The sequence below is a fragment of the Gorilla gorilla genome, chromosome 4 (assembly GCF_029281585.2).
Source record: "Gorilla gorilla gorilla isolate KB3781 chromosome 4, NHGRI_mGorGor1-v2.1_pri, whole genome shotgun sequence".
NCBI classification, from domain to species: Eukaryota; Metazoa; Chordata; class Mammalia; order Primates; family Hominidae; genus Gorilla; species Gorilla gorilla.
In genome coordinates, this window is record NC_073228.2 from 94,447,906 (window position 1) to 95,588,411 (window position 1,140,506).

The following is a 1,140,506-nucleotide window of genomic DNA, read 5'->3' on the forward strand; positions in this document are numbered from 1 at the left end:
CCAGTCACAAGTTCTGGTTTGCCACCTGTACATATGACCAAATAACTATAAATTCAGGGTATCCATGACCCCTCCCTCAGGTTCAATAACTTGCTAGAATGGCTCACAGAACTCAGAAAAACACTTTACAAGTTTATTATAAAGGATAAGGCTCAGAAACAGCCAATTGGAAAGGATGCATAGGACAAGGTATGCATGGGTTGGGGAGTCCATAGACTTTCCTTGCCCTCTCTGGATTATCCATTATCCCAGCACTTCAGTGTGTTCGCTAACCCAGAAGCTCTCCAAACCCTGTCACTGGGGAAGGGGGGTGGTTATGGTGATTTCATTATGTAGCCATATTGATCAAATCATTGGCCATTGATACTTAGCTCAACTTCCATCTTCTCTCTCCTCCCCAGAGGTCAGGAGTTGAGGCTGAAAGTTCTGACCCTCTAATCATGCCTTGGTCTTTGTGGTTACTACCCTCCATAATGATATCTAGGGGTCCCCAGCTACCAATCATCTCATTAGCAAACAAAGACACTCTTATCACTTTTGGGATTACAGAGGTTTTAGGAGCTAGGTGCTAGGAACTAGGACAAAGACAAAATATATATCTCCTACTGTATTGCTCTGTAACCAGTATTTTCTTTAATATCATCTCTCACTACCACCCTATTCTCTATACTGTCTCCAATTGTTCACATTGCTTCTCTGAGCACTAATGCTCTCCCCTCCTTGTTCTTGGTTCTACCCACAGCAGTTCTTACAGAGGGCCCCTTCCTTTGGTGGGGTGAAAATTTGCTGGCATTGTTTGTGCTCTGCCTCTGCTAGAAAATCTCACTCCCAGTTCTTTCCTACAACACCTGCCATCATCCAACACTGTTTGTCAACCCCTTGCTGTTCTTCTTGTTTCAAATGTTCTTCCCCTAACTTATATTTTATTCAGTTTGTGGATTTTTCTTGGTCTTCTAGTTTTTTTGAAGGCTGTGGAGAGTTGTATCGTTGTTCTTGTTGTCTCTATTATAATTCAGAATTCCTCTAGTTCTAATTTCAAGTCATTATTTCTGTTTTCTTATCTTGTATTATCCAGGAGACTTCAGAATAGTTTCATAAAACTAAGGGCTGGATCTCTGGTACATTGTAGAAAACTAAGGGAAGCATCTATGCCCATGCATGGGATCAAATAGAAAGTATGGAAGAACCCTTAGCAGGCTGAGGGAGGTCAGCCACCTGAGACCAGAGAAAGCATTATGAGTGGAAGGAGACTAGACTCAGAAAGTTTATCTGCAGTGTGGAAACAGACAGCTGAAAACAATAATAGATGTGCTATTTATAAAACTAGTAGGCACACTCAGGCAGTCACATGAATTCTGGTGGAAAAGAATAATAACAGCAATGACAGCTAACACAAAGCACCTTTATGTGCCACGCACTGGCGTAAGTGCTTTACATACATCAATTCATTTGTCTCTCACAACAACACTATATGATAGTTACAGTTCTTATCCCTATTTTACAGATAAGGAAACTGAGGCATACAGCATATGAGTAATTTGCTAAAGGTGAATAGCAAGCGAACAATAGAGCTGGAATTCAAATCCAAACAATCTGCTCCAGATTCCATGCTCTTAACTAGTAAGTTATTTGTATTCATCAAACTTTTTGAAAGAGATAAGTCATCTTCAGAAAAGCTGACTTTTAAGGTGTTCTCAGTATAAGACTCTATGTTCTTTAGTCTCTTTGAATGCATGCTCAAAGCCACCATAATTTGAGCAACAGTGTTAATCTGACCTCATGTGTGCCATAAGCCAATAGGTCAGGGAAATTCTGCTTTGCACATAGATGTTAAGAATAAGTACTGCTTTGGTACTTTAGAAATCAATGGGTGAAAAATTCTAATCTGGAATATAGTTATTTAAGTAAGAAAATACATGGTTTACTTCAAGATGGCAAAGATTTCATGTGATCCACATTTTAAATAGAAAACCTAATATTTTAATTTTAAAATCAAATTAATATAAAAAATAAAGTGTCTACAAACTAAAAGTCATACCTGTCCTGCTTATAAAAATGGCAACTTTTATTTGTGTTCTACATATGGTATAAAATCTTGCTTACTTGAAAATGGCCCCATATTGAAAAATGAGATTTTTTTCTTTTTTTTTTTGAGACGGAGTCTCACTCTGTTGCCCAGGCTGGAGTGCAGTGGCACGATCTCGGCTCACTGCAACCTCCACCTCCCAGGATCAAGTGATTCTTCTGCCTCAGCCTCCCAAGTAGCTGGGACTACAGGCATGCACCACCACGCCTGGCTAATTTTTGTAATTTTAGTAGAGACGGGGTTTCACCGTATTGGCCAGGGTGGTCTCGAACTCCTGACCTCGTGTTCCGCCCACCTCGGCCTCCCAAAGAGTTGGGATTAGAGGTGTGAGCCACCACGCCCAGCCAAAAAAATGAGAATTTTTTAAACAACCACCAGTATGTAACAACTACCACTGAATAATTAGTGTCACAATCACTGGAGATACAGACTTTGCACAGAGAACTTATGTTCCTTTTTCTTAATTTTTTAAAAACTTTTAGGTTCAGGGATACAAGCGTAGGTTTGTTATATAGGTAAATTGCATGTCATGGGGGTTTGGTGTATAGATTATTTCATTACCCAGGTAATAAGCATAGTACCCGACAGGTAGTTTTTTGATCCTTTTCCTCCTTCCCCCCTCTGCCCTCAAAGGAGCCCAGTGTTTGTTGTTCCCTTCTTTGTGTCCACGTGTACTCAATGTTTAGCTCCTACCTATATGTGAGAATATGCAGTATTTGGTTTTCTGTACCTGCATTAGTTTACTTAGGAAAATGGCCTCCAGCTTCCTCCATGTTGCTGTAAAGGACATGAACTTATTTTTTAAGGCTGCATAGTATTCCATGGTGTGTTTGTACCACATTTTCCTTATTCAATCCACCATTGACAGGTATTTAGGTTGATTCTATGTCTTTGCTATTGTGAATAGCACTGTGATGAACATACACATGCATGAGTCCTTATGGTAGAAATATACATATTTGTTATATACCCAATAATGAGATTGCTGGGTTGAATGGTACTTCCATTTTAAATTCTTTGAAGAATCACAACACTGCTTTCCACAATGGCTGAACTAATTTACACCCCCACCAGCAGTGTGTAAATATTTCCTTTTCTACCCAACCTCACTAGCATCTATTATTTTTTGACCTTTTAGTAATACCCATTCTGACTGGTGTGAGATGGTGTCTCATTATGGTTTTGATTTCATTTCTCTGATGATCAGTGGTGTTGAGCTTTTTTCCATATGTCTTCTTTTGAGAAGTGTCTGTTCACATTCTTTGCCCAGTTTTTAACGGGGTTGTTTGTATTTTGCTTGTTAAGTTCCTTATAGATTCTAGATATTAGACCTTTTGTCAGTTGCATTGTTTGCAATAATTTTCTCCAATTCTGTAGGTTGTCTGTTTATTTTATTGATAGTTTCTATTGCTGTGCAGAAGCTCTTTAGTTTAATTAGGTCTTACTTGCCAATTTTTGTTTTTGTTCCTATTACTTTTGGCATCTTAATCATGAAATATTTGCCAGGGCCTCTGTCCAGAATGGCATTCCCTAAGTTATCTTCCAGGGCTTTTACAGTTTTAGATTTTACATTTAAGTCTTTAATCCATCTTGAATTTATTTTTGTATGTGATATGAGGAAGGGGTCCTGCTTCAATCTTCTAAATATAGCTAGCCAGTTATCTCATCTATATTTATTGAATGGTAAGTCTTTTACCTTTGGCTTGTTTCTGTTGGCTTTAAGATCAGATGGTTGTAGATGTGCAGCTATTTTCACTCTGTTCTATTCCATTGGTCTATATGTCTGTTTTTGCAGTACCATGCTGTTTTGGTTACTGTAGCCTTGTAGTATAGTTTGAAGTCAGGTAATGTGATATTTCCAGCTTTGTTTCTTGCTTTGTTTTGTTTTTGTTGTTGTTGTTGTTGTTGTTTTTGCTTAGGTTTGCCTTGGCTGTTAGAGCTCTTGTTTTTCATTCCATAAGAATTTTAAAATAATTTTTTTAATTCTGCAAAAAATACCATTGGTAGTTTCATACGAATAGCATTCAATCTGTAAATTTCTTTGGGCACTATGGCCATTTTAACACTACTGATTCTTCCTATCCCTGCTCATGGAATGTTGTTCCATTTGTCTGTGTTATCTCTGATTTCTCTGAGCAGTGTTTTGTAATTCTTATTGTAGAGATCTTTCACTTCCCTGGTTAGCTGTGTGCCTAGGTTTTTATTCTTTTTCTGGCTATTGTGAATGGGATTGCATTCTTGATTTGGATCTCAGCTTGGGCATTGTTGGTATACAGACATGCTAGTGATTTTCATACATTGATTTTGTATTGGTTAACTTTGTTGAAGTTGTTTATCAGATCTAGGAGCTTTTGGGCAGAGACTACAGGATTTTCTAGGTATGGAACCATATTGTCTGCAAATGGAAATAATTTGACATCTTCGCTTCCTATTTGAATGACTTTTATTTCTTTCACTTGCCTGATTGCTCTGGCTAGGACTTCTAATACTATGTTTAATCAAACTGGTGAGAGTGGGCATCATTGTCTTATTCTGGTTTTCAAGGGGAATGCTTCCAGCTTTTGCCCATTCAGTATGATGTTGGCTATGGGTTTCTCATAGACAACTCATTATTTTGAGGTATGTTCGTTCAGTGCTTATTTTGTTAAGGGTTTTTAACATGAAGGGGTGTTGAATTTTATCAAAGTATTTTTTGCATTTATTGAGATGATCATGTGGTTTCTGATTTCAGTTCTGTTTATGTGGAGAATCACATTTTTTGATTTGCATATGTTGAACCAACCTTGCATCCCAGGGACGAAGCCTACTGGATTGTAGTGAATTAACTTTCTGATGTGCTGCTGGATTTGGTTTGCTAGTATTTTGCTGATAATTTTTGCATCTGTGTTCATCAAGGATATTTTTACATCTATGTTCATTAAGGATATTGGTTTGAAGTGTTCTTTCTTTGTTGTGTCTCTGCCAGATTTTGGTATCGGAATGATCCTGGCCTCATAGAGTGAGTTAGGGAGCAGTCTCTCCTTCTCAATTTTTTGGAATAGTTTAAGCAGGAATTGTACCAGCTCTTCTTTGTACATCTGGCAGAATTCAGCTGTGAATCCATCTGGTCCTTGGCTTTTTTTGATTGGTAGGCTATTTATTACCGATTCAATTTCAGAGCTCATTATTAGTCTGTTCAAGGATTTGATTTTTTTTCTACTCAATATTGAGAGGTCATATGTTTCCAGAAATTAATTCATTTTTTTCTAGATTTTCTAGCTTGTGCACATAGAGGTATTCATAGTAGTCTCTGAGGTTTTTTTGTATTTCTGTGGGATCTCTGGTAATGTCCTTTTTGTCATTTGTGATTGTGTTTATTTGGATCTTCTTTTTTCAAAATTAGTCTAGCTGGTGGTCTATTTTATTTATTCTTTCAAAGAATCTACTCCTGGATTTGATGATCTTTTGCATGGCTTTTGATTTCTCAATTCCCTTCAGTTCAGCTTTGATTGTGATTATTTCTTGTCTTCTGCTAGCCTTGAGGTTGTTTTGCCCTTGTTTCTTTAGTTCTTCTACGTGTAATGTTAGGTTGTTAATTTGAGATCTATCTGACTTTTTGATGTGGGCATTTGGCACTATAAACTTCCCTCTAAACACTGCTTTAGCTGTATCCCAGAGTTCTTGTATGTTGTATCTTTGTTCTCATTAGTTTTGAAGAATTTCTTGATTTCTGCCTAATTTCATTGATAACAAAGTAAACTCATTGTTTACTCATGTAAGAGCAGGTTGTTTAATTTTCGTGTAATTGTATAGCTTTGAGTGATTTAATTAATATTGATTTCTATTTGTATTGCCCTGTGGTCAGGGAGTTTGGTTGATATGATTTCAGTTTTTTTGTTTTTTTAATTTGCTGAGGATTGTTTTGTGTCCAATTTTGTGGTTGATTTTAGAATATGTGCCATATGGTGATGAGAAGAGTGTATATTCTGTTGTTTGGGGGATGGAAAGTAATGTAGATATCTATTAGTACAAGTGTTGAGTTCAGGTCTTGAATATCTTCTGCCTCAATTTTCTGCCTCGATGATCTGTCTAATACTGTCAGTGGCATGTTTAAGTCTCCCACTATTATGTGGAAATTTAAGTCTCTTCATAGGTCCTAAGAATTTGCTTTATAAATCTGGGTGTTCCTAAGTAGGGTGCATATATATTTCGGATAGTTCGTTTTTTTGTTGAATTACACCTTTTACCATTATGGAATGCCTTTCTTGTCTTTTTTTAATCTTTGCTGATTTAAAGTCTGTTTTATTTGAAATTAGAATAGCAACCCCTGCTTTTTTCTGTTTCCCCTTTGCTTTCTAGTTTTTTTCTCCATCCCTTTACTTTGAGCATATAAAGGTCATTGTATGTGAGATGGGTCTTGTAGAGACAGCATACCATTGGATCTTGCTTTTTATCCAGCTTGCCACTCTGTGCCTTTTAATGGGAGCATTTAGCCCGATTGCATTCAAAGTAAATATTGATATGTGTGGATTTGATCCTGTCATTGTGTTGTTAGCTGGTCATCATGCAGACTTGTTTATGTGGTTGCTTTACAGTGTCAATGGTCTGTTTACTTAAGGTGTTTTGTTTTTTGTTTTTTGTTTTTTGTTTTTGTTTTTGTTTTTGTTTTTTTAGGGGCTGGTAACAGTCTTTCCTTTCCATATTTACCACTCCTTTCAGGACTTCTTGTAAGCGAGATATGATGATGTAATGAATTCCCTCAGCATTTGTTTGTCTGAAAAGGACCTTATATTTCCTTCACTTATGAATCTTAGTTTGGCTGCACATGAAATTCTTGGTTGAATATTCCTTTTGTTAGGAATGCTGAATATAGGCCCCCATTATCTTCTGGCTTGTTGGGTTTCTGCTGAAAGATCTGCTGTTAGCCTGATGGGGTTCCCTTTGTAGGTGACCTGTTCCTTCTATCTAGCTGCCTTTAACAATTTTTTCTTTCATTTGACTTTGGGGAATCTGATAATTATGTGTCTTGGGGATGGCATTTTGTGTAGTATCTTGCAGGGGTTCTCAGCATTTCCTGAATTTGAATGTTGGCCTCTCTAGTGAGTCTGGGAAAGTTTTCATGATGATATCCTGAAATATGTTTTCCAAGTGGCTTTCTCTCTACCCATCTCTTCCAGGGATACCAATGATTTGTTGATTTGGTCTCCTTTCAAAATTGCATAATTCTCAGAAATTTTGTTCATTCTTTTTTATTCTTTTTCCTTTATTTTTCTCTGGCTGAGTTAGTTCAGAGAACCAGTCTCCAAGCTCCAAAATTCTTTCCTTACCTTGGTCTATTCTGCTGTTAATAGTTGCAACTGCATTATAAAATTCTTGTAGTATCCTTGTCAACTCTGTCAGATCAATTTGGTCCTTTCTTATAATGGCCAATTCATCTATCAGCTCCTGATTTATTTTATTGTAGTCCTTGGATTCCTAGAATTGGGTTTCAACTTTCTCATGAATCTCAATAATCTTCATTCCTATCCATATTCTGAATTCTATTTCTGTCATTTCTGCCATTTCAGCCTGGTTAAGAACCCTTGCTGAGGAACTAGTACAGTCGTTTGGAGGAAAGAAAACACTCTGTCTTTTTGAGTTGCCAGAGTTCTTGTGCTGGTTCTTTCTCATCTGTGTAAGCTGATGTTCCTTCACTGTAGTATAATTTGAGTACAGTCAGCTGACTTATTTTCTGGATGTTTTCAGAGGGCTGAGGCTTTGTGCAAGATCTTTATTTGTAGCTGAGTTCTTGTCCTTGGTGTCACAGGGGATGTATATTAGCAAAGTATTTTTGGTGTTGATGTTTGGGCCGTGATCCAGCAGATGGTGCTTAAGCATAATGGCCAGTAGGTAGACTCTTGCTCAGCCACGTGGCTCCTCTGTATTTCTTCTCAATTGCAACCATGCTCCCTCTTAGTGCTCTGAAATTGTGGGCTCCTCTCCCACTGGAGTGCTGGCTGTGGATCTCAGGTTGGCACTCCCGGGCTGCACACCACAGCCATGGTGCAAACTCAGGCTTTATGTTCCCTCCCCATCTTGGAGCAGCAAGGGATGTGACCTTGACAGTCACTGTGGCTGAGGGCCTTTCACTTGTCTTTTGAGATTCACCCCAGAGAACTGCAGAGCTCCAGCCAGTCAGTGCATTTGGCCCAGGGTGGGGCAGCTGTGTTGTGGGCCCCAGTCAGGTGGCCCTGCCTGGTAATGAGCAAGGATGGCAAGGGGCTTATCAGGGAGACAAACTGACCTCTTATCCTTGGGGTGGTCATGGCTTGCCGAAAGTGTGGCTAAAGTACTAGGGTCTTTGCTCCTTTCCCAGTCCAAGGGTAGTACCACTGCAGTGGCAATGGCAGAGGGGCTTTCAGTTGCTTCTGGGAGCTCCACCTCAGAGAAACACAGAGCTGCTGCTACTGAGGATGTTAAGCCAGAGAATGGGTTTGCTGCCCTGCTGGCTCAAGCTGTGGGTCCCTCTTGGTGAAGAGTGGGTAGGTAAGGACTCACAGAGAGGAGAGACAGGGCTCCTCTATGTATGGCAACTGTGCTGTGCTGGCAATGAGAGTAAAGCCCTCAGGCTCTTTGTTTCTTCTCCAATCCTCAGGCAACAGGGGCAGAACCACTGCCATGGCAGTGGAAGAGGAGTTTTTAGTTGCCTCGAAGAGCCCCTCCCCAGGGAAACACAGAACCACTAACAGTGGGAATGCTCAGCCAGGGTTGGTGTGGCTACTCTGCAGTCCTAAGCTGGGGGTCCTGCTTGGTGAAGAGTCAGGGATGGAGGCTTACAGGGAAGAGACACTGGGCTCCTCTCCATGTAATGGATGTGGTGTGCTGGAGGTTCCAGCATAGTGACAAGGCTCTCTGTTCCTTCCCCAGCCCCAGAGCAGTAATAAAAGTACTACAGCTACAATTGCAAAGGGGTTGTGGGATGCCTCTGTGATTTCCTCCTCAGAGGAAATGATCATAGAGTTTTTGTACTTAATTCTGTTTATGTAATAGTAACATATCACGTTTATTGACTTGCATATATTGAACCACCCTTACATCCCTGGGATAAATCCCAACTGATCATGGTTTATTATCTTTTGGCTGTGTTGTTGGATTTGATTTGCTAGTATTTTGTTGAGGATTTTTGCATCTGTGTTCATCAGGTTATTGGTCTGTAGTGCTCTTTTGTTGTTGTGTCTTTGTCTGGTTTTGGTATCATAATGATATGGGCCTCATGGAATGAGTTAAGAATTCTCACCTCTTCGATATTTGGAATAGTTTCAGGAAGATTGGTATTAGTTCTTTATATGTTTCTTCTTTGTATCCACAATTCAGCTATGAATCCATCTGGTCATGGGCTTTTTTTTCTTGGAAGCTTTTTTTATTACTGATTTAAAATTATTACTCATTATTGGCCCATTCTGGAGTTCTATTTCTTCCTAGTTCAATCTCAGGAAATTGTGTGTTCCCAGAAATTTAGTCACATCCTCTAAGTTTTCTAGTTTGTGAAAGTATAGTTGTTCAAAACAGTCTCTGATGATCTTTTGTATTTCTGTGTTATCAGTTATAATGTCTCCGTTTTCATCTCTGATTATGTTTATTTAGATCTTCTCTCTTCTTGGTTAGTCTAGCTAGTGGCATATCAATTTTGCTTAGGTTTTTGAAGAACCAACTTTTCATTTTATTGATGCTTTGTGATTTGTGGGGGGAGTCTATATTTCATTTAGTTCTACTCTGATCCTTATTTCTTTTCTTCTGATAAATTTGGGTTTAGTTTGTTCTCTTTTCCCTGTTCCTTAAGGTGCAATGTTAGTTAATTCATGATCATTTTACTTTTTTGATGTAGGCATTTAATGCTATAAATTTACAGCTTACAGCTTTTGCTCTTACAGCTCTTGCTGTATTCCACAGCTTTTGCGGAGTATTATGTTTTCATTTTTATTCACTTCAAAAAATTTTTCAATTTCCGTCTTAATGTCTTCACTGACCTAGCGATTATTCTGCGGCATGTTATCCTTATATTTGTATAGTTTCGGAAGTTCCTCTTAGTATTTATTTCTAGCTTTATTCCACTGTGGTATGAGAAGTTACTTGATATAATTTAGATTTTTTTATGTCTGTTGAGACTTGTGTTGTGGCCTAATATATGCTCTATCTTGGAGAATGTTCCATGTGCTGCTGAAAATAATGTATATTCTATAGTTGGGCAGAATATTCTGTAAATGTCTGTCAAGTTTATTTGTTCTATCTCATGAGGCAAATTGAATTTTTTTAAAAATTTTATTCTAAAGTCCAATTTAAAACCAACGTTCCTTTGTTAATTTTCTGTCTCGGTGATCTGTCTAGTGTTGTGAGCGAGGTGCGTTAAAGTCCCCTACTGTTGTTGTATTGCTATCTATCTCTTTCTTTAGATCTAGTAATATTTGTTTGGTAAATTTGGGTCCTCTGATGTTGAGTACATATATATTTATTATTATATAATGAACTTCTTTGTCTTTTTATACTTTTTTATTTTAAATCTGTTTTATTTGATATAGATATAGCTATTCTTGCTTGCTTTTGGTTTCTATTTGTGTGGAATCTCTTTTTCCACCTCTTTACTTTCAGTATGTATGTATTTATGGGTAAGGTGAATTTCTTGTAGGCATCATATAGTTAAATGATGTTTCTTGATCCATTCTGCCAATCTGTCTCTTAAGTGGAGTATTTAATCCACTTATATTCAAGGGTAATATTAATATGTGAAACTTTTTTCCTGTCTTACTGTTGACTGTTTTCAAGTTGTTTTATAAATTCTTTCTTTCTTTTTCTCTTTTTGCCTTTGTGTTTTGATGAAATTTTGTCATGTTGCTGTTTGATTCCTTTCTCTTTCTACTTTGTGTGATGGGTTTATACAAACTGTGAGTTTTATATGTCCATGTGTTTTCATGGTGGTGAATACTAAACTTTTGTTTTCATGTTTAAGATCATTTAGAGTATTTCTTATAGTCCCAGTCTAGCAGTGACAATTTCCCTCAGCATTTGCTCATCTCAGAAAGGCTTTGTTTCTCCTTAATTTATGAAGTTTCTTCTGGCAGGATACAAAATTCTTGTTTGATACATTGTTTTTCTCAGCACTTCAAAAATGCCATTTTCTTCTGGCCTCTAAGATTTCTGCTGAAAAGTCCACAGTTAGTCTGGTGGGGTTTCCCTTATAGGTAATTAGGCACTTTTCTCTTACTGATTTTAGAATTCTTTTTTTCACTTTGACTTTAGACATTCTGAATATATGTTGTGGTGGGGTCTCTTTTCAATGTCTTTCCTTGGGGATCACTGGGCCTCCTGAATCTGAATGTCTCTCTTAATAGACTTGGGGAGTTTTCATTGATTGTTTCTTTAAATATGTTTTCTAATCACTTTTTCCCTTGAGAACACCAATAATTCATAAGTTTGGTTGCTTTATATAGTCTCAGATGTCTCAAAGACTTTGTTCATTCTTCTAATCCTTTTTATATTATTTTTGTCTGACTGGATTATTTCAAAAGTCCTGTCTTCAAGGTCTGAGATTCTTTCCTCTGCTTGGTCTAGTCCATTATTGTAGCTTTAGAATGTATTTTTTTATTTCCTTGAGTGAATTTTTTAGTTTCAGAATTTCCACTTGTTTGGGTTTTTTCTTTTTTTTTAAGATCTTCATCTCCTTGGTAAATTTCTCATTCATGTCCTAGATTGATTTTCTGATTTCTTTGCATTGGTTTTCAGATTTCTCTTGCATCTCATTGAACTTATTTAAAATCAATATTTTGTATTATTTATCCGGCATTTCAAGGAATTTTTTTTATTGGTATCTATTGATGACAATTGTTCTGTTCTTTTGATGGTATATTTGCCTGCCTTTTTATGTTTCCTGTGTCCTTCTGATGATTTCAACCTCTGTCTCCTGGGTTCAAGCAATTCTCCTGCCTCAGCTTCCCAAGAAGCTGGGATTACTGGCACATGACACCATACCTAGCTAGTTTTTGTATTTTTAGTAAAGACAGGGTTTCACCATGTAGGCAAGGCTGGTATCAAACTCCTGATCTCAAGTGATCCACCGGCCTCGGCCTCCCAAAGTGTTAGGATTACAGGTATGAGCCACCATGCCCAATCTTTGTTCCAGTCTTTGGGTGGGGCACAGCCTAGCATTAAACTCTCAAAATCTTTGTTTTCTTAAAATAGCTTTTGTAGGAGAGAAGTTTTTCCTCAGGATGTATGTATGTTGTTGATTAAGATACGCTGGCTTTGATTTTGGGTGCCTGAAGTACTGTGATCTTTGTACGACTTCTTCAGTAGTGCACAGAGTCAAAGGTCTGTGTGATTTCCTTGGTGACTTAGGGTACTGTTATTAGTTGAAGTTGTGATGAAGTTTAGCTGAAGACTTGGATGCCAACTGAACCAGCCTTCAGGCCCTGGTGGTGGCAGCAGTGGGTTGACTGTGCCTGTTTTTAGGCCTCAGGTCAGCCTCCACTGGCTCTGGCGTCAGTGGGTCCTGGAGGGCTGAATTTTAGGCTTCCAGGTGGCTTTCTTAGAACCCAGTACTGGGAGTGGTGGGCCCAGTATGTGGTGTGAGTTCTCAGGCTCCTGGGCAACTGGTATTTCATGTGGGTGATGGCAGTGGAGAAACCCACTGGGACCCAAAATGTCCATGTTGGTGTTACTGGAAGCTACAATGTGTTGGGCAAGTTAGTCCCCAGTCCCACAGACACCTGTAGCATGGCAGTGTGTACTGTCCTAAGAGTGCTTAAGACAGCTTCGTCTTCTCTGTCCCTCCCTGAGCTGGGTGGTAGCTACAGCTTAATTGCCTCAAATTCAGTCCAAGTGTGGGGCACAGCCCAGCATTAAACTCTCAAAATGGTGCCAGCTGCCAGCTTGTGACCTGAGAGGGTAGGGCCCATCTCAGGCAAATAGCATGAGCAAGAAGCTGTGAAGAGTGTGATCCTCTTGAGTCTCAATCTTACAGAAGCCCATAGGGACAGCCTGGCTTCCTTGTTTCACCTCAACCAGGTGGTGGCTGCAGCCAAGTCAAACTTGGCCAGAGGGTGGGATGTAGCCCAGCATTAAACTCTTAAAATGGCATCTTGGGCCTGTGACCAGGGAGGGCAAAGTTCCTCCCAAGCAGACAGTGTGGGCAAGAAGCTGTGGGGAGTGCGGTCTACTCATGTCCCAGTCTCAACAGCAGCCTTCAGCAGGGCAGCAGGGACCCTTCCAGGGGTGAATGGGAATGTTTGTTCTCCCTTCTCCCTCTTTGGAGCAGCTCAGCAGCGGCAGTAGCCGCGTCTGTAGATTCCCCGGTCTCTAGGATCAAAATGACTCCCAGCTGAGATGCTCCAGGCTCAGATACCTACAAGATTCTGTGTGGATTCTTTTTCTGGAGCAACATCTCTGTGCAATCTTTAGGCAGCTCTGTATGTCAGGCCCATTCCCTAGTAGGTCGAGGATTTCTCCCTTGGCCAAGATGACAAAACCCCATTTTGGAGCCCTAGGGTTTTCTCTCTTACTGTTTCCTCATGTGCTGGAGCCTCTCCCAGCTCTCAGTCAGTTCCCAGCTGAGCAAGCTGCCTCAAACCCTCTACTTACTTACTTTGGGTGCTTCCGATCTCTTCTCTTCTCTGGCTTATCCTAGCATTCTTTTCTATGAAATCTGTTCAAAATGTGTTGAGATTAGCATTTGAGTCAATAGCCTGAATAAGGCATCTTGCCCTTCCCAATGTGGGTGCACATTGTGTAATATGTTGAGGACCTCAATAGAACATAAGGAAGAGGAAGTAGGCATTTATTCATTTTATCTGTCTCACTGTTTCAGCTGGTACATCTCATCTCTTCTTCTGCCTTGCAGCTGGGCTTTACATCATGGGCTCCCCTGATTCTCAGGCCTTCAGACTCAGACTCTGAGTTATACCAGCAGCTTCCCTGGGTCTTCAGCTTACAGATGGCAGATAACGATATGATGGGATTTTTCAACCTCCATAACCATGTGAGCCAATTCCTATATGTATTAACATATGTGTGTTTATATGTGTGTGTGTATTTGTATACATATATGTTTATATCTGTATACATATATGTGTGTGTGTATATATATGTATATCCGTATACATATATATGTATATGTATATCCATATACATATATATGTATATGTATATCCGTATACATATATATGTATATGTATATCCGTATACATATATATGTATATGTATATCCGTATACATATATATGTATATGTATATCCTATTGGTCTGTTTATCCAGAGGAACCCAATATATAACCTAATGCTGTTCAAAGCATCTGCACTCCTATTTGGAGTTTACAGCAATGTAGTAATATGAGTGAACCTTTAACATTCTCATTTCACAGGTTAAGAAATGCAGGTTCTAAGAAGTTAAGTGATCTTCCAAGGCCACATGGAGACTTAAATTGTGAGAAGAGATGAGGACCCAGGTCTTCTGCCCCGAAATCTAGTGTTCTACCCACAGCACCCCACCAACTTGGACATGTGAGAGACAACTAAAATGCTTGCAAATAGTAGACAACTCTGTTTACTATTACAGTACACAACTCTGTCAGGCTCCCCAGGTTAGGTCCAAGATTAATAAAAGTCAGACACCCAAGAATGTCACCCTAAGTATCTGGAAGCCCCTGACTTCTGATTTCTTGTCCAGCAAAGATATTATAATTGATTTGGTTTTCTGTATATTTGCCTTCTGAAGTCATCCAGCTATTCATTCAGTCAATAATAACTGAATATTAATAGAAGATGTGTTATGTTTGTTGATTAAACATATGCCTACATTTTCTTGGGGCAAATAAGAGATTTACATGGATTAAAACTATTAAATTTACATTTACAAGTATATGCCAATAGATTAAAATCAGTTGACCCAAACCCACACAAGTTATCCACCAACTTGATATCAAAGTATAATACTACATTCTATTCTAGTAGTTTATTTTTACAAACATTTATTTTTAAAATAAATAACTCTTAGATTTTAAAATGCCAACAAAAACATTGTTTAAATTTCCTGAGAAACTCATCATCATTAGGAAATAATGCATTTATATTTAGAGTCAAATTACATTTGACTAAGACTTTATGGATTCAATAACCTACTTCAGGAAATACTATCCCACAACATGGTTTCTTCATATATAATTAATGTTTTCTAAAGTTCTTATTTATTTATTTATTTATGTTTTAAAAATCTATTATTGATTTCCTGCCCTAAGCCATGCTGGACACTGGGGACACAACAGCGAATAAAACAAATTTAAACAATTTTTAGAATCCCCCACCCTCATGGAGATAACATTGCAGGAGGTGGCACAGGGACAGATACCGAAAAAGATAGGTAGGTAAAATGTAAAGTATATTAGATCGTGATCAATGCTGAGAGGAAAAGTAAAGGGGGGCAAGCCAGGTAGAAGGAGCTGTTGTTTAGACAGGGTGACCAGGGCTCCTCATTTGCCCAGAAAATTCTCATGTCCTAGAAATCCTCAGTCCCAGGCAAAATAGGATCTTTGGTCACTCTAAATCTATACTGAGAGGCAAGGGAAGACATACTATGAAAATATTCTTTCAGTAAAAAGAACACTTCCAGTAGAGGAAACAGCAAGTGGAAAGACCCTGAGGCAGGAATATGCCTGGCTTATTACTTGTGCAAGGTCAAGGATTAGCGGGGGTGGGGCAGTTGTGAGCAAGATACGAGATGAAGAGAAGTATGAGGCTGCAAGGTGTTTCAGAGAAATGCTCAATGTCCTCCACAGGAAGAAGGAATACCATCAGTACTGCTAGCTTTGGCTGGGAAGAAACTTACTCTGGATTCTGGCTGTTCCCAGTACTCACTTCTGGTACTTCTGGAGAAGCCAAGGGGCAAAAGGGGGCAAGAATAATAGTTGAGGAAGAAAAGGGAAAGAAATGAGCCCAGCCACAAGGAAAGGCTCTTCCCACAAATTCATCTCTCTTTGGAAAGTCTTAGGTTAAATCCTTGAAAGTGCCTGCATATTTATCCCATCTCTCCATTTTTTCTTCTCTGATCTTGCTCAACTGGGCTCCTTCTGTTTGTTGACAACTCAGGATTTTAAAGTTAGTACTACCACCAGGCATTCCTGCTAATGGAAGAAGTCCAAATTCTATTTGGCCACGAATACAATTACACCCACAGAAGTGTATTTTTGCTCCCAGCTTCAGTCTTCTTTTTGCCAGGTAGATAATTTATACAGAGCTGGAAAAAGATTGTTTGGGGGCAAATGACACAATACATTTGCCACAGATAGACACAGCCTCCTATGTGAAACCAAGACAATGAGCAGTTCACTTAACTTTTCAACTCCCATTTCAGCATTCTTTTTAATTTAAATGGAGTTGATATTTCTTTACCACCTACTAGCACCAGAAGGGTGTCATAAGGACACTTTTAAAATGCTTTCAACTACTCAGATGAAAGACTATGAATATTATGTGATGCTGTCACTGAATCTTCATTCTCACTAGCCTATTTATGTGTCTTTCTTTTTTATTTTCCACAAACATAATCATGCAGTATACCCATTGTCTGAATATTTGGCAAATTTGCTAACTAGGCATTCGTGTGCTCCTTCAGGTGTTTCATCCATATTTATTGATATTCATCAAATAAGCAGGGATAGTAGTGTAGCCTGTTTGCTTTTTTTATTTTCTGCTACTTTAGTTGAAGACAAATTAAATTGTCTCTCAGATGTTATCAGCAGCTGTCAAAAAGCATCCCTTACTCAGAGATCTATTTTGTATTCAGAAAGCACAAAATCATATAACACAGTCACTCCAGCAGCACCCTCAGTAGCTATCTAGAGCTGTTTATTGAGGGCCAACTATGTGTCAATCATCAAATTTTTTATTGTATCTAGGGAACTTCCAGAAATAGGTAACCACCATGTGACATATATGATTTCAAAGACTCCCAGCGATAGCCCCTTCCCTTTAATATACTTTCCAAAACAGATTCCCTCTAAATAATGTGAGAGGGCACATCACTGGTGCCTGAGGCTTTGAGTAGAGTCTTTGCAAGTAACATGAGCCCTAAACACTGCCATGTGAGGAATGACTTAGGTAAGAGTATGAAATAATAAGCATAAGAAATGCATTTGATGGAGATTACACAGACTGTCACTGGGTATGTAAGACTTCTGCCTGATAGGAAATAAAGTGCAAAAAAGCAAATACCATATTTTAAAAAATATTTCAAATCATTCAATTTACTTTATTTTATTTTATTTTATTTTTTTGAGACGGAGTCTCGCTCTGTCGCCCAGGCTGGTATGCAGTGGCACAATCTCGACTCACCGCAAGCTCTGCCTCCCAGGTTCAAGCAATTCTCCTGCCTCAGCCTCCTGAGTAACCGGGATTATAGGCATGCGCCACCATGCCCGGGTTATTTTTATATTTTTAGTAGAGATAGGGTTTCACCGTGTTGGCCAGGCTGGTCTCGAACTCCTGACCTCAAGTGATCCACCCACCTCAGCCTCCCTAAGTGCTGAGATTACAGGTGTGAGTCACTGTGCCCAGCCAAGTCATTCAATTTCTACAAATTTACAATTACTACCTTGGGAGAGCACCTAATCCGGCAAACATCTGTTCTTTAGAAATTGATCACTGTGTGTGTTTAACATGTCAGGGTTTTCGTTGTTATTGTTCAACTCTCTTTTTCTTTTTTTTTTTTTGTTTTTCGTATTTATTGTTCTCTTTTTTAAAAAAGATGAAGTGAAATATTTTACTAGAAAACAAACACACACACACACACACACACACAGGGAAACAAACCAAAAGTTTGAGTTCCTAAGCCTGGTTGTTCTACTTGAGATTCATATAACCGCTATACATTTTAATTTCCTAATCTGTGAAATGCTTATAATATTACCAGCCCTTCCTCATCACAGGGTTACTCCATTATATGAAATAATGTATACAAAAACACTTAGAAAAATATGTCACTATGCAAATATTTGGTAGAAGTTATTATTTTCTAGTATTTAAGCTACTAATTTTATTTCCTGTTCTGGCCATCAAAGGTTGCCCTGAAGAAACTTAGAAAAAAAACCTTTTGCATTTGCTTATGCAGTTGCACTCTGCCACTTCCTTAGGGGAATATGTTTATCTTTGTCCAGCCTCTGGCAAGCACATCACTCCATCCTGTGTAGCCAGAAGGAAAGAATAGTGCTGAATAAAAAATAAGGGTCAATCATCCAATTGACATTCACTTCTTCTGGTTCAATCATCTATTTGTCATGATGAGAAGCCACAAAACTGTACTTGCATATGAAGTACAAGAAGAAAGTACAGAGAAATAAATTAAAAAGAAAAACCTGAGCAATCATCACCTATTTTTCCTTTGAGGGAATATTTCTCAGTCCGTGTTTCAAGAATAAGGTATTTTTATTAAGAATGTTTTTTGTCATTGCCCCAATATGTAACCTTTTAATGATGTAACCTGAATCTCTATAAATTATATAGCACGTGTCAGAATCAAATGCTCTTAAAATATTATCAAAAGTTGCTAAATATATTTTGCACATTCCTTCCTAAATCTATGTTACATGATAATTGATACACAGCCCACAAAACATCTAAAAATACTTTTACAGTGAAATAAATGCCTGTAATTTCTTTCTACTCTATGGTAAATGTGGACCACAGAAACCAATGTAGAAATTCACAATATAATTCAGGAAGTAAAGGGAAGGAAAAATAAGACAGCGTTCTCCACAACTCAACATTTACTTCATCTCTCTTTGTTTACTAATTCACACATAGTTCAAAGAATTAGAACCCATTAGAATTATGCCCTTTTTTCCCCAATGATATGGAAGGGTTTTCTGGGTTTTTTTTATTTTCTGAGTCAGGAGATTGCCTTCCATTTGAATTTAACAAATATGAAGAAACGGCAAACAACTTGGCTTCAGACTGTTACTTACCCCTCCCAAAACCATTTTTCCTTTCTCCTTCCCAACAGAGTGATGATATCCTTAGGTATCTATGCCTTTTCCCCACAATTCAGGGGAGGATATTCCGACCTCTTGCCCTCTCTAAGTGTTATCTCTCCATTGAGCAAACAAAACGTTGTGTAAATCTTCAAACTGCTTTTGGGCCAGGGTAGGAAATGACCTAAGTCATGCCAATCTGACTGAAAGGAACAATCTAATTTCATACTTGAGGTGTGGGATCTCACTCTCTCCTGTTGGATGTGAATATGATCTCACTTAGACATGGAAAATAAAAAAATCAAACTCGTAGAAGTTGAGAGTAGAATGAATGATAGGCATCAGTGGCTGGGTGATGTGGGTGGTTAGGGAAAGGGAAGATATTAATCAAAGGGTACAAAGTTTTAGCTATACAGGAGGAATAAGCCTTAGTAATCTATTGCATGGAATGGTGACATACTTAATAATAATGAACTATATACTTCAACATTGCCTAAGCATTAGATTTTAAATGTCCTCACCAGAAAAGTTTGATAAATATGTGAGGTGATGGATATGTTATTAGCTTAATTTAATCATTCTAGAATGTAAGCATATATCAAAACATCACCTTATACATCATAAATGTATGTAATTATTATTTGTCAATTAAAAAGAAAATACAATTTTTCCAAAAAGAAAGAAAAATATGAGAAATAAAAAGAAATCATATAGTCCCAATGGCCCTAATGATAACTGCAAGGGGAAGCAGGCATAGGATGAAGCTGATGCTGAATACAGCAGAGCATAGAGGCAGAAAGAACCTGGGGCTTTAAAGACTTAGCCCCAGCTGTTGTATGACAAGAATACTGCCTTACTCCTGGCAATTATGTGAAGTGACTTTCATAATTGTTTCATCAATTTAGATTGTGTTGTCATTGTTACTTGCAGCCAACACTGTCCTAACTTATCAATCACGTTGCTTACAATTTTTCTTTTATTTTCTACAGTTTAATAATGAGTAGGCCTGTTCGGTAGATATAAGTAAGCTCACAGACATAGGTTTGCTTTATTGTATTGTATACAAATGATTAGTCCATCAATGTGTCCAAGTTGCTGTTACTAAGTGGACGTCAGCAATGAGAAAGCTTCATGCATCTCAGGGTATCAGTTTTAGTACTTCCTTCATGAAGAAGAGAAAACCTGGACAGTTTAAGAGTGTACATGCTGTTTCATCTTCCTGGAAGAAACTTTGCACTCTTCGTCTCTACCTGATCTGGCTGACTCTTATTCACCCTTCATGGTTAAATTTCACTGTCCCTTCTCCTGAGAAGCCATTTTTGATCTATGAAGACGACTAGACTAGATGCCCTTCCTGTGTGTTCCCACAGCACTTTCATTTTATCTCAATCCGAGCTCGTTAGCATATGGTAATTACTTTTCTGTTTGATTCCCCACTAGCCTGTAAGTTCTCTTGGGGCTGGGATGGTTTCTATTTCGCTGTTATATCTATAGTCTTTAGCATAATACCTGTTCCTCATAGGTTCTCAATAAATATTTACAGAATGAACACAGGCCCAAAATGCTTTGAATAGAGTAAGACAGAATTGCAGCAAAAAATAGCCATTACTTTTAGAACATTTAATAGAAAATATTTTGGAAAAAGCAAAATTTCCAAAAAAAGACTTTATTTGGCATAAACTTACACACTTCAAATATTTTAATAAAGGTCCTATGCAAGAAAAAGATATGCTAGAAAAGATGCTGCAAGATTTTTTAAATCCAGTAAACTATGAAAGAAAAAATAATTCAGGCTTATAGCAGAGAAATTACCCTTTGTCATACTCTGAGTATTATCACCAGTTTATAATGAGAAATAACTGAAGATCGAGATCAGAACTCATTCTATGTCCTTTATAGTTGTTCTAAAATACGCTTCAGTCATTCTGAACACTTTCGTGGTGTTCATGAATCCCCAGATTTTAGAATCCTTTCGAGTCATTTCATATGGGACAATCATGCTTGACGACTTTACAGTCAAGATTCTGTTGCCAGGAAATAACCATTTCTATTATGTATGTGACTTTAATAGTTATCTTTTTACATTTCCATCACAAGTAGCGTTATTCTGGATGCATACCAATATAGAAGCCAATTACTACTTAAACTGAAAGCAGGGACTACCAAAATTATTTTATTACACCATAATTTTTGGTATCAGGTAATAAGTACAAAAACTCAGGCATCACTAGAACTTGTAAATCTCCTCAAAACATGTTTCTAATATAAGACTTTGTTAAAAATAGAACTTGCTTTACACCATTAGAAAATGTCAAAATTTTAATAATATAAATTGTAACAGAAGGCTCTCACTTTGCCTAATTACAGCAAAGAAAGTTTTGTTTTGTTTTTAAAGTAATATTTTTATTCATGAACACCAACACCCCAAAGAGGCCATAAAGGGTGTGAAGAGCAGATTTTAAGAGAATAAAGCAGAGTCATACTACATCTCCAGAGTATTTGCATTTTGTTTTTATTTGGTGCCTATTTTCATGTATTTCTAGTTTTCTGGTGATAAAAGATTTTTCCAACTTTATTTCTGTTGAAAGATAATGATTTCAGTTGTATACCTCAAGATGACACCCACAGAAGTTTTTAAAGCCCAGTAAAGGTACTCTTAGAAAGGAGTCCCCATGTATAATTTATTTAAAGCAAACAAGCAACCCAACCAAGTTAATTGAATTTCTTTTGCAACTTTACATTCCTATATATAAAGTTTTATTGGAAATCTCTTGTGATTATGGCTCTGCTCCTTGGGTAGAGGGTTGAGGGAGTGACAGTTAAAGATTTTCATCTTGCATCCTAGCATCTAGGGCCTTAGCTTATGCCAATAGAAAGAAAGAGCAAGAGAGATCTAAAAAGGAGAGATGACAGAGTTAATGATCAGGGGTAGCCTAGTAAAGTCCTAGACCTCTGATCCTCTCATAACTATCATGAAAAGTCTTGGTTCACCTTTATTGGCCATGTACCCACTGAAATCTGAGCTCACTTAATTGTCACAGTCTATTCTGTTATTGTGTGGTTGGTTGATTGACTAACTGGTTGATTTTGATGGATGGTAACAGAGTAGTTCCCTTATTCTTTATGCCATTATATGGGCTACCATGCTGCCAGTTTGTTGCTTTACCAGTATTTAACTCTGAAATAGTATTTTTCTATGCCACCTTAATGCTTCCTCCCATATAGATTATACTTGCCCTGCAGTCTCCTGCTCTAGATTTCTGTCTCTCCTTTATTCTCCATAAGTAAGTCACATTAGAAGAAAAGAACAAAATTGCTAAGCATATTAAATATGAAATGATATATCCTACAGTTATATGTAACCTATTTTAGAAGGCAGGTATGGATAGGAAAGAAATCCAAAGGCAGCCACTAGATTGTACCTACATAACAGAATAAAAAGAAGAGACTTGGGAGGCTGAGGCAGGAGAATGGCATGAATTCGGGAGGCGGAGCTTGCAGTGAGCCAAGATTGTGCCACTGCACTCCAGCCTGGGTGACAGAGTGAGAATCCGTCTCAGAAAAAAAAAACAAAAAACTTAAGATTCTCAAGTCTTATCTAGTCTTGAGACTGGATTATCAACTCTTATCTAGTCTTGAGAAAAAGACTAGATAAAGTTCCACGAAAGATGGCATTTGGGGCCTAAATGTCCATGAAACTATATTTCATGGTGCACCACATAGATCAAAAAGTTCATGTAAGGGGAAAAAATGGAAAGATTAGAAATCTGACCTCTGAAACGGAGAAAGGTAAAAGCTGCTTACAATCCAGATATTAAATGGGAGGAAAGTAACATTAAGAAGCATGAAATGGAAGTAGATGGTAATTGGGACCAAAAGAGAAGAATTTATCTTAGAAAAGAAAAATGTCATCATCAAATGTGGAAAGAACAATAAAGGAAAAAATTAAGTAGATTGGAAGTGCGAATTATAAGAATAATTGAATGGCATTTTGAATATTTAGATACACATACATATATGAAGTGTCTGTTTAACAAACTGAACACAGAACAATGGAGAAGAGGTTCACTTCAGAGCCCCTTTACCGAGTGGAAGTGAGTCTTAGGTTCACACCTCCATGTGCTTGCTAAGACATTAATGTCAAAACCTAATATTGATATTAAATAAGTCACTAAATCTTTGCTAAATTCTGTAATATGTAACTACAAATAATGCTCTAAAGATGTGTGGGTAATGTGAATACTCATAATAGTATGCTGTGAGTACTACCATAAGCACTTTTTCCTTCTTCGATATTTCAATATCCAGCAGTGTATAATTATATAATGTCAACCTGTTATGTTTGAAAATAATACCCCCACAGGGGTTGGCTTATATCACAAGATCTTTGAATATGAATATGGTTATAAGAATTCCCCTTTTGATTATACCTATGTTGAAATAGTTTGTTGCTATAGGTTGTGGTAGTAATACTTCAAATTTTATAGCCCTTTCATCCAAGGATATGGGGAGATGTTGCTAAAAATAGGAGAGCTAAAATTCAGTAACTAGAAAGTCTAATGTTGTTCTTTCTCTACTTATTGTGAAACATTTTAAAGGTAAGGATTTGAGGGGTTTTTTATTATTTCTCAAATTCTTCTTCGCTATCATGGAGAAAAATTATGCTAATATAAATGTAGAGGCAATTACAAGATGCATACAATTCCATAATGAACCAGTTTATATATAATTGAAGAAAAATTTATATCTAGAGCAAAGAAAAGAAAGCAAAGATTGCTTCGAACTCTAATGAAAACATGTTATATTTTAAAACATGACACAAATGAGCTTTTCGAATTGCCTTCTCAGAATATAACTGGACTCATGTTTGCAAAACAGCAGGCTATGTATGGAGTACTAGGGTAACTCACGTCTTAGAAGTGAATCTACAACTAATTCACAAACATAACCCACTAAGCTCATCTATGACACACAAAGGCAGCCTATCTGCAATACAAAGGGCAGACCAAGGAGGAAGAAGCCTTTAAAACCAGCAGAGGAAGAATATGATCTAATCCATGAAGTACGAAAACTGTTGTACAAATGTTGGTCAATATATTGATTTGTAATGAAAATTATAACTCTAGAGTAGTACAGCTCTTATTTTAAGAAAGAAAATATTTATCATATTTCATGTCAACTTCTGTGCATCTCAGTTTGAAATTGGTAATATGCTTTTGTCTCTCCTCAGTTGTCAACCAAAAACGTCACATGTAATTCCATATATTGATGGCTTTCTTTTAGTTGTATTTTGTTTTGGTTTAATAATACATTTGAGTGGTAGAAAACTCAGAGTACCTCAGAATTCAAAACCTCAATTTTGAATTTATGTTTCCAATTCCATTACTTAGCTCTCTAAGTAGCTCTCAAAATAGCTCTCTAAATACTCCATAAGTATTTAGAGAGACCCAAATGTGGCCCAAGCATTGGAGTAAGGGTTGGGGCAAGAGCCGTGAGTTGGACAGGTGCAGTCCTGGCCTTCATGGACCTGACAGTGGGGAGATGAAGACAGACTCCAAGAAAACAAGTGCTGTGAGTTTCATGAAAAGAGGTGCTGGAGCCATGAAAGCATTGCATGGGGTAGCTGGGGAAAGGGCAAGGTAAAATAAACCCTGAGGGATGAGGAGGAGGTAAGGATCAGCTAGGCAAAGAGGGGAGACTGAGAGAGAGATTAGCATACTTAAGGGTCCTGAACCAAGAAATAACATGTAATTCAAGCTAGGCCAGGAGAGCTTCTACTAAGGGAGGAGACCACCCCTCATATTGTCTTATGCCCAGTTTCTGCCTCCAAAGAAAGAAGAAGTAAAAACTAAAAGCAGAAATGAAATCCACCAGCAGACAGCCTGGCGCCACGCCCTGGGCCTGGTATTTAAAGATCTAAAGATCGACCCCTGACCTAATCGGTTATGTTATCTATAGATCACAGACATTGTATAGAAAAGCACTGTGAAAATCCCTGCCCTGTTCCGTTCTGTTCTAATTGCTGGTGCATGCAGTCCCCAGTCACTTACCCCCTGCTTGCTCAATCGATCACAACCCTTTCACGCAGACCCCCTTAGAGTTGTGAGCCCTTAAAAGGGACAAGAATTGCTCACTCAGGTAGCTCGGTTGTTGGAGACATGAGTCTTGCTGAAGCTCCCGGCCAAATAAAGACCTTCCTTCTTTAACTTGGTGTCTGAGGGGTTTTGTCTGCAGCTTGTCCTGCTACACTACTACCCGGTCAGCACTGAGGGCAGTAGCTATGTCCATTGCTTGGGTTCATTGACACATCATCATAGTGCCTAGCACACAGTAGTCACCCAATAAATATTTGTTGGATGAATGTGGCTGAAGGATAGATAACTAGAAGAGTAGAACAAAATGATTCTACAGAGGTAAGCAAGGAACCAAACATGCAAAGCCTAGTTGGCATGTTAAGATGTTGAAGTTTATCTTAAAAACAATGGGAAATTCTGGAAGGTTCTTTGTAGGGCATTAGCATACACAGAAAGACTGTTTTTTCTATTATTGTATTTCATCAAATCTAAGATGCCATTGATTACAAAATGTACCATTATTTTATGTGTGATTAATTTAAAGCAAACACTGTTAATTAAACCAGGATGCAAAATAAATTGTAAGACATATTCCAGTTTTAGAAAAGTTAAAGTGGAAAACAAAAAATGCATGTTAAAGTTGACAAAATGTAATATATGTGGAAAGAAAATGAATTAAAAGTGAGAAAACATGGGTACAAAGTGACTAGTTAGGAGGGTATTGTTATGGCTGCCTCAGTTGCTCAATCTGTTGCAGAAGTTCAATACTGGACCAAAGTAGAGACACCTGGGATGGAGAAAAATGGACAGAAATGGGAGATATTCAGAATGTAGAACTGCCAGAATTTGCAACTGGTGTGTATTATAGTGAAAAAGTCAGAGGTATTGGGTGGATGCTGGTATTGTTTATGGAGTTGGAAACATTAGTGTGGAAGTTCTGAAGAGAGATCTGACTAGAGATATAAATTTGTGATTTCTCAGCATACAGATGGTGAATGAGGTCATGAAAGCAAAAGGATTTATTTCTCCCCTAGGGCAGCAGTTTTTTAACTGGGGCAATGACTCCAGCTGCATTGCAGAAGTCGCATTGGAGATGGCAATGATGGGAGACAATTAAACAAATCAAAAGGTTCTTGAAGTAGTACAAGAGAGGAAAATGAGTGCCTGACAAAGGCATCAGAAGCAGGAATAGAAAGAGGGTTCAGACTCCAGAGATATTGTAGAGGTGAAAGCTCAGGACTTAGTGACTAAGTTGGCTGTGGAGTCTGTGGGACCAAAATAATTTATAGGTTCCTGGGTAGATCATGCTGCCATTAACTATAATAGAGGTGAAAAAAAGAAGCAGCAGCAAAAATAAAAGATTTGCAGGCAGGATAGTGAGCTCTGTTTTAGGCTCTTTAATCGCTATTACCTATGGTGCATGCAGATGAAGATGTCTACTGTGCAGGTAGAGCACTGACAGAGAAAAACAAACAAACTCTATACCATGCTACAGCAGAAGCTTGTTCATTCTATAGGCAGCAGGAGAGAAGTTCTGCCCTCACTTGTCTTGTTCAAGGAGAAGAGGTAGCATCTTATTGCCTGACAGCTCAGGCTCTACAGTTAGAAGGACTCGAATTTTAGTCTTGATTCTACTGGTTACTGGCTGGAAGATTGTGGGGTAGACACTTAACATCTTTGAGCTTTGGTTTCTTTATCAGTAAATAGAGAAAAAAATATTTAGCTACTGAAGTTAATTTACAAATTAAAGAAAATCTAAAAATTCCCAGAACAGTGCTGGGCATGTGAAAAGGACTTGATAAATGATAGCTATTTTTATTATCTGTTTTGGTGTGCCCATCAACTCTGGGACAATTCCTTCCAACATTTATAATTGTATTCATTTGTTTAATTCTTTCATCAACTATTTATTGAATCCTGCTGTATGGGAGGGACTGGTGACCATTTGCTTGCACCATACCTCTCCATGTCTTATTCAATCATCTGAGTGACTAGCTGCTATTTTAGTGTTTGATGTCTCACCCAGCAGGCTAGGCTAAAATATCAAGTCCTCGCACATGCCAGCAGAGGGTCAGATGAGTTTTTTTCCTCACAGACCAAATGAAAGGCCATGAGGAAGACATACAAGCAAGGGAAAGCAAACCCAAGCTTGAACCAAGAACTTGTATTTCTGCAGAACTTATGTATTTAAAAGAGAAAAGCAATTTCTACATCAGAAAGTGAGAATTCCTCCCAATGATTTAAATCTCTTTTTCTGCAACACTTAGGGAAAAATTATATCATTAATTTGTGATTCTCTTTTTCTAACATTTGTAATTTTAATCATATTTGTACCTTTCTTCCTTCAGGGATTTATTCCTGTTTGCTCCTCTTTTGTTATCCTTAAAAGGCTTTGAAACAGAGTGATTTTAAAGCTATTCTTGCTTACGTGCTTATTTTTCTCCACTTGGCTTTAACACCAATTTTTAAATTCTTACCCAGAGTTACCTGTTGGAAACTGTCCTTATTGTAGAAGAGGTCACCATGATTTATAATACATCTATATATGTATTCTTTTGTGGTTTCTAGATTTCCCTCTGCTAACTTTCTTAGAAAATTCCTCAATATGCCTCTTTCTGCTAATTGATCACTTAATTACCTAGGATTTCACTACTCTACTTTGAAATGGCTTCTTTTTATTTAGTTAGTTTTTATCTTCTTCTGGTCTGTGTATACCAATAAGATATCAGAGAGAATATCCTAAATGTCACTCTTCTATTTTACAAGACTCCTGACAGACAGCCACCTGTTATCTCTCCACTCATGGCTGACCATGAGCAGACATGGGGATCTTTCATCAGTTCCTTCACTAAAGAACACACACTATAAAATTAAAACAAAAACATATATTTTCTATATTTAAGGGAACAAATTTTTTTATATTTAAGTTCTGAGATACATGTGCAGAACACGCAGGTTTGTTACATAGGTATTCATGTACCATGGTGGTTCAGTGCACCCATCAACCTGTCATCTAGGTTTTAAGTCCTGCATGCATTAGGTATTTATCCTAATGCTCTCCTTCCCCTAGCCCTCCACCCCCCAACAGGCCCCGGTGTGTGAATGTCCACTCCCTGTGTACACGTGTTCTCGTTGTTCAACTCTCAATTATGAGTGAGAACATGCAGTGTTTGGTTTTCTGGAGAACAATATTTTTTAAGAATATTTTTATATGATGTCAGCTTGGCATTTTTTTATTAACTGTAAGAACTTGTAATCTAGCTGGGGATACAGAACTTCATGGAACATTCAGGGATCACCACAAAAAAAAATGAAGTGCAAGTTTATAGGAAAACTAGATAGAGCAAACTGAATACACAAATCACTCAGTAGGGATTCAGAGCAAGGGAGTGTTTCTGATCTGATAGGGTGAAAGAGTTTCTAGGGAGTAGAAATTTGAAAAATAGTGAAAAACTCTGCTGGACACTTAACAAAAGAAAATCATTTTTATTCCTTTGAAACAGACAATAATGCACAGGTTTCAGAGTACCAAGAAACCTAAAAGACCAATGAAATAATTTGACTGAGGCCTAAGTTATTCTCAATCCGAACAATATTACACATCTGATGCTTCTACATTGGTTTCAGCTCTCTGATTATCTGGATACTTGTCCTATAAATGTTTAGCAGATATAAACCACCATACCTCTTGAAAGTAGGCAAGAGGTGGGGGAGGTCAAAGAAAGGTTTTGCCTGACGTTGATGACACTTTCAAAGGGGGAACACATGTTTCTTTAAAACTCTCATGGGGCAAAGATGTTTGAAAGTGAAGATAGCCTATCATAGCTCCATTTCCTCACGTGAAACTTTCCCATAAGCAAAGACTTCTGCATTCTTTAATAGAAATATGAAACCATATAGCCAGGCACAGTGGTGTGTGCCTGTAATCCCAGCTACTAAGGAGGCTGAAGCAAGAAGACTGTTTGAGCCCAGGAGTTCAAGATCAGCCTGGGCAACATAGTGAGACTCTCATCTCAAAAAAAAAAAGAAGAAATATGAAAGTACAAGCCAATACAATTTTTAGTTGGATATTTCTTACAGAAATTTTCCAAACATTATATGTTCCATTTGTTGAAAAATGTATAAATTATCTTTTGAAAAAGCTCTTACTATTGTCACACAAGTCTAAATTGTTTCTCATAAGAGTAAATTATTAATTTATGGTGAGTATGTGGGGAAAATTTTATCATGGATCTCCAGAAATAGGGTCAAAGATATGCAGAGAGGAAGCAAAAGGGAATTCTGGAACAGCCCAAAGGAAACAGAATAAGAAACTTTCTGTAAATGTTCTAACTTTTGCAAAGAATATGTCAAACCTCAAGCAAGGAACTTTATTCTCTGTAAAGTAAAAGAGAGATAATCTATTGGGAAACATAATTATGACATAGAGAAAGGCCTCAACTAGGGAATAATTTCTCCAGAGTTTGGTTTTAGCAATTTCAAGTACAAGACAAAAAGCTACAATGAAAAACATATGAGTAAAATTACAATAGGTTTTCAAAAATGTATAATTTATTATACTGTGATAAGTATATAAGAATTCATACCACTCAATCAAGAAAGTAATGGCATGTTGTAAAAATGCCTAAATTCATAAATCACTTGGTTTTGAAAACATTGAATTTTTTCATACTGTGAGTAAAACTTGGAAATTGCAGTTTAAAAAAAGTCATTCCAAAATGAGGGTTTTAATGCCAGATAGTCTGATTTTTAATTCTAACTCTGTCATTTACTATGTTACTTCAGCATTTCCCTTATCTGTAATACCTGCTGTGGAAATTTCTTGTGATGTACATAAAGCACCTAAAACTTCCTGTTAAGTATGGTGAATTGAACACACCTGTTCTCTGCTTCTTCCCCTAAAATTCTAGATTTTTTAAAAAAGAAAAGGAAAAGAAAAAAATTAAATGTAAATCCACAAGGACAACAAAAATGGGAGAGAATATAGAATACAAAAGATGACAATGATTTTAAAATCTGAAAAACAAATGGATAAAGGGTAATTGTCATAATATATCAGAGAAAGCTGAAACCTAAGTCTGCAATCTAGTTGTGCCACAGAACCTGGAAAGTCTCAAAAACTGACAACAGAAGTATTCCTGAAGAATGGGGATAGAGTGGGACTGAAAACAAAATTTTAGAGAGATCTCCCTCCTTCATCTGTGCTGAAGACTGAGGTTTACTATCTGCAGAGAATGAACCAGGAGACTTCTGCATTCAGGAACAGAAGATACAACTGAATGTATGGGCAAGGTACCCAGTTGAACACAGGGGCACAAAGTGGAAGTCTACATTCTGAATAGCCTTTCTCCCAACTCCATCCACTACTTACCTCTCAAAACACTGGTAGCCAAACTTAAGCCCCTAAGGCATAAGATTGGAAGATTCTTCTCTTAATAGACTGAATAAACTGGCTAAAGGGAAAAGACATAGAAATTGAAATGAGGGAAAAAACTGTTAGCAAATTAAGGGATCCATCCAGGAGGTGCTGTGTCAAAATGTCAGGAATTGCAGAAAAAGAAAACAAAAAAATAAAAATAAACAATTGAGAGACACAAATCATTAAAAAACTAATATAAGAAAAATTTTCAAATCCCAAAAGTCACAGGTTTCCAAACTGAAAAGATCTGTTGAATTTCTCATCTAATAAGTGAGAAAGGGCCTACACCAAAATACACTACCATGAAAAGTTAATATGCTGTCTATAAATATAAAGAAAAAATATTAAAACTTTCCAGAGAAAGGAGAAACAAAAACATCATATATGAAGTAACAATTAAGGTCCACTTCCATTATGTATCTTTCCACCTAAGCCTGCCACCTAAAGCAATTATAAAAGCTGGGTGAAAACAGCTATTTTAAGGCATTGGAAATATCTAAGGCAGCCAGGACTTGGAGAGCCAGGATCGCAGAGAAAAGGAAAATACATTGAAAATACATTGAGGAGAGCCTCATATTCACCAGTGGTTTTTCTCCTCAGGGCATTTGCTGATTTTCACATCTTCTAACTGCCTACCAGAGGAAAAAAAATTCTTTCTGAAAAAGATAAAATTATCCAGAGTTTCTATAATTTTTAACTTACAATGTCCAGCATTAAGAAAAAAATTATCAGACATGCCAGGATGACAAAAAAATGACTAAAAACAAAAAAATAAAAAATATAATTCTACCCCCCATGGATAGATAGTCCAGATCTTAGAGGTATCAATTCACATTTTAAATAGCTATAATAATATATTCAAGGGAAAAAAATGACAAGATGAAGAATTTTATCAGAACTGAAATCTATATTTAAAAGGCATCAAATGAAAATTCCAGAACTGAAAAATAAAATAACTGAGATTAAGAAATCAATAGATGGGTGTAACAATAGATTAGACTAGCAAGAGAGAAAGGATAATAAATTGGAAAACAGCTCTTTAGAAACAAATAATTCAAACTGAAACGTAAGCAGAATAAAAGAACTTAAAAGCCAGAAAAAGCATGAGCATGAAATGGAGCATAGTAGAAAGGTCCAACAGGAATTAAGTGGAAATCTCAGCATGACAGCTGTGTGGCGAGCATAAAGAGCAACCAGTCTGGATTACAGCAGGAGACAGAGGGCTCTAGAAGGAATTTCTACAGTCAGGATTCCAGTTCTATTCAAGAATTGGGATGGATTAATGATACCTATGTAGAAAAGTAAAAAGCAAAAAAAGAGGAACTTTTTAATTTTAGAGAAAGCATACTATAACCAGAAATGAAATACAGTGTACGGTTCATTATTTATATGTAATCGTTATATAGTCATAACAATGTAAATAAATATTGATTTAAATAAAAATGATTATATAATTTTTGGAAGCATGAGTAAGGGGATAAATATCTATATGTTAAAGAGATGCAGATATAAGAGAACTAAACCATATCTTCTATAGCAGGACGTACAAGAAACAATATTTAAAACTGTCAAATGAAGAAATAGCAATATAAGCTTCTTTCTATTTAGGTGTATGAAAGCAAACATTAAAATAAGCAGCTACAAATAATTTTAAATAGTAGCCATTGGAGAAAATAAGAGAAGAGAGAAATAAAACAAGGGCTAGCTTTTTATGAGTCTTGGAGCATTATTTGATTTGTTAAGCATGTGTAAGTATAAATTTTGTAAGAAAAATTTACCTTAAGAATAAAAGGTAAAGAAAGTCTCTAAGAAAATGACTGATACACAGTAGGTTTTCTATAAACGCATCTTATATAAATTATATGATTTCAAGGAATGTGGTGAAAGGTAGGTGATTGATATTTGTTGGCCCAGGATCTTTCTGAAGGAAGAAAGCATTGCCTTGTATATTCCCTGAGTGTGTCTTCCGCCTCCATTTGCTGGAGTCTCTCTGACAATTATTCAGCAGAGCAGTGCCTTCATAGTACAGAGTGGGCAGCTGCATGCATAAGGCTTGTGATGACTAATATTGAGTGTCAACTTGATTGGATTGAAGGATACAAAGTATTGTTCCTTGGTGTGTCTGTAAGGGTGTTGCCAAAGGAGATTAACATTTGAGTCAGTGGACTCCGAGAGACAGACCCACCCTCAACCTAGGGGGGCACCATCTAATCAGCTGCCAGGGCAGTTAGAATAAAGCAGGCAGAAGAAAATGGAAGAGAAGACTTGCTGAGTCTTCCAGGCTTCATCTTTCTCCTGTGCTGGATGCTTCTTGCCTTCAAACATTAGACTCCAAGTTCTTCAGCTTTTGGACTCTTGGACTTACACCAGTGGTTTGCCAGGGGCTGTTGGGCCATTGGCCACAGACCAAAGGCTGCACTGTAGGCTTCCCTATTTTTGAAGTTTGGGACTTGGACTGATCCACCACTGGCTTCCTTGCTCCTCAACTTGCAGACAGCCTATCGTAGGACTTCACCTTATGATCATGTGAATCAATTCTCCTTAATAAACACCCTTTCATATATACATATATCCTATTAGTTCTGTCCCTCTAGAAAATCCTGATACAAGACTGTTTGACAACTCTGAAATATTACTTGCCTATAAGTAATATCCCCCCAATGACCTGCCATAGGCCTTATGAGCTTCTTAGAAGCTCATACTCTGGCTACTCGTCAAATAATGAGGTCTATTGGCTTTATTTAGCTGATAACTAAATCCTAGAGAAATCTCAATCCTTTGCTGATTATGCTGAGTGATCCAGGATTATGGGGGCAGGCAAGAAACCCTCCGTAGCAAAAAGCTGAAATCATTTATCAAAAAAAAAAAAATCCTAGCTGAGCACAGTGTCTCACACCTATAATCCCAACGTTTTGGGAGATCAAGGCAGAAGGATTACTTAAGCCCAGGGGTTTGAGACCAGCCTGGGCAACATGGTGAAATCCCATCTCTACAAAAAACAAACAAATTAGCCAGGCATGGTGGCATGCACCTGTAGTCCCAGCTACTCAGGGGACTGTGGTGGGAGAATCACCTGAGCTCAAGAGGTCAAGGCTGCAGTGAGCCATGTTCCTACCACTGCACTCCAGCTTGGGCAACAGAGTAAGACCCTGTCTCAAGAAAAAAATCCCATAACACTCATATTTCACCTCCAAGTAACAATGAAGTTTCCCTAGGTGATCATATATCTTAGTAATGACATTCGTAGTGTGATTATATATAGTTTTAAATAGCATGGCAAATCGAATATGTACCTGAAGAAACAAAGCTAGTATATAATAGTGGTTGGGTGTTTGTTCTTAGGATGGATGGATAGATGGGTGAATTTATATTAGAATGAATAATGACTCAGATGACAAAATATAATATAATATAGCAGATAACAACTTAATCATAAACATATAGGGTCTGAAAATATGATAGTGAGGTAATATTTCATGTACTTCTTCCTCCACAATTTTGGGTCTTGTCAGGTCCAAATAGATATTACAGTTGGAAGGGATATTAGGAAATCATTCAGTTCTCTTTATTTTAACAGATGAGGAAACAAAACTGTTGCTGAACCAAACTTGGATCCACTCACCTGGCACAATAAAGCCAAATACCAACACCAAGGTTTGCAGGAAGAGAAAGAAGGACATTTGTTGCAGGGCACCAAGTAAGAAGAACAGGTAGCTAACACTTAAGACCCAACCTCCCCAGTGGCTTACAAGCGTTTTAAAGACAGGGGTACATTTCAGGAAAACAGAAGTAATAGGCAAACTCATAAATCAATACGTGGAGGTTATACATTGACTTGTTCTGCAAAGGGAGGATATCTTGAAGCAGGGGCTAACAGGTCCGAGGTGGATTTAGAGATTCTCCGATTTGCAACTGGCTAAGGGAACAAGCCTTTGTCTAAAACCTTGGGGTCAGCAGAAAGGTATGTTAAGTCTTGGTGTTAACATATATTTGTTAAGATAAGGAAAACTATTAATCATCAAGTGGTGCTATGCCAGAGTCAAGTCATGAGAGCAAGTCACAACAGACTGGGTCAGTGTGACGAGTCTAGCAAGATTGGTCGCCTGCAGGTGTGACTGTCTCCAGGCTCCTTGGGAAGAAATTTAAAACAGCCTGAGTTCAGTCTTCAGTTTCTTTTTGCCTGAGGTCTACCTGACAGTGGTCAGCATTCTCCATCGATGGGGATCCTGGTTTCTGAAAAACAAATCAAGAAAGTGTGTTAATATGTTATCTTTTAGTTTCTATGGGGAACCAAACACCTTATGGCCCTGACTTGGTTGGATGACTATTGTTTAAGTTATTATTATCTTCTTACTTATCGGGTTATTCATTTACTCCTCAGGGCTAGCTAGATGCCTGGAATTTCCCTTGAAGGGACTCAGAATTTTTCCTTTATTTCTATGCTTGGGTAGTTGCAGCAGGCCCCTAAGATTGGTCCCTTTTCCATCTCGAAAGCTTTAAGAAGTCAAGGTAGGGGCAAATTCTGGGAAGACAATGGTGGCAGTTGGGTAGTATTGAATTTTCCCAAAGTTCAACATACAAACAAAAGACAATTATGATAGTAAAGCAAAAACACCCACAGATCAATGTCTAAAACAAGATAGGCAAAAGAGGCATCCCATTGAGCCCCCAGATCCAGATGCAGAGAAAATGTCAACAGTTACAAGGCATGTGTGGGGTCAGCATTTGTGTGAAAAGAGGTGGAAGAGTGCCTGACAGACATGAGGACAGCAAAACCTTCAAAGCATCAGAAAGTGTCACCAGCCAAAACAAGGCTTCTTCCTAATAAAAATAAAAATGCTGTTTTAGAGGTATATGTTGACTTACTTGACATCAAAAAAGATTGATGAGATACTCTTGTGCCTAATCTGAAGATTAGGCCACAGAAAATTTAAATATCATTAAGTAACCAGGTAATAACTGTCTATTAGTTGTCAGTATTTTAAAATTTGATGAGAAAATAAATAGCAACCCAAAAGACATTGCTTGTGTGTATGTAACATTATCTGTATCAATATTTTAATATAATCTTTTTTTAAACAATTAGTTTCATACTCTTTCTTGGCAGTAAAGCAAATGATTCTAGAAAATCACTATATTTTAACTTTGAAATTGTTTGGAACTATAAAACTGACCTTTCAAAATACTAATCTTTTGGCTAGATGCTAAAGTATCCTTTTAGCATCAGGAACACTTTCTGTCATCTTGGGGATATTGAAACTGCTGTTTTCCCCTCAAAATGTATGAGAAGACCCTCTAGTATACATTGATATGGTGCCCCAAGGATAACTCTATTTATAATGTGAAGTATCTCAGGAACAAAATCTGTTTTCAGGCCGTAATGCTCCAAGGCAGAACAGTGTGGTCTGTCCCAGGTGAGTTTCTTAGGTGGCCCCCTACAATGCAAATTGAGCTGCCCTCAAGGCACTCTATAAATTTATTATAAAAATCTAAAATAAAAAAACACAAAATGACAAAAAAAAAGTTTGCCTTACTAAAATTAAAACTATTCACCTCACTCAATGTAACTTTAAAATACGGTAGAGCAACAGTTACCGTAAGAAACAATGGAAAGCACTCTAGCACTCCACAAAACACCTTGTTATATATAACTGACTAAATTCAACATTCTGATTCAAGGAGCTGACATGGTTACAGTGCCCTATGTGCTTTACAATTATTACATTGCTTTGTGCTTGGACAATATGCATTAAAAATTTTTGTAGTTAATTGTGTCCTAACTTGTTTTAATAACCTTCTTATCAATTACTTTCCTGTCTCCAGACACATTGCTTGGCAATAATGCTGAGTAAATAGTTAAATAAAAACCTTAAACTACCTTTTAAATTCTAGTTATTTAACACATCAGTTCTGACCATGATAGAGTAACAGGGAGACATCCTCCTTAAACAATGAGAAACTTTATAAAAATATTGGAAAGAATCATTTGCCCTAGCTTACTACCTGAAGATAGTTTCCAGTCCTCAGAAAAAGGAAGCCCTGTGGTCTCATGAGTAGAAGAGACAGAGGTTGAAATTTAGGGAGGCTGAGACAGCTAGAATTTGTGATCAAAATACCAGAGAGGAGAGAGCTACAAAGAAATTTCCAAAGATCTGTGGAGGGTTCTCCTCAAATCTTTGGCTGACTGCTGATCTGTACATGCAAGAGAAGAAAGTAACTCTGGCCACATAAGGAAGCCGCAGAAACCATTAGGCCAATCAATTCCCACAGTTCCTACAGGGCTGGAAATAGTCCGTGTTGCTACCAGCCGGAGTGGAAAGACCACATAATTCACAAAGCATTAGGAAGGGTCTTCAAGGGCGTACTGCTTAGTAGTGAGGCCAAATTAGCCCTAGACTAAACCCTGCTCTGGATCAACCTAACAACGTTTTAAAGCAAGCTTCAAAAGAATCTAACTGATTCCTAGGAACTTAACTGCATTCCAGGACAATATTCAACAGTATTTAAAGGAATACCAAAACTTCCAGCACCCAAAACCAAAAACACAATGTCCAGTATCCAATCAATAATTAGCAGACACAAGAAGCTGCATGCACAACAGAGATGCTGGAATTAGTGACCATGAATGTAAAGAGGGGACAAATGGAAGAAATTTTTTTAAATGAAACTTTTTTGACATGAAAAATTTAGTAGCTGAGATTTAAAATATGCCAGATATGTCTTAGCAGCAGACTGGGAACTGCAGAGGAAAAAAAGAAAAATCAATGAATTTGAAGAAACAATAAAAACTATCCAAAGGAAGCACAGATGCAAAAATAAAGACAGAAAAAAGTATCAGTGACCTCTGGGACACTGTCAAGTTGTCTAATACACGAAGGAAAACTGAGAGAAGGGAGGAGAGAAAAAATATTTGAAGAATTGATGGCTAAAAATCTTCCATCTTGTTACTTTTTAAATTTATAATATCTTGGAGAACAGTCCACTTTCCAATGATTGATGAGCCTAAGACTTGGCTTGGGCAGGGAAAAAGCCAAAATTTCAAAGCTGTTACTGAGAAATTCCATGTGACATCTTAACTATTTTACTAAAAAAAGAAAAGAAATAACAGCCCTAAGAAGTGAATTAAGGCTGAAATGTCATGTGGTATTTTAACCTTAATTCTGAATTTCCTTGTTCTAATCAATCTAAATCAGGCCCTAATGATATTTAAATGTAGCTACTTACAATTCCCATAATAGGCAAACAAAAGGGAGGTTAAAATAATTCTATTATTTCACAATGATGAAACAGACTGAATATTTCAATTATTCTACTTATTATAGTACATATAGAACAATGTTCTGTAATCTGCTTCGATATATATAGGCTCTTTAACCACACCACAGTGGGACTAATACAGTCACTTTGGTTGAGCTGCACTCGCTGATTCAATGTTGAAATAAAGTGCTTCACAGATTAGCTTAGTCTGCAGCACTTAAAGGTCAGGATTTATTGTAATGTAAATCACAAAGCAATTTTATCTTGACAGAGATTACATACTGTTACAATATTTCTCGCTGAATCTAGTGATGCGTTTGCTTTTTCTTTGCAACTGCTGTGCAAATTGGACTGTAGCCCAGAAAAGAAAAAGAGATGGCAGGCTGCTTTGGCTTTTTAGAAACAACTTAATTCTCTTCATTTTTCAAAGTTCCATAAGAAAAAATAACTCTGAAAATACACATAAAATCATGCATAAATACTTGTAAACCTTTATAAACTCTGAGCTCCAGTGCGCACAGATATCTGTAAATGACCATCCCTCAAATATTTTGATGTGTTTTAGGAAAGGATATAATTGCTAATGACTCACTTCTGATCATTCATACCAAGTAGCTTGATACATTATTTAAATTACCTCCCCTTTTAAGCAAACAAAAACAATAGGAAGTGCTCATGTTTTTATTGACAGATACCACAAACAAAAATAAAATTGAGTGTAAACAAAGCAAGGTGATGATTAGAATGTCCACTGCTGTCATTGTCTCTATAACTACATATGGAGAGGTGGAATAGCAAAACCTTCCCAATTTTTCTGTTTCTTCAGAGATTGCACTTAAAGTAGAAGGGATTGGGGCCAGAAATCGAGAAGAACTTTTTGATTACCACAGAATTAAATGAACTACTCAAAGAGTTTGAGGAGTCTTTATTTCTGAAATTCTCAAGACAAGGCCAGCTCATTCTCTGTCCTGCGTCACGTCTCTCAAAGAATCATGCATGCATAAAATGTCCCCACAAAGAATTAACTGGCATATGTACAGAATTCTGCCCATTTTTGTCAATTCTTCGTATATAGTTTACATCAATAATATACAAAAATTATGGTGAGTCCGAGGACCTACCAGGAAATGTATCCGAGGCTAATCTCAAACTGCAATTATTTCTTTTCTATTTCTCTAATTTGGGCCACAATTAGGTTTGTATTTCCAACCCTGGCAAAGCACTTTTCCTTGAATGAAAGTCACAGGTTATTGTGTGGTTTATTCAAATATTAAGTAGCGTGTTCTTTCATTCTGGCTGTGTCTTATAAAGCAGGGCTTCCCACATATCAGTCCTTCCAGGTCAAACTTTATACATCTGTAATCCAATTATAGCTTGATTTGCTCAATTTTTTTTTTGTTTTTTGTTTTGTTTTGTTTTTGTTTTTAAAGAGACAAGGTCACCCAGACAGGAGTGCAGTGGCACAATTATAGCTGACTGCAGCCTCTGATTCCTGGGTTCAGGTAGTCCTCCTGCCTTAGCCTCCCAAGTAAGTGGGACTACAGGTGTGCACCACCACACCTGGGTTTTGTTGTTGTTTTGTTTGTTTGTTTTTATTTTTTTGTGTGTGAAGACAGGGTCTTGCTGTGTTGCCTAGGCTAGTCTCAAACTCCTGGGCTAAAGCGATCATCCCGCCTCGGCCTCCAGGATTACAAGGGTGAGTCACTGTGCCTGGCCTGCTTAATTGTTTTCTTTAAATCAATTCAAAATTTTACCTAGGTGAATTTATTTTAAAACAAAAATTTTCACTTTCAAAATTATAGACTTAACATGATAGATTAAAAAAATTAATGTTTGCTGTCTACCACTTTAAGTGGTTTCATGTACCACCAGTTGTCCACATTATCACATTTTGGGAAATGCAAGCTATACATCGTTTTGAAAATAAGAAGTATCTATTACAGATTCCAGTGGTATGTGGACAATAAATGATATTCATAGAATGCAAGCTTTTTAATAAATTGCATTTATTCTTACAATGCAAACATCGCTATCCACAATACCATGTACAATTAGGCACATGCACTTCCCATCCAAAGGTTTCCTGTATATGTCAGATGAGTGTACATCCTCGTTTACCTGGGAATTTGTATTTATGGGAGGTTTAATGACAGTGTTCCTACAGCTATTACAGAACACAACCAGGACTCACATTCAGGTCTCTGCTCCATATCAAGTAATCTTTTCTAGGGAATTGGGAGAAGTAAGGTCTTGGAAGGAAAAAGATGGGGTTTGGGAGGGAGAATTATTCTGAGGATAAGCCCATTCCCTTTCACTGTGTAGATCTGGAGAGATTAGGGCAGGCAACGGCATGTTTGCAATGTTCCACATTCCCATTTTATAAGAACCCCTTTTCCATTAAAACTATGTTATAAATACTGATTAGATTGCTGAGATTACAATCAACGGCCCTTGTGTTTTAAATGGAGTCTTTCGTTCTGTCCTAAAAATCTAACCAGACTCTTAATTACAAATTAAGTTTTATAACTCAGTTTTCACTTTTGATGCTGAAAAGAAAAGAATGAGGTGGAGGAATAGGAGGCACCCCTGTTTGGCCTTGGAGACATGAAGAGAAGGGGAGGACACATAACAAAATAGTCAGCCTGCCTTTTCTGCACTACCCTCCTTTCCTTTTGCGCCACTGTGAGTGTTATGCCAAGCACGTCTATCCTCCCAGCTCGCAGGGGGAGGGCCAAAAGCTTTACATTACACCACTGGTTTACACCCTGAGAAACGTCTCGTGAGCTGCAAAATACACTTTGAAGCAACTTTCTAAAAGGCACATCTATATTTACCAATGTGTTCCACATAATTAAACTGTGAAATTTGTCTCCAGTTTGGCAATACCTTAGAGAGATGTTGTGAGGTTTAGAAAGAAAATGCCTGTGAAGTGCTGTAAGTTCCATAGGAGGAAAGCACTCTACATCAAAGGTGCTGTTACACTCCTTGATGCTATATTGGTGCAACAGCAAGTAAAATAGCGTAAGCCATGATGTCACAATGTTGTCATGCAACATCATCCACAGTGAGAGCAAGAAAAATCTGTTTTTAAAATGCCTCTTTCCCCCCTCCTCTTCAGCTTGTTAAAGCATATGGTATCCAAAACTAGTTCACAGTGAACTTCATTTCTGCCACTGCTGTAAATGAAGTTTCTTCTCAGGCAGATGTCAGTGCTAAAAGTTTGGTGCTCATAAATACCAAATTTACATAAAATCTATATAGCTTTTTTCAAAAGTCTTTCTTGGTTGATGTAGGCTGATTGGCCGGGATACACAGTTCACTTACTTATTCCTGTAACCATAATACATTTCTAGATTCACTAATTGGAAAAACAATGATTTTGACTGAACCACACAAATGACATTCCTCAAGGCCTCTCTGGTTGTAAATGCCATGTGTCAGATTGAAAGTAAGAGACAAATTTAGAAAGTTAACTACGATATTCTTGGACTGTTAATTTAGGCCTATGGTTTCAAACTATAGGTTATCATTTACGCAAAATGCATCATTTGTTGGTGGAATAAGAAATGAATCTTATAGGTATTTTACTCCCTGCAAACACCATCAAACTAACCTATTGATAAAGCAGATCTGAGTTACTGTGCTTGCCACAGTAACAGAGGCCACCACCTTGACAAGAACCTTTATGGTATCTCAGAAGAGGAAAGGGCAAAGATAGCGTATTTATGGGATTTGGGGGATCTGGTTTAAGGTGGGTCTCTTGCTGTGGGATGTGGGGGCTTGATTATGATGGGTCAAGGTTGAGATGTTTTAGTATTAGTAGACAGAGAGAGAGGAGGGTTTTGAAAAAAGGGTTTTAACGCAGTCCTTGATTAGTAAACAGCTATTTAATGCTGCTTTAATTTTAGTAGTTTAATATATGTATAAATGGACTTCCAGGAACTTTTTGAAATGAACGATAAAGTTATCAGCAACTTTATCTCCCTGGGCAAAACTTTTCTGAAATAATAAAATCAAGCTTATAAAGATAGTGAAATAATAATACCACATTAATGAAGCAACATAACAGTAAAATCGAATTAATGTAAATTTTAAGCTGTGTAAGTATAGACAGCTTTGGATCTCAACACATATACTACCAGTGTTCTTCAAATTCAACTGAAAAATCTCAGCTACTGAAAGCAGCTCCTTTTCTCTGAAAAAGATTCATTTTCAGCCACTGAAACAGACAGTCTACCTCTAAGATATTCCCCCTTCTTTTTTTATTGTGATTGCTGACTACCTTTCTTAAGATCACTGTCAATTATTGGCCTAAGCATCATTACACTTTTCTACTTGATTTAGCATATTTCTATATATACAGTGTAGTTTAATGCTTTGAGGACAAACCTTGAGTTCCTTGGAAACACTGAATTGTCAGTCACAATAACAATTCTAATCATAACACTACTCAGCTTAAAACTTTTTAGTAAGCCTTTTTGACTTCTGGATGAAGTTTAAGTTTCTATACATGTTTCTTGGGTCATATTTCCTTCTGCTTCTCTCTTACTTCACCACATCTATGAGTGTATACATGAATGTTATACACCAGTTACACTAAACTCTTGACGGTTCCAGAATGTATTTGTCTCTCTCTTCCTTCACTTGAGGGTCTTGTACATGCAGAGTTGTGTGTATCTGGAAAGCTCACCAATTACTCCTTTCTTCTTTTTTCCACTGGTTAATTCCATTAAAAATACTCTCAGAAAAAAAAAATGCTTCCCCCCAGGACACCCCTTGCAAATAGGAGGAAACACTTCCCTTTTGTGCTTCCTTAATACTTTATACTTATTTCCATCAGCCCACTCCCTCTCAAATACTAAGGCACTTTTTACATTGTGTTATAATTCTCCAATTATTTGCTTACCTTATCCTATCTGTTAGTAAGCTTCTTGAAGGCAAGCATATTGTATGGGAAATAGAGAGCCCTCAAATATATATTTTGAATAGTCAGTGAGTAAATGAATAGATAAAACCTTAAGATTGTGACAAAAAAAATAATAAAACTTGACAGAATCTCAAAGAAATTATCTGACAGATCCTAAAAAGTAAAGAATTCTCAAAGTATTTGTCTAACAACAATAAAATTTAGAAGAATTAAACTTAAAATCTGCAAAAATAATATTAGTAACATTTTAAAAGTGTGAGAATGCATTCTGCTGGTGAAGCTGTGGGGAGGTAGGCACTTTCAGACATTACTGGTACAACCCTTTTGGAGAAATATTTGACAATACCTAACAAAACTAGATATGCACTTACCTATATGCACTTACCTTTTAACCCAACAATTCAACTTTTAAGAAGTTACCCTGAAGATACACTTGCCACAAAAGAGAAACATATATGCAAAAGATTATTCATTGCAAAATTATTTATAATTTCAAAATATTGAAAGCACAGTAACCAAATCAGCGTGGCACTGGTAAAGAAACAGACACATAGACTGATGGAACAGATTAGAGAACCTAGAATTAAAGCCACACACCTACAACCATCTGATCTTCAACAAAGTCAACAATAACAAGCAATGGGGAAAGGATTCCCTATTCAATAAAATAGTGATGGGATAACTGGCTAGCCATATGCAAAAGATTGAAACTGGAACCCTTCTTTTCACCATATACAAAAATCAACTCAAGATGGATTCAAGACTTAAATGTAAGACCTAAAACTATAAAAACTCTAGAAGAAAACCTAGAAAATACCATTCTGGTCATTGGCTGTGGCAAATAATTTATGACTAAGCCCCAAAACTAATTGCAACAAAACCAAAAATTGACAAAAGGGTCCTAATTAAACTAAAGAGTTTCTGCACAGCAAAAGAAGCTAGCAACAGAATAAACAGACAACCTACAGAATGAGAAAAAATATTTGCAAACCATACATCCAACAAAGGTCCAATATCCAAAATCTATAAGGAATTTAAACAATTCAACAAGCAAAGAACAAACAACCCCATTAAAAAATGGGCAAAGGACCAGAACAGACACATCTCAAAGAAGATATACTGAGACCCCAAAAGCAAATGCAACAAAAACAAAAATAAATAAATGGAACCTAATTAAATGAAAAAGCTTCTGCACAGCAAAAAATCCGCAGAGTGAACAGCCAGCCCACAGAATGGAAGGAAATATTTGCAAACTATGTATTCAACAATGGACTAATATCCAGGAACTGCAAGGAACTCAAACACATCAGCAAGAAAAAAAAAATCCCATTAAAAAGTGGGAAAATGACATGAATATACATTTCTCAAAAGAAGATATAGAAATGGCCAAGAAGCATGAAAAGATGCTCAACATCACTAATCATAAGGGAAATGCAAATTAAAGCCACAATGAGGTACCACCTTATTCCTGCAAGAGTAGCCATAATTAAAAAGTTAAAAAACAATAGATGTTGGCATGGATGTGGGGAAAAGGAAACACTTTTACACTGCTGGTGGGAATGTAAACTAGTACAACCTCTATGGAAAACAGTATGGAGAGTTCTTAAAGAGCTAAAAGTAGATTTATCATTTGATCCAACAATCTCACTACTGGGTATCTACTCAAAGAAAAAGAAGTGATTATATGAAAAAGACACATGCACATGCATGTTTATAGCGGCACAATTCACAATTGCAAACATATGGAACCAGCCTAAGCGCCCATCGACCAATGATAGATAAAGAAAATGTGGTGGGCATATATATATGGAGTATGACTCAGCCACAAAAAGGAGCAAAATAATGTCTTTTGCAGAAACTTGGATGGAGCAGGAGGCCATTCTAAGTGAACTAACTCAAGAATTGAAAACCAAAAACCATATGTTCTCACTTATAAGTGGGAGCTAAGCTATGAGAATGCAAAGACATACAGAGTGATATAATGGACTTTGAAGACTCAGGGAGGAGTGGGTGGGAAGGGTGAGGGATAAAGACTACATATGGGGGGTACAGTGTATACTGCTCAAGTGATGAGTGCACTGGAATCTCAGAATTCACCACTATAGAATTTATCCACGTAACCAAAAACCATCTGTACTCCAAAAACTAATTACTAAAATTCTTTTAAAAGACATAAATGTGGCCAACAAATATATGAAAAAATGCTCAACATCACAATTCACTAGAGAAATGCAAATCAAAACCACAGTGAGATACCATCTCACGCCAGTCAGAATGGTTATTACTAAAAGGTCAGCCAGGTGCAGTGGCTCATGTCTGTAATTCCAGCACTTTGGGAGACAGAGGCAGGTGGGTCGCTTGAGCAAAGGAGCTAGAGAACAACCTGTGCAACATGGGAAGACCCTGACTCTACAGAAAAATACAAAAATTAGCTCGGCATGGTGGGTCAGGCCTGTAGTTCCAGCTACTCAGGAGACTGAGATGAGAGGATCATTTGAGCCTATGAGGTGAAGGCTGCAGTGAGTCATGATCACACCACTGCTCTCCAGCCTGGGCAAAAGAGTGAGATCCTGTCTAAAAAATACAAGAAAAAAAGTAAAAAAACAAAAACAAAGCAAAACAAAACAAAAGTATTGGCGAGGTTCTGGAGAAAAGGGAACACATACACTGCTGATGGGAATGTAAATTAATTCAGCTACTGTGAAAAGCAGTTTGGAGATTTCTCAAAGAACTTAAAACAGAACTACCATTCAACCAAGCATTCCCACCACTGGGTATATACCCAAAGAAAAATAAATCATTCTCCCATAAAGACACATACACTTTCGTGTTCATCACAGCTGTATTCATAATAGCAAAGACATGGAATCAACCTAGATGCCCATCAGCAGTGTACTGGATAAAGAAAACATGGTACATATATACCATGAAATACTATGCAGCCTTAAAAAAGAACAAAATCATGTTGTTTACAGCAACATGGATGCAGCTGATGGCCATTATTCTAAGTGAACACGTCCTTCTTCTCATGGTGGCAGGAGGGAGAAGAATGAGAGTTGAACAAAGAGTCCTTATAAAACCGTCAGATCTCATGAGAACTTACTCACTATCACAAGAATAGCATGGGGTAAACTGCCCCCATGATTCGATTACAACCCACTGGGTCCCTCCCATGACATGTTGGGACTATGGAAACTACAATTCAAGATGAGATTTGGGTGGGGACACAGCCAAACCATATCAGTAGGATTCAGAATTAGATCCTGGACTAGAAAAAGAACATTAATGGGATAATCTGAGAGATTTTAATAAGGCCTGTAAATTAATTACTAGTATTTGGTTAATGTTAATTTTCTGATTTTGATTATTATACTATGATTATATAAGATTTCAGGAGTTTAGGAAGTGAGTATGAGTGAAAGTGATTTGTGTGTTCTCTTCAAACTTTTTATTAAAATTTAAAATTTAAATATGTGCAAACCAGTTTGATATCCTAGTAAAAAATATATATATTTTACTGAGACTACTCAATATATCTGGAATATTCTATAAACCTTAGCCTTTCATGATTTGTTTTTCAATTGCTAAGGCAAAATTTCTAAATCCCAAGGAAAATAGTTTTCCTTTCTGTGATTTTCTAATATAATACCAACAATAATTACACTCTACATTTTGTAGTGCTTTAAAATTTCTAAATAATAATTACTTGTATATGAGATTATTGTGTTGCTTCCATAGATAATATTTGGACTACCTAAGATATTGTATATGATATTTTATGTTAACCAAAGTATCTTCTACACATTAAGTGCTTAATAAATTACTGTTATTATTATTATTAATATTATCCTCTTCACCTTTTGTTCTAAATCACAACTTTATAAGGTTTGTAGTACACCTATTATTTTATCCATTTTGGAGATTAGAAAAAAGAGTCAGGTAGGTAATAACAGGGGATCCAGGTTTGAAGCCAGATATTCTGATTTAGACTGGATGTCTGATCTCCCCATGACATCTGCAAGGCAGTGACCAAGCCTTATATTTCACTTCTGTAAATCTTCCTCAGAGTCTAACACATAGCCAAGGCTCAACCAAGACTGCCTTTTGAAGAGACACAATTTAAATGTGGATTAACTTCTTAGAAAGAAAAAAATATTAAACTAAGAATAGAAGAGAGGTTCCCTGATTTCAATGGTTACACACCCCTTATATGTGTGACCAGCATCAAAGTAATTTAAAAGAAAAATGTTGTTATAAAATATTATTACTAGGTTATAAAGGAGTAGGATATATTAATCAATTAACCAAGAAGGTTTATTTTCTGTAAGTAGTAGCTTGTGACATAGGGTGGGAATAGCAAGGTTGAGTGGGAAAGCATAGCAAGGGTGTGTGAATCAAAATGTCTTGGAGATAATTTTCAGATCATTTTCTTTTTTTTTTTTTTTTTGAGACGGAGTCTCGCTCTGTCACCCAGGCTGGAGTGCAGTGGCACAATCTCGGCTCACTGCAAGCTCCACCTCCCAGGTTCACAGCATTATCCCACCTCAGCCTCCCGAGTAGCTGGGACCACAGGCGCCCGCCACCACGCCCGGCTAATTTATGTTTGTTTGTTTTTTGTATTTTTAGTAGAGACGGGGTTTCACCATTCACAGGATGGTCTCGATCTCCTGACCTTGTGATCCGCCCGCTTCGGCCTCCCAAAGTGCTGGGATTACAGGCTGAGCCACCGTGCCCGGCCAATTTTCAGATCATTTTCAAATGCATTCTCCTAGGACCTGCCACAATCTGTAAGGGGCTGGACTCTACCTTGTAAGGATGTCTACTTTAAAAAATCTACAGTTTATTCTATGAGATTATTTTCTTTCGTTTGTTTTTGTATTCCCTTTTCTTTCACTGTTTCTTTTATTTAATTTAAAATAATTATACAAAATCTGCATCTATTTTAACATGTCAAACAAGAAAGTACCTTTTTTTAAGTTAATAATCCCCTTTCTCTCTCATCCTTCTACAAATCCCAACCCCTTGTATTAATTAATGTTAATATTTTAGACTTCCCTCATATTTCTTTGATTTTATATAGGTAATGTTGATATATAGTTCATACAAGCACACATATACAAATCTCACAAAACCTAAGTGAAAAAAACAAGATGAGAAATATGTAAAATAAAATAAATTACTAGTGGCAAGGTAGAACACAAAAAATTAACAGGCATATTCAAATTAGGTGACTAAAAAATTAATTAATTTAACTTTTACTTGACTTTTGATTTTACTTTACCTGGGTAAGCATATTCAGCTTCCTCACCCTTTTCTGGAGGGAGTTTAGTATCAAAGCATACACATTATTTTATATTATGTGCTCTAATACCATAAGTGGGAAAAAAGGAATTATTTCATCTGCTTCATTATTTAAGTCCTTTTTCTCTTTACCTACTATGACCATTACAAATAAAGATTAAATACTGCATACTTCAATGTTATTCTCAGGAATAATTTCCAACATTAAGAAGGAAGGTACAGTTTTCTGTTTTATGACCTTGTAGTAGAGATTGGTAAATAACTAGAGACAGTATTCCTTTGCCCTCCATGGGTTGCCCTGGAAACAGGAGTGGGGAAAATGTAATTCTGGGCTCCAGTATCAGCCTCAGATGAATTCCTTTATTTCACACAAAGGTTCACCATTCTTTAGAGAGTTGCATTAGCAGATATTCATGCTAATGGTGGTGTGACAATTACTCAGGTGCTACCTGGAGCAGCTCTTCTAAAGTTGCTTTGCATATTATTTAAATCCCGTGTTTTTATTTAACTTTCCACTTGTTTATCATCTCCCCAGCCAGTGAATCAAAGTTACCTGAGGAAAAAGTTCATATCTTATAACTCTCTTCTTTGCACCTCTGGAAGCAAGCGCCACAGCTCTTGCTTACAGAAGGAGATATGGTTTGAGTAAGAAGTGCTCCTTACCTTGCAAGTTTAATACGTGTTTCCTTACAAAGGAAGATAAATCAATATTACATGCTACAAATAGAAAGGACAACCAATTAATCAGAAAAACACCTCTTTGATTCAAACTGCCTATTAGAAAAATTCAAATGCAAATGGGAATTTGAAAATTTTAAATACCTTTAGTCAAATTAAATTAATCTACACAAACTGAAATTAGTTGAAAATGTTATAAGAAAAAAAGTAAACAGGACTGTAAGCATTTATTTGTTTCATCCTTACAATTACCTTATAATATAGGCATTATTATCCCCTTTTAACAGATGAGAAAATGGTGAGGTTCAGAGAACTTACTAAATTTGCTGAGACATTTAGCTAATAAGTGGCAGAAATGGAATTCACATTCAGGTTGATCTCAAAGCTAGTGATCTTTCTACTATACCACAAAAAGAAACACCCCTAATAAAATCTGAAAATAATAAAATCAAAATATTTGAATGAAGCTTTAATTATATTAGAACTAAAAACCTCATGAAAGTCACACACACATTAAAAAAACCATAGATAGGCAAAACCAACACGAATTGCACTGTACTAAAAGTAAGGATGCCTGAGTTCTAGACTGCATTGTTCACTCTATACTGTTTCACTCTTAGCATAATGCCTGGCTCATAAAAAAAACAGTCATTAAATATTCATTCTCACTCACTGTGTGACTAAAATGTACAAACAGAATCTTTAAAATAGAATCAATCAACCAAACATATTACAATAAAGCTTTAATTAATCAAAACAATTAGAAGATTATTTGTTTTAATATAATGTTTGGTTAACTAGTCATGAATGAGTAAATCCTTTTTGTAGATTCAAGGTTCCACTGGAAATCTTTCAAACTCTGTTTTACTATACAGAGCAAACTTTATTGTACAGAGGAATCAGTTAATGCACTTGCTACAAGACAAACTCTTAGACTCCACTTCAAGAAATTTCACTCAAATTTAGTATGTATGCCTAGGGTAGAACACTGGAGTTATTCCAATTCAGGAGAGCCGAAGATGAAGACAAAGCTTTGAGAAGCATTAAGTAAAGAACTTACTATACTGTATTCCAACTGCTATCTGAAGCATATACATTGTACTGTGTCAGCCTCCTTCTCTTAGAATGAATATTCCATCTCATTCAGAGATGGGTCATATCAGCCATATGTTGTTCAGTGACACGGTCACATGGGCCACTATTAATTGGACCAGGTAATTGTGGCCAAAGCTTCTCTTTGGCCACTCTAAAAAAGTGGCCACTCAAAAACACTCTAAAAAAGTGTTTTTAGAATTAAGTAATTCTAGTTTCTCTCTTACAGTGGTAAAAACTGAGGACATGAATGCAAATGCTTATAGATGTGACTATGGGATTCTATGGATGTTCTCTTCAACTTTTTCAGTAAAGTAGGAAGAAAAGTCTTTAGCTGAGAAAGAAATGGAAAGTATTAGAAGTATGATATGAGAAGAAGTGTGAAATAATCATCCATTTGTTCTCCCACTTCCTGGACTAAAGATGTATAGCATGGTTACTAGGCAACATTAGGGTTGCACTTGAGGTTTGTGATCATGAGTTAAAATGAAACCCGTTAGTAGGACTGTGTGTTTTTTACTAACCGCATTCAGCTTCATGCGTGCAGGCATGGAACAAGGGGAAGGTTGGATTTAACTAGGAATGTGGCTTTGGCTCAGCAAGGACAATGAATCAAGAAAGCCAAAATGGTATCAAGGGTATGTGCAAGGGAGAATTATAATTGATTTAAGCTAAGTAAGGAAGGGAGAGAGGATATGAAGATGTTGAGAAGTGAAATGGTGAAAGATCAATGGATTAAAGTTCCTAATGGGGTTAAAGAATTATAATTATTGGAGTCCAGGTACTAGAGGGAAAAAGATGGAAATATAGCACGTGATTGTCAGAGAGTGGGATGCATGAAATTGAAATTATGAAGAAGTTATAGTAATTAGTCAAGATCTAAGTTATGACTATAAGAATTAATGATTAAGGTAAGTGGGAAGGCAAAATCACTGAAGGAGACAAATTCAAAGAACTGAAAGATCAAAATGTTGAAAAAGTATGTGATTGACATTACCAAGAATTAAGATCTGAAATAGTATTGATGAACGGGGAAAGGTGATGTGAATTATATGTAATAAAGAATTTGGCTGGATTTTGTCCCCTGTTTCTAGAAGGTAGTCCTTAAAATTTCCCAAGTAATAAGAGTGTCTTTGTTATTCACAATGGGCTCTGATACTTTATGCTAATTAGGTGACTTATCGTGGGCTTCCAGATAGTTTGTGCCAATGAAATGACTCAGGATACAGCTGGCTACTCCAGAAAGATGAACCATGTGTTTAGAGGGTTGGAGATTTGAGCCATGTGATATCACCTTGATGAGGGAGAGGATGAGCCCTGGAGACTGAGTTCAATGTTGGCCAGTGATTCAATCAGTCATGCCTACATAATATAACCTCAATAAACACTCTGAACAATGAAGCTTTGGCAAGCTTCCCTGGATGGTAACAGTCTGTGTATTGCTACACAGGAGGCAGGAGGGTGCCAGGAGGGTGATGTATTTCTGACTCCATGAGGAGAAGACACCAGAAGATTTATGTCTGGGAGCCTCTTAGACCTATACATTGCTTCTTTTGGCTAATTCTGATTTGTATCCTTTTGCTACAATAAAACTATAAACATAAGGAAAAAAACAAAACTGAGGCCATATAAATTCTGGAACTTTGGAATAACTATTAATGTATTGTATTAATCCATTTTCATACTGCTAATAAAGACATACCCAAGACTGGGCAATTTACAAAACAAAGAAGTTTACTGGATTTACAGTTCCATGTGGCTGGAGAGGCCTCACAATCTTGGAAGAAGGTAAAAGGCATATCTTACATGGCATCAGGGAAGAGAGAGGGCTTGTGCAGGGAAACTCCCATTTTTAAAACCATCAGAGCTTGTGAGACTCATTCATTCTCATAAGAGCACAGGAAAGACCAACCTCCATAATTTAATTACCTCCTATTGGGTTCCTCTCATGACACATGGGAATTGTGGAAGTTACAATTCAGGATGAGATTTGGGTGAGGACACAGCCAAACCATATTATTTTGCCCCTGGCCCCTCCTAAATCTCATGTTCTCACATTTCAAAACCAACCATGCCTTCCCAACAGTCTCCCAGAGTCTTAACTCATTTTAGCATTAACTCAAAAGACCACAGTTCAATGTCTCATCTGAGACAAGGCAATTCCCTTCTGTCTATCAGCCTGTAAAATCAAAAGCAAGTTAGTTACTTCCTAGATACAATGCGGGTACAGGCATTAGGTAAATGCAACCATTTTTAATGGGAGAAATTAGCCAAAACAAAGGGGCTACAGGCTTCATGCAAGTCCAAAATTCAATGGGGCAGTTAAATATTAAAGCTCCAAAATGATCTCCTTTGACTCCATGTTTCACATTCAGGTCACACTGATGCAAGAGGTCAGTTCCCATGGCCTTAGGCACCTCCATCCCTGTGGCTTTGTACATTGTAGCCCCTCTCCTGGCTGCTTTCATGGGCTGACATTGAGTGTCTGCAGCTTTTCCAGGTGCACAGTGCAAGCTGTCAGTGGATCTACCATTCTGGGGTCTGGAGGACGTGGCCTTCTTCTCACAGCTCCACTAGTTGGTGCTCCAGTAGGGACTCTGTGGGACCTACAACCCCACATATCCCTTCTGCACTGCCCTAGCAGAGGTTATCCATGAGTGCCCTGCCCCTGCAGCAAACTTCTGCCTGTACATCCAAGTGTTTCCATAAATCCTCTGAAATCTAGGCAAGGTTCCCAAACCTCAATTCTTGTCTTCTGCGCACCCACAGGACCAACACCACATGTAAGCCACCAAGGCTTGGGGCTTGCAACCTCTGAAGCAATGGCCTGAGCTGTACCTTTGCCCCTTTTAGTCATGGCTGGAGCAACTGGGATGCAGGCACCAAGTCTCTAGACTGTACACAGCAGAGGGGCCCTGGGCCTAGCCCATGAAACCATTTTTTCCTCCTAAACCTCCAGTCCTTTGATGAAAGGGGCTGCTGCAAAGGTCTCTAATATGCCCTGGAGACATTTTCCCATTGTCTTGGGGATTAACATTTGGCTCCTCATTACTTATGCAAATTTCTGCAGCCAGTTTGAATTTCTCTGCAGAAAATGGGATTTTCTTTTGTATCACATTGTTGGGCTGCAAATTTTCCAAACTTTTATGCTCTCCTTCCCTTATAAAACGGAATGCCTTTAACAGCACCCAGGTTACCTCTTGAGTGCTTTGCTGCTTAGAAATTTCTTCTGCCAGATACCCTAAAACATCTCTCTCAACTTCAAAGTTCCACATATGTCTATGGCAGGGGCAAAATGCCACCAGTCTCTTTGCTGAAACATAACAAGAGTCACCTTTGCTCCAGTTCCCAATAAGTTCCTCATTTTCATCTGAGACCACCTCAGCCTGGATTTTATTGTTCATATTGCTATGAGCATTTTGGGCAAAGCCATTCAACAAGTCTATAGAAAGTTCCAAACTTTCCCACATTTTCCTGTCTTCTTCTCAACCCCCCAAACTCTTCCAACCTCTGCCTGTTACCAAGTTCCAAAGTCACTTCCACATTTTCAGGTATTTTTTCAGCAACACACAATTCGTGTTACCAGTTTAATGTATTAGTCCATTTTCATGCTGCTGATAAAGACATACCTGAGACTGGGCAATTTACAAAAGAAAGAGGTTGATAGATTTGCAGTTCCATGTGGCTGGAGAGACCTCACAATCATGGGAGAAGGTGAAAGGCACATCTTACATGGCAGCAGAGAAGAGAGAGAGCTTGTGCAGGGAAACCCCCGTTTTTAAAACCATCAGAGCTTATGAGACTCACTCACTCTCCTGAAGAGCACAGGAAAGACCCACCCTCGTAATTCAATCACCTTCCAGTAGGTTTCTCCCAAGACACATGGGAATTGTGGGAGTTACAATTCAAGATGAGATTTGGGTGGGAGATACAGCCAAATCATATTATACATGGGAAAAAAATCAATCTGCAGAGAAAAAAAGTAAATCAGACGTACCAAGGAAAGTGTGTCCGATCTTAGAAAGTTGCTTCATAATTATCCTTTTTATAAGAGCATGACATTCCTTAGTAATAGATGCTTTACAAATTAATGAAGAACAGTCTTTGCAGTTTGTGACAATTTACCTGAAATACAATAGGATAGCAGGTAAACCATGAGTCACAGAATCATACTTGGAACCTTCTAGTTTAACATAAATGAATTAATTAGTTTACTAAAAATAAGTAAAGAAGTAATAAATAAAAACACTAAGCATTCTCCATTCTCCAAGGTCAATGTTTCAAAGATCCTCAGTGGCCCTATTTGTAGATGGCTTTTGTGACTGTAGCACCAAAGCATTCAGGCTGTTCTCCACACCTCTGTTGGTAGCTCTGAGTATAGAAGCTGCTGGAACAACTTCTATTGTCTTGTGAATTGCATGTGACAATAAGGCCCACAGAGAATGCTAATGTTAAAACTTAGACACTTGCTGCTCTAGAAGGGGTGGATATTGAAAGTATAAACTATTTGATGTCTGAGATTTTAAAGATTAGCATCTCTTCCTAACTCACCACCGTATGATAACCATTTGCATTAAAAAATAAATCAAACTATTCACCTGAAAGACCAATTATTCAGTGACTGATTTGTGAATGAAAGTCTGCAGTTATGATATCTAAAAATCATAATTTTTGCTTTTTTAACTTTTTGCTTTTTTAATTTTTTGCTTTTTTTGATCCAACAAAATTAGACTATAATGTGATGATAAACAACCTCTAAAACATAGCACTTTAACACAACCAATTTAATTATCTCCATGCTAAATATTAAAGGTGAATCACAGGAGATTTCAATCCTAAGTCACTAAGAAATCAAGGCTATGAAAGCTCCATTTTAACACATAGATTCATGATGATCACAGCAAGGGAACTTAATAGACTACACACAGACTCTTCACACTCACTCCCACCTCTGGTTGACACATAGCACTTCTGCTCACATTTTATTAGCCAAAACATGTGACATAGTCCACCTAACTTCAGAGGGGGTGGGAGTTAAACCCTTCCACATTCCTGGAAGAAGAATGGCATACTTGTGAATACATAATGACATGTTTTGCATTTGAGCACCTGACAATTCACATTTCTCAGTGAGAAGTAGGAAAATGCTCCTACTCTCTCTCTCTCTAGTCTTTCTCACCTAAGACTCAATTCTAGCCCAAACATATCCTGCACCTAAAACATTCTGAGCTAGATTCTTATGATACGGAAGAATCCGGTAAGGTATTCTGGCATAGGAACTGGCAACCTGTCAGAAATCAGGGGAAGACAATTTGTGTAGGCAAGGGAAATAGTGAGCCCTTGCTTTTCACAAATATCTTCTACTGCCAAAGTCTACCCATTTTACATTTTTAGATTAAAAGCACCATAAAAACATTTTTGATTTTAAAAAAGCATTGTGTTCTCAGAAATTTCAGAAAGGGCAGAAAAGCAACAAGACAAAAATATTTCAAATTTCACTACCTAGAGATATCCATTTCTTATTACAGAGAGTTTCCAAATACAGTTGACCCTTGAATGGTGCAGGGGGTTTGGAGTACCTATCTCCCATGCAGTTGGAAAATTCATGTATAACTTTTGAATCCCTGTATTAGTCCCTTCTTGCATTGCTATAAAGAAATAGCTGAGACTAGGTAATTTATAAAGAAAATAAGTTTAATTGGCTCACAGATCTGTAGGCTTTGCAGGAAGCATGATGCTGGCATCTGATCTGCTTCTGGTGAAGTCTCAGGGAGCCTTCGATCATGGCAGAAGGTGAAGCAGGAGCAGGTATTTCACATGATGAAAGCAGGAGCAAGGGGCGGGGAGAGGTCACTTTTAAATGACTAGATCTCGCAAGAACTCACTATCACGAAGACAGCACCAAGCCATGAGGGATCGATCCTCCCCCATGATCTAAACACCTCCCACTAGGTGCCACCTCCAGCAGTGGGGAATTAAAATTCAACATGAGATTTTTGCAGGGAAAAATATCCAAACTCTATCACTCCCCAAAATCTTAACTACTGATAGCCTAATGTTGACTGGAAGCCTTCCCAATAACTTACACTCAACTGACACATGTTTTATATGTTGTATGTATCATATACCGTATTCTTATGATAAAGTAAGCTAGATAAAAGAAAATGTTATAGGAAATCATAAGGAAGAGAAAAATATTTACTATTCATTAAATGGAAGTGGATTGTCATCTTCACATAGAGTTCACTGAGGAGGAGGAGTAAGAGAAAGTTTGGTCTTACAGTCTCAGGGGTGGTAGAGGCAGAAGAAGTGGAGAAGATGGAAGAAGAAGCAGGAGAGGCAGGCACACTTTGTGTAAATGTATAGAAACACATCATAATTTCTGTCTGATGTTTTTGCTTTTTCATTTCTCTAAAAATGTTTTTATATAGTACCAATCCTTCTTCCACCATTTGCTTTAGTTTCAATGTCTATATCATTGAAGAATTCATGTCACTAAAGAAGTTAAAAGCAGTCTTGAATCATTAGTGCCCTTCTGCCAAAACAAATATTAATTTGTTTTCTGGCACTGCTTCTTCCACGTCTTCTGGCTCATTATCTGGCACTGGTTTGGAAGCACTTATCTTCATCAAATCATCTCCTGTTAATTCCTCTGATGTGGTGTCTATTAGCTCTTGAATTTCTCCAAGATTCCTATCTAAAAACCCTTCATTCTTCACCTATTTTGCCATATCCACGATCTCTTTCATGATTTCCTTGATGGACTCTGTCATAAGTCTTGTGAAGTCAGGCACAACATCTGGACACGGTTTTCTCCAGCAGGAACTTATTGTTTCAGGCTTGATGGTTTTCACAGCTTTTTCTATAGCAACAATGGCATCTTCAGTGGTGCAATCCTTCCAGACTTTCATAATGTCCTCTTTATCAGTGTTCTTTCTCAAAGCCTTGAAAATGGTTTCCACAGAATATTGCATATAATGAGCCTTACAGGTCCTTATGGCCCCCGATTTAGAGCCTGAATTAGAGACATTGTGTTTGGAGGAAAGTAGACCACTTTAGCACAGTTGATGTTGAACTCATGGGGTTCTGGGTGGCCAGGGGCATTGTCCAATATCAAAAGAACTTTAAAAGCCAGTCCGTTACTGTCAAGGTACTTCCTGACTTTAGGAGCAAAGCATTGATAGAATCAGTCCTACAAATGGAGTTCTTGTTGTTCAGGACTTCTTGTTCTACAACCAAAAGATTTGCAGCTGTTTCTTAACTTTCTCTTCAAGGCTTGGAAGTTAGCAGTTTTATAACTAAAGGCAGTCCTCATCTTAAACCCAACTACATTTACACAACGGTAGAGTTAGTCTATCTCTTCCTGCCTTACATTTTGGTACTTATTTCTCTTCCTTACTAATAGATGTCCTTTATGTCATTTTTCCCCTAAAATAAGACACTTTTATCTGTATTAAAAACTTATTCAGGCAGATAAACTTTCTCCTCAATGATTGTCTTCATGCACCTGAGAATTTTTGTGCTGCCTCTTGGTCAGCAGAAGCTACTTCTCCTCTCATCTTGACATTTTTTAAGCCAAACCTCTTTCTAAATTATCAAACCATCCTTTGCTGGCTTTAAATTCTGCAGTTATAGATTCTTCACTTGCCTTTTGCTTTCTGTTGTCATATAATGACCTTGCTTTCTCTCAAATCATATCAGAGTCTATAGATGTGCCTTTCTTATAGCAATCCTGTAACCACATAAAAGTTGCATTTTCAATACTATGTAAAAAGGTATTTCACAATAAGTGAAAGGTTTTCGAACTTGCTTGCCTAGCTGTAATAAAAGCTTCATGAATTTCCTTTTCTTTTATTATAGGGGTGCTTATGCTGGACTCATTTATCTTGAAATGGTATACAACTGCATCTGCAGACCTCTATCTATGGCACATTTTAAGCAATTCAACTTTCTCTTGTAATATCATGACTTTTCTTGGCTTCTTGGGAGCACTTGCAGCATCACTAGTGGTACTTCTTATGGGTCCTGTGATGTTAGCCAAGGTTTGCAGTATTGCAGAAAACATGATGAAAAATACACAAGGATCACAAGAGATCACTTTTTACTTCAATAAGCAACTTACTGGAGAGAAGTACTGCTCACGTGGAGATGATTGGTAGTCACATAGCATTTTAAGCAGACGTTTGCAACACTTCAGCTCACCACAATACCAAAGGATGGGGGTTAAAATATTATTACAGTTCATTGTATACAGTTGTGATTTAATACTGCATCTTTATGTTTGTTTACATTTCTTTCAACTGTGAATGGCACCACATACACTCTGTGTGCATAAGTTCTGATACATTTTAACTTTCTATAATAGATTTGTGTGTATTTTTTGGTCTTAAATAATAAAATAGACTAGTGTTTACATGTATTTTATGCATTCATGGCATACCTTACTTTTTTTAATTTTTTTATATTTCTAGGCCATGTGGTTGGTCTAGGAGTTTTTTTAAACTGTCACAAATCTCCAAAACATTTTCCAGTATATTTACTTAAAAATTCCTCATATAAGTGGACCTACAAAGTTCAAATCTACATTTTTCAAAAGTAAACTGTGCATGGAAAAATTTCTAGGCATTTGATAGATGCCATTCCATTGTGCATTTAAGATTATAGTTTTTCTGGCCGAGCATGGTGGCTCACGCCTGTAATACCTGCACTTTGGGAGGCCAAAGCGAGTGGATCACCAGAGGTCTGGAGTTCGAGACCAACCTGGCCAATATGATAAAATCCCGTCTCTACTAAAAATACAAAAAATTAGCCGGGTGTGGTGGTGGGCAACTGTAATCGCAGCTACTCAGGAGGCCTGAGGCAGGAGAATCCCTTCAATCTGGGAGGTGGAGGTTGCAGTGAACTGAGATCACACAACTGCACTCCAGCCTGGGCAACAGGAGCAAAACTCCATCTCAAAAAAAAAAAAGAGAGATTATCGTTTTTCTTCATTATGCAAAAAAAAATAATGATGCAATGGGAATTTAAGTATATCAATCTTTACATATATTTCTAAGATTAAATTAATTAAAAAATAACTAAGTCAAAAAGTATGGATTTTTTTCTTTTTTTGAGACAGTCTTCCTCTGTTGTCCAGGCTGGAGTGCAGTGGCATGATGTTGGCTCACTGCAGCCTCTGCCTCCCAGTTTCAAGTGATTCTCATGTCTCAGCTTCCCAAATAGCTGGGATTACAAGCGTACACCACCACTCCCAACTAATTTTTTTTTTTTTTTTTTTTTTTTTTTTTTGGAGCAATGAGCTTTTGCTATGTTGGCCAGACTGGTCTCAAACTCCTGGCCTCAAGTGATCAGCCCACCTCAGACTCCCAAAGTGCTGGAATTACAGGTGTAAACTACCATGCCTGGCCAAGTATGGACATTTTTAAAGTTCTTAATGGATATTGCTCACTTGCAAAATCCATGAGTTTAGGAACTTTATCGTATTTGCCTCTGGGTCAGTAGAACCAGAAAAGTGATGAACATATCATAGACACTCACTGAGAATGTACTAAATTAATGAATTAATACATTGCCCAAGGGCTTTCCAAAATAAATAGCACTTTCAAATACAATCATTCCCACAGGAAGTTAAGTCTATTGCTTGTCGCCATCTTGGTCTGATTCATTATTTAGCTGATTTATTTCTTCCTAATACTCACTAAAGGAATTGCTATATTTAATAGGAAACATTTGCTGGGAGGTAGCTGATGGGAGGACACAAACTTACTTTTCCCTGCAATTCCCCAAGAGCTTTTCTTGGGACTTTAAGATTCAACAATTTATTTGATAATCTTGCAGTAAGAAAAAGAAATACATTGAATAGGCTAGAAATAATTGTAGTTTCCTAAAGCCTGGGTAGGGAATGGATGCTTATAGATAAGCATCTATAAGCATCTATTATCTTTTATTTTAAGTAGTATAAGTAACTGTGTGTGTGCCCATGCATAGGGGTGTGTGCATGCCTGCTAGTGGCTACAATAAGATCATCTACATTTTGTTGCAGATTAAATACTGCTCATATACCTCAAATTAATCCACATCCGAAATGCATATGTAGCTACCCATTTCTACACAGGACCATAATCCCAGTACAACCTTTGACAAATCCTTCAGCTTTCCTGGCTCACTCTTCTCTAATAATACAACAAAGTATACATGTAATAGTTTGATATAGAGCTTCTATATCTCAGTTCCTAAATTAAGGCCTTTCACAGAGCTTTTAATAATACAGCCCCACGCTCCTGGAATTATAGGCAAAGTTAAAAATCATTCCTCCTTTGCCTTTCAACAAATTTCAGTTCTCTCCTGTAACTATGTGCATGCAAATTCTATTAATGCTAATGAAGGCAATGTACATGCATACAGAGTGGAATATATCTCTAAATCACACTTTAATCTTTAGCTACATAACTCTGGCACCTGTTCAAATGATACATGTGCCTCAAATACACACTGTATGTCTGTTGTTTCCTGTCTGGGTATTAAAATTTATTCATGTATTTTTAGTAGCTATTACAACATTTTGACCGACAAATTTTGTTATTATTGTTATACATGTGTTGAGTTTTAACTGGGTGCTAGATGTGGCCATAAACATTCCTGATTTATTGTAATGCAATTAGAATGCAAATTTGATTCCTGACCAGGTTATATTTATTTTTTAAAATGGAAATTTTCTGTTGTTTTCCACCTGGTTAAACATATGTAGTAAAAAGAAAACATAATGCTAACAAAATAAATATAAGTAACCTGGTAGCTTGTTTCTGTACTGAATCGTGGTTATCTTTACATAATTAAAAAAACATTTTAATGCATGCATTTTTAAAAACCCAGTTGAATGAGGTCATATTTGGTTTATTTATACTAAAAAATATTTTATTAACTATTAATTTTTAGAGAAAAAGTGGTTAGCTAAACAATTTTACATTATTTTTATATATTTGATGTTCCCTGGACACATGTAAATCTAGCATTAGCCACTTCTCAAGAGGGCCTCCTGCACCTCCACCTTCACATTCTTTCTTTCCTTTTCCACCTTCCCACAATGTTCCCCCAAAAGTTGAAAAAGGTAGATAATACTGAAATCTGTACACTATAGCAAGGCCAGAAGTTTTATACTTTGGGGTGAAAAAAATGGTAATATTCTTTCTAACTGATCTCTTGTTCTGGAGCCCCTTACCAATAGATACAGAAACTTGCCAATTAAATGCATTCAGTCTCTTTGCATTTAAAACTGTAAATATTCAGTCAGTGCAAAGTTCAAAGTCCCTCCCAGGACTATTTTCACTTTCCTTTCCCCTTTCCCATTCCTGAGAGAGTGGGGCAGGGTGTAAGCCTTGACTCCTCAGGCAGTGGCAGTAGAGATGCTCCCATGTGGCGCAGCAGATTTTGTGAATTCGTTTGAATGTAACCCAGAGAGCCCCTGGCCTCTGCCACAGCCTCCAGGCATAAAATCCACCTTCTGCAGAAACTTTGAATTATATAGAACCTGAACCCCAGGCCAGACCCATTCACCTATCCCCATCCTTCAGCCATCTTATCCCTTACACAGTGGCATGATTGGATGTGGTTTCATTCCAATTTCTGGACTTCTCTGAAAGACTTGCAACTTCCCAGCTATGTCTCAAGAAGCTAGGACTAAGGATCCCATCACTAGAAACTCAGATGTTTCTATCCCCCTCAATCCCACCCTACAATGCTCCTCCCCAGGCTTAAACCTTAAGTAGGGAGCCAGGCAGGACACTCATCTCTGACCCTTCCGCTTCTCTCTCTTCTCCCAGTAAAATAATTTTCTACTTTCCCACCCTATCTCACCAGAACTGTCTCTAAAAACTTCTATTTATTCTTCCCTATTCCATGGCATTTGCCCTTCTCCTCCACATTCTCTACTGACATAATCCTGACTTTGTTCAAGTATGGATCAGAGGTGTGTTTAGGGAAGCCTGAGCCCCTCCTCAATTTCAGAGAGAAAAATATAATTTGGATTAAGCCAAGCATGGCAATTTAATTTCTCTGGCTAGTTGGTTTAGGAATGGCATGTGGTATAATTATGGCCACTGAGATATGAGGAGAAACATGCTGGGGGCTTCTGGCAAAGTGTTCCTTTTGTTCTGGGAAGGGGTCCTGATTCAGACACCAAGAGAGGGTTCTTGGATCTCGAGCAAGAAGGAAATTTGAGGCAAGTCCATTGAGTAAAGTTAAAGCAAATTTATTAAGAAAGTAAAGGAATAAAAGAATGGCTACTCCATAGGCAGAGCAGTCCCGAGGGCTGCTGGTCGCCCCAATTTTTTTTTTTTTTTTTTTTTTGAGACAGAGTCTCGCTCTATAGCCCAGGCTGGAGTGCAGTGGAGTGATCTTGGCTCGCTGCAACCCTCACCTCCCGGGTTCAAGCAATCCCTGTGCCTCAGCCTCCTGAGTAGCTGGGATTACAGGCACACACCACCATGCCTAGCTAATTTTTCTGTTTTTGGTAGAGACAGTGTTTCACCATGTTGGCCAGGCTGGTCTTGAACTCCTGACCTCAGGTGATTCTCCCGCCTTGGTCTCCCAAACTTCTGTGATTACAAGATTGCCCATTTTTATGGTTATTTCTTGATTATATGCTAAACAAGTCGTGGATTATTCATGCCTCCCCTTTTTAGACCATATAGGGTAACTTCCTGATATGGCCATGGCATTTGTAAACTCTCAAGGGGCTGGTGGGAGTGTAGCAGTGAGGACAACCAGAGGTCACTTTCATTGCCATCTTGGTTTTGGTGGGTTGTGGCTGCCTTCTTTACTGCAACCTGTTTTATCAGCAAGATCTTTATGACCTGAATCTTGTGCCAACTTCCTATCTCCTCCTGTGACTTAGAATGTCTAACCTACTGGGAATGCAGCCCAGCAGTCCCTATTGAAGATGGATTTGCTCTGGTTCAAATGCATCTGACACTTTCTTAAAGAGAAACATGAAGACAAATGACTGCTTCTCCCACGCGGCCTTTGGATATTATTTATGAGGACCATGGCCTGCAACTGCTGCAGTCATCTTGCAGCTATGAGGAGAGTAGCCAGCACACTAAGGATGGCAGCCGAGACTTCAGAAAAACACCTGGTCCTTAATAATGTCATTAAGTCACTGAGCTAGACACCCTACCTAGAACCACTCACCTCAAGGTTTCTTTTCACGTGAGATAATATTTACTTATGGGTAACCACTTCTAGTTGGCTTTCTGTGGCTTGCAGCCAAAAGTACACTAACTTCCCTGAGGTAAAAATGTTGAGAGGGCCACAGGGAGATAAAACAGAGGTCAGATAAAGGAAAATATATTGAAATATAATATAGAAATACTACTTCCATAGCAAATGTAAAATATTTCTTGTCAAATGATGTGAGAGAGGTGTGGAATTACATCACAGTTTTTTTCAGAGGTGGCTTGGCTACAAGAGTTACTGGTGAATCCAGGTTCCTGTCCATGAACAAAGAGTCCCAAGGAGCTACCAGGATATTAATAAGCTAGACTAAATGTAGCCTGCATTTATAGAAAGTGCCTAATGTGCCATTAGTCCCTATTGATGGCATCCTCTATAGAGCCCCCAAATGTCCACGGTGCTTGAGAGTCTCACCTGAAACCTCACTATCCAGATGAAAGAGACAAGAAACAATTCTCATTTATCAGACACTACCTTTTTGGTTTGTTTGTGTTTTTATCAACATTATAAATATACGTAGTTTAGGCCAGGCACAGTGGCTCATGCCTGTAATCCCAGCACTTGGGGAGGCAGATGCATGCAGATCACTTGAGCCCAAGAGTTTAAAACCAGCCCGGGCAACAAAGTAAGACCCTGTTTCTACAAATAATTGAAAAATTAGCCAGTGGGGCGCACCTGTGGTCCCAGCTACTCAGGAGGCTGAGGCGGGAGAATCATTTGAGCCCAGGAAGTCAAGGCTGCAGCGAGCTGTCTTTGTGCTACTGCATTTTGGCCTGAGTGATAGAATGAGACCCTGTCTCAAAATAAATAAATAAACAAACAAACATAGTTTAAGGAGTCAACAAGTTTGATAAACTTTTATTTAAACAACAACAACAACAATCTCTTTCCCTGCCCTTATATTCTGTTTCCCAGAAGCAACCTGTGTTTCAGTTTTTAAAATTTAATCTTTTGGTATTTATTTCCAAATCTTTCCACAATTTAATAGTGTATTAGATTTCAAGAGCTGCCATAACAAGATAACATAGACTGGGTGGCTTAAACAATAGAAGTTTATTTTCTCACAGTTCTGGAAGCTGGAAGTCCAAGATCAATGTGTTCGCAGGTTTGGTTTCTCCCGCAGCCTCTCCCTTTGGCTTGGAGATGGTTCTGTCACTGTGTCCTCATATGGTCTTTTCTTTGGGCTCAGGCATCTGTGGTGCCTCCCTCTGTACTCATTGCAATTCAGGACTAATCTTCTTTTCTTACAAGGATAACAGTCAGATTGGATTAAGGCCCATCCTAACAGACCAGCCTTTGAATATGGGCTGCTTCTGGGGAAAGGATGTAACCTCGGGCAAGGTAGCACCTTTTAGTCACTCAGCTGTGACCCCTCCACTACGGTCTTTAACTTTTATTTTAAAAGTTTTCTTCATGGCCAGGCATGGTTGTTCATGCCTGTAATCCTAGTACTTTGGAAGGCCAAGGCAGGGGGATCATTTCAGGCCAGGAGTTTGAGACCAGCCTGGCCAACATGGTGAAACCACGTCTCTACTAAAAATACAAATATTAGCCAGCCATGGTGGTGCATGCCTGTAATCCCAGCTACTGGGGAGGCTGAGGCACAAGAATTGCTTGAACCCAGGAGGTGGAGGTTGCAGTGAGCTAAGATCACTCCACTGCACTCCAGCCTGGGCAGCAGAGCAAGACTCCATCTCAAAAAGAAAAATTTAAAATAAAGCTTTCCTCACTTACTTGGTGAGTTTTAACTTTTTGTGCAGTACTAAAAAGTTATCTGAAAGCTCTGAGTGCAACCTGGAGCCTGTCAACTATGATCTATACTATAGGGGGTTCTGGCTGGTCATTTCATTGGTTCTTCAGTTGTCTTTCCTCTTGACTGCTCAGATTTCCCAAAGAAGCATCTTTTGCCTAGACTTATTGTGGACACTCTGAGAGCTAAGTGGAGAAAGAAAGATTAGAGAGAGGAGTCTGAATATTCAATATGCAAATGTTCAATTAATCCCTTTTTTCAGCAAGTATTGTTCCCCCCGACCTCCCCAATACCCCACCCTACCACCACTACTCTTCTTGATACATGTCAATCCAGAGAGGTTTTGTTCTATCTGCTTTGGAGACTAACCCCGTCAAGTTGGGTAAAGGCAGTTGCCCACCTGTACGATCGGGGATTTATTCAATGGCCTCTTAAGGAAACTTTCAACCAATCTTCCTATTTTTAGCCCCATTTTCAATCTCATTTTCAGAGGTACCTGGAAATGCCAATTCCTGAACCTTCTGGATACACTGCAGTGTAAAAGTTTCTCAGCTTTTCCCAAGTCAGCAACAAAGAATTTGGCTTTCTAAGTTTGCTGAGTCAATATTATTCATTCATCTGCCTGCTAGCTTCCAAAATTTTTGCTATTTCTTTCTCCTCCATTCTTTTCGTCCTTGTGGGTATGTACCTTTTTAAAAATATCCCTTTACTGTCATCTTAGGGAGTAAAAGTATACGTGTCTACTTAAACTCGACTTACACATTTTCTCTTTCCCTCTCTCTCATTCTCTCTCACACACACTTTTTAAAATATAGGTAGAATATTCTATCAAAAGAAAATAAGTGTCTTTCCTACACCTGTCTGTCAGCCACCAGTTGCCTCTTTGACTCCAATCCCAAGCAGGTAATCACTTTTATTAGTTCTCTATGTGTTCTTCACGAGTTTCTTTATGTATATAAAATGAAATATAAATATATATTCTTATTCCTCCTTTTTTACACAAATAGATTACTATAAGACTGTTCTGCATTTTGCCATTTTCATCTAATATTGCTTGAAGCTCTTTGCATATCAGTATAGACCTCTTGCTCATTCTTTTTAACAGCTGTGTAGTATTCCAATTATTCAGCCTCCCATCAAGGGACATTTGATTTGTTTCCAATTTTCGCTATAAAAAACCTGTAATGAATAGTCTTAAACATAAACAATTTTGCATGTGTACAAGTATATCCATAGGCTAAATTCCAAGAGATCTGTTAGATCATGTGGTGTAGTTATTTGTAATGTTACCAGTTGCCCTCTGTGGGAGTTGTAACAATTTGTAATGCCAGCAGTGGAAGGATTCTGGTTTATTTCCCCTCCTCCTTGCATTTAACAGAGTATATTACAAAAATAATTGAATAAGTAAAAGTGGTACCTCGGTGTACTTTAATTTTGCATTTCATTAATATGAGTGATTTCATATGTCTAATATAAATTTTTATTTCATTATGATTGAACTTTATTCAGTTCTTCATAAGGTAGAGTTAATAATTTTATTTGGAGAAAAAAGTAGTGTGTGTGTTTATGTTTGTGTGTATGTGTGTGTACATGTAACCAAAAGTTCAAAGGCATCATTACAACCTTGCTTGGCCAAATGTATAATTGCAGTATATATATTTAAAAATCTCTTGCTACATCTAAAGTATTGTATTATGTAGGTTGGTGTCTATTCAGGACAAGGAAAATTATCCAAATAAGTTATTTAGAACAAGGAATTTATCATGCAGAAGAATATGTCTGGGATAGAAGGCCCATTAACACTCAAATTATGAGTTCACTAGTCTGGTCTAAGTTGAGGAAGTATGTCAAGAACAATAGCTTGCTCGTATCTGAGATGTGTTAAAATTAACTGTGTGTTTAATAATATTGGGCTTAGAATCATATGGTAGAAAACATTACATTAACCGAGTAACGTAATCATTCTCAGCGTCAATTTCCTGATCTGAGAAATGGACATGGTAATATCTGTCCCACAGTGTTGGTAAACTTTCTTCACCACTGACACCCATTAATATAAATCACTTCTAATCAATGAACTCAGAAAGGAGGTAGTCATATAAGTCAGATAAAAACATCTAGAATTTAGAAAATTATACAGCTCTCAGAAAGAGAATATTTGAACCGGTAAAAATAAGGAATATTAAAATATATGACTATAAATAAATAAAATAGCACTTGATGCTAAGAAAGCATGCATAATCTCAAAGCACAAAACAGAATGTCTCACAACTAGAAGTGAGGCAAAAGGATAGATTTACTAACTTTGTGATTATAGAACTTACCTATTTTGTAATTATAAATAGTATAGTATGAAAATGTTTCATAAAAACTATAAGCCTTTAAATCCCAGACAAAAGCCAGTGGAGTAGGGGATAAGACATACTGAATTAGCAAAATTTAGGAAGATATGTTTTCATGAAAAAGAGTTTTCTCTGCTTTCTGTAGGTAATCTTGTAGATATATTAAACAGAAATTCGTCTCAAATAAAGACTGAATTTATATTTTCACTTAATAGTTTATTCTACTTTTAAAAAGCTTAACTAACAAATCAAGAAAACCTCATATTTTGTTTATTTTTATATTTTAATTACTAGATATAATGTAAAAATAAAATTATACCACGAGAAATACCATTATGTGGAATATAAAAACCACTTTTTTTCAAATAGGTGTATACACTTAAAAAAAAACTATAATATCGTGTAACTGTTGTGTAAAACAAATGTTCTGCCTCAGATTCATTTTTTTGTTGCAGCAATAGGTCCCCCTGGTGGAGATTGAAAATATATTTTGTTCTATTTTTCTCTTTCCAAGTCACTGTCTTAATTTGAGTAATTAAGTGCCATTCTTCCTTGAATAAATGAATAAAAAAGGAGTTTAGAAGGCCTGTGGATTGACTGTCATCCCTTCTGCAGGTGAATTTGTACCTAGTAACATTCATAATTGCAGGAATCAAACCCTTCTGCCTAAAAAGAACATTCCCCAAAACATAAAGTCTTAGTTGATAGAGACTAACAAAATTAAATATGCAAAATAATGAAGCTTTTAAAAATCACATTCATAGATCATAGGAGTCTAGTTAATGATTCCTCTTATTGGTCTATATATATATATTCATGTATACAAGGCAAATGTCTCCTTAGCTGGGAAAGGACAATTGTTGTTCATTGAAGACTCACAAGACAATTACCATATGGAAATACCATGAGATACACCCTTCATTGTTGGGTTACATGAGGTGATACCTTAAAAAGTGATATATAATGGAAGGAAAAAGTGTGTCAACTTCTATGCATGAATAAAACAGGAGTTCTTGAAGTGAAACCAGAACCACGTGTTCCCGTTCAGTTCTACCAGTGGATGCCCACCCAGAAGCATAATCAACTTGGAACAATATGGAACCCAGATTTCATTCCATACTCTCTTGAAAATGAAAGTTCCAGCAGTGTCAGCCTGGGGCAAAAACTGAAATTTAGATGATACTATCTTTTTGTAACTGTTTCCCACACTGTAGAGGTCCTGGAGATCCCAGAACATCCAAGATCCGATTATAGAGCTGCAAATCTCTTGAACCTATAGGTCAATAACCACTCCATGAGTCCTTTCCCTGGCATCAGTGTCCCACTGCTGCTCACCATTTCCCGGTGACTCCTGTACATTTCCCCTACATAAGCCCTAAATCTCTGGTTTCCCTGAGGCTTAAGAACAACTAAGCAGCTATTGATATGGATGGTGTATTCCTCAACCCTGAATTCATCAGAATCCTGAGCAATGTTTTTAGATAGTCAAACACTACAGCAATCTTAATCTCTTTATTTCATGTTTCTTCATTTTTTTCAGTAAGTAAGTAGTATATGGAGTATGTCATTGAACCAATAGAGTATGTGAATTAATTTACACTTCAGAAAACCTCTACATCCATACTGTAAGCTGTATTCTAAATCAAGCTCTCCTTGACCTCTAGGCCCTCATGCACCTTTTATTTCATCCTGGGTTCCTAGAACAAATTTCTTGATTATATAGGAGCAATTTGACTGGTCTGTAGACTAACAATATTAAAGTATAGCAGATGTCTAGCGTTTTCCTTCCCCTATAGTGCTGGGAAGATCTCCTTTGGGTTCTCATCCCTACTTTAACCAGACATGCCTCTCGTTAACTCAGCACTTCTCTAATCTCGTGGGAGACAAGGGGGAGAAGGTGAGAGCAAAAGTGGTAAACGGCAGCAAATACTTGATTGGGAGATGAGCCTTGTCCAGGTCTCTGCTATGTTTAATATGGTTGATCTGAACACTCCTCCATCTGACCCCAAATAACTGAAGTTGACTGCATTTATCTCTTCTTATTTCTATATAGTTTATCTATTATTTCTAATTTAATAATTTTACTGAATTTGTGTTGGAGAAGTGTGCTACAATCCTTTTTTGGAAAAAAAAGATGTTATATAAATAAAATAGAAACTAAGAACTCTTTTAAAAAGATTTGCCTTTTCTATCTCTTTTTCACATGAATTAACTCTTTAGACCCTAATAGCTGCCAGCAATCAAGTTTAGCTTTTTGAAAATAATTTTTAAAAACCTTTGACTTTAATATAACTTAGGTAGAAATATAAACCATGATTTTTAAGCTGATTTCAACCAAATGTTAATAGCATATATTTTATCCATGCTCCCTAAGAATACATTTCCTCCAAATGGACTGAACACTGCCTTGCTCACCTGTTTATGAATACTCCAAAGAAACTAATCTGAGTTTAGAATTTACCCCCAAGCAGTATCCTAGCTACCTAGGTTTGGGTACAACCAACAGCTCCTTAGAGGCCCTCAAGACCCCAGAACTTCCAGGATCAGATTGTAGAACTATAGGCACTTGGGCCCATAGGCCAATAATTCAAACTACAGAAGAAGCGTAACTATAACAATTAATTTTAATATAACTTTGCAATTCACAAAACATTTTCACAAACATAATGTCATTTAATTTTTCCCCAAACGACATGAAATAGACTGTTAATTTTCTAGTTTTTAAAAATCTTTCCCAGTTTTTTTTCTTGTATCTTTGCTACAGTAGTGAAATCAACCAATTAGATATAAACAAAGTTTTCTTTCACAAGGAAAATTCTTAGAATCCAAATCTTGCTTCTCCCTCTTTGAAAGAGTTATTTTGTTTTTATTGCCAGTGTTGAAAAACATCCCACTATCCCTTGGACTTAGATTAGCAACAATTATCTCCCAGCAATACTGGTATAGAAAGTCTCCTGGAAAGCTCAGTTTTGGCTAGCTACTCAGATTTAATGGAACATTTTAAATCTTAATAGAAAAAGGAAAATGTAATCTTGCTTAAAGTATGGTTACATCTACCTGTTTGGTAGAAACCTTAAATGTATAAACTTTCAAAACAATCAAAATGTATATTTTCTTAAAAAATAAGCCAACCCCAAACCTTTAACCCGCTGTTAAATTTAAGGAGGTCCTAAATGGTAGGAAACATAATTTGAAAATATTTTTGTCACTTAACATTTAGTTTATGTATATTGAGTGGTCTTTAAAAAGCTACGTATCAGAAATAGGCTTTCATCAATAGGTCTCTAGAATTTATGCTCTACAACAGTACACGTTTCCATGCTGTCAAACGTACATGGACTTTTGGAAGACCCTGGGGATAGGCAGTCTAGGTAACACCATACAGTGAAAATGATCGCCCTTTTCAGAGAGCACAGTGGTGTGTTAGGCAAATGTTACAAGCATATTAAAATCAGAAATGTTGGACTGCAGGGATTCTATTAAGTATCTCTTATTTATTTTATTATAGAATAAAGAAAACCTATTTTAAAATATCCTTAATTAAGTATAAAATGGAGGTAACCCTGCTGATGTTTGATTCTATAAAATGTCAGTAATATTCCTAAAATCATCAAATAATGAAAATATATTTTACATAGTCTCAGAATAGCACAAGACATATGGGTTTCCAAAGTTCTCATGAAAGAGATAATTTGGATTTCTGTAGACAGTTAGATAAAATTACTAATAAAAACACCTGGTATTTAGAGTTTACCTCACAAAGGTAACTTTTAACATACAATCATAAAGCTCAGATAAACCGGAACCTGGTTTTATTTTATATTTTATTTGGCAATTTTTCATAGCATCTAGGATGAAGTTTTCAATGAATGGTTTAACTACAGTATATTCTGAATTCAGAATCAGGAAAGGTAAACAAATTACCTATTCCAACTGAAAATCTATTCCAAGATCTCCAAGATGCAACTAAGCTCTCATCCAGTTGGCTGCCATATTTCATTCTGAGATTTCCTGCTTACAACCCAAATTCTGCACAATTCTAATATTAAAGTGACCTTTACTGACCACCCCTCCCCTCCAACCAATGCACCTCAACTGAGACCTACAAGAACTTTGCTTTAAGACTACCAGCTTGAGGTCCATAAACCTTGCTCCCTCCTCCTCTTTGGCTTAATGCCTAAGACCACCCACACAACCTTCTATCAACCACACTTCTAAATCTAAAGTTCCTTTCATTTTAAACAGTCCCTAAAATAAAATCTTCTCCACAAAAATTAAGTGGAAAAATGTTTCCCTAAATTTTACCCTCAAAATGAAAACCTTTTACAAGTCTTCATTACTCAATAATGTGTACTTTCTCAGTAAGTATTTGCTTAACACTATTTTTAATGTATTTATTTTCCAAACTGATCTACTCTTTCAATGTGTTGTCTCCATGACTATATAGTTATCTAAGATTATAAGCTTCCAGAGGTCTGACACAAAACACTAACTTACATGGAATAGCACATAATATAATGCCATGCTAACTTAAACAAACATGTTTCATGAATCTTTTTCAGCTGAGCTTCTGAAGCTCAAATTCTCTTTCATGTTTTGTGGTTTTAAAGGTCTGATGTATTACATCTTGAGGGAGTACGTAAAAGTCATTGTTAAGAAGATAGCATCAGTTATGAGTGGGCTCTAGAGTAACACAGCTTGGGATCATATTCCAATTCAGTTACAACCTGTTACCTTCAACATGCTATTTAAACCCTCCAAATGTTTGTAAAAGACAATCCTACAGTATCTACCCCAAAAGGTTATTAAGATTAAAATATGTAACTTCTCTAAAATAACAGTGGTTACTATTCCCAGAGATCAATCTTATGATTTGCCTAGGACAATTCTGATTTACATCTGTTATCCCAGCTTAAATAATAGCTCCCCCCTACCCTCTAGCTCCTTCATTCTCAAAAGTAACCTGGTTCAGATAATAAAATACATAATCAGCTGTGCTAGTTATTGAACTACTTTTTTCCCCACAACTCCAAACCACTATTCTACACTTAAACTGTGTAATACTAGGGCTGGGACTGTGAAAACTACATTTCTCCTTTGCCACCTGAATTTTTGTTAGCTCCACTAATAGCAGGACTAGAAGATAAAGACATAAAGGCAGGAGAGGGAAAGAATCTTGCTGTTTCCTGTTTGTTTGTAATTCCTGCCAGCATTCCCAGAGCAACAGCTCTTCATTCCAGCAGCGACACTTGGTTTGTCTCCAGCTTTTTCTCAGTATTCCCTGTACCAGCCTCATCATTCCCTATCTATACTACCACCACTTACCAGTGGCCCCTCCCCAAATGTCTGAGTCCCTGCTCTGCTGAAGCTCTCCCCAAAGTGTCTAGTAACCACAACCTCTAGCTTGGTCCCCTAGGCCTAGGGGTGGTAGCTGCCACCTGAAGTTATGTGTCCTTTCTGCTTTTGTTTTGGTTCTCCATTGTAACCTATTCCTTATATTACACTGTTAAAATTGTAATATGTTACATATTGTGGTTTTTTAAATTATTTTTTCTTTTTCACATTGGTCATCAGAACGTTGTAAACAATCTTTAAAAAACACATTGCTATTAAATCCCTAAGAGATTTTACTTCCAGTGACTAGCATCAAAGCTCACCAGGAAACCAGAGTTAACAATGCACTAAGCAAGTTTAGTAGGTAACATAACTTTCTCACATCATGAAATGCCACTGCATAGTGTAGGATTATAAGGATAAATATGACGAATATCTTACCTCCCTCTTTTTACAAAAAAAATCACTCTTTTCTTCATACAGCCACCTCCACTAGCCAGTATTTTTTCCTTTCCACTCTACAGTTACTGATTATGAATACTGGAAGAAACAACAATAATTCATATCCTACTGTAAGGCAAGTCTTCCACAAACATGAAGAGCCCAGATGAGCACTCTTCTCTAACCCACAGTAAGAGAAGAAACAAATGTGTTAGTATCCCAAGAAGAAACTATGTTTATTAAGAAAAAAGACGGCCAGGCGGGGTGACTCATGCCTGTAATCCCAGCACTTTGGGAGGCCGAGGTGGGCGGATCACCTGAGGTCAAGAGTTCAAGATCAGCCTGGCCAACATGGTGAAACCCCACCTCTACTAAAAATACAAAAATTAGCTGGGCATGGTGGCAGGCGCCTGTAATCCCAGCTACCTGGGAGGCTGAGGCAGGAGAATCGCTTGAACCCAGGAGGCAGAGGTTGCAGTGAGCCGAGATCATGCCACGGCACTCCAACCTGGGTGACAGAATGAGATTCTGACCCAAACAAAAAAAAAAAGAAAGAAAGAAAAAAGACAATATATCCGTAAAGTGGCAAAAAAATAGCTTCACTGTTCCAGTAAAGTCACAGAAGACTCACAAAACTAGATTTACTTTTACTGTTTTATTTTTCACTTTCCTGGAAATCAATATATTTCATGATCAAGACAGGGAACTCATCAGTTTGCGATAAAAATTTTTTAATTTCAAGGTCTGTTGCCCTGAATATTATGACTGTGACCATTGAATTTGTATTCAAAATTAAGTTTTATTCTAGTTAACTTGCTGATATAGTTTGTTTATCTGTCCCCACTCAAATATCACGTTGAATTGTAATCCCCAGTACTGGAGGTGAGGTCTGGTGGGAGGTGATTAGATGTCCTCACAATAGTGAGTTCTCATGAGATCTGGTGGTTTAAAAGTACTTGGCATTTCTCTCACTTTCTCACTCTGGTTTTCACCATGTGATGTGCCTGCTCCCCCTTTGCCTTCTACCATGACTGTAAGCTTCCTGAGGCCTCCCCAAAAGCAGAAGCACCATGCTTCCTGTAAAGCCTGCAGAACCGTAAGCCAATTAAGCTTCTTTTCTTTATAAAATATGCAGTCTTGGGTATTTCTTCATAGCAATACAAGAATGACTTAATATATACTTGCTTCCTAGATAACTGTTTGAAATGTCACTACTGCTATAGTATTCCCTACTGATTTTGTGTTAAATTTCTAGTGGACAACCCTTAATGTAATACTCTTAAAAGGCTCACAACATTTAAAGTGCCTCAAATGATACTATACTTTATACTTAAAAATTTAAAACAAGAATTCTAAAGAAAGATTGCTGAAATAGACAACTCAGTTCCGTTCCTGGGAGAGCCCATAACACCGAGTACTAGATTATGAGTGAAGGATCCATATAGGTACTATTTTTTTCTATGATCGATCTCCATAACCACTTGTTTCCCCCTAACATACACTTCTACAAGGCAGAAGAGCCCACCAATACTTGGAAACTCTGTCTCTACTATTTCCTGGTGAATCACAGACTGTTCCTTCATATAGGTAAAACATAGACTTAAATTATTTCTGTGGCTTACAGTTTTCTATTTTCATCACTGTGACATGTAATTGAGTGATAATTACCTTAACAAATCAAAATTCCCCAAAATTTAAATCTCTCAGTCAAGAAGTTAGAAAATTGAAATTGTATTCATTCAATTTGTTTAAGAAGGAAATATTCAGAAGAAAATTAACTTTCATACTTACATTCATACCAAGTTAAGAAACATAATACACAAGGATAAATGGGTCTATCTGCACAATACTTACTCCCTCTAAACTCAAAGACAGGACTCTTAAAAAAGGAATTAGTCTTATATTGAGTCAGCTTGTATTAAAATATAGAATGTCAAAATTGATGAAATGTTAGGTAATGGAAAAATATGCCACTCTATTGCTATTTGTATTTCAATTTTTGTTTCAGAAACTAGTAAAATTATAAAGGGAAGATTTAAGAAATCCACTCTTGAGGGTTAACAGATACTAGGAATAAAAACAAATTTACCAAACTTTAAAATTCTAATAAAATAAATATTTTATTAACGAAAGTCTGGAAAATGTGTGCACTAAAAAGTGACTATAAATGTTAAATTAAAAAACCTTCAAAGAACACATATCACATATTCAATTTTTAAAACTTTATATAAAAGCTCTATTATAAATACAAAGCTAAACTATCTGAGTACTAACAACACAGTTCATACAAAGAAACTTAACAGTAGTAAAATACAGATATATAAGATGCTTATTTTTGGTCCTTTAGGATAAAAGAACTAAGTTGGTTTTTTTCACATGGCTCCAGGCACAAAAATAGAATATAAGATGGTAACTGCAACATTCTTAGTGTTTATCCTTGTAATTCTTTAAATGTCACCAGTCATAATAGCAATGAACTCCTCTTGGTTTACTGTGGTAAGAAAGAAAATGAAATAGTCAGAAATATAAACGTTTTATTTTTTCAGAGTCCACGACTACCATTTTACACTAATTATTTAAAAAATTTTACATTATGCAAAATTATTACATTAAGACATGGCTTTTTGCTTTTACTTCTTTGTTAGGAAGTGGAACATGTTTATTAAATGTAACTTCTTGAATGCAAAAATACATATAATGTAATAAACACTATAAATTAGTATTCTATAATATTAACTGGGGAAAAGATAATGTTACCAAAAAAGTCAATCACAGTCATATTTGTATATACTTGCTAAAACATTTTAAATGCTTGACATTTCAAGGTTCTTTAAACAACCCTCTTTATAATCTTTATTCTACTAGTTCATTTAGCAAATCCTTCCTTTACAAGTAAGCTTGAACATATCATGCATGTAAATTAGATTTCTAAAGAATGAAAATATAATAAAATTATAAAAAGAAGTTAAATTATTATTTTTTGAACTTTTATATACTTAAAAGCCTATGTTAAAGAATAATTAAAACCAGGTCACCATACCTCAAAGGTATCAATAAAAATGGCAATTTGAAAAGACTACAAATGTAATCTTAATCACCAAGGTAATCAAGTAACTATATAGATGTAAATGCAGAAAATAATCATGGATAAGGACTAATTTTTAGTTTGCCAAAATTATAAATATAGTAAGAATCTCCAATTTATAAAACATAATGTTTAAGACACCAACCTAGAAATAAGAAATCAGATAATCTTATAGAATATAATTTTGAAAACCCAACATATGCGCACGTATCAATTAAGAAAAATGTTCAGAAGATACTTCCAGTAAGTATTTAGCATTTAGCCCTAAGACTTAATACATACCTAAACAATGCATAAGTTATGAATGATAATTTTGATAATGCCAAAAGAAAACTACACTGAGACTTAAGACCTGGTCTCTAGTCACAGCTCTGCACAGAACAGCTCTGCATCTCATTTCCTTCATCTGAAAACACTGAACTATGAGATGATGTTTTAGATTGTTTAACTCTTATTTACCATAGAAGGTATTATATAAAAATACTCCATTGAATCAAACATTTTTAAGTGGCTAGTGAATGCCAACACCACAATAAGTGTTGTGTAATATATCAAAACAGACACCAGGCTTCCTATTCTGGAATACATTAAAACTGAAATGAGAAAGATATTATATGATATTATAAAATTATTGTTAACTTTCTTAAGTGTAACATTGGTATCATAGCTTTATGCAAGATATATCCTTGTTCTTAGTAGACGGATATGCTAAAATATTAAAGGATCAAGTTTTTGTTTTATTATTAAAATTTAATTAATTAATTTAGAGACCGGGTTATGAGACTGGCTAATCATTGTATTTTTGGTAGAGATTAGGTTTCACCATGTTGCCAAGGCTGGTCTTGAACTCCTGAGCTCAAGCAATCCACCTGCCTCAGCCTCCCAAAGTGCTGGGATTACAGGCATGGGCCATGGTGCCTGGCCTAAAGACTGAGTTCTTGATATATGAAATTTATTTTCAAATGATTGAGAAAAAAATATACACATGACAGATAAAGCAAATGCGGTAAAATACTAATTACTGAATCTAGGCAGAAGGTACAATGGTGTTCATTGTACTAGTCTGACAATTTTTCTCTATGTTTGAGAATATTCATAATGAACAGTTAGAAAAAATTAACCAATTAAAAAATGTTGAGGAGATAAAACATGGTCATAGGGAATGAAAAGAATATATACTGCACTGGTTCTAGAAACCACATAGAAAACCGGTTTTGATAACTATGTTAGTCAGTTTTTATACCTGAAACAGAACAAATGTTTTATAACACAAAATACTATTTATTATTAAAATAAAGACCAAATCAGTGTTGAAAAAAAATCCTTCACAATGGTAAAAATTATTACTAACAAGAAAAATTTAGGTAAAGGTAAATCATTACTTGGGCTCTAAAATAAAAATACAGAATTTGGAAAGGAAATAGAAAGACAGCTGGGGTGGGAGAATACCATCAGAAATACAGTCAAAGAAAGAATAGTGTATGCCTCACAGAAATAAGCTATGAGTTAGGAAAAATGCACCCTCCAGAAGCTGACAGGGAACTATGAATCCATGCAATCAGTATTTAACATCTACAAAACACTATGACAGACATGGTAAGAATGTAATACAAAATCTGTAATACTCCAAACTACTTTCAAGAATCTTACAAATTGATGTAGTGATCTTTAACCTTTGCAGTTAAATAGCCATGTCTGAATATCTTAGGAAAGCTATGATCGACTCTCTCTTTCCAATAAATACAGTTCAAATATATAAAATTATTAATCAGTTTAGCCAGTGTGCACCTTCACTGAAGAACTCCCGATTTAGACTGAGGCATCTAGACCAAATAGGAAGCAAGAGTATGTTCTTAAGAACTGTATTAAGAGAAAAAACATAAAACAGCCTTAGAATGATTTGATTACAAATCATTTTAACAGTGTAATACATCCATGATTAAAAATTCAAAATCCAAAAAGTACTTGTTACTTAAAGATCTAGAACTTTTTCTTGATCTGTAAAATTTCAATACTCAAACTGCAAATTTTAAGTTTCATATAGAAGTTTGAAAACCACAAAACACTTCATTTTTATATTGTTTATATACAAAAAGTTTAAACTATAATAGCATTTCAAAAGTATTTAAAATACAGTTAGCCTTCTGTAACCACAGGTTCCTCACATCTGCAGATTCAACCAACTGCAGATGAAAAATATTTGGGAAAATAACACAATAAAAAATAATACAAATAAAATAAAGTATAACAATTTACATAGCATTTACATTGTATTAGGTATTATATGTAATCCAGAGATGATTTAACATATACAAGAGGATATGTGAAAGTTATATGAAAATACTATGCCATTTTATACAAGGGACTTGAGCACCATAGATTCTGGCATCCTTAAGCGACTTGGAACCAATCCCCTGTGCTTATCAAGGGACAACTGAATTCCATGATTCATACCTAAAAACACACTACTTAAACCCAAGAAAGTAAAAATTAGAAAGTGGCTCAAGAAATTAAACTAGCTACTTTACTTTAATTGTCTTGTAGACAATTAAAAGACAATCTTCTATACCTCTGTACATTTGATTTTATAACCTTCTCTATTAACAATATCTTATATCAAGTTCCTATATCTAATAAATCTACCACAATGCCTAGCTTAAAATAAGCTTTGGTAAAAACATTTATTGAATCAAGAAAATATGACACTTTGTTTCCTCTTATATTGCCTTCTTTAACAAAATTTTTCATACATCAACCATTTCATAGAGCAAATCTTATTACAAGTTGCTAACAATAAGGATTTTACAGAACTAAGTAGATTAAGTACCTTAGAGACCATCTGGCTTTGAAGGGGAAAAGCAAATCTTAGAATTGGAAGTTCCAACTGAGTATGTTGCTAATACACTGCTTCCCATAATAGCATGTAATTTTTAAAACTCCATAAACATAGAAGTCTAGTTAATATTTTACTTCATAGCCTGAGAGGCAATACAATATTACGTTTAAAAGCACATTCTTTGCCATTTTGGAGATTTGATTTTGAGTTCTGGCTCTACCATGTACAGTATTAGCTTTGTGATAACCTGGGGCAGATTAATAATCTCTCAAAGCTTTAGCTTCCTCATCTCTATATATGCATCTGTTATACACATGTATAGGTATAATATTATATCTACTTTACAAGTTATTATGGAAATTAAGTGACATAATTAATGCTAATATCCAATATAGTAACTGCTAAATAAATGTTAACAAACATCATCATTATTTAAATGATTATCCATTCTGGCTTTTCAAAACGTTCCTTTCATTTTTTCCAAAAGATGTACTGTGTTTTATTTTATATATGCTGTTGAGGGGGCGGGGGGAAGTGACTCTTTCTGTATCATTACCACAGCTTTATGTCTATCTTGTAGTACATCTTATTTACCTTTAACTTCACATTCACCATGTTTATTATTCTATATACCCAATATTTTTAAAATTTCATGGTTCTTAGATACTGAAAAGCATGAAAAAGTCACAGAGAGAAGAACACTAAAGTCCACAAAAAAGACAGTAAGGTCTAATCTTTAGCAGTTTAACATACAAATAAAGTGGTTTTTATCTCAACAAAACTTAGTTTCCAGCCAAAAGATTCCATATTAAGTGTATGAAAGTATCAAAACAATTTGTTTCTCTAAATGCTATAGGCCTTCAATGGAAGTCTCATGATTCATAGAGCAATATGGGAAGCTTTTGGGAAAACGATGGTGTTTAATATTTACCTGAGAGAATGAGTCACATTTTAGCAGGCAGAAATTAACAATTAGAGCATTCTAAGATTAAGAAACAGCATGATGAAACGAATAGCATAAAAATGTGTTTTCAGGATAGCATATGTTGACAAAATGTGTACATACAGGAGAGTTAAAGAAGAAAAGTGAAAGAATACACTGGAAAGTAAAATCAGTTACTCAAGGTGGGATAGATCATAGAAGGCTTTGAACTTTACTCTGTAGGCACTGAAGAATCGTTTCAAGTGTCTAAACACGGAAATGGCATTATCAAATGTATATTTTAGGAAAAGAATGATACCAAGAGACTGAAGAAGAGATTAGAGACTTTTATATGCCTAAAGGGCAATTAGGACACTACAAGAGACTGCAAAGTGAAAGCAAGAACCACATCTGCCTTTTTCATTGTGTAGCACCAGTCAACACGCAGGACACTGCACCCAGTAGGCAGCCAAGGCAAGAATAAATGAGGCCATTATAACATTCCTAACTAGAAATTAGGGCCTGAACTAGGACAGCCACAATGGACAAAGATAAAAACAGATTCAAAACATTTGACGGGGAAAATCAATAGAACTTAGAACTTAGCATGTAGGTTGAGGGAGAAGCCATTAAAGACTGAAATTATATTGAAAGGCTGAAATTTTGGTGGTTTCACCTTCAGAGAAAAGTGAAGGACCTTCTTGAAGTATAATTGGTTTTAGAGATCTGCTTCATTCTAAATTGAACATGTGAATTATTTAGACAGAAGGTCCATTACAAGAAGCGGTTAAGTTTACAAAAAAGTCTTGCAAGTCATTTGGTTTTAGAAAAATGTATTACATGTGTAGCATCAGGAAAACTTGGAAAATACGTTTCACTTAAAACTTACTTTCTCCATCACCATCTTTGTCAAATTCTTCTATCATAGCTCGAAGTTCTTCATCACTCATGTTTTCACCCAATTCTCTAGCAACACGTCGCAAATTCCTCAAGCTTATTTTACCTGAATCATCATCATCAAATAGTTTAAATGCCTTGAGTATTTCTTCATGGGGATCTCTTTCCAATATCCAGTCTGTCACTACAGTTTAAAAACATATATATTTTAATAAACCTGCATAATCACAAAGGCATTCATTTGTGAAATCAACTAAATATTAGATGAGAATTAAAGCTGTGACTGTCAACTTTTAGTCTGACAATAAAATGTCAAATGAGATCCCCAAACCCCGAGATAAACCTGAAATTAGAAAAATCAAATCCATATTTTAAATGTTAACCTTTTTTATTATGAGCAACTTGTCTTCTTATAAAAGTAAGCAAAACTATATCACACAGAGGCAAAATAAAAAGGACTACATTTATACCATATTTATTTAAGATCTACTATTATCAAGAATTGTACTAGGCTCCACTGACATCAAGCACACAAGGAGTGTGTCATCTACTTGTGGAGAGACATACCAACAAAATAATTGGAGCTAACTAAATAAAAGCTGCTTGCTGACTAAACGTCATACTAACACTGATTCTTCCTCAAATTTAATCCAACTTCAAAACAAGAAAAACTGCAAGAGACAAAAAGTACTGCCATCGCAGACACAGGCACAATCTCAGACAGCATTTGAAAATTCCACTAATACCTTCGTGATTAGAAGAACCTCTCGGTTTTCCAAAATTTACAAAGTAGTAAATAGGATCAAATCTGACTATAGCAGGAAAGCCCACCCAAAAAAAACCTCTGCAAAGAAGGTCTCCTTAAAGCTTACCCATTTTGTTTGGATAAATCACTCTCAGACAACTAACTAAAAATAAATGTAGTTTCAAACCTCAATGGTAATTGTGTATTTTAATACACTAAATATAATCATATGTAATAACATAGTAATAAGCTTAAGTATTTTCAATTTTAGCAGTCTTTAATCAATAGCCACAATAAAAATTAAAATAAAAATCTATGGCATAAAAATTGTTAAGTTACTAAATAAAATTCTAACAATATCTAAATAAGTATCTCTGAAGTAATTATATACACTATCTGCCACTACAAGAAAAGGTATTTATGGCCTTTACTATGCTATTAAAAATAACTCGGTCCTGTTGAAGGTTACAGGATCATTAAAAAAAAAAAAAAAAAAAAAAGCAACTGCTTATAGATGGAAAATACTGGAATGTTTAAGGAACCCAGAATGAAAAAAATACAATCGAAGTCTCCAACAAGCTGTTGTTTTGCTGCTGTTTCACCCGTATTTGGTTCAATAATCACCTATTCAAATGACTGTTATATCATCTACACATATTTTCAAGTTTCCTTTTATCCATTAATTTTATCCAAAAAGGCTTCCAAGTAACTAATTGAAGTATATTACTGTAAGTATGCAAATCATCAAAGCTCATAAATATTCAGTCAAAAAGGAGCTGGCATATCTACAGCCATAACACCAAAATAAAATACCACACTTAACTCTATGGCACATACTCAACTTATTTTGAATTTAGTCCCAACAAAAAAGCAGGACAAGGAAAAAAAGTGTTAAGAAATTTTCTTCACCAATTAAATAATTTACATGACAGGTGAACCAAAAAAGCAGCTTGCTGAAAGTATTAATGTACTTAAAGAAGCAACAGGGTGATTGGGGAACAGATGGGGCTCCAAGATGTATAAATTCTTATCCCACTGGTACTTTAATTGTGTTAGTTATTTCAGAGCTATGTGTCTATATATTCTTTTATCAATATTCTTCCTTAAAATGCAGCTTTTCTTGGGAATTATAAATGCTCATCATTTTGGACAGCAAAAACATTACCTAATATATAACTTTATAATGACTCTCCTCCATGCCTTCAGGTTCTATTCTTGTTCCACAAAGTAGAATTTAATTATAAGGAATATATTTATTTTCAATGAAAATATTAGTAAACTGATATAGAGGCAGTTAAGGTGGGTTTCATTTATTTCACAAAACTCCAAATTTCTGTCCATGTAACTGTATTTTCAAATGATGTAATTACACATACTATCAGAAATGTACTTCATCAAAATACTTTCTTAGACCTTTAATGTGTAAAAATCACTTAAGAATACGGCAAATCCAAAAACATCACATCAAAAGTAAATTAAAAATTATTATAGGTAATGCTAGAAATACAGCTTTAACTGTATTTCTCAATGTCTTTCGGAAATTTCTATCCAAACATACCAGTTAGACATGTTGGACTCCAAACTCATTCCACTACCACCATGGTAACTGCAGCTGCCTCCCCTACCCCCACCAAAAGATAACAGCGACATTTACAGCTAGATTCCATATTTGAAAAGCATAAATCATTTTCAGTCCCACAAACTTAATCAGGTCCTATAGTACTGAGAATACTGTTTTTTTTCTAATTTATTTATTGTTTTAAAACAAGGTCTTGCTCTGTTGCCCAGGCTGGAGTGCAATGGCGTGATCCCAGCTTACTGCAGCCTCAACTCCTGAGCTCAAGCAATCTTCCCACCTCAATCTCCAAAGTAGCTGGGACTACAGGTATGTGCCATCACGTCTGGCTAATTTTTTTTAAATTTTTTGTAGAGACAGGATCTTACTTTGTTGCCCCAGCTGGTCTCAAACTCCTGTGAGCGAGCAATCCTCCCGCCTTGACCTCCCAAAGTGCTGGGATTACAGGCATGAGCCACCAAGCCCAGCCTCTTTTTTATTCTTAAATGTATTTTATTTTCACCCTCGCCATCCTCAGCGAAAAAAATAGTATTTTCTGTCTGCAGTCTCTCTTCCTTCCAACTCATCATCAATAATACTCTCATCAGTTTTCTTTCTCAAACATATCATATCCCCTTCCCTTAAAAATCGTGAATGATCTCTGCTGACTAGAATTCAAAATCTTCATGTTTTGCAAGACTTTACCAATCTGGCCCAATCCCACGTTTCCAGTCATTTCCCTATGTCTAGCCCAGAACACTACCTAGTTTCCCAAACATGCTATCCGTCTAGTACCATTCTTTGTTGTTGCTGCTTTCTAAGCCTAGAATGCTTTTTCTCTACTCTTCCTGGCAATCTTGGAATGAAATCCTACTCACATTTCCAAAGGCCTAAATTTAAAATCTCCTCTGCAAAGTCTTCAATTCCTCTAGATCAGGGATTAACAAATCTCTCCTGTAAAAGGCCAATAGTAAATATTTTAGGCTTTGTAGAGGGCCATAAAGTCTCTAACTACTCACTCTGCCATAGTAGCACAAAAGCTGCATAAAAGAAGGGGTGTGGTGGTGTACAAGCAGCAGCTGAATTTGGTCCAAGGCTATAGTTGCTGACTTCTGTCCTAGACAAAATTACAATTTACCACATAGTACTATAGCCTGTTGTCATCTATATTTACATTGTAAACTCCCTGAAAGAAGAACCTTTTAGTAACTTTTAATTAAGTCTTCTTCCCAACCCCAGTACAGTACCTAATACCAAAAAATTCAGTGTTAAATAAGCAAAATGAAGACAATAATACAGTATTATAATCTCAATCAGCAATAATAAGTAGTACATGTCAAAAATAGTGTACAAACGTTTGACTTATGTTAGTCTTAAAGACACTAATTCCTAAAATATCTATGTTACTCACTAGCCTCAGGCTGTCTTGACTCTAAACTTACATTAAATATATTTTAAAGCTTTTTTTCCAGAAGAAGAGTCTATAATAGTTAACTGCCAAACTTCATCCAGATATATCTGTGGAACAGTGTCCTTGGGTAGTTCATAAAACTAGGACTCAAATGTTATGATTTAGAATCATTTGTCCCAAAGTATAAAACATATTAATCTGTGGTCAGTGATTAGTTAAAAGTAATCAACAAAAGGGGGAATACATAGTTCTTGAATGATTCCCAAACAGTAATACATTTTTATTTGACACCTGGTACTCTCCATAGGTAGCCTTAAGATAGCTAAGATACATGTTGACCCTGTCAAAAGGTTAATCTTTGAGTGTCAAAGCTGAAGTTTAGCCACATCTATTTATTCTAGAAGGAACCCAGTATTTCTGCTCTGTTAATAACATAGAACAGATGGGGTGTCAGGAAAAAGTGGAGGTGGCATGGGATTCTGGTCCCAACTGCCAATAAAAATCACAATTTTTAAATTGTGTTCATTTAAGGTGAAATAACATATTTTATAAAATTATTAGTGATGATACAGTGCTTACAGTAGCCTTTATGAAAAAAAGTCAATAAAAAATATACACAAAGTCTATTTTATGTCCCAGTGATGCATATATGATTATTTCGAACCCCTGAAACAAAGACAATTTTTTAAAGTAATAATAATAGCAAATGCTTAGTAGCACTTACAACATGCTAGGCCCTTTTCTAGGTACTTCACATATCATTAACTTAATCCTTAGAAGAATCTCATGAGAGAATACAATGATCCCCACTTTATAGTTGAAAATGAGGCACGGAGTATTAAAAAGACCAAGTTCCAGAGCTGTAAAGTGGCAAAACCAAGGTATGAACCAAGGGAATCTGGTTCCAAGTGCTAAACCACTATACTGTACTAAACATACCTGGATTATAGCTCCTTCCTAATAGTACCATTTCCACTATATACCAACACCTTGTTTCTACAAATAAACAATCTAAGGTAAAACTAGGAATACTATGATCATAAACTTCAGGAGTGTCCATTCTGGGAGAACAAAAGGTGGCTCTCTCCCCTTCCTCAAATAATTAATTCTACAAATTAGAGGAAAAAAGGAAAATGTCCCCAATGGACAAGTTGCCTCTCTAAACAGTCATATATTAGTTCATAAGTTGAGGATCTTCTGTGCTGTTTTTTTTCTCTTAGGTTCATCATTTATTTTCCATCTCAACTGCTTATGACTTGAGCTTTTGGATTTAAAAAACTGACTAATGACATGAATCTAAATTTTCTCTGCGTCTACTAATTGCCATTTCTTTTTGTTTCCCCTATTGCTTCTTGATGAATATTTAAAATAAGCGGTTTGTGTATATAGCAGAATTTGTTTCCAAATTTTTAAAATATCTTAAAATACTTATATGATGTGCTTATATCGTGACCCATTGGTTTAGAGAAAAAAAAAACAGAAATAAACCTGAATATTTACATATTTTGTAGATAATATTCTAGACAATACATTTAAGTTATAATAGCAATGTCCTTGCCTTCCGGACTCTTCTATTTTGAAAAAGCCTGGTCTATATATGCTATAAATAATTCACTAAAATCAACTATAAAAAAATTTAGCCATATTAAGCCTATGACACATTATCTTCAGTTGGTGGTACTAGGATGTTTTCTCCTGCTTCCAGTATGCCCACTGCCTCGTTTACTACTACCCTCTAAACAGATGACTTTATCCACTGAGATCAAGGTCATCCAGAGGATGTAGCCTCTCATAAACTTTGTCAACCTGAAGTCGTGCATTTCATCTACAGCCAAAGATACCAACTACTACCAGTTCCCTCTTCTCCCACTTAGCCAACAAAAATCACATACCAGAAAGGTCTTGGGAAACATTTTCCAAACAGCAGGATATCAAATTTTCTGTTTTATTAAGCAAAAATAATTTTTTGATCACCCTTCAAGTTTTATCACATAATATAAATACAAACAACTTGGAAAAGCATCTTTCTATAAAAAGCTACACAATAGTTCCTTGGTTAGAATCTTCACAACAAAACAAAAGACAAAACTATAAATCTCAGAGCAAAGCCATATTTTTTCTTTGAAAAAAAAGCCAACAAAACAAAACTGAGATAGAGTCACATTATACACCAGTGTTCTATAAGAAAATTCCATAACCTAGAGAATTTAAAACTTAAAAAGTGATATTAATCAGACAATTTCCTAACAGCTGCTGATTACAAAGACTATTAAAATACACACCAACTTCATTAAAATCTTCAAAGGTGATTTTCCCTGTGGCTTCTCTGTCATAATCTTTAAGAATCTTCAGTACATCAGCTTTTTTTACATCAAACCCCAAGGCTCTCATTGCCACCTTTTGGATTAAAAAGGAAAAGCAAATTATAAAGCACTCTTTACAAAAGAATTTCTAATTATTAAGTTTTTACATCTTAAGAGATGACAACACATTAATAAAATATAACTTTTTTGCATGTTTTACCTCTTTAAAATAGCAGTGATAGTGTAATTGTTCTTCACTACTGAAATTAAGTATGCGTTAAGTTTTTTCATTTATAAATTGCATTTTTTTATATGACAAAGTAACCAACAAGTGTGTACAGATTTTACTATATAAAATGCACTAACTTATTGCACAGATAATTTGATTGTTATTTGTTCTGAAGGGATTAACAATCAAAATGAGAAAAAGGCGTGGCATAAATATTAAACAGTCATGTGATAGAAGAGATAAAACATTAAAATAAGAATTATCATCAGTCTCTCCATGATTAACTAATCATGTAAATGATAGTTTACATGATTAACTAATCAGGTAAATGATAGGGCTAAGGACCCTGAGTTTAGAGAAAAAAGAGATTTTGTTACTAGTAATAAGGAACGAGACATATTACTGACTAGAGAAGTCTTATTTGGAAAGATTCAAACTGTTCCTTGAAGGATAGATGAAGAGGAGCAGTAGGGTATTTGGGAAGGATGACTGGTATTAAAAGAAACACTGAAACGAATAGGTTCGAAGGACAATGAACAGAGCAGTTTACCTCACCTGAATTAGAAAAGTTCAGGTGAGGTAAACTGCTCACCTGAATTAGGAGGTGAATTCCACCTTAATTAGAAGAGTTCAGGAGGAAGAAAGCAGTTATTAGCAAATGAAAAAAGTAGTTGGTGGCAAGTGTAGAGAACATTCAGTAGAAAGCAAAGGAATCTGAACTTTAAGTAGTATATAATGAGGAGTTATGGTTTATGAGCAATGAACAATTTATGAGCAATGGTGAAAGAATTTTTAAACTATCCAAATTCAGTGGTAGTGTACAAGGTGAACTAGTAAGAAATCATTTAGGAAGCTCCAGGTATGAAATAAGGTCCCAAACCAAGACAGTCAATGGTTACAAATGGAACAGACATTATAAAGATCAAATCTGGGTAACCAAAAAAAAAAAAAAAAAAAAAAACCAGTGGGAAAAGACAGCCAAAGAGGACTGCAAGATTGAGAAAGCTAGACTTAGCAGGCCTATTAGCTGCTTTTATACATTCTATCCTGTCACTGCATAGTTCCTATCCCTACTTGGAATTCTAATGCTTAAAAATCCCTTACGAAATTACAAAAATTAAAACTACCAAATAAACACTTACATTCACCTATCCATTAAGGCCATTAAAAATCTCAAAGTACTATCTTTCCCACTGTGCTGAAAGTAAGTCCCATTCTACCCTAAACCCAAATCTCTCCTTATACCCTGACAAATAATAATTTACAAATCTCTCCCTACACTTTGACATTCTAGGTCTTAAAGTTGACATTTTTACCTATTAGCATGTGTCAACATCAAACAGCACTGAAGTTGTTGGCACCAGAGAAAGTGGATTGAGACTATGTTACTAACAAATCCAAATTATAAGATTAAAAGACAACACTCCCACAGTCTGAAAACAGTATGAGTCACCAAGAAACAAAAACAAAAACAAAAAACAAAAAACAGTGAAAAGAATATGGTAAGAATAAATTCCAGTTTGAAATCCTTTAATTATGTCAGTGAAAAATAAGCACCTTCCCTGGGAATGTATTTTTACATTTAAAATACTATTCGTTTTCTCATGTGAAAAAGATTTTCTAAAAACTATGTTAGGAGTTCTCTTCAGTTTTATTACAGCATCTAACTATGAATGCTTAAAATGCCTTCATAGTTCCAAAACCAATTTAGTTAAAATAATTATTTAGAAATGTAATGTAAAGCAACTGTAAAAATGCAAATCATTTTAACACAGAAACAAATATTTTAAAGCATACCATTACCTTTAATTCATGATAATCTATTGCTTCATCTTTGTCTGTATCAAATAGTTCAAAAGCATCTTTAATTTCTTGTTTCTGTTCCTCAGACAGTTCTCTTCTTTTTTTCCTCTTTGTTTTGTCCACTACAAGCTCACTTCTATGAAATGGAAAGAAAAAGCCCTTAGTCCACTTTAATTCTCTTTACTAACAGAAATTAGCCAATAATTATCTTCTAAATTTCAAAAAAGAAAGTACTTTGGAGAAAGACAGGGAAACTTTCCCTTTATGAGTCAATGACCTGTTTATTCCATAGTCTAAATTGCTATAAATCTGAACTTCGCAAAACTAAAGAGTTACAGATTATTAAAAGAAATGAGGACCAAACTTTTCTTTTTCCCAGCTTTTTATTTATTCCCACTAATGTTACTGTGAAAGAAACAAGAACTGTGAATAAGCAACACTACTTTTATGTCTGAAACTCCAACCAACTCCAACCAAAAAAACAAAAACACGTTATCCTACAAGAATGTTAAAGAATAAAAAAAAAAATCTCCAAATGAAACCAAAATTCATAACTGACAATCACTATACATCGGTTTACTGTTGATACTTCTGGTAATTATGTTCATAAAATTACAAAAAAAAACAAGTGAATTAACTTATACAGTATTTTAGCACTGTTGGTTCAAAATGTTTTTAGATTACACGTTTTTAACAGTTTGGCAATTTATGTGTCATTTCCTCCATTGATATTAACAAATCATCGAAAATATTAATGAGTCTAAACATATGACAAATATTAGATGCCAATATACAATGTTTGTGCTTCATTCTATATAAAAATGTGATGAGTCTTGTCTCATTTAACATGTAAACCGGAGGTTAAACTTCTCATAAACTCTGGAAACGCTTAAAGAAAAAAAGCAAAAATTATTTTAAAGCCAGAAATGTTTTCCTTAAGAGCTGCCCATCTAAATGTGCTCCAAATTTTCAAATGGAGCCGCAACACTGGAATAACAAGTTTTGAAACACAATCCGGTAACACATTAACATGTCAAAACCAGTTGACTGTACTTAAAACACCTATCTAGTTGCATTTGAAAGTCGTTTTGGTCTCTGAAAGCTCCAAAAAAAAAAAAAAAAAGCTAGGAAGTGACTAGTAGGTGCAGTATAACAAAGCTGAGGAAGATCTTCCTTTCATGAGACCTGACTTGACACAAACTTGGGTATTCCTGGGGTCAGTCTTTTCCTTCCTGAGACTTTTGGAGGCCAAGTCCAGAACCGACCCACCCCTGACCCCATCCAAGGGTACCATGATTATCCCTTAGCAGAACATGGAATATTTTCGGAGTGTCGTAAGTGTATGGATAGTTTTACGGTACAACGTCTACATAGTGGGAGAGGGCAACAGAGGGTTAGAGGTTAGAACTGAAAGGTAAAAAAATGCAAGAAATTTAGGAAATCCAAGAGACAGACTGCCAATTAAAGTCACTAAAATGGGTCTCCAATTACACCGTAAAGGAGGGCCCTGGGAGAAGAGGAAAGAGTTTTTGTTATTTCCAAAATTTATAGGTGGGTGATTGCATTAGCAGCGGAGCAGCCGAGGTGGGGCCCTGGCCAGGCACACGGATTGAATGAAGGGATGTCCGCGACCTGATCTCTCAGAGAAACAAGAGTAGAAGCCTCGCGATATTTCATTCCCACCTCGCTCGCAACTAAGCCCATCCTTCTGGCAGTCCAAAGCCCTACGCGCTGACAGAAATAACCTGCTTAGCAGAAATGCACTGGTCTCGTTCCCTGCAGGGCATCAGAGCCCAGAGGGTGAGTGATCCGGGCAGGCTGCCCTAGGCTCCTTTCCCGCGTCCCAAACTACATCCCCTGCCTCGCCTCGGCCCCAAACGTCCTCCCTTCCACACACACCCTCCCTGGGCCCCGCTCCGGGGTGTGGAGAGCACTGCCGCCTCCTTATTACCGACCTCAGAGCTAAACTCATTATCTCTTCGCACAGAGACGTTCCTCTCAAGAACGATTTTAACCCCCTACCCAAGGCAGCAAGACTCCCACAGCCGTTCAACAGACACGAACGACCTCAGCGGCCTCAGGGACCTCCCACAACATAGACACTTTTGAGCTGGATTGGTTGAAATGTAGCTATGGTTCTGCCTATTAGGGCGGAAGCTTTACCAGTTCTATTTTCATTGGGTAGCTTTTACGTCAATCAAGGAAAAAAATTTTTTTCTGTGCTCCGCCCACCTCCTAGCGCCCCCCGCCCCCCCCCAGTCTAGGGCCGCTCTCGCCCTTCGGATTGGCTCGATGCGTTTTTCCCCGAATCCTTTGCGGGTCCGGCCTCCGAGCCCTGTGTTGGCTGTTTGGCGGGTGGGTGCGGTGTTCCTCTCTCGTAAAGCCGTGCGGTCTGTGGGCCGCCATTCAGAAACTGGATGGACAGCTTCGGCGGTGGGAAGGGAAGGGACACGCTGCAGGCCACCCTCTGGCTAGAAGGAGGGAGTACTTGAGGAACAAGGTCTGCGAAACTTGGCTGTGCTCTGTTCTAAAACTTTGAATGGCCTCAGTACCTGGGGAATGTGTTTAAAATGCAGACTTAAATGTCCGTTTCTCCATTCTAATTTCAGTAGGTATGAATCTGCGTTTTTACTCCTCACAAGCCTTCCAAGTGATTCTGAGGCAGGTGCTGTGGCTATACTTGGATTATCACAGGGTTAGATTATCAGGCTATTTATGGTTTAGCTGTATCTAAACCGCCTTTCCCTCTCTTTTTCCTCCTTTGAACTGTTTGAAACGGATTTGTTCGCTTCTGTCTCTTATTTTACAGTGCTGTAAGCTGTTAACACACATGAGACTGTCTTCACTACCAAACCAAGTCTCCTAAAGCTCACTTGAATGTCTACTTATTCGTGTCTCTTACTAGGTTCAATTTCTTGGAGGCCGTGATTATATCTATTTAACGCTTTTCCTTGTACCTAATAAAATGGTGCGTAGGTGCTCGGTAAATTGAGTGGAATCTTTTGAAAATCCACAAAATACTGAGCTAAACAGCAAATCTCATAAACGTGAATAAAATAGCCTGAGGATGGGAGTTGAAGGCGGAGAATATATAAACATTATATGTTTAAGGGATGTATATAAAATTTTAGAGAAGGGAGAGAACACAAGATATGCTTCTTAAAGGAGGTGACATAAACGTTAGACCTAGAAGGATGGGCTAAATTTGCACAAGGAAAGATAGTATGATAGAACAAGCTAAAAATTAGCTAAGGGATAGCACCCCTAAAAAACAAAAGTGGAACTTTTATTTTGTTCGTATTTTAAATTTTAAAGTACCTTTATAAGTCACCTTTGAGTCTAAAAGGAAAGAGAAATTGTAGTTACTAGAACATAATGATATTGAAAAAAACTATATGTTAAAATTTTAAGATACAGACCAAGTTATAGGAGAACATTATTTTAAATAAGAAAGAATAAAAATAGGCCAAGCATTTATTTGAAGATGTTAGAAACGAAGAACAAATTGTATAATTGAAATTAGGAAGAGGAAATTAGTAAAGATAAAGTTTGAGAACAATGTTTTAAAAGGAAATTGGTCAAATTGATAAAGTACTCATAATCTAGTATAAAGCTGGTTTTTGGCAATACCAGTGAAATTCAAAGACTTACAGGAAGTATAACAAGAAAAGGAATAGTGCCACTAGTAAGGTTGGTAATTTAATAAAAGGGAGGGTTAAAAATTATTAAAATATTTTATACAATTTTATACCGCCAGTAAATATTAATAGAAAATGAAATAGTCACTTTTCAAGGAAAACATAACTCCAAAAAGGTGGAAAACTGAATTAAGTCAATAACTACAGACAGGACTGGAAAAAAGATGCCAAAGTTCTGTACTCACAAATAAAAAGCCTCCAGCCCACTCAGATTTATTATTAAAAATCATAAAAGCTAAATCTTGTGCTTTAAACTCAAGTCATAGAAAATGATGGAGAGCTTCTTAGCTTAATTTTTGAAGCTGCCATAATCTTTCACATCCTAAAAGAACATTTAAAGTCACTCAGTGTAAGCTCAGTGATGATGAAGGCTATGCATGTTTCTCACCATTGTATCCCCAGTGCCTGACTCATGTTTGATGTTCATTTGTGAACTTAAGTGCAAAATTCCTAGATGTTAGCAAAATCAGTTTGATACTGTCTTAAAGGAACATTTCTCTATAACTAAATTGAGTTTTTTTAAGTGCAAAGATAATTCAAAATATAAATCTGTGTTAAATAATTATAGTGTTAGGTTAAGGAAATCTCAGTGTCAAAAAGGCACTGAATAATAGATAACACCTTTTCTACTAGGATATAAAGTGGGTTTAGAAAATACTTTTTTAAATATGATCGGCAGAATACTTAAACACCAGTGTTTCTCAAACCTCATTCCTGAAACACTAGGATTTTGTGAGATGCTTTTGGTCTCAGAGTGCGTTTTATAAGCAAATAATTTGGGCAAACAGATTTTAAAAGGTTTTCAATAGGGTATCCTTTTAAGAGAGTGACAGGGAATTTACACGCATCACTTTTATTATATTTAATTAGTGAGAACTAGTGACAACCACTTCTTGCTTCACGGGAGGTTGAGACAAGAAATCTCTAGATGGAAAACTGCTCTGCTGAAACTTGGGGTCTAATCATCTATTACTAAAGATAAGACAGGTGGTTACACTAATTATATTTTAACCTAAATTTGATGCAATCAAAATTCTCATATTTTTCTTGAATTGAACAAAAGTATTCCAAAGACCATCTCAACAACAATTCCATAAAAATAACTTACTAAACTGTGAAAAAGAATAATAATACAAAAATTGCTGTATGGGACACTAAAATGTATTTGGTACAATGGTAATCAGACCAGAAATTCCAGAGACAGCCAAATGTAAATAAAAATGTCTGCTTTGAAAAGGTAGTGACATAAATATTTGTTTAGTCTGCCTCCTAAAGCCTTAATAAATCAAGAGTTCCTCTATCACCCACGCTGGAGTGCAGTGGCATAGCTCACTGTAACCTCAAACTCCTGGGCTCAAAGGATCCTCCCGCCTCAGCTCCTGAAAAGTTAGGACTACAGAAGCATGCCACCATGCTCAGCTAATTTTTTTTTAATTTTACACTATGTTGCTGTGTTGCCCAGGCTGGTCTAGAACTCCTGGTCTCAAGTGACCCTCCAGCCTCAGGCTCCCAGAGTGTTGAGATTACAGGAATTAGCTCCCATGCCTAGCCAATAAATTAATTTCTAAAGCTGAAGTGACCTGGAGAGGGACCATCAGCAGACTAGGTATTTCAAAAATTATTGGAAAGATCAAAAGAAATATGGAAACTTGTTGACAAATGAAACAGATCACTGAAGTGGCATCCTATAATTTTCCAGAGATGACTTATGTTTCACAGAGAGTTGATCTGTCTAGCAAAGTCCCAGAGAGACTCCAGGAATAGAGTTCCCTTGTACAGTAGAAGGTGGAAATGAGAAGGGGGCTAAAAACAAAATGTCAATTTAAAACCTCTTTAGGAAACCACTGTACTTCAGTTCCTCCAGATTCCTCTCCCCAGTGTTTTGTGTCTTTACATCTATCTAGAACTCCACTCTTTTTTTTTTCCTTTTTTTAGAGACGGGGGTTCTCTCTGTTGCCCAGGCTGGAGTGCAATGACATGGCCATAGATCATAGCTCACTGCAACCTCACTCAACCTCCTGGGCTCAAGCAACCTCCCACCTTGTGCCTTGGCCTCCTGAAGTGCTGGGATTACAAACGTGAGCTACGGCACGTGGCCTGAGTCTTTAAAATGAATGAAGAATGAAAAACCATCAGAGATATGAAAATCAACAGCATGAAAGATAAAACTAAAAACTATTTCAGGAAGACTCTGAGTCAGCTAAGGAACCAAAATAAAATAAGAAATTAATAATAATAAGCTGCCTAAGAAGTACTCAAGAAAGTATTAGAGAACAGAATACTCTGAAAAAGGAGCATTGGAGAATAAGAAAAGACTGTTGAAAATATATGAATGTAAAAATTAAAATGGCAAGATGATTTAATTGAAAAAATATCACAAAACTTGCAGTATTCAAACAAAAACATGGAGAATTTTGAAAAAAAAATGGAGGACTAATTCATTATTTGACTAATAAGAATTTCTGAAAGAGAGAACAAGAGGAGGAGGAGAAAAATATCAGACATTGAAAAGATACTTCAAGGAACTGAAGATAAATACAGGTCTCCAAATTGATAGAACACATTTAGTACTGAGCAAAATAATAGTAAAAGAACCACACCTAGACACATAAAGAAGACATTTCAGAGCATCAAAAATAAAGAAAAAGGCCTAAAAGCTTCCAGACACAAGAATCTGACCTTTTATAAAAGAATAAGAATTGAGCTAGTATCAGATTTCTCATCAGAAACTTTAGATACCAAAAGATAATACCTTCAAAATTGTAAGTGAAAATTATTTTGAACTTAGAATTCTATTTCCTGTCAGAACAAAAATCAATTGTGAGTACATAATAAAGATTTCAGAAAGTTCAATTATCATATACTCTTTCTGAAATATGTACTCCAGAAAAGAATGAAATCCAAAAATAAGATAGATGTAAAATACAAGAATGTGGCAGATAGAATGACCCATCGAAGATGTCCATGTCCTAATGCTTGAAATTTGTTAATGTTACACTGCATGGAAAAAGGAACTTTGTAAGTGTAATTAAGGTTATTAACCTTAAAATAGGGAGTTTATCCTGGATTATCCAGTGGGCTCAGTCTAATCATGTGAGTCCTAAAAATCGGAGAACTTCTTCCACTTAGGGGCAGAAAAAATGAAGCAGGAGAGGTTAGAGAGATTTAAAGTATAAGAACTCTGGCCGGGCATGGTAACTCGTGCCTGTAATCCCATCACCTTGAGAGGCCGAGGCAGGTGGATCACCTGAGGTCAGGAGTTTGAAACCAGCCTGGCCAACACGAAACCCTGTCTCTACTAAAAATCTAAAAATTAGCCAGGCATGGTGGCACATGCCTGTAGTCCCACCTACTCAGGAGGCTGAGGCGGGAGAATTGCTTGAACCCGGGAGATGGAGGTTGCAGTGAGCCAAGATTGCGCCATTGCACTCCAGCATGGGCAACAGAGTGAGACTCTGGCTCAAATAAATAAGTAGGTAAATAAATAAACCAAGTATAAGAACTCAATCCACAATTATAGGCTTTGAAATGAAATGAGATCATGAGTCAGAAGAATGAAGGCTGCTTCTAAAAGTTGAGATGACCCCAGCCAACAGCCAGCAAGAAATTGAGGACCTCAATTCTACAAAAGTATGGAACTGAATTCTGTCAACAACCTGAATAAGCTGGAAGTAGATTCACCCCGCAAAGCCTCGTGAAAGAAGCTCAGCCCTGTTGACACCTTGGTAGGCCTTGTAAGACCCTAAGCGGAAGACTCAGTTGAGCCACACTGTACCCAGACTTCTGATTTACAGAACTGCAACATAATGAGTGGGTGTTGATTTTAGCCACTAAATGTGTAGTAATTTGTTATGATAGCAATAAAAAACGAATACACCTCTTAAGAGGTGAAAGAGAAAAGAGGGAGATACAAGAGGCTTAGAAAGCAACTGGTCTAAAATAAATTGATAGACAACTAGGGGAATGTTTTCAAGAAAAAATTGAATGAGTTCCAAGCAGTAGATAGAAATGGATAAAGAGAACATGAACATACTCAGTGACATGGTGAAGAAAGTATTTATTTATTATTTACTCTAAAGGAAAAAAAGGTAATTAGAAAGTCTTTGAAAAAAACTAAAATTTAATTGGAAAATTATGGCTTAAAAATGATGTAAACTAAAATAATCCATTATCAAGCTGCAGTGAACATTATGAAGTACCACCTACCATTCTCTTTTCAGAACCAAGGAACTTATATCCCCAGTTTCCATGAGTTTTGACTGCTAAAAACTCACAATTTAGTTCCCCCCAGGAAATTGCCCTCCACCAAAGGTATGTGCCTTGCAAAAGATTACACAACTTCCCTGGGGACAGAACACATCCAAAGACTGATTAGAGTGGAAGAAAAAAGGCTGGGCTCCTTGCCTCGATTCAAGGGAACTCTGAAGATCTTCTCCAACTTCATAGTTCCCCATCTAGTTGGCTGAGGCGTCTGTTTTGACTGCACCATGGTTTAACTTCTCTCTGTGCCCAATTCAGCTTCAGTCAGTTCCTTGTTTCTGAGAGGCTGGAAATCTCTATCTCCTAATCTGTTTCCTAGAGAACTCACCCTAAGACACACCGTAAGAACAAGAACAAGACAAATATATTAGATCGCCACAAATACAGTTAGGCAGCTTAGCCTTAGAAACACAAATTTTAAAAGTGAAGTAAAAAACATATGTTTAAAGAAAATGAGTGAACTTATTAGAAAAGAAGATGAAATATTTAAAAGACCACGGATGTTTAAAGCAGCTTTATTTATAATGGCCCAAACTGGGAAGCAACAAAGATGTCTTCAGTGGATTTCAGGATAAACTGTGGTACATCCACACAATAGACTATTACTCACCTCTAGAAAGAAAAAAAAACAGGCCAGGCATGATGGCTCGCACCTGTAATCTCAGCGTTTTGGAAAGCCTAGGCAAGAGGATCACTTGAGGCCCGGAGTTCTAGACCAGCCTGAGCAAAATAGCGAAACCCACCCCACTGCCCCCCTCCATGTCTACCAAAAAAATAAAATTGTTTTTACGGTTTTTTTGGTTTGTTTTGTTTTGGCTTTTTTTCAGATGGAGTCTCACTCTGTCACACATGCTGGAGTGCAATGGTGAGATCTTGGCTCACTGCAGCCTCTGCCTCCCAGGCTCAAATGACTCTGGTGCCTCAGCCTCTCATGTAGCTGAGAGTACAGACATATGCCACCATACCCGGCTAATTTTTTTATTTTTAGGAGAGACGGGGTTTCACCATGTTGTGCAGGCTGTCTGGAACTCCTGACCTCAAGTGATCCACCCGCCTCTGCCTGTCAAAGTCCTGGGATTACAGGTGTGAGCCACCATACCCAGCCCCCAAAAATGTTTTAAATAGTTAGGCACGATGGCACACACCTGTGGTCCTAGCTGCTTGAGAAGCTAAGGCAGGAGGATTGCTTGAGCCCAGGAGGTCAAGGTTACAGGGAACTACTGTGCCACTGCACTCTAGCCTGGGTGACAGAGTGAGACTGTCTCAAAAAAATAAAAAGAACTCAGTAAAAAGAAAAAAAGCTATCAAGCCATGAAATAACATGAAGGAAACTTACATGCATATTACTAAGTAAAAGAAGGCAAATCTGAAAGGCTACATACTGTATGATTCCAACAATGTGACATTTTGGAAAAGACAAAAACTACGGAGGCAGCAAAAAGATCAGTGGCCATCAGGGATCAGGCAGAGGAGGCATGAATAGGCAGAGCACAGAGGATGTTTAGGGCAGTGAACACTATTCTATATGATCCTATAATAATGGACAGATTTAATGATATATTTGTTAATACCCATGGAATGTACAACACCAAAAGTGAATCTTAATGTGAGCTCTTTACTTCAGATGATAATAATGTGATAACACATCAATGTGTTACCGGCAGGTCTTTTTTCTTAAGAGTTCCCAAGATGGTGGCGGGCCACTCCCAAGATGGTGGCAAGCCTTTTGCTCTCTGACCTGGAGTTCTTGGCCTCACAGATTCCAAGGAATGGAACCTTGGGCCATGCAGTGAGTGTAATAGCTCTATTAGAAGCTGTGGGTCATGGAAGAGAACTGTGGAACCCAGCGACTAGTGTTCAGCTTGATTAGGACGAACCTGGGCACTTAGCTGCACAGGAACAATGGTGAGCCTTTAGCCCCATCAGGAGTGGCAATGGGTGCCTCACTGGATCAGAAGTGCAGTGGACACCCTGCTGGATCTGGAGGGTGGAAGTCAGCAGCAGTGTCTGCAATGACAGCGATCAGCAGTGGTGGACAGTGAGCAAAAGCTCAGCTCGAGCCAGAACAAACAGGGACCAGAGGAGTGTGCAGTTGCAAGATTTAATAGAGTGAAAACAGAGCTCCCATACAACAGGAGGGCACCCAAAGGGAGTTGCCACTGCTGGCTGGAACTCCTGGGTTTTTATCCTGATCATTGTCCCTCCCCCTGTGCTCTCAGGTGATAGATGATTGACTATTTCTTTACCTCCTGCTTTTAGCCTAATTGGTATTTTAGTGAGCTGAGTTACAAGCCCTGTGTTTAAAGGTAGGTGCAGTCACTTCCCCAGCTAGGCTTAGGAATTCTTAGCCTAGGAAATCCAGCTAGTCCTGTCTCTCAAATGTAGGTTCATCAGTTGTCATAAATATACCTCTCTCATGCAAGATGTTGATAGTAGTGGAGAGGTTGCACAAGTATAGGGGCAGAGGATACATGTGAGCTCTGAAATTTCTGCTCAATTTTGCTGTGAACCTAAAACTGCTCTAAAAAATGGTCTATTTTCTTAAAAAGATGAGACTGTTGGAATACTTAAAATGGATTACCTCTGGGAAATGGGAAATGAGACACTGATTACCTATTCCAACTGAGACCAATTGCCCAATTGCATTTTAGATCTGTAAAATAACAGTTGGATTCCTTGGTTAAACTCACTGTTTCTCATATTTCACATCTTCATCCTGTTATGTTTCACTCTTACGTTGCTGGAGTATATCTTCAGGAACTCAGAAATGGTATATGACAGGCAAATTTTCTAAATGATTTATTTTGTCCCCACAACTGCTTTCACAGTTGAAATAGAAAATGGAAAAGAATGGGACAGGTGACTTTTACCCTTATGAACTATATTTAGTAAACCACATCTATGAAGTACTTTGATAAAAATGCACAATAGAAGGAAAAATTCATCTGGACAAAATGTATTCTACAGTCCATTGGGAAAATAAAGTTAGATCCACATTTCAGATTTTGTATCAAAATACAATCAAAACAAGTTGAAAGTTTAACTATAAAAAAAGTTAAAAGAACATATACTTAGTTTAATAATTTTAGAATTCAGAAAGACTTCCTCAGCATAATTACCAACATTAGAACCCATAAAATAATGATAGATCGGAGTACACAAATGTACTTTTTTTTTTTGAGACAGAATCTTGCTTTGTCACTCAGGCTGGAGTCCAGTGGTGCAATCTCAGTTCACTGCAACCTCTGCCTCCCAGGTTCAAGCGATTCTCCTGCCTCAGCTTTCCAAGTAGCTGAGAGTACAAGCCCGTGCCACCAATCCTGGCTGATTTTTGTATTTTTAGTAGAGACGAGGTTCCACCACGTTGGTCAGGCTGGTCTCGAACTCCAACCTCGGGTGATCCACCTGCATTGGCCTCCCAAAGTGCTGGGACTATAGGCGTGAGCCACCGTACCTGACCCAAGTGCACATTTTTATATAAATAAAATATCTTTATATAAATAAAATACACACCAAGCTATTTAACCAGTGGTTAACTCTAGAGAGAACAATGGCAACTGGAGAAAGGGATCAGGAACGATCTTCAGTGGAAAGTACCGAAACAGCAAAACAGAAAATAATAAATTGGGCTTCACCAACAAAACAGAAAATAAATAAATTGGACTACACCAACAAACCAGAAAATAAATAAATTGGGCCTCACCAAAGCTAAAAACTTTTGGGCATCAAAAGATACTATGAAGAGAGTGAAAAAGAAACCCACGTGGGAGAATGGGAGAAAATATTTGCAAATCATATATCTGAAAAAGGACTGATATTCTGAATGTATAAGGAACTCCTATAACTGAACAACAGAAAAACAAACAATTCAAAAATAGGCAAAGGACTCGAATAGACGTTTTTCCAAGAAGACATAGGAATGAACAATATGAACATAAGATATTCAACATCACTAACCACTAGGGAAATGTAAATAAAAATCATGATGAGATACCACTTCATATCCAACATCTGAAAATAGCAGATATTGGCAAGGATGTGAAGAAATTGGAACTCTATACATTGCAGGTGGGAATGTAAAATGGTAGAGGTGCTGTGGAAAACAGTATGGCAGCTCCTCAAAAAATACACGTGATTCATGTGATTCAACAGTTCCACTTCTGGGTATGTACCCAAGAGAAATGAAAATAGAGGCTAGAACAGATAGCTGTTTACCCATATTTGTAGCAGCATTATTCGTAATAGCCAAAAGATAGAAACAACCCAAATGTCCATTGGATAAATCAAATATAGTCTGTAAATACAGTGGAATATTATTCAGCCTTAAAAAGTAATGAAATCCTGATATATACTACAACATGTGTGAGCTTTGAAAACATCGTTAAATGAAATAAGCCAGATACAAAAGGACAAATATGATTCTGCTTAATTGAGGTACCTAGAATAGGGAAATTCATAGAGATAGAAAGTGGAATGGTGATTATCAGGGATTGGAAGAAGGGGAGAATGGAGAGTTATTGTTTAATGGGCATAGAGTCTCAGTTTGAGATTATGAAAATACAGGAGACAGAGGAACCATTTAAAAAAAAATTTTTAAGGTACATTGTGAGGAAACAATCAGATGAATCCAGAAAGTAAAACATTCCTTAGGAATTGGCCATTCTCTTCAGTAAGCCAGTGCAAGAAAAAAGGCAGTAAATTAGATTGAAGAAGATTGAAAGGATATTACAACCAGATAAAATGTCTTGTCCCAGATTAGATACTACTCTGGACAAAGCTGCTGTAAAAGGCATCATGGAGACAACTGAGGAAATTTGAATATGAATTAGGAATTCGGGGATATAAAGAAAATATTATTAATTTTTTTCAGGCATTATAAGAATACTTTGCCCATGTATGAAAATGTTCTCTTTTTTTAGAAATGCAAACTGTGTTTAGAGGTGAAATGTTCAAAATCTCTGTAATTTACTTTAAAATAATATACAAAAATACTTTAAAATTGGGATACAATGATAAATAATGTTATGTCATCTAATTCCTAATTCATATTCAAATTTCCTCAATTGTCTCCATCATACCTTTTACAGTAGTTTTGTCCAAACCAATATCTAATCTGGGACAAGACATTTTATCTAGTTGTAATATCCTTTAAGTCTCTTTTTGAGTTGGTGCAAAAGTAATTGTGGTTTTTGCCATTATAAAGAAACTAAGGGGAATTAGATAGGAGGTGACTAGGGATTGAGTACTATAGATTTGCAATCTCTGAGAAAGTGACATTTGAGCTGAGATATTAAGTGATTGCCAGCTATGTCAGTTCAGGTCCTCCAAGGTCTAGATGACAAGACAGGATTAGTTTTAAAATAGATCAGAAAACACTTGTGAAGGATACAAGCAAGAGAAGGCAGGAGAGTCTTCAAACCACAATGCAGTTCTGGCACCTGGGAAAGGAGAGCAGGAAAGAAAGAGGATTGGATAGGAAGATTTTCAAGAGTGCAGCACAGTTGTGAGAAAGTCTCAGGCCAATGGGAGCCCCAAAGTAGAAACTGCCTATCAGAGGAGTCCTGCCTTGGGCAAGAATGGCCCAGCTGTGGTGTCCCTACTGACCATCCCATTGATACTGCTCAGTCGTTGGCTGGATGCAGTTAGCCTCAGTATGAATGCTGATGTGGGTCACAAGTCACGGCCACTAGAGGGTGCTAAGTCTGCTCCTCACAGCAGGTTCTCTTGAAGGGAAATCTGAGCGGCACACCTTCATAGCTATCCTTCCAGCCTTGCAAAGATCTGGAGGGAGAGTCTATCAAGAGGAGGAAATGGCAAAGGCAAAGTCCCTAAAATATAGGAAAATTGTTGGTATATTTGAGGAAAAGAGAAAACTGAGTAAGTTTGCAGCATAATGAGAGTGGCAAACTGGCACAAGAAGTCAGATTGATAAGCAGAGACCTCGTCATATGGAGCTGAAAAGACTATGATGAGGGGGTAAATTTTATTCCAAGTATAATGGAAATCCATCAACCAGTTGTTTTAAGCAGTGACTTATTATGATTTGATTTAGGTTTTAGATTCAAACTTCCTAAAACATTAATCTGTATTTATAGCATCCGTTTCTTCATATTTCATTTTCTCCCAACCCACAGCAAGTTTGATTTTCATCCTCACCTCTCTATTGAAAATGCTTTTACTAGGTTACCAAAAGCTTGTTAATTGCTAAGTTCAATTGCTTCTTTCTAATTCCCATCCTAGTTGTCTCGTGGGTCACATCTACAGATTAGCCACTCACTCCTTAAAATTTCTCTCTCATGGCTGCTTTTCACTACTCCTTTCTAATTTCCTTCTATGGCTTTTTAAAATCCATTCCCTAAATTTTTTTATTCTCAATTATATCTTTAATACTTTCCTGTTATCCCAAGGCACCCTCACCTGCTAAATTTCACCTACATGCTGATGACTCCAAAATTTCTTCTTTTTTTACCTCTAGCCCTCTATTCGCACTCTTCAAACCTAGATTTTCATATGTGAGTCATTCATTTCCACCTCAGAGCATAATATACCAAAACAAAAATCATTACCGCCCTTAAGAATGCTTCTTATGGCCTGGTGCGGTGGCGCACATCTATAATCCCAGAATTTTGGGAGGCTGAAGTGGGTGGATTGCTTGAGCTCAGGAGTTTGAGACCAGCCTGGGCAACCGGGCAAACAAAACCTTGTCTCTACAAAAAAATACAAAAATTAGCTGGGCATGGTGGCACAGGCCTGTAGTCCCAGCTACTCGGGAGGCTGAGGTGGGAGAATCACTTGAGCCCGGGAGGTGGAAGTTGCAGTGAGCTATGATCATGCCACTGCCCTCCAGCCTAGATGACAGAGTGAGAATTTGTATCAAAAAGAAAAAAAGAAAATTCTTCTTATATATTCTCTTTCTTGGATAATGACATCACCAGTCACGCAGTTCACATAACTTCTTGAAATAACATTTACCTCCTCACTTATGGTCAAAGTATAATTTTCAAAATTTAAAGATATGACTGTCATATAATTATAGAATGAATAGGTCTCAAATGTCTGTCTCTTTAATGAGATAACAAGCATGATGGTAAAGCTGGCTTATAGAAAAATTAGGGAAACAGTATACATAGCGAGTCACAAAAGTTACGTTTAAAGTTATAAGCTGAAATAAGTTTGCTAAATTACAATGTCATACAAGTTAATGTTCTATAGGTCAAAATAAACTATAGCCTTTGGAGTTATGTTCTCTGCTAGATAAAAATGATTTGCATCTCTATAGGGCAAAAATCTACAAGTTAACGTTTTACACAGTATTAGTTCTAATAAATGGCATATAAATCAAACAAAGGTATATCTCCTGGAGAATAAAATAATCATTGGGTAGATCTATTAAGCAATGCTCCAGGATGACACACAGTCATTCTTTGGCCTTATTTCCAAGTTCTGGATATTTTTTTCTCATACTTGCTGTTGATCTTAAATAGCCATTATGTGGTGATGGAGCTATATTTTAAAGACAAATCTGCCTGACTTCAATGCCTGTTTTTCCTCACAAAGAATGTGAGTTGCTGGCTAATTCAAATCCATGCATAAAATGAGATGTAAGGACTGAGAAGAGGCCTCTGCTTTTCAAAATCAGTAGGACACAGTGATTAAAAGAGTATGGCATTAGACAAAGAAAGAAAAATATATCAATAGGTAGACCTGCTTATACAGTCCATATGATCTACTACAAAGGCACCAATACAATTCAATGGGAAAAAGAAGACCTTTATAATAAATGGTGCTGCAGCAACCAGATATAACACACACAAAAAGACATGAACCTTGATTCCTGCCTTGTACCATACACAGAAATTTACTTGAGATTAATCATATACCTATATGTAAAAGAAAAAGCTATAAAGATTCTGAAAGAAAGTATAGGGGAATATCTTTATGACTTTGGGGCAGGCAAAATTTCTTAAACAGAACTTAAATAGCCCCAATCATGAAATTAAAACTTGAAAAATTAGACATTACCAAAACTAAACATTTCTGCTCATCAAAGACACCAGTAGAAAAATGAAAAGGCAAGTCACAGACTGGGAGGAAAAATTTACAATACACATACCTGACACAGCATTACAAATCAATTATAAAAAGACTAAACATCCAATAAGAATAATACATAAAAGATTTCAACGGCACTTCACAAATGTGGCTATCTCAATAAACACATGAAAAAGTATTTAACATAATTAGTTAAATACAAGTTAAAACCACAATAAATAATGTCATGCAGGCACCAAAATGGCTAAAATTAAATTTAAAAAATTTTAGATCAGGAGCAGGTTGATCATGCCTGTAATTCCAGCACTTCAGGAGGCCAAGGCGGGCGGATCATTTGAGGTCAGGAGTTCAAAACCAGCCTGGCCAACATGGTGAAACCCCAACTCTACTAAAAATAAAATTTGCCAGGCGTGGTGGTGGGTGCCTGTAATCCCATCTACTCGGGAGACTGAGGCAGGAGAATCGCTTGAGCCCAGGAGGCAAAGGTTGCAGTGAGATGAGATAGCGCCACTGCACTCCAGCCTGAGTGACAGAGCGAGACTCCATCTCAAAAAGAAAAAAAAAAAAAAAATTTAAAGACTAATGATATCAAATGGTGGCAAGAATGTGGATCAGCTCTCAAAATTGCTGGTATGAGGACAAAATGATACAACCACTTTGTAAAATTGTCTGTCTTTCTCTACTAGTGTTAAACATTCACTTACCTTATGACACAGCAGTTTCAGTTGTAGGTATTTACTCAAGAGAAGTGCATGTCCCCACAAAAAACTTTCACAAGACTGATCATTGCAGCTTTATTCACAATAACCCCAAACTGAAACGATTCAAATGTCCACTAACAGGCAAAAGAACAAACAAGTTGTGATATATTCCTACAATGGAATAGTATCAGTGATAAAGGAAAAAAAAAAAATAGAATACTTCTAGTGTAGTCTACAACCAGGTTGCCCCTCCTGCATATTGTTTTGAGTGAAATAAGTCAGATATAAAAGATATATAAAAGACTACACACAATGAATATGTAGTATAGGATTCCATTTATAGAAAGTTCAACAACAAGCAAAAGTAAACAATGTTTATAGAAATCAGAGTAGGGTTTACCTCTGGACAGGCAGGGATGGAGGTAGTAGTGATAATATGTTCTGAAAAGAAACAGTTGAGTTTTACAGGGTTTTGGAAATGTTTTGTGTCTTGATCTGCATGGTGGTTACCTGGGTGTATACATGTAAAAATAATCTAACTGTTCATTTAATATTAGTGCACTTCAGCAAAGGAAAATGTCAGCAGAGTGAACAGACAACCTACAGAATGGGATAAAAATTTTTCAACTATGCATTTGACAAAAGTCTAATATCCAGCATCCATAAGGAACTTAAATTTACAAAAAAAAAAACCATTGAAAGTGGGGCAAGGACATAAGCAGACACTTTTCAAAAGATGACATATATGCGGCCAACAAGCATATGGAGAAAAAGCTCAACATCACTAATCATTAGAGAAATGCAAATCAAAACAACAAAGAGCTACCATATCTCACCAGTCAGAATGGCTACTATTAAAAAGTCAGAAACCAGCAGATGCTGGTGAGGTTGCAAAGAAAAAGGAACGCTTATACACTGTTAGTAGGAGTATAAATTAGTTCAACCATTGTGGCAGTGGCAATTCCTCAAAGACCTAAAAACAAATATTATATGACCCAGCAATCCCAAGGAATATAAATCGTACTATTATGAAGACACATGCACACATATGTCCATTGCAGCACTATTCACAATAGCAAAGACATAGAATCAACCCAAATGCCCATCAATGGTAGACTAGATAAAGAAAATGTGGCACACACACCCCATGAAATACTATACTATATACCCCATGAAATACTATATACCTCATGAAATACTATGCAGCTAAGAAAGAATGAGATCATGTCCTTTGCAGGGACATGAATGGAGCTGGAGGCCATTATCCTTAGTGAACTGACAGAGGAACTGAAAACCAAATACCACATGTACTCACTTATAAGTCGGAGCTACATGATGAAACACATGGACACATACAGGGGCACAACACTGAGGCCTGTCAGAGGGTGGAGGTTAGAGGAGGGAGATGATTGGAAAAAATGGCTAATGGGTACTAGGTTTAATACCTGGGTGATGAAATAATCTATACAACAAACCTCCATTACACAAATTTACCTATATAATAAACCTGTACATATACCCCTTAACTTAAAATAAAAGTTAGATAAAAATAAATAAATAAGGTTTAGCACACTTTATGCATTTTACTAGATATTATCCATCAAAAAGTCTTAGTTTTTCATGGGGCCTTGGGTTGCAAGTTTTGTAGAACCAGAGAAAATAGTCTAGATTATAAAGGATCGATGAATAATGATGTAATGAAAATTAACATCGGTTTCAAGAAATTTCACTTGAAGAGAAGGAGAAAATTAAGGAAGTAATAAAAGACATCAACAAGTCAAAGAAAAATGTTTTCAAAATTCCTTTAGAATTGGGAATGACTATGAGGGAGAAGAAGCCAGTGGAGAAGTGTAAGTTGAAGATGGGAACGGAGAGAAGAGAAAGTTGGTATCTTTGAGTTAGAAATGGAAGAGTTACCTAAAAAATGAGAAGGAAGCTATCTACCTTATCAACTAGAGCAAAGGAAGAGAGTAGGTGAAGAAACATAGAGACTATGCATCTGACAAAGGTCTAATATCCAGCATCTATAAGGAACTTAAATTTGCAAGAAAAAGACAACCCCATTAAAAAGTAGGCAAAGGACATGAACAGATGCTTTTCAAAAGAAGATATACTTCTCAAAAGAAGACATAATTTAGGGACTTTTACTGTACCTGGCCTCAACCTTCTTACTAAAATGGGAAGTAAGAACATCTACTAAAATTCAGGAGGTGTAGGGAAAAGAGGACTGGAGGTAGAGAGCTTGATGAAGTCAAGTAGCTATGTCATTATCTGTGAAATCCTAGGCAAGTTACTTTGCTTTTTGAGTTTCCTGACTCATATGACGGAAATAACATTCACCTCACAGAGTTGCTATGACGATGTAATGAGCTAATGTCTACAAAGTGTCCGTATAAGGCAAACAGTGAATATTAGTTCCCCTTTTAAAGGAGCAGAGATGCTGAAAATTACCCTTCCTGAATAGTTTGGTGAAAACAACGAATAACCTGGAGTCAGCCTAAAAAAGACCCAACAGAGAAGGATACAGAATCTAGTGCAAAGCACTTCCCTAACATTTGTGAAGGACAGTGCAAATGAAGGCCAAAATACCTTATGTCTAAATATTTAAAACTTATAAATCAAGCTAGCAAAGTATTCAGTAAAAGATGTTCTGTCCTCCTCCTTTCATAAATATAGCTTAGAAATGACTTGAAGTCCAGTTTCGAAGTTAGAATCTCCAGATTCCTTGGGGTTTCACACTGAGTCTTGGTGATGTGAGAAGAGCCAGAACAACTCTGCCTTCTTCTGCCTCTGTCCCACACTGAAAGGGGTCTCCAGTGTATGTGTGAGGATACTCCAGCCTGAGAATCCAAGCTCTGTTCTCACCGTTGGCATCCTTGGGTCATTCTTCGGCTTAGGTTTATACACTCCTATGGCATGGTCTTTGCCTTACAAAAGCCCTAGCAGCAAGCTCAGAGCCATTTGGGCAGAAAATTCTGAGGGTCCGAGTACTTGGAGCTTTCTCTGGAAAGGAGCACTGTGGGCTTTGGGTTGGTATATCTCATTAGGCCCTGGAGGCTCCTCACCTCATAGTGGAGTGGTGTGGCTGAAAAAGGGCCAGTGTGGCTCCAAAGCGTGGACCCCTGAGCAGGGGCCTCTCATGCCCAGAGCCAAGGGCTATGTAGCTAGTCACGTTTAAGTCTAAGATTACTCACACTTCACGTCCCAACAGTAAATGCAGGGAAACTCCAGTACTACTGACTAGAAAGAGCAAAAGACTCAAGACCAGAATATGCTAAAAAATAGAATGAAAATGAAGTACAACCTATAAATCTTTATTAAGAAGCTCTTTTCTACTTAAAAAGTAAGCAATGTAGCCTTCTGAGTTATTTGGATGAATTGAAAACTTCCCTATAAAGTATTGTGTAAAACTGAAAATGATATCTTAATCTCAGATATACTCTGCAAATCAGGATACTTTATAGCTAGCAGTGACCTGAAAATGCTTCGTGAGCCTTGGCTGGAGAAAAAGAAATTTTCTACCCTCTATTCTTTGTCTGGCTTTATATTTCTTAAAATCAAGCAAGTTGTATTTATATATGCATATTTGTAGATTCATAGGATGTCTGTGAACTCAAATGGTGTTCTTATTACAACAATCAGAAACAAAGAATTTTGCATTTTTTGACAAATTCTCGTTAGTAAAGAGGCGCTAAACATGCTAGTGAATACAACATAGAGGAGAATATTCATCAGATTATTTTTAGCTACCACCTACATACACCATCAAGGCAACATCAAGAGCAGGAGGGAAATAATAATTCTTTTAGTTTAATAAACCATGATGTTTCTGAAAATTTCCTCTTTCCTTTCCAAATCAGGGCATCTAATTATATAAATTATTACTGTGGCAACAGATTAGATACCAGGAGAAAGAGAAAGAGTTGGGGGAAGAATGAAGGAAGGAAGGGAGGGTGAAGGAGAGAAAGAGAAGGTGGGAGGGAGGGAAAACTAGGCTATGAAACAAACAAGAAATAATCATTAAAAGAAGAAAAAAAGTATTTTTACTAAGAGTAGAATGTGGGAACTGGTAACTAGAAGAAAAAGGAAACACTGAAAAAATGTATTTAGGATTCAGACCAGTCAGTATCAGAATAAAGTAAAGGTAAACTTTGTGAATGTTGTTAAAAGATGCCACAAATCACAGTGGTAGGTTGCAAAAGATAGGATGAGGAAATATATACATATATTTTGAAACTATGTAATAAACCCTGCAAGTAAGATTCAATAGAATATAAGATACTGTGTAAATAAGAAGATACAAAGATTACATATTTTTTATAACATATACATTATATATTGTTACACATAATATGTGTTTATATTACAACTATTTGAGAAGAAAGCTCACATAAAAAGATATACAAATCCTTTTTAAACATAGAGCTCAAACAACATCTCTAAAAATAAGATGAAAACAAACTACTTTGAGATAAAAATTTTTACCCAATGAATTTGCAAAGACCTAGGTTTGGTAATACAAATTTACTATGGAAAGTGTAGCAGGACAAAACTTTCTTAAATATTGTAGGTGGTTAAATCATTTGGGGCAACTTTTTTGTAAAGCCTTGGAAACAGTATGTATCAAAATTTAAAATGCACATACCCTTTGAACTAGCATTTATACTTCTCAGAAATTATCCTTTAGATATACCTGTACTTGTACAGACAGTATGTACAAAGCTATTCATGTAGATTATAAAAGGAAAAGATTGGAAAAAGACTTGAATGTTCATTAATATAAGGCAGGTTAAATATATTCATTTACATTCATATTGTGCAATTATTATGCACCTGGTAAAAGGAATAAGGTAAATCTATAGGCACTAATATGCAGTATGTTTGAAATATATCATTAAGTGAAATAAAAAAAAAGTGCAGTGTATATAACATACTATCATTTGAGTTAGAAAACAGTAATAAAAAGGGGTTGGGGCAACTTCATATTGTCAATGCTTTTCAGCCAAAGATCCCCAGAAGTACTTACAGTTAAACAAGTTGGGTTTAATATTTTGTGCCACAAGGGAGAAAGCAGGGAATTTGTGTGATATCTCAGCGAAAATATGTAAAAAGAACATAATAAGGATTTGGCTTTGGTTTGGGTTTATGGAAGTAAGGGCAATTTCATGATTGAATATCTTAAATTTTATCTACAGGGAGGAAAGACTATAGGAGGACAAAGCTATAATTGGGTAAAGTTCAAATCTCCCCACTTGGCCTTCACTGGTATGAGTGAGGATGGGGCCATAGTTTTGGTGTTTGGCAGCAGTAAGTTTGTTATTTTTCTATGAAGTTTTCTGTCTTGCTAGACTGCCTTTATCCTGGTCCTTTGACTTGAGGGAGCCGACTTTTGCTGGGACATTTTTTTGTCTATGCCCATTGGCATTTCCAGGTTGCCAGCTTTGCAATTACCATCTGTGACATGTAAAGGGAAAACAAAGAGTAAGGAACTCACTGTCATGTCATTCTTCAGATCCTGAAGTTCTCTCACCTCTTTTGCCTTCTCTTTACTAATCAGAATCTTCATATGTTTGTTTTATATATTATGCCCAGGGTTTTTTTGTAGTACCGGGAAAATATATCTATTGCGTCTTCCTGGAAATGGAAGTCCTCCTGGATATACTTTTGTTTGGTTTGAATTTTTTGTCATAGGCATGAATGCCATAGATTATTACATGCTTTTCTAGGACTGATAATTGTTCAATCTTAATGAAGAGAATAATGGAATAAAGTTGGGGTAAGTAAAGCTGCTTAGTTCAGTTGATCAGGAAAGGCCCCTCTACAATACTTGAGCTGAGATCAGAATCTAGGCTTGTGAAGAACTGAAGAGCAGAGGAAGGGTAAAAGCAAAAGTCCTGAAGTAAGAACAAGCGAAGCACAATCTAGGACAGAGTGCTAGTGTCAGTGAAATGCTGGAGCTAACTTGTGTCAGCTCAGAAGAGCCAATTGTTAAAACTTCAGGAATTTTGTGAGCTGGTACACAATTATTATTAAAAATTAAATTATATAAACTTATAATTAAATATATGAAACTCAAAAGCAATAAATAATCAAAAATTTACCATTTTTGAATTATTTTACATTTTCCTATTATCTATGTTTTTGAAATTATTTATACCTAATACACACACACATTGTGGAAATACTATATAATACCACACTGCTCTGTATCTTCGGTGACCTTATATTGACGTATTTAAGTTAGTGAGAGTATTTACACCTCAGATACTGGCAAATGCTACAAATCAGGGCTTAATTTGTTGTTTTTCCAAGTGTCTAGATTTAAGAACATGATGAAGAAAATGTTAATAATACAGATTAAACTTAAAAGTATGTGAAGTTAGTAACCATTACATTATGCATAGCATGAATAAATAAGGAAATAGCCTTCCAGTATTTAAAAACTATCATTTGATTCAGCCAAGAAGTCACTCAGATCATTGATAAAGGCATTAAATTTCAACGTATGTCTTCATTGTTTTACTTTTATCTTACTTATGGAGGAAGGAGAAAGAGGGGAGCAGGAAAGAATAGCACTTGTAAAAATAAAGCAAAAATTTATAGACATTATCACTGCTTGCCTTATTTATTGTATCTCTGTCAGATGGCCATCTGTAACTGTAAGGGAGTCTGTGAAACATGCATTTTAAACATTGCTGCCTCTAACTAAATAATGATTCTGCTAATAAGGAAGGAGAAGAAAGTAGTTGGCTAGAAAAGTAGACAAGGCAGATGGGGCAAGAATGGAAGCACAGAAACCAGTAGAGGCTATTCTAGTGGCCCAGAATACAGAAAATGTAGGCTTATACTAAGGCGGGGGTCATGGGAAGGGAGAAGACTGGACAGATTCGAAGTAGTATTTGGAGACTGAATGAATAAAACAAGATTGGAGGAGGCTGGGGAAGGAAGAATTAATAACTTTCTTAGGTTTGGGGTTAGAGCAACTAGGTGGATGGTGGTGCCATTTACAGAGATGAGAAAGACTGGAAGGAAAGTATGGGTGCAGAAATGGGGAATTAGTTTGAACTTAGAGACAGCAACTTTCAGATGCCTTTTAAAAATCTATGTGGGGCCGGACACCATGGCTCATGCCTGTAATCCTAGCACTTTGGGAGGCCAAGGCGGGTGAATCATCCGAGGTCAGGAGTTTGAGAGCACCTGAGGTCAGGAGTTTGAGAGCACCTGGCCAATATGGCAAAACCCCGTCTCTACTAAAAATACAAAAATTAGCAGGCATGGTGGCGGGTGCCTATAATCCCAGCTACTCAGGAGGCTGAGGCAGGAGAATCACTTGAACCCCGGGGGTGGAGGCTGCACTGAGCCGAGATAGCGCCACTTCGCTCCAGCCTGGGCGAAAGTGTGAAACTCCCTTTCAAAAATAAATAAATAAATATATACATAAATAAATAAATACGTGGAACTGTTAAGTAGGAAGTTATTTATAAGAGTCTAGAGCTTCAGAGAAAAGTGAAATCTAGGAATAAATTTGAATCATCAATATTTAAATAATATTTAAAGTAACGTAGCTAGACAAAATCAACTAGAAAAAGTGTCTGTTACATATATATGTGTATATATATGTCTATATATGTGTGTGTGTGTGTATATATATATATATATATATAGATATATAGTTCAAAACCAAAGCTAGCATATTGTAAGAGGTATGACCAATGTAGTAGAAAGAAAACCAGGAGAAAAAAAGAAAATATATATATGATGTATACACACACACGCATATATATATGTATATATATGTGTATATGTATGTGTATATATGTGTATATATGTGTGTATATATGTATATATGTGTATATATGTATATATGTGTATATATGTATATATATATGTGTATATATATGTGTATATATATGTGTACATATGTATATATGTGTATATATGTATATATTTGTATATATGTGTATATATGTATATATGTGTATATATGTGTATATATGTATATATGTGTATATATGTATATATATGTATATATATATGTGTGTGTATATATATATATATATATAGAGAGAGAGAGAGAGAGAGAGAGAGAGAGTTCAAGACCAAAGCTAGCAGTTTGTTTAGTGGTATGATCAATGTAGAAGAAAAAAAAAAAAAAAAAACAGGAGAAAACCGGTCATGCTGAAAACCATATAGGAGAAACTGGTCAACTCAGCTGGGCTTGACAAAATTGGTAACCTCAGCGAAAGCACATTTTGTGAAATGTTGGTATTGGCAGCCAGAATGAATTAATTAAAAATAGTCACAGCATTTCTATTATCAACCAAGACTTATGCAAAACGTATTCTAAAATTTTTTTCTAATTGGGAGAACTCTAAGGTGGAAACCATTTTAAAACACACAAGTTTACCTGGCAATTGGAGACTGAATTCCTTCCTTTAAACTGACTCTATTATGAGTCTATCCCTTGCTGATTGCCCCTTTCCCCATTTATTATTTATAGCAAAGCTTGCATACTTACGGCCTGATGGCCAGAATGTGCCCACATATTTTGTTCAAGCTGTGTAGTACTGGCTTATGCAGAATTTTTTAATTTTTAAATCTTGGAAAGAAAAGAACCCTCATCTTTGTAGGATACATATTACTAGTCAGTCTCTCCTGCTTGCCCTCTACCTCCCCATCATCATTAATAATATTTCCACAGCATCATTTTCTTTCTCACACATTCCTTAAAAAGCTGTTTAACTATTGAAGTATTTACAAGTGAGATGATGTGATGTCTTTAGCAGGCTTCAAAATAATCCAGTGTCAGGGGGAATTGGTTAGTGAGGGTGTAGATGAAACCAAATCGGCCATGCATTGAAAATTGTTGAGGGGCCAGGCATGGTGGCTCATGCATGTAATCCCAGCACTTTGGGAGGCCGAGGCGGGTAGATCACCTGAGGTCAGGAGTTCAAGAACAGCCTGACTGACATGGTGAAACCCCATCTCTACTAAGAATACAAAAATTAACTGGGCGCGGTGCTAGACACCTGTAGTCCCACCTACTGGGGAGGCCGAAGCAGGAGAATTGCTTGAACCCTGGAGGCGAAGGTTGCAGTGAGCTGAGATCAAGCCATTACAGTCCAGCCTGGGCAACAAGAGTGAAACTCTGTCTCAAAAAGAAAAAAAAAAGAAAAGAAAGAAAATTGTTGAGGATGGGTCAGTATGCGAGGGTTGCTTATACTGTTCTCTCTACATTGTACGTGATTGAAAATTTCCAGCATAAAACCGTTTTTTAAATGGGGGAGGGGAAGAACTCGAGTAGTCTTTACTATCAAGAAATTTATACTCAACTTGAGACGGCACATTACTCAAGAAGTTAAAACTCGGAGGCTGAGGGGAGAAGAGTGTGCACTGGCAGAAGGAGAGATGGCACAAAGGTATTTAAAGGTATGCCATGTTGATACAGAAAGCCAGATTGCAGTATGGTTGCAGCAGAGCAGGAACAGACATTCGTGGAGTACTTTGTGTTAACTTCTATGTACTGTGTTTTACAGGATTTTTCTCATTTACTGTTCACATACATCCTATGAGGTTGATATCATAGGCAAGAAAGCTGTGATACTCAAACAAGTTAAATTATCTGCCTTGGGTCACAAAGCTGGTGTAGGATACCTTTTGGAAAAGCAATCTCACTGGAAAAGCCAGACTGCAATTTGCTGAGGAAAACTTGTGGACCAGAGACCAGGGGTCACCTACAAGCTAAATAAAATGTATGGAAAGTATGCTTAAAATGTTTTATTTCGTTGCTAACATTTAAAAATCAGGAACAAAGACTTTAGATTTCTGACTTTTCTTTAAGAACTGAGAATCTATCCACATGGGTGCTGTACCCCCTCACAGCCAAGGCACTGCTGCCCCCTTTAGGTGGGACTTACGCTCTCCTTTCTGTGGGAGTTCCTCCACTCATTATTGCAAATGTACTGCTTCACTTTACGCATTATGGCCTACATAGGTATTTGAATTCATTTATATACTAATTATATTCATCCTGGAGTGTTATGACATGCTGGCATGGGTGTGATCAGTGAGAGAGAAAGGAGTACAGTCTTAGAAACTCAATGTGATTTGACCACCACATGTTGAGAACTACGCTCCAAACCACTTCTCTGGCAATTAATCCTGTACTCCGTGCCTACTATAATGTCTCTTGCAGAGTTTTCTTGTGCTATAAATGCTAAGTGCCATATGATAAGTGGTGTGATAATAAACGCTTAGGGTTTCAGAGGAGGGCACAATTATTTCTGCAATCATTAAGACAAAAAATTATAAAAGTTGAATTGAAATTGTATAAGAGAAGACAAACCATTACATATGGAAGGAAAATCAAAGGAAAAAGCATAAACTTAGGAAGGTGCAAATATGTGCAGAGAGTGGAAAGTGGACCAGTGTACTCGAAGCTGAGGTTCCTTCATCCAGGCAACTGTAACTCAGGGCTTGATAGAACCACAGAAATGTTTAAACTAGAAAAGAACTTACTTGAAATTATTCTTTCAGACCATCCATACTTGAAATTATTCTTTCAGATGACAACCAAGATCTTTTTTTACAATTTTTTGTAGAGGTGGGGTCTTTCTATGTTGCCCAGGCTAGTCTTGAACCGCTGGCCTTAAGTGATCCTCCTGCCTCGGCCTCTCTAAGTGTTCATATTATAGGCATAAACTACTCTGCCCAGGCACGATCTTTAGAAGTTAGGTGATTTGCTTAATGTCACATCGCTAGTTCATGAAGGAATTGACATTAGATCTTCCGCTTTCCATGGTTCTCCTCTGTACTTCCCTTCAACATGAATCATTTACATTGTAGACAAGGAGAGAAAAGTCTGAGCTGCTGCTGGGTTCTGGACACATTATTTTTCTTGACCTCAAGTAGCAGTTGCCCTTTTCCTTTAGTCATTCAATTTCACTTCAAATTCTTAACCAGGAACTGAACCAAGAAAGTACTGCAGGCAAATCTGACAAGTAGAAAAAAGAATTAAGAATGGTTGATGCATCATACCACTTTTTGCCATTATGTGACTACATCTGACCTTCTTCAAAAATGACCTGGCCAGCTTCTAAATTCTATATTACTACCAGGCTCAGAAAAGGGGAAGAAAGTACACAGTGAATTTTTAACCAACTGAAGTGGGCATGAGGAAAGGGAAGATGTGCTGGCAGGCAAGTCTCAGGCTCAGCATTTGTAATAATAAGAATTGAAATCTGAAAAGAGTAGTCAGTTTCAGTGCTGCCTAAAAGGCACTGAAGCAGGCTTCCTCTGGCTTTCACTCCACAGCTAGTGATACCTAGTTTGCATCTTGGAATTCAGGACTGGCAATATAGCCTAGTGTTAAGATCACAGCCTTTGGATTTGAATCCAGGTTTTAGCATTTACCAGCTAAGTGATAGGGATAATTGATTTAACCTCTCCAAGCATAAGTTTACACACATATAAAATGGTGACAGGAATAGTTCTTACCATCCTCATTGGGTTGTAATGAGCATCGAGTACCTTAATTTAGGTTTCCCCAAAAGCACAATCTGAGATGAAAATTTGAGTGCAAGTAGTTTATTTGGGAGGTGAGAGTGTGATGATGTGAGACAAGGAGAAAAGCCAATAGTGGCTCAGTTAACAAGCACATACCCCCTGGGTGAAGAAGAGGCCAAATCCTACCAGGGATTCTTCATCACAGGGCTAGGAAGCTGGGAAGGGTAGTTATCCTTAACTTCCCATTCCTCGCTGGTTGAGAATTTCTCCTGGGCAAGCATCCCTGACACTTCTGGCCTCCCCTGAGCACAGGTCAGGTATAGACCAGGACACAGAGAAAGCCCTCTCACAGAAAATCCATGACTTGAAGTAGAAAGCTTTGTTTTTATAGGAACCATCCACTAAGGCTGCAGGTGACTCCTAGATGGGGCCAAGGGGATATGGATAGGGCATTGACAGCATCTTCTATAGTGAGATAATGTATTTATCATAGTAATGCCTGGAACATAGTAAGCACTCAACAAATGATACAGCTACTTAAAGTACAAAGTGCTTGGCACAAAGATGGCAAAGGGAAGGTCTTCCCAATTAAAAAGAGGAAACACTATCACTAAAGAGATGAGATGAGTAGAATCAACCCAGAAACCTGGAAGTCATCCTTCACTCTACCTTCTTCTCTTCACCCCGCTACCCAACCGACCCCACCTTTTTCTCCATGTATCATCAGTTTAATCACTTTAGCATCTCTCCTTTCTCTCTTCTCCACTCAAGCAACACTACCTTAAGGTAGGCTTTCACATTCCTTGCTTTAAGTATCATATCAACTTTCTACCTGCCTGACCTTCCTGTTATTCTCCCTTTCTTGAATCACCCAACCCATTCATTCAGTAGTATCAGAATGCTTTTTTCTAAAACCCAATTCTGACAAGGTCAAACTCTACCTCAAATACTTCAATGATTCACCATTTATTTCTGGGTAAAGTTAAAACTCTTTAGGACACAAGACTCCTCATAACCTGGTCCTGCTTATTTACCCATCCTATCTGCACTGTACTTTACCTTCAACTTCCACACCCAGACATAAGATTTAGTGCCTAATGTATGGTACATTTTCTCATCATTCACTGCCATTGCCTGACTCCCACCTTTTTTCATCTAGAAAGCTCCTAGTTTTCATTAAGGAATTCAAATTATTATCATCTTCTACAAAAAACGATCCCTGATATTTCCCCATCCCTCTTGATCTGGATAGGTGATCAAATGACCATCTTTGTATATCTTTTTTTTTTTTTTTTGAGACAGTGTCTCACTCTGTCACTCGGGCTAGAGTTTAGTGACACCATCATGGCTCACTGCAACCTCTGCCTCCCAGGCTCAAGTGATCCCTCTGCCTCAGCTACCAGAATAGCTGGGACTACAGGCATGCAACACCACACTCAGCTAATTTTTGTATTTTTTTGTAAAGATGGAGTTTCGTCATGTTGCCCATGCTGATCTCGAACTCCTGGGTTCAAGTGATCCTCCTACCTCTGCCTTGCAAAGTGCTGGGATTACAGGTGTGAGCCACCATGCCCAGCTTGTGTATCTCAAAACCTACCACTTGTATTATCAGTATTGGCTTACTTTGTGTCTTACTAATTAAACTATCATTCTTCATAATTAGATACCAAGAGTCTGCATTCATAAAAAGTATGCAAAGTGATTTTTATCCACACTGAAATCTAAAAACAGTTTTTTACAATAAGTGCTTCCTAAAGGGAAGGACCTTTTCTCCTTGTAATTCCAGTGCCTAACATAGCTCCTAGCATGTACCTGATACTCAATAAATAACACTTGAATTAATAAATGAAATTGCTTGTCTGGAATATTTCCACTCTTTCACAGAGATTTTATCAGGTTGCCACATGTGGTAATACGACTTATTAAAGAATGCTTCCCTGCACAGATGGTATTGTAATTTGGGTATCTCATTGTTGATCTGCCAGTCCTCCAGCTAAGTGGTTATTAAATAAGACCTGTTGTTCTACTTTTTCACCCTTGATTGCCTTAAAATCTTTTTTAAGTATTTAGTCTTATTGGTTTTGGTAATGAAGTCTAGAAGAGTGGTTCTTAGACACATCCTGGAGAGCTTGCTAGAAATAGAGATGTTTGAACCCCAATCCCAAAGATTCAAATTCATTATTTGAGTGGGAAGGAGCCATGCTCTGTATTTTTTATGAGATTTTGAAGAAGAAAGTATCCCCTGTAATAAACACAACTATAGATTGTATAATTTAGAGAAAAGGATGGCATTTTTACAAACAGATACACCCTTATGACTTATTTCCTCTAGACAAATACCATGACCTGTTTCAAAAGAGGTTATCAGCACACTTTACAAATAGCTCTTGAAGTTTGGCAGTGTTACAATATTTTGCCTTGATTGGCTTGCCTAGTAACTTAACATACCTAAAGAAAAATCCACTGTCTTTTTTTTTTCTTTCCTCTTGTGAATATAAAGGTAGACTGCATATTTAACCAAGAAATTGGGAGTATGGTCATCCAACTTTGACTTGTGTGAGCTCACATGTTGCATGTTGCCTTCTTACTAGATGACAAAATCAAATCTTACTCCAGACCTCGAGTCTGTTCTTACTTTCCACAGCAGGCTCTGTAGTTACCTGAACCCTGACAACAATGGAGGGGGCTGCAGGGTGAGGACAAGTATACACCTTCCTCCCTCTACCATAAACTATCCAGGGTGTCATGGCAGTTTTTGGCCCAGACGGTTTTCAGAATAAAGGGTTTTATTATTTTACACGGGAATCATAAAGTGAGCCTCTTTGTTCCTCTGTTTAGTTCCTCTCCCCTTTAAACTTGTATATCTACTCTAGAAGACTACTAGAAAGTCTAGATTACTCTAGAAAAGACTTGGCATCTTGTTTGTCTCATGCTGGATATATTCCACTATGGTACTCTGTAGACCAAGGATGAGAATTAAGCTCTATTCTGTTTAATTCCGTTTAAGCTATTATAGTCTCCAAAGTGAAAAAAATTGCTTTAAAAGTGGTATCAGAATACTCAGGAATTGAAAAAAAAATAGTTTCCTCTTGACAATACTTGAGCTAATGGTGATCTGAAATGTCCAAGGAGAACCTGGGAAAATATTTTTCATGGTCAGATGGAGTCCAGACATCTATGGGAGCTCTTGTCTCTCATGCCGTTATTAGAAATAAAATCGTTCTATAGAATAGTGATTCCATTTTACTTAGGACTGCAAAAACTTATACCCATGCAGAAAGTAAATGATACCTGTGAATTTTCTGAGTTTACCTATAAATAAAATGTTTCTGGACTTCCAGATGTAATTTTTATAAGTATAAATGTCAAAGGTTTTTAGATTGGGTAGTGTTATAGAAATACATTTTAAATTTTATAATAAAAGTCAATGATAAATTAATATTTAATAAAATATACTTTTGTAGCCAATTTTGCTATAATAGTGTATTTAACAAAAGCAAGGGACTGTATGTAGTTTTAGACTATATTTTAGAAAACATTGCTATATAACTGTATATAACATATACCTATTTATTTTATAAAGTTCCTTTTAAAATTTTGTTAGAACTATTAATTTCACCATTAATTTAATTTTATTATTTGGTTTTGGCTGTCTAATATCTGGCAATTTCTTCAGTGTAACATCATCTTTCATTAATTTTTTTTCAATTATGAGGTTTTTGTGTGTTTTAATTCAAATCCTACTTAATAGAGAATATAACTTGAAAAGAAAGAGATAAGTGGCCAAGTCTGAATCCTTAATTTGAAAAAGTGTATTAAGAATTGCTTTCTACAAACAAATGTTTTTATATTCAGGGCCACACAAAAATATTAATGTGAAACTTCATGGAAAAACTTGCTTTACTGAATTTCTTGAATTAAACCACTAGATGGCAATAGCTTTGTTTCTTTGTGAATGAACTAGACAAATGGCTCTTAAAGAAAATATTTGTTTTCTTGAAAGCTCTTATCTCAGCTACCAAATTGCAATTCCTCAATTCTTAAAAAAGAAAAGGAGAATGGCGTGAACCCGGGACGCGGAGGTTGCAGTGAGCCAAGATCGCAGCCACTGCACTCCAGCCTGGGCGACAGAGTGAGACTCTCTCTCAAAAAAAAAAAAAAAAAAAGAAAGTCACTGGGTCACTGAGGTGGAAAAAGAATGGCTTCACTTTGGAGCCCGCAAACTTCCAAGATTTTAGGCCTGTAAAGATACTTCATACAGGAAGACACAGGTGAACCAGGGCTCATGAATCTGTCTTCATTTCTTTCCACTAATTTTTTTCCTTTCTCATCTAATTTCACTTTCTCTAAAACTTATTTTTGCTGTTTGTGGATAAAAAAACACAGCCAAGGGTAGAAGGAAGGAAGGTTTGCAGAGCAGATAACACTTCTGATGGATTTTCTCTACCACAGAAGATTTTACACACTGCATGGAAAAACTATAGTCATTGTACCCAAAATGCATTTTCTACCTCAGAATTACTACCAAGTTTTTATGGTTCCCATACCATGTGATATATTATATCCAGCTAGCTTTACTCATTTTACTTATCTGCTTTCATCTTCAAAGCATCTGAGTTTGCAAACTGACTTTTTCACAGTTCGCAAGATGTACTGTGTTCTCTTATTTCCAAATCTAGTCTCTGGAGAAAGTGGAACACATTTCCAGATTTGAGAATATTGAGTGGCACCACATCCCATTTAGAATAGTGATCCAAGTCAGAGATAATTTATTCAACCTCCCAAACAGGCAACTATGTGTCTTCCTTGCCCTCACAAAAATCTGCCTAAGGACGTTTTCTAGAAGCCCTCTTCCATTTAAAGTCAGTTGAAGGGGAAAGTTCTGAGAAGTAAGAGTGTAATTGGAGAAGTGGCAAGAATTGAGCAGCAGTAATGGGCAGGCAAACAGTAAGAATATATAGGCTATAGATAGAATATAGCTATGAGCCAATTGGGAACCACCACAAACGGAGGGTCCTTTGGGAGTTGGAATTCTCATGACTTAGGAAAAACTTGAGTATTAAAGAGTATCAATTATCAATTTTATCATTTGTTTACTGACACTCAAAAAAATTGAGTATCAGTTTCATCATTTGTTATTCTCATCCTCCACTCCAATGCTGTCAGTGCTGAGCTCACTTAAGGGAACCAATAAATATTTGCTAATTGGGTTCTCATTCTTATAGTAGGTCAACGATTAATATAACAACTTTAATTTTCTGTCAACTGTTTTATAACTCAGACATTGTACATGTGTGTGTATGTGTGTGTGTGTCTTAATTTCGTAAAATCAGTGGAGAAGTAAAGGTGTGATTGAATTATTAATGGTAAAATTCCAGAATGGAACTGGGAATATATTATCACCACAGCCTACTTTACTCCTTTACTCCCTAAGGATTTCACAAAACTTTGGATAATAGAAAGTATATTTTCACTGGTCACAGTTTCTGTAAAGATGTATACTAAAGTCTCTCCCACTATCACTGTCTATTAGGCCACTTGGAGAACCCTGACCTAAACTGAACCAATCAGATTCTTTTTCTTGAGATGCTGAACGTGGACATTGAGCCGACGAGTCAGACAATGCTAAGTACTTGAACTGAAAGCTCAGGGCAAGACCTGACAAAGGACAGCAAATCAAAGCCAAGTACAAGATAATTTGTGGGGGCAAAGAGATGCCCGAAGTACAGAGAGAATCAGGGCCGTGCCACTCGGAGAGAGATGAAAGGAAGTATTGAGGTTTTAACACTTTTTTTTTCATTTTCCAGGTGGACCAACTATATTTTATTTCTTCGGATGCTTTTGAAGTGACCAGTTTTGTCCTCTTGATAAACTTGTCCTTTATTAGTGCTGATTTGTGTATATTTGCTACTTACAATCACACAATGGATAATCCCTGTCTACTACCTGCAGCACTGCCAGATGCAGGAAACTTCTTTGGCAGAATGGAGAGACCTCATTTTTGTGACCTGAGAACATGCTGTGGTCTCTATCGTGATTTTTACAGCTGATTCTCAGTGCTTTGTACCATCATGATGCTGAAGGTTAAATTAAAATGTTGCTAAAAAAACAGATGAAGTGGAATCTTAGGGTCAAGTTGAGTCTTCCTTGGCATTTCTGATGTAATTCTCTCCACATCATATATTTTCATTAAAAATATCAAAGTTGTGGTGGCTCCTAGGCCTACATTTAAAGGTTACAGGCTGGGCACAGTGGCTCATGCCTGTAATCCTGGCACTTTGGGAGGCCGTGGCAGGCGGATCACCTGAGGTCAGAAGTTTGAGACCAGCCTGGCCAACATGTTGAAACCCTATCTCTACTAAAAATACAAAAATTAGCTGGGCATGGTGGCAGGTGCCTGTAATCCCAGCTACTCGGGAGGCTGAGGCAGGAGAATTGCTTGAACCCGGGAGGTGGAGGTTGCAGTGAGCTGAGATCATGTCATTGCACTCTAGCCTAGGCAGCAAAACCAAAACTTTGTCTCAAAAAAAAAAAAGTTGCAATTTTTGCATTTTTAGCTATAAGAAACAGTATCATTTTAATATTTAAAAACTATCTCATTGTATTATCTATTTAATGGTCAGATTTTTTTAAAGCTTCAAATAAGATAACTAGCTCAATGGAAACAATTTACCTCAATATAAATGTGTTTTTCTTTGATTCTTTCATCAATGATTCAGTTACCTTTTTTTCTTTTCACCATTTTGTATTTATTATAAATGAATAAGAATTTAAATTAATTATAGAAGATGCATATATAAGTATAAAATATAGTTTTTATTTTTAAAAAATCATCTTTTTTCCCACAATCTTCTACTAGCAAGTAGCTTTATAATCATATCTAATTATATCAACTACATGAACAATTATGTTACAGATCATTAAATTTCATTATATTTTGCTATGAACTTATAGTACAACAATAAGAACAAATAGACTCCTCAACTTCTCTACCTCTAATAACAAGTTTCCTTTCACATTAGTTTTTATCATCAGTAAATAAATACATAAATGTTAAAGTATACTGAGCTGAGGAATATCTGTTAAAACTGGTATTTGAGGGAAATTATTCAAATTGTAGTGTTCAGGATTAGAGAGATGGAGAGAGAGGAGTCAGAGAGAGAGAGAGAGAAAGGATATGAAGCATAGTAGGAGGTTTCTATAGTAATCCATGTGTGAGATGATAGAATCCTGAAATAGACTGAAGGTAGAGTGATGCAAAGTAACAGACAAGCTTGACAGACATCGGAAAGATGATGACATTTTTAATAGGAAAGAGACAGGATAACTGAGCATTCGGCTCTGGATACCTATCAGAAAAGTGGGGAAATCAAGAAAGCTATACTATAGACTGAATGTCTGAGTCCCCTCCAAAATTCTTATGTTGAAATCTAACCTCCAGTGTGATGGTATTTGAAGATGAGGCCTTTGCATAGTGATTAGGTAATGAGAGTGGAGCCCTCATGAGTGGGATTGGTAATTTTCTACAAGGGACACCAGAGAGCTCTTTTTCTCCCTTCATCATGTGAGGTTACAGTGAGAAGATGGCAGTCTATAAACTAGGAAATAAGCTTTCACCAGACACCAAATCTGTTGGCACCTTGATTGGATTTTCCTACCACACGATTTCATTGTTGGTTCGCCCTCCTCTCCCCTCCCCTCCCCTCCACTCCCCTCCCCTCCCCTCCACTCCCCTCCCCTCCCCTCCACTCCCCTCCCCTCCCCTTCCTTCCCCTCCCCTCCACTCCCCTCCCCTCCCCTTCCTTCCCCTCCCCTCCCCTTCCTTCCCCTCCCCTCCCCTTCCTTCTTCTTTCTTCAAATGCTCTTGAAATGACCAGGTTTTTGTTTTTTTTTTTCTCACTCTGTTGCCCAGGCTGGAGTGCAATGGTGCCATCTTGGCTCATTGCAACCTCCGCCTCCTGGCTCAAGGGATGCTCCCATGTCAGCCTCCCAGGTAGTTGGGAGTACAGGCATGCGCCACCACACCTGGCTAATTTTTTTTTTTTTTTTTGTAGAGACAGGTTTTCACCATGTTGCCCAGGCTAGTCTCAAACTCCTGAGCTCAGGTGATCTGCCGGTTTCAGCCTCCCAAAATGCTGGGATTCTAGGTGTGACCCACCATGCCCAGCCTCATTGCTGATTTCTACCAAACATTTAAGGAAGAATTAATACCAGTCCTTCTCAAATTCTTCCAAAAAGTTGAAAAGGAAGAAACTGGAAGAGGAGGGACCAAAATTTTTAGCCAGAGCAATTAGGCAAGAAAAAGAAGGCATCCAAATAGGAAAGGAAAAAGTAAAATTGTCTCTCTTTGCAGATGACACAATCTTATATATAGAAAACTCAAAAGACTCCACTGAAAAACCAAACTAATAAACAAATTCAGTAAAGTTGCAGGATACAAAATCAACATACAAAAATCAGTTGCATTGCTATTCACTAACAATGAACTATCAAAAAAGAAATTAAGAAAAGAATCCCATGTGCAATAGCATTAAAAGTAAAATACTTAGGATTAAATTTAACCAAGGAGGTGAAAAATCTGTAAATTGAAAACTATGAAATATTAAATAAATTGAAGACGACATCAATAAATAAAAAGATATTCAGCCTCGATAGATTGGAAAAATCAACATTGTAAAAATGTCCATACTACCCAAAGTAATATACAGATTCAGTGCAATCTCTATCAAAATTCCAATGGTACTTTTCACAGAAACAGAAAAAATAATCCCAAAATTCATATGGAACCACAAAAAAACCCTGAGTTGCTAAAGCAATCCTGAGCAAGAACACAACTTCCTGATTTCAGATTATATTAGAAAGCTCTAGCAAATGAAACAGTATTGCACTGGCATTAAAACAAATTCACAGACCACTGGCACAAAATAAACCCATGCATATATGGTAACTAATCTTTGCACAGGCTTCAAAAATACATTATGGGAAAAAAATAATCTCTTCAGCAAATGGTCTTGAGAAAACTGGGTATCTACATGCAGAAAATTAAATTAGATTCTAACTTTTTTTTTCTTTTTTGAGATGCAGTCTCGCTCTGTCACCCAGGCTGGAGCGCAGTGGCGTGATCTTGGCTCACTGCAACCTCCACCTCACAGGTTCAAGCAATTCTACTGTCTCTGGCTCCCCAGAAGCTGGGATTACAGGCGCCCGCCACCATATACGGCTAATTTTTTGTATTTGTGGTAGAGATCGGGTTTCACCATATTGGTCAGGCTGGTAGAGATGGGGGTTTCACTGTGTTAGCCAGGATGGTCTTCGATCTCCTGACCTCGTGATCTGCCCACCTCGGCCTCCCAAAGTTGTGGGATTACAGGCATGAGCCACGGCACCCGGCCACTATCTTTTTTATATGCTCAATTTTCTATGCATTTATCACTACTTCATCATCCAAATATTCTCCAGGTATGTAAATCTCTTCTTAATATGGTTAAATAAATATATTAAGTAGTATTCTAATAGTTTCATCATCTTGAAGAAGTTTCTCCTAGAGCCATTTGATCTGCTCCAGTACAACTGGGTTGGTTTCTAGATTCCTGTGGTTTGAGAAGCTCTTTCAACATTATATTGGCAATGCCTTTGTCTTGCTTTTCTGTTGAAACCATGTGCCTTAAATCATATTTCTTCACATTTTAAAGTTTACTCTGTTGTTTCAGTAGAAGGCATTCCAGTATATAAAAGTTTTTGTTCTACCCTAACACTTGACTAATAGTTTGGCTGGGTATATAATTCAAAGTTGAAAAGCATTTGCCTCAAAACTTTTTTTTTTTTTTTGAGAGGGAGTCTCACTCTGTTGCCCAGTCTGGAGTGCAGTGGTGCAATCTCGGCTCACTGCAAGCTCCACCTCCCAGGTTCACACCATTCTCCTGCCTCAGCCTCCCTAGTAGCTGGGACTACAGGCACCTGCCACCACGCCTGGCTAATTTTTTGTATTTTTTTTTAGTAGAGACCGGGTTTCACCGTGTTAGCCAGGATGATCTAGATCTCCTGACCTCGTGATCCGCCCACCTTGGCCTCCCAGAGTGCTGGGATTACAGGCGTGAGCCACCACACCTGGCCTCAAATTTTTAATAAATAATTCCTCCATTGTCTTCTAGCATCCAGGGTAACTTTTGAGGACTCTAAAGTCATTCTAATTCTTTATCTTTTAAATAAAGTCTAATTCTACCCCCATTCCTGGCGCGCCCCCCCCCCCCCAAAAACTGGAAGCTTGTTGAGTCTTTTGTCTGTATCTAGTATTCTTAAATTTCATGGCTTGTATCTTGGTGTGTATCCATCTTCATTTTGTAGGCAGTCCTTTCAGTCTAGAAATTCATATTTTGTACTCTCATAAATGCTTCTGAATAATTTCACTGATAATATTTTCCCTTTTGTTTTCTCTTTTCTTGCTTTTTAGGATACTTACTATTTGAATCTTGGGCCTCCTGGACTGATACTCTGATTTATTTATCATCTCCGTCCTATTTTCCATTCCTTGGTTTACTTTCTAGAAAGTTTTTTTCAACCATATTGTCCAAAATATCTATAAAGTTTCTACTATCATCTTTTTTAAGAGTTATTTTTTCTTTTTGTTGCTTATTTATACACCATTCTGTTCTTTAATGGATGCCAAGTTTTCTCTTACCTTTGAGGAGATTAATAATATATTTATTAAAGTATTCCTTTCTTTAAAAATTTAAATCTATACAAAAGTAGAATAGTATAATGAGCCCACATGGATCTATCATTCAGCTTCAACAATTATCAACTTACAATTTTGTTTTTACTGTACTCCCAATGCTTTCCCAACTCCCCTCCCACTTTGAATAGTTCTGAAGTAAATCCCAGACCACACATTACATTATTGTTTTTGGTATGGTTGTCTAAAAAATGCATGCTGTATATTTTTATATAACCACAATATCTTTATCTTGCCTTAAAAATTAACAAGAATTCCTTTTAATCTTCATCAAAATAATACTCTATTAAAACATCAAATACTAATAACAATGGCAAAAATAAAAAACCAGCAACTCTTTGCCTTATTCCTGCCCACCTATAAATCTTACTTTCCAGAGGAAACTAGTTTAGAGTCCTTAAGACATTTTAAGATATTTACTTATCTTGCAATTTATGGTTTATGTTTTTAAAGGTTACGTGTTGATATACTATTGTAATAGATGTAAATTTAGCACTCATCTGACAACGCTTCCTACTATCTTCCCCAGAGTTACATAAAAATTTCTGGTTATATCAGTGTTTGATATATGCTTTTTTGCTATTTACATTTTTCAAAACTTGTTATTATTGAAAATTTCAAATATATGTAAGAGAATGTAATGTAATAAATCCCATGTACCTATCATCCAGTTTAATATTTACAACTGCATAGCTAGTTTGTTTCATCTTTGTTACATCTTTTTTTTTTTTTTTTTCCTGAAACAGGGGACTCACTCTGGAGTGAGTGCTGGATTGCAGTGGCACAATCACAGCTCACTGCAGCCTCAACCTCTAGCCTACTAAGTAGCTAGGACCACGGGTATGTGTCATTATGCCCAGCTAATTTTTTTTTTTTTTTTTTTTTTGTAGAGATGAGGTCTTGCTATGTTGCCCAGCTGGTGTTGAACTCCTGGGCTCAAACTATCCTCCAGCCTTGGCCTCCCAAAGTGCTGGGATTACAGGCATGAGCCACGGAGCCAGCCTGTTATACCCACATTTTGTAGCAAATCTGAGAGAGATATCCTTTCATTTGTAAACAATTTAATATGTATCTCCAAAATAATTTTTTTTCAAAACTGTAATGGTTTAACCATGACTAAAAAAAACACACAAAAAATACATTTGTGATAGTCTCAAATGATCAAGTCAGCATTTGCATTTCTCCACGTTTTATTTTTTCTTTTTCCTCTGCCTCCTCCTCTTCTTCTTTTGTTGTTATACTGGTTTGTTTGAATCAGGATCTAAATACTATCCAAACCTGCAAATTTTGCATTCCATTTAAATGTTTTTTAAGCCTTTAAAACTACATGGGTTCCTTTTTCCTCTGTCCTTTTTGTCCTCTAGTTTATTTGTTGAAGAAACCATTATGTTTATCTTACAGTTTTCCACATTATGAACTTTGCTGATTACATTTTGATGATGCCATTTAACATGTTACTCTATGCTTTATGTTTTCTATAAACTGGCATTTAAGTGTCTAGACAATCTAGGTATTAACCTTTTGTGGCATAAGCTGAAAATAATCTTTTCCAGTTTGTTACTTATATTTTTGCTTTGTTTATGGTCTTTTTGTCATGCAAAATTAAAAAATATTTTTAATGTATGCAAGTGTATCAATTTCTTATTTTATTGCTAGTATTTGGAATAAGATCAGAAAAATTTTTTATATCCACAAGTTATACAGGAGTTTGCTTCTGTTTTTTTTTTTTTGAAACATATATGGTTTTATTATTTTACATTTAAATCTCTTGAGAAGAATGAATCTGATTTTATCTTTTTCCATTTCACTGCTATCCCAAGAGCACGTACTGAAAAATTTATGTTTTCCTTTGCTAATTTAAAGTACTACCTTTATTGTACACTAATCAATCTAATAATTGTATCTATTTATAAATTTTTACATTTTGTTTGATCAATTCTGTTCATGCGACAATACCATAATGTTTTAATTTTACAGAATTTGTAATATAAGACAGGACCCCTTATATTTATTCTTCCTTAGCATGGTCTTTCTAGCTATGGTGTTTTTTTTTTTTTTTTTTTTTTTTTTTTTGAGACGGAGTCTCGCTCTGTCGCCCAGGCTGGAGTGCAGTGGCGCGATCTCGGCTCACTGCAAGCTCCGCCTCCCGGGTTCACGCCATTCTCCTGCCTCAGCCTCCCGCGTAGCTGGGACTACAGGCGCCCGCCACCACGCCCGGCTAATTTTTTGTATTTTTTAGTAGAGACGGGGTTTCACTGTGTTAGCCAGGATGGTCTCGATCTCCTGACCTCGTGATCCGCCCGCCTCGGCCTCCCAAAGTGCTGGGATTACAGGCGTGAGCCACCGCGCCCGGCCTGTTTGTTTTTTTGAGACGGAGTTTCGCTCTTGTTGCCCAGGCTGGAGTGCAATGGCGCGATCTTGGCTCACCACAACCTCCGCCTCACGGGTTCAAGTGATTCTCCTGTCGCAGCCTCCCGAGTAGCTGAGACTACAGGCACACGCTGCCACGCCCAGCTAATTTTTGTATTTTTAGTAGAGACAGGGTTTCGCCATGTTGCTCAGGCTGGTCTTGAACTCCCGACCTCAGGTGCTCCACCACCTTGGCCTCCCAAAGTGCTGGGATTACAAGTGTGAGCCACCGTGCCCGGCCTGTTTTGGTTTTGTTTTTTTTTTTTTTTTTTTTGAGACGGAGTCTCACTCTGTCGTCCAGGCTGGAGTGCACTGGGGCCATCTTGGCTCACTGCAAACCTCCGCCTCCCGGGGTCAAGCGATTCTTTTGTCTCAGCCTCTCAAGTAGTTGGGATTACAGGCGCGTGCCCCGACGCCCAGCTAATTTTTGTATTTTTGGTAGAGACGGGGTTTCATCATGTTGGCCAGGCTGGCCTCGAACTCCTGACCTCAAATGATCCACTGGCCTTGGCCTCCCAAAGTGCTGGGATTACAGGCGTGAGCCACTGCAGGCCCGGCCATTTTTCTGGCTATTTTTGCTTGTTTGTTTTTCCTAATGATCTTTATCATTAACTTGTTAAGGTCTAGAAAAAAAAAAAGGTAGCAATTTTATGGTATCATATTAAATTTATAAAGTGACTTGAAAGATTGATATCTTTATAATACAGAATTATCCTTGTCTAAAACTATGAAGAGTACAAAATTTTGCACTACTTACAAGCTAACTAGTAAGCCTACCACAGTTTATGGATGCTGGTTGAAAACAAGAAACGTCTGGGTCGGAGACAAAGGATTTCATTACAGCAGTTAGTAGCTAGGGTATTAGAATGTTCTTGCACTGGTTTCCCGAATTCCGCACTGGTTTCCCGAATTCCAATTGCCACAAGGTGATGTGAAGAGGGCAAGGTGACACTGGCACATGTAGGGAGTTGCTAAAAAGGAAAAATATATATATATATATATGCTTAGGAAACCCAGTGTTTTTATATTGGACATTAAGAAAATACACCCTTTGCTCTGGAGGGAGACACCATCTCTATTTTTGAAAACTATTCACTATACAGCCATCTTTGAAAATATGAATTTTTTTTCCATTCTTATTTTAGAGACAGAGTCTCACTATGTTGCCCAGACTGACCTTGAATTCCTGGGCTAAAGGGATCCTCCTCCCCTCAACCTCCTAAGTAGCTGGGACTTCAAGTGCTTACCACCATGCCTAGCTAAAAAAGTGATTAAAAAAATTTTTTTAGGCTGGGCGCAGTGGCTTATGCCTATAATCCCAGCACTTTGGGAGGCCAAGGCAGGCAGGGGTTTCGGAGGCCAAGCCTGAGCTCAGGGGTTTGAGACCACCCTGGGCAACATGGTGAAATCCTGTCTCTACTAAAATACAAAAAATTAGCTGTGTGTGGTAGCAGGTACCTGTAATCCCAGCTACTCGGGAGGCTGAGGCATGAGAATTGCTTGAGCCCCGGAGGTGGAGGTTGCAGTGAGCCAAGATCACACCACTGCACTCCAGCTTGGGCGAAAGAGTGAGACTCCATCTCAAAAAAAAAATTTTTTTTTTGAGATAGGGTCTCATTCTGTCACCCAAGCTGGAGTGCAGTGGTGTAATCACAGCTCACTGAAGCCTCAACCTCCCCCACCCTAGATGATTCTCCCACCTCAGCCTCCCAAGTAGCTGGCACTGCAGGCATGTGCCACCACACCCAGCTAATTTTTTTGTAGAGATGGGGTTTCACCATGTGCCCAGGTTGGTCTCAAACTTCGGAGCTCAAGCAATCCACCTACCTTGACCTCCCAAAGTGCTAGGATTACAGGCATGAGCCACAATGCCCAGCCATAAAAAAACTGATTTTTGACTAGGGTATAAAGACAATAATGAGAAAGAACACTTTCAAACAAATGGAGATTGGACAACTGGATATCCTCTTGCAAAAGAAGGAAGTCAAACCCCCTACCTCACATCATATACAAAAAAAAACCCAAAATGGATCAAAAAACTAAATGTAATGGCTGGAACCATAAACCTTGCAAAAGAAAACATAGGCATGAATCTTCATGATTTTGGATTAGACAACACTTTCTTAGCTATGTTATGAAAAGCACAAGTAGCCCCCCAAAATCTAGATAAATTTGACTTCATCCAAATTAAAAACTTCTGTGTTTCAAAGGACACTACCAAGAAAGTAAAAAGATAATCTGTACAATGAGAGAAAATACTTTAAATCCATATATTTGTAAAGGGCTAGTATGCAGGATATGCAAGAATCTCTTAAATGCAACCAAAGATAATCCTATTAAAATTAAAATGGGCAAAAGATTTGACTAGTTGTTCCTTCAAAGGGAATATACAAATGGCCAATGAGCATATAAAAATGCTCGACATTTTTAGCCAATAGGAAAAGGCAAATCAAAACTACAATCAAAATCTCATGCTCAATAAGATGGTGTCTTAATATATTTTTGCTGTTGTAACATAGTACCTAAGACTAGGTAATTTATAATGCACAGAAAGTTATTCACTAACAGTTCTGGAGGCTAAGAGTCCAGGGTCAAGGGGCTAGCATTTGACAAGGGTCTTCTTGCTGCATCACCTCATGGTGGAAGGTGGAAGGCCAAGACAGAGTCAGAGAGGGGTGAACCCTCCGTTTTATATAGGCACCAATCCTCCCCGTAAGAGTTAAGCTCTCATTGCCTAATCACTTCCTAAAGATCCCACCTCCTTTTTTTTTTTTTTTTTTTTTTTGAGACTTCTTATTCTCTTGTTGCCCAAGTTGGAGTGCAATGGCACCATCCGGCCCAATCTCGGCTCACTGCAACCTCCACCTCCGGGGCTCAAGCAATTCTCCTGCCTCAGCCTCCCGAGTAGCTGGGACTACAGGGGCACGCCACAACGCCCAGCTAATTTTTGTATTTTTAGTAGAGACGGGGTTTCACCATGTTGCCCAGGCTGGTCTCAAACTCCTGATCCCAGGTGATCTGCCTACCTCGGCCTCTCAAAGTGCTGGGATTACAGGTGCGAGACACCTCGCCTGGACAAGTCCCACCTCTTAATACTGTTACCATGGCAATTAAATTTCAACATGAGTTTTAGAGTGGACAAATATTCACATCATAGCAGATAGTATAATAAAAAAGATGCAAAATGAGTGCTGGTGAGGCTGTGGAGAAATTGTAACCATCATACATTGCTGGTGGGGAATATAAAATGGGACAGCCACTTTGCAAAAGAGTTCGGCAATTCTTCAAAGAATGAAAAGTTAGAGCTACTATGACTCAACAGCTCCACGTCCTGGTATAGAACTAAGAGAATTGAAAATATATGAATACACAAAAATTATTCTTGAATGTTTGTAACAGCATTATTCATAATAGTCAAAAAGTAGAAACAACTGAAATGTCCATTAATTGATGAATGGATATTCAAAATGTGGTATATTACACAAGGAAATATTCATCAACAAAAAGAACTACTGATACATGCTACGACATGGATGAATCTTGAAAACATTATGCTAAGTAAAAGAATCTAAACTCAAAGGACCATATAATTCCATTTATCTGGAATTCCCAGCATAGGCAAATCCCTAGAGACAAAAAGTAGGCGTGGTTTCCAGGAACTGAGGGTAAAGGAGAATTGGTAGTGATTACTAATAGGTACAGGGTTTCTTTGAGGGCAATAAAAATGTTCTGGAATTAGGTAATGGCGTTGGTTGCACACATCTGTGAATATACTTAAAACCACTAAATTGTACACTTTAACGGATGAATTTAATGGTGTGAGAATTATGCTTTTATAATTTTAAAAAATTTAACATATGGAACAAAAGTAGTCAGTGCTTATGTTTGCAAGATGCACAGAAATGTGAGAGACGTCATGGAGAATTGTTTCTCAATATTCCTATCCAAATTTTAATACATAGTATTTGTTGTTTTTCTTAACATAGTTTTCTGTAAATAATGTTGAACATTTTCTATTTGTGCCTAGGTTTTTGAAAAATTATTATAAGTATATACTGTATTATATATTATAAATAATATTTTTGGGCCAGGCACGATGGCTCACACCTATAATCCCAGCATTTTGGGAGGCCGAGGCAGGCAGATCACGAGGTCAAGAGATCGAGACCATCCAGGCCATCATGGTGAAACCCTGTCTCTACTAAAAATACAAAAATTAGCCAGGCCTGGTGACACATGCCTGTAGTCCCAGCTACTCAGGAGGCTGAGGCAGGAGAATCACTTAAACCTGGGAGGCGGAGGTTGCAGTGAGCCGAGATCGCACCACTGCACTCCAGCCTGGTGACAGAGTGAGACTCCGTCTCAAAAACAAAAAATACACACATAAATAAATAAAATTTCTGAACTCATTGTATGTATAAATGAACTCTCGATTTTTAATGTTAATTTGATATCTCGTTACTTTATTCTCATAATGCCATTAGTGTTTGTTTTCCACTTATTTACATTTTTTTTTCCATAGGATGTTTGCTTTTGGCATAGATACTTAAACTTATCAGTAGAAGACTTTAGAGTTTCTGTGGTAGGAGTGGGCAACAAAGGGAGTCTCAACTGTGAGCTGCCTTATAGGGTAATCTCACTGGGCCCTTTCCTTGGGGACTCCAGATTCAATATCATGAAGTTCTTGAGTCAAATTTCTGCAAAATGACTCTTTCAACCTTCTGCTGGGAGGGTGTGATCCTACCTACATGCATTCTTTGAACTATGTCAGAAGAGTCTGGGAATGGTGGGTCTTTGCTTTTGTATACAGACTTTTTTTTGTTTTTTTTAGATAGAATTTTGCTCTGTCGCCTAGGCTGGAATACAGTGGCATGATCTCAGCTCACTGCAATCTCCACCTCCCAGGTTCAAGGGATTCTCATGCCTCAGCCACCCGAGTAGCTGGGATTACAGGCACCCGCCACCACACCTGGCTAATTTTTGTATTTTTGGTAGAGACAGGGTTTCACCATGTTGGCCAAGCTGGTCTCGAACTCCTGACCTCTGGTCATCCACCCACCTCAGCCTCCCAAAGTGCTGGGACTACAGGTGTGAATCACCATGCCCGGCTTTTTGTTGTATATTAGCCTTTGCCAAATTTCTCTTTTTTCAATATAGGGCCCGAGTCTTAATATTGTTTAGTCTCCTCAAAATAGGAATCCACTGTTTTACCCTTCTAACTAAAAATCCTCTAGCCTGGAGCAGATCTCAGTTTTGTGGGCCCTGAAGCATATGGAATTTGAGGGTTTTGAGAGAATGAATAGAAAAATAACTTACTTTTGCAAATTAAAAAAAAAAAAAAAAAAAAAAAGACTTACCAGGCATAGTGGCTCCTGACTATAATCCCAGCAATTTGGGAGGCCAAGGCAGGCCGACTGCTTGAGCTCAGGATTTCCAGACCAGCCTGGGCAACATAGTGAAACCCCATCTCTACTAAAAATACAAAAACTAGCTGGGTGTGGTGGTGCATGCCTGTAGTCCCAGCTACTTGGGAGGCTGCAGCGGGAGTATCACCTGAGTCCTGGAGGTTGAGGCTGCAGTGAGCTGTGATCAATCCATGCACTACAGCCTGGGTGACAGAGTGAGACCCTGTTTAAAAAAAAAAAAAAAAAAAAAGACCATTTTAGCACATATCTCAGGCTCCCCCTGGGTTCTTGGAAGGGGCTCATCCAAGTGCAGTGGCCCGAAACTATAGCACACTTTACTTCATGGCAAATCTATATTCAGGGACTTCAATAGTCCTGAACTTCAATAGTCCCTGAAGTTGGGGAAAATTGCTTAATGGTGTAAAGGAGGGATTTGGTGGTCTAAATCACAAACAAAATTTGAATCAAGAAGACCTTTAACCTCCCTCTCAGAGTCACCTAGTAATATCAATTTCTAAGCTTTTTATGGGGTTTTGTGCTATAATAAGATCAATTCTTGGCTTTCCTCATCCCTGGCCTAGTTTTCAGCTTTCTTGGGTTTGTCAAGTCAGTTTTCATTCATCCATCTGCTTTTTGGTGTCCAGAAATGTTGTTGCTGTTGTCTCCTTTGCCATTCTTGTTGTTCCTGGGAGTCTATGCCATTTAAAAAATCTCTTTCCTGTCATTTTATTAAGAGTTTTAGAAAAGAGCAGAGGGCAGTGTGTATATTCAAACTGCCCTTCTTAAGGCAAAGTCTGATGGTGCCAAATTGTACTTCAGAATTGCCCCCCAAATGGTGCAGCACTTTATACTTCTGGCAGCACAGCATGAAACAGCCACTTACTCTTACCAGTACTCCATATTCTTAAAATTTACCAATCTGGTTAAACTATCTCATTATTTTAATTTGCATTTCCCTGGTTACTAGTGAGGTTCAGTGTTATTTTATACGTTTATTGGCCCTTTGTTTTTCCTCTTCTATGAGTAACCTATTCATACAATTTACCCCCCACCCTTTTTTTTCTTTTTGAGATGGAATCTCACTCTTTTGCTCAGGCTGGAAGTACAGTGGCGTGATCTCAGTCCACTGCAACCTCTGCCTCCCAGGTTCAAGCGATTCTCCTGCCTCAGCCTCCCAAGAAGCTGGGACTACTGGCATGCACCACCAGGCCTGGCTAACTTCTGTATTTTTAGTAGAAACGGGGTTTCACCATGTTGGTCAGGCTGCTCTTGAACTCCTGACCTCATGATCCGCCTGCCTTGGCCTCCCAAAGTGCTGGGATTACAGGCATGAGCCACCGTGCCTGGCCCAATTTACCCATTTTTTATAGTATGTAGTGAAGGGGATCAGAACATGCTACCCCAAAATATGCCATTTTGGTATACTGAATTTTTGAACTGAAGGTAACTGAGAAAATGCAGATGCCCTCTTACCACACAAAAGCAGGGCATAACATTTCCCATGAGAGAGGTACCCTTCTCCACCATACCATAAAGAGAACATTCTTCTCACTGGAGATGAAGAGTTATGCCAAAATAAATCTGCATAAACAAACCTCCTAAAGTACTCCTTATCTTCCATTGGTTTCTCCCATATATTTTCTGTTCACTTTCCCACAATTTACCACCCTTAGCCAAAACTCCACTTTCCTTTGTCTTGTCACACCTCCACAATTTGTCATTTTTTGTTAAAATGGTATATAAGTGCTCAGGCCTATCTGCTTCTATGGGTCGTCATGAAGGCCTGTGTGTATACATAAAAATATTAACATTAAATAAAATTTGTATGCATATGCTTTTCTCCTGTTAATCTGTCTTTTGTCAGTTTAATTCACAGCCCCAACTATAGAACTTAAGAGGGTAGAAGAAACGTCTTTCATCCCTTACAGTAGTTATCTTTTTCTTACTGATTTGTAGGCATTCTTTATATTTGCTAAATTGTTTTATGTTATACAAATTGTGATTTTTTAATCTCTTTTTAACTTTATTTCATCTAAATTCTAAGACATTTAAAATTTTGATGTAATTTTGCTTTTTGTGTCTATATAAGGCAGATCTTCCCCATTCCAAGGTGTTAAATATGATTTCTTTTAATACGTGTGTGGTTCTGATTTTCACATTTAGGTCTTTAACCCATTTGGAATTTACTTTTATAATGGCAGGGGCCATTTTTCCCACATCAACAATTGTAACATTTATTGAATAGTCTATCTTTTACCCATTGATTTGAATTGTCATATTTCTTAATTACAAAAGGCTTATATGAGTATTTTTCTGTTTCTGGGTTCTCTATTCTTTCTCACAAATTTAGTGTCTTATGGACCATAAGTGTCTCAAAATTGCACTTTATACAGGAAATATCCCTGCAAGAAATTAAATAGAAACTTGCTAATGTTATAAAAATATCAATTATAGATTGAAATAAAATGACTAATATTTATTACACAAGTGCTTAGTTACACTTATCTGAAAATTATAATAGGACAATTGGTGCATGTCACATTCATATTACTATCCATATAAGAACAAATACAGTTAGTCAACTATATCAGGATAACACACAAGGTTTTTGTTTTAGGCTTCTCAGTTGAAAGAAAACATCAGGTAAGGAAAATGAATTTCCAGTGATTAAGTATTAACAATATAAATAATAAAAATTACTTCTAAATGTCTTACATTTTGACAACTTTGCATTATACTTACATACTAATATTTCCAAAAATCATAAGTTACAAGGGTCACTGTCAGGGTGAAAATATATTTTGAAAAGCTTTTTAAAGATATGTTATTATTATGCTTTAACATCATTTCATTTATTCTTGGCACACATGGCATCTTGGAAAGTAAAAATACACCTTGCCAATTTTCTGCTATTGTGCAGATGCAAGAGAAAGAGAAGTGTGGGGCAGACAGACCTGTGTTCAGTTACCAGCTTTGTCCAAAATTGTGTTGAGGCTGGTCAATTACCTTTTGGTGCTGGGAGTAAGATTAAATTAAATAATGCATATTTTAAATGTACAGCATGGGCACTCAATGATATACTTTACCCTACTTATTCACATTGAAGTAATAGCAAAATATCACAGTTCTATGTTGTGGTACAATTTGAAAAACTGAAAAAATTGGGAAATTAAAAAATAATAATGTGTTTTGAAAAATTGCACTTTTTCTAAATAAATCCTTCAGCAGGTTTAAATATTTCCTAATAAAACTTAGTGCCTACTATACCCTGATTTTTTTAAAAAAAGGCCTAAAATATGATAAAAATGGTCAGTGGTTAAGGACTTTTGGTTTTCCTTTGTGCTATTGATATAAAAATAATGGCTTTATTTAAGGCTTAGTAAGTGATTATTTGTAGTTTCCCTGAACCAAATCATTATTCTCAATGTTGCACTCAGTTGAAAGAGACCTACTGCCTTGAATGACCATCATAGAGAAATGCCCATGATATTCTGTTAATATAATTGAACCAATCATACCCTCCTTTTTGATTGAAGTAAAGGTTCATTTGGTGGCATGTGGCAGTTCAGCTTGTCTCCCATTAAGAATGACCCATATACACAATCACAAATCAATTTTTCTCATGCTAAATATGTGGTGTTTGGAATATACTGGATTCCTGAAAATTAAATTTATATTTTCACAAGGAATAGACTATTCTAGACTAGCAATGCTTATATCCCTATTCTTGGATTGTTTTGTTTCCAACTCTGACTATCTAACAAGTTCATCCTTCCAAATTTGACTCAAAAACCCCTCCTCCAGTAAACTTTGCCTAACCAAAGTTCACACCCCTCCATTTATGTCCCTTACACGCACGTATAATGCACATTAACTTGCATACACTATTATTTATATTTTGTGTGCTTTCAACTTTGAGTTATAATGTTGTCTTTGACTTTTTTTAGCCTCCACAGTGTTTAGCGCTGTGCTACACATGTATATATGTGACTGTGTGTGTTTGCATGTGGGGTTGTGTTTGTGTATGTATATGTTTATGTGTGTGTGAGTTGAATGAATAAAAAACTAAAGAACCTGGGCATCTGTAGGGTAGAAAAGTTTCATAATTTTTCAGAAACCAAAATTGCTGGATCTTCCTAACATTAAAAAATCTGATTTCCAAAGCGATTTCAGTTTGGTTTTAGATATGTCAATAATAAAAAGGCAGTGGGAAAAAACTGTTTAAAACCCTTTACGAAATATTCTAAAAGGCCTTTTAACAAATTATTATTAACAGCACCAAACTAAAACTTTTTACTAAATAGTGGTATAACCTTTTATATGACTTTACGAACATAGACTTCTCTATTCAAGACAAAGAATACTGAACAGGAATAGGTGTTGTGAATCAGGATACAAAAGGCAATTCACTCTAAGTCAATAGCTAATGCACATTTCGCAATTAATTTAAAAATCCCTCTGTAGTACATATGCATGTTAAGTAAAAGAATAGCTGCAGATCTTCATAGTTGTTTTAACGCTGTAAAACATAACACAATACTGAAGTCGCTATTTAACAGGAAAAATTTTGTTCATAATAGCTGTTAATATTAAAATAGGATATAATAATAAAAAATTATTCTCAATGTGTATATTTTCAAATTTGCCTGACAGTGTCCTTTTAAGAAATCTGACAATTTGTAGTTAGATAACAGACATTTGCATTTCACTTTCATAATTGAAAATATTACTTACACAATAACAAACAACAATATATAGTAGCTTTTTACTGAAGCACTCTGAAATTTATATTTCAAGCTTTGCAATAAAGCAAAATTCACTGTACTTTTCATAAGTTATATTACATAACATGTCATGTATGCTATAATTATACAAAGAATAAATACATGAAATGAAGCATAAAAAATTCAGGACCATAACAATGGAATGTTTTAGTTGTCATTCTCAATGTTACTTTATATGTCTGCATTAAGTTCTAATGTATTTTAAACCCAAGAACCTTTATCTTCAAATAATACACTAAAAATATCAAGTTTAAAGTATAAACATAATACTCTACATGCCTTTTTTTCCTAGGTCATCAAGGAAATAAAACAAGACAAACAGAGGCAAGGGCAGTTCTTTCTCTTGCCACAAAATCTCTCTTTGCTTCCCCATAAACCTTTATGTCATTTCTAGAGCATATATTACAAGATGACAGCTTTGGCAAAGTATAAGCTTATTTAAGTGGCTTCTTTCTTGGAAGAAAGAAAACAATTTAACAATTTTCTTTTTGGCTTATTCATTCTCAATCTTTCTCTGATATATAATAGTGGTATAAAAGCACTTCATGAAATGCTCACTATTAATCAGTTAAATAGCACAGAATGAATTAATGTATATAATTAATCAAAATATATTATCAGTATAGATACTAGGGTGAGGTCCTAGAATTTGTTACACGTAGAGCTAAACTTGCAAGAGATCGCATGGCAAAAGTAGAAACTTTGTGACATATCCCAGCTTTTGAAATATAGTTAGAAGCCAATCGAAAAAGCCTTTCAGCACCAAAGGTATTGAAGTGCCCAGGAAGCACCTTCTCTACCAGACCTCTGTCCACTAATTCTATTAGACGTTCACAAGTTCCAACATAGTCACTTATCCTGCTGTATGGGAGCCAGTCAATCAGTGATCCATCATACACGACGTCTCCACTGAAGAGAATCTTTCGGTCTTTGTCATGTAAGCAAATACTGCCCCTGGAGTGACCTGGCATGTGCATAACAGTGAGCTGTCTGTCACCAAGGTTGATCACATCCCCTACAAATGGAAACAGAGTTGACAGATAAACATGTTGTCTACTTGACTTAGCATTTAAAGCATACTAGAGCATTATATGCTTCCAAAGAAATTGGGAAGGATGACACTTTATTTCATAAATACTGTATTTCTTAATGATGATTTAAAAATAAGCTGCCTGTAGTTCATTCCTATTGTTTGCTAGACCAGTGTTTGTCAAAGCAAGTAATGTGGAACACTACTTCTACAGGCTATCATGATACATAAATGAAAACGAGGTAGTTCTGTGGTCAAATAATTTGAGGAACTCTCACTTTAAAGAAAATTAAGCAGCTTTCTTTTCAGAAAGACTTCTTTGAGCTTTTATTATATGAATGTATACTGTGGATATATACAAAGTAGATACAGCTGTACAATTTCTCAAACTTATTTGATCGTGAAACTTTTACTTTTCAGCACATCTATGGTACCAGTATCCTGTTGACACAATTAATGAATGTTGCTCTAGGGAATTTTATTGTATTTTGCCTCTTGTATCACCCTGTCAGAATTAGGACTTGAGGAATTGATATAAATGATGATGCTCTAATATGTGAGTAATAATCTCCTTAATCTCTGACCCAGGAACCTCAAGTCTTCTGTCAGAATACATTAAACTCTGGCAGGCTAACTTGCAAATAGGGTAAAATCTCAGACTTCAGTTACCGACAGCAGAGAGGAAATGGAGCAACATGGGTGGAAAATTGCTCTGTTTCACTGGAATTAAATTAGTATGAATTTGAAGTAAATCATGGTAAATTAAAAGATTCATAATGTAATCTCTAGTGCAAGCATATACACAGGAAAAAATTTAAAAATATATAGCTAAAAAATAATAAAGGAATCAAAATGGTGTAATAATCAGGATTTGGTAAACATAAAAAGGCAGAGATTGTCAGACTGGATTAAAAATCAAGATATATGCAGCCTACAAGAAAGAAACTATAAGACCAAAGACACAAATAGGTTGAAAAGCTTAACCATATTAAATATTACTGTTAAGAGAACTAGGGCAGCTAATATTAATATTATTAATATAAGACAAAATTGATTTTTACATGAAGAATATTACTAAAAAGAAGTAATTTTATGAGAATGTACATTAAATCAATACATTGATAAATAACAATTATAAATGTACATGCACATAAAACATCACCAAAAATACATGAAGCAAAAACAAACAAACAATAAACAATTCAACAATGATACTTGGAGAGTTCAATATTCTTCTCTGTGTAATTCATAAAATAAGTAAATAGAAAATCAATAAGGATATGGAAGACCTGAACAACTCTATCAACCAACTTGACCTGACAAAAATAAAACACTTTACTCCAAAATAGCAAAGTACACATTCTTTTCAACTGTAGTTGAAATATTCAACAGGCTATAAAGCTAGGCCATAAAGCAAGAATCAATAAATGTAAAAGGAATAAAATCATACAAAGTATGTTCTCTGCCTACAACATAATTAAATTAGAAATAACAAAATGAACAGAAAATCGATAACATGTAGTCTTTTTGTTTGTTTTTTCTGAGACAGAGTTTTGCTCTCTTGCCCCGGCTGGAGTGCAGTGGCGCAATCTTGGCTCGCTGCAACCTCTGCCTTCCAGGTTCAAACAATTCTTGTGCCTCAGCCGGCTGAGTAGCTGGAATTACAGGCGTGTGCCATCACACCTGGCTCATTTTTATATTTTTAGTAGAGACAGGGTTTCGCCATGTTGGCAAGGCTGGTTGCCATGTTGCCAAGGCTGGCCTCAAGCGATCCTCCCTCCCTGGCCTCCCAAAGTGCTGGGATTACAGGCATGAGCTACTGTGCCCAACCTTATTAAGTGTTTTTAATAGACAAAAAATAACAAATTAGGAAGAACAAAAATAAATATGGGCAATATTCAAATATATGTAAAGCAAACAGCAAACTTCTACATTGTTTATGGATGAAAGAAGAAATCAAAGGGAAATATAAAAATATTTTGAATGAATGAAAACAAAATCAAAACATATCAAAATGTATAGAATACAGCTGAAGCAGTACTTAGAAGAAAACGTATTGCTTTAAATGCTTATTTTATAAAGGATTAAATGTTTAAAATCAACAATCAAATTACTATCCTAAGAAGTTAGGAAAAGAAGAACAAATCAAACACAAAGTAAGTGTTAATAGAAATAATAAAGGGCAGAGCAAAAATAAATGAATACAAATACCAACAGAAAAAAACAGATGAAACCAACAGTTGTTTATTTGAAAACTACAACAAAATTGATACACCTTTAGCTAGACAAATCAAGAAAAAATTAGAGAAGATACAACTTGCTAAAATAGGAATTAAAGAAGGAACATCACTACAGACCCTGAAGAAATTAAAAGGAGAATAAGGGAATATTATCAACAATTTTAAGCCAACAAATTTGACAACTTATTTGAAATGAACATATTCTTAAAAAGAGAAAAATTATCAAAAGTGATCCAAGAAGAAATGAAGTCTAAATAAATGCATATCAAGCAAAGCAATTGATTAACAATTTAAAGTCTCCCCACAAAGAAAAGTCTGGGCTCAAAGAAGGCTTCATTGATCAATTCTGTCAATCATTTTAAAACGGGACAATTTCAACCCTATATAATTTCAACCCATATAAAGACTTTCAGAATACAGATGAGAAATCTAACTCAGTTATTACCCTCATAAAAGCCAGACAAAGACAATATATTAAAATAACAACAACATCAGGCCTGGTGCAGTAGCTCACTCCTTTAATCCCAGCACTTTGGCAACATGTGGGAGGACTGCTTGAGGCCAGGAGTTTGAGACCAGCCTCGGCAAAATAGTGAGACCCCCGTTTCTATAAAAATTAAAAATAAATAATAATTTAAAAAGCCAAGTAGGGTGTTTTGTGCCTGTAGTCCCAGTTACTCAGGAAGCTGAGGTGGAAGGATTGCTTGAGCCCAGAAATTTGAGGCTGCAGAGATCTATGATGGCGCCATTGCACTCCGGCCTGAACAACAAAGGGAGACTCTTTCAAACAAAACAAAAAAAGGCCTATACACAAATATACCTAATGAATGCAATCTTAAAATTATCGACAAAATATTGGCAAATCAAATCCAGCAACTTATAAATAGGAAAATGACCAAGTGAAGTTTATCCCAGAAATATTAAGTTTGGTTTAACTAGTGAAAATAAATTAATGTAATATACCGTATTAATAAAGGAGAAAGCCATATGATTATCTCAATAGATACATAAAAAGCATATGACAAAATCCAATTCTCATTCATGATAAAAACTTCCAGCAAACTAGGAATAGTTGGGGAAGGTCCTGAACTTGATAAAAGTCACTTATGAACATCTATAGGTAACACCTCTTTGAATAGAAAGTCTCCTAAGATAACAAGGCAAGGATGTCTGCTCTTACCATTTCTATTCAACATTATACTGAAGATCCTAGACAGTGTAATAAGCCAAGAAAAAGAGAGTAAGGTCTCACAGATTAGAAAAGAAAATCTGTCTTTATTTAGACATAATCTTACATACAGAAAATCCTAAGTAGGAAAAAGCTAGAGAACTAAAAAACAAGTTTACCAATGTCACAGGATACAAGATCAACATACAAAGATAAACTATATTTCTATATGCTTCAAGTAACTATCAAAAATGAATTTTAAGACATTTGACTCAAAATAGCATCAAAAAGAATAAAATACTTGGGAAAAAATTTGACAAAAGATGTTTTGTAATATATGAACACTGTATAATGAAAACTACAAAAACACTGTCAAAAGAAATTAAAGAAGACCTAAATAAAAGGAGAGATAGGCTATGCTTACTGACTGTCTCAATATCACTAAGGCTCAATATTGCTATGATGGTAATGTAACCCAATTTTTCCAATAGCTACACTGCCTAATAAAACTTTCTGCAATGATTGAAATGTTGGTTCTCAATACTGTTCATTATGGTGTGGCTAATGGTGCTTGAAATAAAGCTAGTACAATTAAGGAATTAAAATTTTAATTCTAACCAATCTTAATTATTTTTTTAAAGAGATGGAATCTCTGTCACTCAGGCTGAAGTGCAGTGGCCCACTTATAGCTCACTGTAACCCCTGAACTCCTGGGCTCAAGGGATCCTTCCAAGTAGCTGGGACTACAGGTATATGACACCAGCCCAGCTAACTTAAAAACTTTTTCTAGAGACAGGATCTCGCTTTGTTGCCTAGGCTAGTCTTATACTCCTGGCCTTAAATGATCCTCCAGCCTCAGCCTCCTAAGTAGCTGGGATTACAGGTGAGTCACCATATCCGGTAATCTTAATTTAAATTTGATAGCCATACATGGCTAGTGGCTACTGTAATGGCCAGTAAAAATTCAACATAATCTCAATCAAAATCTTGAACTTTTTTCGAAGAAACTGAAAATCTGACTCTAAATTTCACGTGGAAATGCAAATGACCTAGAATAGCCAATACAATTATGAAAAAGAGGAACACAGTAAGAAGACGTATACTAACTAATTTCAAGAGTTACAATAAAACATCACTTCTCAGTCTTTTGGCTAAGATCAAGTGTACAATAAAGCTACAGTAATCAAAATATTGTGTTACTGACTAAATAGACATAATCGATATGAGAGAACAGAGAGTCTGAAAGTAGACACAATATTGTCAATAGATATTTGACAAAGGTCAAACAAGATAATTCAATGGATAAAATGACAGTCTTTTTGACAGACCAGACTAGGATACTTTGTATATCCATTTGCAGACAAACAAATAAGAATTGAGAACCTCTCAACCCTTACTTCACAAATATTCACAGAAATTAACTGAAAATAAGTCATAAACCTAAATATGGGAGCTTCTAGAGAAAAATTAGGGGAACATTTTTGTGACCTTGGGCTAGACATAGAGCTCTTAAATATGACACAACAATCATAAAACATGAGATAAAAATTGCTAACTGGACTTCAAGTTATAAACTTTCTTGCTTAAAAAGACACCATTAAGAAAATGAAAAGCCAGGCCACACATTGGGAGAAGGTATTTGCAAAATGTGTATCTGATAAAATCTTGTATTCAGAATATATAGAGCTTGCATAACTCAATAATAAAAAAGCTGAATTTTTAAAAAAGATTTTAATATACCATTTAATAAAGTGGATATCTGATTAGCAAATAAATACCAAAAAGATGCTCAACATCATTAGTTTTTAGTGAATGCAAATTAAATCACAATCAAGTACCACTACACACTCACTAGAATGGCTAAATTGAAAAGGATTGACAAAACCAAGTGTTGAAAAATATGTGAGCTGGGCGCACTGGCTCATGCCTGTAATCCCAGCACTTTGGAAGGCTGAAGCGGGCGGATCACTTGAGGTCAGGAGTTCGAGATCACCCTGGCCAACATGGTGAGACCCCATCTCTACCAAAAACACAAAATTCACCGGGGGTGGTGGTGCATGCCTGTAATTCCAGCTACTCAGGAGGCTGAGGCAGGAGAATCGCTTGAACTTGGGAGGCAGAGGTTGCAGTGAGATTGCACCATTGCACTTCAGCCTGGGCAAGAGTGAGACTCCATCTCAAAAAAATAAAAAATAAAAAAATGTAGTTGTTGGGTAGAATGTTCTGTAAATATCTATTAAGTCCATTTGTTCTAGGGTATAGTTTAAGTCCATTGTTTCTTTGTTGACTTTCCATCTTGATGAGCTGTCTAGTACTGTCGACAAGTGGAGTATTAAAGTCCCCCAGTATTATTGTGTTACCATCTATCTCATTTCTTATGTCTAGTAGAAATTGTTTTATACATTTGGGAGCTCCAGTGTTAGGTGCATATATATTTAGAATTGTGATATTTTCCTGTTGGACTAGTCCTTTTATCACTATATAATGTTCCTCTTTTTGTCTTCTTTAACTGCTGTTGCTTTACATTTTGTTTTGTGTGATATAAGCCTGCTTACCTTTGGTGTCCATATGCATGGAAAATCTTTCTCTACCCTTTTACCTTAAGTTCATGTGAGTCTTTATGTGTTAGGTGAATTTCCTGAAGACAGCAGAAACTTGGTTGGTGAATTCTTATCCATTCTGTCATTCTATATCTTTTAAATGGAGCATTTAGGCCATTTACATTCAATGTTAGTATTGAGATGTGACGTACTATTCTATTCATCACGCTATTTGTTGCCTGAATACCTTGTTTTTGGGGGGGGGGGGGTTTGTTTGTTTGTTTTTTACATTGTTATTGTTACATGTTATATAGGTACTGTGAGGTTTATGCTTTAAGGAAGATTCTATTTTGTTGTATTTCAAAGTTTTCTTTCACGATTTAGCGCTCCTTTTATCAGTTCTTGTAGTGATGGCTTGCTAGCAGTGAATTCTCTCAGCATTTGTTTGTCTAGAAAAGACTATATCTTTCTTTCACTTATGAAGTGTAGTTTCACTGGATACAAAATTATTGGCTGATAATTGTTTTGTTTAAGAAGGCTAAAAATAGGACCCCAATCCCTTCTAGCTTGTAGAGTTTCTGCTGTTAGGTTTTCCTTTATAGGTTACATGATGTTTTTTTCTCACAGCTCTTAAGATTCTTTCCTTTCATCTTGACTTTAGATAACGTAATGACTATGTGCCTAGGTGATGATCTTTTTGTGACTAATTTCTCAGGTGTTCTTTGAGCTTCTTGTATTTGGATGTCTAGCAAGGCTGGGTAAGTTTTCCTCGATTATTCCTTCAAATAAGTTTTCCAAACTTTTAGATTTCTCTTCTTCCTTGGGAACACCAATTGTTCTTAGACTTGGACATTTAACGTAGCCCCGGACTTCTTGGAGGCCTTGTTCATTTTTTTTAATTCCTTTTTCTTTGTCTTTGACGGATTGGGTTAATTCAAAAGCCATGTCTTTGAGGTCTGAGGTTCTTTCTTCTGCTTGTTTGATTCTATTGCTGAGACTTTCCAGTGCATTTTGAATTTCTCTAAATGTGTCCTTGATTTCCAGAAGTTGTAACTGTTTCTTATTTATGCTATTTCACTGAAGAATTTAGCTTTCATATCTTGTATCATGTTTTTGATTTCTTACATTCTATTCATCAGCACATGGAACAGTCTCCAAGATAGACCATATGATAGGCCACAAAACAAGACTCAGTAAATTTAAGAAAATTGAAATTGTATCAAGTATTCTCTCAGATCACAGTGGAATAAAATTGGAAATCAACTCCAAAAGAAACCCTCAAAACCATGCAAATACATAGAAATTAAATATCCTGCTCTTGAATGATCATTGGGTCAACAATGAAATCAAAATGGAAATTTAAAAATTCTTTGAACTGAACACTAATAGTGACACACAACCTATCAAAACCTCTGGGATACGGCAAAAGCAGTGCTAAGAGGAAAGTTCATAGCATTAAATGCCTACATCAAAAAGTCTGAAAGAGCATAAATAGGCAATCTAAGGTCACACCTCATGGAACTAGAAAATATAAGAACAATCCAAACCCAAACCCAGGAGAAAAAAAGAAATAACCAAGATCAGCCTCCCGAGTAGCTGGGATTACAGGCATGCAACACCACACCCAGCTAATTTTTGTATTTTTAGTAGAGACGGGGTTTCACTATGTTGGCCAGGCTGGTCTTGAACTCTTGACCTCAGGTGATCCGCCCTCCTCGGCCTTTCAAATTATTGGGATTACAGACATGAGCCACTGTGCCCAGCCACCCTATTTCTTTTCTTTCACCTTCTCTGTCCTATCTCTGCATCCATTATTCTAAGGCTGGATTTTCCAAACTGGTCCTCCTACTTATTTTAGTCTTTTTCTCTCCTAGTTTCCATTTTCCCGTACTGATCTTTAGTAAGTTTTTCAACTTCATCTTCCAGACCTGCTGCTACGTAATTTCTGATGTTTTAAATTCTAAGAGTTTTTTTTTTTTTTTTGGTGAATATTGTTCTGCTATTTATTTTTAAAGCATCCTTATTGACTCTTGGATATCTTGAATGCAATAGCTTGTCTTATCCCCCTGATGATATTGATGATAGTTCCCCACTCTCAAATTGCTTTATGCTGTTTGTTTTAATAGCTGATCTCATGTTAGAGAATTTTCTTTTTTTTTTTTTTTAATGCTTGGTTGCCTATTTAAGAGTTGGGGGGCATGAGTAAAAATGGCTATTGTCAAAAAGACAGAAAATAACAGATGCTGACAAGGATGTGGAGAAAGGGGAATGCTTGTACCCTGTTAGTGGGGATGTAAATTAGTACAGCAACTATGGAAAATGGTATGGAGGTTCCTCAACAAACTGAAAATAGAACTACCATACGACCCAGCAATCCCACTGCTGGGTATGTACATCCAAAAGAAAGGAAATCAGAATACTAAAGAGATAACTGCATTTCCATGTTTATTGCAGCAATATTCACAATAGCCAAGATGTGGAATCAACCTAAGTGTCCATCAACAGATGAATGGATAAAGACAATGTGGGACAATATACACAGTGGAATTATTCACTCATAAAAAGTAATGAAATCCTGTCATTTGCAGCAACATTGATGGAACTGGAGGGCATTATGTTAAGTGAAATAAGCCAGGCACAAAATGACAAATACCTCACGTTTATATTCATATGTGGGAGGTAGTGCTAGTATGGTGGTTACCAGAGGCTGGAAAGGGTAGGGGGGAAGGGAATGAAGAGATTGGTTAATAGGCACAAAAATACAGTTAGATAAAAGAAGTAAGTTCCAGTGTTTGATAGACTAGAGTTAACAAGGATTTACTGCATGTTTCAAAATAGCTAGAAGATTTGGAATGTTTCTGACACAAAGAAATGATAAATGTTTGAGGTGATGGATATTCTAAATAACCTGATCTGATCATTACATTGTATGCATTTATCAAAATATCACACGTACCCCATAAGTAATTACAACTATTAGGTATCAATTAAAAAAAAAAGAAGGGGGGACAAGAAGGCTGCTTGCAGCACATGCATGGGGCCTGGTGACCAAGGCTTCACAGTAGAGAAAGACGCCAGGATTTCTTAGGTATTCCTCTACATTGGTATCTTAGTCTTTCTTCTAGGAGGCAGATTCCCTAGATAACATTTTTCTAATTTCCTACCTGGGTGGGGAAAGGCCTGGCTCTCATCCTTCTAGGAAACTAGAAGAACACACACACACACTCTTTCTCCTCTCATCCTTCTAGAAAACTAGCACACATACACACACACACACAAACACACGCTTTCTTTCTCCTGTTTTCCACACTGAGCCCTTAAGCTCAACAGTAATTTGGCATCCTTCAATCAAGAAACTCCTTTGTTTTACTATCCCCAGAGAATAAACTAATTGGATGGGAGAGGGAGGGGCATTCACTAGAGTTTTAAGAGCTTCTTAAAAGGTTTTCAAGAAATTCTTACTCTTCCCTTTGCCGCCACTGAGGTACTACTGCCTATTGCTAAATTCCTGTGTTTTTTAAGGCTTCAGCGGTGCAAACTGAATTGGCTCTTAATTTCCCTTTGCTGGCATAGTATAAAACTGTTAACTTAGTCACCACATCTACTTTCTAGCATCCAAAACAGTTCCCCCCGCCAATGGGGATTTAAATTGAAATCACGGCTTTTTCACAGTTCATTAACAGTGCTTCAGAAGAGAGCCAAATTAGATGTGTCTGTTCAATCCACCACCTTCCTACAACCTGTTTTAGCCTCTGCAAATGACTTAAGTCCGCCTGAAACCACTCCTCTGAGATAATATCTTGGTGACACTGGGCATATGGTTTAAACATGTATGTAATAGGGATCACAATGCCAGAACTTTTTATCACTTGACTATAGTGAAAAATGGGCAAAATGATGTATGCCCACTTGAGAGGTATGTACTATGTCAATTTAAGGTCTGCTGCTATCTTAGAGAAAGATAACCATTTCACTATTAGTAGGGCGAGTTGCTTTTTTATCCAGAATAATGCACTGGAAGATATGGCTATTCTCTCCTTGTCCCTCATTTACAAGTCGGCTTTTGGGTTAGAGATACAGTGCACAGATGTATGCTTCTCCATGACAAGTGATCATCAATTCATTAAAGGAAATGTAATAAACGATTTCAGCTCCTTGCATTCTACCAAAGCAATGAAGCCTTTATGCTGTTCATGTGTGTAACTGTATACAAATTTTTAATACAAATATTTTATGTATCCTCCCAGGCATTTGGATTATGTTAACAGCAAGTTAGCAGGCCACATCATTCAGAAGATACGGGAAATTAATATTCTTGAGAAGAAAGGAAATTAGACACTACCTGAGAGGGTGGGGCATCCAGCCCTAATGAAAAACAACTTTTGATAACACGGATAACACAGTACTATCACCTTCAAAGTGTTTGGTAAACATTAAGCTTTCTTTTCACCCTTTTAAAGGCTTAAAGCACCACACAAGTAGTTTGCAGGCCCCTTTCAGCTCCAAAAATGTTGGGATTCTACCATCAACTGGAAACCTGGGTTCTAGTCCCAGCTCTTTCCGAGATGGGCTATGTGACCTCACACATGATACTCAGGCCTGCAAGGGTTCTTTCTTCATCTATAAAACAACCCCTATCATTCTTTCACCTTTGATTTCCCATTGCTGACACAGAATCAAAAGTAAATTTCAAAAGTAATTTATTCTTTTCAACAATTTAAGTATATTTTAATACTAACGTAAACATTTTTGATCCGGGTGTCAGAATTTAGTCTGAATACCGATCAACTGCATGGAAATGTTACCTCTAAAAGTACCCATTTTTATCAAGAAATACAGTAATTAGGTGTGACTTTAATGGGAATTAAAATTTAATGTACATGTACTTTCATCTCATATTGTCAGATAATGTAAGACTCTTATCTAAATCAGTTTTTTTTTAAATTTAGATTTAAAACTTTAATGAAGACTTTTGTTGGGTGGGTGTGAGGTACAGAATCTTGCAATTTTTTTTTAGCACCGATAAGCAGTACAATATTGCAATTTTTAAAATATCTCAAATGAGGAAGATGTCATCTGTGAGATAAACTGATTTTTGTAAAATATTTCATTATTTGCCATATTGTTTGGTCATAAAGTGAGCTTCATTATACTGCAGCAACTGAATTTTTCTACCATATAGAGGCACGTTTTAATATACCACATTGGTAATTAAAATGGTCTCACGCTAAAGGAAAGAAGGGGCCTTTCACATTCTACTCAAAATCATCATATATTTATGAGGCAGAATTTATGTATGTTCTGCATGCCTTGATCTATTGTGCCTAGATTCATATCCTAGCTTTTATCATGATCTGGCTCAGGCAAGCCATTTAACTGGGGGGTCAGTGGCCTCACTTTAAATGTGTTGTGAAGATAAAATGAAATCAAAAGTATTTTAAAAAGAAAATAGAAAACTAATATACCAAATATTGCTGATGTGGCGAATTAGCTCAATTATTTAAGTCCCTGCGTAGGGAGAATGGGCTGAGGCCCTAATCTACTTATTTTCATTCCATGAATTTCTCTCTGAATTCCATACTTGTCTTTCACAGAGCCAAAGAGGACCATAGCTACCTATGCATTAGTCCACATAATTTACCTCTACCGAAAATTACTTCCTTATTGATCTTTCTCAGGCTTTGCTTTCAACCGGACCAAATATCTGTCATAAAGTAAGACTCAGACATATTCTACGTTTATGATTACTATTAAGCTTTTGCAATCGTGAGGCAACATCAAGAACAGAAACCTATCTGAAAGGTTTCCAATCGCATTAGCGGATTGGAATCACTGGTCTGATGGCTCTCTAAGGCTACAGGTGGCAACTGCCCATACCCGGTGGTGACCAAGCTGATGAAGTCTGCAATTCTCAAAAGCACAGATCATGACATGCACTCTCCGTGAGGCGTCATTCCTTAAAGGTCTGCTCACTACGAAAGCTCCTGGAAATGTCGGGCAGGTGCTTAGGGAAAGAATGAGAAATCCCTAGTCAGTCACAAGTCTTTGTAGTGTTACTGCTACAGCCGATGCAGGAAACTGGCTAGGGAGGTGGTGGTGCCGGCTTTCAAAAGAGTACTCAGAATCTCTACACGGTGCCAGAGCTGGTCTCTGGCAGGGAAGGCTGCGATGGCCTTGGCTCTGGTCAAGTGGGTTTTTACTCAGGGAAGGGTGAAACAGAAGTGGTTCTGCGAGGTGCCAAAATAATCCCCTTTATGGCCACGCAAGTCTGCAACATGCGGCATTCGGACAGTCTCTTCCCAATACCCTCCCTTAACGAGAGCGCGCGCCCGCGGGGGCCCATTACCATCCTGCAGGATGAGGGTGGGCTGCACCGCCTGTACCCGGAACTGTCTGGCCCTCCAGCCGGGGCTGGGCGCCCGCACCACCTCGCTATCGGAGAGCCAGGTCACGGTCTCAAAGTTGTCCCCGCGAGCCAGCGCCTCGGCCTCGGCGTGGTGCACTGCCACCCGGTCGAACTGGTAGAGGCCGCCGGAGTGGTCGAAGTGCACGTGGGTGGCCACGGCAAGCAGTGGCCGGCGCGCCGCGTCCTCTTTGGCCCCTCGGTCCTGCAAGAGGCCGGAGGAGTACAGGTACTCCGGGAGGCTGCGCAGCCCCAGGCCTGTATCGATCACCACGTCCTGCTCGGAGCCGCGCACCAGCCAGATGTTGGCACGGTTGCCCGACTCGTAGAAACGTTCTTGAATCCAGAAGATACCATCGCCTAGAGACTTGTGGGCGTACCACTCGAGCGCCGACATGCTGGGCAGGGGTGCAGCCAGGCGGGGTGAGTGTGGGCGTGCGAGTCTCCCACAAGCTGTCCACACACAGGGCACTGCGGCTGTGTGAAGCGGTCTGCCTGCAGCCAGGGAGGCGCAGAGCGAGGCGGGGGCGGGGGATGCGGGGGTCGGAATAGGAGGAGGAAGGACGCAAACCGACGCTGCCCGTAGCGTGCGCTCCCGCACCCTTCCGCCAGGTCGGCAGCAAGCAGAGGCTCCGCCACCAGCACGGGGGCGCAGGAGCTACCGCAGCCTCGGCAGCCGCACCACGAGAGAGCTTTAACGCAGGGGCCACTGCAGCAGAATGGAGACTCAGGTGGCGACCGTTTCGCCACCCCGGGCGTGTGACAGCAGAGGCCCGGAGTGAGGGTGGGAAGCGCTAGGACCGCCCACCCACTGGCTCTCCAGGGCGCGCACTCCCAGCTGGCGCGGAAAGTGTGGGTCCTCGCGGGTTGTACGGCGACTACGGCGCCTGCCAAGGGCAAAAAACCTCTTTGCCGAGGGGGTGGGGCCTTCCTAGGGAGTGGGCGGGGCTAGTTGGTAGGGCTCACGCCGCGGTCCTGGGGCCGCGTGGAGGGCGGTGCGCGCTTCTCCCGAGGTGGAACGGGCGGCAGTCAAGCGCCGGCGTTCTCTGCCATCACCCTTTCCTTGCCGGCCGGCACTTCGGCTGCAGAGTTTTGCCCACGCTTCGAGACTTAGGGAGCAGGTAACCGAGGAAGCAATCGAAGACTTGGGAGGGGTGGTGAGGGTAGAGGGGAATTAAAGGGGCACGTGGAAAAGGTGAGGGGAAGTCAGGGGTAGAGATTCATTAAAGCGCCTCTGGGTTGAGGGGCGTTTGGAGATAGCTTGGTACCTCCCCTCCTTGTCCTGCTCCCTTCAGAATTTTTTAAGTCCAATTTCCAGATCTTACCTAGTCTCCACTCCTAGGACTGTTTGCAGTGAGTTAGAAGGGTATTTATGCTCTTACTGATAGTAGCTTATTTTCCAAATCCATGGCTTTATGATTTTTTAGGCACTAGTCACTGCCGCAGATTGCAGCTGAGGACCGACTATTCAGTATCTGTTTTCGTAACTGTTGGCACTTTATATCGTAGGGAAGGGAGTTGTTAATATGGTTTGTCTTTTCTTATAAAAAATAAAATTCTATATCCACCCTCTTTTTTATTTTTTTATTATTTATTTATTTATTTATTTATTTTTGGTTTGTCTGCCCTTGGAAGAGAGTAAAGCGAGTTGGTAGAAAGGCTCAAATAAAGAAAAGGAGCACCTGGTGAGGACGGGAAAAGTGAATAATGACTGGGTGTGGCCCCGCCAGCCACATAAATCATCCGCTCTGTTAACATGAGGTCACTGTCTCCACTCCCCGCTTCCCAGCTATTGAAACATCTATTTAGGTTTTTTGTTTGTTTGTTTGTTTTTTGAGACAGAGTCTCTGTTGCCCAGTCTGGAGTGCGGTGGCGCGATCTCGTCTCACTGCATCCTCCGCCTCCTGGGTTCAAGCGATTCTCCTGCTTCAGCCTCCCCGAGGAGCTGAGATTACAGGCGTCTGCCACTGCACCTGGCTAATTTTGTATTTTTAATAGAAACGGGATTTCACCATGTTGGCCAGGCTGGTCTTGAACTCCTGACCTCAAATGATCCGCCTGCCTCGGCCTCCCAAAGTGCTGGGATTACAGGCGTGAGCCACTACACCCGGCCAGAAGCATCTATTTAGGCTTCAGAAATTCCCTTGAGAACTTAACTAACCTCCTAAGTTAGCCAGGAAAAATGATAAAGAGACTCATGAGACAGCATTACAAAAGAATTATGAAAACCTTTACTGTGACAACTACTAATAAGCCTTCATGGAAGGAGAGGTATACGCTCCGTTCCTACCCTCCTAAAGTCTTTGGTGGGCATGCAGCTTTTCTAAATACTTTGCTAATCTTCATAGAGATTATTCGGTTACTCAGCTGGGGGCTCTCCTTATGCACAAGTCGCTGAGCTGGGTAATTCATGAACAGAGTTGTGTAAAAAGGTCATAATCTGGATTCTCAGGAGTTTGAGGGAAGATAATGTCTGTACACAATTACTTGCAAGATAAAGCATTACGGGGTAGGTACCACAGAGGAAGTGAAAGCTAGATTCAGTAAGAATACAGGTGGAAGGGATTCGTGAGGAGTGGCTTTTGAGCTGGCCTTAAAAGACTACTTTTAGGGCATTCTCAGCAGAGTAATATAGGGCCCTCTGTAGTCTGGGTACTTTTTCTCTAGGCAGAAGCAAGCCACTATTGGTGAAATGGAGTGATATCTCTACCAGGCCATGAGCTCAGCAATAATTTATCCAATAATCATTGGCCTTTTGCCAGGCTTTCGTTAGTAATGGGGACATAAAAAGGAGAATAAGTTTCCAAGGAGACCTTCACACTTCCAGGTACCTCTGCCTGCATCCCACATCTCACTGGATATCCTTTTTTAATTCTCTACATGGTTCTTTGCCTTACTTTTGTCAGGCTTATGCTCAGATATCACCGAATAAGAGAGGACTTCTTCAGCCACCCTTTCCACAGTAGCATCCATGTTTCCTGTCTTTATTTTTCTTATCATTTCCTGACATTTCCTATAAAATATATTTTGTCAGTTTCTTACCCTAGACTATGAGCTTCATGAGAGGAGAAATTTTGTTTTGTTCACTACTGTATTCCCAATTCATAGAAGACGGCCTGACGATGAGGGTGCTTAATAAATACTTGATTGGATTGAAGAGGCTCCCTGGGAGACAGATAAGAGCTGACAGTTACAACATGATTGTAAAAAGGGCTTAAAAGCAGAGTAGTACTTGGGAAACACAGAGAAGGGAGAGGCCTACCTCCATGTGGGGTGGAAGAAATTGTCATGGAGAAAGTGTCATTTGCATGGCATCTGAAAAGAACCTGGGGCTTAAGTGGATGTGGCAGGAAGGGCACTCCAGGCATGCAATGGTTGACTTGGCCACAGCGTGGGGTGCCTGTGGTGAGAGGCAGAAAGACTCCAAAGCTCTGTTAAGGAGAGTCACATGTCAAGATTTGTATTCCAGAAAGATACCGTAGACTGCAGAGTGGATTGAAAGGGAGAGTCCGGCCACAGGAAGTTTATTTGTTCTGTTTTAGAGGTCCAGGTGAGAGATGAGAGGGTCTGAACTGAAGCAGAGGTGGAAGAAACAGAACATGGGAGAGAGAACAGAGCTGGTAAACCTCTACTATTAGATGAGGGGTTGGAAGTAGACAGGTCAGGATACCTATCCTGATTGTAGCAATTTAGGAGTCATTCATCGGGAATAATACCGTGACTTGACTTTCACTGCCTCCTCTAGCTTCTATGTCTGCTTCTATCTGTTTGTGCATTTATTCATGGAGCTGACGTTGTTACTGGTGGAGGGTGTCCAGGTTCTTGGCATCTTGAACAAAGAATTGGACGAAACACGCAAAACAAAGAAAGAATGAAGCAACAAAAGCAGATACTTACTGAAAATGAAAGTACACTCCAGTGAGGCAGTGGGTGGAGCATATGGGCTCAAGGGTCCCCTTACAGAATTTGTGGGGGTTTAAATACCCTCTAGGGGTTTCCATTTAGTTACTTGGTGTACACCCTATGTAAATGAAGAGGATGAAGTAAAGTTACAAAGTCATTTACTTGGCATATGCCCTATGGAGAGGATATTTCCTGTCATAGCCATAATGTGAATTGGCCTTTTGTTCCCTGCCTCCAGACCCTATTTTCCTGCCTCAGTGTGGACAAGGAACTGTGTAAGACGTGGAGGACAAGACATTTCAGTTACCTCATAACTCATAAAATGTTAGAACTAGGAGGAATTTCAGAGATTAGCTCAGCATCTGCTAGGACGTTGTTTTTGTAGTTGATTAAAATTGACTTTTTTATTTCAGCTCTTGGATGCTTAAACTACACCCATTTTCAAACCTCTCAGAACAATTCTGAATAGGAATTTTCAGGAGACATCCTGAAATGGAAGGGGCAATGCTACTGATTTTACATTTTTAATTGAGTCTGTTTTGCAGTTATTAATTCACTTCATTGAATAAAGACCTCCCTGGGATTAAAAAAGTCTTCTAACCAGCCTAGACCTATGCTTCCTGAAGTGTAATGCAAATGGAAGAACAGTGGAAAGGTTTTCTGAGGCCTTAAAGCAGTCCTGCTTTTGTTAGGAATTAGTTTTGCGTCTTTAGGTAATCAAGTAACCCCTTAGGGTGTTGCTTTCCTCTTCTGTAAAATGGGAGGTTTAATCTGCAGTGGTTCTTTTTTTTTTTTTTTTTTTTGAGAGGGAGCCTCACTCTGTCGCCCAGGCTGGAGTGCAGCGGCACAAGCAACCTCCGCCTCCCGAGTTCAAGTGATTCTCCTGCCTCAGCCTCCCGAGTAGCTGGGACTACAGGCGCGTGCCACCATGTCCAGCTAAGCCTGTAGTCCCAGCACTTTGGGAGGCCGAGGAGGGCAGATCATGAGGTCAAGAGATCAAGACCATCCTGGTCAACGTGGTGAAACCCTGTCTCTACTGAAAATGCAGTGGTTCTTAATTTGGGTTGCACACTGTAATCTCCTGGGATGCTTTAAAAAGTCCTGATGCTTAAATGGTACCTCCAGAGCTTCTGATTTTATTGTTCTGGGGTGAATCCTGGGTTTTCTTTTCTTTAAAACCTCTCTCAGTGATTCCAATGTGCAGCCAGGTCCCACTCAAAGAAAGGGGGAAAAAAGCCTTAATAATGGGCTGACTGAATTGTCCTTCTGTGGGTAGATTTGCTCATCAAATCACAGTGCACAAATAGGGTAAGCTTGACATTAATTGTGGAGCTGTTGCTATGTAGGAAGCACTATGCTAGACAGTAGGGAGGATAAAATCTCTGCTTAACACAGAACCAACAAACAGCCAGGCGCGGTGGCTCATGCCTGTAATCCCAGCACTTTGGGAGGCTGAGGCAGGCACATCACTAAGGTCAGGAGTTCAAGACCAGCCTTGCCAACATGGTGAAACCCCCATCTTTACTAAAAATACAAAAATTAGCCGGGCTTGGTGGCAGGCACCAGTAATCCCAGCTACTCTGGAGGCTGAGGCAGGAGAATTGCTTGAACCCAGGAGGCGGAGGTTGCAGTGAGCCGAGATCGCACCAATGCACTCCAGCCTGGGCGACAGAGCAAGACTCCATCTCGGGAAAAAACAAACAAACAACAAACGAAAAACATAGGTGAAACTCCTCCCCTTTGGAAAAGATCAGTTTCCCAAAAGTGGTATTCTATTTCTTTGAAAATTGACAAGTGTGGCAACATGTATCACCTGAAATTTTTTTTTTTAAATCTGTGTTTTAACAGGAGGATCTTTCCAAGAGCAATGTGAGATGAAGTGATTGTTGTGGTTGCTGAGGGACTTAAACTGGCTTTTTTGGTGAAAAGGGATGTAGCAAGTCAGGGAGGCAGAGGGAGTAAGTTGCAGTGGAAAGACTGGTATTCGAGACATGACTATAGTGAGTCAGGAGAATAGGGTGCAACCATCTTAAAAGGGCTCTGAGTAAATAGGGAGTTTGGATTTAATTCAGTTAGCCAAGAGGGAAGCTGAGGAGAGTAGCAGAATCAAAACTGTGCTTTAGGATGAGTAATGTGGATCCATAAATTAAACAGGAAGAACAAGGGATACCACAAAGTTTGCAGTTAATCAGAAGTGAGGTGAAAAAGGACTGAGCTGGATTATGGTAGAGAAATTGCAAAGAAAGTGACATTTAGAAAGAAGATGATTGATCAGTGCTCTCTGGCTCCTAGCACAGTGCCTGGAATGCTCAATATTGGTTGAATGAATGACTCAATGAAATTGGGCCATATGAAGTAGAGAAAGATTTGGAGCATGAGGAAATATAGAAAGCACTAAAACTCCTTTATTCTAGAGTTTGGTGTATTGAAAAAGGAATGAGGCAGTGGTTAACTCAACCACAGTCTCACTTGTAGGCTGTTTCTTTCATGATATATTTACCAGGATCCAGGGACTCTCTCTGAGCTCTGCAGGAGAAGAAAATGAATTTATCAGCTCCTCTGTGTACAGGGGAATGGATTCATGAAAACTAACTTAAAGAGATGGGTTTGTAGGCTGGAATGCCACATAATTATTAAATGTGTCAAAAGCTAGGAAGTTTTTCTGGCAAGGGTGGTACCTTCGCTAATGATAGCAATTCATACACCCAAAGATTGCTTGATAAAAATGGAAATTTAGAGTCAATAGAGTTTGTTATTTTTCAAGAGCTATTCCATGAAGCAGTGCTAGCTGGTGTCCTCTTTTTTTAGGGTGAGTTTTCCAAACTTTTCCAGGGCCCACCTCCAAAGATTCTGGTATGGTAGGTTTGAGGGCTTGAAGAAAGCCTAGGACTCTATGTTTAGCAGGTCCTCCAGTTAATTTTCATGATGAGGAAAGTCTGGTAAACTTTACCTGGAATTGTTTTTAATCTTTAAGTAGTGGCAAATCCTGGACTGGAGTGCAGCCCAGTGGTTTTGAGTAGGCCTAGTGGGCTCTTGCAGTTGTTTCTTAGAGTGAAAGGTGTGACCCCTTCTGCTCAGCAGTTTTGATACTTGGGAGATATGCTTTCTCTAGGCTCAGCATATGTCTTAGTGACTCAGCAATTCAAACAAGTCAATTTGGATATTTTCCTGCTTTTTTAATGTAGAGAGATGTAATAAGCTGGGCTATTAAAATAAATATAGTTCCTGTATGAACTTTATTTCAAGGTAACTAAATAATAGATAAGAGAAATTGATCCCTGGTGGAATTCCAATTAATGAAACAGAAAGAATGATAAAATTTGTATACCACCATTTTGCAATCCATAATGGAAAAATTGATCTAGATTGTGATCATCAGTGACTGCTAAAATCATTAGGTGAAAACTGATGGCCACTTTATACTTAATGAAATAGACCAACACCTGAACCCATGACCAGCCTGATCAATACCAAGAGGGAGACTTTATGTTTATCTTGATGTAATACAGAAGGAAAGAGAGAGCATCCCTTTTCAGTATTCTTGAAAAAAAAAAAAAATCAAACCCAAATCTAAACCTCTAGTTTACATGTTTATTGGAAATACACCCAGAGAATACAGGAATATGTTAAATCACATCTCAGGTATAAATCAGTCAAATCCAGAATATGGGAAATTATATAGCTTTGCTACTTTCAAAGTATGGTTTACAAACCAGTTGATGTCTCCTGAGACCTTGATAAAAATTCAGATTCTCAGTTTCTGTCTGCAGCCAACTGATTCAAAATCTGCCTTTTAACAAGATTCCTAGGTAATTCTCTTGTACCTAAAGTTTAAGAAGCATTGTATAGGGCACTGACCTAGTTTCTTAGACAAATAGAAAGAAAAAAAAAATGGGAAAACCATTACAGTTTAAAAGAAAGTTAAATGTCATGTATTTTTAATATCTTGATTTGAACAAATTAACTGTAAAAACATTTATGTGATAACTAAGAAATGTGAATGTTAGTTCTATATAAGATGATGGTATAGAGTTATTGTTAAAATTGTAGATGCAATGTTATTGTGATTTTTTTTAAAAGCCCTTAACTCTGAGAGAAGATACATACTGAAGAGTTTAAAATAATCTGAAGCATGGGAGTAGAAAAGTATAAAGTACAATAGTCATATACGGATAATTTTGAAGCGGAGTAGTGGGTATATGGGGATTTAATATACTGACTTTTGTGCATGTAAGTATAGTAAATGTAAGTATTAGTAAACAAAAAAAGGCATAGACTTGTAGTTTAAAATGACAACATTAAAGATGACAAATCAACTTTTAGTGTTCAAGCAGTTATGAAGGAAAACTCAAATATGGAGGCCTGCAAGGATAAATTTACGAAATGAATAATGTAAAACTATGAAACCCAAAGGGAGGGATTGAAACCAACTTTGCAAAAGTCATAACTGAGAAAATTATGACAGTGAAAGATATCAGACCTAATTGATCCCATCTTGCTTCTAACCTCTGAACTGTCCTTGTTCATTCTTGGGCTTGAAACCACCTTTGCAAAATTATGACTGAGACAGTGAAAGAGATCTAACCTAACTGTGACTCCATCTTGCTTCTAACCTTTAAGCTGTCCTTGTTCATTCCTGGGCATAGGCTGAACTAACTTTGGGAGGAAATTAGTTTATGGTTTAAAACAAAGACGATAACAGACTTTCCCAAAACAAACCTCCTCCTTGCCTGGGGACTAGACTGCCATTGTCGGACTAAGAAATTATTCACAAGATTAGAAATTATAGTTTAGGAGTCATGCAGCTGGAGGCTACAAGATTCTGACCCTCCCTAAACCACTCCAAAGATCAGTGCTTGAGATATTTTGCAGACCCTGCACTTGATGGATCAGGGGGCACTACCCAGATCAATTAACTGACTCTTCTGATCTTGTGGCCCCCACCCAGGAACTGACTCAGCAGAAGAGAACAGCTTTGACTTCCTATGATTTCATCCCCGAGCCAACCAATCTGCACTTCCAATTCACTGGCCCCCTACCCACCAAATTAACCTTAAAATCTCTGATCTCTGGCTGGGCGCAGTGGCTCACAACTATAATCCCAGCAATTTGGGAGGCCAAGGCGGGTGGATCACCTGAAGTTGAGAGTTCAAGACCAGCCTGACCAACATGGAGAAACCCTGTCTCTACTAAAAATACAAAATTAGGCATGGTGGCGCACGCCTGTAATCTCAACTACTCGGGAGGCTGAGGCAGGAGAATTGCTTGAACCCGGGAGGCGGAGGTTGCAGTCAGCGGAGACCATGCCATTGCACTCCGGCCTGGGCAACAAGAGCGAAACTCCGTCTCAAAAAAAAAAAAAAAAATCTCTGATCTCCGAGTTTTCGGGGAAACTGATTTAAGGAATAATAAAACTCCGGTCTCCCGCACAGCCAGCTCTGTGTGAATTACTCTTTCTGTATTGCAATTCCCCTGTCTTGATAAATCAGCTCTGTCCAGACAGCAGGCAGGGTGAAAGCCTTGGGCAGTTAGTTACAAAATCATATCTGAAAATGTTCTCAGTATCACAGCTATTATGTCAAATCAAATGCCATGCATTCTACTTGAGTAATTCACAGAAAACAGGAAACGATGTTTCATTACAGAAAGATGTTGAATATATGATTTGCTTCTGGGGCCTTAAATGTAGAAGGACATTAAAATTGGCCATCATTGGCAGGGTGCCATTGGCCGGGCACGGTGGCTCATGCCTATAATCCTAGCACTTTGGAAGGCCGAGGCAGGCAGATCACTTGAGGTCAGGAGTTTGAGACCAACCTGGCCAACATGGTGAAACCCCGTCTCTACTAAAAAAATAAGCCGGGCATGGTGGTGCGCGCCTATAATCCCAGCTACTTAGGAGGCTGAGACAGGAGAATTGCTTAAGTGAGGGAGGGAGGTTGCAGTGAAAAAAATAAATAAATAAAATATTTAAAAAATTAAATTGGCTGTCTAAAAGTGCAATGCCTTGTTACTGCTATTCCTTGCAAATGAATTAAAACTTGGACTGCCACATCCTGAGTGTTACATAGATTTACAGCAGTTACAGTTATCTCACCTTTAAGGCAAATATTTTTAAGTTGCTAAGGCTAATTTGTATAATTTTAAACTTCAAAGATGAGATCTATGAAGTCCTTGATTCTACATGTGTATTTTAACTCAACTACTCCTTAGTAGCTAAGACTTCCACCAAAACAATTCTACCAATACTCTTAACATTTGCTGTGTATTAGAATCACCTGGGAAGCTTCTAAAACTGACTCTTGCCCAATCCTCACCCCAAGAGATCTGGATTGATTGGTTCAGTTCAGTGATTCACAGAACTTAGCATACATAGAATTATCTGGAAGACTTCTTAAAACACCAATGCTAGGCCCACCCACAGTTTCTTTTTTCTTTAGGTCTGTGGTGGAACTCACAGTTTGCATTTCTACCAAGTTCTGAGTGATGCTGCTGCAGACAGCACTCTTTGAGAACCATTGCTCTAGTTTCTTAAGCTACCCAAGTCATTCTAATGGCAGCCAGGGTTGAGAACTGAGAGCCGCTTGCTTTGTAGTGTTGGCCCTGTGATAAAGTCAGCTGGGAGTTTTCAGCCTTTTGGTCCAAAATAGTGCATATATTCAAATTGTAGACAGTAAAATTGATATAAAGACGTAGCACCTTGTTGGTTTTACGTAGTGTTCCTTCACCATTAATGTGGCAGACTAAGAAGGGTAACATTAATGACCAGGCAAGAAACCCTGGTGAAGAGTAGAGCAGCTGTGTGAAGTACTGTGGCTTGCATAATTTTGCAAGGAGGGCAAGTGAGTAGATTCAGAAATGAGACTGAGCTGATGGGGCCAAAACCAATGCCACTCCTCTGACTTCCTCCAAGTGGTCTAGGGGACATACCATTTCTCTCTTGGGTTCACCGGGTTAAATGAGGCTCAGTATTATCAGCAGGAAAAGAAATGTAAAGAATGTGCATTACAATCATCACTACATTTGAATGCAGACTTCTATTGAAAGAACTCTAGCGTAGGGACCCCTGTTTATACATTGGCAGCTCAGTTCTCATAGTATAATCAGAGGATTCAAAAGTTCAATACAACTTGCATATGTGATATCACTCCTGTCTCCAAAATTGAAGAGTACAGGTTTATCATAACTTTAATGATTTTAGCTGTTTTCCTCTGAATTTTTTTTTTTCTTGGACAGGCATCTTTTGAGTCTCATTGATCCCATTCCCATTTCTAGAAGGAAGACATTGGACTAGATCTCAGGGATTCTTCCAAACACTCACATGCTAAGATAAATCATTTAAAGTCTTAAAGTATATATGACTAATGATAGTTTTTATGTTGACATGAAAGATTTCTTCTCCTCATCAGCCTGGTCTTGTCTTGTGTCCACTTTTTATGTACATTACATCTGAGATCCTACTGCCAAACCACGGAAGGGTGGGTGAATTGCGTGGACTGGATGTGGGGTAGTAGTGGGTGAGGGGGTTGAAGCCATCATTATCTTACCTGCCAAAGGTGTGTGAGTGTGAGAAGTTCAACAGTCAGTTGTCACATGTTTATTTGTGTACATGTTTTGCTTTCCAAAAGTATTTTAAGTCAACTGTGCTACTTAAGGGGTGCAGTTTTATATTTTGCTTTAAAGTATTGATTTCTTTTTTATATGTGATCCAGTAAATCGTAATCATTAATAGTGCCTTTCAGAATTTGCCCACTCATCTGGTATAACTGGTTCTGATGGCTGGGAATAAAGGAAGAGGACGTGCTGCTTATACCTTTAATATTGAGGCTGTTGGATTTAGCAAAGGTGAAAAGTTACCTGATGTAGTGTTGAAACCACCCCCACTATTTCCTGTAAGTATATGAACAGTTGAATTCTCATAGTATGTTTTTTCATTTTTTAGAGAATATTAAAATTCTATATGGGACTTGATGTATGATTATAGTATCCTCAAGTATAAGAAAGTAAAGAAGAGTGTGTTTCACTTACCTTTAAATATTTTCATGATCTGCTTTCTTAAAATATAGAAAACAAAACTGTATACATCTTTCCATGAATATATTTAGTACTATGTGAACCAGTAAAGAATTAGTTTTCAATTCTTACAACTTGTATTGGTGTTATTGATAAATTCCAATATGAAAATAATAGTTTTAAAAGTCATTAGGTTTTATAATGGTTCTCAGTTCGCACCCTATCACACCTTCACGTAATGATTTTCTTATCTTGTATCTATAGAATTTAAGTTTGCTCCTTAGTATACCACTTGACTTTTTCCCCCACTGAACTTTTTTTGCTTATTTTAGTGTTGTTTTAAAATTTAGTGAGTATGCTACAAGCTTAATTTCCATAATATATGATGTTTTTGCTTTATGTTTAGTTTAGAATGTATCCAGGGATCTAGATGTCTCACACAGGGAGTCTCTGCGTTTTGCTCTTGGTATTTTACCTTTTTGATATTCAGCGCAGCATAAAAACAAAGACAAATATCTCAGGTATTGGCATAATGTCACTTTACAGTGCTTTTTAAAACAAGCTCTTTTCCATGTGTGAGGAGATTACTTCTAAACACTGGGGATGTTAGTACATAGTATTTCTTTATACTTGGAATAGAATTAAAATTCCTTACTACTGGGTAAAAGGCTCTGCCCAATCTCTCCGTTCTGATGTCTCTCTGACCCTTTTTCTACCACTGTCCTTCTCATTCCCCAGCTACGCAGGCCTCCTTGGGTCCTCAGGCCTTTGGCCCTGCTGGTTCTCTGCTGGAACCATCTCTTCTCTTTGCATGGATGGCTCCCTGATTTTATCCCAATCTCTACTCAAATGTGACCTCCACAAGAGGCCACGCATGCTCACCCTGCATAGATTCCACCTCCATCGTCCATGCACTGTCAGTCATTTTTCCTTTACCCACCTTCATTTATTTTTATGTCATTTGTCACTATGTGAAATTGTATGTCACCTCATTTGTTTACTAATTTGTTGTATGTTGCTCTCCTAGAATGTAAGTTCCCTGTGGGCAGGGACTTTGACTTGTTTATCATGGTATCCTCCATAGTCTAAACATGTTGAGTACTCAATAAGTAGTTGCAGCATGAATGTATACATTCCTAATCAAATTTTGAAAATGTACCTTATCTTTATCCTCTGAAATCAGAAATGTCTTTACTAGGTACCCTAGAGATCCACTTGTTAATGAATATATTTGTGTAAATATATACACACATACAAACGCGTATTTGTGTATATGTATGTGTGTGTGTATAATTTTTAAAACTTGAAATGCAGCTTCAAACTCCATCTTGCCATTTATTCACTTCTCAATTTCTTCACTGTAAAAGGATAAATATTGGTAGCCCTTTCAATGAGATAATGGATGTTGGATATTGAGTATATCGTAGTCATAGTAACCACTTACTAAATGATAGCTGCTGCTTTTTTATTTATTTATTTTTTTCCAATAACACCACCACTAGCTGAGGTTAATAAGAACCTAAAGCAGCTGCTCTCATTTGTGTACCTTAGTTTTTCTTTTTGTTTTTCTTTTTTTTTTTTTTTTGGTACATTAATTTTTTTTTTTTTTTTTTCTTTTTTTTTTGTGAGACGGACTCTAGCTCTGTCACCCAGGCTGGAGTACAGTGGCGCGATCTTGGCTCACTGCAAGCTCCGCCTCCCGGGTTCACACCATTCTCCTGCCTCAGCCTCCCGAGTAGCTGGGAATACAGGTGCCCGCCACCATGCCCGGGTAATTTTTTGTATTTTTAGTGGAGACAGGGTTTCACCGTGTTAGCCAGGATGGTCTCGATCTCCTGACCTCGTGATCCACCTGCCTCGGCCTTCCAAAGTGCTGGGATTACAGGCGTGAGCCACCATGCATGGCCTGGTACTTTAATTTTTAAAGTAGATAATCACATAGGTCAACAGACTGTATGGCAAAATGATTATTGGTGTAGTTTTCAGGGCCAATAGGAAAATTACGCATCTTTCTTACCTCTAATATAAGAGCAAAGTAGGAAATGGGTTAACAGGTTAAATAGACTACCGAAGTTCATCTTTTAAGTTGGTTGTAAAACTTAGTGCCTGTAAAACATAGTATTTCAATAAAACTGCTGTTTTCTATAATACAGATAAAAGGGATATTAAAATACATAATTGATTTGAAAAAAATCTTTGTCTGTTAATTTAAACAGGATACAGATTATAAACCAGTGCCACTGAAAACAGGAGAAGGTGAAGAATATATGCTGGCTTTGAAACAGGAGTTGAGAGAAACAATGAAAAGAATGCCTTATTTTATTGAAACACCTGAAGAAAGACAAGGTACTGTATTGGAGTCTTTGATTATGTGGCTTAATGTATACAGATGAAACAGTGTTTAAGCACAAGATATATAATCATTTAATGTTGATTGATTCGATTCAATAAAAAATTATCAACTACTTTGAAAAAGCTATTTATGTTGCTTTAACAGAAAAAATACTTTAAACTTTTTGATATTTTATTTTTAGAAATATCTTTCATAATAATTTTATATGTTCAGTGAAAATTATGAAAAACAGGAAAATTTTAAAAAGTAAAAATTACCCATTCTTATGTCTAGAGAACCACTATTAATATTTTAGTATATATTCAAGATTTTTTCTTATGCATGTATATTCTCTTTACAAAATTAGATTCACATTACTTTGTATCTTCCTTTTTTCACTCAGTAGCATATTAACATTTTCACATATCCTTATTATTCTTGGAAAACATGACTTTTAATGACTGGTAGTCTACTCTGTGGATATATTATTATTAACTGTAACTAATTTCCTGCTTTTTAAATATTATTTCCAGTTTTTTGCTTGTATATATAATGCCGTGATTATTATCATTATACATAAACCTTTATGCATGTCTCTGATTATTTAACATTTAGGTTAAAAAAATTTTTGAGACTTAATTTTGTTTGGTTTATCATTTAGGTATTTGATATGATGAAAATATGTATTCATTGGTGCTGCTTAGGGAAGAAAGGAAACATTATAGTTGGAGAGGGCTCAACAGTCTCAGGCTAGAAGTGGGAAGTGGTTTTATAGGAAAGGAAACCATTCCTGAGTAGCTGTTTAGCACAGCAGTACTATATTGATTTTTCACTTTCTGCCCTTGATTGTTGAGATTAGAGAGACTGATATCATCTTTGAGTTCTCAAAACAACATCATTAAAACATGAGAAATTCATAGTGTCATCTCATTCCATTCGTATTAAAAATGCATTCCATTTTTCCTCTCTCTCTAGAATAGTTTGAATTGGCTGAGTCAAAAAAGGAAGCCTTACGTAATGATCTTAGCATGTGCTTATAATTATAGGAAGCATTTTAGACAAATTCATTTAATTCTCAAAACATAGCTGCTTTAAGTTATATAGTGGTTTGATAAGAAATATTTTATCTCAAAAATACTTAATTTTTTTTTTTTTTTTTGGAAATGGGATGGAGTCTCACTCTTGTCACCCAGGCTGGAGTGTAGTGGTGCAATCTCGGCTCACTGCAACCTCCGCTTCCTGGGTTCAAGTGATTCTCACATCTCAGCCTCCTGAGTAGCTGGAATTGCAGACGCGCAGCACCATGCCCGGCTAATTTTTGTATTTTTAGTAGAGATGTTTCACCATGTTGGCCAGGCTGGTCTTGAACTCCTGACCTCAAGTGGTCTGCCCATCTCAGCCACCCAAAGTGCTGGGATTACAGACAGACGTGAGCCACCATGCCCGGCCTAATACTGAAATTTTTAACTTTCATGATTATGTTGCATGCTTTCGTCTGTTTGAGTTCTAAAATAAAACTTTTCATTTTAAAGATTTTAAAAAGTAAGACCAAATGAACTAATCAGTATTCATTCTTATTAGAAAAAATAGTAATGCAGGGTATACTTTAGTGCTTTTAAAATTGATCTTTTCTCTATGGCACAGATGCACTTAGGTGAATGTGGGTGTTATTAAAGCACGTCTAATTTAAAATATGTCAAATCAGACCGGACACGGTGGCTTACTCTTGTAATCCTAGCACATTGGGAGGCTGAGGCAAGCAGATCACCTGAGGTCAGGAGTTCGAGATCAGCCTGGCCAACATGGGAAAACCCTGTCTCTATTAAAAATACAAAAGTTAGCCAGGCATGGTGGTGCATTCCTGTAATCCCAGCTACTCAGGAAGCTGAAGCAGGAGAATTGCTTGAACCCGAGAGGTGGAGGTTGCAGTGAGCTGAGATTATGTCACTGCACTGCAGCCTGGGTGACAGAGTGAGACTCTGTCTCAAAAAAAAAAGTATATCATATAATTAAAGCATTTATGTGAGTGTTTTAGACAGGGATATTAAAAACATAATTTTGTTGTTGGTCTATGGGAGTGGTTGGCTAGTACTTGGATTAAGGGGCACTTTATCTTTGATAACTATGCTATAAAGTATTTCAAAATATAAGGGTTTTTTTTTTTTGCTTTTATTTCTTTCAGAGGAAAACTCTTGTATAGAAATTTCCAAATTGATACAAGTACATTCTCCCTGAGATCTTCATGTTTACTTCTGTCTTTTTTTTTTTATTGTTTTATATTTTATTTTGGAGATGAGGTCTCGCTCTGTTATCCAGGCTGGAGTGCAGTGGCACAATCATAGCTTACTGCAGCTTCCAAACTCCTGGGCTCAAGTGATCCTCCCACCTCAGCCTCTTGAGTAGCTGGGACTACAGGTGCACACACCATGCCCGGCTAATTTTTTATTTTTATTTTTTTTTGTAGAGACGGGAGTCTTGCTTTTTTGCTCACACTGGTCTCACATTCCTGGCTTCAAGTGATCCTCCCATCTCGGCCTTCCAAAGTGCTGAAATTACAGGCATGAGCCACCGCACCCAGCTTACCTCTGTTTCCTGATATAGTGTTTAAAAAACACACTCATGTTAAAAATAAAGGTTTTTCTATAAAATATATACATTTATATGTGCCTATATAGGTTTATATGTATATATATATGTGCATACATAAATTTATATAATATCCATGCTATGAGTGAAAAAGAATTGGCCAGACTGAAGAGAACGACCCTACTGTCAGAGAGAATCATATTCCAGATAGAGATGTTGCATGACTGTACCTTCGCCAGGTGCATCACTTACCACCTGTGTGCTTTAGGAAACAGAGACTTAAGGGCTACTGTAAAGAACTAAATCACTAGACACTAGGACAGACAAATAAGGTGGGAGATCTCAAGACTTCCTGATAGTCAAGTGGCTGGTGGCTCAGGGCATTGAGATCAGTCCTCAAGAACTGATGGCATGGAATGAACATATTTCATGTTGCGATGTCTTCAAAGTTTGTTTTTAATGTTTTCAGGTAGGATTATAGAAATGATTAGTATTTTCTTTGCATTGAAATTTGTTATTTATATAATAAAGGAAAAACACCAATGAATATTATTTTAGTGAATTTTAGCTATAAGAGATCATCTAGTCTAGTGGTTCCCAGCTCAGGTTCCTGAACCACAGGGTCCTCTGAAGTAGAAACATGATTCTGACAGTGGTGATAGTGTCATAAGTCATTTTCAGAACCTCAAAGCTTAATGGAAATTATACATTTACTTAAATACTTCCACAGGTCTGTTACTGAATAAATGGAATTTGGCTTACTAATTCTTGATATACCATCAGTGTCCATGAGACCCAATATAAATTTTTGACGTTTTTTTTTGGAGCAGTTCTTATTGTTTGTATGATTGATATTGATAACTTTTATTCTTGCATAGAGGTTTTCTAAAGAAGAAACAGACATTTACTTAAAAAGGAAAACTCGTTTTATCTTAGAATACCATATCAGCCCATTGGACCCTTTTATATATCTAAAATAATTATGGAATCTGAGTGATCTTATTTTTTCTCTATCTTGAAATACCTTGCTACTTTATCATCATAGATATTATCTCATCACTATTCATCAGACATTCCCCACTATGCTGAAAAAAAGAATAAATATAAAAAATGGGAGAATGATGAAATTGACTGTGCAATTCAAATAAATTATCACTATTATGTCATCATATAGTTTTCCTGTGGTGTTGTCCAAAGCATTACATCTGTTTTTTAAGAAGATATAAAGTCTTCAGAGACTCTTATGTTTGTAGTTGCTCTGTTTTAATTTTCATTTAATACAATTGAAAATTTCAAAAATTTTTAATTTTTTGCTCATAATGTCTAAAATTGACAGAAAAACATGTTCCACAATTCTTAGACGAATCAGAAGACAAATGCAAAGAGACAGATAGCTCTCTGGATGCTCATGATGATGATGCAATTGATTGTATAAGCAAAATCTCAGACTGTGAGTCTTCAGATGACAGTGTCTTCAATGAATTTTCTCAAATTCAAGAATCAATGAGTAAACACTGTATCTCCAAGAATTAAAAAGGAATTATGGTGGCCTTCTACAGTCAATCTTTGAAAAAGAACTCATCATGTAATACTTTGTAACAAAAACCTGGAACATCCTGTTTGCTAAAATGAGACGATCATTTTTGTTCTATGATATTTGTGCACCAAAATTAATTTGATGTGTTTTGTAACTGACAAATGCTGAACATAAAGGCAAAGACAACAATGATTGAAAGGAAATTGATTATATAGACATGAAATTGTTTTCTGGATTGATTGTGTTAACTGGTGATTATAAATTTAATAATGAAAATATTTTGCAAGTATAGAGCAAAGAAGATGGCTGGGCCATCCTCTCTTCAATAGAAATATGAGACATCAGCCGGGCACGGTGGCTCACCCCTGTAATCCCAGCACTTTGGGAGTCTGAGGCGGGTGGATCACGAGGTCAGGAGATCAAGACCATCCTGGCTAACATGGTGAACCCCGTCTCTACTAAAAATACAAAAAATTAGCTGGGCGTGGTGGAGGGCGCCTGTACTCCCAGCTACTCAGGAGACTGAGGCAGGAGAGTGGAGTCAACCTGGGAGTGAGCTGAGATTGTGCCACTGCACTCCAGCCTGGGCAACAGAGCGAGACTCCGCCTCAAAAAAAAAAAAAAAAGGTATGAGACATCAAAGGTTTTTAAAGTATTGCATTTTGGATATGTAAGTACAAGAAGAAGAATTGGAAGTAGTGATAAGCTAGATTCTACTAGAAATGCATTTATAATCTGAAATTATTTAGATGATACACATATGAGAGAAAGAACCAGAGGAAATTATAAGTTAGAACCTATTAAAGATGTCTTTGGAATCTGGGATCAGGGCGTACAGAAGGCATATATTCTAGGTTTGTGTGTGGCAGCCGATGCACAGAAAACTGCATTCAAATGACTTTGCCCATTTTGGTTAAATTTACCTTCAAAATCAGTAAAACATGTAATATACATTTGGATTTGCTGTACTTAATTGCTTAGTAAAATCTCCAATAACTTTATTTATTTATTTTTATTTGAGACAGGATCTCGTTCTGTCACCCAGGCTGGAATGCAGTGGCATAATCTTAGCTCACTGCAGCCTCCACCTCCCAGGCTCAAGTGATCCTCCCACTGTAGCCTCCCAAGTAGCTGGAACCACTGGCATGAGCTACCATGCCCAGCTAATTTTTGTATTTTTTGTAGAGATGGGGTTTCACCATGTTGCTCAGGCTGGTCTCGAACTCCTGGACTCAAGGGATCCAGCTGCCTTGGCCTCCCAAAGTGCTGGGATTACATCCTGAGCCACTGTGTTGGGCCTAGTTTTATTGATTTTTAAGTAACAGCTTTACTGAGACATAATCCACTATGTAAAATTTACTTTTTAAAGTGTACAATTCAGTGACTTTTAATATAGCCACAGAGTTGTGCAACCAACACCACTATTTAATTTTTTTTTTTTTTTTTTTGAGACAGAGTCTTGCTCTGTTACCCAGGCTGGAATGCAGTGGCATTATCTCAGTTCACTGCAACCTCCACCTCCTGGATTCAAGTGATTCTCTTGCCTCAGTCTCCCAAGTAGCTGGGATTACGGGCACGCGCCACCACACATGGCTAATTTTTTTGTGTTTTTAGTATAGATGGGGTTTCACCATGTTGGCCCGGCTGGTCTTGAACTCCTGACCTATTAACAATCTGCCCGCCCCAGCCTCTCAAAGTGCTGGGATTACAGGTGTGAGCCACTGTGCCCAGCCACTATCTAATTTTTTAGATGCTTTTCATCGTCTAAAAAAGAAATTCTGTACCCTTTAGTAGTCATTCCCTACTTTCCCTCCTTCCAACCCATGGCACCAGAAATCTGCTTTCTGTTTCTAGAGATTCCATGTCATATAAATGGAATGATGTAACATGTGTCTTTGGCTTCTTTCACTTGCCATAATGTTTTCAAGGTTCATTCATGGCTTAGTACATATGAGTGCTTCATTCCTTTTTATGGCTGAATAATATTCCACTGTATGGATATATGCCACATTTTGTTTATCCACTCATCACTTGATGGGCATTTGGGTCAGTTCACTTTTGGGATTACATGAGTTATCTTGTCATAAACATTCATGTACATGTTTTGTGTGAAGATATGTTTTCATTTATATTGGGTATATACATAGGATCATATGGTAACTCTATATTTCACATTTTGAGGAACTGCCAAACAGTTTTCTAAAGTGGCCACACCATTTTACATTCCCATCAATAATGTATGAGAGTTCCAATTTTTCCATATCCTTGCCAACATTTCTTATTTGTTTTGATTCTAGCCATCCCAGTTGGTTGTAACACAGTATCTCCTTGTGGTTTTGATTTGAATTTCCGTAATGATTGGTGATGTTGGACATCTTTTCATGCTTTTTGTCCATTTTTGTATCTTCTTTAGAGAAATGTCTATTCAAATCCTTTACCTCTTTTTATTTGGGTTCCAATAATTGGTTTTCAGTATCTGTTCTTTTATGTTATCTTTTTTATTTATTCTCTGTATTTCATTATTTGAAATTAACTTAAAAATATTTTAAAATATAAAAAGTGGTCTACTGTACCCAGAGAAAAAGGGTAAAAACTGTTTTTTTCCGGTATACTGAGGGTTAAAATTATTTAAAATATGGAAACTGTTTTGGAGAAAATTCTTAAAAAGAAGTCATTGTGTTACAAATTCTAGGAATCTCATTTGTGCTGACTTCGTTTTATAGATTAAAAACTTGGCAAGATTAGTTAAAACATTTTACCTGAAGTCAAACAGTTAAAATACCTAGAAAAACCTGATCTCTTGATCTCTGATCTACTACTTATTTTGGTTATCTTTCTCTAATACGTGGTTGTATTATTTGGAAGCATATCCTTGACATAGAAGAAAAATCAGTATATATTTCGTCCTTGATTTTTATCCATTCATCTTTAGTATTACCTTCCCTTTTTCATGCCTAACTCCTGAACTACTTTTTATGATGAACATGGCTTCAAGCTTTTGTGTGATAGTGTTGCTTTCCAACTTGTGCTGCTGGAAAAGAGTTTGTGCCCTCCTTAAGGGTGTTTCTTGTGATAAGGTGGACTAGTCTGAATCAAGAGCCGCAGTTGCAGCTTTACTGGTTTTGGCAAGCTCAGAGGGTTCCTGCAGAGTTTTCAGCAGTTGGCATGTAGGGCTTGCAGCTTGCTCATTTATGCCTCAGATCAGTAACCCCTCACCAAGTCCATCCTTGCCTACCCCTACCCTTTTTCCCATTCTCTTATGTACAAAGGTGGGAAACTCCCTGTATGTAAAATTAAAAATGTTGTCTGTTGTTTTCAATAATCTTAAAGGAATGGCTTAAATTCAGGGTTACTGTTGATTTTCCTAATGAGTTCTTTATTCTTTTTTCCCCTAGATATTGAAAGGTATAGTAAAAGATACATGAAGGTATACAAGGAAGAATGGATACCAGGTAACTACAAAACACACAATATGAAAACAGTTTTTAAAGGCTGTCTCTCTCACCTCATGTTTTTTTTTTAGGATAAGTTTTCTATTTTTACCATAGGAAAACTGAGTCTGGTTCTTTTATTGTGATTAATTAGTAATATAAATCTGTTAGAAACTAAGGTGAAAAGATTTTTATGCTAAAACAAGGAAGAGTTGAAGTGCTTTTGTGGAAGTTCTTAAAATATATATATATATGTATATTTTATTTTATTTATTTTTTTGAGATGGAGTCTTGCTCTGTCGCCCAGGCTGGAGTGCAGTGGCGCGATATCGGCTCATTGCAAGCTCCACCTCCAGGGATCATGCCATTCTCCTGCCTCAGCCTCCCGAGTAGCTGGGACTACAGGCCCCCGCCACCATGCCCAGCTAATTTTTTGTATTTTTAGTAGAGACGGAGTTTCACCGTGTTCGCCAGGATGGTCTTGATCTGACCTCATGATCCGCCCGCCTCAGCTTCCCAAAGTGCTGGGATTACAGGCATGAGCCAACACCCCCCGCCCTTAAAATACATTTTTTACAAAAATAGGACAGGCCAAACAAACCCTTTGAATTTTCCAATTTAATTAGCCACAATCACAATTTTAATTTGTAATACCAGAAAGCACAAATACTATGCTCCTGAGCAATTTTAGAGCATTTGAAGAGAAAGCAAAAATCTCGTTTTAAAGATATTTTAAGCCAAGCTCATGGATCTTCCTTTCTTTTAAGCAGACATAGACTAGTTTTAGTTGTTAGGTTTCTTCAAAAGAACCATATCTAAAAAGAAGCTTTACCTTGGGTATGGACAAGTTAGAAGGGGCTGTAAAGGAGATCTCATCCCACTCATTCATTTTGCAAATAAAAACAGTTGTCATAGAAATAAAGTGACCTGTCAGGCCATGTGGCCAATACTGTTAGAACCCAGGTCTTCTCATTTTAATTCACATTCTTTTTATGTCTCTGTCCTTGGTCTTTTATGGAAACTCCCCTTATGTAAAAACATAGATGGCATTAACAGCCTTATCATTTTCACAGATTGTAGTACTATCTTTTCAGTGTTGGTAAGGTTGGGGCACCCTGGAAACAACTTAGGTCTCTCATTTCTTCTGTTTCATTAGTATTCATCTCTCAAATGATTCTCTACATATTCCGTCATGATCTAAAATGAATAGCTTATAAAAACTAAAATATATTCAAAGCAAAATTTATTTTTCAGGTAAAATGACTTGAGATTTAAATGCTTTGTAAAAATGCTCCAAATTTTCTTTAAAAGCAGGCAATATTTTTAAATCAACTTTTATGTTGCTTCCATTTCCTGTTTAACTCTATGCTTAAAAATTAAAAGAAAGTGACACATTAGAGGAATTATTTAGCTAATACAAGCAAAATTATTTATTGGAGGAAATTTGTTTTTGACAGCTATTTATATTTTTAATTTTAAAGTTTTCAGATATTACAATTGTTTATTTCATTTTGCATGTTTTGGGATTGTGGTAACATCCTTTTGAAAAAAAAATTTTGTTGCATAAGAAATATATCAACTACAGAATATATCAACTACAGAAAACTTATGAAATATAAAGTGGTCAAATAAATATAAATAATACTTAAGAAAAACTGTCATAATTCCAACACCCACAAATAATTACCATAAGATTTCCTTCACCAAAAATTTTATAGCACTATTTCAGAGCTATTGCAATAAATTTTCTTTATAGGAGAAAATATATCATTGTCTGTAATATTTGGATTCGGTTTTTACATGTTTCAAGCTAAATTTATAAAGTCAGATACTAAGGCACTTTATTGTCATTTTCTGGACAACTGTTGTGTCCTTCAAATGGTTATGTTCAATGCCACTAATTCCTAGAGGAAACTGCAATTTTTTATTTTTTATTTTATGTACAGATTGGAGAAGACTTCCAAGAGAGATGATGCCAAGAAATAAATGTAAAAAAGGTACATTGACTAATATAATAGTAATTCAGGTAGGAAAAGGTTATTTCTTACATTCTGTTAACATGGATTTGTCAACCCAAAGTTATACTCACTGTTCTTAATGCTTTTCTTATTTTGAGGCAGACAAGGGATCTCATGCCTGTAATCTCAGCATTTTGGGAGGCTGAGGTGGGAGGATCACTTGAGCCCAGGAGTTTGAGACCAGCCTGGGCAACATAGTGAGAACTTGTCTCGACAAAAAGTTAAAACAAGTATTAGCCAGGTGTGGTGGCATGCACCTGTAGTCCCAGCTACTTGGGAGTCTAAGGTGGGAGGATCACTTGAGCCGAAGAGGCAGAGGCTGCAATTAGCCTAAACTGCACCACTGCACTTAAGCCTGGAAGACAGAGCAAGACCCTGACACTCTGTCTAGGACCCTGACTCTCTCCCTCTCTCTGTCCCCCTATGTATGTGTGTGTGTGTATATATATATATGCATTATAACTATTTTGCTAAAGCTTGTTTTTTGTTGTTTGTCTTTTGGGTGTTTTTTTTCTTAGTTGTTGCCTTTTCTTTGTGTATGTCTTATTTTTTAATTTTTAAATGTTTTATCTTTTTTTAAATTTCTGTGTTTATTTTAGATACAGGGGTACATGTGCAGGTTTGTTACGTTGGTATATTGCACTCAGGTAGTGAGTGTACTACGTAATAGGTAGTTTGTTAACCCACTCCACCCCGTCCTCCCCTCCCAACTTTAGTAGTTCACTGTGTCTGTTGTTCCCATGTTTATGTCCATGTGTGCTCAGTGTTTAGCGCCCACTTATAAGTGAGAACATGCAATATTTGGTTTTCTGTTCCTGCATTTATTCACTTAGGATTTTCCTTTAGTTATGGAATTGTGGAGCTGCTAAGAAAGACTTTTCAATTATTGTAGACCTTTTCATTTGCATAACTGCAGATTTTTTACTATACTGGCTACATTATAAATTATTAACTAAAACATTTTAAAATTGGGAAACCAATAAAATAGAGCTTTATGTTGTATGGAAGAATGCCAAAGTGAATGTTTACAGTTTGTTTTTCTTTAGTAATTTCATTCAGTAAATAGTTATCTATTATTGCCAGACATTGTGCTGACAGGAATAAAACTGAGCAAAGTGGGAATAATCCTTGTCCTCATGGAGCTTGTAGTCAAATGGGGTAAAATCACTAAAGAAAAACACACTGTCCTCATTGGGAAGGGTTCTTTGAGGACATGGAATTGGAGTTGAGATTGAAAGATGAATAGGAGTTTACTGAGACATAGTTGTGGGAGAGGAAGTAGGGAAATACCAGGTTTGTGAGAGAAAATCAGAAGTTCAGTTCAAAGGTGTTACTTATGGTTCCTTTGAAATATACAAATATAAATGTTAAATATATTCTTGGATACAGGGGAATGGACCTCAAAATGGAGATAGCAGTCATTATCAGAGATATGATCATTGAGACCAAGAGAAAGGATGAGATGGTCTAGGGCAGAATTAGATAATTAGAAGAAAGGAGAGCCTAACCCTGAGCTTACAGGAATGCCAACATTTAATGGGCTGGTAGAGGAGATTGAATGGCAAAGAAGGGAACTGGAAAGAGAGAGGGAGGAGGAGAACCAGGAGAGCAGAGTTACACAAGGTAGTCTGGTATTTCGGAAGGTGGTCAACAATGTTAAAAGATGTTAGACATTGCTGCTAAGAGGTCAAATAGGACGAAGACGGGAAAATGTTCACTCGTTTTTGACATGTTGGTTATTGTGACCTCAGTGAGAGCTTTTTGAAAGATTCACAGAGGTAGAATCCAGATTGGAATGGCTTAACCGGTAAATGGAGCTTAGGAAATGGAGACAGCTAGCATAGATGAGTCTTCTTAGAATTTTGCTATGAAGAATGAAGAGTGAAAAAGGAAGGTAGCCAGAGAGGTTAAGAACAGTGGGGTTATCAACTAAGAGAAGAGAAGAGAAGGAATTCCCATTCCCCTTTTTAACACCTTTATTGAGATATAATTGACATACAATACAATGCACATATTTGAAGTACAAACACAATTTACATTTTTTGCACGTGTATTTAAGGCAGAGTATTTTTATTTTGTTTTAAAGATACAGTATATAATCATATTTAGCTTGCATAAAGAATATTTTGAAATATGACAATTTATCTTCTGTCTTTTATACCGTTGGTTTTTATTGGGCAAATATATTATTTTCATAATAAAATACATGTGCATGAATGATACTGGTCATGTCCTAGAGGATCACATATCTGTAGTTGACTTTAAAGCTGAGAAAAATGTGTTCATTTTGGAAGAGTTAATGTTTTCAAATATGTCATCCCTGGGATTTTATACCCACATTAATCAGTAAAAGCTCCCAATGTGTCAGGATTTCCATTTGTTAATAAACAAAGCAACAATGAAACTTTCTCATTTTGCTCTAGTATTTTTTATTACATATTGTGTAATTTTTATGTCTTGTTTCTGATAAGCTTGTACTGTCCTTTTTGTTAAGATGTCCTCCATTGATTTACATGGAAGTAAACAGTAACAATAGAGTCAAAGGCTGAAAACAGTTGTTTCTTGAAGAACCAGCTACTGCCATGTGTTAAAAGAAACTATTCAAATATATGCAGATACTTGGCCAAAGATGGAAAAAAAAAATAAGTTTACTTACCTGGCCATATTCTCTAGTGTCCCTTTAACAAAGGTTTATGTTATGAAATTAAATAATTTGATAAAAAGTTCTTAGAAAAAGACTTCATGATGTAAGTAGAATACATTCTTAGCTAATGTTTTTTGGCATTAATATTATAATAATTTATTGATATCTTGTTCATATGTGATGCTATATTTTATGTGTTACAGTTCATATTAAACAGTCTTTGCCCTCGAGGGGGTCAGAGAAAGTTACCCATCATTAAATCTAACTATTACTTTTGTTTGAGAAACCTCACTAATACATATGTTTGGGAGCTCTGAGCTCAGTAATTCCGCGAGGGGCAATTCAGTATAACACAGTAAATTGTAATTCCATCAGTTATGGGTCATCTACCACAATCTAAAAATTTTCTTTTGTAGGTTAAATGTTAATCTTTAACAAAATTACATCTTTCTGAGCCACATTTTCCTCTTACAAAGTAATTTCTAAGTGTTTAGCTTTATTTTGGAAAAGAGCTGTAATACTCTTTGACCACAGTGGGACAATTTTGTAGCCTCTCATATTGCTTTGGTAACTGACTGGCAGAATTTATATGTGAAATACTTCTCTAGACCCTGCACTTTCAGAATAGCCTCAAAATGCAATATTTTTGATAGGAGTAAAAAAAAAATTATGTAGCCCAAAGCCATTACAACATTTTATTTCACTTACATGCTTTTGAGTTTTCAGATTCATATGATAAGTATATTGTTTCATTATTTTAATCTTTATTCCAAAGATACTTTTGTGTTGCACTGTCATCTCTTTCACCATTGGTAAATGAACATATTTGAAGTACAGACACTTTACATTTTTTGCACATATATATTTAAGGCAGAATATTTTTATTTTATTTTAAAGATACAGTATATAATCATATTTAGCTTGAATGCAGAATTTTGAGATATGGCAGTTTATCTTCTGTCTTTTATACCGTTGGTTTTTATTGGGCAAATATTTTCATAATAAAATACATGTGCATGAATGATACTGGTCATGTCCTAGAGGATCACAAATCTGTAGTTGACTTTAAAGCTGAAAGGAATATTTATCCTGCACTTCCTTTTTATTTTACACACCTGCTAAGATTCTTCTGGTTAAAATGAAGTACACTTACCAGTGAAGGAGAAGCCAGTGCAGGTGGATTTGTGGGAGCCTTTCACTATACTCTTGGTACTTCTCTGTCTGAGGCAACATTTTAGCAGTTTTGGCCCTAATGATATTAATTGCCAGTACCAATGTTCAGAACTAGTAAAAAATATAGTTAACTTCAGTCTTAAAAAAAAAAAAAATCCTACTACGTGATTATCATTTATTCATCATCATTGGAAAATTGGTGAGGTATGATTTGTTTATTCTTTGAGAAAATTAATTTACTCTGAAAACTATGTGACTGCCTAGGATGCAGTAGCATGATGCTGGACAGCATACGCAAAGACAAGGAAATATAATACACAGTTGCAGTTGCAGAAAAATGTGTTAACTGGTAGTTTTACTTCAGCAGGCCCAAAACCCAAAAAGGCAAAAGACGCAGGCAAAGGCACATCACTCACTAATACTGCAGATGTGTTGAAAAAAATGGAGGTAAGGTTTTCTTCTTACTATACAAGTGAACTGAAAAAATGTAAAAGATCCTACCTCGTTTTGCTCTGTTTCAACCTTTCAGCATTCTCTTACTTTTTAATAATGTAAATTTGGCAGAAGCGAGCCCAACATATAAGGTAGCTGGGAAGGTTTGAACTTTGCACGCTGGGAGGTATGGAGGGTCTGTCCTGTCCTTCGTTACCACTCACCTGGCCACTTACCTCACCTTCTGTCACCTCTTTCTTTTTCACTGTATCCCCCTTTCCGCTTATATTTGAATCATGCATGCAGAGAGAAACATGAACAAGTTTTAAAAAGAGTTACATATGTAATTCTTTTAAAAACCTCTCATTTTTCCTCCTGTTGGTTAATATGTACAGTTTTAATGCTTTTTTTTGGTCTTAAGTATTGAAGACTCTTGAGGGAAAAATGTATTTTATAGAACTTATTTTTATAGCTTTCTTTATCTAAATATTTCAAAAATAAAATGTAGATTCAGAAGGTTAAAGCACTGAAAATTTTAAAAATTTAATTTTTCAAAAATAAAAAATGTAAGATTCAGAAGTTTAAAACACTGAAAATTTTCCCTCCTATTCCTGTCCCTAGTCATCCAGTTCCCTTCCTATAGACAACCAATGTTACTAGTTTCTTATGTCTTTTTTCAGAAGTATTTCATACAGAGCAAATGCAAGGTTTTTTTTTTCTTTTTAAAGACAGAGATAGCATATTACATTCTGCATTTTCATTTTATCACTTAACTGAATACCTTGGATGTGGTTCCATATAAGTCTGTGTAGAGTTACCTCATCCTTTTTTTTTTTTTTGGCTGCACTATAAAAATGAACTGTAATTTATTTAATTAATATCCTACATAATTGGATATATGGACATTATGTTTCATCTAGTGTTTTGCTGTTATTAACAATGCTGCAATGAATTCATGTTAAGTATGTCATTTCACATGTGTAGGGTAGATTTCTAGAAGTATTTGGTCAGTACTTAAATGTGCACTGTATGAAATGGATAGCTATTGTTACATTGCTCTTTATGGAGGTTATACCAATTTACTACCGTTATCAATGCATGCATTGTCTTGCCTTGGTGATGATGATGATGACAGTAACAGCTAACACTTTATTGAAACTTATTCTGTGCCAGCCTCCTTGATGAGCTCTTTACATATGTTATGTCCATAAGAGTTCATAACAACAAGGAGAGGTGGGTATTATTCCTTCTTTACAGATGAGGAAGTCAAGGCTTTAAAATTTTTACTTGCCTGGCCAAGTTGGCACAGCTATTTGGTAGTGGAAACTCATATTTTTATTTTATTATTTGACCAGTACTGGAGTTAGAGACAACATGTCTGAAAAATAAAGCCAGAGTACTGATGAAGGAGCAGTGATAACTGTCAGGTTTAACTATGGCGAAATGATGGGAATGCAGTTCTAGCCAGTTTGTATTGACTGAACTCAGGTTCTGGCTATTCTAAAAGCTTCCTGGAGAAAACTTGCTAAGATGACATGTGCCGTAAGGAAGATTGATCTGGACCTCTGGGTTTCTCCATGTAACAAACTGTGTTTCCATATTGTCTACATTTAAACACAATTTTCAGGACACACACTGGAAAAACTGGAAATTTAAATCTAGAAATACCAATGAGTTTAGAAGAGCAAAAGTTGTTCCCAGATGACTTTCTTATTGCTGATTTTTTCAGCAAAAGCAGTTCCAAGTTTTTTTATAATAGAGCATTCGTGGATGGAGAGGGAGTGACATACATTCAAATCTCATGATTAATGTGTGAGTAATTAGTGGTAAACTAATATCTGAGGTTTCTTATTTCTGCATAACAGGAGGCTCTGTATGGTGGCTGTAAGGCTGTGTAATATTTAAACCAGAAGAACTGCTCTCTGTCCATAATTGAACACTGTTTTCAGTATCTTTATATTATTCATTTTATTCTTAAATCTGTAAAGTAGTAAAGTTAGATGGTTAAATCTCAACAGGAGAGAAAATGGAGACTAGTAAGTAGAAGAGCTGAAACTAGTAGCTTAATGCAAAAGGAATGAAGCAATGAGACAATATATGTGGCTTTGAGATCAATTTTTATTAAAAAGTTGCAGAAATCTACTTTTAACCTATTTTATGAGTCTGATTTAGATCTGTGTGGTGGAAATAAAGATGAGGATTTTTTTTAAAGATATTTGAGGTAGCAATAATAGAAATAGAGACTTCCTGGTTCCTATGTGGCACTGAATGAATACTGTATTTAAAAAGTACTTTTGGCCAGGCGCCGTGGTTCACGCCTGTAATCTCAGCACTTTGGGAGACCGAGGCGGGTGGATCATGAGGTCAGGAGATCGAGACCATCCTGGCTAACACAGTGAAACCCCATCTCTATTAAAAATTCAAAAAAAATTAGCCGGGCGTGGTAGCAGGCGCCTGTAGTCCCAGTTACTCGGGAGGCTGAGGCAGGAGAATGATGTGAACCTGGGAGGTGGAGCTTGCAGTGAGCCGAGATTGTACCACTGCCCTCCAGCCTGGGTGACAGAGCAAGACTCCATCTTAAAAAAAAAAAAAGTACTTTTACATAACTGGTTTAAATAACTGTGTTCTTAATTATAAAAATAAAATAATAGCATGTTTTTTAGATATAGTGTGTACCCTGCACAGAGCTAAATAAATATGGCACTACAATTTCCTATTAACTATACAACTTATTGGTTGCAGGTCTTTTTACTGTGATCTGATTAAAATAGTAAAAAAATATAATATTAACATACCATCATATATGTGTGTGTATCTCTTATTATAGATGCTGCAAAAGATCCATAAGCACAATTTTCTTTACTTGCACTTTTCCAAAGGGATTGCCAGTTGGAAAAATTGCACACATCATATTGTAGTAATAACTCATATAAGACAACATATGAGTCAGTATCAAGATAAATCATCTTATGTCTGTTACCTTGGTCTTATTTGTTCTGCCTGAGTGGGTTAAGCAGACAGGAAAGGTGGAGTTTGAATTTTGATTAGAAATTGAGCCTACCTAATGTAGTCTCTCTGTTGTCTTTGATTTCCTTAAATTCAAATTTGAATTTAATTACAAGGATTTTTAAAGATAAGCGTTTAAGAACCAGTAAAGGAATAGCTAAGTTGTAGTTACTCCAGATATAAAATCTGCTTTCTCTCTATATGTAATCTACAAAGCAAATACCTTATAATAGAGATGGAGTGTTTGCAGATTCACGCATTAGTATTCCAATTTCTGTTTAGGAATAATCACATTTTAGCTGAGGTGACTTATGCCTTAATTATGTGTATTAATATGTGAAATTATTGACTCCTGGAAAACTTGTGAAATTCTATCATATGTGCAAATGAAGCATAGTACAATTTAGTGAACAGATAGTGACAGTAATGAAAATAAGTCACTTTTTATTAAATGAAAAAAATTGTTGGTAGTCATAATAGAAATACAAAGATGTAATTTTAAAGTTAATTTTGTGTACTATTCCCTGATGGTTCCACTTGTGGATAAGTGGGACTCTCATGGAATCAAAGCTTTCCTAACTCTGCATCTCTCTTTTGTCTTCTCTTTTAGAATTTCTAATAATTGCTAGTATTGACTGTGATTTGAGTTTTAATTTCTCTCTTTCTTCTCAATCTGCCAGATATATTAAGAAACAAGAATTCCTGGCAACAGGAAGTAAATAATGAGAGAGAAAAAAGATAAAGACACAGATAAAATGCAACTAGGATAATCTAACCCAGGATGACTTGCTATTATCATAATAGTATTAAATGGCCTCATGTATAAAGTGAAACATAGACATTTTGAGATAATACTATTACCTTATTTTTTCCCCTTTTATGTTAGAAGGAAAACAAAATAACATTCTAAAAGTTCTCCATAAACTAAGTCACCTCAAATATTTTAGAAGGAGGTAAGATAGACCGCAAGGTACTGTGGCTCATGCCTGTAATCCCAGCACTTTGGGAGGCTAAGGTGGGCAGATCTCTTGAGACCAGGAGTTCGAGACCAGCATAGCCAACATGGAGAAACCCTGTCTCTACTAAAAAAATTAGCCAGGCGTGGTGGTATGCACCTGTAGTCCCAGCTACTCAGGAAGCTCAAGCAGGAGAATCACTTGAACCCAGGAGAAGGAGGTTGCTGTGAGCCGAGATCGTGCCACTGCACTTCAGCCTGAGTGACAGAGCGAGACTTTCTCTCAAAAAAAAGAGAAGGTAGGAGATAAATTATAAAAAATAAAGCATTGTGCATTAGAGCTGATAAGCCCAATATTAATCTGAAACCCAATTATTACATAACAAAATCAAAGAAAATGCTGGTTTAATGGTGACACAGTAAATTCCTTCTTTCTTGAGTTGACTCGTAGTTTCCTAGGTGGTAGCCAGGAGGTGGTGGTAAGATGGGAGTAGAATAAGGTGATAGATAACTGTTCCCTTAAGGCTAAGCAGGGAAGTCAGCAGTTTAGTGGTTTCCATACAAATTAATGAAACTCACTTATACCAGGAATTGGAAAAAAGAGGTGATGGTGAAAAATCAGATGAGGAAAATGAAGAGAAAGAAGGAAGCAAAGAGAAAAGTAAAGAAGGTGATGATGACGATGACGATGATGCTGCAGAACAGGAGGAATATGATGAAGAAGAGCAAGAAGAGGTAATGGTTCATTTGGGGATGGTAGCAAAATTAATAAGGTTTATCTAATAAGGAATCAGATAAAGAGTATGTATTGAAATCAATAAACAGAAACCAAAATGATGGGAACCAGAAGTATATTATTATCAATGGCATCGATTCCTTGCTATCGAGAGAACTTCCTTGCTATCGAGAGAACTATTATAGCATTGAAATTATAATGATGTCAAATTGAATATAGGAAATAAAAATAACTTGATTGGCAACTTTGTAAGTATAAATCTGCAAGTTAAGGAGATTGATCAGATTAGTGCAGTTAAGATTTAACAACATAAAAATTTAAGTCAGCAATTCAGGTAACGGAGGGCTTAACCACCTAGGTCTAGAGGAGAATCCCTGCAGTGTGTTTCAAATTCCAAAGTGCATGTGGATACTATCAGAGAAGATTGATAATTTAACCTCAGGTATCTGGCTGAGTCAGGACTCTGTGTTTTCCATTTGGGATGTCTAACTTTTAGAATGAAATGCACATAGTACATTTCAGAATTAGCTGGAGTCAATCAGGTATTTTTAGTAGGGTAACTTTGCAGACCACAGCCTCTTCGGGACTTTGTAGACACCTCAGACCGTAACCCTAGGTGGAGAGTTTCTTCTCCATTCTGGTGACCTTTGTCTTCGTTCCATTTCAGCCTCTTATACCACATTCTCAAATTTTGCTTCTCCGGAAACTTCCAACTGTGAAATCTTTAATTATTTTGCATTAAATTTGGTATTCTTTTGAAATTTGTATTAATATAAACAGAGAAGTGTGGATACATTTTTTAATCTGTTTCCAAGTGGCTAGCCAGCTGCTAACCTCATTTCTTAATTTGCTTTCCTCATTGATTTTGAAATTCTTCCGGTATCAGCTATTAGATTCTCATTTCTACTTCTGTTCTCTGTTCCATTGATCTATTTTGAACCAACACTAAGCTGTTCCAAGTAGTAGAAGCTTCTGATTATTTGTTAATGTTCGTAGGGTATGTCTTCCTTCCTATTCTTTTTTCACAATTTTCCTGAATATTCTGTCTATTCTTTCAGATACATTTTAAGTCTAAACATTTAAAAATTAAATATGTCACATTTGTGGTAGATCACATTTGTCTCCAGCCTTCTCTTCAGATCATTCATGTTTTTATTTCCATTGCTCTCTGACATGATTGAAACTGTCAGTACTTCTGATCATCTCTTTCCCCTTTATTGGTTCTCTGTTTTAATTTTCTTTTCTAAGAAACTTAGACCCTTGCTCGCCCTTCATCTTCTTTTTTGGCATTATTGTCTCTTGTCCTCCCAGCGCACACACTAGACCAAAGCCAACTTTGATCATTTCCATTCTCTGCCTATTTTCCCTTTCAAATCTGACCTATTGAGCATTTCTTGGGAATCACAGAAATTGATGCCCCTCAAAAAACACTAGCCCCATTTTGCTGGATAACATGTTTTCTGTTTTTCTTTTTAAGTCAGCTCTCTATAGCAATTATTTTTGATCAACATCTTTCTTCTTATTTCCCTTTGTTTACTACCTTTTCTTTCACTCTTAGCAGGTTATAGTACCTTCATACAGGAAATGAAGTCATCAAGAGGAAACTCTATTAAATTTCATGTCCTCTGCCTTCAAACTCAGTGTCTTCCTTCCTCCTCCTCTTTTTTTTTTAATCAAGGGAGGAAATCCCCTTTATCCTATTTGGGGCTAACAGCCCTATCCTTTTTTGGAACCATAGTTCTCCAGTCATTTCCCTTTCCATATTTTTAACCTCTTTCTCTGCCTGTCTCTTCCATTCATGAATGTTCATTTCCCATTGTAAAACATGTTCATTTCCCATTGTAAAATATGTTGTCCACATTCTCCCTTATGCCATCTCTTGAAAAGCTTCTTTAGCTGTCATCACCCCTCCCCCACCATTAGCTCTTTTCAATCTTAGTTTCACCTCCATCCTATTCAAATAATTGCTTTTGACAAATAGAAGTAGCTTAAAGAAAGAAATTATTGCTACCACGCTCACCATAGACAAATTTTAGCCTTCATGTCACTTAACTTTTTTGTAGCATTTAACACTTCTGACAGCTCTATTATTAAAATATTATTTCCTGGCCAAGCGCAGTGGCTCACTCTGTAATCCCAGCACTTTGGGAGGCCAAGGCGGGTGGATCACGAGGTCAGGAGTTCAAGACAAGCCTTGACAACATGGTGAAACCCTGTCTCTACTAGAAATACAAAAATTAGCCAGGCATGGTGGCGGGTGCCTGTAATCCCAACTACTTGGGAGGCTGAGGCAGGAGAATCACTTGAACCCGGAAGGCAGAGGTCGCAGTGAGCTGAGATCGTGCCACTGCACTCCAGCCTGGGCAACATATATATATTTTTATATATAAATATATATATTTATAATTTCCTTTATTTAAATTCAACAATTTACAGCAATTATATGCATCTTCTATATGCCAGGCATTGTGCTAATTGCCAAGTCTTAGACAAACATGGTTGCTTCCCTTAATTTTTGTTACATAATGCTTTTCGTTTTTCTCCTATTTCTGGTACATTTTTATGGTCTCTTGAGTTCTTTCTAGTCTTTAAATGTCAGTATTCTTCAGGGCTCTTCCCTCGGGCTTCTTTTTCTTGCCATAATCTCTCCGATTGCATCCCTCCCCATAGTTACCCTGTATAAACATGTAACTCCTCAGTTCTTTTTCATTCAACCTATAGTAAGTGTACACTAAGTATATGCTTGGAATTGTACTAGGCAATGGGAATATGAAGATAAGATACAGTTCTTCTCTCAGGGAAATTACTAGAGAGACAAAAAAGGTAACAGTTAATGTACAGTGAATAATGCTGTGATATGGTAGTACCGGATGCTATAGCGGCACATAAGAGATGCTATGGGCACACCAAAGTCTATTTTAGGCATATCAAAGATGATATTTCAAAGAAGACAATTTAGGTGATCTGAAGAGCTAATCAGATCAAGATAGGAACATAGAATGGAGTGGACACTTGCAGGGAGAAAAAAGAACATGGAGAGAGGCTTGCAGGTGATGAGAGTGTAGCTTCTTAATTTAACTGACCAGATAAATCGGTATGGCTGGACTAGAGGGTGTTAAGTGGGCTTGTGTTGAGAGATGAAGCTGGAGAGATGAGCAGGTCATTAAGGACTTTGAATGTCAAGCTGAGAAATTTGACTTTATCCTGAGTACTGTGGGGAGCATTGAGGGGTTTTAAACAGTGGAATGGTATAATCATGTTTATATTTTAGAAAGCTCAGTTGCTTTGAATGGAAGAGCCAAGTTTGGGTCATATTTGAAAGCTTATTGCTGTAAACCAGTGGTTTTCAATACTCTTGAAAGGATATTTGGTAGTGTCTGGAGATATATTTTGTTGTCACACTGCCATGGGGGTAGTAGGGTGGTGGTGCTATAGGTTCTAGTTTGTGTGGTCAATACTGTAGACAAGACTCGCATTTGCAATGCTCTGTTGACAATGTCTGCTTGCACTGAGTTCATTCGGAACTATATCTGTGTTGAAATTAAGATCTCCTCTAACAAAAACAACAAATATTGGGATTCTAGTAGTTTTAGAATTCTTCATTGAGCCTTAGCAGAATATTAAACAATGCCAGTGGGTTTATTATAACATTTCATTTAAAACAAAAACAAAAAAACAACACAAAAAACTCCCCACTTTAATAGATAAATGTGTGTTCTGCATGTATGGCTGAGTGAGGGATGGAAAGGAGATCTTCGTTAACACCTTTCTACATTTAAAATTATTATTCTCTGCTCTTTTTAGCAATTATTAATTAAAATTTGTGGTAGTTAATTTATCCAATGTATTGAGGATTTGATGCGCATTTTCTTTTGAAGAATAAAATGGGGCAAATTATCTATGTAACACCTATTAGTAAAGACTTTTCTTCTTCTATCTTTTGAATGTTGTAATTGAAGAAAAACACAAGGGCTCAAATGAGAGCCTAGAACCATTTAAGCCATCAGTAGTTTCACTACTGAAACTACTTTATGGGTTTCACTACTTCATACCTGTATCAAGATCACTAACATCGGGGCTGGGCGTGGTGGCTCACGCCTGTAATCCCAGCACTTTGGGAGGCTGAGGCGGGCGGATCACGAGGTCAGGAGATCAAGACCATCCTGGCTAACATGGTGAAACCCCATCTCTACTAAAAATACAAAAAATTAGCTGGGCGTGGTGGCGGGCGCCTGTAGTCCCGGCTACTCGGGAGGCTGAGGCAGGAGAATGGCGTGAACTGGGGAGGCAGAGCTTTCAGTGAGCCGAAATCGCGCCGCTGCACTCCAGCCTGGGTGACAGAGTGAGACTGCGTCTCAAAGAAAAAAAAAAGATTACTAACGTCACACAATTACCAAATTTGAATCACTTAAACAGAACTTGGAGGAGGTACTCATGTCTAAAACACAAGTGACGTATGCTTGATTTGGAATACTAGAGTATCCCTTCCTTATTCATCTCCACTTTATGTACAAATCGGCTTACTTTTATTTCTACACAAGTGTTCTTGCCAAAGGTCTCCTTTACAATGAGACCTCATTTGAACTCTCAACCATGCCACCCTCCCCTGGTACACAGGCCCCAAGCTTCACCCAGGTGTCTAAATATTGCCAAAATTTTTTGGCACCAGAAAAGCCAGGCCAACTTTCCAGAGATGGGAATGGTCTTAGCTGAATGCAGAAACTTAAAGTATCTAGGGAAGAAAAAGTAATGAGATAACTATCTAAAGAATGCATATACAGTGAATAATACATGTTACCTTTCTTGCATTATGTAAATATATTAAAAATCCCACTATCCAGATTAAAAAAAAAAAAACTTTGGAAAAAATTTAGTAAAATTGATCGGAGACTTTCTTTTGAGAATAGTCTGTATTTCTTACTATAGATAGTAGAGATGTGGACGTTAATTTCTTATTATAGCAGAGCTCAATCATGTGCAAAAATGTAGTGACTAGTAAAAGAAACACCCATGGTCTTATCACTCAGCTTTAACAATGATCAATTCATAGCTAATCTTTCAATCACTCATTCATCTACCCAATCCCTCCCTGTCCACCCATCCCATTCCCCGTGCCCCATGTGCCTTGGATTCCAAAGAAAATCCTAGGCATCGTATCATTTCATCCACAAATATTTCAGTATGGATTCAAAAATAAGGGCTCTTTAACAACATCACTGTATCATTATAACACCCCATACAATGAAATATAATTCCTTAATTTCATCAAATATCTGGCCAGTATTGAATTTTCTTGGTTGTCTCAAAAAGTTTTTTTGTTTGTTCCAAACAGAATCCAAATACAATCCATACATTGCAACTGATTAATAACTCTTAGGTTTAATTTATATCCAAAGTGGATTTTTGATTGTAAGATACTGGAGGCCTGGAAAAATAAATAAGAAAGTAAGATTTTGAATTTTTGATAGAAAGCACAGATATTTTCTGAGTTATTTGCATGGATGATAGTCTTATTCAGCCACAAGAAAAAGAAACTAAGAGGTCCTAGATAGAATATAATATAGGCATCTTTTGGATTTGGTTTGGTATCATGAGGCCTTTTTTTTTTTTTAATAGGAAGTAAAAGTCTCTCTGGCTTATGCTCAGTTATGTTTTATGACTAAAAATCTGAGTACTGGTGTAGTCTAATGGATGTTAATGTAAACTGGCTTTTTTTCTTGAGTGTCTGTGCATTTTTTGGGTAAGTGTTTAGTGGTTTAGCTAACTAAACTATGTATCATCCCAGTAAGCTGTAATGTGTTAGTAGCTATATTATCCTATTGAGATGGTATGGGCAACCCTTCATGTTCTCTTAGCTAGTTGGTTCCTGACAAGAGTGGAAGGTGGTGGTCTTAAGGAAGAAAGCGGCACGGGTAAACACAAGTGAAAACTGTTGTGTTTTTGAAGCAGATAAAAAAGCAGGGACTTTTAGGCCTGGAATATTTTCTTACTACTCATTCATTTTAACGTTTACAAAGGAATATATCATTTCACTTAGGAAAATGACTACATTAATTCATACTTTGAAGATGGAGATGATTTTGGCGCAGACAGTGATGACAACATGGATGAAGCAACCTATTAGGCATGAAATTTTTCAAAAAATATTTTTATGATGCAGCTTCTGAACATTTGGACAGACTTGATTTGTATTTTATTTCTGATAAGGAATAAGTACTTGTTTCTGTTTTTTGTTTTGGACAAATATTTGTTACCAAAATATTCAAAACCACTTTGAGTTTACATACTAGTTACCTTAAAAATTATTCCCTGACACTCTGACGTTCCTTCTAAACACCTCTGCCATCTCTCTTACGTACTCTCATGGGTTTTTTTGTATGATTTGAATATGAATGTGCCTAAAGAATTTTTGCTCTCTTAATCTATGTATACATACGTGAACAAATCATTCTTGCTTAACTGCTGATATTTTGTAAAACTATTGCTAGTCATAATGGATTTCTATAACCTGAAAGTTGATATAATACAGCACGTGGAGCACTTTAAAAACAAAGAAACTTGAAAATAATTTTATTTTTTACCTTTACATGGTGTGTTCTAGACTACTGGATTATGACTACATAAACCTACCTGAGCTCTTATAAGTACAGAATTGTGAGACAGAGGTTTTGTGATGCAAAACATACACATAGGAAAAAATACCAAACTGAGCAATATAAATTTCACAGCTCACATCTTAGCCAGTACAAAGAAACTTTCACATGGGGTGAATATTATAATACTTGAATTTGAGACTTAATACTGTATGATATATGAATTAATCATCCCACTGTAATAACTGACATCTTCAAATAGTTGGGCTTATGAAAAATTTGACTGACATTTTATTTTATACTTTATGTAAATGTGAAATAAGTTCTGGTCATATAAATATGTAGAATGCATGTGTGTGAACTCTATGAAGTGAAGTGTGGTGGCCTTTTATGTTTCAGAGTACTCAAGCTGTACAATTGATTTATATAAAAATGCAAAATGAACTCAGGTCATTTTGAAATTAAGATTAATATTTTTGTTGTTTAACTTTAAAGCTAGCTCCCCTAACTTTATATATTTTTTGGGAAAAAATACCTAAAAACCTCAGCCTACAAAGACTCTCAGAAATGCCAAAGATTTTCAAGGAAATTCATATTATATATTTCAAAAATGATTTATCAATGTTATCTACCAAAAGAAATAATTTTATTTTTCCCCTTTGGGGAGATATTATTATCCTCTAATATGAGAATCAGATCCCTAGATTCTATTTCTACCCGTACTATTAAACTCAACCTTGAACCTGGGCTTGGTTGTTTCTGTGCCTTAGTTTCTCCACTCATAAACAATTTCCTATAAAAATTGTTTAAACACCAACCAAAATTTACCATATGTATTCATTCTCTTGCCTTAAAGATCACTTCTTAACTTACATTTGGCTCTCACCCTCTAAAAATTTGTAGTTTGGAGAGTAACTGAAAGCACAATTTTAAGAAACATGTTTGTTTTCCTCACAAAATATATTGTAATCTGATTTTCCTATCTTGTATTCATGCAGAAAATTGGAGAAAATGTGTATTGTCTTGTGCCATTTTGCAATATGAATTTCTCAGGAAAAAGATCTTTCAATGGCAATACTTTTCTTAAATAATTCAAGATGGGTGTGAGGACCTATCTTATTAGTTTAGTGCTGTGTTAACCATTTGTGAATTACTTCTTGTTTAAAGGAAGTTGTCAAAAAATTTTAAGATTCTAAATGGAATACATGAATAAAGTAAGCCTTAGAATAGAAACCTCACAAAAAGTTGTCATTTGCGGTTGATAATTAACGTAGGTGTTTTATTCTCTCAACTCCTTAGGTACCAGAGCCAAATACAATTTAGTTTTCAGAAATCTTATCAATATTGTTCTGTTTACCTACTTATAAATCTGCAGATAACCACTTGAACCAGGCAAATACACTGAAGATAAAGGTTATTTCTTTTTTTAGCTTTGAATTTGTCATGACCATTTTAGTCTTGCTATAGATAGCAGGGCAGCCCCTTGGGGCAAGGATTTACTCTGGGAGGTACCGTTAAGAGCCTTCTTTCCCCCTTTGAAAGATCCTTTTACAATGTTAAAGTATACTAGTTACAAGAACAAGCAGGATTTGCAGGTTGCTTTACCAGCATGAGTCTCATTTTTCTGGCTTAAAATCTGGGACTGTGAAATTATTCCATAGGAAAGTGAATGTTATTTTGCAGAATTAGCCTCTTACATAAAAGTATTTGTTGAAGTGTCTTTAAAGTTGCTATCATGAGCAAAACTGGTTGCTGTAATGCTTATTTTTCTGTATTTATTTACACATTAAATTCTTATAAAACAAAATGTGTTCGTTTTATAGTAAGATGTTTTATTTTGAACATTTAAATATTTGTTTGTTAGAGAAAACTAATTTGTTAATATAGATCTTAACTAGTAACTATTAAGCAGGGATGTTTGTTCCAAATATTCTTGAATAAACAAACAATCACCACAAACAACAAAACTCTGGTTAATGATTATTCAAAAAAGTTGTTGTGAGATGGGCATGCTGCTCTGTGCCTATAGTCCCAGCTACTCGGGAGGCTGAGGTTGGAGAATTGTTTGAGCTCAGGAGGTCAAGGCTTCAGTGGGCCAAGAGGAGGCTGAGGTGGGAGGACTGCTTGAGCCCAGGAGGTCGAGGCTTCAGTGAGCCAAGATGGCAACACACACACACACACACACACACACACACACACACACACACACACACACACACACACACACACACACACACACACACACACACACACACACACACACACACAGTTATGATAACAAACTTAAGAGATTTGGCAGACAATATAATTTAGTGTGATCATTCGTGCTTAGGCTGACTTATAGTGGATACCAGAGAATGTTAAGACATTCAGAAGATTCTTGTTAAACTTTTCACTTCACTACCTTCAAATGTACAGTGTCGATGGCTTTGCCTTTACATGGTTAAAATCTCAAGCCCGTGTGGTGGCATGTGCCTGTAGTTCCGGCTACTTGGGAGGCTCACATGGGAGGATCAGTTGGCACCAGGAGTTCGAGGCTGCAGTGAACCATCATGCTATTGCACTCCAGCCTGGGCAACAGAGCAAGAGCCTGTCTCCAAAAAAAAAATTTTAAAAAACCTCTGTAGTAAAAATTTCTATTTATTAAAAAAATTAACACAATATTAAGATCAAGATGCATTTGAAAATGGAAGAAAAAAACAGGGTTTATACACATTCCTCCATTAAATAAATAAAAGCTCCAAAGAACTTTCTCAATTTTTCTGCTAATAATCTTTTAAACAGTATTCTTGAGGTTGTTTTATAATAAATTAAAATCACATATAAAGAGAGCAGGTTATAATCTATAGATAATGACTCATCTACAACTTCATAGCAATTCCTGGACCATGCCTTACCAGATCTTACCCTGAGGAAAATCTCCCAAAGAACATTCACCTAAAATATTTTATCTATGTCTTACAAATAATCCAAGGTATTCTGCTTCACTGTAGCAAATAAGAAATCTGAATTGGTAAACCTTTGGCAATCTGCTCTATCTTACATAATATCTCTATATTAGATAGTTTGAAAGTAGAGGAGAAAAGCTTTGCTTTATTCAATTAAATTCACTGGCTTCCATTTTAGATTGAATAAGAGAAACTTTATTACATGTTGGAGATCTTTCAAAATATGAAAAATAAGGGGCAAAAAATTTTAAAAACTGGTTTTACAGATACACATGCTAACAATGTTCTACAGTTACATTTGTATAAAATACATTATACAAAAGATTTATAGATTTTGCATACATAAAAATTAAAGCATTCAGATATTTCTATGATCTAACAGTGCAATATGCACATACGTGGAAGAAAATACTGATTACCTGAGCAACATTTTTGTAATGCAAATTAAAAATGAATCCCGCCAGTGCACCATTTAAATACAGACTTTAAAAAACTCCACCTTTACCCTGTAACACTGACTAGATCCTTGCTTCATGATATTTCTAAAACTAAGCATATCCTTCATATCTCCAACTAGGTAATTTTAGAAGTAGATACTTTAAAAAAGAACTAATTACTAAGTAGTGGTTCATTTAAATAACTCTTCAGGACACTGAACCAAGCAGGTAGAGTCCAGAAAAAGAAAAGCTGTAAATAAAAAGTCCTTTGGAGGAGATAATTTAACATGAGTCTTCTAATTTTTAATGTGGCCAGCAGAGTGTGTAACCATTTTTAACATATCTTTTGAAAATAGGAACCCCATAACTTCCTAGGAGTGAGATAGCAAAGAAATTTTATTTTAACCGAGACTTCATAAAACTATCAGCTTTTTCTTTACTTGCTAACTCCAAAATTTTAAGTGAACCAAATGCAATGATTCTGCTGTTACTTTTACATTGCATACAAGTGCATGCGTGCACACATGCAGACACACACACAGACACACATGTAAAGCAGCAAATTCAAAGAAGGGTGTCAACACAATTAAAATCCATAATGTTAAACAATAACTGTGCTTGTTAGTTATACAAGGTAATTTGCATTTGATATAAACTTAACTTACATTAGTACTTTTTAGAAACTAAAATTATTCCAAACGTATTAAATGCTTAGAAAATTCATTTCTTTCCTAAACAGATTAGAACCATAATTCAATATGTAACCTTTATATAGAATTATATGTAACTCAAATTATATTCAATTAATTCAAATATATAATTTAAATACAGAAAAAAGAAAACTACCTGATGTGTTATAAGGATGTATATTTCCTTCAAAAAAGGATACTCTGCAAGACAAATGATTTTTAATCAACAAATACACAGCACATCTTATTCCTTTAAAAAATAAGTTACATATTTTGGAAATCAAACCCATAACAATTTCAAAGTACAACTAGCAAAAAAAGTAAGGAATCACTGACTGTAATTTCATCAATTTGATGTAAACAAAGTTCTTCAAAGGACACCTGGCCTGTTTACCCTAAAATAATCTGCATATTCTTCCTTAAAACCTCATTTTTCAGCAGACTTAATAAATACAATGTAAAATGACCAGTTAACACTAAGCATAAATTATATCACACTCTTCTTTTCAAGATGCCCAAGGCACATTAAAACTACTTTTTAAATGTTTGATTTACTAAGAGAATCATTTGCAACTTCCCTATTAAACACTTTTTGGTAATTGTCTAAGGTCCTCTAATATTTGCAAGGGCTTTAATGTTTGACTTCTTTGTCCTGTCTTTTCCTGATGGTCTTCTCCTGAAAGTACATAAAACTGCATTTGCCATAAATATTTACTTATTCTGAGTTAAATTTGAAATATATAAAATGACTTATCAAAAGCCTGAAACATCAACAATTAGGAAATAATGCCCAGAAAATGAGGTGGTATTATATATCTTAAGTATATATTATATACAAAACAGGCAATCCAGACTCCACCAAATCTCATTTCTATTGAAGAATCATTCTGGTTACATTTTTAAAACACATACTTTTAAAGATTAAATGATGGAATCAGTATGCAAATGCTTCTTACTTAGCCAGACTGTAGCTGACTCAACAGATCTTAAAAAGAGGCACTACCACCCCCTTTCAAGCAATCTATACACCTTTGGCCTTTGTTTCCCAATCTGATGCTATATATAGAGATCAGGAAAAAAGTCTAAATTGGGTATTTTCTCTTTGAAAAACAGAGGTTAAGGGATTACTAAATAATTTGTCTGTTACTGCTAATATAAAATACCTCTACTCCTTTTTGCTTAATGAACCATTTTCTTCAACAGACCTCAAAGGCAGTTTTGACCCAATTATTTGTGCTTGATGGTGAAAATGGAGACAAATTTATATAGCCTATGTAACGAATCTGATTGGACCATCTGAAATAATGCTTATTTTTAATTCTGAAACTTGGATTTACTTACATAAAGCAGTAAGGCATTAAATATAATTAAGGCATGTTACTGTATGTAACAGCAATGATTTATCACAGTATATAAGGAATTATTTCCTAAATAATGGTAATATGCACATATTTAATATATTTTTCATCATCAAAACTACAAAAGTGCTTTCAAATATCAGGCAAATATAATCATTTTAAAAACAGATGCACAGAGGTGAGGTTAAAGGGTCTGTCCTAAAGAAAGCATTCTTAAGACAAAAATTACTGTCAGGTCTTCACCTATTCCAGTGTTCTACTGACTTCCCAAGCATAATACATTATTTTGGGGTCTTGAAAATATTTTAATCTATTTCTTGGCCTCTGCTGTAGGAATTATAAATCACTTTCCCCTTTCTCTTTGTACGTATGCTTTCATAGCACATGTGCTAAATGTATTTTTTAAAAGTTTCGAAGGGGTGTGTTACATATCCTACCATGAATAATTTTAGAATCAAATTTTCTTGCAACTGAATATTTTGGGGGTTCATAGTAGTAAATTTTTTTCAGCTGCAGACATCTGATGCTATCATTCTGCATCATAAATTTAACATTAATAAACTTTTTAAAAATTACTTAAAAAAATAAAATTTAAACATACATCTTAAGAAAAATGATACATCTTCCAAGTTAAGTACTTCCTAAACACACATTTAAATTAATTTCTGCTTGAAACATTCACACACCAGATTTATGGATCTGCTCTCAACATCAACAACTAGTTGCTCAAAAAATTTTCAAAGTGTGAAACCCTTTTGTTAAAAACAAAAGCATCCTCAATCTCTCTAAATTCTGCCTTTGAAGCTATTATTGGATATAACTGATTCACCACATTCCAGATGCACATGTGACCACTAACATTTGATTATGAGCTAATTGCTATGTTTCCTGTTGAGCAGCAGGTGCCTGAGAATCTTGACTATACAGTTTATGATCATCTTGTTGGCTGAAATGTATTCCTTTAGTTGGCACAATTCCATTTTCCATTTCTCTCTGCTGTGATGGGGGTGTGATTTTTGAATGTAAATGTGAAGAGTCCACTGTTGAATGATGACTAACATCCACCTTAGCTAAAATTTCATAATACAACAAATAAAACACTGGTGTTATTATACCTACTATCAACATTATCACTACAGCTGTCCACCACCCTATTCCCCAGTCTGCTCCATAATAGGGGTCTTTACGTTGAGTGTTTTTGTTATCAGGTTCAAAACGTATTTGTTGTGCTGTTAAGGCCGATACTACCTCATTGAGGTTCTCTCTCTTATTGTCTGTACACTTTACTATTTGTTCTATGTCTCGGTCTACTTCTTTTAAAAAGCTACCAGCTGAGTCACTGTAAGCAAGAGAATCATTAGCTGGCAAAATTTCCTGTTGTTCGGAAGAGTATTGAACAGATGAATGACGTGAAGTCTGTCTTCCTTTTGGAGGACAAAGTGTTTCGGCCAAGGAACTGAACTTTTTTACTGGAATTTTGATAGACCTAAGGGCAAAAAAGTCTTGATCACTGATGAGATTGTTAACTCTCTTGATATCTGCTACCTGTGGGGGGGGGGGGAAAAAAAGCAACATACAACTGAATTCCAATCAAAATAAAGGTAGCAATAGTCATTCATTCTAGTTACTTTTGGAGGAAAAAAAAAGTTGAATTATTAGTAGTATTAAGTTGCACCCAGAGAAATTTTAATTTTATTTGTAGATGAGAATTCTATACCACTTTAGATGTACCAATCTTAGGAAATCACCAACTACTTTTTACTATCACCCATATATGTTAGTAACACTAATTAATGCTATTTAAGTAGATTCTAGAATCCTTTGCTGCTTCCCTTTGTGCATCATGCATAAATACCACAGTCCTTCTGCTTGTAAACAATTTGTGAAGGAAGGATTATGGGTAGTTATGTTCTTTATTCCAATTTGGAAACTGGAATATAGACAAATGCTATCCAACTAAAACTACCATATTTTATCAAAACTAAGATGCCATAACACTAAGATGCAGCATTATTTTATGTATATCTAGGGAAAAAAAAAACTTCACCAAAAATTGAAGATGCCACCATTCCAAAAAAAGATGCTAAAATGTGTGGAAAAGCATATATACCTTAGAATTTAAAAAATTGGTAATTTATCCCCCTTACTTCTGAAGCCATTTCCCTCCCAAACTTCTCAGTGTAAATGCATTATTCAACTACTTTCAAGATTAATCACTTTTATAAGCTTTTTCTCTATATATTATACATTCCTCAACCTGTTTGTATTATCCCATCCACTGTGAGATAACCTGTCTGTATATCCTATTCCACTGTGTTGGGGGAAGAGGGGAGTGTCTGGCAGATTACCAATTGGTATGCCAGGCTCTCCCACCATCTATTAGTCCCATTCATTTCCATCAATACTTTAAAACCTAATCATGTATCACCTGGTTGATGTCAGAGAGATAAAGTGGGTCTAGTATGAAGCTTAGATTTCTGGTTTGGTCAACTTGATGGACGATGTCATTCATTGAGAAATGGAACACTGTGGAGGGTAAAAAGAGGATGAATGCAGATTTTAGATATGCTGACGTGAAGCTGCTTGAGATACAGAAGTGGAAGATGTTCAGGACAGAGTTGTAGATATATGTCTGAAACTCAAGAATGATCTCGGCTAGAGACACAGATTTGTGGACTATCAGCAAAAATGTAATTGAAGTCAGCCAGGCGTGGTGGCTCATGCCTGTAATCCCAGCACTTTGGGAGGCCGAGGCAGGTAGATCACCTGAGGTCAGGAGTTCAAGACCAGTGTGGCCAACAGGTGAAACCCCATCTCTACTAAAAATACAAAAATTAGCCAGGCATGGTGGTGCATGCCTGTAGTCCCAGCTACTCCAGAGGCTGAGGCAGGAGAATTACTGGAAGCCAGGAGGTGATGGTTGCAGTGAGCAGAGATTGTGCCACTGCACTCCAGCCTGGGCAACAGAGCGAGACTCCATCTCAAAAAAAAAAAGTAATTGAAGTCAAAGAGGTCAAAGAGTAGAGAGATTCACTAGAAAAAGCCTGAGAGGAAAAAGCAACAAGAAGATCCCTGAAGAACTCCAACATTTGATGGGTATGCTGAGTAACAAAAATCCACAAAGGAGATTACGAATGGCCAGGAAGGGAATATACAATAGTGGTTAAAAGCATGGATAACTGGGTTTGAAGCATGGCTTTGACACTTTCTAGCTGTATGACCTGGGGCAAGTTGTTTAACCTCTTTGCCATTAAGGTTCCACACCTGCAATATGGCAGTAATAATACTACCTACATTATAGGGTTGAGGTGAACATTAATGATTTAAATGTTGTAGGACACTCAGAACAGTGATTTATGGTATGTCATATAAAAGTTAGCTATTATTAAATGTTAATAGTAGGAAAACCAGAAATCTGAAAAGTCAAGGTGGTCAAGTAGAGAGGGTCTTTAGGAGGGAGTAGTGAACAGAATCCACTGTAGATTCGTGATCAAGTACAATGAAGACTAAAAGAGGTCAAGCTGGAAAAACTATCTTGCAGTGTATGTGTGGGGGGATTAGAAGGAAAGGGTTGAACAATAACTAAAAGATGAAACAGTAAAGATAAAGTGTGTTTTATCATCTTACTACCTTCGCACTGTTTTGTCTTATAGCAAATGAAGATTCACTGAAAAATCCCAAAGTCTGACCCCATTCTCTTTAAATGCTCTTTTGCTTGGTATTGAGCTTAATACTTACTAATAACTACTTAATACTCTTTTTGAATTAGGGTTCCAAGGTTTAGTATCTACCTAAGTTATCTCCCTGAATATCCCTATAATGATTTCTATGCTATGCCAACTTCCTTGGTTGCATTCAAGATTCCAACCTTGGACTTTTTATTCTTCTCATCACAGTTGTATAACTGACAGATTTTTAATAATTCTTAAGATTATTTCTAAGTGGAATATACCACTAGCTACATCCTGTATTTTTTAAATGATAGATCCTTTTATAATGATAAATATTTTTATAATTTTTTTGTTGCTTATGCTCCCATCAAAAAGGAGCACTGCTTATCTTAACTAATTCTGTTCATCACCTTTCCCACTATAGTGGCTGATATGTCCCCACCCAAATCTCATGTCATCTTGTAATCTCCAATGTTAGGGGTGGGGCCTGGGGGAGGTGATTGGATCATGGAGGTAGATTTCCCCCTTGATACTGTCCTGAGTTCTTGTGAGATCTGATTGTTTAAAAGTGTGTGGAACCTCCTCCCTCACTCACTCTTCTTCCTGCTCCAGCCATGTGAAAATGCCTGCTCTGGCTTTGCCTTCTGCCGTGAGTAAAAGCTCTCTGAGGCCTCCCCAGAAGTAGATGCTGCCTGCTTACGTACAACCTGCAGAACCATGAGCCAATTAAACCTCTTTTCTTATAAACTACCCAGTCTCAGGTATTTCTTTATAGCAATGTGAACACAGACTAATACAGTGGACAATGCCATCTCTCCATTTAAGTACTTTTCATCATTCTCATTTCACATAAGCATTCAACTGATATATCCTGTGATTTCCCCCAATACATTAACACTTCTTCTCTATCCTTATCACAAATATTTTAGTCTAAGTCCTGATCATCTTTATTATTCCAGTAATCTCTTTATTGGATCCCCTTCAATTCATCAGCAGGCCCCTCTGCTATTCTGTATCACTCCTGTTAAAACCCTACAATAATTGTATTCTCTTACTATATGGATCAAACTTTTCCATTCTGTATCACTCCTGTTAAAACCTTACAATATTTGTTCTCTTACTGTATGGATCAAATTTTTCCACAGTGTCTCAAAGCATTTCATCCCAAATAGTCTGTGCCACTCATTTCGGAAATAACTATGAAAATTCCCTTTGTTGTTTACCATATTTCCTCCTTGAAATCTTCTTCACATCACTGTTGAATGCCTGAAACATCTTTGCACCTCATTGGAAATATGACCTATTTTTAATTATTCAGATGGTATGTTAAATTTCCCTAAGAGAATTTTCTAGGTTCATTAAAAGAAAGCTAATGTCTTATAAAACTACTGAATCACAAACTCTCCTCTCGGATCTGTACCTTGATGTTTTTAGCCTTGTCTCTCATTTTGAAGTGTATTCCACCATCTACCTTCTATGACATATTCTGTAATTTATTTATCATTGTTCTTATTTCTCTACAAAACATTTACTCACGTTTATTTGCATTTAGAAATAAACTTAGATATTTTCTGATTTAATAATGGCAAGAACTGATGTTGTCATACATGAGCAAGGTAGGAGGAAAAAACTACCCAGCTCTTATACCACATCAAAAAATTCATTTTAATAAAATATTTTAAATTTTAATATCAAAATTTGAAATGTTTTGATGAATTGTGAATTGTAATAAGAAATGTGAATTATTGCAATAGTTGCAAATGTAGAAGAAAACAACCTCATGACCATAATTTTTTCAGAATATAAATACATTTATATAATATAAACTTATAGACGTGTGTTCCTATTGCAGAGAAGTATTACAGGTAGTCAATAAAAGGTTTTTCAAGTATAAAAATACATCATGAAAAATTTGGGGGGAAGATGAAAATATTAATGAGAAAAAGGAATGATATAAAATCTCATGCTATTGAAAAAAGAGCTCTCATACACACACTTTCCACTTTTTTAAAAAATACAAATTTCAGGTAGCAAATCCTGGTGGTACTTACAATTCTGTGGATGCATTTAAAGAGCACTCTAATAGTCTTATTTTTAAATGTTAATACAACATTCTGAAAATTATACCCTTTGTAACTATGTTAAGTCATGAGGAAGAATTTAGGAAGTTCACTTAAAAATGTGCGATGAGGTACATAGTACGTATATTTCAAAATTCTATTGGGAGTATGAGAACAAAAAGTTTGAAAACAAATGTGCTAACCAGTTTCCATATCAATGTGGATATAAAAATATCCTGCTAAGGCCTCAAGATGGACATAATGACACAGAGAGAAAATGGGTCCAAATAGAGTATAGTATCTATTAAAATTAAAAATACACCTTTCCTCTTATCTGGCAATCCCACTTTTGGGATCTATCCCACAGAAGTAAAGGCAGCGCCATTTAAAGATATAGTTGTGATGATATTCGCCACACAAGGTAAAACACCAAGAAAATCCTGAGTATCAATTAATAGGGCAATGTCTTAAAAATACTGGAACGTTAATACTACAGACATTATACAACCATTTAAAATAATGAGTTAATAAGGCTTTGAGGGATGGTCATGAGGGTGTCCATGATACACTAAAGAATGAAAAATGCAAGTTGCAGAGTAAAATGCATAATATAATCCACTTTTAAAAATACAAAGATTACTAACTCCCCAAATATGTATATATAAATAAATACTTATGAGCACAGAAAAAGGTAGAGCATTCCTACATGCCAAAGTGTTAACGCTGGTTATCTCAAGAAATTGGGGCAGGGAAAAGCTTTTCCTTCCACATTTCCACATTTTCTTACCATTTGAATAAGAAGATAACATAGTTGAGTGTTTTTCAATACTGAAATTCGTGGATTTGGAAATACACAGAAATTCAAGTATTTGTTAAATATTTAAAAAGTAAACATCTACAAATGTGACACAGATTTCTTTTTTCTTTCCTTTTTTGGAGACGGAGTCTCGCTCCGTCGCCCAGGCTGGAGTGCAGTGGCGCGATCTCGGCTCCTGCAAGCTCCGCCTCCCGGGTTCATGCCATTCTCCTGCCTCAGCCTCCAGAGTAGCTGGGACTACAGGCGCCCGCCAACACGCCCGGCTAATTTTTTTGTATTTTTAGTAGAGACGGGGTTTCACTGTGTTAGCCAGGATGGTCTCAAGCTCCTGACCTCGTGATCCACCCGCCTCGGCCTCCCAAAGTGCTGGGATTACAGGCGTGAGCCACCGCGCCCAGCCCATGTGACACAGATTTCTATGCAAAAAATAAGAGCAAAAAATGGAGAAAGGAATAAACAAGGTAAAAAAGGACACAGAATTTATTTCGGTGTGCGTAAACAAATAGTTTCTTCTGAATTGCATTATGTAATATTAAAACTTACCGTACAACAGTACTGAAGGGCTATTGCATTTAATGTATCTCCTTCTTGTATATCTTTTGTTAATACTATAATGTCGTCAAGTCTATCTCTTGATGTACTTCTTCGGACTTTCTCTTTTCCTCTGGATCGAAGCTCATACACTTCAGCATCCTCCTCCAAAATATCACTGTCTGAACAATTTGCAAATGCATGTACTTGACCACTTGACTGAACTCCCGGAAGAGGAAAACTACGATTCTGATGCCTCCCTGCCATAATGTTAAAATCTGGAGGAAAAAAAAAGCAGAGAAAATTTTGGAATGTAGCTGATCCAACTGACTGATTTGCATGCATCGTACATTCAGGACACAATCTTTTGTTTTTGTTTTAATGCTTTTAGTTATTTAAACATTTAGGTTTAAGTTCGTTTTTTTGTTTTGTTTTTTTTTTTTTGAGATGGAGTCTCACTCTGTCACCCAGGCTGGAGTGCAGTAGTGCGATCTCAGCTCACTGCAACCTTTGCCTCCCAGGTTTAAGTGATTGTCCTGTTTCAGTCTCCCGAGTAGCTGGGATTACAGGCGCCCACCACTACGCCCAGCTAATTTTTGTATTTTTAGTAGAGACAGGGTTTCACCATGTTGGCCACGCTGGTCTCGAACTCTTGACCTCAGGTGATCCGCCCACTTCAGCCTCCCAAAGTGCTAGGATTACAGGTGTGAGCCACTGCGCCTGGCCTAGGTTCAGGTTTTACAGCTGTTAAAGTAGAACAAACGTATTTGGCAGTGGAGACAAAGGTAAGGGAAGAAGAGGTAATCTCCTCTATTAGATCATATATCACTAAACACGTGGAGTAATTACATATTAACAAAGGCAAATTGCTATAATTCTTTTGGTAAAAATATAACTTATAAAATTAAATACTATAAAATATTACATTAAATATAAAATCGTAAATTCCCCTTATTCTGAGTATGTGAAAAAAATCAGAGAAATAATTGTGTTACGTCTTAAAAACTTGTGACTATATAACTTATAGCTCTGATGGAATCAAAGCATGTTTTATATACACATAATACTTTCATGAATTCAAAATTTTCCAGCTTGTTCTGCATTTCAACTTCATTCAGGATTGGAGTATCTTTCGTATTACTTCCTCCTGGACTTTGGTATTTACATTTAGTGCAGATATGCCTGCAATATAGGTTATGATTTTGCTTCCCTGGAAGCAGGAATTTTTCTTCCCTGGAAGCTTTTTAGCCAACTTAGAGTCCTCATCAAATTCAATTTATGGTCCATAAAGACTGTGAACAGATTTTAGGTCACTGTGTTCATTTATACTTTAGAAAAACCATTGTAAGACTGACTGGGAGCTGACCTAAGTTAAAAACATGCATCAATGAATACTTTTTGTTTACTTGCATACTAACTCTCAACTCACCATCATCAAGTTGATCTATCTACTCTCATTAATTAGGAACACAAGAACCTAAAAAACTAATTCCACATTCACAGTTTTGGCTTCGTGTTAATTATTCACATAAGAAGGGGCAGACTGCTTTCAGTTCTTGTTGGGAAAGATGGAGGGAAGTAGTAAGAAGCACTCACTCTGGAGATAAAATTCTTTGCACTCAAGGTGGTTCAGACATGAAGAGAGGGAGTAAATTAAGCATCATACCAAGATTTCTGATTTGCATAACACATTGTGGTGCTATTCTCTGAGATATGGAAGAGGAGCTGGGGGAGGAGGTGCATGGCTATGATTATGAATTCCTCTAAGATAGTAAAAAGGAATGGCAAATAGACAAATGGGCTATATAGTCAAACTCAGAGAAAAGGTCTAGGTTAGAAATAAAATTTCATGACTAATCTGCACATAGATGAAAATGAATCTGTGAGTACATGTATTACCTAGAGAGTATAGAAAAAGAAAAGAGGGTCCAAGACTGAGCCTTGAAGAAGTCCAAAATTCAGTATCTTGGTGAAAGGAAATCAGCCTGAAAATATGGATAAGGAGTGTCCAGAAGAGGGAGAAACCATGGAAGTGTTATGTCATGGAAGCCAAAGCAAAATAACATCTCAAAGACTCACTATTTTTTGAATACTATGGATGAGTACCAAGCGAAACAAAAACAAACAAAGAAAAAAAAACAGAAAAGACCAACTCCAAAAATCTGAGTATATAAAATGGATGACAATAAATTACAAACGTTGAGAATCCCTAACCCAAAAATCCAATCTTAAATACTCTGAAATTTGAAATACTTTGAGTGCTGACATGAAGCCACAAATGGAAAATTCCACAACTGACGTTTCAGATTTCAGATTAGGAATGCTAAACCTGTACAGGTATTCTGGTGATGTGCTTACGTACCCTGAACACATTATTTTTTCACTGTATTAATGGTATTTTTTTTTTTTTTTTTTACTGTTAAGCACTTATGTGTGAAAAAGTGTAAGAAAATGACTGCTTATTAGTAGCATACAAATTCAGAGTTAGGAATGACGGTGATGCCAAACAACCACAAATTTTCCACAAGGGTGGCTGAGATAGTGACACTTTTACCTGCTGATGGTTCCAGGTACAAGAACTTTTGTGCACAAATTATATAAAATTACCTTTCGGCTATGTGTATAAGTTGAATATGAAACACAAATTTCATGTTCAGACGGGTCCCATCCCCAATGTATCTTATTATGTATATGCAAACATTCCAAAATCCAAAGAAATCTGAAACACTTCCGGTCTCAAGCATTTCAGGTAAGGACTACCCAACCTGTACTTTCTAGGTGTATACTTATCATAAAATGCTTTAAAACTATTTAATATAGTTGAATCCAACCCTTGAAAACCACTTTCTGACCTTGCTCTAATGGCAATATTATAATGCTTTAAAAGCTCAAGAGTTCCTATTCAGATAACACAGATAACTAATAGCTATATGTTAAGTAGATTACTTCAACTGTTCCCTGAAGTGCTACATTATTACCAAGAACTAGGATTCCTAACTTGACAGCTATGAAACTAAAGAAAACTATCACATTTTATATCTCAAAAGCAGTTTTGAAGTCATGACCACATCTTTTCCTCCAAGGATAATAGTTTTATTTCCACTCATTTAACCAGGTCTTTTTTTAATCTTGTGTCTTTAACCTAGGGAATGTCTTTGAATCCTGTAGATTCCAGGCAAATTTTATACATATGTATATTTTTCTGGGGAGAATTTTTATTGCTTCATATTCTCAAAAGGCATCCATGATCAAAAAAGTTAAGACTTAATATACAGCAATTTACACCTGGCTATACCGACCTACTTATGTGTCCCGTTAGACAGTTTCACCCTAATAATTTGTTCTTAGAACTTCAAAATTGGCTTAGTAGTGCAGCTAACTGAAAATCACTAAGCAATGCCCCAAAGCCATTTTAGATACTTGTTTCTATCAACCTCTCTCCACGATATATTTCTAAATATAATTTAAAGGTCAGAACTTCACCTGTCTCACTATCTCTCCACTCCCCTTTATAATGAAATGCAGGCAGCTCACTATCGTGTTACAAAACTGGGTATTCTGAATGATCAAGAACTGGCTGTGTCTCCAACCGAAGTGAACAGACTGACCCAGGCGATCACTCCAGTCTACTACTCAGAGATTAGAAAATACATAATATTTAAGTCATCTGGCGCAATTCTATTCACCTCTCTTAATTCTCTTAGTGCAGGAAAAAGGCACGAATTCCCTTTCAGAAACTTGGAACAAGCCTGCGTGCTACCTAGAACGAGGGGCCACAAAACAGTGTTAAAGCATTCTTCAGCTCAGTCTGTAACTGAAAACGGTTTCCCAAACACCTTCGTACTGTAGAATGGCTGCTGGGTGTTTCGCCTTGACCTTCTTTAACTAAGCAAGGTGCAATAAGAGGGTCACAGGGCACAAGTTAAAGCTGCAAAGGGACAGAATCAAAGGCACCCTATCCGCTGCCACGGACAATTTTGTTTTTTAAAACTTAACTACCTCCCCCCTCTGTATTCCACACGTCAAGTTTTTCTTTCCCTGCTATCGTCAGCGAAGATTACGTCTCAGAGTCTTCTGTCACAGCACGACACTTGAACGATGTGACAAGATGCCGTCAGCGAATACTTCACGCCAACATAAAGTTGTGGGAGAAATGCCGTGTTTGGGTGGGAAATTAGCTGCCCAGGTAATCCAGCAGGTAGGCGTCCTTCCTCTGAGCCTCAGTTTCCCCGACAGTGTGACAAGAGGGCCTGGCAGGGCTGGTCTGGAAGTTCTTCCCTGTCTCGGGGGTGTCCGCCACACGGGCCGAGCCCGGCCCTGCAACCCCCACCACACCTGTGGCCGAGGCTCAGCGCCTCCCGTGAGGACGCAGCTGGGGCTCAACCCGCCCTCCTGGACCGGGCTACCCTCACCTCCTGCCACCATCTTTACCTGTCCCCGTTAGCAGGGAGCACTCTGCGAGAAGATGGCCAAAAGGTCCGCCGCCGCCGCTGTCCCGGGTAAGTTCATGGCCGAGCCTCTGCTTTGCGCTGACCCAGTCCGCCTCCGCCTCTGCCGCCAACGTCTCCGCCTTCCGGGCCGTACGCCGCCGCCACGTCCGCAAACCTGAGATGCGTCATCGCGTCAAGTGGGCGGAGGTGGGAGGGGCGGGGGAGGACGGGGAGGGCAGCCCAGAACGGGGGAGTCCAACCACAGGTCCACGCCCGGCACGCAGGCGCAGGGACTCCTCCGGGGCCCGGGGGCGGGTCCAATCCCCGGGCCCGGGGGCGGGTCCAATCCCCAGCCCCGCCCTTGACTCCGCTCCTTCCGTGCCGCTTCACTCCCCGAGGAAAAGATTTGGTGGCCAAGTCAGCGGATCGAACCCGCGACCCCCAGCGACCTACTGGCTGCGTCTTTGTCCAGCGTCCACACTGCGCTGGCAGAGACTGTCGGGTGCACCCTGAGGACGAGGCGTGGCTCAGGATGTGTCGGGGAGCTGTCTTGCATTTTTTTCTTGCTGTGCATCTCGAATTTTCTTTAGGGTGGGAAAGGACACCTCAAAAGCACTGTTGACATCACGGTTTCAGAAAATTGCGCCACGTTTGTTACCCTTTTCATGCTGAAGACTCCAGACTGCTGCAGAAGAGGCAGAATTCTGGAGAGAAACCCTTGGGGGACCGAGGACGAGGGTTGGAGGGGGTTGTCTCACCCTTCGTGTTTTTAGGTGAGGAAAGTGAGCCACCTAGAGTCAGGCCCCAGGAAATGTTTTCCCTGGCTCGAGGAGTCAAGGGAGTCAACAAATTGGAATCTAACTTATTTTGGTTTGAAAATTAACTGAGTCATTGGTAGTCACCATTGGACTCTATGGAATATTAGCTTGTTAAATAAACTAATGACTTCATACATTATTTTTATCACAAATGTGTTAAATGAGTATCATAATGTGTTTGAATTTACGTATGACTTTGGCAAAAGCCGCAACTACTTTTGCACCAACCTAATTAATGAATGTAAAGCATTTTAATGAGTCTGCTGTCTCTCAGTGTTGATATTAGAGACGTTGCACTTTGACGACCATGCTAACTGTTACGACAATATCCATTTTAGGCACAAATAGCTGGGGTGCAAGGTGCAGAGCAGTGCTTTTCAGAATGTCTGAATATTTATACATTAGAAAGCCTTTGAAGCTTGGTTTTAAATTGTTTTTCAAAGAGTATGTTTTTGGTTTTCTGGTAAGTGCCTCTGCAAAGGTTAGGAGTTTTGCATTGCAATAGTTTTCTTTTATTAGCAGGGATAGGCACTGTGCTTCCCAGCGACACAAAAAAACTGCAGGAGAAGACTTTTTTAAAAAGTTTGTCTGAATTGTTCTGTGTGTTGTTGCCCTCATGACACCCCTGTCTGTAACCATTTATCACTGAGACATTCTCTCATCAGCAGACAAAGGATATATTCCCTGCTTGATATGTAGGACTTCGGCTGCTTAGCCCTCATGAATGTTAATGGGAATACAACCTTCTTTCTGTCTATAGGTTACTTTTCTTATTTTAATGTCAATAGACAGCGGAATTAATGTGAGAGCCAAAGTGATAGATTTCAAGCACTTCTATAGGACCGATACCTGTATCCTTCATATAAATAACTTTCTCAAAGATATCTGCATGCTCTTGAATAGTTATTTGTATTTAACAAGGATGCAAATACTAAACTTTTTATAAAAATGGAAGAATAGGATTATATTTTATTATTAGAATATACAAAAGAAGCGGTTAGCGTGAATTTTGGCCAAGTTCCAAAAAGCCGGCCAGTAGGAACAAGCATTTTGTCTTTGAGAAAAAGGATGTCCCCAGTGCTCAGCAGAGCCAAAAGGATTTTTAGTGTTTCAAGATTTCACATGACACAGTTTCTGTTAAAACGTTATAGATGAAAGAATATGTCATTTCTAGGAATATGTGTTTTAGTCACTAACGTTTAGTTTTTGTGAGTTGCCCTAGAGTAGAAGTTGTACTGAAGTGAGAGTGTAAATTGATGCAACCTGTTAGGCAATATCTATCAAAATTTTAAATGCAACTGACTGAACTATTACATTGCTAAGTAATTACCTCAGATTTACTTACAGATACATACGTGCAAGATTTAACAGATATGTTCAGGAATGTTTGCACAGTAATAGCCAAAATCTGAAAATATTTTAAATGTTTATCAGTAGTTAACTGATACTTCTGGTACATTAAAACAATATAATGTTATACTTGGGTTCAGAAGAGTGAAGTTAATCTGGCATTTGCTGATTTATTCATTCATTTACCTAATAAGTTTCTGTTGAAGAAAAACAGTGCTTAAAAAGACAAATTCCCCTTACTTATGGAGCTTGAATGACTGAAGCATATAGAAAGATCTTTAAAATGTATTTTAGTCTATTTTAGGAAGAAAAAATAGGAGGTATGATGTTATTTCTATGGAATAAAATTTCAAATAAGCACCCCTCATCCTACCCCCCATACCCCACCGACACACATATACACATACACATTCACACACACATATATGCAGAGAGATGCACTTAATTTTTCTATCTGGAAAGTCACTCAAGGAATTTTGACAGTGGCTGAAAAGGACTAGACATGGCAGGTGAGTAGGCAGGAAATTTTGCCTTTTCCTCTTAGAACTTTCTATATAGACTGAATTTTTATTACTACATGCTTTTATTATATTAAGAATTAACACATTTTATTTCTAAGTAACTGGACTTGTTTATTCTGGAGCTAACCTATAGTTAACCATCCATCTCTTAGTCATTCCTGAGTCTGTTTGTACTTTGTATTCAGGCGGCAAATGTCTGGAGAAAAGAACCAGATCAATTCTCTTATAAATCAAAAAATGAAAGGGTAACAAAACATTGAATTCTTTTTACACGTCTTCTTGATTTTCCTCTTTCTGATTTCTTTCAACCCTGCTCTTTTACTCTCTCCTCCTTCCTATTATTCCTATTTCTATCCTTATAGCAGCCTTTTCTATCCAGCTTCTACTTTTCAGAAGCAGAACTAGAAAGAACTGTTGGACAATAAGGAAATACTTTAAGTAATCTCAAATGAAGTTAAAATTGGATTATGGAGTGAAACTCAAAAAAAAAAAAAACTCCCACATCTCTGATCTTCAAATAACCTATGTAGAGAGAAAATTATTGTGTCTCTTCTCTCGAAGTGTTGGAAAAAACCAGACTGGATGATTTGGATATGTTCTGCTAGCAGATGTACCACATGACCTCTCTAGCTGCCTTTAATCCTGTGATTTTTAAACATAGTGATTATTGTAATCATGGCTTTGCCATAATGTGGACAAAAGAAGAGTCAGATGTACTTCAGGAATCCAAAGCTGTTTATAAATGCTAGTAATTAATTCACGGATCCTAAACATGACTTGAAAACAACCATCTTCAAGTCTTCATCCATGCAGACACGATGAAAACTAGCCTCACAAATACTATCCTTACACTCTTTAGCTAGGTGGTTGGTACATGTAGAAAGGAACAGTTACATCTTTATATTTAAGTAGACTATAATTTGAAATGCTTTGTTTCCCATATCTCTTATAATCACTACTGTCACATAGGCAAATCAGTGCAGGTGAATTCCCCCAGAACCTGCATCCTGCTTGTTTTCGTGCCTACTTCTCCAGAGATTTAAGATGATAAGACAGTATGTAATTAAGTTCATTAAACCAAAGGAAAACCTGAGGCATGACCCAGTCTATGGAATTGGGTGATGATAGATAGTGATCACCCAGAAGTGGAGAGCAAGTCAAAATGGAGTACAGAGAGTGGACATCCAGTTTGATTTCTTAGGTCTTCAGCAGTGCATTCACAGAGACAGGAAAGATAGGGAGTGGGGAAGAATAAAAGGAGAATGGAAGAGGCAACAGCATCTTCTCTTTCTAGTCTAGGTCTTTCCAGATAGAGACCACTTCTGTGACAATCCTCAGCTTAGTCAACACTATCTGACAAAACCAAGCAAGAATTTCAAAAGCAAAACTTCCGTGCTCATTTAAAGAATAATAGTGAGGTGTACATGCATACCTAAAATGAAGGTAGTTGCTTATCTGACAAAATATAGACAGAAATTACATCTGTTCATTCAACAAATGTTAATTAAGCAGCAACTGTGTTTCAAATCCTGCTTTAATAAAGCACCAGGGACATGCAATGAACAAACAAACCCAAATCTTTGCCCTCTTGGAGCTTATGTTCTTGTGATGAAAGATAAAAACAAAATAAATAAATGAAATTGTGTTAGATGGTGATAAGTGAATGGAGGAACACTAAATAGGGTAGGAGCTGCAGTGTTTTGGGTTGGGGGAGAGTCTCCACCCTATGAAAATTCTCTCTCCCTGAGAGAGGAACTGTGCCTAGAGTACTGGAGGAACAACAAAGATACCAGCATGGCTGGAGCAGATTGCCGAAGCAGCGAGCAGTAGGAGAAGAGGTCAGATAGAGCCAAATGGGAAAGGACTCTGTCAGCCACTGCGAGGACTTGGGCTTTCACCCTGAGCAAGATGGGAAACGATTGGAGGGTTCTGAGCAGAGGAGGTCATCATCTACCCTTTAAAAGGATCCCATAGGAAAGTGAAGGCAGCAGCAAGGAGATCAGTTAAGAGGAAATTGTAGTAATTCAGGCAAGAGGGAAGATGTCTCAAATCAGGGAAAAACATCAAGTATCACACTGATGTGGGTTAAAAATACTTGATTTAAGAATTTTTTCAAAGCCCCCGACTCTATGAGGATGCTCAATTTTAGTTTTAAAGATATTTTTCACTAGTTCCTTCTTGCATACTTTGATTAGTGACTCTGTACTAGGGCCTCTTTTCCACATTAATTCTAAATAAGCCAGATTTACCACTGTAGCAATTGTTGGATCTAAGTAAAGTTTCCATTCTGCCCTCTCACCATGTTTTATTTACAGTTAAGATTGAGCTGAATTTTTCCCCCTTCTTCCAAGCCTTAATCCTATCTGGCTTCTAAATCCCTTCAGAATTATTTGAAGCAAAGAATGCCTGCTGATTTCAAAAAACATTTTACACTTGGACTTACTTGATGGGGTATATAGCAAGGGTCGTGGAGGCTTCCTTCCTTTCCGTGCAGAATAATGTGTTTGGCAATGTATATACTGATCAATGAGCAATCTGTTAGTAAGAAACATACAGAAGCTCATTTCTTTGATTTGTTGTTTTGAAAAGTACTTATTTTTCTTTGGAGTATTTTTCAGTTTAAAATCTAATCTGTTATTTTGTAGAATAATCAATTTATATTAGTTGAAACTTGATTAACTTTCCTTTTATTACCCTGTCCTTAAGATCATACTACAGATTTGGTTATATATCGCATAACAATATAAATGAACACTTGTTTTATAAAGATTTCTATTTCTATTGTTTCAATCATTTCATTGAACGATAAATATTACTACACCAATCTTCTAAGGAAAATTTCTTGTGTGTTATTCCTGGCTTTGTATAAGATAATGTTTATAGGCATTGTATTTAATGCTGATGCAATAGAAGGCATTATATTTAAAAAGAATGGCTTTACTGTATACAAATATTAGGATTGCTTGTAAGGCAAAGCCATAAAAGCATTGCGTAATCTATTCTAGTAAAATAGATACACTAGCCCTTTGACTTTATTTGGTTTTAGCAACTGAACAGGATAGAGTTTCGAAATGAATATGGTGAAAATAGACAAAAGGATTTATAGTAATTTTTTTCCTCCTGCTCTGTGTTACCTCCCATGAGCCTTGTTCACCTTTTTCTCAATATCTGCCATTACTCATTAAAATTCTGGTTTCATAAAAACTACAAGTAGAGACTGCTGTTGCTTGTTGTATGTGTGTAATGAGAGCACTCAAATGCATTGCTAAAGGACTGGAAAACACCAGCAAGGATTATGATAAGAATGGTAACAACAAAGGCCGGGCGCGGTGGCTCACGCCTGTAATCCCAGCACTTTGGGAGGCCGAGGTGGGCGGACCACAAGGTCAGGAGATCGAGACCACGGTGAAACCCCATCTCTACTAAAAATACAAAAAATTAGCCGGGCGCAGTGGCGGGCGCCTGTAGTCCCAGCTACTCGGGAGGCTGAGGCAGGAGAATGGCGTGAACCCGAGAGGCGGAGCTTGCAGTGAGCCGAGATTGCACCACTGCACTCCAGCCTGGGCGACAGAGCGAGACTCCGTCTCAAAAAAAAAAAAAAAAAGAATGGTAACAACAACCACTTTCAACATGTATAAAGTTAAGGCAGTCTGCGCAAAACTGACATTTTGATAACTATACAAGGCGTTGTCAAAGTATGATCTCAGAACCCCTGCCAATCCCCAAGACTCCTTAGTAGGTTCCTCAAGTACTTTCACAATAATTCTAAGAAGTTATTTGCCTTGTTCACCGGGTTATCACTTGCACTCAGTTTATTCTTGTACAGCCATGGGAGATGAGCCCACAGGGAGCCAAATGGGATAGGACTTTGTTAGCCACTGCAGGGACTTGGGCTTTCACTCTGAGCAAGACGGCGAACAACTGGAGGGTTCTGAGCAGAGGAGGTCATCATTTGCCTTTTAAAAGGATTTAATAGGAAGGTTAGGGCAGCAGCAGAGAGATCAGTTAAGAGGCAATTGCAGGCAGGGCGCGGTGGCTCATGCCTGTAATCCCAGCACTTTGGGAGGCCGAGGCGGGCGGATCACGAGGTCAGGAGATCTAGACCATCCTGGCTAACACGGTGAAACCCCGTCTCTACTGAAAAAAAAGCAGAAAGAAAAATTAGCCAGGCATGGTGGCAGGCGCCTGTAGTCCCAGCTACTCGGGAGGCTGAGGCAGGAGAATGGCATGAACCCGAGAGGCCGAGCTTGCAGTGAGCCAAGATCGTGCTACTGCACTCCAGCCTGGGTGACAGAGCAAGACTCTGCCTCAAAAAAAAAAAAAAAAAAAAAAAGGCAATTGCAGTAACTCAGGCAAAAGGGAGGTTGACTCAAATTGGAGAGGAACACCACATACCACTTTAAAAGTGTTCCTTGATTAAGCAGTAAATATATATTTATTGTATTAAATCTCAGTCCTGGAGGCAGGATGCAGTGGCTCACACCTGTAATCTCAGCACTTTGGGAGGCTGAGGTGGGTGGATCACCTGAGGTCAGGAGTTCGAGACCAGCCTGGCTAACCTGGCAAAACCCCGTCTTTTCTAAAAATACAAAAATTAGCTGGGCGTGGTGACATATGTCTGTAGTCCCAGCTACTTGGGTGGCTGAGGCAGAAGAATCGCTTGAACCCCGGAGGCGGAATTTGCAGTGAGCAGAGATCGTGTCACTCCACTTCAGCCGGGGCGACAGAGTGAGAGTCTGTCTCAAAATAAATAAATAAATAAATCTCAGTCCTTGAATATATGGCTTTTATTATTCTTTCTGATGAAATGGGAAATGCACATGAAGTTCTTCTGCTGCATGTCAAAGTAATATGGTTGTCTAAGAAAAAAAATCTGGTGGCCTTGTTTGAGTTGGGAACTGAGCAAACCGTTTTTATCAAAGGACACTATTTTTAATAGAAAGAATGACTGACAGAAAAACTATGGTTGGCTGGGCACAGTGGCTCATGCCTGTAATTTCAGCATTTTAGGAGGCTGAGGTGAGAGGATCAATTGAGCCCAGGAATTTGAAACCAGCCTGAGCAACACAGGGAGACTCCGATCTCTACAAAAATTAAAAATTAAAAAAATTAGCTGGTCATGGTGGCGCATGCCTGTGGTCCCAGCTACTCAGTAGGCTAAGGCAGGAGGATTGCTTGAAGCTGGGAAGTTGTTGCTGCAGTGGGCTGTGATCATGCCACTGGATCCCGGCCTGGGTGCCAGACCCTGTCTCAAAAACAATGACAAACCAAATATGATCAATAAGACTTGGATATTTGATGGACAGTTTCTTGAAAATGAGCACAGTAAGCCAGTTACTTCCAGAAAAAAAAAAAAAGACAGTAGTTGCTACCATTGATAAAACTCAAGTTCTCAAGCAGAAATTAGAATTTTAGAAAACGTTTATTGCCTCTATGAGGGTTGGCAGCTTCCCAAAACTGAAAGGATTTTGTGATGAGATTAGCGGTGATATCAATAATGTAATTTTTCAAATATCGTATATATTGAAATTTGTCAAGACTTGGAACATCTCCGTAACTCAGGGAACAATATTTTCCAAATAAGTAATGTAAGATGCTAAAAAATCATGCACAGATAAAAGATCCATTTAAAGTGTAAGGCCAAGGATTTTAATGTGACTGATTTGAAGAAAAAAAAACTTATTGCTATAGTTTTATCAACCAAAAATTGACAGAGGCAAATCTAATTGGATAGAGGTTTATTTTGCCAAAATTGAGGATGTGCCTAGGAAAAAGAAACACAAGTTACAGTAAGATCTGTTACTTGTGCTTTTTCCAAAGAAGGTTTTGGAAACATCAATATTTAAAGTGAAAATAACAAGCAGAAGGGAAAGCAAAAAAAGGAGGATGGATAGGCAATGAGGGAAGTGGTTACATTGTTGTAACCACTCTGATTAGCACTCAGTGAATCCATGTTTTACATGCAAAAAGAAGGAGGTAGACGAAAAGTCAATTTGTATGCCTCTTGTGTTCCATAAGTTTACATTTTACACGAGATAAAGTAAGCATGTGAAATGGCAGCTCTCTGGACAAAAAAGGAAGGCAAGTTTTGTGTCACTCAGTTCTCAAGCTTAACTTTGCCTTGGGCATAGTGAGTTTGGGGTCCTGAAATTCATTTTTTCCTTCAGAGCTTCAAATGCTACATTGCAACTTACCTTTAAGAAGCTATCACTGAGTCTTGGTATAGTATCAAAGAAGAATATTCACAATTGTCTGAAAAACTATTAAAGTACTTTTCCCTATTCCAACTATGTATCTGCATGAGGCCAGATTTTTTTCATCTACTTCAGCCAAAACCACATATAACAACAGACTGAATTCGGAGCAAATACAAGAATTTACTGGTCATTACAGCTAATAAATGACTTCAGTAAAGTTGCAATATGCAAGATACACACACACAAAATCACTAGTATTTCTGTACACTAACAATGAACAATCTGAAAAAGAAACTAAGATTGTAATAGCATCAAAAAATAAGAATATACTCTTATCAAGAGATGTAAGATTTGTACACTGAAAACTACAAAATAATGCTGTGGGAAAATAAAGAATATCTAAAGAAATGGAAGGACATGATGTGTTGATGGATTGGAAGAATTAATATCATTAAGATGACAATACTTCCTACAAATATCTACAAATTCAATGTAATTCCTATCAAAATCCTACTGGCTATTTTTTTAGAATTGAAAAACTGATCCTAAAACTCATATAAAATGGCAAAGATCCTGAATAGTCAAAATACTCTTGAAAAAGAAGTACAAATTTGGAGGATACACACTTTTGAATTTCAAAACCTATTACAAAACTACAATAATCAACAGTGTGGTTCTGGCATAAGGATGTTCCATGGTGGCAGGTCTATGCAAGACTACCCTTAAAAGTCTGAGGAAGCTGAAAGGCCAAAGAAAGAAAATAAGGTATCCAATTTTTCAGAAATAAATATTATTAAGGATTTATGAAGACAATCATGTCTGTGTCTCGGTGGTGGTGAGACAAGATGGTGGATACCAGCACCTTCACTCCTCAGGGATAATATACCATAGGGAAGGAATGTATAGGACAACTATAGAGAAAGGCAAGAATGCCATAGTAATCTCCTGAAGCACAGGATTTATGTTCAAGGTTGTTTTGACCTAAGGACAGGATTTATGGTAAGTACATGCTCTTACACAGGAGCAGTAGATAAGATGAAAATATTAGAGGCATTCCTGGAACTGGGGTCAATCAGAAGTCAACATGGCAGATTAGCATCCAAGATGAAGTTGCTTTAGTCTTTACAGATATACATATAGATTAATATTGTAGAATTGCAAGTTCAGAAATAAAACCATGCATCTATGGTCAATTGATATTTGACAAAGATGCCAAGACCATTCTATAGAGAAAGAATAATCTCTTCAACAAATGATGATAGGACGCCTGGATATCCACACACGAAAGAACCATGTTGGACCCCTACCTCATAACATATACAAAAATTAACTCAACCTGGAAAAAGACCTAAAAATTAGAGCTAAAACTATAAAACTTTTAGAGGAAGACATAGACATAAACAGTCATAATCTTGGATTTGGCAATAGCTTTTTAAGTATGACACAAAAGAATAAAAAACAAAAAGAAAAATAGATGAATTGGACTCCATCAATACTAAAAACTTTTGGGCATCAACAACACTACCAAGAGAATGAAAAGACACCCTATGAAATGGGAGAAAATATTTGTAAATATGTATCTTGTCTCGTATTCAGAAATATAAAGAACTCTTGCAACTCAACAACAAAAAGACAAATGACTCAATTAAAAAAATGGGCCAGGCTAGGTGCGGTGGCTTACACCTGTAATCCCAGCATTTGGGAGGCCAAGGAGGGCCGATCATGAGGTCAGGAGATCAAGATCATCCTGGCTAACACGGTGGAACCCCGTCTCTACTGAAAACACAAAAAAATTAGCCAGGCCTGGTGGCGCATGCCTGTAGTCCCAGCTACTCAGGAGGCTGAGGCTGGAGAATTGCTTGAACCCAGGAGGTGGAGGTTGCAGTGAGCCAAGACCGCACTACTGCAATCCAGCCTGGGCGACAGAGCAAGAATTGGTCTCAAAAAAAAAAAAAAAAGAAAGAAAGAAAAAAGAAAAATGGGCCTAGAATTGAACAGGTATTTTTACAAAGAAGATATACAAATGACCAAAAAGCATTTGAAAAGATGCTTATCGTTTAGTCATTAGGAAAATGCAAATCAAAACCACAGTGAGAAGCCACTTTGTATTCACTAGGCTGGCCACAATTTTTTTAAATGGAAAATGAATATTTGTAAGGATGTAGAGATTGGAACTCTCATATATTATCGGTGGGAATATAAAATGGTGCAGTTGCTGTTGAAAACAGTTTGGCAATTCTTCAAAAAGTGAAAAATAAAATTACTACATGACTCAGCAATTCTACTCCTAGGTATATGCTCAAGAGAATTGAAAACAGGTGTTCAAACAAAAACTTGTACATAAAGTTCATTACAGCACTGTTCGTAATAGCCAAAAGGTAGAAACAAATCAAATGTTCATCAACAGATGAATGGGTAACAAAATGTGGTAAACACATACAATTTGAATATTATTCAGCCATAAAAGGGAATGAAGTACTGCTATATGATACAACATGGATGAACCTTGAAAATATTATGCTAAGTGAAAGAAGTGAGACATAAAAGGTCACACACATTTCATGATTCCATTTGTACTGTAAAATCTAGAACAGGCAGATCCATAGAGATAGAAAGCAGATTAGTTGTTGCCAGGGTGTAAGGAGGGAGGAATAGGAAGTGACTGCTTAATGGTTACAGGTTTTCCCACTGAGATGCTACAAATGTTCTGGACCTAGATAGTGATCCTAGTTGCACAATATTGTGAATGTACTAAATGCCACCAAATTGTACACGTTAAAATGATAAATTTTATGTTATGTGTATTTTACCAAAATTTTTAAAAAAAGAATCCAGCTATCTTCTATTAAGTCAGACATTAAAGAGATTTTTAAATGATAAATAATGCCACTGATCTCACTAAATATTTTTGTTTTCAAAAATATATTTTTCATAAAATATGTTATTTCAATTAACATGAAATCAGTTTATTTTTAATTGAATTAATGAATAGATACATAGAAGTTGTGACTAAAAAGTTTGAGACCCACTAAGTTGTTGTGTAAGGTGTAGCCTCAAAGGTATCTAAGCCAAGTTACTGCATGGGTTTTAAGGTTCAAAAGATTTTCTAATATAAGTCAATTGTGAATCAAAATGTTACAGATTAAAGCACAACTAGAAAAGATATTCTTCTGATCATATTAGCTACCAAAGTGTAAACTAGAAGGTTAGAAACTATATTTGTTGGAGGCATGGTCTGAAGAAAAGAGTGGGGAAGTTGAGGAAGGGCAAAGTTGGAGATGGAAAGCAGCAGAGTGGGTTCCATCTCTACAGCTGGAATGAAGGTGGCCAGGATGATATGGTTGGCTTTGTGTCCCCACCCAAATCTCATCTTGAATTGTAATCTCCAGGTAATGAGGAAGGGACCTGGTGTGAGGTGATTGGATCATGGGGGCAGTTTCCCCCATCTTTTCTCATGATAGTGAGTGAGTTCTCACAAGATCTGATGGTTTTATAAGGGGCTCTTCCCCCTTTGCTCTGTCTTCTCTCATCTGCTGCCATGTAAAATGTGCCTGCTTCCCCTTCCGCCATGATTGTAAGTTTTCTGAGGCCTCTCCAGCCATGTGGAACTGTGAGTCAAGTAAGCTTTTTTTCTTTATAAATTACTCAGTCTCCAATATATCTTTATAGCCGTGTGAAAGTATACTAATAGACAGGGACAGAATAGTTACAGGGACCCGTCAGGATGAAGGAAAAAAAGTTATAGGAGCGCAGGCTGTGTCAGCCACTGAAGTCATGGAATTGGGGTGGATGCTGGGAATGGCGAGTGGTGGGTAAAGAGGGTGTTGGCCTAGAAAATTCATGATTCATTGCATTAATTCAATTTGACATTCATGTAATAGGTTTAAATGTATTTTTTCTCTGTTTTCTAGCTGTCTGTGCTAATAACACAGAGCTTATGCTTACTGATTATTGTGTCACGTATTGTTCTAAGATTTGTTATGTGGATGGCACTATTCTTTTTATTTTTAATACAATTTTTGAGGAAATATTTGAGAATAAGCTGCAGATATCATGACACTTCACCCTTAAATACTACAGCATATGTCTCCTAAGAACAAGGACATCCTTCTACATAATCGCAACACAATTGTAACTGAAAAAACATAAAATTGATACGGTATTATTCTCTAATATTCAGTTCATATTTAAATATCCAAGATTACCCTGATTGTGTCCTTTATCTGGGTTTCCTTTTTTCTTTTTGAGACAGAGTCTCACTGTGTCACCCAGGCTGGAGTGCAGTGGCACCATCTCTGCTCACTGCAAGCTCCGCATCCAGGGTTCACGCCATTCTCCTGCCTCAGCCTCCTGAGTAGCTGGGACCACAGGCGCCCGCCACCATGCCTGGCTAATTTTTTGTATTTTTAGTAGAGACAGGGTTTCACCATGTTAGCCAGGATGGTCTCAATCTCCTGACCTCGTGATCTGCCTGTCTCGGCCTCCCAAAGTGCTAGGATTACAGGTGTGAGCCACCGCGCCAGGCCCTTTATCTGGTTTTCTTTTCGTGTTTATTTGTTTTGTAAACCAGAGGTATCTGATACAAGCCTCAATCAATTTAGAAGTTTATTTTGCCAAGGTTAAGGACATGCCCATGACACAGCCTCAGGAGGTCCTGAGAACACGTGCCCAGAATTATTGGGTTACAGTTTGATTTCATACATTTTAGAGGGACAGAAGTTACAAGCAGACATCAATCAACACATGTAAGGTGTACATTGGTTTGGTCTGGAAAGGTGGGACAACTTGAAGTGGGGCAGGGGCTTCCAGGTCATAGGTGGATTCAAAGATTTTCTGATTGGCAATTCGTTGAGTTATTGTCTAAAGACCTAGAATCAATAAAAAGAAATATCTGGGATAAAATAAGGGGATATGGAGATCAAGGTTTTTGTTATTCAGATGAAGCCTCCAGGTAGCAGGCTTAAGAGGGAATAGACGGTAAATGTTTTTTACCAGAACTTCAAAGATGCCAGACTCAGTAAATCTCTCTTACATCAGAAAAGTACTGGAAAGGGAATGGGATTCTCTACAAAATGTAAATTTACCCCACAAGAGACAGCTTTTCAAGGCCATTTAAAAGTATGTCAAAGAAATATATTTGGCGGTAAAATACTTTTGATTTCTTTCAGGGCCTGGGATCTGTCATTTTGCAATGTATTTTATTGCTGCAAAGAGTCAGTTTGGTCAGTCTGAAGATCTCTGTTTTAATGTTAATGCTGGTCAGAAGTGTCTGAATTCCCAAGCGAGGAGGGTATAATGAGGCATGTCCAACCCTCCCTTCCCATAATGACCTGAACTAGTTTTTTAGGTTTACTTTGGAATGCCCTTCACCAAGGGAAGGGGTGGTCCATTCCATCGGTTGAGGGGGCTTAGATTTTTATTTTTGGCCTATAGTTAATTTTAAAATGCAGTCCATGATTTAATCAAGGATTATGCATTGCATTTAGTTGTCAAGCTCCTTTAGTTTCTTTTAATCCAGAAGTGTTTTCCAGCTTCTGTTTCCCCATCTCAATTTTTTGGTCTGACATGATGATGGTATTTTTAAAAAATCTAGGCTGTAGTTGTTTTGTAGACTACACTTCAATTTAGATTTGATTCATTGTTTCCTCATGATTAGATTGAGATTAAATGGTTTTTGGCAAGAACCCTACATTGGTGATGTTGGATACTTCTCAGTGCATCATATCAGAAGGCACATAATGTCAGTTTGCCTCATGATTGGACATCGAGCACTGTTCTTTGTACTTTATGCATTTAATTTTTAAATCAAATTTATACTGTAGCTATTGCTTTTATTTATTATAGATTTCAGTACTTTATACATAAGGACACTGAGAAATTAAGTATCTTGTCTGAGGTCCCAGAACAGTGTCCTGAACTCAGATAGTTGTTCCAGATTCTGCAAGATTAGCTAATAATTACATTGTGAAGAAAGAGACAACTGACTCTGTGATTCTTAGCTCACCACCTACCTCCAGGGTATATAAGTGGAGGCCAGAATATTGATCTTTAAGCCTTTAGTAAGAATCCTCTTAGAGTTGTCGTTGTGCTGTGCAATCCACCTCTGCCACCCCTAGGTAAAAATGGCAGACAATCAGAGGATCACTTGGAGAACCTGATGTGGAGTTTGAGGGACAGAGTGACTGTTACTTCATTCATCTTGAGAAAGTCCAGCAGTGAGTTTGACCCTGCCCTGAAGGCAGAATAATTGTAGGAGATAGGTGTGGTGTTCTGAGGGCCAGCTGTGGATAGGACAAATGTGTCTAAATTTCTTAAGGCACCTCATTCACAAGACCCATCAGAAGGGATGAATGAACCCCTGTGGAAAGCATCTGTGATGGACTGCCAGAAGTTAGAGACTAGGGGGTTAATTGCAAATGGCTTGCCCGGGAAGACCTAGCCCATGTTGGGGCCCCCACAGATGAGAGCACCAAAGAACTCATTAAGAAATAACATTTTTTTACATCCCTTATGCCTTTCCCTGCTTTCCAATCCTGGAAAAGCCATAAAAGAACATAGCAAAAGGGGATAAGTAGTACAGTTGGGAGGAATTGAAGAAAAGGATAAGCATGCCCTCTTTTTCCACTGTAGGCTTTATAACCTAGGTCAGGCAACGGTCTAACTCTCAAAGCTTAATGAGAGGTTAAGCTTTGCTTTGTGCTATCTGAGAAATAAGGCTACTTGTTAATTGAAAATGAATGTGACAAATGGGATCTACTCAAGGTTTCATCTTGGAACAGAAAGGAACTAATAACAATGCAAGGTGAGAAAGTGGTCAGAAGGAACAGAATTTAGTTAATACAATAAATTGGCTACTGAAATATTGAACCGCTTTCTAGTATTTCTACACTGGGTTAGTTTTATACTGAACTCTGGGAAAGAACTGTTTTCTTGGTAACTGCCAGACTGTCTCTGATCTGAACTTTTATTAAAGTTCTTCTCTTGAGAAATTGTCCAGAGTTTTGTGCTGTGTTGCTTTTATGTGAACTGCAAATAGAACACTTCCAATTGTTGGGTGTAGTAGATTATCACTAGGAACGGGAATTTTTTTCAGTAATGCCACTGAAATTCTGCCCCTATAGTGGGAGCCAACTGCAGTTGTCCCGAGCATAGCTAAACATTTGTTTGGATATTGATTCTCCTCTAGCTGCTAAGCTCTGGAGTACGGATGATGCCTGTCTGCTCTCCATCTCCCATCCCTAGTGCTATATTTTTAAACTCACTTGTACAGGCAGCACTCAGTGGCCAAGTTCTTTTTCTCTTTCAACTCAGTCCCATTCTGCTTCTCTTCTTCACCCTTTCTTCTTCTTTCCTTTCAACACTGTTCCTCAAATAAGCCAACTTCTAATCTTTGAACTTTACCTTCATTTCTAGCACTAAATTTTCTCTCTAAACACCTAGAGGTGTTTCTGATCAGAGCTGGGATGATCATCCACAGATAGGCTTTGCTCTTGCCCTCTAGTTCCATTAGTGTAAAGCTTCAATCAACAGATAGGCTTTGCTCTTGCCCTCTAGTTCCATTAGTGTAAAGCTTCAATCAACCCCACTCCCACAGCTCCTAGTCCTCCCTCTAAGATCTTCCAATCCCCTCAATAAGCCAAAAATGCCTACTTCTGGGCCCCTCAAGGTACCAAAGGGAGAAAGGCTGTCACTTTGCTTACGTTAGCATTTTGTAGAAGGGTATAAAAGCAGAGCTGATCCACTTCTTCAAATGGGGAAGAGCAACCTCCTTTTACCATCATCACAAATAGAGAAACGTTTCTCTTAAAGTGCCCCATGACAGCTGAGAATAGACTCAGACAGAGTAATGAGATATTTTTGTATATGCAACTTTAAAAAAATTCTTAAAGGTTGAAAAAAGAAACATTAATTGATTCATGTGTTTATGGAATTCCATATGAGGTGGCTAAAAAAGCTAAATAACTTAAATAAATAAAATAAAATTAAGTCAATCTATTTTGTTCCATTGAGTGATGATGACAAAGAACAAAATAGGCTGCCATTTTAAAATAGGAAGAAAATTATATATTAGGTTGAACCATATGAAATTGCTCTTATTCAACAATTCTGGTAATATTGAACATTTTAACATAAGAAAATATCAATTTCATATGGTTCAGCCTAACACTGATGTTTTAAAGACATTTCTGATAGTATTTCTTTGCTGTAAATACTTTTCTACTTAAATGATAATATATGTTAGTCAATTTTTCTTTTGTATTATTTTTAATTACTTCATACTGCCAGTAGAGTGCGTTGGCTGTGTGGTGATATCAATTAAAATTTAAGAATAAAAAAAAAGGCATATACACATCTGGTTATGATTTGCCTTTCTTGCTCTCCAGTTGCATAATTCAACTTGATGCTGCATAGTTCTCTTTCCTTTTATTCGATTCCATGTGGTGGCAGAACTACTACCAAAAGATGAATACTTTCAGTACCTTTCATATGAAAGCTGCAGCTTTCACATTCTGTCCTATTGATACTGCATTTTGGCAGTGGATAAAGGGACACAGTTAAAGTCTCTGCTCATAATTGGTTTTATCTGGGAAAGATTTTCTTTGAACTAGTGGCCACCCATGCTTTTATAATTATCAGAAATTAACTAGCTCAGCATTTCTTGTAAGAAATATTCACAGTTCACTTCCTTGCTTTTGGAAGTAAAGAAAAGAAAGACAGAAAACGAAAGAACTAAGGAGTATTAGAGAACTCCGTTTTGTTTGGGAATACTCCATGTGAGATTGCTCTAATGCAATGCTAAAACTGTGTGTTTCTTCATGGTACTCTTTGAAACACAATCTCAACCTTTTTTCAGAACCCTACAAAAAAAAAAAAAAAGAAAACTTAAAAAGAATTTTTGTTTTCTGAAAAGTGAGACAATTTCAGTGTAAGTTTTCTGATATGACCTGACATTTACAAGCCACAAAGTATTAAATCTTTGTAGAATATGTATATGCATTTCAATATGATTTGAAAGGTAGAGCACTTCTAACTTCAAGTCTAAAACTGTTGGCAGAGATGTTTGTGTCAAGTGGACCAGGCACCCACACATAAGATGTAAACTTTGCAAGACCTTGCACAATCCCCAGACACACCATAAGTCAACCCTCTTTTCTCACTGGGCTTGGTTTTCCCACCCATGAGGGAATAGACAGTTGGAGCTTTGTTTGTAGTGTCTTTGTTTGCTTGCAGCCACTGGTAAAGTAAACATTACTTCAGACTGAAGAAGTCCTTGGTTGAGCTTGGGGGCTCTGGGAGAACTTTTCCTATATCCCAACACAGATGGCTTCATCAGGTTATCTGGTGTAGACTTGCCCCACTTAGGATAATTGGATTGCAGCATCCTGTGCATATCCATGTAGGACTGGATGTTTAGTGAGAGACTCCCCACCCACGGGAAGGGATCTGAAAGAGGAATATTGAAGAGAAACTTGCCCTCTTTCACTTTAGCCTGACTCTATCTGTCAATGAAGCTCCAAAGGCACTTCAAGGTCTTGTCAGGCAGCATTATAGTCTTAAAAATTTCTCATAATTTCATCTTTGGACAGTACTGATGAGCTCTGCACTGGACATAAGCCACTGATAGCTGAATATGTACACAGTGAATCCTTGAATTGAGAAAACAGTCTCATTTTGTGACCCAATCTACTAGAAACTTACATGATTATAAAAAAGTATTTGAAGAATTCTCAGTATTTTGCAATAGAAAGGGTCAGTTTTATAATTTTAAATTTGTTGAATGGTGAAGGCATTAATGCATGGAAGTGATTATTAATAAATAGAAAGGTTTGGTAGATAACATGCTTCTTGTTACTTCTGTTTCAAGATACGTTATATATAGAAGTGGAATTTAATATGTTTTATATCATAGATTTAAAGATTTTGTACCAAAAGATTTATACCGTCCCCTCATCTCCATCCCCTCTCTCACATACCTCCCAGGAACTTAACTGTTTGAACTCATCGTTGGATAAGTTTACCACAGCCCACAGAATATTTCTGGAACATTTAAATTCTTTTTTACTGTAGTCTCTGGAATGTAAATGCAAGCTTATTATAAGATAATTATGCAAGGAGTGAAAACCTTATATTCTATCCTCATAAATAAAGTGTAGACAGAAATAATAATCTTGGCTCAACTGGAACTCGAAGTTAGGAATGAAGGATTTGTTTGCCTTGTCTCCTCCCAAACCTCAAGTAATAAATCTCAAAAGCTTCAATATTGATTCAACAAAATGAATGGCTGAGTCATTTCAGAAGGACTCTGACAAGTGGACAAACGCTGCCATGGCGACATTTTGATATGCAGTGTGCTTACTGAGCCTGGCTGGCTTCCTCCTCCTGCCATTAAAGCAAAATGACAAACCATGGGAAGTGCCACACACAGCGTGCCTAAACCAGAGGCAACTGGGGATGAAAAACAGATTTAATTAGCTGTTCTCAAAAAGTTAAAAGCTGGATATACATTTATGTTTGATTTATGGAGGAATTCCTTTTAAAATGCGAGAAAAACTGCTCTGAGACATGCTTCTTGCTAAGAAATAGAAACTATTATTGATTTTAAAGTCTCAGACAGCATTCTCTGTAAATGTTTTGTAAGCATACTTTGGAAGATAAAATATTTTTAGCTTGGAAATACAGATTTAAAATATTTCCCATAGGACATAAATTCTATTGAATTCGTCTTTTACTGAATAATGTAATAAAGTATTACATGTGGCTAGTAAAAAAAAAATACAATATGTGTAATCACATACTATTACTGCTGCATATATTTAGATTTGTAAGGAAATAAATGTCAGAAAGTAATATGTATACTTGGATATTACTTGATCTTAATATTGATTTGATGGAGCTACTTAGGAATTACATATGTGTTCTTTTCTTTATTAGTATAAAGTATATCAAGATATATTAAAAGCAGGAGCAATTCACATCAATGAAAAGATGTTATTTTAAAACTTTTAGTGGGAAATTGCTATTATATATGCGATTATGTATTTGTTAACTTTATTTATGTATAATTAACACTGTAGTTTTTTCAATATTGAATTGGTTAACTGAGAAGAAAAACTGTCTCAATTGCATCTAAAATACAACTAGAATAGGCAATAACTGTTTTGTTTTATTTTGCTGTTTTTCTGTTTGTCAGTTATTAAAATCTCACTATGTAGCAGACTTCACTATCTCATTCAATCCACACACAAGACTGAGCAATGAGTCCTAGGAGACTCTCTATTTTGCAGATAAGGAAACTAAAATGTGAAAGGTTAATAAATTAATCTAAGTTCACTCCACCTATCTACACTATATGATCTCTTGACATCATCTGGACCTAACCATATTAAATGTTTTTATTTTTGCTATTCTATGGCTTTAGAAATAGAAACCATACTAGTGACTGATATCACAAAGTCTCAGACATCATGTTCTATAAATAGACTTCTTAAAAAAACATTTTTAACTTAGGAAGGTAAAGATTTAAAATATTTGCAGTAGAACATGAAGATAATACTTAATTTATCATTTGTATTTTACTTATTAATTTTAGAACATTTCATGAGAGTATAAAAATTTAGATAGCATTAGGAGATATACCTAATGTTAAATGACGAGTTAATGGGTGCAGCACACCAACATGGCACATGTATACATATCTAACAAACCTGCACGTTGTGCACATGTACCCTAAAACTTAAAGTATAATAATAAAAAAAATTTAGAAAAGAGAGAGATAAACAAGTACAAAAAAAGTGAAGTATTAATTTCACATGAAGAAGCAAAGAGAAAAGGCTTTTTTGTTGGGTTTGTTTGTTATCACGTTTGTGGTTTCAGCTTCTAAAATGGCACCTCAACTTCTGTTGCCTGTGAGGATCTGGGTTGACTGCTGGCTTATCAAACATCTCAGTCTTAAAGAGGAACTATTTTTTGTATACTTCATCTATATAGGGAAGAAATCATTTACAGAGAAGGTTTTGTCACATCACATTAAAGATTTCAAAATAGTCATAATAAATTATGATAAATTTGTCACCACTGGATAACCCACACATAGTCTAGATAAGATCCAAAGGCCTTGGCAAGACAGGAAAATGTGGAGACCAGACTCCTAGACGCACTTCAGATTCTTCCCTCTGGGTCACTCCATGAAGCTTTTTGAGAAGCAGCTTTCAGTGGGCCTACCTTGTCCAAATAGAAGCAACCAAGGCTTGAGATGCTGCTCACACCTTAACTCCTTTCTGGGAAAGTGTGGCGTCATGTCTCCCTGGAGCTATTTTTGAGCTCTTGAAATCTTTCTGCTCTTCTGCTTTATACCTTCCAGAAGGACTTACTCCTCTCGATTTTCCAAAATCTTCCCCAGTTTTCTTTTCTTTCTTTCTTTTTTTTTAGTGGTGGTCAGGGGGTGGGGAGGAGATGGGATCTCGCTCTGTTGCCCAGGCTGGAGGGCAGTGGTGCTGTCACGACTCACTTCAACCTTTGCCTCCTGAGCTCAAGTGATCCTCCTATCTCAGCCACCCAAGCAGTTGGCACTATAGGCCAGCACCACCACACTCTGCTAATTTTTTTTTTTTTTGAGATGGAGTCTCGCTCTGTCGCCCAGGCTGGAGTGCAGTGGCACCATCTCTGCTCACTGCAAGCTCCGCCTCCCAGGTTCACACCATTCTCCTGCCTGAGCCTCCCGAGTAGCTGGGACTACAGGCACTCGCCACCAGGCCCAGCTAATTTTTTGTGTTTTTAGTAGAGACGGGGTTTCACTTGTTAGCCAGGATGGTCTCAATCTCCTGACCTCGTGATCCGCCCGCCTCGGCCTCCCAAAGTGCTGGGATTACAGGTGTGAGCCACCGCGCTGGGCCGCTAATTTAATTTTTTTTTAGAGATAAGGTCTCACTGTATTGCCCAGGCTGGTCTCAAACTACGGGGCTCAAGTGATCCACCTGCCTCAGCTTTGCAGAGTGTTGGGATTACAGGCATTTGAGCCACCATGCCTGGACTTCCACCAGCTTTTCAATCTCCTCATACAGTACATGTTTTCTTATGTAGTCCTCATTGGAGAGACAACTCCAGGAGCACCAGTCACATAGATTTCATGTAAATGGTAATTACGTGAACAAGAGTTGCACAACTCCTGCACCCATGAAGGGACTGACATGGACAGGCATGGTGCTAAGCCATAAGGATGTCAAACCCCAAGGAAACTCAGTCCCCTTCCATTAGCTGCCACACTGGAATTCATATGACTTTGATGTTAGACCCACAGTAAGGCTTTAATACTTCTTTAAAATAGCACTTCCAAATTGTATTTTGAATGTTAATTGGAATAAGACTGAAAAAAAGGTTTCTATCTTGCTATTTTATAAGTAAATTTATGAAATAGCAAGTTAAACAAATTTAAACTGATTTTACGACAGTACTCATCTTTTAATATTTTATTAAATTATTATTTTAATGATTTTCTAAGAATGTTTCCCACATTTGTGGTTTGAGGCTTTTGCCCTTTGCAAAATTGGGGAACTGAAATTTATAGTAACTTTTTTTTTTTTTTTTGAAGTGGAGTGTCGCTCTGTTGCCCAGGATGGAGTGCAGTGGCAAAATCTCAACTCACTGCAACTTCTGCCTCCAAGGTTCCAGCAATCCTCCTGCCTCAGCCTCCCGAATAGCTGGGACTACAGCGGCGTGCTACCACGCCCGCCTAATTTTTGTCTTTTTAATAGAGACAACATTTTGCCATGTTGGCCAAACTGTTCTTGAACTCTTGACTTCAGGTGATCTGCCTGCCTCGGCCTCCCAAAGAGCTGGGATTACAGGTGTGAGCCACGGCGTCCCTCTCCATAGCAACATTTTTAGAAATAGTGAGACAACTGGTTTACTGAGGAATTTTAATTCAGTGGGGTTCAACATGAATCAGCATTGTGATCTCCCATATCTTCTGTAGGTGTCCTACATTCTTTCTCACTGGGTAGCAGATCCCTTGGGCAGATTTCACAACTGCAATATAATTTAAAGCACCAATCTCAAAACATATTTAAAGCTTTCTCCTCCAAGAGACCAATTTGAAGAGAGAGAGAGAGAGAGAGTGAGAGAGACAGAGAGAGAGAGAGAGAGAGAGAGAGAGAGAGAGAGAGAGAGAGAGAGACTGTGTATGGTGATTCTGGTTTTAGGAAGCCCCTTTTCTACCTGTTCCTTTTCAAAGCCTAACTCTTCTGGATACTGAGGGAAAATAGGAAAAGGACAAACATCCTTTTATTTAACATGCTTATAGGAACAGTGCCTTTCTTTAGGTTGTGGTTGCTTCTCTTGATAACAGACTAGCTCCTGCCTGTGTGACCAGCATACTAACTTTCCCAAAAGCACACAGGTAAGTTCAGTTGGCTTCTGCGAGCCTAACCCATAGTATGGTTGCTTGAAGTGTGTTCTTCCTTAACTACCTCCTTCAGCTATTGCCCAGAAGTACACAGTCTCTTATTCCTGGGATCTTCCCGCTGCATAGACTGTTCTCTTGTCAGGTATTGGCAAGATTTTGCTTATGAGCAGCTTACATAGTATCACAATTCATGGGAGATCTATACATCTTTGCACAAAGGTATGAGTGAGGCTTCTCCCTTGCAGTCCTTCTCTGGGTCCTACCATCTTTCTTTCTTAAATTCTCTTTCCTCTCAGTGGTAGGCTCAGGGCAGATCAATAAGTTATTGACATCCAATGAGAGAATGAGTTGCTGTTTCTCACTCTCTAATACAGTCTCCAATCTCTACCACAAATTTTCTGGACAAGAGAGAAAAGCCAGAACCTCCCCACTAGGCTAACTACTTATGACTGCCTCTTTCCTTTTTCCCTTCTCCTTGGGGTGACTATGGAGGCAGGTAATTGTCCTATATCCTTTCACCTCTAAGAAAGCTCTGGAAGTAGATTCTGTTCCGAATGGTTGGCAGATTTCTTTAGAAGTCATGTACTTGTTTCTTTGGTCCCAACTTGTACCTAATCACCAGTTCGAGGGGAGCAGAAGATGGCTCATTTAATGCATTGGTTTATAATATCATACAATGTTCATAGCAGTTGGACACGAAGTACCAGTGGGTGCAGATGCTGATTATACTTGTTTGAATTTTTTTAGAGGTTGAGAATGGGGAATTTGGCATAAGTCTGGTAAGAGTCAGAATTTTAGATCAGATCAAGCAAGAAGTTAACCAGAATCTGGATGTATAGCAGGTTTGAGAGTCTGAGAGTCAGGTGAAAATATTGATCAGAAACTAGTCAGAGAAAGAAGAAACAGAAGATTACAAAAATGAGGACCTAGAACAGAACAGTGCAGATTTTTTTTTGCAAAGAATCAGAGATAGAATATATTTAACGTGTAACACGCAGAGGAACCTTGTGGGACAAGCCAGCAAATTCTTCTACAGAAAGCTTCAGCCAGCAAATTCTGCTACAGAAAGCTTCTTGTGGGCAGGGACCATGTCCTTATTCACCTTTCCATCTCTGAGGCATTATGCAATATTGGCACTTAGTAAATGTTTGTTGAATGAGTTAGTCAATTTAGGACAGACACCAGTATCAAAAAAGGATTTGATAATTAAGTAAGTTTTGCTTCTGCATAGAGTAGGCATTGGTACACTATGACCCTTGGGTCCTTTCTGACTGCCACTTTTTGTAGATATTTTATTAGCACACAGCCAGGCTCATATGTTTACCTATTGTTTTTGGATCCATTCACACTACAATGAATGACAAGGCTGAATAGTTGCCACACAGACTATGTGGCCTAAGAAACTGAACTGAAATACTTATTATCTGGCTCTTTATATTAAAGGTTTCCTGATGTCTAGGCATAGAGGTTTAAAACTGTTTTTACATGTTTCCTGCTGACTCAGTTATAGCATGGCTAACCCAGGTCCTACAGGTAGAGGTGATTGGGAGCACCTGGCTGTTCTGTCAGAAGGATAACAGTAAGTCCCAGAGCTGAAACAGGATGGGTGTGAGAGTTCTCTCTGAGCCAAGAGGGAAGTCATCTTGATTCAAACAAGTAATCTCTTCCCTCGTTTCTTTGAACCATCTTTCCTTGTATATCTCTGATAGAACTGTTCACACTGTACTTAGAATTTATGTCATCTTTCTCCTACTTGAAGTGGACTAGATGAAGGCAGAGATCATATTTTGCTCATGTTCATATTCTGAGTGTCTAATGATGCTTCTGAATAAATAGGTACTCATTTAAAATATGCATTGCAGCTAGCTGGATTATGATACTATTGGAAGAAGAGGAAACGCAAGGTCTGGCAGCTTAGAGGCAGCAGGTTATTAAGTATTATTAAGCAAGAGATCAATTAAATTAAAATCAGTTTGGAGCAGAGTGTCTGAGTAAGTGGCAGTACCAACACATAGCTCTGTGTGAAAGACTGTTTAGGAACTTCCTCAGACTTTTGGAGGCTTTTTATTTCCAAAAGGCCCAAGAATATTCATCTTTTTCCGACACTGGAGCAGATTCTCAGGCTGAAAGTAGTCTTAGTTGTTAAACGGATTCTCTGATCCCTTTGGGACAGGAAATTCTTTCCTTTGACTTACAAATTCTGAATCAGGTTCTGACAATGGGGGCTCCTTCTCACTTATTTTCCCAATCATATCACTCATTTAAAGAATGCTAAGAGCCTATTTATGTGCCTGACTCTTTGAGATAACTTGGATTTAAGTTCTGTTTGTTTTTTCATTATTGCTATAGTTTGGACATTTGACCCCTCCAAACCTCATGTTGAAGTCCAATCCCCAGTGTTGGAGTTGGGGCCTAATGGGAGGTATTTGGATCCACCAGGAGGTGGATCCTTCATGAATAGCTTGGTGCTGTCCATGAGTGAATTCTTGCTCTATTAGTTGCCGAGACAACTGGTTGTTAAAAAGAACCTGGTACTTCCCAGCTCTCTCTCTGGCTTCCTCTCTTGTCATATGAGTTCTGCACTTGCCAGCTCTGCTTTACCTTCCACCATGAGTGGAAGCACCTGAAGCCCTCACCAGAAGCAGATTCTGGTACCATGCTTCTCGTACAACCTGCAGAACTGTGAGCCAAATAAACCTCTTTTCTTTATTAATTATCCAGCCTCAGGTATTCCTTTAAAGCAATGCAAAAATGGATGAAGACAATTATAGAGTTCTAAAATGATAAACTAAAATCTATGGAGAATGTTGCTACATATTAGTGTGCAAATGCAGTGGGGTTGGGGGACTGTTGAGGTGACTGGGTGCCTTACTTTATCTTTAGATTCTAGGTGGGTCTGAACTTAAGAGTGGGGAGAGAAAGAGGAGTTCAAGTCCGTGGCTCCTGACAATCACTACTTTTTCTTTTCCTATCTGGGACCTAGGGCCCAAACAGAAAAAGCCTTTAAAGGCAGATTCGGGTACTCTCGAAGTATTATCCTACTTTTACTTTTCGGGGGTAAGAGAGAGTAGATATTGCCTAAGCTTGATTTTGCTGCTTTGGTGAAATTCCTTTACGCATGCCTAAACATAGATATGCGAAACCTAGGATATAAAAAATACCATTTTCAAGGGAATAAAAAGATCTTTTCACAAGATTTATAAGGTTTACTTAGCATGCAAGACTAATTAAATTGGAATAGGAAGGAAAATTGTATGACATCAGTACTTTTCTTATCGGGTTTAAGAAAACTAATTTATCTTTACTGTGTGAAATTTGGAGCTACTGGGTTGATTTTGATGAAGATTACTGTAGGAGAAAAGACTTACATTCTACCAATGTTGCTTTTAGGCAGAATTGGGAATTGGGCTTTGTCTTTAGAACCTTCAGCTTTCCTTTCAACACCCTTATCTCTCGGTGGCACCTGACACCTCCCACCTCCAGGTGCCTAGTAATGCTTTTCCTTTCTTTTTTTCTTTCTTTCTTTTTAAATCAAAGCCTTTGAAGAACAAAGGATCTCTAAGTTGTAATGATGGATGAGGTTTAAAGTATCTCTGATTCAGGCATATTTGTATTTTACATGGGATCAAGTCTTATGTTTTGTAAGGTTGGATTGTGAAATATAAAGAAATGAAAAATGGGCTCTGGGAAACTTTTTAATATGACAGGTTTTCAGGCCCTTCCTTCCTTCCTTCCTTTTCCTTCCTTCCTTCCTTCCATCCCTCCCTTCTTACCTCTTCCCTCCCTCCCTTCCTCCTTTCCTTCCTTCCTTCATGTACTGAGTTTCTACTATATCCCAGAGACTATTCTAGCTACTGAGTATAGAGCAGCAAATGACAGAGACATGCAAGCTACCCCCATGCAGCTTTCATTTTTATGGGGAGACAAAAACACCTAAATATCTTAATAAGTAAATGGGATATTTATTAGGGATAAGTTATAGAAATTACATAGAAGAGGGTAGTGGCTGAGAGTGGCGGTGAAAGTTATCAGGGCAGGTGCTTCCAAGGAAGAGATAGTTGAGCTACCCCTCAAATGAGGTCTATGATAGAAAGAGCCAGCCATATGAAGCTCTGCAGAAGCAGTGTGCCTGGCAGAGGAAAAAGCTTGTGCAAAGTCTTGGAGGCAGGAATGATTTTGCTGTGTTTGAGACAAAGAAAGAAGCGTCAGTGTGATAGGAATACAGTGAAATGGAGGGAAAGTGGTACTAGATGAGGCTGGAGAAGAAAAGAGAAATAGAATTATGTGAGGTCTCTTGGTCCATGTTAAGAAGTTTGGATTTAAGTTCAATGAGCATTTAGTAATTTCAGCATTTGAGAGTATCTACACTACTTTGTCAAGTATTTGTACCACAATTACCAACTATGTTGTTTCTTGTGGTTTTATTCTTCAAAGCAAAGCTTTTTGGAGAAGCCTTCAGCAATCCATACACTCTCTTCTTCCTAGAGATTTCTAGCACTTGAGTGGCTTGTTTTTTTGCATGGCATATTCTGCTTTTCGGTTGATTAACTTTCACCCCAGAAAGAGTGCAAATTAATAAACTTACGGTGGTTTTAGAGATCACTGTTTTTCCCACAGTGCCTTACAGAGTCTTCTGCTTCCTAAACACTTAGTAATAATTGTTAATTACCTAGTTCCCTGAGGTAGATTGGGTGAGGCTGTAAATTTTCATTTACTCATCACAGTGCCTAGGGTAATGTCATACACAAAGTAAATATGCAAGCTGAGGAAGTCCAGTTGCGGGGAATGTGTTTAATCATGGGACTTGGTGAAACAAAAATTAAGATGGAATATTTGGTTGGTAGACGTTGACTTTGCCAGGGTATTTAGCCACAAATAAAGCCTTTACAAATGCTAATAAAACAACACTGTGGGTTGAATATATATTTTAGTAAGACGTTTTAAATAATCAGGAAGAAAACATTTTTCTGTTATTGTTTTCTGTTTTACATGTGACTACATGGATAATTGATTCACAGTTTTCACTTTAAGTTGCTTTGAAGTTACCGTTCATATATGGCAGGATTTAGTAAGCATGTCTGTCTGTGTCTACTCCGTTGATATGCTCGTGGATTTAAAGCCTCCAGACCCAGGTCCGACCTTTGTTGTTGAGCCTCACAGGAAAGCTGTTCAATCTCCTGGATCACCTAGGTTGCTATTCTCCCCACCTTTTGCAGCGCCTTGATGTGTCATTTGCATTCCCACACGGTTTCTGTATAAGAATCATTTCGTCTCAACAAACTTGCCGTTTGATACCCAGCTGTTTGTTGAGTATTGCAGCTTTCAAAGGGGGTGCTCAGCAACAGCTCATAATAACGCTAAATGAGTGCCCCTGGACGGCAGTATGTAACACAAAGTATCTAGTTATTCCTATTCCAATTAAGAAGAGTACTTGTGTGAGCTGCATTTAAAATGAGGAGGCTGAGAACCCATTTTTTTTTTTTTTCTGTAAAAAGCGGTGACTTGCTGTGGGAGTGCTAATCTTTCTCTTTGCTCCCGGTTTGAAACTTCCGTGATTCTAATAATGCTGCATTTGCTTTAAAAATCTCTGGTGCAGGCGGGGATGTGCACATTGCTGATGGTATGATCTGACATTGAGCCTTTACCTTTGTGTACTGGGAAAGATAAGCAACATTTGCTGAGGGTTTACCACGTGCCAGGTGTACTGTAAAGAGTTGCACTTCACACAGTCTCATTCATCTACTAACAGCCTTATGAGTTAGTAATTAATAATCCTATTTTATAAATGAGGAGACAGACAATTTATCCCAGATGTTGACCTCAATCCCTGCTTTGTAAGTTCAGTTGAGGGTAGATCCTTCCTTTCTAATATTTCATCAATTTATGCTCAAATTCTTATGGGGTAAACTTAGGGAGAGCTTCGGTAAACGTGAAACGAAACATTCTCTTAGGAACGGAAAAAGACTCAGTAAATGGGTTTTTTTCCCTGAAAGAAAACTAGGAATTGCTTACAGTGGAGTACCCAGGGCAGTGTGCACCACTGTCCATGGTGAGTTCCTTGTGCCGAAGGGGGCAACTGGAAAGTTTAGCCAAAGAAGACGATTAGAAAGCGCTGACCGCGCACTTAAATTGGGCCGCGCAGGCAGAGGCAAGCCTCGCGCGCTACTAAGCCCAGGCAGGTCAGCTTAGGCGCCTGGCTACTGGAAGAGTCCATTAGGGATGGCCAAGGCAGGGTGTTCCCGACGCCAGAGCGCGGACCTGGCTGCCCGCTGCGCAGAGCAGAGTGCGCTGCCCGGGGCGGCCACCCCCGCTCCGCTGGTCAGGTGAGCGCTGCCCCGCGAGCCATGGGTCCTATTGGAGCAGAGGGAGGATGCAGAGGGAGGAGGCAAGGGAGGGGGAGAAAGGGGAGGAGGTTGGAGCCCTCCTCCTGATCCGGTAGCGGTAGTAAGAATCAGCAGCGCGGACAAGGAGTACGGACGGGAGTCAGAGGCAGAGCGAAGGTGTGTGGAGGGCCGGCGAGGACCGCCGGGAGCGCGCGGATGTCGGTGTTCCTGGGGCCAGGTAGGCTATGGCTGAGGGGTGGTGCTGCGAGCATCGCTGAGCCCCAGGGGAGCGCCTCAGCATCAGCACCTGTTGCTGCAGGTGGGCGGCGAGGGCGGCGCGGAGGGCGGGCCACAGCCGGGCGCAGGAAGGCTGGGCGCGCACCCGGCGCCGCGGCCTGCGGGTAATGGGGCATAGCTGCCCGCGTCGGTTCTGCCCAAGGCTGCGGCTTTGCAGGGAGCTTTAGGTTCCTGCACCCCCTACCCGCCCCTTCCAAAGATGTCTGATCTCAAAGAAGGTGAGAAGTGAATGAGCAGAGTGAAGAGTTTATTTTCTTCTTTTTCTGCCTGTTTGAAACCGGAACCCTACCTAGCTTTGATTTTAAAGTCTAGCTGAAAAATAACCGACCAAGAACGGCGCGCCATAGGTAATAATTGATAATGGGAAGGGTGAGATAAACTTAAGGAGACTTGTTTGTGTTCCAAAATAACCACTGGGTCGAAGAATTTCAGTGAAATATATAGATTTTAGGGAGCTTAGGATTAACATGGAGCTATAGAATAATATGTATATGTATATATATTTAAAAACTTACAAATTTTTGATTTTAAAAACTATCTCAAAATTGATTTTTTTCTTAAAATCAAGAAATTATAGCAGTGTTCGTCAGGGGAAAATTGATTTTAAGGTGTGTTAACTTATCCTATGTAACTTGTTTTAAACCAACTTTTCCCACTTCATGAAATCCACAGCCTTTAAAATGTGTGTAATGTATTTACTAGTACGCTGCACACTCTTTTAGAAACTGATATCAAATTTTAAAGATGCATAATTACTGAGAATTAGGATGAAAGTCAAAAATATACCTTAACTAATACAGCATGATTAGAAATTCTTACTGAAGTTATGATTACTTTAAATTACTAAAGTGTTTTTTCTCCCTTTGTGTGTCATTTATCAAAATAATTAGATCAAACAACAATAACAACAAAAACCCCCAAAAGATCATAAGGAAGAGAAAAAATGATATCTTAGGCAGGATACAAATGAGCACCAATAATTTATTCTGGGTTAATTTCATAGAGTAAGTGGCAAACTATTCCGCCTATGTAATTTGAGAAAAATGTAGGTTACAGGGAGATGTCAAATATACTCTGAACTGTGTTATAATAAAATATATTAAATATATGTGATTAGGTATAATTTTCTGGCTCTGCCATTAACACACAATGACTTTGGACATTCACCCATCCTTCCAGGCATTAGTTTCTTCATTTATAAAATAAAGTAATTGGACTAGGTGATTGCAAAGGTTTATTTCAGCTAAAAATATTATATCTCTCAAATTATTACTTTTAGAAGAAGTAACCAAGATACACAGACTTTAAAAATGTACAACTGAAGTACGACTGAATCCTATCTCCATTTTCTCATTTCCATAATGAATAAATATAGCAGTCACTCCTTAATGAATGCCTGCTATGTAGTGAATTCTTAAAAACCCTTTACATAGGTTATTTTATTTAACACAATACCACCATAAATTGAACAGTAGTATATCCCAATTTATAGATAATGATACTGAAGAATGAAAAGTTTAAGCTCCTTGCCCAGAGTTCCAGTTTATAAGAGCTGGGTCAAATATTTTTTCCAAATGCTCTTAGGACCTATACTATACTGAATGGGATGATTAAAAGCTAAAATTGCCTATAAACTGAAGTAATCTTGGACTACTATAAGAGTCCATAATGGGGCAAAGGTAAATTATGTAACACTGAGTCTTCATACCATTAAATATATAAGTGCTGTATCAGTCTCCATTTATTATATCTTAATAAGTTACATATTTATGCTGTATATTTATTAATTGAATGCCAGTTGTATTCTCAGAAAGTGATCATATGAGATATATTTGTAACACAAATGGTTTTATGGTAATAAATATAACTGCTAGAAAAAATGTGAGAGGGCAGAAGCTAGTATTAAGCAAATGTTGGTATTAAGTATGTCAGATGTCTTTCTGCTTGAAGGTACTCATGCTTGAGACAAAAATGCTTACACCCAAGGGAAAAGGGTGTTCAGAGTAGAATTAGCTGTGACTAAACTCTTTTGTTCATATCCTATGATGAATCATAATAGTATGTCACATTTATTGAATATACATTGTATGCCAGGAATTCTCTTAAGCCCTTTATTAGTATAATTTTATATTGGATCATGAATTAAATTGTATTATCCTGATTTGCAAATGAAGAAACTGAGGCAGAGAGATCTATGCCCTGGGAGGACCCACAAAAAAATACTTTTTATCTTAGATTAAATGTGTGATCGTTCATTGTTCTGAAATTCTTAGGCTGTGAACATAACATGAAATCTTGAAGCACTGGAGGGAGACTTGGAGCCAAACTAAACCAACCTCTTTATTTTATATTTGAGGTAACTGAGACCTAGAACAGTTAAGAGACGCACTTAAGGCCGCATATTTTAGTCACCTATACATTCTCGTAAACTATTAGGTAAGAAGTATCCTAATGGGTAAACTTGGTTATTAATTGTTTGATTTACTGTCACTCAAACAAATGCCACCTCATGCCGTTTCTTATATTGCTGCCCTACTTTTATTTAAAATTTCAAGGTTGCCCCAATTAGGATGCAAAATCCTTGAAGACAGTGATTGTATTATATATTTCTCTTATATAGTATCTATAGGGTTCAGCATAGTGGTTAACCTATTGAATAAGTTGCTTTGTTGCCTATTTGCCTTTGATAAGTCATTATTTTATGCACCAGGTCTGAAATCTACACAGTGGAAGCACAATGCCATCCCCATTTTTCACTTCATGTAGAGGGCAACTAGACAATTTACAATGCTTACAAAGTGTAGTGAGCTTCTTAGATAATTATTTAATTTGGTTATAAAATGCAGTGTGTTACCATGGAGAGATTTGGATGTGTATTTCCCTGATTTTGGGGGGACAAATCGCATAGCTAAGTATCACACACAGTTCATTTTACCTCCCCACCACTCTGTTCTTTTGATTTGGAAATAACTTTTTTTCTGAGTGCAAACATAATGCAAAGTCATTCAGGAAATTCAGACAGTAAAGAAATAATGAAAAAATCACCAGAACCTCCCCAGTCTAAAGGTTTTGGTGAACAGCCAGCCAGAGAGGTCTTTCTTCTCTTAACTCCTGTCGAATCAGGGTGAGAGCTGAATTATTTATTGAAACCATTTACAGTAAAGTTCTATTTAGTTTTAGTATTCCATTACTCCTGAGCAGTTCAGACTTTATGTAAATAAAGATATTTGTTGAGCAATGAAGATAAACATACTACTAATAAACTGGAGTCTACTCCATGTAGAATGGAGTAGTACAGAAAGTTGATTTCCTCACATCGTATGCCTAATTTTTTCCTTTCACAAGGTAGGTTTGGGAGCACAGGGAGCATCTTTTGCATGCATGGAGGGTTCTCCAATATGCCAGGATCTTAGGCCACACATGAAGCCACAGCACCCCAGCTCTGTTGCCCTGAGTGAGGTGTGGCAGAGGAGGAGAAGGGTGGAGCTGAGGCACAAGCGGCTGTGGTAATACAAAGGCTGTGTTTTCCGATTCTACTGTGACACACTATACACTTAAAAATGTACCAGACCAAGTCCCTCCCACAGCTGCTGGGCAGGTGGTCATGGGGCCCTTTTCTGGTGCAGTCAGGCGTAAGTCTGGCTTTACCTCAAAGCCAGGGCAAGATGCTGATAGGGCATTTCTCATTCATTTATTCAGGATTCTGAAAACCTAGAATGGACCCTCTTTTATATTAAAGGGAAACACTGGCTGCTGGAATCATTGTCCATAAATGAGTCTTGAAGTAATACTCACAAAATTATTAAGTATAAAGAAAAGTTGCGGCATCTCTGAGAGACGATAGCTCTTTCTGTATGCATTCGGATGTAATTACATTGAAAATACTTGTTTTGAAGATTATGGTTTCTGGTTATTTTAATTTCATAATTCTATTTGTTATTCAAAACTTGTTTCCCTAGGCATATTTTCTTGGTTTATACTATACATTTGAGCATAGAGATTTTTCATGCTTCACTTTATTAGGGGCTTAACATGGCTTTAATCCAACCATCTGTTCGCATCTTGGCACATCAGCACGTCTGAGGTGCTGGTAGGGGCCAAATAAATTTCCCACATTTTAAAGGTTAGGGAAAGAGCTACCTTTATGAATAGATTTCAAATGATTCTCAGCAAGACAATGGTATAGAAGTGGAGTAAAAATGCATTTCATTCTCTGAAGCACAAGGTCCCCTGTCTGTCTTCAGTTTTGCTGAAAGGCAATTAGCATTTCAACTAGCCAATTTGGTTACATGCAACGAAGTACTTGGGTTTATAATTTGCTGCTCTGTCTGAGGCTGTTGAGTGCTAGGTCTTATGTAATCCTTTCCAAGTAGCCTTCTCTCCAGCATAGTTATTGTTGCTGGTCTTAAATAACTAATCAACAGAGAGTTTTCCTTGCCTTCAACCATAGGGCAAGGAAAATGAAATACCAAGCAAATAAGGGGATGACTGTAATTATAAATAGTCATTATTGAAATGTGGCACAGGTTGAAAGACATACAATAGCTTCAAATAAAATGCAACTCCAAAAAGTCATTGTGTGCACTGTTAATGGTTTCTCATGCAGTATGCACAATAAGCATAGGGCATACATACTGGGATTAATTCAGTTAACATGACTCAAAATTAACAAAGAAGGTGCAATTCCTTTATGCCAGAAAGAATTTTGTTGGGAATAGGTTTAAAAGAGAAAAGATTCTTAAGTGTTACGACAAATGAGTAAGTGCTCTGAGGCATATTGTGGAAATAAAGGTTTTGTACTGTGTGCTAATTGAAAATAAGATTTTTGTCAGCTTCTTTAGTCGTGAATTTTGACAATTAGGTAGTATTAATATATTTCATGTATACACTCATATTTCTCTGAAGGAGCCACTGTATGGTATGGTAATCCTTTTGTTAGGATAATTAGGATGATATTTTCCTGTAATCCATGTCATGGACCAGCAATTCAGTGTAGCTCATCTTTTGGTGTAACACTGTTTTTGCATAGATGTACGTGTGTAATTATTTGGAAGTAAAATAATACATTTTTCATTCTTCAAGTAATGTTTAACTGAAAGAAGGCATAATAGAAAGAAGTGTTTTAGATATAAGTCTTACAAGTGATCAGTATAATTTCGAGAACATATGTGAAAGAATTGATTTTCATCTATATTTCCAATCTGCGATTATAAAGCTTTTGTTACAGTTATAGTTAGAATCATTAGTTTTATTTAACTAATTTCAACAGTGTTGATGAGCAGGAATGAAACGAAGAGAGCTTGTTCCTTCTCTGGCAGACCAGTAAGCTAAGGTTGGAGAGTGTTCTGGAAAAAGTGGGACTTGATTGGGACTTTGAAAAATGGTGGAAGAGAGGGAGTGGAAAAAGGTAGAGAGGACTGGGACTAGCTTAGATTAAAGGTGCAGAAGCATGAATAATACAAGTGTCTTGTCCCAGACACATATTAGATTAACCTGACTGGAAATGTTGAAAGAAGAGAAAGAGATAGCTGGAAGTGCAGAGAAGGTTTGATTGTTTTTTAAATTGATAGATAATTCACATATGAAAAACAATCACCTTTCAAAGTACACATTTCCATGGCGTTTAATATATTTAAAAAGTTGTGGCCTGGGCGTGGTGGCTCACTCCTGTAATCCCAACACTTTGAAAGGCCGAGGTGGGCGGGTCACCTGAGGTCAGGAGTTTGAGACCAGCCTGACCAACATGGTGAAACCCTGTCTATACTAAAAATCCAAAAAAATTAGCTGGGCGTGTTGGCGGGCGCCTGTAGTGCCAACTACTTGGTAGGCTGAGTCAAGAGAATCGTTTGAACGTGGGAGACAGAGGTTGCAGTTTGAACGTGGGAGACAGAGGTTGCAGTAAGCTGAGATCCCGCCACTGCACTCCAGCCTGGGCAACAAGAGCAAAACTCCATCTCAAAAAAAAAGTTGTGCAACCATCACCACTGTCTATTCCAGAACATTTTCATCACCTCCAAAAGAAGCTCTCTACCCATTAGCTTTTGCTCTCTATCCCGCCTTTCTCCACTGCCTTCCAATTCCTGGAAACCAGTAATCTATTTTCTATCTCTATAGATGTGCCTATTCTGGGCATTTTGTATAAATGGAATCATGCAATATGTGACCTTTTGTGTGTACTTTCACTTAGCATGATGTTTTAAAGATTCATCCATGTTGTACCATGTAGCAATACTTCAATCCTTTTGTAAATGCCAAATAATATTCCAGAGTATGGATATGCCACCTTTCATTTATGCATTTATAAATAGATGGGTGTTTGCATTGGTTTTACTTTTTGACTATTATAAATAATGCTGCTTTAAGCATTTGTATACAAGTTTTTTTGTGCTGACATAAGTTTTTTGTTCTTGTGGTGGCACATCTAGGAGTGGAATTGTTAGGTCATATTGTCACCCTGTGCTTCATTTTTTTGAAGAATTTCCAGCTGTTTTCTAAAGTATGTTTACCATTTTATATGCCCACTAGCAATGTATGAGAGTTTCGATTTCTCTCTGTCTTTTTATGTTAACCATCCTATTTGGTGTGAAGTGGTATCTCATTCGGGTTTTGATTTGTATTTCCTTAATGACTAATGATGTTGAGAACCTTTTCATATGCTTGTTGGTCATTTGTGTATCTCCTTTGGAGAAATTTCTATTCAGGTTTTTTGCCCATTTTAAAAATAGGATTTGTTTTTGTTTTTGTTTTTTATTGAGTCATAAGAGTTCTTCGCATACTCTAGATACTAATCCCTTATCAGATATATCATTTGCAATTTTTTTTCATTGTGTGGGTTGTCTTTTTACTTTCTTGATGGTGTCCTGTAAAGCAAAATGTCTTTAATTTTGTTGAATTAATTTATTTAACTTTCCTTTGGTTGCTTATACTTTTGGTGTCACAGCTAAACAACTGTTGCCTGATACAAGGTCACAAAAATTTATACCCATGTTTTCATCTAAGAGTTTTATAGTTTAAGCTTTTACATTTAGGTTTTTATTCCATTTTGTGTTAATTTTTAATATGATATAAGCTTCCTTCATTTGCACATAGATATCCAATTATCCAGGCTCCATTTGCTGAATAAATCATTATTTTTTCATTGAATTGGCTTGGCTTCACTGTCAAAAATTAATTGACTATAAATGTATGGTTTTATTTCTGGACTCAACTGTATTTCATTGATCTAGTTTTCTGCCAGTACCTCACAGTCTTGATTATTTTACATATTTTGTTAAATTTCTTCCTAAGCATTTTATTGTTTTATTAATTATGTTGTAAATGCAATTATTTTCTTAATTGTATTTTTGAATTTTTCATTACTAATGTATAGAAATAACAATTGATTCTTGTATATTGATTTTGTATTCTGTAATCTTGCTGAACTCTTTTATTTTTTTATGTGTGGCGTTTTTAGGATTTTCTATATCCAATATCATGTCATCTGTAGATAGAGATAGTTTAATTTATCTTTTCCAAGGATACGTTTTATTTTTTTTCTTGCCTAATTGTCCTGCCTAGAACTTCCAGTAAAGTGCTGAATAGAAATAATGAGAGCTGAGATCCTTGTCTTGTCCTGTGATCTTAGAGAGAAAACTTTTGGTCTTTCAGCATTAAGTATGATGTGGATACCCATTATAGATACCCTTTGTCAGATTGGAGAATTATCCCTTTATTCCTAATTTGTATAATAAAAAGATGTTGATTTTTTTCAAGTGCTTTTTTTGTGTCTTTTGAGATGATCATGTGATTCCCTCTGCTTTTTTTCTATTAATTTGGTACATTGTATTAATTGGTTCTTGATGGTGAACCAATGTAGCATTCTTGGATAGATCTAATTTGGTTATATAGTGTATAATTTGTTTTATATGTTACTGGATTTGGTTTGCTAGTATTTTGTTAAGAGTTTTTGTGTCAATATTCATAAGGGATACTTGTCTTAGTTTTTTTCTTGGTTCTTTCTTTCCATAATGTCTTTGTCTGGTTTTAGTATCAGGGTAATACTGGCCTTATAAAATGGTTTAGGAAGTCTTGTGCTTTATATATATATTTTTAAGTTTGTGAAGGGTTGATGTTAATTATTCCTTAAACATTTGGTAGAATTCACCAATGAAACCATCTGGTCCTGGACTTTCTTCATGGTAAGTTTTGCAATTACTAATTCAATCTATTTAATTGTTGTGGGCATATTCAGATTTTTAATTTCTTTTTGAGTCAATTTTGGATGTTCATATCTTCCTAGGGATTTGTTTACTTCTAGGTTATCTAGTTTGTTGGCATGTAATTGTTCATGGTCATGCTTTATATACTCAGTTTTATTTCTGTAAAGTTGGTAGCAATGACCCCTTTTGAATTTCTCATTTTAGTAATTCAAATCTTCTTCCCTTTTTTCTTAATCTAGGCAAAGTTTTGTCAGTTTTGTTATCTTCTTTTTTTTTTTTTTTTTGACAGAATCTTGCTCTGTTACCCCGGCGGGAGTGGGAGTGCAGTGGTGCGATCTTGTCTCACTGCAACCTCCGCCTCCTGGGTTCAAGCGATTCTCCTGCCTCAGCCTCTTGAGTAGCTGGGATTACAGGCACCTGTCACCGCGCCCAGCTAATTTTTGTATTTTTAGTAGCGACAGAGTTTCACCATGTTGGCCAGCTGGTCTCAAACTGCTGACCTCAAGTGATCCACCCGCCTCGGCCTCCCAAAGTATTGGGATTACAGGCGTGAGCCACCATGTCCAGTCCCTTTTATTATCTTTTCAAAGAACCAGCTTTTACTTTTGTTGATTTTCTCTGTTGTATTTCTATTCTATATTTTATTTGTTCCCACTCAAATATTTTTTCTTTGTTTCCTTCTGCTTGATTTGGGTTTAGTTTGCCTGTTTTTTTCTACTTTCTTAAGGTGGCAGTTTAGGTTCTTTATTTGAGATCTTTCCTTTTTTTAATATATGCATTTGTGCCTGTAAATTCTCTTCCAAGCATTGCTTTAGGTGCATCCCATAAGTTTTGGTATGCTCTGATTTTATTTTCATTAATCTCAAATTATTTTCTAATTTACATTGTGCTTTCTTTTTTGATCCTTTGGTCATTTAGGAGTGTGCTGTTTAATTTCAACATGTTTGTACATTTTGCACTTTTTTCTGTTATTAATTTCTAATCTCATTCTCTTATGGTTGGAGAATATACTTTGTATGATTAAAGTTCTTTAAATTTATTGAGACTTGGTTTAGGACCTTACATATTATCTGTTCTGGAGACTGCTTCATGTGTACTTGGTAAGATATGTATTCTGCTGTTGTGGGGTGAAGTGTTCTATAGATGTGTATTAGGTCTAGTTAGTTTACAGTATTTTTTAACTCTTCCCTTTTCTTGTTAATCTTTTATTTAGTTGTTATATTCAGTATTGAACATGGGGTACTAAAGTCACTAACTATAATTGTTAAATTATCTGTTTTTCCCCTCAATTTGGTCAGTTTTTAATTCATGTGTTTTGGGATTGGCTTTTTATGTGCCTGTAGGTTTACAATTGTTACATTTTTTTGATAAATTGAGCCCTTTATCTTTATAAAATATCCTTCTTTGTCTGTAGCAACATTTTCTGTCCTAATGTCTATTTTGTCCAATATTAGTGTCTTAGTCCATTTTCTGAATACCAGAGATTGGGTAGTTTATAAGCAATAGAAGTTTATTTGACTTACAGTTTTGGAGGCTGGAAAGTCCAAGAACTTGGCTCTGGTATCTGGCAAGGGCTTTTGTGCTGTGTTATTCCAGGATGGAAAGTTAGAGGGCAAACAAGCATGTGAGACAGAGAGGGGAAATTAGACCAAACTTATCCTTTTATCAGGAGGCCACTCCTGTGTTGACTAACCCACCCCCCTAATAGCAGTATTGTTCCATTCATGAGGGCAAAGCCTTCATAATGTAATCACCTCTTAAAGGTCCTACCTCTCAACACCGTTAATTACAATGGCAATTAAATTTCAATATGAGTTTTGGAGAGGTCATTCAGACCATAGTAATGAATATAGTCACTTCAGCTTTCTTTTGGTTTCTGTTTGCATGATATATATATATATATATATATATATTTTTTTTTTTTTTTTTTTTTTTTTCATTCTTAGTTTCAACCTGTTTGTGGCTTTGAGTTTAAAGTGCATCACTTATAAAGAGCATATAGTTAGGTCATTTTTTCCAATTCATTCTAATGACTTCTGCCTTTTAATTGGAGTATTTAATCCAGTAATATTTAGTGTAATTACTGATAAGGTAAGATTGATGTCTACCATTTTGCTATTTGTTTTTTGCATCTATGTCCCTTTTCATCCCCTGTTCCTCTTTTACTGCCTTCTTTTATTTTACATAGATATTTTCTAGTGTATCATTTTAATTTTGTGGTTGTTTCTTTTATTATATTCTTTTCATTAATTTTATTATTGGTTACCCTGGGGATTACATTTAATATCCTAACCTATAATAATCTAGCTCAGATTAATAACAACTTAATTTCAATAGCGTGCAATAATTTTGCTCCTATATAGTTTCATTTCTGCCCCTGCTTTGTGCTGTTATTGTGGTACAAATTCCTTTTTTATACAGTATATACTCTTTAGCACAGATCTATTATTATTGCTTTATGTAGTTGTCTTTTCAATCACAGAAGCTAAAAGTAGTTATAATAAAAGTACATTTATGCCATCTTTTATATTTATCTGTCATGTGACCTTTTCTGGCACTTTACATTTTTTTCTGTGGATTCAAGTTACTCTCTAATGTTCTTTCATTTCACCCTGAAAGACTCCTTTTAGTATTTCTGGAAAGGAAAGTTGCTAACCACATAGTCTCTCACTTTTTGTTTATCCAGAAAAGTCTTAATTTCTTCTTAATTTTGGAATGACAGTTTTGTTGCATATAGTATTCTTGGTTTATTGTCTTTCAGCACTTTGAATACATCACTGCCTTCTAGCCTCCTAAGCTAGAGGAGAAATCAGATATTAATCAGGATATCACTTTTATGTGATAATTTTCTTCTTCCTTCCTGTTTCGTGATTCTCTCTTTGTCTTTTGCTTTGGCAGTTTCTTATATGTTTACATGTGGATCTCTTTGTGTTTATTTAGAGTTTACTGAGCTTCTTAGATATGTAGATTAATGTTTTTAAATCAGATTTGGGAAGCCTTCAGCCATTATTTCTTCAGTCATATTTCTTTAACTACTTTCTGTTGTTAGTCTTCTTCTTCTGGGACTTCCACTAGGCCTATGTTGGTATATTTTGTGGAGTCCTATAGGACTCTGAGGCTCTGTTCATCTTTCTTCCTTATTTTGTCTTTTTGTTCCTCAGCCTGGGTAATTTCAGTTATTTTCATGTTCACTGATTCACTCTTCTGGCTGCTTAAATCAGCTGTTGAGCCCCTATGTGAATTTCTCAGTGTAGTTATTTTACTTCTTAACTCCAGATTTCTGTTTTTTTTTTAAACTATCTTTTTGATATCATTCATTTGATGAGAAATCATTTTTATATTTTTTATTGTTTATATAGACATGATTTCCCTCAGTTCTTTGAATATATTTAAAACAGTTTATACAAAGTCTTTGTCTAGTAAGTCTAACATCTGGTATGTTCTCCAGGGACAGTATGTATCGATTACTTTTTTCCTGTGTATTGCTCATATTTTCTTGTTTCTTTCCATGCTTGGTATTTTTCTTTTTTAAGAAACTGTATGGCTTTGAAGTTCAGATTCTCTCTCTTCCTAGGGTTTGTTGTTGTCCCTGCTTTTATTGTTGTTTGTTTAATGAATTTTCTGAAGTCTTTTTAAAGTATGTACTCTTTGTTATGTGTGGCCATTGCAGTCTCTGCTTGGTTAGCTTAGTGGTCAGCTAATGAGTGGACAGAGATTTTCTTAAATCCTGGGAAACAGTAAGTCTCCCAGTTTTTGCTTGGGAGCTCCATGTGCGTGTTGAAGAATACCTTTAGCATTCAGCCAGAAAATTTTCAACTCTGCCTAACCTTCACTTCCTCTTTGCACACAGCCTCAAAACCAGCCAGAGGTGAGAATGTAGGGCTTTTACAGGTTTTTCATGAACATGTGCACAGCCTTATACTTGTGTGTCATCTTCTAGGTTCTAGGAATATGTCAGAAATTTTTAAATTTGCAGTAAATGTCTCATTGCCCAGTCTTTCCTTTTAAGCTTTTAGTTAGCTTATTGTTTTTCCCAGCTGTTATCTATTACCTCTGGCAGCTATTATGTTACATAATTGTCTATAAACATTTTTGACAAGTGCCTCTAAGGAAAAGGCTTTCAAATACTGGGCAAACTTTGAGTCAGGTCAAATAAAGATACTGTGGTGAGCGAAGTCTTCAAGAAACCACTAGATAGATCAAACAATGACAACTCTGTGAATTGGACTTTGATGGCTTTCCTACCCCATTCTGTTGCCTTCAGTGGCAGCCAGGATGCTGGTTTTAACTGTGATTGCAGGCTGTTAGTTTTTAAGGTGACTTTGGAGGCTGGGAGAGTTGTGTGGGAATAGGTCAAGTTTAAATGTAATAAAGTTCACTGATTTCCTGGAGATTCAGCTGTATTTCTTTAATAAATGCTCCTTGGAATCCTGCAAGCCCTTGGTTAATTTCTAAAGTTCTGCAAGCATTGATTCTGACAATTTTTGCTAGTTTTCTTATTATTTTTATGGAGCAGAGGATTTTAGGAGGTCCTTACCCTGACATTTGCACTGGTTTGGATTTTCAGAGCAAGCATTAGGGCTTCCCCCTACCTCTTGTTAGACATTGTGGAATCACTGTCAGTTTTTGAACTACAGACTGGTATAAAAATAGTCTTTTGAAGACTATTCTGTTGGTAATGTAGAGAAGGCTGATTGGAATGGGCAGAAGAGAGCAAATTAATAAAGGCAATAACAGTGGATGTATGTTGATAAGCTCTTGTTTTGGGTAACAGCAAAACAATGTTAAATGAAGGATAAAGGAGGCATTTAAAGAGGGTATCAGAAGTACTTGGTGACCTTTTGCATGACTTCTGTATTTAAGCAGGTTTGATGTCAATAATATAAAATAAAATAAAATAAAATGAAAAAGTTCTTCTGAAGAATATGTCATCCATCCAGTCATCCATTCATTCACCAAATACATGTGAATGAACTGGTACAAAAGCAGAAACAAAGACCAAATGGAACAAAATAGAAAACAGAATAGAAATAAAACTGCATACCTACAACCATCTGATCTTTGACAAGGCCAACAAAAACAAGCAACGGGGAAAAGACTGTCTGTTCAATAAATGGTGTTGGTATAAATGTGCACACATGCTCACACACGCACGTGCACACACACATGAATTAACAATATCTAACAAATTATGCTTTGATGGATGTAGAGAAAAAAGAGTGAATAATTTTCAAAGGAAAAAAGTTGAGACCGTAGGATACGTGTTTTGGGACTAGCCTTGGAAAAGGGAAGGATCTCCTGTACTGTGAGAGAGGAGAAAATAAAGTAATTGGGGGAAATTGGAATTAGAATGGACTGGATAGGAGGAAGGATACGTCAGAGAATGTATTCATGCCCTTCCTCACCTACCAGGAAGGGTGGATAAAACAGACAGGTGGCATTTAAAAGGAATTTGTCCCCATTCTTCTATATATTTTGTTAAACTCAGGATCAAGTTATGGGGCAAATGCATCACAGATGGCTTGAAGGTTTCCCTTAGATCTCTCCATGTATAGATCTACTAATTAAGTAAGAAATTTAAGGCCACCAGATTGTGAGGAAACACAATAAAGTAATGCTTTCCAATTCACAGTTTTTCCCCTCAGCACTGGGATGTAGGTTTTCCTAAGGAAGTATGGTATTGGTTGGCATAATGATTGAGCTCTCCAGGATATTGCTAAAATCAGAAATGTGGTTGAATATTATCTGATTCCCACTGAATCCATTCCCTGATGGCTTCTTTTTGGTGGAGACTTATCTAAATTACAGTCATGCATTGCTTAATGATGAGGATATCTTCTGAGAAATGTGTTTTTAGGTGATTTTGTCATCATGCAAACATCATAGAGTGTACTTACACAAACCTAGATGGTATAGTGAACCACACAGCTAGGCTATATGTATATCCTATGGCTCCTAGGCTAAAAACCTGTACAGCATGCTACTGTATTGAATACTGTAGGTAATTATAACACCAAGGTAAGAATTTGTGTATCTACACATACCTAAACCTAGAAAAGGTGTAGTAAAAATACAATATTATAACCTTATGGACCACCATCATATACCTGGTCCATCACTGACTGAAACATCATTATGCAGTCTATGACTGTATGTTGGATGAACTGCCAAAATGAGAAATAAATTATTGTTTTCTTCTGAGACAAATTATTGAGGTTTTAAAATGTTGTTTTTTTAAATGAGAGAAATTTAATAAATCACTTGATTGAGAACTGGGCATTAAGTAAAAATTAAGTCCCATTTACCAAAGCATAATTTGTCAGATATTGTTAATTCATGTGTGTGTGTGCGCATGTGCATGTGAGCATGTGTGCATGTTTATACCAACACCATTTATTGAATAGAGAGTCTTTTCCCCATTGCTTGTTTTTGTTGGCCTTGTCAAAGATCAGATGGTTGTAGTTATGCAGCTTTATTTCTATTCTGTTTTCTATTTTGTTCCATTGGTCTTTGTTTCTGCTTTTGTACCAGTAACAAGCTGTTTTGGTTACTGTGGCTTTATAGTATAGTTTGACATCTGGTAGTGTGACGCCTCCAGCATTGCTCTTTATGCTTGGGATTGCTTTGTCTATTCAGGCTCTTTTTCGGTTCCATGTTAATTTCAGAATAGTTTTTTTTTTTTAATTCTGTGAAGAATGATGTTGGTAGTTTGATAGGAATAGCATTGAATCTGTAAATTGCTTTGGTCAGTATGGATGTTTTTATGATATTGTTTCTTTCAATCCATGAGCATGGAATATTTTTTCATTTGTGTCATCTGATTTCTTTCAGTAATGTTTTGTAGTTCCCCTTATAGAGATCTTTCACCTCCTTGGTTAGCTGTATTCTTAGGTATTTCATTTTCTTTGTGGCTATTATAGGTGGGATTCTGTTCCTGATTTATCTTTCAGCCTGAACTTTGTGTATAGAAATGCTACTGATTTTTGTACATTGATTTTGTATCCTGAAAGTTTACTAAAATTGTTTATCAATTCTAGGAGCCTTTTCATGGAGTCTTTAGGATTTTCTAGATATAGAATCATATCGGGTTGATGCCAGCTTCATAGAGTGAGTCAGGGAGAAGCCCATTCTCCTAGATTTTTGGAAATAGTTTCAGTGGGATTGATATCAGTTCCTTGTACGTCTGGTAGAGTTCAGCTGTGAATCCATCTGGTCCAGGATATGTTTTGGTTGTTAGGTTCCTTATCACCAATTTAATTTCAGAAGTTGATATTGGTCTGTTCAGGGTTTCAAGCTCTTCCTGATTCAATCTTGGGAGATTTTGTGCTTGCAGGTGTGTATCCTTTTCCTCTAGATTTTCTAATTGGAGTGTATAGAGTTGTTCATAATAGGCTCTGAGGATTTTTTATATTTCTCTGGAATCAGTTGTAATATAACTTTTGTCATTTCAGATTGTGCTTATTTGGATCTTCTCTTTCTGTTTCTTTGTTAATCTATCCAGGGGTTTATCAATTTTATTTATTTTTTTTCAAAGATCCAATTTTTGGTTTCATTAATCTTTTGTATGAATTTTGCATCTCGATTTTGTTAAGTTCTTTAATTTTAGTTATCTCTTTTCTATGGGTAGCTTTGGGATTGGTTTGTTCTTTTTTTCCTAGTTTTTTTTAGGTGCAAAGTTATATTGTTGATTTGAGACCTTTCTAACTTTTTTTTTTACTTTAAAAAAAGACATTTTATTTTATTTTATTTTGTGTTATGTTATTGTATTCTTTGAGACAGATTCTCACTCTGTCACCCAGGCTGGAGTGCAGTGGCATGATCACAGCTCACTGCAACCTTTGCCTCCCGGATTCAAGCAATTCTCATGACTCAGCCTCCTGAGTAGCTGGGATTACAGGTGTGTGCACCACGCCCAGCTAATTTTTGTGTTTTTAGTAGAGATGGGGTTTCACCGTATTGGCCAGGCTGGTAAAAGGGGATATTTTAATACAAAGGAAGTAGTCAAAGAATTCTGATCTCAGATCGCAGGACGGCCCTTTTCAAACAGAGGCAGCTGGCGGCTTACCTTGCCTTCATTTTCCAGGGGTTTCTCCTCCCATGAATGGACAGTGAAAGCTTCATCCTAGACCAATCCTGTCTCCACGATGGCTTTGGGGACCTGCCTTGCCCCAGGGTTTTGTCTACAGGCCTGGCAACTTTGACCATGAGAGGCAGACTCCCTCTAACTGGAGGCTGACAAGTGGAAACTGTTCGGATTATTCCCAGAGGGCTTACATGGGGGCGGGTCATCCTGGTGAATTCTCAGGCATGATCCAAATCTGCCTCCTAGGCACAGAACACCATTCTCCAGGGTCGCAGTGCTGCCTGGACTCCAGGAAGCCAGTCTCTGCTGCTCCTGGTGTGCCCCTAGGGGTGGCTGAGGTTAGTAAGGCCTCCCCTCATGAGAGCAGAAGACAAAGTGATTTATCTTGATCCCTGTGAAATGGTTGCACAACCCCAAGAGCCTGAGACTCATCAAAGAATGTCCCTCTTTATTTCCTGTTCATTACATTGCCATGCACAATTCAGACAAGACATCCCAGCACTGCTTCCAGTCCTCTGCTTAAGGGTGGGATTCTGTTATTATTATTATTATACTTTAAGTTCTAGGGTACATGTGCACAATGTGCAGGTTTGTTACATAGGTATACATGTGTCATGTTGGTTTGCTGCACCCATCAACCCGTCATTTACATTAGGTGTTTCTCCTAATGCTATCCCTCCCCCAGCCCCCCACCCCACGACAAGCCCCAGTGTGTGATGTTCCCCGCCGTGTGTCCAGGTGTTCTCATTGTTCAGTTCCCACCTATGAGTGAGAACATGTGGTGTTTGGTTTTCTGTTGTTGTGATAGTTTGCTGAGAATGATGGTTTCCAGCTTCATCCATATTCCTGCAAAGGACATGAACTCATCCTTTTTATGGCTGCATACTATTCCATGTGTATATGTGCCACATTTTCTTAATCCAGTCTATCACTGATGGACATTTGGGTTGATTCCAAGTTTTTGCTATTGTGAATAGTGCCTCAATAAAAATACGTGTGCATGTGTCTTTATAGTAGCATGATTTATAATCCTTTGGGTATATACCCAGTAAGGGGATCACTGGGTCAAATGGTATTTCTTGTTCGAGATGCTTGAGGAATCGCCACATTGTCTTCCACAATGGTTGAATTAATTTACAGTCCCACCGACCAATAGTCTGAAAGCATTCCTATTTCTTCACATCCTCTCCAGCATCTGTTGTTTCCTGACTTTTTAATGATTGCCATTCTGACTGGCATGAGATTGTATCTCATTGTGGTTTTGATTTGCATTTCTCTGATGACCAGTGATGATGAGCATTTTTTCATGTGTCTGTTGGCTGCATCAGTGACTTCTTTTGAAAAGTGTCTGTTCATATCCTTTGCCCACTTTTTGATGGGGTTGTTTGTTTTTTTTCTTGTGAATTTGTTGAAGTTCTTTGTAGATTCTGGATATAAGCCATTTGTCAGATGGGTAGATTGCAAAAATTTTCTCTCATTCTGTAGGTTGCCTATTCATGCTGATGGTAGTTTCTTTTGCTGTGCAGAAGCTCTTTAGTTTAATTAGATCCCATTTGTCAATTTTGGCTTCTGTTGCCATTGCTGTTGGTGTTTTAGTCATGAAGCCCTTGCCCATGCCTGTGTCCTGAATGGTATTGCTTAAGTTTTCTTCTAGGGTTTTTATGGTTTTAGGTCTAACATTTAAGTCTTTAATCCATCTTGAATAATTTTTGTATAAGGTACAAGGAAGGGATCCATTTTTCAGCTTTCTACATATGGCTAGCCAGTTTTCCCAGCCCCATTTATTAGATAAAGAATCCTTTCCCCATTTCTTGTTTTTGTCAGGTTTGTCAAAGATTAGATGGTTGCAGATGTGTGGTGTTATTTCTGAGGCCTCTTTTCTGTGTCATTGATCTATATATCTGTTTTGGTACCAGTACCGTGCTGTTTTGGTTACTGTAGCCTTGTAGTATAGTTTGAAGTCAGGTAGTGTGTTGCCTCCAGCTTTGTTGTTTTTGCTTAGGATTGTCTTGACAATGCGGGCTCTTTTTTGGTTCCATATGAAGTTTAAAGTAGTTTTTTCCAATTCTGTGAAGAAAGTCAGTGGTAGCTTGATGGGGATAGCATTGAATCTATAAATTACTTCGGGCAGTATGGCCATTTTCATGTTATTGATTCTTCCTATCCATGAGCATGGAATGTTCTTCCATTAGTTTGTGTCCTCTTTTATTTCGTTGAGCAGTCCTTTGTAGTTCTCCTTGAAGAGATCCTTCATATCCTTTGTTAGTTGGATTCCTAGGTATTTTATTCTCTTTGTAGTAATTGTGAATGGGAATTCACTCATGATTTGGCTCTCTATTATTGGTGTATAGGAATGCTTGTGATTTTTGCACACTGATTTTGTATCCTGAGACTTTGCTGAAGTTGCTTATCAGCTTAAGGAAATTTTGGGCTGAGATGATGGGGTTTTCTAAGTATACAATCATGTCATCTGCAAACAGAGACAATTTGACTTCCTCTTTTCCTAATTGAATACCTTTTATTTCTTTATCTTGCGTGATTGCCCTGGCCAGAACTTCCAACACTATGTTGAATAGAAGTGGTGAGAGGGGCATCCTTGTCTTGTGCTGGTTTTCAAAGGGAATGCTTCCAGTTTTTGCCCATTCAGTATGATATTGGCTGTGGGTTTGTCATAAATAGCTCTTATTATTTTGAGATACATTCCATCAATACCTAGTTTATTGAGAGTTTTTAGCATGAAGTGCTGTTGAATTTTGTTGAAGGCCTTTTCTGCATCTATTGAGATAATCATGTAGTTTTTGTTGTTGGTTCTGTTTATGTGATGGATTACGTTTATTGATTTGTGTATATTGAACCAGCCTTGCATCCCAGGGATGAAGCCGACTTGATTGTGGTAGATAAGATTTTTGATATACTGCTGGATTCCGTTTGCCAGTATTTTATTGAGGATTTTTGCATCAATGTTCATCAGGGATATTGGTCTAAAATTCTGTTTTTTTTGTTGTGTCTCTGCCAGGCTTTGGTATCAGGATGATGCTGGCCTCATAAAATGAGTTAGGGAGAATTCCCTCTTTTTCTGTTGATTGGAATAGTTCCAGAAGGAATGGTACCAGTTCCTCTTTGTACTTCTGGTAGGATTCGGCTGTGAATCCGTCTGGTCCTGGACTTTTTTGGTTGGTAGGCTATTAATTATTGCCTCAATTTCAGATCCTGTTATTGGTCTATTCAGAGATTCAACTTCTTCCTGGTGTAGTCTTGGGAGGGTGTATGTGTCCAGGAATTTATCCATTTCTTCTAGATTTTCTAGTTTATTTGCGTAGAGGTGTTTATAGTATTCTCTGATGGTAGTTTGTATTTCTGTGGGATCGGTGGTGATATATCATTTTTTATTGCGTCTATTTGATTCTTCTCTCTTTTCTTCTTTATTAGTCTTGCTAGCGGTCTACCTATTCTGTTGATCTTTTCAAAAAACCAGCTCCTGGATTCATTGATTTTTTTGAAGGGAGTTTTGTGTCTCTGTCTCCTTCATTTCTGCTCTGATCTTAGTTATTTCTTGCCTTCTGCTAGCTTTTGAATGTGTTTGCTCTTGCTTCTCTAGTTCTTTTAATTGTGATGTTACGGTGTCGATTTTAGATCTTTCCTGCTTTCTCTTGTGGGCATTTAGTGCTATAAATTTCCCTCTACACACTGCTTTACATATGTCCCAGAGATTCTGGTACGTTGTGTCTTTGTTCTCATTGGTTTCAAAGAACATCTTTATTTCTGCCTTCATTTTGTTATTTACCCAGTAGTCATTCAGGAGCAGGTTGTTCAGTTTCCATGTAGTTGTGTGGTTTTGAGTGAGTTTCTTAATCCCGAGTTCTAATTTGATTGCACTGTGGTCTGAGAGACAGTTTGTTGTGATTTCTGTTCTTTTACATTTGCTGAGGAGTGCTTTGGTTCCAATTATGTGGTCAATTTTAGAATAAGTGTGATGTGGTGCTGAGAAGAATGTATATTCTGTTGATTTGGGGTGGAGAGTTCTGTAGATGTCTATTAGGTCCACTTGGTGCAGAGCTGAGTTCATGTCCTGGATATCCTTGTTAACCTTCTGTCTCGTTGATCTAATGTTGACAGTGGGGTGTTAAAGTCTCCCATTATTATTGTGTGGGAGTCTAAGTCTCTTTGTAGGTCTCTAAGGACTTGCTTTATGAATCTGGGTGCTCCTGTATTGGGTGCAGATATATTTAGTATAGTTAGCTCTTCTTGTTGGATTGATCCCTTTACCATTATGTAATGGCCTTCTTTGTCTCTTTTGATCTTTCTTTATTGGTTTAAAGTCTGTTTTATCAGAGACTAGGATTGCAACCCCTGCTTTTTTTTTGCTTTCCATTTGCTTGGTAGATCTTCCTCCATCCCTTTATTTTGAGCCTATGTGCATCTTTGCACATGAGATGGGTCTCCTGAAAAGAGCACACCGATGAGTCTTGACTCTTTATTCAATTTGCTAGTCTGTGTCTTTTAATTGGGGCATTTAACCCATTTACTTTTAAGGTTAATATTGTTATGTGTGAATTTGATCCTGTCATTATGATGTTAGCTAGTTATTTTGCCCATTAATTGATGCAGTTTCTTCACAGCATTGATGGCCTTTACAATTTGGCATGTTTTTGTAGTGGCTGGTACTGATTGTTCCTTTCCATGTTTAGTGGTTACTTCAGGAGCTCTTGTAAGGCAGGCCTGGTGGTGACAAAATCTCTCAGCATTTGCTTGTCTGTAAAGGATTTTATTTCTCCTTCACATATGAAGCTTAGTTTGGCTGTATATGAGATTCTGGGTTGAAAATTCATTTCTTTAAGAATGTTGAATATTGGCTCCCACTCTCTTCTGGCTTGTAGGGTTTCTGCCGAGAGATCCACTGTTAGTCTGATGGACTTCCCTTTGTGGGTAACCCAACCTTTCTCTCTGGCTGCCCTTAACATTTTTTCCTTCATTTCATCCTTGGTGAATCTGACAGTTATGTGTGTTGGGGTTGCTCTTCTGGAGGAGTATCTTTGTGGTGTTCTCTGTGTTTCCTGTTGGGGAAGTTCTCCTGGATAATATCCTGAAGAGTGTTTTCCAGCTTGGTTCCATTCTCCCTGTCACTTTCAGGCACACCAATCAAACGTAGATTTGGTCTTTTCACATAGTCCCATATTTTTTGAAGGCTTTGTTCGTTTTATTTTACTCTTTTTTCTCTAACCTTGTCTTCTCGCTTTATTTCATTAATTTGATCTTCAATCACTGTTATCCTTTCTTCCCTTTGATCGAATTGGCTATTGAAGCTTGTGCATGCGTCACGAAGTTCTCGTGCCATGTTTTTCAGCTCCATCAGGTCATTTAAAGTCTCCTCTACAGTGTTTATTCTAGTTAGCCATTCGTCTAACCTTTTTTCAAGTTTTTTTTAGCTTCCTTGCGATAGGTTAGAACATGCTCATTTAGCTCAGAGAAGTTTGTTATTACAGACCTTCTGAAGCCTACTTCTGTCACCTCGTCAAAGTTATTCTCCGTCCGGCTTTGTTCCGTTGCTGGTGAGGAGCTGTGATCCTTTGGAGGAGAAGAGGTGCTCTGGTTTTTAGAATTTTCAGCTTTTCTGCTCTGGTTTCTCCCCATCTTTGTGGTTTTATCTACCTTTGGTCTTTGATGTTGGTGACCTACAGATAGGGTTTTGGTGTGGATGTCATTTTTGTTGATGTAGATGCTATTCCTTTCTGTTTGTGAGTTTTCCTTCTAACAGTCAAGTCCCTCATCTGCAGGTCAGTTGGAGTTTGCTGGAGGTCCACTCCAGACCCTGTTTGCCTGGGCATCACCAGTGAAATATTGTTGCCTGATCCTTCCTCTGGAAGCTTTGTCCCAGAGGGGCACCTGCCTGTATGAGGTGTCTGTCGGCCGCTGCTGGGAGGTGTCTCCCAGTTAGGCCACACGGGGCTCTGGCACCCACTTAAGGAGGCAGTTTGTCCATTCTCAGAGCTCAAATGCCATGCTGGGTGAACCACTGCTCTCTTCAGAGCTGTCAGACAGGGCTCTAACTTCTTGATAAAGGTGTTTTAAGGCTATTAAGTTTCTTCTTAACACTGCTTTGGCTGTATCCCAGAGATTTTGGTAAGTTGTGTCTCTACTCTCATTAGTTTCAAATAATTTTTACATTTCTATTTTAATTTCAGTGTTCACCCAGGAGTTATTTAGGAGTCAGTTGTTTAATTTCCATGTATTGTGTAATTTGGAGCGGTTTTGTTGGTATTGCTTTTCATTTTTATTGCACTGTGGTCCAAGAGTGTACTTGGTATATGATTTCAGTTGTTTTTTATTTATTGAGGTTTGCTTTATGACCAAGCATGTGTTTTTTTTTTTTTTTTTTTGGAATGTGTTCTGTATGCAGATGAGAAGAATGTATATTCTGTGGTCGTTAGGTGGGGTGTTCTGTAGATGTATATTAGGTCTAATTGCTCAGGTGTTAAGCTTAATTCCAGAGTTTCTTTGTTAATTTTTTGCCTCAATGATCTGTCTAACACTGTCAGTGGAATGTTGAAATCTCCCACTATTTTTATATGGTTGTGTAAAGTCTTTTCTTAGGCCAAGAAGATATTGTTTTATAAATCTGGGTGCTCCAGAGTTGGGTGTGTATATATTTAGGATAGCCAGAGCTTCTTGTCAGATTGTACCCTTTATCATTCTGTAATGCCTTTCATTGTCCTTCTTAACTTTTATTGGTTTAAAATCTGTTTTATTTGATACAAGAATAGTGACTCCTGGTCTTTTTAATTTTCTGTTATTGATAAATCTTACTCCACTCTTTTACTTTGATAATTTTTTTTTAGAGATGGGATCTCACTCTGTCACCCAGGCTGGAGTATAGTGGTATCATCATTGCTCACTGCAGCCTTGAGCTCCTGGATTCAAGAGATTCTCCTGCCTCATTCTCCCAAGTAGCTGGGACTATCAGTGTGCACCACCATGCCCAGCTAATTAAAAGACAAAACATTATTGTAAGATATGGGGTCTTTCTGTGTTGCCCAGGCTTGTCTCAAACTTGTCTTCAAGTGATCCTACTGCTTCAGCTTCCCAAGTGGCTGAGATCACAGGCGCAACCCTCCATGCCTGGCTTAGTTTAAAATGAATTCACTTCGTGTCTTAAATTTTCTAATATAAATAAATGTACAATCATAAATACATCTGTATTAGGTATTTTCATTGGGTAGTGTTACATTGAAAACATCATTATAATAAATATATTTCTAAAACTTATCTAGGATTTATTTTTCTACCAAAAGTATAAATAATTGGAAACAATCTTTGAGTATTATTGTAAAGCAATTTGATCATTGTGTGGCAGTTTTATATAGTATTTAAGTAGTAAAGTCAGGAAACTTTGGAAATTGTTCATGCTTTCAGGTGACTAGAATGCCCTAGCTTTTATAAGTCAGTAGCATACCTAGTAGTTGAGACCTTAGTATAATATATGATTAATAGACTTTCCTGAAGCTTTTTAGCTTCCGAGAGACTTTACTTCATCTCATTTTTCATTTCTCAGTAATATTCATGAGTGATATATATTAGGAATTGGTCATTAATTCATTCTTTTTTTACTGAAGCACTCTAACATGAGTTTGAAAAAAACATTGAGCTGGCAATTTCTGCTTTCACATTTTATTACAGCCTCAAAACTTGTTTTATAACGATTTTTAGTGATATTTTAACATCCTTATGATTTCATGGCGCCATACATTTGGAAATTCCATTCCTACTCTTCTAGCTACCAAAAACTTTTCCCTCCCTCCCCTGGCACACTTCTTTCAGCATAGGAGATGAATGTAACCATAGAATTAGGGCCCCATACTTGCATTTTTTCATTACTTTTGTTCTATTGAGGTATCATGATAGCCACAAAAAACATCTAGGCCTACAACTAATTACCTTGCAAATGGTAAATCACTGTGGGTTTGAAATTGTATATAATATGACCATTCTTATTACATAGTTAATCACTAGGTGTAAGGGCTTTTCTATTCATTAATGTTGGAAATAACAGACTGTGCTGCCCATAAGAGACTGAGTTTGATTATAGAGAGAAGAGAGTAAAATGTGCACTTTTCATTTGATGGTATTTTTAATACGATAGGTGCTATAGATATAGTGATTTTGAAAATGATCTTTCCTATGTGACTATTAGTAAGATTTCTTTGTTAATAGAAAATGTATATTTAGAATTTTGTTAAGAGTATAAGAGCTGGACTCTGATGGCTTGGGTTTATATCCTGGCCATTTCCAAAGTGTAATTTGGCAAATATATTTAATCCCTCTGTAACTCCGGTTCCTCATTTCACAATGGGCATACTAATAGTACCTATGTTATACAATATTTTAGATGGTTATCGGGAGGATTAACTGAGTTTCATGTAAAGCAGTTAAAACAGCATGTAGTGCTTGGTAAAGTTAGCTGCTATTAGCTAATACTGTGACACATAAAATTCAAATTATTAATGATTTGGGTGCCTAAATGAAACTTTTTTTCCTTAGCTCCTTTTTCTTCTTCTAGAATCCCGAAGAATGTTTAAATTTACCTTGAAGCTGCTAGAGCTCAAGCTTCAGCCCCTAAGCATTTTGTTTTTAATTTTTACTTTTCTTCTTGAAGCGGAGTCCCAAATTATATGTATGTGCTTTAGGCGTAACCAACTTCTCTAAAAATTAGTGACTTAAAATAACCACTTATTTTGCTCATGAATCTGTTAATTTGGGTAGAGCTTGGTGGGGACCGCTTGTCTCTGCTATATACAGGGTTCTTGGGGCAGCCTACCTGGGGCTGGAGTATCCTTTTCCAAGATGTGTCACTCAAGATGGCTGGCAAATTGATGCTGGCTGTTAGTTCTCCATGTGAGCCACTCTGTGGGGTGACTTTAGCTTCCTCACAGCATCATGACTAGGTGTCCTGAGCAGTCATTGAGCAAGCGGTGCAAGAGACCAGAAGTGGATGCTGCCAGTTTTTAAAGACTTGGGACTGAAAGCCAGCCTGTCTTTGCTAGAAGTAAATACAGTATTAAGTTCTACTATATTTTATTGTTCAAGTGGCCATAGAACCCACGTTTAAGAAGAGGGGATAAACAACCCACCTTTTAATGGAGAAGTGTCAAAAAATTTTGGTTCCATATTACAAAACCACCACACTGCATTTGCTATTAATTAAAATAATAACAAGCAAGGTAGCTATTATGGACTGCTTTGTTGAAGTGTACCCATTTGACAGAGGATGTGGTTTCTGGGTTACTTTAAAAAAGGAAAAAGCCACTTTGACCTCCTGATGATGATATATTCATACTTTTGTTTTACACTGGAATTTCAACTGAAGCACCAACAAATATATCAGATGTCAAAATGAGTTGTGAGAAATTATCCAAACACAAAATTTCAAAGAATATAACAAAACGAGTTATATAACTTTTGAATTCTGTCACTTACATTGAGTGTATAAAAAATTCAAGGGTAAAATCTGAGAGAGCATTTTCTGAGGAGAATTTATATTGGGAGAACTGTGGGGGTGCATCCCCTGTCCCTCTGCCCCTCATGTGTATCTGTGCATCATCTTAAGTGTGGTGAGAAGGGCTTCAACAAAACCCCTTGGAGAGTATGATTTTTTGCTTCAAGACGACGACAAAAGTCCTGATCTATTTCTGAGGGAGTTAAGGAGGCCTAGGGTTGTAGGATGGAGGGCGGAGTCTGAATAAACTGTATCACCTCCCACAGCAGGGCAAATGGAAGTGAGCCCCAGGGCTGGCTGTGAAACCTGTGGTAAAGACGTTAGCCTGAGGTCATTTTAAAGGGATCCTGCCCAGAGGGCAGCCTGTCAGGGGAAGGGGAGCCCAGGAGTACGTTGCTATGGGCATATTGTCAGAAGCCATATTGTCAGAAGCTGAAATTGAAGGAGATCTAGATTAGTCAGTTGAAAGAGAAGCAGTCCCTGCATGTTAGGATTGAAGTTGATGGGCCCTGCAGTGAGACCTCTGTAGAGACTTAAAATTCCACTAGAATGATTCAGCCAAGGACATAGAGAACAAAGCCATCTTATGGCAGTCCAGTCAAGTAAGAACCTTTCTAACCTCTTCTCAGTTCTGACCTTATTCAGCCCTCACCTTGCTCTGTCCTTAGTGGGGATGGGAAACCAATTGGCCAGTCGAGGGAGGAAGAAAACTATCTACAGGCAAAAAGAAAAGATGGACAATAACTCTTTCTCCAGCTGTAAGCCACCAGCTTGCAGCAGTCCCTAGTTGGGGCAGAAGAAGAGTTAATGTTAAATTTAAGTTAGAGCTTTGATTATTATGTGGAGTGTGCCATTAAATATTTTTATTATAAAAGCTTTCCAACATGCACAAAAGTAGAATAGTAAAATGAGCCCCTTTTTACCTCCGACTTAGAATTAGCAATTATCAAGATTTTGCCATACTTGTTTCATGTATGTCTACATAATATAGAGTGCAGCTATAAAATGTATGGATATTTTCCTACATAACTACAGTGCTTTTATTCTACCTAACAAAACTAACAATAATTCCATAGTATTGTTCAGTAATAAGTCCACCTTCAAATTTCCTTGATTATCTTGAAAATGTCTTTTTATAGTTAATTTCTTCTAATTAAAATATAATTAAGTTGTAGATAGTTTATCTGACAGTAGTCTTCTTGGCATCTCCTACCCACCAACCAACAGTGATTTGTTGAAGAAATGTGGCAATTTGTCCCATAGAATGTCCATGTTCTGAATTTGTTTGTTCTCTTTTTTGGATTACTTCACATGTTTCTTTAGCCCCCATTTTTCCTGTAAACTGGAAGTTAGCTCTAAAGCCCCAATTAGATTTAGGTTCTGCTTTTTGGGCAAGAATGCTACATCGGTATGGTGCTGTGAATTTCATATTGCATCACATCAGGAGGCACACCGTGTCTGGCTCTATCACTTTAGTGACATTGGGATTCAGCAGTGGGTTCAGGTGGTGACAGCTCAATCCTTTCATTGTTAAGTTTCCCATTATCTTTTTATCTAATTGTTTCATCCACGCATGCTGGCTTCCTTGATTATTTTACTAGGAATTACAAATAGGTGCTTTTCTAACTCGGTCATTCTTACCTCATTAGCTGGAATTTTTCTGTAAGGAAAAACTTTTTCCTTAACAACTTGGCTATTTGGTTACCTGGAAAAGGAGTTTACCTAGGATAGACAGGATAAATGTTTAATTCTTTCCCTTTAAATATTAATTTCAGAGTAAGTAGTTTGTGCCCTAGTTACCTTCAGTGGTGGCCTTTGAACTGACTTTCTTTCCATCTTTCGTTTAATCCCTATGAACATATGGATTTATATATTCTACGTGTTTCAAACAATCACATTCATTATCCCTTTAGATACTCAAAAATTTTAATCTTTAGCCAATGGGAACGCTTTCATGTTTCTCTTGTGACGTGACCCCATTACTCTTACCTAGTTTCCTTGCTCAAGATGTTCAGGTTTATTTTGCATATTTCTTTCCCCAGATACCAGTCATTCCTCTAAAAAGTGCTGCTTCCTTGTAGTGGGGAATGATGGTTAGAGGCAAAAGTCTGGGCCCTTATGATCCTTATTGTTATTGAGTTGTCATTACTTGGAAGTCTTTTTAGTGGACAGAGCCAGGAAATATGTATTTTTTACAAAGAAAAAAGTCATGACGTGATACTGATAATTCCAGTTTAAGTTTAACCTTACAGAAACTTTACATGATTTCTTTGATGATTTTATTGTCATTTCTCTTTTCTCTATCTTTTTTTTTTTTTTAAATGGAGTCTTGCCCTGTCATCCAGGCTGGAGTGCAGTGGTGCAATCTTCGCTCACTGCAACCTCTGCCTCCCAGGTTCAAGCTATTCCTCCTGCTTCAGCTTCCTGAGAAGCTGGTACTACAGGTGCGCACCACCATGCCCAGCTAATTTTTTGTATTTTTAGTAGAGATGAGGTTTCACCATGTTGGCCAGGCTGGACTTAAAACTCCTGACCTCAAGTGATCCTCCCGCCTCAGCCTTCCAAAGTGCTGGGATTACTGGCATGAGCCACTGTGCCCAGTGTGTTTTCTCTTAAGTAATTATTATTTGCTCTATCCTACAAAATGTATAGTTTCAAAATATATATCTACAGTATATAAAACGTGGTTTCAAAATGTATATTCTACAGCATAAACATTTAATTTCACATAATTATACTGATATTACCACTGAGAATATTTAATGAAATATAAGCTTTCTTTACAGCTGTATTTGTCCTTAGAATTTATTCTACTAGGTATAGACAGTGAAAATACTGTATTCTATAGCCACTAGAAAAATTTATGTCTGTGCTATTATCACTACTTTATATTTAGTTGCTTTATTTCAGTTATTTGCCAGTATATATGCATTTACTTATAAAAGAAACGTTGGTGACTTAAAACCTAGTAGAAATGATTATCTGTAGAGGGAGGAAAAGAATGGGTAAATGGAAGTGAGCATTCTCTGAATATGTTTTCTTATATAGGTTTAACTTTGGATTCATATAAATGTGTTATATATTTAGAAAATAAAAATGAGATTAAAAAATCTTCACCTGGAGATGCCAAATAGTCTCATGGAGATAATGAGTTTGGAATTTAGGGGAAGTTAGGAAATTTTTGGAAGTTAGGCTGGAGATGTAAATTTGGGAGACGGTGTTTTAAATTACAGGTGAGTGAATGAGACCAGAGTGAGTCTGAATGTGGATGAAGCAGTCTGAGCCTGAGAAGTGGTACGTCCCATCACGTAGAGGTCAGAAAGAAGGCAAGGGTTCAGCAAAGGAGGCAGAGGGGCTTCTAGTGAGGTGGGAAGGAAAACCAGAGGAGTGTGGTGTCAGGAAGCCACATGAAAACGTGACTCAAGAAGTAAGAACTGACCATGTGCCCTCCCAGTCACTTTTTGTATTGCTATCCTTTCATATGTTCTAAACCACAAATGAATATCTAAAGAGTCATAAGAAGTAGCTGAAATTAGGGAAGCGGGGGATATTTAGAGTGGGAGGGGACAACTCTGATAATGGGAAAGTGAGTCCAAGTGAGAAGTTGAAGTAAACCAATTCATTGAAAACTTTAACTCGGAGCCTAACTGCCTCCTTATAACCTCAGAATTCTCAGCTGATTTTGCAACTTAGATGGAAATCAGGAATTAAAAGAGCATCAAACTAAAATTTTCAGTCAGAATAATAAGAAGCTAAAAAGTATTGTCTTTCAAGAAACACAAAGGGAAAAATAAAGATATCTTCTATTTTTTTAAAGGAAATTGATTAGCCTAAATTTTTTGATTGAAGGAAAAGACAATTATCATGATAGAAAGTGAGGGTGGAGTGGGTGGTATAACTTCAAAGTGTTCTGCACGCTGGACACATTGATCAAAGGCAAAATAATAAAAGAGGGAAGTCTGAGGAGTCATTACATTATTACAGAAAGACTCCCCGTATTTCAATTTATGACACCAGAGTTCCTAAGTTGAAGTCAAGAGATGAAAGATACCATAGTTGATGCACTCAATGAATTCTGTTAATGGCTTCCTTTTCACTTGTGAATTTTCTTCAAAGGTAAGTTTTAGGTACAAAGTATTTCACAGAAGGATGTGAAATACATGCATGTGGAGGGAAACTGGCTTCTCTCCTCAAGCAATGTATTATGGCTGAGAAAGAAAGTGGGGAATGGAAGAAAAGTGGGGAATGGTAAAAATACAACAGATGATCTGTTTTTTGTTTCAATGTCTATATGCTTGTGTTGATTAAGTGATATTTTTGCCTTTTTTATTATATAAAAACATTTGACATGTATGAAACATGTTAAGGAGTTCCCTGTTTGCTTATGGGTGGAGAACACATTCATCTAATTCTAACTATAAGGTTGTAATTAAGCCCTGGGTGTTTATACCCACAATTCAAGTGCTAGATTGTGGGTGTTAAATGATCTTAGTTTTAAGGTTTTGGTTCAGAGTTCTAATTTCTGGAATTTTGCTTTTCAAAAACAGCATCAGAAATGACCAAAAGTAAAATATATTCAATGTAGAAACTATGGAAAACATAGAAAAGCACAAAGAAACACCAAAATTACTGAAAAACTCTGTACCTAAAGGTTGACCACTGTTCTTCCAGTGCTTTTCTATGGATATACTCACTTATATACATAAATATATTTGTACATTTTTTCTATTTTAATGTAAAATATTCCATTTTAGATTAACATGCTGCATCATGAAACTCATTTAAAATATACCTTGATATTTTATGATATGACTTCCCTTATTATTTTAAATAATTATAAGAATTAAAATGACACGTTTTGTTGTATTTCATTTGAGGAATTCATATGTATTCAAACAGCAGGATCAGAAACAGACATATTTTGTTATCTATCGCTATGTAAGAAGCCATGTCCAAACTTAGTGGCTTAAATTAATTTACGATGATTTCTCACAGGTGTAGGGTTTGAAGGACTTAGCTGGGCTCTTCTTCCTTGGCGTGCATCATAGAGTTGCAGCTTGATAACGGCTGAGGCTGATGTCATCTAACTGCTTAATCATTCATGTATCTGATGTCTGAGTTGTGATGTCATATCTGGACATGACATGTATGGATGGCTGGAGGCTAACTAGATATGTCTCTTTCCATATAGCCATTCCATGTGGCTAGCTTAGGCTTCCTGAAAGCATGGCAGTCTTAGGTAGTCAGATCCCTTATACTGTGGTGCTTTCCTCTGGGGCAGGCATTCCAAGAGGACTGGGCAGAAACTTCAAAACAACTTAATGACATAGCTTCAGAAGACCAAGAATGTCACATTTCTACTGCATTCTTTTGGTTTAGCAAGTCACCAAAGCCCAGATTCAAGGGGAGAGGACTTAGACTCCATTCTCAAAGTGAGGAGTACTAAAGAATTTGCAGCTACCTGTAATCTATTAAAAGTGGCCCCATCCAATTTGAAAGTATAATAATACACTGTTATTTTAATGTTCTGTAACAACAGACATATCAGTCATGTTATATATTCATTTAAATACTATTACTGGAAAAATGGCACTTGTGTGTTTTTTTAAATAAAAATGCTGTAATAGTATTTTTGTATTGTATTTATCCTACTTGTTACCCTTGAACACTTCCCAGTGTCTGTAGTTTTCATAATTTTTTTAATTTTTAATTTTTGTGGTTACATAGTAGGTGTATAATTTATGGGTTCCATGAGATTTTTTGATTCAGGCTTGTAATGCATAATAATCACATCAGGGTAAATGGGGTATCATCACCTCAAGCATTTATCCTTTGTCATAAAATATTTTTAATGAGGCCGAGCATGATGGCTCATGCCTGTAATCCCAGCACTTTGGGAGGCCAAGGTGGGTGGATCACTTGAGGCCAGGAGTTCGAGACTAGCCTGAGCAACATGACGAAATCCCGTCCTTACTAAAAATACAAAAATTAGCCAGGCCTGGTTACAAGCCATACTTGTAATCCCAGCTACTTGGGAGGCTGAGGCATGAGAATTGCTTGAACCTGGGAGGCAGAGGTTGCAGTGAGCTGAGATCACACCACTGCACTCCAGCCTGGGTGACACAGCAAGACTCTGTCTCAAAAAAAATATATATATATATTCATATTTTTCTGATATATCACTTCTGAAATTATGTAAATATTATCTACTGGTTAGATAAAATAGTTACTATAATAATGACAAAATAATTATTCACTTTAAATTGTAGGGGGGTTAAGCAAACCAGTATACATTATAAACAGCTAAAATAACTAGAGATTTGCTAAAGGAAAGGCATAATTGCTAATGGCTCAATGCTTAACTGACCACTAGGGAATTGTAAATGATTGAAAAAGTCAACTAATCCGGGATACTTAAAGTGAATTATTGTGTTAGTAGCTAAAAATACTTTGAACCTAAAGTCCCACTTGTTGAAACATTCTTTTAGTAGCTATGGTTTTGTTCATGTAAATTGGGTGAATTAATAAGAATTAATAAGAATAACACAAGTTATTGAATGGTTAACATAACTTAGGCATTGCACTAAGTATATTACATACATTATTTCAGCAAATCCTCACAACTACTCTTTGAGGTGGATGATTTAATTTCACATTTTTAGATGAGAAAACAGGTTTAGAGACACAACTGAGATTTAGAGATGCTAAGCCACTTGCCAAACTAACACAGATAATAAGGAGTGATTCAGGATGTAACTTAGGTGATGTGAACTCAAAACAAATGTTTGGACTATGGAAAACAGTGTGGAGATTCCTTAAAAGTAGATCTGCTATTTGATCCAGCAGTCCCACTCCTGGGTATCAACCCAAAGGAAAAGAAGTGATTATACGAAAAAGATACTTGCACATGCGTGTTTATAGCAGCACAATTCGCAATTGCAAAAATATGGAACTAGCCCAAATGCCCATCAATCAACGAGTGGATAAAGAAAATGTGGTATATATGTTCCATGGAGGACTCAGCCATAAAAAGGAATGAAATAATGGCATTTGCAGCAACCTGGATGGAATTGGAGACCATTATTCTAAGAGAAGTAACTCAGGAATGGAAAACCAAACATTGTATGTGTTCATTCATAAGTGGGAGCTAAGCTATGAGGACGAAAAGGCATAAGAATGATACAATGGATTTTGGGGACTGAGAGGAAAGGGTGGTAGGAGGGTGAGGGATAAAAGACTACAGGTTGGGTTTAATTAGATCCCATTTGTCTATTTTGGCTTTTGTTGCCGTTTATTGCTTTTGGTGTTTTAGACATGAAGTCTTTGCCCATGCCTGTGTCCTGAATGGTATTGTCTAAGTTTTCTTCTAGGAAAGAGCTTCTGCACAGCAAAAGAAACTACCAGAGTGAACAGGCAACCTATGGAATGGGAGAAAATTTTTGCAATCTACCCATCTGACAAAGGGCTAATATCCAGAATCTACAAAGACCTTAAACAAATTCACACGGAAAAAACAAACAACCCCATCAAAAAGTGGGTGAAGGATATGAACAGACACTCCTCAAAAGAAGACATTTATGCAGCCAACAGACACATGAAAAAATGCTCATCATCACTGATCATCAGAGAAATGCAAATCAAAACCAGAATGAGATACCATCTCATGCCAGTTAGAATGGCGATCATTAAAAAGTCAGGAAACAACAGGTACTGGAGAGGATGTGGAGAAATAGGAACGGTTTTACAAGTTTGGTGGGAGTGTAAATTAGTTCAACCATTGTGGAAGACAGTGTGGTGATTCCTCAAGGATCTAGAACTAGAAATACCATTTGACCCAGCAATCCTATTACTTGGTATATACCCAAAGGATTATAAAAAATCATGCTACTATAAAGACACATGCACACATATGTTTATTGCGGCACTATTCACAATAGCAAAGACTTGGAACCAACCCAAATGTCCATGAATGATAGACTGGATTAAGAAAATGTGGCACATATACGCCATGGAATATTATGCAGCCATAAAAAAGGATGAGTTCATGTGCTTTGCAGGGACATGGGTGAAACTGGAAACCATCATTCTGAGCAAACTATCACAAGGACGGAAAACCAAACACCACATGTTCTCACTCATAGGTGGGAATTGAACAATGAGAACACATGGACACAGGGCGGGGAACATCACCCATCAGGGCCTGCCGTGGGGTGGGGGCTGGGGGAGGGATAGCACTGGGAGAAATACCTAATGTAAACGACGAGTTGATGGGTGCAGCAGACCAACATGGCACATGTATACCTATGTAACAAACCTGCGCATTGTGCACATGTACCCTAGAACTTAAAGTATAATAATAATTTTTTAAAAAGAGTACACATTGGGTACAGTGTACACTGCTTGGGTGAGGGGTGTATCAAAATCTTAGAAGTCCCACCAAAGAACTTACTCATGTAACCAAATACCACCTGTTCTCCCGAAACCCATTGAAATAAAAAAAAAATGTAATATTCAAAGAAAAAAAAATCTTTTATCATTAACTATGATCTTGGTAGGAGTTTTTTTTGGTATAAGCTTTTTATCAAATTAGCAAATTCTCTTGTATTCCAAGCATGCTAAGAATTTTGTGTTTTTTACATAACTTTATTGATATGCAATTAAAATAAACTTCTTATGTTTAAATTGTACAATTTGATCCACTACTACAGATGTATACATCTGCAAAAACATTACTACAATAAAAATAATGAACATTTTTATAATCCACCCCTCAAGCAAACACAAGTGTTTGTAAGTCTGTGTAATACGATTTCTTCTTGCAATAAAAAAGTATAGATTGGTAATTTGGAATATGATTAGGTTTAGGGTAGAAGAGGATGCAAAGGTAAATAAAATATGACACACTTTGTTATGGTGTGGCTGTGTCCCCACCCAAATCTCATCTTGAACTGTAGATCTCATAATCCCCACATGTCATGGGAGGGACCAGGTGGGAGGTAATTGAATCATGGGGGCAGTTACCTCCATGCTGTTCTCATGATAGTGAGTGAGTTCTTGTGAGTTCTGATAGTTTTATAAGGGGCTCTTCCCCCTTCGCTCAGCACTTCTCTCTCCTGGGACATGTTTGCTTCTTCTTCTGCCATAATTGTAAGTTTCCTGAGGCCTCCCCAGCCATTCAGAACCGTGTGTCAATTAAACATCTTTCCTTTATAAATTACTCAGTCTCTGGCAGTTCTTTATAGCAGTGTGAGAACAGACTAAACATACTTCTTAAAACAAAAACAAAAACAAAGAGTAGTGGGTGGTCTTTGTAGTTATAAGACAAAGAATAATATTACAGGTGATTTATAAGAGAGATATGATCAACTCATCTTCACTATGCGGACACAGGACAGAGGCAGAGGGTAGTTGGGAGGTTACACTTAGTTTTGGTTTGATACATGTTTGAGGGACTGGTAGGACATTTGTTTGGAGATATGTAGAAGTCAGTTGAAAGTGTGAGCAGGATTGGGGATTTATTTCTTTAACAAGAATTATTGCCACTATAATCAAAAGTTTGCCAGAAACTTCGAGGTAGCTCAGTGGAAGTGTCTTGATAGCTGACAATATGAGTGTTGTTCTGCAGGATGTAAATATCAATGGGGAAAGTTGTTCTGTGGCCATTATAGATTTTGGAAATATTGAATAAAAGTTGTATTCTTTTAGGCCTACTTAGGGTTTGTTATAGACTTTAGTAAGTATTTTGAATATTTAAGAAGGTTGTTTAGTATCTGCACAAATGTATTTCCTAAATGTATTTCTAACAGAATTCTTTCATTTGATCAAAATGTGGGCATAACATTGCATAGACCACACTGGGGAATATTGGTTGGAACTTAAATGAAAGGATAAGAGTTGCACTGGGAGACTTTTACAGGGACCAGGCAAAGCGGAGATTGCTCAGAGGACAGGGTTAAATCTGATATTGAAGGGAAGGAGGGAGTTGAAGTGGAAGCATGAAGAGGAAACCAGGCTGAGAATGGGAAGTTGTTTGTAGGTAAGAAGAGTGCATTCGTGGGATGAGGAGCAAAGGAGAGAGAGAAAGAGGGAGAGAGAAGAGAAGAGAGGAAGAAGAGAAGAGGAAGATAAATTAAGAGGTAAAATCTTAAACATGAAAGAATGAGGTCAGAAGCATAGATGGTGGGTTATTCTTAGAGAAGAGTATGCGTGTTCCATTTTTGGAGACAGTCTATGGAGATAGAGATGGATAATTTTGAGGGAAGGGAAATAAAATCTTTTAAATGTTTGAACTATTACAAAAGTTTAAGGGTGGACAGTTAATATTGATGGGGAATCTGATGCAATAATGAAAGCAAATAAGAATAAACATTCTTATTTTAAATGTATGAAGATATACTATTCATTTTTCAGTAACTATTCACGCAGTAGTGTGGAGGGCGTAGTTGGGAGGCAAGAATAGATTTAAAAAGGATTTACTTTTTCTTAGGAAAAAACTCACTGGAGATGGAATCCTATTTAAATGCCTTGATTTTCGTCATGTTTACTGCGGTATACCCACGCCTTCAATTATGCCTGGCAGATAGTAGAGACTCAGTGAGTACTTTTTGAATCCCATTGAATGATGAATGAATGTTAGACACAGCCACAGCACATCAATAGTGCCCACATGCCACACATGGCTTTCCTTTAAGCTCTTTCAAACTTGTGTCCATGAACGAAAAGACTAAGCTCTTGAAAAGACTTGGCGCTAAGCCCTGTAGCCAGAGAGAGCTGCTTAGGGACCTTGTGGGCTAAAGATAGCACTAAAGAAGTGGCATAGGCAGTGGAGCGTTTCTCCTCTGAAGAAAGCACATACAAAGTATGTGCTGACCCGTGCCAGGAGTTGGGGCTAGCGAGGCACATGGGACACAGCCTGAAGTAGCAGGCCTGGACAGATGGAGGAAGACTGGCTTAAGACAGGGCATCAGGTACCGGAGCTCAGTGGCAGCTGAAGTACTGTAGTCTGGGAGACACCAGAACTCCTTTAGGAATGCATTAGCCGCTGGAATTCTTAGAGCATACAAGTAGGGGAGCTCCAAGAGGTAAAAATGGATTTCCTGCCAGCGTGATGCATGGCATCTTGAGTAGGATTTAATTTAATTTGGAAAATAACGGAGTGCTGACACATTTGCACCATGGGTGTTGTGGACTAGTTCATACTTGTTACATGCTAGGGATACCAAGGAATTAATAATCTTTGTTACATCGCAGCTATAAGACAATTTTAATCAAATCTATCAATCTAACCCTATTATCCCTCCAATCCCAGCAGAGTACTGAAACACAGTTTGGGCTGCATTTAAAACAAAAACCCCCACCAAATCCTTTAAGAGTGAGAAAAGAAGAGAAACATTTAATTTTGGAATATGTGTAGGTAGTAGCTCATGGCCATAAAAAACCGCCAAAGAGTAGAGGCTTAAGGTAAGAAAAGAAATTAGATGGTTAGAGTAAATGCATTGAGAAAAACACAGGTGTACTTACAAAGTATGTTCATGAAAGCCAGAAAAAGTAAAGCCAATATAGTATTAGGCATTCACTTCTCTACAAAGATGAATTTAAATCAAACCTAATGAATATTTAAAATTTTAAATAAAAAATTTTACAAAATGTTTTATACAGCTCTGACCCATCTAAATGATCAGTTATTGATAAACTCTTAGGCATTCCCTAAACTAGAAAATTTTCATCCCTTGACATGGAATTTTTAAATGTTCTGATAGCTGTTATTAACATTTTTATCACTAAATACATCAATCTGAAATGAGTTTACCCTGGAGTTAGTGTCACTTCTAGAGGGTACTTAACAATCTTCAATGGATTTAGCAAGGAGTATTTTCACATTTGGTTTTTGCCTGATTGATAAATGCTTTTGTAATCTTATCAAGCATTATAGAAAGTCATTAAAAATTGATCTTAGGCTTTATCATCTTTTTTTTATTTATAAACTTCTGTGTAACTGAGAAGCCAGAGAAGCCCAATCTCAGAGATTTTTCCTTAGAGATATAAGCATATCGACAAAACATCGTAGCATACCGAGATGACATGAAATCTCACAAGTTCAATGTGTATGAGACGGATGGAGAAATAATACTGTAAAGTCATTGGCTTCAAACTTCCTGGGATGGAAATGTTTGTAATCCAGCCTTAGGTTTTACAAGTTTCAAATCGATGGAGGATTGTAGAAGTTGGGGGAATAATAGAGCATGTTCAGGTATTTTGGTTGCAAATTAAGGCTCTTATTTTAATATAATTTTGTACAGTCCTTGAGGCCCTGTGGAAAATTGTTAATTGAAGGGATTGAATGTCTAAAAAATATTAAATATCTTGTTATGGTTTGGTAAATGGCTCCTGGTAGTGACAATAGATAATATGACACGCAAATACCTTGCAAATGGGAAAGAGGTAGTACTTAGCTGGACCATAAGTGATCTTCCAGAGCTCTGCCTAATTCATTTGAGCATCACATATATATTTTTTATTATTATACTTTAAGTTCTAGGGTACATGTGCACAATGTGTAGGTTTGTTACATAGGTATACGTATGCCATGTTGGTTTGCTGCACTCATTAACTCGTCATTTACATTAGGTATTTCTCCTAATGCTATCCCTCCCCCTTCCCCCACCTCACAACAGGCCTTGGGGTGTGATATTCCCCACCCTGTGTCCAGTTGTTCTCATTGTTCAGTTCCTACCTATGAGTGAGAACATGCAGTGCTTGGTTTTCTGTCCTTGTGATAGTTTGCTGGGAATGATGGTTTCCAGCTTCATCCATGTCCCTGCAAAGGACATGAACTCATCATTTTTTATGGCTGCATACTATTCCGTGGTGTATATGTGCCACATTTTCTTAATCCAGTCTATTATTGATGGACATTTGGGTTGGTTCCAAGTTTTTGCTATTGTGAATAGTGCAGCAATAAACGTACATGCGCATGTGTCTTTATAGTGGCACGATTTATAATCCTTTGGGTATATGCCCAGTAATGGGATGGCTGGGTCAAATGGTATTTCTAGTTCTAGATCCTTGAGGAACTGCCACATATTTAGCCAGAATAATAAAATGCTTATTTTTCTTCATATCATTGGTAAATTCACACAATTCCCATTTTGTGTCAAAAGTAATACATGAAAGTGAGAACCAGAAAACAGCACATTGTGAACAAAATTAAATAAAGACTTACTTCTTTTTAAAAACAAAAATTAAAAAAAAAGATGCATTTAAAAAACAAACATTCAAAATATCCTTTCACTTAGAAGCAAGGGAAAACCCGGCTGAGCGCGGTGGCTCGCGCCTGTAATTCCAGCACTTTGGGAGGCCGAGGCAGGTGGATCACCCAAGGTCGGGAGTTCAAGACCAGCCTGACCAACATGGAGTAATTTCGTCTCTACTAAAAAATACAATAATTAGCCGGGCGTGGTGGCGCATGCCTGTAATCCCAGCTACTCAGGAATCTGAGGCAGGAGAATCACTTGAACCTGGCGGTGGAGGTTGCAGTGAGCCAAGATCACACCGTTGCACTCCAGCCTGGACAACAAGAGTGAAACTCCATCTCAAAAAAAAAAAAAAGCAGCAAGGGAAAACGAATTCTTCTAAATAAGCCTTGTGTTAAACAGGAACTCCTATCTGTGGCAATAGGCTTTTTAGAATTTCATAATATAACAGACTTTTTAGAATATCATAACACTAGGAACTCCACTTACCAATCCTGAGATGCAGCCAAAACTATACATGAAGCAAAACCATATCTTTTAAATAATAAAAAGTAACTTGGTTTTCAATTTATGAATCTTAAAAAAATATCGTACTAAACCAATCAGGACAGAGAATTGATAAAGATTAAAAATGATGAATTAGAAAACAGAAAAACATTGGACTTAATCCCAGATCAAAATAACCAAATAAAGTCAGTAGTCTTATAACTTCATTTTACAGAAGAGGAAGTAGACTCAGACGTTGACAATAGACTCAAACATTAACAGCCTGCTCATAGTTGCCCTGCTGGTAAGCATCAGAGTACTCTAAGGGCATAGATGCTAGGCCCTGCTGCATTTTTTTCAGTGTGAAGATTGGAATTATCCAACTGGCCAATTAGTCTAAATTCTGGATAACAGTTTATAGCTTTAATGGCTAGAAAGTGGTTTGCAAGTGATACTGCTGGGGGCTATAATTGCTTGAGGAAGCCAAGGAAATATAGTAAAAACCAGCAGTCATTTGGGGATTGCTGGAGGCTTGGACAATAAGGGTATATAGGCATCACTACAGCCTGGAACATTATGATCAAGAGCCTTATTAACAGAAGAAATAATGAACGTAGACACGTGATTTCAGAGAATATTTGAAGAGGAAAATCTGAAATTGTTAATTAGCCTTTTGGCAACACATCTCCATAAATGTATGCTGTAATGATCCCGTATTCCATTAATTCTTTTAGACTCCCGTATGTGTATCCTATTCATCATCCTATTAGATTCCATTCCCAAGTTCTGCAGATTTACAATACAACATCCTGACAATGTTTCGATGCCTGGTACAGTTTTTAATAAGTGGGTAGATAGATGGAAGGAAGTAAGTTTGTTTGATTTAACGGAAAACGGTAAGAAATTTTCAAAAGGGGAGAGGGGTGCTATACATAATGACTTCCTTCCAAAGTAGTTGGTATGGAAAAGAGGGAAAGAGTAACTTTGCAGTGGAGCACCCTGACAAATACTACCTCGGCCAGGTAACCAAGCTCGACACCAATAGTGATAAGTCATGTTGATAGTATGTACCTTTTGTATAAGTGATGAGAAAGTCTTTTTGCCTTTTTGGTCTTCCCCAAAACCCATAACCCCAGTCTAATCATGAGAAAGTTATCAGACAAATCCCAGCTGAGGGACATGCTACAGAATACCTGACTACATTCCTCAAAAGCACCAACATCATCAAAAATAAGAAAACTCTGAGGAAATGTCACAGCCAAAAGGAGCCCAAGGAAACATGACAACCCAATGTAATGTGGTGTCCTGGATGTGATCCTGGAACAGAAAAAGAAAATTAGCTAAAAATGAAGAAAACTGGAATAAAGTGTTGACTTTAATTAGTCAAATTGTATTATGCTTTGTATTTCTGTTGTGTGATAGAAATGATTAATAGACATTAAAAAGTCAAGATAAAAAGTCATGGTGGTGGCTCAGCAGAAGCTGGGTGGTTAAAAGATTTGTGGTGTTTAAGCCTGAAAAAAGACTGGGCACGTGCAAAGTGGTATGGCAGTGGTTTCCATTTCAAAACACTTTCAGGGCCTCTTGATCTAACTTTTGGTTTCTATCATTTCTTTTTCCTTTTTATTTTCTAATCCTGGAGGAACCACAAATTATTACAGATGAAATACAAACTTTTTTTTTCTAACCATGAAAAGTACTGTTCTCCTTCTCTGAGATCATACATGTAGCTGGGAGGGTAGGCATCTGCAAAATTCCCAGACCTCTACCTGTGCTTCCCATGCCAGTTGCAGTGTGTAGAGGTAGCGGATACTGTGGTTCAAATTTTGGGGGTCATCCAGAACATCAGAAGCCCCAACATTTTGTTCTTTCACGTACAGTGTTGTAATTCATTTCTCTTCTGACCTTGAAGTCCATGATGAGTTTTCATTGTTCTTTTAAACTTTCCTAAGTTCTCAATGTTTCCATCTACTTCAAACATTCCTTCACTCTAATGTTGCTACTGTGGAGGGTAGGCAGGAGCTTGTGGATGTATGGGTGGTGCTCATATAAGACAGTCCAGGATGCCCAATGCTGTTTCCTTTGGTCTCTTGACCATGTGGAGATTGAAGGTCTACAGCCTAGAAACTGGCACTTCATGGTGCACAGAGATGGATTCCCTCCCCTGGGCCTCATGACTACCTCAGTGCTGTAGCTGTTCATTTTGCTTCCCTTTAACAATTGAGGAAACTCAAGGCCATGTGAAGGGAAGTGACTTGTCTAAACTTCTACAGCTGGGAAGATGGCAGAGACTAGATTGGAGCCCAAAGCTGAGTGGAATCAATGCTTGCCTCCTGCTTTGGAGGTGACTCGGGGCCCAACACCCCAGGAGGCACTTGCAGTGTCCAGCTAAAGGCTTCATGGCATCTGTGGTAGGATGCCCATGGAGGTACTGCCAGGAATTCTTCCCATTGTCCTATAAAATCAAAGTCCTGGGACACTGCATGGAGGCATTCCACAAGGTGGTGAGCGTGCATGTGTGTGTATGTGCCTGCACACACGTGTGGGCAGGCACGTACACACACATGCACGCTCACCACCTTGTGAACTGGTTTTCCGCCTCTGAATGACATGGAGATAAGAAATTTCTTACTTTCCTCTTTGACCCTAGTCTGAGGAGACATTAGGAGGGTATAGGAGAGCAAATTCTCTGTCTAACTGGCAGCTACTGCTTAGCTCCAGGCAAGGGATGCCATGGAGAAATGTGGACCCAGATTTGCCAATTCTGGTAATTTTTCAAAATAATCTAGAAATCCATTTTTTAAATGGGAAATCTACAAATTTTAAATCTTGGCAAAAATGATCTTTTAGTATTGTTTTGTAATCACAGTTTAGACTTAAAAACACATATCTCTAGGCATCTGGGTTTGTAACATTAAATTCCCTCTTTTGCTTTCTTTCTTACTGGCAGTGAGTGCAAATAATTCATTTAGAAAGCATAAGCACCTAGATTCTTCAATAAAAACAGACTGTCTTCAATGAAGAGAAAGAAACTCACAGAAAGTATCCAAAGAAACAATTTTAAAAAATTAGATAATACTACTGAATTTCAGGAGAAAAAAAAATTTTGTTTGACTAGAGCTAATTAAAGTTGTTTTCAGTGAGATCTTAATTTCAAGAAAACTGCTTTTCATGACTTTTTAAGATCTGTGTAGGATTACAAAACTACGTTTGTTTGAGAAGAGTTACAGGGGTCAAAAATCTATCCTTAGATCCTTAAGACCGCTTCATAATTTGAGAAATTGTTGCTGTTGATTTTTTTTTTTAGACAGAGGGGTGCCATCTAATGGTGGTTTAAGAAATCTTAGTTAAACATGTGATCCTTATTTTTTAAAGGACCTAAAAGACAAGAGTTATCTTACTACTTGACAGAGATACTGTCACATACTCAGATTTATAACCTATATGAGCAAACTTTGACTTATTTTATTGCTTCTAAATTGGCCTCAAAGGATTTAGATTAGTGAGATTTTCATTTTGTGCTTTGCAAATGTGGGAGAGAGAAAGCACAATTGAAACCCATAATCTTCTAGAGCTCCACAGAGCTCTGGAATTAAAGCTTCTCTACATTGTTCTTCCTGTTTCCATGGTGGGCATATGTAGTCCAAATATAAACAGCTCGAATGGCTTTTGTGATCTGTTTTTTGATGACTTATGCAAACGGGAGTACATGAGCTCATGGAAAATGTCAAGCTTAAATATTCTAGAAAGAAGATAGAAGTCAGAAGTTCAGTTACATGAGTTAAAAGACTTTATGTAACCCCAGCACTCTGGGAGGCCGAGGCAGGCGGATCATGAGGTCAAGAGATCGAGACCATCCTGGCCAACATGGTGAAACCTCGTCTCTACTAAAAATAGAAAAATTAGCTGGGCGTGGTGGCACGTGCCTGTAGTCCCAGCTACTCAGGAGGCTGAGGCAGGAGAATCGCTTGAACCCGGGAGGTGGAGGTTGCAGTGAGCCAAGATCGCGCCACTGCACTCCAGCCTGGTGATAGAGCGAGACTACGTCTTAAAAAAAAAAAAAAAAGATAAAAAAATAAAAAAAACTTTGTGTATTAGATCAGATTTACTTGCCCTGTTTCTGTTATGTAAAATGTTACTTTTCCTGGAAGTATTTATCTATACTGCATTATTGTTCATGGAAATGGCCATTGTAGAATCAGTCTTACGTATGTACCATGGCGATTTGTGATATCATGGTTACTTTTCTGGAAAAAATTATTGTGTGTAGGTACATTTTTTGAAAGTTTACAAGCATAACTCTCACACAAATATAAAATGAACATGTCAAGATTTTATTCAACCCATTAGTTAGTGAGGAAACTAATAAGAGTGTTAATACTGGTGCAAAAAGCATTTTTGGAACAAAGTATTTACAAGAAAATTAATAAAGAAATGTTAAGGTAAGGTTTCTGGGTGAGATGTAAAACTGGTTAACATCCGACCGGGAAATAAAGCTGTAACCTATGGATTATATGTTTCACTGTACAAAAATTACTTGCACTTTTCAGCCAAGTAAAAGGATGATGAAAAAAAAAGAAAAAAAAAGTACTTGCACTTTTATAGGACAAATTTTTCCAAATTCACATGTGACTTCACTAAGTCTGAGATCTTTTATCAATGGTAAACAATTGTTGATTTAACTAAGTGTGTTTTATTGAGTGGGTCTGTGCCTTGTATGATCATTAAAAGCATAGTCCACACACTACTTTTTGGCTTGTATTCAAGCTTGGGATACCTTTTTCTTAAAAAATAATCAGACGTGAGCCTCATGTCTGTGCCTATGCCATTGTCAGAGTAAAATAACTGTGTTTGTCTGAATCTGACAAAACTAAATAAGGCAAGGGAGGATGAAGAGAGTCTCTTGCTTTCTTTTTCTATACCATGCTTTTCCTACCTTCTCATTACTCTAAGAAGGTGGGTTAATCTATTTCTTTACTTGTTTTTTCATTAAATAAGCATGTCTTGAGGGTCATTGTATACCAGGGACTGTACTAGGTGGTAGACAGGTAAAGCTATTCAAGATGGGCAAGCTCAATGTCCTGCAGGTGTTTTTGTTCTAAGGAGAGAAACACAATAAATGCAAATAGTGACAAGTACGAAGAAGGAAACAAAAGGGCATTGTTTAAAAGAGGAATATTAGGCTTCCAGGTAGAGATTCGTGTTGGGAATTTATTTATTGTCTCAGCTACACACCATAATTATTGTAGAACTCATCAATAAAATGGCAGTTTCCATTGACTTTCACTACACCTATCCATTCATTCTCCAGGGAAGGGTAGACACAATTATGGTAACTTGCACTTTCCTAGACCACATGTTGTCAAACGTACATCAATCAAAAGTGGTTGCCCTCTACACCTAGGGGGCAGTAGACATCCTGGTATTCCCCTTTATATCATCCTGGGATTTCCTTTGATGCTTTGCTGTGTTTGACTCTTGATTGCTGATCCTATATTTTCTTCTTTCTTAGTTTACTTGGTTTATTCCCTTGTTTAGATGGAGAACGCCCTCCAGTAACATCTTGAGAAAGGGTGTGTAGAGACAAAAGTTTTAGGTCTTTTATATTAGGAATTATCATGATATTATCCTTCCACTTAACTAATAGTTTCATTGGGTATAGAATTTTAACTATTACCTTCGGATAGTTACCTTTAACATAGCACTTTACAGAAAAGGGTTTTCAAACAATTAGAGAAACCTGCAAGGACAAAAGGAAGGCAAGAGGAAACAATTGCAACTCAGTTTTGGAGCCAGAAGGCAAATGGATGAGTAGTGATTCTCTTAGCAGATCCAAGAAAGCTTAGCAGTAAGCTGGGAGGCTGAGAAATAGCCAAATTTATACAGAATAGCCACTAAAGGCACAGGAAATAATAGTATCAGGTACCTTTACAACTTTGGTGGTGAGTGAGCAACTAGATGGGGAGAAAACTGCTGCAGGAGATCCTTAAAATCATCATCCCTTCCATCCTGTGCTGCTGCTGACCCCCTGCTTACCCCTCCAAATCTGGTGTTCATTCTCCAGGAAAGGTAAAACAGGATCTCTTGAATGATGATGTGAGCTGTGTTTGTGGGTTAGGATCCCTAAATAAAACAGGGGATTAAGTGACCATATGATGATCGAATTCAGAGACTCCAGTTTTTTACCCCCTTCTACTAGGTCCCAGATGTCTTGGTAATTATATCTGTACCCTTTAGATGGGAGAATGGAAGATTCTTCTTTGGGGAAACTGATCAATGTAAGAGTAAAGTTTTTTCTGTAGATACTAAAATTGGGACTTTCTAATAAGTGGTTCACTCGTTCACTGAAAGTTGACAAGCCACATCCTTCTGCACATGCTCAGAACTTTCAAGTATTATTTTGGTCTCATCCTTGATCATCTGAAGATATGAAGATCCATATATTCAGAGCATCCAGTCATCAGTTTAGTCTCATAATTTTAAGTATATATAGATGATGAAGAATTACCAGATATAGAAGACAGATTCCAGAATAAATAACAAATTATTTTTGTTAATTTAGAGGTAACAAAGAATACAAAGAGGGAAGTTTTTTTTTAAATCAGTATTTTCTAAGATATTTTACAAAATCATTGGATTAATGGAAAAATAACAGGATACTGTTAAATTCTTAGAAATTGAAAACGATAGCATAAATTTAAAAATAGTGGGATAATTGAAATTTAATGATGAATTAAATTCTTGGGAAGCAGAGCAAAAATCAAAGAATTGGTAATTAAGATATAAGGAATAAGATATAAGGAAATGAGAAAACTATCCTCAGAATATCAGTGTGAAATAATAGGAGTTCTAGGAGAGAGATCAGTGAAAATGGAATGGGGGCAGAAATCACTGTGAAATAATAAAGGAAACTTTGTCCGTTTGAAGGATATGAGTGGCACATTGAAGGGAATTAACAGAGTGTTCAGCCAAATGGACAAGAATAAACTAATTCCAAGATACATCATTCTGAAGTTTCAGAACACTTTACAATGAGAAGAACCTTCCAAAGGGAGGACAACACAAACAATCAGAACGGGTCACAAACACTTCAGAATCGAAACAATTTTAGATTTTTTAGTAGCAACACTAGGAGTTTGAAAACAATGGACTGAGGCTCTCAAAATTCTGAAAGAAAATTATTTTTACCTACAATTCTATACTCAGTTAAACCTTTAGTTAAGTGGAAGGATAATATTGTGATAATGCCTAACATACAAGACCTAAAACATTTATCTTTACATAAGCTTTCTCAGGCTGTGACTGGAGGGTGTTCTCCATCAAAACAAGGGAATAAACCAAATAAACTACTAAGGAAGAAGAAAACATGGGATTAACAAACAGAGGATGAAACACAGGAAAGGATTCAAAGACATTCCAGGATGATAGAAACAAGGATACCAGGATGGCTGTTGCCCATCATGTGTAGAGGGCAACCACTTTTGATTGATGTAGGTTTGATAATATGTGGTCTAGGAAAGTGCAAGTTACCATAATTGTGTCAACTATTCCCCAAGAGTGAATTGATGGGTGTAGTGAAAGTCAATGGAAACTGGCATTTTATTGATGAGAGATACAATGATGATGGTATGTATCTGAGACAATAAACATATTCCAAACAGGAAAGTCTACATGGAAGTCTGGTATTCCTTTGTTAACTAACATCTTGGAAAGGTGTGCTGATTTCTATAGTCTGTCTTCTGTAGGAATACATATATTTCTGTATATATATACACACATAAACAATCTCTTGAGAGATATAAATGAAGTTGATAACTGGGATTGACTGTGGGTAGGAGCAGCATATAGCTGGTGGAGGGTACTGTGAGGGAGGCTTATTTTTTACTGTTTATCTTTTTATTCCTTTTAAATATTATGCCACATGCATATATAAGTTATTTAAAGATGAATAAAATAAAATGTATTTCTTATAAATTAAAAATAAATAAAAATAAATAAAGACAAATAACATTAACTACAGTCTATGTAAGAGACTATTCGTTTTATTTATTATTTTAAAAATGTTTAGCACTTACTCTATTTGTAACATTAGAGTACTTTGCTTTTGAAAGTTGTAAATTTAAATTCTGTTTTGGTTTGGGAGAGGGCAAAGATCATTTTTTTTTTTGGTGGTGCTTGCCAAATACAAATACAGATTAAGAATTCTTAGAAGCTGAATAATTGATGATAGGAATGATGAAGCTTCTCTTGTTCCACAGGAGTAATTCTATAGTTTTAGAATGCCCCTTAGTAGATGTAATAGAATTCAAGTAATTCTAAACTTGAAAACCTTGTTCCTTTAGGATCATATTTTCAGTATTAATTACCTGGTGGTCACACCGTGGGAAGATGCTTGCTATGGCATTGACAAGGTAAAAGATGAAGCTAATAAGGTCAATGCGTTCATTCAATTCTGCACTAGTAATGTTTGTCTTTTCAGGCCCTTGTCCCATCACTCATAGATACTGTACAGTTGTTTATTCTGAAATGTAAAGAGATAGAGTCAACTTTCAAATTGAGGGAAGGTTTTATTTTTAATCGAAGTTGATTAATGCAAAATTAATTGAATTATTATTTTCTTTCATTGTCTTCCATTGGGTCCTAATTCTCATTTATTTATTTTACTCTCTTCCTTATTCTACTCCGTTTCTACATAGTTATTGAGACATAGAAAAAAAGACTCTTTGACTCTTTCCTTTTAATCAGAATATGCTATACCTATTTCCTAAGGTGGCCATCATTTATTTGAGTCAAGATGGTAGGAAGGTACTGTCCTAGATAAACAGGATTTAGAATTTATTGCTTATAATGACACATTGTTGATGAATTTTATAATATTTGATGCTCTTATGGGCTACGTAATCCAGGTAAAAAATAAAGTAGGGAAAATAGGAGTAGGTTTTTAAACAGGAACAATAGAGCATCGTGGGAAACAGCAATAGGAATAAATTAATGTCAGACTAATGTAAAGAAGCAAGATATTGGGGTTCCTTGGTGACAATCAGAAGGGGCTTAGCTTTTTTCAGGACACTGAGTCAATATGGTACACTCTTGTCCTGCTGTGTTCTATTCTGAAGACATCCTTAGTTTGTCTAAGTGTCTTATTAGTCATTACCAGTTTTGAGGTGGAGGGGAAAATATTAGACTGTGAGTACAGATGGTGGTAATAATTGCATGGGAACAGAAGATAGCTAGCGTGGTGTCCTTTCATGAATCCTTAGAGAAGAATAATACTGTTGAATGTTAGAGTGGGACAGAGGGGACTTTCCACTTTGTTTATCCTAATATGAGTTTGCAGTATCACAAACTGGAGATTGGCAGATAAATATTGATGTTGAAAGTGACGGAAAACCCAACCCAAGCCAGCTAGAGCACAAAACGTAATTTATTGTCTCAGAAACTGAAAACTCTAGGATAAAGCTGGATTCAAGAGCTTAAGCTTGATTATCAAAATGTGGCTCCTTTCATCCCCTTGGCTCTGTGGCTGTGTTTGTTTCATTTCCAGACTGTGGGAGAACTTGCCCCAATTATCACAATCCCAAATACAGTGGTAGAGGGAATTTCCATTCTTATGCTTAAAGGAAAGTCTCCTAATTGTGTCTTCTGTCTTCTTGGCTTTGATTGACTTGATCTGAATGGCCAACCCTATGACTGTTTAAGCCAAGGAACATATTTTAAGTATCTTTGTGTCCTCGGTGATTGATGAGCACAGCGTGTTGCGTGATGTACAGGTACACAATATACAAATGTTATGTTAAACTGTAAGCTGCTTTTCTGAAAACAACCATTTTACATTGTAAGAGCTGGTCTAATATAGTCCAGATTTTAATTCTGAAATTTTTTTGGAGCAAAATTAGGTGACTTGTTGGAGAGACTGAATATGATTACTAGAATTCAAGAATTTGAGACTTTCTGCCTGTGTGCTATCAGGACTCTGTCAGAACCTCACAGTAGAATTCAGGAAATAAGCAAGAAATTAAATTACGTATCATCTTAGCATGCTAAGAGATCTATTAAGAGATAAGGGATATAGTGGAAGAAAGAGTTTTAATTTCTTTTGAATCATACAAAACAAAAGTGAGAGGTGGGAGAAGAACATGGATGATAGCTGGAAATGAGAGGATTTGAATATTGGAATATCATCCCATTAGAGAAGAGGAATGATGTCAGTGATGCTAAAATTATTCTTTCACAGTTGCAACAGAATACAAATTACGCACATCATGATCTTAAAACATATGTTTGAAATTCATTTTATAGAGGAGTTTAAAAATAAGTGGTCTGATGGGGCATGAAAAAATTTTGTTAAATCTAGTAAGAGAAAAAAATGACCTAAAATAGATTTAAGACTTATGTGCTGTGTCAATTACTAATGCCTTGTCTTCTGAGTTTAATTTAAAAAAAGGGAATTCCAAAGACTAGATTGTTAGTGTGATAGAGAAAAGTGTACCTAGCTACTCTAAAAAATAAACTATTCAGCATTTGTGTAATTATGCCTGTCTTCTAATGGGAACTTCATTTTCAAAGCTTTTTTTAATCTTTAAATTCTATTGAATGCCAACTTTGCCCGAACAACTTTTCATACAGTGTGAAAAGATGAAAGCAAAGGAGATGCAATTATCAATGATGTCACAGAATTTGAGGCATTTCCAATCATGCCTGTGTGCTCATTTTGCATAATCTCAAAACTCACTGATGTGGACCAATTTAAAATGAATTTACTGACTTAAACACAGGATCTTGGAGCTCTAATTGCCTGGGAAACTGTAAGAATGCAGCATTTGAGCTCATTGGTCCTGACATAAAAAGATGCTGTTAAATATTTAAAGTAGTCAAGAGAGCTGTAGTGTCATTTAAATAAATGTAATGTTTATTAGAGTAATAAAGTGAAACTTTTAGGAGATTCATAATTATGCAATCTTATGAGAGTTTTGGTTATTGTGCATGAGCTTAAAATATCTGAATGCTTGGAAACGTAGCATAAATGATCTATCATATTATTCAAGGTGGTGATGTGTGATTTGTTGAAATAAAATGTAAATGGCAGTACAGTGTGGTTATTGGGTAGAGAGTTTGGAGTTAGCCTCCAAAGCCTACAGCCACTTAACTGAATAATATTGCATATGTTGACTAACCCATCTCTGCTTTAGTTTTCTCAGCTATAAAATGGTACTAATGCTATGCTCACCTTCTTCATAGAGATATTGTAAGGATTAAATGTGTTAATGTATATAAAGTACCTTAAAACAGTGCTATATAAACATTTGCTGTTATGATCACTCTGTAAAAGTCATTACAGTTTTTCTTCCGAATGCACAAAATCTTAAAATGCAGTATCAGAATATGAAAAAACATATGAGGAAGTTCGCACATATAGCATTGAAAAGTTCAGTGGTTAACTCATAACTACAAATGTGGCCTTTTGTATGTTCACTCCAAGACACACTTCTAACACGATTCCTCACACTCTAGGACAGTAATTCTCAAAGTGAATTATACCAAGGATGAGTTGCATCAGAATTAATGGGGCTACTTGTTAAATGCATATTCCTGGGCCTCACTCTAGACTTACTGAATCAGAATTTTTGAGAGTGAGAATTAGCATTTTAACAAATGCCTGAGGTGATCCTTATGCAGGACAGATTTTGAGAACTGTTCTTACTTGTTCATGATTCCCTCTACTCATGCTGTAATTTCACTTTCACTCTGTCTCACAGTGCACTTCAGATGTCTTATTTCTCTCAGTTCATGGTTCTGTCACGTCTCCTGTTCAAGGACTTTAGATTTTTCTTTCAAAATCACAGTAGACTGTAGTTGATCTTTTTCTTTCACATCCAAAGCCTAGGTTACTACCTTCTCCCTCTTCCATTTTGTGCTCTCTTCATTGTACCTTGTTCATTTCCTTCCCACTATTTGTCCTAAGTGGGATGTGAAATCATTCTGGCTTTAGAATTCCATAAAAGACCTTCAGTTGGCTTTGGTTTAGCTCAGAACTGCTCTCCCTTTCCTGTCTCACACATGCTTTGCTTTTTCCCTTCCATTTCTCTCATCTTTTTCGTTTCCTTTCTTTCCATGAACATTCCTGGGTTGGAAGACAGGGAAGAGTTTGCAGCTGGTCAAGGAAAACTCTTCTTCAGATTTCATTGGTCTTCTGGCAGGTTTGCCTGGAGAGAAGGGACAGGTACAAAGGAAGTCCCAATCCTTCAGCATCTCTGTCCCTGTTAGCTTATATCCCTTTCCTGGACTCCATTTGAACTCGTCATCCCTGTCTGGATTTTAGAGTCAGAAGTGTGTGAGACATCATTGAGCAGTCTCAGACTGCATTGTCTGTATATACTTAACGGAGAACATTGCACTTAAATCCTAAAATATATCAGGAACTCATGTATTTGGCGTGTCTAAGTATAAAGCCATGTGTAGCCAAGTGGAAACACCACATACAAGAAAATTGTATTACTTCTTGGCCAAGGTAAAGATTAATAGGAAGCATTTTGGCTCATAGAGTATGTAATGCAGCTCTCCTTTAAAACACATGAACTTTTTATGTTCGTGTGACTGATCACATAGATCCACGGGAATCTTAATGATCCGTGAGGGAAATTGTTCACATTTTTAGAGGTATATCTACATTACAAAACAGCAGCACTTTCAGGAGACCACTGCACTGTTGTGCTTTGGAAAGCACTTGAATCCCAGAGTGCTGAAAGTAGGAACAATATTGATGACTCATAAACACACATATCATAGTAAAAAAAAAAAAAAAAAGAAAGTAGATGTCATGGAAAAAAAGGAAATATATACTTTGGCAAATTTGCTTATTTTAAAGCAACGTGGACATTTTCTTAGACGTGGTCTTAGTATTTTAGCTAGTAAAATGAAAGAAATTTAAGTCCTGGAAATTTATCCCTTCTTTGAAAGGATTAGAATTTCTTTGCAATAACTAAGAATTTAAAAAATTCTCAAAGAAGACAAGTTTAAGGAAAAGGTAGACACCAACCAAGAAATCAATTTATTGCTAAAAATTTGGCTTCAACTGTTTCAGTTTTGGCTGGTATTTCGTAGTTTTATTTGTGTAAATATGGGCTTTAATTAAATTTCCATGTTGCTGCTTAGGTTTTTCTTAAAATGTGGATGTCAATAAATTTTTTACATGAACTAAATTTAATAAGTAAGTTTAACTTACAACTATTATCTTGGTATAGAAGCTAAAAAGCAAAAAGTACTTCTGAATAGTAGAAAGAGAACCATAAGAATAGAATCGTGTTTTTTTAACTTCTGTCATCACATATTTGAGTTTGATGGCTTAATAGTTGATGTATTTATGTCTTAGTTGTTTGCTAACTCTTCATACTGTGTTTATATCTATAGACAATACAATCTAATGAGAATAGATTAGATATAGTTTGTGAATAATATTTTTTCTTTTTGTTTTAGGGATGCCCTCTGCATCTTTATTAGTAAATCTTCTTTCAGCTTTACTCATCCTATTTGTGTTTGGAGAAACAGAAATAAGATTTACTGGACAAACTGAATTTGTTGTTAATGAAACAAGTACAACAGTTATTCGTCTTATCATTGAAAGGATAGGAGAGCCAGCAAATGTTACTGCAATTGTATCGGTAAGAAATTATTATAGCTCTATTTTTACTGAAATAGATATGACATTTCTTAGTTTTAATGGCAAGGATTTTTTTTTTCTGTTTGAGATTTTGGGCAGTTTCATTATGATAAATGATGGATGATTTGCAGATAATGCTATTCCATTTTTATCTCTTACAGGTTTATAGAGTGCTCCAACATAATCATGTACATTTAACAGTATTATTTTTAAAGATATAGACTGATCATTTTGTAGTGTTCATATATTTATTTTAGAACAAGAACTTTTCATTTTGGGTAATTTGGATTGTAGCTATCTCTGCTCAGATATACTATCTATTGTAAGGTGGTGTAGAGAAAACATATGGAATATTTAAAAGTAGAAAAACGACAATAGTAAAAAAAAACTTTAGTTATGTCCAAGAGCTCTTTTAGTGGGAAAAATTAAGTATATTAACTTAAGTAAATGTTGGGTAGAATTTGTTAAACTATTGATCTATCTTGCACACAATTTAGTTACTGGGTGGATTGTGTGTGCATGAGTATGTGTCTGTTTTTAAGCAGAAAGTTATGTCATGTGACCACTAAGAGTATTGCTATATTTGAGTCTCAAAGTACTTATACTTTTTGTTTGCAAAAATAAAATCTTAAGAAATAGGCTTAATTATCACATTATGAAATATTATAAAAAGAGAAGATGAAGAAAAATGACCTATGAACGAATCCAATGCTATAATTTTAGTTATTTGTGACATATATCTATATATAGAAATTATTTTTAGAGTACACATTATATTAGATAATCTTTTTCATAAAATTTTGATTGAATCCTAACAATTTTTTCAGGTTCCTTTATCATTTTCACAACTTTTCTTAATGGTGTTGTAATTACTTCCTGATCATTCTTCCTTTTCATTGTGGTTGCTTCTAATTTTTACTGTTACGAATGTGATTCTGGTGAAACTGTTTACGTATATTTTGATTTTTACCTATTTCAAATTGTTAAATGATTTTCATAGGCTGAATTATTGTGCTTTTCTGTTTGTTTCAGTGGCTCTTGATAATTCTTTCTTAAAGCTTGTGTCATTTTCTATAGTAAGGTATATTTTCCAACACCCTTCACAACTTACTTGGATTTCTCAAGTATTTAAAACTTAATTTATTGTTATGTATGAGAACTGGAAATTGGCTAAAATTTCCCTATACATGATTTTTATTGGTACTAAATCAAATATTTTTTCTAGTAGCTTAATTACTCATTTTGAGCTCTTTCGTGAAAGAGATCTCATTTTGATCTGCACAAGCTCATGCAGAATCTTACTAATAATACTGAGAATCTTACCAGTAATGCTGATTCCACAGAATAAGATCCTAAAAAGTTAAGGAAAAGTTTATGATGACTAAAACATTTGAAATGCTAAAATAATTAGATCTTTATTGGAGATGTGGGAGAATATAAGTACAACTTTAGGTTGAGTTTGGGAAAGAGCAGTTTCTTTGAAACTGATAGGGAAATAATTGATTTTCCTGACACAGTTTTTGGCAGGCCACATACATCTCTTTCTTTTCCTTTTCTCTTTTTTGTTGATATATAATAGTTGTACATATTTTGGGGGTATATGTGATATTTTAATATTTGTATACAATGTGTAATGATCAAATTAGGGGAATTGGGGAATATCCCCAATGATCCCCAATGATCAAATTAGGGGACTATCCCTCACTTCAAACATTAATCTTTTCTTTGTGTTGGAAGCATTATAATTCCTCTCTTCTAGCTATTTTGATATATACAATAAATTAATGTTAACTATAATTTCCCTACTGTACTATCGAATACTGGAACCCATTCCTTCTGTTTTTGTACTCCTTAACCAACTTCTCTTCATTAACCTCTTCCCTTCTCAGCCTCTGGTAACCACCATTCTACTCTCTACCTCCATCAGGTCCACATTCTCTAGCTGGATGAGAACATGTGGATGAGAACATGAGATATCTATCTTTCAGCACCTGGCTTATTTCACTTAACATAATGACTTCCTGTTACATCCATGTTTCTACAAATAAAAGGATTTCATTCTTTTTGATGGCTGAATAATATTCTGTTGTGTAGCTGTGCATATATACAACATTTTTTTGAGAATTTTAGCTATAATTTGTCTTATTGTTAGGTTTGCTGTTGTCTACTCCAGATAAATCAAGAGCAGAGAAAAAAATTCACATAATTGCTTTCCTATATAATTCTTTTTCTGTGTAATATTTGTTTTCGTTTCACAGCATGAACAAATGATTTTGTTTAGAATCATTTCTTTTTTCCTTTTTTTTTTTTTTTGAGGCAGAGTCTTGCACTGTCGTCCAGGCTGGAGTGTAGTGGTGCGATCTTGGCTCACTGCAACCTCCGCCTCCTGGGTTCAAGCAATTCTCCTGCCTCAGCCTCCCGAGTAGCTGGGACTACAGACACACACCACCACGCCCAGCTAATTTTTGTATTTTTATTAGAGATGAGGTTTCACCATATTGGCCAGGCTGGTCTCGAACTCCTGACCTCGTGATCCATCCGTGTCGGCCTCCCAAAGTGCTGGGATTACAGTAGTTAGCCACTGCGCCTGGCCTGGAATCATTTGTTTATTTCTGAAGATAAGTTTTTTCAGTTGTTAAATATTTATGATTTTTGTTTTTGTACACCCTATCTATAAACATAAATGTCACTTGATTTATGCTTTTTCTCTTGATTGCTGTAATTAACATCAGTTTTACTTGTCCTAATACTGTGTTAAATAAGAATGATCTATATTTTGCATTTGATAGCTGTATGGAGAGGACACTGGTGACTTTTTTGACACATATGCTGCGGCTTTTATACCTGCTGGAGAAACAAACAGAACAGTGTACATAGCAGTATGTGATGATGACTTACCAGAGCCTGACGAAACTTTTATTTTTCACTTAACATTACAGGTAAGTCCGTGTTTCCTCCTTATAAAAATTATAAGGAGGACTTATAAAACTTATAAAAATCTTTTAGTGCTTAACAATCTATCTATCTAGAGATGAGCCAATTCAGATAACTGGTGGTGGTATTCATAGAATCCAGAACTGACAACCTCTTCAGCGCTTCCACAATCTGGTTATTCCTTGATCTTGTTCAGAAACTCTGCAGGTAGTTTTTGGATCCATTCAGCTTACTCGGGAATTGCCATGACAGTTGCTCCAGAAAACTTTGCCTTCCCTTTGGCCTTTTTTTCTTTTATTCCTCCCCTGCTACCAAATGTACAAAGAATGACTGTGACTTCTGAGTTCAAAGGACAAGAATACAAAAAGCGGGCATGGAAATGGGAGGTCCCTGTGACTTAAATTCAGAGTACTGCTGGGAAAAAAACCTGAATAGCCTTAGGTTTAATTGAACTTTATGGCTTGGTTTATTAGGTTGAGGCAATGACTCGCTAACACCATTCTGGTTGTTTTTTCTAAAGAGCATTAAGAATTTTTTTTTTGAATAACTGTGTCACTACCATTAAAATGTTTGTGAAAATTACACTTGAAACAGTTATGTTTTGCTCTTTTAAATCATTCTTTAAAAAATATACTTTTGTGCTGCTGTTGAATATCAGTACAAATGTTACAGAAAACTCTCCATTTTATAAACAGTTTTAATGTTTTATCTTCAGTTTGGTTCTGTGATTCATAGAATAACTAATTCTAAAGTTCCAGTACCTTCAATAGCATAGGAAAAATTACATTGAATAGAATTTTGTACTGTGTACTTAATTCTGTTATATTAGTGATAACATAGTAATTATAACTAATTTATAATATAGTATTATTAGCCAGTGATTATTTATAATTATACTATCATATATTATTAAGAGTCAGTGACTAATGGTTTTCAAAACTTTTTTGAAAATTTTTCATTTGGAACTTCTTAACCATATTGATGTAATTGGAATGTTTACTTAATCTGTGCATTAAGATTACATATGTATTTTTATTATATTCTGAGTAACTACTTGACATTCTACAAAAATAAATTTTTAACTTATTATTTTATTTTTAATTCATTATTTTATTTTTGGGATTTTATTTTAGAAACCTTCAGCAAATGTGAAGCTTGGATGGCCAAGGACTGTTACTGTGACAATATTATCAAATGACAATGCATTTGGAATTATTTCATTTAATATGGTATGGACACAATTTGATGATACTTGTGGTTGCTAGATAATAGTTTATTAAATTTTAAAAATTAGTTTTCATGATGTTAGCTAGTATCATGCTGTGTTTTGATATTTAAATAAAATTTGCCTTAACTTTGTCCCTGTTTCACATTCTGTAGACCATTCATTTGTTCTACCTAAGATGTTTGTGAATTGAGGACGCTTGTATGATCGTGGTCATCTTTTGTCCTAATCTCTTTCTGCTGATTGTTCCACCTGACTCCTTTGTTACCTCTTCTGTCTTTAACTCAGATATACCACCCATTGCCTTTTCCTGATTTCCCCAAATGTCACCTAAAGAAAGTGTTGTTTGTTTGTCAGACTCTTCTGAAAGTTTGGAGTTAATGGGAGATGAGAAAGCATATTGAAAGAATACTTTTCTTTTTTTTTAAATTATTATACTTTAAGTTTTAGGGTACATGTGCACAACGTGCAGGTTTGTTACATATGTATACATATGCCATGTTGGTGTGCTGCACCCATTAACTCGTCATTTAGCATTAGGTATATCTCCTAATGCTATCCCTCCCCCCTCCCCCTACCCCACAACAGACGCCGGTGTGTGATGTTCCCCTTCCTGTGTCCATGTGTTCTCATTGTTCAATTCCCACCTATGAGTGAGAACATCCGGTGTTTGGTTTTTTGTCCTTGTGATAGTTTGCTGAGAATGATGGTTTCCAGCTTCATCCATGTCCCTGCAAAGGACATGAACTCATCATTTTTTATGGCTGCATAGTATTCCATGGTGTATATGTGCCACATTTTCTTAATCCAGTCTATCATTGTTGGACATTTGGGTTGGTTCCAAGTCTTTGCTATTGTGAATAGTGCCGCAATAAAAATACGTGTGCATGTGTCTTTATAGCAGCATGATTTATAATCCTTTGGGTATATACCCAGTAATGGGATGGCTGGGTCAAATGATATTTCTAGTTCTAGATCTCTGAGGAATCGCCACACTGACTTCCACAATGGTTGAACTAGTTTACAGTCCCACCAACAGTGTAAAAGTGTTCCTGTTTCTCCACATCCTCTCCAGCACCTGTTGTTTCTTGACTTTTTAATGATCGCCATTCTAACTGGTGTGAGATGGTGTCTCATTGTGGTTTTGATTTGCATTTCTCTGATGGCCAGTGATGATGAGCATTTCTTCATGTGTTTTTTGGCTGCATAAATGTCTTCTTCTGAGAAGTGTCTGTTCATATCCTTTGCCCACTTTTTGATGGGGGTTTTTTTTCTTGTAAATTTGTTTGAGTTCATTGTAGATTCTGGATATTAGCCCTTTGTCAGATGAGTAGATTTCAAAACTTTTCTCCCATTCTGTAGGTTGCCTGTTCACTCTGATGGTAGTTTCTTTTGCTGTGCAGAAGCTCTTTAGTTTAATTAGATCCCATTTGTCAATTTTGGCTTTTGTTGCCATTGCTTTTGGTGTTTTAGGCATGAAGTCCTTGCCAATGCCTATGTCCTGAATGGTATTGCCTAGGTTTTCTTCTAGGGTTTTTATGGTTTTAGGTCTAACAGGTAAGTCTTTAATCTATCTTGAACTAATTTTTGTATAAGGTGTAAGGAAGGGATTCAGTTTCAGCTTTCTACGTATGGCTAGCCAGTTACTTTCAAAAAACTTACTATGAACTTAAATTGAATAGCAGGTATTACATCTCTTCAAAATTCTGTAGTCATCCCAACTCTTAGGTTTTCCCATTAATTAATATTTTCTGAAGATTGAAACTTCCTTTCATTTCACTCACCTTTGCTCAATAGTGTATTTTCTGTTCCTTAACTGAATTCCTGTGGCTCTGGCCAATCCTGTGATCAGAGAGTTTTATCTTTAGAAACAAATACACAAAATAGGGCCCTTCTTGAGATAAATTGTTTCCAGCTCCTAAAACCAAGTTTATCTCCAATACAACTGAATCTGGTCACTAAATTTTAGACTCCAGTAACATTCCTGACTCGGAGTCTCCTTGAATCACATTACTAATTATAATTAATAAAACACGTTGCAATACTTCCCAGCTTTTCATTTATTTTTAGATTGCTACTACAATTGGTTGTATTGTATGTCATTTTCTTGGTACCTTAACTTATCTTTGAAAGAAGTGGGCTATAAGTAAATATGATCTTTATAGTGCAGTATCTTTGTTAAAAAGGGTATTTGGCCAACCTCAGTTTAGTAGAAATTCGGTAACCTCCATTATACTGTCATTTACAGACATTAAGTTAATTAATCAACCATCTCTTTTATTTGAATGATAAGGAATTGAATGATAAGGAATTGTTAATGATGAAGCAGGCTCCCTTAATTGCTTAATTTCTCTCCATGTGGCTTTCCTGCTACACTTACTCCCTGTGTATCACCTCCGACCTCATACTGATTTGTTTAAAGGTTTCTTTTGTTGTTGTTGACATTATACATCTTAGCCTCTGGGAATGAATCCTAGTTTCTGTCATGGGTCCTAGGTCCCTGACTAGTGGGGGTCTCAGTGCTGCCAGGCAGCCTCTGACATCCTTAAAATTAAACTAAATAACCATTGAGCTCACAGTGGTGCTCAATAGGCTGGCTTTGCTTTCCAGCCCTGAGGATGATTATGTTGATAGTGAAGATGACATTGATGATGATGATAATAATAGCAACATTTACTGAGCCCTCAGTATATGTCAGGTACTAGGATAAGCACTTGATGTGAACTATCGCATTGAAACCTCATCACAACCCTTCAAGACAGACATTGCTAACCCCAGGTATGGATGGGGCTACTGAGTTTTGCTGTCACCCTGAGAGCTGGCAGCTGCTTCTGTAGCCTGTGTGTACTTGGCTGTGTCCGTGTTCCTCCTCTTCTACCCTGAGTTTCCACCAGCTGAACCAGCATATTTCTTTTGAAGTCTTTGCTTTCACCTCCTGCAGAGATCCTGTCCTGAAAGTTATTAGCAGTGTCTGCTTTTCACTGACAAGCTGGCTGATGTGGAGAAAGAGTGGTTGTGGACAAGGCCAAGTGGTGGTCCCAGTGACCTGCTGCCTTGGTCTGGAGGCTTAATTAATGTTTGTGACCTCCTGGGCCCCTGTGAGCATTTGAGTTTGTCACCGTTCAACTAAAAAACCTTTAAATTCCTCAGCAGAACAGCTGGTTGATGGTAGAACCAGGACAAGAAACCACATCTTTTGCCTGACTAGTTTTTATGTTCCCTTTACACTATTCTTTTTAACTTTTTCAGCATTTTAAAGCTATAGTTCACTGATGCTAGGAAATATCACATTCTTATCGTACAGTGTGGATTGATGTGTCTGTGGAAATTGAGCGTTTCTGAGGTAATAGTTTTTACCGCCTCATACCTCTGATTGCTCAGCTCCTGATCATCTGTGCTTGCTCTCCTCAATAGCTTCCCTCAATCACAGTGAGTGAGCCCAAGGGCAGAAATGAGTCTATACCTCTTACTCTCATCAGGGAAAAGGGAACCTATGGAATGGTCATGGTGACTTTTGAGGTAAGTTTACTCTGAAGTCATTTTATTTTATTTATTTATTTATTTATTTATTTATTTATTTATTTATTTATTTTTTTGAGACAGTCTTGCTCTGTTGCCCAAGCTGGAGTGCAGTGGTGCGATCTCAGCTCAATGCAACCTCTGCCTCCCAGGTTCAAGTGATTCTCCTGCCTCAGAGTCCCCAGTAGCTAGGATTGCAGGCATGTGCCACCATGCCTGGCTAATTTTTGTATTTTTAGTAGAGACAGGGTGTCACCATGTTGGCCAGGCTGGTCTTGAACTCCTGGCCTCAGGTGATCCGCCCGCCTTGGCCTCCCAAAGTGCTGGGGTTACAGGTGTGAGCCACTGCACCTGGCCCTGAAATCACTTTAAATGCGAACACTGGGGTTCATACCAGATGGCTGCAATTTTGAAAATCAAAGTTCCTTGTATAATAAACATGACACAATACAATTAAAATAAAGATGAATACTTTTCTGATCTGATACATTTCATGATTAACATGAAAATGTTTTCCTTGCTGCTTGTGTATACAATGCTTACATGAAATACAAGTAACATTTTAGATATGTGGGAAAAATAAATCATAGGATAGAATAATAATGTTAATTCTATAAAATTCATGGAACTTTTATGATAAATGTTTTCAAAGATAGGAAATTTTAAAATACCCATGGATTACTTAGGTTTACATAAAATTATTTAATATGTTGTCTTTCTCTGTTTTATTTTATTTTATTTTTTTTGAGACAGGATCTTACTCTAATGCCCAGGCTGGAGTACAGTGGCACTATCATGGCTCACTGCAGCCTCAACCTCCTGGGCTCATGCAGTCCTCCTGTATAAGCCTTCTGAATAGCTGGGAGTACAGGTGTGCATCACCATGCCCAGCTAAGTTTTAATGTTTTTTGTAGAGATGAAGTCGCATTATGTTGCCCAGGCTGGTTTTGAACTCCTGAGCACAAATGATCCTCCCTCTTCAGCCTCCCAAAGATCTGGGATTACAGTCATGACCCACCATGCCTTCCCCCTGCCCCCCATTTTTTTTCAGTACACCGAATAGATGGTGTTTATAGCCATTGTACTCCACCATGGGAATCCATAAATGTTACAGGATGTGGCATGAATATGATAAGCTGTAGGTGAGGTGTATTTTTCAGGGGCTAGCTCTAATCATTTTATTTGATTGCTTACTGACCATGTGCCAATCATTGTGTCACCACATTGCTGTTGTATGAGATACACATTTAAATCTTCAACTAATTTTTGTGTTTTTAGGATCCACAACATGATTATATACTATTTTCAAACATTAGAGTGTTAGCAATTTCAGATACCAGTTTCTTTCCTAATTATTAATTGTAATATCAATAAAATGGAAGCATATTTATTTAACACAATTCTATGGTAGCATAGAAGAGTTCTGTTCATGCTTGTGGGTGTCCACATCATATGGTAGTTATGTTAACTACACAGAACATAGAATAGCAGAAGACAATAATGCATGAAAAACACAGTAAACACTGACTAAATATGCAATAGTCTTGCAAGTTCTACACTGGAAGCATTACACAGTTTTTCAGGTACTTAGGAATATGCATTTAGACATAAATTTTTGAAAATTTTTCTGATAAATATTGGAAAAATTAGAAAATAATTGGCTGTAGAAAGGATAAATCATCCAGAGTAGAGTGTTTTCAACTTATCTATGGATGTCTAAAGTTATTTTATCAGGTTTGTAGCCTGTTTTTTGTTTAAATAATTATAAGTAACATTTTTGGAGTGCTTAATATTGCCATATACTGTTGTAAGTGCTTTATATTGATTATTACTGCATACGTATAGCACCCCTCCCTGGCACTCGATCTCTCTCATGCTATTCTTAATTTTTTCTCTATGATACTTATTATCATCTAACACATACCCATTCATTTATTTATCATTTATTCCCTTCCTTTAAATGTCAGGACTATATGGAGGGGAATTTGCTGTGTTCACTGCTAAATCTTTAGTACCTAAAAGAGATGCAGCATAGAGTACTCAACAAATGCTTTTTTAAATGAATGATTTTATTTATTCTTCACATCTTCACATCCAGCTTGTGAAGTGGAAAATACTGGTATTACTTGAGGGAATTTACTAATCTTGAATACCCTTTCTTCCAAGAAGAAATATTTATAGAGTTTTTTTTTCCCCCTCAGGTTTAACATAATGGTTGAGAAAAAGCAGCTCGTAGAAACCACGTAGTTTAATGCAGTTATAGTCAATATCTATAATTACGTTATAGGACCTATTAATTTGAAGGGCAGAATGATGTATGGGTTAGTGTAATTCTTGCAGAACATCTTTAAACTTCAGATTTTTGTCAGCTGACATCACAATGATGCTTTCTCAATCTTGTGAAGTATTTTGCATTTATTGATGGCATTTTGTGTTTCTTTGCAGGTAGAGGGTGGCCCAAATCCCCCTGATGAAGATTTGAGTCCAGTTAAAGGAAATATCACCTTTCCCCCTGGCAGAGCAACAGTAATTTATAACTTGACAGTACTCGATGACGAGGTTGGCTAATGTTACATACCCAAATGGGACAAGGATTCTGTGTTGCAGGACACAGTCCTGTATAAACTTAGTGTATTGTGGCCAGTCACACCTCAGCTATAAATAGCTGACTGTTCTGGAATACATCTTATTACTATTTATCTTACTGAATTCACATGAAATTGCACATCTAAAAGCTGATGAATCTGAATATAACTGGCAACCATACATCATACAAATATTTAAGCATTTTGTATACCCTGGTAATCAATTTTTGTTAGTGCTTTCAATTTTGAGCAAGAACAGTACTAACCTAGAATAAATATTTTACCATAAAAGCAAAGAAAAATTCTACTGCAGTTGGTATTCTTTTGTTTGGATTTTTTTTTTTTTTTTTAGAAGGAGTCTCGCTCTGTTGCCCAGGCTAGAGTGCAGTGGCGCGATCTCGGCTCACTGCAAGCTCCGCCTCCTGGGTTCATGCCATTCTCCTGCCTCAACCTCCCGAGTAGCTGGGACTACAGGTGCCTGCCACCATGCCCGGCTAATTTTTTGTATTTTTAATAGAGACGGGGTTTCACCGTGTTAGCCAGGATGGTCTCGATCTCCTGACCTCGTGATCCACCTGCTTCGGCCTCCCAAAGTGCTGGGATTACAGGCGTGAGCCACCGCACCCAGCTTGTTTGGATATTTTTAATGTTCACATTTATGGGAAGATTTTTATTATTTTTATATTTCACATTGGAACTAGCAAGGATAGAGATACATGATACAGCTAGCTTAATTGCTAAGAAAAGAATGAATCTGAACAATAATGTGCAAGGATGTCCCCCACATGAGCTAAACGAGAGAAAACATGACTTTTTATAAAAGAAACTAAGTTTTGCCAGAAAAGAAAACAAAAAGAAAATAGCTGGGAATTTGTAACCCTCCCTCTACCCTCCTACAAAAATTCTGAAACTAAATCACAAGAAAACTCAAGAGAAGGGAAAAAATGTATTAGAGTATTAGAAGACATTATTAGAAAAGAATTTTTCTCTTGAAAAAAATGAAATATTTGGAAGCATTGATATCTCCAGTTCCTCTGGTTCTGGAAGCAAGCAAAAAAACCTTTTTGTTTTAAGATCTCAGAGCATTGAACGGGCTATAATTTGGGGAGATGATTAATTATACATTTTGATTGTAAATTTGAAAGATCAATCGAATCATAACATTTTATTTTTAAGATAAATAGCTTTGCTTTTTATATTGCTGCTGATGGAGGTAAAAGCATGCATTTTTTTCACTTTTATTTCTAAAATAGAGTTTATGGTGAATGAAAAGCTCACAGAGCACAGTGGAGATTAACCCCAAGATTTCTCTGCAGCAGCATAAATAAAAGGAAAAAAAAAAGAAAAAAATGAAAAGCAAAAATTGCACTTTAACAGTGCCAGCATTTTTCCTAGTAGTGACTCTTACAGCTTTTTCTCCAGAGAGGCATGATGTGTATCTTGAAAAGCATATATTGGTGTCACGTGTTTAACTCCTGAATTAACAACCATTTGGAGAAAAGCAAGAATAATTCACAAGGAAAACTAACAATTTTTATGTAATGTTTAACCTACTTTCCAGATTCTTAGGTATTATTAGACTTTCAGTACTACTTCTAAGCATATCAAACTGATAAAACTGATAGAAATGTATGACACTTTTTTACTGTTTAATCTTTGGAGTTATCTAAGGACCAATTAAGGTTGAAAGACATTAAAGCTGGACTTCGTTACTTGTACTATTGCTTCCTTACGTTTTCTTTTCCTGTCTAAAATACATTATTTACCTGTGGAAAATATTTTGTTAATTGGAGACTAAACAAGCCTTTCTATTTGCTCCCTCAGTTAAAGAATTTTTATTTGTATGTAATTGTATTGAAACATAATGACTTGTTACACTTTAGTTTATTTGCAGGTGTTTTGGCTGTTGATGTTTTGCCTCTGTTTATATTCCTTTAACAGGTACCAGAAAATGATGAAATATTTTTAATTCAACTGAAAAGTGTAGAAGGAGGAGCTGAGATTAACACCTCTAGGAATTCCATTGAGATCATCATTAAGAAAAATGATAGTCCCGTGAGATTCCTTCAGAGTATTTATTTGGTTCCTGAGGAAGACCACATACTCATAATTCCAGTAGTTCGTGGAAAGGACAACAATGGAAATCTGATTGGATCTGATGAATATGAGGTTTCAATCAGTTATGCTGTCACAACTGGGAATTCCACAGCACATGCCCAGCAAAATCTGGACTTCATTGATCTTCAGCCAAACACAACTGTTGTTTTTCCACCTTTTATTCATGAATCTCACTTGAAATTTCAAATAGTTGATGACACCATACCAGAGATTGCTGAATCATTTCACATTATGTTACTAAAAGATACCTTACAGGGAGATGCTGTGCTAATAAGCCCTTCTGTTGTACAAGTCACCATTAAGCCAAATGATAAACCTTATGGAGTCCTTTCATTCAACAGTGTTTTGTTTGAAAGAACAGTTATAATTGATGAAGATAGAATATCAAGGTATGATTTATTTTAAATATATTGCTACCATAATTTTATTATATTATTCCAGATTTAAGTTTTGTGGTGTTGGACACAACAATGAACTGTTAGAATATGTGTCTTTTTTTCCCACAAAGTTTCATGACAAACTCAGAAAAGACACACACACACACACACACACACACACACACACACACACACAAAAGAATATGTGTCATTTTTTCTACCATGGCTTCACTGTTTTCTTTCTTATTTGGAGTGTGATTTAATTATGCAAATGATTCATAGTATAGTAGTTCCCTAGGACGCATTCACATATCTACACCTTCATATTAAAAATACTTTTTTCCGCCAGGCATGGTGACTCACACCTGTAATCCCAGCACTTTGGCAGGCTTGGGGGAGGATTTTCTGAGTCTAGGTGTTCAAGACCAGCCTGGGCAACAAAGTGAGACCTCGCCCACAAAATAAAATAAAATAAAAAGATTAGCTGAGTGTGGTGGTGTCCACCTGAAGTCCCAGATACTTGGGAGGCTAATGCAGGAGGATTGCCTGAGTCCATGAAGTTGAAGTTGTAGTGAGCTCTGATCACACCACTGCACTTCGGCTTGGGCAACAGAGTGTGACTCAGTCTCAAACAAACAAAAATAACAAATCAGTTTTTTTTTGTTATATAGATTCTGTTTTTATCAGTGTCTAATGGACAACTTGACATTGGGAAAGCTTATCTAAGGGAAATAAAGTGTACTATGTGACAATATGTATCTCTTTTAAAACATTTAAGATATGAAGAAATCACAGTGGTTAGAAATGGAGGAACCCATGGGAATGTCTCTGCGAACTGGGTGTTGACACGGAACAGCACTGATCCCTCACCAGTAACAGCAGATATCAGACCGAGCTCTGGAGTTCTCCATTTTGCACAAGGGCAGATGTTGGCAACAATTCCTCTTACTGTGGTTGATGATGATCTTCCAGAAGAGGCAGAAGCTTATCTACTTCAAATTCTGCCTCATACAATACGAGGAGGTGCAGAAGTGAGCGAGCCAGCGGAGGTATAACCCTTGTTATGCTTTATGCTTGTTAATATTTCTGTGCTGTACAAGAACCAAAGAATTTGATCATACACATCAACTTTATGTTTAGTTTGAAGGGACAGGAAAAACACTGGCTTTACAAATGATAGTTTTCTTACTCAGTATTCCTTCTGAAAAATAAATATTTTACCCTCTAAAAAATTCCACAAACTGTGATTTAGGAATATTTCCAAATCTGTTTTTGGTTCATCTTTTGCTCTATTATGTATAAGAAGTCATCATTTTTAGACATAAAATATTAATAAATATTAAAATTAGAATAACATGGAAAATACAGAGTTTGATAATCTCAGATGCGAGAATTCTGTACTTTAATATTTTATTCCTTCAGCTTTTGTTCTACATTCAGGATAGTGATGATGTCTATGGCCTAATAACATTTTTTCCTATGGAAAACCAGAAGATTGAAAGCAGCCCAGGTGAACGATACTTATCCTTGAGTTTTACAAGACTAGGAGGGACTAAAGGAGATGTGAGGTTGCTTTATTCTGTACTTTACATTCCTGCTGGAGCTGTGGACCCCTTGCAAGCAAAAGAAGGCATCTTAAATATATCAAGGAGAAATGACCTCATTTTTCCAGAGCAAAAAACTCAAGTCACTACAAAATTACCAATAAGAAATGATGCATTCCTTCAAAATGGAGCTCACTTTCTAGTACAGGTACTTGTATGATTAAAATAATCGTAATTTTGGTTAACCTTCAAGTGTACTAATCTGTGTGAAAGAATTAACTAAACATTATTTTGACCTTGTTATTTTGCTGTCATTTATATGTTGTTACTAAAAGTTGTTTAGGTAGTCGGAAGAGAGATTATGCCTACTCCTAAGGTATATAAGTATAAATAAGACAAGAATTTTTACCAAAGTTAATATTTTAATTAGGTGACATTAAAAGTACACCAGACGTGAAATGCCAATCATGCAAGTCAGACTGTCATGGATGACATAGTGGAGTAACTTACAAACTATTACAGGGGAGGGCGAGAGAAAGAGAGGCTAACCATGCTTTGAATTGATTTGGGAAAATATGACATAGGAATAGGATTCGTAGGATAAGTATGTTTTCATAATGAATATTGCAAGGAAAATATTTCAGAAACAAAGCAATATGAGATATATATTTTTTCTTTTTTTTTTGAGACAGGGTCTCACTCTGTCACCCAGGCTGGAGTGCAGTGGCGGCATCTCAGTTCACTGCAACCTCCACATCCCAGGTTCAAGTGATTCTCCTGCCTCAGCCTCCCGAGTAGCTGGGATTATAGGTGCCTGCCACCACACCTGGCTAATTTTTGTGTTTTTAGTAGAGACGGGGTTTTCCCATTTTTGGCCAGGCTGGTCTTAAACTCCTGACCTCAGATGATCCATGCGCCTGAGCCTCCTAAAGTGCTGTGATTACAGGTGTAAGCCACCACGCCTGGCCCAAGAAAAATTTTATAAATACTTTTAAATAATATACTCAAAAATCAATTTCTTTGTCTAGGTAGACTCTCTGGACCTTCAACTGTTTAGTAAAGTCCCCATGACGTATCCTTCCATTTTATACATTTCATTTCTTCTGTTAACCAAAATATTATTTTTATGGCCAAAGTGTAAAATAGCTGCACTCATTTATGATACTGTTGTTGTTTTCCATGTGTTGATTGCTTGATACTTAAAATTCTAAATCAATAAAGGGTGCTTATTAAATTATGTAAATCAATTAAATACAGAATCAGGTAGTGTGAATGGACTGACCAGGAAAGAGCTAAAATCTTATGTTGCCATACATTGTGCCAACTGAAGTATATAGCAAATGAAATATTCTATTTCACTAATTTCTTTGAATCATGCCACATTTAAATATGTTTCATATTTTGCCTTGATTTTGTTTTATGATGGATTTATTATTCCTTTCTCTGGAGTTTCTGATTGTCCCTTTTCTGTATGTTATCTTCACTATGTTACTGAGATCTTGCTGCTGTCTTCCTGTGTGTGTTGAATGTTGAGTTTAGCTAAACTAACTGCTTTCTATGCTTGTCTCACATCTGTTGTCTGGGGTTTTTTTACTGAACTCCTGAATTTTCTTGATCTGTTGCGTTTCTCTTTTGGGATTATGCTGTAGTTTTGTTGTAGTATATCTACCCTCAAACAAATGTGCTGAAAGTATATATGTAAGGTAAACTTTTTGAGTCTTTGAGTACCTGAAATGTGAAATTTTATACTCATATTGATAGTTTGGCTTGGTAGAAATTTCTGGATTAAAATAATTTATTCTTCAGAACTTGAAAGGTATTGTTGTTAAGCTTCTAGAGTTGCAGATGAGAAATTTGAAGGGAAAGAAATGATTTATCTTTTAGATAACTCGATCTTTGTCTCTGAAAGCTGTTTACAGCTGTTCCTTGGTGTTCTGAATTTTGTAAGACTGTGTCAGCACTTGGTAGGGTGACCGTTTTCATTTTGAAGACTCCCGCCTTTTTTTAAGCTGAGCCTCCAGGCATACTTGTGCTGTTAGGGCATTTTTCGAGGACTCTTGTCCAAGGGGCTTAGTGGGTGACCTGTTACGGGGATGTAGGATTTGTCAGTATGTAGGTGACACCTTTTTGTAATATACCTACACAGAGGGAGGCATTTGCCGTCTTCGCCAGAGCCCTACACTAATGGCAGTAGATCCTGATCTTCATCTTTATTATTATTAATTTTTGTTTTCTTGCGTCTCCTCCAAGCGGGAAAATTTTCATGTGATGCGAGCTTCTGCCTGTGAGGATAACTTACTCTCTGGAGGACCCTTGGATTTTTCTTGGAGTGGAAAGATAGGGAACATGGCTCTATTCACAATTGTGTCTGGTTTGTCCTGTGGCTTGTGGATGCCAGGGAGTCTGGATCTGTGAAGTGAAATACTGCAAATGGCCACACACATGACTTGGGCCCTTGTGAGCATTAAGTTAAAACAACTAGAATGCTGCTACCAGAACACATTTAGAGCTATATTTAGAAACTAAAAACAAAAACAAAAAAAACTGACTTTATACAAAAACATGACATAATTTGTTTGCTTTTAAAAATTGATTTTATTAATATGGAAGTGCATATTGATTTTACCAGTTCACACTTAGAGTAGCATTTCTGAAGTTTGAAGACTGTGTGGGATTCAATTTTTTGAGTTTCAGAATTTAATGGAATTTTTTTGACATTAGCACTTGTTTGTCTTCTCTGCTGCCAGTGTCCTCAGGTTTCAGGGTTTAAGGAATTTTTTTGGGATTTTTTTGGTCTTACTGTTCTCCCTTCTGTTTGTCTCCAGTCTTGCATAATCTACAACTCATGCAAGAACCAGATTATTAAAACAAGTGGAATGAGACAGAGATTTTACACAGTTGCTTTTGCTTTCATGGAAGCCTGGGCATTCTGGCATATGTGGAGTAGATGCAGTGATGTGATAGAAGTTTGAGAATTGATGATGCAGAAATGGTGTTTTGGAGTTACAGAGAACGTTTTTGTTATCATTTTAGCTTTCTAATTTCTTTTCTCATAATGCCTCAAAACTAGTTTTTACTGTGGATAAAGACAATAAAAACTGTGCTAATATATACAAAAATCTGTACCAATATCAGTATCCTCTATGTTAAACTTTTAATCTTTTGAAAAAGTCCAATATTTCTATCCAAGTAACCGCAGAGAATTCTTGTATAAATACATCCTTATTAGGAACCTTGTACAAGTCAGATATTATTTTAGCTACTCTGCTTCAGCATTCTATATAAACATGACAATTAATTTTTGATTACACTTGAAAACTAAGAAAAAAGTTGAAGAAGGATGTAATTAATAATTGATTTTTGGTGATCCTGGGTTAGAAAGTTGCACCACTAATTTCAGACTCAATTATTTATGTAAAACTATATAGTTAAAACCAAAGGTCTTACAGTGCAGTTAATTTATCACTTGCTTAGGGTGAACAAGGCATTATTAGTCATTGACACAAGTCATTGAGGTTCAAAACAGCTGTAGGTTCTGGAAGGCTAGTTGGAATAAGAGGGTTGTGTAGTTTGCATAGTACATAATGGATGAGCAACTCAAGAATAGGAAGCCTCAGCCTCTGCATGCAAAGTTGAATGAAACTAAAGAAAGCAGAATTCTTTAGTTGCTCCTCATTCTTTAGTAACCCTCTCAGCTAAATACGTTAGTCTGAGATGCAGCTTTTGGCAAGCATGGGGTTACTAATGTGCTGTCCCAGTGGCAAACTGTCTGAAATAAAGAATGATTCTTTATGAATGAATAGAGCAGTTTGATTTAGCAGATGGAACCCAGACAAAAAAAGGCTTATAGGCTAGGAAATAAGCCCTGTACAATTAACATTTTCTTTTCCATCAGTTCACTTCATAACCATTTACATTATCTTTCTATTTGTCAAAAATCCTATATCTAGGATTAATTCTATAACTTTTTTGATAAGTGTAGGGAAATATGACTTATATATTTCTTTCTTTTTAGAAAGTTTTGTGTAAAAATATATTGTTTTTTTCTTGATGCTTAACACAGTATTATCAGTTTAGCTCTTTTTGAATATACAGCAATGACAATGTTCATTCACGAACGTGTGCTTGGTCATACATGACCAGTGTATTTTAGAAATATCTTTGCCTTATAACAATGCACACCCTTATATTTATATACCATTCAAATATACATATTTTATTTAACTTTGTGCTATTTTGTAAGATAAATAAATATATATGTGTATATATATATATTCCTTTTCTCTAGAAAGAATGACAGTTATGTGACTTTAATTATTTATCTTTACATTTTATCTACATTGTAAGGTAAATGCAGTATACTAAAGATCACGTTTTATTTTATGTGGCTTCATCTATATGCCAATACTGGACAAAATTGATCAATCTTTTCCTTTTTTCAAATGAATATTTACCAAAACCAAAATTATTCATGTCTTTCTCCTGTATATGATTTTTTAAAGCAAAATGGGTGACATTTAAAAAAGACATTTACTTTTACTATTAAAATGTACTATCCATCGCAAAATAGGAGAAAAATCAGTACCAATCCTGTCCACGTGTGGAAAATCAATTTAAATCACAGGTCTACTGGTGATTACTTAGTGTCATCATTTCAATATTATAAAGCCTAACAGAGGGCTTTAAAGAGTGGCAGAGACATGTTTTATTAAGTTAAAAGTTGCATTTTATTTTAATATTTAAAATTCCTATGGTTTTTGCAGTCCTGTGACGATTACCTATTCCTGCATTCCTGAAGTGAACACTGTGTGCATTGATTGAGAAGTTAGGTTTTGAAAAGTTAGAATATTTAAGACATTGAATGTTTGTGATTTATCAGAATTCTTATAGAGCTCAGATTGTGTAGAAGGGAGGAATTAACAAATATTTATTGTGAAGCTGCTGCAGTTTCAAGTCTATGTCAAGCCTACGTCATGTATTGGGAAAATGCTGAAAAGGGCACAGACCCACAAGAGCTCTGCAGACCTGTTGGGAAGTAAAAATCTGGAATGCATCAAATGATGAGAAACCAGCAATATGTAAAATGTATAACTGCAGGGACACTATATGTTATACATTGCAGTTCTTTAAATGTAAAGATGCATGAAGTTATAAATGGAGTTCTGAGTGGTCTTCTGATACTGGATTTTGTCTGGAGGAGAAGGGAAATGGGGGATGATTGGAAGTGTGGGTCAGTGGAAGACAGGAAGGAGATGTGGATGACTCTCTGATATTTGGCTTTAAGGTCAAGGTAGTTGGATGTAGGTGGCAAGGAGGAAAAGCAGGTGGTGGCACTGGTGATGATACTAGTGAAGGGGCATGGAACAGGGACAGTGATTTCTGTTTTGGATATTGTATATGTAAGGTGTTTGTGTGACATTTATATGATGTCTGGTGGCAGTTGGTTATAATGATTTGGAATTAGAGGGAGAGATACAGAGATTATTAAGGAGCGGGCATAAAATTATAAGATAAAGGGTTTAGGCAGACCCTTGGGGAATAATAACAATTGAGGGGCAGAAAGAGCTCCAGAGGCCAGGGAAGGAGATTGAAAAGGGATGGTGAATGAGGGAGGAGGAGAATAACATTGTGAAGTTATTGGTGACCTCTACCTATGCTTACTTTGTTGCCCCATGCTGTTAAGCTTTTTTTAAAAATTTATATTCTATCAATTCTTACTACTTTTTGTGTATTTGTTTATTATAGTTGGAAACTGTGGAGTTGTTGAACATAATTCCTCCAATCCCACCCATAAGCCCTAGATTTGGGGAAATCTGCAATATTTCTTTACTGGTTACTCCAGCCATTGCAAATGGAGAAATTGGCTTTCTTAGCAATCTTCCAATTATTTTGCATGAACCAGAAGATTTTGCTGCTGAAGTGGTAAGTAGGCTCTTTCTTACTGATGGGGGCTAATGAGTATGAAGTAATGTACAGACACTATTTTTAAAATAAGATAAGCATATAGGGTTAACATCTTAAAAAGCTTCACCATGTACAAGAAGCCTTCAGTATGTCATTTGAAATAGGTAACTGATGAGTATGTGATTTTTCCATCATCATTTACAGTATTAGATAGAATGAAATTGGAATTAATTGCTCACAGTGAGTGTAGGATATTTTGATGTGACAGCTTTCAGATAGTTCTATGACATTCGATACTACAGTGGTAGCCAAACATAAACTTTTTTTTTTTTTCTTTTTTGAGAGATGATTTTACTCTTTCGCCCAGGCTGGAATGCAGTGGCGTGATCTCAGCACAGTGCAACCTCTGCCCCGGGCTCAGTAGATCCTCCCACCTCAGCCTCATGAGTAGCTGGGACTACAGGTGTGTGCCACCACTCCTGGCTATTTTTTCTTTGTATTTTTAGTAAAGATGGGGTTTTGTCATGTTGCCCAGTTTGGTCCCCAACTCCTGAGCTCAAGTAGTCCACCTCCCTCGGCCTCCCAAAGTGATGGGATTACAGGCATGAGGCATTATGCCTGGCCTATAAACCTTTTTTTTTTTTTTTTTTCTTAATGGCCAAGACATGGTACCACAGGTGTGCTTGACCTACTTCATTTCTGAGCATTCCATATGCTTGGGTTGGAGTGAGGTGGCCAGCTTGGGCCTTATGCTTGATGATGGAGATGATAGTGGTAAAGTTGTGGAATGCTAAATCTTAAGAATTTTTTACTTTATATATACAATATATGTAAATTTTTGCATATAGACACACAAAAAATTCACATGCACAGCACCCCATCCCTCCCCTTGCCCCCACCCCGACATGCCCTGGTTGAATTTTTCTCTTAGGGATGGCTCTTCCTTCAGCCTTACCATTTCCTGAGTCATAGTTGGTCCCTGAGACTTCTCCAAGTCCCCCACACTTAAATTTGATTTAAACCTAGTTGAGGTTTAGATCAGAAAGAAGGAGAGTTGTTTTTGTTATCAAAGCCTTATGTTAAAATATGGCGACCTCAATTTCCATTGTATATTAACTTCTATAAATGGACAGAGAAGTTTCGTTTTTCAAGATAGTTTTGATTTTTCATATTTTTCTGAATACACTCTTTTCTTCTTAAAACGGAAAAGCATTTAGTTTGCTCTTAAAGAGTGGATTGCTTTTATATTAGATAGCTGTAAATTTACCATTTCATATTTTTCCCTTAAGAAAAATGAGCTTTTAGGAAGTTTTGGGCTCCTTGGGCCTGCATTCTTCCCTCTTGGGAAACAGCAGAAAAACTAGGAGTTTTCCTTTGTTTGTTCCAGATACAGCCTGGATGATGCCCACTCCCTCAAGGTGATTCAGGGCCCCAGCCCTCTGTTATAAGAATCTTTGCTCACTAGTCTCAGGTTATGACGATTGTTAGCTGAAGTAGCAGAATGATTAATGGAGAAAATGTCTTGTTTTTTTTTTTCCAAGATGAGCTTAAAGGGCAAGGAAAAAATAAAACAGGATACTCCTCTTTTAGGAGCATAAAAAGAATAGTGTAATCTAGCATTAAATATTCCTTTATGTTCTTCCTTTGAAAAAAACTTCATCATGATATGCAGTGATCCTTTTATTATACATTTTTTAAAGTGTACTGCCCTTGAATGAAGCCTCCAAATACAATTTGTTTCAGAATTATTATAATAGCTTCCATTTATTTAGCTTATACTGTGGAGAGGCACTGTCCTAGATGCTTTACTTAACCAATTCCTAATCCTCACCACAAACTTGCCAAATAGGGAATCATTAGCTTTATTTCACATGAGAAAATTAGGATCAGAGAGGTTAAGTAACTTGCTCAAGGTAACCCAGAGTCATGATAAAAATATCTGATTTTATTTCTATGGTATTTATCCTATTGGTTAGAATTTTGTTTTAATTTTACCCCCATCACTTAGGATGTATTTTATATGACATAATTTTCCAGTTTTAATCACTGGAGTTTATTTTTCAGTTTATATTGTGATAGTAAGTTCATTTTATTTTCAGAGAACCTCTAATGGAAATATATTCTTTAGCAAGATTGCTGTATGTTTTTCACAATTCTTTGGGTTTTAAAATATTTGCCTTTTATTAAGACAAACCCAGATTAGACACATTTTTGGGTGAGGGTAGTTTTGTATATAAATTTGATTAGCAAAAATTAATAAAAATATATCTAAAGTGATTTCCATGCTTAAAGGATTGTTTGTGTTTTAATGCATTTAATAGTTCACTTCTCTATATATAATACATATGTTCACACAGTAATATATGTACAAACTAATATCAATACCAAAGCTTATATAATTTCTGAACATATATTTTAGAAGAAATTGTTCTGTTCTTTTCTTTTTATAAGGTATACATTCCCTTACATCGGGATGGAACTGATGGCCAGGCTACTGTCTACTGGAGTTTGAAGCCCTCTGGCTTTAATTCAAAAGCAGTGACCCCAGATGATATAGGCCCCTTTAATGGCTCTGTTTTGTTTTTATCTGGGCAAAGTAACACGACAATCAACATTACTATCAAAGGTGATGACATACCAGAAATGAATGAAACTGTAACACTTTCTCTAGACAGGTAATAACCCATTTAGGTAATGTTTAGTATCATTTATGTTTGAGTTCTCTTCAATAACTTTGATTTGTTTTTACTCTTTTTTTTCTATATAAAGTAAAAAAAAAAGTCAAGTAAATAGTGTTATACTGGCCTTCAGACTTTTCTGTTATTTGTTGATGGCTTCTGATTAGACTATGAGTATAATTATATCTTTCAGTGAATTTTTACCCTGCTTTTCATTGTGAAGAAGCACCACAGAGAGAATTTATGGAAGGTATCGGATAAATATGAAACATAGCTAATATGTTGTTATATTAAAAAAAAATAGGCACCAGCAAATCTAAAATGTTAGGTTAAGCAAACAGTTCTGCTGGCTTTATGTTCAACAGAAGAGAGGACTAGAGCTTGTGAGTAAAAAGAAAACATTAATCTTCATGTAATAAAATTCTCTTTTTTACGTGGAACTTAAACATTAATTTTAGGATTATTTTCTAAAGAATCAAAAATTGCACAAAATTAAGAGATACCTTTTCAGTAATAAATAATAAGAATCAACAGCATTTCTCAGTGGGTAATTTATATTAAGAAAACTTCACAATCTCTCAAAGACTTTTTTTTTCAGTTTTTCAGAAAATCCTTTCTAAATATATAAAATACTGTGTTTAATGATTTAATAATTCTAAAAAATCAGAATCAGTCTTATCCCTAACACAAGTCTCTTTATATGAAAGTTGATTCATATTAGAGAAGGTTACTGTGACTTGAGGGCTTTGTGTAATTCATATTTAGAAACAATAAAATTCAAGATAAATTCAAGGGACATTTTGTGTTACATTATTCAGGACTAAAGTAGTAAAAATTATTTTATATAGTCCATGGATCTCTCTATAACAGTGTCTTATAGATTTTTCTTTGTAGATGCTTTGTCTAAACACATTTTTAAAAATCTGATGAGTAACTGATTTTTATTTTTATGTGAAAAAAAGTATAGAATGTAAGCAACAAATTATTGAATGTCCACTGTTCCTTTTGCTTTCTTTCAAAACCACGTTGTGTTTACTTCCTTTCTTACATAAAGAGTAAAACAAAACAACCAAAATACCAAGCAAACAAAAAAACCAAAAAGCAAAAATCAATTTACAACACACACACACACGCTCACGCTCGCGTGCACACACACACAGAGTCTAGATGACTTATGGTTTTAATATATGTTTCAGACTCGATCTTAAGAGAAGGTATTTCATACGATAAAAAAAAATCAGTAAAATGTAATGAAATGTAAATTGGAAATTATTTTTTTCATTTTTGTTTTTTTCCTTAAGTAAGGTGTAAGCATTCAGTGGACAATCTTGAAAACAACTGAAGAAACAGAAACAGTGATGATAAACCAATGCTGTGGGAATCCGTAGAAACTTTGTTAGCTTAGCTGACAGTTTCTACTCTCAACTAAATGTTTAAAGAATGATTTAGACTATCCGTCTGCAAATTGATAGTGACTATTCTTTATATTCTAACTATTCATTTTTAAATCTTATGTAAACATTTGAAATTAAGTATAATTTTTAAGGGTTTATTTTGTTCTTCTTTTTCTATCTCCTATGGGTAAAAATAGTACATAGTAAAAAAAGTACATAAGGAAGTACAAATCATGAGGTAGAAAATTTCAGAAATTATTGGTTCTTTTCAAATAGAGGAAATTAGTTCAAATATATATTAAAATGTTTTAATTTGATTAGTAATTGGTGCATACTTGTATTATTTCATTTGTGTGTGAACAAGAATGAGCAAATTACATATGAGTGTTCAGAAACATTTAGTTAAATAAAATCTAGATACCGTATTTTATCAAAAACTCCCTCTTAATTTTGCAAATTTTTAACAAAACTTGAGTGAAAGAATAAATGAATGATAGCAAGCATGATTACAATAAATCACATCACAATATTGCAATGAAAATAGTTGACAGTTTATTGTGATAACAGTTTATAATTTCCTCTCAATGTCAAATCCATGTTCAAGTTCTCTATATTTCAACTCAATATAGACAAAAGTTGCCCTGATACTAAAAAACTTGTGGTGCTTTCAAATAACATGCTGGTTAAAAATATTCTATTTAGTTTTCCTCAAATCACAAACAATGTCATTATGCCATTTTATTTCAGAAAAATTTTGGTGTATGTGGTATATAACCCTATATTTATAAATGGTGCATTTGACTTTAAAAATGAAGCTCTAGGGCTCTACATTTGACATGTGCTTTCAAGGCTGTTTGAAAATGAAATACACTGTGGATTTGGAAAAGTGTTTTGGTTTCGTGATGCCAAGTTGTATTTAAGTAATTTTTGGCAGAATTAAAAGGTACAATGATATGGCTTCTTCAGTATATTCCTGTGCAAATGATATAGGTATAGATTTCTCTAGTTACACAGTTTTGTTTTTTCTAACTCAAAGAACAACTGGCTTTAGATCTGAGACTAGAGGTTTTTATTTTTTTTAAAATCTAATTAAAGCTACTAAGTAATTATAAGCAGGGCTGAATGAAATTTGTTCAGCTGCTGCGGTTTGTGAGCCTGTACAGTGCTTGGCAGGCACAGGCGCCTTGGAGGAGGCCTGGAAAGGAATGTCTTGAATGGGTCTTGACAAGCTTGCTGGCCATGGGGTCATCTTCCATAAGCGGGAACTGCCGAACCTCTTGCTAGCATTTGTCAATAGCAAAGAATCCACGGTGCAGAGTTCCCATAAAACGCACATTACTAGCTCTTGGGAAAAAAGGAAGCCTTTCTTTAGCTTTGTTTTTCCCTTGCCATTCTAAGTTTCTCGCAGTATTAGTGAGATTTTAGCAAATGGTGCCCTGCGTCCTTTTTCCCCTTCCCACACTTCTTTCTGTGTTGACAGGGTAGAAACTGAAAGGTTTGTCGTGTATTTTGGGTAAGTGTACAAAATAATACCTTGTTTTTGGTGATTCAGTATTTTGTTTTGCAAGTGATTGTTTTTGGACAAGGCTGCTGTTCTGCATGATTACAGGTCTTGGGAAATTTTGCTTGTCCACCTGGCCTTGCATGCTTTGTGTGCAGTTTCATTTTCTAATGATAAGGGGAGCTTACACAAAGTTGTTTATTTATTTTTGATCCTAAGAGTTTTGCACTGTGAATGCATTTAAAGTATTTTGAAATTTGAGAATTAGTGTAATGATATTTAGACGAACTTAAAATTTTTAACTTTCCTTGTAGGTCCACATAACCTCAAGAACAATTACTGTGCTGTACTTCTGAAATTTTTACCCAACATCTTTTATGAATCTTGTAGCTTGTTTAACAGAGAATTAGCAATCAATTATCTGAACGGTTCCATTGGTTTTCTGAGTGCATCTAAGCAATTTCTTGCTTATATCTCAGAGCCGTATACAGAACTTTTCAGAATTTGCATTTCACTTAAGGGCAGCATATTTTAAGAAAGTTTAAAAATAAATTTGTTTAATGTTCAGAATGGATTTTTATATTTTGCATTCTGATCCAGTTTTTTCTTTCCTAGCTTATGTGGATATAAGAAATTTTAATTAATGAGGATATTGATATAAATGATGGACAAATTTGGTATGAAAATTATGACTGTTTTAACAATATAAAATAACTCTCCTATTATTTAGACTATTCTGTGGCCACTAGCATGCTAGGTATTATCAGATTTCTGAAAACTAGGGAAGGATGTCAATTCAGATTCTCTGTTAAATAGGAAGTGAGCTTTTTTTCTACATATTTCTACATATGAATTGTGGTTTCATTGTGATTTGAAGTCTGAGCATGAATATATTTTTGGTTCAATAGGACGTGACATTTCGCAAGGTTTAGAGCAGCTTGCAGGATTGATAATTCTTAAGAGCCTGCTGGCTTTTAAACTCTCAGAACATTGCAGTCCAAGTCCCTTTGATCATTCTAATTATGCTTTGAACGTTAAAACCAGAAATTTAAAAAACATGTTGTTTTAATATGTTCTTTTGGAGATACGTAGGAATTGATATAACATGTCATGCATCTCAGCTCTATTCTATTCTTTTTTTTCTTATATTCCCTACATTTTCTTTTATACTAAAATAAAAAAAAGCACAGGTTTAAAATTAAGGAGAATAGAAGGCATTTGAAACCACAACATATTCCTCAAATGTAATCACAATTGTGTTTATTTGTTATCAGCGTGGCTTGCTTTAGTTCATTTAGTTATCCAGCTATTATGTACTCTATTCAGTTAGTATAATCTTATGTAATGAGTTTTAAAAATAAATTCAAATGTATGTAAAATTGAAGCACAATTTTGTTTTAAGCTATCTTCTAACTACATGTTACAAATTAAATTTTTCTAAAACTGGAATCAAATCTGCAAATTTTGATGCTTTATATAAATAAAATATATTGATGACATTTGGTTACAGTATTCTTGGTGTACATATGTAGTGTTTGGTTTTTGTCAAATAAAAAAAGATGTAATGAATTCAGAAATAGAAGTTCTTTCATAACTGTTATGAGTAAAACTGTTTTGATCTTAAATGATTTCAACACACGTGAATTCACTTAAGGTCTAATTCCTCATAGCCTTCCTTTTCATTATCTGGAAGAGTTGTAAATATTGCCTTAAAAGCCTGCAAAATTCAGAAGTAAAACTGGAAGTAGCGGGTGCCGTTTTTCCCTCTGACTTCTCTAGGGTTAACGTGGAAAACCAAGTGCTGAAATCTGGATATACTAGCCGTGACCTAATTATTTTGGAAAATGATGACCCTGGGGGAGTTTTTGAATTTTCTCCTGCTTCCAGAGGACCCTATGTCATAAAAGTAAGTATGAAAAAAACTTCCATTTATTCTGTGCTCACAACTTTAGAAGAATGATCTCAAAGGGTTTCAACTTCTGTGGATTTGTTTTTAAAGGAAGGAGAATCTGTAGAGCTCCACATCATCCGATCGAGGGGGTCCCTTGTTAAGCAGTTTCTACACTACCGAGTAGAGCCAAGAGATAGCAATGAATTCTATGGAAACACGGGAGTACTAGAATTTAAACCTGGAGAAAGGGAGATAGTGATCACCTTGCTAGCAAGATTGGATGGGATACCAGAGGTATGGGATTTTATATTTTCTTTGTGTTTCTCTGTAAGATTGATAGTATTTGGTATATTATGAATATAAATATTTTGAATATTGGCAAAGAGACAGGAAAGAGGTGGGCAAGAAAAGACTGAGAAGTGCATAGATTTGGAAAATTTTTAACAAAAGGTTAAAAAATGAAGACTCATTCACATTAGAATGGTGTATTTTTGCCCCACATAAAGAAATAACAAACAATCTTAGACTTTCAGTGTGTGATCAGTTTTCATCTCCTTTTAGCTTTATTCATGTTAAGGCTTCCTTTAGGTAATATGTATTGACTGAACTTTTAATGATGTGGTTTTAAACTGAAGAAATTTTGCTATAGAATTTACTTTGTTCAAAAAAAGAAATTTGAGTTTTATATTAATGGAACCAGGTATAGTTCTATTATGCTTACTCACCAATACATGTGTAACTCTAATTTTATTTTATTCACTTTTGTAAGTTTAAGTGACTAGATCATCAGAGATAACATCCACTTTTCTTACCATTTTAGAGTAGTATCATTGTTTCTCTTTTTCTCTTTTTGGACAATGTATACGTATTTCTGGTGTCTCTCTTAATTGATAGGAGAATGTTAATTTTTAAAGAAATAATACCACCTCTTTTGTCCTTTCAGTGAGTTATATGCTTCTGAAACTTTGAGTATATTAATATTCTTGAATATTTATGTTTTTAAATTTGTTGTGAAAAGTCAACTTTATAATTTCCATACTTTGACACATTCATTTTAGTTGGATGAACACTACTGGGTGGTCCTCAGCAGCCACGGAGAACGGGAAAGCAAGTTGGGAAGTGCCACCATTGTCAATGTAACGATTCTGAAAAATGATGATCCTCATGGCATTATAGAATTTGTTTCTGATGGTCTAATTGTGATGATAAATGAAAGCAAAGGAGATGCTATCTATAGTGGTAATTTATTCTGTGTCTTATATTGTATTTCTGTTTACTGAAGAAGAAATATAATTTTTTTAGTTATTTCTTTAGTAACTAGTTATTTCTAGTTGCTCACCCTGCCTTAGAAATTACACATAGTGCAGAAGTTTTTTTTAGAATCATATTTAGGACCACGATTTTTATTTCTTACATAGTATCGTGATGATACTGATGACTTCAGTTATATTTTGATACCATTTAAGCATATGCAGTGCAACTCAAACACTCAAGAATGAGTCCATCCAAATAGCGAGAACCTTAAAACTAAGAACTACTGCTACGGGACTATTGAGGTGACAGGAAATGATAAATAGTTTATTTTTAGAGCAGTGTCTGTCTGGATAAGGAAATCACACTTGAGCATGCAGCTTCCTGTAACTGCTTTTAGCAGATATCCTTACAGGACTTTATGATAGGTGTGCCTAATTCATCATCATTGTTTCCCATGCCGACTGACTTCTAAAATCCCAAACTAGAAAAAAATGAGTCCATTTACTTTATTTATTATATACCTACAGAGGGAGGAACAGGCTAATATTTTTTTATACGTACCTTAAAAGCTGTGCTAAGCAAATAGTTGGCAGTTATTAAAAAGAGGTGTTGTTTTTATTTTTATTTAACCAATTTCTTTACTCATCATTTTAAAAGTTTCGTATGTGTTCATATATATTATGTATGTTTCCATTTCACAGCTGTTTATGATGTAGTAAGAAATCGAGGCAACTTTGGTGATGTTAGTGTATCATGGGTGGTTAGTCCAGACTTTACACAAGATGTATTTCCTGTACAAGGGACTGTTGTCTTTGGAGATCAGGAATTTTCAAAAAATATCACCATTTACTCCCTTCCAGATGAGGTAAATATTGCATATAACTTTCTGCCTTACTTGTTGTAGTTGATCAATAATTCTTTTTTATTAAATAATTAAACATCTGGTAATATATTTTGTGATAAAAGTTTGTGATAAAGAACTCAGGTGTGACAGTATCTGACCACAAACCAAAAGAGCAGTATTATGTTTTGGTTTCCCTGAAGACATGTTGAACTCTAGAACTGAGAGTGGTCAGTGACACTGCTCATGTATCCAGTATCAGAGATTCTTAGTTGGAGAGGCGAAGCCCTTGGCTTGTATTTAGTCTCTTTGAAGGCAAGGTCATCTATCAAGTGTCCTGTGGTGCAGTCTCAGCACCAGGACATGGGGTCGCAGGAGTCATGGACCAAACATGGCATTTCTTCTTACAGATAGTAAAGAGAAAGATCTTAGTAACAACAGGAAGTGAACCTTTCCTAGGAGAGTGACACTTAGAACAGCTGTGGAGGCCAGTCCCCTTTCCCTCAGACCCATTCCTCAAGAGACAAAATTCGAACACCTTTCTGTTTTAGGGGGAGGGGAGCACCAGTTCACAGGGATGATGTGAAAAAGAAACAGTGTCCACCTGGGGATCCATTTAGGCTCAGAAATGTGGGGAATCAAATCTTGTTAGGACATGGAGTGAGGCCTTTATGACCCATGCAGTTAAAACTTCAGTAAGGTTTGTAAGAGGCCTTTGTGAGCTGGCTGAGCTTTAGTTACTCTAAACTCTGCTCTAAATGTTCAAAAAGTTATTTTTATGTTTCATCTTAAAAATCAACATGTTTCCCATTTTCCTGCAGAAATAATATGACCTCTGTGGTATATCTGTTTTTAGCTTATATAAGGCAAAATATCTATATTTCCATTACATTTCATAGTTAGTCTAAATGAAGTGGCCGTTTGTATGAATGCACATGAAACTAATTTTTTGGGGGGATCTGAGTCTTACCTGAATATGTTAGGGGAAGTTCTGCCTCCGAAAAGGAAATGAATAATAGTAGTGTCAATGGTGCTTTTTTAAAAAAACCGAATAATTTAAGAATATATAATGTAATTTATATGTATAAGTCACCTGACTTAAAACGTGTAACATTTTCCAAAGATTCCAGAAGAAATGGAAGAATTTACCGTTATCCTACTGAATGCCACTGGAGGAGCTAAAGTGGGAAATAGAACAACTGCAACTCTGAGGATTAGAAGAAATGATGACCCCATTTATTTTGCAGGTGGTATTGCTGTCTTATTTGAATGAGTTTACATATTTCTTAAACAGTATATATAAATGTATATATGCATATGCATATATACATTTATATGCACGTGCATATATACATTTATATACATATATATTTAGCAATTTTTTTCGTTGAACATTTTCAGTAAAGCACAATTGATGCTTGTTTAAAGATTTTGTAATTCATTCGAGGATTGTTATTTAATTGTTCGAAGTTTTAACTAATACTTCAAAAATTTTTTGAAGCAAAAAGAAAATAAGTACTGTTTTATTATCTTTTTCCTCCTTTCAAATTTCTAGGTATTTTTTTTTCTTTTGTGCAGAAAACACTTCTCCATGTGATTTCTTCAAATAAACAGTCTAGTTGGTTCAGGGCTAGATTATGTATTAGAAGGACCTGAGTATTATGCCTAATGATGGCCATACACTATAATAACTAATTTTTAAGGGAAATATTAATTAAAATTTCTTCGTTTTGCCACTTTAATGCTTTCTTCAGAACTGTCTTTGGCCACCTGAGGCATCTTTCGGTTTTGTTTATGAAACGGTTGATGTGTAACTCTTTCTTGAATCCTTGTTGTCAGCTATTTATGGGTTAATTTACCTAATGCAGGAATTGCAGGAATCTTGTAAGCCTTTGTATTTTATTGATTTGTATTCTTTCTTTCTCTTTCTTTCTTTCTTCTTCTTCTTCTTTTTTTTTTTTTTTTTTGAGATGGAGTATTGCCCTGTCACCAGGCTGGAGTGCAGCGGCGTGATCTCGGCTCACTGCACCCTCCGCCTTCTGGGTTCAAGTGATTCTCCTGCCTCAGCCTCCTGAGTAGCTGGGACTACAGGCGCACACCACCACACCCAGCTAATTTTTGTATTTTTAGTAGAGACGGGTTTTCACTATGTTGGCCAGGATGGTCTTGATCTCTTGACCTCGTGATCTGCCCGCCTTGGCCTCCCAAAGTGCTGGGATTACAGGCGTGAGCCACTGCGCCCAGCCTGATTTGTATTCTTAACCTTCAGTTAATGTGTACTTAATGAATTAGCCTTATGTTCAATCTTCTGGTAACTGCTGTGACAAATATAAAACATAAGATCTCTGGGCCTGTTCTCAAGGAAGTTACATCCTCAACTTAGAAATGAGGTTTATGAAATAGTAAGCAGAGGATTTGAAATAGCATGCAATTTGCTGACAAATTCGATGTTGAAGATAATGGATTTTTGTAGGATTAAGGCAAGAGGACAGCTATTGACTGTTGAAATAATCAGAGGGTAGTCATGTCAGAGTTGGGAACAGAGCTAATTATTTTGGCAAAGACACAGTACAAGGCTTCTCTCTTGGAGGGCAGGGAGAAGCACAATGTGATCTGAAAATATGTGATGGAATCAGAAAAGCTCATGTGTTCTTTCTTTGTGGATATTTCAGAACCTCGTGTAGTGAGGGTTCAGGAAGGTGAGACTGCCAACTTTACAGTTCTCAGAAATGGATCTGTTGATGTGACTTGCATGGTCCAGTATGCTACCAAGGATGGGAAGGCTACTGCAAGAGAGAGAGATTTCATTCCTGTTGAAAAAGGAGAAACGCTCATTTTTGAGGTTGGAAGTAGACAGCAGAACATATCCATATTTGTTAATGAAGATGGTATCCCAGAAACAGATGAGCCCTTTTATATAATCCTCTTTAATTCAACAGGTAAGTAAATTATGCTTTTTTATGGCAGATCTGCCTCAGTGCTTTAATAAGATGAAATTAAGCACTGCAGTCCAATAATGAGGACACGTAGGGCCTAACTACATTTGTACTATTCAAGAGTAAAATTATTTCATTGCTTTCTTGAGAAATGGGGTGAAGAATATATGTGTTGAACCTTTATGTACTTGGTATACTTTATGACATCCTTTTTAACCTTTTCTTTACAATATGGCACAAATAGAAAATTCTGATATATAAGTAAGTGAATTCTTACAGCTGAAAGTAACAGGACTTGGGAATACGGCTTCCCTAGGTATTGCTTAGTCACCCAGCGACTTAAGGGATAGGTATCCTGTAGCATTTTCCTTGGAGCAGGGTGCTGGCACACTTGATTGGGAAGCTTAATTCTGTAGGCAGCTAACCTCAACTGTTTGATAATTATCTGGAGCCATGGCCAAAATGAATGACAATCTGCAAGGGAAAAAGATGTGTTCGTCCTTCTTCTCCATACTGTAAATGAAACAGGATGTTTTAACCCCGTTCTTTGGGATTTGAGAATGTTTTGGCTCTACCTTCTGTAAATTGGAAAGTCCTATGGCTTCTCTTGATAGTTCTTTTATTCTTTTAATAGTGCAAGGAGTTTTTTTTTCCCTTGAACCTTTTGAGAGTAAGCTAAAGACATGATGTCCTATCACCCTAAATACGTTAGTGTATTTTCTCCTATAGAGATGCCCCCATGAGCTCTAACATTTGCATCGGGTCACCATGATGCCCTGTCTGCCACCCCCAGTGGAATGCCAACGTTGTGTTCCACCTTGTGCCTTTTGGACTGAAAGACTGAGGAAGAGAAAGAGATCTCTTAATTATTGTTTTAGCTGTGTCTTTCATTCTCCCTATCTCCTTGACTTTCTTCATTGCTGTCTCTCTTTCTATTCCCCTTCCTCTTTTTCTCCTTTTGTCTTTCTCTGCCTCTCATTTTTCACATAGCTTAACAAAGAAGTTAAAACTAAAAACTATTATCCTGTGAGGAAAATTTGAATTTGTAGAATAAACCCACAAGGGCAATTTCACAATTGCAAAAAACATCGTCAGATCTTACGTAGACTAAAAACATTTGGTGAATCCATTCGTTGTTCTAAAATTTAAATGAAAGGAGTTGCTACAGGTAATAATTTTAGTGAAGTAAAAGTGGAAAACAAAGTTTTACTGTGAAATACAGAAAAGCGATGAAGGAATGATATTAGTATTATTATTATTTTTTACAGAGTCTCACTCTGTCACCAGGCTGAAGTGCAGTGGTGCAATCTCGGCTCACTGCAACCTCTGCCTCCGAGGTTCAAGTGATTCTCCTGCCTCAGCCTCCCGAGTAGCTGGGACTACAGGTGCACACCACCATGCCCAGCTAATTTTTTTATTTTTAGTAGAGATGGGTTTTCACCATGTTAGCCAGGATGGTCTTGATCTCTTGACCTTGTGATCCACCCGCCTCAGCCTCCCAAAGTGCTGGGATTACAGGCATGAAAAATGATATTATCTTAATAGAATTTATTTACTCTAGAAATAAGTTCTTGATGACATTTATTAACTTAGTGTGATTCTGGTAAACATTTTTGTCTCAAAAATATCACTGTGGTTAAACTATCATTAGGGAAAAAATGCCAATATGGTTAAATAGTGAATGAATCAAAACATCCTGAACCTTTTGTAAAGAGTAGGGGAACTGACATTTTTTTTTCTTTTTTGAGATGAAGTCTCACTCTGTTGCCCAGGCTGGAGTGCAGTGGTGTGATCTCAGCTCACCGCAACCTCTGCCTCCTAGGTTCAAGCAATTCTCCTGCCTCAGCCTCCTGAGTAGTTGGGACTACAGGCTGGCACCACCACACCCAGCTAATGTTTGTATTTTTAGTAGAGACGGGGTTTCATCATGTTGGCCAGGCTGGTCTAGAACTCCTGACCTCAAGCAATTCACCCGCCTGGGCCCCCCAGGGTGCTGGGATTACAGGCGTGAGCCACCGTGCCTGGCCAGAAATTGACGCTTGAAAAAGAGGTTTAGTTTGTGAAATATGTCATTGGGAAAATATATTTATTAATATTTGATTTTGAGAGAGAGAGAGAGAGGGAGAACACAAGATGTGATTGGGTTACTGGCCTGAGGTATGTGTGCTACCTTGTAGTGCTGCTGCATTTGTCTTTAATATTTTTCCAGAAATGGTGACATTTGAGAATCCAATTACTTTCGTTAAGAAGGCTCAGATGACAAAAATCTCTAGAGCTTGTGATTTTTTAATACATCCTTTCTTAGCTCTTTCCTCCTTTTCGATGTCAAAACATCAAGGACTTGTGGGACCCATGATGGGACACTGTAGAGGCAGCATCTCTGACATGACCTAGTGCTGGCAGTGGCTGTTTATCGTGATGCTAATCATTTAGAGCATATGCTCTGATATTGGATCAAAGGATATGGCCATCCTTCAAGCCCTTGTTAAATATTGCTAGTTCATCTTGCAGAGAAACAGAATGAATTTTCAGCACCACTGGGACATGTTTCATTACAAATGCATATGATAATAGAACCCTGCCAAAATTAGGTTTTATTATTATTTATTTTTGTTAGATTTTATTATATGCTCTTTATTTATTGTCAGCATTTTCTACACAATGATTTGCTATTTTTGTGTCTTTTTTCCATTGAATTATCAAGTGAAGTTGAGTACAGTTGTATATTTGTATAATTTTTATTGATGAGCTGGTTTGCTATATATAAAATTTGTTTCTATAATTTTAGCTGTAGGTGTTGTATACATCTGTTTTTGAAAGTGTTAGTTGCATCAGTTCAGCAATAAATAAATTCTGCGCACCGGTTACTGAGCATCTATTTTTCTAGGGCATGGAATTGAATAAGAATCATTAGTCCAATGAGCTTATAGTAAAATTATGTGTATGTCTGTATGTGTATGTGTGCGTGTGTGTCCCAATATAATATGATCATTGTTATGATAGATTGACAAAGAGCAAAGTGCCGTGGGAGCACACTGGAGAGGCATTTAGCTTAACCTGGGGATTCAAGGAAGAATTCCTGGAAGAGTTGTTGCTTGAGCTGGGTTCTCAGGAATGATAAGTTAGGTGAGTGAAGATGGGAAGGACTTTTGCTCCCCTGTGCAACAGCTGGAGTAAAGATGAAGAGATAGGCACTTCAGGGAAGTGATGAGAAGAGACCTAATTTGTAGGCAATAACAGTGCCAATATACTGTGCAAAGAACTGGAGTAGAAAGGAATCAAGCCCAAACCATGGAGATTGCTTTGTTCTATGTACAGCCAGATCAAACTTTGCTGCCTGAAGGCAGAGATGTAAAGGGAAACACCCAAGCCAGTGATTCCAATGAACACAGACAGTAGTATTTTTATGTTATTGGGTAGTCCTTTATTATTTTTATGAAATAAAAGAATCCACCTAAGAAATTTGAAAATAGAAGAAATTATGTTTTTAATTTCTAATTAAGCTATTGAAGGTATATTCCTTTTATGAAGAAAAGTGTGTTTTTCAATAAAGTAGTTCATTTGTAACTAAAAAAAATGGGAACTATTTCATCTTGAAATTATGTAGGCATCTCTCTTTCTCTCTCTCTTTGTATGTATGTTTGTACGTATGTGTGTATACATAAACATCTTTGGAAATATGGAGCAGTATTTTGCATTTATTGTATGACCTTCAGTGAGGAAATTCTTGCTGAAATTTTCAACTTAATTGTAAACTTTCTTAATTTAAAAATATAAATTTTACAGCAAGTTAGCTACTTCTTTGTTATTTTGTCTTTTCCACTTTTAATTTAGGTGATACAGTAGTATATCAATATGGAGTAGCTACAGTAATAATTGAAGCTAATGATGACCCAAACGGCATTTTTTCTCTGGAGCCCATAGACAAAGCAGTGGAAGAAGGAAAGACTAATGCATTTTGGTAAGCATATGTAGATAAGGCAAGTTTAAAATTGGGTGAAATAAAACCATTAAGTATGTGAAATTCTGAAATATTCCTTCAAAATTTAAAAATTGGTTAAAAACTGAGTAATTTCAAAGTTGGCAGTCTGAATGAGTGGTAAACTTTGTTTATGCTGTTGCCACTTATCTTCAAAAAAAAAAAACTTTTAGCTAGTAAGCAGAAATTATTCTCCCCACCCCCCTCCTTCAAACTTCAGTCCGTTGTGAGACTGAGAAACTTGAATTATTCAAGATCTTCAGGAACTCTTCTCTCAGATGATATGTGACTACCCCCACCCTGTACTTTGCTTTTGGAAAACTTTTTCCAACTGTCATTTAGTATTTTTTGATGGAGCTTAGAATTTATCTTTCAGTTTGGATTTTGAAGACAAGACTTTTATGACTGTTTCTCTTTTATTAAAGTTCTACCTCATTCTTCTCTTCCCATGAAATTCTTCATAGTTTGCCTCATAGAACCAGCTGGTTTGTTTCTTTTAAGACGATAGATAGTAAAAATATGTTTCCTTAATAACACAGGAAGCTCTCATTAGAGTAAGATTCACTACTTATAAATTTTCTTTAATTTATTTTGTAGGATTTTGAGGCACCGAGGATACTTTGGTAGTGTTTCTGTATCTTGGCAGCTCTTTCAGAATGATTCTGCTTTGCAGCCTGGACAGGAGTTCTATGAAACTTCAGGAACTGTTAACTTCATGGATGGAGAAGAAGCAAAACCAATCATCCTCCATGCTTTTTCAGATAAAATTCCTGAATTCAATGAATTTTATTTCCTAAAACTTGTAAACATTTCAGGTACTGTGTTTTTCCATGTCTTATTTTATTTCCATGTCTTATTTATACTAAATTTTACATTTTATACTTAGATAATTAGAGCCATATACAAAATGCAATTGGTGAAGTATTTGTGTCATGACTATCTGATTTTAAATGTTAAAATACCCTTCTTGATTCAAGTGTTATTCTTAACATTCACTTTTTTGATATCTTAGTTTGGTTCAGTTTTAGGGATGGAGGCCTACATCCATCCTCAAACTTGCAAATAGACTTTCTCCACACCAACTATAGTGTCTCCAACAAGACATTAGTGGAAGGTAGGAGGTAAGGATTCATGGTAGCTTAAAGCTTGATCTTTGTGTCATAATTTAAGCAATCAATTTTTGCATCACTTTTGGTTTTAAAAAGCACAGAATTAAACCTTTCTAATTCATATACTCTTTTCAGGCTTGACTGATTATCAATAAAATTATGCTGAACAAATATTATTTCATATCCTGCCCCTAAAATGTGGTGAAAGCCACATGGTGACACTACTGTTCATTGATAATGAGTAAATTATTTAACCAGTAGCTTGTCTGCTAAACAAATTCTTTTTTCTTCACATTATACTAGAAAGTACTTGAAATTCTAGTTTCTCACTCATAAATTTTCTTGTTACAGGTGGATCCCCAGGTCCTGGGGGCCAGCTAGCAGAAACCAACCTCCAGGTGACAGTAATGATTCCATTCAATGATGATCCCTTTGGAGTTTTCATCTTGGATCCAGAGTGTTTAGAGAGAGAAGTGGCAGAAGATGTCCTGTCTGAAGATGATATGTCTTATATTACCAACTTCACCATTTTGAGGCAGCAGGGTGTGCTTGGTGATGTACGACTGGGCTGGGAAATACTGTCCAGTGAGTTCCCTGCTGGTTTGCCACCAATGATAGATTTTTTACTGGTTGGAATTTTCCCCACCACCGTGCATTTACAACAGCACATGCGGCGTCACCACAGTGGAACAGATGCTTTGTACTTTACCGGACTAGAGGGTGCATTTGGGACTGTTAATCCAAAATACCATCCCTCCAGGAATAATACAATTGCCAACTTTACATTCTCAGCTTGGGTAATGCCCAATGCCAATACGAATGGATTCATTATAGCGAAGGATGACGGTAATGGAAGCATCTACTACGGGGTAAAAATACAAACAAACGAATCCCATGTGACACTTTCCCTTCATTATAAAACCTTGGGTTCCAATGCTACATACATTGCCAAGACAACAGTCATGAAATATTTAGAAGAAAGTGTTTGGCTTCATCTACTAATTATCCTGGAGGATGGTATAATCGAATTCTACCTGGATGGAAATGCAATGCCCAGGGGAATCAAGAGTCTGAAAGGAGAAGCCATTACTGACGGTGAGGGTCATCATCACAACTAGGACACTGAAATTTGCAGTTTCTAAAATTTTTCATTAAAATTTAGATTTTTCAAAAAGTGCTAACGTGTTTGAAAACTCTACTTATGCATTGGTTTAATTTCTTTAATCAAAACTATGTGCCTACCAAGATAATGGGAAATTCTGTCCTGAGTGTTACAGAAATGAATCAGAGAGTTTTGCCCTTAAAGAACCTGGAATAGACACTAGCAGAGAGATGTGTGATATATCACGATGACACCTTGTAGGAAGACAGAAAAAAATATGAAAGAGGAATGTTTGTCCTTCTGTGGGTAGTAGGAGAGATGGGGAGTGATATTCCTGCAGAAGAATGAACAAAGGAATAGTAATGTGAAACAGCGTGTTGTACCTGGGGAACTGCTGCTAGTTCAGTATTGCTGAAGGTAGAGGGTGGTGGGCGTGAGGTTGAAAAGAAAGCAGGAGAGAAGAATCACAGTGAAAAGTGATTATAGGGTTCATACTACAAGCAGGTAACTTGGTGAATTCTACGGAGTGCTTTGAAGAGATATTCTTTGTTGTCTTTAAACTAGATCATATGCTGATTCCTCAAGAAGCACATTTGTGTGTGTGTGCACACAAATACTGGTTATATGCATTATAGTCACCATTCCCTCTCAGCCCCTCCATCTTATGATTTTATTCTTTTTTATATTTCGTGAAAGATAGAGTAGAGCTTATATGGCTATAGCTTAATAGAGTATTTTCCTCTGAACCTCTTACATTAGTTATTTGGTTGTATTTTTTTTCCCAGAGGGGGAAAAAAAGATAGGCAAAGGAAAATGCACGTATCTACCAATTTCAATCCCATGGATTTTGGTTACAAGCACTTTGTGGTATTATCCACTTTTTGGCTGTGTGAATACCTACAAGTATCTGTTAGCCTTGATTCTTTTGGTGATGGTAGTGGTGGTGGAATGAGAATTCAAACGATTGGGGGAAGTGGGAGCTGGTGTTTTTTCCTCTGGCTTACTGCAAAGGAACTTGTTATTTTTGTAATTTGTAATTTGGAAAGATAATTTTTAAACTATATATGAAGTTATTGAACTGTAGTGCCCTTTATATTATAAAAATATAAAAGTATGCATATCGTAAGTGTACGGATAAGTGAAATTTTTAAAACTTAAATTCATCAGTTTCAGCACTCATGTGATCAGCCCCCAGACCAAGAAACAGCATTCCAGAAGCCCCCTTTGACTCCTCCAGTTGCTAACTCACCACCCTGCCTACTGACTATTGGCATTTTTAAGAGCTTAAGATTCACTTTTCCTATTTTTAAATTTATATAAATAGAACTGAACAATATGTACATTTGAGTGTCCAGCTTCTTTTGCTCAGTATTGTTTGTGAAGTTCATCCATATTTTTACCTGTTGTAGATATTTCATGCTCATTACCATATAGAATTATCTTATGTAACTGTAACACAATTTATTTATTAGTGCTACTTTCAATTTCTGTTTTGGTTGTTTTCCGTTCTGCCTACTACATATAGTACTTCTATGGATACTCTTATACATGTTTTTTGATGAACATATGCCTTCCGTATGCATTTCTGTTGAGCACATTCCTGGGGATGGAATTGCTAAATGACAGTGTGTGCAAATATTCGGTTTTAGTAGATAATGCCTATCCGTTTTCCAAAACAGTTGAACCTAATTATACTCTCACCTCTAGTGTATGAGAGTTCCACTTAATTAGTGCTTAGCTTCTTCCATCTTTACTTTTGGTTTGTAGTGGCATCTCACAGTATCATAAAAGGTGTATTTAAAAAAAATTATGCTGTGTTCAATATAGAAAAATTGTAAAGTACACATATACAACAAAAATAGAAATCATTTACAATAAAAATCATTTACAATCATTATAAGAATCAGTTACAGTCATTCAGAGATAGCCACTATAAACGTTAAGCATACTGTTAACATATTCGTATACACACACTGTATACATATTTCACAATTTTTCTTCTTTATTGTCAAAATGATACATGTATATTGCATGAAATTTGAAAAGTATAGAATAGTATTAAGATGCAGAGTGAAAGTTGCCATATTCCCTCCATGAACCACTGTAACATATTGGCATTTTTATAACTTTTATTTTGAATGATTTAGCATTGTAACTTAAGTAGTTGACACTACAAGTAGAGAAATAATGATCACGTTTGTTCCAGAGAATTAGTCATAGAAGCAAAGTGCTTAGAATCCTCAAATTTGTATAATGTTTTACATTTATAAGGCATTTTCCATACATTACCTAATTTGTACTTCATAATAATTCAATATATTAAATAGAGGTCAGAGTCAGTAAATAAATTCGCTAGCATCACACAGGCAAGTAACAGAGGAACCAAGACATGAAAATAAACCATTAACTCCTAGGTCAGTATTCCTTTTAACATATCATAGAGACAAAACTAAAGGAGATGTGATCATTTCTATATCCTTGACTCCAGATAGCATCCTAACAGTGAGAACCATGATGTGGTTTTGTGAGAATCAGGGGAACTTATATCATTACAGTTGCCAGATAATTCAATAGGAGAGACAACATCATAGGATTTCCCATTGAATCTGGAGCTCCAGTGAAAAGGTGTTTCTGGTTTGCTGGGCAGGAAGGTGGTCTCTGTAGTCGGTATGGGAGCAGTCATGACAGTAACATGCCAGATACTTGTGACTACCCTGAAAGACATCTGGGTGGAGATTTGTGAAACAGCCTCCATTGAGGTTATTGACAAGAAATATTGCTTGTACTTTTTTTTCCAGAATCTCTGCCAATATCTCATCTTGCCTAAAGATCTTACATAAATATCTTAGTTGAGTTATTAGAGTATGAACAAGTAAAGAAAGGAGAACTAGTGAAAGCATGAAAAGGGTTGTTATTGAGATATAGTGACACAGTTGGGCTACATGTTATTATTATTTTAAAAAGTCCCCAAGACTTACATATAATGTTTCTGAGAAGAAATATTTCTATTTTTACATCTATTCTATTAGTTGTTTGGATAGAGAGATATATTTGGCCTGTAGAAATACTTCTTATGAATTCTCACAACTTTAACTCAATGAGTGTCTAACATACCAAGCCTTGAAGTTCTTAAATAATAATATAGTACTGAAGTTTAAAAATTGTGATGAGGCTAGGTGCAGTGGCCCATGCCTGTAATTGCGCCTCAAGCGATCCTCCCATCTAAGCACTTTGGGAGGATCGCTTGAGGCCAGGAGTTTGAGACCAGCCTGGGCAACATAGCAAGACCCTGTCTCTACAAAAAAAAAACAAAAACAACAACAACAAAAAAAGCCAGGCCTGGCAGTGGACTCCTGTAGTGATGCCCTTGCTATTTGTTGGTCTGAGGTGGTTGGATTGCTTGAACCCAGGAGTTTGAGGTCACAGTGAGCTATTAACATGCCATTGCACTCTAGCCTGGGTAGAAGAGCAAGATCTTGTCTCTAAAGTACATAAATAAATAAATAAATAATTAAAAATTGTGATAAGTCCATTTTTAGATGTGCAAGAGTAAATTTTAAAATATCATAGAATAAATTTCTATCCAAATACGTGCACATACATACATGCAACCGTGTGTATGTATGTGTGTGTAGGTGTATGTTCAGATACTTTTTTTCTAGAAATGTTGACAGACTGATAGAAGTTACTTTTAAGGATATCATCTAATTTGAAGATAGTTACCAATTCTTTTAGTACAAAATATAAATCCTAATGATTATGGATTCCTTTTTTAAAATCATAATAGAAGATAATATCCAATTCATTGTATACTAGTTATGCAAAAGTTTTATTTATCCAAAAATATCTTTCAGTAAAATTGTCTTACTTTCTGAATCACACGTAAAATTTAGGACAGGACACTTGAAGGTATTGTAGCATTTAAACTTGTCTCTAATTTCAGGTCCTGGGATACTGAGAATTGGAGCAGGGATAAATGGCAATGACAGATTTACAGGTCTGATGCAGGATGTGAGGTCCTATGAGCGGAAACTGACGCTTGAAGAAATTTATGAACTTCATGCCATGCCCGCAAAAAGTGATTTACACCCAATTTCTGGATATCTGGAGTTCAGACAGGGAGAAACTAACAAATCATTCATTATTTCTGCAAGAGATGACAATGACGAGGAAGGAGAAGAATTATTCATTCTTAAACTAGTTTCTGTATATGGAGGAGCTCGTATTTTGGAAGAAAATACTACTGCAAGATTAACAATACAAAAAAGTGACAATGCAAATGGCTTGTTTGGTTTCACAGGAGCTTGTATACCAGAGGTAAGTAGTGAGCTTGGAGAATTTTGGATTTAAAAATTCATTGTAGGTGGATTTGTTTGGGACTCGGCTTTCTTTCATTTGGTAAGATTGGTTGAGCATCTACTCCAAGTCCAGAAGTATGCTAGGGCCAGTGATTGCAAATATAAATTACAAAATTCTTACTCTTATGAGTTCACCCTTTGGATCAACTTAATGAGCTGATAGAAGTAATAACAAGTTAGCAAATGAAACTTTAGCAATTCGCCTGAAAGTTAATGCTCTTCAAAGAACGTATGTGTATACTCTACCTATTTATTTTTGGCTACTGTTTTGGATGTCATTAAATTGAATGAAATAATATATATTGAAGGCTTGTATGAATAATTGTATTTGCAACTTTATTAAAATATGATTTTTTGAGTTTTTTTTTTTTTTTTTTTTTTACATGTGAAACGTACTTGAGTAGTTAGTTATCACTTTCTTCCATGTTGGATGTAAATACCTTCCTTATCAACCTTCTTGGCCAGCTTAATTCATTAGGCTGTCTTACTGTCCTTATCAGTTCTTTCCATGTTTTCAAAGATTCGTAATCATCTTGGTTTCCTGTTCAGTAATGTGAGAACTCATGAAACTACTTCCCAGGTGTTCTGTGTGACAGCAACAGCTTGGTGACCATGAAAGGATGCCAAGGAACAAGAGTCTTTCTTTTTGCAAGTTGATTCTAATTGGTTTAGAAGGATGTATAAGTAAATTGAAATGATCTTTTAAAAATGGATGAGTAGAGTTTGAAAAAAAATCCAGGTCATAGGCTCATTCTAGCTTAAACTGGGATGTCTGCCTCTCTGGAGTGTCTTTCTTGCCACTTTAGCCCTTTGGTTTGGTGGCAGTCTTAAGAGATCTTCAAATAGTATGGTCCTTTTTTTACATCAGAAATAGCATATCCTAGACTAGCAATAACAAATGTCATACAAATCTACAACTTGAAAAGAAAGATGTTTACATATAGTGGATAATACCTTTAAATAGGTATTCAGCTATCAAAGAACTTTTACATATTACATTTTATGCACCTTTCTGATAATCCATAATATAGGTGCATTATTAACCAGTGTGATAGTGATATTAACCGGTGTGATAGTGACATTAACCAGTGTGATTATTTTGTATAATATGTGTCAACATTTTGAAGATCTGTATAACTCAGTAACTAGTATTTTTCAAGTAATCAATGCATATTGTTGCAAATCATGCCTGGGTAAAAGACTGTTCCGAAGTACAAGGTAGACCAGTGGATTTTAAAGTACTAGAGTATGTTTCCAGGTTGCAACTAAATGCTAAGAAACTGCCACTTGTCAAATTTTGGATTTTGGTGTAATGTCAAGGAAAAATACCCATAATTATCTGAAAAGACTAGTAAAATCCTCTTCCTTTTTCTGTTACACACATGTATATATAAGGCTGGATTTTCTTTATACACTTTAACCAAAGTAAAAGATAGAAACAGGCCGGGCGCAGTGGCTCATGCCTGTAATCCCAGCACTTTGAGATGCTGAGGCGGGCGGATCATGAGGTCAGAAGATCGAGACCATCCTGGCTAACATGGTGAAACCCTGTCTCTACTAAAAATACAAAAAATTAGCTGGGTGTGGTGGTGGGCACCTGTAGTCCCAGCTACTCGTGAAGCTGAGGCAGGAGAATGGTGTGAACCCGGGAGGCAGAGCTTGCAGTGAGCCGAGATGGTGCCACTGCACTCCAGCTTGGGCGACACAAGACTCTGTCTCAGAGAAAAAAAAAAAAGAAAAAGAAAAAGAAACAGACAGATTGATTGCAATAGGAGCTAGGAGAATCCAGCTGTCTTCTATTAAGCCAGACATTAAGGAGACTTTTAAAAATATAAAACAATGCCCCCTTATCACTAATTTTTTTTTGAGAACTGTAGTTATTTCTCATAAAATATGTTGTTTATGTTAGCATGTAATGGGTTGATTATTGCTGTCTTAAAATGAGTTATCAATATTTAAATTTTTAATTTTTCATTTGTAATATGGAAAATATCAGCAGATTTTAATGATATCAACAAAAAACTCTCTGGGGTTCTCAGTAGTTTTGATGTGTACAGGGGTCCTGAAACTAAAACATTTGAGAACTGCTGGTTTAGTCTGTGCTTGTAATTATCTTCTGAGTTCAAATTTTATGATCACTTGCTTCATTTTTAGAAATAAAGACTACAGCCACTTCCATAGATTCTTCTCCATTATGTTGTTGCAATGACATTGACAATTTAACTTTAAAAAAAATTCCCTCAAAATTTCTGAATGCAATAGAGACCCTATAAAGACTCTGGGCTGGGCACGGTGGCTCACGCCTATAATTCCAGCACTTTGGGAAGCTGAGGTGGGAGGATCTCTTGAGCCTAGGAGATTGAGAACAGCCTAGGCAACATAGGGAGACCCCCTTGTCTATTTTAAATTGAAATAAAAATTAAAAAAATTTAAAATAGGCCTTCTGAGTTATGTTATGCTTTTACCTTTTTCATAGATTAATATGACATAAAGTAATATTAAGGTTAAAATGATAGCGTAATGACATCTTAAACAGATAATGAAAATATGTAGACTCTGACATAGCCTGCTATTTGGCACATTGAAAGAGAAGGTAATTATCCTGTGATTTGTTTTCTACCAACCAGGTACACTATGTCCCGGCAAAGAGCAGGTGCTTAATAAACTATAATTGAAAGAATGAATAAAACCTGTGAAGCAGTTTAGGGTCCTGGTGAGGCATGCCAGATAGTGCTTTGGATTCCAAGTGGTATCTGTATTGAACAGAAGATGGATTTTGTTAGATCTATAGCCTAGTAACCACATTCTCATGTTTCTTCCCCATATTTTGTTGTTCTGTGTACTTCCTATGTTATTTTCTCTGTACCATATTTTAGCACTGTTTTTACGTATCCTGCCAAATTGTATACCATGTAATTATAAATTAATGAAGTTGCTTTCATAGTGATTCATAGAACTTGCTAATCTTATTGTTTTATTTTTTATAACTAATATTTGCATTATATTTTATATTTATAAACTATGGCTTAAGAATCAAAGACAATTTGGGAAGATCTTCATGAAAATAAGAATATCATTTCAACTTGGACTATATTTGTTTTTAAGTGCCTACCATGTGCTATGTGAATAGATTCCTTTGGATATAAGTGATATTGGTATAATCCGATATCACCAATCATCACCCATGCATGAAACAAAATTAAAAATTAATTGGATTTGTAGCTTTAATTTTCTATTGCAATAGAGAAGGCCAATTCATGGTTCAGAATACTGCATTATTTTTTCTAAGAAAATAGGTTTCAAAAACTCGTCTTACTATTTCTGTTTATTATTACTGTTCTGATGATCTGAATATTTGGCAAATTCCTGACTTAAAAGAGGAGACGGTAGTGAGTATTATTGTGTCTAGTGAGAAACTGGGGATGGTTTGATGATTATTATGGATGTTAGGCCCCTTCATATACTGGCCTAAATGTTTGTTTGTATCATAATTCTAAACTCAATTAGATAAATATTTTAATATTAGAAAAAAGGTTTAGATATTTATTTTCTATGTCTTATGCATTTCTGTATTAATAATTACATACCGGAGTCTAGTATTTCTGAAAGTGTTGCCCTCGGATGACCTTGTCAGAAATATCTAATGCTTATTACTGGACATTATTCCTGACTCAGGACCCCATTCCTGGATCACAATCTCTGGCTACGGGAGAGGGGAAGTTTAAGCTGAATTAGAAAACCTTTTTAAATGAAAGTTTTCATATATAGAGTATACACAAAAATAGAGAAGATTAAGGAATGAGTCACAGTGTACTAGCTTCAATAATTATCAGCCTTTTGGCAATATTGTTTAATCATTTTTGGTTAAAGAACTTTTTTTTTTTTTTTTTGAGACGGAGTCACGCTCTGTCGCCCACCCAGGCTGGAGTGCAGTGATGCGATCATGGCTCACTGCAAGCTCCACCTCCCGGGTTCACGCCATTCTCCTGCCTCAGCCTCCCGAGTAGCTGGGACTACAGGTGCCCATCACCATGCCCAGCTAATTTTTTGTATTTTTAGTAGAGACGGAGTTTCACTGTGTTAGCCAGGATGGTCTCGATCTCCTGACCTCGTGATCCACCTGCCTCAGCCTCCCAAAGTGCTGGGATTACAGGTGTAAGCCACCATGCCCAGCCAGTTAAAGTACTTTTTAAAGCAAACCTCAGGCGTTATGTTATTTCTCTGTAGATTCAGAAGTATTAAAGGTGGATTTGCACTGAGAATCCTGGTAGTTTTTTTTTCTTTTTTTTCTTTTATTGTTATACTTTAAGTTTTAGGGTACATGTGCACATTGTGCAGGTTAGTTACATATGTATACATGTGCCATGCTGGTGCGCTGCACCCACTAACTTGTCATCTAGCATTAGGTGTATCTTCCAATGCTATCCCTCCCCCCTCCCCCCACCACACAACAGTCCCCAGAGTGTGATATTCCCCGTCCTGTGTCCATGTGATCTCATTGTTCAATTCCCACCTATGAGTGAGAATATGCGGTGTTTGGTTTTTTGTTCTTGCGATAGTTTACTGAGAATGATGATTTCCAATTTCATCCATGTCCCTACAAAGGACATGATCTCATCATTTTTTTATGGCTGCATAGTATTCCATGGTGTATATGTGCCACATTTTCTTAATCCAGTCTATCATTGTTGGACATTTGGGTTGGTTCCAAGTCTTTGCTATTGTGAATAATGCCTCAATAAACATACGTGTGCATGTGCCTTTATAGCTGCATGATTTATAGTCCTTTGGGTATATACCCAGTAATGGGATGGCTGGGTCAAATGGTATTTCTAGTTCTAGATCCCTGAGGAATCACCACACTGACTTCCACAATGGTTGAACTAGTTTACAGTCCCACCAACAGTGTAAAAGTGTTCCTATTTCTCCACATCCTCTCCAGCACCTGTTGTTTCCTGACTTTTTAATGATTGCCATTCTAACTGGTGTGAGATGGTATCTTATTGTGGTTTTGATTTGCATTTCTCTGATGGCCAGTGATGATGAGCATTTTTTCATATGTTTTTTGGCTGCATAAATGTCTTCTTTTGAGAAGTGTCTGTTCATGTCCTTCTCCCACTTTTTGATAGGGTTGTTTGTTTTTTTCTTGTAGATTTGTTTGAGTTCATTGTAGATTCTGGATATTAGCCCTTTGTCAGATGAGTAGGTTGCGAAAATTTTCTCCCATTTTGTAAGTTGCCTGTTCACTCTGATGGTAGTTTCTTTTGCTGTGCAGAAGCTCTTTAGTTTAATTAGGTCCCATGTGTCAATTTTGTCTTTTGTTGCCATTGCTTTTGGTGTTTTAGACATGAAGTCCTTGCCCATGCCTATGTCCTGAATGGTAATGCCTAGGTTTTCTTCTAGGGTTTTTATGGTTTTAGGTCTAACGTTTAAGTCTTTAATCCATCTTGAATTGATTTTTGTATAAGGTGTATGGAAGGGATCCAGTTTCAGCTTTCTACATATGGCTAGCCAATTTTCCCAGCACCATTTATTAAATACGGAATCCTTTCCCCATTGCTTGTTTTTCTCAGGTTTGTCAAAGATCAGATAGTTGTAGATATGCGGCGTTATTTCTGAGGGCTCTGTTCTGTTCCATTGATCTTTATCTCTGTTTTGGTACCAGTACCATGCCGTTTTGGTTACTGTAGCCTTGTAGTATAGTTTGAAGTCAGGTAGTGTGATGCCTCCAGCTTTGTTCTTTTGGTTTAGGATTGACTTGGCGATGCGGGCTCTTTTTTGGTTCCATATGAACTTTAAAGTAGTTTTTTCCAATTCTGTGAAGAAAGTCATTGGTAGCTTGATGGGAATGGCATTGAATCTGTAAATGACCTTGGGCAGTATGGCCATTTTCACGATATTGATTCTTCCTACCCATGAGCATGGAATGTTCTTCCATTTGTTTGTATCCTCTTTTATTTCCTTGAGCAGTGGTTTGTAGTTCTCCTTGAAGAGGTCCTTCACGTCCCTTGTAAGTTGGATTCCTAGGTATTTTATTCTCTTTGAAGCAATTGTGAATGGGAGTTCACTCATGATTTGGCTCTCTGTTTGTTTGTTGTTGGTGTATAAGAATGCTTGTGATTTTTGCACATTGATTTTGTATCCTGAGACTTTGCTGAAGTTGCTTATCAGCTTAAGGAGATTTTGGGCTGAGACAATGGGGTTTTCTAGATATACAATCATGTCGTCTGCAAACAGGGACAATTTGACTTCCTCTTTTCCTAATTGAATACCCTTTATTTCCTTCTCCTGCCTAATTGCCCTGGCCAGAACTTCCAACACTATGTTGAATAGGAGTGGTGAGAGAGGGCATCCCTGTCTTGTGCCAGTTTTCAAAGGGAATGCTTGCAGTTTTTGCCCATTTAGTATGATATTGGCTCTGGGTTTGTCATAGATAGCTCTTATTATTTTGAAATACGTCCCATCAATACCTAATTTATTGAGAGTTTTTAGCATGAAGGGTTGTTGAATTTTGTCAAAGGCCTTTTCTGCATCTATTGAGATAATCATGTGGTTTTTGTCTTTGGCTCTGTTTATATGCTGGATTACATTTATTGATTTGCGTATATTGAACCAGACTTGCATCCCAGGGATGAAGCCCACTTGATCATGGTGGATAAGCTTTTTGATGTGCTGCTGGATTCGTTTTGCCAGTATTTTATTGAGGATTTTTGCATCAATGTTCATCAAGGATATTGGTCTAAAATTCTCTTTTTTGGTTGTGTCTCTGCCCGGCTTTGGTATCAGAATGATGCTGGCCTCATAAAATGAGTTAGGGAGGATTCCCTCTTTTTCTATTGATTGGAATAGTTTCAGAAGGAATGGTACCAGTTCCTCCTTGTACCTCTGGTAGAATTTGGCTGTGAATCCGTCTGGTCCTGGACTCTTTTTGGTTGGTAAGCTATTGATTATTGCCACAATTTCAGATCCTGTTATTGGTCTGTTCAGAGATTCAACTTCTTCCTGGTTTAGTCTTGGGAGAGTGTATGTGTCAAGGAATTTATCCATTTCTTCTAGATTTTCTAGTTGATTTGCATACAGGTGTTTGTAGTATTCTCTGATGGTAGTTTGTATTTCTGTGGGATCAGTGGTGATATTCCCTTTATCATTTTTTATTGCGTCTATTTGATTCTTCTCTCTTTTTTTCTTTATTAGTCTTGCTAGCGGTCTATCTATTTTGTGGATCCTTTCAAAAAACCAGCTCCTGGATTCATTAATTTTTTGAAGGGTTTTTTGTGTCTCTATTTCCTTCAGTTCTGCTCTGATTTTAGTTATTTCTTGCCTTCTGCTAGCTTTTGAATGTGTTTGCTCTTGCTTTTCTAGTTCTTTTAATTGTGATGTTAGGGTGTCAATTTTGGATCTTTCCTGCTTTCTCTTGTGTGCATTTAGTGCTATAAATTTCCCTCTACACACTGCTTTGAATGCGTCCCAGAGATTATGGTATGTTGTGTCTTCGTTCTCGTTGGTTTCAAAGAACATCTTTATTTCTGCCTTCATTTCGTTATGTATCCAGTAGTCATTCAGGAGCAGGTTGTTCAGTTTCCATGTAGTTGAGCGGTTTTGAGTGAGATTCTTAACCCTGAGTTCTAGTTTGATTGCACTGTGGTCTGAGAGATAGTTTGTTATAATTTCTGTTCTTTTGCATTTGCTGAGGAGAGCTTTACTTCCAAGTATGTGGTCAATTTTGGAATAGGTGTGGTGTGGTGCTGAAAAAAATGTATATTCTGTTGATTTGGGGTGGAGAGTTCTGTAGATGTCTATTAGGTCTGCTTGGTGCAGAGCTGAGTTCATTTCCTGGGTATTCTTGTTGACTTTCTGTCTTGTTGATCTGTCTAATGTTGACAGTGGGGTGTTAAAGTCTCCCATTATTAATGTGTGGGAGTCTAAGTCTCTTTGTAGGTCAGTCAGGACTTGCTTTATGAATGTGGGTGCTCCTGTGTTGGGTGCATATATATTTAGGATAGTTAGCTCTTCTTGTTGAATTGATCCCTTTACCATTATGTAATGGCCTTCTTTGTCTCTTTGGATCTTTGTTGATTTAAAGTCTGTTTTATCAGAGACTAGGATTGCAACCCTTGCCTTTTTTTGTTTTCCATTTGCTTGGTAGATTTTCCTCAATCCTTTTATTTTGAGCCTATGTGTGTCTCTGCACGTGAGATGGGTTTCCTGAATACAGCACACTGATGGGTCTTGACTCTTTATCCAATTTGCCAGTCTGTGTCTTTTAATTGGAGCATTTAGTCCATTTACATTTAAAGTTAATATTGTTATGTGTGAATTTGATCCTGTCATTATGATGTTAGCTGGTGATTTTGCTCGTTAGTTGATGCAGTTTCTTCCTAGTCTCGATGGTCTTTACATTTTGGCATGATTTTGCAGCAGCTGGTACCGGTTGTTCCTTTCCATGTTTAGCGCTTCCTTCAGGAGCTCTTTTAGGGCAGGCCTGGTGGTGACAATCTCTCAGCATTTGCTTATCTGTAAAGTATTTTATTTCTCCTTCACTTATGTAGCTTAGTTTGGCTGGATATGAAATTCTGGGTTGAAAATTCTTTTCTTTAAGAATGTTGAATATTGGCCCCCACTCTCTTCTGGCTTATAGGGTTTCTGCCGAGAGATCCGCTGTTAGTCTGATGGGCTTCCCTTTGAGGGTAACCCGACCTTTCTTTCTAGCTGCCCTTAACATTTTTTCCTTCATTTCAACTTTGGTGAATCTGACAATTATGTGTATTGGAGTTGCTCTTCTCGAGGAGTTTCTTTGTGGCGTTCTCTGTATTTCCTGAATCTGAATGTTGGCCTGCCTTGCTAGATTGGGGAAGTTCTCCTGGATAATATCCCGCAGAGTGTTTTCCAACTTGGTTCCATTCTCCCCATCACTTTCAGGTACACCAGTCAGACGTAGATTTGGTCTTTTCACATAGTCCCATATTTCTTGGAGGCTTTGCTCATTTCTTTTTATTCTTTTTTCTCTAAACTTCCCTTCTCGCTTCATTTCATTCATTTCATCTTCCATTGCTGATACCTTTTCTTCCAGTTGATCGCATCGGCTCCTGAGGCTTCTGCATTCTTCATGTAGTTCTCAAGCCTTGGTTTTCAGCTCCATCAGCTCCTTTAAGCCCTTCTCTGTATTGGTTATTCTAGTTATACATTCTTCTAAATTTTTTTCAAAGTTTTCAACTTCTTTGCCTTTGGTTTGAATGTCCTCCCTTAGCTCAGAGTAATTTGATTGTCTGAAGCCTTCTTCTCTCAGCTCGTCAAAGTCATTCTCTGTCCAGCTTTGTTCCGTTGCTGGTGAGGAACTGCGTTCCTTTGGAGGAGGAGAGGCGCTCTGCTTTTTAGAGTTTCCAGTTTTTCTATTCTGTTTTTTCCCCATCTTTATGGTTTTATCTACTTTTGGTCTTTGATGATGGTGATGTACAGATGGGTTTTTGGTGTGCATGTCCTTTCTGTGTGTTAGTTTTCCTTCTAACAGACAGGAACCTCAGCTGCAGGGCTGTTGGAGTACCCTGCCATGTGAGGTGTCAGTGTGCCCCTGCTGGAGGGTGCCTCCCAGTTAGGCTGCTCGGGGGTCAGCGGTCAGGCACCCACTTGAGGAGGCAGTCTGCCCGTTCTCAGATCTCCAGCTGCGTACTGGGAGAAGCACTGCTCTCTTCAAAGCTGTCAGACAGGGACATTTAAGTCTGCAGAGGTTACTGCTGTGTTTTTGTTTGTCTGTGCCCTGCCCCCAGAGGTGGAGCCTACAGAGGCAGGCAGGCCTCCTTGAGCTGTGGTGGGCTCCACCCAGTTCGAGCTTCCCGGCTGCTTTGTTTACCTCAGCAAGACTGGGCAATGGTGGGCGCCCCTCCCCCAGCCTCGCTGCCACCTTGCAGTTTGATCTCAGACTGCTGTGCTAGCAATCAGCGAGACTCCGTGGGCGTAGGACCCTCCGAGCCAGGTGTGGGATATAATCTCGTGGTCCGCCGTTTTTTAAGCCCGTCGGAAAAGCGCAGTATTTGGGTGGGAGTGACCCGATTTTCCAGGTGCCGTCCGTCACCCCTTTCTTTGACCCGGAAAGGGAACTCCCTGACCCCTTGCGCTTCCCGAGTGAGGCAATGCCTCGCCCTGCTTCGGCTCGCGCACGGTGCGCGCACCCACTGACCTGCGCCCACTGTCTGGCACTCCCTAGTGAGATGAACCCGGTACCTCAGATGGAAATGCAGAAATCACCCGTCTTCTGCGTTGCTCACGCTGGGAGCTGTAGACCGGAGCTGTTCCTATTCGGCCATCTTGGCTCCTCCCCTTGGTAGTTTTTTTTAATGGACGCTTGACATTCGAAAGCTCTTTTAGAACTTAAAAAGTTTACTTTATTGAACAAAATATTCATTAAATTTTCTATAAAATGTTGATATATAGCATGTAACTGTACATTCTTTTATTAGATATGAATAGTGATTTTTTTAAACTGAAAATATTCAGGAAGCTATAGGTTTTGATGAAGGTTTTAGTAAATAAAAATATAGTTAGGTAACTTTTCCCTGTGACTTTTGCAAACAAAATCCTCATCTTAGTCCTAAATGCTATGTGGTAATGCTTACTGACTTGATAAAAATTTAAGTTTGTAAAAGAAACCATCATACATTTCTTAGTGTCTCTTTGGATCTATTTAACTAATGCCTCTTGCTGAAAAGGGAAAAGATTTCATATTTACTTATTAAGATTAATGGTTTATTAATTTAACTCATGAGATGTTACGATCCCCATTTTCAGAAGAGACTGTGAATGCTTGATAAGTGGTAGAATGAAGAAGCTCAGGACTGCTTGGCCTTAAAGCCATACTCTTTCCACCACACATTTGCTCATGTACCATTCTGCTAGCATGAAAATCCTGATGTAGATCCCTAAGTGGAAATTAAATCTGATGTTGTATTGACACCTGGGTCTCAAGCTGCATCCTCCTCTTCTGTCCAACATCTTAAGGTTGGAGTGCCCTACCTTCAGGACAGTCAGTTCTGCCATGACATGATGGATGGATTCTTAAAAATCATCACACTATGCCAGATGCATAATGAGAAACACAGAACTTATGGAAAAGATGGGGTTAGGAAAACACTGCTCAAGGACTTGGTCGTTGACACTTAAAAAAAATAGAGACCTGATAAAAATGTTGTACACATTAAATATTTAATACTTATAAACCGCAATAGATATGGCATATTATCTTTAAAAAACTTTAAGTTTACTTGTAGAAGTGGGCATCAGAAGGATTGCAGCTTGTGTGTTATTGTGAAATGATAGAATGAGCATTATCTAAAATTGGAGGAAAATTATAACACTAGATGTGGTTAAGTGTGGCTAGTAACACAGGTGTTGAACTGAGTAGCTGGTAGTTGTTTGAGGTATGTGTTTGAGGTATGTGGCTTGTTTCACGTGGGTACAATTTTCTGTGTTCACCAAGTTTCTTGTGGATGAAATAGCACTTACAAGCAAATGCAAGTTGAGGCTGTATTCAAATCGTTCCCCAATATATTATCAATTGCATTGGAACAATTTCATGATTTCAAAATAAGGGTTATAGCAGAATTAAATGTACTTGGTCCTCTTCTCCTCTCCATCTACACTCCCCCTGCTGTCGCAACTGGTTTTCAAATACCATTTGTATAATTATATATTTATCCACCAATTTTACATGGCTTTAAATATCATTTATATATTGATAACTTCCAAATTTATGATGTCAATCTCATCTTTTCTCTAAAATTCCAGACTCATTTCTTTGGTTACAACTTGATGCATTTCTAGGATATTTATTTCGTAGACACTTCAAACTGGGCATATTTTAAGCCCTTTGATTCTTACCCAAAACCTGTGACTGATACAGGAGGAAAGTCAAGCCTGCTTCAGAGATGCCTGGGCTTCATATGTTGCTACTTGCTGTAAGTGGGCTGATGCTTCTCTAGTGCCCTAATCAGAGGTGTTTCCGAAGGTCAGAGGGCAGAGCTGTAACTGTCCACTTAGCCATTTATCTTTTGTGGATGGAGAAATGGCCTGAAGTATGAAGCTACTGCTTCAACCCTGAGCAGTGCTTATGGTGTAGTTGATCGGTGAGGGGCTTGGAAGAATCAAGACTAGAGACAAAGATGTTTGGGGAGAAGTCATGTGAATAGATTGCCAGGAGTTAACACTGAGTATGAGGTGGTGTTTCCCAAAAGGTTCTCAACAACCGTGAAATCAGAGTGAGGCTCTGTTGCATGTCGGCCAGACTCTCCTTTGTCACCACAGTGCCATTAACAGCATGATGGTAGGGATGGAGGTTATGCATAGGTTTGACAGCATGAGCTCCCTCTTACCAAGACTGATGTAGCAACTGGTGGTTGCTGAATGTCCAAACAGCAAGCAGCAGAGACCAAAGCTAAGTACTTCTCAATAAACCATTTACTGGTACACTGATCCCAACCAGACTTTATCACTCCAAAGGAAATAGCAGTTCATTCTTATTGGAATTAATACTTTGGCTAATGTATTTACTTTAGCCTCCTAATACATCCTAATACAAGCACCATCATCTGAAGGCATAAAGAATGCCAGCTTTAACCACATGGAGACCTGCATCACACGGCCTCAAAGGGACTAATATGAAGGAGGTGTAGCAATGGGTACATAGTGATAGGACTGATTCACTGGCCTCACCATATACCATGTCACCTGAAGTAGCTGGCCTCATACAATTTAATGGCCTGTTGAAGACCCAGGCACAGTGCTCGCTTAAGGACAGCTTCTTGGAAGGTTGAAGTATTGTCCTCCAGGATGCAGTGTGTGCATTCAATGGCTGGTATCTGTTTCTGTGTCCCCAATAACTAGAATGCAGAGGCTCAGGAAGCAGGAGGTAAAAGTGAGACTGACCCCTGTCTCTGCTACTTTTAGTGACCTACTGCCTGAATTTGTTTCCTACTTTAGACTCCACTGGATTAAAAGTTCTGGTTCTGGCAGTGGGGCTGGGGGAAGAATGTGCCTGCTAGGAGACAACTGAGGGCCCCACTGACCTATCACCTGGTTGTTTTGGGCCTCTCATGCCCATGGACCAGCAGGCAAATAAAAGAGTTAGAATGTTGCCCCTGGTGTACTCGATCCTCTTTACCATGAGAACACCCAGGTTGCTGCTGCTCAGTGAAACTCAGAGGATTTGCTGGAACATCTGGTGACTCCACACTCATTGATAACTTTCGACTATTGTCGGTTTGTAGACAAATCCCAAATCTGTCCTCTCCAAAATGTCAGTACCAAAATGGCTCTATCTTATCCTGATCAGAGATGCTTATGGTTCATATGAAAAATACAGAATGGCATTTTATATATTAAAACTTGTATTTTTATCTGTATTCATTTTTGGTTCTTTTTTCTCCAAACTATATATTTGCTAACATAAAAATAAAATTGAATTGAGAGACTGAGGATTTGACAGTAGGAAGGCCTTACTCTAAATTATATTCCAACTGCTTCCACCATAGAGTTTTAAAGCATTATCTTAAAGTGTTTAGATAAAAAATTTTCCACTTGAAAAACATACCTCTAGGTTTATATGATAAAAACACCAACAAATATATTAAGCATGGTATAAGATGCCCTCTTTGATCTGACTGTTGTTCCCACACTAGGCATCTCTGAAGGCTCTCCCCATTTGGCACTTCATGCCACCCCACCAAAATGATACCACCAAATATACTATATTGCTTCTTATGTCTGTGCCTAGAAAGTTCTGTCTGATGTCATGTTCCACCCTCTACCCCTAACCCCCACCCCTATTTGGTCTGTCTGTGCTGAGCCCATTATAAAATTGCAAGTTTGTCTTTCTCTTTAGAATTATACTTATCCAGAGAAAGGACTATGCATTAAAAACTATTTTGCAACCATAGCATATGGCACAGTGGTTGGAACACAGGAGGTATCAATGAATGAATTACTTGTGCAGTTAAGACATTATAATTCTTTTTTGCTTTATTTATCTCTATAAAGGAATGGGAGAAAATGAATGATTGTAAATATTTCTTAGCAGTCAAAGTTTATCTGGGGGAATGCAGAGGCCTCGTTAGTCCCTTTTAGAGAGGTAGAAAGTTGTAGAATTAAGTTTATGGTAAAAGGATTTCATGAAAGCATTGTAATTTTGTCACTGATTTGAATTGCTTGCACCTATTAATAATTTATATTCAATTTCAGATTGCAGAGGAGGGATCAACCATTTCTTGTGTGGTTGAGAGAACCAGAGGAGTTCTGGATTATGTGCATGTTTTTTACACCATTTCACAGATTGAAACTGATGGCATTAATTACCTTATTGATGACTTTGCTAATGCCAGTGGAACTATTACATTCCTTCCTTGGCAGAGATCAGAGGTAAACCCTACCTTTTTTGTTCCTTTGAAAGCCTCCTGGAAAGCTTTTCCTGAAGTGTTTGTTCTGTAATTTCTTTGCAGCTTTTGTTTGAAGTGTTGCTTCCCATTATTATTTACAACTGTAACTGATACATTAGAATTTGCTTCAAACATGTCTGCTGTAAAACCTTTACCAGGTAGAGTTAGTTTCTTCATCACTTTATTTTGTACAGAACTTTATCATGACATTTTTGCATTGGATTTTAAGTGATTTCCTATGGATCTGTCTCCTATGATAGATTGGGACTGGGGCCATGTCTAACCCCAGCATACTGCATATGTCAAAACGTGTTTGTTTAATTAATAAGAAAGGAGAAATTGTTTTTTCACTTTAAATTTTGAATTAAATTTTGTAGAGCATGGCTCAGTTATTCCTATTCCTTTTATAACTTTTTTTGGATTAATTGCTTGTGCTGGACTCCTAAGGCCCATTATGAATCTACTTTCTAAAATACTGTTCCTGAGCACGTCAGGCTCTCCTTAGGCAGACACTAGCCACAGATACATTGCCCTTGCTTCTTATCCTATCACATCTCATCATAGAACATGCAGTTTCTTAATTGGGAAGTCTCTACCTGATGTTGGTAATACCACGGTCTTTGGTACAAAAAATATATGATATTATATTGATAAATCAACATATCATATATGATGTAATACTGATGCATGTATAGGCTACTGTCAGAAAATGCTACTGCTCAGCACCTGCCTTAGTCTGTTGGGACTGCTATAACAACATACCTTACACTGGGTAACTTATAAACAACAGAAAGTTATTGCTCACAGTTTTGGAGGCTGGGACGTCTGAGAGCAGGGTGCCTGTAGATTCTGTGTCTGGTGAGGGCTTACTCTGCTTCAAAGATATGGTGCCTTCTCAATATGCCCTCCTCACGGTGGAAGGGGCAAACAAACTCCCTCAACACTAATTCCATTCATGAGGGCTCTATCCTCAAGCCCTCATCACCTCCTGAAAACCCCATCTTTTAATACCACCACTTTGGGGATTAGACTTTAACATAGGAATTTGGGGGACAGGAGGACAAGACATTCAGACTATAGCAGCATCCATTATTTTTAAGGAATTAATCTATTCAGACTTCTCTTTCTCTTTATATGTCTATATACACACATATGCACACACACACACAACGTTTTAATGTTTTAATTTGTGCAGAAATAAGTCTTAAGTGGTAACTTCATTTAGATATAATTTAGTTGCCTTTTGAATTTTCTTCTGGTAAGTAATTTCTAAATGCCTCATTGCTTAGTGCCTCTGGATATTTATATTTTTAGGTTCTGAATATATATGTTCTTGATGATGATATTCCTGAACTTAATGAGTATTTCCGTGTGACATTGGTTTCTGCAATTCCTGGAGATGGGAAGCTAGGCTCAACTCCTACCAGTGGTGCAAGCATAGATCCTGAAAAGGAAACGACTGATATCACCATCAAAGCTAGTGATCATCCATATGGTAACCTGCTCCTTTTGCAAGAAAAATCCTCTCTTCTCTGGGTGTACTTAGTTTTGTTAAGAACTTCTTAAGGCACTTTTTGCAAATGACGGAAGTAGAATGCCTTCAGACCTCCTAATTTCTAAGCTCTTTAACTTGTATGCTACTGTTTTGAGAGACATTGTTTATGAGATAAATATAAAGATCAGTTTCCAAACTTCAATAATATGTTTTGAAAAGTTTTTGCAGGATTATTTAAAATGGAACAAAGTATTTCTGTTCATAGCTATCAAATTTCTTTAATTTAATAATTATCCTATGGTGATTTGTTAACACCTAAGTAATTGAAATACTTTGTAATTTATATTTTATTAAGCTTCAAGAAGTGAAGCTATCACTCTATATTAATTTCTTTTTGTCTTATGCTTAATAGTGACAATTTTCTCAATTGGGGAACTATCACAGATGTCTGTCCTAGTAAATTGAGAATGTTTTCTGTATTGAAAAATAATATTTCTTCTATGGGAATGAATCAAGAACATCTGTTAAAAGGTTTGGGTAGAAATCTTGAGAGGCTTTTCACCTTTAGTTTTCATAGTTAGGTTTTGTTTGTTTGTTGATTTGTTTATTTTTAAGTGTTGCAACTCCTTTAAGGTGCCATTTAACCTGTTCTACCATATGTTCTAGAATGATTTCTGGAGAGTCTAAAAAAATATGAGTAAAAGTTAGAAAATATGTATTTTAAAACTGTATCAGTATTCCTGCTATTGATGCTGCTGTGGGAAGAAAAGCTTTCTTTGAGTAAAGACATGGAAAATTAACAATTTAACTTTCATTATTCTGAAAGCTTATGAACATATTCTGTATCAAAAGCATGTTAGTTAAATCTTTGCTAAAATATTTTCTAAATAAAGGCCCTCAGAATTTTGGCCTGGTGATCAAAATAATTGTGTAAGATCGCTTTAATTGAATAAGAAATTCTTGCACAGTTCGTTGGGACAATGCCCTGGCCCCTTTGTCTCCACTAGGCTTGCTGCAGTTCTCCACAGGGCTGCCTCCTCAGCCTGAGGACGCAATGACCCTGCCTGCAAGCAGCGTTCCACATATCACTGTGGAGGAGGAAGATGGAGAAATCAGGTTATTGGTCATCCGTGCACAGGGACTTCTGGGAAGGGTGACTGCAGAATTTAGAACAGTGTCCTTGACAGCATTCAGTCCTGAGGATTACCAGGTAGTTCACTCAGTCCTTTTGAAGTTGTATTTGCACTTGTAAAACAGACATAATCCTTCTCTGGAAGGGATATACACTGTACCTGGAACATAGTGACTCATGCCTGTAATCCTAGCACTTTGGGAGGCCAAGGCGAGAGGATTGCTTGAGGCCAAGAGTTGTTGACCAGCATGGGCAACGTCACAAGTCACTTTCTCTACAAAAAAAGAGAAAACAAATTAGCTGGGTGTGGTGGTGCAGCTACTCTGGATGCTGAGGCAGGAGGATTGCTTGAGCCTACGAGTTCAAGGCTATAGTGAGCTATGATCCCCCCACTGCACTCCAGCCTTGGTGACATTGTGAGACTCTGTCTCTAAAATAAAAAAAGAAAAAAGAAAAATAAAAAAAAGAAAAGAAAAGAAAGAAAGAAAAAAGAAATAATCTACTTTATCTAATTAATTGGAGAATATTTATTTAGAATTTACATTGAACATTATTCATACACACTGAAGTGTTTTCAATTTTGTATTTTACTTGTCTTCTTAGCATTTATAATAATTTGGGATATAACAAACATTCTGATTTTACAAATTTGTATACAGAATGATTGTAATCTATTCATATACAGAATGATTGTAATCTAATGGATCAGTCTTTTATATTTCAGAATGTTGCTGGCACATTAGAATTTCAACCAGGAGAAAGATATAAATACATTTCCATAAACATCACTGATAATTCTATTCCTGAACTGGAAAAATCTTTTAAAGTTGAGTTGTTAAACTTGGAAGGAGGAGGTAAGGCTGGTGATTCAAAAATGTTAAATATTTGCTTGTCTACCCATGCTGATGAAAGTAGATTCCTTTAGGGAAGTAAGTTCCTTTGAATTAATCTTACTTAAATAAATGAGTAAATTATTAGTTTTTGAAGAGAGCAGCCTGAAAGTTAATAATTGCTTAAGATACGTGATAATATATACCGTAATATATATGGTAATATAATCTATATCAATCATTTTTGATTGATAATCCCTTTCTTGGTAAAAAGAAAATTTTCCTCTTTACCTAAACTTTTAGAATTAGTTTTAGAAATTAATATTCAACTCATAGTTTCACATTGATATGCTTTCGCTATGAGGTTTGGTTAATTCTGAGTAATATCTCTGTTTATTATATGGACAGCATGTTTGTGCTATTTTTCCCCCTTATTATTAGCCACTGATATTTTTCTAGAAGAGGTGTGCTTTTAGAGTGAAAAGTATAAGTGTACTAAGTCACCAAATTACAGTTTTCATTCATGGTAGGTTCCCCTAAGGTCACCTCTCTCTTTTCTGTTTTTTGCTGTAGCTCTGCTAGATCTATCAACAGATATAACGCTGTAAAATCTGGTCCTTTTGGATGATCTATAATGAGTTGATTATTAATAAAAGAAGTCAACAATACCTTAACTTCAGTTCTGCTATTCAGAAAGCTCTGATTATCAAGGGTTATCGGAGTCAAACTTATTTCATGACAAAACTCATCTGCGCTAAGTGAGGCTATTGATAATATGTATCCCAATTAGATGGAATACTTTGCAAAAGTGTTAATGTGTTTATCAGGTGCTACTGGGAGTGTTATGGAATACATACAATATGCATTGTTAATTACCTTTATAAGTACGAGAAATTGAGAGATGATATGGTGTTTATCAGGACAGTCCCTTTCATTACAAAACCTGCTATCATTACCTCATTATTATTATTTATTATTTTGATGAAGAAAGCCATAGTACGTAAGCCATCCAAAGGAAAAATTGGTAGGACTGAGATATGAAAATTGTCTTTATGTATAAAGTAGATATTTTGGGTAAATATGCAAAAATTTTTCTTTCCTGTGTTCCCAAATCTCGGGTAAGAGCAAGGAGACCAAGCCAGTGTTTGGGAGCAGGGAAATGGTTAAACAGTGCTGAGCTTGGTTGAATGCATAAAACAGTAGAAATGTGCTGTCTAGTAGGTGGCATATAAAAATACCAGCTTTTCTTGTCTTCCAGAGACAAGTCCTTGCATCTCCAAATCACTATTTGCATTACTAAAAAGGTTACTATAAAATATTTGAAAAGTTGCCCTTTGTATCACTTAAAGCCAAAAATCCTTATGTAATAGAAAGAGAAAATGTTAGTGACCATGAGCTAATACTGATTAATAATTGTACATGAAATGTTATTGAGATGATAATAATACTTGTGATCATATGACCACTTATAGTGACACTTGTTATATTATTGAGAAACTTCTCCCCATATCTCTAGAATATGCATTGTTATATATTAATTGGACTTGAATACTCACTAGAAAACCAACCTTGCAGTTTCGTAGGAAGCAATAGTGGCCGAGAATCTGATTTATCCCTCAGTGAGTTGGGATTGGAGGAAAAGGAATTTATACAATGACCTCTACTCCTGGACTCATATGTAGGGACTGTCTAACATGTCAAGTAGCTTATAGAGCTTAATTCTTTGGAGAGTCAAGGACTTATTTCATGCTTTTTGACTATAAAACTGATGAAACTGATGATTCTACATAAGGTAGCCACAACCTGAATAGATGTTTTACGCTAGCCAAAGTATATATGGTGTTGAACTTCTTTTTTATGACTTCTGGATAATGTGGGAGCAAAGCCATGTACCAGATATTTGCTGCAAATCCATTTTGCCTTTTGGATCTGTATGATGATTTCAGGTTCTGGGTGCCATACATTCTCATGTCTGGTATATTCCCATCCTATTGACAGGCAAAAACACAGGGCAAAAGGAAAAGAGAGGGCAGATCTTACACTAGCATGTCAATCAAGGATATGGGTAGAAGCGTATATGTATGGATGTGGCTTTGCTATTTTTACTCCCCTTTTTTTCTATTGCTATCATCACTGCCCTTCCTATCTTCTTTGTTTGCAAACATTTGGTAAAATAATGGTTGGGGTACAAGATGTATTAGAGGGAAAGGTGTAACCACTTTCTCTTTATTATTGCCAAAGTACTTCATATTTTATATTTTGATGATATTATTTATTTTCCATTATTTTATTTGATCTTTACAACTCTTAGTCCATTTCATGCTGCTGTAACAGAATACCACAGACTGGGCAATTTATAAGCAATAGAAGTTTACGTGGCTCATGGTTCTCGAGGCTGGAAAGTCCAAGACTGGGGGGCTGCATCTTTTAGGGCATTCTAGATACATAATCACGTAGTGGAAGGCTCCACATGGTCAGAGAATGCATATGAGAGGGCAAGAGAGGGCTGAACTTGCTTTTACAAGAAACCCATTCTTGCAATAATGAACCCACTCCCAGGATAACAACATTAATTTATTCATGAGGGCAGAGGTGTCATGACCTGATCACCCCTTACAGGTCCCAATTCTCAACACGGTTGCATTTGCGATTAAATTTCCCACATGTGAACTTTGGGGAACACATTCAACCCATAGCAACAACATTTCTATAATAAAAGACAGCATCTTTCATAGGTGAGGAAACTGAGATACCAAGAAGTTTAGTGATTTGCTGAAATTTTTACAGCTGGCATCTTTCACAACCAGGAAAGCAGAATTGTTAGGTGGCTTGTCTAGGACTCTTTCCACAATGCCAGTGGCCAGAGGGTGATCAAGTTTGAGAATGGTAAATAAATGTGGTGGGGATTTGAATGTGTGGATGGAAGGAAAGGTTAGATACATTTCTCAATATTGAACTGGTCGTTGTGAATGGTAAGGTGATTATCACAGGCATATTAGGCCTAAGCATATGATTATATAATCAGATAAATATATTTTAAATATCTAAGATATTAGAAAATAATTTACGTTGGTGTAAAAAAGTGGAAATTTAAAAATAATACTAGATTGACAGAAATGGGAAGTAACAGTTATAGTCTACATGGAGTATTTCATGAAACTGTGAATGAAATTTTGATAATTTGGTAGCTTGACTGGTGCTATAGTTCTACTATTTAAAATGATCCATTTCTTATGGAAGAATGCATGTTATTGGGTGAATATTACTGCATTTTCCTCTTTGCTTGATATGTTTTAAGACCTCTCAATTTTCTCATTGTGTCAATGTGTGTTGTGTGGGTTGTGTCTCTGTGTCTCCTTGTGAAGTAGCTGAATTCTTTAGGGTTGATGGAAGTGGTAGTGGTGATGGGGACATGGAATTCTTCCTTCCAACTATTCACAAACATGGTAAGCAGTTTTTCTAAGGTCCTTTACTATTATAGGTTTTTATTTTAACTTCTCATTTTAGAGACAATACTAACCACTTATTGACACCTACTATGTTTAGGTCCTTTACATATTTTATCTTATTAACTGTCACAGAAACTTTATGAAGTATGATTTCCTGCATGTTGTAGTCACCCAGCTAGAAAGGGATCAAGTCAGAATCACATCCCTTTCTGCTTCCAAAACCCAGACTCTCCTTCTTGTATGAACCTAATGTAGTTTCCTGATTCTAATTGTGATAGAAATTTCACTTGAATGTCATTTATAAAAATGGTTGTTTGGAAACATTTTACATAGCTTCGAATACGTAAAAAGAGGTCAATAGAAAATTTGTATTTTCATTTTAAATACATCACACTTATTCTCTGTACAAAAAGAACTATGAATCCTTATATGTAAAATGTAATCAAAACAAATGGGGAGTAATCCCAGCACTTTGGGAGACCGAGGTGGGCTGATCACCTGAGCTCAGGAGTTCCAGACCACCCTGACCAACATAGTAAAACCCCGTTTCTACTAAAAATACAAAAATTAGCCAAGCGTGGTGACATGTGCCTGTAATACTAGCTATTCAGGAGGCTGAGGCAAGAGCCCAGGAGGCTCTTGAACCCAGGAGGCGGAGGTTGAGTGAACCAAGATTGCGTCACTGCACTCCAGACTGGGTGACAGAGCAAGACTCTGTCTCAAAGAAAAAAAAAAAAGAAAGAAACAAATGGGAAAAATAAATAAGGAAGAAAATAAATGGAAGGATAGTTGGCAATTATTGAAGGTGATATTGAAAAGAGGATGCCTTTTGAAGTAGATTTATATACAAACATGATTCAGCTTTTTACCTCAAATATTTTTTTCATATATGAAAAGCGTACTTAGAATATTTGTTTCTTGAAGAAGAGCATTTTCTAATCCTCAAATCCTTCTTTTTTCACAATGTCAGATTTTATATTTTAGTGTCAGAACTCATGATTTCACTGCCTTCATTCCTAACTTCCATCAGTGCCTAATGCAACCTCTGTAGTTAATTACGCTATTACTTTTAGAATTGTTCATTTTCTAGTCTGTAGACATTAATGCAACATAAAATTTGAACATACTTTTTAGGAAAATCTTAAATGCTGCTTTAGATAATGGCATCTTTTTAGCTACAGAATGGGACTATTTAGGATCAGGAGAGATAGATTTATAGTATCATCACATGATGAAAAAATAGGCCTAGAATTCATGCACATTGGAAACCAAGAATCTGTTCGGCCAGAATGGGAAACTACTTATTATTTCATGAAGGTAAGAGTCATTTTGGCTCAAGTTCTTTTGAGGTCAGAAAGGTCGTGGGAGACCTTCCTCATATACTCTGTGTGGAAGAATGTTCTCTTTCATAGAGAAGAAAAAGAAAAACAAGTTTTCCTTATTCATCTCCAAGTGCTTATGCAGCACTTGTACATCACGTTGGTGCCAAAGTAGAGAAAGGTCATAAAAGCATGAATATGTGTGGCACCCATTTGTGTCTGCCTTTCTTTCTAAAACAAATTAGAATGTACTCAATGAATGGAAGGACTCTTTTCAGAAAGTTGTTCCTTGGCTTTTCCTTTGATTTGTAAATTACTGATCAACATTTTTTTTTTTCTATTTGTTGGAACTTGTTCATGCAGCCAGTCTAGGAGTGGCTTCCCAAATTCTAGTGACAATTGCAGCCTCTGACCACGCTCATGGCGTATTTGAATTTAGCCCTGAGTCACTCTTTGTCAGTGGAACTGAACCAGAAGATGGGTATAGCACTGTTACATTAAATGTGAGTACATTTTCTTCCTTCATTCCTAGACACTTTCTGTTGTTTTAAAAACTGTACTGTGCTATGAAAGTGTGTTTTATGCTTTCCTTTTTTTGTGTAGGCCGAGGGGAATGAGCCTATTGGCACAGGCAATACAAATTGGTGATCGAACAGTTGTTTGGCATTTATTTTTGTCTTTAGTATTGCACATGGAGTCATTGTTTAATTCTGAAGATCCTTGACCCTTTAAGGAAGATAATGGAGCTGTACTACAAGTATTTATCTTACATAGATTTTTCTGTTTGTTCAGATAGGCTGTGGTAACAAACATCTCTAAAATATCAATGGCTGGTACAACAAAGAATTGCCTTCCTCCCTCCCTCCCTCCCTCCCTTCTTCCCTCCCTTCTTCCCTCCCTCCCTTCCTTCCTTCCTTCCTTCCTTCCTTCCTTCCTTCCTTCCTTCCTTCCTTCCTTCCTTCCTTCCTTCCTTCCTTCCTTTCTTTTTTCGAGACGGAGTTTCGCTCTTGTTGCCCAGTGGAGTGCAATGGCGTGATCTCAGCTCACCACAACCTCCGCCTCCTGGGTTCAAGCGATTCTCCTGCTTCAGCCTTCCAAGTAGCTGGGATTACAGGCATGCACCACCACGCCCAGCTAATTTTGTATTTTTAGTAGAGACGGGGTTTCTCCATGTTGGTCAGGCTGGTCTCAAACTCCCAACCTCAGGTGATCCACCCGCCTTGGCCTCTCAAAGTGCTGGAAAAGATTTGTTTTTCATTCATAGTATGTATATGTCCAACTTAAGTTAGCAAGGGGCTCTGATTATTAGTCACTTTAGGCACCAAGGCTATATCTCAGCAGGTGCTTTTATCTTCTTGGCGGAGGGAAATGTGGATGTGAAGAACGGCATACCAGCTCTTATAGCTTCTTTCTGGAAGTGATTTACATCATTTCTACTTAACTTCCTTGATCAAAGCAGGTCTCCTGGCTGTGCCTAATGTCAGTGGGTGAAGTGCAATCCTATCCTGTCTCTCTCCCATAAGGAAAGAAAATCTAAAATATGGGTGAACTGGCAATAACAATAACTCTATATGATGTGTGTGTTTGTGTGCCTACTCTGCTTTGTTCCAGTAGAAATTAAGAAGGATTCATTGTTCAGTGACTCACAGGAGCTAGCTGCTTGCTCAGCTTCCATATGAATAATGAAGAAATATCACTCAAACATGTCCTTCTGTACTATTATGGCAGATTTTCAATAAACTGTTGTGTGATAAATTCAACACCTTAGAAAGGATAACTAATGACTCAGGAAAGATAAAAAAAAGCATTAAGGGAAAGGATCAACTTTTATAAAATTACTGTCTCTAAATTTTATTTTGATGTAACCATCATATTTCAAGAATAAATAAAAATTACTCTTAGTTGGGATTTACTTGGAGAAATTTTTAAGCTTTTCATTCTTAACATATTATTGACAAAAGCATATCTTCCTTCTTAAATGTATTTTCTTATACTTTGGGTCAAATATGTTTTTTGATGAGTTTGTTTACATAATATATTGAAGATAAAAGTAAATGTGATTTGTTTTAAAATGAGTTTTACAGATCACTTTTCAGAAAAACACCATTTATACATTCCTTGCAATGAAATATATACCATTTTTGCAGTGATTTTGAAAATTTTATGAGTGTGCCTGAATGTAATACGTTGTTAATCACATTTAATTTATTGGGCATAAAATAAAAGATACACAAAAGATAGTTATAATTTAAATAGAAGCTATGTTTTTTTCATCAATTTATAGTTTCATGCAACAATCACCTTTGAAATTTCAATTGTGTTTTATTTATTTTTTTTTAAGAGATAGAGTCTTGCTGTGTTGCCCAGGCTGGAGTGCAGTGACACCATCATAGCTGACTGCAGCCTCGAAGTCCTGGGCTCCAGGGACCCTTCTGTCTCAGTCTCCTGAATAACTGGGACTACAGGCATGTGCCACTGCACTCAGCATAGTCACTTTTTAAATATTCTCTATTTGTAAGACTCTCTGTGGGCCTTCAAAGATGGATAGTATATGACCCCTGCCTGCAGCAGTCTTGTAGTCTGGAGAAGAACTTATATAAAATAAAATTGTGCTGCTATCATTAATGTATAAGCCTCTAAGTAACTGGCTTTAATCTCTCTTTTAATAGATTTTAATATTAAGTATTTTGTAGGTTATAAGACATCATGGAACTCTGTCTCCAGTGACTTTGCATTGGAACATAGACTCTGATCCTGATGGTGATCTCGCCTTCACCTCTGGCAACATCACATTTGAGATTGGGCAGATGAGCGCCAATATCACTGTGGAGATATTGCCTGACGAAGACCCAGAACTGGATAAGGCATTCTCTTTGTCAATCCTCAGTGTTTCCAGTGGTTCTTTGGGAGCTCATATTAATGCCACGTTAACAGTTTTGGCTAGTGATGATCCATATGGGGTATTCATTTTTTCTGAGAAAAACAGACCTGTTAAAGTTGAGGAAGCAACCCAGAACATCACACTATCAATAATAAGGTTGAAAGGCCTCATGGGAAAAGTCCTTGTCTCATATGCAACACTAGATGATATGGAAAAACCACCTTATTTTCCACCTAATTTAGCGAGAGCAACTCAAGGAAGAGACTATATACCAGCTTCTGGATTTGCTCTTTTTGGAGCTAATCAGAGTGAGGCAACAATAGCGATTTCAATTTTGGATGATGATGAGCCAGAAAGGTCCGAATCTGTCTTTATCGAACTACTCAACTCTACTTTAATAGCGAAAGTACAGAGTCGTTCAAGTAAGTATCCCTTAGTGTGTTATTATTATTATTATTAGCTATCAGAATCCTGAAACAATCAGTTTTAAATTTTATTTGATAAAAAATTCTATAAAAAATAGTAAACTCTAACTTTGAAAATGTCCTCTTACAACAGTTTACCTGTAAGGTAACTGGAAGCCAGACACATTTTTTTCTTAGAAATTATGTTTTAAAAGTCAGTAGAAAGTAAGACGGGAACTTTAAAATTATCTAGCACACTCTATTATAATGAGGTTGATGTAGTCTTGAGGCTGCCTCTGATTTCTGGATGAGTGGATTCATCCACTGGGGTTGCTGTAACAAACTGCCATAAACTGGGTGGCTTAGAAACAACAGACATTTTTCCTCATAGTTCTGGAGGCTGGGAAGTGCCACGATTAAGGTGCCAGCAGATTCAGTGCCTGGTGAGAGTCTGCTTCCTGGGCCTTGTGGAGGGTTGAGGGGTCGCTGTCTGTCTCAGGCCTCTTTTACATGGGCACTAACCCCATTTACAAGGGCCTCAACTCCTTAACCTAATCACCTTCAAGGGCTCCACCTCTTAATACTGTCACCACTGGGATTAGGATTTAAATATATGAATTTTGAGGCAGGAGGACACAAACCTTCAGACCATAGTAACAAAGTAGTTCAGTGACAGTATTAATTAAGAATGGGCCGTGCAGAACAGGTTTGTCAGGGAAGAAGGCGAAGCAGTTAAAGAGGCAGTAATTTAGAGTATGATGATTTGCAGCTAGTTTTTGAGGTCAAGGAACTAAATTAGTTTCCTACTCAATCTTGTAACTGAAATGCAGTTTTGTTTTAATGGCACAGTGAACTAATTAGAAGAGCATCATTCTGTTGTAATATTATGTAAGGTGATGATTAATTATACTCTAATGATTTTTTCCTTTTCGATAACTTTTCAACACATATTAAAATATTTCTGTAGGTAGCTGTTCTTTTGTTATAAATTCTATAATAAAAATTTCTCTAGAATGTAAGCTACACTAGAGCAGGGACATTCTGTTTAGTTTATTTTTGAATCCTGAATGTCTAGATTAATGCTGGTGCATATTAAACAATACATATTCTTAAATATTCTTAAATATAAATAGTAGGGCTGGGCGCGGTAGCTCACGCCTGTAATCCTAGCACTTTGGGAGGCCAAAGCAGGCAGATTGCCTGAGCTCAGGAGTTCAAGACCAGCCTGGGCAACATGGTGAAACCCCATCTCTACTAAAATATAAAAGAAATTAGCCAGGCATGGTCCCAGCTACTCGGGAGGCTGAGGCAGGAGAATTGCTTGAAGTCAGGAAGCGGAGGTTGTGGTGAGCCAACATGGTGCCACTACACTGCAGCACTCCAGCCTGCGTGATAGAGACTCCATCTCTATAAATAAATAAATAAATAAAATAAATAGTAGAGGGAAAACCTCAAATGAGAATCCTATTTGGCTGATGGAATCTTGCTGAGGTTTCTTGATGACTTTTGGACAGTTCTTAGAATTTTGATAGCTTTCTGTGTTCTATTTGGATCTTCTGTCTTTCAGTTCCAAATTCTCCACGTCTTGGGCCTAAGGTAGAAACTGTTGCGCAACTAATTATCATTGCCAATGATGATGCATTTGGAACTCTTCAGCTCTCAGCACCAATTGTCCGAGTGGCAGAAAATCATGTTGGACCCATTATCAATGTGACTAGAACAGGAGGAGCATTTGCAGATGTCTCTGTGAAGTTTAAAGCTGTGCCAATAAATGCAATAGCTGGTAAGAAAAGACATCTAAAAAGCAGTACATACAGAGGGACGTACACACAGAGGGACACGTGTCCTTGATTAACACAGCCTCTCAAAGTTGCAATTAGGATAATCAACTAGAAAACTAGAAATACTCTTGTATCTTTTTCAAGGGACAAATCTAGAGTCTTTTTTTTTTTTTTGGGATGGAGTCTCGCTTGATTTTACAATTTTTTTATGTTTATTTTTATTTTATTATTATACTTTACGTTTTAGGGTACATGTGCACAATGTGCAGGTTAGTTACATATGTATACATGTGCCATGCTGGTGCGCTGCACCCATTAACTCGTCATTTAGCATTAGGTATATCTCCTAAAGCTATCCCTCCCCCCTCCCCCTCCCCCACAACAGTCCCCAGAGTGTGATGTTCCCCTTCCTGTGTCCATGTGTTCTCATTGTTCAATTCCCACCTATGAGTGAGAATATGCGGTGTTTGGTTTTTTGTTCTTGCAATAGTTTACTGAGAATGATGATTTCCAATTTCATCCATGTCCCTACAAAGGACATGAACCCATCATTTTTTATGGCTGCATAGTATTCCATGGTGTATATGTGCCACATTTTCTTAATCCAGTCTATCATTGTTGGACATTTGGGTTGGTTCCAAGTCTTTGCTATTGTGAATAGTGCCACAATAAACATACGTGTGCATGTGTCTTTATAGCAGCATGATTTATAGTCCTTTGGGTATATACCCAGTAATGGGATGGCTGGGTCAGATGGTATTTTTAGTTCTAGATCCCTGAGGAATCGCCACACTGACTTCCACAATGGTTGAACTAGTTTACAGTCCCACCAACAGTGTAAAAGTGTTCCTATTTCTCCACATCCTCTCCAGCACCTGTTGTTTCCTGACTTATTAATGGTTGCCATTCTAACTGGTGTGAGATGGTATCTTATTGTGGTTTTGATTTGCATTTCTCTGATGGCCAGTGATGATGAGCATTTTTTCATGTGTTTTTTGGCTGCATAAATGTCTTCTTTTGAGAAGTGTCTGTTCATATCCTTTGCCCACTTTTTGGTGGGGTTGTTTGTTTTTTTTCATGTAAATTTGTTTGAGTTCATTGTAGATTCTGGATATTAGCCCTTTGTCAGATGAGTAGGTTGCGAAAATTTTCTCCCATTTTGTAAGTTGCCTGTTCACTCTGATGGTAGTTTCTTTTGCTGTGCAGAAGCTCTTTAGTTTAATTAGGTCCCATGTGTCAATTTTGTCTTTTGTTGCCATTGCTTTTGGTGTTTTAGACATGAAGTCCTTGCCCATGCCTATGTCCTGAATGGTAATGCCTAGGTTTTCTTCTAGGGTTTTTATGGTTTTAGGTCTAACAGGTAAGTCTTTAATCCATCTTGAATTAATTTTTGTATAAGGTGTAAGGAAGGGATCCAGTTTCAGCTTTCTACATATGGCTAGCCAGTTTTTCTGAATGGGCAAAAACTGGAAGCATTCCCTTTGAAAACTGGCATAAGACAGGGATGCCCTCTCTCACCACTCCTGTTCAACATAGTGTTGGAAGCTCTGGCCAGGGCAATTAGGCAGGAGAAGGAAATAAAGAGTATTCAATTAGGAAAAGAGGAAGTCAAATTGTCCCTGTTTGCAGATGATATGATTGTATATCTAGAAAATCCCATTGTCTCAGCCCAAAATCTCCTTAAGCTGATAAGCAACTTCAGCAAAGTCTCAGGATACAAAATCAATGTACAGAAATCACAAGCACTCTTATACACCAATAACAGACAAACAGAGAGCCAAATCATGAGTGAACTCCCATTCACAATTGCTTCAAAGAGAATAAAATACCTAGGAATCCAACTTACAAGGGACGTGAAGGACCTCTTCAAGGAGAACTACAAACCACTGCTCAAGGAAATAAAAGAGGATACAAACAAATGGAAGAACATTCCATGCTCATGGGTAGGAAGAATCAATATCGTGAAAATGGCCATACTGCCCAAGGTAATATATAGATTCAGTGCCATCCCCATCAAGCTACCAATGACTTTCTTCACAGAATTGGAAAAAACTACTTTAAAGTTCATATGGAACCAAAAAAGAGCCCACATCGCCGAATCAATCCTAAGCCAAAAGAACAAAGCTGGAGGCATCACACTACCTGACTTCAAACTACACTACAAGGCTACACTAACCAAAACAGCATGGTACTGGTACCAAAACAGAGATATAGATCAATGGAACAGAACAGAGCCCTCAGAAATAATGCCGCATATCTACAACTATCTGATCTTTGACAAACCTGAGAAAAACAAGCAATGGGGAAAGGATTCCCTATTTAATAAATGGTGCTGGGAAAACTGGCTAGCCATATGTTGATTTTACAATTTTGTTTTGTTTTGAGATGGAGTCTTGCTCTGTCACCCAGGGTGGAGTGCAGTGGTGTGATCTTGGCTCACTGCAATGTCCGCCTCCCGGGTTCAAGATTCTCCTGCCTCAGCCTTCCGGGTAGCTGGGACTACAGGCGTGTGCCACCATGCCCAGCTAATTTTTGTATTTTTAGTAGAGATGGGATTTTACTATGTTGGCCAGGATGGTCTCGATCTCTTGACCTCATGATCCACCCACCTTGGCCTCCCAAAGTGCTGGTGGAGTTTTTATGTATGACACTGAACTTGTAGACTTTGCAAAAAGTTTTGGCCTAATTATCTATGAATTTGAAAGCTATGATGACCAAAATATGCACAAATCAATGAAAAGTAAACTGAGGAAATCACTGGTTTTCTCTGAGTGTACTCCTCATTTTTGAAAGGGATTCACTTGTAAATGACTGCTGAGGAATGCAGGGAAAATGGGCAGCTACATGCTTTCAGTGCTTGGCAACAGCCTTGTCTCTGGATCCCTTTATCTTCTTGCTTATTTATTTGTGAAGAGCAAGGAAGGGGCAACAGTTAGTATTAATTATTTTATATATAAGAAAATGACTTTATTGCCAGATGTATATATAAGACTGCCTACTTTGATAGTGCTGTCCCAGCATCCAGAGGGAGATTTGCCTGAGAACTATTCAATTAGAATCTTTCTAGTGTGCTTTCAGAGGAACAGGAATGTGTATGGATGGGATACTGTGCTTGATTTTAAAAAAATAAATCAACTGGACATAATACTTGCTTGAAAAGACAATAAACCAGGCCCATCTAATACCTAACTGGTGTAGGCTGGGGCAGCTCCTAGGAATACCTGGCTGCCTGTAGAGGGCCTCACACACTGACAGATGGTGGGGATTCGTCAGTGTTCTAAGAAATTAGTCCTCAGTCTTCACATGAAGCGCCCCTCCTTTCCCCACCCACCTTTTTTTTTTTTTTTCTCCCCTGCCATCCTGAGCAGTACTCAGTAGCGACTTTCAATCTATGCAAGAAAGTCTTTTCATGTCCAGCTGTATCATTGATGATGCTAGTGTTCCCATATCTGTGCAGTGGTATAATTTATCTTTCCAGTGGCATTACAATTCTAGTTCTGTTCTTTTTTCTAAAAGTACACATTTTTTTTCTTGTAGTTAAGGGGGCCTATCTTGTAATGAATGATTCTCTCTCTATTTATATAAATAGACCAAATAGGTATACATCTTTCTGAAAGTGAAGGAATGAACTTGAGCACCCCTAGGAAGTCTTTTTCGTTATTTTATGACATTGTCAAACCCATTTTTCTACTGAGAGGCATAAAAGTCTTCTTGCTTAGAATAAATGTAGTCAATATCCTCAAAAAAGTATTTCCAAGTAGATCCATAAAGTTTGTTACCTAATAGTTTTTCCCTAGTATATGGAATGTTTTGATCATATTTTAGAAGTCTTAGCATTTTACTTTTGGTCTTTTCAGGTGAAGATTATAGTATAGCTTCATCAGATGTGGTCTTGCTAGAAGGGGAAACCAGTAAAGCCGTGCCAATATATATCATTAATGATATCTATCCTGAACTGGAAGAATCTTTTCTTGTGCAACTGATGGATGAAACAACAGGAGGAGCCAGACTAGGGGCTTTAACAGAGGCAGTCATTATTATTGAGGCCTCTGATGACCCCTATGGATTATTTGGTATGAAGACTAATTTGTGTCTCTCTTTGACTTGTCTGTATGTATAGATCATAGATAATGATCTTTTCTTTACTTTTGGAGACTCAGAATTGATCTGATCATGTTTTCTTTCTTAACCTGCTGTTACTGACGTATAGGACATCTGTACACAGTCATTGGCAGTCGTTAGTGATTGTTTAAAAAAGAAATTAAATCAATCTCTTAGCATATGTGGAGAAGTCTCGAACTATTGGCTTTAGGGTGTGACCTGGCTCCTATATGTGTTTTGTGAGTCTTAGGCAATTCTTTAGAAAAATAATTTAATTTATAGAAATTTACACAAAAATTTGGATTTCTGGGCTTTCTTGATAAATAGGAAATGTGGCAATATCAAGTTCCCTTTCCTGCATAACATCAGTCATGGGAACCAAATAGCAACTGCCCCTCTGGAGCAGGCTTGCACTGTGCAATCAGCTTCTGTGCTCACTGGACCTGTTACTCATGTCTGGTATAGACTTGAGCCCCAAGGGCTTTGTGGTTTCTACTTCTATCACAGTGAAAAATAATTTGGAAATTTTGGCAGAGCAGACCAATTTGTATCACAGCATGTTACTCTGGTTTTTGTGGGTTATAGCTACTTAGATTGCTTAAGGGGGAAGAGAATCCACTATAGGATGGTGCTTGGTTAACTGTTATCTCTGTTTCACTTTGTATTTGAAATGAACTCTTCTCTGTCTACCCTTCAGGTTTTCAGATTACTAAACTTATTGTAGAGGAACCTGAGTTTAACTCAGTGAAGGTAAACCTGCCAATAATTCGAAATTCTGGGACACTCGGCAATGTTACTGTTCAGTGGGTTGCCACCATTAATGGACAGCTTGCTACTGGCGACCTGCGAGTTGTCTCAGGTAATGTGACCTTTGCCCCTGGGGAAACCATTCAAACCTTGTTGTTAGAGGTCCTGGCTGACGACGTTCCGGAGATTGAAGAGGTGAGAGGACTGGCTAGTATAGAATGACACTGTAAATCATACCGTATCTATAGTGACTAGAACAGATGGCTGTTGTGACATTTTGGAGAGGATGTCAAATAAATTATTCCTGCAAGAATGTTCAAACTATGCTAGTGTGAAAGTGATCCTTACAGTTGACAAAAGCAGGAATATTCTAGAAATAGATTGTATACATATGCCAGTTTACTACTATAAGACTTTTTTGTACAATTACCTTGCATTGTTCAACATTTTGGTTAAAAGGTTAAATACATATATATATATGTATATACACATATATATATGTATATACACATATATATGTCTTAATTTATAATACATTTGTTCTGTATAAACTCTTTTTTCTTTTTTCTTTTTTTTTTTTTTGAGATGGAGTTTTGCACTTGTCGCCCAGGCTGGAGGGCAGTGGCATGATCTCGGCTCACTGCAAGCTATGCTTCCCGGGTTTAAGGGATTCTCCTGCCTCAGCCTTCCGAGTAGCTGGGATTACAGGCGCACGCCACCATGCCTGGCTAATTTTTGTATTTTTAATAGAAACGGAGTTTCACTGCGTTGGCGAGGCTGGTCTCGAACTCCTGACCTCAGGTGATCCACCTGCCTCAGCCTCGCAAAGTGCTGGGATTACAAGCATGAGCCAACGTGCCCAGCCTGTTCTGTATAAACTCTTAACTTATATTTATACTCCCTTTTGGCTTGGGTGTGAGCCAGTCAATCTTAAGTATTATTGTGGTTTTTCATTCATTCATTCATTCATTCACTTATTCTTCAACCATTGTTGAGAACTTACTATATGAAAAATGCCATGCGAGATGCATCTTCCTGATATTTCCTTTTCCTGATGAAGCAGCAAGGTAGCAAATATAAGTACAGTATCAGTGGAAAAGTTAATCACTAACATACATTGGCTGAAGATAATTTTATTGTATGAAATTCAAGTATTAACATTTAGATCTCATAAAATTACTTTTGATAGCATTTATTCTTTAATAGTATAACATTTTATAGAAGTTCATAAAATTTATTTTGAATGCTAATTGTGCCATTTTTCACTTCTAAAATATTAGATATTCATTAGCACATAAAAAAATTTCTGTTTTTTTCTCTCTAAATTTAGGTGGCATTACAGTATGTTTTTGTTTTAAATTTTGTCGAATAATTTTGTTTAAGATAATGTGGGAAATAAAGCATAGTATATTAACGCTGCATTAAAATGTATATTTCAGATTTTTTTTTAAAAAGGTATAGGACGTAAAAGTCCTATTATTGAAATGGTAAACATAAACAGGGATATTAAAATCGAGTCACATGATTATATAACAATATTAAGGAGTTTAAACAGCCTGTATGTCTTATATATAACTAGGTTCTATTATTAAATGTTGATGATGGGTTATTCTGTTACATGCTGGGTTTGTAAGTGTAATTGGGGGAGTTTCTTTTAGTCCATTTATATTTCATTCCATTTTGTTCTTGTACTTGTATGTATATGTTTGATTTTTTTCCCTTGAATTATTTTTGTTCTAATTTCAGAACTGTGATGCTGTTAAGGAAGTTTTCATTGTATTTTTAGGTTATCCAAGTGCAACTAACTGATGCCTCTGGTGGAGGTACTATTGGGTTAGATCGAATTGCAAATATTATTATTCCTGCCAATGATAATCCTTATGGTACAGTAGCCTTTGCTCAGACGGTTTATCGTGTTCAAGAGCCTCTGGAAAGAAGTTCCTGTGCTAATATAACTGTCAGGCGAAGGTATATGAGATAGCTACTTGCATCTGTGGGAGTGATGAGAATTGTGGGGTGGTGGGGAAGGATCCCTTGCACAGTTAAATCATTTAGGTTTTGTGGTTTTTTCTATGCCATAAATTATTTTATAGGTTATTTTAATGTGTTAATTGAATTATGCTTATTAGTATAAAGGGCCTTTCATTTATCATACCTATTGTTAGTGAAATGGGTAATAAATTTTACATCACTGAGCTCTCTAACCCCAGAAATGCATTGCTCTAATCTGTAATTTGTTACAATTAGTACTTAAATATAACTGGCTTTTAAATTAAAGAGCATTTGTATGATGTGTGAAGGAGCTGATTTCCAGGTCTGTTTTTTCTTGCTTTTTTTTTTTCTTTTTTTGTGAGGCAGCATTGGGCTCACTGAGCTCCTTCAGAAATAGAAAACAGGATCTTGGGAACTTGTGACAAGTACAGTCATCCCTCTGGTATCCACAGGGAATTGATTGCAGGGTCCTTGGATATAACAAAATCCTTGGATGCTTCCCTTTAATATAAAGTGGTGTAAAATATAATATTTGCATATAACCTATGCACAGCCATCCATATACTTTAAATCATCTCTAGATTACTTATAATACCTAATACAATATAAATGCTATATAAATAGTTGCTATACTGGACTGGTTTTTAAAGTTTGTATTTTTTAAATTTTTTTTTCTGAATATTTTTGATCTACGGTCTTGAATCCACAGATGTAGAACCTGTGGATAAGGAGGGCTGGCTGTTACTGCATTTCCTCAAAATGTAGTCATGTTTGTTATCATTGTTACTTTGTTTCAGTTAAGTAAAGCAATAAAAATTAACTTTGTAATTTTGTTTTGAAACCCTGAATTTGCATACCTTGGAAAATATTTTCATAGCTTGGTTAAAAATAAGTGTTGTTTGATTGAAAATTAGCAAGGTTTCCTCACAGGAGAAAACAAAATGTTGGGAGACAAGTGTAATTAAGAAACAGGATTGTGTTTGTACTATGACTTTAAACATTTTTTTAAAAAACTGAAGACCACAGTCAGCATTCCTCTTCTCTATTTGTAATTACTTTGAGTGCTTAACCTGTCTTTTAATTGTCACTCCACATTTTAGCGGAGGGCACTTTGGTCGGCTGTTGTTGTTCTACAGTACTTCCAACATTGATGTAGTGGCTCTGGCAATGGAGGAAGGTCAAGATTTACTGTCCTACTATGAATCACCAATTCAAGGGGTGCCTGACCCACTTTGGAGAACTTGGATGAATGTCTCTGCCGTGGGGGAGCCCCTGTATACCTGTGCCACTTTGTGCCTTAAGGAACAAGCTTGCTCAGCGTTTTCATTTTTCAGTGCTTCTGAGGGTCCCCAGTGTTTCTGGATGACATCATGGATCAGCCCAGCTGTCAACAATTCAGACTTCTGGACCTACAGGAAAAACATGACCAGGGTAGCATCTCTTTTTAGTGGTCAGGCTGTGGCTGGGAGTGACTATGAGCCTGTGACAAGGCAATGGGCCGTAATGCAGGAAGGTGATGAATTCGCAAATCTCACAGTGTCTATTCTTCCTGATGATTTCCCAGAGATGGATGAGAGTTTTCTAATTTCTCTCCTTGAAGTTCACCTCATGAACATTTCAGCCAGTTTGAAAAATCAGCCAACCATAGGACAGCCAAATATTTCTACAGTTGTCATAGCACTAAATGGTGATGCGTTTGGAGTGTTTGTGATCTACAGTATTAGTCCCAATACTTCCGAAGATGGCTTATTTGTTGAAGTTCAGGAGCAGCCCCAAACCTTGGTGGAGCTGACGATACACAGGACAGGGGGCAGCTTAGGTCAAGTGGCAGTCGAATGGCGTGTTGTTGGTGGAACAGCTACTGAAGGTTTAGATTTTATAGGTGCTGGAGAGATTCTGACCTTTGCTGAAGGTGAGCAATGGTTCTAAGTGAATTTCAGTTGCCCCAGTAAAGTCATCATAGTCCATTTTTATGATAAAATTTATAAGAATTCTTACTGTGTACATTCTTGTTAATATACAGAAATGTAGTTTGGCTTTAGAAAAAAATAGAAGTTAATTGGCTTGTTAATGGTTGACATGACATACATAGACTGACATGACTGTACATATATATCTTTTTAGTTTAAAAAATAGATTTTCCGGGAATATGTGAATTTTATCCCTTTATGTTTGATAGTAGTGTCTTTGACAAAGCACAGAGGAAACTATAAGGCAAGTTCTGATTTTTTAAGGGAAATTTTAATAATGACCCATGTACTTACAACCATACATGTTGGTAAGAAGCAGCGGTAGCTAGGAAAATGAGTATTAATTGATAAACATTTTCATATGCACGAGACAAATCAGGAAATATCATCAGAGAAAATTATTTGTAAGTAAAAGTAGCATAAACTTTGGTGACTGCATTTATATTACATTAATCCTAATGATAAATTTATAATACTGTTCCTACACTTGAGATCACTATTGTAAATTTTCATAAACAATATACTGATATTTTACATGATCAGCTAATTAGAATTAGGATCAGATTGAGTGGTTCGTTTTCAGGACTGGTTGACTTGTGTGCTATTTAAAATTGGGAAAGTTAGTATGTTTAAAATAGTTTTCTCTGGGTGTGGGAAAGGTATCTTTATTGAGATTATTGATTACATCCTCATTTGGGCAGTTATATATTCCACAAAATTTTAAAAAACATAGTGCTTTTCTGGTTGAAAAAGTAATGTATACTCTAAAAACCTCAAAATATACAACAAAATGCAGGAAAGAAACTTTGTTCATAATTCTATATTTTAGAACAATCCATTGTATTGGTTGTTTACCTTTTTAAGGCATATACTTTTTTTTGGAAACTAATTAGAGGTCATGGTACATATGTAATACGCTTTTTGAAACATATAATAATCATTATGTTTTAGAGTAAATTTTAAAAATTGTATAAAATATTTTTATTATGGTTATTTTCTAGTCAGTGATTTGAGGATTTAGTGGGATATGATATGCTTGACGGAAGATGGGAACAGGTTAGTAATTGGTAACTTTTCTATTTCAAAAGGAATAATGAAAATGTGACGAGGAGGGAGTGGAAATGAAAATATAAAGTTGGATTTTTCCAGTGGTTATGTTAACTACAAAGAAAGTTATATATAAAGAAATAGCATTATATAAATTACCATTACCATGAATTATAACCTTAGCATCACACAAAATGGACTCTATTTTATAGCTATTGCTAACTTAGATTCTTAGATAATGCAGACTCTCTTAAAGCAATCTTGACACTGCTGTATTGATGAAAATGCAGCAGGGCCACAAAAGAGAGAACATGCATTTAATCTCCTTTCTCCTTTTCCCTGCCTTTTCTTTTCCCACTCCTTCATTGTCTCTCCAGAAAGTGGGGAGAAAATAAATAGGGGACACCTTAGGCTGAACGGCAGAAAGTATTGGATTTAGGGACATTCTGTGGTGCCCTATCTACTAGATCAAATTGCAAAGTAGATTGCTTGGACTTTTGTTGCTGTCACTTGTCCCTTTGAGTTCCTCTTTTGTTTTCTTCCTTCATTGCACTACTTCCTGGAGACTGGTACTTGATGCTCTCATCTCATCGAGTTACTCAAAGATGCATCTCATTTAGGCTGGTTCTTTTGCTCAGAATTGGACATCCCTTTTTAGTTCCTCATTTTGACCACAATTCCCTAAGTGTTCCTGGTTTTTCAGGAAGGTATTGTGTTGATATCTGATTAAAATAATCACAGTAATGCCAGAATGAGAATGAGACTCCACTTTCCTAAAGGGAGTTGTTTCTAAACAGGATACCTTTGAAGCTCTTTTCCTAGCTAGGTCACTGTTCTTGGCTAACAACCAGGAAGTAAAGCCATGATTCTTTGAAACAATTCTACCTTTTAACTTTCCCATAATTCAAAATGTCCTTCTCCACAATCTGTCTTCATTAATGAAATTTTACAGTGTTTGATATGTGAAAAGATATATATATATATATAATTAAAATTTGCTTATGTTGCCCATGGTATGGAACTGTTATAATTCACTCATATTTTTATTTAACTTTTAAACATAGAAATTATTTTGGGCCTTTCTGAGTTCTCTGTGTTGGTGATTTTGTTACTTTGGTTTTTATTCCATTGATGTTTTTATAGGTGAAACCAAAAAGACAGTCATTTTAACCATCTTGGATGACTCTGAACCAGAGGATGATGAAAGTATCATAGTTAGTTTGGTGTACACTGAAGGTGGAAGTAGAATTTTGCCAAGCTCCGACACTGTTAGAGTGAACATTTTGGCCAATGACAATGTGGCAGGAATTGTTAGCTTTCAGACAGCTTCCAGATCTGTCATAGGTCATGAAGGTGGGTTCCTTTTTTTGTTAAGCATATTCATTTTCTTTTCTATGGATGTTATCTTTTGTCTAGTTCTTTAAAACTTGATATTTTTTCCCTTTCATTATTTTGTTGAACTGTGTGTGTGTTAATCTGCATAGAACTTCTTTGGGAGAAGGCTTTATAATGAACTGTTTAGCCAGATTTAGGAGCCTTGCAAACCAATACCATGTTCTAGCTTGCCATTCTCTACTGGTATGATTTTAAGGAAGTTAAACCTGAAATGCTTAGTTTTCCCATTTGTTACATGATTCAAAATATTACTTCATAGGTTTCTTTGTGAGGATTAAATGAGCTAATAAAGGTAAAGTGCTTAGCATAGTTTCTGGCAAGTATAGTGTATGCCCAAGGGTAGCTGTTGGTATCAAACAGTGAAACATTGGCAACCGGTTAAAAACAAGTAATAGTTTGTAATCAGTGAATATTTTAGCCTGGGTTTTATATTATGTTTGTATATTTTATGAACAAAGCGCCAAACCTTATAAAATGTCTTTTTTTTCCTTAAAAAACAGTAATTTTCTTGAATTCTTACTTAATATTTTACATCATATGTAGGGTTTTGCATAGATGGGCTGATTTTTGTGTGTTTAAAACATAACAGTGTTTTTGTCTTCGAGTAAGCCTGTTTTGGGGTAAATAGGTATTGGTAGCCTGTGTTTCATTACATAGTTTATCTGGAATTAAAAAAATAATTTTACCTTGAATAGTTAATAAATGAAAAGGATATAGATTATGTACTTGGACATCTATTTAATAGATGAGAAAACAAATTGAGACATAGAGAGATTAAAAGACTTGACAGTGTCAGATGGTTAGTGGCTGTGCCAGAAACAGAATGTATTTTACTGTATTACCTTTTCCCTTACTGTACTTCCAACTTGCAAGTTTATTTATCCATGCAAATATTTGAGCCATTTTCAGTACTCTACTTTTATTAATGGTTTGGAATTGCATGTTGTCATAGCAGTAATGAGTAAAAGTGAATAATTCCATAAATCTAACCTAAAGACAGATCATCAACTATCAAAAAGTTATTTGTAACATAATACAGAGTTACTGCAGGAATAGTTAATAATAATGACAACAGTAACACTTATGGAGTGTTTTCTGTGTGGCAGACACTCCACCTTCATTATTTCACTTAAGTTTAACAGCAGTCCTATGATATAGGTATAATCGTATACACCAGATTTTCATACAAGGAAACTGAATTTGAGAGAGACTAAATAGCAGCAATTATTCAGTGGTAGTGCTTATGCCCAGCTGTGTCAAATCCAAAGCCCATGCTATATAGGGCACCTAGTGAGGAGAGACTTTTTTTGCTTGAACTTGCGTCTGCTGCAGAACCTGGCAATGCAGGGACTTTTGGTAAATATTTGAAGTTATTTGAGTTGGAAGCATAATGAATTTGAGTAGCAGTGCCTGTGTGAGGGAAGGAAATTAGTGAGAGAACCTGACTCTGTTTCAGGTTAAAGATGGACATTGGTTAAGATGGACATTGGTTAAAGATGATAGCTGAAATCTGGAAAATGAATATGATGACTTTTGTGGACAGAGGAAAAAAAGCAAATTATCGGAATGGAACCATGCAGAACATCAGACTAAGGTGCTGGGAAAGAAAAATTACCTGAGAGGAGAGAGAAGCCTTTGCTGGAGAGGCAGGGAGAAACCAGGGAGAGAGTGTGTTTTCAATCAGTTACACTGATTACTCAGTAATCAGTGTGTCTCATACTAACATGGCCAAAAAGGGGAGTTAGATCTCAAATGGGCCAAATAAAACAGTGGCAATGGTAGATGAATTTTAAAGGAGGATTGGGGATAGGAAGCAAATATCTAAGGATGACAAACGTAGAGGTCTTCAGGGGTTCCTCCTCAATGTGGCTTTCAGGAGGCTGCCTGTTCAGTGTTTGCTTCTGGTCTGTGACAAGAGGATTGGAAACTCTTATAACAATTTCACTTTGCTGTGATATCCAAAAGCAGTATCTATGGGCTGGTATTTTGTATGTCTTTTTCGTTTGTGTTAGTTTTTTGCTATTTAACTTATCTAGTCATTTATTTTATTCTGTTTTGTAAGAGGGTCAGCCTCTAATGGATTAAGGCAAACAAAACAAAACACAAAGCCCTGTCCTTCACAGCATGAAGTTTTGAGAAGCACTGCTTATTGGCTATGACAGCAAGGAGAGGAGAAGCATTGGATAGAACAGATGACGGGAGCATTTTGGATTTGTTTTGTTTTGTTGAAGAAATATGGGGAAGGAAAAGAGAATCAAAGTATTAGTGGTATGGAAGGTACAAACAAGAGCTGAGATCAGGAAAGGATAGACGAGATTTAAGGAGGGACTTAGAGCTATACTAGGCATGCACTTTTCAGCAGTGTGATGAAATTTCTTTTCTAAGGAATACAAAACAATTTGGATGTCTAGGATCAATTTAATGAATTTTAACTGTAGGGCCACTAATGTTGTGAAAGTGCATCCTATGAGCCTGGATGGTGGTGCTAGTGGTGAGTTGGAGGGCTCTGAAGACACGGAGGCCCTCCTGCTGGGTACCACAACATCTTGGAGAAACTGCAGATATGAACACCTACAGTCTCTTTGGCCCAGATGAACTTCACCTGAAAACAATATTGTGGCCTCGTCAGTTTCCAACAGCTAATTATCTGCAGGAGAGGCAAAGAGGAAAGATTATTGATTAAAATAAATGGTCCAAAGGTGTTATTGGTTAAAAATCTGCTTTAGCATATCAATCTAAAACACCAAATTGCTTTTCTTGCTGGCATGAGTGCTCCCTAGATTTTTTACATTTTCTACATAAAAGTTGGATTCAATTTCTATTTTTTACTTACTTTTTTCTCTTCATTCCTAAGCCTTTTCCTAGATTATAAATTATTTTTTCAAAAACATATTAAGCCACAATAGTTCAGTATTTTGTGTATGCTTTATATTACCATGAAAATTGCACAGAGAAATGTATCATGATGATTTTATGAAAGTGAATTAATGAAAACATCATGGTGATTCTTCAGAGATAACCGCTAAACAAATGGGGTAAAAATAATTGTGCCATGTGAGCTTTTAACAGTGTTAACATTGCTTTTAGCCTAGTGTTGGAGTTTCATTTATGTGATTAGATTTAAAATGTGGACTATGCTGAACTTCTGGCTCTAGAATGCATTTTTGATTCATGGGAGGAATTGCCTTAGTCTCTAACAATGTATTGAATTCTGTAGAATCCTATTTCTACATTTTGTCCTAATGCAGTTGGAGAGCTGCCCAGTGGTAAATATTACTTTCTTTCAAATGTAATGGACAGAATTTAGAAATACGGGACAATGGATTTTACTGTGGTTGCACACTGGGTATAAATGTGCTCTTTATAAATCTGTGTTAGGTGTTTCAGTCACCCAGCTGAGCAGCAGCATAATCATCATGTCATGTTCGATGGATTTTAAATTTTTTCTTCTCTTAGGGACAGCGTGAATCTTTTTTACACAAAGATTTGAGCAAGAAATGTGATTCTTTAAAGAAATATATAGAACCGCTCTACTGGAAACACTCAACTTTTTCTTAACTGTTCTTATTGACAGTCTGCTTCACATTATTCATATTCCTATAATTGTTTTATCCCGTTTTCTTTTTTATTATAGAGGGCAATTTGGATAGTATATGTATGTCATGTATACACGAATCTATTAAAATATATTTTCTGTATTTTGGTTTTCCATTAGTTTTATGTACATTGTAGTTGGTGTTTATCTTTGTAGAAAGAATTCTGGTCTTGAAAATAAGTGTCTAAAACACTTAGGTTTATTAAAATGCATTCTTCATTCATGTTCTTTATCTGCATTAGGTTAGTCCTAGACACCATGTAACAGATCTGCTTTAGAGTTGAAATATGTCACTAACTTTTGGTAAACTCTGGATTTCGTATCAAGATGATCATCTGGTTATGTAGCCAGACACTTTGTTAGGTAAGGGTTCTTCTGCCTTTCATCTTGGGCAAAAACTAGAAGGCTGTTTAGTGCCTAGTAAAGTCTTTGTCATCTAAAAATAACATACTCTCTCTTAAGACTTTTCTTCTGTCTTTTCCCTTAAATTTGGAAGGCTAAGCACTTATTTTTAAGTTTTTCATTTTCCTGTGACTGTTTGACTTTTCATCCTGGCAGAAGGTATCTTTCTGATATGTCCAGTCATTTTTTCCAGGAGGCATTTTAAATGGACCTGGCTCCTGGGAGTCTGCAATAAAGAGACAGAATAAATACCTCCCTTTTGATTATTGCTTAGAAAAAATTTCACACTATTCTTGCTGTTGACATGATACATTTTCACTAGGCTTACAAGATTATGTGTTTAAGAAATACTTCATTTATCTTTTATTTATATGTGCTTCTCTATGTGCGTGTGTGTGCGCATGTGTTTGTGTATATGTGTGTGTGTATCATACTTCAAATTATATTTTTGCAGTATTTTCTTGCAAGTTACTTTCGTAGTAACTTTTTAAATTTTCAGAGGGGATATTGATGAAGTAGTATTAGACTTTGAGTGTTTTTACATGTAGTAAGTTTGTCTGAATATTTTACTTTCTTTTCTCCTAAGCATTTTATTTTTACTTTCACCTAAAAATGATGTATTTATTTCCAAATCTCTGTGTCTAAACTTGCAACTGCAATTTTATTATTGTGATTATAGATTACCCTTCAACATGGAAATTTTTTGACCTGCATTTTGTTTTCTTGCCATTTGTGTTCTCTTTGCACTTCAGTACTTCATTAAACTTCCATAATTTTCTTTTTGAACCATTAACAAATTTTGTGATTTGAAAAGTTTGAAAACCATGACTCTTATGAAAGAGTCACCAGACAACACTGTAGGTGAAATAGCTTAATAACTTCAAAGATTTTTCTATGCTTTTTAGTAATAAATTTTTGTTTTTCAGTATTCCAAACTTGCTCTATAAGAAATTCTATGTATTGTACAATAGAGAGACACCAGAGTTTCATAGTAGTGTCTATATTTTGTTCACAAGTTTTACAAATACAAAATTTTTAAATGGTATGCTAGCAATGGCTGACTATACATAGTCTTTCATTTTCATCCCAATCTTTGGACAATCTGATCTAGAAATTCCTGTGCTTTTAAAAGATAAATCTAAGACATAGTCTACTAATGTAATGGTAACTAATTTTTTTTGTATTGACACACTTAAAATGTGTTTTAAGAAGCCTTTCTAATGCTTTTGTTTATATTATCCACTCTCCTTAAAATATTCATTTTGTTAAAATTGTGTTTAAATTTAGTATGAAAAATTATTTTGTGTTTTTAAATTGAAATTAAGATGGTCTCTAAATTAATTAATTCATGATATTTTAAGAAATCTTCCTATAAGAAATATTTGTTTAGTTGTCTTCAGAAATAAAAAATGTGGCGGTTTAAAAAATACTTGAAAATGGTGTTTAAATTTTATTGCTTTATTTCTAATTTTTAAAAAATGTTTGAAGATATTACTTATATACACAAAAGTTACTTGGATAGCTAACTGAACTAAAACTAACTGAAAGTGACATTTTTAGTGAATGTTTGTGGTTTTTAACTATATGTCTATGCTATACAGTTTGATTAAGGATGTTGTCTTCTAAATCTTTTTAAACATCATTCTATCCTTGCATAATAATAATTTTTTAGTGATACAGTTCATTGGTATTTCTTAGTTGTGTTCATCATCATATAAAGCTAGTGAATTGAGCATATTTTCAACAAGTCATATGGCCATTAGCACGCTCCCTAACAGCTTACTTTATGCTTTTAGCAATTTGAAAGACATGTTATGATTTTCTTCACTTTTGTAAAGTATTATATGGGGACAAAAGCCAGGAATAGAAGAGATCTAAAATATCTCCATTATCCAGGAAGGATAACTGTAACTTTGGCAAAGTTACAGATGTTGATGTACAGATTTGACACCTTTCCTTTGTATTTCTTTTTATAATACAAAATCATTGATGGTATATGTAAGTTACAACTAAAGAAATGTGATTTTCAGGTATTTGCAAGCATTTTTATGCATGCATTGTGTAAAATCACATTGCATATCAGTGTAAGGATTTGTGCCCTTTTGAAAAGTGAAGGAAGAATTTACTTGTGTTACTATCATGAGGACTTTATTATTTTCTTTAATTTACAGAACACTTATGTTCTGGTGCATGTTTTGGAGTGTATAAAAGTTTGTGTTTCCCATTTTAGCATGTGCTTTTGTAACTTTTACATATTGAATTTCCTCAAGTTCTACTAAATTGAAGTATTTAGAAGTGGGGATAATAAACAATAAGCATGTATAAAGCTTCCAGAAAATTCAAAACAAAACAGCTTTGTAATGTTCTTGGGAAAGGTGCTGTAATAGTTGCATGCTTGGGATTTGGGTTTTGTTGAGTTCAAATGTGAAGTTTATTTTCCATTAAGCATTTATCAATTTACACATTTTACTTGCAGGAGAAATTTTACAATTCCATGTGATAAGAACTTTCCCTGGTCGAGGAAATGTTACTGTTAACTGGAAAATTATTGGGCAAAATCTAGAACTCAATTTTGCTAACTTTAGTGGACAACTCTTCTTTCCTGAGGTAATACTGCAAAGAAAAGTCCATCGCAAATATCTAGAAAGAATGGTGTATTTTGAGGAAAATGGGATAGAAAAGCAGCACTATTGTAGTTGTTATCTTTCTTTCTTCTCCAGACCTACTTCGTATGAATTCTTTGATGATGTATTTAATTGTTTTTATCTTCCTTCTCATTGCCTCAATATTAAGCCAAGCCAATATTACCCTCTGCCTTGAGTAGTACATTGGACTTTTAATGACTAGTGTCCCTGCAGCACTTGTCTTCTTTTCTCTGCTCCAGTTTTTTCTACTCACCATTGTTGTAGAAACCTCTCCAACTTTGTGCTTTGAGATTTCCAATAGTGCTACATTGCTCAATGAATAAGATTTATGTTCATTAGCTCAGCATTCAAGATCTTCCACAATTAGCCCCTGTCTGCTTGGAGCTTAGGTTCCCATGAGTCAGTGGTTTTTATTTATTTATTTTTAAGCCACAGAACTTTTGTTTAAATGAAAATATGTTTGCCTGCACAATTTATAAGGTGAATAAAAATAAAGCAGGAGATAGTTCATATTCAATAACGACAGTGGGATTGATTTCTTTCTGTATGACATAGGGGTCGTTGAATACAACATTGTTTGTGCATTTGTTGGATGACAACATTCCTGAGGAGAAAGAAGTATACCAAGTCATTCTGTATGATGTCAGGACACAAGGTAATTCAGAATTTAATTTTAATTTTTTTTTGGTATATTCTTTTCATAAAAGAAGGAAAACTGTTATCTCTGTATTTAACAATTAGATGCATACCGATTTTTAAAATGTTACTTTATTATGTGTCCCCTAGAAATGTTAGATCTACAAAACATTAGCACCATATGGGAATACTTATCTTTATAGACTAGGAAAGAAGCCCTGAAACGTTTTGCTAAATGGTTACTTACAGAATAAAATTCATTTCCGAAGGTAGAATTTTTTTGAAATTAATTTGAGACTTACAAGCCAATTTGAATTTTGGACCAATTATATGGATAAATCAAATTTAGTCTTTTTTTTTTTTTTTTTGCGACAGGGTCTCACTCTGTCACCAGGCTGGAGTGCAGTGGCACGATCTCAGTTCACTGCAGCCGCCGCCTCCTGGGTTCAAGCGATTCTCCTGCCTCAGTCTTCCGAGTAGCTGGGACTACAGGCGTGCACTACCATGCCCAGCTAATTTTTGTATTTTAGTAGAGACGGGGTTTCACCATGTTGGCCAGGATGATCTCAATCTCTTGATCTTGTGATCCGCCTGTCTCGCCCTCCCAAAGTGCTGGGATTACAGGCGTGAGCCACCACACCCGGCCCAAATTGAGTCTTTTTTAAGCAAATTATCTGGGTACTTTTCTCAGTTTCTATTCAATTTCTATAATTCTGATAACCAATATAACCAATAATGACAGTAATATGTGAAGTGAAGAAATTCATGATCTTCCACCTGAAAGAAAAATGGAATGTGGCTTTTGTTAACCTGAAGATTCGTTAGAGAAGTAAATAGAACACTTTTGATTACCTTAATGTTTCAGAGAGTGAGGTTATGTTTCCAGCGATTAAAAGCTAATGCCAAATCACTGTTAGATTCCTCCCTGACATTTTTAGGAGTTCCACCAGCTGGAATCGCCCTGCTTGATGCTCAAGGATATGCAGCTGTCCTCACAGTAGAAGCCAGTGATGAACCACATGGAGTTTTAAATTTTGCTCTTTCATCAAGATTTGTGTTACTACAAGAGGCTAACATAACAATTCAGCTTTTCATTAACAGAGAATTTGGATCTCTAGGTTTGTATTACTCTAGAATGAATGGGGTTTCCAGGCAAGTGCTTATTAATATTCTACTTGTGTGGATGAAAGCCATTGCTAAAATAAATCGGGGACAGGAGAAAATTAATATTTCTTCATTCAGGACAGAACTTTATAACTTCTTTATCTTTGAAAAGATTAAAGGAATTATCTGTTTTCACAGAAATGCTGTGTAATTAACAAACATAACATTTCAGCAGCATACAGTAATTTAGGCTGTCTGTGGGTCTACTAATCTACACTGGGCTTGGCCATGGGTGGCTCTATTCCATATGTCTGTCATTCTTCTCCAGGAACCAATGGTAGCACAAAGACCAAGTGAAAATGTGTAAGGCCCCCTGAGGTCTAGGGTTAGAACCAGCACATCATCATTTTTACCTTGTTCTATTGGCCAAAACAAGTCACATATCCAAATTCAAAGTCTAGAGGCAGGGAAATATGCTTTTCCCACAGTGAGACACCCATGAGCCATCACATGGTAAAGATTATGGATATAGGAAGGGGTGAGGAATTGGGACCAATAATACTAGCTACTAAAGGTGCTTTTAGGAAAGGCAAAAAATTCACAATGGGATATTATTGTAAACATTTAGATAATTATAAAACATTTTTGCATCCTATTCAATTAGGAGCTATCAATGTCACATATACCACGGTTCCTGGAATGCTGAGTCTGAAGAACCAAACAGTAGGAAACCTAGCAGAGCCAGAAGTTGATTTTGTCCCTGTCATTGGCTTTCTGATTTTAGAAGAAGGGGAAACAGCAGCAGCTATCAACATTACCATTCTTGAGGTAAAACTCTTTTTTTTTTTTTATCTTAGGGGGAGATAGTTTAATAAGATTTTTTTTTATTATACTTTAAGTTTTAGTGTACAAGTGCACAATGTGCAGATTTGTTACATATATATACATGTGCCATGTTGGTGTGCTGCACCCATTAACTCGATAACTCATATATTTTTCCTTATTATTGTATTAAACTTGAAGTAACTACATAGAAGGTAGAAATTGATGGAAGAGTCTATCTATAACATAAGTGGTAACGTTTAGTAAGACACTTCTAGTAACTTTGCATTTTAAGACATCAAGTTTCATGAAAACTAAGTTTACCTGAGTTTTTTTCTATTAGTAAAAAAAAAAAAAATTACTCTGACTTTAATATCAGGTTTGGACACTCTACAATTATAATACCAGAAGCCTGGTGAATTCTTTTCTGCTTGTTCCCCCTGCTGGTACCTTTAAATCATCTTATTTCTTTTCTTGATTTTGTTGTTGTTGTTGTTGTTTTTTTAATCATACAGGGGTTTCTGTTCTTGTTTAGATAGACAGGCCTGCTGTTATGTATTTTATTACAGACATGTCCGTGATAAAGAATTTTCTTAGGGCAGTCCCCTTTGAGATGCCATAGACCTAAGAGGTTTCAAGGAGTATTTTGATTACTTCAAAGGATTCTTTGGACCAGAAAATCCATGTATGTCAGAATCTTTGTTGGTAGTAGGACCACTTAAATTAGAGATAGGGAGAAACTCACCAGAGGCAGATGGCACAAAATGCGATTATGGTTACATTAAGCTTAGCATAATCATTAGTGATTGAAATTGCATTTTAAATAATTTTTCATATTGTGGAATCTCATGTTGTTTTGGGGACTTAGTGTATCAGTTACCTAAATACAGTTCCAAGAGGTTTATAAAAATGGTACTCATGGAGGGAGTAGGAGATAGTGTGTAGGATAGGGGAAGGGAAAGAGGAAGAAAGCATGAATATTGCAGTTGAAAAAATATTTTTCAATTACTATGTATTTTGGGAGTTCTATTTTAAAATGTATTTTATTATCTTGGAGGCTTGTGCTTTTACAAAATTATAAGTGGTGTAAACCATCTACCAACTGAAGTCAGTAACTTACTTTGTTGATTACTGTGGCACTGTGACCTAATATAACAGTATAAAAATTCCAAAGCTGTAAAATTAAAGGTAATATTATGTCAGTATATGGGATATAACACAAGATTTGATAAAGCTTTCAAGTAAGTTATCTTTCAAATGTATACTCTATTAATAACAATATAAATAAATGGATTGATTATTCCTTAGATATGTTAGTTTTCAAAGCAGAGAATACACAGTCACCCTTCTTTTCTCTGAGGAATCTAGATTTTTTTGAACATTGGGTTTTTGGTTCCACCTTTATTTGATCCTAGATCTTTGCAACCTTTTCTGCTCCCTGAGTAGCACTAAGATTAAGAGACTGCAGGCCTATGCATATAGGAGCAAGCTGCCCTGGGGAGTGGTAGGGAGGAAGTATTGCGTGGGGGGTGGGGGACATTAAGAGTAGACACAGCAGTCCTTCTATGTCACTGACCTTGTAACTCATGTTGGTCCATGTATTACATAAGACAATCTAGAGACCATGATTTTCACTTATATTTTCACATGGAAACATGACTCCATTAAATAAAGTGAGGAGAAAAGCATATGTTGGTGAGTGTGTACTGACATTATATATGCATAAATATACACACACATTGTGTTTCTTTGTAAATATTGATGGCTGACTGATCACTCTTGACATGGATTTTGCTAATCCTTATGTTTTTTGGTATCTGCCTTGTTTTCATTGCTATTATGTGGACTGGTGATTAATAATAATAGCTATTAATTTTAAAGCATTTTCTCTAGGCCACTCTACACATATGATTTGTGATCATTATTAGAATCTCCCACCCAAAAGGAGCTATTATTGCCCCGTTATAGAGATAGTAGAATTGGGAGTCCTAAAATTTAAGTAACTTACTTAAAATTATGGAATTTGGTACTAGGCCTCCTTGAACTGCAGAGCCTTTTTTTTTTTCCATGGTGTTCTATTCCTCCTTCTACACATTGGATATTAAGGTAATTTAAAATGTTTTGTTCATATTATGCTTAAAATAATTAGGCTTATATATTTGTATAACTGGTTTACATATTATATAAATCTAGATTAAAAATGTTAAAATATTTAAGTGGTTTCGTGTGGGTCAACCTAATTACTTCCTATACAACCAAGTATAAGTTTAATACTTTTATGTTTATTTTTTCTAATTTACATCTGTCTACTCTATGGTTGCATTTTTGTATCTTCCGTATACTAATTATACAGTTTAATTTAAAAACAGTTTCTGAGGGTTAATTACTTTGAGAGTATAACTAAAGGAATTTAATGAGTGTAATTTTTTCAGGATGATATACCAGAGCTAGAAGAATATTTCCTGGTGAATTTAACTTACGTTGAACTTACCATGGCTGCTTCAACTTCATTTCCTCCCAGACTAGGTATGAGGGGTTTCTTGTTTGTTTCTTTTTGCTCACTTCAAATGAAATGAAGAAACTTCGTTTTTGAATCATAAGTGATCATTGTGCTGTTTTGTTAATCTTGGCTATGTGTTAAAATATGATGGGCTTTTATATTTATTTTTGATACTCTCATATATTGCAATTTTTACAATGAACAATGTAAAGACATTAAAAATTATTGTGTGATGTTCTTTAAATTTTACAACTATTTTATAAACAAATTTGTAATCCTCAAAATAGCTCTTTGGAAGGTATTTTCCTTTCATTTTCTTTTAAAATTAGCTGTTTTCAGTAGATCTCCAAACTCTCAGATGTTTTTATTTTCTTTTAGGTTAAGCAGTGCTGATGTTTGCTTCTTTGTTGCTTTGTTGTGTTCTCTGCTTCTTTCATGACCTTTTATCTTTTTCTTTTCATGCTTTTAGAAAAGACTCAGTTAATTCATTACAGACTGAAAGGTAAAACCTGAACCTTGGTACAAACTTATCTAGATTCCTTTGAAAAGATGTATTCCTATGTTTAAACACAAACTCCTCTTTCAGTGTGGACATTTACTACTGGGAAATTTTGTCTGAAGCCTGTAGGTGTGATGGCCCAATAGAGGGTGGTGCTTAGTTGGTTAGAAGGAGTGCTGGACAGGGGAAAGTTAATTTGGATTAAAGGAAGAGAAGCATGGCCAGGAGCAGTGGCCTGGGAAACAGGCATTCCTCATTCATTTCTGAAGCTCACTGTGATAACTTTGAAAATATTGAAAGGAAATAATCAGTTTCTAACCTATTGTTTGAATAGTTTCAGTTCTTTTGCTAAAGAAATAGATGATTCCAATGAGTAGGCTGTTTACATCAAGCATTATTACAAGATAATTATTATTCACACTAAGACAACTAACAAAACAATTCATATTTCTTTCATCCTCTTACTGAGATAATTTGAATAGTTAACTTCTGTTGAGTGGTTTCTAATGCTCCTATTTCAAGTGCTTTGTACATTAGTAATGTCATTACTTACATCTTCTCATTTTACGGATGAGGTAGCTTAGGCTAAGAGAAGCTGCGTAATATGCCCCAAATCACACAGCTAGAGAGTGGTAGAGCTGACTTCAATGGTGTGGTCTGATTTTAGAATCTCTGCTTTTTAACCTCTTGTCTGATGGACGCAAACCCTGATTTTATATGCTTTCCTGGACAGTGTTGTTCTTTTCACTCTACAGAGAATTACACTCTCCCTACCTTTCCCCATCCAGGCAGCTACCATAAGTGTCCTAGACTAAGGTAGCACCTCTGAAATTTAAAAGGTAAAGAACAAAGTATTAAAAACAAAAATCAAAACCAAACCAAAAAACCAATCAGGAGCAGGGTTAGTAATATTTTAAGACTGAAACCAAAAAGCCAACCAGGAGCAGAGTTAGTTAATATTTTAAGGTATTGGTAACATACTAAGTTTGGTGGATAGAATAAAAATAAAAAGGGAAGATAAGTTTACTTTGATATTAATCTCTCTTGACTTCCCCAGACTTTTTCCCCATCTTTCCCAAGTGTCTCTACTTCTGTTTGTGTCCATGTCTCTCTATGTCTCTTTTGCACACCTCTGTTTTCTCTGTACCTTTCCTTGCACTTCTCTTTTCATTTATTTTCATTTTTTTTGCTCTTTCTACTCCTTCCAACTGTCCCCATTTTCCTTTCCTCCTGAAATAGTGATATTATAGAATAGAGATGCCAAATATGTTTTAACTAATTAAAATAATAGAAACAAAATAGTAATCTCAGTTGTTTATTATTTTATACTGTTCTCAGTTGATTAAATTTCTATAAATCAGTGCCTCTTGTTAGCCAAAAGTGTCCTTATTCAGACGTGATAAGCATTGTCTCTTTATTTTCTTAAACATCTTTTGAGTAATGTTGATAATACCTGTACATTATGAATTATATAATTTCAAAGGGACTGTCTTTAAATCCTATATCAAAAATATTTTTAATCATTTATATGTATTTTAAGATATGCTTCTATGTTTTTTTAGATTCAGAAGGTTTGACTGCACAAATTATTATCGATGCCAATGATGGGGCCCGAGGTGTAATTGAATGGCAACAAAGCAGGTAAGGCCAAGGCTGCGTGAGAGCCCTCTTCTGGGTTTCATATTATTTATTATCTACCAAATAAAAGTTTATAAGGGAAAAATTAATGTTTTTTTGTTTGTTTTTGTTTTTTTACTATATTATAGGTTTGAAGTAAATGAAACCCATGGAAGTTTAACACTGGTAGCCCAGAGGAGCAGAGAACCTCTTGGCCATGTTTCCTTATTTGTGTATACTCAGAATTTGGAAGCACAAGTGGGGCTGGATTATATCTTCACCCCAATGGTGGGTCTCAAAATCTATCACAGATGACTTTTACAAATTATTTTATAATCATTATTCCTTGAGAATTACAGTGATTTAGGTCCCATATAAATAAATTATTCTTTAAAACCATTGTATATTTCACAGTAAATTAGGACAGAAGATTTCCACATGGTAAAATAGTTCCCTTAACTATTTTAGTAAATATAAATTGAATTTTCATTACTATTCTAAATGTTATTCTATATGCATTAACTATTTTATTACAGTATTTGATACTAGAGAATACAAGCTGTAATATTAAAGAATTTATGTCATTAGATAATCTTCCCAGAATGTTTCTTACACTTCTCGAAAATTTTAACTCTTTCATTTCTTTGTTTTTGCTCACTGAAACACGTTTAGTGTTTTAAAATACTTTTACTTGGTCTCTTCATGCCTTTTATTTCTTAGCCAAATGTTTACTTTCTTCTCTTCCCCTGTAATTTTTTTGGAGACAGAGTCTCGCTCTATCACTCAGGTTGGAGTGCAGTGGTGCGATCTCGGCTCACTGCAACCTCCACCTTCCAGGTTCAAGCAATTCTCCTGCCTCAGCCTCCTGAGTAGCTGGGATTACAGGTGGCCACCACCATGCCTGGCTAATTTTTTTTGTATTTTTACTGTATTTTATATTTTTAGTGTATTTTACCATGTTGGCCAGGCTGGTCTCAATCTCCTGGCCTCAAGTGATCAGCCCGCCTCGGCCTCACATAGTGCTGGGATTACAGGCGAGAGCCACTGCGCCCAGCCCCCTCTTAATTTTTACATTTTAAACTTAATGTTGCCAATTTAAATAAAAAGATATAAACCAAAATATAAGGAGACAAAATTCAATGTAAAATAGCTTATTCTTTACATTCACAACTATATTGTATTTCTTTCCAAACATTCTATAGAAACTCACAGTGTATATAAATATAATACATTCTGCTTTTACCTTTTTGACCAGATTCTTCATTTTGCTGATGGAGAAAGGTATAAAAATGTCAATATCATGATTCTTGATGATGACATTCCAGAAGGAGATGAAAAATTTCAGCTGATTTTAACAAATCCTTCTCCTGGACTAGAGCTAGGGAAAAATACAATAGGTAATTAATAATTTCTTATAAACAGCTTCCTCTCCTTCATGCTGGGTTCCTTCATGTGGGGGAAGATGTAAAGGAATGAGAAAGTCTTGGTGGTTTTCTGTGCTTACAGTGAGAATGATTTTAAGTTAGAGCATTTCAGGATTCCTGGGTCTGTGTAACAGTGCCTCTCACTTGTGTATGTTGGTGTATATATGCATGTATGTAAAAGACAAAGTAGGTTGATACTACAGATAATATTATTTCCTCAGTTATTGTAGGATTATTTAATTTGTAGATGTCTTTCCTTTGGAATTTGAATTTTGTTCTGGTTTCCTACTTAGCAATAGAAGGAATTACAAAGGTAGTAATTCTACCTTTGTAGAATTACTTTGCACCTTTGTACAAAGGAGTAAAGGAACTCCTTTAGTGTCATCTACTGTGTAGTATTTCCGCATAGTGTTGAGGTATACTGATACTTCAGACAGATTATGGAAGACATAATTCTTGGTTGGAACAGTTTGATATTGTTGCTAAGAGTCATCCTACTCCATTGCTTGATAGGTATTGTGCTGACTGTTTAGAGAAGGTAGGAAAGAGACAAAGGAGAGAACTCGGGAACATACAGAACTTGAGGGTTGGAAGGGCTCTTAAAAAGTCACTTCCGTTCCTTCTGATGATAGACAAGCCAAATGAATTTCAAGGATTGAATGCTGACTGACCCTTCAAACTCCTGTTTTAGTCAGTGGCTGAGCTGGTTTTTTTTTAAAAAAATTTTAGTTTGATGAATATTTGCATTCCTGAATTATTGGCCTTTATGGAGAAATTTGATTTGTAGTAGAAAATATAAAAGAATTCTGAGTAACCCAAGGATTGGTTTTTACTTTTCTTGCTATTTTGATAAAATACATTGATAAGTCCGCAGAAGCCTTTTTTTTTTTTTTTGAAGCTGTGGCTGTTGTTTCAAGTTCAAAGAGTATATGTTTGAGATCAAATCATTTTCTTGTAGAACATAGTGGGTTGGTAAAGTGTTGTATGAATGGATACCATGTGTTGGTTGAGAATAGTCTATGTACAAATAACAGAAAACCCAATGCAAATGGATTTAAACACATATAATTTATTGGTTTATTTAACCTGAGGATACAGCGACATATGGCTTTAGATGAGGCAGGAGCAGGACTTAATGCTGCCAGAGATCCTGAGGTTTTCTGTCTCTTTTCTTTGCCTTTTGGAATATTGGCTTCATTGCAAGGCTAATGTTATTCATTGTCATAAGATGGTGATCAGGACCATTCTTCTGCATTTCATATAACAGGAAAGAGAGAGTATTCAAATTCATGCGTTCCTATAAGGTCCTTATAAAAATCTGATTGAAATTACATAGGTTACATGCCCACCTCCATGAGTAGGAGAAAGGAATATATTATTGGGCTTTCTCAAGGTTACTTTATATTTGTAATTTTCTATTTTTAAAGATTAAGAAATTCCTCAGAGCAATAAGTGCTTTGACAGTGAGTCGTTTCTTAAACCATGCCCCATTGATTGACCTTGAGACTATTTCCAAACCCTTATAAAGTTTCAATAGATATCCTTTTACATAAATCTCTATATATGTGGATAATTAAGATTATCTGTTGAGTGCAATGCATGTTGAGTGAAAGGACTCATCCGTTGCCTTCTGTGTTAGTTACATTTCAATGTGTACATATACGATAGTTTCTCCATATCCTTACCAGCAATTTCTTCAGTCTTTAAATTTTTATATGCCATTTCTAATGACTAAAAAATATGTGGTTGTATTATACATTATTGTGCATTTTTTCTTTCATTTTCCTGATTGTTAGTGAGCTTGACACTGGTTTTTTTGTTTTTACTTTGTGATCCTGTTTTTCGTATCCCTTATGTACTTTCCTGTGGTTTTTGCTTTACTGGTTTGTAGGAATAGTTATATATTTTGAATTCAACACGTTGCCTCTTAAATATATTGCAGATATTTCTCCCAGACTGTCATTTATCTTTTATTATAATGTCTCTTACTATAAAAATGTTTTTAAATTTAAAATATCAAATATTTTCTGATATGCTTTTAAATCCTACTTACTTAGGTCTTTTCACCCAAATGCTATAAAATATTTTACTATATTTTCTACTATTTTCATTGTTTTGATTTATATTTACATTATTGCACATATAAGGAATTTATTCATTGGTAGTGTGTGAGGCAAGGATACAACTTCATTTTTCTTCTAAAATGTAGAAAATAATACCCTCATATCGTACAGAGAATGAAACATCCATTAGCCATTAATTTTCAACATGAAATATCTACCCTTCTTTTTTTCCTTTTTTCTATCCATCTACCTATCATTTTCCTGGACTCTGTTTTGTTCTATTTGCCTATTTATGTGCTAATAGCATACTGTTTTATTTATCATAGCCTTGAAGTACATTTTGCTAGTTTTTCAGGCCAAATATTTTTCTTTTTCTTTCTCTAAATTATCTCACCTATTCCTTAAAAAAGTCTCTTTCATATGAACATTAGATTCAAGCTGAGATCTATAAAACAAACTATTTTGATTGGGGTTGAATTAAAATTATGGATTAATTTGGATGGATTTGACATCACTGTAATATTCAGTTTTCCAATTTAGAAATATAAAATGCCTCTCCAGTAATTTAGATCTTTTATACCATTGCCTTCCCTTTTGTTCTCTCAAAACCAAACTGTAAGACAAGGATTTGGACAAGGATTTAGTTTATTTGAGAGGTGATCTCTGGAGGCCTGATGAGAAATGAGGAGGTGAGAGAGAGGAAAGCTGATAGATGATGTCCTAATGAGCAGTACTGCTGTGGGCAACTGACACTCAGTCCTGCTGGTGTTCCTCTTAGACACTGGGTTGAATGAAGCTTAGGTCTGTCCCATGACAAGGGAAGAAATCTGGGCTGTTCCATTCACCAGCTCCTATTTCTGATCATTTGAGAGTTGCTCTTGGGTGTTAAATTTGCAACAGTTCTGTCCTTACTCCTGCATAGGCTGATGCTGTCTTCAGGTAGAGAGAGACCACTGGGCAAATAGGAACTGCTGCAGGTGACTTTAGAGTGGGTGAAAGGGAGGTGCTGACAGTGTCTGCCACAGTTATAAATTAAAATTTTGTGATTTTCTTCATATAGGTTTTATAGTTTTTACATTAGGCTAATTTCTAAGTATTGTTGCTATTGTGAATAAGGTCTACTTTTCTTTTTTTTTTTAAAATAGCTGATCTTTAGAGATATTATAATAGTCTTTAAGAATGTATGATCTGAAGCAGACTTTGTGACTTTGTGCACCAGGTCTGCCACTTCCCAGCTTGTAAACTTCTTCAAATTACCTGAATGTCCTTCAATCATAGGTTCTGTAAAATGAGAATAATAATATAATCAATATCATAGGGTTATTGTGAGAATTAAAAGAGTTAATATAGGTTAAGCAATTAGTAAGTTCTTAATAGTATTAGTTGTAATTATTATTAATATAAGTGACAGTAAAAAATAGAACACTCTTGATTTGTGAAGGTTACTCAGCTTGCTTTGTGTTCTTACTGTAGTTCTAATATTTTCTCTTACATTTTCTTAGTAGACAATCAGGTCGTCTAGAAAATAGTGACAGTTCTGACTCTTTCCACTACTTTTACAGGTGTTATCTGGCTGATAGCCCTGGGACACTGTTAAATAGTAGCAATTATGACAGACATTATTATTTTGTTTCTGTTTTTAGTGGGAATGCTGCTAATGTTTCAATATTTGATATTTGTTGTTGACTTCTGAGAGATACTGCTTCATCAGGTTAAGGAAGCTGCCTTTTATCCCAAGATTACTGAGTATTTTTCTATCATGATTGAATATGTTATTTTATTAAATGCTTTAAAAAATTCTGTCATTTTTAAGATCATCTTAAGACAATCACCTTAGGTAAAGAGTTGGCCTAGGTTTCAATTAGACATCCACACTTTTTTCAGCATTTATAACCTCTTCTATTTTCATTTGTTGCTTTAATATTTTTATTTTGGCAGCCTTAATTATTGTCCTTGCTAATGATGATGGCCCTGGAGTTCTATCATTTAACAACAGTGAGCACTTTTTCCTAAGAGAGCCAACAGCTCTCTACGTCCAGGAGAGTGTTGCAGTATTGTACATTGTTCGGGAACCTGCACAAGGATTGTTTGGAACAGTGACAGTTCAGTTCATTGTGACAGAAGTGAATTCCTCAAATGAATCTAAAGATCTGACTCCTTCCAAAGGCTATATTGTTTTAGAAGAAGGTGTTCGATTCAAGGTACAGTAAGAAGCTTTAATGAGAATGGAAGTTTATCTTTAATATTTACAAAATAAATTTCTCTTAGATGAGCACTCAAGTCCTAGAATGAAAAAAACAATACTTCCAGCTTAGGTGTTAGACAAAGACATGATTCATTTACTATGTGACAAGTGCTATAGTTCTATTTACTCTGTATAAAGTGCAACTGGAAAAATTTACTATTAATAGGGTAAAAGAATATGCAAATAATAAAGAAAATATATGTATGGCTATTTTAAATTTTCAGCACATTTAAATTGCATATGTCACTTTATATTGTGTATAAACCACATAAAAGAAAACCCAAGCCAATTTTTGTAAACATTAAGTCCCAGCCAATCATTTCCCTTTCACCACATTTTTGTTGAACAAAATGTAACTGCTTACTTCAGACTGCTTGTTTGACAATAAGAATAGTTTATTGGAGAAAAAAATGCTGGATTTGGGATAAATATGATCTATACTCACAGTTTACCTTCCCAAACCTCTTTTTCTGTATATTAACAATTTTCTGTTCCTGCTACTAAACTTTATTTTTTAAAACAGTTTAAGTTTAAAATGCAGCACACCAACGTGGCACATGTACACATATGTAACAAACCTGCATGTTGTACACATGTACCCTAGAACTTAAAGTATAATAATAATAAAAAAAAGCAATTTGCAGGATTATGTTGCAAATGTGATTTTTTTTTTTTTTTTTTTTTTTTTTGAGGCAGAGTCTCACTCTGTCATCCAGGCTGGAGTTCAGTGGCGCAATCTAGGTTTACTGCAAACTCCACCTCCCAGGTTCAAGTGATTCTGGAGTGCAGTGATGCGATCTCAGCTCACTGCAAGCTCTGCCTTCCAGGTTCACGCCATTCTCCTGCCTCGGCCTCCAGAGTGGGTACAGGTGCCCACCACTACAGGCGCCCACCATCGTGTCCGGCTAATTTTTTGTATTTTTAGTAGAGATGGGGTTTCACCGTGTTAGCCAGGATGGTCTTGATCTCCTGACCTCGTGATCTGCCCGCCTCAGCCTCCCACAGTGCTGGGATTACAGGCGTGAGCCACCATGCCCAGCTATTCCCAGCTAATTTTTTGTATTTTTAGTAAAAATGGGGTTTCACCATATTGGCCAGTCGGGTCCCAAACTCCTGGTGCCAAGTGATCTGCCCGCCTCAACCTCCCAAAGTGTTGGGATTAAAGGCATGAACCACTGTGCCGGGCCTGTGATTATTTTGACTCATTTTTTATTGTGGAAAAATACGTGTAATATAAGATTTACCATTTTCACCATTTTTAGTGAACATTTCAGGGGCATTAATTATATTCACAGCAATGTACAACCATCACCACCATCTATTTCCAAAATTTTTCATCATTCCAAGGACAAACTCTGTGCCCATTAAGTAGTAACTCCCTATTCCTCCTCTCCCTAGTAATCTCCAGTCTACTTTCTGTCTCTGTGAATTTGCCTATTCTAGATATTTCGCATATGTGAAATTATACAGTATTTACCCTTTTGTGTCTGACTTGCTTCACTTAGCAAAATGTTTTCAAGGTGCATCTGTGTTGTTACAGATATCAGAACTTCATTCCCTTTTCACAGCTAGATTATATTTTATTGTATGTATATACCGTAATTTTTAAATCCAGCTATCTGTTGTTTCCACCTTTTGACTCTTGTCAATAAAGCTACTATTATTGTGAAAATAAAATAAAATAAAATAGCTGATTATGTTAGCTTTAGGCATTTTTCAAGCCTGCTGTATAAAATATAATAAATCTAAAATAATAGATTTAAAGCTATTTTGTCTAAAACAGTCCATCTAATAATTATTTTTTTAAGTGATCATTTTATGTAACTTCAGCACATTTGCAAATGCATATTCATTTTCATGGTTTTTTTTTCACATTTTGGAAATTTAAAACCTTAATTGGTTTGTGCAAGATCACTTACATTTAAATCTTGAAATATATATATAAAAATTCAAATTTGAAATATTTTATTAATTTTCTATTGCTTTATTCATGTTTTTTCATCTTTTAAAATTTTTCTTAAATTTGTTGTTTTTTTTTACTGTGACTTTTTTCATAAAAGACTCCTTTTTCACAGTATAGCTATATACTTTTCTTTTTATTAGGCAAATTAAATGTTAGAGCAAATTGGATTAAATAAATTTTTTAACCGACATAACTGCTTTTATTCCAAAAAGTTTTTATTTTGAGGTATAAATAGTAAAATACACAAATCTTAAGTATATGGCTTAGTGACTGTAAAGATATATACATACACACATGTAACTACCACTCAGATTAAAATATTTAACATTAAAGCTGGGCATAGTGGCACACGCCTGTAATCTTCGGGGGGCTAGGCGGGCGGATCACTTGAGGTCAGGAGCTCGAGACCAGCCTGGCCAACATAGTGAAACCCTGTCTCTACTAAAAATACAAAAACTAGCTGGGTGTAGTGGTGTGTACCTGAATGGTACTCAGGAGGCTGAGGCAGGAGAATAACTTGAACTTGGGAGGTGGAGGTTGCAGTGAACAGAGTGCCACTGCATTTCAGCCTGGGTGACAGCACAAGACTCTGTCTCATAAATAAATAAATAAATAAATAAATAAATAAATAAATAAATAAATGTATTTAACATTATCATCACCCGGAAGATTCCCCCTGTCTCTTCCCCTTTCCAGAGGAAACTACTTTCTGATTTCTACCATTGAAGACTCATTTTTCTGGTTCTTGAGCTTCATATAAATAGAATCATACAGTGTGTACTCTTTTGTGTCTGGCTTCTTTCACTCAATATAATGTTTAGGTCTGTGTGGTTGCATGCATCAGTAGTTGGACATTTTTTTTAATCACTGAGTAGCATTTTATAAAATAGACCACTATTGGTTTGTCTGTTCTCCCACTGATGAACGTTCGGATGTTTCTAATTTGTGCCTGCTATGACTACAAATGTTTTTTTAACAGTGAACCCTAGATTAGAATGAGATTAATCAAGTTATGTAGCCAGAACAGGACAAAAAGTTCACAAAAATGAAGACATAGATGTAATTTTTAATCAATGTTATTTTAAAATGCACTAAATATTTTTTGGACGCTTTAGTGCAATATATCACAAAGTTGAAAATCCTAAAAGTAGTAACCTGAAACAGGTGTAACCATCACATTATAGGAATCAGTATTAAATCAAAGTGAGATGATATTTTTCAAAACATGCTATTTTGTTGTCAGAAATGTTTAGTAGATTTCACTATATATGTGTTACAAAAATACTGTATTCTAGTAACCTTATCTTTTGATTTTGTTTTCAGGCCCTACAAATATCTGCCATATTAGACACGGAACCAGAAATGGATGAGTATTTTGTTTGCACCTTGTTTAATCCAACTGGAGGTGCTAGACTAGGGGCGCATGTTCAAACCCTGATAACAGTTTTGCAAAACCAGGCCCCTTTGGGGCTATTCAGTATCTCTGCAGTTGAAAATAGGTATAGTTTATTCATAAGGAAATTATCACTTCTGAAGCTGTAAGTAGGGAATATTTTTTGACATAAGAAAATGCAGAAGGAAATTGATGTCTGATTATTTTAAAAGGGATTTTTAAAATGAACTCTAGAAAAGATAGGTCTAGAGAGACCAGTTACTCTCCTAACTGGGAGTATCAAAAACCTAAACTCACCCTGTTATTAGAATGGTGTTATTAGAATTCTTATTTTCTCAGAGTTCACACTTTCAGGTAAAGGTCTGTACTATTTTGTGTTTTAAAAATAATAAAAAGCAAGAAATAATATAAAGCAGACTTAACTGCTCAAACCAAGTGAATGACTGACTCTTCAAATATATATTAACATGATTGTGGTTTTAAAATTTCTTCTAGAGGCTGACAAATATTTATTTTTTATATCATAAAAATATTTTAATAGATCTAGTTTCATTAATATATTAATTTCCTGACTCATTTTTTTCCTATAAAGTGTTTTTGATACATGTGTGAAGAAACATAAGAATGACAATTTTATTTCTTTTTCAGAATATATAGTGCGAAGTTACTGAAGTAACTGATTTTCAGTATTTTCTTATCATCTCATCTTGGATTGTGTAAATTTAAAAATGTATTAAGTATATGCTAGCAATATGATATATCTTTCAAATATGTAGAATGTATACTTTTTCTGCTTCCCACAATCCATGTATTTCTTTCAGAGCCACCTCCATAGACATCGAAGAAGCCAATAGGACCGTGTATTTAAATGTATCTCGAACTAATGGCATTGATTTGGCTGTGAGTGTGCAGTGGGAGACAGTATCTGAAACAGCCTTTGGCATGAGTATGTTTCATTTCTTATGAGAACAAAATTCTGTGACGAAAAAATATTGCACGTATAAGATTTATATTTTTTCCTTTGAATTGTGTGTTATTGACCATTTGAAAATGGAAAACAGATAATCTAATTCTTTTATTGCATCTATAAATATGTGTTGAGGCTGGGCGCGGTGGTTCATGCCTGTAATCCCAGCACTTTGGAAGGCCGAGGCGGGCGGATCACAAGGTCAGGACATCGAGACCATCCTGGCTAACACGGTGAAACCCCATCTTTACTAAAAATACAAAAAATTAGCCAGGCGTAGTGGCAGGTGCCTGTGGTCCCAGCTACTCGGGAGGCTAAGACAGGAGAATGGCGTGAACCTGGGAGGCGGAGCTTGCAGTGAGCCAAGATCAGGCCACTGCACTCCAGCCTGGTCAACAGAGCAAGACTCGGTCTAAAAAATAAAATAAAATAAAATAAAATATGTATTGAGTGCCTATGCCAGGCATGGCACTGAACTCATGGATCTTAGAATTTAGGGGGTGGGGGTGACAGAAATGAATCAAGTAAGTAAAAATCAATGTATACTTTCAACTTTAGTAAGTGCTTCAAAGGAGAAGTTCTAAGTGTTGAAAGAATATAGGGGAATGCTTTCAAGGGGTATGGATCTTTGAGCTAAGACTGAATGATGACTAGAGATTGATTATGCAAAGGACTGGGTTGGAAGAACATGGAGGTGAGAGTGAGAAGCTGTGAAGGCAGAAAACTGAGGCATAAAAAGCACACATAAGTGAAGAACTTGAGTGGATAGTAGGTACAGAAATAAGGAGGAATGTTGAGCTTGGATAGCTGGACAAGACCATATCATTCAAGAACTTAGGGAATATTTTATAGTTGCCAGTCTTTATAATAGTGTTAATGGAAAGCCTTCGAGTGGTTTAGGAATGGAAGAGAGTTACCATATGTAATGTGGTATGGTATAATCATATATGGATTTTGAAGATATTATTCACAGTGTCCTGTAAATAATGGGTTGATATGGAAGAGAAGTGAAGATACAGGGAGGCAAGATGATGGTAGCTTAGACTAGGTGTCGAGTATGAGGGTGAGGGAGAGGGAAGTACCAAAGATGGCTCAGGCTTCTAGCTTGTGCAGTTGGATGGGAGAAGGGGTTCATGCTATTCACTAAGATGGAATTCCAAAAAAGAATAGATGTATTTTAGTAAGGGGAGTAAAATAAATGTGGTTTAACACATTTTGAATTTGAGTTACTTTTGAGAATAAATTTCTCTAGACTCAAAAGAAGGTCTCTGCTGGGCCGGGCGCGGTGGTTCATGCCTGTAATCCCAGCACTTTGGGAGGCCGAGGTGGGCGGATCACCTGGGGTCGGGAGTTTGAGACCAGCCTGACCCACACGGAGAAACCCCCATCTCTACTAAAAATAGGCTTGGTGGCGCACGCCTATAATCCCAGCTACTTGGGAAGGCTGAGGCAGGAGAATCGCTTGAACCTGGGAGGTGGAGGATGCCGTGAGCCGAGATTGCGCCATTGCACTCCAGCCTGGGCAACAAGAGCAAAAACTCCGTCTCAAAAAAGAAAAAAAAAAAAAAGAAGGTCTCTGCTGGAGAGATAAACCTTGTAACTTGAGCTATATATATTGTATTTGAAGTCATGGAAATTGATGTAATAATCTGAAAAGAAAGGCTGAAGATGGAGAAGGGAAGAGGACACTATAGACTGAACTATAAGAAGGTTCAACTTGAATGGCTGAGGATATGGGATGATGGCCTAACAAAGGAGACTTAGGGGACCTGGTAGGAAACTCAGGAGAAAACAGGATGGCAGATACCAGCAGAAGAGTGCTTTAAAATGGAGGAAAAAGTAAACGGTGTCAGCCCCTGGTGAGAAGTCCAGTAAAATGAGAACCTGAAAAATAATTATTATAATTAGCAACATAGAAGGCATTAATGACCATAGAAAGGGCTATTTGTATAGAAAGATGGGGATTGAATACCATTTTGAATAGAGGTGAAAGAAGAGAGACCTCAAATATATGCAACCATTTCAAGAAGTTTGGCAGGGAAGATAGGACCTGCAGAAGGTAGTAGTGGTGTGGTGTAGGAGGTTTTTTGCATGTTTAGTTCGGAGAGACCCAAGCATCTGTAGGTTGGATGGAAAAGGTAGAGAAATGTTAAATATTTAGAAGAAAAAGGAGATAATTAATAGTGGTATGGTTGTCTAGAAGACAAGTTGAGATGGGATCCAAAAAAGAAAGTCTGGTTTCTAATTTAGATTTCTCCATTACTGCTTGGACTTTGCATGTGTTTTTTGGAAGTACTCATGAGAGCACATGTCAGAGATTCTTAATCGTTAGCAGTCATTGCTTATTCTTCATTTGTGGTCGTCTTGAATTATTGTAGAGAAGGATTTGTCCATATGTCAGGACCATTTGGGACTCTGAATGAAAAATCTGCAGTATACCTTTAAAAGGGAGCAACATAAAAATTTTAAATGCTGGATTTTTAGGAAAGGAAATTGCTATTGGATATTACATGTAAGGCATTGACAAATTCTCTTGAATTAGTAATCTAAAAATGATCAATCATTTATAGAGAGCCCAGGTTTCAACCTTGATAGTTGTTCTTACTGCATCGTGTTCACACCATTAACCAAAATTTAAAAAGAACTTAATGTTTTGGAGGGAAGCAGCCATGTTAAGAGATTATACATTTTTAAAAAAATGTTTACTCTTCATTAATTAGGGGATTTTTATTTTTGCCCTTTTTTTTTCTTTTTTTTTTGTAGTACAGAATTTTAAAACATGTATCAGTAGTAGCAGTTTGATAAAACCTTGACAGCCATTTGAAATATGTGAGTCTGCTTGGCATTCTTAAAATGTATAAAATGTAAGTGAAAAATTAGATAGGCATAATTTCAAATTTAATAGCGTAATTTTTTTAAACCAAATATTTATCGTATTTCTATAAAGGTATTTATTATTATAAAATTTCTCAGTTATATTTTCATCAGCTTTACGGAAGTTGATAAAAATCATGTTCTGCATATTTCCGTTTAAAATATACATTTAGTATTTATTTAGTTAGTTTTTGAGCCAGGGTCTGGCCATGTCCCCCAAGCTGGAGTGCAGTGGCACTATCTCGGCTCACTACAACCTCCGCCCCCCGGGTTCAAGCAATTCTCGTGCCTCAGCCATCCGAGTAGCTGGTATTACAGGCGCACACCACTACGCCCAGCTGATTTTTGTATTTTTAGTAGAGAACGGTTTCACCATGTTGGCCAGGCTGGTCTCAAACTCCTGACCTCAAGTGATCCACCTACCTCGGCCTCCCAAAATTCTGGGATTACAGGCGTGACCCACCATGCCCAGCCACATTTAGTATTTATTTCTAAATACACCTTGGAAAAGTATGTGTAGGTATAAAGCAGAGCTTTAACAAATTTTCTTGGTTTTTAAATAATAATTTAAAAAAATTCTTATTTGTAGTACAAATTCATTATTTGTAGTTATTTTAAAGTTTTCTCACTTGTGTCTTTTCGCACTCATACACACGTCATGAAAGAATTTTCCTTTGTAGTCACAAATGCACTTGTCTCATTGTTTAAACAATAAGTTAGAATAGATAAGTTTTTGAAGGAGTAATAAACTAGTAAACCATGATTTGTGTTTTTCAGGGGGAATGGATGTTGTGTTTTCCGTATTTCAAAGTTTTTTGGATGAATCAGCTTCTGGCTGGTGTTTCTTTGCTTTGGAAAATTTAATATATGGTATAATGTTAAGAAAATCATCTGTTACTGTTTACCGATGGCAGGGGATTTTTATTCCAGTTCAGGTAAACATCAGTATTTTTTTATAGTACAAAAATAAAACGTGCAGATAAATTTTAGATGTATCATGAATAACTGTATTCTTATTCCTCATTTTCTAGGATTTAAATATAGAAAATCCTAAAACTTGTGAGGCCTTTAATATTGGTTTTTCTCCCTACTTTGTGATTACTCATGAAGAAAGAAATGAAGAAAAGCCTTCTCTTAACAGTGTGTTTACATTCACATCTGGATTTAAATTATTCCTGGTAAAAACATTTTCATTTTTAAATAGATTACTTTCTTTAAAAGAAATTAAGATTTGTAAGATTGTTCAAATTGGAAGATAATGTATGTTTTATGTTAATGTGAAAAAGGACTTTTTGTGAGTTGATATACATTTTAGCAAAGTATCTTAATCCGGGGATATTTTTGTCTTTTTAAAATGACACTTAGTTATGTGTAGCTTGGTATTAAAATTTTTTAAGTCTTGCACTTCAGATAGTAACTCATGCTATTAGTGTGTTCAGTGGCTTTCTTAGTTCAACTCTCCTTTAAGTTTTCCTTCCCACTCTGTCCTTGCAGGTACAAACAATCATTATTCTGGAAAGTTCTCAAGTAAGATATTTTACTTCAGACAGCCAAGATTATTTAATCATTGCAAGTCAAAGAGATGATTCCGAATTAACTCAGGTTTGATTCTTTTAAAATGAAGTCGGGTTTTTTTTGCTTTTCTTTTTAACATTATAATTGAAATTTACCAAAAGTGTGGTCTGCTGGTTTAGTATAAAAGAAAACCAAAATTTGATTGTGGTAAAGTAGAATGTAAAGACTGGTTAGTTAAAAGTTAATTTTTAAACACCAGAGTCATAAAATGTTATATTGTCTTCAAGAGCCAAGGATAATGTAATAATAAAAATGAACATTTAATTGGAATTTAACTGAATTGCAAAACATCGTGGAGAAACATCACACAGCCAGACAGAGTATCACTAAAAATTCATGATTAGCATTGCCACACAGGCATTCAGTATCACCTTAGAAATCCCACATTTCTTTAGTAAACTAGATCTTGTAATTCTAGTAATGCTTATTTGATAACTTTTGTCACTCCTTAAACTTCCATACATGCTTCACATGTCCATTTTCAGCTAATTCCCTTGTTGATGTGAAAGCTACCAAAAGGGGTATTATTCATTTTCCCAACACCAAATTCAAAAACCCACTTGAAACCCAATCTTATTCCTCATTCCTGTTACGACAGAGAAAGTGTCCCTTCTAAAAAGCCAGGCCTCTCACATAAGTGCCCACCTCGTCCTTATAAGGTTTAGCTATTCCTTCCATCTCTGACGTCTCTCTCTCTCTATTTGGTTACTACAATCAGCCTAAATGTTCTAGCTTCCCCCAGCTTAAAAAGAAATTCCTCCCTTGATCTCATTCCCTTCTAGTTTTCATTTCATTTCCTTTCTCCCTTCTATAGTAAGACATCTTGAAAGAATTATCTACTTGTTTTGTCTTTACTTCCCCGTGCTCACCGATGACAACTGCATTACCAGATCCAGTGGGTGTTTTTCTGTGTAATCATTATACATTCCACCAGCATGTGACAGTCACCTCATCCTCAAATATAAATCTTACCTTGCTTTCTAACACACTACAAAATTTTCCTTTTCCCTTTCTCTCTCCCTCTCTCTCTCTCTCTCTCTCTGTGTGTGTGTGTGTGTGTGTATAATCCTTCTCAGTCCCTATTGCCAGTTCCTCTTCCCTTTCGTAAACTTAGATGTCTTGGAGTTTTCCAGAAAGATTCACTTATAGTTCAAATTTCTTTTTTCTTTCTCTTCACTCACTTGGATACTTTTATCAATCCTGTGGTTTTAAATATCAGCAATAGGCTAGTGTATTTTAAATGATATCTGTAGCCTTTCCTCTGTATTCCAGGCCTACATACCTAACTGCCTATTGACATGTTCACTTAAATATATTTTTGGTACATAATATTTAACATATCCCAAACTGAACCTTTGATTTTCACTATGAAACTTGTTACTTCAGTGCTAGCTTTCATCCCAGGAAATAGCAACCCCACGAACTCAGTTGCTTAGGACAGAATCCTGGGATATTTCTTCCTTGATTACTCCTTTCTTTAGATGGGGGGATGGGGTCTGGCTCTGTGGCCCAGGCTCGAGTGCAGTGCCATGATCACAGGTCACTATAGCCTTGACCTCCTGAGCTCTGGTGATCCTCCTACCTTAGCCTCCCGGGTGGCTGGGTCAACAGGCGTGTGTCACCACACCTGGCTGATTTTTTGTATTTTGTAGAGATGGGGTTTCACCATGTTTCTCAGGCTGGTCTTGAACTTACTCCGTTTTATTCTTTCACATTGAGTTTATCATTAAGTATTTTTGATTATATATGTCAATAAGTGAAGACATTTTGTCTCTACTCCTCCCTACTCCAGGTCCCCATTATTTCTCTTCCACACCATTATAGTGTCCTCCTAGCTGTTCTCTGAATTTCCTTGACCTCCTCAGATCCATTCTCCATTGAGTAACTGGGGGCATTTTTAAAAAATATTAATTGACTAATGTTATTTCTGATTTTAAAAGCACTCAATGGTTTGCAATTGTACTTAGAATAAATTTGAAATTATTTAATATGGGCTTAACATAGGATAGCTATATTTCCTGATTTGCCTTGGAAAGTACTGGATTATGCCTGTTCTGGTATTGTTATTAATATTGCCCCTTTCACTCTTTAAAGGATCCCTGTTTAGGTGATTAATTATATGGTCATCCTAATGGAAGGTACTCCATGATGATCTTACCTCTCCAGCCTTAACTCTCATCATTCTCCCAGCACTATCAGATTCCTTCCAGTCTTTATTCAGATAATGACAAATTTTTTCTGTCTTAAGAACTTTGTCATGTTGTTCCTTCTAACTTGATTTCCCAAATACCTTTATAATTCTCTATCAGACCATCCTAATTGTCATCTTCAGTACTTGACTCATTTTATACTCATACATTGACTTAATTATTGATATGTTTCTTGTTTACCTTTTCCTAATAGTTAATAAGATCCATAAAGGGAAAGGTCGCTGTATCCATAGTTCCTAGCATAATGTCTGTGGCTCAAAAGTTCCTAATTGTTGACTGAATAAGTATAATTTTCTGTGACATTGACCAGCTTGCCTTCAGGTAGGGTCTGAATTTTAATTTTGCATTTATGAACACTTACCCTGAAAACTTGCGTACATTGACTGCCACCATGGGGACAGAAAGGATTTAGGTGTTTCTCTGTATTCTATTGCTCGAGCAATTGATAGTAATATTGCAGCATTAGAATGTTTCTTATTCCGTTCTAAATTTTTCATATGTAGTTTATTTCCTGGTTTTAGCTTTCCCTTTGCCTGCTGTCAACAACCCTTACCCAGATGTACATTTGATACTGATTTCTTTTCAAATATCTTCTCTTTCATTCACTCTGTGTGTGTGTGTGTATGTGTACTTATGTGCATAGACATATATGTGCACACTCACACAGATTAGATAAGGGAGAGAGCAGCGAGGGAGCATCAGTTTTAGTATTTTCTTATTTATGAAAGTATCTTTTTAACTAAATAAAAGGATCCAAGAGAGTAAACATATGGTATTGATTACATTCTCGCAAGTGCTAAATTCCTAGTCATAAAGGGTTTTGTATTTCAACATTTCCTTCAGGTCTTCAGGTGGAATGGAGGAAGCTTCGTGTTGCATCAAAAACTCCCTGTCCGAGGTGTGCTGACCGTGGCCTTGTTCAACAAGGGAGGCTCTGTGTTCTTAGCCATTTCCCAGGCTAATGCCAGGCTAAACTCCCTTTTATTCAGATGGTCTGGCAGTGGGTTTATTAACTTTCAAGAGGTGCCTGTCAGTGGGACAACAGAAGTTGAGGCTTTGTCTTCAGCCAATGATATTTACTTAATATTTGCCAAAAATGTCTTTCTAGGTGAGAAGATAAAGTATTTGTAGTGTATATATAGTTATTGAAATCATCTAGCATTCATATGGTATATTTTATATGAAAATGCTCTTGCAGTAATTTTTTACTAATCCATAGAATATTTCTTGATAGATAAGTATTAATTGTCAGCTGTAAATGGACTTTTGAGAAACATTTAAGCATTATACCCCTAATCTTGTGTTCTGACTACTACCTGAAAGTTATATGAAAACAAAATTGGAAGTAGGTAGGTAAAGTTGAAAGATACATGAATATTTTATACGCAGGATGCAAACAAGTAACTTTTTAGATGTATTTACTTGATGTGCCATGAATAATTTATAGTATTAATAAATAATGTTCAGAACTTTTTATAAGACTCTTTCAGAATATTCTTGGAAGGAAAATTTGCTTTCTGCTGCTGAGTAGAACTTTCATGGGTAAAATTGCAACATTCCTAAAAAAATTAAAAAAAATTGTCCTTGTTCTTTCTTTAACATTATATCATGGTTAATGACTAATAATGTATTCCCGTCATGATGTAAATGCAAAAAGACTTTTGAAGTACTTCCTATTAACTTTTATTTTTATTGGACTAAATGGATTCTGAGGAAATTTGTTTCTTGATATTTTTATTATAGTTTTATTATGTAATTTTGTCATTTTTTCCTGTAACTTTTGCATTAAGATTTGACTTCTATTTCATTATTGCAGGAGATCAGAATTCAATTGATATTTTCATCTGGGAGATGGGACAGTCTTCCTTCAGGTATTTTCAGTCCCTAGATTTTGCTGCTGTTAACAGAATCCACTCCTTCACACCAGCCTCAGGAATAGGTAAGGACTTTTCAACTGCTCACCAGTTCTAAAGGTGGTATGGAAAGCCAGAATGATTTTAATCTCATTGATTTAGATTTAGTGTCACATTGCCAGACACTGGGTATTTTTTTTTTTTGGAGATGGGGTCTCGCTGTGTCGCCCAGGCTGGAGTGCAGTGGGGCAATCTCTGCTCACTGCAAGCTCCGCCTCCCAGGTTCCACCATTCTCCTGCCTTAGCCTCCCCAGTAGCTGGGACTACAGGCGTCCGCCACCATGTCTGGCTAATTTTTTTGTATTTTTAGTAGAGACGGGGTTTCACCGTGTTAGCCAGGATGGTCTTGATCTCCTGACCTTGTGATCCGCCCACCTTGGCCTCCCAAAGTGCTGGGATTATAGGCGTGAGCCACCGCGCCCAGCCGACTCTGGGTATTTTAATAGGAATGTAACATCAAGATCTTTACAATACTCTTTCCAGAAATCCTATAATTTTTTGAAATTCTTTTGAATTTCAATTTTCCTTTTGCAGATTAATACTTTCAGAATGGACATTAGCTTGAGAATAATCAGAATAACTAAAATATGGAGGAAAATATTAGTGAAGAATGAAAATAATATATTTCTTTTGTCTAGAGAAACATGAAGAGTGACATTAAATATATATTTTTAAAATATGAAAGTATGTTTATGGCAATAGCAAGTATTTGCATTTACGAATTTTTTTTAAGTTGGAGAATGACTATGAGAATTCTTCCATCTTCATGAACTCTCCCAACCTCCTCCACAGTCTGAAATCCTTTCTTGGTCTTCTGTACTTTAATCCACATGTCAGAAACATAAGCAATATTTTTAATCACTGCGGTTTCAGAAACAAAGTCGATTGGAGAGAACCCAAGGTATTATTGCTGTCTGCAGGTTGTAGGATTATTTTAGGGTTGGCAAGGAATCCCTTGGGTGGGCCAGTGATGATAAGGAGATGAAGCTGAGGCCAGCTGGCATGGTGAGCTTATCAAGCTGGCTCATGGGGTGGGTGTTCATAGCGTAGGGAGGAGACAGACAGTGGGTCATCATGTCTCCTGTCGAGGTGTCTAGAGAATTTGTGAGCCAAGCCTGATGGCTCCGCAGGTGACTCTGGATGAATCACAGTTCTGCTTTTAAATTGAGATATGGCAATTCTGTATGAATTAAATGGCACACAGTTATTAATTTGATATTATATGTAAGTCAATGTCACAATGCTATGAAGAATTCCTCTACTTAAAAGCCTTAATGTATGGTTGGAGAAGCAAGAAAAAATATTAAGATACTAATTCAAGGTACAGGACTATATTAGTCCATTCTCACACTGCTTTAGAAAACTATCTGAAACTGGGTATTTTATGAAGAAAAAAGGTTTAATTGACTCACAGTTCCACAGACTGTATAGAAAGCATGCTTTGGGAGGCCTCAGGAAGCTTACAGTCATGGCAGAAGGGTGAAGGGGAAGCAAGCACCTTCTTTACATGGTGGAGGGAGAAAGAGAGAGCGAAGGGGGAAGTGCTGCACACTTTTAAACAACTGGATCTTGGGAGAACTCCCCTGCTATCACAAGAGCAGCAAGCGGGAAATCCACCTCTATGATCCAATCACCTCCCACCAGGTCCCTCCCCCAACACTGAAAATTATAATTTGACATGAGATTTGGGTTGGGACACAGAGCCAAACCATTTCAATGACCAATACCATTTGCTCTGTGAGGGGTAGAATTGGAGTGATTAAGAGAGACAAGAGAGCTTGAGCTATGTCTGTGTGGATTGGCAGGACACACTTTGGGCAGAGGGAAAGGTATGAGCAAAGAAGAAAGGCAGAAGTGTTTATAGCATTGAGGGCACCATTGGTAGATGAAAGTGCCAGGGACAGAGGATTTGACCAGAATGTTGTGGTGCTGAGATTGGAGATACAACACTGGAATCTAGAGAAGATGGCCTGGAATGGTGTGCCTGTGCCTCAAATCATCCAGCAGTTTTCACACATTTTGCTCTTAGAATCTATTCGTATTTATTGTGTAAGAGATTAAAACTGAGAAATTTTAAAGTCATTTATTTTAAAATGACAGCAATATACTCATTATGTGTAAATATAACGTTATTTTTAAAAAACACTTTCTAAAACGAACACTTTTATGAGAAGAGTGGCATTGGTTTTATTTTAATTTTTGAAAATCTCTTTAATGTCTGGTTTAATACATGGTATATAGATTCTACTTTTTATTTATGTATTTAATTAATTTTTTTAAGAGACAGCATTTTGCTCATTTGTCAAGCTATAATGTAGTGATGCAGTCATAGCTTACTGCAGCCTTGAACACATGAGTTCAAGCCGTACTCCCACCTCAGCCTCCTGAATAGCTAGGACTACAGGCATGCTCCATCATGCCCACATAATTAAAAAAAAAATTTTTTTTTAAAGTGGAATTTCTTTGTGTTGCCCAGGCTGGTCTTGAGCTCCAGGCTTCAGGAGATCCTCCCGCCTCAAAGTGCTGGGATTACGGTCATGAGACACTGTGCCCAACTGATTCTCCTAATTAATTAACTTTTTTCCATCTTTATTAAGGCTTGATTGACAAATAAACATTGTATATATTTAAGATATACAATGTGATATTTTGATATACATATAATGATATGTATTTCCTCAATTGAGCTAATTAACTCATCCATTACCTCACATATTTACCTTTTTTTGATGAAAACACTTAAAATCTAGTCTCTTAGCAATTTCAAGTATACAATACATTATTGTTAACTATAGTTATTATGCTGTAGATTAGGTCCACAGAAATTACCTATCTTATAACTGAAAGTTGGTACTCTTTAATCAAAATCCCCCATTTCTCTCACACCCTGGCCCCTGGCAAGCACAATTCTACAGTTTGCTTTTTTGAGTTTGACTTTTTCATATTCCACATATAAGTGAGATCAGGCAGTACTTGTCTGAGTCTGGGTTCTCATGTCTGCATCTGAATTCAGTCTACTGCAGTATTATCAGTCATTTAGCCTCTGCTAAGTTCTATACACTCATGAAAGAATGAGAATGAAGTAGAAAAACAGCATTATTATGAAAACAGCATTATTTTCATTTTATTATGCAAACAGTTTTGACCTCTGAAATCCTCTAAAAGGGTTTCAGTGTCTCTTAGATCCCTGGATCACACTCAGCAGTAGTGAGATAGAGAAATCCTTGAAGGCTTTTCAATGGCAAATGATGATCAAAGGCATGTTTTACAACTCCTCATAGCTTTGGTGTATAGAATACACTGGATGAAGTAACTTGCAACTGCCTGGGCAAGAGTTGAAGAGGGCCTTTAGCTGGGTTGAGAAATTAGGAATGAAGATTCTTGTGAGAAAGAGAAATTAGAAATGAAAATCCTTGTGGGAAAGAGAAGTTAGAAATGAAGATTCAACAGCACTTGATGTCTGTTCAAATGTGGGGAGCAAAAGTTATTATACCTTGGCAATTGGGAGGAGAATGGTTTTAAATTAGGAAAAGACACAGAAAATGTCTGTAGTGGGAAATGTGATGAACTTGTTTACAGGTGTCTTTAGTTTGAGATAATATAGAAGCAATGTGTAGGTGGTTAGTAGAGATGTGGAACTAGAATCAGAAAGAAATTGGAGTTAAAGGTTTGGATTTTGGAGACATCCATGCGTGGGGATAGTCGAACTCACAAATGTTAAAATGTACAAAGTAAATTATATTGATTGCGAAGACTAGAAGATGTAGCACAAATACAGGAGTCAGTATTTGGAATTTTTCCCTTAGGTGCCCAACTACTGCTTTATCAAGCATTTAACATTTAGGCAGTGTTACCTTCAGTCACCTCAACTACTGACCAGGAATCATGGTTATTTATGTCTAACTTTTAAATTAGTATTATTTTTAATTTACAAGTTATAATTATATTACACATACTGAGTGTAATATGATGTTTTGATAAATGTATACAACATGGAATATTAAATCAAGCTATTAACATATCCATCACTTAACATTTTTGTGATGATACAGTTGAAATGTACTCTTAGTTATTTTGAAATATACTATACATTATTATTGATTATAGTCACCCTGGGGTGCAGATCTAAAAAATTCCTCCTGTCTAGCCAAAATTTTGTACCTTTTGACCACCAACTTCCCATTCTCTTGCTCTTCCCCGCCCTGGTGACTATTGTTGTACCCTTTGCTATGAATTCAACTTTTAAAAGATTCTGCAACTAGTGAGATCATGCAGTATTTGTCTTTCTGTGCCTAGCTTATTTACTTGGCATAATGTCTTCCAGATCCATCCATGTTGTCCCAAATGACAGAATTTTGTTCTTTTTTTTGAAGCGGAATAGTATTCCATCACGTATATATACCACATTTTCTTTATCCATTCATCTGTTGATAGATATATAGTTTGAGTTCACATTTTGGCTATTGTGAATAGTGCTGTAATGAACATGGGAGTGCAGATATCCCTTTGACATACCGATTTCAATTTCTTTTGACATATTCCTAGACAGAAGTGGGTATTGCTGGATCATTCTGTTTATTGTTGGGGGAACCTCCATTCCATTTTCCACGACATCTTACTAGTTTACATTTCTACCAACAGTGCATCTGCAAGCATTTCCTTTTCTCCTCTTCTTCAACACTTATTTTTTTATAAGATTTATTCTAATAGGTGTGAGGTGATAGCTTATTTTGGTTTTAATTTTTATTTTCCTAATGATTAGTGATCAGCATTTTTTTCATGAACCTGTTGGCCACATATAAGGCATCTTTTAAGAAGTGTCTTTTCAGGTCTTTAGCCTATTTTTTTTTTTTTTTTTGAGACAGAGTCTTGCTCTGTCGCCCAGGCTAGAGTGCAGTGGTGCAATCTCAGCTCACTGCAACCTCTGCCTCCCGGGTTCAAGTGATTCTTCTGCCTCAGCCTCCCGAGTAGCTGGGATTACAGACACCTGCCACCATGCCCAGCTAATTTCACCATCTTGGCCAGGCTGGTCTCAAACTCCTGACCTCATGATCCACCTGCCTCAGCCTCCCAAAGTGCTGGGATTATAGGCGTGAGCCCCTGGGCCCGGCCTAGCCTATTTTTTAATTGGGTTGTTTCCTTGCTATTGAGTTATTTGAGTTTCTTATATAGTTTGGATATTAACCGTTTATCAGACAGCTGTATGGGTTTAAAATGTTTTTTTCCCATTCTTTGGGTTGTCCCTTCATTTTGTGATTGTTTCCTTTGCTGTGCAGAAACTTTTTAATTTGATGCAATCTCATTTGTCTATTTTTGCTTTTGTCGCCTCAACTTCTGGAGTCAATCAAAAAATCCTTGCCCAGAATAATGTCATGGGGATATTCCCCGTTTTCACTGAGTAGTTTATAACTTAAGGTCCTTAATTTATTTTGAGTTGATTTATGTATTTGGTATGAAATAATGGATCTAATTTCATTCTTCCACATGTGGATATCCAGTTTTCTCAACACCATTTATTGAATAGACTCTCTTTCTTCATTGTGTGTTCTTGGCACCTTTGTCAAAAATCAATTGGTTGTGAAAGTGTGAGTTAATATCTGGGCTTTCTATCCTATCCCATTTGATCAGTCAGTCTGTTTTTATGCCAGTACCAAGATGTTTTGATCATAATTGCTTTATATTTTGAAGTCAGGTAGTGTGATGCATCCAGACTTGTTCTTTTTGCTTGAGATTGTTTTGTCTATTCAGAGTGTTTTGTGGTTTCATATGAATTTAAATATTTTTTTATTTCTGTGAAAATAGAAAAATGATACCAGAATTTTGATAAGGACTGCATTGAATCTGTAGATCACTTTGGGTAGCATGGACATTTTAACAATATTCATTCCTTCAGTTCATGAATGTGGGATATCTTTTTATTTATTTGTGTTTTTTTCTATTTCTTTCATCAGTGTTGTACAGTTTTCAGTATACCAGTCGTTCGTCTTCTTAGTTAAATTTACTCCAAAATATTTTATCTTATTTTTTATTGCTGTTGTAAATAGGCTTGTTTTCTTAACTTTTTTGGATAGCTAGTTATTAGTGTATAGAAATGCTACAGATTTTTGTATGTTAATTTTGTATCCTGCGACTTTACTGACTTCAGTTATCAGTTCTAAGAGTTTGTTTTAATGCAAACTTTAGGGTTTTCAATATATAAAACATGTTGTCAGCAAACAGAGACAATTTAATTTCTTCCATTCCTATTTAGGTATGTCTTATTTCTTTCTCTCGCTTAATTGCTTTGGCTGGAACTTTCAGAACTATGTTGAAAGGAAGTGACAATAGTGGGCATCTTTGTCTTGGCCAGGATCTTGGAGAAAACCTTTTTCAACTTTTCACCATTGAGTATAATGTTGGTTACTTGTTTGTTATATGTGACTTTTATTGTGCTGAAGTACATTTCCTCTATACCTATTATTTTGAGAGCTTTTATCATGAAAGGATGTTGATTTTTTTCAAATACTTACTTTGCATCGATTTAGATGATTATTTGGTTTTTATTCTTTATTTTCTTAGTGTAGTGAATCACATTTCTTGATCTGCATATATTGAACCATCCATAAATTCCAAGAATAAATCCCACTTGATCATGGTGAATGATTCCTTTATTGCATTGTTGAATTCAATTTGCTATTGTCTTACTAGGGATTTTTGCATCTTTGTTCATCAGAGATATTGGCGTGTAATTTCTTTTTTTCTTATAGGGTCTTTGGCCTTTATATCAGGATAATGCTGGCCATGTAAAATGAATTTGGTATTATCCTCTGTTCTTCCATTTTTTGGAGTATTTTAAGAAGGATTGGTATTTGCTCTTTAAATGTTTGGTAGCATTCAGCCATGAAGGCATCAGGTTCTGGGACTTTCTTTGATATGAGTCGTTTTATGACTGATTTAATTTCCTTACTCATTATTGATCTGCTTAGGTTTTCTATCTCTTCATGGTTCAGTCTTAGTAGGTGCTATGTGTCTAGACGTTTATTCATTTTTTCAAGGTTATCCAATTTTTGGCACATAACTGTGGTAGTTTCTCTTGATCCTTTGTATTTCTGTATTTCTGTGGTATCTGTTGTAATGTCTCTACTTTTATTTCTGATTTTGTTTGAATCTGCACTTTTTTCTTAGTTGATGTAGCTAAGGGTTTGTCAACTTTTTCTTTAAAAAAAAACCAATTCTTAGTTTTATTTATTTTTTTCTATTGTTTTTCTAGTCTTTTATTTATTTTTGCTCTTTGTTATTTGCTTCCTTCTGTTAACTTTGGGCTTAGTTTGTTCTTTTTCTATTTCCTTTAGTTGTAATATTAGACCATTTATTTGAGATTTTATTTCTTTTTCAATACAGGCGTTTATTGCTGTAAATTTTCCTTTTTGGACTGTTTTTGCTGCATACCATACATTTTAGTATATTATTTTTATTTTTGTCATAAGGTATCTTTTTATTTCTTCTGCAAGTCATTTATTGTTTAGAGTATATTTAATTTCTACATATTTGTGAATTTCACAAGATTTCTTCTGTTATTGATTTCTAGCTTAATGCCATTATGATCAGAAAACATACTTGCTATGCTTTCAGTGCTCTTAAATTTGTTAAGACTTGTTTTGTGGCCTAACATATAGTCTATCCTGAAGAATGTTCTGTTTGCTTGAGAAGAAAGTATATTCTATTGCTGTTGGATAGAAGATTTTGTGTGTGTCTGTTAGGTCTATTTGGTCTACAGTGTAATTAAGTCCAGTGTTTTCTTATTGATGTGCTGTCTAGATAGTCAGTTTATTGTTAAAAGTGGGATACTGGGGTCCCCTACTATTATTGTATTGCAGTCTATATCACCCTTCAGATCATTTAATAATTGCTTTATTATTTAGGTGCTCCAGTGTTGGGTGTATATATATTTATAATTGCTATGTCTTCTTGATGAATTTACCCTTTTGTTGTTATAGAATGGTCTTCTTTGTCCCTTTTTATAGTTTTTTACTTAAAGTCTATTTTACCTGATATAAGTATATCTACCCTTCTGTTTTGACTTACATTTGCAAGGAGTGCCTTTTTCCATTCCTTCATTTTCACTTTATATGTGTCGTTATTGGTAAATAGTCTCTTGTAGGCAGCATATGATTGGATCTTATTTTTTTAAATACATTCAGCCATTCTGTGTCTTTTGATGAATTTAATCAATTTCATTCAGGATAATTATTAATAGGAACAGACTTGCTACTGCCCTTTCATTATTTGTTTTCTGTTTGTTTTGTAGATCTTTTGTTTCTTTCTTCTTGTCTTGCTGTTTTCCTTTGTGGCTTGATGGTTTCCTATGGTGGTGTGCTTTGAATCCTTTCTTTTTATAGTTTTTGCTTCCACAGTAGTTTTCTGCTTTGTGGTTACCATGAGGCTTACATAAATCATCTTGTACTCAGAAACAGCTATTTTAAATTGATAAAAAATTAACTTCATAGCAAACAAAAACTATATTTTATGTTCTCTCCCCTAAAACTTTTATGATTTTGATCTCAGAATTTTTTTTGTAATTTGTATTTCTTAACAGTTTATTATAGCTACAGTTATTTTTAATAGTTTTGTCTTTTAAACCTCAGAGATAAATTTGCTTTATATAATCACCTTACATTATTAGAATATCCTGAACATGACTATATTACTTATACCATTCAGTTTCTTTAAATTTTCTCATGTTTTATGTTATTAGTTATCAGACTTTCATTTAAGCCTAAATTCTATTTAAGCCTTTAGCAATTCTATAGAGCAGGCCGAGTGGTAACAAACTCTCTTAGCCTTTGTCTGGGAAAAATTTAATTCTCTCTTGTTTCTGAAGGACAGCTTTCCTGAGTAAAGTATTCTTGGTGGAAGTTTTTTTCCCCTTCTTCATTACTTTGAGTTTATTATTCTACTCTCTCATGGTCTGCAAGGTTTCTGCTGAGAAATCTGCTAATTAGCCATATTGAGACTCCTTTGAATGTGACTATATTCTCTATCTCTTGCTGCTTTCAGTATTCTTTCTTTGTATTTGATTTTTGTCTGGGTAAACTCTTCATTGAGTTGAATTTGGCTGGAGAACTTTGAGCTTCCAATTTCTAGATGGTGTTGTCTTTCCCCAGATTTAGGTATTTTTCAGCCATTATTTTTAAAAATAATGATTCTTGGTATTTTTTCTTTCTCTTCTTTGGGAACTCCTGTTATGTACAGCTTAGTTCTCTTGATTGTGTCACATAATTCCTATAGGCCTTCTCTATTCTTTTTCATTCTTTTTTATTTTTGCTTCTTTGACTGGATAACTTTAAGTATCCTATCTTTTAATTCACTAATTTTCTTTCTTCTGCTTGATCAAGTCTGCTGTTGAAATTTTCTACTGAATTTTTAGAATAGTCATTGTATTCCTTATCTCTAGCATTTCTGTTTGTTTTTTTGTTTGTTTTTATTTCTTTGTCAAATTTCTTATTTTGTTAATGAATTGTTTTCCAAATTGCATTTACTGTTTCATCTGTATTTTCTTATAGTTCCCTGAACTTCAAGAGAATTATTCTGAATTTTTGTCATTCATTTTATAGATCTCCATTTCTTCAAGATCCATTATTGGAACTTTATTAATTTCTTTTGGTCATATTTCCCTGATTTTTAAAAAATCCTTATGTTGGCATCTGCACATGTGAGGAAACAGCCACCCTTTTCAGGCTTTTCTAGTGTTCTGTGGTGGTGATAGAACTTCACTATTTAGTCTAGCTTGGGATTCTGGTTGGGTTAGTTGGTAGTGACCCCAGACAAGTAGACTTTGTTATCATGTTTTGTATTTGGGCTGGGCTGTTACCTGTGACCTGGGATCAAATGGAAGTGCTGGCTGTGCTCTGAGATCCAGTGACATCTCTGGTTGGGGTCTTCAGTAAGTCAGAGCTGTTGCCTGGGCTTAGTAATTGCCTCTGATCAGTGTTGTAGATTGTCTTCTCTGGCTGGATAGTACTGTGGTTTGGGATCTATATCTGCGCAGGGCCACCTACTTGGCTGGGAGGCTGGGTGAGGTGTCTAGATTGCTACTTAACTACTCAGGGTAGGCAGGACTGCAGGCTATGCTGCATAGATATGCATGGACATGGGCTTGCCTCCCATACTAGGGTAACCTTAAGCAGAGCACTGAGGTTTGGTTTAGTAGCTGTTTAGCTGCTGGAGTTGAGCAGAGTCAGATGCTCCCCTCAGAAGACATTCACACACATGCACATGACTCCTTGCCTGGCAAGGGCTTAAGGAGAGCCCCAGGATTTGGTTGGATTGATGCTCACTAGCTGAGTCTGGGCAGGACTAGATTCAGATAATTGCTGACCTGCTTTTAACTTCTAGCTTGGAGCGAAGTTAAGGAAAGTACTGGGGCTTGGCTAAGTCACAGCTCTGCAGCTGGGTCTGAGTAGGGTCAGATGCTCTCTTTGGATAATCCGTGGGTCTGGGAAGGGTCAGAGGGTCCCTTTGTGGATAATGCTGACCTGCCTTTGCTTCTTGGCCTGGAAGTGGCTGTGAAGGAGATCACCAGGGCTTGGCTAGGTCACAGCTCTGTAGCTGCATCTAGGTGGGGTCAGATGCTCCCTCTGTGAATGATGACAAATGTACCCCTGCCTTCTGGCCTGAGAAAGGACTAAAGAGTACTCTAGAGCTTGGTTAGGTTGCAGCTCAATCACTAAGCTTGGGTGGAGCTAGATGTTTACTCAGCAGATAATTATCAACATGGCGCTATCTCCTGGCCTGGGGAAGTTTTAAGGAGAGCACGAAGGCTGGCTGTGGAAGCTGGCCAGGGATTTGGGCTTGGGAGTCCTGTCAACTGGGCCTCATTTAGAGCAACGCTGTTGGGTATCCTTTCTGGTGGTGTGCCTCCACTGGCCACAAGGCAGAGCCACCACCAAGATCTGCTTGTCTGTCACTGTGAGCCCTACCCCTGTTCGTTGTTTCTAAGTGACCTCAGGTGGTCTAGCCCTGTTGATAGCTAGTGTTTCCAGTGGGGCAAGACAAGGGAGTGTTACCTGTGAATGGGCCCAGAATGTTGGGGAAGCTGAATGTCTGCCTCCAACTCAACTCTCTCTTCCCTCTGTAAAAACCCATAGTTCCCAGGGAATCTCTTGTGTGCCGGACTGTGCTGGCTTGGGGGAGGGGCAACATAGTCAAAGAGAAACTGTTCCTCTTACACTTCAAGTGTAGCTGTTCTTTGTCTGTGGTCCAAGGGGTTGTTTCAGCCTCACTCCCATGTTCTGGGATATTCATCAAGGTATTCTTGTCTCTGAATAGTTGCAAATTGGATTTCTGTAGAAAACGATAGAGCCAGAGAATTCCTACTCCACCATCTTGCTGATGTCATTCTATTTACCTCTCACTTTTTATAGATTGTTTCTCACATTGTACTTTGTTTCCATGTTTTCTACTCCTTCCTCCTCATCCCTGTGGAATGCCCATACCACATTCTCCCAGTCCCCAGCCACCTCCTACCTGGACTATTACATCACTTCCTGGCCTCCACACTATCTTTACTTTGCCATCAGAGTCCTCTGCCTGTCTCCGTTCTGCTCATTCTTTCCTTAAATAACTTCTCTTTACATTGTCAACACTTTGACTCGTCATAAATCTGTTATTATCCTAAGATATACAACTTGAGTGACTTATCATTCATTCAACAAGTGATTTGTTGAGTAAATTATGTATCTTTCATCATACATTTGTTTAGTTTTTGTCTACCTGTCCTTTAATTTTTTGCCTTTATTATATTTGCTTTTCTTATTCCTCAAGTATTCAAGTGGACTAACTATGTCTCCTTGAGTCACTTATTATTATTCAAAATAGTTGCCTAATGAATGTTTTTAAGGATGATGAGTGCTGCCTGAAGGGCCATTAATTAAAGTTATAGAATTCTCTTTAAAGATGTAAAAAATATATAATAGGCATACTTTCTAAAAGAATTTGCAAAAAATTCTGCCAGAGGCTTGTTAAAGGACCCATTGTGAGGTCTCTTTATTTCTTTTGTTTCTGTGACTTGAGGCTGTAGAAGTATGAAAAGATTGTAGGTAATTATTTAGAATGGCTTATTATAGATCTCCTGAAAGCTGAAATTATGCATTAAATAATGTTCAAGGGCTTTCTTATTTTGAATGTGTCAAATATTTTATTAAAAGTATTAGATTGGAGCTATAACCATGAGGATCACATATTTATTCTGGTTAATGACTTGACAGATTATTGGGTGGTGACTGAATTCTTTAAATGGAAGAAGAAGAATGAATATGACAAAGACTACAAGGACATATAAACTTATCTTCCCTTTCACCCTTTTCTCCTTTAGTAGTTAATAGATATTTTTAAGTGCAATTATGTGCCAAGCACATTGATAGACCCTGGGGAAACAAGGGTAAGCAAAACTACATATAAACCCTGCGCTCAAGAAGTTTTACAAGTAGCAGGGAAGAGAGATATTATGTATAATCATACATATAAGTTTCTAGTTATAAATGGATAACTGCTATGAAAGGATAGAATACTTTCATACTACAAAATGAGAGGACTTGCCCTGGTCTAAGAGATGCCCAGAAAACTTACTTAAGGAAGAATCATTTAATTGAGAATTATATGTTGAGTAGGAGTTCAAGAAGCAGAGCTGATGATGGATCAGGCTCTAGGCAAAGAGAGGTCAGGTGGTGGTGGTGAGCATGTGCTTTTAGGGAACTAGAAGGGGACCAATGTGGCCCAAATACAGACAGTAAGGGAACAGTGATACTGGGTTTAACTGAAGATGTAATCAGATAGGGACTTAAAGGATTATGGTCTTTATCCTAAAAGTATTGAGATGCCTTTCTTGAGGAGGTGATGGGGAGGTGGAGATAGAGAGATGGGCAGAGGGAAAGAGAGAGAGCATGTATGTGTGTGCGCACGGGTGTGCATGCATGTGTGGCTGCCATGGAGGAAAAACTTAAATGTTAGAAGAGAAGATGTCTGAGAAAGAGCTGGAGGCGCATTCTTTAGAGATGTTGAAAGATGAAGCTTGGAAAGTGGTAGGTGATGCTGGTTAGAGAAGTAGATTGATTCAGATGATGTCTCACAAGTAAAACCACGGGGGTTGGTGATAGATTAGATACGGAGGGAGACAAGAAAGAGGATGTCAAAGATGAGCCCTAATTTCTGCAACTGGTGGGTGAATGGTAGTACTGTAACTATTGTGGTGGTGATTGCTTGGGAGAGGACCAGGCTTTTAGGGGCAGAGAAAATGAGTTTGGTTGGAATATGTTAAGTTTGCCATTCACATGCAGAGTAAGCACTACTGATTATAGAGTTTAGAGGAGGGTCTTGGTTTGCTGATATACATTGGAAGTCCGTAAGTACAGAAGGTCATTTTACTACAGGCAGAGGATATCTTGGTTGAGACTATTGAATTAGCTCATTTTAAACTTCAGAGATGTTGAGATGCCCGTGAATTAATTTTTTTACTCAGTGTCTCCAGTTTTATAAAACTTGATGAAAAATATATGGCCATTTAAAATGCAAATTTATTGATAGCCTTTTTATTGACTGCCTTAAGTTTTTATGCAACGTTTGCTGAAGTGTGATAGTATTTAAGTCCATTACTGTAAATAAGCACGAACAGTGGTTCTTGATATGTAAGAGTAAGGATATGGGGCTTTCCATTGTAACCTATGGGCTAAAATTGTAGAAGAGGCTCATATGTTCTTATTCTTGGTGCTATTTTAATATCTAACCAATCTCATTTGATATCCTTTTTTTTTTTTTTTTTTTGAGACGGAGTCTTAATGTGTCGCCCAGGCTAGAGAGCAGTGGCACGATCTCGGCTCACTGCAAGCTTCGCCCCCTGGGTTCACGCCATTCTCCTGCCTCAGCCTCCCAAGTAGCTGGGACTACAGGTGCCCACCACCATGCCCAGCTAATTTTTTGTGTTTTTAGTAGAAACAGGGTTTCACCATGTTAGCCAGGATGGTCTTGATCTCCCGACCTCGTGATCTTCCTGCCTCTGCCTCCCAAAGTGCTGGGATTACAGGCATGAGCCACCGTGCCCGGCCTCATTTGATATCTTTATGTTCCAATGTGTTTATCTAAGTACTGAAATTTGTGCATGTTTTTCTATGATTTCTCATTTTTTCTCCCAGTTTTATTTAAGTCTGGAAATTATTTAGTATTGTATATAATATAGTAAGCCCCCTTCCTTCTTAACTTGTGTAGATATAAATATGTCCTTTGGCTATTTTTTACTTCTTTCTTAGAAGCAACCCTATTAACTGATATATATACATATGGACAAGATCTAACTCTGTTGCCTAGGGTAGAGTGCAGTAGCATGATCATGGTTCATTGCAACCTTGACCTCCTGGGTTCAAACGATCCTGCCACCTCAGCTTCCCAGGCAGCTGGGACCGCAGGTGCTTGCCACCATGCCTGGCTAATTTTTGTTTTTTGTAAAGACAGGCTCCCACTATGTTGCCGGGTCTCGAACTCCTGGGCTCAAGCAATCTTCCTGCTTTGGCCTCCCAAAGTGCTAGGATTACAGATGTGAGCCACTGCACCCAGCCTTGCTTTGAACTATCAAAAGTATGGTTTCCTGATAACATTTCAAAAACATTGGAAGAATATACTTTAGGAGTCATAAATTTGTTCATATCCTTTGGCCTAATTAATTAACTTGAAGAATTTATCAAGTGAAGATAATTAACATGAATAATTCTGTTTCTACTTAATATTTAATAATTAAATGTACAATAACAAATATCAAATGTAGGGAAATTATTAAATATATTTTAATCAACCGTATATATTATCTATGCACTGAAATCATAGACTTGAAAACTGTGTAGAAACAGAAAACTGTAATAGTATAGACATGGTGTAATATTGTTAATTAAGAGTTTTTTGTATTTATACTGTTTATAACTGTGTCAATTATGAATTCATATGAATGATAACTAGAAAGGAAAATGAAGCATTTCATGATGAGATTATGAGTATGTTTCACTTTTAAAAATATCCTACTATGCTATCTAATAAATATTAAGATGAATGTAAAAGAGTTTAAAATTAGTTTCGGTTTTAGCAGCCAGTAATTTCTTTTTTATTAAATGGGTATGGATACCTCATCAAGCTGGCTTGATCATTCTAAAGCACTTAAAAAATTATTATTTACATCCAGTTATTTCAGAAATTGAAGTATATTTAGTTGCCTCAGAAATCACAATGGAACTTTGAGATTTTGGAAGATTTTGCTTTGGAACCGATGCAGGGAGTGTGGGAGGTGACAGTTTATATCTCACTCAAGTTGTTTTTTCTTTCCTTCCTGCAGCCCACATACTTCTTATTGGCCAAGATATGTCTGCTCTTTACTGCTGGAATTCGGAGCGTAATCAATTCTCTTTTGTTCTGGAAGTACCTTCTGCTTATGATGTGGCTTCTGTTACAGTAAAGTCCCTTAATTCAAGCAAGAATTTAATAGCTCTAGTGGGAGCTCATTCACATATATATGAGCTAGCCTACATTTCCAGCCATTCTGACTTTATTCCTAGGTAGGTTCAACATTTTTTGCTAAGTATCTTTATGTTCACTGTAATTTTGTATGACAGCTCATTTCCAAGTCTTTAGTGACTGAAAAATATACAAAATATAAGAGCTATTTATCAGCCTGAAATTTGGTTATTATCCATATTTCTAATATCTATTCTACCAAGTTAATCAGTATTACATGAATATTTTGGATCAAAATTTTAGTTATGAAATGTTGTGATTCTTCCAAACCTTTAATATCAATTAATGTAATGAGTAGTCTACTATGTATATATCTTAAATTTGTTGTAGTTGACTTGTTTTGTATATGCTTCTTATGGTAGTTCAGGTGAACTGATATTTGAACCTGATGACAGAGAAGCTACAATAGCAGTAAATATCCTTGATGATACAGTTCCAGAAAAAGAAGAATCCTTCAAAGTTCAACTTAAAAATCCCAAAGGAGGAGCAGAGATTGGCATTAATGATTCTGTAACAATAACCATTCTGTCTAATGATGATGCCTATGGAATTGTTGCATTTGCTCAGGTAATGATACTGAAGACCCCACACTTGCAATGCAAAATGTTTTATTTATTGTATTTGTGTATTAGCTATTATTAGCACTCAGCAAGTCATAGTTTGAGTATCATCAGCCTCTCTCCCTTCCCTTTCCCCTGCCTTCCTTTTATGTGCATTCTAGGGTGAATTCTACTGACATTTTGCAATTTACAGTCTTACACACTGGACTCTGAGTCAACTTGTCCTAATCATTTTATTTTCAGATTCCTTTTATAGGATTGACTTTGAAATGTTACAAGTTGATCTTGGTCTAAAAGTTTGGCTCTGCTGTTAGCTGTTACCAGAGAGAAAGGATGAAATAGATGCTAAATGCAATATATACTATGTGATATACACATCACATACAAATATATTACTGTCCTATTATGCTTTGTTACTTCTGTGGAGAGGGGAAGAGAACGAGAGGTGGGGTGGGGGGAGGGTGGAGGAGAGAGAGAGGGTTGTAATTATATGTATGTTGGACATGTAGATGTCTTTTCCTGAGGAAAGAGAACCATGCAAATCCTAAGTTACTTCCGTGCCCAGATTTCATATTTCTTTATCAGCAAGCAAAAGGACATCTATTATTTGCATCATTTAGTCCTTTTGGCAAAGTGAATTCTTACTTCTTAATTTGAGTTATAGCTGCAGCTATCGTGTATCTTTCTCTGAAATATTTTTCATATGAGGAAAACCTAACCCAAATTTGCCTGCACACCAAGAGCATGTCCTCAGAGAAAGTGAGCTTCGGGGTTAGTTGGATACTCTACCATGTCATTTTGGCTTAGATTGTTTCCATCTTTCTACTTTGCCATCACAAAATTGACTTTCATTTGGTTGTTTGAAAGCTGATGTTATTGTTAAGGTTACTATGTTCTGTTCATGTTCATTTGGGGCAGAGAGAGATATTTTATGAGATTCTCAAAGTAAAGAAGACATTTCCCAAAAGACTCTAGAAAATGGCTTATGTCTCATTGTCCAGAACTGGGTAACAAGCCCACTCACTCATTCATTCATTAATTCATGCAGCAGTTATTTAACAAATGCCTGTTAGGTACCAGATACTGTTTCAGATGCTACAGTCATGTTAGAAAATAAGACAGTAAAATTCTTTATTTTCATGGTCCTTAAATTCTAGAGAGGGCAAGGGGAGAAAGGCAGTAAACACAGACATAAGAAAATATGTACTATATCTGATGGTGATGAGTGTACTATGAAGAAACGTTAGGCAAGGAAGGCAGATGGAGAATGCAAGGGAGGGAGTGGAGGTTGTATGTGAGGAAATCTAAAATAGGATGATCAGTAAGGGCTGTTTGGAGGAAATGACAGAATGACAAAGACTGGTGGGGGATGAGGGTGTGAGCTATGTAATATGTGGGGTAGGAACATTTAAAGCAGAAGGACCCATCAGCAAGAGCAAAGGCCCTGCAGTGTAGCCCTGCCCATCTGGAGCAACAAGGAGGCCACTGTGGCTGATGTCTGCATGTGATAGGGGTTGAGGTTCAACAGGTGCAGGGCCAGGGCTCTGTGTCAGGGATCCCCATGACCACCCACAGTTTCGATGAGTCACTAAGAGGACTCGCAGGACCTAGCATTTAGTCATACCCATGGCTATGATTTATTACGGCAAAGAATACAAAATAAAATCATTGAAGGGAAAAAGCTCATGGGGTGTAAAGTCCAGAGGAAGCCAGGGCAAGCTTCTAAGATTCCCCCTCCCACCCCCATCCATTGACACAGGACACACTTAATTCCCCAGCACTGAGTTGTCACAAGATGTATAAAATGTTGCCAACCAGGGAAGCATACTAGGGACTCAGTGCCCAGGATTTTAACTGGGGTCTGATCATGCAGGCACCCTCTGCCTGGCACATACCAAAATTCTAGACTCTCAGAAAGAAATGAATGTTCAGCATAAACCACAATTATTACGCAGTTTAGGCACTGGGAGCCACTTAATAGTTCCAGAATGGTGGGAACTCTCCTGAAATTCAAGTTCCCAGACACCAGCGGATAGCCGACCTGTGAACAAGCCTTTAAGGATAGCAGTCAGGTCTGCGGTGTGAACACTTTCCTGCATAAGCCCATTAGCATTGTAATGAGTTTGGGCCCTGAGGGAATTAGAGAGCCTTTGAAGGGGAGGAGTAGAAAAGTGAATGATCTGACTCACATTTTAGAAGGAACAACTCTGACCATAGTATAGAGAATAGATTGTAAGTGGGCAAGGACAGAAATAGACCAGTTAGGAATTATTACAGTAATAAATGATGGAGCTATGGGAAGCATGAATTTGCTGCTCATTGAGATATGGATGACTATAGGAAGAGCAGGTTTAGGGGATAAGATGAGGAGTTTTGGATGTGCTTAAAGTCTTGTGTCTGTTGCATGCAAGGGTCAGAAGTTTACACTACTACTCAATCTGGTCCATTCCTGGAGCTAAGCATAGATCAGCTTCCTCTGAGGCATCTCTGCCCAATAGGGATATAATGTGTGCCTCAAATGTAAATTTAAGTTTCCTAGCAGCCTACATTTTTTAAAAAGTAGAAAGAAGCAGGTCACTTGATTTTAATATATTTTATGTAACCCAATGTATCTGAAATATTTTTTCAACATACAATCAACATAAAATTATTGAGGAAATAGTTTACATTTATCATATCTTGTCTTCAAATTTTATTGCGCATTTTACACTTATAGACTAGCTACACTAACTACATTTCAACTGGTCAATAGCCACATGTGGCCAGTGGCTACTGTGAAGGAGAAGGCAACCCTAAGACATGAACTGGGTCTTGAGTGGGGAGAGTTAGAAAGAAACAAGAGGACCCTATTCTTATTAGGTACTCACTTGTTTCTTCACTTTCTTCAGATCTCTGCAAAATGATACCTTACCAGAAAGATCACTGATGGAAAATTGCAGCTCCCCACCATCATTCTGTATCTTTTTATCCTTATAAAAAGTTTCTTCTTTATGACACTTATAATTGCCTAGTTTGTCTATCATCAAGGTTTTTTTTTTTTTTAACTAGAATTGAAGAGTATGAGAGCTGGTATACTGCTGTGTTCACAGCTTTATCCCTGCACCCAGAAAAGTGCCTGGCACACATTAGGGGCTTAGGATGAACCTATCATTCTGTGGGAGAGGCAGAACACTACAAGGCCTTCTCAAGGCCTTATACAAGTCTATAGGGCAGAGCTGGGCTTCCTGGGGTGAGAACCGACATGCTCTGCTGTGTGGTTCCATCTTCTCACCCTGCAGCCTTGCAGCAGATGGAGGGCACATGCTATTCCTCAACTGTTTGAGCATGGTAGATTTCCCTTTATGAAGCTTGTTCCAAAATTGTTCTGGAGACATACAATTACTGTTATTCAATACTTGCCAATAGATACTGAATTCTTTCAATCTGTTCAGTAGAATTCTTCATTACAGGTCTTTGATGTCTGGACAATCTCATTTCAGAATGAGATATAGCAGATAATGAGAATTTCTTGAATATTTTCTGGCTGCATGAAGTGCTCATTTTATTAACCCTCATTGATGGAGGGCATGGAGCCAGAGAGAGCTGGCTTTTTAAAAAGGCATTGTCTTTTGTGAATAAATTATGTGCATATTTTAAAATCAAGGCATTTTATTTAGGAATGTTTGATTGCCCGGAGCAAGATTTTATTACTATGTAACATCTGTAACAATGTGTTAAAATGCTGTGTAAAATATTGCTAAAGGATAGGATCGCTACTCAAATTAGCATTCTAAGTAAAAGCTCTCATAAGTTTTAAGAAATTAATGGGGGAATCTCTTTTCAGGTTATCATAGTGACCTGAATGGGAAGATTTTCAAAAATCTTTACACTCCATATTCTTGCTTTACTGCATATGGAAAATCCAGGGGTATTGTAAGAAGAGATTCTTTGAAGCATTCATTTTGAGGAACAGTTCATGAAATGGCTGACAAGAGACGTTGTGTATGTTTGGTGAAGAATGTTGTAGTCACACAGAAACAGATAATTAGTTTGGGACAAAAGAAAGAGGCTAGGAAGCATAGATAAGAAGAAGAAAGAAAGTAAGTAATTCTATCATAAGGGAAAGGGATATTTCAGGCAGGAAAAAGCAGTTGTAAAGGCCATGAGCTAAGGATGAAACACCATCAAAGGAGGCAGGAGAGCCCACAGAAACATTTCCGAGGATATGAATTTAAGAATAAGAGACATTTGCCAGTGATCAAGGAGAAAGCTCTAATTCTCATGACATCGTTGTGCATGGATGGGATGTTGGAAACCATATAGGTCAAGCTCTTCTTTTACAAATAGGAAACAAAGACCTAGTGGGATTGCCAGAAGTTACACAGAGGAAAAAGGCTTCCCTACTCTCCTGACTCTATATCCTTTCTCTTCTACAAACTTTTTACATGCTGTGAATACTTTTACAAAAGTACACGCTTTCTGAGTGTTAATGTAATATATGTTCACTGAACAAAATGTGAAAAATATAGAAACAGAAACATAAAATAATCCTATAATAATTAACATTTTTGCTTACTTTCACTTAGTCTTTTACTTATTCAAACGTGTGTTTTAAATCATGGTCATTCTATATGACTATTTTTTAATTGTAGTTTTCACTTACTATGTCATGTTGCTTAGGACCGCAAAGTTTGCAAATCCATAATAACATGAGACAAAAAAAGAAGTCTGATTAAGTAATTTCAGGGAACCCCTTGTGACTTTCTGTGTATTTTTTCAGAATTCATTATATAAGCAAGTGGAAGAAATGGAGCAAGATAGCCTAGTAACCTTGAATGTTGAACGCTTAAAAGGAACATATGGCCGTATAACCATAGCATGGGAAGCTGATGGAAGTATTAGTGATATATTTCCTACCTCAGGAGTGGTATGTAATTTACAAAGTTATAGGAAACACTTTTAAATTATGGTTACTAGTGATGTATGGGACCAAATCCTGCCTTATGGATGAAGTGTTTGAGTTTGACCATATCAACACTGAATTCCTACTAATCATTGTAGAGAGGGATACAATTTAAGGTTAGTTTTCTGGTTGTGGGTATTGTTCTTTTTTAAAAAAATATAAAACCAAAGTTGTCCTTTAAAAAGTCATTCTTTTTGAGTTTCAGTACATTCGTTGGCCACATTTTGGGTGCATTACATTGTTAGAAAGATAAAATCAACCAAATAGGATCAAAATGTGGTTTCCAGGTTTAGGCACAATGGAAGTAGTAAGTAGGGAACAAGTCTGTGTAAAACAGTCGGACTTATGAAAAAGTAGATCTGAGTTGTGGAGTGATATAGGTTGGGCTTCCTGTAAATAGACTCTGAGATTGAGAGTTGTGGACAGAAGGATTTTGGGGAGATACATCTATGAGGATGTGAGGAAGGTGAGGATGTGCAGAGGGAGAAGTTGATCCACAGGCAATTGCAACTGAGGTTGATTGCAACTGAGTTCAGGAGATGAGCTGGTCCTTAGGAGTTGTTCCCAGTTTAGAGCTAAGCCATTGATATCCCCATTTTAGCAGTCCTTGACTTTAGGCCACCCTCAGGGTTGGGTATAACCTTGAGTGAGACAATTTGCTGTAGCAAAGGGTGATTCCCAATGAGGAGCACAGAACCTGTTGTTCCTAGCAGCTGAGGGATGGGTACCTCAGCCCCAAGAAGGGATCTGGGCAGACGACGAGATTATCTATTACTGGAGAATAGTATAAAGTTGGAGCTGAGGTTCAAGAATGGAATAAGAATGAGCCAAATAAGTACATGATTAACAACAAGAGGGATCAGAGAGCCTTGTGTTCCTAGCTGGAAGATGGGTTGTCTTCTTGGCTTGCCTTTGGTTTCATAGATTAGTCTGTGTATATTGCCCAAATGCTTCTCTGAAGAGTTATTTTAAAGGAACTCTCATGGAACTGTCTCAAAAAAAGGACAGGTATATATCATGGTTCATCATTTCTAGGTTTCTGTATTATTTCAAACGTGATTGGAGCTTCTGTATATTAAGAATGTTATAGCAAATTCTATTGCATTTAATATTTACTTTAGGTAAGCTACCAGAACTGTAAGTTGTGTCTGTCAGGTTCTATGTATCCTGATTTGTATTTCTCCAATTATCATTTCTTATATAAACATGATTACAATTATTTCTAATTTAAATATATAATGGTACCTTAAACATAGACTATAGTTTGGAAGAATTAATTATTTCATTCAGGGAGCTAGTATATCTTTTTTCTGTAAAGGGCCAGATAGTAAATATTTTAGGCTTTGTGAGCCATTTGGTCTCTTTCACTACTGCTTTGCCTTTGTAGTAGAATTGTGCTAGGCAATATAAGCAATATTAGCAGACAATATAGGCAGCGATAGACAATATGCAATTGAATGAGCTTGGTTGTGTTCCAGTTAAACTTGATTTATGACAAATGGGTTTGGCCATTGGGCAGTAGTTTTCTGACCTCTGATTTTATTAATAAAGCTCTTGAATTTATTTTTTTAACTTTTATTTTAAGTTCAGGGGTACCTGTGCAAGTTTGTTACATAGGTAAACTGGTGTCATGGGGTTTTGTTGTACAGATCATTTCATCATCCAGGTCTTAAGCCTAGTACCCATTAGTTATTTTTCCTGATCCTCTCCCTTCTTCCACCTTCCACCCTTGAATAAGCCACAGTGTGTGTTGTTTCCCTCTATGTGTCCATGTGTTCTCAACATTTAGCTCCCACTTATAAGTGAGAACATGTGGTATTTGGTTTTCTGTTCCTGTGTTAGTTTGCTAAGGATAATGGCCTCCAGCTCCATCCATGTCCCTGCAAAAGACATGATCTCATTTTTCTTTTATGGCTGCATACCTAAAGAAAGAAATACCATTCAATACAGCAATCCCATTACTGGGTATATACCGAAAGTTATATAAATCATTCTATGGTAAATACACACGCATATGTATGTTCATTGCAACACTCTTCGCAATAGCAAAGACATGGAATCAACCTAAATGTCCATCAATGACAGACTGAATAGAGCTTTTGAATTTATATTCTCCATTGCCTTTTCCAGGTGGAAAAATGAATGTCAGCAAAGGTAGATACATCAGCCTATAGTGCTAGTTTGAGTAATTATAAATAGTTTGTAGCTGCATTGCTGGAGAGTGGTGTGTGAGGTGGGAATCAGTGAAAAATGGCATTCAAGAAGTCCTATCAGCAAGGTCTTCAGATGCTTTTTAGCAAATTTGGATTTGACTCTTTAGACAGGAGAGACATAAAAGGAGAAGAGAGATGCTATGATTTGCATCTCTCCCTATCTTTCTCTCTCCACCTGTGTTTTAGTTGATTCATTGCTTAGTGATACATCCGTTCAGAGTTAGTCAAAGGAAATAATCCGGGCAAAAGTTTTGCAGAGAAAGGTCTTTAAGCTAGTATGCCACCTTATTTTATCTTTATGGATCTTTGTATATGGTATCTAGAACTTAGATTCCCAGAGAGACTGTATACTTTATCTTAGAATGGAATTCAGGCTCCAGTATTTGACAGTTTGGCTGCATTTTTTTTATTAGCTTAAAGTTTATAAATGGTTTGCTCTTCCTTTTTCCTAACAATCTTCTGTTAATATGAAAGGCATCTGATTTGTAGAATCATATTATTATGTTGCTTAAATATCTCTTGCTATTTAAATTATGGGTTTAATAAAAGAAAATCAATTTTTTAAATATTCTTACTACATAGTGACAATTACAAAATAAATAACATCTTCTTGCTTTAAAATTCTAGATTTCATTTACTGAAGGCCAGGTACTGTCAACAATCACTCTGACTATTCTTGCTGATAATATACCAGAGTTGTCAGAGGTTGTGATTGTAACCCTCACCCGTATCACCACAGAAGGGGTTGAGGACTCATACAAAGGTGCTACTATTGATCAGGACAGAAGCAAGTCTGTTATAACAACTTTGCCCAATGACTCACCTTTTGGCTTGGTGGGCTGGCATGCTGCGTCTGTCTTCATTAGAGTAACAGAGCCTAAAGGTAAATATTGTTAAATATCTTTCAAGTTTTAATGAGAAGCTTCATTGGATAATTTAATTCTAATATTTATAAGGAATGTAAATTTCTCTTTTTATATGACTTTTTCAGTTTGGCAGGTCATACTCAATCCTTTTTGTTTATTGTTGTTAAATCTGGTAATCATGTGAAATCACCTAGCAGTAATGTTATAGGAAATGTGTCTTTTAAAAGATACATTATATTAGAAATATTAATATTTTAGTTGTGAGTACAGTAGAGGTGACTGTTTTTTATTTTACTTTATCTTTTTCATCATTCATCTGTTCTCTTTCTTCACTCAGCTATATTTTCTGTAGATTTTCAGTAGTTACAGAGAACAATGAGCAACACAATGAAATGTACATGGCACTAAAGGTATTAATTGTTTAATCCAAAATAGTAATTAGAATAATTTTATCCTGTGAAGTGTACAGTGGTCAATTTCTCTTTTGAGTACTAAAATCATCACCCAAGTAATTATTCATATTAGCTGCTGGTGAAGGTTCTAAGATTTTCACATAATAACATGGACATCCAGCTTTCAAGTACCTTTCATTTGAATAGTCAATGGGAAAAATATAACGTGGTTATGTTCCTGGGTCTTTAATATGGCAAATTAAGTTTTTAAAATCTAAACAATGAAATAAAAGTTAGGTGCTGTGAAATACTTTGAGCCTCATGATAGGCACGTCACTGTAAGAACAAAATCACTGTTAATGATTAGTCATTAAATGACTTTGTATATATAATTTTTCATTTTTTGAAGAATCTTTCGAGCCTTTATAATTATCATCTCTGTTCAACCTGCATATCTGTACTTCCCTAAGACTTTGCAGCAATTTCTGTTAAAGTATATGACATGTGCAACATAGGAGGGTGCTTTAGAGAATCAGAAGTGGGGGATTAGAACTGGGATATAATGCTAGGAGTGGATGGTGATTCTCTGCCCAACTTTGGGGACCAGGAAGACTAAGCCCAGAATGATCCTTGGGAGTATATACATTGTCTTTGTTTTACTTCTTTTTCCTTAACTGTCTACAAGGGATAGAGTAGAGTGTTCCACTCTAGGTCCTTGTAACAGCATTGACAGCAAATAGAAAAGACTATTTACTCATGGTATGTTTCTCTCACAGAAAACACCACCACTCTTCAGTTACAAATAGCTCGAGATAAAGGACTACTTGGGGATATTGCCATTCACTTGAGAGCTCAACCCAATTTCTTACTGCATGTCGATAATCAAGCTACTGAGAATGAAGATTATGTATTGCAAGAAACAATAATAATAATGAAAGAAAACATAAAAGAAGCTCATGCCAAAGTTTCCATTTTGCCGGTAAGTCAAGGCTGCAATGAATGTGATCTAAAATAGAGGAAAATGCTCTTAAGTAAAATTGTGATGCTCTTGTAAGTAAAAATCTTCTTTTTAAATGAAAGGATTCTTTCAAACATAAAAATGTAAGTATTCTACTGTTCCCACCCACCTAAATATTTAATAATGAATAATATTTTATAACTGGCTGGCAAAAATGATGTCTATTACTTGTATTTATTCTTGAACTGGAATATTGTTTGAATGAATTTTGAAGCACTGAATTTAGATTAATTATATCTGATTGGATCCACTGTAATTTTGTTTTGTCAGTTTTTAAACTAATGACAACAAATGAAATGCCCAAATCAATCTGGTTATTTTTATTATTCATTTAATAGGACAGTATTTTCCTTTCATGATATGACTACTTGAATCAAGATTAGTCTTCAGATGGTTTAGATCTGGTTTTAGCTATCTGTATTTATCCATGTATGTATGGAGAGAGAGAGAAGAACAGAGAAAGAGAGGGGGAGAATATGTGACTATATCAGTAATGATGCACAAGAAATTTTAATAGTGGATTAGTGTTAATAATATTATAAAATAATAACAAAATGTTGTGTTGTATATTATATAAATAGTATTAATCTTATATATTATATACCATAGAATATATTATATGTTATTAAATAAATATGATATTATATAATGTTAGTGTTACTAATAGTGGTATTAGTGGTTTTAGGTAATAGTATCTCCTGAAGAGTATAATTTGGGAAAGATATAAGGGATGGGATAGAAATGAGGGTTTTCTCCCCCTTTTTAGAGTATTTTTTATCTCTGGAAATTTTTCATTATGCAAAAACAAAGTAAGAAATTTTTAAAAATTAAATATAGGCTTATATCTAGATTTTCAAGTCTAGAGCTTTTGCTTTAAAAATGTATGTAGCATTTACCAGTGTTTCTTAAATTTTCTTTTGGGATATTAAATATGTAAAACATACAATAGAATATGGTCAAAATTTCTATTTTTGATAGGTTTTTAAAAATTATTTTATTTGCTAATGAGTGTGAAGATTCCATTGAAACATCACCACTGAGCTAGAATATTCCATAGATTCTGAAGTGGTCAGTGGGAATGTATTAAAATATAACAAGAATCTTTTTTATGTTTGACAGAGCTGCCCATTCCTGTGAACAAAGTCAATTATTTCCTTACTGAAAAATATCAAGTATTCAATGCAAGTTAAATGTCTTAAAAAAAAATGAAACATCATCTTTTTCCCCCATCCCCCAGGATGACCTTCCTGAATTGGAGGAAGGATTTATTGTCACTATCACTGAGGTGAACCTGGTGAACTCTGACTTCTCTACAGGACAGCCAAGTGTGCGGAGTCCTGGAATGGAAATAGCTGAGATAATGATAGAAGAAAATGACGATCCCAGAGGAATTTTTATCTTTCATGTTACTAGAGTGAGATGAACTTTCATTTGTTTACAGTCATACAGAGGCCTCTCCCTGCTGATTTGGCCAGTGTTTTATAATATGTTTTCTGCAAAACATTTAGCTTTGCCTGTATTTATTTTTAAATAGATAAATAACCAAATTTGTCTTATAAACTAATTCTTAGGTCTCTTTGGGCTAGACCAAAGGATTCAACAATTTACTTTCATTAAACATAAGAGTTCAGAAGACCTTTTATGCATACTTATATCTGACTATTAATTTCTACTTTAAAGGGTGAAATATAGAAAGTTAAGTAGAAACAATAACTTTAGAAAGATGGCTTATGAGAGTTACCATTTTATCTTGCCTTTCAACTTATATTCTTTACTTAAAGGGCGCTGGGGAAGTTATTACTGCCTATGAGGTGCCTCCACCCTTGAACGTTCTTCAAGTTCCTGTAGTCCGGCTGGCTGGAAGCTTTGGGGCAGTAAATGTTTATTGGAAAGCATCACCAGACAGTGCTGGCCTGGAAGACTTTAAACCATCTCATGGGATTCTTGAATTTGCAGATAAACAGGTATGCCGGTCATTAACATATTAGCCTTTTTGAGTTGTGCTTCAGACATTTTGTAGGCATCCATCAAATGAATGTACATTGGTGATTGCTAAATGCATTATACTCTAAATGTTTCTATGTTAAGTCAAACAAATATTATTAATTGAAATACAATTTATTAATGGGCATAGGAAGAGACTTATAAAGATACAACAATCTTACCCTTTTCTGAACCCCCTGCCCCAGTTTTATTTAAAATAAATAGAAGTTACAAAACAGGATAATAATTGACTTAGAAGTGCCTAACAATGTATAGAAAAGTGTCTGATGAACTAGACTCTTCCTGTGGACTTTAGTTTCTTTTATCTTTTATTTTGTTTCTTAATGCCAGTAAATATAGATATTTATTTAGAATTTGCACTAAAAGTGTGGACAGTTTTTACTTAATATCTAAAATGCCCTTTATAATTAAAAAATTGACTAAAATAAGAGAAAATGAACAAAATAGTTAAAACTTGAAAAATTGAAAAACAATATTCTAGATTTAGGCTAACCAGTCTTAAATATTATAAAACATTCCCCAAGAATTACAAATTTTGTAAACTTGGCATTTTGTAATATGTAAGAATAAGATGTTTTCATACAGTTTTTTTATTAGTAAGTGGAAAAGGCATATGAACAACCATGAAAATGTTAGTAACTTTAACTAGCACCTCTATCTACAGGTAGCCTTATTTTGGCTAGACAAATTACCAGAGTATGCGTCAACTTATTAGTTGCTCATGGGGGGCGGTAGTAAATGCTGTTAAAAGGTAAGCATACAGATATAGATTTTTCTACCCAGAAAAACCCATTATTGTTAATATTTTTGAAATCCTGAGCTTTTAAAGCAGATTTAGAACTTGAAACATTTCCTAAGTAAAAAGAGTGGAATGCAATCCCAGCACTTTGGGAGGCCGAGGCGGGTGGATCACGAGGTCAGGAGATGGAGACCATCCTGGCTAACACAGTGAAACCCCGTCTCTACTAGAAATACAAAAAAATTAGCCAGGCGTGGTGGCGGGCACCTGTAGTCCCAGCTATTCCGGCGACTGAGGCAGGAGAATGGCGTGAACCTGGGAGGCGGAGCTTGCAGTGAGCCGAGATTGCACCACTGCACTCCAGCCTGGGCGACAAAGCGAGACTCCGTCTCAAAAAACAACAACAACAACAACAAAAAAACCGGAATGCAAGTCAATGAGATTCTTATGTTAAAAGCAGAAACAAATACATTGATTATTCGTTGAAGCAGCCTTTCAACTTTAATGACATTATCAGCACTTTATCTGTGCATGAGGTTCAAGTTCCATCATTAACCAGCATCCATAGGATCCTACTTATTCTTAAAATTCACATCCTCTAGGGAAGGGACTCTGTATTCTACAGCACAGATTTGAGGTGCAGGCAATTTAATTACCTTCTATTTGAGCATTTGATTTTATTCATGTTTCTATCTGTCTGAGTGTGATATCCAGGTTTTTCACTTTTCTCTGTTGTTAAATTAAAGATTTTAGGTAGATTTAATTTCATTTTCTGATAAATGTCTGTCAGAAACATTGGAATATTTTTATGACCAATAGTGAAACTGCAAGCTGGATCAAGTTTTATTTATTTATAAGTTTATAAAAACTTTTAACATAGACTCAGAAAATTGAACTAAATCCTGATTATAAACATCCAGGAATAGCAAATTTGGGTTTTCTTTCTGCCTTTCTTTTTGACTACGTGGCAAGAACAATATTTGAAACCAATGGGATTTATTTTAATTGTAGAAGACAGTGGTAATTTTTATGTAAGTTTCATATCATGTAATATTAATACCAAGCATACTGCATTTTATGTTTGTGCAATGGTGTTAGAACCTGCATGACATTAAAAAAATTTTAAGAATAAGGATTTATTGTTTTTAATCTGTAAATAATACTCTTATCACATCAATAATGTTTTATCTTGAAAATAATAGACTGTAAATTTCTGACTTTGAAATACCATAAATATACACAACTTTAAAATGCCATAAATATACATGCCATAAATATACACAACTTTAAAAGTATTACAAATATAATATGCAAAAAGAACTACTTTTTAGTACCATGTTTCTGAGATTTTTGGTTTCAACTAAAAAATTAAAATATATGTAAACAAAAACTGTGATTACATTATTTCTTTCCTCATTTCCTATCTTCCTCCTTCTTTTCCTCCCTCTCTTTCTCCCTTCCTTCCTTTCTTTCGTAGGTTACTGCAATGATAGAAATCGCCATAATTGATGATGCTGAATTTGAATTGACAGAGACGTTCAATATTTCCTTGATCAGTGTTGCTGGAGGTGGCAGACTTGGTGATGATGTTGTGGTAACTGTTGTTATTCCACAAAATGATTCTCCATTTGGAGTATTTGGATTTGAAGAAAAGACTGTAAGTTAAACATATCAGGGGAAAGCCTTGTTTCAGGCTAGCGTTTCATGTAATTTTGAGTAGAAAATGTCTTACATTTTTGTTTTGGAAGTCTTGGCCAGGCATGGTGGCTCATGCCAGTAATCCCAGCACTTTGGGAGGCCGCGGCGGGCAGATCAGGAGGTCAGGAGATTGACACCATCCTGGCCAACATGGTTGAATCCCTGTCTCTACTGAAAGTACAAAAATTAGCTGGGCGTGGTGGCACATGCCTGTATTCCCAGATACTTGGGAGGCTGAGGCAGGAGAGTCGCTTGAACCCAGGAGGCAGAGGTTGCAGTGAGCTGAGATCACGCCATTGCACTCCAGCCTGGCGACATAGAGAGAATCCATCTCAAAAAAAAAAAAAAAAAAAAAAAAAAAAAAGCCGGGCGCAGTGGCTCATGCCTGTAATCCCAGCACTTTGGGAGGCCGAGGCGGGCGGATCACGAGGTCATGAGTTTGACACCAGCTTGGCCAATATGGTGAAACCCCGTCTCTACTAAAAAAAATACAAAAATTAGCCAGGTGTGGTGGCGCATGCGTGTAGTCCCAGCTGCTTGAGAGCCTGAGGCAGGAGAATCACTTGAACCTGGGAGGCGGAGGTTGCAGTGAGCCGAGATCACGCCACTGTGCCCCAGCCTGGGCAACAGAGTGAGACTTCGTCTCAAAAAAAAAAAAAAAGAGAGAAAGAAAGTCTTCATTACCCTTCATGTATGAGTTTCTTCTCAAGGATCTTTTGAGTGGTCTCTTGAATTAAGGGCCAATCCTCCAGCCTGTGCACACAGTTTGATAGTAATGTGAGCTCTTAATATCAGGAAATTACAAAGGGGAACAGATTCCTATTTATTGGGTGTAGTAGATCAAGATGTACTTTTCATCCATACCACCTATTCTCTGCCTGCTTTACTGCCAGACCACCAATCTGGTCACAGGCAGGATTCTGTCATGGGTCTGGGTGTTACATCCCACAGTGGGTTTACCTGGTGAGGGATTTATATTACCCACTGTTATGCTAGTCTTTTGTGACTTATGTAGAAAAAAACACCACAGTCACCCCCCACCCAGCTCATGTATTTCTCTATATTTCTTCTCTCTTACTTCTCATTGGCTGTTTACTTCCAAGACTTGAAAGAGGGAACCCAATTATTATTGATTCAGCCACAAAGAGAGAGAGAGGAAAAAAAGGCTAATTAATCATGAAAACTAAGTATTTGTGCAGCCATATTTGGTACCTAGTACTAAATTATCACTACATCTTAAGTATAAAACACTATAAATTCCATCATAATTGTTATTACATGATAACTATGACATAATATTATGACCTTACCTTTCAAAAGAAATTCCAAGGTATGAATTAGCCATAAAAATATTTAGATAATCCCCATATACTCAGCAACTTTTCTGGCCCCATATGTCACCATTCCCTTCATTTAATCACTTATAGATTGTCAGTAATTCACATAGATCACTTTTAATTAATAAACCAATTGCTGAAATGCCCATTGTCTACTGTCCTGTGGATGGAAGGCTAGACTGACAGCTTGCCTACAAGGGCTGGACTTCCTGATGCTCCAAAATTGAAATATAACAAATAACTGCCTAATGATTTGGCTATTGAATTTCAATTTCATAAGAAAATGGGACCTGTAAGAGGGAGAGAACAAACTTTCACTGTAGCCCAGTGAGCTCTTCCTTGGAAAAAAAATGGGCAGCTGTGTTTGTAAGGAGTGTTGGATTGGCAAAAGAGTAACTGTGAATATCTCTCAAGCAGGAGAAAATTACACATGAATATGTAATTTATTTTTTATAAAATGTCTCTTAGCTTATAAGTTTAGATTACAAGTTCAGGGTTTAGTATTCAAATCTTCAATTGATGAAACTTCACAATAACGTTTTTCATCAAACTTCTGGACTTGGGCACTGGACAATGTGTTTATAATCTACTTTTACTGTTAGAGAAAATGAAGACCTACACTAGTATTCATAAATAATTTTTGTTCATTTTATTGTAACTGTGGTCATAAACTCTAGTGTTTTAAACCTAGTGTTAAGCACACTTGTTCTGGGAAATAATATCGTTACAGCTGCAAATTTTCAATTTGTCTTAGAGTCTAAAGGGAAGATTTAGGTTACCCAATTACTACTGTATTGTTGAATATGTAAAGCATGCGTACTTGGGCTTTAATTCATTAGATGTCCATGGCTGTTTTGATTGTTGGTGATAATAATAGCTGCATGATGCTCAGCCCTTTGTGACTTTTTTCCTTGCTTATATCCTATCTTTCCTATCACAAAAGTTTCTTGGTAACATGAAGTTTATCTTTTAACCTTAATAAGATATACAATATTGTACACACAATAAACATTCTGTTAGCATTATTTGGTGACACAGATTAGATTCACAGCTGAGGTACGTTGAGAAAAGACTGTTAGTATAAATCCATCAAAATTAACAAGCTGTTCACAAGGGCAATGTGGTTAAGTATACCAAAGCCCTGGGAATAGCAGAGACCCATGGAAATCTACTTGTGAAACCTAAACTAAAATGTTACATCTGTGGAATCAAAGAAGACTTATATAATGGATTTTCTCTATTTTTTTCTTACTAAATTTCACTGGTCCCTGAGGAGTGGTATGAACAGTTTGGAGTCAAAATACCCTAATTCGATTCCAGGCTCCTCATCTCCAAATATATGTATATATCTGGCCCTCAGATTTATATGAGTTTATATGAGGCTTAAATAAGATAAGGTATATCTAAGAACTGACACACAATACAAGCTCATTTCAGTTTGTTTTAAATCTGTGCTCTTGACATCAGTGCAAATCTCATGAAGAAAACAAAACAAGATTGTATTGCATGTTAAGCTTCTATCCGTCTTGAAAGTGGAAAGCATTGTGTTATATTTTCTGTTTGTATAGCGGATGGATGATATAGGTTCAATGAGAACTTTGCTTCACAGAGTCAACATATGTACTTCACTTAAACTAGATCTGTTAATAAGGACTTGTATACAAAATAAATAGTTCTGGTAAATGAATGTATTGAATCTCCTCTCTTTATCTCAGATTAATAAAACCACTTTTAAATTTTGACTCGCTAAAGTAGGTACACCATGATTCAGAGGACAGTTTAGGTCTGTATTATGTGAGGAGCCTGATTGTAGTAACAAAGATCCCCCCAAGTCTCAGTTTCTTCATATAGTAAATGTGCATTTCTTCTTCATGCAGGAATCCTGCACCAGAGTGCCCAGTTGGCTGATGCTTATGGACACCTCTTATTCAACTGGCAGCTCTCAGGCCCTAGACTCTGTCCATCTAGGGGTTCTGTCCTCTTCTAGGTCCTGGGCCTCCTCTCTATTCACCTGCCAAATGGAAAAGTAGAGGATATGGGGTCTTGTGTGGGTGTTTATGGCAAGAGTATTAGCAGCATAAATCATTTCTGCCTCTATTCTCTGGGTCAGAATTCAGTCGCATGCTCTACCTAATTGCAAGAGAAGACAGGAAATGCCAACTAGTTGAGCATCTAGGAATAGAAAGTGGGATTTGGTAAAAAAAATTTTTCTGCCACATGATAATAACATGTAACATTCTAAATTTTAAAACTGCAGTCATTGTAAACAGAAATAACATTCTACTTGTTTATCCTGCTCTTTTTGTTTTTTTTTTGTTTGGCCTTACTGAATTTTCTTCTTTCAGGTAATGATTGATGAATCCCTTTCATCCGATGACCCTGATTCATATGTGACATTGACGGTTGTCCGGTCCCCAGGAGGAAAAGGAACCGTCCGACTTGAGTGGACCATAGATGAGAAGGCTAAACATAACCTTAGTCCTTTGAATGGGACCCTTCATTTTGATGAGGTAGTCAGCATTAGCACTCCCGTAATTTTTCCCCAATTTGTCTTTGATTTTCTTTTTCCTTTTTATTGTAAATTCAGGGAGCACATGTGCAGGTTTGTTACATGGGTATAGTGCATAATGCTGGGGTTTGGGCTTCCAGTGAGCCCATAACCCCAATAGTGAATATAGTACCCAATAGGTAGTTTTTCAACCCATACCCCACTCCCACCCTGCTACCTCAAGTAGTCTCCAGTGTCTGTTGTTTCCATCTTTATGTCCATGTATATCCATTGTCTAGCTCCTACTTATAAGTGAGAACACATGGTATTTGATTTTCTGTTTCTGCATTAATTCACTTAGGATAATAAATAGGATGCAAATAGGATGGCTCCTAATTGCATCTATGTTGCTTCAAAGGACATGATTTAATTATTTTATGTGACTGTGTAGTATTCCATGGTGTATATCTATCACATTTTCTTTATCCAGTTCACTGTTGATGGACACTAAAGTTGATTCCATACCCTTCCTATTGGGAATAGGTTGACTGATGTCTGATGTAGAGTGGAAGCACCTGCCTTGGTGTGGGCTGCAGGCAGGGAAGGATGGTAAGAAGCGATCATGTTGGAATGTATTGGGGTCTCTTGGGGAGTGGTAAGGGGGTGCACCAGCTTCTAGTCCTGAGCCAGCAGGAATGAAGTTTGCTTCCCTCTCGTGCCCCTGTTGCAGGACTCATGACTCAATTCATAAAGACTTTGTCCTTTGGCTCCGCAGTGCGGCTGCAGGCCACAGATATGCCCCTCTAGGAGCTCCTACCAAAATGGGCTTAGGGCAGGGCCTCTTCCCCAACTCCAGGGCAAGCAACTTCACAACTTGTCTGTCCTCCATTGCTGGGACACTGCTGTCTAAGGAGGGGGAGTTGGGCCCTGTTCTTCCTGTAAGCCCAAGTAGCAGAAGCTCACTTTCAGCAGGGATTGAGCCACTGAAAAAAGCACAAACAAAAAATGCTTTCTTTGTGTGTATGCACTAAATCCCAGTGGGAAGAACCACAGCTGTGTCTGCAACAGTCTAGAGTGGGAGATGACCCCCTCTCTACGACTGTCCCTAGGCATTGGTGCTGCCCCCTTCAGTGACTGGCCCCATGCCTGCATTTCCTTTGTCCCAAGGGGACTTTGATGGGCTGTGCTCCCCCTCCCTTATGGGCAGCCTACACTGTGGGTTAGATCTTCAGAAGTCCTTTAGCTCCCTGGGACCCACCTGTCGCCCGTGCTTCCCAACGTCAGAGCCAGATGTGGGGTATATTTGCAGGAGATCTGGTGGTACAGTGACTCTAGAGCAGAGAGGTCTCAGGCAGGGCAGTGGCACTATGGGTACACAACCAGTATGGCACCCTCCATCTCATTTTAGGTCTGAGGGAAACATAGGCGTGCCTGCACAAGCTAGCAACCTGGTTCTCTGTCCCTGGGAAGTTCCTGAATCGCCACTTATAGCATTGTCTTGGGTCACTAGCACAGAGGGGCTCCTTAGAAGCTTGGCAGGGGAGGACCGAAGCACTCCCACCTACTTTCCATGGGGCTCCAAGCTCCTTGGGGGTCAATCTCTGTGGACTCTTGCTGCTTCCCTTTTCTACACCCCGCTTCTTCCCACTGGCCCTCTGACAGATCCTGACTCTCTTCCCCCAGTTTTCTGTTCAGAACTGGGCCTTTCACCAGTAACTTTGATCATCTTCCTGAGGAGAACTGGCACCTGATGTCCCTAGAGAGCCATCTGCTCGAGGCACTGGGCATTGTGCACTGTGCACTGTTCTGTCGCTGCTGAGGGGAATGGTGACTGTAGTCACCCTGTGTGGCCACACCTCGAGAGCTGTCTTTGATTTTCTTTTGCATAGTATTACTTGTAAATTCATGTGATAATATTTACTATGTCTGGGATTTTTTTGGAAATCCATATGCATGATGGGGGGGAAATCACAGATGACACACACACACACACACACACACACACACACACACACACAGAAACTCTAGATATCTGAAATCAAATTTTTTTTGAAGTTTTTATTGCTACATAATTGATATACGTATTTTCAGAGTACATGTGATAATTTGATGCATTCATATAATCAGAGTAATTGAGATATCCATCACCTTAAATATTTTTTCTTTATGCTAGGAACAGTCTAATTATTCTGCAGCTGTTTTGAAATGTACAATAGATTATTGTTACCTATGTCAAATTCTTTTTTTTTGTTTGTTTTTTTTTGGAGACAAAGGGTCTTATTCTGTCACCCAGGCAGTAATGCAGTGATGCGATCATAGCTCATTGAAGCTTCGACCTCCCGGCTCAAGCAACATTTCCACCTTAGCCTCATGAGTAACTGGGACTACAGGCATGTGCCACCATGCCTGGCTGTTTTTTTTTTTTTTAATTTTTTAAAAACTTATTTTATTTTAATTAATTAGTTTTTTGAGACAGAGTCTCGCTCTGTCGCCCAGGCTGGAGTGCAGTGGCGCGATCTCCGCTCACTGCAAGCTCCACCTCCTGGGTTTACACCATTCTCCTGCCTCAGCCTCCCAAGTAGCTGGGACTACAGGCGCCCGCCACCACGCCTGGCTAATTTTTTGTATTTTTTAGTGAGACAGGGTTTCACGGTGTTAGTAGCCAGGATGGTCTTGATCTCCTGACCTCGTGATCTGCCCGCCTGGGCCTCCCAAAGTGCTGGGATTACAGGCGTGAGTCACTGTGCCTGATCTATAGTCAAATTTTTAAGTTCAGATTCTGCCCCCGTTTTACCATCAAAACTACCCCTCTCTCACATTTTTCCTCTTCTGATTGAAGGCAAAGCCAATCAACCACGCTGGATGTCTGGGTGTCTCCCCAGCTGCACCCTTTCTGTAATTGTTACATGTATTTGATTACCAAGTCTAGTCAGTTTTCCCTTTAAGTGTGCTTTCTGACTATTCTGACTGTGCAGAACTTCTATACTGACTCAAAATACTGATTGTGTAACATAATAAGAGAATGTCAAACTTACAAAAACTTGTAGTTTTTAACATCCATGTACACTTTGAAAAAAAATTAAGGAAGTATTTCAGCCAATCAAAAAACTGAAACACAATAAGTAGTTTGAGAATAACAAGCATATTACAGTCCATCTTTATGTGTCTCAGCCTCCCACAGTGATAAGAAGTGAAGGCGCAAGGTCCTATCTACTTTGAAGGGGGAACATAATCTTTTGGCCCATGGAGTTGGTTTCTGTAACTTGTAAGAATGACTCCCCTTTTCAAAGTTTGGTCGGACATTTACAGATCTGTTTCTTTATGTCTTCATCAGCATGAGCCTGAGAACCTTGGCTGGAGTATCAACCAACCCACTGTAGGGTGAGATTTTTCTGGTTGCCTGTGTGCACTCAAGTTTCTTCCTCCTCTTTCCTTTCTTTGGCTAGTTTTAATAATCAAAAGAAGGTGGAGAAGCAGCATATGGGGCCCAGTTAAGCTGAGCACAGAGTTGTTTTTAATGAATAATCCCAACCTAACCACAGGACAGTGGTATTTACCAATCAAACTCCTAAGTCTTTTTCTGGAAGGGAGGATGGGGAGGTGGAAGAGACAATCTGATTATAAAATATACATGGAAATACAAAATGCCAAGAATAGCCAGCAACTTACAAAGAAGAATATGGAGGGTGGCCCTACTTAGCCAATGTGTCAGATAATACACAGTTAAAGTAAATAAGGCAGTGTGATATTTGCTCTGGGATGAACAAACAGGCCAGAGAGAAGAAAATAGTCCAGATTTGTCAGTCTTTTTATAGTTTTTGCTTTTAGAATCATGTTTGATTCTAAGCCGCTTTCTTAATTTTATACCTAAACAGCTTTCTTAAATTAATAAAGATGAAACCAGAATGCAATTAGTTAAAAAACAAAAATACCAATAAAACCTGATTCATAAATTTAAAAAACTTAGAAAATAAGAATTGACAAGAAGGAAATAATTATTAAAAGAGAAAATATTGAAAATTGTAAGAGACTATATAAATGTCGACAAATAAATTTTAAAAACCTATGTGAAATTGGCTCTAGCAGATATACAGCAGATATAGAAAGTGTAAACCTATGCACTTTTGAAAATGAATGGAGAATAAACATTAAAAACATTAAAAGCTCTGTAGGTGGTTTTCCAAAGGAATGCCACCAAATATGTTTACATGGTCCATGTCTTACTTTTTTTTTTTTCAGTCTAATGACTCTTCTTCAGAGCCTTCAACATGAGATAGCACAGAAACGAATACCTTTTTTCCTGTCCGTATTGCAATATGTGATTAAGGAAGTCATCAGTGATGCCCTCTGGCAGTCTATTTACCATGCACATGTTCTGCCATCATTCTTGAGGTGTGATTACCCTGATGGTATTAAATCTCAAGCAAGATGTTGCAGGAATATCATCCGTTTACTTCTCAGCTTCTGACACATGATGACTCATGAAACATCTAGGTTGTGTGCCCTAGCCATGATCTGAAAACCTCTCACCTGAGGAGCATTTAGAATTTAGAAATTAGTTTCAAATGTCTATAAAGATTTTCCTCAGTAATAAGAAGCAATAATTTCCCAGTTACCAGCTTCTTACTGCTAGATACACTTCCCAGGTGATTAAAAAGGTTTTCTTGTTTTGAGCATAAAATCTACATTAAAATGGAAAGTAGTCTGATCTTTTCTTCCAGCGAATAAGTTAATCCATTTTTAGAGTACTGCATTAGGAGGGATGGGGTTGTTTCTAGATTCCACTCTCTCCATCTGCTTGTTTGGTCATCAGCCTGGTACATTTCATGTACAACTGTGTAACGGCTCCATTGTTTTTGTATGTCTAGTTCTGAATATATACAAAGATCTATGTCTCTCACAGGTTCTAATTTGGTTTTGAGGATGTCTTTCATCATCTCTCAGTTCTACTTACGGCTAGTGGTATCCACCCCATCAATAATGCCCAGGTGGAAATCGTTCTCATAGCAACTTAGTATTCACATTGGCAATAAGGAAACCTAGTCTACAGAAGCTGTTATACCTATGGTACATCCCAGGTTGTACCAATACTTACTGTATAATAGTTTCCTGGACTTTCTCAAAATGTAACAGTGACTGTGGAGTCACCATTGCCCATCTTACAGGGAAATTCTCACAATAATTCTGTTCAGTCCTACCTTGGTAACAGGGCAAAGTCCTTTCCTATTTCTACTTTATGGAGGACAACTAAGCTCCATACTTTGTTTATAGAAACATACAACTCTCCAGAACTGATGAATGGTCTATAGGTGATGAGTCATGGGGATATTGCACTTTACCTTCCTTGGGGAGAAAATTATGAGGTGGAGATTCGTGTCCAGAGGCTTTTTAGGAAGTGCTCTTGAGGTCAACACCTGTGTAAGTGAAAGAAGCAAGATTGGGCAGGGATGAAGGCAAACCAAGTAACTGATGCTACAGTATACTACAATTTGTTTTGAAATGGGACTGACCCTTCAGAGCTGTCTGAGTTAGAATGATGGTGAGTTTTATAATCTTGTTTTGAGCAGTCATTGTGTATGGACCATGCCAGGAAGAGCATTTGATCATGTGAGAAGGGGTTGTCTTCAGATGAGGCAATTTGCAAAGGAGCCTGTCAGATGAGGGTAATAAGTCCTTTCCAGAAGGGGAATCTTAGTGAACATCAGAGCATCCACCACTGAGATGCAGGGTACGACCACGTTCAAGAGAAGTTTGTTCTGAAAAGCTCTCCCTCTCTTTCCCTTGGTCTTTTATGATATACCTTATTTTTTCACTGCCCACTTTGACTCTTTGCCTTCTACCCATTCCTGCTTCCTTCCTGCCCCATCCACTGTTGTTGGTCCCAAGACTACTCCCTATTATGTTTTTCCTCTCTTGTCTTTCTCTTAGCAGAGTAACTTCTAGAAACTTTGTTAAGTATCACTGTAGGCTGGTAAAAATAAAATGGTCCTGGGAAGATAAGAGGAAAGAAATATACAGATAACAACTATGCCAATACTTTGAGAGAGAATCATGATGCATATCATTTTTATCTCTACCTTTTCCTCTGCATTCTAAAACAACTTGAATTTGTCCTATGCATCACTGATTAAATTTTCTGAAGTTTGAATTCTGTATTTTATTGTTTCTCATGAACATTGTAGTTTTGCAATTGCATTTTTTCTTTGAGATTTTTATTATTAAATAGTATTATTTTAATCTCTTCACTCAAGCTTTTGTTTCTTCATAGTTGCTTATTGTTATTTTTACAATATATGCATTTAAAAAATTTTGTAAGGGCTTCTAGGAAAATATGTGCTCCCTGCCTGAGACCTCATTAGATGTACTTATGAAAAATCTGTAATTCTGGGATGTAGTGCATCACTCCCATTCCTTTTACTCTCTACATATTACGAATTGGAAACTCAGAATTGATATAAAGACGAAAGAGCTGATAACAATGGGAACACTAAAGCTCTGAGGTAGGTGGCAGCCAGTTATTCTTGGTTAGTGTAGTCTCTGTGGCCTGGAGTTCAAAGAAGTCAGGAAATGGGTCTTACCCCCAGTATTAGTTTGTTCTCACACTGCTAATAAAGACATACTCAAGACTGGGTAATTTATAAAGGAAAGGAGGTTTAATGGACTCACAGTTCCACATGGCTGGAGAGGCCTCACAATTATGGCAGAAGATGAAGGAGGAGCCAAAGGCATGTCTTACATGGCCACAGGCAAGAGAGCGTGTGTAGGGGAATGGCCCTTTATAAAACCATCAAATCTTGTGAGTCTTACTCATTATCATGAGAACACCACTGGAAAAAACCCACCCCCATGATTCAACATCTCCCGCCAGGTCCCTCCCATGACATGTGGGGATTATGGGAGCTACAATTCAAGATGAGATTTGGGTGAGGACACAGCCAAACCTTAACACCCGCTTTGTGGTACTTCCTGTTATTTAGGTTCATGGCGTGGAATGTGTATCCTCTAGTCTACTCCAAACTGATTCCTTCATTAGTGAAATTGTACCTATATTTTCGAAAGATTTTAATCTTTAGTTTATTTCTTTCTGTTAGTCTTGGCCCTTTATGGTGTCTACATGTGCATTTGAGGAAGGCACAACTCGTGCAACCAGTCTCTGCCAGTTTAACTCAGAAGTCTCTTTCCTCCATCTTTGTTTTAATTTGCTGTAAAAATATATGTGCACATGGAAAACAAACAAACAAACAAACAAACAAAAACAAAAAAACCTCAGTCAGTACAGAAGGATGTAGAAAAATGAGTAAAATTCTCCTGACTCCTTCTGAATCTTGTATTCCTACTTCACAGAGGTAACCGCTATTGACAGTTTTTTATATACCCTTTGAAAAATTTTTATGCGTATCCAAACATATGTGTCTTATTCTTACACAAATGGAATTTTACACTGCAATCTGTTCAGTAACTTGCTCTTTTTACTTTATAATCTATCTTAAACATTTCTTTTTCATACTAGCTAAAATCCATTGCACTAAAAAAATTGGTTACATATTTTTCATTGCATAGATTCCCCTTAGTATTTGATACTATTGACATTTCTTCATGAGCACTGTTTTACTGTGGTGTTTACAGTTCTCTTACATTTTTTATATCTTTCTGGGATTCACATTTCTTGTTTAGTATTTAGGTCTGTCTAGTTCTTCTTTCCCAAATGTTTATATACTTTTGCAGACTTCCATCACCTATATTTGTATTATTTTCCTCTCCTTTACTATCTTTGCAATCTTGGTTCTCTTGAGATATGGGAAGTAGCCACTGAAAAGTAAAAAGGATATAGATTTTATAGTCAGCTAGACCTTAATCCAAATCTTCACTCTACTGTTTAATGCCATGTGACTTTAGGAAAATTAATTTCTCTCACATTTGGGTTCTTTGTTGCAAAATGAGGATAATAAGGCTTAATCTAAACAAAGGCTCTGAGTATTGCATGAAATAATGTTTGTGAAGAAACTAACCAATTTACAGACATTTAGAAAGTGTTTTATACGACAACTGTAATTTAGAAACATTTTAATGAAATAGCAGGTTGCTACCTCAACTTAATATCTACATCATAGGATAAAAATTAAAGGCTTTAAATTTTTAAAATTTAACACCTTTTCTACATCATAGGATAAAAAAATTAAAGGTTTTAAATTTTTTAAAAACAGGAAAAATTTATATTTCTATTTTCCTGAGATAGCCTATATGTAGTACCATTTCTCAGACTGTTGCTCTGCACTGCTATTCAGCAGAATAGAAATAATTGTTCTGAATTTTAAAGAAAAAAAGGGACTCCAGGTTCACATGGACTTAGGAAAACCTTGATTGAGCTAAGTAGGCTCTTTCTATGCAGGATTATTTTTAGACACTTTAATATACTGAAGTCCATTTTGAATCTCTAATAGAAATATTCTGAATTTATTCCCCTATGAAACTTCCCCATCAACTTTTTATCCCAGAACATTTATTACTATCTTTCATAACCATTGGCTTGGATTTTCCACCTGTAATCACCCTTTTCCCCCGTTACTGGTTGTAGATTTGCTTGAGAAATGAAGAACATATGATATGAAGAGCTGCCTTACATATACAGTTGATAAGGTGGAAGGCAATATAAACATATAAAATATAGTTGATTCTCATGATTCACAGTAGCCAATCCTTATCATTCACAACCCCCTACTTGTGAATTTCCCTACTCACTAAGGTGTATTTGCAACCTCCAAAGTCGATACTTCTGATGTTTTCATGGTCATTCAGGGACATACAGAAAGTGTTGGAGAATTTGATTCACCTGATTTGTGCATTTCCAGCCGAGGTTGAACAAGGCAGCACCTTGACTTTGTTTCAGCTCTCATGTTGTAAACAAATGTTCTTTTTCCAGTCCATTTATTATCACTTTTTGAAATTTTTGTGCTTTCTGTTGGTGAGTTTTCTGTTTAAATTTGCCCCCAAGTATAGTGCTGAAATATGGCGTTCGTAAGCACAAGAAGGCTGTGATGTACCCTAAGTAGAAAATATGTATGTTAGATAAACTTTATTCAGGTGTGAGTCATAGTGCTTATTAAACATGAGAAATGTATTTGAATGATCCTAAGTTTTTGCCAATATGTACATGTCTGCAAATTACCACAAAAGTGCTCAATATTGATTTTGGGGTTACAAAGTTGGATGAGTAGACAAATGTGCAAATAAGGAATCCAAGAATAGAGGAACCAACTGTATATAAAATCAGTAGCACCTTGGAGAATTACTGTACATATAAAGAAGTATGTAAAGATGTTTATGGCAATATTATTTGTAATAGTAAATAGCCATTGTCAGATAAATCTTGCAAATAGTATAAAGGCAAACAATGGAATCCCCACAGCAATGAAAATAATACATTGAGTCTGAGAGCAGTGGCTCATGCCTGTAATCCCAGCATTTTGGGAAGCCAGAGCCTGGTGGATCATTTGAGGGCAGGAGTTTGAGACCAGCCTGGCCAACATGGCAAAACCCCGTCTCTACTAAAAACACAAAAATTAGCTGAGCATGGTTAACGCACACCTGTAATCCTAGCTATTCGGGAGACTGAGGCAGGAGAATAGTTTGAACCTGGGAGGCAGAGGTTGCAGTGAGCCGAGATCGTACCACTGCACTCCAGCCTGGGTGACAGAGTGAGACCCTGTCTCAAAAAAAAAAAAAAAAAAACATTGAGTCTACATAAGAAAACATGGGTAACCTCAACAGTGTGCATTGAAGGGAAAATTAAGGAGACAGTGCATTTTAGAGTGAATAATATGATGGGAAGAGTTTTGAAAAGGGAGATCGAAATGGGCTAATAAATGGGTCAAAAAGAATAAATTATAATAAAAGACCATTTGTTGTCCAGTAGAAACAATGCTGTTGACAGAAGTAGGACCAATTCAAACTATGCACCTGAGATCCAAGAAAAAAAATAAGAAAAAATAAAATCATTAACATTCTTATGAGTTACCAGTAATGAGAAACAATGTACTGTGAGAAAGAAGTATAAAATACCTAAGAATAGATTCAGCAAGAAACAAGTGGAACTGATATGAGTAAAGATAAAAACAAAATCTTAAAGGTGAAGGTAAAAGAAAACTGAAACATGCATATAAAAGACCAAGTTCCTAGACAGAAAAACTACATTTTCTTGTGAATTAGGCCTTTACTGCTACCTTTAGATATTTTTGTTAACTAGAAGGTGCCATTACTAATTTAACATCAGCAAAATATACCATGAGTTGGATATCCAGTGTTGATGAACAACGGCTGGCATCTCAGGGCTGTGGTTGCCCCTACAACTGTGATCTAATGTCATTCACACTTTGTTTTCTCCTTTGAATGGAGCTGTTTCTTATAAAGTCTATGACCCTTGTCTGTTTACATCATTGTGTGATCATTTGGCTTTCTTTAAAGATTGGATTTTCAACGGTTAACATTTTTCAGTAAATTTAGGGGTTGTATTCTTTTCCCATTTTCCCCATAAAGAACCTAAGTGGAATTTGTATTCAGAACTGATTTTTGTGGAGTAATTCTTTCTAGCTGCAACTCGTAATTCTAGTGACAAAAAAGACACCCTTAAAAATGATTATGGACATAAACATTATTCTGCTAATGACAATATTCAAACTTTGGCTTTGGTCAATCTGGAAAATGCACTGTTTCTGTCATTGGATGTAGACTGAGTCCCGGAAGACCATCGTGTTGCACACACTTCAAGACACAGTGTTGGAGGAGGACAGGCGTTTCACCATTCAGCTGATATCAGTTGATGAGGTAGAAATATCTCCAGTAAAAGGTAAGAGAAATTCACATTTTTGGAAATTAAAAAGTAAATTCTCAGAAAAAATGTAATAAAAATAACCCGTAGTTACAAAAATGGACAGTGTTAGGTTTCATAATTCCTAAAACATAAAGATACCATTTTCCACATGTATTAAAGGTTAAGAATTTTTTAAATTAAAATTATAATACCCAATCTTGGTAAGGTCATAGGTCAAAGATTTCATACTGCTTAGCTGTGTAATTTTTTTTAATGAAGATGTTTATTGTAGCAGTGTTTATAAAATGTAAAATAAAATATGTCAGCTTCCTAAATGGTCCAACAGTAGGAGACTAGTTAAATGTGTCAGAATACTAGGCAGCCATTCAACGTGACATAACAGGAAAAACTCTTAATTACATTAAAAGTAAAGAACACATAATTACATGGATAATTGTCACGTTAAGAAAACAGGTTTTGCGACAACATGCTAAATGTAATCTGTTTTGTCATGTGCATGTCTTACATGAGGTTGGAATTATTTATTTGAAATGTTAATAGTGGTTTTTGATTACCTATATTTTCTAAACATATTTACAATTATCACACTTTACCTTTGTAATAAAACATTATTTTTAAATGTGTCGTATTATGTTTAGCATTATAGCCTATGTACGTCTGTTTTCATCTGAAAGTAGTTACTCAAATATTTTGACACTTCAGAAACAGGCATTTTAATTCTCATTTGCCTCCAGTTGATATGATGATTTGTTTTTTGGATCCATAGAGAAAAGAGTAATGATTCTAAAATGGTTTTGTGCTATAAACAATAATAACCAACCATAAAAAACTGGTTCAGGAACTTTTAGCATGAAAATTTGGTGATTAATACATTTCTTTTTTGCCATCAAGAACTCCATCCTATGTGACTAAAAGCAGATTTAATGTCCAAGGAAATTTTTAGAATTGTAGAGTATCTATCACTGTATATACTTAGGGTAGTTATAATTTCTGCATTTTATTTAGGATATTTTCCAACAAGGGAATCACATCACTGCACCATATTCTTTTATAAGTCTTTAGTTAGCTTTAGTTAACTCTTTCATAAGTCTTTAGTTATCTACACATCATGTTAAAATGACAGATGTCACATAGGCTAATTAAACATAGAAGAATATATGATTGGATCAGGATAAATCATTTACCATATTAAAAAAATTTTTTTGAGGCAGGGTCTTGCTCTGTCACCCAGGCTGCAGTGCAGTGGTGTGATCACAGATTCCTGCAGCCTTGAATTCCCAGGCTCAAACAAACCTCCCACCTCAGCCTCCTGAGTAGCTAGGACTACAGGCATGTGGCACTATGCCCAGTTAATTTATTTTTATGTTTGCAGGGATGGAGTCTCCCTATGTTGCCCAGGCTGGTCTTGAACTCCTGGGCTCATGGGATCCTCCCACCTCAGCCTCCCAAAGTGTTGGGATTACAGGTATGATCCACTGCACCTAATTCTTAATATCTTTCTGTCTGACTGTGACACTTGCTGTGACAAGCCACTCTTGATTCCATTAATCCATTGCCAAAGAAAGTGAGAGTATAGTGATACAGCTCTTTGTGTCATGAACCCCTAATATGTGTTTCTGGAAACAATTTTCTTTAAGTTTCTGCTAAGTTATATGGATGCTCAAATACCTGATATAGTTTTCTATTTCCATCTTAATAGAAATATTTGACACAGGTTTATAAATGCTTACAGTCAAATGATAGAGTCAGAAAATTAAAAATGAAAAAGTGCCCCCAAGAAGTCTTGCTTTTGCCACATAGCCAGTTGACATAGCTATGTAGTCAACTGCAGTGAGCTGCAAAATGGTTACTGTAGAAACAAATTAATGCCAATGGTAGAGGAGCCCTTGCTTTTCATGAGCATGATAGGGCAATTAGTGCCAATTTTTTTTTCTGCCCCTTTCATTAAAATGTAATCTTGGGCAAGCGATTTGCCTCCATGTCTTCAAGACCTCAGTGTGCTTCAGTGTCATAGGTAAAATTAGGATATTAATACCTTACTGATATGAGAGTCATGAGAATGAACTAGATTCCTGTGTGTAAAGTGCTTAGAAAGTTTCCAGGCATATAGTAAGTGCTTATGTGCATCTGCTACAAAGTGGTCTATATCATCTTGAATTTAGGTAGTGCATCAATAATTATTCGGGGTGATAAGCGAGCATCAGGAGAAGTTGGGATAGCTCCGTCATCTAGGCACATCCTCATTGGGGAACCCTCAGCAAAATATAATGGTACCGCTATTATCAGGTAAGGACTTCATGATTTTTCTTTGCCTATATGGGGGTTACGAAGTTTTATTTAAATAATTAGTCTTAAATTTATCATTCTCAATACATACATAGTCTTCAAGCATTAACATTCTGTATACTGTTAACATCCTGTGGAGAGGAGAACAAATTTGGGGCAGAAATTGAAATAATATCCTGACCTATCTTGATGTTAGATCATGAGAAGGTTTCTGACTCTTGAGTGATTTGCACAAATTACACCAAGGAAAGCACATGGAGTTGAGATCAGAAAATCTATGTTTTCACCTCTGTTCTGTTACTAAACATGTGATATAAGGGAGTTACTTCATCTCTGCAAGCTTGTGTGTCTTAGCTACAAAATCATTCCTTAGAACATCATCAGGGCCAAACATTTTGCTTTCAAGTGTTCTAAAATCAGAGTCTGTATTAGTCTGTTCTCACACTGCTATAAAGAACTGCTTGAGACTGAATAATTTATGAAGAAAAGAGGTTTAATTGGTTCAAGGTTCTGCAGGCTGTACAGGAAGCATGGCTGGGGAGGCCTCAGGAAACTTACAATTATGGCAGAAGGCGAAAGGAGAGCTGACATGTCCTACCTGGCTGGAGCAGGTGGAAGGGGTGGAGGGGTGCTATGTACTTTTCAACAACCAGATCTTGTGAGAACTCTATCAGGAAAACAGCAAGGGGGAAGTCCATCCCCATGATTCAGTCACCTCCCACCAGGCCCCACCTCCAACACTTGAGGTCACACTTCAACATGAGATTTATGTGGGGACACAGAGCCAAACCATATCAGGGCCTATCATATAACTAAATTAGTATGATCATAGGCAAGTTTGTTTCTCGTAAATTTTCTTACGGGGGATGGGAAGCAACTATCAATGGCATAGCTGGGTTTGACTTTATACTTTATCCTCATGGTAGTTATCCAGAAGTAAGACTATCCCTTCCCATCAGCATGCCCTTGTATGAAGTGTCTTCCGGTCTTTAGAGAACTTAGACTTTTCATATTTTGTACCTTGCGTGTTAAGTGAAAAGCCTATAAATATTAATACTTCTTTTTATTTCTTTAAACCTTCTGCTTTTAGTAATCAGTTTTTGCTTGTATTCCTGTCAAGATAGATTTATACTAGCTTAATACTTTGGGTGTTACTATCTTGGAACTTTAAGACTTTCTTTGGTTTATAGTTTGGTAAATGAGGTTATTTAAAAGAAAACTGTTATTGAAATGGATGAAAATTGATTACTGTTAAAAGACAGAGAAAATGTTTAAGAAAAGTACCTTCAACTGAAATGTATTGGATATACATTTGTTTATTGTTGTAGCCTTGTTCGAGGCCCAGGGATTTTGGGGGAGGTCACAGTGTTCTGGAGGATATTCCCTCCTTCCGTGGGGGAATTTGCTGAAACATCAGGAAAACTGACAATGCGAGATGAACAGTCTGCAGTCATTGTAGTAATACAGGTATCAATATTAGCTGGTTTCTGTTATGCCCTTTACTCTCTGTGCTGGTGTGTGCGCATGTGTGAGCATATGTGTATGTGTGGGTGTGTTTGTGTGTGTGTGGTTAGAAGTGGGGGATGGGGCGGAGGTAAATATTACAGCATTTGTGGTTGTTGGTGTGCACGTGTGTGTGTGTGTGGTTAGAAGTGGGGGATGGGGCAGAGGTAAATATTACAGCATTTGTGGTTGTTGGTGTGCACGTGTGTGTGTGTGTGTGGTGTGTGTGTGTACAGTTGACAATGGAGACTGGGGAGAAGGTTAATATAACAGCATTTGTTATTGTGGAGGTGCCTGTGTGTGGGATTAAGAGTGGGAATGAGGAGGAGATTAATATTACAAAATCTGTTGTTATTATTTAGAGGTTAGGACTTTTTCTTGAAATTCCACAGATTCTACTGTCGATAACTCTTTGTCTTTCTCTAGGCTTTGAACGATGACATTCCCGAGGAAAAAAGCTTCTATGAGTTTCAGCTCACTGCAGTCAGTGAGGGAGGAGTTCTGAGTGAATCCAGCAGCACTGCCAACATCACGATGGTGGCCAGCGACTCTCCCTATGGCCGATTTGCCTTTTCACATGAGCAACTTCGAGTGTCAGAAGCACAGAGGGTATAGTATGAAATGCTTAAGATTTTAATATCATTTTTATTTTTAGATATGAAAATGTTTTCTTGTTTCTATTCCAAAGTTTTCATAAACTGATTAATTTGCTCCAAACATCCTTATTTTAACATATAATCTATATAATTTTATAACCTTATATGTAATTTTAACACAATCCTGGTAAATAGAACATTTAGTTACAGACAGTATTGTCTGGTAGATTAAACATCCAAATCAAATAAGAAAATGCATTTTGCATAGGTTAACATCACAATCATCCGTTCCGGTGGAGATTTTGGCTGCGTGCGACTCTGGTACGAGACGATGAGTGGGACAGCGGAAGCGGGCTTGGATTTTGTTCCTGCAGCAGGGGAGCTCCTCTTTGAAGCAGGGGAGAAGAGGAAAAGTCTGCATGTTGAAATCCTTGATGATGACTATCCTGAAGGCCCAGAGGAATTTTCTCTGACAGTTACAAAGGTGGAACTCCAGGGAAGGTAAAGGAGAAAGGCAATTAGGAAAAAGAAAGCAAAGAGCAGAGAGAAAGAGAGAAAGTTCTATTGTGTAGAGATTAATACTGAGCTCTAAAGCAGTTCTTTCTCTACTCTTTCTCAGATTTGTGTGACATTAGAACAGGACATTGAAGGGAAATTATGACAATGACTGGGGTTTTTTTTAAATTTTCTTAAATATAACTTCCCTCTGAAAATTGAAAGTATGTGTTTCTATTGTGTGGACTCACTCTGGGTAGCCAGGAAGTTGAATATGATAAGGGCTTCTAATTGGTGAAGACACAGCCTAACAGCTCTCTAAATCAGAGGTCAGCTGGTGTGGCTGAATTTGCTTCTTTTGATTTCCATACTTGTGAAAGGGCTGAAGGGAGGGATTTCTTTCATTGGTTCATCTGAAGTCTGTATCGTCTTCTCTGTGGGTGAATGACATAGATGCTTGCCCTGTAGTTTTAAAGTGGGAAAAAATTTGAGCGAAAGCTAGTTGGCCATTAATGTGCACCATGTTTTCAAGGAAGATAATGAATTAACCTTAATGAGTCTCTTTCATTCCCTGATTTAGTGGGGCAGATTTGATGAGGTGGAAAAACATCTTTAGCATGTTTAAGTACTCACAGGTTCTGCAGCTCACAGGTTGAGAGAGACCTACCAGCACCTCTGCCCAGATAGCAGATAGGTGGGCCCTTCAACTAGAGTAATGCCTGCATTTAGAAGAATCATAAAGACATTTTTCTTGTGCATGAAAATATTTTTGCCTTTGTAATGTGAATATCATGCTTTAAAAACTTTTTAAACTAAAATATGTCACTCAGTGACTTAAGTGTATATCATCCCATCTGGGAAAAAAAGTATATTGTGGGCTCACATACCCTTCAAATTTTAGATTTCCCAAAAATGCTTCTATGCCTGGCAATGAGAGTGAATTTGTACTCCTAGTAAATATAGTAAAAAGTTTGAGCTGATCACTGACTATTTTAATTAAATAAATGCAATTTGGTAAAAGTAGCTCATTTAGTGTGAGATCATATTTGTGTTATTGACCAGCTAGAGCTTGAGGATTTTGTCTTCTTTGCTACTGTTTTTTTAAAAAGCAGTTTCTATGTAAGTTTAATTCTGGGGAAACAAGTTTTTCCTTCCAGATAAATTTCTAGGTTTTCTTTGATCTCAAAAGGTAAGTAGTACAATTAGCTAATCTACAGCCCATCTCAGACTACTGGTAACAGTTACTCTTATCATTTAATATTCTAAATCTCAATTTTCTAATTTTGCCTTTTATATAATTCACCAACTTTCAACCTTTCAACTCTAGGTAGGGTATAAATACCAGAATAGAATTTGGGAATTGAAGGAAGGACTAAAATGGTTTATCGGCATTTTTTAGCATGAGGAATTAAAGTCATATTTCAAAGCCTTGGAAGTTGAAGCTTTGTTTGATGGGAATAATATTAATCTAAAAAAAGACTTCTTTTGCAGAAGTATCATTACAGAAGTAAACTACCATCTATATTAAGGATAGAGGAATTGATTATGATTGGTTTCTGTAGAAATTGAAATACTTTTCTTTCTTTTTTATTTTTCTTTATTTCTTTTTCTTTCTTTCCAAAGTCTTGCTGTGTCACCCAGGACAGAGTGCAGTGGCACAATCATAGCTCACTGCAACTTTGAATGCCTGGACTAAAGGGATCCTCTCACCTCATACTTCTAAATAGCTATGACTGCAGGCATGTGCCATCATGTCTGGCTAATTTTTTAAAATTAGTTTTTAGTAGAGACAAGGTCTCACTCACTATGTTGCCCAGGTTGGTATTGAGAGATACTTCTTTTGAATCTTGATGATTTAGTTTGAAATTTAATTAGTGTCATGACACTCACTATTTCTTTGAATAAATCATCTTAACCTAACACTGTAAATCTCAAGGCTGCCTTCTTACTTACCTATCTCTGAGTGCACTAGGTCTATTACTGTATATGTATTCAGCCGTGATTCCCAAAGGTTCATTTTATGACAGCATCTTTCTGATTTCCTCACAGTTTATTATCTTCCCATTGCCCAAGTTTAGTAACTTTATATTAGTTTTGGCTTCGTACAGGCACCAATCATTGGGAGCAACACAGCAATCTGTTTCAAAACATCATTTCAGGAAAAAGAGAATACTTTAGTGTTGAGGATCTTTAAAAATATTGCAGTACTTTATAGAACTAAGTTGTAGGAGCTAAGAGGATCTTTTAATTCATGCTATGCAATTATGTATTTTTTGTTGTTGTTGTATTTTATTTTATTTTGATTTGTATGACTTCGGAAGAGGGTATGATTTTACCATTCAAGAAAATGGACTTCAGATAGATCAACCTCCTGAAATAGGAAACATCTCCATTGTTCGCATCATAATAATGAAAAATGATAACTCAGAAGGCATCATTGAATTTGACCCAAAGTATACTGCCTTCGAAGGTAGGTTCAGTCAGCTAGCTTGTAAGTAAGTTTACTACCACTTTCCAAATTATATTAGTTTGAATTTCCGTGTGTAAATTGTTTTAGTTTGGTGTGGGTGTGTGTGTTTGTGTTTACACATATACACTTTTATATTTATTTACTTATTTGAAATACATTTTCAGTTATCTTTGGGTAGTCTTGAACCTTGCTGTGAATGGCAATGTTAGGAACAAGCCTGTCTAGAAAAACTATGTTTAACATTAGGATTATTAAAATGTTTCTGTTTCAAACATTTTAATGAAAGCCTTTGTAATTTGTGCATATTTAATTTCCTATGTGACTAGAAATCAGTGAATATTCACTTCCTAATGAATAATCATCTTTGAAATGAATATTTTACTGGCCTAGAGATACAGGTAGTATCTGGATCCTTGATCTTGCTTTCTTGAAACAGTCCCCAGTAGCAGCTTGCCTAATATTGCCAATTCTTTCCTCTTGTAGAAGCAGAATACAGAATATATGGTTATATTCCTTCCCAGGTAGGAAGAGATGGCTGCCTTTCTAAGAAATGATTTTATTCAAAGGCAGAATATGAATATGACTTTAAAAATAAATATCTTACTGCTGCATTTAACCTGATTGGCTTCATTGCCTCTATCAAAATTCTTTGGTTATCTAGCCATTTTTAAAGTTCATAAAAAATTGCTTTAGGAGTTGGTTTATAATGAGTTTATGGGTAAGTTGTGGAATGCATCACTATTATGTGAACTTCAATGTATACCTGGAAAAAATCATATTACATTTTTGCATTAAGAAATAAATGAGACTTAGAATTTTTTCAGTTCATTGTTTTCTGTTAGATTCATTATCTTTGGGAATTTTGGTCAGTGTATATTTACATTTATAATATGCATTGAGTATTATTTAGCCATAGCTAATGTGAGCCCTATTAAATTATATTTTAATATGCAGAATTTAGCATAGCTTAAGAAATACATTTTTGAAAATAATGTTTAAGTTGAAATCAAACATTCAAGACACATTTTCAGATTCACAAGTAGATTTCATAGGAACTGAAAATGTAATCAAATTGTACTTGTATCTGGACTTTTAAAAAATTCATATGATATACATATCATAAACCTCATTTATTTATATTACCATATTTATATTTCAATTGAATGTGTGGAAGCAATCCGGAGTGGTTTCCTATGAGCACAAACAAATGTTTTTTTGTATCCATCTAACATTGTCTTAGAAAGCAAGGATCATTTGTTTGTATGTAGTACACAGAGGGAGAATGCCAATGCTACTGATTAAATACATTATTTAATTGCTAATTGTACTGTTCTGTGTAACTTTCAACATCTGATAAACTATGTTCCTCCTAAAAAATGTCATGAGGTTTTCACCAATCCCCCTTTAAAATGATAAAAGAACTATGAAAACATAGAGTGCTTACTTTGTGCCATTATGTTTAATTGCCAGGTTTAATTTGGCTGAATCTTATAAGTTAGTTGCTCTGTCTGGCTTACCAGTTAATTCCAAGTTCCCATTACAGTGGAGGAAGATGTTGGGCTGATCATGATCCCAGTGGTGAGGCTACGTGGAACTTATGGCTATGTGACAGCTGATTTCATCTCTCAGAGCTCCTCTGCCAGTCCCGGAGGTGTTGATTACATTTTGCATGGCAGTACAGTCACCTTTCAGCATGGGCAAAACTTAAGTTTTATAAATATCTCCATTATTGATGACAATGAAAGGTTGGTATATAGAAAATAATGTGGGCACATATAAGACATAAGTATTGTGTTCAAACTCTTACATATGTTTTGCACTGACAATAGAACTTTAGATAATATGTGTCCATTGGGAAACAACAGGTGAAATACTTTTGGGGTACTAGGGGTAGGGAAAGAGGGGCTAGGAGACGATGTGGTTGCATATGTCACTTCATTTCAAATAAAGGAAATAATATTTTCTGTTTCTCTAGACTTAAATAATCTAATCAGAATGTGGAAACATCCTTTAATTCACTTTCTTTATGCATTAAGCAATTAAAAAGAGGGCAAGAAAGTCCCTACAACTGCCCTAGGTCATGTAATATTGATGTTAATCATTCATTCTTTTAGCTAAGCACCCACTTCTTACCACTTGATGTGTGACTACTGTGCCTTGAATATGTATGACCAATTTGGAAAATGACTGGTTATTGGGATTTTACAAGCACTTTAATATGTTTAGACTCACAGAATTGCTCCTTCTTGCCATGCAGTGAATTTGAGGAGCCCATTGAAATTCTACTCACTGGAGCTACTGGAGGAGCGGTCCTTGGGCGCCACCTAGTGAGCAGAATCATAATAGCTAAGAGTGACTCTCCCTTTGGAGTTATAAGGTTTCTCAATCAAAGCAAAATTTCTATTCCTAATCCCAATTCCACAATGATTTTATCACTGGTGCTGGAGCGGACTGGAGGACTCTTGGGAGAGATTCAGGTAGATTTATGTTCCCCATGACTTTAAATATAATTTTTGATAGACTGAGTATGGTAGTGTGTTTTCTCATTCCCCAAGTATATTTATTTCTTTATTCACAATCAATCAATATTTATTAATTATCTTGTATGTGTACAGCAGCTTTTGAGCCAGATTAAGTACATAAAAATGTATAAGGCATACGTCTGTCCTCAGGGAACCTTGAGGGCTTGTTAGAAATGAAGTGAATGATTCTGATAAAATTCATTAATTCAACAAGTATTTGTTGAGTGCTTTCTGTGTGTCACACCCTGTTCTAGGTACTGAGAATATATTGAGGAACTAGATAGACCTCATCTCTGTTCTTACAGAGTTTTCATTTTATTAAGCAGAGTTGAGCAATAAACAACTAAAAATAAATTGATAACAGTAAGGGCTCTGCTTGTAAAATTGGGAGACACAATTGCGAGTGCTGTTGGTGAGGATGTGATATTTCAGCTGAAAGATGCATTATGAGAAAGAGGTTAGAAGGGTGAGCATTTGGGCAGAAGGAATAATAGCTTCTGCAGAGGCATAAGCTGGCATGTTTCAGGCATGGAGGGGTTCATGTGGTTGGGGCCTGGAGTTAAGGGGATAACAGCACAGGATAGACCAGAGGGCCCAATAGATGTTTGATCACACAGAACCTCCTAAGCCAGGTTAAAGATGTCCATTGCTCAACGAAATAAAAGAGGACACAAACAAATGGAAGAACATTCCATGCTCATGGATAGGAAGAATCAATATAGTGAAAATGGCCATACTGCCTAAGGTAATTTATAGATTAAATGCCATCCCCATCAAGCTACCAATGACTTTCTTCAAGGAATTGGAAAAAACTACTTTAAACTTCATATGGAACCAAAAAAGAGCCCACATTGCCAAGACAATCCTAAGCAAAAAGAACAAAGCTGGAGGCATCACACTACCTGACTTCAAACTATACTACAAGGCTACAGTAACCAAAACAGCGTGGTACTGGTACCAAAACAGATATATAGACCAATGGAACAGAACAGAGGCCTCAAAAATAACACCACACATCTACAACAACCTGACAAAAACAAGCAATGGGGAAAGGATTCCCTATTTAATAAATGGTGTTGGGAAAACTGGCTAGCCATATGTAGAAAGCCGAAACTGGATCCCTTCCTTACACCTTATACAAAAATTAATTCAAGATGGATTAAAGACTTAAATGTTAGACCTAAAACCATAAAAACCCTAGGAGAAAACCTAGGCAATACCATTCAGGATATAGGCGTGGGCAAGGACTTCATGTCTAAAGCACCAAAAGCAATGGCAACGAACGCCGAAATTGACAAATGAGATCTAATAAAACTAAAGAGCTTCTGCAAGGCAAAAGAGACTACCATCAGAGTGAACAGGCAACCTACAGAATGGGAGAAAATTTTTACAATCTACCCATCTGACAAATGGCTAATATCCAGAATCTACAAAGAACTCAAACAAATTTACAAGAGAAAAACAACCCCATCAAAAAGTGGGCAAAGGATATGAACAGACATTTCTCAAAAGAAGACATTTATGCAGCCAACAGACACCTGAAAAAATGCCATCATCCCTGGTCATCAGAGAAATGCAAATCAAAACCACAATGAGATACCATCTCACTCCAGTTAGAATGGCGATCATTAAAAAGTCAGGAAACAACAGATGCTGGAGAGGATGTGGAGAAATAGGAATGCTTTTACACTGTTGGTAGGAGTGTAAATGAGTTCAACCATTATGGAAGACAGTGTGGCGATTCCTCAAGGATCTAGAACTAGAAATACCATTTGACCCAGCCATCCCATTACTGGGTATATACCCAAAGGATTATAAATCATGCTGCTATAAAGACACATGCACACGTATTTTTATTGCGGCACTGTTCACAGTAGCAAAAACTTGGAACCAACCCAAATGTCCATCAATGATAGACTGGATTAAGAAAATGTGGCACATATGCACCATGGAATACTATGCAGCCATAAAAAGGATGAGTTCATGTCCTTTGTAGGGACATGGATGAAGCTGGAAACCATCATTCTCAGCAAACTAGCACAAGGATGGAAAACCAAGCACCGCATTTTCTCACTTATAGGTGGGAATTGAACAATGAAAACACTTGGACACAGGGCAGGGAACATCATACACTGGGGCCTGTTGGGGGGTAGGGGGCTAGGGGAGAGATAACATTAGGAGAAATACCTAATGTAAATGACGAGTTGATGGGTGCAGCAAACCAACATAGTACATGTATACCTATGTGTCAAACCTGCACGTCGTGCACATGTACCCTTGAACTTAAAGTATAATAATAAAAAAAAGATTTCATTCTAAGTGCAAATAGGATGCCATTAGAAAATCGTAAGCAAGAGAACAATGTCACCAGATTGTCTTTTAAAGCAGCTCATTTAAGTCTACTGCAAGGAAAATGGATTCAAGAAGCTGGTGGGGCAGCATAGGAGCAGGAAGGATGGCTAGGAGGCTATTTATTTCCCTCTACTGTCCACGTCAAAGCTGATGGTGGCTCAGACAAGGTGGTGGAAATAAAGATGGCGAGAAGTGGGTATACATTGATATTTGGAAGAAAAATTCATTGGGCTGGAAGTAGAGGCTGAGGGAAAGACAGGAATCAAGGATAACTCCTTGAATTTAAGTTTGAGCAGCTGGATAATTTGTAGGGTTGTTTACTAAGACGCAGAAGCTCAAGGAGAAATTAAGAGTTCTGTTTTGGGCGTGTTCTTCTGAGATACTACTGACATCCTAGGGGAGGGTGGTCACGTAGGCAGGGCAGCATGCGACTGTGTGTTGTGGGGTGGTCAGGGCTGCAGACGCAGGTCTGGAAGATGTTGACACATGGGGAGGTGTTTGAACACGTGGGGCCTAAGGGGCATATCTGGAAACGGGAAGGATATGGTGCTGAGTCCTGAGCTTCTACCATTTGGAGATCAGAGGAAGGAGAACCAGCAGAGAAGCTTGAGAAGTAAAGGAGGAGGAAAACTAGGAAAGCAGGTGGCACATAAGTATCACATAAGCCAAGATGACAGGACATGGTGTTTCAAGAAGGAAATAGTCAGCTGGAGGGCTGCTGATGAAAGATCAAGAAGCAAAAACAAGTGCCCAACGTTCTTTCTTTGTAGATTGTGTGAGAGGCATACCATTTCAAATCATAGAAATGTAGAAAACTTTGTTTCTTATAACAATGTATGAAGATTTCCGTGTCTTTTACACTAGGAGTATAAGTAGATTTAGCATTTTTGCATGGTCTACAGCGGAGTTTTTCCATGGTTTTGTTGTCTTATTTATATAGGTTTTGATTGGCACAGCCTGTGCACACAGCAGGACAGTATTGTACTTATATATTTTTAAAATGTTTATATTTCTCTAATACGTATTTTAATATAGATTTTTATATGTTTTTATCCTATATGATGACAAATTATTCATGAATACTATAGGTATGTAGTTTATATTTGCAAATATCTTTTTGTCTTTCTTTCTTTTCTTTTTTTTTTTGAGATGGAGTTTCGCTCTTTGTTGCCTAGGCTGGAGTGCAGTGGCGTAATCTTGGCTCACTGCAACCTCCGCCTCCCAGGTTCAAGCAATTCTCCTGTTTCAGCCCCGAGTAGCTGGAATTACAGGCACCTGCCACCACGCCCGGCTAATTTTTGTAATTTTAGTAGAGACGGGGTTTCACCATGTTGGCCAGGTTGGTCTCAAACTCCTGATCTCAGGTGATCTGCCCGCCTCAGCCTCCCAAAGTATTGGGATCACAGGCGTGAGCCACCACACCCAGCTGCAAATATCGTTATTTTTAACAAAACAAAAAAAAAAAAACAAGTTTATGAAACAGGAATTTGATGGAATTATCCTAGAATAATTTTCCTATATGTGTATATGTTTTCTTAATACTAGATACCCTGAAATAGTTCTTTGCTTAAAATTGATCTCTATTAAATAAATACCAAAACCAAAAACATCCCGCAGGTGAACTGGGAGACAGTAGGACCCAACTCTCAAGAAGCCTTACTGCCACAGAATAGAGACATTGCAGACCCAGTGAGCGGGTTGTTCTATTTTGGAGAAGGAGAAGGTGGAGTGAGAACCATAATTCTGACAATCTATCCTCATGAAGAAATTGAAGTTGAAGAGACATTCATTATTAAACTTCATCTTGTGAAAGGAGAAGCTAAATTAGACTCCAGAGCTAAAGATGTTACATTAACCGTATGTATGGCTTTATTTTTCTCACAAAATGTGGATTTAATGGATTTATCAGAAAATACATTTACATTTGTTGAAACTCTATAAGCTTGTGATAAATTGGAAATTATAAAACCAAATAAAATCATAATAATTCTGAAGGGTCAAACTTTTTGGTTTTCATGTCAGCTCATTGCATAGCCTGATTATTGGTAATATTTTTTTAAAAAACATTTTAATATATGATACTTATTTTACAAGCTTGGAGAAAATTTGGTGTTTTTGGAATATTTGACAGTTTTAGAGCAGAGGTATTTGTTATAGCATACCAAACATTGGATATCTTTGTCTTCAGGGAATGTAAAAATTATTAACTAGTTATATTCCAGATAGTTTGAAGGAAAAAATGGTACTTGTTTAGTTAAGGCAAAAAGTGCTGGGACCAAGACTACTGAAAATAATGCAGAGGGATGACCCATTTTTTTGAAGTTTGTAAAATACTCTTATTTGAGATCTATATCAGTCAGAGTTTTCCTGAGAAACAAAACCAATAGGACAGACATGCACACAGACACAGACACACACAAACACACACACACACACACACACACACACACACACACACACACACAGCGGGGTGGAGGGAGAGAGAGAGATTTGAAGGAACAGACTCACATGATTGTGAGGGCTGGCAAGTCCAAAATCCATGAAATAAGCTGGCAGGAAGGAAGCTCAGGAAAGAGTTGAAGTTGCAGTTTTGTGGAGCAGAGCAGTTCAGTAAGCTAAAAACTCAAGCAGGATTCCTAAGTTACAGTCTTGAGGCAGAATTCCTTTTTCTCCAGGAAACCTCAGTTTTTGCTCTTAAGGCCTTCAGTTGTTTAGATGAGGCTCATTCACATTCTTGAGGGTGATCTCCTTTATGTACAGTCAGCTGATTGTAAGTATTCATCATATCTCCAAAATACCTTCACAGTGACATATAGATGAGCGTTTGACCAAACAACTGGGCACTGTATTCTTGGCAAGCTGATACACAAAATTAGTCCTCACAGGGCCTGTTTGCTTCACTCCGTGTATATCATAGCTAGTAGGAAGAATTTAGCTAAAATTAACTGATTAAATGTAGTAAATATGAGATGAATAAAGCGAAATTCAGGCATCAAATTACTATTCTCTTGGGATTCTACAAATGAGAGTTTTCTGGATTCTTATTCCCATCATCTTTGGGGAATAAGAACCTACTTGTTTTAGGTAACAGTCAATGTGATAAAGAAGTTTTCAAAAATTAGGTAGCTAAGTAGAGTATATTCAAGTGTCATTTTTATGTTTCTTTCATTTCCTCAGCTTCTCTGTTTGTTAATATGTTGGATACTATAATTTCATCCCTATTGTTTTATAAATTGTTTTCTCTGCTCTCTGTTTGTATTTTTTAGATACAAAAGTTTGGTGACCCAAATGGAGTTGTTCAGTTTGCTCCTGAGACTTTGTCTAAGAAGACTTATTCAGAGCCTCTGGCTCTGGAAGGGCCCCTGCTCATTACCTTCTTTGTCAGAAGAGTCAAGGGCACCTTTGGAGAGATTATGGTATTATTTTTCATTTGATTTTTCAAAGTACCAGTTTGCCTAACAAATGTGGTTAAGAGGGACAGAGAAACTGCATGTTCTAGTTAATTAAAGTTTTTGATAAACTAAAGTTACGTGAGTTTTCAGAGAAACAGAGGCTTTATTTAAACATCTTTGGGCTCTCTCATCAGCATCAACCTCTAGCTATCTCTCTAAATTAAAATTGGTTACAGTTAGTTCAGAAAGATTTTCCTCACACTTAATCATAAAGAACCAAATGATTTTACATTTTATTGTTTGCTATAACGTGAAGGCTTTCCTACTTAAGCCTCTCAATGATTTGTGTAAATTCTCCAGGGCCTTATTTCTCATTAGAATTTTTCCATTTAGCAACTGTTTTTTAAGAGGTTGTCTTTGCATGTATATTTATATAGAATGTTTGGGGATGCCCTTGTAAGTTTTCATGATATTTGATTAACAGATCAAGGTAATTTGTTTGCAGGGAAAACATATTTTGTGAAATTTCTCTATACACTGACCTCTCTTTCTGTGTTGGATATTAACTGGTACTTCTTCAGTTGACACTTCATAGTTTCGAGGCCAGCAATTCTTGGAAAATAATGATTGATTTTTTATATCTCATAGATAGTCCTTTTTTATTAAAAACAAACAAAAATTCTGATTTGAATTGTCAAATTATCTACTTTTTACCTTGAAATACTGTGTGTGGTGTACTACTAAAGTTATTTGTGGAACTGGAATTTTTAAGGTAGCTTGCTTCTCTGTGTCCCTTCAAACTGTGCTATATTTTAGAAGCAGGTAAAATAATGAGATTTTGTAATCTTGTCCTGCAAATAGCATTCAGCAGCCTGAAAGAGTCAGTATACTTTCCAAGCTAACATATACTTAGAGAGTTTGGCTTTGAATATAGTGATGCACAATTATATATTTTTTTGTATATTATAGAGAAAAACATAATTTAAGGGAATTTGGTGCAATATACTGAAATATATAACTTTGTTGAGTTTTTTCTTTTATTTTAGGTTTACTGGGAATTAAGTAGTGAGTTTGACATTACTGAAGACTTTCTTTCCACCAGTGGATTTTTCACCATTGCTGATGGAGAGAGTGAAGCTAGCTTTGATGTTCATTTGCTACCAGATGAGGTACCTGAGATAGAGGAAGATTATGTGATCCAGCTTGTTTCTGTAGAGGGAGGAGCCGAACTGGATCTGGAGAAAAGTATCACATGGTTCTCTGTTTATGCAAATGATGACCCACATGGAGTATTTGCCCTGTATTCGGATCGCCAGTCAATACTTATTGGGCAGAACCTTATTAGATCCATCCAGATTAACATAACCCGGCTTGCTGGAACATTTGGAGATGTGGCTGTTGGGCTTCGAATATCATCGGATCATAAAGAACAGCCGATTGTTACCGAAAATGCAGAGAGGCAGCTGGTGGTCAAAGATGGTGCCACATATAAAGTGGACGTGGTGCCAATAAAGAATCAGGTTTGTGGCATTTCTTCAGTTTCCTGATCATTCCAATAAAACTCTTTCAGGAGTGCCCATGCTTACCTCATAATCAGTTTGAAATCTTATTCAGGTATTTAAATGGAACCACAAAAAAATGCCCTTGAAAATGTTTAGTAACTACTGGATAATACATTTGCAGATTATAATAAGTATATTACTATTTGGATGGAGATAATAGATTTTTGTGTAGAGAGTAACAGACACTTATTTAATACTTACAAAGTTCTAGGAAATGTTTCCAGTGGTGTGTATATACGCCTGCACACCCATGGACATGTGTATGCACACTCACACACACTGATACTTGTCAAAGGGGAGAAATTTGTAGGCTTCTTTGTGCTTCTAGCAAAGAGTAGTGCAATGAAATAGATTACATGAAGAGGATTTGTGAATACAGAGACTGGTAACTGCTTCTCTTTTTGAAAAGTTGAAATGTAGGAAATTGGCTATGATATTCTCTAATGGTAATGAGGAGAAATCATAGCAGGCTGCTCTGCCAAGATCTGGGGTGGGTGATCAGAATGCATGGATGTCCTGTGGCTTAAGCAGACAGCCCAGCAGTCTTTCTCAGTCTGAACCACAGAAAGTGATTGAGTGACTGTTTTTTTAATTCCTCCCAAGGATGGTGCATGTCATATCATCCTCTGTGCATGCATTATGGCATTCATTGCCACTGGATGCATTATGGCATTGGGATTAATTATCTCATGGGCAAGAAAGGCTGTCCAAGAAGTAGACAGATTGGCGCCATCTTGAGAAAAACTTGCAGGGTGAATTGTGTAGCTAGGAGAGAATGAAAAAGGAGAATATATTCTCTCTGTCGAGGAATGGTGAAGAGGGGAATTCTGAAGCCTTTGGGAACACCCAAATCAACTCCATGAAGGCTTGAGCATTTGGGTGCTGCTTTCATGGAGGTGTGGTGTTTAGCCAGTGTCAGCTTAGTTTCATATAAACTTGTGATTCATAGAAAATAGGCTATCATTTCCGGATAAGCAACAAGCCTGTTACACTAATCCATACTCACAGTGCTACCTTTTGATGTGTTGTGTACCCGAGCCTTTTGTAGTTGCTTAATAAAGAAAACAAATGGGGTCTTCTTAGTGAGACATGGGTTTCATAGCTATTCCTACATTCCTGTACAATATTTCCTCAGTTAATGCCACAGGTTCTTGGAAACTGCAGCTTTAAGTGAAATGATGTACAATGTAAACAATTTTACCGTAAGCTAATTGATATAAACAATAGTTAAGTTCCTACAGCATATTTCTGGTCACAAAAACAGCGCCAGACTTATACTAAATATCACCTACTTTGAAATTAAACGTTGAAATAAATGTGAGCTATACCTGCATTTGAGAAAGAGTAATAAAAACAAAATAATTATTCACCCTATTTTTCCAGTTCAAGGTTGTAGGTTGCCAGAGCCTTCCATGGTAGCTCAGGGCTCAAGGCAGGGATCAACCCTGGACAGGACTCCATCCCATCGCAGGGCACAGTCACACTCACACCCACACTCACTCAGACTGGAATCATTGACACATGCTGATTCAGCCTCACGTGCACATCTTTGGAATGTGGGGGAGACTGGAACACTTGGAGAGACCCACGCAGATATGGGGAGAATGTGCAGACTCCACACGGACAGTGGCCCTGGCTGGCAATTGATTTTTTTCTCATCAACATTATATGAAACAGCATTGAGTGAAACCATGTGATTTGAAGACCTGTTGTAGTTCCTTGGGAAACTGACTCAATGTCATGACCTTACTTTATCAATTTCTAACCTGCATTTCCTGTATCCGACAGCTCTCAAGGCTAAACAGTACAAAAATGGAAAAAGAAGTGGATTAAGTTAACCAGAGTATCATTGTATCAAGTCTCACTTACAAATTAGAAAAAGTTTAAAAAATACAGTATGCCTAAATTGTGTAACTTGAAACATTTTCCCATGTATTCATAGCATTACATTCTGAACATATTCAATTTATAAGCTGCTAAAGAACACTAGGGGGCAATCCTTTAACTTTTCTAGAAATAGCTGGTATCATTTTATAGTAAGTTTTCATTTGACAATAAGGCAGGCCAAAGAGAAGATTAGATATTCTATTGTTTTACTAAGCAACGTGTATAGTACAAAATTGCTCTCAGGCATAAGAAAACCAAAATATGTGATGTATATTACATGGACTAACACCCTTGATCTGCCTAGTTGTTAGATTGTTTTTCACGGTACCTGGAACATTTTGAAGCATGTGGTAGTCCACTTTTCATTTCATTTGAAAGCTTAGCATTGCAGTTCATAAAAATACTTAGCTTTCCTAATATGATAAATGAATTATCATTTATGAATTTCTTAATATTGTCTTTGAACCCATTTTAATTATTTTTATGATTTCTGTTTTCATAAAGAGTAACAAAAGTTTACTAGTTTATGCATGCATAAAAACCCTCTTTTTTGCTCACTTTAATACCTCTTTTTAACCTATTTCAAGTTGCACAGCTTCCTTCTCTCTGGCACATTCCAGGACTGTGGTGTAAGACTGCACATAGATTTTCAGGTGTTGGTGAGTTAGTCTTCCAAGGAACTGTTTGGGGAAAGGTGTGACATGCACTTAAACCAAAGACAAGATTTTTTTCAATGGTTCCTTTCTTCCCTCTCACCCGGTATATAACCCATTGCTCTTTGAAGATTGGGATATTAGTTACAAGAGTTTACATCCTGTCCTCCCTCTTCTACCTTCTTGGATAAAAGTTGAGACTTTGGACAGGTAAGCCACAGAGAAGGACCCCAGGGCCATGATGTATCTAACCCTCTGTGCTGTGGCTTCTAACCTGCAAGTGGGTCTTTTAACAGGGTAGGTTTCCATTAGGCTCTAAGAACAAAAGAGTCTTGTTGTAGGTTTAACACCAGAACCTTGGAGTGTCAACTGTTAGCACCTGGTAAGTTGTTAACACCTGGTTAACAACTGGCTTTTTTTAATGAGGCACAGACTGACAATAAGAATCATTGACCTGCTAAAGAAACAAGTCTAGGCTTGAAATACTTTTTCAGAATGCAAGAGGAATTTTATATTTGTGGCTAGGTCATTTATTGAGCACTTATTATATGCCAATCACTGTGAGAAGCTCAGCAGATACGAAGATGACTGAGAAACAATTCCTGGTGCCATGTTGCTTCCTGTCTAGTGTATGAACAGCCAGTTATAAGAGCATGTGGATAAATAGTGTTGGCATGTGCACAGGATGTTATGGTACCATAAATCGTTTCTGTTTGTGCCCAATGCCATCAAGAACAATAGGCAGGAATTGCTGGCAAGATGGCTGAATAGGACAGCTCCGGTCTGCAGCTCCCAGTGAGATCGACGCAGAAGGCAGGTGATTTCTGCATTTCCAACTTAGGTACCCGGTTCATCTCACTGGGACTGGTTGGACAGTGGGTGCAGTCCATGGAGGGCAAGCCGAAGCAGGGTAGGGTGACGCCTCACCTGGGAAGCACAAGGGGTTGGGGAATTTTCGCCCCTACCCAAGGGAAGCCATGAGGGACTGAGCCTGAAGAACCATGCATTTTGGCCCAGATACTGTGCTTTCCCCATAGTCGTCACAACCTACACAGACAGGAGACTCCCTCTGGTGCCTACACCACCAGGGCCCTGGGTTTCAAGTGCAAAACTGGGCAGCTGTTTGGGCAGACACCGATCTAGCTGCAGAAGTTTTTTTTTTTTTTTTTCCTTACCTCAGTGGTGCCTGGAATGCCAGCGAGACAGAACCGTTCACTCCCCTGGAGAGGGGGCTGAAGCCAGGGAGCCAAGTGGTCTTGCTCAGCAGGTCCCACCCCCAAGGAGCCCAGCAAACTAAGATCTACTGGTTTGAAATTCTCGCTGCCAGGACAGCAGCAGTCTGAGATTGACCTGGGACGCTCCAGCTTGGTTGGGGGAGGAGCATCCACCATGGCTGAGGCTTGAGTAGGTGGTTTTACCCTCACAGCGTAAACAAAGGCAACAGAAAGTTCGAACTGGGCTGAGCCCACCACAGCGCAGCAAGGCTGCTGTGGTCAGACTGCCAGATTTCTCCTCTCTGGGCAGGGCATCTCTGAAAAAAAGGCAGCAGCCCCAGTCAGGGACTTATAGAGAAAACCCCCATCTCCCTGGCACAGAGCACCTGGGGGAAGGGGCGGCTGAAGGAGCAGCTTCAGCAGACTTAAACTTCCCTGCCTGACGGCTCTGAAGAGAGCAGTGGATCTCCCAGCACAGCGTTCGAGCTCTACTAAGGGTCAGACTGCCTCCTCAAGTGGGTCCCTGACCCCCGTGTATCCTGACTGGGAGACACCTCCCAGTACAGGCTGACAGACAACTCATACAGGAGAGCTCTGGCTGGCATCTGGCAGGTGCCCTGCTGGGTCGAAGCTTCCAGAGGAAAGAACCGGCAGCAATCTTTGCTGTTCTGCAGCCTCTGCTGGTGATATCCAGGCAAACAGGGTCTGGAGTGGACCTCCAGCAAACTCCAGCAGACCTGCAGCAGAGGGACCTGACTGTTAGAAGGAAAACTAACAGAAAGGAGCAGCACATCCACTCAGAGACCTCATCCAAAGGTCACCAACATCAAAGACCAAAGGTAGATAAATCCACAAAGAGGGGGAGAAACCAGAGCAAAAATGCTGAAAATTCCAAAAACCAGAACGCTGCTTCTCCTCCAAAGGATCACAACTCCTTGCTAGCAAGGGAACAAAACTGCACAGAGAATGAGTTTGACGATTGACAGAAGTAAGCTTCAGAAGGTGGATAATTATAAACTCCTCCGAGCTAAGGGAGCATATTCTAACCCAATGCAAGGAAGCTAAGAACCTTGAAAAAAGGTTAGATGAATTGCTAACTAGAATAACCAGTTTAGAGAAGAACATAAATGACCTAATGGAGCTGAAAAACACAGCACAAGAACTTCATGAAGCATACACAAGTATCAATAGCTGAATCAATCAAGCAGAAGAAATGATATGATAGATTGAAGATCAGCTTAATAAAATAAAGCAAGAAGATGAGATTAGAGAAAAAAAATAAAAAGGAATGAACAAAGCCTCCAAGAAATATGGGACTATGTGAAAAGACCAAATCTACGTTTGATTGGTGTACCTGAAAGTGATGGGGAGAATGGAACCAAGTTGGAAAACACTCTGCAGGATATTATCCAGGAGAGCTTCCCCAACCTAGCAAGACTGGCCAACATTCAAATTCAGGAAACACAGAGAACACCAAAAAGATACCCCTTGAGAAGAGCAACCTTAAGACACATAATTATCAGATTCACCAAGGTTGAGATAAGGAAAAAATGTTAAGGGCAGCCAGAGAGAAAGGTTGGGTTACCCACAAAGGGAAGCCCATCAGACAAACAGCAGATCTCTCGGCACAAACCCTACAAGCCAGAAGAGAGTGGGGGCCAATATTCAACATTCTTAAAGAAAAGAATTTTCAACCCGGAATTTCATATCCAGCCAAACTAAGCTTCATAAGTGAAGGAGAAATAAAATCCTTTACAGACAAGCAAATGCTGAGAGATTTTGTCACCACCAGGCCTGCCTTATAAGAGCTCCTGAAGGAAGCACTAAGCATGGAAAGTAAAACCGGTACCAGCCACTGCAAAAACATACCAAATTATAAAGACCATCAACACTATGAAGAAGCTGCACCAACTAATGGGCAAAATAACCAGCTGGCATCATAATGACATGATCAAATTCACACATAACAATACTAACATTAAATGTAAATGGGCTAAATGTCCCAATTAAAAGACACAGACTGCCAAATTAGATAAAGAGTCAAGACCCATCTTCAGGAGACCCATCTCACGTGCAGAGACACACATAGGCTCAATATAAAGGGATGGAGGAATATTTACCAAGCAAATATAAAGCAAAAAAAAAAAAAAAAAAGAAGCAGGAGTTGCAATCCTAATCTCTGATGAAACAGACTTTAAACCAACAAAGATCAGAAGAGACAAAGAAGGCTAGTACATAATGGTAAAGGGATCAGTGCATCAGGAAGAGCTAACTGTCTTAAATATATATGCACCCAATACAGGAGCACCCAGATTCAAAAAGCAAGTTCTTAGAGACCTACAAAGAGACTTAGACTCCCACACAATAATAATGAGAGACTTTAACACCCCACTGTCAATATTAGATCAATGAGACAGAAAATTAACAAGGATATTCAGGACTTGAACTCAGCTCTGGACCAAGTGGACCTAAGAGACATCTACAGGTATCTCCACCCCAAATCAACGGAATATATCTTCTTCTCAGCACCTCGTCGCACTTATTCTAAAATTGACCACATAATTGGAAGTAAAACACGCCTCAGCAAATGTGAAAGAATGGAAATAATAACAGTCTTTCAGAGCACAGTGCAATCAAATTAGAACTCAGGATTGGGAAACTCACTCAAAACTGGGTAAATAACAAAATGAAGGCAGAAATAAAGATATTCTTTGAAACCAATGAGAACAAAGACACAATGTACCAGAATCTCTGGGACACAGCTAACACAGTGTTGAGAGGGAAATTTATAGCATTAAATGCCCACAAGAGAAAGCAGGAAAGATCTAAAATCGACACCCTAACATCAAAATTAAAAGAACTAGAGTAGCAAGAGCAAATTCAAAAGCTAGCAGAAGACAAGAAATAGCTAAGATCAGAGCAGAACTGAAGGAGATAGAGATATGAAAAATGCTTCAAAAAATCAATGAACCCAGGAGCTGATTTTTTGAAAAGATCAATAAAATAGATTGACTGCTAGCCAGACTAATGAAGAAGAAAAGAGAGAAGAATCAAATAGACACAATAAAAAATGATATAGGGGATATCACCACTGATCCCACAGAAATACAAACTACCATCAGAGAATACTATAAACACCTCTATGCAAATAAACTAGAAAATCTAGAAGAAATGGATAAATTCCTGGACACATACACCCTCCCAAGACTACACCAGGAAGAAGTCGAATCCCTGAATAGACCAAATAACAAGTTCTGGAATTGAGGTAGTAATTAATAGCCTACCAACCAAAAAAATCCAGGCCAAGATGGATACACCGCCGAATTCTACCAGAGGTACAAAGAGGAGCTGGTACCCTACCTTCTGAAATGATTCCAAACAAAAGAAAAAGAGGGAATCCTCCTTGACTCATTTCATGAGGCCAGCATCATTCTGATACCAAAACCTGACAGAGACACAACAAAAAAAGAAAATTTCAGGGCAATATCTGTGATGAACATCGATGAGAAAATTGTCAATAAAATACTGGCAAACCAAATCCAGCCGCACATCAAAAAGCTTATCTACCATGATCAAGTCGGCTTCAAACCTGGGATGCAAGGCTGGTTCAACATATGCAAATCATTAAAAGTAATCCATCACGGAAACAGAAGCAATGACGAAAACCACATGATTATCTCAATAGATGCAGAAAAGGCCTTTGACAAAATTCAGCAGTGCTTCATGCTAAAAACTCTCAATAAACTAGGTATTGATGGAATGTATCTCAAAATAATAAGAGCTATTTATGACAAACCCACAACCAATATCATACTGAATGGGCAATAACTAGAAGCATTCCCTTTGAAAACTGGCACAAGACAAGGATGCCCTCTGTCACCACCCCTATTTAACATAGTATTGGAAGTTCTGGCCAGGGCAATCAGACAAGAGAAAGGAGTAAAGGATATTCAAATAGGAAAGGAGGAAGTCACATTATCTCTGTTTGCAGATGACATGATTGTATATTTAGAAAACCCCATCATCTCAGCCCCAGATCTCCTTAAGCTGATAAGCAACTTCGGCAAAGTCTCAGGATACAAAATCAATGTACAAAAATCACAAGTACTCTTATACACCAATAACAAACAGAGAGCCAGATCACGAGTGAACGCCCGTTCACAATTGCTACTAAGAGAATAAAATACCTAGGAATCAAATTTACAAGGGATGTGAAGGACCTTTTCAAGGACAACCACAAACCACTGCTCAAGGGAATAAGAGAGGACACAAACAAATGGAAAAGCATTCCATGCTCATGGATAGGAAGAATTAATATCATTAAAATGGCCATACTGCCCAAAGTAATTTATAGATTCAGTGCTATCCCCATCAAGCTACCATTGACTTTCTTCAAGGAATTGGAAAAAACTACCTTAAACTTCATATGGAACCAAAAAAGAGCCCGCATTGCCAAGACAATCCTAAGCAGAAAGAACAAAGCTAGAGGCATCACACTACCTTACTTCAAACTACACTACAAGCCTACAGTAATCAAAACAGCATGGTAGTGGTACCAAAACAGATATATAGACCAATGGAACAGAACAGAGGCCTCAGAAATACACCACACATCTACAACCATCTGATCTTTGACAAACCTGAGAAAAACAAGCAATGGGGAAAGGATTCCCTATTTAATCAATGCTGTTGGGAAAACTGGCTAGCCATATGCAGAAAACTGAAACTCGACCCCTTCCTTATACCTTATACAAAAATTAACTCAAGATGGATTAAAGACTTAAAAGTAAGACCCAAAACCATAAAAATCCTAGAAGAAAACCTAGGAAATACCATTTAGGACATAGGTATGGGCAAAGACTTCATGTCTGAAACACCAAAAGCAATGGTAACGGAAGCCAAAATTGACAAATGGGATCTAATTAAACTAAAGAGCTTCTGCACAGCAAAAGAAACTATCATCAGAATGAACAGGCAACCTACAGAATGGGAGAAAATTTTTGCAATCTATCCATCTGACAAAGGGCTAATATCCAGAATCTACAAAGAACTTAAACAAATTTACAAGAAAAAAAACAAGCCCATCAAAAAATGGGCAGAGGATATGAACAGACACTTCTCAAAAGAACACATTTATGCAGCCAACAAACATATGAAAAAATGCTCATTATCACTGGTCATTAGAGAAATGCAAATCAGAACCACAATGAGATACCATCTCACACCAGTTAGAATGGCGATCATTAAAAACAACAGATGCTGGAGAGGATGTGGAGAAATAGGAATGCTTTTACACTGTTGGTGGGAGTGTACATTAGTTCAACCACTGTGGAAGACAGTGTGACGATTCCTCAAGGATCTAGGACTAGAAATACCATTTGACCCAGCAATCCCATTATTGGGCATATACCCAAAGGATTATAAATCATTCTACTGTAAATACACATGCACACATATGTTTATTGTGGAACTATTCACAATAGCAAAGGCTTGGCACCAACCCAAATGTCCATCAGTGATAGACTAGATAAAGAAAATGTGACACATACACCATGGAATACTATACAGCCATAAAAATGGATGAGTTCATGTCCTTTGCAGGGTCATGGATGAAGCTGGAAACCGTCATTCTCAGCAAACTAACACAAGAACAGAAAACCAGGCACCACATGTTCTCACTCATAAGTGGTAGTTGAACAATGAGAACACATGGACACAGAGAGGGGAACATCACACACTGGGGCCTGTTGGGGGTGGGCACTAGGGGAGGGGTAGCATTAGGAGAAATACCTAATATAGGTGACGGGTTGATGGGTGCAGCAAACCACCATGGCACGTGTATACCTATGTAACAAAACTGCATATTCTGCACATGTACCCCAGAACTTAAAATATAATAATAATAAAAATAAAGAAAGAATGATAGGCAATATAGAAAATGGTATTGGTGATGCAGTCTTGGATTACGGAAATGGAAGAGCGTATTGAGAACATGATCAACTTCTAAAAACTTTCAAGTTCATTTTTAAATTAATCTAACCTCTTTTCTTCTGTAGGTGAACCAGCTTTTCCTCAAATCTGCTCTAACTCATGTTCCATTTTAGCATTTAATTACTGCTCCCTGGGGATCTGCCACATCATACAAGTCTGTGTGTACCGGATGGGCCCATGAGCAGAGGAGCTAGGCGGGAAGGCACAAGTGACCTGGTGCTTTAACCTGACACCTGGCTATTCACTCTTAGGAAAATAAAGATAAAGAAAAATCATTAGCTGCCCAGCCAGTGACTTTCATGAGGGAGGGGTACACTCTTATAGGAGAGGTAGGATATACATGATTAAAATTTTTCTGTGATTTATTTTTTTTTTTTTAGCACTTGACCCATGATTCATGTTCAGTGAATGTCATTTTGAATGAACAAAACACCTGTTACCCTCATGTTGCCCAATATTCGAAACCACCACGGTATATATTTTGCAAATTTGAGGATGTATTGTCTAAATTCATTATATTTAAAAGAAGAGACTTTACAGAAATGGTTGATTTTTACATTCAATCAAGATATGCAAAGTTTTTGGGAATATTCCAGGTTGTGAGATAACTTGGGGGTTATTACCAAGACCAACGTTTCTATGGGAAAATGTGCTGTAAGTTTCAAAAATAACTTTTTGCATAACATCAATACATAAATTCCAGATTCCCCCTATTTTGTTGGATTCTAAAATTTTGAAAATATGTAACACATAGGATTAATTTTTATTTATCCAACATATTCAAATAATCAGTACACTGAAATTATTCATTTTGAGTAAATATGATGAATTATTAGTATTCAATGAGGAGGAGGAAGTTATTCAATGAGGAGGAGGAAAGTGAGTTTTGCCAAGTTTATAGGAGCTGACACTTTCGCCAGAGTGCCCCTTCCGTTTTCTTGATACTTGATTCTATCATGAACACTGCCTGTGTGGCTACTGTCATTGATGAAGCCATTTGGGCACATGTGAAAAATTTGAAAATTTGTGTTTTTTTTGTTTAGTTTTGTTGTTCTTTTTTGGGGGAGAAGGGGAGATGGAGTCTTGCCCTGTTGCCAGGCTGGAGTGCAGTGGCACAATCTCAGCTCACTGCAACCTCTGCCTCCTGGGTTCAAATGATTCTCCTGCCTCAGCCTCCCAAGTAGCTGGGACCACAGGTTTGCACCACCAAGCCCAGCTAATTTTTATTTTTATTTTTTATTTTTTATTAGTAGAGACAGGGTTTCACCATGTTGGCCACGCTGGTCTTGAACTCTTGGCCTCAAATGATCCACCCGCCTGGGCCTCCCAAAGTGCTGGGATTACAGGTGTGGGCCACTGTGCCCAGCCAATTTGTAGTTTTTTATACTCTACATCTTCCACTCCTTATCTCACACCCTACATACTGGTGGTTTGTTTTGTGATGGGGAAAAGTGCATGTATTGATGAAACTGTTTGCTACTAAAGCAACCTCAGGCAGTATGCTAATGGCTCAAGTCAAAGAACAGCATTTTTCTCTGAAAATTATTTCTAAATCACTGACACTGTTTGTTTATAGGTCTTCCTATCACTGGGCTCTAATTTCACTTTGCAACTGGTGACTGTGATGCTTGTCGGTGGACGTTTCTATGGAATGCCAACAATTCTTCAGGAAGCAAAATCTGCTGTCCTTCCAGTCTCTGAGAAAGCTGCCAATTCTCAGGTAATTGGCCCTGGGTGTGGTTCTCTCAGCAGAACACTAGAGGGCAGCTTTTACAGGAAGGACGGAGACTCTTAGAGCTAGAATTTCTCATGAGTAACTATTTTCTTAAAAATAAATAACTGTGAATATCAAAGTAGATGTAACAGATATATTATATAAAATAATTAGTCTATTTTCAACATTCAGTAGGAAAAGAGATATGTCCATATCTCTTCTTGATATTATGTATCTAATATTGAGGTATATTATGTTAAATAATTAAAATTATAATGAAGCACTAATATTCCACACTTTTTCGCATACTAACATTGTGAATGTTTATCTTTAATATTCAGACTTTGGTTTACAGGGGCCAAGTTTGTCTTGATGTAGATAAATGCTGATGGTCAGATCCTGTGATATGGTTGCAACTAAGTATTTGCATCTTCTGTCTGAGGTCGTTGTAGGAAAGATTATTTCCCAATCATTTCATAAATGCACATGAGGACAAAGAACAACTTGAGGGCTTTCCTTTCCTCTCAGGCGGATTCTGTCAATATATGAAAAAGACAAGGCTGTTATCTGTGGCTATGGTAACGTGTGTATGTTTGAAGCCATTGTGTGATATAATTCTATCCTACTCCTTCAGGTGGGAGCTGAAGTGACTCGAGCAAGCCTGGCTCAAGATGCTGAGGTGGAATCTGTACAGATGAATGGGCAGGAATATGGGCAGATATAGTCTCTGGCCACTAAGGGATGCTCTTCAGCTACTCCCGCCTGAGCATCTTCTCCAAGGAGAATGAATGTGCTTTTTCTCTTAAAATAGAATACACTGGCTATTAAAATAACTGAGAGTAAAAGGTTTTTTTTTCTTTACCTCCTCTTCTTTAAGAGTGAATGAGGAAATATAATTTATTAATGCTTTGAATTTTGTTGTCTTCTTTTTGTTCATGGGTTGTTATAAAAAAAAAAGATTCAGCAAAACCATTCATTTGGAGTAAAACATTTCCTACTCCTTATCCATGCACATTGTCACAATACTGTATCACCCCAAAGGGCAAGGTTAGAGTACATCATGGTACATTCACGTCTTTGGTGTAACCTCTATACTTGTATCAGTGTTTGGTGTGTGTGTGCACGCATGTGTGTGTGTATGTGTGATGTGGCTAGGGCATTTCAAAATAGCCCTCTCGTCATGTAGCAAGAATGATCTCACTCAAAGCTTTTGGCAGTTGCTAAGCAGAAGCCTCATGGGCTGGGCATGGTGGCTCATGCTTTTAATCCCAGCAATTTGGGAGGCCCAGGTGGGTGAATCCCCTGAGGTCAGGAGTTTGAGACTAGCCTGGCCAACGTGATAAAACCTTGTGTCTACCAAAAATACAAAATTAGCTGCATGTGGTGGCATATGCCTGTAGTCCCAGCTATTGGGGAAGGTGAGGCATGAGAATCACTTGAACCTGGGAGGCAGAGGTTGGAGTGAGCCGAGATCATACCACTGCACTCCAGCCTGGATGACAGAGCGACACTCTGTCTCAAGAAAAAAAAAAAGAAGAAGAAAAAGAGAAGCCTCACTGTAACAGAGAATCTAGGCTGGGGTCAAATTAAAGTAGTTGTTGTTTCTTTTCCTCTGTGGCTCCAGAAGTTATCCTGCGGAACCCTCTCATGTTTTTCTATTATTCTTCATTCCAATTTAAGAAGGGGAGAATGAGTTTTAATATATAACTCTTGATTAAATGGTATCCCAAATTTATAGCTATTGAGACCAAAAGAGGTAAACTGAATTGTTCAAATCAAAATGTGAAGCCAGGAATCTGCTTTTATTCTTACTCATTGCTCAGAACTTATTTCATCTATAAATCACATACCCTGGGAACATTGCACATAAAACAAAATCTTACTTGATGCTTGTGATAAAGATGGGTATTAAAAAAAAACTTTGAAGTTTTCTGGTCTTCAAAAAAAGATATAAAATTAAGTCAGAGCTGAAAAGAACCCTAATAGAAGGTCTAGTTCATGGTGCTTACTTTATAAATGAAAAAATATACTATTATATCTTAGAAGTCAAATTTTAGTTCTACAAATGAGGTTCTGGAAAGACCCATGAACAAGTCATATTAAATGCCATTTAACATATTTTGCTTTCATTTAACCATAATTATGCTTATCTTTTTTTGGATGTTGTTCATTCAAAAGATAACATTTTGATTAAAAAAAGAAAAAGCTATCAACTATAACCTAAATAATAAAGTAAAATACATTTTAAAATCTGAGATGTTATTTCTTAAGCACTTCTCTTTAATTCAATATGAGACAAGGATATATATTGTATAAACCAAGGGAAAGTTTACATTTAACCCATTCCTCAGAAAACAGGAAGGTTTAGAGAGAAATAAAATACTCTAAGCATGATTTTCCCTCAGGTCGGATTTGAATCCACTGCTTTTCAACTCATGAACATCACTGCTGGCACAAGCCACGTTATGATTTCTAGGAGAGGCACATATGGCGCTCTCTCGGTTGCCTGGACCACTGGATATGCTCCTGGGTTAGAAATTCCTGAACTCATTGTTGTTGGCAACATGACCCCAACACTGGGTGAGTTGTAGTTTTTCTAAGATGAGTCCTGTAGAATATTGGAAGGATATCATTGGCCACTGATTGTCTTGGGTTATCCTTATTCTGGACACTAAAGGTAGTTTTCGAATACAATGCTCCCATATTTAAGTGATCAGAGTAGTGCAGGCTTCTTGGTGAGAAAAGGAGAGAAGCTTTTTTCAGTCAAATTAACAACTCCATACCTTACCTCAAAAGACTGGGGTCACTAAGCAAACTACTCTGTCCATACAATAGGAGTTTGTTGAAAGTAGTTCTAAGAATCTAATTTGGCAAATACAGTAATAAGAAAAATAAAAATACATACAGCTCTTGTATGCATTTCCATGTTCACCTGACTATTTCTGGCAGTAGGGCAGCTGTTACTTTAGATACTTTATTTTTTTAAAGTATACCATTAGGTCTTTGAGAGCTAGTGAGATGCGAATGTTAGATGGTTTGACCTCTACCGTGTTATAGCAAGCTCACTGCAAATTTAGATAATGAGAGTTTATAAAGAACCCTCCAGTGGGCTCTGAATCTGAGGATCTCCCTCCTTGATTCACAGGGTCTTGTTGGTCACCAGGCAAACGCCATTTACACTCAGTAAGAAACCTAATGAATCCTGCAGAGGACTGAGATCCTCAGTCTCTCAGAAAGGAGGGAATGATTTTCATTTTCCCAAGATCTCGGCATCACTGAGAGATAAGAAGGAATGAAAGCTAAGGTCCTATAGAAGATGGGGGATGAGGGCTAGGCCAGTGAAAATGACAACATTTTCATGCCGGCTTCCATCCTAACAGGAATCCCAGAAAACAGAGAAATTAGCTGCGTGACTGAGAGACACCATAGTGTGATAACTGCCTTGGATACTGGGGTTTCTTTAGCCACTGCATAGGTGCCCCTGATGTGATGTCTCAGACATTGTCTCCTCTTGTTTTCCTTTTGGCATGTCCCCTAAGTTAAAGATATTTAATTATTTTTTCCTGTTTATTTTCTAGCCCTTTTTTTCCTGCAGAAACTCTTTTACTTCCTTACCCGTCTGTCACTTTGGGTGATATGCATAGCTTCATATAATCTAGGGTGTTTGCAAAAATTTTTTATGTTAGTAACCACTTGCTACATATGAAAAGATTTATGTGTAGAAATATTGCTTATTATGAGTGTATATGCGGCTTTGTGCTTACATGTCACATTAATCTTCAAACGCTTTTGTGAGTTTATGTTAACTTGATTCAACTAAAATAACAGGAGTTCCCAAATAATAGATCTGTATCTTCAAACAGATTCATTTAGTTTCTTGAGCCTTTGTAATAAATTTTCAAACACAATGAAAAGTACAGTGAACACCCATAAACTCACTGACTAGATTTATTTATTTATTTTATTTTAATTTTTTTTTTTTTTTTTGAGACAGAGTCTTGCTCTGTCACCCATGCTGGAGTGCAGTGGCGCCATCTCAACTCACTGCAACCTCCATCTCCCAGGCTCAAGGTATTCTCCTGCCTCAGCCTCCTGAGTAGCTGGGATTATAGGCTTGCGCCACCATGCCTGGCTAATTTTTGTATTTTTTGTACAGATGGGGTTTCACCATGTTGGCCAGGCTGGTCTCAAACTCCTGACCTCAGAATCCGCCCTCATCGGCCTCCCAAAGTGTTGGGATTACAGGCGTGAGCCACTGCACCTGGCCTTGACTAGATTTAATAGTTGTTACAGTCTGCTATATTTGTGACATTTTTTCTGAAGCATTTTAAAGTAAAATACATAGATTATGATATTTCACCCCAATCTACTTCAATATGTATCCTAAAAATATGCTGGGGCCAGAATTTAAACCAAAGCCTGACACTAAGTCTATATTAAAGCTTGCCTAACACCAGTCTCTTTTCACTACTGGATTTTGTCATTGAGCCAGGAAATAAAAAGATATAAAGGAGAAAAGTAAACAGGGACCGAAAGCAAGATTTGTGTGGTCTCCTGTAAGTTTACCTCTCCCCCCACCCCTTTTTAAAAATGTTTTACCTTTTGTGAACTATAATCGAATTTTGGAAAAGAAAATACATTACTACAGTTTTAAAAGTCAAATCCCAATTTAAGATAAGAAATAATACCCTACTTTGCTTTTTCATGTTTTCTTTCAGGGAGCCTTTCATTTTCCCACGGTGAACAAAGGAAAGGAGTTTTCCTGTGGACGTTTCCTAGCCCTGGTCAGCCAGAGGCCTTTGTTCTTCACCTATCAGGAGTGCAGAGCAGTGCTCCTGGTGGAGCTCAACTCCGGTAAGACCAACCTCATTCTCGCCCAAGAAATTCTCTGAGGAATAATCTGGAATTCATCCATCAAAACAGAAAAAGCCACAAGGATTATTCTCCTTGAAGCAAACACAAACATAGTTTTATTTTATTTTATTTTATTTTATTTTATTACCTCCCGGGCTCAAGGTATTCTCCTGCCTCAGCCTCCTGAGTAGCTGGGATTATAGGCTCACGCCACCATGCCTGGCTAATTTTGTAGTGTAGTTTTAGTGTAGAGCATCACGTGGCGTGCATGCTGGAGAGGGAGGCGGCTCTTAGGAGCCCCACCACCCACTGTTTGCCCTAAAGAGAGCTCCTCATGCCCCACCTTGAGAATGGGGGCTGGGGTACCATCTCCACCAAGAGCCATGATGGCAGTTCTCCTCCTGTTAAAGACAGCTATCTTCTGAGAAGCTGAAAATACCTGATTGCCCCGAGTGATTAAGAGTAAGAATAAGATTAAGTAAGAATAAGACATCACAGTAGGGTGATAATATTACTTATTTGGACCAGTGGCCCTTTGACTTTAATTTAATTTTATTGAATTTTACTATGTATCTATAATGACTGTTTCTGCAAATACAGTATATTTGCAGATAAATACGTACCAGCCAAAAGCAATTTACTTTCCTTATTTCTGGGATAGACTCAACCAGAGCAGCAGAGGGCAGACCTGCTATTCAGACTTAGGGATTTAGTCCTGGCTCTGCCACTTACTCGCTGTGTAACTTTGAGAAAATTACTTGATCTTTCTGTTCTTCAGTTTACTTGTAAAATAAAGAAAATTTTGGGGTATGAAAACTAGAGTGTATTCAAGTATGTTTGTGTACATGTTTATGTGTGGGGGATCTCCATTGGGGAAATAAAATATGACTTTAGATTATACATATGCCATTTTTAAAATGTTCATCCAGAGAACATATTTTAGGGTTACAAATTCAAATGCTTTAACAGCAACAGTAGTTATTAACAGTATTATAGTGCTTGGCCAGGCGTGGTGGCTCACGCCTGTAATCCCAGCACTTTGGGAGGCCACAGCAGGCAGATCACCTGAGGTTAGGAATTCAAGACAAGACTGGCCAACATGGCAAAACCCCATCTCTACTTAGAATACAAAACATCAGCCAGGTGTGATGGTGCGTGCCTGTAGTCCCAGCTACTTGGGAGGCTGAGGCAGGAGAATCGCTTGAGCCCAGGAGGCAGAGGTTGCAATGAACTGAGATCACGCCACAGTGCTCCAGCCTGGGCAACAGAGTGAGTGAGACTCCGTATCAAAAACAACAAGAAGTAGTATTATAGGGCTTACCCTAGGCCAGGCATAAATCTTTTTTTTTTTTTTTTTTTTTTTTTTTTTTGAGATGGAGACTCACTCTTTCGCCCAGGCCGTACTGTAGTGGTGCTAGCTCGGCTCACTGCAAGCTCCGCCTCCCGGGTTCACGCCATTCTCCTGCCTCAGCCTCCCGAGTAGCCGGGAGTAGCTGAGACGACAGGCGCCTGCCACCGTGCCCTACTAATTTTTTGTATTTTTAGTAGAGACGGGGTTTCACTGTGTTAGTCAGGATGGTCTCGATCTCCTGACCTCGTGATCCGCCCACCTCGGCCTCCCAAAGTGCTGGGATTACAGGCGTGAGCCACCGCGGCCAGGCATAAATCTTACAGTGCTTACTCTAGGCTGGGCATAAATCACACACACACACACACACACACACACACACACACACACACACACACACACACACACTGTCTCTCTTTACTCTCCCCAGCAACCTTACAAAGTAGATTATATTATTTGTCTCATTTTATAGATGACGAAAGTCATAGATAGATTATGCGATAAACCCAGAAGCACACAGTTAATATATGTTGGGGCCATGATTTCAACCCAGGCTGAATGGCCTCTGTGTGAGGTATTAACCACTGTTTTACGTACTGAGTGCTAGCTGCTTGACGAGAGAGAGTAATGGGACCTGAAAAATCCTCCCTAAAGGCATTTAAATTTATATTAAAACCAAAAACTTGTTAGCAAAAGAAAATATACCTGTAGACAGAATTAGGCCGAGAGACCAGCAGTTGTAACCTCTGATATAGCTATTAACTCACAATAAAAATCTATAGGAAAAAAACTAAGAATAAATTATTCTATCATGGGTGTCTATCCTCATTCATACATAAAGTTTTAGCCACATTTGCATGAGAGGTTAGTTCCATTACTGGCAGCTGAAGAAAGCAAGGATTTTGCTGCTAGTGCCAGTAACTATTTCTATTTGGTAGATAAGAAAGCTGGCAGAGGTCCAGAACATTGTAGTAATATTGTTCCCCTTGTACTGATCCTAAGAGAGAGCCTGATTTTCAGATCCCTCAGACAGCTGCTCTGGGATGATGGAGAAATAGACCAGAGACCTATAAGCTTTTCATTTAGCTCAGACTTGTTAGTTCCTGTCCCTGCTTTTGCAGTTCCTGTTCTTACATTTCTTTTGCCCTTACATATCAATAAATAGGGTTTGATGGAATTTGAAATGGCACGTCATTGTTAAGTTGCTGCCCTCGTGAGCAGCATTTTAAATATGTGAATGATGAATCTCTACAGTCATATTCCTATTTTTTAAAAAATCAATTTCTTCATGATTTAATTTTTTTCCCAGATCAGGTTTCATTGTTGCTGAAATTGAACCAATGGGCATCTTCCAATTTTCCACTAGCTCAAGAAATATCATAGTGTCAGAAGATACACAGATGATCAGATTACATGTACAAAGACTATTTGGGTTCCACAGCGATCTTATTAAAGTTTCTTATCAGACCACTGCAGGAAGCGCCAAGCCACTGGAAGATTTTGAGCCTGTTCAGAATGGGGAACTGTTTTTTCAAAAATTCCAAACTGAGGTTGATTTTGAAATAACCATTATTAATGATCAGCTTTCTGAGATAGAAGAATTTTTTTACATTAACCTTACTTCAGTAGAAATTAGGGGATTACAAAAGTTTGATGTTAATTGGAGCCCACGCCTGAATCTAGATTTCAGTGTTGCAGTGATTACAATATTGGATAATGATGACCTGGCAGGAATGGATATTTCCTTCCCCAAGACAACTGTGGCTGTAGCAGTTGACACAACTCTCATTCCTGTAGAAACTGAATCCACCACATACCTCAGCACAAGCAAGACGACTACCATTCTGCAGCCAACCAACGTGGTTGCCATTGTTACTGAGGCAACTGGTGTATCTGCCATCCCTGAGAAACTTGTCACCCTTCATGGCACACCTGCTGTGTCTGAAAAGCCTGATGTGGCCACTGTAACTGCGAATGTTTCCATTCATGGAACATTCAGCCTTGGGCCATCCATTGTTTATGTTGAAGAGGAGATGAAGAATGGCACATTCAACACTGCAGAAGTTCTTATCCGAAGAACTGGTGGGTTTACTGGCAATGTCAGCATAACAGTTAAAACTTTCGGTGAAAGATGTGCTCAGATGGAACCAAATGCATTGCCCTTTCGTGGTATCTATGGGATTTCCAACCTAACATGGGCAGTTGAAGAAGAAGACTTTGAAGAACAAACTCTTACCCTTATATTCCTAGATGGAGAAAGAGAACGTAAAGTATCAGTTCAAATTTTGGATGATGATGAGCCTGAGGGGCAGGAATTCTTCTACGTGTTTCTCACAAACCCTCAAGGGGGAGCACAGATTGTGGAGGGGAAGGATGGTACTGGATTTGCAGCTTTTGCCATGGTTATTATTACAGGTATATCTTTGAAATGATGGAGATAAAAATATACTTTTATGGTACATAATTTGTATTAAGATGAATCTAGCTTAAATTTAATGGAAGAAGGTGAAGTACTTAAGTTATTCATAGGAATGCATTAAAGTGTTGTTTTTCTGTAGCATGGACCCATGACATGAACTCATGATGTGCTGTTCTGAGGGCCCTATAATTTAATGTACTATAAATGTCACTGAGATCAGAGCCAGTAATACAATCTATAAATCTATACTCTCACAATATAAAGAACGTTTAATTTAATCATCCAAACACATGATTGCCTATCCTGTTTTGAAACTTCATTCTAAATTTACCAGCTACTTTCAGTAATCCATCCTAAAGTCAAAGATTTCATTGGCAGGAAATTCTTTTTTTTTTTCTGTTACCAAAAAGATTTAAACTGTTGCCTTTTGTTTTGCTTTTGACCCAATGTAGTTGATATAGCCATCATACTATTGTGTATATACGTTACAATAGCTTAAAATTTTAATAATTTTTTTATTTCTCATGTATCTTATGCAGTCTTTTCATGACAGTTTGCAGTTTACCTCTGAAATCATACTGTATTTTTTTTTTTTTGGAGATGGAGTCTTGCTCTGTTGCCCAGGCTGGAGTGCAGTGGCATGATCACAGCTCACTGCAACCTCTGCCTCCCAGGTTCAAGCAGTTCTCTGACTCAGCTTCCCGAGTAGCTGGGATTACAGGCACCTGCCACCACGCCCGGCTAATTTTTTTTATTTTTAGTAGAGACAGGGTTTCATCATGTTGACCAGCTGGTCTTGAACTCCTGACCTTGTGATCCACCTGCCTCAGCCTCCCAAAGTGCTGGGATTACAGGCGTGAGCCACTGCACCCGGCCTGAAATCATACTGTATTTCTTTAAATGAAATACATCAGCATGTCAATACCTTATAGGAATTAGAGAAGTGACAGGCTATCTCATGATTCTTTTCTTTTTTCATTTTTATGTTTTATTGTAAAGTGACAACTTATAATTGTACATATTTAGAGGGTACAAGGAATGATGTTATGATTATAAGTGCAGTGTAGAATAATTTAATCAAGCTAGTTAACATGTACATTACCTCAAGTACTTAACTTTTTTTATAGTGAGAATATTTCAAATTTACTATCTTAGAAACTTGGAAATGTACAGTACTCTATATTAACCATATTCACCATTCTGTGCAATAGACCTCAAAACATATTTTTGAAATTTGATGCTTCCTAGAGTTCGTATTTTATTTTAGCCACTCAGTTTTAATTCAGTCATAATTTTGCAATCTTTTAACCTCCTTTCATATGCTCAGCATTATCTCATTTATGTTAACCTACAAATTTACATCAATTAGTATGATTTATTCCTGTTTCTACAGTTTATGAAGTGTGTTGTAAATTCTTATTCTATTCTACAAGTTATTTACTGATTTTGATTCAAATTGGCTTAATGCCATTTATATATTTCTATTAAAATTAATTTGGTAGCCGGGCACGGTGGCTCACACCTGTAATCCCAGCACTTTGGGAGGCCGAGTCGGGTGGATCACGAGGTCAGGAGATCGAGACCATCCTGACTAACACGGTGAAACCCCATCTCTACTAAAAAAATACAAAAAATTTGCCAGGCATGGTGGCAGGCACCTGTCGTCCCAGCTACTCGGGAGGCTGAGGCAGGAGAATGGCGTGAACCCGGGAGGCGGAGCTTGCAGTGAGCCCAGATCACGCCACTACACTCCAGCCTGGGCGACAGAGTAAGATTCCGTCTCAAAAAATAAAAAAAAAAAAAATTAATTTGGCAGTCAGCATCCTCCTTCTCATTCTATGACACAGATATTTTATTACAGTTATTTGAATATAACCAGGGCTGATAGTAAAAATACTTAACAATTAGTTTGGCACTGGCCAGGCCCATTAAAATGGCTTCTGGAGGTTCTTTGCTGTTCCAAGCCATACTCCATTAATTACTGGATCATGGGGAGGTCTTGTAGTCCTGGTTAGGGAAGTGGCAGAGGACTCTTTGGGGGCTCAGGACAGAAGTTAGGTACCAACTGGAATGGAAGTGCTTCCCTGTTTTATCAGACAATATAGCCTACCAGTGCCTACCCCTTCATCAGCTCTGAGCTTAGTTTTAACTCAACAGGCAAATGGTAACTCAGCTGAGCTCTGTGAGATTCTGTAATGTTTACCTTCCCTACATAAGGCACACTCATCACACACCTGTTGCAAACGACCAATACCCTACCATAGCTACCACTAACATCGTATGATGTAATTGGCCTGACTACACCACCAGGCACATTCACGTGGTCATAATACCTTAAGTTCCTTTACCTGCAAATGTTGCCCTCATCTTTTCCCTACCTGACATTTTTTTCTTAATAATATTTCTCACTTAACTGGATAATTAATTTTGCTGCATCCACCTACCTTTATAATCTTTTCACATTTAGATTTTAGAACAAACTTTCTGAGTAAGTCAGGGAAAAAATAGTTTATTTAGTTTTGATTTTGATCATTGGCACATTACAAGTCTGGAATCATTTTACTAGAAATTTGAAATCAAATTTATTATTGTAAATGTGACAAGGGAAGTGTTTTTTCATTAGAATCATGCTAGTTGCTATTGCCTTGGAAAAGGAAATGAGGGTTCTGCTGTGATAGTCTTGTAATCTACTTGAAGAGCCCAAATCCTCACTTAAGGTGACAAGAAAACAATTGCTGCCAAAGATAAAAAGTCAATGTCAGATTCTGATACCAGGCTACGAAGTGATTGCAGTGATTAATTGGTGAGGATGAGGATTGGCAGTCTGAAACAAAACACACATGAGACCCTAGGACAAATGTAGCCCATCACTTGCATGTCCCTAATAAAGGGGCTCCACATTTACTTTAGGACCAGGGAAATGGTCCAGGGGCTGAGGACTACCAGTTCTTCCCTATCAGGACAGTTGAGTGGTTTTCTGTTTCCTTAACCCAACCTACTCCCTAATTTCAGAAGTTCTGTCTCCTTAGAATGCCAGGAATCAGGTTTCAGGGTGATGGGTACACATGATAATATGGTTTGGCTCTGTGTCCCCACTCAATTCTCATCTCCAGTTGTAATCCCCCAAATCCCCATGTGTCAAGGGTGGGATCTGGTGGGAGATGATTGGATCATGGGGGCAGTTTCCCTCATGCTGTTCTTGTGATAGTGAGTGAGTTCTCATGAGATCTGATGGTTTAAAAGTAGCAGTTCCTTTGTTGTCTCTCTCCTGCCACCATATATGATGTGCTTTGCTTCCCCTTCCACCATGATTGTAAGTTTGCTGAGGCCTCCCCAGACATGCAAAACTGTGAATCAATTAAACCTCTTTTGTTTATAAATTACCTAATCTCAGGTAGCATCTTTATAGCAGCATAAAAATGAACTAATACACATGGTTTTTGAGGCCGATTGCTTTAGGATCATTGCTTCTAGGACCAATGCAAAACAGGGCCATGGAGAATAGAAAGCAGTCAGAACTATGCAGTGGTATTTCTCTAGTCTGAGAAGCTGGCTTAGTTGCTGCCTAGGGTTTGAAGTGATGATTTCTGTATAGTATGAACCCTAGTTTTGTTCCAGTTTAAACATTTTTTTTTTAGTATAATGGTACCCGTAACCTCAAGTGTTGCTTAGGAAAGTTTCTGATACCCAGAGATGCTCAGGAGTTCCTTAATATTTCTGTTTTGTTCTGGGGCAAATAGCTTCATGGATAGCATAGAGGGTCTTTTAATCAAACCTCTTATGTGAAGGTAAATCCGTTGAACAGAGTTCATTTATTTCCCAAGTATTTATTCAACACTTACTATATGCTCAGTTCTGTTCTCGGAGCTGGGGATACAGTAGTGAATAAAAGTTGATGCTCTAGTAGGGCTTACATTCTGTGGGGGTTATATAGCCTTAAAACAGATAAATATCTAAAATTTCAAGGACTGTCAAATGTAAAGTAGGATCTTAATAGAAAAATGAATATGTGTGTGTCAGGGGGAAAGAGTGGGATTTGATGTTTTATTTCTTCTTTTCTTCTATTCCCAAACAGTTAGACACCTTGATGTTATCACAGTTTAGTTTATTTTTAATAAAGATCTTTTAACAACTGTAGCTCTCCTCACCACCTGTGAATTTCTCACTTTTAAACCATCTGAGCTGGCAAGATTAGTGGAGCATGGGAGGTCTTTTAAATAATTCTTGAATATATTATAGCCCTCCATTCTTTTCTTCAGGGAGTGACCTTCACAATGGCATCATAGGATTCAGTGAGGAGTCCCAGAGTGGACTAGAACTCAGGGAAGGAGCTGATATGAGAAGATTGCACCTTATTGTCACAAGACAGCCAAACAGGTATGTGTATATATAGTATATGGAAGACGTAACATTCTGTGTGTCTGTACAAATGTAATTTCAATTCATACAATGGTGGAGGGCAGGGTAAGATAGAAGGAGGTAGTGTGGAATTTGGCATGTCTTCAGATGCTCTAGTTCTTAATCTGTGATTATGGTACTTCGTTTATGATCATAACTTAGGGTTACCTTGAGTGTTTTATACTTCATGAAGTACCATACAAATATCAGACTATGTAGGTCATCACTTCATCATATTGCCTATTATCTGCTCACTCTACATACATACCATTTTCCTGTGATGAAAACTTGGAGTACCAAAATTTTGTTTGCAACTTAAAACTGTATAGTAGCATCTTTAGATGCTCATCACACACGTGCTTGGTATGCACACATGCACATGTGTATATATTACATTTTCCATATTGGGCGTAAATAATCTGTGAGAATGTAGGTCTCCCTTTGCCCTATTTTACAATAGCAACCATTATGAGTGGAAGTGTTGTTTCTTTAGAAAAATTCTTTTTAAAAGAGAAATGAGGAACATTTACTTGCCTTTAGGAACTCCCTATAATTCTCATTTTCACATTTTTTGGACATAATAGAAAAATATATTTTTTAAATTTTCTGTTTTTTTTAAGTTTATTATTATTATACTTTGTTTTTTTAAAATTTTATTATTATTATACTTTAAGTTTTAGGGTACATGTGCACAACGTGCAGGTTTGTTACATATGTATACATGTGCCATGTTGGTGTGCTGCACCCATTAACTTGTCATTTAGCATTAGGTATATCTTCTAATGCTATCCCTCCCCCCTCCCCCCACCCCACAACCGTCCCCAGTGTGTGATGTTCCCCTTCCTGTGTCCATGTGTTCTCATTGTTCAGTTCCCACCTATGAATGAGAACATGTGGTGTTTGGTTTTTTGTCCTTGCGATAGTTTGCTGAGAATGATGGTTTCCAGCTTCATCCATGTCCCTACAAAGGACATGAACTCATCATTTTTTATGGCTGCATAGTATTCCATGGTGTATATGTGCCACATTTTCTTAATCCAGTCTGTCATTGTTGGACATTTGGGTTGGTTCCAAGTCTTTGCTATTGTGAATAGTGCCGCAATAAACATATGTGTGCATGTGTCTTTATAGCAGCATGATGTATAATCCTTTGGGTATATACCCAGTAATGGGATGGCTGGGTCAAATGGTATTTCTAGTTCTAGATCCTTGAGGAATCGCCACACTGACTTCCACCATGGTTGAACTAGTTTACAGTCCCACCAACAGTGTAAAAGTGTTCCTATTTCTCCACGTCCTCTCCAGCACCTGTTGTTTCCTGACTTTTTAATGATTGCCGTTCTAACTGGTGTGAGATGGTATTTCATTGTGCTTTTGATTTGCATTTCTCTGATGGCCAGTGATGATGAGCATTTTTTCATGTGTTTTTTGGCTGCATAAATGTCTTCTTCTGAGAAGTGTCTGTTCATATCCTTTGCCCACTTTTTGATGGGATTGTTTGTTTTTTTCTTGTAAATTTGTTTGAGTTCATTGTAGATTCTGGATATTAGCCCTTTGCAATGAGTAGATTGCAAAAATTGTCTCCCATTCTGTAGGTTGCCTGTTCACTCTGATGGTAGTTTCTTTTGCTGTGCAGAAGCTCTTTAGTTTAATTAGATCCCATTTGTCAGTTTTGGCTTTTGTTGCCATTGCTTTTGGTGTTTTAGACATGAAGTCCTTGCCCATGCCTATGTCCTAAATGGTATTGCCTAGGCTTTCTTCTAGGGTTTTTATGGTTTTAGGTCTAACATGTAAGTCTTTAATCCATCTTGAATTAATTTTTGTATAAGGTGTAAGGAAGGGATCCAGTTTCAGCTTTCTACATATGGCTAGCTGGTTTTCCCAGCACCATTTATTAAATAGGGAATCCTTTCCCCATTGCTTGTTTTTCTCAGGTTTGTCAAAGATCAGATAGTTGTAGATAAGCGGCATTATTTCTGAGGGCTCTGTTCTGTTCCATTGGTCTGTATCTCTGTTTTGGTACCAGTACCATGCTGTTTTGGTTACTGTAGCCTTGTAGTATAGTTTGAAGTCAGATAGTGTGATGCCTCCAGCTTTGTTCTTTTGGCTTAGGATTGACTTTGTGATGCGAGCTCTTTTTTGGTTCCATATGAACTTTAAGGTAGTTTTTTCCAATTCTGTGAAGAAAGTCATTGGTAGCTTGATGGGGATGGCATTGAATCTATAAATTACCTTCGGCAGTATGGCCATTTTCACGATATTGATTCTTCCTACCCATGAGCATGGAATGTTCTTCCATTTGTTTGTATCCTCTTTTATTTCCTTGAGCAGTGGTTTGTAGTTCTCCTTGAAGAGGTCCTTCACATCCCTTGTAAGTTGGATTCCTAGGTATTTTATTCTCTTTGAAGCAATTGTGAATGGGAGTTCACTCATGATTTGGCTCTCTGTTTGTCTGTTATTGGTGTATAAGAATGCTTGTGATTTTTGCACATTGATTTTTGTATCCTGAGACTTTGCTGAAGTTGCTTATCAGCTTAAGGAGATTTTGGGCTGAGACGATGGGGTTTTCTAAATATACAATCATGTCATCTGCAAACAGGGACAATTTGACTTCCTCTTTTCCTAATTGGATGCCCTTTATTTCCTTCTCGAAAAATATTATTTGTTTTTACATTCCTTATACAGAGTATTAGGATACTTATTCATTGTTGAATGGAGTGTAGTCAAAGAAAACCACATAAGCCCTAAGGCTTAATCCTCTTATCTGTAGTGAGGAAAATTGGTCATTTTCAGCATCATCAGTGGTAAAGTAAGTGCTATACTTTGGATGAAGAGGTACCATTTGGTATACTTTGGATGAAGAGGTACCATTATTTGATAATAAACTCTACTAGACATGGGGATGACACCCTCTGTTAAGGCATTGGTGGGTTTCTTGCTCACAGGGCCTTTGAAGATGTCAAGGTCTTTTGGCGAGTCACACTTAACAAAACAGTCGTCGTGCTCCAGAAAGATGGGGTAAACCTGATGGAGGAACTTCAGTCTGTGTCAGGGACCACAACCTGTACAATGGGTCAAACAAAATGCTTTATCAGCATTGAACTCAAACCAGAAAAGGTAAGAAATGAAGAGACACACTAGTGTCAACTTCTAATTATATTTCTTTAGAATTAATCATTTTAAAAACACTATTGAAACTTACACATTGTTGATACGGAGATTCTTTGTGTTTTTCTTAGCCATAATGTCTAAATCTCTTTGCCGACAACAGACTTTAGACAGACTTGATTACATTATGGAATTTTGTAAATAAACTTGTCATTTTTCTATTTTTTTGTTTCTTGCCATTCTAAAATAACAACCATGTAGGTTTAACTTCTTTTTTTGTATTCTTGGTACAATTCTTTCCTTTTCTAGAAATAAATGTCTTATTCACAATTCTTTTTATTAGCCCCTTCCTACTTACATACAAAGAAAAAAATGTTTATCATTGCTTAATAAATGAACACATGCTTAATAAAAGACATGTCGATATGCTAACTCTTCTACACATTAAAATTAATAAAATATTAAGTATATGCTGTTAGAATCACATTTATCTTGCATGCTATCTCTTTTTTATATAACAATAACATTTCAGTATCACTATAAATTCAGATTCAAATAATTTTTATTACTTACTAAGTGATTTTCTTTTTGGTATTCAAATAGTCATGGCATGGCCACTGGTAGTCTTATTAAGCTGGTCTTTTGTCTTTTCAATATTACTTTTAAAATATCTGGAAGCATACTTGCTTTATAGCAATAACAAATATTCTAGAGCTGTCTTGATTTTTTCCCTGATGTAAGACAGCCAATTAACTAGTGTCAAAGGACTTGATTTCTTTGATCAGAAAGGATTTTAGAGATCTATATGTATGTACTAGAGCTATATAGGAAATTTGATGCAGGCAAATGTGTTGCTGTTGTGGCCACCTTGGTGGTGGTAGGGCTAGAAAATATATTTTCCTTAAAGCCTTGAATCCCCAGTCTTTTTTTCGTAGTGTAGCATATCACATCATTGTTTTTTGCTTTTCTTGAGTTATCATCAGCTACTAAAACTTTCTGTCACACTGACAATGAGGAACTGAAATTTCAATACTCAAGACATTTGATCATATAGTATGTCCTCACTTCACGTCCTCAATAGGCTCTTGGAAACTGCAACTTTATGTGAAACAATGTGCTGTATAATGAAACCAATTTTACCATAGACTAATTGATATAAACAACAGTTGACTTCCTACTGCACACAGTATGTCCTTTCATTTAAAGTTGCTGTTTCCAAGAACCTGTCATGGTTAAGTGAAGACTTACTGTATTCTACTTGAATTTAAACTCTTCTTCATGCATTTCTTCCAAATATTTTTATGCTTCCATCAACCCTCTCAACCCCATATTTCTTTTTTTCTTCTTTTTTGAGGTGGAGTCTCACTCTGTTTTCCAGGCTGCAGTGCAGTGCTGCGATCTCGGCTCACTGCAACCTCCACCTCCTGAGTTCAAGCGATTCTTATGCCTCAGCCTCCTGAGTAGCTGGGATTATAGGTGCACACCACCATGCCTGGCTAATTTTTGTATTTTTAGTAGAGACGGGGTTTCACCCTGTTGGCCTGGCTAGTCTGGAACTTATAGCCTCAAGCGATCTGCCCACCTTGGCCTCCCAATGTGCTGGGATTACAGGCATGAGTCAGCATGCCCAGGCTCCATATTTCTTAACTATAGCTTTCCCTTAATCAAAATACCACTTTCTCCATGATGCCTCCCATGAAACCTCTAGTTGGAGTTGTTGATTCTCTAAATTTATAAAACATTATCTGTACCTTTCCTATGGAAATTATCAGTTATATGCAGTGTTACAACTTACGCATAGTTTATATAGACTATAAGACTGTTAGCTGTTCAAAAATTAGAATATGGTTTTGCATTCTCCATAAATATGTTTTGCATACATGAATTACTAAAAATTATATTGTGCATTTTATCTCAAATAGGATTTTTGGTGAATTAGAATACTGATACGATCTCAATAGGCTTTAAACATCTGTCTCGTACAGTAGATGTTAACCTTGTAATTCTAAGAAGAGAGAGAAGAGCCATTAGGAGTGGGCTTGGGCAAGCTGAATAAAGAGAAATAGGAAAGTTAAAGTATAGGTGGGGTTAGGATAGACTACTTCCTCTGAGCTTGCCCTCCTTGCAGAAGAATATATAATTAAGGGGTAAGAAAATGCTGTATGCAATACATGGGATGCTAACTGTATATATTTGTTTTCCTAACTAGAGAAATGCTACTGAGCCCATTATCAAAAGTTTCAGTTAGGTAAGAGAAAAAAATTAGTCACACCTCTTCTTTCTCTTTCACATGTGATATTCAAATCGTAGAGTTTTCTTCTGCATTCTGAGAAGCAGCCAATTTTCAAGACACTTTTTCCCTCATTATCTTTTCACCTGTTAAAAGGCAAGGAACAAGCAAGGTTAATATACATTCTAGTTTCATTAAGAGGAAATTTAAAAAGAGAGAAGATGGAAGATGATTATTTTCTCATGAAAATGAAAAAGTGTTTTTCAAAAAGTACTATGAACTTTTGATATACATTTTAACATTTTACATGTTATGAGTAGAAGGGAATTTATTACTCATTCAGTTCAATTATTTTTATGTCAGATAAACTGAGACCTAATGATATACACAACACATGTTCTGTGACAATATTCTTCTGTAGTGGGCTTTGAGAAATTATTTGGAGGTCTTAGTAGAGCCACCCAATTATTGCTAGATTTTTGACCTAAGCACCATCTTCTTCATTTTTTGTCAAAGGAAAGACATCAGTTACACTGAACTTATTCTTGGAGTCACTGGAGTCAGTTTAAGAGTTAGGGTTCTGATAATGGAAGACTTTAGTTCAAATATTAACTCTTCTACCAATTAGCTGGGTGACATTGGACAGGTTGCTTAGCCTTCCTGAGCCTCCCAGGTTTAACGGGGTTAATAATAGGGCTGTGAGGCAGATAAAGAAAATAATGAGTGAGAAGTTCTTAGCACAGCTCTCGGCAGAGCTGGCCCTTCATAAGAGATGGTGAGTATTGCGATTATTCAGAATGGATGGAGATGGAGCCTGAGGGAATGCAATGACTTGAGTAATAACTACATCAACACAAGTGGTAGAAGAGTTACAGATATTGCAGACACAACAAATGCATCCACAGAATTACACCACTCATTAATGGCAGTGTCCCTTACCTCAATCCAGTCTATTGGCACTCAAAGTTTTTTGACTCTGTCCTATCTCAGATTATCATCTCTACAGTTTTTCAATACTTTCACTTTTGAATTATGAAGAATTTAAGTAACTCACCCAATTCAATTACTGGGCCAAGATTAGAACTCATCTCTTGAATTCCAGTCCATTTCCCCTTTTCCTGATTATTTATCTTATTATTCTATATTAGTGAAATGTAAAAGGTAACAATTAACTTAGGAAGCATGCTCTTAACCACAAAATCTGTTTAAATCCAGTGTTTAAATATTTGTTGCAAATATTTTCAAAAATATTTAAGTAAGGTATTGTTTCATTGTTACTTTGGTTTTTCTATTGCTGAATAGTTCTGGTCCCTGGAAAAATCATCTTATACTAGTTAGGGCAAAAGATCATCCTGGGATGCTTCTGACTTAACCAGAAAAAGAACCTGCTGGGAATTACACATGGAATGGGCTCTTATGAGGTCTCTGTCGTTTTTAGGAGTCTAGGGAGGTTCACATATGATCTGCAAGTCTTGATTTCTCATTAGACTTCAGAAATATTGTTTCAATAAAGTGTTTATTTCTAAGACTGGAAGACTCTTTATGTTACTAGTCTAATGATATGTAGGCACCCATCTGTACACTGTTCAATTTCAGATGATTCTTAACTTAGATTATAACATATTATTTTGTTTGTAGGTGGCTATAAGTATGTTCTAATCATCATCACAATGAAAAAGGAATATTTTTCTAGAAAATAAAAGTCTGTTGGAATGTAATATACCAAAATCCTTAGTTAAAAGAAACTGCTTTGAATTCAAGCTCGCTTGGCCATACTAGGTCTTGAATATAGTTACTATACTTTGATAGTGCTTTAGTTTATTGTATATGCCAAATGTAGTTTCTCAAAAGTGGACATAGTACAATTATTTCCATATTTCAATGTCAACTGACAGTTAATCAGCAACAGTAAAGAATGATATGTGCCACAGAAAAAACTAAATATTTCTTCAGAAAACAAAAGGAGATTAACTTGATTTATGCTATAACTAAGATATAACTTACTTATAAACACTTGGATAATTCTGAAGGGTTGGTTGTATCATTTCATGATGTAATAGTTATCATTAAAATGGTCACAAAACGTAATGGTCATTGCTGGTAGGTAAAAATGATACATTGTATCAAATTAGACAATGTCACTGCAGTTGTAAAGGCATCAGCTTAGCTCCTTTGAGTTATGCCAGATGGGTAACAATATTGCTAAGATTTGTGGATGATTTTGTTAAGAGTGAATCATTAGTAAAAACAGGTGATTGCCAATATGTTATAAAATTGAATTCAGGCTTTAGAAAATAAATTATTTGAGACTGTCGAGAAGGAACCAAGGTGAAACATGAGCAAACTGTAACCAGCAGACTACATTTAGACTATATACTGAATTTTGGAAAATTTTGAAAAATACATAAAACTTCAGAATTGACTATTATAAATATTTGATTATATTTATTTAAAGCACCTTAAAAATAAAAGAAATAAAAATAGAACCTTACAAAATTGAAGATCCATTTTTTTCCCCCTCCTCAGTAATATTCTCCAACTCCACTCCCGGCCCTGTCCCCACCCAAACCCTCCACCCAAGGCAACTGCCGTCAGGGTGTGGTAGTTAAAAAAGAAAACTTTACATAAATATGTATCTATTAATAAAATATAGTAAGCTTTGTGTAGTTTTAACTTTACTTTTATGGTATCATGCTATATATATCATTATACAGCTTGATATTTTCACTTACTGTCATATTTTGAGATGCATCTGTGTTAAAAAACATTGAATTAGTTTATTCCTTTTAACTACTTTATAGTGTTTTGTGGTGTGAATACATTTAATTTATTTTTTTGCTGATCATAGTATACATAGGTTGTTTCCTGACATTGATTTTCTAGTAAGAAGCTCGGCCAGAGAAAGTAAATGTATTTTTAAAGAAAGACCAAAAATAAATGTCATGATAATCTAAGAATTTAATTCCATAATTATACAGAATAGATCTCTAGATTTATATATTTATTTCTCTAAAAATGTATATGAATTATACAATATTTAAATATCAGAACTACCTACAGATAGAAATATGTTAGTAATAGTTCTTTTTTTTTCCTTTTTCTCATTGTCAGATACCACAGGTTGAAGTGTATTTTTTTGTGGAACTATATGAAGCTACTGCTGGAGCAGCAATAAACAACAGTGCCAGATTCGCACAGATTAAAATCTTAGAAAGTGATGAATCTCAAAGCCTCGTGTATTTTTCTGTGGGTTCTCGGCTGGCAGTGGCTCACAAGAAGGCCACTTTAATCAGTCTGCAGGTGGCCAGAGATTCTGGGACAGGACTAATGATGTCTGTTAACTTTAGTACCCAGGTAAGCATGGAATATATATATTCATACACGTTATGGTTTTCTTCTTTAACTACAGCAAGGGTAATGACATAGGGAATAATTGATACATTATTTTCTGAGGATAACATCGTAATTCACTTTTTATTCATTACATTAAGCTTTATCCTTGAAAGAGCTCAGCTTTTCACTCATCAGTAACAGATCATGTTTTAAAACGACAGACTTTTCTTTTTTCTCTCTTTTGACAAGATTGATTATACAGTGCAAACTATCTTACATAAATCTGTTTTATAAAATCTCTAGGGAGTTAAAATTTCTTCAGAATGTAACTGTTGAAGGCCAGAAGCAGAAAGTGAGGATCTTGTTATGTTTTGTTTCCAAAACAGTTGAAAATTTTCTTTTTCAGAACCTCCAACACTAGCTGATCTTTACACTTCTTCAAATCCATGTGTTCACAAAGCCTCACTGCCACTTTTTTCACATCCGTCCTCTTAGGTGACATCAGATAAAAGACAGGGAGGCTATCTGGGGACTCAGAAGATCAGTGCTGCATAACACTAAGTCACCAGACTGTGGGCTTGGCCCCAACAATACCATATACCTTTCAGCCTTATTTTTTTGCTTTTGTTTTAGCAGTGAAACTCTAACATAGTAAAGCAAAAATCTGTCTCTACTCTGCTTGAAGTATGATTGTTAGGATCATAGCTGACCCACCTTAGTCCTCTCTTTGTTCCCCTTACTTTATATAACTTCAGGAAACCCACTATTTGAAAACTGCCATTCTGGACAGCTCTCTATTTCCAATGTTTCAAGATTCCAAACCAGATGAATCCTTGGGCCTTAAGATTTCACAGTTTCATTAAAAGTTCCCTTTAGTACCTGCTTGGTTGCGTCACCATTGGGTGGCTCAAACAGGACATTCTGTGCATAAAACAGAACATATGTGTGGCCAGTATGTTGTAGCAGTTACATGAGTCAAGATGAGAGAATAGGCCTCAAGCTGTGGATATTAAGCTGTTCTGAAAGTTTGCCAGGCAGTAAAACTTATCTTTACAACAGAGTCCACAGTGCAGCAAACAAAAAGAAAACTCCCTATTATATGAGACCCTAGAAATAAAGTCTATTCTAAATAGCACAAAGTGAAGTATGTTGATTTACAGTAGGAAGACTTGAGTATTTTTTATTGGAGTATTTAAGATAGAAGATAAATTATAGAAGTCTGTTTCATTCTTCCTCTTCTCCCATAAAATGTATATCGTTATAACTTACTACTTTGGAGAATGGAAGAAGGGGGACTGGAAATGAAAAACCAGATGATAAAAGAGATTTGAGGCACATCTTAAGCGAGTTTATGTGCTCAGTCAGATGAGAGGGGAATTGAAGTTGCCAAAAGAAGAATCTGAAGGCCAGCAACTCTATCATATTTATTTATATGTTTTCTAGATTCTTCATAAGTGGTTCTTTGCAAAATGCATGCTGTCACTAGTGTATAACTCATAAAGGGCACTTATTTATGGAACAATATATTTTTAGGAATTTCCAGTTTTCCCTACTGTAATGGTTAATTTTATATGTCAGCTTGACTGGACCACAGAGTACCCATATATCTGGTCAAACATTATTCTAAGTGTTTCTGTGAGGGTTATTTTTTGGAATGAGATTGGCGTGTAAATCAGTAGACTGAGTAAAGCAGATTGCCTTCATAATGTGGGTGAGCCTCATTCAGTCAGTCAAAGTCCTGAATAGACCAAAAAGCCTGGCCCTCCTTTAAGTAAGAGAGAATTTTTTCCTGTCTGATAGGCTTTGACTTGGAATAGTGGCCTTTTCCGGTCTCTGGACTCAAAATGGAACATTGGCTATTCCTGGGTCTTAAGCCTGCTGGCTTTTGCACTGGAACTACACCATTGGTTCTCCTAGTTCTCAGGCCATAAGGCTTGAACTGGAACTAAACCATTGACCTCCGTTGGTCTTCAGCCTGTGAAATCATCCTGCAGATGATCTTGAGACTTCTCAGCCTCCATAACTGCATGAGCTAATTTCTTACCTTATAATAAATCTCTCTCTCTCTCTATATATATATACACACACACACACATACGTATATATACATATATATACACACACACACACACATACGTATATATACATATATACACACACACACACACACACACAAACATAAGAACACACACACACACACCCTATTCTGACCCTGACCAATAAACATCCTACCCTGCGATTATAGGCTTAGTAGAGAATGTTTGTGGCAGTGCATTAATACCAGTTTTTTTATTTTTTAATTTTTGTAGGTACATAGTAGATGTATATATTAATGGGATACATGAGATATTTTGATACAGGCATACAATGCATAATAATCACATCAGGATAAATGGGGTATCCATCACCTCAAGCATTTATCCTTCCTTTTTGTTACAGACCATTCAATTATACTTTTTTAGTTATTTTTAAATGTACAATAAATTATTGTTGACTATAGTCGTGCTGTTGTGCTATCAAATACTAGATTGTATTCATTCTATCTGACTATTTTTTGTACTCATTAACCATTCTAACTTCCCTCAACCCCCTCTGCCCCACCGCCGCCACCTTCTCAACCTTTGGTAACCATCATTCTACTCCCTATCTTCATGAGTTCAACTGTTTCAATTTGTAGTTCCCACAAATAAGTGAGAACATTTAATGTTTGTGTTTCTCTGTGTGGCCAATTTCACTTAACATAATAACCTCCAGTTCCATCCATGTTGTTGCAAATTACAGGATCTCATTCTTTTTAATGGCTTGATAGTACTGCATTGTGTATATGTAGCACATTTTCAATATCCATTCACCTGTTGATGGACACTTTGGTTGGTTCCAAATCTTGACTGTGGTGAATAGTGTTGCAACAAACATGAGAGTGCAGGTATCTCTTTGATACACTTTCTTTTCTTTTGGGTATATCCCTAGGATTTCCTTTCTTTTGGGTATATACCTGGGAGTGGAATTACTGGATTATATGGTAGCTCTATTTTTAGTTTTTTCAGGAATCTCCAAACTTCTCCATAGTGGTTGTACTAATTTACATTCCTACCAACAGTGTATGAGGGTTCCATTTTCTCCACCTTCTCACTAGCATTCATTATTGCCTTTCTTTTGCATAAAAGCCATTTAATTGGGGTGAGATTATATTTCATTGTAGTTTTGATTTGCATTTCTTTCATGATTAGTGATGTTGAGCACCTTTTCTTATCCCTATTTACCATTTGTATGTCTTCTTTAGAGAAATGTCTGTTCAGATCTTTTGCCCATTTTTAAATTGGATTATTACATTTTTACTCATAGAGTTCTTTGAGCTCCTTATATATTCTAGTTATTAATCCCTTGTCAGACGGGTAGTTTGCAGATATTTTCTCCCATTCTGTGGGCTGTCTCTTCACTTTGTTGATTGTTTCTTTGGTTGTGCAGAAACTTTTTAATTTGATGTGATTCCATTTGTCCATTTTTACTTTGGTTGTGGGGTATTACTCAAAAAAATCTGCCAGTCCAATGTCCTAGAGAGTTTCCTCCAATGTTTTCTTGTAGTAGTTTCTTAGTTTGAGATCTTAAATTTAAGTCTTTAATCCATTTTTGTTTTGATTTGACTTTCTGTGTATGGTGAGAGATAGGGATCTAGTTTCATTCCTCTGCATATGGATACCCAGATTTCCCAGAACCATTTATTGAAGAGACTGCCCTTTTTCCAATGTACGTTCTTGTCACCTTTGTGGAAAATGAGTTCACTGTAGAAGTACGGATTTGTTTCTGGGTTCTATCCATTCTGTTCCATTGGTCTATATGTCTGTTTTTATGCCAGTACCATGCTGTTTTGGTTACTGTCACTCTCTAGTATAATTTGAAATCAGGTAATGTGATTCCTCCAGTTTTTTTCTTTTTGCTCAGGATAGCTTTGGCTATTCTGAGTCTTTTGTAGTTCCATTTAAGATTATTTTTCCTATTTCTGTGAAGAATGTCATTGGCATTTTGATAAGGATTGTGTTGAATCTGTAGATTGCTTTGGGTAGTATGAACATGTTAACAATACTGATTCTTCCAATCCATGAACATTAAATATCTGCATTTTTGTGCCTTCTTCAATTTCTTGCATCAATGTTTTTCATAGATTTGTTTTGGTTTTTTGAGATAGGGTCTTGATCTTTTGCCCAGGCTGGAGTGCTGTGGTGTGATCATGGCTTACTACAGCCTTGACCTCCTAGGCTCAAGCAGTGCTCCCACCTCAGCCTCTCAAGTAGCTGTGACTACAAGTGCACACCACCACACCTGGCTAATTTTTGTACTTTTTGTAGAAATGGGACTTTACCATGATAATCAGGCTGGTCTCAAACTCCTGGGCTCAAGCAATCCACCAACTTCAGCTACCCAAAGTGCTGGGATTACAGGCATGAGCCACCATGCCTAGTCAGTTTTACAGTTTTCATTGCAGAGATCTTTCACTTGTTTGGCTAAGTTAATTCTCAGGTATTTTATTTTATTTGTGGCTATTGTAAATGGTATTTTTTAAATTTTCCATATGGTTCACTGTCGGCATATAGAAATGCTACTGATTTTTGTATGTTGATTTTAAATACTGCAACTTTACTAAATTTGTTTATCAATTGTAATTTTTTGTTGTTGAGATCCAGTTTTTTCCAAATACAAGATCATATCATCTTGGATATCACATATCACATATCAACAAGGATAATTTGACTTCTTCCTTTCCAATTTGGATGGACTTTATATCATTCTCTTGTCTGATTGTCATTAAAATAATTGCCATTTAAAATAATTGTCATTATTTTAAAATGATGTCATCTTATTACAGATTGCATCAACATACAAGTGAACTAACAAACAAGCAAAGAGAAAACGAATAAAAATTTGACGCCTAAACTTTGTAACCCACTTGTTAACTTTTTGTTGTTTCTATTTATATCTTATTATATTGTCTATGTCTAGAAAAGTTGTTGTAGTTATTATTTTTTATCCGTTCAGTGTTTAGTCTTTCTACACAAGAAATGAGTAGGTTACACACCAAAATTACAGTGTTATAGCATTCTGTAATTTTCTGTGTCCTTGCTATTAACCATGAGTTTTGTACATTCAGATGATTTATTGCTTATTAATATCTTTTTCTTTTAGGTTGAAGAACTTCCGTTAGCATTTCTTGTAGGATAGGACTGGTGTTGATAAAATCTCTCAGCTTTGTTTGTCTGGGAAAGTCTTTCTCCTTCATGTTTGAAGGATATTTTCGCTTGATATACTACTCTGGGATAAAAGTTTCTTCAGCACTTACAAAACATGTCATGCTACACTCTCCTGGCCTGTAAGGTTTCCACTGAAAAGTTTGCTACCAGATGTATGGGAGCTCCACTCTATGTTATTTGTTCCATTTTACTTGCTGCTTTTAGGATTCTTTTTTTTTTTTTTTAAATCCTTGACCTTTGGGAGTTTGATTATTAAATGCCTTGAGGTAGCCTTCTTTGGGTTAAATCTGCTTGGTATTCTGTAACCTTCTTGTACTTGAATACTGATATCTTTCTCTACGTTTGGGAAGTTCTCATTATTAACCCTTTGAATAAACTTTCTCCTTCTATCTCTCTCTTTACATCCCCTTTAAGGCCAATACCTGTTGGAGTTGGCCTTTGGATGATATTTATAGATCTTGTATGCATGTTTCATTTTTATTCTTTTTTCTTTTGTTTCCTCTGCCTATTTTCTTTCTTTCTTTCTCTTTTCTTTCTTTCTCTTTTTCTTGCTTTCTTTCTCTTTCTTTTTCTTTGTTTCTTTGTTTCTTTCTTTCTTTGTTTCTTTCTTTCTTTCTTTCTCCTTCCTTCCTTCCTTTCTTTCCTTCTTTCTTTCTTATTCTTCCAATCCATGAACATGAAATATCTGCATTTTGTGTCTTCTTCAATTGTTTTGCGATGTCATGTTTTCCTGGATGGTCTTGATGCTTGCGGATATTTGTCAATATCTGGACATTGAAGACTTAGGTATTTATTGTAGTCTTCACAATCTGGGCTTATTTTTACCCATCCTTCTTGGGAAGTTTTTCCAGATATTTGAAGAGGCTTGGGTGCTGTGATCTAAATTTTTGGTTATTGCAGCCATATCTGCATTAGGGGGCATCCCAAGCCCAGTAATGCTGTTGCTCTTGCAGACTCCTAGAAGTACTGCATTGGTGGTCTTGGATAAGATCTGGGAAAATTCCCTGGATTATCAGGCAGAGACTCTTGTTTTCTTCCCTTACTTTCTCCTAAACAAAAGGATCCTCTCTGTCTGTGCTGAACTTCCTGGAGCTGCCAGAGGGTTGATTCAAGGACTCTTGTGGTCACTGCCACTGGGATTGTGCTAGATCAGACCTGAAGCTAGCACAGCACTGGGGGTCTCACCCAAGGCCCATGGTGACCACTGCATAACATATATCATAGTCTAACTAATAAAAATAAAGGCAAGAAAAATATTGAAAGAACTGAGAAAGAAAAGTACCTTATCTTTAGGGCAAAAGCAATCGGAATGACAGGAGATTTATCATGGAAAACCATGGGCCCCAGGTGGAAGTGGCACGCTATTTTTCAAGTGCCAAAAGAAAAGACCCTCCAGCCCTAAATTCTATATCCAGTGAACATATCTTTCACAAGTGAAGGGGAAATTAAGATATTCCCAGATGAAGGAAAAACTAAGAATTTGTTGCACACAGATCTACCCTGAAAGAATGGCTAAAGAAAGATCTTTAAACAGAAAGGGAATGATAAAAAGGAAAGAACTTTGGAACATCAGGAAGGAAGAAAGAACACAATAAACAAAAGTAGATTTCACCAGAAAGGATGTACAGATGAGGAATAAGCAGATAAAATGATGTTCAACACCATTAGCTATTAGCAAAATGAAACCACAGTAGGATATCACTAGATGCCTACCAGAATGGCTAAAATAAAATTCATGACAATACCAAATGCTGGTGAGAATTCACAGAGACTGGATCACTTATTCATTGCTGATGGAATGCAAAATGGTAAGCCACTCTGGAAAACAGTTTAGAAGTTTCTTCAAGAATTAAACATGAACTACCTTATGACTCAGGAGTTGCAGTCCTGGGCATTTATTCCTGATAAATGAAAACTTATGTTCACACAAAAACTTGCACATGAACATTTATAGTAGCTTATTAATAATAGCCCCAAAGTAGAAACAATTCAGGTGTCCTTCAATGGGTGAATAGTTAAACTGTGGTATATCCATGTATGGAACACTCCTCACTAATAATAAGAAACATACTATTGATACACATAACAACCTAATCTCCATATAATCATACTAAGTAAAAAAAAAAAGCTGATACCGAAAGATTATGTACTGTATGATTCCATTTCTATATTATTGAAATTACAAAATTATAGGAATGGAAAAGAAATTGGTGGTTGCCAGAGATTAAGGAGGGAATGGGCTGGGGTGACACGAGTGTAGCTGTAGAAGTTAACATGCAGAATTCTTGTGGGGATGAAAATGTTCTGTCTCTTGACTGTATCAATGACAAGATCCTGGTTGTAATATTATATTACAGTCATGCAAAATGTTACTAATGAAGGAGTTTGGGTAAAGGGTGTAGGAAATCTCCTTTATTATTTCTTATAACTGCATGTAAATCTGCAATTATGTCAGAATAAAAGTTTAAACAATTGGAAATGACAGTTTCACCTCTCTGGTATTATTTTATTTTCCTGTTGCTTAATTGCCCTTGTGTTGTTCTCTAAGTGCTAGGCATATTACTAGAAGACAGAGACATACAATTCTCTTTTCCAGTAGCTGGCATGAATGAGAAAATAATTATGGATCAAGTTGTTATTCTGTTATGATATTGATTTTCATTTTACTTTAAATAGATTAATGCAATTAAAACAGTCATTGTAACATAGATACCCTTTGGTAGACCAGCATTCCCATGTACGTAAGTACTGTAGCCTTAGCATCTGTGGCTTATATCTAAGTTTGTGATATAAAGTTAAGAAGGAATTTCTGGTCCTTCCTATTTGAGACAATAAAGACATCTATTATTCTAGTTATCTTTCAGTTAAATAGACCTATAGCTAAAAACAAATTTGAAACTGATTCCAAATACTTTCTTTTATATATGTGTGCTAGCTGAAAGCACACAAGTTCAAGAAAGACCATGTGTCTTCCTTATTTTCACATTGCCTATTCCATTCAAAGACTATTTCTATATTGATTTTCTTTTTTTTTTTTCTTTTTTTTTTTTTTTGAGATGGAGTCTCACCCTGTCGCCCTGGCTGGAGTGCAGTGGTGCGATCTTGGCTCACTGCAACCTCTGCCTCCTGGGTTCAAGCTGTTCTCCCGGCTCAGTCTCTCGAGTAACTGGGATTACAGGCACCCACCATCATGACCGGCTAATTTTTGTATTTTTATAGAGGCGACATTGCACCATGTTGGCCAGGCTGGTCTTGAGCTCCTGACCTCAAGTGATCCACCTGCCTCGGCCTCCCCATTGTCACTTTTAAATTGCATAGTGCTTCTTTGTGTTTATTATATGTATTTTATAAACACAAGAACATTTTGATTGTTTCATTTCCTTTAAATATTTGAACTATGAAATAAATCCTGCCAAAAAACAGCGGGCCAAATGTATACATACAGTTTATAGTAATCAAATCACCACCACCTTGTTTCAGAAATTCAACTTTATCTGAATTTTATTATAAAACTTTCCATTATGAACCCCTCTGATGCCATCTTGCTTTTTCCTTGACTATCCCCACCTTGCAGATAATTTATATCTTGAATTTTATGTTAAATTATTCATATGCTTTTTAAGTAGTTCTATTCTTATATATTATTTGGGTTTACCTGTTTTGGAAATTGTGCAAATGAAATTAATCCAATTGTATTGTTCTATGGTCCCTGTTTTGTTCAATCATATGTTTGTGAACTATCCATGCTGATGTGTGTACTTGAAATCCTTTCATTTTAACTGTTATATAGTATTTCAGGGAATATTTTAATGTATCCATTCTAAAGCCGTTAGATTTTTGAGTTATTTCCTTCAGTAAGGCGTTTTATTTTATCATTACACTGCAGATGCTCTTAAAAAGCATTCATTGATTTTTTTTTTCATTTTTTGACACAATCAATCACTTCCTCCTTCCTGAAGAATGCTCTTCTTTGGGCTTTTGTAATAACACACCTTCCTGCTCTTAATCCTTACCTCACTTGGAGCTCCTTCCTGTTGGCTATGTTGGTCTTCCTAGCCAGTAAATGTTGGGATCCACCAAGAATCAATCTCCAGGCTAGACTATATAGAACTGTTTATTAAATATCATCTGTACACTGAGGACTTCCACATTTTTATCACTAACCTCATCACCTCTCCTGATCCAGACCCATGTATCTGATTGCTCTTACTTGATGTCATCACTTGAATGTCTAAGAGGCATCTCAGACTTACTATGTGTAACAGATAACTCTTGATTTGTCCCTTAACAATATTTTCCCCAGTTTTCCACCATTCATTATCCATTTACCCATTCATCTAGGCAAGCAGCTAGGAGTTACCTTCACTTCTCCTCTTCCTTCCACCCAATATCAAATTCATCAGAAAGTTCTATTGACTCTAAGCTGAGCGTAGTGGTGCAAGCCTGTAGTCCCAGCTACTTAGGAGAATCTCTTAAGCCCAGGAGTTGGATACCAGCCTTGTTGATATAGCGAGACCCTCATCTCGAAAAAAAAAACCCAAAATGAAACAAACAAAAAAGTCCTATTGACTCTACATTCAAATATATTTCTAGTCTGAGTACTTCTACTCATGTGTATTTCTAGTCTGAGTATTTCTATTCATGTGACCCTATTTATTCTACCACTGTTTCTTGCATGAACGAATGCAAAAACCTCCATGCTCATTCCCTACTATATCCTAATATACACAATAGCCAGAACACTCATGAATAATGTTAAATAAAATGTGTCATTCTCTTGCTTGAATCCTCTAGGGTCTTCCAGCCACATTTTGAATAATGAACCTACATGCCTACGTGATCTGGCTCCTATCTACCTCTCTGTTTTTTGTTTTTGTTTTTTGTTTTGAGATGGAGTCTCACTCTATTGCCCAGGCTGGAGTGCAGTGGCATAATCTCAGCTCACTGCAATGTCTGCCTCCCGGATTCAAGCGATTCTCCTGCCGCAGCCTCCCCAGTAGTTGGAATTACAGGTGCTTGCCACCATGCCCGGCTAATTTTTTGTATTTTTAGTAGAGATGGGGTTTCACCGTGTTAGCTAGGATGGTCTTGATCTCCTGACCTTGTGATCCACCTACCTCAGCCTCCCAAAGTGCTGGGTTTACAGGTGTGAGTCACCACACCCAGCCTCCACCTCTTTTATAGCAGCATCCAGCACTCTCCTTCTAGTCACATTGGCCTTAGGTTCTTCCTTGAACAGACTAAGATGGTTCCCATCTCCAGTGCCTTTGTAATTATTCTTTCTGCCTAGAATATTTCCCGAGATCCTTATGTAGCCTCTTCATTTATTTCCCTGCAGTCTCTGTTCAAATATCACAAGAGCTTCTATGTCCAGTTTTATATAAAATGCTACCCTTACCATCACCGTGCATTCCCTTACCTACTTTTATTTTTCTTCATAGAACTTGTCTTCAGGTAAAAATCTATCATTAATTCCACAACCCTTGTACAACCTGTATCCTCTGCTAGAATAGTAGGTTCTATGAGTGCAGGTATTCTGCTGTTCAAATCTATATCCGTTGTATGTCACTTGGCTTGTACTAGGAGTTTAATAGTTCTTGGCTCAGTAGTAAATAAATGCACATTCCTTTGATTCTTCCTTGACTAAAGTGTTCATGCTTCACATTCCAAAACACTTTTTCCAAGAAAACTTTTCAATAACCATAATTTGAAGAAGAGCAGAGGTATATATGTCCAGGACCCTACTCCTTAGGATATTTCCATATTTGAGTGTAAACATGAAACCAATTTCTTCTACTTCCTCTTTCCTCCCCTCTGCCTTCTCTCTACTCTCCCCAGCCTGCCCCCCAAAATTTCTATGTGACAGTGAAAATATAAATATTCCTTCTTTTCCTGCATACTTATATTTTACCACATGTGTTATTTGAAGCACGATTTTCAATCACAATTGGAGAAATGGAGGCAAGAGTGACATTTCTGGTCTAATTTGCTTCCTTGGTCCATTTAAAGGCATCTCTTTCCTAATCTCATCACTGTATATTATGTATTTATCTCTCTAATTTATCTTAGAAGATTATGAAAAGTATAAAACCCCATATTTAGGTAGTACTGTCATCATCATTGCCCTTCAGTTTGTTTAAGAGAAATTGAATTTGTTTAAGAAGCAAGAATTTGTTTAGGACAAGATCAGAGGTGTCATAGATTCACTTAAATGGTGTTGTTTAATTTCTAGGAGTTGAGGAGTGCTGAAACAATTGGTCGTACCATCATATCTCCAGCTATTTCTGGAAAGGATTTTGTGATAACTGAAGGCACATTGGTCTTTGAACCTGGCCAGAGAAGCACTGTATTGGATGTCATCCTAACGCCAGAGACAGGATCTTTAAATTCATTTCCTAAACGCTTCCAGATTGTCCTTTTTGACCCAAAAGGTGGTGCCAGAATTGATAAAGTGTATGGGACTGCCAACATCACTCTTGTCTCAGATGCAGATTCGCAGGCCATTTGGGGGCTTGCAGATCAGCTACATCAGCCTGTGAATGATGATATTCTCAACAGAGTGCTCCATACCATCAGCATGAAAGTGGCCACAGAAAACACAGATGAACAACTCAGTGCCATGATGCATTTAATAGAAAAGGTAAGTTCTTGTGAATATTAGTAATTTGTTTAGTGAAATTTTGTAAATTTAAAAACCCAAGTAAAACCAAAATCACATTCTCTTTTAACATTGGTTATTATGAAATTATGATAAATTTAGATTTCTGAACATAGGAATAGAATGCATCATATCTGACACTGTCCTCTTCCTTGGATATGACTGATGCCTCTTTGGAAATCTCAGTCTTAGGCTTGGAGAATGACCTAGTGCAGTAGTGAAGACAGCCTAGTGCATGAAAAAAAAAGGCTCCAGAGGTTGGAAGCTATAGGCAGTTGGCGACTCTCCAGAAACTGGCCAATTAACTTTGTAGTTTGAGCCTCAGTTTTTTTTAGTCCATTAAGAAAAAGGACTTGAACTAGATTATCTACATAGTCCTTCCAGTTTAAATGCCATGGAATAGAAATTATCACCCTCTGCTTGTTCTTTAGTCCTGACAGGCACTGAAAACTTTCACAGAAAAGAAAAATTAAGAAATGACTAGATAATTTCAGACATTCCATTTGGTATATACTTGTACAAAACAGATCTTATTTTAAACCTATTTACTTACAACTCTGTAAATGTTGGAATTAAATGGAGATGTGAGAGCCTAAGAATATAAATTTTGAAAGATATCTATAAAGTTATTACTTAAAAAAAAGCCTACTTTGGAGGTTTACTTTGGGCTTTCTTATCAAGATATTTTCTATCAATATATTTATATACAAGAACTGAATGTTTTGAGTACATACCCATGAATGTATAATTACTACATCTCTTACATAATGACCTTTAAATACTTTAGATGTTAACAATGGGGTTTTAGATAGTCGTGCATACTTTCCATCCAGTGGTATCTCTTAAAATACAATGCTTGAAAGATAGAAAAGAAAATTATAAAGTACAGAGGTAAAAAGAGCAGGCCATGGCAAACATCTTATAAAGCAAAGGGAAGCGATTGCTATTTCATGCAGAGAAAATTCTGCGTAAAAACTCACTCCACAAAATATTATTACTTGAATTTTCTAATGGCCCAATGGCATAGGACAATGCCAAGTTGTTTTTGGCCAGGGAAAGAGAAAGAATGTCCAGTAATTACATTTTAGGGAAGGAAACAGGACCTCACTTTATATGATTTAGGGAAAATATATGGAAATTCTGCTACTTTTTGTTCTCAATAAGTTATGTGTGTTAACCAAGTTATTATTGGTTAAGAATCAACACTTATTTCAGTAGAGTTGTCAGATAGTACATCTTGACTGTTACTAGTACTATCATGAATAATACAATGGAATTATAAAAGTAGCTCCTATGGGAAAATGTAATTAACTTTTTTTGAGTAACCATTAGCAAACAGTACAATTTTCTCATATACGAAGATAATTAAATAAATAACCTGGGAATACTTGGAGGGATAAAATATATTTTAAATGTTATAAAAATATTGTAATATTGTAAAATATTGCCTGTAATCCCAGCACTTTGGGAGGCGGAGGCAGGCGGATCACTTGAGGTCAGGAGTTCAAGACCACCGTGGCCAAGATGTGAAACCCTGTCTCTACTAAAAATACAAAAATTAGCCGGGCATGGTGGCACATGCCTGTAGTCCCAGCTATTTGGGAGGCTGAGGCAGGAGAATCGCTTGAACCCAGGAGGTGGAGGTTGCAGTGAGCTGAGATGGTGCCACTGCTCTCCAGCCTGGGCAACAGAGCAAGACTCCATCTCAAAAAAAAAAATTGTAAAATCAAGTAGAAAACATCATTTGAATTCTTAAAAGAAAATGACTAGTATTTTATTTCAGCTGAAGCCTTCTTTGCTCTGGTTATTTTCAAATCAAGTTATTGTCACTACTTTTTTAAAAATAGTATGATATAATGTACTGTCAAATTCCTTTTTTATATGTACATCAATACTGAAATCTGTTGATTTAACTGACTTATTTAATAATTATAGAATATATATTACATATGTACATACAGAAAATATATAAAGAAAACAAAAATTCTACTAACATAGACTTCAATAAATGGAAATTCATACCTTGTTCTGCAATAAGAAGATTCAATATATGGACACAACAGTTTTCTGTAAATTAACCTATAAATGAATCATAATTCCTATCAATATATCATTAGGTTGTTTTGGGGTTATTTTTACATTGATAAAATGATACTAAAGTTTACCTGGAAATGTAAACATGTGAAAATGGGCAGAACTTTCCTGAAAAAGAAGAAAAAGGAGAGGGACCTTGCCCTAGCAGATATGAAAACATATTTGAAATATGGTGTTACTGTGATTAAAGGGGCACCGGTGCAGACATAAACATTCACATCAATGGAATAGAACAAAAAGTTCAAAAACTGAAGCATAGATGAAAATTTTTTATGTGATAAAGGTGCTATTCAAAAATCAATGGGTCGAAAATATTATTCAGCAAATAGTGTTGAGATGGCTGATGTAACCATTTGAAAGCAAAATAGAGCTGAATCTTATCCTAAATTCTACCCCCAATAAATTCTAGACAGATCAAATATTTCAGTGTAAAACTGAAACCATGAAAGTAGCAGAAAACGTGGATCAGTCATTTCATCGTTTTAGTTTAGAATGGGGAAGATCTTTCTAAAGCCTCAGAGAAAACCCAGAAGCCACAAAGGAAATGACTGATAACTTGACCACATACAGTTTAAATAAAATTTCTCTTAGCATACACCAAAGCAAAGTGAAAACACAACTAATGAGTGTGGGTAACATTTTTGCAAATACACGTGTGATGAGAATGTTTATTTCAGCATTACTTCTTATAATGATAAAAACTGGGAAAAACGATAGCCATTATGAGGGGCCTGACTAAATGAATGCATGAAATGTATTCAAAAAACGCAAGAAATACATATTTTATATTTTAAGCATAGCAATAATAATGAGAATAATAAAACAAGAACTGAAAATTTGGATTATCACATAAAGATAAGGTGGCAAAATTTACCAAATGAAAAGAAGGAATGCTCAGTTAAGTTTGAATTTCAGATAAACCACAAATACGTTTTTTAGTATAAGCATATTGCAGATACTTATTTGGGACATATTTATACCAAAAAGTTATTGTTGCCTGTCTAAAATTCAAATAAGGTCATTTGTACTTTACCTGGCAGACCATTTATATATGCCATATGAAATTATATACACTCTAAAATAACCTCATATTAAAAAGGACAGAATAGAACTTCCAAGTACTGGAAGGTACTTCATTCTATAAGATCTTATATTTTAAGTGAAATTGTTTTATATTTTAAAATTTTGTTTTCCCCCACATTCTAAGTTCTTAGAAACAAAATCTATTATATACAATGTATTTCTTTTAAAAGATCTCAATAAATCTTAAGTAATATTATTACACATGCTAGAAGTGGCACAAGTATTATACTAAAAAAGAGCATCAGCTTTAAATGCCTCACTATAAAGACTTTCTGTATGAAATCCAGCTGTGGGTTCAGGCAAATTTTTGCTATGAAAGAATATTCGATCCCCTGATTTTCCCAGGCATAGTGAAATAAAAAATATTTTAAAAGCTCTTAGTCGTCTTAATAGCAAGAGCAGTCTAAAACCCCCCTGAATCTGATATACTAACTTTGAATTTCATCAGGTTTTGATTTTGTGGTTATCAAAGCTTGGCAAAGCCCATCAGGAGGTATTGACTCTAATTTTTTGTTCTGAAACACTTGAAAGAGCACAGGAATAATTAGTTCTGTAAAAGTTTGATAGACTATCCCCTACCTCCAAAGGCCTCCATCTTTGTCTTCTATCCTGACAACTTTTTAAGTTTTTTCCATTGTTGATTCAGGTCTTCTACTTGTTCGTAAGGCAATTTTAATAATGTTGGGAGTTCTTTTGTTGTTTGTGTAAACTGGCCTTGTGGAGCCAGCCTGTTTCTTTTCATCATATACTTTTTAATAACAGATACCTTATATTTCAAGAATTAGTTTTTACACTTGATTTGTTTTGTAATCATACTAACAAGGATTTTGAGTTAACTCTGTATTTTACTGGCTGGTTTTGTATTTCATGCTCGAGGTAATTTTGACTGACTTGTCTGTGAACTGAGTCAGTCCAGGTGGTTGCTTTGGGACAAGCAAGTGGGGAATGTTGCCAGGCAGTGTAGGGCGGCTGTCAGGAGCACCTCCTAGGCTTCGTGGTCACCAATTGTGTGCGAACACAATTGTGCGCAAACAAAAAGAACAAGTTAGTCATCCTCCTTCTGCCTTAGTTTCCCTAACTGGAAACAAAACAAAGACAATAGGACCTTCCTCACAGGTTGTTGTGAAGAGTAGTTGCTACAAAGTGCTGAAAACTACAAGGTCCCTGTACTAACTGAGTATTATAGAAATGGCCTTTTTGTTTCAGTTTTGTGTGCTTTACTAAAAGAAACTTTCTATTTTTTTTTAATGTGAATGAAAGTGTGGGTAGCCATAGAATCCCTGGATCACAGCCTTTAATTCTTACAATTCTGAACATATTGCTTGGCTGGCTTCTGACATTTCATTTTTAGAAAAGTCGGAAGTTAAACTAAATTTTTGTTTTTCTGTTGGTAATTTTTTTCCTGTCTGGTTTCTGATATGATTTTTTTTTTACTCTTGAAATAATATTTTTTAAAATCACCCAAATATATCTGGTGTTGTCTCTTTTTCTAATTTTCCCTAGTATAAAAGCAATCTCTACATTTTTAGACATGAATGTTTCTTCAGCATTTTAAGGAGCTGTGTTATTTTTTGCCTCTGCCTGCTCTTTTATATATACAATTATATCTTAGGGATTTGTCAAGATTTGTCCTACTAGCCTGTTATCTTTTCTCTGAGTTCTGGGAGATTTTCTTGAGCTTGTTTCCATTTATCATATTCAGTTTGCTTGTTTCAGTATCCAGCGGTTGTGCTCTGTCTCCATTTGTAATTTTTGCATTGCTAAATTTTTATTCTGTGTCTTTTACATTTCCCTGTGGGTTATTCTCCACTCTGCCTTACTATCTGGGAGATGACTATTCTTATAAATACGAATCTTGAGCTCTACCGTGAGCTTGGAACTGTACTAGATTACAAAGTCATAAAAAAATGAGGAACATGACCCACTTTCACGATGAGCTTGAAACAGATAAATCATTTCAAGGTTGTCATAAGTTCACTGATAAAGTTACATGCAAGTTACAAAGAGAGTGATAATGTAGGTTGGTAGATGGGGCATAGTGTAAGAATCATAGAGAAAGTGATGACTTTTAGAGTTTGAGGAAGTAATAGGGACTTATCAGAAGGTAATGGAGTAAGTGGCTTCACACCGATGCTTAAACGATAAAGATGTGGTCCTGTGTCCAGAATTGGTGGGTTCTTGGTCTCACTGACTTCAAGAATGAAGCCGTGGACCCTCGCGGTGAGTGTTACAGTTCTTAAAGGCGGCGTGTCTGGAGTTTGTTCCTTCTGAGGTTCGGATGTGTTCAGAGTTTCTTCCTTCTGGTGAGTTTGTGGTCTCGCTGGCTCAGGAGTGAAGCTGCAGACCTTCGCGGTGAGTGTTACAGCTCATAAAGGCAGTGTGGACCCAAAGAGTGAGCAGTAGCAAGATTTATTGCAAAGAGCGGAAGAACAAAGATTCCATAGTGTGGAAGGGGACCCGAGTGGGTTGCCACTGCTGACTCGGGCAGCCTGCTTTTATTCTCTTATCTGGCCCCACCCACATCCTGCTGATTGGTCCATTTTACAGAGAGCTGCTTGGTCTGTTTTACAGAGCGCTGATTGGTCCATTTTGACAGGGTGCTGACTGGTGCGTTTATAATCCCTGAGCTAGACACAAAAGTTCTCCATGTCCCCACTAGATTAGCTAGATACAGAGTGTCAATTGGTGTATTTACAAACCCTGAGCTAGACACAGAGTGCTGATTGGTGCACTTACAAACCTTGAGCTAGATACAGAGTGCTGATTCATGCGTTCACAATCCCTTAGCTAGACATAAAGGTTCTCCAAGCCCCCACCAGATTAACTAGATACAGAGTGCCAATTGGTGCATTCACAAACCCTGAGCTAGACGCAGGGTGCTGATTGGTGTGTTTACAAACCTTGAGCTAGATACAGAGTGCTGATTGGTGTATTTACAATCCCTTAGCTAGACATAAAGATCTCCAAGTCCCCACCAGATTAACTAGATACAGAGTGCCTATTGGTGCATTCACAAACCCTGAGCTAGACACAGGGTGCTGATTGGTGTGTTTATAAACCTTGAGCTAGATACAGAGTGCCGATTGGTGTATTTACAATCCCTTAGCTAGACATATTCTCCAAGTCCCCACCAGACTCAAGAGCCCAGCTGGCTTCACCCAGTGGATCCTGCACCAGGGCTGCAGGTGGAGCTGCCTGCCAGTCCTGCGCTGTGTGCCCGCACTCCTCAGCCCTTGGGCGGTTGATGGGACTGGGTGCCCTGGAGCAGGGGGAGGTGCTCGTCGGGGAGGCTTGGGCTGCTCAGGAGCCCATGGTGGTGGGGGGAGGCTCAGGCATGGTGGGCTGCAGGTCCCGAGCCCTGCCCCGCAGGGAGGCAGCTAAGGCCCGGCGAGAAGTCGAGCACAGCAGCTGCTGGCCAAGGTGCTAAGCCCCTCACTGCCCGGGGCTGGCAGGGCTGGCTGGCCACTGAGTGCGGGGCCCGCTGAGCCCATGCCCACCCAGAACTCGCGCTGGCCCTGGTTCCCGCCCTGGTTCCCGCCTCTCCCTCCACACCTCCCTGCAAGCTGAGGGAGCCGGCTCCGACCTCAGCCAGCCCAGAAAGGGGCTCCCACAGTGCAGCGGTGGGCTGAAGGGCTCCTCAAGCGCGGCCAGAGTGGGCACCAAGGCTGAGGAGGCACCGAGAGTGAGCGAGGGCTGTGAGGGCTGCCAGCACGCTGTCACCTCTCAGTCCCCCGTCATTTTGGATTTTTCCTCCTTTTTTCCCGTCTCTCAAAAAAACAAATAACCCAGTTTTATTTTAGTAGGAAGGGTCATACTTATTGAAAAAGGCAAAAGCTCTTGACTAATCTTGAAAAGGATTTTCTCATTTGGTGCTTTAAATATTTAGTGATTATGGTAGCTTCTCTTTACTGGAAAAAAATAATTTTGCCACTATTATAAACAAATATTCTTGAGGTATTTATTTCCTTATTTGTTGGTCAAAAGAATAAGAATCCCTGGGGTAGATGTAAAAGTGAGACTAATTTTAACTCATGATGTTAATTATTGTAGTTAAAATTAAATAATCTGTGCAGGCATTTAGGACTTTATCTAATGATTAAGTAGAAAATATCTTGGTGATTATGCCTTTTCTTTATAGATGATTACTTATGCCTTTTCAACTGCAAATATATATATTTGATATATAATTTTGATACCAATTTCTCTTAAGTTTTCATAGTTTTATCCTTACTAATGTTAATAACTATTAATAAGGAACACACACACATATATGTGTAACATATAATTTAAGAAATTTATTTTTGTAGATATATTTTTATACTTAGATTCTTTTTCCAGATAACTACTGAAGGAAAAATTCAAGCTTTCAGTGTTGCCAGCCGAACTCTTTTCTATGAGATTCTTTGTTCTCTTATTAACCCAAAGCGCAAGGACACTAGGGGATTCAGTCACTTTGCTGAAGTGACTGAGAATTTTGCCTTTTCTCTGCTGACTAATGTTACTTGTGGCTCTCCTGGTGAAAAGTAAGTATCTTTTAATATATTAGCAGTACCTTTTATGCATTTTTTTCACTGTTTACAAAGCAATATGTAATGCAAAATGACATTTAGATGATGTGACTAAGAATGATACATTCAATGCATTGTACCTCTTGGACAGTTGAAGTTAATTATTTGAAGGAAACATAGCAGGTACATCAAAAAAAAATGTATACTGTCAACAATATATTCCACATATTTTGAAGTGTTTTTTGAAAATAACAAAAGCCTTACTGTTTACTCTTATTTATTTAATGAGTGAAAGATACATTCTGAATAGAAAAAAAAAGAGAGATTACAGCCTTTAGGAGTGTTTTGATGTGTTATTAATTGTGCTTTCCCCAATCACAAACAACTGTGATTGTTTTGTCCATTTGGAGACAACTCTCAGACTGTTGTTGAACTTCAGACTAGTTGTCGGAAAGCTAGCAAGAGGAAAAGGAAAAAATAAAATGTGGCTCATGTTCATTATTAACTACATAATTAATTTTATAACTATATGTTAACATACCTCTATGCTATAGGTACTATACTAATTACCTCTATATTAACTATATATATATATTTTTAGGTGGAGTTTCGCTCTTGTCGCCCAGGCTGGAGTGCAATGGCGGGGTCTCGGCTCACTTCAACCTCTGCCTCCTAGGCTCGGGTGATTCTCTCACCTCAACCTCCCTAATAGCTGGGACCAGAGGCGTGCACCACCACACCTGGCTTATTTTTGTATTTTTTGTAGAGATAGAATTTCACCATGTTGCTCAGGCTGGTCTTGAACTGCTGGGCTCAAGCGATCCACCTGTCTTGGCTTCCCAAAATGCTGGGATTACAAGCGTGAGCCACTGTGCCCAGCCCAATGTTAGTTCCCAGGTCACAAGACATATGAAGTTCAAAGAGATAGTCAATCCAGATAGAAAAAAGTTATAAGAACAAGGGATAAAATAATAATGATACAAATGATATTAATTATACCTCTGCTATAGTCCTGACATTGATTTAAATTGAACAATATCAATTGCCTTTGTTAATAGGTAAAAACAGTATAATGAAATTTCCATGTGGTTCAACCTAATCCTTGCTAAAAGTTGTACATATTATTTTGTCCTTACAGAGATCATTTTAAGTAGCTATTCAGGATTTGAGTGAGGGCTTTTAATACCCCTATTTACAGATGTAGACACTAAGGCTAGAAATCTTACACAGCTTGCCAAGGGTCACACAATTAGTTCATGGAGAGGCCTGGACTCAACCCCAGACTTACTTGAGTCTACAGCCCCTGCTGGACACCTGTGGTCAGAATAGATTGTAACCACCTACTTCATAGCAAAATCTGCCCCCTCCAGCCCCATGGCTCTGAAGTGCCCTATACTTTCATCCCAGATCAGTGCTAGGGTGTGACTTGAGGTAAAGGTACAGAATCAACATATCCCTATACTCTACTCTTCCTTTAATTTTGATGAGTGAGTCCTGGAAATTGAGGTTTTCTTAATGTGCAAAATCAGAAAAGCCTCACATGGGGCTTTTGAAAGGATTCTCCAATCCTCACTGCTGCTCCTAAATGTCCATCTGAGACCAATGATTAACAGTTCAGCTCCTTAGTGCCTCTTATAAATGTCTCTAATGCTGTCTTCAGAAACCTCTGAAATGGATCATTTATTTGCTTCAAGTAAGTGCACGAAGTGAGGCCACAGTATGCATTTGTGTGTGTGTGTAGTCAAGAATACCTGTTATTGTTTTCCCCTGTTGAACTATGTTCAACTATTTTGTTCAATGAAATCAAGCAGTTCATAGCTTTGCAATCCCCACAATCTCATTCTTCTTTTCCATTTTCCCTATATCTCTATAAGATCACCAGCATGTTAAAATCACAAGGTTGTCTTAGATGTGAACCGTCTACCTTGCTGTGCATGCTGAGTCCCATATCTATGCCTTCAAGGGCCCAGTGAAAACTCAAGAGCTTATAAGATGCACAGAAAGAGTGGCCTTTTCTGTTTTGTTGAATGCTGTATTCACCGGGCCTAGAACAGTGTCTGGTATGTGGTGGATTTTCAATGGTTACAATAAAATGAGGGAGTAGAATGAGTAAATGAATCAACATGTTTTCTGCCATATGCTTCCACTAAATGACTTACCTTTCCTTTTGAGTTGTCCAGGAAGAGGAAACAGCATGTACAATGGCAGTCAGGCAGGAAGTAGCATGGTATGTTTGGGGAGCTCATCAGTTTTTTAAAGATTGAACATGGAGTAAGCTAGGTAGGGTGTGTGTGTGTGTGTGTGTGTGTGTGTGTGTGAGAGAGAGAGAGAGAGAGAGAATGAATCTGACTTTGGATTTTAGAGACATTATGTTGAGAAGAGTGTTAAAGGTTAGAGAATAGAGCAAATAAAGAAATAGGAAAACCACATAGGGGATTACTGTTCAGGTAAAAGAAAATGAAGACTGAAATTAAGGCAGGGACATGGGAGGGTGCTACCTTGAAAACAATTAGGTGGTAGAATTAATATGAAGATGACAAATTGAACACAGAAAATAAGAGAGAGATCAAGACTAGTTTGTTTACTCAGGAAGCCCTAAAGATGCTGAACATTCTGATATGCATTATTTATACATTGTCTTGAGCAATATTAAGGGTGTCTGCTGAGAGTTAAGCATTTGGGGAGTGAGCAAGGATATTGAGGAGATTGACGGAATCTAGAACAATCACTTGGAAGCCAAGTAAAAATAATGCCAGGTGGCACTGAGGGTCCAACTGAGGTTGGTCACTGTGAATTTGCAGTGGTGTCAATCTACATGTCAATGTGGGAGTTTTCCCCCTCATATCAACTTAGGTATAAAGCAGACTGTGGGATTGATCAAGGTGAATGCATTTGAGGGACATAGGTGTCATAGGATAAGGTGTCAGGGAAATTATGGTTATCAGCAAATAGAAGGTGTCAGGAATTTGTTATGCTTGCATCAAGCTTAGGAAGAGTCACTCCATGCGGTGATGTTCTTAGTTTGCCAAGATAACAGAGTCCCTGACTGGACTGAGTCTCAGTAGATGACAAAGGGTGGGAGGGGAAAAGGGATGTGGAGTCATGTGTTTGAGGTTCCCTGGTCTCTTCCACATTGTATCTGGTCAGGGTGTCTGCAGTGACACCTTTTAGGCTGAGAGTCACCATTGAAGATGTGGTGACTTCAGATTAAAAGATGAGATTTTGACAAGTCATGGTGGAGGTGGAGGTATGTGAGGTCCATACAAATTGAGGTGTTTCAATAGGAGACATGGACAAAGGACCTAGAGCCCCAGGTGAATAAGTGGATTCAATTCAGGTATTTGAATGCACCAATTCAAATAGGGTAGCTGAGGTTACAGAGGAGATTTTTTGTAGAGAGGATGTATCACTACAGGAAAAAGTTGGCCCTTACTCTTTCTTTTCCTGACTCAGTTTAAAATTCTCTGCTCCATTTCCTACGTCTGGGGTCTTGACAAGATATCATGTAAATCTACGATGTAGTTGTACATACTCTACATCTATTGTGACATATATAACTTTTAACATTTAATGCATAAATCTTATCCCAACATTCTAATATTCTCTCAACTTTTCCAGGCAGGTTTAAGATCTGATTTATCTGTGTGTCTCCTGATTGTTTGCAAACATGATGGGTCAGCCAACAGGATGCATCTGATTCTCTGGGGAACTGGTTACAAATATAAATTCCTAGAACCCCTAATCCCCTCCTTCAGTAGGGATTCTGATTTAGTAAATCTGTGATGTAATCTAGAAATCTGTACTTTAAAGCAAACTTCCAAGTAATTTCAATGCACACTGAGGTTTAGAAGCAATTTTACTGAGCCCAGGCTCTTATTATGCCTAGTAGATCTTCAAAACAGACTTGTTAAGTGAAAAAAGATCACTGTTCAGTGCTGTTTCTCTTATCAGTCAAATAAGATTATATTAGGCAGGCTCTGGTGGATTAGAAGGGCATGAGGTAAACTCTTGTTGAAAACATGGGCCTGGATATATAAGGTTTATGATGTTCTTAAATAAAGTGAAGGGCTTTAGCTCAGTGGGGGGACATGCTTTTCTCAACCTATTCCAGCAATGCTAATGTGACTAACATAGAAAAGCACACTTTTAAAGCCACAGATTTCATCTTTATGGCCACAGATTTCATCTTGATATCCATAAAACAGTTTTCAAAAACCCATGTTTTAGGTTACTAGGAGGATCAAGCAAGAGGATGCAGAAAATTCTGTGCAAAAAATCATGACAATTATCCACAAAAGAACTGAAGGCACATTCTATCTACTGCTTCTGGGTTTGTTGTGTTATTGTTATACATGAAGAATAGAATCCAAGTGTAATGTACTTTAACAAATATAAGTGGATATATGTATTCAAATACATGCCATTTTTACAGACCCTTTGCTTTTCTGTTGTAGAAGCAAAACCATCCTTGATAGTTGCCCATATTTGTCAATATTGGCTCTTCACTGGTATCCTCAGCAAATCAATGGACACAAGTTTGAAGGAAAGGAAGGAGATTACATTCGAATTCCAGAGAGGCTACTGGATGTCCAGGATGCAGAAATAATGGCTGGGAAAAGTACATGTAAATTAGTCCAGTTTACAGAGTATAGCAGCCAACAGTGGTTTATAAGTGGAAACAATCTTCCTACCCTGAAAAATAAGGTAATCTTTCATTCAAAACACTTATGTGGTTGGAATCTGATTTATTTCTTTAGCAGGCACACTTGGAATGCATTTGTTTGATCACAGTTTTGGTAAGTGCTACACATGGTGAACTACTATGAAATGTGTTCCATCTTTATGAACTATTTGTAGAAAGTTTAGTTTCTAAATGAGTTGGAAATATATCCTTCATGTTTTGAGTAAAATACATATTATATATGTGGGGAAAGTAAAAAATATATAGCTTTAACTAATATACTATTACATACTTAACTTTTAATGAAGTCATCCAGTTAGAGTCAAAGTGAGTGTTGTCAGCTGAAGACTGCTGAATGGCTAAGGCGGGGTAGAAAGGGCACAATGGAAAACCAATCGGACGTCCTGCATGCATAAGTAAGCCAAATACTAACAGTGAGAGAAAACAAATGACTGTAGCTACTAGAAAAATGAAGTCAAGTTCAGGGTAAGAGACTCAGTCATTACACCAATTGTAAAACATCATTATATGTTCTGTTGTTTTTAACATTCTAGGTATTATCTTTGAGTGTGAAAGGTCAGAGTTCACAACTCCTGACTAATGACAATGAGGTTCTCTATAGGATTTATGCTGCTGAGCCTAGAATTATTCCTCAGACATCTCTGTGTCTCCTTTGGAATCAGGCTGCTGCAAGGTACTTATTAATAAAATAAAAAAATCAGAATTTGGTCCTTCCCTCTTTCGGTACCACTGAGCCTAATGTTTTGTACTGAGCATAGATGGTGGCCCCAGATGACATTAGACTGGAAAATAACCTCCACAATAAATAAGAGGAAGCAGCATAGGAAATGGTCTAGTATTGTTCTGATGGCAAATGCAGCCCAGCATTTCAATATGTGTGTAGCACATTATTTACTTCTTCATTTTTACTACTTTCATGGGATGTGGCATGAGTTCTGCTCAGTTCTGATAACCTTGAAGTTACTAGTAAATTTATTGGGCAGGAAAGAAATTCCTTCTTTTACCCTTTCCATCTGGGCTTGTGGTTCTGGAAACTGATGGCTTGTGTTTAAGAAGAATCAGCAGGAATTTATAATTCTAGTCCACATGGCTTGGAGTACATTTTGAGATTAAGTCCATGGACACGAATGGGAAGGAAAGAATGATTCTGTTTTTGAATCTCCTCGGCCTCAGGCCTCAAATTTCTGAGCAGTTACAGTCACTAGGAGCTCAGTCAATGCTGCAGGATCAGGCAGTGCTGGCCTAGAAGGGTCTAGGGTTCCTGTCAGCCACTTGATTTTGTTTATTACTGAATTTCAGCCACACAAACTAAAATTCTAAATAGGTTTAATACAATAGCTTAGTTTGGTAACCAACTTTCCTCAAAAACACTGAAATTTCTGCTTTCTTTCTCTTAAAAAAATTCCACTTGAAATTTCTTCCTAGGTTTAAAACAAATCTTAAACCTAATAAACAGAAATACTCTGAAATCTTCAATATATAATTAATAATGAATGTTTCAAGCTGCATCTGGAGTTTGGGTAAGGAAGTTTTAGGTCCTTAAAAAAGTAAAGAAATTAAGAGGCATTTTAAGGGAAGAGGCTCAAGCGATAGTCACTGAGGAAGGCTCAGAAGGCTTGGCATCAGATGCAATGTTTGCTAAAATCATGACATGGTTTTTCTGCTAAATTAGCCAGAATTCATAAAGGAAACACTTTTAAGAACCTTAGAAAACATACACATAAGTCACTCCAAAGTAGAAAAAAATTGAGGAAGAAATCTTAGATAACCATACAAGTAATTTATATGGTTCAAAATACAAGGACTTGTGGAAGAAAAAAAACAAAGAAGAGTAAACACATATCACAGCCATGTTGTTCTTGTGTGAGTTTTGAATGGTAGAGAAGAGTGCCTTCTATTGAGCATGTCGGGTAGGTTTGCTAGATTAGGTAGGAATTTGTACTGCCCTGTTGAGAGGACAAGCTCCTTTGGTACCAGGAATGCCTTCAAAGCTTTGGTTGGTATTTAGGCTGCTTTTTAAGACATCCTGTGGAATCTGTTATGTCATGTCCTGGACAAGATGTTCCCTTCACTGTTTCTTCTTGAAAATGTGGTCTACTTAAGTCTTGAGGAAAGAACACTTAATTTCAGTAAGCTATTTTTTCTTTAAAAGCCATCTCAACACCTTCAGTATTGATGAAAGAGGAAAAATGACTATTGTGTTTTTGCCCTAGCTGGTTGTCTGACAGTCAGTTTTGCAAAGTGGTTGAGGAAACTGCAGACTATGTGGAATGTGCCTGTTCACACATGTCTGTGTATGCTGTCTATGCTCAGACTGACAACTTGTCTTCATACAATGAAGCCTTCTTCACTTCTGGATTTATATGTATCTCAGGTCAGTGACAGTATTTTTGAATCAATGGTTATAAATATTTATGAAAATGAAAGTCTGTTTTCCCATAATCCTTTTACGTATGCAAGATGCAAACATACCGTAATTCATCAGCACTAGGAGAATACAAACTTTTTCGTTGTCTTAGTCATTAATTCATTCAACAAATATTTATGGAGGGCCATCTCTGTACTGAGGATACAGTAAAGAATGAGACACAATTTCACCCCATAAAGAATATGTAATACAGTGTAGGATAGAAGCTAGATAATAGGAAAGGAAAGGCTATAGTTTACAGTACCATGGTTTAGAGGGCAGGTACTGCAGTTACAATGTGAGGACTATGTGAGATATTAAATAATACATACAAAGAATTTTCAAAAAAATACATGCAAAGAATTTTGTACTTTTATTGTTTTTAAAGCTACCTCATGGGTAGATTTTGTATTCTACAACTTAAGAGTTGTGAATATGCCAACCACTGTGTTAAAAAATAAATCATATTTCACATTCCACATCTAGGCCTCATATTTGGCAGTAAGAAGAAATTAAATTGTATTAATGTCTGTCAAACTATCTACCCAACAACTTAACAATAGAAGTATTATTATTTGCTGTGTTAATTATATGGTCAGGTATCTGAGAATTCCTTAAACTATAATTCTATACCCCACCCTCACCCATTCTGTGCCCTGATTCTCTTCTTTCAGCCCCACAACTTTTTCTATGAACAAGGTGCTATACAGTGAATTAAATTAAGAGCTGGGCATAGGGTAATGGTTAAAAAATGCAAACTTTGGAGCCAGACTGCTTGGGTTCAAATCCTAATTATGCTGTTAGCTAGTTGTGGGACCTGGATCAAATTACTTAGTTTCTCTGTACTTCATTTTTCCCACCCATGATATTTGATTATAAATTGTGTCTATGTAACAGGGTGATAAATATATGAAGTCAGACATTTCTAACATTCTGCTTTAGTGATATTTTGTCTGTAAATGTGATTATTATTGAATGCATATCTCTTGTATTTGGTATGCAAACAGTCTCTCTAATAGTCATTATCTTTTAGGAAGTTTTTCTGGAGATAGAATCAAGTAATTAATTACTATTCTTTGTTCCGGTTGCCAGTCTTTCCAATATAACTTTATTTTATATAGTTATAAATTTTCTTTAATGTATTTTAATTCTGAACCTAACTTCAATTCAATAGCAAGATAATAACTTCTTATTCTTAATATCTTTCATAAAGGATGACATTTCTTATTTAATAGAATCTTCTAGGTCCACATAGTTCCAAAATCAGATGGAGACATCCTATTTTACTTTTATGCTAATGTATTTAAAGAGCAAAGAAATTTTATAGAATGATGAAATAAAATCAAAAGATATAATGTTGAAATACAATCTAGATGTCATTTTACATGTTTCCATAGAGGCATAGGTTTATGTGCTGCTATGACCCACAAAATCCCTTGCTTGTTCCCAAAGACTGAATATCAAAAAAAAAAGGAGTTTTAAAAACTAAAGAGAGAATGTTATCCTGATTTTATAGAAAACTAGTAGGACTGAATATAATGAGTTTCCTGGAGAATCATTAATAAATACCTGTATATCTTTTCTGCAACTTACTCTAGAAAAGGCTACATGGATTTGCTCATGTATTTGAGAATCAACACCTAAATGTTAGTATCTGCTTTTATCACTTTTGACTTGGAGTCATATTTGAAATTATTTTATTCTCTCTGTCCATGTCATATTGTTATGTAATTGCATGTTCTGTCGATAAGGAGACACAAAGTCTTGTCTTTGTACCTCAGTTTCAGCTCATCCCTCAGGGCTGGATGAATTCCCATCCCTCTGATGGATCCCCAGGAACCAGAAAAGAGAATTTTATATATCTTACATACATATTCTTTATATATCTTATATACATATTCTATAATTTAGGTCAAGACACATTGAATATCACTCTGAACTTGATAGAACTTGGCTAGTACTTTTCCTGAAATACGGCAGTGTACAATTAGACAGGAATTTAACCTTTTTTAAAAAAAGCAGAGTAGATCACAATGTATCGGTACCAATTCTAGTTTGCAGTTCTATTTACTATACTAGAGCAGAACTACCCAAATGATCAAAGTGTGTCAAATACTTGTAGAGGCCAAAAAGCTTACCACTTCTCAGCTTAGAAAGATGAAAGAAAAGGGCATATACCTGTGACTTAAAATTGTAAACTAGTTTGCCAACTATCAGAAAATTAAACTAAGATCATTCCTTGAGGTTAAAATGAAAGGACAAATCATCCATTGCTGTGGGCATTACAGTGCAGCATTATGGAACTCAACACAAAGATGGCTTGGGAGAAATATAACAAAATAATTACATAATAAAGCCATAATTTTGTAGTATAATTATTAAGAAACTTCAGCATGGTTTGAGATACACATTGCTATTTTGAGGATGTCAAGGAAGCCTACTCTGCCTTCCCATAACTCTTTTGATATTGTACTATCAAAGATAAGGCTATTGGTTATGTTACTGCATTGAGTTTGACTCTGATTACAAGATTTTGTAATCTTTTTTTTTTGAGACAGAGCACCACCACACTTGGCAAATTTTTGTATTTTTTATAGAGATAGGGTTTTGCCATGCTGCCCAGGCTGGTCTCAAACTCCTGGACTCAAGTGATCTCTCCACCTCACCCTCCCAAAGTGCTGGGATTACAAGTGTGAACCACCATGCCTGGCCAATATCGACATATTATTGGGGATGAATTTGGCTACAAGTAACAGATGATGACTCAAAGATATCTTAAACAAATAGATTTAGTTCCCAGATTAACTAAATCAGTGCCTTAATGGTGTTGTCAGCAGCCCAGGCTCTTCTCTTTTTATCCTCAAGGATTTTTTTCCCTCAGCTTTGTTTGTACATGGTCTTAAGTTGGCTCTAGCAACTCTAAGCATCACACTAGCAATGTCCAGGCTTGCCAGGGGAAAAGCTCTTATTTGAGTCCAGTTTTAACAGCAGTGAGAACTTTCTAAAAAGCCACCCAAAATGTTTTCCCTTGTGTCTTTTTGATCAGAATTATATTCTGTGTGCTTTCATAACTAGTCTGTGTCTTGGAGAAGATCCAGATGAAATACAGAGAGACAAGCACTGAAAGAGCAGCAAGGATTTATCTTTCCGAACATTGCCCAGCAGTCCCTGACATATACTAGTTCATTGGTTGTTTTGTAGAGATGGTGGGAGTGAGGCAAGTGGGCGCAGGAGTTCCTACTATATTGCTCAGGCTGGTCTCTAAAACTTCTGGCCTCAAGCGATCCTCCTGCCTGAATCTCCTAAAGTGCTTGAGTTACAGCTGTGAGTCACCACACCAGCCTGACATACAGTAGGTTTTAATAGATATTGGTTAAGTAAATAAATACACAGTATTGATCTGATGATATCCTCCAATAATGAGATGTATTTTTGCTATGTGTGAAGTTCATACTTTCAAGTGCCATACCATATTTTTCTAGCCATTTTTAATAAAAATTATTTTATTTATTTATTTTGAGATGGTGTCTCTCTCTGTCGCCCAGGCTGGAGTGCAGTGGTGTGATCTCGGCTCATTGCAACTTCCGCCTTCTGGGCTCAAGCGAGTCTCCTGCCTCAGCCTCCTGGGTAGCTGGGATTACAGGCACCGTGCCGGGATAATTTAAAAAATTATTTTAAAATATGGCATATTCTTTCTTGCCTTCACTTAGGATAGTTTAACACAACACTCTCCAATAGAGTTTTCCAGGTTGATGGGGATATTTTACACTGTCTAGTGTGGTAGCCACTAGTCACCAGTGGTGCCTGAGCCCTTGAAATATGGCTTATACAAGTGCAAAGATGAATTTTTAAGTCTATTTCATTTTAATTAATGAAAATTTAAATTTAAGGCTGGGTGCTGTGGCTCATGCCTTTAATCTCAGCACTTTGGGAGGCCAGGAGTTCGAGACCAGCCTGGGCAACATAGTGAGACCCTGTCTGTACAAAAAGTAAAAAAAAAAAAAAAAAAAATTAGCCAAACATGATGGCACATGCTGTAGTCCCAGCTATTCAGGTGGCTGAGACAGGAGGATTGCTTGAGCTCAGGAGTTCAAGGCTGCAGTGAGCTATGACCATGCCATTGCACTCCAGCCTGGGAGACTGAGCAAGACCCTGTCTCTTAAAAAATAATAATAATGATAATGAAAATTTAAACTTAAATACCCACATGTGACTAGTGGCTATTGTATTGAACAGTGTTAAGTTCAACCACCCTGTTTATCTGGAGGCTAGTCTCCTGGCAACCTCACCACTCTAGAATAACTCCTTTCCCCTAATACACAGAACTTTTATACTGTAAAATGCTTCGTACTGACTTTTGTTCATACTAGAAATCTTTTTTTTTGAGATGGAGTTTCGCTCTTGTTGCCCAGGCTGGAGTGCAATGGCACGATCTCAGTTCATTGTAACCTCCACCTCCAGGGTTCAAGCACTTCTGCCTCAGCCTCTCGAGTAGCTGGGATTACAGGTGCCCGCCACCATGCCCGGCTAATATTGTATTTTTGGTAGAGACGGGCTTTTGTGCCTTTAGCTTATTAGTAGCAGTAAACAAAAGGCATTATGCTGAGAAGAGAGTTGCAGAAACATGGGAATCAATAGTGATAAGCAACAAAAAGTACAAAAAGTGACAAGCACAGCAGTTAGGTTGGTGCAAAAGTAATTGCAGTTTTTGAAATTAAAATTAATTAAAATTGTTGCCAAAACCATCATTATTTTTGCACCAATCTAATACATTAGGTGGTATAATAAAAAAAAAAGCCTAAGCTAAAAAGCTAATAGTGGATTTAATAATGAAATAATGATAATTTGGTTTTATTTGGATTTATCTGTAGAGAAGGCAGACAGATAGATAATTTGTAAATATTTTAAGGAAAATTTCATGAGAAAACGTACTAATACTTGTCTTGTGAAAGAGTAAACTTAAGTTATTTGGAAAGTATCTCTCATTCTTAAGTGATGCCAAATAATAAAGATGTTTATAAACATATGTAATGTATATATGTAATTTATGTACAAACATTTCATATGTTTATATGTATACAAACTTTCAAATATTGTAGAGATAGATAAGAGAATCTGTAGTCAAGTGTGATAATAAAAGACTTTAGCTGTTCTTTACCAATTAGATGTTGTTTTAGAACTGAATCTCTAATCTACATAGTGGTAGGAAAAAACAGAAAAGGCAAATTACTCAATTAGCTGCTTGTTTTATCTACATCATTGCCAAGAAATCTGTTTTTAAAAAAAACTGTTCAGAGTATACCTTTAAGTAATACCTGGAATTGTGATACTTTATTTTTTAAAATTTTTATTTATTTATCTATTTTTTTTTGTTTTTGTTTTTGGAGACAGAGTCTTGCTCTGTCGCCGAGGCTGGATTGCAGTGGTGTGATCTTGGCTCACTGCAACCTCCGCCTCCAGGATTCAAGCGATTCTCCTGCCTCAGCCTCCCGGGTAGCTGGGACTACAGGTGCGTGCCACCATGCCCGGCTGATTTTTTGTATTTTTAGTAGAGACAGGGTTTCACCGTGTTAGCCAGGATGGACTCGATCTCCTGACCTCATGATCTGCCCACCTTGGCCTCCCAAAGTGCTGGGATTACAGGCCTGAGCCACCACGCCCGGCTATACTTTATTTTTTAAAAAATCATTCTATTTATACTTATAACACTTTATGCTTTGTAATTTGCATATTTATATTAAGGAATTTCAACCAAAAAGTTTCTGCAATTAAAAAAATGATTTCTAAGTTTAAATAGATGTTAAATATAGCTATTTAATTTCAGATGAAAAAATAAAAGATAAGTATTTAGTATATAGTGTCTTAGAAACCTGATAATTGAAATAATTGTTTCTTTAAATTTTAGGTATTCAATATCCTCACCCAAGCCAGATGAGTTTCCCTAGACTAGGTAGGACCCAGCCTGTTTGAGGTTTTATCAATATTATTCTCCCCTACGTAAAAAACGCATCTAGATAACTATGATGCGTTATAGTTATAGGCTGGTAGAATCTCACCTATCTTCCTGCCACTGGCTTTGAATCCTGAACTGCCACCAGGTGTCATGCTAGCATTTTAATTGAAGCCTAATATACTTAATTAAATATTTCTGAGCTGGTCAAATTTAGTATACTAAATGTATATCATGAAACAGGAGTATAATAGAGCATTACTAAGTTAAAGGAAAAGGCTATAAGTAAGCTCTTCTTGTGCACTAGAAAAAAGTTGACTTGTGTATGTCTCCTTGCTGAGCACTAATTCCTTGCCTCACATTGTTATCCTCTACCACAGTCAACTTACAGCAGAGCACATATTTGTGATCATGTGCCTTAAAATGAAAAAGAAAACCTTGCAAGGCTTGCTTTAAAGTCAGTATATTACTCACACACACACACACACACAGACACACACATGCACACATACATGCACAGGCATGCACATTCACACACTCAAGACTTGAATTTAAGCTGGCTTTTATCATCCTAGGGAATTCAAAGTATGCATTACTTGAGTTCTGAGCATCAACTCCAATAGTATATAGACTACCTAAGTCAAGATGCACAATATCTAGCATGACTCTGCAGTTCCTGAAGATACACTCTGTACTTGTGTGGGTGGATTTTGCAGCCAGACCCAGGACCTACACACCTGTTCCAGAACACCCCATGGAAGCCTTCCCAAAAAACGGATTGCTCTAGATTTCTTGGCCAAATTTCTAGGCCAAAAGCCTTGACTAACGCAGTTTCCCTTGTTGTGGAGAGCCTTGTCTACCTTGTTAAAATTTAAAAATATAACTCAAATGGTTTCTCAAAAAGAAGTTATGAGAAAATGAGTAACAAGACCCCATGTGGACCTTTTGCAGATGCCCAGTCCACTTATGCCAACATGCAGTGTATTCTGAAAGTTTGTTCCACAGCTTCAAAAGAAAACAAAATGTTAAATGAGTGCAGTGCCTCCTGTTTATTAACGAGGCATTGATATAACTAAACGAGGTAAAAATGCAAAGCACATGGCAAAGCAGTATACATATGTCAATTGCTGTTATGTTTCAGTAATCCTTAGACAAAATAACCCTACTGAGAATAAGAGTGGGGTAAAAGCTTAAGTGAAAAAGCAAATAGGTTATCATATGCAGCACATTTAAGTCTTAAAAGGCAGAAAATATTTTTAAAACACATGTATACCCTGCCTTTAAAAATCTAACATTAAAAGAAATTTATATGAATTGCAAGATAAAAGATTTGTTGGATTAGTGCTAAGGTTCTAACTATCCCTTTGAAGTAGTGTAAACAGGTGAATTCAAACAAACTCAAAGATAATAAGAATAATTTTCTTCATACAACTTAGAAATGTAGAAGTTTAAGTTAAAAGTCATTGTGGAGAAAATAGTACACTTTCTTCCTGGTTTGGGCATCCAGTATTGCAAAGTTGCCTTTAAAATTCATAACTAACACTATTGTAATTTCAGAACTATTTCTAGTAGATAAAAAAGGGGTAATTACCAAACCTGAGTTTTGGTAGGACCAGTCAAAATTTTATGACTGAAAAATCCTATTCACATGCCTGAATATTGGGCTTAACTGGTAAGTGTAAAGATCTTACTTGTCATGGAAAATGGAGTAGATTACAATTGCCATGTCATCTTTTCCAGAGGTACTGGGCAGAGGCAGGTGGCAGACCTGACATGCCTAGCTGCCCCCAAAGATTCTTGCTATGATGCTGTTAGAATCTTCATGGATTATTAAACCATATGTGGACTTTTTTGTTCCTACAGGTCTTTGCTTGGCTGTTCTTTCCCATATCTTCTGTGCCAGGTACTCCATGTTTGCAGCTAAACTTCTGACTCACATGATGGCAGCCAGCTTAGGTACACAGGTAGGAGAGCGCTGGCATTTATGATTTATCGTGAGATGTTTGTGTTTCTTCTTCTTTGGTTCTTGAACTGAGTGTAAAAGTAAAGTTTAATCTCAACTTAGTTGAAATAAACTTGTTTAGTTTTGCAGTGGAAGAGAATGGGGACAGGAGAGTCATATAAGGAGAATCAGGCCTAAAATGCTTCTTTCTACAGAGAAGCACCTTAATATCATCGCTTACAAAAAAAAAAAAACTTCTTATCACAAAGCATCTTATTGTCAGCTAATATATGCTGAATGTATTTGTAATTTATATATACATTAAAATTAACATATTTTATTAATCTGTTTGAAATATGCTGTGTTATAAATTCTTTATGTTTAGGGCATTAAGATGATATAAACTTTTAAAGCATCTGGACACTATGTATTGTTTCTTATAATAGTTTGATAGAACATTTTCTTTTGAAAAATCAGTTTTTCTATGGTAGAAGAAACTGTGTGAAAAACAATGACTTATTAGCACACAATTTAAAGTGTCTAGTTTAAAGCACCGTGTAAAGCACAGAAACCAGAACAAAAGATGAAATTAGATGCTTTTTCTATCCATACGGTGTTTATAGTCTAGAAAAGTAGATGTACATATAAATAACTAATTCAGTGTGATGTGTGAACATAGACCATTTGCAAACTACTCTGTGAAAATAGATGAAGGCTTAATTCATTTTTTTTCATTTTTCTCTGAAGGTCAAGAAAGTCTTCATAGAGGAGATGATATTGAGCTGGGACTCAAATGAGTGAAAATTCAGTTTGTTGATAAGGACTAAAAAGGGCCTAGACATTTATATAGGCAAAGGAAAAAAAGCATAATCACTTCTACTTTAAGGCTGAAATTATAGATCCAGGCAGAAAGAATATTCTAGATAATGCTCTTATTGAGATAATTTTTAATATTGTTTTATAAAATTAAAAAATCCCACTTTTCTGGATGGGGAGACACTTCTGCAATGCAGACAATACTCTATTGATTGGGTGCTGGTCATATGTGTGTATTTATTGTGCTGTAGACATGATTTGCACAGTTTTTTAGAATGCTAAAGTGCATTTATTGAACTCTGGATAGAACTTGAAAAAAATAGCATTTGTGGTGGAGCTGAAATATAAAATGGAAAATTATCTTAAACATTGGGATTCTGTCACCCTTTTTTGTTCTAGGAGTGAAAATGACTGTAAATTCCATAACTCTGTTTTTCAGGGAATAATTAAGTGCTGGATTCTAAGCAGAGGTCTCTGATTGGTTTTTTAAAGGCCCTATGAGCTATGAGAAGTAGCAGTGGTTACCAAAGGGGCTTGCTTTGAATTTCACAAGGCTATTTATATTGCCTTTGTAACCTGCCTTAGCTGTCTGATCTCGCCTTTGCTTCTTGAATCTAAGATCTTAGAAAACCCGCCTTCCATAATTAGAGTTTACTTGGCTTTATTCACCACCCACTCTGGTGATTTTTTGGCAGCAGAATTTGTACAAGACTTAATTATAGCACTATAGAATTACAGACAACTCTTCAGTGTCCTAGCAGACAAATTTGCTCATGTCTAGGGATGTGAAAGACAAAACCAGGATTTCTATGTTGGAGCGTTGACTTTTGATTCATATTGTACTTAACATTAATTTTGGACAAAACGGTTAGTCATATCCATGTTTTTCAGTATATTTTTAGAATAAATGAAACAGTGTGGCATGAAAAATCATGTAGTGTATGACTTGTGACATGAAATAACTAAAAAAGTATTTTCATAGCTCTTTTTTGGCAGGAAGAATTGGTATGTTATTGATAGAAAATAGTTTATTTCAAAATGCTTTATCTACTTAGATTTAACAATACCCTCTGAGTTAAGAATAGTTATCTCCCTTAAAACCTTTTAGCTAAGGCTTTAAAAAATTCCTAGACCTCCCCAAGAAGCTGACTACAGTAAGTTGGGCTCCCACCCTATCTAAATTTTAAAGTCATGTTTATAGCTCCAGTTATAGAATCTTGCCAACAGGAGTTATTACAGTTCCAGCCTTGGGTCTTTCATTTGGGATCCTCTGTCAATGTTATATTGTCATTTTTGGAGGTTAAATTAACTCTAGAGAAGTCTTTAAAAAATGCAGGCTTGGCCTGTGGTTCTTTAGCTAAGAGGGAAAATTCTATAGCTGACCTAGAGTGTTTGAGTTGTGAATACTTTGCAGACAAGTCTGCCAAGACCATTCATTTTCAAATCTTTATTAATGAACTAGGACTAAGCAGAATGGCTTTTGTGGAGAAGGAAAGAATGGAAATGTGATAGTCCTGGACTTCCTTTTGGAGCAGTGTGGTATAATGGGTCCGTCAATCAGAAAGTCAGGAAAATATGCTCGTCCAGCTCTACTTTCTACTTCTAGAAATATGTAGACTATTATAACTATAATTTATTGTGTGTGTGTATATATGTGTGTGTGTGTGTATATATATATATATATATTTTTTCTTGATTGGAGGAATATAGATACAAATCCAAAGATTATTCCTGCTTTAAAAATCAAGATTCTGCTTGAATCTGGAGTTTGTCATTATAGCACCCTTGAGAATTATTGACTATAAAATACCAGTAGGTGGCAGTAGAAGATTTATTTTTCTCCCTTAAATTTATCGGTCTCTCTTTAGCCATGGTGGCGTTCAGTAAAAAACTTGAGAGATGCTTTCATAGTACTTCTTTAACTGGGCAAGAGGGTATTTGCAGCATAGCAAATACACATTTGTGGTGTCCTACCTTTCTCTTTTTATCCTCTTTATTCAGAATTTAATTAAATGCAAATGTACCATAAGAAAGATTGTACTCCACTGGCTTTGAATATATCTTCCTACTGCTTATATATGTTTAAATTCAGGGCCATAAAATTAGCTTCATCATTATATTTATGAGCATTAAGTGTGTTATTGATACAGAAAAATGTTTTTATTATGTCACAGAAGCTTTGAGATAAAGGCCTCTATTTTCAGTTTATCAAAAAATGTACATATTTCTTCAATACCAAGTTATTTTTTCTCACTTATATAAATGAAAATGATTAAATGACACGAAATTGTGGGGCTCTTCAAGTATGATGTGAAGAAACAGCAAACAAATTTTCATGGTATTGGGTGAGATTTCTGAGAAAAACATCTAATTATATCTTTGGGATTTTTATCTTTGAATCACATTGCCAACCCATGTGTGCCCTGATAAGGCTGGTAAACAACTAGTGACAAAGAGCAAGTTTGCAGTTCAGGGTTCTCAGTTCTGGAGGTTCTGTCAGGAAAAGCAATCCTCCAAATCTAAAAAAAGAACAGAAGTTTCCTCATAGAAAACATGATGAAAAGATAGAACTGTATTTACTCTGATTAATAATACTTAACAAGGGAAAATATTTGTTTTTCTTCTCTATGGTTTGTTATTTGTACAGCATAAACACATTTTCTGAAACTAAATAACAAATTCATCTAGAAATGTGTATAAGTCCGTACATTAACCAGCAAGACTATAGCTTAGGGGCCTATTCTCTGGAATTTAAAAAAGTTGGACTGTTACTGTCTTTTGATCACTTTCTCATTCTGCAACATTTTGGGATGTCATTTTGCAATGTCCTGTTTCCCAGGGAGGATCCTACTCAGACACCCTTGCGAAAAGATTCTGCTTTAATCTGGAATTATGTCATTCTCGCTTTGAGTATCTAGCATCTTTGGGAATCTTTGTGCATGACTAAAGGCAGAAGTCCTGTGTGACTTCCCAAATGCTGGCTCCTTCTGGATACTATGAATCCTGGTTTCTGTTCCAGCAGCTTGCGCTGTTTTGTTGAGATTGCCAACTCAAGAAAGTCATTGTGTGAGTAAGGCTTGAAGACACATATGTAACAAGCATATTTTAATCAACTGAAGCAGAGTAAGATAGAGATGGTAAAATGTTCATCAGTCAGAAAAGAATTTTCCTTAGTTGGAAGTTTTTGTTAATCACTTATTAACCAGAATATCCTTTGTTATTTCTACTTTTTTGCTGAATAAAAAAGTATGTAAGCATTTAAGTACAAGGATCAAAATTAAATCTTGCTTTGAAGATTAGGAAATTGAGAAGCAGAGGGTCATTTTTCAGTAGAACATTTATGATTATATGTTAGTGGAGATATAAATGGATCAAGAAAGTAGCAAGGAAAGTGTTTCCTAAACTTCAATGCAGGCATCTTGTTAAAATTCAGGTAGTGCATCAGTGAGTCTATGGTGGGTTTCCAGATCCTACTTGTTAAGTAAGGTATTAGATTAGCTATATTATGACCCCAAAACATCTCTGGTTGTTGTTGTTGTTGCTGCTACTGTTGCTGTTATTATTATTACTAAATCCATATAATCAAGCTATTTTTCTTAGTATGAAATTTTATTTAAGAAATCCCATTAATTAATTTTTTTAGTTTCATTTCAAATATTATTGCCTTTAAAACGCCTGCACACTTGTATCTTTCCCTCATTAATGAAAGGCTGCTGCTGTGTCCTTCTGATTTTTTTTATTTCTTTTTTCTAAGAAAGGGAAAGGTCCTTAGGCGAGTGGACTAAGAGATAATTTAGAGTATGAACAAGGCCTTTATTCTGGTCATTCTCATAGCATTTGACAATTTGTAAAACTTCTCAGTGTTGTTTTGGACATAAAATAAACTACTAGAAAGAAGATATAACTAGTTCCCCTGCCCCAAGTTCATTCTTTTCTACCAAGATCCTGTAGGTGCCCTCCCACCACTAGAATGATATTGAGTATGTAAGCCTTTTTTTTTTTTTTTGTACAATTAACTGTATTTAAATGTGTCTTTATGTAGAGATTGGGGTATTTAACTGTTTCTTTTCTTCATGTAGAGATTAGTTGGGTGAATATGAATAAAGACATTCTGCACACAGATATGAATATACATTTAAGTTGAATTTATTAAACTATTTGACTCAATTTAGGTATGCTCAATGGCATGGTGAAAATATTATTACATTCATGACTGAGTGACCATTCAACATTCAATTGTGAAATTAAACCAAAAAACTGAGCCAAACCCGCATCTCAGGTCAAGACCATTATTCATCCAGCAGTTCGACCACTTCCATCTCCTCTATCGTATGTACAATATTAAGATTGTGCAATGAGAAATACCAAGCAAGATGCATACATGCACACAAAGCGTGTAAATAATAACCTAAAACACTAACCTCATAGTAAGAACCAAGTATATACAGAGAAAAAAATCTCTTCCTCTGTAGTACTGCATAGGCTGAGAATAAGGGACCCCAGTTTGCAAAGTCTCTGTGGAGGAAATGGAATCTGACCTGGTTGTTGAAGAATGTATAAGATTTGAAGACTTGGAATGTGACACATTCTAGGCAAGGAAAAGAACAAGAACAAAGACATCTAAGTTATAGTGATCCTGGCTGCTTTCACTTGAGTAAGGCTTGCAGATCCCACAGAGAAATAGGTAAGTTTTGACTGCAGGTGAGGCAGCTTCCCATTGTCTGAGAACCATGAGAAGTTACAGAGTCACCAATGGAATTAGTCCAAAAAGTCACAATATGAAAGGAGTATTTTTAAGGATTAATCTGGCAATGAAGGATTAAAGGAAAAATGGACTAAAGAAGGTAAGAGGCTCTAATTAGGGAGAGTAGAGAGGTTGGGTGGGCTGCTTTTACCATCATCCGATTAGGATGGGTTCTGAGCTTAGACAGTGGTAATGGCAATGAGAATTCAAAGGAAGGAATAAGGACTAATAAAAATATCTTATTTTGCCGTATTAAATTTCTGCACTTTTCTTGTCTGTCTTTAAATCAATAAAAAAAGCCACATTGCAAATTTTATTTACTAAACATTAATGTAATATTTATTACATATTACAGGAGGTAGGGATTATGAGGTAGGTACTAATATTATTCTCATTTTACAGATTAGGAAATTGTGACATAAAGAGTTTAATTACTTGCCGTAGGTCACATAGTGGTAAGTAACAGAATTAGTATTTGAACACAGCAGCCAGCCTCCAGTCCTTTTTAAAACTGCTATACTAAGTTGCTTCATAAATGAGGAATTAATGAAATTTACTCTGTCACCAAATGAGAGAGAAGATTTTTAAGGTGACTGTGAAACTAGTGGTTTCATTTGACTTAAATACGAAAGTGGAAAGGTTTAATAATTGGAGAACGATATGTGCAATTTTGAGCATGAGGGGTTTAAGGTTTCCATAGCATGAAGATTTAGATGTTATCTACATAAATGTAGAGCTTCTTGACACTTTAAAATAGGTTCTCTGAGACAGGTTGGGTAGAGAACCTGTGTATATAGAATACATATAACTAATGTCATTAAGGGCTGGGCTTTGTGGCACTGAATTTAGTGATTTACACATATTGCATTATTTACTCTTATAACAACCAGATGAGATGGGTACTGTTATCATCCCTAAAGAGACTAAGAGATACTCAGTTACCTACCCTAACCTACATAGGTAGAACATTGAAGGAAGAAGAATTTGAAGCCAGATGTGTCTGGCTCCAAAACTCACGTATTTAGAGACCACGCTATGTGGAATGAGAAGGATCACTACAAGAGGATTGGAAAATGTTAAAGTTTTTGAAGCCAAAGAAGGAAAAAGGTTTCAAATGGAAAGATTTGAGCATCATGAGGAGATTAGTCCTCAAATTTGGCAAGAACAAGGTCCCTGGAAACTTGGAGAGAAATGATGAAAATTAGAAAAGGTTAAAGAGTAAATGGATAGGAAGAAAATGGATGAGGCTATCAGACCACACCTGTGAAGTTTGTCAATGAAAGAAGAAGGCAATCAAAGCACAGGAAGTGGGGAACAATTCTGGTGGCTCTGATCATAGGTTTGCTGCAGGGAATCTGGCCCCTGGGGCTGCCACACAAGGGGCAGGTCTCCCCCATCTCCTCCACTAGTATTTTCTTTCCTTGAAAGAGAACTTCCTGTTGAAGTTTGTTGAAAGGGTAATAGGAATTAGTAAGTTTCTCTTTGATCCATGTGTTTATTTATATGTTGTGATTAATTTGAATTTTTTAGGTCTAGGCAAGTGACTCCCTGCTAATGCACCTAACTTAATCACCTTATATCTAGGAGAAAATTAGAGCTCTAGTTTGAGCTTTCTTTTTCCATTTCTTGAATCCAAATTTCTGTGATGGCCTTATATTTTTGGTATTGTTACTATTGAACTTTATGTAAACTTGCAATCAATCATGAAACAAATTTATAATTAGCAATTATCAAATAATTATATGTCATTCTACAACCAAAAATATTAATATTATGCTATTCACAAGTGTGTGCTTTGGAGGATTACAGTGATTTTGGTACTCAAAATAGAGTGAAATTTGCATATTAAGGTATTGAATTCCCCAAAAAAATATTATTTTATTTTTGCTTTCTTTTTATTTAAGGCTACATTTTCCTTTATGTATCAAATTTGTCTTTCTTAAAGTCTCTTAATAATAAAATCGAATTCCTTTTCCTCAACAAGCTTTCAAAATTCAGCTCAAATAGACTGTTCTCACTACATTGAAAATAAGTGGACACTAAAGATACAAAAATAGTATCATGGTCACAATACTGGGAAATTCAGACTTTCCCAAGTGCTGAAGTAGCAAAGCAACAGAAAGAGTGAGTAATATTCTGAATGAGGCTACAGTGACATCATCATGTTTGCAACATAGCTTTTGTTACTAGGAAAATTTGTGAGGCAAATCCAGACTTTACCAAAAAATACCAGTTTGGAACCTTTTATTACAGCTTCAGTAACATAAACTATCCTTGACCTTTAAAAGCCTTCCTTCCTTGATGTCCCTGACTAGGCAAAAGCAACATATGAAAAAAGTTGTTTTTATGAATATTTAATGAGAGCTCTAAAGAACTGTAACAGATATGGAGCGTAGGGGGAAGTGTCTCAGTTTTGGAATTAGAGAGACTGATGGGGTAACATCTGTCAACTACAGTGGAAAAAAAATCACTAGGAAAATAATAAGAATGCCTGATTTGCAGCATTGTTGAGAAGATACATAGTGGATCATGTTCAAATGCCCAAGACACAAGATCCGAGGAAGGAGATTTCAGAAGAGGAGGGCAAGGAGGATTCCTGCTACCTCACGACATGCAGAGGCCCTTCAGGTTCTGCCCTGAGTTGAACACTGAATCCTTCCAGAGAACCTGAGCTCCTGAGCCTGCTTTTCTGTGCTTCAGGCTTTCTTAAATCAGCTGCAAGGGAGGGGAGAATTTGGGGCCCCACCCTGTTGCAATAATTGGCTCTGTCAAGTCTGTAACTGTGCCTTTCATTGTACTATAGGTAATGTAGACCATGAAATTTGTTTCCGTTGGTCTGCATTATCTGTAGTGGACAGCATCAGTAATTTTGTTTATAGTTTTTAAGAGTTTTTTTTCCCTGATCTGAGTATTTTCTAAGTGTTTGTGTCCTCATTGCTTGTGTTGAATTGTTATAACCTTAAAAATTGGATATATATAATATGCTTGCCTATCTAGAAAATTATATATATGGTATGAGCTTGTGTGTGTGTGTGTGTGTATACATTTGAAATTTGAAATAGACTTATATTTTGAAATACAGAGATACTTGGCTCCATAGCTGAAGGGCTAGAGCACTGGTCTTGTGAAAATACAGAGACACTTATTTAATGAAACAGTACTGCTAAGGACGATGATAAACACTTGATAAGTTAATTCCAGCACTCTATGGCATAGTCAGTATATGTATTATTGCCTCTGCATTGTGTGTAAGAAATCTGAGACACTGAACAATTCTGTGACTTGCCCCAGGTCTCAGATCAAGTAAATCTGTCTCCGAAGGGTGTTTCCATAACCCCTTCTCCACTCCTTTACAGAGGAGCCCTCAGAGACCCCGGTAGTGCTTCTTCCCTCCACTTCCTTGGAGCCTAATAGCATGGTCTTCTTGCAGACAGTTTTAACATTTACTCTGTTACTATAGTAAGCATGCTAGAACTAAAGACTTCTCTTTAGTTTCCTTTGTAACTCTGTGAAATCTTGCTTCCTTCTGTGAAACTTTTTAATGAGTGGTCCTTACAAAATTGGTTTTTAGATTTACATTGACCTAAACCCCAGGAGGTTGTGTCTCCTGAGCTTTATCTGCTTGCTGTACAACAGAGTGCCTTTTATGTAGTTGCCTACCTGCCTGGCTGAACTTTAAGCTCCCAAGGGAAGAAACTGTTCTTTTTCATATATCACATCCAATGCCAAAAGGTAAAAGACCAAAATAACATCAGTCACAAAGACAGAGCAGCCTTTCCTATAGGCTAGTTGTGTGCAGTCTAGAACTGCCTTTCTGGCAGAGCCCTATTCAGATACCATCTTTCGGGAACATACACTCTTGTGTTCTGCCAGGATGGGGGAGGAGCTTGGTTTCAGGCACTATGTTTTGGTTGTAAGGGCGAATGTTATTGCCAAACTGAAACATGTCAAATATCAACAACCAAGTGGGTTTTGTGGTCACATTTCATCTGTAGATGATGGCATGTGCAAGTGATTTTATGGGGTTTGATGTGGAAACTATGAGAAATTCCACAACTCCAGAGCGCACCTCTAAGCCCCAACCCCCCGTTTATTCTCGCTCTTCTGCAAGACAGAGATCAAGGTTGAATGAAAATCTTGAGTACAAATTCTCAATTTTTGCATTTTTAAAAACTTTTAAAGTATAGATTTCTTTACAAAAAATGCTCAGAGAAAAAAATTGAAAAGCCAGGCATGGTGGTGCACACTGTAGTCCCAGCTGCTCTGGAGGTTGAGAAAGGAGAATTGCTTGAGCCCAGGAGTTGGAGGCTGCAGTGAGCTGTGATCACGCCACTGCACTCCAGCCTGGGCAATAAAGACCTTGTCTCTTAAAAAAAGAAAGGAAAAAAAAAAAACCGTAGTTAACCATATTTGGGAATTAAATGCTTTTCTACTCTCTGTTTTTTGGGTTTATCCCATTTGTGATCCCTTCTCTCAATTGTCACCATTATCTTGCTCACCTAAGCCACCTTTCTTCTTTTATGGACTCCAAACTCTTCCCTGTGGTCTTAACCTGACCCCTTTCTCCATAGTCTGTTCTCCTCTCAGCAGCAGGAGTGGTCCTTTTAAAGACTAAATTGACTCTAATCATTTTCCCTAAAACTTTTTGGTGTCTTCCTATTGCACATAACAGAGGGACTCTGACCTCCATCTCCCTCAGGATCAGTCTCTGCCCATTCTCTGATCTCATCTTCTACCACCTCCCCGTTCACCCAGCACAGCCACAGTGGGCACAGTTCTTTATGCCCAGCTTCTTCTTGTCCTACATCCTGTGTTCTAGTTAATACCTGAGCCTGGAAAGTTCTGCCCCAGTGTTTTGCTCATCCGTATTTCCATTTATACAGCATTGACTCACTCAACTCTTACGTTACCACCTCAGAGTGGCCTCTGCAAGAAGACCCACCCCTACGGGGTCTCATCACTGTTATGTTTATTCATATCATATATCCATATCTAAATTTTCTTGTTCATGTATTGTATTCTGTCCCCTTTTCCCCTTTCTAATGGGATGTCAACTCCATTAGATCAGGAATTGCCTGTCTTGTTCATTGCTGTTTCTAGCACTCATGAAAAGCTTTTTGGCTCATACTAGATTTTCAATTTAAAAAACTGGTTAAGGCCGCGTGCGGTGGCTCACACCTGTAATCCCAGCACTTTGGGAGGCTGAGATGGGCGGATCACGAGGTCAGGAGATCGAGACCATCCTGGCTAACATGGTGAAACCCCGTCTCTACTAAAAATACAAATTAGCTGGGCGTGGTGGCATGCACCTGTAGTCTCAGCTTCTCGGGAGGCTGAGGCAGGCGAATGGCGTGAACCCGGGAGGCGGAGCTTGCAGTGAGTGGAGATCGCACCACTGCACTCCAGCCCGGGCGACAGCAAGACTCTGTCTCAAAAAAAAAAAAACAAAAAACAAAAAACAACCTGGTTAAATAAGAAAAACAATGAAGTTAAAAGAAATCTTAGGCTTTCTTATAAAGAGCATTCTTGGCAATCTAAAACTAACCTATCACCATTTTCTCATGAAAATAAGCACTTCCTATATTCTCAATTCCTTAAAGCAAAACAAAACCAGAACTGGGTATGGGGCACATGCCTGTAACCCCAGCTACTGGGAAGGCTGAGGCTAGAGGATCCCTTGAGTCCAGGAGTTTGAGCCTGCAGTGAGCTATGATTGTGAATTATGATTGCACCACTGCACTCTAGCCTGGGAAACAGAGCAAGACCCTGAATTTAAAGCCAGAATTTTAAAGAAGAAATTATTCATATTCTTAAATGTAATCTGTAGTGATCTACATCTTTTATAAACAAATTGTATTATAATTCTTGGTTTATAATTTAGATGTGTTCAATGAAGAATTAATTTTCCCAGAAAAGAAATGCTTATAAAGAGAAGTCAAGATCTCAAGCCAGCCACCAAAGCTTATTTGACTCTTAATCTGTCTGACTGTTCTGGATCCTAATTGAATTTGTAACTTCTCTTCGTGTTAAAACATTCTGATTTCTAACTGGGAACTTCAAGAAAGCCCATACTGCTCCCACAGCCTCTGTTATATGGCTCTTCTTCCTTTAAAAGTCCATAGAAGCAGACTACAAGGAAACCAGGTGGTGGTGGGGTCAGGAAAGGTGAGATGGAGGGGAAGAGGGAGACTTCTGGAAACTAGCTTCCTGGGTCAGGTAGGTGCTCTGCAAATAAGTTGGATAGCAAATGGTAAGTTTTCTGAAACTTGTGGTCACAGAGTGTGCAAAGAGAATTGGCTCTTCAAGCAGCTTTAGTAACTTATTAAGAAGCAGGTTTGGAGATGAGAGAACAATTATTGGAGTACAGAAAAAGTTTTCCTAAGTAATGTCTGTGTTCCAAAGGAATGAAATTTTGTGTTAAAATTTAGATACTCCAAGATAGATAATAACTAATTGTAAAAGCTAATTTTAATAGTGTTAACTAGTAAATGTCTGTAGTGCCAAAATAATTAAAATGGGCCATTAAAATATGGCTATAAATATCAAGGTTATTACATTGTTAGTATGTTGAAATTGAGAAATGAAATACCCCAACATACTGCAGGATGTCTAGACATAATGAGCAGTCCTGTCATGTTTAGGTCATGTTTATAATTGTGATTAATCTACTCTTAGTTTCTGAGTTTATTGTATCTGATACCACACTCCAAAAGCCTTTTAACCTATGAGTAGTTGAAAGCAGTCATTACAATGCCTGGTATTTTGTAAATAAATGGATTAATAAGATATAATAATCACAAATCCTAATCCTCCTCTCAGAAATATTTAAAAAAACTAAAATCTTTGCATTTAAGGAGCATGGTTTTGTACCTTGGAAATCTTTAAATTAAATTGTTGGTTTAACTTTTGGAACACTTTTAAAGTGTTCAATTAAATATTTATTTTAGAAGGGCAATATAAGCATTTACAATTATATAAGAATATCCATGTAGGCACTGCTAACACAGTTTCTTCACTTCACAGGGGTACAAAGGCTGCAGGCATCTAAGAGATTAACCCCAGGAAGCCAGAGTAGCTGAATTGCCAGTGTTTTATCATTTATTGTTAACTCACTAGATACTCGTGAGACTCCATTAAAAAATGCCCTTGTATTATACAAACAATCCACACTTCAGCAACCTTTCACTCTAAGATTAGGAATTGCTCTTTGACAACCTTTGTCAGGGTTAATTATTGAAGACTTTTGTGTGAATATAGGAAAGTCAGATGAGGTCAAGCAAGTCTGTCTACCACCTCCTGTTTGAGTCTTAAAGTAGCAGAAAAATCTATTCTCCAGGTAATGAAAAGAAGACCTTTTCTGAAAATTTTGTTGAAGCACAATTTAAATTTATCTCATGTTTGCAGTTATTCATTCATTGTTCCCGTTCTCCAACTATTTAGTGTCATATGTACTATGACGCAGTAATGTCATGTTATGTAAAATGTAGTAATGACATAGTAAAAGACATAGTTTAGACCCTCCAGTAATTTACTGTCTACCAGGAGGGTAATAAAGAAGTAAATAGATGAATACAGTAGAATGGTGTAAGCATATAATAGCAGTCTGTACAGCATATAGTGGGAACCAAAAAAGAGTTATTAATTCTATCCAGGTTGAGGAGTGGAGTCAGGAAAATCTTATAGCAATAAAAATGCTTAGCTGTCTTGAAAGATGAGATGTCTTCACCAGGAAGAATCTACATATAATTAAAAGACAGACATTAGTAAAGGCAGAGGAATGGGCAGTATCTGGCAGGATTAGTGACGCAAAAAGGATTGCTCTACCTTGGATTATGTTCTGTTTAGTTTGCAAGGAATCTGGGTTGGTTCAACTGGTTAAGAGCTGATGGTGAGGAAAGGAGAGCTACTCCTGGGCAGACCTGTTGGAAAAGTAGAATAGTCGCCAGACCCGAGCAGAACTGATGTATGGAGGAGCAACAGAAAATGAGAATTTTTTTGGAAAGAATTTGGGTTCCACAGATACATTTTAGTGTCTCACAAGCATTTTTTTGGAAATGTGTTAACTTGTCTAATCTGAAAAGGCTGAAGTATCTAGTTCTGTACTACTGCTTATGGAGAAATGGAAAATTTCTGTCTGTTAGGCATCAGTAGGGTTTCAGTGTGTGGTTTTTTTTTTCATTTAATGTCTCTTACAAATTTCATATTTTAAAGAATAATTCCTCATAACATCCTCCAATGAACCCTTTGTGATTAGTTTAAGTGAAGAGATAGGAAAAAATAATCAGGTATAAGGTATATTTTTTCAATGCTTTTTCTTTTTTTTAATGTTATTTCAAACACAATCTACTGCTATCACATATTAAAGACTCACAAGACATCAATACAACTTTACCTTTTGAAATATTTAAATTTATATAAAAACATTAACATTACCTCTTACATGCCCTTTCATGAAATTCAGAAAAAAAATGAAACTATTAAAACTGCAGCTGCATGACTATGGAAAATAAATTGTGTGTATAGTTTCTGTGATATTACCCTTTGTGAATTTGCTATTGAACTCATATTCTTGAGGTAAAGATAGAGTTCAGACCTTAGAAAAATACAGTGATAATGCCACAGGAAAATATTTGCGGTGTTGTTTAAGATTCAGCGTGTGTAACTCTTTTCTAGGTTATTAATAGGCTTGGGAAAAACAATATAAGCAATTTCTCCTAAATAGAAGCAAGTTTGAGAGAATAGACTTCCGTCAGAATTGGCTACTGTTAGGGAGAAGGGAAGCTGAATTCAAACAGTTTTGTGAGAAACTGGAAAAGAGGAAGCAATTGAGCTTCACAATCGGTCACTGATATTTGATTTACTTTCTTTGGAGTTTACAAGTGGCTGCCAAGTTATGTCTAACGCACACTGCCTAATCCTTGGAGGCCTCTCTTCCAGCTGATGTCTGCGTCAGTGGTGGCCATGAGAGAGGAAGCAACTTGAAGAAAAGATTGTTTACCACTTAAATTTAACATGGAATTCGAAGGCTAACGTTAAGTGATTTAGAACACCACTGGAATGCTGTTTTGTATGTTTGTGATTCCCGAAACAGTCACCCAGCATCTAGTCCTAAATATGAATTAAGATCTCATTCCGAAGAACACCTTCTTATCACTTCTTTGAAGGTAATTATGAAAAGTCAAAGATATACTTCTAAAAAATGCCTCTATGTTCACAGTCATTTATGAGATTAAACAGATAACCAGCTGACTAACAAACTCCAACACAGTCATGATGGTGTCCTTAAGCAGATTATAATCTCAGGAGTGCTGGGGAGATTTATACAGATATGAAAGGAGAGCAAATCAAGGAAGTATGAAGTCAGCTACATGGTGTAGTGTAGGTGTCACACATTATTTGTTGTTGCACTTTACACTTTCCCCACTTACAGGTTACAATTTGCTTGAAGATTAAAAACTCGAACCATATTTGGTTGTTAATTCTCCTTCTGTGGACAGACTGGAACAAATGGCAAGAGAAACGATTGCCCAGCTACATGTGAGTCATTCTTTCCTGGGATAAGGCTACTTCAGCTTTAAGTGGAGAGTGGCTTGGGGAAGCTGTTGTGGAAGTAAGGTCACAGGGTTTGAGACATGTTTGAAGCAAGGCTTTTGTTCCAGTTCTTCCAGTCTGCATGCAAAAGGAAGGAAGGAGAACATCTACTAGCAAAAGCTGAATGAGGACTTCAACCTCACCTCCATGGTTCCCCACACAGGAGCAGAGCCCAGCCAAGGTTCCCACCTAACACCATCTTTCCAGAAATTGTTTTGAGATACATAGGAGAGAAAGGCCCTTATATTCACAAGAAAACCCAGCAATCATATTCATTTGAAAAGCAATCCATATGCACATTTTGGAAACAAAAGAAGTATCAGTACACAGGGTGAAATAAACCTGAAAGGAGATTTGTAAAGAAAAGAACAAGCAGTATTCATTCAAAAAAACAGAAGGTAGGATGTTATGGAAGTAAAACAGTTATTTTGTTTAGGTTTAAATTTTTTTAACTTTTAAAATTTGTGATATAATTTTGATTATGGGAATCATAGATTCCTGTTATCAAAGGAAGAATGACCTTTTCCCATTTCCTTTTGAGTTTCTTAAAATTTCAATTTTCTCCTTAATTATACTATTTTATGCTTTTTTTTCTCCAAATGGTAAGGCATATGTTTAATTTAAAATTTTAATTTAAATTATTTTGGCCAGGCACAATGGCTTGTGCCTGTAATCCCAACACTTTGGGAGGTCAAGGCAGGCAAATCGCTTGAGGTCAGGAATTTGTGACCAGCCTGGCCAACATGGTGAAACCCCTGTGTCTACTGAAAATACAAAATTAGCTGGGTATGGTGGTGCACGCCTGTAATCCCAGCTACTTGGGAGGCTGAGGCAGGAGAATCAATTGCTTGAACCTAGGAGGCAGAGGTTGCTGTGAGCCGAGATTGTGCCACTGCACTCCAGTCCGGGTGACAGAGCGAAACTCTGTCTCAAAATAATAATAATAATTATTATTATTTTAAGAAGCAATTTTTAGATTTCTATTTTTTCCTTTTATTTACTTTATTCCAGAGAAGTAATGGTATTGTTAATAATATTCTTCTTGAGCTCCTGTTATATTCCAGAGACTTCAGGTATGCTACTTTATTTTATTCTCACAATAGTGCTATCAGTAGACATTGCCATCCTCATTTTATACTAAATAAACTTAAATCTGCTCAAGATCCCATAGCTATGAAGCAGGGCTAAGATTTGAACCTATGTGTGTCTGATTCTCTTTTAACCACTAAATTACAAACACAGATGTATAAAATATGTGTGTATAAATATGTATATCATACATACATGAATGTATGTCATGTACAGTATCTGCTGTTTCCTTTTCCTGAAAATTGCTAAAGGCTTTAATCAGATAGATGGAATTTGAACAATCAGAGGTGGAGCTTGCCTCTCAGTGGGGAGAAAGCATTTTGAGCAAAGAAAACATCAGTGACACACATTGGGTTTAAGAAAGTACAGGACATGTTTTAAAATACACCAAAGTAGGACATTGACTGACATGTACTATATCTTTGAATGAGAGTGTTGTGGGTTAGCTTGAAAAGCAGATTCAGATCAGCCTATGGGAGGTCATGAAAGCTTAGTTTAGTAGTTGGGACTTTACTTTCCAGGTTTTAGATGATTTTTATCAAGAAATGATATAAGAAGATTTATCCTGGAGCCACCTCTCAGCTCAGCTTCTCTGAACATTGTGGAATTATTATACTAACTTGCACAAACTTGTAACAATAGCAGCAACCATTCCAATATGTCAGCTTTCTGGAGAATATTGTCCATATGTCAGGATATGTAAATAATTTCAAATTTCTCATCCTCAGTAGTCTCCCACCCATATAAATAAGCTTACAGTGAATAGTGGCCAGATTTTAGCAGTGAGTTTTCCTATGTAGTCCATTCCTAATCAAAGACTGCATTACAGGATTCATGGTTCTGTCTGGTATACTTAGTATTGTAACATCCTCTGCTTTCACTCTTTGGGGAAGCTTAACCTCTGTCTGCTCAATGATGTATTCTTTTCTTCATACCTGCATAATGTTTTGGAGTACATTTTAATAAAACCAGATCATGAGGGTAAACACCAATGTGAGAAGCTTCATTGTGCATCTCATCTTTAGTTGATAATTGATGGAATATTTTGTATTTCATGGATCCTACCTCAGTACATGGCCAAGAAACTGCTGGACTCCACCTGTGCAATTTTTGAAAAGAAATTGAATGATGCGTTCCAGGAAGGGTTTGCATTTGCTCGTTATTTCTGGCTTAATCAAATTAAAGGAGAAGAATGAAAAACAGCTAACTCCAGAGCACCTGTAACCAGTGTTGCCGGAAATTATGACCCTGTTAGCTTGACATTGTGTGGTGAAGGGGTCTAATTATTGGACTGTTAATAATATTATTTAAGCCCTCATTAAATGTGCTACCATTTAATAGGATTTTCTGATCACAAATCTTCATTAGAGTCTTAGAAAGTTTTTTTTTAATCTTGTATTTTTCCATAAATTCATCCCATTGAATAACTCAAGGGAGGTGAACTTTGGCCAGTGGGTCGCAGCAAAGGATAAAGATTGGGTGATGTATATCAGGGATGGTCGGAATTTGTAATAGTTTCCAGCTGTCTCAGCAGTATTAATGAAAGTATTAGAAAATAAATATGGAAAAATGATTAGAGATTCAAAAGAAGAGACATCAAGTATGCAATGTGGGACTTTAAAAAAAAAATACAAGATCTTGCTCTATTGGTCAGGCTGGAGTGCAGTGGTGTGATCATAGATTATTGCAGCCTCAAATTCCTGGGCAGTCAAGCGATCCTCCTGCCTCAGCTTCCTGAGTAGTTGGGACTATAGGCTCAACTTTTTTCTTTTTTTGTGGAGATACGTCTTGCTTTGTTGCTCAAGCTGGTCTCCACCTCCTGGCTTCAAGCAAACTGCCGGCTTCAGCCTCCCAAAGTGTTGGGGATTACAGGTGTAAGCTACTGCACCCAGCCTGCTTTTCAACTTTTGAAAACAAACCAACATTTATACCAAGGACTGAGCCAGAAGAAAAACTTCTAAATTTCATATATGGTAGAAAATTGCAGATTTCCTCACAGATGTAAAGAGATTACCTTTCATATTAATATACTCACCTTCAAACAGAAAGTTATCTATAGATTTTAGATTGAAGTTGATATTTTGCTATACTATAATTATTTTAAAAGACAGACTTTTTGCCTTTCTGAAAGTAGTTTTCACAAACCTTTTCAGTACTTCTTTTTGTATCTTTCTCATTAATTTTGAAAGAGAAGAAAGGAAATATTGAATATTCTGTTGAGAAAGGAAATATTGAATATCGTCTTAAGACCCATGTCTTTTACCTTTTTAATTCCTATTTCCTGATGTGGAGAGAAACTTGCTCACAGTCTCCTGTACTGATGGAGCTGTAAATCTAACGTACATCCAGATCATTTCAAAGCCTATTTTTTCTCACTACACAGATGCCTATGTATTTCTTCATTACAGCCTTTTAAATACTTTTCTCTGTGATAATTCCCACTTCAAAATTTTGAGAAAGCTATTGTTCTGGATGGGGAAACTCCCTTTGTGCCCTGCAGGACCTTTGGGTACACTCACCCCCTTCCTGCTTAACCAGAATAAAGTGCTGAGTTTGCATTTCAAATCTAGAAAATAAATACCTTTTCTTTTTCTAAAGGAACTAGGGCATATGGATGAAGGTAAAGGAAGATGAGAAACAACATCCAAAAATACACATTTTTAAAAAAATAGTCAACTAATAAGTTCATGTTTTATAAAAATATAAGTAATAAATTATTTTTAACATGAACGTAATTGTGATTTCAAAATTTCAAAATTATAGCAATGTCCTTAAAATAGTGTTGAATTTAAAACCTTCACTTTACAAAATGTCTGTGACCATATTATCTATTATGCTGTTAGTAACTACAGATTTTTAAGTAAAGATAGCTTTTTTGGGTAGTAATATTTTCATCAAAATTGCAGTGCAGTAAGAAAAAAAATTCAGTCTCTACCTTGAAAGTTTAGGCTTTGAACATAATCTTAGTGAGTATATCTATAAAACTGTTAGCCTCAATTATCTCTGAATTGATTTTGTTTGTTCAAAGACACAACTGTGAAGAATCATTATTCTTTCTACTGTGTTTTCAGATGAACCCTGACAGGTCTTTCATGACAGATAATACTAAAAATTACATGTTCATCTGTGGGAACCAGAAGGAAGGTCATATCTTGCTTCTACCTCCTAGAATAGCTGCATGGTATTTCAGGCCATCGAAGAGGATTTTTATGCTGGAGAGGCAGCAAATATGTATTGATCTTTAAATAACAATCTAATTTCTTCTTTCTTCCTATTACTTTAGTAGGTATAAAATCCAGTAGTGAGGTATGCCGAAAATGGGGTGGTCTTTAGACTCCTGGTTAGTACTTTGAACATTTTCATTTTAAATAATGATTCTCTTGCAAACTGGTCATTCCTGTGATACATATTTCCCTTTCACAGCTTCTGAATATAACTTGGAGTGATACTGGTAGAATGCTGCCTTTCTCTCCCACCTTCCAAATGTATTTGCATATGTGCAGACTATTCCTCCTTCTAACTGCTACTTCTCTGTTTTTTGCTTCTTCGGCCTTTCACCTTCTCACACCCCCATTTCCTAACTCCCCAAGGCCATCATTCTCACCCTGCATTTTGTAGCTAGCAGATATGTCCATGTGCATATCATCCTTTCACTCACGGGACTGTGGCATGGAGAAGTGAGTTGCAGTAACTAGACCTCTGCATTCCTGAGTGGAATGTTACAGGGCCTCTGCAGGAGTTGATGGGAGTGGGCCCCAGTGAGCTGGAAGGTTGTAGTTCGACAGTCGAGTCCTCTTCTCCTCCTTGCATGTAGCCCTTAGTTTGTGCATCATCCATAGCATTCCTTATTCCTCATTACTTCCCTCCTTGTCTCTCTTTATTGCCCTGTGTCAAGTTAGGAATCACATTCATAGAACTAAATTACTATCATGCACATTAACATTACTGGCATTAACCAAATGGTTTTTATAAAGGATTTATGGCCTTAGACTAGGATTTCTCAACTCAGGCACTATTGACATTTGGGACCAGATAATTTGTTGTGGGGCACTGTCCTGTGTATTGTAGGATGTTTAGCAGCATCCCTGCTCTCTACCATTCAAATGCCAGTAGCACACTTCCCCTAAAACATTTTGCAAAAACTAAAAATGTCTCTAGACATTACCAAATGTCCCCTGGAAGCCAAAATCACCTCCAAATGAGAACCACTACTCTAAACAACCAATCTATTCTTTTCATCATTTTTTTCTGCACATTTTATGAAATGTATCTTGTTTTTAAATTACAGAACAGTTACCTCCTTTGACTTTAGGATGTTGGTTTTAACACAACTGGGTCATTAAATTGCTTCTGACTTGTTTCATATTATGATCTCTTCAAGAGCTGCTACATTTTTACAGTATTGTTTTTGTGTGAGATATTGAAAAGACAGTGTTAGTGGTATGTATCAGGTGCCTATGACAATTAATTGCCTGATCACTCTAACTATTCTTTGGATACTGTCTTGGTGATTACTCTGCCCTCTTCCTTATGTGCTTTGTGACTCAAACCAAACTACTAGTTTCAACTTTTTGTAAAAACTAGACCCCACATTGTTGTTATGTTTTGTTTCTCCAGCCCAAAGCATAGCACAATAATCGTCTTGATTTAAGGTGACCAGTTATCTCCACCTGCCTAGGACTGTCCTGGGTTTAGCACTGAAAGTTCTACATCTCAGTAAATCCTTCAGTCCCAAGCAATCCAGGACAGTTGAATACCCTAACTGATAATTTCCTTTTATTTCTTTGGCAATCAAAGTAATGAATCCTACTCTCATTCCTGTACAATGGCCTGGGGAGTTTAGTACAGGGGCACTGAGGTCCTGTGGGTTGAGTTTGGCCCACAATCGTGGTATGTATGTTCTTACAGTATGCTTCCCATGGACCTTGCAGCCCCACATTGTTTTATATCTAGCTCCTCTACACATGTATGTTAATAGTTTTGTGCCTGATAACTTTTGCTTTGCAACCCTTCATTTAAGGACCACTTCCAGTTTTATTTGGTGAAGAAAATCTTTAGCTCTCTGTAGATTTTTCACAAGACAGACTCATAGATGTACTTGTTGTTCAAGATGTTTTTCTGCTACCACATAACAAGAAATCAGCTTTCTGAAGCAATTAATAATCTCTTGGCAGTCTTTCTAAAGGTTTTCTTGTTCCCAGGTGATTAACTCAAAGACTTCTTAAAGTCTCAGGACTTTACAGATGAAACAGATAGCAATCTGTTGGATGATGACTAAGGATTGTTAAATTATCTTCTCCATACTTACATCTTCTCCATAATGATATGGAAATATTCCAACTTTAGCTTAACTCCTTCAAATTAAAGTTTGTCTCTACAAAACCTCCTGTTAAAGTGAAAATCTGTGGGAAATAACAAACCCATCAGCATATAGTAAGTTTTTGGATCAAATGGTTATTACACAACCCTAGGTGAAATGTGATAAGCTTTGAGAGGAGATGGAAGGAAGCATTCTGAAGCTTAATTTGTCTGGCACAAGGTGAGGACTGAAAGGTGACAGTTCTAAGCAGTTAAAATACTGTGGAGATAAGGAGTGCCAGGAGAGGGGTTAGAAACAAGATATTGGTTAGAGGAAGAGATAGAAATGAATCTGCCCCATAATTTGTCTGGCCCTTTTATTCTTAGCCTGTTGTTTTAAGGAGTTGCTTAATACTCGGGTCTTGAGGCTACTGCCTGTAACATGAAGAAGAAAGGGAAGGAGGGAGAGAGGGAGGGAGGAAGAAAGGAAGGGAGGGAAGGAGGGTGGTGGTGTTGCTCATTACCCACTCCCAGTATATGGAAGTGGCTTGATCAAGATCTCATTAACTCTAAAATATCGAATACTAATCCCGTGATGTCCTCCCCTGATTTTAGTGTAGCAGGATTAATAGTTGTACTTAGAAGGCACCAATGATCCTGTTGCTGACATAATCCATATTTTTTGAGCAGCATCAAGAGCTTGCAGCAACCTATTGTTCTGGAGGCTGGCTATTGGCACTATTTTATAGAAAATTGTTCAAAGGAACTCTGATCATATTCTCACTAGTATTACCTAATAGTCAGGAACCTTTATTTTCCTTCTGAAGATGGTTCAAAAAATTATATAGATCACCCACTCCTGGTTGGTCTTTGGCTTCAGCTTCTCAGACTCTTCCTCTCCTGGCCAACTGCCAACTGCTAGAGGTTGTCAGCTCACTAGTGGGCTCACTTATTTTCTGTCTCTATAGCAGTATTTAACAAAGTACTGGGATGAGACATGCCTGGAGAGTTTAATAAAAATGCAGATTCAAAGCCTCCACCCCAAACATACTGAATCAGAATCTCCTCAGGAATTGTATACTAAAATTATGGAAATATTACTCCATACTCTCTCTATAAATGATCTCATCATTAGCCATAGCGTTAAGCTTTAACCATTTTTGTATACTTCGTGACTCACAAACTTTTATCTCCACCGTAAACCACTCTTTTAAGCTCTGGTCTTATATACTCTGTTGCTCCTTGATAGCTCTTCTTGGATGTCTCACAGGTATCTCAAATTTAACATGTCCAGATGACAAGTTTAACATCCCCTTGAAAACCATTCTTCCCAGTTTCCCATATCTTAATAATTGGGGCCATCATTCACAGAGTTTCTCAAGCATTATTCTTTCCTTCCTATAAGTGTATTCAGCCTACCAGCAAGACTTTTGTGTACCAGCAAATTCTTTTAATTCTACCTTTAAATGATGCCATGAGTTCATCTCCTTTTTTCCGAATCCATCTACTACCTTTTGCCAAATGTACCACATGTCTTATGTGACAACTGAAATAGTCTTTTAACTGATCTGCCTGCTTCACCTCTTCTCTCAACCAGTTTGCTCTCTAGTTAGGAGCCAGTGTCATCTTTTAAAGATGTCATGCGTGTCCTCTGTTGATACCCTTTTACAGCTTTCCACTGCTCTTCAAGATCAATTCCACATCATAATATGGCTGTTAAGACTGTATCACCAGCTCCGGTCCATATCACCAATCTACCACCCACACCACACGGACCTTGCCTTCGTTCCCTGAAGCTGTCGTGCCTTGGAACCTTTGTGGGTGCTGTGGTCTCTGCCTGGCATGCTCTTTTCACTGATCCTTGGCTGTTTATATCAGAGGTTCCTTCTCTCACTTCAAGGATCAGGTTAAATGTCGCCTTTTATGGAGGGCTTCATCACTCTATTTCACTCTATTTAATCCTCCCATCTCTCCAACAGACTGTATTCTCTCAGTTCATTTTCCTGTTTTCTATAGTACTCAGCGTGTTGTGGTTCTTGACTTATTCATCTCTGTTTTCTCATGGATGATACACTCCATGAGGGCAAAAACCATGGCTGTTTTCATCACTGCTGTGCACTCATTTTCTGCTGCAGTGCCTGATGAATGATAAGCACTGAATACATATTTGTTTTTAATTATTAAAGTTTTATTTGTTTGTATTTAATACAAGGCCAAGAATGTCTTCAGTGTAGGGCCAAGAAGTGTTTATATGGGAAACAATTTGGGTGAGATTTTATAATAAAAAATAACAAATTTGATAGCAAAAGTGTAAACCTAAAAACTAAAACCTAACATGGAGTTGTAATAGTTCAACTCTACCTTGTCCCTCCTCTCTCATGCTGTTATGCAGATTATATGTCAATCTTTGATAACATTTACTAGCCAGTGCTTCCTTTAGCTGTATAATTCACAATAGCATTTTTGTACCACAGTTTTTTTAAGTCAGGATTCTAGACACAGTAACTAATTTTTTTTCTTTTATGTGGAAAAAGAACACAGGGTTGATCTCAGATACACAGATAAAGTAGGCATTTCCCTACAGAGTCTAACTCAAGGGAGATTATAAAAGCAAATAAAATGAAAAGTATTCTTTAATTCCTGTTTTTGTTGTGTGTCCCAAATTTCACCATTTTGAATATTGTCCTGTTCTGTTAAAATCATATATGCTTGAAAATGTCATTACAGTATCAAACTACAATGTGTATGAGATCTGTCATGTCACATTTATGTTGACTAGTGGAACAGAGTAGCATTAAATAATGTTTTCCCTCTAGAAGGAAGAGTGAGCTAAAGTGAAAACTGACTACCATATAACTCTGTGATAGCATAATTTCATTTTTAAGCAGAAATATTTATGTAGATTTCTGCCTCATTACTGCACTGTGAGCTGTTAAAGAGAAAAAGTTTTTTTTTGTTTTTGCATTTGCATCATTAGGACATAAAATCATAGGTGTTCATAAAATTGTATTAAAAATTGGTAACTAAAATATAAAATAGCAATATCTTCTGGCTGGCAAAAGTGCTTAAAAACAAAATAATACATTCTTGGCAAAAGTTGGAATGATACATTCAAACATATAAATGTGCTTGTGGACTTTGCAGGAAAAAATGACTAATGGGCCTTCATACTTTACAAATGGATAATGTATTTGATGTTGGATATCATATATCATTTGGTGTTTTTATCATTGTACTGCAGATTTGCTTAGTCAACTTTATATTAGTTGCCTTTGTTTTCTCCTTTCTTATCTAGCCATTTTCACCTTCTATGCTTGGCTTATTCAGGTTAAGTGGTACAAATATTGAGTAACAACTGTTGATGTTGGCATACTTTTCACAACCCCTCTGTGGCCTTTCTCCTCATTACCTTATCTGACACTCCTTTCACTGTATTTTTACTATTCCTGCAAAACAGACTCTAGTGAAATATAGGAGCCATAGTGTAATCCTCTGTCTACTATTTTTCTCATAGTAGAAACTGTGGCTACATCTGGGATATCATTAGCAAGCTAAATGCTGACTATCAAATCTTGGATTGTGGCCTTCTATGAGTCATTTGTCTGTTGAATAAGGTGTGTACAATGTTGGAAAGAAATCATAGCAAGGTCTACACTGGAGTGCCAACAAGTTTTTCAGAAAGAGTTACCACACCCAAACAAGCATTTTTTCAAGAGCTAACATTAAGAGTAATTAACATTTAATATACCCCCACTTGTTTGTCCATTAAGTATTCTTGAAAACTAACATTTTAGCCATGTGCGTCAGTGCTCAGTTTAGCCCCTTGATCTTTTAAATGTTTGTCTTTATTAGGTTTGTCTTCTCTGAAAAGAGACCTTTTTAAATATTAATTGCTTTTCATAAAAAGTGAACCTACTCTGTGGAGGTTGATGGTTTAGTTGAATTAACATCAGCATTGTGGTCTCTTAACAGGCCTCTCATTATAGAGAAGACTTATTCAGGGAATGAGGAAGAGCTCAGGGCTCTCCCTTGTACAGACCATTGTTTTCACTACTAGAATATCCCCTTAAGTATATATTCTTAAACAGGGTATTAATACATTTTTGTTGATAGTCTGTTACAGTAAGAGGGAAACTTCTGGTGAATCTTTCGTCTACAATATAAAAACTATGCAATTTTATTTTTTCCTCATTTTTTCACCTTTTTTGGTCAGATAAAAATAGCCAGATTTTTAAATTATTATATAATTTTCCATGAAATTTTTTTGTGCACAATTTGTTATTAATACTCTTCCATGTACTTGAGAATACCATATTTAATGTATATCAAGTTAAATGATGTTATAATACCATTTGTTAATGTTTCATGTGAGGATAATTGTCCTAAGTCAAACAGATAAGCCCTATCAAAAGTGTGTACTGACACATTTGATAGGAAGCCTGTGGAGAAAGAGAGGGCTGATGGAGACTGAGTTTCTTTCTTGCACATAAACAGTTATTCTCTTACTTGAGAGACTTTGCACACTTGTTCTATACAGCTGCAAAACCTTTGCCCATTCCAGCTGCTCACTCCTAAACCCAGTCTGGTTGATCAGTCTTGCAGCTCATTATATTGATACACTATTTTAGGTGTGATCAATCCTTAACCCCAAGGAGGGAAAAAAGGAATCCCTTTCTTTGTTTGATTCTGTATTTTTTAATATAGCCTAAGATTGCTTTAGCTATTTTAGCTATTGAAAATAAATCATAAGGGTGACTTTAGTTATTACACAGTGCGAATCTTTTTGCAACTCACCTTTTCATACAATGTTACGTTTCTGAAATGTACACTAGCTGTGTGTAGGTCTGTTTTATGCATTTGAAAGGCTATTCTGCCCTGTATAAAGGTCCTATTGTGTGTTCATTCCTTCCTGTCTGGATGAACTCTGAATGGTTTCCACCCTTTTGCTCTTACACATGGTGTTTCAGTGAGCGATACAGCACAGCGGTTAACAACATTGACTCCAGAGCTGGATTGCTTGGGTTTGTAGTTCTACCACTGCTAGTTACAGGACCTTGACAAGCATAAAACCCAGTGCTCAGTTCACCCACCTGTCAAATGAAGCATATTTCCTATGAGGTAGGCATATTATGAAGATAGCAGAGTAAAAACACATGAAAGACTTAAACAGTACCTGTCACGTAAGAAACACCATACAAGTGTTTCATTTATTAACATGACCCTTTTACACGCCTCCTTACATATAAATGTGACACATTTTCATGTGTAAATGCCTAGAAGGGTAATTTCTGGGCCACAGCATAAGGATATATTCAGTTTTGCCCCCAAATTGTTAAATTGTTTTCTAAAGACATTGTAACAACTTATATTTCTATCAGTGCCATGTAAATTGCTGTTTATCCTCATCTTCTCCAACACTTCGTGTCATCAGATTTTTTGCTATTTTTTATCTGCTGATTTTAATTAGCATTCCCTGATAAAGAGTAAAGTTGAAAATCTCTTTAAATTGGCATTTCTTGGAGTTTTCAATTAATATACTTTGTACGAAACAAAATGTATGACAGTGGATATGAGCATATGAAATTAAAAGGAAATTCACTTTTTACCTCTAGGAAGAAGGAGCAGGAATGGAATGGGAGAGCGGGTTTATATGCATCTGTAACATTTTTTTCTTTAACCAAAATGTTTGAAAAAATATGGAAAATTTTTATTGTTTTAATTTGGATGATGAGTAGCTGTTTATATTTTATATTATAATATATATTATTTATATATATTATATAAAAGCCAGCATTTAGACTTCCTTTTGATTAGACATACTTTTGTATTTCTCACTCTTTGTGTGTGTGTTGGAGTTAGCAATAGATGTGTGTATTGGGGTAATGATGTTATAGGGGTGTTAGACAACACAAACTGAAAGAATATCGAAATAGCTTTTTATAAAATATCACCTTCCTATAGATGACTGATAAGTGATAGCTATATTCTAAATATAATTAAGAAAATTAGTATGTGCAGGGAAGCAAATTACTTATGGTAAAACTTTAATTATAAAAGTATAAATGGGAAAATGAAAATAATATCTAACATGAAAAATATATTTGGAGCATAATAGGAGCAAAAAGGAGAAATTTTTTCAGGTACTGATAATCATCTCATCAATTATGGTGTGATGATAAAACAATAAAATATCCTATAGAATATCATATTTAAAATGTTTTACTACAAAATTAATTAGATCAATAAAATTTTACTTGGCTATAGCATAAAAAGTACCTTTCTTTTCACTTTTAGAAGAATTTCTGTTTTAGATAATATCATTAAAATAGGTTAAATGTTATTGACAATGAAGGGAAGCAAATATCATAAACCCGCCTGCTATCATTGCTTATCCATGTAAATATGTAATATTTAATTTGGGGAAGCAGTAATATATTTGTAATTATTAATGTAGTTAATATGGAAACTTTGGTTCTAACATGGACAAATTATATATGGTATAACCTCATCTAGGTAATTTTTCGTTAGTCTCTATTGAAAAGTTATGAGTTCAGAGTAGAAAATGCACTTTAAGTTTAATCCTTTAGAATGTAAAGACTAAAGGATGGATTCTTTTGAAAAAATTGACTAGAACTCTTGATTCTAGTTTCAAGGGGAAGTGTCATAGAATCTTATATGGAACTGAAAAATCATTAGTGTAGATTTATCCACTTCTTTTGCTTTGAAGTGCTCACCTCTCTCAATGTTGCAAAATTTCGTGTGAATGTGAGGTCACCTTTCCATCATACTTCTTAACATGTTTCATATAATAAACTTTTATTATCTTGAGAAACTTTCAAATTTGTTCTGTTCTAGTACTTTCTGATTCAAATTGTCCAACACAGTGTTATAATAATTTATGAGACTGTTTCATTGATATAAAGATAGAATAATATGTGATAAAAGTATGGTTTTCTTAATTTCCCAGATCCCAAAGAACAAAGTCTTATGTCATTCAGGCCTGGCAATTTGAAAATCATAACCATTTGAAAATTAGGTCAGTTATGGATCCATTAATCAAATACATTTAAAAAAACTTTAGTGAAGTAAATTGGAAAAACAAAGATACTCATTTAAAGTGTACAATTTGATAAGTTTTGACATATATGTATATATACATACCATTAAAAATCATCAGTACAATCAAGGTAATGAGCATACCCCAAAAGTTTTCTCTTACCCCTTTTAATCCTTCACCCCCACTCTTCTATCTCCAGTTAGCCAGTAGTCTGTTTTCTGTTACAAAATATGAGTTTGTATATTCTTGAATTATATATTTTTGTTAATGAAGCATATTCATTATACTGCAAAAGCGAATTCCAACCCAGTTTGTAATAGAGTGATATACTAATTCTAAATGATTTTTCTATATTCATTCATGTCCTTGGGAAGTGTCCAAAATGCAGCTTATTTCTATCCATAATCTTTAATCAAAACTTACCCAATTGACTTTGGCTCTGGCCAAGATGGAGTAACAGGGGTAGATGAGTTGCAAGCGGATTTGTCTATTAGTTATCTATTGCTGTATGACAAATTATACCAAAACTTGGCAGCTTAAACAACAATCATTTATTATGTCACAAAATTTCTGAGGGTTGGGTATCTAGGAGTGGCTTTGCTTGGTAGTTTTGGCCTCTGCTGTTCATGAGGTTGCTCTCACATCAGTGAGGAATGAAGTTAAATGCTTGACTGAGGGTAGATAGTCTGTTTCCAAGATGACTGACTAGTGTGACGATTGGCTAGAGGCTCCAGTTCCTTGCTTTAGGAAGGCTTTGGATTCTCACCTTTTGGGCTTTTTATAAGACTGTTAATGATAGTATCAGCTTCCCTCAAATTGAATACTATGAGAGAGAGAATGAGCATGACCAAGGTAAAAGCCACATTTTATTTGACAGTCTACTCTTAGAAGTCACATGCCATCTCTTCTCCCATGTTTTACTGGTCACACACAACTACCCTAGTCTACTGTGGGAGGGAACTACGCAAGAGTATATCAGGAGGTGGGGATCACTGGGGCCGTTGTGAAGGCTGGCTGCCATGATATGTTTTGCTATATAAAGTCAAACTATTCGACAAGTTTTAAGACTCTTGTGTAATCAGCCCATAAAATCTATTTTAGCAGTATCCATTTGCTTATAATTTATGAGCTGACTACACAATAGTTTTACAGTTTTATTGAATAATAACTTTTAAAGCATGTATGTATTTAATAATTTTGGAACAAAAGAGAACCATCTTTATAGGTTAAACCTTCAGTGTGTTGTAAAAGAATCTGAATCTTATTTACTCATAAGGATTACTCGTAAGGACTAATAATAAACATTAAAGATTAGCTAATTCAATATTTATTTTTTCCATGCCCTGCAGTGACAAAAGGTTGTTCATTTTGGAGATTATTAATATGTTGTTCACACTGTTCCGTGTATTTCCAATATTTTAGGTGTAAATATATTTTAACAATTAATGTTGCTTTAAAAACTAGTATTGGGAAAAACATAAAGAGGGTATCATTAAATCTCATATTAGCATACTTTCAGAAGGTCATCTAAAGCTGAATTATAGCTTGTGGCTAAACCCTAATAAAGACTCAAAATATTAATGGATGTTCTCATATATTAATGGTAAGAGAGTATGTGACTCAAAATAAGCCCCCAAATGCAAACAGTAAAAACTAAATTGAACACAGCATCAAAAAATCTGTCAGTAAAATCATTGTGCCCCACTCTATGGCACATGCTATTCCCAAGGCAGAGCAGCAAGCTCCAAAGCTTAAGTTTTGGCAAAGGTTTTCATCATTCTCAAACCTTTTTCCAGCTCCAAGATCTGTGTTCATTTTCATTATTATTTTTCTGCCCATATCCCACTGCCTCATTCTCTGCTGTTACTTATCACTTTATGATATTAGGATTACCTGCAGAATTGGATGTAATTTTAACTGCACCCAAAACCAGAGCAGCATATAAAATGAGTAGGTGAAATAGCTTGCCTTTGCTTAGTGAGTTGTGGGGATGGCCGGCTGTGGGGTGGGAAGGACTGTGTATGTCTGCTAGCTGACAAAACTGAGCAGATTAACAAATTTTGACTATTCTGCTCCCATGACAACACTTTATTTAGCGATATTTCAGTACCTTGTTAAAAGCACAGCAGTCACCGACTCTGCAAGGCAGCACAGTGACTTCCCAGACTCCAGTGAGTTCCCTGAGTTTGACAGACACAGATTCACTCAAGCATGAACACAAGAAATCGCAGAGCGCAAGACAATGGGTATCTATTTCTAAGAATGAATATGGAACCTGGTTCATTTTTCACCTTCAACTTCTTCAAGGTAATTTTTTATTAAATGAGGAATGTCCATATTAAGAAGCAATGTCTTGTTTCCTAAGTCTGGTCCTTAAGTCAAAGTGCTCTAATTAGATCAATTTTAGCCATTCATTACATTAATCAGTATTTATTAAGTTTTTCTTTTCTTTCTTTTTTGTTTTTTTCAGACAGGGTCTTGCTCTGTCACCTAGGCCAGAGTGCAGTGGCATGATCACGGCTCATTGTAGCCTCGACTTTCTGAGCTCAAGCAGTCCTCCCACCTCAGCCTACTGAGCAGCTGTGACCACAAGCATGCACCACCATGTCTGGCTAATTTTTTTTATTTTTTATTTTTGTAGAGATGAGGTCTTGCTGTAATGCCCAGGTTGGTCTTCTGGGCTCAAGTGATCCTCATGCCTTACTGAGTTTCTAATATGGGCCAGGTAACCTTGTTCACAGTGGTAAACAAAAAAGGACACAGTCTCTGCTCTCTGAAAGTAAATACCTTGGCATTTGAGACAGAATGAAGGGGTACATAAACACACTTTAGCTAGTGGTAAGTGTAACAGTGAAAATCAGAGAGTAATTGAAGGGATGTGGGGTCAGAAAAAGCATCACTGTGGGGCTGACATGTGAATTGAGAAGAAAGGAAAACATCTAAGACAATAACAATCTTGGCAGAGAAAACAACAGGTACAAAGGCCCAGAGGCCTGAAAAAGCTTGGCATGCTTGAGCAACAAAGCGGACATTGTAGCTGGAATTTTAACAAGATGGGGAGTCTTAGAAAATGGTGTCAAGAGGTGGGTAGGGTCTTCACATAGCACATCTTTAAAACTTCACCTTTCTTTTCTCTTTTTCTCAGTTAAGTAACTACATAGAATATCTGTCGCCTTTTCAGCAAATTTCAAGATAGAACACTAACTGAGGAGAATGCCATTATTTTGGCTACTTAAGAGTTGAAATAGCTTCTAATTTGCTGGTAATAGTTTTAACTTGCTGTCCTCCAGTTTGGGAGATACAGTGTAACAGGGAGCATACAGCCAAAATCTGAGACATCTGTAAGCAAGCAGTCAGGAGTAGCTTGACTATACATCCAAAAGTATAGTCTTCATAACTTTGCTTTAATTGTGAACTGCTTCTGTTAATTTTTTATGAACAGTTGACCTGAAAGTTGTTTATTTATAAATTTGTGTCATTTATTAGAATAAGATGTGCTCTATTCTGTTTAGGAGGGCCAATGGGGGTGCAGATAAGTGCTTGAATTCCATTCTCGGAGGTCATTGACTATCAAAATGATCAAGCTAACTGGATTTCACTGTAGTTGAAAATATAAATTGTTGGATTGTGTCATTGTTATTTTTTAACTGTGATAAATTAGTTTAAATGCAATAGATCTGAAGTTTCTTCCTCAGAAATTTCAGTTTAAGGAAATTTATCTCTTTATGTTTATTGATCTTACAAATTTATTCTGAAATAATCAGATTTTAAAATAAATAAATCTGATATTACGGTGACCAGTGGTTTTTTTTTTTTTTTTTGAGACAGAGTCTTGCTCTGTCTCTGGGGCTGGAGTGCAGAGGCGTGATTGCAGCTTACTGTGGCCTCAACCTCCCGGCTCGAGAGACTCCTCCCACCTCAGCCTCCCAAGTAGGTGGGACTACAGGCATTTTCCGCCATGCCCACCTAATTTATTTTTGTATTATTTGTAGAGATAGGGTTTTGCCATGTTGCCCAGGCTGCTCTCGAAATCCTGGGCTCAAGGGATTGACCCCCCTCAGCCTCCCAAAGTGCTGGAACTATAGCTGTGAGCCACTGCACCTGGCTGATTTGTTATGCATTATGTAAGAATTGAAGTTATTTCTTGAGAAATAAGTAGATAACAATTTGCGCTTTAATAGGTAATGTATCAGGCAAGTTGACACCCATTCATCTGGTTTGGCCCCTGACAGCTATGCTTTATTATATGGTTTAAATAGATTTGCATTAGAAGTGAAACTACTGTAAGAAAATAAATATCTCATGTAAATGAAAAAGTAAATACTATGATCTCTCATGAAAAAGACTATAAAAATGTAGCCTTATCATGAACTCCTTGTGCCTGCAGCAGCACAAGACAGCATTAATTGGGCAAGAAGGGGCCTATCAGGCTGGATGACATTCCCCTTATGGCAGGTTCTTGTTGGGGGGCTGACCCACAGAGTGTAGAACATGAAGTCCCACAAAGCAATGACCTGTATGGACAGGTTAGGAAATTTGAATCCTTGCTTTAGGGAGTGAAGTGATTCTTTCACATGTATTTGCTTCTGAAATAGCTATTTCTTATTGGCTCCTTATTGTTCGTTGTTTGCACACATTTTAAAGAGGAAAATGTCTCACCTTAGAGAAACAGAATTGAATACAAAACATCAGTGAGCTAGCACAAAGTTTAGCACATTGAATATATACTTACATATAAATATAAATATCATGTAAAGTTTTAGTTTTATAGATTTAGTTCAAATAAAAACTGTTGACAGAAAGGCAGGATAATGATTCATAGTTAATATTTAAATGATTCAACATTGAATTCAACAGGTCTAGATTTTATACCCTTACCTGCTGCTTGTTAATTTTGTCCTTGTTTCACCAGCTATAAAATTTGAATAATATAGTGTTAATTATTTAGAAGAGTAATGTGTAGATGTAGATATATGTGTGTAATACACATATATTATAGAATTAAATTTATTATATAAGGGGTCCTTGAAGTACTGCAAGCATTAGCACAGTGCTTAGCAAAACATCAGCACTCAACAAATACAAATATCATTAATAATCATATTTTCTCCTTTTTGTGCCCCCAAAGAGTAGTTGGACATTTTGCATTCTACTATTGTAATATCATTCAGGACTAAATCAACTCTAAAATAAGTTTTTACATCTATTTGGAAACCTAGATCTTCCTTTTTGAGGGCTATCGTTTTGCCTAGGAGGCCTTCTTCGGCTTGGGTTAGCTCTGATTAAGAGGGCAAGAAAATGTTTCCCTTCTGCCGTGCCTTTAGAGTATGTGTGGGTGGGAACAATGTGCTCATGTAACCTAACAGCATAGGAGAGGGAATTGCAGATTTGGTGAACTTGCAAAACCCCATAACAGTAGCAGATGGATGAGGTTTAGAGGGTGTTGTGCCCTGTCACCAGACCCTGCTGACTTTAGCCTGGCTTTTCCAGATTTCAGAGTCTTTGCCTTTATCCAGTTCCCTCCAGGCCCAGGAGGATCTTAAAAGTAAGATAGAGGTTTTCTAATGAACAGGATTGCTTGATGTGTCCCCTAAGAAGCACTCTTCTTTTGGCTAGACATGTGTAGTATTACTTTGGAAAGTGTTTGTTTCATTCCCATGGCACATTTATATGTATTAATCCCTGAAGGCACTATGAAGTGTAATATGAATTGCAAGTTCATTTTCTTCTGTCATGTTTGACTATTTGGTGCTGACGATCTTTTGCAAAGAGAAAATAATGGATAACACTTTCTGTTCAGAACCAGAACATGAGTCTTCAATGACCTTAATTTTTATGCTTGGGCCAAAAAGTAGAGGATCCTGGCAATTTCAGTCACCATTGTTTGGTCTTCAGTGCTCATACCATTTCCTTAGGTGGTTATCATATTTTAGTTTAGCTCCTACATTTTAAATAGATAGTAGAGATTCATTTTTAATGCTTGATAAGCAGCCAAGTTTCAGGCTTAATTCACTTAGTCAGTCTTGAGTCATTGCTCTATCCTCACTTTCATAGCAAATATCATCATTGGGACTTACACCACAATGTTTTCCTTCTGAATGAACAGTTTCACAGCTTAATATAGGTTAGTATTTTCAACATGCTTGATTTTCAAGCATGCTTGAATAAGTTTACATGCTAGAACCTGGCTGGGTACGGGGACTCACACCTGTAATCCCAGCAATTTAGGAGGCCAAGGAGGGAGGATCACTTGATGCCAGCAGTTTGAGACCAAGCCTATGAAACATAGTGAGACCCTGTCTCTACAAAAGATTTAAAAAATTAGCCAGGTGTGGTGGTGCACACCTGTAATCCCATCTATTCAGGAGGCTGAAGCCAGAGGATCTCGTGTGCTCAGGGGCTCGAGGCTGCAGTGAGCCATGATCACACCACTACACTCCAGCCTGGGAAATAGAGTGAGACCCTGTCTCTAAAAAAATAAAATAAAATAAAATAAAATAAATGCTAGAAACTGGTTGAAAGTAACTGAACAGGAGGAACTGAGGATGTGGCACTCATTCTTGGAAATCAGTTCTGGTTAAAGATTAAAACAGACTCTGCTGCTGTCTTTCTTATGTAAATATAAAGTCCAAGGGCCACACATGACGTAGAAAAAATATCACTTAGCTTCTGTAAAACTTTTAAAAAATTCTTTCTTTAAATGTTTCATGATTATACATTGTTTGCAAAGTAAATGAAACAGGTTAACTTCCTGGATGCTTACTTTTAGCAGAAATATATCAGATAGCAAACTTGCTGACAGATGAATCACAGCTTTGCCCACCTGTAATGAGGGTACACTGCTGGATCCCAGGTCGGTCCCAGACTTTCAGGATGGTATTTCTGGCCTCCAGTCCACTTAGGGAACTGATCATTCTGCATACCTCTCTGGGATTATGTTCTCCACCTCATCTGGCCCTTGATAGGTAAACATCCCCTACCTGGCCAAAAGTAACAAAGCTGAAAAAACTTGGCCAAATCTGGGAACTTGTTAGTCTGCCTCTTCCTGTACCAGAACCGCGTTCCAGATTGTTTCCCAGGGTCTGACTTCAGGCCACTGTTCTTTGCTGGCCTTGACCTCAGTACTTGTCTTATAAATGACTTTATGCTTTTCTCCCTCTGCCTCATCCCACCCTCGTTCTTTGTATCCTACCTCTAATTTTTATCCTTCAGACACTTTTTATTTTTCTCCCTTGTTTGAATATATTTTTAGTTTTCTCTAGGCCTTGCTTACCAACCTGTCATACCTTCCAGACTCTCATGCTCCATTCCTTCCACTCTTTCCACCTCAATCTGTTCTACCTCACCTGAAGACTCTGATAACGAGAGCAAGGTCTTCCACCTGAGCCTGATGGGGTTTTGGCCAGCTGACATTCCTCCATCACCTAATGGTCTTAGCTGCCTTGTGTCCTGTCCACCTGAGATGACACCCCTTGCATCCAGTTCTTTGAGAGAAATAATTCTTATTATACATTTGTCTTAACCGATCCGTCAGGTTTCCTTTCTCTGACTCATTTAGTCGTTACTTTTTCTCAGCGAATTTCATGTTGGATATACAAACTAACAAAGCAGAACATACTTATTTCATTTACAATTTTAGTAAAGTTTTATTATGACACCCCATTTTAGGTGTCACTCCCATTATCTTGTTTAATCTGTTAACATGCAATAAAGACAATAATAAATAGAAGGGAATAAATTTTATGAGCAGAAAGTAGTATTTGAGAATTTTCTGTCCATCCATTTAGATAGAGATTTAATAGTTCTCTTAAAGGCATTATTTGTATGCCCAAACTTCTGCTTATAGACCATTGCCATTCTTTTTTTTTTTAAAAAAAAAAAATCTAGATCTGTGCTTCTGGTGTGTAACCATGAATATAGGTTTGTATATCAAAACAAATAAATATCTACTTGTACTTGTATGAGCAAAATCACCCTTGAAAATCCTTTACACTTTGCTTGATACCTCAGAGTTTGTTTTGTTTTGCTTTTTTATTTGCTTAGGTTTTTAAAATTTAAATAAATTGCGACAATTTAAAAATCAGAAAGTTTCAACAAAAACAGATTTCAAGTGCAAAAAAAAATTTCGAGATCTCTCAACAATGCTACCTGCATTTCTTTGCCGCAACTATATGCTTGTGCTAAGGAGCATCTGCCTCTTGACGTGGGAATGTGCTTGCTGCTTTGACACAATTCATCACTCACCTACATTACTTGCCTGGGCTTTATAGACATATGAGTTTGTGCTTCTTGTCTTAAAGGAGAAGCATAGTTGGAATCAAAGAGGTAAAGGCATAGACTTCCACCCAGCAATGCTTTTCTTTTAAAAGAAAATAAAATATGTCCCCTACCCCAAAATACAAAGAATAAAATAACAGTCTTTCATAGTACCACTACCTAGAATAAATCATTATTAATATTTTGGCATATTTGTTTTCAGATTTTTTTTCCCCTGACTAATCCCATTTTTGTCCTGTAGAATTTTATTTCTATATGCAGGGGTGAATTTCTTCTCAAGAAATCTCCCTCATTCTTAAAAATTTACTACCTTTTTCCTCAAGAGAGATAATAATCTTGGTTTTGTAAAGTCCATTAGTTTTGTGCCTAAGGCATTAGACTTTCCTCAGATTTGAGACTCTCATGGTTCCTAGTCAGACCGTTAGGCCCAAGTCAAAAACATGGTTATCAGTTAATTTCATAGGGATTTAAATAGGATAAAGACACAGCTCTAAATTCTTTAGTAGGTTAGTTTGTAAGTATTCATAAATGTGGAGCATTTCAAGCCAGATTCATCTTAGTCCTGACCTTACTTGGTTAGAGAGTTGTCAGGCCAACTTCAAGCCAATGGAAGTGAGATATGAGTATAATCAAGTAAGCATCCAGACCAAAGTTGAGAAATTCAGCTGCCCTTCATGTGTGGTATCACATCCACAGTCCCAAGTCACCTCTATTGCCCCTAAACCTTTGTACCCAAGAGCTCTCCCATTAAGAATGAATGTGAATCCATTTGACTTTTGCTCCAGCTACTTACATAATGATCAACCTCTGATTTGTAATTCCTGTGCATGTTAGCAATTCTATCTCAGGTGTTTAGGATGCAAATAATTTTTTAAAAATTAGTACTTGGCCTCCTTTGCTTGCTCCCAAAGGAGAATTTAATACATAGTATGACTGTGACATATGTATTTATTAAAGTATAAAATATTTTTTCAGTAAGGTGAAATATAGAACTCAACAGTTTGGTATATAGTTGGTGTTCAACTGATGTCAACTTCTTCCTTTTTAAAAATATGTACTATTCTAGCAATATCATGGATTAAATGGGATTCTGATAGCTTCAGTTTGTGTTTTATTCTAAGTGTTCTAAGTGTGATAGGTCACTGTAAAGTTTTGGTTCCTGGGTAGAGGGTAGACTGTAGTGTGAATAGTGGCCTCTGGGGATAGTGGAAGCAGAGAGGACAGTTTAGAGACCTTTGCAGAAGTCCAGGTGAAAGATGGTGCTGATTTTAACTAGGAGATTAGTAGTGGGGAGACGAGGTTTCAAGGTTGCCCTGTATTTTGAAGGTAAAGCTAACAGGACTTACTGCTAGATTGGATGTTATGTGTAAGGAAAAGAAAGGAGTCAAGGAAGAGCCCTGGGTTGAATCATTCAAGCTTTATTGATTTCTTTCCCTTAAGACACCAATTATCCACGTTATTTCTACCTTTAAGAAATCACCTTTGAACCATTTTCTGTTATTAAGTGGCTTCTCATTCCTCCTTTTCTGTCACCACCTACCTGTGGAAGGTTACAGATTATACCTGTTTTGTGAACTTTCTAACAGATTTTGAAATCCCTGTTCTTTCATCAAACTCTCCTGATTAAGGAACCAAAGACCAGACTATTTCCACATAGTTTGTTCAGTTGGAAGGAAGGGTTTCCATTAGCTATTCCGTTCTCAACCAAGTTACATATGTTGCCTCCTTGCTGTGGTGCACTTACCTTTTATTTGGACAATACCTGTTTCCATTCATATATTTGCTCTGCAAGTCTTAATTCCGTGTTTCAATATATGCGCATCAATATAAGTGCCCATCTTTGATTGTTAGCACCTAGAGGGAAATTGTTGCCTTACTTGTGCAATTAGGTTCTAAATAAATCATTTTTAAGCGATGATAACATTTTGATTCCAACGTAGTGGCTGTATTTGATAAGAACTTTAATCACATTTTCTCCAGTAATTAGGCTCTTTTTGGCTGACATTTAAAGCGATGGAATGGTATCTTTAGAACATCTGGATTTTTCAGAAGGCAGCTTCTGCTTTTAGTTTTCAAGTGTTGGCCTCTTTACCACGCTGAGTTCACAAGTTCTCCATTTATGACGGCATCATGCCTTTGCTATTCTGCCACATGCATCACATAATTCTTGTTACTGGAAAGCCACTTTTGTGTTTGAAACTATTTCGAAAGGGATGGAAAAATCCCTTATTTTAAGAAAAATTGACATCTTATGGTAGTAATCTAAAATTTTCATTGAGTTGGCTTCAATAATATGTTTTTATGAACCATGTGTAGCAAAAGGAATTAATTTTCTTCGAGTATCACCACACAGACTTTTAGGAACCAAGAATGATTTATTTACTTAGTGTCTAAGATTTACCAACTTAAGAATGGAAAAATCCTATTAGATCATAAGAGACTGTTCCCTTCCCCACTGCAGGATTATGTGCTACAGTGTATTTCCTAATCTTTGTTCTTTTTAATAACATTCTTCCGGTATTCATTTGAAAGTCATTACTCCAAAATATTTCCATGAAATTATAATATCATGCCTGGTTTTAGATGGAGATAAATTTCTGATGTTTGTTTTATAATATCCACCAAAGTTTATTTTTTAAAAATATTAAGCAATATTTATCTCTTTAAAATGGGACAATTATACTAGTCTCCTACCAGTTTAAATAATAGCAATATTTTCTTTTACTTTACTAACTTTATTATTTTTGGATTAGTGATATTTTGCTTGGAACATACTATGGACTGCAGATTATTTCTCAGATATACTTTAGAAAGAAATTAGCATGGACCTCAAGCCAACAGGCAAGCAGATCAGGGTTTGTTTTCTTTTAAAATTTTTTTTATTTTTAATTTTTGTGGGTACCTAGTAGGTGTATGTATTTATACAGTACATGACATGTTTTCATACAGGCATGCAATGTATAATAATCACATCATGGAAAATGGGGTATTCATTCCCTTAAGCGTTTATCCTTCATGTTACAAATAATCCAATTATATTCTTTTAGTTATTTTAAAGTATACAATTAAATTATTATTGACTATAGTCACCCTGTTGTGCTGTCAAATACTAGGTCTTATTCATTCTATTTTTTTGTACCCATTAACCATCCTTTCCTTTCTGTCCAACCCCCAACTACCCTTCTCAGCCTCTGGTAACCATCCTTCTACTCTCTATGTCCATGAGTTCAATTGTTTTGATTTTTAGATCCCACAAATAGGGAGAACATGTGATCTTTGTCTTTCTGTACCTGGCTTATTTCACTTAACATAGTGATCTCCAGTTCTATTTTGTTGCAGATGATAGGATCTCATTCTTTTTATAGCTGAATAGTACTCCATTGTGTATGTGTACCACATTTTCTTTATCCATTCATCTATTGATGTACACTTAGGTTACTTCCAAATCTTGGCTATTGTGAGCAGTGCTGCAACAACCATGGGAGTGCAGATATCTCTTCAGTATCCTGATTTCCTTTCTTTTGGGTATATACCCAGCAGGGGGATTGCTGGATCATTTGGTAGCTCTATTTTTAGTTTTTTGAGGAACCTCCAAACTGTTCTCTGTAGTGGTTGTACTAATTTACATTCCCAGCAACAATGTCTGAGGGTTTCCTTTTCTCCACATCATCACCAGCATTTGTTATTGCTTGTCTTTCGGATATAAGCCAGTTTAACTGGGGTGAGCTGATATCTCACTGTAGTTTTGATTTGCATTTCTCTGGTGATCAGTGATATTGAGCATCTTTTCATATGCCTGTTCACCATTCGTTTGTCTTCTTCGAGATATGCCTATTCAGATTTTTTGCCAATATTTTAATAGGATTATTAGATTTTTTTCTAGAGAGTTGTGTGAGCTCCTTATGTGTTCTGGTTATTAATCCCTTGTCAGATGGGCAATTTTCTTCCATTCTGTAGGATCTCTCTTCACTTTGTTGATTGTTTCCCTTGCTGTGCAGAAGCTTTTTAATTTGATGTGATCCTGTTTGTCCATTTTTGCTTTGGTTGAATATGCTTGTAGGGTATTACTCTAGAAAATTTTGCCTAGACCAATGTCCTGGAGAGTTTCCCCAATGTAATCTTGTCAGAACTTCATAGTTTGAGGTCTTAGGTTTAAGTCTTTAATCCATTTTGATTTGATTTTTTTATATGGTAGGAGATAGGAGTCTAGTTTCACTCTTTGGCATATGGATATCCAGTTTTCTCAGCACCATTTATTAAAAAGACTGCATTTTTTCTCAGTGTATGTTCTTGGCCCCTCTGTTGAAAACAAGCTCACTGTAGGTGTGTGGATTTGTTTCTGGCCTCTCTATTCTGTTCCATTGGTCTATGTGTCTAGTTTACACTGTACCATACTGTTTTGATTACTACAACTGTGTGGTATAATTTCAAATCAGGTAATGTAATTCTCCTAGTTTTGTTCTTTTTGCTTAAGACAGCTTTGACTAATCTGGGTCTTTTCTGGCTCCATATAAATTTTAGGATTTTTTTCCATTTCTGTGAAGAATGTCATTGGTATTTTCGTAGGAATTGCATTCAGTTTTTAGATTGCTTTGGGTAGTATGGACATTTTAGTAATGTTGATTCTTCCAATCCATGAACATGGAATATCTCTCATTTTTGGTACCCCATTCCATTTTTTCATCACTATTTTATAGTTTTTATTATAAAGTTCTCTCACTTCTTTGGTTAAATTAATTCCTACGTATTTAATTTTATTTGTGGCTACTGTAAATGGGATTACTTTTGTGTTTCTTTTTCAAACTTGTAACTGTTGGCATAAACAAATGCTACTGATTTTTGTATGATGATTTTGTACCCTTCAACTTCACTGAATTTGTTTATCAGTTGTAAGATTTTATTATGGAGTCTCTAGGTTTTTCCAAATATAAGATCACATAATTTGCAAACAAGGATAATTTGACTTCTTTTTTTCCAATTTGGATGCCCTTTATATCTTTCCCTTGTCTGATTGCTCTAGCTGGGACTTTGAGTACTATGTTGAATAATGGTAGTGAAAGTAGGCATTTTTGTTGTGTTCCAGATCTCAGAGGAAAGGCTTTTGGTTTTTCCCCATTCAATATGGTGCTAGCTGTGGGCCTGCTATATGTGGCTTTATTGCATTGAGATGTTTTAATTCTACATCCAGTTTTTTGAGAGTTTTTATTATGAAGGAATGTTGATTTTTATCAAGTGATTTTTCAGCATCGATTAAAATGATCATTTGGTTTTAGTCCTCCATTCTTCTCTTGATATATCACATTGATTGATTTACCTATATTGAACCATTCTTGCATCCCCAAGATAAATCCCACTTGACCATGATGAATAATGTTTTTAATGTATTGTTGCATTCAGTTTGCTAGTATCTTACTGAGGGTTTTTTCATTAATATTTGTTGAAGATATTGGCCTGTATATATATTTTTTGACATGTTTTTGTCTGGTTTTGGTATCAGGGTGATATTGGCCTGATAGAATGAGTTTGGAAGTATTCCCTCTTCCTCTGTTTTTTCAGAACAATTTGGGTAGGATTGGTATTAGTTCTTCTTTATATGGTTGGTAGAATTCAGTGAAGCCATCAGGTCCTGGGCTGTTTTTTACTGGGAGAAATTTTATTACAGCTTTGATCTCATTACTTGTTATTGGTCAGTTCAGGTTTTGGACTTCTTCTTGGTTCAGTCTTGGTAGGTTGTATGTGTCTAGGAATTTGTCCATTTCTTCTAGATTTTCCAATTTATTGGCATATAGTTTCTCATAGTAGTCTCTAAAGATCCTTTGCATTTCAGTGGTATCAGTTATCAGTTGTAATGTCTCCATTTTCAACTCTGATTTTAAATATTTGGATCTTCTCTCTTTTTTCTTAGTCTGGCTGAAGGTCTGTCAATTATGTTTAACTTTTCAAATACCAACTCTTTGTTTCACTGATGTTTTGTATTATTTTCTTCATTTCAATTGTATTTATTGCTGCTCTCTTCTTTATTATTTCTTCTACTAATTTTGGATTTGGTTTGCTCTGCTTTTCTAGTTCTTTAAGGTGCATCATTAGGTTGTTTATTTGAATTTTTTTGCTTTCCATTGTTTTAATGTAGGAAAAGGCAGAATTGCTAGACTCATGATCCGGACATGAATAACTTGAGTAATAATATACATAATTAATATTCTGAAGCAATTTGGAGATGCACATCTAAACCTGCTAAGCCTCTCTGTAGGTGGCTTCTGTTTACGGTCCATGATTTCCAGAGGATAGTACACCAGCACTTAATTGCCCATCTTTTCCAAGTTAAGATACATATATGAAATATAACTCAGGAATAGTTTAAATTAATCTACATATTTGTTATTATGGGCATTATGAATACATTACATGGTGGCACTGTTGACATTTCTCTTTTTAACCTCATGATGTACATATTTTATATTCCCAAATATAGTTTGGAAATCAAATGACTTATAAAAAACAAAATAGTTAACTTTGGAAACAAAAGAATGAGCCCTAATGTTATGTATCACTTTGGTTGGATTCACATATTGTCCTGAAGCAGTCTATAATTAAATAATCATTTAAATTAATAAATATTATTTTTTGTCCAGCAAGCCAGATAAAAATCTGCTAATTTGCTACTTAAAAATTGGCAGTGGCTCTTCAGTGCCTCGAAAACGAAGTCTAACCTCCCTAACATAGTGTATGCTTTAGTACCAGGCCACATTTTAGTCCTACCTTCCATCCTTCCCTTTCTCACACCTTCTTCCTGCCCCACCCCTCATATGTTAGTTTGTCTCATATCTTTTTCCTTGTGGATTCCGCAATCCAAATTTTGCCCTTCTGCCAGCTGTGATTTCTCCCATCTTTACCTGGTGAATTGCTATTCATCCTTCATACCCAACCTCAAATGGCTGGGCATTTGAAGACTTTCTGGACTTGATTAGGTGGACCTGAAATATTTTATATTCTCTAGGGTTTTCTGAGGCAGAGATGAAACTTTCTTCATCTCTGTATTCCTTTCTTCATCTAGTACCTACCACAGTATCTGCTAGGTGTTCGATGGTAGGCATATTGTAGGAGCTTATGGAATTTGCCAAATTATTTTTTGTTTTTGAAATAGAGTCTTACTGTGTCACCCAGGCTGGAGTGCAGTGGTGTAGTCTCGGCTTACTGCAACCTCCATCTCCCGGGTTCAAGTAATTATCCTGCCTCAGCCTCCTGAGTAGCTGGGACTACAGAGGTGCACTGCCATGCCAGGTTAAGTTTTCTATTTTTAGTAGAGACGGGCTTTCACCATGTCTCTCTGGCTGGTCTCGAACTCCCAACCTCAGGTGATCTGCCCACCTCCGCCTCCCAAAGTGCTGAGATTAAAGGCGTGAGCCACCCTTTCAGGCCGGAATTTGCCAGTAAATTAATGTTACGATAATCCATACATGGACAGATTATACTTTTTTATATTATTTAATTTAATTTTAATTTTTAATTTTTGTGGGTGCATAGTAGGTATATATATTTATGGGTTACATGAACTATTTGACATAGGCATGCAATGCATAATAATCACATCGGGGTAAATGGGGTATCCATCACCTCAAGCATTTATCCTTTGTGTTTCAGACAATTCAATTGTACGCTTAGTTATTTTTAAATGTATAATTTTTTATGATAGTCAGCCTGTTATGCCAGCAAATACTAGTACATACACATTCTTTCTATTTCTATACCCATAGATTATGTTTTAATGACCACTTGCCAATATTTCCTATTCTGATTCTTCATATTTCACATATGTGAAGAAATCTGTGCCTATTGTATTTTGATACAGACTTTTTGCTTGCCTTTACTTTGAATTCAGTGGTAGAATTTTATTATAATAACCTAAGATAAATTACCTAATCTTATGTAAGTATATACTAAATATTGTGTATATGACCTTCTGTGCATTTGCCTGAGTGAAGAGTGATATATTATTAAAGGGACTCTCGGAAGCATTTAAGAAGCATTGCCTATTAAAAAACAAAGTGTAACATGAATCCATAGCTCTCCAGGTGTTTGGAATCTCTTTGGAGGAAACTCATACATGAAACAAACAAACAAAAATGTAAACACAGTTGAGTTAAAATGCTCAGAGGAATAATCACTATAGGAATTCAGAGAATGGTGTGTTGAGATTGTTAAAGAGTAAGGGAGGAAGTAGGATTTTAGAGTGATTTTAAGGATGAGTAGGAGAGGAGTATATTGCGGGAGATTGGGAGCATTAGAGCAGAGGCACAACCTCTGAAGAGAGTAAGAAATCTTTCCTTTCTTTGGTCCCTTCTTATGCCATCTTTTCTCTGGACAGTGTTCTTTGCCTGCTGCGTTGTTGCTCAGGGTCACATTAGCTTAGTTCTGGGAAAGCATCCAGTAGGAAACGTGTAAGAAACTTCCTGGCCATAGCAGAAAATTGCTGTAGTATCAAATTGCTTTGTTGCTTGGGCCTCACATCTGTTTCCTTGCCCTTTCACCAACCCCTGTGCTACTAAAGTGGATCTCCTGATTCCTGAGTCCTTGATCTTTTGACCTTTCCAAAATGTTGCTATTATGCCTTGGTGCTCTCTGCCTGTTTGATTTCTCTTCTACCTTTCGTGCCTGCCCTCCTGTGACCTGTATGTTGTAACGTTTGCCTGGCTGAAGTCTGAAGACTCAGACTCTTGGCTGGTTAGTATAGCTGGCTTACTGTCCAGCTGACCCACTCCATAGGTGATATTCCCAGCCAGACAAATTGGAGTCCTGGTCTCTTGCCCAGCTTCTTGTTCTGTCATAACAACCAACTTGCTTGGAATGAAGGGTTCATTTGTGGGAATACTAAAAACTTTGTGAGAATACGCAAAAAGAAAAAAAAGAGAGAGAGAGACAGAGAGAGAGATAAAGCTAGGCTGTGGAAAGATTTGCAAGAAAGGTTGAAGTTTATATTTCGTTCTCTAGGCCAGTGACCTTCAAAGCTCAAGTTTGCACCTCAAAAATAGGCAAGATGATCCATGGGGTATGGACAGAAATTATTATATTATAATGACTGGTTCAGTGTGTTTCTATCTTTAAAAAGTTTTTTTCTAAGAAATACAGTTATTTAAAATACAGAAGAAACAAAAAAACCAAACATTTAAAATATAAAATAAATTAAAAATACAAATGTTTAAATTGTGGATTGACCCAAGTCACCCCATGTGTCAGTTGGTCACATACCAACTTTGGTAACAGGCTTCTGGAGGAAAGAGTATGAACTCCGCGTCCTGGAGGCGCTGACAGCAGGACCTTACTCATTTATTCACTTTCAGCTTGTTTGAGGTATTGCTGTTTATGCGTGCCTAGATTTGCAGATTGTGTTTTTGGCCTTAAGCAAAATAACATTTGTAAAGTGGTCAAGTGCCTTTAAAAGATTCCTGCCAAGAGCCTGCAGGTTGAAGCTACTACTTGTGACGCAGTCACATGGAGGAGCTGATACTTGTGCTCCTAATACTAGCTTTAGCCACACTTAGAGCAAAAATCAGTGGTATTTTAATCAGATATAACCGAACTTCTACCACCAAAAGTTGATAATTTCCAAGAAGACTATTAGAAAAGTGAATGTATCCAAATACCTTTGACAAAGAACCTCACCCTAAGTGTATATTCCACTTTGAGATAATGCACATTGTGAATATAGTATTATGATTAGCCAGTCATTTAAAAATCGTGTTTATTTCATTTTTATACTCAACCTTTAAAATGCCCATTTTTAATGGACACTTTTAGTGTCTATGTTTAGTTTTATATATATATATATATTATCTATCTATCTATCTATCTATCTACCTATCTACCTATCTATCTATACACCCGCACGCACCTGTATGTATTTAATTTTGAGAATAAACATATATATTATAGATAAATATTTATATTTTGGGCACATGATCAAAAAGTTTTCAGGGGATTATTCTGTGGTCATCTGATTGGAAATTTTTAGAGAATACAGGTACTCCCAGTGAGGGGTGGTTTCTTTAATAACAAGAAACTGAAAACTGACTGAAAATCTAATCTTTTATGAAAATTACTTCTTAGATGCTTTCAGAAATGTTGCTTCTTACCAATGTGATACATAAAACTAATCTCGTTTGACAGTGGTGATGACAAGTTTTTTAAATCAGTTTTCCTATGTATTCCTGTTACAGTTTTGGTTGTTTATTTGAACCTTGAAACACCAGAGCAAAAGGAGGATGATGTTAACCTAGTATGATATGGTTCTTGTATTAGCTAAGTAGTAGCTATGTCTTATTTAATATTAAAAAACAGCGAGTAATTCGTGTGTTTTCTGTCCATTCTACAAATAAACCTGGTAATGGAGTTTTTTCAGAGAACCATAACATCTGAAACACATTCGATAGGTTTACCAAAGAAAGTAATTATGGCTGTAAAATCTGTGTGACTATTTTTAAGTGAAGTTCTTCAGGAAAAGGGGGTAGACAGCATAATGAGAATTCTATTTTTAACTTAGGTCACTTTTTTCATGGACTGACAATGCTGTGACTTTTTCAGACAGACAATGAGCCATCTAGCTTTTGAACTCTTTCGTATTCTGTAAACATTAGGAAGCACCAGTGTGTCTCCTAATGTAAACACACTGATCCAGACCTCATGAGGTATATTCATGATCATTTACTTTGTTTATTCAAAGGTCATTAAAAGATGTGATTTAGATTTGTTTTCTTAATATTTCTGTGGAAACTAAAAAGCTAATCTACAATGTTGTTTTACATACAGGTTTACCTGAAAGGAAAATAAAGTTTATTTTAGCTTTTGGCAATTTTTATTAATATAAAACATATAAAGTGAGTCACACAAAAGTTGACCTTGAAACTTCTCATTTTTCATGTTAGTGGTTTTAATACTATTGCATTTGAAATTTTTAACTTTTAATAAAATTGGGTTAAATTGTATCCCTCCTTTTCTTTATGTATTTATTCCACCTCTGTTATCTTATCTTTCTGCATCTTTAGAAGATTATAAGCTTTTGGAATCAGAAACAGTGTCATAGACTTTTCTTTTTTTTGTCTTCCCAGGAAGTTGATTAAAGTAGAAACTGTCATGGTCCCACAGTTTCCTCCAGTAGCTCAGATTGAGGACAGATTATACATAGGACATAAGGAAACAGCTGCTAAGTCTGCTGTTGAGCAGCAGCATAAAAGCAGCATGTCAGGTCTGCAGTACTGGGTTCAAATCTTGGCTCTGCTAATTCTAAGCTTTATGGAGTGGGAAATTGACTCCATGAGTCAATCTCATGGAGTTGTTATGAAACATGTAAGTTTCCTAACAAGGTGCTTGGTAAGCGGTAAGTACTTCATGAATATGAGCTGTTTTTATTATCAGTATGATTACGTGGAAGAGAGAACCTTGTTAGCAGGGGTATTTAAGGAGAAAGTAACTTCTCAAAAAGACCAGTGGTGAAAGCAGAAAGGCTATTGCAGTGTGGATGCCAATGCCCCTTCTAAGGAAGCAAGCAGGAGGGAAAGAGAAAGGAGAAGCAGCTGGATAGAAGCACCTGTGTCAGCTTAAATGACAGTACCAAACATTTCTCCTGACCTTCTGCCAGCATCATCTTTCTTAAAAAATAATTTCAACTTTTATTTTAGATTCAGTGGTTGCATATGCAGATTTGTTAGTTACAGGGTATATTGCATGATGCTGAGGTTTGGGATACAAATGATCTTGTCACCCAGGTAGTAAGCATAGCACCGAGTAGTTAGCTTTTCAACACTTTCTCCCCTCCCTCCTTCCACATTCTGGTAGTCCCCACTGTCTATTGTTGCCATCTTTATGTCCATGAATACCTAATGTTTAGCACCCCCTTACAATGTGGTGTAAGTGATATTGGTTCTCCATACCATGGAGAACAGGGGTTATTTGGTTTTCTGTTCCTGTGTTAATTTGCTTAGGATAATAGCCTCCAGCAGCATCCGTGTTCCTGGAAAGGACATGACTTTGTTCTTTTTTATGGCTGCAAAGTATCCCATGGTGTAGAAGTACCACATTTTCTCTATCCAATGGACTGTTGACAGGCACATAGGTTGATTCCTTGTCTTTGCTATTGTAAATAGTCCAGCATCATCTTTTGCTCAAAGTTAATTAAGTCCACTTCTCAATCCTATATTTTCCACACTTATTTCTCTGTAGTAGAAATTTGGGACTTTGATGTTGGGGTTCGAAACATATTTTTATTTTCCTTCATGAAATACTGCATGAGAAACAAGACTAGGCAAACATTTTAACTTGTAAGTAGTAAGTTTCTCATTATTAAAATATTCAATGTATAAATCATGTGCCACACTTAGCCAGGGGTCCATTTTTCCACTGGCTAATTTGGGGCCCCAGGAAAACTGAGCATTATAGACTGTGGAAATATAGCCAGGGCCTTCTCAGTGATTAGATATTACTGAGGGCAGGGTGGAATCAGTGCTCCGCATTTATCCCATTACAGCTTTGGAGTGAAAGTGTCACCTCTTCCCATAGCAGCAATTACACTAGCAATTAGAGAATCAACACTTTTATGAATTTCACATCTGGCCCAAAGTACAAGCCTGAATTTCTAGACTTTTTACTATAATTATCCTGTTATATCAATATTTATTCATTTTCTTAGTGGGAAGTCTTATTTTTATAATTTGGTAGAAGTTATCTAACCAATTAGTTCTAATAAAAGTTTAACATTAAAAAGTGGTAGCATAAAAATAGTTTTAGATTTAATGATTCATATACACATCACATTATAAAATGTCTTTTGCAGTAAAATTAAATAATAAAATGTTTTAAATGTCTGAGTTTTATTTTTCTTCTTCATTGCAGGAAATTTACATTTGACGAGGAAACTAAATATCTTCCATTTAAAGTCATAGGCCTAGTTTAACATAACTCATGCTTCTCTTCCCATTTTAGAGTGGTTTTCTAAATATAATCACAAAGTATGAAGTTTCTTTCATAAAACCTTATTCTGAAATGCGTTCCATGTGAGTGTTTACAGGGCAAACCAAGCCAACCAAAAGGCACTTTCAAGATTCATGTGTTTGCTTTATTTAAAAATATCTATAATTAGTTGCTCATAGATAAATGATACTTTTGTCCTGCCTCAACATCATAAATCTTTGCGGGTGAATATTGTGCTATAATGTTTTTTCACCATGATATGAATTTTAAAGACTTAATAAGCCCCTCTTAGCATGGTTACTTTAACAGGGAAAATTGAATCCTTGCTTTAACATATGAAGTAGTGAGTGGGGCTGTAGTAATGGATCCAGATTTAGCTGAATAATACAGTTTGAATATCCCTTATCCAAAATGCTTGGGACCAGAAATATTTTGGATGTGGGGTTTTTGCACATTTTGGAATACTTGCATTGTACTTATCAGTTGAACATCCCTAATCCAGGAGCCCAAAATGCTCCAATGAACATGTCCTTTGAGCATCATGTAGGTGCTCAAAAAGTTTTAGATTATTGAGCAGTTCAGATTTCAGATTTTCAGGTTAGGGATACTCAACCTGTAACACTAACCTTAATTGAAGCTGTACCTTATTCCAGACGCTGTGCTAAACCTTTCATGGAGACTCGTCTCATTTAAACCTCACAACAAATCTTTGAATGAGATACTCTTCTTGTCCCTATTTTTAAAATGATGAAACTGAGTTTAAATAAAACTGTGAATGTATTTAACTCTTCTAAGATCACACAACTATTAAGTGGAGATAAACCTTAAGGCTAGATGAAGAGTTTTAATTTTATGTTGAGTAAAACATACCTTTACAGCAAATGTACCATTAATATGTAAGTCAAAGTTTTGTAAATGTGGTTATTTTATCTAATCTTTAATTAATAAAAGAGATGATTTCCCCATTTCTGATTGATTTTTACTTGCCAGCAGCTGCTAGATCCTTTCCATTAAGTTTATAGGTCAGGTTGTTAATAATCTTTAAACAGCAGTTTAAACCTACCAGCTAAGTTTATTTATTAACAACAACAGAAACAAAAACAACCTGTTTTTCAACATTCCTTTTCTAATAAGCAGTTGATATAGGACCACAATGGAATATATGTTAATTGCCTTCAAGATCTTTTAAAAGACAAATTCTCTAAGTAACCACTGGAGCATTTATGAGCAAAGAGATTTTATTGTCCCTGCCTACATGCTCCCCTAAAAACTGGATGAGTTGTGATGTAACTTTTTTTCTTCTAAGAAATTTAACAGTTACAGAAAATTCAAAGAATATACCAAATATCTCCATAATAAAATATTACTACTGTTATATTTTCCTTCAATTATTTTGTTAAGAAATATCGCAAACATAAACTTTTAAAAATGTTCAGTATTATTAATTTGTGGGAATTATTTATTACCTAGAAAGTGCTCACTTATCCAGACAGCGTTCTAAAAGTAATCATAGAAAAGGTATTCCAATGTACTTTAGGATAATATATTCTTAATTATCGTTTGTATAGGGCATTATTTATCATTTTAAAACAGCAAGTAAAAAATTGAAAATGATCAGTAATCTGGTTTAAAGGACTCTAATGCTAAAATAATTATTTTGAGATTTGTTGTGTAGAATGACTATGGATTTTGACTGAAGAATTCAGTGGCTGTTTAATCCCCCTGACTTTAGTATTACTTATTAATCTCTGTGTCCTTTGGTCAGGAATTTGGGGAAGAGCCACATGAACTGAGCATGACTAGGTCCACAAGCTTGTTTATTTGTTTTTCCGTTGTGACTGAAGGCTAAACTCTTTTAGAAAGGCAAAAGGAGTCTGCAAAAATTAACATTGATTGTGAGGTTGGTGGAAGAGGGTGGGAACAAAGTAAAAAATGCACATCAAGTTCTAAAATTAGCCACTGTGATCAATGCATGCTACCAAGGGGGTGCTGCTGGCTGACCTATGATGGGAAGACCCTTCCCCTAGCCCCTGGGGGTGCTGATCATGCTAAGTTGGCACGCTTCATCATTAAACAAAGTACTAAGATTAATTACTTCAAAGGGGTAGATTAGTTGATTTTAACTGTAAAAATGCACATATTTAACAGTTTAGCATTTCATGATTTATGTGTATAAACACTGAGACTCTAATGGTAAGGCCTTTGGCCATACCTAACATAATTTATTTGTTCATACTTTCAAGCCCTTGAAAGTTTTTGATCCCCTTATATTTAAGGTGGCAGGTTTTGGTTTAGAAGGGTATGGGCAGAGAATGTTGGCCTTTCTGTAGCATTTCTAAGAGGTTTTTGAGTGTGAACTAGCACCAGGGCTTAGGGAATTGGAGAGATAGGAAGGAGGGGATATTTGGATGCAAGATGTCATTGGCCTCTCACTGAGTATTCAGTCTAGGGGCAACCTGGCCTTAATTATGTTTTTATGGATTTTTTTTTCAAGAATCCCATCCCAGTGAGTTGTTTAGAAGCAGGATTATATTTAATAAGGCAATGGCAATTTTTTAAAACATGGATTTAATATAATAATTTTTCATTTCATTTTAAATGACAATTTAATAACTGACTTAACATTTAAATATATGAAGATATTTTTTAATTGGTAACATCATTACAATGTTTTATAAATCTAAAAGAAATTTAAATTTTCAACAAATTCACCACTAATACTGGGGGACAATTCTAGATCAATTGATTAGGCCTCTTTTTTGATGAGGCCCAGGCATTGAATTTTTAGGAGCTCTGCTGGTGATTTCATGTGCACCCCAGGTAAAGAAGCAATGTTTTATATAGTTTCATCCACAGTGTACATATTATTCGATATTCAATTTATATATTCTGTTTCACTTAATTTTATAGGGAATATTTTCCTTGTTTCTTCAGCGTTCACAAATTTTTAATTAGAATGTATATTTGTGTATCTCAATTTATTAAATTATTCATATAGTATTGAATATTTCATTGTAAGTTAGTAGAAAACAATGGTGCAGTATCATTTTATTTTCTCTGTTGAATCATTTCCAGACCATATCAAAAAGAATGAACAAACCTTGCTGTTTGTAGTTGCCACGTTGCTTTCATAAGGGATGTAGCAATCACAATACTATCAGCAATGAGTGCTTGTTTCACCACAACTTTCCTGGAATTGGGAATTATCGATTACTAAACTCATTTTAAATCTTCATTGTTTTCAGGACTCCAAAAATGAAAAGAAGGGGAAAATGCCACAAATAGCTATGTTTATAAATGGAGCCATTGGTAGTTCCCTGGAAGTAGAGAGATGTATACAGTGATGTGCCTACAACTAGATCCAAGTAGGTTATTCTAATTTAAGTGACTTAAGTCATTACCAATAAAAACTTTAAAGATATAAATTACCTACAACAATCAAGAATGGATAAAAATTAACTACTACAGCTTGTGCCAACCATGTGCTAGCAGTGGGAATACTCAAAATAAGCAAACAAAACTTCAGTGAATCAAAACAAAATCAACAGGTGTAACCTGCTTCACATTCTTCAAGTTTATATCAAGCTCTGAATCTGCCAAACTGAGGAAGTCAGTTTCCTGTATAATTGAGAGATAAGCTCTATTATTGAGAGAACCAACTTCTTTCCTTAAAAGAATAAGCCAGCGAGAGTCTCATTTTGTATTGTTTATTATCCCTTGACTACAGAAAGCGTGCTACCAAGCAGAAAGCGGGCTTTGTCACAAATACCAAGAAATCCAGATGCTTAGAGAATCTCTCTGAGTTTTTATTTTTCTCTTTCTCCTCTTCCTCTCCCTCTTCCTCTGTCATTTGTACCATCATCATCTTCATCATCATCACCAGTATCATTTTTTTTAAAGAAGCATTTGTAAAGTGCTCATTATGCTGGGTACTTTATCTGTCTTATTTTATTTAGTCTTTATTGGTAGTAGCTCTTAGGCAGATATATTTCAGTATTTCATTTTTCAAATGAGAATGAGCTGCAAAAGAATGAATACCTAATTCAAGGTTACACAACCAGCAAGAGCAGAAACTGGAATTTGACTGAGGCATATTAGATCCTACGATCTGAATAGACTTGCTAAGGCTGTTTGGCTTTCACAGTTCAGATCAGTTTAGAGTGCTGGATCAGTCCAATCTGGTGGCTGTGGCAGGTGCTAAATCTTGTAGGAAGTAGTCCCAATGTTTGGGACCAGCTCTGGTTTTAGTGACCCCACAGAAAGCCTAATTTGACTTTCAGGAAGCCTGCAATGGTTTTATGACAGACCACATATACTAGACTAAGTGAAAGCCCAGATCCGGAGAGAAATGATCCAAACATCTATTTCCCAGTGGCCAGATCTGTTTTATTAAGAATCACATTATTAGGTTCCAATGTTCAGGCTATTTTCAGCGATTTTATCTCTTGCATCTTCTACATCCATGAGTCACCAAGTTCGGTGTGAGAGGTAGATAGCAAAGATTAGTGGAACAATTATAGAATTTGAATGTACATATATCTGAACTTGAATTCCAGCCCCATTAGTTAGTATTTTTATAACTTTGGATACTAAGTTTCTTAATGTCTGTGTGCCTCAGCTTTCTTGTCTTTACACTGTAAATAATAATAAGTTTCCAGGGTTGTTATGGAGATTAAATGAGATATCTATATATAAACATGTTATGCAATGTCTTGCGTATGATAGGCTTTCTTCCTCCCATGTATATTTACTCCACAATGATTATTTAAACCATTATTTTATATTTCCACTTCTTATGTTACTACAACCAAGGCCTCCCTCTCTTTACCTCTTAGTGGAAGAAATTTACACCAGCCATAGGGGTCTTTCTCAATTCCTCCTTTAATTTGTCTGTCCTTGGTTTAGGAATTCACAGTGTGCATAACCCAGAGACCTAATCAATCTGGCCATAGAACATAACCCTGCCCTACCCTGCCTGATGCATCTCATACATTTTGAGTTACATTTCTCTAAAAGCTTTGTTTTAATTTGCCTGCTAAAGATCATCCTCTGGTTTTCTGGCAATACATAAAACATTTCAAATTACATGCATCCTCAGATATCAAATCCAAACCTCTTTTTCTAGTTTTTAATATTTTCCAGCTGCTATTAGCTTCCTTCCTGTCACCCAGATCAAGAACCACAGAATCGTAAAGGAGCATAGAACTCATGTAATTATTTCCTTTTAGCCCAAATCTGCTGTTCCTATCTCATATATACTTCTCAGCAGCATCTATATATTCCCAAACAATGGATGAAAGAGAAAGCCTTGCCCGATCATAAAAGCAATGTTTTCTGATTACTAGAGAGATGGTATTTAGATAGGATTGGAGACTTCAAAATGATGTTGATAAGAGAAAATAATATTGGGAGGTGTAGTTGATACATATAAAATTCTGTTATTACACCTTCTAATTTGTTCACTTTATTTTTCTGGGTCTTATGGTGATTATGACTATAAATGAGATAAAAAATAACAACTGGACTTTGAGAAATTAAAGTTGTTCCTCAAAGTGATCTCTTTTCTTGCTAAAATGTACTATAATTATTAAATGTATTTGTGATTCAGGTAAGTTTTAGTTTAAGCTTTGAGTGTAGTTTCATTAATGGAAATACAGATAATTGCTTGAGAACTCATTAAATGTATGTACTACTAGAATAGAAAGGAAAAATATTTTGGGCTGGGTGTGGTGGCTCACACCTGTAATCCCAGCACTTTGGGAGGCCGAGGTGGGCGGATCACCTGAGGTCAGGAGTTCGAGACCAGCCTGACCACCAGTATGGAGAAACCCCATCTCTACTAAAAATGCAAAATTAGCTGGGCATGGTGGCACATGCCTGTAATCCCAGCTACTCGGGAGGCTGAGGCAGGAGAATCGCTTGGACCCAGGAGGTGGAGGTTGTGGTGAGCCAAGATTGTGCCATTGCACTCCAACCTGGGCAACAAGAGTGAAACTCCATCTCAAAAAAAAAAAAAGAAAAAGAAAAATATTTTGGAAGAGTAATATTTGCATAACTGTCTTAGCCTGTTCAGGCTGCTATAACAAATTACCATGGGCTGTGTGGCTTATAAACAACCAACATTTATTTCTCACAGCTCTGGAGACTGGGAAGTTCTAAATCAAAGTGCCAACAGGTTCAGTGTCTGGTGAGGGCCCACTTCCTGGTTTATAAACGTTTTTTCACTGTGTCCTTATGTGGCTGAAAGGGCCAGCGAGCTCTCTTGGGCCATTTTTATAAGGGCAGGAATCCTATTCATGCAAGAGGAACCCTCATGACCTAATAACCTCCCAAAGGCTCCAGCTCCTAATGCCATCGCCTTATGGGTTAGAGTTTCAACATATGAATTCGGGGAGACACAAATATTAGAACATAACAAATACTCTTTTGAAAATGGTTTACTGGCTTCCTAAATTTAAAAAAAAATTTCTCTTCAGAGTCTTTTTACTTTTCATTATTTTACATTCAGGTGCCCACTAGAATTTATGTACATTTAACAGATTTAAGAGTTATTTCTAATATACTAGTGAGAAATGATTAATGTTTTATAGCTGATTCCTATAATAAACTAACCCAATCAAAAATATTTTATTAGATGAATTAGAGCAGTTATCATCTCATTAGTATCTTCTCCTCTAATTACTACAGAATGTAAAATTTATTTATTTCTCCTCATTATAAGGCAATTTCCTAGAGTGAATAGCTCAACAAAAATAGTGTAATGTTTAGAATGTAAATGTGGAATTTTACACATTCCATTTTTTAAAAATCTAACTCAGTTCCCCTGTACTTACTAAAATTCCTCTTCTAAATGTCATTAATTAACTACTGGCTGTCAAATTCAATTGTCATTTTCTATTTCTCATCTTCCTTTGTTATTGTTAACTGCATCCTACTTTGTAAAACTCTCTTTCTTTTCTGCATTTTAGTTTTAAATTTTGTTATCAAATCATGTGAACTATTTAAAAAGCGAGCACTTCTGTACCTGCTTCCATTTTAATAAATAAAACACTATCAACAAATTTCAAGTTCCCTATGTGTTCCTCTCAGATTGTATGTTCCTTCATGCCCAAATGGAAGTGTAACCATTATCCAAACTTGCATGTTTACAATCACATGCATTTTAAATATTCTTTTGCTACATAGTATGTACCTGTACATAATGTGTCATGTCATATTTTGGTATATTTTAACTTTTCTTTAAATAATATCACACTGTGTGAACGGGTGTGTTTTTTAGCACCTATTTTTTGTTTTTTGTTTCATCATTCAACATTGTTTTTATGACAGTCTTCCTTATTTATTTATTTATTGCTTTTGGTTTCTGGGGGTCTTGTAACTGACTGCCTTCTCTTCTAGCTGCACAACCTCTCCCTATGTATTCCCTGCCGCATGTGGCTTCTATAAACCTTTCATATTTTTCTCAGATCCAGGACTGTTTGTCTAAAAACCTACTGAATATCTCCAACAGGATATCCCACAAGTAACATAAACTTCATCCTTCAAAATGTGAGTTTATTATAATCTCCCCAGACCTGCAATTTCTTTTGCTTTTTCTTTAACTCAAATAATGGCACACTATCAACCCTGCGATCTGTGCTGTTAAATTTAGTCATTGTGAAATCCCTGCTGTTCTTTACCCTTCATGGCTACTTAAATCACTAAATCCTCTAGAGGCTAAAAGTAAATACTAAGCTGCTGGAACAAGATATATTAATGTAGTAATGCATATATATATAATAAGTAAGACCAAACCCAATAAAGTTGTGTCTTGTTTTGTTTGTTTGTTTTCTTCTGCAAGAGTCTGAGATGTCTGAGCCCCAGGTCAATGCAGCACTACAACATGTCTTCCATCTTCAGCATATGACTTCCGAGGTCATCCTTCCAGCCTGTGGGAGAGAGGACAGTGCAAGTCCGGGGTCAAAAACTGACTCATAAGCAGGGCCTAAGTTGTTCAATCACTTCTGTTCACACTCTACTGGTTGCAAGGGGTCTAAGAAAAACAGCCCCTAAGTGGGTAGCCACCCCCTCGCCCTAACTCTATCAGTATAGGAGGATAGACTTTGGTGGACAGTCCCGTATCTGTGCCACACATAGGTTCATAAATGTCTTCCAGGGCCTTTTCTTCTTTACCTCATTTCACTGCCACACTGTATGGTGTCAACATCGCTTGCTTAAACTATTTCAAATAGTCTTTTGACTGATTATATTTTCTTCTTCCAATCCATCTCCTATGCTAATGTCAGTTATCTTTCTAAAATATTGGTGTTTTGTTGTTGCCCTTCGGGAAAATTTTAAGAAGTCCAGTATCTCTCTGTGGCCTCTGAAATTTTTATGGGATAAACTATATGACATGTGACAGGTATATAGAATAGTTACAACGTGGCCTTAGGTTGTTTCTCTGGCTTTTCACTCATTCCCTATATTCTATACTTTGAACACATTTGCCGGCTCACTGTCACTTACTATGTCGTGTATTTTCATAGCTTTATGTCTTTATTTTTGGAGTCTCCTGTGTCTGGAAAGCTATTTTTCCCTTCTTCCTCTACAGTGGTCACCTCCTATCAGTAGCTTTCCTAGATAACCTTACAACTAACCAAAGCAGAGCTCATTGCTGCTTTACCGGTGTTATCATCTATATAAACCTTGCTACTCAGAATGGCTCATTGCTGCTTTCCCGGTGTTATCATCTATATAAACCATGCTACTCAGAATGTGGTCTGCAGACCAGTGGCACCGGCCTCACTTGGAAGTTTGTTAGAAATGCAGAATGCTGGACCCAACCTGACCTACTGAATTAGCATCTGCATTTGTAACTAGTTCCCATGCGATCTGGTACGGCTGGTCCTCAGGCTTTAGAAATAGCATTCATCATATTAATGACAGTTGGTTCTTGATGCATGGTCTCCTGTAGGCCTTTAGTTTCTCATGCAGGAACTGTATCTTGTTCAATGTGGAGCTCTCAAAACTTTCCACAGAGTATCTGCTACATAGTGGCTCCTGCTAAATTTATACTGAGGGACTTGATTTGTATTTTGTCTTATCTAATGGTCCTATAAGAAGTTATGCTTAGAATTTGGGTGTTTTCAGCACTAAACCCACCAAATTATTTATTTTTATGAGAAATAGAAGCATTTTTGCACCTTCTAAACCATATCCTTTGAAACTTGTGAGCATTACATGAATGTGCATGCATCACATAATTTGGATAGGATTTATTGCAGTTTATGATTATAATTTTTCATTATGCTGTTAAAGGAACCATTAGCTAAAAGGATATTTTCATAAACAAATATTACAGTAAGGGCTAGCCTAATGTATATAAAGGATAATATATATTTTAAAAGTTAGAAATTGCCTCTAATTTTTAATATGTACTATAAAATCCACACAATTTAGAAATTTTCTTTGAAATCAATTTAAAAGAAATTGTTTTTTAAAAAGTATGTAAGTGTTTAAATATATAAAATTTAAATATATACTAAAATATAACTCTGAAATTTAAATATTTACTAGGATATATACATAAAACAGCTTGCTGCATTAACCTGGGGCTCACACATCTCAGACTCTTGTAGAAGAAAAAAATCAAACAAAACAATACAGTCAGTGTTGCAAGCTGCAATATAGAACAGTCCCAATCTTGCCTTAGGTTATTTGTTCTTTTTTTTTTCTTTTTTTTTTTTTATTATGCTTTAAGTTTTAGGGTACATGTGCACATTGTGCAGGTTAGTTACATATGTATACATGTGCCATGCTGGTGCGCTGCACCCACTAAATCGTCATCTAGCATTAGGTATATCTCCCAATGCTATCCCTCCGCCCTCCCCCCACCCCACCACAGTCCCCAGAGTGTGATATTCCCCTTCCTGTGTCCATGTGATCTCATTGTTCAATTCCCACCTATGAGTGAGAATATGCAGTGTTTGGTTTTTTGTTCTTGCGATAGTTTACTAAGAATGATGATTTCCAATTTCATCCATGTCCCTACAAAGGACATGAACCCATCATTTTTTATGGCTGCATAGTATTCCATGGTGTATATGTGCCACATTTTCTTAATCCAGTCTATCATTGTTGGACATTTGGGTTGGTTCCAAGTCTTTGCTATTGTGAATAATGCCGCAGTAAACACACGTGTGCATGTGTCTTTATAGCAGCATGATTTATAATTGTTTGGGTATATACCCAGTAATGGGATGGCTGGGTCAAATGGTATTTCTAGTTCTAGATCCCTGAGGAATCGCCACACTGACTTCCACAATGGTTGAACTAGTTTACAGTCCCACCAACACTGTAAAAGTGTTCCTATTTCTCCACATCCTCTCCAGCACCTGTTGTTTCCTGACTTTTTAATGATTGCCATTCTAACTGGTGTGAGATGGTATCTCATTGTGGTTTTGATTTGCATTTCTCTGATGGCCAGTGATGACGAGCATTTTTTCATGTGTCTGTTGGCTGCATAAATGTCTTATTTTGAGAAGTGTCTGTTCATATCCTTGGCCCACTTTTTGATGGGGTTGTTTGTTTTTTTCTTGTAAATTTGTTTGGGTGCTTTGTAGATTCTGGATATTAGCCCTTTGTCAGATGAGTAGATTGCAAAACTTTTCTACCATTTTGTAAGTTGCCTGTTCACTCTGATGGTAGTTTCTTTTGCTGTGCAGAAGCTCTTTAGCTTAATTAGATCCCATTTGTCAATTCCGGCTTTGGTTGCCATTGCTTTTGGTGTTTTAGACATGAAGTCCTTGCCCATGCTTATGTCCTGAATGGTAATGCCTAGGTTTTCTTCTAGGGTTTTTATGGTTTTAGGTCTAACATTTAAGTCTTTAATCCATCTTGAATTACTTTTTGTATAAGGTGTAAGGAAGGGATCCAGTTTCAGCTTTCTACATGTGGCTAGCCAGTTTTCCCAGCACCATCTATTAAATAGGGAATCCTTTCTCCATTGCTTGTTTTTGTCAGGTTTGTCAAAGATCAGATGGTTGTAGATGTGTGGTATTATTTCTGAGGGCTCTGTTCTGTTCCATTGGTCTGTATCTCTGTTTTGGTACCAGTACCATGCTGTTTTGGTTACTGTAGCCTTGTAGTATAGTTTGAAGTCAGGTAGTGTGATGCCTCCAGCTTTGTTCTTTTGGCTTAGGATTGCCTTGGCGATGCGGGCTCTTTTTTGGTTCCATACAAACTTTAAAGTAGTTTTTTCCAATTCTGTGAAGAAAGTCATTGGTAGCTTTATGGGGATGGCATTGAATCTGTAAATTACCTTGGGCAGTATGGCCATTTTCATGATATTGATTCTTCCTACCCATGAGCATGGAATGTTCTTCCATTTGTTTGTATCCTCTTTTATTTCCTTGAGCAGTGGTTTGTAGTTCTCCTTGAAGAGGTCCTTCACATCCCTTTAAGTTGGATTCCTAGGTATTTTATTCTCTTTGAAGCAATTGTGAATGGGAGTTCACTCATGATTTGGCTCTCTGTTTGTCTGTTGTTGGTGTATAAGAATGCTTGTGATTTTTGTACATTGATTTTGTATCCTGAGACTTTGCTGAAGTTGCTTATCAGCTTAAGGAGATTTTGGGCTGAGACAATGGGGTTTTCTAGATATACAATCATGTCATCTGCAAACAGGGACAATTTGACTTCCTCTTTTCCTAATTGAATACCCTTTATTTCCTTCTCCTGCCTAATTGCCCTGGCCAGAACTTCCAACACTATGTTGAATAGGAGTGGTGAGAGAGGGCATCCCTGTCTTGTGCCAGTTTTCAAAGGGAATGCTTCCAGTTTTTGCCCATTCAGTATGATATTGGCTGTGGGTTTGTCATAGATAGCTCTTATTATTTTGAAATATGTCCCATCAATACCTAATTTATTGAGAGTTTTTAGCATGAAGGGTTGTTGAATTTTGTCAAAGGCTTTTTCTGCATCTATTGAGATAATCATGTGGTTTTTGCCTTTGGCTCTGTTTATATGCTGGATTACATTTATTGATATGTGTATATTGAACCAGCCTTGCATCCCAGGGATGAAGCCCACTTGATCATGGTGGATAAGCTTTTTGATGTGCTGCTGAATTCGGTTTGCCAGTATTTTATTGAGGATTTTTGCATCAATGTTCATCAAGGATATTGGTCTAAAATTCTCTGTTTTGGTTGTGTCTCTGCCCGGCTTTGGTATCAGAATGATGCTGGCCTCATAAAATGAGTTAGGGAGGATTCCCTCTTTTTCTATTGATTGGAATAGTTTCAGAAGGAATGGTACTAGTTCCTCCTTGTACCTCTGGTAGAATTCGGCTGTGAATCCATCTGGTCCTGGACTCTTTTTGGTTGGTAAACTATTGATTATTGCCACAATTTCAGCTCCTGTTATTGGTCTATTCAGAGATTCAACTTCTTCCTGGTTTAGTCTTGGGAGAGTGTATGTGTCGAGGAATTTATCCCTTTCTTCTAGATTTTCTAGTTTGTTTGCATAGAGGTGTTTGTAGTATTCTCTGATGGTAGTTTGTATTTCTGTGGGATCGGTGGTGTTATCCCCTTTATCATTTTTTATTGTGTCTATTTGATTCTTCTTTTTTTCTTTATTAGTCTTGCTAGTGGTCTATCAATTTTGTTGATCCTTTCAAAAAACCAGCTCCTGGATTCATTAATTTTTTGAAGGGTTTTTTGTGTCTCTATTTCCTTCAGTTCTGCTCTGATTTTAGTTATTTCTTGCCTTCTGCTAGCTTTTGAATGTGTTTGCTCTTGCTTTTCTAGTTCTTTTAATTGTGATGTTAGGGTGTCAATTTTGGATCTTTCCTGCTTTCTCTTGTGGGCATTTAGTGCTATAAATTTCCCTCTACACACTGCTTTGAATGCGTCCCAGAGATTCTGGTATGTTGTGTCTTTGTTCTCGTTGGTTTCAAAGAACATCTTTATTTCTGCCTTCATTTCGTTATGTACCCAATAGTCATTCAGGAGCAGGTTGTTCAGTTTCCATGTAGTTGAGCGGTTTTGAGTGAGATTCTTAATCCTGAGTTCTAGTTTGATTGCACTGTGGTCTGAGAGATAGTTTGTTATAATCTCTGTTCTTTTACATTTGCTGAGGAGAGCTTTACTTCCAAGTATGTGGTCAATTTTGGAATCGGTGTGGTGTGGTGCTGAAAAAAATGTATATTCTGTTGATTTGGGGTGGAGAGTTCTGTAGATGTCTATTAGGTCCGCTTGGTGCAGAGCTGAGTTCAATTCCTGGGTATCCTTGTTGACTTTCTGTCTTGTTGATCTGTCTAATGTTGACAGTGGGGTGTTAAAGTCTCCCATTATTAATGTGTGGGAGTCTAAGTCTCTTTGTAGGTCACTCAGGACTTGCTTTATGAATCTTGGTGCTCCTGTATTGGGTGCATATATATTTAGGATAGTTAGCTCTTCTTGTTGAATTGATCCCTTTACCATTAGGGAATGGCCTTCTTTGTCTCTTTTGATCTTTGTTGGTTTAAAGTCTGTTTTATCAGAGACTTTGATGGCAACCCCTGCCTTTTTTTGTTTTCCATTTGCTTGGTAGATCTTCCTCCATCCTTTTATTCTGAGCCTATGTGTGTCTCTGCACATGAGATGGGTTTCCTGAATACAGCACACTGATGGGTCTTGACTCTTTATCCAATTTGCCAGTCTGTGTCTTTTAATTGGAGCATTTAGTCCATTTACATTTAAAGTTAATATTGTTATGTGTGAATGTGATCCTGTCATTATGATGTTAGCTGGTTATTTTGCTCGTTAGTTGATGCAGTTTCTTCCTAGTCTCGATGGTCTTTACATTTTGGCTTGATTTTGCAGCGGCTGGTACCGGTTGTTCCTTTCCATGTTTAGCGCTTCCTTCAGGAGCTCTTTTAGGGCAGGCCTGGTGGTGACAAAATCTCTCAGCATTTGCTTGTCTGTAAAGTATTTTATTTCTCCTTCACTTATGAAGCCTAGTTTGGCTGGATATGAAATTCTGGGTTGAAAATTCTTTTCTTTAAGAATGTTGAATATTGGCCCCCACTCTCTTCTGGCTTGTAGGGTTTCTGCTGAGAGATCCGCTGTTAGTCTGATGGGCTTCCCTTTGAGGGTAACCCGACCTTTCTCTCTGGCTGCCCTTAACGTTTTTTCCTTCATTTCAACTTTGGTGAATCTGACAATTATGTGTCTTGGAGTTGCTCTTCTCGAGGAGTATCTTTGTGGCGTTCTCTGTATTTCCTGAATCTGAACATTGGCCTGCCTTGCTAGATTGGGGAAGTTCTCCTGGATAATATCCTGCAGAGTGTTTTCCACCTTGGTTCCATTCTCCCCATCACTTTCAGGTACACCAATCAGACGTAGATTTGGTCTTTTCACATAGTCCCATATTTCTTGGAGGCTTTGCTGATTTCTTTTATTCTTTTTTCTCTAAACTTCCCTTCTGACTTCGTTTCATTCATTTCATCTTCCATTGCTGATACCCGAAAGTTGATCGCATCGGCTCCTGAGGCTTCTGCATTCTTCACGTAGTTCTTGAGCCTTGGTTTTCAGCTCCATCAGCTCCTTTAAGCACTTCTCTTTATTGCTTATTCTAGTTATACATTCTTCTAAATTTTTTTCAAAGTTTTCAACTTCTTTGCCTTTGCTTTGAATGTCCTCCCGTAGCTCAGAGTAATTTGATCGTCTGAAGCCTTCTTCTCTCAGCTCGTCAAAGTCATTCTCCATCCAGCTTTGTTCCGTTGCTGGTGAGGAACTGTGTTCTTTTGGAGGAGGAGAGGCGCTCTGCGTTTTAGAGTTTCCAGTTTTTCTGTTCTGTTTTTTCCCCATCTTTGTGGTTTTATCTACTTTTGGTCTTTGATGATGGTGATGTACAGATGGGTTTTTGGTGTGGATGTCCTTTCTGTCTGTTAGTTTTCCTTCTAACAGACAGGACCCTCAGCTGCAGGTCTGTTGGAATACCCTGCCGTGTGAGGTGTCAGTGTGCCCCTGCTGGGGGATGCCTCCCAGTTAGGCTGCTCGGGGGTCAGGGACCCACTTGAGGAGGCAGTCTGCCCGTTCTCAGATCTCCAGCTGCATGCTGGGAGAACCACTGCTCTCTTCAAAGCTGTCAGACAGGGACATTTAAGTCTGCAGAGATTACTGCTGTCTTTTTGTTTGTCTGTGCCCTGCCCCCAGAGGTGGAGCCTATAGAGGCAGGCAGGCCTCCTTGAGCTATGGTGGGCTCCACCCAGTTCAAGCTTCCCGGCCACTTTGTTTACCTAAGCAAGCCTGGGCAATGGCGGGCGCCCCTCCCCCAGCCTCGCTGCCACCTTGCAGTTTGATCTCAGACTGCTGTGCTAGCAATCAGCGAGACTCCGTGGGCGTAGGACCCTCTGAGCCAGGTGTGGGATATAATCTCGTGGTGCGCCGTTTTTTAAGCCGGTCCAAAAAGCGCAATATTCTGGTGGGAGTGACCCGATTTTCCAGGTGCGTCCGTCACCCCTTTCTTTGACTAGGAAAGGGAACTCCCTGACCCCTTGCGCTTCCCAAGTGAGGCAATGCCTCGCCCTGCTGCGGCTGGCGATGGTGCGCGCCTCCACTGACCTGCGCCCACTGTCTGGCACTCCCTAGTGAGATGAACCCGGTACCTCAGATGGAAATGCAGAAATCACCTGTCTTCTGCTTTGCTCACGCTGGGAGCTGTAGACCGGAGCTGTTCCTATTCGGCCATCTTGGCTCCTCCCCCCAGGTTATTTGTTCTAAGTGCTGACAACATCTCAGGTTAAAAGTTGTTGTCAGTGCTATTCTTTTTATGTTACTATTAATGATTAGGCACATTTTCTTTAAATAGCTTTTGATCATATTAGTTGGTACAGTATGGATTATACTGCATTGACTACCTTTAAGTTGTTGACTAATATGTAGATATGTTTCTTTTTTTCTGTACAATGTTAAGGAAAGTAAATGACTGTATCCTACAGAAACATTAAGAAATCATTTTTAAGAAAAGTTTTCATTTCTGCTTGTATTTTAGTTTAGTTTTTTATCCATATTCTGTTTTATAGCAGATGGATTTTAAAAGGCCAGTCTATATTTAAAATAGGCATTAATTTTAGCCATGGGTGTTGGCTTTCCATTTTAATGGCCTGACCAGTAAACATCTTCTTTTTGTTGTTTCTTTTTAAAAAATATATGATTTGTCTAGCAAATCTTTGGTAAAAAAAATACATTTCTTAACAGTACTATTTTAAGGACAGATTATGCTGTGATTTTGCTGCAACAGCCTCCTGAGTGATAGAGTCAGATGTTCTACTTTCTTATTAGAAACATCGATGCCAATATTTACTTTCAATCCTGGTCTAACAAAATGAATATGTTGCCAGAGGCATATCATGAGTCCTTCTGGCAAACTCCAAATAAGAAACAAACAGAAATAGTGAATGAGAATGCCAACTTAAAAAAATACATATTTTTATTATAGACTTAATTGGCCAAGAACATTCCTACGTAATCTAAAATTCATAACGACCAAATGGTAATACTTTTATTGCCTGGGTGGTTTTGTACATGGACTTTTATAACTTGGTATTCAATGTATGAATTCTTGTCAATGAAACAGTATCATTTTGTGTCTGAGTATTTATGTGTCTTTTTTAACCAAAGAAAAAAGGACCAAATATTAGTGTTAGCCAAAATTTTAATTTTCAAATACTAGAGAGTTATTTCTAAATTTACATGAGTCCAAATTTTCAAGCAGAAACTATAATCCTCCTTTGCTTACCTGATAATTTTTACTGCCCTAATCAACTTGGTCTTGCACTACTGTAAATAACTTACATGAGGAAATATTGTGGGTTCATGTTTGGTAAAAATAATTTTACCTAGGTTTTAATGAAATATCTCTCACAATATGAGAGCCTGCATAATATAGAATATCCAATTCATTAAACACTTGCAGAGGGTCCCCTCTGGGCCATCTGGGATGACTACTGCCTAACTTTGAAGGAGAAATCTAACCAGAATATTTTAGTATTTGCGTCAGTGATAAGAAAACTTCTGAACTTGTGCCATGAGAGCTCACAGAAGGGGCCACTTTGTTCATCCCAAGGTGACTCGGAATAGATGACACCAAAGCTGAAGGATTTGTAGATTTTTTTATAGGTGAAGAGAGAGAGGAGGGAGAAGGAGGTACTTGCTGGAAGTGTGTCCTGGCAAAGGAAGCAGCACTGGTAAAAGCAGGCAGATCCGACAGAATGTCGTGTATGGATGGAGAAAGAGAATGAAACAGCAGTTTAAGATGACTGGTGGGTAATGCAAATTTCATGGGGGATGAGGCTGGACTGGTAAACAAGAGCTAAGTCATCAAGGGCCAGATATCAAACAAGTTTATACAGTGAAGATTTAGGGCAAAGGGGTGATGTGGAAGGGATGAGTTTTCCAAAAAGTTAGTCATTTATCCAAGAATGTATCCAGCTCACTTAATGGAGCTAGCTCACTTATGGAGCTAGATACATTCAAATAGTTTGTATAAATCAAATTCCTTTTCTTAGTTCAGTTCTCCTAGTGATGCCCAAATTGATAAATTTCACTAGGTAAAATGTTTGCTTTTCTTGAAGTAATATAATTCTACCTGGAAGTCAGCATATTTTAAAAAATCACAAATTGTAAGAAAAAAATCATTTTGCTTATGTGCCAAATTTTATATGTGATTATGTTGAAGTATGGAAAACAGCATGATTCAACAAACATTTTATTAAAATTGACAACACAATTTCTTAAAAGAAATATTTTAATAATTGTTAATTCCTACTTGTTAGTCTATAATTAGGCATGTTTCCTAATTGATGAAAAGAAATGAAATCACTCTCTCTGGACAGGCATATACTGAAAATCCTTTACCGTATATTGACTTAGAGAAAAATTGATGTCAATTTGCTGCTTAAATAAATTTAAGCCCCTAAAATCTGAAAACTTAATTGAATATTTAGTGGACATAAAATGAATGGTCCATAAGAGCAGAGGCACAAAGTTGAAACAGCAAAGATAAGCATGAGGGACTCTAGCTTTAGATTTTTACTTTACTCACTTTGTTTTATTTTCCTTCTCCACATAAATTGTTATAAATTTTCCACTTGCTAGAAGGGATTTCTCAAGCATTGCAGGGCAGCTTAGTTTATTTTCTTCGTGGGTAAATCTGTATGTAATCATTTTAGCAGGTGAGAGAATTCAAGGAAGTGGTAACTTGCCAGGAAATGAGTTCTCAGGGCTGTGAATGTTTTTTCATTAGTGGTATGATTTCCCAAATATCCCATTTCATTTTCGTGTAAAAGGTACTTTTCCATCTCATCACGTCTACATTGAGTTAGTTTGCCCACTAGGAGGCACTCTTTCCAAGCTCTATTTCCCAGGGTGTCCCGCTGACTTTCCCCAATAAAAACCTGTGGGTATTTATCATCTTTTGTGTTTTTGTTACTAAGCTAAGTTTTGTACCTTGCTTCTGTTTGCTAGTGGAAATGGCCTTTTTTGTTGTTGTTTAAAACCAACAAAAACAACTTCCAAATGTTTTGGTTGGTACTTGTTTTTCAAGGTACTAGTTTGTGGAGAGATGCTTAACTTACTAGAAAAACACAATGTGTTTGATATAAAGTGTTCACTAAAAGTTCTACTATTACTTTTAAAATAGTAATTTTCTCCCTGATATTTATTTTCAAATGTAAAAACATATAGATCTCTAAGTATAGCTCAGTTGTGAACAACTGAAAACATTAAGTCACCATAGAATGCATCGCTGCAAAAGACAAACAGTGATTTGTGTCAGAAAAAGCTTTCAGATTAAAAAAAATCAGAGAATATAGGCTTGTCGTGAGCTGTGTGTGTGTGTGTGTGTGTGTGTGTATGTATACATACACATAGTATACACATACATATATGTATACATGTAAAAACACACAGCAACAAGACTGTATAAAAAGGACACTTGCTCAGTGGCATGTGAAAGTCACTCTCATCACACATTGTGCTGGTCACATATTGATATGCAGGCCCCACGTATATAATTATACATATAAAATTAGAGTTATTAGTGATCCCGGAATAATCACTCTCTTAAGACTTTTAATGAACTTCAAATTGAAATTGGTTGGTTTACTTAAAAAGCATGATTTTTCAAATTTTTTAATCTCAGAGCTTGAGACCTGGTCCCATCGATTCATTCACTTATTGAGTGTCTGCTCTGTGTCGGGCCTTGTTCTATATTTTGTTTATGGCAATGAACATACAGACAAAATTTACTCATGGTGTTTATGTTTGGTGGTAGTGGTGGCAAGGCAGGGGTGCACACCAGAGTAGGATTAATTGCAATGACAAAGGGTAATGTTGTAAAAGGATTAAGAGTGTTAGAAGCAGAACTATTTTATATAGGGATGCCAAGGAAAATGTATCTGAGAAGATACTATTTGAGCAGAGATCTGAGGAAAATGAGGAAGAAAGCTATGCATGTAGCTGGGGGATACATTCCTGATAAAAGGGGAAAGCAAATATAGTCCTGAGGTTTATTTTAAGGGCAGTAAGTGAGTCTGGTTCTGGAATGTGAGGGGGAGTGGTGGGAGATGAAGTTAGTGAGATGTGCCAGGACCTAGTAGAATTTTTCTCCAAATGAGATAGAAAGTCACTGGCAGGGTTTGTGCAGAAGAGTGGGTTGATGAGACTAACTTTTCAGAGAATCTCTCTAACTTTTGAGTTGATGTGGTATACAAAAGCCTTCACTATTAGGCCTCTACTTGGTTCTCCCGGGAAGTTCTAGCAGGTGTGAATCTCAGTCCACACACAGAGATATGTGAGGAATATAACTATTTGTTCGCAGCTGAATTGAGCCCTATTCTGCTAGGTGGTATGAACAATCTGTCAATTCTGGTCTCCTTTGGCCTTATTCTGTGGCTGCACGTAGGCCTTTGGGACTCTTGTAACATTGAGCCATCTAGGGAGGTAGGCAAGGGGCCTGTCTCAGGCACAGCTGCCTAGACACAGATTGTAGCCTTTCTACTCCAGAAACTATTTCAGAAAAGTAGCCATGGGTTCTTACTGACCTCAGATCCCTAAACCTCTGCAGGGGTTTTGTCTATTCTTCTTGCTGGAAGTTGGCATAATCTCACCTCATTTTTTCACTCTCTTTGCTTCCTCTTCATCTCTCCCCTTCCGACCCTGCAGGTCTCTAGATCTGTTCTGGCCTAGCATGGGAAGTTTTGCCCTTGCTCAGTATTCTTCCAGGCCTTTGATCTCTTCCTTATCTTCATTCTGCTTATAATTGATGTCTTCCCTGGGCGGTGAATGCTGCTCAATCTTGCTATTGCTTGAAGGGGTGGAAACTACAACAGATGAAAAGGAAAACCAGAGGGAAAAAAACCTTGGTTATTTCGGAACATTATTCTGCCACTTACCCTTCTAAGTCTAATAAAATCCTGCTTTTCAGGCCCATCTTGTTTATCGGCTCCTCTTAGCAACCTGCCCACAGCTACTGATCTCTCTCATGGTAGGAGATAAGCACTTCCTCTCGTGTGCTCCCTGGGCATTTTGTTTGTGTCCTCCATCCTGAACCTTGTCCATGGGTATCATGTCACCTTTTGAATTGTTGTTCCAGACTTTCAATTATTGGGTCCTTGAGATCACAGGGACCACTGCTTCTTCAGAGGTGTTTTGTTTTTGTCTCAGCTAGGGCTGCCATAACAAAATACAACAGACTGTGTAACTTAAACAACAGAAATTTATTTCTCGCAGTTCCGGAGGCTGGCAAGTAAGAGCAGGGCACTTACAAAGTAGATTTTATTCTGAGGCCTCTTCTCTTGGCTTTTAGGTGGCCTCTAGCTCACTGTGTGCTCACATGACCTCTTCTATCTGTGTACTTGGAGAAGGAAAGAGAGCAAATTCTCTGGTGTGTCTTACAAGGGCACTAATCCCATGATGAGGGCCCCACCTTCATAACTTCATCCAACCTCATCTAACCCTAATTACCTCCTAGAAGCCCCATCTCTAGTTACCATCACAATGGGGGTCAAGGTTTCACATATGAATTTTGGAATGACACAAATGTTCAATCCATAACAGTTCTGTTTTGTTTTCCTTTGTTTTCATCTCTGGCATTTATGATGGTGCCAGTTATAATGGAGAACAGTAAATGCTTAATCAGTGAAAGTATTAAGCATATTCACCTAGACAAGAAATCCTTCCTATTCCTGTCAATAAGGTTCAAGGCTCTCCAATGAGAAATTAGATTGTTCAGCTCTAATGTTTGTCAAAACAGAAGTTAATACTTTCACATACTCCATAGTTTTGCTTTTAAGCCTTTTTGATGTCATAAGAAATATAGAAAATTATATTTGTTAACAATGAGGCTGCTAATGGCCAGGGGTGAGTACTAGAGCTTTGCATCTCTCTGCTACATTCAGTCCCAGCTTCCGCACCTCCTAGACCCTGACTGGTATCAGCTGGCAGAGGGGAATAGTTGTAACCTGTTTGATCATGTTTTGCTTTCTAATATAGAGAATAGAGATTGATTATGCTTTTAAAAATTATGGAAAATCATAGTTATTCAACAGAAAAAAACCTGTAAAAAATGGGGCATGTGACTTTCTAATACTGCTTTTGTTGTTGTTGCTATTTAGTTTTTAAGTCTGTGGGCCCCACAAAATTTATGCCCTTACACCTATACACATAACTCTGGTACGTGTTCAGCACCATTAGGAAGGACAGATGTGTGTCCGAATGTCATATGACTCGAGGCAGTGTTTCTTAGAATGTGGTTTGAAGGCCACCTTGATTGTGGTAACCTGGATTGCTTGTTACAAATGAAGTTTTTCCAGCCCAGGCAGTGACACACACCTGTTGTCCCAGCTACCCAGGAGGCTAAGGCAGGAGGATTACCTGAGCCTGGGAGTTGAAGGCTGTAGTGTGTTGTGATGGTGCTTGTGAATAATCACTGCACTGCAGCCTGAGCAACATAGCGACCACCCCATCTCTAAACAAAACAACAAAAAAAATGCTTTTCAAGAGTTTTAGAATAAGACTTTTCCATGATGAGGCCTGAAAATCTGCATTTGTAATAAATTACCAGGATGCTTTTTATGTACCCTAGACTTTATGAATCATTGCTCTATGTGGTGCAGAAAGACAGTAGCCATGTTCTGCAGTATTCTTCCAATCTTCTTGATTTATTCTGGGCCAAGACATTTTGGATTATGGATCCAATTTAGTTATTACTGGATCATTCTGTTTTTTTATTTTCTGTATATTTCTAACATTAATTATGGTGTTCTCCTCTCTCTCTCTCACACACACATACATGCACACACACGCATTCTAGCTGTATCTAAAAATATATCTATATATCTATTACTTTCAAATTTGTAAATATATTTTTGCATCTCTTTAGGATTTTTAAAAAATGACATCAATTGAATCTATAAAAATCTTCCAGTTTTTAAAATGTGTGCCTTTTTTCTTAAGCTTTGTTGAAGTTTTATCTATTTTATTGATATTTTCAAAAACCAAGCTTATGGTTTTGTTGACTATCTCTACTTTTATTCTAATTAATATTTTATCTTCTTATTATTTATTTTCTTCTACCTAATATGTTTATATTTTTATCTTTACTTGGCTTTTAAATTAAATTATCTTATTTTAGTTTTGTATTGTAGATACAATTAAGTCTAAATTTACCTTTAAGTATCACCGTGGCTGCTTTCCAACAAATTTTAGCATATAGTGCTTTTCACTGTAATTTAGTCCTAAACAGTTAATAATTTCTATTTTAATTCCTTGAATTAATTTAGAAGTGCATTTAAAATTTCTTAAACATATGGTTTTTTTGCTACTTTTTAATTATTGCTTTCTAATTTAATAATATTGGATAAAAAATGTAATATGTCTAAAATGTCTTTATTTTGCCTGCAATCTTGCATAATATAATAGGTTGACAGGGTATAAAATTCTAGGTTAATACTTATACTTCCTTAACACCTTGAAAATATCATTTCATTGTTTCTTACCATCTGTTGTAACCAGTAAGAAGTTTATTGTCAGTCTATTATTCTAATGTAGATAATTTGTATTTTCTCCTTCTACTAGACTTCAAGATTCTCCAGTTTCATTACAATATATATTGATCTAGGTTTAACCTTATATATTTGATCCTTATTTTTTCTACTTAGTACTTTGTACTTTCAACCTAATGACTTATGTATTTCTTTAATTCTGGAAAATTCTCAGCAATACTTTTCATATACTTTTACTATTTCCTTCATTCACTTTTTCTGGAAGATTTGTTGGAGGTCTTTTCTGTAGCATGAATATCACATCATAATTTTAAGCCTTATCTTTCTGTGCTGCATTCTGGGTAAGTTCCTTAGTTTTTGTTACCCCTTCATTAATTCACCCTTTGATCCCAGTTTAAAGTTATCCCATTTATTGTATCTTTTAATTGCAGTAACTGTATTTTTTTTTTTTTTTTTTTTTTGAGACGGAGCCTAGCTCTGTTGCCCAGGCTGGAGTGCAGTGGCGTGATCGCGGCTCACTACAAGCTCCGCCTCCCGGGTTCACGCGGTTCTCCTGCCTCAGCCTCCCAAGTAGCTGGGACTACAGGCGCCAACCACCATGCCCAGCTAATTTTTTGTATTTTTAGTAGAGACGGGGTTTCACCATGTTAGCCAGGTTGGTCTCGATCTTCTGACCCCATGATCCGCCCGCCTTGGCCTCCCAAAGTGCCGGGATTACAGGCGTGAGCCACAGCGCCCGGCCAGTGACTGTATTTTTTTCAGTTTTAAGCTTTGTGTTTTTCATCTTTACCTATTCTTATTTCACTTCTGACTGTGTATATTTTATGAATTAATTCTTTTTATTGACGGTTTTGTCTTTATTAATTTCTGGTCATTGTTAGCATATTCTTTTAATACCTTTGTCAGATTGTTTCATAAAGTTAATTTTATCTAAAGTTCATTTATGTTCAAATTGTTGATTTTATTAATTGCCTTTTATTTGTACCTGCCCAGTGTCTTGATTTTTGTTCCGTTTCTGGTTCACAAAAAATGTTTGCTTGTATTTGTCCTTGGCATCATTTTTACTCCCCAACCTTATTTTTTTTAATCCATCATTGGTATGTATTTAGAGTGGACTTTCCTGCTTGAACTCATTGTGCATCTTGAACTGAGAGTCCCAAACAGCCTGGTTGAGTAAGAGGGGAAAATTAAAAAAAAAATTTATTGGAGTTGTCTGTCATTCAATAGTTTTTAATGTCAATTAGGACAAAAGCAACTTTTTCTTTCCTTACATCCATGTTGGTACTCATGGCTCTGAAAAGTTTACTTTGAGTTAACTTGAAGCTATTCTTATTTAGATTGGCTTAATCTTAGAACTGTTTGGCTGTTACGTATAATTTACTTCCTAATGCAATATACTACCACAAACATTGAAAAGTATGGTTTTTTGGAGGGAAAAGATAAAAGTGAGACTGGCGATGTTTGAGTGCCAAAAGATATTACTTAAAGACTTCCCCAGTGAATACTTGTATGAAAGCTTTCTGTGATCTAGTCTGGATATGATGGTGCTCCCTCAGCCAGAACCTCTGCTTAATTCCCCTCTCCCTTTCACTCAACACATATTTTATTGAGCACCTATTATATGTCAGGCACTGCTCTATGCACTGGATATATGACAGCAGACAGATCACATAAAATCTCTACCCTCTTGGAACCTACATTCCAGCTTATTGTTAATAATAGCTTTGCTCAGAGAGGGTTTTTATTAATCACTGAAACACTGAAGAAAGTATAATTCTAGGATTGTTTATTTTACAAAGTATTGGTAGGAAAAGTAAAGTGATGATTCTAGGATCTGCTTTTGTTATCTTTCAACCCAGGAAGTATATCCAGGGGAAGCCACTTTTATTCTTATTACATTTCTAGAAACCTGCCACAAGAAATCCTAACCACATACATATATACTTGTGTTTCTCTATTTTCTATAGTAAATCTATGCTGGTGGAAGACTATCAGTTATTCTAATGTTATTGTTATGGATTTAAGATAAAATAAGCACAGGAGAAGATTGATAATCTGTTTTATTTGTCTATCAATCAAAGGTGCCAGTTTTAGAAAACATGTTCACTTCTTCCAGCTTTGAAAACAAAGTTAAACTAAAGCAATGAAAGGGAAGCACATTGTCAGTTTAAACCTCAAAGTTACATTTTAAAACAATCAAAGAAGGGGCACATATTTAATTAGATATAAGATACAGATTAGAGTTTCTCTCATTAATTAGGTAGCTGTGTGAGAAATCACTCTTAAAAGCAGTTTTAGGGTATTAGTTTTCACTGACTTACACATTTTGTTCTGATCTGCTGCTGTGATTAATGAATTTTTGAGCAATGACGATTAGGTTAATTTGAGTTCATTATTCAAATACCAGCGCCTAACAGATGGAACACTAAACTGAAGGTCAGGAAATGTGTAGGCTCACAGCTGACTTTCCATGCAATTTGAATTTCTTCTGCTTTGTGAAGATATTTGTGGATTAATGTTACTGTGAATAAAATGCTCTAAATGACAAGGATATAAAGTACTATGAAAGCAAATGTGGAAAAAATGATAACTTAGGATAAAGAGTCTCTCTTGTTCATCTGGGAATAATATTTAGAATTCATAAACAACCTTTTAGGGGAAAATTTAGATGCTGTACAGGTGGCAGAATTGCTTTTTTTTACTTGACTTTGAAATAATAATACCTGATACTTGAATAGTGATTTCCAGGTTTTTAAACACTTTCTTGTCCTACTCTTATGTGAACCTTAGAAAAGCCCTGTAAGTTAGACCATTATTCTCTGTGGCCTCATGTGGAAAATAGACAATAATCTGATTTCCTGGAGAGATTAAGAGAGATTAGACATATATATGTTGTCCTTCAAACCTGATGCCATTTTAGAGCTCTCCATGTTAGAAGATCCTGTCATTCTTACCTAGCCTCATATCTTCACATAGTTCAGAAATAACGTGTTTTCTCAAGCATATAACTTGGTCTTCTTATTTTCCTTAGGCCTTCAAAATGCATTGTCGACTTGTTTTCTTCTGAAGGACTGTTCCTGTAAACAGCTCCTAGCATTTATCGCAGACTAGCAGAGCAGTAAAAGAACTGCAGTTATTTCAGGCTAAGAATCTACCTCCCCTCACTGACTGTCTTTTGAGAACTTGGATATAAATCTGATTCTGTCTTGTAACCAAAATATGAGTTGCTTTGATTTTGTGAAATACAAGAGCACACTCAGTGTTCAAACTATTCCACAAAGAGAAAATATATTATCTGTGTTACTGTCTAGTGTTCACTAAGAATCCAAGCTAAGTCAAAAGGCCAGGTATGGTTGGCATTTACTGTGAATTTATGAATCATCCATGATTTTGTTGCTGCTGCTGCTTATTCCAAACTTGGCCATTGCCAGCAATGGGACTTTATACAGGTGAGTTGGCTGAGTTTCAGTACAATGCTCTGTTTAATTGTAAATATATGTGCACTGGGTATAAATAGGGTGGTATTTTGTACCAGGTATTTTTTTCAGGTAACCAGGTCAATAATAAATTATTGAGTGATATACTGTGATGTTTTTCAGTTTGTGGATTAATTTCACAAACTGCATGGAAGCAAAAAGCCTTGCTCTGTTATAACTCAAACAAAAGCCCACAGAAGGAGAGAAAGGATGCTGCAAAGGCTGGAGCCAGCCAGTTTGAACCAGCACTAGTTAGTAATGACACAGAGAAAAGAGGTGGGACCAGCACAGGAAGGAGGAGCATTCACACTCAGAGGGGAATTACATTCAGCCACTGCCTCATTTCTCAGGTTCACTGTAAAGGCCATTTAGAGGATGTAATTTAACTGTGTGGTTATAGGCCTAATGTTTTCACAAACTTCTTATTCTTCTGTGAAGGAGACACGGAAGTAGCTGTTTGTGCTACAGCAGTGCTTTTTGCATTTCCCCTCCTGAGATTTGCTTTTTTCCCCCCTCCCATTTAGAATTGAATGTGGATACTGGTAAAATAGCATCCTTACTTTTGGACATTTCCTGAGAAAAAAATGAAAACAAAACCAGCTTCTAGAGAATTTCTAAGATCATGGCAAGGAAAAGTACTTAAAAAGAAAAGTCTAAGCAGATAACACCATCCAAAGCAAATAAAACTCCTTCAAAACGATACCTAGTTACAATATTGTAGAATGTGCATAAAGAAACTCCATTTGCTCTAAATAAATAGAGACAGGATATCTTTTATAACACCTGGTGAAAATTAAAGTTACAAAAGACTTTCTTAAGTAAAGGCAGTCAAATTGAGTAACATTATATGATCAGTCATGTGAATATTTAAAATAAAAATAGCCATTTTTAAAAATGAGAATGACTTTTAAGAATGAGTTAAATTGAGTGGGCAAGAAGGTGATTATAGGTCTTCTGGTATCTTTCAAGCTCATCATTCTCAAATCAGTTCTGTCTCATTAATTTCAGGGTTTACTACTACTAGGCAGCAATCCAAAACTATTTAAAACCTGCTGGATGGTTTTCACTCTAGGAGTCACTGCCAACCCCATCCCCCAACCAAAAATACAGGGACTGGAGACAAAACTGGGAGAAATGTTTAACACAAACACTCTGCCATGCAGACATCCTTAGGAATTTGAAGATTCAGCAACTTTAGGGTAGATTCTCACCAGTTGAGTTCAGGTGCATATGAAATGAAACCCACAGCTAAGTTAGGAGTGTATGTTGATGTTTCATTTAGTAGATGCTATCCAGAATTAACTCATAATATTGTAATGACTTTGGAAGTCAATATGTGATGATACAATTGATTTTAAATTTTCCGTGGTAATTGTAGTCATGAAAAACCTGAATAATCTAATAATCTTATTTTAGACATTGGTTTCAATTTTTCTTCTCACAAAGCCTTATATTGGAACAATTTGCAAGAAAACCATGTTCTTTATTCCTCCTCACTCTTTGGTAGATACCCATGGGGTAAGGAATTGTCCAGAAATAAGAAGTTGTACAAGAAGCCTATCTTATCTAAACCAAAAGTGAATAATTTGCATTGTTAACTAGCCACTTTTTCTTAGTTGTCGACTCATTGACACCATACATTGGCCAAATATTTTATGAAAGCTAATCTGTACTGTAGCTTCAGAGGGCTAAGATGAGAGCAAGTGAGTTTATGATGATCCCATAATCTTTGAAGAAACTTATGTACTGGACAATAAACTAACAATGCCAGGTAGTAATCAATTAAGAAAACTCTTAAGAGGCAGACACAATAAGAGTTAATTCTGGAAAAATAGTGGACTAGGTGTATTTGGAAAAGGCTATAACTTGAGTTATTCCCTGGAAGAGGGGTCCCATTGGCTGAAAGGAGAGAGGAGAGGGAATAGTATGAAATAGTTATGGAAGATTGGAGAGTTTCTCAGGGTTAATAGTGGGTTCTGAGTTTGAGACTAGTGAGAAGCTTAAGTTTACAGATACAGTGGGGTCAGGTTAAAGATTGTAAAGTTAATCTTTTCATAGATCAGGGATTAAAAACCCAAATGCCTTCTGGGGCCAGAGAAGCTACTTCAGCGAGGCTCTAGGGACTGGCAAAAGGGGTGGTAACAGGTGAATATGTGCCCTAAGAGGAAGCCATTATTTACCTCCACCTAATCATTCCTTATGGCAAGGACTTCTTATTTTTCAAGAGAAATTGATTATCTGAACGATTGTGTGAAGTACGTGGATTTTTAAAACACTAGGCAAATCAAACAAAACCCATTTTGAGGCAGATTTTAAACTACACCCATAACTATGTAGGAAAAGGGAGTCTTGGAGCTTTTTAGTCAGGCCAGAGATAATGATGAATACTTTAGGAAGGTTATCACAGTGGTTACCTATTGGTGATTTTGAATGGAAAAGACCTGTGGACCCAAGTCATAGACTCCGGGAAGCCTTTTCTGCCCCTTCTGCAATGAAGAGTCAGGAAGACATTTAAATAAGTAATCAGCAAGATTTGATGACTGACTAAACTGGCTGTCACATGTGTTCTTTAGGGTGCTTTGGCTAGGGGGACAGATTGTAGTTCTTTAAAGCTGGCTTTTCCCTGTCTCTCATAAAAGTATTTTTTGTCCACAATATCTGCACCACCTGCCTCTAGCCAGTGGTGGTGCCTCTACAACTTCAATTGTAATTGCTCAGAAAATTGAACAGTAGGGGGTGAGTGGGTGGGTTGGTTAGTTCTTAAGGTTCTTCTGAGATATGGGATGTAGTGAGAAAAGCTTTAACCACTCATCTTACAATCAGAAGACTTGGAACCAAGTCCCAATTTTGCTCCTTCCTGGCCTTATGACCTTGGACAGATCACACACCTTCTTGAACCTGGCACATTCTTCCTTATCTTGGGGCTGTGGCACAAGCTGTGTTCCCTGACCTGCATAATCTCTCTCTTCACCTTTACCTGACCCTCACCTTCTTGTCCTTAAGATCACAGCTAAAATGTCACTTCCTCAGACAGGCCTTCCATGACCTTCCCATCTAAAGTGGAGCTTCTATCAGTTTCCTTGGGCTAATGTAACAAATTACCGTAAACTGGGTGGTTACATGTCCAAATTCAAGATGTTTCCAGCAGCATCCTCCATCTAAAAAGTAGGGAAGAATCCTTCCTGGCCTCCTTCTAGCTGCTGGTGGTTCCCAGCAATCCTTAGTGTGCCTTGGCTTGCAGCTGCAACATTCCTACCCCTTCCTTTGTGGTCACATGGCCTTCTTCCCTGTGTGTGTCTGGGTCTCTTCACATGGCCTTCTTATAAAAACATCAGTCATTGGATTTAGAACCCACCTCACTTCTGCAAGACCTCATTTTATCTAATGACGTCTGCAAAGATTCTATTTCCAAATAAAGTCAACTTCTAAGGTTCCAGGTATACATGAATTGAGGTGTAGGGGGGGCACTATTCAACCCAGTACCAACCCCCTTTTTAAATTATCTTTATTGTATTTACTATATTTGTAGTTATATATTAATTTGTTTATCTTTCTAACATGGGAATTCTGTGAAGGCAAGCTTTAAGTCCGTTTTATTCATTTCTATATACTCAATGCCTGGATAATTTTTGATACCTAAAAGCTAACCAAAAAGTATTTATTTAGTATATTAAGTAATCTTTTTTTCCCTCTGGCTAATTGTCTTTATTGATGAAATAATGGGGTTGGAAATGCTAGTCTTTAAGGTATTTTGCAGTTCCAATAGTATGTGACTCTGTTTTTTACAGATGCCCGGTGACCCCAAGTTGCTCTGTGAATCAGTGCAGCAGGCATTTACATGTATAAATTTTTTTATTATGATGATTGTACTGTACCTTCCCTTTAGGTCCTACTTGAAGAAAAAGAGGAAAAAATAAACACATGACATTGAAATACCAATTGGTTTGCCTGGTTTTGAAGAGAGAATTATAAAAGAGATAACCAAGGTTGTATATTCTGATTAAGTATAGTAAACACTCATTCTGTGTTATGTAGTAAATACACTAGAGATTATATAAACTGGACCCCAAATCTAAATGTATGTCAAGCAGTATTCACTTTTATGCTCAGACTGGCTGGTACCCAAAAGACCTTTATACCTCAAATATTTTTTCTCCCATAGGAGTATAATATAACTCATTTTAATTTAAGAAGATGTAGGATGATTATTTCTCATGGAAGTTAATTTATTAGTTCGAATTATTTAATTGACAAATTGTTGGAAACATGTCATCAGTTTTGACACTTTTCACAGTACAGTGTTGCTGAAACTCCTCTTTGGGACCTTTAAATGCTGTCAAGAAAAAAATCCATTTAATTTTATTGCTGAGAAAATGGGAAGTCCTTTTGATTAAACATGATTTTGTTTGTATTTAATTCAGGAATATTTACTTTTTAAAATTAAATTCCAAAATTTCTAAGCACTTAAAAGATGACTCTGTGGTTAAATCGAAAATAATTGACTATATTAATATTTTTAGGCCATGACTAAACAAAAAGCTTGTCTGTAAACATATTTTACCTTACTAGAAATATCACCAACACAATCATGGTTATAGTGTTGATTACAGATGCCTTCAGTTCAATTCAACATATGTTTATAAATCCAGGCCCTCTTTAAATGCTGAGGTTAAAAAAGCAAAACCGCATGGCTAATGAACTGAATTTCTTCCTATTCCAAAAACAGATATTTTTTTTGTTCTCTGTTCTCTTTAATATTGTAAACTGGTTACTTCAATAATGAGAGAGGAAGACTGAGCCCACCAAAACTAGGAGGAGGGAGGACCACTTATTTCCCACCTTCCCAATCAAGTAAGCTGTGGTTCAAGCAGGGCTTCAGAGGGTAGCAGGGCTCCTGGGCCTCTAAGGGATGCTCAGTCACATGGACTTGACCAACACTGAGGGCATTGGTGAGAGACTTCCATAGGAGGGCATTGGCCAATCCAGGGCTTGTTTTCAACACAGCAGATGTTTTGGCCTTGGGGCCAAAAGACTAAAATCAAGCTCCACTGAGGGAGGGTACTAGATGAGAAAGGGAGCAGTGGATGATACCTAATGCCTTCATCCCACAGATATTTATTGAACACCTACTCTGATGCAGAGCTTGTGCTGGGTGCTGAAGTTATCATAAAGAAATATAATAGTTTCAGCCAGACATAGTGGCTCACTCCTGTAATCCCAGCACCCTGCAAGGCTGAGGCAGATAGATCACTTGAGCCCAGGAGATTGAGAAGAGCATGGCGAAACCCTGTCTCTACAAAAAATACAAAAATTTGGTGGGACATGGTGGTGTGTGCCTGTAGCCCCAGCTACTCTGGAGGCTGAGATGGGAGGAGCACTTGACCCCAGGAGGTAGAGGTTGCAGTGAGACAAGATCTTGCCACTACTCTATCTAGCCTGGGTGACAGAGTGAGACCCTTTCTCAAAAAAAAGAAGGGAGGGAGGCAGGGAGGGACAATTAGCAGACTGATACAATAAGAAGTAATACAGGGAATATGATCAAGGATTGTCTTCCGAAGGAAATGACATTTGAACTGAGACAAATAAGATGGACAAGAACCACCTAGAAGGAGAATATCCCAGGCAAAGGGAAGAGCACGTGCAAAGAATCTAAAACAAGAAAGGGCTTGGTTTGTTCAAGAAAATGAAGGGACTCCAGTGCCGCAGCTGAGTGAGTAATGGGCACGGTGGTATAGATGATGAGGTGACAGAGTAGATAGGGCAAGATCATATAGGGCATTGCAAGATCATGGTAAGGCTTTTTAATTACATTGTAAGAATCACTCCATTAGTGGAGATGGACAGGTAGAACTTTGGCAAAAGGTAACATAATGAATTGAGGTTTGAACATAATCATTTTGCAGTATCTGTGTGGCTATACTTATTGGTTGGATTTTTTTTTTTATTTTAAGTTTCAGGATACATGTGCAGGACACGTAGGTTTGTTACATAGGTAAACGTGTGCTATGGTGGTTTGCTACACTTATCAACCCATCATCTAGGTATTAAGCCCCACATGCATTAGCTATTTATCCTGATGCTCTCCCTCCCCCCACTCCCCACACACAACAGGCCCCAGTGTGTGTTGTTCCCCTCCCTGTGTCCATGTGTTCTCATTGTTCAGTTCCCATTTATAAGTGAGAACATGCGGTGTTTGTTTTTCTGTCCCTGTGTTAGTTTGCTGAGGATAATGGCTTCTAGCTACATCCATGTCCCTGAAAAGGACATGATCTCATTCCTTTTATGGCTGCATAGTATTTCATGGTATATATGTACCACATTTTCTTTATCCAGTCTATCATTGATGGACATTTGGGTTGATTCCATGTCTTCGCAATTGTGAATAGTGCTGCAGTGAACATATGCATGCATGTATCTTTATAATAGAATGATTTATATTCCTATGGATGTATACCCAAAAATGGGATTGCTGCTTCAGATGGTATTTCTGGTTCTAGGTCTTTGAGGAATCACCACACTGTTTTCCACAATTGTTGAATTATTACATTCCCACTAAATGTAAATTATTACATTCCCACTAACAGTGCAAAAGTGTTCGTATTTCTCCATAGCCTTGCCAGCATTGGTTGTTTCTTGACTTTTTAATAATTGCCATTCTGACTGGCATGAGACGGTATCTCATTGTGATTTTGATTTGCATTTCTCTAACAATCAGTGATATCGAGCTTTTTCTTCATATGTTTCTTGGCCACATAAATGTCTTCTTTTGAGAAGTGTCTGTTCATGTCCTTTGCTCACTTTTTAATAGGGTTTTTTTTCTCATAAATTTGTTCAAATTCCTTGTATGTTCTGGATATTACGTCTTTGTCAGACAGATAGATTGCAAAAATTTTCTCCCATTCTGTAGGGTTTAGTTTAATTAGATCCCATTTTTCAATTTTTGCTTTTGTTCTAATTTTTTTATGTTTTCATCATGAAATCTTTGATGAGTGGATTATTTTAAATGTTGATGTGATTCTCAGGAAGAAGTTGAAACTAAAATACAGGTGTAGACGGCATTAGAGTATTGATGGATGAAAGTGGGGATATAAAAGACATATGAAAGAAGGCCCAGAACACCAATATTTAAGGGAGGTAGGAGGAAGAGAAAGCAGGTCCTGAAATAGGGTGAGGAAGGTCAGTACAGGCACTCTACCTAAAAGTCTTATCAAACAAAGGTATGTTTATCCTCCAGGCACAGAGAATAATTTTTCAGAGTGAAATGAGAATCCACATGTCCTATCTCCCTATATCATCAATCATTGATGTTATTTTATGGCATAATGACATTAATATGTAGTTTAAATAAACATGATATTGAGCGACAAGTATTATAAAATGCAGATGAGTTTTAAAAGATTCAGTGTGACACACACACTCACATGTAAACACAAAAGAAGTCTTTGGCAAAGATGTAGCCCCAGACTTCCCAGGAGAACTCAGACATTCATATCCTTTCCTTACAAAGGTGCTTGAGCAGAAATGTTTGAGATATACTAAATGAATTATGACTTATTCTACGCAGCTACTCCACAAGGCAGATACAATTAACTTGATTTTAAAGCTATCATTAATGAAGTTCAGAAAGTTAAGTAACTTCTCTGACATTATTCTGTTAGTTACTGGGTGATATTAGAATTTGAATCCAGGAGTCTGGTTCCAAAGTCTGAAATTTTTATGTTTTATAAGGAGGTGAGCTAGGAGCAAGCAAGTATAAAGAAAGAGGACACGGTCAGTAATATAAAATACAAAGCAGTGCGAGTAGGATGAGGACTAAAAGGTTATCTTGGCCTTAGGTGACCACGGAACCTAAGTTAAAGAACACTGAAGTATGTTGTATACCACAATGACATACAACTGTTCACCAGCTAGAATGGCTAAGATTAAGAAGAACAAACAGTGGATAACATAAGTGTTACCAGTAGGAATATCTGCTAAACGTATAAACACGTGGTATCCTATGACCCTTCAACTTTATTCCTAGGTAAATACCCAAGAGAAATGTCCCATAGAAAACAAGTAGGGATGGTCCTTGACTTACAATGGGGTTACATCCCAATAAACATATAAGTTTAAAATGCATTAAATATACCTTACCTGTCAAACATCATAGCCTAACCTAGCCTACCTTAAACAAGCTCTGACACTTAACGTTAGCCTACAGTTGCACAAAATCATCTAACGCAAAGTCTATTTTATAATAAAGTGTTTAACATCTCAAATAATTGATTAAGTATTGTACTGAAAGTGGAAAACAGAATGGTTGTGTGAGTACTCCAAGCACAGTTTCTACTGAATATGTATCACTTTTGCACCATCATGAAGTCAGAAAATTGTAAGTCAGGCATCATAAGTCGGGGCCATCTGTGTGTAAAATATTTATTGCAGCTTTATTAACACTAGCATGAAATAGTAAACAACTCAGGTGTCCATCAGAAGTAGAATGGATACATTTTCCTGTATTCATTCAATGGAATACTATACGACAATAAAAAAAGTGAAATATTGCTACATGCAACAGTATGGGTTAATCTCACAGATACTTGTTAAGAGAAACCAGGCACGAAATAGCACATACTACATGGTTCCATTTATATGAAGTTCATGAATAGGCAAAATTAATGATGATGATGCAAGTATACATGAATACTTTAGGTTTCAGGGTAATGAGAGAGCCTTGCAAGGTGTTAGAAAAGTTCTATACCATGATCTGGTTTGTGGTTACGTGGGTCTATACTTTACATGGGTCTATGTGTAAACTTTAACTATAATTTAAGGTGAGTGCACCCTACTGTGTGTATGTTAAACTTCCATCTAAAAAATTTTTAAGGTGATGATACAGGGAAATCCCAGGTAGCAATTGTTTTGACAACCTTTCTGTTATGACCTTACAAAACTATTCGATCTTGCAAATCATGTAGTACATGTATTCCTCTTAATGACTATAAAATTAAAAATGAATGGGGAATTAGTAAGAAACATTATAGATATAGATGTTAGAGGTAATAAATGGAAGAGCAAGTTCCAGAATAAGTTACTGAAAGGACAGGTGGTGGGAAAAATAGAAAGAGGACATCACCTTCCCACTACAGGGAAATTCTCTAGGGGCTTTTTGCATAACAGAGTGCCCTTGCACATAATGGCTAGATTTGGTTAGAGTCTAATGCAAGTATTCTGAAATGCTTTTGAATGATAAGCCAGAAAGAAGCAAAAAAAATAAAATTATAGAATGTTAGAGCTGTAAGACAAGGTATATTACATTTCATCCAGCCCAACCCTCTTATTTTAAAATGGACTGTGTGCATTGACTCTTTGGAAGTGACTCAGTACAGTACAGAGTGCTCTGATGTGGTATTTCTTTGACAAGGAAGGATGCCTTTACTGAAGTTTCGTTAATCATTTCCAGAATAATGCATTGTTAAACATGAACTTTGTACAATGGTTGGTCCATGATCCCTATCAGCATCTTAACAATTGAATGTTTCTGAATGTCGGAGAACTGGAGATACATTCATTAAAATGTGGTACCCATTTCAATGAATAATGAACAGATTTTAAAGTACCATGCCACATCTTAAACTGCATTTATCTCCTGGATGAAAAGGAATGTCTTATTCCCACTTTAAGATATATTAGTATATCTCTCTTAGTGTATGTATATTGCTATATATCAATGCAATTACACTGTTCACTGTGGAGAGGAAGTATTCCAGGTGAGAAATAATAGTGGAAAGGGGTAAGGATGGACATATTTAAGAACTATTTTATTTATTTATTTTTGAGATGGAGTCTCGCTCTGTCATCCATGCTGGAGTGCAGTGGGGTGATCTCAGCTCACTGCAACCTCTGCCTCCCCAGTTCAAGAGATTCTTGTGCCTCAGCCTCCCGAGTAGCTGGGATTACAGGTGCCCGTCACCATGCCCAGCTAATTTTTGTATTTTGAGTAGAGACAGGATTTTGCCCTGTTGGTCAGGCTGGTCTCGAACTCATGACCTCAGGTGATCCACCCACCTTGGCCTCCCAAAGTGCTGGGATTACAGGCATGAGCCACTGCGCCCAGGCTTTAAGAACTATTTTAAAAATATAACTGATAGAATTTGAGAACCAATTATACAGGATAAAGAAAAAAAGGGAGTCAACATTTTGAGTAACTTAAACCATTGAGTGATACACACATGCTGGAATAGCGGGAGTACTTGAGTTGAAGGGGAACAAAATTTCAACTTGGCACCTTGTAGTGAGAGCTTAGGCTTGAGTATGTATCTCTGATCAACTTGCATAATAGTAAATGAATTGTAAATAATGTTTTTCTGTTACCTGTATCTCTCTTTCTTCCTATGGATGATATGGCTGATTAAAAAAACAATGATGAATATTTCATATTATTGGTCACAACAAAGATAAGCCTCGCTCTTCTTTTATATCCTCATTCTCATTTTGCAGAACAAGCAATTGTGTTATAAAATCTGTGGTGAAAACATAAAAACAATAGGCAAAAGGGAAGCTGGTATGTAACTCATGCCTTGATAATGGCATTTGCTCGTTTTTGCATCTAGATGGTCCTCTCTTTCCAAGTAGGAAACATTTCATTGCTCTGTAATGTCGTCCGTATAGCCCACCTCAGTGCTAGGTAGTTTCTGCCTGCTAGGGAAGAACTAGTTTAATTCGATTGTAGAGAGTCAATAAGAATGCTTGTTTTCCAAAACTGAACTGGGGACAAGTCAGCATTCTGGGTGATTTTTTAAGTAATACATGTTTTGAAGTTACCTGTGGTCATTTATTGAGGAAAGAGTGAATTACATTTCTGTAATTATCGTGGATTCTTGAAAATAGACAATAGGATTTTAATCATTTCCTGACATTTTTAAGTTTTAAACCTAATACCATATGACCATGACTTAAATAGAGCCTAGTAACTAAAATTTTATTTTATTTTTGTCACTGTTTACTCCTAAAAACTAGCATTTTACTTACGTTAATGCAATTTCTGTTTTATTAGGTGCCAGGGCTATCAGTAATTGACATGTACTATAGTTAATAACGTATTTGTTAAAGTAAATAACTTTTAATGGGGCTACCAATAAGTGAATGTCTCCAATTCAAACTTAAATTTTAAATCATAGGTTTGTAAATATTTCTAAATAAGTTAGAATACTGCATATAAGAAGTGTTTATTCAACAACTATATAGTAATTATCAGATCTTAGCCAATATGCTCAGTACTAGAGATATGTCAATAAATAAGATCCCTGCCCTCAAAGTGCTTAAAATCTGAACTTTGATTCATGAAATCCAAGTTATAAAGAGTTGACGCTATTTTTAAGATATAAATTATACTGTATATAAAGCTATATTAATTTTTCCAGACAATAGCTAAATTGCCATAATACTGTCATGCAAATCAATGGGAATACTGATAAAGCTCAGTTATTTGTAATTATTGAAGTAAGAATTTTCTCTAAAGACTGAAGACTGGAATTTCTACACAGATGTAAAATAAATAAAAATTGTATGTGGCTGTCCAAAACTTCATTATACTATTTATATTTGCCCATAGTCTGCATTGTACTTTTAAAATTCTTTCTCTCTTCTTAGTACTGGTTGTCACCACTGCCAAGATAGTGCCTCCACTGCTAATTTCTATGACCTGCTGCTACCATCTCCACCTCCCTCTGTTTTCTCTCTGACTTTCTTTTGATTTCTGCCACTTCTCCAGAGAAAATTCACCTTCATTCAAAACAACTGATTGTCTATGGGTGTTCTTAGGCAGTTGGCATGCTCTTTTCTTTCTGATCAGCCAATTGTGGAATACCATTAGTTATCTTTGTGCCCTTTTCATCTTTATTTCTACTTGCTGTTCAAGAGTACTACCTTTGTGTTAAAATTCATTTATGATGGAGGGAGGGGGTCATGATAAACACTGGAGTCTGTGGAAGGATGGGCTATCTTGACGTCTGGAGCATTCTGGATACTTGAAGTTGCTGAAAGGCTGATCTATAGATATCCAGGACATGTAATATGATTAAAGTACAGTTGAGCTTCCAGAAGTCCTTGTCTTACTCCAAATATTATTTTATGACTTAGGAGAACCAAATTTTCTGTTTGGGACTTGAACTCAGGTGAGCTGTCTGTATAGATAGTAATAAGTGAAAAGTATTCAAATCTCCTCTAAAATTTCCGCCATTAGATTCAGAAGTGAACTTTTATGTAGATCTTGACTTGTCTCTCTTGATTTGCCTTGTTTTCTTCCACACAGTACTCCTTTATTTTATTTCCTATTTGCTACTGGATTGTCTGTATCAGGACATTTTTTTTAAGATAACCACTTGAATTTTCTGTTGATAATTGTTTTGTCACCTATTTTGTCAGTGCGAGAATATAAATTTTAGTGTTCACATAAAAGGAAAACCAGTTTAGTGATTATTCATTGAAAAGACCACAATTTTACTCACCAGTGAGGTTCATGGGTTAGCTTGGACCAAGTGTACGGGAACACTGGTATTAACAGAAATATTTTTGAAAGCCATGTGAAAAAATCTCAATTGCATCTCCATTAATTCAAAGAACTCATGATAGCCCTTGTTTGAGTTTCAGAAGTTTTCGTAAAGCAGCATAATGGCGGCAGAGAATAGCAAAAAGAGAACTGAGCTGAGGTCGGGTAAGCCCAATGCAAGTTTTGTCATTGGTTAGCTGTGAGACCTTTGTTACCTTTGCTATCACACAGGGACAATAACATTGTAAGACTATTTTAGGGATTAAAATGAAATAACCTATCTGTAGAAATCACAGAAAGCCTACCACACTGTAAGAATACAATAAATGTTGATTACTTCCCTCCTCATTTAGCTGAGTCAAAATATTACTCAGTGTTCCCACAGTGTTCAATATTTTAGGACAGTTCTGGAATTTATATGCTTGTTTCTCCAATTCTGGTAATACTGGATTTTTTTGAAGGATCTTGTTTATTTTTATCAGTTTGGGAGTTTTTTGTTTTGTTTTGTTTTTTAACTGACCTACTCAGATAATGAAGACTCTTAACAATTCATAAATGTCTTGATATTTCTTCTCTAACAGTCACACAAAATAAAAACAGCTCTTGAGGAAAAACAATTCAAAGTTTAAAACATAAAAATTTAGGTATTTAATTTAATTTGAAGTAAAAGTTTGAATTGAAAATAATTATAAAACTAATATGTGCCATTTCTTTGTAATAATTGTTATAATTTTCTTGCATAATTCTTAAAGGGGAAATGGTGCAAAGAACAGCATAAGAGTATGGTAATTGTTGTAGAAAATTTATTTCATTTTTCAATCCTTAAAAATCTAGATAAAAGATAAGAACTGTTTTCTTTAAAAACCTGTAGGCATGTGTTTTATTTTTAAATGTTAATCAAATTTATGCTATACTCCTTTATTTTAACTATGCCAATGGACTGATCAAATAATTACCAATAGTAATTAAAAAGTACTTTCTATATTTAAACAAATATTAAGGTAACTAAGGGGTAACTCAGCTAACGTGGCTTTTTAATGATAACAAAATATATTAGATATCCACATGTTATGTAAAACCTTGTGTAAAATATTGGGCTGCTTTTCCCAGCCTTGCTTTTTTTTTTTTTTAACATCCTATTTATAAAGATTAAAAAGCCTTTGCTTTTTAGCCTTTGCAAAGATTAAAGCACTTTGCTAATGCTTTGATTTGTATATATGTGCTCACTAAATGTTGGATCTGTATGGGTTAGCATATTTTCTATTATACGTTAGAAAATACTAATTCACTTTTTTAAATAGTTGAATGAGATATGAAAAGGCAGAACTGGTGAGTTAGTAGCTGCTGCTTTTTAGGCATGCCATACTATCAAACTAAGATAGAACATTTTAAGTAAAAACATTTGAACAAAATCCTAAAGACATATAAAGGAAGTCACTTTATGAAAAATATAACTGCCTTTCAACATCTTTACCTTTTCTCATACTTGCCCAAATTATGACTATGATGCATTATCTATAAACATAAAGTCTAAAAAGTATAAACATTTGATATATTTGTGCATATGTTGCATTTTCTTTTATTATTTCTATTCCTAGTATAATTCAATTTAGGCCAAAATGTTGAGTTTAGTCATGATTTTATATTTCCATAGGTTAACTTGAGACATGTAAACAAGTAAGTTATTTATCTGCTATATAATCCTCTATCTACTAGGATATTTACTTAATAGTAGTTTTGTGGCTTAGGAAGCAGAGTAATTAATTAGAGTGAATTAATGGCACACACTGGTTGCTATGTTTCTGATTTGCTTTGGACTGAATCTTTATGTTCCTCAAACATTGTTTCTGCCGTTTAGCAGTTGCCTAACAGAGTGATGGTATTTGGAGATGGGGCCTTTATTTGGGAGGTAATTAGGTAATGACAGTGAAGCCCTCATGACCGAGATTTGTGCACTTAGAAGAAAAGACCATAGAGAGCTTGCTTTTTCTGTCTCTGTTCTCTGCCATGTAAGGACATAATGAGACGATGACTGTCTGCAAACCAGGAAGCGGGTCCTCACCAGACACCAGATCTTCTGGCACTTTGATCTTGGACTTTCCATCCTCTAGAACCATGATAAATAAACGTTTGTTGTTTAAGCTACCCAGTCTCTATAATAACATTTGTCATAACAGCCCGAACTGACTCAGACACATTTCTTCCTCATTGATGAGCAAATAAACCAAAATCATAATATTTTTCTTGCTTTCTATCTGAAAATAATGCATTTCCCAATTTTATATTCCAAAGACCTGTATATTTTATTGTCTATACTTCTTGCCTGCTGCCCCAAAGCAGAGAGTCCTTTATATGTTTGTTTATTCAAACATCCCAGGCCTTCTCAAAATAACCCCCAACCTGAAATAGAATGTGATTTAAAATAACAGAACCTTGGCTCTGGAATCAGGCATGTGGCAAGCACACAGAATATATTTGTTGATGGAATGAATGAATGATTAGATAAAGGAATGAAAAGATGATCTGATTTGTAAAATGCTCTCATATTGAAATACTTTCCCCCTCTTTTTTTATCTTTTTATAGGTCATGCAACACTTTTGTACTTGGGAAAGTGTTCTAACTAAAGCAATTACACAATAAAAGTAGTCTTTGATGTTGGCTTCTCTGTCAACTTTATGTTGGATAAAATATTTGGGAATTCTGCTCTGTAGTTAAAAATATACGTGTACGTAGCAGGGAAATGATAACTCTCTCAATAATTAAGGACAAGCAATCATATCCTCGATGTAAAATGGGAGGAATAACAATTTTTTTTAATTTATAAGAAACAGCTAGTGTCACTCCACTTAGAGAAAACACATTAATTTCTTTTATGTTGTCAGGCAGAGAAAGTATAAACTTTGGAGGTTGCACAGTAAGGTTAGGCAATGGCCTGTGAGTTAATAAACACTATTGTTAGATTTATATAGAATTTTATTAGTCTTGCTCAGTTTCTCTTCAATTCCATCTAACAAGGTTTCCTTTCCAGCTTATATGTATGCTTATCTAAGTCCAAGGAATTCCATAAGAAAGTTGAATCAAAATATTTTCAATTGATAACTTATGAAGCAAAAACAGCAATTTCCCATTATATATTTCAAATAAATTTACTGTACAATTTTGAAGTGACTGTAGAGTCTGAATTGTATTCAGACCACGTATCAGTTGTATTCAGATTCTGGCCATGTATCCACTACCAAAATAAAATGAAAAAATGAACATGGTTTTGTCACAAGTTAATTGTTCAACAACAATAATAACAACAACAAAATTATCTAAAATCTGAATTTTCTGAGTAACGACTCAGTACCATCAGTAAAGCAGTAGAATACAAACCTTAGTGTGCTATCTATGTAAAGAATTTAATTATGTTCACTCCAGATATAGAGACTGTTTTGTTTCCACAGAATTCGTAAACTGTCATTACAGAACTGAGAAATGTGACTTTGAAAATCGAAGTCTACATGTAAAATTTAGTTCAACCTTTGTAATATTCAAATGATCTTGATGTTTCAGCTTGATATTTCAGCCAGCCTTTGCACTTGTTGTCCTTCCTTCAAATGAAGGGACTTTATGTACTTCTAGAGCATCTCCTATACAAACAGGAAGTATGAGTATGTGGCTTTAGTGATTTTTGGAGTACATGCTAGCATCGGTGATTTTAAGTGGTTATTTTAAGTATTAAAAGTGGTTAGAAGCACAGGCTTTGGAGTCAACAGACTTGGCTCAAGTCCTGAATCTGTTGTATCTTAGGCATAACTGTGTGACATCTGTGGAAAGAGCTGTAATGTTAAGATGCTATCAATAACAGCAAATGTTAAGATTTAGTATTGACAGAATATTCCTGACAATTAAATATTCTCTTAAGGGACTGAGTAGAAACACTAGTGAAAAAGATGCTAGCCCAGAAAAAAAAAAAAAGTAAACATGCTATGTGAGCACAAGGTAATGAAGAAAAGATACAGAAAATGCAGGAAACTAAGTATGGCATTATTCCAAGTGGCACACGATCCAGGCAATCTCTACTAAGCATAACTGAGCAGGAAAAAAGTCTTTCTTTAGGTCTGTGCCCTTGGCAAATGTATTTACTTTTATTAAGCCTCAGTTTCCTTCTCTATGAAATAAAAAAGCAGTGATCTCTAAATTGCATAGATTATTTAAATATGATGAAATAATATCTCTAGGGCCTTTAGCACAGTACCTGGCACATGAAAACCATTCATTAAATGGTAACTATTGTTATTGTTGCTGTATTTCTTATAAAAATAAATTAGTACTTCTTTGGCTGTATACCAGATGAAAAAGACTAGTCTTGGTGTTAATGACTCATAAAGATCTGTTTCTCAGAAAATGGCTTTTTAAAGAAAAGAGAAAAAATAAAAGCATATTAAAATACCTCTATAAAAATTCTGTAGTGAGGGCTAATTTTGCTGCCTTTTTAAAATTTCAACTGTTTATATATATATATATATTACATATAGTATATATATATAACATATGTATATATTTTAACTATATATGTAATAAATTTTACATATATGTGTATATAAATATATGTGTGTATATATTACTATATGAAGTTTTTCCTAGTATCAATCTATTTTAAAGATAATTAACTATTGAAGAAAAAATAATAGCAAAGTAGTGTGAGGTTTGCAACATATATAAAAGTAGAATATATGCCAGGAGATCAGGAGAGAAAATAGTAAAGTATGTTATTGTGAGGTTTTCATGCTGTATATGAAGTAGTATACTACCAACCAATGTCTTTCATAAACATAGATGCAAATATTCTTAATACAATGTTAACAAGTCAAAACGATAATATATCACAACAGAATGATAGCTATCCCAATAATGCAAGGATGACTTAAAATTCAAAAATTAATCAATGTAATTAATAACAAACTAAAATAAAAATATTTTTTATTTGGGAGGCTGAAGCAGGTGGATCACCTGAGCTCAGGATTGCAAGACCAGCCTAGGCAACATGCCAAAGCCCTGACTCTGCAAAAAAAGAAAAAATACAAAAATTAGCCAGGCCAGTGGTGCATGCCTGTAGTCCCCAGCTACTTCTGAGGCTGAGGTGGGAGGATTGCTTGAGTCCAGGAGGTTGAGGCTGCAATGAGCCAAAATTGTGCCACTGTACTCTGTCCTGGGTGACAGAGCCAGACCTTGTCTCAAAAAAAAAAAAAAAAAAAAAGAAAAAGAAAAAGGGAAAGAGAAAAAGAAATATTTTGGATAATTTCTATAGGGAAATATAGTTAACAAAATTTAATATCAATTCTCAATAAAACTCCCAGCAAACAGCAAAGTAAGAATAGAAGGAATGTTCTTAACCTAATAAAGGTATCTATGAAACTATGTAACTAACATCATACTTCTATTAGTTTGCTAGGGGTGCCATAACAAAGTAACACAGACTGGATGGCTTTAACAACACTAATTTTCTCACAGTTTGGAGGCTAGAGTCTGAGTTGAAGGTGTCTTCAGGGTTGACTTCATTCTGAGGCCTCTCTCCTTGGCTTTTAGGTGGCCATCATCTCCCTTTGTCTTCACGTGGTCTTTCTTCTGTGCATGTGCGTGTCTGTGTCCAAAATTTTCACCTCTTGTAAGGATACCAATCATAATGGATTAGGACCCATTCTAAAGACCTCTTCTTAATTTAATTACCTCTTTAAAAACCTTATCTTCAAATACAGTTACATACTGAAGTACTGGGGTTTGGGACTTCAACATGTGAATTTGGAGAGGAAACAATTTAGCCCATAACAATACTTAATGCTGAAAAACTGAATGCTTTCCCCCTAAAATTAGAAACAAAACAAGGATGTTCATTTTTGCCACCTCTATTTAATAGTGTGTGTGTATGTGTGTGTGCATATATTTTTCCCAGAAAGTACAATAGGCAAGATAAGACAATTAGAGCTTTCTAATTAGCAAATAAGTAAAACCCTATTTATATAGAGATGACATGATCCTATATTTAAAATACAATGTTATCTACAAAACAGCTCCTCAAACTAATGTGATTCTGTAACTTTACAGGGTACAAGATCAATATATAAAAATAAATTGTATTTCTATGTGTCAGGAAGGAATGATCAGAAACTAAAATTTAATAAAAATATCAATTACAATAATATCAAACATATAAAAGAATTAGGGGTAAATCTTTTTTTTTAATGTGTGAAGGAGGTATATGTGGACAACTACAAAACACTGCTGAGAGAAGCTAGAGAAGACCTAAATAAATGGAGAAAGACACTGTATTCATGAGATGCAAGAGTGGATATTGTTAATATGTCAGTTCTCCCCAGATTGAAATTCAGCTTTCTTTTGTAGAATTTGACTACCTCATCATAAAAGTCATATGGAAATGCAAATGACTAAGAATAACCAAAACAACTTTGGAAAAGAATAAATTAGAACATAACACTACCCTTTTCAAGAAATATAGCTACAGTAATCTAGATGATGTAGTATTGGTGTAAACATAGACAAATAGATCAAGGGAACAGATTAGAGAGTCCAGAAATAGAGTCCAACATATATAGGCAAGTATCCAAAGGCAATTTACTGGAGGAAAGATGACAGTCTTTCCACAAATGGTGCTGAAAAAAATTGGTACATTATTTTGGAAAAAAAATCAAAATAATTATGCTGAGTGAAACAAACTAGACACAAAAGAGCACATATGCCTATATTTATATAAAATTTAATAAATGCAAACTAATGTATTAGAAACAGATCAGTGGCCGGGCGCGGTGGCTCACGCCTGTAATCCTAGCACTTTGAGGTCAGGAGATCGAGACCATCCTGGCTAACACGGTGAAACCCCATCTCTACTAAAAATACAAAAAATTAGCTGGGCATGGTGGCAGGCACCTGTAGTCCCAGCTACTCAGGAGGCTGAGGCAGGAGAATGGCATGAACCCAGGAGGCGGACCTTGCAGTGAGCGGAGATCGCGCCACTGCACTCCAGCCTGGGTGACAGAGCGAGACTCCGTCTCAAAAAAAAAAAAAAACAAAAAACAAAAAACCAAAAAACAGATCAGTGTATGCCTAGGGTTGTAGGGGTGGTGGTGGTGCAGAGAGGTACTACAAAAGGCAGGAGAAAACTTTGGGGCTGATGCATGGGTTCATTATTTTCATTGTGATGATGGCTTCACAGGTGCAAAAACCTATTAAGTCAAATACTCTAAATGTGCACCTTTTATTGTCTGTCAATCATACATCAATAAAGCTGTCTTTTAAACAAACACCTACTATGTTCAAACTCGATAGAATTCCGTATAGGATGCTTGCCATGTTCTCTTTTTTACAAAAATGTACTTTAAAATAATTATAAGAATGGATAGGATCAAATTGTTTTTAAGAAGTTGACAGTTTTCGAAGACATTAAAATTAATTTTATTTAAAACGAGATTTATAAGAAAAATTATTACAATAAAATCTTATTTGAAAAATTCAGAGGAGGAAAAGTTTGTTTATGATTGAAAGGAATAACCAGGTATTAAAAAGTAGGAAAGTCTAGGAATCTGCCGTGATCAGAGTAAGCAGGTAGAATTTCCAGTTATTCATGACAGAGTTCTACCACGTTTTGAAAGGTAAACATGAGTTCAACCTGGGAAGATGAGAAAAAGAAATTCTAGATAAAAGGAAGAGGAAGAACAAAGGCAAGAGTCAAGACATGAAGTATGTTTAGGGAATAGCAGTAAATGCATTTGGATAGAATGGTGTACGAAGAGTCTTATGGAAGATAAACTTAGGAAGAGAAAGTGGGGCAGATGGGACTTGGGTTTTCTCTCTGAAAATTTCTTTGAATCCCCACAAGCAGCGCTAGTACTCTCATTCTCCTAATACTCTGCATTCTCCTAATATTTTACTCCATACCCTGCTACAATACTTGTCACATTTTATTGTATCATGTGTCTAGCTTCACCCTTAGGCACCCTTCTATTAGGAAGAACTACATTTGGCTCATTATAAATGCTCGATAACAAAATGCTCCCACTTTAAAAAATAGGATAGTCTAGGAATCTGCCATGATCAGAGTAAGCAGGTAGAATTTGAGCTGGTCCTTTAAAAACTGACTAGTTTTGGCCGCGCGCAGCGGTTCACGCCTGTAATCCCAGCACTTTGGGAGGCCGAAGCGGGCGGATCATGAGGTCAGGAGAGCGAGACCATCCTGCCTAACACGATGAAAACCCGTCTCTACTAAAAATACAAAAAATGGTGGCACGCCCTGTAGTTCCAGCTACTCCGGAGGCTGAGGCAGGAGATTCGCTTGAACCCGGGAGGCGGAGGTTGCAGTGAGCCAAGATCGTGCTACGGCACTCCAGCCTGGGTGACAGAGGGAGACTCCGTCTCAAAAAAAAAAAAAAAAAAAAAAAAGGCGGGGGGGCATTTCAAGAATAATTTTATAGGGAAAGGAGTGAGAGTATCCGTAGTAAACTGAGGGAGGAGGGTGTATATATTAAGGAGCACTGAGAATTGAGGTTTATAGGAAAACTAATATTTATCATTAGTTGTTATTTAGCCCAAGCAAGCGGGGACACATGCTGTATATTTAAGTTTTCTAAAAAGTATTTACTCTTCATTTCCTTCGTTGGCTGGCACAGTAGAGCTCTAAGCAATCAGAATAAGCAGAGAATTTTATAAGTCATTTTAAAAAGGATATCAAATACTTTTTGGGGGAACTATATTTATTTTTCTTTTCTCTTAAGTTGTGTATATGTTATATCAAAATGGAATTGAGAATAGTATTATATTTGCTCTTGGCATTATATTCGATTGTCATTATGAGCCTGTGGTGGGCCATGGAGTAAAACGAACTGAGAAACAGTGACCTAGAATGTTAGCACTTCGAGAGGGGACTGTGCTCGATTCAGCTTTGTAGGCAGTAGCATGGTGCTCAAGAAAGAATGCTGCTCCTGCAAATCAGGATACCAGAATTTGAATCCCAATTTAAATTTAAAACTTGTTTAAGGACCTTTAAACATGTTAATTATCTTATAGTTCTTCCTTCATTATTTACTAAATTGGGATACAAACAATAATAGCTTCACATCATTAATATGTGAGTTACACACAAAAGAACGAGGGAAAACATGTAGCGCCATGCTGGTATACAGCAGTTTTCTGTAATCATGTACTTCATCTTGCCCAGCACAATACTTTGTAGATAGAGGGTACTTAAGCACTCATTCATACTGAATAAATCAATGTATGAACAACTGAGAACCTTTGAAAAATTCCTTTTTTCTGTTCATGTTCAACTTAATGCTTTCAGAGAACTGACTGTGAAAATAACCTTTTTTCTGGTAATCTCTATGTGTTTGAATAAAAGAACAATGGTGAAGCTCCATCTATTTTTAGGTTATGTAGCCTTAAAAATGAGAAAGCTAAATATGCTGGGAGATTTTATTTATTTTGTTTTCTTGGTCTCATTTTATTTCTATCTTAAATTAAGTTAATGAAATTTTGGGTAGGCCTGGTCACATGTAATACCTAGTTCTCCAAGTATTTTTTGTGCATCCCTTTTATAGCAGTGTGCAATGTGACAGCTCAGCCTCCTCTTGCTGACTAATCTCCTGTACAGACAAAAGCAATTCCCATAATTCAGATAATAACCTGGAACAACTTTCATGGTTTACAAAAGTAGATTTGTAACTGATCTTCTTATAATTTAGAAAAGCAGATTAGAGTGTAATAAAATATCAAATCATAGCTTAGGAATAGAATTTTGGATGTTAAAACTATTCTGAAGGTAAATACAGTTTTAAACAAGAACCTGTACTGATTTAATTGCTTCAAAGAAAACATATTGAAAAAGAAAAGAATTATTTAAGTTAGCATATACTTATAAATAGTTTCATAGAATGCTTAAAGCTAAACATATTCAATTATAATTTGGATTACACTATTCTATTACATAACAACCTATATAAGTTGATTAGAACAAAACTACTAAGTAAACTTCAACACAATCCATATAATAGAATCTGAATTAGAAAGGCTTGAATTTATTGTATGTAAATTTATGAAGACTTTATGGAAATAGATGCACCTTTGTAAAAAGACAGAACATGAAATGTTAAAATGATTGCTTTTTTTATCCTTTATTTATTTATTTTTGCTAAACCATACCATACTCTTAAGTCATAGTTCCAGTGCTTAGTGCATAGAAGGTGTTCAAGGAATAATTGTGGAATTTAGGAAGGTTTAATTTCTGACCTATAATAAAGGTCAGAATAAATGGTAAAATTAGACAAAAAAGTCAAGGAAAATCTAAGCATAATCTCTAATAATTCAAAAGCTATGTTGTGGTGCATTCTAGAAAAGTGAATTTGTGGACTTTTTTTTTTAAGGGAACTCATTTATATCAGATTGTCAGGAAATAATGTTACATAAATTTCTATTTTCTGCTTTAAATGCTGGCATGCGTTCTTTTTAATAGTGTGTATTACAAATGCACCAAATCTAGGGCTAAGTAAACAGAAAGTTGAATCAAGGTACTTCTCATTTTAAAAATTGTTCTGGAGTCTTGGAGTAGAAAGGGACTTTGGAGTTGATTTTTCCCAACTTCCTTCTATTATTGATGAGGGAAGTAGAAGGGGAAAATGACTCGTTCACTGTCTGTAGCTTGAAAAAAAAAGATTTTTTTAAAATCTATACTTGATCAGTCACAGGAAGGTACTTAATGAATAATTTCCAAGAAGAGTCACTTCAGCATAAGAGATACATATTGTAGATTAATTTACAGTCACTATCAATTATAGTAATAAATTATTGGTGATTATTAATAATTATTAATTTTAAATTAGCATGTTGGGTCTTATGTAATTGACTGAGGAATCAGGTTAAGGTGCATCTTTCATTGTGAAATTGAGATGTTGGGAACATGCAAAGCCTCACTGCAGATCCTAATGAATTTACCACAGGGATGCTGCCCTACCAATACACTTGAGTAGAAATTTTCAAGGGGAGTTGAGGGACATGCCTTGGTAACAAGAGGACTGGGGAAGGGTATATTTCACTTGAAATTTAAACAACATTTTGTTCCGTGGTCTTATTTATTTTTGGGCACATTATTTATTTTTTTAAATAAATTCAAATAGCATTAAAAGCATTCATGTTTTCTTTTTAAAAGTTAAGAGGTTTTAAGGCATAAGTCAACTAGTTTTCTCCTCTGTCCTTTTGGAATAAATCATTCATTCTTTTAATAAACGCTTATTGATCATCTCTATATTCCAGGCACAGTGGTACCCTCTGAAAATATAGTCAAAAAGTTGATTCCTGTCTATAAGGGGGAGCCAGAGTTTATTCATTGAGAATTTATAGCAGAATATTATTGCTCCAAGTTTCCCCCTGCAATCTACACTCATCATTGCAATATTTGACACAGTAGTCATTTATTGGAGAAAATACAAAAAGATAGAAATCACAAATAGTCTTTCACTTCACTTGCTCATTACTCAGCAAGTATTTATTGAGTACCTACCATGTGCCAGTCACTGAGCTAGGTGCTTGGGTTCCATTAGTGAGTAAAACAGTCAACGATCCTGTCTTTGCAGGGATTATATTCTAGGAGGTGAGACTAATAGCCAAAAAAAAAAAAAATGCAAATTACAAAGCATGTTAGAAGGTGATGTGTGCTGGTTAAAAAAAGAAAGAGAGACAGTGAGAGAGAAGTAGAGTTAGGGGAATTATGTGTGTGAGAAGGAAATTTAGTGTGGTCAAGAGAGGCCTCATTGTGACTTTTGAACAAAGGCTTGAAGGCACTTGAAATAAAAATCCAAAAATTAGGATAATCATAGAATTTGAATTTTTAAACTCATTTTAAGTCTATTTTGTTATCTATGTTACTTCCTGGCAAGAGGCTGCAGGTGATGGTAAAGTCAAGGATTTTATTTTTCTTTCTTTTCTCTCCCATTAGCTTTGATTTTCACAAGGAGTGGTATTTCCACTATTTTCTACTTTGCTAAAATAAATGTATTTCATGGGATTTTTGTTCATCAATGATAAGAACAAGGTTTACTTTGAGAATTTTCTCTTGAGAGCCTAGAGCAACATGTAGCATAATTTCATATCATGCACTGTTTCTTAGAAATATAAAAATCCATATATTGCCATTTTTAGAATGACTCTTAGTCATATCAGTTTGGGCAAGAAGTCAACTTACTTTCACATGGAATCACTGAGTCATAGATTTAGATAAGAAAGCAGTTTACTTTCTTAATATTCTTCATCGATTTTAGCATATTTTAAAAATAGAAGTATCTGTTTCTTACAGATTCTGTTTCTGGCGTCTGCATACGCAAGTCCCCAACTCGCTGAGGAGAGCTGTTCAGCTATGGCTGCTGTCACACATTACCTGTATCTTTGCCAGTTTAGCTGGATGCTCATTCAGGTTGGTACCTCATTCCCTCTCCCCGCCCCTTTAATCTTTTAATGAATCTGGGTGGAGTGGTCTTAATGTCTGATACTCTGTACTGAAGTAGAAGTAATTCCGTATATCCATCACTGCATTCTCAGGATATAAATGACAAATAAAAACACCCTATAAGCTGTACAACAGTAGAGATCATTGTGAGTTTGAAGAAATGATGGAAATCTAGTAGGATTGGAAACAAGGGAGTGGTTAGAGATGAAGTCTGCAATGTGGGCCCTTTAAAGCACAGTTGGAAATTTGAACATTTTTCTAGGAAAAGTAATAGAATGATTTTAAGCAAAGGAGTGACATGATAAGATTTAGATTTTAGAAAGATCTCCCTGTTTGTAGTGAATATGAGACAGGAAAGAGTGGATAGGCAAGCCAATTAAGTAGATTTAGCTGTATTCATGGGGAAATCATGGTAGCATGAACTAAGGAGGTGGCAGTAGAAGCAAAGGGAAGTGGACTGTTTTGGAGATTTTTTTAAGCTAGAACTATAGGATGTGAAGACTTGTTGTGGGGAATGCAGAAGTTGGAACCCAGGATGCTTCCCAAATTTCTGGCCGGGTATCTGGTGGATAGTGGTAACAGAAATTACGATCACTGAACAATGGGGAAGAGCTGGTGAGTTTCGTTTGGGACATGCTGAATGTGAAGTGCCTATGAGACTTCCAGTGGGAACTTTGAGGAGAGGGCGATACATTTAGAAATGCACTGGGAATCGCAGTGCTTTGGGAGGCCAAGGCAGGCAGATCACCTGAGGTCAGGAGTTCAAGACCAGCCTGTCCAACATGGTGAAACCCCATCTCTACTAAAAATATAAAAAATTAGCTGGGCGTGGTGGTGGGCACCTATAATCCCAGCTACTAGGGAGGCTGAGGCAGGAGAATCACTTGAACCCAGGAGTCGGAGGTTGCAGTAAGCCGAAATGGCACCATTGCACTCCAGCCTGGGCAAGAAAAGTGAGACTCCGCCAAAAAAAATAAATAAATAAATAGAAAGAAAGAAAGAAATGCACTTGGGAAGCTATTGGCTTAGAGTTGGAAAATGGAGCCATTGGTTTGGAAGAGATTACTTGGTGAGAAGGTACAGAGTGAGACCAGCAGAGTCCTAGCATACTCACCTGAGGAACTAGTAAATGTTGGGGGAGAAATTTCAATTTTCCTTTTCTAAATAAAATCCCAAATTCTCTCCATTATTCTATGCTGATTTGGTCGATAAAGAGGCTAAGAGAGGAGGACAGTGCGTAGTATTTAAGTGGCTCAACTAAAATGCTGCCTTTGGTAATGCGTTCTGTGTAATGGTATTTTTAAGGTTTTCATGTGATACTGTTTCATATGCATTTCTGAGTATGGATGTAAACTATTTTAATGAAACAGATGCATTCAGGCCCTTGCATATTCTTTTTTCTTGTTGAAGAGGAAGGTTTTGGGACTTGATGATGTAGCAACAGTGAATTAATGGTAAAAGGAGAAAGAAAGTGAGGTGGTGATATTATGAGAGAATACCACATACCACACAGGCTCAAGGAAGGGTTGTTTTCCCCAGTATGATATGATAGTAGTGGGGTCTGAAGAAGAGAGCTGAACTATTTAGCTAATAGAACTAGTTGAAACAAGTGGCACCCTGGATCTGGATTTGAATTCTGGCTCTGCCACTATCTGTGTAAGCTTAATCAAGCTATTGACTCTCTCCAAGATTTGTTTCTAAATCTGCATATAGGGATAATAATTCCTAACTCATAGAATTATTATTAATATTTTATAGCTCTTTGAGCAGTTTTAATCATGGAAAATTTATGGTGTTTTCAAGCTCCCCTCTCAAAAAAATTTGCAAATAAAAGTGAATTTAAACCATATAACATAAAACGTACATATCTGCTGAAATTGGAATAACATTTGCGAGATTTTCTGATTGCAAAATTCTGTAAGAGTTTATCTGAGTTAAACTTTTTTAAATGTGCCCTATTTATGTTGTTATCTGTCTGCCTGTATTGAGGTCCCCAGTGCTATGCTAAAGGTCTTTGTCCATGCCCCTGACCTATTCAGAATTTTTGATTCATTACTTGGATGAAAACACAGGAAATTGCTTATCAGATATGTACGTGGTACAGAACTGAAAGGACAGCTGCAACAGAGAGCTGCCTGCATTAAGATTACAGGTAGAGCCAATGAAGAGAAACTGTACTGTGATAAATTAAAAACTAGAGTGAAAGAGACATCATCTGATGGAAGTTAATGTAAATTACTCAAAATTATAATTTAACATAAACTCAGCAGCAATTAAATATGTGACCAGAATGCTTAACAATAACAACTACAGTAACTACAAAAACAACACACACCTAGGTTGCGTTGATAGCAGTATGGAAGCAGACATGTTTACGTTGTAATTTACAAAATTCAGACTATTTTGGGACATAGCAACCACTCTCATGGGTCATGTTTCAGCAGGAACATTAATTATCCAATGAGAAGTTGGAAAACAACCCTCTAAGAAACTTTGAGGCAGCTGGACATAACTAACCTGGAAAGAATTTAGGTAGATGTGATGGCTGTCTACAAATACCGGAAGGGCTACTGCAGGAAAGGGTGGACTATGTAGCTCCATTTGGCACAACTCAGAGCAAATGGGTCAAAAATTAGGGAAGGAAATTTTTGATTCAGGTTAAGAGTTTTCATAGCAATAAAACTGTCAAAGTTGAAGAGGCTTTTCTAAAAGTAGAGTAAATTCAATCACTGAAATATATGGAGAGGGAAATGACCAACTTTCAAACATGTTTTAGATGGATTTTCTGCTTTCAGGGGCATTAGACAAAATCATATATAAGATTTCACTCAAGTTAATGAAGATTGGTATATTCTACATCTCTTCTTCGAGTTAGGTAAATATGATTGTGCCTGATTCACATTTAGTAGACCAATTAGATTCTGGATGGCTAATGGCTTAGGAAAGCTATTTAAAGTACCAGTGAAGTTTAATGTATTTCAGATGGTACACCACACATTTTTCATGGTTTGTGGTTTGACCACAAGGGAAAAAGTCAGTCAGTTCTGAATTCTAGTTAGGTTACTTTTAATGAATTATTTTATGATCAGAGGTTGCATTTCACCAACCTACATTTTCCCATTTATAAAATAGTGACTGCTGAAATCTGTTTTTTTTTTCTAAAATCCATTTTAAAAACATTATGTAGAAGGTTAGACTATTATTAGTTCAATCCTATTAGTTGAATTAGGTTGAATAAAATTGAGAGAAGTTTTTACTTTAATTATTCTACTTCATTTTTTTAGTAATATAGGAGCGAATATGATACTACACATGTCTGTGCATAGCTTATAATGACAATAAATTAATCATTAATTTGTAATTACTGAGTTAAGCAGGTCAGAATTGTTAACGTTTATTTATATCTGCATATCTTCAGTCTTAGAATAAATACATTGAAATGACTTTATCTTGAAAATTATTTTACTTTTATATCCTATACTTTTAGTGCCATATAATAAAGTTAGATTATATTTTAGAGTAGCTTAGGGAAAATTTTATTGGTAAACAAGTTACATAACCTCTCTGAGCCTTGATTTTCTTATTTGAAAACTCAAGTTGTAATAACAGTACCTCTCTTTACAGACTGTGAAAAGACAAAATGAATTAATGTATAGAATGAACTTGAAATGGTGTCTGGGACAGAATGCATACTCTGTACATATTTACCCATATTATTTGTTAAGATAATATGTTGTGGCTAAAATTTCATAGATTTGAAAACATCTTGAATACTCTGCTATTCCAATATAAATTATACCTTCTTTTTAAGCAAAGAAGATCATCTTCATGTAGTGGAAAGAGGTCTGACTTTGAGTGAGGTGGACACTAACTAGCTGCAAAGCCTTAGCAAGCTGGAGAACCTTTAACTCCTTATTAAAGTAGATGCATGGCTCATAACAGGCTCCATAAATAGCAGCCTTGCCTCTGTTTCTTCAGGCTTCCCTTTTCTTTGACAGAGAAGTCACACAGTGCAAAGCAAGGATGTATTAACAAATTATTTTGCTTATTTTTTAAAAGGAAACAATTCATAAATTCCTTTCTTGGCCATAGATACTGAATTATCCATCTGTTTGCTCTTCATGTAAGATCACTCCTTGAAACTATTGAAATCATTTCTCCCTTAAGAAGGCAGGGTTGGGGCAGTTCCAAGATGGCCAAATAGGAATAGCTCCAGTCTACAGCTCCTAGCGTGAGCGACGCAGAAGACGGGTGATTTCTGCATTTCCAGCTGAGGTACCGGGTTCATCTCACGGGGGCTTATTGGACAGTGGAGGCAGGACAGTGGGTGCAACCCACCGAGCATGAGCCGAAGCAGGGCGAGGCATCGCCTCACCAGGGAAGTGCAAGCGATCAGGGAATTCCCTTTCCTAGCCAAGGGAAGGGGTGACAGACAGCACCTGGAAAATCGGATCACTCCCACCCTAATACTGTGCTTTTCCAATGGTCTTAACAAATGGCACACCAGGAGATTATATCCCGTGCCTGGCTCGGAGGGTCCCACGCCCATGGAGCCTCACTCATTGCTAGCACAGCAGTCTGAGATCGAAGTGCAAGGCTGCAGCGAGGGTGGGGGAGGGGTGCCCGCCATGGCTGAGGTTTGAGTAGGTAAACAAAGCAGCAGGGAAGCTCGTACTGGGTGGAGCCCACCGCAGCTCAAGGAGGCCTGCCTGCCTCTGCAGAGTCCACCTCTGGGGGCAGGGCATAGCCGAACAAAAGGCAGCAGAAACCTCTGCAGACTTAAGTGTCCCTGTCTGACAGTTTTGAAGAGAGTAGTGGTTCTCCCAGCACGGAGTATGAGATCTGAGAATGGACAGACTGCCTCCTCAAGTGGGTCCCTGACCCCCGAGTAGCCTAACTGGGAGGCATCCCCCAGTAGGGGCAGACCGACACCTCACATGGCCGGGTACCCCTGAGACGAAGCTTCCAGAGGAACGATCAGGCAGCAACATTTGCCGTTCAGCAATATTCGCTGTTCTGCACCCTCTGCTGCTGATACCCAGGCAAACAGGGTCTGGAGTGGACCTCCAGCAAACTCCAGCAGACCTGCAGCTGAGGGTCTTGACGGTTAAAGGAAAACTGACAAATAGAAAGGACATCCACATCAAAACCCCATCTGTACGTCACCATCATCAAAGACCAAAGGTAGATAAAACCACAAAGATGGGGAAAAAACACAGCAGAAAAGCTGAAAATTCTAAAAATCAGAGCACCTCTCCCCCTCTAAAGGAGCACAGCTCCTCACCAGCAACAGAACAAAGCTAGATGGAGAATGACTTTGACAAGTTGAGAGAAGAAGGCATGAGATGATCAAACTTCTCTGAGCTAAAGGAGGAAGTTTGAACCCATCGCAAAGAAGCTAAAAACCTTGAAAAAAGATTAGACAAATGGCTAGCTACAATAACCAATGTAGAGAAGTCCTTAAATGACCTGATGGAGCTGAAAACCATGGCACAAGAGCTACATGATGAATGCACAAGCCTCCATAGCCGATTTGATCAACTGGAAGAAAGGGTATCAGTGATGGAAGATGAAATGAATGAAATGAAGCAAGAAGAGAAGTTTAGAGAAAAAGAGTAAAAAGAAACAAAGACTCCAAGAAACATGGGACTATGTGAAAAGACCAAATCTACGTCTGATTGGTGTACCTGAAAGTGATGGGGAGAATGGAACCAAGTTGGAAAACACTTTGCAGGATATTATCCAGGAGAACTTCCCCAACTTAGCAAGGCAGGCCAACATTCAAATTCAGGAAATACAGAGAACGCCACAAAGATATTCCTCGAGAAAAGCAACTCCAAGACACATAATTGTCAGATTCACCAAAGTTGAGATGAAGGAAAAAATGTTAAGGGGCAGCCAGAGAGAAAGGTCGGGTTACCCACAAAGGGAAGCCCATCAGACTAACAGCAGATCTCTCCGCAGAAACTCTATAAGCCAGAAGAGAGTGGGGACCAATATTCAACATTCTTAAAGAAAAGAATTTTCAACCCAGAATTTCATATCCAGCCAAACTAAGCTTTGTAAGTGAAGGAGAAATAAAATCCTTTACAGACAAGCAAATGCTGAGAGATTTTGTCACCACCAGGCCTGCCCTACGAGGGGTCCTGAAGGAAGCATTAAACATGGAAAGGAACAACCAGTACCAGACACTGCAAAAACATGACAAATTGTAAAGACCATCGATGCTAGGAAGAAACTGCATCAACTAACAAGCAAAATAATCAGCTAACATCGTAATGACAGGATCAGATTCACACATAACAATATTAACCTTAAATGTAAATGGGCTAAATGCTCCAATTAAAAGACACAGACTGGCAAATTGGATAAAGACTCAAGACCCATCAGTGTACTGTATTCAGGAGACCCATCTCATGGGCAGAGACACACATAGGCTAAAAATAAAGGGATGGAGGAAAATCTACCAAGCAAATGGAAAACAAAAAAAGGCAGGGGTTGCAATCCTAGTCTCTGGTAAAACAGACTTTAAACCAACAAAGCTCAAAAGAGACAAAGAAGGCCATTACATAATGGTAAAGGGATCAATTCAACAAGAAGAGCTAACTATCCTAAATATATATGCACCCAATACAGGAGCACCCAGATTCATAAAGCAAGTCCTTAGAGAGCTACAAAGAGACTTAGACTGCCACACAATAATAATGGGAGACTTTAACACCCCACTGTCAACATTAGACAGATCAATGAGACAGAAAGTTAACAAGGATATCCAGGAATTGAACTCAGCTCTGCACCAAGCGGACCTAATAGACATCTACAGAACTCTCCACCCCAAATCAACAGATTATACATTCTTCTCAGCACCACATCGCACTTATTCCAAAATTGACCACATAGTTGGAAGTAAAGCTCTCCTCAGCAAATGTAAAAGAACAGAAATTATAATAAACTATCTCTCAGACCACAGTGCAATCAAACTAGAACTCAGAATTAAGAAACTCACTCAAAAGTGCTCAACTACATGGAAACTGAACAACCTGCTCCTGAATGACTACTGGGTAAATAGCGAAGTGAAGGCAGAAATAAAGATGTTCTTTGAAACCAACGAGAACAAAGACACAACATACCAGAATCTCTGGGACACATTTAAAGCAGTGTGTAGAGGGAAATTTATAGCACTAAATGCCCACAAGAGAAAGCAGGAAAGATCTAAAATTGACACCCTAACATCACGATTAAAGAACTAGAGAAGCAAGAGCAAACACATTCAAAAGCTAGCAGAAGGCAAGAAATAACTAAGATCAGAGCAGAAATGAAGGAGATAGAGACACAAAAAACCCTACAAAAAAATCAATGAATCCAAGAGCTGGTTTTTTGAAAAGATCAACAAAACTGGTAGACCGCTAGCAAGACTAATAAAGAAGAAAAGAGAGAAGAATCAAATAGATGCAATAAAAAATAATAAAGGGGATATCACCACCGATCCCACAGAAATACAAACTACCATCAGAGAATACTATAAACACCTCTATGCAAATAAACTAGAAAATCTGGAAGAAATGGATAAATTCCTGGACACATACACCCTCCCAAGACTAAACCAGGAAGAAGTTGAATCCCTGAATAGACCAATAACAGGCTCTGAAATTGAGGCAATAATTAATAGCCTACCAACCAAAAAAAGTCCAGGACCAGACGGATTCACAGTCGAATTCTACCAGAGATACAAGGAGGAGCTGGTACCATTCCCTCTGAAACTATTCCAATCAACAGAAAAAGAGGGAATCCTCCCTAACTCATTTTATGAGGTCAGCATCATCCTGATACCAAAGCCTGGCAGAGACACAGCAAAAAAAGACAATTTTAGACCAATATCCCTGATGAACATTGATGCAAAAATCCTCAATAAAATACTGACAAACCGAATCCAGCAGCACATTAAAAGCTTATCCACCATGATCAAGTGGGCTTCATCTCTGGGATGCAAGGCTGGTTCAACATATGCAAATCAATAAACGTAATCCAGCATATAAACAGAACCAAAGACAAAAACCACATGATTATCTCAATAGATGCAGAAAAGGCCTTTGACAAAATTCAACAACCCTTCATGCTAAAAACTCTCAATAAGTTAGGTATTGATGGGACGTATCTCAAAATAATAAGAGCTCTTTATGACAAACCTACAACCAATATCATACTGAATGGGCAAAAACTGGAGGCATTCCCTTTGAAAACTGGCACAAGACAGGGATGCCCTCTCTCACCACTCCTATTCAACATAGTGTTGGAAGTTCTGGCCAGGGCAGTCAGGCAGAAGAAAGAAAGAAAGGGTATTCAATTAGGAAAAGAGGAAGTCGAATTGTCCCTGTTTGCAGATGACATGATTGTCTATTTAGAAAACCCCATTGTCTCAGCCCAAAATCTCCTTAAGCTGATAAGAAACTTCAGCAAAGTCTCAGGATACAAAATCAATGTACAAAAATCACAAGCATTCTTATACACCAGTAACAGACAAACAGAGAGCCAAATCATGAGTGAACTCCCATTCACAATTGCTTCAAAGAGAATAAAATGCCTAGGAATCCAACTTACAAGGGACGTGAAGGACCTCTTGAAGGAGAACTACTAACCACTGCTCAATGAAATAAAAGAGGACACAAAGAAATGGAAGAACATTCCATGCTCATGGATAGGAAGAATCAATACCATGAAAATGGCCTACTGCCCAAGGTAATTTATAGATTCAATGCCATCCCCATCAAGCTACCAATGACTTTCTTCACAGAATTGGAAGAAACTACTTTAAAGTTCATATGGAACCACAAAAGAGCCTGCACTGCCAAGACAATCTTAAGCCAGAAGAACAAAGCTAGAGGCATCACACTACCTGACTTCAAACTATACTACAAGGCTACAGTAACCAAAACAGCATGGTACTGGTACCAAAACAGAGATACAGACCAATGGAACAGAACAGAGCCCTCAGAAATAATACCACACATCTACAACCATCTGATCTTTGACAAACCTGACAAAAACAAGCAATGGAGAAAGGATTCCCTATTTAATAGATGGTGCTGGGAAAACTGGCTAGCCACATGTAGAAAGCTGAAACTGGATCCCTTCCTTACACCTTATACAAAAAGTAATTCAAGATGTATTAAAGACTTAAATGTTAGACCTAAAACCGGAAAAACCCTAGAAGAAAACCTAGGCAATAGCATTCAGGACATAAGTATGGGCAAGGACTTCATGTCTAAAACACCAAAAGCAATGGCAACCAAAGCCGGAATTGACAAATGGGATCTAATTAAGCTAAAGAGCTTCTGCACAGCGAAAGAAACTGCCATCAGAGTGAACAGGCAACCTACGGAATGGTAGAAAAGTTTTGCAATCTACTCATCTGACAAAGGGCTAATATCCAGAATCTACAAAGCACCCAAACAAATTTACAAGAAAAAAACAAACAACCCCATCACAAAGTGGGCAAAGGATATGAACAGACACTTCTCAAAAAAAGACATTTATGCAGTCAACAGACACATGAAAAAATGCTCATCATCACTGGCCATCAGAGAAATGCAAATCAAAACCACAATGAGATACCATCTCACACCAGTTAGAATGGCAATCATTAAGAAGTCAGGAAACAACAGGTGCTGGAGAGGATGTGGAGTAATAGGAACACTTTTACACTGTTGGTGGGACTGTGAAGTAGTTCAACCATTGTGGAAGACAGTGTGGCGATTCCTCAAGGATCTAGAACTAGAAATACCATTTGACCCAGCCATCCCATTACTGGGTATATACCCAAAGGATTATAAATCATGCTGCTATAAAGACACATGCACACGTGTGTTTACTGCGGCATTATTCACAATAGCAAAGACTTGGAACCAACCCAAATGTCCATCAATGATAGACTGGATTAAGAAAATGTGGCACATATACATCATGGAATACCATGCAGCCATAAAAAAGGATGAGTTCATGTCCTTTTTAGGGACATGGATGAAGCTGGAGGAACCATCATTCTCAGCAAACTGTCACAAGGATGAAAAACCAAACACCGCATGTTCTCACTCATAGGTGGGAATTGAACAATGAGAACACTTGGACACAGCAAGGGGCACATCACACACCGGGGCCTGTCCTGGGGTCGAGGAAGGGGTTAGGGAAAGCATTAGGAGATATATCTAATGTAAATTACGAGTTAATGGGTGCAGCACACCAAGATGGCACATGTATACATATATAACAAACCTGCACGTTGTGCCCATGTACCCTGGAATTTAAAAGTATAATAAAAAAAAAACAAACAAAAATAAGGCAGGGTTATATCCACTTTAAGAAAAATTGACAGTGAGAATTTAAAATCTTGCAGTATCTTTACTCTGTTTTGCTAGTTCTGTTTTTCCTTCTTCTGTTCTGATTTGGTTTCATTTTAGAGATAGCGTATACTAATGGTACAAAACATAATCGAATACTAAATAAAAAGTACATCTTTTTCTCACTATTTCTTGCATTCTCCATTCTCTGCTCTACCCTCAATGCCAATTCCTGAAAGTAAACACTACTGTTTTCCTGTGTATCTCTCCATCAATATTCCATGCATAGACAAATATTTATAAATATTTAAATAAGCACACATGTGTTCTTGTGTGTGAGTATATATATACACAATGTACATATATTTATATATAGTGTATATATGTTTATGTGTATCTGTATGTGTGTGTATATATGTATATATATATATATGGACATCTTTAAGTTTACCATGCATGGGTATACCTTTTTCCTATGCTATAATATGGTTATTACATAAGTTATTTTTCTGGCCTCCAGTTGATGAAATTACATTATTTTTTGGGTATTGTGTTACTTTTTGCTATAGTAAACAATGTGTCCTTGAACACCCTTGCATTCTGAATATTTGTTTACTTGAGCCATATCCATAGAATAAATTCCTAGGAATTATGCCTTTGCTATTCATGTCTACATGAAACATGCTCTCAGTTGGATTTCCAAATCATGAGGTAAATAAATTGCAAGTAAATTATTTGAGATATTCATATATGATATAGGTAAGCAGACAAATGATTTTTGCCTGTATATTCATTTGGCCCAATTTTATGATCACTTCCTGTCACCAAGTTAAATGATTGTATAGCAGTCTGCATCATTTATGAAAAATATACAAACCTTGCATTGTTCTTGCAGTCTGCTCATCTCATGCCTGGAGTCACAGCTTAATTTGAAATATAATCTTTTCTTTTGAAACTACAGCTTAATTGAAGAACACATTTTTAAAATGGTAGAATAAGGTTAGAAATCATTTTACAGTTGTACTTGAGCATTCACATCTTGTGCGTTGTTTTCTCAATATAACCAGGCTATGAACAAGCAAATGTACGTGTTATTTATTCCTTGGTAGAAAGGCTACTTAGTGCCAGAGCATAGCAAAACAGGAAGGAAAATGCTAAAATTAGCCTTGTTTCTCCTTCATCATTGATTTAATTTTGGGGGACATCAAAGGTATTAAGGACAACAGACTGGGAATTATCAAGATAAAAATGACATACCCAGAAAATATTGAATTCTCCAGTCCTCAAAAAGTCTTGCAATGTATTTCATGCAATAAATGTTAAGAAAGAGGGAGGAGAACTGGGGCAAGGACGAGGGATAACATTTCTTAGACTCCCATCTGAAATGAATGATTAAGGGCATATGGAATAGACAGAATTAATAGATCTGTCTATCTATAAGAAATACATCTTCATTTATTTCATATTTCTCAATTAAAATTATATGCAAAGCATTTCAATAGGTACTACAAGGTAAAGAAAAATTAATCCACAGTTCACAATTGTTTTGGGTAGTATATTCTGATAAGCCTTTGTAAGTTTTCCTTAAGACTTAGGAAAAAAATGAAGATACAGAACAGGTTATCTTTTTACTTCTACAAGTAAAGCATATCTCCACTGGCATATAAAGAGAGTGGTGAAAAAAAATGAGAACAAGAAGTTCTCATGTAAATAATAATATTGTCAATATTTGTGTCAATTTCTTTTTTTTTTTTCTTTTTGAGATGGGGTCTTGTTCTGTCACTGCAGCTGGAGTGCAGTGGCTCAGTCTCGGCTCACTGCAACCTCCGCCTCCCAGGCTCAAGCAATCCTCCGCCTTATCCTCCTGAGTAGCTCGGACTACAGGCATGTAATCATCATGCCTGGCTAATTGTTTGTATTTTTTGTAAAGACGGGGTTTCCCTATGTTGCCCAGGCTGATCTGGAACTCCTGGGATTAAGCAGTCTTCCCACCTTGGCCTCCCAAAGTACAGGGATTGCAGGTGTGAGCTACCGTGCCCAGCCTATTTGTGTCAATTTATATGGAAATAAATCTTAAATATAATCAGCCTTTACAAGGCAGTTTGGAGTATGTTGCACTCCCAGTTCTATAGCTAACCAGAAGATGAAAAAGCTATGCTGTTCTTTCATTGCCTCAGTTTCCTTATAAGAGGGCATGGTAAGATGACCTGTGAGATCTGTGTTGCTGCTAAAAAAACATAGTCTGCATACATCCATGCCATTAGTGTTTTTACTTAAAGAATTGTCATTTCTGCAATAATCAATCACAGTGTTAGGAAATTATGAATAACTAAAAATTTAACCTCTCCTTTTACCACAGAAGGAAATTAAAACCCAGAGAAGCCAAGTGAAATTGGCCAAAAAGCAGTTTATCCATGCAGAACCATGTCAAAGACCCAAATCAAGTTACTAATAATCATGTCCTTTTGAATTTTGTAGATTTTTAAAAAATATATAACATCTATATAACTTATTATTCGCCTGGACCTTTACTTCTGGATGAGTGCTTTGCAAATCTTCCTTTTCCATATTTGTATAGATTGTGTTTGTAATAGGAAATTTTTAAAAATAGCATTACATAGTTTTCTTTACATTTATTAAAATGGGCTTTTAATTAAGTACTCCCAAGTACAGTTACCTAGGTGATCATGATATGCTGGTAATTGTGAGAAGTGTGAGAATTCAAGAGTACATCATCTTTCCTGATAAGCAACAATGAAAATAAGAAGATGGTAGCTCTAATATACTAATGTTTAGAGTTATTAAAGATGAGACTATTTAGTAACATCACTGATTTTTAAGCTAAAAAAATTTTCATTTAATTGTCTCTTTCCAACTGACAAATTTGGTGGTTTATAATGCTGAAAATATTTTGGAATTTTTTTGGACTTGGCTTCAGAGACTATATCATATCTGTTTAAATGACCTTAATGCTAGGAAACTTTGTATTCTGAGTGTGTATGAAATGTAGAAACAGTCAAGTAGGATGAATGTAGTTGGTTAACTTTGGGCATAATAATGTTTTGGCTAAAAATGACATGACTACATTGTGAGGATGGGTGGTCTTAAGATAGTTTATAAGATCCTTGTAACAACATTTTAAAAGCTTAGAAACAGAAGTGTAAATAGAGACCTACATATTGAATATTTTAGTACAGTCTTTAGCAGAAAACGTGTAAGATAAACAGTGAACAGTAAGCTATGTTTAGTTAGCATGAAGCATATTTAGGTGAGCGACACCCTTTGACTTGCGTTCTGTTAGTTCCACATTGGATAAATGCATAGTCAATCAGGCACACAGATCACATTTGCTATATATCTGTTAACATTAAATTATTGTGCAAACATAATGATCTGTTAATACTCTTAGATTATGAAGGAAGAACAGTGATTTCAAGGAAAGGAATACAACAGGTCCTCAAGTAATATCATTTCATTCAATATCGTTTTATTGTAACATTGATGAGAAAATAAATAAATTGCTAGCCTTGGCTACTCTCTGTGAGATGTGAACCCTGAAAATTTGAGACAGGTCTCAGTTAATTTAGAAAGTTTATTTTGCCAAGGTTTAGGACACACGCCCATGATACAGCCTCAGGAGGTCCTGATAACATGTACCCAAAGCGGTCAGAGCACAGTTTGGTTTTATACATTTTAGGGAGACATGAGACATCAATCAGCATATGGAAGGTGAACATTGGTTCAGTCTGGAAAGGCAGGACAACCCAAAGCAGAAGTGGGAAGACTCGAAGTGGGGAGGGGGCTTCCAGGTCATAGGTAGATAAGATACATTTTTTGAGGCATTATTTTGAGTTTCTGATTAGCTTCTCCAAACGAAGCAATCAGATACGCATTTATCTCAGTGAGCAGAGGGGTAACTTTGAGTAGAATGGGAGGCATGTTGGCCCTAAGCAGTCCCAGCTTGACTTTTCCCTTTAGCTTAGTGATTTGGGGGCCCCAAGATTTATTTTCTTTTCACAGTGGAGTTTGCATGTTCTCCCCACGTTTGCATGGGTTTTCTCTAGTATTTGGGTTTCCTCCCACATCCTAAAGCTGTGCACGTTGGCTTAATTGGTATGTCTAGATGTTCCCGCTCTGCATGTGCATTGGTGTGTATGTGTGAGTGCACCCTGTGATGGGATGACATCCTGTCCAGGGCTGGTTCCTGCCTTGTGCCCTGAGCTGCCAGAATGGGCTCTGGTCATCCTTGACCCTGAACTGGAATAAGCAGGTTATAAAATGAATGAATAAGTGAATACAAATTATTGTAAAATAAAAATTTATAAAGTATATGAAGAAAGTAAATCATGTAAATGCAGGACAATAAACAATGCTGTACAGAAGTGCACAGGGAGCCTGCCATGTTTGTGATTGTTTTTGACATGCATAGTGGTAGAAGGTGCTCCTGACAATTTTCACTGTGCAAACATTGATTCCTTGATTTAACCCACCATCATGACAACCAGTGGCACTCATTGATTCACCAAAACCTGGATAAATAATTACTTACTCGAGAGGCTGAGGTGTCAGGATTGCTTGAGCCCAGGACTTCAAGGCTGCAGTGAGCTATGATCATGCAACTGCACTCCAGCCTGGGTGACAGAGCAAGACCTTGTCTCTAAAAAAAAATTTTGTAAAAATAATCATCTCACTTGTTCTTATCCATCTTTCTTAAAGGTATGTATAGGTCACACTTAATTCATTATTTAATATGAGAAGTATTTAGGTCTTTATTTAGAAGCTTGGTCATTGTTTTGTGACCAGAAACATGCCATAGGAACTTAACTCTTTTCTGTATCAGTTAATCTATGGTAACGTTGGTTTCATGATACTTTGTTTTGCTTAATTTTGCAGTTTCCAAGAACCTATTGACGATATTAAGTGAGGACATATTGTATAGTCAAATGCTCCACCATCTTCTTTTGGTTTAAAAAAAAAATGGCAGTAACTAGAGATTTTAACACCACTGCTTTGGGAAAGCAATACATTAATACATCTCATTCAAGTTTTGGGTGGAAGAAGAAAGAAAAACTAAGTTAACTAAGTTGAGCTAATGTAAACAAACATTGAAATTGTAAAGGCATTTTGGATAACTCATTGAACCTAAGAACTGTAACTACAGTTAGACCTCACAGGGACTGTGAGCATTCTTCTCTACTAACACACCTCTGCTTCACTGCCCTCATGGCTACGCTCTTTCTATGTCCACTTACTTCAGTCGACCAGCTTAGACACTCATGGAACATCAAGGAATTCAGTGTAGATGATTGGCTTAGCCTGGGCCAGGCTTCTCCCCTGATTAAATCAGCTGTGGCCAGGGGAGCAACGTCAGGGAGTACACAGAGCACACTCTACATGTGGTGGGAGGAGGGTTAGAGAGGCAGGGTTTGGAAAAGGGCTGCTCATGAGCTAGGCATTTGTCCAAAAATGTGCCTACCACACTACATTAAAATAAAATTCAAGTAAAACTTGAAATGAGCTAGTCAACACAAATCTTACGTTTGGCCTATGTAATGTTTCTAGAATAATTAAATGTTGTTCCATTACATTCTAGTATTTCTAGTCCATAGCTTTAAAAATGATATATTATGGGAAATACTTCTCTAGAGTATATTTCAGTGATCATATTCTTTTAAGAAGAAATTTAAATTATTTTTTATTTATAATTGGCAAAAGCTTATGACATTTGAAGCTTGTTTTACTTAATCAGGTATTCAGTAATTCAGCCACTCTGGGCCTTGAGCTCTTTGGGACAGAAGCACTGCATGTATAAATCTAACAATTACACTTGTCTCAGTCTTATCTGAGCCTGTGGTCAAGGCCAGACAGCTGCTGACAGGTTGAGTAATTCTAACTGATGGAACTAATGTCCTTCTGCGTAAAAGCAGACATTTTGAAAATGTCTCAATCTTTATCTTGATGAATCAGCTTAGAGTCATTTAGCAATCTGTACCCTCCTCCTTGACTCTTCCACCTACTGCACCACCGAGTTACGATGTTACATGGATGCACACAAACATCTATCCAACATAAATAATTAGTACTTTTGTTTAGAAGATGGATTAATCAATGATTCTTGCTTTGTATGAATTTTCATTCTTTAACAGGCAGTATTGTTTACCCCAGCAACAACACTTTACACAACCCCGCTTATTTGAGTCCACATCCCTATATTAATTATAGAAAGAAAAAAAAAGTTGGATCTAGCAATTTTTAAAAATGAATTAGAACAAAGTTACATAAGCAACAACTCAAAACATGCTTCATAATTACAGATATAAGCAGATGTACATAGAGATATGGAGTGCTGGCAGGAAATAAAATTCAGAGACACAAATCTCTAAGTAACCAAACATTTTTATCCTTCCCTGGTTTAGCCTAATACTAATCCCTCAAGGCTAATTTGGTACAGATACAATCTTACTCAGAAGCCTCAGTAAATAAAACATCTGAAAGCCTTCCCACAAACATTAGGAATGCTTATTTTTCAAATAGAAAAGTGTTTATCTTTTGTCTTTCACACTGTCTGACCTCCTAATAAGAGATTTAAGAAGAGGCAGTCACATTTTCCAGTATTGACTATGTATGTGCTCAGCACTTTACATGTAATATCTCATTTAATCTTTATAATAACCTTGTTGTATACATGCAGCTGAGGCTCTGAAAATGTTGTGACTTGCCCAAGATTATCCACTTAAAGTATAACATTAATGAGAATGAATGAATTATATAGACATATAATAATATAGACATAATATGTAATTCATTCATACTCACACTCTTTCTACCATACAAAATTGAGAAGGAGGATTATCCAGGCAATAGGTATTACTGTTTGAAATATGTATGGCATGGCATTCAATATTGTTACTGTACTAAATGATAATTAAATATAAGCATTCCTTATGGAAAGAAGACACTAGAAGACTTAGATCCAAGTTAGGTGTGGGATTTGGAGCCAACATAACATTTATAGGCCTCAGTTTTCTTACTCTTATTTATTTAATGTGTCCCCTCATCCCCCTTCACTCTACACACTTGTCCTATTTATATGTTTTATCTCAATAGGAAATAACAGATATAAGATGTGATGTAAATATAATATAAAAGAAATATTGCCCTTAATTATTTGTGTCCCACTTATTTGGAAACTAAGGTTCAAGAAAGTAAATACCACCCCATCTCTTTCACTGCTGTATCCCCAGCACCTACACTGGTCTGTGAAATTTAGTAAGCAATAAATATTTGTCATGTGAATGAACAAAAGGGAGAGAGTATAGATTGGGAAACATGGACCACAAAATGAACCCCACTATCGTACTTTCTCTCTGTGCGATCATTTTCTGTTTATTTGTCTACACCTTCCACTGGACACTAAGATCAAGGTTGTCTTCAACGTTATTTCCCCGCTAGAACAGTATCTGGCCCTGCCATATGATAGGCCCTCAATAAATAAAAATTGTCAAAAAGCTTGAAAATATAGGGCTTTTTATTTCATTATCACCTGGAAGTTAATGTGGGAAGTAGGTTTGCATATCAGAGTATGTTTCTTCAAAGACACATTTACAAAACAGTCATAGAAGATTGTAACTGAGAGTAAATCAGAGCAAATTAAGGCAAATAAAAAATACAGCAAATCAACTAAATATTTCCCTGTGTTTCCAGAATTTTGAGGTATCCTGAATTTCTTGGATAAGAATGAAATTCTTATGAAAGAATGAATGTATGAACTAACTTAAAAAAATCAAAACTAATTGTTAAGTAGATCCTGGCTTTTTGTTGGTCGGTAACATTGCCTAAGCCAGGTGAGTTTGTGTTCTGTGCTGTTAAAGAAGAGCCTGTTCATTTTATGTTGTTTTCTTCCTTAGTCTGTGAATTTCTGGTACGTGCTGGTGATGAATGATGAGCACACAGAGAGGCGATATCTGCTGTTTTTCCTTCTGAGTTGGGGACTACCAGCTTTTGTGGTGATTCTCCTCATAGTTATTTTGAAAGGAATCTATCATCAGAGCATGTCACAGATCTATGGACTCATTCATGGTGACCTGTAAGTACACCCAGGCAACACATTGCCCTAGCTTTCATGTACCTAAGCAGATTTCATTGCCATAAGAGCTGTGATTGAATAAGTACCAGGAAGATCTTTGCTTTTCTGCCACAGTGTCTGAAGCTCTGCTTACTCTAATTACTCTTTTAAATAGGAAACTGTGGCCTCTCAAGTTTCTTTGGTAGATGCAGTTTTCTCAAGTGAGTTGGTGTATCAAACAGTTCATGGTAATTTGTACCTTAGCATTTAGTTTATTAGATTGAAGCAAACTAATATTTAGCAAAATCAGGGCACTATGAAATTTTTGATAAAGAATTTGTGAAAACAGTTGGAGTGTGGCATATTCTCTAAGCAGTGTGTTTTTGGTGAGGGCGGGGGATGGCAGCCACCATCACCCATAAGATCCCTGAATACTGAACGACTGCATCACAGTGAATGGAGAGTGTCTGAAGAAGTGCATAGGAACAAGACAAGATCACCTTGGTCTTAGATATTCTTGTTAAAATACCCTTTTAATCTTGAAATCTTAACACTTTTTTATGTACATATGCATATATATATGCATAATATATATATATAATGCATATATATATGTGTGACTTAATCCTAAATCTGGTATCTTGTAGCTTTGAGGACCACTGAGCCCCTCTTAATAGCTCCACATGTAGGGGGTGGAAAAACACTTTGCAATAATAAAGCTCAACCAACTCTTGGTATAAGGAAGAGAAAAAGTAAAATTCTAAATAAGAAAAAATAGCCTATTCACAGTCTTTTGAAGACAGTATTACTTAATTATCTCACAGGTTATTATGAAGATAAAATTAGCTAGTAGACATGAAAAATATTGAAAGTTAAAGTACTATATCAGCAGTCATTTTAATAGAATTATTGCTTATGATCAATTATATACTTAATAAATACTTGTTATTGATGTATACAAATGTATTTCACACATAGGCAATCACAGACACATACCCCATACCACATTCAGATAAAGGAGGCTAGCTATGTAAAACACACCTAAACACACAAATGTACACAAACATGCAAACACAATACACACACTAATATACTATGTATTTTTGTAATTCTTTTTATTGAAATTCAAAAGACTCCCTAATACTGATTATTTTATAATATTATAATGTATTTTATGCATATACAAGTCTATATTCCTGTAATCTTCTAAAAAGGAACGATGGCATCTTTCAGAATTATATTATGATTTTTTACATTTTACTATCCCTTGCATTAATTTAAATCGTGGACTGCCAGGATTAATTTCAGAAAATTCTACGTCATTCTTTGTGATATGCAGAGTAACCACGAAGCAAGCCGTGGTGGCTAGCAGATCATTCTTTTCATGAGCTCCCTGGCAAGACAGGACTTATTTAATTTTAGCATTACATGTATACCCATCCAGCCTTGCTAAATGGACCCAATGAATGTAATATTAATTAGAAAAAACTATCTCGATCCTTTTAAAAGGATTTTTAAAGGGAGAAATAAACTATGATCAAAGAATGTCCAAATGAGCTTACTCAAAGTATTTGCCTTCTTAAGCTTTTGGTAAATGTTCTCTATGACCAACTAAATTATAATAAGTGAAATGTAAAATATAGTTACTTCTACCTGGTTTTAATCTTAAAGAATTGTTAGACCAGAGGCCGGGCGTGGTAGCTCACACCTGTAATCCCAGCACTTTGGGAGGCGGAGACAGGCTGATCACAAGGTCAGGAGATCGAGACCATTCTGGTGAAACCCCATCTCTACTAAAAATACAAGAATTAGCCAGGCGTGGTGGCGCATGCCTGTAGTCTCAGCTACCTGGGAGGCTGCGGCAGGAGAATCACTTGAACCCAGGAGGCGGAAGTTGCAGTGAGCCAAGATCATGCCACTGCACTCCAGCCTGGGTTACAGAACAAGACTCTGACTCAAAAAAAAAAAAAAAAAATATATTAGATCAGTGTGTCTAACCTTTGCATTACAGGTTACTTTTCTCCTTAATTCACAAAGAATATTCCTAAGTCCTTCCCATACGAATTTATTCTAGCTTGTAAAAATTCTATATCTTACTTCAATTTTAATATAAGGTTATAAACTGATATATTATTTATACTAAAATATTGTATACTTATATCATCATTTTAAAGCATGCCATTTCTCTAGAGGTCATAATAGATTTATGGTTGTATGAACTAATGGCCCATCTGTTGGGCAGTGGTTACTTCATAGTATTTTGCTTGTCTTCTAGGCTCTTCCCTAGAAGAATTTTAAAATTCTTAGCTCATTATGGAAGAGCTAAGAATTTTTAAAAATGCCTCAAGGGGAAAATCTCCAAGTGTCTTGTTCACTCTTTCTGGAACGTGTTTTCTCAAGTTCTCTTTCCTGCCAGCCCTGAAGTCTAATTTTTGTCTCCTTAGCTCTTTGAGATTGCCAGATAATTCGCTGGCTTTCCTGACTCTCAGCATCTTTCCTTGTCCTGGATTTTCAGTCTCCCTTTCTTTTCCAAGTATTAATAGGCAGATACCCTGGAGGGAAAAGTGGTATGCTGAATGTAGCGCTGATTTCAATAAGCTTCTCTTCTTTACAAGATTGGCCTGTCAGTGTTGGCTGCCTCAACAGCTTTACAGTGCCTTCAAACAAATGGTTTTGTTTGGTTGATTTTGCTTTAATTTTATTTTGTCTGATTATTCTAGATGGAATTATAAATCATGTACAAGCTATTTCATTAAACATAGTTCAGTATTTTAAGATGGATTTTATAGATAGTGTGCATGTCTGCATTTTAAATAGTAATACCCTGGTTAAGCGTTACTGATTAAATATAGCCAAAGTCCAAAATTTTACCAAATTTATATAATCTAGGGTTAAATTTCTTATGGAAAGCAGTGAAAATACTTTAAATACTGGTGTTTCCTAAGTGCTGACTTTGGTCTACTTTTCCCCCTGTACATTGTTATCTATTCTTATGGCTTGACATTTTCTGTATGATAACCCCTGAAGTTGTGTCTCTAGCCTATAAAACACTTTTCTGAGCTCCATACCCATATTATATATTCAAATGTCTTATAAATATCTTTACCAGAGTGACACACAGCTATTTCTTTTTTTTATTATACTTTAAGTTTTAGGGTACATGTGCACAATGTGCAGGTTAGTTACATATGTATACATGTGCCATGTTGGCGTGCTGCACCCATTAACTCGTCATTTAGCATTAGGTATATCTCCTAATGCTATCCCTCCCCCCTCCCCCCACCCCAGGACAGGCCCCGGTGTGTGATGTTCCCCTTCCTATGTCCATGTGTTCTCATTGTTCAATTCCCACCTATGAGTAAGAACATGTGGTGTTTGGTTTTTTGTCCTTGGGATAGTTTGCTGAGAATGATGGTTTCCAGCTTCATCCATGTCCCTACAAAGGACATGAACTCATCATTTTTTATGGCTGCATAGTATTCCATGGTGTATATGTACCACATTTTCTTAATCCAGTCTATCATTGTTGGACATTTGGGTTGGTTCCAAGTCTTTGCTATTGTGAATAGTGCCACAGTAAACACACGTGTGCATGTGTCTTTATAGCAGCATGATTTATAATCCTTTGGGTATATACCCAGTAATGGGATGGCTGGGTCAAATGGTATTTCTAGTTCTAGATCCCTGAGGAATTGCCACACTGACTTCCACAATGGTTGAACTAGTTTACAGTCCCACCAACAGTGTAAAAGTGTTCCTATTTCTCCACACTATTTCATATTTAGTATGTTTAAAATTGATATCCTAAAATGCTTTGACCCACATTCTCTATGAAATGTCCGCTATCCACCCACATACACAGGTTGTGAACCCAAGTTACTTTCTACTTCTTTAACCTTACACTCAATATTCTATAATCATGAATTATTTTCTAATCTAACTCCTAAATGTTTGTTTTCCTAATCCAGTTTCTCATTTCAACCATCATCTCTTATTTCATCACCATCTCTTCAGTTCAGCTTCTGTCTTCTTTGCTATGTTGGGTTGCCTCCTAACTTGTGCCCCTATCTATAATTTCTTCATTTTATAATCTATCCATTAAATTCTGAAATATGGAAATGATTGTATTACTCTGATGCTTAAAACCCAATAGTTGCCTTTTGTTACCTTCAAGGTTGTAGCTTGATAGGTCATCCATGGTTTGACACTAAACTGCTGAACCAGTTTTTTAAAAATCATTCTTCCCACTCTCCTCCCTTGTTTTCCTTTGTAACTGAATTGCTTGATGTTTCCCATGATCTCTTATTTCTTTTTTATGTTTTTGAGATGGAATTTCACTCTTGTTGCCCGGGCTGGAGTGCAATGGCGTGATCTCAGCTCACTGCAACCTGCGCCTCCCGGGTTCAAGTGATTCTCCTGCCTCAGCCTCCTGAGTAGCTGGGATTACAGGCATATGCCACCACACCCGGCCAATTTTTTGCGTTTTTAGTAGGGACGGGGTTTCTCCATATTGGTCAGGCTGGTCTCGAACTCCTGACCTGTGATGATCCGCCCACCTCGGCCTCCCAAAGTGCCGGGATTACAGGTGTGAGCCACTGCGCCCAGCCATGATCTCTTATTTGTATACCTTTGAATATATCTTTTATATCTCAAATCCCTTTCTTTCATTTGTCTACCTACAAAGTCCCTATTTTTCCTCAAAGCATCAACTTAAATATCAACTTAGTAAAGTATCTGTTTTCAGATTAAAACCCTACCTCTTATATATAGCCTTGGTAGACTCACAACCCTTCATAAATCCTAAGATTGTACTAATTATACTATATTGAAAATATTTGTTTATGCCAGCCATGTAACTTGAAATTCAGCCTGGAGAACAGTGATTACTTACAGACTCTATGGAAAGGGTTGGTAAGTTTATCCCTTAGTGGAAATATCTAAACTAGAAAAAGGAAGGCCTTAACAATCCAATGTAAATTTATACAAATGAGAGTTTAGAAAAAACTTTCATGTTTCCTCTACACAATAACATACACATTCTCAATGAAGATTTCATACAACAATATGATTAGTAAAGATATCTAATATATTTAGAGGTCACCAAATGATGTGTCTCAATATTTTAAACACCACATGAGGCATGTCAAATCTTGTAAGAAAGAAATTTTCTTATATGTACATAAGAGATCAAATTCTAATTTACCAGGACAAATGTATTTTTCAACCTAGATTTAAATTGCACAACCTGATTTGGAGAAAAGCCAAAAGTACCTATAAAATTTAAAATTGTACTTTTTTCTATAAAGTAGAAAACCCAATAAAGACTTACTATTGCTGCTTTGTCACTGAACTAGATGATGCTATGGATCTATGAGGAATCATACTCTACTCAAAGTTAATAGGAGGAGGTGCCTACACTTTCAGAGTTTTCTAAAGCAGCATTCCCCAACCTTTTTGGCACCAGGGACCAGTTTTGTGGAGGACAGTTTTTTCACGGATGGGGCCTGGGGGTGGGAAGTGGTTTCGGGATGAAAGTGTTCCACCTCAGATCATCAGGCATTAGTTAGATTCTCATAAGGAGCACTCAACTGGGATCCCTCACATGCACCGTTCACAATAGGGTTCACACTCCTATTATAATCTAATGCCTCCACTGATCTGACAGGAGGCAGACCTTAAGCGGTAATGCTGGCTCTCCCACTGCTCACCTCCTGCTGTGCGGCCCTATTCCTAATAGGCCATGGGCAGGTACCAGTCCACGGCCCTGGGTTTGGAGACCCCTAAAGGATATATTCATTGCTTTTGAAATTAGTGCTAGAAATGCTTCCAACTTCCTTTCTGTCTTATAATTGAACGGTGCTTAAACTAAAACAAAGGCAAAAGTAAATGAAATCTGCCCCTGAGTGATTGCTATTGGTTACCAGAAGTAACTCTATTGAGAGTACCTGGAAGTAGTCTCTATTGAGTAGTTTTATATTGAATGTCTTTGGAAGTAGTCACCTAGTTTTCTTGGGACAGATTCTTGGCTACTTTAGGTAAAGAAAACAAGCTAAAGGAGACCTTATCATGCAAAGTGTAGGGAGGGGAAAAGAGAATATAAAAAGAGTCAAGACCCAGGGTGGAAGTAAAGGGAATGTGGTCCTGAGGAATGTTCATACATAGAGAATATGCCTTTTATCTGGAACCCCAGTTATGTGAATATTGATAGAGTGATTGGAGTGAGTGTCAAAGACATGCCATACAGAGGTGAGAGGGCAATGAAGACATTACTTTGATCTCAATATTCTAACTTCTAAGCAACCCCAACACATTAATAAATGTCAATAACAGTAAAAATGACACAATAAAGATGATAGGTTGTTTTGTACTTCTAAAATGCCTGCTTTGTTTCATCCTTACTAATTCATATGAATTCAAGCTTAAGAAAAATCAACAAATAACTTATTGAATAATGACTATATACAAAGGCTTAAGTGAATTCTCTTATGCCTAAGCTTAGAATTTGATTGTAATGAAAAAATTGCATAACTTCATAACTTAATTTTAAAATTGATTACTGTTTTTTAGTTTTTTTGTTTTTTGTCTTTAATTTGTAGAGACAAGGTCTTGCTGTGTTGGCCAGGCTAGTCTCAAACTCTTGAGCTCATGCAATTTTCCCACCTCCCAAAGTGCTAGGATTACAGGCATGAGCCATCATGTCCAGCCTAGTTTTTTAGTATTTCAGTTTTTTAGTATTTCAGCATTATGTTTTACTTTAGATACACTAAACAAATCTTTATTATAACCTACTCTGATTATCCTGCTTCTGAACTGAATTACCAGTTTTGCTAAATCCTCTGAAAATAATCTAATTTTGCAAGCTATATTAGAAGAAATGTTATTAATATAGAGGACAAATCTCTATTCTAAATTAGAACTAAGTAGAAGTAATTGTACTGTATGGGAAATATGGTATCATATGAGAGTCTTTATTTTCATTAAATTACTTCAAAAGAGAATCATGAAAAAAAAAGTTTGTTAGAGAGCACATTTACTTATTGTCTGAGGAGTGAACAAAGTCACCATACATCTTTGAAAAGGAATGTTGTCAGGATCTCTTCATGCATTTGCTCAGGTAGGGATATATTACTGCCTGTGGGTGCACATGCACACGCATACAGAAACACAAGTACATCCACATAAAAATAGCAACCTTAGACTAGCATTTTCTATCTATTCAGACCTTAAAATTAAAAAATCTTGAAAGTACGCTTCCCCACGAAGTCTTCTTAGGATAATGGAATCTAAGGGTTAGAAGATGTCTAGCTTGCTTTAATAAAGTTTCCCACACATCCTTAAAACATGATTCAAATTCTTATTCAAAGGCTTGTTAACTCCTTCAAATTTTTATTCTAAACATGCTCCATATATCTGACTTTTTATGGCGATTAATTATACAATTTATTCTGCTAATACCTTGTTCTCTTAGTTTGATTTTTACATTATTGTCACTCCAAACCACAACCTTAGCTTTTCTGATTACTGCTTTGTCTCTCTGAGAAAAATCCAACTAATGTTTTGAGTTATATCTCTCTTGGCTTCCCTTAGTTCCTGGATCCGCTTTGCACACAAGGTGGAACCTAGGTGTAAAAAGAACTTTATCAAGCTTTTAATCCAATCTCCGTGTAGTTCTTGAGTAACCTTCACAGCATTGCTGACAAACATTCTTTCACTTTATGTTCAAACTCTTCCGTGAGAAAGAACACACTTTCTCCCAAGACTTCTTTGTGTAGAATAGGAAACTATCTCTTTTAGATTCTGGTTTAATTTCTAATTGCTGGGTTCATTGCAAGCAAGCAAAATAATGTGATATTTTCCACATGATACTCCTTTAAATATTTCTCCCAGTTCTTTTTTCCAAGCTAAACATTTCTGATTGGTTTATATAGTTTTTCATGCAACATCTCTTCACTATTTTGATAGATCTCTTCTAAACTTGTTTTATGTCAATTCTTTTTACTTTTAAGAATTTTAAACTTATAGAAAAATTGCAAAAATTAGAGTTTACATATACCTTTTATCCAGTGTGCATACATACTTACATAATTATAGCACAATGATCATAACTAGGAAATTAACAATGATAAAACCCTTTAAACTGCAAACCTTGTTCAAATTTCACCAGTTTTCCCCCAATGTCTTTTTTCTACTCTGAAATCCAATGCACTATGTCCCATTATCTTTAGTGCTTGTGTGTCCTTGGTCTTCAATCTGACAATTTCTCTGTCTTTCCTTGGTTTTCACTTTTTTTTTTTTTTTTGACGGAGGCTTGCTCTGTCGCCCAGGCTGGAGTGCAGTGGCGTGATCCTGGTTCACTGCAACCTCCCCCTCCCGGGTTCAAGTGATTCTCCTGCCTCAGCCTCCCAAGTAGCTTGGACTATAGGTACGCACCACCATGCACAGCTAGTTTCTGTGTTATTAGTAGAGACGGGGTTTCACCATATTGGCCAGGCTGGTCTCGAACTCCTGATCTTGTGATCCACCCACCTCAGCCTCCCAAAGTGCTGGCATTACAGGCGTGAGCCACCATGCTCTGCCGGTTTTCACTTTTGAAGAGTACTGGTCAATTATTTTATAGAATAACTCCAAACTTGTCTGATGTTTTTTTCAAGATTAGATGGAATTTACACATTTTTGGCTAGAATGACACAGAGTGTTAAAGTACAAGTTTTTTCATGTGAACATATGTTTTCAATTCTCTTGAGTATATGTCTAGGAGTAGAATTTGTTGGGTCATATGATTTAACTTGCTGGTTTCAAGTATCTCATTGTCTTTGGCTTTCAACAGTTTATATATCTAGGTGTGGGTCTCTCGGAGTGGAGTCTGTTAAACTTCTTGGATGTGTGGATTAATGTTTTTAATCAGTTTGGGGAGTTTTTAGCCATTGTTTTATCAAATATCCTTTCTCCTCCTCTCCTCTGAGTCTTTTATTATGCATATATTGGTACATTTGATGCTGTTCCACAAAAATCTAAGGCTATGTTAATTTTTTTGGTTCTTTTTTTTTTCTGTTCCTCAGACATGGTAACCACAATTGACCTGTCTTCACATTTACCAATTTTTTTTTCTTCTTCCTGGTTATATCTATTGTTCGGCATCATTAGTGAAATCTTCATTTTGGGTATTGTACTTTTCTTTTCTTGTTTTTTTTTTTTTTGGAGACAGAGTTTCGCTCTTTTCGTCCAGGCTGGACTGGAGTGCAATGACATGGTCTTGGCTCACTACAACCTCTGCCTCCCAGGTTTGAGCAATTCTCCTGCCTCCGCCTCCCAAGTAGCTGGGATTACAGGCACCCGCCACCACACCCAGCTAATTTTTATATTTTTAGTAGAGATGGGGTTTCACCATGTTGGCCAGGCTGGTCTCGAACTCCTGACCTCAGGTGATCTGCCCACCTCTGCCTCCCAAAGTGCTGGGATTACAGGCATGAGCTGCCATGCCCGGCCTAGTTATTGTATTTTTCAATTCAAGAATTTCTATGTGGTTCTTTTTTATGATTTCTATCTCTTTATTGATATTTTCTATTTGCTGTCATTCTCATATGCTCATTTAGTTATATAGACATAGTTTCTTTTATGTTTTGAACATAATTAAAATAGCTAATTTAAAGTATTTGTTCAGTAAATCTAACATCTGGGTTGCCTGAGGGATAGTTTCCATTCATTATTTTCTTGTGTATACATCATACCTTCTTGGTTTTTTGCATATTTTGTCAATTTTTATTGAAAATTGGACATTCTATGTGGAAATTTTAGAAATCATAAATTTTTCTCTCAGGATTTGTTGTTTCTGTTCACAGTAGTAGTTGCTGTTTATTGACTTTTCTGAATTTACAGATTTAATTTTGTATATCTATATTCTTTGTCACATGTGGCCACTGACATCTCTGTTTCATTAATTTAGTGGTCAGCTAATGATTGAACAGAGATTTCCTTAAATGCCTGTAATGAAGAAATCTCCTAGTCTTTGCCAGAAGGCTCTATGTGCATGTTGGGGCATGACTTCAACACTCTACCAGGAAGTTAGTAACTGCCTTAGCCTTCACATTATATATACCCTCAAAGTCAACCAGTGGTGAGAGAGTCTAGGGCCTTCTCAGGTCTTTCCTGAACGTGAGCAAAGCCTCAAGCATGCACATGGCATTTTAAATTCCCAGGAATGTATTGGAGCTTTCCAAAGCTTATGTGTATATCTCATGCTCCAGCTTTTCTTTTAAGCTTTTGAGGTTTTTTGCTCCATTGTTGTTATCCACTGGCTCAGATAGCCATGATGTTAAATCACTTGCTTTTAGTTGTTTTTAACAAGTAATTCCCTGTCTCCTTACCCTATACCCAAGGAATAGATTTTTTGCATTGGCTGAACTCTGAGATACGTGAAATACAGAAAGCCTTGCAAGTTGGGATTTTCTTTGGGACTGAAGCTTTGAAAGAGCTCTAGCTTCATTTTGCTCCCCAAACCTCCTCCCCCATGGGTGCCAGAGTGTACCCAGAATGCGGGCTATTTTTCAAGGCTATATGAGTCTAGAGAGTCTCCCCAGCCATGCCTTCTGTACAACCTGTGGAACTGTGAGTTAATTAAACCTATTTTCTTCATAAATTACCCAGCCTCAGGTAGTTTTTTATAGGAGTGCGAGAATGGACTAATATAGAAAATTGGTACCTGGAGTGGGGCATTGTTATGAAGATACCTGAAAAGGTGGAAGCAACTTTGAAATGAGGTAACAGGCAGAGATTGGAACAGTTTGGAGGGCTCAGAAGACATGAAGATGAGGGAAAGTTTGTAACTTTCTAGAGACTTGTTAAATTATTGTGACCAAAGTGCTGATAGTGATATAGACAATGAAGTCCAGGCTGAGGTGGCCTTAGATGGAGATGAGGAACTTACTGAGAACTGGAGTAAAGGTCACTCTTGCTAAGCTTTAGCAAAGAGACTGGTGGCATTGTGCCCCCGCTCTAGGGCTCTCTGGAACTTTGAAATTGAGAGAGATGATTTAGGGTACCTTGCAGAAGAGAAATTTTTAAGCAGCAAAATGTTCAAGATGTGACCTGGCTGCTTCTAAAAGCCTATGCTCATTTGCATAAAGAAATGACCTGAAATATTTAAAAGGGAAGCAAAGCATAAAAGTTTGGAAAATTTCCAGCATGGCTATGAGGTAGAAAAGAAAAACCCATTTTCAGGGTAGAAATTCAAGCCAACTGCAGAAAATTGCATAAGTAAAGAGGAGCTGAGTCTTAATAGCTAAGACAATGGGGAAAATGCCTCCTAGGCATTTCAGAAAACTTCACAGCAGTCTATCCCATTACAAGCCCAGAGGCCTGGGAGGGAAAAATGGTTTTGTGGGCCAGGCTCAGAGCCCCACTGCTCTGTGCAGCCTCAGGACATGATACCCTGCATCCCAGCCCTTCCAGCTCCAGCTGTGGCAAAAAGGGCCACAGATATGTCTCAGGCCACTGCTCCAGGGGGTGTAAGCCATAAGAATCCTTGGCAACTTCCACGTGGTATTAAGCCTGTGGGTGCACAGAGTACAAGAGTTGAAGCCTGGGAGACTCCAACTAGATTTCAGAGGATGTATGGAAATGCCTGGATGTCCAGACAGAAGTCTACTGCAGGGGTAGGACCCTCATGGAGAACCTTTACTAGGGCAGTACAGAGGGGAAATGTGGGGTTGGAGTCCCGACACAGAGTCCCTACTGGGACACTGTCTAGTGGAGCTGTGAGGAGAGGGCCACAGTTCTGCAGACCCCAGAATGGTAGATCCACTGACAGTTTGCATCATGTGCCTGGAAAAGCAGCAGGCACTCAATGCCAGCCCATGAAAGCAGCTGTGGAGGCTGTACCCTGCAGAGCACAGGGTCAGAGATGACCAAGGCCTTGGGAGCCCACGCCTAGTGTCAGTGTGGCCTGGATGTGAGACATAGAATCAAAAGAGATTATTTTGGAGCTTTAAGATTTAATGACTGCCCTGCTGGGCTTTGGATTTCCATGGAACCTGTAGTCCCTTTGTTTTGGCCAATTTCTTCCTTTTAGAATGGGAGCATTTACCCAATGCCTGTACACCCATTGTATCTTGGAAGTAACTAACTTATTTTTTATTTTGCAGGCTTATAGGCAGAAGGGACTTGGCTTGACTCAGATAAGATTTTGGACTTGAACTTTTGAGTTAATGCTGAAATGAGTTAATATTTGGGGGCTGTTGAGAAGATATGATTGTGTTTTGAAATGTGAGGACATGAGATTTGGGAGGGGACAGTGGTAGTATGATATAGTTTGGTTATGTATCCCCACTCAAATCTCACGTTGAATTGTGATCCCGAGTGTTGGAGGTGGGGCCTAGTGGGAGGTGATTGGATTATGGGAGTGGTTTCTAATGGTTTAGCACCATCCCCAGAGTGCTGTCTTGTGATAGAGTTCTCATGAGATCTGGTTGTTTGCAAGTATGTAGCTTCTTCCCCTTTGCTCTCTCTTTTTCCTGTTCCTGCCATTGAAGGCATGCCTCCTTCCTCTTCACCTTCTGCCATGATTGTAAGTTTCCTGAGGCCTCCCCAGCCATGTTTCCTTTACAGCCTGCAGAACTATAAGTCAATTAAACCTCTTTTCTTCATAAATTACCTAGTCTCAGGTTGTTCTTTATAGCAGTGTGAGAATAGACTAACACAACTTCATATCTAGAATACCCAGGTACTGAAATACAAAGACCTAAAATTACATTTTCACAAACTCATTGTACTAAATATATCTTAAGATATGCCTCTAAAATTATCTTTGATTGGAGTACAGTGGAAAGAGCAGTGGCTTTGGAGGTAGATAGACAATGAGTCAAATACCGACTCAGGCATGTTCTAGTTGTGTGACACTGAGCAAATTACTTACCCTCTGTGAGCTTGAAGTTTTCCATCTGTGCAATGGGCATCATAAAACCTGTGTCCTAGGATTGTGATGTGGATTAAGCGAGATGATGCGTCTAGGGAAAATGCATGTACAGTACCTGGCACAGAGGAGGAGACAATAAGTGACAGCCATATGTATAAGTCTATGAATGTGTGTCTCATATGAAGTAGTAATTACATGTAAGCAATCAGACAAGCCCAGTTAAACATTGTTGACCCTGTAAGTCCTGAAGAGTTGCTTACCATTTTGCTATCTCCAGCTATTTTGAAAGTATTATTTACATCATTTCCATCCTTTTCTTCTGCACTCATGTTTGACATAAAGATTGCAAGCACTAAATTCTTTAATATTTCTGAAACTCAGAAGCTTCTACCAACCTGAGTTAGGAGCTTGTTTTATTTTCATCATAAATGAGAAAGAAAAATGTCTCTAAAGCTTACAGTCTTCTATGAGACTGTCTTGGTCGGTGAGTGCTGCTGTACTAGAATACCATAGAGTGGGTGACTTAAAAAGTAAGCATTATTTTTTTTTTACACACAATCACAACAAAAATGGGATATCATGTGCACTTTCCAATTTACTTTTTATTTACTGAAAAGTAAATAAAAAGTTTGCTTTTTATCAGTGTGTAATACCCTGTATCGGTATGTATTACTCATTTTCTGTGTCAGTATGTAATACCCATTACATTATAATTTGTAATGTTCTATTGTGTTGATTTAATCAACCTTTTTGACAGACTTCTGAACTATTTCTAGTTCTTCTTTATATCATTGTTGTGACGAATATCCATATATAGGTATCTTTGTACACTTATGTTAATATTTTTATAGGGAAAATTTCAAGCAGTGGAATGACTCAATGATATATGTATAATTTTTTACTTTAAAAGATATTGTCAAAGAGTTTTCTTAAAAAGATGCACGTGTTTACACTAAAGCAACAACTAATGGCAGTGCCTGTTTCCCAACATTCTTGCCAACTATGGGAATTATAAGTTTTTAATGTTTGCCAGTGTGATTTGCACACACCTAAATATACACATATATAGTACTTTAAACTTGTATTTCTTTAATTATTAGTTATGTTTTAATAGCTTCATTTATCATGTACCAGACACTCTACTAAGTGCATACTCTCATTAATTCTTATACAACCCTGTGAGTTTGAATATCTTTGCATAGATTTATACAGCATTTGTTTCTTTTTTGGATTACTTGTTCATCTCCCTACATTAATTTTTCTGATTGCTTGCTCATGTTTTTCAGTGATTTAGAGAGTGTGCTTTGTTCTTGCTCTTGTTTCCTTCTTTTCTTTTGGAGGTGAGGTGGGCTATATTATAGCTATTAGCTTTTGTCTCTCCTGAATTTTTATTTCTCTATTAACACATCTTTCTCCTACTTTTAAGGAAATTTACATCTTAATATGAGTTTTTGTATGATATCAAATTGTTTCAGATAATTATTTTAAATATTTTGTGTGCTAATTCAATTTTCCATCTACAATAATAGTACAGTTAACATGTTGAGAACATTTAAAGTTACGTTTAACTTTAACTCAGGGTTAAAACGGTGAAAACATATGTTGCCATAAGAGTCTCAGTCTATATTCATCCTAATTTATTAACTAGATGCAGAATCAGGAAGATTAATGATTACTTTTTAATGCAAAGTGCTAAGAATTTAGGCATTTGAAATATCAAGCGGAATAGAGCATTAGGAAATAGGTAATTGTAAAATCGCGGGTGGCGGAGTTGTAATGATAGAGATATTTATGAGATCACATTTCATCTTTTTTATTCCCTTTACAAATTTTAGTGATAAAATGGAAAATTGGGCACCTTTTATTGTCATAAGCTCTATAATGCAAAGTTTTTTTCAGTATTTCAAAGATTTCCAGTTGGAAAACTGGAAAAGCTCGTACAACCACAGATGGTCAAGTGTGTATTATTCAGGAAAGAAAACAGTTCTTTATAGAGGAAGTTCTGTTGTAGATGTCTCTAATGAAAAAGGGAATACCTGCAAATGTAAGCATCTTGTCAAACAGGATACTTCATACAATTTAAGAAAAACCATTCCTGGCTCAAAAGGATTTTCTGACAATTGATTTGAGGTTTGTATTATTTACTTTGTAGCTTCTCAGAAGCAAGGATCTACCTACTCTTTCTTTTTCTGAAAATAATGTTATATTTTTCTTATAAAATTAATCAATATTTGTTTTAGAAATTATGGAAAGCAAAAATATACAATAAAAATAAAAATCAGAGGTATCCTCATCCAGATATAAACACTTGATGTGTTTCTGTTTATGTCTAGATTTATACATTTTTGTTTTATAATAGAAAATTGAGATCTCTCAATTTTATCTCCTGCTTATTTCACTCAATGTTATATTATTAGAATTTCCCATGCCATTGAGTATACCTCAACATTTTTTAATGGATTCACAATGTCTATCTCATGATAGATTTATCAAACATGTTTACCTTTCCTCAGCATTGAATGTTAAAATTCTCTCCATCCCCATTTTTAATATTTAAAAATCTGCAGTGAATGTGCTATGTTGTATTTCTACTTCACAGATCCCTTGAAATGAAATTACTAGATTAAGGATATAAGATTTTTAGAAATATTGGAATTATCAAACTGTCTTCCAGAAAGGTTGAAAATTTACAATTGTAACATTTTTTGAAGGTACCAGTCTCCCAACGCAAGAGCTAGTCTTAATTGTTTTATTAGCAGTATGATTTTGATAGTAAATATTGTATATTAGGTTGATGCAAAAGTAATTGTGGTTTTTGCCATTACTTTTGGTGACTCTCCAGAGAAACAGAGCTTACAGGATCTGTGTGTGTGTGTGTGTGTGTGTGTGTGTGTTTATAGACATATATTAAAAGGAATGGCTCACACTGTCATGGAGGCCAGCTCAACATCTGTAGGGTGAGTTGGCAAGCTGGAAAACCAGGAGGGCTGATGTTTCAATTTGAGTACAAGGGCAGGAAAAAAAAATGATGTCCCAGTTTGAAGGCTATTGGGCAGGAAGAATTCTCTGTTACTCAGGGAAGGATCAGCCTTTTTTCCTCAGGCCTTCAACTAATTGGCTAAGGCCCACCCACAGTAGGGAGAGCAATCTGCTTCACTCAGTCCACCAATTTTAATGTTAATCTCATCTAAAACCATTCTTACAAAAAACACCCAGAATAATGTTTGACCAAATATCTGTCAAGTTAGGTTCTCCTTTGTGTTTCCATTTTTCTTTTATTCTTGAGACAGGGTCTCATGTTGCCCAGGCTGGAGTGCAGTGGTGCAGTAATGGCTCACTACAGCCTCAACTTCCTGGACTCAAGTGATCCTCCTGCCTCAGCTTCCCTAGTAGCTGGGACTACAGGCATGTACCACCATACCTCGCTAATATTTTTATCTTTTGTAGAGACCAGGTCTCACTATGTTACCCAGGCTGGTCTTGTACTGCTGACCTGGAGGAATCCTCCCACCATGACCTCCCAAAGTGCTGAGATTATAGGCATGAGACACTGCACCTGGCCATTTTTCATTTTTTAAGAAGTCTGCAGTGAAAGTATTATGTCATATTTCAAGTTGACACATGAAATTAACCATCACATGTCATAATATGTTATTGTTTTTGTTGCTATTTTCTTAATGAGACCAGGGAGTTTAGGCATACTCTTATTTATTCATTGGCCATTTTGTACTTATAAACTGTTTGTATTTTTTGTCCATTTTCTTGTTTTGTTATTGATTTGTGAGAACTTTGTTCCTATTAAAGATATTACTTTGTAGCATTCGATGAAAATATTTGCCACGCTTTGTGATTTATGTTTTTAAATTGCAGTAAAATCTATCCAACTTTTCGTATATTTTTATTGCATGTTTCAGAACATTTTTCTTCAATTACATCTTTCAATACCATTTTATTCCATTTCATTTTGGAGGGTTATTTTTTTCCTGAATATCAATTAACTTCTTTGGTCTTTCTATCTCACACATTTGCATTATATTTTCTCTAATTCTTTTCTCTTTGTGTCTTTTTCTCTCAGTTGTTGCTAATTCAGTTGCAAGCTGTGTTTATTTCCTATGACACTAAATATTGTAACATTATTTTTGCTTGATATTATTCACATCAGAACTCAGAAAATATGATATTTTTTTTCTAGCATTTTGTGTTAAAGAGATTAGCCTGATATTTTTCCATTTAGGTAAATTTTTTCTTCACCTTCATGAATGCTTATAGATCTTAATATTTTTATTTCTATAATGTAAAACTTTGAGCTGAGTATATATAATTGTAGCTATTTTTTCTTAAACTTGTCTGGCCTTGGGTGGGCTCCTAAGTCCACAGACGTGGTGTGTTCTGCTCAATGAAATTTTTCAGTCTTACACAGTCTATTTGCTATTTTTTCATTGTTCTGGAATCAGAGACGTCAAAGTATTGTGAGTACTTTGTCTTTCATGTTCATAATAATCGTGTTTTTTAAAAACAGTTTTCAGCTCTTTGACTTTATCCCATGCATCTGTCACAGCTTCTCCAGCTTGTCTGATATGAAAGTGATTTTGGATTCTGCAGTGTCATTTTGCTTATTACTGCTTCCAATGCAAATGTCAGGTGTTATTTCATTTTCCCCCATTTGTTTTCCTCTTTTGTTAAATCCCTCAGACAACCTTTATTTGGGCCTTATTTTGCTTCTTTTCCATTGGGTTTGTCTTCTTGGATCCTATTTAGACTTCCAAGCCATTTTCTAAATTTTTTCTGGCCCCTTTAATAATTTTCAAAATTATTATCTTTTTTTTTCTCAATTTGAGGGCTTTCACTTTTTCTTCTCATGTACCCATGTTGATATTTTTTGTTAAATTTATTTACTCACTCTAGAATGAGAAACCCATGGGGCCTCATGTTGTCCAATACATGAAGTTATGACTTTGGTTCTGTTCACTTTCTTCTTAGAATCTCCATTTTCAAATATAGAGCCTAATTTTAAATGTATGTACATTATAATAGCCCAATTAACAGTGATTAGTAAGTATTCATTTACTACAGATCTGTAAGATGGATGTGGTAGTTACCTACTGTTACCTACATAGCCTAGTTATCTGATACTTTAAAAACCAATGAAATATATGGAAAATGTCAGCCACCCAGTAGACTCTACTCCTGGGGTTTTTCTTGTCTCTGTACCTGTATAATAGATCTTTCCTTACCTCCCAGGGTACCACACTCTAACACAATCCCCTTTACTTCAGCTACTCCTGTGGAATTGGTGAGCTGCAGCCTGTAAACAATATATAAAGGTAATTAGGACTGGTTGAAGGGATGGACTGCTAGCATAAGAAAAGGTGGTACTCAGTCCCAAAAAGAAATTATTTGAGCTGCCCAGCTTTTTAGTGGATAGAAATCCTGCGCCTTTTAATTGAGTGAATACCAGGTAAACCATTAGGTAACTTGTTTCTTCTTGGGAAATTAAGGTATAATAAGGTACAGGGACATAATAATTATAGGTAGCACAGCTAGAATTAAACCACGTGTATCTGACTTATCCACAGATCCATAGCTGCTCTCAAACATACGCTAGAAATCCTATTCTGCTTAAAACACAGTCACTGGTGATATTTTATATGACTATCTGACAGTTTCTCTGAAGGTAGAGGAAGCAGTGAGGCAAACTACTTGACATAATTCTGTTCAGTTCTAGAAATAGAAATGATGAGATCCCAGGAGAAAACATCTCGCCTTGTGGAGCCCTTGATAAACAGGGAGGGAAATCCTGAACGTAATTAAATGTGTGTACGCACTAAAATTTAGGAAGATCCATTTTTAAACACTCAGACAAAAACTGGATATTTCATGAACAGAGGTACTGAAAGGAAAGAGTGCCAGAGGAATAAAAGTTTCAAAAGTTAAGTTCAAATGGAATGATTGGGAATAATTTTAAAGAAAAATATTTACAGTCATCAAAATCAGTATGGGTACATGTATTCTTCCCGGTGGACTCAGATGTAAGAAGGACATGTATAATGAAAGAAAGTAGGAAAGTATCATTAATGGGAAAAGAATAGCCAATGTAAGAAAAAGGGAAGCTTAAATCTAAAATGAAGTGAGGCTTGCTAAAAAATGATGAAATGGTAACTGTAGGAAAAGGGAGGCCATTTAAAGTATACATTCAGATTAAACATGCACTCAACACTGGAGAAAATGTCAACTATAAGGAGATGTTACAGTATTAGAAAAAGGAAAGAAGCTTAAGTCCTATTTTGTTTCAATCTTCTCTGTCAAATAGAATATTTGGGGATGGGGGAAGGGTACTTGTAAAAGACTTCCAACTATCAGATAAGTGAACTGATGAAAAAGCATCTAGGTGTTCTAAGTAACGTTATATTTTCTTCCTGCATGAATGACAATATTCAAATATGAGAGAACCTGATGAACTGACTTTGAGGAATGTAGCATGCAGGACAGTTTGGTAATGGAAAACAAATGAAAAGCAAATATTTTTATAAATCTGATTTATAAATCTCAACCATCTTATGAATCCTCAAAATCTAATTTATCAGTTTTATAAATTAGATTCTGAATCCTCCCGGTCCTAAAAAAAAAAAATTCGTAAAATATCTTATTCATCTGATTTTTGGGGAACGCTTAGGGAAAGAAAGTGGTGATAAACTAGAAGATTATGTATACTATTAGACCAACTTCCTTTGCAAGGTGTATACCAACATAGGAGAATGCTATAGACATTGTAATCTTTCACTTTGACTCTCCTGACTTTCTTAAGGATGAAATGGTGAAATATAGACTGGATATAGCTGAGTTGTTTTGTGATTGCTTTAATAAATGTACCTAAGTATGGATTTAATCGTTCGTTGTGAATTCTAAAGCTAAAGAGAAGTGCTGGAAAACACTGGGGCTTCAGGGGGAGAATGGCCATGATGGTTAGGAGGATGTCATATGCCATCATGGAGAGGGTCACAGATAGAAGCGAGGGGGAGGGCTCAAGTGTGAGAAGTCCTAGGGGAGACAGCATGGCTTTCTTCAAATGAATAACTGACATAGCCAAAAAGGAGGCCTGGAGAATCGACTGGGAGAGGCAAGCATTGAATGGAAGTTAAATGAATGAACTCTGAAGTTCTTCCCTCAATGTTTTATAATTTTGTTCTCTTTTATAAACCTAAAGTACAGACATATTTTTTAAATTGTTGTTAAATACACCACATTCAACCCTACACTAAATTTAGTGGATATTTTCTATATTTTCTCAGAATTCATCTTAAACTTATAGCTTCTTTATGCTGGTTTCAGAGTAAATGCTCAAAAAACTATTTGGTTGGCTGATTTAAGTTTCTTGTTGCTAAAATATCACCTAAGATATGGCTTGTAAACCAAAATTACCTTCTCTTAACAGAAAAAGACAATGTAAGATACTTATGTAAAGAAATTTAACAGAATTTTAAAATTATATCTTAAAATTGTATCATAACTTTGTAAGGCAACAAATCCAATTTGTTTGCTATTGCTATGTATATATATATATATTTTTTTTTTTTTTTTGAAGTGCAGTGGCGCAATCTTGGCTCACTGCAACCTCGCCTCCTGGATTCAAGCAATTCTTCTGCCTCTGCCTCCCGAGTAGCTGGGACTACAGGCACAAGCCACCATGCCCAGCTAATTTCTTTTTTGTATTTTAGTAGAGACACGATTTCACTGTGTTGCCCAGGCTGGTCTATTGCTATTCATGTTGTGAAAAATCTGCTTATGCTGCACTCTCCTACTTTATTAGCCACAATCTTGTTCCTCTAGGTGCTCAAGCTAGATCATTTGGAGTCATCTTTGGCAGCACTCTCTCACCCATTTCTGAATCCTGTTAGTCACAGGGTTATTGATCCTTTCGATAACACTTAAAACCTGTTCTCTCCTGTCCATTCTTATTTCAGAGGCCTAATTCAAGTCCTCATGATCTTGAGCAAAGTCTATTGCAATAGCCTCAAAACCAGTTATATCATTTACCCCCATTCCAATGCTTTGCCTCTACCATCGCTAAAGTTCATTCCGAAACACAGATCTGCTTAAAACCCTTCAGGAATTTTTAAATCCCTGGGGAAAAAAAGTCCAAACTCTTCTACACAGTATGCAATGTCCTTAATTCATTGGCCCCAACCTACGTTTTCCCAGCCTTTCATAGCCACTCATGCCTGCTAAGCCCTGAGTCTATATTTTCCAAACTAGAATACTTGTAGAGTGGCCAGAGTCACAGAGCCACAGGATAGACATCGCCCATGTTCCTGGAAGTTTAATTTTATTTAAATATCTAGGATTTTTTAAAGTAGCTCAGCTGGTAAATAAGTTAAAATGTCGTTTTTCTACTACACAAGTTATACCCTGTGACGTCTGAAGGGGAATACAGGTACAGAGCCTTACAGGGGCAGATGCAGGTTTCAAGGAGACTGACATGTCTGTGATTTGGAGAGCCAACCATAAGAAACATGTACAAAATTGCAAATCCAAAATTAGATACAAAAATGAATATTTGTAAAGAGAAAAAAGTCACAACATATTGTGTACTTAAAATTTTGACAAACACCACAAACATACAAAATCCAGAAATAACGTAACTTTATTATTAGTTGTCAGACATACCTCTCTAATTTTTTTCACAAAATTTTTGTATACTTTTTGATCACCTCTTTGCATGATATCAATTAGTAAGATGTTCTATGGAGAAACCTGAATGATAGATAAGTACTTCCTCTAACACGGTCAATTGAAATCTGTTCCTATACTCATAGATGTTCTCACTGTTCACAGTATTGCTACAGATTTTTCACAACAAAGACAGAATCCTCATAAATTCTACTTCATGTGATTTTTCAAATTAAAAATTAGTATATTAAGCATTTATAATTTAATATACTAGATATCTTTCTGATAAAAAGAGAAATATGGATATGATAATTGGAAGCATTTTTCATAGATCAGCTTCTGGCTATGTACATTTTAAACTTTGTTTTTCCTCTGTGTTCTTCTGTATCTGGACCCAGTTGGACATTTTCATATCGTTGTATAACCTCTGACCCTGCATGTCCTTGTCACTGTTGCCACAGGAGGTGGTACAGTGGGTGATTGCCAATAATGACTTCATGATAAGTGGAAGTGCCTGCAAGCCACATGAATATTTCCCACACACTCTAGCAAAATTAAATCTCATCTGAACTTCCCCTTAACCACATCCCAAATTACCAGTCATTCCAATATACCCAATGCAAGAGCGGTTATGCCAGAAGGAAAGTTGGGATTGAAAAGACAGTGGCCTTAACTAATCGTAATTAAAATATCTTAGTTTTACAAACTTAACAAAAAATCTTGACCAGTTGAACATATTGCTGGGGCCACTCCTGACCCTGGAAGGGGCCATGCAAATGAGTGGCCCTGACACTTAAGCTTCATTAGCTTCATGGTACATCTACCTCTGGTTCATTACAAGAAAGACCACACTTTACTGGCTCCTGATAATTAATACAAAATGTTTTTTAACATATACTCATAGTGTAGCCTTCAGTGCTTAGACTCATTCCATTCTTTTCCTCCTTTGATCTCCCTACCTACTTCCTTTTCTCTCCCCTGGGTCCTACTCCATCCTGCTACTGCCTCTTATGGTCACGGACAAAGATGCCCATTTCTGTCTCCATTTTGAAAGGTTACTGGTGAATCCTTATATCCTCAGAACAGAGCATATATAAGAAATACAAATGTTTTTCTTGATAATATTGATTTTTCTCTCATAGCTTTAAGTATTAGTATTTTGATGTACTGAAAGACTTCCCCCTACCTTGCAGAGAGGTTGAGACGGAAAAGAGAACAGAGCCATATCGCAAGTGAAAATACATAAGAAAGATAATGGGAAACTCCAATGCATTTTTAGGATGAAACAGAAGAAATCAAAGAAACTCCATCTTAGCAGTGGGCCTTTTAAAGCTGCAACTTCAGATCACCAGAATTACCCGTTCGTTCTTTGCCACTTTTCTAAGTGGAAAAATCTGAGAAACACTGCTGTGTACATATTCAATTATACTACTAATAGTATTATTTCCTATTTCGCCCTTTGCTTTTTTTTAGAAGAGCATTTCCCATCTCTGCCAAATGATTTTTTACTCAACTTTCAAGGTCTAGTTCAAAGGTTATTATTCTATGTTATTCTATGACACGTCCTCAGGACACTTAAAGCAAAATTAATTGTGTCTCTTTCTTCTTTTCTAATGCCTTTAACCCCTATTTTATCATTTAGAAGATATCTTACAGTCAAATATTTATCTCTCATAAATAAATATTAGGTCATAATATTTATAAAGGCGATGTCTCATTCTTTTTTGTAATCCAGGAACCTATCCTGACAGTGTTGTGCTGGTAAATGTTTAACAGCTGACTTCCGTGGTCAGGAGACAACTGACTTGGAGCATCAGTTAATTTCTGTGTTTTAAATGCTCCCAACATGGTAGCTTCCAAACTACCAATGGAGAATCACTGACCACAGAATTGGAAAGAGATGCATACGGCACACTATTCTGGGGCATTTCTACCAGATAGATATAGTAGATGCATGAATAATAATAAAATGTAGCAAAATAATTAAGAAGTCATGAGTTTTTAGTATTTATTACCTTTGCTTTTAATCTACTTAATTGTAAGTCTATATAATTTTATTTATTTTTTTATTTGTTTGAGACAGAGTCTCGCTCTGTCACCCAGGCTGGAGTGCAGTGGCATGATATCAACTCACTGCAACCTCCGCCTCCCAGGTTCAAGTGATTCTTGTGCCTCAGCCTCCCAAGTAGCTGAGGTTACAGGCAGGTACCACCATGCCCGGCTAATTTTTGTGTTTTTAGTAGAGAGGGGGTCTAACCATGTTGTTGAGGCGGGTCACAAACTCCTGACCTCAAGATATCCTTCCGTCTCGGTCACTGAAAGTGCTGGGATTACAAATGTTAGCCACCATGTCTGGCCTGTATAATTTTACGTAATGGCTGTGTTTAATAACTGGTTCACCAAATTCTTGAAAATTTAACCATCGGTTCTCATAGAGCTAGTACAAACCAGCCCCAGCACAGTATTTTACATGGCTCCTTGAAAGTGAATATTGACAAATCACAACAGACATTTTCAGAGGATTCTAGAAAAAATTCATATTTGTAGTGGAGGAGGAACACTAATTCTGACCCTTAAATTGGTACTGATGTTATCCTCAGATAATCTGTTGCATTTATATGCAGCTTGCTATCTCTTCAATTCATAAAAATTCTCAAAATGTGTTGTTCATAGAAGTAAATCACAGAGTAACACAAAAACTGTTGATCATTCCCTGAGTTCTTTCAAGCTTGACATTTTCCTTTGTATAGATATGAGGTCAAAGGGAGCAACTATGACTTTCCACTCACAGAATCTGGGCAAAATGATCTTTCATGAAGGCAGATGATAAAGAGAATAGATGTGGCATCAAGAATTGTTGGGATTTCCTCGGATAAAAACTCTTATAGACTCATTATTGCAATTCTGCCACAAGTCTCAGATTGCACTTACTGGTCCTGTTGGAGACAATTGAAACAAGACAAGGCAAACAATACAGCTCTAGTGTGTTCCAAGAATAACAGAATGACTTACTGTTATCCGTCCCATGAGATGAAATTAGATATTTCTGAAAGATTTCAGAATAAATTTTATTTTTTATCCTAAATGTTCATACCTGTAATCTTTGCTCTATCATATAGTAAATATCTGTCTATAACAGACATTTAGAACCAGATAATGAAAAATAATTGGAAATTTTCTTTTCTAAAAGCTGTAACTTTTGAATATGATTTTAATAAAAGAATTCCATGTAAGTTTTTTTTCTATTTTGCAGTAGCTAAAGAGAAATTAATTAGTCATGTCATGAACCAAAGTTATATAATATGTGTTTATAAAGTAGTACTAATCCACCACACTAAATTGACTGGATTTCAAAACATTCTATCACAGACCTTCAGGTATTTAGAGTCAAGGAGAAAGAGAGACTAAAAGCATCAGAAAATTAAGGACATACAATTAAATATGTTTCAATAAATTAAGGATAGTTATATAAATTATAAGTACAAATTTCATGTGTTTCTTAAAACATCACAAGTTGCTTTAATTTTTGAGTTCCATTAAGGCATTACAGAGCAAAAAAAAAAATGTTGACTTGATCAGGGTTACTCTGGTAATTACTCTTATCATCTTAGCATTTCATTCATAAGAATTGGCCTATGGTAGATTACAAACATAATAGTCTTTAAACATGAATTACTAAAAACTGGCCGGGTTAGGAAGTCTATGTTAATAGGGGAACAAAATGAATGGGGATGCATAAAAGCTAACTACAACATGACACACAGGCTTCCTTAGAAGTAAATAATGAGCTAATTCACCATTTCTGAGAAGCAGTAGTTTCATACGCAGTTCCTGGGGTGGATCAAAAGAATCACCTAAATATGAGCACACATCTATCCATCTTCTAAAAGAAAAGGAAATGCTCAACTATACACAAAGGCTATGTTAAAACACCAGGCTTGTTCTCAGAAATCAGATGATCTTGGAGGGACTTTTCATTGACTTTTGTTTGGCCTGTGCAGGCATATTTATGAATTGTAAGAGAAGCTTAGCTTTTCTCTGAGTCCTAAAATATTTGAAATAGAGATATCAAGTTCTCATTTATTTAGATGAATTTTTAGTGGACCAAAAATGAAATGAAAGGTTTTAGGCCAAAGATATTTTCATATATTAAACCCACCAGGAAATGAGTACTTTAAATGACAGTCACCCCATAATACAAAGAAAATTTGTCTGATTTATCTGAAATGCTAAATCATGTACTACTTACAGTGGAAACCTTCTGTAAATTTTCTATAAGTTAATCAAATTTGCATCCTAAGAATCACTTTTCATTCATTTAAACTGTATTGATCTTAATCTCTGAAAATATTCTGAAATTTTTGAAATTTATTTAATAATTATTAGACAAAGTAATATTTTCTTAGTGCTGTGTGCTGTATTGTAATAATTGATTTACCTTTCTTTCCCACTAAACTATAAGTTCCCTGAAAATAGAATTTCAATATCATTTGACCTTGGGTTTTCAGCATAGTGCACTTAAACTCACTATTTGATGAGTGAATGATTTCTTAGAGAAAGATATTGAATTCAATTTATGTTACAATTGTTAATATGCAAAAAAATATGGAACAATGTACGTCAATCTACTAGCAGTAGTTTTCTCTAGGAAATGGGATGGGGAAGGGGTATCAGGAGTATTTTACTTTCTGCTTTAGATTTGTATGATTGTCTTCATCACAACCTTGCTTTACTACTTTCATAATAAAAATGTTGAGGACATAAAAAAGTAGCACCTTAAAGTTAGTAGATGAAAAACTTGGCAACTATCCAACCTTTTTGTTAATGTTTATGGTAAAGTCTTCACTAAATTGTATTACCAGTTATTTTATTTTCTGAGGAAGAAAAATTGGATTTGAATACTTTTATAGTTAAGAACATGTCATTTCTAGTTCTTTTCTGATGTTTTAGATTTGTCTTCTCTTCACAGTTGTGTGTCTGTTTCTCTTTCTTCCAGAGTTATCAGTTTCCTTATTTAGTCATCTTCACCCTAATAAGTGGCAAACAAGCACTACTGCCTAGATTCTAGGGAATTTCACTCCACATTTTACCTCATCTATTTAGAACATTATGATGTTCAGAATACTTTTGTAGACACTCTATATGTATTAACATATTAATACATTGTGTATATATCCAACATCTCTAATCTATAAAACTAGAAAATGGTGAATTTAAATTTCTGTGTTCTTTCTCTAACTAGTATCATCATTATCAAGTTATATGTTTACGACATTGCCAGTATTTTCCATTCACAAAGGCTTTTCCCGTTTAGATTTGATAAGGCCAGGGGGGGGGAAAAAAAGCAATGCTAACAGAAATGGTTTCGTGGTTAATAAAGCTACTTTATTAGCTTGGAATTGCATTTCATGGATAGTAGTAGCAATTAACCAATTTATCCATTTACACCAAAACACTTATCTCCCTGGGAAATGAGCTACAATCTCCTTCAATACTGAAAATTCCCCCAGGTATCTGAGCACTTCATTCCCCACCCCTCTCTTCACGGCTAATAAAATTACCCTTTCTTTTTGATTAACCATTGTAGTGTATCTCACATTTAACCTTTCCTTTTCATTCCCACTATTACTGCTTAAATCCAGGACCTGAAATACAGACGACTTCAATAGCTTGCTAACCGTGTTCAGTTTTTCTTTACACTGGGGCTAAGTTGTTCTACCTTCCTCTATTGCCAATTCACCTGGTAGCTGGTTTCCTACTTACTTCTAAACAAAATTTGATTTCCCTTAAACCAGTGTTCAAGGTCCCTGGATACCTTTCAGCTTGGTCTACAACTGTTAGACATTCCGTTTATTCCAGTCTGGTTGGAATACTTGTTATTATTCCCCATTGAACAACTTACGCTTTCCTTTCTCTGCCCATTTTCTTATACCATTTATATTAATAAGTTGCCTTCAGTTCTCCTTTATAATGTATTAAAATCATATTCTTTAGACCTTTAAATTATTTAGGGTTCCATGACCTTCTAGAAGCCTTGCTTTATTTCCATTATAGCTGGGTTCTCTCCCCTATGAATAGCTATTTATTTGAACCATCTTATGACACTTACCACATATTTTCTTGTATCATCATTTATGTAGCTCCCCTCCCATTACTTTCTTTATTTCCTATGTGTCAAGTAATGTGCTCAATGCTGAGGGAAAAGTGGAAAACAAAAAGCAGTTTTCTCCCTCTTGAGACAGGATCCATGGTAATGTATATTCATAAATGTTTAAAATACATAATTATATATATGTTTTTAATTCCTTTTTAAACTTTTATTTTAGGTTCAGGGGTACATGTGAAGGTTTGTTATACAAGTAAATTTGTGTCATGAGGGGTTGTTTTACATATTATTTCAAGTATTAAGCCTATTACTTGATAGTTATTTTCTTCTGTTCCTCTCCCTCCTCCCACCTCCACCTTCAAGTAGACACCAATGTCTGTTGTTCCCTTCTTTGTGCTCATGAGTTCTCATCATTTAGCTCCAATTTATAGGTGAGAATATGCAGTATTTGGTTTTTTCTTCTTGCGTTAGTTTGCTAAGCATGATAGCTTCCAGCTCCATCCTTGTTCCCACAAGAAAAACACATGATCTTGTTCTTTTTTATGGCTGTATAGTATTCCATGGTGTATATGTATCACATTTTCTTTATCCAATCTGTCATTGATGGCATTTAGGTTGATTCCATGTCTTTGCCATTGTGAACAGTGCTGCAATGAACATTCACATGCATGTGTCTTTATGATAGAATGATTTCTATTCCTATGGATATCATACCCAGTTGAATGATAGATCTGCTTTTAGCTCTTTGAGGAATCACCATACTGCTTTCCACAATGGTTGGACTAATTTACATTAGCACAAACAGTGTATAATTGTCCCCTTTTCTTGGCAACCCTGACAGCATCTGTTATTTTTTGCCTTTTTAATAATACCCGTTCTGACTGGTGTAAGATGGTATCTCATTGTGGTTTTGATTTGCATTTCTCTAATGATCAGTGATACTGAGCTTTTTTCATATGCCTGTTGGCCGCATGTATGTCTTCTTTTGAAAAGTGTATGTTCATGTCCTTTGCTCATTTTTTAGTGGGGTTGTTTGCTTTCCTCTTGTAAATTTAAGTTCCTCATAGATACTGAGTATTAGACCTTTGTCAGATGCATAATTTGATTTTTTTCTCCCATTCTATAGGTTGTCTGTTTTCTCTGTTGATAGTTTCTTTTGCTGTGCAGAAGCTCTTGAGTTTAATTAGATCACATTTGTCAATTTTTGCTTTTGTTGAGATTGCTGTTGTTGTCTTTGTAATGTAATCTTTGCTCATTTCTATGTCTAGGGTGGTATTGCCTAGGTGGTTTTCCAGGGATTTTATAGTTTTGGGTTTTACATTAAGTTTTTAATTCATCTTGAATTGATTTTTGTGTATGGTGTAAGGAAGCAGTCCAGCTTCAATCTTCTACGTATGGCTAGACATTTATCCCAGCACCATTTATTGAATAGGGAGTCTTTTCCCAATGGTATGTTTTGGTCAGCTTAGTTAAAAATCAGATGATCCTAGGTATGTGGCCTTATTTCTGGGCTCTGTATTTTGTTCCGTTGGTCTATGTGTCTGTTTTTATACCAGTACCATGCTGTTTTGCTTACTGTAGCCTCATAGGCAATCCCATTCACAATTGCCACACACACACACGCACACACACACACACACACACACACACACACACACCCCTAGACATACAGCTAACCAGGGAGGTTAAAGAACTCCCGGGGCTGAAGCCTACTTGATCATGGTGGATTGGCTTTTTGATGTGCTGTTGAATATGGTTTGTAAGTATTTTGTTGAGGATTTTTGCATTGATGTTTATCAAGGATACTGTGCTGAAGTTTTTCTTTTGTTGTTTCTCTGCCAGGTTTTGGTATCAGGATGATGCTGGCCTCATAGAATGAGTTGGAGAGGAGTCCTTCCTCCTCAATTTTTTTGAATAGTTTCAATAGAAATAGTACCAGCTCTTCTTTGTACATCTGGTAGAATTTGGCTGTAAATCCATCAGGTCCTGGGCATTTTTTGTTTGTTTGTTTGGTAGGCTATTTATTACTGACTCAATTTTGGAGCTTGTTATTGGTCTGTTCAGGGAATTTATTTCTTCGTGATTCAGTCTTGGGAAAGTATATGTGTCCAGGAATTTATCCATCTCTTCTAGGTTTTCCAGTTTGTATGCAAAGGTGTGTTTGTAGTAGTTTCTGATGGTAATTTTTATTTCTGTGAGGGGCAGTGGTAACATCCCCTTTGTCATTTCTAATTGTGTTTATTTGGATCTTTTTTCTTCTTTATTAATCTAACTAGCGGCCTATATATCTTATTAATTTTTTCAAAAAACCAACTCCATCTTTCGAATGGTTTTTTGTGTCTTGATATCTTTCAGTTCAGCTGGGATTTTGGTTATTTCTTGTCTTCTGCTAGCTTTGGGGTTCCTTTGTTCTTGCTTCTCTAATATTTGAATCGTGATGTTTGACTATTAATTTGAGATCTATCTAACTTTTTGATGTGGGCATTTAGTGCTATGAATTTCCCTCTTAACACTACCTTAACTGTGTCTCAGAGTTTCTGGCATTTTGTATCTTTGTTCTCATTACTTCTGAAAAACTTCTTGATTTCTCTGTTAATTTCATTTTTTTACCCAAAAATCATTTAGGAGCATATTGTTTAATTTGCATGTAATTGCATGTAAGCCAATTTTGAGCAATTGTCTTAGTCTTGACTTCTGTTTTTACTGCACTGTGGTTTGAGAGTGTGTTTGGTATGATTGTGGTTCTTTTGCATTTACTGAGGATTGTTTTATGTCCAATTATGTGGTAGATGTTAAAGTATGTGCCATGTGGCGATGAGAAGAATGTATATTTTGTTGTTTTTGGGTGGAGAGTTCTGTAGAGGTCTAGCAAATCCATTTGGTCCAACTTTCACTTCAGGTCCCGAATATCTTTGTTAATTTTCTGCCTCAATGGTCTATCTAATACCGTCAGTGGAATGTTGAAGTCTCCCATTATTGTTGTGCGGGAGTCTATGTCTCTTTGTAGGTTTCTAAGAACTTGTCTTATGAACCTAGGTGCTCCTGTGTTGGGTGCATATATATTTAGGATAGTTAGGTCCTTTAGGTGAATTAAACCCTTTACCAATATTTAATGCCCTTATTTGTGTTTTTTAGTCTTTGTTGGTTTAAAGTCTAAGAACTTGTCTTATGAACCTAGGTGCTCCTGTGTTGGGTGCATATATATTTAGGATAGTTAGGTCCTTTAGGTGAATTAAACCTTTACCAATATTTAATGCCCTTATTTGTGTTTTTTAGTCTTTGTTGGTTTAAAGTCTGTTTTGTCTGAAATTAGAATCGCAACTTCTGCTTTTTTTCTGTTTTCCATTTGCTTGGTAGATTTTTCCTCTATCCCTCTCTTTTGAGCCAATGAGTGTCATTATGTGTGAGATGACAGAGTACAATTGGGGCTTGCTTTTTTATCTGGTTTGCCACTGTGTGCCTTTTAAATGGGGCATTTAGCTTGTTTACATTCAAGGTTATTATTGATATGTTTGGATTTGGTCCTGTCATTGTGGTGTTAGCTGGTTATTATGCTGGCTTGTTTGTGAAGTTGCTTTATAGTGTCACTGATCTGTGTATTTAAGTGTGTTTTGTATTAGCTGGTAACAGTCTTTCTCTATTTAGTGCTCCTTTCAAGATCTGTTGTAAGGCAGGTCTGATGATAATGAACTCCCTCAACATTTGCTTATTTGAAAAAGATCTTATTTCTCCTTTATGTAGGAAGCTTAATTTGGCTGGATGTGAAATTTTAGTTGAAGATTTTTATATTTTTTAAATTATTAATCAGCCTTTAATTGGCTGATTTGGACCATGCCATGCCTTAACAATGACAAACAATATCTTGTGTTTTTTAAGGATTTATTCATTATCTGGTTTCAGGTATTGTGTGGTAGGAAGTTCTTTAGAAATTACCAGACCCTGGAGGGTCCTTGTTCTTACACACTCTAGCCCCCATCCTAGTTCTCAGTCCCTGTAAGCTTCACACACATGTGAACAAATGCAGAGAAAAATTACTTGTGACCCAGGTCATTTACTTGGTCTCTTTTTCTGTCTTAACTTCCTTAAGCTGATTATTGATTACAAAGAAAACCTCTGGACTTTGGAGGTAGGGGAAATGCTGGCCAATATTTCATGAAAACCATTCACTGTCTTCTGCATCATTAGTAGAAGAAACAGACATGCAATCCTATAAGCCTACCAAAGGTCAGATTGATGAATTTTAGGTATCCTGTGGCAAATGGTGAAAATCAGAGATGATGCTCACCTGCTCCAGCTTGAGGATATAGACTAAGTTAAAATGGAATAAAAGATAATGTGACCAAAGAAAAGAAAGTCATTTAGTTCATTTTTTTGTTGTTCATCAATTCAATAAATATTTTTTAAGCACCTTCTATGTGCCAATTGCTCTAGTAGACACTAGAGATACAGTAATAAAAGTAGTCCCTGATATTAATCCTTGGTGTTAGTAAAAAGAGAAAGTACAGGGATGAAAAAGGAAGCTAATGAGGGAACAGAGAAACAGAGAAGAGAACTTTAACATTGATCTAGACTGTAATATGATTGGAAGACCTAGGGATATTCAGGATATAAACTGAAGAGTTCCAATGGGAGAACTGTTTATGAAATCATTGTTCCATTGCACTCAGTAGTACCAAGCAGTCCACAAGAATTGATACACATTTCAAACATGACTTACTACAAGCATGGCTTTCAAAATGGATATATGTGACTCATGAAGAGCCTTGTTCAATCTACTATTGCTAAACTTTCAATTTTGACATATTTTTCATTAAGAGGTGCTGTTCTGTCTTGCAATACTGATTGACCAGCTGCCAAACCACATGAACTACATTTGGACCACAATTGGCAGAATGTATTCTAATGTGAAAGATAATACAGCAAGTACTTCTTTGTAATTCCATGTTCAAAATGAAAGTATAAAATAAGCACCAAAAAAAATGATAAATTTTCCATTTAAAATGTACCAGTGGATCCGTGGGGGTCTATGAAATGTCTTTTGCTTTCCTATCTGAAGGAGAGCTGAAGTTGTTTATATTGTGCTGTTACTTCAGCAGTGAGTCAGGAACACTTTATCCTCCCGTGGCATGAATACAGGGGGTGATTGCAGACAAAACAACCAGTCAGAGCAATTATTACATGCTCTTTGGAACTCTGTGCTGTGCCTCTTGGTAAATAGGATTTTATGATAAAAGCATCAAGATGTAGACATGTCACCAGTGATGTGAATTGTTGTTAAGTAGAGTTAATAAGGTACAAATGTATGTATGCCCTTGGATGTGAATTTACCCCCAGGACAATGTTTTCCAGTGTGTGGTTTCCAGGTGACTTGTATCACTAGAAAATTTCGATTTCTAGTCTCCTACAGAGATTCTTATTTCTCAGTTCTAGTGTGGGCCCTGGGTGTCAGCACTTTGAACAAGTCCTCAGAGGATTCTAATGCAGGTTGAGGTTTGAAAGCTATGGACCTAGAACAAAAAGAATCACTTCCAATCAGTCAACATAACTAAATTGTTAACAGAAAACTATAATTTTATATATTCATCAGTATAAAGTATATATGATATTCTGAAAGAATGTAAAACAAATATATTATATTGAGAGTATTCATAATCTACCCTACTATGTTTTTAACAAGTACATGCTGGATCTTCTATATTCACTTAGAAAAAGAAAACGATATACAGAGACCTAATAAAGAACCTGGTTCTGAAAGGGAAGGAAATACCTTTTCTGAAAGTCTCTGAGCATCTTTTCTCTCTTCTGACCTTGTCTGTTCTGAAAGATGAATGTCCTACAGGCAATCCCAGGGGGTCTTCCTAGACTGCAATTCTCCCTGCCCTTAAATATGTGGAGTTAACTGAAGCTCCAGACAGCTCAGCTCCAGATGAATTTCTCAAACAGTTCCTTCTGCTGTCCCGGGACCTGGCCAGAGATTCCATGGGAGATGCCTTTGGTAAACTGGATATGGGAGATTTACATAGCAGCATAGTGGGAGAGAGGTTTTGGCAGAGCCTCTTCAAGAGAGGTGTTGAAAGAAAAGCTGAGATTTATGTTACACAGTATCTTGACCTCAAGTAATGTTTGCTTTGGGTTCTTAGGTGTGAAAGGCAACTTTTGCATTTCTAAAAAGAAGAAACTTGTAAGTCTTGCATACCATGTTTGCCCTAAGTCAGCTAAAGGGGAAAATGCAACTGGACATTCATACAAATAAAGAAATTAATCTTAAATCCTTTTGTTAAATAGTCACATTTGGATTCCTTTATGAAGCTGTCTTCTAAAGCAGAGTTATACTGATTCAATAAATAAATATCCCTATATTTGATGAAGCAAACTTAGGATTCATGCTAATACAAATGACAGAAATCCAGTGTAAACTGCCATGGCTTAAGCCTTAAAGCTTAAGTAAGTTGTCGGCGAATGACTGGCTTCAATCATTGCTGAATTCAGAGGTTCAAGATGTCACAGCATTCTGACTTTCACCATCTAGGTGTTGAGCCGGTGTTATAGAAATCGGTCATTTCATCACTGTAAGATGCCTCCCTCAGGGTGGCAACATAATGGCTGGTGGCTTCAGGTTCTCATCCTTTCAGCCTACCAGTCCAGAAGAAAGATAGTTTCTCTTTTCAACAGTTCCAACAGAAGTTCTAAATAGGAGTCCTGTTGGCTGCATGGATTCAATATCCACCCCTGAACTTACCATTGTGGATAGGAGAGCAGATAACATTGATTATCCAGGTCATATGCCCATGGCTAGAGCAAAAGCAGGGAAGAATGAGGTCAGTTATGATGAAATCACATGGATTTCAAAGGAAATTCTAAACTGCTGTTACCAGAAGAACAGGGAATAAATGTCGTACTGGCAACTAGCATCTATGTCTGTTACACAGGTACACCATAATTAGTAAGTAGTAAGGAAAGTAGCAGTGGGCTTTTTGTGCATTCACCTTTGTGATTGTTGTCTCCTTTAATCTGGTATGGATGATCATTTTAGCCAGAACACCTTTAACCACTTTTTCTTACCTTAAGACTTATACTATTTGATGAGTCTATTATACTTTAGAGCAAAGTGAGACCAACATTAAGACAGCTCTTCTTGCCCTCGGCTAACAGCAACAGATGTAATAGCTTTGAACATTGCTGTACATTAATTTACTTGGTTATTTCTCTTCTGTGGGAAAAAAATTGGATATGATGCCACTTGATCCCTCTTTTTTCATAAAAGTCTGATGATTTGGAAACTGTTTTGTAATTATTTTTTAATCCTTAAATTCCTGGGATTTCGGTGATAGATGTCATTCAAACAAACTGGTTGTTAGTGAAAATACTGCTATCTGAGCACATGACCCTTAAAAAATGATTATTTTCTATTTCTCCACATCGTTAGCTCTTCAGATTCACTATGATTATTTAAATATGTGTAGAGTGAAATCTAATTATTCTGGTGCAGAACATTTTTCATTCATTTGTTTAACTATTTCCTACTCTCTGTCTGTCTTCCACCCCCAGGTCTCATGCTTTCTCCCTGTATAATTGTTTGAGCAGCTAGAATGTTAAAATTTTCACCCAATAATTGGGCCTGTCAAAGCCTTAGTGATTAAAGTATGTCATGTTTAAGAAAGTTTTAGAAGAAATATAGTGTTTCTAACTTTAATTTTTAAGGCTTATAGTTACGGCATATTGGCTATTATTTCTTCCCCATGGATGGCAAGTGATGCTCCTCTCCGTATAAAGTTAACTGGTTTACATTATTTCTGAGTAAGTCCCAGCAATTGTTCTTGTCAGGCTACCACTGGTGTATGCTTTTGTAAGCTGGCCTTGATCCTAAAGAGTAGGGCTAAGAATCTAACATGTGTCCAGTTCCATTTCTCAACCCTCTAAACTATGTAACTTTCTTAGTGCTGACACACTCACTGGCCTATCTTATTTAATCAGCTGATCACAGAAAAAAGAATTTGCCAGATAGCTTCCATTTACATATGACTTTTCATTTTAGAAAGTACTTTCACGTATATTATCTCACTTGAATCTCATAACAGATGAGGTCCTATTATCTTAAATTTGCAGGTCAAGAGTAGAACTTAGGGACCTTAATGACTTGCACCAGGTTACATCACTAGGAAATGACAGAGTCAGGTCTTTGACTCTGGACTGTCTGTGTTCTTTCAATCACGCCATTGCCTGGAATCCATTCCAGCATTTGCAGACTGTGAGACAGAGCTAAGCATGTGTGAAAGACCCACTGCCATTGTTCATATCCATCAAGATGGCTTTAAGGCTGAAGAATGTGCAGGCATCTCAGTTGGAAGGCGTGCAAGCTTGATAGAAATTGAGACACTAGGAAGACACTGGAAGAGGAATGAACCAGCAGAAGACATTTTAAAGGATATTAAGCCTACTGAACACCACTGCTTTGACATCTAAATCTTTGAAATATTATTTAAGGGGTACTGACTTTGAGTACCAGTTAGTTCTTGTGCTACCTGTACACAATTCAAATAAAAGAAGTATTTTCGTTGAATGTCATTTCATTTGAAATATGTTTAAGTTTGAATACTTTCAAGCTTATTCATTCCCAGTTTGCTAATACGTAAATGAGAGTTTACTTTTTCTCTTAAGGCCTTTTTATATGTTTTCAAATTTCAGTAGGAATTTAAAGCAAATCTTTCCATATCAGAGACAGACACAAATCAATGCTTTGGATCCTAAGAGCAGTTATTTAAAGTCAGTTAACTTATTGTTGGAACTTTGAATTGCTAAAGGAAAATATTTTATCTAACCTCATTTTTGTATTATTTCTAGAATGTCAGTAACAACTGTCACAAATGATATTTTTGAAGAGCTATAATGTAAAATGGCATTAGGTTGTCAGTTTCACTTACCAGCAAGTAAGATATGACTTGAGTTCTATACCAGGCCTAGCCTACTGTCTTTCCTTTGGTGGTATTATTTTTCTCCCAATTTCCTCACGATGTTGTATTTACAAAGTTAAGCACAGAAAATCCAATTTGAGAGGCTGGAAGCAGATCAAATGGTTTAATGAGCTCAGTTTTATTTATATTAGGTGGGGAAATCAAAGCTGAGACTAATAATTTCTGTGCCCATAAAAGAATAAGAGACCTAATTAAGCCCACACAGTGAACCAGGTTAGAGACTGCTTATCTTCCACATTTCCTGTGTGAAATAGTCCTGTCCCATCTCATCAGCTTTCATGTGAATCTTTACCAAGGAAGTGCAAATAGAGGTATCTGGCTGTCCTGAAAGGATAGCAGCAGGTAGATACAGTCTGATTGCACCCCTAAATTATTGTTTCTGGTGTGGCACAGACACACAGTGATCCTTGTCCTGGCTTTTGAGGAAATACCTAGGCAGATATGAATTTTATTTCAAAAGAAGAGTAGTGCCTAGATAGAAGGTATCATAATGTCTGCATCTAGAACAGCTGTAACATTTGGAATTCAGATCTAGCTGCTTCGTGTGAGCAAAGATATACATCCGAGAAACAGCCAATGACTGTCAGCTTGTAACTGATTGCCTACCTGTAAGCATGGGTCAGCACCATATTAGCGTAGTCTTCAGTCAAGAAAAGCGGCAATCGAGAGTATCAATATAGTGACACAGATTCTAAAATCATACAAACAAATGATAGCGCATGCAACTTGAAAACTTTTTGAAATTGAAAAAACACAGTGGAATACCTGATATAGTTACTAATCACAGTCCTCCAAACAATTTCATTTTGAACTAGTTAAAATAGCATAATCATTGTCTTTTTTCTAGCTTTATCTGCCAGATTCAATTGTAGCAGATTCTGTCCAGTGTATTTATCAATGTAATCTAGAATCTATGATGACAGATCTTCATGAGTAGAATTTATAACTGAGTAAACCTAGTATTTGTGCTAAATCCGGACTTAGGCTTAGGTCCATCCAACTGCTCATAGTGTCAGTGGAGCCCAAATGGTGAGACCACTAAATTTATCATCAGGGAGAGTTTAGTATGAACTCCAAAAATTCTCTATGGCTTTTTGCTGCCATAAAAATAGGCAGGAAAAAATATTTTAGTAAAACATTTGATTCAGAGGCTCAGTAGGTTACCTACTCCCTGTGCTTTAAGGTTTATGGAAAGAAAAGCATCTAGGCAATTTTCTAAGTTCTAGATACATTTGTAGTCTTATTTGTGTAACTCCTGTAATCAAGGCTAAATGCAGACAGCTAAGAGTTCGGTTTGGCCTGTATTTACTTGAAATGGCTAACAGCCATTTACAGGCTCATAAATCTTTCAAGTGCTACCACTGCGTGCGTTTGTGGAACCCCACCCCCATTCATGAACAACTAAAACTGGGTCACAGATAAGCTTGATTACTTGTGGGGAAACAATTTGGGGGAGATGAATATGTAATTTAGTTTCCCTTAATGTGAGGGATGAATTTGTTCCAACAGGTTTACAAGTTACAGTTTTAGCCTGCAGCTTTCTGTGTTGCTATTTTAAAATGTCATATTTAAAGGAGACACAAGAGCTAAAAATAAGTAAATTTAGGTGTGAAGTCCTAGGGCCTTGGGGTAGGACATTTGGGATCCTGTGGATCTTTCGATAACTATGAAGCCCACAGTTGTCTCAGGACTTACTTATTTTTGTGTGTGGGTTAAAACAGAAATGATTGATTTTTCCCCATTGAAGATACCACAGATAAAAACTAATTATCTTAATGGAAAATTGATGCTTAAACAGAAACCTTTCTTTATAAACAAGTGTATATTGAATTTTTACAGTTAATAAAGCTAGTGCTTATATATTAAAAACACTCTTGTGATTCAAAACACCATAATGTGTAGCTAAACAATGAGTTTTATACAAGTGCTATGTACTTGGAGTAAGAAGATTAATCTGCAGCTATTCACAAGGTGAGTTAGGGGTAAGATACCAGAGCCCAGGTGAAAAGCAAGGAGGTCCTTGTTATAGTATAAGGAAGTGAGGAAGGTGAGGTGATAAAGTGGGAATGGAAAGGAAAGCAAATACCTGATACTGGAGATAAAGTTGTTGCTGTATATTCAAATGAAAAGGTATGTATGTGCTCTCTTTTTCTTTTGTTTGGTTTTTGAGTTAGGGTTTCTTTTCCTGAATTGTTTAGTTGCCAGAATACTGGGTGAAAGAGATTTGGAAATGCTCTCTAGTATCAGGTTTGGAAATACACCATATCCCCATCCATGGTTTCTGTTTCAGAATGGCAAAAAGATCCTGGGCCACCCAAGCTCCAGGGCTGGCTTGATGGGCAGGGAACTCAGGGTCCTAGCAGTGCTTTCTCCTGAAGCCATGAGCAAGGCTGTTGGAGTTACATTTCTTTTTTCGAAAATTCGAGTGGCTATACTGACAAGAGATAGATGAAAAACAGGGAGTATCACTAAAACGCTTCTAAAATATTATTTTTGTTTATTTTTAGGACCTAAATGTAATAACTAATATATAGTAACTTGTCACCTACGTGTAACTGAACCTCAGTTCTCTCAAGTTCATCTTTTCGTATTTTTCATCTTAAATAACCACTATGTCTCAAACTTGAGTACATAGTAGAATCACTTGGAAAACTTTTTAAAAGTAGTACTAATTCATAGGCCCAATCCTAAACCAATTTCTGCACCTAGGGCCTTGGGGCCAAGCATGAGTAGGTTCTGAAATCTCCCCAGCTGATTCTAATGTGCAGCAGGATTGAGTTCCTCCTTTCTAAACACTCACACCTGTAACATCTGTTTATCTCAGTTGATTCTCGGTGATCTTAGCCATTTCTTCCATTGTATGGCCACCCTGTCTAGTGTTGGATGACTTTGAGGCAGAGGAGAATGACAATGAAATTGAAGGTTTGGGCATTTTCGGCCTAAGGGAAGAAAGGAAGCATGTTAATAATATCCTGTTTTAGAAACACAAGCAGCCTCTGTATGCCTGAATCATTGTAGTAGGTTAATAAACCCTAAAGTATTGCTCTATTAACTACTGTCTTTACTCTGCCAACATTTAGGATTTGAAAAACATTAAACCCTTGTTTACATCCTCTGTAAGTCAGCATTGATTTGTTTCTCTTCTGGGATTCAGTTAAAAGCAGTGCTCAGTTGCACACACATTTTACAAAACTGAACTACACAAAATGATTTAAAAATACAAAGTAAAATTCCTAATCCCTCAAAAATGCCCCTGATCGTAGGCATACTCCAGAATGAACGATCCAGGGTTCCATAAAAATTTTTTTGTTGTTAAAAAAAAGTTACTTTGTTCTCTCAGAATACAAACTACAGCATGAGTGTTCTCCATAGGGTTTAGAATGCGGCTTATTGCTTTAATGGGTTAAAGTTAAATCTTTCTTTTCAGTAGAAGGCATGCCCTTTAAATTTCTTGCCAGGCTAAGTGACACATGAGAAAATTTACATCCACTAAGATTTCGGTAACTTGATGCAATAGCCTTGGCAACAAAATTCTACCAAATGAAAAGCATCAAATTGCGCAGAATGGTGTTCATAGCCAGTGGGTCTCCCCATCGACTTCCCTGGGAATTGTGCCAGGGTAAAAGGCTTTAGAGTTTCCATTGGTTATAAACTGCAGCTTTTTGAGCTCTCTTTAGACTAGGAAAGTTGATTACCTATAGCAAGCTTCTCTGACCAACACTGGCAACCTTGAGACCACTCTGAATCCATCATCACAAAAGACCTGCCACATATTAATTACAGTATAACTCCTCTTCTGCATAATTCTCCTTCCCTCTAACATTTCCGTGCTTTTCTGTTCTGTTTTCCACTTACTCTTTCTCTTATTCACAGTTTCCCACCTCCTCCCCCATGCAGAATATAACTTGCATAAAAATCACACAAGTAGTCAAGGGGCAAAGTCAGGAGCTAGCATGTTACAGAAGCAATAATATTGCCTAAGGGCAAAAGGAAGATTTTTTTTTTTAGGCCATGTCTTATCTAAGCCAGATAGTTGAGCATTTTAATACAAATTATCAAAGTAGATGCATAACTACTACCCAAAAAGCATATGGGATTTAGTATAAAAATCAATGACCTTTGTGGGCATAGAGGTGAAATAACAGATATAATTACTTTTAATAGAAAAGATCATTTTTTCTGTTTGTGAGACATAAAGGAAGGGCATGCTGTCAGATAAAACAATTTGTTTCAGCTGATCTCCCAAGAGACTGCCACAGGCAAAAGACATAGCCGGTAGAGTACCCGTCTCCCCACCCTTCTGCTGCACACTCAGAATGGCAGCCTGGGAACCAGGGGCATCACCAATCAGCAACAGTGAAAAGGGCCTCAAAACCCACACATTTTCATTTCCATTGCATTTATTCTAGTTACCTTCACTGATAACTGAAACAGGGAGGTGAAACAAAGCTGTTTTACTGTTGTTTCACTGTGATCAATCCAGAAACTATGAATATACTGTTAAGAATAAGCTTGGCAGGTGAGCTTCAACACGTGAAAGCATCTCAGTTCTCAACAAGGCAAGAGTGACAGACTTGAAGAGTTAGGCACAGTTTATTGCTGAGATAATAACCAAGAAAATGCCATCTAATAATAATGACGGTAATACTTAAGTGCTTACTACTCAGTGCTACAGTGAAATTCATAGTACTCTTATCATCACCATCCCCATTTTAAAAATGAGAAAACTGAGGTACAAAAAAATTACATACAATTAATACAAAGTCCCACAGCCAGCAATACACAGCTTAGCTGGCATGAACCTGCTCCAAAGTCAGTGCTTTGAACCATTAGGCCATGGTTCTGTTAAGCTTTATGAAACTTCTGTGCCTTACAAACAAGATTAAATATTTGCAAATGCTCTAAAGCTGAATAGCATGATGCCAAGAAAGGAAATATGAAATATTTCATTTGAGCAAGGCATAAAACAATGCCTTTCAAAAAAATAAGCCAAAGATCATTTCACTGCTTTATTGCTTTGTAAATATTACTTAAGCCTCCATTCTAAAATCCTGCGATTTAATTATGAAATAATATTTTTCTTCTAAGTACAATTCCCTTTCCCTACATTCCAACACAGTCCTGAAAAGTGAACAATTTCAAGATTTAACCTCTATTCTTGATATTGAGGAACATCAGGAATTAAGTACACACTACTAAGTATACATGACTTTGGATTGGTACCTCCTTGGATTTCAGTTATGGAGGGAAAGTGGAAGCTCTTAGGGAGGATTCATGACACTTTGAACATGAGCATTCCTGAACTCAGAGGCGACAGAGCCATTTGTGCTGTGAGTGGATTTTGGAGGAGTGCCAAAAAGACCTGGCAGGTAACAAAAGTTGGTAACACTGAGGGCCTCAGTTAAAATGTGTAAGAAATAAGTAAGAATTAATGTCTTCGTAAAGATAAGCTAACCTCAGCTTTTATACTGCAATGAGAATAGGATCCGAGACCCACAGAACCAGAAATTAGTCCTCGCTGTCTAACTAGGTTGGTGCAGTGGCTCACACCTGTAATCCCAGCACTTTGGGAAGCCGAGGCAGGCGGATCACTTGAGGCCAGGAGTTCGAGACCAACCGGGCTAACATGGAAAAACTCCATCTCTACCAAAAATACAAAAATTAGCCAGGTGTGGTGGTGCATGCCTGTAGTCCCAGCTACTTAGGAGGCTGAGGCAGGAGAATCTCTTGAACCCAGGAGGCAGAGGTTGCGGTGAACCAAGATTGTGCCACTGCACTCTAGCCTGGGCAACAGAGCAAAACACAGTCTCAAAACACACACACACACACACACACACACACACACACACACACTGTCTAACTAGAGGAGAGGAGCAATCTCTCAGTTCTTCATTTTCTAATCTATAAAACAAATAATGGACTAAACAATGGTTGCTAACCTCTTTGATAATCTAACATGGAATCCCTGGACTCCTCATCCTACAGGTTAAAAACTTGTAGATTAAATCCCTCAAACTTTTTACAATGCCTACAGTGGTGATTTCTGTTCATTTGCAATACTGAGAAGGTGAGATACAGTGAGTGTATTTCCTTGGTTGGCAAGATGGCAAGGCCAGCCCAGAACATTGAAAGATATGGAAACAGCATAAGAAGGAAAGTCAAAAAGGCTACTGGGCTAGTTAGGACAGGCACTCTGGAAGGAGGGCAGTCACTGAGGAGATGGCTCTGCTCTGTGCTGAAGGCAAACTGGAATGAACTGACAATTTTGCTTTCAGGGCAGGGGGTGATGAAGAGTTCAGTTTTGTTCTCCTGCTTTAGTGTACTATGCTTTATACATTGGTCCAGACTATCTAATCAGGATCTCATTAAGGGAAAGCTTAGCATTGTTTGAGTTCTCTTTCCCACAGCAGAGCTAAAAGTGAACAGCGGCCAAAGATAAACAAGGAGCATTGCTTTTTCCTGTGTTGTACAATAGTAAGTCTAATTTATTGACAATAATTGTTGGTAGTATAAATACTGAATCTGAGATGAACTTTGCAAAGAGCCTGCTGGTTTCTAAGCTTTACCAAGCCAGCAGACTTTCTTTTGTTGCTAAGGGAATTTTTTTCCAAATCAGGATTTCTTAAATAGTAGGCTTTGTATGCTGGAAGACACAAGTGACCCACTCACTACTCAGGTCCAGCTTTTTCTTTCTTTCTTTCTTTTTTTTTAATTCTTTAAATCAATGAATGGCTGAACTTCAACTTTTCTCTGCTGTTGTTTCTTATAAAAGAAGTAGATAAGATAGATTTATGAGCAAAGAATAGAGCTTCTGCTTCTGAATCCTCCTTTGGGGTCATCTGAGTCATGGTTTAGGAAAGAATTCCTACCAAAATCCCTGAAACAATGGACCAATTCCACTATTCCCTCTTCTCCCTCATATCCAGCTATCCCCATAAACCCAGAGAGAGGACCTGACCCCATAGGAGCAAAGGTGCCCTGGATTATGGTCCTGGTTTGTGAAAGAAAATTGCATTTACCAAGATCTGCCTCACAGTTCTTTCTTGACTGATTGCTTATTTACTCCTGGCTATATTTACAAAACACTTCAGGCCTACTTTGATATCCTTAAAGTTGGTCTTGATATCTTTTCACTTTGCTCTTTTTTGTCCGGCCCAATCCACACCTTGCCCTAAGCATATTTTCTCAGTAATGACGCCCATTTACACATGACCAGACTTATGTAATTTGCTAGATCTATCCTAGTCATGCTGCACTATCTTGCCCTCCTCCAGTTTAAGACATCTCTACCATCAAGGACCAGCCTCTTTAAACACAATCTGTTCCAGGCAGATTTATCATGACACGCAACATGTCTGAGCCAAAGTCCAAGTGAAAACACTAGACTCTGTTTTTTGTTTTTTTTTTTTTAATAGAGTCTTGCTTTGTTCTGTCGCCAAGGCTGGAGTGCAGTAGTGCAATCATGTCTCAGTGCAGCCTTGAACTCCTGAGGTCAGGGAGTCCTCTTGCATCAGCCTCTTGCATAGCTAGGACTACAGGTGCACATCACCATTTGGCTAAGTTTTTTTTTATTTTACATGGAGACAGATTTTGCTATGTTGACCAGGCTAGTCTTGAACTCCCAAGTTAAGTGGTCCTTCCACCTGGGCTTCCCAAAGTGGTAGAATTACAGGCATGAGTCACTACACCTGGCCAAAACATCAGAACTTTTTTCTTTAGGGTTTTTACAAAGAAATGTATCAAATGTACAATTCCACTCCACATTCTACTCCTTCATATTATGAAAGTTGGTGTATATTTTTTCCATCTATCTTTTTATATTCTTCATGAACTACATAAAAAATTAATTGATGGAGCAAGACTCCGTCTCAAAAAAAAAATTAATTTATGCAGATGTACCTATCCTTCAGCAATTTGCCTGTTTAATCAATATAATGTTTTAGATGTGATTCCAAATGATATGCATAACTTTAGTTGACTCACTTAAACTATTACTTTTATGTCAAGGTATGAATATGATACAATTTATTTCTCTATTAGTTATTAATAGATAGAAATTTAGATTTTCCTGAATTTTTCATTGTTATAAACAGTAGTTCAATGAATACATTTCCATACACATATGTGCAAAGTTTCTCGGAACATGTAACTAGAAATGAAATTGCTTGACCTCATGTAGATATATCTTAAATATTAGTAGACATTGACAAATTACTCTGAAAAATGGCTGCAACAATTTAAACATAACCAGCCATGTTGAAACATATCCCCACAGCTTCACCAACACATGGTGTCTTGCTCTTTCAAATAGTTGTCCAACAATTTTTTGTAATAGGTTGTTTATTTTTTCTTATTGATTTGTAGAAATTTTATTTATTTCATGAATATAATCATTTGTCAATTAAATACATTGCAAATATCTGCTTCTAGTTTTCCTTGTCTTTTAAATTCCGTATATCAAATGAAGTATTCAAGTTTGATACAGTCATATTAACCAATATTTTCCTTAACTCTTGATTTTAAAAAAATCACCTACAGTATTTCAATATCATACTCTCTTACAGTGTTTTCTAAACTATTTAAAGTTTTATTTTTTACACTTAGATATTTTATTCATCTGGAATGTATTTTGTGAATGGTGTCAAGGAGGGATCTACTTTTTAAAAATAATAACCAATTGTCTCAAGAGCATTTATTAAGTAATATCTTTCCCCATTTACTTGTCATATACTAAAATTACTATTCACATGTGGTGGGTAAGCTCTCTCTTCTGTTCCATTTGCTTATCCCTGCACCAACAACATACTCTTTTAATTGTTGTATGATATTTCTCCTTTAATCTGCTAATGATGAGATTATATTGATAGATATTCAAATATTAAAGTCTTTGAAATGCTTAGATAAACCCTTTATTTTAGTCCACTCTTGGATTCAAATTATTATACTTAATTCAGGTTTTGCATGTATATTCTAAGTAAAGCAGGTTTATAATGATTCTTTCTCATATGTTTTTGGTATTTTGGTATCTAAATTGTGATAACATAAAAAATGAAGTGGAGAGAAATGGTACAGTTTTTTTAAGATGGAGTTCTTTGTGTGTAAAGATTTCTTTAACTTTTGCTCGTAAAACTTTATTGATTTTAGAGGTGTAGGGTGAATTTTGACTCTAATTTCTTCAATAATTTTTGGTCTAGCCATGTTTTCTATTTTTATTGAGTCACTTTTGAGAGTTCTTTTTATTTTTATGTTTCATCTTGTATAAAATTTAAATTTTATGATCATGTGTAGACCTTTTTATACTTAACACAATGGAAATGTTCATATTTATTTTTTCCCCAAAGGAAAAATTTCTGAATCATCACTATGTTGCACAGTAGAATAGGAATTCAGGTACTTAGTCAAGTTAAGAATGCAAATAACAGACAAGATTAACTTCCAAAGTCTGAAGTCATCAACATGATTTTGTAGTACTCTGTCTCAGGCTTTACCTAAAAATTCATTATTATTCAGATAAAGATACCCCCTAATCACATGTTTTTGAAAAGCCTCTGCCCCACCACAATTTCCTGAGATCTGTGAAGAAACTGCAGTCTTGTGATCAGAGTCCATATAGTACTGGCAGTTTTGTAATCAAAGGAAAAAACGTCGACTGATTTTATATGTCAATCAGTTGTAGTCTGCTGATCTGATTAGAAACCTTGACAAATGCCTGGTGGCGATTGCAAATAACTGCCAATCATATAGGGATGATACAGTAGCTCAGTGTTTTGGGATCAGCTCTTGTACACAAGTAAAAGAACAAAAACATCTGTAAGTAAGGTATTAGAAAAATAATTGTCCACAACCAAAAAGGCAAGAAGAGTAATCGAGATTTCCAGGAGTGTGTCCATGTGGTTCCTTCAAGGGGCTCCTCAGGGTGCTGTTGAATGTGTTCCAAGGCCAGCCTGTTGTAAGTCTCATTGATTTCAAACATAGTAAAATGCTGCTGCACTTGCTAACAGATACAATCCCACTCCAATCTATCTCATCCGCTGATGAAAGTTCATCATTCTCCATGCTCTGTGCAATGGTCCAGAAAACCTTCCTGTTCCCATGGCCAGCATTAAAGAGTCACTCAACTCTGAATAATCTGGTGGCTTTGGCATTTCAGAGAAAGCCACCATAAAGTAAATCCCCGGGTCACCAGGCTGGGAGAAAGGTCTGGAGCACCAGCTACTAGTGATTAAGAACCTTGTGACTGTGGCAGGTCACACCCCACTCCTGAGAGTTCTTTTTAGAAAATAGTTTATAATCTAAGTATTCAAATATGTTAGCATAAGATGAGTCATATTATTTTCTGATACCTGAGGTTATGTCTCATTGTTTTTGTGCCTTCCTTCTTCTCATGATCAATAATGCCAAAGATTGTTAGTATCTTTTCAAAGAATTAGCTCTTTAAACAATTATATTTCATTTATGTGATCAATAAATTTTATTAACTGCTATATACCAGACTGTTCTAACTAATTGGGTTTCTTTTTAAAAAGTAAAGAATAAACTAATCCTAGATCCCTGCGCTTGTGGATTTTATGAAGCAGAGATAAGTTGTTCAAAAAAGAAAAAATAATTAATTATGTGATACATTAACAAGATAATAAATGCTATGAAAAAATAAAGCAGAGTGAGGAGAATCAGAAGTGCCACATGTTGGGAGCAGCATGCGGGCTGCAATTTTAAAGAAGGTGGGCAGAAATATTATTGAGAAGATGAGATTTGAGCAAAGATTTAAGGGAGGCAGGAAAGTTAGCCATGTGAGCATCCCGGAAGTAATATTACTGGTGGAGGGAACAGCCAGTGGAAAGGCCCTAAGGCAGGAGCAAGCTGGGCATGTCTGGGGATTGCAAAGAGGCCAGTGTGGCTCCAATAGAGTGAATGAGAGGGAGAAGAGAGAAGTCAGAATAGATAAGGATAATGACTCTGAGTTTAAGAAGGCTGTGGGAGGAATGACATAATCTGATTTATAGTTTTAAATATAAACGGAAGCAGAGTAGAAAAGTTATGATGCTATTGCGATGTAAAGGCAAAAAATGATAGGCGTTTGGATTAAGGTGGTAACAACTGACATGTAATGGTGAATTTAGAGTCGTCTATCTCTGCTACCTTCATTTGTCTTTATTTCACCAATATTGGCTTATATCATTAGTACTGTCTTCCTACTTTCTATAGTTGAGTCATTAACCACCTTGTCTTATCTGTTTTGTTCTGCTAATTATAATTATATATATATTTTACTAAGTCTCTTAATTATATAATTTATTCTTTCTTTGCCTTACTAAGTTTTTGTTTTTCTCAACTTAATCTGTCAGTTTCTGAAAGAAACAAAATCTCCCATTATGGTTTTGGATTTGTAAATGTTACTTTATATTAGTGTTTGAATTATATGTTTTGAGGCTGTTTTCTCTTAGATGCATATAGATCCACATTGTTATTTCTTCCAGGGGAAATCATTTTTTGAACCTTTTTAAATCTCTATGAATGTTTTAAAGACTTACTTTGTATATGATTTCCTATTAGTATTAGTACCCCAGCTTTCTGTTCTGCTGTGACATTTCCTGGCCATTTACTTCAGACTTCAAGCATCATTCATTATTTTAGGTAAATCTTATATAGCACAGATCTGGATTTGTTTATATCAAATCTAGAGCCCTGTTAGTTAGTGGGTTTTATACATTTACAGTTATTTTGATTGCTAATAAACTTTGAGTTATTTCTACTATCTTACTTTGTGTTTTCTATGAACTGAGCTTTTTGTTAACTTCCTTTTTTACTTTCCTTCCATTGATGTGATTAAACACTCCACTTTTTGTTTACTAATTTGTATGGTTTTTAAAATACATATACTTAAAAACATTTTAAGTTAATAATGTCTTTAACTTGTTCTTGAATGATACAAGGACCTTTATTTCCTTGTGTGGCTTATAATTTTTTTATTATAAGCATGGCTAGAGTTTTCTATAGGAATTCCTTGTGTCCTTTGACGGGGTCCTACATGATTTAAAGATTCCAGACCAGTTTTATCTTACTTTCTCAGCTTCATGTTCGTGATCTATGTGAATAGTGTGAATTTGGATGTCACATCTACATGTGTCAAGGTTTGCAGTTCAAGTTTCTGACTGGTAACTATTTGCCAGTCTCCCAGGGCAGTGAGCAAAGATTTTTCTGATCCCCTGTTCATGATTTTGGCAGCCATTCATGGCTCCTAGGTCTCTGCATGTAATTCAGTCCTGGCAATGTGCAAACAGGGCCCTGACACCTCCTCACAGGCATTAAACCTTGCCCTTCCCAGTTCTGATTCTCTGTGAGCCACAGGACTTCAGTCCTGTTACCCAGTGTGACATTTTGTTGTGGCTTTATTTTTGGCACATGAGGATTTATGGTTCCACATTTTGAGTTACACTATAAATTCCAAATTGTATTATTCTTATTTATTTTTTAAGCAGTTTATTGTTTGGAGCAGGGATGGGGGATTCTTACACATCAGTACTGTCAACCATATTGACTTGAAGCTCATCTTTCACATTTTTACATTTAACAGATATTCAAATCTTAGTGATTTTTTATATTCTGAATACTGCATTATTCAGAGACATTGTTCATTTAACATTTCTTTTTATCTTATTTAAAGTCACCAAATATTTTGATTTCTTTATGTAAGAGAAATGAAGCATGCAGAAATTCCTAACCAACTACAGATTTGTGATAACCTGATTTTTTCTATAGATACTAAATTTTAAAAAATTTAAAGTTTGTATTTAATGTGATTGCTTTCTGTCCCCCAAATCTTCCAAAATATAGCTGGAAGACCAAATCTAGTATAGGCGGGGAGGTTACCTAAGCATTTTGCTGAGGCTTGTGAAAACCAGCTATGGTTAGTCTAAGTACAAATGCATTACATTTAATTTTAATAAGGTTTGGTTTACAAACTTTAAGCAGGTTAAAGTCTACATAACACAGAACTCATGGAAAAATCTGCCTCACTGGTTAGACTGAACAAAGTTTCCTTAAAATTTGAAGAGAGATTCAAGAAGGGTAATGCGTCATGGTAGATTATTAACATTAATAATTCTGTTTTATTTTAGAAAAGAATGTGTTTTTAGAAGTTTTATTCTTAAGTACTACATCCTCCTAAAGTCATCCTTCCATATAAACGTTTTGAGAGCTTGGCCTAATTCCTTATCACAAGAAAGTCAGGGCGTACAGTGTCCTCACCAGTATCTCCATGGAAACTTGTGCTTTGAATTTCTGCTTTCCCTGTATTATCTCTCTCCACTCTTGATTCTAGCTTCTTTCAGGTGTTTTCTTCTCTCTGTCTCTTATCCACACAGACATGAAGGACAGATTCCTTTTGTTTTTTTGCATCCTGCCAAATTCTAAAAGTACAAGTCAGAGTGATAAGCAGACAAAACAGCATAATGGGTGTTCTGGTGGACATCCTTTTTATCCCCCTGTTATGTTGCCAAGGCTGGAGTGCAGTAGCATGATCATAGCGCATTGCAGCCTCAAACTCCCAGGTGCAAGCGGTCCTCCCCCTTCAGCCTTCCCAGTAGGTAGGACTACAGGCATGCTAATTTTGTTATTTTTTTGTAGAGACAGGGTCTCACTCTTTTGACCAGGCTATTCTCCAACTCCTGGCCTCAAGCGATCCTCCCACCTTAGCCCCCCAAAGTACTGGGATTTCAGATGTGAGCCACTGCATCCAGACTAACATCCTTATTTTTAAAGCTTCCTCTGTCATCTGTAACACAGGGACTTTTGCAATGGCTCTGTTTCTCCTTCCAGCCCTATCCTTCTTCCACCGTCCAGCCTGCCACCATATGTTGTATGCCATCAACCCTTTTTTATGTCCTTAATTCTCACTGCCTCCCTCTTGAGCTGCCTCTGGAAATAAACCACATTTTCCTCACTTTCTGTTGAAAAGCAAATCCATCTTCCCTTGGTGTCACCTTGTCTTTGTCTTGAGGCCCATTCACTTACTTCCCAATGGACTATTAAGGAGTTTTGCTGAACAAATTATTTCCCAAAGAAGAATTCTGTTTATAAGATTTTAAGATAATATTTTCCTCTTTCCCAATATATTTTTTAGAATGATTTTACAACTCTTTGCTTAACCCCAATTTTCTGAAATGCTTTGATATTACTAACTTAGGTTTTATTAGATAATGAAAATTTCAAGAATGTAATTCTTGTGAATGGCAAACTATTAGTTTATATTTGTAGTATTTACTAGGCTAATTTAGTTAGAGCAAAAGGAATCTAAAAATATCTTGAATTGAGAAACCAATGTAGCTTGGATATGAATGATATAGATGAAATCATGTATCTGCCTGCCTAGTTTCAAATCTTCCTCCATCATTTACTAGCTGGTGTGACCTTAGACAAGTTATTTAACCCCTCTGTTCTTTGGTTTCCTCATCTATAACATCGAATAATAATAATAACAATAATAATCTCTACCTCATATGGATGTTGCAAGTAATAAATGAGTGTATATATATATATATATCTTACAACAATGCCTAGCACCTGGTAGGCACTATATACATGTGTCAGCTAAGATTTCCTTACTTACACACAGAATCTCAAGAACAAAAATATGAGATAAAGGAAGCTTGACAGATGAGGGTTTTAGATTAAGTATTGTAGATATGTGATGTTAAAAATATACTTAAGAAATCATTATGTTTAAATGTATTCTAATATACACTAAATGAATTCACAATATACTTCACATAAGGAGGTAAGGCATGTATCCTTAAACAGCTCTTGGTATTTTCTTCTGGCTCCTTAGAAAATCTGGTAACAGTAACTTAACTCATTTCAAGAGCTATGTTAAAGCTGGGTATGGTGGTTCACACCTGTAATCCCAACACTTTGGAAGGTTGAGGCAGGAGGATTGCTTGAAGCCAGAAGTTCTAGACCAACCTGGGCAACAAAGCAAGAGCCTGGTGGGTGGATCACTAGGTCAGGAGATCGAGACCATCCTGGCTAACACGGTGAAACCCCGTCTCTACTAAAAATACAAAAAAAAAAATTAGCCGGGCGTGGTGGCGGGCGCCTGTAGTCCCAGCTACTCGGGAGGCTGAGGCAGGAGAATGGCATGAACCCGGGAGGCGGAGCTTGCAGTGAGCCGAGATCGCGCCACTGCACTCTAGCCTGGGCGACAAAGCGAGACTCCGTCTTAAACAAAAAACAAAAAACCAAAAACGGCCAGGCCTGCGGGTGAGCGCCTGTAGTCCTAGTTGCTAGAGAGGCTGAGGCAGGATCACTTGAGCCCAGGAGTTGGAGTCTGAAGTGACCTATGATTGTTCAACTGCACTCAAACATGGATGACAGAGCGAGACCCTGTCTCAAAAAATATATATATTATTAATTGTTTTTAAAAGGAACTATGTTAAAATAGTGATTACCCAGGGGATTCACAATGCCCGTGACGCACATTCTTATACCTCAGATTAAGAATCCCTGGCTTAAGAGTTTCTGGCAGGAAATTAAATGCAAGAAAATAAAAATAAAATATTTTTAAATGTTAAAGATTATACAACTTAGATGACCTTTTTGTTGCCAGGGACTCTGATGGATCTGAAATGCTACCCTACTTGCTAGCTAATAAGTTAGCCTGCCACAGTTTCATGGATACTGACTGATATGAACGTTCTGGGTCAGAGACAAAGCAATTTTATCATTCATGGCATAGCAAGCAGCACTGCTCCATGTTCGTATCAGTTCTCCTTGCCCCAAAGACCCAGGCAGGCAACACAAAGGAGCCCAGGTGGATGCTGTGCATGCAGTGGACTTGCATCACAGCTGAGGATATCCAAGTTTAGGAAAGCCCAATCTTTTATAACAGGTACAAGCAAACATGCCTTATCTTTTCAGTAGAAGGACACATCTTTTTTGTACTAGACAGTAAGCAAATCTGCTCTCTGCTGTAGAGGAAAGCAACTGTGTCTATCCTCCAAAGTGGATCATATATTCTTAAAAAAAAATAGTCCAGAATGAAATCTGTCAGTGCCTTTGCTTGCAAGCCATGCAGAAACAAAGAAAAAGAGTTGTCTTCCAATGTTTGTCCCATCAAGTCAAGAAGGGAAAATATTATCATATATTAGTTAGGAGAGGGGGGATAAAGTTAGTTATGTGGATGGAAAGATAACTAATAATCTCTTCACTGTAATCAGGAATAAGAAAAGAACAAGATATATGTAATGTTTGCCTTCAAGGAGCTAACAGTCTGGTGATAGTGACAGGCTTTAAACAGATAAGCCATAAAAAGATTATTTGCAATTTAGATAAGTTTCACCAGAAGAAATGAAGATTTATGAAATTATATATTCGAGGGACTTGATCTAGTTTATGATATCAAAGAAAGTGTCCCTGAGGAAGTAACATTTGAAAACAAGGCCTAACAGACAGAGTAAAGTTGAGCATCTCTAATCCTAAAACCCAAACACTACAAAATCCAAAGCTTTTTGACCACCAACATGACATCACAAGTGGAAAATTCCACACTTGACCTCATGTGATAGGCCACAGTCAAAATGCAGTCAAACTTTGTTTCATGCACACAATTATTAAAATTATTGTCCAAAAATTATTGTATGTGTATAAGGTATACATGAAACATAAATGAATTTTGTGTTTAGACTTAGGTTCCATCCCTATGATATGTCATTATATGTATGCAGATATTCCAAAATCTGAAAAAAATCCAAGATCTAAAACATTTTGGGTCCCAAGCATTTCAGATACTTCACCTGTGGTAGGAATTGTCAGGTGAAGAGTAGGGAAAACAATATTCTGGGTAGAAGGAAGACCCTATTGAATGAAGGAACCCTGTATTATTAGAGAAACTACAAGAAAGCGAGGATTACTAGAGCAGTGTAAGATAAGCAGGAGCCAGATTGGGTTTTGGACTTGATTCTGATGGCAATGCAAAGGCAGTGAAGGGTTAAGAAAGAGAATCACCTCATTATATTAGCATTTTAAAATGCCCCTCCATTGCTGTATGAGGGATTTGTTGTAGGGGAAGGGTGAATGCAGACCTTAGAGTTAAGAGCTTGTTGCTGCAAGCCCAGCAAGAGGTGATAGTGCTCTGGCTACAGACAGTGGCAGTGTAGATGAAGAGAAATGAATGGATTCAAAACATATGTTTATAAAGTGTAGTTGTCAGACCTGGGTGATTGATTTCATCTAGAGGGAGAAAAAGAAGGTCGTGGATGATTCTCAGATTTCTGGCATGGGCAACTGTGCAGGCAGAGTGCCTAGAAAGAATTAACTAGCCTCTTGGGGATTTATCTCATAAATTCACTTCTATTTCAGTGACAGCAAGCATCTTAAATATATACACACAGGGAACCTGATTCTCTCCAGAGCCCCAAGAACTAACTTTGGTACAGATAAAAGATGAGCTGTAGGGAATTGAGATGTCACACTCACCTCAATATACAGGTAGTTTTTACTTGAATTCATTGAAGAAAGAATACCATTGTGCTATCAGTTGGTTAAAAATTGCACCTCAAATTTTCCTACCAGTATGATACCTTTTAGGCTGTATAATTTACACTGGGTTGTGATGCCATCATTAATGCTCCCCGTGTTGATTCTAATGAGGAGTATGTCCTTTTCTCATTCTGAGAAAAGTATGCTCTTACTACCCACAGATATTCTGAATATATAGTTGATATTCAACCATATCAAATATTGAACCTGGTGCTTCCAATATGTAAGTTATTCCTTAGGATTAAGAAACTACTGAAAGCATTTCCTTGGAGTATTTAAAATGCAGCTGACAAAAATCCAACTCAAGCCAGCATAAGAAAATGTGTAGCTCATATAGGTAAAAACTTTCAGATCAGGGTAGGACTCAGGCAGCCATAGATACCCAAGATGTTTTCACACTGTTGTCCTGCTCCATGACTTCCTTTCTGGAGTCCTTTGTTACCTTCATTATCGGTTAGGCTTTCTTCATGAAGTACAAAAGGAAGTCACTGGTAGCTCCAGGCCTACACAGTCCATCTGATTTCCCAGTGGAAAAGTGTCTTGCTTCCTGACCATGAAAACAGGGAAGACTGTTTGAGTCATGTATTCACCTCTGAACCAAAGCTCTGATTGTCCAAGTTGGGTCACTTGCTTGCCTTGGCCAGGCTAACTGGAATCATATTTGGTTCTGGTTCTAATCTGTTCTGCACAAGAAGAGGGGATTTTATCCCAGAACATGGGGAAATAAAGATGGATGGGCATGCAAACAAACAAATAATAAATGTCCACTTCAGATAAGTAAATTGGGAAAGAGCTGAAACATCACAGAATGATTTCAGTACAGGCCAGTGTAGAATTGCAGACGTGGAAGGTTAAAACAAGGTACATTGATATAAGATGAAGAAAAGATAATGATGCAGTAATACACATTAAAAGATGGAAGGACTGTAGTATGTTGCCTGTGAATCAGCAGGTGTCAAGTTTTGAAAACAAAGATGTACAAGGATGAATAAAAAGTATGTCTAGAATATGGGAGTGATGGTTTAATTTGGCTGTTTTACTACTCTTAAATTAGATCTTTGTATCTGAGGTGGAACTCCTCAGCTAAAGAAAAACGAAAACAATTGGAAAGAGCCAGAAGAAACCTATGAAGATGAGTAATGGGTAGAAAATAAAATTTAAAAATCAATAAATATGTATGTAGTGTTTTGTCCATGCAAAATAAAGCCCTTTGAGGAGGATAAAATATATAAAATTATTGTAATAGCAAAAGAGAAATATAATGCTTTTACATATATGGCTTCAATTCAGAAAAAAATGCAGCTATTTTTCTCTTTGCATCCATACTCAAAATAAAACAGAATAAAAGAAGTTCAAGCAGGTGCACAAAATATTTATATTAGAGATAAATATTTTTAACTTGGAATTAATAACTGTTAGAATGAATTTCAAGCCTTCTCTGAGATCTTTTAAAGTAGAGTTCCTTCTCATATGTTTGGGCTGTGGGGCACTGTACTGCTCAAAGGTAAAATGACCAGTTAGACGACTATATGCTTCATGAGGACAGGAATCCTGTGTTGGGTGAATTCACATCTGATAGGCTGGAGCATAATGGTCTCTAAAATATTTGCTAAGTATATGTTGATGTTAATTTGCATTTCGCTTAGTTGTTAATTATCTATGTTTGGAATCTGCTTTATGGATCTGCTTAACAAATATTACGTTTATATTAGGTGGTATTATCATACATACATGGCATCATACATAGACTGCCAACTTTCTAGCTGCTGTGTTTTCAGTGAATAGAAGCTAAATGTGCTAAGTAAAAGATGATGACAACAAGAAACTGATAGAATTTCCAGTTATCTACAATTTTGGATCATCTGATCCATTATCTCCATCTATTGTCAACTAAGCATTCATTTCAAGAGTAATTATAGAAGATGAGGTTTGTTAATATTATAAGTTATACTGAATACAAAGGACAACGGTCATAACACCTTTATGAATAGACTCAATATTGCATCCAGGTCATTATGGAATTGAGCAATAGAATTTAGGTTCAGTAAAGAAACTTAAGGACCATCTTCTACCCAATCTTCTCTTCTTCTCTAGTTATCTCATTATTTAAGTGATGATGTGATTGAAACCTAACTATGTTAAGAGACTTGCCCAATTACACTGTTGGTGGGAGTGTAAATTAGTTCAACCATTGTGGAAGACAGTGTGGCGATTCCTCAAGGATCTAGAACGAGAAATACCATTTGACCCAGCAATCCCATTATTGGGTATATACCTAAAGGATTATAAATCATTCTACTATAAAGACACATGCACACATATGTTTATTGCAGCACTATTCACAATAGCAAAGACTTGGAACCAACCCAAATGTCCATCAGTGATAGACTGGATAAAGAAATGTGGCACATATACACCATGGAATACTATGCAGCCATAAAAAAGGATGAGTTCATGTCCTTTGCAGGGACATGGATGAAGCTGGAAACTATCATTCTCAGCAAACTAATACAGGAACAGAAAACCAAACACCACATGTTCTCACTCATAAGTGGGAGTTGAACAATGAGAACACATGGACACAGGGAGGGGAACATCACACACTGGGGCCTATTGAGGGGTGGGGAGCTAGGGGAGGAATAGCATTAGGAGAAATAACTAATGTAGATGACGGGTTGATGGGTGCAGCAAACCACCATGGCACGTGTATACCTATGTAACAAAACCACAGGTTCTGCACATGTACCCCAGAACCTAAAGTATAATTAAAAAAAAAAAAAAAGAGAGAGAGAGAGACTTGTGCAATTTGAAATAACCTCTTTATGGCAGAAACTGAACCGAAACCTACTTGAAAGAATTTCAATTTCCTGAAGCTAGATGAGAGTTTTCCGAGGCCTAGCTTAACATCAATATTAATTTCAATTGGTCAATATAATCTCTACCTTCATATCATCTTGAGACTCAATTGGTTGGCCATTTTCATGATGCTTTAAGAACAAACTCAACACAGACATTAAACACATGCATATTATGTTAGTTTTTCCTTATTTATATTTAAGGAAAGTATTATATTTGAGGAGAACTTAGGGGATGTGGCTAAAATTAGCCCTCCACTAGGAAGTATTTTTGAGTGTGAAGAAATGTGGAAGTTATTTAACTGTTTTACAGATGTTTTAAACTTGAGGCTCTTAGTTTTATTGATTTACTGTGATCTAATTACTCTAATCCATTCACCACTGACCAAGGAAATCATAGTGATTCAGTTCAAAGATCTCCCCAAGCCCTGCCTGAACTTCTCTGAAATCAGTAGAGTAGTTAGTACATGATGAAAAGATTGTGGTTTGCTACAGAAAATTATCTTTATCTTAAATAATAAAAACAATCAAGGTGTCATAATGATGGGAGTCACCAGCAATAGTAATGAATTATAATAAATATCACAGTACAGTTGATATATTAAAAACAACAGCTTTCTTACAGCCACCAAGTAAACTGTTTTATATCATTTACAGCTAGGCCAGAGTTGTCCCTTGGACATAAGGAGACATGCCTACCTTGGATGTTCAAACAAATGTTATATTGCCTAAGCAGGATATGTTCAGGGTTTTAGCCAATCACATTGCAGACAGCTATCTTTAAATATTAGAGGTTATTTCAAATTGCACAAGTCTCTTTTTTTTTTATTATACTTTAAGTTCTGGGATACATGTGCACAACCTGCAGGTTTGTTACATAGGTGTACACGTGCCATGGTGGTTTGCTGCACCCATCAAATTAACCATCAGGATAATTTAATCTGAATTGAATTTCAGTATTAGAAAATAGAGCAGCCTTTTAAAAATAATGCCCTCCACATTAGCAAACAATCTCTGTCCTGTTTCGTTTATGCAGTTATAAAATTATGGATGTCAGGGTTTTAACAGACTTGTGCTTGTAGACCCATAAATGGGAGGCACCCTAGAAAGCAGCCTCCATGACAGTTTCACATGTGATTCAGAGTGCTGAAAGGGTTCACTGTTTAGCTTCAACTCTTTATTGAGATCCTTAAAACTTAATTTCTGGGTGGTTTTTTTTTTTCTTCACAAGAGAACAAACAAGCTATAGTTCGAGCCAGTAGTAACCCCAAGCATTTTTATTAATGTTTGCTCAGCAACAGTCTGAGCTTTGTATGGTTGCTTTATCCCCAGTTCACTGTGTATCGGCAATTTCCTGTTCACCATCTGGGAAAGTCAGATGTAACTCTTATGAGAAGAGGCACCAACGTTTCATCTGTACTTCATTATTTCAGATGTAATCAAAGGAGTAAATCTACAGTGTGTTCTTGGCTGTAATACAGTGGAGTTGTCCATTGTCTGGATATAAATCCATTTGTGTTCATCTTCTAAAGGAAACTCTTTTCCAGATATAGTTCTGTTAAATACTATATCAATACTTAATGCTTAAGGTTTGTCAGGTTCAAGCTGATAAACCCTACTTTTAAAAAACCTAATATTCTTATATCTTGATGGTGATACTCTTCGGGGCTCTAGAGGTTCTTGCTACCACTTTTGTAAGGAGACATTGCTCAGTGCCCAGCCCCAGCAGCCTTTTTGTTCAGAGAAGCAGTGTGCACAGTGGTTAGAGCACAGACTCGGGAGCCAGACCAATGCTTGGCTTCAAACTCTGGTTCTGCCTTCTCCTAGAATTTAACCTTGAGAAGTTAAATAACCTCTCTGTGCCTCAGTTCCTCCATTTATAAAATGGGGATTATAATTCTAGTAATTACCTCTTAGGATTATTGTGAGGATTAAATAAGTTATTCTAAGTGATTACTGAAAAGAGTGCTTATCACTTAGTGGGCAATACTTAAAGGTTAGATATTTGTATAGCTGCTGTTATCTCAAGGCTTTGCATTTGCTGTCTCTTCTATCTAGAATGTTCTTTCAGACTCCACATGGTATGCCCTCTCCAAATGTCACTCCTCAAATAGGCCTTTCCTGGTCATCTTTTTCACTGTTCCTATTTGCTGCTTTATTTTTTTTTAAAACCTTGACCACCATCCAATATTATATTTTATATTTATTTTATATTTTGAACTCCCTGTTTCTTCAAAAAGAAAGTAATCTGAGTGAGGTCTTTTGTATAAGACTGTATACCTGGAGTCTAGAACAGTGTCTGGAATGTACATAGGAGATACTCAACAAATATTTGGAGAATGAATGAAGAAATTATTATAGAAAGATATTTATATTAGAATGCATTTCTGTAGATGCATGAATCTCTCTATCAGAACTCTCCAGAGCACAAAATAATCACAATTACTACAAGATAAATTAGATCTTGGTTTAGGCTGTGCTTGCACTGAATTGAACACTAAGCTCATATGAAACACTTAAGATTGTCTGCAGTGATTCACAACATAAGCCTGATATTTTAGTTTGACTTCTCAAAGTCAGTTATATTTTCAGTATAAATGAAGTAAAACATACACTTGAAACTGAAAAAAAATAGTACAAGTTTAAAGATTTAAGACAGTTCTCTACACACAAAAATGATAATACTTTCTATCACTGGTCAAGAAAAAGTCACTTTTTTAAGTAGTAATCACTTGTGTGCATTTTTTTCAGTATTGCTATTAAAAGAACTTTCTCATTTTCAATTTTGAATCATTCAACAATGAATTGTTAGAGCTGTTGCCTTGCTTTACCACATACCACAGGGTAAAATAGCCAAAGGTTGTTTAAGTGGGTCAAGTAAAAATGGAGAATGTCAGTAAAATGGAAGACCTCCTAACCCACACCAGAATTGCACTTGCTTTGATACTGTTATTTCAATAATGTCAAACAAAAATGAATTGACTTTGCCTTTTGAAATTTTATTTAGGTACACGCTGTCAGTACTTTAAAGATAAAAGAATAAATGTTTCTCCTTTCTTGAACCCTTGTTATGTACCAGTATGCTTAGCATTGAGTTGGATACAAAAATGCATAAAGTTCTGTTCTTGAAAAGTTTATAGTCTGTTTAGAGCAACAAGACAAAAAACCTGTAAGAAATCAGTACATATCAGTAAATCATTAGTTTCTAAAGAAATTCAGATGTAGGAAGATTATTGTGGGTGGTTGAGAACACAAGAAGAGTGATGCTTTGCCAAGCGTTAAAGGATGAAAAGCATTTTATTAGGTAATTTGGAAGGAGAAGAGAACATTCCATGCATGAAACACAGCCTGAGCAAAGATAAAAATGAGCAAATTATACCAGACATTCAAAAAGAAGAATTGGCACCATTACTGTTGACACTATTCCACAAGATAGAGAAAGAGGGAATCCTCCCTAAATCATTCTATGAAGCCAGTGTCACCCTGATACCAAGACCACGAAAGGACATAACCAAAAAAGAAAACTACGGACCAATATCCCTGATGAACATACATGCAAAAATCCTCAACAAAATACTGGCTAATGGAATCCAACAACATATCAAAAATATAATCCACCATGATCAAGTAGGTTTCATACCAGGGATGCAGGGATGGTTTAACATATGCAAGTCAATAAATGTGATATGCCACATAAGCAGAATTAAAAACAAAAATCACATGATCCCCTCAACAGATGCAGAAAAAGCATTTGACAAAATCCAGCATTCCTTTATGATTAAAACTCTCAGCAAAATTGGCATACAAGGGACATACCTCAAGGTAATAAAAGCCATCTATGACAAACCCACAGCCAACATAACACTGAATGGGGAAAAGTTGAGAACTGGAACAAGACAAGGACGCCCACTCTCACTACTTTTCTTCAACTTAGTACTGGAAGTCCCAGCCAGAGCAATCAGACAAGAGAAAGAAATAAGGGCATCCAAATCAGTAAAGAGGAAGTCAAACTGTTGCTGTTTACTGATTATATGATTGTTTACCTAGAAAACCCTAAAGACTCCTCCAGAAAGTTTCTAGAACCGATAAAAGAATTCAGCAAAGTTTCTGGATACAAAATTAATGTACACAAATCAGTAGCTCTTCTATACATCAACAGCGACCAAGCTGAGAATCAAGTCAAGAACTCAACACCTCTTATAATAGCTGCAAAAAAATAAAATAAAATACTTAGGAATACACCAAGGAGGTGAAAGACCTCTAGAAGGAAAACTACAAAACACTGCTGAAAGAAATCATAGATAACACAAACAAATGGAAACGCATCCCATGCTCATGGATGGGTAGAATAAATATTGTGAAAATGACCATACTGCCAAAAGCAATCTATAAATTCACCACAATTCCCAACAAAATATCATCATCATTCTTCACAGAACTAGAAAAAACAATCCTAAAATTCATATGGAATCAAAAAAGAGCCTGCAGAGCCAAAGCAAGACTAAGCAAAAAGAACAAATCTGGAGGCATCACATTACCTGATTTCAAGCTATGATATAAGGCCATTGTCACCAAAACAGCATGGTACTGGTATAAAAATAGGCACATAGACCAATGGAACAGAATAGAGAACCTAGAAATAAAGTCAAATACAGCCAACTGATCTGTGACAAAGCAAGCAAAAACATGAAGTGAGGAAAGATACCCTATTCAACAAATGGTGCTGGGATAATTGGCAAGTCACATGTAGGAGGATGAAACAGGATCCTCATCTCTCACCTTATATAGAAATAAACTCAAGATGGGTTAAGGACTTAAATGTAAGACTTGAAACTATAAAAATTCTAGAAGATCACTAACATTGGAAAACCCCTTCTACACATTGGCTCAGGCAAGGATTTCATGACCAAGAACCAAAAGCAAATGCAGTAAGAACAAAGACGAACAGCTGGGACTTAATTAAACTAAAGAGCTTTTGCATGGCAGAAGGAACAATCAGCGGAGTAAACAGACATCCCACAGAGTGGGAGAAAATCTTCACCACCTATACATCTCACCAAGGACTAATATCCAAAATCTACAACAAACTCAAACAAATTAGCAAGAAAAGACAAACAATCCCATCCAAAAGTGGGCTAAGGACATGAATAGACAATTCTCAAAAGAAGATATACAAGTGGCCAACAAACATATGAAAAAATGCTCAGCATCACTAATGATCCTGGAAATGCAAACCAAAACCACAATGCAATACCACCTTACTCCTAGAAGAATGGCCATGATCAAAAAGTCAAAAAATAATAGATACTGGCGTGGATGCAGTGAACAGGAACACTTCTAAACTACTGGTGGGAATGTAAACTAGTACAACCACTATGAAAAACAATGTGGTGACTATTGTAGAATAAAATAGTACTGATCTGGGAGTTCAAAGGTCTGAATTTGAGCTCTAGTTGCCACGCTTAGTAACTGTGGACAAATTTCTTAGTCAAACAGTTCCCTTATTGTTATAAAAAAGATAATATCCTTTATTTTTCCATAATTTTTCTCTTTACATGTATGTATTAGTCAGAGTTCTCTAGAGGGAGGGACAGAACTGTGAGGATAGATGTGTATATAAAGAGAAGTTTGTTAAGGAGTATTAACTCACATGTTCACAAGATGAGGTCCCACAATAGGCTGTATGCAAGCTGAGGAGCAACGAAGCCAGTCCAAGTCCCAAAGCTGAAGAACTTGGAGTCTGATGTTCGAGGATAGGAAGCATCCAGCATGGGAGAAAGATGTAGGCTCAGAGGCTAAGCCAGTCTCATCTTTCCATGTTCTTCTGCCTGCTTTTATTCTGGCTATGCTGGCAGCTGATTAGATTGTGCCCACCCAGATGAAGGTTAGGGTCTGCCTTTCCCAGTCCACTGACTCAAATGTTGATCTCCTTTGGCAACACCCTCACAGACACACCGAAGAACAATACTTTGATTCTTCAAACAAGTTGACACTCAGTATTAACCATCACAGTGTGACTAATGTGTTAGGATTCATGAGGTCTAATCATAAAGTGATACTATTTTGTCACTGGTTGTTTCTTTATAATTTATTCAATGAAAGAAGTCTTCTGCCACTGAATAAAACCTTAGAAAACTTCTTGAAACCTCTAATAATTCTTTGGAAATAGAAAGATTTGTGATTACTGTAAATCACAAAGATAGTCTTGATGCAATTATTTAAAAATCTAGTCCCATGGGATTGTCAAAGTAGCTAACTTTATTTAGTTAAAACTACTATCCTTCCAACAGCAAGGACTTACTAAGGCATAAAGTTTATGGATAGGGAAGAGCGTGTGGTTAGCCTCTTTTTCCCTGCCTCTTTACACTTCTGCTAATTAATCTTTATTTCTGTCTCTTCTGGGTTGGAACATGGGGAGGAAGAATATGGAAGAGAGGCAGGAAAATACTGGCACATTTATTTGATTGGTACTGTCATAAGTTGGCTGCCATCCTCTGGACAGTTGCTTATGATTTGCACAATCTCTAGCAACTCAGTACCTTCTGCCTGTCTCTGCTGAGGCCCAGTGGCCCTTCCAGAAGGTTCTGTCAGACAAGAACTAGGATCATATTATTCTAGCTCTCTCTTGTGCAATGTACCAGATAAATCTGTGCAACACTTTGGCCCAATAAACTTTTGAAGTGCAAGTTTACCCAACCTAACCACCTCTTTTCCTAGCCTGCTGCTAGAGTAGCAAGCCAGCCTCTCTCTCACACTGGAGATTTTCCAAAGAGGGTCAAAACCAGAACTCTTCATCCCTTCCCCTCAGCTCCAGGGGACACACAGTTACTTCTACATAGCACAATTGTAGGTATCTTGTTCTCTCTTTTTCCTATACAAGTGCATGCCAAAAAAATAAATAAATAAAACTAATCCTTTCCTTTTCTAAACTTTCTTTCTCTCTTTCTGACTGTTTAATGCCTTTGACATGTAAAGATATCTAGCCTGTTCTCAGCCATGTAGTTTCACAAGTTGCTCTGATGCTTTCTGTCTTCCAGCTTACTTCGATACCTGATGCCTTAGGTTCTTGATCAAAACTTCCAGTTTAACAGCAAGATCTATCCATTTTTGTAAAGTGACTTAAATAAATGAAAGTCACAAAAAAAGATGCAGCTTTTTTGCATCTTCAGTAGTTAGGCAACACTAGCAGAAGTTTATTTTACTCTAGTTACTTTGCCTACAATTCCATTAAGTCACCTGTAGATGGGTGATGGTGACCGGATTATAACCAACTTATCTAAAAACCCAGGCCTACTGGTGTGACTTTCATATTGCAGCCTATATTTATCGTGCATTCTGCTTTTCCTTAAAAAAAAAATAAACCAAGACCACTGAACTGAACCAATTGATAATTATCCATGTTAACAAAATATATCTTAAAAAGTGATAAGGTTTAAAGATTTAAGAATAATTTCTAGGTAAACTAGTAAACCTTTCTCCTTTACCCTAGAGTTTATGTGACACAGCACTGGTTTATTCTCATAAAGCTTGTGTTTGTTTATGGATTTGTCACTGGTTTATCCCCATAAATTCACATGTTTGTTTATGGATTTGTCAGGCCAACTCTCTGTTTAAATGCATTGTCTGATGATCCAGGATGTCTCCTTCATTCTTTTGAAATAGTTAAGTCTAGGCTCAATGGACCTTACAGTTAGGATAACAGCAGATTATTTCAGCATTTTAAAAAAAGTCTTAAAACTTTCCATATGGTGATCTACTTGGAACAAGTTAGCCCATTTGGAATAAATGATTAAATACTTAACTAAATACACGAATTTTACACTAAATGGCCATACCTGGACACTTGTTGCCCTTTATATTAATTCAAAATCAAGACAAATATTATCACTCAATGTAATTCTGGATAGCTTGTGTTTAGGCAAACACTGGGATTTAAGGGATGACTATAACCAAATGAAATGAATTTTCATAAGAAAAATGACAATCTCAGACAAATATAAAGCTCAGATAACCAGTATATCTTGATTATTTTTGAAGGGGGAGTGCTTTAGATGAAAGAAACAAACTGGTTGTAAGCAAGAATGACAATACAGTGCTACGGGTTCCACAGGGCCAACTTTAGGGCTTGAGCATCCTTAGATTTTGGTATCTGCAGGAGGCCCTGGAATCAATGCACCACAAATACTGAGGGACAACTGTATGTGAAGTTTGGAAACACCTCATAAAAGTTTACAGACTTATCAGTTATCTAATGCAACTGTTCCTCTGACATGAGTCATGTGCAGGCCTGCCAGGGAGAATTCCGGATGTCCTCCTCCAGATCCTGCTGGTAAAGAATTAGAAAAGTAATTAACTATACCAATCTGGGTACTTGTGCTGACACTGAGGGTCTACATTTTTTGGAAATAAAGCATTAGGACTCTTTTCCAGTTGGATAAGGTATTCCTTGGGTGGTATCTTGACATTTGAGGACTAGCATTAATTTGCTTGAAACAACAGCACGTTAATAAGAACACTGCAATATTAATTCAGTATATCTTTTCCCGTTGTTCTGAAAGAGACATCAGCGGCCTAGCTCCCTGATTTGGTAGTAGGAAATCTCAAATCTCAGTTTGGCTTCTAAATAGTGTACTTTGTGCCTCTGACCCTTTCATATAAAATTAACAATTCTCAGCACTTCACAATATCCTTATCCTATTTTATTTTTCCATCATGGCATTGTTGATATCATTATCAATATCAGGTATAGTATGTATTTATTTGTATGCATTTTCATATTTTCTGTATTTCAGGTATCTGTGTTGGATTCTGGCTTGGGTTTAAAAGACAGTTTTTTTGTTTTTTAAAAAAGTCTTTCTAATAACTTAGCTCTGAACAAGGTTAGACTAAAAAGAATTTGGGAGGCTGAGGTAGGAGGATTGCTTGAACCCAGGAGTTCAAGACCACCCTTGGCAACATAGAGAGACCCTGGCTCTACAAAATAAATTAAAAATTAGCCAGGCATGGTGGTGTGTGCCTGTGGTCCCAGGTACTCAGGAGCTGAGGTGGGAGGATTGCTTGAGCCCAGAAGGTTGAGGCTGCAGTGAGACGCAATTGTACTGCTGCATTCCAGCCTGGGTGATGGAGTGAGACCCTGTCTTGAAAAATAAAATTAAATATTTCAAAAGGATCCAGACAAAGTGATATCCACATAGAATGTAAGCTCCAGGAGGGCAAGGACTTTTTGCAGCTGCGATTGTTCACTGCTCTAACCCTGGAGCCTCAAACATTTTCTGATCTATAGCCAATGCTCAATAGTCAGGAAAGAATGGAGATTAAAATTAATGCTTGTCTTACGGATTTCTTATGAAGATTAAAGATTGCATATAAACTTAGCACAACATGAGATACAGAATCCAAAAACCCTAAAAGGCTCTTTATGGCACCCAGACTTTTAAATGTGTGAATTTCATCCCATAAACTGAAGATACTGATTATATGCATGTTTTAAATATATTCAACTTCTAAATATTATACAGGAAGTCCCTGATTCACAATAATTCAACTAAACAGTTTTCCAACTTTAGAATGATACAAAAGCAATATATATTCAGTAGAAACTGTACTTTGAGTACCCATACAATCATTCTTTCACTTTCAGTATAGTATTTAATAAATTACATGAGATATAAAACACTTTATTATTAAATACGCTTGTGTTAGATTACTTTGTTCAACTGTAGGCTAACGTAAGTTTTCTGAGCATATTTAAGGTAGGCTAGGCTAAGCTATAATGTTCAGTAGGTTAGGGGTATTAAATGCATTTTGACTTAGGATTTTTTTTTTTTTTTTTTTTTGAGGAAGAGTCTTACTCTGTCGCCCAGGCTGGAGTGCAGTGGCGCGATCTCGGCTCACTGCAAGCACCGCCTGCCGGGTTCATGCCATTCTCCTGCCTCAGCCTCCCGAGTAGCTGGAACCACAGGTGCCCGCCACCATGCCCAGCTAATTTTTTTGTATTTTTAGTAGAGATGGGGTTTCACCACGTTAGCCAGGATGGTCTTGATCTACTTAGGATATTTTTGACTTAAAATGGGGTTACATCCCAATGAGCGTCTATATTTGGCATCCTTGTTTATGTAAGTGGACTTTTTTACAATGATGAGAACCTCACTCTGATATCATTAACAATTCACCTTATGTTTGCTATATAAAAACTTCTTTCATATAAAAGGTGGAAGAATATCCTGTTTACGATATTCATTTTAGCTAACCATAGACTGAAGACCACTTGTGACTTTATTTGATCTGTATTTTGGCACTATTTATTTAATAATTATTACAGCCAAAACTAGAGAACAAACTTATTGATTTTTCTTTTTTAAAATTAATCTCCTTTTCTTTTTCTTTTCAATAGTTAATCGAGAGGCAGTGCTCCACTTTGAACTTTAAGCAAATACAAGCCTTAACATTAGGGTCTCTGCAGTGAGTTTTTATAAGGATTGAAGAAAGGGAGCTACAAGAAATAAGACATCAAATCTTAGGTTGTGTGATAGCCTGATACCTTCCATGTTTTCTTGAACATTTCTTCTTTAAAAAAAAAAAGTGTATTTTAGAATCTAACTTTCCAAAATTGCTTTGTAGTAGCATTTACTGAATGGATTGTAGTGTTTGTTAATAGCACTGTTTTGTTGATAGCACTGAAAAAAAGGAAAACCTCTGCATATTTCTTTTTTTTTTTTTTTTTGACAGAATTTTGCTCTGTCGCCCAGGCTGGAGTGCAGTGGCACAGTGATCTCAGCTCACTGCAGCCTCCACCTCCCGGGCTCAAATGATTATCGTGCCTCAGCCTCCCGAGTAGCTGGTATTACAGGCCCCCACCACCACGCCTGGGTAATTTTTGGATTTTTAGTAGAGACAGGTCTCACCACCTTGGTCAGGCTGGTCTCGAATTCCTGACCTCAGGTGATCCACCCACCTTGGCCTCCCAAAGTGCTGGGATTACAAGTGTGAGCCACCACGCCCAGCCTAGACCTAGCATTTTAAGTATCTTGAGGCTTGTTAAAGATGTCTATGTCACAGTCCAGTTGTAGTTTAAGAGAAACTTTTCTGTATCAATAAAGGGCAAATTTAGATTAAAAAAGACAGGGAATAAACAGTATCAAAGGCCTCTCCTCCCCCCAGAAACATGCTTCTTTAGTATTCTTCAGTTTGCTGATCTACTCAATATTAATGCTTTCTTCAGTTGTTAAGTTTTGATTCATTACAGGCTAATAAAGGAAAGTGGAATTTTTCAGGGCGTGGTGAATTATTTTACCTCTACTACACTTCCTAAGGCCCCTCCGCTCAGCTTTGATCTTATGGTTCATTCCTTGTCATTTTCATTGGGTTGAAGGGACCTCCAAAGGGAACATTGGTTTAATCACTGCTTCCTTCCTAATGTAGCTCTGATTGCTAAACTGTCTGGGGTTCTTTTGAAATCCTTATATTACAGCTCTCTTGGGCTTTCCTCTGCAATCACCCTTCACACAGTCTTTATTGGAGGGGTTACAAAATGATATATGTCACTCAGTCTCTCTAGGCCCTTTTTCTAAAATAGTAAAATGCACAGTCCTTGTATCTTTGGACCCTCAAGCCTTTATTTTAATTCTATGTGTTTATTAATTGTGGTCCCTACCCCTCAAAATCAGAGCACATATACAAATCCTTGACCTTGAAAGTTTTATGGCCCCAGAGAAACAAAGATTAATCATAATTGTTATCTTCCTGAAAATCTCAAGCCCTGCTTCCCTTTTGAAGTGCACAGATGATTCCTGAACCAACAGGAAACAAAGTTGAGAAATTTTTGAGCATTTCTTTTCTTTGCCATTGTCCAGAAAGAGAATATAGTTCTCCCAAGACTGTCCAATTCATTTTCATATTGTTAAAGTAACAAATGTCCTTCTTGATTCTAATCTCATCTCATTCTTGGCAAATAAGATTTCACTGTCTTAACTTCCCTGCACATAATAATTCACTCCTTTCCTTGCGCTCCAGCCACACTCCAGGTGGTTTTGCTATCACATTTAAAACACTGTCTAAGTTACTGCATAGTGTGAGCCTCTTCTCCATACCAAACTCTGATCTCCAGCTCAGGAAGCATGTCTTATTCATCACTGTATGTCCAGAGCATAGCAAATAGCATGCACATAGTTACTGCTTAATAAATGCATATACAATGAATGAATAATGAATAGCAGTCATGTAGAAGTCAGTAGTGGGTTTTCCGTTAATATAAGATCAAGAATTTTGTCCATTATATGGCACAATAGCCCTGCTGCTTTCACACTGAAAGTTGTGCTTCATTTCAACTACTCTGTGTGTGTTTGTGTGTGTGTGTGTGTGTGTGAGTGAGAGAGAGAGAGAGAGAGAGAGAGAGAAAGACTCTGAAATAGCTGCTAAAGAGAGCAAACTGGGATGAATGTATAACCCATTATTAGCAGATAGCATTTTGATACCCCACTCCTAGTTCAATCCTAGTTTATTTCTTTTTTGCCTCATTTCTCTCATTTTTAATTTTTTTATGTTGAGCAACTTTATAAGCAACTTAAAACCTTTTTTAGGCCCATCAGTTAATCTTTTGTATTTTGTAGAAATAATAAAGAAGCATAAAAAAGATCTAGTCCCTCTTTGCTGAAGAGGAAAGTATGGGGAAAAAAATCATGAGGATGCTATTTACTGCTGCCTGGATATTGAAGTAACATGTTAGGAGCCTGTCTTAGTCCATTTGGGATACTATAACAAAATACCATAGACCAGGTAGCATGTAAATAATAGACACTTATTTCTCTTGGTTCTGGAGGCTGGGAAGTTCAATATCAAGGCACTGGCAGAAGGATCCCATGTTGGTTTATAGACAGCCATCTTTTTGCTATAACCTCCCTTGGCAGGAAGGCAAGGACCTGTCTTGGGCTTCTTTTATAAGAGTTCTAATCCCATTCATAAGGGCTCTGCTCTCATGACCTAATCACTCCCCCAAAGCCCTTCCTCCTAATACCATCACGTTGGGGGTTAGGATTTCAACATGTAAATTTTGGGAAGATACAAACATTCAAACCACTGCAGAACCTTTAATAGAACTGCCTCATCTTCAAAGTCACAGTAGAGGAGGCCACTGAGATTGAGTGTGCTTCCCCACCCATCAAAACAGCAACCATAAAGAACACATCCCTGAGTAGGTAAGTAATCTACATCCCAGCATGAAGGCTTAATTACCATTTCCCCTTTCTGTGATTTTAAACGTAGGATTTACTGTAGACAATTTTGAGTTACCTTGACAGAACCGAATAAACATTTAAACACATATTATAAAAAGGTTGTAAGTTTTCCATGCTTTCAAATAACTGAGCACCAACCCAGAGCCTTCACATTTAATTCACTGCTATGAGTGCTCTAAAGGAAATGTTTGCTCTTCTGAGAAATGGTATTAGACACTGGATTAGAGGTGATGACAACTTTGTGGATTAAGACCTCTGATAAGCTTGCTGTTGCAAAAAAATATATATATATTAACCAAACATTTGAATAGCATGTAAAATGAAATATGAATACAGTTAAGTGTCGTATATGATTTCTATACATGAGTAGACATTACAGTGTTACAGCAAAGAAATGAAACCAATTTGCATACTAAAGTTAATGATAATAATGGCTGTCCTTTACTGACTCCTTATCACATGCTAGGTATATGCTAAGCACTTTGATTACTTCATTTATCCCTCACAACAAATTTATGGGGGAAAAAATAGATTTTATTTATATTTTACAAATAAGGCTAATGAGGCTCAGAGAGGTAATTTCTTTCACCCGTAGTCACAAAGCTATTAAAAAGCAGTGCTGGTGCTCAAAGCCAGGGCTATCTGATTCAGAGTTCACATCGGTAAGCACTTCACTTTCTCACTGTTTTGTGAAGTTATCATGTTCTTTTCTTCACTTCAGAATGACCCAGACAGTGGTGAGTTTTGGTGTATTTCCACACATAATCCAACCCAGTGAGATTAGTCTCTGTTCTATGTGACAACAGGCAACAGAATCTTTAAGCAAGTCTTTAATTTAGAGGTTGGTGCAGAAGTATGAATTTTAAATCATTTTATAACTAAACACATCTTTATTAATCAAAATAGAATCCATTACAATGAACACATTTTTGCCAACAAGAAATAAGTTTGTTTATTCCTGTAGTGTAAAAATCTGTGCTTTGGGATTTGATGAACTGTTGGAAAGCATTTTCTGCTTCCTGCTGGTTGTGGAAGCATTTTCCCTGCAAAAAGTTGTCGAGATGCTTGAAGAAGTGGTAGTCGGTTGGCGAGAGGTTAGGTGAATATGGCAGATGAGGCAAAACTTCAGAGCCCAATTCATTCAACTTTTGAAGCATTGGTTGTGCGATGTGTGGTTGGGCGTTGTTGTGGAGAAGAATTGGGCCCTTTCTGTTGCCCAATGCCAGCTGCAGCGTTGCAGTTTTCAGTGCATCTCATCGATTTGCTGAGCATACTTCTCAGAGGTAATGGTTTCGCCAGGATGCAGAAAGCTGTAGTGGATCAGACGAGCAGCAAACCACCAAACAGTGACCATGACCTTTTTTTTTTGGTGGAAGTTTGGCTTTGGGAAGTGCTTTGGAGCTCCGTCCAGCCACTGAGCTGGTCATCGCCAGTTGTCCTATAAAATCCACTTTTCATCGCACATCACAATCCGATTGAGAAATGGTTCATTGTTGTTGCATAGAATACGAGAAGACGACACTTCAAAACGACAATTTTTTTTTTGAATTTTCTTTCAGTCAGCTCATGAGGCACCCACTTATCCAGCTTTTTCACCTTTCCAATTTGCTTCAAATGCCCAATGACAGTAGAATGGTCGTCATCGGGTTCTTTGGCAACTTCTTGTGTTGTTGTAAGAGGATCAGCTTTGATGATTGCTCTCAATTGGTCATTGTCAACTTCCGATGGCTGCCCACTAGGCTTCTTATCTTCAAGGCTCTCGTCTCCTTTGCAAAACTTCTTGAATCACCACTGCTCTGTACATATGTTAGCCACTCCTGGGCCAAAATGCATTATTGATGTTGCAAGTTGTCTCCACTGCTTTATGAGATATTTTGAACTAGAATAAGAAAATCACTCGAATTTGCTTTTTGTCTAACATAATCTCCATAGTCTAAAATAAACATAAAACAAACAGCAAGTAATAAGTCATTAGCAAAAAAACCATAAATCGAGAAATGCCCACTAAAATGATGTATAATATAACCACATTTGTTTAAGAATGTATTCCATTATCAAATGGCAAATTCCAACAATGGAAATTCCTTTTGTACCAACCTAATATTTTCTCCTGACTCCTCTCCACACACCTAGGTAATAAGCCACTATATGAGTAAGGAAGAGCAGCCCTGACCTTTACAAAAATTGTGTTGTTTAAAAGTACATGATACCTTCCCAAATGGGATGGATATCACACTTTTGAATTTTCAGTGTGTTTTTAAATTATTTCCATTTTGTAGCACATGCAAGATTTATTTGAAGAAAGAAAAAAAATAAAGAAAAGAACAAATAAACTATTGTACCATCATAAAGGGAAGTGTTTGAAGATATTAGCTGGCCCAGCTCCACAATTAAGAAGTTTGGCTACAATTAAAAACTTAAGAATATCAGTCAAAAATATTTACTGTCTATTAGATCATCATTTTTTTAATGAGAAGACATTTAGAAAGTGCATAAGGAGACAGCCTTACATTGTTTAAAGCCAGTTTTAGACTATTTGGACTTTTCTTATACATGCATGAGTATGCTCAGAAATTCAAGTTACTCTGCTGTTCCTATTTTATTTCACTGCCCTGAAATCCTGTTGTTGAAACTACAAGACTTAAAAATAACAGGAACTTCCTGTTGACAAAAATAAATTCCTTATGATAAAATATTTTTCAACTGAAGCCAATTTTTTTTGGATGGGGAAAGGGCCTTGGTGGGAGAGGGGATTGTGAGTGACAGAATGTTGGTTTGGGTTCATTGCTCTTTCCTCCTAGCTTTGCTCTCTCTCCTTCTAACGGAATTAGTTGTATTATTTTACATGAATTTTTGTATTATGCAAAAATGTTGATGTGTGGTGTCTTTGAAAACTGTTTTATGGAAGGAATACATGTGTCTGTGCTGCCCAGGTATTACTAGTATTATACTTAGGAATGAGCGTGTTTAGTGTGATGTTCACTAAACACTTGATTTATTCAATAGTCCCCTAACCCCTGGGAATGCATATGCAAAGAATAAAATGTTTCAGACATTTGCTTAACAAGGGATTTTAGATTATTTGCAGAATATGGTCCCTGAAAACATTTTAGGTTATTTTTCCATGGAGTCTGACTTACGCTGAGGAGCCTCATTATAGCACTGACCAGGAGTTTCAACAGTCAGGTGCTGGGCAGGCCTCAGAAGTCCTTGCACTTGGTTTCTTCACCCATGATGCTGGAGGGAGGGTGGCATGACCTCTACTATCCCTTCTAGTGCTCAGATTCAATGAAGGAACTTATTTCTTAAAGAAGGAAGTGCTGTTATCTTTCTAATGGGCAGCTCAGAATGACAGGGATATTAATAGTGGCCTGCATTCCAATAGTCAACACTGAGATCTTCCAGCAGTCACCCCATCCAGAATGCAGGCTTTGAAAGGCTAGAAACCCTCCCTCTTCCATAAAATCATTAGGTAATTGACCTTTTTTTTTTTTTTTGGCATCTTTTGCCCTCTTTTTGGAAGCTTTGTGGGAGTGGGACAGGAGTATGGAAGATAAGAAACCCTAAGTTTAAATCCCTAGAAAAGCCCCTGAAACAATAGTCAATTTACTGCTGCTAACACCACTGGCCAGACTGGTTTGTCAGTCATTGGTGGTGTGATGGTGTCATGTTGGGCTTCCTTGAGTATTACTTGCCTCTTTTTGAATGACCCATAATTACCTTGACTTTTCAAATTGGACCAAGTTTCAACACTGATTTTGCAGAAACACACATGAGTCATGAGGAAAAGTAGCAAAGGGAAAGTTTTCCTCCTTCCCCTCATGCGGACGTGCTGTGGACACAGGCAGACAATCATAATTGCATGACTGAGTCACCTTAAACACCTGCTGATCGGTAAAGAACTCAAGAGAGAAAGAGCTGATTTCACCTGCCTCTTCCACAAAGTCTCCTGACTACCCCAACTGAGGCACTGTTTTCTTTCACTGAACTCATACTGCACAGCACTTTTCTCTGACACATAAATAAATGTGATGAATGTTCACACTTTCCTTTCTACTATTTGGTATCTTCTCTTTTTTAATGCAAATTAAATCTTGTATACTGTATACATAGGAGGATTTGGGCTTAGCAATAGATGACAGTGATCATGGTTATCTTTTATTGAGTACCTACGGCATGCCAGCCTCTGATCCAAGACCTTTACATGTATTCACTCATTTGGTTCTCACTGCACTCTTGTAAGGTAGATGCCATTGTTTTCCCTATTTTATTTTTTGGAAAACTGAGCTGTGGAGAAGCTACATACTGAGTATGTGGAGAAGCTACATAGTTGCGAAGTCAATAAGAGGTGTACCTGGGATCCTTCCAAATATCTGGCCTCAGAGCCTTCATTATTACCAGTATTTTTTTTGCAAGCAGAATTATTCTAACCCATCAGTAAAAGGCTTTTCCTCACTCTGTCCTTCCCCCTACATTATACCCTCAACAGCAAGATCATTTTCTTTTGAGAAGCTTCTTTACAAAAATCATAAAGGAGCTCTCTTGACATCTGTCTATCTAGCTCATTAGACATGTGTCTAGTTTAGGGCAGTTCAAATTGGGACTTTTAAAATGTTGCCTCTACATATGTATGATCTAATTCTTACCACTTCAAAGCTTCAGGGAAAGTGAAATGTGTCATTTCCCCCTCAATATTGGGAATTCCCCATAAAGTGGATAAAATTTTAGCCTGTATTTCCTTTACTTTTAGTTTTACTTTCCTTTTCTGAAATTAATTCATGACCTCTATCTCAAGTTTTCTCCAGATTTTTGGCCCATATTTCTTTTTAACATTTATCAAATATCCCTTGCATATTGGCCTTTTACATTTCTTAAGTTTCCAGTTTTAACTGTAACATTGCAGGACACATAAAAATGATAAATAAATACTAATTAATAGTAACATCATAGACTAGCAACAATCCAATATGAGCATATTTAGGGTTTAGATATCTTAGTACATTTTTATGTACTAACCCATTACACAGCAAACGCCAACGTCCTTACATATTTATTCAATTAAAAAATTAGGATACCAGGATTGAAATGGGCTCTGCAACAGAGCTGAGTATTGGATTTGAGACATAAGTCATCTACAACTTAAGATAATAACCTTAAAATGATGGACATATAACCTCATCTACTCACACTGTCACTGTTTTCTTGCTGTTTGTTTGTTTGTTGCTGGGGGGCAGGGCAGCAGTTTTGGTTCTTTTGCTTGTTTGTTTGTGTGGTTTTTTGAGACACTCTGTTGCCCAGGCTGGAGTGCAGTGGCATGATCATGGCTCCAGCCATCCTCCCACCTCAGCCTCCCAAGTAGCTGGAACTACAGGCACACTCCACCATGCCTGGCAATTTTATATATATATATATATATATATATATATATATATATATATTTTTTTTTTTTTTTTTTTTAATAGAGACGAGGTTTCACCATGTCGCCAAGGCTGGTTTCAAACTCCTAGCCTCAAGAAATCCCCCAACCTCAGCCTCCTGAAGTGCTGAGGTTACAAGCATGAGCCACCACACTAAGCCAGTGTTTTCTTAATAATTGAAAGTTACCTTACTATTTCCAGAATTTTATGATTAAAATTTTAATAATAGTGCAAAGAAATGTATAGTGTATTTTAAACAGAGTATGACTAACTTTAACCAATGATTTCGTAATGGTTTTAAGTTATTTAGGATCACCAGTTATTGCAATGTGCTGCAAATGTTAATGTGAATAAAGATGGCAAATATGGGTGTGACTGAATGTTCACCCCTGCAGGGGATGCTCTAGAAGTTTTTTCTTGGAGCATTTGTAACTATCACATAAAGCCACATATGGGGCTAATTTCCAGGTCAATGTAATGTGGCTACTGTTCTCTAAAATGTGGTGAATAATTAAAAGTTGAATTATCCTTCTACAAAATGATTTTTGCCCTTTTGAGGAATCAAACCATTGCTGTGAGGATTTTTTTGCCAGTCAGACATCTACAACATCAATAGTGGCCAAGAGTGACACTCATTGGGCATAGACCCATCCAGAATGCAGGCTCTGAAAGGCTAGAAACTCTCCCTTTTCTAGAAAGTCATTAGGTAACCAGCCTTTTCTTTCCAGGCACCTTTTGCCCTCTTTTTGGAGCAAGAGGTAAGAACAGGACACCTTGAATACTCTAGGACAATGATATTTTCCAGTACCAAACAATTTTGTTTTACGAGAGAACATAGAGCATTCATACATACAAAAAAATAACAAGTCAGCCTGACCTTATTCTGATGAAACGCTGATGGGGCTTGATTCACTGGAACCTACCTGGAATGAAGTTGGCAAGCAGTGTGCAGTGGATTTATTTCAGCAGTTTTATCAGGTTGCTTAGGGAACAGGCTGCTCAGACTTGAGTTTCTTGGAAAAAGACTTTAACCTACTAATAGTTGGAGTCCATTATTTGCCTTTGGAATTATATGTAAATATATTTAACTCCTTAATGAGCCAGGGATGTGGGCAATTCTTCCTTATTCACCAAGAGCTAATTATTTACAATATAAGGTGGTATTTTAATGTAGCCAGTATATCTGACTACTTCAAAATCTTAGTTTAATATCAAATGAAATCAAATACCTGCTCCTTTCGAATTAGATGAAATAATATTGCTGTAATGTGTCCATTTTTCTTTCCTCAATCTTTTCAAGCAATATAAGCATATGAGTACATTTTAAGTACTTAAAAATGAGCCCAATTCTTGTTCCTTGGTCCTTTGGCATTTTTTGAGGGATTTGTCAATATGTAGAGTTAGTTAGCAATTCTCACCATGGTGTGGAGACATGATAGTGATCCTGTGCATCTTTAAGAGCAATGTTGTTTAAAGAATAGTTGTGTGTTCACTCCCTTTTTCTCTCTATCACTTGCTCACTAGCTATGTTTTAACTACGGTCATTGTAGTTGCATGTAAATCCACAAGAGTTATTTCAAGTTGAAGGGGGGTGGGAGTGTAGCAGTATACCACAGGCATTCCCGTGGATATTCAAAAGTGGTACAGTTGGACCTCCGGAGACCTAGAACTAGCATGCTAGAAACCAGAGCCACATTGTTCTTCTTTTAGGGACCACAGAGTCTCTCACTTGTGTGTTGTTACTTGCATCTGAACCCTCTTCTTCTCCTCTCCCCTTCTCTCTTGCTTCCTCTTCCCCTTTCTCTGTTCATTTATTCTGAAGATTTGTTTGTTTGCTCCAATATGGCCATTTGCCCTGACATCAGCTCTAGTGTCCACCAATAATGTGCAACTGTCCCTGTCAAATTCTCAAGGGCAAAAGACAGATTGGCTCAGCTCAGCTTTTAGAGCAGAGTCACCAAATTATAAGTCAGGGGCAAGCAAGAATCGTTGTCTCTGAGGCAGGTGCTCATCTCAGAACTAGTCATCTGTGGCTGGGAGAATGGGGGTGGAGGATGTAGCACAGGGATCCCCTTTCCAGAAACTTTGAGTAGTGCAGGTCACTGTGGAATATGTCTGTTGCACTTACACAGAAACCTTATTCCTTCAACAGCTGTTTAGATGCAGCAGAACTGAATATTAACGTACTAGCACACCCACTGCACCCCAGCACTTTCCTTCCCATCTCGTTCAGCCAGTCTGCAGATCTGCGGTATCCTCTGTCACTTTACTGCTAGCTCTCCTTTTCGGCAACATTCAGATTGCTTCTCAACATTGCATCTGAACAGCCCAGGCTTCTAAATATCACAGATCTCTGTTTTTCTATCCCTTTTGCTTTCAGCTGTTTTTCTTTCTTGCTGGTTCTTCAGGCTGTTGTGACCACCATGTGCTGTGAAATCTCTGTCTGATTCTTTTTGGAGTTCCATAGCCCCTTGGCTCCCTACCAAAGAGATGTAAAGATTAACTAGTTAATTAGGTTAAGCTACTTTATGTCTAAAGAGTGTGCTAGAAGAGTGTTTCTCAAACTTTTTTTTTTTTTTTTTTTTTTTTTTTGAGGCAGCGTTTCACTCTGTTACCCAGGCTGGAGTGCAGTGGCACGATCTTGGCTCACTGCAACCTCCACCTCCTGGGCTCAAGCGATCCTCCCACTTCACCCTCCGAGAAACTGGGAACACAGGCATGGTGCCACCACGCCCGGCTAATTTTTGTATTTTTTGTAGAGATGGAGTTTCTCCATGTTGCTCAGGCTGGTCTTGAACTCCTGAGCTCAAGCGATCTGCCCACCTCGGCCTCCCAAAGTGCTGAGATTATAGGCATGAGCCACTGCAACAACTGTTTTTCTCAAACTTTAAACCCTTTTCCTGTTTGCTCCAAGAATGCCTGGCAGCGGTGCTTGTGGCTACAGTGTTTACCCCAAGATAACTTCGCCACAAAATATCTCGCTTTTATTATTTTCATATCTGTCTAGTATATGGATTTTGGAAACAAAAGACATAATTCTATTCATAGCATTCTATTTTTAGTAGTGGTATTTTCATTTACAATATATAGTAATTCCCTATCGTTTAAATTGTCAAATCCTAGAAAATGAAGCATTCCTACGCATGATGTTAACATCATTTTGGAACAGTTGGCGGAAGATTCATTTGATGAATCAGATTTTTCCAAAATAGAAGATTCTGATGATTCAGACGATTCTGATGTTAGTTCTGTTTAGAAATAACTCCAAGAACAGTTTTTATGTTTTCATTTCACATTGAAAATCAGTCAAACTTGCTTCAGCCTCAAAGAACATGTTTATGTAAAATTAAATGAGGCTGGCAGTGAGGTGCACTTTGTTTTCTAAACAGGATTAATACACATAGGAAACACCTGGGGAACTTGTGAAACTGCAGATGAGATTCAGGAGCTGCATGGGGGAGCTGGTGGTGGTGGTGGTGGTGATGGTGGTGATGCTGATGGAAGAACAACACAAATTCCAGTAGAAGACTAGATTCAGAAGTGCTGTGCATTTATTGTAAATATATTCTACCTGATAGGAGCGACCATGCCTTAGGCATCTTTATATGCCCTTCCATGCCCAGCACTGTAGCTGGTATGTGATTGATATTTAAATGTTGATTGGATTATGATTGAGCTGAGGACACTTGAAATACAGGATTTTCTATGCCATATTTTTAAGTGAGAGGTTTTCAAAAACTGCTAAGAACAGTTAAATCAATAGCATTTCTTAAGGATCTGATTGTGCAAAGCCCTGGGAGAAATGTAAAGAAAATGTTACAGTCCCTGTCCTCAAAAGAACACTGGCATATTTACCACTAACTTGAATATGTCTATACTGGAATTGTGGAAATAATTGTCAAATTGTAGAGGTACAGTGAAGGCCAGTGAGCCTGTTTATGGTCCTAGCAATTTGACTTTTATAATTTAGGTGTTATTTTCCCCATATATACATAACAATAATGGGTTCTAGTTATGTTTCAGTGGGATAATGCATGTGAGGATTGGGTTTCATACCCTGCACACAGTAAGTGATTGCTAGCAGTAGTAGTAGTGGTAGTAGTAATACTTACTTAGTCTTAATTATCCAGCCAGTCCAGTTGAGGAAAAACTGTTCCCCTCTCCCTCTCTTTGCTTTCTTAATGTTCCATTTCACTTTGTAGAGATTATCTGTAGTTTAATCTTGATGTTGTTCAAAGTATAAACTTAAACGAAAATGCATTTTAGAATGTAGTTGATTCCTCTGGATATGAAAATTGCTGTATGCTCTACAACAGAAAGACAGAAAGAGGAATATATTTTCCTACCTTACAACTGTTTAAACCCAAGCTGTATTTCTCCTTTTCTCTGATGTTTTCATAAATTTATTCCTTTAAAAAAATTAATGTGCTTAAAGTGTTTCTCTAAGTCTTTCCAGCCATTTTGGATTGACCAGGAAATACATACACACACAATGCATGCATGCATAAATTCACAGGCGAATAAAAATGTATGTTAAATAAGAGCATTATCTTTGGAAAGAAAGTAAATTGAGTATACAAGGAAAGGAATATTGAAATCGTAAATAGTGTCTTAGACTTTATAAAGGATAAGCATCTACAGAATTAATAACATCTGTATTCTTCAACTAATAAAACCAATAAGCAGATATACTGTACTCTCTATACAAATTAGAAACCAGTTTGTGATAAATGGTGAACAATTCTTGATTGCTAGACCATCCCATGTACTCCCCATATAAAGTAGGTCATCACTATCAATTTCCATGTAGAGAAGAAAAAGTTGAAGTGACAAATGTATCTTTTAATGTAGAGGCTATCATTGAAGAAATACTCAGGAGACCTCTGAGGGAGGCTGGCACATGAGCCTGTGAATCATGACTATTATCCTTGTCTTAGAAGTACTCACAAAGAAGACCTTGGAAACATTTATTGTCCTTTCACTACCTGGGTCCTTTTTATTACCTTTGTAACCCAGATATTACCTGGCTGTCCAGCTGCCTGGATTTCTTCAGATTTTCCAGTTTGCCAGGGTCAACTTGTTCTTTAAAATATAATGTAAATGGACTCAAATCACAATCTCATGCACAGGGAGTTCCCAGCATCCATTCCAGTATTTTTAGTGGTTGTAAGCGGAGTTCATGTCTCTCCTAGACCCCTCTGCCTCTGAGTTCCTTCTTACGAATATTTCAGACAGGAATAAAGAAGTTGAAATACTCCATGCCGCCCACATAAAATTTTTTTAAATCAAATTGGGTAACGCAAGTGAAAACATTTCAGTAAGTATAAAGCATTACCGAGGAGAGATAATAATCTTACTAAATTAGAAAGTGAGTTAAAGCATTGGGAATGCTCCGAGGGTAGACTCAGAGGAGGAAAAACTGAAGGTAATGAAACAGCATCTACTTGTTTCATCTGGCTAAATATAGGGAAAAGGATGAAGTCCTGACAAGACTTTGAAGTGAATTAGAATTGTCTGTAGGTTCTAATAAGAAAATCTATCCATGAAAGTTTAAAAAGGAACAGTAAAAGTTATGTGGTTGTAAGACCCCAAAAGACTATTCAACACCCGAAGAGAGAGAGATTCCTGAAGTTCTTTGAAGCTGGTTGAGCTGCAATTACAGAGAACACATTCTCCTCACCTTTTTAAGGAAGCAAATCCACATGGCCGTTGTCTCATTTTCTCTTCTCATATCTGCCAGATGTGTTCTTGAAGCAATAGCTGCACGTTAATCAGCTACTTCCACAGCCCTGGTGCAGGCATTGCCTTCTTTCTGCTTATTTCTTATGTTACATTCAGTTTTTCCAAGAAAACATTCCCAGCCTTATTTCAAAAGCTACTCTAACATGATATTCACAGTTTCCTAACACCCCTGATCACTTTATGTGCTCTAATCCTCAAACTAACTACCTGAATATACTGTACCTCTAATTTGGGTGGACTGGAGGAAATTCTGGTTGGCGAGGCTACTTTTTTTTTTCTCTCAAGGGTAGAATATAGTTCATTTATCTTGAACATTTTTAAGTATTTGGGAGAAATTTTATTATACAGCAGTAGAAATTTTATTCAGACAGTATTGCTCAGAAAATAAGAATAATACCTATCAGCTTTAAAAGAAGAGTTAAAAGATAATTTAAAACAAGAAGGTGTTAAGTATATGAGACATAATTTGGGGATGTGAAATCATAGCTGGTCCCAGCTCCTCTCCATGGACCATCAGGGAGTGGCAGCCCATTTGTTATCTGCACCATGGGTTACCCTGGTATCCCTGCCTCCTTTGCAAATGTTAAGTGTTTCACAACAGTGTCTGACTCCCTGATCCCCAAGAGGTAGTACACAAGGCAGGCAGTTTTTGTTTGAAGGAGACTGGGATGGAGTCCTGGCTGGACAGCAGTGAGCAAGGGGATGGGCCCTGCAGTTCTGCAATGCTGTAGATAGAGAAGAAGGCAAGAGGAGCTGCCAACGAGAACAGGCATGCTGTGGGAGCAAGCCCTCCTCCTTAACATTCTGGCCCGACATTGACCAAGTGGAGGATGAACATGGAGTAGGTACTCTCAGGGGCCTAGTACTTCTGAGAAGTCATGACTTGTGGAGCTCTGAATAAAAGGAGAAAAGGGGACGGCTTCAGGATTGGGTCATTTTCCTGCTCCTTTTCTGAAAGGATGAGCCATCAATGTCAAGTCATCCTATAAGTAGGGAGAATTGCAAAGGAGATTTTTTTTTTTTTTTTGAGATGGAGACTCGCTCTTGTTGCCCAGGCTGGAGTGCAATGGCGCGATCTCAGCTCACCACAACCTCTGCCTCCTGGGTTCGTGTGATTCTCCTGCCTTAGCCTTCCGAGTAGCTGGGATTACAAGCATGTGCCACCACACCCAGCTAATTTTGTATTTTTAGTAGAGAAGGGGTTTCTCCATGTTGGTCAGGCTGGTCTTGAACTCCCGACCTCAGGTGATCTGCCCACCTCAGCCTCCCAAAGTGCTGGGATTACAGGCGTGAGCCACCGCGCCTGGCTGCAAAGGAGATTTTTAAGATCATTAGCGCTTAGAGAGTTCCCTTCTCTTCCTGAGTGGAGCAGTGGATATGTCTGGTTACTTCCAACCTCCCAAAGGTTCACGTTGCTTGTTTAATTTTTTAGTCAAAATGATGTGTCATCAGCTGGAGGTCACCTTTCAAAGTCTGCTCTTATAGCACTCTGTACAAAATCTTTATATTCCTAGAGTAATTCAATAATTGAGTCAGTAATTTTCCCTATTTTTCTGTCCCAAATTGAATTGTGATGACATTTTTCAAGACACAAATAAGGCAGTGAAACCTACCTGTGTTTCTTCATCAGTATCTGAATTTGTAAAAGCATCTTTTGGCTACTTGCTGTCAATGGAATTCATAATTCACATGAAAAAAATAAGTGACCATTTGAAGCCAATATACATAAGAATGAGTAACCAACATGACCACTGTTTTTAGTGCAGGAGTGTGTTCAATATTAAGACCATTAATGTTTGCCCATTTTATTTAATCATGTGCCCTTCATGTGGAAGAATCAGGTCTTATTGCATACAGATGAGTGTTCAGGTAATGATTCAGGCTTCATGCCATCAAAATTAAATTCTAAAAGCCAAGAAATTTATCATTTTTATATCCCTTTGCAGATACAGAGTATGTGTAGAAATATCTCTTGAAATATGCCTTGTTTACATGAGAAATAAAATAAGCAGATTATGTTAATTAGAAATAGTATCTGAGTGGCCAGGTGCGGTGGCTCATGCCTATAATCCTAGCACTTTGGGAGGCCAGGGCAGGTGGATCACAAGATCAGGAGATCAAGACCATCCTGGCTAACATGGTGAAACCCCGTCTCTACTTAAAAAAAAAACAAAAAACAAAAAAATTAGCCGGGCATGGTGGTGGGCATCTGTAGTCCCAGCTACTCAGCAGGCTGAGGCAGGAGAATGGTGTGAACCCAGGAGGCGGAACTTGCAGTGAGCCGAGATTGCACCTCTGCACTTGAGCCTGGGTGACAGAGCGAGACTCCATCTCAAAAAAAAAAAAAGAACTAGTATCTGAGTTAGGCCTTTAATAATATATTTCTTTTTAATATAAAATTGAGGCACTCACAAAAAAAAAATACCTAAGAATACCTCTGGCCAAGGACAAGAAACATCTCTACAAGGAGAACTACAAAACACTGCTGAAAGAAATAATACATGACACAAACAAATGGAAAAGCATTCCAGCTAGTGGATTAGAGGAATCAATATTGTTCAAATGGCCATACTACCCAAAGCAATCTACAGATTCAATGCTATTCCTATCAAACTACCAACATCATTTTTCATAGAATTAGAAAAAAGCTATTCTAAAATCCATATGAAACAAACAAAAAAAATAGCCTGAATAGCCAAAGAAATCCTAAGCAAAAAGAACGAAGCCAGAGGCATCACATTACCTGGCTTTAAAATATACTAAAAGGCTATAGTAACCAAAACAGAATGGTACTGATACAAAAACAGGCACATAGACCAATAGAATAAGTTAGAAAACCGAAAAATAAGGCTACACACCTACAAACATCTGATCTTCTGCAAAGCTGACAAGAACAAATGACAGGGAAAGGACTCTCTATTCAATAAATGGTGCTGGGATAACTGGCTAGCCATATGGAAAAGATTGAAATTGGACCCTTCCTTATACCACATACAAAAATTAACTCAGGATGGATTAAAGACTTTACTGTATAACCTACAACTATAAAACTCCCCAAAGAAAACCTAGGAAATACCATTCTGGACATAGGCCCTGGCACAATGTCCATGGAGATTTCATAACTATGACCCCAAAAGCAATTGCAACAAAAACAAAAATTGACAAGTATCAACAGAGTAAACAGACAGCTTTCAAAATGGGAGAAAATATTCACAAACCATACATCTGACAAAGGTCTAATATCCAGAATGTATGAGGAACGTATACAATTGAACAAGCAAAAAACAAATAACTCCACCAAAATTTAGACAAAAAACATGAACAGATACTTCTCAAAAGAAGAATTACAAGCAGCCAACAAACATATGATAAAATGCTCTACATCATCAATCATCAGGGAAATGCAAATCAAAACCACAATGAAACACCATTTCACACCTGTCAGAATGGTCATTATTAAAAAGCCAAAAAACAACAGATACTGGCAAGGTGGTGGAGAAAAGTGAATGCATGTACACTATTGGTGTGAATATAAATTACTTCAGACCCTGTCAAAAGCAGTTTGGAGATTTCTCAACGAACTTAGAACATAACTCTTTGTCCCAGCAATCCCATTACTGGATATGTATCCAAATGAAAATAAATCGTTCTATCAAAAAAGACACAAGTACTTGTATGTTCATCACAGCACTATTCACAATAGCAAAGACATGAAATCAACCCAGGTGCCCAACAATGCTGGGTTGGATAAAGAAAATGTGGTACATATAAACCATAGAATACAATGTAGCCACACACACAAAAAATGAAATCATGTCCTTTGCGACAGCATGGATAGAGGCCATTATTCTAGGCAAATTAACATAGGAACAAAAAAACAAATACCATGTGTTTTCACTTATAAGTGGAAGCTAAGCATTGGGTACTCTTGGACGTAAAGATGGCAACAGTCACTGGAAACTGATAGATGGGAAAGGGATGGAGAGGGGCAAGGATAACAAAACTAACTTGGATATTTCGTTCACTATCTGGGTGATAGGGTCATTCATGTCCCAAACCTTAGCATCATGCAATATGCTCATGTAACAAACTTGCACATGGACTCCCAGAATCTAAAATAAAGGTTGAAGTTATTAAAAAAAAGTCAAAGCACTATTTTCCCAAATCAGAAGAATGAGTGTTTCCCTGGTTACTTATATTTTGGATTCCTTCTAAACAGGCTATGCGTGATTCCCCCTGAGTTGTCTTCAAAGTCTAGTGTTTATGGCTGTATCATAATCTAGGTTTGTAGATATTATATTTTGGAAAAATAGAGGAAGTGGGGAAAATACTTTAAAAGAGGCACTTCTTACTATTAAGGTTTCTTGTAATTAAAAGTATAGTCTTGTAACTTGGAGGTATATCCCTTATAAGAATACTTCAGAAGCAGTTTTAGATATTGAGAACCTGTTTAACGTTCCTCCATTTTGAGATTTTCATGCAAGATTTTATGTAAAGCGCAAGTGGATGTTATGTTCCATAAGTAAAAATTTCTAGTTATATCTCTAAAACCATTTTGCTGATAATTTCAGTATTACCAAAATAAATAAATAATCTAAGTTTGCCTTGGACCCCACTATCCTATCTAAACTCTGGTAATAATAAATATAATTGTGCAGTATAGCTTCTAAATGGAAAAATTATCTTCATTTTCAAGACAGAATAGATGGCTCTTGGGGAAATGTATAGTTTAGGAATAAGAAAACTGTCAGTCATTCAAAAAACAAGATTGTGGAGATGACAAGAGTGGAGCCCTGGGAATCCTCAGATTTGCCTTTAAACAATACCTTCTCTCTTGTGGTTCCCAAAGGATGCTAGAGCTGGAAAAGCAAGGCAAACTCACGCTTTCTTATTAGCTCCCTAATTGTGATATGATCCCTCATCCTTTATTTCCTCTGTTAGGAAGAAAACTCCTCCCAGGAAGAAAACTCCAAATGGAGAGAGAGGGAAGGAAGGAAATAGAAAGGGAGAGAAGGGAGAGGGGGTGGAGGGGAGAGAGCAGGTGGCTTGGCCTCCTCCTATGCAGGAGCAACAATGGTCTCTGTGACCTTTTACCCTGAGGGGCCAGAGAGGTCAAGAGAGGTCCCTGCAGACATGATCAGTCATTGATAGGACACAGTGACTTTGTCATCAGCGCCAAGGCCATAAATCCTGATGGCATTCTTCTTCTTTTGAGGTTAAATAGAGGAAGGAAATAGAAAGGAACCTGGTACTCTCCCTGGAATCCACCAATTAATTTGAAACATAAGCTGGGCATGACTAGATCAGTGATTCCCAAAGTGTGTTCCAGGGCACATTAGTCCTATAGCATGACCATATGTCTGTGTATCTGTGTGTGCATGTGTGTGTGAAAAAGGAGAAGGGTTTAATTTTCGTTGAAGTCTAGAAATGATGGGTTAAACAAAATTTACTAAATGCTGTATGTGAATTATTTCGGTTAATCTTGACAACTAACTTTTGTTGCAGATGCTATTATAATCCTTATTTTATTTATTTATTTATTTATTTTTTATTTTATTAATTTTTTTTGAGATGGAGTCTCCCTCTGTCACCCGAGATGGAGTGCAGTGGCATGATCTTGGATCATTGCAACCTCCGCCTCCCAGGTTCAAGCAATTCTCCCTCCTCAGCCTCCCAAGTAGCTGGGACTACAGGCACCTGCCACCACACTCAGCTAATTTTTTTGTATTTTTAGTAGAGACGGGGTTTCACCATGTTGGCCAGGCTAGTCTCGAACTCCTGATCTCAGGGGATCTGTCTGCCTCGGCCTCCCAAAGTGCTGGGATTACAGGCATGAGCCACTGCACCCCGCCTATAATCCTTATTTTAAAGATGAGAGACAGTTTAGAGAAGTTAAAAAGTATATCTAAAGTGACTCTTTTTTTTAAGATGTGGTGCTGGATTTAATAGCCTGATTTCAGAGCCCAGATCTCTTGACTCCATGACTTCCTGTGGCCTTTTTAAAATGAACAGATATGTACCCTTAACTTCTATGAGATGTATATAGTGTGCATCTCTCAAATTTATTTGGCCATAACCTTTTTTGAAGTTTTCTGAACTTTACACGAGGCGAATGTTCCAGGGAACCTACTGTGTGAAACAGTGGGCTAGATTTAATCGGATGTTGTACTCAAACAAAACTTCAGTTTGGCAAACCAAAAATCTGATGTCGCCAGCATCCAGATACAAAGAGCTAGTATAAAGTAGTGATGTGATACATTCTGCATTTAGAAATATTTGCGCTGAAAGTGTCTGAGTTACTTCTTCTCATTTCTCTTCCAGGTGTTTTATTCCAAACGTCTATGCTGCTTTGTTCACTGCAGCTCTTGTTCCTTTGATGTGCCTTGTGGTGGTGTTCGTGGTGTTCATCCATGCCTACCAGGTGAAGCCACAGTGGAAAGCATATGATGATGTCTTCAGAGGAAGGACAAATGCTGCAGGTTTGAAAGGAACTATATTTGTACTTTGGAGATGGAAACGCTTTAATGGTGGGAAAATGTCACTGAATTTTTTTTATCAAAAAGAGGGAAGTTCAGCTCATCTTTCAGCTCTGAAGCCACAAGTTAAGCTATAGCTCTCCAGTTTCTCCTGCTTCTTGGTACCTCTGATGTCTCTCTTTCTTCAGGGCTCTGTAGGTTTTATTGTTCATTCCAATTTTGTCCTTAAGATATTGATATCCAAGTAAATGAGTCGCAGCCTTGGGAGCCACTTCCCAAGCTTTCATTAAGTGAAGCAATAGTAACTTGTGTTCTACCTGTGAAATCTGTTCATTTCTCTCCAATTCTGAGACTTCTGCACAGTCTAACAAACCTCCGCAGTGCTCATGAGTGTGCATGCAGAGCTCTGGTTGTGCTGACAGATGTTTAAAAACATGTAATCAGACAGCTACATGAGTGGCTACACATGTCTGGTTACTTAAGAGTGCAAGTCTTTCTAGTTCAAATTGGCTTTCACTACAGCTCATTTTTTCCCTTTGAATCATACCTAACAGAGGTTTTTATGATCTGATTCTTTTTATTATTGTTTTTAGATTAGAGTCCCTCAGGAATTTTCTTAACTAGAAGCAATAGCCACGCACCTACATACAGAAAACGCTCTGTAAAATGTTATGTGAGTGACTGGGATATTAGGGAGCAGCTTAAGAGCTGGGAGTAGAGGATCCCTCTTGGGCCAATGAGGAACAGAAGTCTTCTTTTTTCTAAAGTTTTACAAGTCTAAAGCCAAATGAAGGACAGTCTTAGAGGAATTCTTCACGTTTTAAGTGCTTGTCAAAGTTTAAGCAAGTAGCATATATAAGGTCTCTAGAATAGTGTCTAATACATTTTTAGGGGCTCAGTAGCTACAGGGTGTCACTCTAATGTAATGCAGTTCTAGTTCCTGAACTTGATCAGTTAATATGCAAAAGGATTTCCCTTGTAGTATAAAGAAAAGACACTCGTTTGTATTACTTTGTGGGATAGTTTGTAGCATAGCAGTATCTAGCCATCTCTTTTCTAATTCTTTCTCATTTAGCATGCAGTCATTGTGTTGGCAGAATTTTCTTTTTTTTCTGAGACAGGGTCTTACTCTGTCACCCAGCTTGGAGTGCAGTGGCATGATCTTGGCTCACGGCAGCCTCTGCCTGTAAGATTCAAGCAATTCTCCTTCCTCAGCCACTTGAGTAGCTGGGACTACATTCATGCGCCACCATGCCTGGCCAACTTTTGTATTTTCAGTGGAGACGGGGTTTCACCACATTGCCCAGGCTGGTCTTGAACTCCTGAGCTCAGGCGATCCACCTGCTTCAGCCTCCCAAAGTGCTAGGATGACAGGTGTGAGCCACCACACCCAGCCAAGGAATATTGTTTAAGGTTATGATTAATCTTAACTCCTTTAATAAAAAATATTCAATGTATAAATTCTACGTTTTCACGGGACACAGAAGTTATCTAGAAGCTATGCTTGTTTTTTCAGTTTTAATACTCTTTATTTTTTAAATTACTTTTTAAAAATGTAACTTCTTTCTTTTTACATTTATTTTAGGTTGAGAGGTACATGTGCATGTTTATTATGTAGATAAATTGCATGTCACCTCATGGGGGTTTGGTGTACAGATTATTTCACCACCCAGGTAATAAGCGTAGTATCTAATAGGTAGTTTTTCAGTCCTCACCCTCCTCTTTCCCTCTACCTCAAGTAGGCCCCAGTGTCTCTTATTCCCGTCTTTGTGTCTATATGTACTCAATATTTACTCCCACTTATAAGTGAGAACATGTGGTATTTGGTTTTCTCTTCCTCTGTTAGTTCACTTAGGATAACAGCCTCCAGCTCCATCTGTGTTGCTGCAAAGGAGATGATCTCGGTTTTTTATGACTGCATAATATTCCATGGTGTATATGTACCACATTTTCTTTATCCATTCTACCACTGATGGGTATTTAGGTTGATTTCATGTCTTTGCTATTGTGAATAGTGCTGTGATTAACATATGTGTGCATGTGTCTTCATGGTAGAACAATTTCTATTCCTTTGGGTACATACCCAGTAATGGGATTCCTGAGTCAAGTAGTAATTCTGCTTTGAGTTCTTTGAGAAACAGCCAAACTGCATTTCACAATGGCTGAACTAATTTACATTCCTACCAGTAGTGTATAAGCATTCCCTTTTCGCTACAGCCTTGCCAGCATCTGTTATTTTTTAACTTTTTAATGATAGCCATTCTGACTGGTGTGAAGTGGTATCTCATTGTGATTTTGATTTGCATTTCTCTAATGATTAGCAATGTTGGGCATTTTCATATGCTTGTTGGCTTCTTCATGGCACGTATGTCTTCTTTTGAGAAGTATCTGTTCATGTATTTTGCCCACTTTTTAATGGGCTTGTTTGGTTTTTGCCTGTTCATTTGTTTAGGTTCCTCATAGGTTCTGGATATTAGACCACTGTGAGCGCATAGTTTGCAAAAATTTTCTCCCATTCTGTAGGTTGCCTTTTTACTGTGTTGATAATTTCTTTTGCTGTGCAGGAGCTCTTTAGTTTAATTAGGTCTCATTTCAGAAGCTATGCTTTTAATCAACTTGGGATTCATCTTATTAAAATGTACATTCTTTTGGGGGGAGAATGGTGGTTTGTTTTTTCCTCTAAGTGACAAGATTTGTTGTTTTATATATAATGTAAAAGTGCCAATGTTTGCATGTTTTCAATAATGCTAACATAGGGGCCTACCATAGTGACTTAATTCTTTGAATGCCTAAATCACCCCTGCACCTCTTGAATATGCTTCATTACTGATATAGTAGATAAAACAGTACCCTGATTATCAGAAAAAGATAGCCCTCAAGCATTGAATATAAGGCAAAAGTTCCAGCACAGTTGTTGTATCTTAATGAGGGAACCCTCTCTTGCAATAAAATGTGAATAGAAGCATTACCCTATTGTTGTGTTACAAATTTAAAAAGTGTGATATTTCTAATTCCCCTATTCCCATGGCAATTCATTCTAATAGTCATTATACTTGGACTTCCACAGCAGTTTTCTGATTGGTATCTCTGGTTCTACTCTTTTTCTTCTCCATTTCATTATCTCAGATGTCTACATTTTAAAAATATAAAGTGGATTTCCTCATTCTCCAGCATTTCAGTCAAGGTTTCTCTCATTGCCCCAGAAAAAAGTCCAGTCCCTTTAGCTTACAAGAGTTTCCACGGTCCGACCCAGGACCATCTTTCCATTCCCAAGTTAGTTACTATTATCCTGCATTCTGACATGCCAATCTATTTACTTTTTCCTAAATTTTCCTGATATTGCCATCTTTGCTTATGTAAAGAAATCTTTACTTTGAGCTCCTCCTCATTAGTTGGTAAAACCCACATGCTCAATAAGTGATATGGGAAAATGTAGATGAGTGAGAGACAGATGCAAGGGGCTTATCACCCTCCCATATTCTTTATTAGCTCTACAAAGCTTTCCAAAATAACTTCAGAATCTAAACAACAGTGATGTGCTTGACAATCACAAGTTAATTCTCCTGGACATCACTTTACTTCTTTACAGAAATTCTAGAAACTTTCAATATTCTCCCCCTTTTGTGAAGCCTTAGGAATTGCCTCTTTATGGAATCACACCAAATAAGAATTACTCATTCCCTTCTCTATGCCTTTAAAGTATTTGTCCCTTTAGTCATTGTAGCACTTATCTTAGAATGGAGTGGTCACTTGTTTTGGTGTGTGTGGTTGGTGGATTTCCTTAATAAATTATTAATTCCTTGAGGGCAGGAACCATTTAGTATTCATCTGTGTATCCCCAGGGCCTTGCAGAGTGCTTAGTGGATAGCAGGAGCATAATTAATATTTATTAATTAAATGAATAAATTAATAATCATCAATGTACCACAAAATTATATAACTGTAAAAATGGATACCCAAGCTAAAGATAGCATTAAGAAGAGAAACTGTAATATTATCAAAGTAGAAATTAAATGATTTAATTCTCTGATCTGTTTGTAAATATTCCTCAAAAGTTATTATTATTAGGATTATTTTTATAAGAAATATTTTTTAAAGCTTTACCTCTATAATTCCCAAAACTACATGTTCAGCTTTGCCCTCAACCTGATCTTTTGTGTTTTTATTTACAACATACTATAACTCACCTCTACTTGAATATGCTCCACTTAACTCAAATTCAAAATTTCTTTTTTTTTCTTTTCCAGATAATTCTTTTTTTTTAATTATACTTTAAGTTCTAGGGTACATGTGCACAATGTGCAGGTTTGTTACATAGGTATATGTGTGCCATGTTGGTTTGCTGCACCCATCAACTCGTCATTTACATTAGGTATTTCTTCTATTTACTCTACCACGGAGCACTTGACACTCTCTTTGAACCTTTTTGCTAAAATTCTCTTGTGCTGACCTGTAAAATATCCAGTTAAGGTGGTACTGTAAATTCACGTTTTGCCCTCTGCCTTACTGTATACACAGACTATCCAAAGAATAACATATAACAAAAGAATGTTAAAAATACCGTGAGCATCTCTATAGAACAGAAATCAAGCAGAAACACCAAATGTACTGGTAGACTAGGCCAAAACCATAGACCTGATATCTCCTGGGGTCCAGAAGCAGGTAGATGCAGGACATTTTGTTAGGCTCAAAATCTTCCATGATTTCTGTAGAACTGAGCTCCAAGCTAATCACTCTTTTTGTGGATTAAATGTGCCTGACAACAGAAGCAACTTTGCATCACATTTGTTCACTGGTTATAATGAATACAAGTAACCATCCGTTACACCGTGTATTTTGAGTGACTTTTTTGTTCTCAACATCCCTTAATTTCAAACAGAGTTCAAATAAACTCATTGAAACCCAAAGGAATGGGGAGAACAAAGAATAAGCACCTCATAAATGGAATACCTCAGTGCTATAGATGCCCACTGTCAACCCCTTCCCTTCCTGAGCATGGCCTGGGACAGGACAACTTGGCTTTTTGTGGCCCTTTGACTGCCATGAACCAAATTGTTGAAGGTCAGTGGCTCCTAATGAGAATCACTTGCCTCCTCCTCCCTTCAGTGGGTGGATGTGCAGTGAGAATGAGTTATGATAAAGGTATGTCCCTGAACTAAATTTCAATATCTCAAGCAGCATTTTAAACAAAGCCTGTAATTTTCGGGCTTGGTTTTGATCTCTGGCAACGATAAGCGTGTCTCTCTTTTTAGGCTCATTAGAATTTACTGACTCCTTTCTGATTCATGATCCAGTTCTTATATGAGGAATGATTCATGGATCAGGAGAGGAAAATTGATTTCAATCAAGAAAGAAAGTAGATGATTACAAATCCCCTTCTTCTAAAAATCCCACACATAGGTTTCAATATGATATATGAAAATGGAAATGTGGCTGGATCCAGCTAGTCATGTAATGTGAACCTGAGGTATTTAGAATCTCCTGGTACTGTAATGGCCACATCTCTTACATGGGAGCATTATTTGAGGATGAATGCTTCCATTTCTTCAACCTTAGAGTGAACAACAATAATAATATAAATCAATATTTTATTATTATTATAAAAATTATTGAAAACTTTTTATAGTGAATATGGTAAATGCTCATCCCTTACATCCTAAAGTTGAGTGCCTTTTTTACTCTTGTCATTTTTAAAATTTCAAATAGAGTAAAGGAAATGAAATCCAAAGGAAAAAGAGGGAAAGGAAAGAGCTCCTGGTAAATAAAATAAACTGTGTTTCAGTCTCCAAAGATGGCTGCCATCAGTTACTTTTCTCCTTTTATGTAGGTGCTACTCCTCACGTCAAAGGATGGAGACTAGTTCTCATCCTTTTACATCTGGACTGTCTTTGGACTTGCTTAGACCAATGTAATGTGATGGAAGTGATGCTTTTTCATAATTGGCCTAGACTTTAAGATGAATGGCAGTTTTAGATTCCTTCCTCTTGGAAGCCAGCCACCATCTAAGTTCAATTACCCAGAGACCACCACGGTGGTAGAAACCCCACGCTGGCCATGTGCAGCAGACATGTGCAAAGGCAGGCTCAGCCAGCCTCCAGTTGTGTCAGGCAAACCAGCTCTGATTCCAGACATGGACATGTGAGTGAAGAAGGCTCCTTGTAGGTTCCATCCCCAGTGGACACCACACAGAGTTGAAAACCTGCCTAGCCCAGATTGCAGAATTGGGAGAAATAGTACATTATTTTAAGTCACTAAGTTTGGTGCTAGCTTATTTGAAGCAGTCAATAGCTGAAACATTCTGGTGTTTCAATATCCTCATTATTCTCACATCAAACTTGTAAGTATGTCATTGTCCTTTTAAATGTTACTGCTTGCAGAAACCTTCAGGGTTTATAAATAAAAATGGAAAAACATGATATGATTTTTTTCCTAAAGCAGAATTGGGGCTTCTGCTAAAGTAAAGTAAAAGTGATCTTACCCAGTAACAGTATGTACTTGAATAGGATCCAGAATGACCAACATTACAGGTTTCACATGTCCTTGGCAGTTAGATGCCTGTTTGCAGTCTACTCCAAGCTCCATTTCTGAAAATAACATTTTAAAAAAACAATGCCTTGGGGCCTAAGGAAAACCCCAGCTCCTCACTCAACCGTGAACAGACACTCCCACTCAAGCTTGAAAAAATCTTTGTGAAGCACAGTTCACTCTTCCCACATTTTGCCAATAGTGGTGGGGGAAATCCCACATGTTAAAAACACATACATATGGATGCCCATTCTCTGCTTAGGTTTTTGATCTCAATCCTCAAAGATTCATATCAGAAATCTCTCTGCCTGGAAGATGATGTGTAGTCATTCAGTGTTTGTTTTCTTCATTATTGTTTCTGAAAACACTTAGGATTTGATACTGCTCATGAAAAACTCCTAGAACAATAACATCAGGAGTTTCCTAAGGCTTTGCACATCAACATGAAAAGTAAAAAGGAAAATCATATGTTTGAGAGAAGGTTTAAATTTCTGTTGAAACACCCCTGATTTACAATGTAGCCAAGAAGGAAAAGGGGCTGACCACTTGTGGCAGACCGGGCCTTTCTAGAACTCAGGTTTCTTGGATTTCTTAATTTAGTGAGCTGCCTTTTACCAGTCTCAATTGGAGATGGATGAGGACAAAGGTAATCCCCAACTCTGGCTATTTCAGTACTAAACTATTATGTTTAATTGACATCTTTTTTCTAGGTGGACAGAGGGCATAGAGCATGGATATGGGACGGGGGTGAGAGAAAGAGTAAAGGGCTGGCACTGCATGTAAGTGCAGGTGTGCATCTCCCTTTGCACCTTGGTGGTCCACATCATGGTTATTGTCATCATCACTGCCACCCATTACGATTCACCATTCATCAGGCACTGTGTTAAGAATTTCACGTATGTTATCTCAATTTAATATATATATATGTACATAATATCTGTACATATTTATGGGGTACATGTGACATTTTGTAACATACATAGAATGTGTAATGATCATGTCAGGGTATTTGGGATGTCCATCACCTTGAATATTTATCATTTCAATGTGCTGGGGTCATTTCAAGTTATCTCTTCTAGCTATTTTGAAATATACAATACATGTTGTTAACTATAGTCAACTAGTTTGCTATCAAACATTTTATCTCAATTTTTACATGAAGCCTGTGAAGCAGGTATGATTTCCTCTAGTCAGACAAGAAAATCAAGGAAATGAGAGGCTTAGAAACGTTTTCACATTTACAAGGCTGTTCAATTGTGGGATTAGAATCAGGTTGATTCACAAGCTCTCCAGAGCTGCCATTGTTGTTAACATCAATACTTCTGCCCTTAACATTTTGTTTTCAAAACTCTTCTTGGTAATAGTGACATGTAAACATTAAATATTAAACTTAGAGGACCCTAATTTCATAAAAGTAGTATTAGACTTTACACCCAGCTCCGCCTAACCTGCAAAAAAAAAAAAAAACTTGAAGCGATCAGGGTTGGAAAATTACTCCTTCATCTTCTACTTAATCTTCTGATTTCCAAGAAAGATTGCCCCTCTTTATGGTACCAAAACATCCCTAGTTTTCCTCACCATTCTCATATGTAATGCAGGTATAATAACACTATTTAATTTTGTACAGTTGTGTGAAAGATAAAATTTTAATTCATATAAGCATTTAGTATAGTTCCTGAAACATACTAAGCCCTCAATATGTGTTAGTATTTTTATTAGTATAAGAACCCTTTCAATATGTAATTGGTGCAGAATGCAGTCAGATATGTAACTCCTTTCTTCTCTACACTTCATCAATATCTCTCAAATGTTCCCCTACTTTTCTTCATGATTTTGCCTGGTGTATTAGCTCAGGCTGCCATACAAAATACCATAGACTGGGTGTCCTAAACAACAGACATTTATTTGTCACAGTTCCAGAGACTGGAAGTCCAAGATCAAGGCGTCAGCTGATTCAGGTCCTGGCGAGGCTTGCATGGACATTTTGCTGTCTCCTCTCATGGATGAGAGAGAGCCCTCTCATGTCTCTTCTTATAAGGACACTAATTCCATCATGGGGGCTCCACCTTCATGAGATTATTACCTCCTGAAGGCCTCATCTCCAAATACCATTGCATTGGGAGTTAGGGCTTCGACATACAAATCTGGGGGATGGAGGAAACAATTCAGTCCATAGCACCTTGGTGATATCTCCCATCATCTCATCCTTAGACTATTACAGCTGTCTTGAGACCAATATTGTTCAATTCTTGTCTATCCCCATTCCACACTGAAGCATTCTAAAAAGCAAAATTGGCCATGTCGTAAAATCATCTAATGACAATCATTAGACTATAGAATAAAAGGAGAAAATCAGGAGCTGGGCATGGTGACTCACGCCTGTAATCCCAGCACTTTGAGAGGCCGAGGCAGGTGGATCATCTGAGGTCAGGAGTTCGAGACCAGCCTGGCCAACATAGTGTGAAACCCCGTCTCTACTAAAAATACAAAAATTAGCCAGGCATGGTGGCAGATGCCTGTAATCCCAGCTACTTGGGAGGCTGAGGCAGGAAAATGTCTTGAACCTGGGAGGCAGAGGTTGCAGTGAGCCAAGATCATGCCATTGTACTTCAGCCTGAGCAACAAGAGTGAAACTCTGTCTCAAAAGTAAATAAATAAATAAAAATTTAAAAAATAAAATAAATATTCACTACTTCTCCACATAGTCTTTAATGTCCTAACCATACTTAACTAGTGCTGCCACCTAAAAGTGATATGACTTCTGATAAAACTTGACTTAAATAACACAACTAAATTCACTGTTGCTTGCTGAGTTCATCGCTTATGGTGATGAGAGAGGAGACGGAATAGAATTGAAACTAATTTCCATCTTGATACCCATGATAAATAGGCTTCAGTAAGGTGTTAGTGGAAGATATGCTAATGTGATACACACTTAAAGCTAATATCTGAGGGTAACAAAGATGTTGTTGTTTAGGTGCGTTGCACACTCTTTGACCCTTAATGTGGCTGGCATCTCTTGTTGACGTGTGCATATCACTGCCATGCCATACCATGTTTGACCCAGAGAATTAATGAAACATTCCCATTGTTTATCAGTTTTGTATTCAGGCTAAGTAAGTTTCCTATATATTTCCTTGCCATTGTTCTCCAAATTAATAATAAATTTTAATTTTCCTGGCAGATCCTATTTTTTTTCTGAGACAGAGTCTTACTGTATTGCCCAGGATGGAGTGCCATGGCACAATCATAGCTCCCTGCAGCTTCAATCTCCTGGGCTCAAGAGATACTCCCACTTTGGGCTCCCGAGTAGCCAGGACTATAAACACATGCTACCATGACCAGCTAATTTTTAAAAAATTTTTTAAAGAGCATTTTAAAAAGAGCACTTTTTAAAAAATGGATGACCGAAGTCTTCCATTCTACTCTTGGGTAATGAAAATACAGTTATTGATTTTTTAAAATGTATCTCTCTAAGATTTGTATTCAGAAAGACTATGTATAAAACTTGACTAGAGAGTAGAAAAAATTTTTGAGGCTGTTTTATCTTGGAATAAGTATGGCAACGAAAGCACTGTGTTTCTCTCTCGACCTCGTCTATGAGCCACCTCAGTTGGTATCGACATGGGGATACTGTAACACACTATGGCTCTCTCTCCCAGGTTCTTACCTGTATTTCCATTCTTGGTTTGCAACTTTTTCCATGTATTATTTGTTGTTATTTTCATTACTTAAAGTTACCTCTAATTTATGATTCAGTGCCTACATAGTTCTTTAAGGAAATATATAGTCTACAATCCTTCGTATGATCATACTTTAATTACATGAATCAACTGGTACATTATTAAAGAGGAGATCTGGAAATAAAGGAAAATGGGTTTACTAGTACTAGAGAAACAGGGAGTAAGGAAAGGTAATTTGGGGAATTAGCAATTGAATCATAAATTTCTTTAAAAATGAATGGTTAGCCATCATTCTCAGCAAAGTGTCGCAAGGACAGAAAACCAAACACCGCATGTTCTCACTCATAGATGGGAATTGAACAATGAGAACACTTGGACACAGGAAGGGGGACATCACACACTGGGGCCTGTCATGGGGTAGGGGGAAGGGGGGAGGGATAGCATTAGGAGATACACCTAATGTAAATGACGAGTTAATGGGTGCAGCACACCAACATGGCGCATGTATACATATGTAACAAACCTGCATGTTGTGCCCATGTACCCTAGAACTTAAAGTATAATAATAAAAAGAAAAAAAATTAATGGTTAGCACAATACCCATGATCTAATGCTGTACTCAACAGTTTACATATTATAAAACTCAAGTGAATAGAAGAAAGTGACGTTTTTACAATATGTTGTTTTTTGTTTTGTTTTTATTTTTTTCAGAGAAAAGTATACCATATTAAAGGTGAAGTGTGAATATCACTGGGCCAGAGGCAGTAACAAACTTTGATCCTCACAGAAGTACTCTCTCAGTTGCTTTAGCATAACTGAAATAGCCTGCCTCATTAAGTATCACTTTCCTTGCAGTCAGTTGCTAAAGATCACTCCTCTAATAAGATGTCAGAAATATTTTTGTTCTTCACATATTTTGTACTTCAAGGCCACTATGTCCCTGCTTAATAAGTTCTTTTGCTGGGTACAGTGGCATGCACATATAGTCCCAGCTACTCAGGTGGCTGAGGTGAGATGATCACTGGAGCCCAGGAGTTCAAGACTGTAGTGCACTGTGAGTGTGCTTGTGAATAGCCACTGCATTATGGCTTGGGCAACATGAGAGAAATAAATATTGTTTTACAAAATAATTTTTCCTATTTTCGAATCTGTGTTTTTTGCTTATACCATCATTTTCCTATTCATGTTACTGTGGTTACCATTTCTTATGATCGTCTCTCTTCCTAGGCCACCATTTTCCTCTCCACATCTCTCTGAAGACACCATCTTTCTGTCCCCTTCTGCCGATTTCTTACTCCTACTTGTTCTTCATCCTCATTGTAACCTCCCTTCCTTCCACCCTTAGTTGTTCTCGAAAAATACAATCTGGAACCTCAGATTGGAACTGTTAAGGATATTTTCACCAGCCCCCCTGATTTCCTTACTAGCTTGGCTTCCTCCTTAAGAAATTTTGCCAATCACCCAACCTACAGAATAGGAGAAAAATTTTACAATCCACCCATCTGACAAAGAGCTAATATCCAGAATCTACAAAGAACTTAAACAAATTTATAAGAAAAAAACAAACAATCCCATCAAAAAGTGGGCTAAGGATATGAACAGACACTTCTCAAAAGAAGACATTTATGTAGCCAACAGGCACATGAAAAAATGCTCATCATCACTGGTCATTAGAGAAATGCAAATCAAAACCACAGTGAGATACCATCTCACGCCAGTTAGAATGGCAATCATTAAAAAGTCAGGAAAAAACAGGTGCTGGAGAGGATGTGGAGAAATAGGAACGCTTTTACACTGCTGGTGGGAGTGTAAATTAGTTCAACCATTGTGGAAGACAGTGTGGTGATTCCGCAAGGATCTAAAACTAGAAATGCCATTTGACCCAGCAATCCCATTACTGGGTATATACCCGAAGGATTATAAATCATACTACTATGAAGACACATGCACACATATGTTTATTGCGGCACTATTCACAATAGCAAAGACTTGGAACCAACCCAGATGTCCATCAATGATAGACTGGATTAAGAAAATGTGGCACATATACACCATGGAATACTATGCAGGATGAGTTCATGTCCTTTGCAAGGACATGGATGAAGCTGGAAACCATCACTCTCAGCAAACTATCACAAGGACAGAAAAGCAAACACCACATGTTCTCACTTATAGGTGGGAGTTGAACAATGAGAACACTTGGACACAGGGTGGGGAACATCACACACTGGGGCCTGTCATGAAGTGGGGGGCTGCAGGAAGGATAGCATTAGGAGAAATACCTAATGTAAATGATGAGTTGATGGGTGCAGCAAACCAACATGGCACATGTATACCTATGTAACAAACCTGCACGTTGTGCACATGTACCCTAGAACTTTAAGTACAGTTAAAAAATATTATATATATATACACACATATATATAGAAAAAAAGAAATTTTTCCAATCACCAACCCACTCTATGCCACACAGTTCTCTTTTATCAGCCAATTAGTGCTACTCTGTAACGGATACTTATTTATTATAAGTACTCTTAACTAAGCCATCTCTGCTTCTGAGACATCCTTTGGATTATTTTTAATTGATAAGTCTTAAGCGATCTTTGAAACAGATTCTACTGCCCTGAAGTCTGTGTTTTATACATTCTATCCTCACTGTCTAGTCAAGACATGAAAACAACATGGTGTTATCTCACACGACTTTCCTTATGTTCTCTGATCATTTCTCTTTGCCGTCTCTCTTCTTTGCCATTTTTCGTTTCATCTTAGATGAGAAGGTAAGTAGCTCATTCTCACCAAAGCCAGCTCTCCCAATTGTGCCTTTCATCTGTTTTTCCTACTCTTGGAACTTGTTTCATTGAATTTTCCACAACTGCCTCTCATCTTAAATATTTCTCTCTCCTGTAGGTCTTTCTTGTCCATCTAGAAATACGTATCACTTTACACTGCCTAGAAGAGCTTACTCATAATGCTGCTGCTTTATCAAATTACTGCCCTGCCTCTCTTCTTTCTTTAACCAACAACTACTCTTGAAGAGTAGTTCATACAAGTTGCCTGTTCTCATCACCTTCTGTTCACAGTTAAGCCTTCAGAGTACCTTGCTTATTCTCTTTCATTCATCACTCATAACGTTGGACACCAAATCCACTGACCACTCTTCTTATCTGCGTATCCTTCAATTCTTCTGTAGAAATCAGTACTGATAACCAGCCTTCCTTGAAAAGTCCATCTCTCTTGGTTTTCACGACACCCTATTCTTTTTACAAGTATTTTCCTGCTAACTCCCAGGTCATAGCCCTTTCTTCTTATGCCTGAAAACTCTGAAGTATATGTATTTTACAGGGATTGCCTTTGCATTTTTTATATCATAGTGATAATTTTCAGATCTATCAACTTGAGCCTAACTTCTCTCTCCACATATAAGCTCACATTTTCAAATGTCTTTTGGATACATTCGCTTGGGTTTTTCTCTGATCGCTTGTCCTCAAGATGTACAGATATTGTCATCAACTTTGCTCCTCTGCCTTATCCTAATTGCTCTGATCTCAGTGTTATTCTTTCACTCCTTTCTTTTCTTCTTCCTCTTGATACTTTTTCTGGTTTTCCTAACCTAAAAGCTAGGGTAATTTCTTTCACTTCATAGTCATACTCTCAGATGAGTGACTGTCAAAACTAACTGATCATCAAAATTGCTTATGCTTTCAGAAATTATGGTTTGATGAGTCTCACTATAGACTTACTAAATTAGAATCTCTGGTGATGAAGTCCCACAATCTGTATATTTTTAAGCTCTCTTACTCTTTCCTGATTTGAGGGTACTACTAGAGATTCTGTCTCTACATTTCTGTGCCTACCCCTTCATTACATTGCAGGGACCACTTCTATGCCATTCCCCTACCTCAGGCCTTCATTACTGAGACCACAGCAATCCTTCCCTAACTGGTGTCCCTGCCTCTAGCATTCTCTCCACCAACCTATTTTCTTTCCTATGAGTTTAAGCTATGTGAATATGCCATACCTCTTCTCCGAAATTTAAAATGGCACTCCATTTTTCTGTAAAGTAATTATGTATTGTTTAACCTGGCCCTCAATATTCCTTCATGACCTAGTGCTACGAACATCTCGTTACTCACCTTCATGGGGACCTTTAACACCAGCCAAAAGAAACAACTTACAGTAATTTATGCATTTGCTTTTTGCCTCTCTTTATGCTGCTCTCACTGCCTTTGCCTCAATATTTGTATGTTCAAATATGGCCCATCTTCATGGCCCAGCCAAAATTCTTTCTTCTTTCCCCAAAGTTCCCTGATAATCATCAATAGGAAGAACCTCTTGTTTTCCCTGAATTTTTATGTAACTTTTATAAATCTCTCTTATAATACTTATCTCCTACCTTCTCTTATAGGGTATAAACAAATATATATGTAATATGCACAACTATATAATCTTTTTGTTGTTGTTTTTTGTTTTTTGAGACGGAGTCTCACTCTGTCACCCAGGCTGGAGTACAGTGCACTCGACTTGATCTTGGCTCACTGCAACCTCTGCCTCCCGAGTTCAAGCGATTCTCCTGCCTCAGCCTCCCAAGTAGCTGGGACTGCAGGCATGCACCACTGTGCCCGGTGAATTTTTTTTTTTTTTTTTTATGGTAGAGATGGGCTTTCACCATGTTGACGAGGCTGGTCTTACACTCCTGACCTGAGGTGATCCACCTGCCTCGGCCTCCCGAAGTGAATGTATATAATCATTGGGAGCAGATCCAGATGTAATTCAACATTTTATCTATCACATTTTATCTAATACATTTTGGTGCTGAAGAAATATATTTCTTGAATAACAAACAGCAGCCAAAGTTTATCTGGAACTGTTCGAAGTGTTCCACTTTTCAACCACTAAATCCTCACAATCCACAAAACCTTATTTGGGAGGCACTAATAGTATATTCAATTTACAGATGAGGAAATTGAGCCTCAGAGCAGTTAAGTAACTAATACAAGGTCACACAGCTAGTGAAGGCCCTCAAGTAGCCTGGTTCCAGAGTCCATGCTTTTAATCATTCTGCCTCTTTTTGTGAATAAATTCCACCCAGTCATATTTTTTAACATTTAATTGGCTGAGCGCTCATATTCAAAAGAGATCTTTTTCTTTTAGTTGAATTTGACAGAGGCAAGCTTTAAATTTTATCATAAATAGCCTTCAAGAAGGCAAATAATGTGATTTACAATTAGGATTCATCAACTTCAAGGAAGAAGTAGAAATTTGCTTATAGGAAAGATTTAAATGTGTTGCATAGTTACATAAAGCTCTGTTGTACAATTTTATAAAGACTGTAAATCAGAATACTTATAAATTAATAAGTAATTGAAATAAACATCATTTGGTTCTTATACTCATTTAATTATACAATCTCCAAGACATGTGATTTCCTTCTCCCCATCTTTTTCCCCCAATGCCAGAGTATTTGCAAATAAATATTTAATCCATGGTTATATTGAAGCTGCTTTGGTACCATGAAAAAAAATTTTTTTTACAAACATCTTTCACAAACTTTGTAACTGGACAAACTCCACCAGGTAAAAAAATAAGTGCATGGAAACAAAACAAGAATGTAGCAATATCTGCCTAGCTTATTAAACATGAAATTGAATAGTGAAAATAGCTCCATTTGGGAAGCTTAGGAAGCATAGTGACCAAAAAACTGTATGGCTGCTCATTCATTAGTCTTAAACTATTAATGTCAAACTCATAGTACCCAGAGTTAAATAAGATTCTGATGCTCCTACTCTTAAAAAGAAAAGTGGAAGCATGTAGTTATGAGCCTGGGGCAAAAAGAAGCTATAATATCTACCATACATTTGCTAATAATATCAGACACACCTGTGAACCAGTTTAACCATTAACAATTTAAACTCTACATTTAAAAAAGAGAAAAAAAATCCTAGAATTAAAATATCACAAAAATTAAGGTCTACATGTAATATTGACAAGCAAATACAGAAATCAAATTTGATAGTCTATCATTGGGCACAAATCACTTTGATCAAATTACTTTGATCACTAATATACAAGTATTAGACAGCCTCTTTCTCCCTAGAGTATATACATAGCATTCAATCCAGGAATTGCCTTTTTTTTCTGAACACCATTGTTTCCCTTTTTTTTCTCTGTAAGGGCTTAGTCCAATGTTGCTAGTAAGAATGAGCAATAAGATATTAGTTCACTCCCTTATGCATTAAAATCCCTGCCACACCTGTGGGTATTGTGCCATTGTTTAAATGGGTAATAATAATAAGCCTTTATATAACACAGATACCAAAGAGCTTTGTGGTCAGTCGTTGTTGTACATGCCTAAAAACAGCTCTGCGTGAGTTTTGTGTCCATTTGCTTAATTAAAAATATAATTATTTAACAACAGAGAGTAAGTAATATACATACAGCTGTTGGGAAATACCATTATTTCTAAGACCAGACAATACTTTGATAATCTGATAGCTGTTGGGAAAAGAGATGCAGTTAATCACATTAATAGAGAGTCAAAGGATTTAACTCAAGTAGACCTTTTAGAACAGTGATATGGCAAGGGAAGTAAAAAAAAAAATCAAATAAAATTTTAAATTTGTATTACAGTTTTGTGTGTGATGGTTAGAGAACCAAATTAAAGAAACAAAGGCAGCTTTGAAGTATGTTGGCATTTATCCAGATTGAGGGTCTACCAGAAAATAGTTCTGGGAACTGACATTTATGATAACTCATTCAAATATTTTCTTGCACAATTAGAGTTATCTTAAGGGTTAATTTTCCTGAGACATCATGCCATATTTGACTCAAGATTTCAGCATTGAATTTGAGCCTATTAACTCAATGAGTGCTAACTGATGTCTTATCAAACTATCTATAAAATATAACTGGCTATTCATGGCCAAATACGTAGTCATCTAATGTCTAAAAATTATGAGACCATCTAGCCAGATTCAAAATACAGACATAGGCAAGTTTAAAGATGCATTGTACATTTTCATTGTATTACAAAAGTTAAGTGTGTTGGAAAATTGCTGTTAGCTGCCTGAGCATGCCTGTAGCTGAGTTTTGAGCTCCTTAATGGCTGAGTAACTGGTAATGCAGTTAGAAAACTAGGTTAAGCCAGTCTTCAGTCATTAGTTGGCTGACTTCATATTTGTTTTAGAACTCTAATCTTCTAAGAACTTGTTTTCGTAATTCCACCTTATGAAACATTTATGAAATGTGTAGAAAATTACTACAATAGCTGTAAACCCAAATGATAATTCCCTTTCCCATAGTTTCAATAATTTTTTTCTTCACTAGAAGAAAACAGAGCACTTAACCTTTTCCTTAAGAATCACAGATCTATTTGATCGCCCCTCAGCAAAATATTATCTGGCACTTTTGAAGTACATGGTTCAAATAGAATTACTCTAATAATAGTTTTTGCGAGGTCTGTGTGGGTATGTCTCATCTAACTTGGTTATTCTCCTTAGATTCAAAATTATATCCTGCAAATTGAAAATTATATATAGCTTTTGCAAGGCAAGACCATAATTCTAGGCTTGTACCATTTTTTTTTCAACCCCAATAAATCACATTCAAAGTATACCTGATACTGGACTGTCTTTTAGCATCCAGGAGAGCCCTAAGTCAGCTGTTGACAAAGTACTGCGTTTTAAGTTCCCAGAAAACCTTGAGACTCCACTGAGAATTTGCTCACATTCTCCTCTTTAACCCTGGAAAATATACTCTAGGCCAATACTGATTCACTTCTCTGCCTGCAGATCTAGTGTGTCACCTGCACAGATCTTTCCAAATCATGCTTGTATCCTTCACATATCAGTAAGGGTCAGGGTAAATCCATGTCAGAAGGTAGTCGGTGGAAGCCTCCACTGTGGTTATGTTTACTGTTCCTACCTTTACCTCTAAAGTACAAGCTGCTTAAATTACCTTCTAAAGCAAAAATTTAAAAATTGTGGGTCACACAGTACATTGATGAGTCCCACTGCCAACATATTTTACATGGAATAGGATGGCATGGGAGAGAGTAGAGTGGATGGGATAGGATAGGATAGGATAGGATAGGATAGGATAGGATAGGATAGGATAGGATAGGATAGGATAGGATAGAATAGAGTAGAATAGAATAGATCAAAGTGTGTCATACATTAACTTGGGTTTCATAAAAGTTTTCTTTCAAGATTGTGTAGTTCACATGTAAAATGCATTTCTCACCGTGGTTTGTGGTCAGAGTTTGAAAGTCAGTATTATACAGTAAATTTGACTTCTCAATGGCCCTGGAATTGACATATGTCTATGGAAATCTTAGATAAGGTGGATTGTTTCTGGGAAGCATTCAATGCTTGCATCACACTTTTTCTCCCTCCCTCTCTTTTTCCCTCCCATTAAAAAACAATCCCATTGAAGTGTTCTTATGGGAATGTTACTCATAGGCAGCTTTGTTTACAAGCCACAGACTCAAATTTTTTATCAAGCCCCTGCAGCCCAAAAGCAATTCTCTCCCTGCTGTGACATCCACATTTCTCTGTGCACCTTCCCTACTCTTTAAATAAAGAGTGAAAGAGATAGTGGGGGTACAATTTCTTGTCAATTTTACTTTTAACTGTAGCATGTCTTCTTAGCCAGTCCCATAGGCCTTTTTTTAATTCATTAAACTAGAATCAGAAATTGTCTTTTTTAATTCATTAAACTAGTGCTTGAGAATTATCTCAATGCTTTTGTGAGCTCACATTCTAGGAGAGTATTAAACAATAAACAACTATGCAAATTGTGTTAGGATTCTCCATAGAAACAGAACCAACAAGAGATCACCTGCAGATTGGAGACTGAAGAAGCTGGTGGTGTATTTCAGAAGCCTGAGAGGCAGAGGTGAATGGTGTAGATTTCAGTTTTAGTTCGAAAGCCTGAAAACCGGGAATGCTAAGGGCAGAAGAAGGAATGTTCCAGCTCAAGCAGTCAAGCAGAAGAAAGGTGAAGCTAACCTTCCTCCACCTTTTTGGTTCTATTGAGGCCCTTAAGGTGTTGGGTGATGCCCACTTACATCAGGGAGGGCCATCTGCTTACCCAGTCTGCGAATTCAAATGCAAATCTCTTTTGGAAACACTCTCACAGACACACTCAGAAATAATGTCTAATCAGATATCTGGGCTTCCTTTATCCCAGTCAAGTTGACCCATAAAAGTAACCGTCACATAAATCATATAGTAAGTTAGATGTCAGTAAGTGCTGTGAAAAAACTAAGTCAGAAAAGAGAGAGTGGCAGGGAAAATAGAAGATGCTGAGATGTCCTTTTTTTTTTTTCTTTTTTTTTTTTTTTTTTGAGATAAAGTCTTGCTCTGTCACCCAGGCTGGAGCACAATGGTGCAATCTCGGCTCACTGCAACCTCTGCCTCCCAGGTTCAAGCAATTTCCTGCCTCAGCCTCCTGAATAGCTGGGATTACAGGTGCCTGCCACCAGGCTGGCTAATTTTTGTATTTTTTGTAGAGATGGGGTTTCACCATGTTGGCCAAGCTGGTCTCGAACTCCTGACCTCAGGTGATCCCCCTGCCTCAGCCTCCTAAAGTGCTGGGATCACAGGTGTGAGCCACCACACCCGGCCCAAGAGGTCCATTTTAAGTTGGTTAGTCAGGAAGTTTTTGGTGACAGTTTGAATGTGATAGAACTTCAGGTCTGCATGCTGAAAACAATCCTCCTCAAAGTCTAGGCTTGCACCTGATTACATCAGGATAAACAAAAGGGTTCTATAGCCAAACAAATATGGGAGATTCTGGTATATATATAAAAAACTTAAACATGTTTCTTTACTATGTGATACTTTAGAACTTCAAACCTACAAAGGAAGAAATAGAATGAGACAAGATGAGAAGCAGCAAGGTAATGGGAATGGAGGGAAACTAAGGGGCAGAGTAAGAAAAATAAAGTTGGAAAACTGTAGAAGATGAGAGATGAAGTCAATTAAATAGGGCCATGGTTGCTCTTTGAAAAATACTACCCATATGAGAACAATACAAGCAACAATTGCAGGGTATCTGTAGCCATGTGCTCTTTTCCTAACGTGACTAAACTGATGGTGGTGAGAATTAGGATGATAGTAGCTAGTGCTTATTGAACATGTGCCTGATGCCCGGCCTTGTGCTGAGTGCTTTGTGTGCATGATTTCCCTCTCTGGAGTGTAGATCCACACAGGTAGAGGCTGCCTCTGCCTTGGCTCATCTCTTTACTTCCAGCGCTTAGCATAGTAGGTGTTCAATAGGAACATGGAATTTGTCTTATCAGCATTAACTAATACTTATCAAATTGATGCATGAATTATTAAAATTTCTACAATTATCCTTTATTTTTTATCAGGACTTACGGCACAGAGAAGTTAAGGAGTTTGGCTGAGGCCCACCCAACAGGCTCAAAAGTGATAGAATTGGAAGCCAGATGCAGATCTATCTATCCCTCGAGTTCATCCTCATTCAGAATATTGCCACAGAGCATTTATTTTCCTCCATGGATCATATCTTAAAGGACTAGTGTACCTTAGACCCACTGCTGCAAAGCAAATTAACTTTTCCCTGAAATGCATTCTCTTCATTCTTGTACTTTCGAAGTCCAGGGCTTCTCTAAAAAGAAATTCAAGCTTTCAGATGAAAAGAGCAGCAGTAAAAAGCAGGGTCATATCGACAAATCACATCAACAATTCTTTTATTGAACAAACATTAAGTGACTTACTTATGCCAGACCATGTGCTAGGCACTGGGAATATAAAGATAAATAAGATAGACTGAGTTAGTGCACTTAATAACCTCTAGTGAAAGAGATAGACACGTAACAAGTAATGACAAAGAGCTACAGGCATGAAGAAATACAGTGTGCTCAGGGTGCCTGGAAGACTAGAGAGCATTCACTGGGAAGTAGGCAGGGACTGGTGGTGAGGTTTATCTTTTATGATATGGGAGGCAGTTAAAGGGTTTTTAGCCTTTAAATGGCATGATCACATATGAAAATACATATAAACATGAACTTTTATATATACATACGTGTGTATCACATGTATACATACATAAGTTTTTTTTTTTTTTTGAGACAGAGTCTCACTGTGTCACCCAGGCTGGAGTGCAGTGGTGCGATCTCTGCTCACTGCAACCTCAGCCTCTGGGGTTCAAGCAATTCTCCTGCCTCAGCCTCCCGAGTAGCTGGGATTACAGGCATGCGCCACCACACCCAGCTAATTTTTGTATTTTTAGCAGAGGTGGGGTTTCGCCATGTTGGCCAGGACAGTCTCGAGCTCCTGGCCTCCAGTGATCTGCCAGCCTCAGCCTCCCAAAGTGCTGGGATTATAGGCATGAGCCACTGCACCCAGCCATAATTTTTTAAAAGATGTTTCTCTGGGCCGGGCACAGTGGCTCACGCCTGTAAACCCAGCACTTTGGGAGGCTGAGGCGGGTGGATCACCAAAGTCAGGAGTTTCAGACCAGCCTGGCCAACATGATAAAACCCCATCTCTACTAAAAACACAAAAATTAGCTGGGCGTGGTGGTGGGCACATGTAATCCCAGCTACTCGGGAGACTGAGGCAGGAGAATTGCTTGAACCCGGGAGGCAGATGTTGCAGTGAGCAAAGATCAGGCCACTGCACTCCAGCCTAGGCAACAGAGTGAGAGTCCATCTATGTAAAAAAAAAAAAAAAAAAAAAAAGATGTTTCTCTGGCCATAATAGGAGTAGGAGGGATGAATTGGAACAGACAGCTCTACCTACGAAGCTGTCAAAATAGGCTCACTAAAAGAGATGAAGTCCTCAGGAAAGACAATGTTCTAGGAAGGATTGTAGAGGACAAATTTCAGAGCAACTTAGAAGATAAAATAGACAAAATATATTGACTAATTTGACGCAGCGTATGAAGGAAAATGGGGCATCAGGGTGAATCGGTGCGAATGGTGATACCAGTACTCAGGAGGAGGAAAAAGTGTGATGAGAAGAGGGATACTAAATTCGGCTGTGGAGGAACTCTGTTTGAAGTGGTTTGGGGATCTCCAGGCCTGGAGCTTAAGAGAAGTGAAGATGCAGATTCAGAAAGAGTTGGCCCTAATGTGCTTGGAGGAAGGTAACATTGGAGATTATTAATTTAGGAAGGATATCTTAATAAAATGAAGAACCTGGCACATAATAAGTGTTGCTAGAGTCTAGCCTGCTGCAACAAATATTTGCAACCGTATCTGGAGACAGAGGCCAAAGGACCTAGAGTGAGTTTCTTATTATCTGAATGGGTTTTCAAGAGCTCTTTTGGAAGTGAGTTGGAGAACTGCTGAAAAGAAAAGGAAATTCTAAAATTAGATCCGAGTATAGAACTAATGACTAAGGGTTAGGGATGCCAGCTACCCAAATGAGGTGGAGGGTGTTTCTTTGAACAATTTGCAAACCCAGTATTTTCTTTTTTTTTTTTTTTTACACGGGGTCTCACTCTGTCACCCAGGCTGGAGTGCAGTGGCACAGTCAGCTCGCTGAAACATCCACCTCCCAGGCTCAAGAGAGCCTCCTACCTCAGCCTCCTGAGTAGCTGAGACTATAGGCATGTGCTTCCACACTTGGCTAATTTTTGTAGTTTTTGTAAAGACAGGGTTTTGCCATGTTGCCCAGGCTGACCCCAATCTTTAACTTTGTTGTTCACTCTCCCATGCACAGTATCCTCATGGTGATTTGGCAGTTCTGTGAAATATGTGCCTTATTGCCTTCCTGTATGACCCTCAGTTTATTTGCTGAGAACAGTGGTGGCTGACTGCTGCGGAACTGGTGTTAATCCTTGTCAGGAAACCTCAAGGACACCAATATTTTCTCACCAAGAAAATATTCAGATCACGGAAACATCCTTGTCTCTAAGTATCTGTGAATTTCAGAATAAAGACCTATGTTTTAGAAATAAAGCTCTTTGATACCCTTTTGTTTCAATCTATCTTTCTAATTTAAAAATAATGTGTGCCTACTGTTGGAAATAGATCCATTAATATCTTTTTATTTAATTTTTTTTTTTTTGAAATAGAGTTTCACTCTTGTTGCCCAGGCTGGAATGCAATGGTGCGATCTTGGCTCACTGCAACCTCCACCTCCCAGGTTCGTGTCATGCTCCTGCCTCAGCCTCTCGAGTAGCCACCATGCCTGGCTAATTTTTGTATTTTAATAGAGATAGGGTTTCACCACATTGACCAGGCTTATCTGAAACTCCTGACCTCAGGTGATCCCCCCACCTCAGCCTCCCAAAGTGCTGGAATTACAGGCGTGAGCCACTGCACTTGGCTGATATCTTAAATCCACATTTTTTCACAGTTGTGTTCTATGTTTTACATTGATGGGTTTGTTTTAGTAGCACATTCCAAATTGTTAGTATCAGAAGGTCAGTGAGGTAAAATTAAAACAAGTACTTTGGAAGGTTGTAAACATAGAATAAATTTCAGCTTCATGTAAATGGAGTGTGATTTCCATAATAAAGCCATTATTGTTGTCAGTGGTGCATAGCAATAAAGGCAAGGCTGCAATTACAAAGAAAACAGATAATTCAACACCATACTTTCTTGAAAAATGGCAGTTAAATTCATGGAAATAATATTTTTCACTAAAAATAAAGAGATGTGATGTAATCTCAATGGAATCTACTAACTCCCATGAGTAGACTTTCTTAATGATAGTAGCACTAATTGACATATCTACTTGCTGGTTTGTTGTTTGTTGTTGTTGTTTTGTTTTCTTTGCCTTTCCAGAAGTAATTTCTTTCACTAAAACCTTTTCAAACTATTTTGGTTTTCACATTCGTGACTCCTTGTTAATTTAAGTATGTAAATTAAGTACTGTGATGATTTGATTTTTTTTTCTCCCTGCAGTGGAACTTCATCTTGACACAGCCTGAGTTACTTGGCATAGTCTTTTTTTCTTTTTTTCTTAATTGTAGTAAAATATACATAACAAAATTTAGCATCTTAAACCATTTTAAGTGTACACTTCAGTGTCACATAAGTACACTGACAATGTTGTGCAACTGTCACCACTATCCATGTTTCCAGAACTTTTTCATCACTCCAAGCAGAAACTCTATATCCATTAAACAATAACTCACTATTCTGCACTCCTCCCAGCCCCTGGTAACTTCTGTTCTACTTTCTGCCTCTGAATTTGCCTATTCTAGGCACCTCGTGTAAATGGAATTGTTATTTGTCCTTTCATGTCTGGCTTGTTTCACATAACATTTTCAAGGGTCATCCATGATGTAGCATATATTATAATTTTATTCCTTTTTAAGCTTCAGTATCTCAGTATGTTTAGGCTATTATAGAATACCCTAGACCAGGTAGCTTACAAACAGCAAAAATGTATTTCTTACAGTTCTGGAGGCAGAAAAGTCCAAGATCAAGGTGCCAGCAGATTCAGTGTCTGGCAAGGGCCCAGATTTCTGGTCCATAGATGATGCCTTCTTGGTGTGTCCTCACATGGTGGAAGGGGCAGGAGAGCACCCTGGGGCCTCTTTTATAGGTGCACTAATCCCATTCATGAGGGCTCTACTCTCACAACCTAATCACCTCCAAGCAGTCCAACCTTCTAATTTTATCATTGGTGATTAGGTTTCAACATATAAAGTTTGGGGGGACACAAACATTCAGAACATGGCACTGAGTAATATCACATTATATGTGAATAGTATATTTTATTTATCTGTTCATCTGTTGATGGACATTTGGGTTGTTTCCACCTTTTGGCTATTGTGATACTGCCATGAATATTGGTGTGCAAATATCCATTTGAGTACCTGTGCCTTCACTTTTTTGAATATATACCTACAAGTGGAATTGTTGGATTGTATGGTAACTCTGTGTTTAACATCTTGAGGTTCTACCAAACTGTTTTCCACAGCAGTTGTGCCATTTTACATCTCTATCAGGCATGCACAAGGGTTCCAATTGCTAAATATGCTCACCAACACTTACTATTTCTTGTTTTTTTGATAATAATCGTTCTAGTGGGTATGAGGTAGTATCACTGTGGTTTTGATCTTCATTTCCCTAATGACTAGTGATCCTGAGCATCTTTTCATGTGATTATTGGCCATTTGTATATCTTCTCAAAAGAAATGTCCTTTGTCCGTGTTTCAAATGGATTGAATGGGTATTTTGTTGTTAAGTTGTAGGAGTCCTTTATTCTATATAGCACAGTCTTATATAGATACTCATTTCTTGGGTGCAACACTGTGTTTTTAGGGCCTCCTTTTATTGAGAACATTGAAATGATTCTGTTTTATCTTCACTAATTCACTCCTAAACACAAGTTGTTTCCAATATTACCAATTACAAATGCTTTCTTTGGTAAATATTGAATTATAGACAGCAGAGAAGTTATTAGTAGTTCATCAAATGCGAAATAACAGCTTAGGAAATATAAAACCAAAGTGATTTTCAATTGAATGGAGCACTGTTTTTCAGTTTGCCAAATGGAATTTATAGTCACTGTTGAACAACAACATGCCCCCCCAACCAACTTTCATCACCATCACCCCCTCCCAATACCTCTTTCCTTTTGACTTAGGCCCTAAAGAGGGTTAAAGATGCCTCCTCAGAGGTAGATTAACCATGAAGCTAATGTAGCTTAAGTTTCAGGTCCTTTCACCAGCCTTGGCCCCTTCCAAGATCCTGCACCTAATTACGGTTTTGTAACTTTTGTTTCTTAAAGAAGCCTCCCTAATATAAGCTTCAGGCCCACAAAATCCGGATGTGCCTCTGGATATGTTTCTTCTATCTGAAATCATCATCCTAATCATTGTTGTACTTCTGGAAGGCAAGCCTGGGATCTATTAAGTATGCTGAGTTATTTATGACTAGCTTTTTCCTTACGGAGTTTCTAGTCTGGGGTGCCAAACTACTATACTTTTCTGCAGAATTCCAGGAAAATATAAGCCATGGACATTCTCATGAGCCCCAGTATGCTCCCTTAGCTTCTCCACTAAGCTCTGTCAGCACATACCACTTGCTTTGCTCTAAGCACTTAGATGAAGATGCAGGCCAGACTTTGAAAATTGGTTCCTAGTTGTTCATACAAAATGTGCATGTCCGTTTGTACTCCGCCCAGAGCCATAAATAGAATTTTGTTCTTACACAGTGGAAGAAAAGAATGCAATTGCCAGACTTGATACCTAATCTTTGAAAATTTTGTGAGCACAGCTTAGGGGTTTTCTAAATATTAGGGTATCTTGTCAGAAGTAAAAATGAGCCTTCTGGCCCTTTATCAAATTATATTATTTCATTAAATAAAAATGAATTTTTCTAAAAATTAAATAAATCTTAATGTATATTTTCTTGTCCTGCTGCAAAGCATTAGTGACAAAGAAATTATTCATCTACGTAAATCTTCTTGTATTAGTCTTACTTTCCCTGTACAGTTATAATAATAATTTTGACAATTTGTATATATTGTGATGAAGGGCATATATCAGCACGGTCCCTTCTAAAGCCTTATTTCTCTCTCAAAAAAAAAAAAGTGTTCGGGTTCCCTTTCTCCTCACCACTTCCCTTCTCCCTCTTTGCCTCCTCTCCTTGTTCTTTCTTTTTCCTCCCTTTCCCGAACAATTCCATCTACAGCCACCAGTTAGTACAGAGCAAGGTGTGCATCTGCAGGAAGGGGCCCAAGCCTCGGTGTCAGAAGCCAATCGTTGTGAGGAAGGAATCCATGTGAGGGGTGCAGTGCTGCCCAGCTGGAATTGTGGGACGCTGAGTGAGTTTGGGAGGCCACCTGAGCGAGGGAATGGGTAACAGCAATAGGAAGTTGGTTACATGCAGGGGAGTGGATCGAATCAGTAGATATATTAAGAATAATAAGCAATAGCGGGGTGCGGTGGCTCACGCCTGTAATCCCAGCATTTCGAGAGCCCAAGGTGGGCAGATCGCCTGAGTCCAGGAGTTCAAGAATAATGAGAAGTAGATCTCTTACCAACACAGAAAAGTTACAAATATGGAAAGGGAGAAAACTGGAATTAACCCCGTGATGTTGGGTTGGAATTAGAAGCATTGAAATGAACTAATGAATTTCATTATATAGAGATAGATAGAGTAAAACAGATCTAAATGTGTTTGTGTGTGCATATGCATGTATATCCTCTATCTACTGAGAGAGCTTAGGAGCAGCAACAGCAGTGACCATACCTAGCCCCAGATCACAGTTTCTAAATACCATTCTCCCCTAAAAGAAACCAGGACTGGGGCAGAGAATATTTGAAACATCTTGGGCCAAAAAGCAAACAACTGCTAGTAGAATAATGAGGATATAACCAAAGGCACAGAAACCATCTTGAAAGGGCTCCCGCTAGGGACAACTTGGCATGATAGTGGCCGGGTACCATGGCTTATACCAGTAATCCCAGCACTTTGGGAGGCCAAGGCATGCGGATTGCTTGAGCCCGGAAGTTCAAGACCAGCCGGGGCAACATGGCGAAACCTCATCTATACAAAAAGTACAAAAATTAAGTGGGCGTGGTGGCATGCGCCTATAGTTTCAGCTACTTGGGAGGCTGAGAGGTGGCAGGATGGCTTGAGCCCAGGAGGTCAAGCCTGCAGTGAGCTGTGACAACACCACCGCACTCCAGTCTGGGCAATGGAGAAAGACTTTGTATGACCCTATGTGAAAGAAAAGGAGAGGAAAAAGAAAAGAGAAAGAAAACAAAAAAGGAAAGAAGGAAGCAGGGAGGGAGGAAGGAAGGATGGAAGGAAGGAAGGAAGAGAAAAAGAAAGAATAATGGATAATATGCTAAATAAGTAGGAATATATTAGTCTACATTAGAAGATAAGTGCATAAACCAAACATTTGATAAGGAAAAAGATATTTACATAGTTTCAAAGAAATGCCACATATAAAACTTCTTAATTACACAGGGGAAAATGCTAACTTTACAGTGAAGAATTTGTGCAGCCATCATCTTAATCAAGTGACCAAAATGAACATCTTCAGTAACGGGAAAAATTGAGTTCTTGCGTCACCTTATAGAATGCTGTAAGATGAACTCAGCATCCCTTCTGTGATTTCTAACGGCTTATAATCTAAATCTAATCACGAGAAAAATCAAATAAACTCAAATTTAAGGACACTGCAAGAAAAACTGGCTGGTAATCATCAAAAGTGTCAGGGTTACAAAAGTCAAGGACACACAGAAGACCCATTTGGGATTAAGAATCTACGGAGACATGTCAACTATACACAACTGGATCTCTGGATCTCTCTGCTAAAAAGGAAATTACTGGTATAATAAAATGGAATCTGAGAATGATAGTACTATATCAGTGTTAATTTCCTAATTTGATGGCATCATGTTTATGTAGGAAAATGTCTTTGTAGAAAATACACTTTATTCAGAGGGTAATGGGGGATCAGATTGACAATTTTCAATTAATTCAGGAAAAAAAAACTTTCTCATTGTACTCTACTTGCACGTCTTCTGTATGTTTGAGATTGTTTCCAAATAAAATTAAATTTGAAAATTGCTAAAGTTGTAGGCAACTGTTTAAATTTCCATAGTGGACGAGGATTTTAGGTGTTAATTGATGATAGTGGGTAAAGAAGGGCTTTGAGGTCTGTCATGAAAGTTGTCAGTGGTGTGGTCTACCCTGATGTCTTTCAACAGCTTGAAAATGTGTTTATTTGTGGCTGCAAAGATCCGATTCACTTTCTAAATCTTATATAACTTGTCATTTAAATATTAAGATCACCTCTATATGGTTATTATTCTAAAACTCAGATAGGAAAGAAAACTCAAAATAGACAAGTGGTAATAAAGTCCCTTGGCCCTGAGAAAATCTATTCTGAAAACGTCTGAAACAAACTGCATTAGAACATGTGTAGAATAAGTTTAGTTGATCATTATGAATCAGTCACTTCATCTTTGCTCTTAAACTTACCAATAAATTTTGGTGTCTTCTCAGTCAGAAAAAAGATGTGAGTACAGGTTTTTCCAACACACACACGCACACGCGCACAATGTTATATAATTTCTGTTCTTAAGTGCCTGGTTGGAATATGCTGATTTCGGGAGCACACTACTGCCTGCCATTTTCTGGTGGAACAGTCTTTTAAGGAGATTTCTACAAATCCATTGTTGCTTTGTGGTACTTTCTGAACAGTCCAGCAGGTGGTAGTCTAGGAGAGGAACGGTTCTCATCCTCCCCCAGCCATCCCTGGGCCTACCAGCAGCCCCATTTGCAAAACAGAATGTAGACTCAGCAATGTGCCTTCTCTCCTCTGGCATAAGAATGGGATTTCCAAGGTTGTTCTCTCAAAATGGGCACTAGAATACCACGGAAAGAAGCCAAAAATAACTGTGTATACACGTGACTGTGCAGTATTCTGAAGCTCAAAAATTCTTTTTTTTTTATTTCTAGAAATTCCACTGATTTTATATCTCTTTGCTCTGATTTCCGTGACATGGCTTTGGGGAGGACTACACATGGCCTACAGACACTTCTGGGTGTTGGTTCTGTTTGTCATTTTCAACAGTCTGCAGGTAAGCCTTACAATTTGGTTAGTGACAACATACATTTATCTTAATGAACACAAGGCATAGAATTTCAATATTAAAGAGTCAAGCATCCACACACAGGTGAATCTGTGTACACAATAACATCATATAGAGTTGTAAAATAAAATGATAGGAGGCTAAATCTTTAACATTTGAAATATGACTGGGATTCTAACTTGCTCATTATACAATTAGGGAAGACAAAATATTTATTCTCCTTCATTTTGAACACCGAAGTAACTACACAAACATATTTCTTTTTCAATAGGATTGATGTTTATCAACTTTGCAAATGGCAGTCATGTAAGATCAATGCACATATTTGGATTGTGGCTGGGTCTAGAAATTAGATCAATTGAGGAGTGAAATAGTGATGTTCAAGCAGTCCCCTCTTAAGTGTGATGCTTAGTGAAATGAGAGTGTTTGGTTCACTGAAACATGACTGACATCCCCTAAGTCCAGCAGTGCCCAGCTTAAATTAGTTTTATAAGCATGCTTGGATAACTAGAAATTATATAACTGCAGCAAAAATGAAAGCTGAGATTTTTAGTACTTTTGTTAAATGGAAAAATGTTGCACCCTGATATTAACAAGTGGAACAAAGGAACACATTTTCCTTGTTTTCCAAAGTGAAAAGATCTGTCCTAGACTAAAAGAATTTCTTAAATTTATTAAATTATCTCTAAATAGTCCTTTTGGCTACCATCTTGCAAGGATCATGTGTGGCAAACACACAGACATATACACACTTTCAGAATTGTAGCATACAATTGAAATGTGACTCCAGTCATTTTTTAGGTTTGCACCTGAGCAGACAAACTCTTCAGTTAGATCATAGCTTACATGATGGTGCCTAATCAAGGATGTTATCAACTTAGGAAGGGGAAAATACAAAATAATTAAAAGTTTAGAACCAAGTTGCTACAAGTTTCTATATAGACAACTGTCTGTGGTTATAGTTACAGGTGAGCACTTACTATTGCCAGGTGGTAAAGAAGACAGTCCGGCCTCTCTGGGATCTGATGATTCAAAGAGTAAACAATTAGCTCTAAGAATCTAGTATGGCAGGTGCCATGTAAACAGAGCATTTTGAGAGTGAGTAGGGGCCTGTTGACCATCAGGGCAGAGCCATCAGGGCAGAGGCTCAGTCTTGGTCACCTTTGGATCCCTAGGGCCTAGTGGAACTAAGAACAAGGTCCAAACTGACAGCCTGCAGGTGTGTTTTGCTTGGCAGACACACAATGTTATACAAAAGATTGTTTTAGATTTTCAAATAGTTGCTTCAAACTTTTAAAATTGAGAATTTTCACATTAAAAACCTGAATTGCTGGCTTTTTTTGAAGGCAGTATTTGCATGGCAGCAATTTCCAAGCCCTGAGCAGACCTGATATACTTCATTCATTTTACTTGCCCCTGAGATTATGACACATTTAATGCTTATTAAATAATAAATGAGTGTATGGTTAGAGATGGGAATTTGAGGCAGAGAAAACTGTTAGCCAAGGCTGCAAGAAGGGAAAATGACTAATCTCGCCTAGATTAAGCAACGTGTTGAGAAGGAAAAAGAAAGGTCTTGCAATTAGAGAAGAAGTTGTGGGAGAGGAGACAGAAAGCGTAGATTGGTTTAAACGCCAGCTTTCCATGCTCGGGATGCTGAGCTTCAGTCGTTAAGCAAGGGGAAGCCATTGAAGTTGTGATTTTTCTTTGTTTTGTTCTAATTTTTTTAATTTTATCAATTAATTTTTTTTTTCATTTTGAATGGGATGACATGTTTGTACTGGAAGGATAACTGGAAATGTTTAGGAGAGGATATAGGAGAGGATATTGAAAAAAAGAGCAGCTCTAAGTAGGTAGGTTATTGTTATATTTCAGACTGTAGATGTTCTGGCAGTGTGCCTGGGAATAAAAAGTAGGTGACAGGTTTGACAGTTGTTACAGAGATAAACACTTTTCATTTTATTGTTTGACACATAATAATTGTATATTTATGGGTACATAGTGACGTATTGATACATATAACATGTAGTGATCAGATTAAAAGAATTAGCATATCTATCATCTCAAACATTCATCATTACTTTGTGTTGGGAAGATTCAATATCCTCCTTCTAGCACTTTGAAACTGTAAAATATTGTTAACTATAGTTATCCTGTAGTGCTATAGAACACAAGAACTTACTTCTTCTATCTAGCTGTAATTTTATATCTTTTAACAAATCTCTCCCTATCCCCTCTTTCCCCCTACCCTTCCCAGCTTCTAGTACCCTCTGTTCTACATTTTACTTCTATGAGATCAACATTTTTTAGCTTCCACACATGAGTGAGAACATGCAATGTCTAACTTTCTGTTCTTGGGTTATTTCACTTACCATAATGTTCTCCAGTTCCATCTATGTTGCCATAAATAATATTGGGTTGATGCAAAAATAATTGTGATTTTTGTCATTAAAAGTAATGGCAAAAACTGCAGTTACATTTGCACCAACCTTTTCTTTTCTTTCTTTCTTCTTTTTTTTTTTTTTTGAGACAGAGTCTCACTCTGTCACCCAGGCTGGAATGCAGTGGCACGAACTCAGCTCACTGCAACCTCCACTTCAGGCTCAAGCGATCCTCCCACCTTAGCCTCCCAAGTAGCTGGGACTACAGGCACATGCCACCATGCCTGGCTAATTTTGTTTGTTTGTTTGTTTGTTTTGTAGATACAGGGTTTCGCCGTGTTTCTCAGGCTGCTCTTGAACTCCTGAACTCAAGCAATCCACTCACCTTGGCCTCCCAAAGTGCTGAGATTATAGGCATGAGCCACCGCACCCAGCTATCGTTCTTTTTTATGGCTGAATAGTATTCCATTGTGTGAATTTACCATTTTCCCTGTCCATTCATTGGTTGTTGGACACCTAGGTTGATTCCACATCTTGGCTATTGCAAATAGTGCAGCAACAAACATGGGTGTGCAGATGCCTCTTCAATACACTGATTTTCTTTCCTTGGGATAAATGCTCAGTAGTGGGATGGCTGGATCATATGTAGTTCTATTGGCAATTTTTTTTAAGAACCTCCGTACTGTTCTCCATAGTGGTTGTACTAGTTTATATTCCCACCAGCAGTGTAGAAGAGTTCTGTTTTCTCCGCATCATCACTAGCATTTATTTTTTGTCTTTTTGATGATAGTCATCCTAACTGGGGTGAGATGATAATTCACTGTGGTTTTGTTTTGCATTTCCCTGATGATTAGTGATGCTGAGCATTTGTTCATATACTTGTTGGCCATTTGTATAACTGTTCAGATCATTTGCCTGTTTTATTCAGATTGCTTTTGCTGTTGAAATGTTTGAGTTCCTTGTATGTTCTGCGTATTAATTATCTGTCAGATGAATAGTTTACAGATATTTTCTCTCATCTTCTAGGTTGTGTTTTTTACTTTGTTAATTGTTTCCTGCTGTGCAGAGGCTTTTTAGTTTGACATAATCCCATTTGTTTATGAAATAAGCATTTTATAAATGCTTCAGAACATTGGTCTAGGGAAAGATTTTATAAATAAGAATCTTTAGATTTTTATAATTTTATAAATAGATTCTTATTTTATTTATAAACCTTTTATTTATATTTAATAGCCTGTAAAATATTTTATTTATATTTAATATCCTTTTATATTTGTAAACCTTTTATAAATAAGAATCTATTTATAAAATTATAAAGCGAAGCATTTCACCTTGTTTTCTTCCAGTAATTTTATAGTTTTGGGTCTTACATTTAGGTCTTTGATCCATTTTGAGTTGGTTTTTGTATAGGGTGAGAGTTGGGGGTCTAGATTTTTTCTTTTGCATGTGGACATCCAGGTTTCCTAGCAACCTTTATTGAAGAGACTTTCCTTGCCCCAATTAATGTTCTAGCTGCCTTCTGTCAAAAATCAGCTGGCTGTAGATAATGTGGATTAATTTTGTGCTTCTCTATTCTGTTCCATTGGTCCACATGTCTTTGTTTATGCCAATACCATGCTGTTTTGGTTACTATAGCTTTGTAGTATATTTTGAATTCTGATAGTACAATGCCTTCAGCTTTGTTCTTTTGCTTAGGATTGCTTTAGTTATTTGAGGTCTTTTGTGATTCCACACAAATTTTAAGATTTTATTTTATATTTCTATTTCTGAGAAGAATGTCATTGGTATTTTGATAGGAATTGCATCAACTCTGTAGATTGCTTTGGCTAGTATGGTTCTTTTAACAATATTAATTCTTCTGACCCATGAGGCGCATGAGATAACTGTTAATGAAATTTGGTTAACCAATTAAATATAGGAAGGTAAAGTGTGACAGAGGAACATCACTTAGAAATTCCTGGTTTGAATGAATGGCTGGGCACTGACATCTTTAGTCCAAATGGAGATCACATAAATAGCAAGGTCTAGGGAATAAGCAGTGAAGTTGGTGAGATTTAGGAGACATTGCTAAATACTGTATACCAATGTTTTAGCAACTGGGTACAGAGATAAGGCTAATGAAAGAAATTGTTAATGAGTGATCAGAGAGCTAGGAAGAGAACCTGGATAGGGTTTGCAGTTGCTGGTAGAAAAGAAAGCTCAAGAGGACGCAATGCCTAACTCTGGCTAGTGTAGCAGAGAAGTTAAATAGGATGAGAACTGAGGAGCAATGCGGTCTACAGCTGTGGTTCCCAAACCGTTATGTGTAGCAGAATTCCATGGGGAGCTTGTTAAAACACAGATGATAGGCCCCACACCCAGAGTTTCTGATACAGTAGATCTGGGTGGAATCTGATCATTTGCATTTCTAATAAGTTTCCAGGTGGTACTGATTCGGCTGGTCTGGGAACTACAGTTTGAGAAAAAAAAGTGAAATAGAGACTGCAAAGAGAGAAAGAAATAGCTTAGGAAGGGAGGTTGGTTGGTTCAAAGGAGATTTTTTGGTTTTGTTTTCTCGTGACAAGAACCAACAAAGGAGAAATTGACATCTGGAGGAAAGATTTGTTGTCATGGCAAGATCATGGACGAGGCAGGAAGAACAGAAGAGATAGAGGGCTTCTCTGAGGGAGGAGTAGGAATGTTTTGTTTTGTTTTGTTTTTGTTTTTGTTTTTTGTTTTTCTCTGAGGCTGGGGAAAGAAAAAATGATTGGTGAACATGAAAAACTACTCTGGAGCTGAAAGTGTGGAATGTTGGCATTTGCATGTAATGCCCTCTCTTTTCTCTTAAAGGCAAGAGGCAAGGTCATTTGTTGAGAGAAATGGGTTCAAAGCATGAGATAAAAATTTTAAAAAGGTATGGAGCAGTTTCTAGACAGAACAGAAATAACTTAAACTATGTTGAAAGATCATCAAGAAATGGATTGCTTAGAGAGAAATCAGTGGGATCCAATGGAGATTAGACAACTTAAATCTGTAATTGAGCCAGTCAGCAGTAATTAAATAAATATAAGCCTTAGGATTATAATGATAGCCTGGGTAACCTATCAAATCACATAAACAGGAAAAGTTTATTGAGCTCTTATGGAGGTTTGTAAAGAAAGGAGGACTGTGGAACATAATAGTATATGTCACTGGTACATATAAGAAAAAATTTTGGTCTCTTTCTTTGAAGAACTTATTAGAAGCTTAGAATAAGTAAAAACTAAAAATATTTTAAACTCATGTTTAATGAGCTTAATTCAATCCAGGTGACATTACTGAAGCAGCAATGATTATTTGTACTACTGTTGGTTGTTACCTGGCGCACTGGCACATTCCTGGTACCAGGTGCTCAGTAAATCAGTCCTAAAAGTAATGCCTATTAAGAAACACTTGGAAAATATCCTTTCTCTGGAGTTTATTTTGGTTCATTTAACTTAAAAATCGCTTGAGGTATTCAGTTTAGGCATTTCCATGGAATATGGCTACATAGTATTAACAGTAAGATTTTTTAAGTATGTTCCATAAATACTTGTTTGTTTTTTTACCCCCTGAATGGCTTTCGTATTTCTCTACTGACTTTTATCAACACCTGTGACCATAAAAGCATATTATGTATCTTATACTTGCTTACTGCATTTTGCTCAGAGGAGATTACTGACTTACTTTTTATCTAGATTATTATGATGTCATAGGTGCTCTAAAACTGATGATTGAAAGGGATGGTATTTGTATAGTATTCTGATCATTTTAAGTTTTTGAAAAAATATTTTTCAACACACATTCTAGAATCTGAGACCTCAGGATCTCTAGCCACCTCTGTCCTCTTTCTCTACAGTCTTTTTTTTTTCCTTTGAGACAGGGTCTCGCTGTTTCTCCGAAGCTGGAGGGCAATGACGTGATCATAGCTCATTGCAGCCTTGAACTCCTGGGCTCAAGCAATCCTCCTGCCTCATCCCCACAAGTAGCTGAACTACAGGCACATACCACCATGCCTGGATATTTTTTTATTCTTATTTTTTTGTAGAGACAAGGTTTCACTATGTTGCCTGGACTGGTCTTGAACTCCTGGCCTCGAGTGATCCTCCCACCTCAGCCTCCCAAAGTGCTGGGATTATAGGCATGAGCCACTATGTCTAGCCTGATTTTTTGATATTTAGTGTCTGACGCACTTTAAGTAAGAAAATCTTGATCACTTAAAATATTATCTAAAATATTTACCTAAAATTTATCACTTCCTAAAATTTCAAAGGTGAACTACCAAACTTACAATACATTTGCACATTTAGGAAAATGTATGTGAAGTATTTTGCAAAGCATTATGGATACAAATGCAAATGTAAGATTTAAAAATCATCATTCTAAACGTTTACTGTTAATTTTTATTATTGAATACTCTTCTTTAAACGATAAGGACTTCTCGCCCAAGAACTGAACTTTTACTCAAATTCTTATTGGTCTATCGTTATTATTTACGTTTTCTTGATAGTTTAAAAAATTAAACTGTTGGATATCAAGAGTGAGCAGAACATAGAGAATGAAGGTGAAAATGCCCTTTCAGTTTATTCAATCAGAATTGTTTCCTAATTCCAGTAGCTACTATATAACGTGTGAGCATGATCGTGATAATTGTATTTTTGCCACTTCCCCATGATGTGAGGTTAACAAATCCTGATTGTCACTGTGCTTTATTTTATGTCAAAAGAGGGACTCTGACTTCAAGAGAGAAGAAAAGTACTTTTATACTTACATGCCACTGAGCCCAGATTCCAAAGGCCTTGGGGTTCTATGTTTCCTTAACACTGAATGGGCTTTCCAAGTGCATTGATCATGGTGGCTGCCACGGTGCAAGACTCACCTCCTGCCAGCTTTCCAGCCCCAGCAGGAAAGAGCTTATTCCTAGATAACAAAATCCTATGGAAGACCGGATGGTACCATCCTGGGTCACATCCCATGCAGGAACAAATCACAGGGTAACAGATACTCTGTCCGGGCCTGGGTCATGAACAGAGTCCAATAATGGAAAGAGTCAAGTTGGTTTCATAAAAAACCACATGGGATGGAATTCCTGCCAGAAGAAAGGATTCTCTGACCAACAGAAGGGGGCAACAGTGCTTGGCAGGCCAAAGTAACAGACGTACACTATACTTACTTTCTAAATTGGCTTGTTCATTGATGTAAGTTTGGACAAGGCCAATGACAGCTTCTGTCACAAAACTAAGAAACTTTATCAGTGTGATTTCAGTTTATTAGAATAGTACTTGTGATCTATCATATAACCAAATGTCTCTATATTGTCCACAAGAAATTCATAAGAAACTATGTTTAATATTTTTTGTTTTCCCGTTCCATTAATCCAATAACCTCTATTTTAAAAAAACTGAGTTGAGTTTGTCATTTCTAAGGGGATTCATGCTAATACTTATAGGTCACAAGTTTCTTAAACTATTCAGGCCAAGGTATATCCAAATTTATATCATCATTTATTGGTAATAATCACCTGGTTTATACTCAGCTGGTAGGCCCTGGCAGAACCCTATCAGTTAAAATATTGAAAATAGCTACTGTCCAAACCTTGCAGGTGTTCCAGGCTTCCATCCACTGAGGTTAGAAGCATCTCTAGGCTTCCTGACAGGGATCCCCCAGGATGCTAGTGCAGCGCTAGACCTGCAGCCATTCTGATTGGGCAATGCTTATGCCACACTCATTATTAAATATTTTGCATATCACTCCTAGCTCTAATTATGTGCTGAAATATTCTATTTTTAACCTGAACCAGTCAGATTCAGGCTGAAATACAGCATTTATTTCAGGTTTTCTTCTAGGAGGTCTCTCACACTTACTGTGTTAGAATTTTACTGACAATTTTCTCACATGTAGAGAGAATCCCATGTAAGATAATGAGAGTAGCCAGCAGTAATAGACATGAGCTGCTTGGAGATGCTAGAAAATACGTTTGTGGAGAAGGTTCATATGCATAGAAGCTTTCCAAAATCTGAAACGCATTCTTCTTGGAATGCATAAGCTGGCAAGTGAGCAGAGCTTTGCACAGTGTTGGGATATGACACTTCTCAGTATGTCAGTTATGAGACTGCATTCTCCAGAGTACTGTTTGACTGTTTCTCTGTGACTGACTTGTACATGTTCGTTTGTACAAGCATCTGGTCTCGAGATGTTCCCTGGCACGTTTTGAATCATTCCCTATTTCAGAGAGGGGAGTTACAACATGGAATTTGTAGCTAAAAATATATAGTCCATATTCAGACTTAAAGAGCCAGTTGGTTAAAATCATTTTCATTCCTTTCCCCATGTCTTAAGCTGCTAAATGGTTGGGAAATAAGTGATTGAAAGATAGCAACAGTTTCTTCCACCTGTTTTTTAAAAATTGTTCTTTGGTGGTCACTAGAGTGTCTTAAACACATAAAACATTTCTCTTATTTAAAAAAACAAACAGTTCTCTCTCTCTCGCTCGCTCTCTTACTCTCCACCCCGCCCTGCCTTTTACCCTTTCTTTTCTTGCTTTCTATGTGTCTCTCGTTGCTATATGTTGAATTTCAGTTTTAAAATTAAAGCCATCTTTTATGAAGAGATTTTCCCAAATGAAAATAGTTTTTGAGGTATCGTAAGAAATGGAATGTATTTCTTTGCTCATAGAAAATATAGATTCCATCCCAAATGGAATATTGGATCAAATTAATAATCCCCCTTCAATTCCCACTTAGTATCCAGAAGGGTTCAGTGCAGGTGTCTGCTTAGATACAGTACATATTTAGTCTTGGCTGCTTCCTTTTAAGGATAAACAGCTCTTGGGAAATACACATTGTTAAATAATCAGTTACAGAGGACTAATTGTTTCAAGGCACTCTCTTTGCAGTTGCTTTCCAACAGCCAACAGTAATAAGAAGTGTCACTTTGTTTCCATTGGAGACTAGCACATGAGCTATTCATGAAGAGCAGAAAAGCAGTCTTCCCAGAAAACCCTGGAATAAACATGTAGAAGCCAAGGGAGGCTGGGACTCTATCATTGATTTGTCCCAGAGCCATGTCAAATTCAGTGAAAAAAAAAATCACTACATTTGTTTTGTAGAGTGAGAATTCAGAGAGACTAATGAATGCCTCATGCGCCTTTCAAAACATCCCCAGAGGTTTCTATAACTTCACAAATAAATATATAGAAGCTGAGACAAGGAGGTGTACTTAAATTTTCTTAATCAGGTTGTGCCTCTCTGCCCCGTGTTCAGTAGCATCTGGGCTGGTGAAACACCTCTGTGTTTTTGAGCAACAAGCTAACTCCATTTCACAATGAGTGACAGTGTCTGACATTGCCTGCTTATTAGCCTGTTGATTGACCAGGCATAGTTCTTTAGATAGACTGCAGGATTTTCATTTTTGTTTATCTGGGTTCTCTAAATAAAAGTGTCAAGGTCTGATCTGCCAGTAAACATCTTCCACAAATACAGTTTTAGTAATGAGGGGCTTGAACAGACTATACCTTTTCATACCTGGCTCCCTCCTTCCAAACAGGTGCCTCCATTTCTTCTGCTCTAATTCGTGCTATCTTTTAATCTTTTAGGTTTTTTCCCTGTGATTTTTCCATTTTCTGAGCATTCTATGATCACATTTATTGCATCTTAAACAATGTGTTAATAACATGCTTTTCCTGGGCTCTGTGAGCCTTTACTTTGCCTGCAAAAAGACCTAGCACACTCCAGTACTTGAAAGAGCAAACCTACAAGATTTAAACTAAACAAGATGCATACGTCCTCTTTAAAAGAGTTTGGGAGAGCAAAGCAAGTGACATTTGGGACTCGTTTTTACCTGGTCATTCAGATTCTTTGTCTTCGTGTTAACTGATAATTTTTTCCAGGATCTAAAACTTTATTCTTCTCTCTCATATTACTCAAATGTTGGGGTGGGGAGAATACATTTTTTTAAAAAAACTTTATATGAATATTTTACACCAACATTTTGTAACGTTCAGCCATCAGATTTAGTAGAAGGTGCATGCAGTTAAGTGTCAAGCAACCTCTATTTTACCAAGCAACGTGAGTTATCCGCTTTTCAGAGGTGCTGATTTTGCCTCTAAATTTTGTCCTAAGGATTGTGTAAAAATATATGTGTATAAATAAAATCTGTAAACTATGCAATATTTTACAAATGCAAATCATTATAGATGAATAAATGAGCAAAAAGAAGTGTTTATCTCAGGATATATATAAAGAAAACTGAGAGGCCAAAGAGCTGAGACTGTAAACCTAGTCTTTGACTCTTCTCCTATGGCATAGGCTCTCCCCATGAATGTTTGCATTCACCCACAGGTATTTCCTTCATGCAGATCCTGTAGCTCCTCTGTAACTACTATCACATTCCTTGGTTTGCAGTATAGATCTGTTGTATGTCATTCACCTGCTTTCAGATATGTACCAAATGCCTTTAGGCTCAAGCAGGTAACTTAAATGGCTGAAATATGCTTATTGTGAGACTATAGGGATCAGTGGGGACTGCAAAAGAACTGGAGAACTCACACTCCTCCTAAAAGCACTCAAATGCAAATGAAAAAAGCAAACACTGTGCAGGCCAAGCAAAAGCTGTTGCAGGCTAAATTTCCATGGATGGCAGTCAGTGTGCAATCTCAGGATAAGTTCAAATTTTTCCCTCTTAAGAGAATTTAATTTCTTTTGGAAGGCAAATTGAATATAGGCAGACCACCTTGATCGAGTAGAAAATGGGTTTCCACAGCTCAAAGATTACCTTCCCATTGAGGCCTTCCTTTACCTCCTCTAAGAGAGTCAGTTGTTCCATAATTATAGTCCCTCAGTATATTCTGTATATATTCCTAATAAATCCTAGCATATTGTATCATTAGAAAAAGAAATAGGCTGGGCGCAGTGGCTCATGCCTATAATCCCAGCACTTTGGGAGGCCGAGGTGGGTGGATTCCCTGAGGTCAGGAACTCGAGACCAACCTGGCCAACATGGTGAAACCCCATCTCTACTAAAAATATAAAAATTAACTAGGCATGCTGGCATGTGCCTTTAGTCCCAGCTACTCAGGAGGCTGAGGCAGGAGAATTGCTTGAACCCGGGAGCAGAGGTTGCAGTGAGCCCAGATCACGTCACTTTACTCCAGCCTGGGCAACAGAGCGAGACTGCATCTCAAAAAAAGAAAAAAAAATGCCAGGCGCAGTGGCTCACGCCTGTAATCCCAGCACTTTGGGAAGCCAAGGCAGGCAGATCATGTGGTCAGGAGTTTGAGACCAGCCTGGCCGACATAGTGAAACCCCATCTCTACTAAAAATACAAAAAAATTAGCCGAGCATGGTGGCAGGAGGCTGTAATCCCAGCTACTTGAGAGGCTGAGGCAGGAGAATCACTTGAACTTGGGAGGCAGAGGTTGCAGTGAGCTGAGATTGCACCACTGCACTCCAGCCTGGGCAACAGTGAGAGACTTCATCTCAAAAACACACAACCACACAGAAAGATGGCTGGGTGCAGTGGGTCAAGCCTGTAACCCCAGCACTTTGGGAAGCCGAGGTGGGTGGATCACCTGAGGTCAGGAGTTCGAGACCAGCTTGGCCAACATGGTGAAACCCCATCTCTACCAAAAATACAAAAATTAGCTGGATGTGGTGGCACACGCCTGTAATTGCAGCTACTCAGAAGGCTGAGGCAGGAGAATTGCTTGAACCCAGGAAGCGGAGGTTGCAGTGAGCCAAGATCACACCACTGCACTCCAGCCTCGGCAACAGAGCAACTCCGTCAAAAGAAAGAAAGGGAAGGAGGGAGGGAGGGAGGAAGGGAAGGAAATGGGTTTCAGGCCATGTGAAAGTTAACCAATCTATTTATAGTTTTCTCTCTCTTGAGACAAAGTGGAAATTTGTTGAGGGGACCCAGGACTCCAGTGAAAGCCTATTGTGTTTTGTAGAAACCTCCCCTCCTTGTCTCTGAACTCCATTTTTTCATTCCCCAGTACTATGAGACTCTTGAATTCATTACTGAGCTTCTTAGCTTCTGAGCAGCTGCTTTCTGCTTAGTCCCCATAGCATTTCCTCTCATGCACAGGCAGCTTCAGAAGTGGAACATGCTGTCATTTCCTTTTTCTTTGGAATCGTGGCCCCTCAAGTCTTGGCTGCCTTGGAGGACTTGAACTCTGTTGTTTGTCTCCCCAACCCTGTCAGATTCCTGCAAATCCCAGGCTGCAATTTTCTGTTCAGCTTCTAGGCATCTCACTGTAAACTAGAAAGTCCCTCAGAAGAAAAAACAACGCTGAATATAGGGCTCCCCAATAAATGGGTTTTGCTTCTCTCCAGGATCTTGGCCCCTCAACTACTGGCTGTTTTGAATACTCTCTGATGCCTTTCAACTCATTTTGTTATTGTTCTTGTTCTTGTGTTATTGGTTTTGTTCATGCTCCTATTTTTGTTATTGTGTAAGTGTGTGTAAAAACATTTTTCTCCAGTTTACATAGTTGTACTCATTGAGGTTAATCTGATATACACTACTCCATCAGAGCCAGCAACAAAAATCTCAATACATTTATTTCAACAAATTATATCTAATAATTGTTAACATATACTGATTGCCTACTAATAAATGAAGATACTTAGAGGTGCTGAAATTCATCAGATATTTAGTGGATATCTTTTAAGGCATATACTCCTGGGCCGGCATCCTAAGAACATCATGATGAGGAAGCCTGTGCATGCAACATCTTATGGTCAGCTGATGAACTGTACTTTTTCTCATATATCACCAAAACTAAAACAATAAATATGGAAGTTGAGTAAGATCTTAGAATCTGTAATCCATCAATTGAAGATTGAGCTTCAGAAATGATATTTCAGCTTCAGAATGACCACACCTATTTCACAAAACTGAAATAAAACAATAGGGGAAACAGACTGGCCGGGTGCAGTGGCTTATGCCCATAATCCCAGCACTTTGGGAGGCCAAGGTGGGCAGATCACTTGAGGTCAGGAGCTCGAGGCCAGTCTGGCTAACATGGTGAAACCCCATGGCTACTAAAAATACAAAAATTAGCTGGGCATGGTGGTGGGCGCCTGTAATCCCAGCTACTTGGGAGGCTGAGGCAGAAGGATCGCTTGAACACTGGAGGCGGAGGTGGCAGTGAGCTGAGATCATGCCATTGTACTCCAGCCTGGGTGACAGAGTGATCTTCCATCTAAAACAACAACAACAACAACAACAACAAAAACAGACTAATAACACAAAGGGCAACTACAACTAAAGGTACATGCGCCAAATGGATAGCACTCCAGGAAACAGATCTGCCTTCTCAGAATATGGATAGAAAAATGTCAACTACAGTTCTACTGAAAAAAATATAAAGAGCATGAATTCAAATATAAACTGAACTTTCTTTTTAAACTCTTTAGATAGATAGGTCTGGGAAGTTTTATTTTCAGTCCTGCAGAATAAACCGGTTCCATGTCACCATTTTCCTCTGCAAATATTTTAAATAATGTTCTCTTTACTTTGAGAAATGGCATGAAATAGCAAATTGAAAATACCTTGAAATACAAATCCTGTCTTATTAATTTTTAGTTTTGTGATTGTAGGCAAATTATGTAATTTCTCTGAAATGAGGATAGCACTACTTACTTTACAAGGCACCTATGGAAATCAACCAAAGAATGTGAAATTTCCAGCACTTAACTGGTGTGTAATTAACATTAACTGCCTTTCTCTTGTCCCTAATATGATACCATACATGCATATGTGTTTCATGTAAGATTACTTCACATAGTTTATCATTGAAATCAGTTAGCAGTGTTTTCTCTAATTCCCTTCAGTTAGTCTGATTATTCAGTCTCTTCAGAAGCCCAATGATGTCACAGGCTGCATTTACTAAGCTACCAACTCAGTGATCTTATTTGTAAATAAGACCTCAATGTATGGGTGCTATGTAAATGTGAGGTAGACATAAAATCTGCCTGTTATATTTGTCCTTTGTTCCATAATTAATGTTTTGGGACATGTTGGGCCAGTAGCATACTGTCAGTCTTAGAAACTCTCAGTTATAAAGTGGTAATATAGTCAAGCATTGCAAAAAGGGGGCCACTACCCTAGGTGGATAATATTTAATTTGGCGTGTGATACTTAGGAAGAAAATTGGTAAAATCAGGATTGGCTCATTGCCTTCATAAAGAATTTTCAGGAAGTTTTGTTTGCATGTTGATTGCTAGAATAGGGAGTACACAGAGGAGTACTATGCAGCGTCACCTATCAGGAATACAATTATTAGCTAAGACTAAATAATAGTAGGTAAGAAGTAGGTGAAGTGGAATGTTAAGATGGTCATTTAAAAAGGTTTGCAAGAAAAATCTAATATGTAAGCATTTGAGGAAAACAAAAGAATTTGAATTCATCAGAGTATTCCTCATAGCACAATTGATTATCAAATTTTATAGTAAAATTTTTATTTGGAAAATTTGTAATGTCAAAAATATAAAGCAAATTATACATAGTTTATTGTTTGAACCAATATCATAACACTGGAAATCTTATATTTATTTATTCATTCATTCAGAAACATTAATCTATCCAGACTCTGTTCATGTATGTATTTGTAGACTGGTTATTCTATGCCCTCAATATATATTATAATAAAAATCAGAACAAGAACAATAATATTGATTAAGTGTTTATTATGTGGAATTGTACTTATTTCATTAAATCTTTGCAACAACCTGAATGGTAGGGACTTCTATTCCTGCCATTTTACACATGGAGAAACAAGGGCTTGGAGACTTTTAGGCAAGGTCACATACCCAATAACATATGAGCAGGGATTCTATAATCAGTTTCCTCATCGCGCACTGCAACGCTGAAAGAAGAGTACCTTTTGTATTATATTGGAAACCTCAGTTTTGCCTTTTACTAAAACCATTTACTCAAATACTACACTGAAAATATTTGAATAACTGTACAATAAATAGCAACTCAAGAGACACAAATGATCACTTCATAGTTAAATGCTAAACTGATGATACTGACAATAATTCCCTATCACTTACTCTGGGTATCTTTGGGAAAGTTACTCAGTTTCTGTAAGCCTCAGGTTCCCTCTTCAAAAAGTGAGAATAATAATAGAACCCACCTTAGGACTAGGACTGTTGAGAGGACTGAGTAGTATAAATAATACATGTGAAGCATGGCCGCGTGTGCAAAGCAGGAACAGTGCTCAGAAAATATTAGCTACTCTTATTGTCAGGGTGGTGGTTGCTATCTAGTGTTATTTGTAATTATTCTTAGCAATAATAATAATTTGATAAGTTCACAGGAATATCTAGAAAAGTCAGAGATGGCTTTAGGAAAGATGTGGTCCTTAGCCAGGCTATAAATGTTACCAAATTTGGATGAGTCTAGAGGCAAAGGAAGTCTCTTCAGGTTCTTCAGATACAAGTCATGAATGGGAAAATGTACAAGGTGGGGAGAGCATAGTTATCCTTGTCTGGCTGGAATGAAGCTTATGTAGGAAAATAAAGGGAAATACTGTTGAAAAGGCCTTAGGGGAGGGGGATGGTCACATGAGCAAAGTCTTTGTGCCACGCTATTATGGGATCTATTTAAACAGTTTAAAGTAATTGGCAAAAAACAAACTTCTAAAAAATTATTTTTTGTAAATACCATAACCACTGCAATTATTGAATTCTGGCCTTTTGCATTCTATCTATAAAGCCAAGTCCAAAGACAGCCACCAGGGAGTTTATTGCGCTGGAGGACAGAACCATTATCACGGATGCTTTTGCTCCTTCCACTGATACTGACTCTGAGAATGAGCTCAGAGCAGCATGAAAGGAATTTACCATAAATAAATAATACATAAATGCATAAAACACAAACTGTAATCCAGAGTGTGATCTTCTTGAGATCAGGGGCCATGATTTAAAAATCTCCCATGCCTCTCATAGTTGTAACACCTCTTACAGTGCTAAGAACCTACTGAATTGAATTCCTCGAGCACTTTTTTTTTAAGACACTGAACAAATGAGCACTGAAGTGAAAGAACTTTATCTAATCCTTAAGGCATAGAGAATGGCACCAGTCAGGGGCCCTCTGAACTTGGCACTGCTTGTATCTCTGTGAACTCATAGGGGATTCTCTTTTTTCTTTTCCTGTCTCCATCTCTGTTCCATCAACTAGAACTTATCATTTTCTTCTCCTTTCAACATCTGTTTTCTATTGCATCCCATTGTTTTCATTTTTCATCTATCTTGATCATTCTCATACATTCACAGCTCTGTTAGTAATCCCACAGATAACTATGTATGACTTGTTCTCTGAGAGAGCAAGCCTTTAGCATACAAGGACTCAACTCTGCTTTGAAAAAGCAAACACAGTTTTTAAATCCACCTGATAGTGTTCAGCAGGGAATTTTTTTTATTTTTAGAAGACATGGTGAATTTTCCAATTCAGTAAGAGCAAAAAGAAATAATAAAACACCCAGATTTGTGCCATTTCAGAATGCCAGTGCACATTCCTAGTGGCAGTTAATACTGGCAGGTGCTGTGAGGAATCATACATAGGCAACTGGGTTCCTGAAGTCAGCCAAGAGTTGATTGCTTATGTTTTTAGAGCTGTGTGAAGAAGAAAAATGTAGGCACACCACTGCTGTGCAGTCCATGGGAGTCTTACAGCTGCAGGCCCTGAAGCACTTTGAAAATCGTCCCTAATTGTCTTTTGCCTCTGTGTTACCGACTTATCGCCTACCCCCATGGTGGCCTTCATGCTGTGTGTCACCAAAAGCTAGCCTCTGCTATTTTCTAAGGAAGGAACTGGCAACTGTTCCAAAGATGAAATCTAAATGTAATCTCCATAGTTGCAGGTAGAAGCAAAGTAAATGTTTTAGAACTTTTCTTATCTTGACTTCAGGCATCATACCTCATATTTATCAACTTTGTAGCCAACTTTAGGGCAAACATTAAGAAATAAAAAACCACACACATCCACTTCTCCTTTGGCCCTCAAAAAGTCTCTACATTGGCATGACTTTGTATCTTTATATTGGCAAATACTTGGCTCAATTATAGAAATTATAGGTCTTCCTCACTAGCACAAGTCTTTTCCAGCCCAAACAGCTATTGGATTTGCAGACAGAAGGACAGCAGAGACTGCAGCACTTTGGCTTTGCTTGGCCTTTCAGACCCTTTTGGCAAAGGAAAATGGTTCTTACTAGTGAGTGCCTATCTAGCCTTAGGCAGCTCACAGGCAAGTAGAAAAAGTGTAGAAAAGGTGAGACTAGTAAGAACGAAATCTTGCTAGAGAGCTACTGACAAGAACATAGCACTTACACCAGGTGATCACTTGGATACTCAGGGTGATTACACCAGACGCTGCAAACTCCTTTGTCTACAAAGGCTGGAAGCAGACTTGCCTGGAGCCCGTGGTCAAGTGGGACTGTGTCTTGTAAAGAGGGATGAAGGGAGATAAAGGGGCAACAGCTATGTGGCTTCAGTTAAACATTTGCTGGACAGGAAGCAGATCCAGTGTCAGCCAGATCTTCTGATTTTTCTAGAGAAGCCAGAAACCAGATTTTTTATGTGAAACCTCCTAATTTGTGAATGGTGGCAAGTATTTAAGACAACTTTTAAACACTATGTGGGCCAGTCACAACCTGTCGGCAGGCAGTATTCAAGCTGCCAGTTTGTGGCCTCTGGCTTACCTAATAGGCATTCCCTCATAGTCCATGTGGATCAGGACAAAGAAATTTTTCCAGCTTTGTCTATCTTTTACAAATTTTCTACACTGAACATTTTTTTTTCTAATCAGAGTTGTTTTCAGAGCTTTTGGACCCCTTTTCTGAACATAGTCTGGAACAAACCCCAGCTCCCAGGGTGGCCTCAGGATGATCCATCCCCTCGAGTGACCTCAAGTACATAGCTGATCTGAGAAGAGAGGAGGGAGAGTCTGGACATTCGGGGCCTGTTCTAGACTAGTACAAAACACTGGGCTCCACCTGGCTCAGTACTACAGATGCAGGGGAGGCAAAAAGTCACTCATTCTAAGTCAGGCCAGAACCTCTTTAGCTGTGCTTGGCAATGTGGAGTATAGCTGTACAGAAGGGAATGAGATGCTGTGGGAGACAGAAGAGGTATGAAAGTATAGAATGGGGCCAGGCACTATGGCTCACGCCTGTAATCCCAGCACTTTGGGAGGCCAAGGTGGGCGGGTCACTTGAGATTAGGAGTTCGAGACCAGCCTGGCCAACATGGTAAAACCCCATTTCTACTAAAAATACAAAAATTAGCCTGGCATGGTAGCAGACACCTGTAATCCCAGCTACTCGGGAGGCTGAGGTAGGAGAATCGCTTCAACCCTGGAAGAGGAGGCTGCAGTGAGCCAAGATCATGCCATTGCACTCTAGCCTGGGCAACAGAATAAGACTCTGGCTCAAAAAATTAATAAAAAAGGAAAGTACAGAGTAGAATGGGGAGTATAGGGGAACACTATTTATTTCTAGTCCTCAACTGTAAGTAAGAAAAATAAATCAAAAGTAGAGGTGCTAAATCATGAGACCATGGGAGATGCTCATTGCTCCTTTCTAACTTGTTCCATGAATGCACCCGTCCTTGTACCAGACTATTGGAAATCTTCACCACAACCAGAAGCCGTGCCAGGGGTGCAGTGGCTAGGATGGAGACAACAGGCTGTTTTTGTTCCAAGTGAAACAATAGGCCAAGTGAACAGGTAAATACATGGGGCAACTCAAAAGGGATGTCAACCCCCGGAGCTGATGGGTGTGTTTCTTCTTTATGGTGTGAGAGTCGGGCCAGAAGTCTGGGTAACCAAGTCAGGACCTGCAGTTTGGGCAAGATTCGAGCTGCGGTTCAGAACCACAGCACTGGAGACAAAAGCAAGTCCTGCATGTCCAGTGTCATCTGGGCCTTGTGGTTTTTTCCTTTCTTCCTTTTTATAATGGATTTTTTTTTCCCAGAGGGAAGATGACATCAGCCAAATATGAGATACAGGCTCAAGTAATTAAATATTTTTTGGTTTATTTACTTGTGATTTTAAAAGACTATGAAGCATGCTTGGGAGACATTTGTGTCTGGAAAGAGTTGAGCAACTCTAAAGCCGTAGCATGCAGCAATTGGTGAAAAATTGCTAAATTATGTTTCTTTTTTTTCCGTGAAATGTCAAATGTTGTTCTTTTGCTTCTATAAAGGTCAGTATGGTTTAAAGAGAAGAAAAAAAAAAAAAACTTGGACCATTAACTTGTTATTGAACTTCAAAAGTGTTGTATTTACCAGTAAAAATAAATCTAAAAATGTTTTGGTGGCTCTGAAACAAGAAAGACTAGATTGTAATCAAATTAGTGAATTTCTGGTACTTTCCTCTTCTTTCTGGGTCTTTCCATGAAAAACAACAAGGAGAAAACTAATTCAACAGCAAAAGTTGTTTATAAATACTCTATATGTTGCTTATTTGTGGAATATGAGTTACCGCACTAGGTGAGTGGGGTGTCGTAATTTTCCCCTCATGCTTTTCTGCCCTTTGATGTTCTTGAACAAGAATACAGCTGTGGAAATATAATTCTTTTAACGAATACATTTCACAGTGGCATTTCCCAAATGGTAACAAGGGACTTACTCCTTCAGCAGAAAAGTCATCTCCTTTTTATAACTGATGATGTACTTCTATACACACAAACACACATAAAGAAAAGCAGAAAGTCCTATTTGTTCAAGTTTATTTTCTAATAGCCATTGTTATTTATTAGCACTCTCTGCTCTAGTCATAGCACATTACTACTTCATACCTCTTTCTGGGAAAATTATTTTGGGGGAAAAAATAAAATAGCATTACTTAACAGTGTGAAACCATAAGTTTTTATTGGATTGTATCTTATAATCTTATTTCAAAGGCAGAGGGTAGGCTGGCAAAATGTAGGCCAGGAAATGATTATTGTTGTCACTGACAGAACACATACTAGTGACATTTTCAAAATAGAATATGCAAAAGTTTATCTTTAGTAGCTCTGCACCCAACTGCCAATGTTTTTCTCTTTCTCTTGCCCCCTCTCCGCTACTCTCTAGCTTGTGTTCTTTTGCTGAGCTTGGCTTACTCTCAGTTAATCCCTGCTAAAGATTTCACAGTGCTAGTGTCAGATATGCTTCCTGCCAGGATACTGGCATTTTAAAGAGGGACTCCTAGACTTCCTGCCTGTTTCTCCTACTCCTGGAGCGAAAGTGAACATACAAAAATCAATTTCCCCTGGTCATCCTTTTTCCATGGCATTAGGAAGCACAGCCTCTCCACCATGCTCCTGGATTCAAATCCTGGCTCTGCTACTTGCTAGTCCTATGATCATGGGCCAGTTACTTAACATCCTTGTGTCTCAGTTTCCTTATCTGTAAAGTGAAAAAGATGGTTATCTCACAGGGTTGTTGGGAGACTGAATGAGATAATATATGTAAAACATGTAAAAGAGTGGCTATACATAATAAATACCCAATAACTGTTCATTATTATGTTATTACTATTATTCTGTCTTAGTCCATTCAGGTTGCTCTACCAAATATAAGGGTAATTTATAAACAACAGAAACTTATAGCTCATAGTTCTGGAGGCTGGGATGTCCAAGATCAAAGTGCCAGCAGATTTGGTATCTAGTGAGGGCCTGTTTCTCGTAGATGGTGCCTTCTCTGTGTCCTTGCATGGCAGAAGAGCAAAGGGAAAAGGGTGCTAACAAGCTCCCTCAGGCCATTTTATATCAGCACTAATCCCATTGATGAGGGTAGAGCCCTCATGACCTAATCACCTCCTAAGGCCCCACCTTTTAATACCACCACAATGGGGATTAGGTTTCAACATGAATTTTGGAGGCAATTGCCAAACCATGGCAATTCCCAACATTACCATCCTTGTTTTATAAATCTCGTTTTCTGAATTGACTTATAATTACTTCTCCATTCCCTGAGCTAAGTATTTATTGTATTAGAGCCAGAAGATGCTTCATTTAAATCAATTAATTTATCTATTCTGTTGCAGGAACTGTTGTATGTGCTTTGGCTAAATCACAAAATAGACAAAATATCTGTCTGTTAGCAAAACATGCAAAAATGCCTGCCCTTGAGAAACGTAATCCTAGCAGGAAGTGGAGGGTGAGTGAGGCAGAGACAATAGATAGATAATTCAAATAAACATGACTAGATTATGTAGCATGTTAGAAGATGATAAATTCCAAGTCCAGGAGAGCGAAGGGCAGGCCAGTGGGATGCATTTTAAATAGGTGGCCAAGGAGAAGGCCTTGAAACGTTTGAGAAGACCATTAATGAGCACGGGTAGAAGGAAGCCAGGGAGAGTCTCAGTGTCCGTCTTCAGTTGCTTTTACTTCCTTTCATGATTCACATAGTTATTTTTAAACTTTTTTACTGAGTAGAATTTTTTTGTGTGTATTAATTCTGAGTACCATTATTCATTACAGTGAGTTCCATCACATTACTAGTACCACAAAGATAATATCTTTGAGACTAAACCTTTTGGGCTATTTTTTGTCCTTTATCCTAAAATTTTCTATTGCGTTTATTATCTGGTATATTTGAATTTATCTCTCCAAAATCACCACAAAATAAAATTTTTAAATGTTTGTCTTGTTTTTCTCTCACCATTAAGTGGGGTTAATATTAGGTTCATTAGGTAAGGTTTCATTTTAAATTGTGGCCATCTGGTATTGCTACATCAAAAGGAAGTTAAAATTTGCTTGCCTAACATCACTTACCAATGTAGTTGTACTGTGAGCAAAAAAAAAACAAAAATAATTTATCTGGAGATTGAAAATTCCCAGTGTTGACTTTAGCATGACTGCAAAAAACTCATAACCCTCTAGTGAAGACCCCTGAAGTTAACATAATGAAGGATAGAAAAAAATGACAGATGGGACAAAAGCAAACTTCATGGTAAAATGTGGAAGTATTCCTCAAAAAAGGCTGTTCATAATAAACTTGGGTATTTTAGTTACGGGGTCAGAAAGAAAAATTTTAGATTGATTTATTTAGTTCAGAGAAATTACATGAAAATATAAAACTGTAAACTTTTCTATAATGCTCTCTTTTATTTGAGCTTGTATGATTTTTTCTAATTAATTTCTAAAGACATTTTAACTATTGAATACTAAAATGAACTATCACTTCAAAAGTGAGATTTAAGAATCTCTAGAACTATACTGTTTGTATTTATAAGACAGAGGAGAAGGGATAAGAGAGAAAGCCAAAGACAGTCCCTTGGAGACTTGGGGTTTCAGCAACTGTGTCACGGGGCAGTGCAGACCTCCGAGTGACCAGGTTTTCAGTCCAGGATCTTCAAGACTATCTGCAGTAAAGCCAGCAGAGTGGACAGAGGGGAAGTCACACACTGCCTTTCTTTCTTCTTCCTATTGCATGTATTCTCAACACTCAGGACTTGCCTCGCCTGAATGGATGAGAGTGGAGAAGCACGGAGGTTGACATCCCCTAAACTTGTACGAGAGTCTTTTAAACTCTGCTGCTGACATGGCGTACAAACAGTGGTCTCTAAAAGTGCATTTCATTCACTTTGGGTAGGTCATGCATTATAGTATCATTTCCCCCCAAAAGTAGCTATTACTATTACTTCCTTGAAAGGGCCAGGAATATACTTGGAAGATACAGTGAGAGCTACAGTCTGGAGCATCACAGCACAGAGCTGTTGCCTGATCCCTGAAAGTACATTGACAATCCCTAAGGTCCACAGAGAATCCAGGCGACACTAGTCTTGGGCAAATCACAGCATAGAGTTAGACATGGAATCAGACAGGCCTAAGTTTGAATTCCAGTTAGAGTGCCATCCCTAAATCCCAGTAAATGAAATAACACATAATATGCTTAGCCCAGTGCTTGCCACGCAGTAAACACTCAGTAAAGGGTAGCTTTATTATTTTTTTCAAAGGAATAAAGAAGAGAAGAGTTGCACGGCCTTAAATAATTCTCCAAATTTATTTTGAGTGAATGCATTTTGTGCTAGAGCTTTTCACTGGTAACCAGATCAACAGAGCTTAGAAAGCACTATTTTGAGGTATATCAGATGAAATGAACACATGCAGTGATTATGTTCATATTTGATACAGAGGGATCTTATTTCATTGTCATCTTCCTTCTACCATGCTATATCCATCTGTAGTTCTGTTTTCCTTTTCAAAATGTTTCAAACCTTACCTTTCTTTGGAATCCAGCTTTAAATGGACTACTTCCTTGAAGCTTTCCATGCCCGCTCTAGTTTATAGTAACATCTTCTGATGCAACCCCCACCTCATTGCATTCCATATTTTCACTCATTTGGCACCTCATCATACATTGCCTGGGGCAGTTCCCTAACCAGTTCCCTGAAGACCCACTTTCTTGGTTCTTTTGTACTGCCTGTAAAGCTTAATTACAGAGCTGGCACAGAGTTCCCAGTAAATTCTTGTTGAATTAAATCTCTTATTTGAAATTTCCAATGCCTCCACTCCCCTTCCACAAATTCTCTCAATGTAGGGAAATCTCTTTAGATGACTAACCGGTGTTAACACCTCAACCCAAACTGACATTTTCAAATTATTTAGATGCTTCATAATTTTCCAGTGTGTTCTACCAAAACAATGTTTACATGAAAAGAATATAATTATCCAACATTTTTCCTAAGACTATGGTAAAAGCCAGCAGCATTGTCCCACTTAGAGGAGCTAAAATAGCTAAAGGTTACATGCTTTGCCTCAAATAATAGACTTAGTGAAGAGGGTAGAAGTAGAAATGAGGTCAGCCCCCCAGAGCAGTCTGGTGGCCTTGAGCAACCAGGAAGGTAAAGCCGGTACCTCAGTTAAATCACCAAGTTTACTGGAAGTGCATATTTTTCATGTGCCAAATTCAGTAAGTCATGGAGCAAATGTTTATTTTGCTATGCTTTAAAAAGTTGCTTTGCTTCTTGTAAGTTTTCTCAGTGGAAGGGTTCCAAGTTATGACTTAATCTATGTTTGCAGCATTGCATTGGAAACAGGATTTGTCTGTGAAATGGCTCTGTCATTTGTGGACCACTTCTGTAGGGAGATTGTGGGTTTAGGAAGGGCAGAAGCAACAGCAGATATGCCTGGTGTTTGAATGGATGTGCCTCTCTCGGAGGCAGCAAGCAGCATACCCATATTATAAAGTTTTTGATTTTCTAACATCTGAAGACAGGCATCCAGCCTTGCAGAACAGCCAGGTGTCTGTTCTATAGACTACAGTTCCTTGTTTCCAGAATTACGGTAACCAAATAATACACAAGGTCACCTGATTGCACTTCCCAACAACCTGAACAAAGAGCACCTTTGCGCTTGCTGGTAGATGCTGTACCAGACTCTTTGTAATCTGCCTTAGGTCAGAGAAGAACAAGCCATTACCAGTATGGGAGTCCATCCCTAGTCAGGGCTAGTTGCTATTATCCCTTGAATACTCTGCAGGCATCCCACAAGACATTTGAGACTTCATATTTGTTAAATAATAGAAATCTGGCTGGCCTAGTGGCTCATGCCTGTAATCCTAACACTTTGGGAGGCTGATGTGGGCAGATTGCTTGAGGCCAGGAGTTTGAGACCAGCCTGGGCAACACAGTGACATGTTGTCTCTACAAAAAAATTTAAAAATTAACTAGGCATGGTAGTGTGCCTATAGTCCCAGCTACTCCAGAGGCTGAGGCAGGAAGATCGCTTGAGCCCAGTAATTCAAGGCTACAGTTAGCTCTGATCCTGCCACTGCACTCCTGTCTTGGTAAAGGAGCTAAACCCAGTCTCACAAAAAAAAAAAAAAAAAAATCTTACTAGAGATTTGGGTTATTACAAAAGGGATCACTTAAAGACTTTATGTCTTAGAGACATATTTCTTCAGCTGGATAAACAGTCCATATAATCATACAGTAGACAAAGCAAAAGCAAGATCTTAGTGACAGCTTAAATCCAGGATAAGAAATTAGGAAGCTGCCTTTATAGAGACACCAGTACTTGCCCTGAACCATTTTAATTCTCCTCTGTTTTCATAATACAAATTTGGGATGTTTTCAAATTCAACAGACCAACAGTGCTGTTGATTCATAACCTAAACAAGCTCGTTAACCCTTTCCAAAATAAAGTCACTCTGTTCTTGAACTCACTAGAGGTGTGCTAGTTTTACAAGTCTTCAGAGTTTATTATGTTCCCTGGAAGTGTGCCTCTTTGTGTTAAATCTAATCGCTCTGGTTAGTATTTTAATTTTAAACAATCAACAGCCTTGTCCTCAAAAGCAAAATGAAAGAAAGCAAGCCTTTGGACATGTTGTCTGATCTGCTTGCAACCTTTCTCCCAATGCCCTCCCCTCCCTCTCTCTGCCTCCTGCCTAGCTTTCTGCTTGTCTTTTTAAACTCTCCAAAGTCAAATCTTTCAAGGGAGCTTCTCTCTTGGGCCCCAACTACCCCTAGATTTATTGTCTCTGAACTCCTGCAATATAATATTTTCCCCTTATCATAGCATTTATGTATAGACAGTCCCTGACTTAGAATGACTTAAGATTTTTCAACTTTATGATGGGTTTATCAGAATAGCAAATGCATTTGGATTTACAATATTTTCAACTAAAAATGGGTTTATTGAGATGTAGCCCCATCGTAAGTCTAGAAACATCTGTAATGTAATTATTTTTGTCTTTCCCTCACTGAACTAGCCACTTGAAGACAGGTGCTATGTGTTTAACCTCTGTGTTCCAACCCTAACAATGCTTGTTCTCAGTAAATGTTTAATGATTGAATGGATCCCTGGATGAATAAATACTTGGATGAATGCTAAGAAAAATGAAAGGCTTATTGTACCTTTCCAACATGTTGACTTATGTTGGCACATCCTAAATTCAAATGACTTCTCTACCACCACCATCCCCATACACACCCTGGAAAAAATAGTAATAGCATGGGTGGCAGGGGGAGGGGGGCAGGTAATTCTACTGTCCTTGCAGCAAGCTAATAATGGCCACATTAATTCCAGAATGGTCTGTCCTGTGTTCCCAATACTTAGCACTTGAATTGTCATCATTGTTCACTCTCAGGCAAATCAGGCAGGACAGGATTCACTGGGAAATAAATGCTCTTTTTAAGTTCCTGGAGGATTATTATAGAATACAGTGAGGCAAAGATTCTTTAATGTTGGAAAAATGAAACAGTACCTCTGTAATTAAAGCCAAAAGCCGTAGTGTAAATGAAGAAAAATGGTAATCAGCCTAAGCTAGGAAAAACCTCGGTTCAAAATACTTAATTTTCTCTGTACTAAGAAATCAATGCATACTTGTGGGTGTTTTAAGATCAAAATGATTTAGAATGTTTTCCTGTGGCATTTATGAGTTAGAACAGAGAGTTAGAACTATCTCTGAAATTCATTTCCTTTCTTTGTAAACAAATATGGTTAACATTTACTAGAGGTGTTCATTCTTCTCTAACACATGATTTTGATGTATGTTGCGAGAACAGCAAAAATCATTATTAAACATCTACTTTTAAATTTTCTCCCCACTGTGATTATCTGTCATGCAGGCCATGAGCAGGCTAAATTAGAAAGCATTTTGGAAAAGGAAGAGTTCTCCCCTGCCTGTGAGTTCTATAATTACTTGCCCTTATTGTATTCACCACTAGTTTAATGATGGGTAGGGTATAGTACTGTTTGTTGGTTTTCTCTCAAGTATATTTTAAAGTCTGCCTTTATTTTGAGCGACATCATAGATCAAAGTTTGATCCTTAGTTTTACAGGCTCAAAAACAACTTCATTTCAACAATACTGTGCAGAAAACTGACCACTATTCAAGTATTCATGATGTGTTAATTTACGATGGGATTTATGCTTGGCTGAAGAAATGGATTAGTTGTCTATAGAAAGTAAAATTCAAAGGTTGAAGCTTCTTTGTGGTATACTCCAAGAGGAGACAGAATATAAGTTCTGCAACTATGTTGTTCATTTCAACTATTAAAAAAAATCAAATTTTAATGCTAGAAATACTTTCTTTGACATGATCCAGTCTATGGCACACCTTGATTCTGCAGAAGAGGAAATTGGAACCCTGAGTTTTTAACACTATTTAGTGTCAGAGCTGAGACTGGAGTTCAACTGAGACTAGAGTCCGAGAGAACACAGACCTCCATTCAAGAAATACCCTTCTTATGTAGTCATAATTGTAATAAGAAAAGAAAAAAATTTTTAAGAAATACTCTTCTTAGACATTGGCCTGTTCGAGAGATCTGTGTACTTCTCATAACCCTTGCTGCCTCCCTGATTTTGGAGTGGGATTGGTGGTCAGAAGTTGGAACTACAGATAATCCAAATTTTTTAGTGACTGTAAAACAAAATATGAAAAAAATGCTCTGTAAAATTAGAGAAAAATTAAATAGGAAAAAAGGGGTATTTCCATGAAGCTAAAGTCATCTGATAACACCCCTTTCTCTCCACTTTGGGAGAGAAACTGGTATATTTCTAAATTAAAAAAAAAAAAAAAGAGGCCAGGCACGGTGGCTCATGCCTGTAATCCCAGCACTTTGGGAAGCTGAGGTGGGTGGATCACTTGAGGTCAGGAGTTCAAGACTAGCCTGGCCAACTTGGTGAAACCCTGTCTCTACTAAAAATATAAAAATTAGCCGGGCGTGGTGGTGGGCAGCTCTACTTGGGAGGCTGAGGCAGAATTGCTTGAGCCCGGGAGGCAGAGGTTGCAGTGAGCCGAGATTGTGCCATTGCACTCCAGCCTGGGTGACAAGAGTGAAACTCCATCTCAAAAAAAAAAAAAAAAGTCTTCATGTCTTGAATAGGAGACATCAAAACATAAAGTATCTGGGTTACTGGTTACTGAAAAGGAATCTGAATGACAGACTCTTTTCATTTTTTAAATTTTAGATTCAGTGGGTACATGTGCAGGTTTGTTGCATGGATTTATTGCATGATGCTGGGGTTTGGGCTTCTAATTATCCTGTCCCTCAAGTAGTGAACATAGTGCCCTATAAGTAGTTTTTCAACTTTACCCCTTCATCCTTCCCCCTTTTGGGATCACCAGTGTTTATCCCCATCCTTGTGTCCATGTGTAGTCAAAGTTAGTTCCACTTATAAGCAAGGACATGCGGTATTTGATTCTGTTTCTCTATTAATTTGGTTAAGATAGTGGCCTCCAGCTGCACCTGTGTTGCCACAAAGGATGTGATTTCCATTTTTTATGGCTGCATAGTGTTCCGTGGTATATATGTACCACATTTTTCTTATCCAATCCACCATTGATGGGAACCTGTGTTGATTCCATGTCTTTGGCGTTGTGAATAGTGCTGTGATAATAATATGAATGCAGATGTCTTTTTGGTAGAACAATTTATTTTCCTTTGGGCTTATACCCAGTAATGGGATGGCTGGATAGAATAATAATTCTATTTTTGGTTATTTGAGAAATCTCCAAACTGCTTTCCACAGGGACTGAACTAATTTGCATTCTCGCCAACTTATATAAAAATTCCCTTTTCTCTACAACCTTACCAACAGCTGTTATTTTCTGACATTTTAAGATTGGTATGAGATGATATCTCATTATGGTTTTTATTTGTGTCTCTGATGAGTAATGATGTTGAGCATTGTTTCATATGTTTGTTGACTGCTTGTATGTCTTCTTTTGAAGTGTCTGTTTGGGTTTTTTTTTTTTTTTTGGTTTTTCTTTTTGTTGTTGTTGCTGTTTTGAGATGGAGTCTCACTCTGTTGCCCAGGCTGGAGTACAGTGGCATGATCTCGGCTCACTGTAACCTCTGCCTTCTGGGTTCAAGGGATTCTCCCTCCACAGCCTTGCCAGTAGCTGGGATTACAGGCATGAGCCACCATGCCCGGCCTTTGTCCAATTTTTAATGGGGTTGTCTGTTTGTTTTTCTGTTGATTTGTTTAAGTTACTTATAGATTCTGGACATTAGTCCTTTGTCAGATGGATAGTTTGCAAATATTTTCTCCCATTCTGTAGGTTGTCTGTTTCCTCTGTTGATAGATTCTTTTGCTATATAAAAGCCCTTTAGTTTAATTAGGTCCCAATTGTCGATTTTTGTTTTTGTTACGTTTGCTTTTGAGGACTTAGTCATAAATTCCTTGAGTAGCCCAATGTCTAAGAAGGGTATTTCCTAAGTTTTCTTCTAGGATTTTTGTAGTTTGGGAGGTTTACATGTAAATCTTTAATCCACTTTGAGTTAACTTTTGTATGTGGTAAAAGTTAGGAGTCCAGTTTCATTCTCCTGGATATGGCTATCCAATTTTCCTAGCACCATTTATTGAATAGATATGCTTCCCCATTGTTTATTTTTGTCAACTTTGTCAAAGGTCAGTTGATTGTAGGTGTGCAACTTTATTTTGGGGGTCTCTGTTCTGTTCCATTGGCATGACAGATTCTTGACTCTCACTGGCTACCTAAATGATCATTTGTCATTAGTTTACTGGATTTTTTTCTGTATAGAACAAATTGTTGAATTTATTTTAACTATTTATATTAAAAATCAAAAATCAATGTGGCTTTAATTAGAAGGTCCTTGGAATTTTTTTATAAATTTGATTTTTATTGTTATCCTCATCACTAATACATTTACAAATCACATTTTAGGTATTTCTGAAAAGATTTCAACAAGTATCTTCTCTCATCATTTATTCATTCGAAGGTATTCATTACATAGATGACTGCATTAAGTTCTGAGGGTACAATGGAGAACCAAACAGGAATGGTCCCAAACAGAATGCATAAAATCACAGAGGTTGCATTTTACTGTGGGAGGAAGATTTGAATAAAATAATCACACAAATATTGTTATAAACTGTGAAAAGTTCTACAAGAGAACAGTATGGGGTGTTGTGAATGCATAATCAGAAGAATGCCATTTAATTGGGGGAATTGCTGAGGAAGTGAAATCAGATGGCTGATGAGGTGGCACCAGGCCCAGGAGGGACTCTCCATTCAAGAATAGTGTTCCAGCCAAAGGGAGCAGCATGTAAGGGGGAGAGGGCAGCACCTGCAAGATAAATATTCGTGGAATGACTGAGTTAATGAACGTGCAAAGGCACTGAGGTGGAGACTGGAAATCAGATGAGTGGAGCTAGATGTGGACAGTGAAGGAGGGGTAATGATGACATTGAAAAAGTGGGCAGAATTCAGGTTATGCAGAGGCCTATAAGACAAGCTAAGATTTAGGTCTTTATCTTGAAAGTAGTGGTAATCATTAAAGTGTTATAGGTAGTGAAGTTGCATCTTCTATTATGGAGAATTATTGTAGGAGAGGAGGGGAAGAGACTAGGGAGTGAGCTGATAGTGAGATTTTTGTCCAAGTGAAGGTGTGATATCATGGTGTTTTCTTTTTCTTAACTTTTATTTTAGGTTTAGGGGTACATGTGCAGGTTTGTTATATAGGTAGCAAAGACTTAAGTGATTATTGTGTTTTCAACTAACATATTAGCAATGTACTTGAAGAGAAGTTGGAGGTTCAAGAGATAATTCTGAGGTGATATTGACTAGACTTGGTGATAGATTGGACTTGGGGCCAGGGGAGGAGAGAGAAGGGGTCACCCTAGGTGGCCTGGGCCATCCTGGTGACTCAGTATCTATAGATGATTCATCTGGCGCTCTCCTGCTCCAGTAATGCCACCTCTAGTACTCACATCTCTGGTCCCACCCTGGACTTTGCCACTATCCTAAGCTACTCACTGCTGAAATAGAAGGGAACTACAAATATCCTTGTGCTTCCAGCCACCTCACATCCAGGTTTCTGAGCTTGCTAAGGAGAACCATGTACTTGAAGAAGTTACTGACCCTCTCTGAAGGCTCCTAGGATGAAGGATGGTAATTCCTACCTTATTAGACTGTTGGAAGATGTGGACGACAATGTTACAAAGACTCTGATATAGTATGTGGCACATACACAAACGCAATGAGATAGAAATCACCTTTCCTCTTTCGTGTGCTGGTTCTTATATCTTAAACTTTTGCGAATCCCACTACCTTTGATTTGCTACTGCCATAAGTATGTTTTTAATTCAGGACTTAATTTGTCAGGATTTTATACAGAAGTTGCCCCATCACACAGTGTATTAAAGAAATGTATTTATCATTAATTAGGCAATAACTGTGCTTTTAGTACCAAGAGGGTGCCCTTTTCAAAAAGTGTAGCTATGCTTTAAAAAAAAAAAGGTAAATCCTCAGTATGCCACTGACTTCAGTTCCATAAACTAATAATTTAATAAAATGAAAATGACCCAACTACTACTATATCAACCCTATTAATTTCACACATGTGTAAAATCTGTAAGGAAGAGGAAATAGCATGTAAAATGGAAAGATAAGTGTCTTGATTCTTCAAGGGAAGAAAAGTAGGCAAGCACAGAGAACTCTGTTTCTTCTGGGTCATACGTTTTAAAGGAATGACCTGCTGTTTCTTTCTTTTTTTTTTTTTTAAAGACAGAGTCACATTCTGTCACCTCGGCTGGAGTGCAGTGGCCTGATCATCGCTCACTGCAGCCTCAACCTCCCACGCTCAAGCAATCATCCCACCTCAGCATCCCAGGTAGCTGGGATTATAGGCATGCACCACTACGCCTGGCTAACTTTTTGTATGTTTTGTAAAGACAGGGTTTCACCATGTTGCCCATGCTGACCTCACTACAAGGCTGAAGTGATCCCCACCCTGCCAGCCTGGACCTCCCAAAGTGCTCAGATTATAGACATGAGCCACTGCGCCCAACTGCCTACTGCTTCTTTGTGCTCAGACTTTGCTATTATTGACAAATCATTTAAAGGATCACAATCATCCTTTTGCCATGGGGAGGAATATATAGATTCACTATTTTTCACTAAAGATCTGTAAATAAATATTAATGAATTATTTTTATTAATTGTACAAACATTTCCTCATACAAACCTAGAATGTCTCCTTATGTTAAGATTACTTTTTCAGAGAATATGAAGATTTTATTTCTTTGTCTTATAAATCCCAAAGTTTTATTTGTTCTAAAAATTACAATCTATATTAGACTAATTTTATAAAAATATGTTCTCTTATAAGAGTAGTGAAATTTAAAGTCAAGGTATAAATAACTCTCTGCATGAAAGACATGCAAAACTACCTAAAGAAAACCAAAATTGGAAATTTGAGATTTAATTTTTTAATTTTAGAAAATTTTCTTTTTCTTGGGAGGCCAAGGTGGGCAGATCACTTGAGGTCAGGAGTTTGAGACTAGCCTGGCCAACATGGTGAAACCCCGTCTCTACAAGAAAAACAAAAATTAGCTGGGCATTTGGCTACAGGGCTGGGCACCTGTAATTCCAGCTACCTGGGAGGCTGAGGCAGAAGGATCGCTTGAACCAGAAGGAGAGGTTGCAGTGAACCAAGATCGTGCCACTGCACTCCAGCCTGGGAGACAGAGTGAGACTCCATCTCAAAAAAAAAAAAAGGAAAATTTAATTTTTCTACATAGACATTTCCTTGTGTACTAAAATTAAAATTATTTTAACCCAATAAAGTAGTAAAATTTGGCATGCTTTTACATACATTCCCAGGGGCTTTAAACATGCACACGCATACATACATACACACAGAATTCAGCTTTTGTTGCCTTTCCTATAACATGCCTTTCATCCCTTCCAACTATAGGTGTTTTTAGGCCCAGCCTATAAAATCTGATTACATACCTTCATACCCTCACTTACTTGGGATCTGAGTCATAGGAGCAGCTTGCAAAGAAAGCATCCCAATTTAAGTATTTCAAAATTTCTGGAAAGACGTATTAATGGCATAGATGATACAATTCGACCCATTTCTTAGTTAAGAGTGAGCTTTTAATTCATAGAAGCTGTTCCTGTAGGGAATCTGGTTTTTCCTGCCCTTGTTTTCTAGGCCCCAGGCAATACAGGATTTTCTGGAGTTCATATATTCACTCATCTACCCAACAACTATTTATGAAAAACTTGCTATTTGCAGGGCACCATGCTGGGCTACGACATTGCAGAAATCCAGTTTTCTTGCTTGAAGAAGTTGATGGATGATGATGTGACATTAGGGTAGAGCATAATAAGGGCTGTGAACAGGGATTGTGCAGGGTATAGTATTGGGTTACCTAACCCAGTATGGGGTGGTGGGGAGGCCAGAGAAGCATCTCCACACCGTGGAGGAAGTTGATACTTAACTGATAAGTAGGATTAGCAGGTAGTCAGGGAAGAGCAGCAGAGGGAACCACAAGTCCACGGGGCAAACCTGAGGAGAAGCACAGCACATCTTGAGGAATTGAAAGTATGGCTGGTTCAGTATGCTTGGAGTGGGGAATCTGAGGCAGCGGGTGGCCTTGTTCAGTATGCCTGTAGTGGAGAATCTGAGGCAGGGAGTGGTGGCAGATGAAGCCCAAACCACAGAGGCTTTATTAGCCAAATTACAAAATTCTGTTCTCTATTCTGAAGGTATTAGGGAACCACTGAAACATTAACACCTCCCCCATTGCCCCCTACCATTTTCTGAAATGACTCAATAAAGAATAAACCTTATTGGTGAATCAAAAGAGGTGCCAATGCCTTAAGGAAGGTGGTCAAGAATTGTATTTAGACCTACACTTAAGGCAGAACAACACCTTGGTTCACATTCTCTACCAGTTCTGGGAAAGAAGTGGTTCTTAGCCATGTAAAATATTCAACCACGAAGATCCTGCTTGGCCTTGTAATGTTATGTTATTTCTCAGAAGACAGCTTTGTGACAGGCCACCTCAACTGGTAGGAATGTGCTGTACAAAGAAATCAATCAACCAGGTTAAGGATGAGATCAACTTTGTGCAAATTCTTTTAGTAGTAAAAACAACAATATCACCTTTCTTTATAAATTTGATCTACAGCTTACAAATATATATAGTACATTTTATTTGAGATGCATAAAAATCCATGGAAGTAATTGGTATTGAAATTCCTATTTCCCAGATTTAAAAACCTGAGGTTCATATAAATAAAGTGTAGTTACACATAATGATAATTAGCAAGCAGCAGAGCTGAGATTCATTCCAAGATATCAGACTTTAAACCACCCTGTTCTTTACAAGAGACTGGCTATTTTCAGTGAAGAAAATTAAGCTTGGGGCTGGACTAAAATCTTTATTTGGATTTTTTTTTTGTCAAATTACCGATTACAAGAATTGATCACTCCATTTCCTTTAGAAGTAGAAATAATAGTCATTTTGCTGATTTTCTTTATTATAGTCTAAGAAAAAGAAATGCTCTGTTTAAAAATGTACTTTTTAAAACAAGATTGATTTGAGGTCATGGCAATTAAAAGTGGCACTACCAGAAACTGAGCTATGAAAAATTGGCTGTACAATAAATATGTATATGAAATTCTTGTTTTCCCTTTTCTTTTATCCTTTTTTCTTTTCTTTTTTTTTCACTGTGACCTTGAACTCCTGAGCTCAAACGATCCTCCTGCCTCAGCCTCCCGAAGTACTGAGAATACAAGCTTGAGCCACTGTACCCAGCCCTTTGTTTTCCATTCGACTTTCATCACAAGATGGGTGACACAGGACCTCACTTAATACTTACTTGCTCTTGATAAAGTTGAAAATTTTCTGTTGGGAAAGTAATTCGGGAGTATGGACCCACATCATGGCAGGCATTCTAGGCCACAGGACTTAACTGTATGCATATGCCTCATATTTTTAACTGCCTCATATTGTAACTGAGTTAGGCTTCATATGCCTCATATTTTAACTGAGTGTAGCTCTTTGAAGCAGGTACCATATATTTTACATCCTTTTATGTGTTCACGGAGTTTCCAATATAGTAGACACTCAAAAACTTTTAAAGAATAGTATACAACATTATTTTGTTGAGGAAATATTAAAATATTTGGAAGGACTTCCCTAAATTTAGGCAAAGCCTTCACTTGGACCCATCTTCCACTTTACTGTTTTCCTGTTCAAGCAGTGGTCTGAGATTCAGGGATCAGAGGAACTCCTGGTAGAATTCCAATCATTAGACTACATGAGTGGCCATGAAACACTTTGGAGGCAAGACCAAGCCTGTTCTGTTCACTGCCTGCATGGAGCCTACAGTGCATTACCAGGTGGACACTTAGCTATTAGTATTTACTCAGTGAATGAACCAAAGATGATTAAGAGAGAACTTAAATTGCTGGCTGGTTAGAATCTGGATTTATGTAAGGATAAAGTTGCTAGTCCTGCTGTATCAAATAGGATGGCTTCTACAATGCTGGTCCCTTGGCAAGCAATTACTAGTTTGCCATATAATTCACTGTCATTGCCGGTTGAGTGAAATGGGGTGATGCTAATAAAAATGCTGAGACAACAGGCTAACCCAAGAATCCCACTCAAACCAGGACTGTCACAAGCAAACCAGGATCTGAGGTTACCCTAGTGATTGCCCAACCATAAATCCAACTTCAGCTCTTATTCCAAAAAAGTGCTTACATGTGAAAGCATCTCGTTACATAATTAATGGGTTGGAGAAAAAAAAAAAACCTTCTGTAGAAATTGTAATTTTACAAAAGTTTATATCCAAGCTGGAGTGGTTATTTCTGAGTGCTAAAATTTGATATCAATTTTGGGGGGCTTCTCTGTATTTTCTTTCTTTCTTGTTTCTCCTTCTGCAATAAATATGAACTTGGTTTCCTTTTAAATTTTTATTTTTTTAAATTAAAACATCTATTGAGTCTTAGCATTTTGCTAATAAATCAATGATTCTATAGAACATCCTTAGAGAACTCCTAGGTACCTTGTTTCACTGATAAGAAAATAGCAACAAAAAGATATTAAATGATTTGTCTACTAAACCGTCATCAGAAAAGAGTATTCGAAAATAATAACATAATCTTTTGACAGTATATATGCTGGAATTATTACAATATTTATTTCTGTTTAGATGCTATATTATCTCAAAGCCATAAATGCAAAAATTCCAAGAAGTATGATACCTCAAGGAATATTTATCTGCTAGTGAGACTTCCCAGAATTTGTCATTTTGCCAATTTTATTGGTAAACTTTTTTTTTTTTTTTTTAATGGAGACTCACTCTGTTACCTGGGCTGGAATGCAGTGGCACCATCTCGGCTCACTGCAACCTCCACCTCCTGGGTTCAAGCAATTCTTGTGCCTCAGCTTCCCGAGTAACTGGGATTACAGGTGTGCGCCACCACGCCCAGCTAATTTTGTGTTTTTAGTAGAGACAGGGTTTCACCATGTTGGCCAGGCTGGTCACGAACTCCTGACCTCAAGTGATCCACCCCCCTTGGCCTCCCAAAGTGCTGGGATTACAGGCGTGAGCCACCGTGCCCACTGTATTGGTAAACTTCTTATCTCTTCAGGGCATAGTTTACACCTATGTCTTTCGGTACCGCAAAGCATAGCATGAGAAGTTGCACATTTCTGTAAGAGTCTACATGGACTATATCATTGTCTTAGAATGGAGTCACATGAGAATGTTTCTAAAACAAGACCATTTAGGTCACCTTTGATATGAAATTCCATTATAATGAAGTCAATAATATATTTAAAGTTTTTGAGTTTTTTTCCTGTTATTCGCAGCATAAAAGATTTAGAAGCCCAGTATATATGTATCTTTGGCAAACGGACTCCCTTCAGCCACTTGTGGGACAAGAATAAGTCAGGAATACAAAAATCGGGTATCTCTAGAAGGGACATTGGTGTGAGATAAGGCGCCTCATTTGCAGGAAAGCACACCACACTAGTCTTGCATTGCAGAGAATGTGAAGTTTGCAGTGTGCATTCAGTATTTCTCTTCAAATGGAACACCTGATTCAGTTTGTAGTTTAAAGAGATTTAATTGTGTGCTATATAGTCTTTTGCTCTGAATAAGGAAAATAATGATTGAAGTGGATGGGTTAGAAGGAGTAACATGTAGTTATCATGTAGTTATGAAACTGGCTGATTTAATGGACCGAGTCAGATTATTCCCCTAACCTGACACCTTTTTTTGACACTAGTACATGTTACATAGTTCAGCCTATTCTCACCACTCTCTCTATTGTAATTGTGGTTTTTTTCCAGAGACATCAGTTACTTCTGAAATGAACAAATGCCTCTTTCTCTTTCTCGTTGATGTCTGTTTTGACAATGTGGACCACCTCATTCTCTGGGAACAAAATCTTCCCTTGGCTTCCCTGATATAGTTGTGGCTGTCCTTAATCTGACTTGCCTGACCAGTCAGTTGTTCCTTGTTTACTTCACTGGTTCTTCTTCCTGTTCATGTCCTCCAGCTGTGTTTAATCCTGAGCACTCAGCTTTTTTTCTCTATAAAGTGTCTTCTTTAAAAAGTCATACACCCATGTGGCTTCAGCTTTCACCACTACACAGCTATTCTCTACACTCACATTCTAACCTTGCCTTCTCTGTTCATCTTCAGTGGGGTACTTAAAATATCTCACATATTTTCACCTCAAACATGTATGAAATTTAATTTAGCTTCTACAGCAAAGTGATCCCTTCTCCTCCCTTATTTTTATTGGAATGGGGTCATCAAATTTTCCCCTTTCATCATCATCAATACTGTTCTTTGGTCACCTATCACTGGCCAATTAAACTTATCCATACAATGAGAAAGATATCTGAATGCTAAACTCTTAAGGCCTTGTTTTCAAAAAGGTAATTAAAGGACACTGACCAAAACTATGTTTAAGACTACTTATAACAAGATTTAAATAAATAAACTTATTTATTACAGCACAATTTGGTATTTTTGTAATTTTTTAAAAAAATTCCTATTGAAAGACAATACCAACTCAATTCTTTTCTCCAGTTTTTATTAAAACTTTTAAAAAAATTATCCTTGGATGCCAAACCTTTTCTATATTATTAAGTCCCACCTCAATACCATTTGACCACCTCCAATCTTCTCTACCCCTCAATCCAACCACCCAGATTTGTACTTCGGAAAGTTTTTAAATCTAGGAAACTGTCCAAGCAGGGTTAGTGGGGTGAGGGAGTTTGGATTCTTGTAATATGTGAAAAACTTACTTTTCAGTTCCTTCTATCTTGTCAGAAATAGTCTGGCTCCTGATAAGTCCTATCATGACTGATTAGCGTTCCATGCTTTGAAACTTAACAGAATCGTGAAGAACACTGAGAGTCTCAGAGACAAAGCACTGTAAAATAGGTTCAAAAGGAAAGGCTGAAGAACAGGGATCATATTATCTGGAAATGAGATTACTGAAGCATGTCCTAATACTTACCTTTTCACTTATGGGTATTTACCACTAAGAGACTCTAACCTAATGTTTCTTATGTCCATAAGTGACACACAGAGAAATATGTTCTTAAATTCCAGATAGAAACCTTGGTGTATAAAAAGAAGAATACCTTGATGTATACTGGATATTTATAATTTAAAAACTACAAAATAGTTGTTCCTAGGAATTGCAAAATTTAGAATAGACATCTGTCCAAACCTTAAAAGTGAAGGCCTGCTGCCTAGATATTCAATGATAGACATGTCTGAATCCAGCAGACTTCTTTTATTATCTCTACTAGTTTTGAATAGTGTCCCCTAAATTATTAAGTAATTATAGAAGAATTTGACAAACCCATGGTGAATACTAGTTAATTACTTAAACCATGCAAATATTTTAAAAAGCATTTGAGCAATAATTGCTTACATAGATTTCCAAGTATTTCAGTTGTACTAACCTATAGCTATCAAGATGGACTCACTTGTTTCCTTTTTCCATATATTTAATACACAGTTAGATTGTGGATTCTTATTATAAATAAGACCATCAACAAAAGCAATATTGTAAATAAGACCATCAACAAAAGCAATTTTAAATGAAAAAAACTAAGAGTAGTTTTTAAAGATGAAGCAATTAGAGATTAAATGCCTACTCTTCACATACCTGAAAAATATACAAATGCAGAAATACTGTATATATTTGTTTTTTCAATTCTGTCACTGTCACAATATCCGTTATCTTTGCTGCTAAGTCATTGGTGATGCAAAACAGCAGTAGGTCAGCAGCCCAAGAGCTGTTTGAAGCCAGAAACAAGAGATCACAAAGACTTCCCAGGGGTGTCTGCCAAGGGGACAGCAAAAGCAACAAGCCCTCTAAGGAGATGTAGCCACAGGAAGGAGCATGGCAGTATGCAAACTCGGTTTCAGCAGAAAAGCCAGAGACAGCCAGGATGTCACCTGAGGGCTCAGCACAAAGTGACCATACTGCCAGGAAGACACCAACCCAGAAAAGCATTGACCCGGCCAGGAAGGGATGCTTCATTCTGCCATGAAGCCGTGGCACATGTTGCATGTTGCAACAGAAAGACTATGCTGAAACAAAAGTAGTATTGAACAACTACTGAAATACCTAGCTATAGTGGTGATAGAATTAGAGGACTGAAACCAACACATCCCTCAGACCCATGACTGTCTCTACCCCTTCCTACTCTGTCCATCTGATGAAATTAAAAGCCATAATTCCTTATTTAACAAATATTTCCTAAGCTCCTCCTGCATGCCAGGGACCATACTATAAACAAAAATAAATAAATAAAACAGTGAACTGGACATGGTCTCTTACTTTCTAGGAGGTTACAGCTTAAAGGAAGGTCTTCCTTTTTTAATTCCAAATTTGTAATTTTTGAGATGAAGAGAGCATAATTTGAATGGAGATTTCATTCCTCTGAGTCCCTTATTCCACATTGTCTCAGGAATCCACACTGATTTGGAGAACTCATCTGAAACCTGAAGATGTCCCTCAACTAGGAGTTGTTGAACCTTGGAGAACTTGTAAAAAGGTCTTAAAAGAGTGTAAAGCCCAGCTTAATCACTTTCCTGTTTTAACCACTTCTTCCCACCCCACCCCACTTCCTGGTTACATTTGTGCAATGGTAATATTGATTCTTTCCTATCTCGTACGGAACTGATAAAAATTTTTGAGATAATTGTCCAGAATCTCTTGTACTTATTTTACTCCTTGATAACGTCAAGAACATTTATTAACTCCTTTAGACTATTATGATTTCATTTGTGTCTCACTGAATGTTTTTTAATAAGTTTAAATTCTTGAATCAAAAGAAATACAGAATTGGTCATAGTGTTACGGGATCCTTGGGGTTTCGCTTTGCCAGCTGGAAACCTCTGTGGCCAGTGATGCCTTTGCCCGAGTTTTGCTCAGGCCCACTGGGCCTGCTCAGCCTGGCAGAGTGCGCTTGGCTCATGCTACTGGCCTGGATCCCATGCCTGCCAAGGGCTAGTGGAGTGGCGAGAGTTGTGTGAATGAGCAAGTATGGGGTCCGGCCACTGCACACAGTGGTGGAGCTGGCAGCTCCAGACACCGCCGCAGGCACTGGCTGTCTGTGAGGCTGTGGCTGGACTAGGCATGCCGCAAGTAGCTTCCATGGCTGGCACCAGGGAACACAGTCATGCCCAGAAGCTTGGAAATGTCAGGAACTGCAGAGCCCCAAAGAGGGTGTCACTGCCCTGGCTTGGGGCACTCCTAGGTCTGGGCTCCCCAAGGAGCCACAGCTCTTCTCTCCTTGTTGCCTGCAATATGGCAAGGAAGGGGTGTGTTTCAGCCCTGTTTGTGTTACAGCTCTTTCAGCCCTGCCATTAGGCAGGTTCCAAGTTCTTGTCCCATGCCCAGGTAGAAGGAGGTATGCAGACAAGTGGGAGATGAGAAAGGTGAAGAGGAGCTTTATTGAGTGATAGAGCTCAGAGGAGACTCGCAGTGCTCCTCTCCGCAGCTGGTCATCCCTACGTCTGCTCAGCTCTCAGCAGAGAGGAGACACCAGAGTAGGTAGCTTGTCTCCACAGGCAAGTCGTCCCATCAAGTGCTCAAGTCTGGCTGAATCTGGAGTTTTTATGGGCTTCAGAGGGAGGAAGTGCATGCTGATTGGTTCATGGGTGGCCATAGGTGGGCCTAGAAAAAGCACCATAAGTTCCCACGCCAGTTTGCAGGACTGACAGCCTGGCCCCCAGGCTTCAGGCCTTCCCCAGCTTGAAGGTGGGGCCTCAACAGGGGCCTTCCCCCTCTACTCCAGAGCCAGTCTGCCTCATGCCACTGTTCATGATGCCCAGGCCATTCATACGGAGGGGTGCCTGCAGGCCAGTGCTGAGCTGCCCTCAGCCCCCCTCAGCCTCCCTCCCATGTTCATTGGCATTCTAAGTCTGGAGGGGGTCAAGGCAGCAGAGGGCTAGTATGTCAGTGCTTCCCTGAGTGTGTGCATACCTGGCTGGGTTGCAACAGTGCCCAGGGTTGGCCTCAACTTTGCTCTGAGATTGGAGCAGGCACTGGGAGTGTGGAGAGGCCAGGCAGTGGGAGCAGGCATTTCTGAGCCTGCAGGGGCAGTGGGGGGCTTCCTGGGCCCTTGAGAGTGCAGAGATGCCCAGGTCTGCAGCTGCAGCTTGGGTGGCTGCAGTGGCACCTGCTTGCTGACAGGGCTCCTGCCTGCTCCCAGCCCCCCACCAGCTCTATGGAGTTCAAAGCCCAGCCATACCTCCCCTTCTGCAGCCAGCATCTCCACAGTAGCCACTCCAGATGGGCCATCGCTACCATCAATAGTGGGTGTGGTCAATCCAAATATTACTGAGGACACTTTCTTGTTTGTTTTTAGAGTCAGGTTCTGGCTCTGTTACCCAGGCTGCAGTGCAGTGATGCAAACATGGCTCACTGCAGCCTCAACCTCTTGGGCTCAAGCAGTCCTCCTGCTTAGCATCCTGAGTAGCTGGGATGGCAGGTGTGTGCTACCATGCCTGGCTAATTTCTTTTTTATTTTTTGTAGAGATGGGGTCTCTAGGTTGCCCAGGCTAGTCTCAAACTCCTGGTCTCAAGTGATCTTCCCACCTTGGTCTCCCAAGCCACTGGGATTACAGGCATGAGCCACCACGCCCAATCTAACGAAAGACTTTTGAAAGCATTTTTTATGATTGTAGTAGGAGAGCCAACAAAATAATCAAAATGGTAATGCATAGAAAGAATTCCCTTCCCTGTAAGCTTTCACTAGGTAAAGAATAGGAAGAACAGATGGATTATATAGGTCCAGCTTCTAAAACAGTTAAGCTGTTATATTGTAAGGTATTGTTGTATTTGTGAGTAACTTGAGATTAGGAGCCAAATATTTTATCCTTACGTCTCAGTGCTTGGCAATGCACATAGTGGGTGATCAGCAATATTGGATTAAATAATTGAGAATCCAGATTCTCTCTTATAATTCTTTCACAGACTGGCATACAAAAGGGAGCCTGAGATTTAACATGCAGTGTTTGGAACGGGGACTTGTTTTTATCCTGAGGTCAGAAACCTCCACAGCTGAGTACTTTGGATAATGAAAGTCCATTTTCTATATTTGCCCAGCATGGGCTGGACACAGGCAAATGTCATACAATCTGCATTTAAACATTCTTTTCTTTCCATTTTAAGCATTTGTGTTTCCTGCAGCACATCTAAAAGATTCACAATATTTACTGTATATTTCTATGCTTTTAAGAAAAAAAAACATGCAGCTTTCACATGCAAGTTATTTTCAGCAGGCAGTTCTTTCCTGAAACACAAAAGGCTAGATATAAAAACAAACAAGAGGGAGAATACACTGTTTTAACAAATGGGTCCTCAGAGATGGATTTTAAAGCATGGATTTTGTTTCCCGATCTAGCTTTTACCCTATCACTTCACAACACTGAGAGAAATCCTGAAATAAATCAGTAACGTTTGCACAATTTTTAAGGCTGACAGTTTTATTTTTTTCCTGTTTTGTCTATTGCTGTAGCCAATTTAATTAGGTCATACCCATGTGAAAAGTTTGTTGTACAAGAAAAATTTTGGATGTGTGTGAGTATTTTCAGGAAGATTTGTTTCTGCTAATGTTCATGATGTCCTTTTCACATGAAACTAATTCACTTATTATCATACACAATTTAGAATATTATTATTGTTTCCAAAAAAACAAACAACTCTAATTCAAAGGGAAATACATGTTTGTTTACTTTTAGATCATGGTTAGAGCAATTACACTTTAAAGTATTTTTAGCAGATAAACCACTGATTTTAAAACATATTTTTTTAACAATACAGATTAGATGCCAACCCAAGAAGGGATCATTTGAGTAGAAAGGGGAGAAAGGACTAAATTATAATAGTATTCCAGAAGTGGCAGTAGAAATCAAACACTAGCCTACATACCTAGAGCATTGCCCTCTAATTTCACTTTTATAAAAGTTGTTTGTAATTCTTAGTTCCTGGGTATTTTCTAATAGACTTTTTATGATTATACCAACAGAGGTAAGTTTCAGGCCCACAAGAAAATTATTGCTTCTACACTCCCAGAAATGTTAGGAACCACGGGAGAATGCCATTTTTCGCAAAATGAAGATACTTATTCATGTTTTCTGAAAAATCTTGATGTTAACTCCTTTTCTTCTTTAATGAGCTGAATGCCTTGCTTTTATTTTTATGTATTTAATAATTTTAGTAACTATTTAATTGAGATTCTTACTTGCTTCCGAAACATCAGGATAAATAGATACAAGAGGCACAATTTAACATATTTTATTGGCTGAACATAAAGGTCACAATTATCAAGCTTTATAGACACACTATTGAAGAAGTATACAGTAGATCCTTTGTAGAGACCATGAATGAGAGCCAGTGTAGGCGATGTCAGGAACAGCAATACAAATTTTGAGTTGCTGTCTGTGACGAAAGCCGAGCAATTGTCAAGAGTTTGACTGGGTCGCAAAAGAATTTAAAGGGCCAGCAGCTCTTTAAGAATGCATGCGTTAGCTTTATCCTTATGTAACATTTACTGTGAGGCAAGGCATGCCAAATATTAAGCAATCTACTGAATTCTGCTGAGTCCCTAACCAGTGATTCTATTTTCAAATGAGATAAGTAGGTGAGATATACAAATGAAATCAGAGGCTTGATTAATGCTGCCCATCCAGAAATCTACAATGTGAATGGATCACTATTAGTACCCCAGTTTCAGCATTTTCCTAAGAAAAAAATGGAAATAAGTGAAATAGATGGGAAAATATGGTACTTTTTTGGAAGTTAAGAAGTTTGCTTTCTAAAACAAAATGTACATAGCTAATCAGATATACTTCTGCAATTCTGTTTTCATGTATTAATAAAGCTAGATTTCAGCATCACTTAAGTTTTTACCAAGAAAAGAATTTGAAGCTGGGCATGGTGGCTTGCACCTGTAATTCCAGCCCTATGGGAGGCCAAGGTGGGCATATCTCTTGAGCTCAGGGATTCAAGACCAGCCTGGGCAACATGGCAAAACCCTATCTGTACAAAAAATAAAAATAAAAAACTAGCCAAGCATGGTGAAACACGCCTGTGGTACCAGCTACTGAGCAGGCTAAGGTGGGAGTATCGCTTGAGCCTGGGAGGCAGGTTGCACCACTGCTGTGATTGCACCACTGCACTCCAACTGAACTCCAGTCTGGGTGACACAGCAAGACCTTGTCTTAAAAAAAAAAAAAAAAAAAATTTGTTAGTGAGAGGTCAGTTTTCCTAAATTACATTGACTAAATTTTTTGTGACATTCAAAATTTGCCATGGTCTCTTGCTAGACTCCTAACATGTTCTGTAAATTCTCAGCTTTTAGTAGAATTTGAAGAATGCTTGTGGAAAATCAACAATGCTTTCAACCATTGGTATGGTTTGGTTCTATGTCCCCACCCAAATCTCGCCTTGGATTGTAATAATCCCCATGTGTCAAGGGCAGGACCAAATGGAAGCAGCTGGATCATGGGGGCAGTTTATCCCATGCTGTTCTCATGATAATGAGTGCATCTCATTAGATCTGATGGTTTCATAAGCATCTAGCATTTCTCCTGCTTGCACGCATTCTCTCTCCTGCCTCCCTGTGAAGAGGTGCCTTCTGCCATAATTGTAAGTTTTCTGAGGCCTCCCCAGCTGTGTGGAACTGAGTCAATTAAACCTCTTTTCTTTATAAATTACCCAGTCTCGGGTATTTCTTTATAGCAGTGTGAGAACAGACTAATACAGTAAATTGGTACCTCAGAGAGTGGGGTGCTGCTATAAAGCTATCCAAAAATGTGGAAGCGCCCTTGGAACTGGGTAACAGGCAGAGGTTGGAACAGTTTGGAGGGCTCGGAAGAAGACAGGAAAATGTGGAAAAGTGTGGAACTTCCTAGAGATTTGTTGAATAGCTTTAACCAAAATGCTGATAATGATGTGGACAATGAAATCCAGGCAGAAGTGGTCTCAGATAGAGACAAGGAACTTGTTGGGAACTGGAGTAAAGGTGACCCTTGCTATACTTTAACAAAAAGACTGGTGTCATTTTACCCCCTCCCTAGAAATCTGTGGAACTTTTGAACTTGAGAGAGATAATTTAGGTTATCTGGCGGAAGAAATTTCTAAGCAGCAAAGCATTCAAGAGGTGACAAAGCATAAACGTTTGGAAAATTTGCAGCCTGACGATGCGGTAGAAAAGAAAAACCCATTTTCTGGGGAGAAATTTGAGCTGGCTGCAGAAATTTGCATAAGTAATGAGGAGCCAAATGTTAATCGCCAAGACAATGGGGAAAATATCTCCAGGCCATGCTAGAGACCTTCACCGCAGCCCCTCCCATCACAGGCCTGGAGGCCTATGAGAGAAAGATGGTATCCTAGACCTGGTCCAGGGCCCCGCTGCTATGTGCCATGTGTCCAGTCATGACTATAAGGGGCTAAGGTACAGCTCAGGCCATTGCACCAGAGGGTGCAAGCCCCCACCCAGCCTTGGCAGCTTCCACATGGTGCTGGTCCTGTGGGTACACAGAAGACAAGAATTGAGTTTGGGGACCTCTGCCTATATTTCAGAGGGTATATGGAAATGCCTGGACACCCAGGCAGAAGTTTTCTGCAGGGGTGGAGCCCTCATAAAGAACCTCTGGTAGGGCAATGCAGAAGGGAAATTGGGGTTGGAGCCCCCACACAGAGTCCCCACTGGGGCACTGCCTCAGTGAGAAGAGGCCCACCATCTTCTAGACCCCAGAATGGTTTATCCACAAACAGCATGCACTGTGTGCCTGGAAAAGCCACAGACACTCAAAGCCAGCTTGTGAAAGCAGCTGGGAGGGGGTCTGTAATGTGCAAAGCCACAGGGGTGGAGCTGTCCAAGGCCACAGGAACCCACCTCTTGCATCAGCATGAACCTGGATGTAAGATATAGAGTCAAAGATCATTTTTTGACTTTAAGGATTAATGACTGCCTTATTGGATTTTGGACTTGCATGGAGTCTGTTGCCCCTCTGTTTTGACCAGTTACTCACATTTAGAATGGGTGTATTTACCCAATGTCTGTATCCCCATCATATCTAGGAAGCAACTAACTTGCTTCTGATTTTACAGGCTCAGAGGTGGAAGGGACTTGCCTTGTCCCAGATAAGACTTTGGAGTTGGACTTTTGGGTTAATGCTGGAATGAGTTAAGACTTTGGGGGACTGTTGGAAGGACATGATTGTGTTTTGAAATGTGAGGACATGAGATTTGGGAGTGCCCAGGGGCGGAATGATATGGTTTGGCTCTGTGTTCTCCACAACTCACCTTGAATTATAATAATCCCCATGTGTCAAGGGCAGGACCAGGTGGAAATAATTGGATCATGGAGGCAGTTTTCTCTGTGCTGTTCTCATGATAATTAGTGAGTCTCATGAGATCTGATGGTTTTATAAGCATCTGGCATTTCCCCTCCTTGCACTCATTGTTTCTCCTGCCACCCTGTGAAGAGGTGCCTTCCACCATGATGTTAAGTTTCTTGAGGCCTCCCCAGCCATGTGGAACTGTGAGTCAATTAAACCTCTTTTCTTTATAAATTACCCAGTCTTTGCTGGGCACGGTGGCTCACACCTGTAATCCCAGCACTTTGTGAGGCTGAGGTGGGTGGCTCACTTGAGGTCAGGAGTTCGAGACCAGCCTGGCCAACATGATGAAATCCCCATCTCTACTAAAAATATAAAAATTAGCCAGGTGTGGTGGCACACGCCCATAGTCCCAGCTACTCGGGAGACTGAGGCAGGAGAATCACTTGAATCTGAGAGGCAGAGGTGCAGTGAGCCAAGATCATGCCACTGCACTCCAGCCTCGGTGACAGAATAAAACTCCAGCTCAAACAAAAAAAAAAAAAAAGAGAAAGAAAAACAAATTACCCAGTCTTGGGTATTTCTTCATAGCAGCATGAGAATGGACCAATACAACCATGTTTATTCTTCAGCTACGGTAGCAGGACTGACTTTGACATGCTGATGTTCTTTTCTTTTTCTTTTCTTTTTTTTTTTTTTTTTTTTTTTGCAGGGACTTTATGTTTTCGTGGTTTATTTCATTTTACACAACCAAATGTGTTGCCCTATGAAGGCCAGTTACACTGTGGAAATGAATGGGCATCCTGGACCCAGCACAGCCTTTTTCACGCCCGGGAGTGGAATGCCTCCTGCTGGAGGGGAAATCAGCAAGTCCACCCAGAATCTCATCAGTGCTATGGAGGAGGTATCTGCCCTTGCCCTTTCATTCTCTGTCTCTCTGTCTCTGTCTCTCTCTGTGTGTCTGTCTGTCTCTCTCTCTGTGTCTGTCTGTCTCATTGACAGGCTCTCCACCTCATAAAGAGTACAAGATGAATCACACTAGGTGACTTTTAAATCAAGATGAATCACACTAGGTGACAACTTCTGACCTATGGTACTTGGTTTCCTTACTATAGTGTCACACCCATTATCTAGTTCTTTTTCTTCCTCACCCTGTGAGCTAGACTGACCAGCAGTTTGTATTGGGAAATCAGATGGAGTATAATTTGACATTTCTTTCTTCAGAATCTTTCTAATTTGACATGTCAGTGACTGGGTCTGCCAAGGAAATGGTTCTTAAGATGCTATTTTTCCTAAAAATACTTTCATAGCTCTCTTCCTCCACCCATTCCAACTCACTACTTCAATCCCAGCAAACAGAGAAAAGAAATTAAGCCAAACCTCTTTTCAATTTACATACCAGAAAATATTTTAGAAAAAAAGCTCAGAAGAGTGCTTCTGCAGCACTATTGGAAAATCTAGCCAGGATTTCCTCTGTACAAATCTACCTCCCATTGCTCTCTGCATTCTGTCCACATCATTTTTATTTCCTGTGCGTGAATCCCATTGCCACCAGCTTGTCAGTAATGCTGCCCCTAGCAGTGGGGCCACTGCTCACATTTTAAAACATCCCTGAATTCCTTTGGCCAGGAGGAGATAGTAACAAAGGCCTCTAAAAATTTGTGCAGTGTCCAAGATGTGCTTGGTTACCATTTTTTTATAAGCTCATATTGCCCTCTTTATATTAAGGAGCCAAGGAAAACAGTATTTGTGTTTACTTCCTGAAAAATGGCAGGAAATCAAGGTACATCTGTCTGAAAAGGAAACAGTTTATATTAATAGATGGATGGAGAGATAGGTAGATAGATAAATCAATAGACTGATAACTTACCTGTCCAGAGATAACTTTTGTCCTTCATAGCAATATGGAAAGGAATTTTATTTATGTTAGGTTAAAATTAAGGTAAATATTCACAATTCAAGTACTATATATATTTTTAGTTTGAATGAGAAATTTTAATATACAGAATTATTAACTAGTAACAGAAACAGAGTAGAAAGGTGGTTGTCAGGTGCTGGGGGTGAAAGAAATGAAGGATTTTGATCAAAGTGTACAAAATTTGAGTTATAAAATGAATAAGTTCAAGTACAGTCTTTAAAAATCAACCTATATCTTTAGTATCCTTAAATTTTTGGAAATCTAGTACGATTTCTCTATCCCCAAAGTTCTTAAAATAGACTTATTTCATCACAGCAGGTCCAATGGAAACAGGGATTTTTTTAGGATCAATAATTCAGAAATGAATCTTAAAATTTTTTTGAATGGTTGCTCAGTCCAGCATTTGTTTACATCCGAACTGTCCAATACAATAACCATTAGCTGCATGTGGCTATTTAAATTTAAACTAAAGTTAGGCAACATTAAAGAGTCAGTTTATCATTCACCCTCGCCACATTTTAAGTGCTCAACAGCCACATGTGTTTGGTAGCTGCCATACTGGAGAACACAGATATAACACATTTGTATCACTGCAGAAAGTTTTATTGGACACTGCTGATCTAGATGTTCGACTTCCTAGTGGAATTTTTTAAGGTTCATCTTTTCCTCTCAAGTTCATTTCTAAAGTTCTCAGATCGCCATTTTCAGAAACGAAGTGTCTTTGCTGTTTCTCAGAACACCCTGTGTTGATAGGCAGTAGCTGTAACCTGTCTCTCAGAACACCCTATGTTGGTAGGCAGTAGCTGTAACAGTCCAATTCTTGGTCCAGAGCCACCACTTGGGTGCTCACTTGGGTGTTGCGCAATAGCAGAGCCTGAAGTATGCTCTGCATTCCTCAGAGGCATAGAATTGGCCTTGATTCAGCTGTCAGTGAAGTGCTGTCAGAGACATTCTAAAAAACCATGCAGAGAAGGGAAAGTATAGGAAGGAAGGATTAAGGGGTTGTTTACCAGTAACCTAGAGGGATGTAAATACATTTAATCATTCCAGGATAGAGCTATCTTTTTAATCATTCAATCAAAAACAAGGAGGAATGCTATGAAAGTATTTTTCTCAATTTAGTATATCCTTATAGATACCTACTATATTTAAAATCCTATGTGGCATTTTAGATAAAGGATTAGGAGGATTCTTCTCCATTTCTTATATTTTTTAACAGAATTTTCTTTGCATACATCTTACCAAAAAAAAATGTATTTATTGGGTTAAAAATTAGTTTTCGTTCCCCACACATGACAACATAGAAATCTACAAGTAATTCAAATAGAGACATGGTTTAGAATCACAGATTAAATTGTCTCAGGGAGAGACATAATTTTCTAAAGAATAAAGATAAAATTAAAGTTGTTTTATTTTGTTTTGTTTTGTTTTTGTTTTTGTTTTTTTAGTAGAGACAGGATGTCTCTCTGTCACCCAGGCTGGAGCACAGTGGCATGATCATAGCCCACTGCAGCCTCAAACTTCTGAGCTCAAGTGAGTCTCCCACCTCAGCCTCCTGAGTAGCTGGGAATACAGGTGCACACCACCATACCCAGCTAATTTTTTACATTGTAAAAATTTTCGTAGAGATGGGGGTCTTACAGTCTTGTCCAGGTGGGTCTCTAACTCCTGGGCTCAAGCAATCCTCCCACCGAAATTTAAGGCCAGGCATGGTGGTTCACACCCATAATCATGGCACTTTGAGAGGCTGAGGCAGGATCTCTTGAGCCCAGGTGTTTGAGACCAGCCTGAGCAATGTAGTGAGACTCCATCTCTACAAAAAATAAATTTATAAATAAGTAAAGGTCTAGTTTCAAAACAATGCCACTGCCGTTTAGCAAGGTCTTTGTACGGAGAGGCAGAGATCAATTGTTCATTTGGGTTTCATAGTGAATGTGTATGCATTCATATTATGGTTTCTTTTTCCCCCCATCCCAATCCAAAAAGGTGCCACCTGACTGGGAGAGAGCATCCTTCCAACAGGGCAGTCAGGCCAGCCCTGATTTAAAGCCAAGTCCACAAAATGGAGCCACGTTCCCGTCCTCTGGAGGATATGGCCAGGGGTCACTGATAGCCGATGAGGAGTCCCAGGAGTTTGATGATTTAATATTTGCGTTAAAAACTGGTATGTATGAACCCATGAACGACATTAGAAGTAGGCACTCTTGCTATGTTACAATTTATATTTTCTTTCCATGAAGTTGCAAAGTACTATCAGTCACCCTTAGCACATCCTGATTCTCATGACCCATTCCTAATCCCAGGAAAACTCTAGGATATTTTGTTCTTGGCACCAAATGTAAGACAACCTAAAAATAATTTACAACTTGTTTTCAAAAAAGACATACTCTAACTAAATGTAAATATCCCTGTCCTGGAATCTTGCTAGAACACCAAGATACTATTAAGTTTGCTATAGACAGTCGATAGGGATCTCACTGAGGGAGTTTTGCCTCTGGCCTGCCAAAGAGACCTTCTTATGCAGTGCCTTTGAAGCAGAAACTTTCCAAGGCAACATAATGAGCATGGTATAGTTCTATAATTTCCAAGTGCTATCACATACAATAATTCTTTGACCCTCCTATTTACTCAGTCCCACTCAACTTTGACCCCAGTGGATAGTTCTTACAGAATGAGAGGAAAACAGTCCAAGAGGTCCCAACTCATCAGCATATGATGCTAGAAACGTGCTAAGGCAATAAAAGACCATGAAACCGCCTGATTAAAGGTCACACGCTCCTGGGTGAAACAGTTAGTGGATATCATTCTTTCCAGTGTGTCTAAATGATATCTGCATTCATAATATAAATATAGTGGATATTTTATTGGTCAGAAATTCTATTTTGAACATTAAAAGAAAACCGTAAACTAATTTGAGTTGTTTTCAAATCAAATATGCAGTTTAAAAATTTTTTCCTCAGAAAAATGTTGAACTGACACTTATAAAAATTCCAGTGAATTTTAATTTCTAGATAACCACATAAGCAAGAAAATATGTCCATGCCCAGTTGAAGTTATTGAAATATTTATTCAGAAGTGCATTTTACTGTCCTATAGCTTTATTGTTTGGCTATAAAGTATATTGCTTTGCTAAAACATTTTTCTTTATTATTTTGAAGTTAAAATTTTATTATATCTTGAAAAATACTCCAAAATTCCTAAGAAACAGCATATTTTCATGTATCATATTTTACAACCTTCCCAAGGTTACATAGTTAAGCGGCGGCGCAAAGCAGATGCAGGCCGCCTGGCCTTGAGACCGTGCTCTCAGCCGCTGTGGCACAACCGCCTCTCGAGTGCTTTGTTAAGAATGGCAAATCCTATCTGTATTAGTCCATTCTCACACTGCTATGAAGAAATACTGGAAACTGGGTAATTTATAAAGGAAAGAGGTTTAATTGACTCACAGTACCACATGGCTGGGGAAGCTTCAGGAAATGTACAATCATGGCAGAAGGCAAAGGAGAAGCAGGCACCTTCTTCACAGGGTGGCAGGACAGAGTGAGGGCAAGCAGGGGAAATGCCAGACACTTGTAAAACCATCAGATCTTGTGAGACTCACTCACTATCATAAGAATAGCATAGGGTAAACTGCCCGCATGATCCAATTGCCTCCACGTGGTCCTGCCCACCACACTTGGAGAATGTGGGGCTAGAATTACAATTATAATTGAATTATACAATTACAATTGACTCTTACAATTCAAGATGAGATTTTGGGTGGGGACACAGCCAAATCATATCACTATGGAAAGGAATAAGAACTCAACCCTATACTCAGATTAGTGCTTAGAATAACTTTTGCTAGATATTGTTGAATCCTGAGTGAGGGGATGAATTTAAACAATGAAGCTTAGAGTTTGCTAGGAAAAATAGACATTCACATAAACATGACATAAGAAAGAATAAAGTAATGGAGAGAGTTAAAAAATGGCAGAGGAGGTGAAAAGGTAACAAAAAATTCTCTATTAATTCTTGAAGGATGTATAGGTTTTGAACAAGTAAAGAATGGAGGAAAGGGCATTAGGGACTGAGGGAATAGAATTAGCAGGAGCCCAGAGGCTTAATGGTGTGTGGCCTGTTTTAGAACCAGTGCTGCAGTGTGGCAGGGGCAGAGAGTGAGAGAAGCCGGGCAGCAGAAGGCAGGCCTGACGGGTAGCTTGCCGGCACCATCAATAATCTACTAGAGTTCCCCAGCTGGGTTTCAGCAAACACCCTCCCTTAGCTATTCATAGTCATTCCGCAATGGGAGGATCCCTGACCCAGTATATTTGGGCAATTGCAGAGATTCACAATTCACATTAGCATTTTAGCAGCTCTAAAGTGTTCTAGACCAAGGAAACCCATTTTGCTTAATTTAACCTGGTCTTTCCAGAACACTAGCAATACATTCATTGTGGGGGAGCAGAACACTCACTGATACTTTGCGTAATATTAAAATGCTATTCGGATGCCATGGTAAGGAGTGAGATTTTTATAGAGCATAGTGAGCCATGTAGGTTTTGGAGGAAAGAAATGGCATGTTCCTATTGGTTTTGAGGCAAAATAACTCTTATGAAAGTATGAAGAAATAAATTTAGAAGCAACATCAGAAAGGCTGGGAGGTTATTACAGTGTTCCAAAAGAATGAGGTTAAGGCCTCAAATCTGGAGAGTGGAAATAAAAATGAGAAGATGAGCTTCCCAACAAGAGGAATGCCGAGGAAAGACTGAGGAACAATCTTCCAAAGCTCATGCTTCTCACCACAATGGCTGACTAAAAGAAAAGTATATAGAGCATTTGTTTGTTTATTTGTTTTCAGGAGGAAACTGATGAGTTCAGATGTAGGCCTGATGGCTCCTAAATATTCAGGTTTGGATCTTAGGTGAGGGACCAGGATAAAAGGTAATGATTTGAAATGCATCAGCACAGAGACGATATTTGAAGCTATGGAGATGAAAAAAGGTTGATCTGGGAGACTGGAAGGAGAGAGAAGAAAGGAAAAGAGATGAGGAAGTCAGGGGAGAAGAAGGAAGGGAAACAGGAATGTTATAGATAATACCAACATTTAAAGAGTGAATTAGAAGACAGTCTCACCAAGAAACTGTAACAAGTTCAGAAAGAAAAACAAAGAGGAAGGAGTTTCAGGAAGGAAGAAATGATTAGCTGCATAAAACTTTCCTTAAATTCAGGGCTGAAAAGGGGCTATCAGACTACAAGTAATTCTCAGGGCAGATTATGTCCTCAGTGCTACAGTGTCATCGGTTGTTGAAGTTATGACACCGGAAACATAAAGTGAATTCTTGGAACATAATTAAATTAGATCTATATTACATTACATCTTATATTTATATAACAACTATGAAGTGTATTTGGTTCTAGAATGTAAGGAATGTCTTCCTTACTTATAGATTTGTAGAGTTCCCTGAACTCACTAGGAAATAAATACTTTAAAAGACCAAAATAACAATCTCTAAAACTTGGTTCCCTATATTTTTAGAAAAAGTAATGTAGTAATCATGTATCAGCCACTGGACACTTTCCCTCCTAGAATATGGTCAAATAAAGGATCAGTCTACATGCCATTTTGTCTACAGCAGTTATAACTGACCCATAAGGCCAGATTCAGCCCAACAAAGTGCTTTGTTTGATCCATATAACATCTTAACATTTTTTGAGCCAATATGAAAAATATAGAGCTATTTTCTAAAAATATAGAATTTCTAGAAAAATCTAGCAACAGAGTCTTTGAAGTCGAGCACAGTGCTGCTTGCTTGGAACTGAGTAATAGCAGCCCCTTTGGACATGAGCTCTTCCACTGTCTAGTGCCTACTAGGCCCATGCCACTGGTTTATGCAAACCTCCTTGGCCACTAGGACATTTGAGTTTGCAAACCTTGGTCCCTCTCAGGTCCACCTTCACTATGGCCCATTCCAAGTCAAGTACTAAAACAGTGGGTCTTCCATGTCTCTTTCATTTTAACCCCTAAACAACTTGTCAAAGCTATGTAGCCTTTTGCATGTGTTTAAAACGTTTTTCATAATCAGTTTAAATGGTATCAAATAATGTAATTTCCACTATATCATACATTTTGGTGTTTGAAAATAAAACTTTTACATTATTGTTTTAAACTAACCCAAAGGCTCTTTGCTAACTACCTTAGCAATGCAATACCTAGTTATTCATTTTTTAAATATGTGAACAGGCTTTTTTTTATAATTGGAAATTTGACATCACTTTCTTTTCTCCTTGAACTTATATTTCCATTCTACTTTCTCCACAGAATTTTATCCTACTATAATATATTTTATACTTAAAATTCATTTTACTCATATTTCTTTCCAACAGAACATGTTTTTAAATTAGAACTTAATTTTTTTCTGTGGCCATAAGACTCTAAGGTGTTCAACATTTCTTTTATACTGTTACCATTACAATTATTCCTAGTGTACAGTTCAACAAATCAACATGAGTAACAAAAACATCTGTTTTGATAAATGATTGTCAAAAATGAAAAACACTCATCAGAATAATAGATATGGAAATTCAAGATCTGGGAATGTATTCCTTTAAAGTTGTCCTTCCCATACTATCTTGTACTCCTTGAAAAGGCATCATGTACCACAAGTTAAAGGAATCCCAGCCTGAAGACTTCTACTTCAGGTGCTTTACATCCTGCAGAGGCACTGACCTGGAGCGATGTGCAACATTAGATTATGAGGAGGGGCAGCCAGCTTCCACATTGACCACTGACTTTAGCCAAATCTCTTCTCACCTATAATAACTGGGCTAGCACACTCCTATTTTCCCTTCTACTTCAAAAATCCTACATTGCAAAGATTTCCTTATTCTCAAATAACAGTTTCTACCATGTATCTGATAATTTTCTACTTGAGATTATGTGACAATGAGCCACCAATTTCTGCGCATGTCCTAGGCTTTCTGGCAGGCCTCCAATCTCTCCTTACATCTGCAACCAACTTTAGAGAACACTGGAAATTTAAGGCAAAAGTGGGCCTTTGGCATTCAACAGCCATTCTTTTTAACCTCCTCCTTTCTTAGCTATAGCATCATTCATAATGAAGTTTTCTATAAACAGGTAGAAGATAAAAGCTTTTTCTGTGGTTTTGACATCTTAATAGAAAACCCTTAAAAACCAAAACCTACAAGGTGGAAAAAAGTTCATTTTTAATTGTGGGACTTCAGGGACTGTGGTAGCATCAGATGAAAGATCAATTTTGAAAATCCTTCTCAAATTGTACCACCTGTTAATCAGGTTTGTTCTATGTACTTCCCTTCCCCTAAGATCCTGCACTAAAATATGTGTCAGAGAGTATGTAATAATCAAGACAGAAGGTAGTAAGTCTCAAATGAGCAAGTAGGTCACAAGAATAGGAAGCATGGTCCATCCAATGCAAATTCCACATAGAAGCAGGAAGGGTGGCCAGGTGAACATGTAGAAATAAGAATCTGGCCTAGTCCTGGGCCAGAGTTTATGTTCTGAAAAACCAGGATTCATCTCAGTATCCCTGGAAATGTAGCAGTGCTGAGTATCTCGGTTGATGCTCCATACTGGATGGATACATGGATGGATGGATGGATGGATGGATGGATGGATGGATGGATGGATGGATGGATGGATAGATGCATGGGATTCAGGAAGAGTGACTAGGCCTTTCAATAGCCACTGATACTATTTCCTGTGCCCTTTTAATCTCCCTTACAATTCATCATCTTTCAGTTAGGAATAATGTTCAGATATTCAAGCACATACTAAAATGCTTGCATTAATTCAGTAGGTAGAATGCCTTTACTGAGTGCAATAGAGAGAATTTAATGTCAGAATGCCATTGCTCTAAGGGGCAAGCAGGAGACCTAACACTCTTTAGCTAAGACATTCTCTTTTTAATTATGTTAAGATTAACCATGAGAAAGACTATATCTCTAAGACAGAAAGCTTAAGTAGTCAGTTTCCAGATTAAAAAACATCATCACTTCTTTACAAGCATTTACAAATGCTTGTCAGCAGGCTCCAAATTCATGTTTAACAGCTACAAATGAATTCTGATGTGAGCAAGACAGTGTTTTTGAAGCCACTGTGTTAGTGCATACTTTGTTGCATACTTCAAACTTATATTAAAGGCAAGTATATTAAAATTGTTTGATCTAAAATAGAAGCCCTGGCCTATAAACCAGTCATGGACTTCTTTTTCAATCTAATTTTAACCATATTACATTTTTAAAAATTTAGAAAAAGAAAACACTATTGACATTTTAAATTTTTAAGTTAAAATATTCGACTTTCTATGAGAAATCCACATTTCACTCTCAAAAAAGATGACATAATGTCCTTCAATTATTTGTTCTTGAAGTACGTCGGCACTTCCACAGGCAAATGAGACACTGAGTTCTAGACTAGTGGTATCCTGATTATTATTAGTTTTTTTTTTTATTTTAAATAGAGCTGTCTAATGTATCATCAGTGTCCCCAACCAGGACTTTAGGAGAATGGGAACAGTCACCCTGGGACAGCCTCCATTTTAGGGAAGAGGAGAAAGTTCAGAGCAAACTAGAACAAAGACTCAGGATGAGGGTAGGATGGAAAGGAATGTCTCCATTTACATTCTTAACAAGGTGTGCCTTGAGTACTGGCATTTCTGTGTTGATCCCAAGTTGACAAGATTCCTGAAAATGTCAAGCTTGGAACATATTGGGCTTAGAAAGGAGTCTTTCTTCAGTGAGGGCTTCTCCCAGAATGACTAACCTGATTCCCCACCATCCCCAGCCCCCTAGCTTCCTGGTGTTATCCCAGGCCAATGACATCAATGTCATGGTAAACATTTCCCTATCGGAAACCTAGAAATGATTTATTTTTCAGTTAGAAGAAAATAGATGACAAGTCCTTGAACACAAATGAAAACATTCAGAATCAAGGCCCAAAATACTCAAACTTCTCCAAGAACTCATCAATAAATTTCTCTTTGCAAGATATCACATCAAACCACAATGACTTATTTAACTTCAAGAACTTCTGCAGCCCAGTGTAGTAAACAAAGTTAGGTAAGAATCAAAATGGAAAGGTGGAATTTTGAAAGATTTTGAATTTTTTCCTCAGAAAAAGATGGAAGGGGTATGGTCTTTGGATCATTGTCACATTGATGTGGGCCACTCAACTAGCACCTCTCATCCTCACTCAGTCCCTGCATCTGTAAAACAGGACTGATACTCACCCTATCCTAACCAAAGTATATTAAAATGTTAAGAAAAGATGAAGCTCATGATGAATGTAAATTATTACTTTTAGTTCCTTTATAATTGCCTGTTCTATTGACCAAAGGAAAGTGTCCCTGTTATCACAGTCGCTGGATTTTTCTTAAACTTTTGGTTTGAAATTTAAGCATGGAAACACCTTTCAGAAAATCAGGATACTTACTGCAAACTACCCGCCTATACCATTTAATGAATTGCAAAGGGATGGGAGACCTGGTTTGTGCTCCCAGGTCTCGGCATGTTATACTTGTGTGTAATATATGCCTTTTCTGAGTCTCAGTGAGGGATGAGTATCTGGATATTTGTGCATTTCTTTGAACTTGGAAGAAATTGCAAAGGAGGATGATGAGGTGGGTCAGTAGATGTGGTGACTCAAGACGAGTCTAGAACTTGCTTACATATCTTGAGTTGCTAAACAAGCTCAGCATGCTTTCAATAAGGCAGAGCTTGTCTTTCTAGTGTGCCTTGTCCCAGTTGTCATCACATGCTTTATGATGATATTCCTAGTGGGGTTTAGAGTAGGCAGACACTGAAATCACTGGGAGTTGGTACTAGTTAAGTCATTCGGCCTCAGTCTTCCCTGAGGCTAATCATGGGGTCCTCTCTGTTCCTCCCTAGTGCTTCCATATTTAGCTCTTCCTTGCTACAGGCCCCAGGGCCTTAGTCACCTCCTTATAGAATGGCCACTATCTCGCCAATTCGCTGAGGTTCTTCCAAATAATACGGTTCTCCTGTTCCCAGCAGAGAAGCATGGGCTATTTGTCCTTCGAAGGCCTGGAAGTAGACACAAATGTTACCTTCGGGGGCCAAGCATTATTTATGGTAGTCCATAAATGATTGAAGAGGGCTGGGTGAAAACAGAGACAAACTGAAGGACTGCCTGGTCCATGGGTTTTTTGTTGTTGTTTTTTGTTTTGTTTTGTAATGCGGAAATGCAGGCCCAGTGTTGCCTGATCTTCTGGTTGTTGTTTTTGTTAGTTTTTTTTTTCAAGAGAAACCAGAAATCTGATTTTTTTGATGTGAAATGTATTAATTGGTCAATTTTAGCAACTTAGTAAATTTTTAAAAATACATTGTCATTGGCAATATTCTGGTTCTTGAAGAAAAGAGTTTATGAGTGTTCGTTAAGCATTTTGCTTTATGGCTTATGTATACATTGTAGATAGGAGTATTATTAAATTTATCATCAAAACCTGGGCAATGTGACAGAATAAAGGGGAGGTGATTAATGATTTTGTCAGGGATGAGAACTTTTCACATTTTATGTCCTCCAGCTCCCTATTTTGAGGAGATGGAAAAATAAGTATCTGTAAAAAGGTATAGAGATGGGCCCTGATGGGCAGGCAGGAAGACATTCAGGCTGGAATTAACATGGTGCATTCAGGGCATCAGGAGACCTGATCAGTTTCAGAGAAAGTGCTCCAAAAGGCAATGGTTGGGATACATCTATTTGATAGGCTAGAGACAGATTAAGGACTGATATGAAAGCCAAAGCAGAGGGTTCCCAACTCAGTGTAACTGGCAATAGGAACTAACACTCATTCTTGAGAAGGAGAGGGCAGTGGAATACAGAACAGACCAGAGGAACAGAACAGGAGATGAGATGGAGCAGGCAGGTTCACGACTTAGGATGCAGAGCACAGTTTAATACTACATTCAGCACACATTTACTGAACACCTGCAGTGTACTGAGCACTGTCCTATGAGCTAGGAGACAGAAAGATAGGAAGGACATAATCCAGTGGGGGGGTCAGAAATTTTAAAAGAGAATCATCATGTTTCAAGGGATAGCAGAGTTGATATTGGTAGGAAGAGTGGAGGCAGCCAGATGAAGGAGGTGGGAAGTGAGAAGAGCACCCCAGGCAGAGGTGCCAGCATAAGAACGTGGTGTGAAAAGGCAGTGTGACCTGCTGCTCCGTGTCCTGAGCTTGGAAACCCTAGTGAGACATTAGGAGAGAGTGCAGGCAAGAGGATCCTGCAGGCCTTGAGACAGGGCAGAAGACAAGGCCTCCAGAAATGAGGCAGCAGGAGGAAATGTATGAGAAAGCAGAATAGGTCAAGAAAGAGCCAGCAGATCAGAGGATAAGATGGGCAAGTACCATGTCACAGAAGCAAAGAGAGGAAGTGGAGTTTCAACAGCGGCCTTTAACAGAGAGAGTGTGAAGGTCAAAGCCCCAGAAGAAGGAGGGCTTGGCTAGAAGGTCACTAGTAGGCTCTGGCTTCCATCTCCAAATAGGCTAAGATTAAGCCAATTCACCATTTTCCCACAACTGTCAACTCTGCAGAATTGCCTTTTCTTCCTCTCAGACAGAAAGGGAAATCCCAGCTGCCTGAGCAACTGGTTTTTCACTTTCCTCCTTGTTTGCAGAGTCTAGTGGGGCTGGCCCTGGTAACCTCTGGTGATTCATCCAGCACACCCTATGACCACATCCCCATTGTGTGTGTGTAGAGAGGATGAGAGTTTATGTGTTCCTCTGAACGTTATTACAAAAGAAAAGAACATTGTTCTCTAGAAATATGAAAGAAAAAGAAAAGAACAAGGTGTTACTCTAGCATAGTTTTTTCTCAATTATCTGAGTCGTAAAAAAAAAAGTAATGAATAGTGGAGCTTCCTCAAAACAGATTCTGAGCACTGTCAGTAGTTAACAGTAACTACTTTGGTGGAATTCCTGTGTGGATCTATTTTGGCACTGTGTTACGTAATTATTTTTATCTTAGGATCAGATCTGAATCATTCAGAGCCAATGTCTTCAGGGCACTGGTGTGACTCCAGGTGTTCTCACATGCCTGTCTTTCTTCTCAGATCACTGCCCAACACTGAATCTCAGGTGATGGACCTCAGTGCATGTGAATTCGGGGCCTATATGTTTTGTAACAGCAAATCCTACCCCACTGGTGAAAAAGTCTAATAACCTGACTGATTTTCTATTTTGATGAGCCCTCAATTGAGAGATTATATTGTGGTAGTAGGTTACACCTGCCCACCATGTGAAAAACAAATAGTAAAGATTGAGAACCCAAATGTGTGTCTTTAGAAATTAATCCGTACAATTTAAAAAACTGCCAAAGGAAATGTAAAAGATAGTTTCATAATTGTTAGGTATTAATAATATCTATTCTAAATGTATAGCTTATTTTTTACTAGTATAATAGAAATAAACAGGCTTGGACCTAATGTAAATTGATTCTTAAGAATTCACTGCACTAATAGTTTGGATTTTTGTGTTCATTCTATTTCTGTGGCAGGTGCTGGTCTCAGTGTCAGTGATAATGAATCTGGTCAAGGCAGCCAGGAGGGGGGCACCTTGACTGACTCCCAGATCGTGGAGCTCAGGAGGATACCCATCGCCGACACTCACCTGTAGCACCTCGCTAACCATTCGACTGAGCACACTTTCATATTTGTATCAGCTTTTGTGCTAAAACTCTCTAAGTACATCCACCTGTGTAATAGGAACCTGTGAATTGTACTGGATGATTAACACAAACGTGATTGTTGTATTTGGAGTATAAAGTACTGATTGTATGTGACCTGAAAATTCACTGCTATAAGAAAGGTGGAGTCAGTTTGTATCAGTTAATAGGATGTTCATATTCCAAGGATATTAGTTGTTTTTTTAATCATCCTATATGGCTAACATTGTTTAATGAAAGTAATAATCAATAAAGCAATAGAATCTATTTGGTATCATCCAGCTTCATTATTGATAAAGAAACATTGTGCATGAGCAAAAAAAGCTAACTCTATATGTAGATGATGACAAGCACCCTGTGCCATCTTGCATGAATCCAGGTGATCCAGATTCAAGACTTCACTGCAACTAGAAGACTTTAATTCTGAAAACTGTAAAATGGTCTGTCTGTTGATGATCCTGCACGTAAACGTTGATTGGAGTACTGAAGTTGGCCTAGTCTTTCAACAGTATGTATTTCTGCTCATTATAAAATTAGGGATCTGAACACTTCTCAGAATGAATGTTCTGTCCCCAGTTAAAAATAACTCCATCAAGCATTTTTTTCACGCAGTTAGAAGAGGATCTTTCAAACAATGCAGAGTTTTAGAGAAACATTTCTCGGTTTGGATTTTTCAGTCTTTCTTTGTCTTGGAATGAGACATCAGAAAGTCTATCCCAGAACAAACGCTGTTGTGTTCGTGATGATTTCATTGACTATAGTTCCAGAAGAATCATCAGGAACAGAACAAGTTTGTCCTGAGGAAGGCATTTTGACTTTTTATTTTGGAATTCTTAAGTATGTTTGAGAAAATCAGTATCATCTCAAGAAAGGTTAAAAAGATTAGCTAAGAGAAAATTTTGTTCTGTTAATAATTTTCCTTAGAGCCATAATTAAAAGATCCAAGTGCTTTATCATCGCTATTAAGGGTGGCTTTATTTGTTATAAAGCCTGAGGTGGCATTATTTATCTTGATAAATTATAAAATGTCTCCTTTTCCTGTGAGTCCTCCCCTTCCTCTACCCCCTTCGTCTTATATTGAGTTTCGATAAGTAGACTGTCACTGTAAGTAGAAAACAAAGGGTCAGGAGCAGTGGCTCATGCCTGTAATCCCAGCACTTAGGGAGGCCAAGGCGGGAGGATCCCTTGAGTCCAGGAGTTCAAAACTAGCCTGGGTGACATGGCAAAACTCTGTCTCTACAAAAAAATACATTAGACATCTAATTATCCAACAAAGGCAATTGTTGATAGCTCTTTTCTTTTCTACGTGTTGCCAAAATTTGAGAAAACCTGACCAAAAAAGGTTGCTGGGTTTCTATTGCTATTCAAATTGCCATCATGATAAAAAATCAAAAGGGCTACCTGCCACTGTTCAGCTTGATTCTTTTAAATATTGGAAGGAAAACCCAAGGTTTTACAAGCCACAGTGCTAAAAACAAATAAGATTCATATGCCAATAGCAACAATAGTTTGCCATTCTGTTTCCTCCAAATGTGCATTAAAGTGGGACACCTGCCATATAGTACTATGTAGGGAGAAGCAAATAAAATCAAATTCTCAAAAATGAAAACCGAAAGGCTAGGACTCTAACACTTCACCTGTGATCTTTCTCTTTCAGTAGGCTTGATCCTCTTTTTCTCCATGACATTTCCTTAACACCTTTACTGAGATATCATTCACATTCCATAAAACCTATTTAAAGTATACACTTCAATGGTATTTGGTATATTACATTATTGGAGTTTTAAAAAATTGTAGTAAAATATGTATAAAATGTATTATTTTAACCATTTTAAGGGTATAATTCAGTGGTTTAATTACATTCACGATGTTTTGCAACCATCACCTTTATCTATTTCCAGAATGTTTTCATCACTCCAAACAGAAACTCTGTATACCCCTTCTCCATCACATTTTCTTTCCTCTGTAGGAGATACCTGACATTTCCTTGGCAATGTCTTCACTTTTCTGCATTTTTGTGATTACTTTATTGCATTTGTTTTGGTTTTACGTTTTTAGTATTTTAGAACATTAAAATAAAAAAGGATTTTTCATAATTTGGATACAAGTACAGAGAGGTATGCACATGGGTTACAGGATGGTGATAGAACTGGTGGAATTTCAAGACAGGAAATACCAGTTGAATGAAAATCTTAGTAAACAAAACACAGAAAGCATTTCATTCTGGAACTTGAGTTTTGCGTTGATTTTCAATCTCTTGAGATACTTTAAGGTTTAATCAACATTTTCCATGCCTCCCAAATCTGATCACGGAAGTTTAAACATAATGGAGGTATGAAAAAAAATGCCATTTGGGAACTGAACTCCCAAACAATTTCACCCTGTGTTTACCAGCACTTAAGATCCTAAGGCCTCTGGGTAGATTTGTTTGAGGTTAAGTGTCAATCAGATAAGTAAGTGATGTTGACCTCAAAGTGTCTGGATGCCAGAATGGATCTCCCTTGGACACCCTGACTTTGGCAGAAACAAAGAAAGCACCAAGGCCATGCCTATGTTCCATATGGCCTTCTAATTGTTAATGTCATAGACCCAGTCCTTCCAATGCTTCTCTAGCAGGATCCAAGTCAAAGGACCACATATTCAATGAGTAATATTTAAAGAATGGACCAAATGACTGAGGCTAGGAAACTCTTTCATCATCTTGCATCTCTTCTACTCTTTTTTTTTTTCTTTTTTGAGGTGGAGTCTCACTCTGCCTCCCAGGCTGGGGTGCAGTAGCTCAATCTTGGCTCACTGCAACCTCGCCTCCTAGGTTTATGTGATTCTCCTGCCTCAGACTCCCGAGTAGCTTGGATTACAAGTGCACGCCAGCGCACCCAGCTAAGTTTTTGTATTTTCAGTAGAGACAGGGTTTCACCATGTTGTCCAGGCTGGTCTCAAACTTCTGACCTCAGATGATCTGCCCGCCTTAGCCTCCCAAACTGCTGGGATTACAGGTGTGAGCCACCATGCCCAGCTACTTCTAGTCTTTTTGACTGCCTAGTGAAATAAAATACAACTCAGCTGAGTGATATTGAGAAAACGTAGTTCATACATTCTGATTTTATTCTTACTCAATTATTCTCACCTACCCAAACTTTTATTCCATAAAAATGTCAACACTGTAGTAGAAAAGCAAACTCACCTTTATAAACATTTAGAAACACCCAGATGCTTTATTAAACTATAGTGCATACTAGCTAGCACATGCATGAATACATGCACAATATTCCTAAGGAAAACACATTATTTTCATGGTAATCTATAACTATTCAAACCACCTTGACAAGTTGGGCAACTACTTTAATTAGGAATTGACTACACTGGAGATAAAAGTGTTTAACAAAGAATTTATTCAAAACAACCCAGATACTTACTGATGCTTCGGTATCATTGATTTATGGTTAACAAACATCTTTTATAAACTAAATTACATGGTTTCAAGAAGAAATGCAAATGGTGAATAACCATGCTTCCTGTCATCTGTGACAATGGTATACTGTTATCAAGTACTACTGTCATGGTCCTTGGGAATACTATGGATGTCTCATTTCAGTTCCCAGCCTGGCCCCTGCAGTGGACTCAGCAACTGGATCTAACTATTAGAACCAAGGTTGGAGCCAAAGTTTCTAAAACTGACATAGCTCTAGAAATTTATGAGCACTTTCAGTACATGAAATAGTATTTTAGGACTGTGAAAAAATGTAAGTAATCACTGCTTTCTAATAGATACAATAATTCAAATTTTAGCAAGATCAAACTTTTTGCCTGTGATAAACCTTTATGAGTTTGTAAACAAATCACAAATTTGATTTTTTTTAAATTTAGGATTGTACTCCTAGCATTTGTTTTGTAACACTAATGAAGGAAAGAGACAATGCAAACCATTTCAACATCACTATTTTGAGTTTTGGTATGGCTACATTTATTTCAAAGGTAATGTGTGTGTGTGTGTGTGTATTTGTGTGTGTGTGTGTGTGTGTGTGACATTGAAAAGTTCTGGGGGCCGGGTGCAGTGGCTCACACCTGTAATCCCAGCACTTTGGGAGGCCAAGGCAGGCAGATCACTTAAGGCCAGGAGTTTGAGACCAGCCTGGCCAAAATGGTGAAACCCCATCTCTACAAAAAATACAAAAATTAGCCAGGCATGGTGACAGGTTCCTGTAAGGCTGAGGCAAGAGAATTGCTTGAACCCAAGAGGCAGAGGTTTCAGTGAGCCTAGATCGTGCCACTACACCTCCAGCCTGGGCTACAAAGATAGGCTCTGCCTCAAAAAAAAAAAAAGTCCTGGGAATTCAGAGCAAGAAAAAAAGAAAAACAGGAAAATTACAATAATAATAGTTTCCATGATTAAAAGATGTTTTCAAAAGCTGACTTGTGAAGTGTGTGAAACAGGCCATCATCCTGCACCACATTATAGATCCTTATTCTGCACATTCATCAAAATCATTTTGAAGACTTTTGTACATTACAGGAGGGGAGTAGTGGTCATTTAATGAAAGACTTGAAAGAGTGGGTAAGAACACTCAAACTAGAAAGATACTCAAGAACTATCAGGGGTACTATGGTTTCTTTCCTGAATGTTCTATCAAATAATACACATGTATTACATAGTACAGGGGTTGTTTCCCTTTTTAAAAGATCACCTTTATCCTGAAGGTTCATCTGTGCTGTCACGTTTTGCAGAATTTCCTTTTTAAAGGCTGAGTAGTATTCCACTGTATGTCTATACCATACTCTGTTTATCTATTCATCTGTCAATGGACATTTGGGTTGTTTGCACATCTTGGCTGTTGTGAATAGTGCTGCAATGAATATAGAAGTGCTAGTGTCTCTTCAAGATTCTGATTTCATTTCTTTTGGACAAATATTCAGAAGTGGGATTGCTGGTTCATTTGTTAGTTCTATTTTAAATTTTTTTAGAAAGTCCCATGCTGTTTTCCATAGCAGCCACACCATTTTGCATTCTCACCAACAGTGTACAAGGGTTCTGGTTTCTACACACCCTCACCAACACTTGTTGTCTTTTTGTTTTCTCATAATAGCCATCCTGGCAGTTGTGAGGTGAAATCTCATTGTGGTTTTGATTTTCATTTCTCTGATGACTAGTGACATTGTGCATTTTTTAATACATCTGTTAGCCATTTGTATGTCTTCTTTGAAGAAATGTCTGTTTTAGTCCTTAGTCCATTTTTAATTGGGTTATAAGGTGTTTTTGGCTATTGAATTGTTGGAGTTCCTTATATATTTTGGAAATTAACCCTTTATCAGATACATGGTTTGCAAATATTTTCTCCTTTCTATAGGTTGCTATTTTACTCTGTTGATAAGTGGAATAAGCCAATCACAGAAAGACAAATACTACATTATTCCACTTATATGAGGTATCTAAAATAGTCAACTTCACAGAATTAAAGAGTGGAATAGTGGTTGCCAGGGGATGGGGGAGGGGAAATGGGGATTTAAATCAGTGGGCATAAAGTTTCAGTTAAGCAAGTTGAATAAGCTCTAGAATAAGCTCTGGAAATTTGGCATACAACAGTACAACATTGTACTTATAGTCAACAATAATGTAATGTGCAGTTAAAATTTTGTTAAGAGGGTAAATCTCATGTTAGGTATTCTTACCACAATAAAATAAATTTTTAAAAAATTGCTTACAGGGCAACTTGATCACTATTTTTCACTGTAAGTGCTGGCACTGCATGGAAAAATAAGTTCAAAAAATTTTTTTGAAAACTTTCCCCATCTCTTCTGGAACCCCTAATGGTAACTTCTCACAGAATCCCTAATTACATCTGCAAAACCCTAATTAAACAACCTGTGCTAGACTATATGCTCAAGAGTGTTCCCACTTTGACTTGTCTCTGTCTCATTTGTTTTGTTATCCTAAGCGACTAACACAGTGCCTGAAACAAAATGATGCCCAATAAATTTGTTGAGCTGAAAAAAAGTCATCTTTACCCTAGCAGCTAAATTAGAGCATCTTTTTTCTTGATTTTTAAAAATTGATTTGGTTACAGAAGTTATGCCTTTAAAAATCCAAATGGATAGCAATTATTGAACAAATAAGATGCCGTATTATCTTCATGTTACCAAACAGCTTTCATTTTCAAGGCTATAGTTTGTTGAATTGTATCTGTAATTCACTCTGCTTCATAGTTATCCAAAGAGTCTTGAAAACCACTAAAGATCTATGAAAAACTTGTTATTTTCATTTTGGCAGTAGTCTGTATAACAGGTTTCAAACTAGAATAGATTTTTAAGGATTACTGGGGTTAGGGGAGGACAAAAGGAATACATGAACAACAAAAGATGATATTTACTTCTCTCATCTCATTCTTGTTTCAAGACCTGTTAGTCATAAGGGCTTTGTGTGGAAAATTACATATGCATGAGTGTTTCATAGCCAAATGGTTGTAATCTCTTCTACTCATCTGGTTCCACAGTAGGAAGTCAAAAAACTGTGTATTTGTCATTTCATGGTTGATTCATTATGCCTGTACTAAGTATGTTTGAAATAAGTCTGCTCCATAATACCCAACTCTAGATAACATGTAATTTCTCATTGTAGTAAACCAGGGAAATAAGACTCACTGTACTCTGAAGGGAAAGCAATGTAATCAGTTTAACTGTTTGTGTCCAAGGTTCAGAAGAACACACTATCATCTTCACAACCGAGCAATGACTCTATTCCACAATTTTAGGAACTACATATTGATAAGAATCAAGACCTTTCCATATCCAACTACATCATGATTTCTCAAGACAACCCAAAGGATTCTGAGTCAAAAGTTGTTGCTTCTTGTCAGTCACCAAGATAAAGACTAACCTGTGGAAAGTGGACCCTTTTTCCTGGAAAAAGATAAAAAAAGTTTGAAAAGGAAAATAATTGTTTAAAGAAAAAACTTTAAAGTCAGCACAACAAAGTTTTGATAAAATGCAAAGAATTGCAATTTGCCAATGTAGATTATAGAGCAAATACAACAGAATTGACAAATTTGAAGGATGAACAAAAAGATGAACAGATTTTATTTTGTCTTTGGTCCAGTTATTCAAAACCTCTATAAACTAGAACAATATAGGCAATTTTGAAAGAGAGAAAAAGCATTTTCTTAACCCTACAAAATTTCTCTTGGAAGACTGGTCACAGAAAATTTGGAATCTTTGCTCTTTGTCTTCTTATTTATCCTTCCCTCTTCCTCACACTTCATATTTTATAGGGGAGAGAGTTTTTGAGAATTTATATTGAAATTATTTTTAAATTATATTTTTCACACTATGTGGGCATGTCTGATTATTGTTAAAAAAGAAAAATGTCAACAAATTCAGTTTAATGATTGATTGGTTTTTATTAGTGATTCATGAATTGGGCAGCATCTCATCTACAAAACAGAGGGAGCCCCATTGGGTATGGCAGGACAATTGATTTTTGTAAGGAAACTTGAGCAGGAACAAGGAAACTGCTTAATACAAAAAAGCAAATTGTTTATTTAACCTCAGGTTACTTCAGAGTACTTTCCTCATAAGGGTTAAAGCAGAAAGGACTTCCTTATCATGCCGGCTCAGGTCAGCTGGATCCTTTTGGATTGGTTGCTGTGAATCTCTTGTTTTTTGGAAAAACTGGCCTACTTAGAGATTTTCCTGTTCATTTTAATTTCAGTTTGATTATGTGGCACTTAACACAGGTGACTCCATTTCGGTTTGTTCCGCTGGGGCCTCGTGCAGAAGCTCAGTTCAAAATAATGGCTACCCTTAAATTGTATTTACCATTATAAATCAGAATACCAATAAAAGTTTAATTTATATTAAGATGAAATCAAGAAATAATTTTAAAATAAATAATAAATGCTTTGGAATTGGAAATCAAGAATTTTTAAGAAATAAATAATAAGATGAAGTGCAGCCGTCAGCTCATTAGAGGGAAAAGAATAAATTCAAAAATATTAAGATGGGTGATGTTTAGCCAGTTCTCTGCAGGACCTAAGTCACTGCCAGTGCTGATTAAGCAGCTGGAGATGATACAAAAATTGAAGTGCCAAGGCACAGACTAACTGAGGCAGGACAGGGGATCAAGCGAAGCAATGAAAAAAAATATCTCTTTCCGTTTCTACCTTATTACCCAGAGTTTAAGACTGATAGCAGTTCTTAAAGGTTTTAGTTATTTTTTAACCCAGAGATGTTGAAAGTGAGATTGGATAAGCTGCTGGAGTAGAGGCACTGTTTTAGTATTCAGTCCACTAAAATATTTAGGGAGGGTATGGGCCTCTGTCCCCCAGAAAACAGGCCGAGATTGCAGAATAAGAATCCCCTTCCTTCCTGCTCCAGCCCCGCCCCAATGCCAGCACCTGCATTTGTACATTAGGTGCTTGGGATATTAGGGAGTGGAAGAAGTCCCATTTCAATTCCTGATTCTGATCAGAATATTAGTAAAGAATCAAAATAATTGGCATATTCTTCTCACCACTACCTCCCACCGATACCTCTACTCACAGAGGTTTCTTTTTTTTTTTTTTTTGAGACAGAATCTTGCTCTGTCGCCCAGGCTGGAGTGCATTGGTGTGATCTCAGCTCACTGAAACCCCTGCCTCCCGGGTTCAAGTGAGTCTCCTGCCTCAGCCTCCCGAGTAACTGGGATTACAGGCCCTCGCCACCACACCCAGCTAATTTTTGTATTTTTAGTAGAGATGGGGTTTCACCATGTTGGCTAGGCTGGTTTCGAACTCCTGACCTCAAATGATCCACCTGCCTCAGCCTCCCAAAGTGCTGGGATTACAGGTGTGAGCCACTGCTCATGGCCACACAGAGGCAGTTTTTAATACACATCCCTTCAATTTTGAGCCGGAAATACCAGATTAATTTTTCCTCACACAGCTCCCTCCTATATCCTCTCTATCTTCTCTATCAATCAATACCAGCCACGTTTCTGCCTTAAGAGAGATGATGAGCAATTGGCATTTTCTGCCTTGTAGGAGTTTTACCAACAAAGTACATACATTTCATCCTAGATGAGATATAAAAACACTCAATGTAAGTGTTCTCAAAACAATTTGCATTGTGGCAAAGGCAGGGAAGAATTTTTTTCTGTACATAGATGAATTATTTTGATGTAAGACGGAGGCAGAAGCAGAATGGAATGAACCATTTTGCTCTCCCCACAGCCCAGGAAGACTGTGTGATTTCTCTTTTGCACACATGCACAATCTTTGTCTGTCTCATAAAAGCACCTTAAAACTGTAAATAGTCTGAAGTAGTTCTTAGGGGTTAACAAGTTCAAATAATTATCTATGATAAGTTCAATAATAATTCATTTTATTTACACGAATGCTCAGTTTCCTTTGAAATTCAGACTCATGGACTCTTCCTGCTGATAGTATAATAGAAAATTTTATAAAGGAAATTACTTTCCTGGATATGAAACAAAGAAACTTATACAAGTAAATATGACCAATTCTGTACTACACAACTAAGGAAAAATATATAGACTATACTATAGATTTTTATAATAGGTCTAATATTAAGAGCAAATACTAAGAGAAATAAATTTCATTCAGGTTGAGAAATAATTTTTTAAAGCGTTACAGGTTCATGTACTTATTAGAAAGGAAGTAGGAATTGAGCATGCCTTAAAAGGTAAATTGGAATTCTTTGGCAATGCAAATATTTAAGTCAAGGAGTCAAGGACACAAGCATTATAAAATACTTAACAAATTTCAAACACAGAAGAGTTACTGCAAGATTGGAAAATTGTAGTGCAATTCTAGATTAATGTCTGCCTGGTTTGCTGAAAGGAGATTTTTTACCAAGAGACAGAATTATCCACTAAATGGTTGCTCGGGAAGGCTTCCTTTGCAAACACACCCAATATTCTTTTTTAAAAAAATTATTAAATTTAGTATACCATGATTTTATGTAAGCAAACTCAGATACTGCTTCATTTCTATTATTATTATATTTTGTTATACTTTCTACTAACAAAATACATACTATTATATACTTTTCTTGTTTTCTGGGTACTATACTCATGATTATATTGTTCTATCTCATCAAACCTATAGAAGTCTACAGGTAAAGTTGAGTGGATTTTGTATTTTGCCCATTACCACCTAGAATACAAGGTTGTCCAGTTGGAATTGTGATATTCGTTTATTTTGCAGAATTTAAACTATTTGACTAAGCTGGACGTGGTGGCATGCACCTGTAGTCCTAGCTATTTGAGAGGCTGAGACTGGAGAATTGCTTGAGTCCCAGAATCCAAGGTTGTAGTGAGCTATAATTGCACCACTGCACTCTAGCCTGGGTGACAGAGCAAGACCCTGTCTCTTTGAAAAAAAAAAGAAAGAAACTATTTGACCATTTCCAAATAGAGAAGAACTCGAAGGTTCTTCTCCTTAGAGAACAACCATTCTTCACAGGATTTAGATTGTGATAAATAAAACTGTGACCACAATTTTAAAACTCCCTAAAAGATGACAAGTCTTTTAACTTCAGTGATTTGTACTTCCCTTAGCCTCCACCCCTTCTCCTAAGCATGGTTGCTGAATAGTTAGACCTTCAGAATAGACAAAGACCAGCTGGAAGTATAATACATTTCCACTTGGTTCCAGGTGTCATGTAGTAAAATATATAGAACCCAAGGCCCTGAATGACTCTTGGAATAAACAATAGTTGCTTTCTGTTTTAGGTCTAAACTGTGAACATGAAGCAGAGAGGAATTGCTTACATTCTGCCTGCTTCAAGGCAAAGTAAAAATTAAGCTCAGCATGCCATCGCATACTTACAAGTGACTTAGGTGAACATTCCTTATAATAGATTTTGAGAGTGCCAAGGTTTCCAATGAAATAGGAAACCATTAAAATGGCTTATCACTTATCATTTTGGGAAAAATGGAGAGACTACTGATTCACCTCCAGCAGTAAGTGACCCTTCACGGACTGTAAAAGCATCATAGACAATGGCCAAAACTATTAAATTCATGGCCAAATTAGGGAGACTTTTTAAAATATGGCTTGTACAGTCACCCCCAATGGCAGTACAATACACTTATGGTATGTAAAGAAGTACACATGATACTTGATTTAATAAGCCTCCTTTTGGGGATGTTCATGAGTTATAGTTCACAGTTCTCTCTAATAATGATAAAGCTTCATTTCAAAGAGAATACCATGTGTTTTAAAGAAAAATGTAATAGTGGTAAAATAAGATTATACAGTATACATGCTCTTCCATCATAAAAATTTTTTGGAGAATGAAATAAATGACAGAAGAAAGCTCTTGCATAGTCACTTGAAAGAATATTTTAGAAGTTCTTAAGAATATTAACAATTAAAGTGAGATACCTTTTATAATACAATCCAAAGTTTATCACTAATAAAAATATGTATAATAAAATTCTAAATATGTACATATATATTTACATACAAATATATAATATGAATACAAAAACTATACATTTACAGAAATATATAACATACCTTTACATGTTATGTTTATAATGTAAACATATTCACAAATCTTCACACACAAATATACACATACATATATATAACATGTTGTTAATAGTGTAATTACAGTGACTTTCAATTTCTTCTTTGGCTTTTCTGTATTTTTTAAGTTTTCTACACAGAATGTGTGTTAAATTTGAATTCAGAAAAAATATACATATAGTTTGCTGGAAATTATTTAAGCCCTGAGTTTAGCACAAGTGGTGTTTAAGACATCTATTCTTTTTGTTAAGTCAATCTCTAGAGTAGCAATTATAACAGATAAGATTTTTAGAGTCCAAAGGCCACAGGCTTCCTGTTCCTGGTAGAAATGACACCCCTGTGAAATCTGCTTCATAGATGACATTAGGTGACCACAACGATTAGTGTACCATGAACCTCAGAACCACTGGAGCTGTGGGTGCCAAACCCTGTGGGACCTCTATTCATAAACTAATAGACTTAACTTCTCAGTCCAAGCAAATCTCTAATTTGGGCATGGGGAAAAAGAAAGGAGAAGCCCCAAGCCAAAGGAATTGTCTGTCACTGACAGTTTGTGAAAGGAACACACGAGTGCTTTTATTCTAATCAATGGGTGCCACAATGTTAGCATATTTAAAAGATAATGACATATACTTGATGGTCACAGAGGAATCATTTATGGAAAAATGAGCATTTGCAGTATTATTTCAGACTTTTGGATTTGTTCCATGTTTCAGAAAAAAAAAAAACTATGCTAAATTTCAAAGGAAACTTGAGCCTTACCATTCACACGTTCTGTAATTTCAAATAACTGTTCCAAACCTGATAATGAAATTTTTTTTTCATTGAATGAAGATTGACTTCTAAGTCACTTTATTTAAATATTAAAAGCAAAGAGAAAAACCAGTCCTCTCCTCCCACTTTCTTTGGGATTCCAGGCCCTGCATACTTCCTAGTTAATCATACACAATCCAAACATTCTCCACATACAGTGCACAGCCTCACAGCACTCCCCAACTCAGCAAGCTCAGGGCCTAAGGCCTCTCCTATTCCTCCACATGGTATTCTGAAATACATATAATGTACTTCAGCATTTTTAAAAAGTCTCGGTATATACATATGAACTTGATATTTGATATCTGATTTTTCCTATTTCATATTTTTAATAAACTTAATTTATTGTGCCTCGTTTACACTTGCATAAACTAGAAGGTGGTATATCCTTTTAATTGTAGTTGTCAAAAATATGTCACTCTACTTTCATGCAAATCAAGGTACATTTAGAGGCATCCTGCTCAGTTCTAAAATTAGGTCAGTTCACCCACACAATGTTTCCTATTTCATGAGGCCCTCCATGCCCAATGCCATCTGTTTTCTCCTGCTCCCTCCCCCGTCCACTAATACACTCTCCCTGAGTAATATTTTTCTGCTTCTGTATTCCTTTTTTATTCTCTTTCTGTGACAATGTCAAAGACAATAGCAGAATCAAAGAGATATTGTATTAATCAAAATAATTGATACTAGCTACCATAATGAACAAAACCTAGTTTTCAGTGACTTATCATAATATCAAGTTATTTCTTGCTTATGCAAAGTCCAATATCCCTCTTTTCAAAGCAATGACTTGGAATCCCTTCTCCTTTCATTCTGTGGTGTCACCGTCCTTTAGGCCCTCAGAATCCTTCATTTCTATCAAGGTGGTTGGAGAAAGAATGAGAGAATGGAAGCTTTTGTGGAATATGTGGTCATCGTCACTAGAAGTGCATTGGCCAGCACTCAGTCACGTGGTTCTGTCTAGATGCTGGACAGGCTAGGACATGTGTGTCAGGAAAGAGCAGATGTAGGTAAATACCAACTATCTTGGCCACATACAGAGCCTCTCTCAATTCTTTCCACAATCACATCATCTCAGGTGGACCACCCTAATCCAGTGCGCATCTTTAGGCATGCACTTCCCTTACCACTCCAGCCACCCTACTTCCCTCTCTGCCTTTTATCTCTGGCATTATCTTTTTTTTTTTTTTTAAGAGATAGGGTCTCACTCTGCTGGACAGGCTGGAGTGCAGTGGCACAATGATGGCTCACTGCAGCCTTGACCTCTCAGGCACAAGCAATCCTCCTGCCTCAGCCTCCCAAGTAGCTGGGACTACTGGCATGCACCACATGCCCGGCTAACTTTTTAGAATTTTTTTATAGAGACAAGGTCTCACTAAGTTACAGACTCGTCTCAAACTCCTGAGCTCAAGCGATCCTCCCACTGCAGCTTCTCAAAGTGCTGAGATTACAGGTGTGAGCCACCACACCTGGCTCTGGCATTATCATTTCAGCCCACCCAAAGCTATTCTTCCCACGAACCAAGTGTATTACTCCCTGCTGACTCACCACTCTATCTTGAGTTCCAAAACAAATCAAATGTTTCTAAAGTTAAATACTTGCCTTAGATTGTGTTAATTTCTTCAGTCTTTGCAAGGAATAAAAACTGAGGGTGAAGTAAGCTGATAGAATCACCACTGGCTACCATAATAAAGCATTCATACCAAGTGCAAGGCAGGGCTCGGTGGCTCATGCCTGTAATCTTAGCACTTTGGGAGGCCCAGGTGGGTGGATCGCCTGGGCTCAGGAGTTCGGGACCAGCCTGGGCAACATGGTGAAATCCCATCTCTACTAAAAATACAAAAATTAACTAGGCATGGAGGCCCACACCTGTCCCAACTATTCACGAGGCTGAGGTGGGAGGATAGCTTGAGCCTGGTAGGCAGAGGTTGCAGTGAGCTGAGATCATGCCATTGCACTCCAACCTGGTTGACAGAGTACGACCCCTTCTCAAAAAAAAAAAAAAAAAAAAAAAATTCACACTAAGTGCAAGAAACAATACAAACGACACAATAAAGAAAATCCCAGAGGGGATAGAAGCAGAAATAAGAACTTAAATTTTTCATAAAAGACTAATACAATAATTTTGGATACTCTGATACACGTATAAAATTCTTCAAAATGTCCTGAGATGAAAAGGTAAATCCTCTGCACCAGGACAGATAGCCTGAGTTACTAGTTTCATAACTAGAATTATGAAAGAGCAATGCTCAAAGGAACAAGCTGCATTTGGAAACATTTTGCAATTTTCAGACCTGAGATCAGTGACCCAAAAGATGAGTTAAAATATTCTGAAAAACAATCTCTTACAATAGACGTCACTAAGCCAGATATGATCCTTCCCCAGAAACAAAAGGAAAAACTGATCATGAAAAGATCTTACCACTTCCTGTGGAATTCAGAATCATCTGAAACACTGCTGGAGAAGAAAATAGAGGGAAATATTGCTGGATTTCTTAGTCTTTGCTTGTACCCATTCAATTAATCTTATAGTTTTTCAAACTTATTTTTAGGTTTATCTTATTAACTCTTTTATCTATGTTTCATGTGAGAGTATGACAGTCCCTTTTATTTAAATTATCCTACCATTACTATTGAAACTTTTTAAATCAATATTATTCTAAAGCTTTATTTATATGAGGTCAGACTTTTTTTCTGGCTGGATAGGGTAATAGTAGTTGTAATAATTAAAAGTGAAGGAATAACTTAGATCAGAATAAAAAAATTTTCCCTGGCTTTTTTACTTACAGGAAATTGTAGATTATTCCTTTCCAGAAGGTTAAAAAAAAAATCTTTTGTGAGTAATAAGACAAATTTTCACACAAATAACCAATAACATAAGCTAGACTAAGATGTTGTTTATAAATTCTTTTACTTGCGCCATTTCATTGGGAAGTTAGGAAAAAGAAAATCACTTAAGTACAAAATAATAGATGCTTTGCCATTGGGGCCCTATTATAATATGAAATAGACAAAGTTCAAGTGGTTTTTAATATTAATAGTCTAAACTGTAAAATCATGAATGGTACTGTAATTGGGTTATTTTGGTTGCAGAAAGATCTACTTATAACCAGCTGCAGTGATAAAGGGCAATTAACAAAATAAAGTTACAGGGATATTTCATGGAAGCTATAGAACTCTCTCCCCTCTCTGTCTCTCCCCTTTGTGTCTCTCAACTAGATCTCTATGCTTCCCGGTTAATATGGAAGAAAATGACTGACAACATATACCAATGTATCCTCCACTTAAGAAAGTACCCCAGGCTAGGCATTGTGGCTCATGCCTGCAATCCCAGCACTTTGAGAGGGCCAGGTGGGCAGATCACTTGAGTCCAGGAGTTCAAGACCAGTTTAGGCAACATAGTGAAACCTTATCTCTACTAAAAATACAAAAATTAGCCAGGTGTGGTGGCACTCTCCTGTAATCCCAGCTACTCGGGAGGCTAAGACACAAGGTTGCTTGAATCCGGGAGGGGGAGGTTGCAGTGAGCCGAGACTGCACCACTGCACTCCAGCCTGGGTGGCAGAGCGAGACCCTGAATAGGAAGGAAGGAAGGAAGGAAGGAAGGAAGGAAGGAAGGAAGGAAGGAAGGAAGGAAGGAAGGAAGGAAGGAAGGGACAACTAAGTCCCAATTCTTTCTTTTTGTTTGAGACTGGGTCTCTCTCTGTCACCCAGGCTGAAGTGCAGTTGTGTAATCTCAGCTCACTGCAGCCTCCACCCCCTGGGCTCATATGATACTCCCACCTCAGCCTCCTGAGTAGCTGGGACTACAGGTGTGTACCACTACGCCCACCTAATTTGTTTTTTTTAATGTAGAGGTGGGGTTTTGCTATGTTGCCCAGGCTGTTCTCTAACTCCTGGACTCAAGCCATCTGCTCACCTTGGCCTCCCAAAGTGCTGGGATTACAGGTGTGAGCCACTGTACCAGGCCTAAATCCTAATTCTAAATTCCTGCAAATGGATCTCAGATTGTTCCAGTTTAAATCCAAATTTCAATCTCTAATCACCTTTGACAGTGCTAAGTCGTTTTCTACAAATGGTGGTCAGAGGCCCACTGCTGGTACAGTTCAAAGAAAACACAACATACAGCAATAAAAAAATGCCAAGAACAGACTGGGCGCAGTGGCTCACACCTGTAATCCCAGCACTTTGGGTGGCCAAAGTGGGAGGATCACTTGAGGTCAGGAGCTTGAGACCGGTCTGGCCAACATGGCGAAGCCCTGTCTCTACTAATGATACAAAAATTAACCAGGCATGGTGGCACACACCTGTAATCCCAGCTACTCAGGAGGCTGAGTCACAGGGATTGATTGAACCCAGGAGGCGAAAGTTGGGGGCAGTGAGTCAAGACTGTGCCACTGCACTCCAGCCTGGGTGACAGAGTGAAACTGCATCTCAAAAACAAGCAAACAAATGCCAAGAACAATGTTAACATTAAAGCCAAGGAAACTTAACTTGCACAATGATTAATTAGCTACTTCAACTGCAATTTTTTATTGATCTGACTGATTGTCTGTTTTGGTAGCATGCTGAATGCAATCTCAGTGAGCTAATTATAGATCCAGATTAATGGATCTTAATTTTTATATAGATATATATATATAATATGATGTAATGGAACTACATCATTGGCTTCAACAGACATCTCATAACTATGAGAGATTCCCAGACATATCTTGAGACTTGTATAGTCTTCTCACTGTTTACCCAAATCTTATCAATTCAAACTTTTATAACTTTGATTTCTTCCTTTAAATTATTACTTGTTGTCAAGTCCACAGTGCTTCAGGACCTGCAGTTCATAAAGACCATCATGTGGATGTCATCCCCTGGAGTTCTACTCCACAGCAGTCCTGTTCATCTGATAGAATGTTTAAATTCTTTCATAGTTTGTAATTTTTTTTGTGCCTATAACCTACTTTTCCAACTACATTGTAAATTTATGGAGGCCAGGGATCATGCCTTCCTGTGTTAGTTACCTACTGCTGCATAACAAATTCCACCAAGATGTAGCAGCCTCAAACAACAAACATTTATTATTCACATAATTTCTGAGGGTCAGGAATCTGGGAATGGCTTAGCTGGATCAAACTGTCAGCCAAGGTTGCAACCGCATGAGAAATCATCTGATGGCTTGACTGTGCCTACAGGATCCGCTTCCAAGATGGCTCACTCAGATTGCTGTTGGCAGAAGGTCTCAGTTCATCCCAATGTGGGATTCTCCACAGGGCTACCTGAACATCCTCACAGTATGTCAGCTCTTTTCCCCAGAGTCAGTGATCATACACAGAAAAAGAGAGAGAGAGAGGGAGAGACAGAGAAAGAGAGAGAGAGACAGAGAGAGAGAAAGTGAGCAATAATCACAGCACCTTTTTGTGACTTAGTCTCCGAAGTTACACACCACAACTTCCACTTTATTCTATTGATTAGAAGCAAGTCATTAAATCCAGCCCTCACTCAAGGGGCAGGAAATTAGACTCCACCTCTTAAAGGGAGGAATATAAAAAAGTTTGTGCATGCAGTTTTAGAAGTACCGCACCTTTTTGATGGCATCTTCAGAGTCTACATTTGAGCCAGTACTCAATTTTTATTTTTATTGTGATTGATCACATTGTACAATACTGAGAAAATTCACCCAAGTGAAGTATAGGAGCAAATCAAGCTCATATCTCAGAATATTTGCTTATATTTCCAGCTTTCTAGAAAAAGGTTTAACTTACATGTTTATCAATTAATTAACACATCTATCCTTTCCTGTTATAACCATTATTTTGGGGGCCTTATTACATGTTAGACACTGTTATACAGTAAAGGGACACAAATAAATCTTTGTGTCTCTGCTCTTACTGTACTTTAGAATCACCCTGGAGAAATTTAAAAAATAATTTTGCCTGACCCCCACCCAGAAGATTAAATCAGAATATTTTGGAGTAGAGCTTGGTACTGGTATTTTGTACGGTTCTCCAGATGGTTCTAATATACAGCAAGGGACAAGCTCTACTGAACTAGATAATTTTGGTTGTCTTTTCCATAACTTGTTCTCTTCCCAAACAGTCTTCTGACATTACAGCAGTTCCCTATGCAAGGCCAAGGACGTCCAGGTGACAGTCCAGGGAGGCAAAAAAATGTGTGTTTCTTGATCCTTTGGCACATGGTGCATGTGTTTGGGTATATGAAAATTATATTTCCTATTGCTCATTCTTTTCCTAGATTGACAGAGGATGCCCTGGATGCCACTTGTATCTCAGAATTAAGATTGTAACTAAATGGGGCATAGAATTTCTCTCAGCTTGGGTAGGAACAGGCATTCAAGAGACCAGAGAGGCCTCCTCAGAGATTCGCCGAAAGGGAGGACCTGGGTTACAAACTTTCTTGGAGTTTGCTCGCTGAGCTTAAGACTAGATGGTTGCCTGTTTCATACAAACAATGTACCCCAGGGTAAAGCTTCCTCTTCCAGCTTCCTCCTTCCTTATTTCTCTATTTGTAGAGCTTTACAAAGTGGTTTCTCTCTGACTGGCTACTGACTCCTCTCGCCTCTGGGTGGAGCTGAGTTCAGTGAAAAACAGGGTGACTTGAAAACACCACACCTATAATTGAAGAGTATTTCTTAAGGTCTTTTATGATCTGTCTTTTCTAGTTATTGCCTCTCACACTATCCAAAATCAAACCAGCTGAGTCCACAATCCAGGTAACAGCTGTTCAGGCTTGGCATCAAACAACCCTTGGGACTCAGGGCATGACTCTTCAGTGAGATTAGTCGTAACCTAAGAGGCATCTCTGGCTACTTTCAAATTATTTCCATTGCAAAAGATACTGAATTATTTGTTGAATCACGTCATTTTCTTGGAAAAACCTCTGCCTCCAGGGTTCAAGGGATTCTCCTGCCTCAGCCTCCTGAGAAGCTGGGATTACAGGCAGGCGCCAAAACAGCCAGCTAATTTTTTTGTATTTTAGTAGAGACAAGGTTTCACCATGTTGGCCAGGCTGGTCTTGAACTCCTGGCCTCAAGTGATCATCTGCCTGCCTCAGCCTCCCAAAGTGCTGGGATTGTTGGCATGAGCCACCACACCTGGCTCCACTAACTTTCCTAAAAGCTATTTACTATAAAAGAAATCAATATTATCTCTGTGTTACAGAAGAGGAAACTGAAACCAAGAAAAAAATAAGACCATTGCCCAAAAGTGATTTCCACTTCAATCTTTTCCTTTTGTTTCTTTTCTAGCTTTCTTTCTGTTCCACCTTCATGGTTTTTTCTATTTTTTTTTCTTGATTATTCTTTCCCTTTCATTTGCCTCTTTGAGTTTCAGGAATAAGAAATGCATTCTTAGAAGCATAAATGTTGAACTCAAGAAAAGACAAGTAAACCCTGAGTCAGCTTGAAGCTGCTGTTCAAAGACGGGGAAAAAAAAAAATCCAGAACAAGGATTTATTCCTGACCCAAACTACTGTCTTCATAAGTTGGGTGGCTCACCTGAGTGTCAAAACAAGTTTGGGAAGGAGGAAGAAATGAACACATTAGCTTTGCAACAACACTTGCCCCACTGCCCGCCCACTTACTTGAAGAGGAAGTTGGTAAACTTCACCTTTGGGATTCCAAACGGCCTAGCTGCAATTCAGCTCTAAACATTGTACTATCCTGTGGCCAAGCGCCCCAAGGAATCTGAAGGATTCAGACTGGTGAAGTGATAACCATAATAATGCCTTCCATTTATATAACCCCTTTACAAAGAATGTTTTCATGTGTCATCTCATATACTCACTTACATCATTCATTAAAGTATACGGAATGTCTAACCTGAAAGTGATGATAGTGTTCCCCTAAATGAGCTCGAGACCTTGATTTTTTAAAAAAAAATCATACCTTTCTTGTCTATTTTGATAGTTTTCTAATGCAGTTTCATGGGGAAAAAAATCACAGAGATGACCTGATGGTACAAACTAAAGCTATCTCTGGAGACACCTGTCTAAAGAGTCATGGGTAGTTTCTTCTTAATATTTGCAAGTTGGCAATATTCCACTGAAGTCTTGGACTCTGTTGGCTGCCTGTAAGATCTCTCCCTGGAACACCCCAGAAGTCTCTACTGCTTTTCTAAAGAACTCATGAATGGGAAAGAGCTTAAAGTTATAAGGACTTGGAAATACTTTTTATAGAAAATCGGGGAAGTGAATCGGGAGAATTAACCTAAGGGTTTAATTAATCTTCACAGTTGGTTTGTGACCTATGATTATATTAGTCTCTTTAGGATTTGTCAAGAGAACTTGCATGAGATTAATATCCTCCCCTTAATCCCTACTTTTAATAGAGTTTTGTTTAGCCTCATGTTCTCAGCTGCCCTGCGCCCCTGCCAGAAATCCTAGCCCTTCCCAGAGGTCAGTTAGAGGTGGTTTATCAGATGGAAAGAATGAAATGGTAATCCCTAGCAAACACTGAAATTTCTAAATCCAGCCAGAATTTTTATCATTATATGTAAAAAAAAGTTTGGGAAGTCCTCACACCTCCTAGAAGCAACACTCATTTAGAAGGTTGTTTGGTTTGTTTCCAAACGAACAAGTAGTTTCAGTTAGAGCTCTACTTTTGCAAATCAGACAATTTTAGTTAGTCAACATATAAAACATCCTTCATCTAATTTTATGTACATAGGATGAACATTATTGTGAAGAATGAAAGGAGGCATTAAAAACAATCACAACAGGACCACACATGCAAACATGGACTATCCAGGGTAAAACAGGACGTGTGGCCAACCCACATATACATCAATATTTGAAACAGTTCTTCTCTAGTCCTCATATTTTTTATTATATTGGAATGTGGCAAGGATATTGTTCACTTTCTTTTTTATACTGAGAAGTAAATTTATTCAAGTTTCTTGAAAAATAATCTTACATTCTAAGTCTCCACTAATCTGTTTCAAAGCTCATCATGTATTTATTTCTATGAAACTGAGATGTAGGCTTTCCACATAGCTATATTTTTGTGAATCCTCCAGAAGATTATTTAAAAATACCTACAGTTTTTCCCACTATTTCAACATTTATTTAAAGACATTTAGTTTTATTTTGAAAAACTTCGAAGTTTATTTTGGAATAAAAGTGTCAGTTTTTCCCCCAAATTCTCCAAGTTTTACTAGAACAATGGATTTACCTTTTAGAAGAACACTGAGTATCTGAATATAACAACACTTTACTGTTGATTATCAGATGTCAAAACTGACAATCTCCATCTCCCACCCATGAGTCAGTTGCCTGCCTAATTTATGTATAGACAGATAGAGATGTAGAAACATAGAGAGAGAGAGATCAGTGATAGATAGATAGTGCTGGGGCTTAGAACACAATACCCCAAAATATGGCACTTTGGTATGCTGAGTAGTTGGAACTGAAGGAGACTGGAAAGGCTTCAGAGGCAAGAAGTCCTCCCTGACCTTCTCCAACCCTCCTTTCTGCTTTCCCACTTCCCCTCTGAGCAGATCATAGAAACTAGAACTCCTCATCCCAAAGCAATTCATAATACCTGTAAGTGTCACTCTTTGCCCTTTTCCCTTTTCTCCTGAAGACCCTCGTGTGACAAGTATCCTGCCCTATACCCAGAGGAAAGAATGCCAAACAGAGGGGCCAAAAAGAGTCTGATTAAACAGGACTTCATAAGTTCCCCTAGTTTATGACCATTAGATCATAACCTTTTTGTCCAATTACATTTCTACATGGTTGTCCATTCTTCATTGAACCTAAACATAAAAGTACACAGTTTTCCCTGTGTCTTTAGGTCTTGATTTCTGAAGGCTCCTTATCACATAAAACTTTAATTGAATACATTTGTTATGCTTTTCTTTTGCTAACTTGTCTTCTGTATTGAAGTGTCAGCCATGACTTTAAAAGGTATTACCTTCTCACTTTCTACCTCTATGGTTTCTGGCAACCAACATGGAGTGGCTGAGGCACTTGACTCACTCCGGAGCCTGCAGTTGAGATCCTGGGACAACTGACAAAAAGCCGGAAAAAAGGTTAAAAAAAAAATGTTTTTACCAAGGTCAGTATTTCGGGATCTCTGCCTATAGTGCCCGTGAAGGGAAAGTGGAAGGTAAAAATTTATCTTTATCCTTTCCTTTCCAACTTCAGGTTAGCAGAAGAAAATATTTGTTTGAATTGTAATTTGTGTGTAAATTTGGTTTGGGCATACTCATTTGTTATTAATCCTTTAAATAAATGTGTTATGCTTTTCTCTTGTCAACTTTTTTGTTACAGGGTGTTGGGTATCGACCTTGGAATGGGTGAGGAAGAAGGACCTTGTTGTCCCCAATTTCATAGATAGATGATGGATGCATTTTATGGGTCTAATTCAAACACACACGGGACAAATTGGTTTGAACACTCCAGATTTTAAGACGGCTCATTTTGCTCCAGTTTTAAATTTAATTATATTTAACATGGTGTTATATGTTTATTTTTCTCCTGCTATACATATATTTGTAAGATGTCTGAAATTCTTTGGAAGTAGGAGAAGTACAAAAAAAATGACCATATACAAGGTTGTGATGGGGGGAAGGAACAAGGGGGTTTAGAACTGGGAAATTCAGAGGTTTAAGCAATGGTCCCGTGGGGGAGAAGATGACACCACATTCACAAGAAATGGAGAGGATGTCTAGCATGTGATCCTCCAGTCTGAATTATAAGGTCTTCTTGATTTATCTATTTTTCCCCTGTATTTGGGTGCGAATATTAGCTTCCCTTTCTGCTCTAGTGTACATGGTTGCTTAAGGTAAGGGCACTAAGGAATTTCTGGAATACCTGTTCTTTAATAAAGTCATCAGCCATTTATGAACATTCTGCTCTAACTTGTTGGCCTTGGAAAGTCATTCTGGATTTTTGAGTGGGTAATGACATGATACAATATGCCTTAGTAAGATTAACTCATCAGTGAGTAAAACAATAACAGCTAACATTTTATATCATGCTTGCTTTTACTGGATACTATTTTATATCTACTCCATCATTGAATCTTCGAAAGAACCATATGTGAAATAGATACTTTTATTATCTCCATTTTCCAGACAAAGAAATGGGAGCTATTTCTGTTGAAAAAACTTGCCAAGTTCATATTACTATAAAGAGGTAGAGCTAACAGTCAAACCCATGCAGTAAAGTTCTAAAGCTTGTCTAATTATCTGCTACACGGTCAGGACTAGATTGACTAGAAGGAGATACTGAAAGCAGGAAAACTATGTAACAGATTATTGCATAATTCAGACATAAGAGGATGAAGCAAGGGGAAAGAAAAGGCAAGGGTGGTGCTGCAAAGGAAGAGACAGTAGGATCGTGAAATTCTTTGAAGTTGTCAGGTTGTAAAGAGAACAAAGACATATTTAGCTTGATTAATAGGAGTAATGTGGCTGGTAAAAAACACTGAAAAAAGTGAGACTGTTGCCAGGCACAGTGGCTCACGCCTGTAATCCCAGCACTTTGGGAGGCTGAGATGGGTGGATCACCTGAGGTCAGGAGTTCAAGACCAGCCTGACCAACAAGGTGAAACCCTGTCTCTATTAAAAAAACAAAAAACAAAACAAAACAAAAAAACCCCCAAAAACCTACAAAAATTAGCCTGGTGTGGTGGTGCATGCCTGTAGTCCCAGCTACTCGGAGGCTGAGGCAGGAGAATTGCTTGAACCCTAGAGGTGGAGGTTGCAGTGAGCCGAGATTGCACCACTGCACTCCAACCTGGACGACGGAGCAAGATTCAATCTCAAAAAAAAAAAAAAAAAAAGTGAGACTGTTGAGTGAGGGAATAACTTCTTTCTGGGCATTTGAAATTTTAGAAAAATCTAGAATGAACAAAGAAAGTTGGTGTATTAATCTTGTTTACAAAGCAAAATGAAACACCCAAATAAATGTTAGCTGTTTCTCCATTATGTTCCACTTCACTGAGAGGAAATCACATTGGTGGAATGTATAGGATGTCTCCTCACAAGAATCATTAAAAAAAAAAAAAAAAAGGTATAATTTTGTTGCAGAAATGAAAAGAACAGACTCCTGAAAACTTAATTTGTTCAAGGTCACACACCTTGTGAATAGCCAAATCTTTTCTGTTTCCTTGATAATCAATAGTTATACATCAGAATATTCATTACTAATGATGATTTTCAATCCCTTAGGCAAGGAGAGCTCAGAGTGTGAAGAAATGTGGAGAGAAGGAATGAATAAACAAACGAATAGATCTATGAATGGATAATATGTAAGTTTTAAGAATAAAAAAAACTCCACCTGAAATTCTCTTTTCCTACTTTTCCATTAAACCATGTAGGTTCTTTTGTTCATAGCATTACTCAAAACTTACCCTTTATTTAAAAAAAAAAACAACTTTCTAAATGGAAAATCATTGGTCTCTAGTTCCTTTGGATTTAGGTGTTTTGGGTTTTGTTTTTTTTTAAGCGACCCTTAAAACACATTGGTGTGATCTCAAGATATTTCTACTAAGCACCTATATAGGGGTTGGGTATAATCTCTTTCAGGAGCTACAGCTATCCCAGAGAAGTGGGCAGCAACTTTAGACCTTCAGTTTATTTGGAAATCTCTGTTAGGCCATATTTTATGATTCACTGGGCAAACATATCTTATACACTGCATGAGTCTTTGTATTTGTGTGAATATTGACTTATCCTTTAGCTTTTAAGGCACTAGTTGCAGGAACAGAGATTTCTTTCTGCTAAATGAATCTTGACGGGTGAACTTCACGTTGTTTGAAGGCATTTTAATTCCTTCCAGATATACATTAATTTATCTAGTTTATTGACTGGAAGTTATAATTGAGTTGCAAAATGAGAGCAACATGTTCTTTTCCTTCTGACAGATTCATTTCCATCGGAGTACATCGTCTTCAACGACAGGTGACCAACCCACTAGGTAAGTGTGAGGATTAATAATACGGCTTGGTCATGTTTATACAATTTTCAAAGCTCTCATTAGAAACGCGCTACGGTGGCCCTAAAAAGTTGGTCTTCATCTACTTATGCTTAGGCTAAGAATCTGCTTTCATAAACCCAACTTTTTCCCAAAGATATTGAGGAGTAGTAACCAGCTGTTTTCCAAATCAAGTTAACATGTCCTTAAGATCAGTTTAAATTATAGCTACTGTTACTAGAACAGAGGTCTTCAAATTTTAGCATGACTCAGAATCACCTGGAGACCTGGACTCCATCCCTAGAGTTTCTGATTCAGTAGGTCTGGATGGAGCCTGAGAACAGGTATTCTAACACATTTCCAGGTGGAAGGGTTTCTCCTGGCCAGTGCATCACACTTTATGAACCACTGCCTAGGAAGGCACTCTCTTAGCAGTGGGACTGCAAGAGCAATTATATCAAAGAGAAATTGTAGAAACTTCTCTAGACAGATTAAGATGTGGTCATTTAAAATTAGATCTGGTTTTCTTATTGTTTATTTGTTTGGAAGAAAGTTGTGAACTAAAAAACAGAGATTGCTCCTAATACTCTTGTCTTGATCTAGAGTTACTTGATTAAATTTCTGTCGGTGTCTCCGTCTGAATCCAGTACCTCTACTCTCACATCTTCTCCCTCAACCAAAACCAAAAGTAAAACAAAACAAAGCAAATATCTAAACAAAATGCCGTGGTCTCTTACCAGCACTTAAAAAGTTAACAACAGCACCGAATAGAATTGCTCAAGGCAGTGAAGGTTAAACCAGCATTTGGAAATGCTGTGAGAACACAGATAGTTTAAACTGTGGAAGAGGCCTGAGGAAATAACAGAGGAAAACTTTCCGTCCAAGGTTCCAGTTGCCAAGGAGTTTGTGTAGGTTGCTGGAGACCTCACCCCTCCGTGGCTCCTCTGTGACTCACTGTGTCCCTGGGAAGCCTTGGACTCAGCAACCAGCAAAAACTCAGAAACTCTGCCTTTGATCTCACTAGGATGAAATGCCCCAGAGCGCTTTGGTTTCTAAAACATGGATGTTTCTGATCATACAGACAGTAGCAGAGCCTAGACTCCGATTCCTAGAATTTGGCCTGATTATGACCCAGGTGGAAAGGTTGAGATTAGAGAAAACCAAGTAATGGATCCACCTGGAGGTGCAGGAGAGAGGGAGGAAGGACTCACACACCCTTAGACCCGGCTCAGATGTCGGGTGGCTTGACACTTCAAGGTCACTCCTGCTATGTTCCTGAAACCCAGTTCTGTGTGAATCCCCTTTTTTGAGAGCTGAATCACCTCCTATAGGTAGAAAATGACACACAGATGAAATGGCTTTTGGTTCTGGATACATTTTATCTTTAGCCATTTCACATTTTGCCCTTGCAGGTTTGAATCCAATTCTAACCAGAAGCAAGTATGTCCATTTTCCTTTCCCCCACAAAGAAGAATCCTTCATGCTGCAGTGCTTAATCAAAATTTTACCTAGTTCAGATCAGCGCTTCTCACACTTTAATGTATGTAGATATGAATAACCTGGGGATCTTTCTAAGAAGCATGGGCTAATTCTGTAGGTCTACAATGGGGCCTGAAATTCTGCCTTTCTAACAAACTCCCAGGTGATATAGAGACTGCTGCTCTGAGGACCAGGCTTTGAGTAGCAAGGGGATGAGTTTTCAACTTTGGCTGCCCAATAAGATCACTCTGAGAGGCTGATTGCTGGTTGCTGGTTTTTAAGACTAACATTCAGGTATCCGGAGACTGGTCTGGAGTGGGGCTTCATATTCCTTAAGAACTTCCTTGGTTATTTATGATTATGCAACCAGGATTGAGAAAACAAATCCAAATGAATGTTTTTCAAACTGTGAGTAGCAATCATTAGTGGATCAGAATCAGAAATAACATTTAAAATATTATTTAAATGAAACAGAATGGAGCAGAACACAGCAGAGCATATTAGAATAGTGTAAGTATTGTTTCGTGAAACTTGTTAGCTATGTACCTATGTGACTATACAGCTCTCAATGTATATTACTAAGAATTAGAGTCAAAAAACTTTGAAAGTCTGTTGCAACTACTTAACTCTGTCATTGTAGTACAAAATTAGGCATAGACAACATGTAAATGAATGGGCATGGCTGTGTGAAATTTGCATTTCATATAATTTTTACATGTCACAAAGTATTTTGTATTGATTGCTTTTCAACAGTTTAAAAATGTAAAACCATTCTTAGCTCATGGGCTCTACAGCAAAAGAGCAAATTGGCCAGCTTGGCACTTGGGGCTTGTACAGGTTGTTGGCCTCTTACCTAGATTGAGATATATTCTTTGTTTGGACCCTAAACTTGATTTGATCAGTTCAGTTATAACAAATTGCCTCAGGCTTGGTCCCAAATTAGTCTCCTATTCTGATTCTACTGCATCCTTTGTATTTTGATTAAAAACACCTGTATTTAGAGGCCAGGCCTTTTGTGGTTGTTAGTAATAACAACATTGCTGTTAAAACAAGACAGTATGATACTTTGGGCTTTAAAAATCCATGTCAAAATCCTGTATTAAATATGCAAAGTAGTTTTGGCTAAGAATAACTTAGTAACTGGATAAAATATGTGTCTTCCCACCACTTTATGTAGCAGCATTTCACTTTGATAATAAAATCTCAACACTTCAATTAATAAATTGGCAGATTATCCTAAAGAATAGATGTTTTAAAAGGTGTGCTTTGCAAATGAACAATTGATGACATATAATGATCAAATGCAAGTAAGTTCCTTACAGGAAAATATGATTCTTTTTTACTATTGAACAGAAAACTAAACAATTTCAATGAAAGCCATGGTTTCATTGAGATTTCAAAAGGGAAACATGCTTCCCTTTTCTCAGTTACTGGGCATATTATACATTTTGTAGTAGCTTGTTGGAGCATTCTATTTTAAGATTTTCAAGGTACCAGAGTTAAAAGCTTAGATCTTGGGTAACTTTTTGGGGTGGCAGAGAGTGTCCCACTCATTTTTGGCTATAATTGTAAGTATTTATTGGATTTCCACTGTGTACTTCGTTGTTGGCTTACCCCTTGAAGATATGGCAGTTAAAAATGCAAACTTCCCCTGTAATCCCAGCACTTTGAGAGGCTGAGGCAGGAGGATTGCTTGAGGGCAGGAGCTCGAGACCAGCCTGGGCAAAATATTGAGACCACCCCCGCCAACCCGCCATCTCTACAAGAAACAAAGCTAACAACAAGAACAACAAAAATTAGCCAGGTGTGGTGGTGCATGCCTGTATACCTGTAGTCCCAGCTACTTGGTAGGCAGAGGCAGAAGGATCACTTGAGCCCAGGAGTCGGAGGTTACACTGAGCTATGATGGCACCACTGCACTTCAGTCGGAGACAAAGCGAGACCCTGTCTCAAAAACAGACAAACAAACAAACAAACCATGGCTTGTGAGCACACAGAGCTTACAAGATTGTAAGCAGATGATGGCAGAGGCCACTCTTAGGCAGTTACAGATAAATCTGTAATTACCAACTATAATAAAACCAAATGTAAATGCTGTGAAGAGTGTGTTAGACGCGACTCAGTTTTTAACTAGGTGTTTCATGGGAAGCATCTTTGAGGCGTAACATTTTAGCTTTTATACAGCTTTTTGTAAAAAATATAACTTTTATATAGGGTAGGTACATGAACAGATTTCCATTTTAATCTCTGAGAAGGTCAAAATTCATGTTTGGTCATCTTCAAGTACCAACAGAGTACGGGCATGTGGTAGAACTCAATAAGCTTTCACTCTTGCTATTAAATACTCAGAATTACTTTGGCTATTGTTTCAAAAACAGATAAGGAGGGGTGTGTAAAAAATGAAAGTGGAAAGACCTGTTGAAAGATGTTGCAAGAAACGGTGGTATTTTGGACAACAGTGCCATTGGTAGAGATGGGGCAAAGAAGAGAGTCATGATGTATTTTAGAGATAGAATTAGCATTTTGTTGTTATAGGGAGATGAGGAAGGGGGAAATTAAAAGTCATTCCCAGACTGTGTGAAGAGAAACATGAAAAAAGACTCAGGTTTCATGAGATGGATTAACCAGTTTTGAAAACTTTGCATTTGAGATGTTTATGAAGTAATCAGTTGGGGACAACCAAGTAGTCAGTGGAATATACAGACCTGGAAATCAGAGAGAGGACTAGAAGTACAAATGCGGGAGTCGCTGGGCTGTGCATAGTATTTTCTTTATTTTTTGTAAAGAGTGCTAATTCAGTACCTACTATGTATCAGGCACTGTTCTAGCTATTAGGAATATATAGAGAAAGAAAAAACAACAAAGTTTCATATGAAGTCTTTTGAAGATAGAGTAGTCACGTTGACCAGAACATATAGTTAGAGACAATTGGGGAAAAAGGAGGATTTTAAGAAGTTGACAGGCTGGGCATGGTGGCTCACATCTGTAATCCCGGTGCTTTGGGAGGCCAAGGCAGGAGGATCACTTGAGGCCAGGAGTTTAAGACCAGCTTGGGCACATGGTGAGACTCCATCTACACCAAAAAGAAAAAAAATTAACCAACCATGGGGGTGCAGCACCTGTAGTCCCAGCTACTCAGGAGGCTGATAACAGAGGATTACATGAGCCCAGGAGGTCGAGGTCGCAGTGAGCCATGTTTATGCCACTACACTCCAGCCTGAGCAACAGGGCTAGACCCTGCCCCAATCAATCAATCAATCAATATCTGAAAAAGTGTGCTCCAGATAAAGGGGACAGCAACTGCAAAGGCCCTCAAGGTGAAGTGCATTTGATGTGCCTAAGGAATTCCTAGAGACCGGTATGTTAGCAGTGAAGTAAGCAAAGGAGAAACTAGAAGAAGGAAGGGTCTGAATCATGCAGACCCTTGTAGTCCATGGTATATTTTTCTAGATGTGATGGCAGTTACTGGAGGATTTGAACAAGGAAGTGATGTAATCTAGCTTATGTATCTTTAAAATTCTATCTCCACTGAGAGTAGATTGTACGGGCCTAGCGAGGAGCAGCGAAATCCACTAAGAAGTTCCTCAAGCGCTCCTATTCATAAATTATGTTAGGGCTATGCGCTGAGTTATGCTCCCAACATTCATATGTTGAAGGCCTCACTCCCCTCATCTAATGATATTTGCACATGGGCCCTTTGGAAGATAATTAGGTTTCAGTGAGGTGTTCAGAGTAAGGCCTCATGATGAGATTAGTGCCCTTAGAAACAGAGGCATCAGAGAGCGAGCTCTCTTTCTCTCTCTCCCCTATCCCTCTTGTGAGGACACAGCAAGAGGACAGCCATCTGCAAGACAAGTAGAACGTCCTCACCAGAACTTGACTATGTTGGCACCCTGATCTAAGACTTCCAGCCTCCAAAACTGAGAAAAAATAAATTTCTATTGTTTATGCCACTCAGTGATAGTTTGTGATGGCAGCCTGAGCGGACTAATACAATTAGAAAGAAAAAAATTCTCTGGAGGGTGGTAGAGAGCATAAATACCCACTTACTGTGTTAGCTCGTCTAGCATTATGCAGAGTTCCAATTCCCAATGTGAGTTGGCTTGGCTTGAAAAAAAATTACTATGAATTTGAATAAGATTCAGTTCCTGAACAGTACAGACAAAAGAACAGCTCTAAGCTCTGGCAGCTTGCTTTCCTCCTGTCAGTTTCTCTGTCTTTTTCATTTATGGTCTCTGAAAAGCCGAGGAAAAATGTAAAGAGAGCAGTTCCACAGGTTGTAGGATTAGTCAATTCTCCAAGGAGACTCACACTCCATCTGCCGCTATTTATTAGATCACTCTATGCCATAAAAACCTATTGATGAGTGGTAGCCAATGATATGCCATTACAATAGAGATAATGCAATAGCCATGTCATAAAATGGTTACCCCTCATCACAGCTATGTTTCAATTGTTTCTCAATGCACTGAGCGCATTAAAGGGCTGTATTCCACCCGCCAAACAATTCTGGTGCAGGAGCTCCTTGGAGGCACCTGCTGTGAGTGAAAGGTAATATTGTGATGATTATTACTGCTTGGAGAGCGATTGCACAGACATGTGCCAACTGCCTGTGCCAGTGCTGGACTATGTAACAGAGTGGATCTAAATTAAACTGAAAATGAAATCAGTTAACTTTAAATTGTTTAAGTTTCCCAACCAAGCAAAATTGCAAGTAGGGTGACTTACCCTGTTTAATTTTGTGACTATACTTTTGGGGACCAGCAGGAATGTGGCTGCATTGAGGCATATAGTGTCCACTTTTTCTTCTGAGGAGTGAAAAAGCCTGGAAAAAAATATTCCATTTGTTTTCTGGATGCTTGTACCCATCCAGTCTTATTTCTCAATCCAGATCACTGAAGAAAGGCATCTTCCCCCCACCATATTAAGTGAATTACACTGATTTCAAATAACTTTCCCAGCTGAGTCAAACCTGCAGCCCAGACTCATTGGCCAACTGATCCTAGCGCTGGGGTAGCTCAGAAGCCAACAAGTAGCCCCCAGGTCTCGGATTCTACCCCAACCTTTGTAGTCCTGGCACAATGTCCATAAAACCTGAAGGAGTCCTAAAATCCAGAGCCCCAGAACCCCAAATGGGATCGCTACAGTCCTAAATCTGTGATTCTACCCTCATGCCACTCTGTTTCTATTCTCTCCAATACCATCTGCTAGGGAACCCACTGAGAGGGAATGTGCCCTTTCCTAATGCTGCTCGGTTCTAAAGGAGCTACAGTGAGAAAGTTGCTGAGGTTTTCCCAAATACTAGTTAAAAAAAAGAAAAGAAAAAGATGAGGTTTGGAAAAAAGAGGACAGAATGTCAGAATGTTCAACAAATATCCATGTACCCTTCACATTCCCCAGCCTCCCTGAGGGTGAGATCTGGGCCACGTGACTAGTTCTGCAAATAGGATATGGACAGAAGGAGCAGAGACACTTCCAGATCTGGCCTCTCAAGACACCCCATCCTCCAAACCTTCCCCTGCCTTCCTACCTGGAGACAACTGGCCCAACTGTATAACTACAAAATGGTGGAAGCTGTCAGATCTGTATCAGACCAGAATGTGAGGAAGAAATATAGATATCTTTGTTGAATGAAACCACCGAGTCTTCAGGAGTCTGTGTTTTGTTGCTGCCTGCACTGATAATCCTGAATATAGACTGTCTTCTGGCTACCTCACTGAATTCGTATTCAGGTACTGTATCTTGCGGTTTGGCCAATCTGGTCCATGATTTTGAAGTCCTGGAAGCAACCATCTTTACTATATCCAAGAAGTAGTATTCTCAAAGTTGGTATTAATGGGAGAGAAAACTCCATTAAATGCTTAGTTAAATGCATTATGCATTACTGACTATATGTCCAAAGCAGTGAGTTGAAAATTGGGGTAAACACCAGAAAAGTACAAATCATATTCAAGGAAGTGACCTGAGAGGCAAGGAGCATTTCCAGATAAAGCGGTTAAATAACAGTGGTTCTCATAAAGAAATGCAGAATATGGGAAGACCAGTGTGGGTTGGATGTACCTAATGATTCTTCAGGTGTAGAGGGCCTTGGAGGTCAGGTGTGATGGGCTGAATTGTGCTGTCCTCCCCCAAATTCATCTGTTGAAGCCCTAACCTTTGGCAGCTCAGACTGTGACTGAATTTGGAGATAGGGAATTTAAAGGGGTAGTTAGTTAAAATGAGGTCATTAGGGTGAACTCTAATTGATATGACTAGCGTCCTAATAAAAAGAGGAAATTAGGACATAAACACACACAAGGGAAGATCATACAAAAACACAGGGAGAAGATGGCCACCAACAAGCCAAAGAGGCTGGGCCTGGTGGCTCATGCCTGTAATCCCAGCACTTTGGGAGGCTGAGGTGGGCGGACCGCTTGAGCCCAGGAGTTCAAGACCAGACTGGTCAACTGGCAAAACCCGATCTCTACCAAAAATACAAAACAAAATTAGCCAGCCATGGTGGCTTGCGCCTGTTGTCCTAGCTACTCAGGAGGCTGAGGAGGAAGGATCGCTTGAGGCCACGAGCCAAAGATTGCAGTAAGCAGAGATCATATCACTGCACTCCAGCATGGGCAACAGAGTAAGACCCTGTTTCAAAAAGAAAGAAAGAAAGAAAAAGAAACCTACCCTGCTGATACCTCAATCTCAAACTTTTAGTATTCAGAACTGTGAGAAAATAAATTCCTGTTGTTTACGACCCCCCAGCCTGTGATACTCTGCTGTGTGGTAGCACTCGCAAACTCACGCAGGTACAAGTTTCTCCAGAGAAAGAATGAGACAGTAGTTTACGCAGTATTATTTCACTGAACTAAAGCACAGTGGGGAGAATAAACATCATAAATTTGGAAGAAAGTAGGGAGAATATCTTCCCTGAAGATATTGAGAATTATAATTGGATGGATAACTTGAAGTAATATTTGCGAGGGTCTTTATTCCCTGATTGAGAAATTTTGATATTATTCTACAAGTGATTTGAAGACTGCAGTACATAACAGTTTAAGAATATTACTTCAAAATCTCCAGGGTGGGGTCCAAACATTAGTATTTTTAACAAGCTTCCAGGTGATTCTGAGAGACCATCAGTAAATTTGAGAACCATGGGTATAAGCAGTTGGGAATTCCTAAAAGGATTGCATAGGCATTTTGCTGTATGGGTGATAGATAAAGAGGTAGGGGGCATGCAGATATTCCACATCAGAGCACTCCTTTACCTCTGATCTAGTCCTACCCAGAATAATGGAAGCCTGCAACTAATGGGACTCAAAATATTAAATCCAGTGCCTCCTGGCATGTAAAAGTTCACCTCCACTTAGTTAACATTCATTCTTATTTCAAATAGCAAGCTTGTTTTTCTTTCTAAATTGTTTTATAGTTTTTAAATGTATATACAAAAAGTACCCCAAAATAAATAAATAATACTTGAATTATCACTATCTTGTCATAAGCATTTTGTTGAACATTCCTTCTGTGATCTGTGCATCTACTTGTATTGTATAAGCATACAGTTCACATAAATGTTATGATGCTAATTGTGCTCTCTTAATCTATAACCCACTTCTCCCTCAAAAGTAGATTGCAAAAATACCTCCAAATCTTTATTTTATATCTTCATCAAAATATTCCATTGTTTAGATGTTTTCTAATTATTTAGCCAGACCTCAACTAATAAACACATAAATCACTCTGCATTTTTGACCCTTAAAAACAATACTGACTGGGGGTCACAGGGGAGAAGAGTGATAGCTAACATGTACAGGGTTTCTTTTTGAGGTGGTGAAATGTTCTAAAACTGACTATGGTGATGGTTGCACATATCTGTGAATATACTGCAAACCACTGAATTATATACTTGATATGGGTAAACTGTATGGCATGTGAACTGTATCTCAATAAAGCTGTTTATAAAAAAGACATCCCTTGCCCTCTCTCACCACTCCTATTCAACATAGTATTGGAAGTTCTGGACAGACCAATCAGGCAAGAGAAAGAAATAAAGTGTATTCAAATAAAAAGAAAGGAAGTCAAATTATCTTTATTTGAAGATGACATGATCCTATATATAGAAAAACCCATTGTCTCATCCCAAATGCTTCTTAAGCTGATAAGCAACTTCAGCCAAGCCCCAGGATTCAAAATCAATGTGCAAAAAACTGCTAGCACTCCTATACACCAACAGGCAAGCAGAGAGCCAAATCATGAATTAACTGCTGTTCACAATTGCTACAAAAAGAATAAAATACCTAGGAATACAGCGAACAGGAGAAGTGAAGGACCTCTTCAAGGAGAACTATAAACCACTCCTCAAAGAAATCAGAGAGGACACCAACAAATGGAAAAACATCCCATACTTATGGACAGGAAGAATCAATATCATGAAAATGGCCATACTGCCCAAAGTCATTTATAGATTCAATGCTATTCCCATTAAAGTACCATTGACATTCTTCACAGAATTGGAAAAAACTACTTTAAAATTCATATGGAATGGAAAGAGAGCCCAAATATCCAAGACAATCCGAAGCAAAAAGAACAAAGCTGAAAGCATCATGCTACCTGACTTCAAACTACACTACAAGGCTACAGTAATCAAAACTTCATGGTATTGGTACAAGAACAGACACATCGACCAATGGAACAGAATAGAGAACTCAGAAATAAGACCACATACCTACAACCATCTGATCTTCAACAAACCTGACAAAAACAAGCAATGGGGAAAGGATTCCCTGTTTAATAAATGGTGCTGGGAGAACTGGCTGCCATATGTAGAAAACTGAAACTGGACCCGTTCCTTACACCTTATACAAAAATTTACTCAAAGTGAATTAAAGTCTTAAAAGTAAAACGCAAAACTATAAAAACCCTAGAAGAAAATCTAAGCAATACTATTCAGGACATAGGCATGGGCAAAGGTTTCATTATGAAGATGCCAAAAGCAATTGCAATGAAAGCCAAAATTGAGAAATGATTTCTAATTAAATTAAAGAGATCCTGCAAAGCAAAAGAAACTGTCATGAGAGTGAACAGACAACCTACAGAATGTGAGAAAATTTTTGCAATCTACCCATCTGAGAAAGGTCTAATATCCAGAGTCTATAGGGAACTTAAACAAATTTACAAAAACAAAATACAAACAACCCCATTAAAAAGCGGGCAAAGGACATGAACGGACACTTCTCAAAAGAAGACATACATGTGGCCACAAACTTATGAAAAAAGCTGAACATCACTGATCATTAGAGAAATGCAAATCAAAACCACAATGGGATACTGTCTCACACCAGTCAGAATGGCTATTACTAAAAAGTCAAAAAACTGGCTGTGCGCAGTGGCTCACAACTGTAATCCCAGCACTTTGGGAGGCCAAGGTGGGCAGATCACCTAAGGTGAAGAGTTCGAGACCAGCCTGGCCAACATAGTGAAACCCTGTCTCTACTAATAATACAAAAATTAGCTGGGCGTGGTGGCCAATGCCTGTAATCCCAGCTATTCAGGAGGCTGAGGCAGGAGAATCACTTGAACCCAGGGGCAGAGGGTGCAGTGACCTAAGATCGCGCCATTGCACTCCAGCGTGCAATGGGTGACAAGAGTGATACTGCATCTCAAAAAAAAAAAAAGTCAAAAAACAACAGATGCTGGCAAGGTTACAGAGAAAACACTTTTACACTGTTGATGAGAGTGTAAATTTAACCACTGTGGAAGACAGTGTGGTGATTCCTCAAACTTCTAGCGGCAGAAATACCATTTAACCCAGCAATCCCATTGAATTGCTAATGGATGCTGGGCTTAATACCGAGGTGATGGGATGATCTGTGCAGCAAACTACCATGGCACACATTTACCTATGTAACAAACCTCCACATTCTGCACATGTATCCCTGAGCTTAAAATAAAAGGTGAAGATTAAAAAAAAAAAGACATCCTCACAACTACATCTATTCACCCTCTGCAGTTATTATCCTAATGGCAAATTCTGAAATATGTACCCATTAAGATGATTAATAATAATTATTAATGGATTAATAATTATTAACCAATTAATAATTAGTTATTAATGGATTGATTAATACTCCAGGCAATTTCATTTTACAGATGAATACATACTTTTAAAAAAATACACCTGAGGCCAGGCACAGTGGCTTATGATTATAATCCCAACATGGGAGGACAAGGTGGGAGAATCACTTGAGCCCAGGAGTTCAATACCAGCCTGGGCAACATAGGGAAAGCCTGTCTCTACAAAACAATTTTAAAAAATTAGCCAGGTGTGGTGACGTGCACCTGCTTTGGAGGCCAAGGTAGTAGGATGGCTTGAGCCCAGAAGTTTGAGACTAGCCTGGGCAACATAATGGGACCCTATCTCTACAAAAACTAAAAATATTAGCCAGGCATGGTGGTGCACCTGTGATTCTGCTACTCAGGAGGCTGAGGTGGGAGGATCACCTGAACTTGGGATGTCAAGGCTGCAGTGAGCTATGATCGTGCCACTGCACTCCAGCCTGGGTGACAGAGTAAGACCCTGCTCTGGAAAAAAAATAATAATACACCCGAAATACACTAATATGAGAATATGTATTTCCCCTCATAATTACCAACACTAGGTTTTGATGACCTTTTTTTCATTTTGAAAATCTAAGTTGTAAAAGAAAATGTTTTGTTATTTTAAAAATTTGATTCGTATCTTTCCTTGTATTGGTTATCTATATTTCTTCTTTGTGTATTACCTACTTATTTATTTACTTTGCCTATTTTCTTTAAAAAAATTTACAATTGCTTTCTAAGATTCCTTTGAATTTTAGAGAAATTTTCCCATGTCTTTGAACCAATAAGGATGTGATATTTTTCAGGAATATCTCTGTAAAACTAGTACAGTTGACCCTTGAACAACAGACTTGTAATGCATGGATCCACTTATACACGGATTTTCTTCAGTCTCTGCCACCCCTGAAACAGCAAGACTAAGCTCTCCTATTCCTCCTCCTCCTCAACCTACCCAATGTGAAGACAACAGGGATGAAGACCTTTATGATGCTCCACTTCCACTTAATGAACACTAAGTGTATTTTCTTGTTCTTATGATTTTCTTAATAACATTTTCTTTTCTCTAGCTTATTTTATTGTAATAATACAGAATATAATACATACATGTATGAAATGTGTGTTAATCAATTGTTCATTTATTGGTAAGGCTTCTGTTCAACAATAGGCTATTAGTAAAGTTTGTGGTTTGTGGGGAGTCAAAAGTTATACACTGGTTTTTTTGACTGTATAGGTGGTCAGTGGCCCTAACCCCCATCTTATTCAAGGGTCAACTGCAGTTACAAAAAGTAGCAATGTTTCATCAAATCTAAAAACTTTCATGATTTTTAAAATGCACTCATATTTTTATAGTACAAAAAGAAAAAAACTGCTAAGATATAAAAATTGCTAAAAATTAAGCTCAAAGTAAGTAGAACTAAGGAGATAAGGAGTAAAAATCAATAAAATAAAAAATAAATCTTAAAAATCAACAAACTCAAAAGTTATTTCCTTGAAGAAAAAAATGTGTAAACTTGATTAACTCCCAATAAAACTGATCAAAAAAAGAAAACAGGATAGGAAGAAGGGGGAAATTAAACTACTAATATCAGAAACAAGACAGAATATCACTACAGAGCTATAAAAATTAAAATGATAATAGGAAGGCATCATGAATAATTTTGTGCCAATAAGTTAAAGAATCTATATGAAGTTAACAAATTCTTTGAAAAACACAGTGTATCAAAATTGACTCAAGGAGAAATAGAAAATTTGAATAACTTTACCTCTGTTGAAGGAATTGCATTTGTAATGAAACATTGCTAAAATCAAAATATCATGTTCATATGGCTGTACTGGTGAATCACATCAAATATCTAAGGAAGAAATAATACCAATCTTGAATCACCTCTTTCAGAAAATAGAGGGAGAGCTTAAGCATAAAAGAAAGCAAATATGGTGGATAGGACTTCATCAAAATTAAATATCTCTGTCTGCTCATTAAGAGATATCATTAAATAGATGAAAAGACAAGTCACAGATTTGGAAAAAAAATCTGCTATATGATGGCACAGGACTTGTATTTAGAATATTTAAAGAACTACAAATCAATAATAAAAAGACAGTAACCCAATTTCAAGTGAGCAAATGATTTCAACACTTCACACACACAAAAAAAACATAACTACTAAGTTCAATATGGATAACATTCAATTCAGCAAAGATAAAAAGCAACAGGAACTCTTCAACATTGTTGGTGAGAGAGTGAATGGCACAATCACTTTGGAAAACTCTTTGGCACTTTCTTGTAAATTAAATATACGCCTAATTCATTACCCAGCAATTTCACTCCTAGGCAGTTACTCAAGATAAATGAAAGCATGCATCCATAGAAATACTTGTAAAAGAATATGCGTGGCGGCCAGGAGCAGTGGCTCATGCCTGCAATCCCAGAATTTTGGGAGGCCGAGGCGGGTGGATCACCTGAGGTCAGGAATTCAAGACCAGCCTGGCCAACATGGTGAAACCCTGTCTCTACAAAAAATACAAAAAATTAGCCAGGTGTGGTGGTGGGCGCCTGTAGTCCCAGCTACTCAGGAGGCTGAGGCAGGAGAATGGTGTGAACCCAGGAGGTGGAGCTTGCAGTGAACCAAGATTGCGCCACTGCACTCCAGCCTGGGCGACAGAGCTAGACTCTGTCTTAAAAAAAAAAAAAAAAAAGAATATGCGTGGCAACTTCATTAATAGTAGCTAAAAAGTAGAAACAGCCTAACAGGCTATTAACAGTAGAGTGGTAGAGTAGATAAATAAATCATGGTATAACCATACAGTGGAATAGTATCCAGCAATAAAAAGAATAAACTAGTGATGCACACAAGATGGAAGAATCTCAAAAATATGTTGAATGAAATCATCCAGACACAAAAGTAAACACTGCGTAATTCCATTTAAGTGACGTACAAAGCTAGACAAAGTAATCTATGCTGATAGAAAGCCTAACCATGATGGCTTCTGTGTAGGCGGCCCGTGTGTGGGTGCCAGGCAGGAGAGACTTTCTAAGGTGATGAAAATAGTTTGTCTCTAATATCTGTTTCTGTATCTTGATTAAGGTGTGAGTTACATGAAAATATTCGTTTATCAAAGTTCATTGAACTATTATATGTAAATTATGTCTTAATTTTAAAAAATGATACTCCAATGATTTCAAAGCATCTTGATTTTAGGGACATTAAAGTGTTTCAAATGTACAAAATGTACAAATCTTTGAAATATAGGCTACATTGTAACTTTTAAAGTAAAGGTATATTCACAGTAGGCAAAAGGTGGAAGCAACTCAAGTGTTCATGGCCAGGTGAACGAATAAACAAAATGTGGTCTATACATATCATGGCATACTATTCAACCTTAAAAAGTATGGAAATTCTGACTTATGCAACAACATGGATGAACTCTGAAGATGCACCAAGTGAAATAAGTCAATCACAAAAGGACAATTACTATGATTTCGCTTATATGAGAAACCTAGAATAGTGAAATTCATGGAAACAGAAAACAATAACGGTGGTTGTTGGGGCCAGAGGGAGGGGAAAATGGGGAGTTACTGTTTAATGGTTATGGAGTTTCAGTTGGGAAAGATGGAAAAGTTCTGGAGATGAAGGATGGTGATGGTTGTACAAAGATGTGAATGTACGTGGACTGAACGTCACAGAACTGTACATTTAGAAGGATTGAAATGGTTTTACATTATATACATTTTACCACAGTTTAAAAAAAGAAAAATTTAAACTAGTCCAGACAATAAGTATTTCGTATTTCAAATTCGGTCCAAGTGAGTAATCAAAAGCATAGCTCCAAACAAAACAAAGGCAAACAAAAACAGTAAATAGCTAAGTGATTCGAAAGAAGCTATTTCTGTTTGGATCAATTTATGCTGGGCACAAACAGTTTCAAAGCTGATAAACAGGGCTCACTGTCTTCCCATTTGGCTTTCAGGCCTCAGAGTAGCTTACAGTTCTTCTAAAAATCAAGAGCCTATCATCCCACCAAACAGCCTTACTTCATAATGCAACTTCTCAAAGATAAAAATTTACAAACAGCACATGATTTTAACTCACAAAGAGCATAACGTTAACAATAAATCGGAAGAAACACAAACACTGTCTTAAGTAAGAGACCGCTTTCAAAAAGACAAGTAGACCAGTTCAGGAAGATAAATATAACTATAACATGCCATATGGATTGGAAAAGGTGAATTACACTAATTATTACTCCAATACAAGTCCAGCATTTTCCTCGGAAACTTAAGCAAGATTTTGGAATACATAAAAGTCTGTTTAAAAAATAAATAAATAAAGTACATCAAAAGTGTAGAAAAGCCCTGTATCAGAAATATGTGTCATATGAGCTCATTTTTAATTCAAGAATAGATTGTCCCCAAACATAGAAAACTAAAGAGATCTCATATAGACTGTTCTAATTTCATGTTATAATAATCATTAGAATCATTGTTTAACTGAGGAGTAAACGTAAACTTTTCTAACAGAGCAAATAAAATTGATTGCAAGGTGTTTATTAAGGCTCTATAATACTTATGAAATTGCTTAAGACACAAGTGTTGCCTTGCCCTCTGAGAAAATAAAAACACAGACTACAAGCAGTGAAAGAATAAATAGAAATTAAGTAGGTAATAAAGAGGTGAGATTGGGCATATACATTGTTTAAAGATCAAAGTTTAAGTGAACTCTGTGGCAGCCAGTGAATTATAGTTGGGTTTATACTGTGATAAAATAAATAAAAGCAGGCTGAAAGTTAAATGATCACTTATATAAAAAATAATTTTATAGGCCAGGTGTGGTAGCTCATGCTTGTAATCCCAGTACTATGGGAGGCCGAGGTGGCCGGATCACTCCTGAGGTCAGGAGTTTGAGACCAGCCTGGCCAACATCATGCAACCCCATCTCTACCAAAAATACGAAATTAGCCAGGCCTGGTGGCATGTACCTGTAATCCCAGCTACTCAGGAGGCTGAGGCAGGAGTATCACTTGAACCCGGGAGGCAGAGGTTGCGGTGAGCCAATATCACACCATTGCACTTAAGCCTGGGCAACAGGAGTGAAACTCCATATCCAAAAACAAACAAGCAAACAAACAAAAAATTGTATAAAAACATAAAAAGCCAATCCACAAAGACGCTTGATTTCTTCAGATCGATGTGTCCTTTTTTTATGTTTATGTTTTAAATACTTAGTGCGGTCAATATTTCATCCTGAAGGACAGAGCTTGTTTGCCCACGTCACACTTTTCTTATAAGGCTCAAATATCAGCAGTCCCCACTGAGAATTTCAAAAGAAGCTTTCTTGAAACTCACTTAACTTTGCTGGTTGATTTTTGTTGTTTACCTAGTGAAGTACAGTCATGTACGGCTTTATGACAGGGATACATTCAGAGAAATGCTTCATTAGGTAATTTCATCATTGTGTGAACATCGTAGAGTGTACTTAGACCTAGATGATACAGCCTATTACACACCAAAGCTGTATGGTGTAATATATTCTGTTGCTCTCAGGCTAGAAACCTGTACATCATGTTACCATGTTGAATACTGTAGGCCAGGGGTCCCCAGTCCCTGGGTTGTGGACCGGTAGAGTTTGTGGTCTGTTAGGAACCAGGCGGCACAGCAGGAGGTGAGTGAGGGACCAGAAAGCATTACCGCCTGAGTTCTGCCTCCTGTCAGATCAGCTGCTGCATTAGATTCTCATAGCAGCGCGAATACAGTTGTGAATTGTGCATATGAGGGATCTATGTTGTGAGCTCCTTAGAAGAGTCTAAAGCCCGATGATCTGAGATAGAACAGTTCCATCCTGAAACTGTCCTCCCCATCCCAGCCCTCCCCTGTCGCCCTCATCCGTGGTAAAATTGTCTTCCTCAAAAGGGTCCCTGGTGCCGAAAAGGCTGGGGACCACTGCTATATGCAATCATAACACAATGGTATTTGTGTATCTAAACATATGTAAACATAGAAAATGTATAATGAAACATGGAATAAAAGATTCTTTTTTTTTTTTAAAGGAACACTTATATAGGGCACTCACCATGAATGGAGCTTGCAGGTCTGGAAGTCGCTCTTGGGTGAGTCATTGAGTGAGTGGTGAGTGAATGTGAAGGCCTAGGACATTACTGTACACTATTGCAGATTATAACCACTGTACACTTATACTACACTAAATTTATTTTAAAAGTTTTTCTTTCTTTAATAATAAATTAGCTTACTGTAACTTTTTTACTTCATAAACTTTTGTTTTTTAAACTTTTTGACTCTTTTGTAATAACATTTAGCTTAAAATGAGAACATTTAGCTTAAATTTTTAAAAAAATTTTTAATTTAAAAATTTTAAATTAAAAACATTGTTTTTTTCTTTATATCCTTATCTGTGGCTACTTTCTGGTAATTTCTCTTTTTTTTTGTACTTTTTAAACTTTTTTGTTAAAAACGAAGACGCAAACACACACATTGGTCTATCTAGATGTACACAGAGTCAGGAATACCAATATCACTGTCCTCTACCTCCACATCTTGTCCAGTGAAGACATTGGAATGTCTTCAGGGGCAGTAACACTCATGGAGCTGTCATGTCCTGTGATAACAATGTCTTCTTCTGGAATGCAGGCACACTTCAGAGATACTACAGTGCCAATATCAAAATAAAGTGAGTCACACACTTTTTTTGGTTTCCCAGTGCATATGAAAGTTATCTTCACACTATATTGTAGTCTATTAAGTGTGCAATAGCATTATTTCTAAAAAAAAGTACATACCTTAATTTAAAAATACATTGTTGCTAGAAATGCTAATGATCATCTGAGTCTTCAGAGAATTATAATCTTTTTGCTGAAAGGTCTTGCCTCAATGTTGATTGCTGCTCACTGGTCAGGGTGGTGTTTGCTGAAGGTTGAGGTGGCTGTGGCAGTTTCCTAAAATAAGGCAATAGGATTTGCTGTATCAATTGACTCTTCCTTTCACAAAAGAGTTCTCTGTAGCACGTAATGCTGTTTGACAGCATTTTACCCATAGTAGGACTTCTTTCAAAATTTGACTCAATCCTCTCAAAGCTATTGCTTTATCAACTAAATTTACATAATATCCTTCATTGTGATTTCAACAATGTTCACAGTCAGGAGTAGATTCCATTTCAAGAAACCTACTTTCTTTGCTCATCAACAAGAAGTAACTTCTCAGGTGTTCAAGTTTTATCATGAGATTGCAGCAATTCAGTGACATCTTCAGGTATTCTAGTTCTCATCCTGCTTTCATCACATATGCAACTATTTCCTCCACTGAAGTCTTGAACCCCTTGAAGTCATCTATGAGGGTTAGAATCAACTTCTTCCAAACTCCTGTTAATGTTGATATTTTGACCTCTTCTCATGAATCACAAATGCTCTTAATAGCATTGACTTCTCTCTAGCCATGAAAGCCCTAGATGGCACCTTCTTCCAATAGAAAGCTATTTCATCTAAATTGAAAATCTATTGTTGAGTGTAGCCACCTTTATCAATTATCTTAGCTAGATCTTCTGGATAACTTGCTACAGCTTCTCCATCAGCACTTGCTGCTTCACCTTGCACTTTTATGTTCTGGAGATGGCTACTTTCCTTAAACTTCATGAATCAACTTCTGCTAGCTTCACACTTTTCTTTTGCAGCTTCTTCACCTCTCTCAGCTTCACAAATTGAAGAGAGTTAGGTCTTGGCTCTAGATTAGGCTTTGGTTTAAGGGAATACTGTGGCTGGTCTGATCTTCTATCCAGACCACTAAAGCTTTCTTTATATCGGCAACAGGGCTGTTTCATTTTCTTATCATTCATGTTCACTGGAGTAGCACTTTTAATTTCCTGCAAGGAATTTTCCTTTTTTTTTTTTTTTTTTCTGTTTTTGAGACGGAGTCTTGATCAGTCACCCAGGCTAGAGTGCAGTGGCGCAATCTCGGCTCACTGCAAGCTCCACCTCCCGGGTTCACGCCATTCTCCTGCCTCAGCCTCCTGAGTAGCTGGGACTACAGGCGCCCACCACCACGCCCGGCTAATTTTTTTGTATTTTTAGTAGAGACAGGGTTTCACCATGTTAGCCAGGATGGTCTCGATCTCCTGACCTCGCGATCCACCTGCCTCGGCCTCCCAAAGTGCTGGGATTACAGGCGTGAGCCACCGCGCCTGGCGGAATTTTCCTTTGTAGTCACAGTTTGTTTGGCTTAGGCCACCCAGCTTTCAGACCATCTCAGCTTCTGACATGCCTTCCTCACTAAGCTTAATCATCTATAGCTTTGATTTAGAGTAAGAGATAATGAGTCTTCCCTTCACTTGAACATTTGGAAGCCATTGTAGGGTTACTAATTGGCCTAATTTTAATATTATTGTGTCTCAGGGAAGAGGGAGGCCTGAGGAGAGGGAGAGAGATAGGAGAACAGCCAGTGAGTGGAGCAGTCAGAACACATACAACATTTATTAATTTTTGCTGTCTTCCGTGGATGCAGTTTGTGGCACCCAGAACAATTATGACGCTAACATCAAAAATAAAGAATATTATAATAATAATGAAAAAGTTTGAAATATTGCAAGAACTACCAAAATGTAACAGAGACATAAAGTGAACACATGCTATTGAAAAAATGGCACCAATAGACTTGCTCAATGCAGGGTTGACACAAATCTTCAATTTGGAAAAAATGGATTATCTTCAAAGCACAATAAACCAAAGTGCAATAAAACAAGATGTGCACGTACCATCTGAAGGACCTACCTGAGGCTGTTTTGTAGATTATTTTCTTGTAAGTAAGATTACACTCTAAAATAATGATTTAACATACATTATAGTAAATGCATCAACCGGTAGCATAATCATTCATTACCATTATCAAGTATTATGTACTATACAAAATCGTATGTGCTATACTTTTATATAACTGGCCGCACAGGTTTGTTTACACAAGCATCACCACAAACACATGAGTAATGAATGCAGTGTGCTATGACATTATGACGGCTATGACGGCATGGCACTAGGCAAGAGTAATGTTTCAGCTCCATTTTAATCTTATGGAAGTATATGTGTTCCATTGTTGACCAAGATGTCATGATGCAGTGCATGACTACATATTATCTGTAGAAATGAGATTATTTGGAGTCAATTAAGGCTACTATACCATTATGTTTTTTAGAACTGTAGAAATCTAAATTAATATTTCTACAGGACTTTTTCACAGACATTTTCTCATAATAACCCAATTCTTTTAAAGAAAATAAGAAGTGGCTTGTTTTCATCACCACTAATCTACAAAACAAAGAAAGAAATAAAAATATGGTTGGTTTATACTTCAAATACATATCTTTGGTGATTTTTATAGAATCAAAAAAAAATATGAGGCCTCAAAAGCCATCATTTTAACATTAATTTTCCCAAATTAAGCTCACTTAATAATTTTTGAAATTGTGTTTATTTTCAGTTGAGTGGAGTATATTCAGTAAATCAATTTGCAATGCATTTGTTGCATCTACATCTCTCTTGCTGGTATTTCTCCTCTCACAGAATGGTTAGCACAGAAGAGACTTCCTCCACGGGACCCTGGCTTAGAAATGGGTGCATTTCAGAGCCAAAGTAGTATAAGCTGCCAAAATGATTCTGAGCAATGGAAAAAGAGTCCTCATGTATCCCTCACAGCTCATTAAAGAGTTTGCCCCACCATTATCCCCAGGCTTTTCCATCTTCAATGTCGTCCCCTTAATTGCACCCATTTCTAATCTTGATGCACATTTTCAAATGTTTCTTCTTCTCGAGAGACTCTTTCCTCCATCCTGCATCTTTTGCAGTCTCTAGCCATTTTGGAAAATTTCTTGAAAGAAGACATTTCCACATCTGTGCCTTCTTCTCATTCACCATAATCTGGCCTCCACTCCCACTCTTCTACTAGACTTTTCCAAAAGGTCTCCAAGGACTTCTATAGGAGCAAGTATAGAAGCCTCTTCTGGGCCAGGCACAGTGGCTCACATCTGTAATCTCAACACTCTGGGAGGCCGAGGCAGGTGGATCGCCTGAGGTCAGGAGTTCGAGGCCAGCCTGGCCAAAATGGTGAAACCCTGTCTCTACTAAAAACACAAAAATTAGCTGGCTATGGTGGCGCACACCTGTAATCCTAGCTACTTAGGAGGCTGAGGCAGGAGAATCACTTGAACCCGGGAGGCAGAGGTTGCGGTGAGCCAAGATCACACCACTGCACTCCAGCCTGGGTGACAGAGTGAGACTCCATCTCAAAAAAAAAAAAAAATGCTTCATGGCAGTGTTTCAAGTGCCTGCTGTGACTGTGCTGTTCTGGACGCCAAGCCTTGCTTTGGTGTTGTTTTCCTCCTACTTTTGTCTCTGTTTTATTTGATTGGGTGCCGAAATGTAAGAGGCCTCTAAGCTTCCTTACTTAGCACTCCTTTTACCCCGGCTAATCTCTCTTGCTTTCATTCAGACCTGTACTGAGACTGCTATACACTGATAGCACTCCACAATTTATCCTCACCTTTTTTTGGTCTGTAAGAGTCTGAGCATTTTATTTTTTCCAAATGAAAGCTCAACATTTCCACTCAGATGTGCCTCAGTCACCTCAGAATCAGCATTTCAAAAACCAAACTTTTCTTTCTTTTTATTGTAGAGACAGCGTCTTGCTCTGTCTTCACCCAGGCTAGAGTGCAGTGGCATGATCATAGCTCATGGCAGCCTTTAAACTCCTGGGCTCAAGCAATCCTTCCGCCCCAGCCTACAGAGCAGCTGGGACCATAGGTGTACACCACCGTGCTCAGCTAGCAACCTTTTCTTTCTTCTGCAAATTTTTCTTCTGCCTATGTCTTGGGCCCTTCTTAGGTGAGTAACATCATCATCTCCCTACTCACACAAAATAAAGAACTGAAGTAAGCTCTGATGTTTGTTCCCACCTAAGCCCCCTCTTTAAATTGCTTAGTGTGTTTGTGAATTCATCCTGTCTTCTCCCTTTCCTCTGACTCTGCTCTTGCTCAGACTATCATCATCAATGTTCTGGACAATACTGGTAGCTCCGAACATGTCCCCTCACTTCCAATCTTTCCTAATACAGCACATCCTGATCCATACACAATGAGACTTTTATCTCTTAGCAATGATAAGATAGAATTCCTTGGAAAACATCACAAAACACTTTTGGTAGAAAAAACTAAACACTGCTATGTTAAGAGACTACATAAACCCTAATCTGTATTCTGCACGATTTTTCACCGGAGGAATATTTCTGAAGTAAAAATATGTTCCATTACTCCCCTGCTAAAAACTCCAGAATAGCACTTCGCTGTCTTCAGAATCAAGATAGGAAGAAAAAGGGTCTGATTTTCCACTCCTACATTACTCCATCTATGCTAATTTGTGTTGAATTTCCAGACATATCTATGCTCTGTAATAACTCGGGGCTTGGGACGTTCAGTTTTTTCTGCCCAGAATGCCCACTTCCCATCCTATCAGCTATCTATTCATCCTTCATTATCCAGTTCCTTTTTACCTCTCAAGACTCAGTATCTCACCCTTCTCCTCAATGCTGACTCACTCAAACTAAGTCTGCATTGAACTCCCTCCTAAACTTCTTTTAATCTTTTGAAATTGCTCTTTCTTGCCTGCCGAGCCTTTGTACACACATTTCTCTCTGTCTCGAACACTCCCTCCTGCTTAGCTTGCCTGACACTTACTAATCTTCAAAATTCACTTCAAATGTCATTTCCTCTGTCTCTGACTCCTCAAGCTGTCCTATGTACTGGGACCAGAGTATGCTTGATCACTTTCAAAGCACTGTACTGTATGGTGGTTTTTTTAACTCTATTTTCCTATTTGATTTTGAGTGTGGCATGTTAATTAGGGCAATGCTACTTATTGCAGGAGAAAAACTCCTACATCTGAGTAGCTTAATGTAATGGAGGTTTCTTTCTTTCCCATAGAAAGTCCAAACAGATGTTCCTAATTGTCAGGTGGCTCTACTCCAAGCATGAGTCAGGGTCCTAAATTCCATCCTGTGGCTCGGCCAGTTTCAATACATGTTCACTTTGAAAAAGAAGTTTTATGGGCCAAGCCTGCTGGTGCCTCACATGACCACTGCCCATAAGTCACATGGCCACACCCAATTATAAGAGGGACTGGAAAAAGTAGTTAAGCTGTCCACCTAGGAAGAAGAGGAAATGCTGTGATGTATAGACATCTAGTCTTTGCTGGAGCTAGGCTCTGCTTTTTCTCTCTCTATCGCCAGTACCTGTCATGGACCTGACCCATATTTGTTGAACAAATCAGTGAATGAAAAGCATAAAAGATCTTACATTTTAACTTATCACTTCCAGTAGTTTTTTTGGTTGTTGTTGTTTTGTTTCGTTTTTGTTTGTTTGTTTGTTTTTTTGAGACAGAGTCCTGCTCTGTCGCCCAGGCTGGAGTGCAGTGGCACAATCGGCTCACTGCAAGCTTCGCCTCCCGGGTTCACGCCATTCTCCTGCCTCAGCCTCCCGAGTAGCTGGGACTACAGGTGCCCGCCACCACGCCCGGCTAATTTTTTGTATTTTTAGTAGAGACGGGTTTCACCATGTTAGCCAGGATGATCTCGATCTCCTGACCTCGTGATCCGCCCGCCTCGGCCTCCCAAAGTGCTGGGATTACAGGCGTGAGCCTCCGTGCCTGGCTCCAGTAACTTTTAAAGAGCACTTAGACTCCCAAATCCACTTAAAAAAAAAGTCTTCTCTGTTTTCTATACCCAATGAAATAAAAATAGGTTTTTAAAGGAAGAAATATAAAACAAGTTGTAATTGGTGGCATGTACTACCATAGCAAAAGTCCTTACTCAAGTGACTGACACGGAAAAATCACCCTGATGTGGTTTGGCTCTGTGTCCCCCTCAAATTTCATTTCGAATTGTAATCCCCACATGTTGGAGGAGGGGCCTGGTGGGGGATGATTGGATCATGGGGGTGGATTTCTCCCTTGCTATTCTCATGATAATGAGTGAGTTCTCATGAGATCTGATGGTTTAAAAGCGTGGCACTTCCCTTCGCTCCCTCTCCTCCTGCCACCATGTAAGATATGCCTTGCTTCCCCTTCACCTTCTGCCATGATTGTAAGTTTCCTGAGGCCTCCCCAGCCATGCAGAACTGTAAGTCAATTAAACATCTTTTGTTTATAAATTATGCAGTCTGAGGGTAGTATCTTTATAGTAGTGTGAGAACATATTAAAACACATCCCTCTGGAAATTTAATAATGATGGTAGTTGTATTTGTTTCCTAGGGCTACTGTAACAAAGTCCCACAAAGTAGGTGGCTTAAGTAGGAGAAATTCATTGTCCCACAGTTCCAGAATCTAGAAGTCCAAGATCAAGGTGTCAGCAGGATTGGTTCCTTCAGAGGGCTGTGAGGGAGAATCTGTCCCATGCCTCTCCCCTAGCTTCTGATGGTTTTCTGCCAATCTTTGGTGTTCCTTGGCTTCTGCAATATCACCCCAATCTCTGCCTTCATGTTCATATGGCATTCCCCCATGTGCATATCTGTATCCAAATTTCCCCCTTTGTAAGGACACCAGTCATATTGGATCCGGGCCCACTCTACTCCAGTAGGTCCTCATCTTAGCCAACTACATCTGCAACAACCCTATTTCCAAATAAGGTCACATTCTGAGATGCTAGGGATTAGGACTCCAGCATGTGAATTTTTGAGGGACAGAACTCCACCTACAGTGGGGGGGTTATGAAGCTCAGATGTGTTAGCCTCCCTGTTTGTCCTTACTTTGAGATAAAGCTTAAAAAGAATCTTGTCATCCAAATTAGACTCTTTTCTGCCAAAGGGCAGCATTCTGACTGAAGAGGAAGGATGGGATGGAAGGCAGCCATGGCATCCAAGGCACGGGCCCCACGTGAAACAACAGTAATACTAAGAATTTACTTTCGTAACTGATAGCTCTTAGAAAAAGGCGTATTTGTAACCCCAGTTACAGTACTTTGCTTTGACTGAAAAGTCAATTTCAACTGTTCATTATGAGCACATTCCTTTTCCCTGAAGTTCCATCAAAATGCAAATATAGACATGTGGGACATGAGGGATCTTCTTGCTTTAACAAACACATATACAAAGTGATTTCTAGCAATTAAAATGACAGCTTCAATAATCATCTGATCTCTCACATCATCTGCCCCTTGAATCATAAATATCATAGTCATGACAGAGCCTTCAAAAACATTAATTGGAGCAAATGATGTATTTTCTCATTTTCTTTAGAGTTTTCCTCAAAAACTTCATAGAAGCATCAAATTAATGAGCTTGAAACAATTGTGGGAATTGTTCAGTGTAGGGATTTCGAGGGGTGCTCAGGAAAGCCCTGAGAGTTCATTCAAGTCCAGAAGGGTAGAGGCAGGTGGGGTGGGTGGGTAGAGTAGTGGGTCAATGGGGAGGAGACTGGGAGGAAAGAGATTCTGGCCAGTTGGCCCACCTGCAGCCCACCTGATCAGGGCACTCTCCTTTCACCTAATGTACATATTGTAGCTATGTTTGAAGAAAGTATTTCACATTTTATAAAAGTAAGAAAATTTAGACCCAGAGAAATTGTGATTTATTGAAATTCCTGTAGCTAGCCAAGTGAGCAGCAGAGCTGAATGAGAATCAAAGTTTTCTTCTGTCCATCCATACATACTAAGCTACATCTCTCCCAACTTCATACAAATGCAAGAAGGAAAACTCACTACAGGTTCATTTAAGGCAAATATGCTGTCTGCCTTGATCTGGTGATTTATGACAACTCAATCCATGTCTTCATAAAAATAAGCCAAGCTGGCTAAGTGCAGTGTGGCTCATGCCTGTAATCCCAGCACTTTGGGAGGCCAAGGTGGGCGGATCATGAGGTTAGGAGTTTAAGACCAGCATGGCCAACATCATGAAACCCCATCTCTACTAAAAATACAAAAATTAGCCAGGTGTGGTGGCAGGCGCCTGTAATCCCAGCCACTCGGGAGGGTCAGGCAGGAGAACTGCCTGAACTGGGGGGACAGAGGGGGCAGTGAGCAGAGATCATGCCATTGCCCTCCAGCCTGGAAGCCTGGGTGACAGAGCAAGACTTCGTCTCTAATAATAATAATAATAATAACCTAAGCCTAAATTGGGGCATTTTTAGCTTAGCCCTTTCAACATAAAATATTTTTATGATATAAAGATGTAACTTTTATGTAATGACTATTATATTTCAAGTTAATCACAGATCTAGACCTTTATTCTTCACCTGCAATTCTTTTCTTTCAGCTCAATGAAGAGCATCTAATTTTTAAAGGCCCAGTTAGGGCCAGGCGTGGAGGCTCACGTCTGTAATCCCAGCACTTTGGGAGGTTAAAATGGGTGGATCACTTGAGGCCAGGAGTTTGAGACTAGCCTGGCCAACATGGGAAGACTCTGTCTCTATAAAAATACAAAAATTAGCCAGGCGTGGTGGTGCACCCCTGTAATCCCAGCTACTTGGGAGGCTGAGGCATGAGAATGGTTTGAACCCAGGAAGAGGTAATGGGGTGAGCAAAGATCATGCCACTGCACTCCAGCCTGGGTGACAGAGTGAGACTCTCTCTCTCAATAAAAAGGCCCAATTAGCACAACTGAAACTGATCCAACCAGAGAAGTGTTCCATCAGGTAAAACATTACATAAGGTTAAGTTCACTGGGCATTTGTTAAATGGGCTATTTTAAATAAATATACTCCCTGTGTTACATTTTAATATGAGCAATCTCTTTCTTACATGTGCCCAAGTGGTCCTGGAAATTCCCTCCTCTTCCCTCCACATGGCAGCCACTCATTCTTATTTAGGGTAGAGATGAATAACACTTAGAGAGGAGCAGGGATGGCAAAAGGAAAGGAGGGGCCAGGCGCAGTGGCTCATGCCTGTAATCCTAGGGCTTTGGGAGGCCGAGATGGGAGGATCGCTTGAGGCCAGGAGTTCGAGATCAGCCTAGTCAACATAGCAAGACCTCATCTCTATTTTTTTAAAAATTGACTAATTAATTAATAATAATAATTTAAAAATAATAAAAAGAAAGGACGCCCTCTTCCTCTTTGCAAAGAAGAAAAGGAAGGAGTTAAACACAGAAAAGGAAAAGGATCAAGGATTTGGAGAGATGAAAAATCATTTTTTCATTCCCCTAACAATCTTGGTTGAGGAAATCCAGGTGGAAGGAAAGGTGGAAGGGGGAAGAGAGAATGGAGAAAGATTGGAGGGAGGAAGCAGTCACAATAATAAGACACAGCGTATTATAGCTGTGGTTCTCCTTAACTCCTGGTTGTCCTCTGACCCAAGAACACATTTCAATTAGCTTGAGTGAGACAGAAGAGTTTATTGGACAGATACAAAAATATCTTATAGAAAGCACACTCAGACCACAGGAGGGATTGGTATCTACAACAGCAAATTGATAAGCTGTAGGGAAAATTCTTTCCCTCTGGCTTTCTTGCTGGTTTTCTCTATTTCTCCCTTCCTCATCGATTCCTTCTCCCTCTCCCTCCCCATCTCCAACCCATGGTTCCTCATCTCTTCTCCCTGTGTGTTTTTCCTTCTTCCTCTATGTGTGCTGTTCTCTGCCGGTCCATTCGTGAGACAGGCCTGGCTTCCTGTAGCTCCAGGGAATCTCTTCATTTCAAACAACTAGTAGTTAACTGGTATTCCTGTCCCAGGTCCAAACTCTCAAGTTGAAATATTTAGTTGGCCTAGCCTAGATCAGGTGTCCACCATGGTTCCATGAGATCTGGTCAGTTAGTTCCATCTAACTGCCAAGGTATCTACTTTTGTTGGGGAGTTGGGAGAGACACCAAGTAGCAGAAAGGGGAATTATGGACTAAACAAGCAGCTTCATTTAGTTCTACAACCCTTTGCAACCTTGTCCCAGGCTCTTGCGTGGTGTCCTTAGTCTCCAGCCCCTATCCCAAGAGTTTTCAACCTCTTACAACACTGTTTCTCACGGTGTTGTCCAGGTCACTTGCATCAAAGTGTGTTCATTAAAAATGTGGATGCCTAAGCCCCTTACTCCAGACCTATTCCAGATGCCTTGTGTGTTAAATACACTTTGGGGACTGGTTTGAAAATCTCAGTGCTAAGAAGACTGTATTGGAAAACTCACTCTGAGTTTTGAATAAACTTTTGAAATAATAATTATAGATATAATTATGATATTAATAGATAATATTTATTAAATGTTATAATAATAATCCTATAAATAATTATGTTATATAATTATAGATAATATATATCATTTTATAAATAACTATTATAGATAATATTTATTATAAATAATTATTATTACAGATATTTATTATAGATAATAAATGTAAAACACTAGTTATAAAAAGTATATAGCACTCTCTAGATTAAAACGATATTTATTTTTGAATTTCAGAAAGTACAGAGAAGTTGCTATTATGCCAAAAGTAATATGCAGAATTTTCTTCTTTATTTACATGCCATACCATTTACTTTGTGCATCCACAATTCCTATAAGTCTGTAAGGAGCCCAAGAAATCTGCATTAGTGTTTATCACATTTCTGGATTTTTCACAGCCATCTTGATGAGTCCCTGTTCTGAGTTTATTTTCTCTTCATTTCTAGCTCTATCTAGATAATCCTAACATGTTTATCTCAATACAACTATGTACTAGGTCTCAACATCAAATGCCACTGCCACTCGCCTATGAAAGTCATCTACAACAAAACTTACGCTAGTCCTCCTTACCTACGGATTGATCATCAGTACACACTCATTTTCTCTGACTAAATTCTCTCCTTCACTATTTCTCCGAGCTTGTGCTTCTCAAATTTGGATACATACATTCCCAGGGAGGTATAATTTTAGATCAGGAGCCATAAGACAATGTTTCTCACTGGAGCATTTATTTAACTGAGGATTTGGATGATTAAATAACTTAACTGGAAAGCAACTATATGAGTTATTTTTGTCTTAAATAAGACCTGGATATGTTAAATAGAAAGATACAAATTTCACATTAAATTTTAAGAAAAAAGGTGGGCCTTCAAAAAATATGTGCTATGTCCTCCAAGTTCCTAATCTTGGGCGCCTTATTTACTTGATAATGTGTTATCAGTTTAGCTGATCTTCTTGAAACACACACATTCAACAACTATGCAAGTACTAGTTTGAACGATAAGAAAAGCTTGCAGAAAAATGTCAGTCAGGCCCAGCATATCATCTCCCCTTTCTATCTCATTCTAACTGAATCCCAAGGGTCGCTGGTTTTCAAGGGGTTGGGTCAGAGTGAAAAGAAAGCAATTTCATTTTCAAGTAAGTGTAGCATTCAGTAGATCTTGAGCAAAGTAAATATCCTCGGAGCTGGTTTCATAATAGGTTCCTCCTATGAAGACTGGCTCTAACCAGTTCTTGGGAAACGTGCTTACAGACAAGAATTGCCCAACTGATTTCAGTAGACAAGAAAGTACACAGGGCAGCAGAGGTCAAGCCAATGACTGTACAGCCTATACACATCTTTATGGATAAATTAATCCCCAAAACAATGGCACATACTTACTTAGTATTAAGACTTAGATAACACAATCTAAAGAGCTCAAGGCATTCTTCATAAAAACTTAAAAGTAAACAATGATGTTCATTCTTTTCTGGCTGACAGGGTGAAAATTACCTCCATGGGGCTTGGCCATACAGATAGCTTGAGTAGACAGCTGCCCACACAGTGTAATTTGAGGGGAGCCACAAGGTTCTGTCTGTTGGAAAACATATTCCCCTTTGATTTCTCAGAGCATAGCCTTCCCCAGATTCCTGGCTTCCATTCTCACCATTAGTCACCAGAGTTAGATACTAAGTAAAAGCAGTATGTCCATAAAGTCATTGCGGAAATGTACACTTAAATGACCTGAGAGGGGCATTGGGTTTTTCCCCATTTATACAATAAAACACATTCACACATTAACATGGATTAGTTTACCTTGGTTAATTGTCAATCTGGAAAGCAAATGCTAGGATTCTGGTGGCATGTGACATAAAATAGTAAGCTTTTGATGACAATTGAGGCATGGGTTTCATGGGAATCAGAAGACCTGGTTTGGCCCAGCAGAGGGCACTCTAGGAAACCAGCACAAGAAGATTAGACACAACATAGTAGAGATAGACTTACTAAATTTAGCTTTTTATTCCTTTGTAATTTTTGCTAAGCCAGCCCCGACCACCACAAAGCTAACAGGACCACTTTAAAGTTAACTGGTCATGAGTAGAGTGCCCAGGAGGCAGCAAATTGCTTCTGAATTCTGAAAGTGCCAAAACAATCGTCATCATCATCATCATCACCACTACTAAAAGCCATATACATTTCTCAATAGCTTCTGGTAGAATCAATCGCTTTCATCCCTCTGGTGGGTAATATAAAGAAGCTGGCAGAAAACATGGAGAAAGAGAATTAGAAAGGCCAGAGGAAACTCACAAATGATAAGCAGAAGCTGGGGATGGTAGTAAAAAGACAGCTAAGGCTGAACACAGAGGTTCATGCCTATAATCCTAGCACTTTGAGAGGCCAAGGCAGGAGGATCACTTGAGCTTGGGAGTTCAAGACCAGCCTGGAGCCAGGCGCGGTGGCTCACACCTGTAATCCCAGCACTTTGGGAGGCCAAGGTGGGTGGATCACCTGAGGTCAGGAGTTTGAGAGCAGCCTGGACAACGTGGTAAAACCCTGTCTCTACGAAAAATACAAAAATTAGCCGGGCATGGTGGTGCGTGGCTGTAATCCCAGCTATGTGGGATGCTGAGGCAGGAGAATCGCTTGAACCTGGGAGGCAGAGGTTGTAGTGAGCCGAGATTACACCACTGCACTCCAGCCTGGGTGACAGAGTGAGACTCTGTCTCGAAAGAAAGAAAGAAAGAAAGAAAGAAAGAAAGAAAGAAAGAAAGAAAGAAAGAAAGGAAGGAAGGAAGGAAGGAAGGAAGGAAGGAAGGAAGGAAGGAAGGAAGGAAGGGAGGAAGGGAGGAAGGAAGGAAGAAAGGAAGGAAAAAAAGACCAGCCTGGACAACATAGCGACACCCCATCTGTACAAAAAATACAAAAATTAGCCAAGTGTGGTGGTGCACACCTGTAGTCCCAGCTACTAGGAAGGCTGAAGTGGGAGGACTGCTTGAGCCCAGGAGGTCGAGGCTGCAGTGAGCCGAAATTACACCACTGCACTTCAGCCAGGGTGACAGAGCGAGACCCTGTCAAAAAAAAAAAGACAGCTAAGATAACATCCTCACTGATTGCCACGTAAAGTAGATTGCTGGAATGGCTACAAAATTCTTTTACTATCTGACACTGGTTTGTTCACATACCTGTAAAGTATTTATAGAAATTCACAGATAGATCAGATAGAGCCAGATCAGTTAACTCTTAGAGAGCCAGAGGACACTTTCTCCACACAGCAAATTAAATTGTTCCTGAGGAAAAGCATGGAGTTCACTTTAGGTACACAAAGATAATCCCAACATAGACTTGACAGTGTGCTTGCTGTAAAAATGAGTTTTGAAAAATTATCAAAAAAATTAATAATCAGTGATCATGTAGAGCAAAACACAGGTATCCAACACATTAGGTTAATGCAAAAGGAATTGCGGGTTTTACCGTTTTAAAAGTAATACAGCAAGGCCAGGCGCAGTGGCTCATGCCTGTAATCCCAGCACTTTGGGAGGCCGAGGCGGGTGGATCGCTTGAGGTCAGGAGTTCGAGACCAGCCTGGCCAACATGGTGAAACCCTGTCTCTACTAAAAATACAAAAATTAGCTGGGCGTGCTGGCGGGTGCATGTAATCCCAGCTACTGGGGAGGCTGAGGCAGGAGAATCACGTGAACCCACGAGGCGGAGGTTGCAGTGAGCTGAGATTGCACCACTGCACTCCAGCCTGGGTGACAGAGTGAGACTCCATCTCAAGAAAAAAAAAAAAAAGCCAGTTGCTCCTATAATCCCAGCTACTCAGGAGGCTGAAGTGGGAGGATCGCTTGAGCCTAGGAGTTTGAGGCCAGCCTGGGGAACAAGGTGAGACCCCCATCTCCAAAGTAACAATAATAATAATAAAAATAATAATTTGTCTTTAACAATGATCCTATCTTCTGACCTAAACCAATATAAAAGTGTTAATCTTTGGTGAGAGAAGAGGATGTAGGGAAGGTCAAGGGCTAGAATTGTCCCTGTCACTGTGTTTATTATACCTTTTGTTGTTTGTCTTGCTCCACTGTACTGTATACATTTTCTGTGTGCAGAGACAAAGTGCTTGGGTTTGGTAAATGCTCAGTAAACATTGATTGAATGAATAAACACAATACTTAGGGCTGAGGTAGAACTTGAGTGATAGCACAATTGGAGGTGATAGGAGGAAATCTAGTCAGGCTGATGGAACTTGGTGCACAGTATGTGTGCTTACGGGCAACAGCTATCAGTGATATCCAAAAAAGAAGTTCTCGACCAAGCCATTGGTCAAATGGCAGAAGCCCAAATATGGGAAATCCAGAAGTGGCAGCACACAAAGGTACATGTACATGGAGAGATAGGATTAGGAAAATCTGTCAGCCAATAGCCAAATCCCACCATTGGATTGGTGTCAAAGGAGATTACAGCCATTGAGAAGGCATCCACATCAACAGGGCAGAGGCCAGGTTCTAGAATATAAAGTTATCAAGATAGAAATACAGATGTTTTTAGAAGTGGGAGTTTCCAAAACCAGGTTAAATGGAAGCAGTGGTTCGGTTTCATTAAGAAGGAAAGCACTAGTAGCAGTCTGGCAACAGATGTTATTGGTCCATTTTACAGATCAGAAAGCTGAGGCTCAGTGAGAATATGTAAACTTGTCGAAGGCCATACAGCTCATTTAAATTCGTGATTCTGGTTTAAAAATAAAGCCTACCTATGTCGGGTGTGGTGGCTCACACCTGTAATTTCAACACTTTGGGAGACAGAGGTGAGTGGATCACTTGAGATCAGGAGTTCAAGACCAGCCTGGCCAACATGGTGAAACCCCATATCTACTAAAAATACAAAAATTAGCCAAGTGTGGTGGCACACACCTGTAATCCCAGCTACTCAGGAGGCTGAGGCAGGAGAACCGCTTGAACCCGGGAGGCAGAGATTGCAGTGAGCTGAGATCATGCCACTGCACTCCAGCCTAGGCAATAGAGTGAGACTCTGTCTCAAAAAAAGATGTCCAAAAAAAATAAAATAAAGCCTAGCTAAATCCAAATCCAGTTATTCCTCTTTTTCTTACTTTAGCCTGTAACTCTTAAAAATTTAGTTACTGGAACTGGTAAGTCAGACTAACTTTGTAACTTGATTTTGAATCTTTCAGACATCTTGTAGCACTGGACTAGAACTCCTCAAATTAGCTCTTAATGGTTGCAGAGCTGGGGATGGAGCTGGAACTACAGCAATGGTTCTCAACCTTGCCTACACATTGGAATTATCTGGAGTGTTTAAAAAATGCAGATGCCTAGGTTCTACCACCAGAGATGATAATTTAATTGATCTGAGGTATGGCTCATGCATCAGGACTTTTTTTTTTTTTTTTTTTTTTTTTTGAGACGGAATGTCGCTCAGTCGCCAGGCTGGAGTGCAGTGGCACAATATCAGCTCACTGCAACCTCCGCCTCCCGGGTTCAAGAGATTATCCTGCCTCAGCCTCCCGAGTAGCTGAGACTACAGGCATGCGCCACCACACCCAGCTAATTTTTGTATTTTTAGTAAAGAAGGGGTTTCATGATGTTGGCCAGGATGGTCTCGATCTCTTGATCTCGTGATCTGCCCACTTCGACCTTTCAAAGTGCTGGGATTTACAGAAGTGTGCTACTGTGCCTGGCCACATCAGGATTTCTTAGGGTCCCCCTAGATGATTCTAATGTGCATCCAAGCTGGAAACTACTGGCTTAGAAGCAGAAGTCAAGAGGCCTCAGCTGTTTGCAGAGGAAACCTATGGTCGCTTGTATATTTCAATGGGATAGGAAAAATACTAGAAGACTCATGGGCTTGCATTTTTTTTTTTTTCTTGAACAAGTGGACCATAACCGACTCTTTGTTTTTCCAGTTTAACCTTAGAAAATATGCCCAAAGTCAACAGGTATACAATTAACCTTACAAGTCAAATGGTTCCATGTTCTTAGATTCTAAGTGCTAGTTGTGTGTGACCCTAGGCAAGGTTTTAGAACTGAATCTCCCAAATTGCTCATTACTATTCTATGCTTGGCTAAAACTCTTACATCACCCCACAATGGAATGTGACCCAAGTCAAGAAGAAAACAAAAACATTTGTGTTGTTTTCATGATTAGTAATGCGAATGAAGAAGGATTGAGGTATCTCAAAACAACTTGTACTTTTCCCAAACTATTTAAGACCTGATTCATGTAATACTTACTAATCTTGATGCCTACAAATGATACAGTACATGTATAATTTCTGGATGTGTAAATTCTAGACATTTAATTTGCTTGGACCAAATCCTAATCATAGAACTTATTATTTAAGGTACACACTTAATACAGCAAATACAACAAGTTTCCTATCGCCAGCTTCCATGATCAGAATTCTTGTGCACAGCTCCCTAATAGGAAACAATTAATTATACAATAAATACATGTTTGTTTAGGGTCACTATACATCTTTGTGTGCCTGGAATTGTCCTGGTTTACACCTGTCATTCCAGAATAATTATTAATAGCACCCTCTGTCACTCTCAAAATTGTTTCATTTTTGGTGATAAATTTTCTGGGTACCCTTACACATAGCTCACTCAATCTGCCCTTGCTCTGAAACCACTATAGTGATACATCATGTTTGGAATGTGGTCTATTTCTATTTTGAACACTCCAATAGCTATTCAAGAAAATAAGGCCATTGAAACATTAATCAGTGGATCAACATGTCTTCTTCACATTTTTAAAGAAACATAGAACTGCTTGAACAAATAGGAAACAAATAATAAACTGATAGACATAATCCTAAATATATCGGTAATTACATTTATTCCAGCATAAATGAACTGTAAGTAATTGTATTGTCAATCGATTAACAACATGATGATAAAACACCATTTCTTCAGGCACAAGGTGATAGTGTGGGTTTCTTGTGGCTGCATAGTTGTCTTTCTCCTTGAACGTGCTCCATCTGGCAATGTCACAAATATCACACAGTCCTCTGAATAATTAGACTACCTAGACAAAGTTTTGAAGCATTATAATCTAGCACTGATCAACCAAGAGTACATACTTGTCCAGCATGGAAACTCCTTGACTCAATCAGCACATCTCACCTGGATGAAATCCAAAAACTGAACAGGTTGTAGGTTTTGCTACCTCTGGCACATAGCCAAAACTTGTGGTATGATTTATCTCAAACTATGGACAATATATGCAGATAGTGGTTCAAGACTAGCGTGACCAAAATAAGGTTTTGAAAGAGAAGGGGGGCACCATGATAATTACACTAGCCCAAAATGGATAATTTGAGACTGTCTTGGGTAAACCAGACTACAGTCACTCTAGTCAAGACAAAAAAGAAAAAAGAAAAAGAAAGCAGGACATTGCATTTTATTTACTTCCAAATCCAAGGATTGCTCTTCTAACCAAATCAGGCTGCATTTAGAGAGATGGGTCACAGTTAACAAAATGATTTCTGTATTTCATGGTGTACTCTCATTTCCTTGTTTTATTTATCTTCCAAGTATGTTCTTTTATAGAAGTATATTTTATGGCAACATCAATGAGCAAGAAAATGTCTTGGGGAAAAGTGTCCAAGATAATAAAGGTTCTGGAGAAAAAGAGTCATTTGAGAAATGGGGTGCATTATTTGTATGAAATCTGACCTCAAACACTGTAAGGAGTGTCATTTTTAAGTAGGAATGGGCACGTACTGAACTCCACGGAGCAGAGCATAAACAGATAGATGTTTTTAAAATCCAAGGAAGCAAATTTTAATTCCACATAAGGAAGAACTTTAACACTTACTGGCAACAGAATAAGTTGCTGAATAGAATAGAAAATATATCAGTATGGGAAGTATACAAGTAGAAGCTCAGTAGCCATCAGTAGTGTTACAGAGGAATTTTGTTTGTTTGTTTGTTTTTGAGACAGGGTCTCACTCTGTCACCCAGGATGGAGTGCAGTGGCACAATCACAGCTCACTGCAGCCTCAGCCTCCCAGGCCCAACCAATCCTCCAATCTCAGCCTTGCAGTTAGCTGGGATGACAGGCGTGCACCACCATGCCTGGCTAATTTTTAAATCTTTTGTAGAGGTGTGTTGGGGTAGGGGGAGGGGTTGGTCTCCCTATGTTCCCCAGGCTGGTCTCGAACCCCTGGGCTCAAGCAATGCTCCTGCCTCAACCACCCAAAGTACTGAGATTACAGGTGTGAACCACTGCGCCCGGCTTCAGAGGAGTTTTGATGCACCAGGTGGCGCTGGTAATTTAAGGTTCTCTCGCGAAATTGGTCTTTTCACCTGGCCAGCATCTTATTCCTTCTCCTGGTAACAGCATCCCATTGTTCTTTGTTGAACCACCTCTCCCCCATTTCTACAAGGTATGGTAGAGCTAAAATCATCCTCAGCTTCCAGAAATGGGCATCTGATCCTTATATAGACATTCAGTGACTTTTATCTCCTTGGCCAAGAAAGGGCACATGGTCCACGCTCGGAAAATGTGAAGCAGTCCTAAGACTTTTAAGGAAACTATTCGGAAAAAGAAATCTTTTCCTTTACAGGTTGCTGAAAGGGTAAGAGGTAGGCCCAGAACTTCTGGCAACTATCTTGCTAGCAAGTGGGGGAGGGCTTGCCTGAGAATGACACCAATACAGAGGAAACTATAGCCAAGCAGTGGAGTGAGGGAGACTGAGTCCTGGCTCTTTTTTTTAGCCCATACATCTAATAATGTCTGAAGCCAGATTAACCTCTGGATTTTTAAGTTCTGTGTGTCAAGACATTCCCTTTCATTTTTAAGCCAGTTTGAGTTCAGTTTTTAAAAATTATTTGAAACAGAAAGAATCCTGAATAATACAGGTCCCTTCCAACAAAATAAAACTTGATTATACTAACATGTACTCTATATATCTAGCTTGGCAGATTTCTAGTTATTTCTAGTAGATTTCTAACATTTCTAGTAATGCTTTGATGGTAGTTAGATGCAGTTACTTGCTGTAAGTAATTGGAAATAATAAAACCTCATTGTTTTAAAAGTGAGTATTTCACATTGATATAGACAATCTTTCCCATTTCATTTGAATTAATGAGATGTTGCTGCACAATATGTGCTAGGTTTATCTTATGCTGGTGATCCTCAACCTGGGGCTCCTAGAAGTGGTAATGTTAATGAACGCATTTTACTTAATATTAAAATATTTTCAAGTACGAGGTCCATGGTTGACTTTTAAAAATAAATATTTGTAAAGGGGTTGTTTAAAAAGAATTTTTAAAAAGGAATTCATAACAGTAGTAAAATATTGGGAAATGCCTCAACAAATGCTATGGTAGTTGATATCGTGGTTTCTAGCAACTCTAGCTGGAGTTAAGCAGGAAAGGAATTTATTAAAAGGATAGTGAATAATTTGTAAACACATCGGCAGGGCTGGAGAGCCCAATTTCAGGATAAAATCTGAAAGTTTCACACTAAGTGAAACTTTATTGTTTATAAGGAAGTAATATTAATAGGTGTCTTTGCCACAGTCACAAGAAAAAAGACCCCTGTTCTTGATTTCTTCCATCACTAACCCTTAAAGTCCAGTTCTGAACCTAACTAAGTCTCATGACAATAAACTGTCTTCAAAAGAAGCTGTTAAATGTCTGGCATTGTTAGCCTCATTAGCGATAGACTCTTTTTACCCCACACCAAGATTCAAGAGTAGGAATTCTCAAATAGAGTATAGAATGGGACTTGGTTGCCATACAGCCAAAATGAATCACGAATGTCCACTATAAGCCAAACTTCCGGCAGCTCAGCACCAACTTACAAGCTTCTCCCCATGCTTAAAGTTCCAGGAAAAAAAAATGTTCCTACTTAACTAAGTAACTATTCTTCCTCATATAAAAGGGACCAGTTGAAGTTTCATCCAGATCAAAATTCAGGCGTTCTGGAAGATGTCCAATTCTTCTGGAATTGTGCCATGGTATTGTCTCAATATTCTGTAAACTATGGACTAATTTGTAAAAGCCACTATTAATAAAGAAATAATAGAACGGAGATACAATGTAGGAAAAACAGTTAAGATTTATACATATATACATGAAAGAAAATATGGGTAGGTGTTACAGTCTTATTTCTATAATTTGTCTTGGTGCTGTATTTGCACTGATGACTCAACTCCTCTATTATCAATTTCAAGTTTCTTTTCCCCTCAACCAAGGATTTACCTATACCTTGATCCTGAGAAAGCTGTCCCTTTATCATTCTTCCCATATTGGGTTGCTGTGGATTTCCTTTAACTTTTGATGCTGGACATGGCAGTATTAAGAAGCACCCCAGAGGATTGCTGGATTTCTACCAACACCCTTCTTGATCCTATTGTGTAATAGCAACACTGTTTCCCCATTATAGCTAGAATCATCATTTCTGTCATATCATAATCTTCTTTTTGACTTTTCATCCTGTGGTTTTAGAATTGGAAATGAAAAAGTGGCAAACTCAGTTTCCAATGCAATTAAGCCAGTGTTTACTTGGTACCCTGTGGAAGCAACCCTCCTTTGGCCTCTAAGACCCCCTAAACCAGCAGATCCCAGGGGGACTGGAGTGTGATGCAAGCTTTTGTGATTCAGCCACTATGTGATTTTATGAGAGGTGTCATTCCAGTTCTGCCCCTTTATTGCTAAATTCATGCATTCAGGCCACGGAAGCATTGGTACCATAAAACTGTCACAGCTTCAGACCACATACCATATTTCATATGCTAGCACCCCAACTGCACAACGTGTTAACTTCCGGCTGGCATCATAGTTGAATATTTGGTATCCCATCTCATAGTTTTATAAGGCAGACTGCTACCATGTATCATGAGATACATGGTAAAGTCAGTAATCCCATCAACATTAATCCATTTTCTTATTTTTAACTTTCTCAATTAGAAGTTATACTGTATGGTACTTCTTGATGGAGAATACATTTAATAAGTCTACAAATGGTAAGGCTGACAGAAACATATGGGGAACAAAAAGCAAATACAGTAGTCCCCCCTTATCCATTGTTTTGCTTTCCAGTTTCAGTTATCTGCAGTCAATAGTGGTCCAAAAATATTAAGTGGAAATTCTAAAAATAGACAACTAATCAGTTTTAAATTACACACCATTCTGAGTAGCATGATGAAATCTTGCACCATCCTGCTCTGTCCTGCCCTGGACATGAATCTGGACATGAATCATCCCTTTGTCTGATATATTCACACTATACATGCTAGCTGCTTGATACTGTATAGGAAAAAAACATAGTGTATGTAGTAGTCCTTTCTCATGCTGCTATAAGGACATACATTTTATAAAGAAAAGAGGTTTAATTGACTCACAGTTCCACAGGGCTTGGGAGGGCTCAGGAAATTTACAATCATGTCAGAAGGGAAAGCAAACATGTCCTTCTTCACATGGCAGCAGGAAGGAGAAGAATGAGTGCCTAGCAAAGGGGGAAACCCCTTATAAAACCATCAGATCTTGTGAGAATGAATACACTGTCATGGGAACAAGATGGGGGAAATCACCCCCATGATTTAACTATCTCCACCTGGTCCCTCCTACAACACATAGGGATTATGGGAACTACATTCAAGATGAGATTTGAGTTTGGACACAGCCAAACCATATTATTCTGCCCCTTGCCCCTCTGAAATCTCATGCCTTCACAATTCAAAACACAATCATGCCCTTCCAACAGTCCCTCAAAGTCTTAACTCATTCCAGCATTAGCCCAAAAGTCCAAGTCCCAAGTCTCATCTGAGATAAGTCCCTTCCACCTATGAGCCTGTACATTCAAAAGTAAGCTAGTTACTTCCTAGATACAATGAGGGTACAGGCATTGGGTAAATACACCCATTCCAAATGGGAGAAATTGGCCAAAACAAAGGGGCTACAGGCCCCATCCAAGTCCAAAATCCAATAGGGCAATCATTAAACCTTAAAGTTCCAAAATGATCTCCTTTGACTCCATGTCTCACATCCAGGTCACACTGATGCAAGAAGTAGACTCCCATGACCTTGCGCAGCTCTGCCCCTGTGGCCCTGGAGGGTACAGCCCTCCTCCCAGCTGCTTTCATGGGCTGGTGTTGAGTGCCTGCAGCTTTTCCAGGTGCACTCTGCAAGCTGTCCTGTTGGCGGATCTACCATTCTGGGATCTGGAGGACAGTGGCCCTCTTCTCACAGCTCCACTAGGCAGTGCCCCAGTGGGGAATCTGTGTGAGGACTCCATCCCCACAATTCCACTTTCACACTGCCCTAGCAGAGGTTCTCTATGAGGGCCCTGTCCCTGCAGCAAACTTCTGCCTGGACATCCAGGTGTTTCCATACATCCTCTGAAATCTAAGTGGAGGTTCCCAAATCTCAGTTCTTGACTTCTGTGCACCTGCACACTCAACATCATGTGGAAGCTGCCAAGGCTTGGGGTTTGCACTCTCTGAAGCCATGACGTGAGCTGTTCCTCGGCCTCTTTTAGCCACGACTGGAGTGGCTAGGGCACAGGGCACCAAGTCCCTAGTCTGTACACAGCAGGGGGGCACTGGGCCAGGCCCACAGAGCCCTTTTTCCTCCTAAGCCTGCGGGCCTATGATAGGAGGGGCTGCGGTGAAGTTCTCTGACATGCCCTGGAGTCACTTTCCCAGTGTGTTGGCCATTAACATTCAGCTCCTAATTACTTATGCAAATTTCTGCCCTGGGCTTGAATTTCTCCCTAGAAAATAAGTTTTTCTTTTCTGTTGCATTGTCAGGCTGCAAATTTTCCAAACTTTTATGCTCTGCTTCCTCTTGAATGCTTTACCACTTAGAAATTTCTTCTGCCAGATATCCTAAATCATCTCTCTCAAGTTCACAGTTCCACAGATCTCTAGGGCAGGGGCAAAATACCTCAGTCTCTTTGCATAGCAAGAGTAACTTTACTCCAGTTCCCAACAAGTTCCCCATCTGCATCTGAGACCACCTTATCCTGGACTTCATTGTCCATATCACTATCAGCATTTTAGTCAAAGACATTCAACAAGTCTCTAGGAATTTCCAAGCTTTCCTACATCTTCCAATCTTCTTCTGAGCCCTCCAAACTATTCCAACCTCTGCCTGCTACCCAGTTCCAAAGTTGCTTCCACATTTTCGGGTGTCTTTGTAGCAGCACCCTACTCTGCAGTACAAATTTGCTGTATTAGTTTGTTCTCATGCTGCTATAAAGACATACACAAGACTGGGTAATTTATAAGGAAAATTGATTGACTCACAGTTCCACAGGACTGGGGAGGCCTCCAGAAACTTACAATCATGGCAGAAAGGGAAGCAAACGTTTCCTTTCTCACATGGCAACAAGAAGGAGAAAAATGAGTGCCCAGCAAAGGGGGCATCACCCTTATAAAACCATCAGATCTCATGGCTGCACACGATGACTCATGCCTGTAATCCCAACACTTTGGGAGGCTGAGGCAGCAGGCAGATTACCTGAGGTCAGGAGTTCGAGACCAGCCTGGCCAACATGGTGAAACCACATCTCTACTAAAAATGCAAGAATTAGAAGAGCATGGTGACAGGTGCCTGTAATCCCAGCTACTCAGGAGGCTGAGGCAGGAGACTCACTTGAACCCAAGAGGCAGAGGTTGCAGTGAGCTGAGATCGTGCCACTGCCCTCCAGCCTGGGCAACAGAGTGAGACTCCATCTAAAAATAGATAAATAAACAAATAAATAAAAGATAAAACCATCAGATCTCGTGAGAACTAACTCACTATCACTAGAACAGGATGGTGTTGAACTTCCATGATTCAATTATCTCCACCAGGTCCCTCCCACAACCCATGGGGATTATGGGAGCTACAATTCAGGAAGACGTTTGGTTGGGGATACAGCCATTCCATATCAGTGTATATAGGATCCATTACTGTGCAGTTTCAGGCATCCACTGGGGTCTTGGAACTTATCCCCTATGGATAAGGGGGGACTACTCTACAAATGCTATCCCAACTTAAAATTATTTATTTATCATTTTACTTATTTTTTATATCTTTCCCGACTGGAAGATAAACTCCCTGAGGACAAGAACCTTCTCTCTTTTGTGTGCCACTCTATTATAGACACATTCCTGTGGGAAATTATGATCTTTCAGACATTATTCATCCATAATTCAAAAAACCTTTGCACATGAAACAGCAGGCAAAGGTTTTAAAAGTACAAATTAATCAGAGCAATAAAAACTTTCCAGGAAAATCAATAACATTTTAAATTGGACACTGCTTAAAATACAACACTGCAGAGTAATAGATGGCATGGCTTTCTGAAAAAGAGAAAGACCTCGCCTTACGACTTACAATGGAAACACCTACAAAATTCTTTTTAATGGGCTATAAAAATAGATGTTCAAATATAGCTGCCTTGAACAATTTCTTTATGTGTTTATAGCTTTAACCCAGGGCCTCATCCTAAGAATTTTTGCTACTGATAATGAAGCTGTATTTTTTAAAAAATGAAAATGGTATGTACCTGTGATCTTTTAGGATGACAGTCTAATTAAGATTAGCAACTAGAGAGAAAGAAAACCCAAGCTAAACGTTTCTGTACTTTAGTAAATTCTACCCTCTATGGTCCTAATAGCAATAGCATGGCCACTTTGAGCAGTGCTGCAAGGCAGTTGCTCACACACACAATACTTAGCCATGAATGGGTGGCTTGAAGCCACCAGGAAGACAGGTTTAAATTGGCAACATCATTTTCCTGATTCGACCCTGTGACTAAAGCGTCCTGCTTTGGGATTTGGGTCAGTCAATCAGCAGGTATTTATCTGGTGCTTACTTTGTGCCTGGGACGCTGTCAACTCAGCAGAAAAAACATAAGCAAAGACAAAAAAGTTAGAGGTAAGAGAAAAAAAGCCAAAATAACAAAAACCGAGATTACAAAACACTGAAGACAGTGTTAGTACCGCTGCAAGGAGAAAGAGATAATTTAATGTTTACAGATACAAGAAGTGAAGAATTACCTCCACCTAAACTCTTGATTTAAATCAAATATACCTGATAAACATATGCTAAATGCATTGGATACATATTTTTAAAACACATGTTTTAGTTGTTATTCCCCAGTGAGAAGTACAGGTGCAGCATGGCCTTTTATAATGATAATAGACAATTATATGCATTACCCTACCCTAAAAGTTCTCACTCCACTCAAACAGTTATTTGACAATGTTTATTAGCTCAAATATGAGGTACAGGCAAGCATTATCAGACAGTCCCTAGAACTGTGACTGATTCCTAAATCACTCTACTGAAAAGAAAAATGTGGTATCCAGGCCTGAGAGTCAGTCACTGTGAGGGTCTGACATTTACATTCAGAGAGGATCTGACCTGCTATTGCAGCTACTTTCACATCCTTGACCTTCAAATCTTCTCCTCTGACCTTGCATCCCTATTGCTGGGCCAGGAGAGACCAGATCAGACCGTGTGCACACATGCAGAAATGTCACAGCCTCGAATATTTTACTTTATATGTAGGTCCAGTCCTCATAGCCATGAACCCTTGACATGTAAAACCGCTATGATTTTGTACCAACAGGTATCTCAGCTAAGTTGCTGAGATGAGGTAGCCACTTACCACATTGTCTAGCCTCTTAGCAGTGGCCACAGCTCCTACCTCACAGAAGAAAATTGCAGTCAACAGCTGTATAACCAGGCCATGACTCTTTGCTCTTCTCTACCCATCTCAGAGTTTGTTCCTCTACTAAATTCTTCTTGGTTTCAAAAGCAGAGTCCCTACCCTCTCTTGCAAAATTTTGTTTCATAAATTGTTTTCTCAAATATTATATTTCAATCTTACCTTCCTTCTGTCTATAAAACCATTAGCCTCATCCAATCTAAAAAATACAAATAAAACACTCTAACTCAACTCTGTACCCACTTCATAGTTCTGTACCCACTTCATGGGGGTTCACAAGAACCACTCTGTTCCTCTGCCCCCTCTCTCCTCTTTCACAGCCAAACTCCGCAGAAGAATGGTCTTCAATCTCCAGCTACATTTCTTGATATTCCAGTTTCTCCCCAATCTCCACCTATTTTCCTTATATCTCAGTTTCCCACATTTCCCTGGCAAAGCTCATCCACGACTTTCCTATTGCCAAATCCCTTACGGTCCTTTTAGTTCTTACATTAAATTATCTATGTTTTTGCTATGGAGAACTTGAAACTCTCCCCCTCCTCGCTTTCAGAGACATCAACTTTTCTGACTATTTCTTGTCTTCATTACTGGTGCCTGCTTTTTAAATGTTGTTGTTTCTTTTTTTGTTACTCTAAAATTTTTCCTTGGGAAATTGTGCTGGTAACTTTTAGATCTACATGTCCTTCTCTACCTTTTAGATAACTAGTCCATATCCTTCCCCACATACCCAATTGCCTATTCTTCTCTCCATCTTGAAGTCCCAGATAAATTAAACTCAACAGATTCTAAGCAGAGTTCATCTTTCTCTCAAAACTTCCTCCTCAGTCTGTTGTCCTTATTTTAACAAATGTCATCACTACTTTTATCCCAATGGTTTCTTGCCTTCCATATTTTAATCTAGTCTGTTCCCTCTGCTGAGATTACACTTTTGTCCCACTTGTCTGCCTATGAATGCTTCCTCAACTTCAAGCTTGAGAATCACCTCCTTCATGGAGCACTCCCAGCCTGGCCAGGTAAAAGTGACCACTGCTAGCCGCCTGCTACCACCCTTAAAGAGATACTCCAAACAGTATGTGTAGCACTGAATTATGAAGGAGGAGCATGTTTTAGGGAGAAAGAAGAGCACATGGAAAAGCCCTACGATAAGAAGGAGTTTGGGCTTTTGAGGGACCACAAGAAGCTCTGTGGCTGGGTGGAGCACTAGGCCAAAGGGACAGTGGCATGAAACCAGCTAAGATTGTTAGAAACTGGAGGGATGGTGGAAGAATGGAGAAGGGAGGTGGGGTCCCAGTCATTCAGGACCTTGCAGGCCATGGTATAGCTTTTTCCATGCTATTCTACCTACCATGGGAAGCCAAGGACATTTCTAAAGCTGGGAGTGACAAAATCCAATGTAGACTTTAAAATGACCTCTCCAGCTGCAGTGTGAATAGATTTCAGAGAAGCAAGATTGTTAAAGAGGTGACTAGCTAGTTAGGAAGTCATTACAATAATCCAGCCAGAAAATGATAGTCACTTAGCGTGGAGTAGTAGTAGGGATGAGAGAGAACATAGTCAAAATTTTTGTCAAACTTTCTCGTACAAGCAAACAAATGAGACTATGTTGCTTGATTAAACTAATAATCAGTTTCAGGATGTTCCATGGTCATTACTGGCTGCATCCTGTGACCATCTGGAGACCAGAATGACCAGCCAAGCCCCTATGTCTTTGCACACGCACAAAAACAACTTCTACAGAATTAATTGGCATGCTCCACAAAGTTTGCTGTGTTCTTTGAACTCTCTTGACCTTGGGAAAATGCTTTTCTCACAGAAAACTTTTCAGCCAATTGAGCTTGGACTCTTCTTAAAGGTCACATGGACTCTTGTATTGGAAATACTATTTGTACATTTGTATTTCCTTTGTTAGTTCCAGAGTCTACATTCCTCTCATAGAGCAAACAAAGGCTAAAGGAAGATCAATGAAGAAGAGAAATGAAGGACATACTGGAAATAAACTTCCTGAAGAAACTGCATGGGAAACAAATGCCACTAAAACTACTAGGTAGAAATAATATCTATATGCCAGACACAGCAATAAAAAAATCGATAATCACATACAGACAACTTTCATGAGATCTGTGTGCCTAGGAACAGAGTAATAGGTAGTGTCAGAAGATAAAATTATAAAAAATTAAGTTTAAAGATTCCAAATGGCTTAGTTGTGATTCTAGAATCAGGCAACACTCCATCCCATAAAATAGAATAAGTGTTCCAATGAGTTGGACCGTGGAGGTTGGCTTTATAGACAGAAAATGAGCTGAAGAAGGCTGACATAACGAACAAAAAGAGACTGATCATTTCAAAGTTACTTTCCTTGTAAGACAGGGACAGGGAGACAGAATAATAAAGAGTTAACTGGTTGGTTAACACCAGTTTACTTCAGATCACTCCTTAATGTAAGGATTAAAACAAGAGGAACTTCATTATCATGCCAAGTGAAGATTGCAACAGGCCTGTTAGAAAAATTAAGCTATTTGTCCCTCTTGATTTCTTGGAAGACCAGATAATAACTCAGTTTTAGTTTGGTGAGTGTGGGTGACTCCATTTGTGGTTTTTAGTCTAATCTGCTGGGGCCTAGTGCAGGAGTTAATGGCCTCCTATAATGCTTGTTTAACAACTTCCCTCTTTTGGTGAGGTTCTCACCCAGGTGAGAGTAAGATCAAAAATAAAGGCATTGGCCAGGTGCGGTGGCTCATGCCTGTAATCCCAGCACTTTGGGAGGCCAAGACAGGCAGATCACCTGATGTCAGGAGTTCGAGACCAGCCTGGCCAACATGGTGAAACTCCATCTCTACTAAAAATACAAGAAAGTAGCCAGGCACGGTGTCGGGTGCCTGTAATCTCAGCTACTTGGGAGGCTGAGGCAGGAGGAACACTTGAAACTGGGAGGCTGAGGCTGCAGTGAGCTGAGATCATGCCACTGCACTCCAGCCTGGGCAATGAGAGCGAGATTCCGTCTCAAAAAAAAAAAAAAAAAAAAAAATTTTTAAATCAAAACGAAAGGTATTAACACTACTCTTAGTTACCATCATTCTGGGTTTCCAGTCTCAATATGTCATTGGTAGGTTACAGTGTTCTCATGAAAATGCATTTCTTTGCACTGAAGGAAAACCATTTGATATTTGACAGATAGCTGTGTGCAAAAAGTTAAAACTTTTCAAGAAAAAATAATGCACCAGGCAGGCTATTTGTATGACTATTAGGAAGATATTACCAAGAGTTTGGAGTATGCTCCTAAGCCAGGGTCTTGATGAATTGAACCACCTAAAATTGAACAGATCAAAGAATGAATCAGATGAGGATCTACCCATTTTAACCAAGTAGGCTGATCATTAAGTTTTTGCAACTGTCTCCACAATACCCTATGTATTTATCTATGTGCAACAAGAAGTGTCAACTGCACAGATTCCTCCTTGTTCAGTAAATAGTAGGCAGCAATTCTATCATCTAGCAACATAGGAAAATGTCAAATTAAAGCAGAGAATACTAACTCTATAAAAGAGACCGCTAGTACAATGTGAACAAACATCGTGTTAGGAATGTTGCTAATGTTACCCGTTAGGTACATTCAAAGATCTCTTAAGTCCTGTAAAGGTTTAGGTTTGAGCCAGGCATGGTGGTACATTCCTAAATTCCCAGCTACTCAGGAAGCTGAGGTGGAAGGATTGCTTGCGCCCAGTTCAAGGTTGTAATGTGCCATGATTATGCTTGTGAATAGCCACTGCACTCCAGCCTGGGCAACATAGCAAAACCCCACTTATTTTAAAAAAATGGATTTGACGTGACAGATCCAATGCTTTGTGAAGTTACTCACAAAAACTACTGACTGAAATTCTAACTACAGCATTATCCTGTTAAGTGAAAGAGATAAGCATAAATAACCAAAAATTAAGAAGGGTAAGAGTTGTCTGAGCTCAGGCATTTCAGACCAGCCTGGGCAATGTGGTGAGGCCCCATCTTTACAAAATATAAAAGAAAAAAATTGTTAAAGAAAAATAAGAAGGGTAAGAGTCTTACTATGATATGGAGTCTTGTTCCTCTGGTTTTGTGAAAAGCTATCCACAGGATGAAGTCAGAGACTTATCCTAATTTGCAGTTTGAATATCTTCAGTTGTGGCATCAGACATTCTCACAAACTATCTGTGTGGCTCAAACATCAGGCATGAGACTTGTCCCTTGGAATGTATATTGAATTGTCAAACTTTGGCTATAGGGTTTCAGGAACAGAGCAGTTCTCATTCTTTGTTGAAGAGTTGTACCCAGATATTAGAGAAAACTAGAAAGAATTTGGAATCCAGTTTACAGATAGATCATAAAAATTCAAAGGCAATAAACAGGGCTACAAGCAAATAACAGATGTACTGTACTTTTCTTCTGAAACATAATTTTTCTCTCTACAGTTACCCCCATTTTTATTAAAGATAATCATGGTAAGACCAATATGATTGTAAAATAAGTTTAGCCTCAAACTTGGCCTGATATTTACATAAGTGCAGCAAGAATAGCCACATAAGCTCACTCCTTTTAAATTTGCTTTACTGTAAATTTTCACAAGGAAACTCAGATTGGACTTTTAAAAACCTCTTTATGCTAGGAAGTCAAACCAAGGCAGATATCAGACTTTGCCTACAGTATGTAATATCTTGAAGTTCTCTGGCCTGCCAAGAAGTGATAACTGTTTATTCACTCTCTGAAGGGTTGGGAACTCCTGAAGCCAGGCATTCTATGCTCATTTTCAAATATGACATTCCAGTCAAAGCCTCAGTAATATATTCAATATTTCAACTGTATCTTGTTAAAGGATACAGTTAAATTCTTATTGAACTTATGTAAATACTCATATTTAACATAAAAATAAGAATACTCACTAATAGTTTCTGAATTTTGGAGAGATCAAGTAGGGAAGAAAAGCAAATATTTCCATTTTTATGTACAAAAGAATACTTTATCAAATTGCTGTAGGCTGCACACAGCTGAAAAGAAAAAGAAATTCCTTAAATTTGGAAAACAAAACATGAAAAGAACCAGCATTGGCTCAAATTTTTAAAAGCCATAAAACCTCATACGTTTTCTTCATCAGTTCATTCAGTCTAATGTAATTAATTTTTGCTGTGTTTAATCTTAGTTAGCAGCTTCACAAACCCATCAGTTTTGTTGTTATTGTTGTTTTTGTTGTTTTGAGACAGAGTCTCTCTCTGTTGCCCTGGTTGGAGTGCAGTGGTGCTATCTCGGCTTACTGCAACCTCTGCCTCCTGAGTTCAAGCAATTCTTGTGCCTCAACTCCCCAAGTAGCTGGGATTACAGCGCTACCACACTAGCCTAATTTTTGCATTTTTTCAGTAGAGACGGGGTTTTGCCATATTGTCCATCCAAGCTGGTCATGAACTCCTGACCTCAAGTGATCGGCCCACCTTAGCCTCCCAAAGTGCTGGGATTACAGGTATGAGCCACCACACCCAACCCCATCAGTTTTTTCACTTGAGTTTTAGAAATTCCTACCCAGTTTAATAATATCTCAGTTATCAGAAACCTGTACTTGTCAGAATTCGTTCCATTCTCTTCATGAACCTCCTTAAAGATACAATGCTTTAAGATTGCAAAAGGCTTTCAGAAAAGCATCAGAATAAAGCAATTAACTGCAGGCAACAAGACATAAAATGGCCATGGTTCAAAATCTGATGAGCGTCCATAGTGACCCACTTGGCAAGGAAATTTTTTTTTCTGTGGTGTACAACACTGGAACATAATAACCAAAATTATTACTGATAACATCATAATTTTTGAAATCTCATACAATTTTGGAGCACATATTAATAATATGTCCATACAAATATAACTCAAAGAAGGTTAAACATTTCTTATTTGACAATATTTCTTATATAATTTAACACATCAAATAAGCCTACTTCAGTTTAATACTTCTTTAATACATCATTTGAGAAGTTCTAGAACCCTGTGGAACATCTCAAAGTTAGTTCAAGGTTAAAAAGACTTAAATTGAGAATTTGATTTGGGGAAGTCTGTAAAAATAAAGGTTTCAAATGTTTGATCAAAAATAGGATCACACGGCCAGGCATGGTGGCTCACTCCTGTAATCCCAGCATTTTAGGAGGCCGAGGTGGGCAGATCACTTGAGGTCAGGAGTTCCAGACCAACCTGACCAACATGGCGAAACCCCATCTCTACAAAAAATACAAAAATTAGCTGGGCATGTTGACACACACCTATGGTCCCAGCTATTCAGGAGACTGAGGCAGGAGAATCACTTAAGCCCGGGAGGCAGAGGTTTCAGTGAGCTGAGATGGCGCCACTGCACTCCAGCCTGGGGGACAGAGCGAGACTGTCTCTAAATAAATACATATATAAATAAATGAAACTTTGACTAATATTTTCCAATTCTGAATCTGACAAGTCATTCTGAACTCCATTTTCAAATTCCATGGCCTTTCTATAACTAAAACCACTTCCATGTTTCCTTTTCTTTTTTTCTTCACCTAACATAATGGTGTGCTGGTAATGTTTAACAGACAGCTCTCCAGGGTAAAACAACAACAACAACAACAAACCCTGATTTATTGTGTTCACCCATTTCTGTGGTATAGCTACTCCTGTCTATCATGCCTGATTTCAAACTATCAATATGATGTCACTAAATGTGGAGTTGGAAAGACACACTCATGACTGGTTCTCATTAATCGGTTTACAGAAGCTCCAGCACACCATTGATATAACATACCTCTTTACATCCCACTACAAGTCATACAGAATTTGGTCTGTGAAAAATTTTTATTTAACTGTTTAAGGCAGCTTTTGGGGTTGTAGTTGAGGAGATTGGACATAAGATATTTAGATCTGGAATCTAATCGATAAGACAACTGCCAAGGTACACTTAATAGTGTTAATAATGATGATAATTTTCTACCTCAAAGGAAAAAACTAAAATTCTATTTGAATTAAAAAGTCCTAATATGTAAATTCCCCAATATATATTCTAAATTGACTATTATTTTTCATTGAGAAGTAAAGGCCTTATGAAATTTTATTCTTGGCATTCCTGTACAGAAATACCGGCTAGTTTTCTATCAGCTGGCTAGCATGTGATTAATATAAAAGTTTTATAGACATAGCAATATGTAACTACAATGACTTCGGGGTTTTTTTTTTTTGTCAAGGGAGAAAATTGTGTTTTTCTTGACTATAACACAAAATAAACTATTTTTAAATTTTACACAAAATCCCCAACAATAAGAGTTTTAACAATCCTGGTAAACTAGGTTTAGAAATAGCAACGTTTTAAACCTCCAAAATATTATGCAATACATTAAGTCCATCTCATACTTATCAATTACACATGAAATTATATGAACAAGCAATTTTTTTGCCATTACACAGATACGCTGTGGCTTTCCTATCGTAGTCCCTATATAAGCCAGAGAGAGAGTAGATAGTGGATAGTGACCTTCGACGACATATAACTTGTTTAGTTATACATGCACACACACACATGCGTGCAAGCTGTTTTGGGATTTCGATTAGGATTTTATGAAGTCTAGAAATCAGCTTGGAGAAAATGATATTTTTATAGTGTTGAGTCTTCCAGTTCATGAACATGACATATCTCTCTGTTGATTTAGGCCTATAAAAACTTCTCTCAATAATATTTTATATATTTATGCATAAGGATCTTGCACATGGCCAGGTGCAGTGGTCCAGGCCTGTAATCCCAGCACTTTGGGAGGCTGAGGTGGATGAATCACTTGAGGTCAGGAATTCAAGACCAGCCTGACCAACATGGTGAAACACTGTCTCCACTAAAAATACAAATGTTAGCCAGGTATGGTGGTGTGTGCCTGTAGTCCCAGCTACTCGGGAAGCTGAGACAGGAGAATCACTTGAACCCAGGAGGCAGAGGCTGCAGTAAGCCGAGATCACGTCACGGCACTCCAGCCTGGACAACAGAGCAAGATTCCATCTCAAAAATAAATAAATAAATAAAAAGACCTTGCACATCTTGATTGGCTCTAGGCATTTTAAATTTTTATGATGTTGTGAATTTTATATTTTCAAACTTGTATTTTATAAATGCTGCTGATGTGTAAATACAACTGATGCTTGCTCTGGGTCATTTTAGATGCCTTTTGCAGATTAGGAGAGTTCTTATCCATCTCTTTTTCTTTCTTTTTTTTGAGATGGCATCATCTCTGTCACCCAGGTTGGAGTACAGTGGTGCGATCTCAGCTCACTGTAACCTCCACCTCCTAAGCTCAAGTGATTCTCCTACCTCAGCCTCCTAAGTAGCTGGGACCATAGGTGCATGCCGCCATGCTCAGCTAATTTTTTGTATTTTTGGTAGAGATGGGGTTTCACCATGTTACCCAGGCTGATCTCGAACTCTTGAGCTCAAGCAACCCACCTGCCTCAGCCTCCCAAAGTGCTGGGATTGGATAGATAGCACACCTAGTGTCTATCTATTTCTAATTTTCTAGAAGTTGAATTTAAATCATGTATGAGTATTGAAATTATTAAAAGATATTTCTGCATCTTTTAAGATGATCAAATCATTTTTCTCTTTTATTCTGCAAGTGTGATGAATTACATTGGTTAATTTTCAAAAGTTAAGTCAATTTACATTTCTTTAATAAACCCCACTTTAATGTAATATATATGCTTACATGGTAGTGTTGTTTATTTTAATTCTACATGCATATTTGTCAAGAACTATGAAAGATATGAGATTTTACTCTACTTGCAAGCTAGCAAGTTAGCCTGCCGTAATTTCAGGGATGCAGGCAGAAGCTACAACATTCCTGAGTCAAAGATAAAGGACATTATTACTTAAGGCACAGGAAGAAGTGTGAGCTTTGTGTTTGTGTCAATTCTCCTCACCCCCCCCCAAAGCCCATTGGGGTGACATGGAGTGGTCCAGGTAGATACTAGGCACATAGTGCATTTGCATCATAACTGAGAAATCCTGAGCAGACAAACTTACTGTGCTTTGGAGGGAGACACTATATCCCAAAGCTCCTTGCTGTACAAACATTCATTAAAAATAGTCTGAAACAAAACTTTCAGTGCCTTTGCTCACAAATCATGCAGGGAGGCCTATAAAGAATTGTCTTCCAATAATATTTAAATTACACAAGATACGACAATTATTATATTTAGTCAACTTCCATTTAGGTATGCCCGCATATTTACCTTTCTCATTGCTCTTCTTTCTTTCTTGAATAGTTGATCTTCCATTAGGAATGATTTTCCTTCTGCCAAAAGAAGTATTTTCTTTATTGTAGGTCTGCTAGAGATCAATTATATCAGTTTTTGCTTAAAAAAACAAATGTCATTATTTCATCTTCATTCTTGGAGGATATTTTCCCTGTGTATAAACTATAGGTTATCTTCTTTGGGTTCTTTGGAAATATCATCCCATTGTTTTCTGGCTTTCATTGTTTCTTTTGAAAAGTACTATGTCAAATTGTTTTCCTTGAAAGTAATCTGTCTTTTCTCTTCTGGCTGCTTTTAAAATTTACCTTATTATTGTTATTTACATCAGTTTTACAATGATGAGCCTAGGTATGAATTTCTTTTTATTTATCCTTAGGAATCATTGAATATAGGCTTATTGTTCTTTATCAACTTTAGAAGATTCTTGACCATTATTTTCTCAAATATTGTTTCTGCCCTATTTCACTCTCCTCTACTTCTTGGATTCCACATGTATATCATATTTTCTCACTGTAATCTCATCATTTCTCTCTTTTTTTTGTCTGCCATTAATTGTGATTTATGATTTTCTGCATATTTTCTTCTGTCCTACCATTCAGATCACAGATTCTCTCTTCAATTGTGTTTAGTCTGCGGTTAAATCCATATATTTTGTTCTTAATTTTAGTTACTGCATTTGCAAATTCTAGCTTTTCTATTTGATCCCTTTTCAGTTTACCATGGTTTAATATTTTTAGCTCTCAGCTATAATTCCAAACCTTGTCTTTTATCTCTATGAATGTAAGAAAGCATAGCTTTTAAAATCAATGTTTGAGGACCCTAATTTTTGGAGTGTTTGCAAGACTGTTTTTAGTTATTTTTCATGAAGTTCTGTCTTCTTAGAGTCTTGGTTATTTTCTATTGTGCATCAGAACTTGTGTTTTAAAAATTATATGTTGACATAATTTGAGGTCTAGCATAAATGTCAACTTTACCCAGGAAAAAGTTTGCATTTGGGACATTTGGGATCTCTAGCAATCTGGAAACACTTAAGATAATTTCAGTGATAAAAGTAATTTGGAGCTGGGCTACAGTCTTTGAGAGAGCCAGTTGGCTTCTACTTCACCCTTATTCCTGGCTATAGTTCTTTGGAGTTACAACCTTATGTGCAAAGAGTCTGATAAGCTTCCACTTGGGAAGGACTTTTATACCCCAGATACCTTTTCTGGAACTTTCAGATGTCTCTAGGAGAAAAGCAGCCTCAATCATAAGGCACAAGGTCTCTTGATTTTTATTTTTTCCAAATCGTGAACTAATTATGCCCTACTTCTTTAGCTTTCAGATACCTTCAAATGGATTTTCCCCCATCTTTTCTATTAAAACTCAGTAGGAGTTTTGGTCTGAATTACTAGTTTGTCACTACTGGAAATGAACATCTCTATTACTTAGTTTTTGTTGCTGTTGTTGCTGTTGTTGTTTTTAATCTCCAGATACTAAATTCTGTTGTATAGTTACTGTTGAAGAACATGGAGTGGAAACAAGCTGTCGTGTAACATTCCTTGTCCCCCACCTAAGCCACATACGCATACCACCACTATCACCACCACCACTACAACTGTAACAACAGGTGTGATTACTCTTCAGGATTCTAGTCAAGGCATTCAGCAGCTGGGTCCATACGTCAGCAGTAAAAGTTGATTGAGACTGACAGGATTGGAATGGGAGGTGAAAAGGGGTGCCAAGGGAAGGAGAATAGACAGGAATTGGGTAATTTTCTGGGGCATGTGTTGGGTAAAGTGGTGGTTCCACACCTACAAACTTGTGCTGCTCTGCTAAGTTGTATCAGGAAAAAGGAAGAGAAACAAAAAACAGATGTACCTTTTCCTCTAGGAAGCTCAACTCCTCTATACGTAAAGTTGTTTCCCTGTAGTAGTTTAACTCCACCACTAGGTCTCCAAAGATGGTGATGTTCCTTGCCACTTGGCATCATTGATAAAGAGACTAACAATTAGAATTAGAATTTCCTCATTCGGTGGAAAAATCCATGCTTAGCACCATGTTATTTCAAGCTGCATGATAGAAGAATGATATTCACTAAACAAAAACAAAACAAAACAAAAAAAAGGTCAATACACTTTGCTTTTTAAATTCTTTCTGATGAGATATTAAACTCATATATGACCAAATTTCCAGCTTTCCATTTTAGGGACTGTCAGTCAGGAGCAGCATTGAGGAGCTAAATGTGGTCATGTCTGCACTCCAAGCCTGCTAAAAATGTTTTAGCTTCCAAACAGACAGAGTGACTGTTTCGTCAGCATGCAGCTGAGGGGTGAATGAGGACAGCCAGGCTGGGTACACTGCCACAGTTGCCTGTGCATGTTCACCTCACATCATAGGTTTTCTTTTCCCCCAGTGCACTCCGTCTTTCTCTCCTTTCTGCTTAAAAAGCACTCATACATTTAAATTTAATTGTAACTTCTTTGTATATCTGTGTGTATACTTGGATGTGTTTTATATCTCTTTTCTAGAGATAAAGTTTATTAAGGGTAGAGATTGTGTCTTCTTCCCTTATAATTAAAGTGATCTGACCACAATCATGTGGATTATGGAGCGGGGCTATGATGCAGTTAGTTAATCCCCTCAGCTAGACTGAACTGAATAATTTCACCATGTGCATGGAGAACTCTGTTAAGCTAGAGTTATCACTGAGCCGCAGACATTTATTGAGCACCTTCTATGTGTCTAGAACTATCCTAGATTATGGAGAAAAAAACACAAAAAGATTCAATCTTTACTTCCAATGTGATCGCACCCTAATTATGAGTATAACTGTGTTTTAGGGAATAAGGCAGTGTGATGAAGACCACAACCATATAAATAAGTAAAACCAACAACGATATTTGAAAACACAGAGAAAACACAAGCAATTCTTTTTGGGGGACTCCAAAAAGACTTCTGAGAAAAGATTACATATAAACTTTTGGTGATTACAAGCCTAACATGAGGGCAAACAGTAATAAAGAACTCCAAGCACAGAGAACAAGACATGTACAGATTAAAAGGTGAGAGAGAGGACTATATGTTTGGGGGTTAGGCTAATGGGTTTCATGAAAAAAGCATAGAAGAACAGTAGGGGTCAGAGTTTTAATGCTTAACAAAATCTGTGGATATCTCCCAGAAATGTAAGTCCAGAAAATTCATCTTATTTCTGTCCTGATAATTCTCGAAGCATCACCATACTGGTTCCCAAACTAGCTCACAGCATGTCATTAACATAAAAGAGCCTTGGAGCAAGGATGCTCAAGGAATCTGGGAATCAATTCTCCTGGTTTGAATCAGATTTGACATATTATAAATTCAAATGCAATAGATGGGTTATAAACTATTTCACTGATTTGTTACTCATTTTTTTCATTTCATTTCACAAATTTACATTTTCTAAATTCATTAGAGTCCCTAGAGCCCTCCTTGGTGACAGAGATAATGCTATGTATTCACCAATTCCTTTTCCTCAGCACACAAGAAGACTGTATTTCTTGACCTCCTATAAATTCATTTTTATTTTATTTTATTTATTTATTTATTTATTTAATTTTTTTTGAGATGGAGTCTCGCTCTGTCACCCAGGCTGGAGTGCAGTGGCACAATCTTGGCTCACTCCAACCTCCGCCTCCCAGGTTCAAGCTATTCTCGTGCCTCAGCCTCCTGAGTAGCTGGGACTACAGGTGTGCGCCATCACACCCTGCTAATTTTTGTAATTTTAGTAGAGACGAGGTTTCACCATGTTGCCCAGGCTGGTCTCAGATTCCTGACCTCAAGTGATCTGCCAGCCTCCATCTCCCAAAGTGCTGAGATTACAGGCATGAACCACCATGCACAGCCTCTTGGCCTCATATAAATTTAGATTGGGGCAAAAATCTGGCAATAAAACATAAACAGAAGTGTTGCCTTGAAAACATCCTTCTTAGTCCTACAATTCTTCCTACAGATACTTCTGTAATGCCTTTGAAAGCCAAATGTTCCAGGTACTGGAGCTCTGCAACGTAAGCGCCCAAAATACAAGACCACCGCTTGGAAGAGAATGTCTGGGAAGACCTGACTATTCCATAAAGAACTGTGATGTGAACAAGAACTAAACGTTGCTGTGTACGCCACTGAGATAGCTTACCATATCCCCACTGCCTGGAGTGGAGGTGGGATGCAGTGGATTGAAATCTACAAATTCTAGGGGGTCTGAAGCTTCAGACTTAATGGTTTAGTACAAATGATAAAAGATAGGCCAGGCGTGGTGGCTCACACCTGTAATCCCAGCATTTTGGGAGGCCGAGGTGGGCAGATCAGGAGTTCAAGACCAGCCTAGCCAACATGGTGAAACCCCGTCTCTACTAAAAATACAAAAAACAGCCAGGGTGTGGTGGTGGTCACCTGTAATCCCAGCTACTTAGGAGGTTGAGGCAGGAAAATTGCTTGAACCTGGGAGACACAGGTTACAGTGAGCTGAGATCGCCCCACTGCACTCCAGCCTGGGCAACAGAGTGGGACTCTGTCTCAAAAAAAAAAAAAAGATAACCATGAGGGCCTATTAACTATTACAGTTCTTATTTGAGACCCTCCTACAACCAGAAACAATTTTGTTCTCCTTAATGAGGCAACTAAGAAAAAGGAAAATAGTAAAGAAACTTGCTTTCCTTGGTCTTAACTATGGATGAGGGTGAGAGGTCTCTCTCGGTAATATGTAACCTCAAGTGGCCCTCAACCTGAACTTAGGGTCAGAATTTACACTCTCTGTATGGCTCAAAGTGCCCAAACTAAAAATTTACATTAAAATGGTTCTAGGTTGGCAGTGTTTCCAAGTGGTACTGATAGAAGAACTTGTAGATGTTTTAAATTTAGGTCGCAAAGAGCTTTCACAGATAAACTTCCAAGGAACGGGAGTACAGATTGGAAAAATCTCAAAACACCAACAAAAGAAGCCACGGAGAGCAAGAGAAACAAAAACAAAAAGAAAGCAGAATGGTAACAGAAGCAAATCTGCAAAGACATAGATTCTGAAATGATAATAAGCATGTCGAATGTGTTTAAAGAGGTTATTTTTGGCCAGGGGCGGTGGCTTACGCCTGTAATCCTAGCACTTTGGAAAGCCGAGGCGGGCAGATCACAAGGTCAGGAGTTCGAGACCAGTTCCCGAACATGGTGAAACCCCGTCTCTACTAAAAATACGCAAAATTAGCCAGGCGTGGTGGTGCACACCTCTAGTTCCAGCTACTTAGGAGGCTGAGGCAGAAGAATCGCTTGAACCCAGGAGGCAGAGGTTGCAGTGAGATGAGATTGAGCCACTGCACTCCAGCCTGGGTGACAGAGCTAGACTTCCTCTAAAAAAAAAAAAAAAAAAGTGGCTGATAATATTCTGGAATTGATAAAAGACACAAATCATCACATTCAGAGACATAAGAAACCCAATGCAAGGTAAACAAAACCTACACTTAAACCCATCCTAGATAAACTGCAGAACACCAAGACAAACAAAAAGGAAGATTTGTCTACAAGGACAAAAAGGATGAGAAATTTGAATAGGAATCTGAAACCAAATGGGTTCAACATAATTCAGGAAGCTTCATACTCTACAATGACTGTAGAGGAATTAAAAAAGCAATGCAATGTATGCCTCCAAACCCACAAACAGCTCCCAGTAATCGTGTCTGGTAATTTTGGAAGTGGGAATAAAGTTGGGCCTTAAGAAGGAAGATTGAGTCAATGTTTAAGAAGCAGTTACATACCCAGAGTCTGGCAACTCCTTGTAGTTAAGGGATTGCCATTTTCTTACTACAGCACAACACTGAAGGTTCATCACCTAGAAAGAATAGAACAGTATTTCTTGACCAGAGGGCACAGGGCACTGTGAGAGCAGGCTACCATATTGAAAACGGATTAAATAAAGTGGGTACATACTAAAGATTGAGACACTACCATTTCTCCACCAGCCTTCTGACTGAAACATTAGCCACCAGTTTTTACCTGCAAGGCAGGAAAATGGAAGACTCTCTTCCAGGTCTCATAAAAATACTTATGGGCACTATAAGATATATATACATAGATACATATATATACATATATGTTATATATAATATAAGATATACTATAGTCAGGGCTTCCCCAATAAAATGTTGCAGCCAAAACATCTCATAATAAATCTCCTGGTCAGTAAGTCCCATACATGGACATGGAACTCTAAATTATCTTTTTTTTTTTTTTTGAGACAGGGTTTCACTCTGTCACACAGGCTGGAGTGCAGTGGCACAATCACAGTTCACTGCAGTCTCCTCCCTTGGGGGCTAAAGTGATCCTCCCACCTCAGCCTCCCTGGTAGCTGGGACAATAGGCACGAGCCACTACACCTGGCTAATTTTTGTATTTTTGGTAGAGATGGGGTTTTACCATGTTGCCCAGGCTGGTCTTGAACTCCTGGCCTCAAGTGATCCACCCACCTCAGCCTCCCAAAGTGTTGGCATGAGCCACCATGCCCAACCCAAAGGATCTCTTTAATGCCCCATTTTTAGTGAGAGCAGGCGGCCAAGGACCACTATGAAATACTGAGGAATATGTGAAAGAGAAACCAAAACAAAGAAACGAGAAAAAAAAAATGTTCTCAAGGAAACGGAGACCATGCAAAGAGAAGAAAAATAATTTTTAAGTTTCTTATATCTTCAGAGAGATAATATAGAGCAGCCATAAAATAATAGGATACTTTGTTAAAAAGACAGGAATAAAGGAGCTATTAGAAATTATAAATATGGGCAGGGCATGATGGCTCACACGTAATCGCAGTACTTTGGGAGGTGGAAGTGGGTAGATCACTTGAGGTCAGGAGTTCAAGACCAGCCTGGGCAACATGGTAAAACCTCATCTCTACCAAAAATACAAAAATTAGCCAGGAGTGGTGGCTCATGCCTGTGGTCCCAGCTACTTGGGAGGCTGAGATGGGAGGATCACTTTTGACCTGGAAGGGGAAGGCTGCAGTGAGCCAAGATCACACTATGGCACTCCAGCCTGGGCAACAGTGCAAGACCCTGTCTCAAAAAACAAAAGAAAGAATAAATATATAAACATGATAGAAATGAGAAGTTGGAAGGGCATGAAGATAAAGTTGAGAAAATCTCCCAGAAAGTAGAGCAAAAAGGCAAAGAGATAAGAGAGAAAAATGAAAGACAGTTAGGACATCAGCCCATCATGTCTACCCTGAAATAATAGTAGAGAACATAGAAAATGTTCTGGAGAAAAATCATCAAAAAAGTAATCTAATAACATTGTGCAGGGCAGAAGCTCATGAATTTCCAGATTGAAAGGACTCATAGAGTGTGCTTGGCACATTGATAAAAATAAATTCATGCCAAGGTACATCGTTGTGAAATGTCAGAACCCTGGGGGCAAAAGTTTCCATAGAAGGGAAAAGTAGGTTATATACAAAGGAAAAGGAATCAAAATGGCTTCAGGTGCCTGAACAGCAAAATGGGAAGCCAGAAGATAATGGAACAATGTCTTCTTCTTCTTTTTTTTTTTTTTTTTTTTTTTAATAGAGACAGTCTTGTTGTGTGCCCAGGCCGATTTTTGAGCTCCTGAGCTTAAGCAATCCTCCTGCCTCGGGCTCCCAAAGTGCTGGGATTACAGGTGTGAGCCACCACGCCTGACCAGAACAATGTCTTTAAAACTTCTGAGGTAAAATTATTTCCAACTTAGAATTCTATATTCAGTCAAACTGTCAACCATTAGAGAGGGAAACACAGAAGCCTCCTAAGATAGAAGGAATGTTCTATTTTTTAAAGTTTGCTAAAGAGTACATGCACATTCATCTTATTCCTTAAGCTATTATAGGTATGTTCTATACACTATTAAAACTGTCTATAGGCTGGGCGTGGTGGCTCACGCTTGTAATCCCAGCACTTTGGGAGGCCGAGACAGATGGATCACTTGAGGTCAGGAGTTCGAGACCTGCCTGGCCAACATGGTGAAACCTGTCTCTACTAAAAATACAAAAATTAGCTGGGCATGGTGGTCACCACCTGTAATCCCAGCTACTGGTGAGGTTGAGGTGGGAGAATCGCTTGAACCTGGGAGGTGGAGGTTGTAGTGATGCAGTGAGTGGAGATTGCGCCACTGCACTCCAGCCTAGGAGACAGAGAAACAGAGTGAGACTCCTTTTCCAAAAAAAAAAAAAGAGGAAAAAAATGTCTATAACATAATTTAAAAGTAATTTTTAAAAAAGTTACCAAATATGTCAAAAGGTTAAATGATGGGTACACGCGTATTTCTTATGTTATTCTCTGTACTTTTATTATACTTAATATATGCTGTAATATTGTTTTTTTGAGACAGGGTCTCACTCTATCACCTAGCCTAAAGTGCAAGGCATGATCATGGCTCACTGTAACTTCAAAATCCTTGGCTCAAGTGATCCTCCCACCACAGCTTCCTAAGTAGCTGGGACTACAGGTGCGCACCACCATGCTGGCTACTTTTTTTATTTTTAGTAGAGACAGGGTTTTACCATGTCGGCTAGGCTAATCTCGAACTCCTGACCTCAAGTGATCCACCCGCCTCAGTCTCCCAAAGTGCTGGGATCACAGGCATGAGCCACCTCGCCAGGCCAAAAGATGCTTTTTTAAAGTTGCTTATGTCTTCAGAGAGATAAGATAGTACAGCCATAAAAGAATAGAAACCATAAATTCGTATCATCTTAATTTTGATTTATGTATAAATTTCTGCCCTTTGAGCACCCATACAAATTTTTTGAATTAGCCCTAAAATCATAATACTAGGCCATTATCCTCTAGGCCTTTTTTTTTTTTTTTGGTAAAGACAGAGTCTTGTTATGTTGCCCAGGCTGGTCTCAAACTCCCGAGCTCAAGCAATTCTCCTGCCTCTGCCTCCCAAAGTGCTGGGATTACAGGTGTGAGCCACCATACCCAGCCCCCTGGGCCATTTTAAACTTGAAAAATTGAATTATATAGAGTTTCTTCTACCAAAATGCATCATTTATAGAGGTCAACATCAATAAATTTTGAATGTTAAATCTGGAATACTTTGTTTATGACCCTGATTAAATCAGAAGAATGGACTAAATGAACTCTTATTCCTTTCTAGCCTGTACAATTCTAACACCTTTTTGAGTTTGAGCTATAATATAGTTACAGATACTAACGTAAAATACATAATATTCTTCCAATCTTTTTTTGTTTGCTCAGACTCCTTCCGTCATTCTCAATCCTAAAGGCTGACATAAAACTTACACCATCCTCTGGCTAGAGTGGGACTCTGAAAAGCGAAAAGAGTAGCACATCCTCTTGGGTTAGAGATTGGTTTTCTTCCTGGAGCTATTGAGAAAAGTCTCCCTTTATCTGCTGAGGTTTCTAAACTGCTAGCATGTAAGCTTGAAGTTGCTTCTTGCCTGCTTGCTAGGAATGCCTGCCTGAGAATGAAGTGGCTCAGGAGACAGGAGAGCAGATCAAAGGAAGGAGATCATTTCTTAATGACAGTATTTGAATTGTGAGTGAAAATAGGTCGATTCTTAAACTTTCAAATTTCACAAATGAAGAAACAAGACAAAGATTAACTTAGAGGAAAGCAAAAGATTATATCGGAAACAAAAAGAGAAATTATAAAATGCTACATGTCTCAGCTGTGAACAGCTTTTATGTAGTCATAATAATGTAAATTGTGAATACTGGTTTAGCCAAAATTAAAACATAATTATACGAGGTGAATGGTAAGATGAGAAGAATAGATACATAGGAAGAAAGCAATGAGTAAATAATGCTCATCCTAAAATAGGAAGTCAATAGATGATATGGTTTGGCTCTGTGTCCCCATCCAATCTCATTTCCAATTGTAATCCCCACGTGTTGAGGGAGAGAGGTGATTAGATCCTGGGGGCGGTTTCCCTCATGCTGTTCCAGTGATAGTGAGTGAATTCTCACAATATCTATGGTTTTTAAGTGTTTGGAAGTTCCTCCTCACTCTTCTCTTTCCTGCCAACTTGTGAAGAAGATGCCTGCTTTCCCTTCCACCATGATTGTGTTTCCTGAGGTCTCTCCATCCATGTGGAACTGTGAGTCAATTGAAACTTTTCCTTTGTAAATTACCCAGTCTCAGGGGAGTTCTTTATAGCAATGTGAAAACGGACTAACACAATAGATGACATCTAAAGCTGAAAACTCACGAAGCAGCTATATAAGCATATTATTTAGAAGTTAAGACATGGCAGGTCATGGTGGCTCATGCCTGTAATCCCAACACTTTAGGGGGCTAAGGCAGGAGGATCACTTGAGCCCAAGAGGTCAAAAGTAGCCTGGGCAGCATAGTGAAATCCGTCTCTACAAAAAAAAAAATTTTTTTTTAATTAGCCAGGTGTGGTGGTGCATGCCTGTAGCCCCAGCTACTTGGGAGGCTGAAGCAGAAGGATTGCTTGAGCCTGGGAGGTCAAGGCTGCAGTGAACCATGATTGCACCACTGCATTCCAGCCTGGGCAACAAAGTGAGACCCTGTCTCAAAAAAGAAAAGAAAATATGACCAAAAAACTCTCTCCCAACCTCAAAAAAAAAAAATCCCACTGAGGCCAGACATGGTGACTTGTGCCTATAATCCCAGCACTTTGGGAGGACAGGGTGGGAGGATCATTTCAGCCCATAAGTTCAAGACCAGCCTGGACAACATAGTGAGACTCGGTCTCTATAAAAGCAATTTTTAAAATTCCACTGAAACAATTAGAATTACTGCTTGGGGCCCTTGGTAGTCCCCTTTTAATGTAGAAATTCATATCCTTCAGTTCCGACAAATGTTCTTGATTTACTTATTTGATTATTTTCTTCTATCCATTTTCTCTTATCTCCTTTTATGAATTTTTTTTCTTCTTCTTAAAAAAACATCCTCAGATTCCTTTTACCATCTGAAATACCTGTTATGCAGATATTGAACTTCTTGCACTGGTCCTTTAGTCCTCTAAATCTTTTCTCTATGTAATTATCCTTCTCATTGTCTTTTCACTCTACCTTGTGAGAGATGTCCTCAATTTATATAATTATCTTTCTCTCTCTCTCTCTTTTTTTTTTTTTTTGAGACAAAGTTTCACTCTGTTACCCAAGCTGGAGTGTAGTGGCACAATCATAGCTTAGTAATCTTGACCTCCCAGGCTCAGGTGATCCTCTCACCTTAGCCTCCCGAGTAGCTGGGATTGCACACACATGTGCTACCATGCCCAGCTGATTTTTGTATTTTTTTTTGTAGAGATGGGGTTTTACCATGTTGGCCAGGCTGGTCTCGAACTCCTGGCCTCAAGTGATCCACCCTCCTTGGCCTCCCGAAGTGCTGGAATTACAAGCGTGAGCCACTACGCCCGGCCTTCAACTCTTCTATTGGTTATTTTTTTAATATATATTCTCGTGATTTGAATATTAAGGATGTCTTTCTTACTCTTTTTAGAGACAGATAGATAAATAGATGATAGATAGATAGAGAGATAGATAGATGATAGATAGATAGATAGATAGATCATCAAACTGTTCACTTTTATGGATACAGCATTCTCTCTTCTCTGTCAGAGATATGAAAGTATTTCCCTTTTCTCCTCCTGCCTGTATCCATCCCTTCAATGTTGTTTTAATCTACTTGTTGCCCTCTCTGTCTTTCACATAAGTGGATCCTCTCAGATGTTGAATGACCTTGGATTCCCTAAGAGCAGGTGACTAGAAAGCGAATAGAGAGCTCTGAGCATCTTCTGGATGCACTACATTTAGATGGTCCTTTGCTCTTGGTGGGTGATATGCGTGGCCCATTTCTTTGAAGGAACTCTGATATCAGGATCTTTAGGTCTTCTTGGCTCATCAGGTTCCCCAGAGATGACTTTTCCACTCTTCAGCCTAGAGAGAGTAGAGGCTGGAAGCAAACATTCTGGGAACTAAGGATAGGGAGACAAGCTGACTGCTCTTAGAACATATGTTAAAAATCACTTAATTCCACTGTTCTTTGCAGAGTAGCCCCTAGCTTCGATGTTGCCTAGTGTCTTCCATTTCCAATACCCTCTTTTGAATAAACCTGCAATATTTTGTCCTTGTTGGGCCTACACTTGATCCACTATACAGAGTAGAGGAAGAGCTCTGGGGTGAGAGGTGTCCAACTGCATCTTATAAACACTTTCAGCACAATCTCCTATTTATAGGCTCACGCCTGTAATCCCAGCACTTTGGGAGGCCAAGGTGGGTGGATCACCTGAAGACAGGAGTTCAAGACCAGCCTGGCCAATATGGCGAAACCCTGTCTCTACTAAAAATACAAAAATCAGCTGGGCGTGTGGCAGGTGCCTGTAATCCTAGCTACTCAGGAGGCTGAAGCAGGAGAATTGCTTGAACCCAGGAGGCGGAGGTTGCTGTGAGCCAAGATGGTGTCACTGCACTCCAGCCTGGGCAACAAGAGCAAAACTCTGTCTCAGAAAAAAAAAAAAAAAAAAAGAGTTATCTCTGCTAGGTTATAAGTATCTGGACATCAAAAATAGGTTAATATTTATATTCATGTATTTCTTTCCATGTCTAATACAGTGAATTGTACCTTGACCTTGCACAATAAATGATTGTGCAATTGATATTTCAGCATAATTACCATAAGGCAAGACTAGATAAAAAAAAAAATCTAGTAGGTTGATAAGCTTTTAACTAATTTTTACCAAAAATTTGGCACAATAACAATGATTATTATTTTTTCCTTCTAATGAATACCACAAATAAGTGTTTTGGGCTGTGTAGGAAAAAAGAAAGATGATCGGGCAGAATGCCTAACAAGGTTGAATAATTAGTCAAATTTTATTTTGGAGCATTTTTCCTAAAATTCAATTGCATGGTTTAAATGCTTGCTCTTTGATGCTTTGGAAATCTGTTGATAAATGACATTGCAGTCCTTGATATGCACTTGCACAGGCATTCATGTGTTTCTTGCCAGTGCCAGGAGGCAGAACCAATATTATTTTTCCTTTCTGAGGGTGAAGGAGTTCACAAAGATCACCTGACTAGTCAAGGCCTTTTCTACACTGAGATCTTTCTAACAGGTCATTGAATCATCACCAACTGAAGAAAATAAGGACTGTTTGCACTATATATTTTCACTATCATTCATTTGCTTCTTGGTACCCTCCAAAATAGATGAGCGATTTTTTTTCTCTTTCTTTAGGGGGGCAGGGTGGGGGTGGGGTCTCACTCTATTGCCCAGGCTGAAGCATAGTGGCACAATCGTGGCCCACTGCAGCCTTAACCTCTCGGGCTCAAGCAATCCTCCCACCTTGGCTTCCCATGTAGCTGGGACTACAGGTGCATGCCACCAAGCCCAGCTCGTTTTTTAATTCTTTTGTGGAGACAGGGTCTTGCTATATTGTCCAGGCTGGTCTTGAACTCCTGGGTTCAAGTGATCCTCCAACTTCAGCCTTCCAAAGTGTTGGGATTATAGGTGTCAGCCATGGTGCCTGATGAGTTGAGTGATTCTGACAAAATTTGGTTCTTTAAATAAAGGTATCAAGAAGCATCTAAAGCTTGTATTGGCCACCCTGAAATGAAACAGTCAGGAAGAACTAGATTATAAATTCTTTGAAGGCAAAAAACTCTTAATTTTCTCTCTCATATCTCATCACCCTATACCACTGGTGGACATAAAATAGATGTTCAGGCCGGGCGTGGTGGCTCACGCCTGTAATCCCAGCACTTTGGGAGGCCGAGGCAGGAGAATCATGAGGTCAGGGGTTCAAGACCAGCCTGGACAACATAGTGAAGCCCCATTTCTACTAAAATCACAAAAAATTAGCCAGGCCTGGTGGCAGGTGCTTGTAATCCCAGCTACTTGGGAGGCTGATGCAGGAGAATCGTTTGAACCCAGGAGGCAAAGGTTGCAGTGAGCTGAGATCACGCCACTGCACTCCAGCCCGGGCTCCACCCCCTCAGCCTCCCAAAGTGCTGAGATTACAGGCGTGAGCCACTGCACCTGGCCTAACTCTAGTGCAAGACTCCATCTCAAAAAAAAAAAAAAAAAATACATGTTCAATACCATTGTTGTTTGAACAGGTAACAGAAGTTTCCAAATGGGATTATTTTCTCCAATTTGAAATGATTTTATTGAAATTTGCTATCTGGTTAATGTTAACTAATGTTATTCCACTGAGTATAATCTTTAGTTCACATTTCTGCTGGCTAATAGGCTTCCCAAAGCCATTTACTAACATGAACATGACACTGCAACCAGCCGTAAAATCTGGAAGAGTAACTAAGAAACCTTCCTTTGCTTATTAGTTTATTGATTGGTTTATTTATTCTGATGTTCCAGAATTATATGAATCTAGACTATGCTTCTTTTGAAAGCCTGGATTTTATGTGGAAAAGGTGATCTTTTCCAGTAACATTTTATTCCACTTTCAACTTATACCATATAAAATGTGCATTTGGAATCTCTCCAACAGCAAATACAGATGTAGTTTAATCCACCCTGACTAAAGAACAGTCCAGAAACAAAAATATTCTGGGGCTCACTGATCTGTAAACACAAAATTAATGAATCATGTTCTGGTACTCATTCTGCTACTCATGTGATTTAGCCTATTACACATTTAAATATTCATACCTTTGTCTGTAAAATAGAAATAGAATTGCTTATTACCTTCTGAATAGTTTTAAGGAAAAACCAATAATATAGATTTTAATACTAAAATATATGTGTGTATAGATGTCATGACATCTATTTATTAAATATTAAATAATATATGGCACATGACTGGGCACCATGAAGGTTAAAATCACAGCTTTAGAAAGAAAAAATTCACCTTTAATTTCCAAAATTTGGTTAAAAGCTTTCTTTACAAAGTTATGTAGTTATGTAGTCTTAAGTATTTAATAAAATATATTTATATCAAGTAAACGATAAGAGTCTTGCTAGCCATCTTAGTTTGGTATACAATGCTCCCAGAATTATTGAAAAATCTAATTGTCATTAACTTTTGCAAATACACACAGTTGTAGTCTTTAAGAGTGACAAATTACGATTATGGCCTAATTACTGAGGTTTACTCTGGACAAGTGCAAAATATTTACCATGGAATATAAGAATCCATACAACCCAATTGCTTCAGTACAGATAAATTCTATGGCCACCTCATGCCTAAACTTTTTATTTTATTTTTTTTAGAGGAAATAATATAATTGTCATTTTATGTGCTCAACATCATAGAAGTAAAAATTATAGTCTCCAAACAAGCTTTGTTCAAATGTGTTTGCAAATGTTCTTTCTGTGTGCATTTCTAAACACCCCCCACCAAAGAAATATTTAAACAGATTTTGCCATTGCTGAGTAAGCAGTAAGGAAATCTACACAATTATAGATGTTTCAATGGCCAGGCATGGTGGCACATGCCTGTAATCCCAGCACTTTTGGAGGCCAAGCCCGGCAGATCACCTGAGGTCAATACCAGCCTGGCCAACAAGGTGAAACCTCATCTCTACTAAAACTACAAAAAATTAGTCAGGCATGGTGGCACATGCCTGTAGTCCCAGCTACTCAGGAGGTTGAGGCAGGAGACTCACTTGAGCCTGGGAGGTGGAGGATGCAGTGAGCCAAGGTCACACCACTGCACTCCAGCCTGGGCATCAGAGCAAGACTTCATCTCAAAAAAAAAAAAATTATAGATATTTCAAAATACTGAGGGTAACTGATATAGAACATAAAGACTTAGAAATTGGTTCTTCCAAGCTCTTTGTACTTCAGTGAGCTATCCTTTGGTGGACACTTCTAAATCTAACATTGTGTAGGATCTTCTTATACCATCTATTGCTGTTTCAAAATGCTTGTCACGCGTATGGTATCAAATATTTGATACCTTTAATTAAAAATAGGCTAAAAAGGCAGGCAACCTTGAGCATGAGTCAGCAATTGATCAAAGAGTATCTCTGCTCTAGAATTAGAATCCATATACCCTGATCCTAGTGCTTGATTAATTGGATTTGACCAAAGGGGCCATATATTTATTGTGACTTTATAACTCATGGAATGGTAGGACTAATAGTTGTTCATCCCATACTTCACAGGATTGTCATGATTCTCATTTTACTTTTAGTTATTTTTCAAACTTGAATAAAGTATTTTTATATGCACAGAATTCTAAAGTATTCACAAATTGGCATACACTCTGTATATTATCCGTTTTCATAACACTGAATGTGCTTCAGGTTGACACATTGAGCAACTTAGTTTGAAGACATTTTGGGTGATTAAAATAATTTGGATTTGCCAGTGACCATGAGTTTTTTCCACTGCTTTTCTTCTTTAAATAGATTTTTTTTTCCTGCACTTAGAGGAAGTGTGAGTTCAGAATTAGATTGACCTGAGTTTGGCTCCTCTTTCAAAAGATGGTTCCAATTCATTGGGGATATTGTCAACTCTACACACAGAATAAGTCCAGAATCCAAATTCTTCTCTCCAGCTTCACTGGCTGCAATGCTCGTCCAATCTCCTACTTGAACAGTTTCAATAATCTCCTAGCTGGTCTGTCTGCTTCCACTCTTGCCCCCATAGTTTATTTCCCATACCAGAGTGATCCTTCTAAAATATAAGACATAATATGCCTCTCTAATGCTCAAAAGCCTCCAGTGATTTCCTGCTTCATTCATTTCATCCATTCAAAAGTTCATTGGCCTACAAAGCCCTGCATGAGCTGGGCCCGCCTACTTATCTCACTTCGTCCCCTACCATTTCCCCATCTCGCATTCCACAGCAGCCCCACTGGCTGCCTTCATATTCCTCAAACACACCAAGGAATGCACTTTTGCATGTGCTGTCCTCTTTGCCTTCTGAATGCTGTTCCCCCAGGTATTTTCATGGCATCCTCCTTTACTTCTTCCAGATCTTGGCTCAAATGTCTCTTTAAGAAGACTTTTCTGATCATCCTCTATATCTAGTAACATATCACCTCCTTGCCTTTTTAAATTTTTCTCTGTAGCACTTATTCCCAAGGAAAGCATCATATATTTATGTGTTTATGAGTTTGTAAACTGACTTTCCGCATTAGAATGTAAATTCCATAAGGCCAAGGACTTTATGTTGTTTATTTTTGTATACCCGACACCAACAATAATGTCTGTCTGGCATGTAACAAGTGCTTAAAAAATACTTGGTGAAGGAATGTACATAACTTGTTAATTGCTTGACACTGGGCAAATTGAAAATTATTTTTTTCTTATCTCTACAATAGGGCTAATAATTAATATTTCACAGTTATTGAGATAACTAAAATGAAATATGTAAAATCTCTATAGCATAATGTTTGCCATATTATAGTTTTTAATACATAATTATTTCCTTTCAATTCACTATGATTTATTCTGCAATACAAACTTTGAGAATGGCTACTTAATTTATAGAAAAATGTATGATAAGGAATTTCACCAAAACCTCATAAAGGTGGGCCAACAGCTAATCATCTTTCAAGACTCAGCTCTCAAGTATTACTCATTCCTTTTATTTGTTGGTTTATTTAACTTACTTTTGTTTTTCTTATTGACGGGGTTCTCACTATGTTGCCCAGGCTGGACCTGAACTCCTGGGCTCAAGTGATCCTCTCCTCTCAGCCTTCTGAGTAGCTGGATTGCTAATTCTGTAAAGACTTTCTCTGACCTCTCTGAGAGTCTTGACCCTTCTGTTCGTTGTGATCCATGGTACCCTCTAACCACTTCTGGCATAGCAACAATAATTCATTATACATACTCCATTGTTTATCATTTTCCCGCATTAGACAAGTCCTTAATGCCAAGTTTTATTTACCTTTGTATTCAAGTCAAGCAAATATTTACCTTTGTATTCAAGTCAAGCAAATATTAAATAAATGTATGTGCAATAAAATTGGGCATTTGAGGCACATACAAATAAAAATATCATTCCCAATCCCTATAGAGAGAATGGCCTGACCAATCTGTGGAGAGAACACATATAAGAAACAATTTCAATATATGATTGTAAAGCCAAAGGCTAAAAATCAAGGGTTGTTTCTACTAATGGCATTATAAAGTGGTCAGGTGAACTTTTATGCAGATAACAATGATAAAAACTGGACAAAACATTTATTTAAAACAATGATTTGAAGACTCTGGAGAAAACCAGAAGTTGCAAACAGTTTATTCTTGAAAGACTGTAACAGCAGCAGGTAAGAATTGCAATTTGTGGGTTGTTTTTTTTTTTTTTTTTGCCTGAGGAGAGTTTGCAATGCCCAAAGCTCCTGGGACAGAAAACTTCAGTATTGCTGGTGGACAAAGACAGAGTACACAGCTTTCAGAGTGGCTGGAACTTTAGGAGGAAATCTCAGAAGCGAGAAAACCACAGAAGGGATAAGGCCCAAATTCTGAGTATAAACTCTACCCAAATCCCTAGCTGACTGCTAAATTATGGATAAGTAGAAAAGACCACATGGGAATAGCAAAAGATAGGTAGAAAAGAGAGAATAATGTATCTGCACATTGTATCAGAACTATCTCAGGCAAGATTTGTGACTTCATTGGTCTTTTGACAGAGTATATTCCCAACCTGAATGCAGCTGAGGCAGCAGAAAGCTGAAGGCTTAATGGCCTGAGGTGCCAGAGGAACAGGTGGAAATTCGTGGAGAGTGAGAAGGGGTAGCTCTGAAATTAAGGGAACTACAGAGAGTGCAAGCTCCAAGTTGGATTTCAAAAAGTTCCCCAATCCTTGGCTAACAACTAAACTACATAGATCATAACTGGAATCTATAGGTAGGAAGGAAGAATGCTGGAAATGGTAACTGTGGGTAAATAGATATGTAGTATATTGTACACACATACATTTCCTCACTTTATTTAAAAGATACATAACTGCTGAAAGCAAATATTATAGCACTTTGTTACTAATATGAAGAAGAAAGCAGGAGTGACACTACAGATCCTACAAACATTAAAATGGGAATATTTAAACGTAAAATAAGGGAATTTTTTTTGTTTCAGATGGAGTCTTGCTCTGTCGCTCAGGCTGGAGTGCAGTGGCACGATCTTGGCCCACTGCAAGCTCCGCCTCCCAGGTTCATGCCATTCACCTGCCTCAGCCTCCCGAGTAGCTGGGACTATAGGTGACTGCTACCACGCCCAGCTAATTTTTTGTATTTTTTTAGTAGAGACGGGGTTTCACTGTGTTAGCCAGGATGGTCTCGATCCTGGTTAACACAGTGAAACCCAGTCTCTACTAAAAATATTTAAACATCCTTATGCCAATAAATTCAATGGTTAGATAAACAAATTCCTTGAGAGACCCAAATTACTAATTTTGTTAATAGAAAATAGAAAATATGAATAGTCCAATTAAATTCAAATTAAAAACTTTCACGCACACATATACACACACAACTCCAGGTCTAGATAGCTTTACTAGTGAACTGTATTAGACAATCAATAAAAGAGTAATACCAATTCCACAGAAACTGCATAAGAAAAACAGAAGGTGTGAACCATTTTTGACTTATTTTACAAGACCACCGTTATATCAGTACCAAAACCAAAGACATCATGAGAAAGAAAACTATAGATTAATCTCTCCTTAACATAGACAAAAGGAAAAATGTCATTAAACTATTAGAAAATCAATCCTGCAATATATAAAGAGGATTAATATGTCATGACCATGACCATGTATTTGTAATTGTGGGATTTCAAACTTGATTTGACATTCAAAATCAGTTGATATGGCCAGACACAGTGGCTCATGTTTGTAATCCCAGCACTTTGGGAGGCCAAGGTGGGTGGATCACCTGAGGTCAGGAGTTCGAGACCAGCCTGGTCAACATGGTGAAACCCTTTCTCTATTAAAAATACAAAAATTAGCCAGGTGTGGTGGCACGCGCCTATAATCCCAGTTACTTGGGAGGCTAGGGCAGGAGAATCACTCTAACCTGGGAGGCAGAGGTTGAAGTGAGCCAAGATTATGCCATTGCACTCCAGCCTGGGCAACAAAGCGAGACTCTCTCAAAAAAAAAAAAAATCAGTTGATGTAATTCATCATATTAATAGAATAAATAAGAAAAAATATATAATCATTTTAATAGATACAGAAAAGGTATTTGGCAAATTTCAACACCCTTTCATGGTAAAACTCTCAACAAATAGGATGGAAAAGAGCATCCTCAATCTGATAAAGGACACCTGTGGAAAACCTAGAGCTAACATCACACATCATATTGAAATATTGAGTATTTCCCCTCCAAAGACAAAGGGATGGTCTGCATTTATCACATATATTCAACAAAGTACCAGAAATCCTAGTCATTACAATAAGGCAAGAAAAAAAATACAAAGCAAGATTGGAAAGGAGGAAGTAAAACTGTATTTACCTATCAACATGATTGTGCATATAGAAAAGTTTAAGGAATCCCAAATAAACTACTGAGACAAATAAGTGAATTTAGAAAAATTATAGAAAATAAGGTCAATATTAAAGAATCAATTGTATTTTTAGATACTAGCCAAGATCCCTTGGATATGAAATTAAAGAAACAATTACATTCACAACAGCACCAAAAAATATGAAATAGGGATAAATTAAACTGTTCAATGTCCTTAGTTTTCACGAAACTGCAAGTTAAAATCACAATGATATACCTCTGCAAACCCACTAAAATGACTAAAATTATATACTTAATCATACAACCCAGCCATTTTCTCCTAGATATTTGCCCAAGAGAAATGAATACTACATAAAGATTTACATACAAATGTCCATAGCAGCTTTACTCAAAATAGCCCTAAAGTGGATACAATCCAAATGTTCATCAGCAAGAAAATGGATAAACTAATTGTGGTGTATTCATAAAATGAAATAAAACTCAGTTGGGGAAAAACAGAAAACACAAGTTACACATGCATGCAACAACATCGATGAATCTCAAAAAGTTTATGCTAAGTAAGAAAGCCAGGCCAAAAAGAGTGCACACTGTTTACAGAATAATCTGAAAAAGGCAAAAGCAATCTATCATGATAGAAAGCAGATCAGTTGCTTGGGACTCAGGGTGGAGGCAGAATTGACTGAAAAGAGGTATTAGGGAGGCCTGTGGGTGATGGGGAGAATGTTCCATATCTTGTAGTAGTGGTTTACTCAAGCATATACGTTCATCAAGATTGTATGCTTAGAATGGGTGCATTTTATCGTATGTAAATTATAACTCACTGTAGTTCTTTAAAGGTAGCTTCATAAGAAAAAGAACTAATCCATGGCTGACAATAGTATTTTTCATTATAGAGCTTAGAAAAGAGGGGCTCTTAGGGGTACATCATTGAAAAACTTTTTTTTTTCAACTGCAAACCCAATTCCACTGTATGTTACAAATTAACATGGCTGATAAAAGCATTCTGGTTAGCCTGATAAGAAAGATAAATAAATCACACTGAAATCAAACCACTAGGATTCTTGTTAGGCTCAAGAGCTGGTAAAGAAGCCCTGTCCCTCAGGAATATAGTGGTGCTGGAGATGCAACCACCACAGAAAATAAAACCCAAAGGGCTGGGGAAGAGGTGAAAAGAGGATAGTGTGAATACCAACCTGGATCCTTTGCTGGGAACTCTTGTTATCTTGTTCTGTATTTATCCAGTGCTGTATTTAGAAAAGATTAAATCAAAACTGTGAAATTAAAACATGATGAGTGACAGTTCTGAGAGACAACAGCTGTGGCACTAGATTTTCATCATGTCAGGCCTGAGATCTGTATTTCAGGTCACTTTTTTCCATTGGCACTGATCCTGAAGGACAAAAATTATCTTTCTATTGGCTCTTTTCTAAACCACCTGTTGCCTCCATGAGGTAGAAGATTAATAGAGTTTAAATGGGAAGTGAGCCATTTCAAAGGTCTGGGTTGAATGGGGTCTTCATAGAGCACTCACCTCAGGAGTTTAGGCAAAATATTATCTGGTGTCACCGGCAATAATAATTTCCATGTGTTGTATTCCCCTTCTAGGTAGAGAAAACTTTTGAATCACAATACACATTTCAAACGCAAACCCACAATTAGAGAGTTGAACAAATATCTATTGTTTTCTAAGGTATATGAAAAAATATATCTTTTGAAACAGTTATTCCTAATCATTGTCAAATAAATCCCAAGTAACTAATTTAAGGCATTATGAGAATGTACCTTTCTTCCTTCTTTTTTTTGAGATGAAGTCTTGCTCTGTCACCCAGGCTGGAGTGCAATGGCTCGATATCGGCCATTTTATGGGTGCATTTTATTGTATTCACTGCAACCTGCGCCTCCTGGGTTCAAGCGATTCTCCTGCCTCAGCCTCCTGAGTAGCTGGGATTACAGGTGCCCGCCACCACGCCCGGCTTTTTTTGAATTTTTAGTAGAGACGAGGTTTCACCTTGTTGGCCAGGCTGGTCTTGAACTCCTGACCTCGTGATCCACCCACATTGGCCTCCCAAAGTGCTGGGATTACAGGCATGAGCCACCACACCTGGCCCCTTTTTTCCTTCTTAATAAATGCGTAGGCCGGGGGTAGTGGCTCATGCCTGTAATCCCAGCACTTGGGGAGGCCCAGGCGTGTGGATCACTTGAGGTCAGAAGTTGGAGACCAGCCTGGCCAACATGGTGAAACCCCATCTCTACTAAAAATACAAAAATTAGCCAGGCATGGTGGCGCACACCTATAATCCCAGCTACTGAGGAGGCCGAAGCAGGATAATCACTTGAACCCGGAAAGCGGAGGTTGCAGTGAGCCGAGATGGTACCACTGCATTCCGGCCTGGGCAGCAGAATGAGACTCCATCTCAAGAAAAAAAAAATGTGTAATTTCAAAAGTCATGAAACTACCCTTGTCTATAAAATAAGGTCTTGATAAATGGTTAAATATCAATATTTGGATAAGCTGATTCTGGCATATCTATATGATGGAATACTATCAGCAATAAAAAGGAACAGACTACTGATGTACTCAGGAAAACTGATAAATCTCAAATTCATTACGCTAAATGAAAAAAAAAAGCCTACATACTCTCTGATAACAGTTACATGGAATTCTGGAAGAGGCAAAATTATATAGAAAAAAAAACCAGATGAGTGATTTCCAGGGGCTGCAGGGCAGGGGTGTGTTTGACTTCAAAAGGATACGAGGTTGGAGGGAGGTAGGAGGTACTTTGAGGAGTGAAGGAACTACTTGGTATTTTGATTGTGGTGGTGGTTACATGACTGTATGCGTTTGTCAAAGCTTACAAAACTATGCACTAAAATGCATAAAAATTACTGTACCTAAATCATACTTTATCTTTTTCAAAATAATATTTCAAAGAACTATTTTTTAAAAAATGTGTTTTAATTTGAAGGAGGTATTTATGGTCATCACAGGTACTGCAGATCTGGAAATCCTCATTACACTCTAAATGTGCAAAATGAGTCATCAGGCTGTTCTATTAATAGAAAGTGAACTGCATGAACCACAACATTTTAGTAAGGATATAAGTCTTATGAAGAGTTGTAGATACCATTGTTGCGGGGAGTTTGCTTTTTTTTTGTTTTGTTTTGTTTTGTTTTCACCTGTGTTTAGATGTAGTGAGTAAGAATGAGATGTATTGTATATTTGAAATTTGCTCTTTTACATTTAAGGAATTAGGACATTTGATTGAAAGAAAACTAGGAATTTTTCACCAGTAGATTGCTACATTTAGTTTTGGAATGCTCTATATGTGTCTTTTAATTATCTTCATAAATTGTTAAAAGTGGATAGATTGTTTAGCTTGTGCCTATAAATCCTAGCTTTACAGCCTGAAAATGTATTTACACACCTATTTCTTCATCTTTTTCTCTGATAAAGCTCTAATAAGTTTATCAGATAAATTCTATTGAAGAGCCATGAATTTTCCAACTGAAAGTTTCTGCTAAATGATGAGCAGAATAAATGGAATACCCATAAGTAAAAACAATACCCTAAAATTACAGAAAGCTAGGAATAGCTAAACTAAAAATAAAGAATAGGCTGCTCTGCCTGTAGAGTAGCCATTCTTTTATTCCTTTACTTTCCTAATAAACTTGCTTTCACTTAAAAAAAAATAGAATAAAGAAGTATGGGTGCAGTGGCTCATGCCTGTAATCTCAACATTTTGGGAGGCCAAGATAGGAGGATCGTTTGAGCCCAGGAGTTCAAGACCAGATTGGGCAGCACAGCAAGACCCCCTCTTTGAAAAAAAAAAAAAAGAAGAAGAAAAAAGAGAAGAAATTCAAAGGTTAGAGTGGAAAAAATAATTAAAATTCAGGCTTTCACCTGACTTCTCATCTGCAATACTGTTAAGACAGTGAAGCAATGTTGTTGGTTTTTGAAGGAAAATGATTTCAATCAAGAGTTCTAGACAGCTTAAATATCAATGAAATGGGCCAGGTGCGGTGGATCATGCCTGTTAATCCCAGCACTTTGGGAGGCTGAGGCTGGTGGATCACCTAAGGTCAGGAGTTCGAGACCAGCCTGACAGACATGGAGAAACTCCGTCTCTACTAAAAATACAAAATTAGCCAGGCGTGGTGGCACATGCCTGTAATCCCAGCTACTCGGGAGGCAGAGGCAGGAGAATCACTTGAACCCAGGAGGCGGAGGTTGTGGTGAGCCAACATCACGCCATTGCACCCCAGTCTGGGCAACAAGAGCAAAACTCTGTCTCAAAATAAATAAATAATAAATAAATATAAAGAAATAAAATCAATTAAATGTAAAAACAAAAAAATTTAGATACGCAAGAATTAGTAAGTTTATCTTTCAGGCATTTTCTCTTTAAAGATACTTGAGAGTAGAGGGAATAAGTCAAGGAATGAAGATATGGGATCTAGAAGACAGTGGCTCCAACCTAATATTGCAATGTACAGAAGTCTCAAAGTAATAGCTGTTCAACAGGGCTAGAAAGCAATCAGTTCAAAGAGGCCAGAGGTACACCAGAGGCTGGAGGTCTCCTAGAAAGAAAAGTTTCCATAGACCAAGTAGTACGTTTGAGAATTTTGGAAGAAATTATGGGCAATAATAAAAATTTTTTTTAATTAGAAACTCTAGGAAAAATAATAGATTTCAGAAAAGGACATGCAATTATACTTGTGATATAATATATACATATATTGATTTTAATCCACAGTTCCTAGCTCATAATTCCCATAGCTTTTGTTTTAATATTTTGTTATAATGTTGGGGCACTTAAGGCCTCAGAAGCAAGCCTCAGAAAACAGAATCTTTTTCTTTCATCTTCTCCTGCCCTTCTTTTTTTTTTTTTTTTTTTTTGAGAAAGAGTCTCACTGTATCATCCAGGCTGGAGTGCAGTGGCGCGATCTCTGCTCACCGCAACCTCCGCCTCCCAGGTTCAAGCGATTCTCCTGCCTCAGCCTCCTGAGTAGATGGGACTACAGGCATGCACCACCATGTCTGGCTAATTGTTTTGTATTTTTAATAGAGACAGGGTTTCACCATGTTGGCCAGGCTGGTCTCAAACTCCTGGGCTAACCTCCACTCGCTTGGCCTCCCAAAGTGCTGGGATTCCAGGCGTGAGCTACTGCTCCTGGCCTTCTCCTGCCCTTCTTTCACCTGTTCCTTTTTGTCACCAAGGAAGGACCCTAATCTTCCCCTGCTTTTCAGAAGAAGTCATGCCCCATACCCTGGAGGAAAAAATGCTGCACAGAAAGGCCAAGAAAAATCTAAACAGACAAGCCTCGCTGAGTTTTCCCACACAGCTCATTACCATGAGATCATGCTTTTGTGTCCAATCACATTTCTACATAGCTAGCAATCATGCCAGTCCAATGTAGTCTCCACAAAAGACCCAAGAGAGCAGGATTCACAGAGCTTCTGGATAGCTGAACACGTGGATGTTCTACAGGGCGGTGACCTCAGGGTGGGCATGGAAGCTCTGCTCCTATTCCCCCAGGCCTTACCCTATGCATCTCTTCATCTGTATCCTTTGTAATATCCCTCATAATAAACCAGTAAACAACATAAATGTTTCCCCAAGTTCTCTAAGCTGCTCTAGCAAATAGCTAAACCCAGGAGGAGGTTGTGGGATCCCCAGTTTATAGCTGGCTGATCAGAAACACAGGTAGAACAAGCTGGGGCTTGTGACTGGCATCGGAAGTGGGGAAGAGGGGCAGTTTTGGGGACGTAGGCCTCAGCCTATGGGATCTGACACTATCTCCAGGTAGATAGTGTCAGAATTGAATTAGAGGACACGCAGCTGGTATCCACTGCAGAAATGATTGCTTGCTTGTTGTGTGGGGAAACCCCTCCCCCACACTCAGTCAGAAGTGTTGATTGTTGTGGCAGAGGAGAAACAGTTTGTGGTTTCTCCACACAATACTACATTATTTTCTCTGCCATGAAGAATATTCATACAGTCTTTTTCTTTTCTTTCTTTCTTTCTTTTTTTTTTTTTTTGAGACAGGATCCACTTTGTCTCCCACGCTGGAGTGCACTGGTGTGATCTCAGCTCACTGCAGCATCCATCTCCTGGGCTCAAACAATCCTCCCACCTCAGTCCCTAAAGTAGCCAGTTCTACAGGTGTGCTAATTTTTTGTAGAGCTGGGGTTTTGCCAGGTTGCCCGGGCTGGTCTTGAACTCCTGAGCTCAAGCAATCCACCCATCTCGGCCTCCCAAAGTGCTAGGATTACAGGCGTGAGCCACCAAGCCCAGCCCATACAGTCTTTTTTTTTTTTTTTTTTTTTTTTTCTTTTTAGACAGAGTCTTGCTCTGTCACCCAGGCTGGAGTGCAGTAGCGCAATCTGGGCTCACTGCAACCTCTGCCTCCCAGGTTCAAATAATCCTCCCACCTCAGTTTCTCAAGTAGCTGGGATTACAAGTGTGCGTCACCATGCCCAGCTAATTTTTGCATTTTTTAGTAGAGATGGGATTTCATCATGTTGGCCAGGCTGGTCTTGAACCCCCGGCCTCAAGTGATCCGCCCACCTCGGCCTCCCAAAATGCCGGGATTACAGGCATAAGCCACTGCTCTCAGCCCAGTCTTAATAATGCAAATGGTAAGACTTTTTTTACTTTCATTGTCAACCTATAGACAAATCTCAAAACAGTTAATTATATAAATGTCATCAACCTCAATAAGGTCAAGGGACATACAGATGACAGAATTTAACAGGTACAAAGAGAAAAGACAGGTAAAGAGAAAGACAGGTGTGCATACCCTTTTCCAACGAAGTAGGTATTCACATTGTCATTGTTTTTTTTTTAATTGGTTGAGTCTTAAATATTTTACTTAAAGTCATAGGTGGTATAAGAGAGCTAAATCCTCACCTATCGTATGCAGGAAACCAACGAATAATGTAGTTGCAGGCACATAATATGCACTAAAAAATGTCATTTCCCTTACTTTGGTCAAAATCCATTAACGCATTCTGTGTAAGTGTGGAGTCCTTATCATGGCATTCATGATTCACTGTAATCTCAAAATCAGTTACCATTTTGGATTTACTTTCCTTGTACGCCCCCTACACTCCAGTGAAATGAAACCATATCCACCATGCAGCCATTGATGCAAGCATGTCAAGAGAGGGAGACTTACAAGAGTAAGCAGTAAGGATTCTGAGAAGCTGATATACCTTGGTCAAATTAAATTTTATCAGGAAGCTTTGAGCAGTGGCAGTATGGTAGCCAATGCAGTTTATCCAAGGTGCAATTATTATTAATTGAAAACTGTTCCCAATACTTCACTGTAATGACTTGCGATATAGTGAGTATTGGCAATTTTTTGTTTGTTTGTTTAAGAAATGGTCTCACTCTGTCACCCAGGCTGGAGTGCAGTGGTATAGTCACAGCTCACCACAACCTCAACCTCCTAGGCTCAGGTGATCCTCCCACTTCAGCTTCCCAAGTAGCTGGGACTACAAACACCTAACACCATGCCCGAATAATTTTCATATTATTTGTAGAGATAGGGTTTACCATGCGGCCCAAGCTGGTCTCGAAATCCTGGGCTCAAGCGATCCTCCCACTTTGGCCTCCCGAAGTGCTAGCATTACAGGTGTGAGCCACTGAGCCCAGACTCCAGCATTAGCAAATTTTGACCATCTCTACAGAGACTGAATAATTAATAAATAAATGCTAAATTGTATCAGGAGAACTCAAAGCACACACAATTAGTGTTAGTCAATATGAAAGCTTTAGGCTAATATTATTTCTTTGCTTGCAGAAAAAAGATCACATTTAGCCTGGCATAACAATGACTCTGTTTCTATTATGCCAATTAGACCCTTGGTAAACTAGCTCTAATGAGGAACCTTGGAGCACTTTTTATTAATCTTAATATCACAATTATCATGAAAACCATTTGGAGACAACATAAAGATTATTGGGGCCAGGTGCAGTAGCTCATGCCTGTAATCCCAGCATTTGAGGAGGCCTAGATGAGGGGATCGCTTGAGCCCAGGAGTTCAAGACCAGCCTGGGCAACATGGTAAGACCCCATCTCTACAAAAGAATAAGTAAATAGGCCAGGTGAAGTGGCTCACACCTGTAATTCCAGCACTTTGGGTAAGGCCAAGGCGGGTGGATCACCTGTGGTCAGGAGTTCGAGACCAGCCCAGCCAACATGGCAAAACCCTGTCTCTACTAAAAATACAAAAATTACCTGGGTGTGGTGGCATGCACCTGAAATCCCAGCTACTCAGGAGGCTGAGGTGGGAGAATCACTTGAACCCAGGAGGCAGAGGTTGCATTGAGCCAAGACTGAGCCACTGCACTCCAGCCTGGGAGACAGAACGAGACTCCATCTTAAATAAATAAATAAATAAATAAATAAATAAATAAATAAATAAATAAGTAAATAAAATTAGCTGGGCATGGTGGTGTGTGCCTGTGCTTCCAGCTATTTGGGAGGCTAAGGCAGGAGGATTGCTTGAGCCCAGGAGGTCAAGGCTGTGGTGAGCCATGTTTGTGCCACTGCACTTCAGCCTGGGCAACAGAGCAAGACCCTGTCTCAAAAAAAAAAAAAAAAAAGGTTTAAAAGACTATTGGTGTCTTCAAGTAGCATAATAATAGAGATTTTCTCATTTTCACCCACTGGCAATTTGGGTAGTTAGAAAGGAAAAATGACTCAGCTTGAAATATAGGGCTAGCTGGATGCAGTGGTGCATGTCTGTAGTCCCAGCTACTAAGAAGGCTGAGGCAGGTGGCTAGCTTGAGTGCAGAAGTTCAAGGCTGTAATGTGCCCTAATTGCACCTGCGAATAGCCACTGCACTCCAGCCTGGGCAACACAGTGAGACCCTCCATCTCTAAAATAAATAAATAAGTAAATAAAAATGTAAAAAATATATAGGACAATAATGGTAAAATCCATTGAAACAAACTGAAAAAAGCTTCATTATATTTCAAGAGTGCATATTTTATTTATCATGAATGCAGACTACTATTTCAGGTGTCTTAGTGGGTGAGCAGTATGTGTTCTCTCCATCAGTATCTTTGTTGCTTAGGTTTCTTTGTAAGCAATAGAAATCAACTGAGGCTAGCTCTGGGCCCATTAAAAATAATTTAAAATAAATTATAATTAACTAAAAATAACAATATACAAATTAAACATTGACACCTAAATTTTTTTAATAAAATAACATTTGGAAAGATACTAAGTAGCATTTCAAACAAAAGAAATAACTAAACAATGGGGACTAGGTGGGCGGATCACCTGAGCTCAGGGGTTCGAGACCAGCCTGGCCAACATGGTGAAACCCCATCTCTTCTAAAAATACAAAACTTTACCAGGCATGGTGGTGGGCACCTGTAATCTCAGCTACTTGGGAGGCTGAGGCAGGAGAATTGCTTGAACCCTGGAGGCAGAGGTTGTCACTCTACCCTGGGTGACAGAGTAAGACTCTGTCTCAAAAAAAAAAAAAAAAAGAAACAAAACAAACAAAAAACCAATGGGGGCTTGTGGAGGATAGCAACTAGGGTTGCTCTGGGATTCTCAGTGGTAAAACAAACAAAATATCTGGTTGGTGTCTCTGATCACTACCACTAAAATGACTCAGCTTCAACCACCTTCTTCATTTTTGAGACTATACTCCATATTCAGATGGCTAGGACAAAAATAGCCCTGTGTTTCAACCTTGGGGGAAGGGATGAGGGGAAGGCAAACACTGTGGCTGAGAGTTCTACACAGAAATGTTGGCCAGGATGACCTGAGGCTTCTCAAAGGAAAGAGGGAGAATTAATGCTGAGCAGACAAAAAGAGATTCCTACTACAAACTGTCAAGGGCTTTTAAAATGACATTACTACCTTGAAGCTGCCCCTCTGGTCCTACTCTTATCCTTTCCTGGGATTATAAGGATTCCCTTCTCTTTTTTGCCCTGGTCCTATGATATTTTTGGTTTATGTGTCAATGTGATTATAATTTTAGCTATAATTTTTTTTTCACTTTTTATTTTTTCTTGAGACAGAGTCTTGCTCTGTTACTCAGGCTGGAGTGCAGTGGTGCGATCTCAGCTCACTGCAACCTCCACCTCCTGGGTCCGAGCAATTCCCCCTGCCTTACTTAGCCTCTCAAGTAGCTGGGATTACAGGCGTGAGCCACCAAGCCCTGATTTTTCCCTGTTTTTTAGAGCTTACTTTCTATGGTCAAACTAACCCTTTGTGGTAGAAGTTTGTCTTGCCTTGTACCATAGGTAGATTTAAACATGTGAGATTTTGTATGCTTGTCCAGAGGTATGCCATAGCTTTGACTATTATTATTAATAACTACTGAGTTCTTACTTTCAACTTGGCATGATGTTATAAGAGATGCTAAATTGCCCTTGAGGCCAGGCGCAGTGGATCAACACCTGTAATCCCAGCACTTTGGGAGGCCAAAGCAGATGGATCACTTGAGGTCAGGAGTTCGAGATTAGCCTGGCCAACATGGTAAAACCCTGTCTCTACTAAAAATACAAACAAACAAACAAACAAAAAATAAGCCAGGCATGGTGGCATGCACCTGTAATCCCAGCTACTTGGGAGGCTGAAGCAGGAGAATCACTTGAACTCAGGAGGCAGAGGTTGCAGTGAGCTGAGATCGTGCCACTGCACTCCAGCCTGGGCAACAGAGTGAGACTCTGTCTCAAAAATAAATAATAAATAAATAAAATTTAAAAATAAAATGTGATCAGCTTATTTTAAAATAATGCTTATTTTTTAAGTTATTTTTCACATAATGCATTTCAACTTATTGGTAATAAAATCTCCACATCTCCCTATTATGGGATAACTTGTGTTCCCCCAAAGTAATTTATTGACATCCTATACCCAAGTACCTGTCCATGTGACCTTATCTGAAAATAGGACCTTTGCAGATATAATCAATTTACAATGTATTCACTGGGCCCTAATCCAACATAACTGGTGTCCTTATAAGAAGACGACGTAAAAGACAGGCACTCAGGGAGAATGCCATGTGACCACAGGAGCAAAGGCTGAAGTAATACAGCTACAAACCCAGGAGCTGCAAGTACCCATGGTCACCCCTGGAAGCTAGGAAGATACAAGGAAGGATTCTACCCAGAGTTTCAGAAGGAACATGGCTCTGCCGACTCTTCACTTTGGACTTCTGGTTTCCAGAACTGTGAGAGAATAAATTTCTATTGTTTTAATCACCCAGTTTGTGGTATTTTGTTATTGCAACCCTGGGAAACTAATACATGTCCCCTCCACAACCAGACTCGTTTCTTCTTCTTTCTTCCTCCACGAGCCTTAGATTGTAACTCTTACAATTACTGTAAGAGTGGTTCCTGAATTTTAATACACACACATCACCTGGGGATCTTGCTAACAAGCACATTCTGATTTGGTAGTTATGGACGGGGTCTGAGAGTCTGTTCCCAGGTGATGCTGGACCAAGGACCAGGCTTGGAGAAGCAAGGCTATAAAAAAGTCAACCAGGCCCAGTGCGGGAGCTCACACCTGCAATCCCAGCACTTTGGGAGGCTGAGGCGGGTGGATCACTTGAGGTCAAGAGTTTGAGACAAGCCTGGCGAACATGATGAAACCCCGACTCTACTAAAAATACAAAAATTAGCTGCGCGTCCCAGCTACTTGAGAGGCTGAGGCAGGAGAATCACTTGAATCTGGGAAGGGAGGCGGAGGTTGCAGTGAGCCGAGATCATGCCACTGCACTCCAGCCTGGGCGACAGAGCAAGACTCCGTCTCAAAAAATAAATAAATAAAACTAAATTAAATTTTAAAAATTAGCTGGGCGTTGGCCGGGCACAGTGGCTCATGCCTGTAATCCCAGAACTTTGGGAAGCCGAGGCAGGCAGATCATGAGGTCAGGAGTTCAAGACCTGCCTGGCCAACATAGTGAAACCCCGTCTCTACTAAAAGTACAAAACTTAGCAGGGCATGGTGCCTGTAGTCCTGGCTACTCGGGGGGCTGAGGGAAGAGAATCTCTTAATCCAGGAGGCGGAGGTTGTGGTGAGCCAAGATCACACCACTGCCCTCCAGCCTGGGCAACAGAGCGAGACTCCGTCTCAAAAAATAAAAATAAAAATAAAAATAAATTAGCCGGGCGTGGTGGTGTGCGCCTGCAATCCCAGCTACTCTAGAGACTGAGACAAGAGAATCACTTGAACCTGGGAGGTGGAGGTTGCAGTGAGCCAACATGTCTTTGTCAGGCATGTTTCAGATCTAGGATTTTTGGCTTTTTGCCACAATGCTAGCAGAGATTAAATGGAAAAACCCAGTGGAACGAAAAGAAGTATTCATGGAACTTGTGTCTTGTGCCTCTCCCCTAAAGAAGAAAGAAGAATGAGGAGGAGGAGGAGGAGGAGAAGGGGGAGGGGGAGGGGGAGGGAAGGAAAAGAAAAGAAGTAAACAAAATATCCAAGGGGAAAACAATTACTTTTCTTTCTTTTAGAGACAGTGTCTTGCTATGTTGCCCAGGCTGGTCTTGAACACCTGGGCTCAAGCAATCCTCTCTCCCGCCTTGGCCTTCCAAAGTGTTGGGATTGCAGGCATGAGCCACCACACCTGACCTAAAAATTTCAAAATACACTTGAAGATTGTTGTCCAATCAACCCCCTCTCCCCACCTGCACAAAAGATTTAGAATACAAATATTTCAACCTTGTTTTCTAAATAAGTGAATTTATGAATATAATAGTGAGCTGATATTTTATGTGGTCACTTTTTTCTCTTTTTCCTTTTATCTCATCAAATTCCTTTTTAGCATAATTTTATTTTTAAAACGGTGATTTCCAAATGAAACACTGCAGACTGAGAGATGAATGAGCACCATAATGGAACAATATAGGCCAACTACCCTGGAGTTACTGTTACTACTTGGGAATAGTGGTGACTTTGAAAAAGTTCAAAGACCAACTTTGAAAGCATTTCAAAATGCCTATTTTTGGCTGGGTGTCGTGGCTCATGCCTGTAATTCCAGTACTTTAAGAGGTCTAGGTGGGCAGATCACTTGAGCTCAGAAATTTGAGACCAGCCTGGGGAGCATGGAAAAACCCCATCTCTACAAGAAATACAAAAATTAGCCAGGCATGGCACGCGCCTGTAGCCCCAGCTACTTGGGAGGCTGAGGTGGGAGGATCACCTGACCCTTGGGAGGCTGAGGCTGCAGCAAGCAGTGATCATGCCACTGCACTTCAGCCTGGGCAGCAGGGTAAGACCATGTCAAAAAAGAAAAAAATGCGTATTTGGGGGGCTTCACTTTCAGAGATAGTGTCTTTAAGCCTGAGGGCTGGTCAACGAATTAAGAGTTTTTCTATAACTCTTTGGGTAATTCTGACACAAAGTCAGATTGGAGAAATATTACTCTGAAATAAAGAAAATTTATAGAAACTTGATTTTTTTTATAAACAAAGTTCTAATTAAAAAAAAAAAAAAAAAAGAGCCGGCCAGGTGTGGTGGTACTCCCTTGTAATCCCAGCACCTTGGGAGGCCGAGGCAGGCGGATCCCTCGAGCCCAGGAGTTCGAGACCAGCCTGGGCAACATGGTGAAACCCTGTCTCTTAAAAAAATACAAAAATTATTCAGGCATGGTGGCACACACCTGTAGCCCCAGCCCCTGGGGAGGCTGAGGTGGGACTATCACCTGATCCTGGGGAGGGTGAGGCTGAAGTGAGCCAAGATCCCACCACTTCACTTTAGCCTAGGCGAGAGAGTGAGACCATGTCTCAAAATAAGTAAATAAAAATAAAAAGGAAGAAAGAAAAAGAGCCGAGTGGTGGTGCACGCCTGTAGTCCTAACTACTGGAGAGGCTGAGGCGGAAGGGTTCCTTGAGCCCAGGAGTTCGAGGCCAGCCTGGGCAACACAGAAAGACTCTCTCTTTAAAGAAAGAAAAAAAAAAAAGAAATTTGTCTATATAAATATACAGTTAAAGCAAACAATATAATATATAAAACCAAATTTGGAAATATTTTTTCCTTCCATCAAAACTTAAACATCAATTTTAGAACACAGTGTTCTATATCGTAAGGAGCCCTAGAGTCTACCCAGTATAATGTCTCACATCCTCGCCCTCTTGCTAGTAGTTGTCAAACCTAAACGTACCTAAGAATCACTGATAGGTAGTTGGTTAATACGATGTATTATTTCTAGGCCCCGACCTCAGACAGGTGCCTCCATGCCACCACCCAGCCAGGACATTCCGAGTCTGTAATTTGAAGTGAGCTTCAAGAATCTGCATTTTTACCGCGGCGCTTTTGATGCAGGCGGTCCACGGTAAAGTTGGAGAAATGCTGCCCTACTGCCGCGCTGCAGATTGAACTCTGGGGAAGAAGAAATGAGCACGACCGCTCCTGACAGGAGCGGTCCATCTAAACCGGTCCATTTAGATGAACAGGTTTTAGGAGTCCATCTAAATCTGTCTCAGGAGCTTTCTTTTTTTTTTTTTTTTTTTTTTTTTTTTGAGACGGAGTCTCGCTCTGTCGCCCAGGCTGGAGTGCAGTGGCGCTCACTGCAAGCTCCGCCTCCCAGGTTCACGCCATTCTCCTGACTCAGCCTCCCGAGTAGCTGGGACTACAAGCGCCCACCACTACGCCCGGCTAATTTTTTGTATTTTTTAGTAGAGACGGTGTTTCACCGTGTTAGCCAGGATGGTCTCGATCTCCTGACCTCGTGTTCCGCCCGCCTCGTCCTCCCAGAGTGATGGGATTACAGGCGTGAGCCACCGTGCCCGGCCTGTCTCAGGAACTTTCAAAGGGGAGTGGCAGACAGAAAATGAGCACGGTATCTAATCAGCAAGTAGGATGGCAAATAAGAACGCCTTTATGAAGGCCCCAGATTTTACAGTAAGTCCCTCACTGCCCGCACACGACGATGCCAAGTTCCAACCTGATTTGCGTCACCACAATTGTGGGTTTGCGCCAAGGTTAGTTATCAAGCGTAGTGAGAGGATAAATTCACAAAATGAGGGACAAAAATAAGACGAGAGCTGGGTACAACGGAAGTGAAACCTGGGTGGAGGTCACCTCCAAATCACAGTGGAAGGACGATGTCAGGGATTTGTCCCAACACGCTTTTGATGAAAGAATTTGATTAGTGGACTATTGCACTCTTAAAGGCAAAGAAAACAAAGCACGGCAGTGCCCCGCTCGGTCGGGATTCAAAAGCAGTGAAAGCTGGCTTGCTCTGTTTAAAGCGACAGGACTGCTCTGCTGTGCAGGAAAGACTAAGGAGGCAGCGGTATCTGCGAAGTCCTGCGAGCTGCCGGCGACAGGAGTAGCGCGAGCAGCTGACGGGGGAAATCCACTGGCAGCGAGTCCGATGAGTCAGCGCTGAGTCACGCTCGGCGCTACGTGCCGGCCTGGGCGGCCGCAGCCCGGGGCCCGCAGCCGCGGAGTCAGCAGAGATCCGCCGCTTCCTGGAAGACCCTCCCTGCGCCTGAGGGAGGGGGCGGTGTCGCCTCCTCGCGCCGCCAAAGCCCCCTGCAGTCACACACTCGCCCGCACGCACGACCTCCTCGCTCCATCCTGGGGACATCCAGGATTCACCCCCGAGGGGAAGAGTCCCATGTGACAAATGGTTAGAGCTTGGGCGGATGCTTTCATCCCATGTGTTTCCTCAAAGCTGAGATTCCAGCGCTCTTGCTTTTTTCGTGTTGTTGTTAGGTTTTTAACTTTTTTTCCCCCGTTTCCTGGCAGAGGATTAACACGCTGATCTTTTTATAGTTTCCAATATTTTAAATGAAGCACAAGAAGAATGGATTAATAAAACGTGTTGAAACTTAAGCATCAAATCGTCACACTGCTCTGGGTTCTAAAATGACTAGAAAGTGACTGCACTAGAAGCTTTGAATGTTGGGTAACTGGGAAGGATTAACTCGGTTCTGATGTGCCCTTTGTTAATGAAAAGCAAGTCTTTGCTATTTATCCAGCCACCCTTATAATAACTAAATTTGTCTAAAGACTGGAGACGTGTTTGGTAATAATTAGATATGGAGTCACCAAAGAACAGGGTAGCCATGCCTTTGTGTTTTCTGTGCGTTAACTAACATTCTGTTGTCCTAATGTGCAAATGATACATTGTTGGTTTTAAAAAATATTATGGCAATGTTTATATCCATGCTGAGAGTTAATAGCAGGTATTGTGTCATGAAGTGCAGCTAGTCAGTGAGATAGTCCTGATACAGGTGGGGTAATTATTATTTAGGGACAATTTGCGGCTGTTTTTCAAGAGAGACTGGGTCTTTAGAAGTTGTGCCAGCTGTTACCGGTGGTTCTGCTTCATTGGGAGAATTATTTCCCTCCTTATCCCTGTGTACGTGTGAAATGATGCAAAACAATAGAGTGTTCGTGTAGTTTGACTGCTTTTCTTGCAGGCAAGGAGACTGAAGTAATTAGAGGTTGAACTGACTCACCAAGGTTACTGGAGAAGCATGACTACCCAATTTTGTAAAGGAGAGAAAAGCCCCAAACAAATACAAATAGGAAACATGAAAATACGAGAGAGGATCAGAGCCCAAGAAAGCAAAATGAGTAATACGGACCAGAAATGGAATCTCATATACTTGAACTAGTTGTAATGGGAGGTATACTTAATGCGCTAGCCTTAAAAAAAAAAAAAAGTCAAATTATTGCATAAAAATTTAAGATTTTAAGTAATTACATACATCATTTGATGTTTTAAAAACTGTGCCTGATTCTGATTCATTATTCTTAGCATATCCATATGGATATTGCCTTGGCATTTACCGAGTCAGACTTCAGTTCAAAACCCAAGTTCATCTTATGACGGTGTGAACTTGGACTTGATACTTAGCTTCTCTAAGCCTATAATGGAGATTATAATCACCATTTCACCTGTTTGCAAAGCAGGCAGGATTAAATGAGATGATGCCTATAAAAGGTTTAGCACATTTCCATGCAAAAAATTTCTCAGTAAACGAAGCTTGTATTGTGTTATCAGTATTATTGAACTTGACTAAACTATTGATCAGGTCACAAAGAGGTAGTACAGGTACTTTGTCCAGATCCTAGAACTAATAAAAGCTTTGGGAATGTACATCACAGATGCAGTGGTTCAGTGACTGATATGGTTTGGCTCTGTGTCCCCACCCAAATCTCATCTCGATTTGTAATCCCCACGTGTCAAGGGAGGGACCTGTAATCCCCATGTATCGAGGGAGGGAGGTGATTGGACCATGGAGTCAGTTTCCCCCATGCTGTTCTCGTGATAGTGAGTTCTCATGAGATCTGATGGTTTTATAAGTGTTTGGTAGCTCCTCCTTCATTCTTCTCTTTCGTTCCACTTTCTGAAAAAGGTCCTTGCTTCCCCTTCACTTTCTGCCATGATTGTTAAGTTTCCTGAGGCCCCCCACCCAGCCATGTGAAACTGTGAGTCAATTAAACCTCTTTTTTTCTTATAAATTACTCAGTCTCAAGTATTTCTTTATATATAGAGTGTGAAAACAGACTAATACAGTGACCTTGGGCAAGATCCTTAGACAAGAGTCTAAAACACCTGAGCAAGTACTTAATGTTCTTTGATTATAAGTGGAGAGATGAAAGAAATAAAGGAAATCTAAATAAAAGGAATGCCCTACAATCATCAGTTGGCCAGAAAAGTGGTAGGTGATGCAAAACAACCAGGCAAGAACCCTTTTCTCCCATCCTTGGAGAGAGCTCCTAGACAAAGTACCATAGCAGTCACTGGGCAGAGAGGATATACTATTGTACTATTGCCGTTTAAATTATAGATCAATCCCTTTGCCATACAGGAATGCATTATTTAGCTGAGATAGAAATTTGGTTCTGTCCAGATATAAGGCTGATGAGCTTAGCTGTTGATAGAAGTTAGTGACCAATCTCCCATCAACTTCCCCAAGCAGCTCATAAGAGATAAGTCACTAAGTCATTTTCTTTTTTTTCTTTTTCTTTTTTTTGATGGGGTCTTGCTCTGTTGTCCAGGCTGGAGTGCAGTGACATGATCTCAGCTCGCTGCAACCTCTGCCTCCTGGGTTCAAGTAATTCTCCTGCCTCAGCCTCCCAAGTAGCTAGGACAGGCACACACCACCACCCCCAGCTAATTTTTCGTATTTTTAGTAGAGGTGGGGTTTCACCATGTTGGCCAGGCTGGTCTTGAACTCCTGATCTCAAGTATCTGCCTGTCTCCAACCCCCAAAGTGCTAGGATTACAGGTGTGAGCCACCGCACCCAGTAATAAGTCACTTTCTTGAAATAGTATTTGTCTTACTCAGCTTGGGCTGCCATAACAAAGTACCACAGACTGTGTGGCTTAAGCAATAGAAATATACTTCTCACAGTTCTGGAGACTGGAAAGATCAGGGTGCCAGCAAGGAAGGTTTCATTCTAAAGCCTCTTCTCTTCGCTTGCAGGTGGATGCTCAAATGATCTCTTCTTTGTGTACACACAGGGTGGCGAGGAGAGAGAGAAGGGGCGGGTTTTAGGCTTCAATATATGACTTTCAATGGTGTTAAAAGACAAAATTAAAACAAATTTAAAGATCAAACTGGCTTTTATTTGGGATTCTAGAATCAGGCAGCATTTTATTCTATAAAATAGTGAGTGCTCTACTGGGTTTAGCAAAACAGTTACTTTTTTGTTTTTTGCTTTTTTTGAGACAGGGTCTCACTCTGTTGTCCAGGCTGGAGTACAGTGGCATGATCAGCACTCACTGCAACAGTTAGTTTTTATATGAGAACAAGGAAACAAATATAGAAAAAAGCAGAATGGTTAACATCAGGTTACTTCAGGTTACTTTTCTTATAAGGTTTAAAGCAGAAGGATTTCCTTATTAGGGTGACTCAAGTTGACTGGGTCTTTTCCAAGTGATGGCTGTGAGTGAACCTCTTGTTTTCAAGAAAAACTGGTGTGTTTGGGGATTTATCTGCTTCCTTAAGGTTTTAGCTTGATTATGTGGTTTGGTCTATTGGGCCCTACTGTGGGACCTCAGTCCAAAATAATGGCTTCCCATAAATTTTATTTACCAGGAGGGACGTGACTCAGGACACAGCAATTTCTTTTTATTCTTTCTCTTATTTTTTTCTCCCTTTTCTTTTTCATTCTCTAATGTGCTTCAAAGAAAGGGATTTCAGCTACCACGGTGGCTCATGCCTGTAATCCTAACACTTTGGAAGGCCAGGGCAGGAGAATCTCCTGGGGCCAGGAGGTTGAGGCTGTAGTGAGCTATGATAGCAACACAGCACACCAGCCTGGATGACAGAGTAAGACCCTGACTCAAAACAAGACAAAACAAAACAAAACAATACCAAAAACCCCAAGAAACAGAGAAAGATATTTGTTTCAAAATTACCCCCCCACCAAAAGAACGCAACTCCTTTGTAAATGAAACAACAGACTCCATACATGATGATGGTTCCATAAGATTATGATGCAGCTGAAAATTTTCTAGTGACATCATAGTCATTGTAAGGTTGTAGCACAATGTGTTACCTTTTCTATGTTTAGATATGTTTAGAGATGCAAACACAACTGTGTTACAATTGCCTATAGTATTCAGTACAGTTACATGCTGTATAGCTTTGTAGCCTAGGAGCAATAGGCTATGTAAACCAAAAAGTGAGACAAATCTCATCAATTTAGAGGCTTATTTTGCTCAGATTGAGGACACACCAGGAAAAAGAGACACAAGTTACACTAGAATCTGTGGACTGTGTTTTTTCCAAAGAGTCTTTAGGACTTCAGTTTTTAAAGGGGAAAGAGCAGGCAGGTGGGGAAAGAGCAACAGTCAATTATACATTCCTCTCACAAAGTAAATGTGCATTTTATGTAGTATAAACATAGAGTAGAGAAAGAAATTGTATTAGTCCGTTTTCACACTGCTGATAAAGACATACCTGAGACTGGGTAATTTATACAGGAAAAAGAGTTTAATGGACTTACAGTTCCACAATGGCTGGAGAAGCCTCACAATCATAGCGGAAGGAAAGGAGGAGCAAGTCATGTCTTACATGGATGGCAGCAGGCATAAAAAGGAGCTTTTGCAGGGAAATTCCCTCTTCTAAAACTGTCAGATCTCATGAGACTTATTCACTATCACGAGAACAGCATGGGAAAGACCTGCCCTCATGATTCAATTACCTCCTACAGGGCCCTTCCCAGAACAGGTAGGAATTCATGATGAAATTTGGGTGGGGACACAGACCATATCAGAAGTCAAACATGCATTTGTCTCAGGGTGGGCAGAGGGATGATTTCTAATCTTGTCTTTGTCCAGTACCTGTGAAGGTAAACTGTTAATTTACGTTATCAGGATGTGATTCCACAGAACTCTGTTTTAGGATAAAGACTTGGGCCCACAAAGAATTTCATTGTGAGCAGTTTGTGAGGGAGGCCACATGGGGAGCTATGTGGCCCTCTGTGCTGCAGCTGTTTAGGAGCAAAAGGAAGGCAGTTTTTGCATGACTTATTTCCCAAGCTTAACTTCTCCCTTTGGCATAGTGAGTTTAGTGTTCCAAGATTTTATTTTCCTTTCACAGCTATACTATGTAGCCTAGGTGTGTAGTAGGCTATACCATCTAGGTCTGTGTACTCTGTGGTGTTCACACAATGATGAAATCACCTATGGATTTGTTTCTCAGAATGTATCTCCATCATTAAGCAATGCATGACTGTATTGACAGACTCAGAATTATTTCCTTTCATAAATTCATTCACTAATCTCTGCAATTTTCAGTACTAAATCGTGGGACGCTTAACAGTGACTATCTTTACCTCTGTACTTTTGCACGAGTTCAAGGCACATGATGACTTCCCTTCTCCTGTCTCTCTATTCAAATCCAACTCAGCCTTAATGCACAGATAAAACTCCTATTTTCTCTTTGAAGACTGATCACTAACACCTCAAGCCAAATGGATCTCACCCTCTGCAGGACCTTGTGGCATACATTGCTGTTCATGTCTTATCCTTTTGACATTTGAACTTCAGCCATGTCAAGTGGCTATGTCAGTGGTTTACATGTCTCATAAGTGTCTATATAAATGTCTCTCCAACTAAACTGTAAGCACTCTTGAGACAAGAGACAAATTCTTACATGCATGTTATAGCATCCACAATAGGTAGCAACATTCTCTGAACATTGGCGCTCAATAAATAGCAATGCAATCTTTGGCATTTTTAGATGGATACAGAAACTTTGTGATTATGAAGTTAAATATTTCATATATTTAGTAAGTAGGAGAACAGATCACAAAGAGATCTATTCCAGATCGTAGAGCTCATAAAACTTTGGGAATGTTCATCACAAGCATTGCTAATTCAGTGACCGTGGGCAAGATCCTTAGCTGCTCGGGCTCCGTTTTTCCTTTTGAAAAGTAACAGGAGTCGGTGCAGGGAGGGGTAGGGACACACACACACACACGCACACACAAAGAAAAGTAAAAAAGTTTATACTTTGTGATCCCAAAAGTTCTTCCCAGATTTTTTTTAAAAACACAGCTTAATGAATATTGTTATGAGCCAGATAGATACTAAACACTTTGTCAACATTTTAAAATTTGATCCTTGTAAATACAGCTTTGTGAGGTGAGGTGGTATCATTCCTATTTTCACAGATAAGGTAACTGAGAAATAAGAAGTTTAAGTAACTTTCCCAAGGACACTCAACTAATAAGCAGCAGAAAAGAACTGGATTGGAATCCAGGCCTGTCCAACTGCAAAGCTTGAGATCTTATACTATTCTGGTTCATTTCTGCACTCTTCATTTTTATAGAGAGACTATAACTGAGAAAAGTTAAATATTTCCCCAAGAATTTCACATCTAGGAATTGGTAGAGGTAGGACTGGATTCCAAGACTAGCTCTCTTTCCCTTATCATATGCTTCAGGTATCTATTTTATCAATAAAAATTCAGAAGGGGATTGTTTTAGTTGATTTCAGTGAGTTAATTCGTATTGAGTATAATTCAACAGTGAATGTAGTTGATTGTGTTTGTTGAATAAATAAATGAGTTTATTTTCTAGTTTAGAAAACTTTTCTGTCTGGGCACAGTGGCTCATGCCTGCAATACCAGCACTATGGGAGGCTGAGGTGGAAGAATTGCTTAAGACCAGGAGTTGGAGGCCAGCCTGGGCAATATGGCAAAACCCCATCTCTACAAAAAATACAAAAATTAGCCAGGTATAGTGGTGCATGCCTACAGTAGTTCCAGCTACTCAGGAAGCTGAGGTGCAAGGATGGCTTGAGCTCAGTAGGTCGAGGCTGCAGTGAGCCATAAATGTGCCTGGGCAACAGAGCACTCCAGCCTGGGCAACAGAGTGAGACCCTGTATTAAAAAAAAAAGAAGAAAGAAAAAGAAAAAGAAAAAAAAGAAAAATTTTCTGACGTACCTCTGTGCTTCACCAATTCTAAGCAAAAGTGGGTGAGAAGGTTGTTAGGGATTTCAATAACGTAAATGTAGGAACACACCAGGGTGTGAGGGGTGGCAATCACTATAATATATGAACCAGCCTTTATAGGGATGTTATTGAGAAAAGTAGAAGAATATAAAATATATTCCCTTTTAATCAAATCCAAAAGAAATAATGACACAATTCACATCATCGCTATCTCCAAGGAAGAATAAACATAGCTCCCTATCTTGAGTTCAGATTACAATTTGAATCTTCACAGCACCCAGTTTTCCTCAGGGAAGAATCTCTGAAGGTATAGCCCATGAACTACGTAAAATAATTGCCACAGCCTCCTGCCTACAGAAGTTTGTTTTCTACTTTAAGGAACAAACTCAAGAGAGAAATTCTAGGGCACTTGAGGTAATCTTTGCCTATGTTCTTTCCTTGAATAAGCCCCAGAAATGTCCTTGCGGGGTACCTTGTGGAGCCAGGCAGGCCTTGACCCATTAGGTGATGACAGCCTACCTGAGAGCCCTCTGTGGAAAAGAAAAAATATGGAAGGCAAGGATCTGCACTAGAAGGATGATGACAGTGATGACCTAATTATTTGCCCCCAACCAAGATATTCTTAGATCTACTCTGGGATTTTCTACAGCCAGACCAGAGCATAAAGCTGGCATTCATCCCAGCAGATGAAAACTTAAGCAATTCCTCAGCACTTCCATGGACCCTGAGGAAACAAGTAATAGAAAAAAAAAAAGGCCAGACTCTTTCCCATGGCTTCAAATATCAGAGTTGCCTTAAAGTGATTATTTACAACCATGTATGTGTTTATTCCACAAGTGTGCATAATATATGCTTTTGTTAAATGTGATGGGGAGAATGATTCACTAACATTTCTAGATAAGTTTTGAAGAATACAGGAATTTTGGGTACTCTTAATGCCATATGTACTTGCCAAGGAACATTTCTTCTTATTATATTAATAACTGTAAGAAAACACAGTATGCTTATTAATACTTGCCAAATGTTGATGTACATACAGCTTTTCTTTTCAACAAGATAATCAGATTACGTAAAAGATCTGTGTGAATCAGGGCAGGCCTAATTCAGCTGACATTTGGCCATGTGCATCTGTCCTTTTTCATCTGGCTAAGCCTGCGCCTGCCTCTAAACTGCATGCCTTGTAGGAGAGAACCTCCTTTCTAATGGAAAAAGAGGATCTTTGTTTCAGGACCCAGGAATGAAAGACTCAGAGACCCAAATGAATTAAAGACCTATCTGGAATAAAATCTAGGAGTTACCAGCCATGGTGGAAAGCACCTGTAGTCTCATCTACTTGAGAGACTGAGGTTGGAGGATCACTTGGGTCCAGTTCTGGCCTGTAATGCCTTATGTATGCCCATCAGTGTCGATACTGGAGCTGGGCCTACCAAGTGGCCTAAGGAGAAATGAACCCACCCAGATTGGAAACAGCAGGTAAAAAGTCCCACGCTGATTAGAAGTGGGATCATGCCTGTGAGTAACCACTGCACTCTAGCCTACGCAACAGGGAGACCCATCTCTACAAAATAAAACATAAAAATAAAAATAAAAATTCAGAAGTCCACTGTTAAGATGCTGCTATCCAGACTTTACATTGATATAGGGAATGGCTGTAGTGAACAACACACAAAGCAGTTAATGGTTTTATTCATATGATGATTCATTTACATTCAGTTAACCATTATCTGAATAATGATAATCATAGCATTGCATAGTTTGCCCTTCAACCTGTATTGTTTTTGTTTTTGTTTGTTTGTTTTGTGTGAAGTCAAGGTCTTTCTATGTTGCCCAGGCTGGCCTTCAACTCCTGGCCTCAAGCCATCCTCCCATCTTGGCCTCCCAAGCGCTGGGATTACAGGCGTGAGCAACTATGTCTGGCCTCAGCCTATAATCTTTAGCTTTATATAATACCTCTTGAGGCGAACTGTCACAGAATGATTATCTCCCTTATACAGATAGATGCTTTTTTTTTTGGATGCTTTTTTGAGGCCACCCAGAAATCAAGAAAAGACTTTATGCCCTTCTTCCAAATACAGCATAGACCACTGGAGACTATGACTGAGTTTTTTATTACCAGGGGATGGGGACTACTGCAGGCTTTGCACCTTGTTAGCATAGAGGGTGGAACCAGGATTGCCAAACCACCGTTAAGATGCTTAGGCCAGAAGCACCTTGGAGAAGCAAAAGGAAGCCCCAGAGATTTTGCTGTAGATACTGCTCTCTTATCAGAAATGTTCAAATATAACAACTGCTTGGTTACTATATAAGTGCTGTTGCATTAATAAACCCACCTCAGGACCAGACATCCTACAGGAGCCTTGGACGAAAGCCCAGCATGAAGCAGTGCTCTTCAACGGATGCTAGGTTAAGGACCAAGTGTGCAGTGCCTCTGAAGACCTTGGCAAAGAGGAAAGAAACGTCCTTGAGCCCACCCATCCTGGTTCCACCTAAGTAATGAGAAGTGGGGCTGGGGAACAGACTTTCCTCATTTAAAATTTAAGTTTCTATTCTGGCTCAAAAGAAATTTTACCTCAAATTTCCCCAAATCTAGAGGTGCATATCCCTCCCTAAGGGCAAATTCTCAAAAATAAAGAATTAAACATATAAACAAAAATATAAAAGGGGATACATCTTATACACTGACAATAAAGACCTGTCATGAATGTTTTCTTAGCCTCTGTGCATGTACAATATTGGTAGCTGAATGTGACATGCCATAAGCACGACAGGTAATTATATCCTGCCAGTCAACAGTTCAGCCTCACTGTCAGAATGAGCAAACATAAAATTATAATAATAATTATTTACTATTCTATAATTATAATTATAATAATCATGATCATGATAAATAACATATATTAATGGCTTACTATGTGCCAGGTCGTTGGGTGAACTATGTATCTCATTTAATCTTTATAACAATCCTCTGAGGCACTATTCTTATTACCAGTTTACAAAAGCAGAATCTTGGATTAAGAAATTTGCCCAAAGCCATCCAGCTATTAAGTGGATAAGCCAAGATTCAAGCTAGATCTGTTTGCCTCCAAGGCTTACATTTTAAAAAGACACAGATGGCTGGGCACAGTGGCTCACGCCTGTAATCCCAGCATTTTGGGAGGCTGAGGCGGGCAGATCACAAGGTCAGGAGTTGAAGACCAGCCTGACCAATGTGGTGAAACCCCATCTCTACTAAATATACAAAAATTAGCCAGGCGTGGTGGCATGCACCTGTAATCCTAGCTACTCAGGAGGCTGAGGCAGGAGAATTGTTTGAACCCGGGAGGTGAAGATTGCAGTGAGCCCAGATTGCGCCACTGTACTCCAGCCTGGGTGACAGAGCGAGACTCTGTCTCAAAAAAAAAAAAAAAAAAAAAAAAAAAAAAAAAAAAAAGACACAGACACATTTAGTAGTGCAGGTACCTGTGTGTGTCTACACAGCAGGCATGGATAGTCCAGACATAGACTCAGGTATCCTAGCATGTAGCTCTGTACCTCTATCACCGACCTTAACCTAACTCTAGAGCCCAGTAGTTTCCACTGCCAGTGGAAAACTGCATTTTACTGATTGAAAATTCATTCTCTTTTGGGTAATTCTTACTTAACTCGAGATTACCTTTTCTCTGCCTTCTTCCATCCCCTTTTTGGGGGATGGGATAGCAGGGGGAAGAGTAGAGTGAGGATATGTATATCATTCTGATATCAGGTGGGAAGGGGCCCTTAGCCTTCTATCCTTCCCTATCCTTGCCGGTCCCTGTTGAAGTAGAACCAAATCCACTTGGCCCTACTGGCCTCCACTGCTCATGTCACAGTCCATACACTGCAGAGGTAGATGTAACCTCCTTAGTCTACCCCAAACTCCTTTGGGTCCCTTAGCTACTCCCAGCTACCCTGGTGCTCCTCTTAAGAACTGTGGGATCTGATGGATACCCTCCTGCCCTACGTAGGTGTTACTGGAAAGAGGTCCGCATCAAGACTTCAAGAGAGGGTTCTTGGACCTTGTGCAAGAAAGAATTGGGGGCAAGTCCATAGAGTAAAGTGAAAGGAAGTTCATTAAGAAAGTAAATAAATAAAAGAATAGCTACTCCATAGCCAGGCGTGGGCTGCTCAGCTGCTTATACTTCCTGTAACTTCTTGATTATATGCTAAACAAGGGGTAGATTATTCATGAATTTTCTGGGTACCTGGTGAGCAATTCCTGGAACTGAGGGCTCCTCCCCATTTTAGACCATATATGGTAAATGCCATGGCATTTGTAAACTGTCATGGTGCTGGTGGGAGTGTCTTTTAGCATGCTAATATATTATAATTAATGTATAATGAGCAGTGAGGACTACCAGAGGTCTCTTTTGTTGCCATCTTGGTTTTGGTGGGATTTAGCCAGCTTCTTTACCGCATGCTGTTTTATCAACAAGGTCTTTATGACCTCCTATCTCATCCTGTGTCTTAAAATGCCTAACTTACTGGGAATGCAGCCCAGCAGCTCTCAGCCTTATTTTACCCAGCCCCTATTAAGATGGAGTTGCTACGGTTTAAACGCCTCTGCCTCTGACATAGGGGTGAGGCTCCTCTCAGTTCCACCCACTCAGATCTTTCCTCATCCGCTGTGCTGGACAAGGCATTTCTCTGAAAGACTTGCAGTTTCCTCTGGCTATACAATGAGAATAGAAACAAAACTCCCCATATTCTCCATCTTCTTAAAGGTTTTTGGGGTTCCTGCTGCCCATCTCTGGGATGCAAGCAGCATGTAGACACTAATTAGGTCTCTTTTAATCCCTCCCTCCTTTAAGCTGGAGAAACTTTTATCTCCTTTCTTAGTGGTGAAAAAACTAGCCATTTTACCTACTCTCTGATAGAAACTCTGGTGTTCTGCCTGTTTCAGGTTCTTCTTAGTTTTATGCAGCTTTAAAACCCTTTCTTCTCTTCTAAGTGTTGAATTTCAAGATGATTTTCTCTACCTTAGCCTTCAGAAAAGGTATCGAGTTCTTTGATTTACTTCTTTAGCCTGTATCCTCTTTCTTTCTGGGGCCATATTTTCTGTTAATCTGCTGGTCCATGTGGGTAACGAAATGCAGGAAAGTAAAACCTAAGACACTATCCCAAAATAGTAATTCACGATACTTCTGTACAGAGACGTGTGTATTTATGAGTATGAACTATAATTTTTTATAATTGTCTTCTATGAGAGCAGTATCTTAACCTCAACTTTCCTCATCAATATGAGTTCTAAAGTCACTTTTCACCAAAATTCAAGATACATCATCCGCTGATGAAATGGAATTAACGTGTTAGAGGATGTTATAATTTTATGACTTGCAGTTACACTTTCTTTAGCAGAAAAGCAATTAAGATGTGTGAAAAGCACTCCTTTGTGTGTGTGAACAACTAATCAGACTACCATTTTTCACACACATCATAATTACCTTTTGTGCTAACAGCAGTGCAAATGTGAACCACAAAATTTTAGCCACTGGGAAGTTTCATTGCAATTTCATTGCAGTTAAATCATTGAGATCTTCAGCTAGATCATTTATTACGAATTTATTCACTAGCTGGTTAAAAATCAATCAGACATTGGACTATGCCAGGCCCTGAAACCCAAGCACCTGTGTCTTGGCTGTATGACTTGCATTTGAAAACCACAAGTTTGTTGTGTCAGTGGCCAGACCCCTGCTGCATTGCCTGAATGCCACAGAAATCTCTCCTGTCATGAGGTCACACAGAACCACAGCATGGGGCAAGCAAGCCTCAGAGGGAGGGGAGGGAGGTAAATTTACATCTGGCATCTCTTCCAACTGTCATCTGCACACACATTTTGACAGGTAAAGAGAACATTGAAATCTCATTTTTGTAAAAACAAAACAAAACCCAAAAAACTCAGACATACCTACATACATAATATTTGCATGTATTTAGAAAAAGTCCAAAAAAACACATTAAAATGTTCACAGTAGACCAGATATGGTGGCTCACGCCTATAATCCCAGCACTTCGGGAGGCAGAGGCGGGTGGATTACTTGAGCCCAGAAGTTTGAGACCAGCCTAGGCAACATAGTAAGCCCCCGTCTCTACAAAAATTTAAAAAATTTGCTGGGCGCAGCAGCACACGCCTGTCCCAGCTACTTGGGAAGCTGAGGTGGGAGGATCACTTAGCCAAGGAGGTCAAGGCTGCAGTGAGCCATGACCATGCCACTGCACTCCAGCCTGGGCGACAGAGCAAGACCTGGTCTCTTAAAAAACAAAAAATTCAGTGTAATATTACCTCCAGAGAGTGAAGGTGAAAACGATTGGTGAGGTGAACTTTGTCTTCACTTTTACAGCTCAGTTTTTTCCCCCATAAGTATAGTCTATGGTATAATATAAAATATATATGGTCAGCCGGATGCAGTAGCTCGCGCCTGTAATCCCAGCACTTTGGGAGGCCCAGGTGGGCGGATCACCTGAGGTCAGGAGTTCGAGACCAGCCTGGCCAACATGGCAAAACCCCATCTGTACTAAAAATACAAAAATTAGCTGGGTGTGGTTGCGCATGCTTGTAATCCCAGCTGCTTGGGAGGCTGAGGCAGGAGAATTTCTTGAACCAGGGAGGTACAGGTTGCAGTGCACCAAGATCACGCCACTGCACTCCAGCCTGGGTGACAAAGTGAGATGCCATATCAAAAACAAACAAAAAAAGAAATATACATGGTCTATGTCTCTGATTCCTGTCACAGAGCTCCTGAAACACTTGGAATTTCTGGAGTGACAGGAGTGCTTTTTTGTTATTTGCAATATGCAGCTTTGATAACACCTGAGTTCATGCTAATGAGGTGAATTAGGGTGGGGCCCCTCGGGCAGTCTCAGGATGGGAGTGGTCAGCAGAAAGACCTAGTGATTAGAGGTTTGGAACCTCCAACCTCCAGGAAAATTGGGGAGAGGCTGGAGATAAAGATCTATTAATATAAAAATTCTTCTTCTTTTTTTTCTTAAGAGATGCTCGGAGGCCAGGCGTGCTGACTCGCGCCTGTAATCCCAGCACTTTGGGAGGCCGAGGTAGGTGGATCACGAGGTCAGGAGATCAAGACCATCATGGCTAACACGTTGAAACCCCGTCTCTACTAGAAATACAAAAAATTAGCTGGGCGTGGTGGCGGGCACCTGTAGTCCCAGCTACTCGGGAGGCTGAGGCAGGAGAATGGCGTGAACCCTAGAGGCAGAGTTTGCAGTGAGCTGAGATCGCGCCACTGCACTCCAGCCTGGGCAACAGAGTGAGACTCCATTTTTTTTTTTAAAAGAAAGGATGCTCTGTTGCCCAGGTGTTTGCATTGGCACCTCTACCTCCTGGGCTCAAGCAATCCTCTGGCCTCAGCCCCACAGGTAGCTGGGACTACCAGCATATGCCACCGGCTACTTTTTGTATTTTTTGTAGAGAGGGGGTTTTGCCATGTTGCCCAGGCTGGTCTGGAACTCCTGAGCTCAGTAATTTGCACGTCTTGGCCTCCCAAAGTGCTGGGATTACAGGTGTGTGCCACCACGCCCGGCCAAGTTCTATAAAAATTATTGAATAACAAGATTTGGTGATCTTCTGGGTTGCTGAAGATGTGAAGGTGCTGGGATCAGTGTGCCCAGAAAAGGCATGGAAGCTCCATGTCCCCCGATACCTTGCCTCCTCCATATCTTGTCCTATCCATAACTTCATTGGGCTATTCACCTATATCCTTTGTAACATCCTTTATAATTAACCAGTAAACCCAAGTAAAGTGTTTCCCTGTGTTGTCTAAATTATTGAACCCAAAGTGGGGGGTTAGGGGGACTGTGGGAACTCTGATTTATAGCAGGTTGGCCAGAAGCACAGGTCACAACCTAGGACTTGTGATTGACATTTGAAATAGGCACCAGTCTCATGAAATGGAGACCTAAATCTGTGAGATCTGACACTATCTCCAAGTAGACAGTGTCCTAATTGAATTAGAAGACACCCAGTTGGTATGTGCTGGAAAATTACTTGGTGTGTGGCAAAAATCTTACATGTCTAGTCAAATAAGTATTCTTTTTTTTTGTTATTTATTTTGAGATGGAGTCTAGCTCTGTTGCCCAGGCTGGAGTGCAGTGGTGTAATCTCAGCTCCCTGCAACCTCCGCCTCCTGGGTTCAATCAATTTTCCCACCTCAGCCTCCCAAGTAGCTGAGATTCCAGGCACTCACCAACATACCTGGCTAATTTTCATATTTTTAGTAGAGACAGGTTTTCACCATGTTGGCGAGGCTGGTCTCAGACTCCTGACCTCAGGTGATCTGCCTGTCTCAGCCTCCCAAAGTACTGGGATTACAGGCGTGAGCCACTGCACCTCGCTTAAGTGTTCTGTGTTGAGTGTGAGAGTAGAGAGAAAAAAATGCTTTTCTTTTCCATTTACATCTATCATTGTAGTTTTCTAAAAACTTATTTGTATTAAAGAGAATATCAAATGCCTGCATTATAAGGGGATAGGTTATGTCAGAAGGAGAGATTGGGATGTGTTTGCCTCTTTCTGATGAAGTGTGGGAACCACTGCTCTGAAAGTATTTGGTTATGCAAAACAAGCAAAGGGAGAGGCTGGGCACAGTGGCTCATGCCTGTAATCCCAGCACTTGGGGAGGCCGAGGCGGGTGGATCACTTGAGGTCAGGAGGTGGAGACCAGCCTGGCCAACATGGTGAAACCCTGTCTCTACTAAAAATACAAAAATTAGCGGGGCCTGGTGGCGCGTGCCTGTAATCCCAGCTACTCCGGAGGCTGAGGCAGGAGAATCACTTGAACTTGGGAGATGGAGATTGCACTGAGCCAAGATTGCACCATTGCATTCCAGCCTGGGCGACAGAGCAAGACTCCATTTCAAAAACAAAAAGAAAAGAAAAGAAAAAAGAAGCAAAGAGAGAAACATGAGCTCTTTACTCTTAAGAAATAAACAAAAGCGTTCGTTTCCAGGTACAGTGGAGACGGGGGCCTAATTTCTGCAGGCCACAGCCTGACTTTCATCTAATATGTGCCTCCCAAAGCTGAGATAATAGACCCAGCATGTAAATCACATCTCGATTCTGTCTCAATAGTGTCTCTGCTCAGTCACCCAGAAATCCACTATACTAATGAAGTGAAAGATGTGTGGCAAGCCCAGCTCTGCGGTTGGGACACAGCCCTGGCACAGCTCCTGCTGACATGTGCCACTCCTGGAATGCTGGGCCACTCCACCCTCAAGCTAACTTCTGGCTGAACTGGGGGTAACCTGGCTTCAGCAGAGGAGAGGCGTCAGTCCTGGTTTTCACACTTGAACTTTTGGTTCAAGAGCAAAAGCCAAAAAATGCAACCTATCCCAAGTAACAGCCAGGATGTTGATGCTGCCAGGCAATTCCCGGCTCACTGGACCACCACCTCCTACTTTCTGGACCAAGAGGATACACCAGAGACCAACCACTTGTGATTCAGACCTTGGTGACAAATCATTGATCCAGCCAGCTTTCTTCCTTTGCTTAAGTTACTACCTAGTAATGAGCTGTGCACTTTGCAAAGAGTATTAATACTTTTAGACTAGCAAGATGTAGAAGAAATATTGCAGTATTTATGAAAAATGATGGCCTTGGAGACTAGAAGAACTTTAGAGGAGGTGGGATTTTATTTTTAGTACCATATCTGCTCTAATAAGTTTAACACTTCATATAATAAGATTCATCATATTGTCATCTATTGTCATCAAAATTCTAGTGTGATGTTCTTTTTCTATACAGAAGTGTTAAGTGCATAGGATTAAAAATGCTGTGATAGGCTGTAACCCGAAAGGGGTATGATCCAGACCCCAAGAGAGGGTTCTTGGATCTCACACAAAAAGAATTTGAGGCAAATCTATAAAGTGAAAGTCAGCTTATTAAGAAAGTAAAAGGCTGGGTGCGGTGACTCATGCCTGTAATCCCAGTAATTTGGGACTCTGAGGCGGGTGGATTACCTGATGTCAGGAGTTCGAGACCGGCCTGGCCAACACAGCGAAACCCCATCGCTACTAAAAATAAAAAAAATTAGGTGGGCGTGGTGGTGCATGCCTGTAATCCCAGCTACTCGGGAGGCTGAGGCAGGAGAATTGCCTGAACCTAGGAGGCGGAGGTTGCAGTGAGCCAAGATTGTGCCACTGCACTCCAGCCTGGGTGACAGAGTGCGACTGCATCTCAAAAAAAAAAGTAAAGGAATAAAAGAATGGCTACTCCATAGAGCAGCCCTGATGGCTGCTGGTTGCCCATTTTTATGGTTATTTCTTGATGATATGCTAAACAAGGGGTGGATTATTCATGCCTCCCCTTTTTACACCATATAGGGTAACTTCCTGATGTTGCCATGGTATTCGTAAACTGTCATGACTCTGGTGGGAGTGTAGCAGTGAGGATGAGCAGAGGTCACTCTCATCACCACCTTGATGTTGGTGGGATTTAGCCGGCTTCTTTACTGCAAGCTGTTTTATCAGCAAGGTCTTTATGACCTGTATCATGAGTCAACCTCCTATCTCATGCTGTGACTTAGAATGCCTAACCATCTGGGAATGCAGCCCAGTAGGTTTAGCCTCATTTTACGCAGCTCCTATTCAAGATGGAGTTGCTTTGGTTCAAACTCCTCTGACAAGGCCGTAGCTGTATACAAGAATAATTCATAATCTAGGTCCGGTGTTGTGGTTCATACCTGTAATTGCAGCACTTAGGGAGACCAAGGCAGGAGGACTGGGCATAGTTCTAGATACTCTAGAGGCTGAGGCAGGAGGATCACTTGAGCCCAGGAGTTCCAGGCTGCAGTGAGCTAGCAGCCTTGGGGACAGAGCAAGACCTGGTCCCAGAAAAAAAAAAAAAAAAAAAGGATAATTCTTAATCTATATGGAAAAGTTGACTATGACTTGAAGTAAATAAACATATTTGTTGCACCCGTTAATACAATGTAGTATGGTAAAGATGAGAAAAATCTCAGAATATTGAGAGAATGCATAGTGTTATGGGTCCTACAATAATAGAGATTGTCTTAAAGGCTTGCTTCTGGAACTGGCAATAAAACACTTATTTTGGCTTTTATTTCCATATAATCTATTTATATTACTTTGTATTTAGTTGGCTAATTTAATTATTTAAATAGTTTTTTTATTTTTATTTTATTTTATTAATTAATTTATTTTTTTGAGACGGATCTCGCACTATCGCCTAGGCTGGAGTGCAGTGGCACAATCTCGGCTCACTGCAAGCTCCGCCTCCCGGGTTCACGCCATTCTCCAGCCTCAGCCTCCCGAGTAGCTGGGACTACAGGCACCCACCACCACGCCCGGCTAATTTTTTGTATTTTTTAGTAGAGACTGTGTGTCACCGTGTTAGCCAGGATGGTCTCGATCTCCTGACTTCATGATCTGCCTGCCTTGGCCTCCCAAAGTGCTGGGATTAGAGGCCTGAGCCACCACACCCGGCCAGTTTTTAAATTTTTAATTGCCAAATAATAATTGTACAGGTATATATTTATGGAGTAAAGTGTGATGTTTCCATATATATATGTGTATATATATGTGTGTGTATATATATGTGTATATATATATGTGTGTATATATATATGCGCACACACATATATGAATGATCAAATCAGGTTAATTAGCATATACATCACCTCAAATATTTATCATTTTCTTTGTGGTAAAAATATTTAAAATCCTCTCTTTTAGCTATTTTGAAATATACGGTACATTTTTTTTTCTTTTCTTCTTTTTTTTTTAAAAACTGAGACAGGGTCTTACTCTGTCGCCCAGGCTGGAGTGCAGTGGTGCCATCTCAGCTCACTGTAACTTCCATCTCCCGAGTTCAAGTGATTCTCTTGATTCAACCTCCCAAGTAGGGGGGACTACAGGCATGCGCCACCACACCTGGCTAAATTCTGTATTTTTAGTAGAGACAGGGTTTCACCATGTTGCTCAGGCTGCTCTTGAACTCCTGACCTCAAGTGATCTGCCCTCCTTGGCCTCCCAAAGTACTGGCAATACAGGCGTGAACCACCACGCCCAGCCTATTTATTTATTTTTGGGAAAGAGTCTTGCTCTGTTGTCCAGGCTGGAGTGTAGTGCCACAATCTCGGCTCACTGCAACCTCCACCTTTCTGGTTCAAGTGATTCTCCTGCCTCAGCCTTCCGAGTAACTGAGATTATAGGCACATGCCACTACGCCCAGATAATTTTTGTATTTTTAGCAGAGACAGGGTTTTGCCATGGTGGCCAGGCTGGTCTTGAACTCCTGGCCTCAAGTGATCCACCCACCTTGGCCTCCCAAAGTGCTGGGATTCAGGAGTGAGCCACCACACATATTTTATTTAAACAATCTGCCTCAGAGCCAGTCATTTCCTCTCTTTTATTGCTGCTATTCTTCTTCTTTTCTTTTCTTTTTTTTTTTTTTGAGAAGGAGCCTCACTCTGTTGCCCAGGCTGGAATGCAGTGGCAAAATCTTGGCTCACTGCAACTTCAGCCTCCCAGGTTCAAGCAATTCTCCTGCCTCAGCCTCCTGAGTAGCTGGGACTACAGGCATGCGCCACCATACCCAGCTAATTTTTGTGTTTTTAGTAGAGATGGGGTTTCACCATGTTGACCAGGCTGATCTTGAACTCCTGACCTCAGGCGATCCACCCACCTCGACTTCCCAAAATGCTGGGATTACAGGCATGAGCCACCACGCCTGGTCTTATTGCTGCTATTCTTAATGCCACGTGAGAACTTTATTTTCTTTTCTCCTTGACTATTATTACTTAACTATGTACACTGTACCAGAAATGCTCTCAACAGAGGGTGGAAAACATACAGAATCTTGGAGACAGTTAGTGGGCTAACTGGTAAGTACCAGCGGAGATTCTCATAGGTGCTCATCATAGGTGCTCAGACTGGTGAACATAAAAGAACAATAATCTTTTTTCTTATTCATAATTATATTGACCTTGTCATAACATGAGAGCATACACTTTATATCTGGGACTGTAAGAGATTAATAGCTTTATTTTTATATCTTTTCAATCTAATCCCCAGTTAATTTTTTTTTTTTTTTTTTTGAGATGGGTTGTTGTTCTGTTACCCAGGGTGGAGTGCAGTGGTCCAATCTCAGCTCACTGCAACTTCTGCCTGCCCGGATCAAGCTATCCCCCCACCTCAGCCTCCTGAGCAGCTGAAACTACAGGTGCGTGCCACCACACTTCTCTACTTTTTTTATTTTGGGAGAGATGGAGTGTATTAGTCCATTTTCGTACTGCTATAAAGAACTGCCAGATGGCCAGGCGTGGTGGCTCACACCTGTAATCCCAGCACTTTGGGAGGCCGAGGCGGGTGGACCACTTGAGGTCATGAGTTTGAGACCAGCCTGGACAACATGATGAAACCCTGTTTCTACTAAAAATACAAAAATTAGCTGGGCGAGGTGGCACACACCTGTAGTCCCAGCTATTCGGGAGGCTAAGGCATGAGAATTGCTTGAACCCAGGAGGCGGAAGTTGCAGTGAGCTGAGATCATACCACTGCACTCCAGCCTGGGTGACAGAGCAAGACTTTGTCTCAAAAAAAAAAAAGAAAGCTGCCGAATGGATCACTTGAGGTCAGGAGTTTGAGACAAGCTTGGCCAACATAGTTAAAACCCCATCTCTACTAAAAATACACAAATTAGCTGGGTGTGGTGGTGTGTGCCTGTAGTCCTAGCTGCTCTGTCTAAAAAAAAAAAAAAGTTTGCAATCTTCATGAGCACACTGACTACAAGAATGTTGAACACTGTCAAGCAAAGAAAACTCAATTTCCCTTCATTTCTCCCAAGTTTGACTTTGAAGGAGAGAGAAAGTTTTCTTATTAGGCATTGTTTTTGCTCATGTGCTCAGATACAGCAAGCTAATAAATCTGTCAGAGAAAAATTTACATTTCTCAGGAGATTGAACATTCACACCAGCCAGCATTCCCATCAAGGAACATGAATACATAAATGTACATATACTTGAAACTCTACAGTTGTTGTTTCCAGTGTTTTAAGCTTCAGTTCATGGGCTTGTTGACATATGAGAGTCTTCCCTTTTGAAAGTCCAAACAGATTGAAAAACAAATTGTGAAATCACAGGATGACACTAAGGAATATTGCATCACTCTCCTCCCTGCCTCAACACCCCCACTTCCATTTTCTGCTCAAAAGATTTCCTAACATCTGAGAGCATCATCAGTGTAAGTTGGCATTTAAAAGGGCTGAAATGGTTTTTAAAGCTTCCAAAGCATTTAACCTTAAAAATCATATATGGAACAAATTTACCACTGAAAGTTAATCTCAAATATGTTTGTGTCTTTTATTTATTTATTTTTTGACATAGGGTCTTGCTTTGTTGTCCAAGCTGGAGAGCAATGGCACGATCACGGCTCACTGCAACTTCGACCTTCTGGGCTCAAGAGATTCTCCCTCCTCAGCCTCAAAAGTAGCTGGGACCACAAGCACACACCACTACACTCAGCTAATTTTTTATTTTTTGTAGAGACACGGTCTTGCTATGTTGCGCAGGCTGGTCTCAAACTCATGGCCTCAAACAATCCTTCCACCTTGGCCTCCCAAAGGGCTGGGATTACAGGGGTGAGCCATCATACCAAGCCCGTTTGCATCTTATTCCATTTGAAGCACAACTAAAAGGAATACTGTTTTGTCATCAAAACAATATTAAGATGGCATTTCTTTTATTTTACTTGTTGTTTTTACTGTTTTGATAAGTAGGAAACGAAGTAAAGTTCGTTCTAGTAATTGAGTTGGTTCTAGTAATTTAAAACTAACAGTAAAAGAAAATCACAATGCTGTCAGTTCCAGCGGCCTTTACAGGAAGAGTGGTCGATCATAAATTCATTCTCATTGGTGGATGCATCGCCAACTAGAGGCAGGCCCAACAACAGCTTCTTCTGTTAGAGAGGCCCAAAGCTGGAACATTTCAGATACATTAGCTGTGTTATAGTCAGTGGATGCAGCCCCAAATAGAATGCTGTTCACACTGAATTTTGACATATTACTCAACAAATAATTATTAGTGCCTGCTATATTAGCTATTATTGTTATTACTATTGTCAACTTTGGTCATTATTATATTTCCAATACAGAGATCAGTGCTCAACACATAGAAAACAATCAGTATGTATTTATTAAATGAATGAGTAGGTGACTTAATCAAGAGATAAGAATTACTACTTAAAGAAGAGTAATTTTGCCCATGTTTTACTGTGTAAAAACAGCACTTGATAACGAGCTATATTTATTTTCTTTCAGAACCCTTCTTTGCTAAAACTTTATTTTTCTTCTGTCTCTACTGCTTAGAGTCAGTGAGCCCACACACTCAGGTTCAGGTTGATTTTCTTCCTATATGTGGATGTCACCTATGTATCTGCCTTTTCAGGCAGTGAAATCATTCCAAAAGTTCTTGTTGACTGCAAGAGCTTGAAGGCTCTTTATTTGTGAGGGGATGAGAATACTGGCATCCATTGTGTCTTATTTAGTGACTGAAATGTGTGACACTGAGCAAGGCCTTTATCCTCGGGTTGCCTCTGTTTATCCATCTGGAAAAGGAGAAGGACAATACTCACTTGTCTGGTATGGAAGTGATTGCCAAGGACTTTGTGATCCCCACAGAGAAGGAGACATTTTAGTTGCTACATATTACAAATGTTTTCCTTTCATTAATTAGGTGTTCAGATACAGATATTGAGCCAAAAATAAAAAAGGAGAGATAGTCATATAGATTTTAATAATAAGTACATGCCTCGTTTATGTGTTAACTTTACATTTGATTATTTATTTTTTCTTTTTTTTTGAGACAGAGTCTCACTCTGTCACCCAGGCTGGAGCGCAGTGGCGTGATTTTGGCTCACTGCAACCTCCGCCTCCCAGGTTCAAGCAATTCTCATGCCTTAGCCTCCCGAGTAGCTGGGACTACAGACATGCACCACCATACCCAGCTAATTTTCCGTATTTTTAGTAGAGAGGGGGTTTTGCCACGTTGGTGAGGCTGGTCTCGAACTCCTGACCTCATGTGATCCACATACCTCAGCCTCCCAAAGTGCTGGAATTACAGGTGTGAGCCACCATGCCCGGCCAACACGGTGTAGATTGTAGATTATTCTTTCATCTACAATCACAGATTAGAGACCATTTAGTCCAGTATTTCTTAAACAGATCGTGCCTACATTCCCCTGTGTAATTTTTAAGTCTGCACATGCCCTGGCCCCACTTTATTTTCCCCTGGTTAAGAACCAGGGATCAGGACCAACCTCTCTTTTTTTAAGAAGTAGAACACTGAGGGACAGCTGCTAAGTGTAGCATCAGGACAAAAATCCTTATCTTCTGACATCTTCTGATGGGTTTTGTTCCTGTACAATATGAAATATCTAACTTATTTGTTTGTATTGATATATTTCAAGGTAACTTTTTTTTTTTTTTTTCTGGAGACGGAGTTTCACCCTTGTTTCCCAGGATGGAGTGCAATGGCACGATCTCAGCTCACTGCAGCCTTTGCCTCCCAAGTTCAAGCGATTCTCCTGCCTCAGCCTCCTGAGTAGCTGGGATTACAGGCATGCTCTACCATGCTGGGCTAATTGTGTATTTTTAGTAGAGATAGGGTTTCACCATGTTGGTCGGCTGGTCTCAAACTCCTGATCTCAGGTGATCTGCCCGCCTTGGCCTCCCAAAGTGCTGGGATTACAAGCATGAGCCACTTTGCCCGGCCAAGCTAACTTTCTGTATACACATTGGCAGTAACCATTGAAAACTTGTCTGCCCTGCTTTATAGTTCCTAACTATTTTTACCCCTTTCCATTTCTTCTCTAATCTATAAAGACTTCTGAGAGTCATCTTGCTGGAAATAAATTCAACCTTTTATAAATCTTCAAAGCACATTTAACCTGTATTATATTCAGGTATTTATCAATCAGTATCGTTCTGCATTGAAGAATTTTTGTCTTCCTTTCCCTAGTTCTCCAAGTCATGAACTCCTGGAAACAGAAGTCAATACACACATTGTCCTTAGAACAATAACAACAAAATAAAAGCTTATGTACCAGGCAATGTGTTAGACCAGTGGTTCTCAAACTTTAACAATCATTAGAATCACCTGGAGTGCTTGTTAAAGTACTTAGTCCTGGGTCCCATCCCCAGAGTTTCTTATTTGGTGGGTCTGGTGCAGTAACAGGAATTTGCATTTCTATCATATTACCAGGTCATGTCATTTTGAAAAACATTCCTCTGCATGGTCTAAATTTTAATCTTTGCTACTGCTCCAGTAAGGAAGTTTTATTATTCCCATTTTCTTTTCTTTTCTTCCTTTTTTTTTTTTTTTTGAGATGGAGTCTCGCTGTCTACCCAGGCTGAAGTGCAGTAGCGCATTCTCGGCTCACTGCAACCTCTGCCTCCTGGGTTCAAGTGATTCTCCTGCCTCAGCCTCCTGAGTAGCTGGAACTACAGGCACATGCCACCATTCCCGGCTAATTTTTGTATTTTTAATAGAGATGGGGTTTCGCCATGTTGGCTAGGCTGGTCTTGAACTTCTAACCTCAGGTGATCTACCTGCCTCGGCCTCCCAAAGTGCTGGGATTACAGGCAGGAGCCACCGAGCCTGGCCTATTATTCTCATTTTTAAAAGAGTCACACAACTAGTAAATAGAAGGGGTACGATTGAATCCACCTCTTGATAGTGCTTTGTCTTCCCCTTAGCACACCCTCCCCTTATTTTGGAGTTTCTCTTATATATCATAAGCTCTCAAGAAGTATACACGGGATAGCCGGGCATGTTGTCAAGCCTGTAGTCCCAGCCACTCAGGAAGCTGAGGCAGGAGGATCACTTGAGCCCAGGAGTTCAAGGCTACAGAAAGCCATGATCTCCGTGATTGAGCCACTGCAATCCAGCCTGGGTGACACAGTGGATTGCACACTCTAAAAAAAGGAGAGACAGAAATGTACACAGGAGGTCACTGAATTGTTTAGACCTGGAGATAGGCCTTTGCCTAGGTTCAACTGTGACACTGGGCAAATTACATAACCTCCCTCCCACCACATGCCTCAATTTTCTCATCTGTGAATTGGAAATTCATAGTATTTACCTGTAGTACACATTGTAGTTGACTCCCCAAAATTCAATCTATTCCTCTTCCACTTTATAGCAATCAGTGTGGTTCAAGGAATTGCCACAGCTCTGAGAGTAAATTCTAATTAATTCAAATCATTTCAGATAACCCTAATCCTCTGTATGAGCCTTAGTTGATTACACAATAGTATTCCTTCCCACCTCCCAATAGCTACTGTTTAGTAGCTAAGCAACTGACTAAAGTTAAGCTAACTAAAGTTATAAGGAGGAGAAAGATTTTTTTTTTTCACTTTTTTCATTGTTTGTAGAGGCATTCTCTCTCCTTTGCTCAACATAAATAAGGAGGTAGGGTCTGATGGCCCAACCTACAGAGAAGAGTTGATGTGAAGAGGAATCCAACACTGGATGTCAGGACAGAGGCAGAACCTGGGGGCCTGGAGACAAGGCAGAGATACAGGATTCATCAGCCAAACCTGAAGGTGCCTTCTCTTTAGACTCTCAGTTATGTGAGTCAAAAAAATGCCCCATTGTTTTAGTCAATTGGAGTTCGTTTTTTTTTTTCTTCCTGTAACTTATAATCAAACACTCTGATAACCTATGACAAAGGATTAGTATACAATTAAATGAAGTAATGCATAAAGAGGTTGGGCATATAATAAAGACTTACCTCAGGTGAGCTAAAACCACTATCAAGGCAGTTTCTAGGCCCAAGAGCACAAGTGACCTTAAATGCCACTGAAAGCTCCCTTGGAGGTGTTCTCACCAGGAGGATTAGAGAAGCCAAAACAACCAGGTGAATATCTCTGTCAATGATAGACAACTTGGCTATAACACGAAAAGATTCTAGAATTTATGGGATTATGGAACAATGAATAGAGTTAACTTTGGAAAGGAGATTTACAAAACAAGTAGCAGGTGTGGATATTGTTAGTTCGTAGCTGATTAAGGCTCTGATTAAGTGAATTGCCCCAAGTCTCAGAGCAGACATAGGCCTAGTCCAAACTTAGAGCTCATATTACTTGCAGTGGATGTTTGTTCTCTTGGCTGTCCAGCAGGCCACCTTTTCCTTCAGGACACTGCTCTCCCACTGCATTACACAAGTGACTCGTTTGGAGCTGCCAAAATATATTTGGTTATCTTTTTTTTTTTTTTTCAGTAAGCTAATACAAAATTATTGTTTCTTCAATAATTACTTTGCATTTATTGTCATCACTTCACTACCAAATGTATCAAAATTAAAGTTTAAAAGGGAGGAAAAAAGGATAAGTAGAAGATCCTGATTACCTTTTAGTCATAGATAGTTTCATTATGTTATCTTTTAGGGTCTGGAATACACTGACCAGTGTATTAGACGAAATTTTATGAGAATTGGTTAAAGACATAGGGAAGAAATGTATTTGGAAAAAACCAAACCAAACCAAACCAAAACAAAACAAAAACCATTATTTTGAGAATAAATACTTGGGGGGAAGAAGCTTGCAAGCCACCCGAATATGGCCTGGACTCTGGCGTGTGTGTGCATGCTGGGGAGTGTCTTGGTGTTGGACTCTGGCATGTGTGTGCGTGCTGGGGAGTGTCTTGATGGTGATGTTGTGTCATTGCTTCATTTTTGGCACTCAGTCACTACTCAAGAAAACCAGATTGAAAATTTGGAATCTGTGCTTCAGTGGATTGAAACTGGCCTCCAGTCACTAAGGAAAAAATCAAAACAAAACACACAAGAATTTAGAGAGAATATTTTTCTGCCAAAAAATAATTTTTCCTTTATGCTATTTCTTATTTGGGTCAATACTCCAGTGGAAAAAATAGATTGGTCAAGAGTTCAATATAATTTTCTGTGACATTTGAACTAAAGTAACTCATAAAAACTTAAACACAGGAAATTGTATCCTCTCCTGCTGATATATGTGTGACTATTTGTCTCTCTTAAAAGAAAAAAGTAGAAGAAGAGAATTAATTGAATGGTATTTTGTTTTACTTGAAATGTTAAACTAATGTCAAACTAATTTATTTATTCAATAAATATTTATTAAGCACCTACTACATGCTGGTACTACAAGCCAGGTATAGATGCTTGGGATGTATTAATGAGCAAAACAAAAGTAGCAAACTTGTACATGCAGATAAGGGTTTCAAATATTGTTGGCATGGGCCAGGTGCAATGGATCACACCTGTAATCCTAGCACTTTGGGAGGCTCTTTAAATAGAGACCCCCATCTCTATTTAAAGAAAAAAGAAAAAAAATTATTGTTGGCACAGTCATAAAAATGGGAACAGTAGACACAGGGGAATACAAGATTGGGGAAGGGAGTGAAGTAAGTGTTTAAAAAACTATCTGTTGGGTACTATACTCACTACCTGGATGGCAGGTTGGATTCACGCATACTCCAAACCTCAGCATCATGCAATATACCCGGGTAACAAACCGGCACATGTATCTCCTGATTCTAAAATAAAAGTTCAAAAACTAAAAATAAAATAAAAATCACTGGGCTTCTGAGACTCATTTGTGAACCAATTTATTTTCTTGCTATTATTGCTATCATAATTCTTGGCTAAACAGCTGTTATAATTGCCTCAATTTTGAAAATATCAGGTTTGTTTGTTTGTTTGTTTTTGAGATGGAGTTTTGCTCTGTCACCCAGGCTGGGGTGCAATTTTCAATCTCAGCTCACTGCAACCTCCTCCTCCCAGGTTTAAGCTATTCTCCTGCCTCAGCCTCCTGAGTAGCTGGGATTACAGGTACAAGCCACCAAGCCTGGCTCATTTTTTGTATTTTTAGTAGAGACGAGGTTTCACCATATTGGCCAGGCTGGTCTCGAACTTCTGACCTCCAGTGATCTGCCCGCCTCAGCCTCCCAAAGTGCTGTGATTACAGGCATGAGCCACTGCTCCTGGCCTCAAAATATCAATTAGAATCTAGCTTCCTGCCCTTTGTTGAGCCAAATGATATGATAGGTGAGGAGAACTGGGAAACGTAGAGGAGGTTACATAGATCTTTACAAAAAACAGAGGGACTGACTCTGGGATAATATGGAGGATACTGGGGAAGAAAAGTATTATTCAAGTGAGGAAGAATCCACATAAAAGAAGAGATTGGGATTTCTCCTTTTTCTTACTTTCTTTCTTTCTTTTTTTGAGACAGTCTCACCTAGGCTGGAGAGCAGTGGCGTGATCTCGGCTTGCTACAACCTCTGCCCTGCCAGGTTCAAGCAATTCTCCTGCCTCAGCCTCCTGAGTAGCTGGGATTACAGGCACACACCACCATGCCTGCCTAATTTTTGTATTTTTAGTAGAGATGGGGTTTCACTATGTTGGCCAGGCTGGTCTCGAACTCCTAACCTCAAGTGATCCTCCCACCTCAGCCTCCAAAAGTGCTGGGATTACAGGTGTGAGCCACTGCCCCTGGCCGACAATATCTTCTTGACAGAGGATTTCAACTGGAGGTCAGTTTAAGATTTTTACAATTGTCAAAAGAAGAGCAGGGTTTAAAAAGGCTGAAATACACTGAGCCATAGAATTATATCATTAAACATATGGCCATTGTCATACCTTGGAAAAATTGCTGGCTCTATCAGGTGCAACCTAAGTTATAGTAGTAGAAGTAGTAATGGTTTCAGTGTGTTGTCCAGGGTTTTTTTTTTTCTTAAAAAAGTAGTAATGGTAATAATAATGAAATAAATAGTAGTAGTAATGACTTCTACTTACAAAAAGCTTACTGTTGGCCAAGCACCATTCTAGACAGTATTTCACTTCGAAAACGTCAATTATAATCTAGTTTCCTGTATCTTTATGAAATATTATTACTATTATTATTATTTTTAAGGCAGGGTCTCACTCTGTCATCCAGGCTGGAGTGTGGTGGGGCAATCATGGCTCACTGCAGCCTCAACCTCCCAGGCTCAGGCAATCCTTTGGCCTCGCCTCCTGCATAGCTGGGATATAGGCAGGGTCTCCCTTTGTTGCCCAGGCTGGTCTCGAATTCCTGGACTCAAGCAGTCCACCCACCTTGGCCTCTCAAAGAGCTGGGATTATATGCATGGGCCACCATAACTAGCCTAGTTTTCTGGGTTTTGTTAGTCAAATGATGATAGGTGAGGAGAACTGGAGAAATTTACAAGTTACATTGATCTTTATGAAAACAGGTGGGCCGACTCTGGGATAATTTCAGTCACAGCTCTTCTGTGGGGTGATTAGATTACTTGCACAACATTACACAGATCTTCATCTATTCTTGGATGAATCTGTTGGGCATGGACCACTAGAGGAATAATAGATGCTCTATCATTAGGGATTCTAATCTACTCTGAGAACAAAGAGCCTTTTACTCTCAGAATCAATTCTCAGGACCTCTACCTAGTTCAGAAGGGGCCTCCTCTGGTTAAGAGACCACATGCTGGCCGGGTGCGGTGTTCACGCTTGTAATCCTAACGCATTACGAGGCCGAGGCAGGAGAATTGCTCGAGCCCAGGATTTCAAGACCAGTCTGGCCGACAGAGTGAGACAATATCTACAAAAAAAATTTTAAAAATTAGCTGGGTGTGGTGGTGCACCCCAGTGTACACACCTGCAGTCCCTACCTTGGGAGGTCGAGGCTGCAGTGAGCTGTGGTTAAACCACCGCTCTCCAGCCTGGACAACAGAGCAAGACCCTGTCTCAAAAAAACCCCCAAACATATGTGAGCATATTCATCTACAAAAAATTGTTTTAAAGTTAAAAAATAAAAACAAAAATAAAATAAACAACAACAATGAAAAGAAAACAACCAAGAGACCCCATGTGTCCTGAGGTCCTGAGGTACTGGAGAGTCTCCAGACCCACCTAAGAGCAGAAACTTTTAGTCTATTTGAAACTCTAATTACAGAAGGAAACAAGTACCTTGGTGCTTTTGTCTTTGCTTGCAAATACAACAAAAAACTAATGGTAACTTTCTTTCTTTCTTTTTTTTTTTTTTTTGAGACAGAGTCTCACTCTGTTGCCCAGACTGGAGTGCAGTGACATGATCTCAACTCACTGCAACCTCTGCCTCTCGGGTTCCAGCGATTCTCCTACCTCAGCCTCCCAGGTAGCTAGGATTACAGGCATGCACCACCATGCCCTGCTGATTTTTGTATTTTTAGTAGAGATGGGGTTTCACCATGTTGGCCAGGCTGGCTTACGAACTCCTGACCTCAGGTGATCAGCCCGCTTAGGCCTCCCAAAGTGCTAGGATTACAGGCGTGAGCCACCGCACTGGCCGTAATTTCTTTTCTCTTCCTTTCTCTGCTTCTTTCTTCTCTTCTTCCCTCCCTTCTTCCTTTCCTTCTGCCCTCCTTTCCTCCTTCTCTCCTTCTTTCTTTTCATGTATCTATTCAACAAACAAGTATTTAGAGCAGGAGTGTTCAATCTTTGGCTTCCTTGGGCCACATAGAAGAATTGTCTTGGGCCACACATAAAATACACGAACACTAACAATAGCTGATGGACTAAAACACATACACACAAATCTTATAATGTTTTAAGAAAGTTTACAAATTTGTGTTTGGCTGCATTCAAAGCCATCCTGGGCCAAATGTGGCCCATGGGCCTTGGGTTGGACAAGCTTGATTTAGAGCCTCCTTTATGCAAGGCCAGGTGCTAGACGCTGGGGCTGCATGGTGAACAGAGGAAGGCCCCTGCCCCGGGAGACACAGCATAATTCCCTTATGGTGTAGAACACATGAGCCATGAGGTCAGGAGCTGTGGAGTCTTGTTCACCACTGTACCCTCTACCCCTACCTAGCACAGCACATGGCAATAAGTACATGCTCAAAAATACTTTGAGTGAGTGAATACAAGTTGAGTGCTGCCGCACTGATTAAAGGGTGCTCTTGAAGTCCCTCAGCTGGTAAATGCCACCCTGCAGACTGCCCAAGTTCCCCTCAGGAAAAACAGAACCAGTGTACATTCAGATCTTAAGAGTGGTCATCCGGAATACGTACCTTATGAAAAAGTAAGGATATTCAGGTTCAGTAATGATACACTTGGTTTGCAAATAACACACGTTCGTTTTCATGTTGCTAAAGACTCCTTGCTAGGAAACGAAACACTTGTAATTTAATATGCAATGTTCTCAAGAGTCTGAGGCCAAACCACCTCAAGCTGTGAATGCCTTGGCTCTGAAGAGCCAGTCAGGGTCAGGGCAGGGCAGCACTTGGCCTGATGCTCCTCCAGAATAAACCAAACAGCCACAGGAAGTGGTTTCTGTGATTCAGTAGGTGGCACACTTCCTTTTGAGTCAGAACTGAATCACAGCTGTGAGAGGCGAAAAAGACCTATTTCTTTATCCCATACTTTTTCCCTATTCCCAGTGGTAAATTTATCACAGACTGTCATATAATGCATCCTGTTTAGTTTAGCGTATTTAAGCAAACAAAAAAAATTTGGCAAATCAACTGTGGGGAAGCAAGAAAGGAGGGGGAAACACGGCCGACTGAAATTAATCCAAACGTCATTATGTCGTCACAGGGCCATATTCTCAGAGGTGATTGAAAGAATTGCCACAGTGATTTTGCTGGGGTCATTCAGGCCCCTGGTTCTCTCAACTGGAGTCTGACCCATTTCCAGTGAAAGCAGTTAGATCACACTTACAGAAACTGTGTTGCTTCAAATGGGCCTGCCCTCCTCTTCACTCACTGACCCTGGCTTGCTTCTTGGCATGTCTGCTGGAAGGCCATTCTCTGTCTGTCCCAGGCATGGCCCTAGTTCAGCTGCGGGTGAAATGATCCTGTTCTGAATGTACTGAATGCTGCTGGCAATGCTGTAAATTGTTGTGAGGCTTAAGGAAAAACCCTGTAGATATCAACAAGTCATAAAAACAGGCGTATTTTCTCTTCGTCTCTTTCCCACTGTGTGTTTTATTCTTCAGTATTAACAGTTCTGGGAATGTAAATGTATTTAACTATATTTTCCTCTGATGAACTAGATTTTAGTATATAATTTGTGGCTTCCTTCCATACCAATTTGTTCATATTGATAGCATGCTTCAGAACAAAGCTTCAGAGCTCAGGCTATACATCCTATAACACTCTTGGAAGACCAGTAACCAGACTGGAACCAGAAATCTTATTGCCATGTTAATATGTCATTTTCCTTCTGTGAAATATTCCAATAATGTAAAGAATGCAAGATTCAAAGTCACATAGACCCATGTACACGTTCAATCTACACAAAAGTTTGTGGAGCTGTGTGACCTTCAATAAGTCTCTTAACCTCTCTGAGCCATAATTTCCTCAGTCTGAAAAATGGGATGCTAACATAAGGCCAACATTACAGTGAGAACTAAATAAAACTTTTACATAGTGTCTAGGACAGCTCCTAGCTCATATTTAGTGTTTAAAATAAGCCTCTGACCTTTCTCTTTATTTACAATACCTTTTCATTGGGAGATGAGGACAGCATTTGGACACAACTGTACAGGCACGCTAAGTCTCATCCTTCCAAAGACGTCAGTCACATTCAGCCCCTTTAGCAGTTTCATCAACAGCACGTATAGCACATGTGATAGCAAACAGCAAGTTGGATTCCTTAATAAAGCAGTAAAGAAGGTCAGCCAGGATGTAGGCTTTAAAGCCAAGGCCAGCTCTTCTGGGCAGGACAGTTGTGGCTGATGTATGACAGCCAAATGTAATGAGAGTCCTCATTTGACATATTGAAGGGAGCACCTCAAGGATGGGCAGGGAAAAGAACCATCAGCAGTACTCACCACCAGAGCAGCAGTGAGTGCCCAGGTCAAACTGGACAAGGGCTGGCAGACAGGTGGAAATGTGAATACATCGTTAGATTTGAAAAGGCCTTTGGCAGGGCACGGTGGCTCACGCCTGTAATCCCAGCATTTTGGGAGGCCAAGGCGGGTGGATCATGAGGTCAGGAGATCGAGACCATCCTGGCTAACACGGTGAAACCCCGTCTCTACTAAAAATGCAAAAAATTACCTGGGCGTAGTGTCAGGCGCCTGTAGTCCCAGCTACTCAGGAGGCTGAGGCAGAATGGTGTGAACCCGGGAGGTGGAGCTTGCAGTGAACCGAGATCATGCCACTGCACTCCAGCCTGGGCGACAGAGCGAAACTCTGTCTCAAAAAAAAAAAAAAAAAAGAAAAGAAAAGCTCTTTTATAATGTCCATCCTCCCATAACCCTTTGAAGCCTCCCACGTCCCCCCACTTCCTCCCAAATGGCATATAAAAAGGGTGATGGCTTTTAGACAAAGGCAGTAGTACTCCCCAAACAGTTAAGGTCCAGAACATCATCTTGTATATACCTGTCTTAGAGCTATCACGTTGTGTACTGGAGTTTCCTGATTATGTGACAGACTCTTCTGCTAGACAAACTCCTGAAGACAAGGAGTGGGTTTTATTCATCCTTTAGCCAAACCTTACTTGTAGCTCAGCATGTAGCCCATGGTAGATGCTCAACCAATTTTGTTAACGTGAGAGAAATACAAGAAAGCCAAGTCAGAAATACCATTGTTGCTGTTAGAAAACTTCAAAGAGGAATTTGCGGTCTCTGGTGCCAAGGTCCCATAAGAGTTCCAGCTGGGTGAGCTTCTTGTGAGGAAAGGAGCCAGAAGTCAGAACCCATAGTGTGACAATATGAGAGAAAAGAGGATGAAAGCTGTTCTTAAATTGCACCTGTCTAAGGCAATCCAAGCTTGACACATGGTTTCTGGAGGTCTGGGCATTGTCTGAGTGGAGTGTTGATTGTATGTCTCCTGGAGGCTTCTGTTTAAATAACTGCCAGAGCAGGATGACTCAGCAGCCGGAGGATGAGATGCTCTTGATCTGCCTCCCTCTTTAAGTGACAAATCACATTGCCCTGGGTGTCTGTGGCAATCTCTGATATGACACACTCCTTCCTGCCAGCCCATCAACCAGGGTGGCAAGTCACAGTTACTAATCTGGAGACTGATCAAAATTGCTGACAGGCAAGATCCCATGTTCCAAGTGTGGAGAATCATCTTTAAAATGAACTCTTGTCAATCTTGTCAATAGATTTTCTTTTTTTTTTTCTTTTTTGAGACGGAGTCTCGCTCTGTAGCCAGGCTGGAGTACAGTGGTGTGATCTCGGCTCACTGCAACCTCCACCTCCCGGGTTCAAGTGATGCTCCTGCCTCAGCCTCCCTAGTAGCTGGGACTACAGGCGCATGCCACCACACCCAGCTAATTTTTGCATTTTTAGTAGAGACGGGGTTTCACCATGTTGCCCAGGCTGCTCCTGAACTCCTGACCTTAGGTGATCCGCCCACCTCTGCCTCCCAAAGTGCTGGGATTACAGGCATGAGCTACCACACCCAGCCTAGATTTTGTTACTGAGACTGAGTCTCACTCTGTTGCCCAGGCTGGAGTGCAATGGTGTGATCTTGGCTCAGTGCAACCTCTGCCTCCTGGGTTCAAGCAATTCTCTTGCTTCAGCTTCCTGAGTACCGGGGATTACAGACGCCTGCCACCACACCTGGCTATTTGTATTTTTAGTAGAAACGAAGTTTTGCCATGTTGGCCAGGCTGATCTCAAACTGCTGACCTCAAGTTATCCGCTCGCCTCGGCCTTCCAAAGTGCTGGGATTCTAGGCATGAGCCATGGCACTCAGCCTTGTTTCTGAAATGTAGAGATTGATTTTACATTTCTAGTCTGTCTGCATATCAAAGACTCCCTATTGTCTTCAGGATAAAGTCGAAATTCAATATCCTGGCCATTAGGGTCCTATAGGAACTTATCTATACCTACCTTCCTAGCATAATAGAATCTTAACTTGTTTTGCTTCTTTTTCTACTTGATATTGGCTTACTTCCGTTTGTTTCTTTGTTTTTGTCCCTGGCAAATAAATGGTGACAGGACAAAGCTTTAAGAACGTGGCCTAGAGGGCAGGTGTGGTGGCTCACTGCTATAATCCCGGTACTTTGGGAGGCCGGAGCATGCAGATCACTTGAGGTCAGGAGTTGGAGACCAGTCTGACCTAACATGGTGAAACCCCGTCTCTACAAAAAATCCAAAAAATCCAGATGTGTTGGTGCACTCCTGTAATCCCAGCTACTTGGAGGCTGAGGCAGTAGAATCGCTTGAACCTGGGAGATGGAGGTTGCAGAGAGCCCAGATCACCCCACTGCACTCTAGGCTGGGTGACGGAGCGAGACTCCTTCTGAAAGGAGAAGAAGGGGAAGGGGAAGGGGAAAAAGTGGAAGGGGAAGGGAAGGGGGAAAAAAAGAAAAGAGAAAAGTGGCCTAGGAGGAAATCCTACCTAGTAGCTATTTCCTGAAAATTCCAGAAGTTACCATTATTAAAATTTAGTAGGCTGGGTATGGTGGCTCACACCTATAATCCTAGCACTTTGGGAGGCCGAGGTGGGAGGATCTCTTGAGCTCAGGAGTTTAAGACCAGCTCAGGCAAGAGTGACACCCCTGTCCTTACAAAAATATCAAAAAATTAGCTGGACATGGTGGCATGCACCTGTGTTCCCAGCTACATGGGAGGCTGAGGCTGGAAGATGACCTAAGCCCAGGAGATGCAGGCTGTGGTGAGCCATGATCATACCACTGCACTCCAGCCTGGGTGACAGAAAGAGACCCTGTCTCAATATAAGTAAATAAATAAATAAATATAAAATTTAGTAGCACAGTACTTTCATGTTGGTCATTAAAGAGCAGTATTCTCTAGTTTTTTTGTTTGACAAATGTTGGTCAACTTTCAAGTAGGGATTCAAGGATAGCTTAGGTACAAGAATCAAAAACTATACCTATAGGAACAGAAAACTTAAATTTGTGATTTGGACTAGCTGCTCTGTGCTATGCCCGAAATGAGCTAAATAGGTTTCTAACTTTTTTGTTTCTTTGTTTGAGATGGAGTCTCGCTCTGTCACTCAGGCTGGAGTGCAGTGGCATGGTCTCGGCTCGCTGCCTCCCAGGTTCAAGCGATTCTCCTGCCTCAGCCTCCTGAGTGGCTGGGATTACAGGTGCACACTGCCACACCTGGCTAATTTTTTATTCTTTTTGGTAGCGATGGGGTTTCACCATGTTGGCCAGGCTGGTCTCGAACTCCTGACCTCAAGTGATCCACCCGCCCAAAGTGCTGGGATTACAGGTATGAGCCACCACACCCAGCTGGTTTCTAACACACTTTTAAGCATTATAAATGCTTTAACTTGTCTGCAAGGGCTGATTCAAATTTCAGGTTATGTTTTTGCAACCCCTGGTTCAGATCAAAGGAATGACAATCCACACTATCCATAACCCCACTATTCACCTCTACACCATCCTTCCTACTCACTGCAAACCATTTTCTAACAGGAATTTCCTTGGCTACATAAGTATTGTCTCTGGCGAACAAGGACTTTGGGTCACACACTTTGTGTTTCCTCAGAGTTTAGTCCAGTGGGTCCTGTCCACACTGTGGTGCTTAACACTATTGACTTGATTTGACTTTGAAAGAGGAGCTCTCCACTTACCTCCAACCTTTGCAGATTCCACTCAAGGATAATTGTGAATTGTGGTTTTTTATTTACCCCCCAGAGTTTAATTACTATTTGCAATATTAATTTCTTTTGGCAGGCAGTAGTAACTTTACAAATCTCTTTTGGAGCCCAGAGAGAAATGTTTCCACTTGAGATAAATGTTTGGGTAACAACAATGAAGACAGAAAATATTCAGACTTTTTGTGATTCTAATTCACTTGCAAGTTTTACTTTTTCTGCGTTGAGATATTCTATAGCTATGAGTCCTTAGGAAATCCACTTTGGTTTACTTATAATAATTTTAAGCAGTATTTTAAAATGAAACAAAGTAAAACAACATGTTGTTTCATTAGGTTACTGTAAACATTTAAAAATACATATATAAGGTTGGGCGCGGTGGCTCACACCATTGCACTCCAGTCTGGGCAACAGAGTGAGACTCTGTCCAAAAAAAAAAACAACAAAAAAAAACCACACACACACAGAAGAAACTCTGAAATATATAATCTCACAACCAAGGAATAACAATGGTAGGTATTCTGGAGTACACACTTTACAAAGTTGTTTGTTTGTTTGTTTTTGGAGTTGGAGGTGAGGGTAGGTGGGAAGGTGAAGTTGGAGGCGAGGTCTTTGTTGTTGTTTTGTTGTTGTTTGAAGCAGGGTCTCACTCTGTCACCCAGGCTGGAGTGCAGGCCGCGATCTGGGCACACTGCGGTCTTGATCTCCCTGGGCTCAAGTGATCCTCCCATTTCAGCCTCCTGAGTAGCTGAGTAGCTGGGACTACAGGTGTGTGCCACCACGCCCAGCTGAATTGTTTTGTTTTGTTTTTATTTTGTAGAGATGGGGTTTCACCATGTTGCCTGGGCTGGTCTCAAATTCCTGAGCTCAAGCGATCTGCCTGCCTCAGCCTCCCAAAGTGCTGGCATTATAGGAGTGTGTCACTGTGCCCGGCCATCAGAGTTTTACCTTTTATAAGGAATACTGATCATGCTAGTTTGTTACCTACTTTTCATATTTAATAATAGATGACACACCCTTTTCTATAGCGATTTAATTGTTCTAACAATTTCTTTGGCTATAACAATTTATTCTTTTATGGCTTCATAATATATTTAACCAAACCTTATATTTCCCATTACTATATAATGTTACGAAGACAGTTTTGTAAATTAATATTTATCTGAATCTCCTATTCAGCCCTACATGTAGACTTCCTGAATTGAATGTCATGATATTTCTGAAGCTGTGTTTTTTTTAATAGATGGTGGCCGGGCACTGTGGTTCCCACATATAATCCCAGCACTTTAGGAGGCCAAGGGGGGCAGATCCCTTGAGGTCAGCAGTTTGAGACCAGCCTGGCCAACATGACAAAACCCCATCTCTACTAACAATATGGAAAAAAGAAAAAGATGGTTAACATTTATCTTTAGAAAATTTGTATCAACTTGGCCGAGCGCAGTGGCCCATTCTTGTAATCCCAGCAATTTGGGAGGCCGAGGCAGGTGGATCACATGAGGTCGGGAATTCAAGACCAGCCTGACCAATATAGAGAAACCCTGTCTCTACTAAAAATACAAAAATTAGCTAGGCGTGGTGTCACATGCCTGTAAGCCCAGCTGCTTGGGAGGCTGAGGCAGAAAAATCACTTGAACTGGGGAGGCGGAGATTGTGGTGAGCCCAGATCGTGCTATTGTACTCCAGCCTGGGCAACAAGAGCGAAACTCCTTCTAAAAAAAAAAAAAAAGAAAAGAAAAGAAAAGAAAATTTGGGTCAACAGATACTACTATGAGTGCTACGGATTTTTAGAATCACCGCGATAATCTCTTTCCGCTGCCAAATACTGTGTGTGTGTGTGTGTGTGTGTGTGAATTAGCAAATATTTATTGTGCACCTCCTAAGTTCTAAGCACAAGAAGGGTGAACAAGGTAGAAAACTTACTTTTATTTTTTAATTTTTAATTAATTAATTACTTGTTTTTGAGACAAGTTCTGGCTCTGTCACCCAGGCTGGAGTACAACCTCTGCCTGCCAAGTTCAATCAATTCTTGGGCCTCGGTCTCCCAAGTAGCTGAAATTACAGGCCCCCGCCACCACGCCCAGCTAATATTTGTATTTTTAGTAGAAATGGAGTTTCACCATGTTGTCTAGGCTGGTCTTAAACTCCTGACCACAAGTAATCAGCACGCCTTGACCTCCCAAAGTGCTGGGATTACAGGCGTGAGCCACCGTGCCCGGCCTATTTTTATTTTTTTATTTTAAGACTGGTCAAGTGCACTAGTGAGAAGTGGGGAAAAGTAGAACAGAGAACTTGAATCTTATTGATGGAATTGTGCAATGAACGAATTATATAATTTCAGGCTGAGTTATATGCTATAAAGAAGAGTAAAGCAGTATGTGTATGCATTTGTGTGAAACTGGGTTGTGAAGTGGGGTATAATTATTTTATTTTTTTTAATTTTGAAATAATGTCCTATTTTTATTTTATTTTATTTCAACAGTTTTTGAGAAACAAGTGGTTTTTGGTTACATGGATAAGTTCTTTAGTGCTCATTTCTGAGATTTTGGTGTACCCATCACCCGAGTGCTGTACACTGTACCCAATATGTAGTCTTTATTTCTCACCTCCCTCCCACCCTTCCCCTCAAGTCCTCAAAGCTCATTATATCATCCTTATGCCTTTGCATACTCATAGCTTACCTCCCACTTATGGGTGAGAACATACAATGTTTAGTTTTCCATTCCTGAGTTATTTCACTTAGAATAATCATCTCCAATTCCATCCAGGTTGCTGTATGCCATTATTTTATTCCTTTTTATGGTTGAGTAGTGTTTCATGGTGTACATATACCACATTTTCTTTATCCAGTCTTTGGTTTATAGGCATTTTGGTTGGTTCCATATCTTTGCAATTGTGAATTATGCTGCTATAAACACATGTACGCAAGTGTCTTTTTTTATATAATGACTTATTTTCCTTTGGGTAGATACCTAGTAGTGGGATTGCTGGATCAAATGGTAGTTCTATTTTTAGTTCTTTAAGGAATCTCCGTACTGCTTTCCATAGTGGTTGTACTAGTTTACATCCCCTTCAGCAGTGTAAAAGTGTCCCCTTTTCACCACATCCCATCCAGGTCAACTTTTTGTTTGTTTGTTTGTTTGTTTGTTTTAGAGATAGGGTCTCACTTTTTGGCCATGCTGGTCTCGAACTCCTGAGCTCAAGTGATCTGCTCACCTTAGCCTCCCAAAGTGCTGGGATTAGGGGCATGAGCCACCACACCTGGCTCAACATCTATTTTTTTTTAATTTTTATTTGTTTATTTTATTTTATTTTATTTTATTTGAGACAGAGTTTTGCTCTTGTTGCCCAGGCTGGCGCACAATGGCGCCATCATGGCTCACCGCAACTTCCGCCTCCCAGGTTCAAGCGATTCTCCTGCCTCAGCCTCCCGAGTAGCTGGGATTACAAGTATGAGCCACCACGCCCAGCTAATTTTGTGTTTTCAGTAGAGATGGAATTTCTCCATGTTGGTCAGGCTAGTCTCAAACTCTTGACCTCAGGTAATCCATCCCCCTCGGCCTCCCAAAGTGCTGGGATTACAGGCATGAGCCACCACGTCCGGCCTCTTATTTTTTTATTTTTAAATTATGGCTATTTTTACAGGAGTAAGGTGGTATACTATTGTGGTTTTAATTTGCATTTCTCTGTAATTAGTGAGGTTGAGCATTTTTTTTCATGTTTTTTGGCCATTTATATATCTTCTTTTTTTTTTTTTTTTTTTTTGAGACGGAGTTTTGCTCTTGTTGCCCAGGCTGGAGTGCAATGGTGTGATGTCAGCTCACCACAACCTCCACCTCCCGGGTTCAAGTAATTCTCCTGCCTCAGCCTCCCGAGTAGCTGGGACTACAGGCATGCACCAACACGCCTGGCTAATTTTGTGTTTTTAGTAGAGACAGGGTTTTTCCATGTTGGTCAGGCTGGTCTCGAACTCCTGATCTCAGGTGATCTGCCTGCCTTGGCCTCCCAAAGTGCTGGGATTACAGGCGTGAGCCACCATGTCTGGCCGGCCATTTATATATCTTCTTTTGAGAATTGTCTATTCATGTCCTGTGCCCACTTTATTTGTTTTTTTCTTGCTGGTTAGTTTGAGTTCTTTATAGAGTCTGGATATTAGTCCTTGTTGGAATGCGTAGTTTGTGAAGATTTTCTCCCACTCTGGATTGTCTGTTTACTCTGCTATTTCTTTTGCTGTGCAGAAGCATTTTAGTTTAATTAGTTCTCATCTATTTATCTTTGTTTTTATTGTTGCATTTGCTTTTGGGTTCTTGGTCATGAACTCTTTGCCTAAGCCAATGTCTAGAAAAGTTTTTCTGATGTTATTTTCTAGAATTTGTATGGTTTCAGATCTTAGATTTAAGTCTTCAATCCATCTTAATTTTTGTATAAGGTGAGAGATGAGGATTCAGTTTCATTCTTCTACATGGGGCATGACAATTATCTCAGCATCAAGTGTTGAATGGGATGTCCTTTCCCCGCTTTGTTTTTGTTTGCTTTGTCGAAGATAAGTTGGCTATAAGTACTTGGCTTTATTTCTGGGTTCTCTATTCCGTTCCATTGGTCTACATGCCTATTTTTAGGGTATCAGTATTTTAGACAGATGGTCAGGGAAGCCCAGTATAAGGATGCAGTATCAGAATAGAAACTGTTTCTAAAACTAAGACCTTTTTATTTAAGAAACCTTTGAATGTGGACAAGTGTATAGAGGAAATAAAAGTTACCTAATTAACTTATATTTAACCCTAGCAATTTGGTTTCTTTTATCTTTTAATGTGTTCAGCTTTTGTTTTCCTATACACATATCGATATATTCTTAGAATACTACTGGGCCAGGTGCAATGGCTCATACCTGTAATCCCAGCACTTTGAAAGGGAGGCTGAGGTGGGTATATCGCTTGACCCCAGGAGTTTGAGACCAGCCTGCGCAACATAGTGAGACCCTATCTCTCTCTCTTTTTTTTTTTTAAGATGGAGTCTTGCTCTGTCGCCCATGCTGGAGTGCAGTGGCTCAATCTCAGCTCACTGCAACCTCCACCTCCCAAGTTCAAGTGATTCTCCTGCCTCATCCTCCTGGGTAGCAGAGACTACAGGCACGTGCCACCACGCCCAGCTAATTTTTGTAATTTTTAGTAGAGATCGGGTTTTGCCATGGTGGCCAGACCTGACCTGGCCATGGTCTTGAATGCCTGACCTCAGGTGATCTGCCCATGTTGGCTCCCCAAAGTGATGGGATTACAGGTGTGAGCCACCGTGACTGGCCAAGACCCCATCTCTACTAAAAACACAAAAAATTAACCTGGCTTGGTGGCAGGCGCCTGTGGTCCCACCTTCTTGTGAAGCTGAGGTGGCAGGATAGCTTGATCCCAGAAGGCGGGTGCTTTAGTGAGCTGAGATCATGGCACTGCACTCCAGTCTGGGTGACAGAGTGAGACCCCATCTCAAAAAAAAAAAAAAAAAGATACTATTGAACATACTGTGCATATGCTAAGCATAGGCACACCATAGTTGCCATCATCAATTTTTCCGACCAGTGGATCTAGTGAGGAGGCTCTGTGCTTGGAAACTTAAGGTTTTGTTTTATGGGCTAATATGTGGGCTGAAATTGTTACAATTGCAACAGTCCTCTGTAATTCGGTTTAAAATATTCACTTTCCTCCTTCTCCTAAAGAGGCAGAGTGGGATATATATGGCTTTTTTGTTTTTTGTTTTTTGTTATGTAGTCGTGCTCTGTCACCCAGGCTGGAGTGCAGTGGCACAATCTTAGTGCTCACTGCAACCTCCACCTCCCGGGTTCAAGCAATTCTCCTGCCTCAGCCTCCCAAGTAGCTGGGACTACAGGCACATGCAACCACGCCTGGCTAATTTTTGTATTTTTGGTAGAGAAGGGCGTTTCACCGTGTTGGCCAGGCTGGTCTCAAATGCCTGACCTCAGGTGATCCACCTACCTCTGCCTCCCAAAGTGCTGGGGTTACAGGCATGAGCCACCAGGCCAGGCCAGATTTGTTTTTTTTAATAAGCGGGTTAAAATGTATTCCCTTGGGTGAAAATATGTGCAACATTTTAGATATCACTGGAGAAACCACAGAAGACCACAGGATAGGGACTAGGCATTAATAGTGTTGAGATGAACACTACAGTAGCAAAAAAAAAAAAAAAAAAAAAAAAACAAAACAAAAAAAAACTTGTCAAAGCAATCTTGCAAATTCTTGGAGGATATCCTGCCACCTCTGGAAAAAAGGAAAAAAAAAAGCCACAGTCAATTCTGTCTCTGTCAGACCTCTAAATAGCGCCTTTCTGTTCCACAGATTTGCAAAACTAGGAGTCTTTTCTGAGCTTTTTCTCGTGTGTAGTCCTTATCCCAATGCATCAGCAAGTCCTGCTGGCTCTACCTTCAATTTAAAGCCCAACTCCAACTACCTCTCACCACTTCCGTGGTTACCACCAGGGTGCCCAGCACCTTTGTCACCTGATTACTGCAGTAGCTTCTTTAAAAAAATTTTTTTTATTAATAGATTAACATTTTGTTTATTTTTTTCTTTCTTTCTTTTTTTTTCCGAGATGGAGTCTCCCTCTGTCGCCCAGGCTGGAGTGCAGTGGTGTGATCTTGGCTCACTGCAAGCTCCATCTCCCAGGTTCCTGCCATTCTCCTGCCTCAGCCTCCCAAGTAGCTGGGACTACAGGTGCCCGCCACCACGCCCGGCTAATTTTTGTATTTTTAGTAGAGACGGAGGTTTCACCATTTTGGCCAGGCTGGTCTTGAACTCCTGATCTTGTGATCTGCCCACCTCAACCTCCCAAAGTGCTGGGATTACAGGCGTGAGCCACTGCGCCCGGCCTATTTTATTTTTAGATTTTTTTAATAATTTATTTCTATTTTTATTGCCCTTTCCCACACATTCTGAAGATCATTGCAATGAATTTTTTTTTTTTTTTTTTTTTTGAGAATCTGGCCGCACCACAGCCAGATTCTAATTGGCCTGCTTTTGTACTTGCCTCCTCTCTCCACCCCTCACCCCAGGCCCCACACGTCCTTCTCCCCTCAGTAATCTTGTCCTCACAAAACATCAAGAGCAACTATATCTATGTATCAGTTAGGGTATAGACAGGAAAGAGATGCTCACGCAAACTGGCTAATTTCAAGACAGTTTAATAAAGGAACAATTTACAAAGGTAAGGACAGGTTTGAGGGAAATAAAAAAGGAATAGAGCAGTATCCCAGAGTGCAGGAAGTGGTTACAGGGAACGTGGACAGAGAAATAGCCAGGCCTTGGATCAGAGCTCTTTGATTTCCCTCTGACAGTCCAACCCCTCTTCCCCTCACCCCTGGCACAGGGCAAGGGGAGGAGAAAAAAGAGTGGATCTGGAGGGGCAAATAGAAGAAACTCTTTTAAAATGTAAATCAGAGATTTTTATTCCCTTTTCTGAATCCCCTAATGTATGCCCATCTCAGTGTTTAGAGGGATATACCTTTTTTCTTCCCATGGTTTTCTTTTTTCTTTTGAGACGGAGTCTTGCTCTTGTTGCCCAGGCTGGAGTGCTCTTGTTGCCCAGGTTGGAGTGCAGTGGCACAATCTCGGCTCACAGCAACCTCCGCCTCCCAGGTTCAAGCGATTCGCCTGCCTCAGCCCCCTGAGTAGCTGGGACTACAGGCATGTGCCACCACGCCCGGCTAATTTTTGTATTTTTAGTAGAGACAGGGTTTCTCTCCATGTTGGTCAGTCTGGTCTCGAACTCCCGCCCTCAGGTGATCCGCCCGCCTCGGCCTCCCAAAGTGCTGGGATTACAGGCGGGAGCCACCGCTCCCGGCCTGGTTTTCTTAAAGAGAGATTATTCCTAAGCACCTCCTGTTCTTTCTGTCTGCAGAAAGACTCCGCTTCCGGAAAGATGACTGACTTACTGATTGATACATGTGGAATGGAACACCAGGCCTGGCTCTTGACCCCCTTGGGAAGGAGTCAGCTAGCAGAAAGCAAACATTCTGTTTTGCTCTGTTGTCAGGTAAGCCTTCCTCAGGTTCTTTCCGTCTAATATTGGGGGTTTAGGATTAGGAAGTCCCCTTACTTAACAGCCTAAAGCAGCATCTAGCAACTGGACTTTTATCTGTAATAAAGTTGATCTGCTGGTTTCCATCTTTACTTTGAAAAGGAACTTCATTCACTCACTCACCAAGTGCTTTTTTGAGAGCCTGCTTTGTGCCAGATACTGTTCTGCTGCTAGGGGAGAAAAAGAAAAACAGACAAAAATCTCTTGCTTTGTTGTACTACTTATTTAAAACCTGGGTGGAGAACAAGGACACAATTTATTGCGGGATCTCTTATGAGACCTTCAACTTTTTTCTCATTTATTTTTGAGATGGAGTCTCGCTCTGTCGCCAGGACGGAGTGCAATGACGCGATCTCGGCTTACTGCAACCTCCGCCTCCCAGGTTCAAGCGATCCTCGTGCCTCAGCTGCCAGAGAAACTGTGACAACAGGCGCCTGCCACCAAGCCTGGCTAATTTTTTGTGTTTCTGGTAGTGACGGGGTTTCACCATGTTGCCCAGGCTGGTCTCAAACTCCTTAACTCAAGCGATCCTTCCGCCTCAGCCTTCCCAAAGTGCTGGGATTACAGGCGTGAGCCACCGCGCCTTGGCTGCCTTCAACTTTATTCAGAGCAATGTGCTCATTAAAATACAAAGTTCTGTCCGGGCGTGGTGGCGCTACCCTTTGGTCCCAGCTACTCAGGAGGCTGAGCCACGAGAATCGCTTGAACCCGGGAGCTGGAAGTTTGCAGTGAGCGGAGATCCCACCACTGCACTCCAGCCTGGGCGACAGAGCCAGACCCTGTCTCAAAAATAAGTAAAGAAACAAAGAAAATAATAAAATAAAATAAAATAAAATAAAATAAAATAAAAAGTACTTTTCATAGCCTACAAAGCTCTTCCTGGTATGATCCCTGCGCCTTCTGTCCTCATCTCTGGCCTCGCTCCCACTCCCTTTCTGGTAGTGTTGGCCTTCATGCTGTTGTTTGGTCACACCAGGCATACTCTCTCCCCTATCCTTTGCACATTCTGTTCCCTCTGCCTGGATGGCTCTTCCTCTACATAGCCACATGATCTGGTCCCTCGCTTCTATCAGGTTTACCTTCACAAAGAGGATTTTCCCGTCCACTTACAGAAAATGAACCCATCTCTGTCTATTTCCCTTCCCCAATTTCTTTTTTCTTTTCTTTCTTTCTTTCTTTTTTTTGAGGCGGAGTCTCACTCTTTCGCCCAGGCTGGAATACAGTGGTGCGATCTCAGCTCACTTCAACCTCCGCCTCCCTGGTTCAAGCAATTCTCCTGCCTCAGCCTCCCGAGTAGCTGGAACTACAGGTGCCTGCCACCACGCCCAGCTAATATTTTTATTTTTATTTTTATTTTATTTTTAGTAGAGATGGGGCTTCACCATGTTAGCCAGGATGGTCTCGATCTCCTGACCTCGTGATCTGCCCGCCTCAGCCTCCCAAAGTGCTGGGATTACAGGCGTGAGCCACCACGCTTGGCCCCCAGTTTCATTTTTCTTCATATCACTTATCACTACCACATAGACATATATGTGTTCCATGTTCCTCCTTGTCTAGCACAGTGGAAACACTTTATTTGCTTGCTCTGTTGACAATGACTGTGAAGATGCACATATACTTGTATCATGCTTATTTGTTAGCCAAAGTTCTAAATGTTTTACAATGATTACCCCATTTAATATTATATCATATCACCTCATATCAACCTTCTAAGGTAAGAACTGTTATCGTCTGTACTTTCTAGATAAAGAAACTGAGGCACAGAGAGATTACAAAATCTGCCCAAGGTCACAGAGCTAGTAAGGGGTGGAGCAGATATTTAAACATAGTCAGATTGTATCCTTGATGAGAATTACAAACAGGAACAGAGCGAAGACATGGTTTTGTTCATGTTTTACCCTCAGGGCATGGAATAGTGCCTAGCACTTAGTATAAATGAATGAATAAATGAAAGAATGTTATCCGTTTCTTAGAATTATTTTGAAGATTAAAAATAGTCACGTAAAGGGCTTAAACCAGTCCATGGCACATAGTCAGAGCTCAATACAGATTAAGAAAAAACAGAACTTCTGGTTAACTTTGGGCTGTATCAATACCCTCTCTCTTTATGTTCTGAACAGTAATTTGATATTGTAATGAGTTCTCAACTTAAAATTTGAAGAACAGTTCTCAAGCTATGCTCAAATCTATCAAATGTATAATTGCTAGACTCTGAACTGGACTAATGTCTTCAGTGCTAAAATCAAATAATGGGATTTTTCTCAACTCTCAGAAAACATCCAACAAGTGAATATGATTTTCTAAATTTTAGGTGTTTCTCCCATGTATTTTTCTTAAAACATCAACTACTACATCTTATCTGCTGGGTACAAGAATGAGTGAATAAGTAGCAAATACTAACAGGAAAAGATGGAAAGAGCCCTAGTTGGAAATCAGAAAGCAGCCATGGTTTATTTATAAATATAAGATCAAGGGAATGTGATTTACAACACCAACATTGAATATTCTTGAAACAGAAATTAAATAAATGCATAAATATTTGTTTATCTGTCTAGGTATCTCCATTTAGATTTAGATATGTAGATACTTTTTTTTGTACTAAATCAGAGTTTTTGGGATTGAAATAAATACATCCATATTTTATCATAACACAAGGAGCACCTTTAGTTTCAGGATATTCTGCTTCCTGAACAAGTTAAATAGCCATTGAACTAGGAAAGCAAAAATAAAAAGTAAAAACCTGGCAAACTCAGTGTTAGAGATTTCCCACCGGCTCCCTCTCCACTTCAATGAGGAAGCCCACGAGAATTTTAGCAGAACTGTATTTGCAGTGTAACTTTGGTCTGAAGTTTCTTCTCCACCCAAATGGAACTCAATCAAATATGTGGATTGCCAAGAAGTATAGTTCTATAATTTTATTTTATTTTATTTTTTGAGATGGAGTCTCGCTCTGTTGTCCAGGCTGGAGTGCAGTGACATGATCTCAGCTCACAGCTACCTCCACCTCCTGGGTTCAAGCGGTTCTCCTGCCTCAGCCTCCCCAGTAACTGGGATTACAGGCACATGCCACCACACCCAGCTAATTTTTGTATTTTTAATAGAGACGGGGGTTTCACCATGTTGTCCAGTCTGGTCTCCAATTCCTGACCCCATGATCTGCCCGCCTCGGCCTCCCAAAGTGCTGGGATTACAGGCATAAGCCACCGCACCCGGCCTAGTTCTATAATGTTATTCAAAGACTGTAAAGATAACTCACATAGATAATTAATTTTTTAAGTATAACTATCAAAAAAATTATAATTTTTGTTTTTAATTTATAACATTTATAAAAGAAAAACCAACATACATTTTTCAGAAGTTACTCAGGAGCCTAGTGTTATCTTGCTTAATTATTTTTGCACAGTGATAGTTTCAATCCAGGCACTGGATGGCAAGAAAAACTTGCACCTTGAGAGTAAAAATGTGAAAATCACATGTCATTTGAAGGGCCTAATTATACTTTTGGAAAGGGCACTGAACTGTAGCTATTTTCATTAGTGGGCACTGACTGCAAATTCCCACTTCAATAGAGCTTTGCTATTGCCTCCAAACCGTGCCCTTCATGTAAATATTAGTGCAATTTCTACCGCAAGCAAAAATCATGGGGATATTAACCAGATCTCCTTGAACAATTTCACTGAGTTCCTCCTGGCTGTAATGAATCTCCCCTAGCAGTCAGCTGAAACATGTTTATTTAAACTATTTAAACATTCACTTGGTGCAAGATAGAGGAGCAGCAGCAGCAGCAGCAGCATGTTTAACGGTAATTTTCTTAGCAGAAAAGGGAGAAATACACATAAACATTTATAATAACTCCTTCTTACTTTACAGAAAGGTGATACATCCCAAATCTAAAAAAGGGAAAGATAAAAAATTTTCCTCAAAAATCACTTTTCAAAAAAAACCAAAAAGCAAACAGATAAACAAAACCCCCAAAACTCGGAATGTCCTCGTTCACTAGTTTTCCTTTCCTCTTCAGTGTTGGAATTTCATCTCTCTTTCCATTGTATCTTTCATGTTGGTACGTCCCCTTAGATTAAAAAAAAAAAAAGTTTCTTCCTTAGGCTATGTTACTGAAACCAGTCTAGTCTCACCTGTAAGATCTAGGCAGCCATGGGAGTAACTTCTTCCTGTAACAGAATGAGTCTCTCTAGCTCAAAGAATCAGCCTGGTTTTCACAAGCAAGCCACAAAAAAATGTTATCAGATCTATGGATCAGTCTGAGACCTGCTCTATCTTCCTAGAACAGTTTCCACATGTGATAAGAAGTGCATAATATGCTTCAGAAAAATGTATATAGAGCTGGAGCTGGAGGACTCCCTGTTTAAAATGTGGATTAACACAGAAAAAAATCGCAAGGAACCATGTATTGTGATCACAAGATACAGCTGCTCCTCACAGGTGCCCAGCCTCATGAAAGACACAACTAAGCTTCTGTTGCATTTTATTTTTTTAAATATTTGTTGTTTTGTATTCCCAGTAGAATGACTATTCTGCTGCATTTTAAACACATCTGGTCACATTACACAGTAAAATAAATAATTTCCATATCTCTATTTCAGTTGTCTTGTATATTTGTGGTTCATACATCAACTAGCCCACTTTGTGGTGCTTCAACTTTGCCTAGAATGTAACACAAATGTAAACCTCAATGTATCTGAAGAACTAATGCTTATATTTCATTTTTTCCTATATCTCCATTCGTTATAACCTATAATGTTTTCTATAATTATGTAAAAATAATCTTTATGTTTCTACACAGAACATAAAAGGATTAAAGATTGCATTTCCTTTTTTTTTTCTTTTGAGATGGAGTTTTGCTCTTGTCGCCCAGGCTGGAGTGCAGTGGCACCATCTCAGCTCACTGTAACCTCCACCTCCCGGGTTCAAGTAATTCTCCTGCCTCAGCCTCCCAAGTAGCTTGGATTACAAGCATGCGCCACCACGCCTGGCTAATTTTGTAATTTTAGTAGAGACAAGGTTTCTCCATGTTGGTCGGGCTGGTCCCGAACTCCTGACCTCAGGTGATCCTCCCGCCTCAGCCTCCCAAAGTGCTGGGATTACAGGCGCGAGCCACTGCACCTGGCCAGAAGATTGCACTTTTAAAACTAAAGTTGAAATATTTAGTTTACCATGTAATTAAAAGCTACAAATAATTGTAGTAAGTTAGGAAATTGCACTTGTAGCATGTAATTGGTATTGACAATAAATGCAAAGGTTTATAAAATTCAATTGCTATTCTTATACTTGGACCTCATCAGCCAGTCATAAGCCAACCTCTAGAAAACTTCCAATACACACTCATGTTCTGCACTTGTGCACCCTGAATCTCAATCATAAGGCATATTTTAAATAAACTCAGGAATAGTCTCAATTTATTTATTTGTTTGTTTATTTCTTTATTTATTTTGAGACGGAGTCTTGCTTTGTCACCCAGCTGCAGTGCAGTGGCAGGATCTCAGCTCACTGCAACCTCTGCCTCCCAGGTTCAAGCAATTCTCCTGCCTCAGCTGCCTGAGTAGCGGAGATTACAGGCACCCACCACCATGCCCTGCTAACTTTTGTATTTTTAGTAGGGATAGGGTTTCGCCATGTTGGCCAGGCTGGTCTCGAACTCCTGACCTCAGATGATCCGCCCACTACAGCCTACCAAAGTGCTGGGATTACAGGCCTGAGTCAGTGAGGCCAGCCATCAATTTTTTAATGATGAAAATGAGGTTGGCCAGAACCACTAAGTCTATTTCACATTTATTTATTTATTTATTTATTTATGAGACAGGGTCTCACTCTGTTGCTTACTGCAGCCTCGACCTCCTGGGCTCAAACCATCCTCCCACCTCAGCCTCCTGAGTAGCTGGGACTACAGGTGTACGCTATAGCACCGGCTTATTTTTTTATTTTTTTAGAGACTGAGGTCTTGCTATTCTGCCCAGGCGGGTCTTGAACTCCTGGACACAAGCCATCCTCCCACCTCAGCCTCCCAGATTACAGCCTATTTCACTTTTAGAGTTTTTAGAGTGTAAGAGGGTTGCTACTGCCTTCATTATATCTCATTGACTTTATGAATCCAGTTCATAAAAATTTTGCAGTGAAGAACACAGTTTAACATATGTTCTGGTATCCTCAAGTTTATAGGTGAAAATGAGGACCAGAAAGAAAAACAAGTGTACTGAAAAATTTCTGGGTGAATGATTCTCTATTTTCACCCCCTCACAATATACCATGAAGTCCCGCCTATTCTACATTAAAGATCTAATTCTCACTTTTCTTGTTACCATCTTCCAGACCTCGTTATCATTCTCGCTCACCTGGACTAGTGCAGAACTTCCTGACTGTCTTCTCACCTTTACTGTTGCCCCTGTTAATTTATTCTGCATGCAACAGCCAAAGAGGTATTTAAAAATGTAAACTAAATTATCTGACTGCTTTCTCACAAAGGTGTCTCTTTGCACTGAGAGTAAAATTCACACCCCTTGGCATGGACCACATTGCACTACATACCCTGGCTCCTCTTGTTCTTCCACCCTAGTTCTTTTGTTTTGTTTTGTTTTTGTTTTCTGAGACAGGGTCACACTCTGCTGCCCAGGCTGAAGTGCAGTGGCATGATCACAGCTCACCATAACCTTGAATTCCTGAGCTCAAGCAATCCTCCTGCCTCAGCTTCCCTAGTAGCTAGGACTACAGGCACATGCCACTTCATCCAGCTAATTAAAAAAAAACAAACTTTGTTTTGTAGAGATAGGGTCTTACTATTTTGCCCAGGCTGGTCTCCAACTCCTGGCCTCAAGAGATCCTCCTGTCCCACCTCCCAAAGTGCTAACAGTACAGGTGTGAGCCACTGTGCCCAACCCCTCACTGTTTCTCATTCACAAGCTTATACATTGGTCTTTTTCCTGTTTCTTTGATGTGCCAAACACTTGCTTCTCCTTCTGCCGGGAACAATTGCCTCTGGTCTTTACCTTTTCATCCACACTAAATGTATTGATATTCTAATACAGATAGCATTTTCAAACAGCCAAGTTATTGTTTTTGTCATTCCCTTTTTCTCTGAGCCATTGGGGAGCTGTTGCTGGTTGATCATGCTCTGTTTTCCCTTCCTTCTTAGGCATACAGGAGACTCTACTTCTTAACCGACCATGTGGTCAGTTAAGGCCATGTGGTCAGTGCTAAACAATGAAATGTGAGCCTAAGTAAGAGATGTCACTTCTGAGCTGAGGTTGTGGCCCCTTTGGTATTTTCATGACTCGTTTCCCATTATCATTCAGGTCTTGGTTCAAATGCCACTCAAGGATCCCTCTCACCTCCAACCCAGTCACTGCTCACATAGTTCATAGAACAAGGCCCCTTTAAAAATTGCTTGCACTGCTTTATCTCCTGTGTCTAGTACAGTGCTTCGCACATAGCAGGTGCTCAAGAAATGTGTTAAATTCACAAACAAAGTGGAAATTAGAAACATCCATGCATCTATTTATCATCCATCTATGCATCCGTTTACAAATTCATTCAACAACTTTTACTGAATCCCCATTGTGAGTCAGGTACTGTGCTAGACAATGCAAAAGTAGATAAAGTAAGATCTTAGCCCTTGAGGTGCTCATAATTGCGTTTGGACAGTAAGACATATGAGCATATAATTATGATGCCATGTAGTATGTGGGCAATAAGAGCGAAACTCCGTCTCGAAAATAAAATAAAACAAAATGGTTCCCAGTGTAGTGGCAAGGTGCTGTTTAGTGTTCCTAAGCACAAGACATGTGTGATGTGTCTTACAGATAAATCCTTGTATTAGATAAGCTTCATTCAAGCATAAATTATAGTGCTGTGGCCATAAGTATATTAAGTAATTGTCTTTCTTTTTTCTCTTTCCTTTTCTTTGGAGACAGAGTCTTGCTCTGTTGCCCAGGCTGCAGTGCAGTGGTACAATCCAGCTCGCTGCAACCTCCATCTCCTGGGTTCAAGCAATTCTTGAGCCTGAGCCTCCCAAGAATCTGGGACTACAGGCGCGTGCCACTAAACCTGGCTAATTTTTTCTGTTTTAGTAAAGACAGGGTTTCACCGTGTTGTCCAGGCTGGCTTCGAACTCCTGAGCTCAGGCAATCTGCCCACCTTGGCTTCCCAAAGAGCTGGGATTGCAGGCGTGAGCTACCGTGCCTGGCTAAGTAATTGTAAACCAAAAATAAAATTCTAAGGCCCCCCAAGCATCTGAACGGACCTCTCCTCTCAGCCAAGGGCATTCCAGAGTTAACCTGAAGATACAGTTCAGGCCATGATGGAAGCAGGGGTTAGATATATCTCATTTTACTCCTCCAGCATCAACATCAATACAGTCCTTCAGTTTGATAAGATACATTTACAATCTGTTCTCTCTGAAGCCTGCTACATGGAGGCTTCATCTGCATGATAAAACATTAGTCTCCACAACCCCTTATCTTGACCCAGACATTCCTTTCTAGTGATAATAACTCTTTCAATCAATTGCCAATCAGAACATTTTATAATCTTCCTATGACCTGGAAGCCCCTCCTCCCTTTGAGTTTTCCCGCCCTTACAGACCCAACTAATGTAAATCTTACATTTATTGATTGATGTTTTATGTGTCCCTAAAATGTATAAAAGCAAGCCGTACCCCAATAACCCTGGGCACATGTCAGAACCTCCTGAGGCTGTGTGATGAACGCGTCCTTAACCTTGGCAACATAAACTTTCCAAATTGATTGAGACCTGGCTCAGATGCTTTTGGGTTCAGATCTTTAAACAGAAAAACACATAAAACAAGGTTATGTATTGATCAGTTGACAAAAACATTGTCACCAATGGCTGTCGGAACCTAATCCTGTATTTTCCCTAGGAGCAATGCGTCAGTATTCACTAATTCAGTGTTTGTGGAGACTTTACAGAACATAACTGCCACAAATAATGAGAATCAACTCACCAGAGACTTGCTTTAAAAACACTTGCAAGAGGCCAGGCATGGTGGCTCACACCTGCAATCCTAGTGCTTTGGGAGGCCGAGGCAGGTAAATCGCTTGAGCTCAGGAGTTCAAAACCAATCTGGGCAACATGGCGGAACCTGGTCTCTACAAAAAATACAAAATTTAGCTGGATATGATGGTGCACACCTATAGTCCCAGGTACTTGGGACACTGAGGTGGGAGGATCAGATGGCTTGAGTCTGGGAGGCAGAGGTTACAGTGAGCAGTAATTGCACCACTGCACTCCAGCCTGGGTGACAGAGTGAGACTCTGTCTCAAAAAAAACAGAAAAACAAAACCAACCCACTTGCTCTTTAGTTGATTTTTTTTTTGAGATGGAGTCTCACTCTCTCACCCAGGCTGGAGTGCAGTGACATGATCTAGGCTTGCTGCAATCTCCGCCTCTTGGGTTCCAGTGATTCTCCTGCCTCAGCCTGCTGAGTAGCTGGGATTACAGATGTGCACCACCATGCCAGCTAATTTTTGTATTTTTAGTAGAGATGGGGTTTCACCATGTTGGCCAGGCTAGTCTCAAACTCCTGGCCTCATGTGATCCGCCTGCCTCAGCCTCCCAAAGTGCTGGGATTACAGGCCTGAGCCACCGCACCCAGCGGTGCTCATTTCCCATTTTTTTTTTTTGAGCCAGGGTCTCACTGTGTTGCCTAGGCTGTGTTCTCCAGCTCCCGGGCTCAAGTGATCCTCCCACCTCAACCTCCCAAATAGTTAGGACTACAGGCATACACCACCATGGCTGGCTTCTTTAGTGGAATTCCATACAAACAAGAACATTGGGATATTCATAGTAACTTTATTCTTATTAATACCAGAAGTACCTACCTATGTCTATATTTGACCTGTAAGCCAGCAAATGCTAATATAGATCCAAGGACAAATCTAATTTATGCCACTCTAACTAGGGTTTTTCTGGTTTTGTTTAGGTCAACCTGGTATGTGGTGAAATCAAATGTAAACATACTATACAAAAGCATAGATTTATTTCCAAATATATGACTTAGAAGATATTTTGGAAAAAAGATTTTTTTTTTCTTTAAAGAGAGAAGCATTCTTTCTCTCAGTCGAACTCACATCCAGGACAAGACATTAAAGAAGAATTGCCTTAAAGGGAGAGAGGTTGTAACAAATGCTCTCCCCATGAACCTCCAGGTGTATGGATAGTCCTTGCCACTGGTTACTAGTTTGTGTAAAAGTGTTGAATGCAATTACGGAGAGGAGATCTTGGGAGCAAACAGGTAAAAACATCAATAATTATTGCCTGAACATCTCTCATATGACTAACTTTGGCAGAGACATGGGTACGAGCATGTGATAATTGGCTTTGTGTGGTGGCTCATGCCTATAATCCCAGCACTTTGAGAGGCCGAGGCAGGTGGATTGCTTGAGCTCTGGAGTTCAAGACCAGCTTGGGCAAACGTGGTGAAACTTCATCTCTACACAATTAGGTGAATTTTTTTTTCATATATATATATATGTGTGTGTGTGTGTATATATATATATAGTGTGTGTGTGTGTGTGTGTGTGTATATATATATAGTGTGTGTGTGTGTGTGTGTGTGTGTGTGTGTGTGTGTGTGTTTTCTTACCTAAGAATTAGGTGAATTTTGATTTGGGAGAAAGGTCAGGAAAAAATCTAGACCAGAGCAGTAGTTCTTAAATGTGGAAGACGTTTAAGAATCATAGGCCTGGTGAGGTGGCTCACACCTGTAATCCCAGCACTTCGGGAGGCCGAGGTGGGTGGATCATGAGGTTAGGAGATCGAGACCATCCTGGCCAACATGGTGAAACCCCGTCTCTACTAAAAAAAAAAAAAAGTTAGCTGGGTGTGGTGGTGCGCGCCTGTAATCCCAGCTACTCAGGAGGCTGAGGCAGGAGAATCTCTTGAACCTGGGAGGTGGAGATTGCAGTGAGCTGAGATTGTGCCACTGCACTCTAGCCTGGCAACAGAGTGAGACTCTTAAAAAAAAAAAATTCATGCTAGAATCGAACTAAAATGCAAATGCCCAGTCCCACCTCCAGAGATTCTCACTCAGTAAGAATAGCTGGAGTCCCAGAAATATGCATTTTTCACAAGTGCCCCAGAAACCCTGATGTAGATTGTCCTAGACCACACTTTGAGGTGCTGATGGGGTGGGCAGCCAGCTTCCAGGAGCTGGGACACCTGCTAATAGTCCTTCCTGCCACTCACTCTGATGCAGGTCTATGCTGTGTTCTGAGGACATAATGCATAGATGGAGTGACTCTGGGAGAAGAAAACTTGCAAGGATGTGCTGAGCAATCTGGAAGTATGACAGGTCCTGAAAACAAAATTTGTCCGTGTATACATTTTCCCATAACTGTTCCTGTCCTGTTGGGAGCCTAGAGCCACTATTTTCTGAAGAAAATAAAAAAGAGGGTATGTTGGTATTGTGTTGGAATGGGGCTTTTCACAATTAAAGTGGTGATAATCATTGTTTCTAAATGTATATTTTAATGGTAGTGATTCATTCGCATTCCAAATATCTGCATGCCAAAGAATAAATTTGCCCAATAGCAATACATTTCATATGCTTTTGTGGAGGATTTTCTGACTTTAAAAGCCAGCTGCATTCATTTTTCAGGGTCACTGTGACCACTTTTTCATTCATTCCTTCAACAAATATGTATCAGCCCAGTGTGGTGGCTCATGCCTGTAATCCCAGAACTTTGGGAGGCCGAGGCGGGCGGATCACCTGAGTAGTCAGGAGTTCAAGACCACCCTGGTCAACGTGGCAAAACCCTGTCTCTACTAAAAATACAAAAATTAGCTGGGTGTGGTGGCACACACCTGTAATCTCAGCTACTTGGGAGGCTGAGGCAGGAGAATCGCTTAAACCTGGGAGGCAGGGGTTGCAGTGAGCCAAGATGGAGCCACGGCACTCAAGCCTGGGCAACAGAGCGAGACTCCGTCTCAAAAATAAAAATAAATACATAAATAAATAAAATTAAAAAAACAACACAAATATGTATGGCACTTGAGATAACTTAGTGTTCACAAACTTGGATACTAATAGAGAAGACAGAAAATAAATATAATGAATGAGAAGTAGAATAAATTACTTGCTATAAAGTGTTAATGCTATGGGAAAATATTCAAGTAGAGAGAAAGAAGAAAGAAACGAGGTTCAGTAAAGACTGGTGCAGTACCAGTTTATATATATATATATGTAATTTTTTTGAGACAATATCTCACTCTGTCACCCAGGCTGGAGTGCAGTGACGTGATCTCGGCTCACTGCATCCTCCACTCCCCAGGTTTAAGTGATTCTCCTGACTCAGCCTCCCTAATAGCTGGGATTACAGGCACTTGCCTCCATGCCAGCTAATTTTTGTATTTTTAGTAGAGACAGGGTTTCACCATGTTGGCCAGACTGGACTCAAACTCCTGATCTCAAGTGATCTGCCTGCCTTGGCCTCCCAAAGTGCTGGGATTACAGGTGTGAGCCACCTCGCGCAGCCCAAAATTTAAAATAGAGTTTTTAGGGTAGGCCTATCATTTGAATAAAGACTCGTAGAGAGTGAGGAGACTGGGTATGCAAAATTCCAAGCAGAGGAAATGGCCAGTGCAAAAGCTCTAAGGCAGCAAACCTGCATGGAATATTTGAAAAACTGCCAGTAGTCAGGTGTAGTTAGAATGCTGTGTGCAGGGAGGAGGTCACCACAGTGGTGGTGATGAGGGAGGAAGTGCAGAGAGCAGAGGGCCTCATACACCATTGTAACAAATTTGGCTTTCACTCTGAAAAAAATAGGGAGCCACTATTGTCAGAAGACACATGACTTGATGCGGCTTTTCATTTTATTTTATTTATTTATTTACTTATTTTTTTTAGACAGAGTTTTGCTCTGTCGCCTAGGCTGAGTACAGTGGCACGATCTTGGCTCACTGCAACCTCCGTCTCCTGGGTTCAAGCGATTCTCCTGCCTTAGCCTCCTGAGTAACTGGGACTATAGGCATGCACCACCACGCCCGGCTGATTTTTATATTTTTAGTAGAGACGGGGTTTCACCATGTTGGCAAGGCTGGTCTCGAACCCCTGACCTCAAGTGATCCTCCCGCCTTGGCCTTCCAAAGTGCTGGGATTACAGATGTGAGCCACTGCACCTGGCCCTGGCTTTTCATTTTAAGGGATATCTCTGACTATTGTGTTGAGAATAAATTGTTTTTTTGTTTTTGTTTTTGTTTTTTTTTGAGACGGAGTCTTGCTCTGTCACCCAGGCTGGAGTGCATGCAGTGCCACCATCTCGGCTCACTGCCAGCTCCGCCTCCCGGGTTCACGCCATTCTCCTGCCTCAGCCTCCCGAGTAGCTGGGACTACAGGCACCTGCCACCAGGCCTGGCTAATTTTTTGTATTTTTAGTAGAGATGGGGTTTCACCGTGTTAGCCAGGATGGTCTCGATCTCCTGACCTTGTGATCCGCCCACCTCAGCCTCCCAAAGTGCTGAGATTACAGGCGTGAGCCACCGCGCCCAGCCGAGAATAAATTGTTAAAGGGGCAAGGGTGAAAGCAGAGATAATGTCTGGAGGTCAGTGCAATAATGCAATGTCAAGGTGACAGTGACAAAGACCAGGATGGTAGTTGTGAAGATGGTGAGAAATGGTTGGAGTCTGGGTATATCTTGAAAGCAGAGCAATTTAAGTTTCCTGACAAGTTGGATATGGGATGTAAGAGAATGATAGAATTCAAGGATGCTTCTTTGGACTGAGCAAACCAAGTACAGATGTGGCATTCACTGAGATTGTCATCCTTTGTTTTACCTAACACTGTACTGTATTCAAAAGCCAACCAGTCAGTATGAACTTAATTACATTGAGGCATGAATGCACATTGCTTAGCCTTTGGAATGGGCAGCTTTCATAGGCAAATTGCCTGTTTTCTAATCCTGGCTCACTGCCTGCTAGCTGTGTTACTTAACCTCTTAAATTTGAGCAAGTTACTTAACTTCTCTGAGTCTCAGATTCCTTCCCTGTGAAATGGGGATAATAACAGTACTACCTTGTGGAGCTGATAATGTTCAGGGAATTGATATATGAAAGCACTTAAAAACAGAACCTGGAATATATTTCAGCTAACAGTACGATTAAAATAGTAGATGAGAAGAGATTGCTAATTTTTTTCCCGTATTCCGTTAGAGTTGGTTTTCCCCTTTGCTTTCCAGAATGAGTCACTTGGTGACTTTTAATTAGGGAGTTGCAAACATTTCTGGGAACTTTAGATAAAAGGTAAGTATTATTTTGTTTTGTCTGTCCGATGAATGTTAAAGATAGCCAAGATCGTGCCACTGCACTCAGCCCAGACGACAGAGCAAAACTGTCTCAAAAAAATAATTAAATAAATAAATTAAAATGAAAACAAAAGAAGAAAAACACTTGGACATATGAGAGGAAATGTATACACATTCAACATGAAAAATTAAAAGCAATTATTCTCAGATTTATGCTTAATGGTGTTAATGATGTTAGAATGAATAAAGAAAGCAAATTTCAAAAAAAAAAGAGAACTTAGATATCATGTGACTCAATCCTTTCTTTATTCATTTTACATTGTTATGTAATCTGGATACCAGTGCCTGTCACCTGTTTGGAGGCAACTAGACCTCTAATATTTAAATAACTCGTGCCCTTTTTACAATACAGTGAAAACTCAGAGTCTATCCCAGTAATCCTCGAGTGGCTAACATTTTAGTCATTCTACTCCAATTTGCTGTTATTTGTTGGCATCTCAGGCTCTGTCCTCTCTGATGCCTTTTTTCCATCCTGTTCCCAACATTTATTTATTATTTAGAGACAGAATCTCGCTCTTGTCACCCAGGCTGGAGTGTAGTGGTGCTACCTCAGCTCACTGCAATCTCCGCCTCCCAGGTTCAAGCGATTCTTGTGCCTCAGCCTCCCAAGTAGCTGGAACCACAGGCATGCACCACCATGCCCGGCTACTTTTTTTATTTTTAGTAGAGACAGCATGAGCCACCTCACCAGGCCTCCTGTACCCAACATTGGGCACAACCTAAATTACTCCCATTTCACAAAGCACCACTAATACAAGGTCAAGGGTGTAAGTTTTACTGGAATTTGTATTAACTGTAAAGGGTTGCAGAGCTACACAGTACTGGAAAAAAGTTCAAAGTCATCACTGTGACTCTACTAAAGTCTACTAATTAGTCCCTGTCATAGAGAATTTCTATATCTCCTTAGCAGATCACTTCCAGTTATATTTTTGCTGCAGGTCTCTCCTCCCCAGCCACCTCCCATTCCCAAGCCTTCTAATTCTTATTTTATTATTCAAAGCAGTTTAACAGTTTAAACTTTTCCTACCTATGCTTTTCAGTTTCTCGTCTTTAATAGCAAACGATTCATTAAGGTATATTGATAAATGTAAGTGACATTTACTCCAATAAATGTCACTGTGAATAGCAACTGCACTCCAGCCTGGGCAATGTAGCAAGACCCCATCTCTAAAAAAATAAATAAAATAAATTTTTTAAAAAGAAAAGCACAGAGATAAGAGAGCTTAGAGCAGACTGGCCTCATCTAGTGATGATGGGTTAAGGAAGGCTTACTGGAATTAAGATAGATGTGAATGATAGGAAAATAAAGAGGAGGCCGGGCACGGTGGCTCATGCCTGTAATCTCAGAATTTTGGGAGGCTGAGGCGGGTGGATCACTTGAGGTCAGGAGTTTGAGACCAGCCTGGCCAATATGGCGAAAACCAGTCTCTACTAAAAATACAAAAACTGGCCGGACATGATGGTGGGTGCCTGTAATCCCAGCTACTGGGGAAGCTGAGGCACCAGAATTACCTAAACCTGGGAGGTGGAGGTTGCAGTGAGCTGCGATCACGCCACTGCACTCTAGCCTGGGTGACAAGAGCCAAACTCGGTCTCAAAAACAAAAACAAAACAAACAAAGAAGATAAAGAGGAGTCAGACAAAGCTATTGAGTAACTTAAAGAAAGCCAGTATGGCTCCAGGGTACTTGGTGTGAGGCTGCAGAGAGAGGCAGGCGTTCAATCCTGCAGAGTCTCATAAGATAGGAAGCTTATCATGATCTAGGCTAGCAATGGGAAACCCCCACTCTGGCTGCTCTAGGAGAGAAGGGACTAGAGAAGGCAGAAGTAGAAACAGGGAGGCCAGTGGAGAAGCTATTGGAGAAGTCCAGGTAAGAATTTATGGCAGCACAGTTGAGGGTTCCGGCAGTGCACATGGCAGAAAGGGTTTGTGCTGAATTATTTTCTCTCCCTGTGCACTAAATTATGTCCCAAGGTCCTTGGGGCACATTGCATATTTCAAAAAAAAGAAACAAAACTATTTCTACATCAAGGTTTCTCAGCCTTGGCACTATTGACATTTTGGACGGGATATATCTTTGCTGTGCTGTGCATTGTAGGATGTTTAGCAGCTTCCCTGATCTCTACCCTCGGGTGTCCGTAGCAGCTCCCACCCACAATATGACAACCAAAAATGTGTTCCAGACATTACAAAATGTTCCCTGGGTCTGGGAGTAGACAGTGAGGAGGGCAAAATTGCCCCTTTTGAGAATCACCATTCTATAGGAACATAGATATTCATTTGTTCGAAATTATCTGAGACAGCTGGGTGTGGTGGCTCACGCCTGTTATCCTAGCACTTTAGGAGGCTGAGGTGAGAGGATCACTTGCCTGGGAGTTAGAAACCAGCCTGGGCACCAGGGTGAGATGCCGTCTCTACAAAATATGTTAAAAAAATTAGCCAGGCATGGTGGCATGTGCCTATGGTCTCAGCTAATAGGGAGGCTTAGGCAGGAAGATAGCTTCAGCCAGGACTGCCAAGTTACAAAGAGCTATGAACACACCACTGAACTTCAACCTGGATGACAGAGTGAGAAACGATCTCTCTCTCTCTCTCTCTCCCTCTCTCTTTTTAAGACAGAGTCTCGCTCTGTCACCCAGGCTGGAGTGCAGTGGCCTGATCTCAGCTCACTACCAGCCTCCACTTCCTGGGTTCAAGCGATTCTCCCGCCATGGTCTCCCAAGTAGCTGGTATTACAGGTACATGCCACCATGTCCAGCTAATATTTATTTATTTATTTATTTATTTATTTATTTATTTGAGACAGGGTCTCACTCTGTCACCCAGGCTGGAGTGCAGTGGCCTGATCTCAGCTCACTACAGCCTCCACCTCCAGGGTTCAAGTGATTCTCCCACCACAAGTAGCTGGGATTACAGATGCTTACCACCATGCCTGGCTAATATGTATTTATTTATTTATTTGAGACAAGGTCTCACTCTGTCACCCAGGCTGGAGTGCAGTGGCATGATCTCGGCTTACTGCAATGTCTAACTACTGGATTCTCCTGCCTCAGCCTCCCAGGTAGCTGGGAATACAGCCATGTGCCACCATACCTGGCTAATATTTGTATTTTTTCATAGAAACGGGGTTTCACCATGTTGCCCAAGCTGGTCTTGAACTCCTGACCTCAAGTGATCCGCCCGCCTTGGCCTCCCAAAGTGCTGAGATTATAGGTGTGAGCCACCATGTCCGGCCGAGAGAGATTTTTTTTCCTCTTAAAAAAAAAATCAGATAAGTGTTAACAATCAAAATTTCTAGAATGGCTTCTCTGAAAATAATTGAGATGAAAATTAAGACAACAGGAATGTTTTTGGAAGCATTCTATAATAAAATTAAGGTTTATATGGGTAATAAGGAAAAAAGGAGCTGAATTGAAAAGGCGGTTTTGTCCGTTTATTTAATCTTATGTTTCATTACGTCAAACTAGGTGTTCTACAAGCCTTACGTTATTACAGGAAAAAAAATACCAAAATAAACCCCTTTTTTTGGCCTCAACATTTATAAGAAGATATTTCTCAAGGTCTTCTTCTTTCAACTCTGGCATGATATCCCAGAATGACCGAGATGTACTCCTGATTATTTACATAATATTTCCTCAAGAGAAATCAGGCACATTGCAAAAGCAGATGCAGAGAGTAACTTAGAAGAGTTTTGGCTGATAGTTGTTTTTTCCTCTTCTTGATCATAGGGTCTGAATATTTCAGATTCACACAAAAAATAATTTAGGTTTAAGGGTATTAGAGACTCCATTTAAGACTTCATTACTTAAAACTGGCAAAAAATTGTGTTGAATAAATTACCATCTGAAAATCTCTAAATTTGACTAGCTGCTGAGATCACATTGGGAAAGAAATCTGACCCTAAATTAGTTTTTTTAAATAGTCATAACTTGTTTTAAAAAGGGGAAGATTAAATCAGTGTAAGGATTTTAGTATCTTTGGTCTTATTGGAAGCAGATCTGCTAGTATTGTTATAGAATGTAAAACTTTTTCTTGTCCCTGCCCCTCTGCTTTCATCCCTAAGCCCCAGCTCTCTTCCCAACCAACAGTCAGTACAACCCATAAACTGTCAGTCTGGCAGCCATTCTCAAAGGCCTCATGGCAGGAAAAGTTCTCTTGGATTTTATCCTTTCCCTTCTATAGACATGTTCATCTGAATGATCTGTGATTTAGTTTCCAAGTCATTATTTGCAGATAAGTGGAGTTTAAAATATTTATTGTTTTCAATTTAAAGCACTGTAGTCCAAAAAAATTTTTGTAGGTGTGGAGACAGAGTCTTGCTTTGTTGCCCAGGCTGGAGTGCAGTGGTGCCATCATAGCTGACTGCAGCTTTGAGCTCCTGGCCTCAAGCGATCCTCCCACCTCGACATCCTAAAGTATTGGGATTACAGGTGTGAGCCACTGCACCTGGTGAGAATGCACTGCATTCTGAATGTATAAGTATAATCTTTGATAGGCTTCTTTCTTTGACTCTAAGCACTTCAGCGTGGGAACACAGGATTTTCTATATTGTTTCAGACTTTTCTTGTAGGACCTTTTTTTTTTCTTTTTCTTTTTTTTTGAGATGGAATCTTGCTCTGTCGCCCAGGCTAGAGGGCAGTAGTGGGATCTCAGCTCACTGCAACTTCGGTCTCCCTGGTTCAAGCAATTCTCCCTGCCTAAGCCTCCTGAGTAGCTGGGATTACAGGTACCCACCACCATGCCCAGCTAATTTTTGTATTTTTAGTACAGATGGGGTTTTGCTATGTTGGCCAGGCTGGCCTCGAACTCCCAACCTCAGGGGATCCACCCACCTCGGCCTCCCAAAGTGCTGGGATTACAAGTGTGAGACACCGTGCCCAGTCAGCACAAATTAAATACATAAATGCTGTACGTGCTAACAGGTCCACAACCTGTCTACCTCCAATAAATAAATATTTTTACTGGCCTTAAAGGTCTTGAGATGGATAACTGATCCTGGAATGTTTTCCATATCCATTACTTCATATCCTCAGGGCATTTTAGAAGGTGACTATGCGTTCTTCAAAAATGTGGCTATTAGTCGGGCATGGTGGCTCATGCCTGTAATCCCTACACTTTGGGAGGCTAAGGCGGGTGGACCACTTGAGATCAGGAGTTTGAGACCAGCCTGGCCAACATGGTGAAATCCCATCTCTACTAAAGATACAAAAAAAAAAACAAAACTAGCCAGGCGTGGTGGCAGGCACCTGTAATCTCCCTTACTCAGGAGGCTGAGGAAGGAGAATCACTTGAACCTGGGAGGCGGAGGTTGCAAAGAACCGAGATCGCACCGCTGCCCTCCAGCCTGGGTGACAGAGCGAGACTCCATTTCAAATAAATAAATAATAAATAAGTAAAAATGTAGCTATCATAGTATAGTGGATAAAGAATAGGCAACTCCCTGAGTGTGACTTTTGGAAATTTCCTATGCTTGTTTAGGCCTTACCTTCCCATCTGTAGTGAAGATGATAACCATACTTACCCGCATCCATGAGCATGCCTTTCACTTTGTTCTCTACTGGCCTCCCTCATGGTTTTCAAATGTGTGCTACCATTTCTGGCATCACATGCAGACAGAACAACATCCAGTGCAAGAAGATAGGCCATTTCTTTCATTTTACTTTAAGCGAGAGGGAACATTTCCCAGATGTCTCATGGTTCACTGGCCAGAACCGATTCATGTCCTCTTCCTTAAGCAGTCACTGGCAAGGGGAGAGGGTTTATTTGATTGCCCTTTTTTTCCTTTTTCTTTTTTTTTTTGTTTTTGAGACAGAGTCTCGCTCTGTCACCAGGCTGGAGTGGTGCAGTGGCACTATCTCGGCTCACTGCAACCTCCGCCTCCTAGGTTCAAGCAGTTCTCCTGCCTCAGCCTCCCAAGTAGCTGGGACTACAGGCACACGCCACAGTGCCCAGCTAATTTTTGTATTTTTAGTAGAGATGGGGGGTTTCACCATGTTGGCCAGGATGGTCTCGATCTCTTGACCTCGTCATCCACCCGCATCAGCCTCCCAAAGTGCTGGGATTTCAGGCAGGAGCCACTGTGCCCGGCCTTGGTTGCCTGTTTAACCAGGATTCACCCTCAAGTCACCTTTGAGGGACGGATGCATTGAATAAAATAGAAATTCTGTCAGCATATAAGTGATAATTGCAAACTGGGCCACACAATCATTTTGCTATACTATCTTATAGGATTATTAGAAAACTAAATGCTATAACTCCTGTGAAATACTTAGTAACGATGATCATGGCACTTGCTGTGTGCAATACATTGTCCTTTACACATACAGCTTTACATTTACTGAAATCCTTACAAAAGCCCCATTGACTGTGTGTGTATTATTGCTGTTTTTTCTTTTTTAGAGATGAGGTCTCACTATGTTGCCCAGGCTGCAGTGCAGTGGTTACTCACAGGCACAATCATAGGGCATTGAAGCTTTGAACTCTGTATCAGTCCGTTTTCATGCTGCTGATGAAGATATAACCGAGACTGAGTAATTTATACAAGAAAAAGGTTGGTTTATTTGTTTGTTTGTTTGTTTGTTTGTTTTGAGAGGGAGTCTCACTCTGTCACCAGGCTGGAGTGCAGTGGTGCGATCTCGGCTCACTGCAATCTCCACCTCCTGGGTTCAAAGTGATTCTCCTGCCTTAACCTCCCGAGTAGCCGGGATTACAGGCACGTGCCACCACACCCACCTGATTTTTTTGTATTTTTAGTAGAGATGGGGTTTCACCATGTTGGCCAGGATGGTCTTGATCTCCTGACCTTGTGATTCGCCCACCTCAGCCTCCCAAAGTGCTGGGGTTACAGGCGTGAGCCACTGTGCCCAGCCAGGGAAAAGGGTTTAATGAACTGACAGTTCCACATGGCTGAGGAGGCCTCACAATCATGGTAGAAGGCAAGAAGGAGCAAATCACAGCTTTTGTGGATGGCAGCAGGCAAAGAGAGAGCTTTTGCAGGGAAACTCCCATGTTTAAAACCATTGGATCTCATGAGACTTATTCACTATCATACGAACAGCACGGGAAAGACCTGTCCCTGTGATTCAATCACCTCCCACTGGGTTCCTCCCACAACACGTGGGAATTCAAGATGAGATTTAGGTGGGAACACAGCTAAACCAGATCATTCCACCCCGGCCCCTCCCAAATCTCTTTTCCTCATATTTCAAAACCAATCATGTCTTCCCAATAGTCCCCCAAAGTCTTAAGTCATTTCAGTATTAACTCAAAAGTCCAGAGTTCAAAGTCTCATCTGAGACAAAGCAAGTCTCTTCTGCCTATAAGCCCGTAAAATCAAAAGCAAGTTAGTTATTTCCTAGATACAATCAGGGTACAGGCATGGGGTAAATACAGCTGTTCCAAATGGGAGAAATTGGCCAAAGCAAAGGGGCTACAGGCCCCATGCAGTCTGAAATCCAGCAGGGCAGTCAAATCTTAAAGCTCCAAAATGATCTCCTTTGACTCCATGTCTCACATCCGGGTCATGCTGAGGCAAGAGGCAGGTTCCCAAGGTCTTGGACAGCTTCACCCCTGTGACTTTGCAGGGGATAGCCTCCCTCCTGGCTGCTTTCACAGGCTGGCAATGAGTGCCTGTGGCTTTTCCAGGAACACAGTGCAAGCTGTTGGTGGACCTACCATTCTGGAGTCTGGAGGATGGTGGCCTTCTTCTCACAGCTCCACTAACCAGTGCTCTAGTGGGTACTCTGTGTGTGGGCTCTGACCCTACATTTTTCTTCTGCACTGCCCTAGCAGAGGTTCTCCATGAAGGCCCTGCCCCTGCAGCAAACTTCTGCCTGGGCATCCGGGCATTTCCATACATCATCTGAAATCTAGGTGGAGGTTCCCAAACCCCAATTTGTGACTTCTGTGCACTTGCAGGCTCAACACCACATGGAAGCTGCCAAGGCTTGGGGCTTGCACCCTCTGAAGCCACAGCCCGAGCTCTATGTTGGTCCCTTTCAGCCATGGCTGGAGTGGCTGGGATGCACGGCACGAAGTCCCTAAGCTGCACACAGCACAAGGACCCTGGGCCTGGCCCACAAAACCACTTTTTCCTCCTAGGCCTTTGGGTTTATGATGGGAGGGGCTGCCGTGAAGACCTCTGACATGCCTTGGAGACGTTTTCCCCATTGTCTTGGAGATTAACATTCAGCTCCTTGTCACTTATGCACATTTCTGCAGCCAGCTTGAATTTCTCCTCAGAAAATGGAATTTTCTTTTCTATCACATTGTCAGACTGCAAATTTTCCAGACTTTTATGCTCTGCTTCCCTTATAAAACTGAATGCCTTTAACAGCACCCAAGTCACCTCTGGAATGCTTTGCTGCTTAGAAATTTCTTCTGCCAGATACCCTAAATCATTTCTTTCAAGTTAAAAGTTCCACAAATCTCTAGGGCAGGGGCAAAATGCCACCAGTCTTTTTGCTAAAACATAACGAGTCACTTTTGCTCCAGTTCCCAACAAGTTCCTCATCTCCATCTGAGACTACCTCAGCCTGGACTTTATTGTCCATATTCTATCAGCATTTTAGACAAAGCCATTCAACTAGTCTCTAAGAAGTTCCAAACTTTCCCATGTTTTCCTGTCTTCTGAGCCCTCCAAACTGTTTCAACCTCTGCCTGTTACCCAGTTCCAAAATAGCTTCCACATTTTTGGGTATCTTTTCAGCAGCACACCACTCTACTCATACCAATTTACTTAGTTCATTTTCACACTGCTGATAAAGACATACCAAAGACTGGGTAATTTATACAGCAAAAAAGGTTTAACGGACTTACAGTTCCACATGGCTGGGGAGCCGTCACAATCATGGCAGAAGGCAAGGAGGAGCAAGTCACATCTTACCTGGATGGTGGCAGGCGGAGAGAGAGCTTGTGCAGGGAAACTCATTTTTAAAAGCATCAGATTTCATGAGACTTATTCACTATCACGAGAACAGCACAGAAAAGACCTGCTCCCATGATTCAATCAACTCCCACTGGGTTCCTCCCACAGCACATGGGAATTCAAGATGAGATTTGAGTGGGGACACAGTCAAACCATATCAAACTGCTTGGCTCAAATGATCCTCCTGCCTCAGTCCCCCCAGTAATTGGACTACAGATGTGTGTTGCGACACCAGTCTATGTTATTATCTTAGTTTTACAGATAAAAAAGCTGTGGCACAGACAGGTTTAGTAACTTGTCCAAGGTTTCAAGTTTGTAACTGGCTAAACTGTGGTTACAACCCTGACAATCTGCCTCTGGAAGCTACACACTTAACCCATGTTCTGGTCCTGGAGCAAATGTGCTTAACCATACTCCTGGTGTTATAGTTTGAATTCGTCCCCTGAAAATTTTAGGTGTTGAAACTTAATGAACAATGTCATAGTATTAAGAGGTAGGGCCTTTAAAGGGTGATTATGTCACAAGGGCTTCTCCCTCCTGAATGCAATTAGGCTCTTTTAAGGGAGGCTTCACACAGTGTTTTCTTGTCTTTTGAAGTTTGCTTGTCCTTTCACCTCATACTATGTGAGGACATGGTGCTCCTCTGGAGGATATGGCAACAAGGTGCCATCTTGGAAACAGAAAGCAGCCCTCACCAGACAACTGCACCTGCCAACACCTTGATCTTGAATTTCCTGAACTTCAAAATTAAACTTTTGTTCTTCAGAAATTACCCAGTCTGTGGTGTTCTGTTATAGCAGCACAAATGAACTAAGACGCCTGGCAGATAGTAAGTACTCGGCCCCTGTTAGCTGTTATTATAATCTCTGCTGGTCTATGTTTCTCAGGCAATGTTTACAAGATCTTTCTTCTTTTTCTCTCTGTCCTCTGAAGACATGGAAAGACATTCACATTAAAAAAAAAAAAAGTGGGCTGGGTTCGTGGCTCACATATGTAATTGCAGGATTTGAGAAGCTGAGGTAGGAGGACTGATTGACACTAAAGTCAAGACCAGCCTGGGCAACATAGGGAGACCCGTCTGTACAAAAAATAAACAAAAATTAGCCAGGCATGGGGGTATGTGCCTGTGGTCCGAGCTACTCAGGAGTCTGAGATGGGAGAATCATCACAATTCACTTAGACAGAACCTGCCTTGTCACTGAGGCACTTAAGTTGATGACCTCTGGGCTACATCATCCCAGTTTTAAATTTTTTCTCACAGATCTTAATTAATCTGCTGGAGCCCAGGAGGTTGAAGCTGTAGTGAGCCATGATCACACTATTGCACTCCAGTCTTAGGGAACAGAGAGAGACCCTATCTCTAAAGAACAAATTAAATTAAATTAAATAATTAAATGATAAAAAGTAATAGAAAGGGTTTGAATATAAATTTAATAGAAGTGTTTTGCAAACTCTATATCATAAGCTTTTTTTTTTTTTTTTTTTTTGGAGACAGAGTCTCACTTTGTTGCGCAGGCTGGAGTGCAGTGATGCGATCTTGACTCGCTGCAACCTCTGTCTCCCTGGTTTAAGTGATTCTCATGCCTCAGCCTCCCGAGTAGCTGGGATTACAGGTGCAGGCCGCCACACCCAGCTAATTTTTGCATTTTTGGTAGAAACAGGATTTCGCCATGTTGTCCAGGCTTGTCTATAGCATAAGCTATTAATGGACCATAACATCTATTTAGTGAGTCATGACCAACATTTACAAAATAAAATATAACATCATAGAATAGGGTAAAACAGTGGGACTGAATAAAAAACATCAGGGTACACCCATGTAATGAAATAAGTTTCATCTTTTGAAATTTTTGTTTCAATTATATGTGTACATTTGTATATGTATTCTAGCTTGCCAAGTAAAATGCAGTGGTGGTCAAAAAAGTTTGAAAAATCTGCTCTAAAATCTTGCTGCTCAAATTGTGAACCTGCAGCATCATGTCTGGGAGCTGCTTGGACAATGCTAATCTCAGGCTTCACCCAGACCGGCTTGAGTAAGAAACTGCATTTGACAAAATCCTCAGATGATTTTCCTTTGCATACTGAAGGTAGGGCTGGTCATTGTCTGTTAATTCCACGTGCCCCCATGGGTTGTTCTCCAGGTGTTGGGTGAAGAGGAGAAGTGACCATAGGTGGAAAATGATGCCCTGGTGATCTGTCTGATCCTCAGGCTCCTTTAGGATGACTTCACTAAAGGAAAATTCTGAGAACATGGCTCATTGGCTCACTGACTTCATTTTTTCTTCTTTCCTTTTCTGTCTGAAAATGACCTTTTTTTCTGATCTCTCTCTCTCTTTCTCAACACACACACACACACACACACACACACACACACACACATTTCTAGCTTTTGAAAAAAGTTGGAAAATCCAGTAACACAAGCTGATGTTTCCAGAGGGCACCAATCAGCTGGAGCTGAGTAGCCCCTGTGTACCCCCTGCACACAATTCACTTAGACAGAACCTACCTCGTCATTGAAGGCACTTAAGTTGGTGACCTCTGGGCTACATCATCCCGGTTTTAAACTTTTTCCTCATAGATCTTCATTAACCTGCAGTAATTAGATCCTCTTTGGATTTTCCTACTCAAAATGATTTGTTTTTTAAATTAAACTTCTCTGTAGTCCCCCCAGCTACTCAGGAGGCTGAGGCAGGAGGATTGCTCTAACCTAGGAATTCGAGGCTGTAGTGCACTATGATCATGCCTGTGAATAGCCACTGCACTCTAACCTGGGCAACATAGGAAGATCTTATCTGTAACAAAACAAAACAAAACAAACAGGTGCACTTGGTCTTGCAAGTCGTCTGCTTGGCCTTCTTCCAAGTGTACTTTCCTTCCTTTCATTACTGCTCTAAAGATTTTAATAAACTTTCATTCCTGCTCCGAAACTTGCCTTGGTTTCACCTTCTGCCTTATGCTCTTTAGTCGAATTCTTTCTTCTGAGGAGGCAAGAATTGAGGTTGCTGCAGATCCATATGGATAACTACCACTGGTAACATATTTGATGCCACGTGACTCTGGCACATTTTAGCATTGTGATCTAGTACATTTCCTTCTTGCCTAAGCCACTTTGAGTCTTGCCTTCAGTTGCTTGCAGCCAGAAACATCCTCCTTATATAAAAAGTGGTTAAGAGATCTCTATGCCTCGCCTTCTTCACCTGGAGGCATCCGACCCCCATGCGCGGATTTTCTTCTTTTTCTCTCTCTCTCTTCTGCCTACTAACCAATCCCCAGGACAATTCCTCTTGGCCTTAAGTGACTCTGCTCCCCCTGGCTGATTTCTCAGCACACCCTGACAGGTGGCTCATGGGGGTGGGAAGGACTTTAGGGTCCGCACTGAGTAGATCTGAGGCACTAATGGCCCTCTTGGACAGGGTTAAAGCCTAAACTGTGCAATGTCTGGGGCTTCCTCTGCTTTTTCAACTAAAATCCGCTCTTTCCCAAAAACCTGCACCACCCATTCTCTTTTCTCTGTTTGTGTTCAAAATTTATTTAAAAACACACACATATGGCCAGGCGCGGTGGCTCACACCTGTAATCCCAGCACTTTGGCAGGCCAAGGTGGGCAGATCACCTGAGGTCAGGAGTTTGAGACCAGCCTGACCAATATGTTGAAACCCTGTCTCCACTAAAAATACAAAAATTAGCCGGGCATGATGGCAGGCACCTGTAGTCCCAGCTACTCAGGAAACTGAGACAGGAGAATTGCTTGAACCCAGGAAGTGGAGGTAGCAGTGAGCCGAGATAGTGCCACTGTCCTCCAGCCTTGGTGAGAGAGCAAGACTCTGTCTCAAACAAACAAACAAACAAACAAAAAACCATACATACACACAGAAGAAAACAAACAAACACCTTCTGACCCTTGAGTCAACAAGCGTTTAGCTAAAGTGTATTATTCCAACTATAACAAAAATATATCCCCCTCGGCCTCCTGTCATTTGTAATTGGCTTCCATTTATTACATTGTGAGCTCCCATTCTGCTTCTAAGGCCTTTTTTTTCAGTGATCTTACAATCATTTCTCAACTCTTTTTAGTGGAGTTTTGATCTTCTTACATATACTCCCTTGCAGTGTCTCCTCAAATGTTCATCCTTTTGTTCCATTTAGTCTATCAGAGACCTTAGTTTGTTGATCCGAGAGGATAAATTAACGTACGTTCCAGTTTAATGTGCTCCAGAGTAAAGTGCCTCAGGCTATGAGATGGACTAGCAATTAGCAGAGACGTAATACTTGAGAGGATGTACAAATGTCTTTACAAAGAAGGCATTTGGGGTTGAATTGGGTCAGGTGCAGATACAAAGAGTGACAAGGTCTGAGTGTTCTCCTGTGAATAATAATTATCTCGTTGTGATGGGCTTAGCCTTCCCTTCTATCAGAAGGATGTTTGTGGCTGCAAGTAATTAAAGGCCAGACTCAAAGTGGCTTCTGCAATGAAGGAAATTTATTAGCTCACAAAGCTAAAAAGTGCAAGAGGCAGTCAGGTTTCAGGTATAATCAGATCAGGGCTCCAGCTTGACTTCTATTTTGAGTCTCTCAACTCTGCTCCTGTCTGTGTCTGCTTCATTTATATCCTGGCTTTTTTCACAGTAAATAACAGCTGAGGTAACTCGACATACAACGATTTCCAGAGGAAGAGAGAACATCTGTCCTGACAACTGTTTGGCAAGAGCAAGAAAATTTCCCAGAAATCCTCCCCAAATTATTCTTGTATCCCTCTGGCGAGTATTGGGTCATTTGCCCATCCTCAAACTATTCATGGTGGCCAAGGTGATAAGATTAAGCTAACCAAGGCTCACTGTTTATTAGCTCATACATACCTCAAGGCTAAAAGTTGTGGAGTAGGGAACACTATCACCATGAAGGAGGGGTACAAAGTTGGACAGAGACACCTACGTTAGAACTTATGCAATCAGGAAGAACCTTCATTAATTTTGATAATCCTCTCAGTTGCTATTTCACGTACAGAAACAAATACTTTTAGGGTTGCCCTTCCCTTTTCTTCACAAGGATGATTTTTTTTTTTTTTTTTTTGAGATGGAGTTTTGTTCTTGCTGTGCAGGCTGGAGTGCGATGGTGCAATCTTGGCTCATCACAACCTCTGCCTCCTGCGTTCAAGCGATTCTCCTGCCTCAACCTCCCGAGTAGCTGGGATTACAGGTGTGCACCATCATGCCCAACACACTTTTTATTTTTAGTAGAGATGGGGTTTCACCATGTTGGTCAGGCTGGTCTCGAACTCCTGACCTCAAGTGATCCACTTGCCTCAGCCTCCCAAAGTGCTGGGATGACAGGTGTGAGCCACCACGCCTGGCCAAAGATGAAATTTTAATAGTAAAAGGAGAAGATAAGCAGCACTGGTAACACCAGCATCCCCACTTTCTTGTCTTTATCAGCTTGGGCTGTCATTACAAAACACCATAGACTAGTTGGCTTAAGCAACATGAATTTATTTTCTTCCAGTTCTGGAGGCTGGGAAGTTCTAGATCAAGGTGCAGGCTGTTTCCACAGGAGGCCTACGTGCTGCCACTGTGCTGCTGCCATGTCTCTAGTGATCCCTGAAAAGTTCCAGCATATTTTGAGAGTATTCAACACTAACATTGATGAGTGGTGTAAAATAACCTTTGCCATCACTGCCATTAAGGGTGTGGGTCAAAGATATGCTCATGTGGTGTTGAGGAAAGCAGACATCGACCTCACCAGCAGGGTGGGGGAACTCACTGAGGATGAGGTAGAATGTGTGATCACCATGATGCAGAATCCACACCAGTACAAGATCCCAGGCTGGTTCTTGAACACACAGAAGGATGTAAAGGATGGAAAATATAGCCAGGCCCTAGCCAATGGTCTGGACAACAAGCTCCATGAAGACCTGGAGTGACCCAAGAAGATTTGGGCCCAAAAAGGGCTGTGCCACTTCTGGGGCCTTCATGTCCGAGGCCAGTACACTAAGACCACTGGTTACCGTGGCTATACTGTGGGTGTGTCCAAGAAGAAATAAGTCTGTAGGCCTTGTCTGTTAATAGTTTATAGACCTTAAAACAAACAAACAAAACAAAACAAAAAAACGGTGCAGGCTGACTCAGTTCCCCAGTGAGGGCCCTCTTCCTGCCTTGCAGACTGCCACTTTCTTGGTGTGTCCTCACATGACAGAGAGGCCAGATTTCCTTCTCTTTCTTCCTCTTTTTTTTTTTTTTTTTTTTTGAGATTGAGTCTTACTCTGTCACCCAGGCTAGAGTGCAGTGGCACGATCTCAGCTCACTGCAACCTCTGCCTCCTGGGTTCAAGCAATTCTCCTGCCCCAGCCTCCTGAGTAGCAGGGATTACAGGCATGTGCCACCACATCCGGCTAATATTTTTGTATTTTTAGTAGAGACGGGGTTTCACCATGTTGGCCAAGCTGATCTCAAACTCCTGACATCAGGTGATCCACCTACCTTGGCCTGCCTAAAGTGCTGGGATTATAGGCGTGAGCCACTGTGCCCAGCCTCTCTTCCTCTTTTTAATAAAGCCATAGTCCTATCAGATTAGGGCCTTACCCTATGAACTCATTTAACTGTAATTATCTCCTAAAGATTCTCTCTCCAGATACAATCACATTGTGGGTTAAGGCTTCAATATATAAATTTCGGGGGGACATAATTCAGTCGATATCAGTAACCGAAGTTACTGCCCAAGTATTTTTTGAGCATCTGTCTTAATCATTGCCCAGGTATTTTTTGAGCATCTGTTTTGTACTCAGCTTGATCCATGCATTGTGAGAGCTGAAGGGTGGGGTGGGAAGAAGTACAAAAGAAGTAATGAATATGGTTCCTGTTTTCAGGAGCTTATGGTCTTGTTGGGGAGGTAAGACCAATAGGTTGTAAATAAGAACAAATGCTGTGAGGTAGAGTGAATGCTGAGGGCACTCCAGAGTGACAGGAATCAATAAGGGTTGGAAGGGGCCAGGAAACTTTTATGTATTTATTTATTGAGATGGGGTCTTGCTTTGTTACCCAGGCTGTATTTTTTCGTTTTGTTTTGTTTTTTAACACAGTGTCTCGCTCCATCACCCAGACTGGAATGCAGTGGCATGATCTTGGCTCACTGCAACCTCTGCCTCCTGGGTTCAAGTAATTCTCCTGCCTCAGCCTCCTGAGTAGCTGGGATTACAGGTGCATGCCACCATGCCCAGCTAATATTTGTATTTTTAGTAGAGGCGGGGTTTCACCATGTTGGCCAGTCTGGTCTCGAACTCCTGACCTCAAGTGATCTGCTGGCCTTGGCCTCCCAAAGTACTGGGATTTCAGGCATGAGCCACTGCGCCCGGCCCCAGGCTGGTTTTGAACCAGGCTCAAGTGATCCTCCTGCCTCTACCTCCCAAAGTGCTGAGATTATAGGCATGAGTCACCAGTGGCCGGCTGATCAAAAAAACTTCATGGAGGAGTTTGACACTTATTCTGGGTTTTTAGAATGGTTGGAAGGGAGTAAGGAGTGTGTGACAGGACAGAAACCTAGACCAAGAGAGCAGCAATGGTAATGGAGGGAAACGGGCCAAATACCATCTTGTTCTCACAGAAAACGGACTTTCTAATTGAGGCAGTGGAGTGAACAGGTGAAGAGAGTGGTTCCTTTAACAAAAATCAGAAATTCCAGGAGGGAAAGTATAGGGATGTGGTTAGATATATGAGGAAGGATGAGGAGTTCATTTTAGAAATATTTGTTTTGAGAAACTGGAGAATTTACCAAGTAAAATAACTGTAATGATGTTAATAAGAAGGGTAAAGAGATGAGTGAAAGTCGGACTGATGATAATAGATATTTAAATCATCACAGGGTTGATAATTTAAGCTGAGGGAATGAATTATCTTTTTGAGAAAATATGAAGAGTGATGTATATAAGAAAAGACCTTAGAAACCATCACCATCACCAAGAAGGATCTAGCAATAGTTAATGGCGTAATAGCAGGAAACTATTGAAAATATAATGGATCCAGTTCTAATTTTCTCAGTTTATACATAGCATTTAGTGCTAAGTAAAATAAATGTTTGTTGATTGACTTGATAATTGAAAGAATGTTAGAAGTTTAAAATTCAAAAAGCCCAATGTGCATTAGGGATTTAAAGAAAAAAATATATACATATATGTTATATATAAGTGTGTGTGCACGTATATTTTAAATTTAGAGATGGGATTTTGCCATGTTGCCCAGGCTGTGAACTGCTGGGTTGCTTTTTCATTTGTTTGTTTGTTTTTTTTTTTCAGGGATGTTTTGAAGTCAAACCAGTTTTTCCACTTCCGTTTAATTAAGTGTTTTGAGCATTATTTATTATTCATAACACTGAAGAAATGAAAAGCTGAAGAGATTCTCCCATCACATGAAAGGATTAATTAGTTCAGTTTTCAGAGGCGTCATCTGACTGTCAGACAGTCCAGGTACATTCACTGAGGCATTTCCAGTGGGCAAGGAGCCTGGGAGAGCACTGCGCTGCGACCTAGTTTTCCCTTTGGAATCAGGTCCTCTCTCCTGCGTTTACATTGGCCTCTCCCACCCCTTGGCAGGTCCACTCCCATTGACCTTTCTCTCTGTACCAGCAGCTGCTGCTGACAGTCCAGCCTTAGTTACTTCTGTGAAAACAGTGTATAGCGGTCTGCCTTTAAATTTCCTGTTCCCATCTGGACCTCCCTTAGGAGCTCAGCGCTGCTCACAATTGAACCTGAAATTCCAGGTCTTCTAATCTCTTCTCTCCAACTGGCAATATTTACCACTCTGATGTCTAGTTCTTGTGGAGTCTTGTTGTGGGATGCATGAATTTTATGCTAATGGGGTGTTTCTGAAGACAAAGCCTTGGGTCAATAAAAGGTTAATTGATATGTGTAGTGTGACAGTAAAATGCAAGGACTTTAAATTCCGACAATCCTGGATGTGGATTAGTTTTAATTTGACAGGTTTGTGATTTGAGACAGTTGCTCAATCTTTTTGTGAACGTTGTTTCCCCAACTAAAAAAAATAGACAAAATACTAATCTTTGAAAGTTGTTGTAAGGATTAATAAGATAATGTACATAAGGAGACCTTGAACAATACCTGGCATATTGTAAGAGCTTGATAGAACAATATTTATATGACAGACCAAGAAAATATGTGTGCCATTTTCCACTTCTCAAATCACTTTACATGGGTTTAGAAAGGAGATTAAGAAAGACAAACATACAAACTTTTCCCTAATTTCAGAATATATGCTCCAAGTACTACCTGGTTAGAGCTTTTTGATTCCTATGATGTTATTTTGTAAGCTAGTGCTTCACAGTGCTAAAGAATAGTACCTTAGAGAACTTAATGCATTAATCGATTTTCCTTAAATTGGAACTTTTTTTTCTCCTTTATTGAATCAAGAAAGTTAAGTGTCAAAGAGGCATGTAGATTATACTCTAAGGTAACAAAACTCTATTACGTTGTATTTCATTAGAGCTGAACCGAGGGCATTTTGGAAAGAAATCGTGCTGTGTAATAAGAGGGATTGTTAGCAGAGACTTTTTGCTACCATTTTCTCCAAGCTTTTCCGTTCTGTACTTGAGTAGCATTGTCCCAAATAGAAATATCCCAGGGTCCCTTTTTCCTCTTGAAAGACTCTAACATTAAGACTAAATTGGAGATTACCATGGAAGTAAATGACATTAAGGTGAACAGACAAATATTCAACCTCCCTTAGAAGGAATGTTTCTGCTTACCTTATGGTCTTCCTGTTTCCCTCCCTTCATTATGTAAGCCAGAGTCAGCGGTACCTTTACCATAAATAAGCAGGCAAGTGGCTTTGCAGTGGCTCCTGAGTACCAGCCAACTCTTATACCAACTAAGACTCAAATGCTCTTTCTACAAATTAGTTTCCTAAGCTTTGTGTATACACACACACACACACACACACACATACATAAGTTATAATGTATAATCAAATATATTTCTGGCCAGGTGTGGTGGCTCATACCTATAATCGCAGCACTTTGGGAGGCAGAGGCAGGCAAATCACTTGAGGCCAGGAATTCAAGACCAGCCTGGCCAACATGGCGAAATCCTCTCTACTAACAATACAGAAAATTGGCTGGGTGCAGTGGCTCACGCCTGTAATCCCAGCACTTCAGGAGGCAGAGGCAGGTGGATCACCTGAGGTCAGGAGTTCCAGACCAGTCTGGCCAACGTGGTGAAACCCTGTCTCTACTAAAAACACAAAAATTAGCCAGGCATGGTGGTAGGTGCCTGTAATCCCAGCTACTCGGGAGGCTGAGGCAGGAGAATCGCTTGAATTCGGGAGGTGGAGGTGGCAGTGAGCCAAGATCGTGCCACTGCACTCCTCCCTGGGTGACAGAATGAGACTCCATCTCAAAAAACAAAAACAAAAACAAAAACAAAACAAAACAAATCCCAGAAAACTAGCCCGGTGTGGTGGGCCATGCCTGTAGTTCCAGCTACTTGGGAGGCTGAGGCAGGAGAATTGCATGAACATAGGAGGCTGAGGTTGCAGTGAGCTGAAATCCTGACACTGTACTACAGTCTGGGTGACAGAGTAAGACGCTGTCTCAAAAAAAAAAAAAAAAAAAAAACAGAAAAAAGAAAAATCAAATACATTTCCTAATACATAATTATGTAGTAGTAAATACATAATTATTTACTAATAATTTCCTGGAGATTTTTAAATTTATATCTTGGCTTATACATTAAAATTACTTAACACTAGGCAAAAATACATATCTTCATGCTGGAATTAGGAATATTTTAGTTACCTTAAGTGGAATTATAATGAGATAACCAAACCAACCCCAAATTACGTAGTATGTGGCATTATAAAAGAAAGATCTCTCCTGAATTTCATTTCCATTGAAAAGACGTAGAATATTTGGCTAGAAGAAATTTCAGAAGTCATGGAAAACTTTCACTTGTCTTGAGAGGAATGAAGAAACTAACATCCAGGGAGTTTACTGATGGGTGCCTTGCATTGTGATTGGCTGGCTATAGGAAGACTGGGAGTTAGAATAAAAAAAAAATTTATTAAACAAATTATTAAAAAAAAAATAGAGTTGGGGTTTTGCTATGTTTCCCAGGCAGGTCTCGGACTCCTGAGCTCAAGCGATCCTACCACCTCAGCCTCCCAGAGTGCTGGGGTTACAGGCGTGAACAACCAAACCTGGCTAAGGATTATTAATTCTTAGTTCAGTATACTTCCCAGAACACTGTGGTCACTGGATAATTTTGTGGCTAGCCTTGAAAGAATGTGGTGAGCTTCAACTGTTTTGAAATTTGGTAGTGGCCTACATAGTAGCACAAATTATTTCCTAGAGTAAAATGAAATTGTGTAAGTTCTTGTTTTAATTTTTAATTTATTTTTGTTTCTTTTTTACTTTTTTATTACTTATTTTATTAAAATTTTTTATTATTTTTTGTCTTAACATTTTTTAATTTTTAAATTTTAATTTTTTATTCTATTCATTATTTTTTATTTTTAAATTAAATTTAATTAATTAATTATTATTTTTAAGCCAGTGCCTTGTCCATTAGGTGACTGGAGTTAAATTGTGAAAGTTTTAAACTGCAATATTGGTTAAAATCTAGGGAAATTATAAATATTACAATAATATGAAATCTTAAAGCCTGGATACAAGGCTATCGTATTTTAACTCCATATATCAGGCAGTCTAAGTAGAAAGATATTGCTGGAAGGGTCTCAAAAGATTTTTGTTTTATAGATTAGGAAACAGGAAATGGGGCCCCCAGAGAACTTAAATCACTTGTTCAAGTTCATTGGGCCGCTTAGGGGATGTGGACCAGAATTTACATTTCTTTATTTCTTTCTTTCTTAAATTTTAGACCCAGGGGGTACATGTGCAGGTTTGTTACAGGAGTACATTGCATGTTACTGAGGTTTGGGCTTCTATTGATCTCATTACCCAAAAGAAAACATAGCACCCGATAGGTGGTTTTTCAACCCTTCCTGCACTCACCTTTTGGAGTCCCCAGAGTCTGTTATTGCTATCTTTATGTCCTTTGTACCCAGTGTTTAACTCCCACCTATAAGTGAGAGCATGCAGTGTTTGCTTTTCTCTTCCTGTGTTAATTCAGTTAGGATAAAGGCCTCCAACTGCGTTCATGTTGCTACAAAGGACACAATTTAATTCTTTTTTATGGCTGCACAGTATTCCATGGTGTAGATGTACCAGATTTTCTTTATCCAGTTTGCCATTGATGGGCACCTAAGTTGGTACCATGTATTTGCTATTGTGAATAGTGCTGTAATAAACATGTGAGTGCAGGTGTCTTTTTGGTAGAGTGATTTCTTTCCCTTTGGGTATATATGCAGCAATAGGATTGTTGGGTTGAATGGCAATTCTATTTTCAGTTCTTTGAGAAATCTCCAATCTGCTTTCCATAGTGGCTGAACTAATTTACATTCCCACCAACAGTGTATAAGTGTTTCCTTGGCTCTGCAACCTCGCCAGCATCTGTTATTTTTTGACTTTCTAATAATAGCCTTTCTGCCTGACGTGAGATGATACCTCACTGTGGTTTTTTTTTTTCTTTCCACAACAAAAGCCACATTCAATCTCATTGTGGTTTTGTTTTTCATTTCTCTGATGATTAATGACACAGAACTCAGGTTATTTATCTCCCATTTTGAGTACTCACCCACCACAGTACCAGCGTCTAGAAAAAAAATAGTTTCCTTTAATCTCTATTGATTTTACAGTTCAGGATTGAATCTGCTGTATAAAGTTAGGAATAGCTAACTATATTTACTCTAAACAGGAAGCTTTTCCCTATGGGTACTACACTGTTATCATGTTTTATTTTGGGGAGAGAAGGAGAATGTTATGGGTTGAATTATATCCTCCAAAAAGAAATATTGAAGCCCTAACCCCTAATACCTCAGAATGTGGCCGTATTTGGAAATAGAGTCATTGTAGGTGTGATTAGTTGATACGAAGTCATGCTAGAGTAGGGTAGGCCCTTAATCCAATATGACTGATATTCTAAAAAAAGAAAGAGACATAGGGAGAAGAATGCCACATGGAGAGAAGGAGATACACAGGGAGAAGATGGCCCTAAAACAGTGGAGGCAGACTTTGGAGTGATGCATCTACAAACCAAGAGATGCCAAGGATTGCCAGCTGTTAGTCCATCCACTTTGTGTTGCTATAAAGGAATGTTGGCTGGGAATGGAAGCTCATGACTGTAATTGCAGCACTCTGGGAGGCTGAGGTGAGAGGATTGCTTGAGGGCAGGAGTTCGAGGCCAGCCTGAACAGCATAGTGAGACCCCGTTCCTAAAAAAAAAAAAAAAAAAAATAGCTGGGTATGGTGGCACACACCTGGAGTTTCAGCTACTTGGAAGGCTGAGGCAGGAGGATCAGTTGAGCTCAGGAGATTGAGTCTGCAGTGCTGCAGTGAGTGAGCTATGATTGTGCCAGTGCACTCCAGCCTGGGCGACAGAGCCAGACTCTGTATTTTTAAAAAAGAAATAAAGTAAAGAAAGAAAAAATAAATAAAAAAGGAATACCCAAGGCTGGGTAATTTACAAAGAAAAGAGGTTTATTTGGCTCATGGTTCTGCAGGCTGTACAAAAGGCATGGAACCAGCATCTGTTTCTGATTAGGGCCTCAGGAAGCTTTCAATCATAGTGGAAGGCAAATGGCAAGCATGGTGAGAGAAGGAGCAAGAAAGTGATGGGAGAGGGAGGTGCCAGACTCTTTATCAACCAGATCTCCCATGGACTAATAGAGTGAAAACTCACTTATTACCCTGGGAAAGGCACCAAGCCATTCTTGAGGGATCTGCCTCCATGACCCAAACACCTCCGGTCAGGTTCCACTTCTAACACTAACACATTTCAGCATGAGATTTGCAGGGGACGAACATCCAAACTATAACATCAGCCATCACCAGAAGCTAGGAGAAACAAGCAAATATTTTTTTCCTACAGGATTCAGAGGAATTATGGTCCTGCCAATACCTTGTTCTTGCTACCTCTAGTCTCCAGAACTGTGGGAGAATAAATTTCTATTTTTCTAAGCTTTGTGGTTATTTGTTATAGCAGCCACAGGAAACTAACCTAGGGAGCAAGTCAATGAGAGAATTTATCAGGATTTTCCTGATCAGTCTGCTGATCAGTTTGCTCAAGACTCATGAAAGCTCACCAGCCTGGGGCATTTGTCCGTGGCTTCCCTTACACAGCATGGATTCCTATGGCTTTTCCTCACAAAAGATTTTCTAGAATTGGCTTTCCAAATGGGAGGAAGAATGGTGAAAGAGAGGGAACATAACATTTTCTCCTCTGCTTTTGTATTTGGAATTGACAAACTGGAGAAGAAAGCATGTACGATTTTATTGCCGTAGGTTCTGTATATGCTTTTATAGGCTACCAGCATACTATTAGTTTGCATGATGCGTGTGCTGTTATCTTAGTTTCCTGCTATTTTCCTTTTATTCTAACCATCTTAATACTATTCTTTGGGATTCAGACCTGTCAAGCTGTCTGGATTATAAAAGTGTGCCTTGCATTAGAAGGTGGAAATGTGGAATTTCCCTAAAAAAAAGCAAAAAAAAAAAAAAAAAAAAAGCAAATAAACCAGATCCTGACTGCTTATTCTAACAATTTGCCTTTCTCTTATTAAGTTGTAAATTAATTTGACAAAAATTACCTAATAAGTATAAATTCCTATATTCTATAAGAATCAAACAGCTTTTCCTTTGGCAAAAATTCACATTATCTAAAATAATTACTGCATAATACTTTGACTATCATTAGTTTTATCATCACTGTTAGATCTATGAGTTGGTGAACTTTGTTTCTTGCCCAGGCTGGAGTGCAGTGGCATGATCATTGCTCACTGCAGCCTCCACCTCCTGGGGCTCAGGTGATTCTCCCACCTCAGAATCCCAGGTAGTTGGGACCACAAGTACATGCCACAGTTCCCGGCTAATTTTTGTATTTTTGGTAGAGACAGAGTTTCTGCGTGTTGCCCAGGGTGGTCTTGAACTCCTGGGCTCAAGCAATCCTTTCTCCTCAGCCTCTTAAAATGTTGGGATTACAGGTGTGAGCCACTGCAGCCATGAGTTGGTGAAATTAACATCATTTTATAAGGTTAAAAATTAAGAGAGTAAACTGGGCACAGTGGCTCATGCCTGTAATCCCAGCACTTTGGGAGGCCGAGGTGGATGGATCACCTGAGGTCAGGAGTTCAAGACCAGCCTGACTAACATGGTGAAACCCCGTCTCTACTAAAAATACAAAAATTAGCCATGCGTGGTGGCTGGCACCTGTAGTCCCAGCTAACAGGAGGCTGAGGAAGGAGAATTGCTTGAACCTGGGAGGCAGAGGTTGCAGTGAGCCAAGATTGCGCCACTGCACTCCAGCCTGGGTGACAGAGCGAGACTCTGTCAAAAAAAAAAAAAAAAAAAAAAAAAAGAAAAAAATTAAGAGAGTGCATTTTAATCTCTCATTTCCTTCTATTCACTGGTAAGACTGTTTTATGTAACTAGTAAACAGACTTCTAAATTATACAAAGTTATGTTCTAACTTACTGTCTTATTAACTTCCCCAGAAACCTACCAATGCCAGAAGTAGTAATTATTATTTGGACAGGAAATTGATGTGAGAACTTATCTAGGTCTTGAATTCAGAAGTAGCAAAAAATCATTTCTAGTTAGAATTAGCTATGCTGTATTAGAGATTCGTAATATAAACGTCATAAACATTTGTTTTCTTGAATTACCTTAGGATATATATTTTTGACATGTAAATGCTAGAAACTATTCCAAAGCAACTTTATTGCTTTTTTGCTATGTCAAGATATACTGTCTTGACATCATATGCTTAAGTTGGTATTGCGAAGGTGGTTCAAAAATTTTTTTTTCCTTATATGTTTAACTTTATGCTGTCCAACAGTCAAATAGAGTGATACTGGTTCCATTTCCAGGTAGACATACCTTTGGATTTTCAAACCACTAGTTGTCTTGGATTTGCAGTGATCCTTCCATAGTCATTCATTTATTTCATTTCCCCATTATTTTTCTGTTATTTTTTGTTAAAATATTGGAGATTATATTTCTCAAAAGTCAAAATAAACTATATTAATAAAGCTTTTGTCTAGTTGGAAACATTTGTCTCCCTTCTGTATTGACTTTGATATCAAAAAATGAAGAGGTAGAATTATGTCATTATTTTGTAATGGAAGTTTTGAGAAATGTTGATTACTGACACAAAAATTCCAAAGGTAAGGCTGGGCGCAGTGGCTCACGCTTTTAATCCCAGCACTTTGGGAGGCCGAGGTGGGCAGATCACCTGAGGTCAGGAATTTGAAACCGGCCTGGCCAACATGGCGAAACCCTGTGTCTACTAAAAATACAAAAATTAGCCAGGTGTGGTGGTGTGCACTTCTAATCTCAGCTACTCGGGAGGCTGAGGCAGGAGAATCACTTGAACCCAGGAGGCAGAGGTTGCAGTGAGCCGAGATTGTGCCACTGCACTCCAGCCTGGTCAACAGAGTGAGACTCTGTCTCAAAAAAAAAAAAAAAATTCTGAAGGTATAACTGCCTACTATTTCAGTAGTTACGAAGTTCTATCTCAAAAATGTCACCTGGGTCATGTGGGTCAGTGTTCTAGGGTAGATCTTGATAGTCGATTTTTCTAATGAGCTTCTGCGGGATGCCATTGCTGCTGGTTTAGACATCACTTGAAATAGCAAGACTGTAGTAATCACTTTGTCCTTTCTGGAAACAGAACTCTTTCTATTGAGACACCCATTTTAAGTGGTATAAAATATGACCCAGGTATTGGCCAATCACAATCTCTCTTAAGAAGTGATTTTGGCACCAGGTACAGTGGCTCATGCCTGTAATCTTAACACTTTGGGAGGCCAGGAGGGAAGATTGCTTGAGGCCAGGGGTTCAGGACCAGCCTGAGCAACATGGCAAAACCCCATCTCTACCAAAAATACAAAAATTAGCTGGTGTGGTGGCACATGCCTGTAGTCCCAGCTACTTGGGAGGCTGAGGTGGGAGGATGGTTTGAGCCTGTGAGATGGTGGAGGTTGCAATGAGCAGAGATCGCACCATTTTCCTCCAGCCTGGGTGACAGAGCCAGACCTTGACTCCAAAAAAAAAAAAAAGGTGATTTGGGACTCTAGGTGGTATGTCATCCTTCAACTATAAAAGGGGTCGTCTTTCGTGGTCCATCTAACATGAAAAAGTAAGGCTAATATGAAAGAATAAGGCCAATATAAAAAAGGGTAAGATGAAGCACTAAAAGAGTATGTCCTCGGGGCATTATTTGGATTCCTGGATTCAGATGTGTTTAATATATTTTATTCCTGGAATTACAAATTAATATATTCAGTTTTTTCTTAAGCTAGTCTGAATTTCTCGCTATCCTACAACCAGAAGTCCTGATAAATATACCAAGTTCAGCCATTCAACAAATTATAACTAATGGCAATAGGACTTTGATCAAAGTGTAGTTGAGTTAATGCAAAAACAGAATATAATTAATGCTCTTATGTAACCTGAGGGACGTTGAACTCAATGTCTATAAGTATTCTAATACAGTCCTAGAAGCAATGTGGTGACTGTCCAATATAACTTATTTACAGCATTATCTTCTTACTTAAAAGATGTGTAACAACGCTTTGGGAGGCTGAAGGGGGAGGATCACCTGAGGCGAGGAGTTTGAGGCCAACCTGGGCAACAAAGCAAGACTCTTGTCTCTATAAAACACTAGCTGGGCATGGTGGCACATGCCTGTGGTGCTAGCTAATCTGGAGGCTGAGGCAGGAGGATAGAGACCCAGTCTTGAAAAAAAAAAAGATGTATAAGCTCATACCTCCAGTGGTGAAAATGACCTTGGGTAGCTACTTTTCCACTTTGTAGATAAGGAAATCAACTTGCATTTTGTTCAATGCTCCATCTAAACTTACTGAACCCAGAACCTAGGTCTACTCTTCTCATTCTACAACTCCCCTCTTCCACACTGTCATTGCTATTCCTTAATTTTTTTTTTTTTTTTTTTGGAGACAGAGTCTTACTCTGTCACCCAGGCTGGAGTACAGTGGCATGATCTTGGCTCACTGCAGCCTCTGCCTCCCGGGTTCAAGTGATTCTTGTGCCTCAGCCTTCTGAGTACCTGGGATTACAGGCACATGCCACCACGACCAGCTAATTTTTGTATTTTTAGTAGAGACGGGATTTTCCCATGTTGGCCAGGCTGATCTCGAACTCCTGACCTCAGGAGATTCGCACACCTCGACCTCCAGAGGTGCTGGGATTATGCGCCTGGCTTGTTATTCCTTAATGTATTAAGACGTTACTATGTTATCGCTGGCTTCTGGTTGAGTGAAAAGGATGCCAGTACTTCCTAAAATTAATTAGCTATAAATGTATACAAAATGTATATATTTGTATGTCTATGCCAGGCTCTGTGGCTCTTGCCTGTAATCCCAACACTTTGGGAGGCCAGCAGGATTGCTTGAGACCAGGAATTTGAGACCAGCCTGGGCAACATAGAGAGACACCAGCTCTACAAACATTTTAAAAAAATTAGCAGGCGTAGTGGCACATGCTTGTAGTACCAGCTACTGGGGAGGCTGAAGTGGGAGGATCTCTTGAGCCTGGGAGGTCAAGGCTGTAGTGAGCTGTGATCGTATCACTGTACTCCAGACTGGGCAAAAGAGCAAGACCCTGTCTCAAAAAACAAAAACAAAAAACCCAAAATGTATGTCTAGATGCCTCTTTGTAACATACCTTGCATGTGAATATATGTTTGGGAAGAAATATTGGAGAATCATATAGTAAGGCCCATATACAACTTGATAACTCATGCATTAATGTATAAACACTGAAGAAAAATTCTAAATGTGATTCCAAAAGTACTTCTAAGGTTATCAGACACTATAAAATTAAGATTCTTTTAAGACAAAGAATATTCACTGTTTTTAAAATTTAAAGAAATTCAGAAATATTCTTCAAAAATTAGAAATTAATGTAACTTTTAGGCCGGGCGTGGTGGTTTGTGCCTGTAATCGTAGCACTTTGGAGGCCAAGTAGGGTGGATCACTTGAGTCCAGGAGTTTGAGACCAGCCTGGGCAACATGGCAAAATCTCATCTCCACAAAAAACACAAAAATAAGCTGGGCATGGTGGGGCATGCCTGTAGTCTCAGCTACTTGGGGGTCTGAGGCAGGAGGATTGCTTGAACCTGGGAAGTCAAGGCTGAAGTGGGCCGAGATCCTGCCACTACACTGCAGCCTGGGTGACAAAGTGAGACACTCTCTTAAAAAAAAAACAAAACTATGTTATGTTTATGTACTCTTGAAATACTGGTAATTTGAACACAACACAGTGAGAAGGAATTGGTGCCTGAAAGTGAATTATTTTACCTGGTTAAGTTTGCTTCATATTTAAGATTGAAATTTAGAGTCTGGACATGGTGTCTCACGCCTGTAATCCCAGTGCTTTGTGAAGCCAAGTTGGGAGGATCGCTTGAGGCCCGAGTTTGAGATCAGCTTGGGTAACATAGTGAGACCACGACTACAAAAAAATTAGAAAATTAGCTGGGTGTGGTGGTGTGCACCTGTAGTCCCAGCTACTTCGGAGGTTGAGACAGGAGGACTACTTTAGCCTAGGAGTTGGTCAGTAATTTTCTTTAGTACAGACCTAGATACAATTCTTACCCAGAATGGCTTAAAATAGAGTTTAATAGTTTAATTTAATGTGTTTGCATGTATGGTGAGTTACTAATATGATCAAGATTCAAATAAATCTCCAAACAATTATACAAAACAGAAAAAAACAAAACACTTTATTTTCCACAAGGAAGAGCAATAGGAAAAATTAAATCATTTCCCACATATTGTTTTCTTAAAACAGAGCCTACAAGGACATATTCAGCACCAAATAAAAAAGGAAAAAAAGAAAAATTACAAACAGCCATAGAATATAATCTATAAAGCAAACATTTAATATTGCACTTTGTTTTGCTAACATTTTGGATTTTACTTTTCCTAATTGAAAAATCAGGAATCTATCTTGAATACTGGAATACAACTGTGAACCTCACATCTTATGTCAGGAATTGACCAATATTTTTAAAAAAGTAATGCCTCTAAAGAAATACATTTTAAAGGGGAAAATAAAACTTTATTTGATAAAGTTTTATACATTTAAAGTTTTATCACATTTTGTGATCCAGTGCCAATTATCAGAATATTGGTCATTCTTGCTTCATGTGTTATTTGTAAGAGTATATAATGACAAGTATTCCAATGCTATGCATATCAACAATTGTTCCCTAGTCAGTTAGACGTAAGAGAGAAAAGGGATTTTCTGACAATCCCCCTCAAACAAAAATAAAACCACCAAATGCCCTTTATGCCAAATATTCCATTAGCTTTTTTTGAGGGGGACATTCACAAAATGATTCAACAATAAAAAAATATTTCACCGCCATTTCCTTATTATCTAGTATTAGTTTGCTACGGGAGCCCAAACCCTTTAACCGAATCACTTAAAACGCGATTCATTTTTACACTGGGCTTTCTTCACCCTGTCAGCATTTGTCAAACATGAATTGTCTTCCATGTTTTCTTAAAGGCCACTTATGGAAAAGCCTATTTGTTTTGTATGAGCTTTAAGACAGTATTTAACCAGGTCAAGCACCAAGCCAGAGCTACTATTATTTTCAGCCACTTTATTAACTGTGGGGTTAAATGGCAGGATAGATGTAACACCCATTTTACACGTATGTTGCAACATCAGAGATGCTGGTTTTCTTTAAAAACATCAGAGCTGAATTCCTTCTAAAATACAACAACAACAACAACAACAAAATAAGTACACTTGGTACCTTGGAAAATGCTGAAATGCTATCATGAATGCTGGTATATTTGTTATGAGCCAACAGAAAATTACCTTTAATATAAACTATAACTTACTGATGTGATTGTTCTTCCTATGTAATCTATACATAATCAAAGTGAGTGATTTCTCATGTTTAGCAAATTGTTCTTTAGGTAATGAAAAACAGTATTCTCATTAGAAAAACACAAAAATCCAAAAGATTTATCACAGCAAACGTTCTTGTATTTTAAACTTTGAAGTTACTTTTGGAATAAAGTCGAGTTTTCATGCCATACCAAGCTTGAGCAAGATAGCAAAGGTACAAATTGAGCTCTCTATTCATAACCTCAATGTATGTATTCCTGCTCATTAATATACTTTGCACCAGCAAAAACGATTTCCAACATATGTGTTTTGGAGGTAATTAAGTAACTCTGTATAAAAATAAATGCACTTTTCCCTCCTTTCCCCAGTGAATGGAAAACTTCCATACTTTTAAAATAATAATAAAAAAAATAATTTTTAAGAGCAACAGCCCTCAACTCTTTGCTGGTGCCTGCCATACTGCCTTTCTTCACTCCATTCTTAGCTCTGCTAGTTTCTTCTTGTATGTCATGATAAAAAGGGAATGTGGGTGTGTAACTTTTGTGTATGTCCCGTTTCCAAATTTCCCTCTCCAAAAAGCCAACCAAATAAACAAACAAACAAACGAAAAAAACAGTGCAACAAAACACAAATAGCATTCCAACAGTTTGGCAAGTGATGCGTTCACCTGAGATTAAGTGATTTTAGGCAGTCAGTAACAAAATGCTGCTTTGCTGTAATAGTAGAAAGGCAACAAATTCTTAAAAGAAACCAAGAAGGTATACAATCTTGACAGTCTCTTATTAGCTTCCTCCTCTTATCTCTTTTTTCCCCACATTATCTGTTGCGTATCTACTACAGTAGGCTGCAAAACATACAGCAAAAAGGATTGGCTTGAAGGCATTTGATGTTTGTAAATAAATCCACAATTGGATCCAAGCTGAAGAGGTGATACATGGTCAGCCTAGTAGACAATTCTGAGCATGTGCATATGCAGGTAAAGTCCAGGCTATATTAAATAAAAAAAAATGTCAGTGCGTTTTTTCATGTTAAAGTTTTTTCAAAGCTTTGTTTTGTTCCTTGTTGTGCTGACCACAAACAAGTTTTAAGAGTATCAAGAGTCTGGCAAAAATAGAAAAAAAAAAAAAAAGAAGCTGTAGTGACATCGAACCGCACAATGTAAGCATTGAGCATGTGCAAATTTTCAAATCAAAAGAAGGAAATCATCCCTCTTTACAACGTGATGTCTTGACACGTACGACCATAGGCTAAGAAGACTGCTCTGAGTATGTGCCAGTTTTAAAAGAGAAAAGCTTAGATCTTCAAGCATGTTGGAGCAGTCCCAGAATGTTGCTGTAGGCTTCTAAAGCATGATCACTGGTTGTTTCATGTATTCGCCATTTTTCTGGGCAAAAGCAATTCCACTTCCTCTGAAACGTGTCTCCAAGATACTTCTCTGTCCTCAGCCGGAAGAGATACAGTTCGGAACCCACATCAACTTGATTCAACCAAGTGTTCCTTCAACGAGAGGGGCAGGATGGTCTATCATCTGCTGACTGATCAGGATTTGGATCAATCTAGAAAGAAATGAGAAAAAAAGTTTACAGAGTTATTTCATGAGGTCTAGGAAGAATGCAGCAAATGACTACAATTCTGAATACTAGTCAAGAAATGTAATCAGAGAGCAAACACAGCTTGTTAGCATATTATATCCAATTATTCTCTTTTCATACCTGAAATGCTATGTGGGGAGGAAAGGGTGTTGGTACCTATAGTACCTGATATTTAATTACTAAATTAACAAGCTTTATAAAGGCATGTCTGAATAGTCCCCTATTTCACAAAAATTAACAGTAAAATTTTATCAGTGAATGAAGACTTTTACTCAGTACTTTAGTAGTACTTAATTAAGACCTAAATACACAACGTAGAATATCTTCATAGCAATCATCTCCTTTTGTAAAGCACCCCTTTCATCCTTCTACAAAAAAGTTAACTCATTGCTTCCTCTGACTTTGGAAAAATGAAATCGTATAAACAATGCTCTTTGTTTATACAATGTGCAAACAATTTGTTTACTCACATGAACAATGTGCTTATGTGAGGTAATAACTCATGGGTGTAAAATCCCACAGAGGGCCAAAAACGCAGTGTATCAGGAAATAAAACTGCTGAACCCAAAACACTCAAGAGGTTTCCTCCCACCTTCTTTATCTTCAGAGTGACTTTTATATGCACATATTTTTAATGAAAAGTTGCTTCTCAAGTACAAAGAGAATGGTCATAGAAAAGCAAATTGTTGGGTTTAATATATTTTTTACTGAAAGAGCTTTTGGACAAGACCCCATCCACTTGCATCTAAATGTGGAACAACCCAAATTGCCTCAGAAGCTTTAGGTAAAACACATTTTTGAAGGAAAAAAGCCAAATAACTTTTAGTTAAATCACACCCTGAACATATTTTAGGGTTTTAAAAGTTGTAAATTATCTTTAGTGCTTTTTAAAAGGAGGCAGAATTTTCCCACAAATTGCTCAAAAGTGAACTATACTTAGATTGTCATTCTTTTTAAAATGCCTCCTTGGACAGCCAGGAAGCCTCAAATCAAGCCAGAAATGACTGACTTAATAAGCAAGACAGAAATGTCCAAGTAAAAATGTAATGACAAAATCTGTAACAAGTGGCAGAACACTTTTAGCATCTAATAGAAATTGTATGTATTAGAAAATAAATAGAAAAAATTATGTCTCATCAATAATTCTGGATATTCTATAATCAATGAATGAAGATGATCTCGTATCATCACAACCAAAGGAAAACTGACCCTTCCAGTTATGGTGTTAATAAAAAAAAAAGAGAAATATGATGAACAATCCCCTAATGTTTAATTTGGGAGTAATATTTCAGAGTAAAACAGCTATGTAAATTACAGTAACCAAAAGAAAAAGCTGATTCTAGTAATTTACAGAATTATTTTGGTATCAAAACCAACTCCAAAACCCCTTAAAAATGTGTACTAGTGGCTAAAGTCACTCTGAAATATCCTGAAATTACTGGACACCCCACCTACTCACTCCTTGTCTTTACATACACTGTTCTTCCTGCCTTTTGAGGACTACTCATTCTTCAAAATTCAGCTTAATAGTCACCTTTTCAAGAAGCCCCACCAGATACCCAAGACCTAATAAGCTGCTTCTCAAATGAGCTGTGCATTTTATCACATTATTACATAATATTTTGCTTCTTAGCTTGTTTTCCTCAGTAATCTGTGGGTTTCTCCTCAGGGCCATGTTTTATTTACATTTAAGTGCTTAGCTGCCATCAATATGAGATGAATGAAAATAGTCTAACCATGTGGGAATGTTGTTTTAAGATGTTATCACAAATACATTATTTCTTATGACTGAGAATGTCAAAATATGCAATTGGAAAAGCATCATGAATAAGATAAATTCTACTATTTAATCAGTGTTTGCAAAATGCTAGTTCTTCCTATCAATGCTTGGATATACAAAATTCTTCCTTCAAAAAATGTGTCTCAAGATACAAGTTTAAGAGAAAAAAAAATTAGTAATTCAACATGAGGTTAGATCATTATCTTAATTCCCTAATAAGTGAACAGTCCTACCTCTGCATCAAACTTAGTAATTATTGACGACCCTAATATTAACTTTTAATCTGTTGTTTTAAATTATTTGTTCTGTTATCATGATAATCAAGATCTAATAACATTAAGAAAAAAAAATGCCTGCAATGCTATTTCCCAAGATAGCCAGTTCATTTCATACTTAAGGAGTAGGTACTTACCTCTGAATAAAGAGGTGGAGGCAAGAATCGAAACTCCTGGATATATGCAAACAGTGGTCCTTGAAGGGCTCTCTCAAAGTCATCACAAGCACTCACTGGTGCAAGATTGTTCCGCCTTTGTTCCTCTGTTACCACTTCTGCATAGCTGGGTGGTGCTGAAGGAAAAAGATACACGCAATTCGAACAGCATGTTCTTATGCATGTCAAAATACACAGAATAGTAGGTATTAAAAAGCAACGTCAAGGTAAAATAATTATTGTTTGGTGATCAAAACTATGAAGACATATAATCAAAACTGAATATTAGGGGCACATCTACTTTCTTTAGGGAAAGATTACGTTCATCTAGGGTCATAAAATATCAGAGGCAAAATAATTTTCTTGATAATAATAGTAAGAGATTAAGCTTAGATGTGTATTATCAAATTACCTTCAGGTCTTTCAGGAAGTGATAAACTGAGCCAGTTCATATTCATGCTACACTGACTGCTTACACTTGAGGTTCTGCTACCAAATGGATGTAGAGGAATGGTACCGATGACAAGTGGCAAATTAAGAAATAAATCCATAGCTCCAGGAATATCCACATATACCTAAACATTGCAAAGAAATATTAAGTTTAGAATGCCAAGTATGATTTCCTTTTCAAAAACTCATAACCAATTTTAATGTTATTTGAAACCCCCATTTACTTCATTTTTAAACTTACATACATGAAAAGTTTCCCTTTTATGTATAATTCTGTATAGTACATTTACATATAAGGTATAATTGTAAGTCAAACTATATAAGGAGTTATGTATTTTATATGTCACTATATATGGAATTAAAAAAAATCAAATCCTGGATGTAAGACAAAACTATGTCATAACTTTAAGACTTAAAAACAAAACAAAACACCAAAAACCTCTTGGGCCAGGCACTGTGGCTCATGCCTATAATTCCAACACTTTGGGAGGCCATGGTGGATGGATCACTTGAGCCCAGGAGTTCAAGGCCAACCTGGGCGACATGGTCAAACTCCATCACTACAAAAAATACAAAAATTATCCAGGCATGGCTACAGGCACACCTGTAGTCCCAACTACTTGGGAGCTGAGGTGGGAGGATCACTGGAGCCCAGAAAGCAGAGGCTGCAGCAGAGCTGAGACTGTGGCACTGCATTCCAGCCTGGGTGACAGGTGTTTCAAAAAAGAAAAAAGAAAGGAAAAAACCTCTTAAATGTGTACATACCATTAGTGAATATTCCACACGGATTATACTACAGTCGAGGATAGAGGGAGAAACTGGTGGAATTTTCAGCAACTTGCCATTCCACGTCTCTGTCTTTCCAGATGATAACGATTCCCCACGCAAGTTAGCCACAAGCTGTTTTACTTCCTTCATTTTCCCTTTGGCATAGAAGGCCTGTGTTTGGTAAATGGCTGCCTTTGGCACGACCATTCGGGAAGAGCAGTTCTCAATCTCAGCAAATATCTGAATTGATTCACCTAGAGAGGGAAAAATATATACATATCTACTGTTAGAAAAAAACAACAAAAGAAGTCAAGATTCTTAAAGCTCAAGTAAGAAAGTGCAACTAACATACATGAAAAGATGTCCTAGGAACTGCAAATAACTTGAGTCATAGAAATGAACTAATCAGTAGCTATTTGAAAAAGGAAACTACATTCTACTTTGTGAAAAAAACAAATGGATAAGCACAATTTGTTATTTCACAAAAGAATACTATATTATGTTTATATTTAGTAGTCATATTATAAATTTATACACAAAAGCTAAGTGAAGAAAAGTTTTTTGTGGGAATCTACCTCTTACATACCTGGGGTATAGCCCTTCCTTTCAATTTTGGCACTTAAGGATATTGGGCCTGAGGTACAGAACCAGCAACAGAGTGTCTTTTCTTTTGTGCCTGCTTGGGGTGACTGTAAGAAAAAAATTAAGAGAAAAAGGTCAGTGTATGGAGGTACAATCAATACCAGAATATTTTAAAATATAACCCTAAATTTGTGGGAAGTTAAAAATTAAAACTGGTTTTGCTTTTTTTTTGTATCCAGACATATTTCTTATTTTTTAACTAACCGATGGTTTTGAATTATACCATTACTTTTATTTTTAAATAAATTTCCATTCAATTAGAAAAAAAGGTAAAGGGTTTACAGCCCATCCCATAAACATAGTTTTTTAGCTCACACTATTTACAAATATAGTAATCAAAAACCAACCAAATAAAAAAAACCCTTTCCACATTCCATTTAAACTGCCTTAAAAAGGCAGCACAGAAAGGAATCTGATCATAATTCCAAATGTTAACATCTTTCTCTGAGAATATAAAAAAATCAATATGTAAAAAAGGAAAATGCCCATTTCTTACGTGCTTTAAAGATGTTATCATTTGTTTAAATCAAATAAAGTTTTAAGTCAAATTTGAATTATTTTCAGACAAATGCAATTAAAAATAGATTTCTTTAAAAAAGGAGTTAAGTTTTTTAATGAAACTAATGATTCCCCATTATTTGACAACTATCCCTCTATTGGAATAAGAAAGTATAGTACAAATTTTAGATTATGATATTGTCAAGTAAGTGATATTGTATTATAATAAAAGATACTACTGCTCTTCTTCCACTCAAATCATCCAAGGACCAGATCTGTTTTTTGTTATGGCTGTCATACTCTGAGTAAGAGATACTTCATATCATATACTGGTCTTAGTTTTATATTTACTTAAAGGTACTACAATGTCAAAAATATGAGCATATTTTTCATTAATTTCAGTGTTCTTGACTGTATTTAAGAAAATGTACATTTATGAAATTTTAAAAGAAAACCAGTATTTTTAAATTATGACAACTGCATAGTTTAGGTGATTGATTATTCTTTAATATTTATATGCCAAAAACAAAGAATAAATAATTCAGTCAATTCTTACCAGTAATGAAGGAGTGTTGATATCTATATGCTCAAAGACTGTAAATTCCTTCTTTAATTTTACTGGTAGTAGCCAAGGCCTGTGCAATTCGGCTTTCACCCAATAGCGCACACTGCCATGTCGGCCTTCGAATGAGGTAGCGAGTGGTCTGTGCAGAATATAAAGGTCAATATATTAATTTTATACCTCTTTCTAACAATTACACAGTAGGTCAGAATAGAAGTGTTAATATACTGTATTGTTTATGTTCCAATGAGGTATCAAACATATAATTTAAAAAATTTCCAAAGGGATAAGTCATCGGGGAAAAAACTTCCTATTTCCAACTAAGAATAAACAATAAATATCTTTAAAATTTTGCTTTAAAAAGCCAGAAGAATACAATCCATTTAAACTAAGAGGAGGCTACTTTTAATGATGGTGGCAAAATCATGAAAGTTTAATGGACATTTTTTGAAAAGGCCAAGAATTCAAACACAAAGTTGAGAATGGTTTAACTATTTCTACTGATAAATTCTAGACACTGGTTAAACATTCAGACCAAATTCCCTATAGTACTCCACTTCTCATTAGCCGGGAATTATCATCTTTTAATAGCAACTAATTAAGGTCTAGAAAAGGCCTGGAATAGTCATTATAGTTTCAAAAATTTCACATTTCATAAGTTTACTGAAAAACTACTTTTGTATCTCTCAGTTTACTCATGTTCTAATTCTTGTTTGGCTGTTCTCTAACTTTACGGGCTTCAAAAGAAAAAGATATAGTCCTCTTGATCTATGTCAAGAGAATAGAAAAAAATTTTTTTTAACTCTGTCAGATTTTACTTGTGGAAGGTTTTATTTTAGCGAGTTCAGTATCTTTTTCATAATTTCATTAGTAAAATACTCAATGTTCAGTTACTTACAAGAGTGCTAGCTTAGATTAGCATAAGAAACACTGGTGTTTTCATATTTTTTTTTTTTGCATTTTAGACTCCCACATTAACTTGTATAGCAGAGAAATAAAATCTTAAACTGTATGCTAATAGTTATCCAAAATTTACGTTAAATGACTTTGGTTTACAGATAGAACTTTAACATTAAATGACGCTGAAAATACTCAGGCCCCATATTGGCCTTATTCTATCAACAGACTTTAATATTTTTCTCAGAAATTAGATGAGGGCATTACATTCCAAATAAAATTCTCAAATAATATAGTAAATAGAATTTTCTAAAAAATACCATTTATGACTTCTCTCTCTATATATAACATCTCAAGCACTAGAATTAACAAATGTAGAATTAATGTACATTTGCCACCTGACAAAATCTTATGTAATCTGTTTATTCTCCAGAATAATCACAAGTGCCATTTTGCAGGTTTTAATATTTGCTAAAAGGCATTTTTTTAAAAAAGTTTGTATCATCTCTTCCAACAATCTGTCATTACTTTAAGAATATACCACTTTCCTTTTTCCTTTCTTACTAGATTCCAAGTTTTATATTAATGTATCCTTGATGCATGTTTCCTTTTAAGCCTGGGTCATATCTCTTGTGTGACCTTCCCAATAGTTCTTTGTACAGAAGCTATTAAGTTCATATCAGAAGAACAACATTTCTAAAGTTAGGATATTCCTAATTATTTTTATTTTCGAAACTTACTGCTATTGGTTAGTATTAGCAGAAAAAGTAGAATATAGAATTTTTTATAAATTGAAGCTACTAAGACTTGATAGGGTCTATCTTTTCTCATAATGATAATTGATAATAAACTAAGTATAAAGTGGTTATTATTTGACTAGCAACTTCCAATTCACTCATGTTAAAGGAAACCCTATTCCTATTTTAAAAACCTCATAAACTTTAGGATAGAATACTGAAAATTGAGTATGCCTTCTATAATTTTGCCACGCTAGATTAAAAAATAGCTTCTTATGTTTAATATATTGTTTTCCTCTAGCAAGTTTCAGTAATGAAAAGGGTTTTTTTTTCAACTAAAAATGTTTAAATTTAGAATACTTAATTTTAAAATAATGCTCTGATCATAAGTATCTATAAAAATGCCTATTATTTATAATACTTACGTCTGTGGAAGCTCGAAGCTGAATGCATATTCATGCCTTCCTGAATGAATAGTGTGGAAGCCTTCTTCGGAATTATCATCATCTAAAACAAACATAAAAAGAAAACAAAGAATTTATTATTCAACATTTACATACTCCGCAGGGTGGCATAACTTTAAAGATGCTTACATAACAATTAAGACCACAAAACAAGCTTTGGAGTCTGAGAGATCCGAGTTCTAATTCTAACTTCATCATTTCCTCTGGACAAAATAAAAATCCTGTCTTCAGCTGCCTTATCTGTAAAATGGGGATAATGAATACTCACACCCCACAGGCTTTTTATTTTTTCTAATGGAAAATGACCCAAACTGCAAAGCATCTGTTTATAAAATAGTATATATACTCAAAAGGCTCGGGTCTCACATCATGGTAAGACAATGCTATCCTTTGTCTCCAACGGTTTGCTTAAATTTATCACATTAAGACTATAATGTATCAAAGAAAAACTGTTCATGCAACCCTCTTAAAATATGTCAGTTTATGGGGAATAATAATACCAGATGTGAATAGAATAGATACTCCAAAACCACTAGAAAACCTTGTCAAATAGACGGAGTAAAAAAAAAAAAAAAGCCACACATTGATTTTAATGTCAGTTTTATAACTAAAAATAATTATTGATCTAAAATGATCACAACACTCAGTTGGTCCCAGCAACGACTAAAACTTGCATAAACTATACCTTAGATAATTACAAAGAACCGCATTTAGGTGGTGTCGGCTTATAAGGAAACAATATTGTCCAACATCCTTGAAAAAAATGAGGTCTAACTATTAATAGTTTCCAGTTTCTATAAAAAAGGGATGACCTTTCATTTTACAACCAATTTTTTTGGTGAAATTATTTTTTTTCAAGTGGCATGAAAATAAATATAATCGAAAATATGGGAGGGGGTTCTAGATCATTAAAGTGCCTATTTAGCGTTTTAAATAATTACAGAAATATCTTTTAGTTTTCTTGGTGTAGAAACCTTTACGATTAGCCCCCAGAGTAGAAAAAACTGGCACATTATTTAACTTTCCTTCAGCAAAGTATTGAATATACACAAAAAACGTGATGCCTCCCTGATATTAAACGAGAAAAAGGGGGAAAAAAGCATGTATACGTCGATACTTTCATTTAAAAATCATGGTGATTCGCTTATGTCTCCATACAATTTTCCTCGTCCCCTGTGCAAATTCCCCTGAACGGATTTCAGAACCAAAAACTAGCTGATGAGCTGGGAGCCATTTAAATTCGCTCCCCTCGAAGGCGCCCAAAGTTCGCCTTCTTTTCCCTTTCTTCCCTCTTCGCTCCCTTTTTGTGCCAGCTCAGCAGTCTCATTGAGGCGAGCGGCGGCGGCCGCGCCGTGGTAAACAAGTGCCGGGCTGTCAATCAAGAACTAGACCGGAGCAGGAGAGGACCGGCCTAAACCGGCGCGAGCAGATCCCAGCCGGCCTGCCCGCGCGCCGCCGCCGCCGCCGCCGCCGCCGCTGCTGCCCGCGCGCCCCGCTATACATACGGCATACGTCGCGCGGCGCTCGCGCCCGTGCCCGCGCAACCTAGCCTGCTGGCCGGGGGGCGGGGCGAGCGAGCCGCGGCGCTTCCGCTTTACACGCCCCAGCCGGCGACCGGTTCGATCTGGCTCGGGCCACTCTGACACCTTTAGTTTCGGCGAGGGATATTGGGGCGGCGAAGGGGAGGCGGGGGCCCGAAGGCTTCGGAAAACGATGGGGGAGGGGGCAGAGGATACCCGTCGAAGCCCCCCCCCCCACCCACATTTCGATATTGGAATCACTTTCCTTCTTCCTCGGGCCAGCCTTTGCTCTGTCCCCTCAGGTCAACTCAAGGTAGACAGTGTGGCGACTGGAGAGGTCGGGGAACAAGCTTTGTTTCAGCTAAGGGGAAAACAAGCGTTCACAGGAGTCCCCTGACACCTCCCACTCGGAAGATAGCTAACGGGGGTCCTGCCAACCCTTCCCATCCAACTTCCATCTGTAAAGGATTTTCTGCTAAAGTTGGGTCCATGGCCATCCAGCACCTGTAAGGCCGGCAGGAGCGTCTGCCCTCTACTCAGTTAAAGCCTGAAGTCGTTTCCTTTCGATGGCCCTTAGGAGGCCCAAAAGAGGGGCGACAGAACATGATGTGACACGGGACGGGCGCCCCCAGAAGCCCGGGAACAAACGTGAGTACGGGCTGGGTGGGGGTCGCTCTGGAGGAACCTTTACCGGCACACGCCGGTTTCCTAGCCTCGCCCCAGCCGCGGCGCGAGCTCACTCTCCCCACCCGCCCGCGCCCAATCCAATCAGCGCCTGCCATCGCCTTAGCAACAGGCTAACAAACCTGGCTCCGCCTATCCCGGGCGCCCGGGGCGGGGTCTCAGTTACCAGGCTAGTTTGAGAGCTCCCAGTTTCAAGTCATTGAAACTATTCCTGACTGAGCTCGTCTACGCGTTGCAGGGTTTGGGGGGCATTTTGTTGGGGGTGCAGGGCATTTAGTTTTCTTTACCACGAAATCATGGTGCAACTAATGAAATTATATTTGTCCTCACATCTCGTTGTTCTACTTTTCCCCACTGCAAGTCTTAACCCCTTAAAGAAAAATCTGTTTCTTTCACCCGTTTCATAAAAGGCTGCAATATTCAGAAAGGTACAAACACAAAGTCATCTATCTGCTTTTCAACAAATACCAAGGCTGTCATTAGGCATTTGCATCTCCTATCAGTGTTAACACTTGGAGAGATTAATTAGTTATTTCAGGATGCAAAGTACCTGTATCTAACTACGAAAATCCTGCTAAAGAACTGAGTTCACCTTAATAGTTTCAAAAATAATGCATTAATACTGTCCCTCAAAGCATCCTTCATTTCTCACTTGCCTTAGTCATCAGCACTTCTCCAGGATGTACGTTTTTAATATAAAAAATAAGGTAAAATATGCCTCTAATTTTTTTTCTGAAAAATCGCCAACATCTGAACTAAATACTGCATTAAAAAGGAGAGGCACAAAAATTACATAACCAGTTTTAACATTATATTCTTCTTGGGCTAGGAATTAAGTCATCGCCACCACCTGACGCGTGTAACCAATCTGCTGAGAGCAGAACAAGCGCCCCTCCTCACCACCCCCCAGAACTGGTCCGAAACAGGATTGAACCGCTTCTAACAAAGGGTGGAAACTTAGAAAAACAAGCCTAGAGTCTCCTATATTTCCACAATGTAACCATTTAAACAATAGAATGGAAATCTCAGGACTCCTTCTCCCTTTGACAACCCTTTATCTCCCTCTTCTAACCAAAAATCAAATCCAGTGTGCCCTATACTTTTCAATTCTATTTGACTGGCATGGGTTTCATTGAATGCACGTTCCAAAGTTAGACATGATGCTCGGAAAAGAAAATTACTGATCCTAAATGGCTTCTAAAACTGACTCGATACCTATCATAATGACAGATAGTCATTCCTTTAAAATAAGGAATGCTGGATGTAAATTTTTAAAGGAATGGTAAAGAATAGAGAAAAAACACGTGGGGTGTTGATACCATATGTCAAAATAAGCCACAGAAATCTTTTATGAAAGAACAGTCATCAATTCTTTAAAGTCTTTTGCATTCCAGTATTAAAAATGAAACACACCCATTAAGCCTCTTAAAAATGTTATTACATTTCTTGATCGAAGTTCAGTTTTTACATCTTAGGTTGCAAGTAAAAGGGCAAAAATCTAAGACTGCAGCTTTTACCAATTCATTTGAAAATATATTAGTAAAACGATTGAATTGGATTCAAACAGAATTTATAAGTAAGGTGCAAATGGACTACAAGTGCGTGTGGCACAGACCGAGCCGGGTACAGAGGTAGCTGAATAAGTGTAGTTTGCAGTCACTTTGCAGATGCCTGCATGCATTACGGCTTAACACACGATGAACGTCAAGGAGAATCCAAACCTTCCAACTTTGCTAACCTTTCTCAAACTGCTTAGTTATGCTAGGAGTAGAATCACGTTAATTCAGAAAACTGAAAAGGTACGTTTCCAAAGAAAATGAGTCCAATGACTTCTGAATAACAAAAACTTACCTCTTTCGTGCCCAATTAAGATGTCTTTATGGTTGAAATATTCTACTTCTTCAGTGTAATTCTGTGTATAGGCAGTATTGGAGCCGGCGTTTCTAGATTCAGTCCAGCGTACTTTCGCATGTCCTCTTGCATGAATTTTAAGAGATTTTACTCTGATTTCCCCAGTAACTTCTAAATTTACCCTTCCTGAGACGGTATCCCCACTAGAATACACAGGGACATTGCTGTCATTAAGACAGTCAAAGCTTATTGTCAAACTCTTCACCTTTCCCAGCACCATGTTTATAACAAAATCTATAAAAATATAATGTAAGACAAAAAAGTCAAGATCGCATATAAAATGTGATCTTCACTTAACACTGATCGATATTTTTGCCGTGCAAAATGCTTGCAGGCCGGATCAGTGATTCTCTACAAATAGTTCATTGAGATTTCTTAAAAAGTCAGGGCAGCAGAGGCTGCTGCTCCGCGCTCCCGCTCGTCTCAGTGGTCTCCTTACAAAGACGGGCGGCTAAAGGCTGCCAGCTCACTTTAAGAGCAGCTTTGTGAAAAACAACCCCAGTGCGCAGGCGCAGGCCGCGGCTGCTGTCCGCCCTCCCTGCGCGCCCCCTCCCGCGCCGCGCCGCGCCGCGCCGCGCCGCGCCGCGCTCGCTCCCTTGCCCGCTCGCTCCCGGGTACAGTAGGTGTAGAGCTAGGGGAAGGAGATACTGGAGCTGCCGGCCGGCTGAACCTGACTTCTCTTCATTGTGGGCTCCTATTGGTAGGCAGGCTACCGTATACCCTCGACGTGCTATCTGGAGCCCGTTACCGAGCGCACTCTACTAGAAAGATAATGGCAGAGTGGGGCGCGAGGGTACAAGGGCTGGGTGGGGAGTTTGCAAAGCCAAGTAAGGATAAATTGCAGTGACCAGCCCGAAGCGTGCGTTACCGGCACTGCAGCGTTTTACCAACTGCCTGGATAGGAGGAGGAAAAAGTGATGTGTGAAGAGAGATGGGGGAAGGGAGAAACCGGTTGGGCAAGCGGCCGATTGTTGAGCATAATCTAACGAATTTCCAAAGAAAACGTAATAAAACCGGACAAGAAATATTGTTCATAGACAAGAGCATACTTTGCTTGGGGTTTTTTTTTTTTTAAACCAATACTTTGTAGGCAGGGTGGAAATGAACTCAGTCGAGGTCAAAGGAACCTTAATCCTTTGAAGAGCGAGGTAGAGACGCAAGTACAATGTAATCAATAGGCTTTGCTGTCTCCTCAACTTCTTTCTCCTACATTGCGTAATTAGCACCGAAAAACAACCAAGTTGTTTCCAGGATGACACGGGTGGGGGCTGGGGGAAGCTTGATCACTTCCTCGAAGGAAGAAAAAGTCCTTTTAAGACACCACCTACGGCTAGATTTGCAGAGTAAGACATGATTACAACTCCTGTGTCCAGAGGAATAAGAATAGAGTTCGGCCTAAAAAAGTACTACCTTATAAAAGGCATATGACATAGTGGTTTAGCTGACATATTGTTTGCAACAGAATCGGAAAATCTTTGTTAGAAATTAGTGAAGCGCATAAAATTGTTTTTAAAAAGCATGATTTGGTATATAAATAGGGATTAACTGTGTGAAGCTTTAATTTTCGGCCGAGAGCCTTGGACCATTTAACGTAGTAATTCTCATGATACATCTTAAATATAGGTACATTTCTCTTTTTATTGTGAATGTTTGGTAAAAAATAGCAGTGCTTTCGTCACATCACACTGGGATTCAGAGTATAACAGCATAAACTCATCTAGATTACTGGCAATTAACAGAACTGCCTTACAAGAGAAATGTAGAAAGAAAAAATATGAATCTGGTGCTCTCTCTCTCTGTATATATATGTATGACCAAAAATACCTTGGAAGATTTTTGGCTGTCCGTGTCTAAACGTTTTAGATTCTTTTGCGTAGTGTATATGGATAGGTTGAGCCTATGAGTCACAATAAACTAAACTTACTGGTCTTGCTGTTTTATTTCAAAAGAAACTAAGCTTTTGGGGGTTGGATTTTAGTTGACAAGGCAATATCTTGGACTCAACAGCAATATATAAAGAGTATAAATATGCAAACTAGACAATGAGCAGGCCATTTATTTCAGAGTTTAGATCGCTATGCATAAAATTATAAATTTGCATATTTAAGTGGGAAAAACAGTCTTATCTTTTCCCTACCTCTTGGTTGACACCTGGTGGAAACTCTAGGTAAAGTACCTGGGGCCTTGTACTAGCTTTGATTACAGATACTACTTGTGTTTTTTCTCCACCTAGTGGTAGAAGTGGTGAATTTCCTAGAATGACAGCTTTTCCTCAGCATAAGGTCAATGATACTTAATAAGCATTCAAAAACCACTGAGCAAGGAATGGATTTAAAAGTGTAGTCCACAATGAATACATAAATTCATTGCACATTTATGTCTACATTTACGTTAAAAATTATTAAGGGTTAGTGAACAGCTGAATTCAGATTTTTTTAGTAAAATTTAATTAGAATATAACTTATTTCAGAAAAAATAAGAATTAGCTATTTAAATACACCAGAATTGCATTTAATAAAAAAGAAGTCTAAGAAATTTATTTGTAGTTTGGAAAATTGTTTTAAAATATTAAATGTTTCATTCCTGTCACTGTGTAGTACATTATTCTTTGTGTTTGAAGCTTTCAGGATCTTTTGAATAGTTGTCTTTATTATTTATTTTGCTATTTTTTAAATTTTCTTTTTACTGTGTCTTCTTAAATACTTAGGTAACTGGCAAATTTCCAAGAAATTCTCACCAGCTGCCATTTTCATTATATTTTTATTTTTTGAGATGGAGTCTCACTCTGTTGCCCAGGCTGGAGTGCAGTGGCACAATCTTGGCTCTCTGCGGCCTCTGCCTCCCGGGTTCAGGCGATTCTCCTGCCTTAGCCTCCGGAGCAGCTGGGATTACAGGCACGCACCACCACCCCTGGCTACTTTTTGTATTTTTAGTAGAGACAGGGTTTCACCATGTTGGCCAGGCTGGTCTTGAACTCCTAGCCTCAAGAGATCCACCCGCCTTGGCCTCCCAAAGTGCTGGGACTATAGACGTGAGCTGCTTGTGCCTGGTCTCGCTTTATCTTTTCAGTTCTTAAAAACAAAAACAAAAACGCTTGGACCAGATTTTGAATGTTTTCTCTTGTCGCTTTCATAACTTCCCCCTTTCAGATTTTTTGTCTAAATATCTACTCCTTAGACAGCTTGAAATGCTGTACTGTAGACATTATCTTGGGCTTCTCAGCTTGCTTCACTGGGCCATTATTGTATTTTGTATTATATTTAAACTATTCGTCTTTACCATCAAGGCTCTTTCCTACTTCTCCCCAGCCTACGTCTCATATGCCATCTCCTCCTACTCATCTGCTAACTCTCTATAATCCTGTCAAGTACATCTTCTGTCCCCTTTGTTAGCTTGTCTCACTGTTGCCAGTATGCAGTTACATGTGCTTTTGGTGCCCAGAATAACACCCCACTACTATGTTATCTCCTTTGCTTTTTTCTAATCCCTCCACTAGATGCAGTTGGCACAACTGAGTAAAATTCCAACTAGACTGAATAACTAGCTTCCCTTCCCCTTTCATTGCTTCTTCAGAGCTTAAGTAGGAATCTCTTTTTATATTAGCTTTTGAGTCAAATGGCTCTTTCACTTTAATATATTAAAGTTTGAACTCAATCTCAAGAACTCTATCAAAGACTGATAAATGATCATTGCTATCAAGTTGTATGATATTGAGGAGATATGTCAAGATTACTGCCAAGTTTGGAGTTTTTTGCATATTATATCAACATGCTCAATATTTTTATTTAAAAAAAAAAAGGAAGCCATCTCAACTGGAAGTTTTGGTGTTTGGTTGAAAAAAAAAAACCTACCAGTAGTCAGAATCTGTTTCATAAAGAAAAATATGAAATCTATGCTTAATCTATTTTAACTAGCAGCTGATAGGCTCGAGTGCTATGGGACTAAGGGGGATTTTTTTCCTTTGGTCTTAATTCTGTATTTCAAGATTTTGTAACTCTGACTTAACTCTTTAATATCCTCACAGTGCAGCAAATTTGGCATGCAGACTGGACAGAAGACTTGCTGTATTATTAGCAAAATGAGTAGTATTTGTTTTTTAGCTTTGAGAGCTATTACAAACATAACGCATATTATGTTTGTTATGTTCTTCATACTTAATAGACTTTTAAATATGTTATGGATTTCGTGATGAAACTCACTATCAAATTTGGATTCTGATCTCCTTCATTAATAAATAGTATAATTTGTGTTATGTGAACACCATTTAATCTGTTATATTTTATTTCTTGATTAAAAGAAAATCACCCATAATTTTACTGTCCGTCCATTCAGAGACACCACTGTTAACATTTTGGTGTATTTCCATCCAGATGTACAACTAAAGAAGAGCATTGCCAGTGAAGCTATGACAGTGCATATTATCATGTAGAAGATGAGTTGGTAAAGTTTATTCATCTAAGCTCAAATGGCATCTTGTCTACAGAAAGAATTAGGAATGCTAAATTTCTTTTCTGAACTATTTTATAAATTTTGACTTTTGACTATGCACAACTTTATATAATGAGGGTAAAATTTTATTTGCTATAATAAAATATTTTCTGGCTGAGTGTGGTAGCTCATGCCTGTAATCCCAGAACTTGAGAGGCTAAGGTGGGAGGATTGCTTGAGTCCAGTGGTTTGAGACCAGTCTGGGCAACATAGCAAGACCCTGTCTCTACAAAAAATACAAAAATTAGCCAGGTGTGGTGGCATGCGCCTGTAGTCCCAACTATTCAGGAGGCTGAGGTAGAAGGATCACTTGAGCCTGGAAGGTTGAGTCTGCAGTTAGCTGAGCTCGTGCCATTGCACTCCAGTCTAGGTGACAGAGTGAGACCCTGTCTCAAAAAAAATTAAAAAAATTTTTTTTCAAACATTTGATTATTCTATTTTGAGGCAGCTCTGTTGCGCAGCTGGAGTGCAGTGGTGCAATCTCAGCTCACTGCAACCTCTGCCTCCTGGATTCAAGCCGGGATTACAGGCCGTCATCACCATACTCTGCTGATTTTTGTATTTTTAGTAGAGGCAGGGTTTCACCACGTTGGCCAGGCTGGTCTTGAACTCCTGGCCTCAAGTGATCTGCCTGCCTTGGCCTCAAAAGGTGCTGAGATTACAGGTGTGGGCCACTGTTCGTGGCCAACATTTTGATAATTTTATATAGGATATGTAGCTTATATAGCATAGCATATCTACTTTGAAACATTTTACTCTCCCAGGGATGAAAGGGCTGAAGAGGCCCATTAAAGTCATTAAGTCAACCCCCTGCCTTTAAACAACCTGAGAACCCATTCTATTTTTGTTTTTATTTTCTTATTTATTTAAATTTTAACTTTCATTTTAGATTCAGAGGTACATGTGCAGGATTGTTACATGTGTATACTGCGTGATGCCGTGGTTTGGGGTATGATTGATCTCATAACCTGGGTAGTGAGCACAATACCCAATGGGTAGTTTTTCAACCCTTCCTACTCCTGCTCCAGTAGTCCCTAGTGTCTGTTGTTCCTATCTTTATGTCCATATCTATCCGGTGTTTAGCTCCCACTTGTAAGTGAGAATATGCAGTATTTGGCTTTATGTTTCTGTGTTAATACACTTAAGATAATGGATGCCAGCTGCACCCATGTTGCCGCAGAGGACATGATTTCTTTCTTTTTTTATGGCTGCATAGTATTCCATGGTATATATGTACCACATTTTCTTTATCCAATCCACCATTGGTGGGCATCTAGGTTGATTCCGTATCTTTGCTATTGTGAGCACTGCTGTAATGAATATACAAGTGCATGGGTCTTTCGGTAAAACAATTTCTTTTCCTTTGGGTATATACCCAGTAATGGGATTGCCAGGTCGAATCGTAGTTCAATTTTTAGTTAATTGAGAAATCTGCAAACTGCTTTCCACAGTGGCCGAACTAATTTACATTCCCGCCAACAGTATATAAGCATTCCCTTTTCTCCACAGCCTGCCAACATCTGTTATTTTCTTACCTTTTTTTTTTTTTTTTTTTTTTTTCAAGACAGAGTCGGGTTCTGTCACCCAGGCTGGAGTGCAGTGGCGTGATCTTGGTTCACTCTAACCTCCACCTCCTGTGTTCAAGCAATTCTTCTGCCTCAGCCTCCCGAGTAGCTGGGACTACAGGCCACCACACCTGGCTAACTTTTGTATTTTTAGTAGAGACAGGGTTTCACCATGTTGGTCAGGCTGGTATCAAACTCCGGACCTCAGGTGATCCGCCCACCTTGGCCTCCCAAAGTGCTGAGATTACAGGTGTGAGCCACCACACCCGACCTTTTTTGTCTTTTATAATAAAATATTTTCTTGATGGATATTGAGTTTTGTGGTAAAGTACAACAGAAAAGAACCAGTTCCCAGTTTTTAAATATCAAACTTATATATAGCTAGCTGGAATTTCATATTCAATACCTTACCTGGAGATAATTGCCCTTCTAGGTATCCACATTTCTGTGTTGATGAAGGGGATCACTATTATAAATGATTTTTTAAACCCTAAAACTTGTCATTTACTGCCACTAACTTCTCAGTACTGTTTAATGGAATATTTTTCCAACAGTTCACCACCTAAAGTTAGTTTTATGTACTATTAATTATTATCTTTATGTTATCATAATTTAAAAATTGTAAGGGAGAATTTTTGCTTTTCACCTATCCTTAATCAGCCCAGTTTTTATGTTACTGTCTTTCCTAATGTTGGGGACTTTTACTTGAAGAAGTAGCTATTGCAGCACTATTCACAATAACAAAGACATGTAATCAACCCAAATGCCCATCAATGATAGACTGGATAAAGAAAATGTGATACAAATATACCATGGAATACTATGCAGCCATAAAAAAAGAATGAGATCATGTCCTTTATAGGGACATGGATGATGCTGGAGGCCATTATCCTTAGCAAACTAACACAGAAACAGAAAACAAAATACTGCATATTCTCACTTGTAAGTGGGAGCCAAATTATGAGAACACATGGATACATAGAGGAGAACAACACACACTGGACCTTTCAAAGGGTGGAAGAAGGGAGAGGATCAAGAAGAACAACTAATGGATACTAGGCTTAATACTTAGTTGATGAAATAGTCTGTACAACAAACCCCCATGACATAAGTTTACCTATGTAACAAACCTGTACTTGTACCCCTAAACTTAAAATAAAAGTTTAAAAAAAGGCTGGGCGAGGTGGCTCATGACTGTAATCCCAGCACTTTGGGAAGCTGAGGTGGGCAGATCACTTGAGGTCAGGAGTTTGAGACCAGCCTGGGCAATATGGTGAAACCCCATCTCTACTTAAAATACAAAATTAGCTGGACATGGTGGCAGGTTCCTGTAATCCCAGTTACTCGGGAGGCTGAGGCAAGGAGAACTGCTTGAACCTGGTGGGTGGAGGAGGTTGCAGTGAGCTGAGATCGTGCTACCACATGCCACCGTGGGCGACAGAGTGAAACTCCATATCAAAAAAAAAAAAAAAAAAAAGAAGTAGGTGTGATAAAGGAACTGTTTGCCAAGGGAAAGCTGTAAGGAGGAGGGGCAATTTTAGTTTGTTTGCTGAGAACTTGCTACCCTCAGAATTCTAAGTATTTTGTTTCAGGGTCAGGAAACAGGTTAGGTGATAGCTAAACCTTAAAATCACACATTTAATCTATGACCTAGCAAATTCCCTTGATAATCAGCAATTTTTTTTTTTTTTTTTTTGAGACACAGTCTCGCTGTGTCACTCAGGCTGGAGTGCAGTGGTGCAATCTTGGCTCACTGCAACCTCCACCTCCCAGGTCCAAGCGATTCTCCTGCCTCAGCCTCCTGAATAGCTGAGATTACAGGCACCCCCCCCGCCCCATGCCCGACTAATTTTTGTATTTTAGTAGAGACAGGGTTTTGGCATGTTGGCCAAGCTGGTCTCGAACTCCTGACCTCAGGTGATTCACCTGCCTCGGCCTCTCAAAAAGCGGGGATTACAGGCTTGAGCCACCACACCTGGCCCAGCAATTGGTTTTACATTTATTGTTTTTGTAACACAAATGTCTTTTTCGTTCAAGTATAAAGTACGTTTTTAAACCAATACATTTTAGTGAAAACATGAGGCAACTGAAATTTCTTGCTCAAAATTGACATAATATTTTGTAGTTATGTATAAATTTCAAATTATTTTGCTGAAGAGAATGCAATAGAAAGGAATTTAATGCTTTATTAATTTGGACTTTGAAACATATATGAAGGAATTTACAAGCAGAGGGATATGCGTGCTATTGTAAAGATGCATATAACAAAGTATCCAAAGTGAGGAACAGAATTAAATCATGAATAATTTACAGATGAAAATAATTTATTCAGTCCTGGTCTTTAGAAAGTGGGAGTAATGTTTAGTAAAGCCAAAATATTTTTGGAAGTTCCAAAGGAAGGGCTCATTAAAATAATAATAAACTAATACTTTTTTTGGTAAGGTACGGGTTAAAAACAAAATTCGAAAGCTAGAGTAGATATCATTTTATCTGATAGTTCTAATGTCCAAATCATCTTTTACAGTTAGAAATAAGGAATACTTTATTTGTACTGGTGGACCATTTGATTAGAAATAAGTCCTTTAGCTTTATTTTTATATTTATTATTTTGCTATTATTTGGGTCTGTTTTGGTAAAACTTGGAAGAAGCCTTCAGAAAAGTCAATGGATAAGAATACTGGGCTGAGCCTTGCTCGTCTTTTGGGTCTTTCTGCCAGTGAATGAAGAAGAAGAGAAGAACCTTTAAGACTGAGTCCCTTCATGGTCAAGTGCCCAATGGGAGATTGTTGCAGGGCAAGATTGTAACATAGATTCTTTTTTTTGAGACAAAGTCTCATCTCATTCTGTCACTGTTGCCCAAGCTGGAGTGCAGTGGTGATCTCGGCTCACCACAACCTCTGCTACCCGGGGTCAAGAGATTCTCCTGCCTCAGCCTCCCGAATAGCTAGGATTATAGGTGCCTGCCACCACGTCCAGCTAATTTTTTGTATTTTTAGTAGAGATGGGTTTCACCATGTTGGCCAAGCTGGCCTTGAACTCCTGACCTCAAGTGATCCGCCTGCCTAGGCCTTCCCAAAGTACTGTGATTACAGATGTGAGCCACCATGCCTGGCCGATTGTAACATAGATTCTTGATGCTTAAGAGGATAATATGGGAAAGAACAGAAGGTGATACTGTTAATTCTATTTATAGTAGTATAGTAGTAACCTTTCTCATTTTCACAAGCCCTAGTGATTTTGTGTTCTAAGCACTTTGCTTTTTTTTTTTTTTTTTTTTTTGGTCTGTCTCTGCAGTGATTTTTTATTTTACTTTGTAAATGTTTTTGTTGTCATATGTTCATTTGCACATAATTTGAGTTACTTAAAATTTGCTGGTCACCCCTAATGAAATAAAACATTGGCCAGTAGCTAGGAGATAGTGGTGGTGAATAACTGCAAAGATGGTTTAGTGAACTGCATAAAAATCACCAAGACATCATTAAGGAAGTCCCATCAGGGGAGCAGTATGAGAGTGAAGGGCAGACAACGATATGTCTCCTGGTGGATGTGGGGACAGAGAGGGATGAGAAGACAGTCGTATTAGATAGTCCAGAGACACCTCAGGTGGTTAGGCTTGCATTAAAGAGCGAACATGAGGCAGGCATGTCTGGTAATGACAGGAAGTCAAGAAAACTTTTCAGGGGATTGGGAAGCTTGGCTGATAACAGATGATGAGAGGAGTGGGAGGAGCGGCAAGTGGTGGTGGAGTGAAGCAGTTTTTTTCCTTTCTAGGTGTATAGGACATGGATACATTAGCTAAGAAGTCCAAAATCCATGAGGTTATTTGTTGACTGGGGGGTGTGTGCATGCGAGAGAGAAAGAGATCACATCATATTGTTAACAGCCGCAATAATGGCATATTTTATGGCAGGCACTGTGCTTTTCACTCATTATCCTGTTTGGTCCTTTTAAGAGTTCAATGAGGTAAATCCATTTTATAGAGAAAACAGGCTTAAGGTGATTAAGTAACATCCCCAAGCTGAAATAGCTAGTAAATGGTAGTGGTAGGATTTGAACCTTTGTTTTTGATCATTAGGCTATAGTCCAAGCAAGTACTATAGAACTATTTATAATAAGATATGGCCTCTTCTGAGAAGGCTTCTGTAACCATCCTCCCCTCCCTTAGTTTGGATATGTTTTTCTTTTGTGTTCACAGCACCTTTTAAAATGCTATTCCTTAACAATTTTATACATAGTTTGTACATATTATCTCTTCCATAATATTCCAAGCCTCTCAAGGGCACTTTCCTTGTCTTATCTAGTGCCCAAATGTCAAACATTTTCATATCTCCAACACGTAGCATAGTGCCTGTCACATATGCACTCAATAAATGTTTATTAATATGGGATAGATTGATAGTGGAATGTTATCTTTAAGAAATTTTTCATTGTATGATTGTAGATACTGATGAGTAGTTTTTCTGGATAACTACATGAAAACCACGACACTGATGAATTAAAAATAAGACTTAGGTTCAAACCATCATTTTCATAAATGTATGCTGATTGCCACAGGGTCACTATTGTGAAGTAAGTATCTGATTTCAGTTAAAGTAAATAAGGATTACTAGCTTTGGCTAAAGTAAAATTTTATGGTTAAAAAGCAATATTAAAAATACATATATTGGGCCAGTTGCGGTGGCTCATGCCTGTAATCCCAGCATTTTGGGAGGCCGAGGTGGGCAGATCACCTGAGGTCGGGAGTTTGAGACCAGCCTGACCAACATGGAGAAACCCTGTCTCTACTAAAAATACAAAATTAGTTGGGCATGGTGGCACATGCCTGTAATCCCCGCTACTCAGGAGGCTGAGGCAGAAGAATCGCTTGAACCCAGGACTCAGAGGTTGTGGTGAGCCAAGATCGTGCCATTGCACTCCAGCCTGGGCGACAAGAACGAAACTCTGTCTCAAAAAACAAACAAACAAACGAAAAACATATATTATCTTTTAGCATTTTTCTGCTTATATTACACTTGATATATTATTTAAAACTGATGAACAAGGAATCTTTCAGCCTGCTTTTAATTGGACCTAAGGAAAAGTGCAATTGTGTACCACGGCAAAGAGCAAAATACCTGAGAGGAAGCTAACTGAAACTTGTAATATTGTTTATCTGTATTTTTAACATAGTATATAGCTTATATAGCTGACATTTAAAGTGTTCTGAATAGATTTGCATCTAGATAATAGAAAGGTTTATTTCAAAGGTTTTGATTACTGAATATTTTGTTATATATGTTGAGATATATATATACATGATGTCCCTCTTAAAAATTAAAATCTCTAAAAACATTTCTTTGTAGAGGCATTTCTTTATTCATAAATTTGGTAAATTCAGTAGTCAGGTATGCAAAACCCTGGTCGCTAAAATATATATGATTTCAAAACAATATTATATACATTTTTTAATTTTTAAAATTATTATTATTTTAATTTTTTAATTTTTTTTTCCAAGATGGAGTCTTGCTCTGTTGCCCAGGCTGGAGTGCAGTGGTGCTTTCTTGGCTCACTGCAACCTCTGCCTTCTGGGTTTAGGTGATTCTCGTGCCTCAGCCTCCCAAATAGCTGGGATTATAGGTGTGCACCACTGCGCCCAGCTAATTTTGTATTTTTAGCAGAGACACGGTTTCGCCATGTTGGACAGGCTGATCTCGAACTCCTGACCTCGTCATCTGTCCTCCTTGGCCTCCCAAAGTGCTGGGATTACAGGCGTGAGCCACCACGCCTGGCCTAAAATTATTTATTAAAATAATGAAATAATTAGGGAAAATCATCAGATCTTGGTGTGTAATTGAATATGGGTATAGAGGAAGGGTGCTAATTGAATGTTAGAGGGAAGAGTAATCAAGGATGACACTGGATTTCTGGCCTAGGCAACTTGCTAAATGGTGGAGTTCCTCACTGAGATGTGGAACATGGGGAAGGAGGAGGATGATGAATTTCAGTTTTATATTTGTTCATTTTTTATTTTTTAAATTTTGAAACAATACAAAATATACAGAAAATTTGCAGGTACAGTACAGAAGACTTTTTTTCCTGGACCATTTGAAAGTAAGTTGCCAGTATGATGCCTCACTGCCAGTAAAGACTATGCCTTCATAGCCATAGTGCAACCATGGAAATCAAGTCATCAACATTAGACATTACTACCATCTAATACTGAAGTCCCAATCAAGTTTTGTCGGTTGTCTCAATACTCTCCTTTAGGGCAAAAGGATCCAGTTTAGAATCACCTGTTACATATAGTTTTCAGGCCTTTTTAGTCTCCTTCTGTTGGGAGCAGCGATGTAACTTTTCCTGGTCTTTAATGATCTTGACCCTTTTGAAGACCAGATATTTTATAGATTGTACCTCTGCGTACAGTTCAACCTGTTTTTTTTTTCAACCATGGTTCTGGGTGAGAATTAAGGCTTAACACCCTAAGAAATCTGTATTAGTGAGTTCTCCAGAAAAAACGGAATTAATTTATTTGTTAAAAAATAACAAATAAATGGCTCATGACGTTATGGAGGCTGAGAAGTCCCATGATCTGCTGTCTGCAAGCTGGAAATCCAGGAAGCTTGTGGTGTAATTTAGTATTAGGTTGGTGCAAAACTAGTTAGTAAAACTAATTTACTTTTAATTAAAAGTAATAGCAAAAAATCGTAATTAGTTTTGCACCAACCTAATACAAGTCTGAATTCAGAATAAGTCTTAAGACTTAGGAGTGGTAAGGGGAGGAATAGATCCACATACCAGCGCAAACAATCAGAAAGCAGATTGAAACATCCTCCATCTTTTTGTTCTCTTCAGGCCCTCAGGGGATTACATAATGCCCACCTACACTGGGGAGGCCCATCTGCTTTACTCAGTCCACCAATCCAAATGCTAATCTCTTCCAGAAACACCCTCACAGACACAACCAGATAACCTTTAGCTAGATATCTGGGCATCCTGGGGCCCAGTCAAGTTGACAGATACAATTGACTACCACAGCATGTATTGGATGAAATAATTAAGTTTTAAAAACACATTTAGAATGGCATTAATTATGTACCATTCTTGAGAGAGTTGAGCAAATAGTCACTATGTGTTAGGGTTCAGCTGAAAAAGGCTGAATGATTCGATTTTGATAGGAACACTTCAAAAGTGATGCTGTTTTCTCCTCATTGATTCCTGTCAGATAATGTACAATTTTGGTTTGTCCCATTACTAATGATCATTTGAATAAAGATGTGTCTGTCTGAATTCTCAACTACTTGGTTCCCCACCCTGACCCTAGGGAATTTGTAAGTATTTTGTATGGAAGTTTTTTGAAACTTTGCAAGTATCCTATTTCTTATCAAATTTTCTATTTGTTTGTTTATTTATATGACCATTGATTCATATGAGCCTTAATTTATTATTATTTATCTTGATCTTCAAATTGTGCCCAATTTAGCTAGTAGAAATCCCTTCAAAGTGGCTTATGACATGTCTCCATCATATTTCGACTACCTTCTTTTTTTCTGGCATATGAAACAAGCTCATCTTGTACTTCTCCTGTACTTCTTGTACTTAATAAGCTCATCTTGCATTTCCGCTGCCTAGCCCTGGAATCAGCCATTTCTCCAAGTTAGCCCTGAGTCTTTGAAGGAGCACTAGGTATACACCTTGCTTTTAGAGTGTGGTATACTTTGAGGCTGTCCCCAGTGGAGAGAGCTATCATATATATAGATGTACATATGAATGTATAGACACACAGTTGCAAATTGCATCTATATTTCTGTCTGTCTGTCCCTATCTGTAAAACCATGAGTGTACACTGATACCATAAATTCTAATCAAACACCTCAGGGTTTGTTCTAATTTTCTCCCTTTCCATATAGGTAACCTTTTTGACACTGAGAAACCAGGCTCCCATTGGACTTGTCATATTGACTTATTTGATCAATCCCCCCTGCATGTGATCAATCTCCTGTTTCCACTGTCATCGTCCCTTGAATGTGGATGCCCTCTTTCCCTACCTAGGCTCTGCCACCCTGTTTCAGACTGCCCCTCTAGTGGATGTATCCTCACCCTAACCAGGCTGGACCTCTCCATGCTGGACTGGCCTTTGTGTGGTGCCTTCTGAACCCTGTATCAGGTGGGCTTTGCTTACACACTGCTCCCACTCCCCCTTTTCCTGTGCCCCACTGTTGTAGGAAAAATATTGGTTCTTGTCACATGACCAGGAAAGATTAGGCTCGCAGATACACAGAAGGGTGAGGAATGGAATTCGTTGGGTTCTGCCAACAGGCTCTCCACCTCACTGATTGAATCCCAGGTTACCACCCAGGAACAGCAGAGGCCAGACTCCTTGTCCTAAGGCTCCACTCCATCCTCCCAGTGCACAAGCCAGTCAGAGAGTCTCTGGGACCGGCAGTCCAGTTTTTCAGCCTCAGGCTGTTTTAGACTTGAAAGTGGGGTTTTGCCGGGGGACCCTTGGCTGGCTCCTTGTCTCTATCACCATCCTTTACATGCTGGGCAGATACTACTTTAATTTAGTAGAGAATGAGAAAAGAATAATAAAGCAGTAGCTAAAAGGAGACTCCTTCAGGAGTTTTTGGTGAAAAAGTATGGCATTCATCATATTTACCTGTAATCGCCTTGGAGCCAATCTAGAGAGTGAGGTTAAAGATACAGAAGAGACGGAAGTAATCGATAAAGCCACTTCTCTCAGAAGGAAGAAAGGGATAGGGTCTGGTGTACAATTCTGAGGATTAGTCGTAAGTGCAAGAGAAGACTGCATTCCCACTTAAATTCAGAGTGGGAGAGAAGAACGGCTTGAATACAACTTGGTTTGAGAGTCTTCTGGCCGGAAGAAGAGTGAATTTCCATCCCATGGCTTTTACTTTATTTGTGCAGACATTGCTGAAAAGGAGTGATCTAGTTGGAGATTAAGGAGATTGAAGAGAATTCTGAAAATCCTGTGGAGAATGAGAGGTGAAATGAGCAGGAAACCAGAAAGGCTTCTGATCACTATGGAAAACCTAACTGAGAATAGAAACTGAAAATGAATTCAGACACCAACCCTAATGACTGTCAGGTTTTCTCCAGCAGCCCCCAGGGCTGGGAGTGGAAAAGGCAGTTTTTTATTAGGCAAACAGTTAAGTAGAAATACCTAGGACAAGTAAGTTGAGGATATTGACTAGGGAGAGCTTGAATTGAAGGAAATGGATGTTGAAATATTGAAGAGTATTATTCAGTATTACAGTATTATTCCTAATACTGTAAAGTATTAGGAAAGTAAAGAGAGATGGAATCTGGAAGAAGGACAGTAGATGGGTCATGTCCTATCCCAAAGGTTTTTGTGTGGTTTGGTCTTAAACAATCAGAAACCAACTCTAACTTAAGGGTGAAGTGGAGGTTGGGAAGTGGAGTTTGTTATAAATATATCAGGTAGCTCACAGATTTAAAACTCAGTCTGAAGAAAAAATCATGCTTCAGCGATATAGAAACTATTGCAGCTTTGGTGTCCAGGGTTTTAGAAAGTAATGGACACCTTCAGTATCACTACTGGGAAAAATTAGTTCTACTATTTGTTCATTCTTATTACTGCTTAGGGTTCAAATACTGAGAAGAAAGGTTAAGATTTAAATGATCTTGCTTAGATTTTGTGCCCACCCCCTTGGGCAGGAGATTGACTATTCTATCAAGACTATATGAAATTGGCTGGGTGCGGTGGCTCACGCCTGTAATCTCAGCACTTTGGGAGGCTATGGCGGGTGGATCACTTGGGGTCAGGAGTTCGAGACCAGCCTGGCCAACATGGTGAAACCCGGTCTCTACTAAAAAAATACAAAAATTAGCTGGTCATAGTGGTGCACACCTGTAATCCTAGCCACTCAGAGGCTGAGGCATGAGAATCACTTGAACCTGGGAGGTGGAGGTTGCAGTTAGCTGAGCTCATGCCACTGCATTGCAGTCTGGGTGACAGGGTGAGACTCCATCTCAAAAAACAAAAACAAAAACAAACAAAAAACCCCCAAAAAGACTATATGAAATGGAGTTTGGGAAGTTCCTCAAAGGAAAACAGAGATGCCGTTTACAGGAGAAGGAGAATGGAAGCAACACTGGCAAAACCAACAGATGCTCAGCATTTGTAGATTTTGTGTGTGGGTACTGAGCTTATGCAAATAAAGCATGAGTTGGTATGAAGAGGGAGACATTGAATAAAATGCTAATTCTTTTTAAAGTTTAATTTTTCTGAATTACAAAATAATACATGTACATTGTAAAAATAATTAAAACTATCCACCTTCTCTGATCTTTAATTAATATGGATTAATGACCAAAATATTGCTGTATATGATAGCAAAGGGCAGAAGCAGGTAGGAAGTGATAGATTAATTTGAAATCACTGTCTGAACATTTTCTATGGTCTAGATTCCGTCGCATACACGGTGGATATGAAATGAGAGTTTGTTCTCTTGCTCATAAGTAAAAGTATGAAATGGTGCTTTGAAAACTAAGATCATATACACAGCCAAGCTTTATAGTACTAAAAATGTCTCCTTTTGAGAAAGATATAGATAAGTTTGTGTCTTCAACTTATATAATGCAATCAAATATGAATATAGTTTTAAACTTATTTTGAAATATGCTTCCATAAGCCCTATATTTCACTTTGGTTTTGTTGTTGTTGTTTTTTTCCATTGTCTACTATTATGAAGACTATGTATAACTTTTCCCCAAAAACACACCCCTTCCAGCCTGCTTTAGAAAGTCAACATTTTAGTATAACCAGTATTATTGAGTACATTCTACTTAGTAGATAGTAATACAGTAATGTTTGTTTTTCCTCCAATCACAATTCTCAATAGTGCTTTGTAGAGAGTCTCTCAAGACAATTTCTTGGTCACATTCCACAACTTTCTCATCATTTTTAGTTATTAAAAACACAAAACAAAGCCAAACTAATTTCACTCCAGTGTAAAAATTCAATCTTAAGTCTGATTCAAATACAATCTCCTCAGCTCCCTTTATTAGTATCTGACTCCTTTGTCAGGGAGGAGGAATATTAGAGATGGTGGGGTTGCTTATTGGAGATGAGGCAATGTCTTTCCCCTCAAGACTTTGTATGATTTTATTGCTGTTGGTGGTCTCATAACTTGTTGCAATTTTTAGGATTGTTTAGCTTCATCTTGATTCACTGTATCAGTGAGGATGTCTGCAGAGAGAGGGGCCCATGTCTCCCTTTAGTTTTGCCTTTGGTGTGCATCCTAACTCCATTAAGAAGCAGCTGTTAGTTAACCCCAGGGCTTGCGCTTTTCTCCTCCCTTCGGTTTTTTTTTTTTTTTTTTTGAGACGGAGTCTCACCCTGTCGCCCAGGCTGGAGTGCAATGGCACAGTCTCGGCTCACTGCAACCTCCACCTCCTGGGTTCAAAAGATTCTCCTGCCTCAGCCTCGAGTAGCTGGGATTACAGGCGCACGCCACCATGCCCAGCTAATTTTTTTTTTTTTTTTTGTATTTTTAGTAGAAATGGGGTTTCATCATGTTGGCCAGGCTGGTCTCGAACTCCTGACCTCGTGATCTGCCCAGCTTGGCCTCCCAAAATGCTGGGATTACAGGTGTGAGCCTCTGCACCTGGCCTTCTCTTCCCTTCTTTATATTCCTTCAAATTGAGTCAAACTTGAAAGTCCTCCTTCTGTACCCGTTGGTAAATGAATGTTGTTTTAGTCAGTTTGGGCTGCTATAACAGAAAACCATAGACTGAGTGGCTTAAACAACAAATGTTTATTTCTCACAGTTGTGAAGGCTGGAATTCTAAGATCAGGGTGTCTGCAGGTCCTGTGTCTGGTGGGAGTACTTTTCATGGTTTGCAGATGGTCATCTTTTTGCTGTGTCTTTAGATGTTGGACAGCAGAGAGGGCAAGCTCATGTCTCTTCTAATGAGGGTACTAATCCCATTCATGAGGACTCCACTCTCATGACTTAATTACCTCCCCAAAGTTCTACCTCCTAGTACCATCATATTGGGGATTAGGATTTCAGCATATCAATTTTTGGGGGTGGGGGGACACAAACATTCAGTCCATAAAAATAAGGAAACCTAGAATGGGATGGACGTTTTCTCCACCTTCTTTTAAAGCGCCCCACAATATGGTCTTTTTAAAAAATTCCACTTTTCTGGGGTTTGCTTGCAAGTCTTCCATCTTCAAAATCTTCAGGAAAGCATCAGGCGCAATTCTTGATGTTCAGATATGCTTCCAAATTCCAAAAGACACATGTCAGTTTCTCCCACAGACTCTCTCACTCAGCATAGTGAACTTTGAAGGCAGACTTGGGGTGAATCTCTAGGTTCCCAACTCTGTAAGTATTCAACTAGGTAGTAGCTGTCAGTCTTTCCTCTGTGCAAGCACTCCCACTCTGTATTCCTTTGAAACTCCCTCTTCACTTGGCTTCTAGTGGGTTGAGGGAAAATATTTTCCTGCTCACTCACTCAGGGCTGAAATGTTGATTGGGAGTAGCAGATGTGGTCCTTTGCATCTGAATAAGCCCTTAGAGAGGTTTCTGGCCCAGTGGTTGGAGAGGCCTTTAACAGCCTAGAATCTTTATGAATTTTTGTCATCATTTTTTCAGTCATAATAACAATTCCAAGATAACAGAAAAAAATCCCTTTTAACAGTTTATTATTTTATTTTATTTTATTTTATTTTTTGAGATGGAGTTTTGCTGTGTTGCCTGTGCTGGAGTGCAGTGGTGCAATCTCTTCTCACTGCAACCTCTGCTTCCCAGGTTCAAGTGATTCTTGTGCCTCAGCCTCCCCAGTAGCTAGGATTACAGGCACGTGCCACCACACCAGACTAATTTTTGTATTTTTAGTAGAGCTGAGGTTTCACCATGTTGGCCAGGCTGGTCTTGAACTCCTGACCTCAAATGATCCACCCACCTTGGCCGCCTAAAGTGCTGGGATTACAGGCGTGAGCCACTGTGCCTGGTAGCATAAAACTAAACTAAATGATATCCATTCTTATTTGATACTGTGGTCTATAATGAAAAGCAAAAAAACACAAACTCTAACCCACAGGATATAGTAAACCAGATCCTTTCAATGCTTAAGATTTTTAAGTTAGGAAACTTTAAAGTAGCATTAAATTTTCAAGGTCCCCAAAAGTACTATTAATGAATAATGTTAGAGTTGTTTTGTTTTACATTCTGTCAGAACGTAGTAGGTAAAACATGGGTGTTAGAGTGAGGGAGAGAGGTTAAGCCTATCATGAAATCACTGGTGAAGAACATAACTCAGTAGAATGTTTAATGATCTTTATTAGAAGGCCTTTGTATATAAGCAGGTTTGAGATTAATTTTAAAAAAACAGATTTCCTTTTAAAATTTTTGATAGGCATTTTTTAATTTAAGTTAATGCTAAAATGTATTTGTTAATCTCAAGCCTCATAGTTCCCTTAAAGAGGCTTGAGTAAAGAAGTATTTTAGGTTCTGGCTTAAATATGAAAATGATTTTAAGCATACCCAATGGCTAACAAATATAACAATTATCATTCCCAGTGCAGTGCTGTCTTCAAACTTTCTCAGCTGAATTTTTTCTGAGTGACATTTTTGCTATCCATATCCTTCTTAAGAATGCAATAATGGACTAGGTTAATTAGAGATAGGTAATCTTACCTAGTGTTAATCATCCTTCTGTCAGAATAAATTAACCTTTTTAGCTCCTATTTTGTAGAATTCCCAGCCTCCACAGACAATGTTCTCGAGGCATTAGATAGCCTTATAAAATTTTAAACTCATTTGAACTTGGAAATACCCATTACTAATAGAATCATTAAACTTAATAATCATGGAGATTTACTCAGATCATTGAAGATAAGCCTAATTTAGGCACCTTGCAGTCTTGCTGCTTCTTCATTGTGTGATTTGGAGAAATTCATTATCATCTGAGTCCTCATTTCTTGACTAATAGAATGGGGATAATTATATCCACCTCAAATTATGGAAATCAAATGGGACAAAGCCTATAGTAGGTTCTGAAATGCATTGCTAAAATGTTTAGGATCATTATTATTAATATTGTTTTGAAATATCAAGTCAGAAGACTTTACTTTCTACTGTTAATGTCAACTAATCCCTAATATACTGAGATCCTTTCCCCTGGCTCTTTTGTATTATTTTAAAATTAAATTAAATTATTAAAAAATAGAGATGAAGTCTCACTATGTTGCCCATGCTGGTCTCGAACTCCTGGGCTGAAGTGATCCTACTTGGCTTCCCAAAGTGCCAGGATTGCAGGTGTGAGCCACTGTGCTTGGCCTCTTCTGTATTCTTGACAATGAGAAAAATAAAGGTATAAGATTGTGTGAGATTGTATTCTGACCATCTCTGGTTCCCACAATTCTTTGGTACATGTGTGGCCCATGGAGCAGATTAGTTAGCCCATAGTGGAGGTTCATGACACCTCATGGCAAATAAAATGAAAAACTAGCATGCACTGAAATAAAATTATTAACTTTAAATATAAACTTGTTTGCTTTTATAAGGTGAAATGATACAGTAGATTTCATCAGAGGTAATTTGGGAAATATTAAAACATTTGGCTTTAATTAGAAAGGCAGGAAAATATATCAAACTAGATTCCATTTGGGCAGGGTTTGTTTATCTTTCTCATCTTGAGTTTGAGCCAAAAATCCTTAGTTTTGACTAGTTCTTAAATGTTTCTCCAAATTTGGGCAGAGCCTTTGGCCTATTTAAAGACAGATGCAGCTTAGCTCAGCATTAGTTAAGAGGGATGGTGGTACATGCAGATCAGGACCCACCAAAATGAAAAGCAGGAGGGGGTCCTAGGGTGGATAAAACTGTGTGTGTGGATAGAGGGGCACCACTCATGAGTAAATGAGTGCTTCATTGAGGTGTAACAAATCTCATTCATCAGAGTTTCTCTTTGGCAAAGATTTTATGTACTGTATTTAGAAAAAAAACTTTAATAAACTGCTTGTGGGTAGTTCTCCCTTACCCCCCAACCTATCCCCAACCAGTAAGGACAAATTGCCTTTCATTTAGGAGCCTGTGTTTTGTTCATTTCCCTAAAGATTGGTAAATAGGTTTGGAGGTAGAATTTGGGACAGGGTGATGTTGCTGGATATTTATGAGGAGAATGGAATGTGAGATTCTGGGGAATACTGAGAAAAGAAATGAGGGCCAGCTTGCTGGATCATTTATGTTGGGAGGAATGGGAAGTAGCTACTTGGTTAAAGGAAAGAATTTGGGAAACAAAAATGTCTAATGAGAGATTTTCAAAATTAATATTGTGAATAGATGATAGAGACCCATGTTAACAGAAGTATAAAAACATGGGCCAGAAAGTCTCCTTACCATCCTGGGGCCTCACTGCTCTCACTTGTCTATCCACCAAGTAACCACTGATATTGTTTTCTTATGTACTTTTCTAGAATTTCTTTATGCAAATATAAGCAAGCATGCATATTGCTTTTTATTTTTCTCTGCTTTTTTGACACTGAATTTAGCACATTGTATATACTGTTCTGTACCTTAAATTTTTTTCACTATGCTATATATTTTGGACACCTTTCCTATGACTAAATAGAGCTTTCTAATTCTTTTTCATCACCCCACTCTATTCCATTTTATCAGTGTATCATAATTTAACCTATTTATGAACTTTTTTCCTGATTATTTGCATTTACAACAATATTAAAATGGGTAATGTTATACAGCTCTTATTTTTCATTAGTGCACGCATACCCACATGGTAAATTCCCAGTAGTGGTATTGTTGATCAAGGACATATGCTATTGTAATATTGATAAATATTTCCCTCCTAAGGAGTTCTGCTGATTTATAGCCTCAAAATAAATAAAAGAGTGTTGGGCTGGGTGCTGGAACTCATGTCTATGATCCCAGCACTTTGGCAGGAGGATTGCTTCAGCCCAGGAGTTTGAGACCAGACTGGGCAACACAGCAAATTTTTAAATAATTTAAAAAAATTAGCTAGACATGGGGGTACAGACCTGGGATTCCAGTTCTTTGGAAGGCTGAGGTGGGAGGAGCCCTTAAACCCAGGAATTTGAGGCTTCAGTGAGCTATGATCACTGGAGTGCCACTGTACTCCAGCCTGGTTGACAGAGGGCTACCACATCTTAAAAAAAAAAAAAAAAAAAAGGGTCTATTTGCCCACAGCCTTGCCAATAGAGTGCATTGTCAAACTTTTACATTTCCACAAATCTGATAGCTGACAAATGATATCTTAATTTTTAGTTTTTTAAGTTTAATTTTAAAAAATGTTGAAGCTACCTCAAACGTATCCAAAAGTTGCAAGTATAAAGAATATTTCCCCCATGGAACTGTTTAAGAGTAAGTTGCCAACATAATATCCTTGTACACCAGAATACCCTAGGTTATATATGTTATAAACAATTACATTCTCCTACATATTCAAACTACAGTCTTCCCTTGGTATCTGTGGGGATTGGTTCCAGGATCCCCCCCTCAGATGCTCAAGTCCCTTATATACAATAGTGTCATGTTTGCATAAAACCTGTGGACATCCTCCTGTATACTTTAAATCAGAGGTGTCCAATCTTTTGGCTTCCCTGGGCCACATTGGAAGAAGAATTGTCTTGGGCCACACACAAAATACGCTAACACTAATGATAGCTGATGAGCTAAAAAATAATTGCAAAAAAAAAAATATTTTAAGAAAGTTTACAAATTTGTGTTGGGCTGCATTCAAGGCCATCCTGAGCTACATGTGGCCCATAGGCTGTGGGTTGGACAAGCTTGCTTTAAACCATCTCTAGATTACTTATGATATATAATACAATGTAAATGCTATGTAAATAGTTGTTATACTGTATTGTTTTTATATTATTTTCATTTTTTAATTCAAATATTTTTCAATCCACAGTTGGTTAATTCTACAGATGTGGAACTTGTAGATATGGAGGGTCAACTGTGAAACCATCAATATCAGGACATTAGCTTTGATATGTTACTGACATCAAATGGAGTTAGACTCCATTCACAGTTTGCCGGTTGTCCCTAATATGTCCTTTATAGCAAAAGTATCCAGTCCAGAATCATGTGTTGTGCTTAGCTGCTGCCCTACCTCTTCAGTCTCCTTTAATCTGAAACAGTTCCTTCTGCTTTCCTTCATTTTTATGACCTTGGTACATTTAAAGATGATAAACCAGACATTTGTAAAATGTCCCTTAATTTGGGTTTACCTGACATTTCCTTGAACTCAATTCAGATTGCACATCTTTGGCAAAAATATGACAGAAGAGATGCCTTGTTCTTCTTGCAACCTATCAGGTGGTTCATGATTTTGTTTTATCCCATTACTGATGATGTTCACTCTGATCATTTGACTAGGGTGGTGAGTGCCAGGATTCTCCACTCTAACTTAGCCTTTTTTTCCTTTGTAATTATTAAGTGTTTGTGGTAGGGTACTTTGAAGTTATGTAATACATACTTTGGCATTAAAAATTCAGTTGATAAATTGGTTCTTTTGGTTACATCACCATGTACTAATAGGTTTCTATAATAATCAATAGTCATAATCCATTCCTATCATTGTTTGTCTTGATGTTCAAACTGTCCCAGATTTGTTTGGTGGGAGCTCCTTCAAGCTGGCTCATGCACAGCTTTTGACTTATCGCTATCATTCTGTCAGAACTTCCTTGCTTTCTTGTCTAAAGAGATATTCTAGGCTCATCTTATACTTGTCCTACTCTGGACCTGGAATCAGCCATTTCTTCAAGGAACCTTTTAATGGAGAATGATATTTAGAAGCCCGAGTGTGGCTGGGTGCAGTGGCTTACACTTGTAATCCCAGCACTTTGGGAGGCTGAGGAGAGTGGATCACCTGAGGTCAGGAGTTTGAAACCAGCCTGACCAACATGGTGAAACCCTGTTTCTACAAAAATACAAAAATTAGCCGGGCATGATGGTGGGTGCCTGTAATCCCAGCTACTTGGGAGGCTGAGGTGGGAGGATCCCTTGAACCTGGGAGATGGAGGGTGCAGTGAGCCGAGATCGCACCACGGCACTCCAGCCTGGGCAACGGAGTGAGAAAAAAAAAAAAAAAAGAAAAAGAAAAAAAAGAAGCCTGAGTTCTATGTGTGTTGCTGGCTATTGGGGTGTGTCTTTTCCAAGGCCCTCTTAGTAAAGAGACACATACTGACACTGGTAATTACTTATCTCCATATATAAACAACTACTAGTTGATACCTATTCCTTCAACTACTATCCAACATCACCAGATCCATTCTAATTTTCTCCCTTTCCATATTTTTAACACTCTTCTCTCACAGTGGAAGTCCTGTCTCATGTTATTCTTAATGTACTTACATATTTCATCAACATCCCTGTAGGTAACAAGTCTCACACTGTTGCCTCCTCCCACATAAATACCTTTCTCACTTTGATACTTTATGTCAGGCACTTGGGGTTTGTGCTTGGCAACTCCCTCCTCCACACTCTAATCTGTAGCAGAAGTTCTCTTAACTCCTCATAACCTCTAATACCTCAGGCTTCTTGGTGCACTTTTAATTTGCATTCTTTTTGTTATCTATGAGGTTGAGCAATTTTTAATGAAGACTGCCAGTATAAATCCTTTCTCCATTTCCTACACAAAATCTTTAGTAAAATCAACATTGCCCAAAAATATTTTTGTGTGAGTGAATTATTTAATAGTTCTTGAATGAAACTGAGTTTTATGTTTAGCTGCACAGAGTGAATATATTATTTAAGCTATTTATTCATTTAACAAATATTTATTGAATTCATTGTATGTTCCAGCCACTTCCTAGGCACTGAGGATCAAGTGGTAAAAAACAGACACAAATTGCCTTCCCTCATGAAATTTATATTTTTAATGGTGCAGTTGAATAATGAACAGGCTAACCTGTAAGCTTAGAATGTAATTTCAGGTAGTGGAGAAGCTACAAAGAGACTAAAGCACAGAGACAGTGTGAGCAGTTGCAGGTGCTGGAGTAGCAGAGAAGTGTCAGTAGACACCTGGGTGACAGAATGGAAATAAATGTTTGTGCATGCATCCCAAGTATCAGCATTTGGGGAATCATGGCTACCTGGAAGGAACAAGCCAATGTGGGGGTCTGAAATCCTGAGTTAGAGATCCAAACTGGATAGGAGGCCAATCACTCAATCTAGCTTTGTAGACTTTTTGGTAGTTAACTCTGGAGGTCGCTTCTCAGACCCAGGCCTGTGCAGCACTGTCTTCTCAGCTTCAATTCTAACAAAAACAGCAGAAATAAAACTTCATGAGTAACCCATAAAACTCTGTCTTTTAAAAAAGATACCTACTTTTAATCTTTATACATCATCATTTTAAGTTAGAGAATATTAGTTCCATCTCACAGATAAAGGAATGGAGGCTCTAGAATAATAATAACTTACCTAGCATCATATAACTAATAAGACAGTGAGCAGTGATTGACTGATTCCAAAGCCCAGCTCTTTCTACTGTTGCCCATGGTCAATGTTCAGCTTTTTATTTTGGCAAAGTGCCTTCCAGAGGAAGTTCCACTATAAGGCAGAGTAGGGCCTCATGAGCCAGCATTCCCTAGACCATGGGCCTCTTGTTAAAACTTAAATAAATATACTCCTGTAAAGACTGAGCAGTGATTGATTCCAAAGCCCAGCTCTTTCTCTGTTGCCCATGGTCAATCTTCAACTTTTTATTTTGGCAAAGTGCATTCTAGAGGAAGCACCTCTGTAAGGTAAACTAGGGCCTCATGAACCAGCATTCCCTAGACCATAGGCCTCTTGTTAAACTTAAATAAATATACTCCTGTAATATAGACTTGTTTCCATTTCAATCACAATAAAATATAAACTAATTTTTATTTACCTTTTTAGGCTGACACATTATCTTCTAGTGACCAGAATCCAGGGTATATTAGATGGTTAGTCATATACTTAGAGTAAACAAAAGTTATTACGTCCTTGCAAGATATAAAATTGCACAATATTATTTCACAGCAAGTGCAGCTACCACCTGATATTCTTGTAACTGTGCATATCTGAGATATCACAGAATTCAATCAATGAACTCAGCAAAGCCCTGATTACAGACAGACTAGTCACATAAATAGATGTATTTGGATTATATATGAGAACTCAGTGACTAAACTGTAGTAATGGTTATTTTGTCTTAATTTTTAGTTCTTCAGAGATCCCTGTTCTGAATAGTAGTTGTTATTAATACACTTAAAAGCATTCTATAATTGAAAAGACAAATTGTCCATGTTTAGAGACTAAATAAAATAAAGTAATAATATTACACCCATCCAAAATAAAGTTTGAAAAATAGGAGAGGTAACAAAAGCAAAATATTTGAATCATTTTATGTATAATGAAAAGGAAATGCCAATATGTAAGAATGCAATTTGCTTCATTTGTGATTTGGCCTAAAGCTTGTATAGCATAATCTTAGACTATGTAGATACAGAGGGTCACTTGGGAGTGGTTTCCTAGAACACTATATTGAGAATACAGTGAAACCTAATCAGATCTCAGCAGTATAGAGTGCAGGGATTGATTAGCGATGTCTGCCTTGGGAGCAGGGCAGGAAAGAGTGATGACTTTCATCTTACTGTAACCCTGGAGTCACCACCAAGGCTCCATTTGACACTGAAACCAGCTCAGCTGTTCTTCACTCAAGGAAGCTGCAAAACACAATGAAAATAAGCCCCTGACTGAGAGATAATGGCTATTCAAATTTACTTTGACTTACAATTAGTCTAACATCCACTAGCCTATGAGAAGAGCTTCTAGGTACAGTAAGTCCTCGATGTGGATAACTTCCTGGAAACTTCAACTTTAAGCAAAACAACATATAAGAAAACAAATTTAGGCTAGGCGCCGTGGCCTTACGCCCATAATCCCAACACTTTGGGAGGCCGAGGTGGGCAGATGACTAGAGGTCAGGAGTTTGAGACCAACCTAGCCAACATGGTGAAACCCTGTCTGTACTAAAAATAAAAAACTAGCCTGGCATGGAGGTGCGCACCTGTAATCCCAGCTACTTGGGAGGCTGAGGCAGGAGAATTGCTTGAACCTGGGAGGTGGAGGTTGCAGTGAGTTGAGATTGTGCCACTGCGCTCCAGGCTGGGTGACAGAGTGAGACTCTGTCTCAAAAAACCTACCAAAAAACCCCAATTTTACCATAGGCTAATTGATATAAACAAGAGTTAAGTTCCTACAACACATTTTTGTCACGAAAATATCACCAAACTTCTAAATAAAGACCCAAGACACTTCTAATATTAAACACTGAAATAAATGTGAGCTATATATATATTTAAGAAAGATCAATAAAAACAAGATAATTATTTACCCAATTTTTGGTGAATCAATGAGTGATATTGATATAGTGGTGGGGAGTTAAATCAAGGAATAAAAGTTTGCAAAGTGAAAATTGTTAGGAGCAACTCCTACCACCAGGCAGTTCAAAAACAACCAATATGGCAGGCTCAGTGAGTACCTTCAGATGGCATCATTTATTGTCATGCATTTGTATGATTACAGTAGACTTTACGCATGTTTATTTTATAATCATTTGCATTCATTTATTCATTCATTGCTTTTCCAGCCCACTTATTCTAGTTCAGGGTCACAGGTGGCCCAAGCATATCCAGATAGCTCAGGGCTCATGGCGGAAACCAGCCCTGGCCAAGCCGCCATCCCAAGCTGGGACCATGTAGACATGCCAATTCACCTAACATGCACATCTTTGGAATGTGGAAGGAAACCAAGCTACCCAGAGAAAACTTATGCAGACATGGGGAGAACGTGCAAACTCTGCATGGACAGTGGCCCTTCTGGGAATTGATTTTTTTTTTTCCCTCTACCAACATTACAACAAAACGACGTGGACAAAATGATGTTATTTGAGGACCTGTTATATACACATCATGTCAACAGGAAAGAGCTGGAGTCTCTGAAGCTGTAGAAAAGGAAATGGCCTGGGAAATAGAAGCACTGCTAGGGTCTTCAGGAGTTGGGCCTTTTGCAGGGCAGAATGAAGGCGCTGGCCTGTTACAAACCACGCAAAAGAGGATATATGAATGTGGAAAGGAATTCTGCTTAGGGAAACTGTAATAAATCATGTCAGAAATAGCAGCAGTTGGCAAAAGACAAATAGTCACTTTGGGGTATCTTTTTCAATACAGGAGAATAATAATGACTAAACACATCTCTAAAGTATAAAAATAAGAAAACTTGAATAGAATATTATATCAAATCTTTTCTGAATTCTGGCTCTCCTATTTGTAAAACCTTGAACCGCAGTTCCTTATCAGTAAAATGGAGATAATAGTAATCATTCTTACCTCATAGAAGGTCCCTGGTACATAGTAAGTGCTATGCAAGTGTTAGCTTTCATTATTAAAAAAAAAATGACCTCTTTGGGTGGTCAGGGATATGCGAAACATATTTACTGATTATACAGAAATGGATCACTACACACAGCCATTCAAAAATATGAAATGATATCCAAGAAATATCATTGCTTAAAAAAAAACCAAGATGCAGAATAGTGTGTACTGTATGTTTGCGTTTTTTAGAAGGATATTTAAATGCATATATGGAGTGGTACTCAAGAAACTGTTATGACCTGAGAAGGAGACTGGGAAGTCTGGGCAGTAGATAAGCCTATTTCTCATTGTGTACCTTTTTGTACTGGTTGAATTCTTAAGTCATGCACGTGTTTTTTTTAAGTGACAAGAACAAATTCAAAGTTAATAATATATAGAAATTATTATCCCTCAAGTTAGGCATTTTTCCAATATAGTGTTTCACCTATTGAAATAGAAAATTTTCATTAGCCATTTGTAGAGGTGAGCTATTGCTAACAGCATGACCTTTAACAATTCTATGAAATCTGGATAAAGTTATCTGCAGTCAATCATCACATATAGCAACTTAAGGTATCATATTATGGTGAAATATTTGTTGGATCTCATTTTAATCCTAATGTTTAATTCAGTAATTTGGTTTATAAACGTATTTGGATTCACTGAAATATATCATAATAGTAACATTTATAATTTGAAGCATGTGACATGTTTTGGCCAATAATAAACTTAGATTTTTAAAATGGTCTAAGCCACCAACAGCTTCTGGTGGCTTTGACATGAATAGTAGGACAAAACTTACTTTTCTTTCTTTTTTTTTTTTTTTTTTTTAAGACATGGTCTGACTGTCACCCAGGCTGGAGTGCAGTGGTGCGATTTTGGCTCACTGCAGCCTTGACCTCCCTGGGCTCAGGTGATCCTTCCACCTCAGCCTCCTGAGAAGCTGAGACTACAGGCACTTGCCACCACACCCAGCTAATTTTTGTATTTTTAGTGGAGGTGGGGTTTCGCCATGTTGCCTAGACTGGTCTCGAACTCCTGGGCTCAAAGCCATCCACCTATCTCGGCCTCCCAAAGTGCTGGCATTATAGGCATGAGCCACCACACCCAGCCCCAACACTTTCTTATTTATTAAAATTATACGTATTTGTTTTAGAATATTTGGAAATGATAGAAATAACAAAACTGGCCTCCCCATAAGAATCCTACCTTGTACACGTCTGTGAATGTTTTTTTTAAAGGCATTTTTCCTTTTATTTTTTATAAATTACATAAGGGGATACTGGGAAGATGGTGACTGGAATATTTTTTGGTATACTTCCACACCCAGTTCCAGTCTAGGTGCTTTACTTAAACCCAATTCAGAAAACAAGAGTACAGGTAAGCTGTGAAGCCCTGGGGCTGGGAGGGCAGAGGAGAACCAGAAAGCCACGGATCCAGGGGAGACTTTGGCCGTCTCAGGGAGAAAGTACAGGCTCAGCACAAGTATACTCAGTCTCCTTGGCCTCCAAAAAGTCAAGAAGGAGTTTAATGGGTTCGCTGAGTCTTCCCTGCTGTTGAGGCTGGGAGATCTTTGAGAGGCCAGATAACAGGGTGGCTTCCTTCAGTTGCTGCAAAAGGGCAATGGCTTTCTGCCTGCTCCTCCACTTGCCACCTTGACATGATCTTTGCCTTGCATCCTGCAAGACCACTGCCATACAGAGTTCTCTAGCAACCATAAGCGAACCAACTGAGCCAAAAGGAAAAATAACATCCTATTTAAATAGGGTCAGGAGCCAGAGGGGCTGACCCAGCAGAACAATCACTGAAATAGAACTTCTGGGAGAAGAAAAAGGAAATCTTGAATTCAAAAATAATAAGAGCACCCAAAGAAATAAAAGTGTTGCACAAAAGAGGCTCTCTGGAGCTAAGAAAAAATTCCAAATAAATAATTTAGTAGAGGAACTGGGGGAGGAGATGCTATGCTCACTGTTGAAATCCGAAATAGTTGTCTAGAAATCAGGACCAAGACATTTCTTGAAGAGTAAAAATATAAAAAGATGGAAATCTGGGGGAGATACTTAGGAAATATGTCCAGGAGGCCTAACATGTGAGTAATAGTAGTTCCAGAAGAAGAAAAAAGGAAGCCAATAATAAATAGGCAAGACAGTTTCCATAAGACGAAGAAAAAGGCTGGGAGTGGTGGCTCATGCCTATAATCCCAGCACATTGGGAGGCCAAGGCAGGCATATGGCTTGAGCCCAGGAGTTCAAGACCAGCCTAGGCAACATAGTGAGAAGCTGTCTCTACAAAACATACAAAAATTAACCAGGCATCGTGGTGCACACCTGTAGTCCCAACTATTCAGGAGGCTGAGGCAGGAGGATTGCCTGAGCCCTGGAGATGGAGGTTGCAGTGAGCTGAGATTTGGCCATTGCATTGCAGCCTGGGTGACAGAGAGAGACCTTGTCTCAAAAAAAAAAAAAAAAAATGTGCTTGCAGATGGTAATATCTCACCAAGTTCCAGACTGGAGACACGAAGAAAAACATACTTAGTATATAATGATAAAATTCCTGTTGCCAATTATTAATAGAAAATGTTGTAAGACTTCAGGCGGAAAGAACAAGTCCTAGATAGGAAAACATTTCAGATTTGGTTATCGGTTCTCTAGTACCACCCAGGCAGCCAGAAGACAGTGGAGTAGCATCTATTGACAATTACGTTACTTCTTCAGTGCCTTAGATATATTAATTATACCAATTTATTTGTTCCTCACAGTAACCCTGTGAGGTAGGTTCATTTTTATCTACACTTGACCAGTGAGGAGACTGAGGCACAGAGATGTTATGTAAATGTCCGAGGTCTCACAGCTAGAAAATGACAGAGCCAGGACTCGATGAAACTGATCTGGCTCCGGAGATCCCATACTACATCATCACTCAGCCTCTTAAATGGGGTATCACATTTGAGGAAGACACTTTGGAAAAAAGTCTAACAAACAACAGAAGAACCAGAAGACAGAAGAAATAAAGTGAGCAATGAACTCAAACTGTGGTGTGTGTTCTTTCCCCGCTTGTCCCCTACTCTTCCTCAGCAGATTTTACCATTGTGGAAAAGTGTTCATTTCATTGACTGACACCCCAGGCGGAAAAGGAAAAGGAAAAAAATCTCAAATTGATTGTTTTAACCTCAAATGATCATAAGAATGTGGAACATTTCTTAGGAAATCAGAGTTTTGTATTATAATTTATACTGATAAGTTGATGAAAATAAAGCATAGACCTATTTTATCAAGCTCATTTCTCATTCTTTTTGAAGATGTAACGTTTCTTGTAATTTATATTTAACTTACAGAAAAATTTAGATAATGAATGATAAGAGTGAGATAAAGCTTTGCTCCTTTTAAGTTCCCTGCTGGCTGGAAGAGAATAGAGAGCTTGGAAACAGATGCTCACGTATTAGAAATGTGATATATGAAAGAGATGCTGTAAAAATCAAGGAAAAGAGCATTATTCAATAAATGATGCCAGGGCAATTCTTCACCCACATGGAAACAAATAAAATTAAATTCTTACCTAACATCATACTAAAAAAATATATTTTAGGTGTATAAAAGACTTCAGTGTGAAAGAACAGCTTTAAAAATTCTAGAAGAAAATTCTTTATGCCCTCAGAATAGTGATTTAGAAAAAAAAAAAGACACAAGATATAAAAAACACCATAAAGCAAAAGAAAGCAATCTGCACAGTGAGTACATACATGGGTATTCTTTAATATTACTTCATGTGCATTAAGGACAAGCATTAAGAAGTAAATATATGTGCCATAGATTGAGAGAGATATTTATAGCGCTTATTATTGACTTTCAAAGAAATGATATTGCAAATATATAGAGATACCTACAAAATTAGAAATAAAAGGCCCGGCGTGGTGGCTCATGCCTGTAATCCCAGCACTTTGGGAGGCCGACTGGAGGATCGCTTGAGCCTAGGAGGTTGAGACCAGCCTGGGCAGCACAGTGAGACTTCACCTCTATAAAAAATTAAAAAATTAGCTGGGCAGTGGCTTGTGCCTGTGGTCCCAGCTACTCGACAGGCTTAGGTGGGAGGACCCCTTGAGCCCGGGAAATCAAGGCTGCAGTGAGCTATGATTATGCCACTGCGCTCCAGCCTGCACAACAGAGTGAGACCCTGTCTCCAAAAACAAACAAACAAAAAACTTAATCAACTCAATAGAGAAACAGGTAAAAAGATGAAGAGGCAAAGATGCTTAACCTCCCTGGTAATCAGGAAAAAGGAAATTAAAATCTTTATGCAACATCATTTCATACACATCAGATTGCATGAAATCAGAAAATTTCATAAAAGGATGTGTTGGTGTGGAGGAGAAGAAAGAACTTATACTGCTGGTGAGAGGCTGTACAGGGCGATGATGTGGAATTTAGAGAAAGTCTTGCATGTGCATACAAGAAGATTGGGACAAGACAGTGATGGCAGCATTGTTCATAATACAACTATGGAAAAATATCTAATTGTTAAACAGGGGAATTATTAAGTAAATTTTATGTGATGGAAAATATGAATGAACCATAGTTATATGTGTCAACCTGTGGCTAAATCTCAACGTTATGTTGAGTGAAAAAACGAACATGGGAAAGGCTATATATAAAGTTTTAAAATGTTCCAGACAGTATTGTATATTGCTTATGGATGCTTACATATGTAGCAAAGTCACAACAGCATGTGTGATAATAATGACACACATCAAATTGAGATAGTATTTATCTCTGGGATGGGAAAAAAAATCTGATTAGTGTGTATGTGGAGGTGCCCAGATTATTTTATTTTCTGTTTTCTGTTTAAAACTTATGGGAGGTACTTAGATTTTTTTTCTTTTTTTCTTTCTTTTTTTTTTTTTTTTGAGAAGGAGTTTTGCTCGTCACCCAGGCTAGAATGCAATGGCGCAAACTTGGCTCACTGCAACCTCCACCTCCTGGGTTCAAGTGATTCTCCTGCCCCAGCCTCCCGAGTAGCTGGGATTACAGGCGTCTGCCACCATGCCCAGCTAATTTTTGTATTTTTAGTAGAGACAGAATTTTGCCATGTTAGCCAGGCTGGTCTCGAATTCCTGACCTCAGGTGATCTGTCTGCCTCGGCCTCTCAAAGTGCTGGGATTACAGGCGTGAGCCACTGCTCCTGGCCTGGATATTTCTATTATTCCCTGAATGTTTTGGTGAGCTTGAAATATTTTACATTTAAAACAGAGGGGAAATTTACTATTGTTATTGTTTAAAAACATATGGCAGTAGGCATTTTCCAAAATGATGCATAACAATATAATGAATTTGATTGGATGTTGGATTTTTAGTCTTCTTAAAAAAATGATGCCATCTGTTGATTTATTTGCGGTGGAGAAGAATGCCCTATATAAAGAAATATGTTTTAAAAGTTAATTAATGCGAACAAGGTTTTTTTCCCCAGAAAAATAAAGTATTATTTTACTACAAAGAAAAGTACTGTGATTTACTTAGGTTAAAACTACTTGCAGATAAAATATGCTCTTAGTTTGATAAATTCTTCTTCTTTTTTTTTTTGAGACAGAGTCTCACTCTGTTGCCCAGGCTGGAGTGCAGTGGCATGATCTCGGCTCACTGCAACCCCGCCTCCTGGGTTCAAGCAATTCTCATGCCTCAGCCTCCCGAATAGCTGGGATTACAGGTTCCTGCCACCACCCCGACTAATTTTCATATTTTTAGTAGAGACGGGGGTTTCACTATGTTGGCCAGGCTGGTCCCGAACTCCTGACCTCAGGTGATTCACCCACCTCGGCCTCCCAAAGTGCTGGGATTACAGGCGTGAGCCACTGCACCTGGCCAGTTTCAATAATTCTTGATAAATACTTGTAGTCTAAGCTAAGTAATGCTTTCCTTCTTCAGAGTTGCACAGGTACAAATAACTAATCATCTCATACTTTAGTACATGGCTGTTCCTCAGTATTGTTTTCATGTAGCTGCGTGGTTGAATGGGTCATGATAAAAGTAAAAACAAAAGTGAGATCAGAGTTACATAAACAAGATCAGTTTGCTGCCTTCCCCAGGGGTCAAGTCTACCAGATGAAGGTTTAAGTAATAGCCCCCAACCCACGGAAGATGTTGAAATACTGTTCTTTCTCATTACTGGATTATATCTTTGTTTATGTAGCATTTTTTCAAGATCTATGGACCATTTTGATGTGTTAGACATTTAAGAACTCTGTTTGCTCTACAAACCATTAAAACCAAACCAAACCAAAACAAACTAAACCTTTCCTCCAGTGGGAAAATAGGCTAATTTTTAAGGTTTCCTTTTGGTTTTCCTTCTAAAATACCCCTCTCCTTTTTCTCTGTCTGCATCCTAATCTAGGTCCCCATAAGTTTCAGGGTTACATCAGGGTCATTTTGGAAGTTCTCACTTCTTCTAGATTCCTTCTTCCAGCTCCATCCCCCAATTCTAGGCAGCTCTCTACTTAAGGATGTACAGTAGTTGTTCATTGCCAACTGGATGAAATTATTAAGCTCAATTTGGACTTTCCATTTCAGGTCAGCTATTCACAGAAACTGGCTTGTGACAAAGTTTTTACTGGTCCACAGTAACATGATAAAGTTAGGGTTGTATAAAGCTAAAATTATTCAAAATTAAAATTTCAATATTATTTTAGCTTTTTGTGATAAAATATTCTTCATAAAATTGAGTTGATAGTTGATGGAAGAATTTTAAAAAAATTTTCCTTGGGAAAAGTGAGTTGGCAACTTTGAGGATTGATATCTTTCCACTATCCCACCCGTCCCACTTCTCTCCAACACACACGCGCACACACACACACACACACACACACACACACACACACACACTCTCTCTCTCTCTCTCTCTGTCTCTGAAAATGTTTGCTGATCTGGGAAACTTAGTAAAGATTTTGTAAAATTCTTCCTTAACATCCTCATTTATTCCTGTCTCTCTGTCTGTTTTTTCTAATGTCCTCCAGCTACTTCAGTACAAATGCTGCACTTCTGGTGACACCCAGATAAAATCTCCTTGCTTTCAGTTACTCTTTAACTAACACCTTGTGCTTCCTCACTCATCTGCTTTAGCACTTATGAGAATATTTGTCAAAATTTCTGGCATTGGTTGTTGCAAGAATTTTTGTTTTTCAAGTATGTCTTTTCTCTCCAGTTTTAATATCTGTAAAAAGAAGAACTTTTTACATTTTCTTTAATCTTTTACCCTACATAGATTGAAAATACAAAGAAGATTTGGTAAGGACATAGAAACTCTTATAAAATTTTTTTATCATAGTAGCCCCAAAACATTGTTATATATGGGTATAATGATTTAATATTTATGAATTATAGCAACTCTTCATCATCTATTTCCAGGTTTCTACTTTCCAGGTCCACTGGTGTTTGGTGTACCCATGTGACTAATTTGTCCGAAGAGATGTGAGTGAAAGTGATGTGTCACTTCCAGATGGAAGCTTTTTGGGCAAGTATATATTTTCTAGCTCTTTTCTTCTGTGTTATAGAAACTAGGAATATTCCAGTTGGTGACTGACCCCTTAGTTGGGTTCCTAGAGTGAGTTTGATGTGGAGGAGCCCAAAATGACCTGCAGTGAAGTTGGAGTGTGAGCAAGAAATAAACTTTTGTTTTTTAATTTTCTGAGGTTTTAGAAGTTGTAGATTATAACTGCATAACCTATCAATATTGATATGTTTCAATTCTTAATGAAAATTTCTAATATTCTTTTTGATTATTTCTAACTTATTAACTTAAAATGTCAAATATCTATAATTTCAGTATATTCTGTATCCTACATTTAAAAATAAAAAATAGAATGTTGAAAACGAAATCATTTCAATGAGATGACAACTCAAAATCTTTATAGTATCATCCAGAAACATGTAGAACAGGTTTAAAAATACACAGTACTGAGATTGGCAGGTTGAAAAGAAGACACATATGAAGGGTAGCTTCTTTGGAAAGAAGCAGCTGTGCACAGTACTTAAGAATGAAATTTCCATGTCCCGTTAATATATCTGAAACAGTTTTTACTTTCTATCCCAAACTTTAATGATCCTAGAAAGCTGGTTTGAATCAGTTTTTACAGGGTTGTTTTGTATTTAAAATAACGAAAACTTGAGAGCTGGGAGAAATTTTATTTAACACTTTTTTATCATTCATGGTTTAATGTTTAATGAATAAATTCTTCACTAAGCTTATGTGGTGAGGGTCTGGTGGTGAAAAGTACTTTTTCAACTAGATATATTAGAATGACAACAGCAAAGCAAGAATCTGGTAGGGTCACATAAAGGAGTCGTGATCTGTGGGAAATTATTTTTTATGATTCTCCAAGATGGCTGTACATATAAGCATAAACGTCAATAAACAAGTGCCTAACCTTTAGCTCTAAATTAACTTTTGAGCGCTTTGAATGCCTGGCACAAAAATATTTGGGGGTTTGGCGCCATCTGGTGGCCAAATATCAACTTTTCAGCTTCTCTTTTATGACTGAGAAGTGAATTACTCTGCACTTTCCAATAAACACTATTAATAAATAAAATTATTTAAAATGTTGATTTCAAGAACTTGAGAAGACAAATCAAAGACAGATTTCTGTTATGTTACCTATTGTTATATGACAGAATTTCAGTCTTGAGTAGGTTCTTTTATACTTGCATTTGATTTATTTATGAAAGCATTATAGACATAAATCTGCTATCTTTTTCTTAATACAAGAGAAGACTCTTTCCCCAAAAGAAATCAGATGTGTTCAATAAAATCTAAATTTATTTTTTCACAATTCTATGAAAGATTGAGCTAGGGGTGCGTGTGTGTGTGTGAATATCAGAATTTATTTTAAAAATGCAAGAGGGAGAGGGGAAGGAGCTGGTAGTGACATTGTTAATTGTCTGCTTTGCAATAGCAAAGACTTGGAACCAACCCAAATGTCCATCAATGATAGACTGGATTAAGAAAATATGGCACATATACACCATGGAATACTATACAGCCATAAAAAAGGATGAGTTCATGTCCTTTGTAGGGACATGGATGAAGCTGGAAACCATCATTCTGAGAAAACTATCGCAAGGATAGAAAACCAAACACTACATGCTCTCACTCATAGGTGGGAATTGAACAATGAGAACACTTGGACACAGGGTGGGGAACATCACACACCGAGGCCTGTTGTGGGGTGGGGGAAGGTGGGAGGGATAGCATTAGGAGATATACCTAATGTAAATGATGAGTTAATGGGTGCAGCACACCAACATGTGCTGTTGTACACGTGTACACATGTATACATATGTAACCTGCACATTGTACACATGTACCCTAGAACTTAAAGTATAATAATAATAAAAAAAATTGTCTGCTTTGTACCCAGGGCTGTTCTAGATGCTTTCAGTGGATGGCCTCAACGAATTTCCGCAACCATCTTTCCAATGGGAAGTGTTGTCCCAGCTTTACTGCTGGACAAGTGTCTAAGAGGTTAAGGACATAAATGCTCAAGTTTTGTGAGAAAGCCGTTTATTTTAACAGAATGATTGCAATTGCTCATATTAAGCTATGACAGAAAAACTGGATTAACACTTTTTTTAGTCTTTTTCTTTCCAGCTTTTCAAGATAAAAGTTTCCTGTGTCTCCTGATTAAAGTGCTTCTGTGATTGTTGCTCTGTATTAAGTTGTATACTTCCTCGTTCTTTCCTTAGAGCTTCCTTTCACAATCCAGGAAGCAACTCGGTGGGGCACAGCATGGGGTAAACAAAATGCCGAGGGAGGGAAGAGTTCATATTGGTGGAATTTTTTAGTTACCTCTTTAGAAACTAGTGGAAACTTCTTTGCTTCTCTTCTTTTTACTGACAATTTAAAAAAATAAATTATTTTATTTTAGATTCGGGGGTACATGTGTCTGTTATATGCACATGTTTTGTAGTGGTGGGGATTGGGCTTCTAGTGTACCCATTATCCAAATAGCGAGCATTGTACCTGATAGGTAACTTTTTCAATCCTTGCTCCCGTCCTACCCTCCTTCCTTTTGGAGTCCCCAGTGTCTATTCTTTCCATCTTTATGTCCATGTGTACCCATTGTTTAGCTCTCACTTATAAGTCAGAACATGTGGTATTTGGTTTTCTGTTTTCTGAGATCATTCTCTTAGGATAATGGCCTCCAGATCCGTCCATGTTGCTGCAAAGGACAAGATTTCATTTTTTATGGCTGCTTTTAAGTCATTTTTTTTTCTTTTGTAGTGACTCACTTTTATCATTGTTAATTAGATTAAGTGGGTCTTTGGTTTAATTCTATTTTTAGGGTAATGTAAACCACAAGATTGCTTGTGTTCTGTGCTACTACACTTTCGTTCACTGCTGTATCTTCAGTGTCCAAGAGAAGCATTATACATATAGGTAGCAGGCACTCAATGGGTTTTAACAGAAAGACACATACACACACACACACACACACAGAAAGAGAGAGAAAGATAGAGAGAGAGCACACACAAGACAGTAACGGAAGGAAGCAAAGGAAAGGAGGGAGAAAGGCAGGGAGAAAGGCAGAAGGGGAGAAGAGCTGCTTGGTAAAGGTGCAGTAGGAAGTTTCACCTACAGCACTGGGTATTGTGGAAGTCAAGTGGAGGAAAGTTAACATCTACTGGAGGCTGTTGTGTGCCATTCACTGTTAAGCACTTTATAACTGTAATTTCATTAATCCTAAAACCAACCAAGCGAGCTGGTTATTATTGTTTCCCTTTTCACAGATGAGAAAATTGAGCTCACTGTTGTTAAGTGATTTACAGAAGGTCATACAGCTTACAAGTGGCACAGTCAAGATTTAAATTTTTGTCTCTCTGACTTATGACTTACATTTTAAATGAGTTGTTCATTTATTCATTCAGCAAATATTCATTGAACAATGTAGCACTCTTCCCTGATAATCTCAGAACCTGCGATCCTATAGGCTAAAGATTCCCCTAAAGTATTCCTATAGGCTAAGTAATCTCCCAAAGTATTTCTTCAGTCAAAACCTCTCCTCTGAACTCCAGATTCATATACCTACATGCCTTTTTGACATTCCCACTAGGGCTTTTGTATATACCTCAAGCTAATATATACCAGTAAAATTTTAGATTATAGACCCAAACTTGTCTTTTCCTCAGTCTCCATTTTCTCTGCAAATTACATGTAACCATCAATCCTTTATAATCAGAAAATTGGGAGTCAGCCTCAACTCTAATTTTTTTAACTCTCTAATTGTATCTTCATGTTCTCAAAGCTTTACATGACCTGCACCCGCTTCCGTCTCTGACCCCATTTCCGTTCTGCCTTATATCTGTTGGTCATGCTGGCAGTTTTGAAAGCCAGATCAAGTTCTTTCTCACAAAAGGATTTTGCACTTGCTATCATCTTTTTAAATACTTTCTCTATCTTTCCTCTCAGGTCTCAGCTGAAATGAAACCTCCTCAGAAAAATTTGTTCCTGACAAATTATAACTCAAAAATCAAAAATTTCTAAGACCTTTGTTATTCTCTTTATCATAGCATTATACTCATTTTCTTCTTAGTACTTAGAAACGTCTATAATTGTTTTACTTCTTTGTTTACCATTAAATGTCTGTATCCTTTATATACTGTAGGTCCTATGAGTTCATCAAATTTATCTAGTGTTTGTTTTTTGCTGTAAGCCTGTGGCTTGGCACTGGGCTTGGTACATAGAAGGTATTTGAGAAATATTGGTTTAATCAACAAATATTTTTCAGCGGAATGTCTTGAAGCCTATCTGTGTATTCAGAATGCTTGCTCTAAGACACATAATTATATCCATTTTACAAACAGGAAGGTTTTTGTGTCTATCTCCAGCGTCTAGCGGGAGCTTTTTGCATAGTTGGTGTTCAATGACTATTCTATAAATGAATGATGATCAGAGAGGTTAGGTTGGTCCCCTACAGTATTGAGCTTAGGTTCTTTGGTACTCTGACCCTTTTACCTGCTATAGTGTGGGCATAAAGGGAAGCTTTGAGGAGGAGACTTTATATTCTTCTGTAATCTATAGCATTTCTTCCTTTCATCCTGGAAACCAATTCCAATTAAATTCCAATCACAATCTATACATTTTTTTTTTTTTAGAGACAGGATCCCACTCTGTTTTCTAGACTGGGGTGCAGTAACATGACCATAGCTCACTGTAGCCTCAAACTCCTGAGCGCAAGTGATCCTCCTGCCTCAGCCTCCTGAGTAGCTAGGACTACAGGTATGTGCCTTCATAACTGGCTAATTTTTTGTTTTGTTTTGTTTTTTTGTAGAGATGGGGACTCACTATGTTGCCCAGGCTGGTCTCGAATACCTGCCTTCAAGTAATCTTCCCGCCTTGACTTCTCAAAGTGTTGGGATTACTGGCATGGTCTACCCCACCTGACCCAAGTAAATTTACAATTTAAAGAAAAGTAGTCTGGGTGCAATGGCTCCCAGTAGTCTAGGAGGCTGAGACAGAAGGATTGCTTGAAGCCAGGAGTTAGGGACCAGCCTGGGCAACATAGCAAGACCCCCATTTCAAAAATAAATAAATAAATAGAATAAGGAAAACAATGTGTTTGTTATGCAAACAGCCCAAGACAAAGAAGCCCCAGCTTCCAACCAGTTCACTGATATCCCTTTATACAATGACATTCTGTAGTTGCCTTTTTTTTTTCACTGCTCCTTGCAGAGCAGGGCTACCCTATGGGCAGTGTGCCCAGTGTAGTCTGCAGTTGCTTTTTAAGATTGCATTACTTAAACTTCACAGTTAATTTAAGTATGCAAATTAACACAGTGCACTTGAAAAACTTTGTGATATAGTCATTCTTTTTTTTTTTTTTTTTGAGACTGAGTCTCGCTCTATTGCCCACGCTGGAGTGCAATAACGTGATCTTGGCTCACTGCAACCTCCACCTTGCGGGTTCAAGTGATTCTTGTGCCTCAGCCTCCTGAGTAGCTGGGATTACAGGCACATACCACCATGCCCAGCTAACTTTTTGTATTTTTAGTAGAGATGGGGTTTCACCATGTTGGCCAGGCTTGTCTTGAACTCCTGACCTCAAGTGATCCACCCGCCTCCCAAAGTGTTGGGATTACAGGCGTGAGCCACCATGCCCGGCCTCATTTTTGTTTTAGTAGTCATCAGATATAAGATTACTCTACCTTAAAAGAACAAGTTAATGAGATGAACTCTATCAGCTTTTAAATAAGTCTGAGATAATTTGTACCACTTGGATTTTTGTATACATGTTCATTGCATTTAATAATTCATCAGTAACTCCAGCATATAGCAGTGAACCAACATGAAAATAAATTATTTTTTGAAACACTAGGGCTATTTTGTGTTCAATTGGTTATTAAATGTTCTCATGTGATATTCTTGCAAATTGAATGTCATCTCCCTTGAGATTTTATAAGTGCTTGGTAAATATCTTCATAGTCTAAAACAGGGATTTGCAAACTGTGGCCTGAAGTCTAAATACAGTCTGTTTTTTGCATGGCTGCAAACTAAGAATAGTGTTTGCATTTTTAAATGGTTGAAAAAAAATCAAAAGAAGAATAACATCTCATAACACATGAAAATTCTATGAAATTCAAATTTGTGTCTGTAAATACAGTGTTGTTGAGACACAGCCGTGCTCATTTATGTATCGTCTGTGGCTGCTTTTGTGCTGCACAGTTGTGCTGCACAGTTGCATAGCTGTGACAGGGACTGTAATGGCCTGCAAAGCCTAACATATTTACTCTCTTGTCCTTTATAGAAAATGTTTGCTGACCTGTGCTCTGAAATATCTCATATCAGCGGCTGTCTGTATGTCCTCAGGTCCTACCCCTGTAGTGCAGTGGTTTTGCTACTGCCTTAGGGCTTTCTTCTGGGCTGAGCACCCTGCCTGTGTTCCCAGCAGGTGGGAAGGGTACACGAATTAACACTTCTAGGGAGCAGCCCTCAAACCATGAGAGCCAATGGATAAATACGCCAGCTCTCTTGCCCCTAGGTTGGGCATGTTCTACACCAACTTCAAGTCTCCCACAGTGGTAACTGCTTTGATAAAACACACTTCACTGACTTCTCACTCTGCCAGTGTCTCCTGAGATCTCTCAAATCAACAACTTGCAGGGGAATCTTGGTTGCAGAATATGCTGCTAGGGGAAATTCAAACTAAGACAAATATGGATTATTCTCATATATATTATTTATGGTGTCACTTTGATGTATAAGTTACTCAGGTGTGATGAAAAATTTATAATACCAAACATTTGGGCCATTTTTTTATTACTACTAATGGAAAGACAGATTTTATTAATTGATAGTTTTATTTTGTATGACATTTATTGGCCAAATTTATCCTGAAAGGTGCAGTTTGATAATTTTCTGATATTTTGAACATAAATGCCTATTTCAGGAGAGTGATTCTTGAAGTATTGAATTGATCTTTCATATTGCAGAGTCTTTCTTTCATCTTTTGTAAAATTTATATTTTCTTGTTTTATACTAATAAAGTTTTCTGCTACCTCCTCAGAAAACTTCTGTTCAAATTTTATTTTGCATCAATAATAGATGGAAGCAAACCTATCTAAGAGGCAGCCAAGGTAATTTTTTTCATATGATGATTAGCAATAGGTTCAGGATGTTTAAAAATAAGTATTTCAGAATCTGTGGAAATGTTCATATTTTTTCTTTTTATATCCCTCATTTCCCCTGCCTAGTGGTTAAAATCAGTTAAATAGTGTTAGACTACACCTCTGCCATTTATCCTTTGTTCAAGACCTTTGTTCAAGGTATAGGTGTCTATACCTTGAATATAACTTTAATATTACTACTTAAGTTACATCACATATTTTATCCATTTGCTTAGTGAACCTAATACTTGATGTCCCTTGACCATTACAAGGAGTAGAACAGATAATTTAAGAGATTTCATTAAAAAAAACCCTGAGTAATAAAATGTTTGATTTATTTTGGCCACATTAATGTTTTATTGTTTAAACAAATAAATAGACTGCCTCAAAGTACTATCAGATTTCTAAGTTTTTACCTTTTTTTTTGGTGTATGGGGATGTAGCATATTGTTTAAAAACTTTGGAGGACAGGTTCAGTGCCTCACACTTGTAATCCCAACACTTTGGGAGGCCAAGGGAGGCCAAGGTAGGAGGATCACTTGAACCCAGGAGTTCGAGACCAGCCTGAGAAACATAGTGAGACTCCTGTCTCTACAAATAATAATAATAATAATAATAATTAAAAAAACCTTAGCCAGGTGTAGTGGTGCATGCCTGTAGTCCCAGCTATTCAGGAGGTTGGGGTGAGAGGATCACTTGAGCCTGGGAGGTTGAGGCTTCAGTGAGTCTTGATCATGCCACTGCACTCCAGCTAGGGCAACAGAGTGAGATTCTGTCTCAAAAAAATAAAATAGTATAGTTGGATTGTAACACAAAGGATAAATACTTAAGGGGATGAATACCCCATTTTCCATGATGTGATTATTACTTTTTGCATGCCTATTAGTCTGTTCTCGCATTGCTAATGAAGACATACCCAAGCCTGGGTAACTTATAAAGGAAAGAGGTTTAATTGACTCACAGTTCCATATGGCTGGGGATGCCTCATAATCATGGCAGGAGGTGAATGGGGAGCAAAGTCATGTCTTACATGGTGGCAGGCAAGAGAGCTTGTGCAGGGGAACTCCCTTTTATAAAACCATCAGATCCCATGAGACTTATTTACTACCATGAGAACAGTATGGGGGAACCACCCCCATGATTCAATTATCTCCACTTGGCCCCACGCTTGACATGTGAGAATTATTGCAATGTAAGGTGAGATTTGAGTGGGGACACACCAAAACCATATGACCTATATCAAAGTATCTCATGTACCCCATACATATATACACTTTTTATGTACCCACAAAAATAAAATAATAAAAACTTTGGAGACATCTTGTAATATGAAAAACATTGAATAACTGTATTTAAAATATTACCATTTGTGTAAAAAAGGATACACACATATATTTGTATATGTATAGGATATATTTAGAATGATACACAGGAAACTAGCAGTAGTGCTTTTCTTTGAGAATGGGAACTGGGAGACTAGGGTCAGAGGTAGGAAGGAGCTATCCTTTTCACAGAGTATACTCTTTCACAATATTTGTATTTTTCTTCTGGCTATATGAAGTAAGAAGTTAAAAATAAGTAAAGAAAGGAAGAAAGTAAGCAAGCAAGAAGATGACTGGCATTAGAGGGACTCAGGGTTGAACACCAGTTGTGCTACTTACTAACTGTATGATTATAGTCACATTACTTAATCTCTCTGCTCTCACCTATGAAGTAGAGATAGTTGTATTTATTTCATATAATAGTTATCAAATAAAATTGTATACATATGTAAAAACACTTAGCGTAATGCTTGGCACATAGTTAAGTCTTCAGTAAATGGTTATGTGACCATATGAAATGATTAATAATTAAAGTAATCCTCTGCCCTGACTTCTACAGAGGGTAGATTCTTCATTTGTTGATCTGTTCCACAAACATTTTCCAGTATCCTGTCACTGATAGGCATAATAATTGGCCCAGGAAGTCACACTGCTTCACTTTTGCCATAACACAGTTGGTCAAAACAGACACAAGACTCAAGGGGAGGGGAAGTAGCCTCCACCTCTCACTGAGAAGACTAGCAAAAAATTGGCATTCATCTTTAATTTACCAGAGCCTTCCTTCTGTTTGCAAATTATTTACATCTCTCCCACATGCAAAATATACTCACCTCCCTTCTAAGGTCCTTTGAAATACCAATTTATTATAGCATCAGCTCGAAATCCAGGACCTCCTCATTTGAATCAGATCCAGATGTGGATGAGGCTCCTAAATTCAGTTCTAGTTGTTCTGAACATGTGTACATTAAAGAGGCAGATTATCTGTCCCTCTCCCACATTGTCACTCTTCCCCATGCCCACTCCCTGCACATAGCCTGCTAGGACAGAGATAGGAGAGTCACAACAGATGTTCCCATTTGAAGCCCGGCATGGTGGCATGGATCTGTAGTTCCAGCTTCTTAGGAGGCTGATGTAGGAGGATCATTTGAAGCCAGGAATTTGAGGATATAGTGTGTGCTATGATTGCACTTGTGAATAGCCACTGCCCTCCAGCCTGAGCATTGTAGTGAGCTCCCTCCTCTTAAAAAAATTTAAAAAGGAATTTCCATTTAAAAGGAGGACAACAGAAGGCTTATAGCAGTTAGTTATTATGACAGGAAGAAAAAGCCTCTTCAAAAACGTCCAGTCCTAACCCACAGAACCTGTGAATATGTTACCTTACACGGCAAAAGGGGCTTTGCAGATGTGATTCAGTTTAAGGGCTTGAGATGGAAAGAGTATTCTCATTTGTCTGTGGGCCAAATCTAATCACCCGACTCTGTGAAAATGCAAGAGGAAGACAGCACGGTGAGCCAGACAGAGGCTGCTGCTGGCTTTGAAGATGGAAAAAGGAGTCTGTAAGTTAAGGAATATCATGACATCTAGAGGCTGAAAATGACCCTCATTTTACAGTTAGCAAGAAAATGGGGAGCTCAATATTATAATCTCAAGATACTGAATTCTGCCAATAATCAGAATGAGCAGGAAATGACTTCTCTCTTAGAGCCTCCAGAAAGGCAGCCCTGCCAACACCTTGATTTTAGTCTGGTAAAAAATGTATATAACTTCTAATCTAGAGAATGATAAGATAAAGAACATATGATGTCTTACTCCCCTGAGTTTGTGGTAATTTGGTATGGCAGCAGTTGAACTCCAGCTGGGCACAGGTTGCCAATTCCATGATCAGGTCCCAGTTCTGGCCCCTGAGTATGTTTCTGTGCTTTGGGTTCTATCCTCTGGGCTCCTTAGTTCTATCCCCTGGATCATCCTTCCTTTGGTTTACCATGCTCCATGTAGGTAGTTGCATAGATTTCTCAACTTGCTTTCTATCCTCTGTAGAACATGGGTGGCCTATGGGCTCTTCTTTTTAACTTTCTTGTCTCCTTTAGTCTAAGCCAATGGTGCTTTTTTTTAGTACAATTTTCTTAAAAGCTTTGTGGGTTTTCTATAAATCTTGTTGGGGTTTACTCTGTTAGATAATGCCATACCCTCAAATCTCTTCAAGAGCAGTTCCTCTTCAGCTTGGGCTGACAGTCAAGATACTGTGAGACAAAGCCCCTGCTAGACATAGAAGTCTGTTTGTCTAATGGAGAGGCTCACTTATAGCCACATCCTTAAAATAAGTAATCTTTATCCTTAAAATAAGTAAACTTTATCCTGAAGCTGCTTCTTATTTTGAGAGCCTTTTGTCCTCTGGAGAGGCTGGGAATGAGAAAGAGTTTTATTTTCAAACCTAGCATGTGCTGGTTCCTTTATCATTCCCCTGAATTTTGCTTAAAAACAGAATAGTTCCTTTCTCAGTTCATCTTTCTGTATTCATATCTTATCATACTTGGCTAAAAGAAACTAGTTAGCACTTTTAACATTTTGCCTAACAAATCTTGGCCAAATCTACCTCTTTATTAGGAATATTTTCTATTTTCCATGTTTTCATAGGTGACAGTGTTGCAAACTTGCTGCTTCTGCATAACATGTCACCTTTTTCTAACCTCCAATAACAATTTCATTTCCAGTCTTGGCCAAACTCTTTGAGGCCTGTCCAGAATTTACTAATGCTCTCCTTAAGGGCTTTCCAGCTTTTGCTAATGGTCACTTTAAAGGCCTATATGTTTTTGACCCCATCTGGTCCTAAAGTCCATGCCGTATGTTTTAGGTTTTGTTGTGAAAGCACCCCCACTTCCAAGTACCAAGTTCTGGTCCAGTTAGCTACTGCTGCCTGACAAACTAACCCAAACCTCAGTGGCTTGAAACAACGACCCTTATATTATAGCTTGCATTTTGAGGATCGAAATCTTGGACAGGGCTCAGCTGGATGATTATTCTGTTTTATATAACATTGCAGGCTGGGTGTGGTGGCTCATGCCTGTAATCCCAGCACTTTGGGAGGCCGAGGTGGGCAGATCACAAGGTCAGGAGATCGAGACCATCCTGGCTAACGTGGTTAAACCCCATCTTTACTAAAAACACAAAAACTTAGCCAGGCACGGTGGCGGGCGCCTGTAGTCCCAGCTACTCGGGAGGCTGAGGCAGGAGAATGGCATGAACCTGGGAGGCGGAGCTTGCAGTGAGCCAAGATCATGCCACTGCACTCCGGCCTGGGTGACAGAATGAGACTCTGTCTCAAAAAACAAAACAAAACAAAACGAAAAAATTGCAGAAGTCTCTCAATGCTGCTCTATAAATGGTCTGGTCTCTGAGGTCCACATTTACTTCACAACATGTCTGAGGCCTTAGCTGGGTTGGCTAGGAGGCAGTACATAGCTGGTATAGTCTACCTAAGTGAGTGTACCTCACCTGTCCTGCGTGGAAGCCCCAGGGTAGCTGAACTTACTACATGGAGGTTCAGGGCTTGAAGAGCAAGTGTTTCAGTTATTAAGGAAGCTGCATGGCCTTTTGTGACCTACCCTCCAATGCCATGTAGCATCACGTATGCCATACACTGTTGATTAAACAGTCATAGTATTCTCAGATTCAAGTGGAGGGACATCAACTCTTCCTCTCAGACAGAGCAACAAAGAATGTATAGCCATCTTTAATCTACCACAGACATACTTTTCAATGTTTTCCAGGTATTATTACATTGCTAAGAAATCCTTGAGCCTCTTACAGAGAACTAGATTAATTTGTGTCATGTCAGCAAACAAAACAGCAAATTCTTTTGGAGATTCATCCATAGATGGTTGAGGGCAGGCCTCCTGCCATGGACCTATGAATTAGTAGTTATGGAAGGGAAGGAAGGATACTCATGGAATTAGAGAACAGTTTTAAGAGCATGAACTGTTAGTCACCCTGCCTAAGTCCCTATCTGGCTCTTCCATTTTCTCTGTGTGACCAGGAGCAAATGAATGACTTTTAAAATTTTTAGCCTCAGTTTACTCTTGTCTACAGATAATAATAGTAACAATAAAAATAATAAAGCCCTTATAGGATTGCCTGAACAGTTCAGTTAATATACACAAAGCAGTGTTTTTAATATTCAGCTGAGACTCACAGTAAGAAACATATTTTACAATATATATGTGTGCTAAATGAAACAAAACTATCACAAAATAACACTTATGCTTGCTAAGTATGATAATGATATACTCTGATATTTTCTAATATATTCTATTTTAAAAATATATGTTGGTAAGACCCATACTACCTTGTTTTCCCAACTGACCAATAGGTCATAATTGCAGTTTGTTAGAAATTTATGTAAATGAGTTTTTCAATGTTGATTACGTGGATCCATTGCATCTTTATGTAAGGCCATTCATAAATAAGTGATGCTGGGGCTGAGTCTAAAGATTAGTAAACACGCCTTTATGGACATAGCTTTCAGTCAGCTTGGACCTCAATTTTAAAACAATTATTTCTCATTTTGTGACTTTAAAAATTCTATCAGTATTCTACTTTTACTTCTAATATTTAAAAAGACTCAGCTAAAAAAGACTTTAAACAACTTTATTTTGGAAGAAAAACGTATCTCCTTTCCGTAAATGGAAAAGCAACACTTGCCATAATTGTAAAATACCTGCTAAATATCTAATGAGACAATTATTAAATTCTCATTTGATACTCTGAGCCCAAGGCTGGCTCTCTCATTCAAAAGCACTATTAGTAAGTCGTGAAGACGTTCTGCAGGGACACTGGCACTGTCATCTCCTTGTGACTAGAAGAGAAAGAGAATTGAAGAGGGATTTCTTTCTCACTAGCCCCACACGTACCAGCATATGATGGATCCCACTTTGGGACACTCCTCATAGCATTTGGGCCTAGCCTACCTATGAGCTTCATTATTATAGTCAAATCAGATGGTTCATTATTTCTGGAATGACTCCTTTTCTCAACTTGGGTACTTTGTACAGTTTTTCCCTTTGAATTCAATCATAGGAAATTAAAGTGCTTTCTTTTGCCCTGTCTAAAATGTATTTGTGTCTGCCAGCTGATTATAAACACACTGTAAAACAACTATTCTTAGCTTTGAACACACTTTGGAATTACTTGGGACCTTTAAAAGCACTGATACCTGCGTCTTTTTTTTTTTTTTTTTTTTTTGAGATGGAGTTTTGCTCTGTCGCCCAGGCTGGAGTGCAGTGGCGCGATCTCGGCTCACTGCAAGCTCCGCCTCCTGGGTTCATTCCATTCTCCTGCCTCAGCCTCCCGAGTATCTGGGACTACAGGCGCCCACCACCACACCTGGCTTAATTTTTTTTTTTTTTTTTTGTATTTTTAGTAGAGACGGGGTTTCACTGTGTTAGGCAGGATGGTCTTGATCTCCTGACCTCGTGATCCGCCTGCCTTGGCCTCCCAAAGTGCTGGGATTACAGGCTTAAGCCACTGCGCCGGGCCTGCCTGCCTAGATCTTAAACAGAAATTCTTATTAATTTGTTTGAGGTGTGATCTGGAGAGTAGGAATTTTAAAAGCTCCCCAGGTGATTTTAATATGCATCCACGATTGCGAGTAGCTGACTTTAAGTAACATTTTACTATTGTCTATAATCAAAGAGAGTTTCAAAACATTTATCTTGTCTTGAACTCCTAAACATCTTTTCTTCTAAAAGGAATTTTTTAAAGGACCAAATGCATGATAAAGAAGTATTTTTAGGTCTCTGTATTTCAGTAAACTATAAAATTTAGAGTAAGAAATGCCTATAGAGCTTTTTAATTTTATAAAATCAAAGGATAAAATCAGAAATTTCATAGCCATCATAAGAATAGTGTGAATGGATGCTTTCAATTAGTTCTATGGAAATATTGTTTTTATTTATTTTATTTATTTTGTGGTTGCCCAGGCTGGAGTGCAATGGCATGATCTTGGCTCCTGCAACCTCCACCTCCCGGGTTCAAGCAATTCTCCTGTCTCAGCCTCCCGAGTAGCTGGGATTACAGGTGCACACCATCAGGCCTGGCTAATTTTTGTATTTTTAGTAGAGATGGGGTTTCACCATGTTGGTCAGGCTGGTCTCGAACTCCTGGCCTCGTGATCCACCCACCTTGGCCTCCCGAAGTGCTGGGATTATAGAGGTGAGCCACCGCAGCTTGCTATTTTGTGGTTTTAAAATCTAGCTTCAATATTATGCACTTTGGGAACTATTATCAGTTCTTTAGTAAACTGTGTAGTTTATGATAGAACATAAAATTTTTTAAGAATAAAATAACATGAAGGTACAACTTCCCCTACAGCCTGCAAATGAACACGTGTGCAACTGCCTACATTGCTACATGTAGCTTTAAATGTAGGATACTCTGATTCATTACTGTGTCCCCCACCCAAAATCTCATCTCGAATTGTAATCTGCATAATCCCCGAATCCCCATGTGTCAAGGGAGAGACCAGGTAGAGGTAATTGAATCATGGGGGCAGTTTCCCCCATGCTGTTCTTGTGATAGTGAGTGAGTTCTCACAAGATCTGATGGTTTTGTAGGTGTTTGGTAGTTCCTCCTGCATTATTTCTTCTTCCTGCTGCCTTGTGAAGAAGGTGTCTTGCTTCCCCTTGGCCTTCCGGCATGATTGTAAGTTTCTTGAGACCATCCCAGTCATGCTGAACCATGAGTCAATTAAACCTCTGAATATTACACAGTCTTGGGCAGTTCTTTATAGCAGTGTAAAATGGACTAATGCAATTACATTCACTCTTTCTGAGCAATGTCTTTTTAAAACTGGTTTTGGTTTATGTAAGAAGGAGTGCTTTTCTTGTTCAGCACCTGGGTATGAATTTAATTATTGAAAATAAATATGATCTAATGTTTCATTGAGCTTTATGAATAATTGGGTAATTTGGTTAGCACTGTTACCTAAAAAGGCCTGGAAGAAAGCAGAATCACAAAATCCAATGGCTCTGGTGAGGAGGAAATTAGTGGCATATTCATGTGATTTACTCTATATAGAATATAATTAAAAGTAGTTGTAGATTTGTGTGTTACTCTAAATGCTTCTGTATTTTGTGACTTGGTTCAGAGAAATGTTATAAAAAGAAAATAGTTACTGATGTATGTTCTACTTTTAAAATGTGGTTTCAAAACTAAAGGGTGGGTAGGAATGGCTTCCTGTAATGTGCCCACTCACCAGCCAGCTTGTTTTGAAGGTGTAAGACCAGAGAACATATTGTGATGTAAACCTGTCCTTGGCTCTGAAAATATGTAGGCACCACAGAGAAACAGGTTGGAATTGTATAGAACCCAAAACTAGTTACGTATGAAAGAAACTTAATGAGAAGTTTTCTCAAATTGGCAAACAACCCTAAAAGTTTACTTGATATTACAAGTAAACTAAAAGATGAAACTAAAAGAAAGTTTTAGAATCTATCAGTAATAAAAAAAGAAAAGTCTGTCAACCAGACTAAAAGGAAGATTGGATTACTATTCTATTTTCTTTCTAGACAATATGACCAAATTATTGCCATTCGAAAAGGTGATCAAAGAATATGTAAATAAAAAAGGTGGAAAAATGTATTAAAAAGGTATGTCATATATGTCAGCTTTTAAAAATTAGCAATTTGTTATTTCTTTTTTTCACACTAAATCAACATTCACTTTTATCCCCAATTTTTTTTTATTTATAACTTTACATTCCACACAAATGTGGACCTTCCCCTGCCATTCTCATGGAAGCAGTTCACCTTACTGCACCGACTTTTAAAAATCTCCTCCCAGATTATAACTTCTTATGCCATCTCGTTTCTTCATTTCTGTCTTTAAATCTGTGATTCTGCTGATAACTGATCATATCACAGCTAAATGTCTAGGTCTATGCTATTTGCTGCTGAGTTTTTCATTCCTAGCATATGAGTCCCTAACATGTGAATGGCTATTTATGTTCTAATTTTCTAGAGCTGCCGTATTTTAAGAGTTGTTGTAGAGAAACTAGCCCTTAACCTTCTCTTATGGTTATTAGTGATGGGAATTTGGGGGGCAGTGTTAACTGTTACATAAATGAAAAAAGCACCATAGAGGTTTTTAGCATCTCCTGAGTTACAGCTATTTTATTTTCCTGTACCTTTCTATTTGGGAACTAATTTGTTGAACCAAAATTGATTGATCCAGAACACTGAAGTGGAGATATTCATAAATAGAGATGAAGGAGGGGGAAAAGGGAATGAAAAAGGGAGATTTTGATTTGTAGATATGTAGTTGGGTGAAATAAGTATTAGTTCTGTAGCTGGTAGTGGGGATACCTGCACGCTTCCTTAGGTATAGGACATTATAATAAGGCTTCCTTGCTGACCCCACTAGTTAACTTATTTTGGGAGGTGATTTACTTTATTGGAGTGTAAAAGGTCATTCCTACTACTTGCTAATTAAGGCAGCAACCTGGCAGCATGAATGATGCCAGTTTTATGAATGATCAAATCAGTTTGGATTGTGGCTGATAAAGCTTTGGAAAACTATTGTAGCAGTTCGTCAATGCGATAAAAAAAGCAGAAACCACAAGTAAAAATCTTCCAGATATTAGGGAAAAAAGTAATGAAATTTAATTGTTCAGATTGAAGGAGAATGGAAAAGTAAATGAAAACTGTATTGATGTTTTAAAATTTAAGCAGAAAAAGGGTTATGTTAACTCAGTGATTTAATTCTATTATCTGGCCCTAGATGATTTTTAAAATTGTGAATGATTGGTGAATGAGAGAATACATTTATTATAAACTTGATGCTAACAATGTGACAGTGGTATAAATAATAAATGCAGAATAAGATTTCCATAGTGGGAAATCACTGTTCTGGCACAGACAGAACTTTCCATATTACTTGCCCAGGGATAGAGAAACATTACTATTAAAAACGATTTTAAAATTCTTTTACCAAGTTATGATGTTAAGTCACATTGGTGATGAGGTAGCTTCTCTCTGTAGCAACCATCTGGTTTTGGGTTGTGATAGTTCAATAGGGTAAAGGTATCATTGCAAAACTCCTGTACTCAGTCACTCTCCACCTCCACGTTAGCTGTGTGCCATAGTGCACGCAGGTACAAACTCTGACCTGCATTTCAAATTTTCCATATCCTGTTTTCTCTTGCCCTTAATTTTCCTTGTAGGTTCTGGTGGATGTGTTGCCAAAGTTTGTTCATACATTAGCATCTGTTCTTTGACCTTCCTCATCTGTGAAATACTGTTGTTACATACCTACATTGGATAGATGTAATGGAGAATTTTATTTTGCAAGGCATTTTCAAATATTTTTTTCTCGTGGAGTCGAAGAGTATAATATTAACTCATGTATTAGGAGACTATCATGGGAGAAACGTGGCTGTACAAAATAATATGTGTATTACTAAGGTGTTTTTGGCTGCAGAACTGACACTGTCTCTAGTGAGTTTAGGCCAAAAAAGGGAATGAATTAGAAGTATGCTCCACAGGTTTAAAAGCAGAGGGAGAGTTGAAAATTCAAGGCCTTGGGAAGGTCAACAAACAGGGTCCTAAGGGATCTGTACGGTGATCAGTCATGGAAAATCTCTGTAGGGCACTAGCCTTCAAATGCCTCAGCTCAAGTTCCTTCTGTCCTGTGTGACTCTACTCAGATTTCAGATTCTAAGACAGAGGCTGATTGCAAGCTTGGGCTGGGAGTCTTCTCCAGGGCCAATGTGCTCACCTTTTGTTTGGAAGACCCATGCTGACTTAAATAAAAGCTCATGGGAAGAGCAAGGTACTGTTACCAGAATACAGTGAAGAGGGTGTAGGGCCAAATAACAGATATCCATTACAAGTCCACTGGAGCACACTGCCAGTTCTTAAACCTCAAAAGAATCCGGAAGTAGGATAAAATAATTTATCTACTTTATGATGATAGTTTTCTAGTGTTGCCATAACAGGTACCACAGACTGGTGGCTTAAACAATTGAAATTTATTTTCTTTACAATTCTGGAGGCTAGAAGTCCAAGATCAAGGTGTGAGTAGGGTTGGTTTCTTCTAAGGCCTGTCTCCTTACCTTGTAGATGGCCATGGTTCTCTGGTGTCTTCACATGTCTTTCCTCTATGTATCTGCGTCGTAATCTCTCCTTATAAGAACACCAGTCTTACTGGATGAAGGCTCACCCATATGACCTTATTTTACCTTAATTACCACTTTAAAGGCTCTATATCCAAATAGTCACATTCTGAGGTAGTGGGGGTTGGGATTTAAAAAAATAAATTTTGGGTGGGGATACAATTCAGGTCATAACAACTACCTAGTAAGTTGTTGTAGGTTCAATTACAATGTCTTTAAGTGGCTAGCCTAGTAAGTCTTTAGCCAACGATAGTTAATAAATATTGTTATATAGCTCAGGCATTTATGTTGAGGACTAGGTACGTGATACTTCACAGAGTACTCTGATCCAAAGATGGCTATGTATGCTTTGTCTTTTTAGGAAGCGTACTAATATATAACATAAACATATGTATGTATGTGTGCCGTATGTCTAGCTGTATATATTTACATTTGTAGCACTTGATAATAACATTACCTAACCTCAGAAGACAAACATCAGTTCCTGCTTTGGCAAACTGCAGCCTCTCTTTTGTTCTCAGAGAATTTATAACTTCTATCTATCCTTCACAATACTTACTGTTTAAGTCTATTTCTACAAATGGCCCAGAGGTGACAGCAACTCAAGCGAACCAAGAGTGAAACTTAAAGTAGGAATTATTCTGTGTTTTATCTTTCATTATCTTCTTTTAAGGATGTTTTTCATAGATTGTCATATTTCTTGTTGAATTTTTTTAGGAGTTATAAAAAGTTATAAAAGTTATAAAATTTTTTTATTTTATAACTTACATTTATGTAGGATTTGAGTTTGGTTTAAATAAGGCCACATATTTGCTTAGGGAAACCTCTGGTGTATAAGATTTTGTTTCTTAGATTTTTGACATTCAGCAAGTTATTTTTCTGTGTATTAACAACTTTATCTTTACCAGTCAGGTGTGGTGGCTCATACCTCTAATTCTGGGGCTTTGGGAGGCTGAGCAGAAGGATCATTTGAAGCTAAGAGTGTGAGACCGGCCTGGACAATATAGTGAGACCCCTATCTCCACCAAGAAACAAAGAAACAAACTTTATCTTTATAAACACTTGCACATAATACATGAAAACATGCTGATTGTAAAAATTCAAACAATGTAGAGCAAAAAGTCACGGAAGAAACACAGAGGAGAAAGTCAACACTTCTCTTCGTGTTTTATCTCTTTAACTCCATTTGTCCCCTTCTCCTCTCTAATGACAGGCATAATTCAAGAGTGTGGTTTGTGTGTTTTCAAAATCACTGAAGCATATACCCAGAATTTGGGAACATATTTATTTAGACAGAGATAGAATTATAATGTAATTCTCTAATGTAATTCTTAGAACATTGTTCTAAGACTTTTCTTTCCTCCCTTAAATATATTTGTAGTTTTGTTGGTTGGAATTTTAATACTAAATCCTACTGCTGACCCGCCTTTTCTCCAGGACTCTTGAATGAGAAACAACAGCCCAATAGAGGGCAAAGTACAAGTAATAATTTCTAAAACAGAATCGCTAAGCAGCTGTCCCATATCTTTAAATCAGATTTACCTCAGAAGACACCTGTATGAAAGGAAGAGGTCCCTATGAAGTGGTGATGGTCCATGAGGAAGAGGCCTGGAAATCTAAGCAGGGCTTCCAGCTCCCTGCTTCCTGTCTAAGTCCAGGTACTTACCCCACCTATAGGTGAGCATGGCAACCTGCCTCAGAGGCTAGACTTTGCTCTGTGAACTGACAATGTAGGAATAGACAGCAACAGAGTAGATGAAACCTACTCTTGCCTTTAAGAAATAGTAACTCTGGTCAGGCACAGTGGCTTATACCTTTAATCCCAGCATTTTGGGAGGCCGAGGCAGGTGGATTGCTTGAGGCCAGGAGTTCGAGACCAGCCTAGCCAACATGGCGAAACCCTATCTCTACTAAAAAAAAAAAAAAAAAATACAAAAATTAGCTGGGTGTGGTAGTGCATGCCTGTAAGTCTAGTTACTCAGGAGGCTGAGGCATGAGAACCGATTGAACCTGAGAGGCAGAGGTTGCAGTGAGCTTGTTGACAGAGCGAGATTTTGTCTCAAAAAAAAAAAGTACCTCCACCACTAGTAAGATTTCATTCAAGAATGAGGCTGATGTTAGCAATTCTTCCTCCCATAGCAGGCAGAAGAGTAGCTAGAACATGGGTGGACACATGGCTGGGAAGCATAGGTGGTATTAAGTCCTCCCCCAGAGGCTGATATAGAAATACAAGGCAGAGGATAGAAATTTCTTCTCCAGCAAACATATCTTGGAGATTTTACCATTTCAATACATAGAGATCTAAATCATTTAAAAGTGTCTTTTTATTTTATAACTTACATTTATGTAGGATTTGAGTTTTACAGACTCCTTCATAATTTTCCCTTCATTTCACTCTCACAGCACCTCTGCAATAGGTCTTGTTTTATAGATGTAGGAGTAAAACCTTTACATGGACAAGGGATTTGTCTATGAATTCAAGATCTATGGATGCTTGGTTCAGTTTTCTTTCCATAATAACATAACTGTTTTTTGTTAAATGTAGTTTATATTTAAATGAGTTAGAAATAGTTAGCTACTGTTAAAGTTCATAAGAACTGCTTTTCTGAAAGTCCTGATTTCAGCTGTCTAATGTAAATCTGATTCAAGTATTTATTGAAAACTACCATTGACATGTTTATTTTGTATTCATTTTTAGTTTCATATTTTGATTCCCAGTATCTGAACCTATTCCTATGTTGGAGATAATTCCCTCCTTATTAATGTTGTTGGGGGTAGCATTTGCTTGTCATCATAAAGCCAAAACAGACACTCGTCTTTCCAGCCTCCCTTGTAGCTAAGATGGGTGTACATGATCTAGGCTCTGCTAATTTTTGCACTCACCTTAGACTTTGACTTGGTAGCTAGTGGCCTAAGAAGTAGGGGTGGAAAAGCTCTCTGGTGGCAGGTGGTTGCCATGAAAGTATCAATATCTGGTCTCCAGGGGAAATAGGGAAATGGGGGTAACGATCCCCAAGGGCAGCTTCTCACATTCCATGCCCTGGTTGGTGGTGGTGGTGGTGCAATCCCTGGCACCCAGTGTCCAACAGCCTGGCCTTCTTTATTTCTGCTCAATTTCTAGGCCTAATTCTCCAAATATCACAGCGATTATGTGAGCTCTTTAGTAGCCTTTCATTTTAAAAATATACATTCAATAAATTCACTCTATGAGATATGCAGTTCTAAGAACTTTAACATTGTGTAAAGTCGTGTACCCACCACTGTCATGATATAGAACAGTTCTATTATGTCTCAAATTCTCTCATGCTGAACCTTCGTAGTCAACTCTCATCCACCCCAATCCCTGATCTGTTTTCTATCCCTATATTTTTACATTTTCCAGAATCATAGAATGTTACCCAATAATTTCTTAATAACATGTTATTGTAATATTAACATTTTAAATAAATATTAATACATTTGTTTTCTGCTTAATAATAGCTAAGATTTATTGGATATTTTAACATTTGCTCTATTCTGTTCTTACTAAGTGCTTTACATGAATAAACTTACTTTACCCTCACTAGAATTCTAATAGGTGGATCCTCTAATTATTCCCTTCTTATATATGAGAATGCTATGGCACAGGAAGGGTTAAGGAACCCATCCAAGGTCACAAGCTGGTAAGTGGCAGTCAAGACCCAGGCAGCTTGATGCCAGATGCAGGATTTTAACCACTATCTATACCAGCTTATAAATCAGCTGAATTGGTTTTTGTTGCTTGCAATTGTGAGTGATAGGATTAAATGATAGTGTTGAATGAGAAGATCAGTAAGCAAAAAGACTCAAAAAGTAAGCAAAAAAGGGTTAGTAAGCAAAAAGACTCAAGGTCCACACTCATGGAGAGTATGATTGAGTTGAGGAGACAGATATTATTCAAATAATCTTATCAGTGAATATAATTACAAATGTAGGTAAGTGAAGGAAAGGATCATAATCTTTAGTGTTCATCAGAAAGGAACCTGACCTAGACTAGGGGTTATTGAAAGTGTTTCTGAGAAAGTGATACTTTGACAGTGATGTGAATGAATGAACTAGGTCAAGAGTGTTTGTAGACCTATGGCACATGCAATTGGAGTCTTCCAGGGGAATCCATGGGTGCCAGGACCCTGAGACAGGAGGCAAGATGCCCACTCTAATTGAAGTGTGGATGATGAGGAGGGGCCCCACTGCTAGCTGAAGTAGATGAAGCTAGGGAGTTAAGCAGGTGACCAACTCATGCAGGGCCTTGAAAGGACACATCAAGTACTCATGAGGCTTTGCCTTTCTCTGGCTCTACTCACCTACACAAGGCAAGAAAATAAAACAGAGGATAATGTGCATAGTCCTTGGTTTTGTTTTCTCATGGGCCAGGACTCATAATGGGAAGGGAATAAGTGCAGGATCTTCTGTATAGATGATTCCTGGAAGGTATACCCTCAAGAGGTTTCAGGGAATGTAATGGGATCCATGTATATGCACCAGAGCACTATGGGGTGTGAAGTTGTTTAAGAATTTAGACACTTCGCATCTGTAAGCTGCAAGGAGTGCGATACCTTGTATTTGGTGTCCTTGAGTGATTGGTAAGTATCTCAATAAGCACAATAAAATTAGTAAATAGATACCATCTTTCCTCTCTGTAGGCTTCATAGACCAAGACATCAACGAACCATGGCAATTTAAAAGTGCAGCATAATTTTACAAGTAAGGGCACCAAACACAAAAGTACAGGTTAATGTGACCAAGGTTGCACAAATAATTAATGGAAAGAATACAACTAATTTTTAGATTTTCTGACCCCCAAATGACTTGATGAGTATTTTGACACACATATTTCTAAAACAGATTGACAAAATTTTTTGTTTAAATGACTTAATATTAACACCAGCCAGTGCATTGATATTTGATAGAAAGAAACTTTAGACATCCAAGAAACACAAAATTGAATTTTTCCTAGATACTACACATGTATTTTCAGTAAACTAATTTAAAAATCAGTGACAGAGGCCTGTGATAAAATATTTTTAACTTTTTTTTCATAATTTCACATTTGACTAATCTTTTATAACATCTAAGTGTATGGGCATTAAGTTAGTGCTGAGAGGAAAACTTTCACAACTCTATGAACTCAACAGGACCATAAGGCTTTGAGAAAATAAGTTAATATTCTGAAGCACATTAATTAATACTTTTGACTACCCTGACCAGTTAAAGATCCTTGGAGACATATACCCCAATTTCAAATCCAATTAAAATGATATCCATTACTAAATTAACCCATGTACACTCAAATCTTGATATAAAATGACATAGTCTCAAGACACTGATTAATTAATCAAACATGCAAAAATATTTCAAGAAAATTATTAATCCACCTGTTTCGATGTTATATCTCAAAGGTCTTCAAGCTCCTCATATATTAGAAGTATTATATACTACATTCATTCTTCTTCACTTCATTTAAAAGATAACACTGAAAAATATTTCACCATATGCTCGTTTAAATGCAGTGATAAATATGTTCTTTTCAAAGCATATGGTGATATTATTAGGTGTCTCTGAATATAACAAGGTTGAAATGAGACAATCTGAACTAAATGGAAATTATTTGCTGCTGTAGTGTCCATACATCAGTATCATCTCTGGATTATTATTGTTTTAATAAAGAAAATCTAACCACTTGAAGATTAGAAACATCTGTTGTCACCTACCATAGCTATGGTGGGTAGAATTCCAGGACTACTTTTCCTTTGACTGTGTAAGCCTACTTGACTCATTTTCCCAGACTCTGGCACTGAGAACTTTTGCTATCAATTAATCAGTGTTGACATTTGTGTAATGCTCCATAGCAAGGAGTCTACTTTCATATGTGGCTTAGCCACCTTGCTTCATGCCACGCCATGGGATTGTCTTCTACTAATGGTGAGGGGCCTTGAGATTCTTCTCCAATAAAAGAGTTTGTTTCCAACATTTCTTCCTGTTCTGATGTACTCAGTCTTTGAGGAAAAGAAAAAACTTGTAGATTCTATGTGGAATGATGATAAAGACTGATTATTTGTTATGAGAAATATAAATCTAAAAATTAATGTATTGAAATCTGGGAAAAGAGAGGTTTGGTCATGATATTCTATACAATTTTTTCTTCATTTATTCAATGAATTAGAATGTATACACATTTAATAGTGTATTAAGGACTTCTCACATTTTAAATAGGTTCATGAGTATATTTGAATAATAAACCTTTCATTTTATAACATCAGTGCCTTATAGTTCATTGATAGCCATAGTCTGGATTTTACTTTATTTTTCTTTAAAGTGTCTGACTGGAATGAATAATATATATTTATCTTAGGCATATGTTGTTTTCAGCCAACTTCATTGCTATCTGATATGGTAAGTTGCACTAATCTTAAGTCCTATTTTTATGTCAAAGTGAGTATTCTTGGTTTTGGTTAACAAGTACAACTGTTGGCAAACAAATGTGAATTGTACAGCAGTGTATATAGAAGATAGATACTATTGAGAGTGATGACTCATGATTATTCAATGGATTATTTGCCTTGCCTTTCTTGTGATGTTTTCTGCTGGCAAATATATTGAATAAATGAATGATTTTCTCTAGCTTTTTCCAGCACAGTTACCTTCTAATCAACTTGCTTTTGTTTTCACCTTTTTTTCTAGGGGAATAGTACTTCCTGCAGTGAAATGCTGTAATGATCCAAATCATATCCCCTAGTGCAATGGTTTGCAAACTTTCCTGTGAATCATAATCACCTAGAAGCTTGTTAAAATACAGATTGCTAGCCCTCATCCCCAGAGTTTTGGATTGAGTAGGTCAGGAATGGGGCTGGATAATTTGCATGTCAAATGAGTTGTCGGGTGATGATGATGTTACTGGCCTGGAAACCACATCTTTTTTTTTTTTTTTTTTTTTTTTTTTTTTTTTTTTGAGATGGAATCTTGCTGTGTCACCCAGGCTGGAGTGCAGTGGCGGGATCTCAGCTCACTGCAGGCTATGCCTCCCAGGCTCAAGCCATTCTCCTGCCTCAGCCTTCCGAGTAGCTGAGAATACAGGCGCCTGCCACCATGCCTGGCTAATTTTTTGTGTTTTTAGTAGAGACAGGGTTTCACCGTGTTAGCCAGGATGGTCTCAATCTCCTGACCTCGTGATCCACCCTCCTCAGCCTCCCAAAGTGCTGGGATTACAGGTGTGAGCCACCACGCCTGGCCTTTTTTTTTTTTTTTTTTTTTTAATTTAAAAAAAGGACAGGGTCTCACTCTGTTGCCCAGGCTGGAGTGCGGTGAGTAATAACAGCTTACTGCAGCCTCAACCTCCCAGGCTCAGGTGATCCTCCCATCTCAGCCTCCTGAGTAAGTGGGACTACAGGTACATACAGGCATGCACCATCACACCTGGCTAATATTTTTTTTGATTTTTTGTAGGCATGAGGTTTCACCATGTTGCCCATGCTGGTCTTGAACTCCTGGGCTTAAGTGACTTGCTCACCTAGGCCTCCTAAATTCCTAGGATTACAGGCATAAGCCACTGCACCCAGCCTGGAAACCACATTTTATTATAAGTATGTGAAAGGAAAATAAATCTTGGGACCCCAAAATCACTAAGCCAAAGGAAAAAGTCAAGCTGGGAACTGCTTAGGGCAAACCAGCCTGCCAGTCTATTCCTACAAAAGATAAAAAAGGTGCATACTGCCCTCACAATTTGTACACGAGGAATTTCCTTGCGGAATTGCTTTGTTTGGTAGGGCTAACCAGAAATGCAAAAGACTGCAACTCTTTGTCTCTCATCTACCTATGACATGGAAGCCCCTCCCCACTTTGAGTTGTCCCACCTTTCTGGACTGAACCAATATACATCTTACATATATTGATTGATGTCTCATGCCTCCCTAAATTGCATAAAACCAGGCTGTGCCCCGACCACCTTGGGCACATGTTGTCGGGATCTCTTCAGGCTGTATCATGGGCGCATTCTTACCCTTGGCAAAATAAACTTCCTAAATTGACTGAGACCTGTCTCAGATATTTGGGGCTCACAAGAACCACTCTTTTAGTGTAACTCTGAGTGCCTGTCCTGTGGACAATAATCAATTATCTCTGTGTCCCAGGGGAGACAGTGAATCGGTCTCCTGCTTATTGAGAAAGATCCCCCATAGCTCCCAGTGCTCAAAGTTCATTCTTTCCTTCCCTGCCGCCCCCCGCCCTGCAGGGCTTGGCCACTTAACCACTGCAATTAAAAGTCCTCTTTATTCTCCTCATTAGGCCTGGTTGTTATCAAGAGTAACTTACTTTTTATTTACTGTGCCCAAAGCACCCAGGCCCTTTTCTGTTTATGGGGTTTCAACTAATCATTTTAGAAAAAGGAGAAGATACACAAGATAGATACGTTTAAGAAAATTCCAAGGTTTGCAAATTCTCCCAGCAGAGATCTCTGGTTCATACTTCTGAACTCCCTTTCAGATGGTAACCGGAAGTCTCAATGGGTTTTGCTCTTGACTTTTGACCTAGTTTTAAAGGGGTATTTCTTATTCATAGTAAGGCCATAGGAAGAAGAGTGACCCAAAGAAGGTGAGTTTCTTGGGATAATTTTCTGAGGTGTCTCTTGATAATATCATTAGTTTTCTCTACCTTTCCTAAGGATTGGGGTCTCCAAGCACAGTGGAGATGGTATTCTATGCCTAGTCCTTTTGAGACCCCTTGTGTGACAGCTGCCTTAAACGAGGGTCCATTGTCACTTTGAAGATACCTACGAAGACCAAAGTGAAGAGTTATTTCATTAACTAACGCTTTTATTACCTCAGAGGCTTTTTCTTTATGGCATGGGAATGCCTCTATCCAGTTAGTGAAGGTGTCTACCCATACCAGCAGGTATGGATACTCTTTGTCTTTGGCATGTGGGCGAAGTCTATCCCCTGGATACCCTCCTATTCTTTGGGTTTGAGGAGGAAGGAGTCGTCTGTTCAGGGGATTATTTTAAAGACAGACTTCACAAGCATTAACAACTTGCGTAATTGTTCTTAGCAAGTTCTCTCCTAAAAACAATCTCTAGGCACATTGATACATCTTATCCTTTCCCAAGTGACTTTCCGTTGGCTAGAGGCTGGCAAGTGGAGCTTGCCAACCTCTGACTGTGGCTCTCCTGAGGGCTGAAATGTATACCCTCAAGAAGTGGCCCATTCTACTTCTGTAGTGGAGTACTGAGGTTTAATTTCTCTAATGGAGCCTTCCCAGATTAGAGGGGTTTGAAGTGTGTTGATGTCTTGAGGCTTTCTTGCCGCTGACCTAGCTACCTGACTGGCTAATCTATTTCCTTCGGCTACCTCATCTGTTCCCTTCTGACGTCCCCTACAATGCATTTCTGTGATTTCTCGTGGAAGGAAAACTGAGGAAAGTAACCTTTTAATTTCCTGGTGATATTTTATAGGAGATCCATTGGTGGTAAGAAAATGCCTTTCCTTCCAAATGGCTGCATGAGCATGGAGAACTAGGAAAGCATACTGGGAGTCAGTGTAAATATTAGCTACCTTTCCTTTGCTTAATTCAATTGCTCTTGTAAGAGCTATTAGCTCAGCTAATTGAGCGCTTGTGCCTGGAGGAAGAGACACACTTTTAATGATGTCATTTAGAGTGACTACTGCGTATCCTGCCTTGTGGATCCATGCTCTACAAGAGAGCTCCCATCTGTGAAGAGGGTCCAGTCTGGATTCTCTAGGGGAGTTTCCTTGAAATCCTCCCTGGCTGCATAGGTCTGTACTATGACTTGTTCACAATTATGCTCAGGTTCCCTAGTTTCTTCAGGGAGGAAGGTGGCTGGATTTAGGCTAGAACAAGTCTTTAATTGGATGTTGGAACCCTCTAACAGTAGGGCCTGATATTTAAGGAGTCGGCTATCTGTTAGCCAAAGGCTTCCTCTAGAGTACAGTAGTCCTGCCACATTATGTAGGGTGTAAACTGTTAAATCATTCCCCAGGGTTAATTTGGAGGCTTCTGGGACCAGCAGAGCCACCGAGGCAATGGCTTGGAGGCATGCTGGCCATGCTTTAGCCACCAAATCAAGTTGTTACTTAGATAACCCACTGGTTGAGCTGGTCCTCCAGCCTGTGTTAAAACTCCCAGGGCTATTCCCTTCCTTTCTGATACATACAGATTGAAGACCTTCCCTACAGGAAGGCTGAGAGCTGGTGCCTTGAGCAAGACTTGCTTTAGCTGGTTAAAGGCCTTTTGAGCTTCAGGTTCCCAGGTTAAAAGATGAGTTTTAGCTCCCTGAGTTTCTTTTATGAAGTTATATAACAGACGGGCTATTTCACCATACCCAGATATCCATAGCCTACAGAATCATGTAATACCCCAAAATCCTCCTAGTTGCTTGAGAGTTTTGGGGAGGGAGAAGTAGGAGATAGGCTTAATTCTCTCTTCCCCCAACTCCAGTGCTCTGGTCCCCTTTGACAGCTTACATTGTCAGGATGTGACAGTTATTATAAGTAACTTCCTCTAAGAACTTGGAAATAAATTTATTGTCTGAGAGTTAAATTTTAAAAATAGTATAATAGATGACATTGCAGATATGTACATACTCACCTTGTAAGTGGTTCCAGGCCTACAATATTGGACTCTAATCAAGAGGTTGCAAACTCATATGCTCCAGACAGCTAGATAGTTACAAACACATAGAGAAATACTTCAAGGCCTATATGCATATAGCAGCACAATTCGCAGTTGCAAAAATGTGGAACCAGCCCAAATGCCCATCAATCAATGAGTGGATTAAAATAAACTGTGGTATGTATATACGATGGAATACTACTCAGCCTTAAAAAGGAATGAATTAATGGCATTCACAGCAACCTGGGTGGGATTGGAGACTATTATCCTAAGTAAAGTAACTGAGTAGTGGAAAACCAAACAACATATGTTCTCACTCATAATTGGGAGCTAAGCTATGAAGATGCAAAGGCAAAAGAATGATACAATGGACTTTGGGGACTCAGAGGGAAAGGGAGGGAAGGGGATGAGGGATAAACAGTGTATATTGCTGGGGTGATGGGTGCACCAAAAGCTCACAAATCACCACTAAGGAACTGGCTCATGTCGCCAAATACCACCTGTTCCCCCAAAACCTATGGAAATAAAAAAATAAAAAAAGATAAATACTTCAAGGCCTGTAAAAGGTGTAATTTTTCTTAAACACCATTAATCAGAGTTGTTATTTTGTTGAGTGTTGGTTCAAAGTCATATTGATAGTGGGAATATACTTGCCTCAGATAAACTAGATTATATTGTCAATGTCAGAAAATTAATACTTGGTGTTGTTGTGGGTTGAATTGTGTGCCCTCAAAAGATATGTTCAAGTCCTAACCCTTAGTACAAATGCATGTGACCTTATTTGGAGCTAGGGTCTTTGCAAATCTAGTCAAGTTACAATGAGGTCATACTGGATTAGGGTGGGGCCTAACCCAGTGATGGGTATCCTTATAAGAAGGAAATTAGAACATGGACAGACAGGAGGAGAATGCCATGTAACTATGGAAAGAGAAATTGGAGCGATTCATCTACAAGCCGAGGAACCCCAAAGATTGCAACCACCAGAACCTAGGAAGAAGCACAGAAAGATTCTTCCTTAGAGCTTTCAGAAAGCATGGAACTGCCAATGCCGTAATTTCAGACTGTTAGCCTCTAGAATGGTGAAATAATAAATTTCTGTTGTTTTAAACCATCCCAAGTTTGTGGTAGTTTGAAATGAAAGCTGTAGGAAACTAGTACACTCGGTGTCGGGGGTGGTATGTTTGCTTTTAGATAATTTAAAAGGAAATGTGTTGCAACTATTGTTGGTAGAAAGATTGATATGGAATCTTGGCACATACTTTCTTTCTTGTGTTCACAGGATTAAAGTCCACTCCTTTTCTTTTGGGGAAGGCAGAAATTGGAGCAGAAAAATGAATACTAAAATCAAGACTAAATTAAAAAAAAATTAAAAATCAGACTGAAACCAGAGGCATCAATGTTTAAAAGACACACAAAAAAGGAAGTGGTGTGGGACTTATCTCATTCGAGGAGAAGTAGAAATTCTTCAGAAGGGAATTGGAGCTTCTGGACCAGGGAGGGACCTAAAGAAGGCCTGAGGCTTGATGATTAGAAAGCATAATGGTGGTTGAGAGGAAACAAGACAGTGTTGGAGTGGGATGCCTTTCAAAAATACACTTCTTCACCCCTTCTTTTATAGTATAAATGCACTCTTTAGTTAGAGTATGTTTACTTCATACATTTTGGATGAAATTTGGAAGTAGTTTTCATAAGTAAAAGAACTGCTTAAGCTATCAAACCTCTCCCAGAGTTCATATGAGTCTGGAAGAGACAAGCATGGCTGAACTTAAGAAGGGGACTAGGCAGAATGGACATAGGTGCTCTGTCATACGCTACTAGTTGGAGTGGGATCTAGACCAGCAGAGAACTTTTAAGTAGAAGGCACTTAGGCTATTTCTCAGGCTTCTTCCCATAGAATAATGAGGAATTCAATTTCCACCCACTCCTACGGGGCAAGAAGAATGAGTACTGCCAGCCACTAGTCCATATAGTTTTATATAATTTACTACAAAACATACCCGTTCCTCAAGATATTTGACTTCCATCTGGTTAGATAAATGCCATAATAAATATACAAATATATGGAATTCATGTGAATGGAGATATCGTTGCCTTATATGTGGCCATTGTACATTGTACATTTCATACAATCTGTATTACTGTTCATGGTGACCTTACCTGGCGAATTTGGATTGCAAGAATATCCTGAAAAGAACATGTCAATTCAAAAAAGTTGGTCACCTTACCTAGGAAACAGAAGAAAGAGAATCCCTGGGGAAAACGTTAACATTGTCCATGCAGTCATTCTTCTGGAAGAGTTGGATTTACAGGTCTGTCTGTCCCCATAGTTTGATGATCATATCATACTAACTTACCCTGGTTCTGCTTAGCATCTGAATCATGCTATAATTCCTTTACATTGGCTGCTTACTCACCTGCTAGCTGTAGTTTGACTGCCATGATTTGAGCTGACTAGGCTAAGTTACCTGCTCTGTGTGTTTATTCTGTCCCATTTAAATGCCTTCATTTTGCCTTCTGATGCCAATGTTTTTGTTATTTTTTTAATATGTGTCCCCTCTGAAACTCATGTAGAAATTTAACCCTCAATGTGGCAGTATTGACAGATGGGTTTTTAAGAAGTTACTGGGTTATGAGGGCCCTGTCCTTGTGGATTAATGTATTAATGGGTTAATGGGTTCTCATGGGATTAATGAGTAATCATCTCTATGTCCCTGGATAACTTTGTATAGCAGAGCCACTTTGCCAGCCCTGAAATGCTCACTTTTTGGATGGTTACTAGTGTGTACTAAACTTATGCTTTATTTCCCTAATGACATTTTGGAGCCTCTTCATCACAGCAACTTAACTTATACCTGACAAGTAGCAGTTCATTCTACAGATAGACTGTCTCAGCATGGTGGGTCACATGGCATTTCTTAAATCATGAGAACTTCCTATTGACCAACCTGAACTGGGGGATAGGGTGGTAGACAAAAAGCAACAAATATCTACTACAAAAGATTTTACAAATTTTTATATTTAAAAAAAGCTCTGAAGCAGATACCCCCAGTTTAAAAAGAAGAAGAAGGTAGCACCTTAGTGAAACTTTTATATGAAAGAAAGACAAAACTTTATAAAAGCTGCTATAGGAAAAAAAAAAACCCTAGTTTCCAATATTTACTTAATTCTCTTGGCATTTTTAAGGATTAAAAACCATTAATTATTTTAGGAGAAAACTGTCCCAGTTATCTATTGCTGTGTAACAAATTACCTCCAAACTTAGTGGCTTAAAACAAGAAGAATCATTTTATTTTATTTTTTTGTCATGACTCTGGGGACAAACTGGGCTCCACTAGGCGGTTCTTACTTGGGATCTCCATGTGGTGGTGGCCAGATGGTGGCTGGGGCTGAATCATCTCCAGGCTCACTTTCCCCCATGTCTGGAGGTTGATACTGGCTTTTGGTTGACACCTCATCTGGGACAATTGGCATGAACACTTTCTATAGTCTCAATGAGGTCTTTCCTCTTCTTCATAACATGTGACTGGTTTCAAGAAGGAGTGTCCCATGAGGCCCAGGTAGAAACTGTATTCCCTTTTACAACCTATCCTCTGAAGTGAGATCACTCCATTTCTGCTATAATCATAGGCCTGCCCAGGCTCAAGGAGGAGGCATATGGCCTGTCTGTGGGAGAAGTGTCAAGATCACATCCCAATCTGGAATGGAAGATCTTGTGGTCATGTCGGAAAGCAGTATCTGTCATGGTCCCCCCTTTGGCCATAATAATTTTCATCCCTCCTCTAGGCAAAATATGTTTGTCTTTTTATCTTCTGCCAAATCGCATTTCATTATGGCATTTGCTTGAGGTCTAGGAATTGCAATCAGGCCCAGGTGCAGGTGAGGCTCCTTCATTATGGTTCCTTGGGTACATCTCCTTGAGGACCATTGCTTTCAGTGTGAAGACATGTGAATTAAAGAAACAGGCTATCTCTCTTCTACATCCCCAACATATAATGGTAGAATAGTTCCCAAAGGGTAGGACAAGGGCACAGAGCAGCCACTGATTGCTAGCATGTTTCTATATCCTTGATGAGGGCTCAGTCCACCTGCCTGGGAGGTGTTCATCATGGCTCTTGGCTCTACCCTCTGGGCTCTAGGTGCCCTCAGAATCATCCTTTGTTTTCAATAAGAAAACCTAAGTTTGCAATTTAGTAGTCTCCTTAGTCTACTTTCTGCCTGTAGAAGGGTAGAGGTTTAAAGTCATCTTGTTATTAAATATTTAGTATTTATCTGTCCTTTTCAGTCCAAGCTGACAGTGATTCCTCCAGAATATTTCTTTTGAAAGCATTGTGTGTTTAAATATATAACTTTATAATCCTGAGGCACACCCTCCTATTATTCCAGGTAAACCCCTTTCTCCCTCAGGCTCATATGAGACTGCAGGACACAACATCCTTGAGACTCTTAAAGCCCAATCATTTAACTGAGAAGATCTGCAAAGCAAACTCTTAAGATCCTTAAAAGCCTTTTGGTCTGACTGAAAGTTTCTATGAGCCATTACTTTAAATCTTTTTAAAATCTTGAAGAGTCTTACCGTCATGCCCTATGTTTCATTTGTAGACCACGTTTTCCCGACACTGCACTGGATTTCATCTATGCCCAGAAGCGACTTTTAATTTTGGAATCCTTTGCTGTTGTAAGAGGTTGAGAACAAGAAATAGTTTTATTTTCAAATCCAACAAGTCTTGGATCTTCTATATTTAACAGTATATTCTTTAGCCCATCTTTTTCCTCCTGCCTTTTATCATAGGCAGTGAGAAGCCAGGTGGCAATTTCAATATTCTGCCTAAAATCTTCTTAAGTAGATCTTCACATTCATTAAGTACATTTTCAATTTTTCACATTACTAAGGGTGACAGTGTTGCCAATTGCATTTCCTGTACTTTGCTTGAGCCCTGACTGACAGCCTCCTTCAGCCCTCTGGGCTTCCACTAACACTTTGCTGGAGGCTAAGTTTCTACTAACAGTCTCTTCAATGTTCTCCCACTTTCTGCTCACTACCTGTTCCTAAAGATAATACTACATGTCTCAGGATTTTGTCATGGCAGTGCCCACTTCCAGGTGCCAGAATCTTTCTTAAATATCTACTGTTATGAAACAAATAATTCAAAGGTATTATGACTTAAAACAACAGTCAGCTTATGATTACGTCTTATGGTTCTGGCATTGATTAGGCCCAGTTAGGCAGTTCTCATTTGAGACTGGTCTTGTGGTGGCAGTCAGATGGTGGCTGGGGCTGGGACCTTAGCTCCAGCTATTTGTGGTAACACCTACTACTCATGGCCTCCCTGTCTCTGTGTGGCCTGCTTTCTCATGGCATGATTATTGGGTTCCAAGAATGAGCATCCCAATGTTCCTAGGAGGAAGCCAGCCTCTGAAGTCACATACTGCTAGTTTTGGCTTAGCCACAGGCCCACTTCAAGAAAAGGGAATGTAGATGCCATGTCTGGATGGAGGCAGGGTCATATTATAAAAAGAAAATGTTGAATGGGAGATCTTTTTGTGGCCATATTAGAAATACAATCTGACACAATAGCTGTATCAGAATCGTTTAAACTATAGCACTGTAGGATGACTATAGTTAACAATAACATATATTTTCAAATAGCTAGAAGAGAGAGTATTGAATGTTCCCAAAACAAAGAAATGATAAATGTGTGAGATGATGGATATGCTAATTAGCACTCTCTGATCACCGTGCATTGTATGTATCAAAACATCACTACGTACCTCATGAATATGTACAATTATTATGTATTAGTTAAAAATAAATAAAAAATAAATTTTAGATCCTATATAGAGACTTTCACTGGTTTATTGAAGCAGGAATAACAAAAAGAGGGAACTTACTGGAATCAGATTGTTTAAATTATAGAACTGATGGAATGGCAGAAAACCAGCCTCAGAAAATGCAAACCAAAAAGCCAGTAGAAGGTAAAGACAATGTTGGACTGGCTGGAGGATGGACGAGGAGAAAGATGTAATCTTCAGTGAGACAGAATCTATCTGACTTCTTACCTGAAAATATGGAGGTGGTGGGAGGATGTACATACACTGAAGAGGGCTTGATATGTGTTGGTAACCTTGTGCTTTACTGAATTTACACTTTGATTTTGCTGCTTTTATTGTAATAACCACTCTATCATCTCCCACTGTTAAAATCTATTCATCTTTAAAGAGTCAGCCCAAATGCCAATACTCTCTAATGCTTTGTGGGTTTTGTCAGTTAAAATTGCTTTCTTTCTCCACTATTCATATTACACTTTTCCCTTCTCTTTTAAAACTTATTGCACAATGGTTAGTATTTAAGTATGTGTTAACCTGCCTTATCAACCCAACCAGGTGTAAGTTCCTTGAAGGCAAGTTCCTTGGCTTAGTTTTATTTCCCTGGAGTATCTCAAAGCAACAGGTGCTCAGACATATTTGTTGAATAAATACCAAGTTAGAGATTCTACAAATAGTTTAGTGATAAATTCTGAATGAATATTTCCTTTTCATTTCTTTAAAATCCAATAAAGATCATTCTTTTCCCTTCACGTGTCATTAATAAAAAGCTTTTATTTGCTTATTAAAAAATAGTTCCAGATTAATGATTGATATTACCTCAGAATATTGAATGAAATGAAACAATAAAATCTCTCTAAATAATTAGTTTCCTGATCTGTAATTTTAACCAACTACTTAAAATGATTTTAGCTTTCATTATTGGGTAAGTGCTTCCAGTGGGTTACAAATAGCTGTTGCTTTTAGATCAGATACATTTTTCTTTTGCTGAGTATGGATATGTCTATAATTTTTAGATTGATTAAATTATTACAGTAGAGAACCTCTGTTTTTACTTCTATGCTACTATTTTAATTCTCAGCCAAGACAGAAAAGTGAACATATGCAAAATCAGATTTCAACCAAATAAAAGTGTTTATACAATGGAAGCCTATACATTTGAAAATAAAATTTATTTAAGAGTGTGGTAGCCAGCCTTCAGGATGGCTCTAATGATCCTCATCTCCAACTTTCAACTTTCAACATGGCTGTAATGATCCTCATCTCCAACTTTCCTTGTAGTCCCCTTCCACACTGAACCAGGTTTAGTCTGCAAGTGACCATGCAAGTGATGGCGTGGGTCTTCTAAGGCTAGGTCATGAAAGGCAGCACAGGGCCTCTTCTACTCTGCTCCCTTGGATCAGCCACTCTGGGAGAATCCAGAAGCCATGTCATCTGGATATTCAAGGAGCTGTCTAGAGAGTTCCACATGAAAAGTACTGAGACTTCTTGGAAAAACAGCCATAAACAGCAAACTAATAACGTGAGTGAGTCATCTCGGAAGCTGATTTGCAGCCACAGTAAAATCTTAAGATGACTGTGGTCCTGGTGAGATCTCATGAGAAATCCAGAGCCATAACTGCCCAGCTAAGCCACTCCTGATTTCCTGATTCCCAGAAACCATAAGATAATAAATTGTTATTTTAAGCCACTAAATTTTGGCCACTAAATTTGTTACACAGCATAGATAACTAGTACAAAGAGATGTTTGCTAAATTTACAAAATTCAAATACAAGGCAAATAACTATGCTGAGACTGAGGACACTGTAAAGAGTTCTTTAGATAAACCATAAAGCTCACAGCACAGATATTTTCCCAGTAAGTAGTATAGTTGTCAAGAACTGAGTAGAAAATGTGTTGGACATAGATTTGGCATGGAAATTATTGTTTTTTACTGTATGATGACTTGAAGATGGGTACCATACCATACATATGTTCAACTGTGACAGCTAAAGTTATTTCTCGATTAGAGACTTTTGCAACAGGTTCCACCTATATACACTAAGCATATAATTCTATTCACAAAAAAACCAATATACCCATTTTTAGAAAAAAAATTTAGTAAAAATGTCATTCTTATTATTTTTGAAAGTTTTACTTCACAGTAAGTGATGCATGGGTTTTGTGACATTGCCGAGTGCCTCTCCATATGGGGAGCTGAGCCTGCACACACGCGGTAATGCATGCATCACCACATACTCACTAATGAAGCAAGGTAGAGAAATAGAAAAGCTTTTCATTCCCTCAATATGCAGCTGGTGTGTGATGCCAGATGTAAAATCATTGATGTTCTTGTCAAGTTCTCAGGATCATGTCATGATTTATTTAAACTAAGACAATCAAGAATAGGTTGATTTTTGTAAAAAATAGTCAAATACAAGGAGGCCGATGAGTAGGTGGATAGGAACATATCTTCTCTAAAATATTGACCGTGTATTAAATATAAGATTATTTGTATCCTTCATTCTTTCTTTGTATTATATTGTGGTTTTCCTCTGAAGAGAGTAAATGGCTCTACTTTCTAATCCCTTAACTCCTCCAGAATTACTTTATAATGAAGCACATAAATTCAGTAGAGCTGTAATTGAAAAAAAAAAAACATGTTATTTTGAAACCAATGTTACAGATGCCTATCCAAAATGGAAAGTAGATGGCACGTCTTCTTTTAATATCTCAAGCATTTCCTTTGGCAATTTGTAATTCATGATATTAGAATTGATTATAATAGAGACCAAGCTTTAATGTTTCTTCTGGTGGAGTGGAGGGGGGCGGTGCGGGGGCGGTTATTGCCACCATCCACAGTGTCAGGACATGAAGGATTGCAAATGTTGATTCCCCCCCTCCCTATCCCCTGAAAAACATTTTTATCTGGCAATAGAAACTACAGGGATCATTATTCATGACTGTCACCATCAGGGGCAGTTGTGATTCAGAACTATTGGAAAGGGAACTAACTTTTGTTGAGCTTCTGCCATGTGCCAGGCACTTGGGTACCTTACTTGATTTTCAAAAAAATATTTGAGCAGCACAACTTTACTTTCTTTTCACTGTAGATCCTTGGCAGACATTTAAAAAACTGTGGTAAAATATACATAATACAAAATTAGCCATTTTGACTATTTTTAAGTGTACAGTTTAGTGGCATTAAGTGCACTCACATTGTTATGCAACCATCACCATTAGCCTTCTGCAGAACTCTGCAGGGGCATTTAAAATAATGCAACACTTCTCAAAAGCCCTTTGTCTTTCAAGGAAAAATCATACAGGAAGGGACAATGGTAAAATTACATTATAGTATTTTATGTTAATTTAACCTAATAGCAACTCAGTACATATTTTGGTACCTACCAGAAACAAGATATCATACTAGGCAGTTCAGAGGATATACAGACTCATGAGATAAAAACCCTACTCTCAAGTATAGACTGGAATTCTGCAGTCTGACCTTGATTCTTTTAGTAAATGAATTCATTCAACAAGTCAAGAATACCTTCTCTACGCCCAGAGCTCTGCCAGTGTTTGGTATATATGTAGTGGAGTCATAGCCCTCTTGGAGCTGCATTCACATAATTATCAGTGTAGCTTGTCTGCTCTTCCCTGCCTTCAGGGAAGAGAGTCAGAAAGGCAATCCTGAAATCTGTGCAGAAGTCATAAGAGCAACTTTTACTTGAATATTTATTTATTAATCTCACTATAAATAGAATTCTTACAATGACCCTAAAACGAGGCTATATTTATAATCTCTATTTTATAGGTGAGGAGTCTTAGGCACACAGGTGTTAAATAAGACCTATGGTCATGTAGTGGCAGAACTGGAGTTAAGCCCAGGTCATTTGATTCCAGAAGCTCCATGTTTAATCCTACCCCACATGGCCTTTGTTATGTCAGTGTGTGAGTGTGGACACAGGACCTTTATGGAGCTGCTTCCAAATTAGTCATCAAAGATAAATCACTCTTCAAGGGAGGATTGATTGAGAGTGAGGAGGGGCAAAGAGGGGCTTGTAGTGTTACTGTAGGAGAGCCCTCTCCATATGGAAAGAAATATCAGATTAGGGAACAGTGTTTCCTATCATAAAGCAACACTGTTAGTCCAAACGGTCCTTTGCGAAAATCAGAAAAAGGCAAACCTCTACTTCATAGTGGCGGGAAAAGAGGCAAATCTTTCTCCAGACACTTTCTGCAGGAAAATTTTTGTTAAATAATACAAAAATTTATGATAACTGCTATGTAAGCGACACATCCTATAGCCTGTGCAATGCATAACTGGCATAACCATGTGTGGCAACTATGCCTCCCAATGCCCTAAGCCTTTAACTTCCTGTCATGGGCTGAATTGTGTCCCCTACAAATTTATATTTCAAAATCCCAACCATCAGTACCTCAGAATGTAACCATGCTTTGAGATAACATTTTTAAAAGAGGTGATGAAGTTAAAATGAGGCCATTAGAGTGGGACCCTAAAACAATACGATTGGTGCCCTTTTAAGAAAAGGGAGAGACACTAGGGGAGCGTGTTCACAGAAGGATGACCATGTGTCATGTGAAGTGACAGCAGGGACTGCCATCTGCAAGCCAAGGAGAGGCCTCCCAGGAAGTCAACCCAGCTGGCATCTTGATCTTGGATTTCCAGCATATGGAACTGTGAGGAAATAAACTTCCATTGTTTAAGCCACCCAGTCTTTGGTATTTTGTTATGGCAGCCTTAGTAAACTAGTACACACCGCTAACAGTTTCAACTGATTGGGTTAAAGCATGGGTGTGGATATGCCATGATGGGCATTTACAAGAGAAAACACACACACACATACTCTCTATTTATCTCTTACACACACATACACATACATACTTACACACACGTGGTGGGGGCAGAGGAAGGGAAGGTCGGGAAGAGAGAGCAAAAGAGAGGGAGAGAGAGACCACTATCCCACGAGAGAGAACTCTCAGCGTTGTAAAAGCTTGCTGCTTCTTTTTTTAAATTTATTTTAATTTAACTAATTAATTTATTTATTTTGAGACAGAGTCTCACTCTGTCACCCCGGCTGGAGCGCAGTGGTGCTATCTCAGCTCACTGCAACCTCTGCCTCCTGGGTTCAAGTGATTCTGCTGCCTCAGTCTCCTGAGTAGCTGGGATTACAGGCCACCACACCCAGCTAATTTTTGTATTTTTAGTAGAGACAGGGTTTCACCATGTTGACCAGGCTGGTCTCGAACCCCTGACCTCAGGTGATTCACTGCCTCAGCCTCCCAAAATGCTGGGATTACAGATGTGAGCCACCTTACCTGCCCAAAGCTTGCTGCTTCTAATTCCACATCCTCCACTCCTCACTCAGAACCATGCCACCTCGCCTTTGTAACTTAAATTATAATTATATAATTATTTGTGTTCTTATTTGAATATTTTCCCCATTATGTGTCTTCACAAGAAGAGACCTTCCTTGTATCCTCAGTATCTACACAGTGAATGTCACATACTGAGTGATCAATAAATATTTCTTGGGTGAATGAATGAAGGAAGGAATGAGTGGATCTCTGAACTCGTGACTATCTTCAATCAGATTATTACCTGATTAATACTGACATATATATTCCAGAAAAAATAAAAACATAATAATTATACAGAATAACAATTTATATTTCCAGTTAAAATGACTGAAGTATACTCAGAAGAAAACCTTTCTTCATTAGAGTATCTTACTTTAAGGACTTTTTTTTAATTTGATGACATAAAAATCTGAGGTCTGGACTGTTTTCTATCATTAAAAGTCCCATGACTTTTCTTCACGCCCCAGATTCAATATGCCAGCCAAATTCTAGTAATTATGTGTTTCCTTCTTAGAATTCCCAAAGAGTATGAATTAGGAAGATAATTCTTTTCTTTCCTCTGTTGGCCATGATGGTCATTTACTGAAACTACCAATGTGTAATGCAGCTGATGGGAAATATTAACTTGGGCCACAGCCATAGCTATGTTCTTTGGCTCAACAAACCTCCACAAGTTAGTGAAACAATGATTTGATTTAGGAGAGTTTGAACTCAAGGGTACACTAACTAAATTGTTGATGGTTAAAATGATTAAGAATAGAAGAGGAGGGGAAACTTGAAATTCCTGTACAGCTCTTGTAGCTTGTCTTTTCAAACTTCCATTTACTCATGTACCAGTGCTAAGAATTTTACATGAATTATATTATTTAATTTAATTATTACCCAACACTAAAAGGTTGGTACAATTATAGCCCCAGATTTTTAGATGAAGTATCTTTGGCTGAATGAGCTTAAGCAACTTGCTCAATGTGACCCAGCTATCATTAGAATCCAGGTATTTTCTTTTTTTTTGTTTTGGTTATCAAAATATTACATGTTTATTATAGATAATGTATAAAATAGACAAAGTATTAAAAACAAAATAAAATATCAGCCATAACCTCCAAGTCAGAGATGAATAAAATTAACATTTTGGTGACTGTTTTACTAGTGTTTATTTTCCACGATTATATGTGTCACAAAATGTTACAAGTATACCATGTACAGTCATGCACCGCATTAATGATGTTTGGGTCAACGACTGCATATGCAACGGTGGTCCTATAAGATTATAATACCGTATTTTTACTGTTACCTTTTCTATGTTTAGATACACAAATACTTACCATTGTGTTACAACTGCCTCCATTATTCAGTACAGTAACATGCCGTACAGGTTTGTAGCCTAGGAGCAATAGGCTATACAATACAGCTAGGTGTGTAGTAGGCTATACTATCTAGGTTTGTGTAAGTACACACTGTGATGTTTGCATAACAAAATCACCTAACCTCACATTTCTCAGAACATATCCCCATAGTTAAGCAGTTATATGACTTTATAGTATTTTGCAATCTGCTTCTTAAAAATTTGAATTTTAGTGAATATATTTCTACAGCATCACTTTTAGTGATTATACACTATTCTGATTTATTAAATTAATATATTTAATTGTTTATACATTTAATTTGTAGTTACTTTGCTGTTAAAAATTATGTGACAACACATAATGACACTCATAGGCTCAAAATAAAGTGATGGAGAAAAATCTACTAAGAAAATGGAAAACAAAAAAAGTAGGAGTTACAATACTAATTTTAGACAAAACAGATTTCAAACCAACAAAGATCAAAAAAGACAAAGAAGGGCATTACATAATGGTGAAAAGTTCAATCCAAGAAACCTGACTATCCTACATATAAGTGCACCCAACACAGGAACACCCAGATTTATAAAGCAAGTTCTTAGAGACCTACAAAGAGACATATATTCCCACACAATAATAGTGGGAGACTTCAATACTCCACTGACAGTATCAGACAGATCACTGAGGCAGAAAATTAACAAAGATATTTGGGACCTAACCTCAGCATTGGACCAAATAGATCTGATAGACCTTTACAGAAATCTTCACCCCCAAACAACAGAATATACAGTCTTCTCATCACCACATGACACATACTCTAAAATTGACCACATATTTGTACACAAAACAATCCTCAACAAATGTAAAATAACTGAAATCATACCAAATATTCTCTTGGACCACAGCACAATAAAAACAGAAGTCAAGCCAATGAAAATCTCTCAAAACCATGCTATTACATGGAAATTAAACAACATGCCCCTGAATGACTTTTGGGTAAATAATGAAATTAAGGCAGAAATCAAGAAGTTCTTTGAAAATAATGAGAACAAAGATATAACATACCAGATTCTCTGGAACACAACTAAGGCAGTGTTAAATTCATAGCACTAAATGGCCACATCAAAAAGAAAGATCTCAAATCAACAACCTAACTTCACAACAGAAAGAATGAGAGAAACAAGAACAAGGTCAGTGAGGTGGGTCACGCCTACCCCAGCACTTTGGGAGGCCGAGGCAAGAGGATCATTTGAGGTCAGGAGTTCAAGACCAGCCTGGCCAACATGATGAAACTATTTCTACCAAAACACAAAAATTAGCCAGGTGTGGTGGTGCGTACCTGTAGTCCCAGCTACTCGGGAAACTGAGGCAGGAGAATTGCTTGAACCCAGGAGGCGGAGGTTGCAGTGGGCCGAGATCATGCCACTGCACTCCAGCCTAGGCAACAGAGTAAGACCCTATCTTTAAAAAAAAGAAGAAGACGAAGAAGAAAAAAAGAAACAAGAACAAATCAACCCCAAATCTAGTAGAAGATGAAAAATAACAAATATCAGAGCTGAACTGCAGGAAATTGAGACATAAAAAACCATTCAAAAGATAAATGGATGCAAGAGTTGTTTTTTTTTGAAAACAGTAATAAAATATATAGGCCACTAGCTAGACTAATAAAGAAGTCTAGCTAGAGAGAATATACAAATAAACACAATTAAAAATGATGAAGGAAATGTTACCAGTAACCCCCACATAAATAAAAACAACCATCATAGACTACTGTGAACACCTCTGTGCACACAGAGTTGTGCACACAAACTAGAAAACCTAGAAGAGACGAATAAATTTCTGGACACATACACTCTCCTAAGACTGAGCCAGGAAAAAATTTATTCCCTGAACAGGCCAATAATGAGCTCCAAAACTGAATCAGTAAAAAATAGTCTACCAATCAAAAAAAGCACAGAGCCTGATGGATTTACAGTTGAATTCTACCAGATGTACAAAGAAGAGCTAGTACCATTCTTGCAGAAACTATTCCAAAAATCCCTCCTCCCGAAATCATTCTGTGAGGCCAGCATCATTTTGATGCCAAAACCTAGCAGAGACACAACAAATAAAGAAAACTTCAGGCCAATATCCTTGATGAACATCAATGCAAAAACCCTCAACAAAATACTGGCAAACCAAATCCAGCAGCACATCAAAAAACTCATCCCCCATGATCAAATAGGCTTCACTCCTGGGCTGCAAGGTTGGTTCAACATATGCAAATCAATAAATGTGATTCATCACATAAACAGAACTAAAGACAAAAACCACATGATTATCTCAATAGATGCAGAAAAGGCTTTTGATAAAATTCAACACCACTTCATGTTAAAAACTCTCAATAAATTAGGTATTGAATAAACATAACTCAAAATAACAAAAGCCATCTATGACAAACCCACAGCCAACATTATATTAAATGGGCAAAAGCTGGACGCATTCCCTCAAAAAACTGGCACAAGATAAGGATGCCCTCTCTTACTACTTCTGTTGAACATAGAATTGGAAGTCCTAACCAGAGCAATCAGGCAAGAGAAAGAAATAAAGTGCATCTGAATAGGAAGAGAGAAAGTCAAACTATCTCTGTTTGCAGATGATATAATTCTATATCTAGAAAACCCCATAGCCTAGGCCCAAAAGCTCCTTCAGCTGATAAATAACTTCAGCAAAGTTTTAGGGCACAAAATCAATGTACAAAAATCATGAGCATTCCTATACACCACCAACAGCCAAACTGAGAGCCAAATCAGAAAGGCAATCCCATTCACAATTGTCACACACACACACACAAAATACCTAGGAATACAGCTAACTAGGAAGCGAAAGATCTCTACAATGAGAATTACAAAACACTTCTCAAAGAAATCGGAGAAGATGCAAACAAATAAAAAAAAATCCCATGCTCGTGGATGGGAAGAATCAATAAAATTAAAATGTCTATACTTCCCAAAGCAGTTTACAGATTCTGTGCTATTCCTATCAGACTACTGACAAAATTCTTCACAAAACTAGGAAAAACTATTTTAAAATTCATATGGAACCAAAAAACAGCCTGAATAGCCAAGGCAATCCTAAGCAAAAAGAACAAAGCTGGAGGCATCACATTACCCAACTTGAAAATTACAAGGTTACAGTAACCAAAACAGCATGGTACTGGTACAAAAACAGGCACATAGACCAATGGGACAGAATAGAGAGCCCAGAAATAAGGCCTCACATCTACAACCATCTGATCTTTGACAAAGCTGACAAAAATAAACAATAGGGAAAAGACTCTCTATTCAATAAATGGTGCTGGGATAACTGGCTAGCCAACTGCAGAAGATTGAAGCTGGACCCTTTCCTTACACTATATACAAATATCAACTCAAGATGGATTAAAGACATAAATATAAAACCCAAAACTATAAAAACCCTGGAAGACAACCTACGCAGTACCATCCTGGACACAGGAATGAGCAAAGATTTCGTGACAAAGACACCAAAAGCAATAGCAACAAAAGCAAAAATTGACAATTGGGATCTAATTAAACTTAAGAGCTTCTGCACAGCAAAACAAACTAACAACAGAGTAAACAGACAACCTACAGAATCGGAGATATTCTGTAGGTTGCAATCTATGCATCTGACAAAGGTCTAATATTCAAAATCTATAAGGAACTTAAATTTACAAGAGAAAAACAACTCCATTAAAAAGTGGTCAGAGTTGGCTGGGCGCGGTGGCTCACGCCTGTAATCCCAGCACTTTGGGAGGCCGAGGTGGGCGGATCACGAGGTCAGGAGATCGAGACCATCCTGGCTAACACGGTGAAACCCAGTCTCTACTAAAAATACAAAAAATCAGGTGGGCGTGGTGGTGGGTGCCTGTAGTCCCAGCTACTCGGGAGGCTGAGGCAGGAGAATGGCTTGAACCCGGGAGGCAGAGCTTGCAGTGAGCCGAGATTGCACCACTGCACTCCAGCCTGGGTGACAGAGCGAGACTCCGTCTCAAAAAAAAAAAAAAAAAAAAAAAAAAAAGTGGTCAGAGTACATGAACAGACACATCTCAAAAGAAGACATACATGTGGCTACGAAGCATATGAAAAAAAGCTCGGCTGGGCGTGGTGGCTCACGCCTGTAATCCCAGCACTTTAGGAGGCTGAGGCAGGTGGATCACCTGAGGTCAGGAGTTTGAGACCAGCCTGGCCAACATGGCGAAACCCTGTCTCTACTAAAAATACAAAAATTAGCCAGGCATGGTGGCACACACCTGTAGTCCCAGGTACTTGGGAGGCTGAGGCAGGAGAATCTCTTGAACCCAGGAGGCAGATGTTGCAGTGAGCCAAGATCACGCCACTATACTCCAGCCTGGGCAACAGAGTGAGACTTGGTGTCAAAAAAACAAAACAAAAAAACAAAAAAAAAGAAAGGAAAAAAGCTCAATACTATGAATCATTAGAGAAAGGCAAATCAAAACCACAATGAGATCCCAATGAGTAGTCAGAATGGCTACTATTGAAACGTCAAAAAATAACAGATGCTGGCAAGGCTGTGGTGAAAAGGGAATGCTTATACACTATTGGTGGGACTGTAAATTAGTTCAACCATTGTGGAGAGCAGTATGGTGATTCCTCAAAGAGCTAAAAGCAGAACTACATTCGACCCAACAATCCTTTTACTGAGTATATACCCAGAGGAATATAAAGCATTCTACCATAAAGACACATGCATGTGAATTTTCACTGCAGCACTATTCACAATAACGAAGACATGGAATCAACCTAAATGCCCATCAATGACAGATAGGATAAAAAAAATGGTACATATACACCATGGAATATTATGCAGCCATAAAAAAGAATGAGATCATGTCTTTTGCAGGAACATAGATGGAGCTGGATGCTATCATCCTTAGCAAATTAACACAGGAACAGAAAACCAAATACCACATGTTCTCACTTACAAGTGGGAGCTACATGATGAGAACTTATGAACACAAAGAAGAAAACAACAGACCCTTGGGCCTACTTGAGCCAGGAGGATGGGAGGAGAGAGAGGAGCAGAAAAGATAACTATTGGGTGCTGGGGTTAATACCTGGGTGATGAAATAATCTGTACAACAAACCCCCATGACACATTTACCTATGTAATAAACCTTCACATGTACCTCTAAACCTAAAATAAAAGTTAAACATTTTTTAAAGTAAAAAAAATTATGTGACTAGATCTTTATATATTAATCTTTTATATAGCCATGACTATTTATTTTGGCTGTGTTTATTGAACTAGAGTTAATTCTTTTTTTTTGAGATGGAGTTTCGCTCATTGCCCAGGCTGGAGTGCAATGGCACGATCTCAGCTCACTACAACCTCTGCCTCCCTAGTTCAAGTGATTCTCCTGCCTTAGCCTCCAAAGTATCTGGGATTACAGGCATGCGCCACCACGCCCAGCTAATTTTGTATTTTTAGTAGAGACGGGGTTTCACCATGTTGGTCAGGCTGGCCTTGAACTCCTGACCTCAGGTGATCCAGCCTCCTTGGCCTCCCAAAGTGCTGGGATTATAGGTGTGAGCCACTGTGCCTGGTGAGTTAATTCTTTAAGGGTGCAAAATTATTTTTTCCTCTTAGTTGGAATGAAATTCTGTAATAAAATATAAATTGTTAAAATTTCTACAATTCATGTTGTTCATGTATAAATTCTGAAGAGAAAATTAATTCTCTTTGAATTTATGGATTTCTTGCCTCTGTATCTATTAGACTATTAGAATATTGTTTTAAAGGCCATTTGGGAACTCATGGTAGTTTTGTTTAGGTATTGTTTGATGTAGAAAAGTGTGAAGAGAGGTAAAGATGCTATGAGATGACAAAATAGAAAGTGTAAACATCTTAGTTCAATTCAATTCTCCCTCCCTTTTTTCCTTCCTTCTCTCCTTCCTCCCTTCTTTCCTCCTTTCCCTCTTTCATTTCCTCTTTCTTTCTTCCTCCTTCCCTTCCTTCTCTCCCTTCATTGCAATGTACCAACACATTATCATGGTCTTTCTCTGTAAGGAATGGGACCACGTAGATGGCTTTCAGAAAAGGATTCCTGTGTACTAGATAGTCCATTGTTTAGTTTATTATAACCAAGTTACTAAAATTTTGAACCTATGAATGTCAAGTGGAACACAGAAACAACTTTGTAAGCCAGAACCACTTCACTATTATGATATTCATTGAAAAAGGTTTGACTTCACCTGTGTAATACAAACAGCATGTAAATTAGCAGAAGGAGCTATAAAATGTTTAGATAAATATCAGAGTTGACTTTACAAGGAAACAGAGAGAGCCTCATTAGATTCTGGCTCTATGCGAAAACCAGTTGTTTAGAAAAGATGGATCTGGATAAGAAAAAAACCGATGGTGATTTCTTCCTGAAGCCACACTTGACTAATTCACCTGCATTGGTCTTTTTGAATTCCTCTAACACTTATAGGCCATCCTATGAATCCAGCATTTTTTTTTGAGATGGAGTCTTGCTCTTGTCACCCAGGCTGGAGTGCAATGGTGTGATCTTGGCTCACTGCAACCTCCGCCTCCTGGGTTCCAGCAATTCTCCTGCTTCAGCTTCCCGAGTAGCTGGGATTACAGACTCGTGCCACCATGCCTGGCTAATTTTTGTATTTTTAGAAGACATGGGGTTTCACCATGTTGGCCAGGCTGGTCTTGAACTCCTGACCTCAGGTGATCTGCCTGCCTCGGCCTCCAAAAGTGCTGGGATTACAGACGTAAGGCAATGCGCCTGGCCAAATCCAGCATTTTATATTGCCTATAAGATTTAAGTGAGTGAGAAATACTTAAAGTAAATAGTCCACAATAGACCATGACAAATAGTTCTGAGTGCACCATTAGGGTCATGGAAAATTTTCCTCAATTTTTTTTTCAAAGCAGCGAGAGATGATTATAGAGATGCATTTTATTACCACTGCTAATATTTTCTTTCTTTCTTTCTTTTTGTTTTTTTCTGAGGGACTTTTAAATGACTTTCCTACATTCTCCTGCAAATAACCTTGCTTTTTGTCCACCTGAACTTGGTATCTAGCTCTACCCTTGACTCTCTATTTAAAGACTGTCTTTTTCACTTTTAAACTTTCACGATGTGTGCCACCTAATAGGTCAAGTGTAGATTTGGGATTAGAATGAGGTAAAATTGCAATTTTATTTGTGTTTACTTAATCTGTATTCGAAGTTCCTTGTATGGACAGTGGCTTTCCTAAGAACTAATAAAGAGACTAATGTAGACTGATTCAGTGGTAGGACTTCCAAGGAAAGGTGACCTTTGCACAGATAGGAAATACTTGCAAAAAAGCATGGTGAGACCAGAGTGCAAATAGACAAAGAAAAGTCTCCATTCCAACATAAGTTAAGAAAAGTCTTTTTTTTTTTTAACCTTCTATTACTTGCTGTTGTACAATAGTAAAGTATAAGTTATTTGAACTTTTAGGATCAATAAGAAAAGTTGTGTAGCAAACCAAAATCATTTCTGTAAGAAAATAGACTTATTTTTGTGCATTTTTTGATAGTGCATTATAGTAAATATTGTAGAATTCTTTTTTGCTAGGAATGCAAATAATTTTAAACAGAAGCTGTCAACTAAAATATTACTTTGCTTGATTTATTTGATCTAAAAGGCATCCCAAGGATAAAATTTTGTTTTAATTAAAAAAAATTACTTTTGTAGAGATGGGGGTCTCACCATGTTGCCCGGGCTAGTCTCTTGGCTCCAAGCAATCCTCTTGCATCGGCCTCCCAAAGTGCTGGGATTGTAGGTGTGAACCACTGTGCCTAACCTAAAATATAAAATTAAACTCCAAGTGATATCAATTTATTAGTATTATTGAACATAAATTTATTATTAAACATGAATTTATTATTTAACATCAATCTATTATTATTATTGAATATTAATTGCCTTGCCAGGTTGAATTATGCAGTTTTAATAAGAGTTTTTTTTTTAAGGAAGATTATTTTGTGTGGGCTCTATCGCAACATCTTAAACTATGAGTTGAGTTGGTAACACCTTTTGCCATGGAAACTCATGGAGTTTTAGTTTAAAAACACTTAAAATACATATTTTTTGGTCTTAGACATGACTTTTTGAATAAAAATATCTGAACAAGCATTCACAGGTGAATTTGTGGCATTAATGTTTGTGCGGGCAGCATGCTTGGAATTTCTGAGGGTGCAGAGATTGTATTTCAGAAAAAGGAAGTGGTAGGAATTAAGGCAATAGAGTATCGTGGGGAGTAGGATGATAGCTAGTTTGGCTGATGCCCAGGAAAATAGGAGAAGGTAAGACTGAAAGGCAGTTGGGGGTACATTTGGAAATAGCTTGCAACATCTTTGTTCAGCAGACAGGCGGGTATCACAGAATCTTTTTGATAAGCAGCAGACCTAAACAAGGCAGAGCTCAAACTCAAAATGGAAACTACTGCCAGATGCATTGTTTGGAAGAATAATGGGCCTAATATGGGGTCAAAACCAAATTAGAGATAAAGCATGGGAAAAGAGAGCAACAGAGAGTTGCAAAAAAGTGCTGAAGAAAAAAATAGATGCAACTTGGTGTTTAATTAGATATGGTGGGGGTGGGAGAGAAATAAAGCAAGATGACTCATGTTTGGAGCCGCAGAGAACAAGTGTACCCTTAACGAACAGGAAGTCAGCAGAAACTGGTTCTTGGAGAAGTTTAATTTTAGAAATGTTAAGTTTGAGGTGCTGCCAGGACATCCAAATTTAACCCCTTTCTTGGGCCTTTTATTGTAGGGGATAAGAGGCAAGTCCGTTCTTTCAGAAAGGGTCCTGCTGTTTACCGATCGCCTGTCTTAATTTTCCCAGTGAGCTTCTGACCGTGTCCCCCAGGGTTCTCTGTTTTTGTTTGTTTGTTTGTTTTCAGACGGGCAGTATGAGGTCTTTTCTGTATATTTTTGGGTTTAAGATATTGGTGAATCTACAAGATAAGACAACATTTTTCCTTTGTTAGTTAGTACGGATTATTTTTCACATTAAAGTGTCAGTGGTTATCGTAGTTATCTTCACTAGAGCTTACCAAAGATGTCTTCATACCAGCAGTAAAGCTGTGGAGGGAGGCTAGAGTGAGTCACGGGAAAGAATATCCTATCCACCCAGTTCAGTTTTACAATCGTGCAAGTAGAACTGGAACTCTGCACAGAGGTCAGGGTTAGAGAGAGAGATGGATTGATTGATTTATCTATGTGGAAGTGAGTTGGAAGGCAGCAGTAATTCTTCTGAGCGCATGCTTGAGCGTATTCTGCTTTACAACTCACATTTTGTTGGTGGCTGGCTGTGTCTTCTAAAACAGATCACACTGCTCTGGGGCACAGTGAGTCATTCCACGTTGTTTTCTTCCCTGGTTCCACTCTGCACTTGTCCCTAATCAACTTTCTCTTATCTCTAACCATTTTGCCAATGTTTCTGTCTAAGCACTTCTGTCTCCACTGAGGTCAGAAAAAAGGGAAATAGACTGAAATCAACATCCCATCCACAAGGGTTTATGAAGTATCCTGCATGTGTGGAGCATCATTACAGGTTTTTCAATCATATTATGTAAGTGACTGAAGTTAGATAAAAGAAAAGCTTACCTTTATATGACAATTACTAAAAGTTGGAATGAGTTATGGAGAGAGGCCACCGATTCTAAGTATAGAAGAAATGACTAGGTTGGGTGCTACCTGCTAGTTGATAATGGAACATAAGATCTTATATGTTCTTGGGATAACGTGAATTTTTAAAAATTCTATTTCTTGTGACATATGGGCTGAAGATTTTTTCCCACTACTTTCTGTGCCTGTGTAAGCAGACCCTTATCATTGAGCTTGTGTCTCTCTTTATATATGATTATTTGTATCTGCCACCTCCTCTATATTGGTTTATATGTTGGCTGATGAAAGTGGAAATTCTATT

The 1,140,506-nt window shown here is 37.8% G+C and overlaps 6 protein-coding genes, 3 long non-coding RNA genes, 1 other non-coding gene and 2 pseudogenes across 27 annotated transcripts; 6 read left to right on the forward strand and 6 right to left on the reverse strand.

The window, feature by feature from the left end:
- Positions 1-74,991: 74,991 nt before the first annotated feature.
- CETN3 (centrin 3) lies at positions 74,992-90,801 on the reverse strand. Its single transcript, XM_004042258.4, has 5 exons — positions 90,639-90,801; positions 88,684-88,819; positions 86,631-86,745; positions 80,630-80,821; positions 74,992-75,388 (listed from the first exon to the last, which is right to left on the reverse strand). Exons 1-5 carry the CDS (start codon positions 90,653-90,655, stop codon positions 75,345-75,347), a joined length of 504 nt encoding a protein of 167 aa, XP_004042306.1. The 5' UTR covers positions 90,656-90,801; the 3' UTR covers positions 74,992-75,344.
- A 47,099-nt stretch (positions 90,802-137,900) lies between these two features.
- Positions 137,901-154,464, reverse strand: MBLAC2 (metallo-beta-lactamase domain containing 2). Its single transcript, XM_004042261.5, has 2 exons — positions 153,554-154,464; positions 137,901-141,244 (listed from the first exon to the last, which is right to left on the reverse strand). The coding sequence occupies exons 1-2, from the start codon at positions 154,005-154,007 to the stop codon at positions 140,859-140,861; spliced, it is 840 nt and encodes a 279-aa protein (XP_004042309.1). The 5' UTR covers positions 154,008-154,464; the 3' UTR covers positions 137,901-140,858.
- POLR3G (RNA polymerase III subunit G) lies at positions 154,198-194,936 on the forward strand. Of its 5 annotated transcripts, none has more exons than XM_019027785.4 (8): positions 154,198-154,731; positions 165,246-165,405; positions 167,743-167,872; positions 175,377-175,433; positions 177,359-177,409; positions 181,612-181,694; positions 186,229-186,375; positions 192,414-194,936. In XM_019027785.4, exons 2-8 carry the CDS (start codon positions 165,289-165,291, stop codon positions 192,498-192,500), a joined length of 672 nt encoding a protein of 223 aa, XP_018883330.1. In that variant the 5' UTR covers positions 154,198-154,731; positions 165,246-165,288; the 3' UTR covers positions 192,501-194,936. The 5 variants fall into 5 exon arrangements, with proteins under 5 accessions (XP_018883330.1, XP_018883331.1, XP_018883333.1 ...); XM_019027786.4 differs by having other exon boundaries at positions 154,258-154,731; positions 165,256-165,405; XM_019027788.4 differs by having other exon boundaries at positions 154,481-154,731; positions 181,615-181,694.
- A 1,153-nt stretch (positions 194,937-196,089) lies between these two features.
- LYSMD3 (LysM domain containing 3) lies at positions 196,090-210,089 on the reverse strand. Of its 3 annotated transcripts, none has more exons than XM_004042263.5 (3): positions 209,912-210,089; positions 205,493-205,758; positions 196,090-199,946 (listed from the first exon to the last, which is right to left on the reverse strand). In XM_004042263.5, exons 2-3 carry the CDS (start codon positions 205,745-205,747, stop codon positions 199,281-199,283), a joined length of 921 nt encoding a protein of 306 aa, XP_004042311.1. In that variant the 5' UTR covers positions 205,748-205,758; positions 209,912-210,089; the 3' UTR covers positions 196,090-199,280. The 3 variants fall into 3 exon arrangements, with proteins under 3 accessions (XP_004042311.1, XP_063562733.1, XP_063562732.1); XM_063706663.1 differs by having other exon boundaries at positions 196,090-199,887; positions 209,912-210,059; XM_063706662.1 differs by lacking the exon at positions 209,912-210,089 and adding an exon at positions 200,830-200,927 and having other exon boundaries at positions 205,493-205,624.
- Positions 210,090-239,569: 29,480 nt separating this feature from the next.
- Positions 239,570-836,456, forward strand: ADGRV1 (adhesion G protein-coupled receptor V1). 7 transcript variants are annotated; one of them, XM_055387526.2, is made up of 91 exons: positions 239,570-239,758; positions 292,801-292,985; positions 295,774-295,923; positions 297,052-297,147; positions 300,558-300,662; positions 303,108-303,221; positions 305,189-305,754; positions 306,521-306,791; positions 307,165-307,494; positions 313,032-313,208; positions 315,642-315,865; positions 318,743-318,775; positions 320,543-320,669; positions 320,763-320,948; positions 321,713-321,893; positions 322,610-322,773; positions 323,873-323,996; positions 325,422-325,688; positions 329,520-329,646; positions 330,262-330,479; positions 331,125-331,868; positions 335,819-336,192; positions 350,460-350,636; positions 351,968-352,148; positions 353,156-353,358; positions 354,005-354,134; positions 357,476-357,556; positions 359,242-359,381; positions 361,572-362,181; positions 363,731-363,946; positions 367,802-368,017; positions 368,743-368,987; positions 370,579-370,760; positions 371,885-372,696; positions 374,945-375,154; positions 381,670-381,800; positions 382,394-382,493; positions 383,392-383,592; positions 384,243-384,406; positions 386,833-386,926; positions 388,962-389,040; positions 389,166-389,304; positions 390,272-390,413; positions 394,442-394,704; positions 398,035-398,210; positions 398,926-399,050; positions 402,723-402,880; positions 402,977-403,123; positions 403,440-403,547; positions 406,574-406,838; positions 407,547-407,669; positions 422,993-423,212; positions 423,534-423,738; positions 428,491-428,637; positions 431,514-431,769; positions 432,921-433,123; positions 434,400-434,576; positions 434,944-435,126; positions 437,383-437,562; positions 441,286-441,450; positions 452,154-452,271; positions 454,419-454,542; positions 455,871-456,009; positions 456,472-456,654; positions 456,910-457,142; positions 459,458-459,606; positions 461,150-461,351; positions 461,864-462,083; positions 466,098-466,337; positions 467,747-467,896; positions 468,919-469,392; positions 480,756-480,899; positions 483,299-483,473; positions 485,612-485,747; positions 488,405-489,510; positions 493,774-493,891; positions 496,858-497,029; positions 502,362-502,604; positions 514,062-514,469; positions 522,003-522,187; positions 526,627-526,876; positions 527,408-527,547; positions 529,088-529,248; positions 537,095-537,195; positions 638,378-638,494; positions 656,769-656,947; positions 744,684-744,841; positions 774,458-774,579; positions 822,282-822,473; positions 825,474-825,651; positions 836,022-836,456. In XM_055387526.2, the coding sequence occupies exons 1-91, from the start codon at positions 239,737-239,739 to the stop codon at positions 836,138-836,140; spliced, it is 18,975 nt and encodes a 6,324-aa protein (XP_055243501.2). In that variant the 5' UTR covers positions 239,570-239,736; the 3' UTR covers positions 836,141-836,456. The 7 variants fall into 7 exon arrangements, with proteins under 7 accessions (XP_055243501.2, XP_055243504.2, XP_055243509.2 ...); XM_055387528.2 differs by having other exon boundaries at positions 239,604-239,758; positions 383,413-383,592; XM_055387527.2 differs by having other exon boundaries at positions 239,604-239,758; positions 357,479-357,556.
- On the reverse strand, positions 703,237-703,744 carry LOC115934695 (lysosomal enzyme trafficking factor-like; annotated as a pseudogene).
- Positions 763,869-766,057, forward strand: LOC129533687 (uncharacterized). Its single transcript, XR_008680017.2, has 3 exons — positions 763,869-764,040; positions 764,891-764,944; positions 765,419-766,057. It is a non-coding gene; the product is annotated as an uncharacterized lncRNA (long non-coding RNA).
- A 17,128-nt stretch (positions 836,457-853,584) lies between the features above and the next one.
- Positions 853,585-984,762, reverse strand: LOC109026834 (uncharacterized). Of its 4 annotated transcripts, XR_008679706.2 has the most exons (11): positions 984,322-984,753; positions 983,998-984,132; positions 936,717-936,767; positions 920,894-920,967; positions 916,995-917,210; positions 915,114-915,175; positions 910,784-910,888; positions 909,933-910,191; positions 909,130-909,179; positions 867,668-867,764; positions 864,905-866,012 (listed from the first exon to the last, which is right to left on the reverse strand). It is a non-coding gene; the product is annotated as an uncharacterized lncRNA (long non-coding RNA). The 4 variants fall into 4 exon arrangements; XR_010133905.1 differs by lacking the exons at positions 864,905-866,012; positions 909,933-910,191; positions 910,784-910,888 and adding exons at positions 853,585-853,826; positions 864,768-864,883 and having other exon boundaries at positions 984,322-984,762; XR_008679709.2 differs by lacking the exon at positions 936,717-936,767 and having other exon boundaries at positions 984,322-984,762.
- On the forward strand, positions 942,766-942,906 carry LOC115934710 (U4 spliceosomal RNA). The gene has a single exon (XR_004070476.2). It is a non-coding gene; the product is annotated as a U4 spliceosomal RNA (small nuclear RNA).
- Positions 984,763-1,024,433: 39,671 nt separating the features above from the next.
- LOC101145928 (small ribosomal subunit protein uS13-like) lies at positions 1,024,434-1,024,892 on the forward strand (annotated as a pseudogene).
- A 13,789-nt stretch (positions 1,024,893-1,038,681) lies between these two features.
- On the reverse strand, positions 1,038,682-1,053,341 carry ARRDC3 (arrestin domain containing 3). Of its 3 annotated transcripts, XM_004042266.5 has the most exons (8): positions 1,052,728-1,053,341; positions 1,048,634-1,048,715; positions 1,046,569-1,046,716; positions 1,045,459-1,045,561; positions 1,044,870-1,045,126; positions 1,044,067-1,044,229; positions 1,043,637-1,043,791; positions 1,038,682-1,041,408 (listed from the first exon to the last, which is right to left on the reverse strand). In XM_004042266.5, the coding sequence occupies exons 1-8, from the start codon at positions 1,053,005-1,053,007 to the stop codon at positions 1,041,352-1,041,354; spliced, it is 1,245 nt and encodes a 414-aa protein (XP_004042314.1). In that variant the 5' UTR covers positions 1,053,008-1,053,341; the 3' UTR covers positions 1,038,682-1,041,351. The 3 variants fall into 3 exon arrangements, with proteins under 3 accessions (XP_004042314.1, XP_055245263.1, XP_055245260.1); XM_055389285.2 differs by lacking the exon at positions 1,038,682-1,041,408 and having other exon boundaries at positions 1,043,643-1,043,829; positions 1,052,728-1,053,275; XM_055389288.2 differs by lacking the exons at positions 1,046,569-1,046,716; positions 1,052,728-1,053,341.
- Positions 1,053,342-1,091,501: 38,160 nt separating this feature from the next.
- LOC134758566 (uncharacterized) lies at positions 1,091,502-1,096,268 on the forward strand. The gene is made up of 2 exons (XR_010133906.1): positions 1,091,502-1,093,491; positions 1,095,017-1,096,268. It is a non-coding gene; the product is annotated as an uncharacterized lncRNA (long non-coding RNA).
- Positions 1,096,269-1,140,506: the final 44,238 nt, after the last annotated feature.

What these genes read in the sequence shown, in the direction of transcription:
- MBLAC2 (XM_004042261.5), bottom strand. Translation starts at nt 154,007, where the DNA reads ATGTCGGCGCTCGAGTGGTACGCCCACAAGTCTCTAGGCGATGGTATC. An exon ending in CACCCTCATCCTGCAGGATG is followed by an intron (nt 141,245 to 153,553) that starts GTAATGGGCCCC and finishes TTCCATTTGTAG; the next exon opens with GGGATGTGATCAACCTTGGT.
- CETN3 (XM_004042258.4), bottom strand. An exon ending in TGAAGATTTTAATGAAGTTG is followed by an intron (nt 80,822 to 86,630) that starts GTGTGTATTTTA and finishes TTTAAACTGTAG; the next exon opens with TGACAGACTGGATATTGGAA. An exon ending in CAAAGATGGTGATGGAGAAA is followed by an intron (nt 75,389 to 80,629) that starts GTAAGTTTTAAG and finishes TTCTTACCACAG; the next exon opens with TAAACCAAGAGGAGTTCATT.
- ARRDC3 (XM_004042266.5), bottom strand. Translation starts at nt 1,053,007, where the DNA reads ATGGTGCTGGGAAAGGTGAAGAGTTTGACAATAAGCTTTGACTGTCTT. An exon ending in TCAACACTCCTTCATTACTG is followed by an intron (nt 1,045,562 to 1,046,568) that starts GTAAGAATTGAC and finishes TTTTTCTTACAG; the next exon opens with TCACCCCAAGCAGGCACAAA. An exon ending in ACTTCCTGAAAGACCTGAAG is followed by an intron (nt 1,043,792 to 1,044,066) that starts GTAATTTGATAA and finishes TTTTTCCTTCAG; the next exon opens with CACCACCCAGCTATGCAGAA.
- POLR3G (XM_019027785.4), top strand. Translation starts at nt 165,289, where the DNA reads ATGGCTGGGAATAAAGGAAGAGGACGTGCTGCTTATACCTTTAATATT. An exon ending in AACCACCCCCACTATTTCCT is followed by an intron (nt 165,406 to 167,742) that starts GTAAGTATATGA and finishes TAATTTAAACAG; the next exon opens with GATACAGATTATAAACCAGT. An exon ending in AAGAAATAAATGTAAAAAAG is followed by an intron (nt 177,410 to 181,611) that starts GTACATTGACTA and finishes GTTTTACTTCAG; the next exon opens with CAGGCCCAAAACCCAAAAAG.
- LYSMD3 (XM_004042263.5), bottom strand. Translation starts at nt 205,747, where the DNA reads ATGGCAGGGAGGCATCAGAATCGTAGTTTTCCTCTTCCGGGAGTTCAG. An exon ending in CCCTTCAGTACTGTTGTACG is followed by an intron (nt 199,947 to 205,492) that starts GTAAGTTTTAAT and finishes CCCCCCCCACAG; the next exon opens with GTAGCAGATATCAAGAGAGT.
- ADGRV1 (XM_055387526.2), top strand. Translation starts at nt 239,737, where the DNA reads ATGTCGGTGTTCCTGGGGCCAG. An exon ending in GACAACTCTTCTTTCCTGAG is followed by an intron (nt 381,801 to 382,393) that starts GTAATACTGCAA and finishes TGTATGACATAG; the next exon opens with GGGTCGTTGAATACAACATT. An exon ending in TTGAATTTGCAGATAAACAG is followed by an intron (nt 435,127 to 437,382) that starts GTATGCCGGTCA and finishes TTTCTTTCGTAG; the next exon opens with GTTACTGCAATGATAGAAAT.